This window comes from Notamacropus eugenii, chromosome 4 (assembly GCF_028372415.1).
Source record: "Notamacropus eugenii isolate mMacEug1 chromosome 4, mMacEug1.pri_v2, whole genome shotgun sequence".
Taxonomy (NCBI): Eukaryota; Metazoa; Chordata; class Mammalia; order Diprotodontia; family Macropodidae; genus Notamacropus; species Notamacropus eugenii.
The window spans coordinates 187,331,522-188,411,387 of record NC_092875.1 but is presented as its reverse complement, the minus strand read 5'-3'; the positions used below and the strand labels follow the sequence as shown (position 1 = coordinate 188,411,387).

The 1,079,866-nt window shown below is 38.9% G+C and overlaps 2 protein-coding genes and 1 pseudogene across 11 annotated transcripts; 1 reads left to right on the top strand and 2 right to left on the bottom strand.

The window, feature by feature from the left end:
- The first annotated feature begins 404,297 nt into the window (after positions 1-404,297).
- DTNBP1 (dystrobrevin binding protein 1) lies at positions 404,298-585,252 on the top strand. 9 transcript variants are annotated; one of them, XM_072603893.1, is made up of 11 exons: positions 404,852-405,102; positions 407,630-407,697; positions 425,181-425,234; positions 426,261-426,311; positions 432,220-432,280; positions 437,062-437,194; positions 464,100-464,232; positions 490,832-490,854; positions 571,059-571,214; positions 582,502-582,639; positions 584,790-585,252. In XM_072603893.1, exons 2-11 carry the CDS (start codon positions 407,669-407,671, stop codon positions 585,020-585,022), a joined length of 1,011 nt encoding a protein of 336 aa, XP_072459994.1. In that variant the 5' UTR covers positions 404,852-405,102; positions 407,630-407,668; the 3' UTR covers positions 585,023-585,252. The 9 variants fall into 9 exon arrangements, with proteins under 9 accessions (XP_072459996.1, XP_072459995.1, XP_072460000.1 ...); XM_072603895.1 differs by lacking the exons at positions 404,852-405,102; positions 407,630-407,697 and adding an exon at positions 404,298-404,493; XM_072603894.1 differs by lacking the exons at positions 404,852-405,102; positions 407,630-407,697; positions 464,100-464,232 and adding exons at positions 404,318-404,493; positions 513,435-513,570.
- On the bottom strand, positions 580,862-581,735 carry LOC140500870 (large ribosomal subunit protein eL6 pseudogene; annotated as a pseudogene).
- A 2,318-nt stretch (positions 585,253-587,570) lies between the features above and the next one.
- JARID2 (jumonji and AT-rich interaction domain containing 2) lies at positions 587,571-922,031 on the bottom strand. Of its 2 annotated transcripts, XM_072603889.1 has the most exons (18): positions 921,195-922,031; positions 783,164-783,299; positions 741,164-741,305; positions 683,866-684,035; positions 666,358-666,534; positions 638,512-638,744; positions 630,901-631,927; positions 626,518-627,023; positions 621,292-621,384; positions 615,851-615,969; positions 615,318-615,388; positions 613,780-613,894; positions 608,988-609,093; positions 607,296-607,478; positions 606,055-606,185; positions 604,857-605,040; positions 600,746-600,853; positions 587,571-588,341 (listed from the first exon to the last, which is right to left on the bottom strand). In XM_072603889.1, exons 1-18 carry the CDS (start codon positions 921,237-921,239, stop codon positions 588,159-588,161), a joined length of 3,729 nt encoding a protein of 1,242 aa, XP_072459990.1. In that variant the 5' UTR covers positions 921,240-922,031; the 3' UTR covers positions 587,571-588,158. The 2 variants fall into 2 exon arrangements, with proteins under 2 accessions (XP_072459990.1, XP_072459991.1); XM_072603890.1 differs by lacking the exons at positions 783,164-783,299; positions 921,195-922,031 and adding an exon at positions 768,485-768,542.
- Positions 922,032-1,079,866: the final 157,835 nt, after the last annotated feature.

Sequence of the window (1,079,866 nt, the reverse complement as noted above, 5' to 3'; positions counted from 1 at the left end):
ACTTCAGGTATCACTGCCAAACGCTATTGTTTGGCTCTTAGTTACAAGGCCTGGCCACTGATCTCACACTCCTGAGCTAGAACGTTTCAGCTGACCCTCTTCCAAGTTCCTGCTCTGTGAGAAGGTTTCTATCAGTTTTCCCCATGTGACCAAAATAAAACAATATTAACCACTCACATAGATTAGGTTACCTAAACCTAAGAAGTGGTTATGCATGACTCAATTCTATTCTGCTGACAGAGTCACAGAATATCAGAACTGGAAGAAGCCTTGGATGCCATCCAGTTTTGGTTAAGAAATCCTTTGGTTCATATGTGCTTCAGATTTTGCGTGAAAACTTCTAGTGAAAAGGAACCCAATACTTTCTGAGATATGCCATTTTTGCATTACCTTGATTATTTGTTAGCAATTTTTAAAAGTACTTTTATTTTTTAAAATTTTAAAAAAACTATCAGTTTTTACCAATTGGTTCCAACCAATCCTCTAACAGCATGATCTTAAGACCCTTCACCATACTGGTTTCCCTGCTCTTATGGTCTCCATCTTGTCAAGGGCTTTTCCTAAAATATGACGTCTGGAACTGAGTACAATACTCTAGATGTGGTCTGACCAGGTTGAGAGTCAAGCTAGAATATAACTTTACAATTCTGAAGGAAAAAGTCTCTCTAGTCTAAGATTGCTTTTATTTGTGTTTGTCTGGGCTGCCAAATCATGTTGAAATTGCATTGTAGTTTACTAATTACCTTTTAATTCAAGGGGATTGTGGAGAGGAAATGAGTAATTAAATGAGTTGGAGAAACCAATCTTTAAAGTGTCTACAACTAGGTATAGCTGATGAGACGACCAGTCAGTCAATAAGCATGCAAATGAATGAAGCTGAGATGTAACAAAGTATGGATTAATTCTCTGGCGCCTGTGTTAATTTTGGACTAATAATTAACACCAAGAAAACACAGGTGTTCCATCAGCCACCACCACACCATCCATATGTGAAACCATTGGTTGCAACAAATGGTTCTGAATGCTGTGGATAAGTTCATTTACCTCAGTAGTGTACTTTCCAGGGATGTACACATTGACAATGAGGTTGATGCATACTTTGCCAGAGCTAGCTCAGTGTTTGGGAGGCTCTGAAGAAAAGTTTGGGAGAGAAGAGATATTAGACTGACTACCAAACTGAAAGTCTACAGAGCCGTTGTGCTGACCTCATTGTTGTATGCCTGTGAAACATGGATAGTCTACCAGCGCCATGCCAAGAAACTGAATCTCTTCCATTTGAACTGTCTTAGGAAGATTCTGAGGATCACCTGGCAGGATAAGGTACCAAACACTGAAGTCTTTGCTCTAACTGAACTGCCAAGTTTTCAAACTATGCTTCAGAGAGCACAACTCTGATGGGCTGGCCGTGTTGTTTGAATGCAAAAGGTATGCTTGCCAGAAAGACTATTTTATGGAGAACTTGCATGGGGTAGGAGATCACATGGTGGTCAGAAGAAGTGAAATGAGGACACTTTCAAGGTCTCTCTCAAGAACTTTGGATTTAACTGTGTGACATGGGAGATACTGGCAGAGGACATCTCAGCATGATGTGCCCACATCAGAAAAGGTGATGTGCTCTATGAGCAAAATGGAATTGAAACAGCACAAAGGAAATGTAAGATGTGCAAATTTGGAGTAACCACCTGAAATGTTCACATGGACTATCTGTGCCCAATCTGTGGTAGAGTATTCTGAGCTCATATTGGTCTGATCAGTCATAGTTGGACACACTGAAACTTCACTTTATCATGGTGATATAATTTTGGTACTCTTCGAGAATGAAGGACAACAACCATGCAAAGTATACAAATATCCATATTACAAGCCAGAATGGGTAAGATACTATAATAGTATAGAGATTATGAACCTAGATAATCATCATGTACCCCAAAGTCAACAAGATATTCCCAATTGATAGTCAAAGGCAGTCTTCAGAAGAAGAAATTAAAACTATCTTTAGTCATATGAAAAAAAGTGCTCTAAATCACTATTAATTAGAGAGATGCACATCAAAACTACTCTGAGGTACCACATCACACCTATTAGATTGGCTGACATGACAAGACAGGACAATGATAAGTGTTGGAGAAGATATGGGAGAGCTGGAAAACAAATTCATTCTAGGGCTGTATCCCAAAGAGAGCATAAAAATGGGAAAAGAACCCACATGCTGAGGGGATGACCATCAACTGGGAAATGACTGCACAAGTGGTGGTATATGAATGTAATGAAATACTATTGTGTTATGAGAAATGACGAACAGGCAGACTTCAGAAAAACCTGGAAAGACTTATATGAACTAATGCTGAGTAAAGTGAGCAGAACCAGGAGAACATTATACATAGTAACAGCCACAGTGTGTGAGGACTGTTTTTGATAGACTTAACTCTTCACAGCAGTGCAAGGACCTAAAACATTTTCAAAGGACTCATGCTGCAAAATGCCATCTACATCCAGAGAAAGAACTATGGAGTTGAATGAAGAATGAAGCAGACCATTTTCTCTTTTGTTATGTTTTGTTTGTTTTGTTTCTCTCAGGGTTTCTCCCACTCCTTTTCATTCTTCTATGCAACATGACTAATGTGAAAATGTGTTTAATAGAAATGTGTGTATAGAGTCCATATAAGATTGCATGCCATCTTGGGGAGGGAGAAGATTGGGAAGGGGAAAAATTTGGAACTTGTGGAAATGATTGTTGAAAACTTAAAACAAATAAATTAATAAATTTGGAAAAAATAAAACAAGCACACAATTAGTCAACAAGAAAGACTTTATGGAGGAGAGGACATGGGAGCTAGAACTTAAAAGACATGGTGGGCTTTCTACAACTGAGGAGGGAGAATATTTTTGACAGAACATTAGGAGCAAATAATAGAGGGAGTAAAGCCTAAGGGAACACATTTAAAGAGTTGTTTAACTAGGGTGTAAATTATTCATAGAGGGAAGAATGGGAGACAGGACTGGAAAGATAAGTAGGAGCTATATATTATGGAAGGTCTTGAATATGATGCTAAAGAGTTTGGAGTCTACTTATTAGGCATTAAATTCATATCAGTTTATCTTTGTTGTAGATTTTATCTGATTTTACCACGGAACATCATACCAAGGTATGACATAAAAATAATGAAACATTATGTAAGGCATATTTGTGACCCAATTTCAGTGTTTTATAGTCATGCCATGTATTGCCAGCCTTCGTACTTTGTATTGCCACAGCTTTGGTCTATTGATAACTTATTAAAAAAAAATTAGAGGAAACACTGGCCTTGAGAGCACACTTTCCTCTCACTGTCAACAATAGCTTTCCAGTCAATCCTGTCCCTTGTAAATCTATTTTTTCCTGTTTCCAAGTCAAGTCAATAGCAGGTCTTTCATTTCCCCTATTGTTCCCTACTGCCAACATTTCATGCCATACACCTTAAGTGTTAGCTGGCCTGACAGAGTTGGCAGTTTTCAAAGCTGCTATGAATAACGTACAAGATAACACTTGGATTTGGCCAATTCAAACTTTGTCAATGCTGCCTGTTGGTGTAGCAGTCACTACACTAGAATCAAGAACCTTGCTGCCATGGCTTACGTTTGGAATTTGTTGTTGTTCGCAACTTGGATTGTGAATTTGCCAATGAAGCAGTAAATCAATATGCCTTTTATTTACTTCAAAATGCCATGGTTGATGGGACACTAAAAGGACAAATTGGAAATTAATTTTATAATTAGGAAGTAGAGTAACTGAAAACTTTGGAACTGAAGGTTTCATGCTATTTTTCCTAGTTACTTGTTGTTCAGTCATTCAGTCATGTCTGACTCTTCATGACCCCATGGACCACAGCACACCAGGCCCTTTGATCCTCTACTATCTCCCAAAGTCTGCCCAAGCTCATGTTCGTTGTTTCCGTGATACTATCTGTTGGTCTTGTCCTCTGCTGTCCCCTTTGCCTGCTGCCTTCAATTTTTCCTGACATCAGAGTCTTTGCCACCTAATTCTGACTTCACTAAGTAACCAGAGATTTCTGGTGGCAAAGCATTTAAGAAATATCATTTCTGGTGCCTTTTCCTATTTGTTGGAAGGAAGTACAGCAGCTTACCTCAGAAGGCACTAACATTCATGAATCATAAGGGTATCGTTTATAATAACAAAAGCTAGGATTTACATAGGTATTATTTTTATTATTTTTTTTGTAGCTTTAAGGTTTCCGAAGGACTTTCCAAATATTATCTTATTTAATCCTCCACACAACCCTGAAAGGTAAGTGCTATTGTAATTCCCATTTTACAAGCGAAAAAGCTTGAAGCAGACAGAGATTAAGTGACCTGTTTTACAGGACAAATCCTTTTATGAAGGGATTTATTCTGTGAAGTTTGGATTCAGTCAAAGGGCCGCACTTGAGGACCTAGAGAGCCACATGTGGTCTCAAGACTGCAGGTTCCCCACCCCTGGGCTATACATATATACTCATATTATATATATTTCCACTTTGGTCATGTTGTGAAAGAAGAATGACAACAAAAGAGAAAAACCACAAGGAAGAAAACTACAACAACAAAAAATGAGAAAGTAGTGTGATTTGATCTGCATTCAGACTCAATAGTTCCTTCTCTAGATGTGGAGAGCATTTTCTGTCATGAGTCTTTTGGAATTGCTGAGAAGAGCTAAGTCTATTACAGTTGATCGTAGCACAATGTTACTCTTACTCTGTACAATGTTCTCCTGGTTATGTTCACTTCACTCAGCACCAGTTCATGTAAGTCTTTCCAGTTAATTGAAGTTTTGAAGGAGAACAGAAAGGAAAAGAAGAGGGCAGAGGAGGTTGAGGAAGACAGCAAGGATATTAGAGATTCATTTCCACTCAGATTTCTGAAAGCTGAGCACAGGTATTATATGAAGAACCAAAGTGCTCCTCTCTCTTGATCACATCAAATCTTAGCTCTGGAACAAAAATGATCTCATTAATGTATTATACAACATGGTCATCAAGAGACCAAGAGATTTTCAACAGCCAAAGTGGAAAAAAAAGAAAGAATAGTGAGAAATCATTCCATCACTGACAGTTCCTCAAAGAGGGTTGAAAGTGGCATGCGGAGGAAGAACAGTGAGTTGAAATCAGAAACCATGAGCTAAAGATACAGCTCTGCACTGGGATATCCCATCTCCAAAATGTGGACAATAATACTGATGTTGTTGTTGTGCTGCTAATATTTTGTAAACTGTAAATTGCTCTATAAATGTGAGCTGTTATTATTTGTTGAGTGAACATATGGCAGGCCCATGCTAAGTGTTGATAAAGATTCATAAGTGGGATATTGAACTCCATGCCTTATTCTGTTTTGTAACAAGTTGATAAAAAGGAATTCCCTGCTCAATTTGATGGATTTATGGAGGTATGAGCCACTTCCTTTGGGAAACTTGGGTGTGGCTCTTGGTAATTCTTGGAAGATGAGTCTTGGTGATTACAGGTGAATTGGTTGGTTCAAACTCCTTTGGGATGCTATTATGAGAATGGCTACCCTTTGTGTTGACCTACAAAAGGGTGTCTTCTTTGAAGACTGTCTCTTTTTGTCTATTTCACTTTGCATCTGAGAGACTGATGCAGATCTCAGAGCAGATCCAAGTCATGTCTGCCTTCAGAAGCTCTTGAACTTCAGCTTTCTAAGGAGACAGTCCCCAGGGTTGGTGAGTCCAAGAGCATCCTCTTTTACTCCATAAAAAATTAGACTTAGGAGTGCTTCTCACAAGATATCCCATGGAAATACTAGAAACTTTAGTATCTAACATGCTTTACTCTTCTCAAAAGTGCCCTCAGCTCTGAATGTGAGTATTCAGGTTAACAAAGCATTAAACAAAGAAAAGTTTTTATTCACATGCAGCACCCCCTCTGGGCTCACTCCTCCAATTTGTCCTTGGGAGATTGAATCTACAGAGCAATGTCAGATACCTCAGATTCTAGGAGTGACCCTGGGGATTGCCATCCTCTTGATGCTATAGCTCACAAACTCCCACTGATATGCTTTCCCTTCACAATCAGTCAGTAGATCTGAATATCAGGCTACTGGACCCAGATGGCTCAGGAGAAGAAAATGAGGTTGGTGACCTTGCACAGCCCTCCTTCACTCAAATCAAAGTCAACTGCAAGTCCTGTCATCATCCTGATGTCGTGGTCCTCTTCAAGAACAAAGGACAAACACACAATAAAGCCAGTAGATCAGTTATTTGTTGGATTGTTTTTGTTGCTGTTGTTTTTGTTTTTAAGGAAAGACATTTATTCAAATCAAACAGGAAGAAATGTCGTTACAAAGCATTTCCTTCAAAACCTGAGGTATCCTTTTCCTGAAATACACATTGAGTCCAAGGGACAAGAGTTAGCACAAACTTAGAGTATAGTGTTAGTGAGGCACACATGTAGCAGACATACCTGGCTAAGGAACTTCACAACTCTAGGGTCTTAATATCCTTCCTTTCAATGAGAGCTATGGTGGAGGGACATGGCCCAGTAGCAATGCACAAGTTACTCTGCTACTCAGCTGGGCTTGCTTCTTTTGAGTACAACATCTTTGCTAGATGGATAAATCTGCTGCTAGCCTAGGCTGAGAAGGTGGCTTGACTGCTGGGTTGTCTCTTCACCAGCCTCCGCTGATGCTGGGCTGGACCAAGAAGGTTAATCAGCTGTTAGGCTGCTGTGATTATATTGGACTAGGTAGATTCCTCAGCCACTGGGATTTTCACAGGGTTGAAATGATGAGTAAAGTGATCCACTGGTCTCCCTGGACTCACTCTTCAATGGGTAGCTACAGTTTTCACTACCAGCCTTTGGGTCAGTTGGGTGTTACAGGACTCTTTTCAGCTGGAGTTCTATTATGCTTTTTCAGGAAGGATAGCAATTCTTAGCTTGGTAGAAACCTGTTCTTTCACTCTCAGAGCTTCAGCTCTGAGGTTTGTCACCTCTAAGCAGGAAGGATGGGGTGAATATAAAGTGTAAGAAGACTGGAAGGGGATAATTTATAGAGTTTCAAAAGCCAAACAGAAAATTTTATATTTGATTCTGGAGGTGATGGAGAGGACAGGTATTTGCTTGAATAGGGTGCTAACTTGGTTTGAGATGCAATTTAGGAAAAACAATTTGACGGCTGAGTGGAGGACAGACTGGAGTGGGGAGAGACTTTAGGCAAGGAGAGCAACCAGCATGCTAGTGCGATGGTTCATATGTGGATGTGATAAGAGCTTTCACCAGGGAGGTGGAAGTGTTAACAGAGAGGAGGGAGTGTGAGAGGTGCTATGAGACAGAAAGAGGCAGTTGGGCAGCACAGTGGATAGAGTGCAGGGCTTGGAGTCAGGAAGATGCTTACATATTACAGTTTCTTACATAGCTTCAAAATTCATCTATAATCATCATCCTTATAGGTACTGCCACCAAATATTTGCATAAACATATGCTGTTAACATAGGTTTTTATAGTCCTTGGAGAAATGGTGCTATAAAAAATTCCTGCTCAAACCAATTAATTTCCTACTATGGTCCCAGAATGCCCAGCATGAGTCCTCAACATTCACAAGCTGTACTGAAATATCTACAATACAATGAGGAGGGAACCAAACCACAGGGCAATGAATGCCTATTAATCTGCAAAATAGAGCCAAGGTAGCTGGATCGTTATGAATCCTCTTAAACAATAGTAAACTCCAAGAGCCTAGTCACATGGCAGAGGAGCATTTCTTATGGGAGAGGCTGTTGTGAAAATTAGGTACATATAGAAAGTTTCAGGGTTGGCTTTAAATCCACACAGCAACCGCAATACAATGTATACCTGGCTCTCTTCCCCCTAGCTATCCCTACTGGATTTCCATTCTTGGTAGGTTGCCAAATGAAAATTAATCTCCCACAAGATGTTTTGTAATTTTTTGGCTCATTGAGATGAGGTAAGGACAGACCTTCACCTTTAGACATCATATTAATTAGCGTGTTCTATGAACCCTTTAAAATGTCCATGGCATCGTGGGCTTTAGAGTTAGAAGAAATTTTAAAGATCATCTAATCTGATGGATTCATTTTACTGATGAGGAAACTGAGGTCCAAAGAGAGAGGTGGTGACTTATGTAAGATCATATAGGTAGCAGTAAATAGGAGAGCCAGGAATCAAATTCAAGTTATAATATTATTGAAGTTTAGGGTGCTGGGACCCTGAAATAACAGTGTGTGGGTCCTGCCCAAATGAATTTGATGCAAGTGTTCTTTCAGTCAAAGACAAGGTTTTTTAGAACATCAATAGAGAGTAAGCATGATTCTAAAAATCTACCATATTGTCCGGATACTTAAGGAATTTGAGCGCCTTAATGCAGGCAAGATAGATCTTATATCCCGAAAGACTGTGGGAATGATTTAGGAGTGGCCAAGTAGGCTGGGAGGTAACAGAGAAGGGTCAGGAATGCCAGAGACCTGGACCACATGGCCAAGGGAGCATGGAATCTAGCTAGGATCAAGGATGAAAAGTAGTGTGTGGGGGGGTTGGGGGGGGGGGGGTAATCCAGAGGTAACAGACAATGAAGGACTGTGCTAAGTTAGGGGTAATAGAGAATTGGGAGATTGGGTGTAGGCTACAATGAAAGGCCAGTTGACTAGGATGGGTCTATGCCTCAGGTGAACATCAGACACTTGACCAAGTGGGAAAATTCAAGGAGAGTTGGTGAGAGGGGGAAGGGTTTCCAGGAGTCATACTTCATCAGTATGACTCTAAGCCCAGTCATATGGATACCAGTGTGAAGATAATATTTAATTCAGGGAAAATAAAACAAGGTTTTCATTAGGAAAACTTTTGTCTATATCTCATGAATTTATTTAAACTTAATAGTAATATTGATATGATGGGATGAATATTCTTCCTTCCCATTTTGTATGCAGACAGCCCCTAAATTATAAGCTAGTTAAATATTTTCCACAGCATCAGTAGTACATGGTGGTTATGCTTCCAGACTAACACCTTGAAAATCTAGTTAACTCATAATAGAGACAAAAGCCTATTTCAATGAAAAATAGCAGAAAATGTTTTTGCAATATTAGCAATTAAAGTGGAAAAATAAATTAAAATTGAAAAAACATTTTAAATACTGCTACTTGAGGGGAAAAGGAAGCAATATGGATCAGTAAAAAGAGTTTGTAATCAGGAAGACCTGGATTCAAATTTTATCTCTGACCCTAACTGTACTACTCTAGACACTTCACTTCTGTTTGTGTCAGCCACCTTTCTAGGAGTTATCTCCTAAGCCAGAGGTTTCAAACGCTCTGTAGCTTATATGCAGCCCACAACATTCCTGAATGTAGCCCAAAACAGATTAAAATGTAATTGGGAAATATCTAACAAAATAAATAAAAATACAATAGAATATAGATAATGTTAATATATAATTTTCTAAGGCAAATATGATCCTTATTTACAGATTTGTGACTCCCATTTCTGTCTATGACACCACTATCCTTAACCATATATAGCTTGCATGGAGGGCATGGCCCTGCTGATTTAATCACAGAAAAGGCAAAGGGGATTAGAGGAGCTAGATGGAAATTTTTAGAGACATAATGAAGATTCTTTGACCACTTTGAGCAGTTTTGAAGTTAACAGCTACAGTTCTTATGTGAAATTTCACTTCAAGGCATAAGATTTTCATTTTCCTCCATAAGGTTATTTATGCATATGTATATACATGTATATTATATATATACACATCACCCTAGCACTATTCTCATGCATATCAGCATTAATTAAGGGAATGTTATGGTTTATAAATAGAATTAAAATCAGAAGAGAGGAGAAGCAAGAGAGGAGGGAGGGGAGAGAGGGAATGACAAAGAGAGGAAGAGAAAGGAGGGAGGCAAGGGTAGAGAGCCAGAGATAGAGGGAGAACATCTTTAAGGTATCCTGACTGCTTTTTATTAATGACTTACTCTTCTCAAAATAGGAATGGATAAACCTATCAGGTGAGCCCTCTCTCCTTCTAATGTTTTCCTTGGTGATTCCTTAACAAGGTATAAATTCTCCTAACCGTGAGAAGCAACATGGTATAGTCCACAGAGCACTGGATTTGGAGTAAAGATAACTTGGATTCAGAGTCTTCCTTGATCATTTGCTAGTTGTTCAACCCAAGTCATCTGACCTTCACATCAGCTAAAGGTTAGGTGACCTATAAGGTCCCTTTCAGCTTTGAGTTGCTAAAAGATCTTGTTACCCTACTAATAAGGCCTTTGTTCTGGGGCTTATTGACAAAGAAGTGACCAGGCTTTCTGCTAGAGGCTGGTTGTCACATTGCCACCACATGGATGATGAATGTCAATTTGTGACTAATCTGGACTTCCTTGAGACACCCTTGCTCAGCATCTGCTCTGAATGAAAGGCTACCCAGTCTTGAGACTTAGAGATGTAGAGGATGTATCCTTCCTTCCTTCATAGAAAGCCAGCATTGGAAAGGACCTGATAAACCATCTTTTCCCATTCATGTCTGAGCAAAAATCCTCACTGCAAGAGCCCAACAGTGAGTCTTCATCAAACCAGTCTCTAGTTGAATATTTTCAGTAATTGAGGATATTCCAAAGCAGCCCATTTCACTTTTAGATAGCTTTAAATATGAGGAACATTTCCTTATATGAAGCCTTAATTTGTCCCTGAAACTTCTACATATTGCCCCTAATTTTCCTTTCTGGTGACTAATAAGAACAAGTCTAATCCTTTGCATATATGATGGCACTTCTAATCAATTATTGAAAACAACTGTCAGATTCACCTCGGAGACCTTCTTTCTCCAGGCTTAGCATCCCCCAATTCTTCAACTGAATCTCATATAGTAAGGACTGCAATATTGATCCTTAAGGTTGGCTCTCCTGGACTTTAGTTTGTGCATGTTCTTCCTAAAAAATGGTGCCTGTCACTGAGTATAATACTCTAGATGTGGTCTGATTAGGATAGCAGAGATATCACCTCCCTTACTGTGGCTGTTATAACTCTCAATGCAGTCAAAATTCACATTAGCTTTTTCTGATACCTATATTACCCTGTTGACTCAGGTTGATCTTACTCAATTCTGACTCTTTTTTAAACAAAGTATTCATGATGTATTAGACTGAGGCATCTCTGTATCCCATGAGGCTTCGCTTTCCTTCATTCTTCTTCTTGAACTAAATCTTCCAATTTTTCTTTTTTTTTAAACTATCCTTATGTAGATCAATCTTTGCATTGAGGTCACAGAACATTAAAGTATATGTTGATTTAATCTGAAAGGTTTCATTGACTTCTTCACAGAATTTCTCCACCTCTTCATCCTTTGAAAAGGATTTTGGCCCCTAAGTTGCAGTTATTTTTATGGTATTCTTTTTGAAAACACTTTTTCATGAGCACTGAAACACAAGATAACTAAATGTCCCTTGAAATGATATTTCTTACTGCCATTGGACGAGCTATAAAATGACTTTCACTCACTCTTTTATTTGCCTCTCCTAGAAGAACCTGTACATCATCCTCTCATTTAGTGATGGCTTCTTTTTGTCTTCTTTCTTTGAATGTCAAAATTGATACAATTCACTCTTTTTAATAGTATATCCACTTCTTGGTCATTGACAAGTACCTCCCATGTAGAATAACAACAGATAAGTTAATGTTTATAGATGGCCTAAAAATTGTGCAATTCTTAGCATTCTCCTTCCACTTTTTTTTTACTTACTTTCTATCACTGCAAAAAAGTTAGGGTGCTCCTTACAATTGAAGGTCATGTGATAGTTTCCTTTTTCTCCACAGGTTTCCATGGCCAAAAAATTCTTTACGGATTGGGCAGACAATTGGGATGAGAGTCTGTACCAAGGTAGGATGGTTCACAGAAGCAGACATCATCTATTGCCATCTGGAACATTCTTGAAGCCTTCCCTGCATGACAGAAGCTGTTTGAGTCTGTACTACATCATTATAGCCTTTGGGAATTCAAGGCTACTTCTTTGTCACAGTAAGAGATTGGAGGAGGACTTTGTGGAAGAATATTGAGTTTAAGTCCTCTAAAACCCCCAGGTTTTGGCTTTGTGGTTTTGCTTTTCACCTGAACTGTCACCTAACTATGACTCCTTTATCTTGCATTTGTGAAACTGACCTTTTGAACCCATGTAGAACTTTATATTTGTCTCTATTAAATTTCACTATTATTTGATTTACTCCAACTTAATAGATTTTAGAAATTTATGTGGATCCTGACTTTTTGATTAGTAGTAATGAAAGGTAGAGAAAGTGGACCACATAGTCTTAATCTAAGAAATATGTTGGTTTTTTGGACTGACAACTAGAATAATACAATCGGCATATATTTTCTTTAGAAGTATAGCGAGGCAGCTAGGTGGTGCAGTGGATAGATACCAGACCTGGAGTCAGGAAGATGTGAGTTCAAATCTGAACTCGCACACTTACTAGCTGTGTGACCTTGGGCAAGTCACTTAACCCCTATTTGCCTCTGTTCCTCATCAGCAAAATGGGGACACACTGGAGAAGGAAATGGCAAACCACTCTAGCATCTTTATCAAGAAAACCCTATGAACAGAAATCCACGGGGTCAAGTAGATTTAGAAATAACTGAATGACTGAACAACAACAACAGAGCCACTGAGAGTACAGGAAACCATAATTGTTCAAAAAGAAAAATTCTACTGCAACCAAAGTCTTGCATTTCCTGTTTCACCATTCTGCCAAGCCCGTATATTTACCTTTCATTTGTTCATTCATTAACATTTATTAAGCACCTACTATGTGCCAGGAACTATATGCTAAGTGCTAGGACTACAAAAAGAAATAAAAGATAGTCTCTGTCTCCAAAGAACTTACAGTTTAATGGGAGAGATAACATGCAAAAAAATATATACGGAGCAAGCTATAATATAGGATTAAGGAAATAATTGACAATGGGGAGGCACTGGAATTAAGAGGAGTTGGGAAAGGCTTCCAGTAAAAGATGGGATTTTAGTTGAGACTTGACAGAAATCAGGGAGGTCAGAAGGTGGAACAGAAGAGGGACAGTATTTCCAGGTATGTGAAACAGACAGAGAAAATTCCTTGAGTTCAGAGATTGAATATCTTGTTTATGAAACAGCCAGGAGGCCAGTGTCACTGGACTGAAGAGGATGTGTCAAGGAGTAAGGTATAAGAAGACTGGAAAGGTAGGAGGGGGCTAGGTAATGAGGTAATACCAAACAAAGCATTTTGTATTTGTATTTTCATTCCAGTGAAAGGTAAACAGTTCCTTATTGTGAAGGGTAGTGGAAGCACACAGTTGCTTATAACTTAATATACCAGAGTATTGTAGAAGTGGCAAGACTTATTTCTTACTCTGGTTTTAGAAAGGATGTGGTGCTAGATATGAGTCCTGAAGTATGTGGATTTGGTGCATAGAGCAGTTCATGGTTAGATTCAGAGGACTAAATTGGGACAATTTCTGGTGAGGAGTGAGTCATATGAATCTGGCAGAAGTACAACTGACAATTTTGGTGCCTTGGGCAATCAGCACCAAATGTGCCTGGTCAAGAAACTTGATGTGTAACCTCAAATCAACTTTGTAATTCATGATGTAGAAATAACTAATTAAGACAAATTTGGTTGAGTGGGAAGGGGAAATATTTACTTTGTGGCTCAAAGAGGGTAATTAATAGCTAAGATTTTGAAGTATCCTAGTTTAATTAATTATTCTTGTTAACTTGGTACTAAGCACAGTTGTTTTTTATTCCTGGAGTTAAACTTAGGGGTTATTATTATTATTTGTTTTGAAGACTTTCAACATCTAGCACAGGGCCTGGCACAGAAAAAGTGTTGAATAAGTGTTTGTTTTCTTGAGCTAATCAGAGGTTACAACCTGGACAGCTAGGGTAAGGTAGACAATAGGCAGCTAATTATAATATGCAATAGTTGGTTAAAAGTACTGCAGATACTGCTGTACATAGTGGGCATAGAAAGCTTTTAAGGATCAGGAAAGTTTCTCTTTATTCTGTGGCAAATGGACCTGGTCCAAGGACAGAGCCCTTGAGCCTGCCTCAGGCAATATGGAGAAGGTCATATTTGTGACTAGTTTTTGCTACAGACTTTATTACCACTGGGGGTGATTCTGTCCTTTGGGTCTTCTCCAGAGCTTGATTTTAAAGGGTTCTTAACCTGGAATCTGTAAACTTGCTTTTAAAATGTTTTTGAACTATATTGCACAATAGTTTCCTTTGTAGTCACGTTAATTTTCTTTTATGCGCTTAAAAACTTTTTTTTCTGAGGATTCTGTAGGCTTCACCAGACTGCCCAAGGGTTCTAGGACACACACAAAAAGGCTGAGAAACTGTTTTAAATGACAGGGAAGGAGGCTTCTATTAGACAAACTGTGAGTGTCTTTAAGGCTTACCTGCTCATCCCTGGGGAAGAAGCAGGCCCTGCAGGCAAAGTGTGTCCCTTTCTCCGTGTCTATGTTGGAGCCTCCTGACGGATTATGGTCTTGGCAAATGAACCAGTTCGAGGACAGAGCTCATGTCAATCACCTGCAAAAAGTACAAGAGCTGGAATCCCTGAGGTTGTAAAAGTGATCATTCCGTAACAGTTTACAAAAGAGGAAACTGAGACATAGTGAAATTAAATGACTTGTTTAGGGTCTCACTGCTAGTATCTGAGACATAATTTTAACTCAGGTCTTCCTAACTTCAGGTACCAGGTGGTACAGTGGAAAGACCTGGAGTCAGGAAGACTAATTTTCCTGAGTTCAAATCTGGCCTTAGAAACTTTTTAGCTGTATGACCCTGAACAAGTCACTTAACTGTATTTGCTTTGGTTTCCTCACTATAAAATGAGCTGGAGAAGGAAATGGTAAACTCCAGTACCTTTGCCAAAAAAACCCCAAATGGGGTCAGAGAGTCGGATACAACTGAAAAAGGACTGAATTGCTTGACTTCATGTCCAGTGTACTATCCCATCCTCCTATACTTAACTAGCTCTGGGCAAAGTTGTGAAATACATAAAGCTTTTCTTTGCATTAAAACGTCTACTAATCAGGATTGTCTGACCTTTCTCTGGGGAGATCCAAATGCTGTATTATCAGACCAGTCATAAGGAAGACGCACCCAGGTTAAGTCCATCTCTCATTATTATTTTCATTCTCTCATTACTTGTTTACTCATAATATGTTGATTTCCACCCTCAGGAACACCCACTCTACCAAGGGTGTATAAGCATTGAATTGGTTCCGTAAAAGGTCTTTGACGTTTGAAAGTGCAGCTGACCTGTTTATTAATTATATGCTGGCATGATTAATAGAATGTTTATTCTGAAACTATGTCTAACTTTTTATACATCATGTAAGTAATGGCTATCATGTGGAAAAGGAATCAGAATTTTTCATAAAGAAATTTTGCAGCTCCTTATCTTCCCACTTTATCTCTGAACAAGGCCACCTGTTTATCTTCTGTTTCTGGACTACCCTATTCACTTCTGTTAGAGATGCACTTGACACACAAAAAGGTGTCAAGAAGAATTTAGTAGAGTTCACAGGAACTGAACACTTTGGTCAAAGCTAACTCCACCCCTCTTGGGAGGAGGAAGTGCCTTCTACATTCATTATGAATGCGTAGCTTCCCAGTAAGGCTACAGGAAGACCACAGCTTGTTCAGACCAAAGGAAGCTTCTTATACTGTTCAAAATTTTGGACTTCCTGCAACACCATCCATTGCCACATGACTTTGTGTTCTCCTTTCTTACAGGCTTTCCTTCAAATAGCTCATCAAGCCTGCACACAAGTTTCTCACCTCTAACCTGGCTGTACAGGGTCACAACTCTGATAACCCAAAACTGTAGAAACAGAACTTCCTTGTTTACCACAAACTTCTGCAGTTTTCTCTTTATTAAAATTTCTTTTTCCACATCTAAATCTAATCAATACATCCTCACTTTCTTTTCCCTATGAATTCTTCCCTTTCTCTATCTCCCCTTTACATGAATATGGGAAGGCAGCAAAGTTGAACAATGCATTGACAAATTACAAGGGGGCAGTCCCCTTTTATAAGCATAGATACAGAGATTCAGAATAAAAAGACAAATCAATGAATTGTCCTTTTAGAAGTTCTATCTCATACAGCAGTCTGGGGAGGAATATCATCTGATGCAGTTTTCTGGTCTGAATGCTCGTTCAAGCTGTCTTCAGCATAGCATCTCAGCATCTTCTTCCCTTTATCTTCTTGTAGAAATCCAGATGTCTGCTCTCTTACAAAACTGACTTAATACAATTTTAGTTTACCATTTCTAAGCTTTATACTTTTATCACTCTTAGAAAATCAAAGTTGGAACTTTGTCCAATTGTCATATTTAAGAAATTCACATTAGAATCCAATTTTTGCATCTTACACCAATTTACTATAGATTTGCCCCATCAGGAGGATGAGATTTCACTAAGGTATTAATAACAGGCTCCAATACATGCATAAATACAATAAGTAATCATTTTTAACAATATATGTCACATCATAAAACAATTCCAGCTTCTGGTGATATGATGCTTCTTTTAAAGCATTTATAAGATAGACCACAAACCATCCTTCTTTTAACATTAACCAACTGAGACAAGAATAATATTAACTAAGTATGCTAATCTCACTGGCTCACAATCTGTCTCCATGCTATTACTAAGAATTAAAGGACGCTAACTTAATGTTGTTGGTCTAAAATCTTAAACCTAATAGCTTAATTTTTGGACTTAACCTCAGATGTTCCTCTACCAACAATCTATTATTTAATAGATATGGTATTATGCTTACAAAACTTTTGATTATAGAAATTTGCCGTTAAGAGAAAGGACACAGCAGGGAAATAGCTCCCTAACTTCATGTCAAGTCCAGGCAAGAGTAGACTGTCAACTGGCATTTAACTAGGCTTAAAGTCTGCCAGATGTCAGTGGGGAGAATCCTGCCTCAGCTCAGGTGGATCATCGTTCTCCCAACCTTCCCATGAGATTATACCTTTTTGCAGTTCACACCAGCATCTCACAGGTTCACTGGCTTCATTGATCAGTGGCTCAGACAGTCTTTCTTACTATCCATACCTGGAGTTAGACTCAGAAGAACAGTCAGTTAATAATCCCAAAAAATCTTAAAATAGTAAGCTACAATAATTAGTTTCAGATATGACTATACTTTCATATCTGAGGATGGAACATCTACTGAGGAATATCTTCTAAAGCAAGTCTGAAGTAGCTTGCATGCCTTTCTATACTTGTTCAAGTTCCTGATTAAATAACAATTATAAAATCAAATTTATCACTAGAACCGTAAGTTATTGCTCTAATAGATTCACATCTGCTTCCCAAGCTTCTCATGCCTTTCTAGCCATGCTAGTCTAAATGAATGAGTTATACATATGATAAATTTGAACACTAACTTCAACTTATGTTCATGAAATGAATTCAAATCACAACAAAAACATTTAACTTTTTCATCAATGCAAAATATTACCAGAGTCTACCTGCCTCTAAGAAACTACCCTGAAATTCTTTTCCCCAAACTTAAGGTGTCTCTGATTTAGTTTCAGTAATTAATTTAATCAATCATATTAGTAACCCAATTGCTCTTACATCACTTTGTAACATGCAAGGACCTTATTTCAACTTGGGACCTTTGTCCCTTACCCCAAAAGAGTTTTAGTCCCATTTGTCTAACAGGGCCCTGAAAAATCTCACCTTGAAATCTCCTTGAATTTCCCTACTTGAACTGGCTCTCTTGAAGCCCATAAGCTTTCCTTATCACTATACCCTATCAATCCATTTCTCCAGACTACTGGCCACTCCTATCAAGACCATCCCTGGTACCCTCAGACTACCTGGAGTTACCCTTGAACTCGTTCCCCAGTCCCCCTGTAAATCAGATCCATGAAAGTGCTCAGAATTCATCCAGCTCACTTACATTAGCAATGCAAATGCTCAGATTCCTTAAAAGTCTACCTAATATTGAGAAACCTTAACAAACTTTGACCTTCATTAGCTGAAAAAAGGTTGAATTCATTTGAGTAGAACCCACCGTGTGGCTATTTTGGGCTACCAAGCACCCCTGAATCTCAACATTTCCATACCATTATAGTTAACTTTAAATTCCAGTCTTGTTCTATGGAACAATGATTCAACATCACATTTATGCTTTTATTTCCTTTCCTTTGTCTAATTGCTCCCATAATGTTCAGAAAAAATGTTCTGTTCCAGGGATTTTATCTTTCACAAGACTATACCAGAGTATCCATGTAACCAATTAATTGAAAACAGCAAGATTCCACTACTTGCATTGTGCTTACATCTTAAACTATCTGCTTTGATTATAGGAACATGCCATGAAGATGAAAAGCATGGACCTAATTAGATACCATCTCCACGTTATAGCCAGGCTCAGAAATAGTCAAGTGGGAAAACATTCTTTTTCAGAGGAACACACTGGGGAAACTGAGCCAGAAGGATCCCATTCCAGGCTGAGGACAGGATTGTCCCCTGAGGCAAACATCTGCCTGTGACAATCACATTCCTCTCTGAGTTGTAGAACACAATTAGCAATGGTCCCAGAGGCTTTTGCATCAGATGGCAGGTTTCACTAATCAAAAATTTTACCAAAATTTACATATTAGATCTTAAATTTGTCCTAATAACCGATCACTAGGGATTATTTATCTCCACAAGTTCCTTATTTAGGAACTCTCTATATAGACTACAACTTTAACAAAGTGAATTTACCTGAGTCTGAGACGCCACTGCTTGCTAGCCTCAGATACTATAGCCGCTTGGGTGATGCTTTCAGACTTTTCCAGCCTTAGGGGCCCAAGGTGGGGCTGGTGCCCCCTTTCCTTTGACAATAGGAAAGAGTTAACATCTTTTCTCTGAGCAGCTCTGAGTTCAGATTAGATCTTAAGAAGTCCTTCTGTAATCATGACTGGATTTTGAAGGTGAATAAGGAGACCACCATGAGGCTATCTTAAATTTATCACAGAGCTTCCTGAAGCCATAAAATTCCTGGTCTTCTTTATCTTGTCTCTTATCTTCCAATCCCCATAAAACCTTTATGTAACAAATTAGCTTACAAATATAAATTTGGTAAGCCTTCCAAAAACCACATAAAAGATTTTACAAAACATTTCTGCATACAAGAAATATTTTCCTCTCAATAACAGTTTACAATTTATCACAAAATCCTCTTGAACCTAATTGACAAAAATTACAAGAAAAGATCTAAAACCAAGGTCTTTGCATAATTACCAAATTTCATTTCACAAACATACTTTTGTAAATTCTTGATTTATAGCAAAAACAATTTTACTTAAAATTTCCTTCTTAATAGCAGAAATAAACTTTCTTTAACTTACTTAATATATCCTTAAATGGAACAGGCTTGAAAATCACACCCTTATATAAAAATATAGATAATTATTCTCTTATCTACCCATAACATACCCTTTAATATAAACTATGGTTTCCACATCCCAGTTCTTTCCCACATTCATTTATTTCCTTGTGGTTATATCCTTAAGGATTATTTAGTAGAGATGGAGACATCCCAGGCCACCTTGAAACACATCCACCAGACAACGTCAATCGTGTGTTAATAGAAACCTCACCTGTAATCTCCTGATGAGACCTTATATGTCAGAGATCAGGCCTGGGTGGTTGTATAAAAATCAATTTGGGAGCTACCCTCCAGGAAAATGGCAAACTGAATGAGAGGTAGTAATAGAGCTTTCTGGGCTACTGATTAGAATTATTTGCCTTACTATGCCACATATCCATCCCATTTTCTGTCAGTCCTTATTTGGACAGGCTCACTTCAAACCTATATAGCCCTCACCCAGACGACAAGGGTCCACTGATACTAATGAAGGGCATCGATAAGAACATGGAACACAGTTGATCTTGGACTCACAGAAGAGCATGCTGGTATTGCCTCTAGTGTTTAGTCAAAAATCAAGGCTGTGAACTTAAGGTAAGTTAAGTTACCTTAAGTAACTTAAGGTTACTTAAGTAACCTTACTGTGTAACCTTCTGTGTAAAAGTAACCTTAAGTAACCTTCTGTGTAAAATTGGTAGGAAGCTTTCCCCCGATGATATTCCACAAAGGCAGAACCTGTAAGTTCCAGGGAGCTTTCCTCCAGCAACCACAAAGTCATGCCAGTGTCAAAGGATGATCCAATTCCTTGTAAAAGCAAATTGTCATGAATTGAATCAATTGATTATTTTCTCTGATCCATTCTTCTGTATCCCCCAGCTTTGGTCCAAAGCTTTTTACATTCAGTCCATGGTCTCTGGCCTGGCCCCTTGGATATATACCTTGTAGATTTCTAACTCTTATTTTGGATTGGTTACTATCTGCTTTGCTTGATTTAGTATGATGTAGTAGATAGAGAGTTCCACTTGGAGTGGGAAAGACCTGGGTTTAAATTCTGACACCTAACTATGTAACCTGGGGCAAATCAATTAACTGCTTTGTCTCAGCTTCCTCATCTGTAAAATGAAGGGATTGGACTTGTTCTCTAAATTCCCTTCCTTCTCTAAACCCATTACCATGACTACGACTATTCCTGAATCAGGGTATTGTGCATAGACAACCCTCATTCTCATTTCCATGGCTTTTCTTTGTTAGGTTTTGTCCCTTTAACCACCCATCAATCTCCAACGTATGGCACACAAAAATTTAACCTTTTTGAAGCAAAAGAATCCTGAAATAAGAAGAAATTATATTTGGGACTCCTGCAAGCTTTATCCAGAATAGAAAGAGGAAATCAGTTAAGTCTTTTTTTCCTATTGGTTGGAATATTTATCCCTTGCATACCTGTGATCAACTGTCCAAATAATAAATTATTTTTATGTTATTCTCCTCAATTTGTGTAGGGAAAGAGTTGTTATTGCTCTCAAGGAGCAGACTATGCTGCCTTCAGCGTTACACAGCCATGAAGGGTATAGGAGATTATTGGGTCACTGAGAGTCTAGTCACAGAGCAAAGCTCCCTGAGGCCTGGGATTAGGGCAGCTGAAGCTGAGAGCTGGCAGGCAGCTGGCTCTCCGGCTGTAACTGCAAAGATCTTTCAGCAGAATCAGTGTCTTTCTATCTTAAAAAAAACCCTCTCAACCTTATAGAAAAGACCAGCTAGTGGTCTCACTCTTAAGGTTTGGGAAGGCCTTAGAATTTAGATTTGGGTACAATACATTGTCCCATTCAAGCATCCAAGAGACCCCGGCTGAAATTTCCTCCCCTAGTCAAACCCTTACAAGGTAACAAGAGACATCGTAACAGCAGTTCATGGATAGGGTAGCCCCCTCTGAGTTGCTCCAACACTTCTAGAGAAGTTAAAATCCCCTTGCATCTTCAGCATGAATGCTTTCTTATACAGAATTTGCAGGGGATCAGGGGGGAGAGGTGGGAAGGATGCTTCCTGCATCCTCCAGCATTCCTGCATCCCCTGGCATAGGCTGGCTAAGCTATCAACTAGGAGAGCCAGAATAGTGTAACACAGAAATAAACTAGTCACCGACTGGCCTGATTCTAAGTGACAGCTCAGCCAGCCAATAACATTGAGAGAAAGAGGAACAGGGAGTGATTCCCTCCTCCTGCATTTTGATGTGTTCCCTAACCATTTCTATGGCCTCGTTATTACATAAATCCTGCATATGACCCTGGCATAGAAGCAGCTGAATCCTGCTGGCTTTCCCCAGGTCTATTCTTTATCTTAATGATGGCTGACATTTATTTAAAGTGCTATCAATTTAACATTTGCAAACCACTGAACATCATCTCCTTTGCTCCTTATAGCGATCCAGTGAGATAGAGAGGTAATATTAGTATTATTCCCACTTGACACATGAGGAAACAAAGGCTCAGAGATTAAGTGACTTAGAGACAGCTAAGTTCTGTGACTTGTCAACACTGAAGCAAACAATCTTTCATCTGGATGTAGAGTCCAGGTGCCTCATTTCAAAAACCTGGTTCTGCCACTCACTGCCTGCGTGAGTTTAAGTCACTTAAACTACCGAATAGTCAGTTCTCTGCAAAATACGGGGGCTGAACTACATGATTGCTAAGATCTCTTCCAGCTATGACCCCATGACTCCATGATCCTAGGTTATTAAGCACTTCCAATGTGCCAGTCACTAGAAATATAAAGACCAAAAATAAAATTGTCCCTGCCTTCAAGGAGCTAATTTGAGGGCTGAGAAGACGTTAGTTGTTCCCTTTTAAACTCTTCTCACCTGCTCTCACTCTTTGGAATGAGGGCTGATATCTTTGGCATTCTCCTAAGATTCTAAGTGCCTTAAAGATAGTCACCCACTACTTTCCTACCACCATTTAAAATTAGTACAGCATTTGAATGCTTCACTTCCTTATACTTAAATTATCATCTGCAACAGCCTGAGAAATCCAGGAGTCATTTAAAGGATCTCCTTTGGTCTTGGTTCTCTCAGGGTATTAAGGATTAAACATTTCTTGGACCAAACCAAAAAATAAGTCGTGCCCTTTCACATAGCACCTGATAGAAACCAATCTATAGACTGGTTACATATAATTAACTCAGGTATCAGGTGATAAAGGAAATTATACATTTTTTTCTTTTTTTACCTTCACCCCAGCCATCTCCTGCCCCAACTTTTGCAGGTATTTGTAGGTCAACTAGGAGTATATTTCTATTCTTTCAGGTTAAGTCATGTAGACAGTAGAGTATAGTATGAGAAGCAAAGAAGCCACGGCAAAGATGAGTAGGCATCAATGCCTGAGTGAAGGCTGGATGAAATCTTTTCAGATTTGCAAATTGCTTAAAGGAAACACATAATTTGCATTTCATCCTTCTTCAGCAAATGTTCTATCTTCACATTTCTGGGTCTCTTAATATTATTTCTAAACTAAATTTTCCATTACTGGAAGCCACCAACTATGAATGGATTATGTTCCAAAAGTTTGTTTGTAGACTGACTGCTGGAGATTAAAGAACACAATCTCCCAGAAAACATTATACATAGAGCTTAGGGTCCCAGGTCAGCCCACAAAAATATTTTAAACCATAACAAAGCTTGAACAAAATGTGTTTTCCCCACCCTTACATTAGAAACATGGTAGCCTAGGAGTGTGTCTCACTCTTCAAAGTTGAGGTAATCGTCCTTGATCAGACCAAAGCCTACCCTTTCTTCATATACCTAGATCATAGGTAATGACTTGTTGGGTGACCTTGAAGATATTTATTTTCCCTAGCTGCTTCTTCTGCTTCTGGGCTGTATGCATCATTAGAATTCATGGAAGGAGAGGAAAGACCAATGCTTTTGCTTTGTACAGATGCTTTAGCTGCAGAAAGCATAAAACTTAATAAATTGAAATGACACTCTGAAAGTGTATGTGCAGAATACATTAGCAAGATAAGAAATTTTCCAGAGAAAATTAGATGCTTTTTAATAAGTAAAAACAAATTTTTTTAAAAAACTATGTCTCTGATATCAAGAAAATTACTTGACTGATATTGACTTACAGAATTGCTAAGTGTGTAAAAAGTCTCACATTGGTGCTATATGTGGTTATTGAAATGATTTTCATATTTCTTTATGACAAATATGGGCTATATGGGATTTTTTTTTTAAAAAGGAAAATAAAGCATGAAAATCACTTCCTTAGCTAGAATTCTCCAAGATCAACTTAACTCACAATTTTCTCTAGATTGGGAGCCCCATATCACAGTGTCCAAATCTCTTATGATCCCAACCAAGAATGATATATTCTCCCCATCACATTCTTGTGCTGATTTTAGGGTTCACAGTCTGGGTAGAGAAGACTGAATTTATTTACCTGTTCTACTTAAGCTCATTCTCAGCCCATGAAGAAGTTACTTAGAGGTAGGGAATGTTTTGAGCCCACTATCTTTATTACTAAGGAATCACTGAGTTGGTTAAATTAAATTCAATAAGCACAAATAAGATGTCACAGCTGGCACTGTGTTAGTTGCTGAGGACAAAAAAGACAAAACCAAAGACAGTTCCTGCCCTTAGAGCCTAGATTTTACTTGAGGGATATGAGATTTATACAGCTAAGTAAGAGGCTGAGTGATATAATAGAAGGAGAGTTGATCTCACCCTTCTGAGATGGAAAATAAGGGGGTAGGTAGAACCAACTGACTTCCAAGATACCTTTAAAGCTCCAAAGGAGGAGTTTTAAAATCTATTGTTTTTGTTGTGAATTCATGGCAGTCTGATGAAACCTATGAATCATTTCTCAGAATAACTATTTTAAATATAATGAAAGGGAATGATAATTTTCAGCTAGAAGTTAGTGAAAATAAATATGTAATTTTTTTCCCCTTCCAAGTTCATGGACTTGATCATTCCAGGTGATTCACAGACATTAGGTTAAGAGCCCTGAATTTAAATATGTCATCTTAACTCTAAGTTTAATCTAAGGATGTATGACTAAAGATGTAAAGGTATCACACAAAGAAGGATGGAGAGGCATATGGTGGGTCTGAGCAGGCTGCAATAGATAACCAATGAGGAATTTAGAAGGAGAATAGGACACTATTTGTACTATATTTGTATACATTTATGTACTTGCACATTTGTATATTTGCACTAACAAACTGGGAATCAGGAGAGGTTTTCTGTGGAAGGTGGCATCAGAACTAAACCTGGTATGAGCCCAAGAGATGGAAGTGAAAAAGGGGTGCATCCCAAGCATGGAGTGGAAGACAGAACAAAGAGTTTGGAGAACAGGAAGAAAGTCAGTTAGTGTGGGGAGAAAGCGGGTGAAGAGGAGAAAGGTTGGAGCCGGAGCATGAAGGGTTTAAATGTTAAATTAAAGACTGTATTTTATTCTAGGAAGCTGCTTAGTATTCTTCATTAGGTAAGAATCCCAGCCTGATCAGGCTTTTCAGATGGTTACTTTGAAAGCTGGGTGATGACTAGATTGGAGAGAGAAGAGTCTGGAAGTAAAAACACCAATTCAGACAATCCAAGAGTAAGTGAGTAGTGCTTAAACTAAAGCCACATGAGTAGAGGGAAAGGAATGGATATAAGAGATTCAGAGGTAGGAATGAAAAAATTTGATAACTGATTGTCTATAATGGAGTAAGAGAAAGAGTCCAGGATGATTACTAAGTTACAAACCTAGGTGCTTGGAAGAGGATGGTACCTTCAACAGAAACAGAAGAGTTTGATGGAAAAGAAAGAGCAATGAAAAGAAAGGCCTGATCTCATCACTTTAAAAGACTCGGGCAGCCAATGCAGGAGTCTACTGCCGCCCAATGTGCTCCATGTTAGATCAACTGTGCATTCCCAAAGTCTGGGTAACACTCATTTTCTCCTGACCTTTCAAGGGTACTAGTGGAATACCCTGTCTACCTGTCATCTTTCTCTCTTGCCATATGATTACATTATCTTTTCTTCCCATCATATAATTCCTCGTGTTCTATTCTCCTTCTGAGTTCCTCATTGGTTGCCTATTATAGCCTTCTCAGACCCCCATATGCCTCTCCATTTTTCTTGGGGTGATACACGTCTTTACATCTTCAGTTTTCCATGTTTCACTACCATTTTTCTCTGATAAAGATGGGCCTTTGTTTCATGGAAAGCTTGGGGTCAGTAAAAGAGTTTTGTAATTTCTAGAAGGCAGCCTAGCCCACTCTCCTTTTCAACTCTGGGCACAGCTGTACTGTATGTCTCAGAGACACATACTGTTAGACAAGCTGACTATCTAATATGGACATATGCCAACATGTCACAAGATAGAAGCACTAAAAATCAAACTTTCACAATAACGTGTTCAGAGAACAAAACATATTCAAAATCTACCCCAAACAAAATGACTTTTCTTTGTTTAGAAAGGAAACAGCCAACCTCTGCTTGTACGCAAATACACTTCCTTTTTTTGGCTCAAAATGTCCCTCAGATTTCAAAACAATCCACTGAAAATGCCATCACTAGCTAGGGCTTTGTTTAGTTAGATGGTTTCCTTCCACTGGTTCAGGGCAAGGGTCATTACCATGATAATAATTACCTCCCCAAACAAACAAAAAAGCTATCAGGGCACTCCTGTAGATTTCCCAATGATTATGATGATTTAATTTGGAAGAGAAGGGCTCCCTTGATGGGGTGGGGATGGGATTCATGATAGAACCATTTGTTACTGAAAATCACAGTAGACTGGCCTGGCTGGCTAGTCTTCATTTACTTGAAGACCTCCTAAAGCAGATGTCTATGGACAGTAACTGTTTCTATTTCCTGGGCCAGGTACTGTATGACTAGAAATTGGTCTGTATTTTTCTCTGTCTTGTGGAGATTTAGAAAAGGTGGGAAAACTTTATAACACCTTTGCCTTAAACCCTGTGAACACAATAGATTGGAAAAATATTTAATAAATATACAATACTCTGTTTTTTAAAACTGGGCCTGTCAACATGGGCAAGCAATTATTACTCTGGGAAGCCATGACGAGGGAGTTGGAAATATGTCATTATGGCCTCCCAGAAACTGAGAGAGACTTTAGAAATGCCCTTATTTTTCAGAGAAGGAAATGGAGGCCTAGAAAGAGGCAGTGATTTGTACAACATGGGTCTTTAGCTTCTTTTGTTGGTGTTTAAAAAAAAAATTAACAAAATAAGTTTTATTATTGTCTTTTGTTTTAATAACAATCAGTTTTGATACTTCTAACTTATGCCCATCACTGAGAACTCCCTTATTAGACAGTGGTCACATCTGACGGTGTATACAACATTCGTAATCTGTCATTCCCCATCCTTCTGCTGAAAGAAGAGAATTTCATTTCATCATCTGTCCTCTTGGACCAAGATTGGTCATTAGAATTATTCAAAGTTCATCACCTTCCTTTTAGTGTTCCTTTAATTAATATTACTAGAGCTACTATATACATCATTCTCCTGGTTCTGCTCCCTTCACTCTGTATCAGTTCATAGAGGTTGTTTTTTTCCCATTGTTTCTCCATATTCCTCATACCCACTATTAATTTTTTTACAGGGCAGTGATATGCCACTGTTCAAATTACACATCATAATTCATTCAGTCATTGCCCAGTTGATGTTTCCTAGTTTTGATACCAAGAAAGTGCTTCTATGAATATCTTGGTATGTAAGTGAACTTCATTCATTCTTGACAGGTCAACTTTGGGACCTGAAATGCTTTATTTTCCCCTCTAGCATTTAGAGACATTCAGGAAAGAGACATTTAGTTGGCATATGGATTTTATCCTCCTATTTTGTTTGTCTTTATGTTAATTTTGGGAGGTGAAGGGGATGAATTACCTGACCCTTTTGAAAAACAAAATGATATGGTCCTTTCCCTCATCTTATTTGGAGAAGTCCAGTTAATAATTCATGATGATAGAGAAGTTAAAAATCACCCAAAAGTCTCTCAAGGTAGACACTTAAAACCTTTAGAGAAATGAATTTTTTAAAAATTCGGTGTCATATCAACAAAACTGCTAAAGAATTACCATCTAGAACTAGAAAAAATAATTCATATGAAAAACAAAGAGCTCAAGAATCTCAGAAGAAATAATAAAAATGAATAGTAATGGACAGGCCTAGTAGTAACAGATCTCATACAGTCAAATAGTAATAATTAAGATAATTTGGTACATGGTAAAAGTTGAGGGATCTATCAATGGAACACATTAGGGATACAACATGCAGAAACATATATGTGTGTGTGTATATATATATATATATATACATTTATATCTACTAGTCTCTTATTTTGTAAACATTAAGACCCTATCTACTGGGACAAAGAGGTACTACCTGACAAAAACTGGTAGGAAACTTGCGTAGAAATATGGAAGAAATTGGATTTAGACCAGTACCTCACACCTCCAACCAAGAAAAGCTCCACATCAGTATTGTTTAACATAAAAATTAACATCATAAACAAATTGGAGAGATGTGGGAAAAAATACCTATCAGATCTATGGATAGGAGAAAATTTCATGACCAAACAAGGAATAGAGAGGATTACAAAGGATACGCTAGACAATTTTTATTATAAAAATTTTAAAAGCTTTTACCCAAACAAATCTAATAAATTTAAGAAAACAACTTTATCACAAGTTTCTCTGCTAAGGGTCTCATTTCTAAAATATATGAAAAATTGATTTAAATTTATCAACCAGGGAGTGATTTTAAAAAAATAAATTTAAATCAATTTATAGATAGTGTTTAAGGGAAGAAACACAGGCTACCTATGAAAGAATATTCCATATCACTACTAATCATAAAAATGCAAATGAAGCTATCTGAGATTCCACTTTGTACCATCAGAAGGACAAAGATGATGAAAAGGGAAAATGAGAAACATTGGAGGGATTGTGAGAAAAGTCACATTGATACATGGTGTTGTTGATTTATGAACAGGTAAAACCGTTCTGGAAAGAAATTTGTACCAAGAGTTACACAAATTCTGTGTATGCATAAATTATTATTGCACAAAATGATGCACAAAATGTCACAAAACACTTCATGCCCTTTGATCCATCTGTAGCACTACTGTTAGGTCTATACCCAAGAGAGATCAAGGAAAGAAGAAAAGGTTCCTTACCTACAAAAATATTTATACTGGCTCCTTCGAGGCAGCAAAAGGACTGGAAAACTAAGAAGATGTTGGGTACCTAAGAAATTGCTACATATGTTGTGATATATGAGTGTGATGGGGTACTACTGTGCTGTGAAGAATGAGGAAAGAGAGAATTTTTAAAAGATGTGGAAGGACTTGTATGGCCTGATGCCAATTGAAGTGAACAGAGCCAGAACAGTAATTTAAACCATAACATGAGCTTTATAAGGCAAATGAGCAAATTTGAGGACTTCTGTATAAGCAGAGAAGAGAGTCAGAAAGCTCTGAGTTCAAGCCCTGCCTCACATACTTACTAGCTGTGTGACATTGAGCATTTTACTCAGGCCGAGTTTCTTCATCTAAAAATGACAGGGTTGAACCCAGAGGTGCTGTGAGGCTTAAATAAAATAGTGTATATAAAGCACTCTGTAAATCTTAAATTTATATTTAATATAGAAATGCCAGTTATAATGATAATTATTATTGTGACATAGTAACTATTATTACTGTTATAGTATATTATGGCCCAGGGAGTCACAAAGACCTGAGTTCAAATCTGGCTTCTGACACTTACTGGCTGTGTGACCCTGGGTAAGTCACTTAACTGCTGTTTGCCTCAATTTCCTTATCTGTAAAATGGGAATAATAGCCTACCTCCCAGAGTTGTTGTGAGTCTCAAATGAGATATGTGCTTAGAACATAGAAGGAACTATACAAATGTTTGCTATAACAATTATTATTTTATGTATAGTGTATATAGACTAATAATAATATATTTATGGCACTGATAAACATTATTATTATTAGCCTCCAGTCTGGCAATGATTTCATTTTCTGGGTCTTCGGCTGCACTCTTGCTGAGCTCAAGCAATATTTATAGGGCAAAACTGAAGCAAGAGGGTGAATTGACAACAGGATTCTCCAGAAAAATAAAACTGAATGGATGTACTTTATTAAGTTTAATCTGCATTATTGATACTTTCTTGTTGTTCAGTTATTTTCAGTTGTATCTGACTCTTTGGGATGACCTTGGGGTTTTCTTGGTGGAGATCTTGGAATGGTTTACCAATTTATTTTTCTAGATCATTTTACCGATGAGGAAACTGAGGCAAACAGGGTGAAATGACTTGTCCAGGGTCACACAGCTAGTGAATGTCTGAGTCCAACTTTAAGCTTGTGAAGATGAGCCTTTCTAACTCTAGGCCTGGCATTCTATCCATTGCACTGCCCTTTCTTAACTCGAGACAATGAGTAAAGCAATAACTAAAGCCCATTGCCCTATTTCTGAGGTGTAAGTGCTCACCCTGAAACTTAAACAATGAACTCTCAGAAGCTGGTTAGAGTTGGCTCCAGCACACATCCAGAAGGACTCATTGGCCTCTAAGATCCACTTTAGCTCTAAATCTATGATCTTATCATCCTAATCACTGACTTGAAATATGTAAGAATGAATTTTCCAGCCCAGGTCCCAGTGGAGCCATAATTAGGGTGGTACAAGCAAATATTTCTTCCAGGGCATCAAAATTTAGAGAATGTTATCACTCCTTGTACTTCTTCAGTTGGTAGGAATGACTAAATGCTAGCACCTAGTTAGCAGGTAAATTAGGAAGCTACCAGATCACAAGCTTCCTCCTCCTAACCCAATCACATTTCCCCTTCTGTATTCCCCCAATCATTCATTAAGTTGTCTCCTGACCCTGCCCCCCATTCCTTCCCCTGGTGGAATCCTCTGCAGCAGTATCCTTGCTGTTTCTCTGGGGATGTCTTCTGTCCATGGGTCAGTGTCCCAGAGTCTCTCTCAAAACTGGGCCTTGTGTCCTTAGGTTTGAGGTCTCTCTCTATTGTCCTTTCTCTACTACCCCACAGTTGAATTTGTCTCAAAAGTTGATTTGAAGGCCTACTCATAAGAACTGCTAGTTTTGATTCTGTATGCCAGAATAGTTGAAGTTTATAAGCTTGATCTAACTACCTAAGCTGGAGTGGGGAACCTGTGGTCTTGAGGCCACATGTGGCCCTAGAGGTCCTCAAGTGAAGCCCTCTGACTGAATCTGAAAAGCCCCACTTGAGGACGTGGGGGGCGGGCACATGTGGCCTGGAGGCTGCAGGTTCCCTACTACTATTGAGATGACTATATTGCCCTAAATATAATAGAAGATATAAGACTAAGAAGAAAAAAAAGTTTAAATTACCAAAAACTATATAATCTATCTGATGAAAAACTCCATACCTTTTCCCTTTAGAAGAGCAAACAGGTCCCCTTCTTGCCTTTTCTTTCTGCCTTATGAATTTGAAAATTATGCTAATGATACTATAATTTGAGGACAATGATTCTCTAGCAATTTCTTAGCATTATTCTAATTGCATTGAGCCACAGGATACTAAAAATCCTCTTCAATTAAATCCGTAGTTTTTCAAACAGAATTACCCTCACTTGAAAAACAATGCAGATGGAGTCTGTAGGTTGCCAGATAGTGACCTGTCTATCCTTTGGCCAGGTGCCTTGTCGAGTCAGTCTACTATGTGTCCTGGGCAGATACTGACAGAATTTAGGACTGTGAGTTGGATCCAGAATTAAACAGAGAAGGTATATTTAACAAGTGATTGATTGATTTGACTGCATGGCACTTAGAAAGCTATGTAGGTCTTTCAGTGATCCCAATCTGCTTGATATTGAACAGTTAATTTTTTTTAAAGCACTATTCTTCTGGTAGTGATATATTCCCAGAAGTCATAGAATATGCAATGGTATTAGAAGAGTCAAAATAATGGGTAATGGAAAAGACAATGGAAATGGTGACACAGTAGATAGAGTTCAAGACTTGAAGTTAGGAAGACCTGAATTTAAATCCTGCCACAGTCACTACCTAGTTGAGTGTTCTCTGTGCCTCAGTTCCCTCATCTGTAAAACAGGGATAACAATATCATCTACCCCTAAGGGTTGTGGGGTATCAAATGAGTTAATACGTGTAAAGCACTTTGCATGCCTTAAAGTGTTATATGAATGATAACTCTTAAATATACCCAGTGAATGTAATCAGGTTTCTGTGTTACCAGTGACAACCTGCACATGAAAAGTGATGTAAAAAGCATCACCAAGGAAACCTGCATCATCCTTCACAATCCAGCCCCCTCCCATCTTTGCAGACTTCTTATACCTTACTCTCCGCCATATACTCTTTGAGCCAGTGACGCTGGCCTCTGGCCTATTGAATGAACAAGACATTCCATCTCTTGGCTTCCGGCATTTTCTCTGTCTGTCACTGCGCCTGGAATACTTTCCCTCCTCTACTTACTCCACCATCTGATGTCCCTGGCTTCCTTCAAGTCCCAAGTAAAACATTGGAAGCCTTCCCCAACCTTCCAGTGCCTTCCCTCTGTTAATTATTTCCTATTTATCCTGTGTATAACTTACTTTGCACCTATTTGTTTGCATGTTATCTCCTCTGTTAGACTCTAAACTCCTTGAGGGTAAAAACTGTCTTGTCCTTTTTTTGTTTCCTCAGTGCTTAGCACAGTGCCTTAGCACATAGTAGGTGCTTAATCAATGTTTGTCGATTGACTGGTTCTCCTTTCTTCCTTTTTCTCACTGCTGTCCCACACATCCATACAATTGCCAGGTCTTGTCAGTTTTACCTCCATAACATATCTTGCACCTGTTCTCTTCACCCACATAACTTCATGTCTCACCTGGGCTATTACAATAGCTTCCTCCTTGTACTCTAATCCATACTCTACAAAGTGACCAAAGTGACTCTTCTCAAAGCATAATGATAATGATGATCATGTACCTTGCTCGCTTAGGACTCTTCAAAGGCTCCTTATTGCATCTAGTCTAGGGTTCTTCATCTTTTTGTGTGTGATGGACCAGACACCTTTGATGGACCCTTCTCAGAATAATGCTTTTAAAAGCATAAAATAAAATACACAGGATTTCAAAGGAAACCAATTATGTTGAAATACAGATATCAAAATAACATTTAAAAAACAAATTCATAGACCCTACATTAAGACCCTCTGCTCTAGGACAGAATACCTTCAGGTTGGTGTTTAAGGTTTGTCAATCTGACTCCAGGTTACCTGTGTAGGTTTGTGGCACGTTACTCTGTTTGACAGATTGTTTCAGCCAAACTAGCCTCCTTGTGAACCCCATGAACTTGGCATTCTGTCCACTACCAGACTGTCCTGTCCCTAGAATGTTCTTCATCTCTGTCTCTCAGAATGCTTGACTTCCTTTAAGCTTTTGATCATGGGTCTCCTCCTATTGAAAGCCTTCACTCAACTACCTAGTTGTTAGTACCTGCATCTTATTCAAATATTCATCTTATGCTTATGCTTATATGCTATAAATCCTCCCTCATCTACAACCAATAATTATAAGTTCTTTAAGGCTGTCTGGCCCTAACCCTCCAACTATTTATTATTTTGTCTTTTTAATTCCCAGAATCTAACACAGTGCCTTAAACAAAAGTGCTTAATGAATGTTGGTTAAAGTGAACTGAAGTTATTTGGATTGGATTTGGTTTGGAAAGATGAATTCATCTGTCTGTCATTCAGTGTCAGTGTGAAGTAGCAAGAGAAGTTAGTGTTGAATGGGTCACCCTGAAAGTGTTTATTTAAAAAAAAAAGACAAATTCAAATAACTTTGACTACACCCTCTATGCAGGGAGGATTTTTGGAAACCCAAGGACAAAGGAGCTGTAAAAGGACTGAAATAGTCACAAATAGTAGGAGTGACCTTGCTGATGCGATCAGGTATCTACAATCCCTCTTTTTATACCTGGCTTCCTATTACAGAACTTGTCCTCAGAATGTGGTTTTCTTTTGTTTTAAATGGCCAGAAAAGACATTTAAATAGTTAAAAACAACTAGATTTTTAAATAGACTTGAATGACAAAATCACTTCCCATACTGTTATGTTCTTTATTCTTATCCTGTGGGCATTCAAAGATCTCTCCCTTTCTTTCCTAGAGCTATCTATTAACCAACCAACAAACATAATAAATAACTACTCATGGTTTGTAAGGTATTTGTAACAATGGCTATGCGAGAAGAATAGCCCTAAATGCTAAGAAACCAAATGGTAACTAAAGAGGAAGTTATCCCACAGACTAGAACCCTGGTGTTATCATGCTTAGCTGTCAATATTAAAGAAACTACATTTAAAAAGTTTATTTGGACAAGTAAGGGAGAGAGATAGAGGTGGATAGGATGGGGGTAGGGTGTAAGAGACACAGCCAGAAAGACAAAGAGAAAAAGGCAAAGACAAAAGGGAAAGGGGTAGAGTCAAGATGGCGGAGTAGAAGGACGCACCTCTGGAAGCTCTCCCCACAAAGCCCATAAAATACCTGTCAAAAATGACTCTAAACAAATTCTAGAGTAGCAGAAAACACAAAACGACAGAGTGAAAGAGATTTCTAGCCCAAGGCAGCCTGGAAGGCCAGCAGGAAAGGTCTATCATACTGGGTATGGAGCAGAGCATGGCCCAGCCTTGGCCACACCATGACAAGCACAGGACTGGAATGGGCTTCAAGGTGCGAACAACAGTAGCTGCAGGTCCCAGATTCCTCAAGTGACAAACACCAAAGAGAGCTTCAAAGGTCAATGAGAAAGCTCTTTCACCTGGGTGAGAAGGGGATGCAGCTGTCTAGTCCTAGTCCCAGGTGGCGGCAGCTTCCATTGTTGGAGTCCTGGCCTAAAGACCCTAGGGGAGCAACTGATCTAGATCTGAGCCCTGAGTGGAGGCCCTGGAGTGAGGAGGAGCACTGGCTGGTGTGGTGGAGCTGGTAGAGGCTCTGGAGAGCGAATCCTGCTCACAGACCATAGCACAGGCCAGGAAAGAAGTAAACTCCTCTTCCTTGATTGCGCCACCTTGGAGGAACTGAGAACTTACAGGTCCCCAGAGTATACCTCCTCTTGACAAAGAACTCAAAAGTCAAGTAACTGGCTTGGAAAATGCCCCCAAAAGGGAAAAAGAATAACACAATAGAAGGTTATTTCTTGGTGAGCAGGTATTTTCTTCCATCATTTTGGATGAGGAGGAACAATGCATATCATCAAAGGAAGACCTAAAAGTCAAGGCTTCTGCATCCAAAACCTCCAAAATAAATATCCAATGGTCTCAGGCTATGGAAGAGCTCAAAAAGGATTTTGAAAATCAAGTAAGAGAGGTGGAGGAGAAATTGGGAAGAGAAATGAGAGTGATGCAAGAAAATCATGAAAGGCAAGTCAACAGCTTGCTAAAGGAGATTCAAAAAATGCTGAGGAAATTAGCAGTTTTAAAAATAGACTAACTCAAATGGCAAAAGAGGAGGAGAAGAATGCTTTAAAGAGCAGAATTAGCCAAATGGAAAATGAAGTTCAAAAGCTCACTGAAGAAAATAGTTCTTTAAAAATTAGAATGGAACAGATAGAAACTAATGACTTTATGAGAAACCAAAAAATTACAAAACAAAACCAAAAGAATGAAAAAATAGAAGATAATGTGAAATATCTCATTGGAAAATCAACTGATCTGGAAAATAGATCCAGGAGAGACAATTTAAAAATTATGAGACTACCTGAAAGCCATGATCAAATAAAGAACCTACTCCTCACCTTTCATGAAATTATCAAGGAAAACTGCCCTGATATTCTGAAATCAGAGGGTAAAATAAATATTGAAAGAATTCACCTATCATCTCTTGAAAGAGATTAGAAAAGAAAAACTCCTATGAATATTGTAGCCAAATTCCAGAGTTCCCAGGTCAAGGAGAAACTATTGTAAGCAGCCAGAAAGAAACAATTTGAGTATTGTGGAAATACAATCAGGATAACACAGGATCTGGTAGCTTCTACATTAAGGGATTGAAGGGCTTGGAATATGATATTCCAGAAGGCAAAGGAACTGGGATTAAAACCAAGAATCACCTACCCAGCATAACTGAGTATAATACTTCAAGTGAAAAAATGGTCATTCAATGAAATAGAGAACTTTCAAGCATTCTTGATGAAAAGACCAGAACTGAATGGAAATTTGACTTTGAAACACAAGAATCAAGAGAAGCATGAAAAGGTAAACAGGAAAGAGAGATCATAAGGAACTTACTAAAGTTGATCTGTTTACATTCCTACATGGAAAGATAATATTTCTAACTCTTGAAACTTTTCTCAGTATTTGGGTAGTTGGAAGGATTATACACACATAGAAACACACATCCATATAGATAGAGAGCACAGAGTAAGTTGAATAGGAAGGAATGATATGTAAAAAAATAAAATTAAGAGGCGAGAGAGGGATATATTGGGAGGAAAAAGGGAGAAATGGAACGGGCAAATTATCTCTCATAAAAAAGTCAAGAAAAAGCTTTTTCAATGGAGGGGAAAAGGGGGAGGTGAGAGGGAAAAAATGAAACTTTCATCACATTTGGCTTAAGGAGGGAATAACATGCACACTCAATTTGGTATGAAAATCTATCTTACACTACAGGAAAGTAGGAGAGAAAGGGATGAATGGGGTGTGAGGAGGATGATAGAAGGGAGGGCAAATGAGAGGAGGGGGGTAATTAAAAGTAAACACTTTTGGGGAGGGATAAGGTCAAAAGAGAGAATAGAATAAATGGATGGTGGGAAGTATAGTTAGTCTTTCACAACATGACTATTAAGTCTTTAACAAAACTGCACATATGTAGCCTATATTGAATTGCTTGCCTTCTCAGTGGGGATGGGTGGGGAGGGAGGAAGAGAGAGAAGTTGGAACCCAAAGTTTTAGAAACAAATGTTGAGAATTGTTTTTTCATGTAACTGGGAAATAAGAAATACAGGTAATGGGGTATAGAAATCTATCTTGCCCTACAAGAAAAGAGAGAAAATGGGGATAAGGGAAGTGTGATAGAAGGGAGGGTGGATTGGGGGAAGGGGTAATCAGAATGCATGGTATTTTGGGGTAAGGGTAAGGGAGAGATGGGGAGAAAATTTGAAACTCAAAAGCTTGTGGAAATGAATGTTGAAAACGGAAAATAAATAAATAAATTGGAAAAAACAGACAAAAGGGAAAAACTGAACAAGAACCATGCCCAGAATAAAAGAAACACTAAGAATGTTGAAGCATAAGGCACTAATGTCCCATTGATGCCACTAACTTTTTCATCTTTAAAAAAAGTTATTCTTGTATATTAAATTTTTTTTTCATTTGGAACAATATGGAAATTTAATGACATGTTTGCCCATGGTTGTACAAAGTCCAGGAAAAGTAGCGCAGCAGTTTATTTCTCTGGGTACAACTGTGTCCCTATGTGTGTGTCTACTTTTATAGGCAGGTTTGTGTGTGCTAGTCTGTTCCCATTACACATGTCTCTCTGTTGAATCCTCTTTCTACAGGTTTCTGTTTTTGTGTGCCTGTGCCTGTGCCTGTGTCATTTTCTATGTATCTTTTTTTTGTTGTATTTATAGGTCCATTTCTGTGTCTACCTCTTTGTCATTAAAGACACAGTTCTCATTATTTTAATTTTTAAAAAAATTATGAACCATTTATTTTTTTCTCTCTCCCACCCCCCATCCCTCATTGGGGGGAAAAAACTTACCACTTTGTGACAGAGAAAGTAGTGGATTGATATTCAGAGTGAGATATATATTTTTTGAACATGACCAATGTGGAAATCGATTTTGCTTGACTATTACTCATATGAACGCAGTTGTCTTTCTTTTTGTCTTTACTTTTTTTCTCTATGCATTTCTCTCTGTCTCTCTTTTAACTCCCTGCCTCCTCCCCCTGTGGCCCCCAATATCTCTCCCTTATTGGCCATAATCAGGCTCTCTACATAATTTTATTTATTTGTTGAATAGGGTTTTATGTGGTGTTTTTTTTCCCAAGGGAAGGCACATTCAGGGAGTAGAGAAGAGATAGGAATATAAGCCATATAAAAATGGAGACATCAACAAAACTTTAAGATAAATAATACAAAGACAAAAAAAGCAAATAAGTCAAAAGTTTCATATTCTTATCTCTTGAAAAGAAAACTAATCAGGTCACTATTTAGTTATGTGTGATCTTTGACAGATTCCTTCCCTCCACACCCACCCCTTTACCAATGATACACAATTAGTTTAAAAAGTATCACTTCCTGGTCTTGGTTCTGGATGTGGGACTTAAATGAGCCTGTGATGTCACTAACTTGAGAGCTGTCTTCAGCAAGGCAAACAAATGACCAGCCATCCCACATCTGCCCATCATCCTATGTGACTCTCCTCCATGTGCCTTTCCATTGCTCTGCATGTGACAGCTCATTTTTAGTTCTCTGTAATTAAAAGTGTTATTCCTTGTCTTGCCAAATAGCAGCAAGAGGAAAATGTTAGTATTGAAAAGATGAGCCTTTGCTTTCGTGGGAAGTTTGGGGTCAGTAAAAGAGCTTTGCAATTTCCTGAAAGCAATTCTCTTTGATATTATGCCTTTTTAAAGGCGTATAATAAAAGTTCATTAAGAAAATCAATCCTAATCTGTTGCTTGGCATGAAGTTAACTATGGCTCCCACAATCTAACAATTCTTATCCTAGGAATGATTCTAAAACAATAGCAACTTTGGGGCCAATTAGGCTTCCAGTGATTTATCTGCAGTCATTTGTTTCAAGTTTCTTCTTCCTTCAGAGGTTTCCCAGAAATCCTATTCAACTGAAGTCAAAAGTTCAGAGATCCAATAAGAAATATTTGACCAATCCAAACTAGGGTTTCAAGAAATGGAAATAGCCTTTACATTTTAGATCTATTACATTCATTGATAGGAAGTGTAACATTCCAAATGGGTGAAAAGTATAGGAGATAGGTCCTATCTGTGTTTCACTACCCTGGGTCTTAGTTGTTTTGTTCTGGTCTGAAAGAGATGACACCTCTGGTCCAGGAAAGACCAGCTCTGCCAAGAACTATAGTACTGGTTGGTTGGTGTTATTGTTTAGGAATTTTTCAGTTGTGTTCAACTCTTCATGACTCCATTTGGGGTTTTCTTGGCACAAATCCTGAAATCATTTACCATTTCCTTCTTTTTCTCATTTTATGGATGAAGAGCAGAGACAAACATGGGTAAGTGACTTGCCAAAGGTCACACAACCAGTGTCTGAGATTGGATTTGAACTCAGGAAGATGAATCTTCCTGATTCCAAGTCCAATGCTCTATCCATTATGCCACTTAGCTGCCCACTGGTTGATTAGGGAGTATTAATATAAATCACTGCAACTGGAGGCAGTTAGGAGATTGCAATATTTTTTGCTTAGAAGTGGCCAAAGAAAAACAACTGACTTGATTTCTGGAGGAACCACTTTGACATGTGGAAATTATTCTGTTTATATCAATATACCAATTATCTGCAAGTCATGAGAAAGGCATATTTGATTGATATGATATCATTGGTGCACTTGGCTCTGTCATGTGAACTGCCATTCATGTTTATCTTGGCTTGTTTATATATTCCCCTTCCTTTTCTATTGATAGGATGGTGGAAGGACTAAGTTTGTCCAAATCTTACATTATTCCACCCCTTCACTAGTGATATACACAGGCAGAGTCATTGGGATTCATTATCCTATTCTTTTAATTAATTATTCCATTCTTTTTTAGGTGAGATAGCCACATCCCATTTCATACCCTAAGTATATAAAGAACAATTTCAATACAATGGTACTTAGTGCTATCCAAGACAAGGTCTAGAAAATATGTCAGGATGGAAATATTGTTTAACAACAATTTAGAACTACTTGAATCAGAAACAAGAGTTTCAAAGCAATATTCCAGTGCTGCCATCTTGTTCTTTGGCCATTATCTTCAGGCTCTGTCACCATTGGAAGAAATTTTTTCAGAACTATTTATGTAAAAAGTGCACAGAAAAATGATTCATGCAATAAGTCACCTTGGAGATGGTGTGGTCCAGTGGAAAAACACTGAATTTGGTGTCACAGGACCTGAATTTGACTCTCAACTTGTCCTTGGAGGGAAGAACAGGAACCAACTGGTGGAATGGGCCTCCAGAGGTATTGAATTCCTCTTCTATGAAAGTCTGCAAACAAAGGCTCGATGAGAATTCTATGTTGTAAAGGGAATTTTTGTTCAGGTACAATTTGGAGTAGATGACCATTGATATCCATTCCAAATTTGAAAATCTGTGCTTTTATGATTCTGTGGAAACATTATTCTTATGTTTAGTGAATCTCTACTGAATTATAACAATGTCCATTCAATTTTTAAGAATAGAACTACACAGATTTTTTTTCTCCTTGGTTACAAAATGAAATAAAGATGTGATATATATCATCCAAAGTATTAAACATTACTACTATTGCCACAAATAAAATGTTCAGTCTTACCAAACACAAAGCAAAAAGACTGTTGTCATCTCCCTAATCTTCCATCAGTGAAGCATCTATGAATACTTCCGGTAGCTTGTGAGATAGTCCCCATTATGTCATCCCTGCTTAATATAGGGTAGTTTTAGGGACAGCAAAGTCTCTATTCAGTTGAATGTGTAATCAATTTTTTTGGCTTTGGATGGAGAAATGTTAAGTGACTCATTGTTATAGTTCCTTTCTCAGAGCTGTCTTTATCACTATTCTTTCTTTCCTGAGAGTGAAATAAATCTTTTTTTTAAAAAATATAATTAATTATTTTTTTTCAGTTTTCAACAATCACTTCCATAAGTCTTAAATTTTCTCCCCTGCCTTCTCCCCTCCTTCCCCAAGATGGCTTGCAGTCTTATATGGGTTCTACACATACATTCTTATTAAATACATTTTCACATTAGTCATGTTGCATAGAAGAATTAAAACAAATGGGAGAAACCACAGGAAAAACCAAACCAAAACAAAAAAGAAAATAGCCTGCTTCATTCTGCACTCTGATTCCATAGTTCTATCTCTGAATGAGGCATTTTGCCTCAAGACTCCTTTGGGAATGTTTTAGGTCCTTGCATTACTATTAAGGGCTTAGTCTATCAGAAACAGTCCTCTCACACTGTGACTGTTACTGTGTATAATGTTCTCCTGGTTCTGCTCATTTCACTCAGCATCAGTTCACATAAGTCTTTCCAGGTTTTTCTCAAGTCCGACTGTTCATCATTTCTTATAACACAATATCATTCCATTACATTCATATACCACAACTTGTTCAACCATTCCCCAATTGATGGGCATTCCCTCAATTTCCAGCTCTTGGCTACCACAAAAAGAGCTGCTATAAATAATGTTGTACATGTGGGACCTTTTCCCATTTTTATGATCTCTTTGGGATACAGCCCTAGAAGTGATATTGTTGGGTCAAAGGGAATGAACATTTTTGTAGTTCTTTGGGCATAGTTCCAAATTGCTCTTCAGAGTGGTTGGATTAGTTCACAACTCCACCAACAGTACTTTAATATTCCAGTTTTCCCACATCCCCTCTAGCATTCAACATTTTCTCTTTTTTTTGCCATATTAACCAATCTGATAGGTTTAAGTGAGTACTGAAAGTTGTTTTAATTTGCATTTCTCTAATCAATAGTGATTTAGAGCACTTTTTTCAAATGATTATAGATAGTTTTAATTTCTTTGAGAACTGCCTGTTCATATCTTTGATCATTTATGAATTGGGGAATGACTTGTATTCTTATAAATTTGATCCAGTTCCCTATAAAGTTGAGAAATGAGGCCTTTATCAGAGATACTTGTTGCAAAAAAAAATTCCCCCAGTTTTCTGCTTTCCTTATAATTTTGGTTGAATTTGGTTTGTTTGTTTGTTTGTATTTGTTTTTTCATTTAATTTAATCAAAATTATCTATTTTATATTTTATAATGCTCTCTATGTCTTCTTTAGTCTTAAATTCTTCCTTTATCCATAAGTTGAACAGATAAATTATTCCATTATCTTTTAATTTGCTTATGGCACCATTTTTTAGGTGTACATCATGTGAACATTTTGATCTTATCTTGGTCTATGGTGTGAGCTATTGGTCTATATTTAGTTTCTGCTATTTTCCAGTTTTCCCAGAAGTTTTTGTCAAATAATGCATTTTTATTCCAAAAGCTTGGATCTGTAGTTTTATCATATACTGGATTATTATGATAATTTACTATAATGTAGTTAGTACCTAATCTATTCCACTGATCCACCATTCTTTTTCTTAGGCAGTACCAGACTGTTTGATAATAACTGCTTTAAAAAACAGTTTGATATCTGGTGCAGAAAGATCACCTTTTTTTCACCTTTTTTCATTGATTCCATTAATATCTTTGAGCTTTTGTTCTTCCAGATGAATTTTGTTATTGTTTTTTCAAGCTCTATAAAATAGTTTTTTGATAGTTTGATCAGTATGGCAATGAATAAATAGATTAATTTAGGTTGAATAGCTATTTTTATTTTATTGGTTTGACCTACTCATGAGCAAATAATATTTTTCCATTATTTAGATCTGACTTTGTGCAGAAAATGTTTTATAGTTGTGTTCATAAAGTTCTTGGCTTTGTCTTGGCAGGTAGACTCCTGAGTATTTTATATTGTCTATCATTATTTTAAATGGAATTTTTCTTTCTCTTCCTTGTTGCTGGACTTTGTTAGTAATATATAGAAATGCTGATGACTTATGTGGGTTTATTGAATATCCTACAACCTTGCTAAAATTGTTAATAATTTCAAGTAGTTTTTAGTGGATTCTCTAGGTTTTTCTAAGTAAATCATCATATCATCTGCAAAGAAAGATAGTTTTGTTTCCTCATTGCCTATTCTAATTCCTTTAACTTTTTTTCTTCTCTTATTGTTATAGCTAACATTTCTAGTATAATATTAAATAATAGAAGTGATCATGGAAATCCTTGCTTTACCCCTGATATTGTTGAGAAGACTTCTAGCTCATACCCTTTACAGATAATGCTTGCTGATGGTTTTAGATAGATAATACTTTTCATTTTAAAGTAAGCTCCATTTATTTCTATGCTCTCTAGTGTTTTTAATGGGAATGGGGGCTGTATTTTGCCAAAGGCTTTTCTTGCATCTTTGAGATAATCATATGATTTCTGTTGCTTTTGTTATTGATATAATCAATCAATTTGATAGTTTTCCTACCCAGCATTCCTACTATAAATGCTACCTGGCCATAATGTATGGTTCTTGTGATATAGTGCTGTAATCACCTTGCTAGTATTTTGCTCAAAATTTTTGCATCAGTATTCATTAGGGAAATTGGTCTATATAATCTTCTTTCTCTTTTTTGGACTTTTCCTGGTTTAGGTATCAGCAGTATATTTGTGTCATACAAGGAATTTGGTAGGATGCCCTCATCACATATTTTTCCATATAGTTTATGTAAAATTGAGATTAATTGTTCTTTAAATGTTTAGTAGAATTTGCTTGTGAATTCTTCTGGTCATAGGGATTGTTTCTTAGGAATTTCATTGATGGCTTGTTCAATTTCTTTTTCTAAGATTGAGTTACTTAAGTATTTTATTTCTTCTTTTCTTAATCTGGGTAATTTATATTGTTGAAGATATTCATCCATTTCATTTACATTGTCGATTTATTGGCATATAATTGGGCAGAAGTGTTCCTAATAATTATCTTAATTTCCTCTTCCTTGCTGGTAAATTCACCCCTTTCATTTTTACATTAGTAACTTTGATTTCTTCTTTTCTTTTCATAATCAAATTACCAATGGTTTATCAATTTTATTGGGTTTTTCCCCATAAATTGGCTTCTGGTTTTATTTATTAGTTCAGTGGTTTTCTTACTTTCAGTTTTATTAATCTCTCCTTTGATTTTCAGTATTTCCAATTTGGTGTTTAACTGAGGATTTTCAATTTTTTTCGAGCTTTTTTAGTTGTATGCCTAATTCATTGATCTGCGCTCTCTCTCTCTCTCTCTCTCTCTCTCTCTCTCTCTCTCTCTCTCTCTCTCTCTCTCTCTCAATAAACAATTAGAGATATAAATTTTCCCCAGAGTACAGCTTTGGATATATCCTGTAAATTTTGGTAAGTTGTCTCATTGTTGTCATTTCCTTTAATGAAATTATTGATTGTTTCTATGATTTGTTCTTTGACCAATTTATTTTTTAGGATTGGATTATTTAATTTCCAGTTAATTTTAAATCTCTATTGTCCATTATTGAATGTAATTTTATTGTATTATGATCTGAAAAGGATGCATTTTAAGGAAGGCTACATTTATTCCTATGCTTTCCAGTGTTTTCAGTAGGAATGGGAGTTGTATTTTGTCAAAAGTTTTTTCTGCATCTATTGAGATAGTCATATGGTTTCTGTTAGTTTTATTGTTGATATGATCAGTAATGATGATAATTTTCCTAATATTGAACCAACTCTGCATTCCTGGTATAAATCCTACCTGATCATATTGTATTGCTCTCATGATAAGTTGTTGTATTCTTTTTGCTGATATTCTATTTGAAATTTTTGCATCTATATTCATTAGAGAAATTGGTCTATAATTTTCTTTCTCTGTTTTGGCTCTTCCTGGTTTGGTATCAGAACCATATTTATGTCATAAAAAGAATTTGGTAGGACTCCTTCTTCCCCAATTTCCCCAAATAGTCTATATAGTGTTGGAATTAACTGTTCTTTAAATGTTTGGTAAAATTCACTTGTAAATCTAGGTGGTCTTAGAGATTTTTTCCTAGGGAGTCCACTGATGGCTTTTCAATTTCTTTTTCTGAGATGGGGTTATTTAAGTATTTTACTTCCTCATCTGTTAATTTATATTTTTGTAATTTATATTTTTGTAAGTATTCATCCATTTCACTAAGGTTGTTAAATTTATTTGTTGGGCAAAGTAATTTATAATTATTGTTTTAATTTCCTCTTCATTGGAAGTGAATTCACCCTTTTCATTTTTGAAACTCATAATTTGGTTTTCTTCTTTCTTTTTTTAAATCAAATTGACCAAAAGTTTGTCAATTTTATTGTTTTTTTTTCATAAAATCAGCTCTTAGTTTAATTTATTAGTTCAACACTTTTCTTAATTTCAATTTTATTAATCTTTCCTTTGGTTTTCAGTATTTCTAATTTGGTATTTAATTGGGGAATTTCAATTTGTTCTGTTTCTAAATCATTACTTACATGCCCAATTCATTGATCTCCTCTTTCTCTACTTTATATAAGCACCGAGAGATATAAAACTTCACCTACAATCCACTTTTGCAGCATCCCATAAGTTTTTGTAGGTTGTCTCATTATTACCATTCTCTTGAATGGAGTTAATGATTGTTTCTGTGATTTGTTGTTTGAACCACTCATTCTATAGGGATTATTTAGTTCCCAAATAATTTTTTGTCTATCTTTCCATGGCCCTTTATTATATATAATTTTTATTACTTCATGATCTGAAAAGGACTGTAGTAACTATTTCTGCCTTTCTGCACTGGATTGTGCCCTAGTACCTGGTCAATTTTTGCCATGTACCATTATCCCCATTTAGTTTTCTCCAGAGGTCTATCATATATACCTTTTACAGAATTCTATTCACCTCCTTAACTTCTTTGTTGTTTATTTTGAGGTTAGACTTATCAAGTTCAGAGAGGGAGAGATTGAGGCCCCCCACTAGCATAGTTTTGATGTCTATTTCTTCCTGTAACTCCTTTAACTTCTCCTCAAAGAATCTGGATGCTATACCACTTGGTGCGTATATGTTTAGTAATGATATTACTTCATTGTCTATGGCGCCTTTTAGCAGGATATAGTTTCCATCCTTATCTCTTTTGATTAGATCTCTTTTTGCTTTTGCTTTGTCTGAGATTAGAATTGCTACCCCTGCTTTTTTTTTAAAATTCAGCTGTAGTATAATACATTCTTCTCCAGTCTTTTTTGTTTACCCTGTGTGTATCCCTCTGTTTCAAATGTATTTCTTGTAAATAACATATTGTAGGATTATGATTTTTAATCCATTCTGCTATCCGCCTCTTTTATGGGAGAGTTCATCCCATTTCACATTCACAGTTATGATTACTATTAGTGTCTTTCTCTCTCTCCATTCTATTCCCCCCTACCTTTTCAGTTTTTATTTCTCCCTTCTCCCTTTCCTTCCTCAAAAGAGTTTTACTTTTTAAAAATAGTTTTATTTATTTATTTTTAGATTTCGACATTCATTTCCACAAAATTTTGAGCTCCAACTTTTTTCTTCATCTCTCCTCTTCCCTCACCCCATAAAATCTTGCATTCTGATTACCCCTTCCCTTAATGTACTCTCGCTTGTATCACACCCCACCCTTCCCTTATCCCCATCTTCTCTCTTTTCTTGTAGGGCAAGATAAATTTCTATACCCCATTACCTGTATTTCTTATTTCCCATTTATATGTAATAACAATTCTCAACATTCATTTCTAATACTTTGAATTCCAACTTCTCTCCCTCTCTCCCTCCCCACCGATCCCCACTAAGAAGGCAAGCAATTTAATACAGGCTATATATGTGTTATTTTGCAAAAGACTTCCATAATAGTCATGTTGTGTAAGACTAACTGTATTGCCCTTCATCCTACCCTGTCCCCCCTTTTCTTCTATTCTCTCCTTTGACCTTGTCCCTTCCCAAAAGTATTTACCTCTAGTTACTCCCTTCTCCCATTTGCCCTTCCTTCTATCATTCCCCTCACCCCACTTGTCCTCTTCTCCCCTACTTTCCTGTAGTATAAGATAGATTTTCATACCAAATTGAGTGAGCATGTTATTCCCTCCTTAAGCCACATGTGAAGAGAGAAAGCCTCACTTTTCCCCTCTCACATCCCTCTCTTTTCTCCTCCATTGAAAAAGATTTTTCTTATCTCTTTTATGAGTGATAGTCTGCCCCATTCCATTTCTCCCTTTCTCCTCCCAATATTTTCCTCTCTCATCCCTTAATTTTATCTTATTTTTTTATGGATATCATCTCTTCTGATTCAACTCAACCTGTGCTCTGCGTGTGTGTGTGTGTGTGTGTGTATGTGTGTGTGTGTGTATAATCCCTCCACCTACCCAAATACTGAGAAAAGTCTCAAGAGTTACAAATATTATCGTTCCATGTAGGAATGTAAACAGTTCAGCTTTAGAAAGTCCCTTATGATTTCTCTTTCCTGTTTAGCTTTTCATGCTTCTCTTGATTCTTGTGTTTGAAAGTCAAATTTTCTATTCAGTTCTGGTCTTTTCATCATGAATGCTTGAAAGTCCTCTATATCATTGAATGACCATTTTTTCCCTTGAAGTATTATACTCAGTTTTGCTGGGTAGGTTCCTTTGACTTCTGGAATCTCTATTCCAAGCCCTGCAATTCCTCAATGTAGAAGCTGCCAGATCTGTGTTATCCTGATTGTATTTCCACAATACTCAAATTGTTTCTTTCTAGATGCTTGCAATATTTTCTCCTTGACCTGGGAACTCTGAAATTTGGCCACAATATTCCTAGGAGTTTTTCTTTTTGGGTCTCTTTCAGGAGGTGATCTGTGGATTCTTTCAATATTTATTCTGCCCCCTGGTTCTAGAATATCAGGGCAGTTTTCCTTGATAATTCCATGAAGATAATGTCTAGACCCTTTTTTTGATCATGGCTTTCAGGTAGTCCCATAATTTCTAAATTGTCTCTCCTGGATTTATTTTTCAGGTGAGTTGTTTTTCCAATAAGACATTTCACATTATCTTCTATTTTTTCAATCTTTTGGTTTTGTTTTGTAACTTCTCAGTTTATCACATAGTCATGAGCTTCCCTGAACTCCACTCTCAGTTTTAAAGAACTATTTTGTTCAGTGACCTTGTGAACCTCCTTTTCCATTTGACTAATTCTGCTTTTTAAAATCTTCTTCTGTTCATTGGCTTTTTGGACCTCTTTTTCCAATTGAGTTAGCTTATTTTTAAAGGTGTTATTTTCCTTAGCATTTTTTGGTTCTCTTTTAGCAAGCTACTGACTCACTTTTCAAGCTCTTCTGTGGCCTGAGCCCATTTCATATTCATTTTGGAGGTACTGGAAGCAGAAACCTTGACTTCCACTGACAGTATGCATTGCTCTTCCTCATCTGAAAGGATGGAAGGAGATACCTGTTCACCAAAGAAGTAACCTTCTATGGTCTTATTTTTTTCCCCCTTTTTGGGGCATTTTCGCAGCCAGTTACTTGACTGCTGAATCCTTTATCTGGAGGAGGGTCCTAGTGCTCCTCCTCTCCCCAGGACCATACTCAGGGCTGAGATTCTGATCAGCTGCTCAATTCCCCCAGAGGCTTTGGGTGGGGGCAAGGCTGCCACTGAGGGCTGAGGTTCAGATCTGCTGCTCAATTTTCCCAGGGGCTTTAAGCTGAGCTGCTTGGACAGTGGATCCAGGCTGCTTCCTTGGCCACAGTAGTTGCCTGCCACCCACTGTTTCTGCTGCTGCCACTGCCTGGGGCCAGTGCTAGGGGGACCCCTGCTCTCCTCTCACCCAGTTGGGAAAGCCCTCCCACACTGACCTTTGAAGCTTTCTTTGTTGCTTGTGGATTGAGGGATCTGTGACCCTCCCTGCTTGGGATTCTGACCTGGAGACCTGTTTTGGTCCTGTTCCTCCCCCTGCCATGGAGCTAGGGCTAGGCTCCACTCTGCTCAGTGTCCTGTGGGATAAATCTCTCCTGTTGGCCTTCCAGGTTGCCTTTGGCTAGAAATCTCTTTCACTCTGTTGTTCTGTGGCTTCTGCTGCTCTAGAATTTGTTGGGAGTAATTTTTTACAGGTATTTTGTGGGCTATGGGGGAAGTGCTACAGTATATGAGGCTTTCTATTCTGCCATCTTGGCTCCACCCCCTCAAGGGTTTTACTTTTGACCATTGCCTCCCTCAACCTTCCCTCCCTTCTATTAGCCTCCCTTCTTTTCTTTCCCTTTCTCCTTATTACTTCTTCCCTCCCTTCTAACCACCTCCCTTTTCTTTCCCTCTTCCCTTCCTACTGCCTGCATGGCAAGTTAGATTTCTATACTTAACTGAATGTTATTCCCTTCTTGAACCAAATATGATGAGAGTAAAGCTCAAACAATCCTCATCTCCTTCCCTTCTTTCCCTCTAATATAATATGTTTTTGTGCTTCTTCATGTGATGTAATCTACCCTTTTCTACTCCTTCCTTTCCTCTTCTCCCTTCACATCCCTTAATAAGTATTTTTTATGATCACATCAGTTAATTTATGCCTACATCCTCTATCTATGTATATCTCTTTTAAATTTCATAATAAATATACAACCACCTGCATTTTTTGAATATAATTAATTCTCTCTCACCTATCTTGTGGTGGCCATCCCTTGAAGGAATTAATGAATAAGGATTTATTAAGCATTTACTAGGTGGAAAGAACTTTGCTGAGCATTAGAGGTTTGGACAATCTCTGATTTGATAGAAAACTCACGTATCAGCCTCAAGTCAGATGGAAAGATCCCAAGGTCCATAGGAGTTGAAAGAAAAGCAGAAGGTAATCTTTAATGTAATCTTTTAATGTTATTTCTACTGATAAAACTGTATCTGTTTTGATGCTCAAGAATTTGACAGTACCAGAGACTTTGAAAGCAAGACAATTTCTTTTTCAGTTTGTTTTATGGTGACAAAATGTTGGAAATTGAAAGGATACCCATCAATTGGGGAAGGGTTGCACAAATTGTGGTACATGAATGTAATAGAATACTATTGCGCAATAAGGAATGATGAGAAGACAGACTTCAGAAAATCCTGTAAAGACTTGTATGAACTGATGCAAAGTGATATGAGCAGAACTAGAGAAACCTTGTACAGAATATCATCAGAATTGTATGATGATCATTATGAATGATTCAGCTCTTCTTAGCAACACAATGACTCAAGACAAGTACAAAGGACTCACCAAGGAAAATGTTATCCTTATCCAGATAAAGAACTGATCAAGTCAGACCAAAGCATATTTTTTACACTTACTTTATTCTTTTTCATGTTTTTTATATTTCTTCTTTCATAACTATGACTAATATGGAAATATTTTTACATGGTAGCATATATATAAACTTTATCAAACTGCCTATCATTTTTAGAAGAGGGGAGGGAAGAAAGGAGAAAAATTTGGAACTCAAAATATTGTAAAAATGAATACAAAAAATCTTCTTGACGTGTAACTTGGGAGGAAATAATACTATTAAAAACATTAAACATTTTTATTTTTCAAGTACAGTAGCCATGGTTGCTGAGAAAGTTCAGTCTGCAGCATCTTCAGGAGCAGGAGTCAGGCAACATCTCTGCAAGAATTGCATTCCTGAATGATGATTAAAAGGGCCAGGCTGGAAATGGGGTCAAGAGTCTAGGGTTACTGCTGTTGCTGGGACTCCTGATTTTTTTGTGGCAGTGGCTCAGTGGTTGGTGACAATAGTAAGGATGATGGACTTCTTTTCCACAGGGGTTGCTCACCTCAACTGTAACTATAGTGGTCAGGCTGGAAATAAAGCTGGTGATCTGGGGCACATAGCAATCCTAGAGCTCTTAGACTGAGTCTTGGGTTGTCTCAATCAGGGTCTGAGGAGAGGTTGTGGTGATCATTTTTCTCATGTTTTATAAACATATTTCCACTTTAAAATAATGTTGCCTATTATATGAAACATGATGCTTACTATGTTTCCCTCAGAATGCCTTGCTGCTTCAAGGCTGGCATGCCTACCTCATATAGGTGACACTTGGTTGCTAGTTGGTAGGGATGGTCAGCCCCTTCTCCACAAGTTATTTCTTTCTATGGGCTGCATGGGCTAGGCTAGTAACATGATTTGTGACCTGGGAGACACTGCTATTCCTGTGACTTTGCCCTTTTAACAAAAATTTAAAAAATAATAAGGAAAAAGTCTTCCTAGTCTAAGTCACAACCATAGTTCCCTTTCTCTACAAAGAAAGGTGGGATGCACATTTTCTTATCTTTCCTCCTGGGGCAGGTTTGGTCATTGTGATTATACAACATCAAATTTCATGGATTTTGTTCCCAACAAATATTTATTAATAAAGATCATTCACATAGCAAGCAGGTTCACAATTTACCTCTACCTTTCCTCCTACGCATGGGATGTGTCACTGATTAGTTTGAGTTTGTCCTGTTGAAGAGTGACACTCTTTAATAATCTTTTATTCAGGTCTTAGCTGAAGAAGCAACCTGGGTTGAAAAGGTTCATTCCTTCTGTGTTTTGGGGCATTCACATTTGATAAAGAACTCTCTTCTCATTGTTCTTGTTGAAGGAAGAGTAAGGAATAGGATGTGAAGATTCTGTCAATTATGTTCTGAAAAGTCAAGTATCCTTTTCCTGTGACTTGTGGGAATTTTTCCATTGTTGCTATAGAGACCAAGGGAGTCCAAGTTCAGCGACAACGACAGCTAGGTTTTTATACAAAAGGACATATTTTGAAGAGGCAGCAGTAAGATTTATAAGACAGTAGGCTGACTCAGATTTATATTAAAGTGGCAAATCACGTTCAGTTTCTTAGGGTTCCTTGGTGGATGAAATCCCAGGCAGCTCATATTTTGTGATGGAATCAGAGAAATTAATTAAGCATATTTTCCCCACCCACCCAAAACCTGTCCTTAAAAGTCTTCCTATTTTCCAAGGTTTAAATGCTAAAAATCAAGGCATCAAATTATTCTGTCCTGTATGCCAAATAAGCAGATATTTCTTCATCCCATCCCCTCCTACAGGCTGGAACACCCCAATCCCATATGCATTAAGAACTGGGCTCTGATTCAGAGTTGTGTAGGGGAAAGAACACTGGCTTAGTTCTTTCCAGACATCTGAAAAGCCAAGTGCAACGTCTTGTACACAGGCAATACACAGTACATGTTAGTTGAATGGATAAATATATGGTTCAAGAAAGCTGTGTTTAGCCCTATGCTAATAGTTATATCTATGGATTTAAATAAATCACTTCATCTTTCTTGGTCTCAGTCTCATCTGCAAAATGAAGGAGATGAAACCAGATCTCAAAGGTTCCTTCTCGGCTAAAAGAGTATGCTTTTGCCCAATTTATTCTTTCTTTTGCTATTTCAGACCTCTTGATCATAGAATCCTTCCTTGAGCGAAGCAGGCTGATACCAGTAAGGCTGGATTTCTATTTGCCCATTATGAAGGCAATGGTAGTTAACTACATCTTCAAGATTAGTGTACATTCTCTTGTCTTGGAGAAGTCAAAGTAATTATGTTGTAGGAATGTACAGGACTATTATTGTGCCATGAGAAATGAAGAATATAAGAGATTCAGAGAAATCTGGGAAGACTTGTACGAACTGATGCAGCAAGAATGAGCAGTAACCAGGAAAACAATATCCACGGTGCCTTCAACAACACCATAAAGAGAAAGAACATCCACATGACGCTGAATGCTGAGTAACTGTGGTAACTGACCTTGTAGAAGAGATGCAGAAATACCTCCCAAAGGTGGAAACCTGGGGGACTAAGGTGCAGAATACAGTAAACACCATCAGTTTTGGTTTTGCTTAGTCGTAACCAGAGAAGTGGCATTGGGTGGGTGTGGATTGTTATAGCTGCAAATCCCTGATATATAAGCAAAAACCAACTGTGAAATTTATTATGAAAGAAAAAATATTGAAACACACACTACTTCCATAGTTCTCTCTTGTTCTTGTTGTTAACATCACTGCTTTTATTTTGGTCCAGCCAGGCACAGAAATGACAACCAAATGTGCCACACCCAGAGTCAGTATTTGTCTGATACCACAAGCTACCCAGGGTCTATAGTCAGGGTTCAAGTTTGACTTTTGTGCCTTCTCCTGTGCTTTCACCCCATCTAATATTCATATCCCAGTCACAGCTTATCACCTGTATGTCACCTTTGGTGATCCCAGATTTCAGTTTTCTTTTCCTGACTAGATGACCTCTAAGATCCCTTTTAGCAATAACATTCTACAAGTCTGTGACCTTATGAAGAAAACTGTGTCTATCCTGTTTCTCATTTGCTCTCTGTGCGTATATAAATATACATCCCATGGCCCAGCACAGAACCTGCTGTGTCTACATTAGCTTCTAAGATCTTTTGTAAACAAGTCAGCAAGTACATTCTGTATCTGAGTCAAAGGTCAAAAGAGTACAAAGGAATCTAAAAGCCTTGCCCAGCATTGTTTCAGAAGAATTCTGGAGAGAAAAAGGAAATCATTATAAAGAGGAAAAGGAAAAAAGACTGTGAGAAGGTCAGGCAGAAGGAATTTGGTAGAAAAGAGTTCCAGATCCCAGTCCCAACTCTGCATTAGCTGATTGTGCAGCCTTGGACAATTCATTTAGTGTTTCTGGGCCTCACTTTCCTCATCTGTAAAATCTCATGATTGGACCACATGGCCTCCAAGATCCCTTCTAATTCTAACATTTTCTGATTCCATGCTGGTCAAGGAAAGTACAATGTTTAAATGATCTCCTATTTCCTAGGACACGATTCCAAGAAAATCTTCACCATGAGCCCTGGGAAAGAATATCTTTTCCAGGTCCTTGAGCCTTACAGGAGCTACCAAAGATGTAGCCATGAATAATCAACAAAGATAAAAAATGGAATCATTTGTAGAGTTAAGGGGCCCTCTCCTTCATGGCCCACTCCCCTCTAGTTGGCCCTCACTCTTAGACCCTGTTGGAGTCTCCATTAGTGGGTGATTTTAGAGTTGTCCATGGATTAGTCCTTTAGAAGCTGCACCCTACTGTTCATAGCTAGACTCATAAACATTCTTGGTGTGTCTAGTTACTGAGAATGCTGTTCACTGATCTTTGTTTTAGGTGAAAGCAAATTTTATTTAAGAATCTCATCAGCTGATTAAATCCATTCCAGATATTTCTCAGTCAGTAAGAATAAAAACTTCATACTGTAAGAAAAAAAAGGTTAAAATGTTATGCTAAAATAAAAAACAAACTACCAAGTTTTTCTCTAATTCAAATTCCTCTCTCTAATTCAAGTCTATGTTCCTCTGAATGGGAGGCACTAAAGTAATTCTACTGCCAAAGGGGACTAGACAGTATTCATAGCTAGCCCACAGATCACTTTCCTTACTCCTTAAGAAGTCCATACTCAGATCTACTGGGAGTAACAGCCCTTCTGTCTTTGTTGCCACCAGCCCCTGCCAGACCTTCTTCTGAAGGATAATTCTTTTTAGTCGTGTGTGTGTGTGTGTGTGTGTATGCGAAGAAGTGATAGTTTTAATACTTTCTGGGCCTAAAGTGAATACTTTTCTTTTCCGTGTTCTCTATGGTCCAGCCAATTTGGCTTTCTTACTATTCTTCACACATGGCACACCACTAAGGTAGCTAAGAAGCATAGACATTAGACTTGGAGTCAAGATGATCTAAGTTCACATCCTGCCTAAGGCATTTACTAGCTACATGAACCTGAATTAATTGCTTAGCCCTTCTCAATCTCAGGTTCCTCACCTGTAATAATAACACCTCCTTCATAGGGTTGTTGTGATGTTCAAATGAGATAATATACATAAAATACTTTGGAATTTTAAAGTCCTATGTAAATAATATCCATGATTATTGTTGTTATTCATAGCCAACAGTAGCATAATTTTTGCATCAGTGAGAAGTCTGGGACCATTGAAAATGCTTTGTAATTTTCCCAATATGACCTAGCTTGATCTCTTCCTCTTTTTCAATTCTAGAACTAGTTTATTGTCTGTTTGCAATGTATGTTTGAGATCTATGTTAATGTATGAACTCAATGGGTTACTCATCTAGTTGCATTTCATAAGCTAGATAATACCCACTCTTCATGCCCCTTGTATTTCCCATGTGGGTAACCATTGATTTTGAATTATTATGGCTCCTCATTGAAGAGGCCCTATAACATTATGAAACTTTCAGTCAAAATGATGTCATCTACAAATAGGTGAAAGAACCTATAAACAGGAGACATTATCCAGAACTTCCATATCTATAGGGAATTCCTCTTCTATTTGGATCTTGCTATCATCATGGTAGATGTCTTACACAAATAACTTTGGTGAGGACAAATGAGATATATGAAAAATATCTACAAACCAGACTTCTGCTTTCTTGAAAGCTATTCCCTAGACCATAATTTCTTCACCTGTAAAATCAGACGATTATACAAGATTATCTTTAAAAGACCATCTCTTACAACTATCATATGATAATAATAATTTAACATTTATAAGATACTTAGGAAGACATGACTAAGTGGCCAGAATTATATGACTAGGATTCATTAAAAAAAAAAAAAATATGAACCCTAAATATCCTCGAGAATTCAGCAGATAAATAATCCTGGGAAGAGTACATCATCATGGACCAATTACCTGGGCACAGCATCAACCCATAAAAATTTAATAGCAAATTTAAAAATATTTACTTTACATAGATTTATAATCTGTGCCTTCTACTACTCATCACTGAATAACAACCACAAAGCCCCAAAGAAATCCTCATCATAAAACCCTCATAATAAACATGCATAGTCCAGCAAAATAAATCTTCACATTGGCTAGGCTCCAAAATATGGGTGACTCTGCATTTGAAGTCCATCACCTCTCTGGCAGAAGGTAGGCTGAGTGGGCCATCTTTGGTCCTCTGGGATTGTGACGTGTTACGATGTTGATCAGAGTTCTCCTCAAGCCTTTCCAAGTTGTTTTTCTGCACATTGTTGTCATAGTCGTATAAACTGAACAACAATATTTGAATATTCATAATTTCCCAATCATGTGGAATTCAAAGCTCTCAAAATACCAAGGGTTCTAGAAGAAGAAATCCAAATCATGTGGGAACAGACTGAAGGACCTGTTATCCATGCCATCAAGACTGCTGTGGAAGTAACAGTACCAAAGTTGCATTTAGTGAGCTTGCTATATATATGAGTCAGTAAGTCAACAAGCATTTAAGAACCTGCATTGGATAGAGCATTAGAATTGGAATCAGGAATACTTATTTTCATAATTTCAAATCTGGTCTCAGTCATTTACTACCTGTGTCATAATGGACAGGTCAATTACTTAACCTTGTTTGTCTCGGTGTCTTTGCCAAGAAAACCCTAAACGTGGTCAGTCACAAAGAGTTGGACATGATTGAAACTACTGAACAGTGGCAACTATGTGCCAGGCACTGTGTAAACCCTGGAAGAGCATAGAAATAATAAATACTTTTTCTGTATCTATGCTGTGAAAGTCAAATGGCATACTGATAGATCGGATAAGTCTGAATAACACTAATAGTGAGACTTCCTTTCACTGACAGTCTTCCAATCACAATACACTTATCAAAGTACATTGCTCTCAAATAAGCTTTTGTGTTATAAAGTGAGCACCACAGTAGGGACAAGGGACAGAAAGGTTAAGTCAATGTTTGCTCAATGAGGCAATGGTATAGCTGTTCCAGGGTTACAAACTTCCTGGACAAAAGGAAAATCAATGGGTCAAAGCAATTAACCAGTAAGAAGAGAAAACTGAAGCAGCCCACATCTTTCAGGTTATGGAATGAAAAGGATTAGACTCTGACCTTTTGGGTTTTGTATGTGTTTGGCCAACCGGAACAAAAGGAAATTTTTTCTAAATACTCACCATACTATTGCAGGGTCAACGTCAGCATTAAGCCATCAATAGACTCTCTACTGGGGACAGAATTACATGAAAATATCAGGTTGTTGAAGCATAAATCATAATCCATATTAGCTACAAAATTAAAGACACAAATGTACTAATGACATGTGATAGAATAATAAATTTATATAACACTTTAAGGTTTATGAAACATTTTCCTTACAACCCTAAGAGGCAGGAAGTACACGTGTCATTGGCCCCATGTATAGGTAAGGCAACTGAGAGACTAAATGGCCTTCTCAAAGCCACACGATTAGCACAGGTCCGAGGCAGGAGTGGAACCTGGGGTTCCTGTCTCCAGGTCCAGTGTTCTTTTCAACATGCCTTGGCGATTCTGGATCCACCTAAACCATTTACTGAAAGTGAAACAAAACAAAACAAACCTACATGTGTCAAGTCCCTGGGAATTTATTGGTGCTGCATTCCTTTCACCCACAAAGATCGCAATCCTTTCATTTTTAATGAAAATTAAAAATGCTCTGAAGCTTAGAAAGGTTAACTTACATGCCAATGGTCACAAAACTGTTGAGGGTTAGAGTTGATATTTGAATTCAGTTCTGATCCAAGCCTAACACTTTGTTGTGTCACTATGTTGTTCTGTATACCTCTTTTGGCTTGCTATTTGTATGTTATTCGCTTCATGTCAAGATGTACAGCATTATTTTAATCAGTGAGGTAGCACTGGGCCTGGAATCAGGAAGGCCTGCATTCAAATATGTCCTCGGACACTTACGTCATTTAACCTCTGTCTGCCTCAGTTTGCTCAACTGTAAAATAGGGAATAATAACACCCACCTTTCAGGGTTGTGAAGAGAATTAAAGGAGAGAGTACTGAAAAAGTTTAAGCTCAGTGCCTAGCACATAGTGAGTGCTTGATAAATGCTTGTTTCTTCCTTCCCTCCCTTTTTCCTTTTCTCCCTCCCTCCTTCCTTCCCTTCTTCCTTTCTTCCTTCCCTTTCCTTTCCTTCCTTTCTTCCCTGCTTCCCTCCTCTTTTCCTTCCCTCTTCCTTTTTCTTTCCTCTTTCTTTCCTTCCTCTCCTTCCTTTCCTTTCTTCCCTCCCTCCATGCCTCTTTCCTTCCTCTTTACCTCCTTCCCTTCCTCCCTTCTCCTTCCTTTTTCTCTTCCTTCCTTCCTTCCTTTCCTCCTTTCTTCCTCCCTTTTATAGAATACCATTTCTGCCACTTATTGACTATGTGATACTGAGTAAGTCATCTACCTTCTCAAGCACAGTTTCCTCATCTATAAAATGGGAATGAAAATACTTGCCTTGCCTACTTCAGAGACTTATTGAGAGCATCAAAATGGTAAAATCATTTTGGAAACTAGACAATGCCATACAAATAAGCCAGGGTGTGTGCTCCTATTCCCAGTGGACTCTCTTAGTGAGGTGGTTAGATAGGAGCTAAGTTCTTTCAAGAACCAATCATGGACAGAACTAGCAGGAAAAGTGTAATACCCCATGAGTTCTCTGCAAGCCACTTATATGTTTCAGTGCTGGTCTAGAAGCGTTGTTTTAAGGCTCAGGCAGCTGAGAGAGCAGCAGAGGCAGGAAACAAATCTGAGGTGAGCTTCCTAGGAATAAACCTGATTCACAGTCCAGTCTTTCACATTGGCTCATTTCACTTGGCAAAACAGGCTATCTTCTACCCTTGATAAGACACAGGAAGAAAAGACAGCCTTTCTGTCTTCCCCTAGACTAGTTCTAGTCTCCTTGCCAAGCACTTGGCTGAAGGTGAGTGTCTAGGTGACATGTGTTTGTGGGAAGAATTCCTGGAAGCCAGGCCTAACTGACGTGGCAGCTCCCATTCTTATAAACAGAATGCTGATTCTGGGAGTCCAGTGAAGGCATAATGAGTGAGTAATAAGAAGGAAGGAAAACTAGCTGGTACAGTGGATAGAATGCCAGACCTAGAGCCAGGAAGACTCGTCTTCCTGAGTTCAAATCTGACCTCAGACCCTTATTAGCTGTCCCTTCACCTTGTTTCCTCCTCTGTAAAATGAATTGGAGAAGCAAATGGCAAACCACTCTAGTATCTTTGCCAAGAAAACCCCAGATAGAGTAGGATAGGACTGAAAAGGACTAAACAACAAGTTGCAAGAACATGCAGATATTCTGGTCTCAGAGTTGCATGATAATAGTTCCTTATCTAGTAAATTTGAGATCCCCTTTGACTCAGACTCCAAGGCCAAATCCCAGTAATTAGGAAGAGGGCTCAAGATGTCTCTGACACCTTCAGCAACTTAGTCATTTGAAAGCTAAAAAGCTTTTTTGCCTGTGTACACACACACACACACACCCAATTGTAAAGTAGAATTGAGAGGGCCTGTTTGTTTATCTCAGTAAGTACCTGAACACCATAGTATTTCCAGCTAGAAGGGACCTTAGAGATTATCTAAAGTAACCTCTTATTTTATTGATTGATTTTTGCAACTCCTTATTTTACATATGAGGAAATTGAGGCCTAGGGAGAGGAAATGACTTACACCTGGTCACAAAGGTAGTGTGGAAGAACTTGAGTTTGGTCCCAAGTGTTCTGACTCTAAAGCCAGTGTTCTTTTCAAACTGATCTCACATGTTATTATCAGGATGAAATGAGATAATTTGAGCACTGCATAAATGCCTCCTATTGTTATGATCATTTTAATAAATGCAAGGGGGAATTAGTAAGGTGAATGTAAGCAAATATTCAAATTATTTCCAAAATTATTTCAAAATTATAAAAATATTTCCAACTTTAGGCTGCAGAGAATTTAATTTTTTGCATTTAGACATGACAATGAAAATGCATGGAAGTACATATATTACAGGTGAATAATATGAGGAAAATGGAAAGTTCATCTTAATTTCTCTTTATTATATTAATTGCATTTCTACTTATGTCCAGAAATACAAGAACATCTGGCAAGTCTTATAAAGCAGGAAGTCTAACCACAGGTATAAGTTAGTATAGAACCAAGCTGTCATTTGGTTCTACATCAGGCTTTCTTACCAAGTTTTGTGTTGTGAATCTCTTTGTGGTGAATGATGTCTATGAACCCCATCTCAAAATTATGTTTTTTAAATGCATAAAATTCAAATGATTGAGAAGGCAACCAATTATGTTGAAATATCATTATCAGAATGTTAAAAGAACAAGTTTACTAACCCCAGACTTAGAATCCTTGCTCTAGACATTTGTGAGTAGGTTTCACTTTAAGTATTTGTAGATTATTTCTTTAAGAAAGTTCAGGGAGATAATGAAAGCAGTCTTGAGATATAGGAATCCCATGGAGAAGAAGGATTACATATGTTCTACTTCCATGGGCTAAAATTATAGGGAGCTAGATTTTCAAGTCATCAAAAGAGAAACTGGCTAACAATTTGTTGTCCCAGAGTAGAATGACCCAACTTGGGAACTAATTACTTATTGGGAGCATTGTAGATAGAATTCATGATTTGGGTTGTTATTGGACTAGATGACTAATTATGTCTCAAATTCAATATACACACTCATAAGAATTATTATAATAAATCATATATTATAATATATAGAAATATTATTATAAGAATTTTAAAATTAGCACATATATCCTTCTGCATCATGTTGCCTGCTGATTCTGTTGCAAAGCCCTTGAGCCCCAAGGCAGCATGGGGCAGCTCACCCAGGCCTAACATCTCTAACAGACTCCATGCTGTATGCCCACCTGGTCCCAGCTACTCAGGTGGTATAGATCAGGGTTGGAGAACCTGTGGCCCTCAAAGGATTTGTTCTGTGAAGTTTGTATTCAGTCAAAGGGTTGCATTTGAGGACCTAGAGGGCCACATGTAGCCTTGAGGCCACAGGTTCCCTAGCCCTGGTTAAGACTGTGTAAGGTTCTTCTCTAACTCTCACCTACCATTAAACTTACCTCTCCTGTATCTCACCTCCTCAGGGTCTGGAAGACCCTCTGCTTTCTAAGATAATAACTATCTGATCCAGTCAACTATTCTTTGTGAATGGAAGAAGCATCTGCAGAAGCATTCAGGACCCTTTCTTAAAAATGCAAGTCATAAAGTTCAAGTTTTGGCTCTGCAGTTTATTAGTTGCATGGCCTTGGGTAAGTTACATTTTCTTTCTGGGACTGTTTCTTCCATCGTAAAATCAGATTATATATGATTGATGTCTGTAATGAAGGTCTTTCTACCTTTAGCATTCTATGAGCCTATATGTTCACATTTTAACAGTGGCCTATAAACCATTTCCCTATCTTTGCTCTCTTACCCAAAATAGAAGGCAAGAGGCTAGACCAGATAATCTTTTGAAGGTCCTTCTTCAAAGATACATAATGTATTGTATATAATTGTATAATGATGGGATATTGCAGGCTGAGAAAGAGGGAAGAGTTGGACCAAGCAGGGTCTTCTAAATTGGGAACATGAAGATGCCATGAGTGTTGGCCATGGTTGTCTCTCATTCTTCCAAAATTATTGACACACTTCTCTTCTGATACAAATCCTCAATGATGTGGCTTTTAATCACATAAAAGAAGTTAGTGGTGGCAGACTGCTCATATACACCAATCAATCAATCAATTAATTGATCAATCACCAACCTCCCAGTTGCCCAGGTTCAAAACTTAGGACTTGCCCAGGATTCCTCTCTATCTATATCTCACCTTTAATGTCCAAGGTGTTACCAAGACCTGCCAATTTCACCTTTGCAACCTCTCTCAAAACACCTTCCTCTTCTTTGATATTGTCATTACTCTAGTGCATACCTGGATTATTGCAAAAGTCTGCTGGTGGGTTTACTTGCTTCGAGTTTTTCCTCACTCTAATCCATTGTCCCTTCAACCACTAAAATGATTCTTCTAAAACATAGGTCTGATCATCTCTCTCTCTCTCTCTCTGTCTCTCTCTGTCTCTGTCTCTCTCTCTGTCTCTCTCTCTGTCTCTCTCTCTCTCTCTCTCTCTCTCTCTCTCTCTCTCTCTCTCTCTCTCTCTCTCTCTCTCTCACACACACACACACACACGCGCATACACACACACACTCCCTTGAATAAACTCCAATGGTTTTCTGTTGTTGTGGTTTCATGATGTGTTGTGATGGAACCATCTCAAAGAGATTCAGTCAGACTACCTTAATCCAAGTACAGACATTTATTGAGACTGACATCTCTCATGAAGTGGGTTAAGATCCAAAAGGAATCAGAAATTTCAGAGAGAGCAAGACAGATTTTTATAGGACAATATGCAATTACATAACAGAAATTATGAATATTAAAAAGGCAGGAGGTGTTTGTTAAAGGATTAGGTAATAGGGGAGGTGTCCCAGCCACAGTGGAACTGCGCATGTGATTATCTACAATGTATACAAAAAACCCATTGGGAGGGGTATGTGTGTATGCTAATGATATTATAATAAGCCTCTCTACATCACAAGTTCACCTAAAGGAAAGCTTTTGATATTACTGCACAGGTGCCTACTTGGGGAGTCCCTTCTATTGTTTTGGGATCCCCATCCTGCTTAGGCATCCTGGTGGTCCTGCCTTCTGATTGACTGAGTATTGTGGTCCTGTGTGAGACTATATGGATGTAGCTGTGGTTGAGTGCACAGACACACCTGCTGTTTATGGGAAATGTGAGAAATGGGTCTGGGGGCAGTGGCTAACTAGAGGCAGTGACTGGGATCCCATCACGTAGACACGCCGGCTGTTCTGTGAGAAATATGAGCTCATGGACACACCTGTTCTTCTATTGAGCCATGAGGCATACATGGAGAAATGAGTGTCTAGGTAGGGGCAGTGGACCTGCTGTTCAGTGGGACCTATAAAGGAGTTAAAATATTGGGGCTGGGGGCAGCTTTGTTAGGATTCCATCAGTACTGCTTCCAAGAACAAACACAAAATTCTCTTTCTGGTGTTCAAAGTCTCTTATACTTTACTTCCCCACAATTCCTATTTGATGCAGTAACATTAGCCTCCTCCAGGCTTTTCCATGAGCAACACACTCTATCTCTCTCCTCTGGGCATTTTCTCTGGCTCTCCCTGGTGTCTACAACATTCTCCCTCCTCCTCTCTGATTACCTGCTTCCTGAACTTCCTTTAAGTCCCAACTAAAATTACACCTTGTACAAAAGCCCTCCCCAATACCTTTTAATTGCAGTGCCTTCTCTGTATTAATTATTTCCTATATATCTTGTTTATTGACTTGCTTTGTACATATTTGTTTTCTTGTTATCTGTCTTTTGCCTTTTTGGGGGGAGTATTCTCAGTGCTTAATACAATGCCTGACACATAGTATACCCTTCATAAATATGTATTGATTGATACTATGTGAATGAAAGACGGATACTCTTCTAGTGGCAGGCACTATTCCTCATTTCTGCCCTAAAAATTCACCAGGGCTAAGGAGGTGTTGGGGCATCAGTGCTATCTGTGAGATGTTGCCTTTTGGAGATCCCTGCAGAGGAGCAGATTCTCAATCTTAGCTTTTTTCTTCCATGAAATGTGTATCGTCTTCTCCAAGTGGACTTCCCCCTCCCTCTCACCACATTATGTGTTGGATGAAATTCTTCCCTGTCAACCTTGCTTGAAATCTACCTTATCTTTCATGTAAATGCCAAGTTCCTACCATGCACTGGAGCATGCTTTGACCACTTTTCAGTGACTTGCTACAAATACCTTCCCAAAACAATAAGCACACAGGTGCTTATTCAGCATACCTAAATTAATCAGGAATTTTGATTAAATTTCAAACTAGATAGACAGAATTGGTTTCTCCCACACTAAGGGGAGGTTGGCACTGCCTAGTGCATTCTTTGGGTAGCCAAGGTCAAGTCAACTCAGTCAAGAGAGTTAGTCTGCTATCTTAAGATCGTGAATTTAGAGTTAGAAGGGTCTCAACCCCAGAATTTTACAGATGAGACAACAGCAGCTACACACTTTATCTGACTGGCTCAAGGTCTCAAAGGTAGTAAGTGACAAAAACAGACATTGAACCCAGGTCCTGGACTCCAAATCTAGGGCTCTTTCCAGTGCCAGCTGCTTACAATAAAATTCAATTAAGTTTTTTGGGGGGAGCAGGTAGGGAGGAGATTTGAGAAAAGGAGATTTTTCTTTTGAATCACCAATTCAAAATTTTACTTAAAGATATTTTTCAAACAGGTGATGGTTAAGGTTATGAGTGAAGGTAGGACAACACAGTGAGGAGGTAGAAGAAATAGCTTCATTCCCTTGTTCCCCCTCAGAGAGGTGCTTCCAGAGAGAGTAACTGTCACTTCTTACCCATAAGGCTAATTTAGACTCCAGCCAGAAAGAAGCAAAAAAAAAAGGTTTTCCACTATTATTATTGAGAATTTAGGTGCCCTTCTTACTTATCAAAGTGCAGCAGAATCCCAGGAGCGATTTTGATCTGGTCTACCTAAAAAGATCCAAACCAGCAGACTATCTTTTGAAGTGATCTTTTATCTGCAAGCTACATGGTTTCAACGACTGGCATACCTCTTACAAGAAATTAGCATTGTGGCTTCTATCCCCTTTGTTTTCTGGGTTTGTTTTCTGCCTTGACTTAGAGAACTTCTGTTTATATCCTCACTTCCCCTGGCTATTTTTCCTTTTCAGATCTATGAACTAGGACTCAACCTTTAACGCTTTTCTTGATGTGAAAAGAGCTACCCAAGGAGTTCTGTACCATCAGTGAAATGGGCCAGACAACTTCAATGTGATTTAGTGGAAAGCCACTGGATTTGGAAAATGGAAACCTGAGTGCAGGTTCTGACTTCTCTCTATTTTACCTGTGTGAGTTTAGGTAAGTGGCTTTGTCTTTGGGCCTCAGTTTGCTTATCAGCAAAATGAGATTGGTTGGATTAGAACAGGGCACCTTAACTTGGAGTCTGTGAACTTCTTAAAAAAAATAATTTGGGAAAAAGAGCAGAGGTGGTTATCATGATCTCTGACAAAGTTAAGGATAAAACAGATTTAATCAAAAGAGAAAAACAGGGAAACTATACCGTGTGTCATCCATATTCATCAATGTTGTTTTAGACCATTTTAAATAAGTAGACAGCATAAAGCTGGAATATTGCTGTGGTGCAGGAAATGATGAGTTGGTGGACTTGAAAAAATATGGAAAGACTCGGGCTTATGAAGAGGTTATCTACCTTTAGAGAAACAGATCATAAATAAGTACAGTATGGTCTGACATGGATGAATGTGAATATATGTGTCTATATATGAGTATGATTATAGCTATCTAAGTATATGTATGTAAGTTTATGTATATACGTGTATATGTATGTATATATCTTTGTGTGTATGTACATATGTATATATGTGTGTATGTATATGGTATTATGTGTGTACATGCATGTGTGTATAGATATGTATATGTATGTATATATAAATATATCCATGCTTAATTGAAGCCTTCTTAGGGGAGGAGGAAAAAGATCAAAGTAAAAAATGCGCAGCAGAGAACAAAAGAAAACTTACAAGAAAGCAAAGAAATGATGGAAAACTTTAAACACAATGCATAGTATTCAGTACACAGGCTTTCTTGAAATGGAAATTTATTGTTATATAGTTTGGATCCTCTTTTACATTCTGCTGTGCACATAGCAATGCTTTTTTCTTTTCTTATTTTGTACTTAAGTTTCAATATTTAAGTTTACAATATGTTTCTTTTTCTTTTCTTATTGTGCATTTAAGTTTAATATTAAAAATGGAAAAAAATAGTTTGATAATTGTATCTCATTATAATTATATTATTTCCAATTTTATTATTATTTTGTTTTATCCATTTAAAAATATGATTCTGAGGAATGGGTTCATAGCTTCACCAGACTGTCAAAGGGGTCTATGATACACAAATTAGATCTCTAAGATCCCTCCCAGACTTAAATCAACCATCCTATTATCCTATGATTTTGTATGTCTTGACAAATTTCTCAAGACTTAAAAATGCAATATCATGTCACTTCTGAAAGTTATGTTTAAATTCTTTACAACCCTTCTTAGGGAGGCAGTTGTAAGATTCAGACTCAAGTGAACTCTACCCAGCTCTTACATTTTCTACCTGAGTGACCTTGGGCAAGTCACTTCACACCATCTGGGCTACATTTTCCTCATCTGTAAAATTGTGATTCACTGGATCTAATATCAAATACTTTTCATCTATAAATTCTATCATAACAGGCCTGGATCTCAATCTTCAATAGTCTTTACTGATTCTAGAAATACAGAATGTTAGAAGTAGAGGACAGCTTCGAATTCAGCGGTTCAGCTCCTTGTTTTATAGATGAGGAAACTGAAGCCGAGAGATGACTTGATTTACCTAAGGATCAATGTTAGTGTTCACAAGAGGTCTATCTTCTGCAGAGTTGTCAGCGATGTTTCTAAAGCACAGACTGATGTTATACACACACACACATGCACACACTCTCTCTCTCTCTTTCTCTCTCTCTCTCTCTCTTTCTCTTTCTCTCTCTCTCTCTCTCTCTCTCTCTTCTCTCTCTCTCTCTCCCACCCCCACCCCAGTAAATTCCAGTGGCTTCCTATCACTTCCAGGATCAAATATAAACTCTTCTGTTTAGCATTCAAAGCCGGTCATAACCTGGGCCTCCAGTCTTCTTACAGACACTGGTCTCTTTGCTGTTCCTGGAACAAGATACTCTATCTCCTGACTCCCAGCATTTTCATTGGCTGTCAGCCATGCCTGGAACATTCTTCCTCCTCAACGTTGCCTCCTGCCTTTTCTGGCCACATTCAAGTCCTGGCTAAAATCTGACCTTCTACAGGAAGTCTTCCCAATGCCCCTTAATTCTAGCACTTTCCCTTTATGCCGTATAAGGCTTGTTTGTACATAGGTGGTTGCCTATTGTCTCCCCTAGACTGTGAACTCCCAGAGAATGGGGACTACTTTTTACCCTTTTTATTGTATCCCCAAGACTTACTTAGCATAGTGCCTGGTACATAGCAGGTGCTTACTAATCTCATAGTCAACTAACAAGTACTGATTAAGTGTTTACTGTATGCCAGGCCCTGTGTTAAATGTGCAAGCAACAGTCCCTGCTCTCAATTACACGAACGTCTCTTGGTGGAAGGAACTAACCAGATTCTCAGAATTTTCAGTTGGCAAGTTTAGCCAGGAAGTTTGCAAGTCCCTCCCCCTCTCCCCATTAACCTGCATTCTGGATGCCAAAGAACGGCACAAGATTTCTAGCCCTGTGGGTGTCTGGGAGATAATCTCTCTGTAATTGAATTTGAGTGTTTTCTTTGTGAATGCAATGTGACAAGCCATGACAGGGTGCCTGCCTCAGCCCTGCTGTCCCCTTCCTATCTCATCCTCCTACCCATTCAGCTCTCCTGTATCCCCCAGTGTGTCTTCATAAAGAAAAGAATAACAATCAATTTCTAACTTGCTCTCCAACACATGTGAGGACTCTCACCTAATTACTCAGTCAAATACCAAAGGGTGAGACAGGGTTGGGGAGATTCAGAGGACTTTTCTGGGTAGAACGATGCAAACCACAGAGGGTCAAGGTAGGGATGAGTCTTGCTTGAGAATCCAGGGTAGGTCGGTTGTTAGCAAGCATTTATTAAGTTCCTATTATGTGCCAGGGACTGAGGATACAAAGAAAGTAAAAGATAATCCCTATTCGCAAGAAGATCGCAGTCTAATGGGGACTGCATTGCAATATACAAATATCTAGAACATACATAGATACATATACACGTCTGTGTGTAACTGTGTCTTTGTGTGTATGTATCTATGTATATGTGCATACACACACAGGATATATACAGGATAAATTGACTTATCCTCAGATTTGAGATTTAGGAGAACTGGGAAAGGCTTCTTACATAAAGTAAGACTTTAGCTGAGCCAGAGAACTCCCTGAAGGAGTTCTTCTCAAGGAGACTGTCTTGAAGATCTGTAGACAAGAGTCACCACAATCTTGAAGGGCTGATAAAATAGATTGAATGAATTACAGGGGAGAGAAGGTTACTGAGTGATGGTGGTAGAGGGAGAGCCTGGAAGTGGTGCTGGGAGCCAGGAGTAATAGAATGCCCTCCTGATCAGTGGTGGGTGTGGGACTGTGGGGATGGGGTAGGAGGGTGACCAGTGATAGAAAGAGGAACTAGAGAAACTGCAGTAAATAGTAGAAGCAAAGAGTGGGGAAGCCTCAAACTTGCAGTCTTGCAATATTCAACTCTCAGGCAAAGGCTACTGAGGTATAGAGGAAAACCAATAACAGTCCTTTATCAATAAATCAATAGGTATTTATTGAGTACCTACCATGTGCCAGACACTTTGTTAGGCACTGGGGATGCAAAGACAGAAAAGAAACAATCCTTTTGTCAGAGTCAGGACTACCCTTACTCTTAAGTCTAGGCAGTCACACAGGATTGTAGTGACGGAAGAATTTTGCAAATCTCAAAGTTATACATATAGATACATACATATACATATGTATATTTATATATGTATAAATATACACACATATATATACACACATGAACATGTGTATATATATGTGTGTGTATTTAGATAGCTATAGATCTATTTTATATATACATATATATATATATATATATACATATATATATATATATATATATATCTCAACGTAGATGATAATGATGATGATGGTGGTGGTAGTGGTGGTGCTAATGGTGGTAGTGGTGGTCATGGTCATGATGGCCTTCTCTGCCCCAAAAACTTTTGAACTATATGGAAGAAATACCTGAGATTCTATCATTAGAGATTCATTTTTTTTCCTATGGCTTTAAGAATGGTATTTCCCTTTCTAATACACCTGGTAGTGGTAACTCATTGCCACTGATGACGTACATCAGTGAATTAGTTTGCCAAGCCATTTTCCTCAGCAAGAGGAACAGTATGATAACATGGGGAAAGGCAGAAAGGAGTGGTGGGAAGGAACTCTACGCAAAGTTTATCTCCCTCACTGTGTTGCCTAATGCCCGGTGTAAGACTCAGCCAATCAAGAAGGGGTTGGCTACTGCCAGATTTTGAGTCTCAACTCTAATTTTAAAAAGAAAATACTCAAAGAACAAAATCAAGAACCCTAGAATGAGAATGTAAAAGAATAACTTTAAATGAATTTTTAAACAATTTAACAAATATACTTCTTGCTTTTTTTCTGTGCAAACGTAATAGTTACTGGGGGAAAGGTATGGTTACTACTGACCCTGACCATATAGCAAGATCATTGAAATGTTGCTGTCCCATTTTTTGTTCACTCTTTCAATCATGTCCAACTCTTCATGACCCGATTTAGGGTTTTTTTGGCAATGACACTAGAGTGGCCATTTCATTTTCCAGCTCATTCTACAGATGAGGAAACTGAGGCAAATGAGCTTAAATGATTTGCCCAAGGTCACACAGCTAGTAAGTATCTGAAGCCAGATTCGGATTCAGGAAGATGAGTCTCCCTAACTTCAGACCCAGAATTCTATCCACTGTGTCACTGAGCTGCCACAACTGTTCTTGTCCTATAGTTGGACACTAATTGTTCTTTGGCTACTACATTTTAAGTTTCCTTTGGATATGAGACACGGGCCAAATGCCCCTCCTGGCTCAGCGCCTGTGGTGGTGGGCCTGCTAGTCTTTAGATTCTCTCTGAGAACTTCAACAGTCACTTAGAAACAAAGAACCTTTGCCTGGAAATGCGAGGGACATATAGGCACTCAACCCCAGGCTTAGTTTGTTCCAGTCTACGATAATGTCTTCCTTCTTCAGTGTATAAGAATCCAGAAAGTATGTTTCAATCCAGGAGAGTTTCAGGACTAGTATTTGAACCCCCATTATCTGAGTCAAAATCTGGCATTCTTTCTCCTACACACACATACCTCTAGGCTGCATATGGGTGAGATGGAGGGCCCAGTGTGGGTTACAAGGGTAACTGTGTAGGGTCAGAGGCCATTTCTGGGAGGAGTGCTGGTTGGGGTGAATCACAGTATGGGCTCCTTCTCTTTCCCTCCTTCCCTTTATACACTTGGAATCAGTTTACAATGGGCATCAGAGGCAATCCTGAAAAAGAGCAAACCTCAGTTTGGGTTGTGGGGAGGAGCAGCCCCACAGTCTTGCCTTGAGAATCGGAGGATATTTCAAGCAGAAACTGAGATGCTTAGGAGTTTGTTTGTTTTAATTCCAGCTGGCAGATGACAATTCCTCCTCCTTACCCACTGCACCCCATAAGTCATTGTAACACTTAGATCGTGTGTGTGTGTGTGTGTTGACTCCAGGTATGGCTAGGTCAATTGTCTGATTCCATATGCACCTAAACTGAAGAAATAAATATGTGTCCATCCCATTTTTAGGTAATGATTTCAGTATCTGTCCTAAGGAGTGAAATTTATAGTTAATTTGACCTCTGAGTATTGTGAATGAATATAAAATGATAGAACAAAGTCTCCTTCTTCACCACTCTTGGCTAAAGACAGAATTCTACTTGTCTGGATTCCTCTATAAAAATACATAAGACAAGATAATTCTTTTAGGATCTCAAAGATTCTTTCCGCAGCTAAATGACTCAGTGAATGGAGCACTGGACCTGTAATTAGGAAGACCTAATTTCAATCTGGCATCAGATACTTACTAGCTGTGTGACCCTGGGCAAGCCACTTAGCCCCTATCTGCCTTGTTTCCACGCCTTTAAAATGGGAACACATTGGAGAAAGAAATGACAAACCACTCCAGCATCTCTGCCAAGAAAAACCCAAAAGGGGTCACAAAGATTTGGACATGATTGAAAATAACGAAACAAAGATTCTTTCCAACTCTAAAATGACCTTTATAATTCTTTATAAAAAAAAAATCAGGAAAATACTTAACAGTCTAGCTAAAGTAGAAAGAATGGGTTGAATGCTCCAGATTTGAAGCTTCAGGGGAAGCAAATTTGAAGGAAGGCCCTACCAAGTTGACTTGAGAAATAATATTTATTTAAGTACTTGCAACAATCAAGGTAAGGCAACACAACAAACATTTATTAAGCACTTTCTACTAGCTAGACATTTTGCCAGGCATTGGGGTTACAAAAATAAATGGAAAGAAAGCCGGGCCCAGCTTTTCAGGGGCTTATCTTGTGCTAAAGTGTTTTCACAATTATTATCTCATTTGATCCCCACAACTCTGGGAGGCAGGTGCTATTGTTATTCCCACCTTATAGATAAGGAAACTGAGTCAGATAGAGGTTAAATGACTTGCACAGTGTTAACACAGCTGGTAAGTGTCTGAGGCCTGATTTGAACTGAGGTCTTCTTGACTCCAAATTCAGTACTCCATCCATCTCGCTTTAGAAAGGAGTAAAGCAGTAGGCTTGGAATCAGAAAGATATGGATTCAAATTCTGCCTCAGACCTATTTGTTTGAGCATGGGTAAGTCACAAATTCTGTGCCTCAGTTTCTTCATCTGTAAGATGAGAGAATTGAACTCAGTGGCTTCTAAGGTCCTTTCTAGCTCTAAATCTGATCTTGTGATCTGTGGTTTAAGTGACTATGGACTTTAGAGTCTGGGCTGAGATTTCCAGGAAAGTGTTTGAATGAAATGAGTGCTGAGAACTCCCAAGAGACCTGTGAAAAAGTGTGTGTGTGTATGTGCGCCTGTGTGTATTTGTGGGCTAAGTTACAGGACAAAATAATCATCTAACCTTGGCCAGTCCATTGATTACATGTGGCTTAATGAAAGTTACCTTTCTTCTCCAAAGCTAGAGGAGGAATGGTTAAGGAGCCAAAAGCTTGGAGTAAATCCTCCTTTGGGAGTAGTACAGGCATGTAGGTGGTGCAGTGGATAGAGCACCAGTGCAGGAGTCAGGAGGACTTGAATTCAAATCTCACCTCAGACACTTGATACTCCCTAGCTGGGCCTGGAGGCAGGAAATTCTTGTTGATCAATTGTTTCAGTAGTGTCTGACTCTTCATGACCCCATCTGGAGTTTTCTTGCCACACTGGAGTGGTTTGCCATTTCCCTCTCCGGCTCATTTTACAGATGAGGAAACTGAGGCAAATAGTATGAAGTGATTATAACACAATTTTTAACTTATTTGTTTGTATAAACAGTTGTTCAGTCATATCCAACTCTGTGACCTCATACAGGGTTTTCTTGGCAAAGACACTGGAGTGGTCTGCCATTTCCTTCTCCAGTGAATTAAGGCAAACAGGTTAAGAGGATTACATAGCTAGTAAGTGTCTGAGACAGAATTTGAACTCAGGTCTTCTTGACTACAAGACAGCTAGGTGGTACAGTAAATTGAGTACTGGCCCTGGAATCAGGAAGACTCATCTTCCCGAGTTTAAATCTGCCCTCACTTACCAACTATTTATCTAAACAGATAGATTAAAAATTGTATTATAAAATTCATGGACCCACGTAAGGTAAATAGATTTATCATTATACTGTAATGTAAACGAAATTTTAATTCTATTTTGAATACTTACATTTTATATTTGAGTATATTTTCAAAATGTTTCTTCCAAAGTTTTCAAAATTCTTAACCATATCTTTGAGTTATTTCATTAAATGAGATCCAGGATACCTTTAAAGGCCTGACTATAAATGTATACTTCGTTAAGCAATACTTTTGATAATTTTGACAACCTAAGCAAATTCAGTATACTTCAGAAATCTTATCTAAAACACAATTATAAATACTCCTATTCATATTTGGTAGTTTTATTAACTCATTAATATGTATTAGCAAAGTGAACATAAGGCAGCTTAGTATTTCATTTTATTTACCATGCACCTGGAGATTAGTACATTTGTCCCAGATAGGCTTTTTTGGGGGGGGTAGGATGGAGGGAAGGCTGGTTTTGTTTTATTTTACCTTTTCAAAAAAGTCCAGGGATTTAGCTTTTGCCAATACTGACATTAATATTTTTGGTGACCTCCTCACAAGATAACATAGCACAAAAACCAAGATTTCATTTTAGATAATGACATAAATTTGTAGTACGTGGTGAACAAATTCTAAACTTTTTTTAGCATAGCCTTCCTTCCACTGTTCAAATATAAGATCAAAGTCACTTGATCTCTGGTCTCCTTTGTGCATTAAATGCATATGTTTAAAAAAAGGACAATTTGGCATCCTGAGACAAGTTTACGTATTACTTTTTTGCTTTGTTGTTGTTTGGTGACAGTTGGACATAATTTTGAAAAAGCGTATGATTTTGTATGTCATAGTTACTACCCTGGTCCCCACTGCCTGAAGGTCAGGTGCATTACATTTCTTCCCTCCCCCAGGTTTCCCTGCCATCCTTAGGGGATTTGGGAGATGCCCAGGCTCTCTTCCATTGGCCACAGCTTCCACCCATGGTATTCCTCTTGTTTTAGGGGGATTCTGCACCCCCACTAACATGTAACCACTTGTTAGGTTAGCTTTCATGAAAGAATATTTACTTGAAAGTTAAAGCCAGAAAAAACAAACATACAAGCAACCTCTCCAAACACCTAGGAGGAATAATCCCTCATCTTTAGCACTTCAGTCTCTGGGCAGCAGAAGGAGATTAGATTCACAGTTTAGCACAGTTCTTATAAATCCAACCCTCCCCTCTAACCCACTTTGGGTTCCAATTTCAGGGCTTCCTTGTTGGTCTGACTGCAAGGTCACTGCAAATCTATTCCAGGTCCAAGGATTTCACCCTGAGACTACAGACAAAAAGGACAAATAAAACAAATCCTCCTGAAAACCCCAAACCCAATTCTCTGGGGCCACAATGTAAAAGAGAGAGGGAAAAAGTAAGCCCTTTCCCCCACCCTGCTTCATTTCATGGTGTTGTGAACATGGTTGTGGGTAAACAGTATGTTGGCCCTTTCTGGATGCCTAGGGAAATAGAGAATGTCCCAAGTCCAGCAGTTCCCATCCCAAGACACATCCCATTCTAGTCACATGGAAAAGGCTGCTTCCACCCATGTGGTAGAGGGATGCAAAATGTCTTCTCCCAAAAAACAGCATGACTCCGTTTTCGGTAATCTGGACATGTTCAGAAAATACCAACTACCAAAATTATGAACGCTGTGAAGCCATGCAGATAATTATAGTAACCCAGGCTTTATGTTATTTCTATAAAGAAAATGCACACAGATTTGGCTTGAGCTGCATGACACCTTTTCTGATATTTCTGCTTTATACAAAAATCTTTGAATTGGGATCAGTTTATATCAGTTATGCTGCTGATAAATGCTCAGACCTGTAGGGATTATAGTAACAACCCACTCAAGCACTCACATTAAAGTTCTGCAGAAGTGAGACCACCGATTAAGTTAAAGAGTGAATTCTCTCACTCATCCTCCCAGCTATTCACATTTTTCATCAAATATTCCAGGAAAATGAACGACACCTGATTGGCTTACCTCACAATTTGGGGCTATGAGTATTGGAGTCCTCCAGAGTTCAAGGCCCTTCAGGTAAGAGGCCAAAGTAGGGACTGCATACTACTTTGGTAGATTTGTAACTCATCCACTTATAGCTAGGCGGTGCTGTGGATAGAGTGCTGGGCCTAGAGTCAGGAAGACCAGAGTTCAGATTTGACCTTAGACACTTACCTGGTCAAGTCACCTAAACCTCTGTTTGAATCAGTTTCCTCATCTGTAAAATAGGGATAATAATAGCACCAACTGGTGAGGGCTGGAAGCGGGGGGTGAGACCCCCCACAAAGACCAGGATACTAGGGGCAGGCTGCCTGGAAGGAATTTGCAGGCTCAAGTATTTTTGAAGTCAAGGAAAAGATTTATTAAGCTTTTCAGCAGGCAAGAGTTCTTAGGGAAGCTGTAACCTTAGAGGGGTACATGTAAAGTCTATATATGATATTCTATAATGATGCATGTGCCAAATATCCTAATTATGTGTTTTGGGATGGGATTAGGGAGTGGTTAAGGAGTGATTAGTTCTTAAAGGAACATGCACTTTTGGCATCTACTGCACAGTGTGTATTGTACCCAAAATTCACTGGGAAATAGCCAAAGGATGGGGCTATGTGGAGGTGTGGTTTTAGGCCTGAAACATCACTAAGTCAACCAACAGTCAGGACTGACTCAGAAATATCAGGCTGCTCTCATCAATGTCTTGTTAGACAAGATAAATGTAAGGGAGTGTACGTGTATCTAAGTCTAGGACACATATGATTGGTCAGTGAGAAGTAAATGTCATTTTACAGCCAGTTCAGCAAGTACACGGCTGGATCAAACTAATAAATTCTCTAGGTATAGCTGGCTGCTGTATCATGAAAGGAGATAAAGGTTGTTGCTAGGTAGGCTGTGTCCTTGGGCTGGGGAGAAACTGCTTGGGATAGTATTTTGAGGCCAGGGAGAAATGTGATTTTTAAAGAGAAATGTGGTTTTAGAATTGGGGCCCAAGCACATGAACCCAAGCACCCCATCACAACCTCCCAGGATTGTTGTGAGGATGAAATGAGATGATATTTGAAAAATACTTGACTCAGCACATAATAGGCACAATATAAATGTTAGTTATTATTATCATTTTATCCCACAGTTTTTGTGGGAATCAGATTAGGTATTTAGGTGTTTTTGAAAACCTTCAAGTGCCACACAAATGCTAGATATTAGTTCAGGCCTTTATCACCTCTTGCCTGGACTATTGCGATAGCCTCCTAATCAGTCTCCTTGCCTCCAGTCCCTCTTTCCAATTCATTTTTCACACAACAACCAAATTGATTTTTCTAAAGTGTGGATTTGATTAATGCTACTCAGTAGACTCCACTAACTTCCTATTGCTCCAAGGATCAAATATGAATTTGTTTAGCAGTTGGACCTGACCTACGACATACACTGTGGCCCACCCAAATGGGCCCTCTTGGTTTTCCTTATATGTTGGGCTCCATCTCCTCCTGAGCCTTTGCATGGGCTGTCCTCCTTGCCTAAACTGAACTCTCCCCTCGCCTCTATCTCAGTATTCCTAGTTTCATTCAAAGTATAGCCCGTGGGTTTCCTTCTACATGAGCCCTTTGCCAATGCCCCCCACTGCCAACATGCTCCCTTTAAAATCACCTTATATATCTATTTTGTGCAAACCTATTTCCATACATGTCTCCCTAGCTAGATTGTTATCCTCTGAATAGACTGGTTTTGCTTTTGTCTTTTTTCCCCCCTGGTTACACAATGCTCAGATACTTACTAGCTGTGTGACCCTGGGCAAGTCACTTCTCTCGGTTTGCCTCAGCTTCCTCATCTGGAGAGGAAAACAGCAAACCACTCCAGGATCTGTGTCAAGAAAACCTCAAATGGGGTCATGAAAAGTCAAACATGACTGAAACAACTGATCATCCAAGACAAAGACACAATGCTCAGTACAGACAATAAGAGGTTTAATAAATACTTGGTGATTGACTGATCTTTCCATTCTGTCAGCCCATCTTCCGTCATAGAGTATTCAACCAATATTTGTGAATGAAGGAATGAGTGTATTTGAGGTGAAGACATACTGTTTGGAATGAGCTTTTTCCCTTCCTGAAGTCTGATAAAGGAAACTGGCCAACATGTGAGAGGTCAGAGAGTAATCAAAGGAGAAAAGCAAAAGCATTGCAGATGATCCCAGTTAGGTGTGACCAGGAACCAGGAGAAAATCATTGTCTGGTAAAGGGTTAAGACATCGAAGGGATAATTCCAGGGATAGCCTTCTTTTAGAAGGCAATAATCCAATTTCCGTGGGAGTTAACCAGGAGGCCTCAGGCTCAGCAGTTTCTCCTGAATGTAGGAAATGCCTCATTATGGGGAAAAATAGAACATTCATCCAGTTATCATTACGTGGTGCAAGTGTAATAATGCATTTCATTTTATTGCCACAAACTGTGTCTTCCTGAATGAGACTGGGCAGGGAAGATCAGACACCTGAGAAAAGGACCTAGTATAACTTTCTTTTCTTTTTCTCCCTTTCCTTCCCTGATTTTTCTTTCTAAATTGCAGGACATTCCTCACCTGGTGAGAAACTCAGGAAAGGTATGGGATAAATAGGTACTAAACACCTGAGATAATAGAACCATGGCCTCTGACCTTTGGAGTTGAGTACACACAAGAGGTATCCTGAAGGTCCAGCTGACTACCTGTGTTGTGAAGGCCAAACTGACTTATAAAGCAGAGAATTTTAACCTGGGGTCTGTAGATTTTTTGAAAAAATATTTTGAGAAATGAATTTGAATATTATTAATTTCCTTTGTGACCTGATGCATCTAAAAACTTTGATTCTGTGAAAGAGTCCCAGGCTTTGCTCCACTGCCCAAGGGCTCTGTGATATAAAAAAGTTAAGAAACCTACTCTAAAGCTTATTTCTTCACTTCTCTTTAAGTAGAAAACAGCAATTGCAGGGAGTATAAAAATAAAACACCTATTTGATCTCCAAAAGGTTATGTAAAATCCCATGAATAGAAGAAAAAAAAGAGAGAGAAGCTCCTGCAGCTGCCTTTCTGCTTAAAACAACCTTACATGTGGAGGAGCTGGGGTGGAGAACCTGTGGCCTCAGGGTCACAAGTTCCCCACCCCTGGACAGTATAGGGCTGGGAGACAAGGCATCTTGACTTTTGTCTTGTCATTGGATTACTAATGACTCTGGAAGAGAGAATGAGGCTAATGACTTCATGCACTCAACCTCAGTTAAATCCAACGTATGCATGAGACAAAAGACATCAGCCATACCATTTAACATTTTTACATACTTCAAAATCCTGTGATGAAGGCAAATGATGAAGCAGAAGGTGTGGATATACTGGGAGCTGTAGTCACAAACGTGCACATGGGCAGCCCAGGTCAAAGTGTTGTCCTCTCACTGGGCTGAAGCAGGAGTAGGATTTGGCAGCCCCCTGCGTGACTGAGCAGCCTTTTTGAAGGACCATGCTGCTTACAATCTGGCATGAGAAAGGGTTAGAAAAGGTGTCCTAAAAATTGTCTGCTTCATCCACCTCTGGCCTGCTTACCATGTCAGGTGGGAATCCTACCCTACAGTTAAAACACACAAAAAAATTGTACAAAAACTTTGGTGATCCCATTCACCATTGGTATATGGAATGTGTACAGGCTTATGGACAACACAAAATCCTGAAAGACAAATAACTCTTGTTGCAAAAGAACTTAACAGATATCACATCCAAATGGCAGTCCTGAGAGAAACAAGGCTGGCAAATGGAGACCGACTTAATGAAGTCAAAGCTGAATACACTTTTTTTTCTGGAGTGACCACAGTGATAGGGAGCACCATGAAGCTGCATAGGTTTTGCAATAAAAACTAATCTATTCAACAAACTTGTATACTTCCTAAAAAGAGTGAGTGATGGACTCATCACAATGAGATTGCCCCTTGCAGGAAAAACCCACACCACCATCATCATTGCGTATGCTTCCACTCTGATGAAACCTGATGAGGTCAAAGAAAAATTATATGAAGACCCTCATCATCAATGTGCCAAAAGAGGACAAGCTTGTAATTCTGGGTGACTTTCACACCAGAGTAGGCATAGACCTGGCAGAGAGTCTTTGGGAGGAATGGAGTTAGAAACAGCAACAGCAATGGTCAATGAAGACTTGCGCATCGCATGATCTTCTCATCACCAACACTATCTTCCATTTACCTAAATGCAATAAAACTTCGTGGATGCACCCTTGCAGCAAACATTGGCACTGAATAGATTATGTCATTGTAAGTAGAAGAGACAGGCAGGATGTGAGAATGATGAAGGTGATGTATGGCACAGAATGTTGGACTAATCATAAACTTATTCTCTCCAAGCTAAACATTCACATTCAACAAAAGCAGTGGCCCCAAGGCAAGACAACTACCAGAAGACTCAATGCCAAACAGTTCTCCCTGGGTGAACAGTTCATTGCTAACCTGGAGGGGAAACTGAGCCAACACATGGTTGACAACAGTGGAGCAGAAAAGGAGTGGGCAGTTTTTAGAGTTTTGGTGTACAGTACTGCATTTACTCACCTGGGCCCAAACAACTGCAGATATCAAAGTTGGTTTGATGAAAATGATGGGGAAATTCAGAAGCTGCTAAGCAAAAAGCAAGAACTGCATGGAGTTATATCCAGCAGGATAGTTCATCTGTCTTTAAGAAGGCAATGTTTAATTCCATCAAAAGTAAAGTGCAAGTGAATCTTAGAGAGATGTACATTCCTGGCTCAGTAAGAAGGCAGATGAAATTCAATTTTACTCTGACAATAACAATCCAAAGAACTTTTATAATACCCTGAAGGTTATTTATGGTCCAAAGACCCATGGTACATCTTAATGTTTCAGCACTGTTGAAGCCACATTGATTAGGGATAAAGACATCATCCTGGAGAGATGGGCTGAACACTTCCACAGTGTTCTCAACAGACCATCATTAACTAATGCTGAAGCCATTGACTGTATACCTCAGGTTTAAGTCAATTCCTCTGGTTAAACTTCCAGTGGAACAAGAGGTTTTGAATGCCATTAGGCTCCTCTTCTGTGGCAAAGTCATTCTTTTCCAGCTGAGATTTACGAAGCAAGGGGTTCAGAAAACCCCTTGTATTTTGCTCATACAAAAGCTTACTGAAATCTTCTGGGTCACATGGCAAGAGAAGGCTCCAGGAAGCCAAGAATGCCTCTATTGTCCATCTCTATAAAGGAAAGGGAAATACATTGTCTTATGACATCATTGTGTGTGTGTGTGTGTGTGTGTGTGTGTGTGTGTGTGTGTGTGTATGTTAATCATTGCCAACAAGATTCTTTCCAGAGTCCTCCTTAATAGGCTGGTCTTTCACCTTGAAGATGAACATCTATCTGAGAGTCAGTGTGGCTTCAGAAAGGGCTGAGGAATGGTCAATATGGTATTTGCTGCCCCAAAACTCCAGAAGAAATGCCAGGAGCAGAACAGAGGTCTGCATACAATGTTCATCAATCTGACCAAGGACTTTGATACTATCAATGGTGAAGGCTTGTGAAAGATCTTGGCAAAATTTGGTAGCCCAGAGAAATTCACCAGTACTATACATCAGTTTCATGATGGCATGCTTTCATGGGTTCTGAATAATGGATGATGTTCTCTCATACTTTCCTAGTCATCAGTGGAGTAAAACAAGGCTGTGTGCTTGCTCCCGTGCTGAGATGCTACAGGTTGTAGATTAGATCTCTGCTGCTTGTGCTAATTTTACCTTGACAATCAAAACCAAGAAAACAGGCTATTCCACTAACCAGCACCATACCATTCATATGTGGAACCATGAGTTACAGCAAATGGAGAAATTATGAATGCTATGGATAAGTTCACTTACCTTGGCAGTATCCTTTCTGGGGATATATACTTAGTTGATGAGGTTGACGCACACATTACCAGAGCTAGCTCAATGTTTGGAAAGCTCCAAAGGAAAGTGTGAGAGAGAAGTATTATTAGATTGACTACCAAACTGAAGGTCTACAGAGTCGTTGTGTTGACCTCATTGTTGTATGCTTTTGAAACCTGGGCAGTCTACCAGCGCCATGCCAGGAAACTGAATCTCTTACATTTGAATTGTCTTAGAAAGATTCTGAGGATCACCTGGCAAGATAAGGTTGTGGACGCTGAGATTCTTTCTTGAGCTGAATATCCAAGCTTTCAAATTCTACTGCAGAGAGAATAACTGATGGGCTGGTCACATTGTTTGAAAGCCAAATTTACATTTGCCCAAAAGACTATTATCGTATGAAAAACTCACACAAGGAAAGCCCGCACACAGAGGTAAGAAGAAGTGATACAAGATGTTTCTCTGAAGAGCTTTGAGATCAATTGTGAGACATGGGAGACACAGACCCAGGACCTCCCAGCATAGTGTTTCTGCATCAGAAAAGGTGCTGCAGTCTTTGAGCAAAGCAGTATTGCAGTAGCTCAAGAGAAACATGAGATGTGCAAATTTAGAGACATCTCTACTCCCAATGTTCATACGGACTATTTGTGCCTGACTTGCGGTAGTGCCTTCTGAGTTTGTATTGGTTTGATCAGCCCCAATTGGACACATTGTACTTTGACCCTAACATGAAGAAGTCATTTTGGTCCTTTTCAAGTATAAAGGACAGCCAACCAACAGATTAATCAAGGGCGAAGGGAATAAGCATTATATATTTGTTATTCTGTCATTGAGTCATGTCTGACCGTTTGTACCCCTGTGGACCACACCATCCATGGGCTTTTCTTGGAAAAGATACTAGAGTAGTTTGCCATTTCCTTCTCCAATGGATTAAGGCAGACAGGAATTAAGTGACTTGCCCAGGGTCAACTACCTAGTAAGTGCCTGAAGCTGGATTTAAACTCAGGTCTTCCTGACTCTAGGACCAGTGCTGTATGCATGGAACTGCCTAGCTATCAGGTACAGTGCTAAATGACTTTTAGATATTATCTCATTTGATCCTCACAATAACCCTGTGAGGTAGATGTTGTTATTCTCATTTTGTAATTGAGGAAACTGAAACAGACAAATGACTCACAGTTAGACAGTTTCTGAGGCGAGATTCAAACTCAGATCTTCTGGACTCCAGGTCCAGTGCCCTATACATTGCATCACCTAGCCATCTCAACAGACCAGCATCTCTTTATTGAACATCTTCTATGTCTCCAGATCTATCCTGGGTCTATGAGTGATGTGCATAAGTTTATTTTTATTCCAATCTATCTATAGTAGTGAGAGGTACAGAACTATGATCTAAACACCAAGGTTATAATCCCAGCTCTGTGGAAAGATTTAGGGATCATCTTGGCCCAGTCTTCAGAAAGAGGATTCAGAAAGGGGAAAAAGGATTTGCACAAGGACTCCCAATTAGTGGCACAGCCAGCACTAGATCTTACGCTGACCTCTAACTTCCAGCCTAGTATACCTTCATTAGACCAGAGGTCCTGTTCCTAGGGTCTGAGAAATGAGTTTTTAAAAAAATACATATTTTGGTAATTGTATTTCAATACTATTGGTTTCATTTGTAATCCTGGGTATTTTATTGTATACATTTCAAACCAAGGAGTCCCTAGGCTTCACCAGACTGCTAAAGGAGACCAGGACACAAAACAAGTTAAGAACCCCTGCATTAGACTATGCTCCCACCCAGACTTTTCTCTTCCTTGACTTTTGCACCAGTGAATAATGTCCAATTTCAGTTCGCAGGTGCACTTTGCAGATCATTTTTTTGCAAACAGTAAACAAGTCACTCAGGAATTCCATGCAAATTGAAGACTTCAAATTGAATGGCAGAAAGTATCTCCCTGCCAAAAGTGTTGTCTCCATATGTCAAAGTCTTGCCTGTTCTTCAAGCCCTGACTCAAATGCTGCCTCTTCCAGGAAGCCTCAGCTAAAAAGTAACCTTTTCTTCCCTTCAACTCCCGCTTGGTGTTGTGTAAAGAGACCTTCCTTGGGAGCACCAGAGACCTGATTGCTATTTCCAGCTCTGTTGTCAACTTGCTGAGTGTCCTTGGGCAAGTCACTGGATGAAGGTTTACAGGGTACTAATAACTCATCCTTACATGGACTCGGATCATAGCTTCATAGGTAAAAGAGATTGTTAGAAGTCAGTAAGTACAACACTCTCATTAGTAAGGAAACCGAGATCTGCTGGAGTCAAGTGACTTGCCCAAGGTCACAGAGCAAGGAAGATCTGAGCAGGACTTGGGCCTAGCTCTGTCCTGACTCTAGGTCTTATGCACTGTCCACTATACCAGGGGCATCAGACATGCACCGTAGCCACATACAGCCCATAATACTCCCAACTGTGGCCAAAACCAGACAAAAATGTAGCTGGGTAATATTTAGCAAAATAAAAATACAATAAAATATAGATATTAGATTTTTAAACTGTCAATACATGGCCATCTGGGATCCTTATGTATGGATTAGTGACTCATTTCTATTTTGCAATCCATCATGCTTCCTTTCAATGTCTTATAAAGAGCTTTTCTTCACAAAATCCTGAGGGGCAGGCTGTATTAGCTTCCAACTCTGATAATCACAGAGGCTGTGATCCCCTGTGGCATTTATCAGTCTACCTCCTATTCCAGCATTTTACAAGCTTGTCACACATTCCCCTCTAGTTTGTAAGTTCTGTGGGGATAGGACACCACATCCTGCTCACTGTTGTATCCTGCACATGACTTTGTAGGAACTAGAGCTTTATAAGCACCCATTGGTTGAGTCAATGAGTGTTGAAAGGCATAGATTACAGTTGTGCGAGTAAAGCTAAATCATTGATAAAATCTTTTCTAAAGGAGCAAGAGCCTTCTGATCTAGAAAAGACAGAAGCTGACATTCTATAATGACATTTTGTCACCTTTGTAAGTTTTTGAAAAAAAATGTTTACTATGAATTTAACAACAAAAAACACTCAAAAATACAAAATATTTAGTGTTTATAGTAACAACTGTTACTGATTTTTTTTAAAAAATAGTGATTCATTTATTATATCCTTCATGTCCTAGTCCATCCCTGTTAATCTATTCATATACATATATATATCATTTATACATATGATTATATAATCATACAGAGCAGCCAGGTGACACAGTAGATAAAGTGACAGGCTTGAAGTAAGGAAGACCCATCTATCTGAGTTCAAATTTGGTCTCAGTTGTATGACCCTGAGCAAATCACTTAACCCTCTTTACCTCAGTTTCCTTATCTGTAAAATGAGCTGGAGAAGGAAATGTCAAACCACTCCAGTGTCTCTGCCAAGAACACCCCAAATGCCATCACGAAGAGTCGGACATGACTGAAAAATGACTGAAGAACAACATGATCATATAATTATATAACTGATATATATGATTATATATTTCATACAATCATATTAGATTTTGAAATATATATAATTTCATTGAACATATGTATATGTGTGTATCTATCTATTTCTCTATCTCTATCTATTTCTATCTATCTATCTATCTATCTATCTATCTATCTATCTATCTATCTATCTATCTATCTATCTATCTATCCTCAGTAAGGAAATTCCCTATACTGATATAGGCTGGCCACTATTTTGCAACTTAAATAGTTGGCTGGGACACTGAAAGGTTGAGTGAAAGAAACTTGAAACTAGGTCTTCAAGATACTAGATGTCAGACCTTCTCTATTCATTTGGTCACACTGCTTCTGTACATAAACATATATACATACATGAATACACACATACACACGTATGTGTGCACGTAAGGATTGGCTGATAAATGTTAAATAACTAGCTATCCAGGAAAATTAAATTTAATGTACATTATTAGCATTTTCCTCCTTCACTTTCTTAAGTCAGTCATCCACAGAACAGGAAATCAGCCCTTATGCTTGCCAATTTCCTATATGTAAATTGTTCACACTGAAAATTGAGCAATCGAGGCCTGTTGGAGCTGAATGCAGCACACCCCTGGACATTCATGTGGTTCAAACACTTGAACTTAATGAAAGTAGTTAGATATTCTTGCCATGTCCTCAGATATTTTGGATTTCAATTCTTTTTTAGCCATTTTTCTTTTATCTTTTCTAATCTGGTGATTATTTTGTTCTTAATTAAATTGTTTTCCTCTTGAGAAAATTTAATAATTGGCTTGACTGGTTTGAGTGGTTCCAGCACATCCCTGGAATGTGTATGTATTTTGACATATGGGAGTGAAGCATAAAGAGATTTTCTACTTGTAAAATCCAAGCATTAGCATTGTATATTGGATATGGCACTGAGCATGGAGTCTGGAGGACCTGAGTTTAAATCCTGCTTCAGTTGTGTGACCCTAAGTAAGTCATTCAATCTCTTTAGTTTCCTCATTGGCAAAATTGGGATTTGGATTAGGTAGCCTTTATGGACCCTTTCCAGCTCTAAATCTATGACCCTTATGGTCCTATATATAACTTTGCCGCTTCTCATCTGAAGGCTTGGGTTGAGGTTTCTGTAGAATTCAACGGTGAGAACTGCGAGAGACTGGAGGAAGGGAAAGATTTTTTTCGCCTACAAAAAGAACCATACACACATGAACTAACATATTCAGTTCTGAGATCATGAACATTTGGTGAGCTTGCTTCTGGAAGACAATGAGAATATGGAATGGAGAGACCCTGCTCAGTGACTTTTTGAGATCTGCTGGAGACATGGTAAAGAACTAGACTTTAGACTGGCTTCGAATCCAGAATTAAGCATGCATACAAAGAGGCACTAACAACTTTTAACTGTATTCTTTTTCCCTGCCTGGACGTGTTTAAATGGGGAGTCTATGACTGTTTCAAGCTTCCTCATGTGGAAAGTGCCAATGGCCTACTCTTCCCATCTGAGGTTGGCATAAAAACATAGCACCAATAGTGCTTCTGTCCCCTTTTTTTTTTGCTTATCTCGCCAAAGTCTGGAGTATTGTACACAGAAAGGGTGAGTCTGTGACCTTGTGAGCTTCAACAGGTCAGAAGAGCAAGCCAATGGAGAGGTCCAGTGACTGGAGGTTTGCCGGCAGCTGAGGCCAGTGAGGAGTAAAACCCCAAATGACCTGTTTGACCCAGTGTAGTGATGGTTGGAAGGCAGCCAAGAGGGAGTGACTCGTCTTTTGGCTTTGCCACACTGACAACAGCACTTGGTGAGTTGGAAGCTTTGTAGTAACTGCTTTATATTCAAGCCCACTCTTCCCAAGGGACAGAGGCATAGAGGGGACAGTGGGACCCCAGCTTTTGGGGGGACAAATTTTGTATCTCTGTTCTTTCTGTATATTCTCATTCTTTTATAAAAGCAAATTAGATGATTAGGCGAAAGGGAAAAGAATCTATGTTCTAAAATGTTTTATAGCAGCTTTGTGTGAGCAAAGAACTGGCAATTGCAGGGATGCCCATCAACTGGGGAATGGCTGAACAAGTGGTGGTATATGATCATGATGGCATAGTACTGTGCTGTAAGAAATAATGACTTCAACAATTTTAGAAAAACATGGAAAGACTTCGAAGAGCAAATTGAGCACAGCCAAAAGAACGTTATATACAGTAACAACAATATTGCTTTAAAAACGACTGAGCAAATAAGTTATTTTGCCTGTTATAAGTACTCAAATTAATTATAAAGGACAAATGAAGAAAAACATTATCTGCATCCAGAGAAAGAGCTGATAAACAAAAGCATGCATAGAATAATTTTACACACACACACACACACACAGATATATACATTTCTGTGTGTGAATGTATGTATGTATACACACACACTAGATATTACATATATATATACATATATATACCTATTTTTATCTATTGCTAACCATCTCTAGGGTAGGAGTAGAGGAAGAAAAAAGAAGTTTACTTGATAATCTTTTATATTTGAAAGGAATAACAAGTTGTGCATAGTAGATTTGAAATTGTATGTGGAATAATCTTTTTTTGTGCTATGTTATGGAAATGCTTGTTTTATTCCATAAATTTAAAATCAAATAAAAGAAATTTTGAAAAAAGAAGCAAATTAGTTTTAGATGGTTGAATACTACCAGGGTACAAAACACTGGGTCAATCAATGATATAAGGGAGATATAGACACTAGCAACTGATACTGGAAAGAATACACGGGAAAGAAGTCTTAAACTGATGATGTTAGGAAGATACTCAACCCTTTCAGGCAACTGCTAGAACCCTTAATGGAACATATAGATAATCTTGCTTTGGGAGCCCTGCTTGCAGAAAGAGTGGGTGTTGAGATAAAGACTTCTGGGGATTCGACTTGGCAGTGATAGTGGAAATCAGGCTAAAGATCCCTAGAGTTTGCAAAGTCATGTATACGTGTAGTCATTATGTACTGCATGTATATACATATATGTGTGCTCACATACACAATATGCTTTTTCTTCCTGACAGGGCTTTTCTCACCCCCTACCACCTAGTTACTGACAAAGGTCCTTTCAGCCCAACGTATGGTTGTAACTACTATGCTTGTCATACCCAAAGACAGCCGGGTCATTGCAGGTTAAACTTGGTCCCTCAAAGTAAAATGGCCTCATCAAAGAACTATCCATCCCTTGGAGAATAATGTGGAATATCAAACTTTACATCAGGCGTCTTTCTTTCACACTTCTTCATAAACCTCTTCCTGTCTTTGCTTCTGTCTCTGTCTGTCTCTGCCTCGGTGTCTCTGGTAACTCCCCCCTCCTCTTTTCTCCTCATCATGCAGAGGAAAGCAGCAGGACTAACCCACTGGCACGATTCCTTCTGAAACAAGGGTTCATTTGATATCAAAACTTGTACTGTGCTTGTTAGAGCTGACATACCACTTTCCCTATAAAATGTTCACCTCCTTGGGGGTTTTTTCTTCTGAAACCATTGACTCCCCAGCAGAGTTTTCCTGGAGAGTCTGCATTCTGCCCCTTAGAAAGTCACTCAGTGTGCTAACTCTGGGGACTTGCTGATCACTATCCTTCCTGCTAGTTTTTGTGGGAAGCCCTTTTAATAATCTCAAAGCATATTCCTGGGACCTGATTCAAAATGTCTCTGGAGGAATAATCAGGCTGGGAACAGGCTTCAGGGGAAACAGCAGCTTTATTCATGGTATTCCAGCTTTGACTTGCAATCAAAACAAACCCCTCCCCATAGGCCTCATTGCAGGCAGCACACAGGTTGTCAGGCCCACTGGGCTGTTTGCAGAAATCCTGAGACATGCTGGTGACATGCTCCCTCCAGGGACTTGTGCTGATCAGTTTTCTTGATGGAATCACTGCGGGTTGCTTCAAGGCCTCTCCTCCTGAGGCATGGGCTGGGCTTAGTTTAGATTGATATAGAGACAGCTGGGAGAGGCAGGAGAAAAACACAGCAGGTCTCTCAATGACCCCTTTATAATAATAACAACAAAAATCTACTACCATTTTGGATTATATTTTTGTGTACTTAGATCAAGAGACTTTTCTCAGTCTGCAAGAAGGAGAGTACTGGCTTTCACCTCATTCCCCAAAGCAGAGAAACTTGTTAATGGGGTACCTGTCTCTCTGCAAGCAACAGAGGCAGAAAAAGTGGGAAGAGCTCTGGTTTTGGAATTATATTTTACAGTACACTATATTTCAGAACTTTTTGTCATCTATGAGATCCATAACTAACTTGCTTGGACAAAAAAGAGGAGGGGGTGGAGGGCCTGCCCATTGAATCAACACAATAGTTGTGTATCTTTACTTCCTCCAGTCACATAACACACATACACACATGTACACATGTAAACACATAAGCATGTCCATTAGCCCTGTTTGATCCTTCTCTCTATAATAATGCTCACCACATCCATCTGAGTTAAAAGTGCCAAAGGAGAATGGAGGAACCCTAAGCTGCTATGCTGTGCTAGTGTGTTGAACCTGGGTTAGGAAATGACCTTTTAAGTAATAAAGGACTAACTGAACATGCAAGAGCAGTACTTAGTGCTGCAGGAAAGAGCCCTAGACGTAGAAGGTTAAGAAACCACATATTAGGGTTCCTCCATTAACTAGCTATATTCGTTTGGGCAAGTTATTTCACCTTCCAAGTCCTCAGTTTCCCCATGTGTAATAAATAATGAGAGGCAGCCAGGTGGCCCAGTGGATAGAGTGATGAGCCTAGGGTCAGGAAGACTTATCACCCTGAGTTCAAATCTATCCTTAGACACTTGTTAACTGTGTGATCCTGGTCAAGTCTCTCAGCCTTGTTTGCCTCAGTTTCCTCATCTGTCAAATGAGCTGGAGAAGGAAATGGCAAACCACTCCAGTATCTTTGCCAAGAAAACTCCAGAAGTGGTACCAAGAAGCCAGACATGACTGAACAACAACACCGACAAAATAATGAGAAGATTAGGCTGGATCAGAGGTGTCACGCTCCAGAGACACAGGAACAAGCATCAGCAAAGCTCCCTAGTGCTCCCCAACCAGATTAAAATGGAATAGGGAAATGTTTAACAAAATAAACAAAAATACATTACAACATACATGACACTAATTTGTGGTTTTCTAAGTCAAATATGCTGCTTCAAAGATCAGTTTCTATTTCAATCTGACGCCACTCGGCTACACAATTTTTTTAAAAAATTATTTATTTATTTTTAGTTTTCAACGTTCACTTTTATAAGATTTTGAGTTCTAAATTTTTCCCCTCCTCTCCTCTCCTCCCTCTCCAAGGTAGCATGCAATCTAATATAGGCTATGCGTGTACAATAATATTAAATATATTTCCATATTAGTCATGTTGTGAAAGAAGATTCAGAACAAAAGCACAAAACCACGAGAAAGTAAATAAACAAAGAAAAGATAGAAAATACTGTGCTTTGATCTGCACTCTCGTTCTTCCTAGATCTAGTTCTAGATCTGTGCCATAGTTCTTCCTCTGAATGTGGACAGCATTGTCCATCAAGAGGCTTTTGAAATTGTTTTAGATCATTGCATTGCTGAGAAGAGCTAAGTCTATCAAAGTCGATCAGGTCATCGCCCAGTCTGGCTGTTATTCAGCATCAGTTCATGTAAGTCTTTCCAGGTTTTTCTGAAATCTGCCTGCTCAACATTTCTTATGGAGCAGTAGTTCCATATGGCAATTTCTAAGGTCTCTTCTTAACTCAAATACTCTGACTCTGTGAAAGAAATTTGATTAGCTTTCCTGTTTCCCTTACATGTGGCATGATATTTTATACAAGTCAGACAAACATAGTCCTCAATCAATAAAAATGGAAAGCACAAAATATTTATCTGGCCAGATGCATGAAAGATCAAACAACATATTACAAGACACAGCTGTAATATGAGGTAACAAACTGTTGTCTTGCCTCAGATACTGACTAGGTTATGATTTTGGGCAACTTAATTTCTCTGTGTCTCAGTTTACTCATCTGTAAAATGGGGATAATTATAACATCTACTGTACAGAGTTGTTGTCAAGATCAAATGAGATGACGTATCTAAAGGGCTTTATAAACTGTAAAGTATTCCATAAAAGCTTGTTGTTGTTAACATTAATGAACAAGGATGGTAAAGTGATGCTCCAGCAGAAACTATGCAGCATAAATTTGTAGTGGATAAAATCAACTTATTTTGCGACCCTCTCCAGAGATCTTCAGAACAGTTGTGAAACTGAAGTATGATGGTTATCGCAAAGTAAGAATTAACAGGTCAGGCAGGAAAGGTAAGAGTTCAGGCAGTCAAGGAATCCTAGGGTAGCAGTTAGTGAATCATTAAAGTGGAAGGCCATGGGGGCTTTGCTTCACAAAGAGCCAAAGTAGAGGGCATGAAAAATTGCAGATAGGTCAAGACAAGAGACCATAAGGGCAAAGAATAGGTTTAGTGTGAGACTATGGAAGAGGGAGAATGTAAGCTTCTTAGGGGCAAGGATCATTTCATTTTTGTGTTTGTGTCTCCAGTGCACAAAGTATTGCCTTGCAGATAGTAGCTACTTATAAAGTATTTATTGAATTGAAAGATAAGAGGTTTGGTCAGAGAGTGGAAATTCAAGATTCCAGATCCTAAAGTAGACAAAACTCACAGCCTTCCATTGGTGAGTTCTTCCTGGAGTTCCATTTTGTGAAGGGGTTCAAGAAAACCTGCTTTGATTCCCATCCTGGCCCTGTTCCTGACTTTCTGTACTTCAGAGTCATGCCCCACAATGGGACACCTTCAGTTCCTTCCCCCAGTTTTAGCTCTCTAACTGTCGTCTAAGACTTCTTCTATAACCCTGGGCAGTTGCTTGGTCTGGTTGCAGATACTGGCAACAAATATGGATGGGTGTAGGAAAATTAAATTAAGCAGATGAAGAATGGGTTGAAGTATCATGCCCCGAAGGTAGATGTAAACATGGAAGAAGGACTTTTTTTCCATGCCAGGTTCTTCTTAATAATTTTATCAGTGCTTTGATTCTACAAAGAATGAGAATAAACTTTGAAAGTTGTGTTCAGAGAGGGAAAAGGGCTATGTTAGAAGCAATGTTATGGAAAGAGAAAGGAAAAAGAAAGGTAAGGAGAGGAAAAGAGAGGAGGAGAGGAAGGGAGGGAGAGCCTCAGCTTTGGAATATGGTAAAACAACCTGAATCTTCTGAAATCATCACTGCTCTGGGAAAAGTGGGAGGTTTGGTTTGACATTCTAAACATGGCCTCAGGTACTTTTTTGTCCTCTCTCCACCTTCTCCTGTCTCAGTTTAATAATAGTCACTGCTTACATATACTTTACACGGATGAAGGGGTTATTATTTTTTTGAAAAATCAATTTTATTATTCACTTATGTTAATGGTGCATGAAATAGTATATGGAGAGTTCATTAAACCTTAAAAAAGAGAGTCCATCCCTTTTAACTGAGGGCAGTGGTAGAGAGAGGCTCAGCCCACTTATTGCTTAGGTGGGGAGGATGTAGATTTCAGCTTGAGGTATCCTTTTAACAGGGGCAAGTTTGAGACCTCAGAATCAGATCCTGAATGTAGAACAGGATACTAAGAGCAGATGAACAACCTGGCCATTAGCTGGTAGCCCTCATCTCTCTCTTGTGCCTGGTATGCTAGTTCAAACCTCTACACAGTCTTCAAATAATTAGCAATGTCAAAAGGTAATGCAGGTGCACACCTTGAGCCTCTTGTTTGTCTGGGGCTAAAAATGAAAAAATTTGACCCCACATAGTCATCATTTCAAATCAGATGTTTTTGCAATGTTAGATCCATTATTCTGTCCCAACAGCCTGCAATTTTGGATAGCACTCTGTTTTATGTGATGATCTTATATAAATATTTCATTCAATCTGTGATTTTTAAAATATCCTTGCCTCTCCCCTTTTCTTAGTTTTCTTTTCTAATTTTTATTGGAAGCTTTTGTTTTTACTTTACCTTTATTTCTCAATATCTATCTCTCTCCCATCCCTCATTTAGAGACCTAGGAGGACCCTCTCTTACAGCAACTTCTGTCTGTCCCAGGATGAAATAGCCTCAGAAAATTTTAGGGTCATTTCACTAAGCTTCCTAGAACTCAACTTTATCAGGTGAGCACATCAACAATAGATTCTGTATAATTCCATATAATATATTCTACACAATAATATACAATTCTGTATTTTAAGATACACCTAGCATGTTGAGCCTGACAAATTCAGACTCCTTTATTTGATTCAGTCACAATTTCCCTTTTCCTTTTTCACCAATCAATCAATAAACACTTTTTAAGCACTTACTATGTGCCAGACACAGAATTGTACTAAGCACTGAGGGTACAAAAAGAGGAAAAAACTCCTTACCCTCAAGGAGTTTATAACCTCATGGCAGAGTCAACATGCAGATAGACAGATGAATAAATCAAATAATATATATATATATGTTTATATACAGCAAGCTCTATATAAAACAAATAGGAATAATTAAAAGAGGAAAAGCACTGGAATTAAGAGGAATGGGAACAGGCTTCGATGGAAAATGAAATTTTAGTTGGGACTTAAAGGAATCCAGGAATGTCAAATCCTAACTTGGTCTTCAACTCTTTATAGGTTCCTAGGTTTATAGAATTAGAAGGAAACTTGCAGATGATCTGAAATCCCTTCATTTTAACAAACGAGGAAGGCGGAGCCCAGAGTGGCATAAAGTGACTTGCATGGAATTCTCCCCCTGCTCATCTTTGCCTCTCCTCCTTAAGTTCCAGCTAAGTGCCACCTTCTACAAGAAAACTTTTTTGATCTATCTTAATTCTAGTGTCCTCACCTAGTTGATTATTTCCAGACTATAGTTTGTACGTAGCTGTTTGCATATTGTTTCCCTCACTGGATGGTGGGCTCCTTGAGAGCCGGGTCTGTATTTTGTCTTTCTTTGTATGCCAGGTAGTACAGTGGATAGAGTGCTGGGCCTGGAGTCAGGAAGACCTAAGTTCAAATCTAGCCTCAGATACTTACCAGTTGGCCAAGTCACTCAATCATGTTTGTTTCCATTTCCTCACCTGTAAAATAGGGTGCAGAAGGAAATGGCAAACACTCCAGGATCTTTGCCAAGAAAACCCCAAAATGGGTCAGAAAGATTTGGACATGACTAAAAAAGAGGCAAAACAACAACAAATGTATGTCAGGTACCTGGCACATAGTAGGTACTTATTAAATGTTCATTGACTGACTGAGGAACCCCAGATAGTAAGTAGCAGATTCAGGATTCTCTGCCTGCCCCAGACTCATTATTGCTGACCGAATGATTCTGGTAAATGAAACATCCTTTGCCAGGGACCCTTCGTTGGTTCAGACAAAACTCCTGTAGACTTGCAAGGCAACCCCCTCCCCCATTATCACCTTATGCTCCATTAGGCTCAAGCTACTACTGTTGAAAACATCTGGCCTAACAAGACGTAGGGTCATAGGTCTAAACCTGGAAGGGCCCTTAGAGGCCATCTAGTCCAACCTTTCATTTTATAGGTGAGGAAACTGAGGCCAGAGAGGTTAAATAACTTGCTTAAGGCAGTATGGATAAGTTAGTGGAGCTGAATTTTGACCTCAAGCTCTTTTAGTTGAACCTCAATGTCTCCCCAAAATGAGGGAGCCAGGATGACAATCAGTGCAAAAATGCTTCATATAAAATAATATGATTTACTTCTTTGAAAAATTGGGCTCCTCTGGCATACCTGTTTCTTCTCATAACTTGTCAGCCTCCTTTTGTTCTCCTCTACATCTGGATTTCAAGAAAATTACAGGTTCAGGTTTAATGAGCAGTAGTAGATGCGTACTAGAATACTCTGGGTACATATGGGACTATATAGCTATGATAAGAAATGCCATAATTTTATTAAAGTAGCCTACACACAAGCCTTCCATTATATGAGACCATTGATCTTTCCTGACTCTGAATGCTTCCATAGAACATGTTTCTATGGAGATGATTATATCCACCTCATTTAATTGAGTAAACAGCGTACAGCTCTGTCTATTTTCATCTTACAATACGACAATTTAATTTTTTCCTTCCTGTTGGAAGTCTTATTCTTACCTTAGGTGAAGTTAGATTCTTTGCTTTTAGAATTAAGTGTTTCTAGTCAACAAAAAAATTAAATTTCCCTTGATAAATTAACTAGACCCCTCCCAATTCAATATTCAATTAATTTAGCTGTTATAAGAGAGGGTTTTCAGCAAGCTGAAATCTGTATTCACAATGAGATCAGAGTTTAATTTTCAGCCTAATTAGCCAAAATTTAGAACTGCTTTATTATAGTTAATAGGGTGATGGGGGAGGATTATATTTTTTTTATGTGAACTAAATTCCCAGGGAAGCATTTGAGATGAGAATCCAGGATCTAATGAAGGTTGGCAGTGCAGGTGATAAATACAACCAAAACCTCAAAATTTCTAAAATTCTTAGCTATTTACATGTCACCATTGAGTATGAGATCTTCAATAAAAGAATCACTCAACTAATTTTTACTAAACACTTATGACGTGCCAGGCACTGTGCTAAGTGCCAAGGATACAAAGAGAGGCAAAAAAGTCTCTGCCTCAAGTCTAATGAGATCTCTTTTTGCTTTGTTTTTTGGAGGGGGAAGGCAAGGCAGTTGGGGTTAAGTGGCTTGCCCAAGGTCACACAACTACTAAGTGCCAAGTGTCAGAGGGTAGATTTGAACTCAGGTCTGCCTGACTGCAGGGCTGATGCTCTAGTCACTGTGCCACCTAGCTGCCCCCCACCGGCTTATGCTAAGCCGGTGGGGGGGAGCTAGTAAAGAAGGGAATAGGGTCAGCACAGGAACTCCTCACAAAAGAACTGAATTTTCCATTGTGGAGAACTGCTGATAGAGGCTCAGTGACAATGGCAGCTTAGGGCTGGAGTGAGTTCTTCTAGGGAGGGGCAAGGAAAGAGAATCAGTGTTTAAACCTAGTACAATGCACAGAGCCCTGGGCTTGGAGTCAGGAAGATTCCTCCCTGTGAATTCAGATCTAGTCGCAGACTCTTACTGTGTGATCCTGGGTAAATCACTTAGCCCTGTTCACCTCAGTTTCTTCATATGTAAAAAAAATGAGGTAGAGAAGGAAATGGCAAACCACTCCAATATCTTTTCCAAGAAAACCCCAAATGGGGTCATGAAGAGTCAAACACAACTGAAAATGACTAAATAAAAATCCAATTCTAGAACTAGTGTTCTTCACTTAGGGGATAGTTAGGTAGCACAGTAGATAGAGTGCTTGGCCTGGAGTCAGGAAAACTCATTTTTCTGAGTTCAAATATGACTTCAGACACTTTCTAGCTATGTGACCCTAGGCAAGTCACTTGATGCTGTTTGCCTCATCTATAAAATGAGCTGGAGAAGGAAATGGCAAACCACTCCAGTGTCTTTGCCAAGAAAATCCTAAATCGACTGAACAATAACAATGAAACTATGTTATAGGCTCCTATGTCTAGAGAGATGTATTAGGGGACCTCAGAGGGCTTGTGATACCATCTCATTTTACAGATGAGGAAACCGAAGCCGAAGGCATTGAAGTGATTTACCTGCCCAGGGTCATATTGTTAGCATGTATCAGAGGTGGGATGTCACAAGATGGCTGTGACTCATCAAGCAAAACATTATATGAAAATACTTTGAAAAAAGTTAAAAGAGTCAGTAAACAGATGTGAGATGGCAGTTTGATAGTTTCTATAGGATTCCTCTTTGGGGAAGGGACAGGGCTCTCTCACCATGTCCCACATAACTGTCAGGAACCAAAGGGTTCTGAAATACATAGATGACCTAGATGAAGGGGCCAGTGTTCTTGACCTTCCGGTCCCCTCCAGCAGGGCTTGGGCCTTGTCCGCCTGACCGAACAATAAATAACAGCAGAACTCACCGACTGCTCTGTAGCAGTCACAGGGCAAGTGACTGAAATTCTCCCATCAACCCCCAACCCTCCCAAAGCCCTGCGGAAGACGGGAGCCAGTTGCTTTTCTGCAGGGGATGTCAAGGTAACTACAGAAAGTGCAGTGAAACAAGACTACCTTTCAAACCATTTATCAAAGCATTTGCTGTTCCATTTCTGAGGCCAAGAAAACAATGAGAAATGAGGAACAAAGGGAAATCATCTCAGCCCACAGCACTTTAATAGATAGGGAGGAAAACACCCTGATGTTTGAAATTGCTGCTACATGAAAGTTATCTGGGGTAACTGCCTTGTGTGTGAATAGGAATGTGTGGAGGAAGCTGAGGGACAGAAGGCTTTCTTAAATGGTGCTGAAAAGCAGACCCCACAGCAATCAGACAGGGCAAGAGGGTGGTTTTTTGGGAAGACAATAGATGGGTAGGGCTCCCCTTGCTGCCCTTGTTCTTTTGAGCTTGGATACTTCTTAGCTATATGAGTAGGGATAAGCCACTTGGTTTCTTTAAAGTTCAATTTCTTCATCTGAGAAATGGGAATGATAATATCTGTCCTCACAAGGCAGCTAGGGGATGCAGTGGGTAGAATGATGGGACAAGAAGATCAAATCTGATCTCAGACATTTATTAGACAAGTCATTTCATCTCTGTTTGCCTCATTTTCCTCATCTGTAAATGGAGATAATACCTTCTCCAGGTTGTTGTGAGGATCAAAGGAGATAATTGTTATAAAGCACTTAGCACAATGCCTGGAACATAGTTAAGGATATAAATGGTATATAAGTAAGTAGTAGATAAATGGTATTAATTATTAATAGTAACAGTTTGAATCTGACTTCAGGCACTTCTTAGTTGTGTGGAGCCCAGTTCACTTAATCTCTATCTGGATTAGCTTCCTCAACTATGAAACAGAGATCATAATAACACCTACCTGTTGCTGATTTGTTTCAGTCACGTCCAACTCTTTGTGACCCCGTTTGGGGTTTTCTTGGCAAAAATACTGGAGTGGTTTGCAATTTCTTTCCCAGCTCATTTCACAGATGAGGAAACTGAAACAAACAAAGGCTTGTCCAGAGTCACACAGCTAGTCAGTGTTTGAGGCCAGATTTAAACTTAGGTCCTCCTGGGAGTCCAGGGCTGGTGCTCTATCCACCTGAAACGGTGGATAGAACACTGGCTTTGGAATCAGGAAGACTCATCTTCCTGAGTTCAAAACCAGCCTTAAACTCTAGATGTGTGACCCTGGGCAAGTCACAACTCTATTTACGTCAGTTTCCTCATCTGTAAAATTAACTGGAGAAGGAGATGGCAAACCACTCCAGTATTTTTGCCAAAAAAACCCCAAATGGGGTCATAAAGAGTCGGAAATAACTGAAATGACTGAAATGACATAAAAAAACGTTCTTAGTAGATGGATGACATGATCAGACCTGTACTTTATGGCCTCATAGCTTCTAAGTTATGTTTTGGATGAACTGGAATGAGAAGAAAGTAGGCAGATAGATGAATTAGGAGTCTATTGCTAAATAGGTAATACTAATCTAATATAGCTATTAATCATTGATAATTGGTTTAAGTAGAGGTAATGAGAACCTGAACTAGGGTGGTACCTTTGTGATTGATTAAGAAGAGACTTATACAAGAGATTCTGGGGAGGTAGAAATGACAAGATCCAGGATGTCAGACTGCTTCTGTACACATAATGGCAGAATAATGGTACACACACTCATGAGATTGAAGACTTTTTATAAAAAAAATTCCTTGCTCATAGGATGACTCTTGCTAGCTTCCTTAAAATCAGAAGCATAGGCTCTGCATAGGTTGAACTTTCAGTCAATGAAAAGACATAATGACACTTTGAGATCCACAGCCAAGTTCAGGTCATCAACATGTCAGACACTCATCTTCTGTGTCTCTCTCCCTATGTCTGGCCCTCTTCTCTTTTTTTAAGCTCTCACTCCTGCTCTCTACTGCTATTTCTCCCCTCTATGGAAAATTACCTCCCTTCCTCCTAAAAGTGATTGTGAATTCAGGGATGGATCTCAGACTGAGGACCAAGATCTCTTATTTTTATAAAGGTAAAAGGAGGCCCTTAAGCATCTTAATTGTGTAAGGGGGAAGAAGTGGGAGTTTACTACATTTAGCAAGAATGCAATTGATTTGAACATATTTACCATTAATCATGCTATATATTTGTTTTGTATGGAGGGGGATAAGCAAGGCAATTGGGGTTGTCCAAGGTCACACAACTAGAAAGTATGTCAAGTGTGCAAGGTGGGATTTGAACTCAAGTCCTCCTGACCCCAGGGCCAGTGCTCTACTCACTGAGCCACCTAGCTGCCCTATGATTCATGCTTTGTATTAATGCCAATATAGGACATTATTTAATATATACTATGACTCTAAACTTAAATATTCTAAAGGAAAAATAACAAAATGTATCCAAGTAAGATGATTCAGGGAGGGTATATAATGTATTCTTTATTTTTTCTATCTTTTATTTTTCATCACCACAACTATTTTAGGAGAATAAATTACATATATCAAGGGTCTTCTTGGCAGAGTGAGTCAGTCAACAGGCATTTATTAAATTCTTATTATGTGCCAGGCGTTATGCTAAGCTCTGGGGATATAAAAAGAAAGAGAAAAATATATTTCAAAGAACTCACATGCTGATGAGGGAGATGTAGAAATACTTACGTACTCTCTTTTTATATATATGTGTGTCTGTATGTGTGGTATGTGTGTATGTATGAATAGATACACACACATATATATAGAGTACATAAGTGTATATATACATACATAAAGATACAGATATAGATATATGTGTGTTTGAATGTATGTGTATATGCATACATATAATTATATAATATAAGATCTCATGTTATATAATTAAATATAAATGGTATTTTATATATAGCTATCTATGTATCTCTATATATTTGTATCTATATACATATATACATACATACATATAGCATGTGTACAAATGAGGCAGCCAGTTGATACAGTGGATAGAGTATAGGATGAAGTCAGAAAGACTCATTTTCCTGAGTTCTAAACAGATATTTACTAGCTATGTGACCCTGGGCATGTCACTTAACACTGTTTGTCTTAGTTTCCTCATCTGTAAATGAGCTGAAGAAGGAAATGGCAAATCACTCTAGCATCTTTGCCAAGAAAATCCCAAATAAGGTCACAAAGAGTCACACACAACTGAAAGAAATGAACAACAATAATAAATACACATACATATGTATGTACACACACATATATACTTATATAACTATATACAGATAGCTCTTGCTTTACATAAATTTGCATTATACAAACTAAGCTTTACATAAAGAATTTCTGAAAGAAATCAAAGACTAGTTGAGGATTATATTGCTTCCTATCGTCAGATATTTGAGGGAGAAAAAAGAGCTACTGTTCAAACATCTCCATATAAGTTTATTAAAAAGTTATACAGCCAACCACCAGTGATAAAGGGTAGGTACAGCTGGGTGGAGAAGGGTCAACCTACTGCACATTTGTGTTAACTTTGCTAAGCAGTACTGTGCATACTCTGTCATTAATTTTACCTTTAATTTCATAGTTCTGTTTATTATCATGAACCATTTTAGTACATTTTATGATTTGCATAAAGGTATTATGTCATGTATATCTTTGTTGTATAGGCTAAGTGAAATGAATGAATGGAGCTAAGTTCACTTTATGCAGGGTAAAAATCACTTTATGTAGAGGTTTGTGGAACAGTCCACTCAGAGCAAGAACTATCCATTTACTATATGTGTGTGTGTGTGTGTGGGCATGTATGTATGTGTGTGTATACACACACAGACATACACATACATCTAGCTGTATATAAAAATATCATATGTATATGTACATATACACACATATATATGTGCACACACACATATAAACACGACTATATACATCTAGTGTCAATGGGAGGTAATTTCAAAAAAGAGGCTGTAGCTGCTGAGTTGGGGAGAAGACCTCCTACAGAAGATACGATTTGAGCTGAGTCTTGAAGGAAGCCAAAGAAGCTCGAATGTGGAAATGAGGACTGAGAACCTCCCAAGCCAGGAACATCTAGTACAAAGGTAAGGAGTTAGGACATGTACATATTGCAGGTGTGAGATACAGTAAGTAGGCCAATGTAACTGCCTTGTAGAGTTTGTGGAGTAAGAATGAAGAGATAGGTAGGAAGGGATCAGGTTGGGAAGGATTTTCAATGTTAAGAAGAGAATTTTATATGAGAAGGGAATAAGAAAGATTTCTGAAATGATATTCCACAGCAAATCACTTGTTTATAATGATACTATTTTTGACTAAAAATAGAGAATACAAGATACAACTTTGTTTATTGTTTGTTGACTATTTTAAAAAGCATTTGATTCAGTAAAGCAAATGACGTCCTTCAACAAGGTGTCTTCCATGCATATGTCAAAATTTTACAAGATTTTTGAAAGATATAGTAGAAAAAAAATTTGATGATCCTCTGATAGTTAACATTAAGTAAGTCATAAAAACAGGGAGATGTATTCTCTAAAGGAGAATTTTCTACCATCTTGGAAAATGTCCAGCACAGAGTCCAATTGGAAGACAGATTTGCTAAGATGGTGGGGACTCACAAATGCTATTATTATTGGGGGATAGCTTTGTGGTGATCGTAGCAAGTTCCAGAGCATTGCAGAGCCTCTTAAGTGAGATATAATCACTCAAGAGAGTTTGACCTAATTATCCCCATATGAAAAACCTGGTAGATAAAAAGTGCCTGTGAGCCAAATTATGATATGCAATTGGATGGACAATTCCTAAACCTAGGTCATCATTTCATATAGCTTGGATAAACCCTGCAAATGGGTGGCAAACTGGACTTAGAATTGATCAGATTGCCTTTGGGAAATTCTACTATTCTTATAGTGACCTTAAAGCAGTTCACTGAAACAAGGTGATATTGACAGGACTTGGCAACAGATTGGGTAAGGGGACATATTTTATGGCTGTCAGTTATGGGATACTACAGTCTATGAGGAAATTAATTTGGGAAATCATCCAAATGGTAAAAGAGAGACAACGTGGTGGATTTAAGCAGATGACAGTGTATAACAAAACACAAGTTATTTAAGAGAAATCGTATAAAGGCTGTTATCAGAGATATGTGTATGACTGTGGGGGAAAAGATGGGTTAGATACACAAGAAGTAGAAAATGAATAATCAATAGTACATTACTTCATTTCAACCCATGAATTATCAAGGGGTCAAGAAGAAAGTCCCCTAGCACATGGGATAGGTGAATATGAACAAGAATCTCATAGGAGAGGCCGGCAGAGAAGGATTACATTCCAACTTGTTGGAGGAAGTCCCCATATCAATGAAATTACAGATTCACTGAAGTAATGTTTACTATAAGATTCAGTGGATCAACTGGTTAATCAATAAACATCTGTTGTGTCTATTATGTGCCAGGCACCGTGTCAAGTTCTGGGGATATAAAGACAACAGGTAGGCCCTGCCCTCAAGGGGTGTATAGTTTAATGGGGAAGACAACATGCAAACAAATATACACAAAGCAAGCTATATACGGGATAAATAGGACATAATTAGCAGAGTAAAGGTGTTGGGAGGCCTTCCTTTAGAAGGTGGGATTTTGTTGCTGTTTGTCCATTTCTTTTGAGGGGGGTGTAATTTGTTTATTTAATTAATTGAGGGGCACAACAATTTATTTATTTATTTTTAGTTGTGGATTTTTTTAAAGTTTCTTTTCCCCAAATTTATTAATTTATTTGTTTTTGCTTTTCAATAATCACTTCCATAAGTTCCAGATTTTCTCCCCTTCCCTCCCCAAAATGGGATGCAATCTTATATGGGCTCAACACATACATTCCTACTAAACACATTTGCACATTAGTCATGTTTCATAGAAGAATTTAAATGAATGGAAGAAACCATGAGAAAAACCAAAACAAAACAAAACCTAACAAAAGAGGAAATAGTCTGCTTCTTTCTGCCTTCCAACTCCATAGTTCTTTCTCTGGATGTGGATAACATTTTGCATCAAGAGTCCTTTGGGAATGTATTAGGTCCTTGCATTGCTGTGAAGGGCTAAGTGCACCAAAATCAGTCCTCGCACACTGTGGCTGTTACTGTGTACAATGTTCTCCTGGTTCTGCTCACTTCACTCAGCATCAGCCATATAAGTCTTTCCAGGTTTTTCTGAAATCTACCTGTTGGTTATTTCTTATAGCACAATAGTATTCCATTTATATCATATAACACAACTTGTTCAACCATTTCCTAATTGATGGGCATCTCCAGTTCTTGGCCACCACAAAAAGAGCTGCTATAAATATAGTTTGTCCTTCATTTTGAAGAGGACCATGGCATCAGGAAGGTGATGCCATTACTTGCAAGTGAATTGGATTTAAATGAGCGAGGGCTGTGCAAAGTCACCAGCCTCACATTCTCCTCTGAAGCCAGTGGCAAGATATAGATCAGGATGGCTGGAGATGCCCCCCCCCCCCCTCCGCACTCCCCCTCCTCCCCCCGGGGTAAAGGAAGCCTGGGATGTCAGTAGTCAGAGGAGGGAAGTAAAGCATTTCAGGCATAGCAGCGGTAGAGAAAATGTCAAATCTGAGAGATTGTCTTGTTTGTGGAATAACCAGGAGGCCAATGTCTCTGAATCAGAAACTACTTGTTGTTGTGTCTGTCCTTTGTTTTTGAAGAGGACCATGAAATCAGGGAAATGATGACATGACTTACAGTTGACTTTGATTTGAGTGAGGGAGGGCTGTGCAGGTCGCCAGCCTCACTTTCTCCTCCAGAGTCATCTGATTCCAATGGCCAGATATTCATCAGGATGACTGAAGATGACCCAGGATGCAATGGGAGACCCTGGCCCTTTCAGGTTAAGGCCTTTTCAGATACTCACTTAGAGTGAAGTAATATCCACTCAGTGAATAGGCCTCTTTAAGAAGTAATCAGGGGATGGTTCCTTTAATTAGAAAAAGAAAAAAAAATCAAGGTGAGAGGACAAGACCCTCAGGATTACAGTTCCAAAGAGAAATAGTTACCATTGACATTCACTGTAAGCCAGGAGTGTTCAAAAAACAGCCATTAAGTGGGACTTGGTCAGGGACCCATTGTGGTCCAATCTGTGGGCTTCAGAGTGAAGAGGGTTGAAGGTTTTAGGAAAGAAAGTAAGAAAGAAAGAAAGAAAAGAAGGAAGGAAGGAAGGAAGAAAGAAAGAGAGAGAGAGACAGAGAAAGAAAGAAAAGAAAGAAAGAAAGAAGGAAGGAAGGAAGGAAGGAAGGAAGGAAGGAAGGAAGGAAGGAAGGAAGGAAGGAAGGAAGGAAGGAAGAAAGAAATCTATCCAGTAAACCCAAAGTTAACTGGGCACCTTCTGGCCACCAAAATGTACCTTTCTTTGGAGAGGAGAATGAAAGGGACAGGGAGAGGACTTGTTGAGGGTAAGGTGTAAGAAGACTGGAAAAGTAGGAGGGGGCTAGGTTAGGAAAGGCTTTGAATCTCAAACAGGATGTTGTTTAATCGTAGAGGCAATATTGATATGTGCAAAAAGGGCCAGAGACAGATATGGTCATTTGTCCCATATATAGTCATTATATACAATGCCCGTTTGCATATAGTCATTTGCAAATTGTCTCTGTATAGGATTGTGAACACCTTGAGAGCAGGGACTGATGTTTTGTTTTGTTTTGTTCCTGTGGGTATCACAGTCTACTTCGGGAAGAGCTCTTCTTCCTTCCCTACACCAGTCTTGAGGTGATATGTGGCCTTCTGGGTCCTTGAGCATGGTCTTTTGACTGGTCCATTTGTTTACAAAACAAATCCTTTTATTAAGGTGATTTTTTCCGTGAAGTTTGGATTCAGTTTAAAGGGCTGCACTTGAAGACCTACAGGGCCATATGTGGTCTCGAGATTGCAGGTTCCCCACCCCTGCCCTACACCTTCCCTAAACCTGCCATTAGCCTCACCCTTGGCACCCTTGGGTGGGACTGGGAGAACAGATATTATTATCTTCATTTTACAGACAGGGCAGCCAAAAAAGAATAAGGGATTTGCCCAAGTCATAGAACCCAAAATATTTGTGTTCCCTTATCTTTGTTGTTCAGTCATGTCTGACTCTGTGACCCCATTTGGAATTTTCTAGGTGAAGATATTGGAGTAGTTTGCCATTTCCTTCTCCAGATGAGGAAAATGTGGCAATCAGGGTTAAGTGACTTGCCCAAGGGTCACGCAGCAAGTGTCTGAGGTCAGATTTGAACTCAGGAAAATGAATCTTCCTGACTTCAGGCCCAGCAGTCTGGGCCTCTAGCGGCCTCTCCCTAAGACTTAACAAAAGCTTTATTTTTTTCTAGGCCTCATTGGCATTCTGCTCTGCAATAAAACTCCCTAACAATTCAGAAGGGGGTTTTGCCCTATGAACTCCATTTCTTTCTTGAGAGAACCATTTGTTCCATGCACTCCATATTCCCAATGATATCACCTCTAATGGCCACAGGACTCCTGATGTGCTGCTGGCAAAATTCTAAGTGAGTATTTCCACTCAGTGCCACACAGGAATTAAGACATGAATTTTAAAACGTTATTTGGTTTTGGAGAAAGTGGAAATGAATGTCAGGTTATCCTGATCTGTGAGCATAAGACTGGCCTTAGCCGTAAGTGGAATAAATAACAAGATATTGTCATTTCAGGGACATTGGGGAGGTCTGAAAGCTTTCCCAGATTCTCTTCAACCTTATGATTTGTGTCTAAATTCCACCATCATAGCTCTCACTTTTCAGTTTAAGATGATCTTATATCCAAATGCAAACATTTCTGGGCAAAATAATGGTTTAAGATGAAAAGTAGACACTTATACCTTAGTATAAATGAAGCATCTGAAATCAAGTCCTCCCTCCCCCCTTACAGGTAGTGAGAACCTGAGGTATATTACAGTGCACCTCAACATTCTTGACCTCTCTGCAGCATGTGATACTAGTGAGCACCCTCTTCCTCTGGATATCCTCTCCTTTCTAGGTGCCTATGATGTTCTTCTCTCCTGGATCTTGTGCTTGTTGAACCACTCTTTTTTGTTCATTTGTATCATGCCCACCAATTGAGAGTGAGTGTCAACTTCTGCCCTAGGTCATCTTCTCTTGATACGCTCACCTGGCCAGCAAGCCTGAGGGTCTCCCCCACCCAGTTTGATTTTTTTTTGTTTTTGATTAAAGGGGCCATCCCTTGACTCACTTCTTAAAAAGGCCTATTCACTGAATGGACATTACCTCATTCAGAGTGAGAACCAGAAAAGACCTTAGCTTAAAAGGGCCAGGATCTCCTACTGCATCCTGGGCCATCTCCAGGGGTCCTGATGAATATCTGGCCACTGGACCCAGATGGCTCTGGAGGAGAAAGTGAGGCTGGTGACTTTGCACAGCCCTCCCTCTCTCAAATCAAAGTCAACTGCAAGTCATATCATCTTCTTCCTGGTGTCATGGTCCTCTTCGAGAAACAAGGACAGACACAACCTGGTAACTTCATCATCTCCCATGATTTCAATTACAATCTCTGTGCAGTTCTAGTCTCTCTCCTGAACTCTCATTGCATACGACAAACTTTATTGGACACTTTGGATTGGATGTGTCCTAGGCACTCATCTCTACTACTGTCAAAGGTACTTTTTAGCTATGCGAGGTCACAGCCTTGGTATCATCCTTGACTCCTTCTCCCTCACTCAATTTGTCCAATAAGTTACTGAATCATGTCATTTCTATTTCCATGATGCCTCTTACATATGACACATATCCCCCTCATTCAGACCTTCATCACCTCTTTCCTGGGGTAGCACAATAACTTTGTATTTAGTCTTGCTACCTCAATTCAGTCCAATCCACCCCCCTCAAAGCCACTAAAATAATTTTCCTAAAGTACAAGTCTGATCTTATGCCATCCCTACTTAATCAACTCTAATAAATCCCGGTTGCCCATTGGATCAAGTCCTAGGTGGCTTTGTGAATAGAGTGCCATGCTTGGAGTCAGGAAGATCTGAGTTCAGATACTTACTGGCTATGTGACACTTGGCAAGTCATTTAACTTCTGTTTCCTCACCTGTAAAACGGGACTAATAATTGCATCTATCAGTGTTGTTGTGAGGATCCGATGAGATAATAGTTGTAAAGTGCTGAGCACAATGTCTGGCACCTGTTTTGGTTATTTAGTCATTTCAGGTGTGTCCTTTTCTTTGTGACCCCATTTGGCATTTCTTGGCAAAGATATTGGAGCGATTTGTTATTTCCTTCTCCAGGTTCTTCTATAGATGAGGAAACTGAGCAAACACGGTTAAATGACTTGCTCAGGGTCACAAAGCTAACATGTGTCTGAGGCCAGATTTGAAGTCAGTCCAGTCCAGCATTCTATCCAGTGCTCCACCTGGCTGCTTACATAGTAATTGCTAAATAACTATTAACTTCCACTGTTATTATTATTAAAAAGTCCTTCACAACATTGCCCTTGCCCACCTCCTCTCCACTACGAATGACCTCCTCGTAGCTGAAAACACACACATATATGCACATATACACATCCCACTCAAGCAACCTCATCAAAGAAGTGTGTCCCTTGTCATCAGGGGTTTTTGAGTGTATCTGGATAGCACTTGTGAAGGATATTGCAGAGCAGCCTCCCTCCCAGGGAGAAGATAATTTAGGTACCCTCTGGGTTCTCTTCCAACTCTGAGATTCCATGATTCTATCAAGACCGTAAAATGAATTAATAAATTTTAAAAAGTTGTCTGGTCCTAAAGCCAGAAGAACTCATCCTCCTGCGTTCAACTCCAGCCTCAGACACTTTCTTGCTGTGTGATCTGGGCAGGTTGCTTAAGCCTGTTTGCCTCAGTTTCCTTATCTGTAAAATAAGCTAGAGAAGGAAATGACAAGCCACTCTAGTATCTTTGCCAAGAAAACTCCAACTGTGGTCATGCAGAGTTGGATACTATTGAACAACAAAAAGTTATCAGTTCAACAAATGTTTCTTGAGCACTATTTCTCAACATAAAAAAGACTGTGGTTGAAAGTGACTAGTTGCTAAATACCTTCCTAAAGCATATTAGAATTCTAGGGTAGTTTGCATGGCCCTAGCCCTAGTTGTTAAAGACATGAAAGGAGTCAAAAGGAATTTATTCACAGGCCTAAATATCAATCAGGACTGAGATAATCACTGCTAAGATGGAGCAAAATTACTGGGGGAAAATATTGACCTAAAGCAACTCTTTTTCATATTGTCTGGGGGTGCAGCTCTGAGCCTGACTGACCAAAGAACTAAAACATCCCTAAACGTGGACAGGCTCACAAAAGATCAATGACTTCTGTTTGAATCAGAGGCAACCAAAGAAGCCCTGTAACCACCTGAAGCAACCTAGCTGGAGCTGATATTAACAACCAGCGGTGTGAAAGCTGATGAAAGTGGCTAACAGGACAAATCAGGCCTTGATTTAATGTTTTGTCAATTGTCTAGACTTAAGAGAGCGGTGAGCAAAGGGCTCAGGATGAAAATTTAACTTACATGTGCTTTGTATCTTCCTCCCTCCCTTCGTTCCTTCCTTCCTTTCTCCCTTCCTTTCTCCCTTCCTTCCTTCCTTCCTTCCTTCCTTCCTTCCTTCCTTCCTTCCTTCCTTCCTTCCTTCCTTCCTTCCTTCCTTCCTTCCTTCCTTCCTTCCTTCCTTCCTTCCTTCCTTCCTTCCTTCCCCTGGTAACAACGAAGGATGAAGGAGAACAATGACAACAGAGGGCACCAACAACTCAGCAGCCCCCTCGCAGATCCCAGCAGCAGCTCTTCAGCAGGCAGTAGTTTCTAAGATGAACTGGAGCAGCCGCTATGTACAGCTGATTGCTGGAAGTGATAGTGAGCAGCCCTAGCATCAGGAGATATCCAGGAACAAGTGTTCTCCCACTAGTGGCCTAAGAATCTCTAAGGCATAGTAACCCTTTGTACAAGGGTATATAATTCCTTATTTTTCACCTAGCAATTGAGGCTCAAAATTATAGATCTGAGTAGCCGCTGGCTCCAATAACATAAAAATATTGGGAAGTAGCAGGAAATCTTAGAGCCACATAGGTATTCATAGGGAGTAAATACTACCTGAGCAAAAACTTTTTTAATGACTCACTGAATGTGCCTTCCTCCTCCCCCCAGTACCAAGTGCTGTGGCAAGTGAGTCCCAAACTTTTTGGAATCTCTGTCTTCTCTTGTTCCTTCTTTACTACCTTAATTCGAGGCTTTGACTTTGCAATGTGTCATCTTATTCCCAGCCTGCCTTACTCTGAAAGGCTCTACATGACTAGATCTATTTTTTTTTGAAGTCATATAGATTAAAATTCCTTTTCTTCAGAGAATTTTGCAATACCCTCTGGGATTGTAGGAGATACCCTGGGCTATCGCTAAACACAATGAAGTGCTCTTGAAGATTATGTTCTAAAACATACTCCAGAGATTTAAACAGATAATGAATACTAATTTTTAAAGCATCTGAACCTCCCTGAAGGCAGATTTTGCCCCAACCATTGTACTCACGTTATTTTACCTAAGAAATTTAGGCTTTTTGAGGGCAGAAACAATGTCTTCTTTACCTAACCTAGGACTGAAGAAATATTTGTTGTTGAGTGAAAGATAATTCTCTTGTGTCTTAACTCTTGTCTGTGCTTATTAAAATGTACTCTAGAAGTTTCCCTTTATATCTAGCTTTGTCTTCTATGGTCTCCAATACATAGGATGCCCCGAAGTCTTAGTGTAGTTTTAAACCTAACAACTTCAGAAATATAAATGCTATAATCTCTGCCCCCCCTAAAATAGCATTGAAAGGCTAATTGATTACATTCTAAAAATATCTACTGGGATCCCTCGAGACACCCTGAGCATACTCCAAGCAAGGTTAAGAATAAGAAACCCCAAGATTAAGTTCTAAAACAGACTCTAGAGATTCAAACTGTGATATTGAAGATATGTATTAAATCATAATTAATTTTTATAGCACCTGAACCTACCTGAGGCAGACTTGACTTCAATCATTATATGCGTGTAATTTGACCTAAGAAACTTAGGCTCTGTGAGAGTGCAGACATTGTCTTCTTCATCTATGGATCTCCCAATGACCTAATGCTGCGTATTAATTTTGTTTAAAAATGTAATACTGTTTATACTTTATTACATTTTTATTACTTTTGTCAAATATTTCCATATTGCCTCTTAATACAGTTACAGCTATAATAGGAGTAATCCAGGCCCATGGGCCTGCTCTACATTAATGATTCTAAGTTTCAAATGAAATCAAGTACCACTGACCTACGGTGACCTCAGTCACCTTCTACTCTGTGAAAGCTTTTAGGCTCTAGAATTTGTTTTCAGACTGGGAATGGTCTATAGACTAAAGGAAAAGTTCTACCATTTTGAAGTGGAGTTTATGATTTCAGGACAGGTTGAATCTAACGAAATGCAAGTCAGACTTCGTTTTGTCCTTAGTATGATATAGGGGAAAGACCGTGGTATGTATACTCAGAGCACCTGCATTTAAATCCAAAGTCTGCCATTTAATTACCCTTGCAAATTTGGTCAAGTCACTTAACTCTGGACCCCATCTTCCTCATCTCTAAAATGATGGAATTGGACTATATGATCCTGAAAGTCCCTTACGCTTTTCAAACTGTGATACTACTTAGTTATCATATTAAATCCATTAACCACTACACAAATGGGAAATTACCCCCCAATGTCAAATGAACCAGACAGCAAAGTTATAATTTTATAGCAGTCATCCAGACCCTTGCTGCCAACAGACAGCTAAGCGATACAGGGGGAAGACCAGTGAGCTTGGAGCCAGGAAGACCTGAATTCAAACATGGCCTCTGACACTTAATACCTGTATGACCCTGGGCAAATCACTTAACCAATGCTTGCCTCCAAAACATTCCCTCAGCTTTAAAATGAGGATATTAATAGCAGCCACCTCCCAGTGTTGTTGTGAGAATCGAATGAGAAAATATTTATAAGCGGCTTAGCAAAGTGCCTGTTGCATAGTAGGCACTTAGCACACTGTCTGACACATGGAATTTGCTTAATAAATGTGTTTTTCCCTCCCTCCTGTCCTTTCCTTCTTTCTCTCCCTCCCTCTTTTCCTTTCTTTCTTCTTTCCTTCCTTTCTTTCTTCTTTCCTTCCTTCTTTCCTGCTTTCTTTCCTTCCTTCTTTCCTTCCTCCCCTTTTTCTTTCCTTCGTCCCTTTCTTCCTTCCTTCCTTCTTTCCTGCTTTATTTTCTTCTTTCCTTCCTTTCTTCCTTCCTGTCATATCACAGCTAGCAGATGAGGCCAGGTGTTTAAGAGTCACTTCTTCAGATCTTTTGGGTCATCTACCATTTTGAGCCTCCTTGGCATGTGGTGTAGGGTCTTGGAATAGAATCTTTCAAATTCTACTTGTCTCTAGCCCAGCAATCTTGAAAATACAGTTAAATTAAATCACTTATGATATTGTACTTGGTTAATCAATAAGGCCCAATGGGAGGACCATGTGAAGCAATGGAGTATGGACCTGGATTCAAATCCTACCTTTGACGTTGGCAAGTCACTTGGACTCCTAGTTTCCTCATCTACAAAATGATAGGGTTGGACTAATTGAGGCCCCTCCCAGCTCTAAATCTAGGATTCCATGAATGAATAACACTCAGAATTGTACCTCTCTCTCTTTAAGTCCAGCCCCCTTCCATTCCCATGTGATCTCTGCTGGATTGATTCTGTCAAATGTCTGACTTTCAGAAAAAGTGAAAAACAGCCACTGGCGCTCTGACCTGTTATTTTTTCTTAGTTCTAATTAAAAAGACTTTCAAACAGCTTCAAGCCCCATTTGCTGCTTCAAGTGGCAGTAATTGGTGTTCAGGTCTGTGAAATCCCCAAAAAGTCAGAGCTGGTAACTTAAAAGAGCCAGAAGGAGGAGGGGGCTGGAGGCTGTGAGAAGGCTTGTCAATCTTGAGAAAGCTGAAATCCAGTCAGTGGTACAAGTCAGTGTGTAAATGATGGCACTGGAGAGTTTCAGGGCAGGGGTGTCAGTCTGCTTGCACACTATGTGACAACTCTGCCCCTAGATCTATAGCAAGTCCCTTAGCAGGGCCTCTTTGGAGAACAGCATTTGAAATTTCTTTGTGGCGATTTTATCTGCTGCAAATACTGTCTATTATAGTTGATGAGAGGTGGGAGAGAAGGAAGACAAATGGACAGACCCACAGAGACAGCGACAGAGAGAGACAAAGAGAAACAGAGAAATATGATTTATTTGCTGAAAGTTGCTTCTTTTTAGGTGAAGGAGGGGAGGCAAAGCAAGCCCTGCTCCACCTTAACTTGCTGGAAATAGACTTCATTTCTCTTTCTTGAGCTTTTATGTGCTGCCTTCAGCATTTCAGAGCTCACAGTGGACACAACTCATTCCCAATTCAATTATGTTGCTTGATATTTCATAGGTTCTGAATGATCTGGCTAAGAGGGATTGACAGGGGAAGAATTATTCCCTTCTGCTCTGCTTCAGGCTCCCCTTCCCTACCCCCACACCAGGTCTCATACTCCTGACTAGCTAGACCATAAATACCAGTCGATGCTATACAACTGTGCTTTTGAGCTGTTTAGTTCTTAGAAAAGCTTCCCTTATATACAGGCCTACCTTGGAAATACTGGGGTTGATTCCAGACCAGGGCAGTAAAGCAAATATCGTAATAAAACAAGTCACATGGATTTTTTGGTTTCCCAGTACATATAAGTTATGTCTACACTCTACTGTAGTCTATTAAGTGTGCCATAATATTATTGCACACTAAAATAACTGCACATATTGAAATTAAAAATACTTTATTGCTTAAAAAATGCTAACTATAAACTGAGTTATTATCTTTTTGCTGGTAGAGTGTCTTGCCTTGATGTTGATGGCTGCTGACTGATCAGGGTGGTGGTTGCTGAAGGTCCGGGTGGCTGTGGCGATTTCTTCAAAGAGGACAGCTCCTTTCACTTGAACACTTAGAAGTCATTGTAGGGTTATTAACTGGACTAACTTCAATATTGTTGTGTCTCCGGGAATAGGGAAGTTCGAGGACAGGGAGAGAGATAAGGAACGAAGCAGTCAGAACACACCCAATATTTAGGGATGAAGTTCACCATCTTATGTGGATGAGGTTTGTAGCACTCAAATACAATTAAAATAGTAACATCAAAGATAACTGATGACAGATAACCAAAATAGATATTATAATAATAATGAAAACGTTTGAAATATTTCAAGAATTACCAAAATGCAACACAGAGACATGATGTAGAAAAATGGCACCAATAGATCTGCTTGATGCAAGGTTGCCATAAATCTTCAATTTGTAAAAAGAACCTGTGAAGTGTAATAAAGCAGAGGGTAATAAAATGTGGTATGCTTGTGTAAAAGCTAGGATTAAGGCACAGGCAATCAAGTATCGAATTGTCTAGTCTAGTCTAGTCAAGTCTAAAATTCCAAAATTCCATCAAAGGTTCTGACAGTAATATAGTATCTATCTGAATATGGCCCAGCATTCAGAGCGAGCATGTACTGAGTTTGTTCCTTAGACAAGGAATGCATTGAGGGGAACCTGAAGACATCCGGAATGAACTGATTTAATTGTTTTTTGTTGTTGTTTGTTTGAAGGCAGAGAGATATGGAGAGAATATTAAGGTTTTGTCTTGCTTTGTTTACTAAGAAGTAATTATTATGTCAAATGTAACAATTCCAAATGTAACAAACACTGATGGCAAAAAAAAATTTTTTTGTCTTGCCCTCAGCCATTAGAGGGCTCTTGTACTGGGCTAGGATTATCCCATTTGCTCTTCATGACCCTATATGATAGGCAAGACAGATGTTGGCCATCCCCATTTTACAGATGAAGATACTGAGGCACAGAAAGTTAATTAATTTTCCCAAAGTCAAACACAAGATCATAGAATTTATAGTTAGAGAGTGTGTTGGTGATTTTCTGATCTGACTGTCTCATTTTACAGATGAAGTTAATGATTCATCCAATAATTAATCCAATTTCCATCAAGAATTATTCATACATTCAGAATTTGAATTCATGTCCTATGATTCAAAATCTGCATTCCTTTTACTATGTCACACTGTGTACCTTCAAGTATCATCATTACTGAAAACGAAGAATGGTCATATATAGGTAACATAGTATTTAAAGGAATTTTTTTTTTATTACTTAGAAAACATAGTAGCCCAGATTTAGAAGTGGAAAGGATTTTAGAGATTATTTAGTCCACTTCCTCATTTTATAAACAAGTAAACTAAGAGAAGCAAAGTAATTGGCCAAGTGTCACACAGATACCAAGTAGCAGATCCAGAATTTGAAGGCATGTCTACATCACACTAGCACATGTACTATATTTATCTAATTTTGGAAGTGCCAGTTTTGAAATTTGATTTAAAAACCCTTCCGAATGGCCCTTGTCATGTTTGGACCCCTATGTGAATTGAGTTCAGTGTTGGGGCTGGACGGGGGATGAGGGCATCTCTAAAGAGAGAAGGCAGGCCTTTTCTCACACTCTTTGGCCTTTCATGTTGCCACTTCAGAGCCTTAGGGAAAACTGGTTGACACTTATGTTCATGTTGAGGATCTCTCCAAAATGAAGGAGGAGAATGGTGCTCCAAATGACATCACTATGTTGGAATCAATGTATAACGTGTGTGAATGTGGCTGATCAGACCGATATGATCTTGGAAGGCTTTACCACAAAGGTACAATGGTGCTACTTTGTTTAAAGTAAAAGCACAATTTTCATTTCTTTTATTGAACAGTTGCGTGCATCATCAATGTTATTTTGTTTATTTGTTTTCAGGAAGTAAGATTTGCAAATTTATTTTTGGCTGCTATGTTAAATCAAAATTGTTCATAAAAACAAAATAAATTTTAAAAATATACAACGGAGAGCTCTCAAGATTTCCCTCCACAAAAGAGATAAAATAGTGCCTCTGGGAGAACATAGAACTGTGAAAACAAATAAGATTAGGGACAGAACAGGGGTACTCTTGGGACAAACAGAGAACACCTAAAAAAAATCCCAGGACTAGATTTCCTAAACACCTCCAGGGTAGGGTTGGCTTTAACAACAAGCCCACAGTTGCTTAAACAACTAATGGCACACCCTGGGGTTAGCCCAGTTGTTGGACTGCCTCAGCCAGGCCACAGGAATGGTTAAAAATCTTGAGAGCTTGACATTTTTTGACCTACTCCTATCTTTCCAGAATCCTTTTCTTTACTTTCTACTATGCCTCTCTCCTCTTCTGCTGTTAACAAACTTTCCTTTCATAGTAAATCTCTTTCTTTCTTTCATAGTCTTTCCATCTTGAGGTACTCAATGAAGCCTAATTTCCTCCTAACACCACCCTATCTCTTAATATTCTTCCCAAGAGACTAAGGAACCGACTACTTCTCTTAATCTCAACCCCCAAGGCCAAGAAGATTCCTTGCTCTCCACTGCCATTTTCGTTTTCGCCTCTCCTCTGCTGCCACTACTCATCAGCCACCTCTCCTCCTTTAAAGCTTGTTCTATATCCTACCCATATCTATTTTGCTGCATTGAAGGACTTCCAGTCTTGCACAATCATGCATAATATCTGGCATACCTAGTTTCTCACCAACAAATTCAATGTAACTCAGGGTCTTCTCTAATTTCTTGTACCTTTGAATACCCTGCCTTCTCAGATTCTCTACCTTCTATACTCTTATGACCTTTGTCTCCAGTCTACTTTAATCATGCCCTTAGACCTTCTCCCTCTTACCACCTCCATCCTCCAGCCTGGTGCTCAACTGAACATGTCTCAAGTGCCAGAATTCCTAATTATAGCCCTGATACACCATATCAATCAGTATTCAGCTAGGGGCTATGAAGAGATAGGACAGCACAAAGTCTCTGTATTCAGGGAGGATATATGTGTACATATGTCTGTATGTATATGTATATATGTGTGTATACATGTATGTTCAAGTATATATGTATGTATATGTATATGAGTGTGTATGTATATCTGTGTATATGTGTGTATATATGTATATATGTATACATATGCACATACATACATACATATATATATATACGATATACTTGTATACTTGAGGTGATGAACAACTGGAAGATTTTAAATGCATCCATAGGATTCTCTTCTTGCCCGTCATGCATTTTTTGTTGTTGTTCAGTCATTTTTCAGTCAAGTCCAACTCTTTGTGACGCCATTTGGGGTTTTCTTGGCAAAGATACTGGAGTAATTTGCCATTTCCTTCTCCAGGTTATTTTACAGATGAAGAAACTGAGGCAAACACAGTTAAGTGACTTGCCCAGGATCATATAGCTCATAAGTATCTGAGGCCAGATTGGAAATCAAGTCCTACTGACTTCAAGCCTGGCACTGTATCCACTGTGCCACCTACCTATCCCAGTCAACACATAATACTTATAACTGGAATATAAATTCAGAGAGAGAAAAACAGACAGAGAGAGACAGAGACAGAGAGAGAGAGAGAGAGAGAAAAGAGAGGAGAGACAAAGAGACAGGGAGAGACACAAAGAGGGGGAGAGAGGGAGGAGAGAGAGAGAGACAGAGACAGACAGACAGACAGAGATCAGAGTAGGGGTAGTCAGAAAAGGCTTAATGGCATTTGGCTAGGTCTCAAGAGGGAGATCTTGGCTAACCTGTGAAAACTGAGAGTAGAACCCAGTTCTCTTGAAAGCTAACTCAGAGGCAAGCATGATAGAGAAACAAAGTCTTTGTCAGAAAACCTGGATTCAAGACCTGACTTCACGTTTATTAGCTGTGCAACCTTAAGCATTTATTTCATCTTTCTGAGTTGCAGTTTCTACAGTACTCTACCCACCCTTCCACCCCAAGGTTTTTTCAGGATTATTGTGAAGAAAATGTTATTAAAGACTGAGATATTATTACTATTCTGACTGCCTCCCAAGAGAGGAGAGGTATGCCCAGACTGTGTACTATGGCAAAGGTAACATGGGGACAAGTAGGAGACTAGAGGTATTCTCAGTCAAGAAAGCTTTGGGTGAATATGCACCAGGGACCTATTAAGCACCTCCTCCTCCCCCTATCCCCCACTAGCCTGAGGTTAAATTAGTCACTCTCTTACCAGACACTGTGCTAAGTGCTAGGGATGCAAAAAGAAGGCAAAAGACAATCCTAACCCCCAGGTATTTACAATCTAATGAAGGAGACAACATGTAGACATATATATGTATATATACATATATATACAGAAAGAGAGAAAGAGACAGAGAGAGAAAGTTATATACAAGATAAATAAGAAATAATTAACAAAGGGAGGGCACTAGAATTAAGAGGGATTGGGAGAGGTTTTCTGTAAAAGTTAGGATTTTAGTTGGAACTTGAAGTCAGGGAGGTCAGTAGGCAGAGTTGATAGTTCAAACTAGGTGGGTGCTATCATAACAACAAGTCTTATTAATTACACTATTATCTAAGATAAGATAATTAAGACATGATTTACTTTACTGGAAAAAATTGAGTTAAAAAAACACATAAAATGTTGTTGACAGGCATTTCTGAAGCATGGATGATTGAGGGACAGGAAGGCTGTGTTATTAAAACTGTTCCTTAGAAATGTCATTTTTCAGATGATGCAACCAACTGCAAACCCCAGTGCCCTAGTTGATCAGTAAAGTTTCTACAGCCAGAGAGGGTAACGTATCTTTCACCATTCTATGCAGAGCACTTTTCGAAATTCATTTCGTCCCATGCAGTGTGTACCACTGAAGTGCCCATCTCTGGCAAAATGACTTCAGTAAATAAGGACTGAAAGGGAAAGTTTTTCCTGCAGTAATAAAGTTACTTGACTGGGAATCGAAAGATCTGAGTTTGAGTTCTGGCTTTGCCACTTAAAAACTGTGTAGGCTTGTGCAAGTTAATTCACCTCAATAGGCCTCAGTTTCTTCATCTGAAAAATGAGGTGCTAATGATCTCTAAGGTCTCTTCTAGATTTAACCCTCTGTTTTCTTATGGGTTTAGTAGATAAAATAATCTGATTGGTTGATTTGTATATAATTTTTAAAAGAATGTTTTTTTCTCAATTACACATTAAAAACAATTTTAACATTCATTTTAAAAAATAATTTTGGAGTTCCAAATTCCCTTCTTCACCTCCCCCTCCTTGAGAAAGCAAGAGCTTTGATAAAGATTATGCATGTGCAGTCATGCAAAACATATTTCCATATTATTCATATTGCAAAAAGAGAACACAAACAAAAAAATAAAAACCCAAGAAAAATAGAGTTTAAAAAGTATGTTTTGATCTGCATTCAGACTCCATCAGTTCCTTCTCCAGAGGTGGATAGCATTTCTTATTATAAATTCTTTGGAATTACCTTGTTAAATAAAATTCTTTTAAACAGATGAATGCTAATGTATTTCTCATTGGTGAAATATCTTAGTGGAAAAACCCAGAGATGAAACCAAAACATTATATAGATAACTGTCACCTTCTGAACAGGAAGTTCACATGCATTTTTATGACTTTGGATGCCATGTTATAGATGGTGGTTACATACTTTCAGCTGTGGGTCCTGAAAGCAGAGGAATCACATTGTGTAATAGGGAGCATGAGCAAGAAGGAAAAGAAAAGGAAGAAGAGAAAAGACTGAGAGGAGGAGATGAAGGAGTAAAAAGAAAAAGAAGGCAAGAGGAAAAAAATTAGAGAAAGAGAACATTATCTCCCTTTTAATAAATCAATTCAATTTAATAAACCTTTATATCTGTAGAGGGAAAAAATGGAACTCTCCCAAACTCTTTTTTCACCTCTTCCCTACTTCCAAATGCATTCACAGAATCACAGAATTAGCCATATTAGGTGGCCATCTAGTCTAAACAGACATCAAGTGCCTCATTCAGGCCAGAAGTTCCCTGTGCTCCCAGTCAAAAGTCCAACCCTCTCAGTGTAGCCAGTGTCAGCTTCATTTTCAGAGAAAGTCTGGTTGAGCTCCTCCCCGCTGAGGTAGGAATGATTAATGCTAGGTTTGAACTCAGGTCTATAGCAAAAATAAGTTGTAGTACTTTAGTAAGAAGTAGGAATCTTTGTGAATTTAGGCAGCTCCATTTTGTTTTCAGCCTTCAGTTTGTGACTGAGTTGCTTTTCAATAATAAGATACGGTTAAGGGTTAGGAAATAAAGAAATATTTATTTTATGGATGCTTTTTATTTCCTTAAGTTGCTCTAAAGCAGGAGTTGTTGACACACTGGTGAAGTCTATGGATCCCTTATCAGAATAATGTTTTTTAATGGATTACAAAGGCACCAATATGTTGAGTTACAATTGTCAACACACACACACACACACACACACACACACACACACACACACCCCCACACACCCACACACACACACACACCCTGCTCCATCTCCCATCTCCTTCCTTTGTACTCACTACTCCTCACACCTGGAATGCTCTCCCTCCTCTCCTCTATTTTTTACCATCTCTCATTTCTTTTAAGACTCAGCTGAAACACCACCTTCTCCATGGAGTTTTCCCTCCTCCCCCTATACTTTTCCCATCCCAGCAGCTAATCTATGTTGCGTTCATTTTGGATATATCATTGCATTTCAGTTGTTTTTCAGTAGCATCCAACTCTTTGTGTCTCCATTTGGGAATTTCTTGTCAAAGATACTGGAGTGGTTCTCCGTTTCCTTCTCTAGCTTATTTTACAGATGAGGAAACCGAGGCAAACAGGGCTAAGTGACTTGCCCAGGGATACACAGCTAATAAGTATCTGAGGCCAGGTTTGAACTTAGGAAGATGAGTCTTCCTGATTCCAAGCCCTGCATTCTGTTCACCCTACTCCATAGCTACCCTTATATTATTGCATACATGCATATGTGTATATACCTATATGTATGTGTGTATATATAGATGCAAACTGTCTCTCCCATTGAAATATAAACTGCTTGAGGGCAGGGACTGCTTCATTTTTGCCTATTCCCAGTGGCCACTATGGAGACAAGAAAATAGTAAGCACAAAATAAACACTTGTTGATTGATTCCTGACCAAGGAGGTCACCATCTGGCAACCTTGCCTGCTGGTGATGGATTTCTAGATATACAGAGAAGCTGTTCCTTAGGCAGCAGAACAGTGTGTTTCCAGGACCCTATCTGAAGGCTTTCCATCCCCAAAGGCCCCACAAAAGCCTGTGCTCAGTTGGCATTGTCCCTGAGAATTGAGTCATTGCCAGGTTGTGAAGCATCAGAGCAGGGCTCATGTGAAGGTATTGGTTAATATGGGGAAATTATTATCCTCCCTTTTTTTTTTTTTAACAAATACTTTTCTTGGTAGGTGTGTATGGGGAAAAATAAGAAACACATTACAACAAAAGAAGGAATAGATTAAGGGGTCAGGAGGACTGACCCCTATGTATGTGTAACCTTTGGCTAATCACAATCTTTCACTGTGTGCTGGGTGTGTTGCCTATAAAACAATATTTGACCTAGGAAGCTAGGTATTGCAAAGGGTATAGTGCTGGACCTAGGGTTAAGAGTTCAAATCCTACCCAGGTAACCCTGGCCAAGTCATAATTGCTTTCAGCTTCATCTGTAAAATGGTAATAATGATAGTACCTATCTGAGTAGCTACAAGAATCAAATGTGATGTGCTTTGCTGGGTAGGTAGGTGGCCCAGTGGATAGAGTGCCAGGCCTGGAGTCAGGATGGCTCATCTGACTTCAAATCTGACCTCAGACACTTACTAGCTACATGACCCTGGCCAAGTCACTTAACCATGTTTGCCTCAGTTTCCTCACCTGTCAGATGAGCTGGAGAAGGTAAACCGCTCCAGTATCTGCCAAAAAAACTCCAAATGGGTCACAAGGAGTTAGACATGACTGAAAAAAAGTGATGAAACAACAAAAATGAAGTACTTTGCAAGCCTTAAATATTATATAAATGCTGGCTATTATTACTTGAACTAGCTATGTTTATTTACACGCTTCATATTGGAAAGACGTATGATTTCATGTGTCAGGATGCTCCATCACTGGAGCTGATGACTTCTCTACAACTTTATAGGTGGTCCCCTTACTCTACAGATTCCTTTTCCACTTTGCCCCCTTGACCTCACCCTAAAGATGCTGCCACCCCACCCCCTCAGCCTCTTTCTCTGATTGGTCCACTCTTCCTCAGAAGTATCCAGGCCAGCCAAGCTCACCTTGAACCTGGCTCAGCTCCTGACCCTCCCGATCACTTCTCTACCTTTTCCCCACAAGGGTAAGAGGCCCCTTCTCCCCTTTTTGGCCCTCTTTTATGCCTTGTTTCTCTCTGTTTGAGGGAAGGTCCTTGAAGGCCAGTTCTATTTTTATTTTTCTTGTATTAGTATTCCTTACATTTATCAAAATGCCTGGCATACAGTAAGCACTTAATAAATGCTTATCTAATCTGATCTGTAATGTTAATAGAGGTTCTGGTCAAAAACTCTTTAGTCTATAGCTTACCTGATGTGGGTACACATAACTAGGCTTCTCCTTGGACCATGGACTCAGTTTTGAAATGAGGATCAAATCAATAAAGCATGAAAATGCTTTGTGAAAATAGAAAGATTTTCAAACTCAAGAAATTACTTAATCTCTCAATGCCCCCAGACCATACTCTAAGACTAAATTGCAGAGTAGGTGCTAGTCTTCAACGATGAAGGGAGTTTCCCCCACTAGGACTCTGCCATAGCAATGAAATCAAAATTAACATTTTAAATGACCAAGATTGGCTCCAGCATTTACGTAGGTCCTGGAACAGTGTAAGTTCTGTGAGACAGCTAGGTGGCACATTGGGTTGAGCCTTGGGCTTGGAGTGAGAAAGATATGAGTTCAAATCCATCCTCAGAAACTTATTAACTATGGGACCTTGAACAAGTCACTCAACCTCAGTTTCTTCAACAGAAAAATGGAGATAATAATAAAAGCACCTATTTCCCAGGGTTGATGTAAGATATTTAGAAAGCCTGGCACATAGTAAGTGCCCTATAAATGCTTGCTACTATTATTACTTAATAAAAACTTGTAGACTGACACAAAGCAGTAAGATATTATTAAAGAGGATGGGTTCAGAAATTGTTTTCAAACCATTCTTGACTAACAAAAAATTAATTTTCCATATTTTCCAATTTATTTGGATGATCTCTAATTAGGAGATACCCAAGGGTCCTTTGGCAGAGTAGACAGTCAGCCATCCATGTGATATGCTCTGAATGGTGCAAAAAGGGCTCCTAGATAAAAAATAACTCCATCACTGCCCTACCACAAGAGCCAGCACTTCTTACATCCTCATTCCTTTGAGGTAAGGAAGTGCTGTTCAAAAATGAACCTTGAATTTGATGGAACTAACACCAGAAATGATGAAGTTGGAAAGGTGAGGGGAATTCAGGGACCCCCCAAAGATTGGAGCACTGGAGAGGGCCATCTGGTATGAATTCACGGACTCAAGCATTCTTAAAGTCAAGATGGTAAAGATTTATTATTATGCTTTTCAGTGGGCAAGAGTTCTTAGTGAATTTGCAATTTAAAAGGGGATACTGGTAAAGTTTATATAGAATATTCTGTAGTAAAACATGTGCCAAATATGCTAACTAGGTGATTCAGGGTGGGATTAGGGAGTGGTTAAGAAATGATCAGTTCTTAAAGGAACATGCACTTTTGGTATCTACTGTACAGGTATTTTACCCAGAGTTCATTGGGAAATAGCCCAAAGGAGGGCTACAGGGAGGTGTGGTTTTAGACCTGAAATGTCACTAAGTCAACTAATAGTCAGGGATGACTGAGAAATAGCCAGGCTGCTTTCATTAATGTTTTGTTAGACAAGATAAACAAAGGGAGTATACGTATGTCTATGGCTAGGATGCACATAATGAGGAGTTTAGGATGCACATAATGAGGTAGGGAGATGGTACTGATAGTTCAGTGAGTAGTAAATATCTTTATAAACCAGTAACACAGTCAGTTCAAACTAATAAATTCTGTAGGTACAGCTGGCTATTGTATCAGGAAGAGAGATAAATGTTTGGCTAGGGCATGCTGTCCTAGAGTTGGGGAGAAACTCCCAGTTGAGAAAAGGGAAAAATGTGATTTTGGAATTGGGGTCCAAGCACAGGCTCCCAAGCACCCCATCAGAATCACATGTACACACACACACATATACACACGTACTCTCTCTCTCTCTCTCCCTATACACACACACACACACAATATATATATATACTCATGTACGTGTGTTTGTGTGTGTGTGTGTACTCCCAATACTCCCATAGTCACAAGCATTTCTCATGATAAGGAATCCTACTAGACCATAAACAAAAAATAAATAAATAAGTTTCAAAGTTTGAGTTAGGATAACAAAACTCCTCTCAAAATGCATTTATCACTTGGGAAACCATTATTCATTCGATTCACTCACTAATCCAACAATCCTTAATTAAACATGTATTATGTGCAACACCCCCTGATAAGTGCCAAAAGCCTGGTAGCAAACGACTTCTTGACTTGCCTTAATGATGACTTCATCCTTCAAAAGGTAGAGAAACCAACCAGGGAGAGTTCTATCCTGTATCTGACTCTCACTAATAAGGAGGAACTGGTTGCTAGGGTGGAAATAATGAGGAGAAGTGGTCACTTTCTTCTGGAGTTGGTGGTAGAGGGGAAGAAGTGTAGTCACAGTATGATGTGCATCCTAGCTTTGAGGAAAGCGCATTTCAAGGAGTTCAGAGGAAGGACAGGCAGGATCCTATGGACTACAATGATATTAAGGAAGTCAGATGCTAAAGAATGACATTTTGAAGATGAGCCAGGGGTGCTGATGTGTGCTTGTGATTCTTGCTACTGAAGGAGGCTGAGGCTGATGGATTGCTTGATCTCATGGGTGCTGAGCTATAGTGGATCAAGGTGACTGGGTATTCTCACTCAGGCTGCCATCAGTATGGTGAACCCCTTAGGAGTGGGCACTTATATTTCTAAAAGAAATACACAAGTGAGATATGAAAGCAAGGCCAGGCAGTAGAGGATGAATATAAGAACATGGCATGGACCTATAAAAATAGCATCAGGCTTTTGTTTGGTAGGTTGTCAGTGGGTCAACAAGCATTTATAAAGTATTTACAGTGTGACAGGTACTGTGCCAAGCTCTAGGAACACACATACAAAAGTAGCAGGAAACATGGTCCTCGGCCTTAAAGAACTTATATTCTAATAGGGGAAGACAATAGATAAAAAGATGAAAAGTCAGGGATTTAGATGGGAGGGAGAGAAAGACTGGAGTCATGGTAAAAGAAATCCAATATGCAGCCTGGAGGAGAGTGAGGCATTCCTTAAATGGAGATTCTGGGAAAAGCCATTCAGTCAGAGAAAGAGGACCTAAGGGACAGTGGGGATTTTCAATGTGAATGTGAAAAGGGCTGGAGGGAGGCTTCCAGATAAAGAGTTGGGGTTTTGGTGAGGAAGTCCATCGCGTAGCCTGGAGAGGAATAAGGTTGGAGGAACTGCTGTTGTTCTTTTATTTTAAAACTATGTCGGGAGAAAAAGGAAGTTCAAAGAAGGAATAAGACTTTTTCTTGTAGCAGACTGGGTAACGATAGCTGACAACAGAGAGGCACCAGAAGACTGGAGATCAGTAAGTGAACTGACTTTCAAAATATGCTGATGAGCTTGACTTTGATTTCTAGAAAAATTCTAGAACAGATTATTAAGAGATGGTTGATGATATTTAGAACAGAATCTTCATCGATAACAAGTTTTTTACAGGGTTATTGAACTTGTAGATGAGGGGAATGCGGTAGGTATGGTTTGCCTGGATTTAGCAAAGTTTTGAAAAAATATCTCATACTATTATGGTGACAGAAGATGGAGAGATGAAAGGATGGAAAGGATGAGAAAAGAAGGATTTGGGGTTTGGGACCAGGGATGGGTTGTATTGTGGTATCTAAAGACCTGCCTTGCTAAACAGACTCACTACCTTAAGACTGCTCTCCAGGTGATCAATTTTTTTCAGTATGGTAACTCGGGGAATAAATAAAATCATGCATCCTTGAATTACTAAAATATTCCAAGGGCATAACAAAGAAAACTAGATATGTTAGACTATTTTTCAATGGCTACAAATCTTATTTGGGATCAGAGAATCCTAGATTTAGAACTCTTAGGATCTTCAGATCATAGGTTTAGAGTTGGAAGGAACTTTAGAGACAGTATAAGTTCTTCATTTTACAAATGAGGAAAATGAGTCTAAGAGAAATTAAGTGACTTGTCTAAGGTAACTTGGACAGTAACAGAACCTAGATTTCGACTCAGATCCTCCGACTTTAAATCCAATATTTTTTTCACTTGCACCACACTGTACCTCTTTGTTTAATCATTGAAGAAAATAAGGTTCAGAGTTGTGATATAAATTCCCTAAGATCACACAGGTAGTAAGTGGCAGAGCTGAGATTCAGACTCAGGATCTGTAACCCTAAATCTATCTTTCCATCACACCATTGTCCTGTGCAGAGTTAGTCAGCCCATTGCTTTTCTAACAGGCTTGTGTCCTGAACATCTTCATCTTTGTATTCTCTATAGCACCTTGCCCAGATAGATGCAATTGGATTGAGGAAAAGAATGTGTGTGGGGAGAGCAGCAGGGGAATATTTCCAAATATTAGAGAACCTAGTCCAATCTTTACAATTATTCTAGGAAGCCCATAAAAACAGGATGCTCCTCCAGCAAATTGAGAGTGGAAGTAGATTCAGTCACCTCTCTTTTCCCAAGTGTTCTCCCAGTGTTCTGCTGCTACCAAATTGTTGTTCTTTTTTGGTTTTTTGCACAGAGGACTGATAAGCAAGATGTCATGAATCACTCCATAAGTGATCAATAAGTATAACATATTAAGGCATTATAATGATAATTCACATATTTTTAATCCCAACTCATTTTTTTATAGTCAGACTCTTTCAGGCATGGAGAAATTTTGAGAGTAGGTCAAAGGTGACAAGGTTGTACAAAAGTAGAATTAAAAACTGCAGCATCTATTAAGTACTTACTATGGGATAAACACTATGCTAAAAACGGTCCACTAGAGACCAACTCATTCTCAGCAACACAGGAGTCTACAGTGTCTACCTATGTCACTGGATTTGTAGAACACTACTACTCACTATTGGATATTGAAATTTGGTGTCTTGGCCTCCCAAACTTTGGGAGTCATGAAAAGAAAGTATGTTGTCTAATGTACGTTGAGGTTAAGGAGGGAGAGAAACCAAGATAGGGGTAAATCCCCTTTAGCACCCAGAGAAGACCTTCTGTGAGAGTGTAACAAATAGAGATTGCCTTTATGTACTGGCCAGATCCACAGTGGAGGGAGATGTTCCTGAGTGATGTTACTTCAATTCAGCACATGTATTCATTGTCTTCTACGTGTGAGGCAATAATGCAAGGGACAGAAGATATATATTCCCAGCTTTTAAAAATCTGTTAATCTAGTAGGGGGACACAACGTGTACACAAAGAACAATAAGACAAAGATGACGTATCACATAAAAACTTATTATGAATAATTAGTATGAATTTCATCCTATTAAATTCAGCCCAATACATGCTCTAACTTGTCAAGTCTCTTGGATCTGGTTGTTGGTGTGTTATCCAGTATGTTAGCTACCCTTCTCACCTTTGTGTTCAGCCCTAAATGCTATGCAGATTGTAGGAGGGAGGGAGGAAAGGGTACAAGTATTTCTACAGCACCTATTGCATACGAGAGAGAGAGAGAGAGAGAGAGAGAGAGAGAGAGAGAGAGAGAGGGAGGGAGACAGAGAGAGAGAGAGAGAGAGAGAGAGATGAGAGACGAGAGGGAGGGAGACAGAGAGAGAGAGGGAGAGAGAGAGAAAGAGGGAAAGAGAGAGAGAAAGAGGGAGAGAGAGAGAGAGAGAGAGAGACACAAAAGGGAGGAGAGAGAGGGAGGGAGAGGGGAAAAAGGGAGAGACACAGAGAGAGAGTTTGCATCTGGCTGGGCATAACGAGAGAAGGCTTTCTGGAAGTGGTTGCATTTGAGTTAGGCCTTGAGAAATAAGTAGATTTCAAAAGGCACAGTGATCCAGGCAGTGGGAACTACACAGGCAAAAGTTCAAAGAGCCAGCAAAGCAGAGGCCAGGAAACCTTGAGTCACCTGGTTAGGTAGAGCGTAAGATGCATGTATGAGAAGATTATGGCATATGCATTAAAAATATTAGCAGATGAAGCTGTAATTAAATAAATAATGTGATAAACGATCTAATTTAGTATATAATATGTAATTATATATCAATAGAACATTGCAGAAATATACAACATGTATTTATCAAATAATAACATAAACTGTGTATTATTTAAATATAATTGCATCATATTGATATATTATAATATATAATAGAATATATTTATTAAATAAATAACAATATAATAAATTGTATATAATTATATATTATATTACTATTACCTATATAATAAAATAATGGTGTCTATTAAATAAATAATGATATAATAACCTGGAAATAAGATAAACTGTAATCATATTCAGATTATTATATTACAGGGCAGAGACTGCAGCCCAGCTAATTAAGTGAATTGCACAGGGTAAGGCTAGAATTTAAACTGAAGTCTTCTGACCCAATTTCCAGGACTCTTTTGCAGTTTTCATTGTAGTGTTGAGCCCTGCAAACCTTGGTGAGAAATTTGGACTTTATTGTGAATGAAATGAGAACTCCTTGAAGATTTGTGAGAAGTAGATGACATGGTCAGAGTGTTAGGAAAGTTAGTCTGACACTAATATGCAGGTTAAATTAGGAAGCAGTGGAGGGAAACTGCTGGGAATGAAGAGATCAATTAGAAAATCATTGTACAAGAGAAAAGCAGAAAGTGAAGGCCTGATCTAGGTGACAGTAATGATGATGGGGAAGAAGGGACAGATCCAAGATGTATTTTGGTGGTAGAATCTATAGAATTTGGTACCATTGAGATAGGTGGTTCATTGGATGGGGTGCTGGCCCTTGAGTCAGGAAGACAAGTTCAAATCCAGCCCCAGATGCTTTCTAGCTAGGTGACCTTGGACAACTCATTTAACCTCTGTTTGCCTCATGTGTAAAATGGGACTAATAAAAGCACCTACCTCACAGATTTATTGTGAGAATCAAATCAGATAATGTTTGTCAAAGCGGTTAATACAGTACCTGGTGCATAGTAGGCACCCTTCTTATTACTCCTTTTCTACTGGATAACGAGAATGAATAAGATGACTAAATCAAAGGTCACTCTGAGATTTGGGGCATGAGTCTCTAGGACACCCTTCAAATACCCAAGAGAAGGAGCCGATTCTGAAGAGAAAAATGATAAACTCAGTTTTGAACATCAATAGTTTCAGGTCCACCAGGACCTTCTTTAGATTTCTAGCAAATATTAAAAAATGCAGCTCTGGAGAAGGGTTGGAGCTATAGATGTAGACTGGGAAATCAAAAGCATAGAGATTATGGCCAGAACTCCAAGAGCGAATGAGACTGCCAAGGGAAAGTGTATAGATGGGAAGGGAAGGGAAGGGAAGGGAAGGGAAGGGAAGAGAAGGGAAGGGAAAGGAAAGGAAGGGAAGGGAAAGGAAGGGGAGAGAAGAACAGAACCTCAAGAATCTTTCCTTTGGGACCCAGAAAAGCTTCCTTCTGGAAGTCGTGCTTGAACCGAGTCTTTAAGGAAAACAAGGATTACTTGAGGGAAAAGTGAAAAGGGAAAACCTTCCAGAAATGGGGAACAATCACTGCAAAGTGTTGGGGTTGGAAGCTCAATTCCGTGTGGACAGTCTCGGGCGGGTAAAGGTGGGAACTTCTAAATCTTAGAGCTCTCACGAGACCCCCCCAGGAAACGGCTGGGAATCGAGGTGAACCGAGCTATCTCGTGTATTTCCACCTCTTCCCGTGAGAAACGTGATGGGAGAGAGATCTCCCCGCCCTCGAGATTGTCCCAGATTGGAGCACACCTAGTTACCTAACAGGCACGGTATTTAGATGCAAACTATGCGACTGGAGAGTTAAGTAGGATCAGGGAAGCCTGAAAGCTCTCTTAGCACGTGAGGAGCCAAAGAGGACACAAGGCTCCGCTTTTCCTCTTCTCCTTCTCTCCCCTCCCCCTCTCTCCCCGCTTGTACTTCTACTTCCAATCTCTTATTGTAAGATCTTTGCCTCCTTGGGAGATTCTTCTATCCCTCCTAAGGAAGAATCCCCTGCACTTGTAACCGAGACTCTGAAATAAAGCTCAACCCTTGTTCGACTCTGGAACGTCCTTTCTCTCATATGAGCATCTGGTTTGGCCAACCAAAGACCTCGGGAGGTGAGGTAAGAAGACTCGGGTAGCCCACAGGTCTCTAGGCCTGGCAGCAAAGACTCAGAGATGGGAGATGGAGTATCAAGTCTGAGGATCAGCAAGTAGATTGAGTGGCTCAACCACTGAATTTGTGAATGTGAATGATGTGTAAGAAGACTGGAAAGGTAGGAAGGGAAGTCCAACAGAGCTTGAAATGCTAAATGGAGTTTACATTTAATCCTCCACATAATAGGTAGCCATCTAAGTTTATAGAGTGAAAGTGTGTCCTGTGCTACCTAAGGATAGACAACCCTATGGAAATTTACCCATCAAATTCTGTTTATTAGTTTACATCTTTCTATTTACTAGTTCAGACATGCAAGATCTTTTTTCCCCCTCACACAAGATGTGTGTGCAATGTGATTTGTTGGATGAACTCAGTTTTGTGGGAACTCCTACTACCTCAGGAGAAGTGAAGCATTCTGTTTTAATTGTCTCTTTTGAAGTGTGGAAAGTGAGCTGTTAGTTCCCAGCAACCAGCTATTTAATAGTTCATTGTCTACCATCATCATTTCAAATAAGTCTTATTGACAGGTTGCTCCAATGGGAGAGCACCTTAAAGATTAACAGAGTAGAAAACCCACTTCATCTTTCTGAAGGCTGACTTGTTGAGCAGGCTGCGTTGAATCAGCATGTGGGGAGCTGACAGCATATGTGTGCACTGAGTTGTATTTCCCTTCGGGTTTTTCTCTTCTCCTTTCTATTTTTACAAGCCAGGCAGGGAACAAATTTAGTACTTTCTGCCCACCTTAATTACATATGCATAGCTTCTGTATTCTTTTGCCCCTCCAGTTAAAAAACTTCTTCGTCTTTTTAAAAAATCTTGGGCCTTTCGTGAACAGACTTTTCTTGTTCAGCTTTAATTTGATTTTATGGTGTGCTTTTCTGCCAAAAAGTACTGTTCTCTACCTGGTTTTTATTCATTCAATAAGCATTTATTAAGTACCTACATTGTGCCAGGCACTGGGCTAGGCAGTGGTAAAGTAAAGTAAAGTAAAAATTGGATAATTCCTGCCCTCAAAGAGTTTGTACACAAGTAGCAAGTGCACAAATAAGTAAGTAGGAACAAATAAAAAATTATCTTTTTAATAATTACTATGTGCCTAGTACTCTGCTAAGTCCTGAGGATAAAAATACAAAGGCAAAGAGTCTTGCCCTCAAGGAGTTCATGTTCCAATGAGAGAAACTACACATATAAGGAAAAAGTTGCCAGGGAAGAGCACCTCCTTGGTCCAGAAAAGTATAGGGATGGTAATGGGGGTCATAGAGCAGTACATTGATAGACTCCATTCAAGAACATGGTTCTCTCCTACTGGAGAGGGGGTCAAATGAGGTGGCTAGAGAGGAAGGCATGAAATGAAGCAGGTGGGAGCTTTCTTATATTTGCATAAAATATGTAAAAATACATCATAAGTGTGTAGTGAGTATCAGGAAAAGTCTTATGTAGGAGGTGGCACTTGAGCTGTGATTTGAAGAAAGCTAAAGATAAGGGCAGGTAGGTACAGTGGATAAAGTGCTGGGCCTGGAGTCAAGGAGATGTGAGTTTAAATCTGACCTTAGACACTTACTAGCTGTGTGACCCTGGGCAAGTCATTTAACTCTGTTTGCCTCAGTTTCCTTATCTGTAAAATGAGCTGGAGAAGAAAATGGCAAATCACTACCAAATGGGGTCATGAAGAGTAGAACAGGACTGAATGAAATGACGTCTAAGGATACTGAAGGGCAGGGAATACATTCTGACTATGAACTTTTACTATCCTGCCTTTTACTTGGAAACTGATGACTAAATTTGGCTTGGTTTTGCTTCCCCTAAACAGCTTCTCTGCTTTTGCTCTCCACCCATCATACGTGCAAATTCTTTCCAGAGATTCACTTTCAGGCTAGGAGGAGCTGCCTGGTGGTCAGCATTGGCTTACAATGTTGACAGGGTACTTCTTGATTTTGACGTTCAGTCTTACGTAATTTTGTCTAACTCATCACTCAATGAACCATCCCAAGAGTTTTGTTCTGAAAGATGTAGGTTTTCATAGTTTGAGCATTAGATTACTTTAATCCATTGGAGGAATACATTTCTGTTTGCTTGAGTACCATGTTGAAATCCATTCCTTCCAAGCACACCCCAAAATAAAAACAAATGATCTCTTTTGTTGAATTAACAATGTCCCTTTAAATCAAGAAATTGATCATTACTGTAATTCATTTGCAGCAGAGAGCAGAAGGAAGAGACAAACCAGGGAATAGATGATTTATTCTGAGGAAGTACTAGGATTTAGACTGGACTTTGAAGTACAATAGAAACAGTTGGTTCAAGATTCTATCTAAACACATAGGCTCTGGAAAGACAGGCGACTGTGTCTCTGGCTTCTACAGATTGGTTACATTAATTAGCAGTCCTATAAAATCTAGTTGAGACTGTAGGTGAACTAGTACAAGTCCATCACTACCAAAGGAAAATACTCTTGAAAGAAATTAGAATCAGAAGATGAGGGTCGGATCATAAATCTGCTACTTACCAGCCTTATAATGTTGAACAAATAACTTGGCTGCTCTGCATCTCACTTACAAAAGGAAGGGATTGAGCCAAAAGTTTGCTAAGGTCCCTTCAAGTTCTAAAATCCTCTAATCTCATGTTTCACTGAGAGTAGAACCCTGATATTTGATCATCTCTAAGGAAGCCTTCGCTCCAGAGCTAAGTGACAGCTAGAGTCAATTTGCCCAGTAGAGAACAGGGCTAGGAACCAATGAGTGATTTTGTAATGTTCTCGTATCTAGTCCCAGGTTTGTTGACTGTTTCAGTAACAACGAATGAGCAAGATCAGTCTCATTTCTGATCACTCACATTTGAGTAAATGAACACAAAATCACAGGGCATTCACAAAGGAAATTCTGTCTAAAAGGATTGCTCTTATGACTGAAGATGACAAACGAGAAAGACAAATGGGCATTTTGAAGCTTGACTTCTCTGGGAAGGTCCCAGAAATCTCCACTTAGAATTCTAACCTTCACCTTTCCACAGCAAGATGTACAGAACCAGAAAATAGTCCAGGATTCATAGAGAGCAGTTGTTAGGGTGCTCTGCCATCTCAGTTTTCCCCAAGATACTTTGTCTTATGTCTCCTTGGCTCCTTTCTCTGTATAATGCGGATCTGTGTATATATTGTATATATTCATTAGGGAAGCATCTTGAAGATAGGAACTGTTCTGTTTTGTCTTTATATTACCAATGCTGGAGAAGCGTATAAAGAATAGAAAGTGAATGGATAGATGAAACATATATTAAGGTGCCTACTATGTGCAAAGCACTGTGCTCAGTACTGGGGGTACAAATAGAAAAATTAAAAAAGCCCTATTCTCAAGTTTACATTATAACGGAGAGACAAGATAGATGAAAAATTCCAGCTGCAAGTCAGATATAAAGTCAAATGGAAAGTCCCATGGACCTTAGGGTACAACTGCAAGGCAGATGATAGTGCCTCTTCTTTATGTTATTTTCACTAATAAAAATCATATCCATTTCTGGTGATGAACCATTTGATAGTGTCAAGGATTTTGGTGACAAGAACTCTTTCCTTGGTCTTCAATAAATGTTATTATAATAATTCCAGAGTAGTTGGCAGGCTTCATGTCCACAGAGGTTGTTTCCCAGAATGATAGCCTTAGGTACTGGGCTATTCCCAAGGCTCTTGGGTTCATGGTGCTAGGCTGTTTCCATCAGGGTCTGAGCAGAGATGGTGGTGATATGACTTGCCTGTCCCATAGGATGACTTGCTACTTTAGCCAGGATGGATTATTTATCCTATGTGTAACATCTGGTTGGAAGTTGGTAGGAAGAACTGACTCCTCCAGAGTAGCTGCTTCTTCGGATGATGGCTGCGAGGGTTGGTCTGGAAGCAGCAGTGGTGGTCAGGGGGAGGGGCAAAGGAGATAGGAGTTGCTACTCCCAAGGTTCCTGTGCAAATCTTTCTGTTGATGGTATAGGTCAGCAGCTTGCTGCTACTAATTATACTAATTATAAGGAAAAATCCAAATGAAAACATTGGTACTCTAAGTATATGCAGCAGCATGAACAAAGGCATGGAGAAAGGAAAGCACAGGATAAAGGAGTGTGAGTAATGGAGTTTGGCCAGAGCATAGAGCCCATGTTGGAAAGCAGTGGGAACTTACACTGACATCAACTATGGAATTTAGGGTTACCTACAAGACAATAATGGTGGGCCTTGCTTAGGAAAGCTTACTTCTCTGGCTTCAGTGTCTCTAGACTCCAAGATCATGCTCTTAGGAGACTGAAAATCTTCACTTTCACAAATATCATCCATGAATTAGATTCTTTAGCCAAGAAGGTATTTACATATCTTTCTTTCCTTCCCTTCTGCTGGAAAATCAGTAGTGCCCTGGATGCTGACATTTCTTAGACCAGGAGCAACCTATTCTTCGGAGCTCTCCTGTCAGGTACCTGCAGACCCATGCAACTCCCACATGCTTCTGTCTCAAGGAAGGTATTTCCCGTTCCTGCTGTGAAAGACTGCACAGGCACAGTGGACTTTTCCGTGTACAGGTCTGCCTTCTAAATGGAAGGCAAAAAGGAAGCTTGATAGACTATTTTACAGAGAACGCATGCAAGGAAGGCACTCACATGGTGGTCAGAAGAAGCGATACAAGGAAACTCTCAAGGTCTCTCTAAAGAACTTTGGAATTGATTGAGTGACATGGGAGACACTGGCACAGGACTGCTTAGCATGGCGTGCCTGCATCAGAGAAGGTACTGTGCTCTATGACAGAAGCAGAATTGAAGTAGCTCAAAAGAAAATAGAGATGCACAGATTTAGAGAATCCACCTCAAATGTTCACATAGACTATTTGTGCCTGACCTATGGTAGAGAATCCTGAGCTGGTACTGGTCTGATCAGCCACAGTCAGACACTCTTGCCTCTAAGATAGTGATGTCATTTTGGTCCTCTTCCAGAAGGAAAGACCACAGCCAACCAAACACGTAAAGGAAGCCAAAAATAAAAGGTGTGATCCAATCTGACCATTTGCTTTTACAAATTCTGGAGACCACAGCTTCTTTAATAGAAGTCCCCCCTCCTGATACCCAGACAACCAATCACTTTGGACAAAGCTCTCATCTATGGAGAGCAGTTAGAGTTCTGTGGCCTCTCAGTATGGTGTTTGTGGGCATAGGTGCCTCCAAACAAAGGCTCATCGCCTGAAATCTCTTCAGGTTGCTTGGGGAATTCACCACTTTTGTCAAACTCTTTGCTGATCTGTCCCTCTTACACCCCTTCCTCCTCCCACCTTGCAACTAGAACAGCAAATCAAAATCATACTGACTATAGGAATATAGGTTTTAGAGTGGAAGGTGCCTTAAAGATTATTTAGTTCAGTCCTTTTGGTTTGAAGGAAATAAGCTCAGAAAGTTCAGGTGATTTACCCAAGGTTACACAAGAAGAAAGTAACCAAGCCAGGATTTGAATCTAGGTCCAATGTGGAACAAACCATTTAAAGTAATAATATTATGGGCCTTACTGCTCCATGAGAAAGCACTATGAGAAGGAAATTTGGGATAAAAATTACTCACAGAAATGACATTTATCTCTTAGGAACTGAGAGAAATTATTATTATTTTATTAATTCATTTTCAGTTTTCAACAATCACTTCTATAAGTCTTAAATTTTTCTACCTCTCCCTCCCCCCTCCTTTCCCGAGATGGCATGCAATCTTATATGGGTTCTACACATACATTCTTATTAAACACATTTTCATGTCAATCATGTTGCATAGAAGAATTAAAATGAAAGGGAGATTATTAAATAACCAACTATTACTTTGGGGAAATTCAGGATTTTTTCCCTTCCTCATTTGGAGATTAGGTCAAAGCTTAGTTCTCTAAAGGGCAGAGGAATGATGAGATGAATCTTGGAATTGTTACTCACTCAGTTAGAGAACCTTACAAAGAATTCAATCTGAGGTGAATTCTGCCCATTGTGGTCCACTCAGTCAGGTCTGAAGAGAGGTAAATCCTTTGTTTAGATTTCCTGATGTTAGGGGTGGTCTGGGAGGGAGAGTGATCAAAGTCTCATCCATCAGCCCCTCATTAGAATAGGTCTACCTCTCATTATAATATTCGTTCTTCTCATGAATTGCTAACTAATCAGAATTGATTGCCATTCTCAGGAACACCCACTCTTCCAAGGGCATATAAGCATTGAGTGGGTTCCATGAGGGGTTTTTGACAGAGAGTGTCACTGATCCCTTTTATTAATTATCCCCGAGCAATGATTAGTAAAGTGATTAATTACCCAGAAACTAAGTCTCTTAAACTTTTTATACATCACAGAATGAAAATAACTGGGCAGGGTTTTGGCATCAAGCCCCCAAAAACACATATGTTGTTGCATTACAAGATGCCTGATGAGGGAAATAGTGAAGGTAAAATATTGCAGCTCTAAAAGAGGTTTCTACATTAGTTGACTAGAAAAAAATAACTATTTCTCAGAAGTGGTAGAGATGAGGGCAGAGTGAGAGAGAAGGGAAGTGTGGAAGATGGAAGAAACTTCAACAAGGAACTTCAATAATTAATAAAGTAGAACTGAAAGAAAAAAATTGTCAGAGTGCTCCTTAGAACCTTATTTTGATTTAAGCCTGAGGTTTTTGGCTTATGAAGATCTGGGTCATGTTACTCCATAAATACTGAAGTGGTTATTTACTGAAATTCATAGCATGGAATGTATGAAAGCATGGCCCCTGCTGTCATTGGGCATATGTTTATTTTAAAAGTGGGCTCTCAGGGAGATGCTGCAAACATAACAAAAATTGACAGAGGAATGTCTAGGGCACATAAATGTCCACCAAGGGCCCAGCTAAATGAGGAAACCAGATGACTAATGTAGGAGTTACAGTACTACTACCAGTGAGGCATAATAGCCAGGCAGGAACCAGGCAGCCCTTCCCCTGGAGCAGTTAACCCATGGTTATCCCATGATGAAGAAAAATCTCTGGACATCATACCCATGGTTTCATAGTTCCCCAGGCAGTGTGGTACAGTGGAAAGACCAATAGTCTTGGAGTGGGAACGCCTGGGTTTAAGTCCAACTCTGATACTTACTAGCTAGGCAAGTTGCTCAACCACACCAAGCCTCAGTTTCCTCATCTGTAAAATGTATAGTGGTAACACTTGTTCAATCTCAGAGAGGCATTATGAGGAAACACTATGCAAACCTTAAAATACTCTACAAATATAAACCATGAATCTGGAGTCCATTCATGATACAGTTGGTTTTATTTTGCATGAAGAGAAAAATCCACTGAGAGAACTACAAGCTGTGTGAGGAGAAATATGCTGGCAGTGGATTTGCCCCCATTCTCAAGAAGCTGTTGCATGGAAGGCAATCTACTAGATATGAGTGAGAGTGCAAAAATGAGTTGGTGTTCCAGGAGAACAGGTACCAACTCCTGCCTCCTCCCTACACACACACACACACACACACACACACACACACACACACACACACACAAAATCCTGTGATAGCATGAAGAATTGGATAAGTGCTGGTAGAGAGATCCCAAAGTAGTATGGACACCCAATGGAGGGGAGGGTTATGATCAATGGCGGCAATAGGGAGACTTCAAGGAGCAGGTGCTGTTTGAGCTGGGCCTTATAGGAGAGATGTTGCAACAGGCTAAAGTGACAGACGTTATGGTCCAGTGCAGGGAGCACTAACTCTCAAGTCAGAGGACTGGGTTTAAAGACTACCTCTGATGCCTCCTACATCTGTAAAATGAGAGAGGTGTAATAGATGGCCTCTGAAGGGTCTTTCCACTTCAGATCTCATGGGGAGGGGAGGGGAAGGGAGAAGGACACTCCAGATGTCAGCAACAGCATGAAGAAAGGCAGGAACACAGCATCAGGGAATATGAATAATGGAGCTTGGTCAAGCACAGAGTTCATGAAGGAAGCTAGTGGGACTAGGTGAATCAGTCTGGTTATCACTGTCATCATCAACCCATAGTTATTGAAATGTGGCAGGATGTAGTAAAAAGAATATTGGACCTGTAGAATGGTGACCTAGAGTTGGAGAACGTGTCTTACACTAAACTGCATGACCCTGGGCACACTGACCTCTCTGAAATTCAGTTCTGCACAGTGATATGATGATGATGATGATGATGATGATGATGATGGTGATGATGATGATGATGATGATGGTGGTGGTGATGATGATGATGATGATGATGATGGTGGTGGTGATGATGATGATATTAAAACATTTATATAGAACTTTAGGTTTATAAAGCACTTTAAATTGCATTATCTCTTCAGTTTCCCACCACAACACTCTAAGATAGGTGCTATTATTATCCTCATTTTTTACTTGAAGAAACTGAGGTGAACAGAGGTTAAGTGCCTTGCCAGGCTCACCAGCTATCAAGTGTCTGAGGCAAGATTTGAACTCAGGTCTTCCCTACTCCAGGTCCAGCATTCTATCCACTGCACTGCCTAGCTGTCTCTGTAACCTTTAAATAAGGATAAATCCTTGAATTCTCTGCCTCATAGAGCCATTTTGAGGAAGGTACTTTAGAAAACTTTAAAAATACAATAGAAATGTGAGCTACTGTTTTCTTGAGACACTATGGTGTGGTGGAAACAACACTGGCCTGGACAAAGTGAAATTTGGGGTTCAATTTCTAGTTCAGATGATGAGGGCCGGAAGGAGGGGTGTGGTAAGACCCCCCACAAAGACCAGAATACTAGAGGCAAGCCGCCTGGAAGGAATTCTCAAACTCAAGCATTGTTGAGGTCAAGGTAAAGATCTATTAAGCTTTTCAGTGGACAAGAGTTCTTAGGGAACCTGCAGCCTTAGAGGGGTATAGGTAAAGTTTATCTAGGATATTCTATAGGAAACATGTGCCAAATATGCTAACTAGGTGTTTTGGGATGGGAATAGGGAGTGGTTAAAGAGTGGTTAGTTCTTAAAGGAACATACACTTTTGGTATCTACTGTGCAGATATTTTACCAAGAGTTCATTGGGAAATAGCCCAAGGTGGGGGCTACTTGAAAGTGTGGTTTTACACGTAAACCATCACTAAGTCAACCAATAGTCAGGGCTAGCTCAGAAATATCAGGTTACTCTCATCAATGTCTTGTTAGACAAGATAAATGTAAGGGAGTATGCGTATGTCTAAGTCTAGGATATATATGATTGGTCAGTGAGTAGTAAATGTTGTTATGACCCAGTGCACAGCCAGTTCAGCCAGTACACAGCTGGATCAGACCAATAAGTTGCAACTGGTTCATGTAGCAGGAAGGGAGATAATGGTTGTTGCTGGGGCATGCTGTGTCCTTGGGTTGGGGAGAAACTACCTGGGATAGTATTTTGAGACTAGGGAGAAAAGACATTTTAAAATTGTGACCCAAGCACATGTACCCCAGCACCCCATCACAGATACTTAGTAGCCATATTGTTCTAAGAATGTAATTAACCGTTTGAGATAGTTTCCCCATTGATAAAATGGGTATAATACTTACTTTACCAACCTCAGAGGGTTAGGAGGAGAAATACTTTATAAACCTTAAAGTGCTTTCTAAATGCAGGCAGTTGTTACTGAGTATTTACCTTGTGCTAAGCATCAGGAAAGAGCCAGGATTTGGAGTCAGAAGACTTGGCTTGGAACCCAAATCGTAGTTCCTCTATTTACTACCTGTGTGGCCTTGTCCAAGTCACTTCCTCTGTATAGGCTTTGGTCTTCAGTTTAACATAAAATGAAGCCGTTGGATCAGATCTCGGTCCTTTGTAGCTCTAAATCCAATCACAGCACAAATGCATTATACAACAACTTGTATTTGCATAGTTCTTTAAGTTTAAAAATCTCTTGGTAGAGAACATATTGTGATTGGCTGTATGCATGATTCATCTCTCAGGAGCACCAGAGATGAAAAACTCCCTGGTTGCTGCCTCTCCTGTAATGACTCAGGGCTGAAAAGACTTGGTGTTTTGGTAGGATGTGGCAAACCCTGATAGGTCCTTTGGTTTCCCCTCACTATGACAACAGCAGAGTTGGGGGAGGGGTGTGTCACCAGTGTAAAGAAGAAACAGCTCCCAATTGGTCTCTTATTTCAAGTTTTCTTAAATTTTGATAAGTGGTTAAGCTATGAATTCAGTCTCTAGACTCCTTATGGTAGAGGGGGGAAGGGGGAACCCACAGATAGTAGGAGGACCTATTTTCTTTTCCTCCACCTCATTGCCACCCTTAGGTGGAGTAAGTACCCAAACAAATGATCTTACACCAGGGATGCCTTTTCCACTTTGTGTTTCCTTACACTAATAGGTAATCAAACATCATTCTTAAGGTCAGCGTATCTAGCTTTCGAGATGACCTTGTGTGTGTTGAAGAGGTCACAATATTCAGGGTCTAAAGGACAGAGTGGACTGGTGTCCAAGGAAGGCATTTCCTTTAGAGAAAACCACCACAGACAAGAGGAGAAGACACACCCACCTGGCTTGCCAGAAGGTGTGAACTTTGAGTCAAGATGAAACGGCAGTCTAGTCAGAAATCTCATAAACTGCTTTCCTTCTCATAGGTGTAAGTTTCAGAGCCCCAGGTGATTGTAACTGTAGTTACAAGTTACTGTATCTTCTTTTCAGTCATAATGTTAATGTATATTTATGAGTTCTTCATATTTTTTTCACAAGTAGTAAATACCTTTCCCATCCCTGATTTATACCATGCATTGAGTAATTTTTTAACTCCCCATTTTGTAGGGACATAGATTAGACTAAGCTTTAAATAATTTTTCCCCAGAACATTGGGGTAGAGGTTTACCAAGTTGGAAAGTGTGAGAAAGGGTAGTCTTGTCCTTATTATAAGCCAGGTTTCTCTAGGATTAAACCTGTTCCATGAACAGAGCAAAGGGGCCCATAGGGAGAAAGAATGGGTGTAGTGACCCTAGTTTGCTCAGTAGCAGCACTGGTTCTTTAATGTCAGACTAACGACAACCCTGTGACTGTAAATGATACAAGTATTATTGTCCTCATTTTGAGATTCAAAAGTTATGACTGAGAGGTTAAATGACTTACCTACTATCACATAGCTAGGATGAGGCAGAGCTGGGATTCCAAGGCCACTGGACATTGTCGCATACCTCTATGCAATCCTCCTTTCAACAAGTAAAACTGGAAAATCAGCCCTGTTTCATCCAATGCCTGCCTCTAGAAGACTTAGAATCTCAAGGAGATAGACACAAAAGCTAAGCGATAACTAATGATACAAAGGAGCATATGACAAATTCCAAATAAGTCAGGGAAGAAAAAAATTGTGTAGGAGTTCAGAAAAGGGTGACATTCTTGAGGCTAAAGGCAAGGAAGCATTTTTGAGCATTTTTATTTGTTTTATTAAATATTTCTCAATTTCCAAGATATTCCCCAATTATATGTAAAGAAATTACATTGATTTTTTAAAAAATTTTTGAGCTATAAATTCTCTCCTGCCCTTCCCTTAAGAAGGCAAGAAATATGTATCAATTACACATGTGAAGTCATGCAAAACATATTTCCATGTTAACCATATTGCAAAAGAAAACATAAAAACCCCCAAGAAAAATAGAGAAAGTTAAAGAAGTGTTTTAATCTGCATTCAAAGTTCATGAGTTCTCTCCTTGGAGGTGGATAGCTTTTTCATCATAAATCCTTTGGAATTATCTTGAATCATCGTCTTGATTAGGGTAGCTTGGTCTTTTACAGTTGATAATCATTGCTGTTGTTACTGTGTACGTTTTCTTCCTTCTGCTCACTTCACTTTGTATGTATTCATAAATCTTCCCAAGTTTTTTTTTTTTCAGAAGCCATATTGCTCATCATTTCTTATAGCACAATAGTATTCCATCACAACCATATGCCACAATTTGTTCAGCCATTCCCCAGTTCAAGGACATTCCCTTGATTTCCATTTCTTTGCCACCACGAGAAGAGCTGCTATCAGTATTTTTGTATATATGGGTCTTTTTTCCTTTTCTTTGATCTCTTTGAGATAAAGACCTAGTACTCATATTGTTGGGTCAACGGTATTCACAGTTTTGTTGCTCTTTGGGCACAGTTTCAATTGTTCTTCAGAATGGTTGGAATGGTTCGCAACTTCAATTAGTCTCCCAATTTTTCCATATCCCCTCTAGCACTTGTCATTTTCTTTTTCTGTCTGTCATGTTTGCCAATCCTATAGGTTTCAGGTGGTATCTGAATTGTTTTAATTTGTATTTCTCTAATTAGTAGTGATTTAGAGAGCATGTTTTCATATTATTATTGATAGCTTTGATTCTTCTTCTGAAAACTACCTGTTCATGTCCTTTAACCATTTATCAATTGAGAAATGGCTCTTATTTTTATAAACTTGTCTCAATTCCCTATATATTTGAGAAATGAAGCCCTTATCAGAGAACTTACTGTAAAAAATTTTCCCAATTTCCTGTTTTCCTTCTAATTTTGGTTGCCCTAGTTTTGTTTGTATAAAAGCCTTTTAATTCCAAGTAATCCAAATTATCCATTTTATTTCCCATGATCCTCTCTATCTCTTAACTCTTACCCATAGATTATGATAGGCACATTTTCCCTATGATCCCCTAATTTGCATATGATATCATCTTTTATGTCTATATCATTTATCCATTTTGACCTTATTTTGGTATATGATATGAGGTATAGGTCTATGCCTAATTTTTTTAAACTGCTTTTCAGTTTTCCTAGCAATTTCTGTCAAATGATAAGTTCTTATCCCAAAAACCTGGATCTTTAGGTTTATCAAATGCTAGATAACTGCTGTATATTCTGTACTTAATCTATTCCAGTGATTCACCACTCTATTTCTTAGCCAGTATCAAATTGTTTTGATAATTATTGTCTTGGAATATAGTTTGAATTAGGTACTGGTAGGATGTTGAAGGCAAAGAAGTCTTGATGGAGGTGGTAGGAATTGAGGAAGATCTTGAAGAAAGGATATAATTCAGACATAGAGGGTGCAATGTTAATGGGATTTAAGATCTTCCCTGCTCATTTAACAGATCTCACATGGAGCCCATTAAAGGAAGCTTGCTTAGGGAAGGCTTGCTTGCTGGAAGGTTTTCACACATTTTGGTAATTAGGCACTGAAGCATGTGGGTTGTGATACCTTCTGGCTCTCTGTGTACTCTGAGGTGAGGTTTTGCTTTGGGGCTCACTCATTGGAAGGAGGTCCTGTAATTTGGCCAGATGAGACTCTGGGCAGCCAGGAAAGAGCCCCCTGGCTTTGAAAACCCAGATATTGGTACTTCTCTCTCTGGCAACTATCTATGTATATAATGGTCAAACAGTTGGACCTGTCTGTTGATCTGTGCTAATTTCCCAGATAGTTAGAAGTCTTGTCTGTTGGTCTTTATGCAATTTTCTCTGTTTGTAATTTCTGCTTATAATTTCTGTTTGTATTTTCTCTGAAGTTCAGGGTACTGACTTTTTCCCCTGAACTAAGTGTTTGATTAAAGTAAAATGGTTGATCCCTTAAAATTGCTTTCCTTTCAGAAAAAGCAGATCCAAGAACCTGTACTAGCAGGTCATCCTGGGTATGCTAGGGTGCTTGCTGCTACCTAGAGTGGGAGCAGTCTGGAACTAGGGATGTTTAACTTAGAGAAAAGTAGCCTTAATGGGGAATCAGATGTTGCTATTGAATGTTTAAAGGGCTATCTTGTAGAATACACATTTTAGAACTCACCTGGTAGAGGATAAACACCTTTAAGGGCTTATATTTTTGTCTCTGTGTCCTCAACACCTAACAAAGTGCCTGACACATGGTAGGTGTTTATTAAACTCTTGATTAATTAATCTATGAATTGCACTGTGTCCCTTTTCGAGGGAAAGAACAATCATTTAGGGCCATTCACACACACACACACACACACACACACACACACACACAAATTAAGCAATCTGTTTCTGACTTGAGCTCAGCAGAGCAAATTACTACTAAGACCAAAAGTTCTAGGTCCTTATGCATCTCTTTATGTCATCTGAGTTCATTAATTTGTTCTTTTTGAATATGTCTTTGTAAGTTTTTCTATCATGATTGACCTCGAAGGGAGGTAGCATCGTCATATTGGTTAAAGAGCCAGATGCAGAGTCACATCTTCTGACAGGGTTACCTTCTTCATGGCCCTTAAATCAAATGGCGCATTTAGCTGTCTATATGCAAAGTTAACCTTGTCATTTCTCTCAAGTCAGAGTTAACCTGACATTGACATTTAGAGCATTTAGACATTTACATTCTCAAAGCCATTCTGGGAACTTATGAAGGGCCCATCTGGTCACTGCTAGAGAGATACACAAATGAACAATTGAGCAGTATACCTCATAGACTATTCCAGATGCCTAGAACTTTCTAGAGAAGTAAATGAAAGGGTCAAAGGAAAAGATGGATAACACAGGTTGGTTTTAATCACGGAAAAACAGAGGAGGGTTTGAGGTTGAGGAAATATATATAGAATCCCCTCCTTTCTTCCATCTCTCATTTTTCAGGAAGACCTTGACTCTATTAAAATGACCCGATTATTGGAAAAATACCTCTCCAACAATCTTAATTAACTTTGTCACCAGTCAGAAAGAAAAGAGAACTGGGAAGCCAGATGAGTTGTCTTTTAACTGTAAAATCTACGTCTGAGATAAAGTACAGTTTTGGTAATTTTTCATAACATTCCAAAGGACATGTGACGCAGACTTCCTTGAATTTTCAGTGTTTGAATAGTGACTGTTGCAGGCCCTGAAGAAAATGATTTTTCCTTTTCCCTAGTTGTGGCTTCCATTGTAACGGGCTGATTGGTTGCAAGATGAAGAGTGTGTCTACAGCAAGTGGTGTAGTAGCAAACATAGGAATATTCTGCTTGATTAAACTTAGTACGTAAATGGAATAAAATACATTTAGAAGCACCAGGAAGATCTTCCCATTTGGGAAGAGTCAGTAGAAGATGGAATTGATCCAGAGCCCCACAGACAAGGAGACAGAGAGCCCTTCAGTGGAATCTTTTTATTTTAATTCATCTTGTTCTTTCAAAGCCTGGATTTATTCACGAGAGATTTAGGACAAAGTGTTCTGCTTTCAACACATTCTGAAAGTCAGATGCAGTGAGAAGCAAAATTATGAAGCCAGTGCCTCAAGTCTACAAATGTTTATGAAGCCCTATGTGCTGGGCATTATGCTTAACACTGGGGAGATAGAGAGACAGATAAATGGAAAGATTGATAGATATGTGTGTGTGTTCATCCTTCGTTGCCGAAGAAGACCATGCCATCAGAGAAATAATGACATGACTTACACTTGACTTTGTTTTGAGTGAGGGAGGGCTGTGTAGGTCACCAGCCTCACGTCTCCTCCAGAGCCATCTGAATCCAGAATGAGGCAATTGGAGTTAAGTGACTTGCCCAAGGTCACACAGCTAGTGAGTGTCAAGTGTCTGAGGTGAGATTTGAACTCAGGTCTTCCTGACTCCTGCACTGGTGTTCTATTCACTGTACCACCTAGCTGCCCCTAGATGATAGATAAGTAGATAGATAGATGATAGAAAAATGAATAGATAGATAGATAAATGGATAGATAGGTAAGTGGAGGGCCTTGGCAGGAACTCACCAATGGGAAAGGGGGGTTAGAAGGCCCCAGGCACTAGTTAAAGTTTGAGAATCAGAAGGCATTGGAGCCATGGTGACAAAGTTGGCAAAGAGCAGTATAGAGAATACTTTTCTATAATTATCTCCTGCCACTTGGCTTCCATCTCTACCCACACGGGGTCTAGGGCCTTGCTTCTCGATTCTTTAAGCTCAAAACTCTCCATCATGGCTTAACATCCAGGTCTTTTCTCCCTGAAAAGTGCCTCTTCCTACAAAATTGCCTCATCATGGTCCTCCATCCAGTCCAAATCCTGCTCCTTGGTGACTCATCGTTGTGACTTTACTACTGTAGTTCTTCTTCTTCCTTCAGTTTCAGAGAACCAATGGCACCACAAGGAGGATGTCTTGATTGGCACATAAATTAGATTTAAGTGAGGCAGCGCTCTGAAAAGTTGTCAGCCTCATTTTCTCTCCGAAGTCATCCAAGTTCAGTGGAAAGACAAAAGTCAAGACAACTGGTGACAGCCCAGGATGCAGTGGGGAATCTTAGTCTTTCCAAATGAAGGCCCTTTCCAGCTCTCAGTTTGTCTGAGGAAAGGTCCATTCAATGACTATGGGCTAGGTAAAAATTGATATAAAAGATGACCTATTTTGCCATCACAAAAATATTGATCTAGAAGGGGAAGACCCTCAAAGTTGTTGGCCAGAACAGAAAACACTTACTATTTACATTTATTCTGTGCCATCAATTTATTAAAGTACAGTAATCTGAACTAATTCACATTTAGGTATAGATGACTCGTAGATGGCTTCACTGTGTTAATTCAGAGCATTTGTATTTTTAAAAATGTGTATGTATTTTAATTAGAAAAAATTAATTCCTAGTGGTAGACATTTTGAGTCAGGGTAAGGGAAAACTTTTCTCATGTCTTTCCTATTTCTGACTCTGCTACTTACTAATTATGGGACTCTAGGCAATTTAGTTAACATTTCTATGACTTGGTTTTCTCATTTGTAAAATGAAAATGCAGGATTACATGATCTCTAAGGTTCTTTCCAGCTCTAATTCTTACAAGCCTCCACTGAATATTCCCCAACATAGATCCTCCTCTACTGCTCTGTAATATAATGGAATGATTCAGCCTGGAACCAGAGAACTTGGGTTAAAATCCCCACTCTGGTACTTTCTGGTCTTGGGTAAATCACTTCCCTTTCTAGCCTCAATTTCTTCATCTTTAAAAGGAATGTGCTAAACTAGATGACCTTTATAACCTGACCCAGTGTCAAATCTAATGAGATTTTCCACTTTTCCTAATATCAGGAATGATTAAAAAAAAAAGCAACTCAAGTCATTTCTGAGCATGAATCCCAGTTCAGCCATTTACTTCCTGTGTGACATTGGCCACATTACTTCAAATTTCAGGTCCTCAGTTTTTGACCTGCAAAAATGAAGAGATTGGACTACAGATAAGACCCCTTTCAACTCTAAATAGATGATCCTGTGACTCTGTGGTTATACTGCTAGGAAGTGTAGACCATCCCATGGCATTCTCCTGCCATTGAATCTAGAAGAGTTAAGAGCTGAAGGCCTCCCTCCACCACAATCATAATTTTGACAGGTAAAATGAACATTTTCTATCCATTTTACATGTTGTTTCAGAGGGAGGGGAAAAGGAAGAGAGGTAACCCTGGTGACTGTATCTACCAGGAAATTTCTGGACAGAGTGAAAGCTTCTTTGGTCAACCCTGTGGTGTTGTTCCTACTTCACTAAGTTATGTACAAATCCAGATAGATGGGATCCTCTGATCAAAGAAGTTGTAGGAGAGATAATAAAATATGCTTTACTGCATTATTAAAATGGCAGCAGAGGACTTATATTCTTAAAAATTATATTTCTTCCTGACTTCCAGGTGTGCATTTCCACCCATAGCCCTGACTGGCACTGAAGAATTACCTCATTTATGGTAGGCAGTGTAAAATTTCCGATGGCAGTGCTCTCCGGGGTGATGTTTCCCCACCATGCTTCTATGGCTACAGCAAATTGCTCCTCTATTCTCCCCTACTACCTATCACAGAGGAGAATGACAGAGATGAGTGGTCCCATGCTTTGTGAGGATTTCTACTTTAAAAAAAATGGAACTACAGCGATGACCTGGCTGATGGAGGTTAGTTGCACTTTTTAGTCATGATAAAATCCCAGAATCCCAGAATTTTAGTTAGAAGGCTTCTTGGTGCCTCTCTAGTCTGTTGTTGTTGTTCAGTCATGACTCTTCTTGACTCTAGTTGGGGTTTTCTTGGCAAAGATACTGGAATGGTTTACCATTTCCTTCTCCAGCTCATTTTACAGATGAGGAAACTGAGGCAAATACAGTTAATTAATTTCCTCAAGATCACAAACTAGTAAGTGTCTGAGGCCAGATTTGAACTCCAGAAGATGAGTTTTCCTGACTCCAGGCTGGGTGCTGTGTTCACTATGGCACTACCTAGCTGCCCTAGTCTAACCTATATCTAAAAAGGAATAACTATTGTAACCAAACCAACAAGTCGTTATTTAGCCTTTGAAAACTTCCAGTGAGGGGACCCACCACTTCCCACATCATGTCATTCCATTTTTAGACACTCTGTTTGGAAAATTTTCCTGACATCAGGCTTAAATGTGACTCTCTTCAACATCCACCCATTGTTCCAGGTTCTGCCCTCTGTCCTCCCAAACTGTGGAACCAAGAACTCCAGAAGGGAACCTAAGCAGCTCCAGAGGGAGTTTGACCCTGGGCACACATAGGGCACAATATAGCGCCTATCGTTTCCTTGTTGGATTTAGAACTAGGAAGGGCCTTAGAAATATTCTAGTCTAATCTTTTCATTTTGGGGGCAGCTAGTTGGCACCATAGTGCACAGAGTGCTGGGCCTGGAGTCAGGAAGATTAATCTTCTAAATTCAAATATGGCCTTAGATGCTTAGTAACTGTGCGACCCTGGCACCCTGTTTGCCTCAGTTTCCTCATCTGTAAAATGAATTGGAGAAGGAGATGACAAACCGCTCCAGTATCTTGGCTAAAAAAAACCCAAATGGGATCATGAAGTGTAGATCACGACTGACAAACAACTGCACAACAACAATTTGAGTTGTGTAGATGTGGAAAGTGAATCTTCCAGAAAGGTTCCTCCTGCATCTTCAAGCATAATTTAGAAGACCACATGTTGGGTATGTTGTGGAAGCACATCATGTTTGGGTATAGGTTAGACAGGCTGGACTGCATGATCTTTCTGTCTGTGAAGTTTTCTGTGAGTCAGAGATTCTGATATTCTGGAATTTGGATATTTCCAGGTCATTTTTTCTCACTTTATTTCTATTTATCATAACTCTAGGCTTGCTTTTTTAGTACGATTTCTTTCTAACTGGTATCTTAGTGATTTCTGCCTGACTCCACTCAACTCTGGTGAATCCTTATTCTCCCTGATCGACCTTGATTAAAGTCCCAGGCAGCAAAGATAAACATGAACTCTTGATTTCCTCCTCTTCCCATTCATCATTGGCTAGCTATGGACTATCACTTTTTCAAAGGAGTGGTCATGTGGCAGCTACTGCCTTGACTTGCCCTTTGATGACCATTGCCAATGATGAGCACCTGACCAGTCCCTAATCACCTGTAAGTTTTTGTTTGCACTTTGGTCCATGAAATGAAAGTCAGGATTCCATTTGGGCTTCAGAAAAAACAGAAGTGCTGAGGAAGGAATGAATGATGGGGACTTGGGACACAGATCATTCTGACTGAAGTGGGTGGTTTGAGTTAGAGTATTGGGTAGTTATCTTCATCTCTAGATTGGAGGCCAAAGATGCAAGATTTCTTTAATTTCCTGGTGCTCCTTATCCAAGGGCTTAGACCTAATTCACCAATAATTCATAGATTTGAGTCTCCAGTGGAGACAAAAACAGAAAGAAAGGCTTAGACTACTGGTAGAGGACTATGAATTTGACTTAAAGTTTGCCTAATTTCAAAAATGGTACAATGCTAGACTGAAAAATAAAAGGAGGTAGCATTTTCCTTGGACAGCTTTAAGAATAGAACCCAATTTCTTAGGGATCATTTTTGTGCAACAGGGAAAACAGAAGAAAAGGATTGACCAAATGACCTTTGGATTTTTATATCTTATAGATTCTCTAAGTCTATGAACTTTTATAACACCTTTAGGCTATTTACTGTTAGCAATCAAGTGAGAAAATTTAGGGTTTTATTGACCCCAAGAGTCTACGAACATTTGTTTTTCAGTAGGTTCAACCAAGGTAAGGCCTTTCATCCAAAAATCTGACAAAAGGGAAAACTAACATGGAGAGGTAATTTTCCAGAATCCCACAGAGAAGCAGGGAGGGAGGAGTCAAAAATAACACCAGGGGTTCCCAAATGGCATCTCTGGACAGGGAAGTCATGTTTTGTTATAGCCAAGAGTGAGCTGGATTAAAAAAGTGAATAGCAGAGCAGTTAGAAAAGAGATCAAGGGAGCAGGAAAGAGTCTGAAAATAACAGGAAGCATGAGCAGTTCTGAAGTCTGCACCAGCAACTGATTGGAGGAGAGCCGGCTAACTAAGCCACATTTCCAAAAAGGGTGCCCTCTTCACAGAAAGGTTTTGTAAAAGCTAGAGACTAGTGCTAAAGACAGACTTCTAACATTGATGTGGACAGATTTAGCTTTCTCCAACCAGGACCATTCTCTTGAGAAAATGAGCTTGAGTTGTAATTAATTCTTGGTTTTTAGTCTGAAATTCTCCTCATCATATGAAAACTGGCCCCAAGTCACACAAACTTGACATTTTTTTCTTGGCTCCATTTGTCTTGGAGCTTGTCTAATTCAACTAATCCCAAACTCAGGAGTAGAATTTGTTTCTTGTCATGGACAACAGCTGCCCTACAGAGTGTAAGAAAATCAGGGAGGGGAAAGCAAAGTTCTCTTCTGCCACATATACTTTAATTTCCTTGCTGACCATCTCTTCTTTTCAGAAAGTGGATCACTGTTCTGACCTATGTGGAAGAATTCATTAATGAAGAGAAAACAGTTAGAACCAGGGGAGAAAAGGATCACTTCATCTAGACATCATGATAGAAACAGAGAGGAATTCAAGGCATGGTGATTTAAAGGATTTAGATAAAATATAGGTAAGATGTCAAAGGATAAGGCTGGACAAGGGCAGCCAGCCAGAGATGCTTTCAAGAATGAAATTCTAATAAGTAAAACAAATACTCTGTTTAGGGGGAAAAAAGAGAACCAGTCTAAAAAGATTAGTGCAGTTCCTTAGGGAACCCATGGAATGAGTTCAGATTACTGAAAAGTATATAAAGAATAAACAGAAAATGGGGCATAATGGACAGCAAACTGGTCTGAGTCAGAAACCCGTATTCAAGGACTTCTGCTGTAGATTATCAATGTGATTCTCAGCAAGCGTCTTTATGCTCCCAGCCTACTCTCCCAAAATCACAGGGAAGAAATCAATCTATCTTTAGTAGAGAAAGTTTGTCATTGAGAGCTCCTTATACCAATGAAATCTCTGATGTGATAAGAGGGGGAAAGTATAGTCTCCAGAAACAAAGGCACCTAATTGAGGATTATTACTCAGTACAAAAGAGCAGTATAGGTCTATAAGAATACTGTCTAGACCATCAAAGCTCAAAACAACCAAAGTAGGTCATGAATGCTGTGGGAAACACTATACTATGGACTTCTTTCTAACTTTGTTGGGGACAAGATGAAGATTAAAAGTAATGGAACTGCTGCTTGGAGCGTATGGAACAATGATAATTGAATATGAAAAAAACCCCAAAACTACTCAGTCCCTATTTTGCTTCTATTTTCTCCAACAGCAACAATATTCTTAGACTAGAAAAATGGAAGAAAAAGGCTAAAATAAAACCCCCCCAAAGTATAAATATGGTAAAAGAACATTTAATTAACCTCAATGACTTAGCTTCCTGACCTGAATGGAGCCATAATCCAGGATAAGGAAAGGATGTGTAGGTGTATGATTGCTGAATTACTATTAGTATTCTTTTTTTAAATTTCTTTAATTTTGGGAGTCAATGGAGGTGAAGTGACTTGCTCAGAGTCACATAGCTAGTAAATGTCTGGAGCCACATTTGAACTCAAGTCCTCCTGACTCCAGGTCTGATACTCTATCCACTGTACCACTCAGCTGCCCCCATCGTTAGTATTCTTGGTGCCACAGTAATAGAAATGGATTTTTTTTTTAAGGGAAATGGATTTTCCCAACTACACCTATAAGTTTAAGATTCATTCTTGGTGAAATTCTAGAATGACTTCATTAAAATGTGGGTTTATAAATACTTAGAAAAAGAAGTGATAACCATTACAAGGCAGCATGAGTTCACTGAGCAGTAGTCATGGTAGATTAATCTTTTTTTTCTCATGTCACAGAGTTCCTACTCTGGTAAACCAGAAAGATTCCTGAATTAGAGTCAGAATACATACGTTCAAATCCTGGCACTGTCACTTACTACCTGTATGGCCTTAGCAAGTCATTTAAATGCTCAGAACTTCAGTTTCCTATTCTGTAAAGTGAGACAATTGGTCTAGATGACCTCAGACCATGGTTCTCTGATCCCAGTTAGGGAACTGCCATCAATATAATATATCTGGATTTCAGAAGGACATTTGACAAATCTGTAGCATATGGACAAGATAGAGAAATATAAACTGAATAATTGTAGTTCGATCAATGCTGACTTCATGACTAGATTCAATAAATGATTAAATAGACTGGTGTCAATATGGAAGGAGGTCTTATAATCACAAAGCAGGTGGATCTATAAAGGAGCTAAGGAATGAATGAGAGGACTCAGGGTGGGGAAAGGGAACATGATCCTTATGATCAAATATTTAAATGACTGTCATGTGAAAGATGGGATAAGTCTTGTTTTGTTTGGTCCTAGTAGAATAAATAGATGGAAGTTACACGGACACATGTTTCAACTGAACCTACGAAAAACAACTAAATAAAAATCCGACAACTTTTTAACAGAGCTGCTCACCAGTGGAATGTGTTGCTCATCGTCAGGGAGAACTTCAAATGGACGTTGGTGGGCTGCTCATCTGGTTGTTACTCAAGTATATCTTTTCCAGTCTTACAGGTGGAGTAGGTGATAGTGCTTAGCGGGAGACCTAGTTAACTCCCTCTTGGTGGTCCCCACCCTTGTGTGACTCTCAGACAAGGCTTTCTTTCTATTTCCAAACTTTGGCTCCCTCTTTGAGTTAATGATTGCTTCTCCTTTTAGATTACCTTCATCTCCTTTGTGTATCTTGAAAGCTCCTGGTTGTTTGCAGTTTGTCTTTCTTATTAGAATATATTCTCCTTGGAGGAAGCAAATTTTTTTTTGCCTTTCTCTGTATTCCTAATACTTTGCACAGTGTCCAGCACAGAGTGAGCATGTAATAAATGCTTGAATTAAAGTTTCCTAGGCAGAACAGGACTAAAAGGGGTGTCTGAAGTAAATGACCTCAGAAAGAAGGAATTGAAAGGATTCTACCCACTCTCCATTTCTCCATCTCTTCCTCTCTCTTTCTTTCCTTCCCTACTTCCCTCTCCCTTCCTTTCCCCAACGCGAATGAATTTAAGCTCAATATGTGCCTAGGTTTATTTCATCTGAATTCATGGGGTATTTTTTCTGCTTTTAGGTAATTATGAAATTTGAATCAGTAATATATCTTTATATATACAGTTATAAGTCTTCATTTATTTATTTGGCCAGGGTATGTGTCTTAACTTTGATCACCAATAACTGCTCCCTCTAGGTGACTCATCAAACAATTGCTTCCCTCTCAGCTATGTTTGACCTCATAGGTAACATACATAAGACAGTAATGCACTAAAGAGATACGTTAGGAGAAAACAGTTTCTTTAAAAGCAACTTTTTTAAAACAAAAAGTAAACACAATTCCTGAAGAATGATAATTGGATGTAGAGCTCCATGCTGTCCAGAAAAAAAAGAAGAATGAAGATGATTTTGTATGTCACCAGTTTTGTGTATCAAATGAGAGAATATTTGTAAAGCTCTTTGCTAACCTTAAAGAGCCATATAAATGAGGGTTGCTGTTGTGTCACTGTTGTCTTTGGGAAGGATGACAACAACCACTCAGCAAGTGACCCATAGTTCAGCTCAGTCTTTCATTTCATATTCTCTGTTGTTCTAGATCACCAGGATAGAAGGTGGTAGCATTGACAGTGGTGCTAAAGGAAAGGATTCTCTCTTCTCACAGGCGGTCTCTATGTTTTCATGACTTCTACTTCTCTTCTTCTTCCTCCTCTAGAAATGGGAAAGGACTAAGTCATCTTGGGTTTAGGAGATCAACACTGGAAACTGATACTAGTTGCCAGAACTTTCTATTTATACGTTAAACTTTGACATTTCTTCTAACTCTAGCATTCTATGATTCCTCTTTGACCTTTCACTCTCTAGTGGAAACTTAAATCTTCCAAACTTGAATCTGAACAACCTTTTTACTTTGGTTTGTGAACTCCTCAAGTGTCTATATAGGGACATTTCCCTTTATTTCATATAAGAAGAATTGATACCATTGTAATTAAGTTGCCCGTTGTTTGCCTATGAAAGAAAAAGTCAACCAATAATCTGTGGTCTTTCAACTTCGTGGCATCTATAAATTGAATTCAGTAAATATCTACTCATATTCTTTGACTGTTTATCAATGGAGATGAATAGATATATATTGAGTTCAATGTACAGATGCCAAGAAGTTGGAAGACTTTTACAAATATCCAAATTGACTACAAAGGACATATGAAGGAACATGCTACCTACATTTAGAGAAAGGATTGATAAACAGAAGTATGTATAGAATGGTGTTGAATATATATAATATGATACATAAATATACATGCATAAACATATACATTTCTAATGGTAGGCACATCTAAGATAGGAAGAGGGGAAAAAAGAGGGAAAAAGAAAGTTACATGATAACTTTATTATATATTTGAAAGGAATAGCACGTTGTACATGACTGAGTTGTAGCTTCATGTACAATCATTTTCTCTTTTACTATGTTATGGAAATACTTGCTTCATTTCTTAAGTTCAGAATAAATGAATCAAATATCTATTAAATTTATACTATTTACATATCATTGTGCTATGCCTGTACATTCCTTGTTAGGAATATGAAGAACTACAATATATAGTTCTTATACTAGGGGATATTACAATCTGGCTCAACAGGTATAATATAAACATATGAAAAGCTCAGTGGAAATGTAAGGTGTCACATGGTTTGATATAAAATGAGCACCTTCAAACTAGCAGATGTCAGAGGAGGGAAGATATGGGTTTAAGCAGTTAAAATATGCTCAACTTGAGTTAGGTTTAAGTTGAGTTGAGTTTAAATAATTAATATGTGGTGGACTTGAGTTAAGGAGGGGTCTGTTTAAGGATTGTGGGCGGGGCAGTTCAAGGGTCCAAAACTAAATAAGCAGAAATGGCTATAAACAAGATGCATTCACAGGGTACTAAATAGACCATACCAGTTTGTATGGAAGTAGGAGTCTTGGGAAATGAGTACAGAGAGTCCTCTTTGTCCTCAGGGTGAAGGTCAAACTCAATGACACAGATCACGTTTTTTTAGAAAAATTCCTGATGTCTACAGAAAATTCATCTACCTAATTTAACACATTTCAGTTCTTATTAGTTTCCCTTTCAGTTCTACTTCAGGCAGCTTTTGTTAGGCCAAATTAATGTTAGAAAAAAAATTCTGCACATTATTCAGTGACTGTCTAAAACACTGAAATTATCAGTAATATTCTGTTCAAACTTTTGTTGTAATATCAGCAAAATCCCCATTGCTCCATTGACAGAAACTTTGTTTTCCCAGATGAAGGAAGAGGAGGGTTGGCAGAAGAGACATAGGAGACTCTGAGAGAGCTGCTTCATATTTTCCTTCAGAAAGAGCTAGAAGTCATGCTGTTTTTTTTTCTTCCTGTTTGTCAGAATTGAATGAAAAATACGTAGCACAACACATAAAAAACTTGGGGCAACTTGGGAGAAATGACATTTTATCTCTAAAAGACTTAAGAAGGTGCTTATTGTTTGTCCTTTGTTTCCAAAGAGGGCTAATGATATCACAGGGTGATGTTCTGATTCATGCATGAATTGAATTGAATCAAGGCAGATTTGCACAAGATCACCCAACCTCACCTTCTCTTCTTGAGTCATCCAAGTCCAGTGGCAGAACAGAAGTCAAGACACTAGTGATGATGCCCAGGATGCAGTGGATGACTTTGACATCTTTACTGTCTGACCAAGCTCCAGGCATTCCACAGTGCCTGCTTCAACCACCTTCATGGCTGTTGGAATAAATTGTTCTCATCTGCCCATTCCAGCAGGGGAAGTCTATATGGTTGCGGTAAACATCCCCCTAACTCACTGACAGGTTTGAGGCCTGTCAGTTACCCTCAACCTGGTTTAACTCACCTGACAAGACCATTTTACTAGAGTGTGACTGTTATCCATGCTACAGCTTCATGGAGTTAGTCAATAAACATTTATTAAATGCCTTCCGTGCGAGGCATTAACAGTTACAAGCGCTCTCTCCCTTTTCAAAATGCTTTGTATTTCTTTGTATATCCTTAGTACTTGTCTACATGCCATATTTCTCCAAATGGGATATAAACTTCATGAGACCAGGGACTGTCTAATTTTTTTCTCCATACCCCCAGCATTTATCCCAATGCCTTAGAAGTAGTAAGTGCAAATTCAAAGTTTATTGAATTTAACTGAATTTTGCTATACTCTCCTAATCAGGGCCTCTGCTCTAGCCAAGCTGGTCTTAAATCTGATACTGGGAAGAGTGCTGGAATCTGGGGCCAGAGGACAGTGAACATAGATTCAAATCCTACCTCTGTTGCTTGCTACCTGTGTGATCTTGGATAAGATGGTGACTTCTTTTGGATAAGATGGTGACTCAGTTGGGCTACATGACTTTTGAGGTATTTTCCTTTCCTGGAGCTATGATTCGATGGAGTCACAAAAGAATTAAGCTGCATCTTGAAAGAAAAGAAAGATTCCACGAAGCAGAGGAGAAAAAAAATGCATTCTAAGCATGTTGGGATAACCAGTACAAAGGATCAAAGACAAAAGTTGAAGTTTGTGTGTGATGAATAAAGAAAAGCCAGTTTGGATAAAGGATAGCATAGGAGAGGTGATTAGAGGAACATTGGAAGTTGGGACAATGTTATGAAGGGTCAGAGGTTCTTATATTTTATCCTAGAGGCAACTGGTAGAGTTTATTGAATAGGAGGATGACAGCCATGGGAAATCACTTTGGTAACTGAGTAGAGAATAGATTGGACTGAGAAGATACTTGAGGCGGGAATTGCAATACTCTAAATAAGAGGGTTGGAACTAACATGGGGCCTGTGTGAGCAAACAGATGACACTGGGTGTGAGGAATGTTGTGGAGTTAGAAACAACAAGCTTCGGAAACTTTTTGTATTTGACTGGTGAATGAGAGGAGGAATCAAGGGTAACATCATTGCAAACCTGGGATGCTGGAAGGATGGTGAGGCCTTTGCTAGAAACAGGGAAATTTAGAAGAAGGCTAGACTTGATAGGAAAGATAGTACTGTCTGTTTGGGGGATTCTGAGTTTGAGACATCTCTTGGAAATCCAGTTCGAAGTGTCCGGTAGGCATTTTTGATGTCTGTCCCCTATGTCTGGAATTCTTCTTCCTCATATCCATCTCCTAGCTCCCTGGCTTTCTTCAAATCTCAGCTAAGTATCACTTTCTGCAAGAAGCCTCTCCCAGTCCTTTTTAATCTTGGTGCCTTCCCTCTGAAACAATCTCCCATTTACCTTGTTTATATCTTATTAGTACATAGCTATTTACAACTATGTAGTCTCCTCCATTAGACTTGGGAAAAGGGACTTTTTTATGTCTTTCTCTGTCTCTCCAGTGTTTAGCGCAGTCCTTAACATGCAGTAGGGATTTAATAAGTTCTTATTGTCTGACTGACTGGTGATGTCAGACTGAAGCTGTCAGAAGAGAAGTTGATGTTGACAGAGAGAGAGAGAGAGAAAGAGATTATGTTTGAGCAGGCAATCTGAGGGGATGGGACTGAGGGGTTAGATTTGACAGGGAATAGGGGTACTCCAATATCAGAGTTTGAAGGAAAGGAGGATATAGTGGTGATGATGTCAAGAAGTTTTGAGATGAAAAAAAGGGGAGAAAAATGAGCTCATGGTGAGTGAGTGACCTCAAATTTATCTATAACATAAGAAGCAAGATCTTTGACTAAGAGTCTGGGAGAACATGAGATATGGGAGGCTTAAGGAGAGAGGAGAAGATTTACCATAACTTTTTTGGGAAGTGAGCTAGATGATAGGTTAAGAAGGCATAAAAATTTACCTTGCTGCCATGGGGGCCCAGGTGAAGCTGGATAGCATAAATTTGGAGTATAGTTGTACAAATTCTTTCATCTCCATTCATGTGAGTAGGGAGTATTACAGAATGATGAAAGAAGTAATCTGGGACTGGAGTTTGGCAAGGGATGAGTGGCAATAGGACAAAGGAATGAAGAATATGAGAAGAGAGGACAATGTGGAGTTGAATTGGTTGACTGGGGAGGGGATTAAGATTGGGAAGAAAAGAAAGTAAAGTTATAACATGACAATGGCCAATGAAAACACTGAGCAGTGAAGAAAAAGACAAGGTTTAGAAGGTTTTGAGCATAGAAAAAGATGGAATGATAGGAGGTTATAGTCTGATAGAGGAATGTTAGAATTTTGGGTCAAGGAAGTGCAACACTCATGGGTAATGGTGATATCCAGGCTATGATCATACTTGTACCTGACTGAGGAAGACTGGAGGAGTAGGAGATCTGAAGAGATTAAGGAATTGAGAGGTAAAGGTGTTTGAGAAAGCATTAGCATAAATGTTGATTACATTCCCTATGAACTGTTCCTTAGTAAATGAACTTAGTATAAAGGGAAGGAGTTTGAGAAGAGAGAAGACAGTGAACTGGGTGCTAAACTCCTTGAGAAAGGAGGGGGAGTAACTTAGGGGCCAGTAAACAATAGCCACCATGGTTTATATATGATGAAAAAATTTCAGTAGCATGAACTTCTAATGAAGAGAAATTGCATAGTGATGGAAACAAAAGGAGAGTCCTGGAGTGGCAATGGGGAGAAAGAACTTCCTGTTCAAATCAAGTCCATTGTGCTGACGTCGGTGGGGGGGAGGGGTGGGGAGTGGTGTTAAAGAAGGCACTGCCAGTGCTAGAAAGGATGGCCATGGATACAAGGAAGACACACCAGTGAGAGCATTTAAACAAGAATTTGAGAAGTAGTCCAGAATGAAGGGAAGTTTGTTCATCATGGAATGGGAATTCCAGAGGGTACAATGAAAGGAGGGTACAACAGTTAGAGAGGGCTGCTTTCCTCCTAGATGATTGGTGATTAAGTGATATAAACAAAAGGAGAGTTATAGTTGGTATGAATTTGATAGGTATAGGGCTAATAGTAGGTGTAAGGTCTCAGTGTTCATAAAAACCTATTGTCACTAGATATTAGTCACTATCTGATCCTCAGTGCTGGGTGTGGTCAAAACAGATAGTGTTGCAAGGATAGAAGAAGATTCTGAGTCTAATGGGGCTGTGCTGAGTGAGACCTGGCACGGGATGACAGGTAGACAGACAGAGTGTTCCATAGGTATACTCTCGGACGAGAAGCACCATTTGCTGAGGATACAAAGAAGTATCAGACACTCTATTCCTTCTTTTAAGTTTTCTGTATTCTAAGTGGGGAGATAATACAATGCCCACAAACAGATAACATAACCATGTAGTACACAATGAGTCAAATAAAAATGGTGCTTACATTGCTAACAGCAAGGGCATTTTTATAGTGTGTTGAGGATTGCATGTCTATAAAGACATTGTTCCATTTGTATATCACAACAGCTCCATGGGGTAAGTACTACAAATGTTTCCATTTTACAAAGGAACAGCTGAGGTTCAGAGAGATCAAGTGATTTGCCCATGGTTAGGCAACTAGTGAAATTTGGAGACAGGGTTTGAACCTAGGGCTTCCTGACAAAAAGTCCAGCATGTCCACTGCGCTACTGAGTCTCTAATAAATTCAATTCCAACTATTTGTAGGCAAAAGAATATGAAAAACCCTGTGGGGTTAGGCAAATTTTATTAGCTCCATTTTAGAGATAAGAAAACTGAAGGTCAGAGAGTTAAAATGACTGACACATCATTAGGAATAGAAGGGATCATAGCTCATTTAGTCAGGCTCCCTCATTTTACAGGTAAGAGAGAAATAAATTCTTAGAAGTTACATGACTTGCCTAAAGTCACATAATAAGTAACACAGCTGGGATTCAAACCCAAATCTTTTGCTATGCCATGCCATTCTCTCCAAATAAAATTCAATCTCAAAATGAAATGAAAGTTAATCTACTTTAATTTTTATAGCACTGACATATGGTAATATAGTGTCTCAACTCTTTTAAAAATTGGTTCTCATTACATTAAGGGTTGGATTTAACAACTTGCTTTTATACAAACTGAGTCACCAGGGGTACATAACCGCGGTGAGCCTTCATGATTCTGAATTCAAACCAACGTTTATCAATTCTACCCAGAAACACCAAGCTGTTTCCCATCATCAGTTCTCTGAGCCTCCAGCTCTACTCCACTCATACAAAGAAAAACAAAAACACTAGATCCCCTTCCCTTTCCACCCTAACAGAGTCCAAAGAAAATACATTAAATGAATGTGATGTGGCAATGTAATTTTCCAGTTCCCAATTTCTTTAAAATCGTGTTATTACACACAGATTTACCAGACAGAAACAAAGCAACTTTTGTTTGCTTAGCACATCCACAGAATACAATGTCCAGATCTTTGTGGTTTAATGTGATAGGATATGGTATAATCACAAAACGGTAGTTACAGATATCATCCAGGAACTAAATGAAAAACTTCAGTCACAGGAAGAGAAACAGAGGGATGAGGAGGTGTTGCCAAAGAAAGAAAAGTTGACCTAGGGACATATGTGCAAAGAGTGTAAGAATCTTAGATGAAAGCAGTAATATACTATTTGTGACTGTCACTGCCAATACGCAAAAATTATCTTTCAATTTCTCTAACCTGCATGAATAGCATGTACTAAGCTACTATTTCCAGATGAATATTTGGTCAGCTTTGTTTTTGGTCACTATTTTAGGTTTTTACGTATTCTCTTAGAGGTAGTGTTGAACAGCAGAGAGGGTGCTGGCCTAGGAGCTCACACTAAGATCTGTTTACGAGTCCTGGCCCTAACAATTAATAACTGTATGACCCTCAGCAAGTCACTTAATTTCGATATGTCTCGGACAGCTTTAACAAACTGGTTGCAATCTCTTTTGGTGGAAGGGGTTGCTTCAATAACAAAATCATATATCTGTAACATATTTGCAAATATTTGGGTGGCAAATCTGATTCTAGCAATTTTTTGTGAGTCAAGGCAAGTGAAGCAACATTTATTAAGCTACATGTCAGGCACTGTACTAACCAGTGAAGATGCAAAGAAAGGCAAATATATATATATATATCTTATATATCAATATCAATATCTATCTATCTATCTATCTATCTATCTATCTATCTATCTATCTATCTATCTATCTATCTACCAGTCCCTTCTTTCAAGGTACTCACAGTCTAGTGGGGGAGACATGTAAACAGTTCTGTACAAATAAGACATGCAGAGGGTAAATTGATTATAGTCTCAGAGACTAAGGAGGACTAGAAAAAACTTCTCTCAAAGGTGGGATTTTAACTGAGACCTGAAGGGAGACAGAGGAGCCAGGGGGTAGAAAGAAAGAATGAGAAAGTTCCAGACATGGGGAAAAGATGATCAGAATCAAGAAATGAAGTGCCATGTTTGAATAACATGAAGGAGAACAGTGTCATTGGATCATGGAATATGTGGAAGAAAATAAGAGCTAAGAAGATTGGAAATGTGAGAAGAGTCAGGTTATGAAGGATTTTAAAATCCAGAGGATTTTTATTTTCGATACTGGAGGTCATAGGGAAGTTAATGAATGGGGGAAAGGAGTGGCGTGGTTAGATATGCTTTAGGAAGATCCATTTGATAGCAAATTGGAGGGTAGATTGGAGAGGAGAGAGACAGGAGGCAAGGAAACCAACCACTGCACTAGCCCAGGCATGAGGCAATGAAGGCTTACACCAGGTGGTGATTGTGACAGAAGAGAGAAAGGGGCATGTATGAGAGATGTTACAAAGGTAGAGATAAGACTTTATAACTGATTGGGTATAGGGGGTGAGAGAGAGAGGAATTGATGATACCCAGGTTGTGAGTATGGATGACTGAAAGAATGGTGAAACCCTCAACGGTAATAGGAAAGTTAGGAAGGTGGAGTATTTGGAGGGAAAGATAATGTACTAGATAGTCACCATAAATTAGGATGAAGTCTCTCACCAAGGAACCAGGAAGCTCTGAACCAGCAAGAACAGACACAAAGTAGTGGTTATATCTCTCTTGTTGTCACTTCCCAATGACAAACCTCAGAGCTGAGGTCTTGATGGAGCAAAATCTGATAGGCTTCTTTGCCAATCCTAGGCTCACGGTTCTTGCCCTTTCTGAAAGAGCACAATAGATTCAAGCTGAAAGAGCCCAGGAGCACCTAGCAAAGCATAAAACTGGAGCTATTGGAAACCAAAGCTGACCATTTAAGGTCAAGGCCTGAGAGTCCGGCAAATCAATCCATTCAGCATACATTCCATGCCCTGTAAGAAGTGAAGCCAGTCACCAAACGGCTTATTTAGGACGCATGGCAGTAGATAAATCCAATCAGCAGAGACACAGTGTCCTATGAAGAGCAAACCCAGCTAAGCCACTCATTTAGTAGGAACATGGTGCCCTGTGAGGAGCCATCCTAGCCTAGCAGCTAAATGAAATCATTGATAACATGCTCCATTCTGAACTTTGTGAAGACTCTGTGGAGAAAGGACATTAAGTCTCTGCAGTTTTGTAGTTGTGTGTTGCCTTGGTCACATGACCACCATGTTCATGCCCCATGAACTCTATGCATTTGTGGAAGAGGTTGCCCCAGGGCTTTTTGGGAAATATTTTGTAATAATTGTTCTTGCTATGATGTTGCTAAGAACTAAATGAGTTTGCTGGCTGATCGCTTAAGAGAAACACACCGAACTACAATGTTTGGTATATAGTCCCTTGGGCTTACCTTTAAAAGTTAAGCTAGGCATCACCCCTCTGAGGATCCAACCTACAGCGTTAAGAGGAGGAAGGGTTCTGAAGAGAATACTATACCAATCCAATCAGAGGATTCTGATGCCCATCTAAGTGGAGATCATACAGGAATTTATCAGCACAGTTAAATTTAAATCTAGATCTTCTAACTTCAGATCTAACACTTGCCATTCAATTTGATTCATTAAGTATCCATTGTGTGCAAGTCATTCTACATTGCAACATAATCATGTAGATCTACAGTCATGGAGGCAGCTAAGTGACAGTGGATAGAGCTCTGGGCCTGGAATCAGGAAGACCTATTCTCCTGAGTTCAAATCAGGCTACAGACACTAGCTGTGTGACCCTGGACAAGTCACTTAACCCTGTTTGCCTCAGTTGCTTCATCTGTAAAATGAGCTGGAGAAGAACCATTCCAGTATCTTTGCCAAGAAAATTGCAAATAGGGTCATGAAGAGTTGGACACAATTGAAAAATAATTGAAAAACATCCTCACAGTCATTGGAGGATCTGTTTCCCAAGACTGGTTAGGATATTTTTCATTGAATTATACATCATGATCATTCGTTTACCTGGCTATGGAGACCAAGAACACATAACAAATTTGTATATTACTGTTGTTAAATACAACTTTCAAAATTTACTCCTAGACACTACAATAGGCTGCACATATCCACCTGCCTATTGAGGAGACACAGATGTTCTCCCCAACTTGAATGCTCAGCAGCACTGATCTTTCCCTTCTCTATCTTATGCATAGCAATCAGTCTTCTGGGCACTTCTCTGCACCCTACTCATTTCAGCAACTGGCCTGAATCATACTTATCACCACCTCATGCTCTTTCTGCTCTTTAAAGTTTACTGAGGTTCTCCAATTTTAGACCTGTGGTCCTGCTATCCTGAATACATACACGGTCAGCATCACTGAAGCTCTATCTAGCAATGTGTTGGTAAATGTTTATTGACTGGCCTTCTGGATGGAAAAAGGGATATGCATAACACACTGTTGAGCTTAATCTGCATTATTGTTTAATGTTTGCTCCATCACTTTCTTAAATCTAGATAATTAATGAAACCAAGTTAATAAATTAATTATTAGTAATTAATTTTATAATTGTACATATAACATGTTTTATAATATATTCTTGTATAATATAATATAAATGGATAATTCATTAATTATTATGAAGTTAAAGGACTAATAATTTAAAGAACTAAATTAACTTAATAAATTAATTTAATCAAGTCTTGATTTCTAGTGTTCACCGCTTTCCAAAGTATAAAAGATCACATTGAAAATTTAACAATCACGTCTCATGAGCTGGTTTGAGCTGGCTCCAACACACCACTGATCCTTTACCAGAGAGAGGCTGTCTGACTTCCGCCTGATTTTTGCCAAAGAAAATACCCAGAAACTCTAGCTGAGTTTCACAGCATGTTTGACTCTGCATTCAACTTATTTATTTCCTTCCTCTCTGCAGAAGAAAATCATTTGCAGATTGGCAGGTGTGTAATTGTGACCTTTATTACCAGTTAAGTCAGAGGAAGATTAATGAAACCAGAAAGTTGTCACTTTGCTTATTGTGAGTCCTCCCATGCAACTGGTTGTTGCAATGGCTTAGATTATCATATTCATAGGAATGTATTCTGAAAATGTTGATCAACTTTTAAGGTAGCATTTTGATCTCATTTTTTTCCAAAGCAGCTGTCTCTCTAAAGAATATGTTTTCTCTTGTGACCCTGAGAAAGTAATTTGTGTTTTGGAGCATGTTGTCCTTAATGGCATATAAATTAAAACTGTTTTGTTGGGTGTTAATGTTGTTTTGTTTTTTTTTTAACTTAATGAGCTTTAATTAGGAGCAGCTTTCTAATTAAATAGATGATGAAGGCATTTTTTTTTTTTTTTTGCAGAAAAAACCCTCTCTTTGAACAAAATTTACTATCAGTTGAGACTTGTTCTGAATGGTTTGTTGCCGTGAGGAACACAGCAAGATTCATTTATAGTTTATATGCCCCACAATTATTAAGGACACATCAGTTATGATAGTCCATCAGCAACAGTTGTCTTGACAGATGCAAATTCACTGGAAATCTTTTCTGCTTTAGTTAATGGATGGAATTTTAAAATCTTAATTTTTAAAAAGTTTATAAGAAATACTCCCTGTAGAATTTCCCCCTTAGGGCAAGCCTCACAAACGGTACGCTAGAAAGAGCAACGGATTAGGAATCAGAGGCTTTGGGTTCAAATCCTTCCTCTGCTACTTACAACCTGTATGATGCTGGGCAATCCCTTAAACTCATCGGGTCTCAGTTTCCTCATTTGTAAAATTAGTAGATTGAAACAAATAATCTCTAAAATTCCTTACAGCTCTGTGAATCTGTAATTTGGATGACATGGGTATATGAGGTGTTCAGGGAGGATTAGTGCTTTTGGTAGGATGGCTTGCCAAGCTCTTTTCAGGGCTGCTCATTCACTCTTGGTGTCCACCTCTCACCTAACTCTTATCCGTGGCTCCTAGAAGCTGTAGTATGACCAGTGGTCACACCCTGGTAAAATTGCCTCAGAAAATGACTCCAACCAAGTTGAGGGTAACCAACAGGCCACAAACTCATTGGTAAATTAGGCAGATGTCTGCCTCAAGCATGTGAAGACTTGTCCAGGTGAAACGGGTGGATTAGAACAATTTGTTCCAACCGCCATGAAGGAGGCTGAAGCAGATGTTGTGGAGCTCTTAGAGCTTGGTCAGACATCAAAGACCCCAAGGTCACCCACTGCATCTTAGTTCATTGCCAGTCATCTTAGCTTTTATCCTTCTATTAGACTTCAATGATTCTGGAAGAAAGAGACTGGTGAATTTGTGCAACTCTGCCTCACTTACATCCAATTCGTGTACAAGTCAAGACATCACTCCATGATGCCATTGGACCTCTTTCAAAATGAAGGATAACAATAGGTGATATAGGGTCTAGTGCGGTGAAAAGAGGACTGGGAATGAAGAAATCTGGATTCCAGTAAGGGATATGCTAGAGCCAACACTAATCAGCTTCCCAGAGTCCATTATTAAATTTTCAGCGTGAGTACTTGTATCTCAGAAATCCACACTACAAATCAGAGTTTGATCCATTGTTTTGTTGATTGTATAGACTTAAGAAAATGTTAATAATGCAGATTACATTTAAAAGCGTGTGCATAAACCCCCACCCCAGATCCCTGTAACCCGCACATCCCGTATTGCTCTATAAACCTTGCTTGAGCTCAACAGGAGTGCAGGAGAAGGCTCATGAAGTGAAGTCATCACAGAAAGGAGGTCTGCGGGCTATAAACCCACAATAACAACAATAATTGGCACTTATACAGTGTTTTAAGATTTGCAAAGTGTTTTGTATCTATTATCTCATTTGAGCCTCACAATGCACCTGGTTTTTCTTCTTTGTCACATATTAGCTGTATAACCTTAGGCATGTCACTTAATTTTTCCATGCCAATTTTCTCACCTGTAAAATAAATATATTAGACAAGGGGATCTATAAGATCCTTTCTACCTCCAGCATTATAGTCATCTCAACATGATTTGAGGGAGTGTAAGAATCAAAAATCCTTTCTTCCCTAGTCTATCACAGGGGTTGAAATTTCACCTTCAAAGATTATATTATCTCGTATCTTTAAAGAAATGTTTACCTTCTTTTTGATTTTACATCACATTCATTTCTGAGTATATTCCTTCTACCTTCCTCTATTCAATGAACTATCACTTGTAATAAATATTTAAAAAGAAAAAAGAAGCATTTCATTAAAACTAACCAACATAGCAACTATGTTTGACAGTTTATTCATATTTCACACTCTGCCATGAAAGAAGGGAAATTCTTTTTCCCCATTTTTCTTTGAAGCCAAACTTGTTATAATTATAAAGTTCAGTTTCTTTTGTTATGGTTTTCTATATGTATATTATTATAGTCTGTGTACATTGTTTTGTCGCTTTATTTTTATAATTTCATGTTGTTTTTCAGGAAGGTTGGGCCAATTCACAGCTCTACCAATAGTGCACTGGTTTGTCTGTGTCCACAAGCCAACCAGTATTAACTTTTTCCTTTTTTTTTAATGTTGACATTTTTTTTAAAATGTTGACAATTTGTTGAGAGTAAGGTCTTTATAGCTGTTTGAACTTGCATTTTTTTTTTATTATTTTGGGACAAGCTTCCATTTGGTCATTATTTGTTGTTGCTTAGTCATGTCTGACTCTCCATGACCACATCTGGGGTTTTCTTCCAAGGATACTGTAATATTTGCCATTTTCTTCTCCAGTTTATTTTACAGATAAAGAAACTGAGGCAAATAAATTTAAATGACTTGAACAAGGTCACACAGTGAAGTGAAGTGAAGTGAATAGTCTACAAATCAACAAAACAATAAATCAAAGTGAAGCCTTTGAAAAAAATTGAAGGAGAGAAGGAAAGGAACAAACATTTATTAAGCACCTACTATGTGCCAGCCACTATACAAAGTGCTTTATAAATGTTATCACATTGATCTCAACAGTCAGTCATGCTAAAACCTCTACACATAATAGGTGTAAAAGCTTTTTTGTATGTAAAAAGGTAGGTATCTAAAATCAAAAGCCAGAAAAATGTCCAATGGATAAACACTATAATTTTTTTTATAAGTACGAGAATGAAGTAAGATTGCATACAATGCTCAGTTACTTAATACGGTTCTGGAAATGGCAGTGATTGCCAATAGAGAAGAAAAAGGAAATAAAGATATAAAGATAGGCAAAGAGGAGACAAAACTGTCTCTGTGTACTGATTGCATAATCATTCACTTAAAAAACCCTAAGGAATCATCAAAGGTACTGATTGAGACAATAGCTTCCGTCAAATAGAAGTTTGCAAAATAAATCCACAAGAATCAGCAACATTTCTGTCAATAATGAAATCCAGTAATGAATAATAGAAAGGAAAATCCAATTCAAAATGACTACATTAAATGTATTACATATTATTAAATTCACTAAATATTTGGGAGTTGATATCTCAAAGCAGAATTAATTCTTGTGCTGCTTGAGGCAATTACATAATGCTCCTTAAAGAAATAAAAACATGATTAAATAATTCAAGTCCATTTAGAACTCATAATTGGGCTCTCCCAATGTAACTAAATGACAATACTATCAAAATTCATTTGCAGTTTAAATATCATGCCAATCAAACTACCAAGGAAATTCAGAACTAGAGAAAATGGTAAAAAATTTCATTTACAGTAACAAAACATCTAAAATAGTAAAGAAATTAATGACAAAGAAGTTAGGATTGAAGGGGAAAACAGCACTATCTGACCTTAAACTAAATTAAAAAGAAATAATTATCCAATTTGATATTAAGACTAGACAAGGAAGAATTAAATAACCTAGTATTCAGTAAATCAGAAAACATAAATTCCTTGAGAAAGAATTCCCTATTTGACAAGAATAGCTAGGGAAAATGGGCAACAGTTTGGTAAAAACTAGTCTTTGACTAATATATAATATACTATAATAAACTCAAAATATGATCCAAATATTAAAGATCATACTATCAAAAAAAATTAAAGAAAAGAAGATCTGTTACTTTTCACAACAATGTCTAGGGGTGAATTCTTAACCAAACAAGGGATAAAAGTGATTACAAAACATAAAATAGATAACTCATATTACATAAAACTAAAACGTTTTTGCATGAACCAAATTAATGAAATGAGGATGAGAAAGGAATTTGTCAACATGCAACATTGCATCAAATAGCTCTGATATTTTCTATAAACAACTAATAGAGCTGCATAAAACTAAAAGCTATTTGCTGATAGATAGTGGTCAAAGCATATGAATAAACAATTCCCATAAGAATTATAAATGATTAACAACCATATTTTTTAAATTATGAAAGTAACTAATAATGAGAGAAATACAAATTAAAATAATTCTCAGGTTTCATCTCACCTTAGAAAAAAGGCAAAGAAGACAAAAGATGGGAATACTAATGTTGGAAGAGTTGAGGTAAGATAGGGATTTTTGTTCATTGTGGGTAGAGCTATGAGTTGGTGTCACTAACCAGTTTGGAATTAGCTAAAGAAAGTGACCAACCTGTAAATATAGTGTTTACAATAATGTTGACTTTTTTTTGCATTTTGTAGGTGTTTTTTGAACGGGACTTCTCTTTTGCTTATTTCCTTCTAAGCTTTGTTATTTTGTGTGTGTGACTGAAGAGGGTTCATTGAGTGAAATGAGACTTCTAGGTATTAAAGTTCTCGAAGTGGATTCATAAAGTTTTTACATTATCTAGATGTTTTTACTTTGTCTTATCTTGTGGGTTGATCTATAATTAATTTATCGTGTATTTCTTTCTTTTCAGGTTAAAGGCTTGATAAGGTTTACAGAAAGTGATTAATTCACAATCTGGCTGATCATATGGTTGTCCTAGATTTGATTATTGCTACACTGAAATTCTTTTGATGTTTGTGGATTTATTTGGTAACGTTCTACTTTACTGACATAGTTCTGCTACTTTATTGAAGGACGTTATTTGTCTCAGTTCTTTAAAAATTCTTGTAAGCTCTCCAAGTAAATAAACCCTCATGTTTTCTGCATGTTGCAAAAATGTTATTTTTTGCTTGGGTTCAAATTTTTAATTTCTTTTTCTGGTCTTATTTTTATTGTTAACCTTTCTAGGATTATATCTAAATAGTGAACATTGGTTTTGGATTAGGATTACCTGGGTAGTAATCCCCACTCCATTACTTAATACTTGTTTGATTCTGGGCCATTCACTTAATCTCTCTGTGCCTTTGTTTCCTTGTCTATAAAATAAGGATTAAACTAGAGAACCTCTAATCTTCTTTCAAACTTTCTATCAATAATCATAAGCCAAACAAGAGTGAAGGGGGGGGGGGGGGAATTGTTGCTTTGTAGCTATTTATTGGAAAAGTTTCTAGAGTTTTCTTATTGTAAATAATGCTAACTTTTGCCTCTATATTTTTATTTCTCATTATTTTAAAAATGGCCTTTCTATGCTTTTAGGGCTTACATAAATGTTATGCCTTATTAATAAAAATTAATATCTTTTATTAAAGACTTTATCATTCTATTACTCTGATAATTAGGTTGGGGTGTTGTTTTTAATACTATTAGCAATATTATTTTTGTAATGTCAAACCATTGTTGCAATTTTAGTACAAGTAGAACTTGGTCAGAGTGATTTATGTTTTAATCTACTATAGTCTATGCTAGGATTTAATTGAAAATGCATCGATATAAATCGCAGCATTTCTATAAACCACCAATACAATCTAGCAGCAAGAGATAAAATGAGAAATTCCTTTTAAAATAACTGCAAACAATATAAAATACTTGGGAATCAATCTGTCAAAACAAAGCCAAGGATTATATGAACATAATTCCACAACATTTTTCACACCAATAAAGACAAATCTCAACAACTAGAGCAATATTAATTGCTTGTGGGCATGCTAAAGCAATATAATAAAAATGACAATTATACTCAAGTTAATTTTCTTATTTGTAAGTGTCATATCAATCAAATTACCCAAGAATTATTTTATAGGGCTAGAAAAAATAACAAAATTCATCTGGAAGAACAAAAGGTCAAAAATATCAATCAAGAGAATCAACAAAAAACATGAAGGAAGGTGGCCTAGTAATTCTAGATTTCAAACTATTTTACAATGTGCTAATCACACAAAAAAAATCTGGTACTGGCTAAGAGCTGGTGGTAGATCAGTGAAATAGATTAGTTACACGATAAGCAATAATAAATGTCCAAAGTAATCTAGTATTTGATAAATTCAAAGATCCAAGATTTGGGGAGTAAGAACTCACCATTTGATAAAAATTTCTGGGGAAACTGGAGCATAGTTTGGAAGAAACTAGACATAGAACAACATATCACACCATATACCAAGATAAGGTCAAAGTGGATAAATGCAAATCTTTATCTCTCCATAGATATCACATAAAAGGTGATATCATAAGCAAATTTAGAGTGCATAGGAAAAAATGTCAGCATCAAATATATGAATAAGGGAAGAGTTTATGACCAAACAAGAGATATAGAGAATCATAGGAAGTAAAACAGACAATTTTTATTACATGAAATGAAAAAACTTCTGAACAAACAAAAGTAATGCAGTCAAAATTAGAAGGAATACAGGAAACTGGGGGAAAATATAGCAAGTTTCTCTGATAAAGGCTTTATTCCTCAAATATGTAGGGAACTGAGGCAAATTCACAAAAAATAAGAGCCATTTCCCATTTGAGAAACAGTGAAAGGATATAAGCAGGCAGTTTTCAGAAGAAATCAAAACTGTCAATAGTCACATAAAAATACTCTCAGAGTATTAGATTAGAGAAATGCAAATTAAAACAACTCTGAGATATCACCTGCCACATATAAAATTGACTAATGACAGAAAAGAAAAATGATAAATGCTGGAGAGGATGTGAAAAAATGGAGACACTAATGCGTTTTATTAGTAGAGTTGTGAACTAGTCCAACCATTCTAAAGAACAATTTGGAACAATGTCCAAAAAGATATAAAACTGCGCCGTATATATATACTAAAATATGGATACCATCTCTTCTTGTGGAGGCAAAGAAGTAGAAATCAAGGGGCTGCCCATGAGTTGGGAAATGGCTGAACAAATTGTGGTATATAATTGTGATAGAATACTATTGTGCTGTAAGAAATGATGAGCAAGATGGTTTCAGAAAAATCCTTGGAAGACTTATATGAATTCATGCAAAGTGAAGTGAGCAGAAGCAGAAGAACATTGTACACGGTAACAGCAATATTGTTAAGATGGTAACTGTGAAAATCTTAGCTACTCTGATCAAGACAATGACCTAAAACAATTCCAAAAAACACATGATGAAAAATGCTATCCACCTTCAGAGAAAGAATTGATGAATTCTGATCGCAGATTGAAATAAATTCTTATTTAAAAAAAAAGAAAATGCATCATCTTTTAGATATTCTACTCTGTAGGTCTCCTTTGCTTTATCTCTTCATAGTCTGGGCATTAGGACTATGCGTATATTCATACAAACATACATATATATATATATATATGCTCATATATTCCAATATATACATATGTGTATACACAAAAATAGTTTGATAGCATATTTTATTATTCAACTTCAAAGAATAATTAATTGATTTTTAATGTTTGACAAAATTTGCCTTTAGGTCATTCTAGGCCAGAAACTTTTCTTTGATAATTTTGATATGACTTGTTTTTTAATTTGCTGAGATTTGTGTTGTTTAATATCTCTATTTCATATTTTGTTCCTTTGTGTGTTTTGTATTTTTATACTTAACCTATTTCTTTTAAATCATCGGTTTTGCTGACATATGACTACATTTAGTAAGAGTACTCTGTATGTATGTACCTAGTAATATATGTACATTATGTACGTACCTAGTGATTTAAATATTTCCTCCCTTATTAGATTATAAACTCGTTGAGGGCAGGGACTATTTTTGCCTTTCTTTGTATCCCCAGAACTTAATATGGTATTTGGTATATAGTAAGTATTTAATAAATGGTTATTGATTGACTAACTACTGATAATTATTTTTGCTTCTTCTTTGCCAGGATTTTACCTTGTTTATTTTATATTTTGGTCATTTGATTTTATCTTCTCTTCTTTCTATGAAAGTTAGCTTAAAGTTTGTTAATTTTGTTAGTCTTTTTTTAAAAAAAATTTGCTTTTGGTTTATGATTCTATAATCTTTTAATTTCAATGTTATTTATTTTTCTCTAATTTGTAAGATTTCCTCTTTTGTACTTATTTTTGAGTTTTTTTTCCTAGATTTCAAATTGCATATACATTTAATCAATCATTTCTAATTCTATTTTGTTAATGCCTGTTTTAAGTAATAATTTTCCCTCTGAAGACTGTTTTTGATACATGCTAAAAATTCGGGTATGTTGTTTTGTTGTTGTCATGACTTTTTAATATAATTATTGTTTCCATGATTTACTCCTTTGACACTAATTATTCAGCATTTCATAACTGATTCTTTTAATTTATCACCTTTTGCTTGTGTTCACTATATTAACTATCATTTTTCTTATTTTATGGTCTATAAAGGAAACATTGAGTATTTCTCCTTTTTTAATTTTGTTATTTTTCTGTATTATAAAAAATTAGAAGAGAAAGAGATCATTTAACCTCTCACGTGCATGCAAAGAAGTATTTTTAACCAACCATCCTACTTATCATTTCTTATGGCACAATAGTATTCCATCACAAAATCTTATATTTTGTGATTTTTGCAACCACAAAAGATTAAATCCATAACTTTGATTACTTGAAACTGAAAAGCTTCTGCACAGAGAACTTTAACGCATCTAGAATAAGAAAGGAAATGTTTGGATGGGGCAAAATATCTTTGAATCATATTTCTTTAATAAGAGTTTAGTATCCAAGATATGTAAGCAATATGTATATATATTTACATATATATGACTAACCCTGCAAATAAATAAATAAAGTGGTGTTGGAGGAGTTGTGAAAAAATTACTCATACTAGTAATAAAAATTAGACACATTAACACATTTTTGGTGGCAACGTGAAATGGTATGACCATATTGGAAAACAATTTGGAATTATGCAAAAAAAATTACTAAAATGTTCACACCCTTTTGAATGAGAGTTTCCATTACTGGGCATATACCACCAAGGAAGTCGTTAATAAGAAAAATGCTCTCATATACTCCAAAATATTTATAGCAACATTCTTTTTGGTAATACCTACAAGCAGAAATAGATATCTGTCAACTGAGAAATAGCTAAACAAATTGTGATACATGAATGTAATAGAATATTACTGTGCTGGAAGAAATGAAGTGTGTGATGAATACAGAGAAGCATGGGAAGATTGATATGAATGTATTGGTATTTGCTTATTCAGTTGTTTTTCAGTGATGTCTGATTCTTTGTGAACCCCATTTGGGGTTTTCTTAGAAAAGATATTGGAGTAGTTTGTCATTTCCTTTTCTAGCTCATTTTGCAGATGAGGAAACTGAGGCAAAAAAAATGACTTGCCCAGGGTCACACAGCTAGTAGGTATCTGAGGTTGGATTTGAATTCATGAAGATGAGTCTTCCTGACTCTAGAACTGGCAGTCACAGTGGATACACTGTGCCACCTAGCTACCCCATGTGAACTGATAAAGGGTGAAATAATCAGAGCCAAGAAAACAATACACCCAGTAAGTACAAAAATGTAAATAGAAAGAACAAAGACACTCAAAAAAATCACATGTAGATGTAGCAGAATTATAGAGATCAAACAAGACTCAAATAAAGAGACATGAGAAGTACCCAACCTTCTCCTCCTTGGAGATGGGAGGACCACAGGTGTTACACATTGAACATTTTCAGATTTTTTTCCATGTTTTGATCAGTTGTTCTGATTTTTTTCCTCTTTAAAAGAATACTATTTGTCATCTGGCATTACCAAAGCAATCCTTCTACTATTCCTCAATTGATTCTCTATCCTACTTACCACAGTGAGTGTGTCAAAATTTTCCACCCCTCCTCAAACCTCTCACAAGCCCTCTCCTTGACCTCTTAGGTGAAGTCCTCACCTCATACTTCACTCCAAAATTGAGGCAATTTAACAAAAGCATCTTCTTTTCCTCTCATCTCCCATCCTTGCGACATTATCTACCACCATGTTTTCCTTCACCTCAATCTTTGAAGGTAAACTGCCCCCCTCTACTTATATCCTTTATCCACCATTGTGCTTTTTTAGGCTGATTACTCATTGCTGGAATGTTCTCCTTGCTCACCTCTACCTATTGATATCCCAGGCTTCTTTCAAGACCCTGCTCAACACCACCTTCTGTAAGATATATTCCCAGTACCCTTAGCCACTTGAGCCTTCCCTTCTAAGGTTATCTACCTTCTATTCTGGGTGTATCTATTTGTTTGTATTTTATGTCTCCCATTCATTTGTAAGCTTGGCCTTGAGGCCAAGTACTGTTTTTGTATTTTTGCATTTCTTTTTATCCCCAGTACTTGACATGGTTCCTGGCATTAATTCATAAAACTCAAGAATCTAGGTCATCTCCATGCTAGCATGGAGCAACAGAATATAACTTTTTGTTTGAGCTTTTATATTCAAATGCAAAAAACTAGACAAATGGGCATAGAAGCTGATTAGTTGACATGACCCTTCTGGTGGAAACTTCAATCTATAAATCCCCGTATTCATTTATTTTAATGAATAATATTCTCTGATCAGACAATCAAATCACAAAGTCATCTGGATAAATTGTCATCAGAAGAAGAAGCAAAGAAAAGCTGTGAGAAAAAAGGACTAAATATCCTGATCTTTAGTTCTTAGCATCATTTCAAGGTCAGAAATTCATGAATAGAGATAAATCATGTTTTTCATTTCATTTATGAATTTGAGTATTGGTCAAGGAAGAGTGTGAATAGATGTAGAAAAAATCTAACCGTCATCTTTAATTATTAAATTTTATTATAATTACATATATTATAGTTATTACATATTATAATTGCCTAGTAAATTATGTCATTGGGAAAGTACAGAGAAATATTGATTTTTCTATCTTACCATGTATAAGAAGAAGAAATTTGGTAAAACCTTGATGTGTTTGTAAGTACTTTGTCTTGGTTTTCAATATGGGAAAGTAGTGGTGTACAAGGTATTTAATGGTCTAAGTCCTTGTGATAAAATTCATATACTTCATATTATCATTGTATGAATGAAATTCAAAAATCAATTCTATTAAGCACTATATGGCAGGTGTTCCCTGAATGACCTAAAGATGGAGTCAACAGAGAGTGGACTTCATGGAATGTAAAAAGGATAGATAGTGTTTTGTATAAATCAGAGAAATCATCACCATAGACTCCTAAGACTAAAAATGACCTTGAGAATTCACCTTGTCTAGCTGAAATCTCAAGGCCAAAGATTAAAAAGTATTTTATGCTTTCACTAGGGAGTGTTATGCTTACATGCAGTAACTTTGTTCAATATGCTTTCTTAATTATTTTGTACCTTCTGAGTTTCTCTAGTGATAATGAAAAGATTGTTAAGACATTTTGTATAGTCATAAAATGCTTTATGGTACTGAAGAAATTTCGAGTTCTCATAAATGGCCATGAGTGCAAGATGGACTGTGGTTCGAGTATGTCAATAATCAGTATAAATACCTTCCACCAGATGTTCTCACTAGAACTCTTGCCAAAAATGCTGAAATTATTATACATTCTTCAATTTTACAATGACCACTCAATTGATATTGCCAAAAGCTGTGTTCTGAGTGTATAGTGGGACTCTTATTGAAGAGGCTTCTTGATACCAGGGAGTTAATATAAAAACTATCAGTGTCCAGGTCCAAGAGTTTATATCATGAGGACTTCTGGAAGCCAAAATCATGGAGTAAACAGTAAATCACTGTGAGTCTCCCATAATCACTTCCAAACAACCATAAAATAGCAACCCAAGCAAATCCTGGAACAACAGAATTAGTAAAAATATGGAGTGAAACAATCTAAGAAGATTGGCAAGAAAGTTCATCTCACCTGGGTAAAAGGGGGGTGCATTCCAGGACAGGAAGTATCCCAGTAAACCAGGAGCAAGGCCAGCCTCAGCAAACCAGCGAGAGATCTGGGGGCCCAGTGTGGCAGAACAGGCAGATACAAACACCAGAACCCTCCCTGCAACACATGCCTTAGCATAGCCAGGGGAACCAGCAGATTCCAGCTCTGGGAAACACCATATGCTTCAGCATAGCCTTGAGGAAGCAGGCATCCTCCAGTAAAACAAGAAAATAGGCCAGACCTCCATAAGCTTCAGTGTAGCCCCAGGGAAATGCAGAAACACTCCACTAGGTCCCAGCACATGCCAGAAATCACCACTAGAACTCCAGCTCAGTACCAGGTAAGCTGACAGAATGCTATGGACTCCAGCAGAACCAGTTATCCCCCACCCCAACCCCTCAGCATAGTGCCAGATATGAGGGGTCTAATACCCAAGGGGCTCAGGGCAGCATCATTGCATTACCAGGTAAACAGTCAGGTTCTATAGCCACTAGTACAAGAAGCCTAAGACAGTGCCCTTCCATCCCAGGTGCAGAGCTAAAATTTAAAAGAAATTGAAAGGGGAAAAAAAGATGAGCAAAAAAATAGTAAAAAAGAATCTAACCATAGAAAGTTATGGTGACAGAGAAGACCTAGACAAACTCAGAAAACTACAACAATGTTAAAACATTTATGGGCAAAACCTCAAAGAAAAATGAGAAATGGTCTCAAGCCCAGAAAGAACTCATGGAAGAGCTCAAAAAAGAGCTTAAAAATCATATAAAAGGTAAAAGAAAAAAATGGGAAAAGAAATGAGAGTAATGCAAGAGAATTATGAAAAAAAGAGTCAACAGTTTGACTACTTAACAATTAAACTACGTAAAAAGTAAAACTGGCCAAATAGAAAAGGAGATACAAAAATCCACTGAAGAAAACAACTCCTTAAAGAGCACAATTGACCAAAACAATACCTTAAGGGTTAGAATGGGGAAAGTAGAAGCTAATGACTCCATGAGACATCATGAATCAATCAAACAAATTTAAAAGAATGAGAAAAATGGAAGAAAATGTAAAAAAAAAAAAATTAGTGCAAAATACTTCATGGGAAAAGTGATCTGGAAAATAGACCCAGAAGAGACAATATCAGAATCATTGGACAACCAGAAAGCTATAATCAGAAGGAGGACCTAGACAGCATCTTTCAAAGATCAAGGAAAACTGTCCTGATGTCTTAGAATCAGGAAGGAAAATAGTCACTGAAAGAATTCATTGATCATCTCAGGAAAGAGATCCCAAAATAAAAACCATAAGGAACATTATAGACAAATCACAAAACTATCAGGTCAAGGAAAAAACAAAACAGAAAGAAACAATTCAAATATTGGGGAGCCACAATCAGGATCACAGAGGACTTAGCAGCTGCAACAGTAAAAGATTGGAGATTGAGGAATATGCTATTCTGGAAGACAAAGGAACTAACACCACAACCAAGAATCACTTACTCAGCAAAACTAAGCATAATACATCAATGAGAAAGTCGTTGTTATGTTTGTCCTTCATTCTCCTTGAAGAGGACCATGACATCAGGGAGGTGATGATATGACTTGCAGTTGACTTTGGTTGGAGTGAGGGAGGGCTGTGCAGGTCACCAGCCTCACTTTTTCCTCCAGGGCCACCTGGATCCAGTGGCCAGATATTCATCGAGATGACTAGAGATGGCCCAGGATGCAATGGGAGACCCTGACCCTTTTAGGCTAAAGATTTATGAGGTTCTCACTTTGAGAGAGATAATGCCCATTCAGTGAATAGGCCTCTTTAAGAAATGAGTCAAGGAATGTCCCCTTTCATAAAAAAAAATAAACAAACTGAGAGGGTAAGACCCTCAGGGTTCCTGGCCAGCAGAGAAACAGTTACTATCTGCTAGGAGGACAGGGACCAAAATATTGTCTAATCTATGAGCTCCTCTGCTCTACTTGCCTCTCCTGTCCTGTCCTCTCCTCTTCTCCTTTCTCCTATCCTCTTTTATTCCTCCTTACCTGGAGGAGAAAAGTGGTCATTCAATGAAATAGAAGAATTTCAAGCTTTCAAAAGGAGAAGACTGGAACTAAACCAAAGATTTTACCTCTAATATCAAGACCCCAAAGTAGCATAAACAGGCAAAAAGCGAAAAGAAAATTCTATTGCCAAGGCAACATTCACAGCACTGATGGTGACTTTGAATATGCCAGCATAGTTCTCAATAGCCAAATATAAAGACTCTCTATACAGAAGGTAGAAGAAAAGCATTTATTTAGACACCAGAAAGGCAAATCCCAGAACCAGAAGGCAAAATCCGCCATGGTGACCAAGAAGTTAATAGCCATGGTCACTGCAAGGGGCAAAGCCATTTCCCAACCTCCTAGCCCTCAGCCAGGGCCTTCTCAATATAAACTGCCATGAGCCTGAGTTTTGACATGTTGGTTGGTTGGTTGGTTGGTTGGTTAAGTTCATTCCCCTCTGATCCAACCTCACTCACTCACTTCCTCCTGGTTCCGCTTCACTCTTCCTGTTTTGCCTCTTCAGCCATCTTCTCCCACCACATGTGACCCAGGCTTCCAGGCAATTTAAGCAGATCATATGGACCTATTATTTAATGAGAAAGAGCTTTCCATTTAAATTACTATTACAAAAACATAGACCCAAACTATTTACATCCCTACAAAGGAAGATGATATTTCTAGTTCTTGAAAATTTTATCTCTAATAGTACAACTAGAAGGAATATACATAGACAGAGGGTATGGGTATAAGGTGTATTTGAGGAAACGACATAAAAAAAGAAATGAGAAAGAGGAGTACTCTGAGTGCAGAAAGAAGGGAGAGATAGAATGGGGTAAATTATTCCTCACGGAGAGGAATGAAAGACTTATTACAGGGGAACAGAAGATGTGAGGGTGGGCAACAAGCATGGCTTGAACCTTACTGTCATCAGTATTGGCTCAAAGAGGTAATCATATACGTAATCAGTTGAATATAGAAATCTATCTTAGCTGACAGGGAAGTAGGAGGAGGGGAGGAGATCAAGTAAAGGGGGGGTGGGGACTGACAGAAGGGAGGACAGATCAGTAGAGGTAATAGACAAACAAAATACTGGTAAGGAGAGAAAGGGTGAAAGGAGACAGAGGATAGACAGGAGGAAGATTTGTATGGAGGGAAATGTATAGGCAGTAATCATAACTGTGTATGTGACTGGGATGAACTCTCCCATAAAATGGAAGTGGATAGAGAGTAAATCAAAATCTGAAATCCTACAATATGTTGTTTACAAGAAACACTCTTGAAGCAGAAAGACACACAGAATAAAGGTAAGGGACTGGAGCAGAATCTATTATGCTTCAACTGAAGAGAAAAAAAAAAAAGCAGGGATGGCAATCCTGATCTGAGACAAGTAAAAGCAAAAATAGATCTAATTAAGAGATAAGGAAGGAAACTACATCTTGGTAAAAAGGTACCATAAACAATGAAGCAATATCTGTACTAAACATATATGCACCAAATGGTGTAGCACCCAAATTCTTAAAGGAGAAGTTAAGTGAGTTACAGGAAGAAATAGACAGCAAAAGTTTACTAGTGGGGGACCTGAACTGTCTCCTTTCAGAGCTTGATAAATTCAACCAAAAAATAAATAAGAAAGAAACTTAGGAGGCAAATAGAATATTAGAAAAGTTAGATATGACAGACCCTTGGCATAATTTAGACACAAAGGGCGACACTATAAGCAAATTATAAGAACAAGGAATAGTTTTCCTGTAAGATCTATGTGAAAGGGAAGAATTTATGACCAAATAACAGATAGAGAGCATTACAAAACTGTAAAATAGATAATTTTGATCATATTAAATTAAATGGCTATGGTAGAAACAAAACCAATGCAACAATTAGAAAGAAAGCAGAAAGATGGGAAACAACCTTTACAACCTGTCTCTGATAAAGGCCTCATTCCTCAAATATGTAGAGAACTGAATCAAATTTACAGGAATATAAGCCATTCCCCAACTGTTAAATGGTTAAAGAATATGATCAGAAAGCTTTCAGATGAAGAAATCAAAAATATCTATAGGCATATGAAGAAGTGTTCTAAATCGCTTTTAATTGGAGAACTACAAATTAAAATAACTCTGAAGTACCACCTCACACCTCTCAGATTGGCTCAGAAGAAGAAAATGATAAATGCTGGAGAGGATATGGGAAAATTGGGAAACTGATGCACTGTTGGTGGAGTTGTAAATTGATTCAGCCATTCTGGAGAGCAATTTGGAACTATGCCCAAAGGGCAACCAAACTGTACGTACTTTTGGATCCAGCAATACCACTACTAGGTCTGTATCCCAAATAGATTATAAAAAGGGGAAAGGACTTACATGTGCAAAAATATTTATAGCAGCCCTTTTTGTGGTAGCAAAATATTGGAAATTGAGGGGATGCCCATCATTTGAGGAATGGCTGAGCAAGTTGTAGAATATGGATATAATGGAATGCTATCATGAAATAAGAAATGATAAATAGGCAGATTTTGGAAAAACCTGGAAAGACTTGTAAAAACTGATGCAAAGTGAAATAAGCAGAACTAGGAGAACATTGTACAACAGTATCAGCAACATTGTGTGATCATCAACTATAAATGGCTCAGCTCTTCTCAGCAACACAGTGATCCAAAACAAGTAAAAAGGACGCATGAAGGAAAATGCTATCCATATCCAGATAAAGAACTGATGGACTCTGAATGCAGATTGAAACATATTTTTTTACTTTATTATTTCTTGTGGGTTTTCTTTTCCTTTTGATCTGTTTCTTCTTTCACAGCTGTGACTAATATGGAAATATTTTTACATGATAGTATATGTAAAAGGGGAGGGAATGAAGGAGGGAGAAAAATTTGGAATTCAAAATCTTGTAAAAATGAATGCTAAAAATATTCTTGACATGTAAATGGGGAAAAATAAAATACTATTCAAAAAATAAATAGATTATATTATGAGAAGAGTCCAAGTAAAGTAAGCCATCAAGAGATCCACCAAGGAATTAGAAGTTTACAAAGGCATTATTCAGATAAAGTAAAAGGTCCTCTCTGGAACCCATCATTGAGTCGATTTAACTGAAAACAAGAAATGTATCTTGTTTCAAAGGTAAAACATTAAAGAGTTTAGCCATTTAAGTCCAGTTTCACATATCTGGAGAGCTACTGCAATTATGTCATTAATGGTATCTAATGCTTTTCCTTGTATCGCCAATACTTAGAACAGTACCTATCACATGGGATATACTTAATGTTTATTGATTGACTAATAAAGTAAGGTTTTGTAGAACCTGCAAATGGACAACAATAAGTCCCTTAAGTTAGTGGTCATAATGAGTGTTTGCAGTCTATCAGTTCTTCATGATTGGCTAAGTGATTTATAAGATGTTAAAATCATCATATTCATAGCATTGTCCCCTAAATTATTTCTGGGACCTATTTAGTACAAATGCTTACATGAAGGCCCTGTGTAGTATCCATATCAAATGTCTTTATCAATCAGCTCTTCATTGTTTGTGTTGTAAATAAATGTATGAGTGATAGAATTGAGGAAAAATATTTATTAAGCACTTACTACATGCCACACACTATGCTAACAGTTGGGGATGCAAATAGAAAAGCAAGATAGTTTTGGCATTTCAGTGAGCTCTCATTTTAAATAAACAACAAATATTAGAAGATTCAGCTGTAAAATTGATGACAAATCCCAGTTATCCTAGATGTACAGCCATAAAGTGAAAGGAAAAAATCAGGAGTACTTAAGGTATAATGACAGGTCCAATGGCAGTGGCAGGAAGCTGCTGAAGAGTGTAATGGCAGGGCATATAGTACAGCCTTTCTGCCCTGCTGGTTGGTGCTAACCACCACTTTCCCTGGCACCTTCTCTTTTAGAAGGAAGCCAGAGTCTCTGCATTTGTAGAATCCTTGAATTGCCAGTAAGGTTGAAATGAAGAAGGAGGATAGCACCTACTTCCCACTGGGCTTACTCTATAAAGTCAATGGGATGGATAAAAGCAGGGTGGATAATGGGAGGAAGATGGAAAGACAGATGTGGCAAATATCTTCAAGAAATAAGACTTTGACTTATTTCATCAATAACTAATGATAAAGGATAACTATTGTAGATACCTAAACCAACATTATCCCTTGAGGGACATTTTGGTCTAAGTGATTTCAGATCAGAATATTTGCAATTTTCTGGTTTTTTTCATGGAGATTCTGATTTCTAGGATTCCAGGGTAGGGAAGGTTATGAAAGGTACTGAATGCCAAACAGAGGATTTTGTATTTGATCGTGGAAGTGATAGGGGGTCATTGGAATTTATTGAGTACAGGGGTGACATAGTTGTATCTGTGCTTTAAGAAAATCACTTTGGTGACTTAATGGAGGGTAGTCAGAAGCAGAGAGAGAGAGTTGTGGCAGACAGACAAAACAGCAGGATATTATAATAATCCAGCTCTGAGATGATGACCTGTACCAGAGCAGTATTGGAGGAGAGAAGGGGGATATATTTAAGAGATGTTGCAAAGATTAAATCATCAGGATGTGGGAGATGAGAAAGAATGAAGAGTTGAAGATGACACCTATGTTGTGAGGTTGAGGGACTGAAGGGATGGTAGATCATAGCAGCCTTGTGAGGTAGATGTTTTATTCTTCCTATTTTTCAGTTGAAGAAACTGTGGATCATAGATGATACATGAATTTTCCAGAGTCATATACTAATAAGAATGGTTGTGAAACTGTTTTCTAGACTCCACATCTAGGGCTTTACTTAATTACAACTGGAATTTCCAGTATGTTTTGACCTTTAAATGATACATTTCATATCAATATGACTAGGATTTAATCCACTTCAAATCCTAGCAACACTCAATGAATATCCTCCCAAAACAAAGCATGACCTTTAAGTCTTCTCACCATCACTCAACTTCTTTTGTGCATGCCTTAAATACAAGGGAGCCACAGGTGAACCACTTTTATCAGCTACAGTATTCTACATGGCTAGATCTGCAAGTATTTTGACACTTTGTGAGTTGAAAAACTGTTAATAACCTCTGAGTTATAAGAGAATGGGAAATAGAACTGAAAGGAACCTTGGAGAGCACCTAGTCCAAACCCTTCAATTTAACTGATAAAGAATCTAAGATCTAGTGAATTATCTTCCATAAGGTTATATAGGAAAAAAGTAACAGAGCTTCTTCAAAACCTAGACTTCCAACTCCAAATTCAAGACTGGCTCCAAGATACCCTAGTGAGATTTCACTAGTCTATTACGATTACCTTAAACTTCCACTATAGGTGTGTACCTTATAATATTGAAGATATGTTTGTTATGAAATACCAAATAATACTGCACTTTCCCTACTTGCCCTTCAAGTACAATACCATCTGCTGAAAGAAATAAAATAGAAATGGATAATTAAGACCTTTTTGTCTTTTCAAGCATCAGAAAACTTCACAACTCTCTCTATGACACTGGGTGTACAATATATACCAATGATAAGATTCAGATGGGCCTCTTTCCTAAATAATAATAATATCACCTTTTAGGTTATTGCTTCAATAGACGTTTGAAACAGGATTGAAAAAACTTGTAATTTCATAGGGAGTGTATAATAGATAGTTAATAAGACCTTCCTCTGCAATGATGGGAAGAATCCACATAAAGTCAAGTCTACACAATTTAAGTCTTTTATTTTTAATGGTATTTACTTTTTTCCAATTACATGTAAAGAAAGTTTTCAATATTCATTTTTATAAGATTTTGAGTTTCAAACTTTCTTTCCTCTCCCTCCTTCCCCCCTCCCCAAGACAGCAAGCAATCTAATCTAAATCATACATATGCAATCACACTAAACATATTTGCACATTAGTTATGATGTGAAAAAAGAATCAAAACAAAAGAGAAAAATCAAGAGAAAGAAAAAAACAACAACAAAGTGAAGGTATTATGCTTCAGTCTGATTTCAGACTGCATAGTTCCTTCTCTGCATATGGATAGTATCATAAGACTTTTGGAATTGTCTTAGAGCATTGTATTGCTGAGAAGAGCCACGTCTATCAAAGCTGGTAGTTACATATTGTTGTTACTGTGTACGATGTTCTCCAGGTAATGTTCACTTCATTCAGCATCAGTTCATGTAAGTCTTTCCAGGTTTTTCTGAGATCTTAGACAAGTTAAGTCTGGACCAAGGCTTCCTGGTCACCTCCTACAGAAAATCAGATACTTTTAGCCAATTTTAATAAATAATTTGGCTTGTGTTATACTTCCTTTTGGTTTTGCCTAGCATGTTTTGCCCATTTTTCCTAGATCACAAGCTTAGAAGAAAAATGTTGACAGTCAATACCCTGAAGTATCTGCACTGTAAATGTAAGATTATGTTTGTCACTGTCCCTAGAAATTTTGATGTTACAAAATTTGAGGTTAGAAGACCTTCTTAGACCAGTTATTTGGTTACTTAGATCCTGCAGTTAACTGCATGGGATCTCAAATTGGTTCATGCCTTGGACAGAGTATTGGAAGGGTGCCAAACTGAGAAACTGCCCAAAGAATTCAAATTACTTAAAAGTTTTCAGTATAAGTTATGTATCCTTAAAATGCTTTTTATGGGGCAGCCAAGATGGTGGATTGATCCATAATTGCTATCTCCCTCCCCTTGTTGACCTTGAAGAGTCCAGAGAATATCTCCCCTGGAAAAATCCTGGAACAGTGGGAGCAGCAGAAGGGGTAAACAGTCTGTTAGCCAGTGAGGCTCAGAAAACCACTAAGGAGGGACCTCTTGCTGTGGCTGAAGGGGACCAGTACAGAATCAGAACTATCTCAGACAGCCCCACCTCAGCACACCAGGAGAAGACCCTGAACCCCAGGGGGGTGAAGGCCACAACTGTCAACATCAGGACCCCAGGCATGCCTCAGCACAGCCAAGGGAATCAGGGAGACACTAGCACAGATGTGACCACCAACTGATGAGCTTGCCTATGCTGTAGCTCAGCAGAGGAGACCTCCTGTGACCAGACCACCCCTCCCCCACATTTAACGCAGCTAGCTCTAGGGTAACTCTGAGGAAACACAAAAAGACTTCACCTGATCTCTACTTTCCAACACCAGCCAGCTCAGCACCAGGTAAGCTACAGAATTTTAGCTTCCAGATAAAAGAACCAGAGGGTACAACACACAAAACCTCAAGTTTTAAGCACAAGAAGTGTAGGACGGAGCCTCCTGTACCCCAGACACAGAGATCTACTTTAAAAGTCAGGAAAAGGGTAATCATCACGAGTAAGAAGCAAAGTAGAAAAGAAAAGATGATAGAATCTTTCCATGGGGACAAGGACCAAAACATGAATACCAAAGAGGTCAGCATTGAGACTGTACTCTCATCTGAAACTTCAGAAGGGAATATGAACTGGTCTGAAGCACAAAGAGCATTCTTGGAAGAGCTCAGGAGGGATTTTAAAAGCCAAATTAGAGAAATTAAAGAAAAATTGATCAATGATTTTAAAAATATGAAAAAAGAAATCACAGAAGAATTTAAAAGGCAGATTGGACAAATGGAAAAGGACGTACAAAACCTAACTGGAGAAAATAGCTCCTTAAAAGGAACAATTGGATAGATGGAAAAGGAGATGCAAAAGTTAACTGAAGAAAACAATTTGATAAAAATTAGAATTGGGCACGTAGAAGGTAATAACTCTAAGAGACATCAAGAATCACTCAAACAGAATCTAAGCAATGAAAAGATAGAAGAAAATGTAAAATATCTAATTGTACAAACAACTGACTTGGAAAATAGATCCAGGAGAGAAAATCTAAGGATGACTAGTCTACCAGGAATCCATGATGAAAAAAAGAACCTGGACAATATCTTGAATGAAATCATCAAGAAAAATTGCCCAGAAGTCCTAGATCCAGAGGGCAAAATAGTCATTGAAAGAATCCACCATTTGCCTCCTGAAAGTGGATCCCAAACTAAAAACATCAAGGAATATCATTGCCAAATTCCAGAACTATCAAGTGAAGGAGAAAATACTACAGGCAGCCAGAAAGAAACAATTCAAATATTGAGGAGCTAGAGGCAGGATCACACAGGACCTTGCAGCTTCTACATTAAAAGATCAAAGGAATTGGAATACAGTCTTCTGTAAGGCAAAGGAGCTGGGACTACAACCAAGGATCAATTACCCAGCAAAGTTGAGCATAATATTTCAGGTGAGGAGATGGACATTCAATGAAATAAGGGATTTCCAGACCTTCCTGATGAAAAGGCCAGAGCTCAATAGAAAATTTGATCTCCAAATGCAGGTCTCAAGAGAGGCATAACTAGGTAAACAGGGGGGAAAAATAACTGTTCAATATGGGCAAAGTGTTTTACATCCCTCTAAGAGAAGATGATTCTTGTTAATCTTGAGAACTGTATATTTATTATGATATATAAAAGGGATATACACAGATAGAGGGAGCAGTATAAGGTAAATGATGTCATGATAAAAGTGTGATTTAAGAATGAGAGGGGATTGTAATGGGAGATGTGAAAAGGAGGAGTCAGAAAAAAAGTAAATTACATGACAAAAAGAGGCACAAAAATATATTAGAGTAGAGGGAAAGAGGGGAGGGAGATGAGCATTTTTTGAGACTTACTCTCATTTGATTGGGTTCAAGGAGGGAAGAACAAACTCAGTCAAGTATAGAAATACAACTAGCTGTGCAGGTAGTAGGAGGGGAAAGGGGAAAGAAAAGGGGGAAAGGTTAAAAGGGAGGGAAGAAGTAATAAGGGAAAAGGGGATTAAAAGGGAGGGGACCTGAAAGCAGGGAGGGAAGACTGAGGGATGTAGTAGACAAAAATTAAAACTCTATTGTAGAGGGGAAGGGAGAACTAAAAGCATAAATGCGGGGAAAGGAGATGGAAGGAAAGACACAGATAGTTATCATAACTGTAAATATGAATGGGATGAACTCTCCCATAAAACAGAGACAGATAGCAGAACGGATTAAAAACCATAATCCAACAATATGTTGTTTACAATAAACACATTTGAAATGGAGGCATACACACAGGGTAAAGGTAAACCGTTGGAGCAGAATATATTGTGCTTCACCTGATGCAAAAAAAAAAAAAGCAAGGGTAGCAATCCTAATCTCAGACAAAGCAATAGCAGAAATAGACCTAATCAAAAGAGATAAGGAAGGAAACTATATCCTGCTAAAAAGCACCATAGACAATGAAGCAATTTAATTACTAAAGATATATGCTCCAAGTAGGATAACATCCAAATTCTTAGAGGAGAAGTTAAGGGAGTTACAGGAAGAAGTAGACCGCAGAACTATACTAGGGGAGGACCTCAACCTCCCCCTCTCTGAACGTGACAAATCTAACCTCAAAATAAACAAAAAAGAAGTTAAGGAGGTAAATAAAACTCTGGATAAGGTAGATATGATAGATCTCTGGAGAAAACTGAATGGGGATAGAAAGGAATATACCTTTTTATCAGTAGTATATGGCACATATACAAAAACTGACCATGTACTAGGTCGTAAAAACCTGACAATCCAGTGCAGAAAGGCAAAGATAGTCAATGTATCCTTCTCAGATCATAATGTAATAAAAATTATATGTAATCAAAGAACATGGAAATATAAACCAAAAATTAATTGCAAACTAAACCATCTAATCCTAAAGAATGAGTGGGTTAAACAACAAATTGTAGAAACAATCAACAACTTCATTCAAGAGAATGACAATAATGAGACAACCTACCAAATCTCATGGGATACTACAAAAGCAGTTCTTAGGGGAAGTTTTATATCTTTAAATGCCTACATGAATAAAATAGAGAAAGAGGAGATCAATAAATTGGGCATGCAGCTGAAAAAGTTAGAAAAAGAACAAATTGAAAATCCCCAAGTAAATAACAAATTAGAAATACTGAAAACCAAAGGAGAGATGAATAAAATTGAAATTAAGAAAACTATTGAACTAATAAATAAAACTAAGAGTTGGTTTTCTGGAAAAAAAAAACAATAAAATTGATAAACTTTTGGTCAATTTGATTTAAAAAAAGAAAGAAGAAAACCAAAATATCAATATCATGAATGAAAGGGGTGAACTAACCTCCAATGAGGAGGAAATTAAAACAATAATTAGAAATTACTTTGCCCAACTGAATGCCCATAAATTCGACAATCTAAATGAGAGGAATGATTATTTTAAAAAATATAAATTGCCCAGATTAACAGAAGAGGAAGTTGAATACTCAAATAACTCCATCTCAGAGAAAAAAGAAATTGGACAAGCCATCAATGAACGCCCTAGGAAAAAATCTCCGGGGCCAGATGGATTTACAAGTGAGTTGTATTAAACATTTAAAGTACAGTTATTCCAATACTACATAGACTATTTGGGAAAATTGCTGAAGAAAGAATCCTACTAAATTCTTTTTATGATACAAATATGGTTCTGATACCTAAACCAAGAAGAGCCAAAACAGAGAAAGAAAATTATAGACCAATTTCTCTAATGAATACAGATGCAAAAATTTTATTTCAGATGTTAGCAAAAAGAATATAGCAGCTTATCATGAGAATAATGATCAGGTAAGATTTATACCAGAAATGCAGGGCTGGTTCAATATTAGGAAATCTATGAGCATTATTGATCATATCAACATCAAAACTAACAAAAACCACGTGATTATCTCAATAAATGCAGAAAAACTTTTGACAAAATATAACACCCATTTCTACTGAAAACACTGGAAAGCATAGGAATAAACGGAACTTTACATAAAATGATAAGCAGTATCTACCTAAAACCATCAGCAAGCATTATGTGCAATGGGGACAAGCTAGATGCATTTCCAGTAAGATCAGGGGTGAAACAGGGATGCCCTGTTATTCAATATGGTGTTAGAAATGTTAGCTGTAGCAAATACAGAAGAAAAAGAAATTGAAGGAATTAGAATAGGCAAAAAAGAAACTAAGTTATCACTCTTTGCAGATGATATGATGATGGACTTAGAGAATCAAGTAAACCCAGAAAATCAAGTAAAAAAACTACTTGAAATAATAAACAACTTTGGCAAAGTTACAGTTTACAAAATAAACCCAGATAAATCATCTGCATTTCTATATATTACTAACAAAGCCCAACAGCAAGAGATAGAAAGAGAAATTCCATTTGAACCTATGGTAGACACTATAAAATAAATATCTGGGAGTCTACCTGACAAAATAAACCCAGGGACTATATGAACACAATTACAAAACACTTTTCACACAAATAAAGTCAGATCTAAGTAAGTGGAAAAACATAAGTTGTTCATGGGTAGGCCAAGCCAATATAATAAAAATGACAATTCTACCTAAATTAATTTACTTTTTCAGTTCCATACCAATCAAACTACCAGATAATTATTTTCTGGAAGTAGAAAAAATAATATCAAAATTCATCCTGAAGAACAAAAGGTCCAGAATATCAAGGGAAGTAATGAAAAGAAATGCTAGGGAAGGTAGTCTATCCCTATCAGATCTCAAATTGTATTATAAAGCAGCAATCATCAAAACCACTTGGTGCTGGCTAAGAAATAAGGGGCTAGACTAGTGGAATAGGTTAGGTACAGTAGCCAATGAATATAGCAATCTACTGTTTAATAAATCCAAGGACCCCAGCTTCTGGGATAAGAATTCATTGTCTGACAAAAATTGCTAGGAAAACTGGATGAGTGTGACAGAAACTGGGCATAGACCAAAGTTTGACACCATTCACAAGAATAAAGTCCAAATGAATACATGATCTAGGCATAAAGATTGATACTATAAACAAATTAGGGGAGAAAGGAATAGTGTATTTTTTAGATTTATGGAGAATAGAGAAATTTATGACCAAACAAGAGAGAGAGAACATTATGAAGTGCAAAATGGATAATTTTGATTATATTAAGTTGGAAGGTTTTTGCACAAACAAACCCAATGCAACCAAGATTAGAACAGAAGCAGAAAACTGGGAAAGAATTTTTGCAACTAGTTTCTGTAATAGAGGCCTCATCTCTAGAATATGTAGAGAACTGAGTTGAATGTACAAGAATACAAGTCATTCCTCAATTGATAAATGTTCAAAGGATATGAACAGGGAGATTTCAGAGGAAGAAATTAAAGGTATCTATAATCATATGAAAAATGCTCTAAATCACTATTGATTAGAAAGATGCAAATCAAAACAGCTATGAGGTACCACAACACACCTATCAGATTGGCTAAAATGACAAAACAGGAAGGTGATAAATGGTGGAGAAGATGTGGGAGAGTTAGAGAACTAATTCATTGTTGATGGTACTGTGAACTGATCCAACCATTCTGAAGGGCAGTTTGGAACTATGAACAAAGGACTACAAAAATGTGCATACCCTTTGACCCAGCAATATCGCTTCTAAGACTCTATCCCAAAGAAATCATAGAAATGGGAAAGGGTCCCACATGTACAAAAATATTTCTAGCAGCCCTCTTTGTGGTGGCCAAAAACTGGAAATCTAGGGGATGCCAATCAATTGCAGAATGGCTGAACATATTGTGGTATATGAATGTAATGGAATACTATTGTGCTATGAGAAATGAAGAACAAGAAAACTTCAGAGAGGCCTGGAAAGACTAATATGAACTGAGGCTGAGTGAAAAGAGCAGAACCAGGAGAACTTTGTACATAGTAACAACCACAGTGTGCAAGGAATTTTTCTGGTAGACTTAGTACTTCATTACAATGCAAGGACTTAAAAAATTTCCAGTGGACTCTTGAGGCAAAACACCTTCCACATCCAGAGAAAGAACTACAGAATTAGATCACAGATAGAAACAGATAATTTTCTTTTGTTTTGCTTTATGGTTTCTCCCATTCATTTTAATTCTTCTATGCAACATGTATTTAATAGGAATGTAAGTGTAGAACCTATATAAAATAGTATGCGGTCTTAGGGATGGAGTGGGGAGGGAGGGGGGAATTACAGGGAAGGAGAGGAAAAAATTTAAGATATATGGAAGTGATTGAAGAACACTGAAAACAAAATAATTTAATTTTTAAAAATGCTTTTTATGAATAAATTCTATTGTTATTTCAAAAAATGGTCATTACATCACTTTGGTCATGCAAGATACATGGCAACTATTTGTATGAAAACATTCAAGTCAATCAAGTGAACAAGCACTTGTTAGATTCTTCCTATCTGCAAGGCACTATGCTAAGTGCTAGAGATACAAATAAAATTAGAAAGCAAGACAATACCTAACCTTGAGGGGCTTACATTTTATTGGGTGAAGATAACACATAAAAAGGAGTTGAAAAGGGAGCAGCATAGAAGAGAAGGGACCCTTTCAAGGGCATGGTGGGAAAAACTCAAAGAGTTAGAATAGTAAGGAAAGGAAAGAAGATATGACTGGCTTAAGGCACTTTCCTTAAAATGGAAGTTCTGGGTGGAACACTTGCTAGAGCCTAGAATTAATTCAGATATAGAAAAGACCACACAACCCACCAAAGGTATCAATTTTCCATGTGAAGGAACTGAGTAATCTAACTTGACAACATATTGATTTTTACAGAGGTATTGTATTATTAATTTTGGCAGATTCTCTTTCAAAATAGTGCCATGTTCTTGTTTCAAAAATTCTGGCTAAAAGACATAACAGACTCTATTAATAATAAAAACAATCAGTGTCATATAATTGTGTCAGTAGAAGCCCAAAGAGTTGAAGAAAGAGGAGAAGAAGGAAGAGGAGGAGGAGGAAGAGGAGAAATTGAGAGAATGAATATAGTCAAAGAGGAAACAAAATTATTGCTTTGTGAAGGTAGTATGGTTTACATGGAGAATGCTGTATAGTAGACTATATGAAATCAACTAAAAATTAGCTTTCTCAAGATATGATGAAATACAATAAACCCATACAAATCATCAGTCTTTTCACAATAACAAACAGAAAAAGAAATTCCATTCAAAATAACTACAGAAAATTAGTTTTTCAATCTTCATTTTTTTTATTTCTCTGTAATATCTCATACTATTGACCACTTTTTCTAGATATTCTTTGCATTATAAGTTTTTCTGACACTCTTGATTTCTTTTTCCTTTTCAAATCTTTCCCACCACTTTCAGTCTCCTTTATTTCTTCATCCATGTCACCTCTTTTAACTGTGGGTGTCCTCCACCCTGTCTCTGTTATGGGCTGTAAGGTTGTATAAGGTGTATAGGATGTCCAGAATAGATTATCACCTCTAGTGGAGGGCTTGCCAGGTCCTTTTCAGGGCTTCTCATTCACGTTTGATGTCCTCCTGCCACTCATCTCTTACCTGTGGATCCAACAAGCTGCAGCATGCTCAGGGACCACACCTCAGTAAACCACTTTGAGGGGAACTGATGTACCTCAGAGCCATTGGTGAGTTAAAGGGCTGTCGATACCAAGCATGTGAACATTTCCCCAAGTGGAATGTGTGGATGAGAACAATTTATTCCAAAGGCCAGGAAGGTCACTGAAGAAGCAGGTGTTGTGTATTGCTGAGAGCTTGGTCAGACATGGAAGATGCCAAAGTCATTCACTGCATCCTGGTCACTGCCAATTGTCTTGCTTTTGTCCTGCTACAGGATGTCACTGCTTCTAGAAGAGAAAGTGAGGCTGATGATTTTGTGCAACTCTGCTTCATTTAAATCCAGTTCACCCACAGATCATCACACTATGATGTCATTGATCCTCTTAGAAAACGAAGGACAAACAAACAACATTATATACTATGCTTTATATTGTTTCACTTGAAAATCTCATTTGTTCTTATTGGTCTAATTATCATCTCAAGGTTGATGATTCCCAAGTCAATTTATCTAGTCCTAATTTCTCTACTAAAAAGAGTCATACACCTCAAACTGTCTTTTGGACATCTTAAAATGGATGTCCATAGACATTTCAAACTCAACATAACATTATCTTTCCCCCACACCAAATATCCCCCATCCCTACCTTTCTAGCCTCTTTAGACCCTTATCCCCTCCACACATTACACAATCCAATTACACTGACCTTCTTGCAGTTCCTCACATATGACAAAGCATCTCCCACCTCTAAGCTTTTGAACAGGCTGTGCACATACCTTAAATACTCTGCTCTTTCAACTCTGCCTCTTAGATTCTCTGACTTCCTTGAAGACTGAGCTCATATCTTCTGCAGATCTTTACTACTCTCCTTACCTGACAATGCTTTCCTCTTTCAAATTACTTTTATCTTGTGTACGCATGTGTCAACAGACCTAGGCCTTTGTCCCAGCTCTGCTACTGAGGGACTGGATGACCTTTGGAAAATCACCTTTCTTTGGGTCTCATTTTCCTCATTTGGAAAGTGAGGGAAATGGACAAGATGTGTCAGGTCACTCCAATCTCCAGTATTCATGGATTCTACATATGATATGATTTGTCTGAGAAAGGAGAAGAAACTATTCCTTGAGTATTCAGTGTACTAATATTACCCCAAACTGGGGCAGCTAGGTGGCGCAGTAGATAGAGCACCAGTGCAGGAATCAGGAGGACCTGAGTTCAAATCTCACCTCAGACACTTAACACTCACTAGCTGTGTGACCTTGGGCAAGTACCTTAACCCCAATTGCCTCATCCTGGGTCATCTCCAGTGATCCTGATGAATATCTGGTCACTGGATTCAGATGGTACTGGAGGAGAAGTGAGGCTGGTGACCTGCACAGCCCTCCCTCACTCAAAACAAAGTCAAGTGCAAGTCATATCATTATTTCTCTGATGGCATGGTCTTCTTCGGCAATGAAGGATGAACTCATTACCCCAAAATACACACTAACTGTCCCCCCCCAACTACTCCAAGGTCCAAAATATCCTCCAGGGGAATCACTACTACAACCCCTGTCTCACTATAAATCAAAATGTCCATTCTTCCACTGTCAACTGATCTCATGGAGGGCTAATTTCAATGTAAGAAACATCTAGGAGAATGATTTGGAGTAATGCCCAAAGGGGTATAAAACTTTACATATCATTTGATCCAGCAATACTATTACAAGGTCTGTATCCCAAAGAGATTTTAAAAGCGGGGGAACTTATTTGTACAAAAATATTTATAGCAGCTCTTTTTGTGGTAGCTGAGAATTGGAAATTGGGGGATACCCATCAATTGGGGAATGGCTGAACAAGCTGTGGTATATTATTGTAATAGAATATTATTGTGCTATGAGAAATGATGAGCCTGATGATCTCAGAAAAACTTGGAAAGAACTGATACAAAGTGAAGTGAGTAGAACCATGGGAACATTGTATATAGTTACAGCAATATTATATGATCATCAACAGTGAATGACGGCTATTCTCAGCATTACAATGATCCAAAAAAATTCCAAAGGACTCATGATGAAAAGTGCTATCCACCCCCAAAGAAAGAATTGATGAGGCTTGAATACAAATTGAACGTACTACTTTCACTTCCTTCCTTCTTTCCTTCCTTCTTTTCTCTTTCTTTCTTTCCTTCCTTCCTTGTTTCTTTCTTCTTGAGTTTTCTTCCACAAAATGACTAACATCAAAATGTTTTCTATGATTTCTTATGTATAACCTATATCAGATTGCTTACCATTTCAGGGAGAGGAATGTGGATGGAGGAAGGGATATAATTTGGAACTCAAAACTTTGAAAAAAAACAACAAATGTTAAAAATAATTTTTACATGTAATTAGGTAAAAAATAAAATATTAATAAAAAAGAAAACATATCATGGGTGTTAGACTCTTCTATATACTCAATGGAATAATTTATATAGTATCAAAGGATCAAAACAAAGGAATATAAACCTAGCTGTACCTGCCCTTAGAATGAGAAGTTCTAAGTAAAAGTACTGCTAAGATTAGAAACAAAAAGAGTAAGAAAAGTGTAAAAAAAGGGAAAAAATTATCCATTAGCCTTCAAGAAAAGAAAAAGAAATATCTCGGGTGAAATCCTGCCTCTGACACAGTGACAATATCAACCCCTCAGGACTCTGGACACCTGAAGTTAAAAGTTAAAGAAGAGTTACTGAACTGCTTTGGTGGAGAGAATTTCTAAATGGGGAGTTCCTCAAGCTAGACCAGATTGGGAGAGGGTAACTGTGAGTACAGGAGGAAAAAACAACCTAACGATCTAGTTTCACCCTTTTAAGGGCACTTATATTCTAAAATTCAATTTCCATGACTCAGAAGACAAAGTGACCTCCATAAAGCAGCTCTGACCATATCTCCATACATTTTCATAGACTGTCCAGCATACTTAGGATATTCTCTCTCCCTCCCTTTTCCTCTCTTTCTCCCTCTCCCTCTCTCTCCCTTTCTCCATCCCTATCTCTCTCTTTCTCTCTCTCTCTCTCTCTCTCTCTCTGTCCTCACCCCTGCCTCTTGGCTTCCAGACTAATTTCAAATTTCACCTTCTTCAAGAGAACTTTCTGAAGATTACAAACACACACATGCATATACTAATATACATACATATACACAAATACACACATATTTATCTTGGATGTACATAGGTGTTTGCAAGTTTTCTCTTCCATATGAATATGATAATGGATTCTATTTTTGCCTTTCTTTGTATCCCCTGTACTTAGCACAGTGCCTGGAACATAGTAAGTGTGTTTAATAAGCACTAATAAATGCTTATCAACTAATTGATTGAATAAAAGAGGAGAAGAATCAAAACAAATAAATCCCTAAGTGTGTGTGTGTGTGTTTGTCCTTTGTTGCCAAAGAAGACTATGCCATCAGAGAAACGATGACATGACTTGCACCTGACTTTGTTTTTGAATGAGGGAGAGTTGAAATCCCTAAGTAGAAGCCTTTGTGAAAGTATGAAAAAGGAAAAGAGAGAATTTCACACACTAGGAGGAAGACATTTAGGGATAGAGGAGACTCCCAGAGTCTCATACCACATTGTAGTTGAGCCAGGCTACCTCTGTGAAAGGGATTTCCTTTTCTAGAGCTCCTCTGGCTACCAAAGGCAGACAGAGAATGCAAACAGCTGGGACAGACTCATCAGGGAAGGAGCTTGTTTTGACAGGGTCCATAACATCTCTAAGCAGCTCCTGTCAATGTGACAAAGGCTTCAGGGCTTTCCAGTCACCTGCAAAGAAGCTTCCTATCAATTAGGATGCTTAGTGTGGAGCTGGGGACAGGAGAAGCCTCAGCCCTCCCTACCTGAGATAAACACTTCCATTTAGTGCTCATTAATGAAATGCAGCTCGCAGTCATAATACTAATTTAAGCAACAGAGACACACTCCCAGGTCAGTGCTTTGGTGAGCCAGTTCATTTTCAATGCTTACCTAGGGACCTTATTAGGGCTCCAAAAGCCATTTAAAAGCTTTGCCGCAGCAAGATTTCTCTGCTCATTTAAACCCCTGACTTACCATTATAACCTATAACTTTTCCATGTTTAATGTTTATTTCAGGCAGGGGAGAAATAAACAAGTGATTCCTTGTAAATGGCTCCTCTGGGAAGCAATAAGGAGCAGGGCTGGGGGTATGAGGGAAGGGGAAGGACATTTTGGGGTGCTTGGTATTGAGGTGTTGTTCTAAAGTCTCAAATGTGAAAGAATAGCTTTAATATTGGACTATCTCCCTTTGACAGGTTTTTCTTTTCCTCACAAAGTTTTTGTAGTGCCTCCTTGACAAATCGTTGCTCCATTTTATTTCTTGGAGGCAAGTAAACAATGACAGGACACAATCCTCACATCTGCCTTCTCCTACCACTGGAGAAAATGACAAAGGAAGTTCCCTGAGTGAAACTCCTCCTGCACGAATTAATGGTGACGGCAGTCAGCCACTGACACCAGGGGAAAGAAGACTGGACTTGGAGTCAGAAGATTAGTGTTCAAGTTCATCTTCTGGGACTAAACTAGCTTGTGACCTTGGGCAGGTCATTTTAATCTCTCTAAACCTCAATTTTCTCAACTCTAATACTTAAGCTACCTACTTCACAGGTTTTCTCTGAAGTATTTGCTTAATAAATGTGAGCTAAAGTTTTTGGGAAAGACTGATATCAATTCAATGTTATTTATACAAACTGAGTCCCAAAGCTTTGGAAAGGAAAGAACTACTAACAGTATAGTGGAAGCTTCCTGAAAACAGGGCCAACCCTACATGAAAGAGATATAGTAAAGTAATGCTCATTGTGATGGTAGGAAAAGACATTTCCCAGAATTCTGTGAGCCAAATTCTGTGAGCACCATACTAGGATGACAAGGAGAAGAAAATACAAATAAGGAGAAAGGAAGATACAGCGTTTCTAAAGGGTGAAAATGGAAGGGAGGTAGCAGTTGTTTTCCAGACAAATGATAAGGGCTCCTAAATCAAGCTGTAATCATAATTAATTTTTTTTATGGGGACATAGTGGGGGAGGGAAGGAGGGGAGGGAGAAAGGAAGAAAGACAGGAAGGAAGGAAGAGAAGGGAGGGAGGGAGGAACAAAGGAAGGAAGGAAAAATGTTAAAGTACACTAATATTTAATATGTACTCTGACACTGGTGCTTTTGATCCTTACATAAGAAAATCACATCACAAATAGTATATGAGAATAATTCCACAGCCCAGAAGGGTTGGCAGTGGGACTCTTGCTCATTTGTTCAATTTCAGCATATTATGGAGCATTGTAATTGACATGTCAAGTGGATTCACAGAATATATTATCTAGTTTTCAATAAAGCTAATTTTTAGAAAATGGACAACTGACTTTAAAAAAAAATCCTGCAAGGAAATAATGGGCTGAAGATAAAATTAATAATGTGAGTGCAAGCAAATAACAAGAAAATGATAAAACTTATAATTCTCCTCCTCCTAGTGCAAGCTTGTCATTAGCCACATTATAAGATTAACATTAATGTAAATCTAATCAGAAATGATGAAAAATCAGTCAAAAAATTCAAAATTATCAAGATTTATTGAAATATAGGTTTATATGTATTATCAGTAACACTGAATTTCTTCCTAAATAATTATTGTATCTTGATATATTAACTAATGATTATATTAAACCATCATGATAAGAAAGGTGCTTAAAAACTACTTGCCCAAAACAATGTATCCCCTGTAAAAAAGTTCATTTTAAAATATTTTTTAAGTATACACACTTAAAAAAAATCAAAAACAGAATTATTACCCTCTTCTTAAAGATCTTTCGTGTAAAGAGTTTCAGTGGGTTTGGAACCAATTTGTCAAAAAAATATAATGATACAACATTTTCCTATTAATTTGTAAGAACTGATGTAAGGAATGATGGAAATTTACTAGCTGAATTTCAACAAAAATATTTCCATAACTGGGGAATGAGACTAAAAAATGAATATTATGGTTTATTAAATACAATTAATAATATGCTTCCGTCGTTTCAACCTATGAATTCTTGTGAGGTAGTTTTTCCAGTTATGACAGCTATTTCAAAACAAATATTGAAATAAACTGAACTTAGAACTAGACCTTTAAATTCCTATCACAAAGAGTTAAGTCAAAATTTTCAGAAGTAATTAAGCTAAGTTCAATCACACCACTCTCACTAAAAATATTACTCGTGATGGAATGGAATGGGAAATCATTCCTTAAGCACTTACTATGTGCCAAGCACTGGGCTATGTACTGGGGATTAAATAAATTAATAGAAAAGTAAAATGGTCCTGCTCTTGTGGAGCTCATGTTCTAAACAGGGATGGAAAAGACATAGGAGGGATCAGTTTCAGAGCAGATGAGAAAGTCTGGTGTCCTTATGGTTCAGTGGGACAGTGCATAATGAGGTCTATAAGTATTTAGTTACAACATTAAGTCAGATGGCCAAATGTAGGAGTCAGGAGGGTCCAGTGAACAGTATGGAACAATGATAGCGAAAAGGAAGCAGTAAGAAGAACTAGACTGTGCAGCCTAGGGCAGAGAAAGGGAAAGGCCACCAAGCCTTCTCCTGCTGGTCCTTCAGGGATTTATTGATATCTGTATATCAATAATAATACATAGATTTGCTTGTACTATTAATGGGATAGAGATAGGAAGTGGATCTGTGATTTTATTGATGTAGGGAACTCCAAGATTAGTAAACTCCCACTACTAACACAGGCCTCTACCTTCTCTAAAACTTGTAACCAACTAGACTGTGGTCTAGTATAGTGAAATCGTTAAATGACTTGCCCAGGGTAACATAGTCAGTATAGGTCATAGGTAGAAATTGAACCCAGGGCTTCCTGGTTCTTAGTTTCTCTATCAATTATGCTATGCTGCCATTAACAAAGGAAATAAGTTAGTACATTTAAAAAATATTTTATTCGTTTTCACTTTTATTTTTATGTTTTTTAAATGATGAGTGGATTGTCATTTACATCACTGGAGGGAACTCAAGAATCAATAAGCTCTCAGATCCATTTGAGTGTGTTTGTAATGTACAAATTATATCAGTGCTATAGTCCATGCAAATAATTTATAAAATATATTTATGTATAATATTATATATAGTGTTGTTAAATATTATATAATATAAAATATATGTGCGAAATGCATGCTTAATTTGTTTTAATTGATAGAAGTTCATGATCAAAAAAGTTTAAAGGTCACAGAATATTGTGACCTATTACAATGGGTAATTTTTGATGGGAAAGAAGAAAATAAACAAATACAAATCAATAATGGAAGATCCCCAGTGTATGACATGAGAGATGATAAGTCTAGGTGGGATGCTACAGTCAGTAAAGTAAAGCTCAGGTAGCTAAGGAGAAGCATGAGGCCACTGGACTTCAAGATAGGAGCAAGGTCTTAAAAAGAAAAAAGGAAGAAAAAGGTGAGTGCATGAAAAGGATATAGAGAATTAGCAAGGTTTAACCATTTACCTTACAGTTTTACCTAGGGCCACACATTCCTGGGGATCTCACTTTGCCTCATTTTTCCATTCCTACAAGAGACTTCCAGAAAGACCTCCAGGTCTAGCAGATCAAAATAAGCATTTCTGATATAGGTTAAGGTCTCCTGAGGCCACAGGCACAGGCAAATTCACAGCAAGTGATTGGTCTCATTCAGGAAAGGTGAAAAGCTATATTAACATACTGCTATTGAGAATGATGAAATTAAAATCACTAATATAAATGATGAAATGATGATGATTAATGATGAAATAATATTACCAAATCTTGCAGAAAAGGGCTAGAACAATTTGTTCTATGTACTCATCAATGGTTTGGTAATTATGGGATTAAAATTTGCTTCAGTTTCATCATAACTATTATCCTAGCTATGTGGCGAAATTCCAAAAAATACAAGCTAATCAAGCTGACCCATGACCAGCAAGTGCTATCTGATTAGTTTGGGGAAAGCACCAAGGGGCTAAATATAAGGTAAAAATAATGAGGGACAGTCTGAGACCCAATGGAAAGCCATTCACAAGCACTCCTAGGAAAAGCAGGAACATTTGTCTCCCTCATGACCACTCTACAATCCTGATCAAATTGTGGATCCAGACAGACTCATTCAGTGGTTTCTTTAAAAGACTGAAATTAAGACAAAACTTTCCCCCACCCCAATTCCCTGTGCTGTTTCTTTGCCATGTCAGCAAAAGGAAACAGAATTCAGTTTTATACAAGATTTGGTGCCAAATGTGTCTTCTCAGTGGTGGGGATATTGGTGACCTTCTATAGAAAGACAGAATAGAATAATGGGGGAAAAAAGGGAGGTGAGAGCGCTGAACTTGGAATGAAATTAAATGGGTCTGAAATTAGGTTTACTACCTGTTGGATAATAAGCAAATCACCACTTCTCTCAGATCCTCATTTGTAAAATGGGGTAATGATATTCATGCTACCTAGTTCATAAAGATATTGTAAGAAAATCACTATAAGTGAATTATTATTGTGAACCAAATGAACTATAATCTTGAGCTGCTACTTCCTACCTATCTACCTAATAAACTAACACAATGGGAGAGACATTGGTTTCTTTTTTTTAAGAGTAAATGAAGTTTCATGTCCGGATTTCGCTTCCAAAGGAATTAGAAGTGAGGGAAACAAGGTCTAATTAAGGGACTGGTTGTTAGTTCAGCAGTAACTTCCTAACCAATAAAGGCAGTCATAGCTGGCAATGGACTAGCAGTCCTCCTGACAAGACAGTGAGTTTTAGGGTAACGTTTCAAAATCAAGCCCTTAAAATTCATCACGGAACACCCTTGCAATAAATGTTTTGGATTCTGTGCTTTCCCAGGAACTGTTGGAAAATGGACTAAAGATCTAAATCTCTTTGCATGTGAATGCTGTTACAAGTACCCGCTAGTCAATGCTCAGCAAAGGTAAGCCAAGACTCCACAAGACAAAAGCTACAGTTGATGAGAAATTCTTAGGGTGTTACAAGTGCTAGGGGAATTCAGAGCCGTTTTCACAAACTCCTTCATGTTAAGCTATCAGCATCTGCAAATGGATTTCAGTTAGATGAGTCAATGGTGTGACCTGTAAGCCAAAGGAGGGAATGTGATTCTAAGTTGCATTAGGAGAAATATGGAGTCCAGAATAAGGAAGGTGATGGTCCTGCTGTACTCTGCTCTGGTTAAATCATATCAGGAGTAGCGTAATCAGTTTTGGAGTGACATTTCAGTAAATAAGTTGGCAAACTGGAAGGAAAGCAGTTGAGATGATAAGGAGTTGGAGGAAGATAAGGGATATTTAATCTGGAGAAATCAGATGGGGGTGGGGTGGGGAAGAAGGAAAGGACAGTGAACTTCAAGGACCAACATGTGAAAGAGGGATTAAACTTCTCTGTATGGCCCCAAGGATCAGAAGTAGGAGCCACAGATAGAAGTTGCAGAAAGACAGCCTTCAGCTTGATATAAGGAAACATTTCATAGGACTTGTTTTAATCTAGACTGTGATTTCATGAATATTCGTTGCTCTGAATGAAGAACTCTCTCTATTAAAGATCTGCTTTGCTATTTATAATCTTAGAAAGTTGTCTGAGCATTGAGAAGTTAAGACATTTGGCAAGGGTCACATGGCCAAAATGTGGAAGAATTTAAACTCAGGTCTTCTTGACTCTAAAACTAGTTCTCTATCTGCCATGTCAGGCCTGCATCTCACCTAGCAGGTAACAATATCCAATAGTGCAGAGGGGTTGCCTGCAGAGGTAGTGAGCCACCCCTTGTTATGGCTACTTGTTATGGAGGTAGTGTAAGTTAGGTGCCCTGACCCCTAATGTTCCTTAAAACTCTGTTGTTGTTAGAAACAAAATACATATCATTTGTTTCAATTGTTTAATACTTCAGAATAGTATACATTAATACAATTATGCCTTATCTAGCATGAGTAATGATGAAAACATGACTGGGCAAAACAACAGCAGCAAAAACCTTACAGGGAGTCAGTTGGTGCTGGAAGAACAAGTCCATGAAAGGGAAATCCATTCCCGGAAATGGGAACAAGTACCTGGCCAGAGCACTTGGAGTAGCTTTAAACACAGGAATTGAAGGTAGGGAGGAAAGAGGAGGACTGACCTGTAGAAAATGTCGATCTGAGCACAGCAGAGTCAGAGCAGAATGCTCCAGAGCCAAGCTAACATGGGCCAAGACTGCTAGTAAGCCAGGGATATTGACAGTCCCCCAAACAGCTAAATGAATGGGCTTGGGAGAAGGAAGTAAGGAGCAGGATAGCCCAAGGACAGGGATTATTGGGAAGAGGCACAGACAGGGCTAGGCTGGGGAAAGAACTTGACATGGAATATTTGCTCAGTTGTTGCAGTTGTATCTGACTCTTTGTGACCCCATTTGGAGTTTTCTTGGCAAAGAGGCAGGCAGGGTTCAGTCACTTGCTCAGGGTCACACAGACAGCGTAAGAGGTCAAATTTGAACTGTCTTCCTGACTTCATGCCCAGACCTTTATCCATTGTGTCCCACCAAGCTGCCATACAAGGAGTATAGGATTGGTCTTATCTCTTTGAAGAACTTTGGAATTGACTATGAGACATGGGAAATACTGACATAGGACCTCACAGCATGGTATGTCTGTGTCAAAGAAGGTGATGTACTTTATGAGCAAAACAGAACTGCAAAACTCACATTTCAAAAGACATATGAGATGCGCAAATTTAAAGTCATCTCCACTCCAAATGTTCCTATGGTTTGTGCCTGACCTGTGGCAGAGCTCTCCAAGCACGTGTTATTCTGATGGGCTATATTCGAACACACTATTCCTCAACCCCAATATAGCAATGTCATTTTGGTCCCTCTTTGATCACCAAAGATAACAACCATAACAGCTAGGGCCGGTCTACAAGAACTGAAGGAATCCAGTGCTGGAATGAATGAGGGTTTGCAGGATCAAGGTGGGAGGTTGGGTTATAATGTAATAACACTTTGTATATAATAATGTAATGACTGTAATGTATTATTGTAATACTCTTGTAATAGTGATATGATATGTAAGTTATTATAATAATGTAGCAAGTACTTTATAGTAGAATTTGAGGCACAGTTCTGCAGGGGGTTACCTACAATAGTAAATTCTTTATGCTTCTGTTTAACACATAGATTTCATGAGATGATGCTTTGACTCAACTTGAAGTCAAAGTTATAGGATCATAAACCTAGGACTGGAAGGGATCTAAGAAGCCATCTAGTTCAACACAGGTCTTATAGCTGATGAAAGTGAGGCCTAGGCAGGTAAAGTTATTTGCTTAAGTTCGTACATAAAGTAAGTGGCAGAGATGGAATTTGAACTCAGATCCTTTGACTCTACAGGTAATTCAATACAAAGCAAAAATTCACAGAATCAAGGAATCTTGGTAATGGAAGGAGTTTTAGAGACCTAGGGCAGCTAGTTGGCTCAGAGAATACAGCACCAGGCCTGGCATCAGAAAGATTCATCTTCCTGAGTTCAAATCTGGCCTCAGATACTGTATCACCCTAGGCAAGTCACTGAACACTATTTGCCTCAGTTTCCTCATCTGTAAAATGGACTAGAGAAGTAAGGTAGAGAAGGACAAACCCCTTCAGTATCTTTGCTAAGAAAACCCCAACTAGGATCACAAAGAGTTGGACACGATTGAGAAACAACTCAACAACAACAGTCCAGTCTCCATTCCCAATTGATAAATCTCCTCTATCCCATATTGTAATTACTTCATCATCATAGTCACTAGAAAATTATTAAGTTTCTATTGTCTGACATTTTGCTAAGTGCTGCAGGTCAAAAAACCAAAAACCAAACAAAAAAATCAGTCTTTTATCTCACGGAACTTATTTTCTATTTGTGCTCCCATAATAAGAGCCTTTGTCTCTAATTGTAATGCAAAGAACTATTAATGCAGGACAATTCTTTAGAGTTTTGGCATCATACAGGCAAAAATCCTGGCATGAAAGTCAATCCTAGTGTACTGAAAGGAAACTTGGAGGTTTTGTTATATGGTATTTGAAAGGTCATTGGGAATTGTGTAACATGGACTTGGTTGTTATTCTTTGGTGCCAAGGAGGCACTTGAAAGGATAATGTTTGATTTCCCCAGGATCCCAGAGATGTTTCTGGAACTTGGGATATGAACAAATATGAAAGTTTACTCCAGTTGATTTGTTAGGGGCAAGGGTGATACATCAGTTTTAAAAGTTTAAAAAAGACTCTTTAAAAGTTTCACTCTTACTCCTGAACAATGAATTGTCATTCTCTCTCCTTCTTCCCTCTCTCTCCCTCTGCTTTTCTTTCTATACTTCCCCTTTTCTCTCCCTCCCCCCTTTCTGCATTCTTTCCTCTTCTATCTCCTCATGTTGCTTTTATCTCTCTATCTCCCTCCTTTTCCTTCTCTTCTTCCTTCTTCCCTCCCTTCTCTCCCTCTTTCCCCTTCTCTACATTTTCTTCCCTTTCCTTCCTTATCCCTCCATCTCCTCTTTCCTCCTCTTTCTTAACCCCACCTTCATTTCCAGAGAAGGGCCCCCACTGAGCTCAGGTCCCAAGACCTCCACCAACCTCACAGAAATAGTGATTTCTTGCACTTATCAGAAAAAGGATATGTACTAACCTAGAAAAGTCTGGGTTTTTGTCTTTTTGTTTTGTCTTTCTCTGAGCATAAATGGTCAGTCTTGAGCTGGACATTCCTATCCTTTGTGGTATTCACCTTATCCTTGGCGGTAATCTTATGATTTTGAGATATCAGGAGCCCCTTTGTCCCTCAATGGGGGATGACTGGCAGTGCAAAGAATTTCCTGCATTGGAGAGGATGGCCACCAAAAGAAAGAGGCATCTAAGCCCTGGCATGATAAGCCAGAATATCTTGAAATTGCCTGAACCTTCTCAATTAGCAATTCCTGTCTTCAACAACTATGGTGTACCAACCAGAGGAAGTGACACTCTCTGATCTGTCTGTAGCACCTGGCCAGACATAGGTGGGCACAACTCTATCACCATCAGAGGGCAACAGAGTTCAGTCCTCAGAAGCAGACAACAAAGCTAGCCCCAGTGATGGCAAAGTGGGCAGAGACATTAATTCCAGCAAGATAAACTACTTGGGAAATGACAAAAGCAGACTCACTGTAGCCCTTTGCTTACTATAAGCATGAAGAGCACTAGGAAGCTGAGCTCGGCTAAATTCATCCTTTTTCCTGGATGTCCATTCTTTCCGTCTTTTGAGTATCCTCTCTGATGTGGCTAAGTACACCTCCCTTTATAAACTATTAAATGGATCATTTCATTCCAATTTCAGACCTAAAATGCCAAGGGATCAGCTTGCTCAGACTATTACAACACTCTAGAGATTTTGCCATTCTTTTCCCATTTCAGAGGTTTATGACTTTTGAGGAGCTTGTTTTCCTAAGTTATTCTGAGAAAGAAAAATAATGAGGTTACACTCACTCTGGAATGAGTACAGAGGTTAAAGTTGATTTGTAAGTTCTTACTTGGACAGAGAGGCCCCTGGCACAGTGGATAGCAAACTATTGGGGGAAGGGAAAGAGGAGAAGAAAAAGTTGGGAGATGAAAAGAAAGTTATGTGATAACTTTATTATATATTTAAAAGGGATTCAAGTTGTACCTAATAGATTTGCATTTTCATGTACAATCATTTTTTTCTTTTCTACTATGTTATAGAAACACTTATTTTATTTCTTACATTCAGAATAAAATAAATAATTAAAAAATAAAACTGGTCTTGGAGTCAGGAAAATCTGGGTTCGAGTCCTGTTTCTGACTCATGCTAGCTATGTGACCCTGGGAAAGACACAACTGCTCAGGGCTGCCAAATAATTTTCTAAGATGTTAATTTGCACAACATTTGCTAGTCTGCCTTAGTAGAAGGACTACTTCACCAGCAATTGCCTATACTGATGAAATCACATCTAGTCTAAAAACAAAAGTTCCCAGTTGAGCCAGATAAGTGGAGGAAGACAGAATGAGACAAAACACCAAGTAAACTATATTTGAAACTACCTTCCATGATTCAAAACTAAATCTTTGTGAATAATGGATTAAATTATTTAATTTGGTATCTTTTGTTTAAGTGGTTCTCAAACATTTTGGTCTCAGGATCTCTTTATATTCTTTAAAATGATTGAAAACCCACACCCCAAAAGCTTTCACTTCTGTGGATTACAGCTATGCAAAATTTACCATATTCAAAATTAAAGCATATTAGTTTTATTATGAAAATAGTTTTGCTCATTAAAACCCTCCTTTTCAGGTCTCAAGAACAAGTGTTCTCAGATCATTCTCTAAGAATTTCTGTTATAGATATCTCTAAACAAACATTCAGAGAAATCCTCCACAAAGCACATTCAATGTACCTTAGGCATGATTGTGACTGATGGACACGTGTCAATTTCCATTTTTGCATTTTACTCATTATTAATGGCAAGAAATTTTGTGGCAAAGCAAAACTTTATCTCATATGAATGGTCCAGGTATATTTACACGTTTTACATAATAGCTAATATAGCTAAGTAGCAATAAGTCTTGGGTCTCCTTTTTCAGTTTGACTTGTTCAGTAGTTGTATGGTGCTATGCTGGTGAGCAGGGTTGTCCTGGCTATCAATCTTTCTTGCCTCATAGGTGCTTTAGGGCATTGCTTCCACCACTGTGGACAACTATTTATTCCATTCTTTCCCTCTGAAAGAATGGTTTTCCTTTCAAATTGAACCTTGGGAAATAATAGGAAGAAAAATAGCTGACTTCCAGGAACTGAGTTAAACAGCTGAGCCCTCCCTCATTCCCTTCAAACAACTTTAAAGTAACACCGCAAAAGGAATCTGGAGCTCCGGATCCAACAAAAGGCTGAGGTGAGAAATTTTCCTGTCATGAGACAAAGTAAGAGAATAGTAGAAGAGGTAGGGGCTACCCCAAAGTACACAGGGCTGCAACACTGGCTGTGGGTCTTGGAGGAGGCAACAGCAGTGGTGGCTTCGGGAGCTCTCAAGCTTTGGTCAGAAAGATATTACAGGTGACCTTTTGCTAGCCCTGGACACAGGACTAGGCATTCTTTGGCAACCATACAAACTTCAGGGTCACAATTTCAGGATGTAAAGAAGTGCTTTCAATTCCAATGGACCAAGGACCCTCAGGCACAGTATTGCTTTCTGTTCCAAAGGAGCAGGGTCTCTTTCTGGGTAAGACTAGAGCTCAGATCAAGAAAGTAGTAACTATACCTTTTCCCAGGTCACATTATCTTGGAAACACCAAAAACTTCCAGATCATCAGAACCAGCTCTGAAAACAGCAGTGAAAAAAAGTCTGAAGGTAGGAACAGTCCCCTCCTCCCTTAACCAGAGAATAGAGCCTAACTGTAATGAAAAGTCCAAAGTCAAGAAATAGACTGGGAAAAATGAGCAAACAACAACAAAAAAGAATAAGACCATAAAGAGCTACTGTGGTGACAAGAAAAATCAAGACACAAAATCGAAGAAGACACCAATGTCAAAATAGCTTCAAGCAAAGACTCAAAGAAAAAATTTGTGAATAAAACATAAGCCCAATAGGAATTCCAGGAACAGTTAAAAATGATTTTAAACATCAAATAAGTAGGAGTGGTGGAGGGAAAAATGAAATACGTAATGAGAGCAATACAAGAAAATTATGAAAAGACTTAACAACTGTCATATATGTACTGTCATATAATTGGGCAAAATAACTCCAGATAATTGCTTTAATTTCATCTTTACTGGTGGTGCATACATGCTTTTAATTTTTGATTTTAGTAATTTTGTTTTTTCTTTCTTCTCAAAAATTAAATTAGTCAATGGTTTATCTATTTTATTGTTTTTGTATAAAACCAGATCCTAATTTTATTTATTAATTCAATTTTTTAAATTATCAATTTTGTTCACCATTCATCAATTTTTTACTTTGTTGTAGTATTTCTTATTGTATCAGATCTTAAACTGTATTATAAGGCAGCAATTATCAAAATTATCTGGTGTGGCTAAGAAATATAAAGATCAATGGAACAGAGTAGACACATGATTCAGTGCAGCAAATAAATATAGTAATCTTATTTTTGACAAGTGTAAAGACTTAAGATTTGGGGATAATAATTCACTATCTTGCATGTGTAGTTTGGTAAAAATTGTTGGACAAACTGGAAAGTATGATGGGTGATATTGCGCATAGACCAATATCTTACACCATTAACTAAAATAAGGTCAAAATGGATACATAACCTAGATATAAAGAGAGATATTATAAGAAAATTGGAAGAATGTGGAACATATTCTTTATTGACCTTATGGAAAGGCAAACAATTTATGAATAAATAAGAGATAGAGAGCAGAATGAGGTGTAAAATGCATGATTTTGATTACATTAAATTAAAAATATTTTGTTCAAATAAAACAAATGCAGCCAAGATCAGAAAGAAAGCAGAAAACTGGAGGGGGGGGGAATTTATAGACAGTTTCTCAGATAATGGTCTCATCTCAAATATAAAAAGAAAGTTCTAAAATCTATAAGAATATGAGTCATTGCTTATTTGATAAATGGTCAGGGATATAAACAGGCAGTTTTCCAATGAAGAAATCAAAACAATTTATAGTCATTTGAAAAAATGCTCTAAATTATTATTGATTGGAGAAATGAAAATTAGAACAACCTTGAGATATCATTTTGCACCTATCAGTTTTGGCTCAAATACAACAAATGTTGGAGGGGATGTAGAAACAGTGGCACACTGATTGTTGGTGAAATTGTGAACTAATCCAACCATTTTGGAGAGCAATCTAGTATTATACCCAAAGAGTTATTAAACTGCCTACGCCTTTGATCCAGCAATACCACTACTAGGTCTATTTCAAAGATAATTAGGGGAAAGGGAAAATAACCTCTATATCCTAAAATATTTATAGTAGCTCTCTTTGTAGTGGCAAAGACCTGGAAACTACAGAGATGCCCATCAATTGGCAAAATGACTGAACAAGTTGTAGGATATGATGGTGATAGAATATTACTGTGCTCTAAGAAATGATGAGCCAAATGATCTCAGAAAAAGATGGATATGAAATAATGCAGAACTAGATGAGCAGAACCAAGGAAAAATTGTGTACAGTAACAGCAATATTGTTTTAAGAACAATTTTGAATGACTAAGTCATTTTGACTGGTATAAATACCCAAATTAACTACAAAGGACACATGAAGGAAGACACTAACTGCACCCAGAGAAAGAACAGATAAATAGAAGTAGGTATAGAATGATTTTATATATATGTATATGTATGTATACATACATTCATACACTCACATTTATGTCTAATGGTAGCCATCTCTAGGGAGGGGAAGGGTGAGGGAAGAAAAAAGGGAGAAAAAGAAATTTAGATGATAACTTTAAGTAACCTGATCAATACAATGATCCAAGATAATTCCAAAGGACCCATGATGAAAAATCCTGCCCACTTCCAGAGAACTGACGAACTTTGAGTGCAGATTGAAGAATACCTTCTTTTTACTTTCTTTATGTTTCTGCCTTTTTATTCTATTTTATTTTTGCAACATGGCTAATATAGAAATGTATAACTTACATGTATAATTGATATCATATTGCCTGCCTTCTCAATAGATGGGAGAGGAAGGGAGAGAATATGGAACTCAAAATTTTTTTAAAGATGAATGTTTAAAATGCATTTAAATTTTTAAATGGCAAAAGTTCTATCTCTAATACCAGCCCACCTATTTACAACCCTCAGTCAGACTGCTGATTCTCTCATTGCCTACAGAGGTCTTTCTCATGCTGTGGGAAACTGTAAAAAAAAAGAATGAATACATAATTCTTTTTCATTCAACTCTGATCCCCTAGTGAGAGAACCACTATGGCAAAAATATCACAGCACTAAATCTCTTTCTCTTACCTTCTGGACATTCTTTTATGGCTCCTTACTATCATAGTTGAACAAAGAATGACACGTAGCCTAGTGATGAAATTATTAACCATATTTACATAATTTCTGGCTTATAAAACACAATAAAAACAGAAAGGTAAACATATATATATTAAGAAACAAAGAAAAGTTTCATTAAGCATACCATCTCTTGGGAGAGAGGGAAGGGGAAAAGAAAGAAGAGAAAATTGAAGAACTATTGCCTAGGTCTGTAATGGTCTTGGATATTTGCAGCAACAGAATATCCACCCTGACATTTATCATGCATGATCTGACCCTGTACCCCCTCTCTAAATTCCATCACTGAGAATTTTATGGCTAGTGCTATTTCAACTGCCCACAATCCCCTTGGCTGGGAGGACAGATGTATTAATCACACCAGCCCCTTCCAACAGTCCTCAGGTTAAGGAAAATTCCCTCAAGGATTGAGGAGAAAAACACTGTAGTAATTTCTGCTCAAACCAGCCAGCATTCCTCTCCAGCTTTCTGATCATCTCAGCATCACCTAGACAGCTCTACTTCTTATTTCAGAATGTGCCAAGTATATCTAACCTGGCCCAAGCTGTTGTAAGCGGGAGATACTCAACATTGGTGAAATTCCCTAACACTTCTTGTTGTATTTTTCAACCATCCCCTACCCCTACCTTTCCCTGACCAGGAACTAGTCCTCTTTCGCCCTGGTCTCTCAAGGTGAAAGAAGTTAACAAATACAATCACTCAAGCTATTAAGTTAACTTTCCTTAGTTTTTTGACTTTACTCAAATCATTTCATGTCCCTGGGCTTCTCTTTCCTCATCTGAAAACTAAGAGAATTGAAGTAGGTGACCCTTATGATCTCTTCCAGTTCTAACTTTTATGAGTTGATATGTACTTTAGTGAGGCAGTTAGATGGCTCAGTGGATAGAGCCAGGAAGATTCATCTTTCTGAGTTCAGATCCAGACTCTTATTAGTTATGCGACCTTAGGCAAGTCAATAAACTCCATTTCCCTCAGTTTCTTCATATGGAGAAGGAAATGATAAACCAGTTCAGTATTCTTGTCAAGAAAACCCCAAACAGGGTCATGAATTGTGAGACATGACTGAAAAACAACTAAACAACTAAACAAATGTATTTTGGACAGAGACAGTGAATCACGTAATACAAAGGTAAAACTGTTAGTGGTGGAATTTCAGGTATTCATGACATGAGATTCTGAATCCCTAAACTCACACCATTTAGGCAATTATATACTTCGCCTTTTTATGGGTTCAGCCCAGAATTCTTCCATGATTAACGTATATCAAGCCTGACTATAATGAAAAAGAAAACCATTCTTCATGTGCACTGGACCATGGTTAATTTTCTTTGCCGCTCCATGATGACTTGGTAGTTTTCAAAAATAAACTAGATAACCTCCTGCTTGGTTTTCCATTTAATTATTACTGAGGTTAAATAGAAAATCCTGCCAGCAACATAACATTAGCAACTGATGTTCCATCAAATACCTCAGGAATGATTCTCAGAGATTCATTAACATTGCTGCAAATGCCATCTAAGCAGCCTTGCCTTTGTCATTATCAAGTAGAGCTCCAAAGAAAAATGTGGTAGTTAATGAGAGAAGATGTTGGCTATGAAATAAACTCGGGTGTTACCTTTATTGAATCTGACAATGAACTTGGTTTAGAAAAAAAGGGATTTGACCCTCAGTCTCTATAACATCTCTGTCTGAACATCTGTGCACCTTTCCCCATCAAGCAGGAGAGAATGGATTGCTTGGGGTATTAATTCACATATGACCTCACTGGATAATGACCGCCACACTCCAAAGCTTATCAGTTTCAAATTTATTTTATTTAAAGATGCAATTTCTTTCTGGTTACTACTTTCCCAATGCTTTGCATTATTTTGTTTTATTCCCCAGGTTGTCTTAGAAACTGGGACAGAATTTTTCATTTTCTGAGAACAGTCTTTATTGCTTGCATTGCAAATTTTCCTCCTTATTTAGAAGAATAAAATAAATTAAATTCCCTTCAGAAAAGAATGCATTTAAAGCATAGAATGGTGGGGGGGGGGGGTGGGAAGGGGGGAGGGAAGGAGGATGCTTCATGAAAATAAATTTCATGAACAAATATTCATGAAGTCTTAAGTTTAGAAAAAGTTTCAGAGGTTCACTTCAATAAACCTAAAATACAAACCTGTCCAAACTTAGCTTTTGCCATTCTCATCTACTAGCCTATGTGAAATAAACTGCTATTTCCATCTGTGCAGAACATATAGCTACATTAGTCACAGAAATCTCTCTGTTGGTGGATCTGGGGAAAGTCAGGTCAGCAGGACAATCTTAAATTCTAAGAAGTAGGCAGGGATTATTGCCCAGGCATTAGTCACCCACTGGCAGCAAAAATTCTAGATGTGAAATAATTTCTAGGATTGCCTAGATTAGGCTAGGAGGAGAAGTCTCAGATATGTTGCCTGCCACAAACAGATTGTTCTGTGCTTCCAATGAAGAGTCTTTTTGACTCTCTCTTTTTTTCTTTCTCTCTCCCTTCCTTTTTTCTTCCTCCCTCCCTTCCTCTACTCCATCTTTCTTTCCCTCTCTTCCCTTTTTCTCTCTCTCTTATCCCTCCTACTTTCTCTCCCTCCCTTTACCCTTCCCCTTTCTTCTGTCCCTCCTCTCTTCATCTCCCATCTTTCCTTCTTCCTTTTTCTGCCTTCTCCTCTTTCCCTCCCTCCCTCCTTCTCTCTCCTTCCCCATCTTCCCATCTCTTTCCTTTCAAACTTTACCTCCTCTCCCTCTCCACTTCTCTTTCCTTCTCTCCCTCTCCCTTTCCTCTTTCTCTCCCTCCCCCCTCAGCAAACAAAGAAGATCCTTTATTATCACTGTTGCCACTCTTAGCCAAACACTACATAAGCAAGTGCTTAATGTCTCTTGAGAGTCAATCTCAGGAACATAAACTGCAAGGAGTGAAGCCCTGGTAGACCTTTCTGAGAAATTAACTCACCTTTATCTTTCTATCAGGGCAATTTTGGTGAAAGTCCTGGAGGAGCAAAAGTAGCACTCATAAGCTAACACTCAAATGTTATTAGACTTTTACTTCATAATTCTTACGACACTCAATAAGTATTAATTAATTAATTAGGCAGCTAGGTAGCACAGTGGGATAGAACGCTGGGCCTGAAATCAGGAAGACTGATCCTCTGAAGTTCAGATCTGGCCACAAATACTTACTAGTTGTGTGACCCTGGGCAAGTCATTTAATTCTGTTTCCTTATCTATAAAATGAACTGGAGAAGGAAATGGCAAACCACTCCAGTATCTGCCAAGAAATCCCAAACAGGGTTCGAAAGAGTTGGACACAACTGAAAAAGGACTAAACAACAATAACAAAAAATATTCCTTATAAAGTGGTAAAATAATGAGGTTGGGCTACAAATCCAGTAGAATGTAAATTCCTTGAGTGACAGTTTAGTCTTTTGTTTCTGTATCTATCCCCATGACTTAGTATAATTCTTTAAAGCAGAGTAGGCAATTCCTAAGTGTTTCTTGAGTGCAAATCCAGAACTAGGGACCCTCTAACTCCTCAAAACAATAAAGCACAAGTTATGAGAATGTTTTGATTTATAGTTTGAGGGGAAGAGGATATAGTTATTCCTTGAATGAAACATCAACAGATCCATGAGTCATATGCATGATGAAAATCAGAATCACAGAAAAGGTAGAATTCCTGAAAAGGACATTAGAAAACATGTAATCTAAGTTTTGATTTTATACATTAAGACTGTGTCAGATAATATCAATAAGCATTTATAAAGTTTCTAGTATGTCCCAGGCACTGTGCTAAGTGCTAGTGATAAAAAGAAAGGCAAAACCAGTGCCTACCCTCAATTAATTGAGATTCTGTGACTTGCCCAAGATCACTCAGTTAACATAAGTGTGAAGAACCCAAATCTCCTAACTTCCAATCAGCATTCTTTCCATTTTACTACAGTGTTTGTCAGGGTGATAGGGTTTGCATTTTACCCTATAAATATACTAAACATTTTTAGATTAAATTTCTTTTTATTGTGAATTTAATGATCACAAGCACAAAGAATTAAAAAAAAGAGGCTTGTATAAGAAACTATGAACTTGTTATGTATCATTTATTTCTAAGATATAGGCAATAACTATAATCTTAAAAAGAGAATTAAAATAAATTACCAATACACACTTTTTTCAGTGTTGTCAAGTATTGCCAGTATTATGCATATAATGGTCATTTAATTTTAATTAAACATGATTTTCAATGAGTTTATTTGTTTATGATGAAGGGAAAGAAGAAAGAGCATCTTCCTCAATTTTCTCCCTTCCCAGATGATAGAGGAGCAGGGGAAGGAGGAAGGAAAAGGTGCTTCCCTATAGACTTCTAGATCTGACATTTAAGACCCTCCCCAACATGGGATCTAACAACTTGTGAAGCCTAATTTCAAACTACACTCCTACATGTGCCCTGATGGATTCCTCATTGTCCCCTTGATGAAAGACCTTGTATGGTCATCCTCCCTCCCCTTCTGTGCTTCTGAAAGTGTAGGTACAGTTATCTTCCTACTCTCTGTTTGAAAGCCAGACCTCAGACTGTATCTCTTGATTCCTTCTGTTCACTGTATCTATATATTTAGACAGCCTCCCACACATATAAATCCTGGGAGTAATAAATAGTTACTGAATAAATTAATATCAATTCAATATAGAATAATAGCAGTTCAATATCAGAATGCCATTCAATGGGCACATCAGTTATTGCTCAATGGGGTTACCTAATTAAGGATTGGTTGGTTGTTGTCCTTTGTGCTCAAAGAGGACCAAAATGGCATCACTATGTTAGGATCAAGGTACGGGGTATCTAACTGTGGCTCATTAAACTAAAACAAACTTAGAGGGCTCTATCACAGGTTGGGCACAAATAGTCCATATGAACATTTGGAATGGAGGTGTCTTTAAATTTGAACATTTCATGTTCCCTTTATACTCCTGCAATTCTACTTTGCTCATAAAACAGAGTGCCTTCTTCGATGTGGGCGTACCGTGCTAGGTGATCCGCTCCAGTGTCTCCCATGTCTCACAACTGATCCCAAAGTTCTTTAGAGAGATCTTGAGAACGTCTTTGTATCACTTCTTCTTACCTCTGTGTGAGCATTTGGCTTGTGTGAGTTCTTCATAAAATAGTCTTTTAGATAAATATAAATTTGGCATTTAAACAACGTGGCCAGCTCATCAGAGCTGTACTCTTTGCAATAGAATTTGAATGTTTGGCAGTTCAGTTGAAGAAAGGACTTCAGTATCCAGTACCTTAGCTTGCTAATCTAGCCAATTCTGAAAAAAAAGAAAAAGATACCAGATACTGAAGAACATGAGGGAAACCTTAGGAATGGGGTAAATAAACAATGATGTAATTAGTCAGATGACCATCTAGGTCCCTTCAGTTCAAAATCTATGCTCCTAAAACAGGATACAAATAGCACAAACCTTTCAAAGAAATGCTGTGAAGGCTGGGAGAGAAAACGTCATTGTACAGCTAAAGCAACATTGCCATGTTATAAATCAGTCCAGTTTAAGGTATTAGATGAGGAAATATAAATGTGAGATAGGATTACAGTAGTAAGGCCACAGTAAAAAATCTTCCCAGAGTCCTTTGCCTGAGGCTGTTGTAGATAGATTATTTCCTCCCTGCTAGCATTAACATAGAGCCAGCAAAGCATTTAAGTTTTGGATGCCTATCACGTAAGTGCTTCAACCACAAAGTCATAATTTATTCATTTAACATAAATGTATTGATACCATGTGGAAATAGAACATCTTGCCAGAACTGGGTTCCAAAGAAGTTCATATTTACTTTAATTACTCAAGTCAAAATCTTGCCTAGGGTCCTTTAGAGGAAAGCAGATTCATAGATCTAGATGGTCTAGATAGGATATTGCCAATAGGGCATTAAAAAATAAGTGGAAGAAAAGCACTTGAAAATTAGACTGTTATAAGAAATGACGCAGGTAAAGAAAAGAAATATGAAAAGAGATAGGATTAGCTGAGGTCTATGCAAAAATAAGTGTTTCAAGAACACTGTAACTAAAGGAAAGTCTACTAGACAAAAAGATTTATACTCTCAACTACAAACCAAAAGAAATTAAGAGATCAAGGGCGAAAAGGGCAACATAGGAAGTAACTTGAGCTATTTCCAACAAAATAGTTGTGAGAGAGTTTGAAATGAACTCTGAAGCAAGGTTTTAATTAGATCAAAGATGAATTCATCCACCTTTTCCAAACCAATATTAAGGACATAGAAGAGACTAAATCTGAATAGTAGATTCACCCTTGTGATTTAAGATAATATCTCCAGGACAGTCTTGAAATGAAAATATATTACCTGGGAGGAGTAAGTGTCTACCACAGTGGAATCCTCTTACCTGACAGAGATAAAGTGAGGTCAGGTGTAGGGGAGGAGGATGAATAGGCAAGAGGAAAGATACACTACAAGGGAGTCAGGAAAGGAGCCACTGAGGGTCTTTGCATGCTGAACAACAAGAGCCTCATGTAAGGGTCGTTTCAGTAGCACTAAGATCAATTGCTGCTTAGGTTCAAGGGACTATCCATTTAAAAATATAGATCACTAGACTCCACTTGAATGTTTTCCTTTAGTATTATGCTAATGAATGCAATTAGTTTACAACAAAGATGTTTAATGAACTGGAAAGAAAATAGAAAAAAAACACCACAAAAAAACTACTGCTAAAACCTGGGGCGCATAAGCACACAATCAGTGAGAAAAGTAGATACACCCAAGAAACACTTGTTGAAGGGCAAACATGACCAGAGCATATGTATAAAGGGTAAATTCATGGCTCCTACATGGTGGAACTACTAACGTCTCTTGATGAATAAATGAATGAATTTATTTAAAAGTATTGATTACCTGCTTACTGTATGCTAAGCATTGTTGTAATCTCTGGAAAACCAGATAGAAAAAAATGAAACAGTACCTCTTCTCAAGGATCTCATGCTCCCATCAGAGGAGCTACAAGATGAGTTTTGTCCTACAGTTTCAGGAACAGAACGAATGAAAAAGTCCAGGTGTCCTTAAGGTAAGCAGCAGGTCAAATGATAGTGCCCAGAGAGCTAAAGAGCATGGCAGCAGTGCAAATGACAAAGGACCAGAATACTTCAGGATGTAGCAAATGGTAAGATCTGGTGGTCTTCCATCTCACTGGAAGGCCTGAAGTTGGTGACTTACAGTTCACTTGTCTGACCCAGCTGCTCTGATGAGGTCTGAGGAGGAACAGGGATGAAGGCCATGCAAGAAAAAGGGAACCCTATCAGCACTTCTTTCCTCTGGGATAGGATCTGAGGAAATGAAGTCATTGGACAAGGGGTGATGGGAAGGCAAGGAGGATGGGCATCCCTACTTCCTTTTCCACATGATGAGTCTCTCTATTATAAAAACACAACTACTAGGCCTTTCCTCCTCTGGTCTTGAGGGCCATGCAATATCTGCCAGAAGTTTCCCCTGAGAGTATCACTGCTTGACAGTGATCCACTTGTTTCATGGTCTCAGGCCTCCAAGCATCTTGGGAACTCTTCTGTCTGCTAGTTTCCTGGCTTCATCTCTTCAGTATACCTGCTAGCTACTATGACTTCTGTTTGCTAGGGTGCACAGGCTAGAAAGCCTCTCTCTGACTAAGGGATAGGTGGACTGAGGGGTCTTTATTAATATCTAATACTATAAGCCACCATACACAACTAAGAACCAAAAGTTAGACATAATACTCCTAGGCTAAGATTGTCTAATTTTTTTTAACATTTCTTCCTGTCGAGAGAAGTCACCTCTTTATTTTATTCCTCTTCTAATGTAGGGTTAGAAAGTTGGAGCTCCCATTTAATATCTTTATGGGGTTCCTGTTCCCTAATATTCATTTGAGGGGCACTACCAAAGGGGTTCTCCAGAACTATGTGTCTCAAGTGCCATGTTTTTGAGGCCCTCAGGTCCCTCCAAATCCTTTGAATTTGGCAAATGTATCTGAACAAGACAAAAAACTAACCTAAAGGACAAAACTAGTGTCTTTCTCCTGTTGGGTCACAAACTGTACTGTGTTTGAGTCACTCCACCATAATGACTTATATTTTTATAGGACCTAGCAGGTTATAAAATGTTTTCTTCACCATAGTCCTGCATACAAGTGTTATTATCACCATTTTACAGATGAAGAAAATGAGACTTAGAGAAATTAAATGATTTACCCACAGTCACGTAGCTAATAAGAACTGAGATTCCAACAGAGTTCTCAAGATTCCTAGTGGGCTTTCCATTATACCAATGGTTTTCAGTAACTGACGTGATTGCATTTCAAATGTTTCCCTTTAATCTTGAGGAGAAAGACACAGATTCTTTCTCCATAAAAATTTTTGAGATATCTTATAAGATTAGGGGCAGTATAAAATACTCTCAAGAAAATAAATAGAATTATACACCACCTGAATAAATGTTGGGGAGAAGGGTGAGGGATGAGATATTCGATGAGGTATACACCTTTCAGTACATTATGCCACATGTGGGAGAGATTGTTACCAAAAATCTAAAATTATGGACATGCGAAAAAAGTCAATCATACAGAAGGCAAAATAGCTGGATATTTTTACTTAAAAGACAGAGTTAAGAGATACAATACAGAGCAGTGCTAGAGAATTCCTTTATATGAGAAAATCAAAGGCAAACTGAAAAGATGAAATCTAGAATCTTAGAATGTGAAGAAGAGACCTTAATGATAATGTAATCTAATCCTACCACTTTATAGACAAGGAAGCTAAATTCTGTGGTGGTGGGAGGAGGGGGGGAATTGGCTTGGCTAAAATCACGAAATTAACGAATAGCAGTGCCCAGACTAAGAAACTTGGTATCCTAATTTGGGGGTTCTCCTTCCACTACACTGTGCTGTGATAAGATAGTGTAGTAGCTAGAAATAGGAGTGATAAGATACTAAATGATACTATTCAGTCAGTGAGTTAATGAACATTTATTAAGCACCTATGATGTACTAGGAACTGTATGCCATATTGCATTTTAAGGTTTGCAAAGTGCTTTGTGCATATTATCTCATTTGATCCTCCTATCAGTCCTTTGAGGTCAATGCTACATGTCATTCCCATTTTATAGAAGAGGAAACTAAGGCTCAGAAAAACTGAAATGATTTGGCTATGCACACACAACCAATAAGCGTGAGAGGCAGGTCTTTCCAGACTCCAAGTTCAACACCCTTTCTACTTTTCTACTGCTCTATTCTTGTACGTGACTATTGCATGGCTTCTGGTCATTAAGCTAAGAAATAATGGAAAAGGGACATTGAGACTTAGTAAATTTTGTTTTGAACAGAAAGAGACCAAGATGAAGGTAAGTCAGATAATTAAAGAGCAAACAGCACTCTATCTTCAAGATGGAAAAGATTGATGGGTGATACTAGGGGAAGAAAGGATATAAAGGAAGCAATAAGGAGGAGGATCAATGAAAACCAATTTGGGAATCAACATCGGTATTTAGAAGTAATGAGATGCCTACAGGAAAATATTGACAGGAGGAACAAGATGAGCAGAAAGAAATTACATAAATAGCAAAGATTAAAGAATAAATAAGGCAAAGTCTGTCTAAAGAAAGCTAAGGGGAGCAGTTTGGTGGCACAGTGAATCAAGCACCTGCCCTGGAGTCAGGAGGTCCTGAGTTCAAATCCAACCTCAGACGCTTGACATATGCTAGCTGAGTGACCTTGGGCAAGGCACTTAACCCCAATTTCCTTGCCTTCGCCTCCCCCAAAGAAAAAAAAGAGAAAGATCTAAAGTAATAGGAGAAAAGGTTTGCAAAAGCAGGAAATAAGGATTTACCTGTAAATACACTAAAACATACCAGATGCTGAAAGACAGACAAGATGGCAGTGGTATTAAAACACAGAATCTGGTCAAGCTCAGACCAAGTCACTCAAAAAGTTATGATAATAATTTTAGTGGGCACTTATATATAACTTTAAAGTTTGCCAAACACTTTACATTTCTAAAACCTGTTTTCCAAATGAGGGAATTGAGAGGTGTGTGTTTTCATCCTTCATTACTGAAGAAGACCATGCCAGCCTCACTTCTCCTCCAGAGCCATCTGAATCCAGTAACCAGATATTCATCAGGATGACTGGAGATGACCCAGGATGAGGCCATTGGGATTAAGTGACTTGCCCAAGGTCACACAGCTGTTGAGTGTCAAGTATCTGAGGTGACATTTGAACTCAAGTCCTCCTGACTCCTGCACTGGTGCTCTATCCACTGCACCACCTAGCTGCCCTTAAGTTCTTAATAAATGTTTGTTAACTGACTGACTTGACTGATTCAATAGAGGTGTCAAGGAATTGTTCATGTCTATGTTACATCTTTGATTGGGTGATTCTATAACTCAAAGAGATTTCATAAAAGTACTTGATAAAAGTATGAGGGCTTAGAAGATCTTGGTAGTTACATTTACTTGCGGGTGAGGATGATAGGTTAATTGCTTCATACCCAGGGCCTTCTGTGTTTGATTGGAGATGCTAACCATCCTTAAACTAAAAATGGCTATGAATGTCTAGTAAGTAAAAGATATTCCTAAAAGTCCATGAGCCTTCAATAGGGACAGATCATACCAGATTTAATTAATTTCATATTTTAAAATAGAGTTATTAGACTAGTGCAAATAACAGTTTACCTAGATTTTTAGCAAAATATTTGGTAAATACTATCATTATATTCTTGTAGAGAAGACAGAGAAATATGGGTTAATGATAATATAGTTAGTTAGATTTGAAGCTATTTCAATGATCAAACCCAAAGAACAGTTAAGGGTACTAAATGAACTTGGAAAGGGCAGTATAGTAGAGTATTTTTCAACAGATTTATATTTTTTATTGAGTTACAGTTTGCCTTTAAGAAATCTGCTTGTTTTAGTGGATTACAAGCTCAGTGTGAGTCATAGTTTGATAAAGAAGTAAAAAAAAAGCTCATGTGCTCTTAAACAGCAGTAAGAGAGGCATAGTGCCCAGCACTTCAAGGAGGCTATGCTAGTAACTCTAGTAGGAAAAAAGGACTACTTTTGCAAAGACATTGATTTCATTCTCCACTCCCTTTATCAAACCTATTTATACAGGTTTAACAGTGAGTTTCTCATTAAGCTTGTTGGGAACCACTACTCTCAGGATCTTCTAAATACTGATAATGAGAGTGACTGGAATCTGAAACTAACAAAGGACACCACTGTATTTAAGAGAGCTATTTAATAGGGACTATGAAGTACATGTACTGGGGGGAGGGAAAGGGGATTCTTAGCACAATCACATGCAAATCTATTTAAAATTATGAAAATAATGAAAACAGAATTCTTAACAATAATGCTAAACATAATATACACATTTATCTGCAAAAAAGATGTTAATGGTTAACCTATTCCCAACTCCTTTTATTCTCCATATTCCAATGATAATGAATTCCTGGTTTTCTGAGGAACAAAACTTCTTCCAACACCAACTGTCATTCCTCTCCATCTCAACTATATTCCACTAATATCTCACTCCAAATCTGCCTGCCCTTTCCAATGTGCTTTCTGGAATGCCTACTCTATAATTAGCAAATTAATCTAATTTTCTTTCTTTCTTATTCTTTCCATCTTCTGGCATGGAATAGATGTGGCTTCCTCCTAATGAAACTGCTTCCTTTATCACTCTTTCCAGTACTGGATACCCACTTTCTCATACCCCTTGACTTACTGGTCATGATAGGGAAGTTGGAATATCCTTGCCCCACATAACCACTTCTAGATTCTCCTCTACCACCATCACTCTAAAATCTGTCCTCCTTTCCAGGACACACTATTTAAATTTACCACCCAATCTATATACTGATGGCTGTTGTCTTCCAACTCCCAGAATATTCTCCCTCCTTTCTCAGTGAATTTAGTGCCTGGTTCATAGTCTGTATCTTTACCCAAATCCTACTCTCATGCCATGGGGCAGCTAGGTGGTGCAGAGCACCAGTGGAGAAGTCAGGAGGACCTGAGTTCAAATCTCACCTCAGACACTTGAAACTCACTAGCTGTGTGACCTTGGGCAAGTCACTTAACCCCAATTGCCTCATCCTGGGTCATCTCCAGTCATCCTGATGAATATCTGGTCACTGGAGTCAGATGGCTCTGGAGGAGAAGTAAGGCTGGTGACCTGCACAGCCCTCCCTCACTCAAAACAAAGGCAAGTGCAAGTCATGTCATTATTTCTCTGATGGCATGGTCCTCTTCAGCAATTAAGGGCAAACACACACACCCTCATGCCTATCTTCATATGAGGTGACCTCAGTATATAAACGTTCCTTCAAACATTCTAACTTTCTAGGTCCTATTCTGCTTTCACTTCAGCTACACACAGGAATGGTCATTCCCTTGATCTCACCACAGGGTTCTATTTTCAGGTTCATGAGTTCTAAAATTTTGTATCCAATAACAGTCATTTATCATTCCATTTTTCCCATGGTCTTCATTCCCTCTCCTGCTCACTCCTTTCCCAAGTCATCATCCCCTGCACTGACAACACTCTCATCTTTTCATAAATAAATTATAAATTTCATAAATAAATAAATAAAAAGTGATAAATCAGTTCATCTTTTCACTGTTGTCTGCTCTCAAATTCCTTTGACCATATTGCCAGACCCCCAACTCAGGACTACTCTCACCATCTGCCTCCTTCGTCCTTAGAGCATCTTGTTACATTTAATTATTGTGAGAATCAAGAGAGAGTTTTGCAAACCATGAAATGCTATTAGGTATCTATTGTCATCAATTGTGGAAACTGAGGATGTTTAGTCTAGAGAAAAGAACACTTCAGGGGTTGGAAGAATGATTGTTGTATGCAAATATTTGAAGGACTGTTTCTTAGAAGAAAAATTAGTTTTTCTCTGCTTGACTTCAGAGGGCAGAACTGGGAGCAATAGGTGGAAGTTACAAAAAGGTAAATTAAGGCTTTATATGGATTTTTTAAAAACCCCTAACAGTACTATCCGTAAGTGGAATGTGATGCCTCAGTAGATACTGGATTTCTTTCCCTTTACTGGAGGAATTAAGTAAAGTCCAGATAATCACTTGTCAGGAATGTGGGAGGATATTATTAGTAAGATTTGTACTAGATGTCCTCTTTGGTTCCTTCCTATCAGAGGTGTGCTGAAGGCAATTCAAACTGGCCCTGGAGAGCCAATTTTAAAATTTTCAGTGTGAGCATTTAGAGATAGGCAAATACTACACATCAGAGGCTGATTTCTAGTTTTATTGATTCTATATAGACTTTTTAAAAAAAAGTGAAGGAGGAAATGTTACTAAGCAGATTAAACTTAAAAGTATGTTCTGAATATACTCTTTTCTTTTCTTTTCAGGAAGTCAGTTGTTAAACATTTACCAACACATCTCTTCTTTCCACTATAATTTTATATATAATATAGAATCCTACATTATATTCTATAATTCTATATACAATACAGAATTCTATATTACATTCTATAATTCTATATATAATGTAGAATTCCATATTATATCCAGTAATTCTATTTATAACATAGAATTCTATGTTGTATACATAATTCTAAGATATAAGTAAGAGAGAGTTTTACTCAGCCTTAAGAAAAGGAAGAAAAGATATATGGATAATATGTTAGATTCTGGTTGAGGCTTTTAATTTGATTTTTTTAAGGAAAAATTCATGACAGCAATTAATTTACAATAATAAAATTATTAAACTTTTAGTTTAAAGATGAGTTCAAGTGATTAATTCAGAAAGTGGACTCTGTAAAGTCTATGCAATTTCTAGACTATTTCAAACAATTATAACACAAATACTATTAGGAATCTAGATCTGGATGAAACACAGAACACCAGCCTTCGAGAGTATAGACTATTAAAGGGGTAGCGCAGATGGCTTATTCATCTTAGGAAATAGCATCATGCCTAAAGGATAAAGTGGTCAGCTTGCCTAATGAGCCTCAATCAGAAAAAAACCTTCAATAGGCCCTGGTGGAATTTCTTCCTTTAAATTAGGGCAAGCCCATAAGTCACCATTTACATTTGTAATCTCTGAGGAAGCATACAGTGTATGTGAATAGCATTCCAATCATGAATGAATGGATTAAATGGAAAATAAAGCATGTGATTATCATCTATGAGAGTCAGAAGATCTTGATTTTAGACCCATCATTTATTAGCTGTGTGCCCACAGGCAAACTGCTTAACCTTTCTTTACTTCAGCATCTTTATCAGAGAAATGTCTCTTAATTGTCACAGGGTTTTCAGGTCAGGGGTGCCATGTTCCTATTACGTTATTTTTCAGTTTTGTCATTTTGTACTTCTCATAATTGTTTGTGCGTATTTTTCTCTAGGAAAGTTTTTGTTTTGCTTTGTTTTTTACCAGACTGGTTCCTTTAATAATAACCTACTCATATATTGAATCCTCACTCATCTCTGGCATGTTACTAATAGCATTTGACTTAGAATTCTAGAATTTTGTGACTCTAAGAGTAGTAGAAAGTATGGAGAAAAGAGAAAAAAACAGAGGTCAGAGGGTCTGGGTTCCAATCTGCCTTCTGCTGTGTTATCATGGACAAGTCACTTGACTCTCTGGTTCCTCATCTGTAAAAGTGAGGGGGCTTGACTGGATGACCTCTGAGGTCTCTGCCAGCTCTAAAGCTATAAGCCAATGAATAAGGAAAGGATGGAATTTGGCCTAAGGATGTGAAAATGTAAACTGGGCAGAGCAGAACAATTCTTAAAAGCCCAGGGGTATGTTTTATGATGAAAGAATAATACAGCACACAAAGCTGAGACAGAGGAGGATATGGAGGCCAAAGGGAGATGAGAGGAATGTAGACCAAGGGAAATATGAAAGCTTGCTCTCTCTCTCTCTCTCTCTCTCTCTCTCTCTCTCTCTCTCTCTCTCTCTCTCTCTCTGTCTCTCCATCTCTGTCTGCATCTCTGTCTCTGTCTCTTTTCCTCTCTCTCCCTCTCTCTCCTTGGACCTAACACTGCTCCATCAAAACATTTTAAATTCCTTGAAACAAACATTCTATGTCTACCTACCACCAGCTACCTGCATAATATTTTAGTTGAGTGCTTTTTAATTGAGTTATGGAGCAATGAGGCCAGCAAAGCCAATATGATTAAAAGGTAGTTAGGTTTCTGATGCAGAAGCTCAGAATGAATTAGCTGGGAATTCCCTCCCTTTCCACCTGAAATCTTGGCCGCCCACCAAACTCAGTGCCTGCTCCGTCTTTGTCCCTCAGCACCTACTACACAGGTCTTACACAGAACTACAGCATCTTGAGAAATAATTATTAAATGAATTAATAGAGACAAACCATAAGATTTTTACCAGAGTAATGTTTTAGGTTATATTATCAAAATATAATTATAATATTTGTGTAGTTCTTTAAAGTTTGCAAAGCACTTTCCAAATATTATCTCACTTTAACCTTCAACAACCCAAGAAGAGAGGTACTATAATTATCCTTATTTTACAGGTGAAGAAATTGAGACTGGAGAGGGTAAGTAATTTACCCAGGGCCATACAGCTAGTAAAAACTAGGGATTTTAATGCCCTTCCTAAATCTCAAGCCCAAAAACAAATGTACCAAATGAGATTTGAAAAATATGAGAATAAGTGAAAAATAATTGCTAAGTTCTATCATGGAAAACTACTTGCCTAAGAGAAATCTGACATTTCAGAAACAAAATATGCTTGAGAATCATGTGGAAAAAAGGAAAGAGAATCAGGAAAACACCAAATAGGAGGAATCTCACTGATCAGAAGTTTTACGGACAAAATTGAGAGAGAGGTATACGAAGAAAGGAAATAAGCCTGTATTAAGTTCCTACTATGTGGCAGGTACTGTGATAAATGCTTTTCAAATATAATCTCATTTAAACTTCGTGACTCTGGGAGGTAAGTGCTATTATTATCACCATTTTACAGTCGAGGAAAATGAGGCAGACAGGTTAAGTGACTTGCCCAAGGTCACACAGATAGTAAATGTCTAAGGCTGGATTTGAATTCAGGTCTTCCTGACGCTAATTCTATACACTGTGTCACCTAATTGCCTCTAGGTGCCTTCAGTTACTCTTGGGCTCTTGCATATGAAATAGATTTTTTTAAATTGGCCCCATAGTAATCCTACACTTGGAAATGTAATTACAAAATGACATATGCTTATGTACCACAGAAGAGAGCGAAACTCCAACTGTTGGCTGGGTGTTCAGCTCTAAGCCCTGTGCTAAGAAAGGTTGCTCCCTCCTAGTTCCCATCATGACTTCCTGCAGTAAACAAAGGAACGCCAGGCAATATAAGGATTGGGTCAACCATAGATGTTTATAAGAGATACTTTTAAATCTAGTAAACTGAACAGGATTGTAAAAAAACAAAAACGACAAAAAAACACCATACAATTAGATAGAAGTAAGGCAGGGTCAGGCTTGAGTATAGTTTCTCACAGCTGGTTTCTCTGTGTGCATGCATGTCTCTGTCTCTGTCTTTGTCTCTCTTTATCTCTGTCTCTCTGTTTCTATGTCTCTCTTTCTCTCTCTTCCTGCTAATGAAGTAAATGCACACACACACACACACAAACACACACACACTCACACATTCACTCACTAACGTCTACACTTGGTCTTGAAGAAAGGAACCCCAGACGTAGCAGACCCTGGCTACCACAGCTGCACTTATGCCATAGGGTTGGGGGTATAACTGCCACCTCTCAATTTTGATCTTATCCTGTATTCATTATCTCTCAAAATTCTTGTAATGCCCTCTACATGGAAAACCCCTACCCTCCTATCTGAGGCCTGATCTCACATTAGTTTACTCTGTTTTCAAGCTGGGAAGAATTACAAATCCCAAAGTCTTTGCAGTTAGTCATGCCTTGCCAAAGGCTGTTCCATAGGAATTATTGAGATAAGGGACTGTATAATGGGAATCCATTTTAATGGATTCATGATTTTATTAACCTGAATACTGCCTCCATCACTAGAGATCATAATTTATCTCCATCCTCACATCTTATGCAATTCTTGTCCAGATGCTTCCATAAATCCTCCAGAGAAGTTCCAAGAGAATTATAAATAACTGTCAATCATATACCAGCAAAATTGAGAATTCAAAGGAAATTGAAGAGCAGTTTCCTCCCCCCAAAAACATCCAAACTAACAAAACAAGAAACAGATTTTAACTACCCAAGCTCAGGAAAAGAAATCAAACAAGACGTTAATAAACTGCTGAAGGGAAAAATCTTTGACCAGTTGGATTTACATGTGAATTTTGCCCACAGTTTAAAATCTACTTAGAGAAATTGTTCATATGATTAACAAATTAACAGAACATGTAGTAAATTTCCTAATCTGAAATTCCTTATACTAGTGATAACATTCTAGGTCCTTCCCTTATCCCCTGTGAAAATTACTTTCAAGAAAAAGTCATTCTATCCAACTCCTTTTATGAAACAAATATGATCCTGACACCTAAATCACAGAAAGAGATAAAAAATGAAAGAATATGTGCCAATATCATCAGTGAATATTGACACGACATAAAACCTTAAATAAAATTCCTACAAGAAGATTGAAGCAATATATCCAGAAAATAACTCACCATAATCAAAATGGATTCATACCAGTGATGCCAGTGTGGTATGGAAGTCCTTCTTTAATAAGATCAAAACTATATCATCTAAAATCAGGAGCTATAATTATTTGCAATGGAAAAACGTTAGTCAACCAATTAATTTATTGATTAATATGTATCAAGCATTGTGCTATGGTGCTGGGTATTCAAAGAAAGTTGATATAGTCCCTGCCCTCAAGGAGCTTACAACTGAATGAAGAAAGACAATATACAAAAGGAACCAAAAAAAAGGGAAGGGAGGAACATGGCACAGGGGAATGATGGAGAAATCTAGAAGAGAGCAGTCAGTTGGGGAATTAAGAGAAAACTAACCTACACTCCCTCCTTAAATGGAGGTTCTGGGAGGAATGGTCTCTGCTCTGCAATCAGAGTGAGGGGGGACCCCAGGGTGGAGGACACTGACAAAGTATGAGTTCCCAGGGCTGATGGGATCTTGCAAGATGAAGAGGTTCTTGGGGCATGATGCAGAAATCCAGAGGAGTATATCCAGGTGAAAAATGAAGACGCTTTCCAGGTATGAACAGGGATAAATCAAAGATTCTTTTCCCCACTATTTTTTTCTTTCACATAATCCTAGAAATTCTATATATAACAATAAGACAAGAGAACAAAATTAAAGGTATAAAAATAACAAAAAGAAAAATAATTCATCTACAGATAACATTATAGTGTACTTAGAAAACCCTAAAAAATGACTAAAGGAACTAGTTGAGAAAATTAATAGTTTCATCAAAGTAACAGAATACAAAATAAATCATAAAAATCATTATTTAAAGAAGAAAAGGAGAAATTCCATTCCTAATAAGTACAAAATACATAAATTATATAGAATTTCATTCAAGATACACAAAAGTTTCACAACACTTTTGCAGAAATAACAGTAAATAAAGGAATACAGGTAATTGGAGAAATATGGATAAGATGTGCCTCTAAATAAAAATGACAATGCAACCTAAATTGATTTGCATGCTTGGTTATATACTGATCAAACTCCCAAGGGATTATTTTATATATCAAGACAAAATAATGATACAATTTATCTGGAAGAACAAAAGATCAAGAATCTACAGGGAAATAATGAAAAAATGAACTGAAAATAAACTGATAAAAACCGAAGGATAACAGCTATTGAGGTAAAGGACTCACTATATGACTAAAATTTCCGGAAAAACTAGAAAGCAGTCTACTATAAACTAAGTTCAGACTAACAGCTTATGTCATATACCCCAATAAGCCATTGATTGATTTTGATTGATTGGACTTTCTAAGACTGTAAGTTTCAAAGACAATACTAAATGTATTAGTAGAGAGAATTCCTTCATGAAGAGTCCCTATAACAATGAAATCACAGGTCCAGTTTCTATCTATTTTCTATCTATCTATCTATCTATCTATCTATCTATCTATCTATCTATCTATCTATCTATCTTCTATCTTTCTAATCTTAGACATATGCTATAAAAAGACAACATAAATTTAACAGGAGGAAAGCAGTCAGTCAGTTGACAAACATTTATTAAACATCTATGTACTAAGCACTGAGTATTTCTTTTTTAAAAATGTAGAAGAAAATTCCTGTTTTCAACAAGCTTACAGTCTCATGAAGAAGAAAATGTGCAAAAACCATACACAAACAAAATATATACAAGACAAAAAGGAGGCACTCAAGAAAAGGAAGACATTGACATTAAGAGGGATCAGGAAAGGTATGTTGCAGAAAGTAGGATTTTAAATAAAACTTGAAGGCAGCCAGGGAAGTTAAGAAGCAGAGATGAGGAGGGAGAGTGTTCCAAGTGTGGGGTTGGGGAGGTGGGGAATGGGATGGGGGTAGAGAAGCAAGTGAAAATGTCTGGAGTCAAGAGATAGAGTGTAGCGTGAGGAACAACAGAAAGGCCAGAGTCAATCATCATAGAAAACATGGTAGGATGTGAGACATAAGAAGCATAGTAAGGTAGAAGGAGCTAGTTTCAAAGTCAAACAAAGGATTTTATATTTAATCCTGAATGCAATAGGGAGCCACTGGTGTTGATTAAATAGCTGGATGGTGTGATATCATCAGATCTGCATTTTAATTTCTCAGGTGATTAGAGAGTGGACTGGAGTAGGAACAGTTGAAGCAAGGAGACTATCCAGTAGGCTATTGCAATAGTGCAGGCATGAAATGATGAGGCTCTGCACCAAGTTGATGTCAGTATCACAGGAGAGAGAGAAACATATACAAGAGATATATGAAGATAGAAATGACAGAATTGGGCAACTGGATGGATATGGGAGAGAGGAGAGAGAACAAGGAATTGAAGAAGATATTTGTATATCTAAGATATCTAAAAATTGATACAAGTGAATAATAACTAGTCAATTCCTAATAAACGTGATCAAAGGAAGATGATGAATTCAGTTTTGGATATGTAGAGTTTAAGATGTTTATGGGACATCTAGTTCAAGATGTCAGAAAGACAATTGGAGACATGAGATTGAAGGTGAGCATAGAGGCTAGAACTAGATAAGATTTGAGAATAATTAGCACACAGATGATAGTTGAATCCATGGGAGCTAATGAGATTATCAAGTCAAATAGTATAGAAAGAGAAGAAAGGAGGGCCTAGGACATTGCAACAAGCATGACCCAGATGAAGATCCAGCAAAGGAGATTGAGGAATGGTTAGATAAGTAGGAGAAGAACCAGAATAGTATCTTGAAAACTTGAGAAAGAATATTGAAGGGAAGGTGGTGACCAATACTGTCAGAAAGCTGCAGAGAGGTTGAGAAGGATAATGATAGAAAAAAAGGCCTTTGGGAAATTCCAAATCGCTTTTATTGACCCCAAACAACTGTCAGAAAGAAAGGTCAATCTTTTTTAAAGTCCAGTACTCTACAAGTATTGGAGTGCTACAGGCCTCCCAAAAATTAAAAAATTAGTATCATTCAAAGGGTAATGGAAAGCCTCAAGGTGAATGTGAACAGGCTGTAATGCATAACAAACAAGGAACTTCAATGCAGAACTGGTACAAAGGATGTCATCAAAGAAATGTGAGCTGAGCATATAGTGAGACCAAAGGGTAACCAATGGACAGTGGTGTGTTTCATTGTTATCTTCATTACATTAAGAGGAAGCAAGGAAAGCCCCCAGCACAGTGGTAGACTCACTGTGTAGAACTGAAGGAAAGACAAGGACAAGAGGTACATACAACGTATCACAGCATCGTAGACTGAGAAACGGACTTCAGAAGCCATTGAGTCTAAGCCTCTCATTTTACAGGCAAGGAAACTGAGGTCTTAGAAGGCCAAATGACTTTCCCAAGGCTACATAAAGGACAAAATTCAGAGGTAAGAGCAGATCAGCAAGCATGAATGAGCCATGATCTGTACCACTGTATCTACAGTGATCATATTACAAATCTATTTGAGTATCATCTATCTTGATATAGCTTTATGTATACTGTATACATACATGAGCACAGGACCTTACCATTTATTTATATGAAACATATATGCTAATCTCCTACCAATGTTAATTACAGAATGCTTAAATGCATAATTCTTACTTTAAAATATACATATACACATACATACACATATTTTATATATACATAATGTATATACATATACAAATATATATGTGAGGTAGTAAATGAAGCACTGGGTTGGGAGTCAAGAAAACTGAGGCTCAACTCCCACCTCTGTCACTTTCCAGCTGTGTGACCTAGTTAAGTCACTTAACTTCTATGGGCTTTAGTTTCTTCTTTTCTAAAATGAAGAGGTTGGACTCAAAGCACTGAGGTGCCTTCCAGCTACAAATCCGTTATCTTGTGAGCTACTAAGTTATGGAAGGATGGAAATGAGAGAAATCATAGCTCTTGGTGCTTTACTGTGTCAGTGTTCATATTTGGAAGTCCTCCTCATATGGATTATAAAGGCATAGGAGTAACTGAGAATACCAAGGAAGAGAGTGTAAAGAAAAAAAGGGCAAGAGTAAAATCTTGAGTTATACTCTCATTTATTCAGGGAGAAAAAAAAAGATGAAAAGAGGTTCCAAGACTATAGGATCAAGATCATGAAGATAAGAAACTACAGTCAAAATAGAGATAATAGACTAAAACAATGGAGAGGGCAAGAGAGAAGGAGGTCACTAGGGTTACAAACAGGTTAAAAGTAAGTTCAACCAGTCAGTAAATATTTTTTAAGTGCCCACTATGTGTGAGGCACTGTAAGAAGCACTAGATTGCTAAGTTGGTGGGAAATAAGGTGAAATTGTAATCAGAGAGAGGAATTTCCAAGTTAAAAATGGGGTGAATATGGAAGTTCTAAGTTCTGTGCATGATTGAGGCACAGCGAAAAAATGAAGTCATTGCTGCTGAAGAGGTTGATTGGTGTACTGAGTGGCCAAAGGCATCAGAAAGGTAATCAGTATAAGCAAGGAATTGGAAACAAAGTGCTGTTCATCCTTTGTTTCAAAGAGGACCGATGAAATCATAGGGTGATATCTTGACCTATTCGTGAATTGGATTCAAGTGAGGCAGAGTGGTACAAAGTTGTCAGCCTCACTCTCTCTTCCAGAGTCATCAAAAGCCAGTGACAAGACAAAAGTCAACATAACTGGCAATGGCCCAGAATGCAGGGTGTCTTCAATGTCTGACCAAACTCTAAGCACTCCTCAGAGCCTTCTTCAGTAACCTTCATGGCTGATGGAACAAATTATTACCTATCCTTCTGACCAAGGATAGTCTTCACATGCTTAGGGTAGACAGTCCCCTAATTCTCCAACGGGTTTGAGGCCTGTTGGTTACCCCCAACTTGGGTTACCCTATCTATCAAGACAGTTTTATCAGGGTGTAGCCTCTGCGCATGCTACAGTTTCTTGGAGCCACAGGTGAGAGATGAGTGAAAGGTAAACACTAAACCCTCACATCAGAGGTGCTAGTCCTCCCTGAATACCCCAGACTAGGTAAAGAGAAACAGGAAACAACACCATCATTAATTGGTGAATGACTAAGCAAATTGTGGTAAATGAATGTAATGTAACATTACTGTGCTGTAAGAAATAATGAATGGGATGAATAAAGAGAAGTATGGAAAATCTACATGAACTGATGCAGAGTGAAGTAAGCAGAACCAAGAAAGCAACATACACAATGATTTCAGCACTGTAAATAGAAAGAGCAATGACACCAAAAATCGAAAGTAAATGCAACAAATTATAAAAATCAAATTGACTCAAATGAAGAGATATGAGAAGACACCCCCAACCTATGCCTTCATGAGGGTGGGAGGCACACAGGTGCTATACATAGCATATATTTTTGGATTTTTTTCAATGTATCTATCAGTTACACTGATATTGCATAAATCCTGAAATTGCTAAGGATGACTTCAGGATAGAAAGAAAGACTGAAAGCCAGGTGCCAAAGCCATTTCTTAATTGTACTTTTTACAAAAATATTTTTTAAATTCCAGAAAATTTCTCTCTACATGGCACCTAAATAAAATTATGGGTGACAAGTCAAGTTATAGATGGCACAGTGAAGATTCATAGCCTCCGAGGACAGTAACTGATCTTAGAGAGCACACAAGAAAGGATATAGGCTATAAAGACTTCTCTAGTTCAATGGGGGTATGCATTGTAGTTTTTAAACTCTTCTTAGGAAACGCAAAAGTGTTTTTTTCTCCAGTCCTCATCCTCTTCCCTATTTTAACATTTTAAATAAGTAATTGAATATAGACCAAAAAAAGCAAGTTTGTTGAATTTGCAGATGACACAAAGCTATAGAATAAAGAACTATTATGTTTGAAAGTAGAATAAATATTCAAAAAAGCTCCAGAAGTCAGAAAGATGTGTCAAAATGTACAATAGAAATAATGGGAAAATCTTGCCCTTAGTCCCCCAAAGTCAATCACACAAGTACAGGATGGTAGCTATTTAGTTTAGTATCAGTTCATGTAAAACAAAAAAACTCTAGGGTTTTGGTTGACTACAAGGTCAATTGGTTATTCTGATTGATTGAGCTTACAATATGGTAAAATGTGTATGTTTTTTGGGGGGAGGTACAGTTTCCCATACAAACTGCCATTCTGTACTTGTGCAACTGGAAACCCATGTGTTCCATTGACCTCAGTGTCAAGAAATAGTTAGGAAAACCCCTGAATACTGGTAAATCCACTTGCTGAATTTACAGGAAAATATGGGCAAGAGTAGATATGGTCAGGAGCCACATGGGATGAGAAGACGGGAATTATAATCAGTACAACTGAAGAGTACATCCACATTGATGAGATCACAGATTCATCGGGTTATTTGAGTACAAGCTCAATACGAATCCACAGTGTTGATTTGCTGACATGAGTGGGGAAAAATGTTAATTCAATTTCAGATTACAAGAAGATAACGATCAAAATGAGGCAAGTGACATTTATGCTGCAGTGTCTGAACATACCCTATAGTACTTTGTTCAGTTCTGGGTCTCTTGTTTAAAGAGAAATGGCAAAAAAAAAAAAAAAAAAAAAAATTACAGAGGACAGCCAAGGGATGAGCGTCTTGGAAACTACGTCCAATACAGAGCACTTAAAGGTAGAGAAAGTATTTATCCTGGAGAAAAGATGCTTTGGGAACATGATAGCTGACTTTAAATATTGAAAGATCTGCATCAAAGTCCTAACCTATCATAGAATTTCAAAGAATAAGACAAACAAGTAATGTATAAATCAGTGGACCTTTCATTTTGGCACTTTTTAACTCACATAAAGGAAGGGTTGAGGCATGAAGCAAAACACCTGGGAGCGGGAACAAGTGAAAGTCAGGCGATAAAGGAAGCATTCCTCCAGGCCAATGGCCAGGACCTTCAGGAGAAAGGAGGATCTACTATGGATGGTCCTTAGGTAGTCCCTTTCATATTTCTTCTTAATTAAGCATTCTGGATGCCTAGATTACAATTACCTTCACAACATAACAGTTTCCTGAGGCAGCCAAAGATCTTAAGTTTTATAAGGTAGGAGCTGGTTCTCACCCAAGCAGGTGGTGAGTGCTTTCCAGGCAGGGAAATGCTAAATACTGGCTAAAATGCAGAAGTAAAAAGAGAAGACAGCCTGGAGCATGCAAGTTTCCTGAACATGGGAGGGCAGAGCTGTGAGGCAGGAAAAGCAGGGGAAGTCCGATGGTAGGGAATTTTCTGTGTCTCAGTGAGACCCACAGATTCTAAGTTTTTGTTTTGTTTTGTTTTGAACTGTCAATTTATTTCTCTATCACTCTGTATATAAGGAAGGGGGAAAACCATTTACAAAGTGATAGGGAAGTAAGTTAGCATCCCTTATCCAGAACAATGGCAGCACTGATTTGCTCATAGTTCATGTTTTTTCCGTAACTAGAGAGGGTAGGTGGAGGCAAGGGACTGAGAGCTTTGAAGAGGAGCCCGTGGAGCAGGTGGCCAGTGAGGGGATAGTGAAGTGAAGCATGGGTAGGGCTTTCCTGAAATACTGTTTTGGGAAAGGCAGTCATCAATGAGAATAGGGAGATCCCAGGGGAGGTGTTCCTTCTATCTATTATCTCATTTGGTTTTTCATGTACCTGTCTGCGTACATATTGTCTTTCTATGTTAGATCATAAATTCCTCAAGGGAAAGACTGTCTCATGTTTTATCCCTAGAACCTAGAACAGTGTCTGGCACGTAATAGGTAAATGGAGGAATAGGAAAGGAAGAAGTATTTACATAGTGCTAAGTGCTTTTTATTTTAAACAAATATTACTTCATTTGATCCTTGCAACAACTCTGTGAGGTAGATGCTATTATTTTCTCCATTTTGAGTTGAGGAAACTGAGGCAAAAGAGGTTATGTGATAAAAACTTAATTAATATTATTTATTTTTTTAATATATGAAAGATAAAAAAGGCAATTTAAAATCAACATAAGAACTTCCCAGTATTTAGAACTGTTCAACTATGAATCAGACCCTCTATGGACATTATGCCAAGAGCTGGGGATTCAAAGAAAGGACAAAAATCATCTCTGTCTTCAAGGAGCTCACATAAATCTCCTGTGTATAAGCTAGGGAATTCCCTACAATTAAAACATCAATAAAGATTAGTAAAATCAAGTTTACATATATATAAGGGAAAAAATAATCATCCCCCCACCTCTCACAATAACCACTTTAATTATGCAGGTACTTAATGTCATATTTGTTGCCATCACCCATGGGCATACCTGCAAGTCTGACCCTCATCAATGTATTCCAGATCCTAGGGACAGTCAGAATTCTAATACTTCAGCAAATTCTCATTAGCATTGTAATGAACACCTGAGAAATGTGCCTGCAAATTCCAACTTCAGAAGACCCCTTTCTGATGACTGCCCTTTCTCATTACAGAAATGTATTTAGTTGTATTTTAACTCTGATAGTGTTGGAAGCCTGAGTGCTGGCAGGTGGGTAATCACAGGATTCTGATTAGATGACATGAAGGAAAGGGAGCAGGATAAATGATAAGAAAATGATGCCCAACAACAGCTTTGACTGCTGCAACAATAATATAAAATGATACCTCTTTATGACAAGGACAAAAGATAAGAAGGCAAGTGTCTGGGGTCCATTTATTCCAGGCAGTTTACAGCCATCTGCGCATGTTCCCTGTCACTATGAAGGGGTGGGGGAAGGGTCTCACTTATCCTCTTTTGTATTTAGCTGGAAAGACCCCCAAGATGCTGTGATATCCTGGGAGTCAGTGGCTGGCCAATTTAAGAGACGGAGAGGCGCCTGAAACAATTCATTGTGTTCAATTTCATAAAGGGTGCACAGACCGTAATTGACCAGAGCGTGAGGTCTTCAAACACCAGTGATAGCTGTATTCAACTGCCTTTGGGGTTGCCAAATGTTTCCAACCACGCCTGGTTTTATTGAAGCCCCAAGCATTTTGTGGCTCAAGAATTCTGCCTATTTTTAGAGAAAATGGAATCTGCGCAATTCCGTCATGTTTATTCTTTTCAGTTTGTCATGGAAATGATCATTCAAATGAGCCAAGTTTGGCACAGTGAGAGCTACAAGAGATCTTCCAAGTCTTTCATGATTTAGTGAGTACCAGAGGAATCTATGATTGGCCAAATATAAAATCACCTCTGAATTCAGAGTTTGAGGTTGTTCAGAGAGCCCAGGATTTGTTGTCGAATGTCCTTAAAAAATGAATTCCTCTGGAGACTTAGTGCCTAAACAGAAGAATTGAGGCCAAGTCTTGCTAAGTAATGGGAATGAACTCTTTATAGAATAGGGAAAAATAATTATGGATGTATTTTCTTGGTTTATAGAAGTGGAGAGGGCATGAACTGAATGCTTTTTATTTAGTTAAGGATTTTTCATCAATTTATGTGCATGGCATTAGAAAAAATGAGCTGTGCATGGAGGCAAAGTGAAGGCTAACAGATGGTCAGTCTGCATGCAACCCTGGTAAACACACAAATCCAAGAGAACTAGAGGAAGGTCTCCAGCACATTGGGTGAACCCCCTAGGGAAAATGTATGGGTTAACATGGACAAGAAGTCCCATGGAATGAAAAGAATATGGATGAATTGCAATCTGTGCTATTTGAGGCAGTCTCCTCATCAGTGAGAACTTGGATCCAATAATGGTGAAGGTGAAGAAGTAGAATTATCATATAACTTTATGACCATGTTCATTTTTCTATACAGATAGTTTTGATTATTGCGTGATGTTATAAATAAAAGATATGGGCCTAGGAGCACAGGAAAATAGAAAAAACAATGTGAAAGTCACAGACTGGAAGGAATCTGGGAATATTAAGATCTAGAATTTATCTAATGTTTTAACATTTGCAGAGTACTTTACAAAGATTATCTTATTTGATCCTCACCACAACCTGGGAGATAGGTGCTATTATTCCCCCATTTTCCAGCTTAGGAAATTGAGGCATACAGTGGTTAAGTGGCCTACCTAGGGTCACACAACTAATAAGTATCTGAGGCAGGACTCAAACTCAGGTCTTCCTGATTCCAAATCCAGCACTCTCAATGCACTCTTGGACACCACCTGGTCCCACCTCATTATTTTATGAGAAAACTGAGAGACAGAGAGGTTGTGATTTTCTCAAGGTCGTGCAGCTAGTAGGTATCAGAAGCAGAATTTTAACCTAGGTTTCCCTCACACCAAGTCCAACACTCTACCCATTATGCTACACTATCAATGCTATCATTCTGCTTATCTGTTGAAATTATGTCATTATTTATAGTGTGCTAGATGATATGAGCTAGGCCTTCCTCTTGTGCCTCATTGTGGCATGGAAGTGACCCTGGGCTTTGAAGGTTATGTCCATGGAGCACAAGCTCTGGTGTGACTGCTTAGCTGAAAAGCCTTCAGTTCTAGGCCCAGAGACAGCCTATGTGTCTGTCATCTAAGGACCTATCTAAGTAGGAAGAAGATGGACAGCAGAGGTTACATAATCAGGTGACAAATATTTTCAAACACAGCAACTTATGGAGGCTTCTAAAGTGAAGAAGGGGCTGTAATTGCCACACATCCTTGAAATAATGAAACGTGTCCTATGCTCTGGGCTCTCACATTTGTATTGTCCTTTGTGATCCAAGTAAAATGACCACAGAAGGAGTAAGGAACAGGAGAATGAAGAATCTAATTGACCTAAGGATGGATTTACTCTGAAGACACAAACATATACAACAATATGGATGGCAGCCCACACAGACACACTCTTCTCATCCTCTGGGACTTTTATACATGGTGTTCCAGGTGTGTAGGGGCTGTGATTTGCATCCATACAGGGAGAACCTAAATTAATGAACCCAGACATCCTTGAAATATGGAAGTGTGCTAGAAATTATCTGAGTTCAGAGTTGAACTCAGGTCTTCCTGACTTCGGGTCCAGTACTCTATCCATTGTGTGGATAGTGGCCCAGTGAGAAGTCTCCCTCGACCAGTGCAGAACTGCAAATGTTCCACAGCTTATAGTCCTTAGAGAGTTGTCTGGAATACTGTGACAGTGTTACTTGCCCTGATCACACAGCCAGATTATGCCAGAGACAAATCTTGAACCAAGTTTTTCTTGACTTCAAAGTTCACTCTTTATCCATTATACCTCACTGCCTCTCAGAAAAATCACAAAAAATGTAAATATTAACTATTAATATAGAACTTTATAGAATACAAACCACTTTCCTTATAACATCTGTAATATCATTGTCATTCAGTTGTTTCAGCCTTATCCAATAAATAACCCCATTGGGGGTTTTCCAGGCAGAGATACTGAAGTGGCTTGTCATTTCCTTCTCTAGTTCATTTTTACATTACAGATGAGGAAACTGAGTCAAGCAGGGTTAAGTGACTTGTCCAAGGTCACACAGCTAGTGTCTGAGGCCAAATTTGAACTCAAGAAGATGAGCCTTCCTGCATCACCTAACTGGTGCCTAGTATCAGTGACATTAACAATTCCAAAAGAAAAGCAATTTCAAGACAAGGAAATGGGGAATGGAAACTATTTTCTTTTCTTTGACAAGGAGATACTTAAATCAGTCTTAGTTAGTCCATGCCCATTGCTTGTGAGTAGGACTTTGTCACCTCTCAACCCTTTCCCACACCCCAACATGTTCCTAGGCTGCAAAATAAGATACAAATCACAAGAGTCTTCATGGAGAGAAGTCCCCCTAGAGTCAGGAGCAACTGAAAAGCATGGACCACTCTAGCTCTGCTCTCAAGGCAAAGTATAGACTATATAGACTAATAAAGAGAGACTACAGAACAGAACATAAGGTGGACAGATTTCTTGTCTACTTCAGACAAATGAGTTCTCCATCAAGTTCTTTTCTATGGACTGTTTTCTAAGATTGCATTTCTAACATTACAGAATTATTCCATTCTAAAGGAAACTGTCACAAGGGTTTATTCTGTGCTAGGCATTATTACTTTCTTCTCTGCTTTAGAAGAACTTGCTCACTTAGTGTAGAATTTCCCCCTGAGGATGGATATTTGGTTATTAACATAATACTGTGTTCTCTGTGTTGCTCTTCTCATCTTATGTTTTTGCCCTCATTTGGTTTTTTTTTCTTAATTAACTTGAAAAATAATTGGTAGTAGCACCTTGTAGTTTTATCTCCTCTTTTCTCATATTTATCATGAATTTGAACTGAAAAAATTAACTTTTTAAAAATGCTTGACAGAGAAGACAAAGTGATTAGGATGTCACATAAATGTCTGAGCTAGGCTATTGGAACTCAAATTAATGAGAAACTCTCTGACCTGTTCTGATCCTATGTCTCAGGAAGTTTAAGATCATCTTTGTCAACAGAGTGCCAGTCCCACTGGGCACTGATTAGATGCCATCATAAGGGTCCTTTCACCTCTGTCTTATCCTTGACATCTTAAGGCTAAAGAACAGCCAAGTGCTATACAGCATGCAGATGAAGAAGCCTGAGAACATTTGAGTAAGCTGAGTAGGTGGTAGAAGTCATATCCTATTTCCTTTTTATTCTTAACATTCATTTAAAATTTTCTAGTTTCAAATTTTCTCCCTTCTTCCAGTCTTTTTCCTACTGCAAGCAATACAGTAACCATTATCCATGTGAAGTCATGCAAAACCTATTTCCATACTATCCATGTGGCAGGAAAGAAAGGAACAAAGAAAAATAAAATAAGTTTTAAAAAATGCTTCAATTTGCACTCAGTGTTCAGTTCTCTCTCAGAGAGGAAGGGTGGTGGTAGATACTATTACTCATCATGAATCCTTCGGAATTGTCATGGATCATTGTATTGATTAGAGTATGTAAGTCCTTCATTGATTATCATTACAATTTTGCTGCTACTGTTTACAATGTTTTCCTAGTTCTGCTCACTTCACTTTGCATCAGTCCATATAAGTCTTCCCAGGGTTTTTTCTTTTTCTGGAACTATCACCTTTGTCCATTCTTACAGCATAATAGTATTCCATCCAGCAACTTGTTCAGCTATTCCCCTATTGACATACATCCCCTTAGGTTCCAATTCTTTGCCATCCCAAAAAAGCTGCTATAAATATTTTTGTACATATAAGCTCTTTTCCCTTTTCTTTGATCTCTTTGAGGTAGAGACCTAGTGGTTGTACTGCTAGGTCAAAAAAGTATTCACAGTTTTATAGCCCTTCAGGCATACTTCCAAATAGTTCCCCAGAATGGTTAGACCAGTTCACAACTCCACCAAAAGTGTATTGGTGTATCTATTTTTCCACATCTCCTCTGGCATTTATCATTTTCCTTTCCTATAATGTTAGACAATATAATAGATATGAGGTAGTATCTCAGAGTTACTTTCATTTGTATTTCTCTGATTATTAGTCAAAACATATTTCATATAATTATTGATAGCTTTTATTTTTCCTTCTGATAACTGCCTATTAATATACTTTGACCATTTCTTGACTGGAGAATGGCTCATATTTTTATACATTTGGTTCAGTTCCCTACACATTTGAAAAATGAAACCTTTATCAGAGAAACTTGCTATAAAATTTTCCCCCATTTTCCTACTTTCCTTCTAATTTTGATTGCATTTAGTTTTGTTTATGCACAACCTTTTTAATTTCATGCAATCAAAACTATTCATTTTACCTCCCATGATCCTCTTTATTTCTTGTTGAGTCATAAACTCTTCCCTTATGCCTACACATCACAGGTAATTTTTTCTATGTTCCCATAATTTGCTTATGTCATCCTTATATATCAATCATGTTGTTATTTTGACCTTATCTTAGTATGTAGTATGAAATGTTGATCCATGCCTAGTTTTTGCCAGACTTTTCTATTTTTCCCTGCAGTTTTTGTCAAATATTGAGTTCTTACCCTGGAAGCTTGGATTTTTGGATTAATCCAACACTAGATTATTATGGTCATTTACTTCTGTAGCTTGTGTACCTAATCTATTCCACTGATCAACCACTGTATTTCTTAAACCGTACTAGAGTGTTTTGGTGATTACCACTTTATAGCATAGTTTGAGATCTAGTATTGTTAGGTTGCCTTCATTTACTTTTTTTTAATCAAGTTCCTTGATATTCTTGACCTTCTGTTACTCCAGATGAATTTTTCTTATTATTTTTCTAGCTCTGTTAAATAATTCTTTGATAGTTTGATTGGTATGACACTAAACAAATTAATTTAGATAGCATTGTTATTTTTATTATATTGTTTTGACCTGCCCATGAGAAATTAATATTTCTCCAATTGTTTGGATCTGTCCTTATTTGTGCAAAAAGTGTTTTCTGATTGTGTTCAGACAGTTCTTGTATGTTTCTTGGCAGGTAGATTTCTAAGTATTCAATATTATCTGTAGTTATTTTAAATGGAAATTTTCTTTCCTATCTCTTCTTGCTAGGTTTTGCTGGCAATATATAGATATGCTGTAGATTTGTGTGAGTCTATTTTTTATTCTGCCACTTTGCTAAATTTGTTTATTGTTTTAATGAGTTTTTAGTTCATTCAGGTTCTCTAAGTATACGGCATATCATTTGCAGAGAGTCACACTTTCGTTTCCTTATTGTCTATTCTTATTCCAATTCCATTTTTTCTTCTTGTCTTATTGCTATAGCTAGCATTTCTAGTACAATATTGGATAATAATGGTGATAATGAACATCCTTGCTTCACCCCTGATCTTAGTGGGAAGGCTTCTAGTTTGCTTCCCTTATGGATATTGTATAATCTCGGTTTTAAAACTTATTTATCATTTTAAGAGAAGCTTCATTTATTCCTATGTTTGTAGTGTTTTCAAGGTAGTGAATATTTTACTATAAATTTCAATAGGGTTGTATTTTGTCCAAAGATTTTCTGCATCTATTGATATCATTGTTTTTATTATTGATGTGGTCAGGTATTATAGTTTTCCTAAAATTGAACCAGGTCTGCATTCCTGGAATGAATGCCACCTGGTTATAATGTATAATCTTTGGAATGTATTGTTGTGCTCTCCTTGTTAGCGTTTACTTTAAATATTTTTTGTGTCAATATTAATTAGGGAAATTGGTCTATAGTTTTCTTTCTCTGTTTCTCCTTTCCTGGCTTAGGTATCAAACCATATTTGTATCATAAACGGAATTTGACATGACTCTTTTAGCTATTTTATCAAGTAGCCTATGTAGTATAGAAATTAACCATTATTTAAATGTTTGGCAGAAACTGCTTATAATTCCCTCTCATAATGGGAATTTTTTTCTTAGAGTGCTCATTTATGGCTTGTTCAATTTCTTCTTCTAAGATAGGGTTATTTAAATATCTATTTCCTGCTCTATTAATCTAGACAAATCATATTTTTGTAAATATTCATCCATTTCATTTAGATTGTCAGTTTAATAGGCATATAATTGGGCAAAATAGCTCCTACTCAGTTTTTAAATTTCATCTTATTGGTGATACATTTACCCTTTTCATTTTTGAGACTAGTAATTTGGTTTTCTTTATTTCTGAAATCAAAATAACCAATGGTTTATCCATTTTATTGGGCTTTATTTTTACAAAACCAGTTCTTCATTTTGTTTATTAGGTCAATGGAATTTTACTTTCAGTTTTATTAATATTTCCTTTGATTTTCAGAATTGCTCCCTTGCAACCACAAGTGTTGCTCTGTACCCTGCTAATGAGATCTGGAACTGGGACCCCTGCTCCCTTGAGAACCTAAGCACTCCTCTGTGCCCTGAAACTGTGACCCAGAACTAGGTAATGGGCAATGGAACTGCCAAACAGAACCTCATCTTGTGCCCAGCGGTAGCACAGGAGTCCCCTGTCATCTATTTCTGAAGAAGCGTTCAATCCCTTTATTATGTCTTAGCAGTGAGTGCTACTGGTAATGTTGCTGTCACTACTGCTGTCTCTGGGTTGCTGCTGCTGCTGCTGATATTACTACTACTGCTACTACTACTATTACCACTACTACCACTGCTACTACCACTACTACTACTACTACTACTACTACTACTACTACCACCACAACTACTACTACTACGACTACTACTACTACTACTACTACTACTACTACTGCTGCTGCTGCTGCTGCTGCTGCTGCTGCTGCTGCTGCTGCTGCTGCTGCTGCTGTTGCTGCTCCTACTATTGCTACTACTGCTGCTGCTCATGCTGCCACAGTCTCTAAGGTCCACAGGTAGTATTGCTACTGCATTATACTCTCAATCAGTCCCTACCCCAGAGCCACTAATCTCTCCGTCTGTCCTCCTAAGTTGGTCTAGGCTTGAAAAATGACTCACTCAAACCTTTTGTTTGTTATGCTGCTTAATAATTCCATTTGATATATTATTTGCCTCAGTTTCCTCATCTGTAAAATGAACTGGAGAAGGAAATGGCAAACCACTCCAATATCTTTGCCAATAAAATCTCAAATGGGGTCACAAAAAGTCAGACATGACTGAACAACAAAAAGATGCAAGTTGTCAATCACTTTTCCTCCAGCTTTCTCACAGATCCATATTCCAGAGTATTTCTTTGAGCCAGGAATGGAGTTTGGAGAATCTCTTTTTTTATGTTTGTCTTACTGAAATACAGGCCACATGAATTTCCTCTGAAAAAAATTTAAATAATTTCTTTAGATCTTGATCTTACCTTGGTTCATTCACATCTGGTATAACCTCTCTTTTCCCAGAAAGAGCTATATATTATCTGTCCTCCTTCCCTTCTACAAAGACATGGCACAAAGGAAAAGAATTTTGCTCTTAGTCTGATAAGGACTAGAGGCAGTGGCAAAGAAGAGAAATGTTAAGGGCACTACACTGTGGCCTCAGGGAGAGGGCAGATACAACTAATGTAAAGTCAAATAGATTCAGGAGATGGAGCCTTATTGTGAAGAAAGGCCAGTATGGATGGATAACAGTATAAAGAGGGGGGAAAGGAAGGGAATATGTATTTATATAGCACCTACTCTGTGCTAGGCACTATGCTACATATTTTACAAATATTATCTCATTTGTCCTCACAACAGCCCTGAGAGGCAGATGCTATTTTTAACCCCACTTTATAGTTGAAGAAACTTAGGCAAACAGCAATTAAGTGACTTGCACATTTATTATTCTGAGGTCAAATTTAAACTCAGGTCTTCCTAACTCCAAACCTAGAGTTCTATCCACAGTACCACCTAACTGAGGAAACTGATAGGAAAGAAAATGGAAAAGACAGGAACAATTGCAAAGAACTTTTAATGTCAAATAGAGAAGTATATCAAAAGATCAAAAGGGAGAGTAGGGTTGAATATAGACATCTGGGAATTATCTGCATGGATAGGGCAACTGAACACATGGGAACTGATGAGATCATTCAAGTGAAAGAATATAGAGAAAGAGGAGAGGAGGGTACAGGACAAAGCCTTGGGGAATATTCACACTGAGTGATCCTGAAACCAACAGAGATCCAGTGAAAAAGACTTTAGAAACAGCTACTGAATAGATAAGAGAACTGAGAGAGTAATATCCTGAAAACACAAAAAGGAGAGAGGAGAAAATAATCAATAATGTCAAAGACTAGTGATTTTGTGCCTCTTCTATTAAGTTGTTGATGTTTTTATGCAAATATCTCCATTTATTTGTTATATTTATAATATATATAATGTATAATGAAAAATTATTATTATATTTATAATAAATTCATATATTTAATATTATCTTTTTTAAACTCACATCCATTTCCATAAGAATTCTCACTATTCTCATGGACAAGTTATTTTATTTCTTTTTAGATTTTGATGATAGGCAAGGGTGTGCTGAATCTATCTGTAAGTGGCTCATAATAGCAGATTATTAAATTTTCAAGCAGAGTACTTGAACCTTGGAATCAGCAAATGCTACAAACAAGACCTGATTTACTGTTTTGTAGATTTTCCAGACTTAAGAAAGGGATGGAGAAAAAATAATAATGCAGTTTAAACTTACAAGTGTGTTGGGTGTTTTTGGGAAGCCATTTATTAGACACAGCCCATAAAGTAGCTGTAAAGAAAGACTCTCAACAAATTTTAGAACACCAGAAACCACTGAACACCAGAGTGGAGGAGATTTCCAGCCCAGGGTGACCTGAAAGGTCAATGGGAAAGTTCTGTCACCCCAGATGCAGAGCAGAGACCAACCCAGCCTTGGCCATGTAGCATGGTGCCAGGAGGAGGACCTGAGCAGGCCTTGGGGATGGAATCTCCAGTGGCAGTAGGGGTAGTTTGCAGATCGCTCAACCCATAGGCACCAAAAGTCAGTGAGAGGGTTTTTTCAGCTGGCCTAGAAGGGAGCAGGGTCTTCCCATAGCTCCAGACTTAGGAGGTGGCAGCAGAGGCTGCATTAGAAGGCAGCAGCTCCCAGAGCAGCCTGTATCCATTGTTGGATCGTAAAGCCCCTGGGGGAAGTGAGCAGCTGATCCCTACCTCAGCCCTGCATGGTGGCCCTGCTCCCACCTAAAGCCCTAGGAATTGAGCAGGTTATCTGAATCTCAGCCCCAAGTTCTGGCTTGGTGGAACTGGAGGCCAGGTAGTTGTGGAGAGGAATCTACTACTCACAGATTCTGGGCACAAAAGTTTCTGGTTGCTCCCAGACCAGTGTACACACTTGATTGTGCCACCTTGGAGGAACTGAGATTTTGAAGATCCTCAGAATATACCCTACTCCTGACAAAGGTTCCAAAAGTCAAGTAACTGGTTGGGAAAATGCCCAAAAAAAGGGAAAAAAATAATTCTATAGAAGGTTACTTTCTTGGTGAACAGATATCTTCTCCCATCCTTTCAGATGAGGAAGAACAATGCTTAACATCAGAGAAAGACATAAAAGTCAAGACTTCTGTGTCCCAAACATCCAAAATAAATATTCAACTGACTCAGGCCATGGAAGAGCTCAAAAAGGAATTTGAAAATCAGGTAAGAGAGGTGGAGGAAAAATTGGGAAGAGAAATGAGAGAAATGCAAGAAAATCATGAAAAGTGAGTCAACAACTTGCTAAAGGAGACCCAAAAAAATACTGAAGAAAAAAACATCTTTAAAAATAGTCTAGCTCAATTGGCAAAAGAGGTCCAAAAAGCCAACGAGGAGAAGAATGCTTTCAAAAGCAGAATTAGCCAGATGGAAAAGGAGGTTCAAAAGCTCACTGAAGAAAATAGTTCTTTCAAAATTAGAATGGAACAGATGGAGGCTAATGACTTTATGAGAAACCAAGAAATCACAAAACAAAACCAAAAGAATGACAAAATGGAAGATAATGTGAAATATCTCATTGGAAAAACAAATGACCTGGAAAATAGATCCAGGAGAGACAATTTAAAAATTTGGGACTACCTGAAAGCCATGATGAAAACAAGAGCCTAGACATCCTCTTTCATGAAATTATCAAAGAAAACTGATATTCTAGAACCAGAGGGCAAAATAAATATTGAAAGAATCCACAGATCACCTCCTGAAAGAGATCCAAAAAGAGAAACTCCTAGGAACTTTGTGGCCAAATTCCAGAGTTATCACGTGAAGGAGAAAATATTGCAAACAGCTAGAAAGAAACAATTCCAGTATTGTGGAAATAAAATCAGGGTAACATAAGACCTAGCAGCTTCTACATTAAAGGATCGAAGGGCATGGAATAGGATATTCCAGAAGTCAAAGGGACTAGGACTAAAACCAAGAATCACCTACCCAGCAAAACTGAGTATAATACTTCAGGGGGAAAATGGTCTTTCAATGAAATCAAGGACTTTCAAGCATTCTTGATGAAAAGACCAGAGCTGAAAAGAAAATTTGACTTTCAAACACAAGAATCAAGAGAAGCATGAAAAGGTAAACAGGAAAGAGAAATCATAAGGGACTTATTAAAGTTGAACTATTTACATTTCTACATGGAAAGACAATATTTGTAACTCTTGAAACTTTTTTCAGTATCTGGGTAGTTGGTGAGATTACATACACACACACACACAGAAAGAGACAGAGAGCACAGGGTGATTTTAATAGGATGGGATCATATCTTAAAAAAATGAAGTTAAAGGGTGAGAGAGAAATATATTAGGAGGAGAAAGGGAGAAATGGAATGGGGCAGGTTATCTCTCATAAAACAGGCAAACAAAAGACTTTTCAGTGGAGGGAAAAAGAGGGGAGGTGAGAGAAAAAACATGAAGCTTACTCTCATCACATTTGACTCAAAGAATGAATAAAATGCACACTCATTTTGGTATGAAAACCTGTCTTTCAATACAGGAAAGTGGGGGAGAAGGGGATCAGCAGGGTGGAGGGGATGATAGAAGGGAGGACAGTAGGAGGAGGGAGCAATTTGAAGTCAATACTCTTGGGGTGGGACAGGATCAAAAGAGAGAATAGAAGCAATGGGGGCAGGATAGGATGGAGGGAATTTTAGTTAGTCATATACAACACAACTATTATGGAAGTCATTTGCAATACTACACAGATATGGCCTACATTGAGTTGCCTGCCTTCCTAAAGGGAATGGGTGGGGAGGGAGGGATGGGGAGAAGTTGAAACTCAAAGTTTTAGGAACAGCTATTGAGTATTCTTCTTGCAACTAGGAAATAGAAACACAGATAATAGGGTATAGAAAGTTATCTGGCCCTACAGGACAAAAGAGAAGATGTGGATAAGGGAAGGGAGGGATGTTAGAAGAGAGGGCGGATTGGTGGTAGGGGCAATTAGAATGCTCGGCATTTTGGGGTAGGGGGAGGGGAGAAATGGGGAGAAAATTTGAAACCCAAAATTTTGTGGAAATGAATGTTGAAAAGTTAAATAAATAAATAAAATTTTTAAAAAATGATAGGTAATGGGATGTAAGGATTGGGTTTTATTTAAGGATGAAGAAGACATGGTTATGTTTGCAGACATCAGGGAAACAACCAGTAGACAATGAGGTTCTGAAGATAGTACTTTTCTCACAAGACTAAACTTTCCTTCGTGTAATTTCTGTACTCACTGTTCTTGATTCTGCTCTGTGGAATCAAGCAAAGCACATCTAATCCTTCCATGTGACCACCCTTTGGATACTTGAAAACAGTAACATGTCCCCATTAAGTCTTCTTATCTCTAAGCTAAATATCTCTAATTCCTTCAACCAGTACTCAAATGGCAGGCATAATGCCTTAGCCCAGCCCCATCTGGTTCACCCTCCTCTTGATGCTATCTATATTATCATTATCCTTCTAAAATCTAATGACTAGAAAAGGCACCATACTCAATAGGCAATTCAACCAGGGCAGATTATAGCCAGGTTATCACTTGGTTTTCTTGGCTGCCATATCATACTATTAGTTGACCTTGAGTTTGCTGTCCATAGTAACCTCCAGGGTTTGGAATTGATTTTTTTCCCAGAGAAATTGCTCTCCAGCAACATCTCAGCGGATTTTTAGATCTATGTGAAAAACTTTATATTTATCCACCTAATTAGTCTCTGCCTGACATTTTAGTCTATTGAAATCATCCTTGGGTTCTGACTCTCATCTAATACACTAACTATCCTTCCTAGCTCTGTGTCATCTGCAAATTTGCTGTGTCATCAGTGACTTTATCCAAGTCATTCTTAAAAATATTAAATCACACAGGACCAAGAACAGATTTGGGGAACCCTTTACCATAGACTTGCAAGTTCACATCAAGACATTAATGACTACTTTTTGGATTCCAGTTATTTTTCCAGTTCCACATTTACCTGACTGGATAATTGCCTAGCCTGTATCTTTTCACTGTGTCCATAAGAATAACATGAGAATTTTTGTCAGATATTTTTACTAAAATCTGCTAAAATGAAAAGTAATAAGGATAAGTGTAAGGTCATATACTTGGGTTCAAAAATCAACTTCACATGATAGCAGAACATGACTAGAGAAAAGTTGGACAGGACACAAGAGTATGATGCAGAGAGGATTCTTATTCAAATGCCAGTTGTATTGATAGCCTCTAATATCCCTTCCAGCTCTGAAATTCTGGGGTTCTTCTATCTATATGCAATTTATTAGACAGGTATTGCCCTGTCTTCAAAGAGTTGGTCTTCAAAATATTCACTTTTGCAAGCTATAAGTTTTACTTGTTCCATTAAAGTTTCCAGTTCACAAAACTTAATTTTAGTCTCAAAGCCACTTTGAGAGACAGATAAGAAAGTTTTATTTTATGATCATCTTCTTTTTGACCAATGCTTTTGACCAGTCATCTAGACTGATGACCTCCCTTATTCACCAGAGGGTAACTTTTGACTAGTTCTGTTCTGAAGGCAATCAGTCAACTGAACATTTAAGTACCTACTTTGTGCCAAGCAGTAGTGATGCAAATAATAAAATTAAAATATTCCCAACTGTCAGAAAGCTCAAGCTCCAATTGGGGAAGACAACATATAAAAGAAAGTTCAGATACAGGACACATAGAAAGGCCATGAAATCCTAATTACAGAATTGTAGGATGAATGATGAGGACCAGAGATCCTTAGGTTACATCGGGAAGTCAAATGATAGGGCTAAGCATCTAGAAGATGTAGAGTCAGGGCAAATGGTAAGGACTAGTGGTCTTCCCATACAATATAAAAGAGTTGATGAGTCATCTTATCCAAGCAGTGTGAATAATCAAGCAGTCCAGATGGGTTTCTAAATCATAAGACTTAAGGGACGCAGTGAAGGGAACACAAAGGAAAAAGGATAAAAGGAAGGCAATGGAAGAAGGATGGCCCTGGGCTGCCCTGAATCCATCTGATTGGTCAAGAGGCACAAAGACCTTCCACTACCAGGAGAGGGGGACAAAGAAAGGCAAATGGGATTCTGATAGCAGCAAGTTTACTCCACTAGGTAGTGACCTTAGCAAACAACTCAAAGAAACAGGAGATATTGGAGGAAGACACAGCTACAGTGGCTTCAACATTTATTACTTTCAGGCTAGCTAGTTCTACAGCTACCCTGAGGCTTATATACAAGAAATCAATCCACAGGCAACAGAATACCCCCAACCAGAACAAAGTAAAGAACTGTATCTTCCCTTACTAATTACTATCCCTCTCTGGCTATAAGAACTTTTGTGATTTTATTTTCCCTTCAAGACTTCTCTTGTTCCTCATTTTAACCTTATTTCGTATGTGTAAAAAAAAAATATTGGAGGGAAGGAGCAAATACAGTGTGATTTGCCTTGACCCAAAACCTGATTTCTGAGCCCTTGTACCAAAACCTCTAGTTAGGTGTTTCTTTTCATCTCCCTTCTTCAAAAGTCATAGCCACATTTGTTCCATTAAAGCTTCCATTTCTGTGTTGGAGTCCTGAGATCTCTTCAGCATCAAGAATCCCAAGGGTTTTAGCAGCTGCTTGGGTGGGTAGCTGTACCAACAGCCAATTCTGTATATACGGAGGGTGCTCGACGTGATAAGTTATTAACTCCATCTTACACTGAAGCATAAAGGGTCATTAGTTCCTCAAGTTTGTAATGGAAATCAAAGGTAAAGATAAAAATAGAATCTAGGTCAACTGATTCTTAGTTCAATGCTACATTCAACAGGCAAGTAAGGCATAATCTTTATGATGTTGAAAAGTGGAGAGGAGACAGATATAATTTTCCCAGTTTTAGTCCTGGAAAAGAGAAGAATCTACCAAAAGGGACAGATCTGGAAATTTACAAAAGGGAAGATACTAAACAACTTTATTATACATAAAGCAGAACTAATAAATATTCTTAACTATTATAAAGCAGACAGTGCAACAGTAATAGCTCTCAGAAGAATTGTTGTTTTTTTCTATTTGTCTATCCAGAACAATCCTGCAGATGTTCTACAATCCTTAATTTCCCTATGACATATTCATTCCGTTAGTATTTCTCCAACTGAGTTTGTGAAAAAGAATCACAGAGAAGTCTGTAGGATTTATGAGACTATAGGACAGAGTTCTAAACAACTGTTTGATAATAATGTTTTAAATACATCTAAAAATTATGATATTACATATGTTATATATGTGCATGTTGCTTTCCTTAATAGAAGATAAGCTCCTTGAGACCAGGAACTTTTTTTGTCTTTATATCTCCAGCACCTAGCGCATAAATGACTAATTTATTAATGTGATTAATGAATAATTGACTAATAAATTTATGTGATTAATAAATGCTGGTTGATTGACTGACTGATTGATGTTATACATGTGTATACATTAATTGATGTAATATGTGTATGTAAAAGTAAAATAGCTTTTAAGCTCTCAAAACTTTGAACTGCACTATGACTTTTGGGCCAACAGGTATAACTGGGTGGAGGGGAATGGGCCCTGATGCAGAAAACTCCTGGGTTGGAAAATTCCTCTGATGATATAGACTGGCAATTCCTTCAGCAATTTGCCCTTGTTCTCATAGCTAGCATGCATCAAAAATAAGGTGAGCTTGGTTCTTCCTTTCTCCAAAGTTGGCTCCCTATCCACTATACTATATTGAATCTCATATACATATATACACAATATATATGTGCCATATGCAGTCATATGACATATTATATACATTCTGGATAAGCGTTTGCAAATATCTTCCCACTGTTCCTTATCTTTTGCATCCAGTCCAACTGTGAGTCAGACGAAAGATAATAGTGAGGATTCTGGGTTCTTTCAGAGCTCGGTATTATACAGTGATGGGGGGACTGTATGGGGTGTGTAATCTGAAATCTGGGAAAAGAGTCATCATGCCAGAGGAGAGATATGGACCAGGAATGTCAAAAGTAAAAATGGCATTTTGGAACAAGACAAAAACACAAGATAAAATGAGTCCTGATAACTAAGGCACTAAAAGGAACACGACAGAATAACAACTCAGTGACAGACATTTGACCCGGCAGTGTGCCAGTCTCCCCAAAGCTTAAATGGGAAATGCTGTCCAAATGACACATGACCTCTATCTTCTGGGTGCTCATTGCTCTCTATCTTTCCTAGACTCCAGGATGTACTCAGAACACCAGAGTTACAGAGCTTTCACAAAACAGTTATTCTATGATACTATTATCTGTTAAAGAACTATTGGATCATATGAGATTTTAAACATCTAATATTATCTGTAAACTAATAGGTTATGAGTGTTGGACAAGTCCTTTGAGATTATATAGGACAAGTCCTTCATTAATTGCTGTTGTGGTTTTTAAATTAAGTATTAATGGCTGTGACTGATCAATAAGCATTTATTAACTACCTACTACGTACCAGGCATTGTGCTAAGCCCTAGGGATACAAAGGCCAAAAAATGACCCTTGATATCAAGGAGTTCATAATCTAAAGGGCAAAACAGCAGGGAAACAACTATATGCAAACAAAATAAACATTTATGTACTTGAGAAACATTATTATGATTATGATTATAGAACTATAAATTCATATTTGTTCTACTAACACCAGGCATTTAATGCTGTGTAATTTCTCAAGGAAGATTTAGGAGTGAGAATGTGTCACAGCACCAACAAAGTACAGGAATACCCATGGGGTATGATAAAGAAGCAAGGAAAAGTCTCTTTGGAATAGTTAACATTCCTTAAGTAGTCTGTCACAAAATCTGGAATTCCAATATTCGAGAATCATGTCTATGAGTTGAGACTTTATCCTGCCTAAAAGTCTTCTTTCAAGATTTAGTTAATCCTGTGGGTCTTTATCAGTTATAAATTGATTCATTCACACCTTACTTGAGGGTAGGAACTATGTACTTTTATATTTTTATACCCAGTACCTAGCATATAATAGGAATTTAATTAATACTTATGGATTTATTTTTTGCATTCGAACAACGTGGCCAACCCATCCGAGTTGTGCTCCCTGAAGCATAGTTTGAATACTTGGCAGTTCAGCTTGAGCAAGGACTTCAGTGTCTGGTACTTTATCCCTCTAGGTGATCCTCAGAATCTCCCTAAGACAGTTCAAATGGAAGCAGTTCAGTTTCCTGGCATGGCACTGGTAGACTGTCCATGTTTCACAGGCATACAACAATGAGGTCAGCACAATGGCTCTGTAGACCTTCAGTTTCGTAGTCCGTCTAACACCTCTTCTCTCCCAAACTTTTCTTCAGAACCTCCCAAGCACTGAGCTAGCTCTGGCAATGCGTGCATCAACCTCTTTGTCAATGTGTCTCTCCCTGGAAAGTACACTACCAAGGTAAGTGAATTTATCCACAGCATTCAAAACTTCTCCATTTGTTGTAACCGACAGTTCCACACATGGATGGTGTGGTTGTGGCTGATGGAGCACCTGTGTTTTCTTGGTGTTAATTATTAGGACAAAATTAGCACAGGCAGCAGAGAATTGATGCATACTTTGTTGCATCTCAGCTTCAGAGGCTGCATTGAGTGCACAATCATCTGCAAACAGAAAATCATGCACCAACACTCCCTCCACAAAGAGGGAGTCCTTGCCAAAAGTTTTATGGAGAACTTGCATGGGGCAGGCAATCACATGGTGGCCAGAAGAAATCATACAAGGACACTTTCAAGGTCTCTCTCAAGAACTTTGGATTTGAGTGCGCAACATGGGAGACACTGGCATAGGACTGCTCAGTATGGCACGTCCACGTAAGAAAAGGTGCTGTGCTCTTTGAGCAAAGCAGAATTGAGACAGCACAAAGTAAATGCAGGATACGCAAATTTGGGATATCCATCCCAAATATTCACACGGACTATCTGTGCCCAACCTGTGGTAGAGCATTCCTAGCTCATATTGGTCTGATCAGCCACAGTCGGACACACTGAAATTTCACTTTACAATGGTGATGTCATTTTGGTCCTCTTCGAAGACGAAAGACAACAACCATGGATTTATTGATTGAGTGATTATATGGACAAGTTTATCAGAAAACAGGGACCTAAGGGAATGGGATTTTTGATGAGGGGCATAGAAGGAAGGATGTTTTAGAACATACGATACTTCCCAGAGGAAGGAAAAACTTAGATGAAATGAGTGCTGTTAACCTTTTCACATCATAGAGTTAGGGGCACACTCCTGTGCAATCTTAAAAATCCATGCAAAGTGTTTTGGCCTTCCCTTCATGCCAGAAAAGAAGTATAAATTATTGTGGTATTAAAAGACAAACTATGTTGATATAATACAATGTTATACTTTAATTTATTTATTTCAGAGTTTCTAAACTTTTTCTGTGTTGTCTACTAGCCTTCCCATGTCATCTGCAGCTTGCACAAAATTCCCAAAAAAAAAAATTCATCTAATTTCTTATGCCAAACCATGATATGTCAAAACTTTGATGGGGAAAATTATGACGTGGAAGGGATAACTGTAGTTCTAGGAAAGAGAGTATGAAGAAGATATGAAAGTGCCTGGGGATTGGATGGGTGGGGATTCTCAGGATATTGAGAAGGAAAGATAAAAGTGAAGGGCACTAAAGACATATTTCAAAATTCTGACTGTGACTCTTGGGTGGGGGAAAGCTTATAGAGTATATCCTCTGGATGGTTTGCTTGAACTTGTTGATTACTAGCCAAAATAGAACAAGCTTCGTTGGTGTCATGCATTAGGGCAAAACACCAAACTTCCCTGCACTGTCTCCTTATTGTGTGCAATGAAGAGGATAGACTAGATAAAGAGGTTCTTAACTTTATTTTTATGTCAATAGTGAAGCTTGTGGACTCCTCCAAATTATGTTTTAAAATGCACAAAATACGAACAATTACAAAGGAAATCAGTTATATTGAAATAGTTATCAATTTGAAAAAAGTTTACAGACTCTAAACTAAGAATCCCTTGACTAGATCATCTGTAAGGCCCCACCCAGTTCCAAATGCTCAGGTCATGATCCTACCATCACTAAGAGTAAGACCAAACAATCCCCAGGTCTTAAAAGTCACTTTTCTTCTCTGTCTAGATGAGTCTGACAGAATCTCATAACTCACCTCGACATCCCATGTGCAGTCTCTGCAAGGCAAAAGACAGGCAATATCTTTCCCGCCTGTCAGCTGACTCCTCTCAGGCAGCTCGGGATGCTGTTTCTAATCCTTTATCTTCTTAATTGCATCTCATAAGCCCACCTTTTCTGCTCCAGGCATCCTGGGCATCAATCACTTCCCAGTCACTGCTACTAATGTTAACTTCTTTATCTTCTGGTCTTGCTGTCACCAATATAATGACATATTAGATAAAATATCTGAATTCAGGCAAGTTAACAGCTTTTTTGTTCACTACTACAATCTTCTTGAAATTCTTACCATTTCCCACAGAAGTCTAAATCTTCCAGTCACTTCCCCCCTTGCAGCCACTCTTTACTAGAGTGAGTTGCCTCCAAGAACTGTATTCATCAATGTCGTTCATGAAATTACCAGCTGGCTCTGGAGCTGGTGTTTATTAACCCTTCAGATGGTCTTTCAATTTAATGTCATTTATTTTCTAGGCAGAACAATGGGGTAGAAAGCATACTAAACGAATGCAGTAAGGAAAGATAACAGCGCCTACTGTGTGCCAGGCATTGTGCTAAATGCTTTATAAATTGTATCTCATTTGATATTCAAGATGAATAATAGAAGTCTATTATAATAGGTGCTGTTATAATCCTCTTTCTATAGTTAAGGAAGCAAACTGAGATTGTGACTTGCCCAGGGAGTAAGTGTCTGAAGCTGGATTTGAACTCAAATATTTCTGACTCCAATAACAATAGTAAAAACATTATCTAACTTATAAATAACATTTACTATGTGCCAGATGGTATACTAAGCGTTTTATAGTTTTTATTTCATTTGATCCTCATAACAATCCTGCAAGGTAGGCACTATTATTATCCCCATTTTACAGTTGAGGGAACTGAGGCAAACAAAAGTTAAATGACTTGCCCAGGATCACACAGTTTGTAAGTATATGAAGCTGGATAGAACTCAGGTCTTCATGACTTCAACCCAGCACTCTATTGACTACAATGCCTACTTGGATTCCTGTCCCAATCTTTCTGTAACCTAGTTGTGTGACTTTGGCTAAATTATTTAGTGTCTCTGAACCTGTTTTCTCATTTTTAAAATGGAAAGGTTGGACAACGTTATCTTATAAGTCTCTTCTACCACTGAAATTCTATAAATTCAGTATCAGCATTTTTGTACAATACAAATGATACAAATACTATCACAGATTTAAAGCAGAGAGTGACCTTAGAGGCCATTGAAACGACTCCCTTGCTTTATAGACAAATAAACTGAGACCCAGAGAACTTTGCCCAAGGTTAGCTAGTTAGAAAGTTCTGAAACAGAATTCATACTTGGGTCTTTCTGTCTCTAAATCCAGGGATCTGTATGCTGAGCCCAATATTTTTTCATCCTAAGTCAGAGTTGATAGTGTGGCTCTACCAGGGATTCTAGAATCTCTAACAGAATGTCATTGCTTCATTTCCCTGCAACCTTGTTTTTCCACCCCAATGACACTCAATAACTACCAAATCAGTGGGTGGCATTGACTCTCCTTTCTAAGTCCTAGCAAGATGTTCTATCACAACTTAGAAAACTATCAGGTATGATCTTCCTCTATTTTCCAAATACATTCTCTTGAAATAAAATCCCTTTTTTTCAGCCTTGTCAAAACATGTCTCACCTTAATGCAGTCAAGAGTTTCCGTTTAATTCAACAACCACTTGTGATATATTGTACCAGATGCTGATTTTCTCAGTTGAAAATGTGGTAAAACCAGTTTCTCACAAAACTGTCTTGTACATATATCCCAGGCACTGGGAAGGCATTGCCTCCTTGGCAAGGATCAGTTGACTAGGGAGATCAGATCAAGAAACGATACCTAGTCTCAAGCACACTTAGTGAGATGATAGGGAGGACCATCTAATTTACCTGAAAATAATGAAGGATGGATTAAAGGATGCAAAGAAGAGCACAGGCCACTAAGACTGCTAAGTCTCTTTCTTGCAGGTATACTCTGCTCAAGGATGGGGAATTTCTTCTTGGGTATTGAGTGGAAGAGAAAGTCCTCCGTACTTGGGGTTGGAGGTTGGGCTTTTTGTGGTGGCTTTTTATTTAAAAAAAAAATATCTGCTGTTAACATTTAATATAATACATTAACACAGAGATGTAGTCCACAGAGTGAGCCTCAGAGCAGTGCCTGAGGCAACCTTCTCAGACTGAAGTTATAGGATCTGCATTGTAGAGGATATGTTCTCTCTGGAAGTTCTCTATTCCATTTAAATCATAGTCCAATCTAAAAAAAACAAAAACAGAAAACAAAACCCAGACACATTAATTATTATATAGAACTGTGTCAAAAGAAGGAGGGAGGGAGAGAGAGGTGATCCAGTGCGACATAAGAGAAATGGTGCTAGATTTGGAATCAAGGGGTTCAAATCTCAACTCTGCTGACTACTATTTGTGTGACCTCAGGCAGATCTCTTTCTCTCTTTGGGCCTCAGTTTCCTCAAGTGAAAAAAAGAGTATTGGGGAGGGAGATGGTTGGGCTTCAAGGGTAGGGAACCTGAGGCCTTTAGGTCACATGTGGCCCTGTAGGTCCTCAAGGGCAACTCTTTGAATCCAGACTAGATTGTGAAGTTTGGATTCAGTCAAAGGGTCATACTTGAGGACCTAAAGGACCACATGTGGCTTCCAGACCACAGGTTACCCACCCCTGCATTATGTGATCTGAAAGGTCCCTTCCATCTCTGAATATATGATTCTATGATCCAAAATGAAAGCCTGTCAAGAAGGTAAAAAATCCTGGGAAAAGACACGTTCATGTACTAATATAGCACATGCTCATAAATGGTTCTTCTGGAAATATGTACAAATTATGAGAGAACTTTCTTTCCTTTCCCCATTATGTACCACGCCATCACCCTACCCTCCTAACTTCTCCCTTAACCTTAGAGAAGAAGAGAGTGGAATCTCTTAAATTTGAACCTGGTTTCTTCCCTCAGAAGGGAAGGCAATATTACTGTATGGCTCAGCTTGTAGTCAGGAAGTTCAGACCAAGAATTTAGAACAGGTCCTGCAGTGGACCTAGTCATCCCTGTGCCTAATTTGGATGGTCGTGCGTGTGTGTGTGTGTGTGTGTGTGTGTGTGTTTGCAAACATTCCATTTATTTCTCTGCCTCTAATCATCTCAACCTCAATCCCAAGGATTCTCTGTACTCTGCATCAGAGAAGAATCACAGATGGTGCTGCCTACCCTGTGGCTTTCATGCTCTATTCCACATCCCCATAGTTGTCTGTTCAATTTTATTGGCTCTAATGGATGGCCTAGTCTAACTATACCACCACCCTAAACCATAGTCTACTCATCAAATACCTCGACACATGCTCTGATGAGGTGTGAGAGCCATTTGTGATCTCTGCTGCTGCAGAGGCTATACTCACACAAGATTTTATGTTATAAGCTAAATGTTCTGCAAGAATGTTCTCCAGGCTGAAGAATTTTCCCATGTCGATGAGGGACAGAGGTGGTGTCCTTAATTGGGGGTCTTTTAGACACAGCTGTTAGCATTTAATTCTGCACATCAGTGTGAGTCACCAAGAGAAACTATTCACTGATACTCATTAGCTTATTATAATGAAGAGCAACTGTTCTAGCTGATTCAAACACAATTTAATTGCAATGATAATAAATCTTGAATTTCTAGCTTGCCTTTATTTCAAAGTGTTTCACAGGAATTCTCTTAGTGAATCCTCAGAAGGTCAACAAAAATCCTCCAGTGCTTTCTCTTCAAGTCTTGGAGGTGACCCAGGGATTTTTGAAGGCAATGCCAGCAGAGAGCAGACCCTGGAAGGCCCTGCTAGACTGAAAAGGTTTTGAGTGGGAGCCCAGAAAGACCCTCTTTGGGTCCACCATATAACAACAATGTACCTCTCCAACCTTGTTTCTACTTATTCCTGTGAAATCTACCTCACCAGAATATAACTCCTGGAGGGCAGGGATTTTTTTTTATCTTTTTATCACAGCACCTGGCAAGGAGTAAGCTCTTAATGTTTGTTCATGGATTGATTCATACATTCTGCCTCCCAGCTAAACTGGATTACCAGCTGATCTCAATCCGCCCTTTCAAGGCTATGAGCATTCACAATCATCTCCCATGCATGGAACGTGCCTCCTCCATGTTTGTGCCTGTTTCACATCTCTTCCTTTGAAGTCTAACTTTTCTGGATACAGCCTTCCTGACTCTGATGCTTCTTTGTCGGTTGAGGATTCTCTTTTTTGAATCATAAGAGTAACACATTTGGAGAATCCTAGAAAGCACACAAAACATTTTCCTCATCACATGTAGGGCCTGGCCCTGGCCTTAGGACCCCTCCTTCCTTCTGATTGGAGAGAGGGAAGAGTAGACATTAGAAAGCTCTTGTCATAAATCCCATTTAAGGCCTCCCAGTGCAACTGTCTGATCATTTCCCATCCAGCTACAGGTCTTTATCATGTCCCTAACCAAGTGCCCTTTCTCCCCTCTCCTTTTTATCTTCTGTTTACATGTTGTCTTTTTCCATTGGATTGTGAGATCCTTGAGGGTATGGACTGTCTTTTACCTTTCTGTATCCCTAACACTTAGCTCAGTTTCTGACATATAAGCACATAAGCACTTAATAAATGTTTATTCACTATTGATATCCTGTGATTTTTTTTCCCACGATTTCTGGAATTCAACACCTTCTCAACTGATTTCATGATTTATAGACTGGATGCATAGACAAGTTTCCTTGAGCCTATCTAAACACCATTCTTGTACAAAATCATTCCAGTTTAATTAGAAGGCCTTTTGACACTTGGTCTAATGCCTATGGGTGCTTGATTGAGACAAGCTCTCATCTAGTTAAAATATCAAAGCTAAAATGGGATGGGATGGCTTCAAACCTATAATTACAAATAAAAAGTAAATATGAAGTAATTTGACATATCACACTCATATTGCAAATATGTACATTTTTAAAGAATGCAAACTTTACCATCTTAGGGAGGGAGGAAGGGAGGGAGCAAGAGAATTTGGAATTTTAAATTTTTAAAAATGAATGTTAAAAATTGTTTTTGCATACAGTTGGGAAAAAATAAAATATTGTTTAAAAAAGAATGAACACACATAGGTCCAGTCCCTCATGGAGAGTAAATAACTTTCATCATTCTAAACACTCTTTAATTCTGTGATATTTATGGACCAAGAGGCCTTTCTGGGTGAATTTAAAATATGCTCTGACATTAAAAAAAGAATCAAACATACCATGAAACTTCCTTTAAAAATGAAGACCATACATCTATCACAGAAAGAGAATTTCAAAGTTTTTCTAGCACTTAGGGAGGAAATGTCATCTTAAAATAACCCAAATAAAGAAAATCAAAAGAAAAATTAATTAAAACTTTTTAAAAGAATGTAAACTCCTTGAGAAGAGGGAACTATTTCACTTTTGTCTTTGTAATTTTACGTAAACTTTTTTGTATATAGTTATAAGTGTTCTTAAGAAAATAATGCAAGTTCCTTGAGGATAGGGACTGTCTCATTTTTATCATTTTATCCCAGTACTTATTTGGCACATAAAAGGCACTTAATATGTTGATTGATTAATTGTTTAGTCATTAAGTGACTTAGAGGTTGCCTCATGGTTAGTAACCAGGGGATCTGTTGCTAGAACTTTAGTTTCCTGGGCCATTGTCCAACATACTGGTAATTATTTACCAAAGGTTTGGTCCAAAGAAACAAGCAGAATCAGTTTCCCCCTTAATCAAAGGTTTGTCCAAAGAACAAAAAGAACAAAAAGTGGGGTTCCCACTTACCAAAGGTTTGTTCAAGAACAAATAGAATGAGGTTCACCTTACCAAAGGTTGTACCAAGGAACAAACAGAATGAGGCTACACATAGACTATAACGTGCTCATTTATTCTCATTAAGCCAGAGAATCATGCATGATAGAGTCAGAAAATAATTCTGACCTCAGTGGTAAACAAGGTGAAGGAAACCCTTTATCCACTTAGAGCAATCTCAACTCAGAATGCCTATGTCAACCATAATTATAGTCTCCATATGTGTTAACCATAATATGAGAATGGAATTGCTTAATAGGATAGGCTGTAAATACAATAAGAGAATGTCAAGGTGCCAATGGAAATTATAGATCCAAAGATGTCTGTGTTTCTTTTATCACTAGCATGACATAATAAAAAGTCCCATTATTCAAGATAGTGTCCAGTTCAAGGCGCCTTGTCCTTGGCAGTCATAAACAGAAGAATGCTCCTGGTCAGCTTCATCCAGCCTCGTAGTTGCTGACATAGGAAGGGACATTTTGGGTTCACGCAGAGAACAAAGAAAAGGGTATCTGTTATGCAAGAGCACATAAGGCATTATGGTAGGTTAAGCTCAGAGTGGGCAAAATGTCTCTCTTAATTAATGAATCCAGGTTTTAGGCCTTTCTCATATGATGGGGGTCCCAAAATGATTCATTGTACTTTCCTCTGGATGACAGAATATTTTTCGCTTATTAAAAAGAGCACCTATAAGTCCAAAGCATCTTAGCTGGCTGTCCTAAATAACACTTTTATCCTAACTTTTATTTTGTATCTGGACTTGTTTCCACTTTGATCTCCAAGGTCACTCAACAAGTCTACCCCTCACATTTATTTCTTGCTTGTCAATGCCTTTTCAAATAAAATCAGCTCTCTAGAACCTATATTGGGACAGTGTCACATACAGCCATAGACCTAAATGTGCCATGATCCCTTCCATGCCTTGGGGCTCTTGATAAGGAGGAAATCCAAAAAAGAAATGTTTTAAATTTTAAAAAAATCAACTAACTAGCACTGCAAAAAAAACTAAAATTATGATTTCAATCTATGTGATATATTCATATTGTTTTATGACTTGTCAAACATACTTGAGAGACATAAACATGAATGACAAAAACACATGACTTCTCTCAAATACCCTATGTCTAGTATAAACAAGCTAAACTATTTAAGCAGTCATTCAAGGCTAGACTTCACTGGTCCTGATGTTCAGGTGAGGCAGCCATGCATAACTAAGATTACATTGCCTTTTGACCTATCAATCAATCAGTCGATAAAGATTTACTATGCACCTAGTACAAGCTAGGCATTGGGCTAAGCACTGGAAATACAAATACGATAAAGAAAGACCATCCCTGCCATCAAGGAGCCTAAATTCTAAAGGAGGCAGGCAAAACACAAAAGGAAGTTGAAAACAGGTGGGGGAGGAAAGTAAGTTACCCATTGTCAGAACACAATGGACAAGTCCATGGAGGAGTGCTGTCCACTGGAAGATTAAGAGATGGCTGACCTGGACACCATCTTTAAATGGAGATTCTTGGATGAGTTCTCCACCCTCAGGTCAGCATGAGGGACCCCAGGAGCGGACGACTATGAGATGTGAGATGTGAGTTTCAGACCTTTTAGAATGAAGAGTTTCCTGGAATGCGATGAAGTTCAGGGTAGTGCACACAGCTGGGAAATGACCTATTTCTAAAGTGTGAACAACAGTTGAATTTAAATGGATTTCAATGGCCCATCTTGGTCTCTGAAAAGAGATAATCAAACACACTTCTTCTTGGCAGGTGGTGATGGTGCTTGGCATGAATTAAGTGCAGTATGCTGCATGCACTATCGAACTGCTTCATTCTGATACTTCTGCTTAACTGTTTGTCTATGCCCTAAGGAAGGATTCAGTTGTGCAAGAATAGATGTATCAATAAAAAATTTAACCAAAAATGAAGTATACAATCCTGGTTTAGCTCCAATTAAAATTCATCATATCCTAAATTCAGAGTCTGAAGGGGACTGAGAAGTCATCTACTATGACCCCTCATTTTACAGATAAAGAAACTAAGACTTAAAAAAATGAAGTGATTTGCCCAGTATCAAACAGCTTAAAGTATCAGAGCCAAGATTCACAGCCAGGTCCTCCAATCCTAAATCCAGTCTTTTTTCTCTACCATCACACTGTCTCCCTTTTCAGTTTAGATACAGCAAACAGGACATGAGTCTGACTCACAAAATATCTGTAATAGTCCTGAGACTCTGGACTAACTCACAAAAGAACTAGAAACACTCCCCAGTGGGAAAATGACCACCAAACAGCTACAACTCAGTGGGGAAATAACAGATGTCATTAAGCAATCAGCAGAGAAACAGCAGGTTGGACAGCCCAGTGGAACAAGTAGCTCAGCAAATGACATCAGCTGTTCCTAGCTCAGGGGAGAAAGATGTTCAGGACTTGACACTGGCACCACCATCAGATGATGTCCACAGTTCTGAGGGAGACAACATGTGGACACTTTGGAAGCAGAGGGCTAGAGTAGTTGGAGTACAATCCTAGAAACCTAAATGGTTGCATGCATTCCTGTCATTGGTGATATAAGAACCTATTGGAGAGTGCTACCCAATGTGTATGAGGTGGTGAGATTTTTCTACATTTTTGCCTTGATCCTGTGTTTAATTAAATGCCTTTGCTTTAAGCCCATGTGTCCTTTAAATTGGTCTGGCCAAAAAGGATCACTGGGGCAGATTTGAAAGCTGTGATTTTAAATGGATGCTGACTGAAAGATTACCTTGAACCTGGGCATAGATATCTAGGGACTTTGGGTATATGCCTTGTTGTTATTTGGGGGTAGGACCCTATGGGTGTATTCATCCTTCCCCTGATATATAGGGGCTTTGAACACATTCATCAGCAGACTCAGCACTTTCTTCAATCCCTATTCAGGAGCTTTGTATACTAACAACTCAACCCAGCCTAGATCTTTCTTCCCTTACTGTACTCTTCCCACTTCATTTGCCCACCTTCTTTTCCTTTTAGTTTCTCATCTTCCTTTTCTATTCTCTTTACTCCTTCCTCATGTGCAAAATCATGTGCTATTGTGTTAAAAGAGCCATAAATCTGACCAGGTTAGGAGTCTTGAAGTGAGTGGGACAATCAAAGAAATGTCTAATAGATTTCAGGTAATAAGGGAAGTATGTGCAAATCTCTAACTCATAAAAAAAATTGCCGTCATGCTTGGCCACCATGCCACTGAGAATAATTCTGCAAAATCTGGGTATAAATATTGTGACTCTAGGAAAGTCTGAGACGGACTTGGATGGAAGGTTTCCCCAGAGGGGAAAAAGAATGGGATATTGCTTCCTCATGCTTAACAATGATCAGAAAAACACTTACCCAGCATTGAGCCCTACTTGAAGAAATGAAGTCCCTCCTCTTTTAAGAAGAGGCAAGTGTCTCATTTTTTGTAAATGGAGCCATCATAGGTTCAGAAGGAAAACAGAGCAATTCATGAGCAGATTCTAAACCCAAAGCATTTTATAGATTTTTCCATGTGTGCATGTCTCAATTGGCCCTGGCCTTTCATTGTTCATAATCAAGAGATGGATGAAACAAATCCTCAAGGAGAGGATTGTTCCTAGGGGAGAAATGTCCTGTTTCCATGGAGACAGCCTGTTCAGTTGCCATTTGGAACTAAGGACTGAAAAAAGTAGTTGAATGAGGATATGGAATTTTAAATCCATAATGCAGTTTTATTGTCAGTGAGCCTGAACATGTAGTACATCTTGAGAGTGACTTTCCTCACCAGGAAGTGTGAGTATGATAATAAGGGTAATAAGAGCTCTTATGTATATAGCACTTTTAGGTTTGCAAAGCACTTGATGATGTTCTTAACCCAGTAGGCAGTTTTATGTTTGGAAATATCAGTGACCTCCAACTAAGGTGGGTATGACATTGGCGTAGTTGTGGAACCTGGAAGGAGGTGGTAGGATGTAATTGTTTTTTATTTTGTGACTCAAATTTCTTGACATTTCTCAAAAGTGGTGCAGCAAGCACTGTCTGATTCAGATTCTGATTATCAATTTTGTGGATTTTCCAGCAGTTTCATTTCTTCTTCCTCGTCCCAGAAGTTCACTTTAGGGACATTTAATTTATCTCAATAGATTAGAGACCCCCCTCAAATTAACATGATATTAGACATTCAGACAGTATTTCCGGTACAATAGGTCATTATGGTTTCCTTTTCCATGGCTCAAAAAGAAAATTTATGGGCCTATTAATCCATATTAGCCCATGGATTATAGGCAAGATGCTCTATTACTCTGTGGGCTAGACCAGATTTTACCATATTGAAAAGGCAAGGTGAGAAGGCAAATGCATTACATTAGTAGCTGTGATTAAAAAATATATACTGATTGACAGATACTAGAACTACAGCTTTATTAGAGCCTAGCTGTATCAGTGTCATTGGAGTCCATGCCAGTTGAAATAAGGTGTTGATGTCCATCTGGTCCTTACAGCAATCATTCATTTGTTAAGAAAATTTGTATTAAGTGCCTACTTTTTGCTAAACGTTGAAGAAAGTTGAATTAAGACCCTGAATATAAACATCACTGTAAAAATCCAACATTACATGAAAAGTGCATTAAATAGGATGCTCAAAAAATACCTATTTGAGGTCCAAGGGAGAAGGTTGTTACTTAGTAGGGGGTACCAAGAAAGTTTCCTGGGGAAGACCATCTCAGAATTGGGCTTTGAAGGGTAACAGTGGTATTTTCTATGCCCTGTCAATAGTCAGGGCCCTGGAGCCAGTGGCTATTAATCATTCAACACTCCATCCTCACTGCTACATGTATCAAAATGTTTTGTTATATGGTTCCACCCTCCCCCACCCCCGACTCCTTCACCACCTAATCTCTTCCTTTCCAGACCCATTCCTTTGCTTTAATCACTTATTCCTCAAGGAAGGCCATAATTTAGCCAATTATTTAATCAGATTGCATAATAGCATAGCTAAATGCAAGAGACAGAAGTGCCATATTCCCTTCTTTCCCAGTCTGTCCTTCCAAGGCAATCAATCCCCTCTCCCAAACCACAGTCCAGTTGTACCCTCCTTAGCTTCCCAACCAAAGTGTGGGAGTAGGGGAAAGGGGATCCTAACATCAGCGTCATATACCTCCCTGTCTTCCAGTAAATCAGGAATAGGAAACAGACAGTTCACCCACAACAGCTTGTGATGGAGATTGTAAAGAATTATGGAAATATTGGATGATTCTCATAACTATAGCTCTATGGGCAAATAGGACATCAGGATGCTGACTGCATGATCAATTAATCAACCAATTAATCAAAAAGAATTTATTAAGCATTTACTGTGTACAGGAACCCAGGAACTTTCTTCTATGAGTAAAATTCTATTATACATCAGTCTGGCTTTATGTATCTCTCTGTTGTTGAAGCCTTGCTTCCTGGGAAAGGGATGCTGTCTAAACATATTTAGGACCAATAGTCCCTGGCTCTGTGCCACCATAACAGTCATTTCCCCTCAGTCTCCATCCTTTCTCCTTTAGAACTCCTTATTCCATGCTGTGTCTAATGATAGTCCTTTCTATCTACCATCCCCATCAGCTGGGAGAGCAGGTGAGGGGCAGATGGAAATGCAGGACAGAAGGGCAGATGAAGCTGTCAGATCATCAGACTACTGTCCCAGGGCTAGGATAACTCTTTTAAAAGTACATATGTGCTAGTTTTACTACTAGATGCATCATTAAAGTGGTCTGAAATGTGACCCTTCCTTCCTTCATCTGTCTTCATTCACATGCCTATCAAAGAGGATCTTGGGTATGAGGTTACCCTCTATAACCCAGCCTCCTTACAACCCCTGAGGTGTTTGGAAGTTAGGGTGGAAGGGTTCCTAAAATAGGTTTATAGAAACACAGACTCACAATCAGGAATATAACAGGAGTTCTAAGGAATTTTATAATCCCAAATCAAAAAATTGTCTGGGATCTAGGATTAAATTAGAATCAAATTAAAGACTGACAGCAAAATCCTGTTAACGTCTCAAAGCAGCAGCAGATATGGAGGACTTCAAATGTTAGACTAAATCTTTCTTCAAAGTGTGTTCAGGAAATAGTTAGTCCATAAGAGCTGCTACCTGTATCAATGGAAAAAGTATTCACAACAAAATCACACATCTTTAATGTGTTGAAGTCACTGCCTGAAGTCAAAGTTTATCTGGTAAATAATAAAGTAGCAAGAGATATTTTTGTCTCCTTCTTGGTAGTACATGACCCTTTAGGGTTTATTGACAAGGTGCTCTAATGACTAGCAAGTCACATTTAACACAGAATTAAAAGTTAGATGCTTATAATCAGACTCTTTGAGAGAACCTCATTTATATAATACTTCTAGCTTTATAAAGCACTTCCCTCACAGCAAACTTAACAGGTATGTAGTGCAAATACTATCCTGATTTTACAGATGAGGGAAGTGAGACTCAGAGATGTTAGAAACTTACCCGTAATCACACAACTAAACGTCTAAGTTTGGAATTTAAACCCACACCTCCTGACATCAAACGCAGCACTCTATCCTCATGCCACTCTGACTGCCTAGAAGAAAACTCAACACGTTTAGAATCCTCTTTCAACTAGATTAGAACTAAAACTCAACATCCCTAATTCCTAATTGCCAGTTTTAAGCATGAGACCAGACACACTCTTATATAACATGTATACGGGAGCAGAGAGAGGGATAGACTCTGCAGTTTTATTCCCCTTCTGGGAATAGAAGGACTTCTGTGTATGTTTCAAAGTGGTTTTCACATGAATAATTTAAAATGATTTTTACAGGCCTCAGGACTTGAGAACAGCATTTTCTTCCCAAGATGACAAAGAACAAAAGTTGGACAGTTCATTTAGAAGCTACAGCAAAGTGCCATTTCCATAATGATAATAGGCATGCTTTTCCTCCAAATGGCTCAAAATAACGCTTTCAAATACACTCTAGGATCTCATTTACCTTCACAAATTGTCATTAAATCAGATAAGGACAAATGTGTTTGTCCTATTTACAAAGCAGGAAACTAAGTAAGGCTCACAGAGATTAGATGACTTAAGTTTCGTAGTTAATCAACAGCTGGACAAAAGCTAGGGCTGAGGCCCCTAATTTCTAGTCCTATGCCTTAACCTAGGTGGCTTGGTTTTAAGAATTCTAGTGTTCTCTGTCTTTTAAAGGAAGAAAGAAGTTAACCTTGTGGACCTGGAGTCTAAACACCAGGATCAAACTCTTACTTCAATACTTACTAATTGTGTGGCCCTGGACAAGTCATAAAATATGTTAGGCACTCGTTCTCAACTTTAGCTTATTCATCCATAAAATGGGAATAATAATAGCACCTACTTCCCAGAGTTGTGATGGTCAAATGAGATAATGCCTGTAAAGCATTTTGCAAATCTTAAAGTTCTACCCGTGTTAATTGTTACTGTTGTTAGAGTGGAGCAGCTTTACGGCAAAATGAACTGAAAACCAGACCTGGAGTTAGGATGACTTGTCTTCCCGAGTTCAAATTCGGCCTCAGACATTTACTAGCTATATGACCTGTGGGCAAGTCACTTAACCCTATTTGCCTCAGTTTCCTGATCTGTGAAATGAACTGAAAAAGGAAATGGCAAACCATTCTAGTATCTCTGCCAAGAAAATCCCAAATGAGGTCATGAAGAGTTGGACACGACTGAAATGACTGAACACATGCCCCTTAGTTTGTGAGCTTTTTTTTTTTTTTGAGGCAGCTGATAGTGCAAAGGATAGAGCACTGGGCCTGAGTTCAAATCCAACCTCAGATACTTACTAGCTGTGTGACCCTGAGCAAGTCACTTAACCTCTGTTTGCCTCAGTTTTCTCAGCTATAAAATGGAGATAATAATAGCACCTATCTCTCAGGTTTGTTGTGAGGATCAAATGAGCTAATGCTTGTAAGAAGTGCTTAGCAGAGTGCCTGGCACATAGTAGGTGCTATTTCCTTCTTCCCTCTCCTTTGCCAAGGTGCATTGTCTGGTACCCTCACCCCTGGCACTGTGGCATCTCTTGATGAGCACTGTGGTGCCAAAAACTCCCTCATCCCGCCCCCCCCACTCAGTTATCATACATAAAATGGACAGCTAATACCAGGCTCACCCTAATCAAAGTTTTTCTTCTTGGGTCCCCCGTGTCCATTTCTCCCATCTTTGGCACACTTTCCCTGCCATCACCCACTTGACCTTCTCATTGCCTTCCAACTCTCTCCCCTCCTACACTACCAAAGCAGTGGTCTCTATAAAGGATCAATCAGTCTATCACACCTTAGTGTAAACTTTGAATCACAGATTGCTGAAGCTAGAAAGGGCATTAGAAGTCATTATCACAGAGTAAATCAACAAGCATTTATTAAGGGCCTCCTCTGCACCCAGCCCTATACCAGAGATTCGGAAACAAAAATAAAACACTCCTTTTCCTTGAGAACATTTTATTTCATCAAGTAAAATGTAAATACAAAATCAATACAAGGTATTTGGAAGGGATAGACACTAGTCACTAAGGAACTCACACCGCATCAACACTCTTGTCACCGGAGCCCCTCTAATTGAAAGGTAGAGAGCTGCTCTCAGAAACTCCATTCAAAAGTAACATCACTTTGCTGTAACCAGGACTTCTGCACTCCTCCTCCTGCCAGGTCCTTTCCTCTGCCCCCTCCTCTTTAGCTTCCTTTGATATACTTGTATTTTCCCATTCAGTTTGTAAGTTCTTTGAAGCAGGGATTGTCTTTCTTCACATTGTTGTCTTTCTCTATTAGATTATAAGCTCTTAAGGGCAGGTACTGCCTTATGCAAAATATTTAGCGCAGTACCCAGGACACAGTAGGTGTTTAAGAAATAATTTTTTGATTAACTGTAACGGGAAAGATTTTATGTTGGAGATGGCTTAACCTGAGGACATTGGAGGATTCTAAGACATGGTGTTGAGAATAGAGGACATTCCAGGCAAGGAGGACAGCCCTAGTAAAGGCATAGAGATGGGCTATGGAATTTTACAGAGGAGGAAACTGGTCTAAGGCATGTAAGTAATTTGCTTAAAGTCACACAGTTAATTCATGGTAAACCAGGTCCAGAATCCAGGTTTCCTAATATTCCTCTTTTCACAGCACCAAATTTCAATAATTGGGAGACCCTTCAAATTTTAATCCCCTCCAATCATGGAATGAAAGGATTCATGTATTGGTAAAATATTAAGAAGGACCTTTCAACTTTAAGATTCTGTGATTCTTAGACTTCCTCCTGTTAAAGGAATTTCAAACATCAGTAAGAGAAAAAAGTGAAGAAGTATTAGGGTACACTGTTAAAAATGCTCCGGATCACTAATAATTAGAGAAATGCAAATGAAAGTAACTCTGAGGTTTTATCTCACATCCATCAGACTGGCAAATTTGCCCCAAAAGGACAATAGCAAATGTTGGAGGGGCTGTGGGAAAACATCACTTTAATGCACTATTGGTGGAACTGCAAATTGATCCAGTCATTATGGAAAGCAAATTGGAATTACAGCCAAAGAATTACTAAACTGTGACTCTACAATACTACTACTAGGCCTATACATACAAACATACACACATACTTTATAAACACACAGACATATACACTTGGTATGTATAAATATATCTATTTATCTATATAGATATACCACAAAGAGATCAAAGGAAGAGGAAATGTGCCCACGTGTACAAAAATATTCATAACAACTTTTTAGTAGCAAAGAACTAAAAATAACCTATCATTTAGGAAAGGACTGAACAAATTATGCTGTAAGAATGTAATGGTATATGCTATTGTGCCCAGAAAGTTATAAAAGGTTTCAGAGAAATCTGAGACTTGCATGAATTGATGCAAAGAGAAATGAACAGAAGCTGAAGAATAGCTTTGTATTGTATCAATAGCATTGTAAAGACATACAACTTTGAAAGACAAGACTTTTGATTGATACAATATTTAACCATAACAATAGAAGGCTACTAATAAGCCATGCTACCTCCCTCCTAACAGAGAGGTGATGGACTCTGGGCACAGAATGAGACATATATATTGTTGGACATGGCCAATGAAGAATACCTATGTATATTTTCTCTTTCTTTTCTTTTTTTCAAAAGGGAGAGGGGAAGTGGGAAAGAAAATATAGCTTTGTTAATTAAAATATATTTTATTAATCAAAAAATAAAATCTAACTTTTAAAGAAAAGAAATATTAGTGACACCCTCAAGTGACACCCTATAGTTTATTGCACTTAACATTTGCTTCTTTCTATGGGTAGAGGCCTCTACCCTATAGCCTGTAGAGTAAAGTGGGGGTTGGAACTCTTGAAGATGTTATGAAGAGTCCTCAGGTAAACTAAAGGGGCCTGCTGCCCCTAAGTCACCTCTCTTTGGGGTTATGGTACTGTGTGACCAAACATCACAAGCAAAGACAGCTTAAGTGTAGGTATACTGTGTTAATGAATGCAGAAGCTCTGGTCCCTTTTCACTATACTCCACCCCCAAATCTTTACCCACTGGTTGACTGAGGCCTGAAATTTCACCATTTAACCATTCACACTAGAAAGGACCTGCAAGATCATCTAGTTTGCACATCTGTAAAATGGGTAAATGGGGTGACCATGACATAGGCCAGTAATATTCCCAGTATGACCAAGCCAGATTAAAATTTAATTGTTAAATACTTTACAAAATAAATAAAAATACAATAAAACATAGATAGTGTCATTCTGTGGTTTTCTAAGTCACTATAGGTCCCAGAGGTATATATGGTTTAATCACCTAGTTTCCATGTGAGTCTAACATCACTGGACACCACTGAACTCTAAGGAATCTCTGAGCTTTAAAAATTCTAAGATAGTGGTCACCTCATTTACAAGTGAAAACAACTGAAAAGAACTCAGATTAATTGACTGGACCTAGGTCACACTTTTAGTAAGTGGCATTGTCAGAGCTAAAAACCCAGCCATATTTTCCTCTTCCTACTCCTAATTCAAGGATACTAATCTTCCCCCATTCTTTTAGTTGAAATCTTTGATTTCTATTAAAATGCCAGGAGGCCTGGAGCTTTGGAAATTTGAAGATATCAGTCACTGACTAATGTGTGAAGGAAAGATCTGATAGCAGGCTGGAGAGAACATGCAGGCCCCAAATACCTAAGAAAGAAGGAGAGAGAATTCTTAGGGAGCCAAGAACTAGACCAACTGTACGAGTTGTCAACTGGCATTTACCAGAGGAATCAGCTTGACCTCTTTGGGGAAATGGCGCAAAATCTACTTAAAGCAAAACCTAAGATGCAATTTGAACTATTACTAGTACTGCTATGAAACAAGGTCCCTGCCCTCCGAAGGCTGAGTACAGCAGTAATAGACTGCGGTTTTGACATGTGTGTTCCGTCAGGATGCTGGATGCGCACAGATTTTGTATTTAGAGCATGAGAATTAGTAGCTTCATTCAATTTCATTATATGTGAATTTCAGCAGATCTTCTCCTTCCCTGTCAGGACCTCCTCTATAATTTAGATTGGAGCCTGCAGATGCGTCCCCCAGCCCCCCACCCCTCCCAGATAAATTGTGTTGGTAATGGGAAATCACTCTTTATATTGGGAAGGAACTGACTGCGTAATTGAAAAGCTGCACTCAATTTTTTTCAGCCCAAACATCTGCAGTTATAAAGGTAAAACATGCTCCTCCTGGCCCAGCGCAGATTGTGAAATGGGTTAGAAAAGAGTCTGTGGTTACAGCTGCCACTTGGCTGTTTTTGATTGCTAGGATAGCCACAAGGACCTGCCTAGGGGAAAAGGGGAGAAGCTATCCTGCCAGGCCACTTGAGCAGGGGTTTAAAAAAAAACAAAAACATAGGTAAGAATCAGGCAACGGAAATAATTCTCTTTTCCTTATGAAATTGTAAAGAAAAATGAACATGTTTAGGCAGAGATTTTTAGGCATGCCAGTTAAAATTAGTAGTGGTAGAAGAAAAGGTTTATCTTCATGAAAAATGAACATGTTTAGGCAGAGATTTTTAGGCATGTCAGTTAAGATTAGTGGTGGTAGAAAAAAAGTTTTATTCCTCTCAATAATGACCAAAAGACTATAAAGGCATATTCAATCATGATATTAATAATAGCCAGCACTTATGTAGTGCCTTAAGGTTTGCATAGCTCTTTTAAAATATTATCTCATTTCATCTTCGCAATGACCCTGAGAGGTTGCTTAGTCATTTCAGTCCTGTTCAGATTTTTTGTGACCCCATTTGGGGTTTTCTTGGCAAAAATACTAGAGTGGTTTGCCATTTCCTTCTCCAGTTCATTTTATAGATGAGGAAACTGAGGCAAACAGGGTTAAGTGACTTGCCCAGGGTCTCATAACTAGTAAGTGTCTGAGGAGGGGTTTGAACTTCGGAAGAGGAGTCTTCTTGACTGGCACTCTATCCACTTTGCCCCCTAGCCACCCATGTACCTAGTTGCCTTCAATCAAAAGTGATTTGCTCAAGTTCACATGGGTAGTAAATGACTCATGACCTATGATTCCAAATCTATTTCTCTTTTCACTACACCATGATGCCTCTCCCAAATTTAAGTCCTCAGACTAGAAGGGTTACCTAAATTTAAAAAAAGAAAAGAAATTACCATGTGAATGGCAAAATAGAAATCTAGCATCACAACACATAAGACTTCCAAGCCCCGTCTATATAGTACACTTATTAAGAGTGCTAAACCTAAGATTCTTTAGTGAATCCCCAAGTAATACTGGAGCTTTCTGTAACTTTAGTAGCATCTTCAACTCTTCATTCACCTTCACCTTCCATATGCAGTTACTCTTTTGCACTCCTACAAGTGAAGATCCCAGTTCAGGTCTTTGTAAACTCTCTCCACTACACCTTTTCAATAACCTCCCAAGTAATCTCCCTGAATCCACAGGATCATAGATTTGGAAGGAATCTCAGGAGTCATTGAGTCCAACCCCTTCATTTATTTTAATAAATGAAGAAACTGAGGTTGAATAATTATAATCATTATAATAGCTAACATTTACATAGAGTTTACTATGTGCCAGGCACTGTGCTAAGTGCTTTGCAAATTATTATCTCCGTTGATCCTCATAACAAACCACCTGGGAGGCAGGTGCTATTATTATCCCTGTTTTACGGATGAGGAAACTCAGGCAAATAGAGGTTAAGTGACTTGCCCAGGGTCAAAAAGCTAATAAATAGAAGTCAAAGGTCAAATTGGAACTCAGGTTTTCCTTTTCTGTACCCTATTCACTATACCATCTATCTGTTTCCAAAAATAAAGAAAAAGAAAGGACACAACAGTCTTTCTCCTTTCTAACTCCCCCTCCACGCAGCTGCCTAAATAGTCTTCATAAAGTTAAGTCCAGTCATGTCTCTTTTCTGGTCAAGAAGTTTCGGTAGTTCCTTTTTGTTTCTAAGGTAAAATATAAATTCCTCAAAATCTTCTCCAGCCTGTCTTTCCAGATATATACATTACTTCCTCTCATCCACATGGAATCCTAAAGTATACTGACTTACTTACTGTTGCCAGTGTATAACATTTCATCTCCTAGCTTCATACAAATTTTGCCCAGGCTGCACCCCAAAGTCTGGAATGTCCTCCCTGCTCACCTCTGCCTCTGAGAATTGCTAGCTTCTCTCAAGGCTGTTTTCAGATGCTGTTTCCTTCTCTTTATTGTTATTCAGTCGTCTTCAGTCATATCCGATTCTGTGACCCCATTTGGAGTTTTCTTGGCAAAGATACTGGAATGGTATGCCATTTCCTTCTCCAGCGCATTTTACAGATGAGCAAACTCAGGCAAACAGGATGAAGTGATTTGCCCAGAGTCCTTCTCTAGATGTTTCCTATTCCTCTCCAATTGTTGCTACTCTCTCTCTTTTGAAATTTCTTTGTATTTATTTATGAAGCCCTCATTCCTAGATGTCAGTTCTATGAAGGCAGAGACTGCTCTGTTTTTGTCATTATATACCCAGTGCCTAGAATAGGACCTTTCCCAGAGTAGACATTCAAGAAATGATTATTGAAGTGAAGTGTTGAATGGACAATAGTTTATTCCCTATGTTTGATAGTTCACGTTCAGGAAATTGTAGCAGATACTGGAGAATACTCAATCCCCACTCATTTGGCACATAAACATCCTGTACTATCTTGAATTCCTAGCAGCACCCTTGTGTGGATCCAAGAAACAATCAATCTGAGCCTTCACAGAACAAATTACAGCCCTGATGACTAAATCGGATTAATTTATTAAAGCATCAGTGATTCACTGGTGACATTTAAGTCTAATTAAAATAGGCTACTCTGCTTAATGAGTACTGTAGAAGAGGTAACTGCTTAGTAATTCTAAACATTTAATATACATATCTCAGAAGAAAATATGGCACTTTGGGGGACAATTACTAAGGGCTGTAACCTCAGTGACTTTCACATTAAAAGCTCCATCTTCCTCAAACACAAGATGAAACCTATACATCCTGTTTAATGATGCTACCCTTAAGAGCTAGACACTGCAATTACTGGTTTAGAAAAAAATGATAGAGATGGGAGATAGTTTTGAACACATATGGCAATAAAAGAGATTATCTCACAGCTCAGTTCTCTGAATCTATAAGCCCGAATATATAATAATTATACTGTTCAACAAAAGGATGTTCAAGATACACACTGAACTTTTCATTTATTTTTCACACAAGCTTAGAGGCAGAAGGGTCCCAGTGCTCTTCTATTCTAACCCTTGTGTGAACAAGAATCTTCTCTACAACTTCACCAATGACAGTAGGGACTGCTTCATTTTTGTGTTTTATTATCATTGCCGAGGTTCTATATCTGGCACCTAGTAGGTGCTTAACAAACGCTGCTTGTTCAACCCCTGGCAAGCAGTTTTCCAGCCTTTGCTTGAAGAACCTCAGTAATAAAGGATTTCCCTCAACGCAGCCAGACAGTCCATTCACTTTGGGACATCTCTAATTATAAGTAAGTTTCCATTACATAGAACCTGGATCTGATTCTTAGTATATTCTCCTGTTGTTCATACTTTTGTCCTCCAGATCCAAGTAGACCAGATCTAAACCCTCTTCCACAAATATCTTCTAGATTCTTAAAGATAATCTTCATATCCAGCCTAATTATCTTTTCTAGACTAAGTATGTCCGGACCCATCAAGCAATCCTTGCTCCTCAGATGAGAAGACCTTAGACAACAGGCACACTAGCACCCTGAGCCCTCTGTCTTTTGGTAGATGTAGTGTGTTCCTGAGGAAAGGCTTCTAGGGACCAGGCTGGGCATCTTCCATCTACCCCAAAGCAATCATTTCCTTCAGCACCAGCATAAGGCATCTGTTAAGTCCAATCTCCCAAACGGGATGTGAAGAACCTATAGTACAAAGCAAAGCAACCCTACCTCCAGCTTTAGGCATTCCATCTACTGCTGAACCTATTCTATACAAGAGAGGTGCCCTCCACTAAATGACAAACATTCTCCCACTTGGTCATATCCTTCACATTCCATTGACACTGAACTCCTACAGATCCTCATCTGAACCCCATTCCTCACACCTACCACCCAATTTCTTTCCTCCTTAAGCCTTCCACCCCACGGTTTCATCCTAACTCCACCCAACCCTTCTCCTGTGCCCTCTGGGATGCCTGTTCCATAGGCAACAAACTTCCCTTCATCTTAAATCTATTCTTCACCCACTTCTTCCATATACCAGCTCTTTCTAAAAACTGTCTTCCCCTTGACGACACAGCCTCCCTTGTGGCTCTTTTCAGTACCAACTGAACCTTCACACATTCTTCTTTGCTCACTCCATGAGGCAGGGGAGTTGGAATGCTCCCAGTTCCCCATTGCCACTTCCAGGTTATTGCCCCTACTCCATCATTCAGAAACCTCTTTCCTTTGAAATTCATTCTATTCATGTCTACCACCCAATCAATTTATTGGTACCTGTTGTCTATAGATCCTCAGGTCACTCACTTTCCTTCTTCAATAAGTTTGATATTTGTCGTATAATGTTTTTCCTGTTCAATTCCTGCCCTCATATTGGAAGACTTCAACATATATACTGATTCTCCCTCAAAACCCTAACCACTGAGTTCCTTAACCTACTCATCTCCCATAAGCTACTCCTCTATCCCCCCTCAGCCGCACAGAAAGATTGTCATACCCACAAATGGACCATTTGATCTTGCCATCACCCACAAATGTACAACTTACATTTTCAAGAATTCCCTTAGGTTTTCACCTCTTCCTCTGCCTTCCTTTATATAACCCTACCCTTCATCTGTACCTTTAACTCCAAAACCTTGACACCTCAATCCTCTCCCAAGCCATTTCCCCTACACTAGATAATCTGTCTTTTTCCCATCAGGAGTTCTTAATGAACCCATTCCTCCTCTCTCAAAACCCTAGCCCCCTTATCATATCACTGATTACACCCAGCCAAGCCACCATTCCTTGCCTTTGCTCCTGTACATGTGCCACTAAATGAAGGTGGAGAAAATCATACAACTGTTTTGGCTGGGTCTATTACAAATTTATGCTTACACAACCTCAACTTCATCCTTATTGCTGCTAAACACATGCCTCCCTTACCAACTCACTATCCCACTTTCATAGTAGCCTTCCAAACCTTTTCATCCCTTCTCAATTCTCCCATGGTTCTCCTTCCACCTACTCTCTCTGCTGAGAACCTTGTTTCATATTTTATAGGAAAAAAACAATGCCATTCTCTATGAACTCCCTCTTTTCCCCCTTTCCTCACCTTTTAGTACTCAGGTGCCCTCTGCTACTTTCTCCTCTTTCATCCCTGGTTGACATGATGAAATGGCCTTACTTTTTACCAAGATCTGCACCACCACCTGTGCTATATATACCTTCTTCTCCAGCAGATCGCCCCCTCTGTCATTCCCACACTTTCATTTCTTTTCAATCTCTATCTCTCTAATGGCTCCTTTCTTACTGCTTTGAGACATGCCCATATCTCTCCCATCCTTGCTAAACTATTCTTGTTAAATATTCTTCTATATCTCTTCTGCCCTTTTTAGCTAAACTTGAAAAGGTCACCTGCAATAGATACCTCTTCTTTCTTTACTCTCCCTCTCGTTTTGACTCCTTAAAGTCTGGCTTCTGATCTTAACATTCCACCAAAACAACTCTCTCCAAAGTTATTAATGATCTGTTTATTACCAAATGCAAAGGCTTTTTCTCAGTCCTTATTCTCCTTGACCTCTCTGCTTTTGACAACATTGGTCACTCTCCTTGATATTTTCTTTTCTCTACGTTTTCTGGACATTCTTTCCTGGTTTTCCTCCTACCTATCTGACAGCTCTTTTTTCTGTCTCCTTTGTTAGATCTCCCTCTGGATCCTGTCCTCTAACTATACCTGTCCTTCAGGATACTATTCTAGGCCAGCTTCTCTTCTCCCTCTATACTACTTCACTTTCATCACTTCCCATAGATTTAAGTACCATCTCTATGTTGATGATTCTCAAATCTACCTTTCCCGCCCCAATACCTCTAGTCACCTCCAATCTTGCATTTCCAACAAAGTAATGTCCAATAGACTGCAACTCCAGTAGAATGAACTCAATATCTTTCCCCCTAAACATTCCCTCCATCCTACCTTCCCTACGACTATAGAGAGAAGCACCACTTGTCCCAGTCCATCAGGTTCACAACCTAAGAGTTATCCTGTATTCCTTTATCATTTCCTCTTTCCCTCTGCTTTATAACTTCTAACTTAGTTCTTTACCCTAACTGAGACCTCTAGTCTTTCCTCCCCTTAATTATTTCCTAGGCCATCACCCCTGACTGATTACACACTCTTTCCTTTCCAAGCTCAATGCCTTAGTGAATCAGTTTAATGCTGCAATATCTTCTAACTTGAATTTCTAATCATTGGTTATGGATTGCCAAAATCCAGCCTTGAATTTCTCCCATCATTTGCTGTCTTTTCTCCTATAGACATGCCAGTTACTGAACAGAGCTGCAGAGTCCTAGAACTGTGCTACCTGGGTCCTTTACAAATTTACATGGCATAATCATCTCAACTGAACTCACTGAAGCAAAGCAATAATTTTTCACTTCCCTAATTGATTTGCTCTCTAATTCACCATAGCAGCTATTCTCCTTAAGGTTCCCAGCACATCCTCTTAGATGAGGAGTTTGTCTTATACTTGGCTGAAAAAAGCTGAGGCCATTAGTCAAGAATTCCTTTTTCTTTTCTCTTTACCTCATAACACTCAGACATCTTTCTCCATTATACACTCCTTCAGCACTGTCTCTCCTGAAGAGGAGTCCCTTCTCCTTGCCAAGGCAAATCCATCTACATGAATTTCCACTCCATCCTGTCTTCTCCAGAAGATTTTCCCTTCTACCATCTCCATTCTCTCTCTAATATCCAATCCTATCTACTGACTCCCTTCTTGTTGCCTATAAGCACACCTATAAACTCTCACTTGATCCATCCCTCCCAGCTAGCTATCTTCCTATAGCTCTCCTCTATTTCTTGATGAATCTCTTTAAGAAAGTTATTTCATAAATGGTCAAAGGCTATAATCAGACATTTTTCAGATGAAGAAATAAAAGTTATCTATGGTCATATTAAAAAATGCTCTAAATCACTATTAGTTAGAGAAATGCACATTAGAACAACTCTGAGGTACCACTTCACATCTATCGGATTGGCTAATATGACAGAAAAGAAAAAATGATAAATTTTTGAGGGGATGTGGGAAAATTGGAATACAAATACATTGTTGATATAATTGTGAACTGATCTGATCATTCTGGAGAAAAATTTGGAACTAGGGCAACAAAACCCTTTGATCTAGCAATACCATTACTATCTCTCTCTCCCAGAGAGATTTGAAAACAAAAGGAAAAGGACCTATATGTACAAAAATATGCATAGCAGTTCTTTTAGGGGTGGCAAAGAATTGGAAATTGAGCAGATATTTATCAAATGGGGAATGGCTAACCAATTTGTGGTATATGATTGCAATGGAATATTATTATGATATAACAAATGATGACCTGGATGCTTTCAGAAAAACCTGGAAATTCTTACTTGAACTGATGTGAAATGAAGTGAGCAGAACAAGGAGAACATTTTACACAATAACAGCAATATTGTACGACAATCAACTGTGAATGACTTAGCTATTCTCAGAAATACAAAAATCCAAGATAATTTTGAAGGACCTATAATCTACCTCCAGAGAAAGAACTGGTAGGATCTAAATGCAGAGCAAAGTACACTGTTTTTAGCTTTCCTTGTTTTCCTTGGGTTTTTTGTCTGTGTTTTCTTTCACAATATAACTAATATTGAAATATGTTTTGCATGACTACACATATATAAATTTTATCAAATTGCTAGCATTTTTGATGAGAGGGGAGGGGATAGAGGGTGGAAAAGAATTTGAAACTCAAAATTGTAAAATAAAAAAGGTTAAAAATTATTTTTATATGTAATTGAAAAAAATATTAAAATAAAATTAAAGCTTGTCAAAAATAAAACTGCTTAGATGATGCAGAAAGAAAAGAAGGCTGTCGCACTCAGTGTCTCCATTCCTCTCCTCTTTCTTCTAAATCCTTTCTAACCTGGTGTCCTATCTCATCATTTAACTAAAGTTGTTCTCTTCAGTGAACTCTGAATTGCCTAATCTAATGGACTTTTCACAATCCTCATCCTCTCTAGGTTTCCATGACACTGTTCTTTTCTGATTCTCTTCCTGCTTGTCTGACCACTTTTTCTCAGTCTCCTTTGTTGGTTCTTTATTCAAGTCATACTCACTAATGTCTCTCATGATTCTTTCCTGAACCCTCTTCTTGTGTTCCTCTATGCAACTTCTATTGGTGATTTCATCAGTTCCCATGGATTCAATTGTCATTATCCCAGATTTATATATCTAGCCCTAACCTCTTTCCTGAGTTCTACTCTCACATCACGAGCTGCCCTTTGGACATCTCAAACTGGATATCCCGTAGACATCTCCAACTCAACATTTTCAAAACAGAACTCGTCTTTTTGTCCTCTTCCCAAATTCCCTATGACTATTGAGGGCACCCACTCCCAATTACCCAGGTTCAAAGTCTTTGTGTCATCTCCAACTCCTCTCTTGAACTCACTCCATATATTCAATCTGTTGCCAAGTCTAGTTATTTCTTTTTTCCCAGCATCTAAGTCTTGTGTTTTCCCTTCATACAGCCACCATTATGATATAGATTCTCATCACTTCTTGCTTGACAATTGCAATAAACTTCTGCTTGGTTTCCTTGACTCTAGTTTCTTCTCACTCCAATCTATTCCCCACTTAGTTGCCAAAGTGATTTTATTATAGTTGAGGTCCAATTATGTTACTATCAATTTAATAAATTCCAGTGGTTCCTTAGTACCTCCAAAATCAAATGTAAAAATTCTCTGCTTGGCGTCTAAAGCCCTTCACAAGCTGACCCTTTTCTATCTTTTCAGTGTTCTTATAACTTATTCCCCTCCACATACTTTGTGTTTCCTGCCTTGTTCGTCTAACAAAACATTCCATCTCCCAACTCTGTGTCTTTTTACAGGCTGTCCTCAGCACCTGAAATGTTCCCACTCCTTTTCTCTGCCTACTGGTTTCTCTGCCTTCCTTCAAGATTCAGCTCAAACCTCATATTCCGTAAGAGGTCTTTTTTTCCAGATAGCCCTACTGCTAGTATCTACTTTCCATTAATTTTCAATTTTCCAATAATTAATTAATTTACTTTGTATATATCTCCTATGTATATAATTGTTTGTATGTTTCCCTCTTTAGAATTTGAGTTTCTCCTTCTTTATTTCCCTAGTACATAGCACAATTCCTGAAGTATGGTATATGCTTAATAAATGCTTTTTAATTAATAGATGTTTATTGCAATCCTTATATATCTTAGAAAATAATCTTCATAAACTGTTTGGCCAAAAATCTATCACCTGGTGGCCAACTTATAGCAATAGATGAATGAAAAGCATTTATAAATACTTGTAAAGATAGAATCCATCTCAAAGCTATGTTTGAAGTCTTTCTGGTTTGGTAGAACTTTGCCGAACTTAAACTCTCCTGTCATGAACTTTGAGAACCAAGAGTCATCAATAGCTACAACTAGTCCATAGAAGATGACTTTAGTGGAGATCTTGTGATGATGGCTACAGCAATAAAAATCATGCATATGGATAGACAGTAAGTGGTATTTCATTATATCTCATGCCTTGGTATTGATGAGTATTGCTCTCCAACTTTTGTGTGTGTGAGAAGAGATCTCTACCCACTTCCTCAAAGCCTTGAAATCATTGCTCAGTATACCTCACTCTTTCCCATAAATCCTAATGCAGTGAAGGAAGTGAGAGGTGCCACCTCCAGCCTTCAGGATCCAACAAGTAAAATTTCAGGTTCTATCAGTTCTTGATTAATGTCCATATACTGGTTAAAGATACCCCCAGGTCTAGGTGTTGATTTTGCTCCTCTTTTCAGAATCTTAAACACATCTTGTAAAATACTATCATTGCTAAATGAGTCATGACTCCTGAGCAGGTGGGCAGATAGCTGATTTCCGTTATCTTGTTCTCTAGGTGACTCCTGTGGAAGAGACGCTAATTTTGTTTTTAATGTGAACTGCTAAATTAATTGCACTTGTCACCAAGGGTGACAAACTGCCAAGACCAGGTATTCATAGTTACCTGTCAGTTTGATTCTAAATTTTTCTCCTTTGTTACAGAAGAAATAAAGGTGAAAAAAAGCCTTAATTGTTGTGATGCCCTAATTCAATAAGCATATGTTTGTCCTTTGTTACTGAAGAAAACCATACCATCAGAGAAATAATGACATGACTTGCACTTGACTTTGTTTTGAGTGAGGGAGGGCTGCGTAGGTCACCAGTCTCACTTCTTCTCCAGAGCCATCTGAATCCAGGGACCAGATATTCATCAGGATGACTGGAGATGACCCAGGATGAGGAAATTGGGGTTAAGTGACTTGCCCAAGGTCACAGAGCTAGTGAGTGTCAAGTGTCTGAGGTGAGATTTGAACTGAAGTCCTCCTGACTCTTGCACTGGTGCTTTATCCACTGTACCACCTAGCTGCCCCAATTCCATAAGCAACCTTTTGTTAAATGTCTGAGGAACTTCATGTACCAATTCAGACAGAGAGCTTCTCCAGAAGGGATAGCCTTAGCTTAGACAGGTAAGTGGGGAAACTGAAAGGTCAAGAAACTTACCCAGGATCACTCAGTCAGCATAGGTAGTAGACCAGGTCTTCCTAACTTTGATCCTAGCTCTCTAGCCACCACTTCCCACGGGGTAGCTCCATCAGAGCTGAAAGATCAAGTCAACTTTTAAAATTCACCACCTCACCTCTGATTGGAAAGGATGGCGGATAGACATTGGAGAACTCCTCCCAGATATTCTGTTTAAAAAGAGGCCTCAGAGAAGACACCTAGTCATTTCCTATCTGGTGCCAGGTACAACAGTACTTCCCCTCCCTTCACCCTTTTCAGATGCTTCTTATATGTTATCTTCACCCATTAGATTTTGAGTTCACTGGGGGAAGGCATTGTTTTTTTACCTTTCTTTATATCCCCAGAGCTTAGCACAGTGCCTGACACATAGTAAGTTCTCAATAATTGTTTATTTTCTTAGGCAGTGTGATTGACTGTGGTATACTGCCTCTCACAAAGATAATTATGGTGCGCAATATCACATAATGATAAATACATTTGAGAATACAAAACAAAATGAGGTTTGAACAGGAGCATCTTTACTAGGCAACTGGGTGGCTCCATGACGAGAACACTAGACCTGGAGTTAGAGAGAACTGAGTTCAAATCCAGCCTCAGAATCTGCCTCAGTTTCCTTATATGTAAAACAGGGATAATGATAGTACCTACCTCTATCTGCCTCAGTTTCCTCATCTGTAAAATATGGATATTAATAGCACTTACCTCTCATGTGGGCCCTAAGAATAAAATAAGATAGTATCTATAAAGTGTTATGCAAATCTTAAAGTGCTACACAGGTCTGGCTATTATCACTAAGAAAACCAAGTCTAAAAGACTTCATAGTCTTTGAGTTGATCTTCAAAGGATAGGTAGGAATTTAACTGACAAAAAGGGAGAATAGGATAGGACAAGAGAAAATATTCCAGACATAGACAACAGCATAAAAAGACTTGGAGGGGCCAATGTGCAGAGCAGAAAGTCACTTCCTCTTCTGACAACAGCCTGTAGCAGAACAAGAGCCAAGACAGGAGTTAAGTGCAGCTTGAGGAGTTTCTCAGAACACTTAAGTCTCATGAAGTCATCTGACATTGAGGAAGCACTTCATAAAAATTCTGAGGAGATTGTGATAGAGACTACAGTAGAACAACGCATTTGCTTAACATATTACAAATCTTCATCAACAGTGCCAGTATGGTCAGCAAGTATCAAACCTCTTGACATCACTCCCAGCAGAAGACTGTTTTCCTCCTTCTTCATACAATGCAAATGATTATAGTAAGTGATGGCAATGACCTCACTGCTTTGCCTTCCCAGCCCACACTGACTTATCTCTTCCGAAACCCTTTGATCCTGAGTCATAAAATAACAAAGAGGAAAAACTCTTCCAAGATAAGAAAAAAAAAGCTGGCTCAGTTCATTGACGGTAAACCTCTGTGTATCAACACTTGGCATCCTCAAGTTTCACTCCTTCAGGATATTCTGTTCCCTTCACGAACCCATGTGAGGAGTTAGGGTTTGCCCAAAGTTACGCTATGTGGCATGAAGAGAACTGAGCTGGTTTTCAAATACCAGAGTTTGAAAGAAAATCATCTTTTCTCAGAATAAACAATTTGCACTGCATTCTTAGGGCATGCTGTAAGAGCTACATCATGGCACATAAAAACCAAAACAACCTAAAAATTTTCTTAAAATAAAAAAAATGAGGATATGAACGGTTATGAAAAATGATTCTGAATTTTTGATACCAGACATGTTTTCAGTATGTGATCCTTAAGAGTGGAGTCCTTCAAAGGTTGTGTTTGAGTCATTTGTTCTCTATTATATTTGCTTCACATGGTCCTTGGAGTTTTTTAACTTAATGATCTTTATTATTTTTATTTGATAGCTCTTTGGCTCTAAATAAATATAAGTTAATTTGGGGAGGGCACTAGCAGCTGGAGGAATAAGGAAAGGTCTTATATAGGAGGTGGAGTTTGCACTCAACTCTGAAGGCAACTTGAAATTTTAAAAGATGGAGGTGAGGAGGAAGCACATGCCAGGTAAGGGTGACAGCCCATGCAATGACACCAACATGGAAGACAGAACGTAGTTTATGAGAAACAGCGAGAAGGCCAATTTGACTGGACTAAAGAGTACATGAAGAAGAGTAATCAGTAAAAAGAATGGAACAGTATGTTGGAGTCTGGTTGTTGATTGGTGAGGAGCTGAGATTGGGATACATTCAACAGGTAATAGTTGACCAGAGACTGTCCCCTTTTTTGTCTGATTCTCACATGCCTTGCTACATTCCGGTAAGAGATAATACCATAAGAAGAGATGATATGGCAGCTAGGTGGTGCAGTGGATAGAGCACTAGTCCTGTAGTCAGGAGGACCTTAGAGTCAGGAGTCACCTCAGGAAAGAAGGAGGAGGAAAAGGAGGAAAAGAAGACGATAACAACATAATGGTGGTTTGAGCCAATAGCATTGAGAGATAAATCCTATCCTTCAGGGATATCCTTGAAAAGCTGAAGGAAAATGTAGCTGGCCTTGTTCTGGGATAGTCCAAAGCAATACATACAAATTTATCTATTATCATTGGTAAGAATAAGCATTAAAAAAGTGACAGCAAATTTGTCCCATTTCACATATATTTTTTTTGTCTAGAGCCTGGGCTCTTATAAATGTTTTTAATGAAAAGAACATAGGATCCAAAGACCTGGGTTCGAATCCTGACTTGTCCCTTACTACCTGTGTGAAGTAAGAAAAATCACTAACCTCTCTGGATCTGTTCCCTCACACTTATTTTGTTCCTAATATTCCATAATCTACCTCTGTGATATTTCACAAATTAGTAGGTACATTAAACTCATGCAAACTGTCATGCTTTCCATTTGGCAAGGAGATTAACTATGCTGATTGAGATGTTTTCTAGAATCTTTGGGCCTCCTGATTGTGCTAATTGCTGTACTAAATTTATCTAAGAAATGGTATAATGTGTACTGCAAGATGAATGAATGAATACAAATGCACTTATTAAGTGCTTACTATATGCAAAGCACTGAGGATACAAATAGAACAGCAGAAACAGATTCTGTATCAAAAGGTTCACATGTTTTCAATGGGGAAATAGCTTTTTAGATGTGTTTTTTATACCCAGCAGTTTGTTAGGTCTTATTTTCTAATCCAGTCTGTAACAACAATCCAGGCAGCCAGGCAGCATATTGAATTGAGTACTAGACTTGGAGTCAGGAAGACTTGAACTCAAATCCTGCCATATATGCTACCTGGTTGTGTGACCGTGCACAAGCTGCTTAACCTCTCTCAGTCTGTTTCTCTATAAAGTGAAGATACTGGTATCACCTACAGGATTGTTGTGAGAATCAAGACACGATATAGTTAAAGTTTTTTCAAACCTTAAAGCTCTATATACATACTAGCTATTATTGTGAACGGATTATTTAATCCATTAACATCTAATATCATTGTTAGGTTCATGTTTTCTTTAATAGATTGTTTTAGTATTGATTTTTTTGAGACTGGATCTTTTCATCTTGTTCAGACTGGAAATGTAGCACCCACTCATAGACCCACTTCTAATACTGATAAACATGGAAGTTCTGACCTGCTCTATTTCCAACACGGGCCAGTTTGTCCCTCTTTACATAGCTAGCTGACCCTTGCTCCCAGGGGCTCACCATGTTGGTGACAGACTTAGTTCAGAATTCAGACTTGTAATCATCTTTAACCTGACTGCAACTCAGAATTACTGAAATCAAGTGATTCACCATCCATTCACCTCAGTCTTTCCAATTAAAAAAACTATGGGCATGGGTCACCATGGTTGGCCAGTATTCATTTTTTCTCCCCTTCTTTAGGTCAATTCTTTGTGTCACCCTTGGTACACTCTAGCTTCTTGTCTTCCTCTCTGCCATCACCACCATAGAAGCAGTAGGGTATGGCTGCTGAAGACAATTATGAAGGACATTTTTATTTTTGTCCATTTCTTCAGTCTCCACAACTCCAAAAAACCATGACCTTCCTGACAACCGCTTGGAGAAGAGTCATCCATTCTTAGCTAGTTTTGGTCCTTTGATATCAAGCATACTCTGTTGTTGGACCCATATACTAATCCTCTCCAAATGGTAGAATATGCCAGAGCTTGGTTTTAACTGGCACAGCCTTTGAGAACTCAGGGTGACCTTCACATGATCATGAGATATTTAGGAGCATAGAATAAATTATAAACAAGCTCTTGCTCTAAAATATGAGAATAAGATAGATAAATTAACAATGGATGAATTTAGACATTTGCAAGAACCTTCCATTCAATTTAAAAAAACAGAAATTTTGTCCATTTTATATACTGTATTTGAAGGTAATATTCTGATAAAATTAAAGTTTTAGAGAATGACCACATTAAAAAGAAAATAATGTAGATCAGCTATGAGCTAGGAAACTGTAGCATGACATAACATTATGATGACAAAAAACCTGGGTGACTGATAGCGATTGAGAAAAAGACAGGTGGATAATCAGAATTTGTCAATGTGTTTGCACTGACCAGGAGGGAAGTGTTCTAACTCTAGATGCCTGGAGACAGAAATGACCAAAAAGTCAAATAGGTTACTCTGATCAAATAAGATATTCTATTAACTTACTTTGTAAACTTAGAGAATCTATATGAAGGCAAAAGGCCAGTACTTTCATTATTGATGTGATTATCCCTTTGACATACTCAGTTTCCTTTTTTTTCTCAAGTCATCTCCTGAGGTATAACTTGGTTTCCTGAGTTGAAGGAATACACCATGAGAATAAGAGTGAAGCGCATCCATCATTAAAAATAAATAAATCAGTGTTCTGGTTTAAAAATAGGTCTCTATGAACCTGGTTAGCATGAATCAATTCCCCAGAGCCTGGGGAAATTGAGCTTCAAAATAAATAATATAAAACCAACTCAAAAAGGAAAAGGAGGTTTATGAACAATTTAACTAAATAATTATGTACTAAGTGCCTAGTATGTTCCAAACCAGGTACTGGAAACACAAAGAAACAAATTAAACAGTCCTTGCTTTCAAGAGGCTGGTATTCTATTACTAGGAACATTTTGTACACAAGTATGGGCAAAATGGAGTCCATGGAGTATTCAAGTAGATCTAGCACCTCTGGTGTGAGGCCTTGCCAAGTCCTTTTCTGGACTGTTTATCTATCTGGAATTCAGCTCTCACCTGTGGCTCCAAGAAGGAGTAGCATATGCACCAACCACACCCTGGCAAACCATCTTGGCAGAAGGGTTAAACCAGGTTGAGGGTAATTGACATGCCTCAAATCTGTCACTGAGTTAGAGGATATCTACCCCAAGCAAGTTAAGACTTCCCCAGGTGGAATGGGTGAATGAGAACAATTTGTTTTAACAGCCATAAAAGTGGCTGAAGAAGGCATTGTCATCAGACATTAAAGACACCAAGGTCATCCATTGCATCTCAGGTCATTGCCAGTCATCTTGACATGTCCTACCACTGGACTTCAATGACTCTGAAAGAGAGAGTGAGACTGATGATTTTGTCCAATTCTGCCTCACTTAAATCTAATTCAAACAGGAGTCAAGATATCATCCGGTGATGTCATTGGCCCTCTTCAAACACAAAGAACAAACAACAACAATAAGTAAAATGAGCACAAGTTAGTTTTGTGACAGTAGCTACAACAGATGGAGAAAAGGGATTACTAAAGGCTTTGTGTTGAAGATGAAACTTGACATATGCTTTGAAGGAAACTAAAGATCCTAAGAGGTAGAAATGAGGAAAGAGGGCATTCCAGGCATGAGGGAAAGGCAAGGAAAAGAGAAATTGTTATGCATGAGGAATACAGAGAAAGTCAGTTTAGCTAGAGTACATGAAGAAGGACAATGTGTAATAAGTCTGAGAAGCAAGTCAAGTTAGAGCCAGGTTGTAAAGGGCTTTAAGTGAAAATCATAGTGCTGGGTCCTTCCAGCCTCAATCATATTTTTTCATTTATTAGCTTTCAGGTACACAGAGATGTGATGATTTAAGCAATAGTTCCTAACAAAAGACTGTAGACCAGCCCCTGGCCTGTGGACCTTTGGAGACCTTGACTGAAATAGCCTCATCAGATTTTTACCAGGTATTTTAGATAGGCAATCCCACATGATTTACATTAATGTTGATATGTGGTGCCTCTCAAGAATGCCAGCATTTAAAAAAGACTTATTCTGATTTTAACAAACAACCAAAAAAAATGGACATTTCCATATATAAATTAGAGTTACAAAAGGAGATTATGCATGACTATGGATCTCTATGTACACCTTGTTTTTTCCTTTTAAATTATGATACATTTAACGTGTGACTTTCAAAGCTATCCTTCTTGTCTATGTTTCCTTCTGGAAGGCTGCCATTTTGCCAGGGATTTGAGAGTACTGCTTGAAAGAAAGCTTCCCCTGAGGAAACAGATGGTTCCACATGGCAGAAACCACATTATTTTTTTCCTCCAGGTAAAAAGCTTATGAATCTGAGCTGGAGTGCTGCAGCTGGCACCGACTTAATTTCAAGCCTGTCCATTAGAGGTCTTATCTATCCTGCTGGACACTGGGAAGGGAAGTTAAAGGAGATTCTATTATTCATATTTAATTACAAATGGGATGTGCAATGATGCCTCTTTGCATTTCACTTAGACACGGAAATTGATTAACCAAGTGAAATAGCGGAGATATTTAATAGGAGCAAAACCTGTCAGTTTTGAATGACTGAGACACAGTTCTGTCTGGAGTCTGATGGCTGGATTGTTTGACCTACTGGGTTCTCTTCCAGTTCATTGAAATCACAATTCTACTTTTGGTTAACAAAAATAAGGACAGAAAAGGAAGCCAAAATGAAGAGAAAGCCAGAGGGGCTACTATCAAGTCTGGATGAGCATACAGAAGAGCTCTAATTCTATTTCATTAATAGCGCTGAGACACTTGAATAAATCATTACATTGGTACATCTCAGTATTCCCCATCTAAGGTATACCACCAGCACAGGATGGGATTTTACACAACTTTCAAAATTCACAAAAGATGATGAAGACCCTTTTGGAGATTTTTATTGAGAGGTATGAATTTCAGCCAGGTCAAGTAGAGAGGTTCAGAATTTAAATTTGCGCTACTAATTTAATTTTTAGTAATTAAGGTCATGTCGTGGTACTTACCATGAAGATATAAAAGGGTTTGAAGGGAGTTCCAGAGTTCATGATTCATGCCCTGCAGGTGAAAAAATTCCTCCAACACTCCAAGGCGAGTGGTACAATCATTTCAGAAAAGCACCGTGGTGGAGTGGATAGAGTACTGGAAGTGGAATCAAGGAGAGCTGGGTTCAAATTCCACCCTCATTACTTGTTAGTTGTGTGACCACAGGCAAGTCATTGATCCTTATTGAGCTCCAGTTTTCTCATGGAAAATGAGGATAATAACACTTGTATACCAGTCTGTGAACAAGCCTTTATTAAGGACCAGACTTGATCCAGACATTGTGCTTAATTCTGGAAATACCAAGACAAGTATGAAATAGTTCCCACTATCACAGAGCTTACATTGTAGGGGAACCAACAATATGTTTGCTATAAGTATATACATAACATGTACAAGTGCATATGGGATGATTAGGGAGGAAGGACATTGGCTGTCCATGGGGATCAGGAGAAGCTTCAGGTAGAACAGGACATAGGTGTTGAGACTAACTGTGTAAGTGTTTGTGAGACTCAGATGAGATCATATATATAAAGTACTTTGCAAACTTTGATACAAAAGTGGTAGTTATTATTTTGAATAACTTTTAGTTTAAGAAATTCCAATACTACATTCCATTTGTGGGGAAATTTCAATTTGCTTAATCTTATTTCTCCTCAAGACAAACTCTCTGTCCTAATAATCAGCATTTGCTTATCCGTTAACTTTTGAATAAGGGATTGTTGTTTTTCAGACTATAAAAGATCAAGTTCTTCACTATTTCCTTAAAAATCTTTTTTATAGTCACTTAGACATTTTGTTTATGTTTTCATATCCCCCAAATCATGGTCTTCTTCAGTGTTCAACGTTATGGGATGACAACTTCACAGTCTTTCATTTTATACTCTAAATAGACTTTAATTTTATTATGTGTCCATGTTAGGAATACCCTAGCATCATGCCTTACACACTTCTACTACTGCCACATTTTCTGCCTATTCTCTCACACACCATTTCATACTTTTTCATCCCTCTCCAATGTTTCCCTCCCAGGTCACCCCCACCTTCTCAGAAGAGGACCTTACCTCATACTTCACTAAAAAAACTGAGGCCATTCACCAAACTTTCTCTTTTTTCCTTCTCATCCCATATCACTCATCCATTTTCCCCTATCATCCAGTACTTCAATCCCTGTCTCACATGACAAGGTGCTCTATTTCTGGTCAAGAGAAGCCCTTTTACATGTATCTTTGATCTCATATTCTCCAGAACATCATCATTTCTATCATCCTCTCTCTTGTCTCTCTCTCTCTCTCTCTCTCCCCCTCTCTCTCTCTCTCTGTCTCTCTCTGTCTCTCTCTCTCTCTGTCTCTCTCTCTCTGTCTCTCTCTCTCTCTGTCTCTCTCTGTCTCTCTCTCTCTGTCTCTCTCTCTCTCTGTCTCTGTCTCTCTGTCTCTCTCTCTCTCTCTGTCTCTGTCTCTCTCTCTCTCTCTCTCTCTCTCTCTCTCTCTCTCTCTCTCTCTCTCTCTCTCTCTCTCTCCCCTTCCCTCTCTCCTTCCCTCCCTCCCTCTCTTCTCCATTCCCTCCCTCTTCATTCTCTTTCTATCTATTGACTCCTTCCCTATTGCCTGCCAACATGCCCACATCTCCCCCAACCTCAAACTTTCTGCATGAGCCTACCATGCCTGCTAGCGATCATCCTATATTTACGATCTTTTTCTTGACTAAACTCCTTGAGAAAGCCTCTACATCCGGTGTCTCCACTTTCTCTTCTCTGACCCAACCCTAAAGCATCTGCAGCCTGTCTTCTGGTTTCATGATTCAACTGAAACTACCTTCTTCAAAGTGTTCGGTGATCTTTTTTAATTGACAAATCTAATGGCCTTTTCTCAGTCCTCATCCTCTTAACCTCTCTGCTTCCTTTGATACCATCTATCACATTTGTGGGAGACTGTGTAGCACTCCTCTGAGTCTGAGGGAAAGAACCCACTATTCAACAGGAGTTAGTTCTGTCGCCACAAAAGTCACTTAAGACAGAGTGTGAATCAAATGTGATCAAATGTGAACTGTCCACTATGAGAGGAAGATAAGATGCTTCAAGATCTAGTCCCAAGGGAAATCACCATCAGCAGAGTAGAGTCCGAAAGTGAGCAATAGGGAAAATATGGGAGGTGGAGGAACTGAAATTACCAGTGTTCTCAAGAGGAAGAAAACTCAAAGCCTTTGAGCATAACCAGATAAACCAATAGGAAAGACATTACGAGAGAAGGAAAATGTGACCTCTAGATCTAGTAAACAAGTTTAATCATCTATGAATAAATGTTGAAAAACAAAGGAAAATGACCCAACCACTGATGAGGCAGAGAACCCCTACGGATTTTGAAGAGAATGTGGAACAACAGTAGACTGTTCCTGCATAGTTTCAAAGAGAAATGAGAATTGTGAGGGCAGAATTTAAACCCTAGATGGTAGAAATAATAGGCAGAATAAAAAATACTTGAATAATCGGTGGTGGCAAGTCTCACCAAAAAAGGGTGGGGGGAGAAGGGAGGGAGGATAGCTTATTGGGAATGAAAATACGCAGAAGTGAAAGACAATCTGGAAGAAGAGAAGCAAAAATAAATAATATCAAAAGAAAGCATGTTCTGTATATGAACAAAGACAGGATGCATACAGACAGATCTCCCAGAAGGACACAAGTCAAAAAACCTGAACACCATATTACAAGGAGTAACATAGAAATACTGCCCAGAACTTCTGAACACAGAAAACAAGATATCAATCAAAAGAATTCACAAATAGCAGGGATCTCATTTTTGTCTTTTTTGTCTTTTTTGCATAGTATCTGGCAGAATATAAGTATTATCTATAGATCAACTGACTAACTGCTTCAGGACCATTTGTAGGTTCAGCCCCACATATGCTCTCATCTCAGTTCTATCCCCTGGACTAGGTTCTGATTTCTGTTTCCAAAAAGGAATTCATTATTTTTCCCCCTAAACCTTTCCACTTACAAACTTCTCTATTATTGGCAAGGGCACCACTATCCTTCCAGTCACTATCCTCCCTGCTCCCAAACTCATAACCTAGGTGTTATCCTTGACTCCCCACTCTCTCACTCCCCTCTATATCCTCAGTGTATAGTCTATCTATGTTACCCCTCTACTCAATGAACACCAGGGATTCCCTTTTACCTCTAGGATCAAATGTAAAAGTTTCAGTTTGTATTTCAAAGCCTATCACCTACCACTCTTCAAGTCTTTGGCCTCTGTGATGGCAAGCACAGGTGGATCATTTGCTGCATTTGTTTTAGTATAATCAAGTACCTTTGTTTGAATCTTGCTTTTATCAAACAAGAGTCTTTACTAGGAGTACAGAAAAAAGAGTTTATTTAACTAGAAACAGTACATGTATTTGTATTGTTAATGTGATTAAAGATCCCTACTGCCCCCAGCTTTGAAAACCCAGATGTTGGTGCTTCCTTCTCTGGTAACTATGGTCAGACGGTTGGACCTGTCTGTTGATTTGATTTGTGATATATGTATTGATTATGGTCAGATAGTTGGAAGCCATGTCTGTTGGTCTTTGATTTCTCTGTATTTTCTCTGAAGTTCAGGGTGCTGACTTTTTCCCTGAACTAGGTGAATGATATATGTGCTTGATTAAAAGAATGATATATATGCTTGATTAAAGGAGATTGTTAGCCCCTCAAAAGTTGCCTTTCCTTTTTAAAAATGCATATCTAAGAACCCGTGATAGCAGCCCCCCCACCCCCACCCCGTGTATGTCAAGGTCTTACTGATGCAGCCTCCTTGCTATTTCTTGCACAGTATATTCCATCTGCCAACACTAAGCAATTTCACTGACTATTCACCACACCTAGGATGCTTCATCTTCATCTTCTGATGTCTATTTTCCTTCAAGTCCAACTTAAAATCCTATCTTCTGCAGAGTCTTTCCTGATTCCCATTAATTCTAGTGTCTTTCCTCTTTTAATTATTTCTAATTTATCCTGAACATATCTTGTTTGTACACAATTGTTTAAATGTTGTTTCAACTGTTAGTCTGTGAGCTTGTTAAGATTGAGAATTGCCTTTTGCCTTTCTTTACATCCCCGGTACTTAACACAGTGCCTAGGACATAGCTGACAATAAATGCTTATTGACTGACTCATCTGTTTCTCAGGCACTTCATCTTTGGTTCCTAAATCTGCTGTCTAGTCAAGCTATGTGTAGGCTCTGACCAACTCGGTTGCTAGGCACTTGGTATTGGAATACTGAAAATATTAGGAAGAAAAAAATTTGTAGTTGAAATCCTATAGCTTTATTCTATAATTGTGTCATGCCTAATGATTCTAATCATGAAAAAGAGCATTTGAGACTGTCAAATAGCAAGGAGCTATCTGTACATAGATTAAAGGTGGTCAAATTGCTACTAAAGCAGCCTGAGCAAATGGGATAATGTATAGACTCTATCCCCTCTAATTGGATGGTAAATTCCTTATTTCACTTAATAGGATAGGGGAATTTCAATTTCATCTATCTATCTATCTATCTATGTTTTAATTTCCATATTTATGTTACTTTAGGGTGCCTGTTTATAATAACTGCAGAACAATCCATTAAATTTGACTTTTATCTCTTTTTAATGTCAGAGCCATGTGTTTGACCTCCCTTCTTGCATATTCATATTGCCATTAACAACTAGGCCATACCCCATCTAAGGTTGTAGGCAAAGAACAATGAGTTTTCAGTGAGTAGGAATCAGATGATAAAGTGTCCTGAAATTAAGTGGTGGTCCACATTGTAGAGACATAGAGAATCATGTGGCTTTTGATTCTCCACAAAGTCATCTAGTAGAGTCCCCTCTAAGACTTGACCTAAATTTCTTAAACAAGTGGATATTGATCCTATAAAATGAAAACATTAGAGTAAGTGATCTCTAAGGTCCCCTCTAGTTCCAAAATGTGATGACTCTTAGAATTTATCTCTGAGAAGGTTGAATTTAAAGTCTCTCTTGCTAGCTATTCCTCAATGACAAATCTGTGAAATAAACATAAAAAGTCTTTGATATGAGGAAAAGAGTCACACAAGTACAGTAAATGGTAAAATAGTAAATGATTTTACTTCTACCAAGGTCAAACTATCTCTAGAGGGAAACAGGGCTTCTTTTCACATAATCTCCATTTTCATTATTTGTGACTCAAAGTGGACATCCTGATTTAGTTCTATTGTATCCTTGAAAATCCCACATGAAACAAAAATCACAAAATCACAATAAAATTGCTCCAGTGATTACTGTGAGCACATTAATAAGGTGACACAATTAAATCACGCAGCCCATGTTGGCTCTGAGGCATCCTCATCCCAATTCCCTACTCCTACTGACTAGCCTGGTTCCCAGAGTTTAGCTGGCTACATCTCCCCTTCATGGTATTATTGAGGGTATTATGAGGGATTGAGGGAGATTATTTAACACCATTGGCTTGAGCCTCCTCTAGTGTACTTTTTCCTGCCTCTCCTCCCAACCCAGATCACCAAGTAAGAATCACTTACTAATCTAAGCAACTTTTAGAAATGAGTATTTACTAAGGTGGTGCAATATGAACAACTGATATAAGTCATACCCTCAGAAGTCTATAGGACACTTGACTACCAATAGATGGCAAAAGTAAGGGAAAGTGCAACCAAGCTTAGAAAATACATATGATCAAGGGGTAACTCTTGATAAAAATGCTTGGTTAATAGAAATATGCTTTATAGAAAGCCTTTACTCACATCCATGAGGTTCTCAATAGGTTCCCCTTATGAAGCCACTTTTTGCTGGACAACTTGTGGAGCCATGAGTCCAGTATTTCCTTGGCTCCAAATGAGGTAGACATTGCCATGAATGAGCTCATGCAGAGATTTCATTTAAGACTTTGATGGGAATGTAGGGAGTTAATATCCTTCAGATGACACTGAAGGTGGAAGGTCCTCTTCTAGTCCAAGGAAGAGAAATGGCCAAGGTTGAAGCTGGGGCTTCTCCTCTACTCCCCACCCCATCTACACCTCTCCTGTGGATCATCCTCACTAATGTTCTGGAAAAGCACATGTTCCAGTTTCTGGAAAAACGTCCACTATCAAGTTGACTGAAAACTAATAGATAATCCCTGGTGTGTGGTCAATTTAATCATTCTGTCTTTACAAGTTATTCTAGTCCAAAGATCTCCAGTTCAAAGCATTCTAGTTCAAAAGCTTCCAGAACTCTCAGACCACAAATGGTAAGGGGGATCAGACAACTGTTCAAAATGAGATCATAGGGAACCCTTTGCTGGCACTGAATGCAGAACTCCTTTACTTTGCCCATATGCAGTTCAGTATACAGCCATAGAGGAGTGAGGAGCAGGACAGAAAAGAGTACTTGTGGTCTCTCACACCAGAGCACAGTCCAGGAGAGCAATGAGCACACCTCTCTTTAGATCATACCACCTAGGAAGAACTGAAAACTTATAGACTCCCAGAACTAGTTCTGAAAATAGCAACACACACACACACAAAAAAACTGAAGCTTGGTACAGTAACCTCCCCACTCCAGGAACAGAATCCAGCTTTAACATAAAGTTAAAAGTCAAAAATTAGACTGGAAAAATGAGCAAACAAAAAAGTACATGACCATAGACAGTTACTATGGTGACCAAAACACAAACTCAGAAGAAGACAACAAAGTCAAAAAAGCTACATTCAAAACCTCAAAGAAAAATGTGAATTGGCTTCAGGCTCCCCCCAAAAAAAATTCCTGGAAGAGCTCAAAAAGGATTTTAAAAATCAATTAAGAGAAGTAGAGGGGAAAGGGGGGGGCACCAGAATGATGCAAAAAAATCATGAAAAAAGCCAATAGCCTGGTCAAGAAGGCACAGAAAATACTGAAGAAAATAACACTTAAAAAAAAAAAACAGAATAAGCCAAATGGTGAAAGGAAACACAAAAATCTACTCAATAGAAGAGCTCTTTAAAATCTTAATTGACCAAATGGAAGAAGATGCACAAAAATTCACTGAAGAAAATAATTCCTTAAAAATTGGAATTGGACAAGTAGAAGCTAATGATTTCATGAGACATATGAAGTCCAAAATTGTACTGTACCACTAAGGGAACCGGCTGGTCTGTGGTGTTGTTGTTGCAAGACAAAGGTCAAGACAACAGGCGATGGCCCAAAATGCAGTGTGTGACCTTGGCCTTTTTGTTCTGTGATGGATCTCTGTTATAAAATAATCAGAATGAGGAGAACAATTTACACAAAGATCACAGTAGTGCAGAGGGGAAAAAACAGAAATATATCAAAACTCTTATTAATGCAATGGCCAGTCATGGCCTCAGAGGACTTAGAGATTAAGCATACTGATTCCATAATAGGAGCAGAAAGTAGTTTATATTTTCAGATGTGGTCAGGATGTTGATTTGTTTTATTTGACTATGAATTGCTTTGGGAGTGGACTCTTTGGAAACTGAGAACAATGTTAAGAAGAAAGAGCATCAATAAAATATTTTATGAAGTATTTTCTAAGCTTTAAATGGGTATACAAATGTGAGTTATTATTATTGATAATAGTAGAGAGATTAAGAATCTTCTTGTTATATCCATTAGTCTAGAATGGGAATTCAGAAGAGTTCTGGGCTCAAACCAGGTTAAAAAGTTCTTCCAGGTCAGGAAGTGCTATGTCACACACAGTGTATTGTAAAATCATTCACTCTCTTAAATTATGTTTGTGTCAAAGATTCAAGAACTCTGATGATTGGCATTTGCCCCATATGGAGCAGATAATGTACTTGGCACCAAAGACTTAGCTTATCATATAACCAAGTACAATAATGATGCAGAAATAAGAAAGAGATTTTTAAACACCATTCTGTCCCTTGAGATAACCATATCTTACATGGCATAGTGGAAAGAGTCTGAACTTGAAGTTAGGTAACCTGAGTTGGAATCACAACTTCTAACACTTACTACTAGTCATGTGGCCTGGGTAATTCACTTAATTGGTCTCAGTTTCCCTCTCCATAAGATATAAATTATTGTTTTACCTACCTACCTACCTCCCAGAGTTTTAGGAAACTGCTTTGTAAGTTTTAAATGGTTATACAAATGTATTATTATTGCCAGTAATAACAACACTAGTAGAGAGAGTAAGAATCTTTTGTTGTATAGATCTGTCTAGGAGGAGAAGCCAGAAGAGTTCTGGGTTCAAAGTCAGGTTAAGAAATTCTATTTACTATATGATCCTGGACCAGTCAATTGACCAAGTCAACCAGCTAGAAAACTGTAATGATAGAATTCCTTTTCAAGGGACAGGACATTACGGAAGACCAAATGGATCCCATGTGAGATTTATGTGACTAAGTAAATGACAAACAAGCATAGAAAGGGATCTAAGAATCGGTAGTCAAATTAGAACAGCTTTAAATGTGAATGAGTTAACAGCCAAGACAATAATGCCAGTAGAAAGTGTTTACTTTTATTGCCCCCAAAGAAAATGAGTCCATATTCATGTCTAGAGGGCAAGTTAAATCTCACTGGTGACAACAGCAGAAATATTTGATGCGTTTTCATTATTTGTTATGTGCATGGAATCATCTTAGCATCTGCAATAAAGGAGGAAAGGATTAATGCTCCATGCTTTTATGGACAAGGTTATACAAGCTAAGCTGAAGAGGAGAATGTCAGAGGAGTTTGGTTCCTTATTAGGATTTAGATATTATTAAAGACTTTTGCTGGATATATACCTCAAGGAGATCAAAAATAGAAATGGGAGATGTATTGGGAAATCAAAAAGCAAAAAACATCAATAAAACATCAGTAGGAGAAGGTTTTCAAAAATTCTGCTCTGGGTCAGACAGCATGAATAAATGAATGAGGGAAAAAAGCATTTAAGTAGTTAGACAATGGGTGAAACACTGGGGATAAAACTATAAGTAGAATATGTTTGTATGCTCTTGGAATATAAAGACAGTGAAACTCATGTATGGCATGGATAATATCTGATCTGAAATCTGGTCCACTCCTCTCCAAGTGACACTGATGTGTACCTTTGTGAGGAACAGGAAGAAATCCATGATTCAGCTTCTTTCCTCTCCCATCTCCAAAAGGGCTCTTGAGTTAGAATTATATCTATCCATCCACCACACCTCAAAAACTGGTGGTCTGGGGAAGTAGGGGGAGGATCAATACCATTTCCCCTGGCAATTCTCAAGATGAAAGTAATACTTAACTTATTATAGCCAGCTTAACTCCCTCCCACCAAATGCTAGTTATGTAAAAGACCATCATGCATAACTAGTAAACCTCTTTATCACAATAAGCAACAAACAGAAATTGGAGACATTATACAGATTAAACTGATCAAAGGATGCGTAGAAATAAGGGAGCTCTGTAGCTGAGAGTAAGATCTCAGCTCAATGAACAATCTCAGCAAGAGGAATATATTTCCTAGGGTCACAAGAGCTGAAAGTCACAGGACCTGTTGGAGGCCAGCTCCACACATATCTGTGGCTCCAGAGAGTTTTCCTGACCATCATATAAAAGTCTGAGTTTGCTTCTCTTGGCTGTCCCTCTAAAAGTCCTACAACCATCTGAAGAAATTCCTTTTCTCTCCTCACACAGGTATACAGCCAATCAGAAGTGAGATTTCCTTCCACAAAAACAGCACACAGTTTCACAGGGATTGTCTCTCAGAAAGAAAAAAAAAGTCCAACCCGTATGTACTTTTTATTCCATCCCAGAGATAATAGAAGGTAATGGAGGGTTTCTTTTTTTCTTTTTTTTTAAGGAGGAGGGGGTGACATAGCCAGATATACATTTTAGGAAAATCACTTTTAAAACTGAGTCAAAGGTGGATAAAGTGGGAAGAGCTTTGAGGTAAAAAGACCATTAATTAGAAGGCTATTGAAATATTCTAAATGAGAGGCAATGAGGACCTAACCTAATGATGGCTTTGTAATCAGAAAGAAGACATGTACAAGAGATGTTGTAAAGGTAGAAATGACGTTATTTGGCATTTCTTTGACATGATAGTATGTGGGGTGAGAGTGAATACTCAAAGGTAACATCAAGGTTTCAAGCCTTAGTGACTAGAACAAGGGTGGGGAACCTGTGATTTCTAAGGCACATGTGGCCCTCTAGGTCCTCAAGTGAGGCCCTTTTACTGAATCCAAACAAATCCCCTTAATAAAAGAATTTGTTCTGTGAAGTTTGGATTTGGTCAAAGGGTCACACTTAAGGACCTAGAGGGTCACATGTGGCCTCGAGGCTGCAGGTTCCCCCCTGGATTAGAATGATTGTGATACCTTCAATAGTAATAAAGAAGTTGGAAGAAGAGGACGGTTGGAGGAAACCATAAGTATTCTAGTAGGTGACTCCTAACTCATCCAAACAGCGTGAGCAGCCATGTTATTCTTTCTCCCTCCTGTCTTAATGGAGTCTGGCTAGTTCACAGGTCAGCGAAGGCAAAGCAAGGTGGAAGAGAAACTCAGTGGATCTTCCTCTCACCCACCTGAATGTGGTCTTTGTGGATATGCTATGCCTCAGGTTTGGGAGGAAATGCTTTGGAGGTCTTGTTCTAGCTATGGCTCTTAAGTAAATGAACTAATTGAGTCTAGTGGTTCATTGTTAATTGGAAGCACACTAGTGGGAATTTGTGCACTACAGTATTAAGTGTCTTACAGTATTTATATTACAGTATTAAGTTCATAGGGTTGCCCTGTAGAACCCAAAGCAGCAATCACTTCTTTGGGAACCCTACCTGTTAGTGTGAGTCGGAGGACTGACCCCAGAGAAGGTGCTAGACATAATTACAGAAATTTCTAAGTAGAGATAGTTTTTTGAAATCATGTCACACATGAAAAAAGTTTAAGAAATGTATTGAAGAGACAAATATGCTTCATTAGATTGAGAACTCAACTCACATAAACTTTATTGAAAACATAAAAGTTATAATCAAAGCCAGATTTGGAAAAAATAGACTGTATATCAAGGTATGCTTATTACCCAGTGTGATACTACTAGGCCTAGTCTCCAAAGAAATAAAAGAAAAATATTTGTAGCATCCCTTTTTGTAATAGGGAAAATTGGAAACCGGGGATGTGCTCATCTATTAGGGAATAGCTAAACAAACTATGGTACAGGAATGTAATTAAATATTGCACCAACAGAAATTTTAAAATGGACAATTTCAGAGGAAACAGAACACTATGAACTGACACATTTAAGTGAGCAAAACTAGGAGAATAATTTATACAACAATGGCAATATTATAGGGAAAAACAAATTTGAAAGACTTTAGAATTCTGATCAACTGAATAATCAATTGAATAATCAAACTATGATTTCAGGGCACAGATGAGAAAGCATGCTACTCCTCTCCTGATAGAGAGGTGACTTAAGAAGAGCGAGGCATACACATTGGGACATGTCCAGAACAGGAATTTGTAAGATTACGCACATTTGTTTTAAAGAGTTTTTTCTTTTTTAAAAAGTATTGTGGAGAACAATTTGGAACGATGCCCAAAGGGCTATAAAAATGTTACCCTTTGACCCAGCAATATCATTTCTAGGACTGTATCCCAAAGAGATTATAAAAACGGGAAAAGATCCACATAAACAAAAATATTTACAGCAGCTCTCTTTGTGATGGGCAAGAACTAAAAATTGGGGGGATGCCCATCAGTTGGGGAGTGGCTGAACAAGCTGTGGTACATGAATGTAATGGAATACAGCTGTGCTATGAGAAATGACGAACAGGAGGACTTCAGAAAATCCTAGAAAGATTTGTATGAACTGATGCTGAGTGAGATGAGCAGAACCTGGAGAACATGCTACACAGTAACAGCCAGTGTGCGAAGACTGTTTCTGGAAGACTTAGTCCTTCATAGCAATGCAAGGACCTAAAACATTCTCAAAGGACTCTTGAGGCAAAATGCCATTCATATCCAGAGAAAGAACTATGGAATTGGAAGGCAGAATGAAGGAGACTATTTTCTCTTGTGTTATGTTTTGGTTTGGTTTGCTTTTTCTCATGGTTTCTCCCATTCGTTTTCATTCTTCTATGCAACATGACTAATGCGAAAATGTGTATAATAAGAATGTATGTATAGAATGTATACTGTCCCGGGGTGGGAAGGGAGATGGAGGGGGAGAAAATTTAAGACTTACAGAAGTGATCGCTGAAAACTGAAAACAAATAAATTAATTAAAAAATATATTGTTCAATGGCAGGGACAATGAGACAGATAAAAAATACTTGTAAAAATAAAAATATTAGTACACACATATCCAATATTATAAAAGTATGAACTAGAGATGAAGAATTAATATGTATTAAAAATTCTATTACCGTAAAAACAAACTGTATAAAAGAAGTTATTGTAATAGAAGGAAAATATATTGCCTGTTAAGAGTTTTAAGGATTTTAAAAGGTATAAGGTTTATTGTGTAAGTCAATAAATTTAATTATTTTTCTTTGTCCCAGGAACTTTTCATACTGCCCTATGGACTGGATAATAAAAATGTATTATATTTGTGCAGTACTTTGAGGTTTACCAAGTACTTCCCTGACAACAACTCTGTGACATAAAGATTGTTGTTTTGCTTTGTTCTAAACTTGCTATTTCATCCCGTTTATAGAAACATTTTTTCACTATTGCAGATCAGCAACTCATTTGTAATGTCTTAAAGAGTTAATTACCTAAGGTACTGAAGGTTAAGTAGCTTGCTCAAAGTCACACAGTTAGTCTATGTCAGAGACCGGACATGAATCTAGATCCTCCTGACTCCCAGGCCATTCTTCTATACATTATATCACATGACCTTTTAGTACAAGTGTTTTATTCTCCATTTTACAGAAGAGGAAACTAAGACAAAAGAGGGTCAGTGGCATAGTTTAGTAAATGTTAGAGCCGAGACTCTAACTGTATAGCTCTTTCCATGATACCACACTATAGGAGGGAGAGGAAAATCAAGAAGATATTCAAGGAAGGGGGAGGGGAATGACAAGAGACATAGGAACCCCTCTCACTTTCATAAGACAGTAGAACAACTGTTTGGTTAGAATAGAAGGTGCACATTGGGTTATAATGAGAAATACTGACAGGTAGGTAAGATAGGGCCAGTTTATGGAGGACTCTGAAAAAAAATGAAGAATTTTTCCCATTTAAAAATCATCAAAAATAGAAACCACTGGAGTTTTTTGATCAGGAAAGTAGTATGATGAAATCAGTAATGAAGAAAGATTAATCTGACAACATTGTGTATAATATCATGTCCTGCATCTTCCAATAGGCTGCACTCCCCTGGACTCCTCCAATATGCTCTCCAAAACTCTTAATCCAAGAAGATCACTCTAGTCCTGAAATTCACAACTTGGAAGTAGCCTTAGCTCCCACCCCTCCTTCTGATTGAATGTCTCCTCCCATTTACGGAAGGGGCTGAGGCCAACTCTTCATTTCTCACCAGGCTGCCATTCCCCTTCTACCATTCCCCATCCCCTTTTTGGCTTCCATTTTAGTGTTGTTTTTCCCCCATTAGAGTGTAAGTTCTTTGAAGGCAAAGGCTCTTTTTTCAAATGTTAGCTCTGTTATTTATCATCCATATGGTCTTAGGTAGATCATCTCCTCTCCAAGCCTTGTTTTCCCATTTGTAAAATGAGAAGTTTAGACTGAATTTGTATGCATGTGGTCAAATCATTTATACAACTAATGAGATCAGACAAGAAGAGACTAGAAAGCATTTTAATTTGCTTTCATGAGGAAAATATTCCCTAAAACATAAAAGTAGTACAGGCAGTTCTTACTGCAGTCTGTTCTTACTGATCTCATTAGCTATATAAATGATTTGTAAGCTTATTGTTTGGAACACTGACAATTACTACCTGTGTGACCTCAGACAAAGCACTTAACCTCTCTAAACTAGCTCAACTTCCTCATCTGTACAATGAGGAGGTTGAGCTTGCCAGCTTTTGAAGTCCAGTCCACTCTAGCTATATAGTCTGACTAGATAAACTCTAAGGTCCCTCCTCATTCTAAATCTTTGACTTTACATTCAAAAGAGGTTCCCGATCTGTATTCCAATGCATTTTGTTCCCTTGTTTTCATGGCTAATGGAAAATTCACAGGGCCATCTTTAATAGAAATTAACACAACTTGCTTTGCATTTCATAGACTGAGACCACCAGCAACTAGAGTATTAAGGTTGTTTACCAGCCTCCAGGAAGCACAGCAAGTCCCAGGGGGACAACTCTAAATTAGTAAGTAGGAAACAAGTTTTGGGTTAGTGTTTTTTGTCCAAGACAGCTGGAGCTCTAGCCCAAAACCACTACTAGTTACTTTTCTCTATCATGTGAGTTGATTAAGGAGTGAACTGGATCACAATTAGCATCTGAAGTTTATTCATCTGTAAACTTGTAAAGGAAATGATTTCCCAGGGAACTGCAGTAGAAAGAATTATTACTCCAGCTACCACAACTTGACAGAAGATGGAGATTACTCACCTTTGGGCCTCCTCCTGTTCTGAAAACGGCATGAAAGTAAATCATTTCTTAATCATCCTTACAAACAACGAATTAAGGCTTTCTATGATGAAGAGGATCAGCTTTTAATGTAATAAACATAAAAATAATGTGCCTGCAATGCTGAATCTGCCTGTTTCAGTCACAGAGTTTTAAAACTTTAAAGCTGACGTCATCAGAGAAGTCCTTACTTCTGTCCCCTGCATGTGTACATTATTTTAATAATCTTACGTTGCTTAATCCCAGATGTCATAGTAGATTGAGTGCTTACCTTGGAGTCAGGAAAATCTGGGTTCAAAACCCACCTCCAATATAGACTGGTTGTATGACCTTAGATGAGTCACTTAATGTCTTAATGCTCCAGATAACCCTCTCAGACTTAAGCTATGAAGAAGGTTCTAATCTGCACTGGTAAAGGAATTTCCTCATCAAGAAGTCCCTTCTCAGATGAAATCACAAATGGTGAAAAATAGAAAAAAGAAATCATGTTCAAAGATCTTTCATTAGTGTTACAATAGGGCCAGAATCACAAATTGTCAAATTCATTTGTACTAAGTATTATCAAATGCAAAGTCAATTCCTTCAAAGCCCTTAGCAAAAAAAAAAAAAAATTAAATTCCTACATACATGAGATGCATTTACAATGTTTCACCACCACGAAATTATATGCAAGACTAAAACACAGTTGTAATTGTAAATTTAGCACAATTAACAAATTGTAGGCCGCAGTAAAACACAATGCTTATACTGTTTTTAATAGGCACCATCCTAAGTCCCTTTCCTTGAACTTGAGTGCATGTATAGAAGATCACAGCGCAAAACTGAGCAGGACCAAAGAGGAATTCAAAAGGCCAAGAGGAGGAAGGGAAGACCATGGACACATTGTAGGTTTCCAAAGAAAAGTTGCTGAATAGGGATCTAATGAGCTTTGTAGGCCAAAAGGGGTTTGGGTGTTAAAGCAGTCACAGTATCTGATTTTTTTTTTGTTCTTTCTGTATTTCACATTATGTTGCAGATATGGGACAGACACAAATGTTTCATAATAGTATGGTTCAGATATTTAAGGAAAATACATCTATTTTTGTCATTATTTGGGCTTGATTATTTTCATTTCTTAACCTTTCACTCTTTTTCACCAACCCTCAAGCAGGTAAGTTAATATGTATGGATGCTGAATTTTTTTTTATTTCAATTAAAAAAAAAACTTTGCAAAGCAAAAAAAAAAGCTTGTCCAAAATTATAGAAGGTTACAGCTGGGAAGAAGTTTACATATCTTCTAGCCCATTATCCTCATTTTAATGATGGGTACTGAGACCCAAAGTGGTAAAGTGACTTGTTCCAAGGCAAAACAGAGAATAAATAGTGGAGCTAGGAGTCAATCTTAGGTGCCCTAAATCCAAATCCAGCGACTAGACTGTTAACCCTCCTAAACCACATTTAGGTATGAGGGGGGCACATTAAGAGCCAGATCCTGGACAGTGCCATACTTGCCCCAGAGGCTGTGGATTCTAACACCAGAATGTATCTGAGGGGGGCTGGCCAAACACTCTGTGATTCCCAGAAAATTCCAACCTCCAGTTAGCTCCTAACCATCATGCTTTATGCGTGGCAACTGCTCCTGTAAATAGTCTAAGGAGGTATATAGTTGGGGAAGATTTAAATCAGAATAGCTCTCAAGCCTCTAACCAACTAAAAGACTTCCCCTTCCTCCCTAGCTCTGTTTTATCCCAACTGATCCAAATTACAAGAACATGGTACAATGGAGTTTGTCACATAAGTACTCAGATAAGCACACTAACTCTACAATTCTTAAACTCATAGCATTGTTTGTCATTTTGTCTTGAAGAGGACTGATGACATCAGGAAGGTGATGTCTTGACTTCCAAGTGAACTGGATTTAAGTGACGCAGAGCTGTGCAAAGTCATCAACTGTACTCTCTCCTCCAGAGTCATTGGAGTCCAGTAGCAAGACATAGGTCAAGACAAATGGCAATGACCCCAGATGGCAACTCATAGCATCAAGTCAACAAGAAGAGTAATATCAACAGAGTGCACCAAGACTTTCACCTACAGTGATTGGTTCGGGCCTTGTTCTCCCAGGGAAAGGTTGGCAACATGTCCCCCTCAAGGTCCTAGGCAAGGTATCATTGAAGTGTCAGGGGAAGGTCTTTCTCCAACATTATTGGTTCCCACTCCAATGTGTTCCTCCCATTGTCAACCACCAGTGATGAACTCTCCGGCTCATAGTAACTAATTAATATTAGTTAGCTTTTCCAACATGATATTGACTTAGAAGATAGCAAGAAGGCCTGAGGTACAAACATCTTCCCTCCTGGGAATAAACTCTCCCCTATACCACTTTGATCTCTAGGGATACCAGGCTCAGACTGAACATTATTTCTATAGAGCATTGTTCCTACCTAGTAGATTTCCAGATATTGTTGACTTCCGGATAAGCACCTGCGGGCCTGGGTCCTAATGGCAGTTCCCCAGAGCATCAGGATTGGTCTTGCTGGCTTCTACTAAACCCAGCATTCCATTCCTCCAACTGGCTCTATATCCTGACCTTTGGAAGCTCCCTAGGTCACAGGCATGTCCTGTCTCCTCCTAGAAACAGGAAAGAATGAACATAATGGAGAAAAAAGCAGCAGTAGAGCCACGTGGCTCAGCTTCATGGTCCCTACCCAGAGGCCCTCAGCACCTCATCTTCCTTCTGCATTGCAGCAAGTCAGAAAAAGAGCCTGAGCCAAAAGAAGTGACACTGGCTGACTTGGTTGTTGTCCTTGGTTCTTGAAGAGGACCAAAATGACATCACCATGATAAAGTCAAGTTTCAGTGTGTACAACTGTGGCTAATCAGACCAATACAAGCTTGGAATGCTCTACCACAGAATGGGCACAGATAGTACCTTTTTAAATGTATTCCAGTTCCCATTGTTCTATCATTTTTCAGTTGTGTCTGACTCTGTGACCCCACTTTGGATTTTCTTGGCAAAGATACTAGAGTGGTTTGGCATTTCCTTCTCCAACTCATTTTACAAATGAGGAAACTAATGTAAATAGGGTTAAGTGACTAGCCTAGGGTCACATAGCTGGTAAGTGTCTGAGGCTACATTTGAACTCACAAAGTAAAGTCTTTCTCACTCCATGTCCAGCACTCTATGCACAAGCCACCTAGACCAAACTCCTCATCACCACAATAAACCTGAGCTCAGTGCATGTTCTAAATCTCCCTAAGACATTTCATGACATACTCTCTGGAAGCAGGCTCTCCAGTCTGCATGAGTGATTCCATCAATACCACTTTACTTACAGAAGTACCAAACAGAAGAAACAAACAGTACATTTGAATATGAACCCACTTAAGTGTCTACAGCTGTTCTCAAACCCAGCCTGTCCCCAGTTATGTTACAGGCATCCTCTGAACCCAGGAATTAAAGAAACCCATTGTTGAATGGTTTAGCCTATCTCTGGCTATTCCTATCAGGAGTGAGCAAGAGTCCTAAATTCAGGATTTAGCAAACATCCCTAATCAAATAACACTAACCCACACACATATACCCCTTTATAGCCTCCTTAGAGGTCAAGGTCAAGTCGTACCAAATGAACTTGAAAACTAGGACTGTCTCCTAATGCTATGTCTTTTCTGCAACCAATTCCACCCCTGATAGCAACCTCAGATCCTGCCCTGTAAATATTTTTCTTCAACCGTCTCATCAACTGGACTGCATGAGATTCCAAGGGATCTTCACTGCCTGTTCAGCATGAATCAAATCAAGTGCAAGAGGGGATCTAAAGCATTGTTCCTTTGGCTGCCATTCCCTTTGCCTTCCCACCTTCTCTTTCTCCATCCTGCATCCTTCTTGTCTCTTTCTTGTTGTTTGAACCCACAGGATCTTACCTTTCTTGCCATTTGCCATCATCACATTTCAGCATGCTTGTGTTCTCACTTCTTCTCTGGAAGCTAAAATCTGTCTGCTTCCCACTAAAACGGAGAGCCCAGAGGTTGTACGGTGGGAACAAGAGCGCAGGTATGTGACCTCAAGCATATTCATTAATATAACAGCAAAAGCAGCTCTATCACATGGGAACACTTATATGTGACCCTTGGCCATCCCTAGCATTATGCTTTCTTTGTGCTGCTTCTATATAATATTTGGCCTAACCTGGGGTTGGTGCAGAGATCCACCATTTTGTCCTGTTGCTGCCCAGTGTAGGTCTTATGATTAAACTCCCCTAATAAACCAGTACCTCTGTATCACCATACCGACATGGACTACTTCTTTCTTTGGCATCTCAGTAACCTTTCACTATAGTGGGACTGTCCTTCTGGATGGTCTGCCCCTTCACAAGGTCAAGATGAATGCTACATACTACCCCGATAAAGACAGTCAAGGCCACCTTCAAGGGCTTAACCATTTAAGAAAATATTTAGCTTTTCACCAGCTGAGCAAAATAGATTTCCTCTTATTTGGCATAGATGCTGGTATTTGATTTCTCAAGAGAACAGGAATGAAAAAGGTTGGAAAATATCTCTGGCTCTCTCTCACCTTTTAAACCATCCAAGTCTCTAGCACTAACAAATCCCCAAATCCTCTTCACAGCCAAAAACTTTTGCTGGTCCTGGTTTTTCTAAGGAATCAAGAGTCACAAAAGACCATTAATAAACAGACAAGAGGGTAAAAAGGGTAGGCTAGTTTAATTCAGTGGTGAAAATGGAAATGAATAACTATGGGAAGATTGACTGCAAAATAGGAAGCAATACCATTTCTCTGAGGCAAAATAGTTACATCAGCTACCAACAGTGCTAATAAAAGCTATCAATATCTTTCTCCCTTTGAGATTGACCATAGGCAACTTATAATGGCAGACATAACTAGGTTTCTGGGGTAGCGTTTCTTAACTTACCTACAGAGCTGAAAGTATTAAAAGGAATAAACATGAGGGAGCCAAGACTGTCAGAGATTTTAAGAACATTGTATGTGTGTTTGTCCTTCGTTGATGAAGAAGACCATGGCATCAGAGAAATGATGACATGATTTGCACTTGATTTTGTTTTGACTGAGGGAGGGCAGTGCAAGGTCACCAGCCTCACTTTCTCCTCCTGAGCCATCTGGATCCAGTGACCTGATGCTCTTCAGGGTGACTGGAGATAACCCAGGATGAGGCAATTGGAGTTAAGTGACTTGCCCAAGGTCACACAGCTAGTGAGTGTCAAGTGTCTGAGGTGAGATTTGAACTCAGGTCCTCCATGACTCCTGCACTGGTGCTCTATCCACTGCACCACCTAGCTGCCCCAAGATTTTAAGAACATACCATTTAGGTAATCATCTTATACCATATACATGGGCTCCAAATGGAGAAATGACCTAAATCCCAAATGTCACATCACAAAGAAAAAGAAGAGAATAAATGGAAGTAGGTACATTTCAATTCTGACAAATTATTCGTATTCAAACAAGGTTATTCTAGGATAAATTGCAAAAGAAAATTTTTATTATATAAAATTAGATATCTTCAGCATTAACAAAATCAAAGCAAGTAGAATAAGAAAGCAATGTTGAGTGCATCTTTGTATTAAAAAACTTAGATAAACATCTAAAGTCTAAGATATAAAAAAATTGACACAAATATTTGAAATCAAGAGCCATTCTCCAGCAGATAAATGGTCAAGATACAAAGAGTTCTCTAAGGAGAAATAGTAACTATCGATAATCATATTTAAAATGTACTAAATCACTAAAAAGAAGAGAATTATGCATTAAGGTTATTTTATAACTGTAAGATTTCACCTAACACCAATCAAACATCTTGGAAGTCAGAAAACAGGCATTCAGAGACACTACTACTGAAATTCTGAGTTGGTCCAACCAACAAACAATTTGTTTGATGGAAAATCAAACAAATTGGGAATGGAAATGGAAAATCAAACAAAATGGAAATGGAAAATTGGAAAACAATTTGTAATGATGGTTTAAAAAAAAAAGTTACCAACCAACCTGTTATTATCCTTTGAAAATCCCAACTACACATATGCTCCAATGAGGTCAAAGGCTTCATATATGTCAAAATATTCAAAGTAGCACCTTTTACATCAGTAAAAAACTGGAAACAAAGTGGGCACCTACTAATTGAAAATGACTGGTACATTGACATCATATAATATGAACATGAAGAATTAAGAGAAATTTGAGAAGTACCCTATAAACGGACACAGTTTTTAAAAATGGAACTAAGAGAAAAATAAATAACAGTAATATATAAACAAAAAACAACATTAAAAGGTAACCAGAGTCAGGTTAACTGAAACAACCAAACTTGGTCCCAGAAAATAGGTGATGAAACACATTTTCCTCTTTCCTTAGCAGAGAGGTGGGGGAGTACAGGTATGAAATGCAGCAAAAAAATTGTCATAGTTGCTTTGTCAGCCCCTTTTGCCTAACTGTTTTCCTTTGTTACAAGGGAAGGTTCAATGAGTGGGATATATTAGAAAATAAATGTGACGTAAAAAACTAAAAGTGGCCAAATGAGTTTTCTAAAAATTCAAAGAATATACCAGAAGTCTGGGCAATTAGGTTTGGAATCACAAGGTCTTTAATAAAGGAGACAATATCTTCTGAGCTCTTCCTGGTTTTCTTGGCATTTCCCTCCTGACTGTATTTTCATAGTACTTTATCTGTGAATTTCATCTGTCTTCACAGTCTACTCTAATATGCTTTACTGATGCACCTGAATCAATCTTCTTCATTCCTTTCTTGCAAGATTACAAGTTTCTGGAGGTCAAGGACCCTGCTGTATTTGTTTTTGTATTTTCCTCCCCACTCTCTTCTCCATAACTAATACATTAGACAGACACTTAAACTTGGTAAGACTTGAGTAGAGGTAGGCCTGGTAGGCCAGATTAAAATGTATCCCTTTTCTTCAAATAGCTGAAAAACTAGGGCAAAGATTGTTCCGCCTAGGCCTGACTATGACGATAGGGTTAGCAATCAAGATAAAAATGACCCAAGAGGCTAAGGTTAAGAAGGGGCCTGTAGTTGGAAATTAAAACAGAGTACATAGGAGAGTCAGTTTAACTCTTAGTCCTATGTCAACCTGTGGAGAAAATTATGTTACTATCACAGTACCTAGCATTTCATGAGCATTCGATAAAATGTTTTATTTATCTTCTGTATCTTTGCATTTGTGTATCTATGTATATATCCAGATAACTACATAACTGTGTATGTATCTAGCTACATATCCATCTATCTGTGTGACCCTGGGCAAGTCACCCCATTTGCCTCAGCTTCCTCATCTGTAAAATGAGTTGGAGAAGGATATAGCAAACTACTCCACTACCTTACCAAAAACCCAAAGACCGACTTACGGAGAACTGGTCACGATTGAAAATAACTGAACTACAACAAGGTGTCTGTCTGGTATCTGTCTGTCTAAGAAATACTGTACTATTATAAAGGATCAGTGCAGTGTCTGCTACATGGTAGGGTCTTTAATAAGTGCCTGTTGACTCTCAGAGCATCAGAGCACCATCAAGGTCCTGATACATCCACCCATAGTTCTTGATTCCTTCCTTTGGACGATTTTGCCTCTCATTCCATTAGTTCTCCTAGTAAGAAATGCAGGTTTCTGGCAATTTTTACCAGGTGATCTTTTACCCAAACTGCTTTGTGTTAATGGGGCTTAAAATTAGAGTAAAACTTCAACTATCCAGATATCCACCTTCAGGAATCCTTAGGCTCCTGGAATAGCTCCTTGAGTTCAGAAACTGTTTTTGTCTTTTAAACTCCAGCTGTTAGCACAGTGCCTGGCACATAAAAAATTCTTATTGATCAATTAATAGATGGATTGATTAATTGTCCCAGATTGCTACATTGCTATGAAATGTCTATTGTGGCAAAAGAAACAACCCCTGATTTTCTAGATCTAAGTCTTAGGACCACAGATTTTGAACTAGAAGGAACTTTAAAGGTCATCTAATTCAACCCCTTTACCAATTGAGCAAAGTGAGGTCAGAGAAATTCAATGACTTGCCCAGGGTTATGCTGGTACAGACCTTTTCATTGTACCACACTTGGTTTTCATCCAAGAACTGCCAAGAATTATTGTAAGATTGAGGCAGCTAGGTGATGGAGCAAGTAAAGCACTGAGCTTGGTGTCAGAAACACCTGAGTTCCCACTATGCTTCAAACACTAGCTGCATGACCCTGGGCTAGTCACTTAACCTCTGCCCCAGTTTCCTCATCTGTAAAAAGGACTAATAATACCTCCAGATATTTGTAATGCATTTTGCAAACCTTAAAACATTATAAATGTTAGTTATTCTTGCTATACCTAAGGTACTATGATTAGTAGATTCTCTGAACAGAAAAATGTTGACTGATGATGTCTAGAAAACTTTCACCTTTACAAATGAAAAACAAGAAGTATGAGAAAGGGAGGAGAAGTATAAAAAAGGAAAAGTGAAAAGAGATGGGAGGAAAGCTTCAGAAATCAGTAGCAACAGCAGCATGGCCGGTCACTAACACCCTGCCAGTAGAAAGAAAGAGAGCCAGCACCAGAGACACCAGAGAGAAAGGATCACCCTGGGATGGTAAACAACCACCTTGACTTCAATACCATATTCTTTTAGGCTTATGACATCTCTACTTCGTGTCAACATATGTGCATGAAGGCCACATAGGTGCCAGACAGACGTAACTGAACTGATACAGTTTAGATCAATTCATAGATCACCAGATTCTAGATTTAAAACTAGAAAGACAAGGTACTAGAATATACTGTACCTAGCATTGTGCTTTGCACTTTATACAAACATCTTAATTGATTCTCACAAAAACCCTGAGAGGTAGGTAGTGCTATCATCCCCTTTTTACAACTGAGGAAATTGAGGTTAAGTGACTTACCCAGAGTCACACAGCTAGTATGTGAGGCCAGATTGAGACTTAGGAATTGCTGACTCCAAGCCCAATGTTCTGTCTACTGCATCACCTAGCTACCTCAGACTGAACCCTAGGGAGCATCTTGTTCAATCTTTTTGTTTTAAAGATGAGAAAAATCAGGCCCAGAGAAATTTCACTCTCCAGATCTTCAGCAAATTAAAATCACTACCAAAGTATTGTTAGTTGGCTCAGGAGGAAGAGTTTTGCTGAGGGAATACTGAGGATTCCACTTACGCAGCTGGTAACCATTTAATGCCTTAAGTTCTAGTGCGTAATTTTCATTTTCAGGGCTGGGTTGGTGTTCTTTTCATAAGAAGTGCTCTCCTAGAGACAGGCCAGCTGCAGTCTCTTTTCCTTCTCACTGTCTAAACCAGATTCCTGTTTTTCTTCTTTGACACGTTTTATTTTATGCTAATCTCCAGTGGTAACTTTCCATATACAACTTTTCATCACCAGGCATGATGCTTGGGACAGAGAAGACACTCCATAAATGTTTGCTGGTAAAAGTGACTTGCTCAAGGGTGACAGGCGATTGTAGCCAGGATCTGAGTGTTGTTTTAGCTCTGTATCTTTCCAATGAACCACACAGTCACCCTAGCTGAGCCATCATTTATTAAAGCACCTATTAAGTGCGTGGAATTAGGTTAGGGTCTGGGGAGATAAAGATAAAAATAAGCCAATCCTTGCCTTTAAGGATTCTGCATTAGGAGGAGAAGGGACATGTGTATAGACAAAAAAATAGAAATCAATTTGAGGTGAAACTAATAATAGTTTGGGGGGAAGGCACAAAGGTCAGGAAAGACTATGGGCAAAGGTGGTACCTGACTAAGGATTTGGAAGGCAAAGATGAATAGGGAGTTCAGCAACTGGGGTGGTGGAGAATTCACCGTGTACGGAATTATCTCTGTTTCTATACCACAGTGGCAGTTAGGTGGCACAGTGTAGAGTGACACTAGCTGTGTGACCCTGGGCAAGTCACTTACCCCTGTTTGCCTCAGTTTCCTCATCTGTAAAAAAAACAATAATCTGGAGAAGGAAATGGCAAACCACTTCAGTACCTTTGCCAAGAAAATTCCAAATGGAGTCACAAAAAGTCAGTTATGACTAAAAAACAACTAAGTAATAATTCTAACACAGCACAGTTACAGATGTTCATAATAATGGCCCCGAGCAAGAAAAAGTTGAATTGTGTCTGAGAAAATCTGTTTAAGAAGGCAAAGAATTATTTAGTTCATTTTAGGGATAGTTTCAGAAGGGAAAAAAGAATTTTAATAAATAAGTTCTGATTCTTCAGAGTTAACCCTTAACCATCTGGGAAAATTTCTTTGCCCAGGATGACTCATTTCAAGAAGGTTTTAGATGAGAGAATTTAATGTACTGAAATCCCACACTTTATGGAAATTTTAAAAACCAACTGAATCTATTTTATATTATGTAAATTTTAAAAGACTTTTTTTATAACAAATGCTCTTAACTTGTTCTCTTTCTGAATTTGTAGACTATTTTTTTGCCTTTTCATTCTTACTTACACACTTTTACTTTTATGTAGTTTTAGTAAATGTGTACTCTGTCCTTCTGGTTCTGGTTTCTTCACTTCACAATATTTCATGAAGAACTTTTTAGGTGTCTTTATATTCATCATCATATCAATCTTAATTACATTATTATATTTTATTTCCTTAATAGTCCACAATTTATTCAGCTATACTCTATTGTTCGATACTCAGGTGTCTCCAGCTTAATGAAATTATAAATATCTTTAAGAATATATATCTTTTGAAAAAATCAATATCTCTCCCAGAGTAAATTACCAACAATGGAACTATTGCATCAAAGTGTCTGTTTTTGTAATTTTAGATGATACTTCCAGACAGCCTTCCAAAAAGATCTTACCACTTTGTAATTGAATAAGTCTGACTGCTTCTCCACAACCCCAACAAGATTAGACTTTGTCATTGTTAAATTATTTTTCCCAATTTGATGATTTTGAGGTCCTCAGTGTATCTCAGTTGTTTTCATTCGCATCATTTTGATTATTACTAGAGCTTTTTCCAAATTAGAATTCATAATTTGTGTGTTCACTCTTAAAAATGGTCTGTTCATAATCATTTTCATAATATCTTCAGCACTGCTTGAATTTTAGATGTTAAAGTTACATTGTTATAAATATTTTATTAAATATAGTTTTGCTTTTTATCTTGTCTTGTGTTTGTTCAGAATTGTTTTTATTTATATTTGTATCTTATTGCATTTATTTTTATTTTACATTTATTTTATTTTTATGTTTATTTTATTTTTAAGGTCCTTTCCAACTTTAAATCTTTCATCCTGAGAAGCTTTCATCCTTTTTTCTATAGAATGCACCATATTAGAGATTTTTTCTGTCCTTTGTTCTTATCGTCTCTCTAATTTCTTTTCTGAGAGCTCATATTTCTGTCCTAATTTCCTCTCATAAATTTTATTTGTTCTCTTAATTTTTTATTATTTTTCTGAAACATTCTAGAGGGTCTTCCAGCTTCATTTCCAGATATTGCATGGAATTCATTGTAATACTTTCCTTTTCTCTGTGTTTTTCTTACCTTTGAAATACTTTTTGATTTTGTTGACTCCTTTTCATATTTGTTTACTCATTTTTCTTTACCAGACTCTTTGCTGAATTTTCTTTGGTATTCTTTCTGTAGTTCTTTCCTTTATTCTTTTTTCTGTTTGTTATTATTCCTTTAGTTTATTGAAGTGGATTAGATTTTCTCCTCTTAGAATTGATGCTTTTTCTTTTCTTTAGTTTATTAACTATTGATCATTATTTGGAATTCTGAGAGGGGGGCAGGGTTATACCTTACCTGTCACTCATTATTCTTACCTAAGACCCCCTCCTCCTCTTTTCTAGACAGCTTTGTGACTCTATCCAGATAACTAGTGAGGGGTGAATTAAAATCCTTTATTATTTGACTCCAGCCTAACTTTCTAATCTTGGGACAGATAGGTGGTGCAGTGGATAGAGCACCAGTGCGGGAGTCAAGAGGACCTGAGTTCAAATACCACCTCAGACACTTGACACTCACTAGCTGTATGCCTTGAGCAAGTCACTTTACCCCAATTGCCTCATCCTGGGTCATCTCCAGTCATCCTGGTCACTGGATTCAGATGGCTCTGGAGGAGAAGTAAGGCTGGTGACCTGCACAGCCCTCCCTTACTCAAAACAAAGTCAAGTGAAAGTCATGTCATTATTTCTGTGATGGTATGGTCTTCTTCGTCCACGAAGGACAAACATACATTATTGTCCTTTACACATATTACCTTTTAGCTAAATCTTACTACAGGGTTTGCTTTTATCCAAACTTAACATTTCACTCCAGCTTTGTGATTTTGAACAGGCTGTTATTCTACTTCTAATGCCCACCCTCCTAACCTTTGTCTCTTAGAATCCCTAGCTTGCATGCCACTTCCTATGGTCTTTCCTGATCTCCTACTCCCTTCTCAAATATCATGGATATGGGTGGTTGGTTAATTTGTTGGTTGTCCTTCATTCTCACAGAGGACCAAAATGACATCACTATGTTCAGGTCAAGGTACAGTGTGTCCAACTGTGGTTGGTCAGACCAATATGATCTCAGAAAATTCTATCATAAGTCAGGCACAAATAGTCCACATGAACATTTGGAGTGGAGATGTCTCTCAATTTGTGCATCTCATGTTTCCTTTGAGCTACTACAATTCTGCTTTGCTTGTAGAGCACAGCACTTTCTCTGATGTGGGAACAGCATGCTAGGGAGTCTTGTGCCAGTGTCTCCCATGTCTCACAATTGATTCCAAAGTTCTTCAGAGAGACCTTGAGAGATTCTTCTGCTCACAGGCTGTTAAAACTGTTAGTTTTTAGGCACGACAGCTCAGTCAGCCAATGATATTGACGGAAAGAAGAAGATATGGTCTCTTTCCTCTACAGGAAATTTCTCATTTTTATGCGTCTCATGATTATTTCTGGAACCCAATCGTGTAAAAGTCCTGCATCTGTACCTGTGCCAAATCACCCCTTTCCAGTCTAGTCCTCTAACAAAGGACGTGCTCTCCCTCATTGTGCATTGTGTTGGACACTTTTGTTTGTTCCAATTACGCAGAGTCCCTGAGAGACTCCATTTCACAATTTAATCAGAATTGCCCAGTTCTGAAATCTTTCTTGATAATCATCTTTAAATATCTTTGCTTCCGTTGCACACTATTATACCCGGTTCAGTCCCCTAAGACCATCCAAACTAATTCCCCACTCTGTTCCTGAAGGTTTCTTTTTTAATATGGTAATATAATCACAGGATAATTGAACCATAATTGAAAGGAGAAAGACAAGCCTGTATACAACACACACATACAGTCACATGCATGCCAACTCTTGGCCATATCCAAATGACAGCTTTTGTCTGTTGGATCTGCTAGGACTGCCAGCACCCTGCATTCTTTCAGTCACACAAATGCAGTCAAAGCTCTCTGTCTCCTTTCTAGGGGGAAATTCCATAACTGTCATATTATTGTCTCACTTCCAGAAGCTTGGCTGCATGCACTCCTGAGTATGACAGAGTCTCTTCTGCTCGTCATAAATATGTGGGTAGTGAAAGGCACAAGTAACAGCTGTGTAGGCAGGCAGACAGGGGAGACCTGACTTCATTTGACACTAAAAAATGTAAAAGCAAGGGCTATTTTCAGAAAAGTAACAACAGCACCACTCACAGCTAAGCCATACAATGGGGTAGCTAGGTGGCAGAGTGGATAGAATGCCAAGTCTGGAGTAAGAAAGACTCATTTTTCCTGAGTTCAACTCTGGCTTCAGACACCTTGTAGTTGTGTGACCCTGGCCAGTCACTTAACACTGTTTGCCTAAGTTTCCTCATCTGCAAAATGAACTAGAGAAGGACATGGCAAACCACTCCAGCATCTTTGCCAAAAAAACCCAAATGGGGTCATGCGGTCATGAAGAGTTGGACACGACTGAACAACAAAAACAGTAAAAGTCATATAACTCTACAGTTACCAAGGCAGGCTGACTGATGGCTTTGATATTTCTCTAAAGTAGGTCCTTTTGACTCAGCACTTGGGATTTCATACTTCAGTTTCATTGAAATCAAGAGGATTTAAAAGGTCCATATTAAATCAAATATCTATTCTGCTCCCCCACCAAACAGTGAACCCAAGCAGAGATAACAAAAGTAATGTGGATGAGTCTCCAAGGAAGGTACAATTGAGCATCATCCGTCTGATCTCAGCAGAGGCTCATCTTCTTGGCACCTGTCCCAAAGGATGACTTCAGTACTTGAGCCATTATATTCTGTCTAGTGGACGTAATAAAGCTATACTATAATGTTGCTCATTATCATGCTGCTTTGGATATAGTATAGAAGCCTAACACACACACACACACACACACACACACACACACACAGCTTTTGGCTGGGAATTTGTATAATTCTGGAGCTAGCATCCAATTCAATAAGCATTTACTAAGCATATACTTTGTATAAAGTACTGTACTAGGTACTGGGGATACACAAAGAGACAAAAATTTTTAAAAGTAACTACCTTCAAGGAGCATATATTATATTGGAGGAATATTAAATAAGAGCATACAAAGGAGTATAAAAAAAGAGTATATACAAAAGAGTATACAAAGTAGGCATAGAATTTGAAGGATGACTATCCAGAGCTGGGAAAATTGACTGGACTCTGAGATAAGTCTCTTAAAGGGAAGGAGCTTGAAACCCCATCAGAGATTGTGTGTAATTGGAAAAATGAAAGTGTACTTGATGAGACATGGCCATCCCTTTAGTAGGAGAGTAGGAGGGAAGGCATATGAACAGAAGCAACTAGATAGCACAATGGATAAAGCCTTTGGCTGGAATCAGGGAGGCCTGAGTTCCAATCCTGCCTTAGACACTTGTTATTTATATAACCTTGGGTAAGTCACTTAACTTCTGTTTGCCTCAATTTCCTCAACTGTAAAATGGGGACAATAATAGCACCTATTTCCCAAGGTTTTTGTGAGGATCAAATGAGATCATGCTTATAAAGAGTCTAGCACAGTGCCTGGCACATAGGGGGCCTTATATAAATGATAGCTGTTACTAGTATCATTCTCATGAGCTGGTTCTGGGACAAATAAAGGATGTTGTTCTATTGAACATCCAGAATTATAACAAAATAATAAAAAAATACTTGAAAATGAGAAAGGTAGTATAAAAGGAAGATTCTCTAGCCTCTCCCTCTATCAATCAATATCACTGGCTGACGCTCAGAGAGCGACAGTTTTAATTGACTGTTCTATCATCACTTGATCGCTTGACATTGATTGATGGTTCAGTCAGCCAGTGACAGGCAATACATTAATGTTGGAGGACAGTGTCCCCAAATGACCCAATGTGATTATGACCTTGGGGGGTTGTCTGTTGTTTATTATTATATCATATCAAACCAAAGCTTGGGCCACATAAAATGAGACAGGCTCTCTTGTATTTTTCTGTTAACTTCAGGTTCATTTTTTCTCTCCAGCTTTATTATAAGCAAGGACAGGCATGTCTTATATGGCTTTTGTTTCCCTCACATTTTTCAGGATGGTGCTGAGCACATGGTAACAGATCTTAACATATTTAACATAGGAGAAAATAGTCTAACCACACCCTTCTGCCCTCAATTTTAAATTAAGGAATATATACATAATTTCCCAATTCTGTACAGAGATTCTTAACCTGAGGCCTATGAATTTAAGTGTTTTCAAAATATTTTGATAACTGCCCTTCAGTATAACTAGTTTCCTTCATAACCCTGCTATTTTACTTTATGCGTTTTAAAAAGCATTATCTAAGAAAGGGTTTATAAGTTTTGACAAATGCAAAAGGGATCTCTCTGCAACACACAAAAGGCTAAGAAGTTTTGGTATAGAGATGCTTGATAAAAGCCTAGAAAAGAACCTTTTTCTCTCATACAAGAATGAAGTTAGGCTGTTGACTTGTTAGAGCAAGAGTCAAGTAGGTGGAACAGTCTAAGTATTAGACTAAAGTCAGAAAAACCTGAGTCCAAATCACTTCTCAGACATTTAGTACCCACGTGCTGTTTAACAGGTCATTGAATCTCAGTCTGCCCTAATTATTCCATCTATAAAATGGGGATAATAATGTCACTTACCTTCCAGGATTGTTATAAAGGTAAAATAATATTTGCAAACTGATTGGAAAACCTTAAAGTGCAATTTATAATATATAATTAGATAGGCTAGGATATAATACATAGGATATGATATAGCTAATATAATATATTCATAGTTTATAATAGCTAAAATGCTTATTATTATTATTTAAAGAAAAGGAGTCAGTAGAAGGAAGAGTACTGCCCTGGGATGTGAAATCTCTTTACCTCTCTTCACTCCATTTCATCATTTCTAAAATGAAGGGGTTGGTCTAAATCATTTGAAAGGTCCCTTCCACCTCTAATACTCTGGGGTATTATGATAGCTGTTATCATCATTAATATTAGCTGGTTCCGTAACAAATGAAGGAATGCTGTTCTAATGGGCCTCAAGAATAATAATCAAATACATAAAATGAGAAATTTACTATATAATTGAATATCACATAATAATATATGATAATAATAAATTATCATTATTATGGCTATTATTATAGCCCTGTGATTCATTAGTGAAGCTAAGGAGTGCCTATGGGGACAAACAGTGTGTTCTATGCAGGTACAAAGGATAAATATGGAAGGAAAAGGAAAAAAACGTGATGAAAAAGAAAAACGTTGGCTCAAGCCCTTACCAAGTATGTTCCTTCGGTTTTAGAGTCACTGGTATCCCAGTTCCATTTAACCATTTAACACGTAAATTAGCCTTACAAAGGAATATTTCCTTCAAAGGCATGGCAAGAAGAAACATACAAACATCCCCCACCCCATCAGCACCCAAGGGCATAGCCTCCCTGTACCTCCTCATGATAGGGGGAGGGAAGAGAGATTAGCTCCATCAAGCTTCTAAATAGTATAGTCCCATCAAGTTCCAAGTCCAATGACGCCTAGCACCTTGGCTTCCCAGGGCTTCCCTAATGGGCTGGAAAGAACATCTGTGAAAAAGACAAGCAAAATATAATAAAACTCCAAGCCCATTCCTCAGGGCTACAGAGCCAGAAGGAGAAGGCAAGGGTAATAGTCCTCCCTCCACACTCAGATGAATGTATGATACCCATCCTTTGGGTGAACAGGACCTTCTGCTTAGATGCAGCTGGAAAAAAGGAGGTGACTGCCCCAGTCTGGTCATTTTAAAGATGCAGCCAATCCTGGCCACACACCCAGTGGAAACAGTTGCTCCTATCCAGATGATAAGGAAGCACAGAATGTCTTCTCCCAAAATGTCTCCCACATGAGTACCCCCTATGTGAGGAGGTCCACATATGGCCTCCATTGCTCTTGTACAAAAGGTTTGCATCAGTTTTGCTCAAAATGTTATGTTCTATGTGGAAGTTATGATACTTTTAAGGAAACCATACTAAAATCAATTGACAAATTGAAATAATTTCTAATATCAAGAAGTTGTTAGAACAATGAATAGGTACTGTATGTGAGTCATCTATTTCTAGCATCTTTCACTAGAAATTAATAATGAGGATAGGGAGAGAGTACTGAATTAAACACACACATACACACACACACACACACAAAATAGAAAGTTATTTCCTTCTGATTTGGAGGTGGTCATAGGAGAAATTTATGTCCTCTACTAAATAATATTCTTCTCAGTAATCTTCCCCCTTTTACTTACGTCATATTTAAATATAGAAAGCAAAAATGCTAAATGCTAAAAAGGTAAATGAAAGTTATACCTTTAAATATTGGAGTGGCCTCAGTAAGTTAAAGTAAGATGGCAAAGATGTAAGGCTGACAAACTGATGAGGAGTGAACAGACATAAGCGTCAGGTAGGGGACTTTTGTCATGAAGCTAAGAGTTTACTGTGCGTGATAAAGGAAAAGTTGGACTAGTGAGGAAGGTACTGACTGTACCTTAGATGATTACAGATTGTAGACCATTTGAGACAGAAATGATATTAGCGGTCTTATATTTCTTTTAAAATTGCCATAAAATATCACTTTTGAAGGTAATACAAGACCACCAGTGTTCATATTCATCTATTTTAAAGTTTGCACTAAAAAATTTTTTTAAATTGATCTTGAGAATTGATCTTGACGCAATGCCCCTTGTGTAGCTCAGGCCAAATAGTGGCTTAAATCATGGTTAGCACCAAGTTGCTCTCTTCACCTAGTGGCAGCATGCCAAAATTGCAGCTTTGCTTTTTTATTTTTTATTTTTTTGAGAAATATATATCTTAAAGATTGCATCTTGCAAACCTTAAATATTTCTTAAAATGTTTCTTAGTCTTGTTGGAGATATCAACTCTTCTATGATATGAACTGAACATAATACAACTACAAGTCCCATATTTAGTTGCTATATAAGTTTAAAGTAAGTTTTCTTTCATTTGTACTTCTCTTCTATAGAGTGTAGCTCTTTTTCCCTCTCCTTCCCAGAGGACCACTTCTTAGTAAATAAATAAAAGGGGGGAAAAGAATTTCAGGAAAACCAACCAACATATTAAGAAAGTCCTATGTTACACACTCATAATGTGATAGTGTGTCACCATCCATACAAAAAAATCAAGGCAGGGTGGGGGGATTGGGGGTGGAGGGGACCTCTAGGGAGACTACGTTCTCACTCTCCTTTAGAGAAGAGCTTGGTTGTTATAATTGTGCAGCATCCAGTTTTGATTGTTTTATTGTGGTTCTTTTGGTTTACGTTGGTATAGGATTTCCTCTATTCTGCTTTGTTCTCTCTTTGCATCAACTCTCATGTTTTTCCATGTCTCTCTTTATTCACGACATTCATCATTCGTCATAGCCCAGTAATATCCCATTATATTAATGAATGTTAGCTAGGGAAGTGGAGAGAATGTTGGACTTGGAATCGAAAGACCTTAGTTCTCTATTTATGTGACACTGAGAAGGTCACTTAAGCTCTCTCTGCCTCAATTTACTCATCTGTCAAATGGGTTAAAAATCCACCAAAAAAATTAACAATACTTATAGTACCTACCTTTCAGGGTTCTTAAGAGGATCACTTGAGATAGCATATACAAATGATTTTGTAAGCCTTCAAACCCTACATAAATGCTGGCTATTATTAGTATGTACCACAATTTGTTTAGCCACTCTCTATTCCATATAGTTTTAAATATGAGATTCTATATAGAGAGGAAACCATGCAATCATGTGCATGAGAGTTTCCTATAAATAAATGCATCCCCAACACCATGATATGCTTTCACTGTATGAAAGTCTTTTGAAAGTTGTGGTGTTTTGACCTCTAATTTAGCTAATGATAAGATAACTCATCTGCTCCTTTTTTCACTCATCCACAGTTATTAGTAGACAATGGAAAATGGTAGCTCGGCAATTTTGGTTTATTTTTTAGAGAGGATGACGTAGAACAGTATGTGCTTTATTTAATTGAACTCAGTCTATCCTAGACGGTGGGACCAATGGGAAGTTTATGCAGACAGTCTAATCCATTTCTTCTCATTTCCCAAACATATGTTTTAACTATAAACCTAGTCACAAAAGCTGCCGACTCAACCACAGTTATTTAGATGTTAATTGACATGTTTTGCCAGTCAGCATAAAAGTTATTTGCCATGAATTTCTGTATTAATGGGGATCACTGACTTGTATATGAGACAACTCCTATTTTTCCAGTAGGGCTCTTCAATTCATACAATAAAATATCTGAACAAACACCCATCTGCAAACGTAGCTTTTATTGGCCAAAAGTAATGCATCAATGACTGCAGGAATGCTAGGTGATAGAAGGAGGAGACTTGAGGAAGAAAAGGGTATGAGAATAGCTATGTTTGTGGATCTTAGAAAGATGCAAGGGAACATTGGTACTAAAAGACTGGAGAGAAAAGCAAACGTTGTCCCAAGCTTCAAAAAAAAGTAGTCTCCAAACTATTGGACAAATATAGCTGACAGTTGATTTTAGTGTCTAGTAGAGTCTGAACATATTGTTTAATCACAAAGAGACATTATGGCCTCACGCAGAATCTCGGAGTTGGAATTTAGCTTGGTGCACACTTGTATCAACCCATACCTGAATCTCCTCTACACACAGACAACAAGTAGTCATCCAGGCTTTGCTTGAATTCAAGATAGTTCATTACACTTAATAAGGATCAGAACAGGGATTTTACCTGCTGTTTCATGGTGTAAGTAACCTCCAGGTGAGGAAGCTCCTATCAGTACAGGTTTGCTTTCCTCTGCAACTTACCAAATTAGAGAATTGCCTAGTGCAAAGTCAGGTTAAGCAACTTGCCCAGAATTACCCAGCTGATGTATATCAGAGACAAGATTGAAGCTCAGATCTTTTTGGCATCAAGACTAAGTCTCTATCCACCATGCCAAGGAGCCTCTTATAAGGAATTCTACTTATTTTTAAAAATTCTTTCTATCAAGCCAAATTTTACCTCTTTGTAAATTTCACCCTTTCCTCTGTTCCCTGGGGCCAAGAAGAACAAGTCTAATTTTTCTTCCACATGTCAATTCTTTAAATCCCTGAAGAGAGGTATTATGTACCACCAACATCTACTTTTCTCCAGGCTTAAGTTCCTCCCCCAACCCCCCACACCACCAGTTCCTTCAACCAATCCTAATATGACATGAACACAAGGCATTCATTGTCCTATTTGCCCTCCAATGGATGCTTTGCAGTTCATCAATACTCTTTTTAAATTGTGGCATCCATAACCAAACACAAAACACAAATGTGGTTTAACTTGCTTATTGGTTTGTTTAGCCACTGAATAATATTATTGATCCATGTTGAGCTTGGAGTCCACTAAATCTCCCAGAAATTTTTTTCAAATTGTGCTTTAATAATATCTTCTCCATCTTGTCCTTGTGTTGTTATTTTTTTTTAAAAAAAAAAGCATAACATTTTACATTTATTCACAATTAAACTACATTCTATTAGATTTTGCCTGTACTGATAGGAGCTTCCTCACCTGGAGGTTACCTACACCTTGAAATAGTAGGTAATGATACATACACTATACAACAATAGGTTCCTGCCCAAAATCCTCTTGAGGGCTCTTTTCTGGACACTACTGGCTTCAGAATGATTATCAGTAGTAACTGTTGCTCTTTCCCTCTCAGCTCCATTTACTTATTTTTTTTCTTTCTTTTGCTCATTAAAAGGGCCATTCCCTGTTTACTTCTTAAAAAGGCCTATTCACTGAATGGACATTACTTCACTCTAAATGAGTACTTGAATAGGCCAAGGTCTCCCAGTGCATCCTGGGCCTTCTCCAGTTATCCTGATGAATATCTGGTCACTGGATCCAGATGGCTCAGGAGGAGAAAGTGAGGCTGATGACCTTGCACAGCCCTCCCTCACTCAAAACAAAGGCAAGTGCAAGTCATGTCATCATTTCTCTGATGTCATGGTCTTCTTCGAAAATAAAGGCTGAACGCAGATAGACAAATTATACCTAGGCATTTTATATCTTTTAGAAATTTGATGAGTAGACTATCCAACACATTGATAAAACTGTTAAGTAGCACAGGACCAAGTATAGATCCTTAAGCACTCCAGAAATGACTTCTTCTTTTCTTTTCCTTTTTTTCTCTGAGGCTAGGTCTCCTTATTTTGTCTAAGCTGGAACCAAGTCTCAGCGTTAATTTGGTATAGAAATTTTAAGGTTTATAAAGGATGTTTTGGAGTGAGGAGATATTTAAGAGAGGAGGAGCAAGGGATATAGTGTTGGTCCTGAAGTCAAGAAAACTTCAATAAATACTTGTTACTTTCTCCTTCCCCAATTTAACCTGCTCTATGTTTCCAACCTGAGTTGGTTGCCCCCTTAGGCAGTCTGGTTCCACCCCTTCCCCAAGGGGCTCACCATATTACTACAGAACTTAGTGAAGATATCCTATTGGCTTTAGCCCCACTGTAGTTCAAAATACCCAAATTCAAGCCATTCATCAGCCTCATTTTCCCACTATCACAAGGATTATAAGTATGCGCTCAGCTGGAAAATTCCTTATAAGTTTAATGACACTTTCAGACCAGACATTCAACCAGTTTGAATCCCCCTCACTGTGCTAATAATCAGACTTATATCTATTTTTTCTATAAGGATTTCATGAGGAGCTTTATTAAATGCTTTGTCAAGACATATTGTAAACCAGTAGCATTCTTGTTATCTGCCAGTTTCCTAGCCTTGTTTTTTTTGCAAAATCATGCTAGGGCTTTGTGATCACCTACCACTTTTTTTCAGTGTCTGACTCTTTAGTAATATATTCTAGAATTTTTTTAGCAGGAATCAAAGTCAGCCTAGGAGATATGATTTTCAGGTTCAATCTAAGTTCTGATTGCTGTTTCATTGTTGGGGGAAACAGAACCCGAAGGTTTGTATACAAGGCTTGACCCCTTTCCCATCAAATAGCAGTTTCAAAATGATCACATTTAACACTGAGCCAAGCAACTCATTTGTCTAAATTGGTAGCAAAATGCAAGTCAAAGAAAGCATATGTAGGAACATATATATCAAACAATATTGGGTGAAGGAGCTCTCTCATTAGGAGTATGGAAGTGCCCCTAAGACTAATATGTCTGTTTTCTATGAGTTACCTTACCAGGAAGATACACTGGACACAGAGTAAACCTAATTGCTGAAAGGAGTCAATCAGATTCCTGCAACGAGTCGAAGTCTCACTCTCTCCCAGACACATTTGCTGGTGTTGACTGGCTGACCTTGCTGAGCGGTGCCCCACCAAACTGGCCCAAAGCAGCCTTGCCTTCAATTCTTCCTGTAAACCTCCTACTTGTATGTCCACCTGCCCCTGGGAAAGATTGTCCATCCTTTTCCCCAACCCTCCCTGAATCTTTCCTTTGTGGTTTTTAAGCATAAATCTCTGCTGCCTCTCCTGGGCTATGGGCTCTTTTGTACCTTGTACAGGAGAGCCTTAGTATCTGAGTTTCCTCCTAATAAAACTGGGTTTTCAATCCACCTTGAATTCCTCTGCACTTTGGGGGTAGGCTTCACCCAGTTAATGGGAGCAAGATAACTTAACTCAACCAAGAGAGTCCTAGATCATACTCACAGGGAATTTCCCAAAATTTCTAGTGTAACAAGCTAGTGAAAGAGATATTATGTATACTGCTAACTCATCTCATCTTGGCTTCTTCTCAGAGCCTTTTCTTTCATCGACCTGAGGTGAGTATGGAATCATTCATTTTCTCTCTGGAAGCTGAAAGCCAAAAAGCACCTGAAGTCTGAAAAGACTCATTGACTCAAAGAAGACTGAAGAACTCTGCTCTCTTGCTCTCAACAACTCCATCCCACCCCTCCAGGTGCTAGCACTGATCCCCATCAATGAGGAGATCAATAATAATAAATTTTGGAGTTGGGGTTACATATAGTTGATCTTGGAAGCAATAATGGACTTATTGAGTGGAGAAATGACATGATCAGATCCACACTTAAGGAAGATCATTCTGATATCTGCTTGGAAGTTGCTTTAGAGTCGGTACATATTCAAGATAAGAGGCCATTTCATTGTACTGGTCAAGACAAGAATTAATGAAGGCCTCAAGTAAGGTGGTGGCTATGTAAACAGAAAGAAGGGGTTAGATATGAGCTATGTTGTGAAAGTAGAAATGACAAGATTTAGACATGAGGAGGAAATGTGAGGATGTTGCCCTTGACAAGAATAACTTTGGTAGAGCTATATTTTGGAGAAAAGATAATGAATTTTGTTTGGACAAGTAGATTTGGAAATACTTACAAGACATCCACTGTGAAATATCTAATAGTCAGTTAGTGATCACAGCTGGAAGTCAGAAGAGAATTGAGAGACATAGATACATATACATAGATCATATTATGTAGATATAGCTAAATTTAGAGATATATCTCTAGGGGAAATATATATGTGTATATGTATATGTGTGTATATATATAAATATAAAGATACACACACATACATATGGGGCCATTCGCAAAGAAGAGATAATTGAACACCTGGAAGATGATGCCATCATCAAGATAGTGAGGAGGGAGAAGAGATGACCCAGGACAAAGTCTTGAGATACTCTGTCAGAGATTACACAAAAGAAGATAGTAAGCAAATTAAACTGAACAGGAGCTATCAGGGAGGAGAAGAGCAGGGGAAAATAGCATCAGGGAAGCTCTAGAGTGGAGGGAATGTTTAGAATGAGAGGGAGGTCAATAGTGGCAAATGCTACAGAAAGGTCATAAAGGTTATGAACTGACAAAAGACCATTAAACTTAGCAAATGAGATATTTGTGGAACTTTGGAAAGAACAATTTCAGTTTGGTGGTGACTTTGGAGACCAGATTGCAAAGAGCTGAAAAGTGAGTGAAGAAGAAATGCAGAAAGTTTCTAAAACATGAACTTAGCTGAGGAGGATTTCCGGGAGCCAAGATGATGGAGTGATCAGTAATTGCTCTCTCCCTTCCTTTGTTGACCTTAAAGAGCCCTGAAAATCCCTTCCCAGAAAAAATACTGGAACAGTGGGAGCAGCAGAAGGGGTAAATGGTCTTTTAGCCCATAAGGAGGGTCCCTCTTGTTGTGGCTGAAGGGGACCAGTGCAGCTTTCCCAGACAGCCCCACCTCAGCAAACCGGGAGTTGATCCTGAGCCCCAGGGGGGTGAAGCTCGCAACCATCAACACCAGGACCTCAGGTGTGCCTCAGCAGCCTAGGGGAATTGGGAAGACACTAGTGAAGATGTGATTACCAACAGATGATCTTCCTGTGCTCTAGCTCAGCAGAGGAGACCTCCTGTGGCCAAACTGCTCCTCACCCCACACTTGATGCAGTTGGCTCCAGGTAACTCCAGGGAAACCCAAAAAGACTTCACCAAGCCTCTGCTTTCAACACCAGCCACCTTAGCACCAGGTAAGTTGCAGCATTTTAGCTTCTAGCTGAAAGAATCAGAGGCCACAACACACAAAGCCTCAAGTTTTAGGCACAAGAACTGTGATACAGAGCCCCCTGTGCCCCACACACAGAGATCTACTTTAAAAGCTGGGAAAAGGGTGATCATCATGAGTAAGAAGCAACGCAGAAAAGAAAAGACCATAAAATCTTTCTATGGGAACAAGAACCAAAACAAGAATACCAAAGAGGTCAGCATTGAGACAATACTCCCATCTGAAACTTCAGAAGGGAATATGAACTGGTCTGAAGCACAAAGAGCATTCTTGGAAGAGCTCAGGAAGGATTTTAAAAGCCAATTTTAGAGAAATAGAAGAAAAACTGACCAATGATTTTAAAAATATGAAAAAGGAAATCACAGGAGAATTTAAAAGGAAAACTGGACAAGTGGAAAGGGAAGTACAAAACCTAACTGAAGAAAATAACTCCTTAAAAGGAACAACTGGACAGATGGAAAAGGAGATGCAAAAGTTAACTGAAGAAAACAATTTGATAAAAATTAGAATCAGGCAAGTAGAAGCTAATGATTCTATGAGACATCAAGAAGCAGTCAAACAGAATCTAAAGAATGAAAAGATAGAAGAAAATGTAAAATATCTAATTGGAAAAACAACTGACCTGGAAAATAGATCCAGGAGAGAAAAATCTAAGGATTATTGGTCTACCAGAAAGCCATGATGAAAAAGAGAGCCTGGAGAATATTCTCCAAGAAATCATCAAGGAAAATTGCCCAGAAGTCAGAGATTCAGAGTACAAAATAGTCATCTAAAGAATCCACCATTCACCTCCTGAAAGGGATATCAAACTAAAAACATCAAGGAATATCATTACCAAATTCCAGAACTATCAAGTGAAGGAGAAAATACTGCAGGCAGCCAGAAAGAAACAATTCAAATATTGAGGAGAAAATTTGAAAATTTGACTTTTAGACACAAGAATCAACAGAAGTATGAAAAGATAAACAGGAAATAGAAATCATAAGGGACTTTCTAAAGCTAAATTATTTAAATTCCCACATGGAAAGATAATATTTGTAACTCTTGAGGCTTTTCTCAATATTTGGGCAGTTGGAGGGATTATACACACACGTGTGCGCACACACACACATATAGACAGAGAACACAAGGTGAGTTGAACAGGAAGGGATGATAACTAAAAAAATAAAATTAAGGGGTGAGAGAGGGATATATTGGGAGGAGAAAGGGTGAAAAGGAATGGGGCAAATTATCTCTCATAAAAGAAGCAAGAAAAAGTTTTTTCAGTGGAGGAGAAAAGGGAGAAGGTGAGAGTGAAAAAGTGAAGTTTACTCTCTTCACATTTGGCTTCAGGAGGGAATAACATGATCATTCAATTTGGTATGAAAATCTATCTTGCCCTACAGGAAAGTAGAGGAAAAGGGGACAAGTGGGGTGGGGATGATAGAAAGAAGGGAAAATAGGAGTAATTACAAGTAAATCCTTTTGGGGAGGGACAAAGTCAAAAGAAAGAATAGAATAAATGGTGGGCAGGATAGGATGGAGGGAAATATAGTTAGCCTTACACAACATGACTATTATGGAAGTCTTTTGCAAAACTATACATACATAGCCTATATTGAATTGCTTGTCTTCTCGGTAGGGATGGGTGGGGAGGGAGAAAGGGAGAGAAGTTGGAACTCAAAGTTTTAGGAATAAATGCTGAGAATTGTTTTTGTATACAACTGGGAAATAAGAAAAACAGGTAATGGGGTACAGAAACCAATCTTGCCCTACAAACAAAGAGAGAAGATGGGGATAAGGGAAGGCAGGGGTGTGATAGAAGGGCGGGCATGCTGAGGGAAGGGGTAATCAGAATGCAAGACATTATGGGGTGGGGTCAGGGAAGAGATGGGGAGAAAATTTGGAACTCAAAATTTTGTGGAAATGAATGCTGAAAACTAAAAATAAAAAAATAAGCATTTTAAAAAATGTATAAATTCCTCAGATTAACAGGAGAGGAAGTTGAATATTTAAATAATCCCAACTCAGAAAAAGAAATTGAACAAGCCATAAATGAACTCCCTAGGAAAAAATCTCCTGGGCCAGATGGAGTTACAAGTGAATTCTATCAAACACCTAAAGACGTTAATTCCAATACTATATAGACTATTTGGAGAATTTCCCAAAGAAAGAGTCCTACCAAATTCTTTTTATGATACAAATATAGTTCTGATACCTAAACCAGGAAGAGCCAAAAGAGAGAAAGAAAATTATAGACCAGTTTCTGTAATGAATACAGATGCAAAACATTTAAGTAAGATATTAGTAAAAAGAAAACAGCAACTTATAACGAAAATAATACATTATGATCAGGTAGGATTTATACCAGGAATGCAGCACTGGTTCAATATTAGGAAAAACATTAACAATATTGATCATATCACCAGCAAAACTAACAGAAACCACATGATTATCTCAACAGATGCAGAAAAACTTTCGACAAGATACAACACCCATTCCTTTTGAAAACACTGGGAAGTATAGGAATAAATGGAACTTTCCATAAAACAATAAGCAATATGTACCCAGAACCATCAGCAAGCATTATATGCAATGGAGATAAGCTAAATGCATTTCCAGTAAGATCAGGGGTGAAGCAAGGATGTCCATTATCACCACTGTTATTCAATATGGTACTAGAAATGCTACCCATAGCAATAAGAGAAGAAAAAAAAATTGAAGGAATTAGAATAGGCAAAGAAGAAGCTAAGTTATCACTCTTTGCAGATGATATGATGATATACTTAGAGAATTCCAGAGAATCAAGTAAAAAACTACTTGAAATAATAAACAACTTTGGCAAAGTTGCAGATTACAAAATAAACCAGATAAATCATCTCATTTCAACGTATTACTAACAAAGCCCAACAGCAAGAGATAGAAAGAGAAATCTTATACAAAGCTACAGTAGACAGTATAAAATATCTGGGAGTCTACCTGCCAAAAAAACAAACCTAGGGACTATATGAACACAATTACAGAACACTTTTCGCACAAATAAAGTCAGATCTAAGTATGTGGAAAAGCATCAGTTGCTCCTGGGTAGGCTTAACCAAATAATAAAAATGACAACTCTACCTAAATTGATTTATTTATTCAGTACCATACCAATCAAACTACCGGATAATTATTTTCTAGAGGTAGAAAAAATAATATCAAAATTCATCTGGTAGAACAAAAGGTCCAGAATATCAAGGGAACTAATGAAAAAAAGTGCTAGGGAAGGTGGCCTAGCCCTACTGGATCTCAGATTGTATTAGAAAGCAGCAATCATCAAATCACTTGGTACTGGCGAAGAAACAGAGGAGTAGAACAGCAGAATATGTTAGGTACTCAAGATACAGTAGTCAATGAACATAGCAATCTCCTGTTTGATAAACCCAAGGATCCCAGCTTCTACGATAAGAACTCACTGTTTGACAAAAATTCCTGGAAAAACTGGATAACAGCGTGGCAGAAACTGGACATAGACCAATGCCTGACACTGTACACAAGAATAAAGTCCAAATGGATACGTGATCTAGGTATAAAGCTTGATAATATAAACAAATTAAGGGAGCAAGGAATAGTGTATTTGTCAGATTTATGGAGAATGGAGAAATTTTATGACCAAACAAGTGACAGAGAACATTATGAAGTGCAAAATTAATCATTTTGATTAGATTAAGCTGAAAAGCTTTTGCACAAACAAACCCATCGCAACCAAGGTTAGGAGGGAAGCAGAAAACTGGGAAAGAATTGTGGCAACTAGTGTCTGCGATAAAGGTCTCATTTCTAAAATATATAGAGAACTGAGTCAAATGTACAAGAATACAAGTCATTCTCCAATTAATAAATGGACAAAGGATATGAACAGGGAGTTTTGAGAAGAAGTTAAAGCTATCTATAATCATATGAAAAAATGCTCTAAATCACTATAGATTAGAAAGGTGCAAATCAAAACAACTCTGAGGTACCACATCACACCTATTAGATTGATTAACATGATGAAACAGGAAGATGATAAATGTTGGAGATGTGGGGGGGTTGGAAACACTAATTCACTGTTGGTAGAGCTGTGAGCTGATCCAACGATTCTGCAGAGCAATTTGGAACTATGCTCAAATGACTACAAAAATGTGCATACCCTTTGACTCAGCAACATCGCTCCTGGGACTCTTTCCCAAAGAGATCATAGAAATGGGAAAGGGTCCCCCATGTTCAAAAATATTTATAGCAGCTCTCTTTGTAGTAGTCAAAAACTGGAAATCAAGAGGATGCCTATCAATTAGGGAATGGCCAAGCTGTGGTATACGAAAGTCATGGAATACTATTGTGCTATGAGAAACAATGAACAGGAAAACTTCAGAGGAGCCTGGAAAGATTAATATGAACTGATGCTGAGTGAAAGGAGCAGAACCAGGAGAACTTTGTACACAGCAACAACCACAGTGTGCAAGGAATTTTTCTGGTACACTTAGCACTTCATTGCAATGCAAGGACTTAAAAAATTTCCAATGAACTCTTGAAGCAAAACACCTTCCATATCCAGAGAAAGAACTATGGATTTGGATCCCAGATAGAAACAGACCATTTTCTTTTGTATTATGTTTTGTTTTGTGGTTTCTCCTATTCATTTTAATTCTTCTATGCAACATGTATTTAATAGGAATGTATGTGGAGAACCTATAAAGATTGTACATTGTCTCAGGGAGAGAGTGAGGAGGGAGGGAAAAATGAGGGGGAGGGAGGGGAAAAATCTAAGATGTATACAAGTGATTGTCGAACACTGAAAACAAAATAATTTAATTTAAAAAAACAAACTTAATTGACAAAGAGAGGAAATATAGGACACTAGCTTAAGGGAACGATAGTTTCTGGTGAAGGGTTTTTTGTTAGTTTGTTTGTTTCATTATGTTTTTAGAGTGGGATAATTTGGGCATGTTTGTAGACAGAAGAAAAGGAACCAATAAATAGAAATCAAATATTAGTGGGGATGATAATGGGATGAATATACAAAAGATAGGAGAGAAAGCAATTAAGAGCACGTGTAGAAGAGTAAGCCTTGGCAAAGAAAAGGGCTGCTTATCAGAGATTGGAGAAAAGGAGTGTGGTGGTCAAAGTCAATGGGATTAGAGATAAAAGAGAATTAGAGATAAAGAGAAAGTAATATATACATACATACATACATACATATATATATATATATATATATATATATATATATATATATATATATATATATATATATATATATATATATATATATATATATATATATATATATATATATATATATATATATATATCAACAAAATGCAGGCCCTGGGAACAGCTCCAGCAGGAAGCAGACTATGTCTTAGGAAATCGCACCTCATGAACTTTCGTCTAACTAACATTGTGGGGATCAGATAGGCTGAGAAGGGAGGAAGATTGAAGGAGCCACTCCACCCTCACCCCTGCTCTTTCCAGATGTCAGGCCTAGCAATGCTGAACAGATGTGATCCCAGGCTGCTGCTATGGTGAGGACTGAGCACATTCTGGGTGAGTGTGGTGTGTTTGTCCTTCATTGCTGAAGAAGACCGTGCCATCAGAGAAATGATGACATGACTTGCACTTGACTTTATTTTGAGTGAGGGAGGGGCTGTGCAGGTCACCAGCCTCACTTCTCCTCCAGAGCCATCTGAATTCAGTGACCAGATATTCATCAGGATGATTGGAAATGACCCAGGATGAGGCAATTGAGGTTAAGTGACTTGCCCAAGGTCACACAGCTAGTGAGTGTCAAGTGTCTGAGGTGAGATTTGAACTCAGGTCCTCCTGACTCTTGTATTGGTGCTCTATCCACTGCACTGTCTAGCTGCCCTTGGGTGAGTGTGGTACCTCAGGGAGCAAGAACATTTTGGGGACAGCATGGTTGGCGGCCCTAATGGTGACTTAGAGGAGGAGAAGAGTGCCTGAGATTGAACCCCTAGACAGAATTCATAAAGTAACAGTAAGAAGGACCTGAGGCCTGGAATACCATTACCCACAAATCTAGATTAAACCTAATTGCAATAATAAGCTACTAAAAATAAAATAAAAATGGGTAAGCAAAGGGAAAAGAACCTGATCATAGATAGATATTATGTTGTAAAAGAAGTTCTGGGTTCATATTCAGAGGAAGATTGTGAGGTTAAAAAAAAAAAGTCAATCCTACCCAATACAGAGCATCAAATGGTGACAAGCCTAAAAAGAATTCTTGGAAAAGCTTAAAAAGGAATTCAAAAATCAAATAAGAGAAATCAAGGAAAAATTAGGAAAAAAATAAAAGAATCCAAGAAAATTATGAAAAGATAGTTAACTAATTGGAAACAGAGGTCCAAAATTTTGAGGAAGAAAATAACTCCTTGAAAACTAGAGGGGGGCAAGAGGAATTGAATGACATTTTAAGACACCAAAAAATAATAAAGCTAGGGGGGAAAGTAATATAAAAATAAAAAATGTCAATAAAATTTTTCAAAGAAAAAATAAATTAAAACAAACAAAATTTAAGTTGCTGAATAAGTTTTCTACATATGCCCAATAACCTCTTCAAATAAATTCCCCTTTTTCTTCCTAACTTAAATTGTTTCTTCAGAACTTCATACCTGAGAGCTCCTCATTCCTCCTAGGCTGATATCTCCCGTAGAAGAATATCAAGGACAGGTTATTCCAGATTCACTTTATTTTCTATTTTGTCAGTGTTATTAGGCTGCAAGGGAATGCCCTTCAGCAAGGCATTGGGCAGTCTTTCCTGCTATCCTTGTGACAAAGTAGCAAGAGTTAAGGGAGACAATAGTACAGCTGGTTGAATCTGTAACTGAAATCAAGAAGTCATTAGTGTCCCATATGTCAACTTGGAAGCTATCTTTAATGAAGTGTCCCAGAAATCTTGGTTAAGAGCTAATATACATACTTATACATGTGTGTTAGTGTTCATATAATTCACACAGAAGTGAATATATGTATATATATTATGTATATATAGTACGTGTGTGTATATATGTGTGTGTGTGTGTGTATATATATATATATATATATATATATATATATAACTTAGATTAGTTCATAACCTCTTCTGTGACAGACACCTTTTCAACAGTCTGTGGAATCCCTTCTCAGAAAAATATTTTTAAATAATTGAAAGAAATTATAATAGAGGTTAGTGAAAAGAGAGGTGCAAATTTTTCCCATCAGATTTCACAAACCTTCTGAAATCTATTCGTAGACCCCAGGTTGAGAAACCCTGATTCAGATAAAATCATGGATTGCATAAGTAATCAAATGCAAAGATGATACAAAGCCAGAAAGGATAGCCAACACATTCTCTCTCTTCATCACTGTCTCCTGACTTCCCTGGCTTCCTTCAAATCTCAGCTAAAATTCCACCTTCTGCAAGAAACTTCTCCTTATCCCCACTAATGTTGGTTGCTTTCCTCTGTTATTATATCCAAATTATCCTTTAGATATCTTGTTTGTATGTAGTTGTTTGCAGGTTGTCATCCCCAGTAGGTGATTATGAGCTTCTTGGTGTCAGGTATGGTTTTTGTGTTTTGAGCTTTCTTTGTATCCCCAGTGCTTAGCAGAGTGCCTAGAACACAATAGGTGCTTAATAAATGCTTGTTGACTTGATTTGACAGTGAATGATAGAAGCAGGATTCAAAAACATCGAAACAGATGGGAACATTGGACAAAATCTATTAAGATGAAATTTAAAATGGATAAATGTAAATTTAATTTTTAAAATTAGCTTCACAAGTACAAGTTGACAGGAGGGATGTGACTAGGAAGAATTTTGTCTGATAAAAGGCAAAGGTGTTTAGTGAGTGTTAAATGACAACAACAAAAACCCTAATGTTCTCCTAGGCTGAGTTAAGAGTGGTTTGAGGTTCAAAATAAGGGAAATGGAAATTCTACTGGACTTTTTTCCTGAACTATCTTGTTCATTTCTGGGTATCATGTTTTAGGAATGGAATTGATAAGTTCAAGATTATTCAAAGAAAGATGACCAGGATGATGAAGACCTTCCAAATCATGTTCTGGGAGAATTAAGTAAAACAACTGGAAATATCTGTTCCAAAGAATAAAAACATTAGGTATGTATAGAAAGGGAGAGTGGGGAATGAAAACTATTTTCAAGAATTTGAGGGGCTGGCATGCGGAGGAGAGACTAGACTTAACCCTCCTTGGACCCAGAGGACAGAAGTAGGTGCAAAGAGAGGGAGTTAAAGAGAGGCAAATGCAAATTTGAAATGAAGAAAAACTTTGTTATGACTAGAGCCTTACAAAAGTAGAGTTGTTGCAGGGGAGTGCCCCTCACTTGAGCACTTCAAGCAAAGGACTTCCAGCTCATAACATAGTGCCTGGCACCTTGTAGGTATTTAACAAATTATATATATATATATATATACACACACATACATATATATGTATATAGATAGATAGATAGATTGATTGGTTGATTGATTGTGGATGAATGGTCACTTGTGAGAGTTATTACAGAAGTGATCAGGTTGAATTAGCTGGACTCTGAGGTTCCTTCCAATTCTAAAATTTGGAATTCTTTAGTTACAATGTCACCATATTTTATTTTTTAAAATGGATTCAAATGGAATTTAATTAATTCCTTCATTTCCTCCAGGCTATTATTGATTCACCAGACTTGAAACGAAGATATCATAAATGCTTTGAAAAGCAAATTTGAAGACATGTCTTTCGCTGGAAGTAAAATATCTGTCCTGTCTGTAATCATCCCATACACTCCACTGACATGTAATGTGCTGCCTTTTGTGGTGAGATATGGCATGTAAGTCCTTCACTGTTATAGGAATTAATGCCCAGAAGAGAAGTCAATGTCTCTGCCTGATGATATAAGGAAATGAGTTTCATAGAAGGCTATGCTGCTTTCAGACAGGTCTAGCCCCTTGCACCTTGAGTTAAGAAGTGGCTAAAGGTACATTCCATTAACATCCTACCTATGGAGGACATTCTCTTGGGTACCAACTAGCATTTTCCTTTCCTAGTGAGAGCTCAGAGAACCTATGTGGTACTTTCTCGTTTTTACTTTGCAGAAAATATTGTTTGCTGCAAAGTATGTCTTGTTTCTTTGATTTATATTGCTGAGGCCTGGTTTCCATATGAGCCTGGCCAGACACTTTTTTTGCCCTCTCATTCTGTACTATTAGGGATTGGAATAGTTTATTGAAAAGCATACTAAACTTCAAGTTAGAAGATACTTGAGCTCAAACCTGCTTCTCCCTCTTCTTAACTGTGTAATCCAGAGTAAATCCTTTAACCTCTCAGAGCTTCAATTAGTCTGATAATGGACATTATCCTGTAACATCTACCACACAGGATTATTGGGAGGATCAAATGAGTTAATGTATGTAAAGTGCTTTGCAAAACTTAAAGCTATAGAAATGTTAGGTTTTTTTATTAGAGGTCCTGAGATGCAGACAATCCAGCAGAAACTTACCTGAATTTTTAAATTCTTCTACAAGTTTATTTTTAAAATATGTTCCCTCATCCCAGTAGAATATAAATTCTTTGAGAGCTAGAATTATATTTCCAGTTTTTATCCCCCTTCTCCATCCCGAGCTCCAAGATCAGTGTCTTGGACGTAGTAAACCTTTTATAAATGTTGATTGGTTTAAATTAACTTGAATAGAATTGAATCCCTGAGAGTACTTTGGACTTGTGACATGTGTGATATGAAACTAAAGCATCTGTTTACTTTAAGCAGGAACTAGGGATTGTTTTTTGGTTGAAAACACAGTTGATAACGTATCTCTGCCCCTGAAGTCATTATGAATGATTGGTATAATAAATCTTTCACTCTCACTCTGAAATTAATAATACAAGAAACTAGTAAATCATTGACAATGACAACATTCTCTATCACAGTATCAGTACATAGGCAGCTGGACTTAATGGAAAGGGAATATATGGAGAATCAAGAGACCTGAGTCTGAATCCCAGTTCTGTTAATTACTTGTGCGATATTGGGTGAGTTGCTTTGCATCCCTGGGCTCAATTTCTTCATTTATGAAATGAGAGGATTGGTCCAGGGGAATACCTCTGGTCCCTTTCTGCTCTAAATACTACTACCCTTTGAATCAACTTTTGTTGGTGTTCAGTTGTTTCACTCACGTCAGACCCTTTGTGACCACATTTGAGGTTTTCTTGGCAAAGAAATAGAAGTGATTTGCCATTTCCTTCTCTACTGGATCCATTTTTTCAAATAATCAGAGGTTAAGTAACTTGGCCAGGATCACACAGCTAGGAAGTGTCTGAGGCTGGATTTGAACTTAAGTCTTCCTGATTCCAGGCCTAGTGCTCTATCCTTTGAGCCACTAGCTGCCTCTGTGAACCAACTTGGGGGAGCAAAGAGATGATTTATATATGCTTGTTCATATATATTCGAAGAACTATGGAACATTCATAGAACTATGAAATCTCTGAACTGGAAGGAACTTCAGAGGCTACCTGCTACTTGAAGAAGGAATGTCCTCTATAAGATCTCCAGCAAGCAAGTTCATATAAGGAAATAAATATAATTATATGTGAATATAAGGATAAATTAAAATCCCCAAAAAATAAGTTGTGAAAATTCATTTATCTTCTTCCATAAGAAGCTAGTTTACTAGTGAATGGGAGTCCGCTCCTTCCGGAGGAAACTCATTCCATTTAGGATAGCTCTAACTACAACCTACATCAAGCTTAAATCTCCTGTTTCTCTATAACTTTTACCCATTGCTTTTAGTGTTTTGCCAAGAAGATAAGTCTATTCACCATTCCACATGATAGCCTTCAAATATTTAAAGACAATTATCTTGGCTTCCCACTTTCCCTGAGTCTTTCCTCCAATTCTTTCAACCTACCCTCCTTAGACTAAGCCAAGCATGGTTGGTTGGTTGGTTGGTTGGTATTGTTTTTAATACAACATCATGGAGTCTTATCATAGAAATTTGAATGTGTGTCTACAAGACACAAGAGAATAGTCTCTGCAAGGCATGTAGTCTGCTGGGAATTGCTTCCTTTCATGATGCTTCACCAGTCCTTTGGTGGCTACTGGTTGCTCTCAGGCATGAATCCACTGGGCACAAGTACATTTATCTCTATTCCTAACTTCAGTTAGAATCCTTCCAATTCAGGTAAAGTTAGAGACAGCTAAGTAAAATAGTTGGTAGAACAGAAGGCCTGGAGTCAGGTTGGTTGGTTAGTTGGTTGGTTAATGTCCTTTGTTCTTGAAGAAGACCACTATGATAAAGTCAAGTTTCAGTGTGTCTGACTGTGGCTGATCAGACCAATATAAACTCAGATTGCTCTACTCCAGATTGGCACAAATAGTCCATATGAACATTTGAGGTGAATACTCTAAATTTGCACATCCCGTGTTTCCTTTGATCTGTTTCAATTCTGCTTTGCTCATAGAGCACAGTACCTTCTCTGATGTGGGCACACCACGCTGAGCAGTGCTGGGCCAGTGTCTCCCATATCATACAATCAATTCCAAAGTTCTTGAGGGAGATCTTGAGAGTGTTCTTGTATCACTTCTTCTGTGATCACCACCATGTGATCACCTGCCTCGGTGAGTTCTTCATAAAATAGTCTTTTTGGCAAGCATATATTTTGCATTCAAACACCATGGTCAGTCCATTGGAGTTGTGCTCTGTGTTTGGATAGTGCAATTGTTTTCATTGGCAGAAGTATTGCCTCACAAGAATTCCCAATGGCAATGAAATTACAGGTTCCAACAAAAAAAATGCTTCTCTCTTTCTCTTTCTCTCTCTCTCTCTCTCTCTCTCTCTCTCTCAACACACATATATCTGTATATCTATATAGATCTATATAGCTATCTATAGATAGACATAGATAGATAGATAGATAGATAGATAGATAGATAGATAGATAGATAGATAGACAGACATAGATAGACAGATAGATAGATAGATAGATAGATAGATAGATAGATAGATAGATAGATAGATAGATAGATAGATATTGGAAGCTGGTATATTTACCTTTCTCCAATCCTATACTGCTTCCTTTGTTTTCCCCAATATTGTAAGTATTGCTGAAAGTGATTAGGAAAATATAATCTACAGTTCTTATGGTTAGTCCTCCAGCATGTAGCCCATCTGGATCAAGTAGCTTGAATCCATCAAAGTAAGCTAAACTTTCTTAAGTTAAGTAAGTTAATTTACTTGGGTATCAATGATCTATTGGCCCTTTACATGCGGTTCTTCAGTCCAAAGGTAACTTCCCTTGGCAGGCTTGTAATGAAGTAGTTCTGGGCCATGAGGCCTACTGTTTCACACAAATGCAGTAAAGATTGGGATCAGTGGTAATGGACTACATAATGATGTGAAAAAATAATTGGAATGTTATTAGTTTGCTAAAATTCTGTACTCAAACATTGCGAGCCATGAAATTACTTGTCCTTTTTTTTATAAGTTTTAAGGAATCAATTTATTTTTAAGTCACTGTCAGGTAATGTAAGGTTGGCTAAATTACTCCAAATGCTGTATAACCCGCATAAATAACCTTTCAATCTTGAATTCGAGTTGTATTTGTATGAGAAATATTACAGTGTTTGCTAGAAATATTTTTATATATTTTTAAACATATTTTTGTTACACCCTATTGTTTGTAAATATTCTCTTAATTCCTTGGAAATAAACTGTATTTTCCTATTTTAAAAAAATCCAAAATAAAATAGAAATCAAACCTCTCTGCCTTTTCCGTATGTTGGTTATGTCTCCCTCTCGTCTTTCACAATGGTTCCAACTCTTTTGATCCCCATCTTTTTTTCCAGCATATCTCTATGTGTCATCTGCCCATTCTTTTTTGTAGTCCATGACTCTCCTCCCTAGCTACGGTTCATGCTAAGCTATAACATGGCTGGCAGCACTCTTACAGGATCATGCAACACTTTTATTCATACCCTGAGATACCAGCCCTTGCTTCTATTTCTGTACGCATCTCTTTATAATCAAAATCGAGCAATTAGTTCTCTATACATCCACACTCCTCTCTTCAGGCAATTTCAGTTTTTCCTCCCTATCAAAACTGTTCCCTTTTGTACTTTGGAATTTCTTTGTTGAGAATTTCTTATCCTTCCCCTCTCCATTAGATCCTACTTCTCCTTCCCCCTAATTCTTTAAAAACTGTTCCTGAAAATGTACAGTCTAGGTCAGACTATGCCCAGTTTTTCTCTCTTCCTTGAATATAAACTCAAAGAGAAAGTGGTCATTTGCCCATTAGGTTCCCATCATCCAGGGAGTACAATGTTTAGAGAACATAGGACTTTGAATTAAGAAGACCTGAGTTTGAATCCTGTCTCAGATATCTCCTTGCTCTATAACCTTGAGTATGTCACTTAACCTTTATGTGTCTCAGTTTCCTCATCTGTAAAGTGAGGATAAGAATAGCACCAACCTCACAGGACTGTCGTGAAGATCAAATGAGCTAACATGTATAACCGGCTTTGTAAAGTGCTGTTATAAATGTTAGTTGTCATCACCATTATCATTTTTATACCTCATCAACCAATGCCTTATTGATGGTAAGAATGAGATCCAGACTACCATTTTAATTCTCAATTCCTCTAACTTTTGAAGGATTAAATTATAATTAAGACAAGTCAAAAAGTTATATGCTGCTCTGCTTTTGTCAGAGAGAGCCCTAGTAGCCATCTGAGGAACTGAAGTTCCCCATCACAACTATTCATGTCTCCATGCCAGGATTTTTATGTTTTCCAAGCTCTTCACTTATTTCTTCCTTCAGTCCAAGTCGAAGGCATCCTGCTCTTTTAACAAAATCACTTCTCTTTCTCCTTCCATAGATATTCACCCAATTGTTCCTTGAATAGTTGTTATTATTTCTGCTTGGACAAATCAGAATGCTAACCTTGGAGGTAAGGTAAAGGCTATCTTGCCTGTAATCTGGACCTCAGTTAACTGGAGATGGGAATTTTTGTCATTTTGTTGTTGAATGTTTCAGTCATTTCCACCTCTTTGTGGCCCCATTTGCAGAGTTCTTCGCAGACATACTGGAGTGGTTCTCCACTTCCTTCTCCAGCTCATCTTATGGATGAGGAAATGAGGCAAGCAGAGTTAAGTGACCTGCCCAGGGTCACACAAATAGTAAGTGTCTGAGGTCAGATCTGAACACTGGGAAAGAAGTGTTCCTGACCTCTTTATCCACTTCACCATCTAGCTGCCCTTGAAGACAAGGATAGGGTCTACAAAAGAGCTTAATCCTTTCATGCCTTAGTAGATGGTCTTGGAGAGACGCCAATGTTAAAAGAAAAGTATCCATGATTCTGAGGTCAACCTGCTGATGAGCCTCTCCAAATCTAATTGGGATGAACTTCCTCAGATAATAAATACACAGTCCATCACTGGGCTTTCAAGTGCCATATAAATGTGAGTCATTATTATAAGACTGCTCCTTCTAGAACCTTAGAAAAGTAGATACTTGCTCATGCGTTATTCTGCTAATATCAACTTATAAAACTGCCCAGGGCAACACAGATCACAGAGGTCCCTGACTTTACGTGGAGAATATGATGTAGGAATGAGATCATTAAAACTGGAAATCACAAATAGGCATCATCCTTCATACCCCTGTGCTCATCATTCTCAAAATATAGAAGGCAGAGAAGTGAGATGGTTGAGAAAGAAATATCCCAGATGTTGCCACTGCCTCTCCTAGGTATATTTCAAATACTGCTCTTCTCTTAGATGTATCTCTTATTAAACCTGAGAACTAACTCCTAAAGCAGTAGGAGCAATAAAGGTTTTCAAAAGTAACAATGGTGCTGAGATATCTCTATGCCCTTACCCTTTTTGAGCTTTAGTTCTGGGATCATTAGTAGGAAGAGAAGAGGTCCTCCAATATACTGGCACCTTCTGCCCTCATTAACTGATTCCTGTGGCCCATTGGCTGCCTCTAGGCCAGAAGTTCTTAACCATTTTTATAAAGTGTCATAGACCTTACTGACAGTCTAGTGAAGTCTATGGACCCCTTATCAGAATAATGTTAGTTGACTACATCCATAACAGAAAGAAATAGTAACTTTCAGTCAGAGGTTAAGGAAATTAAAGAAGTCACTTTTTTCCAACCAAGTTCATGGATCCCCTCAAATCTATCCATCTTAGAGCTGGACCCAGGTTAAAAACTCATGGTATAGAAGCTTCCAGAGGCAGGAGTCTTTATGGGGGCCATGATGCTTTATCACCATGGCTAGAAGCAGCAGGAACCAGTGGTAATGGTTTGTTCAGTACTGTGGCAATAAAAAGCTATAGAGTTGGCCATAACTAGAGGCTGCATTTTGTCACGGTGATTGTCATGTGGAGAAAAAATGCATCAGGGATATTTTATTTCAGTTGGAAAAGTTGTTACTTGTTGTTACTAGATAAATAGGTTCAACAACTTTGGTACCATTAGGAAGCACAGAGATCCAAGACTCTAGGCCCCTGGAAGGAGGCATTTGCAATGTCTGGTAGTCCTGGGAATTGTTATTAAAGTAACTGTGTCTCTATGTGTTTTCTTTGATTGGCTGACATCTGGAAGCAGCTAGGGAAACAACATTTGGAGCCTCTTTTTCCCCTTCTTTAGGAGTCTTTTGTTGAATTGCAATGTTTAGTATCATCCCCAGCGGATGGGGTTGGGGTGGGGAGGGGGCACTTGATAAATTTTTAAGTGAAGGCTGAATCTGTGATAATAAATAAGGCCATTTTAAGACAAAATATACCACAACTTGAGTAACAGAAATGTCAGACACTGTCCCATCACCCATCCAGACAACATACATTGACACTATCCAGGATTTTACTATGTCATACCTGAAACACAGCAAAGTGTCCCTGTGACACATTCAAAATGATATGCAAGTTCTGGCCAGGATGAAGACCTTAGCTCAGCTTCTCTATTATCCTTAAAGGCAGCTACTCTGCCTGTTTCCAACTAAAACAATAAATAAAGCTATATTTTGCTTTATCTACCTTAATTCCAAGCTAGATATTTCTATTCAATCTGATAATATTTTGCCACCCTCTGCATCCACCAAATTTCAATTGGATAAGATAATTAATTCCCTATCTTATAGAACTAGGCTGTGTTTGGGGCCCACTATTAAACAACCCAGGAAATAGAAAACTTTCATTCCTGACCATGCTGGGAATGAAAGAAGATCCCCTCTGGGCTCCTCCAGCCTACACTGAGTCTGTAAAATTCTCTGAGACATTTCAGTATGACACACACCACAATGGCCCTCTAGATGAGTTTGAGATTTTTCCAGTCTTCTCTTTCTTTCTAGATTTCAGCTGGCTATTGTCCTTTGCTGCTTTGAAGTCTCTCCTTTGCCAATTCATTATCAGTGAAACTCCCCAAGGGGAGGGACCTGGCAGACCTACCGCGAAGAAGATTGCTGATATTCAGTGGGTGCTGAACCCAGTCTACCAAGCTAAGACATTGAAATGATGCTTTTTCTTAAGGCTACTTAAATAATAGGACCCTGAAGAGCAGTCCTTCAAGAGAAAAGAAATTGCCTTCTTTAATTGATTGGTCCTCTAAAGGATTCCAAGTAGATAGAGGCAATAACTAATATTAGGGCAATTAAACCCCGTTGCTTTAGTTGGCCCAGCAGACTTGGCCCACTTCTTTAGTCATCAGCCAGTGCCATACTGTCCTACCTCCTTGTTGCAATAAGAAAGATTCCACAGGGGATTCAGTCACTGACTGAAGACCCTGTCTCACTCTAGAAAGTAGGAGAGACCTGCCCAACCATGTGAAAAAAAGTGTACTTAAAAGCAGGACAGAAAACTGGCAGTCTCAAATCTGGGATCAATGGTGTACCAACCCCTAGGTTCCCTGCTGTGCTGACCTATTCCAAGGCCAAGGATACAGTTCCAATGCTACTAGTAGAGTGCTTCTTAGATGATTATTTTCTTGAATCTGTAGATGTAGCATGAGATTATAGAAGGGACACTGGATTTGGAGGTCAGAGAACCTGGTGGGGAAGACCAGAGTTGCCATTTACTTCTTACTTGGGTTAAGTCACTTTACCTCCATGGGTCTCAGTTTCTTCCTCTATAAAATGCGGCTATCGGACCATCTGCTTGCTAAGGCTACATTCAGTCTTAAATCCTTTGATCCTTTCTCCTGGCTTCTCCAGCCTGACTCGGAAAACAACAAGCCATAATCTATCACAGAAACACTGTTCCCTTCCCTAAGTGTTAGGGTGTGAGCTCCTGGAGGACACAGACCATTTCTTGGTCTTTATTTTTATCCCTAGTGCTTAGCACAGTCCCTGACACTTACTAAATGCTCATGATTTGATTTATTGAGCTATCAGAGTTTCCTCTTGATCAAGACTTCCTTTAGCACCATAATTAAGCTCTGTCACAGAATCTAAAGCTCCTTAGAGAGCATCCAGTCCTAACTTCCACCCAAATAAGTTCTTCCTTCTACAACATCCCTGATGAACAGCTTTCATTTGAACATTTTTATTAATGAGCTCACTACTTTGTAAAGAGACCTATTCTACTTTATTATCGTATAATTAACAGCAATTCACATTTATGTAACAATTTAAGGTTTATGAGATACTCCACTCACAACAACCCTGTAAAGGAGGTAAACAAATATTATCATCCCTATTCTGTAGAGAATAAAACTGAGCCTCAGAAGTTAAGTAACTTGCCTGTAGTCTCAAACTCATTAAGTCAAGATTCAAACTCAATTCTCCTAAGTCTAATGTTTCTTTTTTCCCTTTCATGAAAGGGAGCACCAATGACTAGAGTTTCTCCTTATCTTAGCTGAAAGTCTGACTTCTTGTAACTTCTATTAGTATAGTCTACAAGTACATGGAAATAATCTAATTCACATGTCAGAACTTTGCCATTCTTCTAGTCACCCAGGTTCAAGTTCTATCCAAATGACTGCTATGACTCTGGAGCTAGACTCATTCTCAACACCCATATCCAAGATGTTGCCATGCCCTATATTATTAATCTCCGTAACACCCCTCATACCTTTGTCCTTTGCTCTATTCACATAGCTGCCATCCTGGCTCTACTCATCTAGACTACTGTACTCTTTGTTTCCAGCCTTCCCCTCTGAAATCCACCATCCATACAAGTTCCCAAAAGGTCCTTCTAAGAAACAGGTGTGATCATACAATTCATTTGCTCAAAAATCTTCAGTGGCTTCCTCCCACCTCTAAGACAAAAATACAAACTCTCCAACCTGGCATTTAAGGCAGTTTATAGTCTTGTGTCAATTTCTTTGCAGATTTCTTTCACAGATTTTTTTTTCATATTTCTTCCCTTTGCACACTCTACATTCCAGTCCAGCTAGACTTAACTCTTTCCAAAATGTCCTGCCTCAGTGCATTTGTACAAGCTATAACTGAAGCAGAATTCTTCCTCATCCCTGTCTCTTAGCTTGGTGGTACAGCAGAAAGAGTGCCATAGTCTGAATGAGGAAGACCTGATTTCAAATCCAGTCACAGACACTTACTAAGTATATGATTCTGGGCAGATCACTTAACCTCTCTTCACATCAATTTCCTTATCTACAAAATGGAGATAACATTATCACCTACCTCCCAAGGTTGTCATAAGGATCAAAGGAGATCTTCTATGTAAAGTACTTTTTAAACTTTAAAGCATTATAAATGTTAGCTATTATCATTATCTTCTTTCAATATTCAGCTCCAGCACAACCTCCTCTCCTCAGCCTTCCCAGCAGTGGAACAACCTGCTGCTAGTGCTAATTCTTGCTTCCTCATCAAATGATATTGTATTTACTTATCCTTATACATCTCATAACTCCCTAGAAGAACAGAAGCTCTTCTTTCATTTTTTCCCTTAGTATCCCCTGTGGCTAGCCTGATATTTTGCATACAGTGGGCACTTGAATGCTTCTTCAATTAAATTGCACAATATTATTTGAAGATTAATATCATATATCATAGTGTAACAATTCTTTTGACAAGGCTTGAACTGGCTTCCTCGTATAACAGTCCAAGTCATTAAAAATCCAAGGCGTTCTATTTTTTCGCACCTCAGGAAGACAGGAAGGAAGCTATCTCAGAACTAGAGCTGGAGTTTTTGTTTTTATTTTACCATAGTGTCAGATATTAAATCTCTCTGAAAAGAGACTTAAGGGTATAAAGTTGGAAAGAGAATTGGAGAGTACTGGCGGCAGCAGCAACAGATAGAAGATGCTTTATAGGAGAGAGGCTCTAAGCTTTGTAGTAAACCCAGCCTTTTTCCTTTCCCTGGTTCATAGCTCAACTTATTTTTTTTAAATCTATCACGAGTGATTGCACATGTATAACCTATATTAAATTGCTTATTGTCTCAGGTAGCAGGGAGGTAAGAGAGGAAAAGAGATTATTTGAAACCCAATTTTTTAAATGAATATTAAAAATTATCTTTATATTTAATTGAGAAAAATAAAATATTAATTTAAAAATAAAAACAAAATACAGGACTGTGATTAGTCCACATGGAGAAGAATGGAAAATAGACTGTCTAAGGAATGTAGGTAATACTTCAAAATGAATCACTCTGTAGCAATTGTCAAGAAAATAAGTCTATCAGGAAATGATTGAGTTATATCTTCTCAAAGAAACCAATGGAATAATGATGAATTTATGCCACTGTTTCTCCTTTCTGTTTCTTTGCAATGCAACAAGTGGTACGACTCATTATTAGGCTTTTTTTCTGTTCTTTTTTAAAGCAATGTTTTGCTAGGTAAAAATAATTTTATTTGCATCTTGATTTTGTATTTTTTCCATAGATCATTGTGGTCATGGGGGAGAGGCACATTATGGGTGATAGATTACATCAATTTCAATTGACTGGCAATTGATTACCTTGAAGCTCAGAGCATTTTATGAATTTTGTTTAGAATGTGCACTCTTGAGCTTATTAGCTTAAAGGACAAAGGAAGTATGTGCAATTGGGAAGCTAAAACTCTTATGAGGGAATCTCATTATCTATACACAGACAAATCATTTTGTACTAGAGGCCTTTGGGATTTTCTGTGTGCTAAAGGCAAGAGATTCTCCAATCAAAACACCAAACTTTTTCAATCATTCCTCACACAAAAGTTTTCAGATTCTTTACTATATTGGACATACTTTAGTTAGTCAATATCCTTATTAAAATATAGTGTCAAGAACTGAACAGTGTTGGAATGTATTCTATCCAGAACAATATACAAAGCAACTATTGCTTTCCCTGATCTGGTCATTATTCTTGTGTGAATAGAGCCTAAGACTGCAGCATGCCATAGTGGAGAGAACCTTCCTCAGAGTCCAGAATACCTGGGTTCAAGTCCTAACCTCTGACACATATGGGCAAGTCATATAATCTCTCCATGCCACCATGCAATTCTCTGAGGTTAAAGTTCTGGAGAAGGTGCTAAGTGACACTGGCAAAGGGATTCCTCATCAGGAGTTCCATTTACCAATAAAATCAGTTCTGGTCCAAAAAAAGAAAAATATTGCAGCAGGATTTTTAACAGTTATGTGACACTGACTGACTTTATGGTCATCTGAGAACCTTAGATCTTAAGCTATGAACAATTTAGGTTTTTCAAAAAGTGCTTTCAAGTAAGTTTGCATGTGTGTTGATGGGCTAAAGAAAAATCATGAAATACCCTGAAATAGTTACTCATGTAAGAGGATGGCATTAGCACACATAAGGAAACTTAACAAGCAAGGCAGACAATGTGAAGCCACTTTGGGGGCATTCTTTTTTGGCCCATGATGCTAGGAGCCACCTTGTGGTCTTAGTGGTGGGTTTTTCTTGATCCTGACACATTTTAGAACCACTGGTAATTAACAAAGCGGGTTTCAAGCCAAGGGCTTCACTTGTCAATGTAGAAATAGCATTGGCAACGTTTTCAGTATCATAACATGGTGAAGCTATTTATATACTGGCACAAAAAAGCATATTATTTGCAAAAATATTTGAGGAGTTTGTCCAAGATTTTCAAAGGACCATATTCCTATGCTATTTTTATAATTAAGACTATACACAATCACTTTGTCATATCATGTATAAGAACAGCTTCAGATAACTATTATCTGGGCTTGCAGTAGAAATATTTATACAGCTCTATTCTAGAGTCCACTAGGACTTAAAAATAAAACACCTTCATGAGCATCTCTACACTTCAGGAATCCTGTGGGGGATGAAGAAAAAAAAGGAGCAATAGTCTAGATCTGTGATTTCTTTAGTCTGTGGAATGCTTGGTAAAGAAACGCCCTCTTCCAAGAAAGATCATCAACTTCTCTACAATTTAGGGCAGGGACTCAACCTTTCTTGTGTCATAGGACTCTTTAGCAGATTAGGGAAGCCTAGAAATCCTTCACAGAATCATGTTCTTAAATGAAAAAAATAAAATACTTAAGAAAACAAAGGAAATAAATTACATTGAAATAGTTATTTTTAAAAACTCATATACCCTAAATTAAGAACCTTTATCTTAGGGTGTTGCCTAGGGCACTGAGGAGTTGAATTACTTGTTTTGGGATCATGCAGCCAACAGAGGGAGAGCTTGAACTTAGGTCTTCCTGACTCCAAGGCCAGAGCTCTAATCAATACACCATGCTGCCTCTCTTGCCTCAGATTAAGTATTTAAGAGTTTCTTTCTCTGTTCTCGTATCTTCTTCATTTTGCTGCATTGGAATGACGCATGACAACCGTTTAAAGCAAAGGAGATGTTGTTCAATTAAGTGCCTAGATACTTCATAAGATCTGCAATATCATTCATGAAGTCACTTCTTCCATTAGTTCAAATCTCAAGGCCTCTTAGGAGACAATCTTAGGAGTTTCCATGACCAAAATTTTTGTCACCTGCTTCAGTTCAGCCCATTTGGAGCTGAACCTCCCAACTTAGCCAAGAAAGAGTGCATTGCCAGGATCACAGCCAAAGTCGTTCATGTTCTACTCTTGTCAGCATAGCCTTTGAGAACCTGAGGTCACTGTCACAACAGGACAAGGCATCAGAAGAGAACTTTGGTGGAGGAAGTTATATAACAGCTTGCTTGTATAATGCATTGTGGCAGCAAGGTGGCAGAGTGGATAGAAGACTCATCTTCCTGGTCATTCATCTGGTCTTAGTTACTTAACTCCGTGACCCTGGGCAAGTCATTTAATCCTGTTTGCCTCGATTTCCTCATCTGTAAAATGAGCTGGAGAAGGAAATGGCAAAGCACTCCAGTGTCTTTGCCAAGAAAACCCTAAATGGGGTCGCAGACATGACTGATAACAACTGAACATTAACAATAAGACACTGGACTTTGTAAAGAGCTTTCCTATCAATGACCTTGGGCACATCTTTCATTTCTCCCTACTCATCTTGCCCTTTCTGACATAATTCTGTTTCTGAGGCATCTTGAAAGCATGTCACCTCCAGCATGTATTTGTTCTAGATGAGCTTAATCAGGTCCAGTTACTCTTCCCAAACACGGAGGTAAAGAGAGAGGTGTCAGTAACTTCCCTGACCTGACATAGTGAATTCATCTTGAAACTATCCTTCCTACCAGTCCCACCATGTTTATGTTTTTGCTTTTGCCTAGATTTTCTGCTATGCCATCTACAGGACAAAATAAAGTGGTTCACCAGAAACCATTGACAGATTAGCAAATGTCTACTCTGCTTCTAGGGTCAGTTGCAGACCCAGCATGGCTATCTGCCTTTTTTTTTTTTTCTACTTCTTACATTGGTAGGAAATTATCTGTATTCGTAACTCACTTGGCAAAGAAAGCCAGAAAAAATACAGACAAGCAGGAAAGATCTGAAAACTACAACTTGAATATTCTTTATCTTAAAAAGAAAAGGCAGGCTGTATATAATAAAGATCTTCAAGTTCATGTAAAATCCTCTTTTTCTGTTCTACTATTTATATGCAAATGCATATTTCTATTTGATGTTTGTTAAATTTTAAAAAATAGATGGAAATAAGAACTCATTAATAATAAGCTTCTCTATCTACTTCCAAACGCTGTAAAATTGTGGTCTTTTCAATATGATGCAACTTTATGTTAGGTGCTTTTGTACCCCCTCACACAACACATTGTGTGTTATAGTGGCAGAGTCTAAATTCATTGGTTCCATGATCATTGCTAAAGATAACAAATTGCCACAATAATGCCAAAGTATATTTGCTATATCAAGCCTGTTTGGAAGCCTCTTTCCAGTCTCATCCATAAATGCCCTTGAGATCATTTGGTTCACCAGAATCTTACATCAAAACACCTGCTGTCTCATTTTCCCCTTAATTTCTTTTAACTATTTGGGGGAAGCAGTGCTGCTGATCACCTTCCATCATTCTCTGCCATAATGTTATGCAAATGAGTTTGTATTCTATAATTGTGTTGCCCTTTACCACTGTATTCATGCTGGCTGACAGAATTGTAACTAAGATGGGACACCTCAGGACATTGAAATTTAGAGGTGTTAACCATGAATAGAACTGAGCTTAGCATTTAATTAATTAATTAAAACAGGATACTACCAGATGTCACATTTCTCTCCCAGGCAGCTGAACCCCACTCCTCACCTTTTCTGGTCTTCCCCAACAGTAGAGGGTGAGGAACTAAGCAATGCTTCCTGGGTCTTTGCATCTGGCACGATTTCACCATACACATACGGGCTGATGTATATACAATGGAAATACATATGTGTGTGTATGTATATATGTACATATATGTATGTGTGTATACATATGCACATATGAATATATGTATGTATATTAAGCCCAGGGAACCACCTGAATGTTCAGTAAGCAGCCTAGGCATAAAGACAAACAAAAACCCAAACAAAACAAAACAAGGGATGTCTGGGGGATAGTACATAGAATTTGATGGAATCTAATAGTACCACTTGGCAAAGCAAAGTATCATTGAATAAAGCCTTCACCCTCTATTAATTCTCATAGGGTTCTTCTAAAGTATTAATAACAACAAATGATTTTACCCTGAAAATAAGTTCATAGCTGCTCTTTCAGAAACTAGTTTTATAGCAACAGCAATAACCTATTTCGTTTGGGAGAAAAAACAAAATATATACAAAGTTGAATTTTCAGATGATTTTGAAAGCAGTTGCCTTCCTCCTAGTTAATGAGATATATTAGTCATGATATTAGAACATGTGTATTGAATGATGCTGATGTAAAAGACAAAAGTAAAGGAATTAACTTTTGTCAGCATATCTTAGAGAAATTTAGAAGAACTAGGACTGGACCTGAAATTGTACTGGTATAAGGAACACTCAGAAATTTTGTCTAGTAAAGCAGGTCAGCACTTTCTTTGCAACTCATAGTAGAGAGATGCTCAGAGCACTGCCAGACTAAGTGACTTGCCCAGGGTCACAGAGCCAGGAGGTACATGACTTGAATGTGGGCCTTTTGGGCTTGAGGCCAGTTCTCTAGCCATGGCAAACAACAATTGTTTGAATTCTCTTGGCACTTGGTTTTCTGTCTTTCTCATTGGTTTGTGTACATGTCTTACATCTCCTATTAGACCATAAGCTCTTTGTGGGCAGGAACTATCTGCTCAACACCAAGAACAAGGGCTTATATATTTACATCTGCTATTCAAGAAATATATGTTCTATGGAATTCAATTTCTCCACATAATGAAATTATGGAGCATCATTAGCTTGGAATTTGACCTCCAAAGTGACATTTCAGTCCGATCTGCAGCCCTCTCCTAGGATAGTTTCATTACGTCTAATCTCACCACCATGCTGCTAACTCAAACCTTGATTGCCACTACCTCTGTTTCCTCTCCCCTCTATTTGAAGGGCTGGAGGGTGGAGTACCAAACACCTTCCTATATGGAGGGTAGAAGCTGAGATCTCATCTCAGTCCACTTTGAATCTGTTGTTCTATCTGGCATCAATTCTCTGGAATAAGATGTCCCCACTGAAGGAAAGATCCCCTCTCCCCACCCCCCACCTCTTGTTCTCCCACTCCCTGCTTTCTTGTCTCTTTTTGTGTCTAGCTTCCTCCTGAGATTGTAAGCTCCTGGAGGGCAGAAACTCTTTTATCACTTGTATCCTCAGTACTTAGCATAGTTCCTGGCAAATAGTAGGCACTTAATAAATGTTTGTTGGCTGGATTGGACCTTGGCAGTCATTGAGTCCAATGTCCTTATTTTACAGATGAGGAAAATAAGGACCAAAAAGGATAACTGATTTACGCAAAGTTACATACCTAAGAAGTGTCTGTTGCAGGATTCAAATCAAGGTCTTCTCAACTTAAGTCCCAAATTTTATCTACCATGCTGCCTCTCATTTTCTAATCTTAGAGTAGGTTAAAAATTACAATCTCTGAATGAAATAGAAAAAATAGTTATCTACACTCTGAGTATAAGCAAAACTGCTAAATAAAGTTGCGAAGTGTGACAAAACTGAAGGGGATCAAGGAAAAGTGGTGACTGAAATGTTACTCGGAAACCCAGAGTCCCAGAGTTGGAGAGGATCTAAGAGACAGAAGCATAACAAAGGCAGAATTTCCTTGGCTTTGCTCCAAGGTGCCAACATCTATAGGAAGAGGTGTTTCCTATTGTTGGTGGCCCTGCAGCCTACTCATCTGCTCTCTTTTATCCAATGACTGCCACCCTCATGGTATAATTATGGTTATACCCCTTTCATAGGGTCCACCTTCTTCCTTCTGCTCCTCATCAACACATACATATTTTCCACCTCCCTTCTCCTACCCCCACCTAGGGGTATCATAGAATCAGGCCAGGTTATAGGAACTTAGCTGTATTCTAGGGCATAGATTGCCACTTAGCAAAACTATACCCAGGGTGGAGTGTCCTCTGTGCCAACCCACTCTCACTAGCTAAATTTGCTCTGGGCATAAGAATTCCTAGTAATAGCTTTGTTGAGAAGTCATTTTGGACAACCCAAGTTGAAACAAAAGTGCTTTCTAAAACATCCCTAATATGTGGTCATATATTCTGCCTTCAAAAATCAATAGCAATGGGAAATCCACTATGTCCAGACAGAAGACATTCCATTTTTTAACACCTCCAATTTTGAACCCCACCAATCAGTTTTTCCCCTTATGCTCAGTCAAAATCTACCTTACCAAAATTTCCACCTATTTCTCCTAAATAGGCTCTTTGTGGCCAGAAATCCTCTTACTTTGACCCTTCTGCAAAATATCTCTCTCACTATCCCACCAAATCTTTTCCGTGGCAAATAGCATCAATTCTGAGTTCAATGATGTGATGATACAAAGAGGCATCACACATTTGAAATTTAGTTGAGTGTAACATTTTCCCTAGTATTTCATTGTTAAATATTGTGGATTGTAAAATGACATATTTTTTTCTTTTCTTCCTCGATTTCTTCAGGAATTTAAAATTATTTTTAAAATGTCCAAACCATTGGAATTTTTTGTTCATTACTTTCCCCTTTTCTCCCATTGTTTTCATTAGACTACAATCAGATGGATCTTTTAGAGGAAAAACATGGTGATGATAATTATATGTAATGAGTCTTTTCTGGAATGTTTGAAAGAAAGAATGTACCACCTCCCATTCTTTGTGAGAGTCATGGAAGTGAACAAAGACACAAACCTTTAACTAGCTAAGTTTGCCAATAGTGGGTTTGATCAATTCAACTATAAATAGAGCCCCAGAAGGTTAGAACACTGATGAAGAACATTTTCTTTGTTCAATAAGAATATCAGCATTTCTTTTCCCCTAAAGTAAAATAAATAAAAAGTTTGCTTCTTCTCAAATGCCTAACATAGTGATTTTTCTAAGTAATTAAATTGAAAAGCTAATTCTTGGCATAAGCACCAAAACACATGTTTTGTTTGTTTTGTATCGTTTCCGGTACTCTGAACACTCCTCATGGCCTTGAAGTGAAATGGCATTTTCTCAAAGGCTATACCATCAGAATGGCAGCTTGGGGAGGTTCTGCCATGCTAAAAGGGTTTGAGTACAACCCTGGAAATAGACTGAGTTTACCTTCTAAGAACCTGCCTTGATAAGTTAAGAGTACCTCACCCTCTTCTAACCATTCTGGACCTCTTAAAGGTCTTTTCAAGCTCTAAGTCTATCTTCATAAGGTCATTCATAGAATCCTGTGATTATAGTAGGGACTGGAGGAAGATTGCAAGACCTTGTGCTCATTGGTGCTCATCGGTGGCCTAGTCAAAGCTGTTAGATCAGCAAAACATTTGATCTGTGTGTGAGATAGGGGCAGGGGACAGAATCCACAACTGTGGTGAAACTTCCAGGACTTAGAAGCAACTGAGTTCAATACATAATTACCCATAACAAATTAGTTAAAATAAGAAATTACTAGGTAACAGCGTGTAATCATCTATAGCTACATTCCAGGGGAACTCATCTCTAGCCTGGTCCTTCACTAATACCCCCTCCAGTGACCAAGATATCACACTAGTCCAGGATGGCTATTCTCACTCCCAAGAAACCCCTCCAGAACATCTTCCTCATAAAGGTCTTCCTGAGATCTGGGATCTCTCCCTTGCAATTGAATTTGTCTTGAAAAGTTGATTTGATGGTATTTTTAGTGCTGCCTGCCCCAGGAACAAGACCAGCTTCGTAACATTTCTGAAGACATAAAGGATGTACATGATGCCAATAACTTTAATGAGAACATCATTCTCTGTCCCAATCTGAAGATCTCTGGAGGCCATCAAGATGAGAATGGAAAATCAGAACCTCTGGACTGGCCCATCGTGCTCCAGTTGCAGAACTGCTTGCTTCCAAAGCAGAAGAGGAGAGATAATTGTAAGTCAAATGAGACAGAGGAGTGCAGTCTCAAGGGTCTATTGTTCCTAAGTGGTTTTCCTTGTACATCTCTATATTCCCCCATGTAACTTGTCCCCAGGCAAGTCATGTACCAGGTTGCATTGTGGGAAGCAGGCCTGAGATCTTGGACATATAGAACACAAAAGGGGATAGGCAATGATGTTTCTGTTACAAAGGTGGTAATAGCTGTGTCCTTGATGATACCTGCTAAGCTCTCTCTGGGTGTCAGAGGTCACAGAACCTTGACAGAGAGATAAGATATAAACCTTGGCAACAATCAGTGAACAAGAGAGTATTGCATATCTCAACATTACTTACTAGGAAAATAAAATGCTAATCTCAGCATAAAATAGGTCTCGGTTCACGTCAGTTTTGCCAAGTCTACAAAAATACTTCAGGTACTTGAGAAGATTTTAATGCTTTCACTGACTTTTAAAATGAATGAGTTTGAAAGCTATTTGAGGAGAGGACATATAGATGTGATGTTGTAAATATTTCTTACTGTATTTTTTATTTAGTGATTTATGAGCAGTATGCTAGGTATTATATAAAGCATAAAATCCACCACGATCTCTGCACGAAGGGTTCACAAGCAAAGTCTGACAGAATCAAGCACAGAAAGAGGACAGAAATATAATTAGAGAAAGGAAGAGTGTCAGTCTGGTAAATGAACCAGAGGTGTATTTAATATTATTAAATAAATTTCTGTCATCTTCAAGCACATAAGGTCATTCAGAACAATCTTTCCAGAACTTGGAAGCATTTAAAGGAAAGAACATTACCTATTTGAACACAGTAGTTGTATTCTACTAACAATATGGGAAGGTATATCTCTGGAACCATTGAAAAGGGAAAGAGTTAATTCAATAAAGGGAAAGAATTTGGCATAGAATTCTAAGCCAAAGACAGAAAAAAAAATTTTTAAACCTTTTAAATGATGAGTCAAAAAGAAATGTGCTCATTGTAAAGAGTATAGAGTATTTCCTTACAGACGGGGGAGAGAACACTGAGATTGTTGGTCCACTATGGTTTGTTAGTATTAACTTTATGCAGAGAATTGGCCAAGCATTAAGGGGTGATACATAAGAAATTGGCGTGATTACTGTCCTCTAGGGTCTTATAATCAATATAGGGATACCCCAAATAGAAGCAGCTAGAGGAGTCAGGATGAACCAAGTTTGAATCCTGCCTCAGATTCTTACTAGATGTATGACCCTGGGCAAGTCACTTCACCTCTGTTGACCTCAGTTTCCTCATCTATAAAAAGGGCATAATAATAATACCTGCCTCCTAAGTTGTCATAAGGATCAACTGAGATAATAATTGTAAAGGTAGGTACATAATAAATGCAGAGGGCAAAGACTGCACCAGCACACACCCTGCCATAGTGGAGCAGAGGAGGAACCACTGGGGTGGACTGAACATCAGCCCAAGACAGGAGTCCAGTGGAACTGAGTGACAGAGAAGTGCAGGACCACTGGTAACAGCAGCAGTCACTCCTGAGACAAGCAGCCCACAGACTAAATGTCTGAAAGTCACCTACTTAAATTTCCAGCAGCCAAAATGGTGGAGTAAATTGCAAGTGCTCTCTCTCCCTCTCCTTGTTGACCTTTAAATACCCAGACAATACCGCCCCAGGAAAAATCCTGGAACAGTGGGATCAGCCAAAGGAATAAACAATCTCTTAGCCCAAGAGGCTAGGAAAATCATCAAGGAGAGACCCTGTTGCTGTGGCTGAAGGGGACCAGTGCAGGACCTGAGCTGTCTCAGACAGCTCCATCTCAGCAAACCAGGAGGAGATCCTGACCCCCAGGGGAGTGGATCTTGTAAGTGACAACACTGGGATCCCAGGGAAACCTTAGCACAGTCAGGGGAATCAGGAAAATACTAGCACAGATGGGGTTCACCAATTGCTGAGCTTGCCTGTGCTGTAGCTCAGGAGAGGAGACCTCCTGCAGCCAGACCCACCCCTCCCCCACACCTCATTCAGTGAGCTTCAGGGTTACCCCAGGGAAACTTAGAAAGACTTCACCTCACCTTGGCTGTGGCATACAGCAGCCAACTCAGTACCAGGTAAGCTGCAGCATTCTAGCCTCTAGCTGAAAGAACCAGAGGCCACAACACACAAAGCCTCAAGTTCCCAGTACAAGAAAATTGGGACAGAGCCCCCTGTGCCCCAGAAGCAGGGATCCACTTTAAAAGCCAGGAAAAAGCCAATCATCATGAGCAAGAAGCAAACCAGAAAAGCAAAGCCCAAGAATCTTACTATGGGGACAAAGGTCAAAACATGAATTCAGAAATGGATAGCAGTGAGACTATACCTACATCTGAAACCTCAGAAGGGAATATGAACTGGTCTCAAGCCCAAAGAACATTCTTGGAAGAGCTCAAAAAGGATATTAAAAGCCAAATAAGAGAATTAGAAGAAAAATTGGCCAATTACTTTAAAAATATAACAAAAGAATTCACTGAAGAGAACAGCTCCTTAAAAAGGAAAATTGAGCAAATAGAAAAGGAAGTACAAAACCTAACTGGAGAACATAACTCCTTAAAAGGAACAATTGCACAAATGGAAAAGGAAGTACAAAAGTTAACTAAAGAAAACAATGTATTGAAAATTAGAATTGGGCAAGTAGAAACTAATGACTCTATAAGACATCAAGAATCAGTCAAACAAAATCTAAAGAGTGAAAAAACAGAAGAAAATGTAAAGCATGCTAAGTGAGCTCAGATCAATCATTCAGCCTAGAAAGAAAGGTAAAGATGGTGGACACAAGGCTTGGGCCAACTCTTTACTCTCTCTAGAACTACCATGTCCAGATTAGAAAAGAACCAGACTACAGACCAGTGAGGAGAACCTCAGTGAGAAAATATATGACAGGAAGCACATTCTGACAAGTTCAAAGATTTCTGGCTATACCATAGTGTCAGGGAGAGAAATGAGATCATCAGAAAATTTCACAGGGAAACCCATTGGGTTCCCACAGAGTCCAATGGATGGATGTAGAGGTGGCTCTCTACATCCTCAAGGAAATCTATGGAGGGAGCAAAATCAGCTTTTGTATCTTTATTTCATAGTGATAAGATGAGGAGCAAGGAGAATATGTCTATAGAATGTTTTTAACTCCTTCAGAAAAGGAAGTAAGACTAAAAGCTATAACTTGAAAGAATTGTTACATATTTTTAGTTGATCCCTCAATGGAAAGATTCCCAGGTTTTCCTGAAATGTTTTGCTGAAATTGTTGAAAACAAAAGCATCCCAGTCTGTGCCCAATTACTGATTCTTGGTTGATTGCTCATAATGATCCCCCTCATAGCTCGGAAATAAAACTTGCTCTCTTTTCTATGTAGACTCTCCTTTCTACATGCATCTCTGAACTCAGAAAGGAAAAGAGTATTCACTTTCTCATTCAAGACTGCCCATCTTAGAGGAATATTTCCATCTTCCATCTCTTCTAAGAACTGAAATTTTGTTGTGATGATAGGAAATTGTTTAGGTTAAAACAAATAATCAAACAGGGTTTGTTCTCACACTTTAAATCAGGATACATAAGGAAGCATAAGGAGGTAGCAAAAAGGCCATGAGATGATAGCATAGAAGCTGGGCTAATAATTAAAGATCCAATAAAAATGCAAATGCATCCCAAAAAATCAGAAGGTACTAAATAGGCTAACAGATTTAAAACTGGAAGAGAACTTAAATGTCATAGAGTCCAACCTCTTCAGTTAATAGTTCAGGAAACAAATAGGTCATGATGGGTCATGACTTGTTGAGAGCCACACAGCTAGGAAGTATAGGAGGAAGAATTTAAACCCAAATCTTCCTGACTTCATTTCTTCACATGTATGAAGACAGTGTGGTCGAAGACCTTTCTGCAACTACATCAGTTTTGAAATAGAAATTTCTCTTTGTTACCTGTGACCCATCATAATACCTTAAAACAGGATTTTTCAATCTGAGTATGATATGAGGGATGGATCTTTTCCAGATTTCTTTCAGTATTAGGAGGACTAGCTCTGGGACCTTGGGCTCCTCTGTGGAGCTCCATTTCTTCATCTGTAAAATGAAGGGACTGAACCAGATGACTTCCAAGGTCCCATTGAGCTATAAAATTCTGTTATTTTGTGATTCCATGTTGAGAAAAACATACCCCACCCCCAATAGCAAAATTAAGATGAAGGAGGGGGAGGACTTGAGAATTCTTACCATATTACTGAGTCTCTCCTAAGCACATTCCTTTTTCAATCAAATTATTTGTAAATAACCATACTGTAGTCAATGACCATCACTAGGGAGCATCAGCAAAGGAATTTAGAGCATTTGGCTTCATTTTCCCTTGCAATCATCCAATCTTATTTTGCATTTCTGCTTAATAATTACAGATCTTATTTAGAGAGATGAATTTGATAACATAAAAATAACAGGCATCACAAATTGTGTGTTTCCCCTAGAGATTAGAAATTGGTGCAGTTTAGCATGCCAGTGGTGCAAACACGATTTTATTTAATCCAAGCCCCAGTAGCTCTCTAAATATCACAGAGCTATATGATTTAATGGGGATACAAGCTGCTCACTGTCTTTCTGACACTTTCATTTGAAGGCATATCAGTGGGAAATGAAAATACCTGGGGCTTCAGAGTCATGCCACTAGGTGGTTTTGTTCCACATGAGGGGAAGCGTCAAAGAGATCATATTTTAATCTAAATACAAAAGCAAGTCACTGCTTCAATTTCTTTTTCTCTCACTGTACTGGGATATTTTACCTTAGTCTTTGCTGAGGGTTTTTTCCTTATGAAAACAACAAACGTATGTGGAACACTTATTATCTCTGACAGATAGCCAATGTCTATTAGCCCAATAGACCAGTCAATCAGTGATCTGATTTCTATTATGAGGTGCCAAAAATGAGTATGAGAAAGACTTTTGATTACCAAGCTTGCAGCCTTGATTGAGGCATCTATAGGATCAGATGGAAATCAGCCACAACAGGATCCATTCTTATTAATGCTGAAGTGGCAGCCCCATTAGAGCAGCACTGCCAGCTCCAACCCTCAGTTTTCTGTTCTCCAAGGCATGCTAGAGGCACCACTGTTATGAAATGTGTGTGCAAGGCACTACTCCATTGCTCATCAGGCTTATAGCCTTCCTCAAGGGGGGACTGGATGCAAAAATACTAGCAGTGTCCTTGTGACTGATCTCTTGGGCAAACTAACATGAGACACAGGGGGCTGAGAGAAACTTGTGACATGAGGGCCTAATTTACTGTCTCTAGGAGGGATCTGAAAACCCAAGTGAAGCTAATTCCTAGTAAATAGAAACTTAAACAGAGAAGCAAAATTACAAGGAATAATTACATGATTATAATACATATGGAGTTAGCCAATAGTATAAGTGTTCTCCTCCACACAGAGCTAAACTGGCATGGTGCAGCCTCTCTTTGGGCAGCTCTGGATAATTTTATTATGCAGTAATGGCATTTGATTGTCATCCTTAATTTAGTATTTTTCCAAAATATGAAAAAGGCACTATTTGTTTCACATGGAATCATGGCCTAAAGCAAAGCTCTTCAAATGAAGGGTATGTGACTCATACTTCTTCTGTGTTACAAAAGCACCGACACTTTAATAAAGAGCTACAGAGAGAAATCCAAAAAGCTTTACTCTTTCATTCTGACCTTGGCTTAAAGTGCAAATGCAAAGTCCCCTTGAGCATGCAGGTAGCTGCAGTTGAGGAAAGGATTTTGATATTTGCATAGCTGAAGGTCAGGTCAACACAAGTTGGGAATCTGGGCAGCTGAAACGAATGTGAGATGGCGGCTACATTAATATAATACTTTTCTCATAACAACTGCAATGGAGATAGTAGAGATATTCTTCTCCCTATTTTATAGTAGTGCTCCCATAAAAGAGGGAGAAGGAAAAGAGAGAAGAAAAAAAAAACCCAAACCAACATACATACCCAAAAACCCAAGTTTAGAGAAAGGTTGGCAAAAGACTCCTCTAAGCAAAGTCATCTGAAGGGCATTTAAGAATGAAACAAGAAGGAAGAAAGCAAAGATATGAGAGAAGGGGAAAGATCTGTAAGCATTTTTGTGAGAAACTCTCTCAGTTATCAAGGACTGTGGAATCACCACATTTAAACTCTGACCTCACAGTCCTAGATGTGATGCATGAGAAAACCAAAATGGTACCCATAAAAAGTATTTGAAATAATGGATAGAAACAAATATTTGTTAAGCACCTACTATGTGTCAGGTACTGTACCAAGGACTTAACAAATATGATCACATTTGATCTTCGCAACCACCTTAGGAGGTAGATACTATTATAATCCCACTTTACAGTTGAGAAAACTGAGGCAGAGGGAAGTTAAATGACTTACTTAGGCTAATAAGTGTCTGAGGTCATATTTCAACTTAGGTCTTCCTGACTCAGGCCCAGGATTCCAATCACTGTGCCATGTAATTGCTTTTTGACAGAACAAGACAGTGTCTTAAAGACTCTTCTTTTACAAAGTGTCTTCTATGCATACACCAAAATCATTTAAGATTCCCAGACAACTTTATTAGGTGACTCTTTGTCCATTAATATCAAGTGAGGCATAAAACAAGGAGAAATGTATTTGCCAATGTGTTTGCCATGGTTACAGAAGACATCCAATAAAGAGGACAAATGGCAGAAATATTCCATATAGATTTTGACATCCTCCAGATGTTGTTTGCAGACAACATCATACTGATGGAATGAGGCCCTAAAACATCGCAGATCCTATTAAATAAAATCTATAATCATGGCAAAAAGAGTTCAGTCTACCAGTGTATACAGGGAAAAGTAAGTGGATGAAATGTACCTATAGTCTCGACTATGACATATAGGTGAATGGGCAACCCAGAGCTCGTCTATTAGTAAATATGTCTTGGACGGATACCCCAAAATGTACAGAACTGAACGGAATGGGGAAAATGGAGTGCATTACCCTCAGGAAATCTCTGAGTCCTTTCAATTACCCTATACTTTCATAAACAAAAGACAGTCTTTTTAACACTAATATTCTTCTGGTAATACTGTATGACTGCAAGTCATCAGATACCACAGTCTCCAAAGATATGTCACTGAGGATCATCCAAAAGTCAAAGGAAAAATATCTAACCAGCATGAGAAAAGTTGGATGTAGAGAAGTCTTTGTAAAGCCAATGTCTTAGGAGTTTTCTGGGGAAGGCAGAATATGTTGTAGTGTCTAAGGGTTCTTATGGCTAATTTTTTTTTTTAAATTAGACTTCTCATTCTGGAGGTCTTTTAAAGTCCTCAACATATTACAACATATTGCAAATTAGAAATTGCCTGGAAGAAGGGGGTATATAGCACATTATCAAAGATGTATTACTGAGAGGGGGAAAAGACAAATTAGTCATATAATGAGAGTAATGGTTAAATGATTACCAGTCTATACACTAAATTGGCACCTACACAATAGCTAGGAGAACTTGAGGAAGGCCTATAGCGTGCTGGTATGAACAAGAGTTGCACAAAATAGGCAAGAATGGATGAGTAAGATCACAGATTCATTAAAACATAAAGTAACTAGAAGTTGAATTTGTTATTTTATTTAAGACTATTATTTTTATGAATAAAAACCCCATAAGAATGGAAATGCATGCTATAATCCAAGACTCAGTTAACACCACCTACTAGAAATCTGATTATTCAAAAACATGAAACCATATTTGAGACACCATTATCTTAATAGTAGGAGCTATCAAAATTATAGGCATAATATCTAGGAGGAAATAAATTGACTGTGGATCTAGACTTGCAAATTTAAATCTATAGAGGAAAGATAAACTTTACATAGGTGAAAGATTAAACTAATTTCCCATACACTTTGAAAATCATTTGGGTTAGGGATATGAGTTTCTGTGGAACACAGATAGCCAGACCAGATCTTCCAAAGACAATTAGCACCTCTCTTGTCAAAGGAGACCTTCCCACATTTCAAGAGTACAGACCTAGATATCATAAACATGCTCTCAAGTGGAACACACACCCGTCCTTGTTTTGCCCCATAAAAGAGAAATAAAGCAGCATATAACATTCCTCCTCAGCAGGGCCCTAAAATTTATACCTCATAGCATTGGATAGAATTTGTAGCAAAGAAGATATGATTCTTTTTAGGAAAAACCAACAGGATTTTTTTTTAATGTTGAAGTCTTTTCTGAAACATGAATCAGTAGTAGAAGTAGGTAGGAGAGATTACTTTGGGTCTTTTGTAAAACCTCAAAAATTATCAAAGACACCAGTTCAAAAGAGGAAAAATCGTGAATGAATAATACAGCCTAAAGTATTTTTGAATTTTGAGGATAACTATCATTATTCATACCATAATAGAGAAGAAATGAAAGTCATTTAGTCCATTCCTTGGCCAATAGATCTAAAATATATTTTAAAAAATAAAACTACTTAATGTAGACCAGAAGAATGATTCTGTTACTTAAAAAAAAAAACCCTCCAGAATAAGAAGACTGATTTTTTTTAAAAATTAGCAGTTAAGAGCCCTAGAACAAAATATTCTTCCTTCCCAGAAAACTCCCAAGACATTGGTTTTACAAGAGTATCTCTATATCTAGTTTTATAGATTTAGAGCTACAGAAGCTAGAATATGATTTTTAAAGGTACAACTTGGTTAAGGACTAAGTGCTATATCCCATTGGCATTCTTGATAAGACTCTAAATGGTTCCCTTAGCAGAAAAGGTCCAAGGTCAAAGAGACAGGGTGGTTCAAGGAGTCATTGTAGAACTATAGAAAGAACACTGGATTGGGAGTTAAGAGACCTGAGTTCTCTTCTCTGCCATGTGCTAGCTATATGCCTAAGAGCAAATCACCAATCTCTTAGAATCTTAGTTTATTCATCTGTAAAATGGAGAGGTAGAACCCTTCAAGTCCCAAGATTCAGTAAGTAGCCCCTAGAGCGCAATTTACAATTTGCCCAGTGCTCTAACAAATAACTTATATTGTGCCCCTTTCAATAAATTCGAGAGAAGGCTGGGACTGGCCAAGAACAGCCAGATCCTTACTACGCACGAGCAATGTGCATTGCCTAATTCAGTTTCTATGTGGACTTTGGTATATGCAGGTATTGTTTCTAGGCTGCTTACTGTGTCAAAAATAGAAACATTTGGAATGGCCAAGAAGACAGAACTGAAAGCACCTATAAAAGGCACTGACTGGATGCTTTTGCCCGTCCCTGTGTGGAAGCAAGGAATGTTATCAGTTTTCAGATAGGGAGGATAGCTTCAGGACTTTATTTCTCCATCCAGGCTGCCATCACGTGGTCAGTGGGCGCATAGCCATGCTGTTGCTTAGGGCCTATGAGTGAATGCAGAGCCTTGCTGCTTCCTCTGTTGTGTTTCCTTTCCTCCTCTTAGGTGATGGGATTTGGGAGACAGAACAGACAATTTTTTGAGATTTGAAAGGACAGAGAATCCAAAATTAAATGAAAACACTAAAGATATCCTGAGTTGGTACTAACACAGGAGCAAATAGGACCAGGCAGCCAAGGTACTGTTTTCTAGAGAGACTGTTAGTTATGCCACATTTGGAAAAGAACTTGGTGGGGCTATTGTTTTTAGTAACCACTTTAAGTTTGAGTCCACTGGTCCTAGTCCTCAGGGAAGTGTGCTCTCAATTGTTGGAGAAAATAGTTTGCTCTCAGTTCTTGCTATAAGTCTTAGTAAATATCCCTCTGTAAAAGCTAGTTGATATTAATTGGATGCCTGAAAGTGAGGCATTCTTGACTAGAAAATGTTGCAGATGTGAGAGAGAGCTTAACTGTAATTGGCGGTGGATATGGGAGAGAATAACCCCAGAATAGACAATTGAGTTGTTGGCATTAGAAAGCTACCCCAGACTCTCAGGGGTACCTCTAAAATCCTGAGGGTAAAATGTAGCTTTGTCCTGGGAGAACCCAATATATTGGTGAGTAGGACTTGAGATAAACATCCATGAGCTTGTAAAAGCTACATGAGAAATGTGCATGGTAGCAATCTGCTGTTTACAGTAAATAGGCATTTTCCTGGTCACCTCTGAAAAAGTCAATCCAAATCAGGCAAGGGTAACATCTGTTTAAAATGTCCAGTCCAGTGTCCAGAAGAGAACAGCAATCACATACATTTAGTACATACTTTTTGCTGCTGTTGATTCACATCTTTTTGTAAATTGCAGATGCTAGAATCCTAAGGAGGAGAACCTTTGGGGCTTTTTAACCACATAGCCGTATGCCTTTTTTCTTTCTGTGAGCACAAGGTATTCCTTAAAATTCTTCCTTAATGTTTCTTCTTAATCAATGTAGACTTTTATTTCATTCCAAGCTTGCGCAAGAACCATTTTGCAGAAAGCTAGGGAACTTGCAGGACGAATCAATAGGCTGGTACATGCCTGTGAAGAAAAGCAGCTCCCTTGAGACTCCCAGAGAAAGTAAAGGGAATTATTATAGCAAGTTTGCCCTAGTTGTTTTCAGGCTGAGGTCTGACCTCTAGTGGTTATAGATACAACCCATTTGCCTCTTGAAAAGACATTGTTCGTTGTGACAAAAAGCTTCTCTGAGCTAAAGTTTCTTTTCTACAGTAACATCTAAGTATTCCAAGACAGAAAGATCAACTAACAGGAGGAAAACTGAAAAACAGCCCAAATAAGAGTCCTGGAAATCCAGGTGATGAATGAAACCTACTTACATCCTGGTGGAACTACGCTCTAGTTACTTTTCTTTCCTATTTCAGAGTATGATGGGTTTGTCAGAATAATGAAGGGTATCCAGTCCATAATATATGAGGACTGGTTGAAGGAACTGGTGTTTAGCCTAGAGAAGACTGTTATTATAATTAATTTCATTCTTCTCATCTTATATTTGATGGAGTCCTGATAGAAACAGTACTGGGACAAGTTATCTTGTTGCTATCCTTTTTTTATTTAATTCTCCATAGACTATTGCATAAGCAGACAAAATATTTACTGTTTGTGATTGAATAACAGTACTTGGCTGCAAGCTCATCTTCTTTAGTGTCACCAAAGGAAACTTAGAGATAACTCCAGTAATACACCAGATGGCAACAGTGATGTTTATTCCATCTGCACCCACCTGCATAGTTTTGATTTCTTCTTTTAGGTCCCAGGGATATGCTGAAGCCAACTCATTCATGCAGGCTCATAGGAGCTGACTGCTAAATTTTCAGTGTGAGCTTTTATACCTAGGAGGTTGCCAAATGCTACAAATCATGGCTTGACTTATTGTTCTGTTGATTGTGTAGAGATAAGTGATAGAGAGAATACTAAATTGTAATATATATATTTTTAATATATAACATGGGACTGGACCTAGAGCTCCAGAAGGGTTAGGCTGGCACCCCCAGAGTGGATTGGGGACTCAGCTCTCAGCCCAGAACAGGAGAAGATAGTTTAGTTACCCTAAACTTGCTTAGTCTTTTGCTAGGTGAAAGGAACTGCGGGCAGCTAGTGGCTACTGGAACACCACCCAATGAACACTCTGAAAACAGTTTTAAAAAAAGCCTGTACACTATGTTTTCAAGAAACCATCTAATACCAGGAAGGTTTTATACCAGGAACAAAGTTTAAATATTAAGAAAACAAAAAACATAATTGACTATACTAATAACAAAATCAATAAAAATCATATGATTATATCATTAGGTGGAGAAAAAACTTTTGACAATGAACAATACTAATTGTTTAACACACACACACACACACACACACACACAATAGCAAGTCATATATTTCTAAGACCAAAAGACAGAATTAGGCATAATGGGAATAAATGTCCTCTCCAATAAAATCAGTGATAAAGCAAGAATGCCCATTGTCACCAATACTATGTAATACAGTGCTAGAAATGTTCATTGTAGCAGTAAGACAAGAAGCAACAGCATTGTAAAAAAACAAGTAATGGACTGGAGAAGAAATGTTTCACACTTTAATTACTGAAGATCAGTTCTGATTGCTAGTGTTCAAACTATTTAACACTTCAAGCACACAACCCTTTTTTTAAAGACTGCTACTGATTGAAAAAATAAACAACAAAAGGCCCAGCAGTATGATGCCAATATTTAAAGATTGATTTCATTTAGCACAGGAGGCTGTAGGACATAACATTTATGAGAATCCAGCAATGATCTAGCACAACAGTGAACACAAAGGTAGTCAATAATTTCTTGGTAATTGATTTATCAGTCAAGAAAAATCCTCTTAAGTATTTGACTTTACTGTTCCTGATACTTTTTTGTACGTTATTGTGAGCTTAAAATCATTGATTTGTAACAAAAACTAGGTTTGGAAGCCTGAGCTCTTCCTTGCTACTTTACATCATAAGTTTAAGAAAGAGAGAAAGATTAAGAAATTAGTACTAAGAACAATAGTTGAATTCTCAGGTTCAATCCAGTCGCTGAAGCAATTAAATACCATCACAGTTTTCATGGTATTTACTAGAGTATCTGACTGTATTCTAAAAGTCACTTAAGGGAAGAAGGATCAGGCATCATGGCACACGCTTGTGGCTCCTAATTTTAGAAAAGCTGAGTCTGGTGAATCACTTGAGATCAGGAGTTCTAAGATGCTGTAGAACTAAAACTGAATGAGTGTCCTCACTAAGCTTGGCATTAATGTGATGAGCCTCTAATGGGAGGGGGAAAGAGAGAGGCCACCACACTACTTAAGACCCTCCCTTCTTACACAAACCTGCTGTTTGTGAATGAGTCATCATCCCATGACATGAATGCTGAAAAGAAAGCCAAAAAAAAAAAAAAAAAAAGAAAGGAACTGTACTTTGTCGGTTAGTTTTAAAGACTAACAGTTATGGCTACGCTATGCCAATAGTAAAAGGTTGCTTCCAACCACTTGGGAGGTAAACATAGAATGTCCATGCATGCATGCCAGTTCTCCTGTCTCTTGGAAATGGTTCTATTTGTCAAATACTCATTACACAGCCAAAAAATGGAAACAAGAACTAAGAAAGCAAAATGCCTTTATTTCTTCCTCCCCCAGATATCTTTGGTACACACAAAGCAACAATTAAATGGCATCTTTCTTACAAAGAAGTGTCTTGGAGGAAATGCCCATTTTCTAGGTGCTCATATTCTCCCAAAAGATTAACCTATTGAAAGCTTTAAATTCTTCTCTAGCTGATTAAAGAAGTTGGAGTTGTTTGGGATGCATCAGGTATTCAAGGAGCACCTCTGGGATGAGGGCTTGCTGAGTCCTCAGGACTCAGAACTGCTCATCCACATTTGGTGTCTATCTGGCATTTAACTCTCACCTGTGGCTCCAAGAAGCTGTAGCATGGGCAGTAGCCAAATCTTGGTAAACTGTCTTGGCAGACAGTTGGTTTGCCAAGCTGTGGATGACTGATGAGCCTCAAAACTATTGGTAAATTAGTGGGATGTATACCCCCAAGCATGTGAAGACTTCCCTCTGTAGAAAGAATGGACAATTTGTTCCAACAGCCATGAAAGCTGCTGAAGCAGATTGCTGGAGCACTTAGAGTTTGTTCAGATGTCAATGATACCAAGGTTATCCACTGCATCCTGGGTCAGTCATCTTGACTTTTGTCCTGCCACTTGACTATGATGACTCTGAAAGAGAAAGGGAGGCTGATGACTTTGTGCAACTCTGCCTCGCTCCAATCCAGTCCATTCATGAGTCAAGATATCACCCTGAATGTCTCTGAAAATAAAGGACAAACAACAGTTGGCTAGATATCTTTTTTTCCAGTTTGTGCATACAAAGCTATCAGATGACCTATATATTTATTCTTAGAATTATTTGCAAAGCAAATGCAAGAATCATTTGTATTACTAAAATAAGTTACCACCTCTTTCTCCTCTTTAAGCTGTTCCTGGTTCTTACCTGGAAGTTATGGAGTAGTGTTACATGATTTCCTAAATGCCATCCGATTTCTTCTCCTTTAATCTTCCTCAGGTTGAGGGGTTGGCTCCTATTTGCTACTGGATACAAAACTCTTGACCACCTGGCCCCTTCTGATCTTTCCAATCTTCTTACACTTAATTACCCTACATGCACTGTACGATACTGGCCAACTTTCAATTCCTCCAAAATAATGCTCCATATCTCATCTCTGCAATTTTGTACTGTCTTATTATACCTGGGATTCTCTGCCCCTTGTCTTTGTGTTTAAGTTTCTCTGGCTTCCTTTAAGACTCAGAAGTCTTAACTGCTGTAAGACATCTTTCTTAGTCGCCTCCCCCACTACCTGATTAACTTCTACCTCCTTGGTATGTGTGTACTAAGTTATTTCTTTGTTTTCCCTCCTTTTGAAATATAAGCTCCTTGAAGGCAAAAACTGTTTTTATCTTTCTTTGATTCTTCAGAGTTTAGCATAGTATCTGACACACAGCAGGTGTTTTAAAAGTGCTTGTTGAGCAGGATTATTTCAGAAACATCTAAAAAGATGTGAATTGATACAAAGTGAAATGAGCAGAACGCTGTAGACAGTACACTGTACAAGAGAACATTGTACACAGTAACAACAACATTGTATGATGAAGAACTGTGAATGATTTAGCTATTCTCAGTAATATAATGATATAAGGTAATCCCAAAGGATTTATGGTGAAAAATGCTATCCACCTCCAGAGAAAGAATTGACATATTGTCTGAATATAGACTGAAGCATGCTATTTTTCACTTTCTTTCCTTCTCTATTCCTGGGCTCAAGTCTTCTTGCGCAAAATGATTAACACAGAAATAAGTTTTACATGATTATACATGTATAACCTCTATCACATTGCTTACCATCTCAGAAGAAAGGAAGTAGATATAGAATTTGGAACTCAAAACTTTTTAAGAAAATGTTATAAAATTGTTTTTACATGTAAGTGAGAGAGAATAAAATATTGTTTTTAAAAATCAAAAAAATCTTGTTGACTGATTGACAGGATATTTGCATATATGAGACTCATCAAATAGAATAACAAACCAGGATATTCAACAACATCCAGATGACTGAATTTTTTGCATGTATTTGGACATTTTGTATTGTGAGAACATAGACAGAAAGGGAGTTCAAGGAATCAACTATGATTGGCCATTACTAAAATTTCTGCCTAATACATAGTCTTAGGTGGCTTTGTACAGATTTAAATACGTTCAGGTGTCTAGCTCTCTCTGGTCTTAGGTTCTATGGGCTTCTTGATTACAGTGTTATTAAATCATCTTAAGTTCATTCTTTTTGATATTGTTGATCTAAATATATTTCACATAAAATTATAATGTTTACATTCTTTGGAGAGCTAGGTATCCAGGGATGCATTAAGAACCCATATACTCGGTAGCTATCAGTTTCTTTAATTGTAAATCTGAGAGGTTGAATTGAATGATCTCTCAAACTTATTGCAACTCTATAACCCTATAATTAGATTGGATCAAGTAGTTTTCTTTTTTCTTCTAGAGCAGGTTAGAATGCCTTGAGTAGTTCTTTGCTAATTCATACAATAAAGAAATCTATGTGAGTGCTACTTTGGAGCTATGTTTGTTTCATCCCTTATCTTCTTTTCATCTATATCATTTCTTCTAATTTGGCAATTATTTTGATCTGTACAAGCAAGTGATTGAGACATGACTCTCACATGGGTAACTAGACACTTCCTGTCAGTTAAAATTAAGTCAGCTTCATAATCTGAGATTGGCATTCTATCAAGGGAGAAAGCACGTACATATACAAACTAAGTATATACAAATTAGATTTTTTTAAAAATAAAATGAAGGGGAGGAGGCTTTAGCAGCTAGAGGAAGATGAGAAAGTCCTTATGTAGAAGGTGACACTTAAGCTGAGTCTTGAAGTAGCTATGGATTTTAACAGGCAAGGAGAGCTTTTCAGATGTGGGAGAGTCAACTCAAAGGAATGGTGATAGGAAATAAGAGTACTAAGTAAGAGGAACAGTCAACCCTAAATTTGACTTAACCATAAAATGTATGAAGGACAATACAGTGGAATAAGGAATAAAGTAGTTTAGGTACAGTTTGTTAAGGACTTTAAATACTAAACAGAGTTTACTTCTGATCCTTGTTGGTTGTTGTTTGTCCTTTGTTTTCAAAGAGGACGAATGACATCAGAAAGGTGATGTCATGACTTGCAAGAAAATTAGATTTAAGTGAGGCAGGGCTGTGCAAAGTCACCAGTCTCTCTCCTACAGAGCCATCTGGATATAGTGGCAATATATAGATCAGGACAATTGGAGATGGCCCTGGATGCAGTGGGAGACCTCAGCTTTTTAAGCTATGGTATTTCTCAGTTTGTCTGAGACAACACCCATGCAGTGTTTAAGGCTGGGTAAGAAATGAGGCAAAGAATGGTCTCTTTTACCTAGTCAAAAAAAAACAAACAACAACCTGGACGGGGAAGACCCTCGGGGTTTCTGGGCAAAACAGAAACAATTGCTGTTGTGCTAACTTTGCCTTGTTCCATAATAGCACCTGTTGCATATGGACTGATTAATTTGTGAATGAGAACCACAAGCCTTCTTTGTTGAATCTGTAGGAGATGTGATTGCCACAGTCCATAAAACTTGCCTGCTCTGCAACAGCAGAAAGGGCAATAGTGTCATAATTGTTTAAAGAAAATGCTTAGGCATTAGAAAACTGTTTATCATTAAATAGCAGCCTTGTAGAAAAAAAATAGTTATATACAGGATAATTTTTTAAAAACCCTACTTTCCTGGGATGATATTCTAACCAAATGTACTTTACTATTTTGAATGTATTTTTAAAAGGAAAAGATCCTATATGTACAAAAATATTTGTAGCAACTCTTTTTGTGGTAGCAAAGAATTGGTTATTGAAGAGATGTCCATCAGTTGGAAAGCAGCTGAACAAGTCGTGATAAATGATTGTTATGGAATACTATCGTGCTATAAGAAATGATGAGCAAGATGGTTTCAGAAAAACATCAGATGACTTATATGAATTGATGCAAAGTGAAATGAGTAGAGCCATAGTACACAGTAACAGCAATATTGTATAATAGCAAGCTATGAATGATAGCTATTCTTAGCCATATAATATTGCAAAACAATTCCAAAGGACTTCTGATGAAAAATGCTATCCACCTTCAGAGAAATAACTGATGGAGTCTAAATGCAGGTTGAAGCATATTTTTTAACTTTATTTTTCCTGGATTTTTTTCCTTTTTTTCTTCCTTTCTTTTCTATTCTCTCTCTCTCTCTCTCTCTCTCTCTCTCTCTCTCTCTCTCTCTCTCTCTCTCTCTCTCTCTCTCTCTCTCTCTTTCTCTGTCTCTCTGTCTTTCTCTCTCAGTCTGTGTTCTCTCTTGCAGCTAACATGGAAATATGTTTTCCATGACTTTGTACATGAAAGTATCTGCCTTCTCAAAGGGGGGAGGAGGAAAGAGAGGGAGGGAATTTGGAACTCAAAGATTATTAAAAATTAATATTTGTTTTGCATGTAATTGATAAAAATAAAATAAAAAACATTTTTAAAAGAAAAAAATGCACTTAACCTGAGTGATATTAATGCATTCATTCAGTAAATATTTATTGAGTGGCATTTCTCACTCATGATGGAGCATAAAGATCATTAGATTTGCATTCAGAAGAAAGGGATAGAATCCTTCCTCTGCCTTTTTACCACCTGCATGACCATGGGCAATTCATTGCAGCTCCCTGAGTTTTAGTTTGCCTACCTATAAAATGAATCAATCAATATTTATTAAGTGCCTACTATGTGCCAAACACTGTATTAAGCTCTGGAGATACAAAAGTGGCAAAAGATAGTACCTGCCTTCAAGGAGCTTATAATCTAATGGTAAGGGGATTTTCTAAGAATTCTTCCAATTCTAAAATCCTATGATCCTACTGTGTGCAAGGCACTATTAGAAACTAAGAGATATTCAACAATTCAATTCAAAATGCATTTATTAAATGTAAAGCTCTGTGCTAACATGGCAATAGGAGAAAAAATATAATCTATTAGATAAAAGAAAGAGCATCAATGAATGATGCATTTACTTTTATAATATCAAAATATATAACTACAAATGCCTCTTGCTTTTCTGGATAATACAATATGGGGATATTTACTATATCATTATTTTTCTGAACCAAGATAATGACTGGAGTTGAGGAAGAACACATCTCAAAACCTGGGAAATCGAATGCCTTGGATTGCTGATGACATTCTCAGAGATGTCAAATACATAGTCTGAGGGTTATATGTAATCTACAACACTCTCAGTGCTTCAGGAACCAGACTAAAATATAATTTAAAAATATTTAATGATAATTAAAAATACAATAAAGCATGGATACTGTTAATATGTGATTTTCTAAGTCAATATATGCCACAAGGGATCTTTATGTACCTTTCAGTAGCCACTATTTCTATTAGAGTCTAATATTACTACAGAAGATTCAGCCACACATGAATATTTTATATCAGAGGGACAACTCCTTTCCCATGACTCTTTAGTTTTTGCTTACAGATAAGATTACACAGACAGAGTATGTGAGTATGAGTGTTGGAGGAAGGGCTGTTTGAGAGAATGGGAAGAGAAGAATACAGGACTCCTAGGAGAGCTGGTGACCATCAGAATATCAAACTGAAGGTGAGGGTTTAGTTTCTGGGAATCTCAGAAGACTCATTTGTAATGTGGAGTATTTTTTTTTTACCAACAGAAAAAGATGTATTTCGACAGCAAAGATAGGAACTATTTTAAAATATACAGTTAGATCAAAAAAGTCAACTTGAGAGATGTAGCACTGTTCCCTTTTGATTTCCCATTAAATTCTTCTAACTGCTGGAAAGGGTGAGTAAATCAATTTTAAATCTCCTCACTCATGTATGTATGGAATAGTTAGACACTGATTTTGTTTCTTAGTTGTTTCAGTCATGTCTGACTCATTGACCCGATTTGGGATTTTCTTAGCAAAGATACTTGAGTGGTTTGCCATTTTCTTCTCCAGCTCATTTACAGAGGCAAACAGAGTTAAGTGAATTATCCAGGATCATACAGCTAGTAAGTGTCTGAAGCTAGATTTGAACTCAGGAAGATGAATCTATCTATTCCATCCACTGGGCCATCTAGTTGCCTTGACGTTGATAAAAAATGGAAAAAGTGCTAGTTCTGGAGTCAGAGAACCAAAGTTCAAATCCTGTCTCTGTTCCCTTATTAACACTTGAGCAAGACTCATAATCAACTTGCATGGCAGGATTTTCATATATAAAATATGAGGTTTTGACTAGAGAGTTTCTTAGGTCCTTTTCAAGCCCTAAATCTATGGACAATGCTCCAGGGAATGTAAGATATTAATTCATAATATCCCAAATGGGTAGCAACCACTAACCATAATACTGGCTTAGAATCACAAAATTTCAGAGTTAGTCTAGATTAGGGAACCTTAGAAATAACTTTACAGATGAGTATGTGAAGGCCCGATCAGTTAATCACTAATTGTTTATTAAATGCTTTGTATTAGCAAAATAGTTAAATTAGTTACCAAAAGCCATGGCAATCATGAAGGGAAAAGCCTAGAAGAGAGGTAGCATAGTGTAATACTGAACTGAAAAGTCGGGAAGCCCAGATGCCAAGATCTGGTTCTGCCATTTAACTAGATATGAGTCCTTGAACAAGTTATTTTACTTCTCTGGGCTTTGTCTCATCTATAAAATCAACTAGGTGTCTCAGTGCACAGATTTCCATCTTCCTGAATTTAAATCCAGCCTCAGATACTTCCTAGTTGTGTGACCCTGGGCAAATCACTTAATCCTTTTTGCTTTAGGAAAGCAAAATGAGCTGAATGATATTAACGGCAAACCACCCCAATATCTTTGCCAAGAAAACCTTGAATGGGGTCATGAAGAGTTGGACATGACTGAACAGCAACAAGAATTATATTAGAGCAGGTGATCTCTAAGGTCACCTCTAGAAATCTAGGCTATCTTGGCATCCCCTACCCATCTTTGGTCCATTTTCACACTGCCTCAAATTACACTGACCTCAAACTCTGAGGACTTTTTTCTCTAGAGGCAATCCTTCTTATAAACTCTAGATAATGTTTTTCCTTATTCTCTAGAGGAGAATGCAGCTTTATATTTGGGTAATTAAGACACATCTCATTTCCTCAGAGAATAGCTGAATTTCCCCACAGAATTTCTCTAGTTTCAATGTGGCTAGAAAGTAATATAACCATGGCCTGCTTCCTTTTTTTTAAGTTTCAAACTCTGTAGCTGCTTTACAACTCTTTCTCAATTTCAATTAGCTTGAGTTGTTTCTAGAATAGTGCTTGATATATAGGCTTCTATGCTTCTGTTTTCCCTCGATAACTGTAATTCATATTTTATTTTTATTACTCTGTGTTTTAGTGGCTTCAGTTACTACCAACATACTTAGTATCTTGGGCTTTTATACTCATTAAAAATAAATCAAGTGGGAAAAAACTGCATTACGCAAGATGTCATAGTACAAATTAAACCTCAGAAACACCCAAAAGAAAAATTTTTTAGGCTTTTTGAAGAATATGAATGTTATTTTCTTTGTATTGCACTTTTAAGATATTTTTAAGTATGTAATAATGAACGAAAATTACAACCTATATATTACAGGTTATCCCTAAGAAGTTACCTTTTGAATTCTTCCATCCTTGTCTCAAAACATTACCTCCAAGACTTGAGACTAACTCTTCCACAAATACACAGAGTCTGTATGTGGGAGAATGGTAATTACATTAAATTGCAATGGAAGTGGGGCAGTTAGTTGGCAAAGTAGATAGAGTACCAGTCCTGAAATCAGGAAGACCCATCTTCCCAAGTTCAAATCTGGTCTCAGATATTCACTAGCTGTGTGACCCTGGGCAAGTCACTTAAACCCTGTCTACCTCAGTTTCCTTATCTATAAAATGAACTGGAGAAGGAAATGGCAAACAACTCCAGTGTCTTTGACAAGAAAACCCCAAATGGGGACACAAAGAGTTGGACATGACTAAAAAATGACTGAACAACAACGGACTTGAGGCAGAAGTGTAGGGAACATCCATGACTAAGGTAACTCACAACTAGAACAGTGGGAACTTGGTGACTCTCAGTACTAGACTAGGTGGGGCTCTCACAAGGCATCTCACCTCCACAGGACAGTAAGCTTAGCTGAGCTACACTGGGCAGGTTGCTCATATTTTGGGCATGGATATCACCAGGTTTTACAAGACAGATTACTCAGTTCATGGCCAATGCCAATCTAGGTAGGTTGCCCAGACTAAACCAGACAGGTCATTCATCCACTCTGTTGCTGCTGCTATCCAGGCAGAACTGGGAGGATTGTTAGACCACCAGCTTCTCTGCTAGATGGATTGATCCTGGACCCACTCTTCAGTCTCCACTACTTCCATCCTCTGATTTGGCCAGGTATCACAGTGCTCTTTCAGCCAGGGCATCAATTCTTAGTCTATGAGTGTTATAAAGTTCACCACTTTCACTTCGTCAGGTCCTTGCCTCAGGTTTGTCACCTCAAGGCAGGAGGTGAGAGCAGTCTAGCACTTCCTGTTGGATAATTCTTGTTTTAGCTAGTTTTCCTCAGTGAGGGACCTCATTCTTACTTATGACCATCAGATAGTTACACTTCCCAGATTTTTATTGGGGTCTTATGAAGATCAGTGGCTGGGGAATAAAGTTAAGGCATGCTGGTCAATGTTTAACAATTTTATCTTAAGTGGGAGAAAAGGTATACTTTATAACCTTTAAAATTTATTTGTCTTAGTAACAAATAGTAACTAGTAAAATTATAAAGTCTAGACATTAGAGAGATCCTGTCTCTGTCACTTATTACATTGGTGCCCTTACTAAGCAAGTCAATAAATGTCCTGGCCTCAGTTTCTTCAATTGTGAAATGAGGAGGGTGAACTGAATGTTATTCTACCCATAATTCTATGAATTAAAGAGTAATTTAAGTTAATGAGCATCTTTGTTTGAGAAAAGAAATAGCATTAGGAGGAATAAGGAGCTGTCATAATACCTACTAACACAAATTCATTTAATTGTATTACTTTCCTCTTAACACACAGCTAAAACAGCTGCATTAAGGAAATGAGAATTTTGATTGAGAATAGATGCATTGGATAAGTTTTTAATATGGAGACATTAAGGAGTAAGGCTTTAGTACCATGCTACACTGTGGGGATGGGGAAAGGGGTACTTAGGGCAACAAGAAAGCGTAAGATGCCTGGAAGCCTACAGAGAAAGACAACAGGAAATGGAAAGTGAGTACAGGTAGTTCTCCTTTATGTAAATTTTTATTAAGTGAGTTTTATTTTACACAAAGTATTCTAAAAGAAATCTGCATTCCAAAAACAAAATACCCATCTTAAGTTACAGTACCATGTGCTCTTGTGTTCTCTCTCTCTGTCTCTGACTCTCTGTCTCTCTGTCTTTCTCTGTCTCTCTCTGTCTCTCTCTGTCTCTCTGTCTCTCTCTCTGTCTCTCTGTCTCTCTCTCTCTCTCTCTCTCTCTGTCTCTCTCTCTTTCTCTCTCTCTCTGTCTCTCTCTCTCCTCCCCCTTCTCTCTTCTCCTGCCCCTCAGCTTAGTGCTCAGTGGTCTACCAGCCTCCACCAAAAAATCCCCTAAAAACCAATCCTCCAAGTCAAATCAGAAGAATGAATGGGAAGAGAGACTCCATCGGCAAACAGCCCCTTTCTATCTCCTCCCTCTCTTCCCCATTTGGATTACTAAATCTGTATTACTAAAAATTGTTTTTAAGTAAAGGTCTGCAGAATGGTCCACTTATGTCAAGTCACAACTGTCTATATGAAAAGAAAGATGTGAGGATGCAAAGAACAAACTTCCAAAATTTTTCCTTGGGCCAGTTTTTGTCCACAAAAGGAGATGGAAATTCCTTTTCTTCTTCTCTGCCCCGCCTTCCTCCTCCCACCTGTACCACATGATCCAAAACTCAGGCTACTACTATTAGCCTTATAATTCAGCTACCTAATAGGTGAAATAAATTCACTTCTGTGTAAATCTAACTGCCATATATAACTTTAATTCTAAGAGAAATTGTGTTCCAAATTCCAGATAAACTTACTTAGCAATGTAATTGTGGAACACAATATTCACAGACTAGGCACTAGTTATATTAAAATGTTTATAATTAAGCATTTTATATGTTGCTTTTATTTTGAGGGTTCTGGGTTGAGTAATGCCAAAATAAACACAAATGTTTATCTCAGTCCCATATAATTTGGTTGAGCCCTTCCCTCACACACTAGTGATTTTAGTGTCTTTCTTTTATTTACTCTGTATTTTATTTACTCTGATTGACTACCTTGCCTGTGACTCAGACACAATACCTCTGTACCCAAATAGAGAGTTATGTACTGGTAATTAAAAGGTTCTGATACTAAAGAAAGGGTTGGATTAACCTGGTGGTCAAGAAGACATTTTTTAATGGGCTTCTTTTACAAGGAAGACCTTTTTGTAATCTTAACAGGCTTTCTCTCTTGTACTCATATTTCTACCTGGGCCTCTTTTATTCTCTAGTCCAATCATTCTTAAACCGTTTGGTTTCAAGACTCTTTTGTACTTCTAAACATTATTCAGGACACCAAAAAGTTTGTGTTTATGTGAGTTATGTCACTATTTGCCATTAATAGAAATTAAAACCGATAAATTTTTTTAAATCTTTTAGTAATCCATTTTAAAATAGCAATTGTAAATCTATGTGTTAACATAAATAACACTTTATTAAAAATAACTATATTTTCCAAAACAAAAAGTGATTAGTATCATTGTTTTACATATTTTTCTAAATATCTTGAATATATGGCTTAACAGAAAACAACTGGATTCTCTTTTCTGCTTCTGCATTTGCTCTGTTGAGTGCACTGTTTTGGCTGAGGTATACTTCAAAAAATAATCCAGCTTCACATAGAGATGTAATTGGAAATGGAGGAGTATTTTAGTAGACAAATAACTTCAGTATTATTATTAAAAGCTTTTACTTCGGGGATTCCCTGAAGGGCCTTGGGAACCCCTAGCAGTCCTCAGACCATGTTTTGAAAACCTTTGCTCTGATCAAACCCTAAAATAATGGACACTATTACTTTTTGGAATTGTGAAACTTCCATTTTTTTCTATAAATTACATATCTCGTTTACCTGAAGAAAAAAAAAGGTGGATAGAAAAATATCACTGATAGTTTTCCCAGCAATTTCATTTTTTAATTACATTAGTTTTGTCCTAAACCATAGTCTCCAATGCTGCACAGCACTGATGATGGAATCAGATGCACTAGGGGGACTAGGAGATCTGAGTAGCAACAGGAGCTTTACAGAATAGGGCCTATGATTTCCTGTGCAATTTTTGGCCTGGAATGACTGAATTATGAAGGCATCAAACAGCATAGGGTGGCCTGGCATAGCATACCATACCATGATAGAGCATAGAATAACATGGTCTAGAAGAGAAGAGAAGGGAGAGGAAAGGAAAGGAAAGGGGAAGGGAGGAGAGGAGAGAAAATGCAGGAGAGAGGAACAGAAAGGGGAAGGGAAAGCAGAAATGAAAGAAGAGGGGAAGAAAAAGGGAAGCAAAAGGGAGAAGGGAGGGAAGACACATAGCTCAACATAGACTCTTAAGACTAGAAGCAACCTTAGAGATCAACTAACTCAATCCCTTCATTCTGTATGTAAGGAAATTGAGCCTATGACAGGTTAAATGACTTACCCAACACACCACTAATTAACAACCTGACCCTATAAACACCTGCTTTCCAGAGTTGCTGTGAGGAGGATGCAACTAGATACTATTTGTAAAGGACTTGGTACAGTATTTGGCGCATAGTAGGTACTTAATAAATGCTTGTTCTCTTCCCTATTGCTGCATATATGGGGCATACTTTTCCTCCATATCTTAGTGAGGTCTATGATTATACTTTTACTTCTATTCATTTCCATTGTATTCATCATGAAGATGGCAGTGATGATAAAAAATCCTTTGTAAAGGAGAAAAGCTTGAGAGCAATATTGTAAAAGTTTTATTGTTTTGGTTTTACATTACAAACATTTACACATTACACCCACTCCATGAAAGGACTCTTGTAACAAAGTAAAACAATTAGTTAAAACCAATAAACAGGAACCTCATATGAAAATGCATGCAATATTCCACATCTGTAGCACCCCTCCATTTTTTAGTTAATAAAAACCTATTTTCTCCCCTTCTGTAATGCTAATGGGATATAAGATCTTCCCTGCCCATTAATAGGCCTCATGTGAAACACATTAAGGAAAGCTTGCTTAGGGGAGGCTTGCTTGTAGGAAGATTTGCACACCTTTTGGTACTAAGTTGATTAGGTACTGAGTCATGAGAGTTGTGATGCTTTCTGGCTCTGAGAAGTATATATATACTCTGAGTTGGTATTCTGCTTTAGGGGTCACTCATGAGAAGGATCTTTTGATTTCCTGGTTGAGACTGAGTAGCCATATGTTCGGAGCTCCCTGACTATTCAGATGCAGAGGCTCTCTTGATCTAGTGGTTTAAGTAAAGTGTTTAGCAATATTGCTTTGATTCAGGCAGTCAGAACCCTGTCTATTGGTCATTATGCTAATTTCTCTGGTTGTATTTTTTGTTTATATTTTCTCTGCTAGTATTTTCTCTGATGTCCAGGGTGCTGACTTTTCCCCTGAACAAGTGAATGTAATTAGATTGTTGACCCCTTAAAAATTGCTTTTCTTTAAGAAAGGCAGATCCAAGAACCTGTGCTAGCAGGTCATCCTGGGTGTTCTAGGGTGCTTGCTGTTACACCTTCCCACCAACACCTTTGAAAAAAAATGAAAGTAGAAAAATAAATTCACTTGGTCCCATAGGGGTTTGATCTCTAGGATCACTGATCTGGACCAAATTGGGTGCCAATTTATTATTTTAAGTGTCTCAATATGTCATGGGATTTCTGGGATACTCATCCTTTCTGAATTCTAAGACTATGAAATTTGCAGAGGCACCCAAGTGTACCATAGCTAGAACCTACAATAGTAGGGCCTGGAAGTTCAATTAAGGATCTGAAATATGGAAGTAAGATTTGGTCAGTTTACCTCACCCTTAGTGGCAAGAAGACTAATCTTTGCTCTCTGTTTGGATGCAACTCTTTGCCTTGGGAACAGAGGTGGAGTTGATGAGGTTACCACTGAGCTGCACTGGTTCACCTGTCCTCTACCTCTTCACCACATTGGTGACTGGGTTCGAATGGGTGGTCTGAAAGAGTGCTTGAGGGTTTGAGATAGTTTTTATCTTGACAAAAGGACAGGCTTGATGCACAAACTGCTAAGTATAGATAGGTTGCTAATCACATTCTATGGAGTTAATTTATCCCAAATGGTTGTGGCCAAGGCCTCAAAAACTCATACACCAGAGTAAGGGTATCGTACACAAAGTTGTGACTTCAGGTTTTATAATGTTCCCTGAACTGTGCTTAAGCTGGAAAGCCTGCTGGCTACAGATCTTGATTGTGACAGGATTGTTAAAAGTCTCCTTGACTACCTGGAGAAACCCCAAGGGCTGCGGTATAATGTGTAGAAACAGCATACAATGTGGGTTCAAATCCTACCTCTGTCATTTGCTAAGAATATAACATTCAGCAAGATATTTAATATCCTCCCCTCCACTGTCTCAATTTTTTCATCATTAAATTTATTTATTCAATAAACATTTACTAACTTTACTTTGTACTTTATTAGACCTTGAGGAGACACAGAGTTTAAATGAGCTCCCTCATGGAACTAGTTTAATAAAGGGATAAGAAACAAATGTAGATAAGTATAATATCTAATAATAATTATAACTACAGGAGCAAGATGCTAAACAAAATGTATTATTAAGTTTAAAGATGAAGGTTGTTGACAGAAGTAGGAAAAGCTTCTCTGAGGATAAAGCACTTAAAATGGTTTTTAAATGATGAATAGGAAGCCAACAGGCATCCAGACAGCACAGTGAATAGAGAGCCTGGCCTGGAGTCTGGAAGACCTGAATTTAAATCTGACCTCAGACACTTATTAGCTATGTGTCCCTGGGCAAGTCATTTAACCTTCTTTGCCTCAATTCCTCATCTGTAAAATGAGCTGGAGAAGGAAATATGGCAAATTACTCCAGTATCTTTGCCAAGAAAACCCCAAATGGGGTCATGAAATGTCAGAAATGACTGATCAAAACAACAGGAAGTCAACAAGCAAGAAAAGTAAGAATGGAAAAATGTACTGTGTGTTTGAGGGAACGGGGCAAAGGAGAGTCCAGATTGTTTGAAATACATTGAGCAATAAAAATATAAGACTAGAAATATAGGACGGTGCTATAATGTGGAGGATCTTGAATGCCAGGCAGAAGAGTTTGAGCTTAAAAACCAATAAGGATTTTTGGACAGAGACATGATCTGACTACCTCTATATCATAAAAAATGATAATTCTGGCAAAAATATGAAAAATTGGCAGGAAGGGGAATATAACAGGAGTGGGAAGTTCTGTTAATAGGCCATTACAGTCACCCAGGTAAATGGTATATAATAAAGGCCTTTCCTAAGGAGGTGGCCCTGTAAATTGAGAAGGAAGTATGACTGTAAAAACTGTTATGGGGAGTGGCACTTCCAGCCAAAAAGTGGCAGAACAGTGGACAAGCTGCCCAGCTCCCCCTAACTACTCCAGTAAATCCCCTAAAATTCACACCAAAATGGATATTGATCAATAAATCCAACAAGAAGTTCCCAAAAGTGATTTCTTACACCACAGAACTACACAAAAAGTCATCTAATAGTCCATTGGCAATAGGAAAAGGTACTCCACCAGAAAAAATTAACAGTGACCCAGACCAATAAGATGGAGCCTACTCCCCCCCAACCAAAAAGACATTTGTGGCCTACAGAATTCTCTGTCCAGAGACAACAAGAGTGGAAGACTACCCTGAGAAACTTTCAGTAGAGGAGCAGTGCCTGATCAGTGCAGCTTAGACTGAAATAACCCAGAGCTCTAAGATCCCTAGAACTTTGTCCTGAGATGCCATAGAGGGCCTGAAGATCCATTGCTCTGAACCTCAAAACTCCATGGGAACCTCAACTTGGGAGGAAAAGGCCAGCACAGGAACTCAGATGACTCAAGTCAAGACCAAGTAGGGCTAACCACCCCCCTTGAAATTATAGGAGGGGTAGAACCTGGCCCTGGCACAAAGCCCCACTTCAGGAACTAAAGCTGGAGACATAAGAAAACCAAAGAATACACTGAGTAGTATCAAAAACTGTTGTAAACCTAGAGATTCTCCTTAAATAAAAAGGTTCCACAGTCAGACTTCAGGAAAACCTGGAAAGACTTATATGAATTTATTCTGAGTGAATTGAGGAGAACCAGGAAAACTCTGTACACAGTAACAGCCACAGTGTTCGATGACTGACTTTGATAGACTTAGCCCTTCACAGCAATGCAAGGACCTAAGACATCCCCAGAGCACTCATGATGGACAACGTCATCTACATCCAGAGAAAGAACTATGGATTCTGAACGCAAAGCAAAACAGACTATTTTTTTCTTTTGTTTTGTTTTCCTTTCTCATGGTTCCTCCCATTCATTCGAATATTTCTATGCTGTATGACTAATGTGAAAATATGTTTAATAAGAATGTATATGTAGAGCCTATATTAGATTGTATACCGTCTTAGGGAGGAGGGAAGAGAGAGAGAAAATTTAAAACTTATGGAAGTGAATGTCAAAAACTAAAAATAAATAAATTAACTTTAAAAAAAAGTTTCAAGTAACTCTATAAGAACTGCAAATACAGACTCAAAGGGATTTTACTAATGGATTTTCATAAGGATTACATGAATACCTGGAAGAAAGGAAACCATGTGTAAATAGAATAAAACAAATAGAATAAATAGAATAAAAATGAAATAAAAATGTTTCGATGAAAGTAGTTCAGAAGGAAAAATTATGGACCTTATTCAAGAATGGATTCCCTGACAACTTGAATAGATGGAACAAACAGAAATCAATGACTCCATGAGACAGTAAGAAATGTTATAGAAAAATCAAATTATTGGAAAAAAAGAAGAAAGATATAAGATATTTAATCTTACAAGTAAAGAAGAAATAATTTAAGAATCATTGGACTCCCTGAAAAGATGGTAAAAAAAAAAAAAGCCTGTACACGATATTTCAAGGAATCATAAATGAAAACTACCTAGAATTTTTTCAAGCCGGTAGGCAAATTGAAAATAGAGAGAATTTATTTGTCATTATTTGAAAGAAAAAATAAAAAGGAAAGCTCAGGGATATCAAAGCCAAAATCCTGTGCTCTAACATCAAAGAAAAAAATTATAAATTCAGAAAGAAGTAGCTCATATACCAAGGAACCGTGGCCAGGATCAGATAAGATCTGGCAACTTTTGCTATTAATGACTAGTAGTGACTAGAAGATCTTGGAATGTAATATCCAAAAAGGTAAAAGAGGCAGGCTTATGACAAAGAATAACTTACCCCACAAAGTGGCATACAATTCTACAGGGGGAAAATGGACACAATGTACTTTCATATGTTCCTAAAGAAAAGATCAAAACTGAGTAGAAACTTTGAAAGATAAATGCAACAGCCAAAAAAAATGCTAGAAAGGTAAATTTACTTGAGAAATTAGAAGGGTTTCATGGTGATGTGATGCTAACGTTCTAATGAGGAACTATGTAACTTCAGTTATTCAAAGGCAAAGAAGGAGTTAAATACAAAAACCAGAGGATCTAGAGATGGATTGATTTTGTTCTAAGAATTTTAAGAGGGGAAAAACTAGAGTGAGCAAAAGGAATACACTAGGGGAGGGGAACCTGTGGCCTTCTGGGTCCTTGATGTGGCCCTTTGGCTGAGTCCAAATTTTACAGAACAAATTCTTTTATTAAGGGGATTTGTTCTGTGAAGTTGGATTCAGTCAAAGGGCCGTACTTGAGGATCTGGAAAGCCACATGCAGCCTTAAGGCTGCAGGTACTCTATCCTGTTGTAGAAAGGAGAAAGAATGTGAATAATTTGCTATTTATCATAATTGAGGAACATGAGAAAAAAGAGTATACAAACATGGAGAAAGAAGTAGGAGGAGCAAATATCAGATGAAGTTCATTCTTATCTGAAATGGAAAAAGAACGATTGAACAAACACACAATTTGATGTAGTAATATATCAAACAAGCAGGGTTAGGGTTGGGTTAAGAGAGATAAAGAAGACATAATTAAAAATCGTTGAACTACCTGAAAATGATGGTTAAAAAAAAACAAAACCAGGAATGGCTATTAGCAAAACAAACTTCCTGATCCTAAAGGAGAGATTAAAGAAAAGAAAAGAAGGCAAAGAAAAATAAAAGGGAAAAAAGGAAAGGAAAGGAAAGGAATCTAAGGAGATGCCTATTCTGAGAATGACTGAACAAATTGTGGGCATATGAAGGTAACAGAATATTATTATGCTGTAAGAAATGACGAAATAGATGATTTCAGAACATTCTTGGTAATATGAACTGAAGTGTGAAGTGAGCAGTACTGAGATAACAAATTATGCAGACAATATTATAAATGCAAACAACTTTGAAAGACTTAAAAACTCTGATCAGTGGACTGACCAACTATGTCTCTAGAGGACCTAAGATAACCCACCTCCTGATAGAGCAGTGTTCAGATAAAGATAAAATTTTTTGGAGATGGACACTGTGTGATTTCATTTTTTTGGCTACATTTATTTCTTACTGAAGTACAAAAAAGGAAGGAATTGTTCTTGAAGAGTGACAATGCTGCCCAGGCAAAGCAATTATTGGGGTAATCAGATGCCAAAGAGGAATAATATAGGTATTTGTGCCCCTTTTCTCCAACAATTCCACAGTCAGCACATGGTTGGAGACTCAGAGATGTGCAACAGGTCATATACTCCAATCAAAGGCCAGGCTACTCAGAACTTAGACTCAGTGTTTTGGCTAAGAGCTGATGTGCCACTAATAGGAGAATGCCCTGTCACCAGTGGGGCAAGGAAGCAGGGTAATATGGACAAGTGAAATGAATTTCCTGAGAAGGAACAAGAGGCAGGGAGCCAGGAAATTTAACTCTAACTTGCCAAAACACAGAAGCAGGAAGGGCAGGCAGGGGAGGAGGGGGAAGAGGAGGGTTTGAGAAGAGGGGAAGTGATGTCAGATCTCCAGATTCGTTAAGTCTTAGTATTCTTTCATCCTAGGGGCTGAGTCCAAACTAATAAAACTGGGTTTCACTGACTGATAGTTACAAGAATTTTTCTTCTTCTTTTATTTCTTGTTCTTCTTGTTCTTGTTCTTCTCCTTCTCTTCCTTCTCCTCCTTCTCCTTTGTCTTCTCCTTTTCCTCCTCCTTCCTCTTCTCCTTCTCCTTCTCTTCCTCCTCTTTTTCCTCCTCCTTCTCTTTCTTTTCCTTTTCCTTCTTCTTCTTCATTCAAGCCAATGGCATTAGAGAATCACCTTTCAACCTTCTGGTTTATCCTGGGCACCATGAAGGGAAGGTATAGCAAGCCAAACTCTAGGAACTTGATTTACCAATGGGAATAGGATTTGAAATCGGATACTCAGAGCTCATATTGGCTATGCTAATAGCTACTCTAAGACCATTTAAGTAGTCTAGAAGACTATTAATACCTTGCCATCAAGGACAGGAGTAACATCTAGGGTACCTACCATATGGGCTGGGTTAGTTTTTCCCTAAAAAACAGGAAAGCTGTCCCTAAGATTTGAGTGGTTATAATGTTAAAGGAATTTGAAGATCTTCCCTGCCCATTAATAGGCCCATGTGACCTGCTTTGAGCTCTGACCCAGCCCACAGCCTGAGTCACATGAAGCCCATGGTGGGAGGAGGAAGATTTGATAAATGTCCCACATCTCTACAATTTAATATACACTTCTAACAGATGAATTTCTGTATGGTGATTAAAGATGCTGGCCTACCTGAATCAACACTGTATCCTTGCTGAATATCCTTTCAATGCTATGGTTTAGTGAACTTCCTTTTATTAACTGTTACTGTGGACATGGTATCCTCAGGGGAGAATCAAGTTTCAATGACATGGAGGAGGTGAGAGGGTTAGTAAATGAGAAGTACAATGAAAGTTGCTGAAGGTGGCAGTGGAGCACATAATTCCATCTAACCCTACTCTTTAGTGATTTAACAGGTAGATCATTTGAAGGAACATACTATTCTAAAATGGAAGTGTCTAATAGAATCAAGTAATTCCCCAACAGATGAGGGGGTCAAAGGTTAGAACTGCAAGCCATTAACAACCATATTAAAGAATATACTAAATTGCTAAAACTATAGGATAGGCGTCAGACCTATCATCAGTATAGGGAATTCACAGGTAAGGTAATTCCCTCTTCCAATGCAGTTTGGCACCTTATATATTGCATATATACACAACTTATTATATAGTTGCAACTTATGTATTTGCCTGGAGTACTGAGAAGTTATGTGATTTCCCTAGGGTTCTACAGCTAGTATGTATCAGTGATGAGACTTGAACTTAAATCTTCCTGGCTTTGAGGCAGGTTCTTTATCCAGCATAATGTTGTCTTTCCCAGTATTAAAAGAAATACAAATCAAAACAACCCTAAAGTATTCATTTATAGTCAGTAAATTGGAGAGGATGGCCAAAAATGGAAACAATGTTTAAGAAGTTGTGGAAAGACAGGCACATACTCCACTACATTGTTGGTGGGGTTGTGAATTAACACAACTCTTTTGGAAAGCTATTTGGAATTATGCAAAAAGTGACTAAAATGTCCATAATCTTTGACCAGTGATTCCACTGTTAGGTATATACATGAAGGCTGTCAATAACCAAGAGAAAGGTCCCATTATATACTAAAATATTTATAACTACTTTTTGCCATAGCAAGGAACCAGAAAAAAGTCGATGCCTACCAATAAGGCATTAAAAAAAATACTGTGACATATAAGTGTAATGGAATATTTCTAGACTTTAAGAAACTATGAACATGACAAATATAGAGAAGCATGAAAAGACTTACAGGTACTGCGGCAAAATAAAGTATGCAGAACCAGGAAAACAATACACATATCAAGTACAATAATATAAACAGAAAGAACTAAAACAAAACAATAAAAAAAGTGTTTCCTAAGTACACTGACCAAGTTTTGCCCCCAAAAAGATATATGAGAAGACATCTCATCCTACTTCTTTGAAGAAATAGCATACTACAGGTATAGAATATTTCATATGTCAAAGTTTTAAAATATATTGGTTAGTTAAGCTCATGAGCTTTGGGAATAGCAATTCTCCTCCCACCCTTACTCAGACCACTGAAAGTCCAGCCCTTTCAGACGCTATCCAGGGAAGCAACCCATGTGGAGAAGGGTTCAACCATCTCCACCAATTGCCAAGGAACTATCACCTAAAGGATAGGCAAGCCAACCCAGTTGCAGCAACACTGACAGAAAACAACATTGGTTCAAAGCAAGTCAGAACACTGCCATCACCTCTCTTCAGACTGATGGAGATAGCTTGGGACTCTGAATCCAAGAGCCCTGGAAACAATGGACCACCACCACCACCACTATTCCAGACCATTAATTAGTCCTGCTTCTAACCCAGTCTCTTCAGCAATCATTCATGGGAGCAACTCTAGTAAAGACGTGATCTGGTGATTGTTTCTGTAGGTGCTACAAACAATGACTTTCCAGCAGACACAGTAGTAAATATGCAGAAAAGAGGTTCTTGCCATCAAAGTCCTTGGCACTATGAAATGGCTCTGCATCAGAAAGGTGGTTTTTATCTATTGAAATCACATTTTTAAAAGATAAATTATTATCATTTTCTTCCCCACTGTGACTTAAGGAGGACAAGGTCCTTCCATCTGACGTGCATCTGAAACTTTCTATGTTGTCTCCTTTATTATGTTGTAAGCTCTTTGAGAACAGGGACTGTCTTGCTTTTCTATTTGTTTCCCCAGTGTATAGCACAGTGATTTACATATGCAGCAATTTAATAAATTTTTTTTTGTTTATTCATTCAGTCACCCATCTATCCATTTACTTATTCATTAGTTTTGTGGAACTTTGGCTCTCTTCTTTCTATTTAAGAGAATGGCCCTCTGGGAGAGTTACAGGGGGAAATGTAGGTGATGCAAAAACAAAAGATATCAATAAAATTTTAAAAAATTGAACCTGTGCAAGTCTGCCTCAAGCAACAGGCATACAGCTGGCAGAAATATAATTGACAGTAAATATGGGAGCAAAAGAAAGGGTAGCTGTATGGAAAGAAAGTAAGTGACATGGATCTGGTCATAGCATTCTGAACCCTGGCATATTGTCTGGACCATGATGATGGCTGTAAGAGCAAAAGGCTTCAGTGGTCTGTCCCAGAGGAGTCAGTGCCCTCCAGGGCAGGTGCTGTAGACCACCATTTTTCAGCAGCTCCAGGTACTGAATATCCAGAAGACAGATTCTTGCCACCAAAATCCTTTTCACTATAAAATGGCTCTACATTCTATCAATTGAAATATTCTCTCTTAATTCAACATCTTTGGCTTTCAAATTCGTGTCATTCAGTATGGTCTTACATAAAAATACATGGATGGGACTTTTATCTGTGCAGTATTTTCTTTCTGCCATGTAGAGACTGGACATGAAGAGAATTAGGCAGAGTAGATTTAACCTTGAGCCACAAGGTCAGAGCAATGACTTGAGTCAGACTGTCGCCATGCTCTGTAGACAATCCTCACAGAATTGAATGAAGAATCAATTAATACTACCTTGGAGATACAAAGAAAAGGAGTAGTCTTTTGTTTTTCTGAGTAATGTCGGGAGAAATGATTTGTTATATTGGGAAATGATTTGTTAAATTTGGGAAAGATAATTAAACTGTTTGAATCCAATCTCATGTGATTAAAGGTTGCCTGAAGCCAGAATGTCACCTGACCCTAGTAACTGTCTAGGAATTCCTGAAATGACTACAAGATATTTTGGATTACCCCAGGTCCTGGATCTCCACATGTTTGGGGTCCCCACATTCAGGAATTGTTTTGGGTATATGCAAGTTTGTACTTTGAGTTCTCTTGTATTTTTCTTTACTCAGATTTTACTGAATCTTTACAGTTACTCCTATCTATCTCAATACACTTGCTTTCAGGTTGGTCTCTCAGCAAAATTGCTTAACTGTGTCCATGAGGTTTTGCGGTTCATGTGCCAGCACTCTTGTCTAAATCCTTTCTAATGTAATCTTTCCAGAGCTTGGATGAAAGGGAGCCACATTTCCCTTTCAGTCCACTCTCCTTTGCCAAATAACCTGATAAATTTCTTTGTAAAACTATTCCAGATTTTGGAGTTTGTTATTGCAAACAACAGTAGCAAACAGTTACGACCTGATTTAGTTTCTTGTTATATAACTTATTATTCCCTCTTAATTCAGCAGCTTTGGCTTTCAAATTTATGTATCATTTAGTATGGTCTTACATAAAAAATATATGAGTGGGATTTTTATCTGTGGGATATTTTCTTCCATTAGAATGTTAGCTCCTTGAGAGTGGGAATTATTTCATTTTTTAAAATATTTCTATTCCCACTGCCTAGCACAGTGCCTGAAACATAGGAAGTGCTTGCTTAATAAATGTTTGTTGTTATTGATTAATTAACTGATCTGGAGTCACTTTGATTGATCGGGAATTGGTTAACTGACTGAAGCTATAATAAGAAAGATTACCTTTCCCCTAAAATCAGGTTTCCCCACATTTAGTCTATCGTACTAACATTCTACAATTCTGTCAATCCTCCTTAAGGTTCTTGCCATTTAGATAGATAGGTGATAACTAAAATGGACACTTATAAATTAGGTCATAGGTTCAATGACAATTTAGATGGAGACAGTTTAGTTCTAAGCAGTCACTGATGCCAATCAAATAAATGTACTTCCCAAAGTCAGAACTTAGAATTGTGCCCTTAACCTGCCATACTTAACTGAGTAGGAACTGTTAATTTTGTTTCTGGCAAAGCCAAAGAGGAAGAATTAATATAGGAGCAGGTAGCAATAAGCCAAGTCAAAAAATAAGCCATTAACTTTAAATTATATGGCCTCCTGAGTATAATTGTAGGAAATTCTATTGCAACCTACCACTTTAGGGAATTTCTTTTTTTAAAAAAAAATATTTTTTTTGAATAGATGTTTTAAATGTATTGAAAGTTCCAATTTTGTAGGAGAAAATAAAAGATTTTAAGTTTTTTTTTAATTTTGGAAGATTAAAGTTTTCTTTCAATACAATAGGCTTGGCAGAAATCATTGTAGTCCTGTATTTCTGGGAAGACTTAATGAGGCAAGTTGTATGGGTTTTGTTGGCAGAAAATCTGTAATTAGTATTTGCACTGCTATATTTTTGTTGGCTAATTTTCAAAGAACTTTAAGGGTAGATAATGTTTTCAACAAGAGTTTTCAAAAAAATCTGATACAATTTAATATGAGTTCATTGTGATTATATTTCTCTCAGTAGACAACTTCAATGGCACATCGATGAAGTCTTGAGGGGGTATAGACAGGGTAGTTATAAGGATGCAACAGGATCAGAGCTATATGATTTATTGAAGTCCACAGGCATTATTTTGAAATCCTGTTGTTACTGCCACTTCTGTTTTTGAGTTCAGTTTGGTCTTATTCCCACTGCTATCCTTCACACATCCCATTTTCTAGCAATTTCATTATTCATTGCTCCTCAAATATATTCTGTACTTTCTAGAAATGTTCTCTCCCCACTCAGCCCCACTTGTCCAATTCCTACCTAGCCTTTAAGGTTCTACAAAATGTTCCCTGAATGATGCTCTAGACAAAAGTAATGTCTTTTTTCTTTTTTAAGGAATTGCTACAGCACTTAGTATCTTTCTCTGACTGCATCTTCACATGGTTTCTTCAAGTATTTGAAGAACTATTATGTGAAAGAGGAATTAGAGTTATTTTACTAGGCTCCAGAGGAAAAAGTTAGAAGAAATGAGTAGAAGTTGCAGTGAGACAGACTTTGGCTTGATGACTTTATGTAGCTGTAGTAGTGGGCATTTTCCCAAAACTACATCCCTAACAATGATTAGGGTAGGGTAACATCCCTACTCAGGAAAGCCTCTCTGGACTACACTTCCTAGAGGTGAGCCCAAAGAGTAGTGATGTAAGCCCATGAATATTCTCATTTGTAGGAAGTGTGCTTTAAAGGAGGAAGTTGAAAAAGTGATGGCACTTTTCTTTTTAAAGGTAGCAAAAAACTAGAAACAAACTGGCTGCTCAGCTATTGGGGAATTGCAGAGAGTCAGGGGCTTCCTTTATAATTTAAAGAGGGAAACTTTTTTCATACATTGTAAAGGAATAACAAGACCTCTAGTAAGGATGAATCTTTCCTCCAAAGATAAACCATTCCAGTTTTTGCACTTAAGATACTAATTTCTCATTATGTTTTGTCTGCCCTTTGCTTTCTGTCTATAAAATGAACTAGTGGAGAGATGTGTGAATCAATTGATCAAGAGGTTTCTTTATCACTTCCCCCATTACCCAATTTTTGGAAATAACTTTTTATAGTTATACCACATATTTGAAAAATGTTATCAAATCACTCCTTGCTATTCTGCATCCCATTCCTTTTTCCATGCCAAAAGGAAAGGGGATCAGTTCCCCAGTCTTGGCCCAGAAGCCTAATCATTTTTAGGGTCAAGAGGGTTTCTGTTTTTGAGAGATCTGGGCCACAAAGATGATGGAGACTTTCCAAGTTTCCAGACTGTGCCTTTGCCAAACTAGTTAAATTCTGTGTACATAAGGAAAATTCAAATTGTAGTCTGTGAAAAGAAAATGTAGCACATTGTGCTGTCCATAGTACTAACATGTCACACAACAGTAGATACATGGCCTGAAACAGCACCTGATTTGACATCCAGTCCAGAGAACTCAGATTCAAATTCTCTTTGCTACTTATTACCTGTGCAATTTTGGGCAAGTCATTTGTCCTCTCTGTGCCTCAGTTTCTTAATTTATAAAATGAGGGAGTTGGATTAGATGTCTTAGACCTCTTTTAGCTCTCTTTGATCCTAAACTTACATTGAGGACATGAATGAAGCAAATATTCCCAAGCTTCTCAGAACCTGATAGGTCTAGTATTCCAGGTTTCTAAGTAATAATAGTAACTCACATTTATATAGAGTTTTAAGGTAGATTGTGTAAATGATAGTAAACAGTTCTGTAAGCTATCTTTTATTTGCTTGATATACTAAAAAGAACACTGGGTTTAGAATCAGACAGGTCAGCTACTTCCTGATTGCATGACCTTGAGTAAACCATTTAATTTCTCTGTTTATTTTCTCATCTGTTAAAAAAAAGAGTTGGACTAGATGCCTCTCGGTTTCCTTCCAATTCTGAAATCCTATGATCCTATTTCTTCAGGGATTATTAGTCACGGGCTAGGATCAGGTTAGCCCAATTTTCCTCCTCCTACTGGGACTGTCTTTCTCAGAAGGTTGTTCCATCGCTTCTGTAAAATGTAACCTCTGCTTCTAACAGCTTACCATCATTGCGCTTTTACACCAAAAAGAAATAATTTGATTCTGTTTTATATTTGCAGCCCATGATCATGCCACAATCCTTAAGCTAAGCCCTCTGTTCTGGACTCTGCAGAGCAGTGCTTGTTGGAGATAAGAGGACAATACTGTAGGATATATCTGAAGGTTGCTATATTCCTCCTTTTTCCACCTCCCCCTCCATAACCAAAGGAATCTGCCATTCCTGTTCTCCCATTAACCTTGGTGAAGACCTTAGAAAGCAGAAAGGTGAGACCTGCTTTTCTGCCAGTAGACACTGGGAAATGTGTAGGAAAGTTGATCAAAACTGAAGCCAAAGTGTTCAGCTGGGAACTGAAAAGTAGAACCAAGTCTAGACTAGACAGAGAACAAGGGCAACTTCCAAAAATTGCATAATTGTGGCAAAATGACAACTTTCTTCCTCTCACTTCTCTTGCTTTCCAATGTCTGATTCCTGCTCCCTGGAGATATATTAGACTAGAATGTCCTTCCTTAATTCCTTCCTTGATCTGTAGGAGCAAGTGACACAGGACCATTCCTCAACTACCCTAAAGATGTGTAAGAACAAGCAGGAGGTTTACAGATGATTAATATTTTCTTTGCAATTTAAAAAAAATTTATTACTAAGTTTAATGAACCATGTAGCCAGAGAAAAGTTGCTTTCCTGTGAATCAACAGCATTAGAGGGTCAACAGAGAAGAGGAAATTTCTCAAACAAGCAGGGGGTAGGGTTTGAAAATGTTTTGTGTCATTGTCTAGACTCATTCAGAAACCAGATCAAAAGGGCTTTCCTTTGATCAACTCTTTAAGCCCTTAAGCTTAGGTGGGAGGGGGCAAATTTTTGGTAAAATGTGACCACTGGAATTGTTCACCACCTAGTGAGCAAAATAATAAAGTATACCTCCTTGCAGGTAAATGTTAAAATGAACCTGTGATCTTGAAGGTACATGTGGCCCTCTAGGTGCTCAAGTGCAGCCCTTTGACTGAATCCAAACTTCACAGAACAAATCCCCTTAATAAAAGGATTTGTTCTGTAAACTTTTTGACTCTGTCAAAAGGCCATACCCAAGGTCCAAGCAGGCCACATGGCCTTGAGGTCCTGGACCACACTATGTGTTAGTTTTATAAGGAAGTTAGTGCACCAGGCCTGGAGTCATGAGGACCTGAGTTCAAATCCAGCCTCAGATTCTTATTAGCTGGGTGACCCTAAGCAAGTCACTTAACCTTGCTTGCCTCAGTTTCCTTATCTGTAAAATGAGCTGAAGAAGGAAATGAGAAACCACTCCAGAATCTTTGCCAAAAAAACCCCAAATGGAGTCACAAAGATTCAGGCTCTATAAGGCAAATCAGGAACCAAATACAGTGCAAAAATCCTGGTTGGTGCAACATCTCATATCACCTAGAATACCTAGGAAAGATACACAAATCTAACCCCTTTGACACTGATAATAGTAGCTAGTTCTTGAAGGTTTTCAAAACATGAATTAAGGCTAAATTTAAACTGCATTGAAATAAACTATATACATACATATATCCATATATACACACATATATGTGGATTTATGTATATATGTATGTATACTTTTGTTTATATATGCATGAGTAGATACTTGTATGTATATGTGTGTTATGAATATACATACATATACACAGACACATGTGTGCAATACATATGTGTGGATGCATACATTACATGATTGCACATGCATGCATACACAGGATGTTTCGAGTCTTTTTTTGTTCTTTACATTTAAAAATCATTTTATTTATTTATTTTATTTCATTTTAAAATTTTAATTTTTTTTTTTATTTAAAGGTTTGAGTTCTAAATTCTATCCCTCCCTCCTTCCTTCACCTCCCCACTCCCTGAGATGGTAAGCAATCAGATATAGGTTATACATGTACAAATATGTAAAACATTTCCATATTAGTCATTTTACATAAGAAGACTCTAATAAAAGAAAAAAAGGTGGGGGCAGAGCCAAGATGGCAGAGTAGAAAGACACACATACACTAGCTCTTCGCCCAAAGCCCATGAAATACCTTTAAAGAAAGACTCTCAATAAATTCTAGAGCAGCAGAAGCCACAGAACAATGGAGTGGAGGATATTTCCAACCCAAGGTGACCTGAAAGACCAACAGGAAAGGTCTGTTGCACTGGACATGGAGCCCAGCTTAGCCTTGGCTGAGCTGCACAGCCCCCAGAGGAGGACTCGAGCAGGCCTCAGGGGTGGAATCCCCAGCAGCAGCAGCAGTGGTTTGCAGATCTCTGGATTCACAGGTGCCAAAGGTCAGTGAAAGGGATTCAGCTGGCCTAGAAGGGAGCAGGGTCTTCCCATAGTTTCAGCCTCAGGCAGCAGCAGCAGAGGCCGCATCAGGCTGCAGCAGCTCCCATAGCAGCCTGCATCTATTGTTGGATCGTAAAACCCCTGGGGGAAGTGAGCAGCTGACCCTTACCTCAGCCCTGCATGGTGGCCCTGCCCCCACCTAAAGCCCATGGAGCAATTGAGCAGTTTATCTGAATCTCAGCCCCCAATGCTGGCTTGGTGGAACTGGAGCCCAGGTGGTTGTAGAGAGGAAACTCTACTACTCACAGATCCTAGGCACAAAAATTTCTTGTTGCTCCCAGACCAGTGTACTCACTTGATTATGCCACCTTGGAGGAACTGAAATCTTACAGATCCCCAGAGTATACCCTACTCTTGACAAAGGACCCAAAATTCAAGTTACTGGTTGGGAAAATGTCCCAAAAAAGGGGAAAAAAATAAGACTATAGAAGGTTACTTTCTTGGTGAACAGATGTCTTCTCCCATCCATTCAGATGAGGAAGAACAATGCTTACCATCAGGGAAAGACATAAAAGTCAAGGCTTCTGTATCCCAAATATCCAAAATAAATATTCAATGGTCTCAAGCCTTGGAAGAGCTCAAAAAGGATTTTGAAAATCAAGTAAGAGAGGTGGAGGAAAAATTGGGAAGAGAAATGAGAGAGATGCAAGAAAATCATGAAAAGTGAGTCAACAACTTGCTAAAGGAGACCCAAAAAATGCTGAAGAAAATAACATCTTGAAAAATAGGCTAACTTAATTGGCAAAAGAGGTCCAAAAAGCCAATGAGTAGAAGAATACTTTAAAAAGCAGAATTAGCCAAATGGAAAAGGAAGTTTAAAAGCTCACTGAAGAAAATAGTTCTTTCAAAATTAGAATGGAACAGATGGAGGCTAATGACTTTATGAGAAACCAAGAAATCACAAAACAGAACCAAAAGAATGAAAAAATGGAAGATAATGTGAAATATCTCATTGGAAAAACAACTGACCTGGAAAATAGATCCAGGAGAGACAATTTTAAAATTATGGGACTACCTGAAAGCTATGACCAAAAAAAGAGCCTAGACATTATCTTTCATGAAATTGTCAAGGAAAACTGCCCTGATATTCTAGAACCAGAAGGCAAAATAAGTATTCAAGGAATCCACCAATCACCTCCTGAAAGAGATCCAAAAAGAGAAACTCCTAGGAATATTGTAGCCAAATTCCAGAGTTCCCTGGTCAAGGAGAAAATATTGCAAGCAGCTATAAAGAAACAATTCAAATATTGTGGAAATACAATCAGGATAACACAAGATCTAGCAGCTTCTACATTAAAAGATCGAAGGGCATGGAATATGATATTCCAGAAGTCAAAGGAACTAGGACTAAAACCAAGAATCACTTACCCAGCAAAACTGAGTATAATACTTCAGGGGAAAAAATGGTCATTCAATGAAATAGCATTCTTGAAGAAAAGACTAGAGCTGAAAAGAAAATTTGACTTTCAAACACAAGAATCAAGAGAAGCATGAAAAGGAAAACAGCAAAGAAAAATCATAAGGGACTTACTAAAGTTGAACTGTTTACATTCCTACATGGAAAGACAATATTTGTAACTCTTGAAACTTTTTTCAGTATCTGCATAGTTAGTGGGATTATACACACATACACGCAAACACAGAGAGAGAGAGACAGAGACAGAGACAGAGAGACAGAGACATAGAGAGACAGAGACAGAGAGCACAGGGTGAGTTGAATAGGAAGGGATCATATCTAAAATAATGAAAGTAAGGGGTGAGAGAGGAATGTATTGGGAGGAGAAAGGGAGAAATGGAATGGGGCAAATTATCTCTCATAAAAGAGGCAAGAAAAAGACTTTTCAATGGAGGGAAAAAGGGGGGAGGTGAGAAGGAAACCGTGAAGTTTACTCTCATCATATTTGACTCAAGGAAGGAACAAAATGCACCCTGATTTTGGTATGAAAATCTATCTTACAATACAGGAAAGTGGGAGAGAAAGGGATAATCAGGGTGGGGAGGGATGATGGAAGGGAGGGCAATGGGAGGAGGGGGCAATTAGAATTCAACACTCTTGAGAAGGGACAAGGTCAAAAGAGAAAATAGAAGAAATGAGGGGCAGGATAGGATGGAGGGAAATATAGTTAGTCTTACACAACATGACTATTATGAAAGTCATTTGCAAAACTACACATATATAACCTATATTGAATTGCTTGCCTTCCCAATGGGGATGGGTGGGGAGGGAGGAAGGAGGAGAAGTTGCAACTCAAAGTTTTAGGAACAACTGTTGAGTATTGTTCTTGCATACAACTGGGAAACAAGAAATACAGGTAATGGGGCATAGAAATTTATCTTGCCCTACAGGACAAAAGAGAAGATGGGGATAACGGAAGGGAGGGATGTTAGAAGGGAGGGCAGATTGGTGGTGGTAGGGGCAGTTAGAACGCTCAGCACTTTGGGGTGGGGGAAGGGAGAGATGGGGAGAAAATTTGGAACTCAAAATTTTGTAGAAATGGATGTTGAAAACTTAAAATAAATAAATTTAAAAAAAGATCATGATCAAAAAAAGAAAGAAATTGAAAAATAGTCTGCTTCAGTATGTATTCTATTAATAACAGTTCTTTCTAAGCAGGTGGATAGTATGCTTCATTAGTCCTTTGGGACTGTCTTGGATCATTATATTGTGGAGAATAGCTAAGTCATTCAAATTTCTTCATCAAACAATATTGCTGTTACTGTGTATAATGTTCTCCTGGTTCTGTTCACTTCACTGTGTATCAGTTCATATAAATATTTCCAGGCTTTTCTGAAATCATTCTGTTCATCATTTCCTATAACACAATAGTATTCCATTACAATCATATACCACAGCTTGTTTAGTTATTCCCCAACTGATGGACATACCTTCTATTCCCAATTCTTAGCCACCACAATAAGAGCTACTGTAAATATTTTTATACAAATAGATCCTTTCCCCCTTTTTGGATGTCTTTAGAATATAGATATAACAGTGGTATTGCTGGATGAAAGGGTATGTACTAATTTATAGCCCTTTGGGCATAGTTTCAAATTGCTCTCTAGAATGACTGATCATTTCACAACTCTACCAACAGTGCATTAATGTCTCAGTTTCCCCATTTCCCCTCCAACATCCAACATTTTCTTTTTTTGTGATATTAGCCAATCTGGTAAGTGTGAGGTGGTACCTCAGAGTTGTTTTAATTTGCATTTCTCTAATCAATAGTGATTTAGAGCATTTTTTCATATGACTGTAGATAGTTTTGATTTCTTTATCTGAAAACTGCCTGCTCATATCCTTTGACTATTTATCAATTGGGGAATGACTTGTATTTTTATAAATGACTCAGTTTGTTATATATTTGAGAAATGAGGTCTTTATCAGATACTTGTTGCAAGATAGCTTCCCCAGTATTCTGTTTTCCTTGTAATTTTGTTTGCATTGGTTTTGTTGGTACAAAACCTTTTTCATTTCATGTGATCAAAATTATTTTACACTTTATAATGTTGTCTATATCTTTTTTGGTCTTAAAATCTTCCCTTAGCCATAAATCTGACAAATATACTTCCATGCTCTTTTAATTTGCTTATGCTATCACCTTTTATGTGTAAATAGGTACCCATTTTGACCTTCTCTTGGTATACAGTATGAGATGTTGGTTTATACCTAGTTTCTACCACTGTTTTCCAGTTTTCTCAAGAGTTTTTGTCAAATAATGAACTTTTATTCCAAAAGCTTGGCTCTTTGTGTATATCATATATTAGATTACTATGGTCATTTAATGTAATTTGTACCTGATGTATTCCACTGATCCTCCACTTTATCTCTTAGTCAATACCAGATTGTTTTGATAATTTCCACTTTTATAATATAGTTTGAGTCTGGTATTACTAGACCATCTTCTTTCACATTCTTTTTATTGATTCCCTTGATAGCCTTGAGCTTTTGTTTTTCAACATGAATTTTTTTATTATTTTTTCTAGCTCTATAAAATAATCTTTGATAGTTTGGTTGATATGGTACTGAATAAATAGATTAATTTAGGTAGAATTGTCATTTTTTATTATATTGGCTTGGCCTATCCATGAGCAATTAATATCTTTCCAATTGTTTAGATCTGACTTTATTTACGTGAAAAATGTTTTATAGTTGTGTTCATATAGTTCCTGGGCTTGTCTTGGCAGGTAGACTCCCAAGTATTTTATATTGTCTACAGGTATTTTAAATGGAATTTCTCTTTCTACCTCTTGCTGCTGGACTTTGTTAGTAATATATAGAAATGCTGATGATTTTATGTGGGTTTATTTTGTATCCTGCAGCTCTGCTCAAGTTGTTAATAATTTCCATTATTTTTTAAAATTGGTTCACTAGGATTTTCTAAGTATAAAATCATATTATCTCCAAAGAGTGATAGTTTTATTTGCCCATTGCCTTTTCTAATTCCTTCAATTTCTTTTTCTTCTCTTATTGCTATAGCTAACATTTTTAGTATACTATTAAATAATAGAGGTGATAACGGGCTTCCTTGCTTCACCCCTGATTGTAATGAGAATCCTTCTAGCTTATTCTCCGTTACAGATAATGCTTGCTGATAGTTTTAGATAAACATTACTTATCATGTTAAGGTATACTCTATTCCTATGCTCTGTAGTGTTTTTAATCAGAATGGATGCTGTATTTTGCCAAAGGTTTTTTCTGCATCTGTTGAGATAATGATGTGATTTCTATTGGTTTTGTTATTGACATGGTCATTTATAATGATAGTTTCCTAATGCTGAACCAGCTCTGAATTCCTGATGTAAATCTCAACTAGTCATTGTGTATGATCCTAGTGATATATTGCTGTAATCTCTTTGCTTTTATTTCATTTAAAATTTTTGCATTGATAGTCATTAGGGAAATTGGTCTATAGTTTTCTGTTTTAGCTTTTCCTGGTTTGGGTATCAGCATCATATTTGTGTCATAAAAGGAATTTGGTAGGACTCCTTTTTTGTCTATTTTTCTAAATAGTTTAAATAACTTGGGATTATTTGTTCTTTAAATGTTCGGGAGAATTCACTTCTGAATTCATCTAGTCCTGGGGATTTTTTTCTTAGGAAATTCTTTGATAGCTTCTTCAATTTATTTTTCTAAGATTGGGTAATTTAACTATTTCATTTCTTCTTTTGTTAATCTGGGCAAATTATATTTCTGTAGATATTCATCTACTTCATTTATATCATCAAATTTATTGGCATATAATTGGGCAAAATAGCTCCTAACAGCTGTCTCAATTTCCTCTTCATTGGTGGTATGTTCACCCCTTTCATTTTTGGTACTGGTAATTTGGTTTTCTTCTTTTATAAAAATCAAAATAATCAATGGTTTATCTATTTTCTTCTTTTTTTTTCATAAAACTACCTTTTAGCTTAATTTATTAGTTCAATGGTTTTATTACTTTCAATATTATTAATCTCAAAGGGCTGCACTTGAGGACCTAGAGGGCCACATGTGGACCTGAGGCCAAAGATCCCCCACCCCTGTCCTAATTAATGGTCAGTTTTTTTGTATGTGACATGTATGGCTGAGAAAAAGGTATATTCCTGTCTATTCCCATTCTGTTTTTCCAAAGATCTATCATATCTAACTTTTCCCAAATTTTATTCACCTCCTTAACTTCTTTCTTGTTTATTTTTTGGTTAGATTTATTTAGCTCTGAGAGGGGAAAGTTGAAGTCCTCCACTTGTATAGTTTTATTATCTATTTCCTCCTATAACTCATCCAAGTTCTTCAAAAATTTGGTACATATATGTTTAGTATTGATACGACTTTATTGTCTATGGTACCTTTCAGTAAGATATAGTTTCCTTACCTGTTTTTGCTTTTGTGTCCTGTCTTAACGCAGTTTCTTTATTTCAGGTTTCTGCCCCCTTACACCATACTATGTGAGCATAGTTTAAAACTCAACCTCAGTTTCTGCATCTGTTAAATGGGGAATAATATCTCTTTCATGGGATTTTTTGAGGATCAAATGAAGTGATATATGCAAAGTGCTTTCTTGTGTGTGTGTGTGTGTGTGTGTGTGTGTGTGTGTGCGCGCGCGTGCGCATGTATGCATTGTAAATCATTTTGGGGCCCCCATCACCTGAGAAAGGCCTAAAACTTGAATTGGTCAATCAGGAGAAAGACATTCTGGCCCATTCTGTTCTTAACCTACCATAATGCTTTCTGTGCTCTGCCACAACAGACATGCTTTACTTTTCTCTCTAAGTGAACCCCAAATGCCCCTTCCTGCCTCAGCAACTACAAGGCCAGATGCAGCTGACCAGAAGCATTGGTCTGTTTATGACTACCAAGGAGAAAGCACCTTGAACCAGAATGATGGTTCTTGAATAATGGGACTTTTTATGTCATATTATGTCATGTTAATGGTAAAAGAAACGTAGAAATCCTGTATGGACAAGTTCAACTGACACCTCGGCATTCTCTTATGTTATTGTATTTACAACCTATTCCATTAAGAAATTCCCTTCTCACATTATGGTTAAACACATGTGGAGAATATAATTTTGGGTTGACACAGGTATCCTGGGTTGGGACTGCTCTAAGTGCACAAAGCGTCTCCTCAGCTTGCTTACCTAAGTTCAGAGCTATTTTCTGACTCCATTAGGCATGATTTTCTGACTTAATGGGAATAAATAAGCGCGCGCACACCACGCACACACACACACACACACACACACACACACAGACACAGACAGACAGACAGACAGACAGACACACACACACACACACACACACACACACAGACACAGACAGACAGACAGACAGACAGACAGACACACACACACACACACACACACACACACACACACACACACACACACACACACGGCAAGGGGCAGTGAAGGTGACGTCAGCTGTGGGCGGGTCTTCGGAACCTCTCGGAGCGTCAGTTTCCTCCTCTCGGAGTGATGACATTGACCAGATTTGCCGCAGGGCTGCGCTGGAAAGCACTGTGGCTCTTATCGCTCCTTTTTTCAGTCTGGTCCGACTCTTCGGACCCTATGTCGAGTGTTTTTGGTACAGGCAGCGGGGTGGTTGGCCATTCCCTTCTCCAGCTCTTCTGACAGATGGGGACGCCGAGGTAAAGCTAGTGAAGTGACTCAGCAGGGGAGACACAGCCGAGCGTCTGAGGTCTTCCTGACCGCGGGCCCGGCGCCTAGCTGTTCTTCCTCTCCCTTTTACCACTGCAGGAAGCCAGGAACAGTTTTTTCGGAGCTTCTCACTTTTGGGGGGCTGGAAGCGTGCGGCTCAGTTCCGCAGAGCGGTTTTCCCGGCGCGCGGGCACGAGATGCGGAGAGAGCGCGCACGCGCAGAGCGCCTTCTCCGGCCTCCATAGGCTTCCCCGCCCGGCCGGCCGGCCGCAGCCTCAGCGAATTTTGAGCCAAACCTGGTGCTATTACGGCTGCGCGGGGGCGGGGCGGGGGCGGGGCTACCGAGGTGGGGGCGGAGAACGCGGAAGGTGGGGGCTGCGGCTGCCGTCCCGGAGCGAGGGCGGCGCGCCGGGAACCCGGGGCGGTGTGAAGACCCCAGGGCCTGGGGATGTGTGTGCGGGTGACAGTCGTGGGGTAAGGGGCCGTCCCAGACGAAGGGGAGGGGGAGCAGAAGAGGAAGAGACCCCGACGGCGGCGGCGAAGATGCTGGAGACCCTGAAAGAGAGGCTGCTGAGTGTGCAGCAGGATTTCACCTCCGGGTGGGTAAAGTGCGGGCGACGGAGAGGAAGTGGACCGAGAGCAGCTGGGGCCTCAGGGGCCGGGGAGCGGGGGGGGGTGGGGGGAAACGAAGGTGTCGGAGCCTCTACTCCGAGCCTTCCTCCTGCGCTCCACCCTCGCTTCCGCCCGGCCGGGGGAGGACTGGCGCCGCGCCTGGGAGTCACGAACTTTCCCCGAGTCCGCCGGGGCTGCGGGAACTTCTCTCCCAGCCTGGGTCCGGCCCCTCCGCCCCTTCGTCCTCCCCCACTTGGACCGCGACTCCCCTCCCTCCCCTCGGGAGCGCGCCTCCCTCCGGCCGTACCCGCGATGCGGCAGAGCCGGTGGCCCAGGTTCTGCGCTGAGCTCCGCAGCCGCTGGACCGCAGAGTCACGTGACCGGCACCCCTCCCCCATCCCCGCGTCTCTGCTCTCCGGTGCCCCCCAGGGTTGGCTACCGACGGACTCCGGCGATGCCCCCCGGGGAGGGCGCTCCTTGTCTTGCTGCTCCGCGGGGGAGGGGGGGGTCTCTAGGGGTATCATCTCTGAGAGAAGGAAGCCGAGAGCCCGGACCCCCCGGCCACCCCCCCATTACCCCAGGGCAGTGCCCCTCCCACCTCAGGCCAGGTCCCTGCGTGCCCATGCCGAGTTTGACACGACTCTCTGCGGTCACTTTGGCTCTTTCAGTCTTTGCCTTCCGAAGATGTCCATCGCCTGCTCTAAGTCAAATTTTCATAGAAGTATTATTTGGAGGTTAATGCAGTTCCTTTTGGAAGTTGGAAATATTAGAAGAAAACTTTGAATGCTTATTGTGCTTTTTTTGCCTTTGCACCTCTTCAAAATGGCATCTGTCAGTTGTGTTGAGCTGCAAATCCCTTTGGGAAATACTGCTGATCCTGAGTTCCTTTCAAAGTAGAGTGTGAATTTGGGTTGCTTTACAAGTTTCTGAATAGAGAATAGAAGATAAGTTTCCTTACTTGGCTTCTTTGGCAGGATGTCCAGGCAATACCTGCTTTTTGGATGTATTAGGTATATATACAAGGTATATTTATATATATATATGTGTATATATATACGTATATCTAAGCATATGTATATACACATATATGTGTATGTGTGTGTATATATGTGTATATATATATATGTATCTCAATATATATATCAGGTATATATCCTTCAGAGGATCTTGTATTTAGAGCTGGAAGGGACTTCAGTGACCATTTATTCCAGGCATTCTGAAACTTTTTGTATGTCATTGATCCCATTGCCAGACTGGTGTAGCCTGTGGACTCCTACTCCCTCCCCCCTCAGAATACAATTATTAGAGGAATAAAACAAAATAGGATTACCAAGGAAATCGATTACATTGCAATTAAGATGTAAAAATTTTCCCATCCAAGTTCAAGGACGCCCTATCCACAAAACCCTGAGCTAGTCAAAACCCCATCATTTCATAGATACAGCAATTAAGCCAGGAAAAGTTGAGGCTTGGCAGGGCAAGATCAGTGATAGGATAAGGGGGGAAGGGATTCAAGAGAAGAATACAGTTGAACTTTACAGAGTTGAACTTGTTTAATAAGGGAAGGAGGAAAAGTGTAGCCACTGCAGGGATAGATGGTCTCCAAAAGAACTAAGGGATCATTCAGTCAATAAATATTTATCAGATGTGTACTGGGCACTATGCTAAGCAATGGAATACAAAAGATAAATCCCTGCCTTCAAGGAGTTCATAATTGGAGGTCATCATAAGGACAAAAAATAGGTTTTTTAGTTGTCAGGCAAAGAGAGAAGTGAAATGGCAACAGGAGCATCTGGAGAACTTTACTGTTTATTAAAAAAAAAAAACCCAAAGCAACTCTTTTCAATGGCAGTCTAAAAACAGAAGTATCTCTAGCCTTGGGCAGTCAGGGCCCTTTGGATTTGGTGGATTTCTGTAGACCAAGTGAGTTACCATGTCCATTACCATATCCTACTCTGATGACCAGATACATTTCCACGTAGAGTTGAGGAAAGCTAAGTGCCACTGTATGTTTGTAACATATCCTTGCTGTGTTAGGGTAGAGTAAGCCTATTTTTGTTGATTTTTAAATGATTTACAAGTGCTTCATTTTGTCCCAAAATGGAACCTAAACTAAGCAAGTGCTGGTGTTAGAGCTGTCTCTGATATCTTCAGCTTTTCTCTTGGCTGAAAATGATGGATTTCTTTTCATATTTCTCATGTGGGACATATTGATGGGTATTTAGAGCAGAACCATCAGTGCCACATTTTGGTGGCACTATGAGAATTTGACAGGAGGATTAATAATAATTAACATTTTATGTATGTAGGATTGGATCTATACATGTAGGAACTTCTCCAGGACAACTTTGAAAAACTGATCTTTCCACTTAAGGGTTGTCTAAATTGAGGCCAGTTCAGGGCTAGCCCTGGTATCACTTCAGACTGGATTCATACTCCTGTCCTTTGGTTTGTTTTACCCATTTCTAGTCAGTTGACAAACTAATTAGACACCATCTGCCTGTTAACTGACAGGTGACACGTATTTGAAGCCAGAGAATGGACTGATCTTTTATGCCTATGCCAGTGGATTGTGAGTATTGGTAAGTTCTTCTGTGCTAGAAATCAATCATAAGCATTTATTAAGTGCTTTTCAATGGTATTTAAAATTTAGCTGGGAAAGGTGACTGGACCAGACCAGATCAAGTATATAGTAAGAAAACTCTTTTCACTGGAGATGACTCATTGCCAGGCATTGTTCCATATGGTGGGGAAGCAAATATATTAAATGAAATAGCTCCTACCTAAAGAGAGCTTACATTCTAGTTGGGGAGATAAGTCTATAAATACAACAAATAAATATAAATAAGTAGAGATTAAATACAAGGTACTTTGACAGTGAAGAAACTAGTAGTTGAGGGGAATCAGGAAAAGTTTCATGTAGAAGGGAGTGCTTGAGCTGTATTTTGTTTTTGTTTTTTTCCTTTTTGTTCACACATAATTTATTTATTTTTTAAAATTTTTTTTAAAAAAATTTTGTTTTATTATTATTTTTTAATGTTTTACAATCACTGCCATAAAATTAAGATTTTATCCCCTCCACACCTACCCCCCACTACCCCCCTCCCTCCCCACGACCTCATACAATTCTGTATAGGTTCTACATATACTTTCCTATTGAGTACATTTTCACTATAGTCATACTATGTGGTCGAACTAAAATAAATGGAAGAAATCATATAACAAATCAAAACATGATACACAAAAACACACACACACACAAACATGAGCTGCTACATTCTGCGATTGACTTCCATATTTCTTTCTTTGAGTGTGGAAGGCATTTTGCCTTAGAAAACCACCATTGGGATTTTTTTTTTTAAATAAGTTCTTGCGTTATTACGAAATTCCAAGTCTACCAGAAAAAACTCTCTCACACTGTGGTCGTTGCTGTGCACAAAGTTCTCCTGGTTCTGCTCCTTTCACTCAGCATCAGATCATATAAGTCCTTCCAGGCCTCTCTGAAGTCTTCTTGTTCGTCATTTCTTATGGCACAATAGTACTCCATTACATTCATATACCATAATTTATTCAGCCATTCCCCAATTGATGGGCATCCCCTTGACTTCCAGTTTTTGGCAACTACAAAGAGTGCTGCTATAAATATTTTTGTATATGTGGGACCCTTTCCCATTTTTATGATCTCTTGGTGATACAGTCCTAGTAGCGATATTGCTGGGTCAAAGGGTATGCACATTTTTGTAGCTCTTTGGGCATAGTTCCATATTGCTCTCCAGAATGGTTGGATGAGCTTGCAGCTCCACCAACAATGAATTAGTGTTCCAGCTCTCCCACATCCTCTCCAGCATTTATCATTTTCTTGTTCTGTCATGTTTACCAATCTTACAGGTGTGATGTGGTACCTCAGAGTTGTTTTGATTTGCATCTCTCTGATCAAAAGTGATTTAGAGCATTTTTTCATATGATTATAGATATCTTTAATTTCTTCTTCTGAAAATTGCCTGTTCGTATCCTTTGACCATTTATCAATTGGGGATTGAGCTGTATTTTGAAGGAGGAGAATGATTCAGGTGGAGGTAAAGAGGGTGTGTGTTCCAAGCATGGTGGGGGGTTGTGACAGGTGTGGGTAGCCAGTGCAAAGGCAAAGAAATAGGAGATGAAGTATCATGTGTGAGGAACAGAGAAGAGGCCAGTCTGACTGCATGAGAAAGTGAGAGAGAAAAAGATACAATGATAGGTAGGGGTAAGGTTGTGAAGGGCTTTCAATGCTAAGTGGAGGAGGATATGTTTGATTCTAGTGGCAATAGGAAGCTACTGAATTTTACTGAGTGCTTAACATGGTCAGATCTTCACTTAATGTAAATCACTTTGGCAATAGTGGTACAGAGAACTTACCCAAGTAGGGAGAGACTTGAGGATATTTCTGGTGACAGAATTTGTACAACAGTTTTTGATTCTTTGTAATTTCTAATTAAATCGACTTTTAATTTAATACTTGTTAATTTCAAGGTGAATGTGGGCAGAAGGGGTGAGGGTGAAAATTATGTTGAAAAATAGAACTCAGGTTTCAGAAGAGAAAGAAGTCAGACTTATGGATGACTCTGAAATATCATATCTACATATTGTGAGTAGTGAGTTGGAAAGAAATGGATCCAGTCAGCACCAAACTTACTACCTTTCAAAAAAAAAATTAATTCTATCTAACAGACAAGAAATAGCTCTTTACTAATAGAGAGAATTTACTAATTCTTTGTAAGAATCAGCTATCTGTAGTCAGGCCGACTTGTTAGGTAAAAGGTAAAAATTAACATCGAATTTGAAGAAAGGATAAAGATCTAATAGCTTCAACTTGACCTATAGGAATGGACTATTTGTAACCAAAAAAAAAGTAAAAAAAGCAACTATTTTAATTTTGATTATCACCATTTCCTGCAAAAAACTTAGCCAGTGGAAAGGAATACCCATAATAAGGAGGCCAAAAGCACTCAAGAACCATTTTAGCCAGAAGATAATTGTCCTCTTTGGGAAGTGGAGTGACATGGTGATCAAAGGCAACTCCAGTTCCAAAAACAGAGTTGTTCACAAAACATTACGGAGAAGGGTAGTAAAAGATTGTGATCTAGATCAACTCATAAAACAAGGAAGAACAATGGGCATGAAAACAGGTATTCAGAAAATGTGCTCTCAGACCCAACTGAGCCGTATCATCCCACTGGATAAAACCAGTAAGGAGGACAACAGAGAAAAAGTGGAATTAATTTTCAGTTTTATAACCTTTTCATTGTCTGTGACAAAACCACTGCACTTGGACTTTAGTAACTCCTTTCCTCATTGATATTTGAGGAAGTTGAAATTTGTATTTTGTATGTTCGGCTTTCATTGCCAAAGAAGACCATGCCATCAGAGAAATAATGACATAACTCACACTTGACTTTGTTTTGAGTGAGGGAGGGCTGTGCAGGTCACCAGCCTCACTTGTCCTCCAGAGCCTTCTGAATCCAGGGACCAGATATTCATCAGGATGACTGGAGATGACTCAGGATGAGGCATTTGGGGTTAAGTGACTTGCCCAAGGTCATACAGCTAGTGAGTTTCAAGTGTCTGAGGTGAGATGTCTCTTAAAACAAAGCTGGAAAGAGTGACTTGACGAAGTCACCGTAAGGAAATAATCTCCATGTTGGAGGTAACACAATTTTGAAAGCACCAAATAATACTTTAAAAAGATATTTAGGGAAGATGGCAGACTAGAAAGACACACTTACGCAGGGTCCTCCCCACAACCCATAAAATACCTGTAGAGAGGGATTCTCAACAAATTTTGGAGCAGCAGAAGTGGAGAACAACAGAGTGGAGGAGATCTCCAGTCCACAGTGACCTGCAACGTTGGTTGCACTGGACATGGAGCCCAGCCCAGCCTTGCCCAAGCGGTGCCGGGCAACGAGGCTCTGGGAGGAGGACACCTCTGGGGCAGAATCTCCAGTCGCAGTAGCGGGTCCTCAGATTCCTCAGCCCACAGGCGCCAAAGGTCAGTGACGGGGTTTTATCAGCTGTCCAGGAAGGGAGAAGTGCCTTCCCATAGCTCCAGCAGCAGGCAGCGGTCACAGAGCCTGCACAGCAGCCCCTATGGAAGCTCCATTGTTGGAGCATAAAAACCCCTGGGGGCATTAAAGAGCTGAGTCTTACCTCAGCCCTGGGTGGAGGCCTTGGCCAAGCTAGTCTTTGTCTCAAACTGAATGGTAGCCCTGCCCATCCAGCTTATCTGAAAATTAGCCCCCAGTGCTGACTTGGGAACTGGAGGCCAAGTGGCTCTGGAGAGCTATCTGCTAAGATTCTGGGCACAAAAATCCCTCTCTGCATCTAGACCAGTACACGCTTGATTATGCCACCTTGGAGGAACTGAGATCTCACAGATTCCTAGAATATACCCTACTCTTGACAAAGGACACAAAGTCAAGTAACTGGTTGGGAAATGCCCAAAAAAAGGAAAAAAAATAAGACCATAGAAGGTTACTTTCTTGGTGAACAGATATCTCCTCCCATCCTTTTAGAGGAGGAAGAACAATGCTTACCATCAGGGAAAGGCATAGAAGTCGAGGCTTCTGTATCCCAAACATCCAAAATAAATATTCAGTGGGTTCAGGCCATGGAAGAGCTCAAAAAGGATTTTGAAAATCAAGTTACAGAGGTAGAGGAAAAACTGAGAAGAGAAATGAGAGAGATGCAAGGAAAGCCTGAAAAGCAGGTCAACACGTTGCTAAAGGAGACCCCCAAAAAATGCTGAAGAAAATAACACCTTGAAAAATAGACTAACTCAATTGGCAAAAGAGGTTCAAAAAGCCAGTGAGGAGAAGAATGCTTTCAAAAGCAGAATTAGCCAAATGGAAAAGGAGGCCGAAAAGCTCACTGAAGAAAACAGTTCTTTCAAAATTAGAATGGACTAGATGGAGGTTAATGATTTTATGAGAAACCAAGAAATCACAAAATAAAACCAAAAGAATGAAAAAATGGAAGATAATGTGAAATATCTCATTGGAAAAACAACTGACCTGGAAAATAGATCCAGGAGAGACAATTTAAAAATTATGGGACTACCTGAAAGCCATGATCAAAAAAAGAGCCTAGATATCATCTTTCATGAAATTATCAAGGAAAACTGCCCTGATATTCTAGAACCAGAGGGCAAAATAAATGTTGAAAGAATCCACCAATCACCACTGGAAAGAGATCCAAAAAGAGAAACTCCTAAGAACATTGTGGCCAAATTCCAGAGTTCCCTGGTCAAGGAGAAAATATTGCAAGCAACTAGAAAGAAACAATTCAAGTATTGTGGAAATACAATCAGGATAACACAAGATCTAGCAGCTTCTACATTAAGGGATCGAAGGAGGTAGAATATAATATTCCAGAAGTCAAAGGAACTAGGACTAAAACCAAGAATCACCTACCCAGCAAAACTGAGTATAATATTTCAGGGGGAAAAATGGTCTTTCAATGAAATCAAGGACTTTCAAGCATTCTTGATGAAAAGACCAGAGCTGAAAAGAAAATTTGACCTTCAAACACAAGAATCAAGAGAAGCATGAAAAGGTAAACAGCAGAGAGAAGTCATAAGCGACTTACTAAAGTTGAACTGTTTACATTCCTACATGGAAAGACAATATTTGTAACTTGAAACTTTTCAGTATCTGGGTAGTTGGTGGGATTACATACACACATACACACACACACACACATACACACATACAAAGACAGAGAGCACAGAGTGAATTGAAGAGGATGGGATCATATCTTAAAAAAATGAAATTAAGCAGTGAGAGAGAAATATATGGGGAGGAGAAAGGGAGAAATGGAATGGGGCAAATTATCTCTCATAAAAGAGGCAAGCAAAAGACTTTTCATTGGAGGGAAAAAGAGGTGAGGTGAGAGAAAAACGTGAAGCTTACTCTCATCACATTCAACTAAAGGAAGGAATAAAATGCACACTCATTTTGGTATGAAACCTATCTTACAATACAGGAAAGTGGGGGAGAAGGGGATAGGAGGGGTAGGAGGGATGATGGAGGGGAGGGCAGTGGGAGGAGGGAGCAATTTGAGGTCAACACTCTTGGGGAGGGACAGGATCCAAAGAGAGAACAGAAGCAATGGGGAGCAGGATAGGATGGAGGGAAATATAGTTAGTCTTACACAACATGACTATTATGGGAGTCATTTGCAAAACTACACAGATATGGCCTGTATTGAATTGCTTGCTTCCCAGAGGGAATGGGTGGGGAGGGAGGGATGAAGAGAAGTTGGAAGTCAAAGTTTTAGGAACAACTGTTGAGTATTGTTCTTACTACTAGGAAATAAGAAATACAGGTAATGGGGTATAGAGATTTATCTGGCCTACAGGACAAAAGAGAAGATGGGGACACGGGAAGGGAGGGATGTTAGAAGAGAGCGCAGATTGGTGAGGGGGCAGTTGGAATTCTTGGCATTTTGGGGTGGGGAGAGGAGAGAAATGGGGAGAAAATTTGGAACCCAAAATTTTGTGAAAATGAATGTTAAAAAAATAAATAAATAAAAGATAAGAAAAAATATTTAGGAAGAAGATACTAAGAAAATAGAAAAATCATAAAACATATTACCCCAAAGGGATAATTAAGAAAACATTAGTAAGTAGAGGAAGCAGTGGATAGAACCCTGAGCCTGGAGTCAAGAGAAACCTGAGTTCAAATCTGGCCTCAGACACTTATTATCTGTGACCCTTGGCAAAAATCACTTTACCTCTGTTTGTCTCTCAGTTTCTTCATCTGTAAAATAAGGATAATAATAGCACATACCTGGCAGAGTTGTTGTGAGGACCAAGTGAAATAATAATTATAAAGTGCTTGCACACTTGTGGCACATAGTAAATGCGAAATAAATGTTAGCTATTATTATAATTAATGTTGAACCAGATGTCTGCATTCTCCTTTTTGTGAGAATGAGCTACATACATATGAAGGTTATTATTGATGAAAATATTAGAAGAGAAACAGGCTTTGCAAGCAATTCTTTATGGTAGAACACATTTTCGTAATACTACAGTTTTTTGGGTTGCACATGTGGGCTATCCTACCTTTTTTTTTTAACTGACTTTTTGATTATAGAAAAAGCATTTAACAGCAAAATATAGCCTTAAAAAAGACATTCTTATTACATTGAATTTTTCGTGTGTTAAGACACAAGAGTCTAAATTGAATAAGATCTCAGAAGCCTTCTATTCTACCCAGAGTGGTCAACCAGATTTTGATTAGAGGTCTCTATTGAGAGTCAGCCTACTTTCTTCTAAGGCAAACCATTCCATTTTTGAATAGTTCTAATTGTTAGGAACTCTTTCTCTCCAGACTGAATCTATCTCGGCAGCTTCCATCCGTTGTTCTTAGTTTTACCCTCTGGAACCAACAGAACAAATCTAATTCCACTTGTGCATAATTGATTTCAAGTATGTGAGTATGTTGTCATTCTTCCTCCCATCTTCCCTGGGCTAAATATCCCCAGTTTCTTCAACCAGTCTTTGTATGACATAATTTTGAAGCACTTTTGCATCCTGCTTTATCTCTCCTTTGAATGCTTTCCAGTTTATCAATGTTCTTCCAAAACTGTGATAATTAAAACAGAACATGATGCTACAGATGTGGTTTGACCAAGGAAAGCAGAGTTTGGTGGTAGTGTCCTGTTACACTATGCTGTTTTTAATGTGGCTAGTGAAAGCATTGAATGACAGTTTTGTAAGAAGCAAGGAAAAGGAAAGAAAGGATAGATTTCAAGTCCAGAAAAGTTGTGACATGCCTAAGTTTATGCAGAAAAGTGACAGTGTTTGTATTTGAACCAAGATCCTCTGATTAAAAATCAGAAGTCTTTTCTGCTATCTTATAGTTATGACTTTTCTCTCTCTTGGGTGTGAGGCTGATTTTTTTAACCTAAGTACAGTGTGTTTATCCTATTAAATTTAATTAGAATCTATCCAAAATATTGGTTTGTTGATAACTTTTTGGATCTTAACTATCATCTAATGTTTCAGTTCCTTTTTAGCCATATATCATTTGCAGATTTGATTAGCATGCTATTTTTTATTTTATCCAAGTTCCCAACATAGATCCGTGGGGAAGTCTAAGAAACTCCTTCCAAGTTGACATTAAACCATCATTGATTGTTCTTTGGGCTTGGCCATTCAATTACTTCTAAGCCTAGGTAGACTACTTTCACTTAGCATACATCTCGCCACTTTGTCTATAAGAATAGCCCAAGATACCTTTCCAGATGATTTGCTTGAATTTAGATAAGCTATATCTACATCATTTTTCTGATCTACCAGTACAGTAGTCCTGTCCAAAAAGGAAAAAAAAAAGTAAGTGTAGTCAGACCTCTTCTTAGCTTATTATTGATGAAACCAATGCTAACTCGGTAATATTAGCACCATCATTTTCTAGATGTTCACTAGCTATTTTTTAACAAAATATTTTACAGTTTTTCCAGAAATCAAAAAGAGGCATGTTGACTCTACATTTTCTTCCTATTAAAAAAAATTAAAACACTCTTGCTTCATTGGCCTTGAGACACCTCTCTGATTGTTCATAATCATTCAAAAATCACTGTTTTGGTATTGCAATCCCATTCATTAGTTCTTTGAGTACCAACTATGTCTTCTTTCCAAAGTCTGTTATTGCCACCCTTTCCACCACAACCTATGGTTCTATTTCTTCTCTGACCCTTCTTTTTGCTCTGATTATATCTATAAAAAACCTAAACCCTGTTGTATTCTTAACTTTCTTTGCCAGACTCAGTTTACTTTAGACTTCAGGACTTCTTACATTATCCATATAGGACCATGCTACATACTTTTATACTTATCAACCACTGTCTATCCTGGTTTTCTTCTTCTTTATGCGCCTTTTAAAAACTTTGGTGCTTCTGATCATTGCAGTGACCAACTGTGATTTCAGAGAACCTCTGATGAAGCTTGGAATTAACTTCATGATAGAAAAAAACCATACATTTTTGGACTTGGGCAATGGAGAAATTTTGTTATGCTTGATTAAATACATTTCTAAGAAGGGTTAAAAATGTGTGTGTGTATAAGAAATTATAGAGAGGGTAACCTCCTTCCCCTGACAAAAAAAGAGGAAGATCAGTGATGCATTTTTTAAAATGCACAAGGGAAAACAGAGCAGAATAATAACACATAAACAGAATACCTTTGAAAGTTACATGTTGTATTTATCATCTAATTAAGAAAGGAAAATAATCTGTACATAAAAGATTCACAGGTTATTGTACAGAACTGTGTTCTACAGTATATATGGAAATGCTCATTTTGTTTGATGTTTAAGTTCAAAATTTAAAAAATAAAATGATAAAAAAATTAATCTTAGTTCTGCATCTATATCATGTTCATTAGATGATGCCTCCCTTTCTTATTAGTATTGTGCATTTTTTATTTTATGTTACTCCACAGTTTAATTCTTGGGCTCTATGTATTCCTCCTAGGCTGATTTTTCCTTACAGAAAAATTTTGGCTATCTTTTTTTTATTCCCGGAGTCTTTGGAATCAACTTCCCCCCCAAATCTAGCGTGAATGTCAGACTATGCCCAACTTTCCACTCCTCAAATTCTCAGAGTGGCCTCTTACCCCACGGTTCTTTTCATAATCTTTTCCTCCTTTTTGGTAAGAATGCAGTCTATCATAGCAATTTGCCTCATGGATTGATTCCCCCACCTTTTGATGGATAATATAAAGGCAAACTATGAAATTATTAGCTGCTTGGTTTTTGTTGGAGATTGAGATCTCCAGCAGACAACTGAGTAATGAAAAAGTCCCCCAGAACTGCTACATCATGCCTCTGTGCTAGGCTTATAAGCTGTTTTTCTATTAGTTTACTATTTAGTTGGTCTGTAGAATATTCCAATGATGCTATCAAACCCAAACACTTCCCTGTGTTCCGCAATCTGATTCTTGAATTTTACTCTAATTTTCTTAATATACAGTGATCCTGATACAACTCAGGATGAGTTGAAATCTGTACCTAGGAAGGTAATAGCTACGTTCAAGAAGTCAGAGAGTCACTAAAGTATTGAAGGGGTATAATGTAGGTGGATTGGTACTGGGAAAGGCCTGAAAATCCTGCATTTTTCTTTTTGGATCACACTGGCTCTTGGGTCAAAGAGTTTGAGGATGAAAGTGAATTAATTTTGGACCACTTTCATGTTTCATATGCACTGTGGAAAGTTCTAGTTTGATCTTAACTTTTCAAGACACACTTCTTCCCTTTAGAGATGATCAGAAATTTTGGAACTACCCTGGAGGACTTCTACTATGAATCTTTAAGATGGGCATGATCTTTGAGCAGGAGCCATAAACTGAAATGTGTGCCTTGTAATGATTCTCGTCTTGATTCATACTCCTGAGGCAATTCTAGGCAAGTTCAAGCTGCCTACACTTAAAGCATGTAGATGAGGGAAAACCCAGCCATCCAATTATGGGTCTCTTTGGGATGTGATGAGCAGGTGCTTCCTGTGTATAGTACCTTAAGTTCTTGAAGTTTGTCATGTAAATAAAGCTTGTTAACTTCCCAGCTAGGTTTGACCTTAGCACAACTTCAAAACAGGAAAGCTTCTGCCTTGTGAGTGCCATCTTCCTCCCTTCTCCTGCTCCCTAGTTTCCTAAGTTCTAGGCATTTTTCCTTACCTGAACAATATTTGTTAAATACATTCACACTAAATTGTAAATGATTCATGAAGCTTAAATAATTACAGATGAAATCTAAAGGAAGGAAATCTTTATAGAATTTTTTGCATCAGTTAAGTATTAGAGATCGTAGGGTAAAAGTGGGGAGGTAATGACAGAAGCACTGAAATCCTGCTGCTGACATATGAAATTTCACTAATGACTGATATCTCTGCTTGCTAGACTTTGACAGTTGATAAAGTGGGAAGAGTAAAGGACAGTTCATAGGCTCTTGGAACTGGAATAGACCTAAAAGGTCATCCAGTACCCATTATGTTTTATAGATGAGGAAACTGAGGCCCAGAGAGGCTTTGACTTGATAGATCACAGAAGATCATAGAAGTAGTAACTGACAGAATCAGAATTTGAATTGACTCCAAGTTCGATGTTCTTTTCACGGTACTACACTGCTGATATGAACAGACTTGGGTGAAACATTTCCAATGCATTTTACCAGTATGAAAACTCATACTGTGTTCTTTATGTTTAACTGTTTACATATGTAAAATAGATTTCAAAGTTTCCTTTTGCATTGTATATCTGTCTCCTGTTAACACTTGCTACTATGGGGAAGGGGCGTGGTGTGGAGGTTGAATAGGTTGAACTGGAAGCTTCCTGTTTTGAGTATTATAATCAGTGCTTCCTTTTATGGTATAAGTATAATAATATAATGATGGTGATAACTAGCTTTTAAGTGTTTTAGTGTTTAAAGGTTTGCAAAATGCTTTATATATTATTTCATTTGATCCTCAGAATAATCCTGTGAGGAAGGTGCTATTATCCTCATTTAAAGCACAGGAAACTGAGTCTAGGAGAGCAGTTCTGACCTGCTCAGGGCCACACAGTTAGTGACTGAGGCTGAATTCGTATTTGCAGTTTTCTCCAGATGTAAGATGGTGACAGTGGATAGGAGCAGTACCAGAAACATCAAAGCTGGCACATAGATTATACTATCACTGGCACAGTCACAAATGCTTTTCCTGAAGAAATGAGATAATGTGATAATATTTGTAAATGAGATAATATTTGTACAAAGCATTTAACACAGTGCCTGGAACATAAAAGCTCACTCATTTTCCCTTTTCTTTCCTTCCCTCCCCTCCCCTTTCCTTTCCTGATTTAAGATGATGACAATGAACAGTAGCAGCACCAGGAACACTGGGGCCATATATTAATGATGATATAGTCATAAATTCTTCCTCACACATCAGCATTATCTGTAATAAAATGCCTAGGAGGTCATGATCCTCTTGCATGCAATCTGTCCCCGTATTTCATCTTTTCTAGTATCTAATAGCTAGTAATCACCTTCCTCGTACTTAATAACTACTCTTTCAGTACTCCCTGACTCATCCACCAAAATTTCACCCTGTCCTGGGAGCCATATTATGGCTCTGCCCTTTTAGAGGCCTCTGCGGAGGAGCTGCCTACTTCTTCTACAGAAGCTAAATATGAGTTCTTCCTCAGCTTCATCCAGAGACAGAAAACTGCTGCCTAGTCAGGTAAGGGGTTTCCTTTCTTCCAGGTAAATACATATTTACCATGGTTACATAGCAACAGTTTTACTTCTCCCGTGCTGTTAGAAAACAAGGCACTTTGAAGAAAAAGCTTACCAATTGAGGGGGACCTGAGCTAATTCTCCAGGGTGTACACAACCCTTTGAGGCCCCGAAGATTGCACTGGGAAAGGAAGAAAAAAGACCTGGAGAGGATCAGTGAGAACTTTGTCTAAAAGCAGTCCATTCTCATTAGGTAAGTCTTCCTCAAGACTGAATCCAGGAAACTAATGGACCAGAGAGCCTTTCTCCTTCATAGAATGGCATTGACCCAGGTGCATGATGATGTAACTGTTGATTATCTGGAGCAAACTTCCAATTGTGCAAGTAGCCTAATTGGGTATGAAGAGTTGCTTCATGCTTAGAATGATTGCATGGTTCCTTGCCTAGTACAACATGGCATCACTACTGCAAAGTCCAGATTAGCAAGGAAGCCACACCTAACCGTTGCTGTTCTCACAATGATGCCTGTCAGTGGAGAACATATGTTGTCTCTGAACTGGAGGTTTTTAGTTTCAGCTTTTTTGTAAATAACACTAACTGGAATGACCCAGGCAAGTATGATTTTCAATATCTGACTTCCACTTAACTTAAACCTCTTCTTCCCTATCACTCTTGTCAGAGAGCCTTCTTACCCAATTCACAGTAATCGATTCTGAACAAAGGGTGATTCTGTATCTGTTTATTAGCCACTCGGGCCCAGTAACAGGTGAGCATCTGCTTTTCAGAAGCAGTATAGTGAGAGGCCACTTTGGAAAACTTGTAGCTACAAGAATCCTAACAGTCATTCTGGCTACTCCTCTTTATGGATAGAGACCTTCAAAAACTTGAGCCATGCAGTGTCATAAGGGCTCAAGGGGAAAGACTTTTGGGCAGCTTGTTTTAGATCTTCCAGGGTTAAATCCTAGGCCCCATTTGAAAGAGGTGACCTTGCAGGTGACCCAGTAAATGAAAACCATCAGGATATCCAGATGGGGAGTGTGGGTCCTTCAGAACCTAAAGAGTCCAATAAGCCTCTGGAATTCCTTAATTTGTGGGGAAGTGGGTGTCAATAATTTATTCTACACTATTCCCAGAATCCTCTGTGGTTTCTCTATTGACAGTGTTCCCCAAAACTTGACTAAGTTAGACTCTAGATTTTCTAAAGATTGATTTCCTACCCTTTGTCTTTCATATGTGCCATCATCCACTGTAGATCTTCAGTCATCATGGTTTCATTTCTTCCAGTCAACATGATGTCATCAATATGGTAGAGTACATTAATGTCTTTAAGACCAGAATATGGCAGTATGAGGGAAAGTATACGAAGCCCAGGGGAAGAACAGTGAAAATATACTGGACTCTTTCCCAGGTGAAAGGAAATTATTTCTGACTAGTCTCAGACACAGGAAGAGAAAAAGCATTAGTAAGGGCCATAAATTCATACTACTCACCCTGATCCTGGGCTCCAAGAACTATTATAGTGATGAGCACAATGACCTTGTTTAACTCCTTCTAATCCATAGTAAGCTGAGAGGTGCCATCTACCTTTCTTTCAGGCCATCCTGGACTGTTTTAAGAGGAGCCAATATAACAAAGTATTCTAGCTTCTTTCATCTTCATCACTAGAGAAGAAACATTTTTCATCTCCTTAGGGATATGATATTGTTAGGTGTTAACTACATGGGATGGTTTGAACAGCTCCAAGGGTTTCTTTTTGACCCTACACCAATAAATTGCAAGGGAGTTGCCAAAATGTCTGTGCAGATTCTGACTCCGAAGAGCTTTTGATAGCTCTTCCCTTCATCATTTGACCTCTATAATCTCCCTTTGGTGATCCAGAGACTTTAGGAGATCCCTTAGGCTTAGAAGGTGTGAAGGGCATGAGAAGGCAGAAGAGAAGGAAATAAAATATTAGCTGAAGTGAAGCTAAGTAGAGGAGTGGAGCTAGAAAGGTAGAGGTGGGCTAAATTCATAGAATGATTCAAACTTATAAGTTGAAGGGGTAAGTAGATAAGCCATAGAGTTTAGAAGAATCCTTAAATTATCTGGTCAACTTCCTTATTTTTCGCAATTGAGAAACAGGCTCAGTGGCTTGCTAAAATTTGCCTGTTACTGAAATGATGTTTTTCAATAATTTTTGGGAAGAAAATCAATAAAATTTATTGTGAAAATATAAGAATTTTTTTCTAAAATTAATAAAATATTAAAATGATAGTTATTTTTCCTTAAAGGACTTCCAATTTGATGTTATCTTTACAACTAGCAAGTTTGTGACACTGTAGCATTAAATTTGGATTAGAATTGTAGAAATCTAAAAATATTCAATTATTTTGGTAAGGTTGAGTGTTTTCAACTCTAAAGTATGCATTAGATTTTATAATAATATCTTCTTATCAACCACTTATTTACTTTTTCTGGTGTTATAAAAAGTATTGACAGGAACTCTTAACTTTCTTTGTGCTATGGACCCTTTTGGCAGTTTGGTGAAGCCTCTAGTTACCTTCTCAGAACAATGCTTTTAAACATAAAATATATAGAATTACAAAAGGAATTATATCAAGGTACAATTAACAAAATATTTTTTTAAAAGCAAGTTCATGTGCATATGGACGTATGAACTGCATTTGGCCCTAATTCAGACTCTTTCCCTTTTGCCATACCTTGCTCATTCCTTCCCTTCCCCCAGACTCTGCTCTCTCCATTCGATTCTCTGCAAAGCTAAAAAAATTGGTATTCCTAAAACATAGATTTGACCATGTCACTCCCATGCTTAGGAAATTTCAGTGGCTTATGTCATTGCCTCTGCAAGGTACAAAATCTTCTGCTATACAAAATATTTCATAATCTACCTCCAAAGTTTCTTTCCAGACTTTCCACATTATTCCTCTTTACACACAGATGGTTTTGTTTCCCATTTCAGATATTCAGCATTCTGTTTCTGTGCTTCCCCTTCTCACCTCTACTTCTTGAAACCTGTAGTTCCCTCTCAGATTTGGCTTGAGCTGCTTCCTTTCCTTATTGCCCCATGTTAGTGCTCTTACCTCCCCAAAGTTTACTTGTTTTTGTGTGTGTGTGTGTTTATTTATTCGCATACACTTTCCCCCAGTAAAAATTAAAAACTACTTGAGGATACTTTGACTTGTTTTTAGTATCTATAGAGTCTAGCAATGTCTGCATGGGGCTTAATAAAATGATGGTTGAATCAAAGCACCCTACATTGGTTTGTTAAACTAGTGAGTTTTATTCTGTCCTGGTACAGATAATGTAGGTGCACAGTTTCTTAGCTTTTGGCATCTCCCAACCAATATGACATGACACTTTGGTGCATTAAATGCCTAACATTTATATGAGGCTTAAAAGTTTGCCTAGTGCTTTATAGTATCTCATTTGATCCTCACAACAACCTTATTATTTAGTTGCTATTATTATCCTCATTTTATAGATGTGTGCACTTGAAAAAGGTTCTAATAACCTTTGTATATTTCTGAGTATAAAACAATGTTAGTAGCCATAACCACCGTGGCTGCTTGGACAAACCTCTATATCTAGACAAGGCATCCTGTTTCTTGAGAAATCGAGTAGCTATCAAAGCTGATTGGCATAAGTCTCCTTATATCCTTTGTGTATGTGTATTGGGAGGGTGGCATGTTATCAGTAAATCTTGTAGTTAGATTCAAGGGTGGTTTCTTTTTATTCCTTGAGATCTGTGACCAGACCAATCCGTCTCTATACAGGAGTGACTTGGTGGATTAGAGGAAGTAGAGATATCCTTCCTACCCCAATATCTTCTCCATCTCCATTATACCTGTCTTATTGCATTCTAACATAATTATTTGTGTACATGCCATTAAGTACAGTGAAGTTTTGTAAGGTGCTTGATTAGATGTTATAGCTAAAAAAAAAGAAGTTGTAGAAGTTGGTTTTCATGTTCTGGATGCTTAATTTTTAAATTTTACTGCTCATGATGGCTTCATGCTATCATTAGCCAATATCTCAAGGCAGAATTTACACTTAAGTAAGGTTCATCATTAATGACAGTGGACATAAATCCATGCTTCAGATAATCTTGCTAATTTTGGATAATTTGGCAGACTTCTTATCAGATCTGATTGTCATCATTTTTGCCATTTTCTTGTTGCTCCTTTGTTTTTGACTTTTGTTTTCAGTCCACTCTTTCTTTGCAGGAGTCTTTTAGAACCACGTGTCCATTTTGTGACGGTTAGTTTAAAACTAGATAATATAGTCTCTATATCCATTCAATCAAATACACACAAACTGTACTCTAAAGGCTTGGCTAAAGTCATTAAACTAGGTCCTTGAAGTAATCCTTCAGGAGGTATACAAGATGACCCACACTAAGGTACAGAAAGAAAATATGAGAATTTGTATTTTAATCTAAAATTAAGAAATTAATTATACCTTACTAATATTTAATACAGGGACTGACACTGGTGCCCTAATTGTATTCACACAAGAAGTTATGAAATGTGATGCATGATACACAAGGTGTCTTAAGGAACAACACAAGAGAGCTTGACAGTGACATGCTCTCATTTGTTCACTTGTGGCATAAATACAGTTTGTGTGTATTTGATTGAATGGATGTAGAGACTATATTATCTAGTACTCTCTACTAAAAACTCTTACAGACTAGAGAGCATCTCAGGCCCTTAATCAAGGCCTACTTATTAATTTTATGCACAATTCCAAGAGGCATGGTTTTTTTGGGGGGGGGAGAGGTACATCTCATAACAGATTATAAATATTATAAACAGCAAATGAGAGAAAGGAGGGTTGACAGAGACACTAATAGCAGTATGAAGAAACAGTTGTTATTCAGTAGTTTTAATCATGTCTAATTCTTTGTGACCCCAGTTAAGATTTTCTTGGGAAAGATGCTCCCTAATTTACCATTTCTTTCTGCAGCTCACTTTACAGATGAGGGAAATGAGACTTGCCCAGGGTCACATGAGTGTCTGAGGCCAAATTTGAACTCAGATCTTATTGACTCCAGGACAGGAGTTTAACCCTGAGACATCAAAAACAAAACTTGGGGGGAGGGGGTATAAACAGCAAGACCTAATTTTTAAAGTATAGGAATCTGGAGCCATTTAGTGTGGAAAAATTATACACAACTTTGTACACTAATTGATGCTCATAATAATGATCCTGAAACAGTGTACTCAGATCTTTTAAGAAAGCCAAGAGTACAAAATATTTTAGACTCATCAATTTTAGTAAATATCTTTCTAAATTATTTATTTAGCAGCTACTCTATGTACCACACCAGGTTCTAGGGGAAGAACAAAGTTTAAAAGAGAAATAGTTCTTACCCTCAAAAACACAATGCCCAACAACCATTCTAGAAGACTCATCATGAAACATACTGCCCACCTCCAGTTAGAGAGATGATGGACTCAGTGCAGATTGAGACTTTTTTTTGTCCATGACTAATGTGGGAATTTGTTTTACTTGATCACACACATTTGAAAGATTTTGTTTTTCTTGATTTCTTAATGTGGGAAGGGAAGAATTTGAAGCTGATAATAAAATAAAATTGAATGTAAATTAATGGTCAACCTGAGAGAGAAAACAATATAAGAATTTTTTCTGCAGAAATAAGAGTGGTTTGCTGTTTATAAGAGATACAAATTTTTTAAATTAAAAATTAGGCTTAACTTGTCAGACAGTAATGTTACAGTATTGTGCATATTTAATTAAAAGCTTATTTTTTATCTTTGGCAAGTAATACAATAATGTAATTTTGTACTTAATTATAGGCTGAAGTCTTTAAGTGACAAGTCAAGAGAAGCGAAGGTTAAAAGCAAAAAAAGGTATGACTGTTCTAAAATTTCATTTTGTAGAATCTTTCCATGAGTTTTAAATTTATTTTTAGATAATACTGTTCACTAATTACTTTTAACCCAACTAATTTACTTTCAACCCAAGTAATTTTTACATGTTTTACTCTAGCAGTAATAAATTATATCAGCAGTGTCAAACACAAGTAGAAACCAAGTGCTACCAACAGCATTTTGTCTCATGTTATACGTGTGTGTGTATATATACATATATGTATATATTTATATAGTTATATTTTTATTTATTTTGTCAAATATTTCCTGATTATATTTTAACCTGGTTCAGTCTGCCCTCCTGAGTTTTACCACTGGGTTTGATACCTGAGTTATATAATGAAGTTTATGATTCCTGGCTATGAGAGATTTATATTGGGTAAATACAACTTAAAACAGTTTTAAAAATTTTATCTGTTTAGTCTTCTAGAAGTACCAATGAAGTAGAAAAAAATCCAAATGATTAGTTTTCATAAATTTACTTTGCTAGGTTTTTCTCTACTTGAATTTCAAAAAAACCTTATATTATCATAGTTTCCATTTTAGAATTAAGAACAAAAAGAGGAATTTTATACTACAGAAAAGCACATTAATAACAAATATCATTTGGCAAGTAAATAGCTTTGGAAACATTGCATGAAAACATATCTGTGTTGATTTTGATGTTTTTCATTTTCAACATAAAGTATGTGTCTAGATTTCATTTCCAGCCTGAAAAAAGAAACACTTGAATCATGCAGATTTTCTTTTGGTAACTGCAGTTGCAGTTCTAATGAAGTGTTTATTAGAAGCCAAAAACTGTCTTTGGGAGTTAGTGACTTATGTACATTTTACCAACAAATATATAACCTTACTATAATTTACTTCTCTTAAAGTTTAGTGAAATTGCAATTAATTGATTTTTAAATTTTAATTTTGTGGATGACAAAACCAAAATCCTTGTACTTGTAGTTACAGCATTTATGAGAAAATGCTGTCTTCTTAATTAAATATTTATTTTTACAGGACTGTTCAATATTTGCCAAAGTTCTCTGCTGGACTCGAGCTTCTCAGCAGGTAAATGCCATTTTTGACCACACTGCTTTACCTTCAGCTATTTCTTTTCTAAAATTTTATGTTTTATAGGTATAATTCAGTAGTATTTCATGATATAGATTAAAATAGAGCAGCCTACAGCTATACATTAATTGGTCTTTTGAGAAACTTGTGACTCTTTTTGGTACAAAGATGACTTTATCATTCTATTTGAGGAGATCAAGATTATCTTTGTTAATATTTTATCTGGCATCTTTTGGTTTTCCTTTTATGGCAAAAAAATCTACCTTTATTATTTCTCAAAAGTTATAGCTCTTGTAATAATGCTATTAATTTTTTCCATGTGCATTATCTTTTGCCATTTTCTGTTGAAATCTTGTGTACACTGAATAACAAGTATGTTCTTGTGTTTGTGTTTGTGATTCAGTGTCATAGAACTAACCTGTTATGGAAAACATCTAGGAAACAAGTAGGAAAAGGTTATCTTGTTTTTGTTTATAATATTTATTCATTTTCCTGTTAACTCTTATACCTACATATAAATTTCTCTCTTTAAATATTTTATTATGTTTATTTTTGTGTTTTTAAGGGCTAGAGATTTTTCTTCTCTAGTGTAAAGAGATCCTTTTTTATATTTGTTATTGAATTGAGTAGGGGGTTTCAGAGATAATCCTATAAAATAGTTACAATAAGAAGTCTTGGTGCTTAAAAGCAAAATTTTCAAATATACAAGAGTCAAGTCAACAAGCATTAAATGCTCATTATGTACCAGACACAAGAGTACAGAATCACAGAACCTCAGAGTTAGAAAGAATCCCCAGTGTAGCCTATATGTGAAAAAAAGTTTTCTTTTACACTGTACCTGACAAGTACCTATTCCAGCCTTGCCTTGACCACAAACAAGGGGAAATCACTACCTTCTTAGGCAACCTATTTTACTTTTGGACAAGTCTAATATTTAGTATGTTTTTCCTTACATTAAGTCAAAATTTGTATCTTGACAACTTATAATTATTACCTAAGGTTGTTTCTATTTACTATACTATAACAATCCTCAAATGCAAATTTTTAATATACTATGAATCAAATTTCATATTTATTTCCCTTAAGGACATTGAATGCTACATAGCTGATCAGTACTTAGAGTCACATGATTTCATCAATATTGGCACTCTCCAGTGGTGCAGATCACTACCCAACCTGGTCCTTTCATCCTATGCAGTTCTTGTATATAATATGCATTTTCACAAGTCTCCCAAAGAAGATCTACTCAGTTTGTTAGAAGTCTTGCCCTAGTTCTTTTAATCATCAATGAATTCCAGTAAAATATTTGCATGATCACTCTCTCTTTTATAATATTGTATTTGTACTGATATCTTTTATTCTTATATTCCATACATTTCCTCCTTCCTGTCTCCCTTCACAGAAAGCCATCCTTTATTACAAAGAATTTTATTTTTTGAAGGAGGGAGTTTAAAAAAAATTAAGCAAAGCCAACAATGTTGGGAAAAAATCTTTTTTATATGCATTTTCTACATCCATGGACTCTTCCTCAGCCTCTGTAAAGGTGCAGGTGTATGTGTCTTCTCATATTTCTTATTTAGGACTAAATGGTTTTTTTTATGCTTTCTTAGCATTCGGTTTCTTTTTGTGGATGTTGCTCTTTATCGTTCTAGTCATTGTGTATATTGTTTTTCTGACTCTGCTTACTTCCCTTCAATTTGTGTAAATCTTCCCACATTTCTCTCTATTAATTGTGCTTTTTTCTTATAGCATAATAATATTCTATTACATTAATGTAACATTTTTTAAACCTGTTTCCTAATCAATGGGCATCTATTTTGTTTCAAGCTTTTTGCTACCATGAAAAGTGCTACTATAAATATCTTAGTTTGTTTGAAGAGTTTAAAAATTTTTTTTTTTGTCAGTGACCTCTTTGGAGTATGTGCCTAGCAGTGGAATCTCAGAGTCAGAGATTGTGGACATTTTCATCACTTTGCCTAATTCCTAATTGCTTTCCATGCCAGTTGTACCAATTTACAGCTCAACCCACTGCATATTTTCAGTCACTCTTGTTGTATGACTGGATTGCTTCCTTCCAGTGATACTTGACTGTGATGCCTTTTATATATTATGCTGTAGTGTAAAGAACACTTCTCTTCCAGTTCTCTATAGTGATTCCAGTGTTCCTCTCTCCTTTAGCCCTAGGCCATAACCTTAGCCCCAATGCTAAGCTGAATTGAATACCTACTAGTTCAAGTTCTAAATCCTTTGATCCTAAGATTTTAGGCCTTCTGAAAGGAGTTCCATCAACTCCTTTCTCTTAATCCTTAAAATTTCTCAGCATTACCACCCATTCTCTTCTCCTTTTCTCTGATAGCAGAGAAAGGATGTGCTATTCTTTTGTAAACTTATTCTTTCTACTTGTACCAGACTTCTAGGGAAAGAAGTAGCTAAAAATTCAGGACTGAAGTTCAGGGCTAAGAGAATATAAATAATAGTTGAAACCTTTTCACTTAAAAGATAGTGCTCAGGCAGCACCTCCTGGGAATATCTTCACTTTGGGGGCACAATTGTGTGTCAAGATTGTGATTCTCAGTGTCATAGAATCAGAAACTTGATTCTTTTAGCTTCCTCCAGGAGTGACCAGACTTTAGGGGAAAACTACAGAACCTTAGAGGAGGCTGATTTGTAATTGAGATCCTGTTTATGAGTTTATTACAAGAGCTACCTGAGGAGTAGCATTGAACCTCTGTTTGAGGTGCTTGATTCTGATTTCAGTTTACTCAAGAAACCAAATTTTAGCGTCAAGGTTGCTTATGGTAACAGAAATAGCCTTTTGAATAAGAGACTCTTTGACTTTTTAAGTCAGAGAATCAAGATTATCTTAAGGCATTGTAATGCTAGAGTAAATTACTCGCCCTTTTCCACTCTAGAAAAAAAATTTTGCCTAAAAATTGCAAGCATTTGTTCACAGTGGATCACAGAGCTTAAGACACACTGAAAAATTCTTTATTTAAAAATATTTTTAATTTTTTTATGTCATTTATTTGTTTTCATTTTTCAACAATCACTTTCATAAGTTTTAAATTTTTTCCCCTTCTTTCCCATCTCCCTCACCAAGATGACATACAATCTTATATGGGTTCTATGCGTACATTCTTATTAAACACATTTTTACATTACTCATGTTGCATAAAAGAATTAAAACAATGAACCAAAAAGAAACCATGAGAAAAAAAAACAAAACATAACAAAAGAGAAAACAGTCTGCTTCATTCTTCATTCTGACTCTATAGTTCTTCCTCTGGATGTGCATGGCATTTTGCATCATGAGTCCTTTGGAGATGTTTTAAGTCCTTGCATTGCTGTGATGGGCTACGTCTGTTTCTGTTACTGTGTACAGTGTTCTCCTGGTTCTACTCATTTCACTCAGCATCAGTTCATATAAGTCTTTCCAGGTTTGTCTGGTCTGCCTGTTTGTCATTTCTTATAGCACAGTAGTATTCATGTACCACAAGTTGTTCAACCATTCCTCAGTTGATGGGCATCCCATCGATTTCCAGTTCTTGGCCACCCACAAAAAGAGCTGCTGTAAATATTTTTATACATGTGGGTCCTTTTCCCATTTTTATGTTCTCTTTGGGATACAGCTCTAGAAACAGTATTTCTGGGTCAAAGGGTATGCACATTTTTATAGCTCTTTGAGCATAGTTCCAAATTGCTCTCCAGAATGGCTGGATCAGCTCATAGCTCCACTAACAATCAATTAGTGTTCCAGCTCTCCCTCGTCTTCTCAAACACAAAAATTCTTGGAAAAATTCTTGGTCTGCAGCTTTTTCAAGACTTTTTCCAGCCTTTTTCAAGACTGTGTGCAGACTGCCACCCTTCTGTAATTGACACATTATCTTGAACATGTTAAAATTAATTAGATCACAGTTTATCATAATCTTTTGATGGAAACTTGGGAGTTGTCCTACTTCCTTGCTGAGATTTAGGAGACACTAAAATCTTAGCAGTAACATATTTTACACAAACCTCGTTTAGAGTAGGCTACTGCTATAGCAGGCTAATCTCAGCCATTTTATGCTGATTTTATTGTACCTTTAATTGCAAAAGGTGACATTTTCTGGCTTTGTTTCCATATTTGGGAATATAACAGGTTTGAGCTGGTAACCTCTTCTGCAGTAACTTTTGAAGCTGCTTGCAGAGTGGTATGGTATAGTGGAAAGAATATCGGACTTCACGTTACAAAGACCTGGGTTCAAATGCTGCTTCTATCACTTAATAGCTATGTGACTCTGAGGTGCCCTCTGAGCCTTAGTTTGCTCTTCTACAAAATGGCGATAAAATAAGGTTGAAACTGCTTCTAGTGTTGTGAGGCTCCAGTGACATCATGCACATAAAGCAGTTTGGAAACTAAAGTGTTGTGTAAATGGCAGTTGTTCTTAGTAGTAGCAGAGTTCTCTGGGGGGATAACAAGAAGAGAAAGAGTTCTCTTTCATTCAAAAGAATAACCCTTTTAAAGTGTGCTAAAAGGCAGAGGAAACATCTTGAGATTATGAAGCTGAAAGGGACCTCATGGTGATGATGAGGATGTAGAAAATAGGGAGCAAATGAAAAATTTTGAGCAGAGAAGTAACGTTAACTAGAGTAGAAAGAATGTTGGACTTGGATTTAGAGGACCTGGCCTCAAGTCCTGGCTGTTGTGCTTACTACATATGTGATTTTGGACAAGTCACTTAACTTCTCTGTGAAGTGAGGGAGTTGGATTAGATGACCTTTAAGAATCCCTTCCAGCTAATCATATGTCTTTATAGAAAATTAATGTTACATTTGTATGACATGATTTAGACAAGGAAGAGAGTGAAGGTAAGAAGACTGGTTAAGAGCCTTTTTCAAAAATGATCTGGGCAGACTCATACAAGGAGAATGCCAATGGAAAAAGGAGGAATAACTTAGGTAAAAGAGATGACTGAGGTAAAGTTACAGGATTTAGCAACTGGATATGGGAAGTTAAAAAGATGGAAGAGTTAAAAATAACATAAATATTGGTGCCAGTTACAGAAATAGTGAAGTCAGAAAGAGGGAGAAAGGTTTTGGACATTTTGGGTTTCAGGTGCCAGTGGAATAGTCACATGCAGATGTCCTATAGGCTCTTTACAAATGGGGATTCCCCTCTACCACTGTGGCATTGCCTGAGTTAGTTATCACACATACTTAGTTCTTATTTAAGATATACCCACAGTCTGGTATACCAAAGTAAAATCTAGAGTTTTCATTTTAATTTTAATTGGATAAGTACAGTCAACAAGTACTTAGTAAGTGTCTATAGGGTTGTATTGGGGTTTGGGGATTCATGTAGCTACAATATCTTCTAATAATACAAATAACATTAATAAACATTCATAATATTTATTTAGCACTTTGAGATTTGCAAGATATTTTACACATGTTATTTTATTTGATCCTCACAATAACCCTGTGAGGTAGGTGCTGTCATTATTCCTATTTTGCAGATGAGGAAATTGTACTGATTCCCAAGTCCAGCACTCTTAAGCACTCTGCCACTAGTTGCTTTAAAGTTATGCAATGCAATTAACTATCCACTTTATGAATTAACTAAAAGTTCTCTAAACTCTTTTAGTTTCCCTAGAGTAGCTGGGATTAAGTGATAATTGACAATTTTATACTTTGCCTTAAACAATATGTAGATCTGAACATATTCTGTCTGCATTATCTATATCAGATATGTGAAAAAAATTTTTGCTCCCTGCTACTTTCAGAGAGTGTACATCTGCCCTAAGAATGATGCTGCTAATTTAGATCTCTACATAGTTGGTCAAGGCATTTATGCAATCATGTATCACTTTTTCAAGCTTTTAAAAATATATATATGTATCTTTAATAATAATTGTTTTCTTCTTAGATATGAAGATACATGGGCTGCCCTTCATAAAAGAACAAAGGAATGTGCAAGTGCTGGAGAGGTAGAGAATTTGTTCTTCTGGATTTTTTTAGCCTATAAGTGATGTTTCCATCTATAAGCAGAATGTTTCCACTGAAATGCCTTACATAGAATTTCTGAAATGAAATTTAATAAATTATTATAATCCTGTCTGAACAAAGTTCATTTTCACACTCTCCAAAGTTTCTCTGGGATGTAAACTAGTCCTTGTTGATCTAAAGAATTTTTACTTGTTTCTGAAGGTTCCAGACAAGTATTTGCCTTCTCTCGATACAGTATCTATAATAGTCTGGTTCATAGGACCAGCATTGTGTGTAAACTTAATAATTGTCATTGATTTGGACCTACCAATTCAGAATTTATTTTAATTTGGACACTGAAATTTATCTTTGCTCACTCTTTACAAAACTGTTTTCAAGTAAATAGAAAGCAAATACTGTAAACAAAGTGATCATGTCCAGCTTACTTGAAAGAATACCATTTTGAAGTACTTTAGAAACATTTACATATGATGCACTTAATTACAGATTATTTTTTAAAATCAATTCCTAATATTCTATACTTATTGACTTTGTTAGCCTAATTATTGTACTTGAAAGTATAAGAATTCTTTTCTTAAAAAAAAAATCTAAGACGGACTATTCTCTAATTTAGACTACTTATCTCCACAGTCCAAATTAATGAGTTTAAATTACGGTTGCAACCTTCTATTTTATCTCCTTATAGATATTAGTAGTGAGAAATGATGATAAATATTAGTGATAAAGTATATTTTTTTAAGTTGCATATACTGTTGATATAATGTCTAAAGTATTAAAATTTCAAATTAAGTTATATCTGAAGAGAAGAATCTTTTATGTACATATCTAATCAAAATTGACAAAGCACTGCTTAAATTACTTCTTGAAAATAAAGTAGCTTATATCCAAATTAAAATATTCTTTGTGACTTATTGCTGTTATTTTAATTATCTCAGGAGGACTCAGTGCATTATACCTGAAAGTGGTGGTACCACCAGAATTTTAGAACTAAAAGAGACTTTTGGTGATGATGACATATGTCTAATTTAATCTTGTTCTTTTACTGAAATAGAATATTTGTTTCACAATTGGCCACTCTTCTCAAATTTTGTAGCATTTAACTATGAATTTCACACTTGGGAAAATGGATGTTTAGTAGAGAATTCTAGAAATGTGTCAATCTGCTTTAATAAATCATGTTTTTATTTGTAACATTACTCTTTGAAGAGTAATTGCTCCAAATGCTATGTCAGGATTACATTTATTAAGAATTAAACTAAGAAACATCAGGAAAAAATACAGGTGATCTCCCCACCACACGTCCACAGAAATCTAGAAAATGTACTAGACCAAGTCTTGATCTGGAAAATCTTAAAAAAATAAAATCAGTAAAGCCATTTTTCCTGTGTAGGTCCTCATAGAAAGACAGATGAGACACCATTTACAAATGTTAGGGATAGTATTTAGCCAGGAAGCAACCTTGAAGAGCATGCCAACATAGGGGGAGGCTGTTCACTAGGGCCAAAAGAGCTTCCACATCCAGCACAGATAGGCCTAAACTTGTTCAGGGTGCAAGAATAGCTGCAAGACCTGTTGCTTATTACCCAGTCCTGTGTCACAGATTCAGGGAGGACTGAGGCAAGAACCTGCACCTAGGGATAGTGTTACAGGGTAAGGAGCAGTCACAGACCCTAAACGAGGAACAACTTCAGAAGCAAGTAGCTATTGTGTAGCTTTGACACAGGAAGTAAAGCAGAATGGTGGGGGGCCTTAGTTCTAGTGCATTAATGAAGGAAGGAATCCCAGAGTGTAGGGGAACCTGCAGTTCTGTCCCTAGCAGAACTGAACTGGCTGATAATAGCTAAGTTCAGTAGTAATGGAATGGAACTCTAAACAAGACAAGACCACACATGTATTGCTTAGACCCAAACCCAGCTCAGGAGCTTAGCTCAGAATACAAAAGAATTAATCAGACTTCAGGAGCAGTGAAAATTTCAGGTCCCCAGCCTGTCCATGAAATCCTGGAATAACACTAGATTCAGTACTTCAAGAAAATAGCAGCAGGATTAACCCAGACATTCTCTTCAGAAGTGAAAAGAGTATGTATGACCCTGGGACTGGAAGAATGAGCAACAAAAAAAAAGAATCCCACCATAAAAATCTATTTTTGTGATGGAGAACACTTATGATAGAAACCCAGAAGAAGAAAATGACTCCAAAATGTCCACAAGAAAAGCTTTAAAAAATACAGCTTAGATACAAGTGCAGCTAGAATTCCTAGAAGAGGTGAAACAAAAAAAAAATTTAAAAGTTCAGTATATTTTTAAATGTGTAATGGGAGCACTGGAAGAAAGGATACAAAAAGAAATGGGGGCTATGAAAGAAAGAATTGAAAAGAGAATTAGCTTGGCACAAGAGGTATAAAACTGCCCATCACTTAGCACAGAGCCCCAGCACTAGCATAAAGGAGGTGATTAATAAATGGTAGTTGACTGACCCAAGCAGCAAACTCCCTGAAAATGAGAATGGACCAAATAGAAGCCAGTGATTTGCAAGAGATACAAGATAGAGTAAAAACAAGTCAAAAGACTGAGAAATAAAAGTAAATTAAGGTATCTCATGGCAAAAATAGCCTGGAAAACAGGTTGAGGAGAGATAATTTAAGAATCATTGGGCTCTTTGAAAGTCATTTTGAAAAACAAACCTGAACATCATTTTTCAAAAAATCTTAGAAACAAACTGCAAAGATTGCTTAGAACCTGAGGGAAAATGGAAATAAAAGAATCCACCAGTAACCTCTGGAACAAAACCAGGAAATAAAAACTCTCAGAAACATAGCCAAAATTTTCAAATTGTCTTTCAAAATTTTCTTTCAGAAAGAAAGAGTTCCAGTACCAAGGACCTACAATCAGGATAAGACAAGATTTAGAATTGAGAGCTTGGTATATGATATTCCAGAATGCAAAGGGTATAGGCTTACAACAAAAAATAATTTACCCACCAAAATTGATTTATAGTCCTACAGAAGGAAAAATGTATCTTTAATGAAATAAAGGACTTCCAAGAATTCCTTACAAGATCAAAGCTGCATGGAAACTTTAAAGTGCAAACACAGGAACAAAGAGAAACATAAAAAGATAAATGTGAATGAGCAATTAAAAGGAAACAAACAAGGATGAAATGATGATTCTGATATGGAGAGATGACACGTATGTTCCTCCTGAATCCCATCATCATCCTCAAGGGTCATGAGGGAGTTCAGTTAGATAAGGCCTGGAGTAGTTCTGTTATGTCTTGATGATCTTGATAAATGAAAGGAGAGGGGAAGAAAAATATGCTAGGGGATGAGAAGGAGGGGACTTAGGGAAAGGGAATTTAGAGAAAGTTATCTCATGTAAATCGCATTGTACACAAACAAAGTGGGGATGGGGGAGGGGGAGCTGTTGCCTCTTGAACCTCACTCTCATCTGAACTAGTTAACAAAAAGCTAGGTACGGTAATACATTTCATTCATTAGGGAAATAGGAGGGAAAGGGGAGAAGGGAGAATTTGTGAGAAGTTAGGTTAAGGGAATGATTACTCCTAACTATAATAAATTCAGTATTTAGTAATCAAAATATTTGTAGCTTTTTTGAGGTGGCAAAGAATGAGAATCTGAGGGGCTATCCATTAGTTGAGGAATTGATGCACAAATTATGTTATATAAATATGTATCATGCTGAACTCTTATCAGTGTAATTACCCTGTGATTCCAGAGGACTAATGATGAAACATGCTACCCACCTCAAAGGTGAAGGACTCAGAATGAGACCAGTTTATTTTGGACATGATCAATGTGGAGAATTGTTTTGATTGACTATACATATTTGTAATGAGTTTTGTTTTTCTTGTATTCTCAATTGGTGGTGATGGTGAGAGGATGGGAGAGTGAGAAGGTAGATTTTGGCTGATAAAAACATAATAAACTACCTGGAAAAAATTGTTCATCTAGGAGATTGTGCTTCTCATATGAGTAGCGAGCCTAAAGAAGAGGCATTGTAGTAAAGTAGAAAGAGGGTTATACTTGGTGTTCAAACCCAGCTTTGCTGATTATTATCTCTGTGATCTCAAGCAATTCACTTAGCATCTCTGATCTCAGATTTCTGTATCTGTAAAATAAAGGATGGATCATTTCTAAGGTCCCTTCCAACTCTAAATTCATGAACTTAAGCTTAAACAGAATCTTATGATGCTAAAGCAGAATCTGGTGCATGTGCTGAAAGTCTGGAACCCTTATCAGCTCATCAGAAAATAGTGTAAGTTAAGTAACTTCCTAGGATAGGACATGTCAGTATGTCTTTGGAATATGGCAGTTTAAGCCTTTTTCAGTTTTATTTGCATGTGGTAAACATGTTTCCAAAAGGTTGTGAACTTGGGGAGCTCACTGTTTAAAAAAGAAAAAACCCAATTGTCCCTTTTGGGAAGGGGATATATTTGGATGTTCAAATCTGTGGTTTCCTTATGGTAGGATGCATTTGAAGGCAGTTTCTAGGTCCACCCCTTAGATTTCTCTTCTCTTGATTGAGCTCCTTTGGAATAAGCAATAATTTGAGGTTTCCTGCACTGCCTATTAAGAATGATCATTTCAACAAAAGAGAATTATGTCACTTTCTTTCTGAGCAGGATAATGTCAGCTTTAGTTGGCGTGAAGATAATGATGTGGACAAAATCTTTTCTATGGAAACTTTTTTTTTTTTTAAAATAGTTAAGGTGTGTGATGTGCTATGTCCCTTATATATTGCAGCGAGTGGATACTGAAGTGGTGATGCTTTCAGTACACTGGGAGAAAAAGAGGACAAGTTTAATAGAGTTACAAGAACAGCTCCAGCAGATTCCAGGATTGTTAGCAGATCTAGAATCCATGACTGCAAATTTGAGTAAGTTTTCTTTTTATCCACATATTCCTTACAGGAACCAAAATGATCAAGGAAGAAACCTGATTGAATTTCAGTAAGCTTTTGGAATATAGTAGAACCTTGATTAAGTAGAATGCTTGAGGAATGAGATGTTCTGACTAATTTAAATTATTGTTTAACGGTGAGTTCAACTGAAGAATCTTTACTTCAGCATTTGTTGAAAATATTTTCAAAACAATAGTGTGCTTTACTGTCTGAATTCAGTACAACAAAAATAATTTAATCTTTCTTTGATGATAGAGGCTCTTGTACTACCTTAGAAAATGGGGTTGAATATACACTGATCCCAGGACATATCCTGAAAATTTCTTCTTTTTATTAAATCCTTATTCATAATTTGTTTTCTTGTAATCAGCTTTTTCTTCCTCATAGTGGAGTAGTAGAGAAAAATTCTGGTCAGCTGAGGGTTTTTACCTCTAATTGGGCTGCAGTAAATCAAGGTTCATTACACTGAGGCATAAAAATAGTATGTTCTTAGGTAATTTAAACTAACTATCTATAGCTGTCTATCTAGACATACATATCTGTACCTGTATCACTTTGAGATTTGATCATATCCTGTCCCTGTTCTTTTCTATTTGTTAAGGAAATTATTTTCATATTTAACATTCCCAAATCTTCAGACATGTTTAGGATCATATTGATTGATTCAAGAATTGAAATTTAGAGTGGGTAATTAGTTGCTAATTTACATTTGTAATATTTGTGGGATGAGTGGAAAAATAGGAGTCACTGCCTTGTTAAATTAATTTTACACTTTTAAAGAAAACTGTATGTAAGAGAAGTTCACAGATTCCTATATAGTCTTCTTTGTTATTGTTTGTTGATAATTATGTTCATAATAAAAATCCAATTTAATTTTAAAGAGAAAGAAGTAAGAGGTTATTTATTCAAGAGAACTCTTTTCAGCTAATGTGACCAAAAAAACTGTTAGGTAAAATATAAAAACAGATTATCCTGAATCTAGTACTCTAGGATCTACTTTCCTTGATTTATATACAATTTCTTTATTTTTAAAAAAGGTAATTCAGGCCAGAAGGTAATTTAATGTCATTAAATGGTCTTTTAAATAGTCTGTAATTAGAATTAAGAAGTTACATTTAGACACTAGAAATATTTCTTATTAGAGAATATAATTTGCTTTCCTCTGGTGAAAGGCTGTGTTTCTATTTTCCTTAAGCTCCAAGTTGGCAAACTTTCAGTTCATTATAATATTCTGGTCAATAAGACAAGTAAGGAAGCATTATTTTCATTACAGTTGTCTTTAATCTGTGAGCAGTAGCATGTGTGGATTACATCTAAGATGAACTGGCAGCTCATTATTCCTTACTGCACTAGGATTCTGTTATTTTTTGGATGAGATGCGAAAGGAATTAATGTTGAAGTTCTTTGGAGAACTTCAAATTTAGTTTACTACTTGCAAAGAGATTAAAAATATATCCTAGAATGGTTTTTATATTACCTCTCCTCTAAGGAATGAGAAAGCAAAGCATACTTGTCCCTGTTGTGCTTTTTTTTTCAGATGATAAGCCCAAGGCCTTGAGAAGTTAAACAGTTCTCCCCAGGTCCCATTGATAGTAAGCATCAGAAGTGAAATTTGAACTGTGGTCCTTTACTCCAAAGTCAATGTTCACCCTAATCCCTTATGTGTATGTGTGTCCTTTGTTGCCAAAGAAGACCATGCCATCAGAGAAATGATGACATGACTTGCACTTGACTTTGTTTTTTTGAGTGAGGGAGGGTTGTGCAGGTCACCAGCTTCACTTCTCCTCCAGAGCCATCTGAATCCAATGACCAAATATTCATCAGGATGACTGGAGATGGCCCAGCATGAGGCAGTTGGGGTTAAGTGACTTGCCCAAGGTCACATAGCTAGTGAGTGTCAAGTGTCTGAGGTGAGATTTGAACTCAGGTCCTCCTGACTCCTGCACTGGTGCTCTATCCACTGTACCACCTAGCTGCCCCTCACCCTAATCTCAGAAAGATTAAATGATGTCTCCAGGTTGAAATGCCAGTAAATGTTTGAGGCAGAATTTCTAGGTATACCAGATTCTTAAGTCCAGTGTTCTATCCATTAGACCATGTTAACTCTCAAATACTATTACAAAGTACTCTTATGATCAAAGTATGTCACTTCTGCCTTAAATTGATGCTATGTTATTTTCTCTAGTCTGTGATAGGCATTTCTTGGTGAACCAGTTTCAGTTCCTTTAAAAAAAAAAACTTAATATCCCTTTGGTCTAGGTCAATATTTATCAGTATTACTAACTTGAGTTTACTCATTGACATTTTAAATTATTACTACTTTTGGTTATTAAAATAATCTGTTAATATTATTTGAATATTATCTTTTGCTTACCAGGAGCTACCTTTCCTTTATCTGTAGCAGATAAAAATAAGTACCTTAAGAGACACATAGTTTAATCTAAAAATAGCTAATAGGGAAATGTTTTGAAAATTTAGAAATCTTGACTACCTTAAATTCCTAGGAGTGCTATGTTATTAGTTCATACTTTCCCGGTCTGCTTGATATCTTTATTATTTGACTTTTGCAGCAACTAAAATTTAGTCTTATAAGTTAACCTCATTGATGTAGCTCAACAAGAATTTAAATTCATCAAACAAAAAAATAGTAAAATTGGAAGAAAGTAAAGCTTATTTATATTTAGTGTTTGTTTCTTCTTTTTTTTGAAATGTTGATCTTTTAGTAGTGAGAGTCCACACCCACTCCTCTAATATGGAAGTTCCTCCCATCCTAGCTCACCAAATCTTTTTCTAATCTATTCTTATTAAATATTAAAGAATTTATAAGAAATTAATGTTCTGGAATTTTGATGGGGTTTTGGCCATCTAGATCTTTTGGTTTGATTTTAATAGAAGATGTAACTGTAGTTTGTTTTCTGACTGTTCAAGGACTACCGATTCAAAATTAGCTGTCTAACTATGCTGATTTTATATATGTATGTATGTATATTTACATGATATATACGTATATACGCACATACATATGCATGCACACATGTATGTGTGTATATATATTTGATGTGGAGTCTCTAGCATGCAAAGAAAAAAAAATCATTGATTTGTTTAAATTATAATTATGCTTAAGACTTATAGTACTTAAAATCTAAGGAAATATCCATCAAAGGGGCCCCCCCAATTTTTAAGAATAATTTTAATACATAAAAGGTTATATTTTTAAAAAATTAATTATATTGTTAAAGTCTTAATTGACAGACTTATAAAATTAGTTTATTAGGTCAGGAAGTGAGTATTATTTGCTAATATACCTTTTTAGAGGCACTGGGCTTAGAGTCAGGAAGATGTGAGCTCAAAATGACCTCAGACTCTTCCTAGCCATGTGACCTTGGGCAAGTCATTTAATCTTTGCCTTAGTTTCCTCATCTGCACAATAGGGATAATAATAGCACCTTATCTACCCGGGTTGTTGTGAGGATCAAAAAAGATGATATTTGTAAGGTGCTTAGCACGGTCTAGGCTCTATATAAATGTTAACTTTTATTGTTGCTATTGTATGATTTTGTGTATAGAATCATTTAACACTTTTGCAGGTGCAGGATTTATGATTTTATTGGTTTGGGAAAATCTTAGTGTAGAAAAATACATTCATGTCAGCAGCTACTCTCAGAGATTTATGTGAATCAGGGATTGGGACTTGCCCGTTGTCACACAGCTAGTAGAATGTGTCTTAATTAGGACTTGAATTCAACTCTTCCTGACTCCAAAGCCAGGATTCTATCTACTATGCCCCATTCCATACTCCCAAAACCATGAAAGTTGAGCACAAGTTATGTGTTGTTACGTTTTTAGTGTTGCATAAGTAGCATGTATGCATACTCCAGAAAAAATATGGTCAACAAGCACTCATTAAGCACCATGTGCTAGGCAACATACAAGAAAGGCAAGAAAACATATAAAAAGAAACTGAAAAGCAGGGGGAAGAAAGAGGAGCATAACTGGCATGGGAGCATGGTGAGTTCCAGGGGAAATGCCAGTGGAAAATGATGAAATGGCTGCTCTGGGTTACTTCCTTAAATGGGGGATCTGGGAGGAGCTTACCATTGTTTACCCTTCAACCTCTCCAGTCAGAGGGAGGGAGGGCAGGGGTTACTGAGGAGATGTGAATTTCAGTGTTGTTGTGACCTTGTAGGATGATCCAGGATGGGCATTAATGAGGTCCAGGGGATTGCAGCCAAGTAGGAAATGATGAGATGGAGATGAAGTATGAGGTGTTTGAGGATTCAGTTGTCACCCTTTTTGTTAGTGACCATTTGGCCTCTGTTGATTGACAAAATACTTATGTTCATGTGTTGGTGATAACCTAAACTTGACATTTCATTTTGATTGTTCTTGATTGCTAACAGTACTCTTCAAGCAAATTGTCATGGAGTCTGTCCCATTTTTCTTTCCCTTATAGTATATAAACATCTCATAGCACTCCAATTAAACCGTAGAATCATAGCATTTTAGAGCTGGAATGAACTTCAGAGATCACTTTATAGATGAGAAAACTGAGACCCACATCTCATTAGTGGCATAACTATGACTTAATACTTAGTCTGCTATTCTTCCCACTATATCATGCTGCTCTAGTATGACCCTACCTACATTAAAGCACATATCAGGTCAGATAATTGCTAATATTAATTATAATGGAGTTTGGGCAAAGTCTTTATTGATGTTCCTACAGCTCTTGGATATGATTCATTGATTCCCCTCTCAAGCTCTTTAGAGTAACATTTTTAAGAGAAAGCCTTTCTTATAAAGGACTATTTAGGTCTTTAGTGTGTCTATATTAGTGAAAAATAAGTTGTTTTTGTTGTTAACTGTTCAGTTATATCTGACTCTATGTGATCCCATGGACTTCGTCGATGGGGTTTTCTTGACAAAGATACTGTTGTGGTTTAGCATTTCCTTCTCCAGTGTATCCCCATTTTACAGATGAAGAATTAAGGCAAATGGTGATTAAGTAACTTGCCAAGGGTCACACAACTGGATTTGAACTCAGATCTTCCTTGACTCCAGGCCCAGTGCTCTATCCACTGCACCATCTAGCTACTCCTGTAAAATAAATGCCTCATGTAAAAAGAATAAAAACTAAAACTCTTCAGTGCAAACCAAATAGCTCAACATAAATTTACATCAAAAAATTCATCTTTTATGTTGCTTTTTTTCTCTTTATTCCCTCTTCTTTAATGTTACTGTGTTTTTGTTTTAAGATCACAAGATACAAACGATATCTGAAGCTATCATCCCTGTTAATAATAATGTAATTATTTTATTCACTTTTCTTTTTTAAACCATAAGTTTAGGATTGGTTAGACAGTAGGATCTAGAATCAAGTGAAATTTAAACTTCTGATGGACAGAACTGAAATGTACCAGTCAGCATCTTTTACCTATAATTACATTCCTGATCAGTCTTCAGTCTGTTTGTAAGGTCATTTTTTTGCAGTCACAGTTAATGAGGTATGTATCCCACTATGAATTGCCTTACTGTTGAAGAGGATTCTGGGCAAGAAATATAGGGGGAATGTCTCTGGAAGAAAGTGTCTTCTAAATTATGATTGCAATGGAAATGACAGTGAATTTAGGCACCCTGAACTTGGAACTTGTCTGATCCAATACAAGTCTTCCATCTAGTTGTCTGCAACAGTGAGTGTCGAAATAGAAGAAGCATTAAGACTATTCTTTGGAGGCTAAGAGGAGGCCAGTGGTGGTTGGGACAAAGGAATGGGATGTATTCTTGAAGAATTGTTATTGACTTTATCTAGAAAGGGAAAAAAGTGAAAGTTATACCTCTTTTTGTTTTAGTAGTCATAGTTCAAGCTAACACCTTTCATTCACTTAGAGAGGTGAAGAAAACCATGTGGGGAAACATGAATTCCCCATTAATTAAATGGGATTTTTTTTTACCCACTAGCACATCTATTCCTGCAGAATCCTAGTGATAAAACTTTAAAAAAAAAATTGAATTTCGTGTCTTTAGAGTCTTCTCTTGCCTGACAGTGGGCAATTTCACATTTTATTAAGTTAGGAAGCTAATGCTTACCTCCAGCTGCTTTTTCCATTCTGTTGAATTAGGTCTCTGAGGTGCTTTATAGCTCTAAAATTCAGGAGTCAATGATATTCTTCAACTAGTATTCTAATTTAAAGGACTTCTGAGAAATTCTTTCATATGTTGTCAGATCATAAAGAATAGGTATCCCAAATTCTGTCCAAGAAAGGAGTCAGGAAGTGATTGTATAAATGGAAGTAAATCAACAAGTATTTATTGAATACTTACCTTTTATTTAAAACTCTAGTAGGCATTGTGGGAAATTGGTAAGAAATCTAAGATATGGTTTCTGCCATCAAAGATCTTTCCCCTAAGTCTTTACTGTTTATTTGGGAATTTAGTATCAACATTAATTCAGCAATTTTTTTAAGATCCAGCTTTTTGCAAGACCCTTTGCTAGACCCAAGGGGGGAATAAAAAAAAGGAAGAAAATCTCCTTTATTCATGATACTTGTAGTCTAGGAGGGGAGATGGCACATACACAAATAACTGTAATGCAATGGAGTTAAAGAAATTATGAAGTTATTTTTTTAAAAAGGACAAAAATAGCAGGGAATTGATAATCAAGAGAAATACAGGGATATAGTAAGAGAGGATCTTGTTGTCTTCTTAATGAGTTCATTTCTCCAGGCTCAGATGAGCTATATCCTAGAACTGAAAGAATTGGCCAATGTTTAGTGAGTCACCCTTGGTGATCTTTGAAAGATTGGAACAGGAAGAAGCTCTTCAGGATAGGGTCCAGAAGGGCAAAGGTTGTCAAATCTTTGTCAAGTTGTCAAAAAAGAGAAGAGAATGGAATCAGAAAACTGTAGGCAAGTGAGCCTGACCTTGATTCCCTATAAAATTCTAGAACTGTTATTAAAGAGACAGATAATGAACATCTAGAAAAGGTTTTGGTGGTTACCAAAAATTTTTACCAAGAAAGGTTTCCCTAGGCTTATTGTATGTTGTAGATATTTTCTACCCAAATTTTAGCAAAGTGTTTATTAATGTCTTTCATGTTATTCTTGTAGAGTATATCTGGAGTATTGTATAAGTTCTTGGCACCACATTTTAGGAAGCACATTGATAAGATGGAAACTGTTCAGAGGAAGGCAAGCAGAATCATGAAGGTCCCAAGGTCATTTCATATAAAGATAGGTTGAAGGAACCGACTTCATTTACCCTGGAAAAAAGGACCTGGAGAGGAAGGTAATAGAAAGAGAGGAGACATGATACTTGTCTTTACATCTTTGAAAGGCCAGGACATACAAGAGGGATTCAACGTGTTTTGCATAGCCCCAAGGAGCAAAATTAGGAGCAGTGACTGGAAATTGCAAAGAGACAAATTTAGGCTTGATATTAAAACAAAACCTTCCCAATGATTTGACTTATCCAAAAAATGGAATAGGTTCTGAGAGAGTAGTAGGTTACTCCTTATGGTTAATTTCCAATAAAAAGTTGGATGGCCATTTATGAGTTATATTAGAGAGGATTTTCATTCAGATATATCTAGATGGTGTGACTTCTGTAAATAGAAGAGAGGTTATTTCAGGGTTTGTGGGGGAGGGAAAGGAAGGAGGTCTAGACCAATGGGTAGGAATCAGACAGAGGGTGTAGGTGAGAACACTCCTAGTAAAGAAAACATGACTGAATGCTTAGAGGTAGAAAACCAGGGAAAGTGTGGGAAACAGCAATGCTGATAATAATCCATTCATTTCTGTCTATGTAACCTCTGTTCCACCCAAAATTAAAAGGATCACCTGAACTCTTAGTAGTTACTTCTCCAAGTGTGGAGACAACTGGAACTTCGGACAGGCTCCTTTCATCTCATGGTTCAAATATAAAATTTGCTGTTTGGCATTAAAAACCCTTCATTACCTGCTGCTCACCCTTTAATCTTCCAGTCTTATACCTTAAGACTTTCCACATATTCCTCAATCCAGAGATACTGGTCTCCTTGCTGTTCCTCAAGCAAGATACCCTATTTACCCATTCTAGGAATTTTTGCTGGATGTTCTCTATACCTGGAATTGTACGGAAATGGTACTAAATACTTTCTGAAAATAAAACTCTGGATATCTGGCACAGGCAACATAGCAGTACAGTGAGCCTTCATGGTATAAACCATTTTCCTGGAACTTGTGAAAGAACTAGGCAGTACTGCCCTTAAACGTAAGCAAATGGGACCCGTCCTTGCTCATCACTGGCACAAACATTTTATTTGGTTAAAAAAGAAACACGCAGAATAAAACAAAAGTGATTATGAATGACCTCTGCACAACCAAAGCATGTAACCTTAATTTTATGGAATGTGGGAATATCTAAATATACCTAAATTAAAGCCAGCCAGTTTTCTTGGATTAAACAGGATAGTTCTAGATTTGATAGCCATAGAGTAATGTGGTTCAGTTGTCAAAGCTATGCTAGCAATCAAATTCTGATTTTCTAACCTGAAGTAAATGCCAAAACATTGTTGCTGATTTTGAAGATTTTCTTTTGACATCTTAGGTACATTTCAGGTTTATGCCATAAAAATATATTACAATATATTTTGAGAAGATAAATCTTTAAATACTGATATTAGTCACATGTTTTCTATGTTCTGATTTGATGTCCTATATTTGTTTCCAAGATTGCCCCTTCTATCATCTCCACTCTTCCTGTCTAAGTGGCTGCCTACTGCCTACAAATATGCTCATGTCTCCCTCACTCTCAGAAAGCTCCCACTTGATCCTTTCTTGCCAGCTCTTATCCCATATCCCTCCTCCCTTTTGCAGCTAAACTACTTGAGAAAGCTATGTTCAATAAGAGGTATAATTCTTTCCTCTTGTTCTCTTCTTAATTTTCCATTCTGTTTCTGATCTCACCATTCAGAACTGCTCTCTTCAAAGTTACTAAGTTAACTACAAAGTCATTAATTGCCAAATCAAATGACTTTTCCTCATTCTTACTCCTTCTTGACCTCTCTCTGCAGCCTTTGATACTGTGCATCATAACCCTTTTCCCTTTGATACTCTCTTTTCTCTAGGTTTTTTGGATACCACTCTCTCCTGGTTCTTCTACATAATTGACTTCTCCTCAGTTTCCTTTGCTAAATCTTCATCTAGGTTATGCCTGCTAACCTGTAGGTGTTCCCCAACTTTATGTTGTCAGCTGTCTTCTCTTTTCCCTGTATACCATTTCTCTTGGTGATCTCATCAATTTCCCTGAATTCAGTTATCATTTAAGTCAGAGGTTCCCAAGATTATTTGACCTACCACTCCCTTTTAAAAAATTATTCAGTGCCCCCCAGGGTTAGGTTAACCCTTTTATTTTATTTGACACCCTTCAATTTCCCCCAAGGCTTCTCCTGCTCACCCTGGATCGTTCCATTGCCCCCCAAGTGGTGGTATTGCCCACTTTGGGAACCTGTGATTCTAAATGTTGATGATTCTCAAATCTATTTATCTAGTCCTAACCTCTCTGCCAGACTTTCATCTCTAGCTGCCTCACACAACTGGCTTGGACATCTTGAACTGGATGTCCTGTAGTTATTTTAAACTCAGTATGTCCAAAACTAGATTCGTGTTTCCCCCCAAATTCTTATCTTTTCTAAATTTCCCATTACTGTTTAGAATACCACAATCCTTCCTGTCCTCTGGGCTTGTAGCTAGGTATCTTCCTTGACTCCTCAGGATCTTATTCCTTCCCAGCCACCATCCAATCTGTTGCCAGGATTCTAGCTTTGTACCATCTCTTGAATATGCTCCATTCTCTTCTCTGACACTGTTACTACACTGGTGCAGGCTTTCACATCACTTTTGGACTATTCCAGTAGTCTGCTGGTGGGTCTACTCCAGTTTGTCCTCTATTCAGCTCTCAAAGTGATTTTGCTAAATTGCTGGCCTGATTATGTTATTCCTGTACTCAGTAAACTGTAGTGGCTCTGTATGTAATAGCAAGGACCCTGGCATACACAGGAGGGTGTGCTGTACAGGCTCTTTTAATCTGCTTTTTCTAAAAGGAAAGGCATCTTTTGAGGAATCAACAACCTACTTTAATCTAGCACATATATCATTCACTTAGTTCAGAGGAAAACGTTAGCACCCTGAACTTCAGAGAAAATATGAACAGAAATGAAGACCAACAGACAGGGCTTCTAACTGTCTGATCATAAGCCGTACATACATCACAGATCAACAGAGGGATCTGTGTGACCATTACATACATACATAGTTACCAGAGAGAGAAGCATCAAGGTCTGGGTTTTCAAAGGAGGAGGGGATCATTCCTTAGAGGCTACCTAGAGGGTCCTCTGGCCAAACAAACATGTCCAAACAAGAGTAAGCCCCAAAACAAAACCTCATTTCAGAGTGTATATAAATACACATGCGTGCGCACACACACACACACACACACACACACACACACACACACACACTAATGGGTAGGGAAGATATTTAACTTTCATTAACATAATTAACGTTGCACCCTATCACTTCCTGGATCACAGATAAAATCCACTGTTTGGTATTCAGAATCCTTCATTATCTGCTCACCTCCTCTCTTTAACTTTCCGGTCTTCTCACACCTTATGGTTCGCCATGTATTCGTTTATCTAGTGACACTAGTGTCCTTGCTTTTCCTCAAATAAGATACTCCATCTCACCATTCTGGGAATTTTTTCTGAATGTTTCTGATACCTAGAATGGTGTGGAAATGGTGTTGAAAACACTTTCTGAAAATGAAGCAATTATTATTTGTGGTATGGGCAGAATAGGAGCGCAGTGAGCCTTCATGGTATAAATGGTTTTTCTGGAATATCCGAAGAATAATGTTGCCTTCTGAATTCCCAGAAAGTGGGTGTGGGGAATTCACTCTTTAGCCATCAATAATTGTGCACACTGATCAGAATTTTAACCCTTGTGGTAGACTACAAATATAGTAATCCACATTTAGACAGTTATTTCAGATCTGTACAATTCAGTGTTTTCAGTTAAAATACTTAAGAAAAGTGACTGTTACAAGCTAATTATTCAGAATCTTCATCAGTAAATCAGTGTGCCTCACGTGGGCCTATGAATTTTATTACGTGTGTGTGTGTATAAATTGACAATGTTTCTTTTTTTAATGGTACTTTATTTCCCAATTACATGTCAAGATAATTTTTAGCATTCATTTTTACAAGATTTTGAGTTTCAAAGTTTTCTCACTCAAAGAGGAGGTAGTGTGATATAGGTTATATATGTGCTATCATGTAGAACAAATTTCCATATTAGTCACAGTTGTGAAAGAAGAAATAGATCAAAAGGGGAAAAAAACCACCAAAAACAGTAAAATTGTATGCTTTGGATAACATTCAGAGTCCATCAGTTCTTTATCTGGATGTGGATAGGATTTTCCTTCATATGTCATTTGTACTTGACTTGGAACATTGTGCTGCTGAGAATAATTGAGTCATTCATAGTTGATCATCAGATAATTGTTGCTCATACCATGTACAATGTTTGCCTGGTTCTGCTCATTTCACTTTGCATCAGTTCATGCAAGTTTTCCAGGTTTTTTTGATCATCATTTCTTATTGCACATTAGTTTTCATTACCTTCATATACCAAAGCTTGTTCAGTCATTCCCCAATTATGGGCATCCCCTCAGTTTCCAATATTTGCTACCTCAAAAAGGGCTGCTATAAATATTTTTGCACATGTAGGTCCTTTTCCCTTTTTTATGATCTCTTTGGGATACAGACCTAGTAGTAGTATTGCTGGATTCACAGTTTGATTGCCTTTTAGGTTTACTCTCCAGAAAGGTTGGATCAGTTCATAAAACCAGCACTGCATTAGTGTCCCAATTTTTCCACATCTTCTCCAACATCATTTTCCTATTATGTTAGTCCATCTGATAGGTGTGAGATGGTACCTCAGAGTTGTTTTAATTTGCATTTCTCTAATCAAAAGTGGTTTACAGCACTGCTTCATATGCTTATAGATATCATTGATTTCCTTATCTGAAAACTGCCTGTTCGTATCTTTTGACCATTTATTGATTATGGAATGGCTTGTATTCATTCAGTTCTCTATATATTTAAGAAATGAGGCCTTTATCAGAGACACTTGCTGTAAAGATCATTTCACAGCTTTCTGCTTTCTAATCTTGGTTGCATTGATTTTGTTTGTGCAAAAGCTTTTTAATTTAATATAATCAAAGTTATTTGCTTCATATTTCGTACTCCTCTCTGTCTCTTGTTTGGTCATGAACCTGTAACTCAGTTTCTTTAGGAATGTGAATGCTTGTAATGCTCAGTACAGCTGTGTTTAGTATTGACATTACTTTATTTTCTATGATACCTTTTAGCAAGATAAGTTTCCTTCCTTCTCTCATTTAATTAGGTCTGCTTTTGCTTTGAGATCAGGATTGCTGCCTTCCCCTCCCCCCTTTTTTTCTTCAGCTGAGGCATAATAGATTCTGCTCCAACCCCTTACCTTTACTCTGTGTGTGTCTCTGTTTCAAGTGTGTTTCTTGCAAACAATATATTGTAGGATTCTGGTTTTTGATCCACTGTACTATCTGCTTCCTTTTTATGGGAGAGTTCATCCCACTCACATTCACACATTCACAGTTATGATTACTAATGTGTATTTCCCTCCTTCCTATTTTTCCTCCTGTTTGTCCTCTCTCTCCTTTTACCCTTTCTCTCCCTCCCCTTGCTCCTGTCTACCTCCTCTCCTGATCTGCCCTATCTTCTGTCAGTGCCCTCACTCCTCCCTTTTAGTTAATCTCTTCCCCTCCTACTTCCATGTTGGGTAAGATAGAGTTCTGTATTCAATTTATTGTTTGTATTGTTCATTCTTTGAGCCAATACTGATGAGGGTAAGGTTCAAGTGGTGCCCATTGCCCACCCTTCCATCTTCCCCTCTTCTGGAATAGTTTTTTTATGCCTACCTCTTTCTCTTCCTTCTGTACCTAGAGTACTCCACTTTCTCATATCTTAGTTTTTTTTCTTTTCTTTTCCCTCAAGTTCACCTTATACCTGTACCCTCTTTCTAGGTATATTCCATCTATATGCACTATTAATGATACAGTTTTTAAGAATTACAAGTATTATCTTCCCATGTAGGGATGTGAATGGTTCAACTCCTTTGAATCCCTTATATTTGCCTTTCCCTTTTTTCCTTTTTAGACTTCTTTTGGGTCTTGATATTGGGGATCAGATTTTTTTGTTCAATTCTGGTCTTCTCCTTGTGAAAGCTTGAAGTGCTTCTATTTCATTAAAAGAACATTTTTTCCCCTTGAAGTAGTATGCTTAATTTCATTGAGTAGGTGATTCTTGGTTGTAATCCTAGCTCCTTTGCCTTCCGGAATAGCATGCCCTATTATGATATGCTCTGTTGTCTTGAATCTGTTGGTGACTTATTTTTCCCATGAGGTATTTTACATATTCTATTTTTTCATTATTTTGAAATTTGTTTGATTGATTCTTGAAGTTTCATGTAGTCATTAGTTTCCCCTTGCCCAATTCTAACTTTTAAGGAGTTGTTTTCCTTTTCTACTTCCTTTTCCATTTGGCCAGTTCTACTTTTAAAGCAGTTGTTTTCTTTTTTTAAATTGTTGACTCTTTTTTTCATTATTCTCTTTCCTCACTTCCATTTCTTTTCTCAACTTTTCTTCTACCTCTCTTCTATGATTTTAAACTCCTTTTTGAGCTCTTTCATGAGTTCTTTCTGGTCTCTAGACCACTTCCCATTTTTCTTCAGGGTTTTGCCCATAGGCGTTTTAACATTGTTGTCTTCCTCTGAGTTTGTGTCTTGGTTTTCCCTGTCACCATGATAACTTTCTGTGGTCAGATTTGTTGCTGTTTTTTGCCCATCTTTTTTTGCCTTTTTGTTTTCTTTTAAATTCTTCTGGAGCAGAATGGGCACTATCTCAGGCTTCTTGTGCCAGGGGCTGCAAACCCTAGCTGGTTACCTGGTGCTGCAGTGATGTGGCCCTGAGGCCCCCAAGGGAACATCATGTCTGGTTCTGTGCTGAAGGGAGGGTGTGAGGGGTGGCTGCAGGGGCTGTCAGCTTACCTGGTGCTGAGCTGGTGTCCTAGTTCTCTTGTCTGACAGGTGCTGAGACTGGTGGGGTGTTTCTACATTTCCCTGAAACACAAAACTGTCTGACCACTGGAAGTTGCCTGTTTGCCCTGGGCTGCACATGTGGGCCATTCTTGGAACTAGAGTCTGCCTGTTCCCCAACTATGCTGAGGCATGTGTGGGATCCTGGTGTGGAGGTTTGCCTGCTTCACCACACTGGGGCCCAGGATCTCCCTCTGGTTTGCTGAGTTAGGGCTTGCTGCTGGCATCCTGGAATGCTGCCTGGCCTGCAATGCATTTCCTTTCTGCTTCAGTGAGATGGAACTTTCTTGTTTATCTTCCAAGTTTCTTGAACTAAAAATTGTTTCACCCATTTTATTTTGCTGGTTTTGCTATTCTAGGATTTGTTTTGGGGTGTTATTATATGGTTGTTTGGAGGTAAGTATGGAAAAGTTATAATATGTTACTACTTACTCCACCATCTTGGCTCCTGGAAGTCTGCATATGATTTTAATCAAATTGTTTCTATAGACCGGAGCCCTCTAAATTCCAGGGGAGGCCCTAGAGCTAAAGATTGTAGTTACAGATTTAGGAGTCTTCTGCTTAGCGGCAATAGTTGAAGTCATGAGAGTGGAAGGGAGTTTGTTATATATATAAAAAAAAAGAATCAGGAATTAGACTCTGGTGAATATCAACTTTAAGTGAGATAGACTGTGGAATACTCAAGCATGGGTTTGAAGGCTAGGTTCAAGAAAATCTGATTAGTTTAAAGAACCAGATACTGTGAGAGGGTTTGAGGAGGGAAGGAGAGGTCTGAAGGAAGAGGAGTCAGTAAAGGCACATCAGGAAAGGATAAATCAGAGGTATGAGGAGAATCAGAATTGAAAAAGTAGCAGGGTCAAACAAATGTCCTTTCTATATACCTGGATATTTTTGGAGGCAGAGGGGAGGATCTGGTGAGAACGAAGTCTGAAGATGCTAAACAGGAAAGGCTAGCTGTTGAAGCAAATTTACTTGGGAGTCAAGAAGAAATGGCATCAGGAGTATAGGTGTGTGTGTTGGGGTGGGTGGTTATTTTTTCACTTTTTATAGTGTGTTTTATTGGTATTTAGAACAGAATGCCTTGGGGAGAAAAGTCCTAATCCAAGGCCTAATAGTGTAATACAACTTATAACTCTAGATTTACTGAGAGCAGGAATGATCTAGCTATACTGAAAAAATCTAAGTAATACAGATTAGTGATATAAGAGACTTTTATTGCATAAGAGAGCAGAGTCTCATAAAGTGAGGAAAATATTACTTTTTTCAAGCTGCATAAATTCCAAATGATAAGCTAATGAGAGAGTACATCCCCAAAGTCTTAGTGTATTTTAAATTTTAATAGTGTATTTAACTGCATTAAGATTTTGAGTACACCTTGTATAGAGAAATTGTCTTCTGCAAATTATCTGCACGTAACTATTTTGTCCCAATGGAAAGAAAGCCCTGGCTCTTGCAGAGGACCTGGATTCAAATTTCACATCTGATACTTAATGCCTCTATTACCCTGTGTAAGTGACTTAACTTTTCTTTGCCACAGTTTCCTTATCTTTAAAATGAGGGGATTGGACTAGATGGTCTTTCAGCACTCTTTCACCTCTGAGTCTATGATCCTGTGAAATATTTACTTCATTGAAATAACCCCAATGTAGATTCTCTATGGGGAAATTTGGTAAGATTCAGAAATCTATATTGTATCTTCTTAAATTGCCACTAGAGGGTGTTCTAATTCTGTCACTCTACTGTGCTTAAAAATGACTCCTAGGAGTTCAGATTTTTCTGGTTCTTGCTTCTTTTATGTAAACCAGTTTCAAAAGACTGATTTAATTTAAAATAAGAGATATGCTCTCCTATGGCCCAGCATTTTATGTTCTGTTTTTTTTTTTTTAAGTGAAGTTGGAATGATAGTTTAAAAAAAAAAATTTTGAGTTCTAATTCTGCCTCTTTAACAATTCTATAAATTGTTTATTATTTGGCTGTATCACAGGATGGTTACATAGTTATTAGTGTCTAATGAATGAGATTCTCCTGCTGCCCATATTATTTCCTGCTGGTGAGTTAAGCTCTTCAGTAGATAAATTAACTAAAGATAGCATTTAATGTACTCTTGCTGCAGCTAACTAATTAGTACCATGATAGTTTCTAAGAACTAATGCTCCCTTTAAGTTTCCATATCACCACCAGGGAGTAGCTTAAATGTTTAGCGAATCTGGTTTATTAATAGTTGTCAGTGCCCTAAAACACAGTACAAAAGAATTATACCCCATCTATCTACCATCGGCCTGAAGCCAAATGATGGTTCTTTGTTTCATTAATCTGAATTATTTTGTTATTGATGTACTAAATGAGTGTAAAATAATATTCCTTATAATTAAATTTGGTGTCCTTATAATTAAATCGTATCAGTGGCAGTGCTGCAAATAATAATGTACCTTAAAAAATGGCATAAAGAAAAATTCCAAATTAAATCAATGCTCCTTTGGGAAATTCTCTTGGCGATTTGTAAAGTTGTTTCACGCACAGCTGTCAGGCATTCCCTAATGTATTTTCACAATTAGACTCTACTCTCTTTTCCATTGATCATGTAAACATCTTGTTATTTATGATAAGCAATAGGGTGGGATTTGTTCCCGTAAAAGTGATTTGGTGTGGAGGTGTGCTTATTGCTGTTCTGTGTACGTTAATTCTCAATTTGATTACAGAGTTTATTTTTGTTTATCTTTGAATTTTATATTTAAAACTTTTTTTAATAATAGTAAATGAATAAGTTTTGTTAGGGGAGTTCTCCGAGCTTTAAATTCTATGTATTTATGTATTTATTATATGTATTATATATAATATAATATAAATATATATTGTATGTAATTTATTATAATACCCATTATAATGCTTATTTTTTCCCTGAGTACTATTGATATCCAGATTGGGGGTGGAGGGGCCGGAAGCAATCTGATTTTATTTCTACGAAAATCTGTAACATCTTCCTTCATTCTGTCTGCAAGCATTTATTAAGACTGTTGTGTTTCCAGTCACCCTATTTATTAGCTTCTTTGAATATAAAAAAATTAATAGCTAGCATTTACAAAGCACTTCAGGATTTGCAAGATGCCTTAAGTCTTTTATGTCTTTTGGTCCTCATACCAGTGCTTTGAAGTAGGTGCTCTTAGTATCCCCATTTTACAAAGAGGAAACTGAGGCTGAGCACAAAGCTAATAAATGTCTGAGGTGGCATTTAAACTTAGGTCTTCCTGACTATGAGGCGTTCTATCCACTGCACTATCTGGCAAAAGTTGACCATGGTCGTTGTAAAAGAGAAGTTTGTTTTGTTTTTTTTTTTAACCAAGAGAAAAGATAGCATTTAATGTATTCCTGCTACAACTAACTAATTAGTGCCATGATAGTTAATGGGAACTAATGTTCCCATTAAGTTTCCATATCACCACCAGGATATTTTACAAGTGAAATCTTTGTTCTGTACAAAAAATAAACCAAATGCAAGAAAATTTTCAGAACTGTAATTCACAATGCTCTCTGTCTACCTGTCTAAAAACAAAATAATCCTTCCCTCAAGAATTTTATATTCTATGAGCAGAGAGTGAGGTGAGGGAAGGAATATAGACAAAGATAAATATAAAATATATCCATCTATATATGTGAATACATGGTGATTTTTTGGGGGGGAGGAGGCATTAGCAACCATTAATTTCAGCTGTACAGCACATTAAGGAATAAAATTCTATGTTTTCTGTTTCTAATGATGTATAATATGTTATGAGTGAGTAATTTGATAAATTAAGGGTCATTATCTATTTGCATCATTTTCTGAATAATATATGCCCAAATTTTATTAGTTCTTACAAAATGGTTTTAGAAGCGATTAGTATTTAAATTAAATATAAATACATCAGTTTATTGTCTTTGTTATTATTTTAAAGTTTTAATTTAAAAGTGTATTTAGAAATAATGAATAATCATTTTTGGTGGATAAAATATGACAAAATCATCTCTAGCATTTTGAATCCAAATGCACTGTTCTTCATACTGGAAGATGATATAGATCAGTTATCATTGGGTCATGTAACCTCAGTTTCTTAGTGTAGTGGTCTGTAAAAGGCTAATTCCCTGATTACTAATATATGAAGTGGAATCATAGATGTGGATCTGGAAGGCACTTTAGAGGTCATCTAGGCCAGCACTGTCATTTCACAAATGAAGAAACTGAGGTCAGGAGAGATTGTGACTTAAATAAGACTATACAGATAGTGGAGGAGCTGGGTTTTGAAGCATCTTTTTACTTCAAATCTAGCCTTCTTTCGATTTTCCCCTGATGCCTCTCTAAAAGATGTGGTTTAGGTATATTACAGTTTCTTTCTGTGAAAAGTTAATTGCCTGTCTAGATGTTGAATTCATGACTTTGACCTCATTACCATTGTGCTAAGCCAATTGAAATAGAATTTAAATGGGAATTGCCATCTGTTGAAGTAAAATTCAGAAGGATTAAGAAATCAGGTATTTTATACACAGTATTCATTAATTTTATTATGTATTCTATTTTTAGAAATGGTGGTTTTCAGTTTAGTTTTTTTCCTTTCTCTTCTGCTTAAGCATCTTGCATCCAAGAGTATGATAATCCTTGAGTTTATTTTTGATTATAAAAAAACAGTCTTTTAGATCTATATATTTGAGACCCAAATTCATAGGTTTTATATGATAGTGGTTAATTATTAACTTAGGTTGTGTTAAGTTAAAAATGAAATCAATTTCTTTTTTTAATAATACGTTTTATTTTCCCCCCAAATACATGTTGACATTTTTTTTAAACATTTAAAAAAAGTTTTGAGTTTTAAATTCTATTCCTCCCTCCCTCTCTCCTTTCACCCTCCCTTGAACAGCAAGCAATCAGATATAGGTTATACATGTTCAGTCATGTAAAACATTTTCATATTAGTCATTTTGTAGAAGAAGACGTGAATAAAAAAAAGAATGAAAGTGAAAAATAGCATGCTTCCTATATTCAAACAATATCAGTTCTTTTTGTATAAGTGGATAGTAATGCTTCATCATTAGTCCTTTGGGATTTTCTTGTTGAGAGTATCTAAGTAGCTAAACACAGTTCTTCATCTAACAATATTGCTGTTACTATGTATAATGTTCTCCAGGTTCTCTTCACTTCACTTTGCATCAGTTCATGTAAGTCTTTCCAAGTTTTTCTGAAGTCATCCTGCTTGTCATTTCTTATAACACAATAATATTCCATCACAATTATATACCAGAGCTTGTTTAACCATTCTGCCATTGATGGGCATCCCCTCAATTTCTACTTCTTGGCCACCACAGAAAGAGCTGCTATAAATATTTTTATACAAATAGATCCTTCTCACTCCCTCTTTTAATGTCTTTGGGATATAGACCTAGCAGTAGTATTTATTGCTGGATCAAAGGGTATGTGCAGTTTTATAGCCCTTTGAACATAGTAAAAATTAAATCGATTTCAATAAACGTTTATTAAAATAAGCACCAATTATGTTTAATGAATACTGTGTTCTTTGTACTAGGGATACAAAAGCAACACAACACAACACGTTCCGTCTTTGAAAAGCTTTTATTCTGCTTCATGATATGTACACAAATAACTATAATGCAAGTTGGTACATAATGAATGCATTAAGAATTTAGTAAATCTTAGTTTAGATAAACTTCTTTTAAATAGTTGTTGAATTCTAAATGAGTTAATTCTATATTAAGTACTAATAGGTCAGGTAGGTGGTGCAATGAATAGAGCATTGAGCTGGGAATCAGGAACTTTCATCTTCCAGTGTTCAAATCTCACCTCAGACATTTACTAGCTATGTGACCCTGGGCAAGTCATTTAATCCTCTGCCTCAGTTCCTCATCTGTAAAAGGAGCTGGAGAAGGAAATAGCAAACCACTCCAATATCTTAGTATCTTCACCAAACAAATCCCAAGTGGGGTCACAAAGTGGACATGAATGAACAATAGTGAAATGTTATCACTCCAGTTCTCATCAAATAATATAATTGTCTTTTGTGTATTTCAAGGCACAGCAGTATTTCTTTTCCTCAGTTATAAGAATTTGAATTCTGAACATTTTTCTTCTCTATGTGTCAGCGGTACCAGCTACCAGATTATTTTAGAATACTCATGTTTCAGCTTTGTAAAATGACATGCTCCAAGTAAAATTCAGTATAGTCAAAGATATTATCTGTGTTTTTCCTTAAATTCCTTATCTTTTCATATGATAGTCATCTTCAACCATTGTGTTATCCTTCATTCCTTACCTTTGCTATATCTACATAGCCAATTTAATTGCCAGTTCTTATTGTTTCTCTTTCTGTATCTCATTCCCTGATCACCACAACTGCCACTACCCTAGTTCAAGCCCTCATCATTGCCAGCTTAGACTATTGTAATAGTAACCTACTACATAATACTACCTCCTCCTACTCTATTCCATCTTCTATGCAGTAGACAAAGTACGTTTCCTAAAGTGCAGGTCTGACCCCATCTTCCCACCTTTCCAAACTTCAGTGCTACCTTATTACCTCTAAGATCAAATATAAACTCTTCTTTTAGGCATTTAAATGTCTTCATACCCTTCCTGCCTTTCCAGAATTCTAGTCTATTACTCTCCTCCATACACTACAATTCAGCCATATATGTCTATTTATTCTTCTGCCCACACAACGCCCCAGGAAGAGCAAGACAAATTCCTCTGACTGAAACTGGGAACCTTTGATCTTTTACTGCACAGTGTCCACTAGGTAAGGTAGCAAGAGGCACCACCTTTCTCTGATCAGGCCTTCCATTTTCTGCTATGTGCTCATTCCTTCAGAGGTACTGAGGGGAACTGCTAGAAACCTGAGGTGCTACTAGGACAAGGCAACTTCCACTTTGAGCTTCCAGCTTGACTTGTTATTGTGGAGAGCCTCCAGTGTGAAGAAGAGCAGTTTGTTCTTTGACCTCAGGTCTTCTATCACTTATTTTGCCTTTCACTTGAGAGAAGAGAATAGGAAAATAGTTGGAGAACATGACTTCCATCTCTTGCTATATCATCTCCTGAATAATCCGTAGCCATCAGAGGAAAAAAGAATAGTGAAACAGGACCTCATATCTGGCCATCTGACCATTTGCTTTCCATCTTGTCCTACATTTGTTTTCTGCCTGAGTTCTGGCCTCCAGAGGAGGAATTGCATCTTCCACTTAATGATGAACATTCTCACACTTGATTATACCCTACACATCCTACTGATTCTGATCCCATGTAGGTCATTATTCAAATTGTTTACCTCATTCTCTTCCACCTGATTCCTTATTCACATTAACATTCCTAGCCTGAAGTCCCAACCATACATCACCCACCCCTTTCACTGTGCTCTCTGGAATTCCTATCCTGTAGACAACAAATTTTCTTCATCCTAAATCTTTTCCTCTCCTCGTTTTTTCGTCTTCTAGCAGTCCCTGAAACTTGGCTCCTTTCTGATGACAGTCTCCCTGGTCACCCTTTCCTGTCCTGCATGTTCTCTCATTTCCCTAAGCTTATTGGTTGAGTTAGGGGAGTTGAAATACTTTTTCCATATTGCCACTTTCAGATTCTCCCCCTAGGCTCAGCCATTTAACTTCATAGTCAAGGTAGAATCTTCCTACTGACTTAAACCTTCATAACATCTGCTAAGAAAAAAGAATGAAGGAAGCAAATGACTAGAAGCTCTTAGGGATTGAGTTTTCAAAAACTAGAATTCTCTTTGAGGTGTAGTTTTCAATTACATGATGTAATTTTTTTTTTAAGAAACAAGACATTATGAAGCAGTGAAAAGAGTGGGAAAGCTTTGGATTCAGTGGACTTGAGTTTATATCCTGACTCTGCTACTTCTACTTGTGTGACCTTGGACAAAGTCATTTAGCTTCTCTGGGCCTGTTTCCTCACTTGTAAAATGACCTAGATGACCTCTTAGGTCCCTCCCAACTCTAAATATGTGATCCTGTGAACAAGTAGCAAAGTAGAACTGAATATTTTTATTACTTTACTTGCTATAAGTTTTAAATTGCATGTATCTTGGGAGGTATGTGTGTGTATGTAATAACTTAAGAGTCTCTATTGTGTTCTGTAACTGTTGAGGTAAGCCCAGTGACTTAAAAGATTTTGCGGTGTTGCCATGAGGAATCACATCCATTTTGGAAGAAAGAATGACTGTTGGGGGAGGAGCCAAGATGACAGTAAAAACAGGAACTTGCTTGAACTCTCCCCTAAATCCCTTCAAATACCAGTAAAACAATTAAACAAATTCTAGAGCAGCAGAACTCACAAAGTGACAGAATGAAACAAATTTCCTGCCCAAGACAACCTGAAAAATTGACAGGAAAGGTCTGTTGCATCAGTCTGAGAGAAGAGCTCAGTCCAGTGTGGGCTGTACTGACACAGACCAGGCCGGGCAAATCTGGAGCAGGCCTCAGTGGATTACATCACTGGCAGCCATGGCAATTTCCAGACTTCTCAACCCACAAATGCCAAAGGCAACTTAGAAGGTCAGTAGGAAAGGTCTGTTGGACCTGGGTGAGAGAGGAACACAGTTTGCCCCCAGCCCCAGGGCAGCATTGGCAGCAGAGGTGGAAGCAGCTGCTTCCGGAGCTCTCAGCACACAGATGATGGGAGTATGGAGCAGCTGATCAGGAGGGATTGCAGAGATGTCTTTTTTGGCACTAAGGCAGGATTCTCTTGCTTTACATGTGCTTCAGTCTGGGTCATAGTCCTGCATGGTGGTCCTGGGGTGAGGAGGAACATTGACATGGCCAAGTTTGTGGTGGCGGTGGAGAGGGAGTCCTCTTCACAGTTTCAAGGCAGAAAAGAGTGCTTGTGGTCACTCACAGACTAGAGCACAGACCAGGAGAGGAGTAAACACTTCTCCTTTGATCATACAGCCTTGGAAGAATTGAAAATTTATAGATCCCTAGAAATATCACTGAAAACTGCTTCACAAAACCCGTAGAGCTTGGGATAGCACATCCTCCACACTGAAAGCAGATTTAACAAAGAGCTAAAAGTAAATGGCTGGGGAAATTAGCAAAAACCAGAAAAACAATCAGACTGTAGAATCTTACTTTGGTGACAAGGAAGACCAAAATATACAAACAGGAGAAGACAACAAAATCAAAGCTCCTACATCCAAGAAAAATGTGAATTAGGCCATGGAAGAGCTCAAAAAGGATTTTGAAAACCAAGAGAAGTGGAGCAAAAATTAGGAAGAGAAATAAGAGTGATACAAAAAAATCATGGAAAACAAGTCAATAGCTTGCTAAAGGAGACCCCAAAATGCTCAAGAAAATAGCACCTAAAAAAATAAACTAACCCAAATGGCAGAAGAGGTCCAAAAAGCCAATGAGAAGAATGCCTTAAGCAGAATTGGCCAAATGGAAAAGGAGATCCAAAAGCTCACCGAAGAAAATAATTTCTTGAAAATTAGAATGGAGCGAATGGAAGCTAATGACTTTATGAAAGATCAAGAAATTATAAAACAAAACCAAAAGAATGAAAAAAATAGAAGACAATGTGAAATATTTTATTGGAAAAACAAATGACCTGGAAAACAGTGCCAGGAGAGATAATTTAAAAATTACTGAACTACCTGAAAACCATGATAAAAAAAAAAAGAGCCTAGACATCGTCTTTCAAGAAATTATCAAGGAAAATTGCCCCAATATTTTAGAACTAGAGGTTAAAATAGAAATGGAAAGAATCCACTGATCACCTCCTGAAAGAGTAGCCAAATTCCAGAGTTTCCAGGATGGACATAAGCCTGAATAAATAGACTTGGGAATCATTTGCATAGAGATGAATCCATTGGAGCTGAGGAAAGCACTAAGCAAGACAGTGTAGAAGAACAAGAGAAGAGGGTACAGAATGAAGCCTTGGGGAGACACTTGTGGTTAGTGGACATGACTTGTGTGAAGATCCAGTAAAGGAGACTTAGGAATCCTGAAGACTCAGAAAAGAGCATTAGATTTGTCAGTTAGATCATTGATCACTTTGAGGAGAGCAGTTTCAGGTGAATGATAGGGTCACAAGCCAGATTAGGGAGGGCTTAGAAGGGAGGAGAGGAGAGGATAGAGAGGTACTGGTTGTAGGATGGCTTTCTCAAGGAATTTAGCTACCACAGAGGGGAGGAGAGATATTAAATGATAGGCAATGAGGATGGTCAGATCAGAGAAGACTTTTTTAAAGATGAATGAAAAAAACAAATGTTTGTAGGAAGCAAGGAAGCAGGCAAAGGGAGAGATTGAATATTAGTGACAGCATGGGAATAAAGGAAGTGATAATTTGCTGTTGGCAAGGGGATGGAAGAGGATCATGGTGCATGCCTTGGCCAGGAGAAGGGCCACCTTTTTGTGTGAGATGGGTGGGAGTGGGGAAAAGGCATTTGAGTGAGGTGAGATAAGGAATAGGGGAGAAGAAAGAAGTCTTGCCAAATGACTTCAGTTTTTTCTGTGAAGTCTTGAGGCAAGGTTCTAAACCTGATGAGAGGATGATCAAGGGAGGATCCTTAGGATGTTTGAGGAGGGACAACAAGGTTAGGAAGAGCCACTGTGGTAAATGGAAGAGCAAATTGGTTTGGGAGGTATAAGAGAATTGCCTTGCTTCACTGAAGGGCCCAGCTGGGAATACATAACATAGATGTATAGTATACCTTCTCAGCATGGTTTTGAGACTTTCAGCAACTTGTAGGAGCAAAAAATACAAATAGTGAGAGCAATCCATGAATAGGGTTGGGCAGTGCATGATCAGTGACTGGACAAAGGAGTCAAGGATTTGTGGGTATAGCACTGTGTGATGTTGAACTGATGGTGCAGCAAAGAATCGTGCTAGGGAAAGGAGAAGAATGTAGCCAGTGCAGAGATGATATCCGGGGGAGCGGGTGATGGAGGAGGTTTTGAAGGTCATGTAAAGGACAAAAAATAAGATTAGGAGTCATGAGGCAAAGGGAAAGCTGAAATAATATAGTAAAGGAAGATCAGAGTTCATGAACATGGAAGTGGAATGCTTGTGGGTAACAGCAAGATCAGAAGCTTGACAGCTTTGTGTAGAACTGAGGTGGAGTGGAAGACTAGCTCTTGGGAAATGAGTAAATTGAGGAACTGGGAGGTTAGGATATCTGAGGGGGCACTGGTATATGCCTTGAAGTCCCTTGGTTGAGAGTGTAAAATGTGATGAAAGAAGATTGTCAGCCAGGCACTTAGGAAGAAAGAATATCTTGGAGCAGGGGTGGGGAACCTGTGGCCTCTTGGCCTCAAGTGCTGCCCATTGATTGAATCCAAACTGCACAGAACAAATACTCTTAATAAAAGGATTTGTTCTGTAAAACTTGGACGAAGTCAAAAGGCCACACCCAAGGACCTAAAAGGCCACATGTGGCCCCAAGGCTGCAAGTTCCCCACCCAGGAATAGATAACGGAAACATATCTGGAAAGAACCCTCTAGCTACTTTCACATTAATTTACTCCTTCACCAGAATCCTGCCACCTCTTGATCCCCACAATCATCAATAATCTTTCCTTTCTCAGATTATTGTGTAAGTGTTGTATTCCCCAGAAGAATGTAAGGTCCTTGAGGGAAGGAGTCATTTCATTTTCATCTTTGGAACCCCAGCTCTTAGCATAGTACTATGTAAACAGTAAGTGCTTACTACTAAGTGTTTGTTGAATAGAATAGAACTTTTGTGGAAGTGGTCAGTTACATGAATGTCAGAAGAGAAAATGAAATCATTTTTTGCTAAAAAGATTTTCTTGGTTTCTGCTTATTGTCTAATAATTCAAGAGGGGGTTTTAAACAGCTATTATTTGAAGGGAAATCCTGCAAGGATTAGCCTGAGATTTGACTCCTGTGGAATAGTTTTCTGTTCTTCAGTATTAACTGAAAGAATAAATTAAATGAGCATTCATTTTGCTGTGGTTTTATTGCCCTCATCGCATTTCTGAAGCCAAAAGCAGATTTTTCTAGCGTTTTTTCCATTCAGTTTTACTATAATGCCCTATATCCCTCAGATAACAGTGGCACATTCTTAAATAAAGTGGCAAGGTTATTATGAATATTGTGAGTGGTCTTCTCCAAACTAAATTCCAGTCCTACCTTTGCCATTAACTAACTTTGTGACCTTAGCCCTTACGAACAGCTCTTGTATTATGTACAAAATAGGTGGATTATACTGTATTTTAAGTGATCCACTCTGTCTCTTCAGGTTTAAACAAGTCTCCAAGTTTTCATTGACTTTTAATATTCTCTGGGTTCAGGCATATGATATCTTTGAGGTACTGCAAGGTCCTGATGTTCTTTCAAGTTATCAAAGAAAACTTAAATTATACTAAATATCGTTTGTGTTAACTCTATCCTATTGCATTTAATTTTACAATATAAATTTAATCAAAATAATTTATCAGTCTATCAGTAACTTCCTGTATATTACCTTTAAATATAAGAACACTGTTCCTTGATTATGTTGGATAATGTTTGGAAAAACATTTGGAGTATATTTTCTGATGGTTAATGATATTATCATTTGAGTCTGATAATTTGGTGAAAAATAATATAAATGTGCAAAGCAATAAGAATAATTTTTGAAGTTTATAGAAAATATTTTCTTTGTTCAAGTCTTGTCATTTTGATAAATTTTTTTTATTCCTTTTTCTCATTTTTATTCTATCAGTTCAGTTAGAGGCTAATTTTGAGGAGGTAGAAAACCACTTACTGCATTTGGAGGATTTATGTGGGCAGTATGAATTAGAGAGATACAAACATCTACAGATACAACAACTGGAAAATTACAAGAAAAACAAAAGGTAAGTTTGTGAGATTTATATACCACTGACTAAGCTGATTAAAAATAATTTGGGTATAGTAAGACTCAAAGATGAATAAAACTTATAACCTTTATTTATCTATTTATTCATTTAGTACACGGACTTTCCCCAAATCTCTAGCAGTTTTTTGTTGTATAGAAATGCCCTTGACATTTATGTTGTATATTCTCCATAGATCTCAACAAAGAGAGGAGTTCACTAGGACCCATAACAAGATGAAGGGAGAAACCAAGAGGCAGTGTTATTAAGAGATATCTGATCTAATTTTTCCCCAGTGAATTAGTAGCATATATCTCTTTTCCTTTTTTTGTTCTTTTCTTATTTTTCCCAGGAGTGAGGAGCAGAACTGTGTGGAGAGACATTGGCTTAACTCAAAGCGTTAGTCTGGAGGACATTAGACTAACTTGACTGGGTTGAACCAGCTGAAGTTTGTAGTCCTTTATATCAGACCCATTAATCTTACTTAGGCTCTGGTAACCTTAGAAAGTACAAAATGATTGCCCTTACCCATTAAGTTTGTGAGCCAAGTGGAGGCAGAGTCCTTCCTTGGTCCCACCTGGCTCCTTCCTTCCCCTTCTTCCTCCCTCAGGTTTCCAGGAACTTCCTGGTACCTTTGTTAGTCATTCCTCCCCTAAAATTCCTTCTTATTCCCTAATGTCTCTTTTCTTCTTCTGCTTTAAAATTTCTTTTTATCAAGGTCATATTATCTAGGCATTGCTCAGATAAAAAAACACAATTTGGAGGCTGGGTGATTGGGGGAGAGGAGATCATTTTAGCTAAGCACCTTTCTGGAATCCATTGATAATTCTAGGAAGGCTTCCCCAGACTTCCAAACTAATCTATTCGGAAAATTATCATGAAGCCCTACCCTTTACCTCACATTTGATATTCCTAACCTTTGCAACTGATACTATCTCTGAAGTTCAGTTTTAAAACAAAACGGAAAACCCCCAAAACTAAACTGAATTAAGAGGGGAAAATCATATCCCTACAAACATAACATTAACAAAATAGAAAAAAAAATGATTAAGAAACTAAATGTGCATTTTAAAAAAATAGAAAACCAACAAATAATAAAACCTAAAATCAACACAAAAGAAGAGATATTCAAAATTAGTGGAGAAACAAATAAACTGGAAGCCAAAAAATTTCCACAGAAAAGATAAAAAATAAAAACTGTTCCTTTAAAAAGACTAATAATAAACCTTTAGTCAATTAAAAAGGAGAAGGCAGAAAAACAAATCAGTAAAAAAGCAAATGAGCACGTGAAATCACAGCAGAGCCAGGAGAAGTAAAAAGAGTAATCAGAATCTGCCATAGATATTCACACACCAAAAAGATTGAGAACACACAAGAAAGAGAGGAGTACTTTCAAAAATATAAATATCAGAGTGACAGACCAATAGCGTTCTAAAAAGCAGCCCAGTCTCACAAAAGAAAATTGAACAGATTATGAAGAAAACACCAAAGGGGAAAAAGGACTTCTGGTCCTGGTGAATTCACAGAAGAGTTCTGTCAAACTTTTAAAGAACAGTGAATACCCATACTACACAAATTATTCTCAAAAATTAATAAAGAAGGCACCCTACTGGAATCCTTTTATGAGACAAATTATAGTCCTAATGCCCAAACAAGGGAACAGTAAAAGAATAAAGGAAAACTGTAGACTAATATCATGAGTGAATATTGATTCAAAAATTTTAAACAATATTCTATCAAACTACAACAATTTATCCAAGAGATCATTCATTATTATCAAGTTTTATTTATACCAGGAATATAAAGATGGTTCAGCATTAGGGAAAACAATCAGTATAATAAATCATATTAAAACCCAAAACATGTGTTTTAAGAAACACACCTGATGACCTTAATAGATGCAGAAAAAATCTTTGACAAAGCATCAGTCTAAAACCAAAAGCAAGCATCATATGCAATGGAGATACATTAAAATCTTTTCCAATAAATATGAGTAAATGAAGCAAATATTTCCATTCTCCTCACTGTTTTTTGGTAAAGTTCTGGAACAGCAATAGCAATAAGACAAGAAAAAGAAATTAAAGGCATAGATATAGGCAAAGTGGAGCTGAAACTATTCCTTTCTGCTGATGCTATGATGGTATACTTGGAAAATCCTAGGGAATACACCAACACTTATTACCACAATAGGTTCAGCAAAGTTGGAGGCTGCGAATTTTTTTTAAAAAACCCTCGAAAACCAACTGTATTTCTGTATAATAACAAAATTCAAGAGGCAATAATAGAAAAGGAAATGCCATCCCAAATTACTACAAAATGGATAAAGTGTCTTGGAACCAGTCTACCAAAATAAACAAAAAATTGCATAGATTCAGTGACAAAACCTCTCTAAAGAAACAAAGAATAACTTAAATAGCCGGAGGAATATTCAGTGCTTATGACTGGACTAGGCCAATAAAATAAAAATTATAATGCTACCTAAGTTAATTCATACTTTTAATACTGTACCACTCAAAATAGCAATGGGATACTTTATAGAACTTGATAAATTAATAAAATTCATTTGAAAAAGCAAAAAATCTAGAATTTCAAGGGATATGATGAAAAGAATTAGGGATGAAGGGAAAATAGCACTTCCAGACCTCAAAATTCATCATATAGCAGCACTCATCTGTTATTTGTTTAGAAAAAAAAAGTAAAATGGTAGATCAAAGGAACAGATGAGACAAAGGAGAATCAGAAACAACACACCCCAATATCCCGTATTTAATGAAGGAGAAGAAATAAATTGTTTAGGAAAAGAACTCCTATTTGATTAAAAAAATTACTGCTGTGAAAACTAGAAAGGAGTATGACAGAAATTAGACTTAGGCCAGGACCTTGCATCACATTCCGCAATACCTTCTAAATGAATATATGACCATGAGGAAATCCATGGCAGCACTTATGGCAGCCTGATAAAAATTGATCCCAGTTTCACCAGAACAAAAATTGACACCAAACAAGCAACTCCACTCGTAAACTCATGTTATTTTAAAAAATGGAAGGGAATAAGATCATGTACCTCTCACAACTTGTGGGTAAAAGATGTATTCTTAATACTATTGTTCTATAAGAAAAGACGAGTAAGCAGATTTCAGAAAAACCTGGAAAGATTTACATGAACTGATGCTAAGTGAAGTGAGCAGAACCTGGAGGACATTATACACAGTAACAGCAGCATTATTCAAACCTTAATAGACTTGGCTTTTCTCAGCAAAGCAATGATCCAAGATAATTTCAAAAGACTTGGAAAATGCAGTCCACATCCAGAGACAGAACTATGGAGCTTGAATGCGGATTGAAGCATACTATTTTCTCTTTTTTTCCCTTTCTCATTGTTTTTCCCTTTTGTTCTGATTCTTCTTTCACAGCATAACTAATGTGGAAATGTATTTAATATGATTGTACATGTATAGCCCATACCAGGTTACATACCACATTGGGGAGGCAGGAAGGAAAGGAGGGAGAAAAAAATTTGGAACTCATAATCTTATAAAAGTATATATTGAAATTATATGTGTAATTGGAAAACATAAAATGCTTTTAAGTGAGGAGAAAAAGAGATGTATTCTTAACTAACAAGAAATAGAGATAATTACAAAAGATAAAATAGATAACTTTTTTTACATGAAACTGAAAAGCTTTTGCCTCAACAAAATTAATGTACCGAGGACAAGAAGAGAAGTAGGCAAATGGGAAAATATCTTTGTATCATACTTTTCTGATAAGGATTTGCTACCTTAGATATATAAACAATGAACATATATATCAGACCTATAATCATCCCCCAGTAGATAAGTGGTCAAAAGATGTAAACAGACAATTCTCAAAAGAAGAATCACAAAATATTCACAACCACGTGAAGAAAGGTTTCAAATCAATAATAATAAGAGGAATCCAAAGCAGTTCTATGATTTCATCTTGCACATCAGCCAGAATGAGAAAAGATGACAAGAGTCAGGGTTAGAGGGGTTAGAGGATAGAAATAGCTTTGTTTATGGAGCAGTGAAATAGTACAACCTTATTGGAAAGCAGGTTGGAACTTTGCAAGTAACGTGATTAAAATCTTGTTACATTTTGATCTAGAGATTCTATTACTAAGCTTATATTTCAGAGAGCCATGATAGGAAAAGAATCTCTATATTCATCATGATATTTATAGCAACACTTTTGTGTTAGCAAAGAATTAGAAACAAAGTAGATGCCCATCAGTGGGGAATGGTTAAACAAATTGTGATATGTAAACGTAATGTATTATTACTGTGTTATAAGAAATGATGAATATGGTGAATTCAGAAAAGCATGAAAAGATCTACATGAACTGATACAGAATAAAGTAAACAGAACCAAGAAAACAATATACATGACTGCAGTGTAAATAAAAACAACCTCACACATAGAGAAAAGCAAAAATGAATGCTGCAAAATTATAAAGGTCAAGTATAGCTTGAAGGAGGAGAAAGGAGAAAACACCCCCAATCCATCCTTTCACGGAAGTGGGAGGTCCACAGGTATTATACATCACATATTTTCGGAAGTTTTCAATGTATTAATCAATTATGCTGATTTTTAAAAAAATATTGTTTGTCATGGGATACTTCTCCGGGAAGGAAAGAGAGAAGGGTACTGGTTAAGACTCCAAGGTTTTAAGGAAGTTATAATTTTGGAATAGGGGGAAACTATGAATTAATGACTGTAATTAAAGCTCCAAATCCAGAACTCTTTCTGCTTTATCACCCCAAGACTGTTGGATTTGGTAATAAGAAAGTTATTTGTGAAGCTAGAAGTAAGGCTTTCAGTGGAATAGTAGGGGATGGAAGCCATGTTTTTAGTAGTTGAGGCTAGTAAATGGTGTGGAAGTTAAGAAACAAGTATAAAAATTGTAGAAATTTGGCAGTTAAGGGGAGAAGAGAGAGAAAACTAGCTTGAGGGGGTGGATAGCAGGATAAAGAAAGGGTGGTTCTTTTAGAATGGGGACACCTAGACATGTTTTTAATATGAGAGAAATAAGAGAAAAGAGGTATTAAATATACATCAGTTGGGGATAGAGAAGGGAAAGGAGATGGTTGATGGAGCAGGGTCATGAAGGAGATCAAGAAACTTTTGGAATACATTTAATGTGCATTGAATCTCAATATATTTACAATAAAAGGACGTATCTTCCTTTTTCCAATCAATTCCCACCCCCATCGTCCACTTAAATACAGTGAAAGGAATGTCCTTTAATAGAGGAAAAGAACCCCACAGTAATTATTTTGAATAACAGATGATAATACTTTACTTTGAACCATTTACTGGCAAGAAATAGAAGCTATTGAAGCTTCAGGAATTTTTCTGTAGTAGAACTACCTTCCTAACTAGTGAGAAAAATACAAATTCTAGATATTGTAGAAGCTGAATATACAACTCATATCTCCCTACTAGATGCTACTGTGACTAATTGGAAACAAATTTTACTCAAATAGCACAAGTTATACTTGTGTGATAATATGTGCACAAAATAACTGAAAAGTTTTCTATGCTAGCCAAATGTTTTTAAGCATCTTACGGAGTATGATAAGTGTTTTCAAAGATTTCTAAAAGTAACAGTAGTCCACTTACATAATCAAGTTGAAGAATTTACTCTTAGAATAAAAATTTAGCAAGAATTGGATGAAGCATCCCAACAGATTTCCTGCCTGTTCTGCTATATTGAAATTAATGTTTTTTAAAATGTAAATGAGAATAATCTAGATGCATAATGTTAACCAGCAATCCCCCCCACATACACACACAGAATCAACATGATATTTGTACCAGAGTACATTTGTGTCCATAGTTCTTAATGCAGTGCCTGGCACATAATAGGCACTTGATAGATCTTTATTGACTGGCTGACTGACCAATTTACCACCTTCTGGGAGGTTGTCACTGTTGCTATTTTAATATTTGTATTAAAATCAGTTTGTATTATATCAGCCCCAACTGCTTGTGGGAAGAAATGACTGGAAGCCTATTGAATGTCATGGGGTAGTTTGCTTGGTCTTAAACTGTGTGTAAATAAACCACAAAATATGTAAATATGGGGTTAGCTCTATAATGTTACAGCTAGCCATCTAGTAGAAATAAGAATGTAGCCTTTGTTCTCCTCACAAATAACTGGACCTCAGCCATGGACAGATTAGTGAGGTATAGTGAAAAGGGAATCTGGGAGTCAGTTTTGCAACTTACTAGCACTGAGATCTTGGGTATTTCTCTGGGTCTCAATATTCCTTTAAAATTAGAATAATAATATTTTTATTACCTTTCTCATGGGATTAATGAGCACAGGATCACAGCTGGAAAAGGCCTCAGAGAACCTCTAGTCAGGGAGTTCTTAATCTGAGATCCAAGGACCTGGGGATGAGCGGTAACAGTCTATGAATTTAGATGGAGAAAAACTACATCTTTATTTCAATATAATTAATTTTCTTTTAATTTTAATTCTTTTAATTTAAAAAAATATTTTATTTTATATATTTTAAAACATCATGAGATGGAGTACTTAAGCTTCACCAGACTGCCAAAAAGGGACTAGGGCAAAATAAAGTGAAGAACTCTTGATCCAGTCCAGCTTTCTCATTTTAGAAATGAGGAAACTGAGATATATAGAAGTTAAGTGACTCGATAAATAGTAAATGATTCAGGGAGTAAAAGGTAGAGTTTGAACCCAGGTCCATTTGAACTCCAAATCCATTGATCTGTCCACCGTATTACTTCACTGTGGGAAAACATTACAAATCTTAAGACATTACATAAATGTGAATTGTTTTTATAATGTTCTTTCTATCTTTAAAGTTCTGTGATTCTGATAGATGCAATCTGTAGGGCTGGATAACAGAAGGAATAAGAAGAAGATGAAATACTCATTTCCATAATAATTGCATTTTTCATAAAAATAGTTATTGAAAATAACCACATAAATTATTTGACTAAAAAATAAAAAGAATGTATAAATTAAGAGGGAATACAACTCCAGATCTGAAGAAATCTAAACAGTAAAGTAGAACTTGAGCATATTCTTTCAACAAAGTGTAATGGGAAGAGTGTTGGACTTTGAGTAAGAATACCTGAGTCCCAGCACAGGCATAATCACATAATCTCCCTGAGGCCCCATTTCTTCCTCTCTAAAATGGTGATCTAATTTTATCTACTCTCTGCCTCACCAGGCTGTTGTAAGGAAGGCACTGAGCTATAAAGTGCTGTGTAAGTAAGAACTATCATTATTATTATTGTTAGTCTGCAGTGCTTTATTGAATCCAACGTGGGTGTTTTTCTAGGCAGAAATAGATGACATTCTGAATATTGTCTGGGAGTCATAAGTCATTGCAACTCTTTTTTACTTCATGAAGCTGCTTTAGGACTTCTAAGTAATGTGAAAACTTTGCCATTTCTCTTATCTGTAGGCAACTGAAGTCCTTACTTGACTGCTTATTTAGAATAATTGGATAGAACTTTATTCTTATACTCCCAAAAACCCTTTGGGACTCAGAGAACTTTCTTCTCACTTATCGTCTGTGCTCCTGCCATTGTTTGCCTGTTCAGATCCTACCTTAGACACATACTTTCTATGTAAAGTCTGCTTTCTGTTCCATAAAATATGGGTAGTGATAGTACCTACTACATAGGGTTGTTGTAAGGATCCAATAAGGCATTTTTCAAACTTTTAAATGCTGTATAAAAGTAAGACTGTGAATTCTTTTTTCTTTTCTTTCAGGGGTACAAGTGTACCTATAAGTAGGTATAACATCATATATTTCTTCCTCTCAGCAGAAGCATAGATTAAGGTTACTTTTTAACTCAACTGGATAGTTTCTGTGACTTAAAAATAAACAACTTTCCATCTTGGTGATATAGTGTTACTTAAAGGAGCCAGACTTTTTTGCTTTTCCTGTGTATCTAAAAATACGATGTGAGCATAATAGAACATTTCTTACAGAGTTGTAGAGTATAACCTGTATTTTTTTGTGTTTATTTAAAACACTTACAGTGGGGATGGGTTTATTGCTTATGCCCTAACGTGGGGTGAAATAAAGGCTATCTATCCTCTACACACACACACACACACACACACACACACGCACGCACGCACTCACTCACGCATGCACTCACGCACACATGCACACACACACACCCATATCAATAATTCTATTATGTTCTCATTGTCTCTAAATAGGCAATTTAATTAAAAGATAACTTTCATTTCTAGGCATTCAGGATCATTTTTACATGTTTTTCCCTTTGGAATCAATATTACTTTAGAGAAAAGGAAGCCAGTATCCCTCCTAAAATAGCTAGTTTTCACAAGAGGAAAAAAATTTAACTGGTTTACTTAATTATAAATAGATTAATAAATGAGTTATAATTCTTAACTTTTTAACTATCTTCCACTGGACTTGATATTTGATTAACTACAAGTAGAAGAAGCTTAGAAACATTTTTCCTTGATTTATTCTGATCATAAATTCCAGTTGCTGCCTCCTGAGAGTCTGCCCAGCACCAATTCAGTGTAAGTGGGGCAGCTAGGTGGTACAGTGGATAGAGCACCAGTGCTGGAGTCAGGAGGACCTGAGTTCAAATCTCACCTCAGACACTTGACACTCACTAGCTGTGTGACCTTGGGCAAGTCACTTAACTCCAATTGCCTCATCCTGGGTCATCTCCAGTCATCCTGATGAATATCTGGTCACTGGATTGAGATGGCTGTGGAGGAGAAGTGAAGCTGGTGACCTGCACAGCCCTCCCTCACTCAAAAAAAAAAACAAAGTCAAGTACAAGTCATGTCATTATTTCTCTGATGGCATGGTCTTCTTCATCAACGAAGGACGAACACACACACACAATGTAAGTACAGTAAGATAGGATTCATCACTGTTTGAGCTAATAGAGCTTAGTGGATTTTTTGGGGGGGGCAGATATTTTCTACCAAACTCTTTTAATCAGAATTTGAGACTTATATTTATAATTAAAATGATCTAAGATAAGGTTTTGCGAGGCTTTTTTTGGTGTGAATATTGACTGGTAACTGAATTTTAGAAATCTTTTAAAATAATAATTTCTGAAATGCATTTTTGTCACAGTAAACTCAATGGACACATCATTTAAATATTAAAGATCATACCATGAAAAAATTAGAAATGAACCAGATCAGATATCTTTTACAGCTACTTGCAGGGAATTTATTCTTAGCAAAACAAAAAGTAGAGATGATTATAAAAGAATTTCACTTACATGAAATTAAATAGTTTTTGCATGGACAAAATTAATGTAATTAGGGTAAGAAGGTTAAGGAGTTGACTGGGGGAAAAATCTTTGATTCAAATATTTTCACTCAAAGTTTGATATTCAAGATATTTAGCCAACTAACATATATAAAGCTAAAAACCATTATCCAATAGACTATGAATGATTTTCAAAAGAAAAATTGCAAATAATAACAATCATATGAAAGAATACTACAAGTTACTAATAATAAGAGGAATGCCCATCAACCCAACTCTGAGGTTCCACCTTTTCCAGCCATTTGGCAAAGATGACAAAAGATGAAAATAATCAGTGTAGAAATAGTTGTGGAAAAACTGGGAACACTAATCTATGTTCTTGAAAATGAGTAAATGAATGAAAAAAGCATTTATCATGTACTTACTATGTATAGTAAGCTATACGTAGTATGCTAAGCCCTGGAGATCCAAATGAAAAGTAAGAGTCCCTGCTCACAAGAAGCTGATGTTCTGATGGAGGACACAACACATGGAAAGTTTCAGTAGCAAGTCATAAGGGAAGATCTCTTGCCAAACAAATGTTAATGCATCTTCTTTAATTTCATTTCCATTGATAAAATCATACCATTTTCTAGTGTTGAAGCATCTGATAGTGCCAAGAACTTTGGTGGCAAGAATTTTCTTTTTTGGACGTTCGGTATTTGTGACTTGATCACCTACAGGAACAGTTGTCAGGCCACATCTGAAATGCGGTGGCTTCTGAAGGTGATTGCTAAGGGGAGTGGGTTGGAAGCCTTCCTGTTCTCACCCTTGGGTTCAAGTTCTTGAGCTGTCCACATTAGGGTCTGAGGTCAAGGTGGGAGTGGTAATTTGATCTGCCTGGCACGTGCTACCTTCTGTCTCTCCATCTCGGGGCTTTGCTGCTTCATCTAGACTGGTTTGCCTACCCTGTTTGTGGCAGTTAGTGGTGATGACTTGTCCCTTCTCCACAGAAGTTGCTTCTCTGGATGTGGCTTTGAGGGATAAAAGTATGATTTCTGAATAGGGGACAAGAGCCAAGTGGAGTGATGAAGAATCAGACATGACTGAGGTTTAGATAAGGCAATGTAGATGGAAAGAATGAATGTCAAAGTAGATATTGCTGAGTACTGACATCAAAGAGAAAGTTTGGAACTGACAGTATGATTTTGCATAGAAAGGAATGTGCTTACTCCTCCTAGCCCAGGGCTTCTTTACTTTTTCTGTCTTATGGATGGCAATCTGGTGAAACCCATGGACTCTTTGTCAGAATAATGTTTTAAAATCCATAAAATATTTAGGATTACAAAAGAAACCAATTATTTTGAAATATGGTCATCAAAAATTAAAAAAAAAAACAAGTTCATGGACTCATTAAGATTTCATCTCACCCAAAGAGAGATGCAGTATATTTGGGGGGAGTCAGATTTCTGTGAGTAAAATAAGATAGAAGAAATATAAGGGAGGAGAAGCCTAAGGTGAAGAGAGGTCTGTTATTTCCAAAGAACTGAAAGAAAGATGAAGGCAGAACAGGATATAGGAGGGGCAGGGTTGGAGGTGATAAAAATGAGACAGCTAGGAGTGGAAGCTGGGGGTTGGGCTTTCTATTTGGCAGCCAATCCCAATGAATAAATAAATGAATACGTTTATTAGTGAAAAGACAGGTACATGAACATATTTTTGGTGGATCTATGAATTATTACTTCCATTCTAGAAAGTACTTTGGAATTATGCAAATAAAGTGACTAATATATCTATACATTTTGACACAGAAATTCCATGCAAAGGCAGTCACTGATAAAAAGAAAAGCTCCATATATATCAAAATTTTTTTAGCAGGACTTTTAATATTAGCCAGGAACTCAAAGTAAATGCCCATCTATTAGAGAATGACTAACAAATTGTGGTACACAAATATAATGGAATATTAATGGGCTGGCTATACGAAGCAATGAGCATTGGGCCTGAAATCAGGAAGATCTGAGTTCAAATCCAGCCTTAGACTCTAGGTATGGGACCCTAGTCAAGTTACTTAACCTCTGTTTGCCTCAGTTTCCTCAACTGTAAAATTAGGATTATAATAACACCTACCTTATAGGGTTGTGTGAGGATCAAATGAGATAGTATTTGTAAAGTATTTAGCATAGTGCTTGGCCAGGATGGCCAGGTATGGATTGGTTGCTATCCGTATCGTTGTATGGAGTGGCCCACTTTGGTGAAATCAAAGATGCATGTAAATAGCATAAGGATAATGTAAAGGTAAAGTCTGCACACTGGTTATACAGCACCTGGAACCATATGAGTAGAAGTTAAATGAAGGTATATTTTGCTTCATTATGAAAAAGAACTTTATTCCTTCTCGTTCACATTACATTCCAGCCTAAATGGCCCACTGGCTGGTCCCTGTACATTACATATTCCATCACCCATCTCTGTACCCTCCCTCAGCCTGCTCCTCCCACTCCCACCCCAAAGTCCAATGTTCTCCCCTCTTTATTTCTTCGTCCTGGGAGCCCTCCCCCAACATCAAGTTGCAGCCTAAGTGGCACTCCTACAAGAAGCCTTTGCTGATCCTTCTCCACTTCTGACCTCCAAAAATTCTTTTTATCTACTTTTCTGGATGTTTTCCTGCAGTTAAAATGTCAGCTTCTTGAAAGCAGGGATTGTTACATTTTTATCATTATATTTTCGTCACCTTGCGTAGGTTCAGCCTCATATTATGCACTTCATAAATGTTTGTCCAGTTGAGCTCAATTAAAGCTGACCCAAAGTAGATTGGATTGCCTCATGAAGTGGTGAGTATGTCTCATCGCTAGAAAATTTCAAGGAGATACTGGTTGATATTTTGGCCAGGAGGCTGGATTAGATTAGAGGACAGGAGACTTCTAATGTTTTGGCCACATCAGAAATTTTAGTGCAAAAATTTGAAGATTTGTTTTCATAGGTAGCATTTTGAACATAATGTTTTGATACACAGAATTTTTTTGGCATTTTATCATGGATTTCTCCTAGAGAAATGGTTCAACATTCATTTCTGTAAAATGATTATGAAGACATTTGTCCAGTGGTTCTAATCTATTAGGCCTGCATCTGTGAGTTTGACATAGTTGATTCCTACATATATGCAGACTTGATGTATTCCTTTTCAATACATTATAGATTTATTAATATGATGCTCTGTTTTGTTTTTATTCTCTCATAATTCATTCCGTATGAAGAAAATGATAAAAATGTCTGCCCATTGGCTATATTATAGTAGTTGTATTGAATTTGATCTTGTTTTGCTTTGTATTTATTTTGTTTCATAATGCCTCTGGGGGTTAAAAATTTTGAGAAACAAAAACATGAGTGAGCCTGGTTCTGAGAATGGTAAAATAGAAGTGTTACCTCCATTGTTCCCTTATTCTACCTTTAATCACATTAATACAGAAGTGTAAAATTTCAGTGATCTAGAGTCCGAAAATAACTGGTATTGTTGGCACTTGATTTTTATGGGACTGAATTATGACAATAACAAGCAAATTATAAAAAAAGAACTTGTTTGTTCTGTTTTGTTCTTTTTTTTTAAATTTAAGATAGTTTCCTCATTGAGATTTTAATGTGGGTATACATGAAATATATTAAAAAAAATTTTTAAGTTTCATTTCTTTTTTAGAATAAAGTTTAAGTGCACAACAAAAAACAAACAAAGCCAACATAAAAATAGTTTTGCTTTGTTGTGTCTCTAAAAAAAAAACATTTTAGTTATTTAGAACAGGTAAAGAAAAAGCAATTCTCTGAGTTCTAGTCTTCATGAAAGGATTTTTTTAAAAAATTAGAACTTGTTTTTAAAAATAACTTTCGATCATGTTTCAGAATTTTTAGATATTCATATCAATATTCATTTTACACCTACATGTGTAGTCATAATTATAATAACGATCCTGTTACTGTAAGATTATCACATATTGAATAGAGATTGAATACTTCAGTTTAGTCTGTTTATCAAAGAAAAAGTATATTGTAGTATTTTGTTTTTAAGATGGGTTAAAACAAAAAAGAGATTTCTAGTTAGAATCATAGACTGGTTAGGACTGGAACTACCTTATCCTCAAGCAATGAGTAAGTGTTATCAACAGCCTTAGCCTTCAGTTCCCTGAAGGTCTCAATACCTTTTTTTTTTTTCCAATTAGCAAAAATCTTCCTCTCTCCCTCCCATCCCCTTGTTCTAGTGTGGATAAAGGAAAAGAAAGCTCCTGTTACGGACATAAATAGTCAAAACAAATTTCTGCTTTGGCCACCTCCAAAAAATATCTCATTCTGTACTCTGAGTGCTTCATCTCTCCATCAGGAGGTGGGCAGCATGTTTCGTCATTAGTCCTTTGGATCCTACTTGACCATTATGTTGTTCAGTCCTTGTTGTTTTGTTGTGTTTTTTCCCAAAATTGTTTGGTTTTACCATGTTGTTGTCAATGTATAAATTGTTTTCTTGGCATCAATTCATGCGTATCTCCCCAGATTTCTCTAAAACCATGTCCTTCATTATTTCTAACAGCACAGTAATGTCCCATCCTATTTATATGCCATAACTTGTTCCACCACTCTCTAATTTATGGGTGCCCATTGAGATTCCTATTCTTTGCCACCTCATAAAAAGCTTTAAATAATGTATTCTTAGAGTTTGTTTTGCTTAGGATTAATCTGTCCTTTAGTTGGTCCTTCCTCTAATTTCCCCTTTTCCACATTTCCCTCCTATTTCCCTTTTGAGTAAAATATATTTCTGTACCCATCCATGTGTGTATTCTTTCCTCCTTCACCTGTGCAGATTAGAGCAGGCCTGCATGACCTGCAGCCTGTGGCTGCTTACTGTCTGCAGGCCACTTGCAGCAGGCTAAAGGACTTCCTCTATATACAAAGGGTGTTTTCCTTTACATTTTTGTAGGTCACCCGAAATCCTTTGGTGTGCTGCAAGCAACCATGGGCTGTAAACTGCAGGGCCACAGATTGTGCAGCCCTGGATTAGAGTAAAGTTCACATATCAACCAATTTCTCACTGCACCCCCCCCCCCTTTTTTTTTTATAGATGTCTGCTTGGGTACTCTGATTATATGAGATAATTTTCCTGTACCTTTCTTCTTCCTGTTAATCTTCCTTTCTCTTTCTATCCTCCTTTCAAAATCATTAAGAAGTAGCATCACCTCTTCCAGTCCTTGTCTAATTAGACTTAACCTATGATCTCTGAAGATAAAAGGGTTCAGAGGGGACAACTGTATTATCTCCCGTATTTGAACGTAAGCAGTTTAATCCTTCTTTAGTCCCTTATGGTTGTTTATTCATGTTTATCTTTTTATGATTCTCTAGACTTTTGTCTGAATTTTAGTTTCTAAGAAGCTCTAGTCTTTTCATCATGGAAAGTCTCTATTTCCTTAAGCATCTATTTTTTTCTCCTGTAGCATTGGTACTCAGTTTTGCTGGGTAAGTTATTATTGATTTTAATTCTGTATCCTTTGTCTTCCAGAATATCTCTGCTCCATTATAGTGGTGGCTGATATATTATGTCTGGTATTGACTGTGGCTCTTGGATACTTGAATTTTTTCTTTTGGACTGCTTGCAGTATTTTTTCCTTTGGTCTGGAAACTCAGGATTTTGTCTTGATTGTTTGTGGAAGTTTTCATCCTGTAGTTTTTTTCAGGAGATGTTTGGTGGAGTCTTTCTATTTACACTTTGCCTTGTGGTTCTAAGAAATCTGGCAGTTTTAAGATTTCTGGGCTCTTTTTTTTTATCATGGTGTTATATTTTATTCATTTTTTCAGTCTTTTGACTTTGTTTTTAATATTTTTTATTGTCTCACGGAATCATTGGCTACTCTGTGGTCTATTCTAATTTTCAGAGTTTTCTTGAACAAGGTTTTAACTTCTTGTTCTGAGCTATTAATTTCCTTTCCAGTTTTTTCTTCTATAACTGAATTTTTTTCCAGTTTTTTCCTCTGCTACTACCATTTCACATATAAAAAATTTTAAACTATTTTTTTAAACTCTTGCTTTATCTCTTCCAGTCATTCCATTTGAGTTTGAATTCAAGCTCTGTTTTTCTCTGAAACTTTGCTTATAGTTTTGTAGTCATTCTCTTCTGGATTTGTATGTTGAGCATGTTGTTATTCACTTGTTTCAGCTGTGTCCAACTCTTCATGACCCCATTTGGGGTTTTTTGGCAGAGATAGTGAAGTGGTTTCCCATTTCCTTCTCTAGCCCACTTCCTGATAGAGAGGCAAAGGAGTCAGAGTACCAAATGAGATATTTTGATATTAAGGCTAGGCTCTGTTCACTTCTGGAGAGAAGGTTTGGGCTTGCCTGTTAATTACTTTCTTGGGGTATTGAGTATTATGTTGTTCCAGTATTTCAGGGATAGCTCAGGTTGTCAGTCTTCATGCTTTCAATAGTTAGTTCAATGATTGATTTCTGCCCCTTGCTTCAAGCTCTGCAAATATAGAGTTTGAATCTAAGCAACAGTAGACTGCATCTGGATTCAACTCTATTACCCATTTTAGAAGCTTTGCTGGTTTGAAGTGATAGAACTCTAGGCTCCATTTTGGTCTGTGATTTCTGGCCCAACTATTCCTCTGCTGAAATTGAAGCTGGAACTGAGATGCTGTAGGACTGTTCCTTTCTTCTCAGCTTACTCTTCACTCAAGTATACAGCCCAGGATTCATGGCTGCCCCCTATCCTGAAATGCCACCCCTAGGTGTCCCTGTCCCTACTATATTTGTGACCCAGATCTGGATAGTATGTGACAAAGCATAACATAGTACCTGCAACATATAGGCACTTAATAAATGCTTATTGACTGACTAACAAAACTGCTAGTGGACACCTTTTTCTATACCCTGCACATAGTGCCATGGTATAGATTTGAGAACTTCTCTTCCCTCTCCCTGAACGCTGGAGTGCTCTTATGACCTCAGGTTCCTGGCCAGACCTTCCTTGTCAGCATCCTTTCTCCTTATGCTGATCTAGGTTAGAAAAATGACTCACTGTGACTTTTTCTTTCATCAGAATTCAGTGTGGTACTTTTTCTAGGTCTGTATGGAAGAGTTTGCAGGGGAATGTACTATACTGATTCCTGCTACTGTGCCACCTTGTCTTTGATTTGTTCTTAATATGTGTTAAGAAAAAAATACTCTGATTTCTATGGAGAGAGGGATTAGGATAGAGCTACTACCTCAGGGATGTGAGATTAACACAACCCACAGCAATTTCCTGTTTAGTCAGTACAGAGTTTCATTATTTATTCTCTCTCTCCTCATCTCTGCCTCCTAGCTTCCTTTATGTTCCAGCTAAAATTCTACCTTTCATAGGAAGCCTTTTCCATTCCCTCTTAATTCTAATGCTTTCCCTGGGTTGATTATTTCCTATTTATCCCAGATATAGCTTTTTTGCACATAGTCATTTGTATGTTGTGTCTTCCATTAAATTGTGAGGTCCTGAAGCGCAAGGGCTATTTTTTGCCTCTCTATATCCCTCGCCCTTAGCAGGGTGCCTGGAGCCCAGTAGACAATAAACACTTATTGACTGAGTGATTAACTTATGGCCACAAGGGGGCAAGCACTTTAGGGTAGAGAGGAATATTGTGGAGAAGCTTATTCATCAGTGCCAGACTAAGCATATTTAAACTTTTTGAAGGGGTTGGGAGGCAGGGGATCAAGGGATAGAATTAGACAAGATAATTAGAGGTATGTTGAATTGGGAGATCAGTGGAGGTATGCAGAATAGATAATGGAGACATATAAAGAAGAATCACAGCTGTGGAGAAGGTGATAGTTGGAATGTTCTGAGAAAGAGGGAAAAAATTTACAAGATATTGATTACAACAAGTAGTACAAGCAGTTCATTGTTCTGAAGAAAGCATCTTTTCCTTTGGGAAAGAAATTTCTCCTACCCATAGTTCCCTCAGGTTTGCAATACTGAATTTATCCATTGGCCTTTGCCATACTGTCAAGCCCTCATGAAGCATAATAACAAAACAGCAGACCTAGGATCCATTAGAACTTTAATTATCTTGGAGTTCAAAAAATAACAGTGAGGGGGAGCATTTTGGGCATACGGACAAAGAAACAGAAAAGGATGAAGGATGAAATGTTACATGTAGAAGCAAGTAAAGCAGGGTAGCTTTAGCACAGATTAAATGTGAGAAAGGAAGTAATGTGTAATATGCCTGGAAAGATCATTGGCAGCCAAATTGTGAATGACTTTAAATACTAAATAAAGGAGTTTGAACTTAACCTAAAAGCAATGGGGAATCACTGCTGTGGAACAGAAAAGAAATAGCTTTCAACTTCTTGAGTCAAGTCAGTAAGACCCTACCAAGTTGCAGGAACTGTGCTAAACACTGGAGATACAAAGAAAAGCAAAATTCAGTCCCAACTTTGACTCTCCATTACCTTTAAATTATATACAAATGCCTATATTTAGCATTTAAAAGACTTCCACAATTTGGCCACTTCATTTCTTAGAGTAGAAAATAAAAATCAGTTTTGTGTTTCAGGGATAGCCATTTGGAGGTTGTGTGGGGGATAGATTGGAAAAGAGAGAAGCTGGGAACCTGGGGTCCTCTGGGTCCTCAAGTGCAGTCCTTTGAATCCAAACTTTCACAGAATGAATCCCCTTAATAAAAGGATCATACCCAAGAACGTAGAAGGTCAAATGTGGCCGCAAGGCTGCAGGTTCCTTACCCCTAAACTAGATACAGGGGAATGAAGTAGGAATCAACTATATAATAGTGTTGGAGAGCAGTGAAAGGGATTCGGACTAGATGGTTATGTTGTGAACAAAGAAAAGGCAAAAGATTCAAGAAATGTGAAGGAGGTGGAATTGATTTGACAATTCTTTGGATCTGTTAGAGGTAAGAGAATGAATAGTTAAGAATGACTCAGAAGTTGTGATTCTGGGTGAATGGAGGAATAGTGGTAGCCTTGACAGAAATAGGAAAGTGAGGAGGAGGGATGGATTTAGGGGGAAAAATAATATGTTCTGTTTTGTGTGTGAGGTTCCTGCAGGATATTTAGGTAATTTTCACAGGATCACTGATTTAGAGCTAGAAGGGACCTTACAGGTCATCATGTCCAATCCCCTCGCTTGCCAGAGAATTTAAATCAAACAGCTGGTAAATGTCTGAGATGGGATTCCAACCCAGATTTTCCATGTCCTATATTCATTTCATGATGCTTTCCCTCTTGGTTAGTAGGTGAGTTCTTAATGATATGTGATTAGAGTTCAGGAGAAAAGTTAGGGCTAAATATATAGATTTTGCATTCTGTTGGGCCCATGGGAGCTGATGAGATCTCCAAAAGAGAGCTCATATAGCAGGAAAAAGAAGCAGGCCCAGGACAAGAGTCCTAGACTAGGACATTTGGCATGGCAGTAGAGGGGCAGGAGCTAGATGAAGAGCCTGTGGAGGCCTAGAATGTCAGTCTGATGAGTAAGATCTGATGGGAACTGATGGTGGCCACCTCCTTCTTTATCATTCCTTCAGAAGACATAGAAAAAAGAATAATTTTGAATTCATTTGATTTTCATGCCTTCCGGTTCTTTTGTAGTCTCCTGGTGGCTATCATAAAACCATGGGAATAGGCAAATGGTTATGAAGCAGGGCAAATAAAGACCAGCAAGGACTTGAATAATCTGCAAACTCTGTAAAAATGTCCTGAAACCTGAAAGTTGAGTGTGTTTATAAGGACTAGGGAAATCTGTACTTTCCAGTCAAGCATAGCAAGTTCTTTGCAACTCCACTAGTGAATTCTTTTAAGTTTTATTATACAGAAAAGTTATTCTATTTACAAGGGAGAAATGAGAATGATTGCAACTGTTAGATAACTAAATTATAATTGATTCCATTGCCCTCAAGATTGCATATATACTCACATATGAATTTGAGGCAGAGTATTTTAAATTATCTTTAGGAACAAAAGCCATATATGTTTATATTATCATGCAGATTAGCAATGGCCCTCAAACTAAGAGCCTGAGAGAAATCAGGCTGGTCTTGAAAGAAATTGTGCTATGTGCCAGTGAGATTGTAATTTCTCTTAAAGATAATAAATTGTAACACTCCTATTATACTTTTTTAATTTAACTTTTAACATTCATTTTCACAAAATTTTGGGTTCCAAATTTTCTCCCCTTTTGTCCCCTCCCCCCACCCCAAAACACCGAGCATTCTAATTGCCCCTATCACCAATCTGCCCTCTCTTCTGTCATCCCTCTCTGCCCTTGTCTCCATTTTCTCTTTTGTCCTGTAGGGCCAAATAACTTTCTATACCCCTTTACCTGTATTTCTTGTTTCCTAGTAGCAAGAACAGTACTCGACAGTTGTTCCTAAAACTTTGAGTTCCAACTTTTCTTCCTCCCTCTCTCCCCACCCATTCCCTTTGGAAGGCAAGCAATTCAATATAGGCCAGATCTGTGTAGTTTTGCAAGTGACTTCCATAATAGTCGTGTTGTATAAGACTAACTATATTTCCCTCCATCCTCTCCTGTCCCCCATTACTTCTATTCTCTCTATTGATCCTGTCCCTCCCCATGAGTGTTGACCTCAAATTGCTCCCTCTTCCCCATGCCTTCCCTTCCATCATCCTCCCCACCCTGCTTATCCCCTTATCCCCCACTTTCCTGTATTGTAAGATAGGTTTTCATACCAAAATGAGTGTGCATTTTATTCCTTCCTTTAGTGTAATGTGATGAGAGTAAACTTCATGTTTTTCTCTCACCTCCCCTCTTTTTCCCTCCACTAAAAAGTCTTTTGCCTGTCTCTTTTATGAGAGATAATTTGCCCCATTCCATTTCTCCCTTTCTCCTCCCAATATATTTCTCTCTCACTGCTTGATTTCATTTTTTTAAGATATGATCCCATCCTCTTCAATTCACTCTGTGCATTCTGTCTCTATGTGCATGTGCGTGTGTGTGTGTGTGCGTGTGTGTGTGTAATCCCACCCAGTACCCAGATACTGAAAAGTTTCAAGAGTTACAAATATTGTCTTTCCATGTAGGAATGTAAACAGTTCAACTTTAGTAAGTCCCTTATGACTTCTCTTTGCTGTTTACCTTTTCATGCTTCTCTTCATTCTTGTGTTTGAAAGTCAAATTTTCTTTTCAGCTCTGGTCTTTTCATCAAGAATACTTGAAAGTCCTCTATTTCATTGAAAGACCATTTTTCCCCCTGAAGTATTATACTCAGTATTGCTGGGTAGGTGATTCTTGGTTTTAGTTCTAGTTCCTTTAACTTCTGGAATATCCTGTTCCATGCCCTTCAATCCCTTAATGTAGAAGCTGCTAGATCTTGTGTTATCTTGATTGTATTTCCACAATACTTGAATTGTTTCTTTCTAGCTGCTTGCAATATTTTCTCCTTGACCTGGGAACTCTGGAATTTGGCCACAATGTTCCTAGGAGTTTCTCTTTTTGGATCTCTTTCAGGCAGTGATCAGTGGATTCCTTGAATACTTATTTTGCCCTCTGGTTCTAAAATCTCAGGGCAGTTTTCCTTGATAATGTCATGAAAGATGATGTCTAGGCTCTTTTTTTGATCATGGCTTTCAGGTAGGCCCATAATTTTTAAATTGTCTCTCCTGTATCTATTTTCCAGGTCAGTTGTTTTTCCAATGAGATATTTCACATTATCTTCCATTTTTTCATTCTTTTGGTTTTGTTTTGTGATTTCTTGGTTTCTCATAAAGCCATTGGCCTCCATCTGTTCCATTCTAATTTTGAAAGAACTATTTTCTTCAGTGAGCTTTTGAACCTCCTTTTCCATTTGGCTAATTCTGCTTTTGAAAGCATTCTTCTCCTCTTTGGCTTTTTGAACCTCTTTTGCCAGTTGAGTTAGCCTATTTTTCAAGGTGTTATTTTCTTCAGCATTTTTTTGGGTCTCTTTTAGCAGGATGTGGACCTGCTTTTCATGCTTTACTTGCATGTCTCTCATTTCTCTTCCCAGTTTTTCCTCCACCTCTCTAACTTATTTTTCAAAATCCTTTTTGAGCTCTTCCATGGCCTGAGCCCATTGGGTGGGCTGGGATACAGAAGCCTTGACTGCTGTGTCTTTCACTGATGGTAAGCATTGTTCTTCCTCATCAGAAAGGAAGGGAGGAAATACCTGTTCCCCAAGAAAGTAACCTTCTATAGTCTTATTTTTTTTTCCCTTTTCTGGGCATTTTCCCAGCCAGTGACTTGACTTCTGAGTATTCTCTTCACACCCACTTTGCCTCCAGATCCTCCCAGGCAGTGCTTGGGGTCTGAGATTCAAATGCTGCTTCCCAGCGTCAGGGCTTCAGCGGGGGCAGGGCTGCTATTCAGTGTGAGATTAAGTTTAGGTGCTCAGGTGGGGGCAGGGCCTCCTCACAGGGCTCACTTCCCTCAGGGGCTTTATGTGGAGACCTTCAACAATGGATCCTGGCTCCTGCCTGCTTGGGGAGCCCCAGTCTGCTCCCGCCTCTGCTGCTGCCTCAGGAGGGTGCCTGATTTATGGGGGCACTCCACTCCCCTCTCGGCAAGCCGCGAAGACCCTCTCACCAACCTTTGGGGCCCATGGGTGGAGGGACCTGCGTGGCCGCTGGAGATTCTGTCCCTGAAGCCCGCTCGGATCCGCTCCTCTCAGTGCAGCACGGCCAAGGCAGGGCTGGGCTCGGCTGGCTCCGGGTCCGGGGTGCAACAGACCTTTTGCAAGAGGTTTTCAGCGCTCTCTGGAACAGAAATCTCGTCTGCTCCATTGTTCTGTGGCTTCTGCTGCTCCAGAATTTGTTGGGAGTTCTTCTTTACAGATATTTTATGGGCTGTGGGTTCGGAGCATATGTGTGTCTTTCTGCTCCACTATCTTGGCTCCTATACTTTTCTAAACTGCTATTCTTATGAGAGTTACTAGATGAACTACACTGGTAAGTAGAGAAAGGAATAGGGAATATGTTGTGAATAGGCAGAATTGGAAGTGAAATTTGGATTCAGCTGGTAAAATAAAATATGGGCATTTATTTCCCTTTGCAGGGACTATAGATAGAGGGGCCTTAGTGGGCACATGGATGGTGTCAGTGGACCAAAGAAACAGGCAGACAAGATGTCAGAATCATAATCTAAAAAGATCTAAATAGGTGAGATGGGTGAGCCAAATCTGACAGGATGAAATTTCAGTGAATAATAGAAAGGACCTGAGAGGACACTTAGACCTTTCCGTATCTGACCAAGAATCTTTGTTACAGGTTACAAAAAGTGGTATCCAGCATCTTTTTGAAAGTCTCTCATCAGAAGAAGCCAGTTACCTCCCAGAAAGGTTGTTTTTATTGAGACAACTCTTACTGCTAGGAATTTGGACTTGATATCATGCCCAAATCTTTTCTGCATCTTCTATTTGTTGCTTCTAGTTCAGCCCATTGTCTACTGAACTTTAATCTTATTTTACAGGACAACCATGAAAATATTTAAAAGCAGTTTTCTTATTAGCTTTCCCTCCTGGTCTCATGCCATCTGCCTTTATCCAAGTCATGGATTAAAAACACAGAACAAAGACAGATCCTTGGGGTCTTCCATAGAAACCTCCTTCCAAGGCAACATCAACCTATTAGTGACTGTCCTTGTCCAGCCATTCACCCAGTTCTTATTGCATGTAAATGAACCATCTACTTTTCTCCAACTTGTTAGTAAAGAAACTTTATCAAATGTTTTGTTGAAATTAGTATTCATGGCAGGAGTTCTTGATCATTTTTTTTTCATCATGGATCCCTTTGATAGTCTGGTGAAACCTATAGACTCCTCAGAATAATGTTTTTAAATGCATAAAATAAAACAAGATTATAAAGGAAGTCAGTCATATTGAATTAAAGATGTAATTTTTTTCCATTCAAGTTCATAGACCCTTTGAATTCTATGAGCAGACCTTTAAGGACTCCATGAATCTCAGATAGAGAACCTCTGGTCTATTGTATTACCTTGAACTTCTATGTCAGGAAAAGAAATGAAGTTAGGGTGGCATTAACAATTTTTGATGAAACCATACAGACATTTAGTGATTACTGTTTCCCCTCCTAAATGCTTACAACCCAGCCCTTAATAAGGTCATCTTGAATTTTGTGAGAAATAAAAGTCAAGCTCATCAGCCTTTAGCTCATAGATAGCTCCCATATCCCTTTTTTGAAAATCTGAGCATTTTCCTTTCCCTGGTTCTTTGGCACTAACTTGGAAGAGTTAGGTGACATGGTGGATAGAGTGCTTGACTTGGAGTCAGGAAAACTTGAGTTCCAGTCCTCAGGGACTTACTCCCTGGTTGACTCTGGGCAAGTCACTCAACTAGTCATCTATAAAATGGGAATAAAATAGTACCTATTTCATTGGGTTGTTGTGAGGATCAAATGAGATAACATATGTAAAGAATTAAATAAATCAGTAACTTAGGGTATGGTTTACCTGGGACTGGTGACAGGTATTTATTGACCTCTCTCTAGATTCACTTACCACTCTCCTTGGTAGAAAAAAAAGTTAGTAGTTCTTTTTTCTCACTATCATCTGTTATCATCATCCTATCTACCCCAAGAGATGGTTCTGTCTCTTATTTGATTGTCTTCCTGCCACCAACATAGGTTTAAAAATGTCTTTTTTGTTGTTATTGTTGTTCATTAGCTTTCATCACTGTTTTAATTCATTCAGAAGTTTAGTATTTCTGGGTGTTTAGGGGACTATAAACTTAATGAGTCAACAGCGTGACAGGAAAGTCCAAGAAAACGAGTGTTTCCTTCTGTACTGTGTGATCAGGCCACATTGGAAATATTGTGTTCAATTCTGAGTTCCGTATTTTGGAAAAGACATTGATAAATTGGAGTATGTTCAGATAAAGACATTCCATTCCAAAAGTTAAAAAAAAAAACCCAGCAACTAGAAATAACACTGTACAAAGATATGTTGAAGGTACTGGAGATATGTAGTCTGGAGATCCTTTGGGGTGGGGCAAAGACAGGATACATTTCTTCAAGTACTAGAAGACATATGAAAGAATAACCATTCTTGTTCTACTTGGCCCCAGAGAGCAAGTAAGAATGATAAGGCGGAAGTGGTAGAGGTAAATTTTCGCTTGATTAAAAAGAAATGTGTTCTATAAAAGAGTTGACCAGGAGCAGAGGCCACCACCCCCCCACCAAGGAGCAAGTTCTCTGATTCTCTTATCATTAGATTTCAGTACAGGGTCAGTTATTATAATTTGTCAGAAACATAAAGAGGACTATTCAGGTATAGCTTGGATGAGATACCCATTGAAAACTTTCCATTTTTGAAAATTTATGTTTCTGGGTCCCTTTTTTCTCCCAGTCTGAGTATTTCAAGTGAAATATGCAGTTATTCTCCTACATCCCACTTCTATAGTTTTTAATATTCTAACATAAGACCTCTTCCACTCCGAAAATTTTAAAGCTTGTAGTTTCCATTTCTATAAAAATGATTTCATGTCCTACTTTGTCAATTCTGTTATTCTTAAATCCTAGAAAAAACAATTTTACTTTAAAGAAGATTTTCCCATTCTACCACTATCTCTAACTTCTCTGTTATTAGAAGTAGAAAGTTAAAGATAGGCACTATTTTTCCTAAAGTCTGAAATGAAATCTCTTGATGCCTCGAAATGGGAAAACAGCAGGGTTTAGGTGATGATAGCATGGGGGCTTTCTGTGCTCTTTGGGTGCCCGCTTTTCCCCACTGCTACAGGAGTTCTCTACTGATTTGTGGCAAAAGACAAGGAGGGTGACAAGAACTACCACCATAACCCAAATGAAGGTCACCTTTTACAAAAAGGAGATGCAGTAATTAGGACAAATGATACCGTTTGAAATGATTTTTTTTTATATCTGATATTGTTACAGTTGTGAGCCTTAGCTTTTTGAAAGAACATATTCCATCAAACTATACTGGACATAGCACATTTTTAAAAAATGACAGTTTAAGATAGCCAACAATTGTTATCCTGTAATAAGAGAAATAAAGGGTGCCCCAACCCCTACTGATATTCTCCTTCTCTTTTTGAACAGAAGTGATAGGGGTTTGCTAAGTTTAGGATCACAATGAGACAAGAAGGAAATCTTTTCAAGGTGTTTCCACAGTGTCCTTATTTCTGATTTAGGAACATATTTATGTACTGCCATTACATTGGGTATTTCAGCATTTATTATTTTAATGGAATAGGGAGTAGGTTTTAAGCATGTTTAATATATATCTGCTTAATGTCTTTAAAATGGTATATTTTGTTATCTGCTGAATAGCAACAAAATTTCTTTTTTGCCTGTTGGAACTAGTTTTTGTAATTTTTCTTACTTATTGATCTATAGGGATTATGGGAAATATGAGGGTTTGGGAAAAATGATGACCTTCTGATTCAAGTATCTTCAGACTGATTAATGCTAGAACATTATCTGTTTTGGTCTTTTGTCAACTTGTCTATTCTTATTACCAGCTGTTAATTGAAATCATTCATTTAGGAACATGGAAGATTTTATAATTAGTTTTATATATTAAATATTTAAAGAATTCTAAACACTAGCAGATTTTGAATAAAGCTAGAAGTTACACGTGAACACACACTTCTCAGAACGCTATAAATAAATAAATTAATTAAATTAAACTGTTACATGTTGTTGGTCTGAGAGACAGAGAGATCCTATAAATATCTCTTGCTTTTGACAAAGAAACTCATAATGTTTCATTTTGTTTGCTCATCTATTTCCTCCAGCTGGCTGCTTCCTTAGGAAACTATATTCCAACATTCCTAATTGACATTGACAAAGTAACAAATCAGTTGCATTCCCAGAGGCTTGACTTGGTTCAGAGTAGTATTCAGTTAGACAACCCAGTCCAAAGATGTAAACTACTTTCACAAACATTTATAGTTTTGAAAAGAAAATGTTAATGTTTCATTCTTGATTCTTCCTAATTGAAGAATTTAGATAATTCACATTTAATTTGTCATGGTTGAGGGAAAATTGTGTTAATCTGTCCAAAAGAGCATTTACATGAGTTTACTCAACTGGTTCCAGAATACATATTGTAATGTTTTGTGCTAATGCTGGCACCATTTAAATTCTTATATGGCTTTTTCATTGTTAATGATTTAACTGAAAAAAAAATTATGGCAACTTTAGTATAATTTGGGCCACCTGTGTTTTAATTTTAGAGAAGTACATGAAAAGTAAGTAAGTTAAAATACATTAAGGGTTTTTATAAAATAATCTTGTTTAAATTTTTAAAAATAGAATTGTAAATTATGAATAGATTATTTACAATTTATTTTGTTTTTATCTTTGAACAGGAAGGAACTTGAAGCCTTCAAAGGTAATTTGCGCTTAATTCTAAACTTAAAGTAGTGTTTTAATTGACTTTTTCTTTGGAGGGGAAAAGGAAGGAAAGAGGAAATAAGCATTTACATAATACCTGTTATGTATCAGGCACTATGCTAAGTACTTTACAAATATTATCTCATTTGATACTCACAGTAGCCCTAAAAAATAGTGCTGTCACCATTTTATAGTTGAAAAAACTGAGACAAACAGAGGTTAAGTGACTTGTCTAGGGTCACATAGTCAGAAAGTGTCTGAAGATGAATTTGAACTTAGGTCTTCCTGACTCCAGGCCCAGAACTCTATCCACGGCACTACCTAACTGCCCAAGCATGATAAGATATATTTCCTTAAATATGTTAAGTTTACATTAATAATGATTTTGTAAGTTGAATTTAAACATCAGTGGCTGTGGTACTGGTTGATTTGTTTTTTCGATGCCTTTTGATTTATGCGTAAATTGGATTTAAGTAAGGCAGAGTTGTATGAACTTGTCAGCCTCACTCTCTCTTCCTGAGTCATCATAGGCCAGTGGCAGGACAGAGTCAAGCCGGCTAGCAACGGCTCAGGATGCAGTGGATGACCTTGGCGTCTTCAGTATCTAACCATGCTCTAAACATTCCACATCACCTGCTTCGTCTGCCTTCATGTCCGTTAGAACAAATAGTTCTCATCCACTCATTCCACCAGAGGAACTCTTCACATGCATGGGGTAGACACTCCGTTAACTCACCAATGAGTTTGAGACCCCTTGTTTACCCTCAACCTGGTTTGGCTCGTCTGCCAAAATGGTTTACTGGGGTGTGTCTGCTGTGTGTGCTGCAGCTTCTTGGAGCCACAGGTGAGAGTTGAGTGGAACAGGTGGACACCAAAAGTAGAAAGAGCCCTGAAAAGGGCTTGGCAGTCATCACACCGAAGGTCCTGGTCCTCCCTGAACACAGCCTACACCCCAGGCTGTGGTACTAATAGTATTCAGATACCCAACATGTACCAAGCATGTAATAGTTTCCGTTAATGAGTATTATAGGCACAGTAGGCCAAGAAAATATAAGTTGGCCTCTAGCTCGAGTGCCAGTAATTTCCTGGGACAATCAGTGTAAAAGATCTTTCAAGGACTGCACAGATCATCACTTTCACCCCTTCCTCTTTTTGAGGAAGCTGAGGTTCAGAAAGGCTGAGTGACTGTTGTGTCTCTTTGTATTACCAATTGTTATACATTGTAAATAATTCATATTACTTTAGGTTAGTAGTCTCCAACCTTTACAAAAAGTAGAATTTGCTTTTTATCCCCCACTTTCTTTGGACACAGCTGATACAGAAATTTGTTTTCCCTGACTGTGCATATTGGTAGCAAGTTCTGTTTTTTTTCTTTTTTTAATTGAGGGGGAAGGGAGTTGAAAGAAAGAGGAAATACATTTTAATTGAAAAAATAAAATTTATTTTTTAAAAGATGCAATAATATAAATAAAATTAAAATGTGGAAGCAAGAAAACTCAGGTAAAATACTGTAGCCGGTGTTAGTACCATACTGATAAAGTTAAAAGACTTCTTCCTTCTTTTCTCCCCTCCTTCTCTCTTTCATTTTTTTATTTAAAATCAACTTTTTATCTAGAGATTAAAACCATTATAAAAAAATACATGCCGCAAATAAAGAAAGCAGCAAATTCATCAGAGTAAGTAATGTCTGTCTTCCCAGCAGAGCTGGACCAATTGGGAGACAGGAAGAAAAGCAGGGATAAATTCATCAGGTCCCAGTATCACCAGCAGTCAAGGACCTCACAAAATTCTTTCCTAGTGAATGGCTCAAATGAATCAGTAAACCAGACAAGGCTGCAATTGCTCATGATCATGTTCAGGTATTAACCCTTCACTTGTCAGTAGTTGGACATTGGCACTGGTGCAGGGAGAATATTTCCTTTCTGCTAATATTTGATCATCTTAACTCCCACACACACCCCTCCCCAGTTGTATTTTGTAATGGGATTTATTCAAAGTAGCTTTTGTGTAAAAAAAAAAAAAATAGAATACCCTATCATTAAATTGCAAAAATAAAGTGGTTGATGGGCCTTTATGAAGAACTCTGGTTTAGAAGATACACCTTTCCATTATCTCCAAAGATGAATTTTTGAAAGTAACATGATAATTATAGGAATTGTATCAGTACTAGAGCCCAGAAGAAACCGAGCTTATAAAGAATGCTAAGGGATACCATAAAAGTTGTTGTTGTTATGTTTTTGTTTTTTGTTTTGGTTAGTGGAATAAAGAAAATAAAATTTAAAAAGGAATAAAGCCACTCTTAGAGTGAATGGGATGATGGTAACAGATACAGAAGACAAAATCACTTTATTTTTCTTGTTCTGTCTTTCAAAACGATTGATTTTGGGAATGATAGAACAAGAATGGTTGATGAGAAGTTTAAACCAAAGATAAGTGAGAAGGAGTGAGAGAACATCTAATTGCTTTCAGTGAATTTATTTCAACAGTCTGAGGTGAACTCCATCCCAAGATATTGGGGAGAAAACCTTTTGGCCTATCATTGATGGTCTTAGAAAGATTGTGGAGAACAGTAGAGTGCCATACAACTGGAGAAGGGCAAACCTGAAGATTTTTAAAATTTTTATTCTTTCAATAGAAGCTTTTAATTTCCTTCTCTGTTGTAGGGGGAAAACCTTGTAAAAATACTCATAGCCAAACAAACTAAGTTCCTACGCTGGCCGTATAAAAAGTTCATACCCTGTTCTTTGCTTCTCCTGGAGATAGCACCGTTCATGCAGAAAATTGTGGTTTGTTATTGCTGTGATCAGAGATCTTAAGTCTTTCAAAGTTGCCTTTCTATTGTATATGTTGTTATACATTATACATATATTTATATATATATTAATGTATAAATTGTTCTCTTGGTTCTGCTCATCTATTCTGTATCAGTGCATGTGTGTATTCCCAGGTTTTTCTGAAATTATCCCATTCCGTATTATTACGGTGCAGTGATGCTCCATTACATTCATATACCTTAATTTGTTCAGCCTTTTTCCATTTAAATGGGTATTTATTTATTTTTCTAGTTCCTTGCCACTACAAAAAGAACAGCTATGAATATTTTTGTACATATAGGTCCTTCCTTTTCTTCTCTTTGATCTCTTTGGAGATTTGTATCTAATAGTGGTATTACTGGGCCAAAAGAAATTTAATAATTTATAATTTAATAACTTTGGGGTTTTTGTTGTTGTTCAGTTGTTTTTCAGTCATGTCTGACTCTTCATGACCCCATTTGAGGTTTTCTTAGCAGAGATACTGGAGTGGTTTGCCATTTCCCTCTCCAGTTCATTTTACAGATGAAGAAACTGAGATGAACAGAGTTAAGTTACTTGCCCAGGGTCACACAGCTAGTAAGTATCTGAGGCCAGATTGAAATTCAGGAAGACGAGTCTTCCTATCTTCAGACCCTGTTCTCTATCCACTGTGCCATTCTAGAATGACAGAAGTAATTCACAATTCTATCAATGTTGCATTAATATACCTATTTTCCCACAGCATCTTCAATAATTGTCATTTTCTGTTTTTGTCAACTTTGCTAATCTTATGGGTATGAAGTGGAACCTCAGAGTTTCTTTAATTTACATTTCTCTAACTAGTATTTATCTGGAATATTTTTTCGTATGTTTTTTGATAACTTGATATTTTCCATAGAAAATGCCTGTTCATATCCTTTGACCATTTATCAATGGAGAATAGTTCTTATTCTCTTACCTTTGGATTAGTCACTTGCATGTCTTGGAAATCAGACCTTTAACATAGAAACTTGCTGCAAGGATCCCCTTCCCACAATTAACAGTTTCCCTTCTGTTCCTAACTGCATTCAACTATATCTTCTTTTAAAAAAAAAAAAAAAAGCTGATTTTTAAAATTTTTAATTTAATCTCCCTCACACTACCTAGTCGTTCACCTGCCCCCATCCATCTTCTTCCCTACCCCCTAAGAAAAAGAGAAAACCTTTGTAACCAATATGTATAGCTGAAGGAATTACTGCAAGGGCCATCTGTGTGTGTGTGTGTGTGTATGTATGTATGTGTGTGTGTTTCTTCACCATGAGATCATCACTTCTATCTGAGGAGGTAGGTAATATGTTTTATCATGAGTTGTCAGGAATTATAATTGGTCATTATATTAATTTCAATTTTTTACTGCCTCTTTATAGCCCAGTTGTTTTGACTTAGCGAGAGGGGAAGAGTATGCGCAGCACCAGTGCTTTAGGTTTAATACAATCTGTTTCTATTCCCCTGCCCCTCTTCCCTTTCCCAGAGCCTACTCACAAGTTTATCCTTTCTTTCTTTCCTTTAAAATCCATCTTTGAGAGCTACTATTCTTCATTAGATTTTGTTTTCTTAGGACTAATCCTTCTTCTAATCTACTCTTCCTTATTTCCTTCTCTCCCTTCTTTCTCTATTGAGGAAAAACATATTTCTGCTCTTAACTGTGTGTACGCCTTCTTTCTCCCTTTGACAAGTTCAAATGAAACTGAGGTTCAAGGTCACAGAAGTTTTTGGTGAAAGAAAAAGGACAATTTTTTTTTCTGATACCGAAGACCCTTTAGTTTGCAGCTGTGGTTATAGTGCATCCACAAATTCACATTAGTCTACCTTCCCAGAGAAAAATGTTTCTGTGGCTATGGGAACTGGAACAAATTTAAAATTACCTTTAAGTTATTCTTATTATTCATATTGTACTTTCTATGACTTCTTAGTCATCCCTTGAGCAACTACTTAACGAAGCCTATTCACTGAACAGGTGTAACTCACTCAAAGTGAGAATGCTATAAGACTTTAGCCTGAAAGGACCAAGGTCTCCCATTGCATCCTGGGCCATCTCTAGCCGTCCTGATGAATATCAGGTTGGTGACCTTGCACAACCCTCCCTCGCTTAAATCAAAGTCAGCCGCAAGTAATGTCATCATCTTAATGTCATAGTCTTCTTCAAGAATGAAGGACAAACACACCCAGTCTTGCAACCTTTGTGTCATCCTTAACTCCTCCCTTTCACTCAACCTCCATATCTAAGAGGCAAACCAAAGTAGGATCTTTTGCAGCTTTTGTTTTAGTATAATCAAGAAGTATAATGCCTCTATTTGAATGTGATTAAAGATCTTTACCACCAATTGATGGACCTGGGAAGATTTGTGGGAAGGCCCACACCTTTTGTTAAAGAGACACTGATTCTCCAGGGATGTGATACCCTCTGGTTCTAAAAAGTGTATATAGACTGTGAGGTATGGTTTTACTTTGGGTCTTAGTTTTTAGAAGAAGGTTTGTGTGCCAGATGAGACTCTGGGAAGCCACTAAGCAGGGATTTTCCCTGACCCCTCTCCCTCCCCCGCCTTGAAAACCCAGATGTTGATGCTTCTTTCTCTGGTAACTATGTATGTATGGTCAGGCACTTTGAAAGGGCTGTCTGCTGATTTTTGATTTCTTTGTATTTTCTGAAGTTGAGGGTACTGACTTTTTCCCTGAACTAAGTGAATGATAGATGTGCTTGATTAAAGGAGACTGTTAACCCCTCAAAAGTTACCTTTCCTTTTATAAATGCAGATAGCAGGCTCCCCCTGTGTATGTCAGGGTACTTACTGTTACACTATTTAATGTGTTGCCAAGGTCTGTTGATTTTTACCTTGATAACGTCTCTTGCATAAGCTTCCTTCTCTCTTTTGACACTGTTGCCACCTTGATATATACCTTCATCATCACATGCCTAAACTATTGCAATCGCTTGCCAAAGTAGTCTCCCTGCCTCTCGTGTCTCCCCACTCCAATCTATCCTCCACAAAGCAGTCAAAGTGATCTTCCTATAGCACAGGTCTGACTTTGTCACCCTTACTCAAATTTTAGGGGTGCCCTATGACTTCCAGGATCAAATATAAAATCCTCTGACTTTTGAAGCCCTTCATAGTCTGCCCCACCCCCACGTTTCTAGTTTTCTTGTACCTTATAACCTCCCCTGTATTCTTCAATCTGTTGACACTGATCACTGTGCTATTTCTATAATGAGATGCTCCATTTCCTGATTCTAGGCATTTTTGCTGGCTGGGTCCCATGCCTGGAGTGCCTCATGCTCCCCCTTCTTATCACCTCCTCCTAATTTCCTGGCTTACTTCAAATCTCTGCTAAATTCCTTCCTTCTGCAGGAAACTTTTCCCAATCTCCCTTAATTCCAGTACCTCCCCTCTATTAGTTATGTCCAGTTTATCCTTTATCTATCTTGTTTGTATGTAGTTATCTACATGTTGTCTTTTCCATTAGACAATATACTCCTTCAGATGAGGGACTGTCTTTTTGCCTTTTTTTGCATACCCAATACTTGGCACAATGCTTGGGACACAATAGGTGTTTAATAAATGTTTATCTACAGACTGACTTACTGGCTATTGATTGATTTCGTTCCATCAGCTCGCATTAGACATTGGCATTCTGTGTAGTAAAATGATTTCTAGCGTAGCATTCACAGTTATGATGTTCGTGTGTATTTCAATTGATAATTGCGGAAGAATTAAAGAGAAAGAAACATCTTGCCACCATAGCTTTAATTTTGTTATTATTCTGATGTGATTAGACAGAATACCTAGGTTTCTCTTTGACCAGATACTTTCTCAAACAAATGTAGCAGATTATTAAGTTCATGGCCAGGTTGTTGAGGCTCATGTTACTTGAATGGAGTCTCTTACTTAGCATATCATTGTTTTCATTCAAATTGAGAACAATCTGCTGCCAGTAAAGAAAAATAACTCAGAAAATAGAAATTCCCACATAGTGTTCTTACCTTCTGTCTTTTTGGGTGACTAGTTTAGGTTACATAACAAGCTAAAAGAAAAAAAATAACAATTAAGCTAATATGAACAGACAGAGAAGGACATAGATTATGTAAAGTGTCAGTTTGATTCCTTTCTTAATTGTGGCAACATTTGAAGACCTCTTCATTTATCTAGCATTTCGAGGTTTGTAAAATGAATTTTACATTTATTGTCTACCTAAGAATTAAATATCAGAAAAGCCTAGAAAATGTAAAAAATTAAATGTAGACACTAAATGCCTCATTTAAACACACTGCTGTAGAGATGCCATGTTGAACAGTGCATAAAATTTACTCAAATCCAGAATGAAAGCACTAAAAAAAAAATTTATTTGGGGCAGTTATGATGTTGCATGGAGTTATATTAATAACTGGTTTTATACAAGTATTTCCCCTTTCATATTTTGTCAGTTTCATTTTGCAGTGAATAACTGATAGAGATAGAACAGGAAAACCAGAAATTTGACTGTTAGCCCAAGTTATTGGTAAAGACTCTTTTTAAATCATCCAAATATATTCCAGGATATTTTTTTCCTTATCAGAAATGCACAAGAAAAAAATTAGCACTTTCTAACTTTTTCATCATCCTTTAATTTTGCTTAAGAACAGTTACCTTATACATATGTTGCAAGGGTCATATTTCAATTTTTTTCCAATGGGGAAGAAGTAGGAAAGAAAATAGATTTTTGTTAATTGAAAAAAAAACAATAGATCACTCTAAATAAGTTTTTAAAAGTAACTACTTTAAGACTACTTTTCAGAGTTTCCTGCATTCTTCCTCCCCCAAGAATCCTATGAATAATAAACTTAGCAGAGGGGGAATAGTGGAGATAGGGATAGGGTAGCAAAAAGACAAAAAAGAATAGAGGATTATTGAGGCATATTTTTTTTTAATGCACAGAAAAAAACAAATGAAAGTCCAGGAATAATTATTCCCTACTGCTTCAGTTCTAAAGCTTTTCTCTTCAAATCATCTCTCCAACCTTTTAATCACTTCTTTCAGCAGAAGACCTCACCTCTTTCTTTACTTAGAAAATTGAGGCCATTTGTGGCAAACACTTTCTCCCTAATTCCGTGTCTCAAATTTCCTCATCAGTATACCCCATTCTCTCCTCTTTTGTTCCAGTCTGTGGGGAAAAGGTGAATCTACTTGCCAAGTCCATCTCCTCTACTTGTGTCTTTGATCCTATTCTTCTCAACCCTTCTGGGACCATAGCCCTTTAGTTATTCCCTGCTCTATAATTATCAGTCTCTTTCTATTTATTGACTCCTTCCCTGCTATCCATGGGTCTTACCATCCTTAGAAAGTATTCATTTGACCCTACCGTCCCTTCAAACTCAACCTATTTTTCTCATTCCTTTTATAGTCAAACTCTTGGGAAAAAAATTATACTCATTACTACCCCCACTTCCTTACCTCTCACTTTTTAGTGTCTTGAACATATGGCTTTCTTCTCACCTCTCCTAAATCTGCTCCCTTCAAGGTTACTAGTGATCTCTTAATTTCTAAATCCAATATCATTTTCTCAGCCCTCAGTCTTCTCAACCTTTGTAGTATTTGACTTTGTTGACCACTTTGTTGACCACCCTCTTTCCTGGTTACCTTGTTCTCTTCTTAGGACGCTTTTCTCTCCTACTTCTCTTCTGCCAGTCTGAACATTCCTTCTAAGTCTTTGCTGGATAATTATCTATTCCCTGGGTGTCAATATCCCCCATGGCTCTGTCCTGCCTCCCATACTCTCTATAAACTCTCTCCCCTCTAGGTTATGTATTCAGCTCCCAAGGGTTTAATTATCATCTGTATGCAGATGAATATCAAATCTCGATGTTCAGTTCTAATTTCTCTTCTGAATTCCAATTTTTTTAATTTGACATCTTATTCTTCCCCAATTACATGTAAAAACAATTTTTAACATTCATTTTTTCTAATTTTTTTAGTTCCAAATTCTCTCCCTTCCTTCCCTGCTTCCTCATTGAGAAGGCAAGCAATTTGACTTGGGTTTTACATGTGCAGTCATACAAAACCTATTTCTATATTAGTCATGTTGGGAAAGAAAACACAGACCAAAAAATAAAGTAAAAAAAAGTATGCTTCAATCTGCATTCAGTCACCATTGTGCAGTATTATGGTTACTGTGTACACTGTTCTCCTGGTTTTTTCACTTCATTTGAATCAGTTCATGTAAATCTTTCTAGGTTTTTCTGAAACCATCCTGTTTGTCATTTTTTGTCCCAATCATTAGTATTTCATCCCAATCATATTCCACAACTTGTTCAGTGATTCCTCAATTGACAGGCATCCTCTCAATATCCAATTCTTTGCCACCACTAAAAAAGCTGCCGTACAAATTTTTATACATAAAATCCCTTTTCCCTTTTTGTTTTTTATCTCTTTGAGAGTTAGACCAATGAGTAGTTTTGCTTGGTCAAAGAGTATGTATGCCTTCATAATCCTTTGGGCATAGTTCCAAACTGCTCTACAAAATGGTTGAATCAGCTCACTACTTCACTAACAATGCATTAATGTGTCATTTTACCCATATGCAACATTTGTCATTTTCCTTTTCTGTCATATTAACCAATATGATGGATAATAGGGTGGTACATCAGAGTTGTTTTAATTTGCATTTCTCTCTAATCAGTAGTGATTCAGAGCATTTTTGTGTGATTATAGATAGGTTTGATTACTTTATCTGAAAACGGCCTGTTCATATCCTTTGACCATTTATCAATGGCTGAATGGCTCTTATTTTTATGTTTAATTTAGTTTTCTATGTATTTGAGAGATGAGGCCTTCACCAGAGATACTTGGTGTAATTTTTTTTCATCATTATGTTTATTAACTGTGTATTTCCTTCCATCCTATTTCTCCCCCTTTTATCCTACTCTCTCTTTCCTTTCACCCTGTCTGTCCTCAAAACTGTTTTGCTTCTGATTATTGCCTTCCCCAATTTGTCCTCCCTTCTGTTAGCACCCCCTGTCTCATATCCTCTTCCCCTCTTATTTTCCCACAGGGCAAGATAGATTTCTACACCCAGTTAAGTGTGTGTATGTTATTCCCTCTTTGAGCCAATTCCAATGATAGTAAGGCTCAAATGTTCCTACCTCCCTCCCTCATCTTCCTCTCCACTGTAAAAATTCTTTCACATCTCTTTTATATGAGATAATTTACCTCATTCTGCCTTTCCCTTCTCCTAATACATTCCTCTTTCTCATCTTTATTTTTTTAAGGTATGGTCCTATCATATTCAGCTCACACACATGCCCTCTGTCTAACTCCTTCTGACTTCCCCAATAATGAGAAAGTTCTTAGGAGTTACAAGTATCATCTTCCCATGTGGGAATTTAAACAATTTAACCTTAATTAATTCCTGATGAATTTTCTTTTATGTTTACCTTTTTTTGCTTCTCTTGAGTTTTGTATTTGAAAGCCAGATTTTCTACTTGGCTCTTCTTTTCATCAGAAATGCTTGAAAATCCTCTATTTATTTGAATGTCTATTTTTTCCCTGAAGGATTATACTCGATTTTGCTAGGTGGATGATTCTTGGTTGTAATTCTAATGCATTTGCCCTCCAGAATATCATACTCCAAAACCTCCAATCCTTTCATGTAGAAACTGCTAAACCTTGTGTTATACTGACTATGGCACCATGATATTTGAGTTTTTTCTTTCATACTGCTTCCAGTATTTTCCCCTTGACCTGGGAGCTTCAGAATTTGGCTGTAATATTCTAGGAGTTGCCATTTTAGGATCTCTTTCAGGAGGTGATTGGTAGATTTTTTTCGATTTCTGTTTTACCTCTGATTCTAATATATCAGCAGTTTTCCTTGATAATTTCTTAAAAATGATGTCTAGGCTCATTTTCTTTTCATTTCTTTTTGAGCTCATGATGTTTGGGTAATCCAGTAATTCTCATATTATCTGTCCTCAAACTATTTACCAGGTCAGTTGTTTTTCCAATGAGATATTTCACGTTTTCTTCTATTTTTTTATCCTTTTAATTTTGTTTTATTGATTCTTCTTGTCCCAGGGAGTCATTAGCTTCCACTTATCCAATTATAATTTTTAAAGGATTATTTTCCTTAATTAGCCTTTTTTTACCTCTTTTTGCATTTGGTTAATTCTACTTTATCAGACATTCTCTTTGGTGAATTTTTGTATAGCTTTTTCCATTTGGCCAGTTATGGTTTTGTTTCTTTTTATTCTAATTAAATTTATTTATTTGCAATTTTCAACATTCACTTCCACAAAATTTTGAATTTCAAATTTTCTCTCCATCTCCTCCCTCCCCCACACCCCAGAACAGCATGTATTCTGATTACTCTTTCCTCCAATCTGCCCTCCCTCCTTTCATTCCCCTCCCCAAACTTTTATCACCTTCCCTTCTATTTTCCTATAGATAGATTTCTATACCCTATTGCCTATATATCTTATTTTCTAGTTGTATATAAAAACAATTTTTAGCATTCATTTTCAAAGCTTTGAGTTCCACATTTTCTCTCTTCCCCCCTCCTCACCCACCCTCATTGAGAAGGCAAGCAATTCCATATAGTTTATACATGTGTAGTCATGCAAAACTGTGAAAGACTAGCTAGACTTCCCTCTATCCTGTCCTGCTCTCCATTCATTCTGTTCTTTCCTTTGACCTGTCCCTCTAAAGTATATGTTTCTGATTACCCCTTCTCCCAATCTGCTATCCTTTCTTTTATCCCTCTTCTCTTATCCCCTTCCCCCCTGCTTTCCTGTAGGGTAGGATAAACTTCCATATCCAATTGAATGTGTATGTTATTCCATTCTGAAGCCAAATCCAATGAAAGTGTGGCTCACTTATTCCTTCTCATCTTCTCTCTCTTCTCCTCCAGTACATTTCTCTCAACACTTAATTTTAATTTTTAGATATCATCCTTTCACATTCAACTCACCCTATGCCCTGTGTGTATGGGTATATACACACATACATACACATATATGTATACATATACACACATATGCATATATATACACAGATATACATACATATTCCCTCCAACTACCCTAATACTGAGAAAAGTCTCATGAGTTATAATTATCATCTTTCCATGAAGGAATATAAACAATTCAACTTTAATAAGTCCCTTATGGTTTCTCTTTCCTGTTTACCTTTCCATTTGCTCCATTCTAATTTTGAAAGAATTACTTTCTTCAGTGAGCTTTTGAACTTCTTTTTCCATTTGGTCCATTCTGCTTTTTAAGGCATTCTTCTCCTCATTGGCTTTTTGGACCTCTTTTGCTATTTGGATTAGTCTAATTTTAAAGGTGTTCATTTCTTCAGCATTTATTTGGGTTTCCTTTAGCAAGCTGTTGACTTGTTTTTCATTATTTGCTTGCATCACTCTTGTTTCTCTTCCCAATTTTTGCTCTACTTCTCTTACTTGATTTTCAAAATTCTTTTTGAGCTTTTTTCATGGCCTGAGAACAATTCATATTTTTCTTGGAGGCTTTGGATGCAGCAATTTTCACTTTGTTGTCTTTTTCTGGTAGTATGTTTTGATCTTTATTGTCACCAATGATGAAAGAAAATACCTTTTCACCAAGGAAATAATCTGTGGTCTGGTTTTTTTTCCCACTGTTTGCTCATTTTCCCAGCCAGTTACTTGACTTTTGAACTCTTTGTTAAGTGAGGGGCTCCAGAAGCAGTAACTGCCAACCCCTAGGGCTGGGTCCAGACTATTCTCCCCTCTCAGCCAGGTGAGAGAACCTTCCCACTGACCTTCAGAACCATCTTTGTCATTTATGGGTTGAGAAGTCTGAAAACCACCATAGCCACCAGTGATTCAGTCCCCTAATGCCTCTTCCAGCCTTGTCCTGCATGACCCACCCCAGACTGTGCTCCACTCCCAGCCTGTTGTGATAGACCCTTCCTGTCGACCTTCCATATTGTCTTGGGTTATAAATTTGCTTCATTCTGTCATTTGGGGGCTTCTGCTGCCCTAGAGTTTGTTCAGAGTCATTTTTTGCAGGTTTTTTGAGGGATTTGGGGGAGAGCTCAAGCAGGTCCTTGCTTCTGCTCCACCATCTTGGTTCTGCACCGCCCCCCCCAATTCTGCTTTTTAAGGTGTTCTTCTTTTCATTGGATTTTTGTGCCTCTTAACATTTGGCCTATTCTGTTTTTACACTGTTGTTTTCTTTTTTTTAATTATTTTTTTTTATTTTCAGTGTTCTACAATCACTACCATATAACTTAGATATTTTTTCCTCCCTCCCCCCACCTCCCCCATTCCTCCTCAAGATGGTATACAATTTTATATAGGTTCTACATATATATTCCTATTAATACATTTTCACTATAGTCATGCTGTGTATAAGAATTAAAATGAATGGGAGAAATCATATAACAAACCAAAATTTAATGCACAAAAAAAAAAAAAAGAAATGATCTGCCTCATTCTGCAATTGAATTCCATAGTTCTTTCTCTGGATGTGGAAGGCATTTTGCCTTAAAAGACCACTGGGAATTTTTTTAAGTCCATTGCATTGCAGTGAAGTTCCAAAACTACCAGAAGAAACTCTCGCACACTGTGGTTATTGCCATGCGCAAAGTTCTTCTGGTTCTGCTCCTCTTGCTCAGCATCAGGTCATAAAAGTCTTCCCAGGCCTCTCTAAAGTCTTCCTGTTCATCATTTCTTATAGCCCAATAGTATTCCATTACATTCATATACCACAATTTATTCAGCCATTCCCCAATTGATGGATATATCATTATTTTCTTCAGTAGTTTTTTGTGTTCCTTTACCAAGCCGTTGACTTTTTTCATTATTTTCTTGCATCACTCTCATTTCTTTTCCCACTTTTTCCTCTGCCTCTCTTATTTAATTTTTAAATTCCTTTTTGAGCTCTTTCAAGAATTTGTTTTGGCCCTGAGGCCAATTCACATTCGTCTTTGAGACTCTGGATAGAGCAGTTTTGACTTTGTTGTCTTCTGAGTTTGTGTTTTGATCTTCGTTGTCACCATAGTAACTTTCTGTGGTCAGGATTTCTTTCTGTTGTTATTTGCTCATTTTCTCAGCCCATTTCTTTATGTTAAAATTGGACTCTGCTCCTGGGGTGGTGGGGGCATTGTCCCAAAGCTTCAAGTTTTTTGTGCAGTTTTTTTAGAGCTATGACTTATTCAGTCACTCTCAAGTCCTGCTGTTGGTTTCTTGTAGTGATGTCTGTACTGATACAGCTTGCAATGGACTATGCTTCACTCTCACCTCTGTGCAACAGACCTTTTCTGCTGATCTAATAAGTTATCTTAGACTGAAACATTTCACTTTGTCCTTTTGTGGATTCTGCCACTCCAGAATTTGCTTTGCAGTGTTATCTGATTAATCATTAGCATCACAGATAAGGAGGCATCAATCAGCAAGGTACATGAGAGGTAGAAGTTACTAGCACAGGGGTCTTGATAGATTCAAGAATGGGGAAGGAGAACCATGAAGGAAAAAGGAGTAATATCTTAGGATAGAAACAGCTTATCACAAGGAAAACTAGACCTAAAAAACCTATGGGTTTTTGCAATACTATTCCCACTCATTATAAACAAAATATAAATTAAAACAACTCTGAAGTTCTATCTCACACCCACTAAATTGGCAAAGATGATAAAATATAGAAATAGTCAATGTTGAAGGGATTATGAGAAGACTAGCATACTAAAATACTGCTGGTGAAACTGTGAAGTGATCCAACTGTTCTGCTAAACAATTTAAAATTATACAAGAAAAAGTGGCTCAATTGCTCATACCTTCTGAGGCAGTGATCCTGCTAGGGGAGAGTTACAGAAAGAAAAGTCTAATAAATATATTGAAATGTTCAGAATTTTTGTCACTAGTGAAAAAACAAAAATACAGGTCAACAATGATTGGGAAATGGCTTAAGATGGAGGTGTTAAACATGTAGCCCACAACACTCCTGAATTTGACCTGATTCAGATTAAAATTGGGGAAATATTTAATCAAATAAGTAAGTTAATACAAAAAGAAATATATAAACTTATACGGCTTTCTAAGTCAATTTGCAGTCTACAAGAATCTTCATGTATACTTTAGTGGCTCTCATTTCTTTGTGTGTTCAACTACCCTGGTTTAAAATATAGTGTATGAATGTAATATAATAATATTAAATGTAATATATGAATGCAATATAATATTGAATAATATAATATAATAATATTAAAACATAAGAAACAAGGGGTATGAAAAATCCAGGAAGAATTGTATGAACTGATGAAATTAAGAAAGCAGAACTAAGACAGTGTTATACATAATAAATACAATAATGCAATTTTTAAAAGCCATCAAAATGCAGCCACACTCACATTTTTTGCAATGTCTAATCTTGGTCCCAGAGAACAGACAGTGAACCCCATACTTGCTTTCAGTAAAGAAGAAGGAGATTCTTGGTGGGGATGTGGCATATGTTGTTAGATGCAGTCCCCCTTCTAGTTGGTTTTGTTTAACAATAAGAAAAACCAGCATTTATATATTGTTTTAAGGTTTTCAAAGCACCCTAAACATGTTAGCTCATTTGTTTGGGATTTTTTAAATGTAATTTTATTACAAGGGAAACTTCAAAGATTGGGTATTACACTGGGAAATGATCGGGGTATAAACAAAAGGCCAACTTTAAAAATGCAAAAATTCATACTGTTACTAACAGGTTATCTCAAGAATACAATGGAGAGAAAAAGGTGGATGTAAGGAACAAGACCTGGAGAGACCTCAGGTCTGACCATGTCACCCTCCTAAATCAATAAAATCCAGTGGTTTTCTAGCACCTCTAGAAGCAAATATAAAATCTGTTCTGCACAACCTCGGCTCTTTTTACAAACTTTCTGATTTTCTCACACTTTATTTCCTGCCACATATTCTATAATCCAGCAGCACTGTCCATTGTGCTGTTCTTACATGGCACGCCATCTCCTGACTGTGTCTTTTCTTTGGTTTCCCCTTCATTCCCATGGTGCTTTCTCAAAATCCTCATTTTCACTGGCTAATTTTCCTGAAGACTCAGGCCAAGTTTTGCTTTTTGCAGGAGTTTTCCCTCATCTCTTTTCTTCTCCTCCCTTCCCATGCCTTCTTCCAGAGGTTACCTTCTGTTTATTGTGCATATGCCCTGTAAGTACGTTAGCACACCAGCTAGAATATAAGCTCCTTGAGGGCAAGGGCTATGTTTTTGCCTTTCTTTGCATTCTTAGTCCTTCACATGGTGCCTGGCACATCATCAAAACTTAATGAATGGATTCTGGTCATATCATTATCTTAGTATCTTTGCCTTTCCCTTTCTGTACCCACCTCTGGGAATCCTCATAAACCATCAATTTTCCTTTCTATAAGGTGAAACATGCCTGTGATGCAGGCCTGCTGTTTTCAGCAATATTGATCCAATTTTTCTGAGAGCCAACCACTAAGTCCCAGCATTTTCATTTTTTCATTATGGCTGTTGATCATTTGCTTTGTCTTTTTTAAAAACTTTTGTTTCTATTCTTCATTCACTTCTGTATTAGAGAATGATTCTTAGTCTTATAAATTTTATTAATACTCTTCAGTCTTATCAAAGATATGTGATACAAAGATTTTTTTCCACTTATTCTTGTCGTGTGTATGTGTGTGCAAACTTTTTTTGGACAGGACCTATAATTTCATTGGAATGGGGAACTCTCAGTGAGAAAACTCTATCTACCAATGCAGCTTAGTGTTACCTGCAACTTAGTTTCCTGGAGTACTGACTTGCTCAGAGTCACCTATCAAGTATGTATCAGATAGTGCTTAAACCTAAGTTTTCTAACTTCTACTCCACTATGCATTTCTTTTAATTTTATATATTTACAATTGCTTATTTTGTGATCTTTTTAAAAAGGTCTGAGATTTTTTTCAATGCCTTTGGTATCTTCCTTTCCTTCAGACATCAGTCAGCTTAGAGTTCAATTCAGAAAGAGATTTCCTATGAATGATATGGTTCTTCAGATGTTCTGAGGCTTGATGCCATCAGGAGTTTTCTGGTGGATATCTGTAATGACTCAAAAGAGTTTATTTTGCCTATCCATATAGAAAGGACCAATGGATGCAGAACATGAATTATATAGATTTCAACATGCATTTAAATGGACACCATATGAAGCTTATTCAGCAGTATCTGGGGCATACACACAGTATAAATGGTTATTGAGTTGAGACCAGAGATGAAAAGGAGGAGTAGAAGGGGATAGAGTGCTTTTAGGAAATTGCAGTGTTTCTTTATTGACCACAAGCTTCCCACAAAACAAGGACTGTCTTTTCAATATCAACTGGTGCTGCTACATAACAGAAAGATATGGAATACAAATGCCACCAAAGAAATAAAAGTTTTACATAGTAGTCAGTAGAAAAATGCATGGTGGGTATGAGCCCGCTGCAACCTATAACCAACTACACTTCACTACTATGAAGAGTAGGAGCAAAAACCATTAAGGACCTTTCTAATAGGGGAAAAAAGATGGGCAGATCATGTAGCAAGAACATGGTCAACAGAAATTGAGAAGGGCCTCCAGCATGTTGAGTGAATCTCCTTTGATGAATTTTTTGGAGGACATGCACAGGAATTACTCAAAATGGTCAGGCATGGATGGATTGTAATTTGTACCATTGACAGGAACTACCCCAAACCCTGAAGGTCCCAGATATTTGCATATGAAGGTTTTTATTCTTTACTTGATTCATATTAAATTCCCCAGCCAACTATGGATATGAGAGGTACCTTGCTTTCCTTTTTTCTAGTTTTTTTTATCTTTTGTGTGTGTATGTGTGTGTGTGTATGTGTGTGTGTTTAACGTTTAGAGTATTCTGTGCGCAGCTTGTTGTGGTATATGATGTAAAATGCAAATCTAAACCTTTTTTTTGTGGCAAACTACTTTTTAGTTGTCCTAGCTCCTCCCCCCCAAAGAAAATTTGTATTGTTGAATTCATCAAATATTCGAATACTGCATTCCGTTGCTTTTTTGGTCTTTCTTATTTAGGTTATTCCACTTGATGTACTTTTCTGTTTTTTAACTAATTTCAAATAGCTTTGTCAACAACAGCTTTATGATAATAGCTTGAAATATAATAATGGTAGATTTTATTTTTCCTTTCCACCCATGTTTTCCCAGAGATTCTAGACCAGGGATGGGGAACCTGTGGCCTCTAGGTCCTCAAGTGCAACAAACTTCACAGAACAAATCTCTTTAATAAAGAAGATTTTGTTCCATAAAACTTGGATTCAGTCAAAAGGTTGCATATGAGGACCTAGAAGGCCACATGTGTTCTTGAGGCCACAAATTTCCCACCCCTATTCTAGACCTTTTGTATTTTTAAATTATTTTGCCCATTTCTGTAGAGTAACTCATTGATAGTTTGGTTGATATATCTCTAAATCTATAATTTAATTTAGGTGGTAATTGTTATTTGTATTGTATTGGTACAAACTGTGAAACCATGGCAATTGAACGTCTCTCCAGTTAAAATTTTCTATTCTAAAAAATTAAGACTGTTTTCTTGTTGTGTTTATATTAGTTCTAGATAAGTCTTGAGACTTAGCGATGTAGCTCTGCAGTACTTTATGAATTTTGTAGTTATTTGAAATAGAATATCTTTTCCTATCATTTTCTTCTGTTTGTCTGTATTTTATAGAAGTTTCAATGATTTTTATGGATTTATTTTATTTCCTTCTACTTTAATACTAATTATCTCAGTTTCTTCATTGATTCTTGGTTTTCTAAGTAAGCTGTCATGTCCGAACATAAGGATAGTATTGTCTTGTCTTTGCTGGTGTTTATGCCTTTAGTTTTTCTTTCTTAGTGCTATTGCTAACATTTCTAGAACTGTTTCAAACAAAAGTGAGGAGAGAAGCATTGTTACTGATTAGGAAAACTAAGTGTTTCTCTATTTGCAATAATGCTAGAATTTCATTCTAAGTATGTATTTTTTACATATTAGGGAAAACCCTTTCATGCCTGTGCCTTTTTAGGATTTTTAGCATGAATGAATGCTGTGGTTTGGGAGGAGGGATTTTGTTTGTTTCTTGTCAATGGCTATTTCTCTTGATGAATCATAGTATTAGAGATTTAAAGTTAGAAGGAACTTTAAAGGCCATTTGGTCCTACCGACTCATTTTATAGATAAGGTACAAAGGCCTAGAGATGTTAAGTAACTGGCCCCAAATCCCATAAGTAATAATTGTCAGAGCCAGGATTCAAACCCATATCATCTACTCCAAAGCCGGCACTTTTTCCATGGTACCATGGTGCAGTGACAAAGTCCATGCACCAATTCTGACACAATCTATTTAACTCTACATTTTAAAAAAAGTGCCTTTTGTGTTCAAGGACAGGTGTAGAAGGAAGAAGGGTGAAATTGTGCTGAAGAGAGTCCAGAATGCAGTAGGTGTATCTCCTGTCACCACCCACCACAGTTCCCTGCATACAAGAAGTTTTCAATAAATGTTTATTCAATTAACTAAATTTAATTCAACTAACTTTTGCTCCTTCTGACCTGGACAATGAGAAGTAATCATACTGTTTTGGCTATTTTTGTTGTTACTGTGCTATTTGTTTTCATAATAGTCAACCAATCTTGAACTGTTAGTATAAATCCAAGGAAAAAGCCTTCCCCCAAATCTCAAATCTGTCCAGTCACAGGGAAGGACCCCAACTGACGCTGGTTATCAGAGGCAGGATTTGAACCTATGACTACCTGACTCCAGGCAACACTCCAGTTCTTGCTTTTGGTTTCATTTTGTATTTTGGAGGCAATCGGGGTTAACTGGGGTCACACAGCTAGTACATATTTGAAGCTAGATTTGAATTCATGTCCTGACTTCCAAGGCCAGTGCTCTATACACTGTGCCACCTCCCTGCCCTGACTCTACTTCTTAACAATGAAAACAAGGCCACAGAGAGAGTGATTGAAACTACTTAAGAAAATATTTTTTTTCAAACACATTAGAAATACTCATTCGATCCGTATTGCCTTAGTATGTAGGCAGATTCCTAGAGCTTTGGAGTTAAAAGGGTCTTTAGAGATCATCCAGCCCAATAACTATATTTTTACAGATACAAAATTTGAAGGTCTAAGAAGTTAAATTGCTTGCCTAAAATGATGCTGCTGATTATTACAACAGAGCTGGATCTTGGACTCAGGTGTCCTCCCTGTCCACTACTCGTTTTCTCTTAGTCACACTACTTTTAAATGTGATGTACTAATTACAAATTATTTCTTACACAGTTCCTGTGAATTTTCCTCCGTGGTTTTCACTGTATTCAGTGTGGTAGGAGATCTGGAATTGTAAGATCTGAACATAAGCCAGGTGTGTTTCTGGAGAAATCTTGGAGAAACCAAGAAGAGAGAAACCTCCATGAACCTGTTTTCTTATCTATAAAATGAAGATACTGATAACTGGTGGCATCTGTATCAGAATTATGAAGCTAAAATGAAATAATATTCCCAAGGCAACTTGTAAACTAAGAATAAGGTGAAGGTTGCAGAGAGGCATATTTGGCTTGATATGTGGAAATAGTTATAACTCTCAGCTGTAGAATGGGCCACCTCAGGACCTTCCTCTTCATAGGCTGTCTTCAAGCATAGTCTGGATGCCCATTTGTTGAGGATGTGTAGAGTGTTTTCTGTACAAGAGATGTTGGACAAGGATGGCCTCTGAGTCTCTTCCTATTCTTAGATCCTATTTTTGTGAAAGCATCACAGAAATGTCAGTTGTTACAATAATGCTTGCTTTATGTATTTTAATAATAAAACTGAATTTCTTTTAAAAATAGTCTATAATGTTAGTCTTTCCTCCAAAAGTCCTAATTAGTGGGGTTTTTCTCCTCCCTTCATATCCTCTTCTCCCTTTTCTTTAACCTGTCTTCCTGTTCCATTTAATTCCTGTCATCTCACTGAATTTCATTGAATCATAGAAAAGCAAACCAGAAAGTTAAGAAGGTACAATCTATATCAGTAGAGTCAAACTCAGATAAAATAGAGCCCCTAATCCATACATAAGGATCTCTGCAGGCTGCATATTGACTTATTTTTAAATGTAATATTGTCTATGTTTTACTGTATTGTCATTGTTTATTTCTTCAAATATTTCCTGATTACATTTTAATCTAGTTCAGCCCCACTCAGGAATGTTGCAGGCTGTATGTGGCCCAATTACGTGTTTGACCCCTCTGATCTACATAGGTCTTCATATTTATATACCTATATCTATATATCCCCATATATATCTATATATCTTCATATATCCACACCAGAAAAAAACACCTTTGTCTATCCTCTTGCTTCTACTAACCAGCTAGAGATCAAAGGTAGAAGTCAAGATGTATTTAAAGAAAAGGTTATTTTTTTATAATAAGCTTTTTGGTTAATGCAATAAAGATTTTATGCCAACCACATATGTACTAGTTTTATCATTCTATTTAATTTATATAAATATACCAATTTATACAAATATATCATTACCAATTATTATTTCTGTGATCTGGATAAATTACTTTACTTCTTAGTACCTCAATTTCCTTATCAGTAAAATAAGGGAGTTGGACTAGATGGTTTCTAAGATCTCACAATGTTTAGGGTCCTAAAAATGGGAGAAAGAACCCTGAGGGACCTCTTGGTGGTGCATTAATACACTGAGTTTGTCAGATTTATTTATACTCTCATTGGAAGACAGGGAGCACCTGATCTGGATGGAAAGGAAGTGAAAGGGGAAATTTTCCTGATAAATGGGGACAAAGACTTAGGGAGAGAAATTTAAGGGGGAACCTTAGGAAGGGCTCTGTGCTGAGGGGGAGTTCAGATGCTCTAGGTTTGAACTCTTAGTTGCTGAGCCGTGGAGTAGTATAAAGAATGGTGGGTTAGAGTCATCAGGCAGGTATTCTAGTCTGAATTCTGATGCCAAGTTAACATTTTGATCATAGGCAGAAATTAGCCTCTGTTTTATTATCTATAAAAAGAAAGGACTGGATTAGAACTCCTCTAAGGTCTCTTTTAGCTCTCTAAGATTGTAAAAGATTCTGCTGCTTTGGACAGCCTTGAGACCCATTATGAATCCATATTCTTACCAGTGATAAACTTGTTCTGTGCCCGTGTAAGTCAGTTTAATAGTTGGTACAATATTAATACATAAAATTAAATATACCATTTTACATAATGAGATATTTTCCATTTGAACAGAAGTGGTGTTCATAGTTATAAACATTGTGATGATTTAATATAAAGTTTCTAAATATATATCTATATATACATATCATTTTCCAAGCTAGTGGTTAGTTTATGCTGCATTGGAGAAGCCTTAATAGCTAAGCTGTATTTAAAATGAGATGGGAAAAACCAAGTAAATATTGTACTTTTTGAAATGAATCATATATTTAGCTTTATTGTGGTTCCTTTGAACAAAAAGGTCTCCTCTAGTTTGCCAAGCTAACTATCTTTGTGATTGGATTGTCTATTTTGATAGATTTCTAGCCTTTTCAGTCCCCCTTTTCTTGAATAGCATTTGGTACATCCCCAGATTTGTGCATATATCCTTGTATACCAGAGCTCCTGACAGCTTGCATTTAGCTTTTAGGAGGCAGTTGATCACAGCTTTTCAGTGCATCTCTTTGGCTGTATAAGTGACAAACTGGAAACTAGCAGACTCAGTACAGTTCCTTGGGAAAAGCCAGCTTCTCGTGTCAGCCTCCCTCCCTTTGTTCTCCAGCCCAGAAGATGCACACCAGAGGGGCTGCATGGTGACTGGAGGTTTGTTTTGGCCATCTCTGCGCTTCTGTTGACTTGTTCACTTTTCGCAGCCATGTCATCTCCAGGAGCCATGGAAAATAGTCAGAAGAATCCCTGTAGGTGGAACTTTATTTTCTGCTTTTCCTTAATTGTCTTTATTTTAAATTAATTTTTAAAACAAAACCCCTGCTGAAGTACACAGCAGTATTTGCATAGCTTGGTTTTTGGTGTATTGGTAAAAGGATGAAATTAAATTTGATTGGAACTGACTAAGATGAATAACTAGCTATACAAGTTTAATGAGCATGTTATTAATTTCTTTTCATTACTAAAAAGTACGAGTCAAGTTTTAATGCAAAGAAACAAACCAATGAAAGAATGTAGCACAGAAGCACTGAGGCTTTTGCTTTTTAGATTTTTATTCTGTAATGTCATCATTGGGTGAAATTGTCATTCTGTAATGTCATCATCAAGTGAAAAAACAGACTTTTTTTGAGATTGCATTAGTATTCACAAATAAAATAATGATTATCAGTAAGATAGAGTCAGGTGTTGAACTAATGAGCATGGTTCTTAAGGTGAGTAGCTAGAGGACAACAGCCTCCTTCTTTCGCTTGCCAGTGAGGTGTTCATTTTACAAGAAGTAACATAATTAAACATTTAAACGAGCCATATCTAATTACACTATGTCCTGACAATTGGGTTCCTGTTGTTATTTATGTGATTTTATAATAGATTTTTTCTTGAAATTATTTATATATGTAATAAAAAGATTTAATCATAATAATATTTTTGTAGACTCTTAAAACTTCAGAGGTAATGTTTGGAGCATTAAAACAGCTCTGTTTTGGCACCTGTTGGACCAAGGCCATGGTTTTATTGGATATCTCTATGTGGCATATTTAGATGGAAAAGTTAAATTCATGATGAACTTCTTTTCCTTATTGTGGAAAATGACACCTTTAATAAAAGTGGTGTTAATTGAATAATTCATTAGATGAAGAATAATTTGTCATTAATTATTACATTTTTTAAAGCTAAAGACTCCATATTATATCTTTAAAATGGCAGAAGGTAGTTTGTGTCATGACATGTTGTTAATCATAACTTGCTGGAGAGAAGACTTATGTAATTTTTAAAGAAATAAATAGGAAGTATGTATTTCCATTAGCCCATTTAGATATGTGTGTATATATATGTACATATGTGTGTATTTGTGTGTGTGTATATGTGTATATATGTATGTAGGTATGTATGTATCATACTTCTAAATTGGACTAAGAGAAATCACACTGGAAATGAGCATGTTTATGTGTGTTATAGTCCAGCAAAACCCAAGACAACTATCTCCACTTTTATTTCTTTCAAATTTTATAAATAAACCCACCTGTATATTTTTCTAATGGAAAAACCTTGTATTTGTTTGAAAGGCAATAATTTGCTCCCTTATATTTATATTACTGGTAGTACAAATGAGTAAATAACATAGTATACAAAGAGTTACATTTAACATACTGATATCTTGTGGCATTGAATTACTTCTCTTAAGAAATTAATTGATCCTTTGTCTTAATACTATGTTAAAAGGATCATGATCTTATATATCATTGGAGCCTTCCATTAATTAACTTGTTTAGAAATTATACTGATTGATATAGACTCTTTGGGGAGGTTGGAGTTTAAGTTAAATGTTACCCTTTTGATTACTTAAAATAATTATACTGTTGAATGCTCAGCAATTATTTCAGTCTTGCTATCTCTAGAAATATAAATGGTTATATGGTTTCTTCAATGTATAGCAAGCATTTATATTTGATAAATGTAAATACAGACATTTTCTTTCATTATCATTTCAAGAGCATCTTATAAAAAATACTGGACTCTAAAAATGTCAGTCTTTAGAAAGACAAAGTTAGATTCCATGAAAACTGAAAATTCTATTAAAATTGTTTAAATGAAGAGTAATCGGTTGAATTACTAGGAAACTATTCCCTGAAATTTTTAAAGGGGTTTTGGTAGGAAAATATTATTTGGGACCTTATACTTTTTTTGTGTCTAAGATTTAATGAAGAAGATACAGGGATTTAGTGGGCAGATTTTGCATTACCCCAGAAGTTGGTCTCTTTTTTCCTCATATGATGAGAATACTTTTTCTAGGGCAAAAGAGGAGTTGTGTCCTATTAATTTTGGAGGTACATTATGATGGGTAATTCATTTAGCTTTCCTTGTGAAAGCAATTCAGTTTTTCTTATAGAGAGAAAACAGGTAAATGGAGGAAAGTTAAGACCAAATTTGAATATTTATAAAGAATAACATTGTTATAGGTTTTTACCATAATAATGTAGAATTCTTTAAATTCCTTGAAATTGATTCTTTTCCATTTGGAAAAAAATCTGCTTAAAAACATTTATTCAGGGTACATGTTAACATATAAGATATTAGTCAAAGTTTTTTTTTTGACATCATAATCCTAACTGTAAGAAGCATTTGAAATAAATATATTAATTTTAAGATGTGGCAAAACTGCACAGTCAGAAGGCTTCTTATATGAAGAAGCTCCTTCAGTAATAGTAAATATAATAATTTTTTCCATTATAATCATATTAATATTGCATTTCATACTATTTTAAAATATTCTTACTTAACCAGTGTTTTTTTTCTGATGTACATTATAAACACTTCCCTCCCTCCACTGATCTTATTGATTCAATGAGAATTACGACCAAAAACTTGTTTTATAACAATGTGGATTAAAAGCAAGCATTAACGTTTTTGAATGTGTAAACTTTTAGTCAAAACGTTTTATTTACACTTATATTCAGTAAAATTAATGATATGGTATATAGCATTAATATCAATGCAGATATTCATTTATACTAATAATCTGATTGCTTTAAAATTTTAACAAAATGAAATTTATCCAGTAATAGAAGAAGACTTTAAAAAACTACTTGGGACATTTATCAGCTTCCACAGGTTTTTTTCCATGTACTACTCGTTAGAACATTTCCTTCTCTTCTTTCCTGTGTTACTCAGCTGGGTATTGCATTGGACAATTCAGTCTGTAGTTATTATATACCTCCTATTCTGCAAGGAATGTAAATTTCTTTAGGACAAGGACTTTCACTTTTGTATTCCCAGTGCATACTACAGTACTTTGTAGATTGTAGGTGCTTATTAACTATTTGTTGAATTTAATTGAGTTTGAGCTGTATTATTCAGCTTAAACATTAAATAAAAACAAGAGACTAATCTGTGTGTTTAAGTTTTAATTATTGTTTAATGGTTTCAATGAATTTATTGTGTTTGAGGGAGAATTTTCCTCTTGTTCATTCATGTCAACTGAACATGACTTTCCAGTTGGATTAAAGCTTTGACTGAAAAAGAGATACCTCCTAGTATAATTTAACTTCATTGATTTTTTAAAGTGATATATTTTAAGAACTACCAGAACTACATCTGAGTAGCCATAAAAAAATTAATGAAAGCCTTCCATTTCAAACAGCTGTTTTCAGAACATCAGTTTTGAAAGAATTTATGGTGCCTTTATGTAGATTCTTTCATCTTTCTTAAAATCATTACATCTTAGAAAAGGAAAGACCCTTAGAGATGGAAAGGATCTTACAGCTTATCAGTTCCAATATCTAACCCAACATATAAATTCCTCTGTAGCATCCCTGAGATATAACCAGTCAACCTTCTTTTTAATATTTCAAATGATACTAATCTCATTAGTTTCTAAAGCAGTAATTGCTTTTCTGGACAGCTCTAATTGTTTTTGTTTTTCAGTCAAAGCTTTTCTTCATATTAAACCAAAACCTGTTTCCCCATAGCATTCACCCATTCATGTTAGTTCTGTCATAGAGCGACATAGAAGATGCATACATGCTCTTCTACATGATAACTGAAAATAGGTGAAGAGAAAAACATCTTTCTTCTTCCTGTATAAATATATCTAGTCCCTTCTCCCATTCCTCCTACAACATGGTTTTCAGACGTTCTACCACCTGGTTACCCTTCTTTGAATACTCACTAGATCATTAATGTCCCTTTTAAAATATGAAGCCAAGAACGAAACATAGTCTTCTAAATATAGTCTGACCACTCTTATTTCCATTAACTAGAAGTAGCATTTCTGTTAATGAAGCCTAATTAGCTTTTAAGGTTGTTGTTATTCAATATATAGTAGCTATATCATAGTGTTTGATTATATTGAACTTGTGGTCAACAAACCCCACAAATCTTTTTTTATATAAATAATTATCAACACAGTGCTCCCCCAAACTATTCTTGTAAAATTGATTTTTAATCTTAAATTTTCAGTTTTGTTGTATGAAGAACTCTATTCCTGGTTTCCTCTTTTTCTGATATGTACTTCAGCTCTCTCTATGCAGGTAGTTTTAAATTTACAAAAGTGGCATCTTCCAAAGTTTCATATATCAAGGCAAGTAAGTGAGTTGCTTGAAATTCAGATACACATCCTCATAAGAACAAGGTAATCAGGTGGTTAGATTGCAAGACCAACTCATAAAAGCTTTTTAGGCCCACAGTATACTGGAAGTACCTTACTAATATATAATATAAATATAATATAATGCCTAGTCATCATTTATGAATGAATATATTTTATATACAGAGTTCCAGCTTGGAATGCCAGGAACATATGTCTTAAATCTTTATATGGGTAACTGGAGTTTTCTCTCTCCTGCCACTGAAGATGTCTCCAGTGGTCTGTGGTGGTTAGCAAATAGGATAAAGGCTCTGGATTGAGGAATAAGATAAAGATTATTGAGTATTAGAGTTAAGAGTGGGAACAAAGGTTTGTGAAGGATGAGAAGCTGGGGCAGGGTGTTGAGGTTAGCTTGCTTATGAAATCGTCCATCTTCCTTTGATAATGTCGACCATGAGGGCTTGTGGAAAATTATGTCAAAATTTGGTTTCCCATGGAAGTTCATCAGTATTGTACATCATTTTCATGACAGCATACTTGAATGGGTTCTGGATGATGGCAGATACTCTCATGCTTTGCCAGTTACCAACAGAGTGAAACAAGGCTGTGTGTTTGCTTCTAATGCATTTTAGCATGTTTTCAGCAATATTGTTAGACACTTTCAACAAGAATGGTAGCAAAATCACTACCATGCTGATGGTAAATTATTTCACTTGAAAAGACTACAAGCCAAGGCAAAAGTGGAAGGAGAGTTGTGCTTGATTGTTTGCAAATGATTATGAGCACCAAAGTATGGGTTGATTCTCTGCTGTTTGTGCTAGTTTTGGTCTAACAGCACCAAGAAAACACAGGTTCTCCATCATCTAGCACCACACCATATATACATAGGACCATCAGTTACAGCAAATGGAGAAGTTTTGAGTACTGTGGTTAAGTTCAGTTACCTGGGCAGTATACAGGGATGCACATCCAGATGATGAGTGAGGTTGATGCACATGTTGCCATAGCTAGCTCAGTGTTTGGGAGGCTCTGAAGGAAATTATGGTAGAGAAGAGATATTAGATTGCCTACCAGACAAAAGGTCTGTAGAGCCATTATGCTGACTTCATTGTTGTATGCCTATGAAAGCTGGACAGTATACTAGTACCATGCCAGGAAACTGAATTGCTTCCATTTGATTGTCTTAGGAAGATTCTGAAGATCACCTAGCAAGATAAAGTACCAGACACTGATGTTCTTTCTTAAGTTAAACTGCCAACCATTCAAACTCTACTACAGAGAGTGCATCTCTGATGAGCTGGCCATGTTGTCTGAATGTCAAATGTACATTTGATTAAAAGACTGTTTTGTGGAGAACATACAAGGCAAATGCTTCTGTGGAGATCAGAAGAAGTGATAGAGATCTTAAGATCTCTGAAGAACTTTTGAATCAATTGCATAACATGGGAGATACTGGCAAAGGACGACACAGCGTGGCATGCCCGCATCAAGAGAGACACTGTGTTCTGTGAATGAAGCAGAATTGCAGTTGTTCAAAAGAAACATGAAATGCACAAATTTAGAGACGTCTCCACTCCAGATGTTCACATGGACTATTTGTGCCCAACCAGTGATAGAGCTTTCTGAGCTCATGTTGGTCTGATCAGCCATAGTCAGACTTACTGACTCCAACATAGTGATACCATTTGGTCCTCCTCCAGCTTAGGAAATAGGATGGGAACAATGATCAGTGGAAGGAATTTCTTTCCTGTCTTTGTTCTTACTATACTAGTGTCCAGCTACAGTATAGTATGGCAGGAAGAGCAGGTGCCTTAGATGTCCCCAGTCCCTTCTTGTCTGCAGTTTGTGATAACCTGTGCTGGGTAAAGAGGAAGGAAAGAAAGGGAGGAATGTCAGTGAGGTTTCTCTTAACAAATTGTCATGAAGTTGAGGGAGGGAGGGTCAGGCAGTCAACAAGCAGTTATTGAACATGTTATGTGGCCAGGCACTCATCTATATATTGAGGATTTAGAGAAGGGCACTAAACAGTATCTGTCATCAAAAAGCTTCTGTTCTAATGGGAATAACATAAATAATGAGATACACTGTCTCTCTCTCTCTCTATATATATGTATATATGTACGTATACACATACACACAGAGTAGATGGAAAGTAATCTGAAAGGGGAAGGCATAAGCATCTCAGAGAACTGGGAATGGTCTCTCACCTGTAGGGGAGTTGAACTGAGTCTTAAAAAAAGCCACGAAAGCTAAGATGTGGAGGTAAGGGGCCTGAGCCTTCATGACATGGGAGCAGACACAGGGCAAAGGCACAGAAATGAGAGATGGAGTGTTATTTCTGAGGAGCAGCAAGTTGGCCAGTGTAGCCAAATCATAGAACATATGGCGGGGAGTAAGACATAAGAAGACTAGAAAGGTAGGAAGGGGCCAGGTTTTGAAAAGCTTTCAGTGCCAAACATAGTGGCAATATCAAACATTTGATCCTAGAGGTAAGAAGGAGCTCATTGAGCAAGACAATGATAAAGTCAGAATTTTTTTTTTTTTTTAGAAAAATCATTTTGGTAGTAAAGTGGAGGATAGATTGGAATGGGGAGAGACTTGAGGCAAGGAGATCAGTTAGAAAACTTTGGCAATAGTTGAGGTGAGAGGTGAAGCAGGTTTAAACTAAAGTGGTAACTGCGTGAAAAAAGGAAGTATATGAGAGATATTGTGAAGGTAGCAACAGGATTTGACAACAGATTGGCTTTATTGGGTGAGAATAAAAAAGAGCACTGAAGTTTCAGGCCTAAGTGACTAGTAGAATGGTGGTACCTCAAAAGAATAGTTGAGAAAAGGGGGTCTGTACTCAAGATATTACAAAGGTAAAATTGATCACCCTTAACAAGGTTGGATATGGGGAGGGACATACTGTGAAGAATCAAGGATAACACCTATGTTGTGAGCCTAGGTGACTAGAAGGATGGTAGTGTCCTTGACAATAATAAATGAGTTAGGAAGAGGAAAGTGTTCGAGGAGAATGGTAATGAGTTCATTTTGGGCATGTTGAGTTTAAGTTGTCCATTAGGCAATTAGAGATGTGAGACTAGAAATCATGAGAGAGGATAAACTGATATCAGAATCAGATTTATATTGTTGATAATTGAACTCATGTGAGTTGATGAGATCACTAAGTGAAATAATACAGAGGAATAAAAGAAGAGGACCCAGGTCAGAACCTCAAGGCACACTCACAATTAGAGGAGAAGCAAAAAGGGGGAAAAGTACTTAGTCTCTTGTCTTTAGATGGTGAAAAGTGCCAGCTGTGTCCAGCTGTACTTCTTTCCTCCCTCCTATCCTTTCTTCCCCTCCCCCCACCCCCAAATTGTTCTTACTCCTTGTCACTGTCCTTGACTCTAGCCCTGTAGATAGCTCTCTCTGCATATTTGTGTAGGTCAAGAAAAAAATGGAATGAGTGAGTCCTTGTTTGACCCTGAAACTAAAAATGGCTGATTTTTAGCCTGGAGCAAAGGGAAAAGAAAAAAACCAAAAACAGTAACCCAGATTGAACTTATTTTTTGCCTTTGAGGAAGTTTATTCAAAATCAATTAATGAAAACTAATGATTCTCAGTTTGACTTAGCCCCCAGCCAAGAGAAAGCTTAACACTTTTGGTCCAATACTCAAACTTTGGGCCTTTTTGTGTCTCATTGTACTGATACTCAATTCTTTCTCAGTAATTGATTAGATAGCTCCAGAAATTAGAAAAGTAACATCATAGAACACAGTAATGTTTTTGTTTTTTTTGTTTTTTTTTTTTTTATTAAACTTTTAACATTTATTTTCACACAATTTTGGGTTACAAATTTTCTCCCCTTTTTTCCCCTCCCCCCCCAGACCCAGGCTTTCTAATTGCCCGTGTGACCTATCTGCTCTCTCCTCTATCCTCCCTCCCTGCCCTTGTCTCCGTCTTCTCTTTTGTCCTGTAGGGCCGGATAGCTTTCTTGACCCCTTAACCTGTATTTCTTGTTACCCAGTGGTAAGAACATTACATTTGGTCCTAACACTTTGAGTTCCGACTTCTTTAGCTCCCTCCCTCTCTACCCCTTCCCCTTGGACGACAGGCAGTTCAATATAGGCCATATCTGTTTAGTTTTGCAAATGATTTCCATACTAGTTGTGTTGTATAGGCCTAACTATATTTCCCTCCATCCTGTCCTGTCCCCCATTACTTCTATTTTCTTATGGTCCTTTCCCTCCCCATGAGCGTCGACCTCGTATTGCATTCTCCTCCCCATGCCCTCCCCTCTATCCTCCCCCCCATCCTGCTTGTGCCCCTGTCCCCCACTCTCCTGTATTATGAGATAGGTTTTCCTATCAAAATGAGTGTGCATTATATTCTTTCCTTTAGTGGAATGTGATGAGAGTAGACCTCGTGTTTTTCTCTTGCCTCCCCTCTTTACCCCACTACTAATAAGTCTTTTGCTTGCCTCTTTTATGAGAGATAATTTGCCCCATATAACTTCTGCCTTTCTCCTCCCAATATTTCTCTCTCACTGCTTGATTTCATTTTTTTTTTTTTTTAGTATATGATCCCATCCTCTTCAATTCACTCTGTGCACTCTGTCTCTATGTATGTGTGCGTGTGTGCATGTGTGTGTGTGTGTACTCCCACCCAGTGCCCAGATACTGAAATGTTTCAAGAGTTATAAATATTGTCTTTCCATGTAGGAATGTAAACAGTTCAACTTTAGTAAGTCCCTTATGATTTCTCTTTGCTGTTCGCCTTTTCATGGTTCTCTTCATTCTTGTGTTAGAAAGTCAAATTTTCTTTCCAGCTCTGGTCTTTTCATCAGGAAAATTTGAAAGTCTTCTATTTCATTGAAAGACCATTTTTTCTCCTGAAGTATTATACTCAGTTTTGCTGGGTAGGTGATTCTTGGCTTCAGTACTAGTTCCTTTGACTTATGGAATATCCTATTCCATTCCCTTCTATCCCTCAATGTAGAAGGTGCCAGGTCTTGTACTATCCTGATTGTATTTCCACAATGTTGGGGATGGAAGCTCAATTCCATGTGGACAGTCTCGGGCGGGTAAAGGTGGGAACTTCTAAATCTTAGAGTTCTCATGAGGCCCCGCATGAAACACCAGGGAATCGAGGAGTGAGACCGAGCTATCTCGTGTATTTCCGCCTCTTCCCGTGAGAAACGTGATGGGAGGAGCATCCCCGCCCTCGAGACTGTCCCGGATCTGGGCACACCTATTGTTATCTAACAGGCACGGTATTCAGGTGCAAACTACATGGCTGGAGAGCTTAATTAGGGTCAGGAAAGCCTGAAGGCGCTCTTAGCGTGGAGGGGCCCTGACAGGACAGAAGGCTCCGTTTTTCCTCTCTTCGCTCTCCCCTCCCCCTCTCTCCCCACTTACACTTCTGCTTCCAATCTCTTACTGTAAGATCTTTGCCTCCTTGGGAGACTTCTCTCTCCCTCCTAAGGAAGAGTTCCCCCTGCACATGTAACCAGGACCCTGAATAAAGCCTAACCCTTGTTCGACTCCGGAAAGTCTCTTCTCTCATACGTTTATCCGGTTTGGCCAGCCGAAGACCTGGGACAGGTAAGGTAAGACTCGGGTAGCCCTCAGGCCTCTAGGCCTGGCACCACAATACTTGAATTGTTTCTTTCTAGCTGCTTGCAATATTTTCTCTTTCACCTGGGAATTCTGGAATTTGGCCACAATGCTCCTAGGAGTTTCTCTTTTTGGATCTCTTTCATGCGGTGTTCTGTGGATTCCTTGAATATTTATTTTGCCTTCTGGTTCTAGAATCTCAGGGCAGTTTTCCTTGATAATTTCATGGAAGATGATGTCTAGGCTCTTCTTTTGATCATGGTTTTCAGGTAGTCCCAGAATTTTTACATTGTCTCTCCTGATTCTATTTTCCAGGTCAGTTGTTTTTCCAATAAGATATTTCACATTATCTTCCATTTTTTGAATCTGCGCGGTATGTTCTGAGATATCTGTCTTTCTCATAAAGTCCTTAGCGTCCATCCATACCATTCCAGATTTGAAAGATCTATTTTCTTCAGTGAGCTTTTGAATCTCCTTTTCCATTTGGTTAATTCTGCTTTTGAAAGCATTCTTCTCCTCATTGGCCCCTTGCACCTCCCTTGCCAGCTGAGTTAGGCTAGTTCTCAAGGTGCCAATTTCTTCAAGATTTTTTTGGTTCTCCTTTAGAAGGGAGCTGATCTGCTTTTCATGCTTCTCCCTCATCCCTCTCATTTCTCTTCCCAGTCTTTCCTCCACCTCTCTAACTTGATTTTCAAAATTCCTCTTGAGCTCTTCCATGGCCCGAGCCCATTGGGTGGGCTGGGACACAGAGTCCTCGATTTCTGTGTCTTTGCCTGATGGCAAGCCTTGTTCCTCCCCATCAGAAAGGAAGGGAGGAAGTGTTTTTTCTCTGATAAAGTACCCTTCAATAGTTTTATTTCTTTTCCCTTTTCTTGGCATTTTCTCCACCTAGTGGCCTGACCTCTGAATGTTCTCCTCACACCCACCTCGCCTCCTGGTCCTCCCAGCCAGCGTTTGGGGACTGAGATTCAAATGCTGCTTCCCGCCTTAGGATTTTTGGCGGGGGCAGGGCTGTTATTCAGTGTTAAGTTAAGCTCAGGTGCTGAGGTCAGGGGCAGGGCTGCCTCTCTGGCTCAGTTCCCTCAGGGGGTTTATGTACAGACCTTCCACAATGGATCCAGGCTCCCGCTCGCTTGGGGAGCCCCCGTCCGCAGCCGCCTCTCAGCCCCCACCTCCTGGGGGGGCCGAGCCATGGGGGCACCTCACTCCCCTCTCAACCCGCCAAAGAGACTCACCTACCCCCGTCAGTCACCTGTTGGTGGGGGGGCCCGTGCCGCTGCTGAAGATCCCGTCTCTGAAGCCCTCCCAGATCCGTGTCTCTCGGAGCCGCGGCCACCGCCGCAGGTCCGGGCTGGGCACTGCGTCTGCAGCGCGACGGATCTTTTGCGAGAGGTTTGCAGGTCCCTCTGTGGGTGGGGGGACCCGCGTGGCCGCTGGAGATCCTGTCCCATAGCCCTCTCGGATCTTTTTCTCATGGTGTTGCTGCCGCGGTAGGGCTGCTCTCTGCTCCCCGTCCCAGCGCCCAGTCCACGGCGCGAAGGACCCCCCCGTGAGAGGTTTGCAGGTCTCTCCGGAACAGAAATCTCCCTCGCTCCAATATTCCGTGGTCTCTGGGTGCAGAATTTGCCCTGGGTTAGTCCCCTCTGCCGTTCTGTGGTTTGTGGGAACACAGTAATGTTTGTAAGCAGCTTCTGCCATACTCAATCAGAAAAGTTCCTATGACTAAGGCTCTGGCAGTGGCTTCATGGAATGCTGAGCCTCAGGGTTCTGCTCTCCAGGCTCTGGTCTGCTGCCCCTGCTGCCATGCCCTCTCTTGCTCAGAAGCATATACCACCACTCTTTGCTGCTCAGCCATTCCTGCCACAGCCTCAGTGCTTAATCTAAAAACTTCTTGCACGCTAGAAGTTAATCCTGGTCTTTCTACGGCCTTATGCTCTGGACAGATCTCAATGTAATCTCCATCTCTCTTAGGGAGGAAAGGAAAACACAATCATTCATGCTCCAAGCCCTTTTCTTTCTGAAAAGAAGTTACACTTCAAATTCTGTAATCCTATCGCTAAAAGAGCTGCTTCCACTGGTATATATTGTAACCCATCTTGACATTTTCATTCTATGTGAAAAAATTCATGTAATCCCATAAATGCAACCTTGAATATCTATCCAAGCATAGATCTGAACAGTGGTAGAAAACTTGATTATAATCCAATTCTGAATAATTGGAAATATGATATACCTATTTATTGCAAAAAATTTCATTGTTTCATGCTCTGTTAGCTCTAGAACAGCTTATTTTAAAATATTAGAGATGCTTTTTCATCATCACCATTAAATATTCATCAGCATTCACTATTTGTGTCAAAGTGTCCTGAGGAGTAACTGGTATACTGGAAGACTTGGCATCTATGTACATGTGAAAGACGATGTGACCCACTGCATTTCCTCTTCCTGTTTGCCAGCTGTATGTGCATAGGATCCAACTTCCCTGATGAAATATAATATAAATAGGACCTTCAAAATGATGTGGGTGATATACTCTGCATCATTACCTTTAGTTCTCAGGACCCTGACCTCTGCTTTATTTGTTTATGCTTTCCTTTTCTCCTGTGCTTACAGTTCAGCTTCTCGATCTGGAAGTGTCTCTCTTCATCTGTTATCTTTATCTCTTGAAAAGAGAAAAAAAAGTGAAACCAAAATCTTCTCTGTCTTTTGCAAGCATTTTTGGGGTCAGGAGGATAAAGGAGAGAAAAAACACAATGTAAAATAACGGCAAACTTTTGTTTATTGTGTATGCCCTCAGAGGCTGCTACAAACATCTCCAAAACTAAATGATTTTCTTATTTCTGGGCCATTATTTACTTAATCTTGTATGTTTATCTGACGTTATTGTTCTTCTAATTGAAATTGTTAGCCCTTAGAGATAGAAACTGCCTTTTATGTTTAATGCTGAGTATACTACTTCAAGTATGACTAATGAAAATGTTTACAGAATGATAGTCCCCTGCTGTTAATTTTCAGACTATCCCCAAACTGCTTACCTCTAATATTTTTATAATCATTCACTTATAACCTTGCATATAAAGTAGTGCTATTGATTTCAGAAAAGATAATCAGGCTGTTGAAATTGTTATTATCATATTATTTTCCTATATAAATTTAGTAAATATAGTGTACGGTCAAAAATTTCTTCTTCCATAGAAGTAGAGATTAAGAAAAGATCTTTGATATCATGGCTTAGAAAATGATTCTTTCAGCTTTAATATTATCTGTTTTGTAGTAGTTTTGTTTGTTTTGAAATTGGAAGATTAAAATATCCTAAGTCCTTAAAAATAAGACATACTTTTTTTTTCATTTTGAGGAAGTCTAAATGCATATACAGAATCAGGTAAATCATAAGGTTTTGTCTTTCTTTGTTGTTCAGTCATATCTGACTCTTTGTGACCTCGTGGATCATATTATTCATGGAGGTTTTTGTTGTTGTTGTTGTTTAGGTTTTTTTGGGGGGTTTTGTTTTTTTTTTTTGCCAAAGACACTGGAGTGGTTTGCCATTTCCATCTCTAGGGGGTTAAAGCAAGTAGAGATTCAGTGACTTGCTCAGAGTCACACAGCTGATAAATATCTGAGGCCACATTTGAACTCAGTTTTTCTGAGCACTCTTTTCACTGAGCCACCAAGCTACTTCCAAATAACTAAGTTTATTCAGGGCAAATAGTTTTCCAGAGATAGCTAATACTGTATAATTGTAAACTGCATTATATTGCTGCTAAACCTGACTTCTAACCCTAGCTATTAGGCTTCATTTTCAGAGCGAAGATAATTGTGTATTTTCATGACAGAAACTTTATCAAGCACAAATGATGACTAGAGTTTGTCATTACATCTCTGTATTTCAAATTTATGTGTCAGAAAAAACTTATTTGCTAGATTTTCAGTGCTAAGATATTATTTTAAATCATTTGAAGATGCCTTATAAAGGCATAGTATACATTTCTCGGTATGTTTGGAGTTGAGCCTCTCATTTCAAGTTGGATACTTGATACTCAGATGTATATATAGGTGTTTCTTCATCATTGTTATTGTATATTTAACTAGCATTCACTGGTTATGTAGCAGTGTACTGAAGAGTAGTACTCTGTGTGTGGTTGTATGACTCCCATCGTTGCCTCATTCACACATACTCCAGCAGACACACTCACGTAGACACACTCACATAGATACATATGCTTACACACATACACTCATACACACACAAGTATGCCTTCACACACTCATCACACATTTTCACATACACACATATACACTTATACACACATATACATACATGCACAACACACACAGATCTTTCGCATTTGAATTTGGGCTCTGCTACTTTATCTACTTGTATGAAATTGGCTAAAGCATCTAACCTCTGTGGAACTCAGTTTCCTCATCTATAAAGTGAGGAGATTTGATTAGGTAATCTCCAAGGTCGCTTCCACATCTAAATGTATCCTCTGAACCTTTATTTCTCTCTTCTGAATATGGGAAAAGAGCATTAAAAACATAGGAAAAGTAAGGCCATTAAAGTGGGGGGATGGGGGACGGAGAGAATTCTTTGTGGATCAGTGATCTAAAGTCTTCAAAGGGATTAAGACACAGATTTAGTGTGACAGTATAATATATTTTCTAAAGCCTATAATTTAAGTAGACAGACAGTTCTTTGAATAAATTTGCTCTGTGCCTAGCTAAAACCTTATCTTTGATCAAATATGCAGTTTTTAAAAAAATCCTTACTGTGGAGGCAGATATGCCTTAAGGTGTTAGATTTCTCAGATAAAAATACTTATTATTAGAGTTTTTATTAAATTTCCATAGCATAGAGAGGAGCATGGTGAGGTAAAAAGAACAGTAGATGAGTAGTTAGAATATCCAACCCCATCATTGCCATTCACTAGCTGCATGAGGTTGGGCAGCATTTTAGCTTTTCTGGGCCTCAGTATCTTTTCTCTAAAATGAACAGAGTATACTAAAGGATCACTTACGTCTTGTGCAGTTTTGAATCCTATGAAGACATATGACTTTTCCATCTGAAAGTACTTCTAGATAAGAAATGTAATAGATGGTGAGCTGGTCTTTAGTAAGGAAGGTGTGGGTTCAAGTCCCATCAGTGACACATACTGACCGTGTAACCCAGGGCAAAAAAAACCAAACCCACAACAAAAACACCTTAGTATCTTTATGCCCCTGAGCAAGTCTCAGAGACTGTTAATGTCTAAATAGTTGGATATATATCCTGGAAGTTTCCCAAAGAAAAATTCCCAATGCCAGTGATATCACAAGTTTGGATTTGAAGGTGAGGATAGAGAGAGGAAGGGATTAGATAGAGAAATGTCAGTAATGATATAGTACTGTCTATTGAATTTAGAAACTGATTAAATAACTGGATCCAGAGTAATTAATGGATGAATGTCAACCAGAGGAGAGTGTTTCAGCCCTCCCTCTTTGGAATCTAGTCTGCCAACATTTAAATCAGTTGCTTGAATGAAGGCATAGGTGTTCAGAATATCAAGATCAATATTTATCAGATTTACTGATGGTACAGAGTTCAGAAAGGTAATAAGTTGGAGGATAAAATCAGGAGCTAAAAATAATCTCATCAAGGTACAAATAATAGATTAAATCAAATGAGATGAAATTTAGTAGGTTCAAATTTAAAATCTTGTGTTCAAAATTTTATATACTCATGTTTAAAAAAAATCAAAAATCAACTGCACAGATATAGGATGAAGGAGGTGGAGCTAGACAGCAATTTATATGAAAAATATCTCTGGGGTTTTAGTGAAGTGCAGGCTCAATAACATGGTAGCCAAAAAAAGTCAATATGATCTTTGGGTGTAGCAATAAGAGCATGGTCTCTATAAGAGATTATCCTAGTAAGTCCACAGCTGGAGTATTGTTCAACTGTGGGGGCCAGTTTCTGAAGGCCCAGATCTGGTTCTCCAGATTCCTGGTGAATATTGCTAACTGAAACAGGCTTGCTACTTCCTAGTCTGATACTAATAGCACAGGATCCACCCTTATGGTTTGGAACTGTATGCTTGACGATGAACTCAACCCTCCAGATGAGCCCCAGGCAGTTCCCTGCTCAGAGCTGACAGAAACCACCTGTACTCAGGCTATGATGCTGCTTCTGTATTCTGAGGGGCTTCAGATATCCTACTTGACTTTGAACTATAAGAGAGAGCAGCAACATGAAACTATAGGGGCACACTAGAAAAGGTTTCAGTGACCCCCACTTCTGGTGCTGATGAACCTAAGTGCTAACACTAACAATGACTGATCTGTGTGGTGATCTGTAAACACCCTCCAGTATGAAACATATGTGTGCCAATACTGTTTTGCCAACTTTTTTCAGTATCCTCAGCAATTGGTATGAGTGTGTAGCCTTCAAACTTGTTAGCTTCCCCATAGAGGTGCTGATCAAGATCTATAGGATGATGCCTGTGATGGGTGAACAAGAGTCCAGGCATAGCTGTGAGCACTAGGAATACTGGCCTTCAGGTCTGATTTATTTTGGGGGAAGCATGTTCCTGCTATATAGTGGGACTGAATGCTATCTTTCTCTTGCCTGCAAGATGACCTCAGTGTAGACGATATCTGTAGTCAACTTATTTTCTTGCCTCTTTACAGTGAGCTCGTTGCTTGAGTGAGGGTACTGGTGGTAGCAGAGATGCATGGGGTACCACCTAGAGTTTGCTGCCCATGCCCTGCTGCTATTTATCTCTTCTCCTTTGGCCAGCTTTTTTTTTTTTTTACTCTCTTGGGCCATTTAGTGCTGCCACTTTGACTGTCATCATAATCCCAGTGCCATCCTTCTCTCCTGTTCCCTTTTATGGTCACATAGTTACTATGATAGCATGCTGGGGCATGACTCTTGTCTTTGCTGCCCTCTGCCCATGTATGTGTGCACCAGGGCACCTGAAGTAGCAAAGGAGGAACGTGCTTCTGAAGGAAGCTCCAGTATTGAAGATGTAGAACAGAGATTGTGTCATTGCCCTCCCCCCTCACCTTTTGTCTTCTCTCCCTTTTAAAGTAGCCAAAGAACAAGGGGTGCTTTTTTGAAATAAGAGTTTGGTGTTTTTTTAAGTTTAAAATGTTTTTTTTTTAACTAAAATGAGAACACTTAGGGGAAAAATTGGTAAAGAAATGAGAGCTTTGAAGAAAGAATTGGAAAGGGAAGTAGCTTGGCACAAGAGATAAAACCCTTACCACAAAAACTCCTTGAAAATTAGACCAAATATAAGTCAATAATTCATGAAACAGGAAATAAATAAAGTAAAAAGACTGAAAAGATAGAAGAAAATGAAAGGTAACTTTTAGGAAAAGCAACGTACTTGGAAAATAAATTGAAGAGAAAAAAATTAAAGATCATTGGACTAGCTGAACACTAGCCAAAAAAAAAAAAAAAAGCCAAAACATTGTATTTCAAGAAATAATAAAGTAGCCCAAATCTTTTAGACCCAAAGTAGAAACAGAATCCACTGGTTACCTCCTAAAAGAAACTCCAAAATAAAATCTCCCAAGAATATTATAATCAAAATCCAGAGCTTTCCGGTTAAAGAAAAAATACTTCAAGGAGCCAAAAACAAAGAATTTAAGTCTCCAGGAGCCACAGTCAGGATCAGACATGATTTAGTAGTCACCACTATAAAAAAGTGGAGATATTGGAATATATTTCAGAAGGCAAAGGATATGCATTTATAGCCAAGAATAATTAAATTATCCAGCAAAACTGACTAATAATTCTGTGGTGGGCAGAGAGGGAGGAAGAATGGATCTTTGATGAAATAGAGGACTTGCAAGCTTTCCTGATGAAAAGACTAGAGCTATTTAGAAACTGTGAAATTCAAACACAAGACTTAAAAGAAACATAAAAAGATAAACAGGAAAGAAATATGATAAGGAGCTAAATAAGGATACACTGCTTACATTCAAATACAGGAAGATGATACATGTGCCCCTTTAACTCTACTATCATCAAGGGTTATAGAGAGAGCCTAATTAGATAAAGCCTGAGAATAATTCTGTTATATATGTATATTGATGACTTTAAGAAAAGAATGGAAAGAGAGGTAAGAGAAATACATGGGGAAGCGAGGAGAAGGAAAAGAAGGTTAGTGAAAATTATCTTACTTCAAGTGCACAAGTAGACATCTGTACAAACAAGGAGGAGGGAGAAAGGACCAGCTGACACTTGAACCTCAATCTCATCTGAACTGATACAAGGAGAGAAAAATATACATGCATGCAATTGAATACAGAAATGCATTTCACCACTGAAATAGGAGAAAAAGAAGGGAAGGGAGGAATTAAGGGAAGATAAGGGAAAGGTTAGTCCAAAACAAACTCTGAAGATGTCACAAAAACATTTATAGCCTTTTTTTTTTTGATGTGGCAACGAATGAGAATCTGAGGGCTTGCCTGAAAATTGGGGAATGGATGAACAAGTTATGGATATAAAATTATTGTGCTATAAGAAATTATGAAGAAGACGGTTCAGAAAATCCTAGAAAGACTTTTATAAATTCATGCAGAGTGAAGGGAGAACAGTTTACACAATGACAACAATATGGCAAAGACAGACAACTTTTAAAGAATTAGGACTCTGATCAGTATAATGACCAACCATGATTCTGGAGAACTAAAAATGAGACATGATGCCCCCCTCCTGTTAGAGAGGTAAAGGATTTTAGAGCACAGAATGGGATAAAAAAAAAAATATATTTTGGAGATGACCAATGTGGATTTGCTTGACTGTATTTGTAATAGATTTTGTTTTGCTGAAGTCCTTTATAAAAGTCTTTCTAGGATCCTCTGAACCATCTTCTTACATGGCCTAGTTTACAACTTTGATTATATCATTCCCACTTGAACATCCTGGAACCAAGAGCCAGTGATGGTGGAGTAAACTATAAATGCTCTCAACTTCCTCTTGTTGACCCTGAAAAAAATTCAGAGAATATTACCCCAGGAAAAATCTTGGAATCGTGGGGCCAGCAGAAGGAGTACAGCAGTCTTTTAGCTTGAGAGGCTAGGGAGATTGACAGGAAGTTCCTTCTTGCTGGGACTGAAGGGGACCACTGCAGGACTGGAGGAGTCTCAGCAAACCCTGCCTCAATGGACTAGCAGGAGATCCTGAGCCCCAGGGGGTTGGAACTGGTGAGCACCAACACCAGGAGCCAAGGCATGCTTAGTACAGGAATTGGGTAGACATCAGTGCAGATGGGGGTCCACCAGTCGCTGAACCTGCCTATGCTCTTGCACAGCCCTAGGGGAGGAGAGGAGACCTCCAGTGACCAGACTACTCCTTCCTTTCCCTCAAAGCCAGAAACAAGGCCCCCAAATTCCATCATAAGAAACATGGGACAGAGCCCCCTGTGCCCCAGAAGCAGAGATTCACTTTAAAAGCCAGGAAAAAAGCAATCAACATGAGCAACAAGCAAATTAGCAAAGCAAAGACCTTAGAATCTTATTACAGGGACAGGAAGATCAAAATACAAATTCAGAAGAGGACAGCATTGACACCATACCCACATATATTGAAACCTCAAAAGGAAATATGAATTGGTCTCAAGACCAAAAAGCATTCATGGAAGAGCTCAAGAAGAATTTTAAAAGCCAAATTAGAGAGGTAGAAAAAAATTGACCAATGATTTTAAAAACATAATTGACAAAATGAAAAAAAAATTCACTGGAGAGAACAGTACCTTAAAAAGTAAAATTGGCCAAATGGATAAGGAGATACAAAGCCTAACTGGAGAAAATAACCCCTTAAAAGGAAAAATTGGACAAATGGAAAAGGAGGTACAAAAGCTAACTGAAGAAAACAATTTATTAAAAATTAGAATTGGGCATGTAGAAGCTAATGACTCTGTGAGGCATAAAGAATCAATCAAATAAAATCTAAAGAATGAAAAATAGAAGCAAAAGTAAAGTATCTCATTGAAAAAACAACTGACCTGAAAAATAGACCCTGGAGAAAAAAAATCTAAGAATTGTTGGTGTACTGGAAAGCCATGATGAAAAAAAGAGCCTGGACAGTATCTTCTAAGAAATCATCAAGGAAAATCACCCTGGATGTCCTAGAACCAGAGGGCAAAATAGTCATCAAAAGAATCCACCGATCATTTCCTGAAAGAGATCCCAAATTGAAAATGCCAAGGAATATTGTAGCCAAATTCCAGAATTATCACATCAAGAAGAAAATACTGCAAGCAGCAAGAAAGAAACAATTCAAATATAAAGGAACTACAGTCAGTATCACACAGGACCTTGCGGCCTCTACATTAAAAGATCCGAGGGATTGGAATGTGATACTCCATAAGGCAAAGGAGTTTGAACTACCCAGCAAAATTGAGCATAATCTTTCCGGCAAGGAGATGGATGTTCAGTGAAATAAGAAACTTCCAGACTTCCTGATGAAAAGGCCAGAGCTCAGTGGAAAACTTGATCTTCATATGACTCAAGAAACCTTGTTATTCAATAAGAGCAAACTGTTTACATCCCAATATGGGAGGGTGATACTTGTTAATCTTGAGAATTTGTTACTACATTTAAAAGGGATATACATAGAGGGTGTGGGTATAAATTAACTGATATGATGATAACAAAACCTAATTAAGGGATAAGAAGGAATTATAATGGGAGAAGAGGAAAGGAGGAGGAAGAAACCACATGAAGAGGCACAAAAACATTATAGTAGAGGGAAAGAAGGGAGGGAGAGGAGCATTGTTTGAGCTTTCCTCTCATCATATTGAGTTCAAGGAGGGAATAACATAGTTAAGCAGAGAAATCTAATTTGCCCTACAGGCAGTAGGAGGGGAAAGAGGAAAGAAAAGGGAAGGGGTGGTTAGAAGGGAAGAAAGAAGTAGTAAGGGAAAAGGGAAAGAAAAGGGAGGGGAACTGGTAGAAGGGAGGAAAGATTGAGGGAGATGGTGGTCAAAAGTAAAACTCTTGCGAAGAGAAAGGAGAAGGGAGAAATAAAAGCATAAGTGGGGGAAAATAGGATAGAGAGAAAGATACAAATAGTAATCATAACTGTGAATGTGAATGGGATGAACTCCCCCATAAAATGGAAGTAGATAGCAGAATGGATTAAAAATCATAATCCTACAATATATTGTTTACAGGAAACACATCTGAAACAGGGAGATATACACAGGGGAAAGGTAAAAGGCTGGAGTAGAATATATTATGTTTCAGCTGAAGAAAAAAGAAGCAGGGGTAGCAATCCTAATCTCAGCCAAAGCCAAAGCAAAAATAGATCTAATCAAAAGAAATAAGGAAGGAAATAATCCTGCTAAAAAGCACCATACAATGAAGTAATATAGTTACTAAACATATATGCACCAAGTGGTATAACATCCAAATTCTTAAAAGAGAAGTTAAGGGAAATTACAGGAAGAAATAGACAGCAAAACTGTACTAGTGGGGGACCTCAACCTTTCCCTCCTTGAATTTGATAAATCTGACCTCAAAATAAACAAGAAACAAGAAGGTGAATAGAATTCTGAAAAAGGTAGATGTGATAGACCTCTGGAGAAAATTGAATGGGGATAGAAAGGAGTATGCCTTTTTCTCAGCAGTGCCTGGCACATACACAAAAAAAGGGCATAAAAACCTCACAATCCAGTGCAGAAAGGCAGAAATAGTCAATGCATCCTTTTCAGATCATGAAGCAATAAAAATTATATTTAACAAAGGGCCATGGAAAGATAGACCAAAAATTAATTGGAAACTAAATAATCTAATCCTAAAGAATGAGTGAGTCAAACAACAAATCATAGAAACAGTCAACTTCTTTCAAGAGAACGACAGTAATTAGTCAACCTGCCAAAACTGACGGGATGCAGTGAAAGCAATTCTTAGGGGAGTTTTATATCTCTGAATGCTTACATGAATAAAATAGAGAAAGAGGAGATCAATTGGGCATGAAACTGAAAAAGCTAGAAAAAGATTAAAATGATTACATTACTCCCTTTGTTTGCAATCCTTCAATAGCTTCTTATAGCTTAGAGGAATTAAAATTCATACTTAGTCCACCATTTAAGATACTTCATGCTCTGACCTCAATCAGTCTTTCTAGCCTTATCTCCCAGTATTCTTACATAGCTAATCCACATTCCAATCAGATGAGGCTGTTCACTTTTCAGAACATTGCTCACATTTGTTCATTTATTTCAGGGCTAAAATGCTGCCCTCCACCTTCTGTTTAAATCCTGTGGAAGGAACAGCTGAAATATGACATTCCTCATGAAACCTTCCTTGGTACTGTTCAGCTGACAGTCATCTCTCTGTCTCTGTGCTTCCATAATCATTTGTCTTTTCCACCATGAAAATACAGTATTTTAGGTCTTTTGTAAGGATATAGTAATAGATTTTCTCAAACTTGCCTCTCTTACAGTAAGTGATAGGATGACCAATGAATCAGTTGAAAGGTTTAAAGGAAATTCAGAAAGGCCTTCATACTGGAATTACATTGCATGAGAATTTTTGGTTGAGTCCAGGAAGTTTGACCATAAAACAGGGATTCTTTATAAATTACCAAATGAGGTTAGAAGAGATTCACTCTAGGAATTTGAGTGAACATGGTGTTCTAGTGGAACCTCCTGAGAAGGAGGAGGAAGGGATAGGATAGTCCTTAGCCAGATCTCTTTCCCTTCCTCCCCCTTTGGCCGAGGGACTGTCTGAGCTTCAGAGGATCTAGAGGGTGTTGGACCTCCCATCTATATCCTGGTGCTATCCTCAGATCATTTGACAAGAGTGTTTGCATTAGGAGCCTAAAACAGACTGGACACACGTTCATCATGCTTAAGACAAACTTTTTGAGCACCCCATGAATGAGAGAAAAAGATTTCCAGCAACCAGCAGCTGTTAGCCCTTTGCCACACTAACCCTTTAAGCCTGAATCCACCTTGTCCCATGTTCTTGTAGGAGTGTGTCACATTACTGTGCCAGCTTAGTAAATGTTGTTGAGGTGTTTCAGTAATGTCCAACTCTCTGTGAACCCATTTTTGTGTTTTTTCTTGGCAAAGATACTAGAGTGGTTTTCCATTTCCTTCTCTAGCTCATTTTACATATGAGGGACTAAAGCAAATGAGATTAAGTGACTTGCCCAGGGTCATACACCTAGTAAGTGTGTGAAGCCAAATTTGAATTCAGATCCACCTGACTCCAGAGACAGTACTCTGTCCACTGTACCACATAGCTACCCATCTTAGTGAATACCACTTTCTAAAAGCTACTTAAGGCTGAATGGCTAATGGATTTAGGGGGAAGCACACTTGGAATGGGCTTAAACTGAGGACATTAGAGAATCACCCTTGACCCTCAGGAGTACGTCTGGTACCTTGAGGTGGAAATGTATTCTAGCTCTGGGACCCAAGACTCAAATGCAAGAATGGGAGTTTGAACCTATCAGATTGGCTAACATGACAAAACAGGAAGATGATAAATGTTGGAGAAGATGTGGGAGAGTTGGAACACTAATTCATTATTGGTGGAGTTGTGAGCTAATCCATCCATTCTGGAGAGCAGTTTGGAACTATGCCCAAAGAACTACAAGTGTAATACCTTTTGACCCAGCAATACTGCTTCTAGGACTATATGCCAAAGAGATCGTAAAAATATACAAAAATATTTATAGCAGCTCTCTTTGTGGTGACTGGAAATCAAGGGGATGCCCATCAATTGGGGAATGACTGAACAAGTTGTGGTATATGAATGTAATGGAGTACTATAAGAAATACCATAAACTATAGAATACATAAGAAATGATGAACAGGAAGGATTCAGAGAGGCCTGGAAGGACTTATGTGAACTGATGCTAAGTGTAATTAGCAGAACCAGGAGAACACTGTACACAATAACAGCCACAGTGTGTGAGGAATTTTTCTGGTAGACTTAGCCCTTCACAGCAATGCAAAGACCTAAAACATTCCCAAAATGGGCCATCTCCAGTCATCCTGATGAATATCTGGTCACTGGATTCAGATGGCTCTGGAGGAGAAGTGAGGCTGGTGACCTTCACAGCCCTCCCTCCCTCAAAACAAAGTCAAGTGCAAGTCATGTCATCATTTCTCTGATGGCAAGTTCTTCTTCGGCAACGAAGGACGAGCATGAGTAGACCATAAGGTCTTTGAAGACCAGGGACTTTTCCTCCTTAATTAATTGTATCACCTAACATATTTGTTGAATGTGTGATTTATAATCCCTGGTTTCAAAAAATTAAGAAATGAATATAAATTTTTCTGCTATAGAGAGAATATTATATCATATTGGCATAAATGAATTTCATGAGATTATTTCTCCCATGATGATATATACAAATGTGTTTGAAAGGAAACTAACGTATAAGTCATAATCATTATTCCAAGATTTTTAGAATTTTGGAATTATTCAAAATACATCATAAATACATGATTCATTTAATATTTTGTACATACCATCTTTACTTAGATAATCATCACCATAATCATCACTCTCAACCACTGTTGCTTGTTCACCTAATAGAATTATTTTTGCAGTTTCTTGTCAAGAAAACAGGCTGTATGTCATACACAGATCGTATTATCATATTTCAGATTTTTATTTACCAAAAGCATAAGATGTGTAACAGGAACTGTTACTTCCAAGTTTGTTTGAGAAATGATGCTCTGTGAAATACAACTAATCACCATTTTTGTGATTTTATTGAGGGAAGGGGAAATGTCTATTTAATATAGATCTTGTCCTTAGAATTTTTACTCACACCCTTGCCATCCTATTTATATATTTATATAGCTAAGATTGACTTACAAATTTATTTCATGTGTAATTTATTTTTATTTACTTTTGAAATTTTGCTACTAAAAGTATCCTCTAGTCCTTAAATGTTGTAGGGTGCTGAGGCTCTTTATAATAATTGATATAATGATACCAGATGCTGACAAGACGGTTTATGAGGAAAGATTGTAAGATCATAGAGCTAGAATTGAAAGAACTTTAGAGGTAACTCCAAAGTTTAAGTGTTAATCTTACAGGGAATTGACATGGTGATAGTTTATGTTTAAATGTCAGACAAATTGCATTTTGCAGTCCAGCAAACAAGCACTTATTAAGTGCTGACTGAGTACCAGGTGTGCTGGTAGTCACTAGAGAGACATGTATAAAGAATGGAATAATTGATACTCACAAAGAGCTTACATTTCTAGTGAAGGAGACAGCAAATACATATAAAACATATACAGGATAAATATAAAATAAGTCAAATTTATAAAGTATTTAAGTACAGGGTAGTTTTAAAGGAAGAGCAAAGAGCACTAGAAGATAAGAATCATGGCTTCCTTCGTGTAGAAGATGGTACTTGAGCTCTGACCTAAAGGAAAAGAAGAATTCTGTGAGGCAGGTGTGAGTGGAGTACATGGTCAGTGTAAAGTTGTGGATATGGGAGAAGGCATGGTATGTCTGAAGAGTAGAGAAGCCTGTTTGTGAGAAATATAGAGTACGGTGAAGATAGAAAGATAGGGCTTTACAACCAAATAGAGGGATTTGTATGGAGTAATAGGAAGTCATTGGAGTTGATCAAATAGAGAAATCACATAATCAAATCTGTGTTTAACAAAAATTCCTTTAGCAGAAGTGTCAGTCAGTCAACAAGCATTTATTAAGCACCTCCTGCATGCCAGCCTCTGTGATAAGCACTAGGGATACAAAGAAAGAAATAAACAGTCTCTGCTTTCAAGAACTCACACTTTAGTGGAGGAAAACATGCAAACAGGTATATAAAAAAAAGATCTGGGATAAATCAGAAATAATGAACAAAGAGAAGACACTAGAATTAAGAGTCACTGGGAAAGGCTTCCTTTAGAAAGTGGGATTTTAACTCAGACTTGAAAGAAGTCTAGGATCTGATAGGTAGAGATGAGAAAGTAGAACCTTCCAAGAATGGGAGACAGCGAAAAAATGCCAGAGCTGAGAGATTAGATTTTAGGAGTGGGGGAGGGCTGGGGGGAAACATAAGGTATAAGAAGACTGGAAAAGTGAGGCCAGGTCATGGGGGGCTTTGAGTGCCAGAGGGTTTAATATTTAATTTTGGAAGTGTACCATAGGGAGCCATAGTGATACTGGTGTAACATGGTCATTGTATTGTAATAATGAAGGCAGATGGTAACATTGCCAGAGGATGTAAGGGGGAGTATACAAGATATGTTACAAAAGTAAAATTGAAATTTACCTTTGCAACAGATTGGACATGGGGGAGTAGGAAAGAGTGAGGAGGGTGATATCTAGGTTACAAGCCTGGGGGACTTGGGGTTGATGGTACCCTCAATAGGAATAGGAACATTTGGAAAGAAGAATAGTTTGAAAGATAATGATAGATAATAGATAAATAAAGATAATGAGTTAAGTTTTGTTCATGGTGAGTTTAAAATGTCTGCAGCAATGGTGACACTCAGATGGGAACAGATATCTCTGGACTGCATATTGACTTAGAAAAACAGTGTTATCCATGTTGAATTATATTTTTATTTATTTTGTTATATATTTCCCGATTAATGTTTCTGGCCCATGTGGGAGTTTTGTAGGCCCTGAGTTTGACACCTTTAATCTATGAGACATTTTGTGCAAGATGCCTAATAAGCATTTATAGATGAGACAGAGTTAGATATAAAGAGAGGGTAGTGCTAGATAAGTAGATTTGAGAATCATAAGGAAGATGGAAAGACTTAAATGAATAGATGCAAAGTGAAGTGAACAGAGCCAAGAGAACAGTGTACACAGTAACAACAATATTATTTGATGAAGTCCTGTCAGTGACCTAGCTATTCCCAGCAATACAATGATCCAAGACAGTCCCAAAGGTTTAATGATGAAGCACACTGTCTGCTTCTAGAGAAAGAACTGATATTGTTTTAATACAGACTGAAGCTTGCTATTTTTCACTCTTTTTCTATTTGAGTCTTCTTGTACAAAAATGATAAAACAAAACCAAAATTTCTTACGTGTTAATTGATCAATACTGCTTGAACTGGGCTTCTAGAGACTGCTGTTTTGATTAGTGTTCTGTTCAGTTCACTCAGCATACATAACTCTCCAAAGGAAATATTGAGTGTATCATACCTTATTTAAATACCAGACACTGTGCTGAGTGTTAGAGATACAAATATTATAACAACAGATAGCATTATTATGGTACCTTACAGGTTGCCCAAAGGTTTTACATACATTCTCTTATTTGATTCTCACAACAACCCTAGGAAAAGTATCTCCTGTTATTATCTTACAAATGAAACTGAGGGAGATAGAATAAATGATTTGCCTGGGCTCACACAGCTAGTGTCTCTGAAGCTGGATTTGAACTCAGGTCTTTATAACTCTAGGTTTAATATGCTATCCATTGTACCACTTAACTACTGGAACAAAAAGAAAGAGTCCTTGCCTTCAAGGAGCTTACGTTCTAATGGGGGAAGGATGCACAAAAAAGGAGGGGGGCTTGGGGCCACATTTAGCAAGTCAGAAGCCTAGCTAGCTTGAGCCTGCCCCCAAAATGAATGCCCCCAAAAGGAGCACACCAATGAGAGAAGGAAGGGAACAGCTTGGCCAAGGAATGTTCTAGGACAGGGGTGGAGACCATGAGGTCTCAAGGTCACATGTGGCCCTCTAGGTCCTCAAGAGTGGCCCTTTGATTGAATCCAAACTTCACAGGCTCCCCACCCTGTTCTAAGATAAGAAGGCAGCTGAATCTTGGTGGCAAAGTCTGAATAGACAGGAAGATTGGGACTAAGAAATTTATTAAATCCTAGATAATTTCATGAATTATCATTTAAGTTATCAAAATTTGAAATTATTGAGTATAATATGATGAGATACTGTGTCTTTATTTCTTCTGTAAGCATTTTAGTTTTCGATTTCCTTTGGAGAGTCCTTGTTAGTAAATCAGTAAATATTCAATTTTTATGTCAGTATAGATCACACTACTCTAATACCATTTTGATACAAAACACCTCGGACAAATAGTTTGCTGTAGTTGTGTTTAAGAAATAGAAGAATTTTCTTTTTTTTTAGCAAAGGCAGAAAAGAAAACCATTGATTTTGAACTTTAGGTAAAATCTGAGTTAGGGTTACCTGGGATCTACAGAAGACTCTTGGGGCATCCTCTAGAAAATCTTCAAAAGGAAGCTAAAGCACCTCTTCTAAGACAATTCCATGGTCCCTGGGCAGATAAGAGTCCTAGTGACCAGAAGCTTCTTTCCTGCCTCATTCTCCCCTTCTTGTACTCTCTTTTTTGCTGGAAGCAGAGCCCAGACCCAGTCAGAACAAATGTGGTCATTTCTGGACTAGAAGACGATCCCAGGGGCCTCTCCACTGTTGCCTGTACTTAGTATCACTGTTCAGTGCTATAGACTACTTAAAAAATTATTATACTAAAATATGGTCTTGAATAAGTGGGAGAGTGGAAAAAATCTATGATTTCTGGTAAGATTGCCCTGAACTATTTTAGCAGGTATAATGAAGTTGCTGGGTACACTAGAAATGGGGATCTGAGACTTGTTTGTACCCTGACCCAGAAGTCATCCAAGAACTTTAAAACTTCTTTTCTTTTCTTAAAATGATGTTATAGGAATAGGTGAAAAGAATATTTTTCTACATTTTGTGGCCTATCTCTGATCACTTTAGCTTTTTAAAAGTTATTAACCCTTTGAGATTTTAAATACTGTATGCTGATCTAAATTTTGTCAACAGAAGAAACAATCTATATGGAATAGCACTACATTTTGTACTTTGTATTATTTCTCAGTAACTGCTTTTCTGAATCTAGGTAGAAAAACTAAAAATGTTTGCTATTGCTTATATATAGTAAGTGGAAATGACAATTACTGTAAGATTACTAGAACTGTAATTCTATAGCTTTGTGCTATAATGCTAGAATGACTGTAGATCTGAATGAAATTAAATGACTGTAAAAATCATATTAGAGTCATCATTTTTTGGTATTTGTGTCATAATTAGTGGTGAGTTGTTTCTCAGTACTGAAATGATTTCAAAGTAATTTTCTTTTGTAAGTTTTCAGAACTTTGTCCTTTATGAAAAATGTTGTACTAACTCTGAACCCTAGAGTTAGAAGGCTCTTAACAGACCCAGCCTATAGTATGCATTCTTTTTCACTGTAGACCAATGCTGCACATTTCCTTGCAGAACCATTTTTGTAATTTCTTATCAAGCTCTATATTATAGACTCCAGTGATAGGGAACTCACCGTCTGCCAAGGCAACCATTCTACTTTGGGGTGGCTCTTAGGACATTTTTCTTTATGTTGATTAGAACATTACTGTATACAGATGTAATATTTTGGAGGATCTTATGGATCTGCTTTAGAGCAGCACGGGCTCTTCATTGAGACTCTGGTCTCATGTTAAATCTGGAAGTTGTAACTCTGGATCTCTAAAGTAACTACTGCCACCATATCCCATTCTCTGAGTTTTATGGGAGTTTTTTCTCTGAGTTTTTTTAATGAAGAGAGTTGTTGCTTACAGTATCGCTTCTCTGCTTACTATCTCAATCAGCAGCTGTCCATGACTGAACTTATTATCTTTCCTCCCAAACCTTCCCTTTTACGTAATTTCCATGTCACTGTTAAGAGCACCACTATTCTCCCATTCACTCAGGCTCAAAACCTACATGTCATCTTCAACTAATACTCTCTTTCTCTCTCTCAATCTGTCTCTTTCCTACCCTCCCTCTCCCTTCTTTCTTCCCTCCCTTCCTATATCCCATGAGTTACCAAGTCCTGATGATGCCTTTGTGGTATCTCTTAAACATATGCTTTTCTGTCTTCTGACACTGCCACGACACTGGTGCAGGCCCTAGCACCTCACTCCTAGACTATTGCAGTAGCCTGCTGATTTGTTTTCCTGCCTGTCCCTCCCCACTCTAGTCCATCCTCCTCTCTTAGTTGTCAAAGTGATCTTCCTAAAGTATAAGTCTGACCATACTACTTAAGATCCAATTGCTCCTTGTCTCATATGTAAAAATTCTCTGACTTTTAAGGCCTTTCATATCCTGACCCCTTCCTACTTTTCTAAACTGCTTATGCCTTATTTCTCTTTAAGTATTATGCCAGCAGTGACTCTGATCTTCCTCAAACAAGATACTCCATCTGGATAGTCCATCGATTTTCACTGGCTGTCCTCCATGCCTGGAACATTCTTTCTCATCTCTGTCCCCTGGCTTCCCAGCTTCTTTCAGTACTCAGCCAAGATCCCACCTTCTGCACGTCATCTTTCCCAATCCCCCATAATGCTGGAACCTTCCCTCCAAGTTTATCCCATATATGTCTTATTTTTACATGATTGCTTGCATGTTGTTTCCCCTGTTTGAATGTAAGCAACCCCATCGACATGTTGAGGGCATGTCTTTACCTTTTCTTTGTATCTCCAATGCTTATCACAGTGCCTGTCACAAAATCCTTAGTAGGTGCTTAATTTTTTCTTGACCTAACTTGACTATAGAGGAAGAGACTTCAGTGTTAGGTGGCTGAAGTATCCTAGGAAATGACGTACTCAAATTTGCACAAGGTTCAGGGTTGGATCTGAATCCTCAAGCATCCTAAACAGAAATATGATATTTTTTCCAGTGTACCCATGTGCTTCAGAAATGGTTTTTGACGTAGGAGAGCGTCACTTAAAAATTAAAACAATACTTAACTGATATGTGTGTGTCTATACACACACACATACACACACTATTCTGTGTCCGTTTGTTCTTTTGTATACAAGAAAAATAATATGTTCTGATTTTTTAATTACTTGCTATGCAAAGCACATCTGCAAAGATCAAGAGGCTCACTTTGAGAAAGTCTGTTGCTTACTTTAAGCACCAAAGTTCAAATGATATAGTTGTATATTTGTAAAGAATCAGTGTTTTTCAATTCTAATTTTAGCTTAACATCAATGATATGGAAGTGTTTTAAGTGTTTGAAAACTGTTAATTTGCTAACAGAGCCTATGTTTAGATTATTTAGAATAATTATAACTCATCAAACACTCATCCACCACCTAGGGACTTGCAAATGTAATGGGTCATAATTTATATTGTATTATAAAAACCTAGAACAGTAATAGGTCACTAAGGCTCTCAAAAATTATTTCTCCTAATTATTGGAGCTTAATTCTTTTTTCTTACTACAGCCTTTGATCAGATATATGTATGTGTTGATCAGTTGAAATTTATTTTCTTTCCTTCCCACCCACCCCAACTCCATCCCATTGGGGTGAAAAAAGAAAAGAAAAACATATTCCTTATAACAATTACACATAGGCAAACAAAACAAATCCCCTCATTGATCCTATACAAATAGATAATTATCTAAATTTATAATTACATAATAATATAGAAATATATATGTGTATATATAGGGACACATGCACACATACACACACAGGTATATCTGTGTGTGTATGTGTGTATGTGTGCGTGTGTGTTGATCAAATGAGGATAAGAAAAATAATTTCCAGTTTCAGGTGGCTTGCGAGTAGGATCAACTCTTAAGCTTTACTTACAAAACAACTGAGTGAGCATCTCCCCAAAAAAGAAAAATAAATCATTTCTATCCTTTTTTGTGTTAGATTATTAAGCAGCTAAAAGTACCAATCTGTCACTTAATATCATTTTACTAGGTCTACGTTAATAGCAATATGCAATTACAGAACAGTTTAGCCTGCTGATTTCCAAAGTAATATGTGGGAATTTTTTTAGGGATATTTTTCCAACATATCTATCTACTCATTCTTTTGTTGCATTACAACAAACCCACAAAATTATAGCTCCTTTGCAAATGATTTCAGTAACAGTAAATTAAATAAAAATATTAGAAATACTCAGAGGTCCAGAAGATGCTATTCTCTTTCATCACAATGATACAAATTCATTACTTCACTCAAGTTCTTTTATGCAAAATTCTGGTGTATATTATGAGTTCTATTTTTAACGTATATTTTGAATTAATTTCTATCTTTAATAATTTATTTAACTTATCAGTTACTTATTTTCAGTTGTCACCAACTTCTTCCAGTGGAATTCTCTTTATTATTTTTGTAAGTAAGAGCATTAAGAGGAGTAGCCACAAACTGTATTTTCATTTGATTACTTGAGATAATTTAAAATATTTAAGTGTATATATATACATATATGTATTAATTGCAGGTATTTTGTTTGGTCTTTGCCTTGCTGATTACGTAGACCAGTTTGATTTCCCCATAGCCTCTTCCCTAAAGGGCAAATTACTGTATCCTCATTTCCCTATTTTATCCCCATGCTGTAAAAGATCTCTTTTAAAAAAGTAAACTTATTAAATAAAGTTAACAGTGCAGTCATTTCATGTGAAAGTGCATGCAGCAGTCTGTAATGCACACATATATACAAAGCCCTCTCTCTTTTTTTAATTAACAGAAATTTACTTTCTTTTCCTTCCCATCTACCCCAACTCCATCCCATTGGGGTGAAAAAGAAAAGAAAAACATATTCTTCATAGCAAATACACATAGGCAAGCAAAACAAATCCCCTCATTGGTCTTATACAAATAAATAATTATCTAAATTTATAATTATATAATAATATAGGAATATGTGTGTGTGTATATAGGGACACATGCACACATACAGACACACACATGTATATATGTGTGTATATATATATATATATATATATATATATATATATATATATGAATGAGAGCCTCCTGGCTCTCATCAGTTCATAAAAATCTTCAAAATGCTCATTTTTATACTACTGTTATAGTATAAATTCGTCATGTGGTTCTGCTCAGTTCACATTGCATCAGTTCATGAGCCTTTTTGTGTCTATTCAAAACCATCGATTTCTTTATGTCTTGTAGCACCGTTAGTACTCGACCATATTCCTATTTCACAACTTCCTCAACTACTGTTTTCTAAGCTATTAGATTATGTTCTTTCTTCTATTTCATTGTATCCTGAAAACTTGCCCTAGAGGTACCTCCCAAAGATTCCAGTGACAGTGACTTTGGTATCTTGTTATCACATACCATTTTCCTAGCTTCTGCTCTCCTTGCCTTTGACATTTGATATTCAGAATAGTGTGCAGGTGTTGTTCTGGGATAACACAAAAGAATGTTGATATATAGGACCCTCAATCTAGATAGAACTGGAAGGAACATTGTGGAAACTCTCTAGTCCCACCCTTTCATTTTGTTCATGTAGGTTCTTTTGCCATAACACATTGCCTGACAATCGATGAGCTATCAAATCTTATGATATTTTAAATCCATTTCAGGATGATATAATTAAAGTAGTAAAATTCAGTCTGACTTTTCCCAGTGTTGGATTTTCAATTATAAAAATGTGTTAGCTTGGAAGCATCATTATTTCAAGTCTGTTTTTTTTAAGACTGCTTTGTAGCTAATAGTGTTAAGTGGTCTAATAGTCTTACCACTTTTTGTACCTGTGTGATGCAAATGATCAATCAAGAAGCAATGATTAAAAACCTGCTCTGTGCTAAACACTGTGTTAAATGGTAGGGCCCAATGATAGTGAAATCACTCTTCACTGACAACGTTTCAGATTTGGTGAGGCTTTAAATTAGTTTTGGGGGGACAATATTTCCGAAGAAAGATAAGAAGAATTCATATTTATTTGTCACTTCAGGGTTTACAGAACTCCAGCAATCTAGTTAGGTAGCTTTTGTATTTATTATACTCCATGTACAGATTTTTTTTTTAAAAAAGGGTCAGAGTTAGCTTGCCTATGATCACATCCTTATTAAGTATTAGAATTGAAATTCAAATAGGACTTTCAATTATAATTATCCTATTATTTCCATTGTGACATACTTTCTCTCAGATTTATTTGTGCTGGAATCAGGATTGAGTAGTGCTTAGTCTAGAGTTTGTCCATGTCTGATGCCTCACTACTAATCAACTTTGTATTTTTGGTGGTGTTAAGAAAATGAAAAGTAAAGAGTCTGATCAGATGCAAATTACAGTTCCACAAAGTATAAATCAATTTTCTTATCACTAGGTACACACCTATTTTAAAAAATTATTTTGAGGTCCATCCATCTCTTCAATAATTTAGTAGTTATTTTCATCAGAGTATCTATATTTCTACTTCATAAAACTACCTCAAACAGTATAACATTCAAAAATTTAAAAATATATTTACACAGAATTCATGAGACTAGGAGAGAACATCTAGATTTTAGCTCTGGCTGTACCACTGTTTTTTTTTTTTTTTAAACTCTTCCCCCTTCTCACAGAATTATCAAATGTTAGAGTTGGACATGACCCCAGAGGCCATCTATCCAACTCACACTTAAGTGAGATTCTCCTTTAGATCATTTCTGACACAAGCAGTAATTCAGCCTTCACGTAAAGAGCACTATTGAGAGGAAACCACTGTCTCTTTAGGCAGCCCTTCCTAATTTAGGCTGCTGTCATCATTAGGAAGCTTTTCTTTACATTATGCTAAAATTGCTTTCTGGGCAGTTTCTAGTCATTGCTTGTAGTTCTGCCCAATGACGCCCAACAGAACTAGTCTAACATCTCTTCGACATGATACCGCTTCACATACTTGAAGTTAACTCTCATGTCCCCCACTAATTTGTCTTTTCTCCAGGTTAAACAATTCATTTCCTTCAACCAGTCTTCATATAGTATGATCTTGAAGCCTTTCATCATCTTCCTCTGAATGCTTTCTAGCTTATCATTATTATTCCTCAGGTTAACTCAGAACTCAACACAGTAATTCAGCTATGTTCTTAACTATAACAGAGTACAGAATATCACTTCCTGGTCATAATATTGAGGATCATTTCTGATGCAACCTAAGATTATATGGTAGTTTCAGAATGGACAACTCTAGTATTATTTCTGCCCCCAATATGATTTTGTCAATTAAAAGGCCTATGATCAGTGTGGGAAGCCTAAATCTCCATTGTCTGCATAGCCAGTGTGAGACCTGAGATATAAATGTAGTTCTTTTGACCCCAGAGTATGACCTGCCTGAAAAAATCACTCCCTCCTTCCCTAATTTAAAAAGAAAATTCATTAAGTACTTGCTATTATAGGGCATTGAGATAAGTGCTGGGAATATAAAGATAAAAAGTGATACAGTTTGCAGTCCCTGCCCTCAAATAGCTTATGGAGCTATAATAAATTGTAATAAATAGCTTATAATATAAATAATAAATAGTAATAATTAAATATAAAAATATAAAATAAAAAACAATAAATAACTTACAGTTTATGGAGCATTTAAGGGGATTTGGTTCAGAGCTCTAATATATATACAGGTAAGTTTAGCATATGTGAAAGAGAATAATTTTAAAAGAGACTAAACAGATAGTTTAGAGCCAGATCGTAACTGACCTTATATGAGTAGCTAAAGAGTTTATATTTTATCATAGAAGATAGGAAGTTATTTAAGGATTTTGATCAGGGGATTTACAAGATCCAAGCCCTGCCTTGTGACACATAGTGAAAGAGAAAGAGTCTGAAGCAGGATAACCAGTAGGAAGCTTGCTGCTGTAGTCCTAGACTGGGGTGATGAGGGCCTGAACTGGAGTGGTGGCAGCCTCTGTAAAGAGAGGAAGGTGGATAGGAGAGGGAATGTGGTTGGTCTCTAGGACTTGGCAACTGATTAGATAATTTGGATGACAGAAAGGGAGGGATCATAGGAGACTTTAGAGGTAGAATCAAAGATGATTGCAAGATTTCCATCCTGGGATAATGGTAGTACCATAAGACAATTGGAAGAAGGGATGGCTTTGGGGGAGCTGAGTTCAGTCTTAATTGTATTGATTTTGAGGTGCTACTAGAATACCCAGCTGCAGCCATCTATAAGGCATTTGGAAATATGGGGCTAATGCTCTGGAGGAGAGGGAGAGTAGAGGATGTGTATAGATTTAGAAGTCACCTGCAAAGAGACAATCATTGAACGCAAGTTAATGAATAAGATCATGAGAAAAGAGATACTAAGATAGCACTTTGTAGGAGATATCCATATTTAAGGAGTTGGAAAAGATTGTCAACCTAGAGAGACAGAAACTGGAGTCAGAGAAGAGAAGAATCTTGAAAGCACAGTGTCAGGGAAGCCAGAGAATCAGTTGAGGGAAGGAGAGAACAGCAGACTCTAATGCTGCAGAGAGGCCAAAAAAGATGAGGACTGAAAAAAGTCTTTGGACAAAGAAGTCATTTGACCTTGGAGAAAGGAATTTCAGTAGAGGGAGAGATGCAAAATATAAGTTTCTTTGGTCTTCAGATCTTTTTTTTTTAAATCAACATTTTAGCAAGAATTAGTTGGAAACTAACCAAGAAACAGTTAACAAGGAGGTTTGGAGGTTGGGAATGGTCCTTTGAGTATGCCAGGAGGATAAGAAGAGGAAGACTGATAGAAGAAAAAGAGGAGTGTCAAAGGCAAATTTCCACAAAGGGCCACCTCTGTGTAGAAGAATATATTGTTGAATTCCCTGATTTGATATTTTTATCCTGCTTTCCTGTCTTTCAAATTAAAAATGTGCTGCAATTTTAGGTATGATAATTTAATTCAGCCAGTATTTACCCCTACTTATGAGAACAGTGGGTTAAAGCTAAGGGAGATAACAAAGTTTGGATAAGTCCATGCCCTGATGATATTGGAGGAGGCATATTCACAAGTGTAATACAAAGTCTGTATACAAAAGACTATATGTTAAGTTTACAAGAAAGGATCAGATTCATTAAAATTACACTACTAGGAGAATCAAAAAGAACTTCATGGAGGAGATGACAGTTGAGGCTTTAAAGGATTTGGACATTCTAGACACAGGGAAAAGCCTGAGACAGGCCACGAAAAGAGGGATAGTATGGGTTATTTACTGTGGACAGTCAATCAGCTGGCATTTATTAAATACCTATTATGTGCCTGAAACTGTACTAAGTTCTGGAACTACAAAGAAAGGCAAAAAAAAAAGAAGTACTTGTTTTCAAGGAACTTGCAGTCTAATGGGAGAGTAACATACAAACAACTATTACTTATGGGACCTTAGCTGACACTTAAAGAAAGCTAGGAAAGCCAGGACAAGTGGTCTTTTTCTGTGTTTTTTTTTCACTTGTTGAACTCCTACTCAGTTTTTAAAGACCAATTCAAGTGCCACTTCTAACTTTTATATAGCATTTTATTTTGTAACTCTCTAATGTAACTCTGTAACATGTGGATATGTTCTTGATGTCTTATCCCTCAACTAGACCATAAGTTCCCTGAAGACAGAGAGCCCTGTCTTATCTCAATTTTGCATCACCATTAGTACTTAGCATAATGCTCTAATATAAATCACTTAAGAAATGTTTGTATTGGCATATTGCTATACAGTCTAACTTGCCTGAAGAATAGTGTTCCTTTGAAGATAGGAAAGATCAGACTGAAAAGGTAAAGTGATACCAGATTGTAGAGGGCCTTGAATGTTGGGTTATGGAGATAGTTTATTCAGTGAGTGGTGGGAAGCTGTTAAAGGGTTTTAAGTAGAGGCATGTAGCAAGAGCAGATCTGTGCATGACTATCACTCTAGGAGGACTGTGAAAAATATTTGGAGGGGGCAGAGACTGTAGGCAGAAGACCTCATAGGAGGCCAGAGAACAGCAGCCCTGGCAGTGATGACCAATGCTGGTACTGAAGTAATGGCAGTTGAAATAAAGTAGAGGGGACAGATCAAAAAGATTATTTTGAGGTAGAATCACCTATGTAGTGTGGAAAGTGGCCATTTAAGATATAGGATTTCTGTCATTGCTGTTTTAAAGTGTGTGTGTGTGTGTGTGTGTGTGTGTGTGTGTGTGTGTGTGTGTGTGTGTGGCACTGGGTAGAAGAACCCAGAAAAGATAATTAATACATTCTGTCTCTATCTCCTCTCTTTTTATTGTCTTGACTACTGCACTTATTAAGATTTCATATGTGTGTGGAAGGAATTTGGGTTTGATTACAAATCACTCTCTGCGGTATTTATTTTTTTTGCTTATGATCTTGGACCAGTTTAGAAAGCGGTCAGTCACCTTTTATGGGATTGGTGAATTCTAGGGGGAGACCATTTTTTTGTCAGCCCAACACTGACTTCCTCACCAGAGGACTAGATTTTCTCTTGTGTTTATTCCAGACTAGTTCTGCTTCCTTTGACCTCTACAAAAAATTACATAACCAAAGCCAATGCACTAAATTAATTTTGTGTCTCAGAGAGAACAAATCAGAACAGAAAGGAGATAGTGGACAGTTACTCAATGTTAGAGGATATTAATCTTCAGATTAGAGGAAGTTTATCAGCACTTCAGTTTCTGATTTCAGAGGTCAAGGAGGGGAGAGAATTCATCAGGAAGGAAGGAAAGAAAAAAGGAAGAAAGGGAGAGACATAAACATTTGTTAAGCACCTGGTTGGTTGTTGTCATTCATCTTCAAAGAGGACCAAAATGATATCACCATGATAAAGTGAAATTTCAGTGTGTCAGACTGTGGCTGATCCGACCAATATGAGCTCTGAATGCTCTACCACAGGTTGGGCACAAATAGTCCATGTGAATATTTGGGGTGAATATCCCAAATTTGTGCATCTTGCATTTACTTTGTGCTGTCTCAATTCTGCTTTGCTCAGAGAGCACAGCACCTTTTCTTATGTGGGCACACCATGATGAGCAGTCCTGTGCCAGTGTCTCTCATGTTACACAGTCAAATCCAAAGTTCTTGAGAGAGACCTTGAGAGTGTCTTTGTATCATTTCTTCTGGCCACCATGTGATTGCCTACCCCATGCAAGTTCTCCATAAAATAATCTTTTTGGCAAGCGTACATTTGGCATTCAAACAATGTGGCCAGCCCATCAGAGTTGAGCTCCCTGAAGCATAGTTTGAATACTTGGCAGTTCAGCTTGAGCAAGGACTTCAGTGTCTGGTACCTTATCCTGCTAGGTGATCCTCAGAATCTTTCTAAGACAATTCAAGTGGAAACGATTCAGTTTCCTGGCATGGCACTGATAGACTGTCCATGTTTCACAGGCATATAACAATGAGGTTAGCAGAATAGCTCTGTAGACCTTCAGTTTGGCAGTCAGTCTAATACCTCGTCTCTCCCAAACCTTTCTTCAGAGCCTCCCAAACCCTGAGCTAGCTCTGGCGATGTGTGTATCAGCCTCAATGTCAATGTGTACATCCCTGGAAAGTACACTACTAAGTACACTACCACAGCATTCAAAACTTCTCCATTTGTTGTAACTGATGGTTCCATGTATGGATGGTGTGGTGGTGGCTGACAGAGCACCTGTGTTTTCTTGATGTTAATTATTAGGCCAAAATTAGCACAGGCAGCAGAGAATTGATCCATACTTTGTTGCGTCTCAGCTTCAGAGGCTCCATCTGATCCTCCCAGCATCCTTGAAAGATAGAGATTTTTATATCCTCATTTTGCAGTAGAGGAAACTGAGGCAGAGGTTAAATGACTTGCCCAGGATCACACAGCTAATACATATCTAAAGTAGGATTTTAACTCAGGGCTTCCTGACTCCAGACCCAGCACTCTTATCGATCCACTGTACTGCCTATTTATATGTGACTCTATTGACTGAGCAATTTCCTGTTCTACGAAGAGCTGCAGGAAAAGTGAAGCATCTCTGCGAGGTTTCTTACCCAAATCCGATTTATCCCTGCAGCACAGCACCACAGCTCTTACACCTAGGCCTTTGTGATTTGGTATTCTCATAGTCTTACTGGGTATAAGCTTGGAGAAGAAACAAGTTGACCATATGCTTCCCATATCTCCCTTCCTCAAGATAGAGCACCCTTCTTTTCTCCAGCTCAGCCCTTCTGTGGGCTTCTGCCTCCTTCCCAGAACTCTCTGCGAACCATTTCCAGTCACCTGCACACATCTTCCCAGAGTCTCCCTCCAAAACATCTGATGCTATACATTCTAGGATTCATACGCCTGGCAAGGCAGGGCTGCATCGTACATACATATGTGTGATATATGGATGTGCACATACGTATATTTATGTAGATATGTATGTGTGTAATAATGTATATGCATGTGTATATTGCTGTGTGTGTATATATGTAAAGCAATTAGAAATAATAGTTTTCTGTTATTGTTTTGTATTTTTGGTTCTACTCACGACAACAACAAAAAAATCTTTGAACTTCTTGAACCTATTTCTCCAAGCCTAAAATGGAAATAATAGTACCACTAATAACACAAGCATGTTATAAAAATGAATTAACAGTTGTCAAATGGTTGCCTGTCCCTGGAGGAAAGAAGGATTATAGGCATGTAAATTATTAATAGTTAATAAAAATTTAAACATAGGATCTAGCTCTTGGATATTTTTCTTTTGTGGTAAAAAAGCTGTCAGCTTGAATACAGTTCCTGTCCACAGTTTTGCACTATTTTTGTAGTCATAGCACTGCATTGTATAGAATATTCTTACCTTTTCTTTTCCTTCAAATTATTTAAAATTTATTTCACTCAGTGTCTTGTTTTATAGTCCAATGGCCTAGTTTAGTTTTTGGAGACAGATTCATTTTGTGATTTGTTTCTGAATTGTTAAGTCAAGCCCATGTTATTATTAAACAGAAATACCCCTCTAATTATTAGGGTTATTAAAAAGCTTCAGAAATGTGCCACTAAGGAACAAGCAGTAAATGCACAGAGAAGGAAGGTGATGGAATGAATGACAAGGAAACAGTCAAATTAGTGAATAGAAGGAAGGATACTTTTTTAAAATGATAAATTGATTAAAATTATTTAGTTTATTAGAATAAATTGATTTAAAACTATAGATTGATGTGCAAGTGTTTGTGTCGTTTCTGTGGTAAGAAACAGGCAGGAGAATTTGGTCAGTGGAATTTTACTTCATATATATCACTTTTATGGATTTAGAATTCATAGCTGAAAATGCTCAGAAGTAATAAACACACCTACTCTGCCAAATGTTCACACAAAATCTGGCATAATCCCAGAAAGAGGGCGGCCAGATGTACTGGGAGCAGTTATTGAAGAAGTTATTGAATTGAATTAAAGTATTGTATGAGTTTATGCTAACATGAAAGCATTGTTTTCAGAGTACTGAGCTTTCCCTCCTTTTTTTTCAGAGGCGTTCTGTGAGACTATTTTGACTTGGTAAAATTTAAAACTTTCTTATGCTTGGTCTTATTTTTTTAAAATAGGAAATAATCATTACTAGTGGCTTAAGCTACTCAGTTTCATTTGCAAGGATAAAGAATGCTAAGGTGTACAGAAATCCACTTTTAAGGTATTAGGGTTTATGAGATGGAAGGAAAGAGGATTTTTCTTCTTGTATTTCATATTTTTAGGGAATAGGCTTCCTGTGCCCTAAATACAGGGAAATAGTTAAAAAATGAGGAGGGGTCTTCCTAGTTTTAAAAAATCAAACCAGAAGGGGTAAAGATAATTAATTAACATTCATTAAGCAGTTGGTATGTATCAGGAACTGTGCTAAGTTATAGAATACTAAGAAAAACCCAACACCTTTCAGTGCTTGGACATTGCTTTCCCTGCCTGGAGACAGAGTTTAGAAGGATTTTGGAGAACAGAAGAAAGGGGATTCTCTTTAAGGCCTTAGATTTCTTTGGGTTGTGATTTGGGGCAGTAGATTTCACTAGATAAGAGGAACTGACTTAGTAATAGATTTGTATCCCCAGGTAGTGGGGATTGTGGAAATCTGGTTAAAATTGGTAATCAGGCAGATAAAAGGGAAGACCAAGAAAAAGTAGAGCTTATTTTCAGGCTAAGAGTGAATCTTAGCATAGACTAAAGAGATAGCAATAAACTTTGTAACTTTCCCCCCTTGATTTCTTCTAACTGCCCCTCTCCCAACTCCAAATGTTTCCATGTAATGTTTGGTAGTAAAACTTTAAAAACACCTCAAGGAAAACTGTATGCTCTTTTTAGAAGCAGAAGAAGAAAATAACTTTTGTCCTCTCTGACTAATCAAACTAGGCATAGGAAAGACAGAGTCTAGAGAGGAGAGAAAATACTTGGCATCCAGAGAGCTCCCTTGGTAGCTGCCAGGGAGCCAAACGCTGGGATTCTTTGGCAGAAGAGAACGGTGATTCAAAGGTATAGGCGTTTGTTGTTACTCTGTCAAGACATAAAATTATCTACTAATAGTTGCCAGTCGTTAGGATGCTAATTAAACTAGTTTTATTGTAGTATATAAATGTATAAAGCAGTTATAAGTGATAACAATATGACAGTATTTGTAACAGTTACCATTTACCACTTATAAAAGCACTTTACAAATATCTCATTTGATCCTGGAAACAACACTGAGAGGAAGGTGCTATTATTATCCTCATTTTGCAGATAGGGAAATTGAGGCTGAGAGAATACCACATTAAAAATTCAAAATTAGTAACAAATGAGGCTAGTCACTGCCAAACTGAATACTCTGAAAAAGTCATTTTTTGGGTGGCATCTCAAAGAAGAAGACTCCTCTGGGCTCTTTGTTAAAACTTCACAATTCAGGGGCAAGCTAGAGTCAGCTCAAACCCCAGCCAGCGAGTCACATTTCAGCGTGAGCATTGGCACCTCAGAGATCTACAAGTCAGGTCTTGTTGTTATTGTTTTGTTGCTTATATGAATTTAGAGAAGTGATGGAAAAAATGTCCGTAATGCAGATTAAACTTAAAAATGTGTCCTGAATACACTTTGATTGGAGAGCGTGTGTCACGGATACCTTTGGCCTTGGTACTCCCTTTCAGAATATTTTTAAACACATTAAATAAAACATAGAAGATTACAAATTGAAATCAAGATGTGACTTCTTTTCCAGTGTCATAGCCCTCCATAAGTCTATCCATGGAGCCCTTGGAAGGCTGAGGTTAAGAACCCCTGAACTAGAAGAGCAGGTAAGGGGTGGAGGTGAAGGGTTGTCCAGAAGACATCATCCCGTTCACAGACTGTTCAATGGGAAATTTTCTTTTGGAATTTTCAAGCCAACAATAATAAAATCTCTCTTCAGTCAGAATAGCTTCACTTACATACCCCAACCCTTTTAATAACATCTACCAGTATTAGTTAGATGAATAGGACAGTTAAATATATTGGTACAAGTAACATGCATACTTTAGTTTCATACATCAAATACTACTTACAAGCAAGATTCTGTATAACCAAGCCATTGTATAAACCCACGTTACTTTAAAGTCTCCTGCCTGTTGTTTTTATAGTCTGGTGGGAAAAGTGAGGTGTGAAAACAGTGCCACATCATTGGTGATTTGGAGCACATTTTTCTTCATTGGTTGTTTTGCACAAAATGTCCTGTAACAAGAAATCATTGTACAGTCTTTAAAGAGGAGGAAGGAGTTGAAAATTTGGTATTGTTAAACCAACAGTCCCAGCAATTTGGAGCCAGAAGCATTCTAACCCAACCCCTCCCTAAAAGGCCCACTCCATTGTGTCCATCAAATGGTTATCCATCCTCTGTCCAAAGAACTCTAAGGAGTGGGGAGCCCCCTGCACTAGGCCTTCCACTCCATTTCTGACATCCCACCGGAAGGTGCCTCTTTGCATCTTCTACCTGTTTCTCCTGGTTCCTACTTTTGGGCCCAAACGAAACATGTCCAATCTGTATTACACATGAAAACTCCCCAGGAACTTGAAAGTAGTGGTCATGTATGCCTGGAGTCTTCTTTTATCCAGGTTAATTATCCCTAGGTCTCAAACAATCTTCATGGGGCATGTCCCTTCACCTTTGACTCAGATTTTCCCCCTCCCTAAGCTCCTTCCTGAAAAAATCAGACACAGTTTTTCATAAGGGAATGCTTTCCAGGTTACTAAACTGCTAGCTGTAACTTTGATGCTTATGAAGTTTGACTGACCACTCCTGAAAACTATATAGCTTAGATATTCCCCATTTAGCGAGTATATCCAAGGAATTTGGACCCAACCACTCTTCAGGCAATGAAATTATCAAGATAGTAACAAATACTAGCAAAAAACTAGCAAATGAAGCTAGTAATATTGCATGAAGTTTTTCTTCTCTAAAGTTTTAAGTGGTGGTTGGCTTAATGCTTAAAGTGAGTCACCTTTAAAATATTCAAAGGAAGTTCAAAGTTTCTAAATCCCTGATTTCCTAACCCATTCTTTCTCACCTAATCATGGATGTATAGGTTATTATATCTTCCCTGTCTATCCTAATCATATACAAATTTTAAATCTTACTAATGAGGAAACTAAGTCCCAGAAAGGTTAAGTTACTTAGCTAAAGTCACAGTTAGTATCAGCACAAAGATGATCTTTTGATTTGGTGTAATGCTCTTTGTGCCCACCATGAGCCATAATAAAAGTTAGTGTGTATTTTATCCTATAAAATAATATTTTGAATTAAGCTTTATCTTCTATGGACCTTACAGTGACACATTGTTTTGCATTTCTGTGGGGCACATTTTGTTAACCTTAAAATAGTAATCATTTCCTTCAGAGTAATTGAGGGAAATTAGAAAAGACTCCCGGAAGTTTGACACTAGAGTAGTGTTTCCTGCAGTGTACTTGGGAAGCGGTTCTTCCACCAGCTGCTCACAGACTGAGATCTGTAAGACTGCATGGAAGTTGCTATGAGTTGTTTTTGGTAGGAGATAGGTATTCATTCTTACACTCTATAAAAGCTGCCATTTCTAATAATCATATTCTAGGTAAGTATATTCTTTTCTTAACTGCTTGTATATGAAATAGAATGATCTCTTTGTAAGTTGATAGGGTTTTAAGTGTAGGCTTTTTTTTGTAAGAGACTTTTGACTTTCTGTTTCTAAAATGTTAACCCTTGCATTCATTTATTATTTCTCCAAATCTGAGCCATTAAGTTTACAAATTTTTGATGCTGTTTCTGAGTATTAAAAAATATGGAAGTTATAAAAAAATTATTGTGAAAAATGCTAGAAACCGCTTGGTGTTAAAGGGCAGTGAAAAAACTAAAATAACTAGAAATTCTAATCACAGAACTTGACATAATAGTTCAGGAAACTAATAATATTTGTGAATGAGCTTTCTCTAGTTTGATACAGAGCAAATTGTACCCTGTTATTAGGATAGGGAGTGGACCGGAATGAGATAGTAAAGAAATAACTGTATGTACTTTGTTTTGTTTTGTTTTATTTTTACATACTTTATTTTAAAGGGTAAAAACTATTGTATGAAATAGTAGCTCTATAAAACAATTGATAAGTGGACTTTATGGAATCACAATTAGAAAATATTAGAAGGGATCTTAGAAAGCTCATGGTATTATTTTATTTTGTGTACAGTATCCTTACTAAAAATTTTCCTCAACTTTATCTTAAGAATAAGAGAAAAGGGAGTGGGGGAAGGGTGGAAAGTGATTTCAGGAAATAGAAACTATCTTATTCTTAATATCTGTTTTCAAGTTTTAAGATAAATATACTAGAAGTTCATATTCTAAAATGTCAGAATTTCACAATTCTAAAAACTGTCAGACTTACTTCGCTTTGAGAAAGTATCCATCTCCTTCTGGACAGCCAGATTGGCATCTAACAGATTCATGAAAGAATTTTGTTTAGTTTATCCTTTTGAAAAAAATTTTCAAATTTTACTTTCCTTTGATCACATGTCTCACCTAACATCGGAAATACCTGAAGCAGAATCAGTTAATGATCTTTCTTTGTTTTCCCCCTTTGTCTCTGTTAATTTACTAAATGTTAAGATAGAAACTAGTTAAGTCTCCCTAGTGATTGAGTCAATTTAGTGCTGAAATGATCCATCACTTCTCTAAAAGAATTCTGTGCAGCCCTATTAAAACCCTTACTGACTTAAAATCCCATTTGTTAATTACTTTTATCTTTCTTGGGGAGAATCTCCTTTTCCTTCCTGCTCCATTTTTTGGTATTTGATCGTACTTTACCAGAGGATAAGTAGCAAGGGTAGGGAGAACAAACTCAGTAAATTCCCTTTTTCTACTTAGCAGCTATGTAAAAGGATTTGCTGGTAGAATTGGTTGAAAGCATTGATGAAAATGACTTTATTGGATTTTCTGTGGATTTCACATATCTCTGTTATCCCTGTGTCCCATTACAACAGATAATTGAGAATTGATTGTACCACCTTCTCTGTGTAATAGGGTTTTTGTTGGGTTGTTATCTATTTGGAGTGGCTACTGGTGGCTGCAGAGAAAGTTAGAACCAGATAAAACTTGAGTGAGGATCTGAAGTTGAAATAAGAGAAAAGAACCCTAGCTAGATAATAGAATTGAGGAACACTGTGAGAAAACAAAAAATACTTTATCTTTCTTTGCTTTGGTTTTTTCTTCTTTTTTACAAGACTATTTAGAGCCTTAGTAAATAGTGTTGTTTCTGACTTTTGTCAACTGTAATTAATAATATAAAGTATGAATTTGGGGCTTCTTTTACTTCACAGCATTTGCCTCACAATTAAAAAGACTAAAATACAGTTTGGAAACCCTTTCCTCTAGCATATACAAGGTCAGTTAATTTTTTCAGTTTATTTAAAATTTTCCTTCATCATAGTCTGTTGGTGCTCTTTCTTTTGAGTAAAAAGCTACACATCATTAGACACAATGGATATGTAGCTAGCATAACAATATCCTGCCTCAGTCATAGTAGCATTATATATATATATATGTATCAGTTAAGGTTTTCAAAGTGCTTTCCTCATGACAGTCTAGGAAGATAAGTAGTTCAAGTATCACCCCCATTTTATGGATGAAGAAACCAAGGCTCCTAGAGAGAAGTGACTTGACCACTGTCACACAGGTCCTAAGTAGTAGAAGTGGGATTCAAACCCAGGTCTCTCTGCTCCTACCTCTTGTGCATCTGTCTGCCCCTCAAAGAACTTTAGTAATCATCTTTCCTTGCAAACCCTGTTATTTTGATTTTAGAGACCAAACTCACATGCAGACATTTTGGATTTCTTTTTAAATTCATATGTTGTGAGACTTTGAATATCAGAATTTTGAGAAGCTATCACAAAAATTCTAAATATCTTGTTGAGCTGTGATTGGATTTTCTGTCAGCATGGGAAGATGAGTAATTTACATTAAGTCAGTATTTTCTACTGATTGTACTTAGGGACTCTTTTAGGTACAAACCAAGTGTCCCACTTCCCCCTACTGTACCCCAAAGATCACAGGACAAAAAACATTGATGGAGAAGCAAGAAGTTGTATGGAGGAGAAAAATCACTTCCTGAAAATTACTGCCTTTATTTTGTTTCACTTGGAACTGGATAGTTGTTCTTTAATTAAAACCCCTCCATGGCACTGCCTACATTGATCTATGTTTCTGTGCAGCTAATTCTGGAATGACTAAAAAAGAAAACAGATTAACCAAACTTTCTCTGAAGTGCCTGAAACATACTTAATATATTTAGGCATTTAGCTTTGACTCATTCCAATATCTTTGCAGTCATGAAGGATTTGAACAGTTACTTTGACAGCTGAACTGAAAATGAGAAGACATCCCTGAATAGTTCACTGATTTTTTTTTCTTTTTAAAGCATGCATACTGAATTGCTTGCAGGCTATATAAAGGAGATGAACATTTCTAATGTTTCTGATTCATTGGAGCCAAGGGTGATTTTCAGTATTACTGTCAATTCTGGCATCTGTTTCAGCACTCTACTTCAAACTTCCCCTCATCCCCCTATCCCTTTTCAAATGTTTGTTCTTTCATGTTCTTTGCTATTAAGAGCTAGTGCCAGGAGTAAAATTCAGATTGCATTTTTCAAGAGAGGCAGCAGTTGTAGGAATTATCCAAAACATAAGGTAATGAAATAATTTAGCTTCAATTCTAGAGTACTTCATGAATAAATCTCTTGTGGATTTATATTCCTATTTATGTCTTGCTTTGGTCTAGATAAAATGTTATTCCCTTTCCCTCAGTTCTTACTTACTGGATTGCCAAGAGGGAGGAACAGAACATAGCTAGGCCTGGGGGATAAAATAGGTTCAGGATTAAGAAGATGTTGTTTTATTGTCCTCTTAAAAAATATGTAACATGTAAAGGAAAATAATTTGCTCAGAGGAGATTGTAAAATATGATATGGATATAATGTTGTTTTGTCACAAACGAATGAAGATTCATTAATCATTGTATGCCTGCACCATCAGCACGTTATTGGTGACAGCTTTGTGGCACAGTGGATAGGGTGCTGAACCTGCAGTAAGCAAGAGTTCAAATCCATCCTCAGACACCTATTATCTGTGTAACCTTGGGCAAGTCACTTAACCTCTGCCAGCCTCAGTTTCTTCACATATAAAATGGGGATAATAATAATATCTACCTCCCAGTGTTGGGAAGATCAAATGAGATAATTGTAAAGTGCTCTGCAAACCTTAAAGTGACTTGTTGTTGTTGTTTTATTATGATTCATTAGGACTGGGGATACAAATACAAAAGAAGGCAGATCCTGCTTTCAAGAAGGCAAATCCAAGATAGGATTACTGAGAGCTCTTAAGGACAGGAAGGACTTGTTTGTAGGAATCAGGGAAGAAATCAGTAAATAAATTGAGAGAGAGAGAGAGAGAGAGAGAGAGAGAGAGAGAGAGAGAGAGAGAGAGAGAGAGGAGAGAGAGAAGGAGCGACTCAGCAAACAAAAGGGCAATCATCTCATCATCAGAGGAGGACTGTGTAAGAGGAATGTGAGATGAAGAATGTCCTCAGTGAAATATGAGGAAGGGCATACCAGGAAGGGCAGGGGGAAAGAATATCTTTGGAGGCTTGTGGAGAAAATATGAGTTTGGGGACAGCCTTCGTGCTTAGCTGGTAGGGAATCAAGGAGGAGTGGTAGGATTGCCTTACTCCAATTAGAACCCAGTTGACATTAGCTAGATCAGGTTGGTCGCAGACAGCACAGTTTAGTGATTTCCTCCAGTTCCATAAAGTAAGAACAGGGAAGGCAGATGGTTGAAGTATTCCTAGGGCTAAGGCTCAGCATGGCATAAATGTCAGCCAGTAAATATTTATTAAGTACTCACAAGGGCTTGTGGCACAAGTTCTTGCTAAGTGCTAGAGATACAAGGAATACATTCATGATTGGACAAGGGAGGAGAGTATAGCAGAGCAGAGGTGAAGGCCTGGGCTAGTACTGAGGGACAGAGAGTCATTGTGAAGATGAAGAATAGATTTGGGAGAAATGAAGCATACAGAGAGAGAAAAAAAATAAAAGATTGTGATCAGATAAAGAAAAGTCCATGTCCTTGATCAAATATATGATCACCACTGGGTGTAACTGAGTTGAAGTGAAGGAGTAAGTCATGAGACATAAATTGAAGAATTGGGAAGTTAGGGTATTTGTAGGAACACCAGCTTGTAAATTAAAGTCTCCTATAATGAGAGGAGGAAAAGACATAAAGCAGGACCATGAGTCAGTCACTGAATTCAGTGAAAGGAGAAAGAATCTCCTGGGTGTCAATTGATTGGTGACAAAATTTGGATTGAATGAACCTTAAAGGAGGATTGGTTGCTGAGAGACAGTGGTAGAAGAAGGGCCTGAAAGTGTTAGTGGGGGGTTAGGAGTATTCAACCAGTGAGTTAGGGGTATGAATGAAAGTTTAATCAGTATTGGCAAGGGGGGATAGGCATGCAGTCAGGTCTCAGAGAAAGCTGGAAGATGAAAGAAATAAGAAAGGAAGATATTTAAGATGAAAATAAGTTTCTTAATTATGGGAACAGGTGTTCCAGAAGGCGCAGTGGAAAGGGAAGATTTGGAGTAGGATATTGAGAAGAGGATAGGGTTCAGGAGGATGGGAATGAGGGAATGGACAGACAGCTGAAGTTGGGAGAGAAAGGATATTGTTCTTCACCAGTGGGTACTGGGACATTAGTATCACAGGGATAGGAATAGTGTAGCAGGGTGCGAGTATGCTGAGCAGTTTGAGAATGAGCCCAAGCAAAATAGCAGGTCCAGTGATGAAGGCAGGTGATTAGGAGATTCAGCACAGATATTTTGTTGGTACAGACTGTGGCTGTGTTAGTGTGAATTGGAGTCAACCTGGAAGTTGTTGGGGACAAAGGAAGTGGTTTGTCCCAGCCCTGCCCACCAGCCAGATGCACAGGATTGGCAGGTTTGGATGGACTGCCATTGGAATTGTTGGAGGGAACACCTCAATCAATCTGTGGTCACAGATCCATTTGAATTTTAGAATAAATTTAGAATAAAATTCTGTGGATTATCTTTTTTCATTCTTTGAGAATGTTACCCTTTTTGAAATATGAATAGTAGTCCCTGAGTATCTTTAAAATTGTCACTTTAATAAAGCATGTATTTTCTCTGTATGTATTTTCTGAGATCCTTATGATATTCTCAACTTAATCATTAGCACAATTTCTACTTCCTCATCTGGCACCTTGGGTATTGCGTGTTGTGATCTAATGTTCCACTATTATCAGTAATGACAATAGGCTACCATAAAAGTGATGTAGCTGTGTTTTATATTAATTCGTTGTCTTCCTGGAAATTTCATCTATAAATAGAATAATTTGGTGTCACTGGGTCCCATGAAAATTATTCTGCAAACTTGTTTCCCTCCACTGCTTGTTTCCTTTTTGTAGATAGTGTTTCTCATAATCCTCTGTCATTCCCCTCAATGGATTAGCAACATCAGTAAATAAGTCAAATATTTAATGTGGAAAATAATTTATTTTGTTCTAACTTGTGTCCTTTTTAAAAGTTTTATTTATTTTTAGATTTTGATAGTTTTTCTCCCCTCCTCCTACTCCATAACACCTTGCATTCTGATTACCCCTTCCCTCAATGTGCCCTCCCTTCTATCACATCCCACCCTTCCCTTATACCCATCTTCTGTCTTTCCTTGAAGGGCAAGATAGATTTCTATACCCTATTACCTGTATTTCTTATTTTCCAGTTATATGCAATAACAATTCTCAACATTCATTTCTAATACTTTGAATTCCAACTACTCTCCCTTCCTCCCTTCCCACCCATCCCCACTGAGAAGGCAAGCAATTCAGTACAGGCTGTGTAAGTGTCATGTTGCACAAGACTTCCAAAATAGCCATGTTGTATAAGACTAACTATATTTCCCTCCATCCTACCCTGTCCCCCATTTATTCTATTCTCTCATTTGACCTTGTCCCTTCCCCAAAGTGTTTACTTCTAATTACTCCCTTTTCCCATTTGCCCTCCCTTCCATCATCCTCCTCACCCCACTTGTCCCCTTCTCCCCTACTTTCCTGTAGTGTAAGCTAGATTTTCTTACCAAATTGAGTGAGCATGTTATTCCCTTCTTAAGCCATATGTGACAAGAGTAAGCATCACTTTTCCCCTCACTTCCTCCATTGAAAAAGATTTTCCATATCTCTTTTATGAGTGATAGTTTGTCCCATTCCATTTCTCCCTTTTTCCTCCCAATATATTCTTCTCTCACCCCTTAATTTTATTTTTTATAGATATCATTCCTTCTGATTCAACTCAACCTGTGCTCTCTGTCTATGTGTGTGTGTGTGTGTGTGTGTGTGTGTGTGTGTGTGTGTGTGTGTAATCCCTCCACCTACCCAATATTGAGAAAAGTCTCAAGAGTTAGACATATTATCTTTCCAAGGAGGAATGTAAACAGTTCAGCTTTAGAAAGTCCTTTATGATTTCTCTTTCCTGTTTACCTTTTCATTCTTCTCTTGATTCTTGTGTTTGAAAGTCAGATTTTCTCTTCAGTTTCAGTCTTTTCATCAAGAATGCTTGAAAGTCCTCTATATCATTGAATGACCATTTTTTCCCCCTGAAGTATTATACTTAGTTTTGCTGGGTAGGTGATTCTTGGTTTTAATCCCAGTTCCTTTGATTTCTTGAATATCCTATTCTAAGCCCTTCAATATTTTAATGTCAAAGCTGCCAGATCCTGTGTTATTCTGATTGTATTTCCACAGTACTCAAATTGTTTCTTTCTAGCTGCTTGCAGTATATTCTCCTTGACCTGGGAACTCTGAAATTTGGCCAAAATATTCCTAGGAGCTTCTCTTTTCAGGTCTCTTTCAGGAAGTGATCAGTGGGATTCTTTCAATATTTATTTTGCCCTCTGGTTCTAGAATATCAGGGAAGTTTTCCTTGATAATTTCATGAAAGATAATGTCTAGGCTCTTTTTTTGATCATGGCTTTCAGGTAGTCCCATAATTTTTAAATTGTTTCTCCTGGATCTATTTTCCAGGTCAGTTGTTTTTCCAATGAGATATTTCACATTATCTTCTATTTTTTCATTCCTTTGGTTTTGTTTTGCAACATCTTGGTTTATCATGTAGTCATTAGCTTCCCTGAACTCCACTCTCATTTTTAAAGAACTCTTTTCTTCAATGAGCTTTTGAACCTCCTTTTCCATTAGGCTAATTCTGCTTTCTAAAGCCTTTTCCTCATTGGCTTTTTGGACTTCTTTTTCTGACTGAGTTAGCCTATTTTTAAAGGCATTATTTTCCTCAGCATTTTTTTGAGTCTCCTTTAGCAAGCTACTGACTTGATTTTCAAGCTCTTCCATGGCCTGGGCCCATTGTATATTCATTCTGGAGGTACTGGATGCAGAAGCCTTGACTTCCTCTGACAGTATGCTTTTTTCTTCCTCAGCCAAAAGGACAGAAGGAAATACCTGTTTACCAAGAAAGTAATCTTCTATGGTCTTATTTTTTTTCCCTTTTTTGGGCATTTTCCCAGCCACTTACTTGACTTCTGAATCCTTTGTCAAGAGGAGGGTCCTAGTGCTCCTGCTCACCCCAGAACTGTGCTCAGGGCTTCAGCTGCTTAGTTCCCCCAGGGGCTTTATGCTCATTGCTCCAACAATGGAACAAAGGACCCTGCCTGCTGCCTACCTTCTGAGGCCTTGCTCAGCCAGCACCTTGGACTGGGGCCAGGGGTAGACTCTGTTCCCTTCTCCCTCAGGTTGAAAAAGCCCTCTCATTGACCTCTGGTGCCTGTGGGTTGAGGGATTTGTGAACTGCTGCTGCTTCTGGGGATTTTGTCCCTGAAGCCTGCTCCAGTCATTTGGCCAAGGCTGAGCTGGGCTCCACTCTGCGTCCAGAGCTATAGACCTTTCCTGTCAGCCTTCCAGGTCACCCTGGCTGGAAATCTCCTCCATTTAATCTTTCTGTGGCTTCTGCTGCTCTAGAATTTGTCTTGTGTCCTTTTTTAAAAAAAAACAAACAATTTATCGAATCTTAGAGCTTGATCTCAGGACATCTAGTTCAACTTGTACTAAAAGCATGAATCTTCTAAATTCACGAATCTTTCAAAAGTGATTGATCAGTTTGTGCTTTGAAAACTTCTAAATAACAGGGAATTTAACTCACTATCATTCCACCTTAGGGAAGCTCTAATTATTAGGCAGTTTTCCCTAATATTGAGATGAAATTTGTTTTCATGTAACTTCTCTCTCCTTCTTCTGAGTTTTCCCTCAAGGTCAAGTATTCTTATTGGGCTAGAGAATCTTTTCTCAGAATATTTCTAAATGTATAAAATGCAGAGGATTATAAAAGAAACCAATTATATTGAAATACAGTTAGTTTATCAATATTAAAAAAATTTCATGAACCGCATGTTAAAAACCCTTGCTCTAGGTTTAAGTGGTGGTAGTTAAATCACTCTTCTGCAAGACAGCCCTTCAAATGTTGGAATATAACTATCATCTCCCCCTTTAGTCTTCTTTTCTCTAAGTTCAACGTCCTGAAGCATATATTTGAGGCTCTGTTGACCTGTATTCAATAGAAATGTTATAAAAACTTTTATTGTTTTAAGAAAATTTCCTTTAAGAAAAGTAACACCATGCAGAATCTCTGCCACTGTTAATTTAATTTAATAAGGCAATAAATAGGATTTTAATGACTGTGATTCTTGTTTTAAGTCTTAGGTATTTTAGAATGCTAAATATATATTCCCTACTAAAGCCCCCCTCAGATACTACCTCATGCTGCAGAATTGACCCTAGGTACCAGGAGTGGGGGTGGGAGGTGGGGTGGAAATACTAGTTGAGCTTAGGATCTTGCAGGTTCTGCCCTCTAAACTGGAAAGACTTTGAAACTATATCTGTCTCCAAATACAACCTAAGTTTGGAGAAACTCATCGCCAGAAGGTTGGCTATCATTTGACAACTTTTTCATCCTAACAACTCATGAAGGACCATCTGTTACGGTGCAGAAGATTTGCAGTCCTGGGGGGTAGGAGAGAGAGAGAGAGAACACTAAAGTACAAACATATATTTGCTGGTATTTTTAATACATGGCATTTTCTTAAAATATAATTTTAAGGTATCTGACTAGATGGAAAAAAAAAATATGTAGTTCAAAAAACACTAGCGATTGGACTCAGGCCCTCTCTGTTGTCGCCAAATACAAGTCTGCTCCATAATATGCTAGAAGAGCTGCGTTTATAAAAGATATTAGGATGCTTATTCCCTTTACAACAAAACTAGCCAAAAGGTTCTTTTTAACAGAGGACAGAATCCTTATAGCAGCAAAAAAAATTTATTTAAACACAGCTTTTCAGAAACAGCCCTATTACATAAAGTAAACATGTACATGTGAACTTGTACAAGGTTGGGGTGTTGCACAAGATGGACAATGTACAGCTACCAAAGGAGTGTTCTGCAGATTGAAAATGGATACTCCTTGGGGGGAACAGGAGAAATGCAAAGAGTTTCCCAGATACCTGAACTTCAGAGCTCTTAACAGCTGCTTCAGCTAAATGGAGGCAGAACTTGTTGTCAAGTACACAGCAATTAAATGCAAGTGGACGCAGGGTTCCAAAGATGAATTTTGTGGGGCACGCAGTGTTATAGGAACCCTTGGGAGAGGAAAGATTGGGTAGTGTGATAGTAGGATAAAAAAGCTTGAGGCTTGCTGTCCTCTAATAAAGACCAAGGTACAAACCCTTTGCGTTGGCAGTAATAGGTAGTGATGTTTAAGTCTTGTAGCAGTGGCCACAACCCTGTTCTTCTCGAACACGTACATGTAAGAATGATTAGTGAAGCTTTCTGGCCAGTTTCATCTAACCAATATCCATATATATGTATTTTTAGTATACTTTTCTTGCCATATCAAGTTATATGTATGTGTGTGCATGTATGTAAACATACATATATATAGTCTACAGGCACCCATGCGCACATACACGGACTTGAGTCATCTGTTTGGCAGTCATGGAATCTTCTCACCAGCTGTTACTTTTTCAAGATTCATCTATTAATACAGTAATAATCAGTTTCTCTTCTAAATGAATCTTTAGTCCTATTATAAACATTAATTTTAAATATATTTGATGTTGCACAATAGGCAGTAACAATTACATTTTAAAAATATATCTTCTTTCCTTTTTCCTAGTTCCTTGAAACAGTCTAGCCTATAAATGAAGAGATAGTTAATTGTTGAAATAAGAATATTGTCTCCCAAAGATGATAATACTCATTTGAATATGTTTCAGTATTTTTTTTTAAACCAATCACATTATTTTATAGTCATACCTTGTAGTCTTATAGGGACCTTATAGGAACTTTTTCAAGTGAACCTTTCTGAAGATAAGCTAGCTTTGTTTACATGGAATTATTTTTATTGTCTTCTTTGGTTTTTCCCAAATGAATGAAGTAATAGAAATTCTCTACTTATTTAGCAATGGGATGTTTTGGAATGACAGAGATAAAGGCAGAATGTCAGTAGTAATCTTATATTACTCTAGTATACAACCCAGGTTGCTATATGCTAAGATCAAGCCTAGTTAGGAATCTATATAGACATAGCCAGATGCACAGGAGTTCTTTTAATCTGAGGATTTATAAACCGTTAAAAAAATTTTGATAATTTATTTCCATGAACTTAGATGGGAAAAATTACATATTTACTTCAATATAACTAGTTTCTTTTGTAATTCTGTGTTTTGTATAACATTCTAGGATGGAGCTTAATAGGCTTTATCAGCTTTCCAGAAGGGTCTATAACATTAAAAAAAGATCAAGAATTTCTGCCGAATATGAAGTGATGAATGACGAATAGTTCTGTACTAATTTGGAGTATGAAAGTTTTAGGACACTGTGGCTTTAAGGCAATATAAAAATATAGTTTGCCCAGGCTGAGCAATGACTTGTGCTAGCTGATGAGTCACAGGAAATACAGTTTTATTCATTTTCCTTCCTTTCTATCTCTTAGGGGAAGAGCTGTACACGCATGAAGTATTTATAGGTCAGAAAAGCAGCTTGGCCTCGTAGATGGAGAGTCAGCCTGACCCCAGAGTCAGAAAGACCTGAGTTTCTGGCTGTGTGATCCTGGGATAGTCACTGAGTCTCTCAGTGCAGCAGGCTTTTTTTCTAGAAGACTGTGATAAGCAGAGTATTTACATATCTACCTTGGTATAGGGGATTTACTGACTAGAAATTCTCTACTCTGATGCAATCACAGGTCCTGGACACAGCCCCACCTCTCCCCCCCCAAAAAATTTTGTCTAGTTTAAAAAATAAATAATCCTAAAAGGCCCTAATATCCCTAGCCTGTCTTTAAATTTAGAGGGTACCATGGCTAAATGTTGAACGTGGGGCCTGGAAAGATAGTTCAGCCCTTGCCTCTGACACTTACTAGCTATGGGACCATCGGCAAGTCTTTTAATGCCTCTGCCCCTCAGTTTCCTCATCTTTAAATCAAAGCTGTTGGACTCAGTCATCTGTAAGGTTTTTTGCCCTTCCAAATTCTGTAACTCTACAATCCTGATTCTGAAATGAGACAGGGAATTTCATCCCTCCCCCCAGTAGAATATAAAATTAAAGTCATTTGTGGCTTTCTGTCTCTAGCACCTCACATAGTGCCTTGTACGTAGTAGGTGCTTAGTACATGTTTGTTTTATTGAAGTGCCCTGCGCATGTATATAAACTCTGTTAGTAGTACTAATCACAAAAGAATCCTAAGGAAAACTAAGCATATAGAATAGTGGAGTCACAGGTCCTAAACTGTGCTGTAAAATTATGTTGGCAGTCAGAAGAGTGTGTGTGTGTGTGTGTGTGTGTGTGTGTGTGTGTGCGTGCGTGCGTGCGCGTGTGTGTCAAGTGTTGGATGCATCATCAGATGGAGAAAGCCATGCAACTCACTTGCTTCTGCAGGGGTGGAATGAAACATAAGGAGGGCATTTTATCAGGCACTGCCTAGCTTCTGTCAAACTGATGTCACAAAGAGATGGGCCTGTCTTTTCTTTCACAGTTGGAACCAGACCACTAAATGCAGTGAATACAAGCTGCTTTGCTATATGTTTATTCTCAGATGTATTAGTGATCAAGAATCCTCCATCATCAATCTTATGTAGCATTTTCAGGTGATTAATAGTAAGTGTTCAGTTAGATGTCTGGCCAGGGTGTGAGGCCACTTTGGGCTAGTGTATAAGCACACCACCAACACCAAGAGCATAAACGTGCTGCACTTAGAAGGTCTCATCTGCCATGTACAGACATTCAGGAGTTTCAAGTTAGTGGTGATTTTGTGTTCCATCTTTCCTGAAGTTAAAGCCTTTCCTGAAGTTGGACTCTTTCTCTTTTCTCAGCTGAGCTAGATGCAGAACACACTCAGAAGGTGCTCGATATGGAACACAGCCAACAGCTGAAACTAAAGGAGCGCCAGAAATTCTTTGAAGAAGCCTTCCAGCAGGACATGGAGCAGTACCTTTCCACAGGCTACCTGCAGATAGCTGAGCGACGAGGCAAGTGGGGCCGTGTTTCCATCTGTATGTGTCTCCTGCTGCTGACTCACCCACAGTGGGATGGGAACAGCCATCTAACATCTGAGTCTGTTATCAAACGGACACTCGTATTACTCAAACATCCATCTTATTGGCCTGGAGCTGCTTTCTGGCATTGCTCCCTCTGTCTCCCTCTATGGGAGAAAATTTTACCTGCCCAGTGGCGCTGTTCACACACCTTCATTTCTTCTCCAGAAAGCTCGTTCCTGAGCTCCTTGCTGTGTAAGGTATTCCAGGGACAGGAAGCGCCGAGGTCTGTCTTGTGTTTACGGGCTAAAGCCACTAGATGAAAAGCTTCTGCCCTCATGAAATAATGTAATTAGTTGAATTCAAAGCTAGCAGAATGGCTGGACCCAAAGAATAGTTAATGCTTGATGTCAGCATGGCAAGCGGTCTCTTAGCACAGTGCCCTAGGGATCTTGACATTTTTATCAGTGACTTGGAGAAAAGCATAGAGGACATCCTTACCAAATTTTCAGATGATTCAAAGCTAGGAGGAATGGCTTTACCATTCCAGGAGAAATGGAATACCATCCAGATAGGATCTGGATCCAAAAGGTCATAGCAGGCTAGATCACTAGATTGAATCTAATGAAGATAAAATGCAATACAACTAAAGGCAAAGCCTCAAACACAGTCTCAGAAAACTGACTTCACAAACACAGGGCTGGGAGGTGCGCTGAGACTGCGCTTTGTCTGGAGGTGTGAGGGCTGGAGGGGAAAGTTAGTGAGAGTCACTGGTGTGATGCAGTAGCCTACAGAGTTAAGGCAGTCTCAGGCTACAGTACAGGAGGTGTGACTTCCAAGAATAAGAAGTTATGGTCTCTCTGTTCTCTGCCCCTGTCAGACCATAGCTGCAGCATCATGTTTAGCTTAGAGCATGTTGATAAGCTGGAGAATCCAGAGGAGAGTAACTGAGAAAGTCCATGCCTTGTCAGGAAGGTTGAAGGAATTGGGGATGTCTCACCTGGTGAAGGGATTACTTAAGGGAGATATGATAATTAACTTCAAGTATTTGAAAGGTTGTCATATAGAAAAGAAATTAGAATTGTTCAGTTTGACCTTGGTGGGAACAGCTTATGAAATTTGGACTGAACATGAGGACAAGCTTGCTAAGAGCCAGAGCTTTCCAGAACTACAATGAGCTGCCTGGAGAGGTGGCAGGCTTCTCCTCACTGAAGTCCCCAAATACAGTTGCTGGTGACTGCTTATTTTTCAGACATAATATAGTAAGAATTCCTTTTGGTTATAGTCTTGACAGAATGATTGTTGAGGTTCCTTCCAACAGTAAAATTCTTTGATTTTGTCATTTTGAAATTTACAGAAGAGATTCATGTCAGTTGTAGAAATAACAGGACAAGAAAGTATAATACAATGTAATTCAGTTCTCCTGCCTTTTTAAAAAGCCCTTTCCTTCCGTGCTTCTGTCACCCTGACATTCCTTATATTCTGCTCTTTCCCCAGCTTCATTACTGTATCTCTTTCATTCTGTCCTGTCTCCATCATCCTACTTTGCCTCCCTATTCAAAGGAGATCTCTAGGGGGAAAAAATGGGAACAAAGTAGAGGAAGGAACGTAGAAAAACCAATTGGTTAATAATATCTAAGTATCTGAAGTGTGATAAATCGATGCAAATGATTATATAATTTTTCCCAACCCTGATCCTGATCATGTGATGTATATTTCAGTTTTAACACCTAGTTTCCTTTTGTTTAATCGGTGCTGTTTTTGATGGATATAAAATTTCAGAGAAACAAAAGCCTTTACAATGTAGATAAATGAAATGTTCTACCATTTTGAGAGATGATTTGGTTTTATTTTTACCAGATTTTGTAACTTCAGTAATACCATGATCTCTTGTATGGGAAGGCAGCAGAAAGTTTCTGTTTACGTTTGCCATCCTGTGTGTGGGTTCGTCCTTTGTTGCTGAAGAAGACCTTGCCATTGGAGAAATGATGACATGACTTGCACTTGACTTTGTTTTGAGGGAGGGAGGGTTGCTTTGCCATCCAGAGTTAAGTAAAGAGGTAGAACCCTTATAGAAAGTTAACTTCGGTGATTTTGGGAGAAAATCTCTTTCCTCAAGAGCTAGTTTGTTTTTGTTTTAATTGGAGGGTGAGGAGGAATGGAAATTTAACTGGCTAAGTGCCTCAACTTCCTCAACTTTACATTCACAAATATTGTTTAGATTTACAAATAATTTTCTTATCACAGTATATCCAAAGATAGTTGAGAGAAGACTGCTCCCAGAAGGGGAAGAGCCTCATGCAAAAGCGTGGTTCATGACATGGAAGTCACTGCTTTGTTTTTACAGAAGAGGCACCCCAGATATGAAAGAGATTATATAACTCATTTATTGATTTATAAACTATTGAGTATGCTTTTGTGTACAAAGCACTGTATTAGATACTGAAATGTAAAATTTAGGGAAGACATGGACCTCATATTCTACATTAGATTGTGAGCTTGTCACTTAGAAAAGACTAACTTAAGTCTACTGATGTTAATGGTAGAGTTAATGTCTTGCCTAAGAAAAACCATATATTCTTCAAAACAGAATTATTTTGTCAGAAAATGTTTTTTTATTTAGGGAGGAAAAGACCATTCATTGTTAATATATCATGTTAAATGTTTTTCCACCTCCCTGGTAATGTCACTTCATGGTCAATTTTCTAAAGGCCCATATTGGTTTTTATTCTATACAATCTAATGTGCATGGGTTCTTCTTATGTTACTTAGATAAATTTATTTTACTTTTAAGCTTTCTGTTTTGGTTAATAACTTTAGTAACTTGGAATGAATGTGACTTAGGGAAATTTTGTACATGTAATATGGTGATCTCTATACAATTTCCTCATCCACATATGTGTGGACAGCTGAAATAGTGCCTGCCAAATCCATTGTGAGGTACGTAACCTTTTTTTAAGGACACAGCCCTTGGCTCTCCTTTTAATAAAGACTGTTAGCTTAGTTAACTAAACTAGTCAGAACATAGTGCTACTGCGGTGTAAATCTGGTGTAAATCAACTTTGTGCTATGCCCTGACCACAGACCTTAGCACTGCCTGTTCTCTTGCAAATGTGTCACAAAGAGGAACTAGGTAAGAGGGTGTAGATTAGCACAAGTCTGTCAAGGCTGTTGGAGTAGCAATTCAGAGTACATTTCCTAATGGTGGCTGGAGTGTCTCTTCGTATAGGAGGACAGTGAACGCAATCATGGATGTTAACATGACTTTAATAGTTCGATATTAATGCACAAAAAGATAAATGATGCCACTGCAGTATGCAGGCTGCCTTTGTGTAAGTAGATTGGTTTGCTTTGAAATACAGAAGTCAAGAAAATTTGTTCTTTCATGTTGAGGAAAATTGTGCTCCACAAGCCGTGCACTACCGTGTCACTGTTAAATGATCATTTGGTGAAATTTCAGGTTTCATTCTGTCTGATCAATCAACTAGCATTCACTAAATACCTCCCCCAAATGAAACTCCCTATCTGGAGGACCTGACATTCTGTTAAGGAGAAAACATGAACAGGAGTATGTTTAAAATTTACATATGTAAAATAAATACGAGGTCAATTTTTGGAGGGAGGGATCAAGAAAGACATCACTTAATAGTGTAACTAACTCATTTCCTTATCTTAAGTTTACGAAATCTATTAAAATTGTGTTAAGCTCATTGCGAGAGAACATCTGACACTCATTGATAAAATCAGATGTAGTCAAATTGCCCTTCTTTGACCATTCTGTGGTCATCTTATGTTCTGTTGTAAATGTTCTTACGAGAGTCTTCCTTGGTGAAGCTGATTGGTTCCTTTAGAGAAGCAAACTGTGCTACTTGTGCCCACCGCCTCCCCCCTCCCATCTAGATCATGTGACAGGAACCGAGAGGGAGGTATATGTCTCCAGCACTGCATAGTCCAGGGATCAGAGACCAGAACACATGCAGTATTTGAGCCTGAGGAAACATTTTAGAAAATTTTCATGCAAGAGGTTTTAGTCTTCTGTTGAATCGTTCTGTGACACCTGACTCAGACTAAGGAGGATGGAAGTATGTTAGCTCTGTACAATATAGCTGTATATTACTGTTGCTTTTAAAAACTTGATTTTTGGCCATTATAGCTGTCTCTGGTATAATTTCCTCAAATGTCAAGTAGGACTGGTTAATATATCTCAGCAGGGACAGCATTTTGTGGGGGAGTTTTTAATTGGAAAAAAATAACTAGCATTTATATAGCACCTACTGTGTGCCAGGCACTGTGCTAATATCTTTACAAATATTACCTCTTTTGATCCTCACAATAAGCCTGGGAGGTAGATATTGTTATTATCCTCATTTTACAGTTGAGTAAACTGAGCCAAAAAAAGGAAAGTGACTCACACAAAAATCACATAGCTGTGAAGTATCTGAGGCCAAATTTGAACTTGGGTCTGTCTCCCTGACTCTGGGTCCAGAACTCTATCCACTGCACCACCAGCTGCCCCTGGGGTTTTTCAAATTTTGTCTTTAGCTAGGACAATTCTTAATTGACATGCAGCCAGAAGGAACAAATGAGTCTGTAAAAAATCAGCTTACAACTATTCTTTAAATGTCCTCACTTTGACAGTACAGGCTGCCCTTTCCTAGGGAAGATTTCCAGAGTTGAATGTGAAGAAATTTAATTAATTAGGAATAATCCAAAACTACATCACCACATTGATATTTTAGTCATATACCATTAAATGAAAAATAGGCTGAATTTCTGTCCTATGCCCACCCCCCTCCCCAGTTCATTTTGAAATTGAGACAAGGCAAGGAAAATTCTATTCAGAAAATGGCTATTTTTAGAACCTTCTGTATTTACTGAGAAAAGGAAAGGGCTCACAGCCCCACTTAGGCGACAGCAGAAGTTAGGCCAGTTGGTCCACAGGATGAGAAGCAGCCTTGCTCTCAGAGGTGCTTGGCGCCATGTGAGCAGAGAGGCGAGAGGGAGATTTGAGGGGAGTTACTGCAGAGCCAGTCAAGCAGCAGTTATGTCTTAAGTGCCTGTTCTGTGGATTATAAAGAACCAGTACTCCAAGGATGGAAGATCAAAGGGAGGGTCCAATCTTGTTCTAAATCCATTATCCCAACATTTCCTCAAACTGACTGATAAAGGTGTGACTTTCAAGAGAAGTGGTTTGTAAGGAAGGTTACAAGAATATATGGAGGTTAGATGTTGCTGAATTAAATTAGCATAAGGACATTTTGGGGGCACCCCCAAATTTTCAGTGCAAATAGACATTAATTTTAAAGTTGAGATCATATGTTCCAACTCCCTTATTTTGCAAATAATGAAACTTGAACTCAGAGAGATACAGCGATTTATGCAAATTATGTAGTGATTTGGAGGCTGAGGTGGAACTAAGGTCCAGTCCTCCCATTAGGGGCTTTTTTCCATGATACCATGCAGCAGTAATTTTATTTTTATACATATTAATGAAAGTCATCAAAAGCAAGGTGTTAAATTACTCATATAATAAGATGATCCAGTGTTAAGGGATGACAAAATAAATGGACTTTAAAAAAATCTTCCTACCGTGTTATAAATTCAGATTACTGTTATAAAGTGTTCATTTCATAAGCCCAGTCTACTGAAAAAGGTAATGTGTTAGATGATATGTAGTTGTTGCATATAACAGAGTTCTTATTTAAATCAAAGACTAAGTGTGTTTCTAGAGCATTTATATAGTACAAGGCAGAGAGTTTCCAGAGTGCCTTTGAATTAGTAATGATTTTCTCATATAACCTTCTGCCAAGTACTTAGTTTGCTCTCTTTAAACCATTCAAATAATTATTCAACACTCACTTATCGAGTGTCTGAGATGTGCAGGAAGCCAAGAAGCCAGGGAGGCTATGAGGTAGAGGAAAGGAGGGAGAGAGTTCCAGGCATAGAGAAAAGTTGATAAAAACATTTGGAGCTGTAGTGTCACAGACAAGGATCAGAAGAAAGGGTCACTGCATCCTAGAGTATGTGAAAGTCATGATGGGCTTTAAAAGCCGAACACAGGATTTTATATTTGATCCTGGAAATAGTGGGAAGCCACTGTGGTTGACTGAGAGAGACACCCTTGTGATTGTTGCAGGACAATCCATTCCTTTTACCCTTATAAAGATGGAGGCATCCTTGAACTCCTGGGAGATAACTGCCTCTTGCCATATAACCTGGAAAATTTCAATCAGCTTTTGTGTGAGCAATAGTTCCCCTACCTTGTAAATCTCAGCTGGAATAGAATCAGCACCAGGTGCTTTGCCACATGAAAGGAGCCTAATGGCTCTCAAAACCTCTTCTTCAGTTGGAAGTTCAGCTAAGGAGGGATTGACTTCAACCTGAGGTAAATGGTCAGTGGCCTCAGCATTGATTGATGATCGTCTATTGAGAACACTATGAAAGTGTTCAGCCCATCTCTGTAGGATCATGTCCTCTTCACTAATCAATGTGGCTCCATCAGCACTGAGTAGTTGTGATGCACCATAGGTTTTTGGTCCATAAATATCTTTCAGGGAATCGTAAAAGTGCTTTGGATTGTTACTATCAGCATAAAACTGAATTTCATCTGCCTTCTTACTGAGCCAGGAATACTGAATTTCTAAGCTTTGCTTGTACTTTGCTTTTGATGAAATTAAATACAGCCTTCTTAGAGGTGGATGAACTATCTTGCTGGTAAATCCTGTGAAGTTCTCATTTTTTGTTTAGCAGCTTATGAATTTCCCCATCATTTCCATCAGACCAGTCTTGGTGTTTGCGAGTGTTCTGACCCAGATGAGCAAATGCAGTGCTGTACACCAAATCTCTGAGAGCTGCCCACTCCTTTCCTGCTCTGCTGTTGCCAACTGTGTGTTGGCTCAACTTTCTCTCCAAGTCAACAGCAAACTGTTCACGATAAGAGAAGACCTCTGATTTGTTGACATTAAATTTTCTGGTGGTCCTTTTGCCTTGGGGGTGGCACTTTTGATGAATGTGAATATTTAGCTTGGAAAGGATAAATCTACGATCAGTCCAGCACTCTGCACCACACATTGCCTTTGTCACTCTCACATCTTGTCTGTCTCTTCTCCTTACAATCACATAGTCTATTAGATGATAGTGTTTGCTGCGAAGGTGCATCCATGAAGGTTTATTGTGTTTAGCTAAATGGGATAGTGTTGGTGATGAGGTCATGTGATGCACAAGTCTTCAGCAGTAAATGACCATTGCTGTTGCCATTTCCAACCTTATTCCTCCCTAGGACTCCCTGTTAAGTCTGGTAGTCTGAGCCTACTCTAGTATTAAAGTCACCCAGAATTATAAGCTTGTCCTCTTTTGACACACTGAAGATAAGGGTCTCTAGGTCTTCATAAAATTTTTCTTTGACTTCATCAGGGTTCTTCAAGGTGGGAGCATAGGCACTGATGATGGTGGCATGGCATTTTCCTGCAAGTGGCAATTGCACTGTCATGAGCATTCCTTTTGGCAGGCATATCAGCTTGCTGATTAGCTTAGTTTTGATTGCAAAACCCACACCAGCTTCATGGTACTCGCCTTCACCGCATCCCACTCCAGCTCTAACTTCAGTAAGCTGGCCTTCATTTGCCAACCTTGTTTAACTCAGGGCTGCTATTTGGATATGATACCTGTTGAGTTCAACAAGAGCAATACGTCTTTCAGGTCTACTAGGTTTTGTATTGTCTATTCGCGTGTGCATGTTCCATATGTGAGTGGAATCATCTTTGCAGATGTTTTTGTACATTTTATACATTTTTTTGTGTTTTGACTGCATAGTGGAATGCCCTGCCTACCACGGTAATCAGGCCAGGGTTGGGTAAGCAGACAATTTTTAGGGCACCTTTTCTAGCCCAATGCAATCCTTAAAAGGTTGCTCAGACACCCAGGGGACTGCTGAGTCCCACTGCTGCTTCCAGTGAGAAAAGACCCTATGGTCTGGGCCACCTGTGTGCAAGGTTGTGACTGTAGCTCTCAGTGTATCTGCACCTGCTGCTTCATCACTTGCCTGTCGCCATAGGACTTTGAGGCATAGTTAGTAAAATGGTATGGGTGATGTCTTGATTCATGCATAAATTGGATCTAAGTGAGGCAGAGTTGCACAAAGTCATCAGCCTCACTCTGTCCTCTTGAGTGTCATAGGCCAGTGGCTACAGTGAAACAGAGGATCAGGATGGAGAAAAGACCATTTGATTCATCAATTAAGATCTTGCTTGTGGTAACCTTGGTGAGAGCACTGCTAGTGAGCAGGGATTGAGGAGTGAGTGGGAGTGAAACAGTAGAGGCAGCAAGTAGAGATGGTTTTTTTCCTTAGTATTTTGACTGTGAAAGGGAAGAGAGAGACATAGGAAAAGCACCTACGGAGCAATGAGATCAACTGAATGTTACTTCAGGTTAGAGCAAAGCTTGGCATGTCTGTGAGTAGTAGGGGCGGAGCCAGAGATTATCAAAAAAACAGGAGGAGATTGGCTTGGCCTTGGCTGGAGATTGGAGCCAAGGAAGCAACGATGAAGTTGTTTTATTTTAATTATTTAAGGTGTATGATTGATTTCCACTCCTATGCTGTTAATAACTTACTGTTATTACCATATTAGAGAGGGAAGGAAAACTGGAGAGCCAAAATTAGTCAGCTGGCATAAAATGTCTGATGTGATAAATAGGGAACAAGTATTATTAGTCCATTAGGACTTATCTTCTTAACCTTAGACAAGTTGCTTCACTTCCCTGGTTTGTTTTTTTTTTTGTCTGTAAAATGAGGGAGTTGAGCTCAATGACCACAAAGATACCTTGGAGTGAAATCTTTGATTTTATTGGTTGAAGGAAGCTCCCCTGTCCAGCACAGATCAGTGCCGTGCTGCATCTGGACATGCTCCTGACACGGGGCTTGAACCCAGGTTTTTCTGACTCTAACACCTGTCGGTACATCTCAGTGCACTGAGGCTGAGCTGTATGGGGAGAGCGAATTTCCCTTACTGAGGGAATCACAGGTCCAAAGCAATGAAGAAAGAAAAAAGAGGAAAAATTAAAAGGTGCAGTTTATAGATCTGAAAAGATTTTTCTAGTAAAGACAGTCATTGAAGGTGAGCCCTACTTTAAATGACTTTAATTACAATTCATACACACACACTAATGAAGCAACATCACTTGGTATCCTACCTCAAAGTGTTCAGTACTCATAAAAAACACGTTTTAAATAATTAATAATAGATGGCCTTGGAAGGATGTGTCACTGTGAATATTCACTGTGCTTTTCTGCTTATTTTTCTCAGAACTAGATTTAACCTAATTCTAATTTCCTCTGAATATGCACTTCAGCACACTTAGATCCAGAGTGGGTATCTCTCCCTTGTTTCCTATGCCTTGGCACAAATGAATGGACCCAGTTTCTAAGGATTTGAGAGAAGAGGAGGTTATGTTTGCTAGGGTGTGTTTTGGTTGTTAGGGGGCTATCACTGCAGCCAGTGCTTCTTAACTTTTTTTTGTACCATGGCCCCCTCCTCAGAATAATATTTTTAAATACATAAAATACATAGGATTACAAAGGAAATCAGTTGTATCACAATAGTTACCAAAACTTTCTGTTTTTTAAATACAAGTTCAGAGACCCCAGGTTCACCTTCAAAGTTCATCATAACTTGATAGGCTTTGTTATTTTTTTTTTTAGTTATTCCAAATATTTTAATAAGAGTTCTCGGCTAGGCATTTAAAACATCAGTTTGTGAGGATAAACTCCATTGGAGAGAGAGAATACAGAATGTAGATAGCCATGAAGCTGAGGAATTTTCTTGATTTGGGGCAGGATCTGTGAGTCCACTGTTTTCTGATCAGCCTTGTGCTGCTCTGTAATCTTGTATTTCTGTTTTTCTGTATCAAAAATCTCTCCTTCTTAGTGTTTGGGTTTATGGAGCCTCTTCTTGAAGTAAGCATTAGTAAGATGATTTAGAATTTTTACACCTTAAAGGTTAACCCTGATAGACATGGCAATGACAAATTTCTGATGGGTCCTTCTCAGAGGAACACAGTTGATGGTCAAAGGCCCAGTCACCAGTAGCAAGCCACTAGCCAGCTGCTTCAGGAAAACCACTCGCTTGCCCCTGTGACAGCCAATGAGCATGATGAGAATGGTGCCTGGGGTGATGGTAGCTTGAAGTCTCCTCACATGCTGGCTGAAGGGCTTTTTGCCATGACTTAGCTTTCTAGGCACATCCTCAGTAGGGTAATATCTAGGTATTTTGTGAATCTTTACCACACAGGTTCCTCCATTCTTATCACCACCAACTGGCTTTGAGATAATATCAGGTACCTTCACTTTCTTTTTCCTTTCAATCCAGGTTTTTGTGCAGCATATTTCCGCTTGTACATGGCTCTCCGGGAATACATTGCAGACCTGGAGTACCTGCCAATCCTTCAGGCCAGGACTGGGTTCCAACTGCAATGCTTTTGAGGCTTTTTTACCACCTTTTCAGCCACATCTTCCTTTCTGCTCTCTTTTTTTCCTTTTTAACCTTCTTTTCTTTTGGTTCCTTTGGGGGCTTTTTGTCCGCCATCTTGAGAGATGGGAAAGAGCAGCTTTGTTAATTTTCTGATTCAACGTTGTAAACTAGAGGGATGTTAGAATTGGAAACAAGGTTCTTTTATATAGATTATTATCTAAGAAAATCCTAAACACAAGTTATAAAGTTGTGAAGGTTGAACAGATGAGAGTATGACCAAAAACTCTACTCCAATCTAGAAAGATTATTTGGGAGAAAACAAGAAGAAGGTTCTACTTGGCCCAATACTTCCTGCATTTAAAAAAAACAAACAAACAAAATACCTTACTGAGAATTCCATGGATCTACTTGTTTTGTGCTGAGAACTTGACAGGGGGAATCAAGTAGAGAAAACAGCTTCCTGGCCCCACAAAAGGCCTCTGTAATTAGCTGGGACTTTCCATTCCTTTTACGTGGCGGGATCCCAGGTTATTATTAGCTGGCCATTTTGATAAGGACTGTTACAAGTCAAGAACCCTGAAGTGGTAGAAGAGAGTGTCTGATGGAAAGGATTCTGCCCAAGAACAGGAGCTGTGCTCTCTGCAGACAGCTCTCCACTGAAATCAAATGTGGAATTGGCCTTTAGCTGCAAATCCAACTGGCTTTTTACAGCTACCTCGCTTTGAAGGGAAGGCTAATGTAGCACAAACTACTTGCCTGTACTTAACTTCCACCTTGTTTTTAAGTATTGTGGTTCATTCATTGTTCTTTTTCAGAGCCTATAGGCAGCATGTCATCCATGGAAGTCAACGTAGACATGCTAGAACAGATGGACCTAATGGATATGTCTGATCAAGAGGCCCTGGATGTCTTTCTGAACTCTGGAGAAGGCAATGCGCTCTCTCCTGGATTAGGTATGAGACCTGCCTAAATGAAACTCCATCAGTCTGATTGCTGGCATATGTATTTTTTCTTAAAAAGCTATTTTTTGTTAATTTTCCACTTTTAAAATGCCAGCTTACTGTTCAGCCTTTGCTTTGTAACACAAGGTATGTGAGTTTTGAGCGGCTAGAAATCAATGGTAGATTGCAGTTGTCCAAAAATAATTGGAATCATTGAACAAATGGCTTATAATGTTTGGACTGCATTCTTTTCCCAAAGGAATAGGTGTCTTAGAGGCCAAGTGTGGCGATTTCTGCTGAAACAAGCCCTTGTTCACCCCCTTTCCTAAATGGATTATTTCATCATAGTTTGGGGCTTACCCTCACGCGCACACACACAAACAGGCTTTGTCTCAAGGCTGTCCTGATAGCTTGGTGAGCAGTTCCTTCCATGTGAAGCACAGGTATCTAGACATCTCTCTAGAGGTTGGGCGCTTTTCTTTCTTCCAAAGAAAGTATCCCGCACTTCCCAGCAACCACCTCTCAACGCCCCCTTGAAACCAACACAATCTACACAATTAACGTTTTAAAGCAGCTGTAATTTTGAGATGAAAAAGCAAAAGCTTTTAATTTTCTCAGTGAGCTACTTGTGAAGCTAGAAGAATAGGGAATAGTCAGGAATAGGGACTGACCCCTGCCAGCCACAGGACAGCAAGCATCAGGGGCAGGCTCCTCAAGTAGGGGATTATATTGAGCTTAGTGGCCGCCAGCCAGACCCTGGGCAGCAACACAATATCTATGACACTTAAGTTCATCCGTACCTTCTTTTTTTTTTTTTTTTTTTTTGTGACAAATTAAGGTAGCAAAACTGGATGGGTTTTCAGTTACCTTTAGAGCAGCATGTAGCTTGCTTACTTTACAAAGAAAGTCTAGCCTATGGAGGCAGTTACATAATCCCAGAGCCTGGACTAGAGCTACCACATCCACTTCTCCTAAAAGCACTGGATTGGAGAGTCTGTTCCATTATGCTGGGTCTCCCTTTATTACAGTTCTGCTGAACAAGTTCCTGCTTTTTTTTTCCCAAATCCATTTCTGAAATGTGGTGTTCTTTGCTCCTTAAAAATCAGTAGCTAGGTAAGTGGCAGGAGTTACCTCCTTTTCTAAATTTTTAATGTTAGAAGAGACCTCAGGTCTACCATCTTCGTTTTAGCTTGAACCCTCCCCCCAATCAGTGAGACAGTGGAGCTTAACAGCACTAACTTACCTGATGATGGCTTCACATTTTCAGCTTCATTTTAGCAGGTTCTGCCACTTGTTGTTGTCCAAGAGATGATTTTGGCACCAGAATTGATTCTAGTTCCTCATGGTAAACCAGGAAGTGAAGGTAAAGGTAGCAGGAGAGCTCTTCCTGCCCCATCAGGTCTATGTCTGTGCACTTCATCTGCCTGATGTGACAGACACTCTTACGCACATTCACTCCTGAGCAAGATCTAAAAACCAGTATTCTTTGCCTGGGCTGAAGATTATTGGGACACAAGTTGAGAAAGGGACTTGAAAGAATAAAACAAGCATTCCATTTTTAAGAAGAGGTCCCCTAAGGGGCTAAAGCACATTGTCCATTACAGGACTGCAGATCGTTCCCAGGGTACCACGTTTATTTCTGTGGCCATCACTAACTTGGGTGGTGTAAGGCAACTTTTTACTCAGACTCAAAGCTGTAGGAAAAAATCAGTGATATTTGTCTTAAGTTCATAATAAAAAAGAACATTTAGTGGTTTACTTTTTGCTTTTTTAAAGGCAGTCTGAGTATTCTTAGTGGTGGAATGCCAGATCTCAAGTCCAAAAGACCTGGACTTCAATCTCCCCTGATACTTATTAGCTGTGTGGCCAATAACAGATAGCTATGACCTTTAGTTTACTCATCTGGGAAACACGTGTATTACCTGTAGCACAGGACATTACATAAACATGAGTTATTTTCTTTCACTATCATAAACTAGGAGGCCAGTGGTGACTAGGAGCAAGGGCAGCTCTGATAATGGTCAGGAGTGAATACACACACCCACGCCTTTGATTCCATCCAGCTTATACTCCAACACACTCTGGGAAAGAGAAACTCCCAGAATAAATTTAGCATCTCCTCTCTGGTGAATTTCACTTTTCTTCTTCTGCTCTTTTGGCAGGGCCTGATGCCAGTACTTGTCAGAATGAAATAAGCCTTGAGGTTCCCAACCACTCTGCATCTCAGAGCAAACCGTCTTCCTTATCCTCAGTCTGCACTGACTCTGTCACCCAAGAGAATAGTGAAAGTGGAGAGTCCCCTGTTGTTCAGTCTGATGAGGAAGAAGTCCAGGTGGACACTGCTCTGGCTACTATAAAGGCCAGGTCAGATGTCAGTGATGAAAGTGACTCTTAAATTCCATGAAGCCTGCCCTTCATTCTTTGATTACACAGTATTTAAATGAAGACAGCTCAAGTTTTGACCAGATACCTGCCTGGAGTCAATTGTTTTATGGGGATACTAGACTTTTATAAAATTGCCAATGAGTGGGAGTTGCCTAAAAGCACAAGTTTTCTCTAACAATAAAATTTGAGAACTTTGAGCATTATTAAACTTTGTACAGCAAATAAATTCTGAAGCTCTTAGTCCTTTTTTTTGTGTATTTGTTATACTTTAGAAATAATCTCAAACAAAGACAAAAAAATATAGTTCCTTTTGTTGAGCCTGGAGAACCTACACTTTGAAAGCAAAGTGGGCGGCACCTAATACTTGCCAATTTGAGGGACCGTCTAAAAGGCAAGTGTCACTTCTGCCTCGGTCAGTGGTTAACAGAAAACCCATAGTCAGCCACTTTTCTCTGGAGGAAATTTGACTTTATCAATTACTCAATAAGATGGCTCTCAGCTCAAAATACAATGAATTTGACCCTTCCCCCTTCCTTACTCTCCTACCAAACTATCCTGTACAACCACTGTATACAAGATCTGCTTTTAACATAGCAGCAAGAGGCCCGAAGGAGCAGATGTCTGAACCTAATGCCAATACCCGTGCTTTCTATCTTCCCCCTCCCCCAATCTCCTTGACTTCTTTGGCAAGGAAAAACAAGTTAGAGAAAAAGCAGTTGACACTAAGGTGATGGAGATGTTGACTGTTATACAGCTACCAACCTTGAACTCAATTCTCAGGTCCTAGGCCTGAGAGAAATGAATGTTTCAGCTTGTGCTTCTCTGCCTTCACAGAGTCTTTGTGTGTAGGACGATGGTAAGCTGGCTTACTGAAAGGAAGGAAGGGAAATGGTAAAGCAATGAATTCAAGAAACAAAGAGCGACAGCAGGAGAGGTGGCGATGCCAAAGGAGTCAAGAGTGATACGCAGCCCTCCTCCCCAAGCCTTCATTCTAGACGCCATGGCTCACAACAGGAACCATAAAGTTCACTTCTCGCTGGCACCTACGACAGGCCATGTGAAAAGACTGAATTGTACACATCAACCAGGGACTGGAGAACACTCCCTTCTCACCGATTTCTATTTTTCTACCATGGGTCATGAGGGGGAAGAAAGCCAGGGAGGAGACAGTGCCCTCTGTCAGGCGTGAAAGAGCTAGTTCCACTCACTCATCTTCCACAAGACAGACAAATGTCCAAAAAACTGTTTTTATTATTAAACCTTGTAGTACAAACCTGAAAAGTAAACAAAAAAAAAAAAACTGGCAATAAACAACAATGAAGTCTTTCCTTCCAAGGAAAGAGAGCAGAGCAGCGCTAATAAATTAAATGTCCAACTGTAAGCCATAGTCAGAAGTTTACTGTCAAAAAGAGGGGAAAAGTACACAGCAAGGCCATAAAAACTGGACAACCACATTGGAAAACACTCAAACTTGTTTATGTTATTGTTCAATATTCCAAAAAACAGTTCAGTCTTCTGTAACAACAACCAACAAATTGTATTCTAGGACTTCCCTGACAAGTCCCCACTGGCAAGCTCAGTGTGAGGTGGGTAGCTACGGTCTTGTTGAACTCAATTATGAAACAGAGGACGGCTTGTGAAAAGTTTCCCTTCTTTATTCCACACAGACTGTACACACAACCAGAAGAGGGCGACAGCTACTCCATTATGATTTTTCGTTGTTGTTCAGTGACGTAAGCAGCACTTATATAAATGTTACAAGAAAAACCCTGTAAGCATCCAGTCCAATCCAACCGATGAAGAAACGGAAACGTAAGGCTTTTCTTCATCTTGTCCCTTTGCCGCCCTTCCCACCCTCCCCACCAAGAAAAAAGGCTCAAGTATTTAAAACAATTTACAGGCATATGTACAAAAAGGGATGGGATTTCTTGTGTGTGTTTGTGTGTATGTGTGTGTGTGTTTTGTTCTGTTTTGTTATAACATACAGGAAAAAAGACAAGATGAGCGCAGATGCATTTTCACATTCAAAAACAACTATGCAGACCTCCTAGTGGCTCTAAATGTGATCACAGAAATGAAACAAATTCAGAAAGGAAAAGATTAATGCTGACTTGTGTAAAGATGTGAAACAACAACCGTGGGATGAAAATGGAATGTCGGAAAGATTGCACGTCTATGACAAAGAAGCACTTAGGGCTTCATCATTTTTTTCCTTTTTTTTCTTGTAAGGATGCTATTGAAGGGTTGTTTTTTTTTGCTTTTTGTTTTTTTTTTTTTTGATAAAGTAGCCAACAGCACCAAAAAAATAACAGAATGGATTTCCTAATGAAATCAGGCACAGTTTTCCCTCACATGACCCCTCCAAGGTAGGCAGTCTTTCTTCTCTCTCTCTCTTTCTCTTTTTTTTTTTCCTTAAACAGATGCATAGTGATGTGCTGGTAAAAGAACCTCGTCACTCCAAATCTCATCATTTTGCCTATGGTTAGGAAATAAAGTCCCCCTTCAGCTGCCATAACCTCCCAAAGAAAAAGAATGGGCATCATCCAATTAAAAAAAAATTACAAAACTCATCTTGCACACGACAGAAGAAAAGACAGCCAAAGTAAAGCAACTTCGTCTTTCAAGTTTTTGTTGTCTCCTATCCCCTTTCTCTCTAGAAAATCTGCTCACATGACTGGAGAACAAATTATAAAATACATCAAACTTCAACCTATTAAAAATGGGTTAAAAGTATTTTTTTCCCCACAGTTATGAAAAAAATAAAAACAAAAAAACAAAATCCCCCGAAAAAACCAACCCCACCAAATAAACAAAAAAAACAACAAACCAATCCAACAAAAAAAAAAAAAAAAAAGGCTTTTGCTTAGCCAAAGGGGTGATACAAATTAATATCTCAGCCCCTCAAGGGTTTTAAAACAGTGACTATACGGCAGTTTCCAAAAATCCAACTACCGTATCTAACTATCCTAAGTACAAAAAAAATTTCAACAATTTTAATGCTAAAACAAAATTAGTTCTCTAAAACCAGAAGAAAATCTTCTTTAGAGCTAGTGCAAAGACAGCTTGTATTCTACAGCAAGTACTCCAAACTAGGATATAATAATTACAAAAAAATATATATAAATCGACAATGAGTGTTGGCATCTTCATGATGAACTTGAAGCACTTCTGGATGAACTGGAGGATGAAAGCCTAGATGATGGCACGTCAACTGTTGCTCTCTTCCGGGGTCCTCTTTTTGGTGTAGGCTTGCTGATACAGTTCTCAATGCTGCCATTTTTCCCAGAAACTTTCCCACAAATCTGATTGACCAGACTGATAATTTGTTCCTGTTTGGGAGGAAAAGGAGAGGGTGAAATGAGGATATCTGGTGAAATCTTGTCCCTTCCCCTTACTTCCTGGGCCTACAGCCCTCAGGTAGCAAAGGCAGTGTGTGTGGGTCCCCCAGGAAAGCTGTCCTACCGAGGCTGATGCCAGGGAAGACCAACTGAACATGTGACAGAACTGCTCACCAACAGAAACCTAGAAAGGAAGACTGCCTGAGAGGGGCAGGAAAGGAAAACTGACACGCCTCACCAGGAAGGAAGGGGGCCGGCCAGCCAGGTGAGGGGGCACAGACACTGCCACCTACGAAGCAGGACAAGCAAAGCTGCCTGACAATATTTACGTTTAAAAATGGATGGCCATCCTGTTCTTTGAATGCTTGGATAAAGTTGTGAGATGCTGTAGCCAAAGCCTTGTGTGTCTTTTATGATGAGGAGCACTTTATGAGACGAATGTTATGCTTAGGAGTCAACATCAACCTGTGGCTCACTCTTCTTGACAATGGTCATTTAAAGTGAAAATAAAACAAAGACAGATCTCAGCTTACACAAAGTCATTCTTACTGAATGGCTAGGTTTACACAGCTGGTCCAACTAGCAACATCTAAGCACCAATTTAATCATAAATTTAGTGACACCTACTTCACTTTGGTTAGAAGGGGATGGCCTAAAAAACCCTCTGCCAAAGCTCACACACTAACTGTGCTCATTACCTTTTACCCAGAAGAGCAGTGGCAGTGGAGTGAACCAAACTAACGTTCTCTCTCACCACTAAGAGGCAGCTGTTTGCAGGATCAGTTTAATATTTCACATAGATTTGGCACAGAGATTCCACATAGAGAGTAGTCAAAGGGGAGTTCAACTCATAGTCAATAAGCACTACTCACACAGTTAATTTCTAATAGTCAATATTAGCGAAAGCTAGCTACAAGTCAGTGGAATGGTTTTAGGATCCTTGGAATATGGTACGATGGTCTCTTATTTTTAATCTAAAACAACCTTGTCACTGGACTGTTTCAGAACTCAGCCCTCTGCCACCTGAGTGCCCCGGGCTGTGTCAGCCACATGTAGAGGTGGAACTTTCTCTGCCCGATGTCCTCTAAGTACCTGCACAGGCCTCTAGGTCAAGGTCACTCTGTACCCATCCCCCTCCTTCCTAATCATGAAACCTGGAAGACTGAAGCTCCAATCCTAGGGGCTGGTTTTGAAGTCTTTCTGTCCTCCCAGATTCAGTGGAGACACACCATAGGTAAAGATGTAATGCCATCTCTACCTCCCCTTCCACCCTCCACACCAAGAAAAACAACAAATCTTTCATTCTAACTAGTTAATATCCAGATACTCAGCCTCTTGTTGTGGTCAAGATAGACTTTATCTGAGGGACACATAGGTCACTTTCTGGATGGACCTCAGTACTTGGGGTCAGGTCCCCAAGAACAGACACCAGGTATTTACCAACTGAGATGAACAACTACATCTCCAGACTTTTCCTACTCCTGACTTCCTCATGTCTAGAGAAAAAAAAAAACAGGCTGATATTGTTAATAACTTCTTACAAGTAGAGACAATGAACTCCATTTCTTTTCAGCCTTTCTCTTTGCCACCATGCCTCAACAACCTCTCATCATCTGATGTTCACTTTAATGAGTCTTTATCACCCAGTCTAGCTTCCAGCTACTGCTGCACATTAGTGTATAAATTATCTCCCATCCTTCCTCATGGTATTCAGAACCAGGCCCAGAGTCTCCCCTTATGGTCCCATGCTTATGTTTACATTAGGCTAACATATGACACACCTGTATACCTATGTACCACTACCTATAGATATTAATATACTTGTTAGTGTCCTCTCGGATCCCAAAGTCCCGCAGCTCATCAATATCTGTAGCTCCCCTATTTCTACCTCAGCCATCCCCAGGGAAGGAAGTAGTATAGTAAATGATGAGTAGGGGGTGTTCAGGGAGGACTGGCACCTCTGGGGTGAGGGCTATTCATCCTTTTTTGGTGTCCAACCAGTCACCCAACTCTCACCTGTGGCTCCAAGAAGCTGCAGCAGCACCTGCAGTGAGTGGCCAGATCTGGCAAACCAGATAGAGGGTAACCAACAGGCCTCAAACCCATTGCTGTGTTGGGGGTTGTCTACCCCAAGTATGGGAAGACTTCCCCAGCATGTGGAATGGGCGCATCTTCAAAAACAGTATACCAAAGAGAGCCTACTGAATGCACCATCCCTCAGCCCTTATGCTACATCCACGGCCTGAACTCCCAAAGTCCTCTCGCTTTTTCATCCCTGTTTTTCCAAGTCTCCCTCAGCCTCACTTCTAAATTTATCATCTTCCCAGGATCAGCTCACACTGCTCTGCCAGGCCGTCAGACTGCTCTGGCCTCAGGGCTGCACTTTACAGGGCGGAGGGGGAGGGTTGAGGAACGAGACCAGACACAAAAGTCTTGCAAGAAATATGAAGTCAAGCAAATCAAACCCCCATATTGGTTGTGTCCAAAAAACTTCTACCATTTTGGACACTAGTTCATCACCTCTGTCAGGAGACGGGTGGCATGTGTCCTAATGAGTCCTAAGAAATCGCTGATCATTGCACTGATCAGAGTTTATAATTCTTATATCACAGCCGTATTAAGCCTTCCAGGTTCCACTCCCTCCGCATCATTGCACACAAGGCGTCCCAGGATTTTCTGAAATCATCTCTTCGTTTTTTACAGCAAAATAATATTCTATTACATTCACATGCCACAATTTGTTCAGGTTATTCCCCAAATAACAGGAAGGAAACAAACTGTTATTAAACACCTATTGTATTGGGCACCATTACTTTGTAGTTCTTTGCCACCACAAAGAACTGCTATAAATGTGACTGTATATGGAGGGTGTTTTCCTCTTTAGGGTTGGTATCATGTAACTTTGGGGGCATAGTTGCAAATTGCTTTTCAGAATGGCTAGACCAATCCACAGCTCTTCCAACAGTGCAACAATGTGGTTTGGTTTATGTTCTGACAAAACACCCAATTCTGCGTCTGTCCTCTGCCAACTTCCCCTCTCCTCAATCTATCTTCCCGTGTGTGTGTGTGTGTGTGTGTGTGTGTGTGTGTGTCTGTGTGTGTATTTCTGCGTGGTGTGTGTCTGTGTGAGTCTGTGTGCACGTGCATGTGCACATGCACACACTGCTGAATGTCACTAGAGTTAGTCATATGACATTACTGACAAAGTCCACTACAAATACATTCCTTCCCCACTGCTTAAAACATGCCCAGGTTTGTTCCATCCTTAAACACCTTCCCTTGATCCTATCTTTTTTCCCCTTCCTTTCACAGAAAAAGTCATCTACATTCCACTTCTAATGTCCTGACACCCTCTCCAATTCCATTCCATCCAAGATCCCCAACAGTCATTTATCTGATCATTTAGGAGCCTCTTTGCTACCTGTATCCTAGCTGAAGCTCTATGAGGCTTTTCAGAACACCAGAAACCATCCATTCTTCTTTATCTTCACTTCCTTGACACGATTTTCCTCCTGGTCCTCTTCCTAGCCATCTGACCTCTTGGTCCCTTTGCTGGATCATCATCCTTTCCGACTCTCTAATGACAAAACAATTACTCTACAAGTCTAAGTACAGGACTCTCATTTTCATTTGTTTTTAAAAATATGATCTTTGGGAGAGCTTACTCCCATGAATTATCTTTACACAAATGATTCCCAAATGTATACATATATCTAACCCTAGTTTCTCTTCTGAATTCTACCCTTAAATAGCCAAATGCCTGTTGGACCTTTCCAAGCAGATGGCCTACATATATCCCAAATGAAGCAAATCCAAAAGAGAACCACCCCCACCCCCACCCAAAAGTCACCTTTCCTCCAAAATTCTCATCAGTTTCTAGCTCATAACAATTTTTAACTCCACAGCTTGAATCTCTGGGCTCATACTTCTCTCCACTCTTTCTACCATCTTCCCCCTCTCCCCCCCAACACTTGGGACAGCTAGGTGGTGTAGTGGACAGAATACCAGTGCAGGAGTCAAGAGGACCTGAGTTCAAATCTCACCTCAGACACTTGACACTCACTAGCTGTATGACCTTAGGCAAGTCACTTAACCCCAACTGCCTCATCCTGGGTCATCTCCAGTCATCCTGATGAATATCTGGTCACTGGACTCAGATGGCTCTGGAGGACATGTGAGGCTGGTGACCTGCACAGCCCTCCCTCACTCAAAACAAAGTCAAGTGCAAGTCATGTCATTATTTCTCTGATGGCCTGGTCTTCTCCGGCAATGAAGGATGAGCACATATACCTCCAGCGCTTAGCCAGGTGGACAATTTGTGTCTAACTCATTCCTCTACTCCCTCTCACTCGTCCCACAAGTTGTGTCCTCCTCTACAATGCACCCTCACTTCCCTCCAGGCTCTCCAAATCTCTTGCTTCTAAGCTCATCTCTCAAGTTTCCTTCTACCTCGGATTGCCTCTTCAGGTTACCTCCTATTGGCCCATTTGCAGATATGTTGTATCTCAACAGAATGTCAGTCCCTTAAGAACAGGAATGGTTTTACTGTTGTGTCTGTCCACCAATCAAGCACTGAGCATGTGCTTAATAAAGGTTCACTTAAAAGGAAGCTCTCATTCTGGGCAACCAGTGAAATAAGCATAGTGTACAGAAAATGGGCATGACCACAGGCACAGGTCAATTTAATATTTCTAGAAGAGCCTGTATACCAATCTAAAGGTAGACTGCAGAATAAATCTAAATCCTTTGGATATAGGAAAAAGAATTTGGATAAAGAATAAATCCTTTGGAAGTCATCTGCCTCTATCAATATAACAGTAAGTATCAGCTCCATTTCCCTCAGTCTCTGATAGAGGGCTTAATGTTCAAGAAAGGAAAACAAGGGAGGGGAAGGAATAATAATGCAGGTGAGGCCATAAGGAAGGCAGCCAGGGGGTGCAGTGGATACAGCACTGGCCTTGGAGTCAACAGGACCTGAGTTCCAACCTGACTTCAGATACTTACTAACTGTGTGACCCTGGGGAAGTCACTTCCCCCTGTTTGCCTCATTTTCCTCATCTGCAAAATGAGCTGGAGGCAATGGCAAAGCACTCCGATATTTTTGCCAAGAAAGAAGAGTCAGACATGAACCTGACAAATAGACTAGGATATGAAATAATGGTCACACCTACTGTCTTACAAGGATTATGGTCCTGAATCTGGGAGCAAATGCTGGACTTCATAAAGGAGAAATATATCTTAATCTTTTACAACAAATCTCATCTGATGTAACAAAGCCAGGTGACTATGGAGGCTAAAGTGTTTGAGACCAATCATGGTCACAATCTCTCCCCCACCAGTCCCTACCCCAGAAGATGGCAGTTCAGTGTTGTTCTTCCTGCCCTAATGAGATACCCACTCTCAATGTGATGATACAGCCACTTGACCATTCATCATGGTGGCTAGGACATGACAGCTAATTGTCTTTGGCAGTTACTGTACTTCACAGAACAGATGCCTTAATCTCTGAGAGACTGACCACAACCTCTTCTTACCTTATCCAAAAATCTCACACCACAGAAGAGGGATAAAGAGCTAGAACCAATCTGTCTATTCAAATGGAATATGGAAGTCTGCAGCAATCATAATTTACTTCTCAATAATCCAAAGGCATTTTAATTCTTATTAAATTAAATGACATCCATTGCTTTCCCTTTTTTTTAGGAATAAAACACAGATGCCTGACATGCCGGGCTCCTGTTACTTACGGAGTTATTCAATTTTTCTGGGGTTTTGCTACATTAGAGGCTTGTAAAAATTTAATCAGTGCCAAGAGGTTGGTAAAAATCTGGGCTTATGCTTCCCAGAGCTTGCTTCAATGTGTTCTCAGAAAGATATCCATCTCTCTCAGGTTGAATCAAGAAATACTGGGATAGAGACTTTGATGAAGATCCTTAGGTTTTATTTTTAACCATATTCTGGCATTTGCTCTTTAAGTAAAGAAAGAGGAGACAAAGTGGTTATTGTCTTCACTGAGTGTGTGTTTTGGAAAAAACAAAAGAGATGCAAATAAGGCTATTTCAGGCTTTCCAATCTTATAATTTAGCCAAAAGCAGAGCAATTCTGACCCATCTTATTTGGACATGCAACCAACTGCCTTCGCCAAATACTCTTATGGTTTACCTTCAGATCTTTTGCCATAAACAATAAACAGTTTGCCTCTGATGAGAGAAGAAAACCAATCAGTGGTTTCGGGATTGAACCTGGAGGGTCCTGTTCTTAACCCCAAAATATATTGTGGCTGAGGTGCTATTAGAGCTCCACAAAAATGCCTTACTCTAAGTGTCAAACCCATGAGATGGCCCTCAAGGAAGCTCATTGTTGGGAGAACCTCATCATCCTGCACAATCCCATCAGTCTTAACTGCTCTCCAGCTCACCACTACTCTGTCCCTGAGACTGATGTCGCAAACTCCAGATGCTCCATTTAAGAAGGGAGCTCAGCTCAGGAAGTTTCATTTCTCTCCTGGCTGCACTGCTCTGAGATGCCCCGGGCAGGTACGTTGCCTGTCCCTTCATCCTCTGCCCCGTTTGCATGTTGTCTTCCCCCATGAGACTGTAGGGCTCCATGAGGGTACAGGCTATTTTCTTTTTTTGTACTTCTGTCCCAAGCACTCAGCACACAGTGCCTGCCACACAGTAAGCACTTAATCAATGTTTATCAACTAACTCCTCAGCCCTTTCTGAGTAGCAGGTACAAGAGGCAGAAGTGGAGGAGAACAAGATATCTTCTCCTGGGACTCTTCTGACTCAAAGAACCCGGGATGTCATTAAAACTCTTCCTAAATTGCCATTGTTCTTACGTTTGGACATCCCTCCATGTACCCAGCATCACTGGCCTACCTGCTCCTTCTCAAACATGACACTGTATTTTCTCAGTCTCCCCTACACCTGGAATGCTCTGAGCTTCCCTGGCCCTCTTCTGGCATCAGCCCAAATCCCCCCAGCTCTGCAGGCTGCCTCCCTGCCACGAACTTCCCTTGGCCTCAGTATCCTCATCAGTAAAATGGGAATCAGAGGACCTACACCTCAAACAAATGAGACTACATACGCAAAGCTCTTTGCAAGCCTTAAGGTGCATATAAAAATGCCAGTGGGGACTACAACATTGCTGCTGTTACAGTTGTTGTGTCTGTCTTCACTGTTCACTCATTTCAAATATTCAACTCTTCTTGACAGTATTTGGAGTTTTCTTGGCAGATACCCGAGTGGTTTGCCATTTCCTTCTCTAGCTCACTTTACAGATGGTGAAACTGAGGCAAACAGTATCACATCCAAGGTCATACAGCTGTTGTCTGAGGCAAGATTTGAATTCAGGTCTTCCTAACTCTAGGCCTGGCACTCCATCCACTGTATCATCTAGCTACCCCTTCTAGTTATTTATATTCTTCCAAAAGGATTCTTGAGTACAGAGGGGAAAGACAAGGCAGACAGCTGGACGGATGTTTCAGGTTTGGCAGAAGGAGAGGAAAGAGTAGCTAAGTAAGAGCCCAGATCCCAGAGTTCTATTTTCATAGTATGTGCTTTAAACATCATCTGTTCTCACCCTGGAAACTAGGGATGACACCTAAGGTGCACAGATCCAGTCTGGAAGTTCTCAATCTTTTTATTCTTAAAAATGAAGGACTCACCCTCCCCACGCCCAAACTTCTGTGCATGTGGGCTCTATTAATCAATCAATATTTAGCATGCTAGTACCTAAAATGTCTTACTATATAAATAGTTTTGAACTTGTATGTTCCCTAAAAGGTTCTCAAGGCCTCCCTGGACCCTCTGTGATCAACCTTTGGGAAGCAAGCCTAAATCTGACCTCTTCGTTTGGCAGATGAGGCTCAGATGTGATGTTCAGACACCCAATCCACTGTGGCACACTGCCTATTTCAGTGCATTACTAGTAGAGACAAATAGGACAAGGATGTGTTCAGGGGGAAGAGAAAGAAGGTAAGGAGGAAGATCTCTTCAATGATCATTTTCCCAGCTGGGGCATCATGGCACAAACTGGAAGATAGAAATGAGCCATGTCACTAAGCAGGGCATAGTGCGTGAAACATTTCTCCAGCAATGAAGTCCTTCAGTTGATTAAGTGTGCACTCAGTACCTGCTGGGTGCAACAGCTGAGAGAGTCAGACATACTGCTGACCAGTGGGGTAAGAGTAAGAGGTCTGTTCTATCTGCCTCTGCTTGTCAAGGACACACAAGGTTGTATCAGTCCTTCAGTGTCTGAAGATGAGAGACCCCTTCAGGAATAAATCTAATTTTTAATACCTGGATATCACTCTTTTAGGAATAACTTCCCATTAATAAGAATTCACTAATCAGCATGCTGCTGAGGTTTGCAAAATAACCCTCAATGACCAAGATATTCTTATTCTACTGAGTGATAAACAGCACAAAGTAGGTATGCCCCATGTTTGCAATAAAAAATAAGACAATGAACCCACTTGTCTGAGAACATCACCTATTTCTCATCGTCAGGCTACATGGTTCTCCCTCTAAAACAAATTTCTAACAAGTACAACAAGTAAGATGTAGTCTTAGGTATTTTTAGGATCTGAGAGGCTATTTACAAAAGCACTGCATTCCTCCTTCTCCATGGGAGTCTAGAGGAAAACAGAAATTTATTAACAATAAAGTGAGAACTGTTGCTGCTTCATAACAGAATAGAATGTGGTTTGACTAAGCCAACATTAACAGCTGGCTTGGGAGAGAAGGGCTGCCAGTGAACCCTTACTTATAATCCCGCCAAAGAGGACTGATAACGGGGTGTACACAGAAGTATTAAATTTATTTCTAGATCATTTGACTCATTAGCTCCACGAGCAGCAGAAACATAGTTCATGGCCTTTTCTTTTGCAAAACACTCTGGGTCCTAAAAATAAACACACACTCAGATTTAGAGCAGGGAGTGCCCCTCAAGACTATCCATCTCTTCCAGCTCTCTGCTTTAGGCCCTGAGAAGTTAAGCAGTCTGATGAACGTGACAGCGACAGCTCCATAGAGGGTCCAGGGAAATGATGTCAAAGCCCAACAGCTGGGTTCAAGCCCTGCCTCTCACCCACACTGTGACCAGGACTCTGCAATCTTGGGTAGCTCCCTCAGACTGAGCTGGAGAGGTGCCTAACTGCCTTGGGAGAGGGATGACTCCCTTCCAGAACTTCTCTATCTGATGAAATCACAGGTCCAGTCTCAGTCCCTATCCCACACAGGGAGTACGGGGCGAATGCAGAAGTCGAACCCAAGTGCTCTGATTTCAAATCCAGTACCCTCTCTGCTATTTATTTATATAAAGCTTCAAGGGTAGCATGTCACTTAAGAGTGTGTGCCTGAGGAATATGGGAGCTATGTCCCTAATAACCACTCCATTCTGGCAGCAATATCTATTTACTTAGCTTCCTGCTTGCAGTTGAACCTGAATCCAGAGCCTGGTGGGAGGTGAGAAAAGAGTGAAGAGAAAGGGACCCAACCTCCCCCTGTTATTTTGGCCTCAGTCCATCACCTTCTGTTTCTGCCTACCCTGTGGGTCTCAGGAATAAACCTCCTAATCCTCCTGCCACATCCTGGCCCTGGCCCACCCACCTGCAATGGGGGCAGGCAAAGTTTCGTCCTCTTCTCACTCAGGTAGATGCCAGTCAGCTTGACAAGACATTTGCATTACCCACCCACATAGAAAATGCAACCAAATCCCTTGTAAATTAAACCCACGGCTGCCAAGAATACTGACTGAGTTATTCTAGAGATTTAGAATAGAAAGAGGTTGACCCTGCCAGTAGCTTCTCCACTAGCAAGCGCAATGGGAATCATTCAAGACTGGGCCTCCTTCAAGTGAGGAAAAGGCTCTGAAGAGGGTTTGGGGACCCAAGGGCTGAGCACTGAGACCACCAATATGCACAGGAGGGCACATAAGGCAAATAATCTAAACAACTCAAGGTCAATGGGGGACACTGCTCAGAGACAGCACAGAGCAAAGAAATCCCAATCCCTTGTAGCTGCTTCCATGGAGCCAAGGGGAATGACTGCAAAAGCAGAGGGGCCATGACGGTGGCAAACCTGGGAAACGCAGGCACTGGGGAAATGGCTCCCAGCTCCCAAGTGGCAGGGACAGAATCAGTGTGGTTACTTGGGGCAAGTCTTAGCATGGTCATCACAGCTGTTGCACATGAACCCAAGTCGTTCTTGCTACAATTGTGCCGGCTCTTTCTCCCCGCAACGTTACCAGTTTCTTAGACAGATGAGTGCAGTGGCCATGAGAGCAGTTTCCAACAGTGTTTGAAACCAGGGCAACACAAATAATCAATTGCTACCCTCCTCTAAACTCACAACCAGATGTCTCCATGCCACATCTGGCCTTTTGTACAGAATACTACCGAAACAGGCTCCTTTTGATTCTACTGCAGCAAAGGAAGAGAATTATAAGAGAAGAGGGGCTGCACATCTTACTATGCTTCTATTAAATGTTTAAATGAAATTCTTACTTCCCACTAAATCCAACACATCTACAGCCCCTCAGAGGCCTAACCCAAAGCCCAGGAGGGAGTTCTGGCTACAAGAGGGCTCCTGTATTTTTCCACTAATTAAGAGAAAAGTGAACAGCATTCAATACAAGGGCTGTACTTCAAAGTACATTCCTGAATTCTACCCAAAATCTAAACTAAAAGGGAGAAATGGGGGTGGGGGTTGATGGTAGGGGAAATACTCCAAATATTAGAATCATCATGCTTTCACACATGGTGTTTATCTGTCTTAAATGCAAAGAATTTCTGGACAGGACACTCCAGAATAGCTAAGCTCTAGTGCTGAAAACGCCACTTTGGAAGCTGAATTAATAAACATATAGGGATATTTGTTTCTCAGCCAGAGGAAACAGAAAACTCTTTCCACTCCCATTGCCTCATCCCTGACCCTCCTTCTTCCAAGTTATTTGTACTCACTGGCAACGCTCTGCAAAGTGGGCCTGTTGTGAGCTCATCCGCTCCACTGGGGCCTTCCCACACCTGTGTGTCTGACCCAGTCGAGGAATCCAAACATCGCCCAGACCAGACAGTTCCCCGATTATTTCCCAAGAGCGAGAGCCTGAATGGTGGCTTGACCACCTTGAAGCCTGTTATGCACACAGAAAGCCGAGTTTCCCTCCCATCCTCTGTCCCGGGGCACCACAGGTCACAGGTGAAGCATCCATGAGGGAGAGGCTGAGCTCAGCTAGCAGCTAAGCCAGTGGCAGTGCCTGTGCAGCATTGGAAGAAGCACTGACAAAGGAAAACTGCAGAGCTGGAAACTTAGACAGAAATCCCAGAGTTGTTTCAGATTTCTCCACATGCAGTGTATGCAGAACAAGCAATCTGGATTGTTCTAAATCACATAGACAACAGTTTGGTTTGACTGGGAAGGACAGTGGTCTTTAAATAAAGAGCTACCAAAGAAAGAGAAGCAGGCTTGTTCTGTTGTCCAATATGAGGAAGAATTTCTTAATGATTAGAGTTATGCAAAAAAGGGAATAGGTGAGCCCTGTGCGATGGTGAGGGCCCCATCAGCAGACGTATACACGCAGAGGCTCTCAGGAGCTGCAGGGTCACCCTTGGCCAATGCAGCCCAGCCAGCACGGGGTGGTCAGCATGAGAACCAAACCCCTCTGAGCGCCAGCCCCACATTCCTGCTTCTGTGCCACAGGGCTGGTGGAGAGGGCATGACTGCAGCAGACATGGAGTCCTTGAGGGCCCAGAAGTGCGCACAGCCTCAGAACGGGACACACCATCTGGTCCAGATTGGTCACTCTATAATGAAGCTGACTGAGGCCCCCGAAGGTCACACAGCATCAGAAGACCACAGATTTAGAGCTGGACAGGACCTTCTGAAGTCATCAAGTCCAACCCCATCAATTTCCAGATGAAGAGACTGAGGCCAGCAGGGGAGTGAAGCGAACAGAGATTTCAACTTGCGGATTCTGACGCCAAGTCCTGTACTTCTACTGCCACACAGCAGGCAGCAGCTTCCCTCCCCAACTGCTACCCAGAGAGGAAATGCTTGGAATTACCATGAGTCATAATCACAGCCTAAAACTGGACCACATCAAGGCAAACACCTAAAAAGAGGTCTTTCCATGAAGCGGAAAGGAGGGTAAGTTAAGTCACAGTTTTCAATGAGCATGCACGGTGATCTTTCTAGAGACCCACCACCACTCCCCATGGACACACCTACAAGCTATGAACTGTTCCTCCTTGGCATGGGCCTCCTCTCCATCCCATCTGCAAGCATATGCAGGTGTACAAAGTGGCCAATGGCAGGCGCAGATCCCCATGCCTTCAGCCCTCCTTCCAAGTAGGCGACAGAAGCCCCCAGGAGCACAAGTTGCCCAGTACTGACCTCATCATAGCGGTACATTAATTTCAGTCCCCGACAGGATTTCTGTTTCTCCACATGGCGCAGTGCACACTCCAGGCAGAAGACGACATTTTCATTTTCTTGTACAACCTGAAAGGTACGGGAGGATCAGATCAGGTCGTGAAGAGGAGGGTAAGTGAAAGAAGATGCTGTCAGGAGACAGCTCTGAATCTTAACCTGCATCCATACACCCTCTGCATCCCCTAAGAAATACAAATAATCCCTTTACTACTTAAAAAGTGTCTCTACTTACATTAACTGTATGGACCCACCCAAGAAAGTGATGATGCAGGGAAGGAAAACCCCATCACCCCCACTCAGCAGATGAGAACACAGGGTCAGAGAAGTGAAGCAAACTGGTCAAGGTCACGCAATAAGGAAATAGAAAGTCTGTGGCCAGGAGCCAGGTCACTACTATCTACTAGTGACTTCTAGGAGAGAGTTCATCTCAACACTGACAAACAATACAGTGTCATGGATCACGGTCCTCTGTCACTTAACTGGGTGACCCTGCCAAGTCACCTCAATTTTCCTCATTTGTAAATGGAGGGAGAGATCAGAAAGCCTGTAACGTCCCTATCTTCTCCCATCTACAATACTATCAGTGATACCACATTGCCTTATAGTTTATTCCCTTGTCTGCTCCTCCCAACCTCATTCCCAAACCAAGCCCTCATCTTAAGAAGGTTCCAGATGAATGAGTGCAGAGCATTTCTGTAGGATGGAAGGAAAGAAGAATGCTAGCACCAAGCATTCCCAAGAAGCGTAACTGCCAACTTACTTACTGCTTGTTTTCTATGCATTCCCATCAATATAAGTAATCAGTCAACAAGTTACTACTGAGTACCTACTATGTGCAAGGCACTGCAATGGGTGACAAATCATCCTGTAAGTTGGGTTCAATTCCAAATGGCAGGTGATAATGCCCAGGAGTTATTTTAAAATGGAAAACCAATTTCTGTGTTGCCCTGGGCATCATCTCCAAAGGTCAGAAATGACAGCCCACAGATTCATGGACATCAACTCCTTTGAGGAAATCAGTGACTATTTTATCATCTGAGGCACTGGTAATCCTGGGGAGGCTGATGAATTCTGTCCAGAGAAGTTCACATGCAAGTAAGAATTTTACAAGACTGCATATGTACGTTTAAACCCCTCAGTCTTTGGCTCTACTCTTGTCACCATTTTAAGTCAATGATTTGAGATACTAATGAACTGTATATCAACTTATAGATGAAATGGAAAACAACTAACATTGTAAATAACAACGGACTCCCTAAAAGAAGCAGGTTAGAAAAATGGGCCAAATCTAGTAAGATAAAATTTAATATGGATGAATATAAAATTTTATTCTTGGGTTTAAGGAGAAAAAAAATCAACTGTATGGAGAAAAACTTGCCTAAAAACAGATTATATGAAAAAAACAAACAAACAAAAACACCTGAATTATGGCTGGACTACACTAAGCTCTATAAATCATGTGTTCCAAACTATGATATAATCATCCCAAAACAATAATGCAATCTGAGGATATATTAACATAGGCATGGAGTAGGTGGAAGACCCATCACATTCAACCCTGATCAGGACACATCTGCAACATCGCTACAACTGAAACCGCATTTCACAAAGGCCACCAATAAACTGCTGTCACCTTCAAAGTCAATCATGCCACTTAAGGACTGTTGAGAAAGCTGAGGATATCTAGCCCTGAAAAGGAAAGTTTTAGAAGAAACACAAATAATCCTCAACAATTTGAAAGACGGTCAAATGGAAGAGACATTATCAGCCTTTTTTGGCTAGAATTCATAGATGGAAGTTTCAAAGGGATGAATTCATGGGTAATCAAGGGCAAAAATTCCAAACAATCAGAGATAGCCAAAGTGGTATGGGCTGCTTTGGGAAGCCATCAGTTACCCCAGACCTGAAGTAGAGGTCTGATGAACTCCTGTGGATAGTTTACAGGGGATTATTGTTTGGATGTGGATCAGCCTAAATGTCTATTTGTAGTTGATTCCCTTCTAGCTCTGAGATTCTAGGACACTAGGAGAATAGCCAGGAAGAGAAAGTATTAGATTCTAGGTATCCTAAAACAAATTATGCCCCAGCAATGATTTTAAAATAACCCATTTGTCATACTCACTCATACACAGACACAAACAGAGCATAAGCTTCTAAATAAATGTGTTGTGTTCTAGGTCAGAGGTTCTATGTTACATGTGCAATATGGAACCAGACAGAAATGTGATTGGGAAATATGTAACAAAATTGAAAATAATGTGAATTTATAGTTTTCCAAAGTCAATATATGGCAGGTGGGATGTGTTTCTATTTGAGTTTGATCTAGGTTTTATTATGAAAGAAGAGCCAATAATTGTGTCTTTCTACCCTAAAGGGACTTAAATCAAATGAACCAGAAGGTTAAAAGATATATCCTCATCTATTACCTGGCTAGTTCAAGTCCATCCAAAGTCTCATTTAACTGCAAAGATAGCTAAAGATAGTTATTTGCCCATGGTTAGGCCCCAGCTGAAAATGGACTGATTTCAAATCACAAGCTCCTCCCATTTTCCTAATGTTTCAACCAAGAAGTTGTAGAAGAAATGGTAGAACTGAAAGAGGTGGAAGGCAAAGCACTTTTCCATCACCTCTTCAGATGAAGGAATCAATTCCTTAATTAACCAGCCTAAAAAGTTAAAAGGCAAAGGAGTGATGTACCAGAAAGATCATTGGGTTCATTCAAGCCCACTGTCTCTACTTACTAATTATTTACCCTCAGAAGTCACTGGTGCCTTCAAAACCACAATTCCCTTATCCTTACAATAGGAATGCTAAGTCTTTCAATCATCTATCTCCAAGAGAAAAGCACTTGTTTAACTTGTTGAGAAGAAAGCCCTTAGAAGCACTATAGAAATGTGAGCTAGTATTTGAAATTGAGGCAGAAATAGAATTACCAATCAGGTTTGCTTGGTTGTAAGGATGTTGATAAACTGAAAACTCAGGCCATTCAAAAAAGTGGGAGTGTAGATAGGAAAAAAGGCTAATGCTTGAGACATAGACTTGGTAATCATCTACATGAAACGTTGACAACACACATACATGCATGCACACATGCACGCACACACACAGGATGGCAAAAAATGGGCAACAGAGAAGGACAAAGCCAGAAGAACATGGTACTCTACAAACCCAGAGAAGGACCTTTCAACAAGAAGCAGTCAGTGTCAAATTCTACCAAGATTCAGAGGATGAGGACAGAGACTGGGCCATTATAGTTACTTCCTGGAAACACGACAGAATCTCAAGAGCTGAAGGAGACTATCATGTCTGCCAGCTTCTCAACCAATACAGAAATTCTTCATACAATGTCCCTAACAGGCCAACATGCACCTGCTGACTAAACACTTCACAAAGGTGAGCTCACCACTTTTGTGGGTCAAATTCTTCCAGTGTTATTGACAAAATCACTATTGAACTGATAGCAGCTTTAGTAGAGGACTAGGAATGGAATACAGCCTAGGGAGTCAATGGGGGGAGAAAGGTTACAAAGAAGAGGTGCTGAGTGCAGACTCTTTCCAGTTTGTTGATAAAAGGATGGAGAGAGCTAGGATAGAAATCAGAGGGGCTTGGGCATCAGGACAAAGAGATGATGATTTTTGAGGTGTTTCTTTCTTTTAAAAGACAGGAGAGAGTCAAGAACACAGGAAAAATGGAAAGCCCCATCAGAAAGAGAGAGGCTAAAGAAGCGACAGAAAGGGCAATGACTGATAAAGCAAGGCCACCAGAAAGAAGAAAGAAATTGAATAAACTTGGTGACTGGTCACAATGTTATTAGTAAAATAGGAAGGTAATGTTATCTAGAGTGGAAGAATAGAAATGGCTTGAAGAGAAGACGAAATGTCTAGCTCAGACCCCAGAAATATGCAAACTTGATTCAAGGAGAATGGAAGCAAAGGACTGGCGAGCAGAGGTGAAGGAGGGCCCAATTAGGACTCAAAGCCATGAAACCTGCGGCGAAAGCCAGCAGCACCAAGCTCAGCAGACAGAAGGAAAGCACGTTGGAGCTGGGGATGGCCACAGCCAGCCTCCTCACCATGGAAAGGTAGCACAGGTGCTGACAGATCTGACACCGCCTCTCTGAAGTCTCTAACTGCAGCCACTTTCGAGGCTTTTTCTTCCCATCCGTCACTGAGCTGTTGCTGTCATGGCTGCCATAGCGTGCAGACGAATGGAGGCCAGCTTCGAAAAGCTGCCTTCGTTGCCTTAGCTCTGTATCCCTGTCCGAAAACAAGAAAAAGTCATATGCTCATGAGTAAGTCCTCCTTTATTCAAGGGGCCCATCTTCTCCCCAGCTTTCAAAGTTAACATGATAAACCTGATTTGCTCTAATACAACATTTAACAAACACATGTACAGGTAAGTTAGGTTTTTTTTTCCTTCCTCCTTTTTAACTTCATATCAATGCTTGGATTTAACAAACTATTTGTAGATTTCATCAGCAAATGTTCAATCGACACCTGTCCAAATCCATTGTCTACCAATCAGCACCAACCAGTTGTGTCTCCCCCTTGAGAGAGAGAGAGCGATGCTACATAGCAGGGGAAAAGAGAAAAGGATTATACAGGAAGCCAAGCAACACAATCACATTCTCAAATAATTTATTTAACCTCAATTTTTGCAAAGTGAGGTCCTTATTCCACTGTGGAACAAAAAAGTTCAGCCAGATCACTAGGAGCTGGTGCAGGGTGTGTTACTGATAACCATGAGGTCTGTTCACTTTCCCTAGGACCTCTTCACTTTCTACCGCACATAATGCCAACCCTTTGATGCCATGCATCTCTTTCCTGCTTTGAAATGTCCATCATAAGGAAAATCACCAAGACCTGGTGGAGACAGGGGGTGCAAGGCCACCATTCCATTCATTCCCTCACAGAGGGGGTTAATGTCTCAGTGATATCAGGAAATTCTGACTCTTACCACCAAAGAAAAAGGAAGGAGAAAAAAGTTCCATCACAGTAAAAATCTATAATCATCTTCAGAAAAAAGCCACCAAAGCCAACCTTGATGTTTTAAGAACAGCCTGATGGTACCAGAGGTCAGGGATTTCACACATGAAGGAATCAGCACACTCAAGGTGGTGTTGGTGCCATACAGCTGGGCTGCCAGACGGCTGGCCCCACAGCAACTCACTAGCTTTGACTCTAGTGGCAAATCACTCATGACTCTCTAGCCCCTGAGCCACTCTAAGGCACTCTAGTGGTGTAAGGAGAAGAACCTAACATCTGGATTACCTGAGCTCATCCAAAAGGGCGGAGATGGTACTGAGGGTGGGACCATTTTCTTTTTTTGCTTCTGCTGTTGCAATCTGGTAGAGTAACTTCTCCATTGAGAATGGCTTGGCTATGTGGCGACGTTTCATTTCCTGAAAGAAACGATTGTGTTAATATGGGCCTGTACTGGTTTATGTGGTATGATTTTTGGAGTTGTTGGGTGGTGTTTTGGTTGGTGTTGCTTTTGAGGAAATGGGTGCTAGACAATGGTAGAAAAGATTTAGGGACAATGGGACTTTTTTTTAAAGTGAATTGGCAGAAATACAAACTAGAAGTGCAATTAGGATTAATGTAAAGAATTAAAAAGGGATAGATATAATTTTTCTAATGAACTTTCCAGTGGGAAAGAATATGACCTAGAATTAATAGATCTATGCTTTAGGTAAAATCACATCACTGCAGAAGCCTACTACTGTTCTAAAATTTTAAAATGTCAAAGATAAAACAGCTTTCCCATAGACTGTTCCTTGAGGATCAATTAATCTAATCAATCAATATTTATTAAGTACCTACTATGTGCCAGGTGCTAAGGATACAAAATAGGCAAGAAGACAGTCCCTGCCTTCAAGGAGATCACAATCAGTGGCGAAGAAAAAAGCTGACAAATATACACAAAGCAAGCTATGGACAGGATAAATGGGAAATTTTTAACAGAGGAAAGGCACTAGAATTGAGGAGCTAGGAAAGGCTTCCTATAAAAGATAGGATTTGAGTTGGGACTTAAAGAAAGCTGGGAAGGCCACTCTGCCGAGCACAGCAGAGCACATTTTAGCCAGAGAGAATGCCAATGCCAGGAGCAGGTCAAGAGAACATGTCAGAGAGCAAGGTGCAAGAAGTCTGGCGAGGTAAGAAGGGTCTGGCTTACAAACAGCTCTGGATGCCAAACAGAGCATTTTGTATTTGATCCTGAAAGTGACTGGAGGGGTTGTAGTATAATTGCTATACTGAGGTCTTTTCAAACTACATGCTGATTAAAGTTATACCAAACATTTAGCCTTAAACCCAGAAAAGCCAAAGAACTGTGCTTTCTTTTCTTTTTTTTTTTTGAAGGCACAAAACAATCTTCTTTTGGTAGAATGGCTATCTTGGAGTCTTCGGGAGTGTTTGGGGGGACATGGACACGCATATAATACACATATGAAGGGAAGAGAAGGAAGATGAGAGAATCGAATCTGGAGTCCATTCTAAGAGTTATTCTGTACCTTGGCCGTTTCAAAGCCCATACTTGTCCACTGGGTGGTAGCAAAGTGCACAGTTTCAGAAACGCTGTAGCCACAGCACACTTTGGACACAAAGGAGCCTGGAAAGCAGACGACGAACTGACCACTTTGCTGCACAGTACGGTGCACCTTGATCCCCTCTTTGCACAGCACCTCTGGGGAGATCTAGGGAGAAGCAAGGAGGAAAATGGTGAAGATTCCTTCAGGAAGGAGGGAAAGAAGGAAGGGAGGGAGAGAAGCAAAGTTATTCTCACCAGGCAGGTCTAACAAAGCAAACACTGGGGGACACTTCTTTAAAATGCTAACGATGACTTTCAACCTCTGACAGGGACAGGAGGTCTTTAAAAATGGTTACCTATCTTATCTCTCAGGGCAAGTGTGGAGGGTGGTCCTTGCTTCCCCTAGAGGAGAGAGAACTTGTCACTCTTCCCAAGGCCTCAATGGCTTACAGTTTAGAGAAAAGATTTTGGTTTCTTAATTTGAGAAAAAAATATTTTCTCAAAAAGCCAATAAAATTTTACTGCTAAAAACATGAAGATGGCAACAAATATCAATCAATCAACACTTACTAAGCAGCTGCTGCTTTGTGTGCCAGGCACTGGGCGCAGCACTAGGGATACAAACAGACCTGCCCCCACGGAGCTTCCAACTAAAGGGGAAGGCAACATGCAAACAAATGCATAGAGAGCAAACTATCTGGGGATAAAAAGGAAATAATTAACAAAGGGAAGGCACTTCCATTCTACATGTTAAAGTCTAAACTATTTGCACATTTATGTTTTTAATTCAGTTCATCAAACAACATATATACACATAGAAAGGGATGTCAAAATTTGACTTTCCTTACCCCCTGATTCCCAAAATCTCTCTCACATCCCATGCTGCCCCCTCCATAATTCTCCTGTCTGGGGATCCAAAGGTTTCCTCATATCTATGCCAGCCAAAGATCTCTGGGACCACTGACTCTCTGCCTGGGAGGTGTACTGTCTGTGATCTGGACCCACCAGTTCCCTTATAAAACGTCCCTGGTTTTTGCCTCTAGGTCTGTGACAAAACAAAGTGGTTATTCTATACCAGGCCATATATGAACCTGTTGGCCAAGTGGCTTTATAGGGCAGGAAGTGGTAGTTTTAGAGAACAAGGTGGAGTTCTCTTCTGTAGCCCCCACTTTAGGAAAATTTCCCCTCTGAAGTCAAGAAAAAAGGAAATGAGTTTTAGAAGCAAGACTTGCAAAAGAACTTATCAGGAAAAGCAGGAAAACCTCAACATCATCCCCTGCTTTCTGGAAATGGGTTCAAAGGAACAATCATCAGTCATCGATCTCTATATCCCCAAGCCTGGATTAGTCACTGAGGTACCACCCAGCACCTACAGCTCAAGACCTGGGTATGACAAAGAGGAGAATAGACAAGAAAGGCAGAGAAGAATAAAATACAGTTAATGAGGCTATAAGGCTCAACAGGTACTTCAACTGCCTAGGTTTACAAAGTAAGAGAAACGTGAAACCAACTTTTAACTCCTAAGGACTCAAAAGGACCCCCTTGACATGAATTGTCTTTCTTTCTCGTACAACTGTTTGCTATTTAAAACAAAACAAAAACTGTGAATTTAATAAAGACTTAACATCTCTCCCAGTACTGAAAAAAAGGAACATGTTGTGGGGCTAGCACCTACCATCACATTACTTTCAAGCATTTCCAGCCCTGGTGTGCCATTAGCTTGCAGCAGGGTGTGTACCACGTCCTCGAGCTTGTTTTCTTCCTCCGCAGGAATGCAATACCTGAGAGAGAGACAGAGAGACAGAGAGACAGACAGAGAAGAGGAAAGATTTTATGACGGCATTTAATTGGCATTCCCAAACTTTTGTCTCAAGACCCGGGCCCATTTATCCTGTGCTGAATGTATAGACAAGAAATCAAAAACAAGTTCTTCTGGAAAGTTGCCTCCAAACACAAGGAGCAGGGGCACTGTTTGGACACAACCCTACAGTCAGACGTATGAGCTGAGCTCCACATGATCCAGAATAAAGCATTTGGTAATTCATTCTTGTAGCTCCCAGGCCCCTTTCACACAGCAATGCCATAAATTCCCGGAGGACTATCTCAGTGGCTTCCACCAAGCACTCAGCCAAGCCACAGCCCCACAAGTGATTCAAATTGCTCATCTTTTATGTATATCTGACCTACACTGCAAGCCAAAAAGCTTTCAAACTCGAAACAGATGTTTAAAAACGCCTATAAATCAGAAACAGACACATCTGTAGGTTCAAGCAGCCTCTGGTAAAATCTCTGATTCTACCTCCTTCAGTTCTTGGCTACTACCCAGGCTCAGAATTCTATGCTTTTTGCCTGCAAGAGATGAGATCACACACATTTAAGAAAGGGCAAGTGGTCCAGGAGTGGGGCTATCAGATATGGAAACCTCAAGGTGCCTTGCCACTCCATCCACGATTATCTCCTAGGGCCAACTAGATCTCAGAGGAAGTTCTAAAAGACCACAAATAGGAGTTCTGCAAAGAACAGGATCACATCCACGTTATACACTTAAGGGTTGCTCTCCTTTGAATATCTCTGATAGGGTTTTGTCAAAGAGAAGGAAAAGCAAAAGTAATTCATATTAATACAGTGCTTTTGGACTTTATATTAAAAAAAAAAAAAAGCGCTTTCCAGGCAACAACCAACCATAAGACTGGCCCTTCATTCCAGTATTCTTACTCCTCCTTCTATAATGGAGAAAGGGAGTTCAAGATTTATCTGTGGTCTCACAGCTTGAAAAGAGTCATTGCTGAGAGACAAGGGCCCTGGTCTCTGAGCTCAGCAGTCTTGCTACACAATTACACTGTATTTCAATTTGGAATCGTTCCTATCTTGCTCTAACTTCTAAAAATCATTTTCTTCCCCTAAAACTCTTCCAGTTGGATAATAAAGGAATGAGTATTAGAGTATCAGAGACAATGAGATATTGTTCTAAGAAAAAGTAAAGAGAGCCTAGCAAACAAAAACATATGACAAGACTCAGTAAAGAAACATACCTTTCTGGCTAAAGGAAGAAGGAACAAGACTCTCAATTATCCAAGTATGGGAGGGGAAAAAGAAAACCACTACTAGGAAGAAAAAACTTCCTACTAAACACAGGACCTCTATTTGGCTTGAAAAATAAAAAGTATACGTAAAGCACTTTGCACATAAGCAAAATCCATACTGGAAGTGTCAAACTCAAAAGAGAAACAGATCCCGGAGGGCCCATATTGATTTAGAAAACCACAAATTAACATTATCTATGTTGTATTTAAAAAAAAAAAACATTTCTCAATTATATTTGGCCTGTTCGACACCTCTGGTCTACTTTTATGTCCACACAGGCAAGAGGCCAATAATCTATTTAAGGAAAAAGGAAGGAGACATTATATGTAACTATAAACAATATGGTTGTACCAAACTGGTGGACACAATAAAGAATATAGGAGTTTAGAGGAAGAAATGAGTGTTATGGCTACAGTGGCTGGGATAGGCTAAATGGAATTTCAGATATAAACAGCATATCCAAAAGTGTGTAGATAACACTATGATAATAACAGCATTTTATAGCACTTTCAGGTTTGCAAAGCACTTTACAAATATCTCATTTGATCCTCACAAAAATCTTGGATGCTAGGTGCTATTATTATCCCCATTTTAGAGATAAGGAAAGTGAGGCAGACAAAAGTTAAATGATTTACCCAAAGCCACAAAGCTAATGAGTATCGGAGGCTTAATTTGAACTCAGGTCTTCCTGATTCCACAAATTCTGCACCTTATCCACCTTGTCACCTCAATGGAATGCACATGGTTTATTATGGTCATAACTAATGACACTGCGGTTTTCTACATGGGAGAAATGGCTGGGGAGTCAGACTATAGAGGGCCTTGCATGCCAATCTATGCTTCAATTATGAAGCTGTGAAACTTCATGAAATAATGTTACTGACCAAAATACAAGAACAAAAACACACCATTCTGAATTACTAACTCAGGGAGAAGTCACCAGAATAAGCCCTGTGCTGACAATTCACTCTATGTACACAGATGCCCTTTTCATTCAGTCAGTCTCTAAATTTTTGTAAATCACTAGTATAACTTTTTACTTTGCAAATTTTGAACACAACAAAAATAACCCAAAACAAAAACCTCAAAATTTCCCAGTGCTTTGTTTTGAAAAAAGGGAAACTCCCCTCATGGCAGAGGGCAGAGGTGAAAGGGTGAACTTGAATAAGGAATGTTAATAAGCCTCAAATAAAACATCACCACACCCACAGGGTATCAGCAGGAACATGCTGATGAGCCTTGGGATACAAAGATCTGTTTGCATTGGCTCCTGATGGGGAAAGGAGCAAGGCACCAACACACGAAAGTAACCTGCTGTCTACTTTGACAATGGTTGTGCTTTCGGATAACAGACTAAGCCAACACAAATGGAATTGCTGCTGGGCCTGCGAAGTAAAAGGAACCCAGCCTTTGGCAGAAAGTCAATTTCTTTCCTCCACAGGTCCCTTTTAGGACACTCCACCAGCTTCTCTACTTGGAGATTCAAGAAAGAAAACATGTAATGCTTACAACTAAGTTTTCAATTCTCTCTTTTCCTTCAAACCACTGGACAGGCCTTTCTGACAGAGTCCAAGTTTTAAAAGGGCCATATGGCAACGTGCTTGTGATGACATCATTATTCATAAGGGTCATATTCAGTTTTAGTTGCTGAGTGAAAGGAGTATCCAGTCACCATGCTTAAACTTTTTTTTAAATGTTATTTTTAACTTCAACATTTTCTGTTACTGATTTGTGATTTAACCACCATGTTTCTAACCAAAATCATATGTTTCAAGCAAAACCACACACCATAAAATACTCTAATCACATCTTTTTTCTCCCCCTTTCTCAGTTATAGAAGGCCAAAGGGTTATTCTATTCTATCCTCTAAAATGTCCCTACTCCCATGCCATCTGAGTGTATACTGATGCAACCCCAGGGGGAAAAGACACTGAGTAGAACAATGGTCCTCCAATATCCAGGGGTATCACCAAAAAAAAAAAAAAATAGGACCACACTTAGAGCCTCCTAAATGAAGGAGCAGCCCCTTACATTGAAACAGTACTTACCCAGCTAGTCAGAAGCTGGCCACTCCTGTCATTCTCTATCCTACCATTCCCAATCTGGTCCTTTAAATTGGATGCAATGGAAAAATCTGGAGGCTATTTAATCTGGCACTCACTATCAAAGAACAATCCTGCAGGACGTTCAATACCATCTCCCTTCATGCCTGATAAAAACCTAAGAGAATTATTGAAACAATAACGACAAAACCATGGGCATTCCACGTGAGCTCTCTCAAATTATCATTCACATATATGGAAGGTATTGCTTACTATAACCTGCCACCTAAAAAGTGAAATTTAAAGTTATTTCCCAGAGCCACTAGCTCATTCGAAGATTACTTTTAGGTTTGTTTGTTTGTTTTTAAAGACTGTTCAATCAACCCATTAAGCTGATAACATAGTTACTGCGGAATAATGTGTAGACTGGTCAACTGTAAGAACACAAGACGGCACACGGCATGTGCATGTATTAAAAACATCTATCTGCAATGATTTCCCATCTGCCACTGATGAACAAACACACAAGCAAAAGCCAAACCTCCTCATCAGTATTCATCGTGGCAGATCCTGAATGAAGACAGCAGCCAGCGATAAAGACACAGAATGTGCAGCCGCACACATACATCTAGGGAAGCCAGTGGGACAATGCTGGAAACACACTCCTCTCTTCTTGGTAAGAAGCAGAGATTCTCCAGGACGAAAAATGTAACTCTGCACAATCATTTTATCAGGTTTACAAAGAACTGGGGTCTTAAAAGCCAGGTTGACAAACAGCTACTAATCTACTTCTACAAATAGAAACCATCTAGTTGGTAAGAAGACTAATGGTATAGCCTGGAGAGTGTATTTTCATATGTTATGCTATGGCAACATTAAAGACATACAAAACTTTGCTACTCCTGAAATAAAGTTCATCTGGGGGTCCGCAGACCTTAAGACCCTAAAAGCAGATTTTTAAAGACCAAGCAGCACAAAGAAAAGAGAGGGAAACAATCAGAAGTTCTCGATGCAGGCTTGCCCCTCTACATTAACCAAATATACAGAGAATTCATCCCTGTAGTTCGAAAGAAGAGTTATAATAGGATACAAAAGTCTATCCCAACCAGGATACAGCTAGCCCCTAAAACTCCAGTTCAGCTACCCGATGAGGTATCAGGAGTGGGTCCAGGAGACAAGATGAAGAATCAACCTAATGTAAAGAAGAGACTAACTCACTAGGAACCCTCCAACAGAGATGAACCTGCATGTCAGATACTTCCTAGGGGAAGATGTGCTGTGCTGCCCAGAGCCCACGGACAGCTACAGAGAAAAAGGGAAACAGGGCTCAGGTATACTCACCAAATACAATCAGCACCAGTGTGTAAGTAGTCAATGTATGGAAGGTGATTTTGGTCTCGAGACCAGCATGAGGTAGAAAAGACCATGCCAATATTTAGCCAGGGAATTGTCACTCCTAAAACATAAGAGTGGGAAATAAATTTTTATATGAATTGTTATAAAATTTTGCAGTTGGGGAAAATACTGGGACAGAACATTGTACACCCTATTAGACAAGGTTTCTTGTTGTAACAGGACTTTCCCTGCTTTGCTTTGCCATAAGAGAGGGTGGGAAATGATAAAGACAAAAGACATTCCAAAAACATCATTTAGAAGAAAATGTCATATTGACAACAAACAACTTACATGATTCTTCTGAAAAAAAAAACAACACTTCATTTTTATGAAGTGGAGAAACACAGTTTCACTCAGATACTGTTATAAAGACAAAAAGCAAGGATCTGACCAGTAGCACATGTTGGTACAATAGGTTCCCCAATCCTGGAAGGAGATACCTGCAGGATAATAACTTCTTATTATTTTCTCAATTAGCTAATACACATATATATATATATATATATATATATATATATATATATATATATATATATATATATATATATATATATATATATATATATATATATATATGAGGGCAGATGCAGAAAAGTCAAGGGGAATCAAAGTTCTTTTCTGAAGCCTTGAGGGGAAAAAATTAGGGGGAAAAAAATCACCTTTGTTGTAAGATACCACTTTCAAAAGTGAAGCAATCAGAGAGGGCTTCTTCCTGAAAGTAATAGGAGTAGAGATGGTCCATTTGGACCATACTCTGCCTCTGCACAAGGATGGCAGCACAGCTCTTTCACTCTGGAGCTAAAACTTTCTTGAATCCTTCCCCATCCAAGGAGCATCTAAAGAGAATGAACTGCACCCTCATATATCTTGGCTTCATCTTAAAATACCCATTTCAATCTTTAAGGTAAAATAGCTCAACCTTTTTTTATAATCAGCCCTTGGGCACTCTGGTAAGGCCTATGGACTCTTTCTCAGAGTATTTCTAAATACAAAAAATAAAATGCATAGCATTACAAAGGAAATCAATTACAATGAGATACAATGATCAAGGAGAAATAAGATTTTTTTATTTCAAGTTCATACATACACCCCCCCCCCCCCACTTCCCACTCACCCCAATTTCTGGCTTAAAAAAAAATCCCTGATTTAAATTATTTCCCAACCTCCCTATCTCCAGAGTTTTAGAATTTCAAGATTTGATAAATAATTTCAGGTACAACTTCCTATCCATACCTCCTGTTTCATTAGTTTATAAATTTTCATCAAATCTCTCTTCCTACCGTGGTCAGTAGAATCTGCAGCAGTACTTTTATGGTCAGCTCTCTAAATGTTATCCCTCTATCCCTGTAATAACTGACTTAGACTGACCTTTGGACAGAATTCTCTCAGCTGTGGGAACACTTCACCGAGAAAGCACAGATGTCCTTCCTGTCAAGCTACAGTGGAAACAACCCCAAAGAAAGCAAGAAAGGAATCTAGCTTACCAGGAACAGCACCAAGGTGACGCAGGATGGATCCTGTGTTATTAGGGAGGACTGTAAGATTCCATCCGTGCCTATCCAAGGAAATCATAAAGATTCAGTCAAATGTGCATAACAGGGCCTTTACAGAAACCTAAAAAGATCAAGGCTGCCCAGCCTTGTGCTGTGTTCCAGGCAACATAACAACATGCTTAGGTTCTGGATTTGGAGTCAAGAAAACTATACTTCTTAGTTTTTTATCTACCAATACTTCAGCTCATTAGGACTTATATGCTGCACACCCTAGAGAGGTTATCTGTGATGGCAGAAGGAATTCCCACACTGGGAGGTCCCCACTCTGTAGAAGTCACCAGCCCTTCCCAAATCTGTGTATGTGCAAGGTGCTGCGGACACAAAGACAAGGAAAAAGCATCTCCCACCCTAAAGGTGCTTACTCTACTAGAGCATGAGAGAAGGATTTCACTTTGGACAAGCTTTAGGATGGTGAAGAGTCTTAGAATTTCATCAGAACAAGACAGGAAGAAAACTAACTGCACCTTGAGAATGGTTCTGATTTTCCCACTGGGAATCCACTTCCATGCGTGTTGGTATCCACTTTCCCACAATGCACTGCTACATGGCATTCTTTCTGTTCCACTAACTTCCAGTACTCTTGCTGCAGGCAAAAACAGAAACAGAGGAAAGAGTGAGGGGCAAACAGTCCACTTCATCTGTAAAGTAACATTAAGGAAAGCAAAGATGGCCCACGACTCATTTCCTTATAAAAGAACAGAAAATGAGAGCTTTACTAGTAGCTGAGTATTTGTATTTTACAGTTTAGTGGATTATTCGTTGTGCATTTTTGACATATACAAAATCAACATTTTACTTCCATTTACTTCCCTTGTATATTTGATTAATGGAGAACATTTTAAGAGTTTACCTTTAAGAACTCCACAATTATGGACTAGCAAGCATGACCCAATCTTATCTCATACAACTTTCCCCTTCACATAAACGGACCAATCATAACTCCACAAAGATGCCCTAACTTTCCTGATTCTAATAGCAATCACACCATCCCTTATCCCTGATACGTCTCCTCACCCAAATCTGCGACCTCATTTCTGTATTTCAAATTCTGTCCTCTACTTTATGGCTTGGCTAACACCAGCCCAATGCCCTGGATGAAGGTAATCCTTTCTTCCCTTAGGAACTCTCCTACAGTACTTGGTATTTCTCTTATACCTGTATATTCTATCTTTGTATTACAGCTATCTGTCTATGTACAACTATTTCCACTCTGAGTTCTACTCTGATGCCTCCTCTGCAGCATGGAAAAGATCCCAAGTTCTCAAAGTGATGTAGCAGACTGTACCAAATTGGAAGACCATCAAGTATAGGGCAGGCAACACACTGTGGCATCTGTCATCTGAAGAAAAGCCTAGTTTAATACAAAGAGGCTCATGCACCATAAGGTTACCCACCAGGCAATTAACCTGTGGCAGGGGAGCCCACATGAATTCATAAAGATTATAGAGCAATAGTTCTCAAAAGGGTTGCCCCAAGTTTCATTAAATGTGCCATGAAATTCTGGATGTTAAGTGATCACAGACAGAAGAAATAAATAAATAACTTTATGCACTGTATACACATACACACACACACACACAATTTTGTTTAATGTAATTTTTTAATCTTTGTGAATTCTTAGAGATAAGCAATAATGTGAGATTTAGCCCACTCTTTTGCATGTAATAGCTGCTTGATAAATGTTGGCTAAATGTGGTGGGAGAGCACATCAGCTATTCTTATAATTAGAATAAGAATTACTTTAGGAAACCAGTGATAGCAAAAAACTTTGGTTTGTCTGATAGAAAGACCTAAAAGGTATCTAATGGACCTGAAACTATTTTTTCTAAAAATCCCAGGCAACTCAAGATCTTACTAATTTATCATGGTACCTAGTATACTTTGGGTAATCTTACCAAGAGATGCTAAAGCAGAAGTACAATTCATCTGTCCTCTTAGGAGTTCACATCTGACTATTATGATGACCCAGAATTCATCTGGAAATTTTGCCTGCTCCAATTTAGGTTCATACTCTACTTCCTTCAAGTATGATAAAGGATGAATCACTGGCACTGTTAGTCATGTTGTGCCAACAGCCCAGGAGGCTTCCTGCGCTAGTGGTCAGATCCAATGAGATCCTTCAGTAGACTTGAGATAATTATAATTCATATGCTGATCTATGTGAGAAACCAATGGGTGATAGTGACATGACACCATTTTTCCCTTCTGTGCTTCTTTGAAAGTTCAACAAGTAATTTTGGTTCTTAAATTCAAAGCAAAAATGTCAAACCTTACTTATTTTGGTACAAAATCTAAAAATATACGTATATAATAGAGACATCAGTTGATGGTCAATCACAGAGCCTTAGATAATCAGCTGTGAAGAAGATACCCCCACCATGTACTCCATATATTAATGAGTGTAAAGCAGTATCCTAATGAAGGAGAGATGCCAGGCAAACCTCTTGGGGCACACGTTCAGTTTTTCCCACATTATAGACTTTTTTTGTATGTTTGAAATTATCATGGCAGAGGCCCGACATCACCTTCCATAATAAGCTGGGTAAGACAATATAGGATGAAAATACCAGACACATCTACAAGATATTAATACCTTTTACGGAAGTGAGTATAATATAAACTTGGCATTACAACGTAAAATTGAGCTTCAAGTCACTTTAGCAAGTATCAAGTGGATGACTATCTTACTAAAGAGAGGACAAAATATAGACAGCAGCATTTTCAACGGTAGCAAAAGAACAAAGTAAACGTCCATTAATTGGGGAAGGGGTAGAAAGTTATGGTACATGAATCCAATGGAGTATTACCACGCCCTAAGAAATGATGGTGTGGATGAATGCAGAGAAGCCTAAAAAGACTCGTGTGAACTAATGGAGAGTAAAGTAAAAGAAACCAAGAAAACATGATTACAACAATTACAGTAATAGAAATGGAGAACAACAATTAAAAGTGAATGTTGTGGGATGAAAATGACAAATAGCCTTCAAAGAAAAAGATGATACCTCCTCCCTAAATCTTGGTAGAGGGGAGCTAAAAAAGAAAGGGAGGGGGGCTAAGGGGGCAGGGGAGAGACTAAGTAAAAAGCCAACAATACAACAGATAAGATTGGCACCAAAGTCAAAGTGGAAAGTAACGTGTTCTTTGGATTGCTGCTTCATGAAATGTTATTTTGTTGAATGGAGATTCGTGGGGGTATATATTAAACAATATCTTTTATTTGGCAAAATAGACATCAGTACTTTTTTTTCTTAAAGATCCAAATTCACTGTATGTGACATACAAAATAAAGTAGAAACCTGGCCTTGATTCAAACTGAATCGGTTCAAATTTGGTTTCCTCAATTAAATATTCCCACATTGTAGGGAAAGAATCAATAGATTATACTGCTGGCCCTCTACATTCGCAAGTCTTGCTACCCACATGCCTGGGTAGTATGGGGGTGGGATAGGATCATTGTGAAATCATTTAATGCTGTAGTTGAGGGAGAAGACATTGCATTACTATCAACAACACTGCTTTGTTCTGAACAGACTTCACTGAATTAACATGGAGGCAGGAGATGAAGACTTCAGTCAATGTTAAAAGTGGTAGGTACTGATATATGAATGTGGAACATCACATATAACTGTCAACACTTGATAATTTTTGTTGAATTTTTTTGTCTTATTCCTTCATTTTATTCTCTTTTGTAAATGGCACTTGGGGAAGAGGTACTGGGGAAAATAAAGGGGAATGTGTAAGTGACATAAAAAGAAAAATTATCAATAAAAATTAAGAGTAGTAGACATCTCTAGACATTTAGAGCCAAGAAAAAAAAAATCCAGACTCCCTGGGAAAACCAAGAGACACACACAAGTTGAAAGGAGCCCGGCAAAAAACTGTTTTAACATTTCTTACATCCTCCACTTTGCAAGTAAAGTGGAGAGGACAGAGAGAAAAAACAAGGAGAATCACCCATCAGCCACCATTCTTAATTCTGAAACATCAGTATTGTGGGTTGTAATGCAATTCCTCCCCCGTCAACACCATTAAATGATTTCACTGTTATCCTATTCTACCTCCAACCCCTCAGACACAATGACTTGCCACTCAAAAATGCAGTGCTAACAAATCCCAATTATTTCCTCCACCCCTACCCCAACATCAGTACCACAAATGCCACCTGAGATCTGAAAGCTGAGCTGTGACGGCACTAACTCTCCTGCTCTCACTGGCCATGTGTGTTCCAGAATCAGGACTCAACTGACAATTTGGTTGATGGGGCGTGAGGCAGTATAAGCTCCAGCTCACTAACCAGAGCCTTATGGTACCCTCAGTGCTAAGAGTGGGGAACACAGATTTGTGCCCCAAGATACATGTGGCCCAAAGTGCGTGGTGTTCAAAAGGCATTCTCATAACCTCAACTGCACGGGAGACCACCATGAAAAGAAAGCTGGTAGTGTGTGGTGTCTTGTCTTAAGGAAACTCACTAGGCTCAAAATATTCAGGCAACATTTAAAAGATTTCATTTGGCTATTTGTTTTTTAAAGTGAAAAATAAGCTGATGTCATCAGTTACATCATCCCTGTGACACAGACTTGAAACAGGAAAAGCTGTCCAACATCTTCTCAAGTCAACATGGCTGCTTTTTTTTTTAATCTCTGAAAAGCTCATTTATGGGAATAATTTTAAAGTTTTCATGCAAAAATCCTGAATTTAAATCAAGTGCCAAAGCCAAAACCATACCGTATTTAATTCCTACTAGATATGAAAAGCCTAGAGTTGAGGATCATAGGGGATCTAGACATTACCTTAGAGATGCTATCCTTTTGGGGAACATCCACCTAACAGGAGACAAGCTCCTAAAAGTCAAGTGGTCACAATATGGGTAGCGCATAACAGGTCCATGATTGGAAGCCAGTCCCCCATATAGCCTCCTCCTAGAGATGAAGGAGGGAGCTGCCATCTCCCCAGGCATGATACACAATAAAGGTACTAAAAGATGCTTCTTAGACTTTTTGGGGGCAAAAGCAGAGACTGGGAACAAAATGAACTCTAGCTCCTTGCCCTGTGCTTTCTGTTAACTGTCTGAAATAGTTTGGGGTAGAGGCAGTGTTCTGATTCTAATGTAATTTCCCTTAGACGACTAATAAAGTCGTGTACCAGTGTACTTCCCGAATGATCAAAGGCATTACAAAGTGCCTATTGGCCATGCTAGGCACTCAGTGAAGTAAGGTAAACAGACATGGTCTCTATCCTGGAAGTGCTTAACACACAGACGCCCCTAACTGATATAAACAAAGACTGCTTCCTGTCTTTCTAAACTCACAGTAACTCAAAAGAATCGATTTGGGTGATGCACAAAAATGGAAATCTTCCAGGCTCGTAAAGTAACTACGTACATGTACATACACATACACGTACGTACACACACACACACACACACACACACACACGTTTCAAAGGATTCCAAGCAATTTCTTGCATGATGCACTCTGAGAATGGAGTGCGAGAGAAAACTAAACATGGGACAAAAGGCCTCCAGCCAGATGTGAGGGAAGCAATTCTGTTTCTTCCATCAGCCTATGGTTTCTACTTTTCCACTCCTGACAGTCCAGCATTTAACCCCAAAGTGCCCAAACTACGGATTAAAACCACAAGCCAGAACAGTATTCTGAATTTCAATGTACCATGTTTGGCTCCCAATTTGTAACTCATTTGAGGCTGGTGAAACACAAGAATGTGTTTGTCTCCAGACCTACTTAGACAAACCCTGCTCACCAAGGCGGACCTGAGAAAGCATTCCTCTCAAGATTATCCAGACGATGAAGCCAAGTCAGTCTAGAAAGATGTGGTTTTTTCCATCATCCCTCAAGAGTAGCAGGGACCCACAAGCCTCTATTCACAAGCTTCCCATTCACCTCACCTCTATTTCAGCTGCAGCAGGTTCTTTCCCGAAACACATGTTCATGATGTTTCTTGCCGTTCGATAAAAAGTTGTTAAAGAAACCGACCTTCCCTGGGCAAGGGAGAAAAAAGAAACAAAAGGCTTAAAGATATGAAGCTTAAGAAAAAGCAAACAAACGCTTCCCAAAGACAGAAAACAATCACCAGGTGTGGCTTGTGAGCCTGACCTTTTGTCTCTAGATCATCTCAGACCTCTCTAACTTTTTTTATGCCCCAACTGGAAAAGTGAGCGAAGTGGTAAGGTATTCTAAAATAGCCAAAGAAAAGTCTCTGGCTGCCCATCACAGAGGGTTTCACTAGACTTCTGAAGCAAATCTATTTCTCCAACTTAGAAGCAAACTAAATCTATTGCCAATAATTGGGAACAAGAAACATTCAAAGTACATACTTTGATGTATATGTGTGTACATGTGTATATATGTTGTATGTACATACACACATATATGTGTCAATCACCATTAAAAAACCAAACCTCTTTATAAAAAATTTTTGCTTGGAAAACATAGGTCAAAAATTACTCCCTGAAAGTTCAGCTATTCATAACTATGCACACTTGTACATATGCTCACTAATTTGCATAAAAGATGATTTCTGTCTAAATTCAGAACAAAAAAATGAATCTGCAAAGGGCCTCTGCTTATCTGTATGGCCTAACACACTGAAGTGATGTGCAACCCGGCATTGCTTTCACTTTTTTGGATGAGCCCGGTGTCCAAACCCTCCAAACCTACGTTCTGACTCCTGGAGGCTCTCCAAGGCCACAAGGACAGAACACCTGCCTGTCTAGTGAGGAGGGTCCAAACTGAGGAAGGCAAGAGTTCAAAACCCAAACGCTAGCAAAGTTCAACCCTCTCCTCAATTACCTGTGGAAGAAGCGATGACAAACCACTAGCTTCTTAAATGGAGAAAAGGGGAACTCTTTGATTTGCCTCAATTTAATTTCAAAAGTGATGGGGCCTGTCAGGTTCTGTCTGGAAAATGCCTAGTAGTATCACTTCATGTTAGCAGACCACACTGTGTTCTCAGAGTGGGTGCTTATCACAGTAACACCTCCTCTATCTTCTTGTCCACTAACTGCTCTATTTTATACCTGATAAAAGTCAAAGGTCTGACTGACTGGTCCAACTGGCTCAGGATCTTCGGATATTCAGATCAAAGCATCTGCCCACCCCCTCAAACAAGCTCTACATTATGAGTTATGAAGTGGGGCTCAATTCCCCCTCATAAAATGCCCCTGCACTACCCTTTATCTGTTGGAAGTGCCAAAAGTGACTTGAAAAAGAGGCGGGGGATGCAACTGCCTTAACTAAAGCAAAGAGCGGACGATGGGGACTCTTCCGTTTGGGCAGTCTAGCACTAGACAGGACAGCTGGGTGGCCCAGTGGGTAGAGCACTGGCCTTGGAAGTGGGAGGACTCCTCTTACTGAGTTCAAATCCAGCCGCCAACTGTGTGACCCTGGCCAGCCACTTAACTCCATTTGCCCCAAAGTCCTCAGCCATAAAATGAGCTGGGGAAGGAAGTGGCACCGGGGTTGGATGCGCCTGAAGGACTGAACAACACACCCAAAGCTTAGCTCCGGCGCCGGGAGATCGAGCACCAGCTCTGGCCAGGAGGGCCTCAGACACGCAGAGCTTGGCCCTGGGCCGGCCACTTCACCCTGCGGGCCTCAGCTTCCTCCTCTGTAAGACGGGCTGGTGCAGGGCGTGGCCGAGCCCGCCCGCGGGTGACCAGAGAGGGCACTGAGTCCGGAGAGCTCCACCCGTCCACGGCCCTCTCTCCCGTGAGGAGGCTCCGCGAGGCCCTGAGGGGCCTGGGCCGCTGGGGTTCTCCCGGCAGCCATCTCCTGCTCCAGCTCCCAGGGCCTTCGGATCACTAATCTAATTCTGTTTCTTAGGGGCAAGATCGTTCCCAAGCCTTGACAGGCCCGTGTGACCTGCTTCCAGGAACAGGGAGGGGCAGGGCAGGATACGCACCCCTCCTCTAAGCCAGGGTCCCACACTGATGGGGGGAGGACTGGGTGGAAGTGTGATAGCAGAACAAGCCTCCTCTGAAACGGGGCACCCCAGGCCTGGGCACGGAGGGGGCGCAAAGGGAGATGCGGCTCGGGCGCCGCTCCTGCCTCCGCAAAGGAACTCAAGGGGCTCCCAGAAGACCGAGCTGAATGTTGCTGCCCCGCGGTGCCTAAAGCCCGAGGGCAGCACCCTGCGCGAGGGCGGCCGGCCCCAGGCCTGTCACTCCGCACCCTGCACGAGGGCAGCACCCTGCACGAGGGCGGCCGGCCCCGGGCCTGTCACTCCGCACCCTGCGCGAGGGCAGCACCCTGCGCGAGGGCAGCACCCTGCACGAGGGCGGCCGGCCCCGGGCCTGTCACTCCGCACCCTGCGCGAGGGCAGCACCCTGCGCGAGGGCAGCACCCTGCACGAGGGCGGCCGGCCCCGGGCCTGTCACTCCGCACCCTGCGCGAGGGCAGCACCCTGCGCGAGGGCAGCACCCTGCGCGAGGGCAGCACCCTGCACGAGGGCGGCCGGCCCCAGGCCCGCTCCGCACCCTGCACGAGGGCGGCTGGCCCCGGGCCTGTCGCTCCGCACCCTGCGCGAGGGCAGCACCCTGCACGAGGGCGGCCGGCCCCAGGCCCGCTCCGCACCCTGCGCGAGGGCAGCACCCTGCACTAGGGCCCGCTCCGCACCCTGCGCGAGGGCAGCACCCTGCGCGAGGGAGGCCGGCCCCGGGCCTGTCGCTCCGCACCCTGCACGAGGGAGGCCGGCCCCGGGCCTGTCGCTCCGCACCCTGCACGAGGGCGGCCGGCCCCAGGCCTGTCCGCACCCTCCCCTTCCTGCGCTGCCTTCTCCCACAGCCCCGGCTCCGCACAGGCCCGGAGGAGCTGTCCTTCCACAGACACGTGCAGGGAGCGGGGGAGAGTCAGAGAGGAGAGATGCGGACAGAGGGGGACCTCCTTGAGAGAAGGGCGTGCGCTCATTTCTGTATGCCCTAAGTAACTGGTTGTCATACTTTTAGGTCTCGGATCCCTTTACTCTAAGTTCAAAAATTGAGGATCCCTCAAAGAACTTTTGTTTATAAAGGTTATGCCTTTCAATATTTATCATATTAAAAATTAAAACCTCTTAGTATTGTTATGGAAAGTTTTTACCCTGAAGAGCACCCCGAAAGGGTCTGGGGGAACCCCACAGGTCCCTGGACTATATGCTTTGAGAACCACCGCGCTAAGACAAGCACATCGCCTTGTACATGAAAGTTCTGGGTTCAAATATGACCTCAAGCAATGAACCACTCTGCCCCTTAAGCTCCGGATTTCCTCATCTAAAAAATGGGAAGGAGTTGGACTCCATGACTTCTTTGAGGTCCTTTCCAGCTCTAAATCTCTGACTCGATAACAGCATTAAATAGATATTTACTAGCTGGTGACACAGCTACAACTCAGAGAACAATTAAAGCTGGGAAAGGAGCAGGCCTTACATAGGGACTTTTGTTCCACTTACTCCATCTGTCCCCCCCCATCCCAAAAAACATACAGCATAACAGGGAAGTTGAAGGCACCATCTCTCCCGTATGTTTTTGCTAGATTTTTGAAAGGAATCTGAGAGCATATGGAGGCAAATACTCAACTTTGCTAAATGACATGAAGAATCCTACAAGGAGTTAGCTAAGAGGTCTGGAAGATCCCATTGGAGAGCACCTCCAACTGGGAATCAGGGCCATAACACTTGAGGCACCTCTTCTGTAAAATGGCTTCTAGGTGGGAGATCCTCAAGCAGTAGTGTTTTTGCTGTCAGATGGCTCCACACACCATGGAAGGGCTCAAAACTTTAAACTAGATAAAGTTTTACTCCTAATCAATACAGATCAAACTCCCTGTAGCTCAGGCCAGAAATGAAGCTCACTAATAGGAAATCAAAAGAAAGAGAGTGTTGCATATTTAATTCAAAGATGCTGGGGAGTTGCATTTTGTTTCATATTAATGGAAGCAAATCATCACCTGTTTCTTATTTCCCAGGTAAAAGGAGGGGCAGCCTGGTCCTGTTGTGGGCTGGGTACACATGGTTCCCTACGGTTTTGCTAGCTCACTGAGCCTGACTCCAAAATTACGTTCTTGGCCACGGTGCCAATTTGTGTGCAGGAGGGGTGACTGCCAAGCAGAGTTGGTGAGAGAGTCAACACCGCTCTGCAGATGAACATGCCTTACTTCTTGGAGAAGTAAGTGTTCTCAGGATGGCTTGCACTTAAACAAGATTTGGCAGAAATGGAGAAAACATTGTACGTGTTTCAATTTCTGTTTTCTTCCACTCGCACGTTAATGGTGAGATACGTTTTGATAGCTTTATCGGGGCCTGTTCTCTCTCTATAAAAGGACCTGGCAGAGCAACTAGGAGCTGGGTGGCGGGAGACTGTGTTGAATATAAATAGGAAGGGAAAGAAAAAAAAATATTTTGATGAAGTTAGGGTTGTGTACTAGGGGAAGAACTGCAGAAGCCTCCTCATGGATCTTTGGCTGAGAACAGCTCTTTCAGAGGCAGCTTGCATCCACCAGCTGGGGGCTGAGGGGAGGAAGAAATCAATACCCACCATGAGGATTATTCAAAGTTTTCCATCAAAGTGCTAGAGCTAGATGGAACTCTAAGAGATCATTTAGTCTAACCTTGCTGTTTAACAGGTAAGGAAACTGAGGGACAGAGTGGGGAAGTGATTTCCCCAAGACCAGCTAGTTAATAGGAATGCCAAATTGATCTATTGCAGGACTTTTATTTTTTCAAAGTGATAAATCTTTCAGGCTCAAATTCAGAGTAAACAGCAAGGTTAAATTTCAAGATAAGGCCTCCAGGCTCTTGGTTGCCAATCCAGAGCTCGTTCCCCCAATATACCAGCCCAGCTCCATGTTCCTGGACTTGCAAGAACATACTCCCAATGAAGGGGCTCAGAGCACTCACTCCTTACCTCTGGCACCTCCCATGGGAATTGCTGAGGTCAGCTAACCACCCACTCCAACAACACTCACTGTTGCCTGCCCTCTGTAGACACAACAAAATGTTAAAGCAAGTGGAAAATGTCTGGGGCAGTCAGAGGAAGCACCCAGTGGCTCCATGGCTACCCCCAGGACAGAAGCATTTTCCTCGAAAAGCCCCTGTGGCAGCCCAAAAACAAAGGGGAGAAGAACAAAGGTTCTCCTACCTTATATATACACTTGTGGAAGTCATTGAGGACCCCTTTCTCCTCCTCCTCCTTCTCTTTGACAACCTCCTTTTCCTGAGCAAAGAGTCGCCGTCTCCCAGTTTTGAGCTGGACGTGGTCCACCTCCTTCAGCTTGCTCCGGAAGCCGTTCTTGTGGACCACGCCGTGGATGAGACCATTTTTGGGCTCAAACCTGGGCAAGGAGTGGAATTTATGATAGGCATTCTCAGAGTGGCCCTCCAGGGGGCCTTTCCGTTTCTCCAAGATCTCTTTCTCCAGCAGAACCTCCTTCTCCAGTTTCCGGTGCTCTTCAGGGGACAGGGAGTCATATGACAGCAAGTACTGGCAGTAGGCTTCCTGCAACTTTGCCAGCCGATCCTGGGCAGTTTTGGGGATGCGCAGCATGTCTGCGAGTTTGTTCCATTTTTTGAGGTCAGTCACTTGCTGCATGCCACCCATCTCATTAATCAGCCGGAAAAAGCAGGCCAGGTCCAGCTCACAGCCTCCTGGAAAGTAGGTGTGTCATTTTGGATGGGGGAGGGAGGAAAAAACAGGAAACAATCAGGTAAGAAGTCATCAATGAACACAGACACCAAACCCTGTTCAGGATTTTAGGCAACAAATTTCTTTCCAAATTTCAGTTTTTGTTCACTTATATCTTTTTAAAAAATCCTCACAACATCCCTGTGAGGTAGGAAAGTAAGAAAAATGTATTATTCCCAATACACAGATAAGAAGTCTATTAAATGATGTGAAATCCATCAGCAATAGGCAGAATCCAGATCTCCAACATACCCAGTCCACTAATGCATTAACTCCATTAGTTGTAGAGTTGGTGTCATTCTTGAAGTTATGTTATTATGTCAATAATGAATGAGAATTTATAGTCTTTCAAGAGAAACATTGTTGAATTTGCTATAAAATGGTAGAGGGAAGGAGGGAAGAGTCAGACAGCAGGACAGAGGGAAAGGGTGAGGATAAAGGTGTTTTAGCATGTGTGTACATAGGGAGACTGAAGTAGGGAGGGCAAGAAGAGGAAAATAACAATCTCTTTATAGTGAAACCACTGGGTTCCCAAGCTAAAAGGTCAATATTTGGACATGCACAATCTGAATGTGTACACCGATACGTTTTCCTGTTCTTTTCAGAACCACAGGGTAATTTATTCTTATTCATCCTTGTATGTTCAGGTTAAACTAGCATAAAGAGCTGTAAACAATGTCAAATCCACGCAGGCCAGGTCCAGGTTAAAGTCACATCTCACCCTTCTGGTTACACTCTTTTCTGAATGTGAACCAGAAAGATTTGTCACTTTGAAAAATAAAATACTAGGCCACCCCCAGCCCATAACAGATCGACATCTGGATCCTCTTAACATAATATCTGGTTAAAAAATACCAGGCAACAAGAGAGGGGAGGGAATGGGGGTTTCAAATGTGCAAAATTCAAGGATATCTGCATCCAATTGCAGACAGATGAAAAATACACCTGGGTCAAAGGGCTCAGAAGATGAAGACTTCTGAACTTAGATTCGCAGAATGTCATAGATGGGACAGTCCAACTGCTTCATTTTCCAAGAGAATACTGAGGTTCAGAAAGTTTAAGGGACATAAGTGTTGAGACTAGGATCTCATCTCCCTGAAACCCAACCCAGTGCTATTTTTCCACAATCAATGAATATCTCCCCCCACCTCCCTCTCCCCCTTACTTCCTCCCAATTGTTCAGGACCTATCATATATGGTAGGAACTCAAATGCTTTTTTAATGGAACTGAACAAAAATCTAGAAGTAAAGGAGACAGGGAAAGAAACACTTTAGACACTCTGGCTGGTCAGTCTTCAAAATATGTTGGACTGAAATCACAGTTCACACATTATGGTCTGTAATGTTTCATGACTTTCTTTGCTCCTACAAACAAATGCCTAAGTCTTCTCTGAAGGTTTTGAACCATAAGTTACATTTGCATTTTGTACCCATAAGCTTATATACATTTTTACTGAATTGTGGAGTGGGCACTGAAAACAATTAAATAAATAGCTTCACATTTTAAATGTTTAAGCTGACTATCTAGAAGTCTGACCTGCTATCTTCTATTTCCTCTTCTAACTAGAACCCCGAACATGCAAGATATCTAACCTAGGGCACAAACACAGGATAAAAAACATACAACTTCCCTTGGAATGGAAAGGGAGTTGGTTTCTAATTATAGGATCTGAACTTGGAGAGACCTCAGAGGTAATCTAGTCCAACCCCTTCATTTTACAGATGAGCAAACTGAGGCTCAGACATGAAGTGACACAGATAGTAACAGAGGCAAGATTTAAATACAGGTCCCTGGAATGGATACTCAACACTCCAAGTCACGAGATTAAGAAAGAGTAAAGTTAAACAAAAAGGAGATTTCTATCCATAACCAACTTTGGTTCTTCATCACTGATGAGGTAGATTCATGGGGCTACCATCACCACTCCATGAAGCTCCCTGAACATCCCTAGGGCAGAACTTTACCACTGGGTCCCTGAGCACTCAAATGCTGATGTCATACCCAAAGATGCTTTTGCTAATATGTGAAGCCTGCTTTGCCAACAGAGTCAGGTAGTGAATACCCTATGAGATTGAAGGGCTCTCATTTCTTCTTTAGTGTGCATGCATGTATACATACATTCCATGCATGTGTATTCTCTCAGCCCTTTGTTATGGTCCTATCACATGTCATACTTGACAGTGGACCATGAACCAAGAATTCTTTCAAATTAAGTGATTCTCACTCAGGCATTAGCCCTGGCAGCCCCCTGCTGAGAGGAATAATGAAACCTCCATTTTACAATGAACCACATTTTACTGCCTATTCTTGACACTTAATGATTGTTAAATGTCTGCTTGTTGTTGAAAAATTTGTGATCATCAGTATTTGGATTTCCAAATGTGAGCCAAAGTAACAACCTGTGTAGCAGCCCTCCCTCCAGCTGAGAGAGAACTGCCTTTAGCTGGGGTTCCAAAGTGAAACTAATACTGCCAAGAAAAGTATCCCCATCTCCAATGGGATCATTCAATCTGAAGAACATGAAAAATACAACCACTGACAGAGAAGGGTCCACAAGGATACGGAGGAAAAGTTTAAAAAATAGAAAAAGCGGGAGGAGGGTTGGTCAGTCTATGGAAAGGAGTGTCTCCAGGGAGGAGGGACAAAATAACAATCAGCCAGGATTAACGTATACTGAGTGGTTCCGGCTTGAGCAGGACCCATCTGTACTGCACCTGGTCTAGGAGGAAATTCTCCAATCTAGTAGCCCAATAATGAGCACAAGTTCATCCACAGACCAAGATCAAGTAACAAACATGACAGTTGAGGCCAGTGGGGGAGGGGAGAAGGGGAGGTGGTCTTGGAAGGACTTTAGGATATTTGGCTCTCCCCTTCTGTCCCTTTGTCTCTACCCTCTACTTCAGGCTGGGAGGCTCTGTCAGAAGTGAGAAAGCAAGCAGACAAGCCAGTTAAAGCCCATCGGTATGAATCTTCCACGTGGCTGCACTCTTCAGATTCCTCCATACCACCTAGAGCCCAAGTCTGCTAACCTGGGGAGAGGGTCAAGTCATTACATCACATTAACTAACCTTTCTTTAGCAGTCTAAGGAAACTCATGAAACTTTTCTTAGAATCCTATTTTTAAATGCAAACAATAAAATGTATAGGATTACAAAGGAAACCAATTATATTGAAATACATTATCAAAATATGCATTTCAATATGACTTTATATTGAGGTATGTTGTAATACATGGTAAGTTATATAATGTGTAATGTATATTGATACAATGCTGTATAATTAATGTGATTTGGTGTTTATGTTATAATTATAACATTATAATCATAACATATACTTGTATTTCATATCACAATACAGTCATCAATCGTAACAGAATATATCATATCACAATAGAATAAGCTATATCAAGATGTAATAAAATATAACAAAATAGAGTACATCATATATGTGACAGAATATTCTAAGATAAAAGATAAAATCATACAACATATAACATTGCAGAAATCAAAATACAGTGTATATATACTAGGAGGACAAAATGCATCTTAAGATACCAGAATAAAACTAAATATATTCTAATGATTTATAACAGAATTGAATCTATATTCTATATCAGTATCATACACATCACAGTATGACATAATTCTTTGCAGTATACATCCACATGCATTACACACACTCTCCCTCCAACACACGCCACAGAGCCCAGTTTTGGCAGCAGCAGCCTGGCGGGCCATGGCCTCCAGGAGCAGTGCCTGCCTCAGTTTCCAGCTCTCCCCTGAGCCCCCTACATGCACACTGAAGAGGAGGAGGCCCAGGAGGAGGGGGTGGGGGCTTACCTATGAGCGGGAGCTCGTCCATGGTTATGCCCTGAGATTTGAGGTGCTTCTTGATACAGGCCAGCCGCTGCACATTGGGCCCCCAGCGCCGGCCCAGCTTGTGGATGTGCTGGATCTGGGTCACGAAGCGCATCTCATCATTGAGCTTGCACTCAGGCCTCCAGTCCGGGGGCGGGATCACCCTGCACATGCCATACTTCTCTACCTGAGCTCGGACCGACTCGATGTAGATGAGCGGGTCGTGAAACTCCTTGGCGGAGGGCCGCAGTGTGGGGATCTCGTGGGTGCCAGCCCAGCCCGGCCTGCCCGCGCCCCTCTCGTGCTTTCCCGCGGAGTCGGGGGGCTTGTGCAAGGACTCCGTGTGCGAGGTAGAACGATTTTCCCCGGCCGAGGAGGAGGAGGAGGCCGAGGCCGAGGCCTCCCCTCTGCCGTGTGCTTGTTTGCCGGCCCCAGCCGCCGCCGCCCGCTTGGGCCGGCTGCGCTCCAGACTCTTGTCAGGTGCGTCTTTGCGGAGGTGCCCATTCGGTGGGGGCTTCTTGTCAGCCGCTGCCTTCTTGCCAGGGGCCTCAGCCGCACCCTTCATCTTCTTGGGGGGCGGCTGTGCCTTCTCAGCTGGAGGGGCCTCCTCCAGCCGCCGCTTAGAGGTGCGCAGCCCCTCCCTCAGCTGCCTGCCCACCTCCTTATTAGTGCATGACTTTGGGTTCAACTTGCCATTGACCTTGACGCCGGGGGCTGTGGCCCGGGACGCCCCTCCGAGGGATAGCACCTGTTTGCGGGTTTTTGCATTGCTACTTTCAGTTTTCCCTGAGATTGTGTGGTTGACGGCCGAACTGGGCTTGTGGTGATTGGGTTTGGTTTCTTTGACCAGTTCTCTCTTGGCTTTGGTGTATGTGACAGTCCCCTTTGTCACCGTTGCAGTGTACTTCACAGTTTTGGACGGTGAAGGTCTCACTTCGCGCATCTTTTTGGCACTGGCTGCACTCGCACCCAGAGAGGACATTCGAGTGATTCCGTTTACTTTAGAAACCTGAGGGAAAAGAGAGAACACCCTGTTAGTAGCATGCCCTGCTGGGTCACAAGCCCACCCCTCACAAGCACCAGCAGAGGAGGCTGTGACCCCTTGGCCCCCTTAGGAGGAGGGATGGAGCAGCCCACTCACTGCCAGGGACCTCTCTAGGAATGGAACCACCCTGCCTTCTGCGTCATCTCATCACCTAAATGCCTTTAAAAAAAAAAAAAACAACATTTAACAGTTTTACCCTAGATATAGAACTACACTGATGAATACTGAGACATCTATATCTGTGACTTCTGTGTCACTATCATCTAAATCGATATACATAGAGAGACAGAGAGATACAGATATCTAGGTCTCTAAACTGATTTGGGTAATTTGCAGGTGGATGCTGTGTTCAGTGTGTTTTAAAATGAGCATCTATTCAGTTTTGTTCTTCCATAAAATGTAGGGGTTCATGATGTGCCTCTCTGTCTCTCTATGTTTGAAATATACATATATCAATAAAAGTATTTACTAATAGATATAGCTGTCTATATACATATGTATATGTAGTATCTGTGCTTATAGATATATCTGTGTATATCGACTTCATGTGCCAAAGAGGAAAACACACACACACACGCACAAGATTTTAAAAACCAGAAGCCAAACACTCCTGAACCTTAAGCTCTAGTTCTATTCACTTGCTAGGCTTGGGTGGAAACATGGGTTAGTCAGGGTCTCCCTATTCTCCCTCTTTTCTCATCCCAAAGAGAGATCATACTTGTAAACCTCTTTGCAAACAATGAAGCTCTATATAAATGTTGCCCCTTTTACCACATGTGCCCCTACCCTAAGCTATTAAAGTGTAGGAGTAAAGAAAAGAAAAATTTTTTAAATAATCTCTCTACACCTCTAGGCTTATGATAGAACATTAAAATACCCAAAGATGGGCCAATCAGGCACTAATTTGCCTGGATAAGATGAAGGTCTGAACTTGGTAAGTGTCTGGGGCTCACATTTCCTGCTGTAAGCAGAGACCTCATCCCCTGCAGGGCATGCAGAAGGTTAAGAATAGGGCTGCTGAAAAAAGGCTTCTAGGGCCAGCTATTTTAGCAAATGATCCTTGGGCAAAACACTAGAGTCCTCTGGGCAGCTAATGGCACAGGGATCAGAGCACCAGATTTAAAAGTCAGGAAGTCAGTCATGAGTGGGAATCCTGCTTTCTATCAGCTGGATGACCTCTGGATAAAATGTTTAACTTCTCTCAGCCTGGGTTTCCTCATCTGTTAGGGTGGTTGTTGAGAGGAGCAAATGAAATGCATACCTTAAAGTACTGTATCAAAATTAGCTATGTATAAAAGTTAAATGGTTATACTAGATGGCTTCTAGGGATACATTTTCAGCTCACTCTGGTTCCCCAAAACTACTTGTTATCCTGTTCTGTGGGCCCAGTGGAAGCAGATGTGGCAAAAGGGAAGGTGAAATACTGGTAGAATCAAAGAGTACCCACTCCTTTGGGGTAAAAGATATTTGCTGCTGACATTTTTAACTTTAAATGGGAAGAAATGTGCCACTTCCTGTCATCTTCTATAATTTGTAACATACCAAAAATTTATCTCAGACATCCCTATCTTAATAAAATTTTAAAATACTTTTTATCTACTTGGCATGTCCTAAAAACATATTTGCTATTAGAAATATTAATGAATGTGTCCCTTTTCCCCTCTCCTACTTTCATTTAATAAAAGCTATATTTGAACAGTGTCTACCACAAACTTGTATATGCATGCCAACAAAGCAATCTTAAAGACAAAATGAATTCCTGTCCCTCTCCCCCTCCTCTGTGCCACCTGACTGAACAGTAAGAGGGATGAACTTGCATCATACTACACAAGGGTTAGAACAAGGCTGCATTTAGTTTTTCCCCTTTCCCCCCAACATCATACCACCCAGAGATTACCAATATATGTAATGATACCTCTAGCAAGATCACATCTACAAAGGAAATCTCCCCAACAAGCTACATTGTACCCAACATCCCTAAAAGGCAGGGGAAAATATGGAACCAGCAGACATCTACTCATTTGGGTTGTAAAAGCTGGCACTAAATGCCTAACAAAAAGATGCCCATTCCTTTGCCTGTACTTGTCTCTGAGGATCCAACATGTCATTGGTATCAAAGAAAACAAAATAATCTAGGAAGGCATTTCTTACCCTGCTACTGGTGTCAACCCCCAACCCTCCCTAGCCACCGCCGTCTCAAACAAAACCAAAAACACTGAGTTTCAACTTAAGAAAGTCCATGGGTCATGGTCAGCTTACCACAAGGGGACCTGGTGTCACTGACCCACATCCAGAGGCAGTGCTTACGCTAAGCACAGAAGAGAGAAGGCATTTTAATTCATCTGAGAATTAGCATGAAGCTGGCGAGGGTGAGAACCCTTCAGCACTCATTAAAACCAGCCTCAGTGTGAACAGCTGAGATAACCTCTTATGGAACTACTCTCATTGCTGGGGCAGAACTGGTCTGGGCAAGTACATTTTATTTTTAAACTTGCTCTCCCCACCCAAACCTATGGACAGAACAACTCAATGAAAAACCAAGTGTCTAAGATAAAAGGGGAAAAGTCATTTCCTCATACATCTTCCAAGGAGAATGAAAAGTTCCCATGAATGCTTCTCTGCCAGAGTCCGAAGGATGGAAAAGGTGTAGTAATTAAAGTCAACAGAACCCAGCCCCAGGTTCTTCCTAGAAGACTAGCCATGAAGCTTTCGAATGCCAAGTCTTCCAAGGAGATTTCTTAGCCCACAGATGTGATCATTAGACTCTGGTATGCCCATAAACCCAAGGCTTATTCACAAATTAAGAGAGCCAGTGCATGCGACCCCTCTACAGAGTCTACTCTTTATTTATCTTCCACCCAACATCCCTCACCCAAACACCAGGGTTATCACCTATCATTTCTGGCTACAACCCTCTCAGCCACATTAAACATGAAACTCAATTTCCCTGCTTATACACAAGACTGAATACTATGGGGTAGAGTATTTTCTCCACCTTAACATCATTCTGAGAGATTTCTAAAAGCTGCACAAAAGTGTGGAATGTTACCAATACTTATCATCTTGTAGTAAAACAATACCTTTTCCCCTGCAGTGGGGATCTAAGATAGGGAATATGAAGTCCTTTAGGACGTGAAATTTCCCTTTGTCCTTTTTTTTTTAACACCCAGTATATGGCAATGTGTTGAGTTCAATTGTATGTCCCTTGCCACTCCTTCCAATTTTTAGGTATGCTCAGTATAGCAATGCAATCAATTCCATGAGACTGTAGAAACACACATGTTCATAACTCTGAGTCTTTAAAAAGTTTAACAATGAATTTATGCCTACAAGTGATTCTTGGCTAAACGAATGGAAATATTTTGATCCTCTCAAGATTTCTGAGAGGCAGGTGGGCTCTATAATTACTACATTAAAACAGGAGAATTTTGTAGTGCTTTCTTACCCCACTAGAGGGAACCATTGAACTGAATTTCTTCACCCAACTCCTGCCAAAAGAGAGCCAGTGAGAGAGCTAAAGAGAGAAACATTTGGTGGCCAGTGATGCTTTACACCTTTATTTCCGATTTGGATCTCTGCTCCTCCCCCTCCTCCCCAATCTGAATGTAAAATCATCAGACAATAAAATATGCTAGAGCTCTTTTCTTTTAGAAAGATTCAACCACAAAATCAACCTTTCTCAACTAATAGCTGAGTTAAGGTTTCATCTTATTCTTGTCAACTAAAGCCTGGCATCTGCAGAGTATTACTAGCTCTTTCTTTCTTAGAGCAGCCTCCTTCACCTTGGTTCACCAGAGAAAATCCCAAAGGCAAGGTACGTCCTTGCTAAGTATTTGTGCAAGACTGAATAAAAACTGATTTTTCAAATGAAATTGTTTTCTGTGTTTCATTCCTACGCGTGCCTCTCAACCCCACTGCCTTCACACAAGGAAAATAAATATTACTTTTGGATGGAAGGGAGGAAGAAAAGAAGGAAGGAAGACCCAATTCCTTTACACTGACTAGCTAATTTGAAGCAAACAGGAAAATCTCTTCTCCGTCATCTGTAACCTTTCTCAGACAAAATTTTTTTTCAACTTTGGAAAGAGACCACTTCAACTTCTTTTGCAGTCTACTCAGTCTGCCAATGGAAAGATAAAATTCTATTTTTTTTCTGAACTTAGAATAATTAGAATTCAGAACTTAGAATAAAAACGGAGGGACCTCACTGGCCAAGCAGAAACACTTATCAAAATCTATTCACAATCTGGTTCATTGCAGGTGCCCAAATCTTTATCCAGGCAAAAAGTCCTCATTATATTCTCAGGGATACATCTGTTCTTTCCAAACCTTCCCTAGGTGGAAGCTCATTTGTTTTACCTTGTTGAAGTTGTTACTGCACTTCAAATGAGGTGCTATTTTAGGCAACAGAAGGGAAAACATCATTAGTGCCATTGTGAAGAACCTAGCACACCCAAAACATTGAAGAGAGGAAGTGTATACTGCACCAATGGCAATTAAAGCATTATTGTTATGACAAGCAGCATTAACTTGCCTCTAACAAAAATACAATGTTAGTTACAAGAAAAAGTAGAGGGTGAGACAGGTCCCTCCAAATTAGAGGGAGGAGGGTAGGGGAAATCTCACATTCCTGCAATCTGAGGTCTATTGCTACTGAGCCTCTATGGCATGCAAAACTCACCATACATTAATTTTTTTTAAGCTCTCAGGAATCTATTTGAGTATCCTAGTTGATGAAATTTAGCAAGTAAGAACCCAATAGAGTTATTGCCTTTCCTCTACAGCCCTAGTATTATCTACCACGAAGTGTTACCATGGTGTTGGGCAGATCTCCCTCTAACCCTGATTGTGTGTCAATGTACACACACACACGCACGCACGCACTTTGGCCTCATTTAGATTGCAAAGGTTTAACTCCTAAAGGCCTACATCTGGAACCAGCTGCCAGCTAACATGGTCTTCACTTAGAGCAGGGAATCAGAAGGAGATAAAGTATTTAAAGAGCTTTGCACACATTAAAGCACCACGCAGATGCCATTTTTCTTTTATTACCGTCATTGTTGTTATTATCAATAGCTTCCATCAGCACTGTGTTAGCAAAATGCTCACAATGTCATTATTTTAAGAATTATTTGTCATGCTCCAATTGAGAAGAAGTGGGGAGGCAAGATCACACAAAGTCAATGTCAGGGCTAGGATCCCTCTAAATTCTAGGGTTTTCCTAAAAATAGGGGTTAATTTTTTTTTTTTTAATGGCATGAACCTCCCCACTTTGGCCATTAAAGCAGACTAGGGACCCCTTCCTTCTCTAAGAATAATGTCTTTAAATGCATAATACATAGGAGTACAAAAGAAACTGCTTATAATGAATAACAGTTATAAAGACAGTTTTGAAAAAAACCAAATCCCTAAACAAAGTTCATGGATATGAGGTTCCCCACCCCTGCTCTAGATCATCAAGCTTTAATGCTTGCCCTTTAGGGGTGGGAGGCACATGGGGAGCTGTAAGGATAGTCCACCAAGTCTGCATAGCTCACTCCATGTATAAGCCAGTGGTGACCCTGGGACCCTAGGACATGATCCTAATTTTGCCATTGTGACCTGGATAATCATGCTTTGGGATCTGTGTCCCAAAACATAAACTCCTTTACTCTTGTCTCTCACAAGAAAGAGAACTGCTAGTATGAGGCAGGGCCTCCATTTTTATAAGCCATGCTTATGAAAGTCATGGATAGCAATGGAGACAGAGGGCATCCTTAAACAGATGCCCCCATGGAAACAGCAAGACCCCTAAGCAAACTGGCCAGGAAATAATCAAAAAGTGCTTAGCTGCTGGCTACCTTGACTGGGTGAGCTAGCATGAATAAGCAGAATTTTATTTTTCCCAAGCAGTTTGATCCCCTGCTTGTGGGCAAAGTTCAAAAGCACTCACATTCTGGCCAGACAGATCAGTGTTCAAGATTCAAGGGCATCTCTTTCAACACAGACCCATCAAATGAGGGCTGCTTAGTGATACAGATTCCTCTAGAATGTTGAGAATGAAGATATCTTGAAAACAAAAAAAATGGTAGCCAGTGGGGAAGCTGGATTTAAAAAAACCAGGAACATACACAGATATCAGCCTCTGTTTATATATGATCCAGGCTACCTGTACTCTATTTAAAAAGAAGTATCAGTAAGGAAGGAAAAAAAAAAAGTGGTATCGCCATACTCCTCTAACCTTGTGCCAGACTGGAAGTGAAACAGGAATCACGTATGATAGTAACAGAGTTGTTCATCATCTGTCTCTAAATAAGATGTGCATGGGGACAAAGAGCTGATGAAGACCCCTGGTGGCTGGGGCTATTGTAAAATCCCAGCAAATCATGCAACCTGATGAACTGTTCGTTGTCATTCTCTCAGGGATGACTAAAGTTTTATTATTATGATCTAGTGTGAGATTACATAACAAAGGCCTATATCCTGTTAGGTATATGATGTCTGTCTCTGTCTCTGATATACATCCTTTGCCAGGTTACCACGATCTCAGTCCCAATCCTGGCATTTACCTGTTTCCTTAAGTCCTGAGCCGATCTATGGAGAGCATGGTGGTGGTTGTTAGCAGCAAGCCCTTTAGCTGAGGAGCTTGTGTTTGTGGCCGGGGGATGGGTAGCAGCAGCCTGTTCCCTCTGGTTCTCAGCCCTAGGATCGCTGTTCTTCTCCTTCCCTGGTGTGGCCTCTTTGCTTCTGTGTTTCGGGGCAGGTTCCTTCTCCTTTGATGATTTGCTGGACCCATTGAAAACTAAAAGAGATGAACAGAGTTGCTGCATGTTAAAATAAGTCATACCTCCACAAACACCAATTAACCTTGGCAGAAACATAAGTCAATGCCCTTTAAAACCCCCCAAAATGAATTAATTCAACTGATCCCTTACTCCAAAATTCACCCGAGTAAAAGAAACACCCCCCCAAAGGGAAGCACATGGCAAAGCGAGGCACAGAGATGCAAATCAAAGTCTAGTGTATTTTCAGAATCACAAACTGCAGCTAAGACAGAAAAAAATAGATTCCAGTGTGGAAATCTCTACCCTACAAACCCACAGTGCCACCCATATCGGACCTAATCTCAGCACCATCATCATTACAGGACAACTGAGGTCTAGAAAAATATCCATTTTGCAGGGCTGAATGAGACCTGAAAGATCTTATTCAACTCCTTCAAGACCCAGACAGGTCATGTTTTGGAAAGGTACAAAGCCAGGGTCTGATCCCTGGTCATCTGACTCCAAATTAGGAAGGAATCTATGCATTTCTTCATGCTACCTCCACCATACAGCAGACAACTGTGAAATCCTCTTGATGTGCTACTGGGAAACAATGGGAGAAATTGCATTCATTTTCAAATACGGTGAAGTCATACGTTCTTGTTAATTCTGGTAAGTTGCTGCCTGGTAAGAGCCTGAATTTTAGTCAGAAAAGCACTTTCCGACTCATTTATGGGTAACACATAACACATAACAAATGGACAAATGACATCAGCACCTGTTTTACCATCAGAATTCTATTTATATTAGATTCTTTACCTTCCCATGAAATTAATAAGACAGCAGTTACAAATGTTTCCTAAAATGTCCTACTGGAAGATTTCACTGTTTTTCCTTGTTTCCCACTTAGTTTTCAGTCCACCAACGCCCCTTTACATCTGAACAATGAAAAACCCCTTCTCTCTCTCTCCAATCCCCATCATGCCTTTTTATGTCACCCCTCAGCAATGCCCCCCAGCCTCAGGGCAAAGCAAGTGAGCTCCAGGGACTCAACTCTCAATTTGACACCCTGAGTCTTTCATCTCTAGTTCCTTCCATGTCTAAAAATACTTTGAAAATAAAGGAAAGCCACATTCTAGAAAACCACAGTCCAGAAAACCCATGGTACCTAACATGCAGAAAGCATCAATCACACCCAAGCTAACAGTATCAGAACCAGAGTTTGAGATTAACAGAAAGTGCTATTTTAAAAGAGATTAGAGAACAGGATTCTTTTTTTTCTTAAATCAGGACCATAAACCATTCGGGATCACCAATTTCATCCACTTATGAGCTGTGGGAGGGAGGGCCACAGGAAACACTCAAGGACTGAGTCCCCTCATGGAGAAAAATGACAGGGGTTAGATGTGATTCAAACCACAAAAAGCAGCATTTCTTAATGGGCTGGGAATAAAGAAACTAAGTCAAATAGCCCTTGGCCCTGTAAGCAGCTGATGCACTATTGGGGAGAAACAACAGGAAAGCAGATACAAAATATATAAAAAGTAAATAAAAAATAATCTCAGGGGTTGGAAGTACTTGAAAAGGTCTCAGAGAGGAGGCGGCACTTGAGATGACCTTTGCAGGAAGCTGGGCATAAAAGGCCATCCTGCGGAAAAAAAAAAAAAGCACAGACCAGAGATATAATGTCATGATGTATAAGGAAAAATGACAAGTCAGCCTGGTCTACTGCATCCTAGAGTGCATGAATTTGAGGAAAGTGTTGTAACCTCTGGGAAGGTAGGTTTGAAAAGCTGTAGAATTATCTTAAGACTTGGAAGGGATAGAGCTGCCAAATTCATATTCCCAAAGCACAAGTCTAATCATGTATGTCCTTCCCTGCCTCACAAAGTTCGAGTGCCTCCCTCTGGTTTCTAACACTCTACCTAGCAACAAGCCGTACTAATGAAGAGCACAGGAGTCAGAGAGACTGGTGTCCATGTCCTGGCTCCATCCCTTCCCAGCAAAAGGACTGGGAGGGTCACTTCTGTTCCTCTTTAAAAAGAGCCACTATAATTATACTCTCTGTTTCACAGGTGAGCAAAGTGCTTTGCCAACATGTTATATAACTGAGTCACTATGGAGAGTCTATGGATTTTATAAACTGTGAACACAGCTCCCTTACTGAGAAGGAAGGAAACCACTCCAACATCACGATGTCTTCTGTGGAGGCAACATCAACGCAATCAGCTAACATGCATTCATGCAGAGGCTGGAAGGGATCCTCAGGGATAGCTCAGTCCAAGAAATTTCCCACGTCACACAGGAGGACCACAGGACTTGGAGTCCAACCAAGGGTCCCTGGTTTTCAAATGACACCATATCTGTAAAGCTCGTTTGTTCCCTCTCCACCCTTTCACATCCTAACTCCACTGCTGCTGCTTCTTTCTGTTCATTAGTACACCTTCTTTCTCATGAGTGCCTCTGAGATCTAGGGCCATCAGAACAAACATACACATGAAAGACTTTGATATTGTTTCTCCTCACCCCCAGATAGCCACAAAAGTACAATCAATTACAGCAGATATCAGTTAATGGTTCCTATGGAAAGTGAAGGCACTCAAGAAATACACAGGCAGTCCCCACTCAAAGTGACTTTGGGAATACTGCCTGTCACCACGAATAATTTATCCTACTCCACAACAAATACCAAAATCAGATCAATATTTTCAAGATACACCAAAATACTTCTTGGGGAAGCAAAGACTTGGAAACAAAATAGATACCCAATGACTGGAGAATGGCTCAACAGAATGTAATGCATGAATATAATGCAATATTACTGTGCTATGGGCAATGACCAGCAGGGTGAACACAGAATACATACTTTAGTGAACTAATAGAGTAAAGTAAGCAGAGCCAAGAAAACAGTACTAGTTGGTTTTGATATTTTTCATTATATGAAATGGCTCTCTAGGAAGCAGAGGCAGAGGGGGAAGGGCTTGAGGAAACTTAGGAAAGGTAAAAAAAAAATTAGTTATCAATACAAATTAAGTGTTTCTAATCCATCTCAGTATTAACTTCGAGGCAAATACGCCATGCCATCACTTAACAAATTCTGCCAACCAGCATCTTTCTACAAACTACAAATGGGATGGAGGAAGAGAGAAGAGGGAATCACAGGGTATGGAGGAAAGGAGGATAGCAACCTTGGTACAAATTGTCACTAAAAAAAATCATTAACACAAAGCAAACAGCACTTGGTAAGACAGAACAGAGAAGACCTGAAAGTCAGCAGATACTACTCCGGCTGGTGACAGTGTGGAGGGGGCAGCATAGTGGTGACAGGGTGGAATCGGGCTTTACCTGTATTCAAACAGACTCGCTTTCTAGATCATGTTGCTACTTCATTGCTGCAAACACAGCCAAAAAGTCACATCTTGTATTAAAAAGGGGTGGCAGTAGGGGGAGAGGAAAGGGAGGGACGGGGGCAAAGGAGACTGAACCCGAGACAAGGTATATTTTGTACTCAACAGCTCATTAATTTTAAGTGTCGTGGGAACCTGCCAGTTTTACTCTTCTGAGTAATTATCTTTTGTCTTAATTTGTAAGATTCTTGAGAGGGGGAGAGGAGGGAAAGGAAAAAAATATTCACTCTCACAGGAAAAGACTAAAACCCTGTGAACATAAGAGAAGAGAGAAAAAGCTTGATGTAAAGAAGTCCTTGTCACACTGTCCCTAATTAAAAGAAATAATTGGACCAGCTTCTTTCATGGCTTTGAACAGCATTAGGAAATTGTGTTGTACTCACATACAAACAGCTTTATATTAATGAGCAGAGACAAATATCCTGATTTGCAGACACATACTCCAGAGTTAAATGGCATTTAGACAACTGTTTGCAGACCACCTCAAGCCAGTTCTTTAAACCAATAGTCCTATCTGGATTTAAACCATCCCAACCCAATAGAGATAAGGATCTTTGCATACACTGAGGTACAGCAAGAAAAGTAAGACAAAATACTCTCATAAAGTACCCAAACCTACTTACAATCTCTGAAAAGGAGGCCTGCTACATTTGCCAAATGCAAGTGCACAGCTTCCACTTAGGAAGTTTTATCATTGGATACGTTCCCCCAAATTAGGCCTCATCTATGGAAAACTGCATAGCTGTGTCTCCTTTAAAGATAACCAGTTATATTTCGAATCTTAATTCCTCTGCTGACTTGCAAAGCTAAAACTTTATGTACCTCAGCTGCCCAATCTACAAATCCTATAAAATTATCTCCCGTTTCTCCGAAAGAAATATTTATAAGCTTACATTCAAAATCCATACAAACTTTTTATTTTCTGGATAAAGGCATTATGCAAATATAAGACAGGTGATCAGTAAAAGCCCCTGCCATGCCCCAAAGGAAAATAACTTATCTTTTCAATACAGCTGACAAGCTCCCATTGCTCTCTACCCTCTCATCTCCACGGTATAAGATGGCAGCAGAAACCACACAGTCCTAATATTTCAAATAATCTCATGATAATACTACATTCAAATACCAAAAGATAACCCCGGTGTTTGGAGGTGGTGTTTTGCTTTTAAGGTGAATAGGAAACAAAAAATTCCTCAGTCACTGGGCTTTCCACTTGCAACAGACAGTTTTGACCCACTATCCTGCAGACCCCTCCCCATCCTTCTGGCCCCCATTTAGCCAGTAAACTACCTCAGGTAAGAGAGAATGAAAAGGTCTGCACAGAGAGAAACAAAGGAGGATAAGCCAGAAGGATGCCAGTGTGCGAATACGACACACTATCGAGAGTAACTGAAAAATACACGTTTCCAACAAAATCAAATGGTAGACAATCACCGTCGCCACAAGGAGTGGGAAAGGAAGGAATTTAAATGAAGGAAGACTGTCATCCCAGAGCAAGAGGAAGTTTCTGATCATGAGCCAGAAATTTAAATGCAAGCTTCATGTCATTACAAGGCATCCATGGGGGGAGGGGTTGGGGGTGGAGAGCAACCTGACAGAGAATCAATCAACTTGCTGGCATTAAATTCGTGTTACTGTACAAAAGCAGCACTTGTTTTCTGGAGCCGGTTCAACTCAGAGGCCCTATTGTCTGAAAACAATAGAATGTCTGCCAACCTGTCCCAACAGGTCAAAAAGGATTTTAATACAGCCCATGCAACTGGAATAAGTAACCCTATTTGCCCAAAGCAAAAACCGGCTCCTACCTTAGCACCAGAGACAGATATCGAAGAAGCCCTGCTAGTGAGTTCCTCATTAGGACACAGACACAGTTCTAGTAAGAGACACAGAGAGATCTTCATATAAGGTAAAATTCTAATGGGAGATTACTTACACTTTGTAAGTGCTTACCACTGGTTGAAGTGGCCCACAGACAGGGTTATACCAAGCAGGGTGTTACAAGAGTTGCACAGATTGACAAAAGTTTTATGCATTATTTTAGACTTAAATCTTAATAACTGAGATAATGAGCACGACTAAAATCTATGTAATGGGGAACTGAATTTTCTTGTTAGGAAGTAACGGGGAATGGAACTGTGATTTTATTACTAGAGGGAAATCCCAGATGAGGACACCACCTCTGTAGGGTAGGTAGACAGGCAGCTTCCCTACATTTCTGAGACTAAACCAAGAGTCACATAGTTCTGTCAGAGTCAAGTATTCCCAGGTCCTTGGACAGCTCTCAATTCACAACAAACACAGGCCTCTCAGTATTCATGTGGACTTCAGATGGGCTAACTTTACACTCAGTTTTACCTTTTCCTCTGAGAGATTGCTCTGGGATTCTGAAAGATCAGGCTTAGGACTGTAGTTTTGAGTGCTAACAGAGAGAACTTACAGATCATCTTAGTTGAACACAGCTAGCTTACAGATGGAGAAACTGAGGCAAAAAAATCAAGGTAGTAAGCTGCAGAAAAGGGATGTAACCTCAGGTCCTGACTCCCAATTCATCGCTATTAGCCTTCTCTTGTTTATCAAAAGGGCGTGATGTGGGCATTATCCTCTACTTTAATAAATTAGCTTCAATAAATAATTTAATCAATTAGTAAGGTTGGTTAAGCATGTGTAATAGGAACAAAATTATTAAACTTTATAAGTGCATAAGAAGCACACGAAAATTGTGTGCAATGGTCCAAAAGATGAACTAATGTGTTCAAGCAAGGGTTCTTTCTCCTACCCAAGTGTAAAGGCCTTCCCACAAAAATACAGCTAAGGAATATTACACAAATGGTTCTCCTCCATGACATCAGAGTTCTAGGTTACTCTGCAGGGTAAATTATACCCCCTTTAAAAGTGCAAATGAGACTGAGCATTCAAGTCTCAATTGCAAAGTGTTTTAAAGTTACCAGCTACCACTATTTTTTAAATGTCTATAAAGGCGCAAAATCTAAAGCACATCTATGACTGACTGGGGTGATAAGACTCTCCAAGAGAGGACTTGGTGAAGTTGGAACGTTCTCCCTCACTAGAGATTTTACAGCAAAGGCTGGAGGACTACTTGTCAACAGTATCCTAGAAGAGATTGATTTCTCCTCAAATATGGGTCATGCTAGTTAACCTCTGAAGTCTCTTGTAAGTCTGAGATTTGGATGATTCTGCTTTTGTGGTTTTACTGCATTGTATGGGGGTGACAGAGATGGGGACTGTTTACAGCGAATAAACTCTGAGAAATACTCTGAAAAAAAAAACCCCAACCTCAGGGTGTTGAAAAAAAATGTAAAGCATCTCATTTACATGTGAAATTGTTCAGATTACAATGGAACTGATCATTTTCATTTTTTTTAATTTAACAAACAAAACAAAAAAGCCTAAATTTTCTAACAATAACCATAATGGATTCTGGAATTTTCCAATAAAAAAATGGGTAACACCTGTTTAATGGATCATGACTACCAAGAAGGTGCTCAACAATCCATTTTCCAGGGGGCGGAGCCAAGATGGCGAAGTAGAAAGACGCACATACACATAGCTCCGAACCCACAAACCACAGAACGGCTAGAGGGGACTAACCCAGGGCGAATTCTGCACCCAGAGACCACGGAATATTGGAGGGAGGGAGATTTCTGTTCTGGAGAGAATTGCAAACCTCTCGCGGGGGGGGGTCCTTCATGCTGTGGACTGGGCGCTGGGACGGGGAGCAGAGGGCAGCCCTGCCGCGGCCACAACACCGTGAGGAAAAGATCCGAGAGGGCTACGGGGACGGGAACTCCAGCGGCCACGCGGGTCCCCCCACCCACAGAGGGACCTGCAAACCTCTCACAAAAGGTCCGTAATGCTGCAGACGCGGAGCCCAGCCCGGACCTGCGGCGGCGGCCACGGCTCCAAGAGGTACAGGTCCGAGAAGGCTCCAGAGACAGGATCTCCAGCGGCCGCACTAGCCCCCCCACCAACAGGTGACTGACGGGGATAGGCGAGAGAGTGTCTTTGGCGGGTTGAGAGGGGAGTGAGGTGCCCCCATGGCTCGGGCCCCCCGAGGAGATAGAAGCTGAGAGGCGGCTACAGACAGGGGCTCCCCAAGTGGGCGGGAGCCTGGATCCATTGTGGATGGTCTGTGCATAAACCCCCTGAGGGAACTGAGCCAGAGAGGCGGCCCTGCCCCTGACCACCTGGACTTAATTCTCCCACTGAATAGCAGCCCTGCCCCCGCCAAAAACCCTAAGGCGGGAAGCAGCATTTGAATCTCAGTCACAAAACGCTGGCTGGGAGGACCAGGAGGTGAGGTGGGTGAGAGGAGAACATTCAGAGGTCAGGTCACTGGTGGGGGAGAATGCCAAGAAAAGGGAAAAGAAATAAAACTATTGAAGGGTATTTTCTCGGAGAAAAGACACTTCCTCCCTTCCTTTCTGATGGGGAGGAACAATGCTTGCCATCAGGCAAAGACACAGAAATCAAGGATTCTGTGTCCCAGCCCACCCAATGGGCTCGGGCCATGGAAGAGCTCAAGAGGAATTTTGAAAATCAAGTTAGAGAGGTGGAGGAAAGACTGGGAAGGGAAATGAGAGGGATGAGGGAGAAGCATGAAAAGCAGATCAGCTCCCTGCTAAAGGAGAACCAAAAAAATCTTGAAGAAATTGGCACCCTGACAACTAGCCTAACTCAGTTGGCAAGGGAGGTGCAAGGGGCCAATGAGGAGAAGAATGCTTTCAAAAGCAGAATTAACCAAATGGAAAAGGAGATTCAAAAGCTCACTGAAGAAAATAGATCTTTCAAAACTGGAATGGTACAGATGGACGCTAAGGACTTTATGAGAAAGACAGATATCTCAGAACATACTGCGCAGATTCGAAAAATGGAAGATAATGTGAAATATCTTATTGGAAAAACAACTGACCTGGAAAATAGAATCAGGAGAGACAATGTAAAAATTCTGGGACTACCTAAAAACCATGATCAAAAGAAGAGCCTAGACATCATCTTCCATGAAATTATCAAGGAAAACTGCCCTGAGATTCTAGAACCAGAGGGAAAAATAAATATTCAAGGAATCCGCAGAACACCGCATGAAAGAGATCCAAAAAGAGAAACTCCTAGGAGCATTGTGGCCAAATTCCAGAATTCCCAGGTGAAAGAGAAAATATTGCAAGCAGCTAGAAAGAAACAATTCAAGTATTGTGGAAATACAATCAGGATAGCACAAGATCTGGCACCCTCTACATGGAGAGATAGAAGGGAATGGAATAGGATATTCCAGAAGTCAAAGGAACTAGGACTGAAGCCAAGAATCACCTACCCAGCAAAACTGAGTATAATACTTCAGGAGAAAAAATGGTCTTTCAATGAAATAGAGGACTTTCAAATTTTCCTGATGAAAAGACCAGAGCTGGAAAGAAAATTTGACTTTCTAACACAAGAATGAAGAGAACCATGAAAAGGTGAACAGCAAAGAGAAGTCATAAGGGACTTAGTAAAGTTGAACTGTTTACATTCCTACATGGAAAGACAATATTTGTAACTCTTGAACCATTTCAGTATCTGGGTACGGGGTGGGAGCACACACACACACACATGCACACACACACACATACATAGAGACAGAGTGCACAGAGTGAATTGAAGAGGATGGGATCATATCTTAAAAAAAAAATGAAATCAAGCAGTGAGAGAGAAATATTGGGAGGAGAAAGGCAGAAGTTATATGGGGCAAATTATCTCTCATAAAAGAGGCAAGCAAAAGACTTATTAGTGGTTGGATAAAGAGGGGAGGCAAGAGAAAAACATGAGGTCTACTCTCATCACAATCCACTAAAGGAAAGAATATAATGCACACTCATTTTGATAGGAAAACCTATCTCATAATACAGGAGAGTGGGAGACAGGGGCACAAGCAGGGTGGGGGGGAGGATAGAGGGGAGGGCATGGGGAGGAGAATGCAATACGAGGTCAACACTCATGGGGAGGGAAAGGACCATAAGAAAATAGAAGTAATGGGGGACAGGACAGGATGGAGGGAAATATAGTTAGTCCTATACAACACAACTAGTATGGAAATCATTTGCAAAACTAAACAGATATGGCCTATATTGAATTGCCTGTCTTCCAAGGGGAAGGGGTGGAGAGGGAGGGAGCTAAAGAAGTTGGAACTCAAAGTGTTAGGACCAAATGTAATGTTCTTACCACTGGGTAACAAGAAATACAGGTTAAGGGGTCAAGAAAGCTATCTGGCCCTACAGGACAAAAGAGAAGACGGAGATAAGGTCAGGGAGGGAGGATAGAGGAGAGAGCAGATAGGTCACAGGGGCAATTAGAAAGCTTGGGTCTGGGGGGGGGGGGGAGGGGATAAAAGGGGAGAAAAATTTGTAACCCAAAATTGTGTGAAAATAAATGTTAAAAGTTAAAAAAAAAACAAAAAAACAATCCATTTTCCACACAGATGCCAAAGTATCTCCTTAAAGCCTAGGTCCAACCAAGCCATCTAGCCTACCTCCTGGGTTTATGCACCCCAGAACCTGGCTCTAATCCTTTGTCTAGCCTTGACTATGCCAATTCATAGACTTGTTGCAGCCAAATCAGAACGTTGTTATCGAATCTAACATTCTATCTCTCCAGGATGCTCTTACCAGCAAGAACACATTCCTGGGGGAGGAGCCAAGATGGTGGAGTAGAAAGATACACATATACTAGCTCAGAACCCTCAGCCCATAAAATACCTGTAAAGAAGAACTCCCAACAAATTCTGGAGCAGCGGAAGCCACACAACAACGGAGTGGAGGAGATTTCTGTTCCAGAGAGACCTGAAAAACTGACCCGAAAGGTCCGGTGCGCACCGGACCCGGAGCAAAGCCCAGCTCTGCATTGGCCGCAGCACAGGGAGCAAATCCCAGCAGGCCTCAGGGATGGAATCTGCACCCACAGGTGCTAAACGTCAGTGACAGAGTCTTTTTGGCTCCCCAAGAGGGGAGCAGGGTGTCCCCATAACTCAGCCCCCCTCGGGAGGCAGCAGCAGGGGCGGCAGCGGACAGCTCCCCAAGCAGGCAGGAGCCCAGATCCATTGTTGAAGGTCTCAGCATAAACCCCCTGAGGGAACTAAGCCCCATATGGAGGCCCTGCCCCCACCTGAGCACCTGAACTTAATCTCACACTGAATAGCAGCCCTGCCCCCACCAAAAGCCCTGAAGCTGGGAAGCAGCATTTGAATCTCAGACCCCAAGTGCTGCCTGGGTGGATCTGGAGGGGAGGTGGGTGTGGAGAGGACACTCAGAAGTCAAGTCACTGGCTGGGAAAATGCCCAGAAAAGGGAAAAAAAAATAAGACCATAGAAGGTTACTTTCTTGGTGAACAGATATCTCCTCCCTTCTTTTCAGGTGAGGAAGAACAATGTTTACCATCAGGGAAAGACATAGAAATCAGGGCTTCCCAAACATCCAAAATAAATATTCAGTGGGCTCAGGCCATGGAAGAGCTCAAAAAGGATTTTGAAAATCAAGTTAGAGAGGTGGAGGAAAAACTGGGAAGAGAAATGAGAGACATGCAAGTAAAGCATGAAAAGCAGGTCCACATCCTGCTAAAAGAGACCCAAAAAAATGCTGAAGAAAATAACACCTTGAAAAATAGGCTAACTCAATTGGCAAAAGAGATTCAAAAAGCCAATGAGGAGAAGAAAGTTTTGAAAAGCAGAATTAGCCAAATGGAATAGGAGGTTCAAAAGCTCACCGAAGAAAATAGTTCTTTCAAAATTAGAATGGAACAGATGGAGGCTAATGACTTTATGAGAAACCAAGAAATCACAAAACAAAACCAAAAGAATGAAAAAATGGAAGATAATGTGAAATATCTCATTGGAAAAACAACTGACCTAGAAAATAGATCCAGGAGAGATAGTTTAAAAATTATGGGACTACCTGAAAGCCATGATCAAAAAAAGCACCTAGACATCACCTTTCATGACATTATCAAGGAAAACTGCCCTAATATTCTAGAACCAGAGGGCAAAATAAATATTGAAAGAATCTACTGATCACCTCCTGAAAGAGATCCAAAAAGAGAAACTCCTAGGAACATTGTGGCCAAATTCCAGAGTTCCCTGGTCAAGGAGAAAATATTGCAAGCAGCTAGAAAGAAACAATTCAAGTATTGTGGAAATACAATCAGGATAACACAAGATCTAGCAGCTTCTACATTAAGGGATCGAAGGGCGTGGAATAGGATATTCCAGAAGTCAAAGGAACTAGGACTAAAACCAAGAATCACCTACCCAGCAATACTGAGTATAATACTTCAGGGGGAAAAATGGTCTCTCAATGAAATAGAGGACTTTCAAGCATTCTTGATGAAAAGACCAGAGCTGAAAAGAAAATCTGACTTTCAAACACAAGAATGAAGAGAAGCATGAAAAGGTAAACAGCAAAGAGAAGTCATAAGGGACTTTACAAAAGTTGAACTGTTTACATCCCTACATGGAAAGACAATATTAGTAACTCTTGAAACTTTTCAGTATCTGGGTAGTGGGTGAGATTACACACACACACACACCCACACACACACACACCCACACACACACACACACACACACCCCCACACACACACCACAGAGTGAATTGAATAGGATGGGATCATATCTTAAAAAAAAAAAATGAAATTAAGTAGTGAGAGAGAAATATATTGGGAGGAGAAAGGAAGAAATGGAATGGGGCAAATTATCTCTCATAAAAGAGACAGGCAAAAGACTTTTTAGTGGAGGGAAAAAGAGGGGAGGTGAGAGAAAAACATGAAGTTTACTCTCATCACATTCCACTAAAGGAAGGAATAAAATGCACACTGATTTTGGTATGAAAACCTATCTTACAATACAGGAAAGTGGGGGGAAAGGGGATAAGCAGGGTGGGGGGGATGATGGAAGGGAGGGCAATGGGAGGAGGGAGCAATTAGAAGTCAACACTCATGGGGAGGGACAGGATCAAAAGAGAGAATAGAAGCAATGGGGGGCAGGATAGGATGGAGGGAAATATAGTTAGTCTTTTACAACATGACTATTATAGAAGTCATTTGCAAAACTACACAGATCTGGCCTATATTGAATTGCTTGCCTTCCAAAGAGAAGGGGTGGGGAGGGAGGGATGAAGAGAAGTTGGAACTCAAAGTTTTAGGAACAACTGTCGAGTTCTGTTCTTGCCACTAGGAAATAAGAAATACAGGTAATGGGGTATAGAAAGTTATCTGGCCCTACAGGACAAAAGAGAAGATGGAGACAAGGGAAGGTAGGGATGATAGAAGAGAGGGCAGATTGGTGATAGGGGCAGTTAGAATGCTCGGTGTTTAGGGGTGGGGGGAGGGGACAAATGGGGAGAAAATTTGGAACCCAAAATTTTGTGAAAATGAATGTTAAAAGTTAAATAAATAAATTAAAAAAAAAAAAAAGAACACATTCCTCCCTCACCTCAACTGCTTAGAATCCTTAGCTTGCTTCCTTCAAGGTCCAGTTCTGATGCCAATTTCTCTGCGAAGGCTTTCCTTGGTTGCATCATCTATCTCTCTCTACTACTTAATTTTTACTTACGTACAGATGTACAAGTTATAACCCAAGTAGAAGGTAAGCTCCTTGAAGTCAGGGATGCTATGTATTTATCTTTGTATAAAATTTCCTTATACATATCAGGTATTCAAACAATATTTACCAATGGGAAATCATGGCAAAAAGGAAAATATTTTTTAAGATGCTTTAGTTGAAATTAGTTACTATTAAATATGGAATGGTTTGTGAGCATGTCCAGTACTGTATAATTTTTATTGTGTTCAGATCTGTATTAATATTCTTATTAATAGCTAATGTTTATATAACAATTTTTTTTTTCAAAATGCTTTACAGTTATCCTTCACATATCCTTGGGGTTAGGGGCATGGAAAATCTGGAAATTCCATGCAAAATTTTTTGGCTCTCCATACCAGAGAAGAAATCTGAATTATCATGGTATTAAAAGATAAAATGTACTGATATTATGCAATGCTATACATATCTTATGAATTTCTGAATTTCTAAACTTTTTCAATATAGCAAATATATTTTTTCAAATCCTCGATATATCAAAACCTCAATGGACAAAGTGGTGATGTGGAACAGGTTTGTCTCATTTAATCATCTTTTCAAGACACTAACATCCATTTACTAAAAAGTCTACAATGTATTCTTGTGAGTAAAAATGTTCTCTAAACTAGCAAGATAAAGGTAATGTTATAATAAGGTAGGCTCCTTCTCTTACAGGTCTATATGCCTAGCCTTCAATAGAAAGAAATCCTAGCTTTAGAGTCTCATCATTGAGTCATATAAGAATACAACAGACTATGATAAACCTTATCTGCTTCTGGAAAAAGATGCTAAAAACTCATTTCTCTAATACTCAATTTACAACAGTCTACTTAAGATACATCTTCAACTATACATTTCCTGGCTCTGTCATCCTCCATGATCATAAGCTTCCCGCTGCCAAATGCTTTTTATTAAACATAGAGGGAGAGAAAAAATTGTGCAGGGAAAGTACTAGCCACTCTTGAATCCGAGAACATAATTCCCTTTCCTCAGAAAGTTAAGTGGATCAATAGATAGAGCACTGAGCTTAGAGTCAGGAAGACCTGAGTTCAAATCCAGTCTCAGACACTTTCTTGCTGTGTGACTGCTCAGCATGATGTGCTCACATCAGAGAAGGTGTGCTCCATGGGCAAAGTAGGATTGAAACTGCAGAAAGGAAACACAGGATGTGCAACTTTGGAGTATCCAGGCCAAATGTTCACTCAGACTATTTGTGCCAAAGCATTCTGAGCTTATGTATGATCAGCGACAGTCAGACACACTGAAACTTGACTTTTATCATAGTGATGTCATTTTGGTCCTCTTCTAGAACCAAAGACAAAAACCAATCAACCAAGAATCAAACTTGATAATATTTATAAAACAGCATAGTGTCTGGCACATAGTAGGCACTTAATGAATGCTTATTCAGACCATTCTTTGAAAGCTCCATCAAGGCAAGCTTCCTTTGATTTTAAGTAAACAAACCACTGCCAATACTCTGATCAAGTGCTCAAGAGTGACTCTTGCTAATGTTACTAACTGCCTACATTATGCACTAAAGGGAAAAAATAAGGGAAAGGGGGGAGATGAAAAACAAGCTGACAAATAATTTGATGTTTGCTGTATTTTGATTACTGTTACTCAGTCATGTCCTACTCTTAATGACCCAATTTCAGGTTTTCTTGGCAGAGATACTAGAGTGGATTGCTATCTCCTTCTCCAGCTCATCTGCAGATGAGGAAACTGAGGCAGACAGGGTTAAGTGACAAGAACACAGAGCTAGTGCCTGAGGCCAGATTTGAACTCAGGAAGATAAATCTTTCTGACTCTAGACTCTGCATTGTTATCCAGTGCTCCATGTAGCTGACACAGTTTATTTTGATACTGGTGTAATTAATACTTTATAAACATCACCTCCTAACAGTGTTATCAAAAATACCTTTATTCTTCCTGTTCATACTGGTAAGGTTTTCAGGAAGGAAAGTTTTAGAAAACAATGACCAATGAGCAGATGTTGTAGGAAGAAAGAATTAGGCAGAAATATTAGGGAAAAATTCCTAACCACTAGAGGTATCCAGAAATGGAATGAGACTCAGATTCCCCAACATTAATGCTCCTCTGTCATGAGCTGCAGACTCTTCCTAATCAGCTGCATACGGGACTAAATACCATCCCTGATTTTGTGACAAGTGAAAACAAGTGAGCTACGTAGGTTCTCTAGTCACACAAAAGGAGACAGAAAGAAGATAAGAGCACATACCAAGGTGCACTCACACACGCGGTTTACAAAGCAGCTCTCAACAACTTATTTAAAATGACAGCAGCACAGTCACCACCTGGCAGGGAATTTTGTAGGGAGCACAGCACTGCAGAAAGTAATGGTGAGTCATCACATTAAACCATGAACCCCCTGTTTTCTCAGGGGACTCCCTCAGGACAGACGTCTCTACATAGGCAAAGGCCCCTCCTGCGGAAGTATGGGGAATGGAGCAAATCCTACTATCCCACTCTCCAGGGGCTGTAAGCTCACAATGGAGGTAAGGCACTTTGTAAACCTTAATGTAATACATAAAGGCCAGTTATTATGAGTGTCACTGAAGTTATTATTTTTGTGTTGTTATTAATTAGCTAAAGTCTCCAGGTCTCAGGTCTAGTAATGATTTCGTTATCTGAGCCTTCAACTTCATTTCTGATGAGCAACAGAGAAATATAGGGGTAGCTGGTAAATGAACTTTTAAGTTTAATCCGCATTATCAACACTTTCTTAAGCCTACAATCAATAAAACAACAGACCAAGCCCTGATTTCTGAGACATAAATGTTCACACTGAAAATCAGCTTGCCAGTTAGAACAAGTTCCAATCCACCCCAGCACTCACTCCATGCTAGGATTTTTGCATAGGTAAAATCTGTTTAATCAGGGCAGCCCTGAAGGGCAAAAGGAGGAGGAAGATATGGTACAATGGCAGTGCTGTAAAGAGGAAGGGAGAACAGCTCTGGAATCAGATGTCTTGGGAGTCCAATCTCAAGTCCCAGATTATTATTGCCTGTGTGACAAAGAATACACCTTCCTCATCAGTACGATGAGGCAGATAGACTAGGGGCTTGAGGTCCCTTCCCCCACTAGATGTTGCTATCAGAAGACTTATGTTGGAGAAAGTAATACTCACAATTGGTTACTATGGTGAAGGAAGGAGTAATGGTGGGATTCATAATTTGAAACCCATGGATGCATGTTTTATTTGGGGGGGTCTAATTATTACCATAAAGCACATTTCATCAGGAGCCCCTGCCATGGAAGAAGCCATAAGACTTCCTGAGGTCCTGGATAGATGGGGTGGTATAGGAGAAAGAGGGCTGGATTTGGAGTCAGACCATTTGGGATCAAATCCCAAGTTTACAACCTGCTACCATTTAACATCTCTGGGCATCAATTTCTTCATCTATAAAAGGAAAATAATGGGGTCAGTCCCTAAAGTATCTTCCAGCTATATCTATGAGCCAAAAAATATATTTAGAAACTGAGTTCCACATTTAAATTTGCTCACAAAGGACTAGCATGCCTCCCACTTATAAAAATTCTAGGAAATTCACTAGTCTTAATAGAACATCATAGATATAGGAAGACAGGGAAAGGGGCACACTGGGGAAAGCTGCTAATTTTTAACATGCAGAAAGCTAGAGATCTCTTCATTCTGTCACTAAAGGCTGACGAAACATCCCCCAGGAGGCAACTGACTGCTCCACCCAGGCAAATGCCAAGCAGAAATTTGGTACAGTAATTCAAATGATTGCTTTCTGGCCTTTAAACACCATGCCCCCAGTGTGAATCCAAAAGCAATTAAATCATTCCAGCTGGGAGTCCAATGACATGCTCGGTTTAAAAAGTCTACATGGAAATGCCCTCTTGCCAGCAAACCCCCTGCTAGTTCTTCCTACTGTTGGTTAAGGTGACACACCTTTAAAGGCACAGGCAGCGTGTGCTGAATTTACCCCGAACAATTTCATAAAATAAAAGCTAAGCCATATTCTAGATTCTAAACAAACTTAAAGGCATTCCTAATTTATGGATTTCTTTGGTCTATTTCACTTTCCTTGTGGCAGAAACAGGCAATTTAAGTGACTTCAAAAAAGTTTGCTATTCAAAGATTATGCTTTTATGATAAATCCTGGTAATAACAGAATGCACAATTAAATTTCCTTCTATACTGGTATGGAGCAGGGGGCTAGAAGTTTCAGGGGACTAAGCTGTCTTTCTGCATTATTTGCAAATAGGAACTAGAAAGCTATAAATTTATCATAAGAGTTAGTCATGCAAATCGCAGGAACTTTCATGCCTTACTACAACCCATTTATCCTATTCCAGAGTTCTCTAGGAAACTAAATATAACATCTGTCAGTGGCTGGTCAATCTACTGAAATGCAGAAATGATATGAAAGCAGACTGCCCATATGGCTCTGTCCTTCTCCCTTTTGGCAAAAACAAATGGCAGCATCTCTGAGAACTTATTTAACCCCAGAGCAGTTATATAATGCTTTCAGGTGCTTAAAGCTATCTTACGTTCTATACATTCACTGCCTTCAAATTCACTGCTCACTCAGGTCAGTCAAGGAGCCAAGGCAGACATCAAAAGACACAGAGATAATGAGTTTCTGTAATTACCTTCACCACACTGGAGAAGAGGAGTAAAGGAAGACCGAAAGTCCTTCATCTCTCACCCCAAATCTATGCTAAACATTCCCAATCACCTTACAACGATGGAAGGCTGCACCAGGTTTAAATATCCAAAAGTCTCTTTTCTTAAGTTGATTTTTGAAAATACACTGGGGTGACACCAATAAAAATAAGGAAAAATAGCCTATCAAGTCACATTTGTTCTACAGATTTTCTTCACCATTTTGCAAGTATAACACCTGGGGGCTCTCTTAATTATGAAGCATTTCTCGGACAGTTGTGAGTGGCAACGCTGCCCTCTGTACCCCTTGTACCTTTCTCAACCTCTTCAACTGTTCATTAGGAGGTAATTAGGTGGCAAGGCCTAGGTGAAGCTAATCAAGTTAAGAGCCTTAGCTACACTCCCTCACAAGAGTACTTACTTAGCCTGTGTTCAAGCTGAAGCAGTCTCCTCCTCTGTCCAGAGAAACAAAGACTTTAATCCATTAAAAGGTATAGGGACTGGTACTACATTAAGTTCACTGGAACCACCATCCTTTGGGGTCTGCATGTGCGGGCACGTGTGCAAGCACACATACAGGGTTGGAGCTTGTTGGTACTCAACAGACATCTCCCCCCACATGCAGTCAGAACCTACTTTCTTCAAAGACAAAAATCATCTGCTCTATACCTAGCCAAAGAAAGGGACAAAAGCTGCACCACTAGGTAGACAGGTAGAGAGACAGCCCAAAAAACAAAACCTATAAACCGTTCATTTTAAGGTACTTGTATCCTCAGCACTTAAAATAATGCCTGGAATATAGTAAGTGCTTAATAAATGTTTGATTGATTATGAAAAACGGGGAAATGAACAAGTACCTGCTCAGTGTCGGGTATTATTAGAGTTAGGAAGACTCTTCCTGAGTTCAAATTCCAGCCTCAGACACTCACTAGCTTTGCCTGGTTTGCTTCAGGTTCCTCATCTGTAAAATGAGCTGGAGAAGGAAACCGCAGACCACTGCACTATCATGGTCAAGCAAACCCCAAATAGGGTCACAAAGTGTCAGAAACTGCCAAACACCGAAAGCTTCAGGCATTGTACATAAATGAGTTGCAGACAGTATCTTATCTAACTCTCACAACAATCCTGGGAGGTGGGTGCTAGCAGGATTCCCATTTTTCACTTGAAGAAACTAAGAGAGACAGAGATTAAGTGCCATGTCCAAGGTCATGAGCTCTTAAGTATCTGAGACCAAATCTGAACTCAGATCTTTTTCTGACTCCAGGCCCAGCTGCACTACCTACCAGCCTTCAACAAAGCCTATGCACCATCCTGAATGCACACTCTGGGGCATACTGGCAGTATTCGCTGCTGATGCCCGCTTGAGGACAGAACAGAATGTAGGATTTGGAGTTGGGATTAAGAGCCTAAGATCAAGGCCTGGACTTCAAGTAGTGTCTAGTTGACCTCTACCCAAGCCATTTTACAGATTAGGAAACTGGAGGCAATGAGAAGAGTAAATGACTTGTTTATTCAAGATAGGAAATAGTAAAATGACTACATTCTATGCCTACACACCCAGAGAGGCGAGGGAGGGGAAAAGATGGAGAAGGGGAGAGGAGAAGGGAGAGAGAAAAAGGGGGAAGGGAGATAAGAGAAGACAGTAAGGAGGGGAGGGGAGGGGAGGAGAGGAGAAGAGAGGGGAGAAGATCTTCTACAGGAGATTTCTTGTGTGTAAACTGCAGGGATCTGTTTGCTTAACTTTTATAATACCTATTTTGAACTGCTAATCTCCTGGGGGGAAAAAATCTTCAACTTTCTTACAGTTAGTATTATGATAGGGGAGGGCTGGGTAAGACTGTGAAATACTACGAGGTATCTGTAGCCACACAGGGCTTGAATCCCATCTTTGCCCCTTATTACCAGGGTGGCCTTGGGTAAAGTCAGTCATTTCACTTTTCCCAGTACCTTCCCAGTCCCAGGTTGTCCCAATAGCTAGTCTCTCACAAGGAAACTACCTTGTGTTCATTCTGTACAGATTTGTAAACTTACTAGCTGCGGGACCTTAGGCAAAACATTTCACCTCTGTGTGCCTCAATCTTCTCAGCTCTAAAATGGGGATTATAACAGCACCTACTTCCCGGGGTTGTTGGGAGGAGCAACTCAGAAAACATTTGTAAAGTGCTTAACACAGTACCTAGCACATAAAGTGTTATATAAATGTTAGCTATCTTCATTATGTATGTATAGATTATATTCCTCCAATAGCACTAAGCTTCTCTAGAGAAGGGATCACTTCATTTCACTTGTTTTTGTACCCTAGCACCAAGCACAGGGCTTGGGCATGTCACAGTCATGTAAAAATAGTTTGAGATTGAATGATTATTCTCCCAATTTCTTCATCTGTAAAATGAGAGGGCAGCACTAGATTCTCTCAGGTGCCATACTGCCCTAAATATAGAATCCCCTGGAAGCAGAGATAAACACAAAAATAAGGACTTCATCAAAGGGGCTAATGACTAGAGGAGTAAACCTATTTACCAAGGACTTAGTAGGATCTAAAGGAAAGGTCAATAGATCTTGAGTCAAGTTATCCAGGCAACAGAAAAGCATCAAATGAACATGTAACCAGGCAAGCCATCTATGTTAGTGGAGATACCAAAGGTCTATCCATCCTTCATGACTGCTGAATGTGGAAGAAGAGTGTTGGAGACAGAACATCAGTTCCTGCTTGTTACTGGTCCTCTGAGCTTGAGTAAATCATTCACCTACCCTTAAAAAATGAGAGCACTGGAGTGGATGGATTCTGAGGACCCTGCCAAGTTCAAAAAGCTTTGAGTCCTTGGGGGAAAAGGAGCTATTTTTGTCCATGGCAGGAAATAAAAGTATAGGGTGCCCCCAAAGTCTAAGTGAATTTTGAAGATCTGGTGGCTTAAAACTGCACTCCTGACTTTGGGAGCACCCTGTAATTTCTAGTATTGACAATAACAGTCAGAGGGTTTGAGAGCTAAAAATGATCTTGAAGCACATTTAGACTAAATGTCTCATTTTACAGATGAAGACAATGAGGTCCACAGAGGTCATGAAGCAAGTGGATCAACGTCAAACATCCAGTTACAGCGGCAGAGCTAGAGGCAGCTGAACATTCTTGCACTTTCTCTGAGAGCAAGAAGTACCTTGTCTATCTATCTTTCAGAGTAATTGAGTAAATGGAGAGAAAAATGAGTGTAACTATGCTTTGGGGGTCTTACAGTCACAAAACTCAGGTGTCAGACATAGCTGAAAAACAGGGTGCTCTGAAGACAGGCATTCTTGCTATAACTGAAACTAAATCTTTAAGTTACAACCATTCTTTGGTTGAGTTTTGAGGTTTTGACAGAAAGCTTCTTAACATATTGTATATTTCCCTACCTTGGTGAATAGAGTGAATCTAGACTTTTCATATGACTTGGGACCTTCATCACAATCAAGAAAGCTCAGCATGGTGAAAAGACTATGAGACTAATCTCTCCCAAGGCCTCTGCAAGTTGCCATCCCTGAAAGCACTATTTGAGATGCCCAGGAACAGCAAAACATCTTGTCTTGGAAATCTGAGGACTTCCTCAAGAGCATAAAATCAATCAACCAATATTTATAAAGAACCAGGCACTATTCTAGGAGCTGGGGATACACAAACAAAAACAGAAACATCCTTACCCTTGAGAAAGAGACAACATACACAAAATAAAGATACAAACAAAACTATTGGGGGAAGGGACGAGGGGAGAAGGAATAGAAGCCAAGGAAAAGAAGGAAAAGCCTCATGTAGAAGGTGACATGAGCTGAGCATTGAAGCAAACACAGAATTCTCAGAGGCCTCCAAGGCGGCCCGTGTACAAAGTCCCCAAGATAGGACTGTCCACAATGCTCCACCATAGCAGTATGGGCGCCAAGCAAGGTGGCAAATTCACATGACCCAGTAGTGGGATGTGACTGTGTGGAAGCCACTTACATGTAACCAGCCTCAACATTCTCATACATAAAATGACAAAACCTGAAACCAAAGCTGTTGCTCTTGCTACTTCTGGATGGGGAAAAATGCCCTGAATGCACCAATCCATTCTTATAAATCTGGAAACAAATGCTGGTCTAGACAAACAGCAGCCTGATAACTGAAGAATGTGGTCTTTGTGTGCACCAAGGAGAAGCTGAGATTAGAGGACATGCTACTGCTCGCTGGGCGGTTACCTTGTGCCTTATGCCAGCCCCAAAGGCTGGTCTTGTTCCCAAAAAGAATGCCTTCTTCCCTCCTTTGGGCATCCCCAGCAGGTTCTCAAGGGGCATCCCTGGAATTCTGAGGGATGTGCAACTGATAAACACAGCAGACAAAGCAAGAACCAGTGCACTATTAAAGATGCTGATATTTTATACCTGCTCTACAATGTCCAGCATGGTTCCTGGCACACAGAAGGCACTTATTAAGTGCTTGTTAATTGACTGACCACTTAACAGGTATGTAACAACGGCAGTAGATAAAATCTTTTAAGTATAAGACATTACAGGGAGATTGTAAAGTCTTTTTTTGGTGGATACCTGTAATCAATCAAGTTATTCAATTAGCACATCAACACCCCAACTCAATCATCAGTGGGTACAAGTAAATCTTGACTGCATCTGTGGAGAGTGATTATTAATCCTAACCACTTGTCAACAAGATCCAAGACTCCTTTGCCCTGCCATCACTGCAGCTTCAGCCAATGGAGAAATGAAGAAAAGTGGCAGGAGACGTGTCTTCAACAAGCTCACAAATGAACTACAGGTAAGCAGGTAAGCTTACAGGTATAGCAGGTAAGATTGGTAAAACCAGGAAATGAAAGTGTTCACGAAGGAATGAGAGCAAGTGGGCAGAAGACTGTGCTAACACTTAACTATGGGACATCAGGTAAATCACTTCACCTTTCCTGGCTTCAATGCGTACAACTGTGAAATGATGTGTTGTCCTTTCTTACTCTCCAGTTCTATAATGATCTGTCCAAATAGTCTCAATGCATTCTATTTGAAGACAAGTAGGACATTGACCTAAAAAAATCACTGATGAAAAGCAATAAAGCAAGCTGATTTTAAAAACAAATATCACCTTTTTAATTGCTACCTTTTTCAAAAAAGTAAGTAGAACAGAACTTTTAAATCATCAAATTTATCTAGTTTATGTTATTTTCATGAGAAAATATCACTCCACGTAATTTTAGGGTTTTGCTATTTAAGATTTAAGTCATGTGGTATTACTGAAACTAAAAGCATAAACAGGATATGTCATCTGTGGCCCCAGACACTTGTGAGAGACAAGCTGCTGTGTTGCAGACAACTAAGGTATTACTGTATTCATTAACATAATGGTGTAATATCACTTATGAATGGCTTTTGTTATTGCTACATGGACCTCAAAAGCCTATCTTCACCCAAAAGACCAGAAATCTCAGAGACAGTCAATTCAACTTGTTGGCCTGGTTTAGCATAACAAAACCTGGCACCTAGAACACAAGATGATCAAAGATGATGATGAGACAGCTGCCCATAGTGATCAAGACATTTGTACTAGTTTATGCAAGCTTCTAATCAATACCTAACATCATGGTTAAGTCTAATCACAATATTCCTAACTCCTTTAGCTGATGAAAAAAGGACACTTATCAGATCCCTTTATAGACATGTACTCAATGATTCTGAGCTCATTATTTCTGACACTTGAGGAGAACCACTACATACATACATACATACATGCATGTATGCATACATACATCAACCATTTTTCCTACATCCAACAAAACCTCTATATTATCAAAGCTGCTATGCATTTAAATGGCCATTGAGAGACCCTTCTTTGACCCTGTATGAGTAATTTCTATTACTGCTAATTACTTTTCATGGTGGTAGAGAGGAAGAGGTCTGTATGCTCTGTTTACTTAGACAGGGAAGTCTGATATCTCTGTTTATGAACTGAAGGCTACAAAACTAAAAAAAAATCCAGTTTAGTGGATTTTTAAGAGCAAAATTTAAAATGATTTTTAATTTTAATTTAAATGATTCATTCACTGAAAATAAGGACAGGAAATATAAAATTCCATTGAAAAATAGTTATCTATTTAGGGTCATGGAGGGGAAAGTACCTCTCCTTAAAGTGACCAAAACAGAGAACAGAAAAAGGGGGTAGGAAACAGAGAACTAGAAGAAATATTTTTAAAAGGGAAAGAACAAGGAAGACAGTGAGGCACACAGAAACACAGTAAGACATTGCAAAGAAAAAGGAAAAAAACCAAGAGAATAGAGAGATATAAAAATGAGAAAATCAGAATTTCATGAACCAGTATTTTCACCTCATGGTATTTGGGATATTTTCCCCCTAAAGATGTTAAAGGTATGTTTCATTTATATAATCAAGCCACCTATGAGGATATTACTTCATGGAACTCATTTAGCAGACCACAGAAAATCAGACCAGTGATCCAAATCACAGGCTAGATAATCCCCTACCTCAAACTGAAAAGGTATGTGAATGTCAACCATCCTGGACCAGATTCAATCAAATTAAGGAAAAGGTATATCTAATTCTATAATTCTGTGAAACTATGTACTTTTGCACCTGCTACTAACTGTCCAGATGCAGTAACTGAAACTGAAGGCCCCCTCCTCTGGGGGCAGGATTAAGAACCTTGAAGAAATGTGGGGGAATCTAAAGCCCTCCAGCAAAGGCAGACAAACTTTGCCACCAAAGAAACAGAAAGTAGTCATTTTTAACATCCCGTATCAAATTCAATTAAAAGAGAAATACAAGAGAAGTAGGTTCAAAAATACTCATAGCGGACAAAAGGTTTAAGCAAATAATGCCATTTAAGTTCAGAATGTATATTTTCTGCTATTCCTGTTTCTAAGATAGAATCCCAATGGGACACAAGGGAGGGGAGTGAGGAACTCAGCAGAAGCAAAGAGTGAAGAAGCTTTGTAAGATGAATGAATGGCAAATGAATGGCAGAACCAGGTTTATCTAGGGTTTTAGGTAGAGTTAAGAGGAGAAATCTTAAATAAAGTCAGTATTTTGGTTGGTCTTTGCAAATAAAAGACCCCAGGAATGCACATAACAATACAAACATCTATTCCCACCACCACCACCCCCCCCAAAAAAGAGAGATCTTGTTTTCAAGTACAGTGTCACGATCTGGCAGCAGGATGGTCCAAGCTGAACCCATGAGGGCTTCTCTACACACATCCTCTCACCCTGCCCCCAAAGGGGCAGATGACCTAAAGGCAGAGGCACCTGGGGCAGGACAAGCTTGTGTGTAAGTGACTCTCCCAAGCCAGAGGCAAAGAGCCCAGTATTCAGCTGGGGAGTTTTCTCCTCCACCCAGACGTCACTTGGCTCAGAAACAGAGGCCTGTGGAACATGGCCCAACATGGGAAGAGGTTAAGATAGGTTCTGAGGTTCAGTCCCCAAGTACAGTGAGAAGTAAAGCACTAGAAATAGAAATAAGATTCTTCTGTACATTGTGCTATAATAAGTTTTGCTTTTAAATATAACTCCAACTTTTAAAAGCCTGTCAAAAGTTCCATCTAAGAAACAGAAATAGCCACCACGAGAAATACCACCAACTACACTAAACACACACACAACGTCCCAACCCCACACACCTCCCAAGAAGTCCCTGTGAAATGATGCCAAGTGATTCACCTCCTTTCTTCCCACAATAAATACCACCGAGGCTCACGACAGCAAAAGAAAAAACAAGCTCCTGAGATCCATGTGCATGTAGCACAACATCTGGCATTAGAAGTAGAATCTTGTCTTCAAAAACAGATCTAGGAAACGCCAAAGAAGCAAGCAGGGAGAGGAGAGATGGTTCATTGTTGTTTATTTTTTGGTTTGTTTTTCCCCCCGGAGAAAACAATTTCAACAAATACCTATGGTATGGATCACCATGACAGATTCATTCACCTGACTACCCACCCTGAAGAAGCAACGTGATTAAAATATATTATGATGAAGGTTGTCTTTGGGGAAGTAATCAGAGTGATCTATAATGATGCTGATTACCAAGATAGCAACACTTGGGAAACGGAGCTAATCCCTATTTTCACAGGATGATACTTTGTGCTCAATATTTGCTATTTTGTTTATCATCCTTTCAGCTAAAATGAAACAAGAAAACTAATTCTTCCTCAGGGTAAAAAGAAAACATTCCAAGTGCCTCTGTCTCTTCCTCTGCAGTGCGTTAAGAGAGTTCACCTATCTTCATGGCTTTACCTGTCAACTCTGACGACTAACATCTTTATTTCCAGTATTAACATCTCACTCCAGCTCCAAGCCAATATCCCCAAATGCAAGAGTCACTGGGAATGTCAAAGTGAACCAATCTTCTCCCACAAAAAAAAAAAAAAAAAGATCCCTATTTCTCTCCATTCTAATTTCCTGATTCCAGACAACCAACCTTGAAAAGGATATAAAAAAAAAAAAATCTTATGATTTTTTTCCCTCCCCTTCTGTGGTCCACATCTGGAACTTTTTAAAGTCCAATGTGTCTTCAAAAGGTACATTAATGACCCTTCTGTTCCATTTCTAGCACACATCTTACCAGTTCAGAATTTCAACGGGCAAAAACTTCAGGCCTACACATCCACAAAAGCTTTCAAGAGTCTCTAGGAAAAATGATTATTTCCTCTAGGCCAGGGGTTCTTAACCTTCTTTGCGTCATGCACCCTTTGGCAGTCTAATGAAGCCTATGGACTGCATCTCAGAAGAATGTTTGGTCAGAATTTTTCTTGGACTCCAAAGATAATTACTGTCAGCAGCATAATGCTGAGTCTTTATTTACACAGATTTTGAACAAATGACCATAGTTTTTCCTGTGTAGGTCTTGCTCCTACAACCAAACTATATACAAGTTTACTGAAGTAGGGATAATGACATTTTTTCAATATCTTCCATAGTCATAAGCACTCAAACAATCAATCAGTAAAGACTCTATTAAGAGTCTTTTATGGGAACACTTTGTGTTAAATGCTGAGAGACAAAAAGACCAAAATCAAGCAGTCCCTCTACCAGGGGTGGGGAACCTGCAGCCTCGAGGCTACATGTAGCCCTCTAGGTCCTCAAGTGAAGTTCTTTGACTGAATCCAAACTTCACATAACAAATCCCTAATGTTAAGTAAAGGGGATATGATCAAAAATAAATTCTCATTGACTAATCAGTTAACATCCCCAACTGTAATCAAAGCTACTAAAAGTCAGTGTGTACCTTTAACTTTGCCCTAACATATGACAAAAGGTGCCTCGTGATGAAGATCTCTGAGCAAAATAATGATATAGAATTTAAGGCTCACTAATCAGCATTGTGAATAATAATACTTTCTCACAGATATGAATGCAAGAAGGCTTATAAAATTCATCCAGCTCTTCATATTTTGCACACGAGTCGTCATACCAGTTTCCTTCTGCATGGAAGTAAGGCTTAGTAAAGGGAGCTGACAAAAGGCAGGTGAAAGATCACCGGATCACTGGTGAGGCCTGAGAAAAACTGGTTCTCTTCCCCCATTCTACTAAAGAGTACACGTGAGACCTGGGCAGTCACTATCTCCCTAGGTTTCACTTTCCTTATCTATAAAATGAGGAAACTGGACAAAGTTTCTCAGGTTCCTTCAACCATTAAAAACTCTCTTTCTCATACTACTCTGAACACATCTGATCTCACTGGATCTTGGAAGCTGAGCCTGGTTAGTACCCTACAGTGGGGCTATCTGAGAATATCAGGCCAAGGAGGTTTGGATGGAGACTGGGACAGTGAAATGCACAAGGGCCAAAGAATCTATGGGTCTGAGAAGATTTGTGTGACTTTGAGTGGACAAGTCACTACAGAATCTCTTCTTGAGGCTGAGAGGGGCCGATGGGGATGACCTACCTCTGGGGCCCCTGCAAGCTCTCTGTCTATGTCTAGAAAGCATTGATTCATCAAAATACTCACCATGTCCATTGGGAACATGTTTGTGTGTTTTTCCTTTCCTGGGGGTTGACTGGCATGAAGATGAAGCATTGTTTGTGGCTGCTTTAGTATCTTCTGTCTCTTCATCCTCTTCTTCTACATCCTCCTCATCCTGAGAGCTTCCAAAATACACCATGTTGTTGGGCAGCGCTGGGGAACCTGGATGGTATAAGGAAGTGGTCTGGTTAACAGCAATCCCTTCAGAGGTCAGAATGGATGGAAATAAAGATGATTCTTCAGCTGTTCTGACAGGTACTAGAAGTAGCTATATCAATACTTGTAACAGTGAATATTTAATAAAAAGTCTATCATCCATGGAAATCAGCTTTATCTCCTGCCATTTCATAGCCAAAGCAAAATGTGACCAGGCTAATAACAAGGCTATTTAACCTTCATAGTACATGCCTTGGTTTCTTCAGTAATTCTTACAATTCTTTCAGTATTCTTACAATAACTTACAAGAAGAGTGCTGTGTTCACTTAATTTTTTTTCCCTTAGAAAATAGGCCATTCTGGGTTCCAACTTCTAACAACTTTTATACTTCAGAACAAAAAAAATATATAATACTGTCAATTCCAGTAGAGGCACTAAGTCATGGGTGAGGGTGGAGGAAGACAATCTAGAAAAGAATTTTGATTTGATGAAGAAAAAGATCATTCAGCTATCCCCCTTTGCACTTGCCATCTCAGCTCTCAGAAATACCCCAGGGGTTTCACTGACTCGAAGGTGCTATATATGAGGGGTTTATAAACTTTCTGATCAAGAACCTTTGTCAAATGAAAAATTTTCAAGCATCCATGTCCAATGTGAAAATTTATCTACTTAGAAATCTTATATCTATGCTACTGTGCTAATTATGATGTATATTATAAAATTTACACAAAAACAGAAAGTTTAAAACAAAAACAAAAAGGAGGAGATAAAGGCCAAATAATATCTGTCCCTTAGCAAAATAATTGTGGCAGTTGTATGGTTTTACATGACACACAGACAACTAGTAGAAGCTCATGACACCAAAAGCCACTCCTTAGCAAACAAGTGGAACAAAACACAGGCGTCTAAAAAAATTAGAAACTATTAACAACATAAAAGAACCCAAATCACTAACTATAAAATAAAAGCCAAACAAAACAACTTTTAAGGTTTCAATTCACACTCAGTAAACTGGCAAAGATGACCCTAAACCAGAATATTCCATGTTAGAGGGTTTCTAGAAAAAACAGCACATTAATGCATTTTAACAGAGCTATGAATTGGTATAGCCACTCTGGAAAGCAATTTGAAATTATGTCCACAAAGTCGCGAAATGGACATACCTTTTTACACAGAGATTACACAGCAAGGTATGTACCCTAAGGAGGTCACTGGAAAAACAAGAAAGGCTCAATATGAGAAACTATTTACAGCAGCCCTTTCTGGGGTAACACAGAAATGGAAACAAAGTAGATGCAATTTACTGCGATCAATAAAAGCAACAGAATATTAGTCTGTTTAAAAAAAAGGCAAATATGCTGAATTTTGTAAAGTGTGCAAAGAAATACCTAAACTGATGCAAACCGGGACTAGCCAAGCCAAGAGAACAATATAAACAGAAACAGGCCCAGACAATGGAAAACGAATGCTACCAGCGACAAGAGTCAGCTGGGTCCCAAAGAAGGGACAGAATAAGGCACTCGCACCTGCAGACAGCTCAGGGGAGCCCAGGACACACACAAGGGGTTCCCTGTAACAGCTGATTTAATAGATTATGTGGGGGGAGGGGAAGTTGTTACTGGTTCTGCGGATTTTTACCCCATTTTCCTTTTCTAAATTGCTGTAAGGCAGTCATGCAAAGCAGAGGACAGAGGGCCAGGCCAAGAGTCAGGAAGATAAGTTCAAATCCGACATTTCCTTAGCTGCATGCTTCTGAGCAAGTGACTTAACCTGTGCCTACCTCAGTTTCCTCCTCTGTAAAATGGGGACAACAGCCCCTACTTCCCAGGGTTGCTATAAGGATCAGATTAGATAAGGATTGTATAAAGTGGTTAGCATAAAGCTTGGCACATAGTAGGTGCTTTAAAAAATTCTTGTTCCCCTGTGCCCAAAGGGCTATAAAAGTGTGTGCACCCTTTGACCCAGCAATACCCCATTCTAGGGCTGTATCCCAAAGAGATCTTTTTGTGGTGGCCAAGAGTTGTAAATTGAGGGTATGTTCATGAATCTGAGAGTGGCTGAAGATGCAGTATGTGAATGTAACGGAATACTACTGTGCTCTAAGAAATGATGAGCAGGCAGACTTCAGAAAAACCTGGAAAGATTTATATGAACTGATGTTAAGTGAAATGAGCAGAACCAGGAGAACACTGTACAAAGTAACAGCCACACTGTATGATGACTGACTTTTGTCAGACTTAGCTCTTCTCAGCAATGCAAGGATCTAAGACAACTCCAAAAGACTCAATGGAAAATGCTATCCATATCCACATCCAGGAGTCTAGATACAAGGAAGTATACTATTTGCTCTGCTTTTCTTTTGTTGTTTTATTTCTTCTTTCCTGGGGTCCCTCTCATTAGTTCTAATTCTTCCTTACATCATGACTAATGCGAAAATATATTTAATATGAATGTTTAAGCAAGTATATATCAGATTATAGGCCATGTTGGCGAGGGAGAAGAGAAGGAGGGGGAGAAAATTAAAACTCAAAATCTTATGGAAGTGAGGCTGAAAACTAAAAATAAATTAATTACAACAACAAAAAAATAAACGCTTGTTCCCTTATGAGGGACAGCTTTCTAGAAGGTGTTAGGGTGAAGAATACATGGAGAAATTAGATGATACAAAAAACAAAATGTAAAAAGTTTTGTTTTGTTTTTGTTAAAAGTTTTTCTAATAGTTCATGTAACAAATGATCAGTGCCTAAAACAGGGTGGTGACTAGACTGCCTGAGCTAGGAAAGAGGGAATGATTTCTAGTTCTACCTAGAGAGGTTTGGCAACTAATTGGCTATGTGTTATTATGAGGGAAAGAGGGGAGACAAAGGTGACTTTTGAGCTATTGAGAACCTAGATAACAAAATGGAGGTTCAGGCCAAAGGTAGGGAAGTATAGAAGTTGAGTGGGTTTGGAGAGGAAGTAAAAATATTCTCTATGATGCAAATATGCCTGATCTTCCTGTGCAGCTTTTTCTATCCCAACCTAAGGAGGAATAGGACACTTTCACTCACCAGTTACTGCCGCTAGCATAAAACCAACCCTCTGAGGGCATCTGTCAGAAAGCCAAGAGATGACAGGGGGCCAGGGGCAGGGGGAATTTCCAAAGGGAGTAATGCAGCTGTTTCTATGGATGCCTAAGAGCCCAGAGAGGCCCAGGTCTGTCTCATAAAGGGAAGATGGGATAGAAGAGGTTGGGATCTTGTGAATCAGACAGTAGAGGGAGGGAGTGTTGGAGGATAAGGGTAGGTGTGATTGTGTGGAAGACAAATGCCACTGGCATGCATCGAGTGTGTCCCATTTTTCTACCTTCAACTAGAAATATCGTAGAACCTTAGGGGGGTAAATCCATGGATCCCTCCTTGGAAGACCATTGCTCTATACAATGAAACCTTCATGGCAGCACTCTTTGTAGGGGCAAGAAAAAAAAACCCAGCTTTTGAGACATCCTATCTGTAGCATCTGCCCCACTCCCCAAAACAACAACAAAGCTCCCCATTCTTTGTGGGGAGGGAGATGGCTGGATATCAATTGCAGAATGGCTGAACTGTGGTGGGGGAATGTCAAGAGATACTACAAGGATGGGGCACTGGTCCTTGACTCAGAAGCACTTGAGTTCAAATCTAACCTGAGACAAATTCTAGCTGTATGACCCTAGGCAAGTCACTTATTTTGCCCCTCCCTCTCCCACCACCTCCAGGCCAAAAGATGGAGAGATACTAACTACAATCAGAGGAGAAAGAGGAAGAATCGATAACAACTCTATAAAGCAGTAAAGAAACTGTAATCAAAAATTTTGATTGTGGTGTACTGATTAGGAAACACGCCTTCCTCCCCTCAACATACAGGTAGGGAGCTACTGATGTGGAATGTGGCAGACCCCTCTGCTAGTGTGTGCACTGGTCTTTCTGGTGTCAGTTGGCTCAACTAAAATATTTTCATTGTTACAGGGAAGGGTTCAGGGACTGGGAGGGGGTAAGTGAACAAGTCAAGAGAATCTAGGTATGGCATAAAAATTAGAGTTCAACAACCTTCTCAAAAAAAAAAATACAGAAAAACCTTCAGTAACTGACAGGGGCAGGGTACATTGCAAAAAGGACATGAACGTCCCTGGGAACATTCTTTGCAACTGCTTACTAAATCATCTGCCTGCAGACATAGTCACTGGCCCCTCCTCTCTTTTTTCCACTGAGGCTGGAGATTATTATCATCGTCAAGAGATTTTCTAATAGGCCTAAAAACACTTATCACAAGACATGAGCAAATACAGAAAAGAGAATGACTTCTTTTGATAGAAAAAAAAATTTTAGTTAAGAGACTCAGTTCTGAGGGAGAGCTTTTTATTTTAGGAATCAGAGGCAGTGATTTCATTTACAAGGTCCCACATTGGACACAGACTGCTGGATTTGTTGGGGAAAAAGAGGAAAACTTGGGGGTAAGGAGGAAATTACTAGAACATTTTCTAAGGGTCAGCATAACTTTATTTTTAAAAGTATATGTACTAAAAAATTTACTGTAGACTGAATATTAACCAGTCACAAGACTAATTTGCTTTATAACTATTTCCACTCACAAATGAATTTTCCTGGATTCGTGCAAATAAATCTAATCCAAAGGACCTGGAACAACAGCAACAACCGAAAGGAAAGGGGAGAAAAACTACCCATTGATAACCATGGACCAAATACCATGGAGAGCGACCACAACGTGGGGAGAAGAACAACAGGTAACAATGTAACAATGCCATGGATTTATAAGAGACAAGATCCAAGAAGGAGCCAGAAAGAACCCCCATGGTCTCAGACACCCAGACACAAATGCAGACACTGGAGTCACAAGGAAAGGGAACCAGAGAGACTTCAGAGGCAGAACTAACTGGAACTTAGGAGGCTAAGAATCACAGCGGAGCATGGTTCTGGAAGGGACTGCCTACTTTAAAAGGGAAAGGATCCTCTACTAAAAAGATGTACTACATAAGGAAATTAAGAAACCACCTACCACAACACATACACACGTACAAGCAATAACACTGTCATTAAAGTATACGAGAGAGCTGGATAGAAAGAGAAAGGTGAAAAGTTTCAGAAAACAGAAGAAATGCTGGCTAGAGATGATTTTAAATTGGTGATGAAAGATATTTGCTGAAACACTACAACAGAATACAATAGCTAATAATTTCTTGGTCCATCTAAGTGGGAACAAGTCTCTTCCCTGCGACACCCACCCCCAACAAACTCAGCACCAAAAGGGCTCCTGAACCAGGCTTGCGGATAATTAATACACTAACAGTGGAACAGTCCCACCTTCTCTGGAAGATCTCAAATTGGCTTTCTTTTTCTCTTTGCAGTGAGGGAGTGCACACACAGAGCTATCGAATACCATAATGTAGAGGGGATTTCCTTCACTAAACCTCACAATCTTGCTTGAGGTAAGTTTCAAATGGGTGACCCTCTAAAGCAAGCTGACTTACGATTTTTTAAAAGTGATTTGAATGAAAAGGTCTAGAGAAGGGAGATAGGATGGTTGGTACGAAAGAGAAAAAACAATCTTTCAAAATTTTATGGTCTTTAAAAAACGATAAATGGGCAACAGTATTACAACAATGAAGTTATTTATATTTATTTGCAGCAAATGCAAGTCTTTACACTATTAATTACTTTTTAATGAAAGCTTTATTAATAACTTATTTTCACATCACAGTCATTTTCAGGTATATCTCACCACCCAGAGTTTCCCCAGGTAGATAAGGGAAAGAGGAAAGAAGAGAATGATGGAAGGAAGATAGGAAGGAAGAAAGGAGGGGAAAAGAGAAGGAAAATGAGGGGGAAGGAGGAAAAGAGGGAATGTAGGAGACAAGAAAGGAGGAAAAGCAAGAGGAGGAGAAGGAATGTGGCTCAAACAAAGATAGTGACTTCTGACCATGTATACAATATTCTCCACTTGTAATCCCCACCTTCTCTGGGGGGAAAGAGGTGAATGTTACCCAGTATTGTTGAAAATGATGTACACAAAATTTTGTCAGTTCAATAATACCTTTTTAAAGGATCTCTATGCAGTAAACTTTTGTAAAGTTTAAGATTGTTTATGTTAAGCAATCTATCTAATTTGTCCTTTTAACAAGTTACGATTCTTCCACATTGCAGTTTTCTTAAATTAAGGCATCCCTGATGTGATTTTGACGTAAGTGGGTCATCACTTGGGGGCTGGAAAACCATATGGTATGCAGAAAATTATGTTTAATGTTAAGCCCTATAGTAGCTCCTATCCTTGACATCATATATTTATATATTCAATATTAGCTAACACTAGATGGTAGCTAGGAAAAAAATTCAAGGTTATGAAAGAAGAAAAGATGATCGCTGGTCAAAGCAGTATATTTAACTAGACAAGACTAGATATCTTCTCTGCTTATTCTAAATTCTATCTCATTATTTAAAGCAGAACCTCCATTGTCTATGAGTGCCAACTCAGTTATGGTCACACAAGGAAGCATTTGATTCTAAACAAGTCATTCCAAATATTTATTAGAGACTGCAGGAGGGAGGGAGGGAGACATAAAAGGCAAAGATCCTCTCTGCCCCGAGCTTACATTCTAATGTGGTAAACAAAACATGAAGGGGAGGAATTATGTTCATGAAAGTTATTGAAATAATGGGGAAAGGGGAAAGGGAAGGAGAGAGTATTCACACCCTACGGGAATAAATTAGCACACCCTATCCCAGAAAAATGATAGAGTTGGTTTGATCTGAATTAATGGTTCCATTCCAGTCACTCATGTACTGTGTCATGTAACTGGATAAAAAGCTTAACTGTCTCACAATGTATGCTGTTGTTATGCTCCACAAATGGGTCTTAGGGATCTTACTCAGTTGTATGCTGCTTCAGGGCAGGGCCAATGCCTGAGCCATCTTCCATACACCCCACAGTTCCAAAGATGCTGTTGGTGGATCTCAGATGTTAGGATGGGATGAAGAATGGAAATTATTTTTATCGCCTGGAAAATAATGTAAGAATGGCAACGGGAACGCCATGACAGGGGAAATTAGCAACATATCATCCTGCAGGACGTCTTAGTTTTGTTAAGGAAAAAAATGTTTAAAGGACCTGTTTGAAGTGTTTTAGAGTGAAGAAAGCAGAAACCAATGAAATACAAAGATTACAACAATGTAAATGAAGACCTCAAAATTCAGGTCAAATACAATGGATGGCACTGGAGCCAGAGTCTTTTCTGTTAACAAATAACAAAAGATCCAAGTAGAAAAGGGAATAAATGTCTGTCAAAAAAACCTGTTAGGCGGTGGCTATTTCTTTACTACTTTTAGGGAGAGTCATTTATGTCTTTGCTCGTTATGTCAAATGCATCGATCAATAAAGAAATTAAAATGAAAAAATGCTACCAAAAAACCATCACTGTAAAACACATTTTCAGTCTTTCAAGAAAAGATTAAAAAAGAGGAATTCTTGGCTGGTACAACAAATTACCCTTCTATCCAGGACCCTGGGAGAAAAGAGGCTATGGCATGGATGTGACAAAATGACCAGTCAAGGGCTGCGCTCTTCCCTTGATCACAAACTCACTATGTGATACCAGGCAAGTGATGTCAACATAACGGCCTCTCTGAAGGCCCCTTAAAAGTATAAGTTTTATGGTACTATGACTAGGATTCAGATGGAGATGAAGAGAGGAAAAAGCTTCCCTGTGGAGGGCCTTCAATAATAAGATAAAATATAAAAAAGTTTTAGAAGACTTAGGTGTGTTGTGCTATACAGCATATCATTCAGCAAATACAAACTGTTTAAACAAGGCCGAGTACTATATTTATCCTAAAGTTTTTAAGGAAAATGACTAAATCAATTACAGAAAAATAAGTGGGAAACAGGGCTAAAGTTTCTTTAAAAAACAAAAACAAAAAAAGTCTGCTCAAGTCAAGATTGATATCCATTTGACACAAGGGTGTCAGTAAGAAACACAGGGACAGAAATGACAAAGCAGATTGCGAGGCCCACAAGTGAAACAGTGACTTTAATAAAATTAAAGTGAGAAAAGGGCAAAATATAATTAGAAAGTGGCAAAACTGAGGCACTCCCAGGGTAGAAAGTCCCTCCACCTGCTCACTTTGGGGACTGTGTTCTAAAAAACATGACTAGAATTAAAGAGAGGCAACTAAAAGGTAGAAAAAGTTAGAATTTAAAACCAGTGAAAGAAAAAAGGGAGATGGGAGGGTGTGGGTGGGGGTTGGGTGGGGAGAGAGACAGAGACAGATAAAAATTACTGGGGAAAAAGAGATGACAAAATAGTGCTTAGCAATTTTAGTTTTCTACCATGTCTCTTGTATTCTTAGGGTAACAAAATCCTGAACATTAAACCTTAATCACAAAATAAGCCTGGTTTATGACCTTCATTAACGAATTACAGAGGTTGACCTGTCACACAGAACAGCAGCACATGCCACCTGACACTTGGTGGTTTTAGAGATGTAACCCATGAAAGGGCTGTTTTAGGTGCCAAAGCTCTGATATCTCAAAAATGAATTACCTTTTAAAAATCTATAGAATTAAAGTTCTCTTTCACCACACTGTTTTTCAACAACAATTAGAAGCAGATTTCTGTCTCTGATTATTTAAAGTGCATTAGCAAATGTGAAAAAAACCTGAACTTGGATGAAAGCAGTGGAATCAGGAGCAGTGAAAGCATCTGCGTTTTGCCAAAGCAGTATTTCATTACTTTTCAGCATTAGCTGGCAATGTCTCCGCAATATTTACTGAAGTGCAAACCAAATGTTTTCATCTGGACAAAAATCAAACTGTGGTATGTTACAACCACAACAGAAATCAGTGTAATCCAAAAGCCTGCTCTCTCTAATTTAGGCTGTGGTTTCTATAAAATTGGATCCTTCTCAGAAAAGCATGTTGACAAGACAAACCCCTCAACCCTTTCCCTCTTCCCACCATCCTTACCATTTCTTTAACAAATCGGCCAGTTTTGCTTTAGAAAAATCTTCTTCTAATGATTCATATTACATATAGGTGAGATTCAAAAAAGGCCGAGAGTTCAAATTCTCTGAAATGAACCAATTAAAAACTGGCCAGTGATGGAGATCATATATATAGTCTATCAAGACAGAAATTGGAATTTGGCCCCATTTACAGACTTAATATAAAAAAAAAACAAACCAAAAAACTGTCATTATTTCTGATCAAACATAATGGGGAAAATATTTGGATTTAGTGGCACTCTCCACACACACATACCAGTAGCAGGCTATGTGATGGGGGTGGGCAGCCTTTGTAGCACTGCCCTTCAAAGATATTTTGATGATCTGAGCAAGTCAGGTGGTGTTTCTGCTGTGCCAAGCCCTATGTCCTATATTATCCCACTACCCTAAGGGATAAGATTTTGTAGCTTCAAACTATGAACAACCCCTAAAAATGAGAAAAATTCATTCTAGCTAAATTACTGTCTATCCACCTTCTTTCTCAGTTGAGCACATAAATATCTTCCTTGTAACTACTTATATAGACGCTTATACAGATACAACTTGCATATTTAAACATGTTAATAAATTCAAAACCTATTCTCCATATAGCCAGAAATCCAAATCAAAAAGAACCCTGGTAGATTAATGCAGAGTTGTAGTCTAAAAGAGCAACCAGCCAAAAAAAAGAAAAAGCCTGCGGCAATAGTATGAAAAGCCTCATGCTCTATTTTGTAAACCACAGTCAGGAAATGTATCATCAATGTCTTTTGAAAACATACAAGTCAGTGGAGAAAGAGTGAATGGTAATAATGGGGAAAGGGAAAGGGAGGGATGGCAAAAAGAAATAGGAACCTCCCTAAATGTTCTGAACTTGAGAATAGTTGGGAAGCAATATCACATTTGGAAATAGAGAGCCCTTGGCTAAATGAGAATTTTTTTAAGGAAAGGTAGTAAGTAACAGCCTACACCAGTGTTATTTGGTTCATCAACATTCCTGACCTCAGAGGAACCAGCACACACATGAACACATCCTCCCACACATAACTGTCTTTTTTTTCCTCTATCCCACATAACTGTCTTTTTTTTCCTCTATCCCACATTCATTCACTTTCAGCCAACCTAAGAGACGTCTTCCTAGAAGAATCCCAACTGAAGGGTACACTTGCTCCCTGGACACAACAGGTTACAACAGTGACCCCCATTATGAGCATAGCTTTCCCCTCCTGGCTTAGTTTTAGGATTACACAGAATCCCTAAATACACTCAATCTTCTTCACTGACCTGGTTTTGAGTTTCCATACAATTGGTGAGAAAGGGGAAAATACCTATAATTAAGGCTGGCACTCTTCACCCACAATCTTTTCCATATGGCCTAGAAAATTTCTCAATTGCCTCATTCTCTAGTTTATGACTTTAAACACACACACACACACACCCCAAATACAAATCCATAGATGCTGTCTTTAACATTCAATTACATTTAACAAGCTTTCATTTAATTCCATTTCACAAGCATTTATTGTGTGTGCTAGGCCCTTGAAATGTACAAAGACAATAAAATGGGCAGCACAGTCAACAACAAGCTGGGCCTAGAATTCAAAGAAAGACCCAAATTCAAATGTAGCTTCAGAGGCTTACTAGATGTATGACCCTGGACAAGTCACTTAACTCCTGTTTACCTCAGTTCCCTCAACTGTAAAATGGACTTGATAATAACATCACCTGCCTCCCCAGGGTTGTTGCAAAGACAAAATGACATATTTGTAGAGCACTTAGCACCATGCCTGGCACACAACAGAAGCATAATAAATGCTTGTTTCTGTCCTTTCTTCCTTCCTCCTGCTCTCGGAGCGTGGATTCCATTAGGTTAGAAAGGCACTTACACAGATAAATATATACAAAATACATTCCCCCAGTAGAATGTAAACTCTTTGAAGTAGTAGTATTTTTTAAATACTTGTAACAACAGCGCACTTAAACAGTTCATGTCATTGTGCAGTCCTATCCAACTTTTCTTGACCCCAATTGGGGTTTTCTTGGCAAAGATACTGCAGTGATTTGCCATTTCCTTCTCCAGCTCATTTTACAGACTTGCCCAGGATCACAGCTAGTAAGTGTCAGAGATGGGTTTTGAACGCCCAAAGTTCTATCCACTGCACCACCTAGCTGCCAAAGCCAGTATTATGTCCACTGACTGATAACATAGCACAAACATTAATTTGGCAGGGAGTAACTCAGTGCATAGAGATAGACTAGTAGTTAGAAAGGTTTGAATTCAAATTTAGCCTCAGGGCACTGAAAGACCCTGAGCAAGTCTATAAATCATCCATCTTCCCTACTTATTCCAAAGCAGAGGTTCTCATTACCCTTGTCTGAGTTGTAAGATAATGGAGAACAGTCGGTGTTGAAAAGACCTTCCATCACCAATCAAAAGTAGGCCATATTCTGCTTAAAATATTTGGCTCCCCATCTCTCTAAATGGATCTCAGTAAGGACAGGGAGGTGCCAAGGGAACTAATCAATGGGAGGGCAAGGATAAAGCCACACATGGCAACCTAGGCCATGGAATCAGTGAAAGACAACAAAAAGCTGTCCCATCCATTCACAGGGAGTGAGAAACACAAATGGTCAGTTACCAAAGGGCCCAACAGAAAGGAGAGGCTGGCTCACTGCGCGCATCCCCCTTCTTTCTCCCGAGTCTCATGACAGTCTCTAACAACTCATCAAGGTCACAAAGCAATTAAAACAGATCATCTTCCTCAAGCAGAAATATTTCAAGGATCTTCTTTCATAGCTACCCTGATAAACCTGTCCCTAGCAGGGAAATAGCTTACTCAGCGGGATCTAACCCACTTGCACAGCAGAGAGGTGGCTGAAAAATAAGAGGGCTTCTGAAGCCAGGAGTCTGTGGCTTAAGGAAGGGAAAGGAGAAGACTTTGAAGGCCATTTACCAGCTCTCCCCCAAGGGAAGTCAAAGAGAGGCAGGCTGGATCACAATTCAGAAGGGACCTTTGGGGAAGGGCCTTTTTTCCCCTCCCAAACTAGTTTATATAATGCGAGGTATTCCCACCTTGTTCCAGAAGGTTCCTTCTGTGCTCGGGGATTGTTTAATTGCTTTTTAGCAGGTTAATCCCCTCTCATTATGTGACCACTATATCACCCCAGGCATCTGCCCTACTTAGAATTCATTCTCCCATAATATTCAAAGTCACTGCTGAATGGTAAAATGTGCTCTGGAGGGGAAAGCATACATACTTTCATAGAGCACTCCATAGGCATCCCTTCCCTCCTCCTGTTTCTATCAACTGGAGGCTGGCAGGCAGCCTGTCACTGAAATTCTGGTGCTATCAAGGTAATGCCAGCCCAGAATTACTAGAGAAAGGGCCCCAAAATAGCAGCTCTGGAGATCACTTTTAACTGATCTCTTCCAAAACAATTTAGTGCATCTCCACCAAATGACAAATGTTGTTACCCAAAATACCAAAGATACCATCCTTTCGAGATTCTTCCTTGGGGATTCTCTTTCTTGAAGTGCCCTCCAAAAAAAAGGGGGAATAAAGATAAAGACTATGTACAATATAATAAAATTAATTAGATGATGATATCTGAAGTAGATTGATGAACTCTAAAAATAGTAATGGGACAGAAGGAAGGCAATAAGAGAAGAAAAAAATTGGGACAGAGAAATTTTGGTGGAAAAGGAAATTCATTTTATTTTCCTACAAAAAAAAATGGCATACACAAAACATACTACTAGTGATTGTTATATAATTTCACATTTACTATTTTGCCTCAGTAATTCAAAGGTTCTAGATTCCATCACTATGAATGAATCCCCTCCAATGACAAAGACCGCAATCCTTCTACAACATCACAACTTGAGGATTCGCAAAACCAAAAACATTCATCCTCACTCTGTGGTCAGCCTGGTAATGGGTCTCTTCCACTGTTTCTCAGATGACACATCCACAAGCCCCCATCCATAAAATCTTTCTGGTGTAACAGACCCTTTCAGTCTTTGCCCCCCACTAGTGGAGCATTCAAGAACCCATAGCAACCTTCACACCAAAAAGAATCAAAGTCAGAAGATTTAATATTTTAGGTAGAAAAGAAATTCTTAAGAATGAAGAGAAACCCAAAGGGCAATCAAATTATGCCTACCCTTTGATCCAGCAATAATACACCAGTAGGTCTGTACACCAAAGAGATCAAAGAAAAGGGAAGAAGACTTACATGTACAAAAAATATTTAGAGCAGCTTTTTTTGTGGTGGCAAAGAATTGGAAACTGAGGGGATGCCCATCAATTAAGGAATGGCTGAAGAAGTTGTGGTGTATGAATGTAATACTATTGTGCAATAAGATATGATGTGCAATAACAAATAAGAAAACCTGGAAAAACTTGTAAGAACTAATGCAAAATGAAGAGACCAGAACCAAGAGAACATTGTACACAGTAAAAACAATGTTGTGTGATGATCAACTACGAATAACTTAAACTCTTCTGAGCAATACAATGATCCTACACAATTCCAAAGGACTCATGATGGAAAATGCTATCCACATCCAGAAAAAGAACTGATGGAATCTGAATGCAGATCAAAGTATCCTCACTTTCTTTATCTTTTTCCCTTTTTGGTCTGTTTCTTCTCTCACAGCATGACCAATATGGAAAAATGTTTTACACGACTGAACATATATAACCTATCTAAAATTCTTAACCTTTCTAGTGAGGGGAAGGGAAAGAGATGAAATGTTTAATGTTAAAATGTTTAAAAACCATCTTTTATGTAACTGAAGGAAAAAGACTATTAAAAAAATGAAGAAAAAGTCCTATTTAGATTGCATGGATTACCAGGGTCCCACAGAAATGTGTTTAAGAAATTCTAGTTATCAGGGATCTACAATGATAAGTTTTAGTTCTTTTTTTCCCTTAATCTGTAAATAATTGAAAACCAGACTAGAATAAAGATGACAAGTTATTAAGAAGAATTTCATTCTAATGACAAGAAATACAACAGTGGCAAGGATTTTTGTTCTACTATAAACAAGCGCATGTCCTTTCCACATGCACCACTGAAAGATACTCATTATGCCTTTAGCAAAGGGCAAGTGAGCTCTTTAGAGGTAAGAACGCTGCAAAGCCCAGGTACATCTCCATTTGAAATTCTGGGTCAAGATATTAAAATGAGAAGGGAAAGGAGTATTCTCTAGACGACTTAGAACAAGCTGTTTCTGGGGGCTTTTACATAACAGACAGTGTGTACCTTTTTGGGTAGTTTCAGCACCAGAACTGGCTTTTAAGATTTCTGCTAATGTGATATGGAGGGTGGGAAGGGGGAAAGAAATATATACTACTAAGCCTAAAATACTCCCTTGTTCCAACTTGTTCATGGTTTTCCCTATCTTCAATATATAACCCAAAATGGAACTGCTCATGTAAAAGAGAAACATTCTTTCTGGTCCTTCTTTCCAAATCCTCTATACAAGGGAGTCTTGAAAGGAAGTACTTTTTTCTTACCAAGGATTAGTTGATTGAAAAATGCCTGAGGAAGGCGACCTTCCCCAACAGAAAAACATCCGACTACACACTGCAGCAAAATGCTTTTTCTATTGAAGTCACCAAGGGCAATGACTAAAGTGACTACATTCTTTAGCCAGTTGAGAGAGAGGACTGAGAGACAGAGAGAAAGACACTCTATTCAAATAAGACTGTTTACAAAGACCTTCCCAGGATTTCATATGCATCCTGCCTTCCCCTTCTTGAAAAAACAAACAAAAGACCAATATCTTAGTTGTACACGTTTGGGAAAGTGAGCAGCAAGAAGAAGAGCTTGCTTCTTTGCTGACTGTGGACAGTAAGACAGCTCCTAGTAAACAGAGGGACTCACTTTTATTACATGGGCTCCAGACTGCAAGCATAAAGCTTTCAACACCTAGTACATCTTTCTGGAATTAATGGAGAGGGGAAAAAATTGGGGGTTCAGAAAGAGGCTATTCATTAACTTCCTCTGGCCTGGGGAAAGTTCTCTCTACAAAATGGGATAAAAATTCTCTTTTACTGGATGACCTGGAACAACCAAGGTGGGTATCTGGTAACGTTTCCAACAAAAGTCACCTGATAAATAAACTGTGAGAGGTCTCTGCCAAAGCCATGCAAACAATGAAAAATATCTAACAAAGTATAAGCAGCAGACTTTTCCCTCTAAAAAAAATCTTACTAATTACACCTTCTCTCTCCTTCAAAATAATCATAAGAACAAGAACTTCAGAATTTTGAGAATTTATGTAATTCTATCCTACTACTAGGGTTCAAGGCACAACCTTCAAACTCAGGTCAAACATCACCTATTAATTTAGAAATCTAATCCATACAATCCACTCCCTCTAAATAGGCACAGCATCTCTTTTTATCTATTCCATTACCAATCCAGAGACTTCTTCCATCACCCCCAAAACCTGTCCAAATCATCAGTCATCCCAGGCCCAACATCTGTCAATCATTTTTAATACCCTTTCCTCCATGACTAAGCCATCACTGATTCCAATTCTACAATGGGTCATAGAATTTTTTTCTTATTTTCAAAGTTCTCAGTCTCAAAATTCTGGATCTTCTCACCTCATACTGGAATTATTTTTTATTTCTGGCTCTTTCAGGTCAGATCTATAATTTCCTTAGTGGAAGACCCAGTAACTTCTGTCCCTGGATTCAGATCTGCAAACTATCTGTTACTTATTATAAGGCTTTTTTAAAAGCTTACATGGCTTGCCAATGGCTACACATCCAATTACAACAAAGTTCTTGAACCCAGGTCTTCCTGACTCTAAAATCAATTCTCATTATGTCACAATATACTAGTGAAAAAGGAAAATACTTGTAAGAGCAGTGCGGTGGCACACCAAATGTAGTTCCAGGCCTGGAGTCAGGAAGACTCTTCTACCTAGTTCAAATCCTTTCTCAGACACTTATTAGCTATGTAACTGTGGGCAAATCACTTAACCCTGTCTGCCTCAGTTTCCTCATCTGTAAAATGAGGTCAAGAAGGAAATGGCAAACCACTCCAGCATCTTTGTCACAAAAACCAAATGGAGTCATGAAGAGTTGAACACAACTGAAAAAACAAATGAACAAGTCTTCTGTAAAATGAGGATGGAGGACAGTAGTTTTCATGATCTCTCAAATCACTTCAAATTAAAATCCATCAGTAACTACGAAGTTCTGAAGAAATGCTGTTGCTATGTGCTGCCAAGTTCCTCTCATACCACTGTTCTGCAGCATATGTTTGGAGATCTATGTAATGTTGAGTGATTCTTACCCTTCTCCCCTCTTTTCCTACAAATCTTGTTTTTTGTGGCAAATGGAATGGAAGGGATCCCTGTGGCAAGGATACTTGAGTGGTTTGCCATTTACTTCTCTAGCTCATTTTACAGATGAGGAAACTGAGGAAAGCTAGTAGGTATCTGAAACCAGATTTGAACTCAGGAAGATGAATCTTCCTGACTTCAGGCCAGGACACTATCCATGAGGCCCTTACAGAAAACTAAGGCCTTATTACCATACAAAGTAATAATAAACAGTCAGCTGGGGGTAGTTTAATATAGAAAGGGCTCCAGAACTCACTGGATTACAGTATTCAGAGAAGAAAGGACTCTTAGAGATCATCTAGCTCTAACCTCTCATTTCACGGGGAAACTGAGGCCCTGAGAAATTGAATGACTTCCCCAGTGGGGGCAAACTGGAAAGCAGGAATCAAACTCAGTTCTTCTGATGAAAATCATCCCAAAAACACTGACTGATATACCTCAGTGCTCTAACATTAATCATCCAATACATCTCTCAAGCAATTAGCCAAACTACATTAGTGCAGTGAATTGTGACTTTACAGGTAAATCTCTTTAGACTGTGAAACGACATGGCTGAACAATGATTCTGAGAAGGCAGATGCCTGAGTGTCACTGCTCTAAGCAAGAAAGCTGAGTAGCAAGTGAATTAGGGAGAAGAAACACTTGAAGTCTATTAATTGATAACTTAATATATTAATTGATAATATGGTTACATATTATTTAATGTATTAATGGACAACCAACTAAGTCCTTCCCATGGTACCTAGCACATAACGAGAACTTAATAAACACTTGTCCCCTTACACATTCCTAAATATCTTTTCAAAAGGATTCATTCTACTTTACACTCATCCGTAAATCCAGGCTAGAGAAAGGGAAGATCTGTCTAAAAAAATACTTCCAACAGGACAGAGGTCAGAAGTGGTCTGAGCCCTCCCCAATAAGCATCTCCCTCCACTGAGGCTGGCCCCAAAGTCCTACCTCGAAGGCAGAGAAACGTAAGGAAATCTTCTGTCTTAGGCTTCCTTTTAGAGAGGTCAGAAATCTGAGTAGCTGGAGGGGGCAGTAACGGCTCCACTATCTTGACGGGAGTTGTGCTGGGGCTGTTCGGCTGGGACTGGGCAAACTTCCTTTGTGCTTGAAGCCTGGGCCTGTGGAAACAAAAGAAGATCCCAAATATACTGAGTAAAGTCAAAAGAACACACACACACACACACACACACACACACACACACACACACACACACACACACACACACACACACACACACACACCCCTTTAAAAAAAAGGGCAGAACTCCTTTTAGCTCCTTCCCATTAAGCTGCTCAGTCACAAACAAGTTCAGCTCTCTCTGCTTGTGTTTTGGAGGCTTAATAACTCTGCTTAATGTCATGCATGACTATTATTTGATATAAAATTTCTGCGAGGGTGTAGCTGGAAAGTGTCTGCGTGTGGTGTATTCACATACCTGGGGACATCTCATTGCTATGAGGTCGCAAATGAGGATTACTGTTTTCAATTTGCTTTTTAACTTTCAATACAAAACGTAATAATTATGTCAAGAAAGGGTGCAGAGTAAGAACCTCCAAGCTGTGGAAGTCTTGGCTCTTTAAAACATGTCTTCATACCATTATCTCACTTGGTAACAATATGCCACTGCATCTCTGTGATAAATGCACCATAAGCACCCCCCATTTACCTAACACATCCATCTAATCTTTCAGATAGAAATTAAAGCCCAAATTACAGACTTTCTAAAAGTTACCTACCTACAAAATCCATAATCCCCATGCAAAACTCCTACTGAAATATCCCCAGCAGTGACCCTCGGACCCTCCTTTCTGGTGGATCGTTTCCTCAAGCACTCTATTCAAAAATGCACTCTCAAATGTCAGCAAATAGCCTCCTAATCACCAGAGGCAATTATCTCTACTGGGCCCTCATTGTCTTTCACCTCTCTTGTAGAATTCCACACTGTGAGCAAGTCTTTCCTTGTGGAAACACTCTTTGCTTGGTGCTCCTCACATGAGTGGAAAGGGAGGAGGCATTTGGCCAGGGAAGCTGAGACAGAGGTCAAGTGACTTGTATAGGAGATCATACAGCTAGGAAATGTCTGTGGCCAGATTAAACTCAGGTCCTTCTCATTCCAAATCCATGGCTCTATCCACTGTGCCATCTACCTGCCTCACTAGACCATCCTGTTATTCCCTGAAACTCCCTGTTGTTGTTGTTTCATCATTTTCAGTTATGTCTGATTCTTCATGACCCCTTTAGGGTCTTTCTTGGCAGACATATTAGAGTGGTTTGCCATTTCATTCTCCAGCTCATTTTACAGATAAGGAAACTGAGGCAAAACTGGTTAAGTGATTTGCCCAGGGTACCACAGCTAGGAAGTAACTAGGGTTGGATCTGAACTCAAGTCTTGCTGACTTCAGGCCCAGTGTTCTATCCACTGCACCACTTTACCTGCCCTGAAACTCTCTGACCTACTACTCTCCCTCCCCACATACACACACTCCAGTTTCTTTCTTCTCTTGGGCCTTACATAGAGACATTTAACACGGCTCTTACCTGAGGTTCTCTCGTAATGAATCCTTCTATTCAATTCTCTAGTCTCCCAATATGAGGGCTTCAATCATTGCCTCTCTCCACAAAATTGTTTCACAAATTTACATTCTCCAACTCAAGCCTAACTCCTGAACTCTTATTCAATGTAACTAAATTTCCACCATTTGGATGTCTCAGTATCACCTCAAATTTAATAGGATAAAACCAAATTTATCTTATTGTACCTCCTCTCCCTCCAACCTAAGTACCCTGTCTGACTCATCTGTTTTTATATGCATAATGCACTCATTCTCCAGGCCAATGAAAAAGCACATGATATCCAGAAACAAGGTCTGTCAAATCTTCCTTATTCATGTCTTTCACAATCCCAGCATATATTTTAAAGCTTCTTTCTTTACTTGCTGTATGGACTCCGCAGATTAGAGATAAAAAATTTGCATCCTCAGATCTCACATCTGAGGTTCAGCCAACAGTCTCCCCAACGATCCCCCCCCACACCTGCAGTCTCTCCTTTTTCATTCATCTTGGCCATAGGACCAAACTGAATTCTCTGAAGACCAAATCCAATTACCTTTTCCTAGTCCTCACAGTCCTTTTCCAGAGAGGCGAGAGTTTAAAAATTCTGACCAAATTTCTCCAAAACTTTTTGTTCTTGTTTTAAATAACACCATCCCTTTTATTTCTATGTTCAGTAAGTTAAGAATCTATTCATAGAGACACTACAATAAATCAGAAGGCACTCTGTAAGCTATATGGATTTCTCTCAGATTTCTTCAGGTACAAAAGACCAACTACCAAAGACTAGATAGCTGAGAATAAGTATTGATACCCTTCCCCAAATTTTGGTTTAAAATTCCTACTATAACATCCATAGGAGTGGGTGATCATGTATGTGTAAATGTATATAGATGGATGGATGGATGGGGGTAGGGAGGGGAGTAGCAAGATGGCACACTGGCTAAAGTGTTGGGCCTTGAGTCAGGAGGACCTGAGTCCAAATCCAGCTTCAGACACATACCAGTTGTGTGACCCTGGGCAAGTCATTTTACCCAATTTCTCTCAGTGTCCTCATCTTTAAAATAAGCTGAAGAAGGAAATGGCAAAGCACTCCAGTAAAACATACATGACTGAAACGAGTGAACTACAATAAAAATATATGTATGTGTATATGTATACACACATACAGATCTTCTCAACTGATTCTCAGAATGTTTCATTTTTCTCTTCTTGGCTCCTGGACTAACAAAAAAGTGGATGCAAAAGGAGACTGAAACAGAATTGTATCCTGGGTCGCACCTGAACCCTCAATGCCTTGGAGGGTGTGTGTGTGTGTGTGTGTGTGTGTGTGTGTGTGTGTGTGTGTGTGTGTGTGTGTGTGTGTGTGTGTGTGTGTGTGTGTGTGTGTGTGTGTGTGTGTGTGTGTGTGTGTGTGTGTGTGTGTGTGTGTGTGTGTGTGTGTGTGTGTGTGTGTGTGTGTGTGTGTGTGTGTGTCTGTGTGTGTGTGTGTGTGTGTGTGTGTCTGTGTGTGTGTGTGTGTGTCTGTGTGTCTGTGTGTGTCTGTGTGTCTGTCTGTGTGTGTCTGTGTGTGTCTGTGTGTGTCTGTGTGTTGGGGTGGAGGGAGTTTGCTTTCATCCCTTAAAAATTATGTAAACTTCACCTTTCCTACTGAAAAATAAAGGGAATGTGCCAATTTTATTTCCTATCTATCAGTATTTAGACAGTCTATAGACTATGATTTATAATCTCTGAGCGGTGCAGGAATTTCACAAAAATACTGTCTGCATGGGAACAGGATGCTATGTGTTTACTGCTTTCTGAAAAGTCAGCAACAACAAATGCCACACATTATGAGATGCCTGTGCAGCCATAATGAAAAGCAAACCCAGATGAAGAGCAGACGACAGAGTGGGACACCGTAAGACGGCTTACGCTCTACGCCCCTCCTCCTCCTGTTTAAAGAAAAGGCATGCTCCATGCTGGACAACCATGCACAGGGGCTACGGAAAATACAGCAGAGTCAATGTGCAGACCAGGAACTTCTGTGAAAGAAGCCCAGAGGGCAGATGACCAGGAGGCCCCAGAGCTCATCACAGAAGAAAAGTAAGTCAAGGATCTATAATATCCACATAAGGATAGATCAGGAACGTGGCCCATGATCCTAAGGAATAAAAATGCATGGCTCTGAAAGTCCCCTGACTATACTGAAGGGGAAACCCAGTTCCAGTGGTAAACTTGGTTGTTAAAATTTCATTATGAGACATAAATAATAAAGAATGCACAAGGGTTCTAGACCACAAAGAGAAGATAATTCCCAAAGGCATCATTTAAGGAACCACTGAGAGGGAGGACTGCACTAGAGGTGTGGCAGGTACAAACAGAAGCTACAGATGATGGGGAAATAAAGATTCTTTCCAGAAAGGAGTCGCAGGCCCATCCTCCTCAGGGAAAGCAGGACTCAACATCCATTCGGACATGGAAAAGTCCTAACTTTTTTTTTAAACGGGGTGGGGGGAGTGGCGAATTCTTCAATCTACAGGATTAAAAACCTCATTTCACTTCTTGACAAAACTCTAACAATTTATAAAGGTTTCAGAACACTCATAAAGAAAAAGCAGGGTTTGAAACAAGATAGCATGGGTTCATCCATAACAAGTCACGTCACACTAACCTTTTCTGACCTTTTAATCTTATTTTTCAATAGGGTTACTAGATCAGGGGATGTTATAGATACAGTCTACCTAGATTAAAGCAAGCCAAGTGCACCTCCCTCTCTCACTCCATCTTTGTAGACAAGACAGATGAGGACTAGATGATAGCACAGGAAGCTGGATTTATAACTACCTTGTAATGATTAGGTACAGATTGAGGTGATTAAGGGGCCAGTATCGACTATATACAAAAGTTGGCAGAAAAGCGCCATTAGGACCACGCTTGGACCCCTTGTGCTCATGCTTCCATGTTTGGCATGTTTACCCAACTTGAACTTATACCCTGCCTTCCCTGCTCTCTTTACTCCCAGCACCAAGGTGCCTGTATCTGTGGCAATTACTAGAGCTGACAAAATAATTTACCTACTGGGGAAAATAAGGGTGGGGCTCAAATTAGCATCCAAGTCAGATTAAACCAAATGTGAGGCCAAGTCAGTAAGGTCAATTCTTCAGAATGCCCAAATCCAAGGGGCAAAACTGGAAGCAGCTAAGCTAATAAGGCATGCTGGGATCAGGAGACATGCTAAGAATACTGCTGACATCATGATTTCCCCAATTTAATCACCTTGTACCATATGTCAACTTAATGGCCCAGGCATGTGTTCCCAGTGAGGTATCAGTGTGGCCATACCACGGGTGCAGTGTAGTGGGAAACCTCCAGATTAAGAAGTACCAGCAAAAATATGAGTAAGAGCATCCTTCCATGTCAAATGTTCCTCAAGCCACAGAGGCCAAGGTTTAGTCACGTCACAGTCTAAGCAAGGTAGAAACTCACTGTGGGGGAAAGATAGGAGGTGACTCAAAACCATCATAGGCACCAACATTACCTCTCCTTACACCTAGAAGCTAGGAGCAAAGGGTGGTGTGCATCACCACCCCCAATTCCAGACTGGTGCCCAATGCCATTAATGAAGATATCCATCAACAACAACCAATCACTATCAATGGGCAGGTAAACCCTAAGAGGCCCAGGAAGGCAGGACCATCACCCCAAACAACTAACCATTCTTCCAGTCCAGCTCACCAAACCGAGGGGAAACTTCTGTGGAAAAAAGGGACAGTCATTCCCACCAACTGATTAAAGGATAAGAAAACCAGCTTATCTCACACAAAAAGGCACCCTGAAGGGACGGAGAGTTATGACGCAGAATTGTGCTAAGTGAGTCAACCAACCACCACCACATCAACCACTACTTCCCTTTGAGCTCAATGAAGAAAACCCAAGAAAACTGAGACAATCAAGATCCCCAGGAAAAGCAGTGGCTCCCATAACAGAGGCCCTACTCCCTACAGTCAGCATGTAGGTGATCGATCCTTGCAGAGATGTGCCCTGGCCTTCTCCTCAATAACAGATAGTAAAGACAACAAAAAGAAGGTTCTTACCACCAAAATCCTTGGCATATAGTTCAATATCTAAAATAGATACGATTTTATCAGTGGAAATAGCATTAAAGATGCATTATTATCTACTTTGCCACTGCTTCCTTAAGGAAGACGAGATCTTTCCATCTGACTTACAGTTGAAAAATACAAAGAGATAGCTATAGACAGATACAAATACATACACCCACTTGTCTCCCTCGATGAGAACAAGGACCATCTTACTTTCTGAATTATGTGCCAAGGGCTTTGCACGTGTTAGATGCTTATTCAATGCTCTTTCATTCATTTACTAATGGCTTCTATCATTTCCAAGGCATATATTCTGACTCCCAAGTCCTCTCCTTTGGATGATACCCTTTGTTAGTCCACAGGGTGCTAAAGGAGGATCCATCAGGGACAAAGTAAATTGTGCTTATCTCCTTAGTACTGGAAAGCAAGACTACAACTAGAATCTTTATATATTATAGAAATATATAAAAATATCATGGGCTACTTAACAAAAGACTGAATTCCCAGTAAATCAGGGTTTATGAACAGAGGCTACATTGGCCATTTGGAAAGAATGTCACAGAGAGAATGGTTTCATAATTCCATTATGTGTTGAACAAGATGACCTCTGGCCCTAAGGTTCTATAATAACTTTTAAGAACTTCAGGTTCATTTACATTCACAGAGAGGAAGAAAAATGGAAGGCTTAGAGGAACACATTTCATACATGTCAAGGCATGCAGATCTTACACTAAGGACCTACTTTGAAGCCTTACCAAGATGTTGAAGGTTATGCTAGGATTCCTGGAATTCAGACCCTGGGGGAGCCAAGATGGCAGAGTGATCGGTAATTGCTATCTCCCTCCCCTTGTTGACCATGAAGAGTCCAGAGAGTATCTCCCCAGGAAAAATCCTGAAACAGTGGGAGTAGCAGAAGGGGTAAACACTCTTTTAGCCTATGAGGCTTGGAAAATCACTAAGGAGGGACCTCATGCTGTGGCTTAAGGGGATCAGTGCAGGATCAAAGCTGTCCTAGACAGCCCCACCTCAGCAAACTGGGAGAAGATCCTGAGTCCTAAGGGGGTGAAGCCCTCAACAGCCAACACCAGGACCCCAGGCGTGCCTCAGCACCCCAGGGGAATTGGGAAGACTCTACGCATGTGGGATCACCAACCACTAAGTTTGCCTATCCTCTAGCTCAGCAGAGAAGACCTCCTGTGGCCAGACCAGCCTTCCCCCATACTTAATGTAGATAGCTCCAGGATAACTCCAGGGAAACCCAAAAAGACTTCACCTGGCCTCTGTTTTCCAACACCAGCCAGCTCAGCACCAAGTAAACTGCAGCATTTTAGCTTGTAGCTGAAAGAACCGGAGGCCACAATACACAAAGCCTCAAGTTTTAGGCACAAGAACTGTGAGACAGAGCCCCCTGTGCCCCAGATGCAGAGATCTACTTTAAAAGCCAGAAAAAGGGTGATCATCATGAGTAAAAAGCAAAGCTGAAAAGAAAAGACCACAGAATCTTTCTGTGGGGACAAGGACCAAAAAACCATGAATACCAAAGAGGTCAGCATTAGACTGTACTCCCATTTGAAACTTCAGAAGGGAATATGAACTGGTCTGAAGCACAAAGAGCATTCTTGGAAGAGCTTTAGAGAAATAGAAGAAAAACTGACCAATGATTTTAAAAATGTGAAAAAAGAAATCACAGAAGAATTTAAAGGGCAAATTGGACAAATGGAAAAAGATGTACAAAACCTAACTAGAGAAAATAACTCCTTAAAAGGAACAATTGCGCCAATAGAGAAGGAGATGCAAAAGTTAACAATAAAACAATAAAGAATTAGAAAACAATAAAAATTAGAATAGGGCAAGTAGAAGTTAATGACTCTATGAGATATCAAGAATCAGTCAAACAGAATCTAAAGAATGAAAATATAGAAGTAAATGTAAAATATCTAATTGGAAAAACAACTGACCTGGAAAACTGATCTAGGAGAGAAAAATCTAAGGGTTGCTGGTCCCCCAGAAAGCCATGATGAAAAAAAGAGTCTGGACAATATCTTCCAAGAAATCATCAAGGAAAATTGCCCAGAAGTCCTAGATTCAGAGGGCAAAATAGTTATTGAAACAATCCACCATTTATATCCTGAATGGGATCCCAAACTAAACATACCAAGGAATATCATTGCAAAATTCCAGAACTGTCAAGTTAAGGAGAAAATATTGCAGGTAGCCAGAAAGAAACAATTCAAACATCGAGGAGCTACATACAGTCAGGATCACACAGGACCTTGCAGCTTCTACAGTAAAAGATCGAAGGAATTAGAATATGATATTCCGTATGACAAAGGAGCTGAGACAACAACCAAGGATCAATTACCCAGCAAAGGTGAGCATAATATTTTGGGCAAGGAGATGAACATTCAATGAAATAAGGGATTTCCAGACCTTCCTGATGAAAAGGTCAGAGCTCAATAGAAAATTCAGTCTTCAAATACAGGTCTCAAGAGAGGCATAAAAAGGTAAACAGAGGAAAAAAAAAAACCAAACTTGTTATTCAATAGGGGCAAACTGTTTACATCCCTATAAGGGAAGATGATACTTGTTAATTTTGAGAATTGTATATTTATTATGATATATAAAAGGGATATAACCTAGAGAGAGTGGTATAAATTAAATGATGTCATGATAAAAATGTGATTTAAGAGTATGAAGGGATTGTAATGGGAGATATGAAGAGTCAGAAAAAGGAAAATTACATCACAGGAGGAGGCACAAAAATATATTACAGTAGAGGGGAGGGAGATGAACATTGTTTGAGAGTTAATCTCATTTGATAGGCTTCAAGGAAGGAACAACAAACTCAGTTAAGTATAGAAATACAACTAGCTCTATAGGCAATACAGGAAGGGGGAAAGAAAAGGGAAGGGAGATTAATATGTAGGGAAGAAGTAGGAAGGGAAAAGGAGATTAAAAGGGAAGGAAATGAGAGAAGGGAGGCAGTGGTCAAAACAAAAAAAAAAATTAAGGTTATGCTATGAGAGCTCAGGCCCTACTGGATCCTAAGCCAAACTGGCTATGTTGTCAACACCAGCCCAGGAACAACTGTATGTTGGCGATCTGAAGGGCAGATGAGCTAAGTTCAGAGAAGCTCATCGCCAGAGAGTTGGCCACACGGTGATGAATTTCATGTTAGTGATAACAAATGATAATGTGAAGATCTACCCAGGGACAGAGTCAGCTACCATTTATATTAGTAGAGCACCAACAAAAATGACAGCTCTTTGGCACAATGAAGGAAGTAATATTATAGGCAGTTCACACCATTTACAAGATTTTTTGTGTTTTAAGACATTCTTTCTTTTAACTTGAGATGTCCCAGTAATTCCAGGGACTCCATGATACTGTTACTTAGTCCCCAAAACTCATTAAACCATATAGTCCAATATCCTAAATTAAGTGACCCAAACAAACTACTCCAGACATATGCATACAACAAAACTGGAGATTTTAAGTGGGAGAGAAAAAGGAGAGTAGAAGGGGTGGTGGCAACAACACACACTTAGTCATGTTTTCATAGCCCCATTTGAGGCTTCCTTGGCAAAGATACTAAAGCAGTATCCTATTTCCTTCTCCAGCTCATTTTCCAGATAAAGAAACTGAGGAAAATAGGGTTAAGTAACTTGCCCAGAGACACACAGTTAGTAAGAATTGGAGACCACATTTGAACTCAGGTCCTCCTGACTGCAGGGGTAGCACTCTTTTTCACTATACCAATTGTAGCAAATGGCTATGCAGGTGTTCCAGCCCCACCCTCAACAGCCACAGCTAGTGAAGATGAGAAAGTAGGTTCACACCACAAAAGTCCTTGGCAATGTGAAATGGCTCAACATCAGGAACAGGTAAGATTTTGTGAAATGATATCAAAGATGTATAATCACAAGCCTTGCCAATGAACGAACACTAAAGACCAATGGATCCTTGTCATCTCACAGCTAAAATCTATGTGTTATCTCCCTCTATTCAACCACGAGTTCCTAGAGATAAGGGACTGAAGTTTTTCGTTTTTTTTTTAATTTGTATCTCCTAGCTCCACACCTTCCACTAGAGTTGAACACAATGAATTTCACATACTAAGTACTTAGTAAACGCTTTTTTAATTTATTCACTGAAATTGCCCATTTGATCACTGACACAGATAGAGTCATAAGGACTGGAAACGTAGGAAGAAAGCCTGTTTAATATTTCTAAAAATATAGTGATTTTATCTAGAAAGTTTATTATATAGTATCTCAGAAGAATCTCCTCAGTTCGATTCTATCACTTGTCTCTTCCTCTGCCCCTTGGGCAGAATAACTAAGATTCTTTCATTTTTATGATGCAAATTAAATAGCAAGAGTCATTTTACTGTAGACAGATCAGAGGTGTAAATTGAATGGTGATCCAGTATTCTCCAAGCAGAAGTCATTTTCAGGGTACCCAGGATATGCCTGAACTAGTCTCAAAATCTACAAGGAGGACAGAACTATACATGACCCAAAGGATGCTATGGGCAATAATATTAAAGGACAGTCCCCAGTAGCCTAATGGCAATGCAGATCTGCCATGCTGGAAACTCATGTCATCTGTCACATTTAAGTACAACCAGTGAACACTGCTCAAGAAGACCCTGGAAATGGAATGTGCCTAAAACCCTGGATCTAAGGCTGGATCCATCTACTCCACCATTATCATCCTGCGGATACGGAAACTTAGGCTCAGGCACACCAAAAGACTTGCTCAAAGTCACGGGGTAATAAAGGTCAGAGGTGAGATCTGAAAACCAGTCTTCTGACTCCAAGATAATTGGTTTTTTCTGGTGTACCACATTACAGGCAGCTAGGTGGAGCAGTGCATACAGTGCCAGGCTTAGAGTCAGGAAGACTCATCTTCCTGAGTTCACATACAGCCTGAGACACTTGTGTGTGACCCTGAGCAAGTCACTTAACCCTGTCTGCCTCAGTTTCTCATCCATAAAATTATCTGGAGAAGGAAATAGCAAACCACCTCATTCTCTTTGCTAAGAAAAGCCCAAAAGGTTGATAAAGAGTCAGAACCAAATGAAATGACTCAACATCACAACGATCAATTTTACCACACCACGCTGCTACTGAATGATAAGCTGCTGTGCAATGAGACTACAGAACTGCAACATGGAAGGGGAGGTAGGGGTTCTATCAGATTTTTAAGGCAAAGATAGATCATGCATTTTATGGCTGCCTTGAGTGAAACAGGAGGCAGTGCTGGTAGTAGTACTCCACCCCAGCCCTCATAATGCACACCTCTTTATCTCCAACAGCACTCATTAAGTAAACATAATAAGAAAATATATTTGATGTCAAGTGCTAAGGATACAAAGATGGAAAACAACACCATCTATGCCAAGAAGGCAATTACATTCTGGTCAGAGGTGTAAATCATGTATATAAATAAGTATAACAAAGGCTAAAAAATAATTAAGAGCACACACAAGACAGAGGGGCCTGAGCTTGAGGCTCTAGGGGGGAAAGGGTCACTTTTAATTGAAAGGATCAGGAAAGGCTTCATGGTACATGCCCTTAAGAAGAACACAGGAAAGGTAAAATAGATATAGTATGTGGTCTAGAACACTGCCATCTGATACCAGTGAATTATGATCCACCAGTCATGAACTTAGATGAAATGATTCCTGCCCAGTTCTCATTTCTTAAGGAGTTACTGAAACTGATCTTGAGTTAGACCTTGAAATAAAAGACTCCAAAAGGGGTGGGGAGAAGGTGCACAAGTAGAAAGAGGGATTAGGAAGGAGGGAGTACGGATTAGGAAAAGTTCGGGAAGGATCTAGATTGGCAGTAATGGGAAATATCACCAAATGGGGCTAGAGACTCAGATGGCTGAATGCCTTAAATGTTTAACCATAGTGCATTTCTTAACCAATATCTCCTCTTTCTTTATCAAACTTTTCAACAGCATTTTTTCTTCTATCCCATCATATTTACTATTCCCTTTATATTCCTTATGAATAAATTTGATCTCTAAAAGGCATTACCATATCTGGATATTGCAAGACAGTAAGATAAAAGAATATAATTTTCTGCAGAATGGGGCCTGTTTTGTTTTGGTCTCTGATTTTCTCCCACCTGTGGTACAATACCTGGTAGACAATATCTGAACCAAACTAAACTGGTTAGATGCACTAACCAATCAAAAAGGTTAGTAAAATATCAAATTCAGATTTTACCTATTCTGAAAAGGAGGAAGAGGATTTAAAAAAAAAACAAACCAAGAGATCATCTCACATGTCAGAAACTGGAAGGTACAAGGTTAAACCTGAGCACTGGGGGCTTCTCAGCTAACCACAAAGCCAGAGCTGTTATCATCAAAATGTTCTGACTGAACTATAATTAAATCTATGCTCTAAATACTGACAGAGTGGCTTATTGTACTGTTTTCCAATCAATACTTTGTTCAATGGTAAATGGACCCTGAGTAAGAGATGATATCCTACAATGTCAGGCTGTAGCTGACAAAATGGAATTTTTGGATCCAAACAAACCACTGGAACTAGATCCTAACCTATAACGTGAACTATAAAGCTGGAGGTTCACTGGTCACTTTCAAAACTCCTTCAAGAGGAGAAGACTCTAACTTGGTCTAATTATTTTCAATATCTGTACTGATCACTTGACTAGAGGCAATGGGGGAGGGACAAATGCTTAATAAATTTGCAGACACAAAAAACTGCAGATGTGAAACTGAGATAGCTAAAGATATCAAATAACAATGGAATGATTCAAAATGTTCTCAGCTAGAAAAATGGGCTAAATCTAACAAGACTGATGTTAACAGATAAACCAAATGTCATATACTAGGGTTGGGGAAATTAAGTAGACAAGTACAAGATTAGGGAAAAAGAGTTTTTTAAAAAGTTGATATATTTCACAACATATTCTACATGGATACATGACCTACTATTAAAGATCAAATCATGTAAAAAATTGGAGAAATTCTAAAAGGTAAGAGAAACAATTTTGATTACTTTAAACCAAAAAGTTTCTGCATAGACAAAATTAATGCACCTAGGGTAAGAAAGAAAGTTGTTGAATAGGAAAAAAAAAATCTGTGTATCAATTTTTCAGGTAAGAATATTTTGCCCAAGATATATGAACAATTAATTTTACATATATATACATATACATGCATATAGAGGGAGACTAATAGCCTATTCCCCAATAGATAAGTGGTGAAAGTATGTGAAGAAACAATTCTTAAAAAAACTACAAAGTATGCGTAACCATCTGAAAGCACACTCCAAATAACTAATAAGATAAAAGTAAACTAAAATAACTCTGAGGTTTTATCTCATACCGTGCAAAATTTGCAAAAAATGACCAAAAATGGCAATAATAAATGTTGAAGGGGTTGGGGAATGATAAGCACATTGATACATTGTTGGTGAAACTATGAAATATTACAACCATATTGGACAGCACTGTGAAATTCTGCAAATAAAATTGTGCCTGTAACCTTTGTAAATCAGAGACACTGTTAATGAGTTAATATTCCAAGGAAGCCGTCAATAAAAATAAAGTCCTATAAGCTCCATAATATTGATAGCAGTAATTTTTGTAATAGCTAAAAATTGAAAACAAAGCAAATAGCCATCAACTGGTACATGAAGGAAATGGAATAGTACTGTGTTGTCAAAAATGATGTATGTCATGAATACAGATAAACAGAGAAAGATACATTTGAATTGATGCAGAATAAAGCAAGAAAATAATATACATAGTAATTCCAATGATGTAAATGGAAAGAACGGCACACCAAAAAATCACAAGTAAATGTAACAAAATTATAAAGATCAGGCGGGACCCAAATGAAGAAATATAAAAGGACAATCCCAACCCACCATTTTGGAGGTAGGAGGACAACAGGTACTACATATTGCACATATTTTCATACTTTTGATGTGTTCATCTGTTGTGCTGATTTTTATCCTCTACAAAAATACTATTTGTTACATAAGAGGGCTCTCTAGGAGAGGCAGGAAGGATACTTGAAATAACTATTATAATGTAAGAAACAGAAGACATCAATAAAAACTTATTTTAAAAATAAAGATTCATATGAAAAACATCTGTGGATGTTATTGAGTTTCAAGTTCAACATGGGTCAGCTCATTTGGGCTGTTGTGGATATCTGTTGGAAAAAAAAAACTTAGAATGCTAGTATGCATTAATAATGTATGAAAACAACACAGGTGATGGATTCACTATCCTGGACCCTGATCAAAGCCAAATCTACATCTGGAAAATACATTAGCATTTTTGTATATTTCTTCGAAGTGGTGTGAGATACCCAAAAGGAAGAACTAGAAAAAACGTAACAAAAAATGTATGAAGTACTTGAAAATTAACTTACCAGGCTGTACTCACAACATATAGAAATAAATCTAAATACCATCCTACAGACATAGAGGAAAGCGGAAACAAATGTAATTCAGTGCTCACACTTGAGCAACACTAGTAGCATAACAGTGATAATGCTAAATTTATTTAAAGATTTAGTGCTTTAAGAATCAAACTTCAAATAAATAATAACATTCATTTGGAAGAATGAAAGTTTAAAAATTTCAATAGAAATAATGAAGACAGAAAGATACGCACACATATATTTTATATACAAATATATATAAAATATATATGTGTGCGTATTATGTATATGTGTGTATACATACACACATATTTAACTAAGATGAATTCCTGCAAAAAAATAAGTGGTCAAAGGAGATCAACAAGTTGCAGAAGAAGACATGAAACCGATCAACCACTATGTGGAAAAAATACTACAAATGAGAAATTAAAAATAAAATAATTCTGAGGTTGTACCTCATACCATGAACAATAGTGAGACAGAGAAAGACACAGACAGCACGCCAATATTTGAAGAGCTGTGAGAAAAACAGTTAAACAAATATATCTCTGGCAAAGCCAAAAATTAGCCCAACCATATGGAAAACAATTTGGATCTACCCTTGAAAAGTGAATAAATTATTAATAACCATTAAGCCAGTAATCACTACTGGGGATATAATTGGGGGGGGGGGGTGTCGAAGACATCAGAATGTTTATACCAGTATCATCTTTTTGTGGAAGAAAAATTAGCTAGAAATAAAGCAGAGGACCACTGACTGAGGAGAGGCTGAACAAGCTGTAGCACATTGATGTAATGAAACATTCCTTTGGCACAAGAAACTACTATACAAAAGAAATGATTAAAGGATACAGAGCAACATAAGCAGAACAAGAGGAAGGAAAACCAAACGATACACAAAATGACCACAGCACTAAGGGAAAATAATGCTTCAAGGCAACAAAATTCAAAAAGCAACCAAGAACCAGCTCCAGAGAACTGATGATGAAAAAAGTATGAAAGATTCCTCTCCTCCTAACTAAATATAGACACTGAGTAATGGCATGCATTGTCAGACATGGGCCATTTTCCTTCACATAACTTTTTGTTTCTTTGTTAAAAGAGAGAGGTCTTACCCAGCAATATCACTACTAGGACTGTATGCCCAAGAGATCATACAAATGGGAAAGGGTCCCACACGTACAAAAATATTTACAGCAGCACTCTTTGTAGTTGCCAAAAACTGGAAGTCAAGGGGATGCCCATCAACTGAGGAATGGCTGAATAAATTATGGTATATGAATGTAATGGAATACTATTATGCTATAAGATATGATGAACAAGAAGACTTCAGAGAGGCCTGGAGGGACTTATATGATCTGATGCTGAGTGAAAGGAAGCAGAACCAGGAGAACTTTGTGCACAGCAACAACCACAGTGTGTGAGAGTTTTTTCTGGTAGACTTGGAACTTCATAATAACACAAGAACTTAAAAAAAAAATTCCCAATGGTTTTCTAAGGCAAAATGCCTTCCACACTCAGAGGAAGAACTATGGAATTCATTCGCAGAATGTAGCAGATCATGTGTGTATGTGTGTGTGTGTGTGTGTGTGTATTATGTTTTGATTTGTTATATGATTTCTTCCATTTATTTTAGTTCATCTACACAGCATGACTATAGTGAAAACGTATTCAATAGGAAAGTATATGTAGATCCTATATAGAATTGTATACTGTCTTGGGGAGGAAGGGGAGTGGTGGGGTAGGGAAATCTAAGTTTTATGGTAGTGATTGTAGAACATTAAAAAAAATGATAATAATAAAAAAAACTTTAAAAAAAGATTCTTATACCTGAAACTGTAAATCTGTCATGTACAATTTGCTATTCCCTCCAAATATACAACGTTATCATGTTAAAAAAAAAAGAGAGAGAGAGAGAGGTCTTTTAGGGGGAGGTAGGGTTAAAAGTTATTATCTTCCTAAAACTAGTTTTCAGGAAATGGTACTTTATAAAAGGATCATTAGTAAAACTTAAAAAAAAAAACCACACACCACACACAACAAACCCTAGACTATCAATCATATTAAGTTCAGTGCCTGATGATTAGATTTAAGGAGGACATGACAGCTATCTTCAAATATCTGAAGACCTGCCATGTAGAACTGGGATTAACTAATTTGTTTGGCACTAGAGTGCAAAATTGAGAACTAGGAGACTCAAGTTAAAGGTAAGCAAAATTCAGGTCAATATAAGAAAAACTTCATGAGAATTACAACTGTCCAAAAAGGAAATGGGCTGTTTTGAAAGGCAGTGTGTGAATCATCAGTGAAGGTTTTGAAATGAAGACCAGAGGACCACATGCCAAGAACATTAGGGATAATATCCTGAAGAGCAACTTCAAGGGGCCCTGCTAATTCAGTAATACTCTAATTTAGTTTCCAAATTAGGGTAGAAATCACCATGGCAAACAGAATTCACTTTCATGACAACACAAACCACTAAAATCTACGTGCATCCTCAAATACAAGAAGGCTATAACTACATGGAAACTAAGACTTCAAAAACAGACAGGATTTTAAAACTAAACTATTTGCTGTTAATAATCAAGATGACAAAATTTTCAGTGTAACAATTAATTGCTATTTTCCAAGTACCTATCTGATTCTAATATAAGAGGGCAGAGAACACACATAGATAGATATAATATTGTTAATATCAAGAACACATTGACAGATAAGTATTTGTTTTCCTATAATTAAAGTAAGGAAATTGGGAGACAGAGAAGTGATCGACTGATTTTCTAGGGTCATACAATGACTCATCAGAAAACAGGTCTCCAGACTTCAAATCTAGATGTCTTTCTCCTAAATCATACTGACATAACTCTCATCAAGGGGAAAGGGCTAATAATCAGAATTTATTGCTAAATGGTGGGGCTATTTCAATATTTAATAAAAGTTTTGTTGTTGTTTGGTCATTTCAGTTGCGTCTGACTCTTCATGATCTGTTTTGGGGGTTTCCTTGGCAAAGACATTGGAGTGATTTGACATTTCCTTCTCCAACTCATTTTATAGATGAGGAAACTGAGGCAAACAGGGTGAAGTGACTTGTCCAAGGTCACACAGCTAGTAAGTGTCTGAGGTCAGATTTGAACTTGTGAAGGTGAACCTTCTTGACTACAGGCATGGCACTCTGTGCACTGAGCAATCAAGCTGCCCATTTGATATAAATACTCTCTCCTTAAAATCCTTCTCTTTTCTTCCCTTCCCTCCAAGTATCACAGAATTGTCATACTTAAAGATGATGAAAAACAAGGGGTTAGATGAAAAAGCAATCATTCAGAGATTTCATGAAACCTGATGTGTGGGACCCTATATCTTTATGCTATGGTTTTTCATCCATACATTGAAAAACTTTAATGCCTAGCTCTGTCTTAAAAGAAGTCTTATACAAAGATATAAGATAACAGGTGTGGAAGTACTTCAGATGCATTGTTTCTAAAATGTGTATAACACACATGAAACAAGGAACCAATATAATTCTATTTGGTAACCTCCTCTCGCAACAAAATACAAATATTTCAGGACGCACCTCTGCCAAGTCTGGGAGAACAATTATTCTTCCACAGGCCAGAATTCAAAACAATCTTCTCTCCTGTCTCCTAATTCTTGCCTTCTCCATCACACCCTAAGATTTGTGAACAGGCATTATTTTCTCCTGGATCCATCACTGATGTAGCAATAACCTCTTTTAAAGAATGGATAGTGTTATTAGAACTACAGGGTACCACATTTGTCCATTTGTCCTTTGCTACCTGGAAATCTCATGTGTGTGTGTGCGTGTGTGTGTTTATATATATGTGTGTGTGTCTATATACATATACATATATATATATATATGTATATATATATATATACATATATATATATATATATGTATGTATGTATTCACACACATACATTCCCTAACAGTATATCAGAACGGGGGCAACATGCTACCTTTAACAACCATATGAAAAGGAAAAAAGAAAAAAGAGAAAAAATTAGCACTTCCTTGAATTCAATGCGCAAATGGCAAAAAGTTGTTATGTAAATAGAGTTCACCAATCCCCACTGATAGAACTTGTGCCAAATTGTCCATTGTTTTGCTTTTGAAATCACTGGCACTTAGAAGCTTCCTGGGCAAGCTGCCATCAGGATATACCCAGGGATGGCACTGGTTCCCTGAGTTTCCTCCCAGGTTATCTGGAATATAGAGTTAACCAGCTTATTAATATCTATGCACTTAATCTCCAGGGTAGCACTGAATATGGCACAATAACAATTTCTAGGTTAATTAAATTCCATTTCTATCCAGGATTTGCTACAGTTTGCAATCCTTGAAAGAAGTTTACAAAAATGGTTCAGTTAGGTTCTATTTTGTTTTTGTTTTATTTTTTAGGGGATGGGGTGGGGGTAGCATTCAGGGCAGCACAACTAACACCCTACACAGCTGTTCCCTTGTCAAGGGGTATGTGCTCCAAAGCACCGTTTTATTAACTTAATTTTCCAATATTAAAAACTTAAGCTGGTAAATCCAATTATTTAGATTACATACCAATTCTAAACAAAGGCAGCAGAATGGGTGGGAGGGGAGGTTCTGTTCATTCAAAAACAAGACACTTTGTGTCTGGCAAACGCAGAATGACCAGCATGGCTGCACTCTTTGTACGGGTAAGGGAGCAAGCTCTGTAGGTTTGCCAAGTTACTGAAAGGCCTATTCAAAAAAATTTCCTGTGTTTCCATCCCCAAAATAATTACCCACTCTATTCCATCACCAAACAGACACACTACAAATCTGGCAACTTCTCAAAAGAATAAGAGTTGGTTCATGTGTGTATGATGGAAATTATAGGGGGGAGGAGGGTCCATTACATAGAAAAAACAGTTCCCCAATTTCAAATGGCAAAAAAAAAGAAAATGCTGCTTCTAATATTCCTAACCACTAAAAAAAAAAAAAAGAAAAAGAAAAGACAATAGGCACGTCACCTCAAAGGAGTCTAAAGACTAAAAATACTAAGACAATGTCACAATAATCTGGATGAAACATCTATAACAGCTCCCCTCAATTAAGCTTCTATCAAAACCCAAAGTCTGTATCGTGATGTACAGAAATTCAGATACAATAATTTAAAAAGTGTCAAAGCATTATATTTAGTGGTTCAATATTATATTTTCATTTAAGTGCAAAAGTCCATCATTCTGCCCTGATATGAAAGATGCTCATCAGATCACTTGGGGTATGGAGTTTCAAAACACAAAATTCATAGAGATCTCAATTAAAAAAAATTACTATCCATTCTCTATGCAGAACATAAAATAGTACAGAGCAGAATATTATGAATTTCCTTAAGGGACAGTGATACCTGATTTAGAGTTGAATGGCTGTTCTCAAGCTTTTACCATCCATACAGTGAACCTCTCCAATAGAATCACAGAAAAAAAATCTGAGATCAGTGTGCTTTAAAGTAAATAGTAAAGTAAAACTGGTCTTTAGAAGACAAAGATATCAGTCCATCCCTCTCCCCACTCCATATTAAACTTTGAAAGCCTCCTCTCATTTTCTTTTTTGACAGGGTTATTAGACTACTAAGAGTCAAGAATATGGGCAGATGGGTTCCATTTGGTACATGCCCAAGGGAAAAGCCATCTCACTGAATGCAAAGAACCACTCAAGTATACACGGGAGCCAGATAAGTCACAGGTAAGCCATGGACTATGTAAACAGGGATTTCACCAAAGCACTTGCAGGGTCTTTTATAGCATCCTTCAGAGAAAGACAATGGCATGAGGTACAGAAATTCAGAACTGCCTGAACAAAAAGACACAAAAAGGAGTGAGTGGTGCAGATGAATGTCACTGAGGAGGGAGGTCACCACTGGCAGAATAACCCTGAGAATCCATCACTGGTCTTTTCATAGCGACATATTAGATACAATTTGGAAGACTCTGATGAACACTGATCAAATCTAAAGAAAATACAAAGCTGATAGGCCTATGACATATGATCCTAAACAATTAGAACATTGGGCTGGTTACAAGACAATATTTAACACAGAAAACTGTAAATTCAGTTCTGAACTACACATTGGAGGAAGGACAAACTGATAAAGTAAAACATATTCAAGAGTACAGCAAAACCATTGAGAAGATTGTAGACAGACTGTGTCATACCAGAAGCAGTGATTTATCATGATTATTATCATCACCATTAAGGATAATGGAAACCAGAATTTACAGAATTTAGGGTTGGTTTGCTGTATCATCTCGTTTAATCCTTCTGAGAACCCAGGTGAAGTAATTAGTGTTGTCCATCATTTTATCAATGCCGAAAGAGTTTAAGAGTCACTGACACAGGTAAGTGTCTGAGGAGTAATGTGAAGCCAGGTCTTTCAGACTCCATGTACATGACTCTATCCACCATACCTTAGAGCTCAAGGTACAAAGGATCCTCTGCCTAGAAAAGTAAAACCTTAGAATGACTGGAAAAACAGGAAAAAGAGGCAGAAGCTGCTGAGAGGCATCAAACAAACCCAATGTATGAAAAAAAACCTTTTAAGAATCAGAAACACTTCATGGGTTGTCACAAAGAGTAGTGAGATTGGTCAGATGACCTTTTAGTCAGGGGCAGCTGGGTGGCACAGTAGATAGAGCACTGGACTTGGAGTCAGGAAGACCTAAATTCAAATCCAGCCTCAGACTGCATGACCCTGGGTAAGTCATTTAACCTCACATCCGGAAATTGTAAAAAGAAATAGCACTTACCTCCCAGGGCTGTTACGAGGATCAAATTTAAAAAATTGTAAAATGCGTAGCATATTGCACATAGTAAGCATTTTATCAATGTTAGCTATTATTTCTGAAATAAGATTCTATTACAATCTTTCCAATAAAGAATAAATTACAGCAATTAGAGACTATAGAAGGAGCTTCTATTCTGCAGTTTTAAGAAATTGTAAGCTCTTAGAGATTACAGGGCACCAATTCCAGATGAGTGAGCTGAGCACCAAGAGGGAAAACCACTTGTAACGCAGGGATGTTGTGTTTTGGGATAGAATTAAGGGAGAGAGATAAGGGAAAGAAAGAAATAAGAAATCAAAAGACAAAAGAGACCAGAGCCCAGGCTTTAATTAAAGGAGCATCTTCTCAAATAAAACAGATTATTGGGTTGTGGTCATGTAATGCCACTACATCCCTTGTTCCTAACTTTTTAAAGTGGACACACTGTGGTGTTTTGTTTTATATCTTATGTGCCTCTCCCCAAAGGTTCCAAAATAAAGTTACTTTCTTTTGAACATGGGGGGGGGGGGGGGGGGGGGCGCGGAGGGAGGGCGGCCCGCACAGCGTGTGGTGCGCATGGATTTTTCGATGACTCCCAGGGTAACTAGAAAACAACCCAATGATATGCTGGTGGAGATCCTTTCACTAATCAATATATATACATAGCTTGTCTTGTTCAGGGACATGTATAAACCACAATACCCAAAGCACTGAAGAACATGCACATCAAAATTTAACCGAATGCACAGAAAATAGAAAAGTCCTTGAAAACAATCAGTTCACATAAAAATCTAGCCTTTTTGCAAAGAACAATGCTAGGACTTCTATTTTATAACAATAGCCACTGTCTGAAATTTGAATTCTGGGAGGCATGAGGGGGGATCATTATTAGCAGTCTTTGAAACAATCGCAGAGGACTTTTGTTCCATTAGATGGAAATACTGCCTGTTCTTGTCTACTGGTCACGAAAAGCTGCAAAGTCTGGCTTCACCAGGGCAGCATGACCCCGTTCTTGTCACTGACCCAGCTCCCAATGAGGAATGAGGAATGGTGAGAGCCATTCTCCACAATGACACTTAATGGTTGGCAAGCCTTAGGTAGCAGTGAGGAGGCCAAGGGAGGAAATTAAATGGGGTAAGATGGACCTGGGTCACAAGGACACTGCAGAGTTAACTGAAAATGACAGCGTGCCATAAAATACAACAAGAGGCAGTATCTGGTCAACATATTTCTTGACATGCATTTTTAGGTTTCAAAGTGAGAAGACACTATCTATGCACACTGTCCTAAAAACAAAAACGTGCCACTAAGTCCAAACCAATGTAATAAATGTTGGTAAGTAACTAGCATGTTTAATACATTGTGTTACATACAAGGACTAGAATAACAAAGCAAAAAAAAAAAAATTCCAAATTCTAGACATGCCCTAGGGAAGCTTGGCTACTCCTGAAGGAATGGCACACGTAAACAGGCTAAGTATGTATGGGATCATGTGTGTCATATCTCTAAGTGTTCGAGATAAAAGGGCAAGGCAAAAATAAGTCCATGATCTCAAGGACTCTCAAGGAGCTCACAGTCTAATGGGGGAGATAACAGGAAAACAATTAGGTACAAATGACGTGTGTGTGTGTGTGTGTGTGTGTGTGTGTGTGTGAAGAAACAGGAAGGGGAAGGATAAATTAAGGGAGAGGAGGAAAGAGGAAGTGCTAATGACTAGGGAGCTCAGGAAATTCTGTGGGAGACAGGTCAGCTGATTCATGAAGGAAATGAGGTATCTTTCAGGAGGGGTGGGATAGAACACAAAAAAGAAAGTTTATGAAAAGGAAAGACAGTGAGGACTGAGTTCAAGAAACAGGAAGGCCCACAGTATGGAGAGAAAACAGTGTGAAGGGAAGCAGAACACAACAAGCCTGGAAAGGTGGGATAGAATCAGACTGGGAAAGGATTCAAATGCCTCACTGAGAAGTCTATATTTTATCCAAAAGGCAATATGGAGCCAATGGAATCTAGAGTAGGAGAATAAATGCTAAACTCACTGTCCTTTTATTTATTTCATCATAACTCTAGCATTGGTAATGCTAACGATGGTTTCTACTAATGGCTCAACACCCAGCACTTCATATTTGCTCCACTCATAGTCATCAATTCCAATATTAGAGGACATCAATATTGCTAGGATCTTCATCTTCCTTAATCCTGGGAAGAGTCCATGTCCTTAAGATCAAGGGAAGTGACACAAGGAAGCGAGCTTTGCATTCTATTTTCTCCCTTTTGGGAATCAAGTGAATATCTTCTAGAAAACTACATTATCTGTTTATTAGAAGAAAGGAGCTATATACACAGGGTAACTTATCCCAAGTGCTTAGCACAGTTCCTGGCACATAGGAGGTACTTAATAAATGACTACTGCTGACTGATTGATTGAAAAACCATCTTTCATCAATACTGATATTTCTATCAGTAAGCAGAACTCTGACAGAAATTCTCCAAGAGAAGTAAGAAGATTGCTCCTGTGGTAGGTCTAACTCCCTTTTCTTATGTCTTCTCACCCAAGACAGTAATTACTATTTCCATTTCAACCAAGTTACAGTAAGTGTAGAAAAAAAAATACCCTTCATACTAACTTAGTCTTCTGTATTCTCTAGCTCTAAAGCAATGATTTCACTAGCACACAAAGAACTAGCTTATCAAAGGAAGCTAGACTGGGGAATGGATTGGAGGAGAAGAGAAGAAGGTGCAGAGTATAGTCTAGTAACATGGCCTCCATTTCTTGTAAGTCTATACAGTGACCAATAAGAGTCAACAGATGGCAGTAGAGCCTTCAGACCAGGGCAGCAAGTAGGGTCATGACTTCCTTAGAAGGAATTCCTCCATATGCCCATGTTGTGCCTTACTTCCAAAGTCAAGTGTTTTTATTGTTGATGACTGTATTTCAGGACTGGAACTGAAACTGGTACATTTAGGAGGAATCAGAGAAACACCCACCCTGTTCACTTCAGCTGGAGGAGTTAGATCTGTCCAATTACTCTGCAGAGACGTCCCTTTCTAGGAGTTGATGCATAGGCACAAAGACAACAGTAAATTGCTGTCATAACCACCCACCTCCATCCCCAAAAAAGATTTTTTTTTTTTTTTGAAACACGGCAACAGAAATATGAAACAACAAAATTTCTTTATAAACCCATTTGCTAGAGAAATTTCTGCATCAGGTCAATCCATGAGGTTGGTTACTAAAGTAAAAGAAAATAATAACGATGATCCTTAGAGGTTTTGGATATAAAAAGGTTCCACAGCAGGAATGCCAAGGTAGGAATAGAAGGTACAAAGCTATCTCTGGGAAAAGAGCTCTGAATTTGGAGTGAGATGACTTGGGTGTGAGCCCTGGCTTTCCTTCTTACCACCTGTGTGGTCTTGATCAAGTCACAATCCTCTCCTGGCTTCAGTTTCCTCATCTGTAAGATGAGGAGGTTGAACTGAGAAGCCTCTGAGGACCTTCCTGCTCTAAATTCATGATCCTATAGAAATTCTCTCTCTCTCTGGAATCAGCCCAAGCTCAAAACATCCCTGGCTACTAGTCTATTCATAAAGTTACTCTTCAGGGATCTTAGTTATACTGAAGAAATAATTTGTTAGTGAACACTACCCCCACAAAAAGGTCTCCTCTGCCGAGTAACCTAGGCCCTGTGAAATCTGTACAAACAGAAAGAAGTTCACTTCAAACAAATGATCATAAAGAGCAAAAAAATTAGTTATGACACCAATGAATGTATTGATATGCAATTATTTCAGAACAGCAGTTTTCCTGATTTTCAGTTGTGTGCCTCATTCCAAAATAATACTTTAAAAGGAAAAACATAGCCTCGATTTTTCCCACTGGTGAAGTTGATCACGTTGCAGTTTCTGATCGCCAGGGTCACATGCTACTAGTCTATGGCGTGCCAGCGACAGGAGTCACAGCAGCTGCACAGACATTTACAAGCTCAGAGGGCAGCTGTGCCACCTCCAAAAAGAAGAAAAAGAATGAGGAAGCAAATGAAACAAAACCACAGAGTGGGTCTTGCTGAAATGCCTGGAATGGCACCTGGAGCAAGGGCAACCGCATTTTAAGTTTTCATTTCAACAGTTCAAGGTTACAGACGGTTACTAAGTTGCACTAGCAAACATAGAAACACATCCACAGCCAAAAAGCTCTGAATCCCTAAACCAGAATGACCTAACACGACATTCTGACTATAATCTGGAAACCCCTGAAGTTAATCTGATCACCCCTCCTCACCTTCCCACATCAGTGCCCTAATTCTTTTCACCTTCTTGAAAATGACTGTAATTATACCCACTGCCTGGATGGGCCTAACTTTTGTAAACAAAAAAATTCAACCAACACCTATTTGTAGCTATGCACAAAGCACTCTCCTGGCTTTTAAGACAGATGCAAAAACAGCCCAACTGAGGCTTCTAATTAACCCATCTTCTTGCCTTTTTACGGTCTCAGGATTCAAAACCTGCTGACTTCTTTTCCTATTTCCACAAGTGATCAAAGAAGAGCAGTTCTCTGATGGATCCGAGACATGGCAACCAGGACTGTATAGGAAGCAACATCCTCCAACCCAGGCCAGTAGCATCCACTCCAGGCATAATCCTGTCTATTTAAAGAACCCTCAAATTTAGTTGGTGCCCTGGCAAGCAAGCCTAACTTCTCTGACTTAATTTTGCCAGCATTGCGAGAAAACTTCCCAATGTGGAAAAAAAAGTTGTCCCTGGCTGGCTTTCAACTTAGCAACTGCTAGACCTTCCTAGCTCCCTTAGTGAGTGTGATGCTTCTATATGTAACTAAACAAAATCTAGTAACAGAATCTCTCTCTCCCAAATCTGCTATATTTGTCTTTCTTGAGACAATCTCCATGTAATATACAGCTGTTTCAAAGGCTCTGAGCAAAATCTGGTAACAGAAAACCAAACTAACTTAGGACAGCAGATATAAGATGAAAACATAATGGGGAAACGTCAGACTCGTTCGGCTTCTTGGTGCTCTCCCTCCAAATATTTTAGTTCCTTGACATTATATGTTCTCATTTATTATTTTTACCTCCCCCAAAGTTGTTGGTTTCAACAGATAACCAGGAAAAACCCTCAGCCTTTCAAGCCATGCTCAGGGGAAGAAGAAAAAGAAACACACACACAGCGGAAATACTGCTATATGGACCACTTTAGCAACACTGAAGACTTTCAAGAGCCCTTCATTAATTTTAGCACCCATTTTCCTGTTTGCAGGCAGGAAGTGATAAAGTCACAAGGTCAGACTGCTTGAGGCAGCTAAACCTCTAGATAATGCCTACTGTAGAATGAACCCAGAAATCAGATCTCTCTGCTTTATTTCACTCGAGGCATCTGAGAGCTTAAAAACCATATGTTTTCAATACTAGCTTTTACTGTGCTCTTTTAGGAAGCAAAAATGGTAGAAGTAAGAAATGAGGAAAAAAGAGACTGAGCAAGAAAAGTCATGTGTTGGATATGGTGAACACTTTTTTCATCATGAAAAAAAGTTATCCTCTGTCTCCCCCTCCTTTTGGGGAAGAAAGAGAGGGAAAGTACAGAGGTGTATGGTATCATCATTTAAAGTCTTTCAACAAAGACTACTACCAATGAAAATAAACGAGGTATGAAAACAAAATTAGCCAATAGGTCTGTAATTACAAGCCCACCCCACCATCCGCCAACAAGATGAGTAGTCTTTCCTTTTTAACTGTAGACAGGAGGGAGGGGTAAGGGAAAGTTTATCGGGGAAATTTGGTGGTTAAATACAAAATCCAAAAGATACTCTACAATCTGTTAACCTTTTCCTCACACTAAGAATAATAATTTTGAGTTAAGCTATCCACTGGATCAAATCATTATCCAACATTATTTCCCATGACCCTATTCTCCACTCCCCAAGTCCACCCCCCAACCAGAACTGGAATGGCCATTTCTCTGTAGTCAATTGGGCAGACAAAGACCATCGTTCAATCAACTTTCCTCCTGCCTCTTTTCAAGTTCTGCAGCAACACTACCACAAGCCAGGCTGTTTCTGAATAGGAAAAAAGAGAAGAGGGGAGGTTCAAAGGAGGAGAAATTTTTCCCCCCTAAAGGGGGAGGAAAAGAAAATGTAGAAAAATTTCTAGGCTTCCTGAGCACACACTGCCTTTTCAGTTCTTCCTGAATGGTGGTTAGAGTAGCCAGAAAATAATGACATGCATGGGAACTATGGCAACCTAGAAAACTACCATCTGAGCTACCCAGCAGTTCATTGCTTACCTAGATGCCATTAAGTATTTAGTTTCTTCCTCTTTGCTGCTAGCTTCAGCAATGCTTACTTATGCAGGAACAATAGCAAAATTCAGATTGGTATTCATAAAGCTGGAAAAGACAAGAAATACAAGGGGCTTCTAACTAGTCTCTTTACAAAAAGTCTCTTTAGCTCCTCCAGCCTAAACACATCCTGATGGTTTCACTTAGATCAAAGAGACATCCATCTTCAACTTTGTCAATACACAGCCGAACTACACACTCCCAGCCAAAGATCAACTCTGCAAAAGGGTCACTATCTTTCCACCCTACAACCATGTAAAAAATCAGTCTGGAAAGAGAACAATTCCAAGTCCCAGACATCCCAAGCTTCCTCAAAGAGAGAAATTTTAAGGGATTTCTCAGACCCCCAAAATAGTCAAGATATTGATCCTAGATGACCTTTCCACCACCAGTCACCACCTCCCTCCCTTAGCACAACAGTCACTTTTACCATCTTTCTTCTAAACTTTTCCTGACAAGGTCTTTGTTTAACCCTATTATACGCAACCTGGGAAACTTTATAAGTAACTTTAAGATTCAGACTTTGTTATTATCGCTCATTCACATCCGACTCTTCATGACCCCATTTGTGGTTTTCTTGGCAAGGACAATGCCATTTCCTTCTCCAGCCCATTTGACAGATGAGGAAACTGAGACAAACAGGTGAAGAGACTTGCCCAGGGTCACACAGCTAGTATCTGAGGCCAGATATGAACCCTGGAAGATCTGTCTCTTAACTAACTCTTCCTTAGCTTCATCCCACCCAATCAATTGTTAATACCTGTCTCAGGATCCTGCCCTGTACCTCCAACCATTCCCTATTTCTAATCTTATTACTAGAAGAGATTTAATCCATCACTATCTACCTCCTAGATCACTCTAACAGACTGAGAACCAAACTTTCTGCTCCTGATCTTTCCCCTCTAGAACTCATCCTTTATTCATACCACTGTCAATGTAACTTTACAGGACTGATCGCATCATTCCTTTCTCAAAATCTTCAGTAGCTCCCCAGTGCCTTCCAAATGAAATTAAAAGTCTTAAAGCTAACATTCAAAGCTCTCCAAAATCTAGTTTTAAATTATCTTTACATGTCAGACTAAGCTTCATATATTATACACTCTAACCAACATGAATTGCTTTTCATCCCTGAATCATGTCTTACCTTCTGCCACATGTACAAATTTGCAGATGGGGGACATGATCCTACATCTACATCTGGTAAAAGCCTTTTCATCTTGTTATCTTTTAAGAAATCTTTCCTGACTGCCCTCCCCTACCCAAACAAGAAGTGACCCCACCTCTTCAAATTTATCATGCAACTCTATTTTATACTTAATCATAACTTGGGTCAAGACGTGCACTTAGGAAGCCAGGGGTTCTATTTCCAGGAACAAATCACTTCACTATGCCTCAGTTTCCTCTTATAAAAAGAGGATAAAAATATCTTCGGATTTTTAATCTCACAGGGCTATGGTGAGGTTCAAGTGAAGTAAGGGTCTAAATCTAACTAGGAATCCAGCTATCTAAATATAAGCTGTTTTTATCGTCCACAGAAGCTCCTAGTCCCCATATGCCCTTGGCAGAAGGAGGTCTTGACCCTGGCTTCTTCAAAGCTGTTATAACAGATACGGCAGGTCTTGGTAAGTGGAAAAGTTTCAGAGTTCAAGTCTGCTGACAAATCATAGGTCTACACTCCAAAATCCAGCTTAATGGTAATTTCTTTGCAGAGACTAATCACCACAAGACCACCTAACATGTAATAAAGGTTTTTGGGCATAGCACCTCACACAGATGAAGAGTTCGTGACATTATATATCAGTGGAAGGAGTACCTAGAATGAAAAAATTAAATAAAATTTTATAAACCAGCTATATTGAATACGAATATCACAGCATAGAAGGTGTAGTGGGGCTGCAAGCTGTATTCTTGGAAGGTGTATCCTTGCCAATGCAGCCGTAGAGCCATGAAAGTAATATACACAGTGATCTCATGGCTGGCCAAACTGTATTCTTTGAGCAGATTGTGTTTAATTGGGATTGAGCTATATCCCGCATATCCCAGCTGTATTGAAGAATAATTTTTATCTTAATTGTGTATACATGCATTATCCCTTCCCAAATATATAAATCCTTAAGAACAGTAATGCTTCAATCCACAGAGCCCAGTACAGTCCCCTGTACAAAATCTGTCTGAAAGTTTAACAGAAAGTGTGGAATAAGATTTTAAATAAAAAATGTGGAACATAATATTATTGATTATTATCAATATTATTATCAACTGACATTAATATTAGTCATATTGATCTCTTTCATTCTAAATTTATATAACCCAAAACTAAACAAATGGAAGAAAAAGTAATAAGCTCAAAAGAATTCTAGTTTAAGAGGTCATCCATGGAATAACAGAAAAATTACACAATACTGAGCCAGGACCACTAGATTCAAGATTAATTGCTTGGCTGTTTGACCTCAGGCAAGTCATATTTACCTGTCCTCAGCTTCACCCTACATCTCTAAAAGGAGAAGGTTGGTTTACATTTCCTACTGAAAGACTTATGCAAACATTCTGAAAAACCTTCAGTCAACTGGGATATCAAAGATAATAACACCATCACCTATGGTTCTTTTAAGCTCAAAAATATTACGGGATTCCCAGTCCGAGAATAAGTCTTATGAGCTAAAAGGAATATAAAGCCTATTAAACCATAAGGTCTGGCTCCTTAATTTTAGAGGGGAGAAAACTAAGGCAAGCAGAAGAAAAGTGACTCACTTAAAGGCATAGGAATTGTTAATTATTAATACTGGAAAGATAATAATATATTGCATTAAGGTCCACAAAGAACTTTACGTGTATGTATTATGTATACATATTGCTTTCATATGATCTTCACAAACTTGTAATAGCACATGCTATTTTTACCTCTAGAGAAAATATTTGACTCATTTAATAAAATGAACTGCACCCCAAAAACCTATAAATCTAACAATTCCCTGAAATGTGCTATAATGAAATCTGACTGATTGCAGAATTTAAGTTAACAAACTTTTTTTTAAAAAATTATTATTGTGTTTAACAATCTGGAAATAGGAACTTTACAGTTACATACACAACAGCCTTTTCTTTTCATCTTACTCAGATATTTGAATACATGTACTTGTCAATGTCAACTAAAAAACTTATTTTAAGAAAAAAATAGAAATCCACATGAAATCAGAGTAGGAAAGTCTATGTTATAAAAGGACATAGATTTCAGACATGGAATTAATGCCTACATGGAAACTTCATAGTCATTTGCTCCTGTTTCACTTTAAGAAATTCAACTTTATCCCCAATTTATCCTGTATACAGTTTTTTTGCAACTGGTTTTCATGTTGTCTCCCCCCACCTCTCCCCTTAGATTGAGTTCTTTTGAGATCAGAAACTGTCTTGTCTTTTACCATTCTTTGTATTCCTAGAGGTTAGTTATCACAGTGACTGGCACATAGAAAGCACTTAATAAATGCTTATAGACTATTATCTATACTGTGATCGAGTCTACATACAATTAAAAACAGTTTTGTATTTAGCTGTCACAGCCTTAGGGAAGGCACCAGGAAAGATCAACTATAAAAACTAAACTTATACCTCCCCTGCCGTCAAAAGAAAGAAAAGGCATCAGCATTTGTATGGGAAAGATCATTCAATAAATGACTTCAAAGAAATGACAAAAGAAATTTAAAAAAAAATTTTTATTGTGTCTGCCCATGGCAGAGAGAAAAAAACTACGAAAGGAAGATAAGATGATAAAAGAATAAGTAGGCACAAGAGGAACAGTCAAAATTTAACTATGATCAAATTCTTAAGAGCCACATATAATTTTCAATTATTGAAGTGTAGGAGTGTTACATATTTTTGCACAGGCTCTCTTAACCAGTCCCATCAATGCCTCCCGCATTTGCTAAATTTGTGATCTGAGCCCAAAAGCAAAAGGAAATATGACATAGATAGTGGTTGATAAGAAAGAAAGTTATCCCCTCAGTTGTTACTTCTTGATACAAACTTTTAATGGTTTAGGGTCCTTTGGGATGGTATAGGGTGTATACAATCATGTTGTTATGTATGCCTTCAAAACTGTACTTAGTCGCATTGAGCTTTTAAAACCATCAGGGTTTCATGGATGGAGAGCTAGGCCTAAAGTCTAGAAAACCTGAGTTCAAATCCAGACTCACACACCAACTTTGTGACCCTAAGCAAGTCATTTAACCTGGGCCTGCTCTTCGAGATCACATTAGTAGCTACCCCACATTGTTGTTGGATGGGTGCTTAGCACCACAGGAAGCACTTAATGAATGCGGGTTCTGTTCCTCTCCCTTCATTCTTCTTTGGTTCAATTGACCAGCATTGCAGCGGGGGAAGAGAGAAAGAAATCAAAAGAAAGGAAAAACCTGAAAAATCAGAGTACACTTGGAGCAAAACTCAATCCCAATTAAACACAATCTGCCCAGAGAATACAGTTTGGCCAGTTTCATGGCTCTGCGGCTGCATTGGCAAGGATACAGCTTGCAGCCCCACTACACCTTCTATGATGTGATATTCGTATCCATCTCTTTTTTTTTTTCAATCTTAGAGGGAGAATATAACCATAGCTCTGAAAGCCCTCCTCTTCTGCCTGCAATATTCCATAAGTTGTTGTAGTTCAGTTGTGTCCGACTCTCCCTGATCTCATTTGGGGTTTTGTGTGCAGAGATCCTGCAATGGTTTGCCATTTCCTTCTCCAGCTCATTTTACTGATGAGGAAACTGAAGCAAACAGGGTGCAATAACTTGCCCAGGGTCATATAGCTAGTAGGTGTCTGAAGCCAGATTTGAACTCAGGAAGATGAGTCTTCCTAACTCCAAGCCCATTACTCAATCAATCAAATGCGCCACCACTATAGACTAAACTTCCATTAAACAAAATATCACTAAAATTTTAAAGGGCTAAAAAGGGATTGAAAATATACAAGATTTTTTCTCCTGATATGTTAAGATATGCATAGAAACCAAAATACAGAATAAAATACATTAGCGAAGAACAAAATGCTATGGGAGATCACTTGTCTTCATAAAACTGTTGCAATGACAGATAATTATACATATTTAGGAAAAGCGAAAAGGAACTCCTTACTCTCTGTATGACCTGAGAAAAGTCAATCTCTTTGATCCTCAGTTTCCTCATCAGTAAAATGAATGTAGATGACTTCAGAAGTCATGGGGGGGAGGAAGGAGTAGAGAGAGAGATAGGGGTAGAGATGATTCCCCTCCACCTCCCACTGCCAACGATTGTCATACAAGAAGCTTCCAAACGAACAAGTAAGTGCAAGAACTAATTCAAACGTGAAAAAAGGTAGTATAATCCTTTAGGACTGCAAGAAGCATGGCACAAGATTTTCTGAAGGTAACAAGGGCAGATAGAAATCTGGACCTGGAGTCAGGAAGATTTGAATATAAATCCAGCCTCAAGATACTTTCTAGGTTAATGACCCTGAGCAAGTCATTTTTAAATACTGTGTGCCTTGGCATCTTCATCTGTAAAACAAGATCAATAAACAGATACCTTCCAGGGATTTAAATGAGAACATTTATAAAACACTTTGCAAACAGTAAAGCTAACTACATCATAGCTATTTTTGTTATTATCATTAAAAATAGAAATTCTAGAGAGTAAACATCAATTATTTATCTGAAGGAAGCAAGCCTACCTACCATTTCATGGCAAGACTCAATCCAGGACACTAACAGAGGAAGCTCAAATTTATAAAGTGTTTTATACTTTAGATGGTCGTTTTCTTATAATCACTCTATGAAGTAAATAACTGCAAATATTATTAGTACTGATGTATTTAAGAGGAAACTGAGACCAGAGAAAAATCATAGGAAGTAGTTGAGGGCAATCACGGCTAACTCCATATAAAGAACTCATTTTACTACTTGTGGAAATGGCCTATTTGGCCCACAGGCAATAATAACAGAATAACACAAAGTCTTCCAATACTATTTAAATGGGAGGGTGAAAAAAGCATATGTGGAAATCACACTCAAACAAGGGGAATAGGTAGAAAGCATGTTCAATCAGCTGGGGGAAATGAGGTATGGTTAAAGGTATTATGATCAAAAAGATTTTAAAGGAATAGATGCTCAGCTACATTAAGAAATATTTTTTATTTAGATATGATCTTCATGATGAAATCGTGAATGAGTAACTTTCTTTTCCCAAAGAGTTAACATTTTTAAAAAGTTTTGGTGAATACAAAAAATTTTCAAATATTAGAAGAATATGAAATCTCACTATTTTTCTTCAGTGATATGACAGGAGCAAAGATAAACACTGTTGCCTCTCCTTGGTTTAATTTACCTAGAGCAAGTAGAAAAATGGCTAAAATGATGAAGTAAAGCTTGCTTTAATATTTTTATTTAAAAAGTCTAGGTTTTTTTGAAAAGGAATGGGGCAGGAGTCAAGGAATGAGGAAGAAGGATAGTGCAATTGCCTCAATTGCTCCGAGACAACAATTACCTCTAAGAGGACCAAGCACAAACTCACTCCCATTATATACTATAATGACAAGCATATTACAACATCATATTTCAACAATAGAAGACAGTCCCAAGAAGTTACATTTCAAGAGACCTGAAGAGAGTAGGCTAATTTGTTAGCTATCTATCTTCTAGAAAAAATACTGAGACTGGAAAAGACTGAGAGGTGGGCCAGAAAATCTTGTATATTCTGAAAACCTTCATGTTTAGTTCTTCCTCTACTTTAATAAGTCTAGTTTACACAACTGACACCAAAAAGAAATAGTCCCATGATGCAAGTACTACATACATTTCATAGAAATAGCATTCTTCACAGTAAGCTAATTCCTGAGTGTTTCTTAGAGTCTGAGGAAACTAGACTGCTACTATTCCTTATCAAAAATCAATCAATAAGCTTTTATGAAGTACCTACCATAAGTCAAGTATATCACAAAGATCTTTCTGAAAGAATTTTGTTAACAACTCCTATCCATCCATGTCAAAAAGCTTGTTTCTGGTATCTTTAGTTTAGACTGGAGGAAGGAGAATTCTTCACCCTCCAAATCTTCTAGTTTGGGATATGGGTACCCTAGTAATATATTGTTGTGGTTCAGTGAACTGTTCCAGCCATTCTGAACTTTCTTTCAAATGTTAATAAACTAAGACACCTTTAAATCAAAGGATACAAGTAGGCCAATATCCCCCAGAAATCAGATAAGGTAGAAAGAAAACCTTATTTACAAAATATTAAGCCACTCTTTTCATAGCAGGAAAGAAATGGATACCAAGAGGCTGCCCATCAATTATAGAAGAAATGAAGGAATCATGATGTATTTATGTAAAGAAATACTATTGTGCCATCAGAAATGATGAAAGGAACTATTTCAGAGAAACTCAGAAGACTTGTAGGAACAGATGCAGAGTGAACCAGGAGAACAGCAAAAACAACATAGTGCAAATAAACAGTTCTGACAAATTTAAGAATTCTGATCAATACAACATGGTTACATTCCAGAGAACCAAGAATAAAACATGCTACCCACCAGAAAGATTATGGATTCTGGGGAAGGAAGGGAAAAGAAAATTGGATTTTTTTTAATTGCAAAAAATAAGCAAGGAGTAGAATGTTATTAAAAGAACTCCTTTTCACACCTTTTTCTTTTAACTGATGTCATACTCTCCTCCACAGTAGTTTTCTTAATTTTGGATGTGGTTTTGTATTATGTTCCCCACATATTTCTAAATCATCAAATCTATGTAGAAGAATCTGCTATTTATAGCAGAGATGCAATTTACTTATTAGTTTTTTGAAGTGTTATTGCTACTTTGTTACAATTACAGATCATCCCTACTCTCTGAGAAGCCTCTTGCAACAAAAGTAAAACAATTAAGCAAAACTAATACTAGGTAACTTTACCTAAAATGCATTCACCATCCCACACTTGGAGCACCTCCAAACTATGTTTCAGTTTTTAAAAAATTAACAGAAATCTATTTACACTCACTCCAACCTACCATTAATATATAATAACATGAAAAGAATAAAGATTCCTTCTAATAAGTAGTCAAGCAAAACAAATTCCTTCATTGGCTTTATGCAAAAATATGCAGATGAATCCTAATGTACACATATATGTGTACACACACACACACATACACCACTCCCCCAAGTTCATCATTTCTCTGTCAAGGTTATACATTTAATCACTGGTCTTATGGAAATACAGGTGGTCATTTCACTGATCATGGTTCTTACTGCTTTCAAAGCTGCTTGACATTATTTACAATGTTGTTATTGCACAAACTGTTCTACTTCTGTTCATTTCATTGTTCATCAATCTATAAATCATTGATGTTACAATGTAACTATTCTTCTGGTTCTGTTGACTTCTCTATGGGACAGTTCCTATTAGTCTTTCCAGGTCTCTTGGAAGCCACCTGTCTCCCCCTTTATTAGAGCACAATAGTACTCCATCACATTCATATATCACAACTTCTACAGTCACACATCAATTGATGGCCATCTCCTTAGTTTCCAGCTTTTATTTTGTTGTTGTTTGTTTTGGGGTTTGATTTTTTTTTTGCCACTATATAAAAAAAAGAGCTGTTCTAAATGCTTTTGTACATATAGTTCCTTTTCCTGTTTCTTTGATTTCTTTGCCTTGTAAAGCAAGCAGTGCGAGAGCTCAGTCAAAGAACATGTACTGTTCACAAACTTTTCTATGTATAATTTCAAACTGCTTTCCAGGATGGTAGTACCCAAGTATTCAACACTAACGGTGCATCTACATGCTAGGGAGCTGGTATATCTTGGTTGGCATTCTTCAGTTCTAAGTAGTACTGAAACATGGAATGAATACTGTTTTTTTTTTTCAACTACACTCATCTCTGCAACACACCTTGCTTCCTAACAACAAAACAGACAGAAAGGCAGATAAACACCACTGATACCATGTGCTTTTTGGATTCAAAAACAAATCTGCACATTTCTTACAATATAAGGAAACTAAATTAGCCTTAACAAATCAAGACATAAAAGCTCACTATAGGAAATCTCCAATGAAATTCTTAATGAACAAAATTCTTATTTAGGAATATACGTTCTCAAATCAATGGAACATAAACGCCAAGGTCAGGGACTGTTCAGTTTAGTCTTTGTATCAGTAGTACCAAGTCCAGCATCAACAAGCAGATGCTTAATAAATAACTGGTTAATAACAGAATAATAGCTAACATTTAGATAACACTATGTGCCAGGAACTTTTGAGTATCTCATTTGGTCATCACAATGACTCTAGAAAGTGGGTGCTACTATTATCACCATTTTACAGATGAGGAAACTGAGACAAACAGATTAACTGACTTGCCTAGGGTCACACAGTTAATGTCTCAGGCTGCATTGAACACAGGTTTTAATCATCAATGGGTATACTTGTAGATAAAAGTTTAACAATCAGTTCTCTAAAACCCACAACACACTTGTTTAAAGTTTTTTCTATATTATTAACATTTTCTCCATTTACTTAGGTCGAAAAAATTAAGCTCTGGTTTATACGTAGCTTTTGCTAACTTAACAATCAGCTTGACCCCAATATGAGCTGACTCAGACACAACCCTGCCTCACATTTTAAGGCTTAAAAGAAGACTTGAATGATACTTAAAATTTAATTCTTAGATACCCTGCCTAAGGTACATTTCTGAACTGGTATCAGTGAACTTGAACTACCGCAGAAATTTACAGCCATCATAATGTAAACATATGTCAAGGATAGCCCTGGTAGAAAGGGCTCTGTAAGTGATTACATTACCTATCTCTGAAGTCATCACTATACCGTAACTGATATGACCCAGTTACCTTCTGAAGGCACTTTAGTGGTATACAAAAAAAGTAAGTACAACAAGAATTTTTTTAAATGGGTAAATTGGAGAATAATTAACAGTAGGAAGATACCAGTATTTCAAGGGATTGAGTTTTAAAGGTGGGATTTATCTGGGACTCTATCCTCCTCAGTCTTCCCTTTTTTTCTCTTTGCTATTTTAGACATTTTGAATTCAGTATATTCACAACGGAACTCAGATATTTCCCTGAAAACCTCCCCTCTCCCCATCTTTCCTATTACTGTCAAGGGCATTGCCATCTTCCCATTTACCCATGCCCACAATTTAAGTCATCAAAATCAACTCCCCACTCTCTCTCTCACTCCTCCCATCAATGCCCTAACAACCCCTCTCTCAGAAGCCTAGAAGTCCTTGGAGCCCCTCATATCAGGACTGTTGCAATAGTCTGCTTGACGGCAGGCCTTCTTGTTTCAAGTCTCTCCCCGCTCCAATCCCTCCTCCCCTCAGCTGCAAATACATGTCCCTAATTTAGGTCTGACCATGTCACCACCATTACCAACACCACCATGCCCATTCAAGAGTAGCTCCCTATTAGCTCCAGGTTCAAACAGAAAATCCTCTGTCTGGCTTTCAAAGCCCTTTGTAACCAGGCTCCTTTATACACTTTTCTGGAGACCTTCTTACACCTTACTTCACTCCAATCTACTCCCCCACTGACACTGGCCTCCAAGAAGACACTCCATCTCTAGACACAGAGTTTTCACTGGCTGTCCCCCAAGTGTGTAATGTTATTTCTCCTCATCTCTACCTCCTACCTCCCCTGAATTTCTTTAAGTTTCAGCTAAAAGTCCACCCTTCAAGAAGTGCGCTTTCTTGGTTCTCCTTTATCTGTGACTGGCCACAACTTAACCCTGTTTGGACATACTTATTTACAGCTCCCTGAGAGCCCGAAATGTTTTTGTCTTTCGCTGAGACCCAGGGCTCAGCACAGTGCCTACTGCAGTAGTAGTAACTAGCTTTGAAAATGGTAGCTCAAGGCAGATTTCAGAAAAACCTGCAAAGACTCACATGAACTGACGCTGAGTAAAGTGAGCACTGTACACAGTAACACAACACCACGTGATGACCAGCTATGATGGACTCAGTTCTTTTCAGTAATGCAATGATCCAAAACAATCCAAAAGACTCATGATGGAAAGTGCTTTCTACATCCAGAGAAAGAACTATGGAGTCTGAATGCACATGGAGGATGCTATTTTGACTTTTTTGGTTGTTTTTTCTCTCTCATGGCTTTTCCCTTTTGTTCTGATACTCCTTTCACAACCTGACTAAAGCTGAAACACGACTGTAACATGTATAACCTATATGCTTGTTGTCTTGGGGAGGAGAAAGAATCGGAAAGAAGGGAGGGAGAAAAATTTGGAAATCGAAATCTTATAAAAATAAATGCTGAATTGGAAAAGAATAAAATGCTATTAAGTGGGGGTAAAAGTGATAGCTGAATTGAAGGAAGTCACAGATGGTTGGAAACAAAAATGAAGAGGGAAAGAATTTTAGGCATGGGAGAAAGCCAGTAAAAATGTACTGAATCAGAAAATGAAATGTGTGCTTTGAGGAAGAGAAAGGAGCCCAACATGACTGAATCAGAACATAAATGAGAGAGGGAGTAAGGTTTAAGAAGACCTTAATGAGGAGGCCCAGGGGATGAAGAACTTTGAGCACCAAATAGAAAAGGGAAGGCCAGCAGAGTGATCAGATTATTGGGGGCGGGGCCCGCAGGTACAAAGGGATTAAGCAACTGATATAATGCAGAAGGGGAGAAAATTAGTAAACTCTTTAACATACACAGATATCTCATTATATCAGAGTATCACAGGACTGATTATAGGCTTTTTAAAGATAGGAGGAACTTTAATATGCTCCTTTTATGAAGATATCAAGACCCAGAGATATCAAATGAATTGCCCAAGGTCATACATGTAATAATAGGGAAGAGTCAGAATTCAAAGGCACATTCTCTTAACTCCAAATCCACTACCCTTGACACTAAATACCATAGTTCAAGCACAGGAGGTTAGGATAATCTCTCTATTATGCTAGTACTGTTTTTGTCTCTATGCTACCTTAAAAAATCAAGGTATATTACTCTTTTTAAATAAGTGCCCTGTACTCTTTGAGATTTACATGGTTAAAGTAGGCAGGTTCTCTCTCCCTCTCTCTCTCTCTCTCAATTATCTACCAATTATCTACACTGGTGTTGGGATGTAGGATTAGCAAAAATCAAAACAGTGGATAATTTAAAAGTAACATATTTGGCTCTGAGATGCCTTACATTTTGCCTCTAATTGTGTTTTGATGTATCACTATTAAAATCAGTAGACAATGTCTTCAACACAAACTGGCTGCAGCTTGAGAAAGGGTAACAGAATAGGATTAAGCAAAGGATGAAGAATTTATCACACATTATTATTATCATTTATAATTATAATTAGAGAAGCTAGCATTTGTATTGTCTTTAAGAATAGTAAAGTACCTTACATATATTATCTCATTTGAGCATCACAAAAATGCTGTGAGTTGTTATTACTATAACCATTTTACAGATGAGTAAACTCAGGATGAGCTGGGGGTTAAGTGGCTTGCCTAGGTTACTTTAGCTAAGAAGCGTCCCAGGTAACTATCAAACTCTGGTCTTCCTAACACCAAGACTAAACTATCCATTATGCAACACTGCCCCCCATCTACCAAATAATCAAGACTATGTTAATTCTATATTAGTTTTAAGCTAGTGAGAGAATCCTTGGTATCAAATACAAGACACATCAGACTTATTATTACTCCACAATGAATTCTTGCAGCACAGTGATTACCTCTCTCATACACAACATATGAGTCAATGCCAGAAAACTGAATCCCTTCCATTTGAACTGTCTTAGGAAGATTCTGAAAATCACTTGGCAGGATAAGCTATCAGACACTGAGATCCTTAATTTGAACTAAGCCGCCAAACATTCAAACTATGCTTCAGAGAGCGCAGCTTCTGTGGGCTGGCCATGTTGTTTGAATGCAAAATGTACGCTTGCCAAAAAGACTATTTTATGGAGAACTCACATGGGGCAGGCGATCGATCACATGGTGGTCAGAAGAAGCGATACAAGGACCTTCTCAAGGTCTCTCTCAAGAACTTTGCATTTGACTGTGCAACATGGGAGACAATGGCACAGGATAGTTCAGCATGTCATGCCCATATCAGAAAGGGTGCTGTGCTCTATGAGCAAAGCAGAATTGAGACAGCACAAAGGAAACACAGGATGCACAAATTTGGAGTATCCACCCCAAATGTTCACACAGACTATCTGTGCTCAATCTGTGGTAGAGCATTCCAAGCTCATGTTGGTCTTAGCCACAGTTAGATACACTGAAACTTCACTTTATCATGGAGATGTCATTTTGGTCCCCTTCAAGAATGAAAGACAACAACCAACCATGAGCCAAAGTAGTGAGAGAAAGACTCCTGCCCTAATACAGAAGTCACCCATGCTTCCATACAGAGCCTACCCTAGACTTTGTGGGGCCTGTTCCAGGCACACCATTTCAGAAAGCAGGCACTCAATGAGTATACTTGTTCAATTAGGACAAAACATCGATGGAAAACACCTAAGCTAGATTAGTCAATCATGTAATAAACTTCTACGAGGAGCCCCCCCTGAAACAGGGCTCCCTGCCTCTTGCGAGGCTATCGTCAGCTTGTGAACAGCAGAGGCTAACTGGCATTTCTCCCCAAATTCATCTGGGCTGGCTTGCTTGGAGATACATCGAGGCTCCTTCTGCAAAGAACACATTCTCAGTCACCAGCATCCCCCGTACCAATAATATTTTTAGGAGTGGGGGTGGAGTGCTCTTCCTCTTTATCATAATCAAAACAATGTGTATGCTTTTTAATTGAGATACTGAATCAAATGATGAAATGCCATCACAAGCAAGGCTGGGCGTGCTGCCAGGAATAACAGCACATGTTTGGGTATGAACCACTACCCCTAAAGAGAAGAGCCACAGTGCTGACAGTAAGGGCTGCTTACTCACAGGTAGGCAATAACTAAAGGTATGCCAATCAAAGCAGAGGTTCCCTTTCTTTCCAGAGTCCATAATTAGAAAAATACCATCTCTTTTTCCACTCAGTTCCATCAAGTACGATTTATGAACCTCTTCAGTGACACCAAAGGGGCCAGCTGCTGGATGGTAGTGATGGTAACAGCTACATGACCAAGGACCGGGGAGATTTTCAGGATGTGTTGGATTTTTAGCAAAAGAGGAAAGGAAAAGAAGATAAGGAAAGGCTATAGAAGAAGCTAAGAACAGAGACACACATGTTCAGAGAAAATGAAGAGCTCTGAAGCAAAGAGGAGGGGCAAGACTGGCGCTTCGTTATCTCCGTGGAAACCACCAAGCAATGCTAGACCGTAATTTGCATGGGAGGCGGAAGTGAAATTCCAGGATCTGATCTCCAAGGTAACAAAGTACCAGAAATAAAAAAAAAGAAAGGAAATGGCCTCATTAGGAATGAAATTGCCTCAAAAATGAAGTTCCCTCTCAAAGGAAGTACAAAAAGAAAGGACACTACAGGAGGAAACCCAGTGATCAACCAACAAAATTTGTTTGTAATTTATTACCAGCCAGGTACAGTGCTAACTAAGTACTGTGATGTAATGTCAAAAACTGCACAGTCCTTGACCTCAGGGAGTTTATAATCCACAAGGGGAGACAAATATGCAGGTATAAGCAAAGGAGCTCCCATGCACACACACACAAACACACAAATATATATGTATGCAAGTATATGCAAAATAAACATGTAATTTGGGGTGAGATGCATTAGCAACTATAGAGATCAGAGCAGAATAGGCTCCAACTGCAGGTAATATTTAAACTAAGCTTTTATGGAAATTATGTATCACAAAAGGTAAAGGTATGAAGGGAGTACATTTCCAGCATAAGGGGAGGCCAGAGATGGAATGTCCCATTTGAGGAACAGTGAACAGACCCAGTTAGGTGGATCTTAGATTTCTAAGAGAGGCCTAATGTTTAATAAGGCTGGAATGGTAAGTTTAAGCTACATAGTGAAGAGCTTTCAAGCCAAACAGAGGAGTTTATACTGGATCCCAGAAGTAATAACTCCTAAAAACTTCTAAGCTGGAGTGACAAAAGTCAGGGCTCTAGTTTAAGAAAAGCACTTTGATAGTTCTGTGTAAGATGGACTGGACAGGGAAGAAGAGTGAGGCTACTGAAATAGGCTTCTTTCATGAAAGAAGGGAGGGAGGAGGGACAGAAAAAGGAAATATGGTGGCAAATGCTGGAAGAAGAGGAGATGTCAGGATTAACAATACAAGTACAGTTCTTGGGATTTTCCAACAGAGACTTGAGTAAAGGGGGTCAATGTCAAAGAGGTACTGCTATACAGGAGGGCAAAAGGGGGAAGAGTAATGAGAGAATGGCATGTATTACCAGTAAAACATAAGAATCCCTTACCTACACAAGGAGATAAAGAAGGTGTGGGAACTCCACTAAAAACAATGGGAATACTGGAGTGACATGATGAATAAGGAACATATGGAAATTATCTCAGATTGTATATATTTGAATCCCTGGACTCTACAGTAAGGAACTTAAGGCCTGGAGGGGGAAAGATACTAGATGGTGGTAAGTCAGGAATAAAAACTGGATCTTCTAAATTCAAATACTAGGTTTTTTGTTTGTATGTTATAAGCCTTTGGAATAAAAAGATAAAAATAACAGAAACCTTTTCCTTAAGGAAGTTAGATTACTATAATAAGAATCTAAGAGAAGTCAAAAAAGAGGAGATGATGAGAGATTGAGAAGATGGCAGAGAAAAGTGGGAGGGAAATCAGTGAGGGTTTCACCTAAGAGGCAGCACCTGAGCTAAATATTCAAGGAATAGAAGGGCTACAACGTAGTAAAGTCTATTCCAGACACCAGGAGTAGTCTGCATAAATGCATGGAGACAGATCAAAGAAACAGCTAGTAATTCTGTCTGGATGGAACATGAGAGAGTAAAAAGGAGAATAAGGCAATCTGTTTACCAGACTGTCGTTGGAAAATTTGTCTGCAAGAGCTACTAAGAACAAAAAGATCTCTATCAACCCTTCAGGTCTACCTAAGGAACACAGGCCCTGGTCAGACAGATAAACACGCCCCCCCCACACCTCCCCCGCCCCACATGCACACACATACATGCCATAAGCGAATTACTCACAACCCATCACAAGTTCTCTTTTTTCCCCTCTTCTCTTTACACCAAAGCCTAGAAGAACCATCAAAGCAAAAAAAAAAAAGTGTGCCTTTTCACAACCTAAGAGACATATAATAAGGACTGTGATGTCTAAAAAGCCCTTTTCAATTCCCTCACCTAGTAGCCCACCAACCCACAACACTATGAAGCCACATTCTGCTCCAAGCCGTCAACTCAAATCGAATATCATGCCATGTCACATGTTGAGAGGGCCATGCCAACAATGGGAAGAAAGAAATATACAATTTCATCAGGATACCAGAAAAAGAAAATAGAAAATGGAAAAAACACAGAAAGAAGCCCCACACTAAGGATTATGCTCAAAGTGACACTGAGATAACAGTACACACCAGATCAATATAACATCCCTTAAGTTACACTAATGACTTACATTCCTGGGCTGAAGTCCTACTAGAATTCCTCAGGAAAGCATGGAGAAGAAGAATCTCAAAGACTACACCAAAAGACTTGGAAAGTGGATTCAGCAGTGTACTATAACTATATATCTGTCATCTCAGGGCCTGCATACCTAAGTTCAAGAGATCGTCTTCAAAAACTTTGCTACTTGAATATGAAAACTTTTGGCCACTCCAACTAAATAAAGCCATTTTACTAGGTGAAGGATGAAGCATTTTAGCCATCTCTATCACTGGAGAAAATGACAACCAGGGAAATGTTACATCCTGAAAGTACTGAAGAAATGATACAAAGCATTCTGCACCAAGGCTACAGACAGAACTTTCAAAAAACTTAATTCTCTGCTCTCTGTCAGCCAAAATGTCTACTCTGCTTTTTAATTACCCAAGCTAGGATACGATCATCTTCCTCCTCTTTATTTGTTGCCAAAAAAAAATTATTTGGTAGTTACAGGGAAATGATTATTTCCAGCTACAAAATCAGACTGACGAAAGCTGCCATCATCCATTTAGGCTGAACAAAGGAGGGGCTCGCTCATTCTAAAAACAAGATGTTCTGGGACTCCGCTTCCGCAACACGACTTTAGGAAAGTCACTTAAAGATAAAAATGGAGATTTGGAAAGTGCTTAATATTAACAGAGGCAGCTAGATGTCACAGGAGATCAGAGCACTGAGTCTGGAGTCAGGAAGACCTGAATTCAAATCTGAACTCAGAAATGTGCTAGCTGTATGGCTCTGGGCAAGCCACTTGACCTGTTTGCCCCAGTTTCCTCAACTGTAAAATGGCGATAATAAAAGCTGTTGTGAGGATCAAATGAGAAAATATCTATATAGCACTAGCATCTTTGTGACTGTTCAGGCACATCTTACTCTTGGTGACCCCAACCACTGTACTGTTCATGGGGTTTTCTTGGCAAAGATATTCAAGTGGTTTGGCATTTCCTTCTCCAGTGGATTAAGGCAAACAGAAATTAAGGGGCTTGCCCAGGGTTACACAGCTAGTAAGTTTCTGAGGCCAGATTTCATCTCAGGTCTTCCTGACTCCAGGCCCAGAGCTCCAGACACTGAGTCACCTAGGCAGACAACTAGTAGGCTCCATAAAAGTGCTAGTTATCATTATCATGATTATTCAAATATTCCTTTGGTAGTTTGATTGATATATATTATTATTATTATATAGGTGATACAGAACATAGGGCACCCAGAATTAGGGTAAGGAATTCTGAGTTCAAATCCTGCCTCAGGTACTTCCTAGCTTTGGGACCCTAGGTAAACTTAACCTCTCTGTGCCTCAGCTTCCTTATCAGTAAAATGGGGATAATAATAGTATCTGCCTCCAAGGGCTGTTGTGAAGCTAACATTTATGAAGCTTTCTGCAAACTTTAATGCGCCCTATAAATGCAAATTGTCATTATCTGTGTAATTGCCCCAATGACCATCCCTAGGATGTTTGCGACTATGTCTCTTACATGGGTGTGGTGAGGTCCAAATGAAAGTACATATGTAAAGCATTTTGCAAATCTATGTCAGTGCTGAGTTCCAAGCACTAAATATTCTGTTCACAAAGTCACCCTATCAAATAGCAGCAGAGAGAATGGGCATCTCTCCTTTGGTCACTGATAAAAAGAAGACTCCATATGCACCAAAATAGTTTCCACTTTTGCACTGTTGGGTGATGCTGTAAATCAGTAAAACCAATTTGGAAATAAATTTAGAATTATAAAAAGAACATGACTGAAATGTCCATACCCTCGGATGAAGAGATTCAACTAGTTGGTTTACAGTCATAAGAAACCACTAATGAGAAGAAAATCCCCATACATACCAAAGCATTCGCAGCAGCACTTTTTGTGAAAGAAAAGAGTTAGAAACAAAGTAAATGTCCATTGATGGGAGAATGGCTAAACAAAGTGTGGTACATGCTATAAGAAATGACAAACAGGATAAATACAGAAAAACCCAGAAAGATATGAACTGACACAGAATGGGGTTAGTAGAACCTAGAAAGCAATAAACACAATGATCACAACAAGGTAAATGGAAAGAACATCACACACACACACACACACACACACACACACACACACACACGACTGCTGCAAAATTACAAAGGCTCAGCATAAGACAGGAAAGAAGATACCCTCCCTCCCCTCATCTCTCTGCATATGCGGGGTCTGTGAGTACTTTGCACATATTTTCAGACATTTTCCATAAATTTAATTGGTAAATTATGCTGACTTTTTCTCTTTTTTCATCTTTTTCTCCTTTAAAAAAAAACTATATGTGGGGATGCTCTCTCTAGATGGCAGAGGGAGGGAAACTGGGGGAAATAACTTGGTCCCAAAGAAGAGAAATGAAAAGACCCGTCTCCTGTTCTTTGAGTCAAAGACGTCAGGGGTCCACAGGAGTGTTAACACTGTACATGTTGTCATATTCCTTTAACATATTCATTTGTCTTGCATGGAGAAGGGGGAGTTCTCTTGTTCCCTCCTTTACTTCTAAAGAAAATTCTTTGTTGAATAGATGGTTCTGTGGGCAAGAATGAATTTCAGATGATTTAAAAACAAAAACATGAATAAAATGTCTTTTGAAAGAAAAATAACCTTTGAGCAAAAGGCCAAATGAAATCACCAAGAAAGATGAGGGAAAATGGGAATCAAACTCTATTTTCATTCTACCCAATTAATCCCCCCTAAGACAAAAAAGTAGAATTTAAAATATTTTCATGATACTTAGGGAAAAAATTTACTCTCAAAGGTTTAAAATTCTATATGAGCATAATTGTGAGGAAAAAACTTTCTAAAACATAAAAATGTCACTTATTATTAATCTTGCTAACATAAGTAATTAAAACAGGAGCCACCTTGACGACTACAGATAGCATCTGCATAATCATCCTATTCCTTAACAATACACCAATATTAAACTTCCCACTTTGGAGACTGAGCAATGGGAGGGAAACGCATTTCTGAAGTTGAAGACTGCTGTTGAGTCAGATTTATTGATAGATATTAGTGTACTAATGCTTCTCTATTCATTTTACAACTTTCTTTTTCCTGGGGCAGTATTTTCCCTCCATTCAATATTTTAAAGTACTGAGTATGCTTTTAAATGAATGGGGAAGCTGAATGAAATGTGTGGGTTATGAGACATGTGACTGTACTAAAGGGCAACCGGTGGTTACATTTCCTGGGTTGATTCTCGATGTTTCTTTCTCTTTCTCTGTAGCAGCAAGGGGACTACCAAAAATGATGAACACACACACACACGCACATGCACACGCACGAGACTGTGTGTCCGAAATGGAACCATACAGGTATACAAACCCTTCCTTTATGTGGAGTTTTCCCCCTGGTAGTTTCCAAACTTCTACATTATCATCCGGCCTTTATTCCAAGTATTTCAAGCTGTTTTTATATTACATATGTGAATGAGAAGCCCCACCGCAGTCAAGCTACCCCAGAAACTCCCACTTGTCACACTGCTGATCTCTTTCTGGAGAAATGGTTTTCTTGCATTATTAACAAAATAGAAGTGCATGTATGTGTATGTATGTATGTGTATGTGTGTATATGTGTATATATACACACACATATCTATAACATATGTATGGGGGGGTCTGGTTTTAAGACAACCATCTTTACAGTTTGTATACTAAGATCACGCAACTGAATGAATGATCCATTATTTATAAACCATACTACAGATATAAAATGCTGTGTGTGCGTGTGTGTGTGCATGTGTGTGCATGTGTGTGTGTGTGTGTGTGTGTGTGTGTGAAAACTGACCATTAAATCTTTAGTAAAATGATGGTGGTGGAGGTGGCAATAATGATGATATTTGTCATGTGGTTGAGAAAATGATATACATACCTATTAAATAAATATCATCCCCACAATCTCCACTACTATTTTACTGAAGAAATAAAGTAACTCTCAGAGTAATTTACTACCTTATTTCACAAAAGTAAAAAAGTCAGTGGAGTACAAGTCTTCATACTCTATCTTCTGCCTTCTTTCCACTGCCTTGCACTAAATAACAGAATTATGCACACTGGAAAAGGGGCTCTTAACAAAGGGGTGTGTGGACTAACAAGAGACTATGCATAGTCTTTAAGGGATTCATGAAATTGGATGGGAAAATATCTATTTATTTTAATAAATCCAATATTTTATTTTATCCATTTGAAAAATATTTTTCTACCTTGGAAGATTTATGTGAACTGATGCAAAGTGAAGTGGGCAGAACCAAGAGAACATTGTGCATAGTAACAGAAATACTGTACAACCATCAACTGTGAATGAATATTATGAGCAATACAATGCTCCAAGACAATTTCGGAGGACTTATAATAAAAAATGCTATCCACTTCCAAAAGAGGAACTGATGGAGTCTGAATGAAAATCAAAGAATATTTTTTTTTTTACTTTATTATTTTTGGGGTTTTTTGCTCTGCTTTTTCTTTTGCAACATGACTAATACGGATATCTAATTGCTTGCCTTCCCAAGGAGGGGAAGAGGAAAGGAAAAAAACATGGAAATCACTTTTTTTTAAATGTAAAAATTTTTGTTTACAAAATGATTGAGAAAAACATTAAAATTTAATTAAAATATGCTTCTGAGATGGAGTCCATAGAATGCAAAAGGGATGATTCGTGAAACAAACAAGGTTAAGAACCACTTCTCTAGAGTATCATGTGGAACTCATGTCAGATTTCAAAGACCTAAAAAGGATGTGGTGCCATCTAATTCCAAGGCTAATTCTTCATAAAGCAGCTGACCTAACAAAAAGGCTAATTATTCTTCACATGCCTCACTTCAAAATCATGGAATTTGTTTAATAAATCACTGAGTAGTTTAAACAATTACAAAAAAAAAAAAAGATGAAAAGAAAAGAAAAAGTCAAGGAATAATATGGAAAATTTACAGGAGTTGAAGGATCACCTGTCACCACTAAAGTTGGAAGAATTCCTGGAGCTAAACAGCATTCAGTTATGGTTTCACCCTCCCCTAAAAACAACAACAACTTTACACTGAAAAGTAATATATTTAATAGGATTAAACAGCTTTAGGTACGGTAGGGAGGGCAGCATCAAAGGCCTAGAATAATGCTCTTCTTTGTCAGTATCAAAAAAAAACAATGTCTGCCAAAAAGGCTCACCCTCACCTCGCCTCTTCAGAGGATCCCAAACTTTTTTGAGCATTTCAGCAGGTCAAACAAGGATAACAGCTCAAAGAAATGAGGCTTCCAAGTTCCAAAAAAAGGTCTACTGAGTTGAAGTGCTAGAGGGACAGAGATGACATAGAATGTGGGCACAAAGGATGTCAGCCGCCCACAGACACCAGAGCCCCCAACTTGTCAACAGGCGTGTGCACAGCTAAGCCACACCTCTCTGCAAGGCAGGAAACTCCCACCAGGCCCCCTTTCAAGGGTCCTCCACACTGCTCTATGACTCACTACCTCAAAAAGAAGTAAGGCTTACCTTTTTTCCATCCTCACTTATGCTCTCAATTTATTATTTCAGTTGTGGGAAAGGCATAAAAAGAGAATCACACACACACACACACACACACACACACACACACACACACACACAGAAACCTTGTACAATGGGTGCATCTAATTTTAAAATACAGATCTCTCACAAACATAAACATAAAAATATATTTCAAATATGTATATATGCATACACATATCTACATTTATTACATATAAACACATACATATATACATCTCTATACACATACATCCACATGTATAGACATATGTATGTGTATACTACTGTTTCTCTCATGTACACATTCACTTTATGTACAAGGAGGCGGAAGACTCCAGTTACCAGTAGGATAGTTTCTCAGAAGATACCTTGTCCTCTACTTAACAGCCATTACAAGTGGTGTTCCTCTCTTTTAAACAGCAAAATGCTGACAGTGACCACTGTTCCATTTTAGAGAAACTCCAGCTACTTACAAATAAAGGGGCTTTTCCAAAAATATGCTGTCCCCAGCATCTGTGACAAGCAACTAACAGAGACATTTCTTCTGTCTTTGGCAACTCAAACTAATGACAGAAAAAACTTAAAGAATCACTAGAGACTGTACTTAGCAAACTATGCCAAGCTTCACCGCCCCTGCCTTCCTCCTACCTGTTTTGCTTTTCTAAATAATTTTTTCTTAATGTCTGTTTTTTTAATATAACCACACTTTCTCCCATTATGTATTTCCCTTCCCACTCCCAGAGAGGATGGCATGTAACAAATAGTGTTTTTAAAGGGAAAAAAAATCAGCATAACCAATCAATACATTCAGAAGGTGAAAAGATAATGTGAACTACCTGTAGACCTTCCCCCTTGGTAAAGGGATGGGCTGAGAGTCCTATCGCATCTCGTCTTTCAAGCTAAGGTTTGTCTTTTATCATTCTGCAACAGTTGCTTTTTTGGTGTGTGCCTGTTTTTCCACTTACACTCCTGTAGTCACGGTGTATGTTGTTCTTTTGGCTCTGCTTATTTCTGTCTGCGTTAGTTCAGAAAGATCTTTCCATGCTTTTCTATATACATCACATCTCGTTTCTTACAAGCACAGAAATCCTCCATAACAGTCAGGTAGCACAAGTTGTTTAGCCTCTCCCTCAATAGATGGGCATCTACTTTCAATTTTTTACCATCACCAAAAAACAAAGACAAAATAGCAGTATATTAAGCTCACCTAGGCTTCCAAAACTGTGCCAAATATCTCCTTCTTGGAAGATGTAATTTAGTTAAGTAACAATCGAATCCCTGTGTTCAATTAGCTTTCCACCCACAGGAGAAAATAAATATACCTTAAAAAGTGGTGTCAGATATTGTTGGGTGTGCACATTTGTGTAGCCCTCTGGGCATAGTTCCAAATTGCTCTCCAGAATGGCTGGATCAGCTCACAGCTCCACCAACAATGTATTAGTGTTCCAACTCTCCCACATTCTCTCCAACATTTATCATCTTCCTGTTCTGTCATGTTAGCAGATCTGATAGGTGTGATGTGGTACCTCAGAGTTCCTTTGATTTGCATCTCTCTAATCAACAGTGATTTAGAGCATTTTTTCATATGACAGTAGATATCTTTAATTTCTTCCTGGTATATGAATGGAATGGAATACTATTGTGCTATAAGAAATGATGAACAGGAAGACTTCAGAGAGGCCTGGAAGGACTTATATAATCTCATGCTGAGCGAAAGGAGCAGAACCAGGAGAACTTTGTGCACAGTAACGACCACAGTAGTTTTTTCTGGTAGACCTGGAACTTCGTAGCAATGCAAGAACTTAAAAAAAAAAATTCCCAATGGTCTTCTAAGACTTCTACATTCAGAGAAAGATCTATGGAATTCAATCACAGAATGTAGCAGATCATTTTTGTGCGTGTGTACTGCATTTTGGTTTGTTTCATGATTTCTCCCATTCATTTTAATTCTTCTACACAGCATGACTATAGTGAAAATGTATTTAATAGGAATGTATGTGTAGAACCTATATAAAATTGTATGCCATCTCAGGGAGGGAGGGGGGAAGGAGGGAAAAATAATAATCTAAGTTATATGGTAGTCACTGTAGAACACTGAAAATAAATAAAATTAATTTTTAAAAAAGGGATGCAAGTGAAATAGATAACACAATAAAATGGGGGCACAGTGGGACAGTAACAAGACTGCCATGAACTTCTGATGGAGCCAGCCCATGCAGTGAATTTCTCCAAAACTCCTATGTTCAACAGGTCCAAGTTATCCAGATCCATAAAAAATGAAAGCCACCACAAGAGTGACCAAAACAGAAGTCAGCCCAGCCATTCTCCCCCCTGGCTCCTCCAGGCCACAGCTGCCATTTTCTTTCAAACAGACAGCAAGGCTTCATCAAGGTGGGGGTGTTTTTTTTAAATGATCTTTATACTTCTATTTGTTCTCCCTTAAAAAACACAAACAAACCCTGGGCAATGAGATTTCAAACTTCTGGCAAAATGTAGAAAAAACTTGGATGGTATTTGGTTTCTATTTCTTCCTATCTGTTCAAGAGATCTCTAATATCCAATATATACAAAATGAGAGGAAATGCTCATGACAGGGTAATTGCATCAGGTGCTTAATAAGAGTATTTAAATATCATTTTAAGGTTTGTAAAGAGCTTTCTAAATATTATCTCATTGGGGGAGCGGGGGGAGGAGAGGATGTTATAGATGAGGAAACTGAGACTGAGAGATTCAGTGACTTGTCTCAGATCCCACAGCTAATAAATGACCTTGGCAGAACTGAAACTTGGGTCTTCCAGAGTCCATGTCCAGCACACTAACCTTTGGGCCAACTAGTAGCTATTCCTAGCATAATACTGGGGATAAATAAACTGTGTAATTGTGCTGGGTCAGAGACAGCTAGTTGGCAAAGTGGATATAGTTCAGAAGACACCTCCTTCTTGAGTACAAATCTGGCCTCAGACACTTACTAGCACTTAACCCTGTTTGCTTCAGTTCCTTATTTGCCTCGGTTTCCTCATCTGACAAATGAGCTGGAGGAAGAAATGGTAAACCACTCCAGTACCATTGCCAAGAAAAAACCCAAATGGGATCATGAAGATTTGGAAGCAGGCTGATATAGAAAAACAGGAACAAACCATCATCTGCTCAAAAGGGCTTATATTTCCAGTTTTCAAATGAGAGAAAATTCAAGACAATCGCAGATTGGGACTAATACTGGAATGGTACCAGTCAGTCCCTAGAGATAGGACCAGGAGTAAATAAAGAGGGTGGCTTATACAGAATACAACATGTGTGGCATGTGCCATGAATTTAAATATGACTCCTTAAATAAAATCTCTCCATTCCCCAAACCCCAGCAGGTAGGGAAATGGGGGGGGGGGGGGGGGGGGGAGAAGGGGCAGTGAAATAGTCTGAAGCACTGATGCTCTAGGAGAACAGTGAGGCCCAGAAAGTCTATAACTTGGCCAGAGACACATTAGTAATAAAGGTAGATAGAGCTGGTATTTGAAGTCAGGGCCTCTGACTCATGTAATAGTACTTATGCCCTAATACCTTGTTGTCCTCTTTAAAATAGAATACAGAAATATGGGGCAGAGGGAAGGAGAGTTTGCAGAAAACAACGGGAATGTCAGAAGAACACAGTTGTCACACCTTTTGGCTAGGGTATAAAATGCCTTGCCTGAGATCTGCCCAAGGATCTTAAATTTTTTTTCCTAGGTTGTTGAAGTGATGGTCACATGCTCACTAGTTCTCCTTTTCCAGAACAGTTATGACTAGATATATTAACTCCACAGCTCCAGGCTAGACTTCACTTTTGACACTGATCAGCTCTTCATGTATGTGTCACATGTTCCAAGATAGACTGACAATTGCTTGAAGACAGGACTCTAGACTTATTTAATTCATCTTCATTTATGTACCAACCACCAGCACCACCACTAAACTTAGCACAAAACTCAAACATAATTCCAGTATGCTGATTCTCAAGGTACCATAGGTATAGGGCCCTTAGATGACAACCACTTCATTTTACAGATGGGTATACTGAGACCCAGAGGGATTAAATATAATACCTAAAAATCCACAGGTATTAAGGGGCAGAGAAAAGGTTCAAACTCAGGCCCACTGGTTTCAAATCCAGGACCTTGTCCATTACAATTTGCTACCTCTCATAACTGTACTCGTTCTCAAGTAGAGAAAGTTTCATTATAACAAGCTCATAGTTCCACTGAAAATTTAAAGATTGCTTTTTGAAAACCAACAAAGAATTCAACCTACCATTGATCATTCAAATAAAGTGAGATTGTATACATCATATAAGCTGACAGTAACACAATCTTTTAGCCCCATACTTTGGAAACATGGGCCTTAAAGAGTAGAAGAGAATACTGTTTTGGGCTACCCTGAAGCCATAAATTCAAATGTTAAGAGAGAATGCAAATAGCTTGGCCACTACAAGATCCCCCTACTACCTCTGAGGAGCTATTCGTTCAACCCTACAATGATAGTGTCTCCCAATCTTTCATACCATATCAAGCTAGGGAAGGGAAAAAAATATGGTAATCAGGTAAGTTGTTCCTAATGCAGGATTCTAAATTTAGTAGCTTCTGAAGATTTCAATGACTTAAGTCATTACATATAAAGTTTATAATGAGATAACATTATGAGAGAGAGTAAAGAATGTGCCAGAATTAAGAGTCAGGGTAACTGGGTTCAATGCTTTCATCTCTGTCATAACGTGTGATCAACAGTAAATCATTTAAAATCCCACGGTCTCCATTTCCTTATCTACAAAATGAGAGGGTTCAACAAATTGATCCTGAACTAGATGAAGAACTTAAATCTGTGACTCAAGGAACCTTTGACCTTGCAAAGTAGATTAAGGGGGAAAAGGCAAGGGCAAGAAAAGAAAATAACAAAGAACATCTGAACATCATTTTCCCAGCATGGCCTTCAAAGTTTCGCAGGTATAGTAACCTGAGCAGTGTCACCCCAATTTCCCAGAAAATGTACTTATCACATAAGAGATACCAATGTAATAAAGTCATGGAGGACCTTAAGATAATTCTACTTTTAATCCTGTTTAGCCTGATATGCTGCTTTTAACACAAGGATCAAGAATTGGGGGAATTACTTGAGCTTCTGAATTGTAAGATGATGTCTGACAGTAATCATAAAGAACAGATAGAATCAAAACAAAAGTCAATCAGTGGAACAGAACTGGTATACAATAAAAACAATTGAGACTAGTAGCTTAGTGTTTGAGAAACCTGAACATCTCATCTATTGGATTAAAAACTATCTAACAAAAAATGATTGGAATTGGAAGGCTGACTGATGGAAACGAGGTACAGAGGAACATGTCACGATGCGTACAAGGATAATCCCCAAATGAGTACATGATTTACCCTAGACGTAAAGAGTGACATCACAAACAAATCAGAAGAAGGAAATTATCTTTCAAATTATGAATAAGGAAAGAGTCTGTAAGCAGAATACCTCAGAAGGGAAAATGGATCATTTTGAGTACATAAAATTAAAATGCTTTTACACAAATTAAAACCAATCCATCTATAACTAGAAGAGGAGGTAAATGGGGAAGTGATAGAAGGAAGGAGGGAGGAAGCAGTAGTTTCTCTGATAAAGGTCTCTTTTCAGAAAATAGTTCCAAATTTACAAGAATAAGACTCATCCCAAACTTGATAAATGCTTCAAGAATTATAAATAAGCAATTTTCTGAGCGAGATATATCCAAGCTATCAATGGCCATGTTTTTTATTGCTCTAGAAAACCACTCATGATGAGAGAAGTGAAAACTAAAACAGCTCTAAAATTTGACCTCAACATTAGCCAGATTGGCCAAGCTGACAAAATAAAAATGAAAAATGTTTGGGGGGCTGTGGGAAAACAAGTAATCTACTGTTGATGGAGTTGTAACTGGTCTGGCCATTCCAGAAATCAATTTGGAAAGCATATGCCCCAAGTTACTAAATGGACCATACTCTTTTTACCCTACTAGGTCATTACACCCAAAGAGGAATAAGGGAAAGATAAGGATAAGGGAAAGAAGGAAAAATACAAAAATGCTTTGCAATGAATGGCAAAGAAATGGAACCTGAGGGAGCATCTATCCATCGGAGAATGGCAAAATGAGTTACGTTCAATTTGAATTTTAATAAATACTATCATGGCTTGAAAAATAATGAATTAGACAGCTTCAAAGAAAACTAGAAGACTTGTATGAATTGATGTAGAGCAAAACAAACAGAACTGGGACAATAACTTATAGAACAACAATACTGCAAAGACTTGGGAACTAAAGAAAAAAAATGACCAAATATGATTTCAACCACTCCTAATGAAACAGGCTACCTACTTACTGACAGGGAGGCCATACAATCAAGAATGCAAGGGTACTTTAATCTTTTTATCTTAAACATGGCCAAAGGACAAATTTATTTTGTTTGATTATAAATGTTAATTATAAGGGTTTTGTCTGGGGGGGGCGCGCCAAAAGGTAGGAAGAAAAAGAAGATTTCCACTGATAAAAAAAATTTTTTTAAAGACAATGCTTCACACTTTCACAAAATTTACTCAACAACAAAATACCAATCATTCAATACACATACATTAACCATGAACTGTGTGCTAGATACTATGTTGGGTGCTAGAAATACAAAGACAAAAATCAAACAGGAACTATTCCCAAGGAGCTTATTAAGGCTGAAGGGGAGCTGTTTGTATACATAACATTTACACAAAAAATACAAATCTATTAAGTGCTACAAAGAAATCAAATTTAAGTAGCATTGACATAACCTCAAAGGCTAAGTTCTCTAACTGCCAATCAGTTGACCTTCCCTAAATTAAGAGCATTAGATCAAAGTCTTCCATTGTCATAAGGGGCCCACAGAGACCTTCCAGCCCAAGTCACTGGTTTCACGTTCTGAGACAGCCAGTATGTAAAGAGAAATTACTTCTGAATAAAAGCATAAACTTTCAGAAATGGATCTCACTTCATCTTTAGGCTGTTCACAAACACTCTGCCAAGAGTTCTTCTCTGGATAGAACCCCCTCCCTCCAAAGTAAGCATTATAAACAAATTAGATTAGGTGTTGACAGTAAGTCTCAAATTCTAGAAGATGATGGTAGTTGGTTCTCACTGTATGTGCATGTGGCCAAGCTAGTCGTTTCCTTCCAACACACTCAATTCTTTGCCAACAGTTTACTTTAACAGAGTTTCCTATAAGTACCCTTGCATCTGGAGGGAGGGAAGAAGGCCAGAGGGAAAGGGAGTTCTTTGCCCTTGCAAATATTTAAACTGAACATAGTCTGAGAAAAGTTTCCTACCAGAGGCATATAAAAAAAGTAAAGCTAAGTGTGTAAAAAGTCAAGAAGAAAAACCAAGTAGGTAAAAGGTCAAGAGAGAAAATTCAATTTTAAACAAGTCTGTGGAAGACAAAGAAATGAAAGAGAATGAGCTTTGGATATAAAAAGGTAAGGAAGATGTTAGAATATGTTATAAAAGAAGACGGTTGACGAAGAGAATCACTATTGCTATCAATAGCTGGTTCTGTGAAACCTTAAACCGTCAATTCACTATCTTATTTTCATAGTTAACTGCTGCTTTCAACCTTATGTTAAGAACACCCTTCATAGCCGATATTTTGCTGTAAGGTTAGAAAAACAGAATACAACCCATTTTTCTTTCAAACAAGGATGTGGGCCAATCTTTGCTTTCTCATTTAATGGAAATTAAACTAACTCAACTGCTGAAAGTCCAGAATCCTGTCACTAAAATACCCAACACTTCAACAAACTCTATACTAGACATTGCCTCTAATTCTACATAAAAATAACAAAACATGATCCCCATCTTATCCTGCTCCCACCGCTGTGGTATGTGATTACGGCATATGATTAGGGTAATCGATTTTCTCACGCACACTGACCTTTTCCTTGATGGCCCTTCTTCAAAATCTGAAGAACTAACATCGTTGCTAGTTGAGGACACTTGGGATGCGTCGTCCTTCTCATTCTCTGACTGTTCTGATGCTGGTCCTAATCCCTTAGATTGGCCATTAGCGAGGAGCCCTACAGGTGAGAAAAGGGAATATCGCAAGGTTAAAACGAACACTGGAGAGCAGCACACCAGGATGCCAAGGGGATGCCAAGGGGATGCCGCAGCCTGGAAGAAGACCTGGAATTTGGACAAGCAGAAGCTTCAAGGCGAGATGAGCAATTCTTTAATTCAGAGGCATGAGAAAACTGCGATTCAGTCCTTTGTTGACATGTGAAGGACAACAAAGAAATAAATCCGAAATGAGAAAGTAATTCAATAAGAAGAAAAAAAATCTAACAAACTGACAGGACAAATTCTGCACTTCAAAAACATCCACCAATCATCCAATAAATAGTTCAGAAGATGACAAAGAAGTGATAATGAGGTATAATTATGAAATATGAACACCACTACAAATTTAGATTGGAAAGGACCTTACATAAAAAACCCTGATTTCACAAAAGAAAAAAATTGAGATACAGAGAGACATGCCCAACATTCCACAAAGAAGCAGGTGGAAGAGCCAGAATTTGACACCAGGCCCTTGGACTCCTCATCTAGAGCTCTTTCCACTGCACCAAGTCCAGAAAGGTTGTCCTTCTTGTGGTCTCCTCGGAAAATGATGCTGCCATCCATAACTCAAAATTATTTTGGGGAATTCTATTTAAGGACTAATTTGGAGCTTATCAGTGACCCCACAAAAGTTAAATCACAACATAGCTCTAACAAAATAGGTATTGCCCAGCTTGATACTACATTCCCTAGATTCAGCTTTCAATGACTTTTTGACCATTTCCAAAAGTCAAAACTCCACTTAAAGGACAAGTATTTCCCATCACTAACAACATGGAAACTTGTCATAGGCTTAAAGGCAATTCTAAGAAAGGCTTTTATTCTAAAAGGCTTGATTGCTTCTTCATAATAAAATGGGATATTTCTCTTGGTGTTTCCCCTATTAGGTTCTTTAAATAATCAGTAGATTATAGATAAATATTGAAGGGAAAAATAATGTTGCCTTCTTGGCTTCCCTTCCTCTCCACCCATGAATTATTCCCTTTATCACTCAGCCTCTGATCCCCTGAGCCAGGGCTGGTCCTATTACTTCTACAGAGTCTCCTAGAAACTGAATCCCTCTAAAGAATTCCACCTACTCTTTTCTCAGTGTTTCTCAGTTTCTAAGTCCCCTCCCCAATCTCTTTCAAACAACCACCATTATATGGTACAAATACTTTTTTCCATATCTTAATTTGGGTTCTTAATCTCTCTCTCTAGTACCCATTCTCCTCTGCTCTTCTATACTCATGCTCTTTAAAGGGTTAATCAACTCTCCTTCCTACTCAAAAATTTAACTGCCCCTCCAATTCACTGAAATCTGCCTTTCACAGGATATTCTACCTCTAGACACCCTCTCCAGTACATATTCTCTGTCAGAAAACACCACACTTCTTACCCATGATACACAGGGGGCATGCTCCTGGCTGCAACTTCCTATACCCTCATTCTATTATTATCATTCAATCATCCCATGAAATCCAAGACATTTTCCACTGTCCTCAATGACTTCAGCACATGGCTTACTGTCTACCTACTGTCCCCTTCTCCTGATAATGTCCTTGGTAATTTGAAAATTCAATAGATCCTTGCTACTGTGCAGCAACACATATTTCCTTCTCTCACTGACTACTAACATGTGGTTTCTACTTCGTACTCTAGGTCACACTCTCTACCATCACTCAAAACCACTTATCTCTAAGATCTCCAACTTTGAAATGGGTCATCCTGACTATATTTTCATCCTTCCACCTCCTTCCATGGCCTATTCAAAACACCTGCTCTTTACTCTCATCAGAAAGTCAATGGTACTTTCTTTTCTCTACCCCTACAAACACACTCATTAAACCTCTCCAAATTTACAAATATGTTTTACTTAGCTATGAAGCGTGTGTGTGTGTGTGTGTATGTGTGTTGCTCTCTAGTTTCACAACTACAGAGAAAAGACACATACTTCCTTTACATCACCATCCATTCAATGTCCACTTTTCTATTATTTTTGCTGGCTGTTCTTCATCCCCGAACCATTTTTTTCCCTCCTCCTTTCTTCTCTCTAATCTCTCCTGGGGAAAAAGGTAGATCCTATGAACTACAGAAATTATAGGACAAGTGAGATCAATATTTTGACATTAAAATTATAGAATAGATGAAAGAGTGATTCCTAAACAACTATGAGAAAAACTGAACTCCAAAAATCAACAAAAGGGAAAAATTCAAAAAATGTGAAAATAGATGCAGAATATTGGGCTGTCCAATAAGTTTTCGAGGGTTTACATTTTTGATTTTATACATTTTATCATAAAATCTATCAAATAAAAAAGTAGATGTATCAAATCTATTAATTTTAAAAATAGATCTCTAGGAAACATCATAGATTCAATAAAAGCCTATTGTGCCAAGTGAAGCTTAACTTCCTTTTTTCAATAAAAAAAATTTTTTTTTTTTACCATATCCTGTGAACATGAAGGAGATTTCACACATACACACAAAGCAAAGCCTTATAATTAGTCCTGTCTAATTCAACAATTTTATAAATGACTTAAATGATATAAAAGGTAGGCTCCTCAAGTTTTCAAATGACAAAGCTGAGCAAGATAGATAATATAACACATGACAAAAAGGTCCAGAGAGACTAGGACTTTCAGACTGATAAGGAAAGCTAACAAAGATACAAGGAAAATCCTGAATTTGGGCTTTAAAAAAAAAAACCTAATTGCACAAGTAGGACAGAGAACACCTGGCTTAATAATAGCTTGTATGTGAAGAGACTGAAGGGTTAGATTACGGTAAATTGAGAATAAGCCAACTATGTGATGTATCTGCTTAAAAATCTAGCAAGGTAAGGCTACAATGATGAAAAGTGCCATTCCTAAATGAAAGAAAGTAATATTACCATTGTCCTCTGTGTAAAAACAGTACTTGCCACATTTTTTAAAATATTTTGATAAGTTTTTTGTTTTTAAAACACTTTTACTTCTGAACATATCTTTCTCCACTCTCTCCCCAGCAAGCCCTCCCTTATCATAACAGGCTAAAAAGAAAAGGGGAGGGGTAGGTGGGGGACACGAGACAACTCAAAAACAAAATCAACCAACATCTCAACTGATTGCAACTATATATGCAAAACTCCACTGTATGTCATGTATGAAGAGAAAAACTAAATATCTAGGGACAGTCCCATAGAAAATAACCAAAAAGATAATGATCTTGCAATCACGTTACATAAAAATATTAGGTAAGAGAAATTTATGAATCTATGGGGAATCTTTCCTTTTCAGTATTTTTTCAATATTTCAAGACAGTCATCACCTAGAGGGAAAAACAGTCATCAGTGGGTGAACGTTAGAGAAGGCAAGTTCCAACTCAATATTTTTTATAAACAAAATGAAACATTTTTAAATAGAAATATGGATTAAAAATAAATATTTTTAAACGGAATACGTATTCTGACCCAACAAATAACCATTATAGGGCATCTCCCTAAGGAGGTGAAAGAGTGAAATGACCCATATCAACATAAATATTTCTAAGAGCACTTTTTGTACTAGCAAAGAAATCCATTAAAAAATGGTGAAGTGAATTGTGCTATACTAACAAATCAATACTGTGGCATACGAAATTATGAATATTAAGAAATTAGAAATTTGTGACGTCTTGTATAAACTGATCAAGTAAAATAAGAAGCAAAAAAACAACTGAAATGATAAGCACAACAGTATAAAGGAAAACATTTAAAGGCTTCTGAGCACTGATCAATGCAATGACCAATCATAATTTCAGGATGTGATGGTGAAGCATGCCTCTTACTTCTCAGCAAAGAGGTAGGGTAGGCTACAGATAAGAAAGGAGGAACTCATTCTCAGACAAGACCAATGGGTTGATTTGTTTTGTTTGATTATATTTGATATAAGAAAGAATAGGAAAGTTGGTAGGGAAGAGGAGTTATTGGAAAGTGATAGTGATATTTTTAAAAAGAGTACTAATAAAATATGTATAAAGAAAAAAAATGGAATGACTTGTAGTTTGAGGTAGTTGACCATGTAGCATGTAAAATGTTTAAGAAGCAAGACAATCACCTATTAAGGATATGGCATAAAACATTTCTAATTTTAGGAGCAGTTTTTACTAGCTGATTTTTTAGGGTCTACGCAACTCTTAAGATTTGACAATTTCTTGCAAAGTGTCAGAGAATGAAAACAGAAATTAGAGCCAAAATCCTTGGGTCTGAATCCCAGTTCTACTGCACGGAAGCAGCATGGTCCTGTATAAATAACCTCATCTTTCTTACTCTTATAGTTTCCTCACCTGCTAAAAAGAAAAAGTAAGAAAAGGGGGGTAAGAACTGAATGATCCATATAGTCTTTTCCAGATCTGGATGATGAGCTTATGATCTACATTTTATAATTATATTTTATAATTATCTACATAACCATATTTTAGGTTATAGAATATTACCAAAGAATATATTTAAATTGTCTATATTTTATAATTATCTATAAAACTATATTTCAGGTATTACTAAAGAATATATATTTAAATTGTACCTCCAGGGTGACAGGTGGTTGGGGTCCCACAATGTTTTGGAATTGAGGTCTAGATGAACATCAGCGCACAAAATTCAACTTTTGAATGCCTCTCCCAATGGAGACAGTCCTTGGAAAAGGCTCCAAAGACTTACTGATGGTGATGGTAACAGCAGCCAAGATGGTGCCCTCTCTACTGTAACTACTTTGATACAAACGGAAAATGTGGCTACATAGCATCTGGCTAGGGAAGCATTTATGAGAAGGTTTGCATGCCATTAAAATCTATAATCTAAGGTGAAAACACTAAGGGTCCATGTAACTGTCAGCTGGGTATTCAGAAAGTCACTATTTATTAACAAAGTGTAGTATCTGGAACATAGCAGTTGCTAAACAGACGCTGGCTGAAGTGAATCTATATACAACATTAACAGCAGCTGACTAAATAACATAACACTTTTAGGTTCTACAAAGCGCTGTGCATGCATTATATCATCTGAATCCCATAACAACCCTGTTAGGTAGGGGATACTCTTTTCCCTATTTAATGGATAAGGAAACAAGAGTCTGTCTTGGGACACACCTCATAACATCTGGAGTGGGATTAGAATCCAGATTGCTTTGAATCCATCCACTATTTCAAGCTCTTAGAAGGAGCCTTAACATTCTAACCCATTCACTTCACAGGTAAGAAAACTGGAGCCTAAAAGGAGAATATATGCCACTTGGGGAACATGTAGATTATCACAAATTTAAGACAAGAGATACAGACTGACATTTTTCTCCAAACTCTACCTTTTCATACTCTGGATGAAATGAGGGTTAATATCATTACAAGGGAAAGAATTAACAAATTTTATTAATCGGTGAATCATCTTCCATTAAAAAGAAAGAGGACTGTTAATATCATTACTGGCAAAAGAATTAATAAATTGTATTAATTAATGAATCATCATTCATTAAAATCCCCCATACTGCTATGTTACAGAGAAAAATCAGTTTTATCCCTGGGCAAGCATCCTACACATTTGACTAGGAGTTCCTTATGTCTCTAGTCTACTGAACATGACTCAGATTTAGCTTGGGTATTTCAATACAAGCCATACAACCAGGAGCACATGGTCCTTCTTTCCTTCCCAACAGCTGGTCAATGCGACAAGGACTAATGCCACCATGCAAAATAGACATAATTATAACATGATCTAAGCACTGACATAATGCTTTTGGGGGCTAACAGGCAGGGCAGATGTCCTTCTGTCCCAATTGTTTTTAGCCTAAGTCAGGGAAAGAAACTAAGATAAGAGACTCCCTTTTTCAAAACCCCAACATACATTTTAATTGTGCCCCAACTTTACTTCTTTTGGGGGAAAGAAGAAAGTCCCAGTCTTCCCAAGACCTAAATCTTTCTCTCTTGCATTAATATTGACCAAATTGAAGCACTTCCATTTTATCTCTCAATAAAGAAACACATGTTGCGTGCAGTACAACCATCCTGGAGGCCTCTCTGGGCCCAACTGGTGCTTGGACAACAGGCTCATTCAAGCCAATGACAAACAGGAGAGGCTATCTTTGTAACAGGGCACTGATACAGTTCCACTGACCCCATACCACAAAGCTCAAGCCAACCCTTTACAACACATACACTCCAAACCCAGAAGAAAAACAAACAGAAAACAGCACCCTGTAATCAGCAATGACTGCCAAGTCCAGTAGCTTCTCCCTCCACCTTCCAAATTAGTAAGAAATAAAATGCCGACCAGGGCCTGGCAACTCAACATAGCAACTTGAACTCTGCTTTTTTTCCCACCAGCACTGAAAAAGAATGAACAAGAAAGGTTATAGGGATGTGCAGAAACCATTTATTGGCAAGAGAGGCCAGCTGAAGTTATACATATATTAGTATTTTCCTGCCCCTTGGCTCAAACACAAAAGAGGTTAGAAAGTTACAGCTAAAAATGCAAGAAAGCTTAGCTTTAATTCTGCCTAAAGGTTTAGATTATAAATATGTTTGGAGAAAATTATTCTTTTCTCTCTAACCTGTTTTTTTTCTATTGCAGACATCTGTCCTATCCTCCCACCCCCAATTTATACAACACATCCATAAAACAATTCAAAGGATATCAAGAGAATCACCTATGTTCAAGACATCCCCATGCACCCCCCTCATCCCCCATCCAGAATTAGAGAAGGACAAGAAATGAAGGGAAAACAATGAGACCTCTGAAGCTGTTCCAGGACTTCTAGAACATCTGTAGCACACCCAACTAATCAGCATATTAGGGAGTGCTGCTGTATTGAGCTCTGTGGTACAAGAGATGCACAAAAGGTAATTCTGTTTTATAGAGCCAAAGCCATCTGTCACCTCATCATTGTGAGACAAGGTATCACGTTACATATTAAACAGGCGGCAAGCTTCCACGGTAAGGTTTCCAACAGTTGCTGCCCAATCTTTCTTTTATAAGTGTAAATTCAGAATTAGTGAAAGTACTGCCTCCTCTTTCTTTCTAGGATGGAAAGCCTTTTGGATCTCAAGGTACTTAGCTGTACAGAATGCTCAGTTTGCCTCTACAATGCCTCTACAATTCTCCCAGTGGAGAATTTAAAACAACAACAACCAAAAAGAGATATCCTGAAAAATTATTTTGATTCCCTGTCTTAACCTGAGAGACTGCGGAACAAGAAAGGCCATGGGTGGGTGGAGAAGGAAAGGTTAGCTTCACAGGCTCAACATTTTGGGTGTTACAGTTATTAATCTATTATTGGAATTCTGGCCTGGAGCCCAAAGGTCAAGACAGCTGGTCCAACCACAGGGACCTCATCTCTTTGTCATTGTGCACAGCGAGGTCAAGTGGTTAAGCTCAGGACATACATAAAGGTAAGGAGAGAAGGGGAGAACTGAACTTTGACAGGCAGCAGGATGACCAGCATGCCAAAGGCCAATACCAAACAGCTTGTCACAGTAGGTACATATGGGCTTAAGCTTTACATTTTAAAACATGGGAGGGAGGGAGAGGGAGAGGGAGGGAGGAAGAGGGAGAGAGAGAGGGAGAGAGGGAGAGATAGAGAAAGACAGAGAGAGGGAGGGAAGGGAGGAGGGAAGGAGAGGGGGAGAGAGAGAGAGAGAGAGAGGGAGAGAGGGAGAGAGGGAGAGGGAGAGGGAGAGGGAGAGGGAGAGGGAGAGGGAGAGGAGAGAGAGAGAGAGAGAGAGAGAGAGAGAGAGAGAGAGAGAGAGAGAGAGAGAGAGAGAGAATGGCAGCCCAGATGTGTCAGATTAGAAGAAAGAGCTATTACCTTCCCTAGTGAAAATGGCCCCCGAAATAGAGAGAATGAAACAGGCTATCAATTTCCCTTTGTCTCTAAATTTTGCATTCTAGTCAGGAAAATTGTATGCAAAAGCATCTCTCAATATTCCCGAAAAAACAGACTAGAGCTCTAGGTCAGCAAATAAGTCTACTGAAATGCATCTTGGATCCTCCTATTGTTTTCTGTAACGAAACACCTACTATGTGCAAGACAAGTGTGACTCTTTCCACAGAGGGCCTTCATAACAACCAGTCTCAGAGCAAATTCCACCTAATTAATCTTTATTTACATTTCCGGAGAGGGATGGGGAAAGGGCCCAAATATACTACACAGGTAAAGTCAGAGATACAGCATCGCTAAATGACAAAGAGAGTTTCTCCTCATCCTACCCTACTTCCAAATGTTTAGTTGCATGAATTGATTGACTCTCTTCCGACTTCCCCATCACTCTTCTAAATTCTCCAAGAAAACATCTACCTTTTTTGACCTGATTTCTGGAAAAATTGGGAAAGGCTAAAGGGAAGCGTTTGGTAGGCTACTGACTCTAAGAGAATGTGGTTATATTTATGAGCCTTTTCAGACCTTATTACCCAAAACTCCAGTCTCCGTATTTCCCAATAATGATCCCGCAACAACCCTTCCTGGAGACATGATATTACAACCCAAACTTTGAGAAACTGAAGAGGGTATTCTGACAGGGGAAAAAAAAGTAAGGAAATGATATTGTCAGTGTCAGGGGTCAATTCCCCTGTTTTACAGATGGAAAAAGTGAGGAACAAAGGGGTTATTTGCTTAAGATCACAAAGAGGGCAACACAGTCTCATCCTTATCATCCAATCCCATTCTCATAATTCTATATTAATGTCTTTTTATTCTGAACACAGCCATAAAAGGAAGAGTTCCTAGTTTTGTTAAATATGTCTTGAAAGTAATTACAAACAACTGAGCTGCACACCAAAATCATCCTACAAGAGTGTACAACCTCAAAAGGAAAATCTCAATCCTACCAATCATAAGAGACAGCCTTGTAGAGAAAAATAAAAAAAAAGAAACATGACCAAAGGAAAAGGAGTCATTTGCAATATCGTAGGATGAAAGCTAACAAGCTGTGGAAAATAAACCATTATGGCTTTGTCCTGGTCCTTCATGGAGAGACAGAGACACAGAGACAGAGAGAGGAACAAAGACAACTTGCTTCAAAATATGAGTTAGAAAAAAGAGGGGTGCCTCACTTTCTGAAAACCTGGCACACCCAGATATAAACTCATATAACGGAAATAATGAATCTTGATGATTAAGCTTCTAAAAAGAACACTTCACTTTTTCAAAATCTACACAGATTTTTTTTCAAATACTGAAGCATTTAAAATTTTATTTGATTCACATAAACTTCAAGGGGTACTCAGATATTCAGGAAAAAAGCCAGGTATACGTATGCCCCATTATGTTTGTCCTAAGAGCTTGAAGCACCTACAAGAATAAAAACAGAACCTAACATACCGCTGAACATACACCTGATGTGATGCTGACAGAGACCCTGTGAGCAGTCATCAATCAATAAGCACTTGTTATGGCAGGCAGAGTACCAGACACTGGGGACACAAACAGAAAGAATAAGTCCAACCCTCAAGGAGTTTGTAATCTGCAAAGGAAGAGACCAATAAAGCCAGAGGAGCAGGAATCTCCCCATTGTATTGGAAAGGAAGCCTGAAGCCCAAAGCTTGGTGCCAAGTGGGGCTTACAGAACTAAGTTGTTTTGGAGGTCAGACTCAGACACAGGACTGCCTCACCTTTGTCAAGATAAACAAACCACGATAAATTTGACCCAGTCTAGAAAACAGCACTTACTAGTTATCAGGCTTCTGGGGAATGAACTTGGTCAAGGCTTTGTACAAACTCTCTTCCAAGGAGTTTACAGTCTTTATTGCATATTTTGTTATTGTCCTCGTTGCATCAGTGAAGGAAGGTACACCAAACATTTAGAACAAGACAATCATTCACTCATTCTCCATAAGTTTTGAAATAAAGCAGGAAATATTATGCCCAGAGGGGATTAAATGAGGTAACTATAAAGGTGGGTTCAAAGTTCAGTTAGACCTATTGCCTCTTAAGTCAGATTTCATTCAAGTCAATTACACTGGAAGCAGGGGGTAGGAAGGAGTTGGAATTCCAGTAATATAGGAATAAATTGAATTTGCAAGGATGCAGGGGGTTGTCTGTACCTTGCACATCTATTCTAATAGCTAACATCTGCAAGTATTTGAATGACCCAGGATCCAGTCTATTCAATAAGGTTGAGTGCATAATACTAAAGAAATAACAGGAGACTAGGAACTAAAGTTTATTTCTATTCCCCAAATCCAAGGCACTTTGTACTCATGGAGAAGTCACTCTTAATATGCCTCAGTTTCCACCATTTTAAAAGTGGAGGGAAGGGAAGATGAAATCATATGATCCCTACTTCTCTCACCAAAGCCAGTGAGCTAATCCATTTTGCATCCTATTAAATGTATTTATCTATAATGTTTAAAATGATATTAAATAAGCACTAAGATGAAGAAGACTGATAAAGCTAGATGCCTGACAGGTCCTGAGAGGAATGTTCAAACCTACAAATGCCTAGTTAACACTGCAGTTTTGACCAAATGGTCAACACAGCTATAAGCATTAATTCTCCCCTCGTAATTTCCATAGCACCTTTGCAGGCCCCAGCACGGCCCCCCAGGGAGGACATCAAAGAGGAAAGAATATTAATATTAAGCAAATCACAATACTTTACATACTGGTATATAGCACCTTGCCATCCATAATGGATTTTAATCAAGGCTCCATCAGGGAAACCCACAAAGGCCTATTTCCTCAACAAAAGCCACATCAGCCTAAAACAAAATCTAGAGCTCGATTTCATTTTGTTTATAGGAACACACCTTCTATCCCAGGCTCCTCAAGACAAGCCACCAAACACTGCACCTGACAGACCCGTGGAACAGCCATCCTCAGAGCCGGATCATTGCAGAGAGAGAAAGAGAGAGAAGGAAAGAGGGGGAGAGAGGAAGAGAAGGAAAGAGGGAAAGGAGGGGGGAAAGGGAAAGGAGAGGGGGGAGAGAGAGAGGGAGAGAGGGAGAGAGGAAGAGAGGGAGAGGGAGAGGGAGAGAGAGAGAGAGAGAGAGAGAGAGAGAGAGAGAGAGAGAGAGAGAGAGAGAGAGAGAGAGAAAGCGAGAGGCAGGCTTCAGAGCACTTGTCAACAATCCTCCCGCTGTACGTAATAAGCAACCGGCAGTGCAGATTCAGCACAGCAATAGGACAGCAGGAATAGCAATGGCTTGGTAGGGGGAGGGGAGAGAAAAGGTTATTTATGTTGATGGAAAGAAGCTAACACCAAAGAGGAGGTCTCTAGAATACGCCCCCCTTCCCCCCATAAAATAAATGACAGAAGCAAAATTCAGAAGGTTTATTATCATAGGTTGATTTTTTAAAAAGAAATCCGAGCAGGATGCAAATCGGATCCTTGATATATGTAACATTTACATTTAAAAAAAAAAAAACCCACAGTTTGAAAGACCTCTGAGAGGAGAGTATTCGGTTTAATTGTCTGCAGATCCGATTCGCCAGACAACACAACACACCCCCAGCCCTCGGTCTCCCACCCTCCTGAGCAGCTAGCTGGCTGAATGACACATTTTCAATAACATATCCCTACTTAATATCATAATTTGTGTCATTCAGCACTTGCCTTTTATTTATTTTTATTTGTTTTTTTGGCTGGGAAATCTGGGCATCTCTCCAGACAGACTGCAGAAATCTCTTTCCCCATGCTCCTCTAGGCTCCTCCCTCCTTCCTTCCTTCCTCCCTCACTCCCTCCTTCCCATCAATTCCAGCCACCATGGTGCTTCATTAGCTACAAAATGAGCTAATAGTACAAAACAGACATGGGCCACTGCTACCCAGCCTGGCCAAAATATACATAAATTGATTTAATCTAATAAATTGCATCTTGTTTTCTCCCATCTTTTCTTCCCCTAAGCAAAAGTCTTTTCCAGAAAACAATTATCTGTGTCCTGTCAGCTGGGTTGGGGGGAGGGGGGAAGTGGTTAGAGAGGAGGGGAATCAAGGAGACCAGAGGAGATACATCAATTCACTCTGCCCCATATCATTTCAAGGAACACCCACCTCAACAAAAACCACCTGGCAGATGAATTTGAACCCAAGGGTCTGGTTTCAAAATTCTGCTTCTCAGGAAGGCACCAAAATATAACTATAATTAAGAAGACAAGAAACACATGCTCCAAATTTCCAGCCCTAAGAAATCTTACAATTTTCTGACCAAGAAAATGAGATTTTTTTTTCCTCCAAAACCCTCAAGTATGCTTTTATATCCCAGTATCTCCCTTTACTCAAAGGCACAAAGGAGTAACATGCTTTTCTTCCAAGAGATGATAAAATATACAGCTGATCTTAAACACTGTCTAGTCCAATCTACTGCTTTTTTACAGAAAAAACTGAGGTCCAGAGAAGTCACAGAGAATGGCTCAGGACCAAGCAAAGCATAAAAACCAAGAGAATTCTCTTCTCTTATGTTTACTGTTCTTCTAAGACTGGGTGCTCTTAATCAGGGGCCCATGGTGTTGTGTGTATTTCTCATATTTTAATAATAATTTCAATGATTGATTTCCTCTGGGCATTTTATTTAATGCATTTAAAAACATTATTCTAAAAAACCAGTATCCTAAAAAGGGATCCCACAGGCTTGACCAGGCTGACAAAGGCTTTCAGGACAGATCAAAAAACAAAAACCAAACACAAACCAAAACCAAAAACCAAAGATTAACAAAATGTTAAGAACCCTCCTGCTCTAAGACTAGGAGAGGCAGAAGCATAGTGAAAAAGTTCTGGGTTGTGAGTCCTCTGACCTGGGCTTAAATCCCAGTTCACTCTCTTGCTACATTCTCAACAAGTCATTCTATTTCTCAGTTTCCTTATCTGTAATATAAGAAAGATGGACTAGGTAAAATCTAAGGGGACTTGTGAGAGACCTGACCACCATAGGATCAAGTGAAAACTGAAAGCCCAAATGAGACCTGGTAGACAAATAAACTACATCTTCAACATTAGCTCTACACTCTAAGGATGGTCCACTTAAGTGGATGAGGTTACTGCAGCAGCCAACAGGGCAGATTTATACATTATTCCACCCAGGAAGCAGTCTTACACAGAATGGACGGCAGGACACCATTTTACCATGGAATTTATGCCTATAATGTACAACAGTTATTTACCATGGATCTGTTAGCCCCACTCCCACCCACACAGTACAAAATTAGTAACAGCATACTATTGTAAATTTAAAAATGAGAAAGCACCAAAAGTTAACTGATAAGACTAGCTTGGCTTTCCATGGCACAATGTATGACATGAAACCTAAATTCATTAGGTAATATTCTACACACAGATGAAGGACCAAGCTCCCTTGTCTGTGCTTATCATATTAACATATGATAACTAAGTACAATTTGACTAAAATCTGTAACTCTGCCTGGGTTTTGACTAAGACCAAAGAGATGGAGAAAAATAAAACAACCATCTCGAACTCCTCATTTTAAATCTGACTGTCTTGCAGTGCTGTATTGAAAAAATACTGGCAATTCAAAAGAGTAGTATGGGTCTTAAGGTGAATGATGTATAATTATGACTGGGGGTGGAGGGAGGGAGAAAAAACACCTCCCTACTTTACACAAATCTCAAAGAGTACAAGGCACTTAGCTAAAAGACTGATACACCTTGGTTTTGTTTTTTAAGACAGCACTGAAACAAAGACAATAATAGCGTTTCATATTTATACTGAGGCAGCTAGGCGGTGCGGGAGAGAGTGTTGGGTCTACAGTCAGAAAGACTCATCTCCCTGAATTCAAATCTGGCCTCAGACACTTACTAGCTGTGTGACCCTGGGCAAGCCACTTCACCCTGTTTGCCTCAGTTTCCTCAACTGTAAAATGAGCTGGAGAAGGAAATGGCAAATCACTCAAACAGTACCTCTGCCAAGAAAATTCCAAAGAAGATCACAGAGTCTGAAAACAACTGAACAGCAGCAACATTTATGTTTTATAAAAATGTTTTCTGACAAATCTGTTCATCTGTTATTATTCCCATTTTGCAAATGAGGAAACTGAGGCACAGAAAATTTAGGTCATTTGTATAAGATCATACAGATAGTAAGTGTTGAAGCTCAGTCTCAATTCCATTTCTGACTCCAAGACTGGCAGTCCTTTCTACTGGACCACAACTTGCCTTTTCTCATGACAGCTTTTACTTTGTTTTGCTAATTTAATCTTCATTACTTAAAAAATTTGTTTTGATGTTTGCCTACGTACCAACTCCTCTTTGGATGGATTTTTTTCGTTTGGTGTTTTTATTTTAATTATTTTTTAATGATTGGGGATGAGGTACAGGGAAAAATATGATCTCTGTAGTCTTTTAAATTCTAAGTTTTTAAGGGAAACTAACTACCTGAAACACCAGAGAAAAATGGATTCTGTTCAAACTGCAGGAAGAAACTATTTTGTCAAAGAATAACAGATCTAGCTCTGGAAGGGACTTTACAGTGTGACAGCCCAATCCAATTTAAGGTTGAGAAAAATATGGCTTATAATGGCTAACATGTCCAAGGTACTGGAGAAAGGATTTGAATCCCCAACTTCCTTCTAATGTACCACACAGTTATAGCAGTAACAGGATAGCACAAACTCCCTTGGTTAATATCTCAATGTAATGTTCCAAAACATTTATTAAAACACCAATTGCACGCACAACACCTCACAAGGCTGTAGACATTGCCATGCCTGTATCAAGAAGCTTATAATCTAGTAGTATAGCACCTAATGGCTCTTTGCCTAATTAACATCTAAGTCTATCCAATTAGATAAATTCTGGAGGAGATAAGAGCACTAAAATGTTTGTACCTGTTAATATTACATTCATAATCAAAAAGTCTGGACGTGTCAAATCCCAGCTCAGCCATTTACCTACCCCAATGACCGCAGCAATGTCACTTTTCTTTAAATCAGTTTCCTCATATATAAAAGGAGGGGTTTGAGATTAACAGATATCTAAAATTCCTCCCAGATCAAGATCTATAAACTCTCAATAACATCTATACCTAAATAGGGGTACAGAATCTTGCCTGCTCTCCTTACAGGGCAACATCTTTCATTTGGTCAGTCTTCTCCTTACTTCTTCAATTCACAAGAGAAAGGGGATAGAGCACTCCAGTGGTCCTACCAGATTCATGTGAAGTTAAAATAAAACAAACAAACAAAACATACTACTGTTAAACTACTTTTGACCTAAGCAAAAATCTGGTGTCATTCTCTAAGAGTTCTCTCTTCTTTCTGTCTGTTCATTTCTCAAGGCCTTGATTTCTGCTCTATCTTTACTGAAAAAAAGGCCAAGGTCTCCCACTATCACAAGCCATCTCCAGTCATCCTGACCTGTATCTTACCACTGGACCCAGATGGCTCACGGAGAAAGTGAGGCTGGTGACTTTGTACAGCCCTCCCTCACTTAAATCCAAGTCACTTGCAAATCCAGAGATCACCTTCTGGATGTCTTTGGTCCTCTTGGAGAACAGAGGACAAAGCAATAACAAAAACCAAAGACATCTCTACTACTGTCTTATGGGAGAAGGGACAGCCCTATGACACCACCCTGATCCATCTTCTCCAGAAGTATGAACTTTCTCTCATTCCCATGGTCTCTCTAACCTTCAATATTTCCTTATTTACCAGTTCCTTCTTTGCTAACTTGACACATGACAGACTCTTGCTGCCTAATATCTGCCTCCCCATTTTCCTATTTTGTTTTCTTTTTATTCTAAACTTAAAGTCTAAATGAAAAGAACACTTCCATACACAATGCAGAACAGGGGAGGTTGTGCAGCTCTGTTAGGTAGAGTTTACTTTTCTTTTAAGTATATTATAAATTTAAGATAATTTTCTGGTCTTTCTCTGGTTCCTATCTCATCTTGGAGAATCATATCCCTGACTTCTCTTCTCTCAAATTAGGGAGAAAGAAGAAGAGGAAAAGCAAAAGAAAATCCTTGCAAAAAATATGCAACTTAAGTAAACAAATTTCATCATTTACCAAGTCTAAAAATGTGGGTCTTGTTAGGCAACTTGAGCTCTACCTGCTCTCTATCAGAAGATCAGTTGAAAACGATTATCAATTCTCTGGGCCACTAAATAGATCAGAATTCTTAACTCTTTCAAAGTTGTTTATCTTTACAATGTCGTTGTTAGAGCATATTCTTCTAGTTCTGTTCACTTTGATTTACATAAATTCATACCAGTCTTCTTGGGTCTCTCAGAAGCCATCTCTTTCACCATTTCCTATGTACAGTAACTTTACTTTCACATATCCTAATCTGTTCAGCCATTCCTCAATCAATGGGCACCTTCTTAGTTTCCAGTTCTGTGCCACTCCAAATGAGCCACTACACCTATTTGTAGTATAGGTCAATAGTATTTGTAGTAGGTCAATGGGTGCCCTTCTGACCAGAGTTCCAAACTGCCTTCTATACTTCTGGTGCATTTCCATGTCTCCTCTCACTCTACAGCCTAAACATTCTGCTTCCTGGCTTATTAATCTCATCAATCAACAGAAACTCCTCTCTACAAAGTTACCAATGATCTCAATCATCAAATTTAAGGCCTTTTCTTGACAAAGGACAAAGACAGATTGTTCCTTGAAGCAAACATTAGTAGTCCAAGATACAGCCTTTAATTAATACTGGGACAAAATTTGGGGCATAAGAATGCAGCTTCCATGTTATAATAAACATTATAAATGGCAGCTAGGTGATAAAGTAGCCGGAGCACTGGGCCTAGAGTCAGACCTAAGTGCAAATTCAGCTTCAGACACTTACTAGATGTGTGACTCTGGGCAAATGACTCAAACATCTATTTGCCTCAGTATCCTCATCTGTAAAATGGAGGTGATAACAGCTTCTACCTCCCAGGTTTGTTGTGAGGATGAGATAATAATTGCAAAGCATTTAACACAGCGCCTGCAACGCTGTAACGCACTATACGAATGTCACCAGCTATGAACTATTATGAAAGTCAATAGCAAAATGTGATTCAGTATACAAATATTCCCTTTATATACACTTTCAAAAGCATATCAGTAACATGAATTGAAATCAATTTGAATATATTTAATTATTTATTTATTTTTCGGTGCCAAAGACCACGCCATCAGAGAAATGGCATGACTTGCACTTGACTTTGTTTTGTTTTGAGTGAGGGAGGGCTGTGCAGGTCACCTGCCTCACTTTTCCTCCAGAACCATCTGAATCCAGTGAACAGATAGATATTCATTAGGATGACTGGAGATGACCCAGCATGAGGCAACTGGGGTTAAGTGACTTGCCCAAGGCCACACAGCTAGTGAGTGTCAAGTGTCTGGGGTGAGATTTGACCTCAGGTCCTCCGGACTCCTGCACTGGTGTTCTATCCACTGCACCACCTAGCTGTCCTAGTAGCAATAAACAGTAGAAAGAGGAGAAGTAACAAAGATAATGACAAACAGAATAACAATAGAGTGGATTCTTACTAAGACAACACTCACTAAAGAGCAGAATTTGCCATATGATGAATTTCCTTCTGATTCCATCAGACTGCTTCAACAATTACTGAGTATCAAAAGGAACTGTGTGTATGTAAGTAAAATTTCATCCATATGTTGGTCAGAGAGTATGAACTACAACTGAAATGTAACAGGGCTGTTGTTAATAATTAATAATGTTATTAATAAATGAAAACCTGGTCAGTCACAAAAGATGTATAGAAAGTCATGAACTATACACTAAATTAACTATTGTGAATTAGCCAAAAGTAGTAATCAAGTTGCCATAGCCACTTTGTAACAACCAGCACTCAAATGTGGTTTGATAAAAGCATTATTAACACAATATTTAAAGAACAAGCCTAAAAGCAGTATAGAAAATAGCTAATGTATCAAGTAAGCAGGATAGGATTATAACTAAACCACTCTCTGTAAGCAGACTAGACATTTAACTATAATCAAAAGTAATCAGTATAATTTATTGATGGAATCATCTTGGTGTTTCACAAAAGAAAAAAAAAGAAACCACGTAGCTCTGGCAGAGCAGCTAATACAAATATGAAAACTAGAGAATAACAAAGAAACACCCTGTGATCTCAGCAAGAAGAGTGATTTTCCCGTATGGTAGAGCTAAGTATTTGATGAAACCAAAGTTGAAACCTATCTTTGAAATGTCACAATACTATATATAACACTGGGTCATATGTATCTCAACAACAAATTACTTTAATGTACTTGGCCAACAGGCCCTTACTGTCCATTTATACCAGCTTCACATGGTTTAAGGAATAAAATACGGTCTTTTATTTGTTAAAGATCTTAATATATAAAGCATGGCATTAGGCATGATGGAATAAGTCAATCCCTGCACAGAGTAAGCTTACATTTTGAAGAAATATCAGCAAGAATCCCCCTTAATTTTAAGAATTGACACTGATAATGGGTACCAAATCATGGAATTAGCCAGTATTTTGGGACTCAGAAAAAAATTATCCTGACATTTTGGAAAGAATAATCCGAATAAAATGAGATGAAACTCAAGACAAAATTCACAGGATTTCACCTTCTTAGAAATAATGCAAGTTGGAAAGATACAAAGGAAACAGTGACTGTAACGGAAAGAATACTGAACTTAGGGTCTAAAAACCTTTGGAGTTTGAATCCCCACTTGTGAGAGTAGGTGTCTTACCTGAATAATCTTAATTTCCTTACAGGGTAGCTTATAAAAATCAAAGCACTGTGTAAACCCAAGAGGTGCTCTAATTCTTAACTGATGTCATTATTTAGGAAAATTTAAAAGGTAAAAAAAAAAAGGTTTGAATGAGAAGTTATAGGGATGCCTAAATTTTTTTTTTTAATAGCAAGCGACTTCATGCACAGCGGGAAGGCAATACAAGGGAATAGGTGGTTTCTTGCACCTTCAAACGGGCAACCTAGATTTACCAGGGGTATCAGCCCATTTATCAATAAAAAATCTGACTGACTACATGCACCCTTCAGCAAGTCTGTTGTAAAATAGCAACCCCCTGGTGGTTCAATCATTTCATGGTCTACAACAAAAACCTAGTGTTGCTAGAGGCAAGAGTGAACTCTGTTTGAGACAATGGGTGCAAGCTTGGTTCAATTCAATAACATCTAAGCACATCAACTATATGTAAAGGCCTTTCCTATGCTTTGCAAATAGGAAATATGTTCCCTACCCACCCCTAAAAATTACATGAGCACAGATAAAATAAACTAAAATTTGGTGAAGCAATAAGGGGGATGAGAAGAGAAATACATTCATACATGTAGAGGAGGAAACCTGGGAAAATTTCTTAGAGGTGTAGGTACCTAAGCTGAGACATGAAGGAAAGTAAGAGCTCCTGGAGGCAATCAGGTATACACTCAAATAATGGAACACAGAGGGAATGAGACAAAAAGTTAAGGTAACAGAAAGCCACATCTGGTAAACAGCTAGTAGTGTACATTTACTCCAATATAAAGTGCATGAAATAACCTAAAATAAGCATTTGTAACGGGTAGTTAAGGTGGAAAGGTAGTTTGAAGCCAGATTATTAGGGCTTTCAGACGCCAGTGAGCCCACAAGTCTATCAAGGATGTGGGCTCAACTATGAATGCAAAACAATGAGAGAAGAATAAATAATAGAATAGAAAGATCTAAATTACTCCGCAAATAAAAATGACTGGTGATAAAAGAATTACAAAACGTTAGAGCAGGAAAATGGTCTCAAAAGAGGGACAAAATTGTAACCTAGAGTAGAAAAGTGACTTCCCCAAGGTGACCAAAGTGAGCTAAGGAAAGAGAAAGAGCTTGAACTCAGGTCAACAGGCAGTACTGAACTACTGCCCTAATATAAATTACACAAATTGGACTAAGTGATTTATCAGACATATATACAGGGAAAAACACAAGGAAAACAATCACCTCTGCATATCTAGAAAATGAAGTGGGAATAAAAAAAGGTAAAAGATGGGATTAAGAGAGGTAAGATCATGTAACTGGAGACCAGTGAACTCATCAAGTTTTTAGATGGACTGTCTTTACTTTGAGTATAACCCAATTCACTCTCAAGCCCCAGCTACTCAGCAATGCTCTTTATATTCTTAGGAAACAAGAGAAGACTAACAGACAGTAATAGTCTACCTTTCAATAGGCAGGATGAAAAGTAGAGGTGAAGACCAACAGACAAACTGGGAAATCTCCTTAAATACAGAAGCAGATGAATCAAGAATGAAGAGGCTGATTTGTGCTTTGATTTACCACCAGCAGCAACCTAGGGGAGGGTTCCCACACAGTTCTAATTTTTCACAGCTTGACATTTTTTTTTTTTAACATCTTTAAAGAAGGGTTAACATTGAACATCAACACAACGATCAACCTTGCTTAGCAACAAGTTAATTAATTTCAATGCATAAAACACAGTGTTTCAATCACTCCTCTCTCCTTTTACTCTGCATTTCCTAAAAGTCTACTTCAAACTTATTTGGCCTTCCCTGAATTATGGTACTGTACTGCATGAATGTACCACAATTTATTGTTTAATCATTCCTCTATTATTAAGTATCCTTTCTTAACTTCTAACCTATCCCATTGGCTCTCAAAGCCCCTGCCTCCCACCCAAGCATCAAACCATATAGCACAAAGTCCTCCCAACGTACCAAACATGGGCCCACTCACAATATTATACATCAATTACCCAGGTCCAGGGCAAACCGAAGTTCCCATTTTACAATGATTAGAAGGTGATGAAGGTGAGAAGAAAAACAAAAAGATGATGAGAGGAGTAAAGAAGAGAATGGAGAGAGAAAAGAGTGGTCTCTGAACAGGCACCTATCATTATTACACAGAACTGTTACAGTGCATCAATGAAAAGATGGCAATCATTTTAGAATGGTAACTGACCCTTGCTCTGAGGGGTTACTGACATGACTTGATGCTAATATAGCCCATCACCTTTTCAAATGTAAGAAATAAAAACTATCAAAATAGGTGATTCCTTCTAATAGTCTCTGGAAGAGAATGGATGATGAACTGCATCTATCTCCATTCCAATCCAATAACCATTTATTAAGTGCCTACTATGTGTCAGGTACTATGTTACTATAATAGCTTCTATTTTACTTCACAACTTTCACCATATCAAAGATTCCAAAATCTATGCATGTCTCAGTCCTAGTTTCTCTTCAGAGAGCCAAATGGCACCACTGTCTACACAGTTTCCATCTCCAAATGAAGATCTCAATGTGGCTGTTCCACAACTAAATAAAAACTCAACTTATCTAAAATAGTGTGCACTATATTTCGCTCTAAGCTAGTCCAAAGCCCTCAAAACTGCACCTCCCCTAACAAAGAGCACTCTTCTCACTCAATCATTCTCTACTACCACTGGACGAAGTGTCAACTGGCCCAGAAACTCTGTAGCTAAAATTTCTGGGCAGTATACTATAAAATGACTAGTCATGTTATAGCCTCTCTCACCTTTGGAGAGCAACACAATCCAGTGAAGATGAAAATATCTACTCAAAATTGCATTAATTATTTGTATTCCCAACACCTGATTCATTCATTCTCCACCTTCCCATGACTGGATTTAATGGTTTACTGTTCTTTTTTCAATCGCTCTCCCTTTCTCCAACCTATCCTACATAATCACACCTAATAATCTCCTTAGAATACCAACTGTCCTACTCAAAAACCCCTCTGCTTTTAGGAAAATGTCTGAACTCCATAGCCAGGATTTAGGAGGTATCCATAAATACTTCCCATATTCTCAGTGAACCTGTCTTCCAGTGCTCCCTAACATGAGCCCACTCCCTAGACTCACCTTTTCCTTCCATTCCAGTCTAGATCTGAAATACAGATACTTTGTTATCAAGTCTCACTTCTGTATACTAATACTCAGAAGCACTAGAATAATAAAATTAAAACTGGTAGATACTTCATTCGACAAGATTAAGTCACTAGGATTTTATTGAGAACTTCTGAACCAAAACTTACTAGTGATACTGCCAATAGTTCCCTTCTTTGCTTTTCCTTCCCTGATTTAGGTACGAAGATTATATTCATCTTGTAAAGCAGTTTGGGAGAGCGCCTTCCTCCATTTTTGAGAAAACTTTGTATAGAACAAGATATCATTTTTTTCTTAAACATTTGATAAAATTCACCTATAAATCCATCAACAATCACTCAGACCTATCCCACTCACATATTCTCAAATGGTCTGCATCCATCCAAAGACTTATTATTTAGTTTGCATGGGTGGTAGATGCAAAGAACTATGCTGGAGTGCTAGGGTTACAAACAGAAAAACAAGAGAGTCCCTGGCCTTAAGGAGCTCACATCCTAATGGCCAGAGACTACACCTAGAAAGTTCACCTGGACAGCAGATGAAAAGAGTCCAGGGTCCTTAGGAAGACAGTGGCAAAACAGACTGCAATACATCTTTAATTTCATTTCCACTGATAAATCATTATCAGTTTCTGGCACAGAGTGACTTGACAGTGCCTAGAACTTTGGTAGAGAAAACGTGCTTTTCTAAATCTTCAAGTGACTTTGGCTGCACAGGGAAGAAAAGGATGCAGCTGCTAAACCACATGCTAAATCCTCTCCATAAGGGTGGAGATCTCTGGCTTATGGCTCTAGGCACTGTGACAGAACCAGGATACTGCTAGGCCTGGGATTCTTGGGTTTACCTGCCTATTCGTAGCAACCAGTTAGTGATTTATGTTGCAGAAGAGGGGCCCCTTTTCTGTATGGGTTGCTCTCTTTGAGGATGGCTGCTGGGGCTATATTGCAGAAGGCTCTCCTGGATTCACAGGGGGCTCAGGGTCCTGGGATGTCTCCACCCAGTCTGATGGGAAAGGGGTGACAAGTGGTTCAACTCTTACTCCATCGTGCCTCTCCTCTAAGAGTGCTCTGCTCCTTCAGCTATGTGGATTGGCCAGCCCATCTGGTGTCAGATGGTCAAAATGCAGGAGAAGGGACCGCTGGCCCCTTTCCAGGTTGCTCCCATAGGTGACAGGGAGGAGGCACAAGACCTTACCAAAACTTTGAAATCCCCTCAACACCTTGGACTATGTTCTACACTTACTTAATAAATATGCAGTGCCTTAAACCAGGGTTTCACAATACGTTAGGTTTGACAGACTGCTTTGGCAGTCCAATGAAACCAATGGACATCTCAGAATAATGGTTTAAATAAAACAATACAAAGAATTACAAAGAAAACTAATTACAAATTACATAGGATTACAAAGGAAACTGGCAGCTGGGCGGCTGAGCACTTGGTCTGAGTTCAAATCCAGCCTCAGGCACTTCTGAGTGATCCTGGGCAAGTCACTGCAGCTCAATTTGACTCAATTTTCTCAAATGAAAATCAGGAGAATAACAGCACAGACGGAGAAGGGTTGTTGTAAGGAACCAATCGGATCAATATTTATAAAAACGTTTAGCATGGTGTCTGGATATAGCAGACCTTATACAAATGCTCCTCCCTTTTCTCCTGTTCCTAATGATACTGAAATACTGGGAAATCCACATATTTAGAAAAACAAGCTGACATACCCCAGATGAATATTGCCTGCTCTAAGTACAGAACTGAACTCACGATTTCTTACAATAGTCCTAATGTACTGTCTTCTTGAGTGCTTGCTCCTCATTTCTCCCAGATTCTCTTTTAAGGATGTATTTTTTTCATAACCTAGAACAATTACTCAAAGTTTGAGCGACCTGGTGACCGAAGCTCAGGGACGACAGAGGGCTGGCATTCTTGAATGTTGGAATAGCATGACACAACATGCCTACCTCCTTTCCCTCCAGAGGTGTGAGACCAGTGGCTCTGAAGCCCCCAGACTAATGGATAAGCAGAAGGGCTACTGGGCAACAGGAAAAAAGAAATGACTAGATCATGAATAATACCCACCTAAACATTCTATCCTTCCACTGTCATCCTCGTACTCTCACCAGCCACAATCCCACCTCTACCCTAAGAACTATGACAAAAAACACAAGAGAATCCCAGCTCTTAAAGTTGTCTCTGACTTCCTAACAACGGGAATGGTTGATGTTAGGAGTAAGCCCGTTTAACAAGCCCCCAACAGGGAGAAACATGCTCACCTTAAATAAAGAACAATACCTGTTGTGAAATCAGGAAGGCCTTTATTAATTTTTACGTCCATTTCCCCCCCAAAAGGATGGGTAGCCTCCCCAGTAAGGTTACAGGAAGACTACAACACGTGCAGGAAGATGGGGCTTTTTATACTGTTTTCTAAACTTTGAATCTCCCGTGATACCTTGCCCTGGTCATGTGACTCCATGTTCTCCTCTCTGATAGGCCCTTCCTCACACAGCTCTTTGGGCCTGCAAATCAGTCCCTGACCTCCAATCTGTTCATGTTAGGTCACAACCCCTATCACCTAGGAATATGGACAACAGAACTTTACTTTCCACAGTCGATATCAGCTGATTCCCCAAACACCACTCTAATAATTCCCCTTACCTAGAATCAACACCTTTCTAAAGATCCCAGGAAGTCATCCTTAGTTACTGCCACTGATCTGAATTCCTGATGCATTTCTTATCTATCCCCACCACTTCGTCACTTGATCACATGTTCTACTTTACTTACATTACTTCACATTTTTATGTTTCTTGTTTTAGAGCTACTTTCTTGGATCATGGAGACCAGGAATCATATGATTTGTTTTTGTTTGTTTTTTTAAACCTCTATCAGCACCTTGGCACTGCACTTTAACATTTTTACCAGTGCATTCTAGTAACCTCTTGGCATCTCCAAAGAAGAAAACACTCTTAAAAACACAGCATCTCAAGCCTATAAATAGTTCTAATCAACTAAACAATCTCTAGGGCATTTTCAGACCCTGGCCCTGACCCTCACCTCAACACTGCCAAAGGCATCAGTCCACAATTTTACTTCCTAAAGCGTAGCAACCGCCTCATATAAAAGGAACGTGCTGTGGAAGGCTTCAGCTGATGCTGGCAGTGAAGAGCTTCTTCTGTAGTAAGGAACAGGCAGCAACCTGGCTGCAAAAGCCAGTGCTCCCAAGGGTGACACACCCCATGCAGGCACTACTCTAGTGGCTACAGCTTGGCTGACTTGCAGAATTTCACACTCCCTTCCATAAAGCCCCTTCTCTTTCTATCACAGGGCCAACAAAGACAGCAGAATGCTCAGGCTCTGTCAAATTCCATCTTTTTTCTTGCCTGCAGGATGCACAGCACTTGAACTGATGCCAACAAATGCAACCGATCCCTACTTCCAGGGCCAATGGAGGGGTGATTGCACACTTCTCTCCATTCCCACGAGCTAAGCATCAAGCAGGGTGGGAGAATGAGGGAATCTGTACCAATAAGTCTTATCTCATCCAGTTGTTTCTGAGGAACCATAAGGCTGTGGGTGTGGGTGCCTCTGACCTATTAGGATCCTCAGCTTAGTTACACCAGAATTCCTTTAAGGCTGTTTTCTCCTGAGAGGCGAGAAGACTGAAAGGAAGATGTGTCCAGTGGTATCTAGGACCCTCTCTCCACTACTAAAGGCAGCCACTTGATGGCGATATTCACCTACTCCCTTGGAATCTTTCCATGGAAGCAATGGTCAAAAGGGTAACATGTAACTTGGTCTGTCCAGGAGGATAACATAAATGAGTCTGTACAAACTAGGCAGCTTTGCTACTCTGAAGTTCCCCAGATTCAAATATCATTTCCCTTTCAGAGTGGGGAGAGAATTCCTAGATTTCTTCCCCATTCTCCATCTCTAATAACCATCCTTTACCAACTTACCACAGTCTTTATAAGGGCAGCCAAACAAGGTCTCCACATGGTCTGACTGCTGAAAAAAATGTTCCCAAAATAGGCTCAACTCAGAAGAAAAACTTTTTTTTAAATCCTTCTTGAACATTACCATATTCAAGTCAAGTTGTCAATGACTGGCTCCAGCAGAGGAAAATGCAAATCAGAAGAAGGAAAGATGAGAGACAAGAGCAGGTTTCTGCAAATCTCTGAGCATATTTCCTCTCTCCTGTACTTCCACATACAACCACATAACACATGCTCAGCTCACAAAGAATACCTGATGAGCAGGGTATGCATTTGTTTTACATAGAGAAGGAGGAAAATAAGCCACTGTGCTGTGGATGAAACGGAGCCTCAAGGGCAGGAGAAATACCCCAAAGCAAAAGAATAAAACGAAAGTCACTGGTGATTCATTGGTCAATTGGATCTAGAGAAATCTGTAACAGAAAGTCCTCCAAGACCTCTTAGCAGTCTTTAAATTCATCTCAATCAATCAATCAATCAATCACTAGACATTTATTCAGTGTCTATTATGTGTCAGGCACCGTGCTAAAGCACCAGGGATACAAAAAAAAGGCAAAAGATAGCTCACAACCTCAAGGAGCTTACAATCTAATAAGTGAGACAACGTGCAAGCAAATATAAACAAGGGAAGCTAAAAAAAGAATAGGAAATAATAAAAGGGAAGGCACCAGAACTCAAGAGGGATTGGGGAAGGCTTCCTGGGTCTTAAAGAAAACCAGAGAGGTCAGTAGTCAGAGCGGAGGAGGGAGAACATTGCAGAAACAAGTAACAGCCAGAGAAAATGCCCAGAGGTAAGAGAAGAGGGTCTTGTTTGTGCACCCGCCTGGATACTAGGATCAAAGAGAAGCTTTCAAAGAGTAAGGTTTGTTGCTACCCAATATCAACAATAGGAGAAAGCTAGCAGAAAAAGCAGTATTTATGATACTGTCCATGTTTATCTAGATAATGATATTGTTACCCCAAAAGAGCCAACTGAACTTCCGACTAGGCTTTTTAGTCCTTGTTTCTAAATACCTAACAGATCACAGGTTAAGCACCCTCCCCCCAAATTTGCCAGGTCTTTTAGACAGGAGACACCACTCCAGATAAAATCCTTCTACATCACCCAAAAGTCTAGCCCAAGTGACCAATCTTGGTTGCAGAAAATACTGAAGAGATGGGAGCTTACAGGTGTTCAGTGCTGTCTCTCACATCAAACTGGGTCATTCTGCTACACATGAAGACAAAACAATTACTGCCGTTTGATACTACATAGAAGGTTCAGCAAGGGACAGTGGAGAAGGAAGAAATTACTGTAATGTAATAAAAGGGATCAATAAAACTTAAAGAAAAACAGCATAGGGTCCAATTAAAATGCATAAAAAGTTCGATGCTTACTGGTCATCCATCAAGCACACACAGAGGAACATGAGGAAAGAGTCAAGTAAAGAGCAGTTCCTTAGCAGAGCTCAGGTGTTGAACGCTGCGAAGTTGGCATGAGCTGGAGATAAGGAAACAAAGTGATTCTCCAGGGGCAGCACTCTGAGGTCTTCTTCTTTAGCCAGTGATCAACAGTTACCATAGTGACAACTTGGCTTCTTAGAATACCTCTGGAGAACACAGGCCAGGGGCAATTTCTTTTTTTTTAGTCAGACTCAACAGAGGTCACCAGGATGAAGACAATCGTAAATAAGGAGAGCCTTAGCTAAAGAACAACCTGTCTGACACAAGGGAGGGGAGGGAGAAAGAGAGAAGGGTTTCCAAGACTGGAGAAAGGGGAAAGAGGAGGCTGGTCTTTTGTTGCTTTGCTACTTTCTGCCTGTGATGTCACTTAGACTATCTGTATTTCCTTGTCTGCAAAGAAACAAGGGCTGGACTAGAAAAAGAAGTCTTCACAGTGGGTGGAAGGCTAGGCCTGAAATCTGGAGGTCAAGTTCAAAGCCATCCTCACTTACTAGCTGTGTGACTCTGGGCAAGTGTATGGATAATGAATTTTTACTTATTGTTAATGTCATTTTGCTTCTAAATGGGTAGATCTTTCCCATTCATTAATAGGCTCCTATGACCCGCTTAAGTCACAGGTCAAGTCACATGGAACAGGAAGGGGTGGAGCAGGAAAAGGCAGAACTAGAGCAGAGCCAAGAGGAAGTAAGTCAGAGAGTTGTCAGAGCTGGGAAAGGTATTCTTTAGGAGAGCTTGTCTGTGATTGGTTTAAGGGAGCTGGTTCCTGGGAAGCCTAGCAGAGGGAAGGCTCAGGGATGGTAGTCCCCTCTGCTTTATTACTGTATATAGATTTATCTGTTTCTATGATGGATTTGGCTTTCTGGTGTCTGAATAAATGTTTTGGTTCTGTCTTCCACGTGGAGAGTCTTGTATTTTGTAATTCAGAATTGCACGGGCATATTCATTAGCATAGCAAGTCAGTTAACCTCTCTTTGTCTCAGTTTCCATAATTGTAAACTAGGGGTAATGGCACCTACTTCACAGGGTGGTTTCTCAGGATCTAATGAGGTAGTACTTTCTAAACATTTAGCACAGGGCCTCCTCTGTATCATAATAAAATCTGTTTCCTTTGTAATCCTATGTATTTCATTAGATGCATTTAAAAACATTCTGAAAAGGGACCATAAGTTCCATCAGGCTGCCAAAGGAAGCAAAAAAAAAAAAAGGTTAAGAACTCCTGCTCTAGATGAAACCTCATTTTATGAGATCCATTAAGGCTCTGAGAAAACAAGGGAGATGCATTTCGGGGATCAACACTGAAAAACTCCAAGTCATGGAAGACCCAGCAGAAGTAATGCAGTTTGTTGGAATAGAGCAGGGGAATGCACGTGATCAGAGGCAACACCATTTTGTAAAGTGTGCAGAAAGAGTGGGACCAAAGGCTAAGCACTGCACCCTATGGAGAATTCCAATCTCTCCTAGTGGTTCTTGTTGAAGAGGGTTCAGAGAAAGTCACAAGAGAATAGAGTGTTTAGGGGAAACCAGGTTAGGATTTACATATAAGTGTCTCCATGCAGTACTGGGTATTTTCTGAAAAATCACATGGCATTTGGGTTGAACAATTTAAGTCATACTTAAAATCTAATTGATTCAACAAATATTTACTGAGTACCCAATGTGCTCCCAGCACAGAGAAACTCTAAAGACAGTCTGCTCTCCACACAGAGCAAAAAAGAAAAAGACTTAGAAACACACAAGAGATAGCAAGGGGTAACAGAAAATATTCAACTAGGATTCAAGATATGGTTTCTAGTCCTGCTTCTTTGGCCACTTAATTGCTCAGTAAATTAAGCAATTCAACAAACATTTTTATTTATTTATTATTAATAGACTAATTATAGCTTTGAATATATGGAATACATGTCCTGGATTCAGGAAAACCAGAGCTAGGAAGGAAGGAAGGAAGGAAGGAAGGAAGGAGCGAGCTACATTAGCCAATCAGAATTGAGCAGTTGGGTTCCCCAGGGAGAAGCTATTACTACTCACAGACTGCTGATTACTGTTCATAGGACAAACAACAATCAGGAAAATAGGAAGGGATTAGACAAATCCCTAAGGGCCCTTTCAGGTACAAAATTGTAGGAATCTATTCTAAGGTGGAATGCCAAAGTACAAGAGAACAAAACCATTCAAGCTCACAGGAACAAGAAATTAATTCCACAGGGGAGGGACCCTGGACCCCTTCATGGCTGAAGTAGCATTTGAGATGAGTTCTTAGTGATGAGTAAGAAATAAGGAGAGGGAACTGTGAAAATAAAGAGAGGAAGCCTAGGGTGGAGAAATGCTTCAGAAGATACTGGAAGAGATGATATCCCTGAGTTAAGTCAGATATAAAATGCTGGAGGTGCCAAAAGTCATGCATTACAGGCATATGGAATTGAGAGCTGCCAATCATGTTAGAGAGTTGTGTTTTAGGAAGATTAATCTGGATTCTTCAGTGAAGTCCCAACCTGGTGTTTCATGATGGTGCAGAGGTGATTCTGGGTTTTCAAAGGCTATCTACGCCAGCTGAGCACAGGCTTTCAGTAGGTTTTCTGAAACTAGAGTAGGGACCAAAAGTGAATGTAAGATTAGGCCTAGTTAAACATGGAGAGAAATCCCGTAAACTGGATGCAATGTGAGGAGTGTTCCTGGCACAAAAACCTATAGACTCCAAAAAAAAGAAAAGTCATCATCTGTACTGATATAAAAATAGCTGATATTGTAAAAATCTCAAATATTGAAGCTCATGCAATAATATTTATAGTGTTCAGGTAGGCAATAGATAAGGAGAGCCAGAACTGGAAGGACAGCAATGGGGAAGGAGCAGAGGAAATGGAGACAAATTCAGAGACAGAAATCAACAGGAAATGCTGACTGATTCAATTCACATCAGAAGGAAGGTGACCACAAATAAGACATCCCATCATGCTCACTTCTTGCCCCTACACCTTTGCCACATATGGGAACACCACCACCTTCATCCACTTGGGCTCCCCTTTTATTTATTTATTTATTACATTATCTTGCCCCATTGGAATGTAAGCTTGAGGGCAGGGGTTGTCATTTGGCTTGCACTTATAAAAATATATAATGATACAGACCATAAATGTGCTCACTGTGCCATCTCGTCCTAAGCAATTCTTTTTCTATACCCACCCATGGATTCTCCATGGCTCCATGAGGGCTCACACTGCATGAACACTAGTGCAAAACTGCAGCAACTTTCCCTGTCTCTTTTTCCTAGATAATTCCTTTTAAGTCACTTCTGGTGAGAATGCTGAACCATGTAACTCTCCACTGCCTCAGGGTCACCTGCCATTCTGGCTCATCAAAGATTATGGGACTGTTTTGTGAATGACCACCATATATACTGCATGAGCAAAAAAAGGAATATTAAAAAGATGGAGTTTTGTCATAAGAAGGAGTAGATGACATGATTCAACAAATGCAATCAAGCCTGCTCTCTGCCATCCATTCAGATCAAAGATCTAGCTCACTATCAATCTGTAATACCTATCTGGGACATAATGTGCTAACGGACTTACTCAATGGGCTGCCCACTCAACTACACTAAGAAACAACATGTTACACTGGAGAGACCAAGGAGGCTTGAAACCAGGAAATCAAAGCATGCCTCTGACACTTACTAGCTACGTGTATAACTATGGGCAAGTCACTTAACCTCTGTCTGCCTCAGCTTTTCCATTTGTAAATTGGGACAACAATATCTATAGTATTATTATTATTATGTCACAGTCTGGGTAAAAGTCGTTGCATTTTGGTAAAAGGTCAAAGGTCTATTACACACAAAAAAATCCATATACTAAAAACGTCAAAGCACCAGGCAACAACCTAGTTATTTCAAGTAAAATCAAATATAAAATACAACCAACATCTTCTTCCTCCCTTACTACAAAAAGTAAATGTAAAAGTAATAGCTGGTCCCCTGGAGTTTATGGTAATCAGATTATATTATACTAAAAGCAACACAGATAACAAAATAGTCTTCTTGTAAAGGAGTAGACTGCTAAATTGTACACAACCTTCCTGTGAAGGGAAAAGAAGATGTTGGTGTGCTTTCTAGAAAACTTGCCTTTGGAACACATTTAAGCTAGACTATAATAAAAACTTTAGCAATCCAACACATTTGCACTATGCTGCTTAAATTTAAACTTCTCTAAGTGCTGCTCAAAGAAACTCATTTTACCTGTCAGGCACAAAGTTCAATAATTACTTCAGTGGATAAAGTCATATTCAATGCAGGCTGCATATCATTAGAAAAATATGTAGTATATAATAACAGCTTTTTCATGTCTTGGCAAGTTTTGCTGGACTATTTCTTCCACTTATTCTTTGTTACAGGGATGGCTCTTTGGGAGAATGATATATTAAGAAATAAATGTATGTGATACAAAACCAAAACATATCAATTCTTTTAAAAAGCCACCTTTAAACTGTAGACTATGGTATACTCCAATGGTCCATTGTTCTTGAATGTGCCGGGCACACAGTAGGTCCTTAATAATTGTACACTGAATGAATGTGGGAAGAGGGACTAAACTTGAAATGTCTGAAACTTCTAATCTCAAAAGAATTCCAGTAATTGGAATTGACCCAAAGAGGGAAGAGAGTTGACAAATAAGAAAGTGAAACAACACAAGGTTAAGTGATTTTCCCAAAGCCATACAGATAATTCTGGCAGACTTCTATCCATCTGAACTGTTGGTGTTTGTCAGAGAAGCAACGTTTTGTTCCTCTACTCATAAGCAAAGTGGAACACTGGACAGTCTTACAAATACCCTGCACCAACAGGGACCCACCTGCCTAAATGGAAACCCAAAAGGCTGTCTGTGATTTCTGTGGCTACAAAGGGTTTTTCCTCCACACACATTCTGAAAAATAAACACAATCACTTTTTAGGCGGCCACAAATTCTTACTTCCTCCGAGCAGAGAGGAAAGTTATGTTTATCTCTAAAATCAATTAAACAAAAATAAGGGAGGGTGGAGGAGGCATGGCGCTATCCTAAGAACAAAATACCCAACTCTCTCTGTGTTGTGAACTTGGCAAAGTCCCAAACCACTGAGCGTGCTTCATATTCATCATATATAAAATGTGATCTTTGTCACTCAGAAAAATTCCCAAGACATTAATGAAACTTGCAGATAAAAACTCTCCAGCTTAAAGGTGCCGCCTAGAAACTGAAGCCAATGCTCATAAAAGCCACTGCATGGCCTACTACAACAGCTCAGAAGTAAAAACAGAATGCAACAACTTTCAATCTTTTTGGTGCCATGGACAATCCCCTGGGCAGTGTGGGAAGTCTACATGTGTTAGTGAAAAGGGCAGGGTTCCACATGCCAGTATTTCTTTACCTTCTACACTGTACCCGTTCATTCAATAAGCACTTACTGAACCATGTGCAAGGCAGCATGCTGGGCCAACAGGAGAACAAATATGCAAAGCAGAATGTGCCTCATTAATAATGGCCAGAAAAGGTCTGACCATTCTGAAAACCAATTTGTAATAATGCTTCCCCAAAAAGTGAATGAATAAAATGTGTATACTCTTTGTTCTAGAGATTCCACTGTCTGTTACATATCCCAAAGAGGTCAACAGAAATAAAGATTACATGTATATCAAAATAGTCATAGCAGCACTTTTTGAGGCAGGAAAGACCAGGAAACAATTGGGGAATTGCTAAAATTGTGGTAAATGAATTTAATAGAATATTACTGCACTACAAAAAATTAAGAATTTAAAGACATGGAAAGATTTACAAATAACAATATACAATGAAGTAAGGAAAACCATAAAAACAATACACAAATAATGTAAAAGGGGTAAAAAAATGAAACTAAACCCGGACCTAGCCCAAGGTCCATTTCACTGCAAAGGCTGAAGACTATGGAGTACTGCATAGACTGTCAGAAAAGGTCAGTCAGCTAATACCATCCCCATGAGATAAACTTTCCATCTATTTTGTATATCTTGTATATATCAAATCACTTATTTATATACTGCCCTGCTCTCCCCATCCCCAATAAAATCTGAGTTCCTCCAGAATAGGGGCTACTTTTGCCTTTCCTTGTAAAGTTGTAAAGTTTTTCCTTAGAAAAGATCTTAACACATAGTACGTTCTTAATAAATGTGTTCTGATTTAACTTGTACAGATAGTCTGGCAGATAGGAAGTGCTTAATATATATTTTGAATCACTGATGATTGGTACTGCTAAACTATCTCTTCTCTCTTTTAAAATCTGTTAAAATTGGAAACTTTGATAAGGGGGTATAGGAGTCAGGGAGTAATATTTGGAAATGAATGGGCTGTACAAAAAACACCAATTTAAGAGAGGGGAGGAAATGTTGTTCAAGTAACTTAAAATTTAATCATACATGCCAATGGGATTCTCAGAGGAACACATGCACTTTGAAAACATACTATGAAAAATGAACATTCACAGATACATTGTAGTTTAAGCCCAGATTTTGTCCTACACATCAGGCTATCAAAAGGTACCAGAATCAATACAATCAATTCCAATTATTCCTACCCTACAATAATCAGGGAAATCTAAACCCCAGATGTCTATCCAGCAGGGTCAAAACCTGCTTTTGGGAAGCATGACTGGGCTGAATCTCTTTGAAGACATGGTGCCTAAAGCTAAAAAAAAAAAAAAAAAATCAACATTCCAGATTAGGCATCTTCTTTCGGCTTCTATGAAAGACAGGGCTGATAGGGAGAGGAGAGAAGAGACAGATGGATGGATGGACCGACAGATACACCTAGTTTCCAGAACTGCCAGGCTAATTAGTAACTGTTAGGAAGGGAAACCTTCCCTCAGCTATAGGGAGAACAGCATGAGATCCCTTCAGGGGGCTGGACCATCTAGTGATAAAGCACTTCCAGAACTAAATTTGGATTCCGACTTGGAAACACTCAGATCTCCCCAAGCAGGCTTGCCATAGCAATGAACTTTATTAGAGAGGGAAGAGATGAGATATGCCTGGGTGCGAATCCAAGCTGTTACTTCTAGTCACCCAACTGCAGCAAGAACCTCAACTTAACAAGAATTTCTCCCCATGTGGGATGGCTTCCCCATTTCCTCCCCTTCCCAAACCCACAAACAAAGCTAGGCACTCCTAGGAAATAAGTCTATCAGAGACGGAAAATGTTGCCAAATAAAACTTTCACAAGGCACAGGATTCAAATCCGACTTCCTGTGTGTCCTGAAGCAAGCAAGTCCTAAAAGAATCTTCCATTCCTCATCTATAAAATAAAAAGGAGTAAATAAATGGCCTCTGAGATCTCCTTCCAACTTTGGAATTAGAATCCTAGGATATCAGATCTGTTACACAAGACTTAGACCCCATGGGAAGAGTAAGATCTGTTCTCCTGAAGGTACTTTCTTTTTCTCAATTTCATATGCTCACTAAGGACATTTCAGCTAATAAAGTTAATATATTGGTTTTCTAGCACCAATAAATATCTAGGATGAGTCATATTTTCCTAGGTACGGATGTTAACTAAACCTCTCCCCATCTCATCTGTAAAATCTGGGAACTGGAAAAAACAGGCTCTCAATTGCTCTCCTAGTACAAAAAGGGTACAATTCTGTGACTGACAAACCTACAAAAGGAAGGACAAATAAATCCAAGTATCATGACTGGGGGAAAAACCCAGAAATCATGAAGACTTTATACATAATCAAACGATCCTCTATTATGACACATGAAACCTGGCCTGCACCTTCAAACAAAAACCTAGATCTGAATATAGCCCAGCCACAGGACACCAAGATTTCTAATCTCTAAGGTTTTCCTAAACATAGATGATAAAATTCCCCTTAATGTTCAAATAAAGAATAAAAGTTATCTAAGAAAAATTTTATCGTTATCTTAACTATCTCGGATTTTTCAAAAATGGCTCCTAAATTGGAATGTGAAAGGGGGTTAAAGAAAATTAAAATAGAAAATTTTTCCAGGAAAAAATGTACCCCATTTTTATCACAACTGAAGGTTTAGCTTCTAAGAGAAGAGCAGTTTGATGAGTAACCAGGTAAAGGCTTCCATTCACTGAAGATGGATAATAAAATAAACTGAAAGGATACAAATGCTAGGTAATTAATATTAAAAAGAAAACCCAAAAGATCTAAATGCAGTGGACAAGAACTATGCAGACTATAATGGAAATCAGAACAAGATTACACACCAAAACAGGATAAAGAAGAGCAACCAAAAAGAGACAGGAAAAGAGTAAACCAAAAGGGCAGACGAGGCACCTCAAGAAACTAAGTTCAAACATCATCTCAGACTATGTGACCATGGAGCAAGCTGTCTCACCATTCTGTCACTCAAGTTACCCCTCCAACCCTTCCTTCCTCACAGGGCTGTCAAAGAAAGGCACTTTGTAAAGCCATAAAAGTACTGTGTAGTAAATGTGAGCTAACATAATAAGAAACAGAGGGGTTTACAATAGGCAGAGATGCTAGGAGAGGGAGGATTCAATGGATAGGAAACCATAGGCATGAAGAATCCATTTCAGAACAGCTATTACCATTCAGGAAGCATCAAAACAAAACTTGAACCATTAGGGTTCCTTTATATTCTGTTATTTAAAGAAGGACAAACTAGGGATGGAAACTGCACACACCTCAACTATAAAATGGAGCTGTGACCGCCAAGTGTCTGGCCACTCACTGCACCCAGTCAGGCTAAAGGTGTAGAGCCCTTCTTGCACTTATTCTGGTATCTAGTGAGGCTATATGCCTGATGAGAGAATCAGCATCCAGCAATTACCCATCCAGACCCAAGTCAGGAAGAAAAGATGAAAACAATGAATGAATCACTTGTGCCTATGAATAAAGAAAGGAGATACAAAACATCGAGTTCTGTCTGCCTACCAATTCAACTCTCGGTAATGATACCAAAGCCACCTACGAATGCTGGCATTAAGAAATTGTCCTTACCACTTATCCATGTCTCTTTCTTCAAGAAAGGTTTGGCATATTTTGCTGCCTACTCTTACAACGTTTAACTTTGCATTTCTTCAAGAGGTTCCAAAATTCTCTCTGCACTCTTCACGTTGCCCTAAAAAGCAATGGTGTACAAATGCCCTCGCTGGGGCAGCAGGAAATTGGACATAACATCATTGGACAATCTAGTCAAGATTTCTTCTTCGTCTGGCCAGAGAAGCTGCTGGATCGCAGATGCTATTTATAGAAAGTAAACGAATTTCAAATACAGCTGATAACTCCCTCCTCACTTAGTCTATAATTATGTGTACCCACTATTACTGTGTAATTATTTGTGTACCATGTTATTATTTAAGTGTCCCTAATTTTGGACCTAGCAGGCCAAGGGCTCTGAGGGCAAAAGAGAAAACAGCCTCGTTAGCACTGATCATTGAAAAAGGAGGCCTCATTTTCAGCTTATGGTAATCTCTGCCATATTTCTCCCTTCCCAGGACTCTGAAGTAACTGTCAATTAAACATTAGAAACAGAAAACGGTGGCAGGAAGCAAAAACAGGGTTCACAGTGAGACTCCAGAATTCACAGATCTCCCTCTCTCATCTGTTCTTCCACACAGCTCCAGCTGTAACCCTGGCTCTGTCTCCTACAAAGATAATCCAAAAAAACCGTACAAGATATCAACAGATTTAACCTGGATAAAAAACATCTCACTATTCCTACTCACTGTAGAATCCTAAGAGGGAAGAGCTGCAAAGTCTACTATTTATCCACTCTGTCTTACTTGCTTGGAGCCGGCTAACAGGATTGTGCCAACAAAACTATCTGTCAGTGCTACTAACCCTGTGAGAAGCATGCTGACAGCCAGCCCCACCACAGATACACTAGGATTTCACACAAGACAAAAGGCTGAGGTTTTAGTTAGTTTTTAAAAAACTGGACTGCAAATTAATCGACACCAAAAGTATGTGTCTGTACCTGGGCAGGCAGTAATATTAAGTGGGTAATGGCCTGAAGGAAGTAAGAAGAACCCTCTGCCAAGGTGTCCCTTGCAGTCTTTTAAATAAATGGCAAATAATCTGATTTTGAAAACTGCTTTCTGAAGCTAATGCAAAGGAAAACAAGTCTGAAAGACTTCAAGAAGTCTGTTCGATGTGATGACCAATCATGTTTCCAGAAAGCTGCCAATGAAGTCTTTGTGACACCTAGGCAGTTGTGTGGTGTGACGGATGGGGGACTAGTCAAACTCCAATTCAACCCAAGACTAGCTGTGTGGTCTTGGGCACAGGATCACAGTTTCTTCACCTTCAAGATGGAAACAATAGCAAGCAGCACCTCTCTGACAGCGGAGTTGTTGTGAGGAGCAAATGAGATATTCATAAAGTGTTTACTTAGCAAAGCACCGGCACCTAGTAGGCAATATATAAATGCTTGTATTCCCTTCTTCTCCTTCCTAATTCCCTCCTCCTTGTTAGCAGAGGGTCCTAGAGGCCCCCTCTGAGGCTTGTATTTTCCTATTGGCCAATAGGAGAACTTGATTTGTTTGATTGCAATGATCTGCTTGGGAGAAGAAAGGAGAGAAAGGCAAAGTACCAGTGAAAGATTTAAAAAAGAAGAAAAGGAAAACACAAAATGGAGACACAAAGACAAGACAGTTGTCACTCCTGGTAAATGGAATATAGCAATTACAGTTTGTTTTTTTTAAATAAGCTGTATATAAGATATTCAAAGATATCCAGTTTCACATCTTTGTATACTAAAATATTAATTTGTTTAAGTTCAAAATCAAAAAAATTTACTGTTTTGAACTATGCCTCATTATTCTCCTCAAGCTATTATAATAATTCCAAGGCAGAAATTAGAATAGAGAGACAGGCTTGGATTCCGTTTTTGAGTCTGACATAACTTGTTCTATGACTTTACTTCACTGTATCTCATTTTCCTCATCTGTAAAAGCCAGGGTCAGAACTACGCAGTGCTGTGTAAAGAGTGCTGGATTTAGTCCAAGAAGATCTGTATTTGCATCATAGCTATAAAATATTAAATATAAATTATATATACATGTATTAAAAATTACCACATGTAGAAATTTTTCTGTATTAAAATAAGCTTAATTTGTTCCATTTTGATTCAAAATCTGCCCTCCTCCTCTTTATCCCAGAAGTATTTCACAGCCCCAAAGCCAACATGTGTATTTTCTATCAATATATTTTAAGAGTGAAACAATTCATTATGAAATTATCTTGGTAAGTTCTAGACTAGATAATCAAAGATTCTTCCTATTCTCAAAATCTTATTCTATACTTCATGCTTGGTGACACCATTAATTAAAATATTTCCGTGATAATCACACAGGTAGAGGAAAAGGAACAGAGAAATGGGGGAGAGGAAACAGAAAAACAGTACTAATCAAGGTAACCACGGCAGAGAATGTATCCATCCCTCTTGGCTTTCCAGAGCTCAACTTATTTCAATAATTCAAGGGAAAATATCCAATTTAATAAGACAAAGCGCTTCCCAAACGAAAAGAAACATCCTCCTTCTGATTCTGTTTTCCCACATAGAAGAATTACAAATAAAAAGTGAACGAAGATGTTTTGTACAAGAGCAGAGGTCCTTCTGCAGCCAAACTGCAATACTGATTACCATCCAAACACCAAAATTAATGGGGAAAAGGGAGTCTCTAATGGGATAGGCTACCAATCCCCATCATGACAGCCGCAGGGATAACCCAGTCAGGTTCTGGTTCCAGTAAAGCATCATCCAGAGTTTCCAGGGATGGACACAGCCAAGTCACTCTACTTCAATCCAATTCTCTTCCTAGCCTCCTGAAAGTAAAAACAAGTTCTTGCTGGGTGGCAAGGAAAAGCTGAGCAATGGGTTTGTATAGAAGGCTCATTACCTTTAAAACTAAATACCCAGATCCTATAAACGTTTATGCTTATTTACTAAGAACTACTGGCAGAATATAAGACATCTACCAACAAGGGCTAAATTTCCTGTAGCCTGAAGAAAAACTAATTAAAATTAAACAAAAACAGACACATGAGCCATCTCACAAAGAAAGAAGCCTTTGTGTCTTAAATGGACAAAATTCACAATTACATTGCCCTTTTGGGGGCAAGGGTTAGGTGGAACCAGATTATTCCCACCATAACAACTATTTTTTTTTTTAAGTCAGTGCAAGGAACATTTAAAATTTTCAGCCACCTTGATGCAGATGTCCTTGTTGGCTTTTCTTCAAATTCTTTCCTCAGTATTGTAAGGTCCTTGACAATAGTAATATGAAAAAAAGGGAACTCTATTCAGCCACTGCAGTCACCATTTGAATGGATGAAGTTAGCAATTTTGTTATTTTACCCAAACTCAGTGTTTGCTCCACCACCTGGCTACTCTGACTTGTTGAACACCTCATAGGTAGCTCCATGTAAAAGAAAGTCTCCTTCCCCTCCTTAAGTTCAAAAGGAGATTTAATGAAATCTGCGTGACATTTATGGTTGGAAACCATACTGAGGCTCATCTTCCACTGCATTTGAGTCTTAAAAAAAATTTTTTTAAATAAGATATGCTACTGGTCTCCTGACACAAAGCTTTCCCACATCAGCCTCCACTCCCCACCCTCAGAAAAATCAGACTCAGGAAGGAAGGAATATATAATCATTGTTGTAACTACCACCCAACCATTCAATAAAGTTGCCTAGTGTTGACTAAGCATCAGCATGGCTAGGCCAGACACCAAGCAACTCAAAGGGCACAGAGTATGTGTAACTGAGGAGCTAACAGACGAATTACAAGGATGCAGAAAAAAATAAAGAAGATCCTTTCTCTATCTGGGTGACCCGACTGAAACAATTATTTCTCTGGGTACTAAACCTGGCTGCTACTATCTATCTACCTCTATATGTATACATACAGATATAGATATATCCTCCTTCACTTCTAGCTGTATAGAACTTATTCCTAAAACCCCGATTTAATTCTAAACATTCATCTCAGTCAAGGGAGAGGTAGTGTAATGTCTCAGAAACATCACAGGTATAGATTTTGAGGAATTGCAGTTTACTATTTATAAAGCAATATAAGATTTACAAAAATACATTATCTTATTTGACCCTGAACAAACTTGTGAGTTACTCTCATTATCATCATCATCATCCTTAACACTTCCTGGTACATAATAAGTGCTTCTGTGATTATTTATTCCCATATTACAGATGAAAAAACTGAGGCTCAGAGGGAATAGACTATCCAGAGCCACAAAGCTAGTAAGTTTCTGAGGCAGGACTTGAACCAAGGTTTTTTTTAATCTACTGTCATACTGCATTTTATAGGTACCAAATTCAATAAAAAGTATAACAGAAGAAGGATTAGTATTTTTAAACATCTCCACAAGAGAAGGAAGAGGCACACACATGTTAGCTTGTATTGCAGAGAACCTACTGAAACTACAAGAGTCAAGGAGGCATCTTTGGGACTTTCCTCCTTTGCCAATACCACCCAACCACAAAGCCTTCGTCCCCATCAAAAAAGAGCATGCACCTGCCATACAAAAGCAATCACAGGCCACCTTTCCTACAAGAGATTTTCAGGCAACTCCCTTTACAGCTAACAGACTAGAAGGGAATCAGAAACCATATATCCTTTCCCTGGCTTGTTCTCAAGGTTCACATACATGACTACTAGATTTCCTCAAAGCACAAGGATGAGCTAATCAAAGAGGGGGAAAAGCTAGTCACCTGGAAGCAGAATAGCAGTCACCTGCCCTCCTTTCTATTCGCTACAAGGATAAACCCATCCATCACCTTGAGTTTCTCTCTCTTCTCCACAAATGGGGGTAGAATGAGAATCTCACTGAAGCCACCGTCCCTGACAGAATGAGACAATCCACAACCTTCAACTCATTATCTACCCCTAGTGACTTAGTCTTGACCAAGCGGCTCCAACACGACAATCTGTGTCACCAAAGGAAAAATTAGTGTCCCAGGATAATCTCAAATACGAAAACATTTCAAGGACAACCAGTCTTTTTAAGGTTTCATGGAATCCTGTCCAATTTAGGCAATGAAATAGTTAACAGACCTGATTCTATCTAAGTCCCTTGCCCTGCTTGGGAAAGTAGAGAACTATGTGCTTAAAAAAATAATTCTTAGAGCTTTTAAGGATGACAAGTCATATCAAAGTGTCTTCCACACCAATGGATGATACCTATTCAAGATGTAGGTTTGTGCTTTACTCTATGTTCTTCGAAAGGTAGGGAACAAAGGGTTATCTGCCAGTGTGGACTAGCTCTTCAAAGACAAATCCCAAGACTTCTATCAGGCAGGCACCACTGCAAACTGAAGAAGATGTGGCCTTCAGCTGGTGTAAAAGACATGCAGAATGGAGGGAGGACCAACTGGCCTATGATAGCCATCATATTGGAAAAAACGGTCCTTAGGTGCAACACCTCACCCACAAACTCTGATAATTTTAGGTGCCTGGGGAAAGCAAGAGCATGGAGAAAAGAAGGGAGAATTAAAGATTTTCTCCTAGGGAGCTGCAAAAGCCCCAACTATTTTTCCAAATTCAGCCACATTACCATGACTCAAGAAATACTTCCCATGTGAGAGAAGAGTCAACTTACCATTCACTGTTTTCAGGCTCCCATTAATGCCATCACCATGCTGTCTCTTCTGTGCATTCTTGAACTCCTTCAGAGACAAATAAAGGACTTTGCGTACCACCCTTTCTTCTGACCACGGAATCCCATCACTGTCATCCTGAAGATAATAAACAGAGGGGGAGGGGAAACAAAAAAGGTGGGGTTTACTCCAAAGAACTAGGCAAGTCTTTGGATTCAGATCCAAGAAAATTTTTCAAATTAGAACTGTGTCCAATACCCATGTCCGGGATGTCAGAAAGCATTATAACACAGGAGGGATGGAGGCTGTGGCATTTCAGCTATTTAGGAAGCAAAGCCAACCACATGACCACATTCATTCTCCTGATCAGAGCTTTTCATGGACCATTTAAAAGTAAACAAAACATTAACTGCTGCAAACTTCCCTTGTATACCTGATAATCAGTAAGGCTAAGTATTTTATGAGCAGAGCTTAGAAATGGAGGAGTATTATTACCAATACTGACAAGTTCTAAAGCATCTTTTTTTTTTTAAACTAGGAAAAGTTAAAAAGTTTTTTCACAAGCATTTTTGAGCACTTACTACACGATAGATAATGCATCAGGTTCTAGGAATACAAAGGAAACAAAACAAACAAAATTAACCATCACTCTTAAGAGTTTCCATTCTCCTGGGGCACCCAGTATAGTTATGGGAAGATAGGATATACAAAGGTAAGTACATACAAACAGAAACTGTAAAAGGGAATGAGAATAATACATGCACCGAGCTCTCCAGGACAACATGAGACATGTGTAAAGTTCTTGGCAAACTTTGAAGTGTCATATAAATAACAGCCATTATTATTGCAGTGGTTAGTATCATTTTTATCATCACTGTCCATGGGACAGGTAATAAGAGCTTAAGGGATTGTCACGGTTTACGTGACTGGAGAAAATGGGGGATGACATGAGAGACCTTATGGAGCTGAAGGGTAGTAGTACCATTGATGGAATCAAGAAAGCTAGGAAAAGAAGGTGAAAAGGAACTCAAGAAAGAGATGAAAGATTGAAAAAAGAGATACTGCAGCACAGTAGAAAGAACAACTCATTAGGATCATAAGTTTAAAACAGGACAGGAATTCAGAGGCCAAACTGCTCCTTTGAAAATTTAAGCAGAAGGAAGTCACTAAGTGAGTTTCCCAACGTGCAATTAAACACTAGGGGGAAAAAAGGTTTAAAATCTCAAGTCAATTCACAAAATAGAAATTATGAAAATCAAACATGAACAAAACTGGAAGTAAAAGTCACATTAGAAATACAAAGAACAGGATAGGAACCCAGTCTGCTGACCCCAGACCCAGGGCTATTTTCATTATTGTTGTTCAGTCACTTCAGTTATGTTCAATTCTCCAGCATGCCATCTGGGGTTTTAATGGCAAAGATATTGGAGGAAACTGAGGCAAACAGGGTTAAATGACTTGCCCGAGGTCACACAAATGGCCAGATTTGAACTCAAGTAGATGAGTCTTCTTCCTGATTCCAGGCCCAGAACTCTATTGCACCACCTTGGCTGCACCAAAAGCTGTCCTTTTTACTGCAACCATGTAGATAACATGACTCAAAGAACAAAGTAGAGAAACAATAGCTAAATTCAAAAAAAAAAATGTTAATGAGAAAATATCAAAACTTTTGACTTGTAACCAAAGCAGTCCTGAGTGAAAAAAAATTAAAACTTGGGGGGCGGAGCCAAGATGGCGAAGTAGAAAGACGCACATACACATAGCTCCGAACCCACAACCCACAGAACGGCTGCAGGGGAGCAACTCACGGTGAATTCTGCACCCAGAGGCCACGGAATATTGGAGCGAGGGAGATTTCTGTTCCGGAGAGACCTGCAAACCTCTCGCAGGGGTCCTTCACACTGCGGACTGGGCGCCGGGACTGGGAGCTGAGTGCAGCCCTGCAGCGGCCGCGACACCATGAGGAAAAGATCCGAGCGGGCTATGGGGACGGGATCTCCAGCGGCCACGCGGGTCCCTCCACCCACAGAGGGACCTGCAAACCTCTCCCAAAAGGTCCGTCGCGCTGCAGACGCGGACACCAGCCCAGCCCAGACCTACTACGGCCACAGCACCAAGAGAAACAGACCCGAGCAGGCTTCAGGGACAGGATCTCCAGCGGCTGCACAAGTCCCTCCGCCCACAGGTGACGCGGGTCGGTGAGAGAGTCTCTTTGGCGGGTCGAGAGGGGAGTGAGGTGATCCCATGATTCGGGCCCCCCGGGAGGTAGAAGCTGAGAGGCAGCTGCAGACAAGGGCTCCCCAAGTGGGCGGGAGCCTGGATCCATTGTGGAAGGTCTGTGCATAAACCCCCTGAGGGAACTGAGCCAGAGAGGCGGCCCTGCCCCGACCTGACCACCTGAACTTAATTCTCACACTGAATAGCAGCCCTGCCCCCGCCAAAAGCCCTAAGGCTGGAAGCAGCATTTGAATCTCAGTCACAAAACGCTGGCTGGAAGGACCAGGAGGCGAGGTGGGTGTGAGGAGAATATTCAGAGGTCAAGTCACTGGCTGGGGAAAAGGCCCAGAAAAGGGAAAAGAAATAAGACTATTGAAGGCTACTTTCTTGGAGAACAGACATTTCCTCCCTTCCTTTCTGATGAGGAAGAACAATGCTTACCATCAGGCAAAGACACAGAAATCAAGGCTTCTGTGTCCCAGCCCACCCAATGGGCTCAGGCCATGGAAGAGCTCAAAAAGAATTTTGAAAATCAAGTTAGAGAGGTGGAGGAAAAACTGGGAAGAGAAATGAGAGAGATGAAAGAAAAGCATGAAAAGCAGATCAGCTCCCTGCTAAAGCAGAACCAAAAAAACGTTGAAGAAATTAACACCTTGAAAACTAGCCTAACTCAATTGGCAAAAGAGGTTCAAAAAGCCAATGAGGAGAAGAATGCTTTCAAAAGCAGAATTAGCCAAATGGAAAAGGAGATTCAAAAGCTCACTGAAGAAAATAGTTCTTTCAAAACTAGATTGGCACAGATGGAGGCTAAGGACTTTGTGAGAAAGCAAGATATCACAGAACATAGCGAGAAGATTGGAAAAATGGAAGATAATGTGAAATATCTCATTGGAAAAACAACTGACCTGGAAAATAGAATCAGGAGAGACAATGTAAAAATTTTGGGACTACCTGAAAACCATGACCAAAAGAAGAGCCTAGACATCATCTTCCATGAAATTATCAAGGAAAACTGCCCTGAGATTCTAGAACCAGAGGGCAAAATAAATATTCAAGGAATCCACAGAACACCGCATGAAAGAGATCCAAAAAGAGAAACTCCTAGGAACATTGTGGCCAAATTCCAGAATTCCCAGGTGAAGGAGAAAATACTGCAAGCAGCTAGAAAGAAACAATTCAAGTATTGTGGAAATACAATCAGGATAACACAAGATCTAGCAGCCTCTATATTAAGGGATCAAAGGGCATGGAATAGGATATTCCAGAAGTTAAAGGAACTAGGACTAAAACCAAGAATCACCTACCCAGCAAAACTGAGTATAATACTTCAGGAGAAAAAATGGTCTTTCAATGAAATAGAGGATTTTCAAATTTTCTTGATGAAAAGACCAGAGCTGAAAAGAAAATTTGACTTTCTAACACAAGAATGAAGAGAACCATGAAAAGGTGAACAGCAAAGAGAAGTCATAAGGGACTTACTAAAGTTGAACTGTTTACATTCCTACATGGAAAGACAATATTTGTAACTCTTGAAACATTTCAGTATCTGGGTACTGGGTGGGAATACACACACACACACATGCACACACACACACACACATACATAGAGACAGAGTGCACAGAGTAAATTGAAGAGGATGGGATCATATCTTAAAAAAAAAAAAGTGAAATCAAGCAGTGAGAGAGAAATATTGGGAGGAGAAAGGGAGAAATTGAATGGGGCAAATTATCTCTCATAAAAGAGGCAAGCAAAAGACTCATTAGTGGAGGGATAAAGAGGGGAGGTGAGAGAAAAACATGAGGTCTACTCTCATCACATTCCACTAAAGGAAAGAATAAAATGCACACTCATTTTGATAGGAAAACCTATCTCACAATACAGGAGAGTGGGGAACAAGGGCACAAGCAGGGTGGGGGGGGATGATAGAGGGGAGGGCATGGGGAGGTGAATGCAATCCGAGGTCGACACTCATGGGGAGGGAAAGGATCATAAGAGGATAGAAGTAATGGGGGACAGGATAGGATGGAGGGAAATATAGTTAGTCCTATACAACACAACTATTATGGAAATCATTTGCAAAACTACACAGATTTGGCCTATATTGAATTGCTTGCCTTCCAAAGGGAAGGGGTGGAGAGGGAGGGAGGTAAAGAAGTTGGAACTCAAAGTATTAGTATCAACTGTAATGTTTCTACCACTAGGAAATAAGAAATATAGGTTAAGGGGTAAAGAAAGCTATCTGGCCCTACAGGACAAAAGAGAAGACGGAGACAAGGGCAGAGAGGGACGATAGAAGAGAGAGCAGATTGGTCACAGGGGCAATTAGAATGCTTGGGTTTGGGGGGGGGGGGGGGGAGGGGATAAAAGGGGAGAAAATTTGTAACCCAAAATGTTGTGAAAATAAATGTTAAAAGTTAAATAAATAAAAAAAATTAAAACTCTACGAACATGTCTATCAACAAAAGAACAAATCAATGAATTGGAACATGCAATTAAACACTAGAAAAACATATATTGAAATATCAACTGAATTCATAAAATAGAAATTATGAAAATCAAACATGAGATGAACAAAAGTGATACATAAAACTGATAACTAAATTGATACATAAAATAAGTTATTGCTGTGGGGTCATTTCAGTTGTGTCCAATTAGGATTTTCTTGGCAGACATACTGGAGCAGTTTGCCACTTCCTTCTCCAGCTCATTTTATAGATGAAAAAACTGAGGCAAACAGCATTAAGTGATTTGGCCAGGGACATACGTCTAGTAAATGTCTGAAACCAGATTCAAACTCAGAAAGATGAGTCTTCCTGACCCCAGGCTCACTGGCAGAACTCAACCTACTGTGAAATCATTAAACTAGTTAATTTTTTTAAAAAAAGAAATACAAAACCGATTCAGCAGTATTAAAAATTTAAGATTTCACAACAAATGAATTGTTAGAAACTACTCTGCCCAATTATATGCCACAAACTGACAACTTAAAAGAAATGGCTGGATTTTTACAAAAACATAAAATATTCCTATATCAGATGAAGGAGAATTTAAATAAACCAATTGCTGAAAAACAAGATATAAATACACCCCCAAAGAAAAATACCAGGACCAGAAAGATTTACAAATGAATTCTATCAAATATTTTTTCAAAAAATAATTTATTCCAATATTCTGCAAAATGTTTGCAAAAACTAGAAGAGATCCTACCAAATTCCTTCTATGATTCAAATACGGTCTTGACACTGAAACCAGGGAGATAAAACAGAAGGAAAACTATAGACTACTGTGCATAATAAATATTAATATGAAATTTAAACAATTTTGCAAAGAGTGATAAAGCAAGATCAAGAAGACTGTTACCCAAGTTAGTCAGTCTGTCATGACTTAGTGGTCAGAGTTGACCTCCAATCAAGGAAGACTTGGAATGAAGTCCCATCTCCGACACACTGATTTTGTGATCCTAGGTGTCCTGGGCAACAATGTCCCCCTGCAGTTGTTTGTCATTTCCTTCTCAGTTCATTTTACAGATAAGTAAACGGAGGTAAAAGGGTTAAGCCCAGGGTCACACTGCTAGTACATGTCTGAGGCCAGATGTGAACTCAGATCTTCTGGACTCTACTGTACTTTGTCACCTAGCATACTATCCCAACCCCACTTTACAAATGAGAAAACTGAGACCAAAAAAAAAAAAAAAAATTTAAGTGCCCTGGCTCAGGGTCACCCAGCTAGTGAGTATCTGGGTTTGAATTTCAACCCAAGATTTTCCTAACTCAGGATACAGTGCTCCATTCACAACACAACAAGGAGGAACTCCTGCGTACCTTCATAAAGATTATAAATTTTAAAAGCCGAAAACACCTTTTAACATAAATTGTACTGACAATCAACTCAATTCTGTTTTGGGTGGGGCCTGCATCCTGACCTCAGTTACTAGAAAAGAAACATCCCCTTCACCAACTAGTGACTTTAGGGGGAAAAAAAGTCAGCCATCATGTGTTTAGGGCAAGGTAAAGCACTAAACCATCACAACCCAGAATTCAATCTAGCAATAAATTGACTCTGGTGCTATGATTCTACAACACACCTCACAAAGGTGGCAATAATTCACAGTATTAAAAATAAAGCCAGCTTTTGGGGCTGCAGAGTCATGATGAATCACCTCTCAATAAATCTTGGGCTCTCTAGGAGTGGTTTCCTAGACATATAAACCAAAGATGAAGGTATTTCAGAAACATACCTCCATTTACCCCTACAAAAACTTCTGCCCACTCAGACTTCATTGAGGTAGGAAAAGCAATGTAAAAAACAACTGTTGCCATGTCTGGATGTTAAACAATAAATACTTAAGAACATAACTTGTGCCTAAAAAGCTACCCCCACAACGCAACTTTATCCAAGCTGTTCTCATCAGAATGTTACTGTTTATAACTCAACAGAAAGACTGAACCATAAGGGACCCACTAAATGCCACATAACTTTTCCCTTGAAAAAAATTATACCATCACTTCTCAAGTATAATCATCTTATTAAGCATCATATGTAAATATGTGTGTGCAAGTGTCTGTATGTATATACGGGCCATTGCCAGGCACCAAAGACCCAGGGAAAAAAGGTAAACATTAATAAGTTTACATTCTGTGGGAGACCCCTGGATGAAGGAAGGGGAAGGGGAGAAGGCCTAGCAAAAGGCATAGGGAGAGGCACCAGAACTGAGCCTTAAAGGAAGCCAGGATGATAAAGGTAAAGGTGAGAAAGGAGTACAATGTAGGCATGAGGGACAGGCCATGGAAAGGTATGGAAAAGGAAGGAAGGAAGGAAGGAAGGAAGGAAGGAAGGAAGGAAGGAAGGAAGGAAGGAAGGAAGGAAGGAAGGAAGGAAGGAAGGAAGGAAATTTTAACGTCTAATAGGAGAGACAACACATGGATGGTTTCTGCAACAAGTAGATGGAAAGATCCTATGGTCTTTAGAATGAAGTGATAAAGCAGGCAGATGGTGATACCTCTTCTTAAATGTCATTCCCACTGATGATAAAAATTTCTGATGTTGAACCATTTGGCAGAGCCAAGGACTTTGGAGACAAGAATGGCTGGAGCACCTGCAGGCTGCTATAAAGCCAGTATGGCAAGGAAGGAAAGATGTAGTCAAAGAAATCTCTCCTTCAACCTTCACTTACTACCTGTGTAGACACCAACAAATTACTCTCACAATCTAGACCTCATTTATTCATCTGTGAAATGGAAGTAAAAGACTTACAAGACCTACATCATGGTCTGCTATGGTGAAAGCCTTTTATAAAACTTGAAGCACTTTCTAAATGACTTGTTATCATCTCACTCTATAAATTTCCACCTGGCTTTGCTTGCTAGCCTTTGCTTGCTGGCCACCACAAGCAAACACTTAACTCATGCTTTCCTAAAAACTTTTGGAACTTTTTGTATGTATAGCACACGTAACCACAAAGAAATATGATTAATATTTAATGAAACAATCGCGCTCACCCATCCATATGAGTAAGGGATGCTAACCAACTTGATTGGGCAAAAGAACTCAGTTACTTAAGCTAAAATTTTGAGTAAACTAAAATCCTAACTCCTAACTAAAATCTGAAACACATTCTGTCCAAAAATGTAACTCCTTTCCTCTTGCTTTTCACAACCTGCATACGTTTGAAGGAAAACTTAAGATATATTCACTTAACTAAAATTTTTATTGTGCACGTAGTATTTGCGACCCATCTCAGAAAGCAGTCTCTTGGGTTCCTTTGTCTCCTGGTCATAAGCCAGCCTGGTCATAACATTTGAAAGCAGGAGATCATTTTACCAGAAATATTACAAGTCTACGTTATGCAGACCACAATTCAATCTCTCCCTTCCCTTTAACAAAGTTTCACATTTAATTGTTCTCTGACAATTCCACAAGCAGATGGTCTTGCTTATGCTGGAGAAGATTTTTATTTCCACAAGTAATAAATAAAAACTTGCATTTATATAGCACTTTTATAAATGTTTTTTCTAATTTTATCCTCATATTAATGCTGGGAGGGAAGTGCTATTATTATTTCCATTTTACAAATTAAGAAACTGAGGCAGATAGTATGGTTGCCCACAACCATACAACTAATAAGGGTCTCAGGCTGAATTTAAACTCAGATTTTCCAGATCCCCAAATCCAGCACCTTATCTACTGCACCACCAGTGCCAGGGATTAACAAAGATTATATTGGTAAACTTTAGTGATAAATCACTGGGAATGAAATAGAGAAATGGCATGATGAGGGGACCTAACCTGTCACTTTACAACGCAGCATAACATATAAGACAAAAGGAGGATTTAAATAATGATATGTTTCCAATACTATTCCTCAAAAATCAAATAAATACCCAAATCTCTCACATAACAAGAAGGGAGGACAAGCTCTGTTCATTTTTATTGGTATAATGACTTTCAAAGGGTTGGTAACTTGGTGATAAAGTGGCTCTTTGGAAATTTAATAGAACATATTTAAATTTCCTTGGATAACTTGAGATGAAGAAAGTATCTTACTATGTTTACTGGATGACTTAAGTCACAGGATTATAGAGCCAAAAGGGACCACAGCAATCATGTGAAATCCCATAATGTATGATCCTATGATCTAGCCTATGTTTGTTTCACCAATGAGAAAAACCGAGTCCAGGAGAAAACTGACGTGCTGACGGTGAGAGAAACAGAATTCAAACTCAGGTGATCTGCCTCGAAATCCAGCTCTTACCACCAGATATACAATATTTAGGGAGTGTAATGGGGACCATACCTACACAAGATATATTTGAAGGAACAGGCAGAAAAAAAAAGACAATCATTATAATGATGATGATCATTGATTTAACGTGAGACAGAACTGAGTTTTAATCATACCTGAGTAACCAGAGGAGGATTTGATTTATTCCCCTTTCAAGAAAACATAGAAGGGTGAAGAGAAGGGGAATAAAGAGGAAAGAAAGGGAACAAACATTTACTAAGCATCTATTACGTGCCAGTCACCGTAATAAGCATTTTAAAACTATTAATTTCATCTGATCCTCACAACCCTGTAACAAAGATACTATTATCATCCCCACTGTATGGATGAGAAAATGGGAAGCAGATAGAGGTTAAGTGACTTGCCCAGGATCACACGTATTGGTATTTGTGCCTGAATTTGAACTCCCAGGGCCTTTTCCTGACTGCAAGCACAATGCTCTAGTCAGCTGCTTAGAAAGAATACAACCAGCATTAGGGCGCTAGCACAGACTCAAAGGAACAAACGAGTCCAACATTCTCTTTATACTTTGTCCCCAATACTGAACTTAAGTGCTGATGTCAAATCAAATCAATGTTCTTTAAATAAAGCCTGAAATGAAGCACCATGGCAATCTATAATAGTTGGTGTGAATAAATCTACAGAGAATTTGAAATATATTTCTACATACTGTAGGCTTTAGAAACTGAATTATTGATTTGATATACCATAACTGCATCAGGAGTTCTTACAATTTATTGTCTGAATACCTATTTGGAGGCTTTTAAAAAACATGGACTATTGATGAGGCAAGCTATAAACTGCGCTCAATCATGATAGAGGTGAAGTCTTTACAGCAGGCCGCACTCCAGTACAAGGGATGCCAAATTCACTGACAAGACGGTGACCTCCAGCGTTAGCAAAGCATTCACAACACATCGACAATCCTCACTGAATAACCAATACATTAGTGCCACTAATGTATGGACACTCAACAAAATTGATAATGGCTGACCTTTATAGAATGCTTTAAGGTCTGCAAAGGTCTTCACTTAGTCTATGTCATCTGCACCCCAAAATAACCCTGTCAAGCTATATATAGGTATTGTTAGACCCATTTTACAGAACCAAAGTTCATATCTGACTAGGCCAATGTAACATAGCTAGTAGAGGTTTATTCAGGTCTACCTGACTTGAAACTCAATGATATTCACTAAATCACAGTAGAGGGTAGATGTACAGAGCAGGAGCAGCAGGAGGAGCTGCATACCAGAAGAAGGAATGATTATCTAAGAATAAGCATTTCTACAAATTATCTAGTGTAGACATCCTTAGCTTATTAGGCAAAAGGTACCTGATACCCCATCCCTATTTTTAAATATCTGAAATAAGACCTGACCTGTTCACAATCACCCTTCAAATAAACAAAGCTCAGTGGGACCTTGTAAGACCTTTGATCTGATAGATGAACAATTAGAATGCATTTGTATGTTATAAAAAGCAACATATTACCCACATTATTCAAGCATTCTCACACACAGAAAATTGGTTTTGCAGACTATTCTTTCATTTTGCATGGACGTTGGAACAGAAGAATCATGACCTCTATGGCCCCTCCCAGCTCAAGGATCTGATGAACTCATTTACAAATACCGACCAGGTCTTGTCCACACAAATTCTGCACATAAAATATAATTTGAATCCAAATGCTTTGAGTCACTATGGACAATAGGGTCTGGATGAACCTTTTCTTCTCTGCATCCACGCCCAAAGAGAAGTCAGTACAGCCAATAAAGGCATCCAAACTGCCTTTCTCTACAACCTTCAAGTGAAAAGGAAGCTAATATGAAAACCACAGTGAGATTAAATCCCTGGAGGTTGTGAACACCTGTATTTTGAGTTAAAGTCAAAAATCTTCCATGCGGTTTTAAGTATCTGATCTGGTTTAGTTTATACCCAGGGTCATAAATCAACAGAGGGAAAAAGGTAATATAGTTACATGCAGCATTAAGTTCCATGTAAAACTATAATAGCGGTCTCCAAGAGAATGTAGCATTTAATAGAACTTGATACCCCCACTACGTACTGATGTTAAGTTTCCAAATAGCGAGTGGCAAAGAAATGAAGAGGGGTGGTAGACAAAATGACCAAAGCTTCCCCATTTCATTCTGCCAAGATAAACATTTAAAGGAAAACTGAGATCCTAAGTGTGGGGGGAGGAGGGGGAGAGGGAGCAAGAACAGTTTCAGTTAGAGGAAGAAAGAAGAAAGAACTTTTCTCATTTATCAAAATTAGACTGACCCTTCAAAGCTCACTACTGGTAGCATTTGCCCTAAATGCCACCTCTACTACCATTGTCAGCTTAATTGATTTTCTTGTACTCCAAAAACCAGAGCTCAAAAGGTCGGCCTCAACTAGCAACATAAAATCTACAAGGAATTAATTAAAATAATTTCTTTTTCTTTTCCTTTTCTTTCCTCCTTTTTCAGGAGGTAGGGATGGGGGAGAGGGTCAGATCTTTAAGTCCAAATAAGATCACATTCTGTTAGCATCTAAGTACATGGGAAGCAGTGTGTGTGTGTGTGTGTGTGTGTGTGTGTGTGTGTGTGTGTGTGTGTGTGTGTGTGTGTGTAAGGGGGCTTCAAAGGACAAGAAATTAAAGACTGATAAGAGGAAGCTTGAAAAGGAATTTGGGAACTTTATGAAAATTCAAGGTCCTCCTATACACATCAAAAAGGCTAGATTTTGTCAACTACAATCAAGAATTGTCTTGCTTTCTTCAGTTTGACTCGATGGACACATTAGAGACTCAAGGATTCAGTCACAAACTAAAATACAATTTCACTTTCTCTTCATCCCCCTCCTTCCAGCTTTGAGCTATGCTAAATATGGCCATTAGACCATTGGCATGAGCAGATTTAATCCAATACAGTTGGATTTCTTCACTATTCTTCACCGAAATCTACTTAATGAAAATTGTTGATGACTAAAGGATACTTCCATCATCAAGGATGGTATCCAGACTCCAGTGGAAGGGTTGGGGGAGGGGGACAGAAAGGAAGACCATTCCTAGCTTCTGATTTGTGCTACAACAAATAAAACCAAATACAGCCCTTCAGGCCCCAAAAGTTATACAATAGTTGGCTTCACAAAACATGACGTAGGATTGTAATTATTAGAAATGATGAAACCAGACAGAGTTAAAGACTGTGTGAACTAACACAGAGTGAAGCGAGTAGCTCCAGAATCATTTCCATAATGACCAAAACAATGTAAAGAAAATCAAAGTCTGAAAAACAACAGAATTCAGTTCAATGTGGTGACCCCCAATCATAAGTCATGAAGATGAATCATACTCCCCAAATCTGAGTAGAAAGAAAATGACTAGAGGTGCAGAAAGAGACATGTATGCAATTGGCATAGCTAAACTATAGATCAAATTTTGTTGGAAGGCAAAGGGTGGGGGAAGGAGTTATATGATGCAAACAACAAGTTCCAAGGAAACACTTTTAAAATACACATTAAATGCAGAGAGGGAAGCTTTGAAAGGTACACAGACAAGAAGGGCAGAGATTTACTTTTTTAAATCATATCACATGGAAACACACACAGAGACACAGACACACACATGTAACATACATAATATACATGTTAAACTATTTAACAGTTCAGTCTCATAGAAGTCTCTTTTCCATTCTATGAAATGTTCATGTATTGATGTCAGCTGAGTTCATAATCAAGAAAATTTCTATAAAAATACGAACTTGCTAAAGCTCAAATTCTATGATCAAAGAACAAATAAGACTTAGATTCCCTCAGATTATCTCCATATTCATCCATAAAATGTCTAGAAAATGCTTTCATTACCAATATTCAAGTATCAAAAAGGGGAAGAGTGGGAGAGAAAATATCCTCCCAGAGAAACAAAACAAATGACTGAGAATGTAGGAGAGGTAACAAACTTAACTGAACATGCATGACTGGTGTTTCCCTTACCTTTCCTGTAAATTAAAAGTTTTTCAAGCAGGAAGGTTTCTTTAGCCTGACAGGTTTTCCAGGTTCAAGTAAACTGACAAAAACTTCTCCCACACTCTCATCAAATAATGTGTACTTATCTTTGATTACAGTCTATTAAAAAAAAAAAAGCTACAGCCAAAATTGGATTAATAACTTCTGCTGAAAACGATTTATTGCATAACACAACTCTGACAGCCTGAATCTCAGGCCACCAACTGAGCCTTTATAAAAGTCTGCTGGGCAGCTGCCAAATCAGCTCTTTGGAGTCTGAGCATGTCAGACATCTGAGACAGTAGTCAAGGCAGCAGCATGGGCCATGACATCCAGAGCCCTACACGTTTATGGTTAAATGGTACAGTCAGGAAACAGAGCAGGGAGAGCCACGAAACACAGAGGTAAAACCTCCTACAGCTGTTGATCTGACAGTTTAGTTTCTTCAACATAATCAAAAAAGACCCAAAACTGTGTCAGGATTTCTCCCCCAGAACAGAACACAAATTAGAATGCCAATAGGGAAAAGTTGGGGGAAGGCTAAACGTGATTTGCTCACTAGGTCCTGAACCCTATGTCTTCTGAGACTGAATCACAAAATTGAAGAGATTTCATTATTAACAATGTAATCAAAAACCCCCAATGAAGAAAATGAGAATGCGCATGCACTCTAGTATAGCTCACTACAGCTCATAATTATCAGCAGTCAGAAGAAAACAGAGGGCATGAATGAAGTACTACTGACCAAGTGAAATCTAATTGATTTGGCTCTTTAAAAACCTAAAAGAGGTGGGGAAGGCAGAGAATCTCAATATAAATGTGCCTTTAATTCTTTTTTTTAGGCAAATTAATATTCTAAATTAATGTGCTCATTAACGGCTGGCCTTGTTGTTGGAGAAGCTGATCTTCCCAAGTGAACCTCTAGATTTCTTAGTAAAAACATTAACTGTTTCAAGAGATTAGAAACACATCCACAAGGGAAGCCTGGTCTGAATGGAACCTTGTACAAGGAGAAACCAAATGAAGGAAACAAATAAATATATATCCACATTATTTTTCTGGTCACTAGGATAAAGAAGGGGAGATTCACATGCCAGTCTCCCCAGGTGGACATTAACCAAAGTAGACCGTGTCCCTAAGAACACAGTGCCAGCTCTTTCAGTTAGAGGAAGCCTTTAAGATACTGGTTTTCTTAGGCCTTCCAATCTTATTCTAGGGCATCTGCCACAATTAAAACCACTGGGATTAAGAGGAGACAAAAGCGGAAGACTGGTAGCCAGTGAACCATGTCCTCCTTTCCGCTGGTTCCCAGCCACATAGCTGTAAGAGGGGCTAATTCCTGGTAATGTGTTTCCCCCTCCAGAAAAATACGGATGAGATTCCCTTTCGTAGAGAACCAAAGCATACGTCTGTGGCATATTCTTCTTCACCATTAATCCACACATTCATTACTTCTTCTGTTGTGTCTTCTTGATAACATAGAGGGGACACTAGATACGGTCAATTTGTGACAGCTGGATAGACTAATTATTTCCTTCTGGCTCAGCACTGACCCTAAATATAGTCATTTACAGGTCCTTCCATGCACTCTCACAGGCCTGCCCCAGTAATACTAAAACAAAGCTGTGAACTCTGCAGCTGAAATAGTCCCATCCCACCCCCACCCCACACACCCCCGGCCCCATTCCAGACTTCATTGTGTGTTCCTCCGTTGCCGAAGAAGACCATGCCATCAGACAAATAATAACATGACTTGCACTTGACTTTGTTTTGAGTGAGGAAAGGCTGCGCAGGTCACCAGCCTCACTTCTCGTCCAGAACCATCTCAATGCAGTGACCAGATATTCATTAGGATGACTGGAGATGACCCAGGATGAGGCAATTGGGATTAAGTGTCTTGCCCAAGGTCACACAACTATTGAGGGTCAAGTATCTGAGGTGAGATTTGAACTGGTGTTCTATCCACTTCACCACCTAGTTGCCCCTTTCAGACTTCACAACCCCTACAAAGTGACCTCTGCCCCATTCTCTAAAGGCTAGACAAAGTTTTGTTTCTTTCCTCCATTGATCAAGCTCTTTTTCTACCTGGACTTGCAAGTCCCCCTGCCCTGCTCCAAATTTCTCTTTATTTTCTTTGAGGGCACAATTCAATCACAACCCTGGATGAAGTCTCACTTCATCTCCTGTGCCATGAACGATCTCGACTTCCTCTGGACTTTCTCACAACACTTTGTACATATCATGGCACTTCCAGGTATAGTATATAACAGCACATTATTTTATTATATCACTGAATGACTGCATTATATATCTATACATATTACATATTATATTATGCTTACATGTGTCCGTCTTATCTATCCAACCACACAGATACAATATAAACTCCACAGAAGAGGAGGAATTCACACATCTAGTATATGCACACAAAACAGTTTCAATATGTGCAATGAACATAGCACCTTTCCAAGTCTACAGAAGAATATGCCTTGGTAGTGGTTTCTCTGGGCTCTAGATGGCTACACCAAGGTCACTAGGGCCTGGTCCTTCAGCGTGCCAACTATTCTAGCCCTCTAAAAGTCCATACCTATGGAGAAGGCCAGTTAAAGAGTCTATAAAGAATCATTTAAGGCAAGCATGGTGAAAATACCAACTACTTTAAAAGTGAACAAACAGCAGGATGCAATAGATTCATGGAAATCCTTTTTTTCTGTTCTTTGTACAAGGATGTTAATAGTGGTCAAGTCTATAATTCAAGAAATAAATTAAGTTTAAAACAACAAATAACAAAAGGTGAGATTCTGGCACTTTGCCCAGGACTGACCTTACTTCTACTGATTTCTAACTCTGTATTCTGCTAAATGTTAATTTAATATTTAGAAAAGCAAACACTAATTTTTAATAATATATTTTTTCACAATAATGGTTTTTAATATATAATTAATTTGTTTTTAGTTTTCGATATTCATTGCCATAAGATTTTGAGTTTTAAATTACCTTCCCTTCCCTCTCCTCCCCAAGATGGCATGCAATCTGATTTAGGCTCTACTTGTACATTCATATTTTCACATTAGTCATGATGTTAAGAAGAATTGGAACTAATGGGAGGAACAAGAAAGAAGAAACAAAACAAAACAACAAAAGGAGAGTAAATATTGTGCTTCCATCTGCATCCTGTCTCCAGAGTTCTTTCTCTGGATGTGGACAGCATTTTCCATTGGGAGTCTTTGGGAGCTGTCTTACATCCTGGCAAGTCTATCAAAGTCAATCGTTGCACAAAGTGGCTGTTAACTGTGCACAATGTTCTCCTGGTTCTGCTCCTTTCACTCAGCATCTGTTCATATCAATCTTTCCAGGCCTCTCTGAAGTCCTCCTGTTCATCATTTCTTATAGCACAACAGTATTCCATTACATTCATATGCCACAACTTGTTCAACCATTTCCCAATTGATGGGCATCCCCTCAATTTCCCATTCTCTGCCACCACAAAAAGAGCTGCTATAGGATAGGTATGTAGGAACAGTGAATAATGATAGTAATCCACTAACCTTTTTAAAAAATAAAATGAGCACAAAAAGAAGGAAAAGTAGACAGATGATACAAAGCAATATACTTTTACTTTTCACCTCTCACTAAATGGGGGGAAGGGCCACATGGGAACTGCTCCACACCAGACTGTATTGGTAGGTTTTATTTAAAGGGCTTTTCTTTGTTACAAGAGATATTTCTATTGCGAGGATGAGGAGTACAATGTATCCAAAAATGAAAGCGGGGAGAACTATAGAGCTTTAAAAAAAATAGCTGAAGTGGGGTGAAACCCTTGATATTCTTACCTACCCCACAAATACACACACTAAAAAACAAAACGAACAACTCCAAATGCTCATTTATTTACTTGCTGTCCAAAAACATGCAATGAGGCTAGCTTCTGTATCACATGTACAAGCAAATAAAAAAATATCTCTCTCTCTCTCTCTCTCTCTCTCTCTCTCTCTCTCTCTCACACACACACACACACACACACACGAGCAGAGCTTTGGGAAGGACAGAGGAACATACCTTTTAAGCAATCTAACTGGTTGAACAGTTGCTAATAAATTTTTTTTTTTGAGTTTGCTCAAAAACTCACTGGGAGGTTGCTAAAGCTTTTGGAGGGAATGTGACAATATACACCACAAACTGTCTAATATGACAATGCAAAAGTTGAAAGAAATCAAGAGTAACTTGGTGATTTGCCCTCCCTAGTCACTGAGAGGGCAGCAGGGGGCAGGAAAAGAGTAAAACCTCCCGAGAAGCGAGACTAAGCTGTTAGGGAACCTAAAAAGCAATGTCTACTGGGTCCCAAGTGACTAATTCATGTAAAGTCTTTCCCATCGGTGAGATATGAGGGCAGCAAAGGGGGTGGAGGGAAGACTCACCTGGGTGTGCTAAGTTTCCCTAGAGAAATTTTCAGGAGAAATACAATGTATTAAAGGAAAAAGGAAAAGGAAGGGTAGAAGAATGAAGCGAACAAGCTTCCCAGATTCAAGAGCCTTCCCACCTCTCTGACAAATGTCCCAATCATAATTCACAAGCAGTGGACAGTTGGCAAACAAACTATGCAGAAATGCAAGTAGGCCCTGTCACAACACGGAGGTGTTTAAAATGTGCCCCCTAGTTAGTTATCAGTTTAAGAAAAACTCACTAGCCATGTGAAATCATAAATAACCCACATATTCTTTTTGTATATTTAGGCCTGGCAAATAGTAAGTAAGTGACTGGCTGATCCACCTTCTCACTCACTGAACCAGAACCAGAAGCAGGGTGACATGGCCAGGAGTTAGGAGGCAGGCAGGCAGGCAGGAAGCAGGCCCCTAAGAACAGAGAAAGCTGCATTGCTTGGGCTCTCTCAGTTCCTTTACCACAAAGTCAAAATAGCTCCAAGAGGTTACTGAGGGCAAAACTGGTGACTCATCTACAGCAGGCATTGGACCAAGCAGTCACAAAATGGATAACAAGGAGTTAGACAACAGAATAAAAATCAATTAAAATTGAAAAAAATTAAAACTGCACTGTGGAGCAAAAAATACATAAGGAACTATTTTAGACAAAACCCACAATTTCTTTCTCTTTGGATCTTTGGATTAAAGCTATGTGCTGACCTATTTAAACAGAACAAGAAGCTAGTCATTGAATAAGGCTGTCTGAGGCAGAGAGAGGAGGGTGTCAAAGAATCATCTCGCTAGAAGGCATCTCATTGACTCATTCCTATAGCTGGCATCTCAGCCATGTGATTTTTTTCCCCACTGAATAGGGAGCCAAAATTATTGCTTCTAAGTATCTCATAGATACACTCCAAAAATATTAAGACTGAAAAGGATCTTAAAAATCATGTATCATTTCTATTTCTAGGAAATATGTATTATCCCTATCCAAATACCCTATTTTTAGAGGTGAAAGAACAAGGAAGGTTCATGTCCAATGTCACACATCCAGAACTAGAACAATGGTCTTAATTCCTAAGCATGCTGGCTCTTCTTCTTAAGACTGATATAACAGCTAACATTTCTATAATGACGCTATATGCTAGGTGCTTTGAAAATATTATCTAATTTGAGCATCATGTCAACCCTGAGGGTAGGTGCTACTATTACCCCTATTTTACAACTCAGGAAACTGCAGCAAACAAGTTGTGACTTATCCAACATCACCCAGCTTTTAAGTGTATGAAGCTGAATTTGAACTCAGGTCTTCCTGACTCCAGACTCAGTACTCTCACTACTAGGAGTTGAACTTACAAAGACAACACAGTCCTACGACATCTTACCTCCCTCCGCAAGGTTCAAATTCATTGTTTCATCTATTAAAGATTGTAAAGAGCTATTTGAAGAGCTACCTGGATACCCTCTGTCCTGTGCAAGACCAATTTGTGCAACTTTAATATAGCCAGTCTTCCTAAGGATTTTTAGGGGAAAGAGTCTGTTTTAAATTAAAATATGAGATGTATAGATGAAGAATATGTAAATGAATATAAAAATTTTTTTAAAGGAACTGTATTTTTCTGAGTAGAATTACAGACGTCACAAATATTTTCAGCAATCCTACTTTAATTAATAAACCCTTGTAAGTGGAAGTAGAAATTAATTTTCATTCATTACACACCCAATTTCAGAAGAAATGCATATTACTAATATTCTTTTCCACCCAAAAATCAGAAACTACCATAGGATAGGGTGAAATTGCTATAAAAGAAATTGTTGGCTTTCCTTGAAAATATTTTTAAGTAATTTTCAATTTAAATACTGTCCCTCTTATTTCAGTTAAATTTTTCTTGGAATATGTGTCTTTTTTCCCCCACATCTCCCTTGCAAGCTCTCCTATGATGGGGGGGTCCCAATTATACTATCCATCAAAAACTCCAATAATATCTCCTATGGTTTGCATAGCACCTTCCCATGCATTTTACTTATAAGGCATCTAAATTATCTTTCTTAAAGATACAGAGCCTTCAACAGCCAAGAGTTAAAGTAAAGCCTGTTAACCTTTGCTAATAATTGCTTAGAACCTATCTCAGTAAGCAAGACTACTCTTAGATTTTAAAAGTCAGACCCCCATCTCCACCCCCCTATTCCCTTCCCTACAAATAGATTCCTTCCTCCAGCCAGAGAAAATACAAGAACATGTTGGAAATTCATTTTATTCTTCAATCTGATACTGAAAATGCTTGGGGGGAGGGAGGTATTAATCCACACAATTTTTTTTTAATCTTAGAAAAGTCAGGAAGCCTTTCAAAAACTTCTAAGACCATTTTACAAAAGCAAGTATCCTTGCCCAAAATGACCCCCACTGACCTCCTCAAAAGGAAACACTTTCAGATTTTAACACACATATACACAGACAGAGAAACGCAGCAGGCATTCCCCAGGGGCCTAAACAAAATAATCTCTAGTAATTACCATAATAACAGAAAGAGATGGGTTTTTACTAACTCAGAATCTGAGAAGAGAAATTCATGAACTGCAGCAGTACAGGGTATAAAGAAGCAGGGTCTTTACAGAGACAGTCAAACTTAGAGAAAAGTTGTGGGGATTCTGGGAGGCCCAATCTATAAAACTGAACCTTTACTGAATACCTACTGTGCGCAAGACAGCTGAGATCTGACACAGAAGTGCAGGGCCTGGGATGGGCCTTCAAGAAATTACAAGCCAGTTGGGGAGACAGGACAGGACAAGCAGATAAAAGCAGTAATTAACAATACAAGGTAGTATATTTACTAAGGGCTAAATGCACTGTACAGACAAATGCTAAGGGAGTTTACAAGGGGAGGAGGAGGAAATCACAGTGGGCTGAAGTCTTTGAAAGAAGGTAGGATTTAGATAAGCAGAGCAGCAAGAGGAACAGAACAGAGCAGATTAGAGGACACAGCTTCAGGGTAATGATCATTTCAAAGGCTTCATAGGTTTAAAAAAAACAAAACAACCCTAAAGACACAAAAAACATTTCCTTCCTTTCCCATCCCAAAGTACCCAGAGACCAGAAAGTATAATCAATGTGAATTTATTAGGCTCACCCTGAAAACAAATGCTCACTGCTTTACCACTATCTTATGTATAAAAGGAGAAACTTGGAAATCAAAGCAGCAGCTACTTCACTGCACAAAATGGGCCCAAGTCCAGGAGTGCACACACAAGGAGATGAATGACAGGCCATTCACTCGGTGTTGAGATTTTGGGGGGTGTCGTTGTTAAAGCTATGCAACGGAAGAGAAATTATTGATCTCAGGCAAGGCATTTTACCTTTTCCAGTTTGGGTTTCCTTATTTTTAGAAAAGACTTCATCTTTTGCCACCTACATTTCTAGAATAAGCATCAAGTAAGATTACAGTTCCCATTAAGTTCTAAAGAACCATAAAGTAGCACAAGGAGGTAGGCGTGTTCTGTACAAAAACGAGGCTGATTCAGAAAAAATGGGTTCAAAATGCTGGAACCCAGTTACTTTTTGACCACAGGTCAATCACTTACCATTTCCTACCTCACTTTCTTCATCTGTAAAGTGGGGATAATACTTACATTATTAACTCTATAACACCATGGATGTGGTTCACTTTATGAACCTTAAAATGATATATGAACATTTAAAGCAAAGCTAGACAATCAGATGACAATTCACCCAGGTGATTTAAGGTCCTTAAGATCCTGGGAACCCCGAGATACCACTGTCTTAGATGTCTTCGAATAGAACTTGGAAGGGATGCTGAGGGAGAGAGCTAGGGGGAGAGGCTTTTAAAATTATTTTTTAAAGGGACTGTTTGTAAGTGAGAATGTAAGTTCTTTTTCATTCATCACATTTCCAATTTTGGAAGACATGTATGTTATTCATATTCTTCTCCCTTTTCTCCTGTCCTCCCCACCCAGTGTTAGGGGTCTTACATAGTGTGAAAGAGGTAGGTTTTCCCATGGTTTTCTTTTCAAAATGGTGTCTATTCAGTTCTCTGACTCTGGTATGAACACCTACTAATAGGTATAAATATCTCAGTTAGTGCATAGAGCAAAGTGTGAAACTGTGAAACTTCCTAGCAGATTCAGGCACAAAAGTTGTTCCCTCCTAAGTTTGCTGTCTGCCTCCCAGGGGATATGGGAGGTAACTGGGTGGTTTAGATTAAAGGGCATTTTCTAGATTTTAAAACAGTTAGGAAAAAATAGACTAGGGAGAAAGGGTTAGTTTTTTTAATCTTTCTTTCAATGAATGAGAAATCAGGGATTTTTCTTTAAAAATGGGTCGAGTCTAATGTTCTATTCCATCAATCATTAAACATTCATTAAGCAAATACCATGTGCCAGGCATTGTGCTAAGCACTGAAAATACAAAATAGGCCCACAAGGCGCTTACAGTCTAAGGGAGTAGACAACATGAAAACAAATACATACAAAGCAAGCTACATACAAGATAAATGGGAAATAATTAACAGAAGAAATCGAGGCTTCTAGAAGAAGGCAGAATTTGAGTTGGGACTTAAAGGAAGCCAGGGAGGTCAACAGGCAGAACAAAGGAAGGAGAGGGGGAGGAAGTGTAGAGAGACAGAAGAGACAGAAGAGACAGAAGGAGAGATTCAGGGAAGGAGGAGATGAGGGAGGGATTTAAGGGGGGGGAAAGGAGGGAAGAAAGAGGGAGGGGGGATGGAGAGGGGGAGAGAGAGAGAGAGAGAGAGAGAGAGAGAGAGAGAGAGAGAGAGAGAGAGAGAGAGAGAGAGAGAGAGAGAGAGATTGCCAAGAGCTGAGAGGAGTGTCTTGCTCATGAAACACCCAGGAGGCCGGAGGCCAGTACTGGAAAATTAAGTTGTAAGAAGGGGCTCTGAATGCCAAACAGACCACTTTGTTTTTGCTCCTGGAGGCAACAGGAAGCCACTAGAATTTACTGAATAGGGTGGCGGAACATGGTAGGACCTATGCTTTAGAAAAATCACTTTGGGGGCTGAAAGGAGGATAACAGACCCAGTAACAGGCTTTCAAAATGATCCAGGTGTGAGGTAGCAGTGTCAGAGGACAGAAGAGGATATAACAGAGATGCTGCAAAGGTGTTATCAGCAGACAGCTTGGAAAAAGGGTGATAGTGTGTTATGTTAAGGGAATCTGAAGATCTTCCCTGCCCCTTAATAGGTCCATGTGACATGCTTTGAGCTCTGGTCCAGCCCACAGCCAGAGTCACATGGAACCCATGGTGGGAGGAGCTTGCTCAATGGGTAAAGTAGGAAGGGTGGAGCTGACAGAGAGTCAGGCAGAGCTGTAAGAGAGTAGGCAGAGCTGAGGCAGAGTGAAAAAGGGAGGAATTTTGCCTAGGGGAACTTGTTTGTGGGGAGATCTAAGGGAGACCCATTATTGGTAATGTGTACAAACTTCCTTGTTACCTTGGTGCAATTGGCTTTCTGGTATCTGAATATTTTGGTTTTGTCTTTGAGTCAGAGAGTTTATATTTTGCGAATTTTCCCTGGAAATATGCCTGCATATCCACAGTGGCTGCTGTGGGTATTGCAATGATGCTACACAGTGAGAGAAAGTGAGGAGTCCAGAAAACTTTTAGCTTAAAAGCCTGAGAGACGAGGAGGATGGTGTTGCCCTCTATAGCAATAGGGAAGAGGGCAGGGGGAGATCTGTGGGGAAAAGATAATGAGTTCTGTTCTGGACATATTGAGTTCAGGATGTCTACTAGACATCTAGTTTGGGATATCTGAAAAGCAGTGGGAGATGTGAGGTCAGAAGAGAGACTGGCACAGAGTAGGTAGATTTGAGAGTCATCAGCACAGAGATGGTAATTAAATCCACAGGAGTTGATGAGATCACCAAATGAAGTAGTATGATGGGAGAAGAGAGGAGGGTCCAAGAAGAGATCCAGAGGAGCATATAAGCTTCTTCCCTCCCTAAGTAGGCAACTGACTCACCTGGTATGCAACTTATCATTAGAAAAGTATTCTTTTCCCACCAAATTGGGCCAGGTTTTAACATCTTACTTTATTGTACATTTTGTACTGGAGGGAAGGAAGGAAAGAAGGAAGGAATTTATTAAACACCTTCTTATGTACTAGGCATTGTGCTAAGGGCTTTACAAATATTTAGTGGAAATAACAGTGATCATTAGATACTAGACCTAAAATTGAGGTAATTTGTTTTTAAATTTTAATTATTATCATTAAAATTAGAGTATTAACTCTACAATTAGAATTTCAAATTCAATTTTATTGTACCATACCTGCTAGACTCAGATAAGAACACTCTGGCAGAGGTAACTCACATTAATGCACTCAAACACATATATACTCCCCTCCTACTTGACCCATTCATCCCATCTCTCACACACAGTAAGATATATTTAACTACACCAACTGGCCCACGTACCTAGAAATTTATTTAGGAACAGAGGCTAACTACAGGTACACGTAAATGAAACAATTTACAACTTAAGCTAAGCTGTTGGACAAGATGCAGGTGAACCCTAGCCAGGTTAATTAAAAAAAAATACTGGATCTAGGATCCACTGGATTCCCATCATACCAACCACTCAATTATATGACCACCATCACCCTTGGCAAGTCATGCAGGGTCCCCCTGAGCCTTGAGTTTCCTCTTCTGTAAAATGGAAGATAACAGTGACTGAGGTAGCCACCTGACAGAGCTGGCTGTGACCCTGAATGTGACCATGTCCTATTACAAAGAGTCCTGAGTGTTACTGCAGGGATCTTTTGTTTTGCTGCTCAGTCACATCCAAATCTTCATGACTCCATTTGGGGTTCTCTTTGCAAGACTCTGGGAGTAGTCTGCCATGTCCTTCTTTAGCTCATTTTACAGTTGAGGAACAGAGTTATTAACAGAGTTAAGTGACTCACCGGGTGTCACAAAGGTAGTAAGAGTATAAGGCTAGATTTGCACTCGGATCTTCCTGACCCTGGGCCCAATGTTGTATCACTTCTACACCTAGCTGCCCCTTACATGATGGAAAAAAAAAATGAAATGTTGAATATTTAAAATTAAATTAAAATGAAATACTCAGTATACTGAAGTAAAATGAGTAATGAAATTTAGAGATGGAGATGGACTTAAAGCTATTAGATACCCAGCTGATCAGGGGAAGATGCTACTTTCTCCTTTTATCTATCTTTGGTGCACAATAGGCATTCAAAAAATATTCTTTTAATAAATGAATGAGCCTAGTGGGTAAGGACCTGAAAAAAAAATCACTGGCATCCTTCTTCCCCTACAGTCTGCATCTGTATCTCTCTCTGTCTCTATCTCTCAATCTCTCTCACACACACACATACACCATGCTTCTCATCTTCCTGTGAGTGAATTATACCAAGTGAATCTTCCCTATATAAAACGCATGCTGTTTTCTGTGGCAGCAAAAAGCTAGAAACAAAGTGGGTGCCCATCAATAAGGGCATGGTTGAATAAACTCTAGTATACTGACATAATGGAATATTATTGAGCCAAAAGAAACACTGAATAAGGAATTCAGAAGAACAGGGTGAAGTAAGCAAAACCAAGTACAAACACAAAGCATTTATTAAACACTTCTTATATTCCAGGCACTGTTTGTGCCAAACAATATAGTAACTGTAATATTGTAAATAAACAAATAAAATAAAATGCTAAAAGGTAGCCTTATTCTAAGTAATTTTCATTATAAACATACCTCCAATCTCTGGGTACAGTAGAATTAAAGGAAGTTTAAATAAAGCAAAAAGGAAGACAATGAAATCTACTTCATAGACAAGGCTTACTTATAGGTAGATGGCAATCACATGCTTTTGGAGAAAAAAATAAATCTCTATGCCTCCTGCACCTGTTTAAAATCAGAGACTACCTCCATGGTGTACCACTATGTTTATTCAGAGAAGCTAATTTCAGACGTATTCTTTATTTTGCATATTCAATGAATATTTACTCTCCAGTGAATTTAGACTTACAATCATGTTTAAAAAGAAAAAAAAAGTTGAAGTTGCATACTACCTTTCCACTGCACTGCCAGCTGGAAGAATGCCATCAATTGTCTGTTAGGTACGTGATAGGATAGCAAAGTGAGCTGCTTAATACACATTCAGACAACTTCATGTTTACATCAGGTTAAGGGGGAGGGAAGGGGGAACTGAGAAGGGTGGGGGGAGGGAGCAGACTCACAAGGAAAAACAGTATATCCAGCATTTTTTCCTTGACTCGTCATCCTTTCAAAATATGCCCTTTGATCTTCCACACCATATTTACCTCCTTAATAATTCTTAGGTATTTAGGAAGCCAGGGATTGGGGTAAATACACCATCCACAGAGCAAATCCTTTCCTTTAGAATTCCACATCTCAACAGCACTGCGCGAGAAAAATAAATTCACCTACATAGACTCTGCATTTGTTACTAGGAAACAACTTGCTTACAGAGGACATCATGACATTACTGTTCAGAGGGGAAAAAAAATCTAGAGAGATTTTCGTATTAACAACCTAGAGAGGTTTTCTTGTTAAAACCTATCAGTGGTGCCTTTTCAAATCTCACTCTGATTGGTCAATATTGGGTATGCTTGCTAGGTTATGCAGTTGCATTTAAGGTTTTATAGCTAGATAGTATTACATAGCTGCTAAATTAATTTCATAGCAATAAATACATTGAAGGCTGGAGACATGAAGGGTGCAGCACTATAAGGGGAAGGGGAGTGGCATACGAGGAGGTCTCTGAAATCTATCATCTAGTAAAAGGTAATCCTGCTATTGGAAGTACTTATTCTAGCTAACTGGTCCCAAGTTTTTTCCCCCTCCGACTGGTGGGGGCTGGGGGGGGGAGGGTGGAATGAACAATTTAAATAGCTTCAGATTTTGCAAAACAGTTTTCTTTACATAATAATGAAAAAAAACTATCACCTATATTAGCATCTCTGTATCAACACTCAAGCCATAACTAGTCTGGAGAAACACCAGGAATGTGATTAGCAGAGAGAAACTGGGGGGAGGGGGAAATGGAGAGGGGAAAGAGCTCTAGGGAAAGCGATTCAGGCATTAGAAGTGCTGTACATCTCCCTGCCAAATGAAGCAGCTACAGATGCCAAAACATCCAATTTATAATGGTGACACAAAAGTGTGTGTATAACAGGACCACACAGCAGCCTTACAGAAATCTAGGAAAAGCTTGGCCCAATTTAACCCATGAAGCATTTGCTTTTAAATAATCAGCAAATCCAAAAGTAACAGGGAGCAGGGAGTTTGTGTCCTAAAGATTGCACACTGAATCTTGCTGGATTAGAAGCCATTTTACACAGTCCTCTCAAAAGAGTGCAACATTCTAACACGCAAGAGTGCAACATTCTAACATGTACACACATCTGTCTCTCTGTCTCTCTGTCTCTCTCCCTCTCTCTCTCCCTCCCCTTCAGAGATGGGCAAAGTCTGGAGCTTCGAGGATTGTCAACAAGCCGTATCCTTATATGCACTCAAACATGCCTCATCAATGGAACACTTGCCCTACCTCCTCCCCCCACCTCAATCTTAAGGGATTACTGACATAAACTACCCTTTCTCTCAAAACAGCAGAAGGTTATTCCTAGAGCCTACCCCTGAATACTCAAAGAGAAGCAGAAAAATCATGCTCTGATGTGTTCCTCTTGCCAGTTCCTAACTCCAAACCCTCCATCCCTCATCACTCCTAAATCTTCCATCCCCACTGTTCATACTGGTACTGTCTTCTGCAATTCCATCCCAGATCTGGTGACAAAACCACAATCACTGTCTCCCCAATCCTTCAACTCTAGATGGCTTCTCTGCTCTTTTTCTTTAGGGGTTTTCTTCTGCCCTCCTGAAAGGCAAGAACTGAGGCTCAAAAGTCCTGAGATCCCATACTTAAGTAACTGAGTGACTTCCAGGCAAATACCTCACTGAGCCTTAATTAACTTCACAGTCATATTTTGTGAGTAAAGTGTTTTGTAAAAGGAAAAGTTATATTCCTTTACTTAAAGACTTAAAGACAAGAGTGATGGATGCCGTTGTTTTCTTATTCACTCCCATAGCAGGCCCCTAAATCAGTAAAATCCAAGGGGCAGAGAGAATAGCAATCCCAAATATGGAAATATTTCAAACCTAACTCTTCCTTCAAAGTCCAACTAAGGGCTTATGGAAGTGGTTGTAGAAAACTGAAAACACATTAAAATTTCTAAAACATTTTTTAAAAAGCCCAACTCATAAAGATCTTAAATGGTACTTCAAAGTAATCTTAGGTGAACAGGTAATTTTTAATTACTTAAAATTATTTTAAAAGTTATATTACAGGGATTATGCCATATTCCTTTTTTAATAAAAGATTTCAATAAAACCTAATAAGCTCCTTGGGATTGTATTGATTTTTCTATCTTTATAACCTCAGTAACTTACACAGTATCTGGCACAGAGTAGGTGCTTTAGAAACCCTTGCTGAAAAACAAGTGAAATAGAACGCAGGGAAATTATAATGGCTGAGACTACTCCTACAGAAGATAATAACGCACCTCCATCCCTATGGGGCAGACTATACATATTGTGGGAATTAGTTTTGCTGGACCTATTTTTTTCATTTTTTATTTTTTGTTACATTTTATTTTTTGTTATAAGGGATAGGTAACTGGGAGCCAGTGAGAGGAATGTAGCTCATGTAAAAACATTATTCCAGTAAAATACTTAAAACAGTAAATGTTTATTGATTGAATAAGGGTTAAGCTAGACCCAAACTTTCATAAAAGCTGCTAATGCATTTCCCTCTGTGATGATACAGGGAAGAAATTGAGTGTGAAAGCTACACAACATGGTACAGGCCTGAAATATTAAAGGATGGTGCATCATATCTGAACTATTTACAAATAACGAGGGGGGGAAGGAAGATTTTGTGCCAGTTAAGTTTATTCCCCTAAAAACTATATCCCAGTGGTGGATCCCTCCTGAAAATCCTGCTACCTGGGGACTGGATATCTCTACTAGGGCTATTACCAATATGCTGGTCCCCTTGGGGATGGGGATTGGGTGGGCACACACCACCAAGCTGTCTAAGGAGGCGCAATTAACCCAAGTCCAAAACACTGAAGACAAAGTTCTTACGTAGATCAAAGTGAGATATTGTTCCTACTTTCAGCCAGAACAAGGTAACAGAAAAACAAAAACACACACATGTAAAATACCTACATATACATGTGTGTATGTATGTATATAGTATCCCACCACTTCCACCCTTTAAAAAAAAAACCCATGCTCACTGCCTTCAAATTATAACAGAGTTCAAGGAATATGGAAATTGTCCCTCTATCCCATTCTCAATTCCTAACAGCAAACAAAACCCAAGAAATAAAGGTATGTGACAAAGGTTAACATTGGCAAGTTCTCACACTTCTGGCTAAGTGAATAAATTTGGTCTGGAAATGCAGAGGTAAAAATCAGACTTTACAGTCGCTGAATTTAAAAATTTTATAATCTAACTTGAAATAAAGATAAGGGACAAGAATGGTGGAGAGGGGTGAAAAGAGAGAGAAAAGATTCATACCCAAATAACTTTAAAAGATATCTTCTGAAAGGAAAGCAGAGCAAGAGTTGAAAATAGCACATAATATGCTACTAATATGCTAAGGAAATTGCGCAGCATGCTCACTCATGACTCTCTTTTCCTCTCTCCCCCGCCCCCCACACCTACCTCTAACCCAGGCTCCTTCATCATAAATCAAATTTTTTTTGAAGTCAGCCCAAGGGGCAGCTTTGTGTACTTACAGTGAAACCTCCTGGTGGCAGAAGAAGATGTTAAGAGAGATGAACCACTAAATGTAAGGGAATATAAATGTCAAAAGCCTGAAGTGCCAAATCTGAATGACTCATACATGCTCCTATGCACTCGAGACCAAGAAGAAAAAAAATGTTTAAAGCACTGCTGGTCTAAAACCAACATATGTATTGGGATGAAGTAATTTCACTCAACATTTCATCCCTAAATCAATTATGAAGCACCCATTATGTAGCAGGCCCTGGGTCTAAGGCCTGGGGATACGTAGAAAAGCAAAAAACCTGGCCCCTGTCTTCAAGAAGTTCACGTTGAAGTGTTTTCTAACAGAGAAGGGAAGATAGGATTGACCTATTAGAAAGGTCAACTAACATTTAGGAGGAAATGACAGCACACAGGACAAGAATAAGTGAGTTTAAATGCTGCCTCCTTTGTCTTCGATGGGAAAATAGCTCAGGATTTGAGAAGGGGGGGATGTCAATGATTAAAAACCAGGGCCGGAGATTGGAAATTGCTTTTTGATCCAGCAGATTTTTAACTTCTCCTCGGTTTTGTTGGTGTAAACAAAACTTCAGACTAAGAAGGGAATAGGGTGGGCTGGCGTTTCCCTCACAAGTTTCAACTTCCCTTTATGGTATCTTTCTCTTTCCTTCAGCTGTTGAAGAACTGCTATTCACGTCTGGCAAGCCAAAACCCATAAATGATCTTTTGCCAAAACGGCAATTATCAAGTTGACGATCTGGCTTTCCTTCTAAAATAGGGCTCTAATTTGTGCTCTACCTCTGGGCTGAACGGTTCTGAAAATAGAAGTGGAAATTTTCAACCTTTATGGAAATAGCTCTCCCTATAAAAGCCCATCTCTATTAATTCGTCTTTAACCTACTAGCCCAACTTCATACAGAGAATGAAACAGAAAATACAGACACAGAACTAATTTGGGTAGCAGATGGAATTACTAAAATTACATCCTTCCTTCCAGATCAAGCTATATTCACAAAGCTCTGACTGGTACCGCTAATAGCCAAACTTAGAAAAAGCAACAAAATCCTTGGTTGTTTCACTTGCATTTTAGTTTTAGTTCTTTAATCAAAAGCTTTCTACACTGACACTAAGCCATCCACGACTCACTCTCTCTCTCTCTCTCTCTCTCTCTCTCTCTTTCTCTCTCTCTCTTCCCCTTAAATTATATCTCCAGGGCCTCTGGGAATTTGCACTAATAATTTAATTCTTGTGTCCATGTCTGGAATGACCCCACTCATTAAAGGAAGCATAGATTAGTGAATAGAGCACTGAGCTTGGAGTCAGAGGCCTAGGTTCAAATTCCACCTCATTTACTTAAGAGCCATGTGAACATGGGCAAGTAGATCACTTAAAACCCTCTCAACCTCACCTTCCTCCTCTGCGACATGAAGGGGGTCAGATTTGAGGACTTGCAAGGTTCCTTCAGATTCAAAATCTATGACATTACCTCTCTTAACCCCACAGAAAAATGACTCTGCATCTCTCTACTTTGTTACCTACTTACTTGCTTATCCTTACTTAAGTCTACTCACTTATGATGTTTCTCTATCACCAATCACTAATCACCTCCCCAATCCCCCAAGTACCTACTTAATAATACATGTTTGCTGAACAGGACTAAGTTACCAGGGCGATTCCTTTCAAGAACTACAGTGAACAGTGTCATCATCCATCACCTGAAGCCATAAATCAAATGGAAGCAGGATATTTTCTAAGAACGGGATGTCAGACTAATACCAATGGCCCAATTAAAACAGAAATGTAATCATAGTATTCCAGCTAAATAAACATTTGTTGAGCAACTAAAACATACAGAACCATGCTAGGTGTTGTGGAAAGTCTTGTGTGTATGTGTATATACATATACATAGTCTTGACGTTGTAAAGGATTACAGCCTAGTTAAGAACATGGATGTCAAAATACATAAATAAAGCAAAATAGTATGTCATCACCTATTGATTGCTACAACTATTTAGAAGCAGGAGTGAATTTCAAAGCTTGGAGTAAGTGGGGGACCCCATTAAAAAGTATCTTCTACTAATGGACATTTCCAACTTTAACACTCTCAGCTTTAGATTATTGGCTATTCTGTGATCTCATCCTGACTCTGTACAGTTCCAAATACTGCCTAGGCCCCGCTTTTGATGTGGCCCCACTTTGGATGTTATGCCAAAAACAGATGCCACCTCCTCCATGAAGCCTTCCCTGACATAAACAGTGATTTCTTTCCTCTTCTATCACTTACATAGTACTTAATTCAGACCTTCTCTAACAACATTAAATTGTCAGTCAAAAAGCTTTTAAGTGCCTAATATGTGCTAGGCGTGGTGGATCAAAGAAAGGCAAAATGCAGTCCCTGCTAGTTCAAAGAGCTCACAATTTGTTTGCAACAAGCAAGCAAATATGTACAAACAAGCTATTTATAGTATAAAGAGGAAATAATTAAGAGGCACTGGGAAAAGATTCCTGTTTCAGATGGATTTTTAGTTGGGATTTGAAAGAAGCCAGGAGGCAAAGATGAAGAGGGAGAACATCCTAGGTATGGAAGACAGCCAGACAAAATGCTCAGACAAAAGAGATGGAGTACTTTCTCTATTTGTGGATTGGCAAGGAAGTCAATGTCACTGAAACAAAGAATACGGTAGAGTGTAAGGTGTAAGACCACTTTAGAAAGAGGTGGGGACACTGGGTTACTAAAGACTTGAGGGCCTTGAATGCGAGAGGATTTTGCATTTGATTCTGGAGATAACAGGGAGACACTGTAAGGGTGACATGATCATACTTGCTCTTTAAGAAAATCAATCTAGTGGCTGACAGCAGTGTGGAGAGACTTGAGGCAGGGAGACCCACTAGCAGGCTATTACAGTAATCTAGGCTGAGGGAATGAGGCCTTACAGTGTCAGAGGAGAGAAGGGGACACATCCAAGAGATGCTGCAGAGGTGAAATCAACGGGCCTTGGAAACAGATTGAATATGGGAGGTGAGAAAGAGAGGAATTACAGGATGACTCCTAGGTTGCTTTGTATCAGATTTATTTCTATACACATCGTATATTCAGGGCAGAGATTTTTTTTTTTAAATATTTGTATACTCAGCAACATCACACAGTACTTTGCTCAGTCATATTTTCCATATTGCTTGTTATATATACATTAAAATCAATCATCCTTTAATGCAAGTGCACACCACTAACAATCAAAACCTTTTAAAATTGCATCAATGGAGCTCTTTCTGTGGCATTAATTACCTTAAGAATAACCTCAGACCGCAATGAATCTTAGTAAAAGATAAACTATCTTAAGAATAAAGTATCTTAAAAGAAAACTTTTTACCAGATTCATAATCTTTTCTTTTCCAAACCAGAAGGAGGTAGTAAATAGTAAACATCTCTGAAACTAAACCTCCATACAGCAAAGAATTGCTGGATATTCACAGCCTGTACTTGAATTACAACTGCTCATCTCTATCCAGCTGTGATTTCTTTTCAGGGCTGCAGCATGACTTATTCTGCTAATGTCTGGAAGAGTTCAGTTCAGGACTGGGTTTAGTTTGTTTTAAAAAACCACAATCACCCACAAAAACAGAGTTAATTAAGAATAAAAGAAGACTTCTCCACTGATTTTTTCAAACATTTTAAAGACACTACAATAATACTCTTTCATAAAAAATGCTACTTTCACGTATGGTGGAAGACAACCCAGAAGGACCCTTCACTCCTTGACCATCTTTTTCCCAACCTCAGCTTGCCACCCTAATCAGAAACCATGGCCTGGAGTAATTGACCTTTTCAACCCTGCCCTGCTTCCCAACCTCCCTCACCGCCAACTGGCAGCTTTCTCACCCTATACATCTTTTCACCAATAACCTTGCAGCCATTTTTGTTCTTCAACTCTTGTTCTAGATCTATAATCCAATCAACTGGATCATAGCTCCTGGAAAGACAATGTCCCCACTGTCTCTACTAACATTTCAAATCAAAATACCTTCCCTCTCCTAGAACACCACTGCCCTGTGGCCTACCACCATTAAAAGGGAAGCACCCTGAGAATAGCTATTGTCTTTGTGTCCCCAGTTCCTAGCAGTTTTAGCAACTCAAATTAATACTCATCCATCCAGAACCCCTTAAAATCCAGAAAAAAAGACTTAATGGAATTCAACTTGAAATGTTTCTAATAGATTATTTGGGTTTGAACTATTTGATGTAAGCACCAAATGAGTACACAGACAAAAAAAAATCACCTACAGTATAAATGCAGAAAGCAACACACTTAAAAGCATTTCTTCATCTCTATGGAAGAGGGTGTAGGAGAAAAGTGATTTAGTCAGTGTGCCCCTTATTTTCACAAAGAGAGGCAGAGAGGTAGCAGATCGGCAACTCATGACAACACTGCTCAGTAATACAGGATCCTACAGAAGAGTGGCCTGGGGCATTAGGAGGTTAAGTGAATTGCCCACAGTTAGAAACTATCAGGGGTAGGGCTAAAACCACAGTCTTTAGGGTGACTCTGGAAATTCAAAGACCTATCTATTATACCATACTGCCTCCCAATTTTTTTCATATTTAAAATACTATATTTAATTTAAATAGAATAAAAAAATATACTTAATTAAGTGAAGAGATTCTCATTCCTTCCCTTTTATTCTGCCCTTAAGAAACAAAGCGCCACACAATATACATTTTTAGGGATTGTGTGACATATTTTCTTATATATATGTAACACAAAACATGGGATTTTCATTCTATTCTCACACACACACAGAGTAGATGTTCAAAAAATGTTAATGGAATTGATCGAAATTCATTCTCAAGGAAGATGCCTTATGGATTAAAGCTCTTAAGATTGAACCTTATTCTTTAACTCAACATTCATTATTGCAGACCTACTATGTGAAAATCACTCTGCTAGACATTCTGGGAGAAAAAAATAATAAGTTATTAATACCAGGATGTCATGTCAGAATTTACAGTGTAATGGCAGAAAATGATAAACCTATATAAGCATAAATCTGACTGCCACTAATCTATAATCTTTACTGTACTGTCATATTGCAGAGTGCAGAGATCTGGAGTTTCTCCAGGGGAAATATTTTATTTGAGGGACTGGTATATTTATAGCAGCTCTCTTTGTGGTGGCCAAATACTGGAAATCAAGGGGATGCCCACCAATTGGGGAATGGTTGAATAAATTGTGGTATATGAATGTAATGGAATACTGTTGTGCTATAAGAAATGATGAACAGGCAGACTTCAGAGAGGCCTGGAAAGACTTATATGAACTGATGCTGAGTGAAAGGAGCAGAACCAGGAGAACTTTGTGCACAGCAACAACCACTGAGTGTGAGAAATTTTTCTGGTAGATTTAGTACTTCATTGCAATGCAAGGACTTAAATAATTCCCAAAGGTCTCTTAAGGCAAAATGCCTTCCACATCCAGGGAAAGAACTATGGAATTCGATCGCAAAATGAAGCAGATTTTCTTTTGTATTTTGTTTTGGTTTGTTTTTATGATTTCTCCCATTCATTTTAATTCTTCTATGCAACATGACTAAGGTGAAAATGTATTTAATAGGAATAAATGTGTAGAACCTATATAAAACTGTATGTTGTATCAGGGAGGGAGTGGGGAGGTAGGGGGGAAGGAGGGGAGGGAGGGGAAAAATCTAAGATATATGAAAGTGATTGTAGAACATTGAAAAAATAAAATAATAATAAAATTAAAAAATAAAAAAACCACAGAAACTACAAACATCTTTCTCCTGATCAAGGAGATAATCAGAAAAAACTGACACAGATATCATATCTGGTTGCAGATTGTAGCAATCTGCAACAAACGTAATCGAATCTGTAGACACAAAGACATAAAGAGAGAGACACACACAGGTCCAATAGGCTCTATCTACCCTCAAGGATCTAATCTGAGTGTGTATATGGGGGAGAGAAGAAAGAGAAGAGAGTTTCTGAACCCAATCTCCCCTAAACAGCATGTTTTGGGAAACCATTTTTTCTTTTCAGGTTTCATAGATCCATATACAGATTCCTGGGTTGTTTGGGTCAACAAACCCATTGTATCCTTTCTAAGGCTTTGGAAGTGAAAGCAGAAAGCTCCCTTTACTCCCTAAAGGGAAGAGAAAATAAGGATTCTGAGCACCAATTTAAAAAAAAAAAAAGCCATGGCTGGAAACAGTTTAGCAAATGTATAAGCAACCTTGATCCTGAGCAAGAGAACAAAACTAAATTAAAACAATGCCCTTGCCAAAAGGGGGGGCCAGGCATGATTGATTTCTCCTCTTCCAGGTTACCAACACCCATATCCCCATCCTCATGGCCAGAGAATGTTAGAATCCTCTCATGCAGCAGCTAGGTGTGTACACAGGTGTATCCACCAAATGCAGAAAGACAGGAAGGAAGAAAAAAAGCCACACCAAAGCCCACGAATGTGCCCCCATAAACCAGAAAGCCCTGTCAGTATGTTAATTAGAACCAGATTTTCAGAAAGCCCCCCCAAAAAAAGATTTTAAAAAAACCCTTTATAAAGGGGTGCAAACATTTATAACAAGAGAAGGAAGATGGGATTAAATTACTTCCACTATACATGACAATTAAGAATAAATAGTTGAAAACCACAAGATGGCACACAAGGCAGGGAGGAAAAAAAAATATTGAGTTCTACCAGTAGGAGCAACAGGAGCTTCTAACACCTGCTAGAAATTACTGTGCATGATCAAGAATGATCGAATTCTTCCATTGTCTAACTTGGAGAGGTTGCACTAAGTGCTGCAATAACATTTAGGAAATAAACTGACTCAAAGCAGTAAAAGTTACTATAATGGGTCAGAAAGTTTGTAAATGTTCAAAATTTGCAGACCCGGTAGCCGTGAGACCTGACTTCTATACACCTCTCCTCAGAATCATGTTTTTAAAATGCACAAAACACATGAGATTGCAAAAGAAATCAATTACTGGGAAATAGTTCTCAAAACTGAAGAGACCTGCATAAATAAATTTATGGTAGGATAAATGCTTCACCTTACAATCACTTTATTATTTCAAACACATTGACCTGAGAAAGCATTTTGTACATAAGCATTCGGTCATTTTAGTTATTACATAAAAGTATAAGCAATCACTCTATCCCTACTTTCCACATTCATTTAAACCTTGAGAAACCTGGAGAAAACTGAGGTCCAAAAAAATTTAAATACACAACAATTTACCTCATATGATACATCCAGAAACAGGATCTGCTTTGATACTTCAGCCAGTCATCAATGCTCATTCTAAAGAATCTATCGATTAGTATAGTAGCCAGTGGTGGTAGCTACAGTTCTCACCCCAATATATCACAGTATGTAAAGTAATCTCAAAAAGTCCACAGGACATCCTCCTTCCCTCGTCCTTGCTTTTTGGCAACAGATATACAGACAGATGAGACACCGACTCCAGAAAGGCAAATTGTCTACTTCTCTACTCCAAAGAGAAAAAAGTTCATTTCCTCTCCTGGGTAAGCTATATGCCCCAACACTTATGAAAGCAATTACTAATTCCTTCTTGCAGGAGTATAGGGGAAGACTATCATAACAGGTCATTTGCCCAAAGGTTGCCCGTCTGGCATCTCATCTGCAAAGCAGGCAGGAAGTCCAAAAAGGCCCCCAAAGAGTGAAGCTGGGGTCCCAAAACAAAGCTACTGCCCTAAAGAAATAATTCAATTTGTTCCTGAAAGCCAAGGAACCCAGACCCAGACCCAGACTTGGAAAAAGGAACCTAAATGAAGGAAGAACTGCTCATTCTGCATGAAGCAGGCACCAACAAAAAGAAAGTACAAATAAATTTCTGACAGCAGGGAAAGAGCACTGGATACAGACTTCAAAAAAACCCAAGAATTCTGACAGTTATACCATACCAAGTCAAGGTCATTTGAGCTCTTAGAGTCTCAATTTCCTCATTTGTAAAATGAGGTAAGTGGACAAGATGTTTAAGGTCTTTCTTGGTTCGAGTGACTGGTCTAGTCATCCAAAAAAAGTTATAATTATGTTCTAAGTGCTCTTTTAAGAAAGTAGAAAAGTGCAGAAATTAGAAGGACACTTCCCATTCAAAATGAATGGAATACAAAATATGAATAAATACAAGGGTCTGTTACTTATTTTAAACAATTATTTAATATTCATTAGGAAGATTCATCTTGATGAGAATAAATCTGGCTTCAGATTCTTAACTAGTTTTGTTACCTTGGGCAAGTCACTTAATTCTATTTGCCTCAGTTTCTTCACCTGTAAAATTGGCTGGAGAAGGAAATGCCAAGCCACTCCAGCATCTTTGCCAAAAAAAAAACCAAAAGGAGTCACAAAGAGTCAGAGTACTGAACAACAACAATATTGCCAAAATGAGGCTAGAGAGGCTGGTCTCAAATCCTCAATGCAGCTGAAAGAGAGTGGGATTAGGCTTAATTTTTTTTTTAATTGGACAAAGAGAAATTAGAAAATAAATTGTAAAGATTTGTTGTTGTTTGTCCTTCCTTCTCAAAGAGGACCAAAGACAGAAAAAGGTGATGTCATGACTTGCAAGTGAATTGGATTTAGCCTCACTTTCTCCTCCAGAACCATCTGGGTCCAGTGGCAAAATATAGATCAAAAGACAGTGGGTAACCTTGGCCTTTTTAAGCTAAGATCTTTCCCAGGTCTCTGTCTGAGGCAATGCCCTTGAGTAAATAAGGCTAGGTAAGAAATGAGACAAAAAATGGCCTCTCTTACTTAGTCAAAAGAAAAAAAAAATCAATCTGGGAGTGGAAACCCTCAGGGTTTCTGGCCAAAATATAAACAATTGCTATTTATACTAAACACTAGTTTTCAAAATCCAAACAATGACCAAAGTGAGGCTAAGAGTAGGACCTATTGTTGGCCAATTAGTGAGAGTGATTTGGGTTTCAAAAGAAATCTAGGCAGTTAACTTAAGGGAAGGAGAATATTAGCGGAGAAGGCCTCATGGAAACACTTAAACTGGATTCTGGGAAAGAAGGTAAAGATACATGGGAATTCTGTTGCCATCTTTTGTTGTGTTTCTGTTGGGAGGGGGCAAATAGCAAAAATACGTGCAGAAGTAAGTGGCACAGGACAGAATGAGACCAAGGACTGCCTAATAACCTCATTTCCATGGAGTATGAGGGAAGGATAATATGAAATAAGGTAGAAGAAAAGGTTCCATCAAAGAGATGCTAGAGTCTGAGCCCCAGAGTGTTTAGTCATCCCCATAACTGACTATATTTGCCTTCTGTCTGGTCCCCAGGCAAATGGAGACTACTGGATTCCCGCTACCTGGATATTCTTTCACATCTCCTTCTTCCCAGAATAATTTTTTAAATCCAAAAAATAAAATATATAGGATTACAAAGGAAAGTAACTATTCTGAAATACAGTTATAAAACTATCAAAAGACCAATATCACAGCCTTCTGAAGCCTTCTAGTCCTCTAAGAATATGAGCACAAAAGAAGAAGAGGAAAACAATCAGTTCTGAGATGTCCATACTACTGGAAGACAGCTGCCTAACACATACTTCTTGACCCATGGAGCACAGGGACCGTGTCTTCATTATCTTTCTCTCTCAGGATCTGCACATAGCAAGCATGAAATAAATGGCTGCTGAATGAATACTGAAGTAGTAGTGAGCCCTCAGATAAGTCATAGGATCATAGGATTTGGAACAGGAAGGGGTTTGACAGATCATTTAGTCCAAGTTCCACATGACACTGCTAATAAGTCGTATTGTCTTTGGATTGGATTATAATAATTCTGTAGCAACAGAAAATTTACATGGTTAATTATATTTTCCATAGTAAATATTAAAAACACAGTTAATTCTCCAAAATCTATAGTAACAGTAGAGAGAATAGTCAAAAACAAATCTTTAAGAAACCATTTAAAATAGGATTTTAAATTATACAACTATATTAAAATATACATAGCTTATTTTTTAAAATAGCTTGTATGAGAACCCAAGTCTCCTTAGGGTTAAAAAAGTTGAAGATAGTTTGAATTCCTCAACAGGGGCCCACCTCAGACACAGTCTGGGTAATTAAAAGGCATTTTGATATTTTGGAGAGGCCTCTCTACAAAGAGGATAATCCCAAGGTGGAAAGAAGAGTCAACCAGAATGGAATGCAAAATCTGTCTACAAAAGACATCCTTTTAAAATAATAGTACTAATTATCTACACTCTTTTGGAGGCTGGGGAGGGGGGTGCCCAGGTGTTCCTTAAAGATATATATTTCAACAACCACAAATTGATCCCCTTCCTATTAGCATAAGAAGCAGCAGATGATGGTCAAGTCTGGGACGATGGAGATGTAGAAAGGGTGGGAATGAAGGCAAACCCCATACATGATGAAATGACCAACCAAAAGGCTCTCCGGAATCTCTTAGAAACCCTTTTAAAGTTCCATAGAAAGTAAGCACTCAGTCTCCTCAATTCCAACCCCACCAAGAATGCTCTGTTTCTCATTTCTTCCACCATCTCCCTAGAGTCAAAAACAAACATTGATGCTCCCATGCCCAACTGCACTAGGACATTCACCAACAGAACTTAAGAAATTGAGTTTAGTGTCTACCCAAAGAGAAAAGCTGGAAATGCAGATCTTAATTTCCAATGAGCAGTATTCTTTCATGTTTTCAGTATCAACTACTTTTAAATAAAGAATAATGAAAAATGAAAAGGGCAATAGGGAGATATTCTTTACTTATTAATTGCTTTGTTTTTAATATAACAATTTGTTGACTTGCACAGTCCAGCAAGTTTCTGCAGTCTTATGTTCTCTCTGCCAAGATCAATGTACATTAGTCTAAACACACTGATCTTAAACAGACTCTGCCTTCTGTCAAAGATAACTGAAGAGCCACATTAACTCAGGGAACATCTGCTAAATGTTGGGGGACAGGAGTGACAGGGCATAAAGTTGAGAAATACCAAAATGCCTTTGCCCCTGCCCCTACCCTGGCCCCTAGACAGTGATGGAACTTCCTTTAAAGCAGGTCGCTTTGATGTGAGGCTGCCTCATTTTATACCACAAGACATATCACACTCCAATATACACTAAGATACCCAAGACATCTTCCCTAATTTAGGTGGCCATAATTAAAAACAGAAATTATTTTGGAGCTGTGTGATCCTATCACCAGCCTTTGATTTCACAGCCACAAATCACAACACTCTGAAAAGCCCCTTACGAATTTTAATTAAAAAGAAAATTTTATTTTGAGATTTGGAAATTCAGTTATGTTTAACATAACTTTTGAGTAAAACTGAAGAAATGTTGCATGTCACAAAATTAAATACACACTCCACTATGCAAAATAAGTCCATTTGAAATTTCCCAATAACTCTCTGCCTATTGGGTTGTTTTCTCAGACATTTTCCTTGGCATTATCATCAGCCTCAAAGCTATGCAGACATTCACATTTAATAAACAGGAGAGTCAAATTAGACAGGACTGATCTCCCTCCTTTCCATGTGGTGACTGTATCAATTGTTTTTGCTTAACTTTATAATCAAAGTTGCTTAACTTTAGTTATAAGGGAGGGCCCATGGGGATTTTGACAGAGGTAATCTTTAGGATGCAAGAACAAAAAGATTTTTAAAAATTATATATCATTAGAGGATCCAGTAAGGAGTGTGCTATAATGGAAAGAACATAAGACCTGAAACAGAAGCCCTGGGATCTATTCCCAGCTCAGCCTTTAACTGTGGGGGATTAATAACTACCATAGGTCTCAGAATTCCTCCTCACTGAAATACCTCCAAAATTCCTTCTAGGTCTACTGTTGTGTAATTCAGAATGAACTGCTGACTTGATTAAGAAATGATTATTGATAATGATAATACTTAGTATTTCTATAGCACTTACAAGGTTTATAAAATTTGATCCTCACAACAACCTCAGAGATAGGTACTATTATTATCTCCATTTTACAGAGGAGGGAATTGAGGTTCAGAGATTTACCCAGGATAACTCAGATCTAAGTGTCAGGACAGATTTTGAGCTCAGGTCTTCCTGCCTCTTAAGTCTAGCATTCTTAACCATGGCAATCACCAAGCAGCCTGATGAACTAGTTAGTTGCCTGAAGCAAGATTTGAGAATAAATTAGGGTAAAAGGAATGTAACTCTAACTGCTGGGAAAATTAGCAGATATAAAGGGGATGGAGATATAAAGGCAAGCCACACTTGCTCTCCTAAGCCTTCACCTTCTACAGACTAAATATAGCTATACAGTTAGGAAATTATGTGGAAGACCATCCATTGGAGAATGATTGAACAAACTGTTATATGAATGTAATGGATTCCTATTGTGCTCCTGGGCAATGACTACAGGGATAGTTTCGGAGAAACCTATGAAAACTTGTATGAATTCATACAGCATGGAGGAAACAGAACCAGGAGAACATTTTATACAATAACAATACAAAAAAGATGCACAAATTGGAAAGACTTTTTATCAAGGCGATAACTAGCCATGATCCCAGGGGATGGATGATGAAGCATGTTACTGAGGTAATGGACTAAGTAAGTATACAGAATGTGACATACATTTTTGGATACAGCTGATGTATTTTTTGACTTTTGCTCATAATTGTTTTAAATTTATGTTTTCTTATATTTGTTTTAAAAAGTTTTCTTTCAACAAGAGCGAACAAATAAATGCCTGTTGATTAAAAATTTTTTAAATTAAATTCAAAAATAAGTCTCTCTAGTTTCTTTAGCCTATATGACATATGGCCTGGACCCCTAAGGCTTTTACCAGCCTGGTCAGCTTCAAGTTTATCCATGCCCTTAAAATATGCCACACAGAATTAAACACAATACTCCACATCTGGTCAGAGTTAAACAAAACCATCACCTCACTCACTAGTCATGGACATCCTCAGTCTCTCTAAATGCAATCTAGGTTAGCATTAGCATTTTTGATTGCCATATTACACCACCAGCTCAAATTGTATTTTTAAGCCCTCTAAAGTTGTCCAAGTCTCTTTCACTATAACTACCTAGTGACATCTCCATCTTATGAAGCTTGAAAATAATGTGATACTTTACCTTAATTCCCATTCATATCTTATTCAAGTTTGGATATTATTGAAGTCTGACGAGATTTTTTTGAATCCTCACTCTAGCATACAATGTCCACCTATTTGTCCATCTGCAAATTTGATAATCATTTCTTCTATGGCTTCATCCAAGGCACTGACCATACTCTTGGGGCACCCCACTAGAGTCTTCCTTCCTCACTGAAAGTGAGCTTATTAATGCACTTTGGAGTCTAGTCACAGAAAAATTCACCTAATTTTATTATCATTTAATCCATCTCTCTCTTATATTGTCCAAAAGAATAGCATGGTCAATTCTGCCCAACGTTTTATGGAAAGAGAAAGTACTGGCCCTGGATTCAGGAGGACCTGAGTTCAAATATGGCCTCAGACACTTGATACTCACTAGCTGTGTGACCCTGTGCAAGCTAGTTAATCCTGATTGCCTCGAAAAAACGAGGAAGGAAGGAAGGAAGGAAGGAAGGAAGGAAGGAAGGAAGGAAGGAAGGAAGGAAGGAAGGAAGGAAGGAAGGAAGGAAGGACAGATATATAAATCAAATAAACATTTTTTAGAAAGATATATGCAAGTATAGCATAAGAATACTTTGACAAAAGTAAACATGTATGTAAATCATTCTTAGGGCTGCATGCTGGTCATCATAATTTCCTCCCTCTGCTCCTCCTGGATATCATCACAATTAATCTGAGTTGGGGCAAAGGTGGAGTGAAGGCAAGGGAAAGTGAGACACAGTATACTTAGCAACTCTCATGGGTCTTGATGACTCTTACCCCATTTTACCATTAAACTATGGCTAACTGCCATATGGATCTTCAAACAAGTCTCCTTTCATTCAGTAATCTCTTTAAAATATAAATGGAAGGAAAGAAAAACCCACTTTTTTGATGGAGATTGCAACATGTATTTGGGAGAGGGGGGAGAAGGGGGAAGAGATGGGAGGAAAGAATCTCTAGTAACTGAAGAAATACATCTACATCTACATTTAGGACTTCCTTTCAATGTTGGGCCAGGGAGGAAAGTACCAGGCAGATGCTACAGTCCCAGTTCACAATGTGTGTGGACACTGAAAGGCTAAAAACCCTAAGCTACCAAGGAGTTAGGAATTTCCCTGCATAGAGAGACCTCACTATTTCCACTTAAATAAACAGTTTGATGCTTCTTTATTTATCCCTTCCATCCTGTTGAAGGAAACTCCCATTCCTCTTAGAGAAGATCTCCTACTGGCACTGTGGACATCCTTATAAAGCAAAATGGTCATAGATTTTTAAAGGAGGGGAATGGGGGGGGGGGGGGGGGGTGGCGAGGGGAAGGCTGGTTCTCAACTTTCTTGCCAAAATGTAGGAGTGGGAGGGGAATCCACAAGATGAGAAAATATCAACTAAATACAGAGACCTCATGAAGGATAACAAGAAAGCTAGTGGAAAAACACACACAGGCAACTTGCAACAACCACATAGCCTAGTTTCTGTATAAAAACCGCAAGAGATATTTCCATCCATAAGAATATCCCAATTTTATAGAACAAAACAGTCAAGAACCTTTGTGTAACACTGGAAATAACTAATATGTGGCAACAAGAGAGGGAAGTACAGCGTGGGTGTAGAAGGAAAGTGGTCCTTTTGAAAACAGAGTTTCCTCTCTTTCTTCTAAATGAAAAAAAAACAGGTGACAGTCAGCAAGTTGATAATAGCGCCTAACAGGCCCAGCAAGTGGTACCGCTACCCTCACACTCTCAGTGTCTTCTGAAGGTTTAAGCAATTAAGTTTACAGAGACAGAAGGACCCCCCCCCCCATATATCCCTTTCAGAAAAAGGAGCCAGAGTCTAGACTTGTTTTACCTTCATAAAAACACTCTGAGGCTTATATGACAAGGTCAAAAGCTCTGCTGGGACAAAGGTCTACTGAAACAAAATTTTCTTATTCTATGTTTCAAGAGATCTGCATAAGTCTGTCTTTGATAGGTCCCACTACCAAGATAAGCATTTCTAAAAGCCAAATATCTAAAAATACAGACCCCTAAATCCAACAGAAAGCATCACACAGCTCAGACTGCAGCACGGAGGATAACACCCCACTAGTGGTCCCAGAAGCAAATGACCGTCCTCCCACAGCACTATTTACATAACATCACCCACTTCAATAAATTATCAATCCAAGTCTGAGATCTGCCCTTCTCTACCACCACCACCCCTCCTCTCAAACAAACACACACACATACATACACACACAATTTAAATACCTACAACTTTTTAGATACCTACAGGTCTAATTGATTTCTCCACCCATATTCACCTACACAGGGAAAACAGAAGCACACAGGAAGGAGTTAGACTTTTCACAAGTTAGACCCACAGGAGATGAAGGCCACCACAAGAAAATACATATCCCATGTTATACTTTTACATATTGAAAAATATCTCATCTTTTGGTTAGTTGTGCTCAATTGATTTCTTGTTTTTGTTCTTTGTCATAAGGGATTGCCTACTGGGAGGGTAAGGAAAATACTGGGAAATGCAGGTGATATTTTAAAATATTAAGAAACTTTTTTAAAAAGAAAGTGACTATAAATGAACATTAATTCCATCATCCCTCAAATAGTGCAAAGAGGATAGTGAAAATCTGGCTGGAAGAGCAAATAAGGTGGGGAACAGAGTGAATTAAAGGTTGCCAGGGACCTTGGAGCCAGATTATTTAAGTCCTTAAATACCAGGCTAAGGAATCTGAATTTTAAACAACTGGACGAAATGAGAGCCAACTGGGGTTATGGAAAAGAACAAAGAGCCAAGCCTATGTGACAGGAATGCTAATTGTGAAGCTTGAAGAAGGTGAAGTGGGGAAGGCAAAGTCTAGGAACAGAAAGAAGAGATGAAGTGAAGAGGGCTTGGACCACAGTGATGGCAATTTAATGAGGTAAGGTGAAAACAGAGGGAGGAAAACAAGATGGGCAGGTCATGGAGACAGGGATGACAAGTGGATAGCTCCGAGTGCTCCACTGCCATCTTCTTTATGTCAAGAGAAAAAAGGAAGAACTCCAATAAACTGATTACACATACTACTTGTGATGAATTCATGGGAGGTCATGAACAAGAGTGCAGCCAGCATAAATGGGCTGCTATCTGCATCACTGGAAAGAATACATCCAAATTAAGGAGTTCAAATGAATGGACCCTTTTCAATATCCTTTCAATCCTTTCTCATCCCCACTGACCACAACCTCAGATCCCTTATTAAGGCCTCCCCCATTTTACTCCCAGGCAGTCACATCACCTTCTAGATTCAATGTTTCCATGCTGCCTGCCTAGGTCTTATGGTATACAGAAACCAGTTCTGCCCTCCATTCTAAAATCCTAATCTTCTATGTCCATCCCTAACCCTGGTCACATCAACTTCCTTTGTTCTCTGTTCCTGGAAATCCAGGAACAAAAAATTGCTAATTGAGTCTACCACAAACAGCTATCCAACCTAATCAAGGTCTCCACTGATTCCTGATTCCAACCCCAATGGTTGGTTATTCCCAATTTTTCACCAGCTCTAAAAAAGATTAATTCTGCCCCTAATGTTATTACCCTTACTTTCAGTAGATGATGCACCCAAAGCATTGGAAATCTTCTCCCAATGCTCTTTTAACATCTTGGGGGTAGCAGTAGAATACTAGAGCTACCTAGCTGTTGCCTCTCATTAACCTCAGAGCAGTATCTCCCTTCCTCCTGTCACTCACATGGTCAACCTACTTCCTCTAGGGGACCTTGGATCCTTCTTTCTCTAGCACATTCTCTTTATCCTCAATGTCCTTCTCTTGGCTTGGGAAGCCATCTTCCTCTGTCAAAAATTCCTCTCTATTCTTTAAGATTTATGCCTAATGCCATCCCTATTCCCTTGGTCAGAAAGTTATCCCACCCTCTGCATCTAGATTGTACCTATTTATATAGCAAACAGCCCTTCATCTGCAATAAATGTTTTATCTCAATGCCTTGGTCATGGAGGATAAGCATTATTTTTTGAATGAAGTGGGGGAAAAGATTACTCTTCCCTTAAAGGATGGCACAACAGAATTCTCAGCAGAAGGCAAATCTGTCTTTTTGGTGGGATTCTATTTTAAGGTATAAACCACATAGGTAATGAGACCTTCCTACTACCAAAACAGTCGTGGACTAGAACTTGAGAGAAAGAGAAGCTAACAGATGGAAATGAGTCACTGGACAATCAGAGGAGACTCAGATAAGAATGAATCTATATATGGTTTTCTCCTATTATGACGTCCTAGATAGGCAACAGAATCGAGCGCATGATTCTATTTTTAGAAATGTGTGTGTACACACACACAACACACACACACACACATAAGGTTAATCTTTAAGGATAGCCATAATGATATACAGCAGCTCTCACTGATATGGAAAGAGTCTGCTACCAAAAGCAAGGGAGGTAGGAGGAAAAGAGATTAGGGCCTGTGGGGAAGAGACAGTTGGTGTATTATTTATGCCAGGTGGAGTTGTCCTAGAGTGGGAAGTGATGGGTTTAGAGTTGCAGACATGGATTCGAAACCCCTCTCTGCTTCTCACTACCTATATGACCACAGGAAAATGTTTTCCATTGTATGGGTCTCAGTTTCCTCATCTATAAAATGAAAAGATTGGTTTAGATGGCCTCAGAGATCTCATCTAGTTCTAAATCTGTGAACTTGTGAAATGAAATCAGCATGTTCTTTCACTATTTATTCTAATAACTTTAATTCTCAAAAGAAAAAAACTAATCTTGGTGCCATGCAAAACAAGAGATTTGAAGAAAGTTTTTTCCAATGTGTCCCAAAGCATGCCTGCAAAAAAGCTAGGAAATTGGTCAGCACATGGCTAGGTGAGCTGCTACCCTTGGCAGGTGCTTGTCCCATGACCTCTCAGGGAATTCTTATGATTAATGTTTGCCCAAAGTCATAGCTGCAAAAGCCAGGTAGATGCAAAGCTACAGCAGCCACCCAAGGTATATAGGTCAATTCAAGTCACAGACAAGGGCTCAGCATTCATTCTGAGTTGTATAACCACCTGGTTACAATCTGAAACAAATTGTAAACTGGTTTTTGGTGAGGGAAGGAGGAGAGAACAAGCATTTATTAAGCACCTACTGTGAGCCAGGTACAGGGCTAGGTGCTTTAAAAATATGATTTTATTTGATCCCAGTGGTGGGGATGAGTTAAAGTGCCCAGAGATCCTTATTATAGAAAAGGCAAATGAAAAAGTCAACCTATCATGCCTATTGACTCTAACACAATTAATAGTGCCAAAGGAAAATTTTAGCCAATGAGAAGAGGGGAGAAGCAAAGTTCACAATCCTGGCTGATGTCTTTTAACTGTGACAATCAGGCTATTTAAATGGAAATCAGGAGATTTCATACAGTGACTACTGTATGAACCTATAGAGGAAATTAACAAATTCCAACTTACACACAGCCTAAATCTGAGTTGTACAGTCAAGAACTCCAAGAAGCTTTTGATTCAAACTTCTATTACTAACACTACTGTCTAGTTCTCTCTATTCCTATGGAATCAACAAAATGGGAAAGAAGTTATTTCTGTATGCATTGTATTCCCCTAGTGGACCAAACTTCAGAGAGCAATCACGATGTGTTATCCAAGCTTTTGCTTCTTTCTCAGTAAAGAGTTCACCAAGTGGAAGAAATTTGAAGAGGGGAACAGGATAAGAGGTATATAAGGTATAACCACTCCTCTACATGGTCAAGGACTAGATAAGGCTTCTGAGGGACTCAGAGGTAAGAGCATAGATGTCTACACCTTGTCAATGCACAGACCAACCCAGCTCAACTTCAGCTCTTCCTCACACAGTACTGGACAGCCAGACGGCACAGGGCATACAATGCCAGGCCTGGATTCAGAAAACTAATCTTCACGAATTCAAATTCAGCCTCAGACACTTACTAGCTATGTGATCCTGGATATGTCACTTAACCCTGTTGGCCAGGAAATGGCAAACCACTCCAATATCTTTGCCAAGAAAATCCCAAATGGCATCATGGAGAGCTGGACACGACTGAAACAACTGGACAACAAGAGCCCCGTGGTACTTAACAGCTATCATTAACATCACTTCATGCCACATACCTTCTCTTATACATGCTTTGTACATCTCACAGTGCCCTGTTGCTCAAAATACCATGGAAACAGTCTCAATGAGAAAGAAAATGAGACATTTTACACAACTCTAGATTCATCTAGTTACAAAGTAATTCCACATTCATTAAAATATAAGAGAGAAAAAACTGACAGAGTGTATAGGAAGACTGAAGTTGGCCTAGACTACTAGGTTCAAATTCTGAATCAGGCACTTTAATGGTTGCGTGACCCTGGACAAGTCACATTCACCTTTCTGCTAGCCTCAATTTCCTTACCTGTAAAATGGGGATAATATTATTTAACACAACCCACTTCATGGGGTTGTGGTGAGGAAGATGTCTTATGAAACCTTAAATAGGAATTACTGAAACATGAATTAAAAATTACTCCTGTCTGCACATCTTTAATGCCTACAATCTGGCCCTGTCTCACTACATGGCTACTTTAAATTTATAAAAGCACACACAAATGCATAGCCCTCACCAAACCAGGGTACTTGGGGAAAACTGAAGTGTGGCCCCCATGTCCTACAGTTCCCTTAGGAAACCCATGTGCCTCCAAGGTTAAATCCCATCCCATTATGCAGTACACTGATGCTGCCTCTTCAGAGACACAATCCGTTAATGTAACATTTATTGCAATTAAGCCACACGGTTTAATGTCATCAAGAGGCTTTAATTAGAGGAGGCTGCCATGTCTTCCCTCAGTCAGATAAGGTATTTTTTTCTACATGCATGTATTTATACACACAGGCACACAAAGCATACCTTTTCCATGTAACAAAGCATCTTTGGGGGAATGTTTCTGGTGATGGATTTGGGAGGCTTTTCCCTATCACAACCTTAACCCCCATTCTGACCCCTTAAAACCAAAATTCTTGAAACTCATTTGTCCAGTACTTCAGAGGTAAATGCAAGCAACAACCACCCAAGGCTTACCAGCTTAGTCCTTCTGCCCTTAAAAGTAATCAGTGCCCTTTTATTGGTTTTGTTGATAGATAGGATGCATTTATGTCATGTAAAAGAATGAAACATAGTATAAGCAAATAAAAATATTAAATTAACATCTCCTTCTGTTATTTTCTTTTAACAGTTCCTGCCTGTCATGGAATTCCTAGATGGGGTTATCATGAGCTTCATTGCTCATGATTCAGTGAAATTTCCATTTTCCAGGACCCCCTGAATCACTCTAAGACCTGTCAACAAATCTGTGTCCTTCCCTGCCCTTCTCCAAATCATTCCATGGTGACACTACCACCCAAGATTCTTTCCTGAGCTTCTCCTTCACCCACTCCTTCCTGAACAGACGTGGATAAAATCACTATTGCTATACTGCCTCCAAGTCTCACATATATAAAGTCATATTTAGAAGGTGGCTTGAAAGTTTCTTCCCTCTAATTATGCCAACCTTTAAATTTCAGAGACCAGGTCATAAAGGAGTGATAAAGGAGTATGTTCTCTTACATGAAAATATGTGCTTTAAAAAAATTGAGAAACTTTCTAATTAAATCCACAAAAATCATGCTCTTTCCAACTCTGCTGTGTTTGATCTGAACAAAGTGAAAACCAGAGGCCTTGCCACAATTTGAAGGGCAAATTGGAAGACCAGTAAGGCTCCAAATCACTAGATTGGTAAGGGCTGCCTCTCACAAAGTTCCACGGTTGGCTAATTCCTTTCCCTATTTCCTATGTGTCTGTACTTGATCACTCCTAGACTGCCATCATTTGAAAAAAGCCACCAAAAGAAAGTAGTTTGTCAAGAAGTAGGGAAGTTGCAGGGACAAGTGGGAAAACTTAATAAGAAAGGAGTAAGTTAAATTTAAGGACTAGATTCTATACAAAATAGTTCTTTCTGTTAAAAAATAAAAGGCAGAATTTCATTAATACACATGACATTTTTGTGAAATGAAATCAGATTTCAATGAAGATAGAGCTTTGTGTCTTTTTAATGAATCCCTGTATACTACAATACATACAAGATTACTTCCAGTATTCAAAATGGGTAAAAGTACCTAAATTGCTATAAGATATGAAGTACAAGACAAATTTTGTTTTATTTTCTGGTTTTGATTATGTAACCTAAAAATAAAATTTGCTTGTCTAAAAAAGTGTCCTTTCAATTTATTTTTAAAAAGAAACCACAAATCCAAATACTCTGACATAAGTATTCTGGATGAAGACAGAAAAAACTGCTTAAAGAAATCATACTTCTGCTGAAGAAGAAAAGATGTATTTAAGCAATTAACATTATTGGAAGAACAGCTGAGGAGGAAACATCGCCACACAGACACCACATTTCCTCCAGCAATTTTAAGTCCTGACCACTGTGTTGTATCAAGAACTGGCCACACAAGTGGATAAACTTAACAATTCCTGTACTTGTGCAGGATGTGGACAAGGTGGTACTAATGAGAGCAGAGGCCTATACTATAACCTTGCCAGACCAAATAACCTCCTGACCACACAAGCGGGAAATCATTAAAACAAGCACAATTTCTAATTTTGCTTTTGTAACCAGATGGGGAATGTAAAACCAGACAAAGAATCATTCTGTGTATAACCTAGGGAATGGTGCTAGAATTGAGGGGGGAGAGGGAAGGAGGGAGAAGGACACTACCAGCTCTTGGTTTTTGTTTTTTGAAAGTATGAGCATGTACTTATAAAAACACAGGGCACAACAGTGGTTCACAGCAGAATTCTCTCACAGGACATTCACTCCGTGAACAGATTCCTCCCTGGCTCTCCCTTAGCTCAGAAGCAGATTACATCACAGCTCCTTCTTTCCACGTGCATTACAATCCATTACCAAGAGAGCCAGGTTAAACATAGACAGCCTGCATGCCTTTTCTTTCTGCAGGTCCAGCACTCTTTTCTTCATCTTGAATGAAATGCACAAGTGTTTTCAATCAAAATGGGTTGGTAGGCAAGGATGGGGAGAATCTGGGAAAGGGGGGGATCCTTTTATCAAGGTTCACAGTGAATGTTCAGAAGTAGAATCTATATTTTTTTTTCATCCCTAAACCAGCCCTCCCCATATCTCTGGCAAAAGAGAACAGGGTCACTTTTTTTTCTTTCTTGGGGAGGAATGCAGGAGGAAAAGCTGCATCTTAAATACACTAAGTACATAGATACCTCCCCCATAAATCTGAAGATAGGAAGACAAAATCAAAATGACCCTCAAAGATTGCAGACTGCTTGAAAACAGTTTAACCCTCGTATTAAGGATGAAAGCTCTTGCTCATGAAAGGCAGACATTAACTAATCTGCTTACCTTCCAAAGGAGAGGGGGCCATGTACACATGCATACATTACATACAGTATGTACATACAAACACACTTCCTTCATTTTACAATAAGGCTGCCAAGAATGCAAGAACATAATCATAACAGAGCTTACTTCAGCCCATCACTGTAATCATGCTCAAATACTGTTCTTTGTATTGAGTCAAGCTTGCTGTCAATTATTCCCATGAACCCTATGGGCTGTCCCAGAGGAGTCTCCGACAGACAGGAGTGGAACTGAATCACTGACTTCCTGGCCTCCTCATCCCTCCCCAGGCCAGCCACACATCATCAGAAGCAACATGGTCTAGAAACTAGGGGGTAACAACAAGAACCACACATGACAGGAATCTATATGTACATTTTAATTCCTATTGGTAAAGGGAGGGGAAAACTTAACCAACATAAATCAATGCATTTACCTGGCTTTCGCCAGATTTTGTGGATTAAATCTGGCAGAAGCAAAGGAGAAAGTTACACAAATAAATGCCTTTTTTCCTTGTGTTCCCTAAATTCTATAACTAGCCCTACTACGTAAAAGCCTGTAAGTATTTCAGTTACTTCAAAACATACTCCTTGGAAGACAGCAATTACTTTTTTTTTCCCATTGACTTGAACTCTGAGCCCAGGAAACAGAAGCAGCCATGGCATGAGGGAAAGACCAAGAGATATGGAATGTAGAAAATGTAGGTTTCATACCTAGCCCTGGCAATGATACCAATGTACTGTCAGATTGTTTTGGGTTCTGGGTTGGTTTGTTTTTTAATCTGTTGTGGTATCTAGTATTTTATTATTTTTTCCAATTTTTTAATGTCTTTATTTAAAGTTTGGAGTTCCAAATTCTATCCCTCCATCTTTCTCTTTCCCCCTCCCTGAGATGGTAAGCAATCTGATACAGACAGGTTATACATGGGGAATTACATAGAACATTTCCATATTAGTCAATATGTATAAGAAGACTCGAATAAAAGAAAAAAGTGAAAAACAGCACACTTCAATTTGTATTCAAACATTATCGATTCTTTCTCCAGAGGAGGATAGTATGTTTCATCATTACTCCTTTGGGACTGTGTTGCTGAGAACAGCTAAGTCATTCACAATTCTTCACTGAACAAAATTGCTGTTCTGTGTACAATGTTCTCCCGGTTCTGTTCACTTCATTATACAACAGTTCATGTAAGTGTTTCCAGGTTTTTCTGAAATCATACGGCTTGTCATTTCTTATATACAATAACATATTCCATCAGAAACACATACCACAGCTTGTTCAGCCACTCCCCAATGGATGGGTGTCCTTCTGATTTCCAATTCTTAGAGGTGCACAAAAAGAGGTGCTATATTTTTGTATAAATGGGTCCTTTTCCCTTTTCTGGATGTCTCTGGGGAACAGACTGAGCAGTAGTATTGCTGGATCAAATGGTATGCAGAGTTTTATAGCCCTTTGGGGGTAGTTCCAAATTGCTTTCCATTATGGTTGGATCAGTTCACAACTCCACCAACAGTTATGTAGTGTCCCAGTTTTCCCACATTCCACCCAATATTCAACATTTTCCTTTATGGTCATATTAGCCACTAGGTATATGACAGATAGGTATATGATGGTACCTCAGAGTTGTTCTAATTTGCATTTCTCTGATGAATAGTGATTAAGAGCATTTTTTCATGACTATAGACAAATTTGATTTCTTTGCCTGAAAATTGCATGTTCATATCCTTTGACCATTTATCAATTGGGGAATGACTTGTATTTTTACAACTGACTCAATTCTCTATATACTTGAGAAATGAGGCCTTTATCAGAGGTATTTGTTCCAAATTTTTTTTCCTTAGATCTGCTTTCCTTGTAGTTTTGGTTACATTGATTTTGTTTGCGCAAAAACTTCTTTAATTTAATAGAAATGATCTGTTTTACATTTTGTAATGCTTTCTGTATCTTCTTTTGTCCTAAATTCTTACCCATAAATCTGACAGAAACTATCCCATGCTCTCTCTGTGGGGCTATTAAAAGCAGGAATGAATTTGGAATCAGCAGATCTGGATAGAAGCTACCTGTATGACTTTAGTTAGACAAAGCCCTTCAGCTCTCAGGGCCACTATTCCCCACCTGTGAATGTTAGATAACCTCAGGGGTGCTTCATAATTCAAAATAGAAAAGCCTATGATCTCTCAGAATCTTAATTTCCTCATCTTTAAAACGGGAATTAAGAATCATCACAGCACTTACATCATGGAGCTGTTTACAGGAAAACAGACTGTGGAAACACCTGTAATTCTACTTGGAGGTGTTGTAGGGGCAACCAAAAAGGATGTGGACATAATGCAATTTCTAAAATCTACCCCCTGAGGAGACTGTGAGGTCTACATTTTCAGCAGTATTTTCACAAAGGTTTTCCTACATAAGGTCGGTCACCAGTCAGTCCCAAAAGCCAAAGCAACTGAAGAACTAGTTGACTGATTTTACTTCCCCCCTCAAAAAAAAAATCAGAAACAACAAAAACCTCTGCTTCCCCTCCCTCCCTCTTCCAAGCATGTTAGTTACACAGAATGCAAATCAGAAGTGTGTAAAGTTGTATAGACAAGACTTCCTGTGGTGAGGTTGACCCTGTTCTTAAAAGAAATGTATTGCCCAGAATTTAAAACAAATTTTTTTAATCTACTTAAAAAAAAAAATCCTCCTCCTGATTATGAATACTGAATAATCGGCAAAACCCCAAAGCTGTCTTTGCATAGGTGATGTGATGCCTGTGTGTATAGGTATCTCCATGGAAATACATACTCCACCGCCTTTGAACTGCCAAATCTCTTAATGTTATAGCAAGTACACCGTGGGAGTTGTGTTATAAGCCACTCCAATTCCCACCCCCTCCCCCACTTCAAGCATGCAAAGCTGCAGATCTAATCCCCACTCTGTGTCATCTGTCACCTCCCACCAAATCCACTGATGTTCATTTCCAGCTTCCTGAATTAGGCCTCTGTTCAGGGTGTGCCTTAGGCCTGAGCAACCTATAAGATCTGCAAGCCAAGAGCTAGCTAGAAGTCAGCATTTACTGGGGCTTTCTTCTTATTTCCTCTTTCCTTCAGCACTAAAGGTAGCTGTGTTGGGAAGGACCTTTGAAGTCTTCATTCTAGATTTCTAGTCAATACCAAGGAGGAAATGGGTGAAAAAAAGTAGGTTTTGTGGAAAGAAATACTGAACTGAGAGATGGAATACCTTGACTCAAATCCCACCTCAGCCATCGTGTTTCTGTGACTTTGGAAAAGTCACAGAAAAATCTTTTTTAAGCCTTAGTTTTTTCATCTGTAAAAATGGCAGAGGGGATGTACTGATGAACTCTAAGATTCCTTCCTATGGTCTCATTCCCACAGAGGCAAAGTAACCTTCCCAAAGTCAAGGAGGAAGAACTTTAGAGTCACTTTTCACGTCACAGTATAGGTTCTAGCAGGAAAGACCTAACTCTCATTTCATAGATGAGTCAGGGTTGGTGCTCAGATGTCCTCACACCACTCCACCATCCCTTCCAATCTTGGCTATTGCTACCAGCAGATATACACACAACAATTTTCATAACCCTAAGCATACCAATTCATTCCCATCCTCTATCCCGTGCCCCAAAGTTTATTCTTTTAAAGAAATTTATAGGTATGCCATTAAAAAAAAAGCAGTAAGTATTACTTTGGATTACAGATCACATATGACTACATAGCCAAGTTTATCACTATGTGGATTTATATTATATGGGTGACTTTTTTCTCTATGACTTTAATGGATAAAAAACTGGGTAAGAGCTTCATAAGCTGGACTGGCATCAAGCTGGCCACAAGTGAGGAATGTTCCAACCACAGTAAGTCTCTCAGGACTGCTACTAAATTGTAAAGAAAGAAAACACAATTTCATCAGTTGAGGAAAGAAATCACAGGGCACTGAAAACCAAAGGTTTTTTGGAAGTGGGGAGGGAGCATGACATGACTAAAGTTCTATTTCAGGAGGACTGTCCAGGGGGGCCTGTGTTCCCAAGAAATACCTGCCAGCATGAGAGTCCATTCTTCCCATGGGATGCCTACTCTGAAAACCAGTTGAAGCAGAGGTGCCTTTCTACACATTCTCAACAATGTTCAGGCCATTTATGGAGGCAACTGGGTGGCACAGTGGAGAGAGCGCCGGGCCTAGAGTCAGGAAGACAGACATTTACTAGCTGTGTGACCCTGCACAAGTCACTTAACCCTTATATGCTGATGAATTCTTTGCTTCCTTGAAATATTCTACCTCTTGTAACAGATTTTAGTTGGCAGAACCATTAGAGAGTGGGGGTTCAAACCTATTGATTATGCATGGGAGTTACACCTTAATACCTAGGTACTCTTGGTTTGCAAAGGTTTCAGTTTCATCATAAATAAGGGCATGGGACCAAATAATATATTAATAGCTACTATCCTGTAGATAAGGAAACAAAGGTTGACAGCCTATTAACAATAAAATATAATCATAAACATATGTATTATTATGTTACATAAATGCTATAACTAACATCTGCATAGTGCTTTAAGTTTTGCAAAGCAGTTTATATATTATATCTCATCTGGTACTCACAATAAACCTAACATGCTATTATTATCCCCATTTTACAAATGAGGAAACCAAGGCATAGGAAGGTTAAGGGTCATGTGCTCAGGGTCACATATCTAGTATATCCCTGAAGGTACACAAGAACCCAAGTCCTCCTGATCCCAAGTCTAAGGATTTATTTACTTTGCTACCTTACTGCCTAAAAGGACCGCTAAGTCCCTTTCAACTCTATTTTCTTTCAGTGTAAATGGATGCTGGGTTTAGTAACCCATATCCAGGATGCTCTATATCACACATATGTTTAGTAATGTGATGTTCTTGTCCAGTCATGTCCAACTCTGCAAGATCCCGTGGACTACAGCACACCAATAACATTCATGGGGGTTTTCTGGCAAAAGATACTGGAGTGGTTTGCTATTATCTTCTCCAGCCCATTTTACAGAGAAGGAAACTGAAGCAAACCAAGTTAAGTGACTTGCTCAGTGTTAGAAGTGAGCCTAACAAGCCCCCAACAGTGAGAAACATGCTCACCTTAAACAAAGAACAATACCTATTGTGAAATCAGGAAAGCCTTTATTAATCTTTACGTTCATTCCCCATGAATGGCCGGGTAGCCTCCCCAGTAAGGTTACAGGAAGACCACAACATGTGCAGAAAGATGCGGTTTCTTAAACTGTTTTCCTAACTTTGGCTCTCCCGCCATGTGACTCCATGTTCTCCTCTATGATAGGCCCTTCCTCACACAGCTCCTTGGGCCTACGCATCAGTTTCTGACCTCTAACCTGTCCATGCTAGGTCACAACCCTCATCACCTAGGAATGTGGAAAACAGAACTTTTGGGAGCCCAAAGTAACTTCTATGTCACAATGAGGCACAAAAATAAAACTAACTGCTGAATTGTGCAAGACAACAACAGCTACCATTTCTATAGACTCAGGTTTGCAAAGAGCTTTCTCTCATTTGAGGCTCACCCCAAATTCTTTTTAACAGTTGAAGAAACTAATGTTTGAGGCAAGATTTTAACTCAGGTCTTCCAGATTCCAAGTTCATCAGTCTATCTCACTGAACCACCAAGCTCTCTCTTTCACCATCCCTGCCCTCTCTAACACCAGAAGAAAAATAAATCTATGTCTGGAGGAGAGAATGACAAAAGGCAGTTTTCCGCTAAGAACAGGCCTCAGCATCAAAGCCAGAGAGGCCTCTGCTGAAAAAAAAAAAGTCAGGTTTTCCCCAATTGCCTCTGCTGGTGAACAAACCCACAATTAGCAGAACCAAAGAGCAGTATCATCAGCAGAAAGAGAAATCAAACTTCACTGAGGGGCCAGGCCCTGAGCACCAATACTTCCTGATGAGCCAGCATTTCCACAGGTTCTCAGCATCAGCTGAGAGTGACTGAACAGGGAAGGGGGAAAAAACCCAGTCAGTTCAAATGTAAACGTGGGAAGTTTTAAATATGGTTATGGGAAGAACATGGGAACTCCATGGGGAAAGTCAGAGCTTGTCTTCTAATAAAACTATCCAAGCTATAGGGATAAGGTGAATCTTATCCAGGTTATCAAAGGTTAAAGGGTGAAGGGTCTGTTGCTGTTTATTTAAAATAAAAACCCAATTAATGTAAAGAAATACAAAGAAAATGCCTGGGAGGAGCTTGTGAAGCACAGGAAATAATAAAAGCTTACCATTTACAGAAATCTTAATAAGTAATAATAAATAATGTTCATTTATATAGCACTTTGAAGGTTTGCAAAGCACTTAACACATTTCGTTTGCCCCTCACAACCTCATGAGGTGTACGCTAGCATCATCCCCACATATACATCCCCAGTAGGAGTCAAATGACATCTACAAGCAGTCACATTCATTTGTACCCAGATAATCCTAACTCCAATCCAGGGCTATAGGGAGAGCAGCTGTTGATAAGAATCAGACCCAAGGGAACAAAAGAGCACAATTTCTGCCAGGATACCTTGAGGCCCAAAAGAGAAAGGGCATTGGGAGGAGGGCCCCTCAAGAGAGAGGAAAATGAAAATGTATACACCTAGAAATTGGGAAAAGCAGCGTAAGGTACTCAGGGTTTGGAGCCTAAAGCAAGGGTCTATAGACTAAGAGGAAAAAGACCACCTCAGGATGATTTAGCAATTCTTTAAATGGATATTAAATAATAACATATCACAATGACAAAAGAGCTTTACAAATGTTATCTCATTAGATCTTCACCCCAGCCCAGTGACCAACTAAATATATTATCATCCTCATTTTACGGTTGAAGATACTGAGACTAAGTGACCGAGGCAGGATTCAAAAACAAGTCTTCAGGACTTTGAATTCAGCATCCTAATCGCTATGCCAAACTGATTCTTGGTTATACAGGTTTCCTCTGAGAGTTCAAATCCAGGCTGAGACACTTACTAGTTATATGACCCACGACAAGAAACTTAGGCATTAAGTCCAGCTGCCTGTTTCCTCAACTGTAAAATGGAAGTAACAGCACCTACCTCCTACTGTTATATTAAGGATCAAATGAGATTATTGTAAAGCTCTTTGCAACCTTCAAAGTGTTAGCATCAATGCTAATTTTATTATTATAAACACTGACATAGCACTTACCACATTCCAGGCATTGTACTACAGATTTTATTGTTATTATCTCATTTGATATAGTATCACTATTATCATCAGTATTCTGCTGGCAGCTGGTCTACAACTGCTGCCTTTGGTGATGAGAAAGGTGGATCCCTTTTCCAAAGACCATGCTTTTTTGCCTTTCTTTCTTACCACAGTACTTTGCACATAGTAAGCACTTAATAAATGCTTCAGTCAGTCATTCACATGTACTTAACATATGAGTGGCACTTAATAAATGCTTGTGGTTGATTCTGATTCCCTAGCAGATAGGGGCATCCCCTTTCCCTCCTTTCTCTTCTTATAACCAAGCTGTTACCTTTATTTAACCTCTGAACTAGGCCCATCTGTGCCCTCTAAAACCATCCTTCCATATCTGCCAGAAGAGTTTTCCTCCCATACAACATCTGGTCAAGTCAAAGACCGGCTTAAAGCTCTATCAGTGACTACTGCCTAACGAGCAAATTACCCACTCCCTTGCTTGACATTCAAGGCTCTCCACAATGTTATCATCTCTTTTTCCAGACTTAACAGATACTTTACTAGTTAGTGACCCTGAACAAAGCACTTAACCTCAGCCTACCTCAGTTTCCTCAACTGTAAAATATGAGTAATAAGTGCATTTACCTGTCAGGGAAGTAGTGAGGATCAAATGAGACATCTGCAAAGCTAAAGCTTAGCATGGTGTTTGGCATACAATGGGCACCATATAAATGCTAGCTGCTATTATCCTGAATTCCTTGCACCTCTTAAAACTATAGTTCATCAGATTCGTAGGGCCTCTCAACAACTGAATCTCCCTACTACTTTTAGTTAAAAAAAAAAAAAAACAACAACAAAACACTCCTGTTTGGCATTTAAAGGGCTTGCACAACTGGGCCCCAACCTACCTTTCCAGCCATATCACATAATATTCTAGTCCACTCAAACAACTAATTGTCTCTTCCTCAGGCCTGCTCCTCCTCCATCTGGCTCCATGACTTTGCTCTGGCTGCACCAGGTCCCTACAATCCATTCCCCTCCTCACCTTCCTTTCCATCTCAGAATCCCAAATTTCCTTCAGGGCTCCGTTCAAATGAGGCCTTCTACATGAAACTTCATTTGTCTGAGTCTGGGATATCACAGCAGGGATCCACAGTTCACCATGGGGTTGCAATAAGCTGGATTCCAAGGCCTCTTCAATCTCAGCTCTCTGGAATTTCCTGGACATTTCATTCATAAATTCTTGGGTTCCCATAGGGCAAACTGGTCCTATGCATCTTACAAACACCCAAAAAGGGTCCTGAATGTAGAAACCAAGTGAAAAGAAGCAAATATTTGTAGAGAATATGAGAACTGGGGCTTTTCCCCCCCATCATCTAATGCCTCTAGTAAGAGGCTGAGTGGTTCAGTACATAAGAGTACCTGTACTGAACTAATCTTCCCAAGTTCAAATCTAACCTCAGACATTTATTAGTTGTGTGACTCTAGGCAAGTCACTTCAGCCTGTTTGTCTCAGTTTTCCCATCTGTAAAATGACCTGGAGAATGAAATGGCAAAGCATGTCTTTGCCAAGAAAACCCCATACAGGGTCACAAACAGACACGACTAGAAATGACAACCATCAAAGTGATGCCAGTGACTCACTTCCCACGGTCATAAGTGCTAGCCAAAATTACTGATCTTGTTCTTAACGATTATTGTTGTTATTTTATCCTGAAATTGCAAACTCAATCCTCATTTTGGGAGGAGACTCCTTCACTCATCAGAAGAAACTTTTGTCTTACAGCTTATTACAACTCTTTCGCTTGGCTGTTAAAAGTTACTAGCTTTCTTTGAAGCAGTCATAAATTGGCTCATCTTTTCTTCTAACTTTTGAAAACCCTAATGCCTCTCCCAACTCCAAGGCAAAAAATAGCTTCTGTCAAGGTTGGCTAGTCTCAGAATATTTGTTAGTATACAAGCTGAGAAGTCTGCCCATTCAGAGATAACCAAAACCTCCAAATGTCACCAACTACAAGTCATCTTTGGGTTAATTACGAGTACCAGTCCATCATGAGTTCTCTCCCCTAGACAACAGACATCTCCATTTAAGGTTACTGAAGGTCTTGAATATGAATACATACCAAGGTCAAGATGCTTCCAAAAACATTTATGAGTGCAAAAAGTGTCCAGGAGCTATTGATCTGCTCTGGCTAATCAGTACTCAGAAGATTGCCTACTAGCTCTGTCAAATATTTTAGAGTCAGTTACAGCCCTTAAATGAGGATGGGGATAGGAGACACTGTTTTGGGGGACACTGCATTGCTGCTGAAGATCTGTTCTTTGACATTCACAAGGATACTAGATACTAGTATTTATACTGGCTGGAAAAGACCCCAAGAAGTGTACTCCTCAATCTGGAAATACTGTCCATGTGAAACTTAGCAGCCATCTGACTCCTCAAATTGCTAATCGTGAAAGGATCAGCCAACTATAATTCATCTCCAACAATCAAGTGATTTGCTTCCATAAAACCCACAGAAGTTGTGAATTGGGTTTTCCTTTCAGGTTTTAGTCAAAAGCAGCCCCCAAGGTAATATTTACCACCCACAGAGAGGTCTGCTGCTCAATGAAGGGGAATAGGTAGGACAGGGCAAACCATCTCTCCACCTCCTAGTTAATCCTGAGAATATAAGATAGTGTATGCTATAACACACACCAACACAGACACAGACACACAGACACACAGACACAGACACAGACACACACACACACACACAGACACACAGACACAGACACACACAGACACAGACACACACAGACACACAGACACACAGAGACACACACACACACACACACACACACACACACACACCAGCAGAAGTGCAGAAAATGAAATGATTCCTTACCCTCTGAGCAGTCCCGGGCAGCTTCTCTATACGCAGGACATTCCATCTCTACCTATGTGCCTCAGCAAAGATTCCATCCCCTTTCTCTTCCCTCTCCCACCCCCACCCCCCACCCCCCACAATTTCTGGAATGCCCTCATTCCTCATTTAGCTTCTAAAAAGTTTTTCCAAGGTCTTCTAATCCAAAATTCTTTCCTGATCCTATCCTCTTCTCCTCTACCCCACTCTCTTTCCCATGCAAGCCAGGGCTTCTCTCCCTTGAAATGACTTTAGATTTTGTTATTTTGTTGCCTTCCATCTGCAGCAGCTTGGTGGCTCAGTGGATAGAGTGCCAGGCCTGGAGTCAGAAAGACCTGAGTTCAAATTCAGCCTCAGACATTAGCTATTACGATCCTAAGCAAGTCAGTTAACCCTGTTTGCCTCGGTTTCCTCATCTGGAAAATGAGCTGGAGAGGGAAATGGCAAACCACACCAGTATCTTTGCCAAGAAAACCCCAAAAAGTGTCATAAGAGTTGGACATGCCTGAAAACAATGGAAAAACAACAAAAGTTGCCTTCCATTTACCACTTCCATTCCTACAGAATATAAACACCTAGTGGGCAACACCTGTTCCATACTCATTCTTTAATCTCCAGTGGAAATTAAGACATATAAACAGTAGGTACTTACTAAAATCAGATATCCCTGTGCCATCCTCACTTAAATTTCCTCCTGCTCCCCATTTCACTTCAGACATTGGTAGGCATTACCTCTCCTGTCTCAGCCAAAAATGAACTGCCCTATTAAGGGGGGGGGGGGGGGGGGAGATCACCAAGGGCATGGGATTAAAAGGAATCTTGCTGAGTTACAGGGTTGCAAGATATGTTTAAGGCTAAACAGACAATAAAGATGGGTCCTAGGACTTATATAAGCAACACAGTTGAATATTCTAAGTAAGAACCTAAAAGATTATTTGCCAAGGATTAAGTATTTATCATTCTAAAGGAGGTGGCTAGAGCTAGGTCTGGCTGTTAGATGTATAAATACGTGAGCGCCTACAACAGTCCTACAGATGGCGCAGAACATACATGTGGTCTTTACTATCCAGCAGCTAAGTCAGAAGCCAACTTCGGATTCTAATGAAATGAAATTCAATGCTATAGTGTCCAGAGAGGAGTACCGTTCATAGGGTTCAAGGGCTGTCTTTTTTTCTTTTTAAAGGCAGTGAGAGGTTGGTGCCAACAGATCCCATATCACGACCTGCCCTCTTTTCAAGTCTCTCCACAGAACAATGCCATGTGGAAATTACTTGTTGCCAACAAGTCTTCCCCAGCCACCTCCAACAAAAGCCTTGAGAACCACCCAACAGAATTTTGTAAAATGTGTGCAGTTTTATTTTAAAATATATCAACACTGACATATCAGCATAACAAAACTCTTTGCTTTAGAGTCTGAGCCCTACATGTACATTTGTATGTGATGAATTACAAAAACAATCCAGTTATGACAAATGAACAGGTATGACCCATCTGTACGTACAAAATGGCAGGATACAGGAAGCTTGGGCTTACAACGCTATTCAATATAGCTAGTTAATGTCTACCTTACAGTGGGGAAAAAGACAGAACTGGTGGCCTGGACCTGGGCATCTATTCTAAGATCCCTTCCGGCTCTAAAATCCATTATTATGTAATTTTGTTTTTCTCCTCCCCATGTTCTATAATCATTGACCTGACTTCTTTCATGTTCAAGGAAGGAGTTTAAAAAAAAGAGTTAAAAGGCAACCTCTTAAGAGTAGAGTGCAGCAATTAGTTTGTTAAAGGCAAAGTAGCCACTGTGTATGGCAGTCAATAAAGCAGATGGGACATGGTGTTCTCCTTCTATCCCCTTCTTGAGATTCTGAAAGATATAAACCAGATATTCAGGCTCTCTGGGTTAGCAACAAACTAAAATGTCAGACAATTTAATTCCATCTTCACCAGTACTTCTACCACTGCAGGAAGGAACTGAGGGGGAATTAGAGGAAGGGAAAAAAAAGGAGAGATAAAGCCTGGGCAAAAAGTTACTAATAGTAACATTTTTCTTGTGCAATACAAAAGTTTCATTTGTAAAACTATCGTAACAGTTGGTCACCTTTAAATGTGATTTCATGGGCAAAAGCTTCTTTACATAATAAATTAAATACCTACAAGGTTGTAAGGCACAACTAATATTTTGAAGATTAAAAAAAAAAAGGAAACAGACATTAAGAGAGTAAGGAAGCCCACATGTTAATCACTGTACAAATGATGTCTACTGCAATTCCTCCATTTTTTTTCTCTTTTAGATTGGAAATATGTGTCTATCTCACTAAAAGTTTCTCCACCTAAATCCACTGGCAGGATTGGTGGAATACAAATAGGGTTAAAACCTGGAGTCAGTAGAAATTAATCCCTCCACTCTCTAATCCAACTTTACACAGCAGCTGAATAGATGATGGTTGGTTGCAGTCCTTCGTCTTACAAGAGGACCAAAATGAGATCACCATGATAAAGTGAAATTTCAGTGTGTCCCACTGTGGCTGATCAGACCAATACGAGCTTGGAATGCCATAGGTTGGGCACAGATAGTACAAGTGAATATTTGGGGTGGATACTCCAAATCTGCATCCTGCGTTTACTTTGTGTTGTCTCAATTCTGCCTTACTCAAAGGGCACACAGCACCCTTTCTGATGTGGGCATGCCACGCTGAAAGGTCCTGTGCCAGCATCTCCCATGTTGCACAGTCAAATCCAAAGTTCTTGATAGAACCTTGAGAGCGTCCTTGTATCACTTCTTCTGACCACCATGTGATCGCCTGCCCCATGTGAGTTCTCCATAAAATAGTCTTTTTGGCAAGTGTACATTTTGCAATCGAACAACGTGGCCAGCCCATCAGAGCTGCAGTCTCTGAAGCATATTTTGAATACTTGGCAGTTCAGCTCGAGCAAAGACTTCAGTGTCTGGTACCTAATCCTGCCAGGTGATCCTCAGAATTTTCCTAAGACAGTTCAAATGGAAGTGACAATTGAACAAGTATACCCTCTTCCAGTGCATATCTGAGCATGTCACTCCTCTGGCTAAAGATTTTGTGGATCCCTATTGCCTTTGGAATAAAGTATAAATCCCTCTGTTTGCCACTTAAATAAAGCTCTGCTCAACTTGGTTCTAGCCTTTCTTTTGCGGTATTATTCTCCCTTCTACTCCACATTCCAACCAGGTTGTGCTATTTGCTGTGTGGCAAATTTTTTGTCCCCATGCAGAAAAAAAAATTGGGTGTGGCCCCATGCCAAGAATGTTACCCCTCCTCACCTGTACATCCTGAAACCACTGTCTCCCTCCAAGGCTCAACGCAAGTGTCATCTCTTTCAGGAGACCTGTGCCAATCTCCCCAGGTCTCACAAAATCACTGAGGGCATATCTCTCTGTGTGTATCCTGTACTTATTTATACATCTATAAACATGTATTCTCCTAATGGAATATAAGCTCCTTTAGGGAAGGACTGACTCATTTTTGCATACCACAATGAAGGGAACACAGATACTTAACAAATGCTGGTTGACCGACTGAAATACTAACTGGGACACCTCGTAGCTCTGTGAACATATTAAGTCACAATCTCTCAGGAGCGTCTTCATACATTAAATAAGGACGATAAAATTTTATACCCATCTCACAGGGCTGCTGTGAGGAACAAATGAGATGTTGGATGTAAAGTATTCCGAAGCTATCCAAACAACAGCTATGATTGTCATATAGCACATATCTCAAGGATTCCTCCTACACACACACACACACACACACACACACACACACACACACACACACACACACTTCCCTACACAAACAAGTTGGGGGAGGGGAAGGCATTAGAGCAACAAAACTACATTTCTTCTACTTAATTATCAGTGACAACTTCTGTTTCTCGTGTTAAGGATGAGATGGTTCCGTGTAGCAGAACATGTCTTCTTCGGAGAGTGTAAGACTTATTTATACATGATTACTCATAAAACTGAAAGAACTGTGGATAACCCAAAACATCCTTTCAATGTGGTTTTGGACAGTGGTCAAATTAAACTCAGACATTCATACAGAGTGTGATAACTCACAAACACTCATCCCCACAACTTAGCTCTCTCCTCCCTACTGCCAACAAACAGGGAAGGATGAGCAACCTCTGATGATTTGCGCAGTTTAAGAGATGACTAAAGATTAACTATATGAAGTCCATCCTTCCTCATATACAATGTCTTTCTGTACTCAAAAATCCCATTTCTTTCCAATATCAAACAAAAAGTGGAATTTTAATCTCATAATATATCTATATATTCAAGGACTTAGCATGAACACATGCTTAGAAATATATCAAACTTACCAGGGGGGAAAAAAGTGAGATGAGGTGGCAGGGGTTAAAAGAAAATATGGAGGAGTGAATAGCTGCAAGCAACACAAACTTCCTGATCCTAAAGAGAGAGTTAAAAGGGGAAAAACACATAGAGGTAATTAAAACCCAATGAGGTGCTTCTGACTGACTCATGCCAAGTGAAGAATTTCTGAAAAAATTATGACATGAATGGCATAAAATACTATCCTGATATATATGGGGGGGGGGGGGGGGGGAGAAAGGCAATTTCAGAAAACCGTGGGTAATATGAACTACCAGTGTGAATGAATACACCAAGAATAGATAATAAGGGCAAAAAGATTGCAAAGAGAAATAACTGAAAAATTTGAGAAGTCTGACCAAAGCAATGGCCAACCATGTCTCCAGAAAACCTATGATGAAGCATGTTATCCACCTCCTATCTAGGTGATGGTCCACAAGATGTAGCAACACAGACATTGTTAGACATGGAAACACACTGTTTATCATGGAAAATAAAAAATGAGGATAATAGATGAAGCACTGGAAGGTACCTCAGAGATGAGGGAGGCACCCCACCCCACTCCCAACTCCGTCATTTTAAAAATGAGGAAACCTCAAGTCAGCTCCAAAGTTAAGAGACAACCTTAACCCAGGTCAACACAAGGAGGAAAAATGGCTGAACGAGGATTCTAACTGAGATCCTCCAATTCTAAATTCTACACTTTTCACTGAACCAGCAAAAATGGACAGGTGAAGCAAGACAGCAGAACTTATTTCAATAAGACCATGACTGCATTCTTCAGGAGAGCTGGAAACCACTGCAGGTTGTTCTCCCTGCTGGATTCATTTTCATACGCATAAAAAAGGCAACAGTTAAGAGAGCATGTGGTTAATTCCTAAAATGAAATATGGTAAGTACTTATTTCCTATATTATCCTTTCTGAATAACATCTAATCTAGCAGCTCAAGGCAGATTCCTGATTAGATAAGGAGGAAACATTTCATGTCATTAGCTATACAGTTTCATCTTGTTTAGCAACCCCAACGTAATGCATACCAGATGAGTTGAAAGTACAGTAGCTTTAAAAAAGAGTCCAGCCATCACATTTATGTAGCCTTTAGTTAATGAGCATCAACAGTTCACCTTTGGCCTCTTCCAACTCACCAAGAAGGGCACCCCAGGTTAAATTAAACATCTCTGGCCTACTACATTTTTAAATATGAATTACTCTAGACTATAAGTATAGAACTTGTATTTTTCCAGCACCTAGGTACTTTCCATTTTTGCCCTCAGGCATTCTATGAACTTCAAAATCGCCTTTTGTTACTTAAATGAAAGGTCTCCCATTTCCATTTTAGATAGGATAGGGTGGGAAACGCAAGAGGGGCTAACCTAAGTCAGCATCAGCTGGCATGTAACAAAGACTTTACTTGAGATTTAATTAAATGGTTCAGCATTGGTATTATGGAGAAAAAGATGCAGTGCATTTCCCATTCTATTTATAAGTCTGCAAAACCACAATCTGAGGTCCCTCCAGTCAGCCTTTGTAATAAACTAGTCTTCAGTGCAGCACTTATACAATTCAACAGCTAAAACCTACCAACACACATGCTTTCCATTTGGAGAACACAATAAAACCCAAGCACCACTACTGAGAACCCCTGGGGATGCTTGTGCTCCAGAAACTCCAAGTCCTACATAGGAATACTTTTTTTTTTTTAAATGACTATAACCTTATACTGCTACTAGAACTATTTTTTTTCTGAGCAGTCAAGTGACCAAACAACTTAAGCATTTATTTGACTATAGAGATAGACTTCTGAAGAGAGGAAGGGGTACTCTGAAAGGGACTTTGATTCAACGAAGCAAGAGGCTTGATTATTGCACCAAAATGTGCATAATTTACAGCTCTTAATTATCTCATCTTTTCTCATTTGTGAGTTATCAAAGAAAAGTCAGGTTAGACCTTTCATCTCTTCGCACACTCCCTACCTTTTTTTGTTTCTTTTGGACAAACTCTGCTTGATGCAGGGAGCATACAGTGAGAGAATGTACTCTACCAATGAATACTGTATAATACTGTTACCTGATCTGACACCTACATCTTAAGAGTTACCTGGGGCACTGAGATGGCCAATGACTTGCCACAGGGCCTCCCAGAGTTAACAGTGTCACAAGCAGACCTTAAAACCAAGTTATCAAGTCTTCTTGACTCCAAGGCTATCAGTGCCCACATGTTGTCTCTCTCTAAAACTTTCCTTTCCTCAACTTCCCTCCATTGGAGGGGCATTTCAAAACAAGGGCAAATTCCATGAATGGTTTGTGGGTCAGCTTTGTCATATACTATGTTTCAAAAAGGTAGTTTTCTATATACAAACAAAAAGATGACAGCAACCACAATAAAAAGGGATACCTTTAAAATGCATTAAACATAATTTTTCCATATCTAGTGCCACATCAAGTTTGCTCTTCTTAGTCAACCAACGTGGTAAAAGTTCCTACTATTCCATTAGCTCATGAAGAATCCAAGTCATACAAAATGCCCCTGACCTGCTGACCAGCACTGATCTGGCTGTCTGGTTTTCTCCCTTAGAAAGTTCCAAGGTATGGCATACAGGTAACATTTTCAAGAAAACTGGAGGAACATGAAACCAAGAAGAGTCACTCACTCTTTCTCTAGAATTGGGGAGGTGAGGAGATGGGGGTGGGCTTACTATTGGTCTTGGTATAGTAAAAGACTTGAACTGGGAATCTGTCTGGGCTGCTTCCTCATACCCCTTGTTTAAACAAAACCAGCCAAGAATCAGAGAAATACTAATTAGTGGGAAGGATTCATTTTAAAAAAAAAACAAAACCACTTGCCTTCAGAATTCTTTGGTCAATACTATGGTCTTTTGAAGACCTTCCCAGCTGAACACCCAAATCAAATGGCAGCCCAGTTCTAGAGTTTACAAAATTGCTGTGCAGCAGTTGGAGACTCCCAAGAGTATCCCAAGAGAAGTCCCCTTTCCTGTCCACCGTCCTTACACTACAGACACTCTAAAAATACTTCTAAAGAGGCAGACTCCAACAGACGAGGAAGGAAGACCAATGAGTAATTAATTACATATGCCTGAAAGGAAAAGAGGGGTGGGGGGGCAGAGAGACAGAGATCTTTCCATCATCTCTCCTCATTCCATTCTTCCTCTTCTCTGCCCCCACCTTTCCCCTTTGTTCCCAAGAATGTTGTGGCTTTGTTGGTGGTGGTTTTTTGTTCTTTTGGGGGGGCAAGGGGGGCGTGAAGAGAAATCTGGTTAAGTGTCACAAGTCATAAGATTGTGGTTTCCTCAGTCTGCCCTTATTTCTCAGAAACTACACTGTGTTGGTACAAGAAGCAGAAGAAAAAAAGGGGCATTATATTAGGATATTTCTTGCTAAATATGCCTGGTGTGGGAGATGTCCTAACCTATGGATGTCCTGTCATCTTTCCAGTATTTGAATTGAACAAATCTTAGTTTCTAGTTTCATTCCCTGTCACATCTTGTCATTTTAGAGAAGTAACCCTTCTTCAACTGGAAATTACCAACAGATATCTCATATCAAGCGTCTGTGGACTGGTTTTTCCCCCTTGTTGAGAAAGGGTTAATGGGTCTTTATCCCTTCTCAGGTCACTTCTTTAACCTAGAGCTTTGAGATGATAAATATGCTGGGGAGATCAATTTGTCACCCAGCATTTCTCTAGACTAAAGTTCTTTGAAGATTTAAGCGTATGGCTTAAGGAACATCTGTTTAGTCATTTCTACAGAACTTAATGTTCATTTTTTTATTACAGTAAATTCACTTGGCTACCAAGAACATTGGCTAGCTCTGGGAGCTGGGGCAACCCAGATTTGCTTTCAGCTCCTCCAGTAAAGAGTCTCACCTCTTCTTTAAACTCTTGCTGTAAGCATCCTATAATTAAACAAAAATAAGGGAAGACAGAGGTGTGCTCCCCCATCCCCAACACTAGCTCCAGACAGACCTTTTGAACAAAACTGATGGTAATTATTTCACTGTGGCTACATCCAACCCTGGGCATAAACCAGCCAGAGGCTTCAGAGAGAGGAATGGGTTCCAGTAAGTACTTCTTAGCACGCCTAGAGGTAGAGTTCCCATACTTCTGCATAAGTAGGAAGCCCACTCACACAGCCTCACACTTATATATTGCACTGCAATCCAGGCAAACTGGCCTCCCTGTCATTCCTCACAACACATTCCACTTCCCATCTCTGAAGGCATGAGAGGCTCTCCTATCCCTATACTGTACTCCTTACTCATCTCCACTTAGAAGTTTCTTTCTGAGCTCAGCTCAAGCTACACAAAGCCCTTCCTAATCTCCACAGCAATGATGAGCTCCCCACCCAATCACTTTGTATTTATACCTTATATAGTGACAGTGTACATATTGGCTCCTTCCACTCCCAACAGAATATAAGTTCCTTGAGGATTTTCTTTATAAGGCCCATAATTTCCCCCCCAAAACCTTTTAATTTAGAAGGGTACAAGATTACCAATGAGAACAACTTAAAACATTGTTAAGTGTTTAGGGGGTTTGCCCAGGGTCATGGATAGTATGTATTAGTATGTATTAGAAGAACACAAACCCGCATCCCAGGCCAGCACCCTTGCCTACTACACCAGGCTGCTTCTCCAGCATAAATCATTCAATTTATGATTCATTCAATTTGTGATCAGGAATCACTAATCTGAGAAACAAATTTCAAAGTACTAAAGTAGTAATTTTCACTCTAAAATATGGCTACAGTCATGTCCAAATTGGCTGGCACCACAGAAATGCAAGTATAGGCACTGTTTCTTAAATCACTTGCAGCAAACCAAAACTGTGAACTCTCAAAGGATTTCCATGACTCTCTCTGTATTTGTAGACTACATTAATGTACATACTTACATGTATACATGTTGCATCTCCCCCTTCCCTATAAAATATAAATTCCTTGAGGTCACAGATGCATTCATTTTGTCTTTGTATCCCTGGTACAGAGCCTGGTACTAAGTAATTAAATGAAGGCTTGATTAATGACCAAGGTTGTCAACCTCTCTATCCTATCACAGCTATCACACTTTAAACTAACGAACTTCGAGAAGGCTTGAGCTAGTGGACTTGCTTGGACAGCTGAAAACCTGCTTGATGTCTTCATTACTGGGTTCTCTTCTCTCCCTTCCCATCTATCCCCCTCCCCACAAAAAGGAAGCAGAAAGAAATCTAATATGCCTAAAAAACTGAAATCTCTCCTTCATCCCAGTCCTTTGTACAAAGAGGAAAAGCTAAGGACTCCCAATGTCATGCCCTCTGTCAAACAAGCATCTTCTAAAGATGGCAGAAGGTTTAATTTAAAAAATGACCTTTTCTTTTCCCAAGATCCATGAAAAGAAAATTTTATATCTCAAACTCAGTAACAGCAAGTACTGAATATTTTAGTTAGTGGTCTGGGTCCTGGAGTTGGTTCATCAGTACACCTTTCCCAATTCTGCTTAAGAGTATTACATGGAAATTTCAAGCTGAGTTAGTTGGCAGGGACGTCACTGGTTTCCTGGAAAACCTTAGCAAAACCAAGAGATGGGGAGCTGAGGCCCTCTGTCAGGAAGCTGAACGAGCAGAAGAGCTTTTGCTTATGTAGTTATTTCCCATCCCAATTACTTGAAACTTGTAGTTGTGTGCCACAACCTCTGTGCTTTCCCCAGTCACATCCCCAAAACACCAAAAACTTTTGCAGTTAAGAGACACCCATAGGTTAAAATGCCAGTCTTCACATTCAATTTTCATAATTTATGAAAGCTGTTGTACTTTTCTTGGTAGAGATCAAAGCTACATACTATCCTTCAGGCATAAGCAGCTCTAAGTCATTCATAAGGCCTCTCCAGAAGTGAATTGAGTCTGGAACTTCTCTTGCAAAATGTCATGAAATGAGTTAATGAAAACACTCACCTACAGCAACTCAAACAAATAATCATTTGCTCAAACATCGCCAGTGATAGGAAACTCTCTACCTTACCAGGTGAACCAGGGGATTTTGTGAATCCCCTCCATGAAATATAAGGAAGTTTTGAGCTAAAAATAGCTTCCTTGCAGGGGCCTGCAGAAAATATCACATCACACATCATCATCCAACAAACGTTCAAAATCAGTTGTTATGATCCTTTCTTCATCCCCTACCCAAGCTATCTTTTCTCCAAGCTAAATACATTCATTTCTTTCAAACAGACTGGTGTCAAGTTATTCATCATTCTACTAAGGTCACCTGGACCCACATCCAGTTTGCTAGCGTCATCTGTAAGCTGTGGAGCCCCAAATTGAATACAACACTATAAATATGGTCTGACTACAAAAGCTATTTAAAAAAATAGAATCAAATGCCTCCCAAAGGGTAATGAGTTGTCTGTCTGTCCCATTCCCCCACCTCATTCATTCATTCCCCCCTAGCCACCACCTCCCCTCCCAATACTCCCACTGACCAAACACTTGTTATTTAAGTTCTAGTACAGGCATGTAGCATTTCCACTAATTTTGGAGAGGTCTTCCTAAAGTGGTAAATATGACAAAGTAGGATATGTGGTCGGTGTCTTCAGCCATCTCCCAAAAGACCCTGAGTGCTACCATTTTTCTCTAGGGTACCATTCTCATCAGAGTGCATTTGCAGACCTGTTACTTCTCCACCATGCCCCCAGAAACCTCTTCATCCTGAAATATCACTCCAGCAATGGAATTCATACCTCTGCCCTGGGACCCACCTCCTTCCCCTATTATGATTGGATGGCTCCTCCCAGAACCTTCTTTAGAGAGGGAGTCCAAGTCAGTCATTTTTTCATTTCTCATCAGACTGCTCTCCAGAGTCCTCCATCATTCTTGCATAGTAATGTGTTGTCTTCCCCTTCCTTGAGATCAAATCAAGAACTACATTTTTTTTTTGCTTGTAATTGCCTTACTTATATTCTCAGGGCATAGTGTGATGCCTAGCACAAAGTAAACATTTAATAAATGCTTTCTGACTACTGACTGACCACCACTTTAAACTTTACTAGTTGCTCTTTGTATTTTGAAAATCCAAATCCTCTCTCCTTTTACTCCAAATTCAGATTCACTGTATTTCTATGCTCCCAGGGAGCCTTCTCACTTAGCCATTTCAGTATCAGAAAATCTTAAACTGGAAAATCCTAAATGCAGTAAGGAATTATTTTTAAATATGAGATAAGTTCAGTAAGTTAATTTATTCAAGAAGCAAATACAAAATAGGTTTCTTTAGTGCCTAATTTCAAATGTCTAGTACTCCCCCCCAATTTGCTCAATAGAAATAGTAAGCTAGTGAAATTCAAAACATCCTATACATGAATAACAATAAATCACAACTTCAGTCTTCATTCTCCATCCCTCCTCCAAAAAAATGCAGTCCACACTATGTATTTGGTTGTATACCATGATAGAAACTACCCAACACTCTTAACACCACTCCTAAAGCACTCTCACATGGATAATTTAAACATTCTGTTCAAGCAACTATGACCCAGGACAGAGCAATTTCACCAGCATCTAGCATCATCTCAGTTTTGACAGCAAGATTTCCCAGAAAAGCTGTCCTTCCTCAAGCTTTCAAGTCACTGATGAAGAGGTACAAAGAACACTCCTAGACCCACCATTTCTCAGTGCTTCCCATGGCCTGGCTCACTAGAGCTAGTTTGGTGCTAGTGCTGAAAACAGGAGGCACCCTATTATCACAGAATGCTTACACATGCTGCTTATGGCTTCTAAGAACACCCCTCTCACACTCAAAAACAAACAGAAAAGTCACCAAAAAACAACCTAGCGCCAAGATCCAATCACAAGAAAGTTTTCATCAATCAAAACTGAATCAAGAGCTACTTCACATTTGCTGGCTTCTCATCCTACATAGTTCTCAGACGGGTTGATAAGCAGAATCAACAGTCTCCTTCCTTCTACAAAGCTAGAAAATCAGGAGATAGAGGTTTCTGGGCTGAACTTTGTGATGATAAAAGCTATGGCCCTCTCACGTAGCTTACCCTAGTGACTTGTTAATAATACAGGGCCATCTCAACTCCTAACCAAAAAATAACCTTACTTACAAGGAACAAAATCAGAACTAGATACCCATCATGGAGCTTTGCACATAAGCTAATAACAATATGAAAATAATAACGTGTGCATCATGCTTTAACGTTTAAAACGGCTTTAAATGCATTATCTCTTTTGAATATCAGAACAAGTCAGTAAGGCAAGTATACCACAGTACTCCTGTTTTATAGAGATCGAGTCTTAGAGACATCAAGTGATTTGCCTGTGTTCACACCATTCCTAAAGTATCAGAGGCAGAATATGAACCCAGATCTTTTCTCAATCTAAATCAAATGACACCGTCCATTACATTCATTCATACATTACATTCATCTATCAGTTTTCAATATAGAGGAGCAAAAAGGGTGAAACTGCTTTTCTTAACTATTCACTAGTCAAAACTTACATTCTTCTCCCAAACTACTGACCTGATCAAGGCAATATCAAACATTTCAAGAAAAGTATAAATATATCAAGTTTCCTGTCTGTATTCGGTTCTAGGGCAGAGGGAGAAGCTGCCTATATCTATCAGATCATGGACTCTCTTTCCCCTGTTCTAATTCTTAGAGTTGGTTGGTTTGGTTTTAAAAGACTATTATCATCAATGATAATAGCAACCCCTACCACCAGCGAATCAGGATACATACACTCCCTTCAGCATCACAGATCTTCCTCTTAATATTTATTCCATTTTATTATCATTACTCTCATACCTGTGAACAAAATAGATTTGGGATTGTATACCACCCCCACTCAACCATCTTGGAGGAAAAATCCCCCTCCCCCCACTACCTGGAAGGAACTAAATTTGATTTCTGATTCTTGATAGTATCTGGGTGCAGAAACAGGAATCTCCCACAATAGTCCTTGGTAACAGAAATGTCTTTTTCTATTGTATTTGGAGGCAAAAGAGCTGCAATTTCAACTCTGCCTATGTGACCTAGGGCAAGTCACTTGATCTTCTGGGGCCTTAGTTCCCTCCTCTGTCTCCAAAGTACCTTCTAAATCGAAATTCTGTGATCCAGTCATCTGAATATCTCCTAGAACCCTGACACAAATTCCCAAAGCAAGACATGGCAACCTAAGACCAAATTCGACATCCTGGATTTTTAGAAAGTACGCCATACTCCCAGCACAAGTATATGAATACCATATTGCCTTCGTAAAGAGCAGCAGCAGAGTATATTAACATTTTTAAGGACACTGGGGAATGGGAGGCATGCCCAACACCTTTGGGAGCCTGTAGCAACCAGTAACTATTTTTTTTAAATGGTATTTTATTGTTTACAATTATATGCAAAGATAGTTTTATTTTTAAAATAAGATTTTGAATTCAAAATTTTCTCCCTTCCATCCCCCCCCAAGATGGAAAACAATCTGATACAGTTTATACATATATAATCATGCAAATATATTTTCACATTAGTCATGTTGTGAAAGAAGAAACAGAACAAAAGGGAAAAACCATATAAAAAAAAGTGGAAAATATAGTACGCTTCAAACTGCATTCAGACTCCATAGTTCTTTCTCTGGATGTGGAGAGCATTTTCCATCATCAATCTTTTGGAACTGTCTTGGATCACTGTATTATTGAGAAGAACTAAGTCAATCACAGTTGATCATCACACAATGCTGTTGTTAACTGTGTGCAAATTTCTCCTGGTTCTGCTCACTTCATTCAGCATTAGTTCATGAAAGTCTTTGCCAGGTTTTTCTGCAATCTGCCTGCTCGTCATTTCTTATAGCACAGCAGTATTTCATAAACCATGGCTTGCTCAGCCATTCCCCAATTAATGGGCAGTGCTTCAATTTCCAATTCTTTGTCACCATAAAAAGAGCTGCTATATCTTTGTACATGTGCATCCTTAGCCTTCCCTAAGATCTCTTTGGGATACAGACCTAGTAGTGGCAACCAGCAACTCTTGCAGGTAGCAATGGCTCATGCTGTCACTGAGAAAACTCATGGTGATATCCAAGAAAAACATCAGCACAACCATTTGTCTTAGGCCCCTACACTACACTGTAAGAGCCATGTCAGTTAAACTCATCCTGCCTTTGTAAATATACATGAGTGCTTTTTGAATGCCTTTTGGATGGATACAAGGTGAAAAGCAGTGTACCCTTTTGCCTAGAGGGGAGTAGTAAGGAATAATGATTTTCCCTATTTTATTCTACAAACTGCCTGAGGCAGGCTGGTATCATTCTTACACTTATGTGCAAGGCTGTGACAAATAAGCCACATCTGTGCATTTCCTAGAGAAACCTCATCCTTGTTTACTGTAACTAGGACACTAAGAGGTTTAAGGACTTTATGTCAGAAACCCAGGAAATTAAATTGTACATATCGACACTTCTATGACCCTAAATCAAAACTCTAGGTCTTAAGGGGTAGAGGGATGGTGCAGAGGGAGAGACAGATATGGGGAATAGCCATGATTAGGCAACAGCATCCCTCGGGTCTGTGTGCCTTACCACCTCAACTGGTCCAGAGACAGTCCAAGGCCACCTCAGGGAGCTGAAGCTGGAGAATTAAAGAACTTTGTAATAATCAGAGGGTGTGTGTGTGTGTGTGTGTGTGTGTGTGTGTGTGTGTGTGTGTGTGTGTGTGTGTGTGTGTGTGTGTGTGTGTGTGTGTGTGTGTGTGTGTGTGTGTGTGTGTGTGTGTGTGTGTGTGTGTGTGTGTGTGTGTGTGTGTGTGTGTGTGTCTGTGTGTGTGTCTGTGTGTGTCTGTGTGTGTCTGTGTGTGTCTGTGTGTGTCTGTGTGTGTGTGTCTGTGTGTCTGTGTGTGTAGAAAGAGAGAGAGACTGGGAGGGGGGAGGAAGGGAAAGAGAGAGAGAGAGAGAATGAGAATAAATTTCCTCAAGTTCCCCATCCACTATTAGTTGAAGGCTAGATCTGCGGAGAAACTTTGGCCTTCCTCATACATCTCCTTGGTCAGTGCATTCTCCTAGAATCTGAAAGAAAGCCATGACTTAGATTTCAACTGCCATCCCTGCACTGTTAGACAGTGCATACCACACCTATTTTATAAATCAATCAATAAACATTTTTAAGTGCCTACTATGTGTCAGGTACTGTGCTAAACCCAGGAGACAACAGGCAAAAGAAAATTCCTGCCCTCAAGGAGCTTACAATCCAACGGAGGAGACAGTAAGCAAATAGATATACAAAGCAAGGTACCTATAGGATAAATAGGAATAACTGACACAGGGGTAGGTTGGGGAAGACTTCGTATAGATATAGAAGGCCAAAATTTAGTTGGGACTTAAAAGGAAGCCATGGAGGTTAGTAGTAGGAGCAGAGGAGGGAGAGGATTGCAGGCCTGGGGAGCAGACAAAGTGCCTGGAGTGGAAATACAAGTCTTGTTCATTGAACAGCCAGGAGGCTGTCAGTGGATCAAAAACCATACACTAGCCAGTAAGGTGTACAAAGAGTTGTAAAGGCAGGAGAGAGCCAGATTGGAGAGGGGTTTGAATGCCAGAGGATTTTGCATTTACTCCTGGAGGCAATAGGATGCCACTGGAGTTTACTGAGTAGGCAGTGACTAGTTCAGACCAGCAAAGAAAGTTCTTCTGGTGAAACACACCTTGAATACCAGCCAACAGCTCAATCTGCCTAACAGCAAACTACAACCTAACGAGAACCATTATTCATGATCTTGATTTCACTGGCAAAGGGGCTGTGACATTGCTGGGTCAGAGTTTAGTAACGTTTGGGGCAGAATTCCAAATTGCTTCCCCAAAATGGCTAGACCAATTCGCAGCTCCACTAACATGTCATTAATGTGCACCTCTCCCCTGCTGCCCCTCCAACACTTACCATTTTCCCTTTTTGTCATCTTTGCCAATGTAATGTGTATAAGATAGGACCTCAGAGTTGCTTTAATTTGCATTTTTCTAACTATTTCTATGTAACATATTTAACATATTTCTAACTATTAGTGACTTGGAGTATTTTTTTCATATGGCTGCAGATGGTTCTATTTCTTCCTTGGAAAACTTATTGTTCACAAGCTTCTGAACACTTATCAAAGAGGAATGGTTCTTATTCTTATAAATCTCAATCTACTCTTTATATGCCTCTGGAAATGAGTCCTTCATCAGAGAGACCTGTTGCAAATTTTTCCCCCAGTTAAAATCTCAGTGTCTCTAGGCAACACAATATTTATTAATAATAATATCAAAAATATTATAATTGTTATCTTCACAACAATTCCCAGAGATAAGTACAATAGTATCTTTTAAAGTAAAGGTACTTTTACTTTTAAAGTAAAATGACTTGCCCAAGTTACACAGTCACACCCAGGTCTTCCTGACTCCCAGCCCAACACTATACTACCTCATTACCTAAGCAAAATCTATAGTCTATGAACAATAAGATAAACTGTAGGTCTACATTGGTCAAGGGGCAATTTCTCACCCAGCATTCCCTGTATCAATGAAATCACAAGTCAGGACTGTTCCTTATTTCCCTCTCCTGCCAATCCTTCTTCCCCTCACCAAAAAAACCTCTGTAATTAAGGTTCTTTTGAATAACAGAATGATACATGTAAACATCTTCTTAATGAGGGTGAAACCACTACATGTTCCCAAGCAGAACACTCTATTTTAGACACCTTTAATCCTAAGTGTTATCCTTTCATCAAGAATAGAGGACACGTAACCATCCAGGACTTCAGATGTAGAAGGTACAAGGGACTGAAAAAGGAAAAATTAATCAATTACATTGCCAGATGAAGCTAAAACTAAAATCTTAGTACATTCAATGATATGCATTTCCCCCATTCAAACGTTCTTTCATAAGTAAATTACTGAATTAAGTGACGCCTATTTTCTTGTTACTTTTCCTAAGAAACCCCTAGTCATGACAGCATGGAAAGAGTTCTGGACTGAGACTCAGGAGAACAATGAAACTGAATACAAAATAAACTGAATGTTTTGAAGAAGAGACTATTTAATTAACAGAGGAAGAGGAGGTAGATGAAAAGTGGTCCAGAGATAATGAGAGTCATTTAAGCACTTTTTTCAATAGTAAGGGCTTCTGAATCTAACCAATAAGGACTTCAGAAGATGATGGCACAATTACTATAGCTAATTTCATAGGGCTGTTCTTTCTCCTTGACATAAATGTACCACAAACACTACTCTTCTCCTTGCCAGCCATAATTATGGTCATTTTTGGGAGTGTGGGGGACTCTTAATAGAAGGGAGAGGATATTTGGAGGAGGGAATTATCCTGAGGTAATTGGGCAAGAAAAGGAAAGAATCAAAGAGATTAAAGACAGGTGTACCTTTGTGATAAAGGGATTTCCTAAGGTGGAATTAACTGAGCTGTGAGTGTTTTTAAAAATACATTGAACATAAGATTGGAAAAAAGGGAGGAAGATTTCTTAATAAAGGAGAAGAAAAGAGGTGGGGAAAAGAAACTGTAGTTTCAGGAAATAGCCACCAGGGGGTAAGGTCAGTCACTCTAAGCTCAAATCAGCTAATGCTGGAAAGAGTCTAAACAAAGACTCCATCCAATGTGCTTTCCTATCCTGGGGATGGTTTCAAATTAAAACTGCATCTGGACTGGTTCTATCTGATAATCACTCAGGACTGTAGATTTGGAGATGGAAGGGCGCCATACAGGTCCATCTTGTCCAACCCAACTCCCCCTTCATTCGACAGATGAAGAAAATGAGACTTCGCCGTGAAGTGACTTGCCCAAGAAGGTAGGATCTGAACCAAAGTCCTTTGACACCAAATCCATTAGCTCTCCCACTCAACTTCCCAATCTATAGATAAAGGATAATTCATTCACTATATACTTCAGAGGTTTATGCAGAAAACATTTTTGTAAACCTTAAATTGCAATATAAATGTGAACCATTATCTGTAGATTTGTAATACTGATATATATAATCAACCTGAGACTATGCTGTTAAGGTTTCTAAAGAAAATGCCACTGCACAGAGATCAGCAAAATTTGAAATTTATGGGAGTGAATTGTCAGAAGGGTAAAACTCCAAGAAATCTAGGTGCTTCACATACTGACTATTGAAATTCCTGACCATTTCATGGCAAGTGGAATGTGTATGTGTCGTTTTTTAGCAGCCCAGTTAGGAATGCACAGCTTCTTCCTAGGCTGAGGTCCAAGGAATTTTAAAGCTTGAATGAAAATGCTAATTGCAATATACTAAAAACAGAACAAAGTAAATGCACATTTAAACTCTGAAGTGCTGCAATAAGGTCAGGAGAAAAGAAGAGCTATTAATCTTTCTCGCTTACTATTAGTTCTTCATTCCAACAACCTTTCGTGCTCAACACAGATACAGCTAACTCCTGAGTCACATGCACATTAATTGGGCTTCTGTCTTCTATTCCCTGCTGCCCTCTTATTCTAAAAAAAACTCATGAATCAATTTCAGAAATACCACAAAATAAGGCAAGGAAGTGATATTTAAGGGTGGTACATTTTGCAGCCACCCCCTTCTCATGCTTCAAAGCATGTTTATTCAAAATACTGCATATTCAGTTGTTATGAAGTGATCGTCCGCTCTTCAAGTCAAGTATACAGGCCAAGGTCTAGTTAACATGCATAAAAATAGTAGCACCACAGTAGTGCTAAGTGAAACTAAGGGTGGTACTAGTACCAAGTAAATTCAAGATGAAGACATGCTGTCATTATATATTGGAAACGAAGCCCTCCCCAGAAGGAAACCCTTCTCCCCACCCCCTCCAGCTTGATATGGCCTCCTCGAATGAAAAAACCCAACCATCAGAAGTGCCCCCCCCCCCCCCTACAAATGGCTGGGCAGCAAAAAGACTTGGGAGGCATTCTCCTTCCTTCTCTGCCTTCATCTCCTCCACTCCCCTCAAAAGAGCCCATCCCCAGCACGCTCATCCCCCAGCTAGCTAGCTGCTGGACTGAACATATGACTTGCTTGAGATGGGAGGCAACAATTGTCTTCCTTCCCATGACCTGGAGGTCTTAATATCTATCTGACCTCCCACTGCTTCCTAAGGGGTCATCCAACCAGGTCTTATCACCTGCCCTGCCAGTACATCTCAAAATCACCATTACTCCTAATCCTAAGGAGCCTTGGGCCTTACCACCAGAGCAGTTTTTTCACCCTTAGCACTTCCTGGTCTTTCTCACCACACTGCACCTGAACTTTCTTATGTATTGTCTTTTCCAATTAGAGTATGAGCTTCTTGAGAGAAAGGACCCTTCTTGATCTTTTGATGTGTATGCACAGAATTGGCATATAATAAGTGATTTTTCACTTGTTCATTCACCAAATCATGTTGAGATAATTTCAGGATAGTAAGGCTGAGGGAGTACAGTAAGAGAAACACTGAGATTCTGGGTTCAAATCTCAACTCTACCAAGTAGAAAACCAAACAGCCTCTACCAAACATATGATATTGGGCAAGTCAATTAAATTTCTCTGAGCCTCCATTACCTCATCTGTAAAATGAAGGTGCATAAAATCCACTGAGGTCCTAAAGCTATGATTCTACAGAAGCTAGGTTACTTTGTATCAAATACATTAAATATACTTTTTAAATACTGTCATCTAATGACACAATCTTAATAATAATTCAAACAAGAAATTTATCATGGAATGTTAAGTGACAATTCCTAAGCAAACTGGAGCACTTGCAACTTCTGATCTCAAAATTTCTAATACCTAAAATTACACCCTATGCAGAAATTCAAGCAAGCTCTAAATTCATGGAAATTCCTGTTACTATTTATACATATACATATATATGTGTATATATATATATATATATATATATATATATATATATATAAGTACACATATATATATATATATATCAACAGAATCAAAAACCAAGTCAGTGTCTGTCCCCAACCACCAACAATCTAAAAGTTTAAACTGAATTCCCTCCTACACTCTTTAATTTTTGCCAAAACCACAACAGCTAATACTAGGTACCTGCTGTATTAAAAGAAAGGATCCAAACAATTACATGTATACACACACACACTCTCACAAAAAAAAAAAATTAAGTCCTTATAAAAATATACATATACTGTAAAAATAACTCAAAGAGACTCCATTTGAACTGGTAAGTAAATCTCCCACATACAAAATGTCAACCAATTAGGTTTCTAAAAGAGTTCTCCAAAGAGATGGGTGAAATTAAGACTGAGGGAAACCTTAGGACCCCCTGAACTCTGTTTATTCTCAGTCAACAATGACATCTGCCTTCTGCCAATTACCAAACCAAGACACTGTGGTCTACTGGGAAATAAAATGTTTTACTCTCTCATACATCAACCCTGTATTCTGGCTTAAAAGTTAAACTCCCCCACAGATGGACTCCTTTATTTGGAAACTAGAAGAGAAACATTAATCACACCAGAGAATATGGCCAATTCTAACCCTAAACCAGGTTATATTCTGTTGGAAACTGATTGGGGGGGCAGGGGGAGAGGAATGAGGGGAAGAGAAGCTGCTTTCTGCCTCCCAAGACAAATCAATCGCCATACAGATCAATGTATTGGGGACACTGCAATGTCTCTTCTCACAAACCCCTTCTTTGGCCTACAATGGAAAAGGAGAATTCCAGAATGGAAGATGGAGTCCACAGCCTACAAAAAGCACGTATCTACAGCATGCATCATGGTTTTTTAACCTTTCCTTTGTTCCTTTCCTGACAACAACCTTAATAACTCAAGAAGCACATAGAGCTTTGCAAACCTGATTACAAAAGGCCAAGTACCTCTATCCTCCAACAAGCTTTCTTTACTGACTCCCTAAAAGTAAGCTATTCAGCTAAATGGTGATTATGGAAAAGAAAGCCTCTCAAGCAATAACCCTGGCTATTACAGTCTGAAGATATTTCTGCCCCTCTTTTTATAACAGATGTCACTAAGTCAGTAAAATGTAAGGTTGACTCCCTACTGTAGGGTAGGTACAATAAAACTTTTCTGTTAAGATACCCAATGACCAACAGGCAAGAAAGGGCTTCTTTTGTTACCAAAGCACCAGAATCAGATTATAATTATGCACACCTCAAAAAAACACCACCATGCTAACTTGTTAGCCAAAATCTGTAATACTTGCTTCTGGGGCAGGGCAAGCAGCTGCCCCAAACCTCCAGTCTAGGAACTCTGAGCTGTGGGAGGGCTGAAGTCAATCAAATGTCCACTGCCAATATGGTGAGCCCCCAGAAGCAGGGGACCATCAGGCAGCAAAAGAAGGGAAGAACCAGTCCAAGCTGTAAAATAATGAGGTTAAAGCATCCATACCCATGAGCAGTGGGATTGGCCTGGAAGTGGCCACTACCCATCCAGCTTGGGCAAGATAGGGAGGCTCAGTCTCAAAAAAAAAAAAAAAGAAACAGATAAGCACTCTAGAGTGGTTAGTGGAACTGGATAAAGTTCCACTCAAAAACAAGCATGAGGTATACGATAAGACGTGGGTTCACGCCCTATTTCTGTAATTTACTACCTGTGTGACCTTTGTAGTGGGTGAAAGGAAACAAAGGTTTGAGCTTCTGAGCATAACGATTTATTAAGCAGTGCATTCCAACAGCACAGCAAACCAGAACCAGGCCTCCTCAGCTTCAGCCTGGACCCATGATACAGGAGGAGACAGATTTTTAACTGATCAAATAGCACCCATTAGTTAAAAGAAAACAATAACCAGGATACAAAATTAGGTACTCTGATTTCTACTTGATGGAAAGATTAGAGATTTTCCAAGTTGGGAGGGTGAAGGTGACCAGGTACAATTGCATGAAATCAGAAAAAGAGGTGCCCCACTTCCCCACCACACCTTGAGAAAGTCACAACTTCTAGGTTCTAGGTTCTCAGTTCTTTCATCATAAATCATCGTGATAATAGAATTTAGAGCTGTACAGGCCTTGGAGAACAAGGAGTAATAATATTTGCATTAAAAACATCAAAGAACTTTACGTACTATAAGTTGTTATTTGTTCTGAAGTTACTAAAGAGACCATTCTTTACTTACCCCTCTATACACATATTTTTTTCCCTTAGTGTATGAACTCTGTCCACTGCTAGAAATCACAACTGTTTCACATCCATTTCCATCACCCAGTGCCTACCTCCTACACTGGTCCCCAGACAGGCACTGTGTAATAGAAAGCCTTAGGGGAGGAAAGAGGTCTGCACACTAATGAGTAACCTAGGAAAACCTAGGCCCCCTCTGCTAACAGCAATGAGGCCTCAGGTGGACTTCTCAGAACGTGAGGTACAGAAGATCATTTTATTGTAGGTTTTGGTAAGCCACTAAACAGAACTGACCTCTGGCACTGCATTCTATTTGAATGAGAATTAAACAGGGAAGAGGGAGGTGGGAAAGGAGCAAGTACGGCTTTCAGAAACAACAACAAAAAACCCAGAGTTGGTCAGATTTCTTCTTCTCTGATAAAGTGACCGGTCTAAGAAGTAATCTCTACTAGATGTCCTGAATGTTGTGGGAATGACAGTGGAAACATCCCATACTAAGATCCTTCAATTATTAAATCACCTTGGATAGGGTCCAAACAGATGTACCTTGCATCAAACTCCACAAAGAGAGAGCCAACATGGCACCCAAAAAGAGTCAAGGACTCGGAGCCAGGAGATTTGGGTTTGTTTCCCTATCATAGAACATGACCTACTCTCTAAATCCCTCTGATCCTCAGTTTCCTCATCTGTAAAAATGAGGACTTCCTACTTGTTATTACTTGTTATTTCACAGTATTGCTATGTGGGCAGCTGTACAATGCTATAGCAATACAAGTTGAGCATCATGCATTACTTTTTAATCAGAGATTAAGATGTATTTTCCCTTAGAAGAGGCAGACAATTCAGCAGACAATGTGGAAATTAATAACTCCTCTTTATGTAGTATTTTACAGTTAATAAACTATGGCCTATACCATAAAATCATTAGGTGAGTGCACAATTAAAGGAAAGGTTATATCCTGGTACAGATCCTCAATGGATCACAGGTGACTGAACTAGAGGGGAGAGAGGCCCAAGCGAGACAGAGCCAACTGCAAATTGGTTCCTCCGTAAGTGAATTCAGGATTTGGTTTTGTTTTTTAGTGACTTCAATTAAATCATGAAACAGAGATGATAAGATTTGATGATGGGAGAGGGAAGAATCCCATGAGAAAAGCTGAAAGGAGGCAGCACCAAAATGGTTGGGATCACCTCGGACTCCTTCATCCAGCAGAATATCAACTAAGTGCCACAGCGTCTGGCACACAGTAAAGACTATTTAAAACTTGTGTTTCTTTCCCTTCTTCCTAGAGGAAGGGCTGGGTTTATGGTTTTTGTCGTTGTTAATCTTTGTATCCTCAGCACCATGTACAATATTTAATGCACTTAAGTGAACAACTGAACAAAAATACAGTCAATAATAAGTAAATAGTGTAGCAAACAATTTTACCTTTTTTAAAGCATGATCTTGAGGTTTAAAGGATTGTGAGGAAAGATAGCATACTCTGATCAAGACCTTGCTATAGCCTCCTCTTCTCTCTCTCTCTCTCTCTCTCTCTCTCTCTCTCTCTCACACACACACTCACACACACACACACACACAATGTATTTCTCACTTCTAAAAGAGAGCCATGGACAACACCTGAATTCACAATAAACTCAAAAATGGCACCAAATGGAGGCATATGTTGAATGATTTTAAAAGTTTATTAAAGTAGATGTTCTATCATTTGGGAAATAGCTAAACAAAACATGGGGCTCTGAGCTGTAAGAAATGATGAATGATAGTCACCACCTACTATATGCCATGCACTGTACTAAGCTTGGGGAAATACAAAGAAACACAAAACATAGTCCATGCCCTGGAGGAGCTTACAATTTAATGAGGAAAACAACATGCAAACATGCTATACACAAGATATATAGGAAATAAGCAACAGAGGGAAGGTACTAGAATAAGAGCGACCAGGGAAAGCTTCCTGTACAAAACTCCTATAGAGCTATATATAGAGCTATAATCCTACAGAGATTTTAGTTGGGATTTGAAGAAAGCATAAAGAAAAGCAAAGAAAGATTGACATGAATGGATGCAAAAATCAACGGAGCAGAGCTAAAAGAATATACATTTCTATAACAATGTAAATTAAAATCACTACCTTGAAACAAGTGAAAGTTGCACAATTCCCCCCCCCCCAAAAAAGGCCCTAAAGAAGAGATATGAAAAGATCCCCCAACCCAAGGTGGGAGGGTCCGCTGGTACGCAACATTGCAAATATTTTCAGATATACTGATCAGTTTTTTTTTGTTGCTTTTCTTCTTCCTCTTTTTCTTCTTAAACAGAAGACTTGGGGGAAAAAAAGCTGAACTAAGAAAGAGAAGACAGCCAGAGTTAGTACTGGCAATCCAGTATATGAAAGGATTTTTACATAGACATTCTAAACGGCTGGTTGTTTGTTGTTGGTTTATGGGTGTGGTTTTTTTCCAGGAAATGCAAATAAGTGGACAATGGCTGGATGGGACTAAGAGTTGAGCTATGAACCCTTTTGGAGCCTTTTGATACTGAATACCATAATATTATTATGGATTCTCATCTTTCCTGGATGGCAAGGCAGACTACAAGAAGTGACTCCTCAAAGCTATAAACTTCCACAAGCCCAAATAACCTGTCGTATCAAATAAAGACCATAACACCAAAAGTCTGATTATGGAAAGTAAGCTGAGTAGCAATCCCTCTTCCCCCTCCCCCACCCTCACCTAAACAATTCAGTAAGAAAGCCAGTCCAGAGGAACAGAAGGAGCTAGATACTGTGGCACTGCTCTCCCTGAGAACACCCCAAAGGTTCTTTGTTCGATATTCTCCAAGCAAAACTGAAGGATAAGGTAAATTCCCCCAAGTCAGTTAACTCTAGTTTGTGATTCTTGAAGTCCAGGTACTATATTAAAACTCTTCTTACTGAATAAGATTCAATCCTTTGTGCCAAAACCTAATGGTAGAAAGGGAGTTGGGGCATCTGCAAATAATATACTTTCAAATCTTCAGCCTCACTACTTTCTAACTACTCCATGATCCAGTGGGCTGGAAGGGGGACTATTAGTTACCTAATTGTAAACACTCCACTCTCCCATTCAACTTTCCAGTTCCCAGGGTCTGCAAGAAATATCTCTTGCTTCAATATTTCAAAATAGCTCAAGCAGAAAGCATAACTCTACATTTAAAGATCATGCTAATTTATATGAACAGCAAATATGCTAGTAGCTGGCTTAGGCAGGTTATGACCTGTTTACTATTATGTAAAATGAAGCAGCCTGACTAAATGATCGAGGTCTCTTCCACCTTCCATAAAGGTGTGCCTCAATTTGGCTGGAAGGATTAGAAGGGAGGCAGGGAAGGAGATCGGCCAGGCACTAAGCACTTTACTAATCACTACAACCTAGGGTCTATATTATCATCTTCATTTGGCAGACTTAAATGACTGACCCAGGGTCATATAGCTAGTGTGTCCTCTTGACTCCAAGCCCAAGATTAAAATCCATTCAAGAAAACCTCACTCAAAGTCGAGGGAAGAACCTTATCAGGAGATAATCTGTTGTTCTTGGGTCTACTTGCGGTCTTCTCTTCTCATGCTCCAGCATGCAGCTTAGTGGATGGGATCACCCAACCAGTAGGAATCCAATCTAAAGACTACCCCATTTCTATAAAAAATAAATGGAGGTGTAAGGAAGGAACCCATTTCCAAAAGACTACAGTATTCCTTGCCCCTACGAAGCAAAGTTCACTACAAATCAGAGGTGGCATCCTAACTCTAGTCAGTCAGCTCTAAACATAACAACTAATACTCATTGATTTTGCTCATCATAAATTAACATTAACATAAAAACTGAGAGGTCCTCTGCCTAGTGGCCCATCCTTCATTTTCTATTTTCTGAAGCATAAGTGTATGTGAAAAATTTCTACTTAGCAAAAGTAGACTAGTATAAAATAAGAGGTATCAAAGAAGAGGAAATCTGGTTTTAGCAGTGAGACAGAAAAGTCCGCAGCCTGCCCGCCTGCCTATCTCTACGAGAGCACTCCTCATAAAAAGCACACCAACACAGCCCTGAAAACTAACATCACACACTAAAATCGAAGCCATTCAGTTACTACTTACCAAAGTGGCAATCCTTCTCCTCAATCCTCAATATTCTTTAATAAAAACTGTCCTCCAGAGCAATTGTTGGTAGTAAATCTAACTTGCTGAGGAGCAGGATGGTGATCATGCTAACTTGCAAAGAATTTGGGAAGCATGAATTATTATCCTTTGTGCAGAAAACATCAAAAAACATTTATTGCTTGCCAACTGTGTACACAGCTCCTCAGGAGACATAATTACCACCACCATCTATCTCTGCTTTCAGCAGAAATTGCATGTTGTTTTTTTTAATCACTGCTGATCCCATCTTACGTGTTAATAACAAGCAGAACTAATCTTATGCTAATTAAAATGTTCACATGATTTCGGAAAAATTTTCAACGTTCCTTAACACAACTTCACCTCACTAAAATTGGACATTCAGAAAACTGCTTTTATTGGCTAATCAAGGGCAGTTCTCCTCAGCCACAGTGGGCAGAGCTCTCAGGATTAAGCCCCATTTCCTGAACAGGATGGAGCAGTAGAGCTTTAGGCTTTGGGGTGGCTTCCTCCTATGAGTCACACAAAGAGAGTAACTATCTTATTTCCCCACTTTCTATACCAGGTCAAAGGAAGGATAGATATAAGAATGCTCCTTTTTTAAAAGTTTTTTATTAGACTTCACTGCCATCCAGAAATAACATCTAACCCATTCCTTCTGTTTTAAAGTTTTCTCTTCTGCAAGGAGAAAGGCCAGAACTGTTCATTAGCACAAATGTAGACAGGCCCAATCACAATCATTGTTGTGAGAAAAATAAGGAGATGAACTTTCTACAATTATCTCAAAAACCCACAGATGACTGATTTCAGACTCATACTGCTAGACCTAATAACAGAAAGTGAAATTCCTATGATGAGCATTACTTACTTACAAAAGTGAAATTTGAAACACAAATTAAGAAGAGTTCAAATCTCACCCTACCGATACTACTTTCCCTGCTGTTCTTTCAAAATTCTAAATATCTTTGACCTTAAAAAAAAAAAAGAGCCCTTTTTGATATGGGAATTGGAAGCACATTCATGGAATATAATATTTTAATATCGCCTTTTATAAATGACTTCAAACAATTCCCCTTTGTTGTTATGGCTTTGATTTTTGGGGGTAGAAGGAAGGGGGCTGGAAATAGGCAAAACAGAAGTTGCAATGTTTCAATTTACTAATGATGGCTCTCTGTGAAGGGAAGGAGAAGCTGAGGCAAGGATACATTTGGAAATGATGGTGAAGTAAAAACAAGATAACAATAAAAATTTCTTCTAAAAAAAAAAGCATCTCTCACAGCTCTTAACTGTATATTAATTTGTCTAGTTGTACATCCCAGACACCTACAATGCTCAAGGAAGCCTCAGGGCTTTATTGCTGGTAACTTTGCAAGGCTGAGCAACTTTGACCTCTCTCCCAAAAGTGTGCCAAATCAGACATCAGAATGTAGTCTCCTTAATCACAGGGAACTCCCAGTGTTTACAAAATTCCTTGATACCTCTGTGCATGAAGAAAATGCTGAATAAAGAGGGCTCACCCCCACATACACACACCAAAAAAAAATAATAATAAAACGCTTTAGACATATCACGTGACCACTTGGTCTTTCCAAATAGACTCCACCGCCAAGTAATTGGTTCATAAATTCCATTCATAACTTGAAACGGAAAGGGGCCGAAATGAGCTATCTGCCTGTAATTTTAAATGCTGTCATCACTCTCCTGGTTGCAAGCAGTTAAGGAGAGCTTGAGTGCGGACCCTAAATTACTGATGCAGTTTATTACTTTTGAATGAGCTAAGAGCAGCTATGATGATGTTATGGGGGGAGGGGGGTGTCCAAGTGTTCAAGTCTAGCATGCCTTGATTAATCAATCATTTAACACAAGCCTTTTAAACCTTGTTTTCCATCAAGTGCATTATTTTGTGCATTCAGTCTTTTCTTTACATTCTCCAGATCAGTCCTTGACTTTAGATGGCTTTATTTCTGATGAAGATCTTTTTCATTATTAGAAAAAGGTGTTTTGGGGGGGTAGTTTTGTGGGGATTTTTTTTTCAGAGGGTGGGGGGGGGGGGTGTTCTTTTTTATGTAACATCACACCAGAATAAAAAAGTGAGGACCTTTCTTTCTCTCATTAATTCCTAAACAAAACCCAGAATCTTCACAATAAAAAGCCAGAATAACTAACTGGGGGAGAAGGAAAGGGGTGGAAATCAAACTCTTGAAACCTGAAGTTATCTAATTTCCCCCAAAAACTGTCAGACCATTAACACTTTCAAAGTTCTGCTTCTGACTGTTTATCAGTAATGAGAAAGGAAACAACCTGAATCTCTAGAAAAATGAGAAAGCATTCACTCAATGTCCTTTCTCCACTCCAGCCCTCCAGACCCTTCTGCTGAGGAATGAAAATTAAATATTCAAACACAGGCAGCAGGTGGATGATGGGCCTTGGGCCTCCTGAAGCAGGTAAATTTTAACCACACTTCTCCCAGACAGTTTTGCCCAGAATAGTCAGATAACCCCAGCTACTTAAAGCTGACACTACCCAGAGATAAATTAGGAGCATTATGAGAGCTATTTCCAAATGCCTTTTCTAACTCATTTCCACACATGCCCCTAACACCTCTATTTCGTAACAGCTCTAAAAAATTTTAGGAACTGAAGATACCATCATCCTAGTCCATACTCATCATTTTACAGAAGAAAAGTGAAGTGGCCTGCCCTAAGGGGCTTGGGGGTAGGTGGAGAGGCCCAGGGCAGAGGAAACCGCTACACTGAGATCCTCAAAGCCTGCTGCTTTGTCACCTCCCACCTGCCTTCATACATTTACCCAGATCAAAAATCCACTTTCCTATTCTTTCGAGATTTTAATCACAGAAACATGAGAATCTTGAAATTCGTTCTTAGAGAATATGAATAACATACCATACAAGTATCCCTAAATGGAGAAAATAATCAAGACAAAGACCTAAGAGGCTACCTAAGAGGCAAGTCAGAAACTAATGAAGTGAGTTACAGTTAACAGAAATAGATGTTTTCCTTCCATTATCATCTGCTTTATGCTAGGTGAAATCCCCACTGACAAAAGAAAAAACAGTTGCCAAATGACAGGTACAGAGATACTTCACTTTACTTACTGATGGAGAAAGTCTCTAAGAAAAAGGCATAAACAACACCGTAGAACTGATTTTCTGCACCACCTCTAAGAGCTCATAAAAAGCATATATGCATTTTTAGAATTAGAATCTCAATAAGACAGAGTTGCTAAGAAATAATGTATTGGTTGGGAAAAATATAGCCTTTAGATGTTGACTAGCCAGTCCTGTTCCATTTAAAAGTTTGGGTCTTAGGAGGCCATTCAAGAAAATATTTCACTCTCCACTCAACACCTACTTCACTGCCTCGTCTTGGCAGCAAGGCGACTCTGGGTTCCAACACTGCCAATGCAGCATGAACCCTGGCTGGTCCAACCATTCAGAAAGGCTTTGCCTTTTTCTAAGGATCAGCTGCGCTAAGTTTGGAGAGGCTGGTGACCAGGTTGGCCAAAGAGTAATGAAATGTTTGGCCAAAGAAACCCTCAAGAGAACTGTATTAACAAGGCTCTTGACCAGGGACCCATGAACTTTCTTTAAAAAATATTTTATTGTTTGTATTTCAATATAATTGGTATCTTTTGTAATTCTATGTATTATTTTATATATTTTAAAATGTATAAAATTTTAAAATTAAATTTAAATTTTAAATATGATTCCCAGAAGGGGTCCAAAGATTTCAGTCTGCCAAAGGGTCCAAAACATAAAATACAAAAAAAGGTTAAGAATCCCTGTCTATTAAATTAGTGATGGATTGAGATCTGTATCTGTAAAGTATACATGGTAGCAGAAATTGCAGATCCTTACAAGTATCATTTCATTAGGAGAAAGCAAGATTTTTATGAAGAATAATGGATGAATGTAATAAATTTAATAATAATAAATAAATTTAACAATAAATTTAATAAATCCAGGTGAATTTACTGACTTGTCCAGCCCTGTGGCAAGATACACATAAAACTCTGGTACAGCACAAAATATAAGAGCTCTAAGGAAGGGGAAGGGAGTCAATGAGAGCTAGAGTACTACATGATAATTTTACAGAATTATTTCTCAAAATCGAAGTAGGAACTTGTGGGATGCAAGTAGTCAGAAAATTGATATATAATGGGATTAATTAGAGCCAAAATACACCCCCCCCCAAAAAAATTATTCATATATCACATGCATACACACATATATACATAACTGCACATACACAGGGAGTGGGAGGGGAGAGTCTCACACATCTGCAAACTTGGGAATATAGATGAAAAGGACTGTCCCACAGATTCTCAAGCTGGAAGGGTCCTCATTCTTAGGAGTCATCTATTCCAATCAGTATTTGAATAAGAATGTCTTCTGAAATATCAACAGCTTTGTTTATTGACATGTTGGCTTATTCGCTTAATAGAAAAATAAGATATGTATAACAGAAATTTGCAGTTTCATATATTGTCCTCTTTCCGTTGCTTATACAAATGTTCATCGCGGTTGTCAAGATGAGTGAAAAAATTAAATTTTCTAAAACTATTACATACGTAAAAAAAAAAAAAGAATCTTTTCTTCAGTGTCCCCAACAAGTGACCATCCAGTCTTTGCTAGAATTCTAGTAAAGGGGAATCCAGTACCTTCTCCCCCCCCCCCCCCCCGCTCCCCAAGGCAACATTGATTCTAAATCTGTTTCTCTTCTGCCACTCATCACTCCTAGGCTCAGCTATCTGGGGCCAAACAGACCAAGTCTCAAGTCTCATTTAGGCAGATAATACAATCCTATCCCCCAAATCTTCTTTTCTCCAGGCTAAAGATTTCCATTTCCTTCATGGTTTCTTTTCATCGTCCTGAAAACGCTCCTCTAGACAGGCTCTAGTTCATGCAAGTACTACAGTGTCAAACAATGAAAACTCCTGGGTCTTCATCATGCACAATGCCCTGGGAACCACACAGAGTTTGATTTTACACCACTGGCAAAAATGCAAAAAAAAAAAAAAAAAAAGAGCAGAGCTAAGAGAAGTTGAAAAACTCTTTAGTGAAGGTAATATGAAATTATCAACTTTTTTTTTTTTAAGACAAGAAGAGATGGCGGGTCATGACAGGTTTAATGTAGATTTGGAAATTACTTATAAGGAACGACTGTTGGTATAATCTCAAGCAGCATTTTTTCATTCTGAGAATTATTCCATTAGAAAGTATACCTCAAAACACTTGCCCAAGCAACAATTTAATATCAGAAGCAATTAGGTAGCACTCATTCCATTTACTACCTAGTAGAAGGTTTTGTTGGATGTGTTTTTTCCTCCTAAATGGACCAGTAAAAACACATTACTTAACAAAGCTGGTAAAGGCAGCCTGGTATATTATTGAGAAGGCTAACCTGAAAGTCAGGGGCTAACCTGGATTCAAACAAATCACTTAACCACTTTAAGCCTCAGTTTCCTCAGCTGTAAAATGCCTCCTCTTCTGTATTATCTACCTCACAGGTTGTCACAAGGATCAATGGATACAGAATATACTGAAGTGTTTTGTAGATTTTAAAGCACTCTACAAATGTCTGCTATTACTTTTAATTTAGGCATTGATCTTCTGTTTTGCCTTCCATGGGATATTTCAAAGATAAGGGGGAAAGGATTCTTTTTTTTGTAAAGCACTATAATCTAGTATGAAGAAAGACTCCCATTTACAGTAAGTAAATGAAATGAAATGACAGGAGCTGGAAGCGTACCTTTCTGTGCGAACACAGAGGGGCTATGAAATGCTCTCCCTTTCAAAGCCTCCATTTACTCCTACTTCTGTGACCCACATAAAACTGTCACTGGCCTGACAGAGGTGGTCATTCTTTTGTGTAAGGGGTGGGTGGGAAAACGAGTCAAATTAAAGTTAAAACTGAATAAAACCCTAGAAAACCAAAGTATGCTCCATAAATGGGATGGGGAAAGGCAAGAATAGTTCTTTTACAAACAGAAAACTGGCCTGTTGTTTTTGCTGGGTTTGTCTTGTTAATGTCTTTTCAAAAACAGAAAACAAGCAGTGACTGAGCCCCAGTACAAGTGACGGCTGAACATAATGAAAATTGATTTTTTTTTTAATAACTCATCCACAAACCATCTCACCACCTCTCCTCATCACAGATACTTGCATCTGGCCAGATACCACAGAGTTTTTAATGACAACAAAAAAGACAACGGCTGTTAACTGTAGCCAAGTCCTGCAAACAATTCTTCCCATTTCAGTTCTCAGGAGAACTTTTGGTTCAATGGGTTAGAGTTTCTAAATTAAAGCAACATTCACTTTTTACCCACAAAACAGTGGAACCAGGGCTCAGACAATTTTTTTCCCTATTCTTTTTTTAAAAGGCTTTTTTTCTTTGTAGGTAAGACTGAAATTCATTTTAGGCATGTTCTGAAAAAAACAATGGCACTGTCTGACCTTCCCATTGCTGGTCCCTTAACCTCCATGTTAAACTTGGACTCTGATGGGGGGGAAAGAAGCAGGCTCTAGGAGGTGTGAGAGAAGACAGAATGACTGAGCAACGAGCAAGCAACCACATACCCCACTCCCCACCTGCCCCAGAGAGAAATGTTCCAAGTAAAGGCCTAGCATAGCATATGCCAACCCCCAGCTTTAACCAAAAGGGGTAGAGGAAGGGAAGAGGCTGGAGAGGGGAACCACCCGTTCTAATTTAGAGGATTGCATCACAATATAAGAATCTCAGAGTTGCCAACAACCTCAGGTGTTGTCTAGTTAAATGTTTCTCCAAGAAGCATCAATCCTCTTATATCCAAATCTCTAGGTTCTAAGTTACGGAAGCCTGAAAGGCCTAAGTGACTACTGCCCCACCTCCACTGCCCATGCCATCCTCATTCCATCCCGCCGCCCCAGGCAGTCCATTCCAATCTTTGGCAGCATGCCTGACTATTCCAGCTTAACAATGATTTGAACAGGCCCAAATCCCCAATTCCATTTCAACACCAATCTTCAAGGCATCATCTATGAAGCACCTTCTATGTGGTGGGCACTAGGAACAATTACAGAAGCAAAAATTAAACTGACCCAACCCACAAGCAGTATATTTTTCCCTGAGGAAGACAGTGTGTACATATTGTGGCTTGTATATACTTACTCATGCACAGCACACCTATGAATAAAGTATGAATACGAAAAGATTCAAAACCTGGGGGTCAAGGGATGTTCCTAGCATGATCAGTACAGTATTCCTCCCCATCCTGTTGTTCACACATACAGTTAGGTATGATTTTTAAAAAGGGAAATGTGAGATTTTAGACCTTTGGTATCATTTAAGTTTCTTGAAGCTCTCCATGCCTCATTTTCCCCATTTGCAAAATAGGGACATATCACCCCACCAACACCTTACTGCCCTACCTCATAACCTTCAGGGTTACTGGGATCAAATGAGAGAAAGGAGGTGAATGTGCCCTGAAGATGCTAAGGCCTATTCAAAAGTAAGGCATTAAAAATGACAGCCCTCAGAGTTATCTGATTTTAAATACTCCACTAATGGCCAACATTTGGCCTTCCTTCCCAGTTCTGGTTCTCATTTCATGAGGCTGCTAACAGAGGAAAGAAGCATTATGACCTAAAGGCCATTTCCCTAGGAAAACAAACTCACCAGTTTAGGCACTGTCTATTTATTGCTTTTCTCTTTTGGGTGTGCCAGCACCTGAACCACATGTTACATAGAGCTCACAAACACTTGGAAGGTCTGAACCTCTGCTTTATAAATGAGGAAACTGAGGTCCAAAGAACTGAAGTAATTTACTCAAGCCAAATGAGGGACAAACCTAAGATTCAGACCCAGATTATTGCTCAACAGCAGCTACGATAATACTGAATCATACAAAGTACTTCCCACACATTTTCATTCAATCATCACTCTGCACCAAACCTCCTCCTAGATGTTTTCCTTTTTAAGAGAATTAGTTAAACCTAAAAATAATTCCCTTTTGTCCCCCCACAGAAGAATTTACGTAAATTTGTCTTAACAAAGCTGATGTTGGCACTAATTGAATATTACCATAAATTTATAGCTTTATCTCCACTTCCCCTCCAGAAGGTCTCACACAATTGCCCCAACCTAATTTCATGTGGAAACATCACAACTTCTTTAAAGACCTCATGGCTGCAATGGCTATAAACCTCATGCCACCCTTTACAGTTATTTCATGGAGACATGGATTTTTAAATCAATGAGTTACACATTTTGAGATCTATGTTGTTTGGGGTAGGGGTGGGGGTGAGGGAAGATTGTGGCTGAGAAAAAAATTCAAACTGTACTGCATGGAAATCTATCAGTCTCCTAATTTCAATGCACAGCAATAATCAAGCTGTTAATGAGCAGACATTAACATCTGAGAATGTTGGATAGGAAGGGACAGAAAAGTCAACTGCTGGAACAGTACCTGACACATAGTGTGGGTGCCTAATATTTGCTGACTGTTGGTAGATATCTAGAAATGACTGATCTTTAAAAAAAAAAGAAGAGGAGGAAGGCAGGGAGAGGCAAATATGTTGAATATTTAGAGACTAATACTTCATTTTTCCCTGTTAAAGTGGTGCTCTTTCAGGTTGCTGAATGTAAGTAACCCTCAGAAGAAATCTTATTCTTCAATAAAAATGGGTTAACATTCCAGGCTGGCATACAATACACAGTTTACAAAAGAACTGGAAGGATCCTGCAGATTCTAAGGGATATCCAAATTACTTTACAGTGATGGAAATTTGTTAAAATGAATACACTGCTTAGCAAAAGAGTAAAAGAATAATCATATTCCTAGTCTGCCAAGGGAAACAGTTGACACCAGTTTCTCTGAAGCATATTAGCAAGTAAAATGTAGTGCTTCAAAGTCAATAGAAGAAACCTATCAAAAAAAAAAAGGAACCCACACTATTCCTCCTCTCCTTTTCCTATCTTCTACAAGTTACTCTTATCCAGAATTTCCACTGTCCAGCAACCGACCTACATGGAACAGAGCCAAGAAGGAAGCTAATAAGAGACCTCTGAGTCACCAAAGCAGACAACATAAAATCCACACATTCATCCTCAAGAATTTTATTCCCTTTTAGATTCTTACTAAGCTAGATAGCTGGGTACCACCTACCACCAGTATGACCAGTGATTTGGAGCCAAAAACACCTGAGTTCAAATCCTGCCTCAGACACTTTGTTAGCTGTGTGACCCTGTACCATGCACACCTCTTTCAGCCTCAATTTCCTCATCTATAAATGATAAGGCTAACATAATAGCAATTACTTCATAGGCATGTTGTAAAGGATCAAATGAGCTGACATACTCAAGCTCTTGGCAAAATGTAAAACATCAATATAAACGCTATTGTTATTAACAACTACTACTACTCACCTCTATAATCTATACAAGTTGAGCAAAGCTCAGTTACTTGTTCTTTAAATTTACAGATTTTTTTTTAAACTAGCAAATGACAAAAGGGAAGTTGTAGGGAAGTGCGGTAAAATCACTGAAAGTAGCAACAAAGGACAGGCCAAGACTGGAAACAAAAATGAGTGCCCAATGACTGGCAAACTGTAATGTGAATATAATGCAGTATTACTAGGTTGCATCAAATGACAGGTGACAGATTCAAAGGAACACAAGCAGTATCAGGAAAACAAATACACGCGTCAATGACAACAATGTAAGATGAAAAGAATGAGAAGTCACCGGATGCTGTTGTAACTATGATGACCAATCTTGGTTCCAGAGGGAGTAGGAAACGTACCTCCCTCCTCTCCCCAGAGAGCTAAAGGGTTATTGTGGGAAACACTACATAGCTATCAGACATTTGTCAGCTGCCTAAAACTGTGTTTTTTCCCCATTATAAAAAAAAGAGGGGAGGGGAAGGGGGCAGTAAAGGGAAGGATTCTCCAGGAATGACAGGTGAAAGGAGGAAAAAATGATACATACCCCCAAAAAGGCTGTAAAAAAGGTTGAGAGAGATAATCAACAGCAGACATTTCAAGATTGCAAGCACAGATGATTTTTATCAGCTATAAGGACTGAGATTATACGATCGTATCGTATCGTTAGAGCTGTAATGGGAAAGAAAGGGAAGAGCAGACTGCCATGCTGTAAGCTCTTTACCAATATCCCATTTGATTCTCACAGCAACTATGAGGCAGGTGCTGTTATCCTCATTTCACAACTGAGGAAACTGAGGTTGACAAGGTCTGTGACTTGTCCGAGGTCACAGAGATACTAAAGTATCTGAGGCTGGATTTGAATTCAAGCCGTCCTTCCTGCCTCAATGCTTTAACCTGTGTGCACTCAGCTGCCTCAGGGAACCCGAGAAAGGGCACACAGAGGCCATGCAGACCAATGCCCTCATTTTTAGCAAATAAGGAAACTCAGAAGAGAAAGAGATTTAGTAACTTATTCAAGGTCATATACTGGTAGTAAGTACCAGTGTTGGGATCAGAACCCAGGTCCTGGAACTGCAGGGCTTATGTTCTTTCCAGTGTACCATGTGAAGATGAACTACTGACAAAAACTGTAGCCCTTCTATGCCTTGAAGACAGGAGGCTCCACAGGTTGATGTCTTCTTATATGAAGGCAGGATAGGAAACATTCTTTAACAGTTTCTCTGTACTTACTCAGAAAACAATGGAGAATATCTTTTTCTCTCTTTTAAACAGAACACAATCATCTAGAACTGCCATGCCAAATACGTGACAGTAGAGCTGCGGCTATTAGTGATTGCTTGTACATAACTACGTTGCTCAGAGATGTGGAATCGGCTCTTTGAGCACCAACCCTTTCTAATGCCTGCCATCTATAGGGAAATCATCCTGATCTGTATTATACTTCCCTACCTTCCAAATGTATTCCAAATCTTACCTTGTGTATACTCATATGTATACCAAAATGTGTATCAATCTTATCTTGATAAATATAAATGATTGCACTATATTGCTGAGGTCCATTACCATGATCCAGCCATGACCCAAGTCCAGCCTCCTTCTGCCAGAATGTGTTACCTGCATTTTTGTCTCTTAAATCTGCATTTACATGGGAAGCCAAATCTTTCTGTTGGGTCAGGCTATCCATTTCTTGGTTGAACAAAAACACACAACCAATCCTCGAAGGTCAGCCATAAACTTCCTTTGCAGGTGTGAGATGTGGTTTTCACACCTAATCAAACAGATTTCTTTATTGGAAAGGAAGAAGGGGAAAAGGGAGGGGGTGCAGAAAGGAAGAGGTGGTGGGATAAGGATTCTTAAATCTCAAGGAAATCCAAAAACAGCTTTCCAAACCATTTACAACACCTATACCATATGAAAAGTCAAGGATAGGCAGGGCTGGCAAAATGAGTTGCCTCTCTAGGTAAAGGTATTCATTGCCTTTTGGTTTCCAGACATTAAAATGGGTCAATTTGTATTTACAACACTGCAGGCAAAGGCTGAGAATAAAATAAATACTTCTAAGTCCTGTGCATGTTTCACTTTTTTTTTTTAATTTAAATATACCTTCCTGGGGAGATCTAAAAGCAGGGCCCTAATGGGTTCTACCTCAATTACGAGGCCATTCGGTCTCTCATCGACCATTCTATTTCACAGCAATAGGCCCCAGCACAGAAGTAGCTTCCCTTTGAAGAGGGGGAGGGGTTTACTAAGGAATAGGGGAAGCATCAACCCAAGAGGTTTGGCTTCATTTAGACTTCAGCAATGAAACATGACAGGTACTGGAAAACATCCCCCAAATGCACTCAGGAAGAAATCCCAATCCAGCTTTGCCAACGGATTCTGGAAAAGAGCTGGTGCCCACCCCATTCATTCCGAAAGTAAGTCAACATGGAGTCCACATCATGGAGAAAGAAGATGAGAGAGAAAGCTAACAAACAGGAAGGTGAAACAAGAGATGGAAATGTGAATCACCTCTACACTCAGATCTCATGCCCCCAAATTTATGTTAGTTAAAATTTCCGAAATGTTTCATAATTTTAAATATAACATCTAGCTACATGGTATGAACCAGATTTTGCAATTGTAACTGTCTTGTGAGATTTAAATCACTCCTGATATTTCAGAGGATGCATGATCTCACTCATGTGATAACTCTGGAGACAGAAAAATCATGCATACCTACCAATCTTAAGGCACTCTTCCAGGTCCTCTGAGAAATGCCATGCAGGAGGTACTACAAGGCTCTCCAATGTTGATCATTCACTTTTACTCCAGAACAAGGCCTCCTCCCTCCTTGTTCTCTAGTCATAGCATCCTTTAGGGCACTCAAGCCAGTGTGATTCCTTTGTGATGGTACAAACCCCAAAAATGGCAAGGAGGAGAGTGTGAAGGGTTAAATCAGTCCTTGAGTGATACTATGGTCTGCAGGACTATAAGCCAAAACAGGAAAGGTGAGGGAGGGGGAGAACTAAATTTTCAGAAATGGGTAAGTCAGGAATCCAAGGCTATAGCACCATTTTTATTTCAGAATCCCCTTCTTTTAAATGGAGGGGAGTATACAAGGTAGAAACCTAGGCAAAGAAATGGGAAGGGGATCAAGAATAGAAGGGCTAAGAGCTTTAATTAAAAAGCATGCAAACCAGTTCATTTTCCATTCCAATCTTTTTTTATTCAAAACATTCTTTCACCTAGCCATCAGTAAAAATGCATTTTGTAATAAAGCGAGATCATGACCAACATGAAAGTGTTAAGTGTATGTGTACCCACTAACTACCAACTAGGGAATTAAAGGACATTTTTATTGAACTACTCAAGTGTAATTAAACATACCTATGGCCTTTAAAACTCTACTGAGATCACATTGCCACCATCTCCCCCTTCAAAAAAAAAAAGGTAGGAGGTTGGGGGGAATGGTACAATGGAGACTTGATTGATGCTAAAAATCATCTGCAGTTTCCAGAAACCCTGATTTTGTACCAACTCTGTCTGACCTTTAGGGCCTATCTTTTTTAAGCCTAGCACTTGGGAGGAGGGAAGTGTAGAAGCCAGAGCCCAAAACCTATAGTTCTTCCCCCCTAAATTGGAAGCAGCTAAACCGAGAAACTAATTTCCCAACTTGGCCCTGCTTTAGTTTAACTCCAGCAAATTCAGAGGAGCTACATTACTACAGTTGACAGGGAGCCAACATTTACTTTGGCAGAAAAGAACCAGTCTTTGAAACTATTTTTTACTACTACTACTACTACTACAACTATTACTAAATACTGCCACAGGGCCAGTGGCCTGCTTATTACAGCCCTCTTCAAGGTCAATCCAGAATAGTTCCTGAAGTTCAGGAGTGGAGAAGTTAGGTAGACTTAAGGTAACAGAGGCCTTATTAAAAACTGCTGTACCTGACAAACAAAGGCTCAGATCTGGAAGGGACCTGAGAGATCATCCAGGCCAACTGTCTCATATTATGGATGAGGAAACTGAGGCACAAGGAGGAGAAATGATTTGTTTCAATCTGACATTTCTGAGCAGATGCTTCAAATATCACCAATTTAAGAGTTGGAAGGGACTTGAGGTTACACTTCTACCTATGAAATCAGAAATCCAGAGCTAACTAAGGAGAGCTATAGCAACCTCCACTGAGAATAGAAACAAGAGACTTTGGGACAAATAGAAAAGATGCCTTCTTGTGCTCTTAAGGTATGGAAGAAGGGAGGAATTCAGTATAATTATTACACTTCTTTTTCTAATACCCCACCAAGTATCACTGTGCCTCCCACTCCTAAGGACACCATCATAATTATAGAGGAAAAACCGGATTGTAGTCTCAGCTCAGTTGCATAAAAAATATACATAAAGTCAAAACCACTTTGGGTCTCAATTTTTTTATCTGCAAAATGGGGATACCACCTATCCTATCAACCTCATCCATTTATTATAAGGTTCAAAACAAGATGGTATATGTGAAAGTACTTTACAAAATGAAAGGGTTATTATTTAAAGGATTATTTTTGCTCTAAAGCAGAGGTGTCAAACTAGTAGCCCAAGTGTAGTGGAAACCATATTAAAATATAAGTTGGGAAATATTTAACAAAATAAATAAAAATACAATGCAATGCAGATAACGACTGTCTGGTTGTTCAAGTTAACATGATGCCCATGGGGATCTGGTTCTCTAAGTTGACACAACTGTTCTACTCAGTCTAAAGAAATTTTTTGCCAGATTTAGCCCAAGCAAGCTCTTGTGAGTGTGAGTATGAGAGAGAGAGAGTGTGTGAGTGTGAGTGTGAGTGTGAGTGTGTGTGTGTGTGTATTAAAACTGCAATTTAAGAGTCTCAGAGAGTTGCATCAGGCATTGAAAGATCAAGAGACTTGCCCAGAGTCCCATAGTTAATAATATAACAAGAGGGATTTGTCATCAGAGCAGGGAAATGACAGGAATAACTCCTTTCTAGACCTTTACTTTTATCTGTGCAGAGAATTCCTGGTACGGAAACTCTCACAACCAATGCCTATCTGCAACCCTTTTGTAACTTACAGTCTTAAGAGAGCTGCCCAAGTTAACAGGAGCTCCAGAGTCCAGGTTCACATGAGACCTGAAATCAGGTCTTCCTGATTCTGAAACAAGGCCCTCCAATCACTTCACCAAGCTGCTGCCTCTCCACAATCTATTATGATAGGGAAAAAAATATACACGGGGGCCTAACACAGTGCTTCACACACATAACAGGAACTTAATAAATGTTTGCTGAATTGAATCAAGCAAGTACAAATTATGTACCAGAGCTCTTTGGGAGATGTGCTGGGAAAAGTAAATGCAGGTGATCATAGAATCAGAATTTTACATCAGTCGAGTGCTGTTAATCACGTTAGCTAGAATTCCTAGAGGCAAGTCTCTGCCAGCTTCAACGCTCTGTGATCTTCAGCACTTAGAGAGGAAGAAAAGAGTTCTCCTACACTCACACATACAATTTAATATCCACAAACATTATTCCTCATCCATCTGCCAGAGAGCAGTTTAAAAAGAGACAGAAAGTAACAGAGAGACACAGAGAGAGCACCTAAACAGTACTTTTGAGTCAGAGACAATTTAAGAGGCCTTCTATGATCAGGTTCCTTCATGGACCATGTCCTTCATGAATATAAGAAGGCTCAAACTGGATCGCTATTCTGTGCGGTTAGAACCCAGAACCTGGGTTCAAATTCTGTTTCTGATGCATACAGACTATGTGCCCTTGGTCAAATCACTTAACCATTCAGTGTCCCATATTAACAAGATCACAAATCCATTCATTAGTAATTTAGTAGAGCAAAGAAGGGGGCACCCTAGGTGGTGCGGTAGATAGAGCGCTAGGCCTCGAGTCAGGATGAGTTCAAATCCAGTCTCAGACATTTACTAGTAGTGTAACCCTGGGCAAGTCACTTAACCTCTGCCTGTTTCCTCATCTGTAAAATAAGCTGGAAAAGGAAATGGCAAAGCATTCCAATATCTTTGCCAAGAAAACCCCATTTGGGGTCACAAGGAGTCAGAGAAAAAACCTCAACAAAAAAAGAGCACAGGAAACAGAATCCAGGTCCCTCTCTCTTCTAATACAGTAATCCAATACACCAAGATGCCCCTTTGCAAATATTATAAACAGATGATAATGAATATCCTCAACTCCAATATCAAATATTTTCTGGGTGAATACCCCTTTAAATGCAGAAATGCATCACTATCCACAACCTAAGACCTAGCCCTCGGCCAGCCAACACAGCTGTATAACATACAACATTTCATTTTGTTATACAAGTACACAATGGAGAATTACAAAACGACTACACAACAAACTTCTATGGGAGATCATGGTGTTGAGAGAAATGAGGGTTTATGTGTACCTATCCCTGGTCAAAGAGTACTCTGCATACAGCAGGTGCTTAATAAACGTTTACAGAATGAACGACAGGCAAATGCTTCTTGGGGTTACTTATGTCCTATTCTACCTCTCCATGACAAGAAGAATTCCCCTCCTTCCAATATAGTTTGAACTGGCATAATCTTCATGGTAGAAAGGTATCATAAAATGAAAAGAGAACAGAGCTAAGAGGAGGCCTCAGATCGAATTCCAGGTTTGCCCCTTGAAAGTCAAGTCACTATTTCAAAGACAGGGAAGTAGAGAACATTGGTTTCCAAGCTCAGGTCAAGATCTCAAAGAACCTAAAGCTTAAAGGACCTAAGAGTATCTGGTGTCTAAGTTTACCCCATTCCCTGACCTGATCAGCCACCTTTCTTCTTAAAGGTAGAGACCAAAGTCCAAATCTGTGCCGGAAAAAGTACACTCCACTAGCAATGGGGTGTCCCTACCATCCTGGCCTGCAGACTATTTCATGACAGTAAAACCTTAATGGGTTTGTGAAGGAAGAATAAAATTACTGGTGGAACACTGTCACTGACAACCAGGAACAACTAATGCGTGGCCAATTTCTTTCCTAACTCCTAGTCTAGAACCTTACCTTCTCCTTCAAAACAGAAAGAAGAATTAAGTACTGTATGAATGAGATTTTATCACCTTTTTCCTTCCTGCAAACACTAGCCAGAAGAGACTTCCTCTAGTCTAGCCATCCTAAAACTTTTTAGATACTGCAAAACCTTCACTTTCAATAAAGCTTCAAGAGAAACCTTTTAACAAAATCCTTTAAAATACCTGCTACTAACAGTATCACATTATAATGTGGCAGACTTTCTTCTTTAAAGCCCTCATGTTCAGACCAATTTTACTCCAAATATTAAGAGTATCACATACAACTTAGTTAAGATATGATCATTTCCTATCAGCAAGTACTCTGTAACTGGAAAATGAATGATGCCAATTTCAACTGCTCACTCTGCACCATGCTTTTGTTTTCTCCTTTAAATCAATTTTGAAGAATACTTTCAGCTGATCCCATTTTCACTTACATCAAAGGGGTACTTTTAAATTTTCTATTTTACTGTAAATACCTTTGTTCTTTTATTTTTTTGTGTGTGGATTTTATTAGTACATACTCTCAGGGAGGAAACTCCCTTTTCCAATGTCTTCAAAAGTTGCTGGGGGTAAAAACAAACAAACAAACAAACTTTTCTTTAATTAAAAAAAAAAAAAGAGTTGCTGGAGGTCATACAGCAAGAATGTGTCAGGAGAAACCTGAACCCAGGTCTTTTAGATTTGTCTATGTGCTGTATTGGTTGCTTCCAGCCTTTTATGCTTTTGTCAAAGCCCAGGAAATACTGTTAATTTGGCCACATGACACAAACCATGTTATCTGAAACCAGAGATAATGCTAACATTTGCCTTTCTCCCACATTTTGGATTTTCTACACAAACTAAGCTTCTAGATGTTTCTTTTATATTGAAAGTCTTAGGTTATTAACACACATCTAATCCTTGTTCCTTCCAACATCCTGATTTTTAACCCAATTACCCAAAGTAATGGTGGTGCAAAAACATTTTAGGTTTATTTTTGGTTTTGCATTGTCAGCTAGAAAGGGATAGGATTTTTTTCTGCTTGTCCCCAAAGGTGAGAACTAAGAGTGATAGGGGGCAATCTGCAAAGAGCCAGATTTAGGTTTGATGTTAGGAAAAACCTCCTATCAGATCTATCTAAAAGCAGAAGGGGCAGTCAGAGGAAACTGTGCATCCCCCTCACTGGAGAATGCCCAAGCAAAAGCAGGATGACCACTTGGGGTAACACAGAGAAGATCATTTCTGAAGTCTCCTCCACCTTGGAAATTCTTTAGGAAAAGATGACATGGTTGCTACCACTTTATATACACTCCTACTGAGAAAGAAAGTCTGTCGTGTGTGGACAGGATGAAGGGATAGGCAGATTTTGTGGGATCCCGATCGAGAGCCAGAAACAATTTCAATCTGCATGACCCAAGACAGAGAGCTGACTAGCACAAAGTCACACAGGTCATAAGACAGAATCTGAACCCAGGTCCTGGAACTCCAAAGCCAATGCTTTTTCTACTGTACCAAGAGTGATGGAGTCCTTAACATAACATTTCCTAACCAGTTTCCTTTAAAGCCTTCCCAACAAGAAACTTCTTGCAAGGAAAGACTTGATCTGGAGACTTTAGAGTGCCTGAAGACATCATTACAGTCCCTAACTTATCTGAACAGCCTGAAGCAGCTCGTAAACCTACCTGAAATCATTGTGTGTGTGTGTGTACACAGATACACACACACACACACACACACACGGACACACAGTAAGAGCCAAAGACCATTCAATGTTTTAATGTGTGGGGACTCAAAGTCCATTATGGGCGATGGGAAGAGACGAGAGGGGGTGTTATTTCCCCCAAAATCTTGCCTTTTTTGCACTAGAAACAGGTTACATTATACATACTGCAGTAATGCAAGTCTTTTGGAGATCAAACACAGGCTAATGCCCAAACTTAAAACTAAACTTGTGCGAAGTTTTCAGAAATATAGCATCTAAAATAAGCAAAGTACCCTGGTTATCTAAAGCTGGGTTGGGTCTAAGAAGGCAAACCAGGATGATAAAAAGACTTAATTATTTCTTTTCAAACCAAACTGGCTGTTCCTAACAATCCACTTCCCATCTCCATGCTTTTAAGATGAGTGTGCTTGGGATGGAGAGTTAGGGGGGGCAGTCTAACCAGGCAACTTCTAAGGGTCTCTTACAACTCTGAGATGCCAAGCTTCTAACTGGCCTTTACTCAAATAAATGAAATCTGTAGTAAACTCCACCACCCCAAACCCCAATCCTCCCACCTTTTCTCCCCAAGTTCCTAAATCTTGTTAAGTGTTTTTGCATAGTTTTAGTGGAGCAGCTTGGAAATACAGGTTTCTTTTTCCAGACAGAGGTAAGTGGATGATTTAGGTACAACAAATCAGAGACAGTGAGGAGTGACTACGGTATTAAGGGCAGAGTAATAAAACCGTCTGCCCTTCTAGTACAACAGCAATGCAAGGTATTTTTCCAGAGATGCTGCATGATCTCAAGACAAAAAAGGAAGGGGACATGATGTATGAATTTCTTTAGTTAATAATCACTTGCAACATGGATGACAAAACTCAGTAACTACAAATCATCTTTCAAAACCTAAACATATTGCAGCAGGATGTCCCTTTGGAGTGGAATTCACTCTAATGGAGCTTTGATTCTATTGAATTTGCTCCCTGATATATAAATGTCAGTAGCTGGATACCACAATACTGACTGGCATTATAAAGGGACAAGCTTCAGGAAAGAACTCTGGAGTCCAAAAGATCATAGACTTACAACTGAAAAGGACTTTTGGTTACATTAAGTCTATATTCCTCATTTTGTAAATGGGGAAACTGAGGCACAGAAAGGTTCAGTAACTCAGGTTTTCATGGAATTGTACACAGAATGCCCCCAAGTCACAAAACCTTAGCTTCCCTCCTTTCCCAGGACAGTCTTGTTCCAGACCCAATCTCAGAGGTGTACTCCTGAGAAAGCCAGACAGCCCCATGAAGATCACCCTACGTCTCAGGAATGTGTCCATTCTGAGGCAAAAGCTCAGCTCAAACAAGATTAGGGACCCCAGAGCACCCTACGGCAAAAGCAAAAAGTCAGACGAGTCCAGAACTATGTACCATTTTTGTATCAAGATCAGTATTATTACTATCACTACTGTCAATGAAAGACAATGTGGCTTCTGGACAGAAGGCTGATCTCAAAGCAGCAAAGACCTCGGTTCAAATCCTACCTGTGACATATACTGGCTGTGTGTACCTCTGGGCAAGTCACATAGCCTCTCAACGCATCTGGCAAGCACCTTAAGTCTCCAATTTGCAGATAATGTGCTGACTTGCATTGGTAAAGGGAGTTTTCCTCACCTGGGACTTTTCACTACCAATAAAACCACCAGTGCAGTTCATATTCCTTCCTCTTACGAATAATACAAATCTTATACAGCAGGCCTTACCTTTGATAAAGCACTTTCATCACAACTGCCCCTTGAAGAATGTAATGCAAGTATTATTTCCATTTCACAGATAAGGACACTAAGTCTCACAGCTTTAGTGACTGGCCTGGGGGTCACAGAATAGAGGCTCCCACCAAGGTCTTCTAATCCCAGATCCTCTGTTTTTCCACTACATCAGCTGCCTAGCAGCATGCTAAAGCACTTGGTACAGAAGATGTCTTGTACATTTTTTTTTCTCCTCTAAGTGCTTTCTCTTTGAAATTCCTTAGAGACAGAAATCATGTGATAACTTGCCTTCCTGGCAATTTAATCTTTCAGAAGGAAGAAGCAGGCTCAGGATCAGATTTGAATACTGGTTCTGCCTACTCATTCCCTGCCTCACTTGGCCAAAATCACCGAACTTCAGCTACCTGTCGGGCTACACTGACCTACAAGGCCTCTTTCCAAGCTTGAGTTCACCATGAGGATCATTTAAGGGATGGCTATGTGACAGGTACCATACTAAGAGATAAGGACACAAATAAAAGTAAAGAGACAGCGGTGGCCTGGCCTCAAGGAGCTTACATTCTACTAGGGAGCTGAAAGGGAGAAGTAGGAGATACCCAAAGGGGGATAGTGGTTCCAGAGAATATAAAGGAAGACTGGCCTGGGCCCTTACTCAAAATAGAACCTCTGGAAAAAATTAACAATGAGGGAATGGGACCACAGGGGAAGCCACAGCCCTGGCTTCCTAGGATCCCGGCTAACCAAGTATAACCCAGAATTTGGGCAGAGTCATACCTCTAAGTCTAGGGCCTTAAACCTAAGGCAGGCACAGACTGAGGTAAGGCGACCAAAAAAAGCAAAATTAAAGTTTAAAAGGAAGCATTCATCCTAAACTGACCCATCCAAGCTAACATGCAATGTGGCTTTTTAAAGGGGGGGGAGGGGGGGAAGAGGGAGGAGGAAAAGAGCAAGGGAGAGCTATACCAGATAAAGTCAGCTTATCTCCTTTCCTCTAAAACTCTCAGCCTCTTTTTCTCCATCTAAGAAATAGAAATCTTTGAGAAACTTAAAAACTCTGATCAACACAATGGCTAAACCCAGTAATGGTGATGAGGGCTAGAAGACAAACGTTTTCAGAGGCAATCAATACAACCCAAAAGTCCTGCTTATGTTGAAGATGGAAAGGGGTGGAGGTACTACTGTTTGCCATAAGGAAGGAGAGGATAATAAATTAAATTGTTTTTAATTCACAAAAGAATGTAGAAAAATGTTCAGTTCAGAAGAAGACACAGACAAAGAAGGATTTTGACACTGACATGTCCAATTTTTTTAAAAAAATAGTATATGGTAAATCATATTTCATATGCAATCTTCTTTAATGTTCTTTCCTGTACATGGAAATGTTCATGTTTGTTACTGGCATTCAAGTTCATAATTTAAAAATCATTTTTTTACATTTAAGTAATGTTCCTAGGGGAAGAACATTTCAGGCCAAAGCTCTGTTTTCCCACAATCTGATCCGTGAACCTTCTACATCCCAACAGAATTGCTCCACAAACACCAACCCGCACTGCTACAAACTTTTTTCCTCTTCCCAGAAAAGATGTAGGCAGCCCCAAAGCCCCACCATTCATGGCTTAATTTGCAAACCCCATTAGGCAAAAAGTACCAGAAAATTGCTTGTCCCATTTCATGGGGCACCTTCTCTTCAAGAGTGACACAGGCAATTAAGCTAATACTCCTGTGTCCCCAGAGCAAAGAAGGGGACAAAAGCCTCAACTTTTGTAAATGGAAGTAAGATTTCTCTTGCTATAGAAGGGAAGTTGTGAGGGTGAAAAAAAGAAATTGCTGTACAGAGTTAAAGTCTTTATTATTAAACAATAGTAGATTATAATCATCTGAAAGCCCTTGAACTTACATTATGCCTTTCTACTAAAAAGCTCATATAATTTTCCAATATATTATTTTAAAACCATGTTTATTTGAAGTGAAAGACTGGGAGAAAATGGACTTGGATTATCAATATTATTATTAAAGCTTCTGACTAGGACAGTGTTAACAGAAGCTACTTCAGCAATTAGTTTAAACAAGCCAACATCTGTAATAAAGGTTCCTAACACATAGGAACAAAACTCTAATTCTGAAAATTGACTATGTATGTGTGTACATGTGCCTTCATGAATACTAAGACAGTAAAAAGGGCTTAAAGCCCTCTCCAAACCCAGTGTGGAAAGTTTGGGGAGGGAGAAAAAGTCTTTCCAATTTAGTCTCGGGACACTTGTTCTCTGCCCCCTCACCACTAGCCTATGCCTCTTTTACACCAAGTACGGACGCAAAGCTTCTTCCACAGTCTCTTAACCCTGACCATCATCCATCCATCAATGCAAACTGTCATCTCCTGATGACTAAGGAAACCTGCAGGATGACAACTGACCTTTAGAAAGGTTACCCCACCCAAACCTTCCCTTCCTTTTCTTAGAGGTGGACTGAAACCAAGGGAGTTAATACAAGACCAAAGTTTTCTATGAAAGGAGCAACAGTAAGCAATGTCAGGAGAAACAAAACCAGAAGGTATTTCAGAGGAAATGTAAAACACCCCCGGCATTTGCATTCAGAGAGAAAACATGGCTGGCCAGTCCTGGCATCTAAGAGGCGCTCCAAAGCACACAAGCGCTACCTTCAGGAAGGTCAGTCCCACCATTCACCCCCATCGAGAGAGTATTTTTTTTACATTCAAATATGAAAAAGTCCTGATTAGCTCAAGTAGTTCCTTTTAAAAGTTATACTAAGCATCAATAGCTTCCTGGTGACGTTAACAGCAGGATGTCAGAACAAACACAACTACAGGTGACTCAGAGAGCACAAAACGATGGATGGTGGGCACTTTCAGGCTTCAGCATATCACCCACAAGGACTTGTACACTGGAAGAGGAATAAACATCACTTAAGAAACCTGTGACTGAAAAAGGACATGGGCCAGTCATACAGCAAGAACTAAGGATAACAGGCACTGGCATCCATAAAAAGAACCTACTTTGGGTACAATCGAATGGAGAAGAAGATCCATCATTTCAAAGCCAAAATATGGCTTCCCCTATTTAAAAGAAAAATGTCATCTATGGTTACTTAACCAGAAACTCAAAGAATCTGGCCCCACTGAAAGATCAAGAGTCTTCAAGTACAGAATTGATAGTGTATGATACTAGACTTGTAGTCAGAAGCCTTGGATTCCACTTCTAGGTCTTGAAACGTGCTAGTGTCATGAACCTACACAAGTCATTCACTTAACCAATTCCCAAAGTTCATGTTCTGCCTTGGGGTGCAGCTGTGAGCAAAGTCCTTTCATATGCTTTAAACACCTACAGAAACATCAACTATTACTACAATGATTTTTTTGCTGACCAAAAGATTAGATGACCAAGCACAAAGATTTAGTATATCCCCCATAACAACTTAATTTTTAAAAGGTCTAAAATTCACCTTTATACTTTAAATCAGTTGGCAAGTATAATTATAATACCTCCTTTAACTTACTAGGAAGAGAAAATGAATTAAGACAATGTGGTGTGTGTGTTTCTTTGAAGTTGTGGCTGTCACCCTTTCCCCAGTCCCCTCCCCCTTTACCCTCCATGGTTCCTACTGCACTAACAAACATGTTCCCAACACAATGGAGTAACAGATAAATCTCAGAAACATTTGGTCTCCATGTTATCATGGAGGATAAAAACGAACAGGATCCTTTCATTCATTAATAGGAAACAGACCCAAAAGTACTACACCAGTTTCCTCAATAAGCAGAAAGCAAGAGCTAAAATGGGGCCTGGTCCCCCTGTGTACACACAGACATAATCAAGCACAATGTGTTACACATTATTGGAACTTAATAAACATTTGAGTCAATGACTGACATTTATTTAATGCTTTAAAAAAAAAAAGACGACATTCCTGTGATCCTCACAAAAGAAAAGCCCTAAGGGGCACCACTTACATTAGGGTCATAGATTTAGAAGTAAAGGGCTCTGAAAACCATCTAGGTAAACTTCAGTCCTTTTACAGATAAGGAGATGGAGTTCTAGATAGCTGAAAGGACTTGAACGTGGGCAGAGAACCTGCACTTTCCTGACTATATAAGCCCATTCTACTGTTTTGTCAAGAATGATCTTCCCACCTTGTCCAAGACGAGACACTATAACAAACCGTTAATATCCCTTTCAAGAAAAAAAATGTCCCCCAAAATTATATAGAAGCTAATTTGAAAAACAAGAAGAGAAAATCAAATGAAAGGTATCAAGTTCAAAGTCCTTGTAAATCTCACAGTAGAAAAACCACTATTCTCAAATGCTTCAATGCAACCAGTCTAAAATGTTAATTTTCTTAAGAGAACACCAGCATTTTTTAAGAGCCTTGCTCTGTGGTGTCAAGCATGGTGCTACGAGTTAGGGGTGTTAGAAGAAGAGTTATGACAGTCATTTCCAAGGACAAGGTGAGGACCCACAGAACAGAAAGAGCTTACTCTTCCCTTATCAAATGAGGTGCTATAGAACTTTAATTAAAAAAAAAACAAAATGCTAGTAGTTTTTGTTTGATATCAAAGATCTGTAGAGAGACCTCAGAGACCACCTAGTCCAACTCAAACTTCAACAAGAATTCCTTCCCCAACAAGTCCAAAAAAGTGCTAAAAGGGCTCTACTGAGAAAGATTCAATTCCACACTTATTAAACTCCTCTGGGGTACAGAGCAATCCGCCCGGGAGGAGGAGAGAGATGAAGGTGATACAAAGTTTACTTAAGGTGATCTCTCATGGAGAAAGTGCAATCTTACACAAATGGGTGACTATAATCCAAAATTCATTAATTTAACATCCATTAGGCCCCACCAGCAGCCAGGCACTAGAATGGGTAAAAACCAAAAAAAAAAAAAAAAGTCTCAAGGAGTGCTGTTGGAGAGAATAACACACCTAAGAGAAAATTAAATGTAAATTATTTCTATTTATTCTATTTCTTTGTGGCACAGTGAGGACCAAGATAAGCTTCCTAAATTAAGTAGTGGGTTCCTACTCTTTAAAGGTCTTAAAACCAAGGCTAGATGACCACCTGAGAAAACTGAAAGGGGGATTATTACTGAAACAGTAGATGGCCCATGAGTACCTTCCCAACTATGATGCTATTGTATGGATTTATATTAATCTTAAAGAAATGGACAGGATACATACCAGAACTTGCTTTTTGTTTAAGATTCAATATTCTTTATGAACTGATTGTGGGGAGGGAGGGGGGAAGTCTATCAGACATGACTAATTTACTCTGGGGTTCCTGAAGACACTGATTTGGCGAAGAGTCCACACAACCAAAGAAAGCTTCTCATGCATAAATGAGGCCTGAACAACACTGGGAGGCTGTGTTTGGCTACCGTTAAAGGGAGTTGTTTTAGGAGCATTTGTAAAAAATGTTAACACGTTTCCCAAAAAGCTTCCCCTGCTTCATCTACCCAGCTTTATCTCTAAAACACTGGTTTGTTAGGTTTGGGCTGTTGTTATTTTTTAAACACCTCCAGATATGGCTTAAAGTAGGTTTACAAAAGCTGGGACACTGCTTTTATTCAGACCACTGAGTTTCAGTAAGGTTTAAGGGGCTAAGAATCACACAAGAGAACAAAAAGCAGAGATGGGGGGGACTAACCCCGAGGAGTCGTTGCAGTGCATTTGTTTATGGGTTCATTCCGACGGTGGTTTTTTATTGGGGGTGGGGGAGGGGAAGGAGGAAGAGTGTTGTCATTTACACCCTCTAACACGAGCAGACAACCCCACAACATGCTGCGACAAGAAAACATTCTATGGGCCACCACAGGACAGCTCAACACGTCTTTTGATGAGTTGCAGGGCACTCCCCCCCACCACACCCCAGGACAATCCAGCCCCTAAGGCCAATAAAGTTTAAAATTCCCTAATTCCGGCCCAGCCACCAGCATCCTCCACCTTGTCGGCCATTAGCACACATCTGAGTTAAGAGGTCTAACAAAAGGGCCAGAACCCCCAACTTCCTTGACTTTAATTAAACTTGGCTCCAACTTCTGAAAATCCTCAAGTTTTTATTTTGTTTTGTGGTTGTACTAATGCCTTTAAATGAGAGGAGCTGTGAAAGAAAGGGAAAAAGCAAATTCCTCGCAGCTGTGTGGGAGTGTTCTGCCAACTGCAACACAGGAAGACGCTCTCCCATGTAAAAAATTTCCAACTGGGAGATTTACAAGACAGCGGGGGAGAATGGAGGAGGAATGGGAGACATGTGCATGTGAAAGACCTGCAAAAGGAAGGCTCTTAAAAAAAAAAAAAAAAATCTCAGGAGTCCTTTAGAGTCTGGCCATGCTTCACTGCTTACTCCCCTCTCATTTGATCTAAATCCCTCCCCCCCCCCCCTTTTTTAGAAGCTATTTATTACCCCCTTTCTAGGAAGATCCAGGAGAACGACTAGCCCCCATTCTGTGCTGAGGAGTTGTTCTGATTTCTTCAGATGGAGGAGTATTAGCTGTAGTTCTACACTGTAACTCCATCTCCCCATCCTTCCTTAACAGTGAATCTGGTTCAGGATCACTGGAAATAAGCTTAAGATGAGAATAGCCACCATTCTGATTGGCCTAATAAAGTCTTAGAAGTATAAGTGGGACTCTGCAGAAGTAAATAAACATGTCAGCCAACAAACTTTGTTTTCTATTAGTAGAAATAAGCTAACCAAAGGCAGCTACAAGCTTAGGAAAACTACTGTTGTCATGAAGTTCCATCCAGGTCAAATATGCCAATTTCTCTCTTTTTTAAGAAATATGTGCACTAGAGAGAGAGAGTTTTTGGAAAGAAGACAGATAAGGAAATGCAGTTGTAGTCCTTACCACTTTATCAAGATTTCTGCTAAGAACTTAAGCACTTTATAACTCTGAGTATGCAATTTCTTAGCACCCCACCAATCTTCACCCTCCCCTACTGTGGCTTTTTTTATCCATATTTTTATACACTGCTGCCAAGAGGTATAAATTACTAACAATCTCTGTTAAGCCTGATGCTAAGACTTCAAGGTTCTGATCCAGTATTATGCATGAGCATTCGAGGCCCAAACCAGCAAGTACACAGTATGTTCATTCACCAAGCTTTCCTAGGGAAGCCTTCTCATTAGATGCTTTGATACTCATCCTTTGATACTCATCCACCACTTAGAAGGATTAAACTACGACCAGGCAGGATAGCTTCAGGGTGTGGCATGAGGAGAAGTGGGTATTTGTCCCCATGCCCTCCTTTAAAACTGGCACATAATGAAAATTACAGTTCAAGTTCGAAAAGATGGCTTGCATACAGCCCGTAGGAAAAGCAGTCAATATCAAATCAAGATCAAATCACTGAGAAATGGGCTGGCCCTGGCCTTAAAACCTGAAGTCATGAAACTTTCAGGTCCATCAGTAAGCTATGGCAAATATTTAATCTACCTATGACTCATGGGATTGTTCTGAGGAGATCACTTTACAAACTATTTCAAGTGCTTTGTAGGCATACATAACTGCTTAGTGAGACAGTTTTGTGAATTAACATAACTTTATAAAGATCTGCAACAAAATAGGACTCCAGGCTGATCCACGCATTCTATGAATGAGAAAAGCTAAAGCCAGCATTTAAAGATTTATCGTCTACAGGGCTTTCCCCACAGAAAGGCTCAAAAAGGGTTATGACTGAGTTAACAGGTAAGAAACCCAGACAGACAAATAACTAGGGAGACTCAAGAGTATCCATTCCTTTCACTAAACCTTTTCATTCATTCTCTCGACATTCTGAGTTCATGGACCTTTTGCTAAAGTTGGATGTTTATTTGCATACAATGAATGAAAAAACAAATTTTTTTTTAAAGAAGTTTTTTTTTTCTCATTCTAAAGACTTCCTAAGTAAGGAAAGGGCAACCCGCCCAAATCCTCACCAGGAGGCCTGAAACCTGGAGTACTGAGGCCTTTCCCCCCTACTCCATTTACTGTCAAATTTGTCCAGATATACACCAAACCCAAATGAGAAAGTCCATTTCTCCAAGCTATGCCATTACCAGTTACTGATAACTCACGGGCTCAAGTTCCCAGACTGTCCATGCCTTAGGTTCTTCTACTGCACAGCTAGTAGGCCTTTCAGCTATTTTCTCAGGGAAATGGAGTAGTCAAACGATCAGTCAGTCAATCTATTTGTTAACAGTTCTGGTAAATGACCTGGTCAGGGAGAAAAAGGTTGGAAACTCCAGGAGAGCCTTACAATTTATGCATTCAGAATTTAAAACACTAGGCATGCAGAGCAAATCCAAGCTGAGCTGCTGCTGTGATCTCATGAGACTTTTACAAAGCAACATTTCAATTTTAACTCCTGTCCTTAATCGTAACACCTAAAAGAAAAGCAAATTGATATTGCAGCAAAGAAGGCGAGAGGTGAAATCTGCTATTGGCATAATACAATAGATTTCCCTGTGCCGGGGAGTCTCCAGAAGAGAAATCTATCAATCAGGGAAACATTGCAAGACTTGAACAAAGTGGTGCAGAGAAGAGAAATAAAATAATCATATGTATAATAATTACGGCAATCTAAATAAAGGAGAGGCAACAAAACTCTGGTCAAATATAGTGGTCAAAGTAAGTGGATATATTCTTCCCCTGTTAACAATTAATCGCTTTTAGGAAAATGAGCTGTCTACAAGAGGTTGTGTTGAGAAAGCATCAGTTGTGGCAACAAACATGAAAAAGAAAGAAACCATCCTCTTTAAGACACCTCCCCCACCAGCATTTGCACCATCACCCACCATCATCTGCACCATCACCCACCATCATCACCACCCACAACCACCACCAAATCAGCTAAAATCCAATGTTGGTGATTCTTTATGAATTCCCTTCATGAAATCCTTTCTTCTCACAGATTTAGTGTAAACCATAACCCAGCTTCACAATCTGGAAGACGCTTCTAAAAGTGACTCGGATTGCCACCCCCCAGCTTTGTGACCTTAGACAAGCATCTCTCTGAACCTCAAGTTCCAAGTCCAATAGTCTATACTTAAGAATCTTAATAAAAATGAGAACAGGTGATTAGGTAGTATAACTTATGAGAAAACGCACGCACCTGGCCAGTAGAAACACTGTTGAGCAACCCGTTTGCTAAAGTGCAATCAAGCATTGCTAGGCTTAAAGAACAAAGGCTCTTTGACTTTCATTACCAAGCTTTTAACTAAACTTTGCAAATTAGTCACAGAATGCCAGTTTCATGTTTGCTTTATTACTATTATTGCCACTGCTATGCTTCCTGGAAGGGCAGGTATACATGTAGAAAACAGATCCGCAATTTCATGTACAATCCTCTTTTTATGTTCTACTATGTATACGGAAATGTTCATTGTATTGGGGGTTTAATTACGCTCAGGATGAAAAATAATTTTAAGAATTATAAGTAAATGTACATAAATTAGTGGGGTTTTATTGATTATGCAACATTCTCCCAATAGAATGGAAGCTTCTGGGAGGTCCCAATTTTGTCTTTGTTTCTCCTCAAGTAAAAAGGTGTATTTATTTTCTGGATTGGTCAAAATAACCTTGGGGTTTCCCACCACACCCAGAAAATTGACAAAGATGAAAAAAAACTAGTCTGTTGGAGAGATTATGGGAAAATAGACACTTTAATGAATTGGTGGTGGGACTGTAAACTATATACATGCATGCTAGTTTGGAATTATGTAAATAAAGTGACTAAAATGTCTGCAGCCTTTGAGATCCAGAGATGACACTGGCCCAAATGTACCCTCAAGGCAGTTAATGACAAAAAGAAAGGCTCCATATTCACCAAAATATTTATAGCAGCATTTTTTTGTGGCAGACTAGAACTGGAAGTAAAGTAGATGTCCACTGACTATGGAATAGCTAAACAAGTTGTGGTACATTCATGGAATAGGATATTGTGTTCTATGAAACTGATGTAAGAACATACACACAAAGACTGTAACACTGCACATGGAAAGAATACTCATTGCAAAACAAGCCGAATTGAACAAATGAAAATGGTAAGAACAAACTTAGCTCCAAATAGATGAGAAGAAACCTCTCTCCCCCTCCTCCAAAGAGGTGGGGATCCACAGGTGTGGAATACTGCACAAAATGTCTTTTTTTATGTGTTAATTAGGCTTATTGAATTTTTATCATCTGATTTTTCTTCTTTCAAAAAAAGATGCTTTATTACAAAGGGATAGCTCTCTGGGAGGAGGAGGAACATAAAATTTCTAGGTGATGTCAAAACACAAATAAGATTGCAACATAATTATGGAAACCTTTAGAGACTGTTATCTCCAAAAGTGGGAACATCTGGGGGAGAAGAGCAGACAGCCATCCCTGAGCCCTCTTCCCAGAGCCCCCCTCATCAGATTAATTTATTCATCTGACCTATTTGTTCGGTGGTGCCTCTGTCTAAACATGAGAGAAAGTCAGATGGGGAGGAAAACTTAGGCATTGACTGATCATTGGTTGGCAAAATTATTGGAATCAATTCTTACCTACTGAAATTTAAGTTAAAAGAATGGGGGGGGGGGGTCTCCCTGACATTAAATTTTTCTTTAAATAATTTTTGTACCAGACCAGTGATTTAATTGGTGTAGGGAACTCCCTCTAAAAATTCAGACCCGCATTTCCTAGGTACCAGGGGCAGAGTTTGAATGACTTGTCCAGCGTTACACAGGCATTCAGTGACAAGCCCAGCTCAGTGCAGAAAGTCATCACCGAAGGACAGACTGCCAGATGATGAATGTTTTTGGTCTCAGCAACTCGTAAAGCTCACTCCTTACTACAATCTGAAATTATGGACCTTTTATTTATGTATAATTGTCCCCACCCTAAAATAAGTATGAGCAAAAGCACATGTGTGTGTATGTGTGTGTATATATGTATGTATATATACATATGTATGTATATATGTGTGTGTGTGTGTATATATATATATATAAAACCTTTTATCCTAACCCACCGCCCTTCACCCCCACCCAATCCCAAGAATCGCCTACATTTTCACCCTATTTGTAGTTTTGTAAAGGCAAAATTACAAGAAAAACAGATGTAATTAAAATGAAGGTAGCCTGGGATAACTCCACACTACCATTCTGGAAATCCTGGGCTCCATTCCCAATCTTCTGCTCATCCCAAAAGGCACTGGAAGTGCTGCCAACATCGCACACTTAGCCCCTAGGGAAAGAGTATGCCTCATATTGTTAGACAGCAACCTCTGCAGCCCTTCAGAGCTACTCCTCAATTGGCTGGAAGATACCTTGTCCAGTATGCCTTTCCAACAGTCAACACACTTCAGGATGGTAGACTACCCTTGTGGTAAAAGAAGGAAGTCAAACAATAATAATAGCCTTCAACTTTATTTCCCTCGATAGCACATATATACATTATGTGTGTGTATATATATGTATGCATGTATGTGTATATATGTATTTATACACCCACACATACACACACATATACCTTTATCACTTAAAAAGCCCTTTTTTTAACTATCAATTATCCCCATTTAACAGGAGGAAACTGACGCTCTCTGAGTGGTATATAACTTACCCAAAATCATACAGCTGTTAAGCAGCAGAGCAAAGCTAGGACTGGAACTCAGATCTTCAGACTTCAGAAACTCAGTGCTTTTTCTATGATAACCATACTACAGGTGCAGGAGAAAACTCCCTACCCATGACTGACCCACCAAAAATAAAAGACAAGGTGTTTGGGGTTTTTTTAAATAACATGGTCCAAACACATGAAGCCTCTCCAACGTCCCAGGCCCCGAGATAGGAAAGAGGCCAAAATCAACAGTAATTAGGCAGTGATGCAATCCAAAGAGCAAGACGGTTCTAGTTTGGAGTGTGGAATTCTGTGCAGATCACTCCAACAAAGATGGGAGAAGTCAGCGCATTACTCTGGAGAGGTAACTATTAAGGAGGAGGGAGGAAGAAAAAGGGAGAAGAGGCAGGTCGGGCCAACACTGCAAGGACAACCGACTGGTTCTGTTCCTCGGTCTTGTGCTTTTTAAAAGACAGACGATGTGCCAACTATTTTAAAGCTCCAACACACTAATTCTATAAACAACAATGCTTACAGCCTGCACACTGAGCACTGGGGGAATGGATTCCTCAACTTGGCCTCATCACTTATGCAGCTGATGAAACAAACACTGACAGCTTTTTTGCATTTGTAAAGGCCCCACAGCAGCTGTGGTGATCCCACCATAGAGCAATGAATTAAGCCTGAAACCCAGCTGGGGCTGAACAGAAGCCTTTTTTGCACAATACAGCAAGACTATCATTGTTAACCTAGGCATTATTGAAAAAATATTCTGCATCACATTTTAGGGCATTTCTATCTCAATTCTTAAAAGTTGCTCTAATAAGTAATTTTATAAATAAGGAAGCTATATCTGCTTTCAAATGACACAAATGTGAGTATAGGTTATAGGTGTATATAGACTCACAAAAGAAAAAAAAGCATCAGAGAATACCCAATTTTCAGTTAATCAGTGCCAAGTTAAGGTTTTTCAAGAGTTCCACCCAGAGGCACACACTTCCCCCATTCAAAATGAGGAGTCCCAACCAAACCACAAATTCTTGGTTACTTGGAGAATTAAGAAGAAAATGTTTAATACAGGCATCTGTCAGGACGCTCTATTATTTAGGCCAAATTAATGACCTCGACAGCAGAGTAAATTTGGAACAGAGATTCTTGCTGTCAAAAACGCATGATGTGAGCAGCAGAAATTCTCTTGGCACTGAACTGAAGAGCCTATGCACTACACAGCATCACCCAACACTAAAAGAGAAGTTAAGTCTTTGCCTCCCCACTACATTTTTTCCAATCAGGAATTGGAGGAAAAACTTACAAAGGGACTCAAAGTTCCAGAAGAAATACTGAGATGCATTTCTGCAAAGCATTTTCAGAAACAAAAGATGACACTTACTAGTGTCTACAATATTCACTAAAAGTTTTATTCTTTTTCCCCTGCCCAGTTCTTCCAGTTCCTCACCTCCAGAAGATTATTTTTTCAAGCAGGTAACCTGTTTTCACCAGAAAAGAAAAGAAGAAAAAAAAACACTAGGAAACATTTCTCAAATTTTCTGGAATTCACCTCTGACCAAATTTCACATCAATCTGAGAAGAAAAAAAAATTAAGAAACACTTGTGTAAGTATTTGTTATACCTATATCTGGCACAAGAAGAATATGTCACTCTCCCTCTCCAAGAGGCACTGCACCCACCTACACATACAAACATACATAAATACATACCACCCCTTCAAAAAAAAATGACTTCTGACCAGGCAAGAGTAAAAATGAATAGATAAATAAATAAGTAGTTTGCCTAGAATAAATTATATTCTAGCTCTTCCCTGTCAAAGAATATTAGTGAAGGAAACAGCAAAACAAAAATGAAGAAAAGAAAGCCTAAGGAAAAAAAAACCTCACTCACTGAGGACATGGAAGCACAGGTATACAGTCCATCATATACTCCATTAAGATTCCTGTTCAAGAAGAAAGCCCAAACCAACTTAAATCTTTCTCCCTCAGTCCTCTCCTCCCAAAAAGAAAGGATGGTTTATTTAGCGAAATGGGTTACTTTAATTTAAATGAATTTAAATAAAGATTCAAAACTAACAACCACAAAGAGAACAATTAGCACAATTTGAAATTCTACTGTCCAATATCTGAGATCAGCCTTCTAATCTAATGCCTAGACTTATATGGACAGTCATTTTTAGTTTGCGAATGCAACAAAAGAAAAATCTCTTTCCCCACTCAAAGATAAAAAATTTAAAATAAGAAACACTTAGAAGATCAAGAAGACTTGAAAAAAAAAAAAGGAAACTGTCCTCTGCAACACAAGCTGTCTTCATGCTTCCAAAGAAGCCATTCTCAGGGGCAGGCTAAGATTTCACTGGAAGTTAAGGAATACAGGGGAGCCTGACGAGTAGCTGCTTTAGGAGAAAAGCAAGAAGGAGCTCAGGGAGAAAAGCAGTGCTTGGTCTGCATCAGTCACACAAATCAACATATGTGTCTTTCTGACTTTCCAATGTTTCACTCCCATAATGCTATTTTCAAAGACACAGAAGGAAAACAAGGCAGCTTCCCTCCCAACACTAAGCTATGCCTAAAATGGTGGAGAAAAATCCACCAAGAACCATCAAGGAGACAGACCTTTCCCCCAGGACAAAAACATCATGGAGAAGTAGTGAACAACTAGCCATCTCTGGGCCTCTCTCATTACCGAGCCATGAAAGATGCAGCTACTGTCATTAAAAGGGATGGGAAATCCTGGAATTGTAGATTTAGAGCTGGGAGGGACCTTAAAGGTCATAGAAGGTTCATTTTATAGAACCAGAAGTGAAGTGACTAACCCCAAGGTTACCCAGGTTAAAGAAATGGACTTTTTAAAGAACAGGACTGGCGTCCTATGATTTCAAGTTCACTGCTCCTTCCACTACACCATATTGCTTTCTGTCTCAATATGTGTATGGCAGGGAGTTCATGTCATGGGCTTTTGACATAAGGTCTCGTTCAAGTGACATGATGTCATAAGGAATGAGCAAACCCAAACGTAGTAAACTACAACTTTGGGTTTCCTGTTCTTTCCTTCAGGAGAATCCCCAAGTTTTTTGACAACAGTCTGATTCCATTTACTTAGAGGGCCCTCTAGTCCCCCAGATCTTAAACACACATAAATCAGAGTCTTTGCAAGTCTCTTTCTCTCCCTCACCCTCTTCCCCTTTCTCTACCTCCCTCTCTTCTCACTGTCCTTCTGTGTTCAAAGGTAGGGTGAGGCGTAGAGGGGGAAAGCATAGACTGGATAGCGTTGAAGAGAATCCAAAATGAAGCATACATCTGGTTAAGGACCTTTCACACAGCTGGTGCTTAATAAATGCTGGCTGAGTTGAATGGTACTCTTTACCCATCCTAGGGGAAGCATCTTCTTTCCCAGGAGCAAAAGCAAGTTTCTTTGAAAGGGAAATCCCACAGGCAGGCTTACTTTATCTCGGGCTGTAGCATCGTGCTCCTCCAGAGAAGCAAGCTGTTGTGATTGGGCAAGATGACATCTTTCTTTCTAAGGATGCCCCCCATGTACAAAGGAGCAAGAAGACTCCTTTCACAAAAGGCACATTAAGGCTCCCATTTGTATTAAACAACTGTAAGCAAACAAAGTATGGCTACAAAAGCTCTGCAAGTCAAAGATAATGGCTTTTCTGGGTAAACTGATTCTCCTTTATTAATCATCATTATTTACACTCCCCAGAGACTTTGCTTACTGCTCCAATAAATTCTGGATAGAAATAACATGACAACTTCAGCAAGCCTCTTGGAAGGGGAAAAAAAAGGAAGGAAGAAAAGATAACACTATGCTAACTGCTAGGAAATGCTTCATTTGAGACTAAGGTCTGTGATGGCAAAGAAACTTCACAAGTAAATGAAAAATGGAATAGGAAAGGGTTACACACCCACCCACACACACCCCTCTTTTTAACTTTAGGTTCACTTTTAGATGTTACCAAACCAATGGAGTGTAAATCCGCATCAGCCTTCTTCAAAACTTCCTTTGGGTTAACCTAACCTAAAGAAATGCTTCTGTAACAGCATCACTAGAGTTTTGATGGTTTGTTATATACACACACATAGTAGCCATAGAGCTGTTATTTTAGGTGGAGAGCTTTATTTAATCTTATCTTGGATAATATGACAATCCATCAGGGCAATATGAAGTTCAGCAACTTCTCACTTTTAGCCAGAGCTGGCAGTGTGGGACAGAGCAAAGAGAATTGGATTTATATCATCAGATCTTGGCACTCATTTGGACAATTCTGAGGGGCTAGACTGGATGGATGGCTTCCAAGGTCCTATGAAGCTTTAAATCTGTGATAACAGCTCAAGTCGACACTGTAGCAGAGTGGGAAAGGCACCAGATTTGTCATCAGGGAACCCAGGTTCAATCCCACCTCTTTAGACTCAGAACTGTGTGACCTTGGACAAGTCAACTCATCGATTGAGAACTCAATTCCCTCAACTATAAAACTAGAGGGACAGACTGGCTAGATGGCCTTTAAGGTCCCTTCCTGCCAGCTCTAAATCTGTGATACTATGATCCAAACTGATGAGCTCTGTTATAAGGCTGGGAACTGTTCCAGTGGTATGAAACAAGGATGCCCTGTTCCCTTCAGCTATGAGACTTGGCCTTTCTATGCTCAAACATCAGGATCATCAGTCAAGCCAAATGTGTTTTTTATTTAAAAGGAGGTTTCCTTTCACTCTGTCAACCACCTTTTGGATTCCAGAGAGTTTAAACCACAATGGTTTGGAATCCTAACAGTAGTTTCGAGGATTACAGTACTAAAAAAAGTTATTGAAAAACATTTTTAAAGACACAAAAGAAACTCATACAGTAGCAGCCACAAGTTGTTCCTCTAAAAAGGGGAGGTAAAGAGCTTAAGTCTTGTCAACCCTGGTTCACTATTAAATCCAGACTTTCCCTAGGCCCTCCCCTTCACTTGATAGGAGGTTAACTAGAAATGTGATATCTGTCAGTCAAGTATGCGATCACCACTGGACATGACTTTCATTCATCTTTAAACTCTTCCAGACAGAGAAAAAAAGCTCTCTTATGATGTAATACCGGTGCTTCTGCCTTTAATTCAAAACTAAATACTTTAAATTTTTAAAATTACAAGCTGAAACTGCAAGGCCAAAAACGCCAAACATCTTGGAATAGCTGCACAGCTGATTACTCAAAGTTTAATCTATTCACCTTGTGAATTTAGAAATAAGGTGAATTTCCCTCAAGTCTGATCAAAGAAAGAAACCATCTGCTCCTAAGAGATCCAAATTCAACTCATGGCCCAAATACAGAGAAGAGCCATGCTGAGAAAAGACAGAACAAAAGATTGCTTTAACACAACTAGAATTCCCAAGGACCTGGGTCTACTCCACTGTACCTCACTTATTCCACTCCTACCTATACAGGATGTCCCAAAAGCCATGATGTGGTTTGAAGCTTAATAAGCACCAAGATTTTTGGCACACCTCATGTGCATGGATGGTCAAAAAGTTCTCAGAATATTACCAATCATATTATGAAATTCAGAAATGTAAGAATTAGAGACCCACCATCTTAATTTGGGCATTCATCAAAGACAGCAACCATTGCCATACAGTGCAGCCCACTTTGAAAAGCAAGTTCATATATCGTATATGTAGGACAAAGCTTTGTGGTGTCATGGTATACCACAACTTCAAGGCAAGACAACATTCCCAAAGCGGTTCAAGGCAGATGAAAGCCATGTGCTACCAATTTAACTGGAGTATTCCACAGACCATGGCTCCTTATTAAATGCTTTACATTCACATAGGCCCTTTTATCTTCCATCATCTCAAGATTATTACAAGCTAAAAATAGTACAAACAGAACTTCAGAGCTCTGGGCATCATAATAATGGGGGGAAGGGAGTAATTTGGTTTGGTTTTTTTTTTTAAATACAGCATTAAGTTGTTGGGTTTTTACCTCATCTCTAAAGGGTCATGGGAGCCTGCCTAACACAAATGGAGGGGAGCAAGGCTGACAATGGTAAAACTGATGACTTGCAAGTTTCATTTAAAAACTTTTCCTGAACACACATACACAGAGCAATTGTTTCTTGGGATACAGACCAACACACATAATATGAGCACCCATACATAAAGGAATGAAGATTTAAACCAAGCCACCTGAACTATTCAAATGCAGAGTTTAAAAAAAAAATTCACATTTTATTCTAGCATAACTCCAAATTCCTTTCAGAAAGACATAGGTCCATAAGTACCAAAGGTATCACAGCAAAGGGGTGGGAGTTGGGGGCATCTTAAGAAAGCAAATAGGTTTGGCCCAAGGAATTGACAAAGCACACTGAGCATGGCCAGCCTAGTTATTCTAACTGATGGACTTTAAAGTCCACCACAAAATGTCAATCCACCAGTCCCTGTAGCTCATGTGCCTCCAAAGATTAATGTGAAAAAAGTGTGTGCAAGTGACTTTAAAGCATGAAGGTGGGTCCAGATCCTCAAAAAAAAAAAAGAGACATCACACACAAACTCAACAAGAGTGAGTCAAGCCTTAGTTACTCAGAGGCTGACAAGGCAGTTTGGAAATCATTTGATTTTTGTCTTCTCTCTCTCCACTCATTTTCATCTTTACTTGGCAGAAAGTTGGGCAGGGACAGAGAGAGAGAAGAGGAAATAAAAAAGGAAAAATTTGCTAACTTTGGTAAACCTAAGAGAGGGATATAGTTTGAAACAATTGGCTTAAATTTATAGATTTTCTATAAACTGTATCAGCTACCATGGAACACTAAGAATATTTATATTTTTTATGCCACTGATAAAAAAAAGCAAATTAATTTGAAAAAGGAGAAAACAACAATGGATGCAAGAAATCAATAAAGGTATGGAATAATCACCATCCTATGAGGGGGGCAGGACAAACAGTATTATTCCTGTTGTACAGAGGAGGAGAACAAGCTTTTATTAAGCACCTACCACATGTCAGGCCCTGTGCTAATAAGCACATTAAAAATATAATCTTATTTGATAATATTTCTCAGATGAGGAAATCTGAAGTTACACTATTAAGTTCCAGGATGAGGACATGGAGTTTGACCTTGTTGTAAGATAAAGCCGTTGGGTATAAATAATCTCCATCTGCTTGAGTCCAAAGCATTCATCTATACAACTTTCTGTCCCCTGATAGTGGAAAGGATATTAATTGTCATCTATTCCAATCTCTACCAATAACTAGCTTCTATGCCACTCAATTCATCTGGGCCTCAGTTTCATCTGTAAAATGAAGGGGTATAGTGAGGATGCTATTTAAGATCTCTTTCAGCTCTAAAATTGATTCTATGGTAAATATCTGTTTTTATTTGACCCAAACCAACTCTCATCCTACTATTCTCTCCTCTTGGAATACTCAAAATGCTTTGAACTAAGTTAAATTAGACTCAGTTAAACTGGTTTTGTTGCTTTTTCCTTATTAAATTCATTTATTTTCAGTTTTCATCATTCACTTCCACAGGATTTTGATTTCAAATTTTCTGCCCATCTCTCACCTCCCCCCACCCCAGGACAGCGAGGATTCTGATTACCTCTTCCTCTGGTTTTGACATTTTTTAGATATAAAAAAAGGGGTGTTGCCAAAGTTAATCCATCACTCACTCCCTCATAAGATGTTCTGTCCCAGGCATACCCACCCATTAATACCCACCTCTAATTCACTAGCCAAATGTCCCTGGATCATACCCCATTCTCTCCAGAGTTGATGGCTGTATTTTCAAAATTACTCTTTTTGGCAAGTAGTCATATATATATATATATATACACATACACCAGGGAGCAGAAGTACCTTGTTGCATACTTGATTCATTAGCAATTAAAGTGTCTATCTCAGTTGGTTCAATTGTTACACAAAGCTCTCGTTGAAAGGATTGGAAGTCAAACCGTATGTCTCCAAGTTTGTCCAGCAAGAGCTTGCCCAAATTGGGGTTATTTAATTACAGTACCATGTACATCGTTACATACAGAGGTCTAACACTTCAATTTATTGTGGCTATCCTATGCTTAAGTATTTGCTTACATAATGCACAAAGCTTTCCAAGGCTGAACTGATTTTTATCCATGTTCCAGTCAAGCTGCCCAGAAGCACTAGTGCCCTCTATAAAACTGTCCTGTATTCATTTTGGTATATATTTACATACATATTTCTTCTCTTCCTTAATAATATAAGTTCCATGAGGACAGTAACAGTTTCATTGTTTTTGTCTTGTGTCCTCAGTGCCTAGTTCCTAGGTGGGGATTGATAAATGCTTGTTTATTCTTAAAAACCTTAGTCTTCCCTTTTAAAGAACTAGATTGTAATTTCACACACACACACACACACACACACACACACACACACACACACACACACCCCTTACTGCACATACTGTAAAATAAAGTGCACACTGTGAAATAAACAGATAGTCCAAGCCAAACAGCAAAGCAATGCGAAAATTTAAGGGGATCTGGCTTTCATATCTCTTTGTCTTAGACATCTCCCCAACTCCTGCCCCCTACCAAAAATTAAAAACCACAGAAATCATTCTGGTCCTAAGGAAGACAGCTCATCTGAAGTATGGAGGCGTTAAATAAAAAAGCATGCGTGCATTATCTATTAAAGCCCTTCCAGGATTCATGGTAACTAAGAACTGCTGTTCATGATGTTTTCAGTGTTCATTGGCCTTCCTTCCTCTTCATGTGTGGTGAAGCTTGACAGGCCTACAAAATTAGTATTGAAAATCCAGACTACTGCTTTTCTCAAGAGAGTGTCCATTAGATATCAGCTATGAAGAACCCCACCTAAGTTTCTCCATACTCCCCCGGTTAAATGCAATCTAAGTTTCCCAGTACATAATAATACAGTGGCTGAATAAGACCTAGCCCACCCCACAATACTACTTCATTAGAAAATGCCTCTGGGTAAATGCAGTGATGAAAACGTCACTTTACCTTAAGTCTGAGCACTTGGTAGGAGATCTAGCATGATTTTTACCTGGAGTTATTACTAGCTGCTATCCTACTGATTGGTTCATCAGTTCAATCCCTATCCAGCTAAACTTTGGATCAGAAAAATATGCAGAATAGACAGGAAAAAAAAAAGGTACAGGAGAGAAAACGGGGGGGGGGGGGGGCAGGGGGGGCACACATATGTGTTTGAATGGGACCCAGATCCAAGTGATCCCTGATTAGAAGTACATACTCTCCAAAGACTAGGGGAGTTATGAAAACAAGTCAGACATCCAGGGCTGCTCTGAAAGAATCTTGGAACGGCTGAGTTAAAAGATACAGCACCAACTTAGAGCCATTTGATTACAATAAGATTTCTGATGAGACCAAGGCAACAAAGAGTACAGAGATGACTTAGGAATCAGGAAGTCATAGACTCAAGATCTCAGACAAATCCTGGCACTGTGACCCTGGGCAATTCTTAAGAACTTTAAAATAGGAAACAGTTGCAGATCAGCACTGATAAGTAGATTTTAGCTAGGTGGCACAGTGGACACACTGGGGTCAGGAAGGCATCAGACTCTTACCAGCTCTTACCAGCTCTGTGACCCTGGAAAAGTCACTTAACCCCTCAGTTTCCTCAACTGCAAAATACTGTTCAGTTGTTTCAGTTGTGACCAACTCTTTGTCACCCTAATTAGAGTTTTCTTGGCAAATATACTGGAGTGATTTGCCATCTCCTTCTCCAGCTCACTTCAGATAAGAAAACTGAGGTTAAGTGACTTGTCCAGGGTCACACAACTCAGGTTTTCCTGACTCCAGGCCCAGTGTTCTATCCACCTCACCCCCTAGCTGCCCCCAACTTCAAAATAGGGATGATAACGAAGATCTTCGCTTCCCAGGGTTGTTGTGAGGATCAAATGAGATAATATTTGTAAAGTACTTAGCCTAGGCCTGGCACATAGCAGGCATTTAATAAATGCTTGTTCCCTTACCACCTGAATTCCGCGCCACACCACCCCCCACCCCCGCAAAAAAATTTCCTGTTCAACTAGGAATTTAAGAGAGGAAGCAAGGGAGGCAGAAGAGACAAGCATTTAACAAGTAAGTACGATATCTGAGAGAATGTAATAGGGGTAGAGAGGCAAGATACTGCCAAAAGTCTTCTAGGAAAAACTGAGGAGGCAGAGCTCTTATGGGATAGAGCAGAAAGAAGCAAGCACAAAACCTCTGAATGGCTGGAAACAAGAAAATCTCTTCCCAATATGCTGATATCATTACATACAAATCTGATTACATACGAACCAATATTCAATCCAAGGGTTTACCACCTTTTACCTGTCACAAAGTGGCAGGGAGGGAGGTATCTCTAACAAGAAAAGCAATGAAACTGGAAATGAAGGACCTAAATCTACATCCCAGGTTTGACCCCAAGCTAGGGCTGTGACAGACCAGATAGTCTCTGAGAGCACTCCAGCAGCTCCCTGTTATCTCCAGAATCAAATATTTTTAAAATCCTGTTTGACTTCTAAAGCCCTCCATCACCTGATCCCTTCTTACCTTTCCAGTCTTCTTATAATATCCTCCTCCCCACTTACGCACATACACACATACACACACACACACACACACACACACACACATATATACTCTCTATTCTTTCCTCCTCTCTCCTGTCTCTCTCCCTCCTTTTCTTCTCTGATCCGGTAACAACCCACTTCTCCTATTCACTGAATTCTCTGGCTTGTTCTCCAAGCTTGGAAATAGGTCCCACCTAAAATTCCACCTTCTGCAAAGGAGCCTTGTATGTAGTTGTTTGAACATTATTTCTCCCTTTAAAGTCTGGGGCTGTCTGTCGGTCTGTTTGTCTTCCTTAGCTCCTGCCTGGCTAAGGCCTGAGGTAGGCCTTAAAGGAAAAGATGAGGAAGGAGTAGAGGTCAAAAGCCAGCACTCATCCCAAGGGTATAGTAGTCTCTTAATTTAACCCAAAATGCAGCAACTCAAAGGAGCAGTCAGTGGAGAAGAAGGAGCTCTTGATTTAAAAAAACAAAAAAACGAAAAAACACTTTAGGCGAATATAAACATAAATCTCCCTCCTTCATTAAGACAAGGACACACCAGGATTCTGGTGACCAGAAAGTTCATTTTCATCTGATTTCCCCCAAGTAAGAATGGAGAAGGATGAATGAGGAGGCAGACCTTGAAATGTGAGCCCTAGACCTACTTTCCAGAGTTCTGGCCTAAGATTAAAAGTGACCCAGAGGGTTATTCAAATTGAGAAAGTCCAAGGTCAAGCAGAAACTCAAGACTTTTAAAATGAGGAGACTGATTTCTGTGGGAACCCTAGACTCAGTTTACTCAGCTGTAAAATGAGAGACTGGACGAGATCATTATTGAAACTCATTTTCAGACTTAAATTCTATGAGGCTAAGCTATGAACCCAAGTCCCAAACCACTGCAGCATAAACCCTACCCCAGTACTAATGAGCACTGGGAACTGGGGAGAGATGCCTGGAAAATCTGGATGGGAAATGTAGGGTTAGACTGGCACTGCTCAGCTCAGAGAGCTAAAACTTTTATTCCCCTAGAGAAGTGGGTCCTTGAGACAATGAGTGCTCAGCTGCATGTTCTCAATTCAGCGGGCCTCCCAAATTTGAGCAGCTCGTTAACTTTTTCTTGGACAGGGGTCAGCGAATGCCAGCACACATACCAGAAGGTGGCAGCCTCTCTACCCCACCACCACCTCTGATACAGCTTGGAAACCTGGAGGAACCAAACCATTCTTCTATCTTTCCACTTAGGTGGGAGAGAAACCAAAGGAAATTGTTGAAGATCCTGAAACCTGAACAAGGATTCTAAAAAGGCTTTGTAAACAACTGAGCTAGCAGCAAGCTAGTATCAAGGGAGTGCCCTGCATCACATCTAAGCCAAGGGTGAAGTTTTGTTTAGCTTGGATTCAGTCAAAGGGCTGCTATTGAGAACCTAGAGGGCCACAGGTTCCCCACTCCTGGACTAGAAGCTCCCAAACAGTGCACTATCTTGTGGCATTTTCCGTAAGCCCAGGACTTAGCACAGTGCCTGGCACACAGCAGGCACTTATTAAATGCTTGCTGACTGACCTGACCTCTCTGGGCTTCAATTTCCTCTTCTGCAAAATGAGAGTATTGAACTAAATCTTGAAGACTTTTTTTTCTTTCAGCTCAAAAATGTTAAAAGAGTCAAGTCACAGTTTTTCTTTCATCAAGGTTTAGGATTCTCAGAGGTTAACGAAGAAAAATAATAAGAAAGGCAAAGAAGGCTGAATGTATTTGTGACTATGGAGGAGGGGGAGGAATGAAAATAACCCCTTCTACTTTCACACCTCTTCTACAGAGCCACTCAACAGATCCTGCTCCCACATAGGGATATTAAGATGAGGGGAAGGAGAAGCCTGCGAAAAGGGGCGCTTTGGCAATTCTGTGCTAATATTGAAATACAGTTACAAAAATATTAAAAATAAACCAGGGTTAATGGACCCCTGGTTAATAACCCCAAGGGTAGATATGCCCTCCTCCTGTCACAAATCAAGAACTCATAACTATCATTTATATTCTTAGAGAATTACCTTGGCTGATAAAGAGGTTCTGCCAGTAGCCTGTGGTCAAACAAGGCTAGCAAACGACAGAGACAGGTCTTCTTAATTCCACAGCACCAAACCTTACTGCCTACACATACCTTAGTAAGCAGTCTTCATGAGTTATCATAAGATTAAACAATTAAATCACCAGATGATTAGTATTTCTTAACTTGGGCTGGTCCTTGAGTACCAGCCAAGCTATCTGGGTCTGCCTGAATATATACCACACCAATGTATCAGGGAATCCAGGTTCACTTTCTTGTCCCAATGAGGCAATTCAACTAAGCCTTTTGTGGCATGCCCACACAAAATAGATTTTCTCTTTTCTGAAGTGAGTTTGTCTAGTTCTCAGTAGACAGAATGAAAGAGATCTTAAAAAGTCTTAAAACTGTAGAATTTACTGGATGGCAGAAGATGTTTCAGAATCCCCTGGGACGTTATAATCTAAAGAGAGAGACAAGACAAAACATACACACAGGCAAAAAAAAAAAAAACCAAAAACATGGAAACAAGGGCAATGCTAATTATATTTTACAGTGATGTATATCAGTGCTGGGTACCTAGCCTAGAGGCTAGAGAGGGTCACATGAGAAGCCTGCAATTTGCTTGACTTGAGCAGTAAAAGGGGGGCAGGGAGGGCATGTAGAAAATGGGTTTGGGGAAAATGCAGTAAGAAATTCACAGTTTATTTCTGCTCATTTCAGAAGAGACTATGAACCACAAAAGCCTGGCTCTTCACTATTTAAACACACATTATGCTTCCTAACTATGATAAAGTGGACCCCCAATCAATCAATAAGCATTTAAGCAACTACTAAGATCAAGACAACTATTTTCAAAAGCTGTGAATTTCAGAAGGAAATTACCAATATTTCTGCTTCACCAAAAACAACCCACCACAGCATCCAAGGCACACCACAAACACTTTTATCTCAGAGACAATCAACCTCAATGAATGACCATTCTTATAAAACTCGGTGTCCCCCCACCCCCACTCCACATTCCACTAAAAGCTACTTACTTTGTATAAACTATGTTTAACAGACTGAGTGGTGCTAAATAAAGCTTTGATTTCTCCAGAGCACTGATACTAGTACCAGGATTAGAACTATGCACCTAAGAAATTCTAAGGTTTCACATTCTGAATTGTCAATAACTAAACTAAGGTGATTTTAAGCAGACCTTCCCAAAACTTTTTATTTCAGGGGGGAAAAATCTGCCCATTTTATACTATAGGAACTACAAATACAGTACTTTAAATTCACCTTGTTACTCATTCTTTATTCAAGTAAGTAGGTCAACACTCCAACTCATACAGGTCAAGGGCAAACCTCAGCCTGGATATGGATTTCTCTCTTTTTAAATGTCTTATTTCAGAGCATATGGGGAAAAGAAAATCTCTCTTATTTTATATGGAAAAATGTAGTTAGTCCTACTACTCCAAAAGATCTTTCTGGAGTTGGAAAACTGAAATAACCTTTAGGACAGAGTGTACACCAGAGTTAACACTGATGTTATTCCTAAAACACTACGAAAAGAGCTAAAAACCCAGGCCTTAGCCCTGCAGGACTTACTGGTTTAACATACTTTATAAGTGTAACTTCAGACAGTCTCACAAAGTAACAACTCTTTTTGACTTGGTAAGCAAGGGAATGACTATTGGAACTCAGAAGTCAATTATTAGCCTAAGTAAAGGCAGGCCTAGCTAATAACCTTGATCAGGCTGTACAGATCTGAGTTTTAATATTATATACTTGAAGCTTTTTTTCTGATTGCTTTTATTGGTTGCAAAACTTCATTTTCCTTTGATTTCAGTAACCCACTTTAGGCTTTTTCACATCCAAGTATTCACTAGTCTCTCTCTCTTTGAAGACCTGGCAGAAAGAATATACATAGCAAAAAGCCTAACCTTAAGAACTGTACAATCACAAGTTGGGGCAGCTAGGTGGTGCAGTGGACAGAGCAGGAGTCAGAAGGACCTGAGTTCAAATCTCCCCTCAGACACTTGACACTCACTAGCTGTGTGACCTTGGGCAAGTCACTTAACCCCAACTGCCTCATCCTGGGTCATCTCCAGTCACTGGATTCAGATGGCTCCAGAGGAGAAGTGAGGCTGGTGACCTGCACAGCCCTCCCTCACTCCAAACAAAGTCAAGTGCAGGTCATGTCATTATTTCTCTGATGGCATGGTCTTCTTTGGCAACGAAGAACGGACACACACAACAGTCACAAGTTCTCTGTGCCTCAGTTTCCCCCGTTTGGAAAATGAATGAAAATTAAATATAACCTGACAAGGCACTAAGGAAGAAATGGGACTTTAACGTCGGAAGGCTTCTTCGTTTAAACACAGGCTTGCGCAGGTGAGTAGCTGTGTGACAGATGACTGAATCTCTGAGCAAGTAAGTCACTAAGAACTCTCTGCACCACTTTCCTCGCCTGTAAAATGGAGATGACAGTATCTCACAAGGTGTGTTGTAAGGGTCTGACGGCATACTGTATGGAAAGCTCCTGCTGTGTAAGTGAGCTATTATTATTTCTAGACAACGAGAGGCGGGCAGAATGAGAGAAAGCAACCGACTCCACAAAGCCCAACTGCCCGAATCAAGAACTGGCTAGTTTAGAAACCGATCTGGCACTTTCCTGTAAGAAGGGGCAGCTACCCTAGTGGGACACAAGCGCTCACTTAAAGCTCATTCCGGTTACGAAGCGCACAGGACGGAGGCAGGGGACCCCAAGGCGGACGGCGGTACCCCAACCCTCCTGTGCTGGAACTGTCCAGACAGCCGGTCACCTCTTTGTCGTCCTCCACGTAGATGAGGGCATGGGAAGCATCTCTCCCGGCTGAAAGATGCGGCCTCGGGAGGAGAGCCCGGCACCACTCCAGTTCAGGACGGCCACGCGCGGGAGGAGTGCCCTCGGAACGAGCCACCCCAAAGTCGGGCGATCGTTCTGGCCCACGGGCGTGGGAGACCTTCCAGGGCTGCTCCACAAGGAGGGGAGGGCACCCGCGGGTGGGGGGTCTGGAACGGGGCCCCTCCCCACCGGCCCACACATCAGTGCCCCCAGACTCAGCGAGGACGAGAGGCTCCCTGGGCCCAAGTGTCCAGGCTTTTTTTAAACAAACAAGTGCACCCCATCGGGGGCCCGGGATGGAGATGACTAATCCGGTTCTGCAGGAAGGAGGACTCTCCTCCGCACCCCACCCCCACCCCCGCTCGCAGGTCGGCGGCTCTCCAGGTGCCCTCACCTGGGGGCACCCTAGGTGGCATCCCCGCCCCGCCCCCAACACACGCCCACGCCGCGCGGGGCCCGCACCTCCACTCCGCTCACGTCTCCCCCCACCCCCCCCCACGCCCCGCTCTCGGTCCAGCCCCCGACGCGCCGGGAACCTCCCGCCTTACTTTTTAACGTCACCGGGAAAGAGGGAGGGAGAGATTCCACCCAAGCCCTTCCCTTTGTGACGTCACAATGACAACAGAACGCGGCCCAGGCCCGGAGTGATTACGATCCGGGAGGGGGAGGGGGTGCGGAGGCGGGGGGGCGGGGGGGGCCCGCACTGACGTTTCGCCGGCTTTAACCTGTTGCTCGCTAGCACGTATGCACGACGGTCTAGAGGCCGGGCGGCGAGCGAGGTCCGGCGGCCGCCCGCGGCCCGAGGGCCGCCATGCTCGAATCTGCGTGCGTGTCGGTTACTCGCTGCAGTTGTGCGTGAGCTCGGCCCCCTCCCCCAAGCCGCATCCGCCCCCCTCCCCCACCCTCGACCCCTCCTCCCCACCAGAAACCGTGCCCGCGGCGGCGCGCTCGCCCGCCGTCACCTCGTCGGCTCGCGGCTTCCACTCCCTTCCCCCACCCCCCCACCGCCGGCCTTCCACCCGGGAAGGAGTCGGAGCCTCCCCACGAGCCAGAAATCCGCCCCCTATAGGCGGTCCAGAAAACCGTCCCCTCCAGAGCCACACGCCCCCTCCTCTCCCCTACAGAGCCACACATGCTCTCCCACGGAGGGAGGCACACGGGCAGCCCGGGCGATGGGAGCCGGCGGGGCCCCCGAGAGCAGCACCTCCGGCTGGGCCGTGAGGACAGCGCGGGAGCGGGGCTCACACATTGTTCACGGTGAACCAACAAAAACCCACCCCGTCGAACTTAGCGGGGGCCGGGGGGGTCTTCCCTCCCGTCTAAGTTCTTCCCTTTCTCTTGGCTCGGTAAATGCATCCGAGGCCGGCAGCAGCCCAGGACGGGGCGGAGATGTCCCCACACCAGGCTGGGTCTCCGGGCAGTTTTATACAAGCCAGAGTTTTAAACCAGTCTTCTCCATTCTCCCAGTCCTCTGCAATGCGGATGTATCTTTAATTCGTAAATTCTTTAGAGAACAGCTTTCAGTTGCTCTGGATTCTTCCCCCTCGCCCTCCCTGCACACTTAAGTTTAAGACGTCCAACTCTAGAGAGAAGTCATTTGGCTTCTCCTGAAATGAAGTCCCTTTTCAAAAAGGTAAGTGTCCCGAAGGTCACCCCACACACCCCGAGAAAAAAGAAAATGGAAAACACGATTTGGGCGTCTCGGTCGGAAACTTTGTTAAAACCCTGCACCCCTTGGAATGCTGATGTGGTCTTTTAAAAATGGGTTCTCTCATCTTCAGCATGCAGATAAATCACCAATCGCTCGAGAGCCTCTCTGGCTAATCCCCCCAGGTCTCCCTTCTTCCCTCCCTCTCCCCCCCACTTAAAAAAGAAGCCACCACACACAAAAACAAAAACACTCCCCATGCCAATCAAAACGTAGCTGTACCAACCACATATTGAACTATTCCCACACGTTTCAATCTTGGGAGATTACCCAATTACGGAAGCCCAGTTAAAACAGTGAAATTATTTATAGTTACATACATCCACATGCGCACACAAGCACTAAAGTCTCACACATTCTCCCCTAAAACTGGAAATCATGAATTTTGAAACAAAACTAATCCACTGCCCCATTATTAAAGTCCATCCCAACAAATGCATTCACCGTAACACGATTCCCAACTGGTTTCTACTGCGAACCAGATAAGCAAAACGACCACATACATTAAATTGGATGTGCCAGTGCAAAGGGACGAGATCGCCATCATCGGACACTCCATTTCAACTTAAAGGGCTTACGGCACAGTCCACAGTTTTTAAAAAAATAATAATAAGCTGGCTCATTTGTATGCCAAGTGCCATAGACAAACCCGCTGGAGAATGCAGTTGGGTTACGTTACTGCAAGCCCTGAAGCTCTGCCGAAATGCTTTTGCCTTTCATCTGAAACTAGAGGATGATTGTGTCATCTGAGGTCAATTTCACTTGGGGTATCTCTACACCGATGTGTTTTTGTAAACCAGACTGGACAGACAAGACTTCGCTTGAAAAATCCCCCTCTCAAAAAAGAAAGAAACAGCCTCATAGGACCCTGTATGTAAAACCTTTTCAGCAGCAGAATTATCTATAAACTTGACATTCACAGCCATTGCTTCAAACTGCAAGTCAAAGGATGGGTTGTTAAGAACACTTACGTATTTCTTCTGAATGATATTCCTCTTGGGTCTTTCCTTGCTCATTCTGAGATCCAAATGCTGATTGCAAAAGGGGACAATTGCTTCATGAATTTAAGCCGTCAGAAATTTGCAAAAAAATATCCTGGTGGTTTTTATTGTTGTTGGTGATGGTTGTAATCCGACTTTTCTTCCTCTTCCCCCAAAGCTAGATTCGCCTCTAAATAAATCCGAAATTGGGAAGGAAAAAAAAAGCCAAAGACGAAGCAGACAAAAAAAAATTCACTTTAGTAAAACACTCATAATGGAAAATTTCCCCCGAAACACACATACACAAAAAAAAAAACCGACGCCCTTCACTCCCCCTTTTTTCCTCCAAAAACTACATCAGCAAAACGTGAAGGTCCTTAGTGTCTGATCTGTAGTTACATCTTGGAAAAGGAAAGGGAAAGATAAATAAAAATGTTGGAAGTCACGTTTATGCTGCAGCAGCAGTGAGACCAGAAGAGTCAACTCCAGCAGCGGCGGCGGCAGAGGCAGCACAGCCCCACAGCAAGGGCTGCACCGCGTCTCTTTTTTCCAAGCACCCTAACCAATGAGAGTCGCTCTCCAGCCCAACTTTAAATGGACTCTGCTTTTATACAAGTTAGGGATCCTCAAGCAATTGCCCATCGGCACCCCAGCCGAAAACTTCTTCAGCAAGACTACGGAACAGACGCCATCCACAGCGCTGAAAGCCTCCGGAGGAAGACCGAAGAGACCCCTGGCCCTGCAGCCAAGAGGTCGGGGGGAACTCTACAAGTAGCTTCTAGACAACCCGCAAGGCTCTTCTCCGGCCCCGAACCCAGGTGTGTAATTGACAGATACTCCCTCGCTCACTGCATGGCACGCTCGGTCGCTCCACCTTCCCCCCTCCACTCCCCTTCCCTCCCCTCCCCTTCCCCAGCTTGTCTCTAGCGCTGTGAAGCTCACGCTAGAGCCGCTGCCACGGCTCCGGCATCTACCTGCAGCCGGGCAGCCCACCGCGCGTGCACCGAGCCCCCCGCCCCAGGGGAGAGCCGCTTGTTACCGGGGCGCATTAGAATCGTCCCCTTGATCTCCTGGAAGTTGTAGTCCCCCGACTACAAAATGGCTATGGCCGTGGGGGTAGAGAACTACGATTCCCAGCTTGCTCCGCGCGTCACCGCCACTCTCCGTCTCCCTCGCCCTCCCTTCCCCCTTCTCTCCTCTTTTCCCCCTCCCCGCAACCCTTGCCAACAAACGCTTGGACGTGTCCCGCGTGCGACAGCGCCCGAGGCTGGCTCCCGATTGGCCCGAAGAGCGTGTGGTCCGCGAGCGAGGAACTCCCCAATCTCCACTCCGGCCTCCCCCCTCCCATTTCCTCCTCTCTCACGCGATGGCTTCCCCCCCAACCCCCCCAGCCCCGCCGCCCTACCCCCACCCCGGGGCGCGAGGCGCCGCCTGTAAGAGCTCGAGGAATCGTGCTGCTCGGCCCTGCGCACCTGGCCTGCAGCCGGGGAGGGGCGGAGGGTAGGGAGGGCTCCCCCCTCTCTCCTTGGAAAGAGCTGCGGAGGGTGGAGGGCATGGGGAGCCCGTACCGGAGGGGGAGGGGGGGAAAACTGGGCCAGACACCAGGAGGAATCCTCGCTGCTAACGAGTTGATCGGCGGCGCCTGCTGCTTGGGCTCGCGAGCCGGTGTCACTCCAGGACACCGTGCGTGGCTTATTTGTGCAGAACTTGCTCAGAATCCGTCTGCAGGGTAGCCTGAGGTCACCTCTGCCTTCTCACGTACCCCGGCGTCCCCACAGCCCCGCACCCTGCCTGGCTGCACACAGGCACACACACAACACAGCCCACGGCCTGCGAATGCGAGCTCCCGGCCAGCGGGGCGGTTGTAATCACCCGCTTGCAATCCGGGCTCCCCGCTCGTGCACGCCGTATCCCCGGGGGGTCCCACTGTCATTTCATCGAAGGTGGTAGCGCTTCCCCCGGAGCCTGGAGGGTGCCTGCTCTGGGAGTGGGGGCAGAGTGAAGAGGCTTGTCCCTTCTGCGAAGGGCCGACGTGCATTTGGGCTGTGCGTTGGCCCCTTGGCTCCTGGGCTGGGCACCCCAGCAAGCAGTCCGTGGGCCCACGGAGCCCCCAGCCCTGGCCGCGCCGCAGCCCCGGGCGTGCCCCGCCTGCCCCTCGTACCTTCGGCGGCTCCCGGGTGCGGGCGGGCCCGGGTTACCAGCCACATTTAGCCTTCTCTAACAAGTTTGTCAGGGACCAGATGTCGAGACGGCATTGTTTAACTTTGTGGTAGCTTCAGTCTTGCCTGAGCCATGCTTTAAAGTCTCTAAGGCGGAGAAGGAAAAACAAACTCCAGGGAAAATGATTTCTGTAATAAATGAGAGGTGATATCGTGTCTGTTCTCAAGCTTGTTCCCAAAGTCACATTTTTGTCCTCCAGTTTGAATACTGACTTTAAAAGATGGAGAGTTTAGGGACCTTGTGAACCTCTGAGACGATTAATTAGGATTTTTGTAAATGTTAAGGGGTTTTTTTTTTTGTTCAGAAGTTTTAAAAAAATTTAACCCGAAGTGATAGAATTATATTTGTTTCCATACGATTTTTGATGACTTTTAGCATATTCTTAACCCTAATACTTGCGCTAATCTATGATCTCACTCATGGAAACCCTGAATCCATTTACTCAGATGATAACCTTTCTGCGCCTTCTCTGATTCCTATTCCCATAGATCCTTCACAGAAGATCTCTGCATTTTGTGGGTAGTAATGCAGTGTTCCAGCAGTCCACTTGTTATTCCTTAGTCTGGACGTATGACCCACCTTCTTTTCTGACCATACATTTTCTCCATATTGTGCCGTGGCTACTTCTTGGACGTAGGTCATCGCTGGAAATAATCTGCAGGTTGATCACCTCCTGGAGGCTGGTCTGGTAGATGATGAAATGTTTGGCCACAATAACCCTAATATATTAGGCTTTTTGTAATTGTGAAATAAATTGTAAAGATTTGGAATCATAGGATTTAAAGCTGGAAACTGACCTGAGAGGACACCTCCCCATCCATTTTACAGATTAGGAAGCTAAGGCTCCATCACATTCCTGTTCATTTCAGAGAAAGGTAAATCCTAGAACATGTGTGTGTTATTGTTTTCAATTGTGATCGCTGTTTCAATAAAGTTAGTTTCCTTTGTAATCCTACTTATTTTGTGATTTTTAAAGTACTGTTCTGAGAAGGAATAAGTAGTCTTCCCCAAGCAACCAAATGGGTTCATGAAACAAAAAAGTTGAACAGATAAGTCACACCTATCAGACTGGCTAACGTGATAAAACAGGAAAATGATACATGTTGGAGAAAATGTGGGAGAGTTGGAACACTACTTCATTGTTGGTGGAGCTGTGAGCTGATCCAGCCATTCTGGAGAGCAATTTGAAACTATGCCCAAAGGGCTACAAAAATGTGCATACCCTTTGACTCAGCAATACCACTTCTAGGGCTGTATCCCAAAAAAGATCATAAAGATGGAAAAAGGACCCACACGTACAAAAATATTTATAGCAGCTCTTTATGTGGTGGCCAAGAACTACAAATCAAGGGAATGCCCATCAATTGGGGAATGGCTGAACAAATTGTGGTGTATGAATGTAACAGAATGCTATTGTGCTATGAGAAATGACGAATAGAAACATTTCAGAAAGGCCTGGAAGGACTTACATGAACTGATGCTGAGTGAAATGAACAAAGCCAGGAGAACGTTATACACAGTAGCAACCACAGTGTTCAAGGATTGTTTCTGATAGACTTAGCCCTTCACAGCAATGCAAGGAAGTAAAACATTTCCAAAGGACTCCATGCAAAATATCATCCACATCCAGAGAAAGAACTATAAAGTCAGAATGCAGAATGAAGCAGACTGTTTTCTCTTTTGTTATGTTTTGTTTTGGTTTGCTTTTTCTCATGGTTTCTCCCATTCGTTTTAATTCTTCTGTGCAACATGACTAATATGAAAATGCATTTAGTAAGAATGTATGTGTAGAACCCATATAAGATTGCATGCCATCTTGAGGAACAAAGGGGAAGGGAAGAGGAGAATATTTAAAACTTATGGAAGTTATTGTTGAAAACTGAAAACATTAATTTTTTTAAAAAAATTTTTTTAAAAGAACAGATAAGTCCCAGAAATGGCAGAAAGACTTAAATTCAGATCTTCCTGACTCCAAACCACTCTGAAACACTACCTCTTGTTTTCACATTACATGTTAATAATCAAATGGGGGGGGGAGACAAGGAGCCCTAAGTAATATGGAACTGCGAACTCCAATTTAATATTATCATTACTGTTACTACCCAGTTTTCTAAAGTGCTTCATGATTGTATCAATTATTACCACCACCCCTATAAAAATTCAGTTTAATTGCACAAGCTTTCATTAAGAACAGACAAGGCACTGAGCACATAAAGATTGAAAGATTGAATATGACATCATCCCTGTCCTCCAGGAATACCTGAAGTTTCTATGGCCCCTCAATGTTTATAAAGCACTTTACATACATCATCTCATTTGAGTCCCAGAACAACACATAAGGTAAGTACTGCAGATGTCATTATCCCTGTTTTACAGAAGGGGAAACTGAGACTCAAAAAGATTGAATGACTCATCCAAGGTCACACAGCCAGTAAGTATCTGAGGTGCCGACACACTAATAGTCCTGAGGAATTTGGAGTTGGTTAGACTTTTATATTGCCGTTGTTCCTAGAAAGGGAATGTCAACTGACTGCCTTCATATACGCTCCATTACGAAATCCTGTCATCTCTACCACCAAAACATCTCATGTATAGTGGGTTTTCTTCCCTGACAGCAGCTATCCTAGTACCGACCCTCATCTTCTCACACCTGCACTATTTATTGTAATAATCTGCTTCCTGTTCTCCCTGACTTGTCTCATCCCACCCCAATCCATCCTCCCCTCGACAATCAAAGTCATCTTCCTAAAGTGTAGACCTGACTAGGGTCCCTACTACCTCCAGGATCAAACAGAAAATGCTCTTTGGCTTTTAAAACACTTCATAACATGGCACCTTCCTTCCACCTTTCCAGTCTTCTTCTACTTAAGAAGTATGCATCCCCTGCATGTACTCTACAATCCACTGGCATTGCCTTCTGGCTGTACCCTGAACAAGACCCTCCGTATCCCTACTCCGATTTCTACTGGTGTTCCCTGTACCTGGAATGCTCTCCCTCCTCACCTCCTCCGGGATTCCCCACTTTCCTTCAAGTAGCAAATCAGCTCCAGTCCTGCCTTCCTCAAGAGGCTTGTGGCAGCCTCCATTAATGCTAGTGTCTTTCTTCTCAGATGCCAACAACTTACCATACACATGTGTGTATTATATATACACACACATGTATACATGTATATCACGTGTAGTCTCTGTGTTATACAGTCATGCATGTTACATATCTTTGTGTATGCACAGGTGTTTATGTGCATGCATGTATGCCATTTATCTTATTGTATGTACACAGTCACGTTATATACATTTGTGCTATGTATCTTGTATTCGATGTTTGTGTGTTATATGTGTTTATCTTATGTGTGCATGGTTGATTGTTTTATATGTACATATTGTGGGTACATGAATGTTTTATGTTCTGCATGCATGCATGTATGTATATAGTTTGTGTGTGCATAGTTGTTTTCATGTTTTACGTATATATACATATAGCTTCAGCATATGTAGATATTTGCACGTTATGTGTATATATGTGTATGGATCTTTTGATATCTTGTATGTACATTGCCATTTATATGTTATATATGTATATAAATAGCTTATGCGTACATCATTGTTTTATCACATATAACTATATGTACGTGTATGTGTAGATATCTTGTGTGTGCCTGGGTTACTTGCATGCTGTATACATGTGTGTGGATATGTATGTCTTGTATGTAGTTTTTTGAATGAGCATCTTAATGGCAGAGATTGTTTTTGCCTTTATTTGTATCAGGAGCATTTCACACAGTACCTGGCACATCATAAGAGCCAAATAAATTCTTCTTGACTTGACTTAGCTATTGATCAACTCTTCCTTGAAATTCCCAGTTACTCCTTCTCCTGCACGCCTGAGCCACTTATGTGTTAGTCTCCTCTGATGAGAAGGTAAGCTCCCTGAGGGCAAAAGGAATTTGAAAGAAGAACATCCAGAAAAGGGAGAATGAAACTGGGGGTTCTGCCCCCATTTCTGTCATTTGGCTAACCCTGTACACCATCTACTGAGCTCACTCACTTCTTGGCCACTGAAGTAACTTATTTGGTCTTTTCTACATTGCTAACAACACCAGATTCCAGCATATTAAAGCCCATCTTTATTGTTGGAAGTTGAGAATAGGGGAAGGAAGGAATTTAGCTCATTTCCAAAAGATTTGGATTAGACTGGTGTTGTTCTCTCTTGCATAAACCCAGTCTGAAAAGGATAATAAAGTGGCCTCAAAGGCAACTAAAGCCTTTCCTGTTAATGAGGTAATTGTCTCCTGATTAACTTCCTTTCCTTGCTACCTTGGCAAGACCCACAACTTTCTTTTTCCTATTTCCCTCCTCTCTCATTCCCTCTCTTTCTTTCATACTCTTAACACTGGACTCTAGAATAGATGTGTTGTGTTGTTTTTTTTTAAAACCACTTTCCTTTCCCTCTGGGGGATGGGGAAGGGAAACCCATTTAGCATTCTCTGTGCTTGTTTGGTTTTTTACATTTTTTTCCCCTTTCTTTAGAGCTGTTAGACAAATTAAAGGATGGAAAAAATGGGGGAAGGGGGACAATAAAAAAATTAATGAAAACAAATACCAGGTAGTCATATTTAATTACATACTCTAGATCCAACCTCAGTGGGGAGAAGAGGGGAGGAAAGAAATTAAAGGATTAAGGTATAAGAGGAGGGGACAGCTATAATTAATAAAAGATAAAAGTGTCCACCCTCCACTCAGATTTTATTCTAGTATCTCATATGAGCAGGAAGGTAGGTGACCTGGATTCATCAAAGTCTATTTCAGTTCAGGGCATGCTATGGCAAGTCCTACCAACCGGAAAGGCTTCTCATCCTGGGCCAGTCATGGTGGGAAGACCAGTCCAGTTCAACTCAAGGAGGATCGTCTTAGGAAAGTTGGCCAAAAGTAAATGAATGTTTTTGGTCGCACAGAAACTCCTGAAACCTTCTCTGAAAGAGAAGAGGGATCAGTCACACTTGGGAAATCATAGAACCTTTGAAATAATAAATCAAATTCATAAAAGTCTGTAAAATTAAATTTTGAAATATTGAGAGGAAAAGAATTGATCAGATATTGAATTTTCTTTCTCTTTTTGGAGAGGAAAATACTGGCATGGTCTCTTACCCCCCTTTAGCCATTCACATCAGTCTCTTACAGGGGTGAGTTTTGAAGATGGTAAGACAGGGATAGGGAACCTGCGGACCTGAGGCCACATGTGACCCTCTAGGTCTTCAAGTACCGCCCTTTGAATGAATCCAAACTTCACAGGACAAATCCCCTTAATAAAAGAATTTGTTCCGGAAAAATTTAGGGAAAAAAGAAATTTTGAAGATGGCAAGACGGGGTTGGGGAACATGCAGACTTGAGGCCACATGAACTTCTAGTCCCTTGGGTGCAGCCTTTTGACTGAGTCAAATCCTTTTATTAAAGAGATTTGCTCTGTAAATTTTGGATTCAGCCAAAGGGCTGAGCTTGAAGTCCTAGAGAGCCACATGTGGCCCGAGACCCCAGGTTCCCCACTCCTGTCTTACCATCTTCAAAATTAATTTTTTTCTGAAGTTTTCTCTGATCAACTTCACCCTCCCCACCCCATTCATGGTGTCCTTGTTTTACCTTCCCTTGACAAGTGGGCATAGTTTGTATTGCCTTGTCTTTGAATACCTAATATTTCCCAATATGCACGTGTCTTCTCTCCAACTAAGATACAAAATAGGTCAGAGATAACCTAATTCTTAAGCTTCTTTTTCTTTTCCCTCCCCCCCTTGTGAAATGACTCATAAATGCTTATTATAATTGCTTTTTTGGTGCTATTTTGTTTTTTAGCAAGTGGATAACATTCTGTTGCTAACTATGTATTCACTCACAATCCCAGCCTGAAACACCCTGACCCCTATCCTCTGTTACTTGACCAATCTTCTATATTACTCTACATCCCTTAAGACCCATTTCAGATGTTTCCATTAAGCTTTAACTTCCCCCCTTCCTGTTTGCCTAAAGCATTTATTACCCATGACACATGTTTTGGTCCTTGGTGATATTCTGTTACATTATTTTCTAGATGTCATATCTCTCTAGATTCTGTTTCCCCAACAGCTTTGAAAGTTCTCTGAGGACAGGTAACATAGCCATATTCTATGTACCCCTCAATCTAATCTTACTAAACTCTGGGCATGAGGTACATTTTCATAAGTACTTGTTGAATTTATTAAGAATTATTTTTGGAAAGTTTATTTAGCTTTCTATATATTAGGTTTGTGTATTATTAATTTCATGATGAGATCGCCTCCCCTTCCATCTCTTTATAACTCCCTACTCAGGCTTCACACTAGTAACTGACATTTATATATTTACAAATATATATTTTAGAAGTATATTTATACTTTTTTGAAGTATTAGTGAATATTAATTAACACCTACTATGTACCAGGCACTCTGCTAAGTGCTAGGGATACAAAGAAAGACAAAAGACAATCCATGTTGTCAAGGAACTCACAGTCTAATGGAAGAGACGACATGTAAACATCTATGTACAAACTATGAAGAAAACCAAACCAGAATAAATTGGAAATAATCAAGAGAGGAGTAGCTTTGGAATCAAGGGGGACCTGGAAAGGCTTCCTATAGAAAGTGAGAGGGTGCAGCCAAGATGGCAGAGAGGAGCCAGGAAGTTGCCTGAGCTCTCCCCAGTTTCCCTCAGAAACAGCATTAAAGCAAGCCTCTAAATGGATTCTAAAGTGACAGACCCCCACAAAAAGATGGAGCAAAACAATTTTCCAGCTGAAGATAACTTAAAAGGACTTCAGAAAAGGTCTTTCTCATTTGGATAAAAGGGGAGCACAACCTAGTGCAGACAGTGTCAGAGCAAGCTAATCGGAGTCTCTTAGCCACAGCACAGATCAGCAAATAAGGCCCTGGGTCCTGGCTCAGCAGGTCTGCAGTGAGACCTCTAGCTCTAGTGCAGAAGGCAAATCATGAGCGCCTGAACCCTGGCACAGGGTAGGCCTGGACAACCCCAGCACTGTGCACAAGCCACAAACACCTGAGTCCCCAGCATGGAAAGCCAGTAATCAAACCCCTAGCCCCCAGCATAAGAAGTTTGTCATAGTGCCCCCTGTGCCCCAGGAGCAGAGCTCAACTGTAAAAGTCATGAAATAGGCTGAAAAATGAGTAAGAAACAGAAAAGAGCCCTGACCATAAAAAGCTACTGTGGTGACGGGGAAGATGGAAACCTGTAGAAGATGGGATTTTATCTGGATCTTGAAGGAAGCCAAAGGAGACAGAGATGAGGAGAGAGAGGGTTCCATTCATGAGAGTGAAAATGCTGGGAAATCAGAGATGAAGTGTCTTGTTCAAGGAACATCAAAGAGGCCAGTATCACTGGGTCAATATGAGGGAGGAGGGATATAAAGTATAAAAAGACTGGAAAGGGAGTTCAGGAGATAAAGGGCTTTGATTAACAGAGGATTTTATATTTGATCCTAGAGGTGATAGGGAGCCCTTGGAGTTTATTTGAATAGGGGCATAACATGGTCAAACATGTACTTTAGGAAGATCAGTTTGACAGCTGAGTGTAAAACAAACCAGAGTGGGAAAAAACCAACCATGGGACGAGTGCCATTGTTCGGGTATGAAGTGAAGAGAGCCTGCTCAAGGGTGGAGGCTGTGTCAGAGGTAAGAGGGGAGCATATGCTGGAGATGTGAATGTAGTACTTTGACATATATTCTCTTGTTTATCCTCAAAACATTTCTGGAAGGTAGATACTATATTACCCCCATTTTATAGATTAAGTGACTGGCCTGTGATCACACAGACAGAATTCAAACCCGGGACTCTCCCAACTCCAAATCCAACACTCTTTCTATTACACTAGGTTTTTTTTCCCTAAGATAATGGCACAATTAATCAATAATTATTATATGCCAGGCACTGTGTAACAGAGAGGACAATACATACAAAAATAGGTACATACAGATTAATTGGAAGATGATCTGAAAAAGATAAAGAAGGAGGGGCTGGAAATGACCTCCTGCAGAAGGTAGTCTTTAAGGTGAGTCTTGAAGGAAGCCAGGGATTCTAAAAAGTCACAGTAAAGAGGAAGAGAACACACACTCACAACCCATGAACAAGCATTTATTAAGTACTTACTATAGGTCAGGCACTGTGCTAGGTGCTTGAGATACAGACAAAAAAATGAAACTGCTGCTGTTCCCAAGGAGTTTACATTTTATCAGAAGGAACATATAAGTGATACTACATATATACAAACTGATGGTGGAGGAGGAAGGGATCAGGAAAGGCCTCATGTAAGATGTGAGGTGTGAGTTGAGTTAGGAAGGGCAGTTGGGTTCTCAGGGTAAAGGTGAGGAGAAAACTTCATTTCAGATACCGGGCCTGTACCAATGCGTGCAGACAGAGCGATGCAATACAGTATGGATGTTAGGAATAGCAAGTGCGCCAGTTTGGTTGGGCCTGGAATAGGGGGCACATCACATATCAATCCTGGAAAAGCAGGCTGGAGAGAGGTCACAAAGGCCTTTAAAAGTCAGAGGAGTTTGTATTGGACCCTAAAGGTAATGGGGAACCAAGAGAGTTTTTTAAACAGGAGTGACATGGCTACCCTTGTGTTTTAGGATTATCAGTTTGGCAGCTATGTAGAAGATAGGTGGGAAGGGGCAGAAGCTGGAGGCGCATTTAAGAAGCTGTTGCATCATTCCAGGTGACAAGTGAATTAGGGTGGTGACCATGTGAACAGAGAAAAAGGGACAGATGCAAGAGATGTTGTAGAAGAAAAGTCAACAAGTCTTGAATGTAGGGGAATGAGACAATTAAAAAAACATGTATACACAAGAGATAAATGCTTGTTGATTGACAATTATTCTTACTTTAGATACCATATGCCTCTGTGACGTTTCTAATTTTATGTAGGTCTATCTGCAAAGGGGGAGTGGGGAAGAGAGGGAGAGAGCAAAAGTCAAAATAATCTTTGAGATCATGGTTATAAATAACCATGAGCCAGTACACTCAGATTGTGGGGGCTTCTGTTGAAAGGAGGCATAGCAGCTATTTCAAGCAGAGGGGCATTTGCAAGACAGTCTTTTAAACACACTGGGAGGTAAACTAGGAAGTAAACAGCAGAGAGTCAGGAGTGAGGGCATTGGAAAAGATGTTCGTTCTTTCTCCTTAGTGTTTTCTGCCCTTGAATAAAGGTCTAAGTTGCCAAGTCTCATAAACTAGATACTATAGATGTGTGTGTGCATGTGTGTGTGTACACAATGTACATATATGTATATAATTGAATGTTTCCTATACAAAAACTTTTGCATATATTTTATTTACTTACACATGTTATATACATGTAATATGCACATAAATACATATACATAAATAAATTCAGACTTGTGAATACTGGTCAACCTTAAGCACCATTCATACAAACTAAGAATTCCATGGAGAGACCCTGGGCCGTTGGTTCCTTTTTCCTCTTAAATTTGGACCATCATTTCTTGTGTATTTTAGTTTGTGTTCTATGTTGTTGAAATGGAATTGGCATTGATTCAGAAGCTCTGGGTAAAGAGGCCAAGATGAAGGAACCCGCTGCTCCTAAGAATAGAAGTTACTGTTTATAATAGGGCTACGCTTGGTTCTTGGCGAAAGCTATTAAGTCACACCTCAGCTCATCCAAGAGGACACATGACTAGGAGGAAGTTAAGGCACCAGAGAAGTTCCTGGGGCTGAAAGAGTGATCCAGGTCAACAGGGAAAGAGGAAGGATGAGGAATCCCCAAGTTCTTGGCTCCTCCACAAGGGCTACAAAGGGGGGAAAAAGTCCCCTGCTATTCCCCTGTCTAGGGTGAATCTAACCCAGTATTTACCTCCTCCAACTAATTCCATGGTTCTAGCCAGGTGTAGCCATAGTTCAGGCTAAAACACTGTGTGGACAGTTACTCAGGGTATACAGTATCTCTGGCACCCTTCTGTTGATCCCTTGCCCAAATCAAAATCAATACAGTCAAATTCTAGAGTTTGCTGAGTCCCTTCCTAGCTCAGTCCTCACCTGCTTCTGGTACTGTGCATCTCCCTGTTTTCTAACTCCCATTCTCTCAAATCAAAATCAAAAGGAATCAGTGGAATCACCATTAATACAATAATGATGATGATGATGATAACATTTGCATAGTGCTTCCAAAGCACTTTACAAGCATGATCTCATTTTATCCTATAAACTGGGTTTCACAGATGGGTTCATTTTTTTCCCCAGGTATTTGCATTCTTAATCCTCTTTTCACCTCACCTAGAATGAAGATTTTTGTCTCTTTTTCAAGGAATTTCAGTTGAAAGGGAACTTGGTAGTGGATATTTTGGAAGGAGCTGAGGCATTTTCCCCTTGTTCCAGCAATCATATTGAACCTAAGACTAACTCTGAAGTTGGCTTTAATCACTTCAAGGTGCTTGGGGAAGCTGGACGAGAAAGGGGAGTAGGGTTCCGTAAAATGATCCTTTCCTTCTGCTCTCCTTCACTCACAACCTTAATTCCCCTCCTGATACCTCAAAGACCCTCTGATGGCAGATCCAGAGCCTAGTTCTCACTAGGAACTCTCTTTCCCGTTCAAAGTAGTATCCATCCTTACCAACTCTAAACCTAACCTAGACTCAGAGATTCTCTAAGCCTGCAAGGGTAACCAAACCCTGGGCCAGATCTCCTGAAATCACCTCCTGAGGAGCAGGCTGACCCTCTGACACTTCTCGGATCTATTTCTGCATTCCTACACCAGGGCTGGAACCATATCAGTCTCCAGTCCTCTAGAGGCAAAACAGGCCATCCTTCTATCACCACCCCTCCCCTTCTCATCTTCCTTCCACACAGATATTAACAAAGTCCAATTCCTGTTTTGTTCACAACCAAATTCTTCACTTCTGAGACTATCCTTCATGTGTGAGACATGCTGTGAAGGAGTTCCCCATGGTTAAGAAGTGAAACGATTAGACAAATCACATTCATAAGACTATTCTACTGTTTTCCAGCCAAGATGCTTTTTTTTCGTTATGAAATGTTCACAGTGGGTTTGAAGAAATGCAAAATTCATTGTAGTTTAACAATGTGAATTTCTAGGCATTTTTCAAACAGCCTCTCAAAAACTCAAGGCCAGCATGGACATGTTCATCTGACAAATGGTATTAGATTATCTACAGCCTTGCAAATTTAATTTAATGCAATATACTTCATATATGAAAATGAAATTACTGGCCAGCTGTCAGAAGAACTGCACTGAGTTGTTTTCTTAGTAATGGGAATAGGTTTTGTTGATCATTTGTTTTTTCACTCAGTCCCCCAGTTACCTAAATTTTTACAAGCTAGGTCTGGCCAAGGTCAGTCTGTGACCCAAGCCGAGATCAAAGTCTCAACCCTGGTCTCCTTTAGCACTAACCAGCTGAGCGCAACAGCCATACGCTACAGTCTTGCAAATAACAACAAGAGTAATCAATTATCAGTTATTCCTGGCACAAATCTACACTTATCCTGGGAAGGAGCAGCTAGGTGGCACAGTGGATAGAGCACTGGTCTGAGTTCAAATCCAACCTCAGACACTTATTAGCTGTGTGACTTTGGGCAAGTCATTTAACTCCTATTGCCTACACACACACACACACACACACACACACACACACACACACACACACACACACACACACACCCCTCCCTTATCCTGGCACAATTGTCCCTAAGGAGCAATGAGTCAGGGACTCTGTCTTATGCATGTATTCCCCACAAACTTTGAGGAAGTTTGAGGAAGGCTCATAACAGGGAGGGTAAGGAAAAGGTAACTTTCTCAACTGATGCTTAAAATGACCTAAGGCTAACATACATACATACACACACATATCTGTTTACATACTTATAATACAACAAGTTTATAAACTCTACTATCAAGTACCATGTACCTCAGGCTACATTTGCTGTAACTTTTTTCCATTTCTTCAAGGTTTCCCTGAATGCTTAGGGTAGTATAGCAGGAGAAAAAAATATTGTCATGACTTAGACTCAAAAGCCCTGAGTTTGAGTTATGGCTCTGCTACTAACTAGCTAAATGAACTTGGTCAAGTCACTTACCTTCACAGACTCAGCTTCTTCATTTTTAACAATGGAAACAATAGAGTGTCTAACGGGGTTATTGTGAAGATCAGGTAAGCCAACATATGAATGAATTGCTATTTTTAAGGCTCGATCATTCAACACAATTCAACAGATATGAAACATCTAATATATGCCAGGCAAAGTATGGAGCATACAAAGACAAAAGCTTGAAATAGTTCCTGTCCTCAAGTAGCTTGCAAGGAAATCATCATCCCTCTCTAGTTGGGGGGAGGAGAGGAATGAACAATTTCAAAGAAAATATTGAGGAAGGAGAATGGGGTCAGTAAATCCATAAGTGAGTGTATTTTGTTGTGTTGTGTGTTTGCAGACCCATTTTCTTATGTTCTTGTATAGAGGAGTGACTACCTGTAGATCTGAGTTGTTTCACTTTTTTCCACCCCCTCTATTCTTCAAGCCCCGCCCCTTTGCTGTTGTTCAGTCATGTCCAAATCTTTATGACCCCTTTTGGGTTTTCTTGGCAAAGATACTGGAGTGGTTTGCCATTTCCTTCTCTAGCTCATTTTCTAGATGAGGAAACTGAGGCAAGTAGGAATAAGTGACTTGCTCAGGGTCACACAACTAGTAAGTTGTTGAGGCCAGATTTGAACTCAGGAAGATGAGGACACTGCAGAAGTCCCAGAGGATGGGACGTAAGAAAGGGCAAGTGAAAAGGGAGGAGAGGAGCAGTTAGGTGGCATAGTGGATAGAATGCCTGGAGTCAGGACTCATTTCTTGTGCTTTAGGGCCTTGATGTGTATCTCTGATACATTCACCAGGAGTGTATACGTTTGGAATAGATAAATGGATAGTCCAGACCATGAAGAGGACAAATGAGGACATTCATTGAATGCAGGTGTGGGGAGAGGGGGGATTATATCAAGAAAATACTAAAAGCAGAGATACCACTGTCAGATATCAACATAATTTTTCATTCATTTTGGAACTTATATTCAATCAGGCAAACCTCTACTTACCTGTGCCTTCCAATGTAAAAATGATTATTAAATTCTCAATCACACAAAGCCAAACATATTATCTAGTCTGGAAACTGTCACTTTAGGAATTTTCAAGCACTGCCGCAGTTTCTGCTCAAGGCTGGGCATCCCATTCAAGACAAGCAGTTTTGTCCCTGAATTCACGGCAGTTGATTTCTTTGAGAGGTTTATTGGTAACCCTGTTGGATGATAGCTACCTAGCAGTAGTTTCTAGTGTTACCAAGATATTGATAGGATAATATGGTGCCCAAAGATACAGTGTACTCTTTCCTGCCCCACCCTGTCCCAAGCTCCTTTGTGAAAACCAGGGATTCTTGCCCTTTTTAAAAATATGTATCACATGCCTCTTGGGCAGGCTAGTAGAGCCAATAGACCCCTTCTCAGAATAAAGGCTGAAAATAACTGAAGGAAATGCTAAATTTCAGTTAGAGCTTAGTGAAAATAAATATGTATTTTTTTCTATCAAAGATCACAGATTCCCTGAAATCTATCCATGGACGCCTACTTTTATACCAGGTTAAGAATCCCTCATATAAAAAAGATAGGAATTGCACTAATCCAAAGATTGTCTCTCCATTGTTTTTTAATATAAACATACCATTTTTTTTTTTTAGTGAGATTGGAAATTTTGACCTTTGTCTTTCTTTATAATTCCTGTAGAAGTGATGCCACGGTACCTTCATGCTCTCTCTTAAGAGTAACAGATTCTATTGTTCAACGCTACAGCATAAGTTTGCAAAGGAAGGACTGGAGTTAACCCCTGTGCCATTTGTTACCTTGAGGAAATCACTACAATTCTGTGAGCCTCAGTTTTCCTATCTGTAAAATGGAGATAATAACACTTGAATGGTCTACCTTATAAGTCAGTCAGTCAGTCAGTAACTATTTATTAAGTACTTACTATATGTCAGGCACTGTGTTAAGTGCTGGGGATGCAAAAAGAAGTAAAAGATGATCTCTGGCCTCAAGGAGTTCAGGAGCTCACAATCTAATGGAGGAGATAACAATCTAACAAATGAAAACAAACTATGTTCAGGGTAAATAGGAAATAATTAAGGAAGGGAAGGCATTGGAATTAAGAGGGGTTAGGGAAGACTTCCTCTGGAAGGTGGGATTTTAGTTGCAACTTGAAGCCAGTAGGCAGAAATAAGAAGGGACAACATTCTAAGCAGAGAGGACAGCCAACGAAAAACCCAGAGCTGGGAGGTGGAGTTTTTATTTTATTTTTTTGTGAGATTTCAGTTTTGTCGTCTGTGAAATAAAGATAATAGTTCCTAAATTTCCTACCCCACAAGGTCATTTTGAGAAAGTCTATGCTGCCACTTAGCTAGCTGCCTTGAGCAAGTCACTCCCAGTTTCTGGTGTAAAATAAACACTAAGGGTTGAATTAGCTGATTCCTTAGGGGAGAACTTCCACACCCTTGGGGCAGTGGGGGTGTAAACAAAAAAGAACTAGGGATAAACTGGGATTCAGACAGAGGATTGACACTAATGAGGACAAGGGTGCTAGGAATGAGTAAATGAAAGAATGCCAAAGCTACTTTTCCCTGACTTGTTAAAATCAGTTTGTCATTCTTTCCAGTACCTCTCAGAAAATGACTTTAAGGTAGCTTTTAAAACAAGTAGTATTATCAATCAATCAGAAAGCATTTATTAATTGCCCACTACATGACAGTTCTGTACTAGGTACTGGGATACACAAAAACAAATGGAACAGGCCCTGTTGTTTCTAAGTTGGATATCAGTGCCTCAGTTTCCTTATCTGCAACAGGGAGAAAGGAGTATCTTTTCCTCTCTAACTGAACAGGGTTGTAGTATAGAGAAAATGAAATTATAAAGAAATCTCTATAAAGGGCAAATATAAAGGGCAAACTTCTATTGCTGATATTTACCTGTCCTCTTGAAGGCCTGTGTTCAAGTATTGAATTTTACTAGATGTATAGCATGAAGAAGTCACTTAACTACTTTGATCCTTAGGCAGCCCTCTAAGATTTCCCTAGTAGAGTCTCCATCTGCATAGGCAGAGTGAGTTCCCACACCCAGGAAATCATAAATCGTTGACCCTAGCCCTTGATAGTTAGAACAGATTTTTACATCAAGGATTGTTTGTGAAGTAAAAATCTGTGTGTAGAATTCCATTTTCCCACTGGTTCTCTTAAGAAATTTGAGTTGCATTCCTCAGGAAACGCTTTGGGGCCTAACACTTAACAAAAATCCTGCTTGGATATAACGTCATGATTTGGGTAGAGCTTAGAAGCTTAGATGCAATGACTTCTGAGGTTCCTTCCAACTCTGTTTCAACAATTCAGTAATTCAAAGTGTTTTGTAAATAAAAATGATTAATTTCAGCCACTTTTATATATCTTAATGACATAGCAATGATGTCACTAGTGACATTATTGATCAGGCATCAACAGAACTTTAAAAAATACGTATATGTATAAGTAAAAGATAGGACCTGGACCTGTGATTTCATTGGTACAAGGAACTGTCAAGTGAAGAAACTCCCTCTGCTAATTCAACTTGGCATCTTATCTGCAATTTATAGTCTTAGATGTCTAAAGGACTGAGAGGTTATCAGGAGTGAGGAACCTGTGGCTTGCAGTAAAACCTGAATCCAATTGAATTCAGTGAAAGGGCCACATTTGAGGGCCTAGAGGACCACATGTGACCTTGGAATAACAGGTTCCCCATCCCTGGTTAGATGAGTTCTCTAGACTCACACAGCTGTTATGTGTCAGAGCTGAGACTTTAGCTTAATTCTCCTTGGCTTCAGGACCAGCTTTCTATTAATCTCATAAAATTACATATTTAACTGTCATACTCAAAGTAAATCCCACTATTAAAGAAATATAATGATATGGAAAACACCAGAAATTGTGGAGATCTCTCTGTGAATTTGTCATGTATAAAAATGTGAAGAGAAAACAAAGAGTCCAAAGACTCATCTATCTGTCTCATTGTCTGAATCATGGTCTCCCTTCTCCACATTCAGAACTCTCAGAGAAGTCAGACTAGAGGGGAAGATATATCTCAGGATACCCCAGAGCTCTTTTGTTCCTCTCTTTTTCCACAAGTTGGGAGCTATGTCCAAGCATCCTGATGTATATCTCATCACTGGACCCAGATGGCCCCGGGAGGTTAAAGTGAGGTTGGTGACTTTGTACTGTCCTACTTCACTTAAATCCAGTTCTCTGGCAAGTCATGACATCACTTTCCTGATGTCACTGATCCTCTTTAAGAACAAAGGACAAACATGAATTTCAGAACGAAGGACAAAACACAACATGAATTTCCGCAATATATAATCATAACCACATAAAGTAGTAGGGAAGCACCTTAAGAAGTGACTTGAGCTTCTTATTCGTAGTGGTAATAACAACACACATATGTACTGCACTTTATAAAATATATGTTCCCATGCATTATAACACTCAAAGCATCCTGGTGATGTCTAGGAACCTCTACTACTATTATCATTTGACAGATGCTTAGTATATAGTATATATATAATAGAGTATATATATATGTGTGTGTGTGTGTGTGTGTATGTATGTATGTATAGTAGAGTATATAGTAGAGTTGTGTTAAGAATATTGACTTTGAATTCTTTGGACCTGAGTTCAAATCCCAGAACTAGCTCTTATTACCTTGCTAACATTTAACCTCCCTGGGCCTCAGGTTTCTCAGTTGTAAAATAAGGAAATTGGACTAGATTCTCTCTGAGGTCCTTTCCAGCTCTAAATCTATGATTCTAGGGTAGATAAAACTAAAGTATTATTGAATAGTTACTTCTCAGAGGTCATACAACCACTTAATTGTAGAACCATCATCGGTTTGGCACTGAAAACCAAGTCTCCTGATTCCAGTTTTCTTTTAACTTCAAGACCCCTACAACAAAAGTCTAAAGGAAAGATCTTTTAAGTGAACTACAGTCTAAACAGACCTCCAAGCAGAGAAAGCTCCTCTCCTTCCCTGCTCATGTCTTTATTGTCTGTGAAATGAAGAGAAAAAATGTTTATTGGAGTAAAAAAAATTTTTATAAACATTATTATAGCATTTAAAGTTAACTTTCTGTCATCCTTATCTACTTGGTTTCCTTTTGGAAAGTTAATACCAGGACTCCAAATAGATAAACAAAAAGACTGACCTCTTCTGGATTGCTGTTGCCTGCAGGGAACTGGAAACCTGTATAAGGACACCTAAAAACTGAGTTAAAAGGAGTCTAAGGCAGCATATGCATTTCTCTTTTGACTTATAAATTGCCTCATGGCAAAATTATATGTATTGACATATCAAGTGATGTTTCAACAAGCAGTTGAACAACAGTCATGCTTATAAGTCAGCACAGGTCTAAAATAAATTCTATGGGGGAAAAGGAAAAATTTCAATAAAAAGAAATAATAATAGTCAGTCCTGGCACTGATTCCACATGCTGTTGACACTCATTACTGTCTAACTGGTAGACTTTGAAATGGAAAGGATGGTAGATTTTAGAGGTAAAAAAGTATAAGTAAATTCTTCTGTAGAAAGCTAAAAACCAGTCTAAAATATTTTCATCTTTCCTTCTCATCTCCTTTGGACCCTCCCCTCCAATCTTCCAATCAGATAGAAGCTAATTGGAAGTTTCACCTCTGTCCTGGAAGAAAAAGGTTCTGTAAAAGAGAAGATAGTAGATAGAATGCTCATCTTGGAGTTAGGTAGAACTGAGCTCAAATATGACCTCAGACACTCACTAGCTATATGACCTTGGGCAAGTCACTTAACTTCCATTTACCTCAGTTTCCTCATTGGTAAAATGGGGAAAATAATAGCACCTACCTCTCAAGGTTGTTGTGAAAATGAAATATTTGTCAAGTGCTTAGTACAGTGCCTAGCATTTAGTAAGCACTATGTAAATGTTAGCCATTATTATCATTTTAATTATTATATCCTAGATGACTCAGTGTTTCAAAGGTTCTAGGGAGGAGGAGGAGGAGAGTTAGCCAACCAGCAGAATGTCAAAGACTTAGGTCTGGGAAGCCAGCCCAGACTGCTAGTAGCCTTTGGGAAATCCGAAATAACCAGTTTTGGGAGAGGGATCATGAAGAGAAGGGGTCATTAACTCCCTTTTAAAATATTCTTCCCCAAGTTCCATTGCTAATGTCCTACTGATGAGATCCATAGTTCTTATAGCATTGGGATATAGGAAAAAGCCTGAAAATGATGACTTGAATGACATTTTAGATAGTGCTTTACAGTTACACAATCCTTCCACAGACAGATATCATCGAATTTGACCTTCACTAAAGGTAGTTAGTATTATCATTATCCCCTTTGTGCAGAAGACATTAACACGCAAAGAGGTTAAGCATTGTGTCCCAAATCACCCTGCTAGTAAGCAGCAAAGACTAACCAGAACCCAAGGCTCCTGTCTCCAAGTTCTAGGTGGAAGGGAGGGAGAGGGCAATAATATGCTATGAAATAAAGCACAGCAACTTAAATCTTTTCTGTAGCTTATAAGTTTATTCTGTATTTTTCTTATTTCCTGTATTTTGGATGTCAATAGTTTTTTTTTTTTAATTCAACTTCAGAAAAGTGTTTCAGAATTAGAGGTTTTTCTAGACAAAGATTTTAACTTGACTTTTATATTTATATCCTGTCTTGCGGGCTCTGAGGAGTTAAATTTAACCTTCTCCAGTATCAGGCTCATATATTAATTCAAGTCCATTCAATGCAGCAATGTAGTTCTGTGGAACACATGCTTGTTTTGAAGTCAGAGAACCCCAGTTCAGCTACTTTCTAGCTGTATGACTTTTAACAGTTCCTTTACTTCAGTTAGGCCTCAGCTTTCTCACGTGACCACGGGGGCCCTAAGATTCCTTCTAGCTACAAGTCCATGATCTTATGATACAAAGATGATCAAGGCTGACCCTTGATCATATATAAAACATTTATAATCCAGTAACAGAAATGACATATATACAAATCATTATAATGAAGGCAGAATATGAAAAGTACCATTAGAGAGGCACAAAGTATCACAGGAGCAATCAACAAATCAATAAACATTTATTAAGTGCATACCATGTGCCAGGCACTGTGCTTCATGCTGGAAGAAGACCTTGTAGGAGATAGACAGAGATTAGGGAAGACTTTTAGGAGGAAATAATATTTGAACTAGGCCTTGAAGGACAGACGATTGGGTAGAATATTCCTGGTTTGATTGGTTTGAGTATTTCTAAAAGAGAGAGGAGTATGAATAAAAGGTATGGCATTGGAAAAGTGCTAAGTATCCATGAGGAGCAGCAAGTATTTAGTTTGGCTACACTGTTAAAAGGGAAATGATGGGAAATAAGACTGGAGAGACAGGTTAGGGTTCAGTCATGCAGCATTTTTGAATGTCATGCTAAAAATCCTGAATTTTATTTTGTAGGCAGTGAGGAACCATTGAAATCTTATGAATAAGGAAGTTACTTGATCATAGCTGGATGTTAAAAAGTTACTCTGGCAACATTGTGGATGATGAAATGAAAGAAGGAAAGGCTAGAAATTGGGAAGCCAATTTTTAGGAGGCTATTATGGTATTACAGAAAAGGGAATAGAGGGCCTGAATAAGAAAGTGGTCATTGGAATGGATCGGAGAGAATCAGTGTGAGAAACACGAAAGGGATAGCAGTGACAGGACTGAAAGGTCCCTCCCACTAGTTTCTGGGGCCTGTGCTACCCTCTTTGAAAGACTACCGTAGGAATCATCCACATTAGTATGGCTCCCCCGCTTTACCTCAGAGTTATTTCCATCCTAGTAATGCCCCCCCATACACACACACATACATCAGGAAAATTGGAGAGATTTACAACCCAGTAGGTACACTGAATGTATATTCAGAAAGCATGATGGTCATACCCATATGAAATCTTCACTCATGTTAAAGGGAAGGACCATTTCTTCATAGTCAGTTAGGAAAACCCTCCTGGATTCTGGGAGTGAGACTGTGGCTACAGAAGTAGATTTGGAAATCATCCAAATAGAAATGATGGTCAGGATAGGACTGGTTGCCCTTCCCAACAGAGCATGTAGGGAGTGAAGGGAATGGAGGAAATGGAATTCTTTCTGAGGTTGAGAGCGCCTTCTCTGAACAACCAAGAGGTTCTCCTATTTTTTAAATTTTTAAAAGAAATTTTTGCCATTCTTAACCCAAATCAAAATCTTCAAAACCTCTATCAGTAAGGATGTTTAGAGAAGCTGTGATTTTTAAAACCAGCTGCAAAGGGGAATTATGGGAGTGGCACAACTTCCAAAAAATCCAAGGTTAATAGGCTGTGAATTGCCACTTTCTTAGCTCATTGTCTGTGCTTCAGCAGTTCCTTTAACATAATGTCATTCAGCCCGGGGAGCAGAAGAGTGGGGAATAGCACCAGCTGTGTAGGGTGGCTCACAACAATACTCCCTCCTCCCCTTCACCCCCTTCCCACCAAAAGCACGAGCATGCGATTATACAGTATATATTTATACAGCCTACCCAAAGTGAATTCAAACTCATTTCCAAGTCATTAGGACCAATTACTCACCTGTGGGCCCCATGACATCACTTGGTTGCTGCCAAAGCAATCTTTTTCCACTAGCAAGTATGAAAAATTCCCTTAAAAATGCCACCGGATCACGTCTAAACTAATGCAGATCCTGGAAGGGGATTGATTGAATGAGTGAATAGAGTGAATCATGATGGACAGATCCCTTGGATGATTCTTTTAATGTGAGACTGATCCTGTCAAGGTTGGGGGGAGGGGCAGGATCTAGGGGGGAGGGGGATGAAAAATTTACTTGGAAAACAGTAAGACTATCTGTCATTGATGTTGTTTCCCTCCAGTTGAGCTGAGCCTTAAATTAATATAATTACTAATATTAATTACCTTTATCATTACCTTATCTATATAAGTAATATGCTCAATGCAGGGCAATGAGTAAGTGCTTCAGTCAGTGATACAACAAAAGGTACTATAAGAGAAGGGAGAAGAGGGTGATCAGTGTGGGCTGGAGTAATCAGGCATGACTTCTGTTTAATAGACACTCATCTTTTGTAACTGGCTAGGAGTCTCAAGGAGTACAAAGATTAATATGATGTAGTCCTTTTCTCCAAAAAGCTTACAATCTAGGGGAGACTTTTGTGTACAGTGGACACAAATAATTACTGTGAAAAAAAGTAGACCATGTCCAATGCTATAAGGTATGAGGAAGTGCTGCGAGGATTCACATGCTTCATGCTGAAAGAGATAGTGTTTGATGTGAACATTAAGGATGACTATCATTTTGACAGATTGTGGGGGAATGTGTATTCTAGGGAACAGGAAGTGATAGTCAAGGAACAAGGCGGGGGAAGAGATACCTGGCATGCATAAAGAAAAATAACTAATTTAGTCTGGTTGGGGCATAAGGAATGTGTGTAGTATGAGACAAAGTTCACAAGAAAGTTTCAGTTGTATTGTCAGGCCAACAGGGAGTTTGGATCTAATTCAGTAGGCAATAGAGAACATTCCAGAATTCCAGAATTTTGATCAAGGGAACCATGACATTAGAGCTGTATTTTAGGGAGATAAATCTGGCAATGATGCATAGAATAGATTGGAGGAAAGGATGGAAACTAGAGTCAGGGAGACTAGCTGGGAGACCACTGCAATAATTCAGGAGAGAGGTGTTAAGGACTTGAATCATCATGCTGACTATGTGAACAGAGTGGAAGCAGGTCCTAGAAATGTGAGAGAAGCCAAATCAACAAGACTGGTGAAGCATTTTTTTATTGATACTATCTAAGAATAGCTAACGTTTATATAGTGCTTAGTATGTGCCTGGCACTGTACAACGTGCTTTACAATTATTATCTCATTTGATGCTCACAAAAATCCTGGGAGGTACATGTTATTATGATCTTGATTTTACATTTGAGGAAACTGGGGCAAGCAGCCAATGTGTCTGAGACTGGATTTGAACTCAGGTCTTCCTGACTCTAGACCCAGTTCTCTCTCTGCTGTGCCACCCAGCTGCCCCAGGGTGGCAAGAGAGAGAAGAAAAAGTCGAGGACGACCTGAATGACTGGGATAATGGTGTTCCCAGTAGAAACAGGGAAATTTGGAGAAGGGTCAGACTTAGAGGGGAAGATGATAAGTTTTGTTTTAGATATGGTTGAAGTTGAAATGCCAACAAGAAAGGGAAGGAGGAAGAAAGAAAGGAAAGAAGGAAGGAGAGAGGAGGGAAAGAGGAAGGGAGGAATAAAGGAAAAATATAAGGAGAAAGGAAGGATAGAGAAAAGGAGGGAAGAAGACATCAGAAAGTATATGGCCTTCTTGCTACCAAGGAAGAATACTGAAGCCAAAAAACAAGATCTTCTCAGAACTCCTTGAATTTTAGGCAAAAGAGTGTGGACTTGATCCTGTCTGGGAATCCACTGAATAATTTTTGAGCATGAGGATGTTTTGATAAAAGAAACCCTTCTCTGGCAGCAGTGCAAAGAATGAATTGGAAGCGGCAAGAATGGAGGCAAAGGAACCAGACAGGAAAATGTTGCTGTAATCCCTGGCTGAGTGGTGATGAAAGAGTACTTAGGTTGTAATAAGGTCAGATGACCTCTATGACTCACCACTGATCCTTAAATTTGCTTTTACCCATTCCATAATTTGGTGTCTAGATGACCTAGTAGCAGTTACTTGGCTAGGGAAGGGACTTTAATAAGGTGATAGAGCTAGGAAATATTCCTGGAAAATGTCTGCAAGAGGGTAGGTAGCAATGGAAATTGAAAGTAAGGGATAGATGTCAGACATTCTAAAGAAAGAATGGATACCAAAGAAGAGATGAGAAAGACTTTCCCTCCTTTTGGAAGAGAGGCGAGGGGACTACTGGTGTTAAAAGTTATTTACATGGTTAGATATGGACCCTTAACAACTGATTTTGCTTGACTTCTTTGTTACAAAGGAAGGTTCATTTGGTGGGAGGGTAGGGGTGATATCTGGACATGATTGATATATAAACAAAAGTTATCAAAAACATTTCTTTAAAAAAAAAGACTGGACAGGACTTCATGACTCAGATATAAAAGATTTGAGAGACTATGGAATTAGTAATAACTCCAGTATGTTAAACCTATATAGATGGGAGCATGATGTCACTTTTCACAGAAATAGAGAGCCCATTTTCTCTGGCAAGGGGTTAGAAGTGGAGGGGTGAAGTATGTCAATGATGAGTTAATTTTCAGAAATATTTGATAACTTGGTTACTTTGGTTTTTACAAGTGATCTTTCCCTTAAAAAATTATTTTGGGGCCCAGGAAAAAGAGATCAGCTTCCTCTAAACCTCTTTCTCCTCACCCTTTCCTCATTTTATGTATCTATTTCATAACTGAAGTTTGACCAAGACCTTAAGGGATTGATAAGTAAAGAGACTGATTTTGGATTTTAAGTTATAAAAATTAAGGTGAGGTAATTTAGGTCATTTCCACCCAGCATTCCACTCCTGTCATCTCTGGCTGCAGTTGAAGGAAGACCAGAGAGCCATATTCAGCTGGCTACAAGTTTGTTTTTCTGGGGAGTCCTTAATCCAAGAGGTAGGGCTTCCTGACAGACCTGCCTGACTGGAATCACATGCATTCAGATTCCCTGGTGTCCTGGATTGGCTTCATGAAATAAAATGCTTCCTGAAGAGACGTTTGTTCTTTGGGGACAAGAGTTAAGTTTTCCTTCAGCCTTGATGTATTTATTCACCTTGGATTTCAAAAAAAAGAGTCCTTTCCCTGGGCTGGTGACTAGGACAATATGTCAGAGGAAAGAGGTCAGACTGACCTCCCCACATCTTTAAGGCTTAGAAAGGTTGCACAATAGGATTAAGGGCAGGTCAAGGCAGTCCAACCCTTGGCTCTGCTTTGGGTAGGGTTAGAGTTGAACACAGTTGAGTTGGGTTGGGGCTTGGCCAGCTAACTGGGCTTTCTACTCTGTCTTTATTGCTACCCCAGCAGTCCTGTGGGAAAACCCAACCAGGAAGGCTGCCTTGGCTTTCAGAAAGTGGTGTACATCCCCATACTCACTTCTCCCACCCAGCTCCTATCTTCTCTGAAAATAATAAAAAGATATATCATCCCACACCCGGAAATCAAACTAGCACTTTCCTACCAGGCCTTACCCATAATTTCCAAAGCTATTGTCAATCAACTAGACTTTATTAAGTGCCTACTGTGTGCCATGCACTACGCTAAGCACCAAGGATACAAACAGTCCCTTGTCTGGGAGTTTACAGTCTAATGGAAGAAACAATATACAAACAACTTTGTACAAGTAAGATATAAACAGGATAAACAGGAGATAGTGAACAGAGAGAAAGTGTTAGTATTAAGGAGAATTAGGAAAGGGCTTCCTGCAGAAGGTGGAACTTTAGCTGAGACTTAAAGGAAGCCAGGAAGCCAGGAGAAAAAGATGAAGAAGGAGAGAGTTCCAGGGAGGGGGCTGAGCCATTCAGAATGGGAAGATGAAATGTCATATTGGAGGAAGAGTGTTACAGGATCACAGAGTCTGGAGGAGGGGTGGCAGAAGCTGTAATAAGACTAGAAAGGTGAGAAAGGGCCAGACTGTAGAGTACTTGATGTTATATTTGATCCTGGACGCAATAGGGAGCTAATACAGTGGATAGGATGGGAGGGGGGATGACATAAACAAGTGAGGATGGATCCAAATAGGGAGAGACTTGAGGAAGGGAGCACAACCAGCAGGCTCTTGTCATAGTCTAGATGTGAGATGATGGGGGCCTGGATCAGAGTGGTGCTGACAGCGTCAGAATAAGAGAAGGAGGCATAGAGGAGAGATGTTGCTGAGATAAAATCAACAGGTCTTGACAACTGATAGGATATAGGAGATGAGAGAGAAAGCAAGAGAGAGAGAGAGGGAGAGAAAGCAAGAGAGAGAGAGAGAGAGAGAGAGAGAGAGAGAGAGAGAGAGAGAGAGAGAGAGAGAGAGAGAGAGAGAGAGAGAGAGAGAGTTTGTGTGTGTGTATGCGTGTGTTTTGGCTGACACCTAGGTTGGAAGCTGTGTTGACTGGGAAGATGGCCCTTGACATTAATAGAGAAGTTAGAATTAAGAGGAATTTCTGGGAATAAGAAAAATAGACTTCTAGAATAGTATTAGGGGTGAGGGAGAGAACTTGTACCAGCTATCTGGGGCAATAGTGAGGCATCTAAAAAGGTGACTATTCTTGTTATAATCCAATTTCTTTATTTTAATGTAATCTTTTATTGATATCTTTTGTCTTTATCTCCTATTCATTTTTTAATGTATTCTTCCTACTTCCCTACTCAGTAAACCATCCTTTATGACAAATATTTTAAAAGAGGAAAAAAATACAGAAATACAACTAACAATTACCTAGTATTCATTTTTTTTCTCCCTCCTTACCATTTTACCTCATCCACAGGAAAAAAAAAGAGAGAAAAGGAAAAAAGGAAGGAAAGAATGAATAAAAGAAAAAAAAAGAAAAAAAAAGAAAGAATGCCTTTCATATCATGAGCACAAACAAAAACAAATTCCCATGTTGGTCACGTCCAAAAAATGCATTTCTTCTCCTGCATATTAGTGGTCATCTCTTGGTGAGGAAGTAGGCATTGTTTTTGATCAGATCTTTGGAATCTTGATAGTGGATCAGAGTTTGTTTGTTTTTTGTAGTCCTTCAATAAACCTTGCGCAAGGTCACACAGCCGAGCTAGAATCCAGCTATTCTGATACCCATTCTAAAGGCAAAACATTATAGCCATTCATTTTTTCTGGTGTTTTAATACTTATTTTTTTTTAGTTCAATATTATTTTATTTTCCCCCCAATTATGCCAAGCAAATTTTTAGCATACATTTTTACAAGATTTTGAACTGAAAATTTTTCTCCCTCTCTCTCTTCCCTCCCATTTTCTGAAAATCGTAGGCAATTTGATATAGTCTTGTTAGAGATATGCTTGACACACAAAAAGGTGTCAAGGAAAATTTATTTGATGGTGGTTGTCCTTCATTCTCAAAGAGGACCAAAATGACATCACCATCATAAACTCATGTTTCAATGTGTCTTACTATGGCTGATCAGACCAATACAAGCTCAGAATGCTCTACCACAGATTGGGCACAGATAGTCCATGTGAACATTTGGGGTGGTTACTCCAAATCTGTACATCCTACTTTTACTTTGTGCTGTCTCAATTCTGTTTTGCTCATGGAGCACAGCACCCTTTCTGATGTGGGCACACCATGCTGAGTGGTCCAGTGCCAGCGTCTCCCACATTGCACAGTCAAATTCAAAGTTCCTGAGACAGATCTTGAGAGTGTCCTTGTATCGCTTCTTCTGACCACCACGTGATCTCCTGCCCCATGCAAGTTCTCCATAAAATAGTCTTTCTGGCAAGCATACATTTTGCATTCAAACAATGTGGCCAGCCCATTGGAGTTGTGCTCTTTGAAGCATAGCTTGAATGCTTAGCAGTTTAGTTTGAACAAGGCCCTTAGTGTCTGGTAACTTATCCTGCCTGGTGATCCTCAGAATTTTCCTAAGACAGTTCAAATGAAAGTGATTCATTTTCCTGGAATGGCCCTGGTAGATTGTCCATGTTTCACAGGCATACAACAATGAGGTCAGCATTGACCTCTGTAGACCTTCAGTTTGGTAGTCAGTCTAATACCTCTTTTCTCCCATACTTTTCCTCAGAGCCTCCCAAACGCTGAGCTAGCATCTCTGGAAAGTACACTACCAAGGTAAGTGAACTTATCCACAGCATTCAAAACTTCTTCATTTGTTGTAACCAATGATTCCATGTATGAATGGTGTGATGGTGGCTGACGGAGCACCTGCGTTTTCTTGGTGTTAATTATTAGGCCAAAATTAGAACAGGCAGCAGAGAATTGATCCATACTTTGTTGTATCTCAGCTTCAGAGGCTGCACTGAGTGCACAATCATCTGATAACAGAAAATCATGCACCAACACTTGCTTCACTTTAGTCTTGGCTTTTAATCTTTTCAAATTGAAGAATTTACCATTAGTATGGTAGCTGACCTTGATGCCATGTTCATCCTCATTGAAAGCATTTGACAACATGACTGAAAACATGCTAAAAAGCATAGGGGAGTAAGCACATAGCCCTGTTTCACTCCACTGGTGACTGGGAAGGCACAAGAGCTTTGTCCATTATCCAGAACCTGGGCAAACATGTCATCATGAAATTGATGTATAATGCTAATGAACTTCTCTGGGCAACCAAACTTTGACTTAATTTTCCATAAGCCCTCATGATTAACAGTGTCAAAGGCCTTGGTCAGATCTACAAACGGTGTGTACAGTCCCCTATTCTGCTCCTGGCATTTCTCTTGGAGTTGTCAGGCAACAAACACCATATCAACTGTTCCTCGGCCCTTTTTGAAGTCACACTGACTCTCAGGTCGATCACCATCTTCCAGGTGAAGGACCAGCCTATTAAGGAGGACTCTAGCAAGAATCTTGCTAGCAATGACTAAGAGAGAGACCCCCCTGTGATTGTCGCAGGACAATCTATCCCCTTTACCTTGATAGAGATGGACAATGGAGGCATCCTTGAACTCCTGGGGGATAACCTCCTCTTGCCATATAACCTGGAAAATTTCAGTCAGCTTTTGTATGAGCAATGGTCTCCCTGCCTTGTAAATCTCAGCTGGAATAGAATCAGCACCAGGTGCTTTGCACATGAAAAGAGCCTAATGGTCCTTAAAACCTGTTTTTTCAGTTGGAAATTCAGTTAAGGAGGGATTGACTTCAATCCGAGGTAGATGGTCAGTGGCCTCAGCACTGATTAATGATGGTCTGTTGAAAACACTATGGAAGTGTTCAGTCCATCTCTCTAGGATCATATCCTTATCACTAATCAATGTGACTCCATCAGCACTGAGTAGTTGTGATGCACCATAGATTTTGGTGCGTAAATAGCTTTCAGGGAATCATAAAAGTGCTTTGGATTGTTACTATCAGCATAAAACTGAATTTCATCTGCCTTCTAACTGAACCAGGAATCTTGCATCTCTCTAAACTTTACGTGTACTTTGCTTTTGATGGAATTAAATGCTGCCTTCTTAGAGGTGGCTGAACTGTGTTGCTGGTAAATCATTTAGCAACTTCTGAACTTCCCCATCATTTTCATCAAACTAGTCTTGGTGTTTGCAAGTGTTCTGACCCAGATGAGCAAATGCATTGCTGTACACCAAATCTCTGAATGCTGCCCGCTCCTTTTCCGCTCCACTGTTGTCAACTGGATGTTGACTCAACTTTCCATCCAAGTTAGCAACAAAATGTTCATGTCCAGAGAAGAGTTCTAATTTGTTGACACTAATTCTTCTGGTAGTCATTTTGCCTTGGGGGTGGCACTTTTGATGAATGCGAATATTTAGCTTGGAAAGGATAAGTCTACAATCAGTACAGCACTCTGTACCACACATTGCCTTTGTCACTCTCACATCTTGTCTGTCTCTTCTCCTTACAATTACATAGTCTGTTAGATGCCAATGTTTGCTGCAAGGGTGCATCCATTTTTATGGATGTTTTTTATTGCATTTAGGTAAATGGAGAACAGTCTTGGTGATGAGAAGGTCATACAGTGCACAAGTCTTCAGCAGTAAATGATCATTGCTGTTGCTGTTTCCAACTCCATTCCTCCCTAGGACTCCCTGACAGCTCTGGTAGTCTGAGCCTACTCTAGCATTAAAGTCACCCAGAATTATAAACTTGTCCTCTTTTGGCACATTGATGATAAGGGTCTCTAGGTCTTCATAAAAATTTTCTTTTTGGTACTCCCTGAACACACCCTACACCCCTCAAGGAAAATTTATATAAGTAGAGTTCAGAGGAATTGAACACTTTGGTCAAAGCTGACTCCACCCCTCTTCAGGAGGAGGGAGCGCCTTCTATGTTCATTATGAAAGGTTAGCTTCCAAGTATGGCTCCAGGAAGTCTACAATATGTTCAGACTAATGGAAGCTTCTTATATTGTTCCAAATTTTGGACCTCCCACTATACCATCCATTGCCACATGACTTCATGTTCTCCTCTCTGATGGGCTTTCCCTCAAATACCTCATCAAGCCTGCATATAAGTTTCTGACCTCTAATCTGACTGTGCTAGGTCACAACTCTGTGGAAACAGAACTTCTTCCTTGTTTCCCACAGTTTATACACGTGTTATCATGTAATAAATATATTTCCATATTAGTCATAGTTGTAAAAGAGCAAACAGATCAGAAGAGAAAAAAACACGAGAAAGAATAAAGTTAAAAAAATATGCTTCAATTCGCAGTCACACCCCATCAGTTCTTTATCTGGATGTGAATAGCATTTTTCTTCATGAGTCCTTTGTACTTACCTTGAATGACTGTGTTGCTGAGAAGAGCTAAATTATTCATAGTTGATCATAACACAGTGTTGCTGATACTGTGTACAATGTTTTCTTGGTTCTGCTCATTTTGTTTTGCATCAGTTTGTACAAGTCTTTCCAGGATTTTCTGAAATCTTCCTGTTCATCTTTTCTTATTGCACAGTAGTATTCCATTACATTCATATACCACAGCTTGTTCCAACGTTCCCCAATTGATGGGCATTCCCTCAGTTTCCAACATTTTGTCATCACAAAAAGGGCTGCTATAAATATTGTTTTTGCATGTAGGTCCTTTTCCTTTTTTTATGAGCTCTTTGGGATACAGACCTAGTAGTTGTATTGCTGAATCAAAGGGTTATCTGGTGTTTTTGAATTCTGAGGTACGTTGAAGGAAAGAAACTACATCTGTTTGAGATTAATTTTTCTGTCACCTCAAGTAGAGTGTGCCATCATCATAGCAGACTATCAATATTCTTCCTTCAAATGAGATAGGCAAAATATGTTTCTAAGTCTTCTTTCCATGGATGACAATGACAGTCAACTTTCTTTTTTTTTTTTAATATATAGTTTATTTATTTTTCAGTTCTTAACATACATCTCCACAAGAATTTGAATTCAAAATTTTCTCCCCATCTCTCCCCACCCCCCACCCCAGGACAGCATGCACCCCATGTACTCCTTCCTCCAGTCTGTCCTTCCTTCTATTACCCACCTTTCTTCCATCCCCCCTCCCCTCTATTTTCCTGTAGGGCAAAATAGATTTCTATACTCCATTGCCTGTAATAGCTTAATTTCCAGTTGCATGCTAAAACAATTTTTAACATTCATTCTTTAAAGCTTTGAGTTCCATATTCTCTCCCTCCCTCTCCATCCACCCTCATTGAGAAAAAAAGCAATTCAATATAGGTCATACATCTGTAACAATGCAAAGCACTTCCATAATAGTTATATTGTAAAAGACTAACCACATTTCTCTCTGTCCTACCCTGCCCTTCATTTATTCCATTCTCTCCCCTGACCTGTCCTCCCACAATAGTGTTTGCTTCTGATTATCCCTTCCCCCCATTTGCAGTCCTTTCTATTATCTTCCCTCTGCTATCTCCTTCCCCTTTGCCTTCCTGCATGGTAAAATAGATTTCCATACCCAATTAAGTGTGTGTTATTCCTTCCTTAAGTCAAATCTCATGAGAGTAAGACTCAATTATTTCCTTTCATCTCCCCCCCTTCCCCTCCATTGTAAAAAGCTCTTTCTTCCCTCTTTTATATGAGATGATTTGTTACATTCTACCTCTCCTTTTCTCTTACTCCTAGTACATTCCATTCAACAGTAAATTTTATTTTTTTAGGTAGTCTCCCTTCATATTCAGTTCACCCTGTGCCCTCTGTCTATGTGTGTGTGTGTGTGTGTGTGTGTGTGTGTGTATACACACACACAAATGTGCATACCCATGTACATATATACATACCTACACATATATAACATACATGCACACACACACACACACACACATATATATATATATTTTCCCTCTAACTACCCTACTACTGAAAAAGGTTTCATGAGTTACAAATAATATCTTTCCATGTAGGAATGTAAACAGTTCAACTTTAATGAGTTCCTTAAGGCTTTTCTTTCCTGTTTTTCTTTTCCTGTTTCTTTTGATTCTTGTATTTGAAAGTCAAATTTTCTATTTGGCTCTGGTCTTTTCAACAAGAATGCTTGGAAGTCCTCTATTTTATTGAATGACAATTTTTCCCCCCAAAGTATTATGCTCAGTTTTGCTGGGTAGGTGATTCTTGGTTTTAATCCTAGCTCCTTTGACCTCTAGAATATCGTATTCCAAACCCTTTGATCCCTTAGTGTGGAAGCTTCTAATCCTGTGTTATCCTGATCATATTTCCGCCATACTTGAATTATTTCTTTCTGGCTGTTTGCAATATTTTCTCCTTGACCTGGGAACTCTTGAATTTGGCTACAATATTCCTACGAGTTTTACTTTTGGGATCTCTTTCAGGAGGTGATTGGCAAATTCTTTCCATTTCTATTTTACCCTCTAGAATATCAGGGCAGTTTTCCTTGATTATTTCTTGGAAGATGATGTCTAGGCTCTTTTTTTGAACATGGTTTTCAGGTAGATCAATAATTTTTAAATTGTCTCTCCTAGATCTATTTTCCAGGTCAGTGGTTTCTTTAATGAGATATTTCACATTGTCTTCTATTTTTTCATTCTTTTGTTTTGTTTTGTTTTGTAATTTCTTGGATTCTCATAAAATCACTAGCTTCCATCTGCTCCATTCTAATTTTTAAAGAACTATTTTCTTCAGTGAGCTTTTGAACCTCCTTTTCCACTTGGCAAATTCTGCTTTTGAAAGCATTCTTCTCCTCATTGGATTTTTAGACCTCTTTTGCCATTTGGGTTAGTCTATTTTTAAAAGTGTTATCTTCTTCAGCATTTTTTTAGATCTCCTTTAGCAAGATGTTCACTCACTTTATATGATTTTCTTGCATTGCTTCCATTTCTCTTCCCAGTTTTTCCTCCACCTCTCTTATTTGATTTTCAAAATCTTTTTTGTGCACATCCATGGCCTGAGACCATTGCATGTGTTTTTTGGATGTTTTGGATGTAGAAGCCTTGACTTTCATGTTTTTCTCTGATGGTATGCTTTGCTCTTCCTCAACCAAAAGGATAGAAGAAAATACCTGTTCACCAAGAAAGTAACCTTCTATAGTCTTATTTTTCCCCCCTTTTTGGGGCATTTTCCCAGCCAGTTACTTGACTTTTGAGTCCTTTGTGAAGTGGAGGGTATACCCTAGGGATCTGTAAGCTCTCAGTTCTTCCAAAGTGGCACAATCAAGGGAGAGGAGTTCACTCCTTTCCTGGCCTGTGCTCTGGTCTGGGAGCAACCACAGGCATTCTTATCTGCCCAGGATCTGCAGATAGGATTCCCTACTCCATAGTCACCACCAGCTCTACCATGCCAGTGCTCTTCCTCACCCCAGGACTGCCACTTAGAACTGAGACTCAGATCAGCCACTCAATTCCCCCAGGGTCTCTAGGCTCCAAAAGTGGATGTTGCCGCTGCAGTGGCTATGCCGCCCTAGGGCCCAGACCAGATGGCACTCCCCTCTCACCCAGGTGAAAGAACTTTCTCACTGACCTTTGAAGCTGTCTTTGGCATTTGTGGGTTGAGAAATTGGGCAACTGCAGCTGCTACCTGTGATTCTGCACCCTGAAGCCTATGCTTGTCTATGCTTGTCTGAGGCATGTGGTGCCACCAAACCTAGTCTGGGCTCTGCTTGTTGTCTTGGGCTCAAAATCTCTTTCACTCTGTCATTTTTGTGGCTTCTGCTGCTCTAAAACTTGTTTAGGGTCATTTTTTACAGGTATTTTATGGACTATGGAGGGACAGCTAGAGTAGGTGCATCTTTCTACTCCACCAGCTTGGTCCTGCCCTCCAGAGTCAACTTTCTATGATTAAGTCATCTACTTGGGGATGTACACTAAGGAGGAGGCATGATAATGGTAGCTTATCTTTTATTTTTCACTTAACATTATATTTCTTTCCCTCTCATATCTCCCCTGTTGAGAAAAAAGAAAGAAAAACAAAGTCATCCCTTTTAAATAATTATTTATAATCAAGTTATCAAAGAAAAAATTAATACCATACTCTGTGTTTTAGTCACAACTGTGCCAGAAACAATTTTATTTAGCATTGTTATATATTTAAGTATTTCTAGCCTAGAAAGAGAGAGAGAGAGAGAGAGAGAGAGAGAGAGAGAGAGAGATGTCCAAATGGGCACAGTCCATTCATGCCCAGAGAAAGGTCTCTGTGCCCCAAGATAATTTGAGGCAACATTTATAGGAATCTTAAACAAGAAAATAATCATGATACATTAAAATATGATTTGAGGTTACCATTCCAAAAGAGTCATTACCCAGTTCCTTCCTAAACCACTCCTCTCAAAGACTTAAAATAGGTTACCTCCCTAGAATCAATATCTTAAACCAGAATACAAAAGAAGACTGAGAAAGTTAAGGTTAGAGAAGAATTAAATTTGGTTTTTACCCTTAATCCATTTTTCCATTCATTTTACTAAAATAAAAAGTTTTGAAACTGTTCTAGGCAGAAAGAAATATTATTTCTTGATGCTGTATTTTTCAGGTTTCCTAAAAGGAGGTTTTTAACATGGTTCCACAAGACTAAGCAAATGCCCATGTTGGTCATGTCCAAAAAATTGTCTTGGTCTGCACCCAGAGTCCATCACTTCTCTCTTAGTAGGTAACATTCTTCAGCATAGGTTCTCTGGAATTGTAATTAGTCATTTCATAGTTCAGAATTCTTAGATCTTTCATAATTCTTCATTTTTCAGTGTTGTCAGTACCTGGCACATAGTAGGTGTTTAATAAATATTGATTGATTATTTGATTATTGTATAAATATAGCAATGATTTTCCCAATAGAATTCTGGCAACCAGAGCTCTATTATCTGGAACTTTTTGCATTCACAAGTGCAGTCATAATTGGTTGTATTGGGGTTGACTGATTAAGGCCCCAAAAGAGATTATTAAAAGAACCTAAGTTCTAGAAGATTTGAATAGCTCACACACAGGCGAGCACCCTGTTCAAGAACCTCTCTTGCAGGATTCCTATAAAATTTGTATATGTTACTTCTATTGACACTCTACTCTGTTTTGAAATTTAAGAAAGCTGTGGTGTGTCTGAAGCAGCCACTAAAGCAATCTCTCTTCTTTCCTACTTGGGAGATTTCCTCCCTACCACTGTCCCTCCAGTAAAAGAAATATATGTATACATCTGTAAAGCTTTTGCTTGCTAGGCCCCATCCTATATAAGATAAGAAGTTTTTCCAAGGCCATGTAGGCCTAGGCTGTCAGCCAAGAGACCATCCCACAGGCAAGGCCACCACAGCCAAAAAAACCTTGGGAAAAGAGAAAACACCACAGCCTGCCTGCCCCACCCCCAATTAAAATACCACAAAGTTCTAAGTAGGGAGTAAGAATCAGGAATCAGAAACATACCCAAGAAGGAAGTTAAAAAGATGGAGATGAGATGATCATACCATGACCTCTGTTCACAGATGAGGCATCATGTGACTATGTTGCAAGTCTACATAACCCCTACCCCCCGGGGGATTTGCCATGTAGAAGTGGTGGGGAAGTTCCAATGGCAGCCCTGTCTCATCCTTACTGGGAGCAGCTAGGTACAGGAAGTATATTTTTGTAGATATCACTGAATACAAGTAGAGTCACAGATCGGTAAGTGGGTATGTAGTGTGACCTTCATGCCACGGGGTTATAATGACATTTGTACTACTGATCAGATCTCAGAGGTGGGAAGGGCTGTTCAGTCTGCTCACCTAGGTGGATTTTGGGCAAGATGCTTATCCAGTTGCTGTAAACTGAACCCTAAAACAATGATATTTAGAGTGATTAGCCAAAGGCACTGAGAATTCTCAAAATAACTTCTGATTCATAAGATTGATTCATCATTAGCAAAATCCTTGCCTTCAAGGCTCAACTCAGATATGCTCTCTTTATGAAGCCTTTTCTTAGCCCCCTCTCCTCTCCAGTGGTTAGTTCCTCCTTCCACCTTGTATTACAACCACCACCACCACCACCAACCACAATTTATTCTGTCATGCAGAAGTAGAAAGTCAGTCTGTCCATAAGCTTTTGTTAAGCACCTACAATGTGTCTGGCACTATGCTAAGGGTTGAGGATGAAAAGAAAGGCTAAAACAATCCCTGACCTTTAGGACCTTTCAATCTAATGGAGAAGACATACATATGGGTTGTTCAGTTTTAGAACACTGGAACTTAGCTGAGTGTCTTGCAAGTAGAGGGCACTTAAATGCTGCTGTACGTTTTTAGCATTTAATCTGTACTATATTATTTCTTTGAAACTGGTAATTCATTAATGATATAACTTTGAAGGGTAACTTGTGAACTTGCTCCTGAAAGTAGAGACTATATTTTATTCTCTCTCTAGTCCAGCATTGAACACAATACCATAGAAGGGGCTTAAAGAATGATGAAATTAAATTCAAATACATAACTACCATAGTCCTATATTCCAGATAATGATGGATAACAAGTAACACTTTGCAAAACTTAAAAAAGAAATTTTCACAGGTCTTTCTGTTTATATAATCTCATTAATAACATTGTGATATAGGTACTTCATAGATTGTTTCCATTTTGAGGAGAATGGCATCGTAGGTGTGGAGTCAGAAAAGAATGAGTTCAAATCCTGATATTTCTTAATAGCTGTATGACCACAAGCAAATCAAATTCTCTGAACTTCAGTTTCATTCTCTGTAAAATAGGGATGATGAAATCTGTCACATGTACCTCAAAGGATTATTAAGAGTTTCAAATGTCATCAATCAAATCAGTCAGTCAGCCAACAAGTCTGAAAAATTGTGGCAGAGTTCAGATTAGAATCCAGGTTTCCTGACTCTTAGCTTGGAGGTAATCCAGTCAGTAGTATATGACCTTGCCCTCTTAGAAGGTCTTTTTGATGACTATAGGAAACTCTGATTTTTTTTTAGCCAAGCGTTTATAGTAAGTGCTTATGATGATACTTCGCACTTAGCATTAACACCATTTTCCTTGTAGGATCAAATGTAATATCTATGAAATCCTTAGCACAGTAAAGGCACATAATAAAAGCTTAAAAACTATTTGTGTCTTTCCCTTGCTTCTTCTGCAGGCTGAAAACTCTCTACAGAAAGCTAAAGTGAATCTTGATGCACAGACAGGGCTTGAGCATGTTATAACTTTGGTTCAGCAAGGTGCTTTGTTGTTGTTGAGTCATTTTTCAGATGTGTCCAACTCTTTGTGACCCCTTTTGGGGTTTTCTTGGCAAAGATACTAGAGAAATTTGCCATTTCTTTCTCCAGTTCATTTTACAGATGAAAAGCATTGAGGCAAACAAGGTTAAGTAACTTGCTTAGGGTCAAACAACTAGTAAGTGTCAGAGGCCAGATTTGAACTCAGGAAGATGAGTCTTCCTGACTCCTGGACTGCATCTCTGTACACTAGGTCACCTTTTCTTTAGCCTTTTGGATTCCTTTGCTCCTTCATCACTTGACTTGGGGCCTTTTCATTGACTGTCCCCCATTCATGCAATACTTTCCCTCCTTGTCTCTACCTCCTGACTTCTTTCTAAACCTAGTTCAAATTGTACCTTCTGTAAAATACCTTTCAGAGTCTCTCTTAATGCTAGCATCTTTCCTCTCTCTATATTACTTCCATATATCTTGCAGGTACATAATTGTTTGCATGTTGTCTTCCCATGAAAGTGAGCTCCTTCAGAGAAGGAATTGTTTTTGCCTTATTTTGAATCTCTTGCACTTAGTACCCGACACAGAGTAGATGCTTAGTAAATACTTGTTGAATTGAATGAGCAATAGTAAGTTTGTAAATTAGAACTCTGAAATTATTTTGCAACAACACATTTAACCCTTGGAGAGCGTTTCCTTGTCAACAAAATCCAATACTCTTACATCAGACAAAGCAAGACATCAAAAATGCCTTATCCATAGATCCCAGAGGTGGGACCTCTCACTTGGACAATAAAATAGCTCTCTGAAGAATTTAAAATACCTCTAAAAGGAAGGAACTTTCTTTTTAAAACAAAGGCTTATAGTAGAGATAATTATTCAAGCTTTGTTGGAGTGAGATTTTGGGGTCAGGAAAGTGAAAGCTGGGATAATGCCCATTGCTATTCTGAAGAAGGAATAAAGTTTTGGGTAGGCAAACCTGGGAGACCCTGTCAGCTATAACCTTCTGGTGTGGAAGGAAAAAATAATGACTCCTAGGATGAGAAGTTTCAGGATTTTGAATCATGAAAGTCTTTTCCTCTTATATTTCCTGATCTAGAAGGCTTGCTGTACTCTCGGGATGTTCCTCTCTTCAGACTTTAGGGTTAAAGATGTTTAAGATTCTTCTATTCCTGCTCCTATGTACATTTCAGTGAATTTTCCTCTTCTAAAAATAATGTCGTAGTTTGCCATTTGACTATAAACTTATGGAAAGGAAGGAAACATATACCCATATGTTGAACTGAGGGGAAAACCCTCCACTTTTCCTCATTGTCTACTGATGAGTAGGTGCCATTTAAAGGGAAAGATGGAGAAGTTCAGAAGTAGAAAATAATTGAAGCTAGATCAAACTGTAAAGCATCAAATCCCAGGCAATTTGACATTAGACAGCTCTTTATGGTAAAATGTTAAGTACTTAATATTTTATTTTCATTTCAGGTCACCCTGCACCATACCCCAAAGCTATGCAAATGTTCCTTGTACAAATGTGCATTTGCTTATTAGATTTAACAATCCACAGCTCTCTGTTAGTGAAGGGGTCAAGCTAAACCAGATTTGGTAGAATGAATGAGCCTCATTTGCACTTGTTATGACAAAAACATTAGTACTCCAGCCAAGGTGGTTGGGAGCGGGGAAGAGGGTGAGTGAGGGAAAGAATGGACTCAAAACTTAATGGGTAATGGTTGTTCAGACAATTTTCCCTATTATATTTTATTGTCCTATGCCCCTCCGAATTTGCTCTATCTCTATCTATCTATCTATCTATCTATCTATCTATCTATCTATCTATCTATCTATCTATCTATCTTTCCCATGTATTGAGAATGGAGTTATTATATTGCCCAAGTTACCAAGGAAGAACACAACCAAAGTAGCTTAAGAAAGAAGACAAAGGAGTAGAGAACCCCAATTCTGTCCCCAAATGTCTCTCTAGCCTTATTCCACCTAACTGCATGTGGTAGCCATGCTGAAATGTCAACAATTTTGTAACTAGTTGATTGTTTAGGAAAAATGGAAAGAAATGAAATAATTAATAAGTAAACACAAAAGAAATACAAAAGAAAAATAAATAATAAAAGAAATTGAACTTTCTCCTACTCCTGTGCTATGTTGTCAACTCAAAGTGGAAAGTAATTTGGATTCATTTGGTGGTAATTCACTGAGCTTTAACATAATTTTTGAATTCTCTTTTCTTCTCCATAAATAAGAGGCACTCCAATGATCCAAAGCTGAATCACGTACCTTTAATAAATAGTAGGTAAGGTGACACACAGTGAAACTGCTAAACTGACACTTCAGTGGGCTTCCTGTGATTTGATCACCCCCACTTCTTCTCCACGGACAGGCTGTTGCAATTCTTGGGGTAGGTTGTTTTCATTAGTCTCTTTTTTTTCCTCCCCAATTTGATGAAATGCTTCGTCATCTCTGTCATCATCAACCAGTGTGAGAACTCCTCTTTAGTAATAAGGCATGACTGTAATTTCTCACCCTGTGGCTGTTATTAGTCATGATTCATTTCATGAGGGAGGGAAGACAAGCCTTTACAAACTCAAAGGGCAGATGAAACTGGAAGGATTTCTGATTTGGGTGTGTGGAGGTTTTCCTTCACCAAGGATGCCAATGATTCCTCCCTCCTGTGAGAAAGGGCTTCTGCTCCTTTCAGACCAGATAACATAGTCAGAGGCCTAATCTAATCTAGGGAAATGGCTTAGGTACCAGTCAAAATCACTTGAAAGAGACTTGGAGTTGATTTGGTCTGATCCTCACCCCACCCACAGTTAGCCAACCAGCTGACTGCTTTTGTGCTCTTCAGAGACTTGATTTGGGTGTCCATTTTCCTCCAAAAAGCTAAGGTGTAACACCTTCGGGTTATATGAAGCACGGTTTTATTTGGGATTATTCACCTTTGCTAAAGGACCATGCTATTCCTTTTAGGTACAATATGGGGGGCACTATGTTTCTATACTTCAGAAAGTGCCTTGAACTCTTCCTAAACTGTAAAAGAAGGTGGCTGAACCATGAAGTCCTTAAGGGCAGGGAACGTTTTTCCTATTGTTTTTTTATTCCCAGTGCCTAGCAAGGCAGGTAGTAGGCTACTAATAAATGCTTGTTGATTGAAAAATCCTTCCACTTTGAGTTGACAACATAGCACATTATGAGTTGGAGATCATAAAAAGTGACTTGGGAGTGATCTATTTGAAAATATAATCTGGTTCTGTGTGTGATATACACAGTAGAGTGGTGGCAGTGATCTTTCATTTACGAAAGCCCAAGAATCAGATGGAATCTCCTGATCTTTAACTTTAATGATCTGTCAATCAATCAAGCATTTATTAAATGCCTACTATGTACTATATGTTGCCTCATAGCTAATGGGCTAATGCCACCCTTTGGCTCTAGAAAAAGAGGATCTGAGGCAGAGAGAAAGGGGAAGAGGGAAGGGAATGGTTCAGAGTGTGTTTATCGTGTGTCTTACCAGAGCAGAGATTAAAAGACTGTTCTCATGCCCTCTTTATCTTATAATAGTGATAATAGCTAATACTTCCTTAGAGCTTCAAGGTTGACAAAACCCTTTACATAATAATAGCTATTTCACAGATAACACACAGGATACATTAGAGGTCTCAGACTCCAGCCTCTAACAGATTCACTCTAGATCTGGTCAGACAGATAGACACCCTTGGAGGGGTTAATACTCAGCTTTATTCTAGTCTAGTCTTCTCAAATGATTGCTGGGAGAGCCAGTTCCTACAACATTCACTAATCACCCTTCTCGAAGGGGTCAGCAAGAAGTGGGGCAACTACCCCTATGTCTCCATTGGGTCAATTGAGACAGGAACAGCTTGTGTACACCCCAAAGTCCCCTCAAACTTTAATGCGAGCCAGTTGAGGTGCACACAGATTCCCCTGTGGCTCCCCATGGTTTTCTCCCTATAGGTTCTCTCTGACCATTGACCACCTGCTTCATAGGGTAACAGACAAAGAAGGTATCTTGCCAACATTAAGCTCACAGGTTAACTTTAACAGTATTGTCTTTCTGTACAAGGGTAGTAAATATTACTTTATGTCATCCCTTTTCTCATGGTGCAGCCTTGGCAGGACTGTTTGTCACTAGGATTCTAAGAATTACAATCTAGAACCCTTGGGGCTATTCTGGGAGTTAATATCTAACATTTGGAAACTAGACATTGCCATGGCCATGGATCCTGAGAAACTAATCAAAAAAGTATAACAAAATCCTCCTTAAAAACAACAGATAACATTTACATAGCACTTACTATGTGCCAGATGCTGTGCTAAGCACTTTACAGTTTTCTCATTTGATCTTCACAATAACCTTGGGAGGTAGGTGCTATTATTATCCTCACTTCACAGATGAGAAAAGTGAGACTAACAGAGGTCAAGTAACTTGTCCAGGGTCTCACAGCTAGTATGTATCTGAGGCTGAATTTGAACTTGGGTCTTTCTGATACCAGTCTCAGTGCTCTATCCACAATGCCACATGGTTATATAGGTCATCTCTATTAGATGCAGGTAGGTGCAATTAGCTCCACTTTGCAGAGGAGGAAACCGAGGTTTTTAGGGGTTAAAGGACTTACTTCTGATCACCCAGCTAGCAGAATTTAAACCCAGATTCTCTAACCCCAGGATCTAGGCTCATTCTAATACCCAGTGTTTGCTTCTTTATCTTCTGGGGCTGTTCCCTCTTCCCCATTTCCCCTTCTACTTTTATGACAGGTAAATTATAATAATGATGATGGCTTGCATTTATGTATCACTTTAAGACTTTGCAAAATCCTTTGCATACATTGGTACTACCACTAATGTGAAGGTAGCATATAAATACAGTGTCTTCCTGGGTCCATCCCTTTCCATACACACATCCCTTTTCATATACACACATCCCTTTTCATATACACACATGCATGCATGTGCACACACACTCAAAAGGAAAGCTTTTCAGGGGTGATAGCTGTTCCTAATCACATCTACCTCACGGAGAAGTCACTTCTCTTGTGTTCTCTTGCTTCTCTGGCCTCCTGCTGACCTGAAATGTCCAGCTGCTGCTTAGCCCTCTGGCTACACTTTGTAGCCTTAGAGATACAAGCAGATACGTGCTTTTCTGCCATGTTACAAATGGAGGAACATTAAGGAGTCGACTTGGGAGCAAACCAATTGAATATATAATTTGGCCTTGTGTGTGATGTGCACTGGATATTATGAAGACTCCTTTCCCTATGTTTGAGATTGTAAGGAGTAGACTAGGTCATAAATGACCAGGTCATAAATTTAAGCTGGAAGGGACTTCAGAGGCCATCTAGTCTGACCCTATCATTTTATAGATTAGGAAACAGAAGTATTGAGAGACAAATTGACTCAAGGATAGGCAGAAGACAAATAGAAGAGGTAGAATTTGAACTCAGACCTCTGACTCCAACTTCTGACCTTGTCCCATTGTCCCACACTGGCTGTCCCTGCTGTGTATGTAAAGTGACTTCTAATGAGTTTTGTCATTTAGTCTCCTGATAAGAGGAATGCTAAGTCTATCGGTAGAAATGGCAACTTGGTGCTTCCTCAGCATAAAGTGTATCTCAAGTTTCTTTGGATCGAGAGTACTTGAGGAGGCAGGGTATGGGAACAGGAGAATACAAGCTACTATTCCTATTACTCTCATTAATTTTTTATACATTTTCTCAGTATATTTATTGTTACCTTCTAGATTTTATATTAATTACAAGAATTCTAGTCCTGGCTCCATCTTTTAGCTGACTGTGTGAGCTTAGGTAAGTCCTTTTGCCAGCTTTAGCAACACTTTTTGATGTATGTCCTTTCCTCTCCTCCATACAACTACCACTCTGGTGTAGGCTCTCATCCTCGCATGCCTAGACATTTACAATAGCTTTCTGGTTTATCTCCTTGACTCATCTATCTGTCTTTATTTGAGTCTGTCCTTCATTTGGCTGCCAAAGTGATCTTCTTAAAGCTTAGGTCTCATCATGGCACTTTCCTACTCAGTAAATTCCTGTGGTTCTTTATTACCTCCAGGATCGAATACGAAATCTTCTGTTTGGCTCCTGAAGCCCTTCACAATCTAGTTTTCTTACACTTTACAACTAGACTGAGGAACCTGTGGCCTCAAGGCTTCAAGTGGCCCTCTAAGTCCTCAAGTGAAGCCCTTTGACTGAATCCAAACTTCACAGAACAAATCCCCTTTAATAAAAGGATTTATTCTGTAAAACTTGGACTCAGTCAAAAGACTGCACTCGAGGACCTAGAAGGTCACAGGTTCTCCACCCCTGTTTTACAATCATCTCCCAATTCAATGCCTTTTCATTGCTTGTCTCTCATAAGTAAAATTCTCTGCTTCCTTATCTCCATCTCCTGACTTCTTTCAAGTCTCAGCTCAAATCTAACCTTCTTCTACAAGAAGCTTTTTTCAATCCCCCTTAATATCTTCCAATTTGCCCTGTGTATATCTTAATTTTACATTGTTGTTTACATATTGTCTTCCCCATAAGAATGTGAGCAGGGACTGTTTTTACCTTTCTTTGTATCCGCAACATTGGCCATAATGCCTGACACCTATGAGTCACTTAATAAATGCTTGTTGACTTGACTTGACTCTCTGGACCCTAGATTCCTCCAGGATGAGGGGGTTGGACTAAATCAGAAACTTTTTTTGTATCAATAGATCCCTTTCACAGACTAGCTGTTTTAAAGTAGGTCTTATAGTTGTAATTTGTATGTTGTTATTATTTTAAAATAAAAAATTCCTCTAAAAATAAAGTTAATATAGTAACGCAAAGGGGGAAATTGATTTGGAACACAGATACTAAAAAATAATATTTCCTGTTGAGGACATATCTCTATTAGGCCAAAAGCCAAAAATTCACTTTAGGATACTTAGAGCAAGTCATATCTTTCTATTCTCTGTAGGATCAGGAGTGGTATATGAGTAAGGAAGAGAATGGTCTGGAGAGTGAGGTTATCTGTGAGAAAATGCTGAAATAATATTATGAAAGGGTTTAATATCAATTCAGATTGTTGAAGTGGAGGTGGAACAGGGAGGTGGTGCTAATTTTCAAGCCACTTCCATTAATAATTACATAGTTTCTCTGGATCAAGCTTAGATCTAATGGACAACTAAATCAAAAGGGGAACTTAATGGATGAATCTGATAGTCATGTTTTTGATAGATGTCTTTATTATTTGTGATAATATCAATAATTGCTCCCATTTTTCTAACGCTTTGCGGTGATAAAGCATTTTCAGAGATGTTATTTCATCTCTCAATAACCTCTCAATAGCCCTGTGAGATAGAGGGAGCATGTGTATTATAGTACTGTCCCCATTATACAGATGTGCAAACTAAGGCCCTTCCTTGCTCTCTGATCCTGAGAGCTCCTACATCTGTCTAACCCAGGGACTCCTAGTGGCATTATTCTGACTTCAAATCCAGTCCTTTTTCTACCAAAACATAATCATTTTAGTCTGGTGTATAAATAAAGCCTTTACAATTCCTTTGTGGATTTGCCTATTTTGAAATTAGGAGGTATATCTTATTGAAGAGAATGACATGGCCAGCTTAAGCCAGAAGACCTGACATATTTCTTTTTCATGCATGTACGTGTCTGTGCAGGAATTCGTGCTTATGTTTCTGGGCATTTCTAATTGATTTACAACACAAGTTAGTCCAGCAGAACACAAAAACAGATGGAGAACATTAGAAATTAGTAAGGGAGATTCCATTATTTTTGATCATTACTCTAAGGAAACTTGTTTCTTTTAATAATTCTTAATAGAAAGTAATTTCTTAGTATAGGGCAAAACAGAAAGCTCACATTATAAAGTTTCCCTTCTCTTCTGTTATTCCAGTAACTTACCACAACAAATTCAAAAGAAACCATCCAGCTCAATTACTAGCAAAGAAAGCACCTAAAATTTCTCTTCCCCTAAGGCCTCCATTATATGGTAAAATTTTGCATAAACTGGTCAAAACAAGGTGCAACATACAGAATAAGCCAAATTGTTCAGAACAGCTATAGGATGTTAAAATACTAGCTTAATTCCAAACAATTTATTTTTATTCAAATTTTTAATTTATTGACTGACATCAAAAAGCAGTCAAGTCAAAGCATATAAGGGCTAATTATTTCCAAATTCAACTAAAATAGAGATAAGTCATGATAATTTTAAATATAGAATGTTCTGATCCATACTCAGGTTAATATGAGCCAGGAAGGAAAAAGAAAACTTCTCCTGTTCCATTTCATGATTCTCTAACATAAAATATTTTAATTCCTGATGTGGCCATATCCACAAAGTAAAATAGAATGTTAATTCAATTCAGTTCAACAAGCATTTATGGTTGAGTTTATTGTTTGGGTGTCTACAATGTTACATTTCTTACGTTTTTGTTTCATGAGCGAAGGTGTCAGTCTTGCACTGAAAGCGATGGGTAAGCAGCGTACAGCCCACGACCAATGGATAGCCTCTGTATTCCATTAGTTTCCATTCAACGTCAGGAGATCTAGAAGACTCATGGTACATTTTGTGAACCACATAAATGATTTGTTGCAAATCACCTAAATTTTTTTCTCTTGCTATATCTTTTCAGTAAATATTCCTTTCATAAAATGTTCCCTTTGTAAAAGCTAATTGGTGTCAATTGGTTAAGTAATTTTGGGTATGGTTAAATGATTGTGGAAATAAATGGTAATTATACAAGATTGATATCATGGTGAACATACTGGAATGAAGGGGGAGAGAATTAGAAAGATACCCCACCACGTCAGGATTCTCTCTGAAACCTGAGGGGAGATGTAACCAACCTCTGAGGACCTAGCCCGAATTTTGCTCTACTGACAGCCTTCAAGAACCCAGCGTCACTTCTAGACCACAACGAGGCATAAAAATTGTGAAGTAGCTGGGTAGCTAATGAGATCCCCATTTTACAGATAAGAAAATTGAGGCAAAAATAGAAGAATTAGCCTTGCCCAAGATCCTGCAGCTTGTTAGTGGCAGAACTGGGATTAGGATTCAAAATTTGAACTCACAAGTCCAGTGTTTATTTAGAAGCAGGATTGTCAGAGAAGTTCTCATTTTCTATTCTCACCACTGCTGCTGGCTGTCTCTGAGTAAGCTATTTACATCAAGCATTTTACCAGCTAAAAGAGAACTTTCATCAGCCTATGACATTCTAAGAGGTACTTCAATTCCTCATCATACCAGAAATGATTCTCTTCTAAATAAGGATAAAACCCAATCAAGCTCCTTTTTTATACTTATTTAGATGGTACATTAAGAGCTCATTTTTGACAGATTTTTTTTTTCTTTGTATTGGCTATGTGAGAAACAGCATGGTCTACTGACCAGAGGGCTCTGTTGTCAGGAAGATTTGTATTCAAGTCCTGACACTGGCATGTACTAGCTGTGTGATCATAGGTAAATTATTTAATATCTCAATGTCCCAGGTAACCCTGAAACTATAATTGATGTATGAGTTGTTTATCTGTATCCATGGATGATAAAGTCACAAAAGTTTGAACCTGAAAATCACTCTCAACTTTTTCCTCCTCCTAACATCAAATCAGTGATAAAACAGTAATAAGCATTTATTGTAAAAACCAGAGAGTAATAAACATTTATTAACAGCCTAGTATGTGCCAGACACTGTGCTAGGCATTACGGCATACAAAGAAACACAGAAGACAGTCCCTGCTCTTGTGGAGCTCATAGTCAAATGGGGGAGATAGTATGCAAACTATGTACAAGCAAAATGTATCCAGTATAAACTGGAGGGAAGGCACTAGTATTGTGGAGGAGAAAAGTTTCCTGAAGGTTTCTCCTAGATAAGAGTATTTTAGCTGAGACTTCAAGAAAATCAAGGAAGCCAGGAAGCAGAGATGAAGAAGGAGATCATTCTAGGCACAGGGAATAGCCAAGGAAAATGTCCAGAGTTTGGAGATGAAGTGCCTTGAGAGAAAAACAGTATGAAGGCTGTTGATATGGATGACAAAATAAATGGTAGGGAATAAGATCTAAGCAGATGGGAAAGTTAGGAAGGTCCCACTTATAAAGAACTTTGAATTCAAAAGAGGATTCTCTATTTTGATCCTGATGGTGAAAGGGATCCACTGTAGATTACTGAATTGTGGGGGAGGGAGTGGTTAACATGGTCAGATCTGTTCCTTATCTGATAATTGAACAGAAGATGGATTATAGTAGAAAGAGACTTGAGGCAGGTGGGCCCATCAACAGGCTATTGCAATAATCCAAGCATGGGGTGATGAAGATCTGAACCAGGGTAGTTGTAGGTCATAGGAGAGAAAGGGTCATATAAGAAAAATGTTAAGATGATGAAGTTGAGAGGAGTTGGTAATGGATTGAATGAAAGTGGGCAGTGAGAAATAATGAAGAATCAAGGATAACATCTAGGTTGCAAGGATGGATCCTTAGGAGGATGGTGGTGTCCTAGACAGTAATAAGGAAGTTGGAAAGAGAAGTTAGAGCTGAATAAGTAAATCAGAAAATCATTAGTATAGAGATGATAATTGGAACAATGGAAGTTGATGAGATCACCAAGTGAAATGGTGCAGAGGGCCCAGGATAGGGCCCTAAAGGACTGCCATGGTTAGCAGGAGTGACTTGGACAAAGACCCAGTAAAGGAGATTGAGAAAGTGAGTAATCAACCATGTCAAAAGATGCAGAAAAATCAAGAAGGATGAGGACTGGGGAAAACCCATTAGATTTAGCAATTCAAAAATCATTGATTTCCAGATAGATTATCAGATCTTCTTTATTCTACCTCTGTGATATTCCTATCCTGTCTTCTCCACTCATGCAGCCACCTTCCCAACTCAGTTCAGTCCTTCATTATCTCAATTTATCTGTCAACCAGAATTCTATAAGTATCTGCTGTGGGCTCAGCACTATGCTAGGAGCTGGGGGAACAAATGCAATAAAAATAAATATAAAATTTAGAATCCCTGCCCTTGAGAAGCCTACATTCTGCATCAATGTGATTCTTCTTACTTGGACTATTACAATAACTGCCTCATTGGCCATCAGCATCTCCCCTTTCTAAGCCATCTATCACATGGGTGCTAAACTGATATTCCTAAAGCATAGGTATGATCCCGTTACTGTCCTGTTCAAAAGGTAACTGTGTCTCTAGAATAAAAGTCTTCTCTGTTTGACTTTTAAGGACCTTCCAAAATTGGCTTCAGCCAACTTTTCCTGGCTTATTGCATATTACTCTTCTCTATACCCTCTAAATTCCAGTCACATTGATCTATTTACTTCCCCCTCCTCCCACCCCCACAGGACATTCCATTTTCCATCTCCCATCTCCATTCCTTTTCACAGATAGTCTTCCTACGACTGGGAAACAGCCACTCCTGTCCCTAGCCTCTGGGAAGCCCTTATTGCCTTCAAAGATCTGCTCAGGGACCTCTTCCTATAGGAAACCAGTCCTTCCCTAACTTTAGAAATTATTTTATATTTAATAATATTTTGTATTTATATATTTTATTCCACCAGGTTCTATCCTCCTTCCCTCCCTTCCCCCAGAAGAAGTCAAACTCCTTGAAGTCAGGACTTATTTTATTTCTTTATCTTCTATGCCCAGCACAAGTCTAGAAATAGCCAGAACTATTCTTGTTGAATCAGTGAATGAATCTGTATTAAAAAAAAAAAAAAAGATATAGGCCCTAGTCCTAGTTCATTATGAATCTTCAATCAATATCAAACCAATTGATTTTATGGCTCAATATTTTATGAGTACTCATAATCTTAAAGATTCCACAATGTTATACCACGGACACCTTCTAGGAGCTGCAGTTCTGTGATCCCAATGGCATATTTCATATGTAATACATGGACCACATACCTTTAAATGACCCTGGGCATTTTTTCTGGCTATCTCTCACGCCAGGAATTCTCTCCCATCCTTATCTTCATCTCCTGGACTCTCTGGCTTTATTTCAAGTCCAGGTAAAATCCCACCTTCTACAAGAAGTCTTTCCCAATTCTCCTCTGGTGCTAATGCCTTTCCTCTGTCTATTATCTGTAATTTGTTCTACAGATATCTTACTTGTATATGTCAACTATTTGTTGTCTCTTTCATTGCACCGGGAGGTCCTTGAGGAACACAATTAGTTTCTGTTTTTGTTTTGCCTTTGTATCCCCCTATGCTGAGTACAATGCACGGCAGAGAGCAGGGGCTTAATAAATTCTTGTTGACTGACTAACTGATACCGGCACAGATTGATCACCCTTTTATGGGAAGTTTTCAGCTTTTTCATACACAAAAGAAGTTAAGAAAGACATGCAAGATCTGGCCCCGTGCTCGCTCTCTCTCTCTCTCTCTCTCTCTCTCTCTCTCTCTCTCTCTCTCTGTGAGCTGAAATTATCCAAGGCATGTGGTTGTCTATCCTATTTTTAAAGATCTCTAGGGATGGAGGTTGTACAGCATTCTTCGTAGTGTTTACAGTGTTAAATCACCATGACAGCTCCTAAGGGCTTCCTTGGGTCCAACTAAACTGATTTCAGTTTAAGGTCATTTCCTCTGAATTAGTCTTCTGCTGAGGCATTTAAAGAAAATGCTAGTTTTGCCCACCTTGAATTAGCCTTGTTGCTGGGTGGAAGTTAGGGAATCAAGACCAGTTAGAACTCAGCCTCCCTGTTCAGCACTATCATGATTTGAATTTGAATTTCAAGAGGATAGAGCTAGATAAGAGGATGAATTGTTTAAAATTCTTCCCATTCCTTGCGACAGTGCATGTTCAACATAAACGCATCTTTGAGGCAAAGAAAACACTGTATAAGATTTGTGTGCCAAAAGTACATGACCTTCTCTTACTAGGTCAATTATGTTTTAAAGGCAACAGAATATTTGGTAACATGTTCCAAGAATCCTCCCTTAAGGGAGCCGATCCAGTCAGCAATACCAATCTATAGAAAGAAAACCTTTTTTTTAAAAAAATTGCCAATATTATAATTCTGCCCACCAATGGATTATAGAAAATTCTTATGTCTAATTAGGATGGGGGGAGAATGGGGACCTAGAATTATGTTGTTTCCTGGTCATTAAAATAATCAGACATTAATTGGTCAATCATAATCCTTGCTATGACCAACTTCTTCCATTTAGGAGGCATAACCATGTTCAATAGGAAATATTCCTCATTCATAGAGGCTCAGCATCTCTCCACTGACCAGACCAAATGCAGAGTCGTAATCTGCCATTCGGTATGATCATCAGAGGCCATAATATTATTAGTTTCAGATAAATCTGTACTAGGCCAGTAATTCACTTGTGAATCTCTAAAATTAGAGTGCTTGTTTAACTCTGCTCTCTATTGAACCAAACAGACTTTTTTTATTAAGGTAGAAATTTCCAGCCTTTTTGGAGTTGTGATACCGTAGTTCATATGTGACTTCTTGACACCCTACCTCTACTTCCTAAAAACATACTTTTATTTTAATTTAACATGTTTATTTTTTGTAAATTAAAGTTTATTTTTTTAATTCAGACATTTCTAAAAACTAAAGGTTATGGTTGGGAATATTTCATTGTGCTGTCCCCCATACCTGGAATGCTCTCCCTCCTCTGCTCCATTTGCTCAACTCCCTGGCTTCCTTTAAGTCCCAAGTGAAGAATCCCTGGGCTAGCGAAACCCAGCAGTCCCTCCTAGCACTAAAATTCTGACTCAGTCAGTCGACAAGCATTTATTATTAAGCTCTTACTAAATTTTGATCCAGCAATATTGCTATGAGGTTTATTACCCAAAGTGATCAAATAAAAAGAAGACCCCATTTGTACACAAATGTTTATAGCAGGTTTGTGAGTGTGTGTGTGTGTGTGTGTGTGTGCGTGTGCAGCAAAGAATCAGAATCATTATGATGAAACATACTAAGCTCAGGGGACATAAGAGCAGAAACAAAAAATAAACAAAAAACAGTCCCTGCTCTCAAGTAGTTCAGTCTAATAGAGGAGACAACATGTGAAAAACTATGCACAAATAAGATAGGTACATACAGGATTAATTGGAGATAGTCAACAAACGGAAGGCACTAGCATTGTAAGGAATTGGAAAAGACTTTTTATAGAAGCTGGGATTTTAAGTGAGACTCAAAATGAAGCTCAGAGAGGCCAGGAGACAGAGATAAGGAGGGAGAGAATTCCAGGCATGGTGAACAGCCAGAGAAAAAGCCAAGTCAAGAGGTAATTTGTTATGCGTGAGGAGCAGCAAGGAGGCCCCTGACACTGAGTTGAAGAATACTTGGAAGCAAAGAAGAGGGCCAGGGTTGTGTTCTTTAAACCAGATTAAAAAAAAATTATCATCATACAAAATAAATTTCCATATTAGCCATGGTCCAGAAAATAAAAGGAAGAAAGAAATAGAGGAGAAGATGCTTCTGAGTCTATCTGGAGGCGGACAGCATGTTTCACCATAGTTCTTTTGGAATTAGGATTGGTCATTGTGCTGATCAGAGTTTCTGAGTCTTTCAAAATTGGTTATTTTTACAATATTGATGTTACTATATAAATTGTTCTCTTGGTCCTGCTCACTTCTCTTTGCATCAGTTCATACAACTCTTCTCAGGTTTTCCTGAAAACTTTCTCTTCCTCATTTATTATAGCACATTAATATTTCATTGCATTCAGTTATCATAACTTGTCTAGTCATTCCCCAATTGATAACCATGTCTCAAATTCTGATTCTTTGCTACACACACACACACACACACACACACACACACACACACACACACAAAACACTCACAAACCTGCTATAAACGTTTGTGTACAAATGGGGTCTTCTTTTTACTTGATCACTTTGGGTTATAGACCTTATAGCAAAATTGCTGGATCAAAATTTAGCAGCTTTTTGGGCATAGTTCCAAATTATTTTCCAAATTGGTTGGATTACTTCATAGTTCTACCAGTAGTGTATTAGTATATCTAGTTTCTCACATCCCCTCTAGAATTTGTCATTTTTCTCATTTGTCATCTTAGCCAATCTTTGGGTATGAAGTGGTATTCAGTTCTTTTAATTTACATTTACATTGATTTAGAGCATTTTTTTCATTATGACTATTGATAACTTTGACTTTCTTTTCCTCTGAAAACTTTCTCTTTATATCATTTGAACATTTGTCGGTTGTGGAGTGACTCTTATTCTTGTAAATTTGACTCTGTTTCCTATACATTTTAGAAATGAGACCTTTACGAGAGAAATGTGCTACAAAGATTCTTTTCCCCCAGTTTCCTGCTTTTCTTAATTATAACTGCAGGGTATTTGTTTGTGCAAAACCTTTTAAATTTTATGTAAAATAAAATGATCTATTTATCTCCTGTGTCTCTTGTTTATCTCTCTATCTCGTTTGGTCATAAACTCTCCCCCATCCATATATCTGATAGGTAATTTCTTCCATACTCCACTAATCTGTGTATGATATCACCCTTTACGCCTAAATCCTGTACCCATTCTCAATTTATCTAGGTTTATGATGAGAGATGTTGGTCTATGCCTGCGTTCCACAGATTACTGTTCAGTTTTCCCAGTAGTTTTTGTCAAATAGTGAATTCTTACCCCAATAGCTGGGATCTTTATGTTAATCAAACATTAGATTACTGTACTCATTTGTTTCTGTATATTATGTACCTAATCTGTTCCACTGATCAACCTCTCTATTTCTTACCCAGGACCAAATTGTTTTGACAGTTACAGTTTTGTAGCATAGTTTGAAATCTAGGCAAGGGGCCAGATTATGAAAGGCTTTGAATAATAGAAGATTTTCTATTTAATCCTGGAGGTAACAAGGAGCCACTGGAGTTGATTGAATGGAAGGTGACATGGTCAGATCTGTGCTTTAGGAAGATCAATTTGATGACTGAGTGGAGGATGGACTCGAGTAGGGATAGACTAGAGGCAGGGAAACCAACTAGAAGCTTGTTGCAATAGTCCCTGTATAATGTAATGAGAGATTTATGTGAGCTTTCTCATGGATTGTTGGTTCATAACAGTATTTCTCTAAGTTTTTTGATCTGTGGACAGTTTCATTCCAGGAAAAGACAAAAGGAACCAACATATTCTCCCTTGTTTTGCTTACCATCACAGACACACACAAACACAGACACAGACACAGACACACTCATACACCCACACAAACACACATATATACACATTTACCTAAATTTAGTGGGAAGAGTGGAAGTGCTTTTGATGAAAAATAAACAGAGCAATGGATGGTTTTTATTATATATTATAACTACATTACTAGTTTACATCAGAAATCAAAGAATAAGCCATTCATTGCTAATTCTAGAAAAGAACCAATCATGAGCCACGTGGAAATCTCATGATTTCACTAGGAGAATAACTGGTCCATAGCATCACAGGATTAGAGGTGGAAAGGATCTTAGAGTTCATCACATTCAACTCCTTCATTTTATTTATTTTGGGGACAGGCAGTCAGAGTTCAGTGATTTGCCCAGGGTCAAACAACTAGTGTCTAAGACTGTATTTGAACTCAGGTCCTCCTGACTCCAGGGCCAGTGCTATAGCCAACGTGCCACCTAGCTGCACCCTGTGTCCTCCTTTTGCAAGCAACAAAACTGAGGCACAGAGAGGTCAAATGTCTTGCCCAGGATCACAAAGCTGGCAAATATCTAAGATGATATTTGAATTTTCTGGTCAAGTCATTTAAACCTGCTTGCCTCAGTTTCCTCACTTGGAAAAGGAAACGGCAAAGCACTCCAGTATCTTTGCCAAGACAACTCCAAATAAGGTCATGACGAGTTGGACAGGACTGAAACATCTCAACAACATAAATAAAAGAGAATCAATAAAACATTTTTAAAAAGGTTAAAGAAGGGAAGAAAGTGGTGGTAGAAAGATCTGTAAGGAGAAAGCTATTGAAATAATCCTGGCATGTAATTGTGAGTGGCATTTATACCTATACCTGTAGGAATTGGTAACTGACTTATATGAGGTTAGGATATGAGAGGTAAGGGAAGGAGAAAAATCAAGGTGTTTCTCTACAAGATACATAAATGATCCTTCTACTTGTAACATCTGTTTCTTCCTTGGACCTCTACTACACTTTATCATATTATTATCTCTTGAATGTACTTATTTTGTACTATAGTCTATAAGTTCCATGAGAGCAAGGATCTATAATGTCTACATCTTACATATTTTCCCCAGTGCCTAGCACAGTGTTCTCTATATAAAGCAAGTGCTTTAATAGATGAGAGCTTGAAATGAAGTGAGTTAGATTTATAAAGGAGTTAAGCTATGGGTGGAAATGGCCTATGGGAAGCCTGACTGTATTACCACAAAATCTTTTGCAAGTGAGTAGAAAGGCTCAGAAATTCTTTACTCTGATTTTACTCCTGCAGATGTAACTCACCCAACATTTCATACATGTTCACTTGCATGTTTGGGAGTACAATTCTATATCCAAACGTATTGGCCAGTGAATTGACCTCTTTGCTTACTAAGAAGTGAATATTCTGATTTACGTGACTTGAAAGAGTCTGGTCATAGAAAAGCGATGCATCAGAAAAGAACTTCTCTGAATAATATATTTATGAAATAGTATAAATCCATTGCAATGACCTTTACAAAATTAGTCATTTAAGTCATGCATTAGTATTTATTGAGTGCCCACAGAGTGTTTGGGAGTGTAGGGGTGATTCAAAAACTGCCTTAAACTTTAAGTTTCCACATTGCACAGAGAACTCCTCATAATGACCAATTAAATTGTTTTTCAAAGATTTTTTTTTCTTCAAGCAATGTCTCCTTTTGTCTTTTCAGTTAAGAGGAAATGAAAAAGAAAAGAATTTTAAAAATAAATTTTTGTGATCTTCAGAAGTCTCTTGTACCCAGTCTGACTTTTGGGCCCCCATTGTCTAAGACTGGAAAAGTCATGGAGTGGGAAGGAGCTTAGAAATTATCCAGATCAAATCCCCTCATTTCACAGAGAAAATAATTGAAGCCCCGGAGAGGAAGTGACTCATTTAGCATTCCACAATTAATGACAGAAATTGAACTAGAACCCAGATCTCCTGACTCCCTGTCCAATGGATTCCTCTCACCATGAAAAATGAGAAATGTGAAAATCTTGGAATTTGGGGCTTATCAATCCATCAACAAGTATTTATTTATTAAGCATGTTAAGCCAGATCCTGTTCTCAGACTGAGGGTACAAGCACAAAGAAGAAGCAATTCCTACTTAAATAAGTTTACATTCTAATGGATCAGACAATGAGTACATCTAAAAAATACATGCAGCATAAATATAAAATGAATAGACACAAATAAATACAAAGTTGTTAAATACAGGTTGTTTGACAGGTAGGGCATTGAAAGTTGGGTGGGTAGGGGAGTAGGGCAGACTTGAAGCTTCCTGACACCAATATCATAATAGCCTCTTGCTATGTTTTGCCTGGACCTTTTTTTGCTCTTGTTGCCTAGAAGGAAATGGCTTTCTTAGGAAGGAATTCGGTGAACTCATAGCTCAACTCTTATAACAAGAGGACTGTGGGAATGAGGTAATGAATGTTTATGGCATTTGGTATCTTCAAGAATGCTTGAGAATCTTGTTTGAACTGTGGATTGTTTTTATTTTTGTTTTGAGCATATATCTGATGTCTTACACTGTAACATCTGTTGGGGATGGTTTAGCTTATAGGATCACAAACTAAGACTGAAAGGGCTTTTGAGGTTATATGGTGGTAAGAACATGGCTCTAGAGTTGAAAGGGACCTTATTGGCCATCTAGCCCAATCTGCTTCTTTTACAGATGAGGAAACTGAGCCCCAGAGAGATTAAGTGATTTATCAAAGGTAAAAAGTGGCAGATTTGGGATTCAAATTCAGGTCCTTTGACTCCAAATGCAGTGTTCTATCCATAGCATCATGCTGTCTCCCTTCAGCTGTCTCATTTTACAAGAATTCTGATCAAAGGCAAAGCAATTACCTAGATTATTTCTGTAGGTTCCTTCTAGCCATCTCTTCTATGTCTGTCTTCCAAAACCTTTGATTCTCTGGACCACTTTGCCTATCTTACCTCTTCACACTCCTCTGCATATGCCATGCTTGTTTCTACCTCTATATCCTTGCTCATAGAGTGTCCTCCTCACATCCCCATCTCTCTTCCTCAAATCCTGCTGCTCTGACAGGGCCCAGTTCTGATTCCAAGTTCTCCATAAAGCCTTTCAGCTACTCCATGCCACACTGAGCTTTCCCTTCTCTGAACTTAAACACTTTTTGGTACAGATTACACAGTATAATCCTTAATTCCTTTCTAATTATTTTATGTGTGTTTGTTCAGTAACCCCCAACAGAACTGAAACAAGCAATTTTTGTGCCTAGAGATGGAGACCCTGCTAAGAAGCAGCTTTACTGGAGGGGGTCAGGGCAGGGAGGAAGCTTCCCTAGGACTTGGGGTAGGCTAGCCTGTATTGAAAGGGACACCTTCAGGATCTCATGTTTTAACTCTTTATTTTTTTATTAGGTAAAAGACAGTCCCGGGTGGTAAGTAACTGGTGGCCTCAGAGTTAAGCAGACTGTAGGTTCAAATCCAGTCTATGGTATATACTTTGTGACACTGAGTAACTCACAATCTCTCAGCATCCCCAGGAGCCATGTAAGTCTATAAGCTTCAGAACAGTTTCTGATATCTCTTGGTAGAGGGGTTTCCCTCACCTGGAGTTTCTTTTGCTAATGAAATCACAGAGTGGATGAGAGGAGAGAAAAAAACCCCTAACAAATTAGGTGCTAAACTCAGTTGTTTCTGCCTTTAACTTCAGTTGAAGGACTACACATAATTTCAGTGACTCCAAAATTTTGGTGCCCTGGTTCACATCCTGCCCTACTTGTTGCCTCCCTTTTACAGATAAGTAAACTGAGGTTCAGAGAGATTTCATGAATTTTCAGTGGTATCAAAGGTAGTATGAATAAGAACTAGCCCTCAAACCAAGTTCCCTATTCACTAAATCCCACCAGCTATGTCTCTGTTCTCCAACTGGACCATCAAATCCACAAGGGCACAGGGCCTAGGACAGTATTAAAAACTTACTAGTGCTTAATAAATACTTGATTAATTGGCTGATAGGATTCTAGGTAATTATATAAATGCATAAAAATATAATCTCATGGATTTTGTAAGAGATTCCATCTGATTCTTCTAGGGGGGAAAGTATATTAATTGCCTTTATTTAAGAAACAAAATAAACTTGGGTCATTTGGTAATATTTTGGTATCAATTCTATAACAGATTCAAGATTCATTCAATAGATTTATGAAATCACTATTATATTTAAAACCCTTTGTCAGGCTTGGAGAAGACATAAAAAGAAATAAGGAATATTCTATGGGCTTAAATAACTGTTGTTTTCTCAGGGTCACCTTGAAGGGTACCTTTAATAAACAACTTCTCTACAGGGCTACCAGATCTACCTTTCAGCTGAAGTGACTGATTGGTGGAGGGACCAAATCATCATCAGACAGATTTTTCTCTGAATATATCCATTCTGTGAGTGAACATCTGATGATCACAGTTGAGGGTTTTGAGGCAAGGTAAAAATGACCTAATCAGAGATCTCCCATAGATGAACTGTCCACTCACTATTCATTCATAAAGTCATAGCTGTAGTTTATACCACTGTCAAACAAATATTAAAGCACTGTCATACAGCTGTTTATGTTCCTGTGGGGACTTCGTCCCTGCTGACTTCCAATTTGCTATTTCTTTGTAGTTTCAGAGAGAAGGAATGAGTATGTTGAAGCAACTTGTAACTGATAGGTTTTGAAACCTGAAAGTTAACATCTAGATACATTAATCGTCACATGAAAAATGTTTCAAGTTTACAATGGATTGGATTTTCAACTTTGTAGGCAGCATAGTTTCTTACTAAGTAGCACAATTTTTTTTTTTTTTAGTCCACTTCTTTCAAATACTTTATCTTAAGAATCTGGGAAATATGGCATAACATGTTTTAATTAAAAGAAATCTTGGTAAGTTTGAAACTCTTTTCTACAGTTGTTAAGCAGCAAATCAGTGATCCAGACACCAACTAAAGCTTTTACAATCGATCTGGCTAAAACAAAGGTGGGTTAGCAAACTGCTCCCTTTTGGGAGATAAATTATAACCCCTTGTAACACCAGAGTGTTAGAGTACTGTGAATGAGATAATTAAACTGAAAGTTATCTTGATGTCTGGAAAGAATTAACTGATCTCCCATGGCTTAACAGTTCACTTTCTGAGAGTACTCTGTTCACATCAGTCCCTTCACAGGATCACACTTTTTTGGGTCTTCAGTCCTTTAGAGACTTTGGAGCCTGGGGGTTTAATCAAAAGAGATGACCCTTCTGAACCAGGCCTATGCAAATCAGTCCCTTCAGGAAAGTACAATCCATTGAATGTTAGCTTACAAATATGTTATTCATCCTGCAGCCCTATGCTAATAAGCCTTAATAAAACCATAAAGCCCCAATCTAGATAAAGACAAGAATGGTCTGATTGAGGCTCTTACACTTTATTGCCCTCCATGTACTCTATGATCCAGTGATGCTGGCCTCCTCTCTGTACCTCACACACATCTCCCATCTCTGTGCCTTTTCACTGTCTATTCCCCACATCTGGAATTCTTTCTATTATTATCTTGGCTTCCTGGCTTCTCTGGCTTCCTTTAATACTTAGCTCAAATCTTACCTCCTGCAGGAGCTCTTCCTGCCAATACCTTTTCTCTGAAATGAACTTCCCTTTACACTGTATGAATGATTTAGATACCTCATTATTTGCATATTTTCTTCCCTATTAGACTCTAAGCTCCTTGAGGGCAGGGATTATTTTTTCCTTTTTGGGGTTTTTTTTTGTATCCCCCATGCTTAGCACAGCTCCTGATATGTAGAAGGTGTTTAATAAATGCTTGTTGATTGTCCACTAAACCATGCTGCTTCTGAATGTGGTGGCAAGAGTGGCCTACCCATGATTAATTTAAATTATTCTCAAAAGCTGAGCTAGTCTTAAGTGGCTTAGAATAAAATTATTCACACACTTCCCTGAAGGCATGCTGTGTCATAAATTCTATGCAGAACTCAGATCCTTTCTGTTCTTCCAGTAGAAAACTCTTCAATGTGATCCCCAGGTCATGCCTGTTTGCTCATGTCTTAAATTCTGTTTGGTCCTTGTAGCAGCTACTACTCATGGTTTTACATAACTCCCCTACATAGACTCTACTTTCCCAACAAATTTGTCTCCTTCCTCTGTGCCTCTGCACAGATTGTCCCTCATATCTAGAATGCTTTTGCTTTTACCTCGTGAAATCCCTATCTCTCTTTCAGGATCATCACAAGTGCAACTACCTATAGGGCAGCATTTCCTGATTCCCTGTTTGTTAATGCTTTCTTCCTCCACCTTGAACTTGTACTTAATTTGTATGCATTTTATATTTTCTTATCTATGTATAGTGTAAGCTCCTTAAGGATGGGAATTGTTTCAGTATTATTTTTGTATCCCCAGTGCCTAACAAAGTGTCTGGTACAAAGGATGGACCTAATAGATGCTCACTGAATTGAGTGACATCTAAATCCTGACATTGCTTTCTGCCTTGGGTTCTTCAGCTTTGTACCCCACATCCCTGAGAATTAATTCTGGCTTTGTGTAACCAACGTGATAAACAAATAAATGGACAAATCCTTAATAAGCACTTCCTGTGTGCCAGGCACTGTATTAAGACTGGGATATATGTATTAAAACAAGCATAGTAATTCCTGTCCTCAAGAACTTTACTTTCTAATGGGGAAAGACAACACATGAAGAGTTACTGGAAAAGGAGGAAAAGTGGAGAAAGGAAAGAAAGAGTACTAACATGTGGGTATGGCTGGGAATACAGAAAATGCATCTAACAGAGCCTGTGGGAGCCCAGGGTGGAGTCCCACAATTCAGGGTGGGGTAAAGATGATCAGAAAAACCATAATGGAAAAACTAAAATAATGTGATGACCTCTTTCCCCAAGGAGATAAGGCAAAAGGGAAGGGAATCCTGGTTCTATTGAAGAAATCTGATGCTTCTTTGCTCACTCTGGACAAAGGACAAGAAAGTTGCATCTACAAGTCACCCTTATAGGGGTATCTGGGAGGTAGAGTCTGAGTAGGCAAGATATAATCCAAGCAGAAGTGCTTGAAAAAGGTAATTTTAGAGGGGGTGGAGTCAAAATGGTAGAGTAGAAAGACGCACATGCTCTAGCTCTTCCCTCACAGCCTGTAAAATACCTGTAAAGAAAGACTCTCAACAAATTCTAGAGCAGCAGAAGTCACAGAATGATGGAGTGGTGGAGATTTCCAGCCCAGGGTGACCTAGAAGGCTGATGGGAAAGGCTTGTCACATGGGATGAGGGGAAGAGGCCAGCCCACCCTTGGCCACATGGCACTGGGAGGAGCAGGACCAGAGCAAGCTTCAGGGACAGAATCTCTGGCAGCAGCAGTTCACAGATCCCTTAACTCACAGGCACTGAGGGCTTTTTCAATCACTGACAAGGGAGGAGGGTCCTCCCCTAGCCTCAGCCCCCAGTCCCTGGCCCCAGGTGGCTATAGTGGTTGCAGCAGCAGCCAGGGTCCATTGTTGGAGCAGCTCAGCTTAAAGCCCCTGAGGGAATGGAGCAGCTGATCTGAATCTCAGTGGCAAGCTCTGTCAGGGAGTAAACTCCTCTTCCTTTATTGTGCCACCTTGGAGGAACTGAGAACTTACAGGTCCCCAGAGTATACCCTACTCTTGACAAAAGACCCAAAAGTCAAGTAACCGGTTGGGAAAATGCCCCAAAAAGGGGAGAAAAATAAGACTATAGAAGGTTACTTTCTTGGTGAGCAGGTATTCTCTCCCATCCTTTCAGATGAGGAAGAACAATGTTTACCATCAGGGGAAGACATAAAAGTCAAGGCTTCTGCATCCAAAACCTCCAAAATAAATATGCAATTGTCCTGGGCCATGGAAGAGCTCAAAAAGGATTTTGAAAATCAAGTAAGAGAGGTGGAGGAAAAATTGGGAAGAGAAAAGAGAGAGATGCAAGAAAATCATAAAAAGTGAGTTAACAGCTTGCTAAAGGAGACCCAAAAAATTGCTGAAGAAATAACACCTGTAAAAATAGGCTAACTCAATTGGTAAAAGAGATCCAAAAAGCCAATGAGGAGAAGAATGCTTTAAAAAACAGAATTAGCCAAATGGAAAAGGAAGTTCAAAAGCTCACTGAAGAAAATAGTCCTTTAAAAATTAGAATGGAACAGATAGAAGCTAATGACTTTATGAGAAACCAAGAAGTTACAAAACAAAACCAAAAGAATGAAAAAATGGAAGATAATGTGAAATATCTCATTGGAAAAACAACTGACCTGGAAAATAGATCCAGGAGAGACAGTTTAAAAATTATGGGACTACCTGAAAGCCATGATAAAAAAAAAGAGCCTAGACATCATCTTTCATGACATTATCAAGGAAAACTGCCCTGATATTCTAGAACCAAAGGGCAAAATAAATATTGAAAGACTCCACAGATCACTTCCTGAAAGAGAAGAAAAGAGAAGAAACAAAAAAGAGAAACTCCTAGGAATATGGTAGCCAAATTCCAGAGTTCCCAGGTCAAGGAGAAAATATTGCAAGCAGTTGGAAAAAAACAATTGAAGTATTGTAGAAATACAATCAGGATAACACAAGATCTAGCAGCTTCTACATTAAGGGATCGAAGGGGGTGGAATATGATATTCCAGAAGTCAGAGGAACTAGGATTAAAACCAAGAATCACCTACCCAGCAAAGCTGAGTATGATACTTCAGGGGAAAAAATAGTCATTCAATGAAATAGAGGAATGTCAAGCATTCTTGATGAAAAGTCCAGAGCTGAAAAGAAAATTTGACTTTCAAACTCAAGAATCAAGAGAAGCATGAAAAGGTAAGGAAAGAGAAATCACAACAGATGTACTAAAGCTGAACTGTTTACATTCCTACATGGAAAGATAACATTTGTAATTCTTGAAACTTTTCTCAGTATCTGGGTAGCTGGAGGGATTTTACCCCTAGGCGTGCGTGCGCACACACACACACACACACACACACACACACACACACACAGAGACAGAGACAGAGAGACAGGGAGTACAGGGTGAGATGAATAGGAAGGGTTCATATCTAAAAAAATAAAATTAAGGGGTAAGAGAGGATTATATTGGGAGGAGAAAGGAAAAAATGGAATGGGGCAAATTCCCTCTCATAGAAGAGGCAAGTAAAAATTTTTCCAATGGAGGGGAAAATGGGGGAGGTGAGAGGGAAAAAATGAAGCTTACTCTCATCACATTTGGCTCAAGCAAGGAATAACATGCACACTCAATTTGGTATGGAAATCTATCTTACACTACAGGAAAGTGGGGGAGAAGGGGATAAGCAGGGTGGGGGGATGATGAAAGGGAGGGCAATGGGAGGAGGGAGCAATTAGAAGTCAACACTCCTGGGGAAGGACAAGGTCAAAAGAGAGAATAGAATAAATAGGAGGCAGGATAGGATGGAGGGAAATATAGCCTTACACAACATGACTATTATGGAAGTCATTTGCAAAACTACACATATATAGCCTATACTGAATTGCTTGCCTTCACAGTTGGGAAGGGTGGGGAGGGAGGGAGGAAGAGAAGTTGGAACTCAAAGTTTTAGGAACAAATGTTGAGAATTGGTTTTGTGTACAACTGGGAAATAAGAAATACAGGCAATGAGGTATAGAAATTTATCTTGCCCTACAGGACAAGAGAGAAGATGGGAATAAGGGAAGGGAGGGTTGTGAGAAGGGAGGGCACATTGGGGGAAGGGGCATTCAGAACGCAAGGTGTTTTGGGGTGGGAGGAGGGGAGAGATGGGGAGAAAATTTGGAACTCAAAATTTTGTGAAAATGAATGTTGAAAACAAAATAAATTAAAAAGGGTAATTTTAGAATAGATTTTATAGCTAGAGAAAGAAATTGGAATCTTACTTTCTACTAGGAAAACAATATATACACTGACAAATAAAGAGAAAATATAAGCAAAATAAATGAAGTAATCTTGGGGGTATAGGTAGGAGAAAACTATCAAATGGGAATCAGAAAAAGCCTCTTTTGAGAGGTGGCCAGTGGTTCTGGCTAATACTTAATAATCAGCTCTCCAAAAAAAAAAAAGTACACATGACACACTTTTAGTTTTATTTTATATTTCTAACATTTTCTCCATCATTTTTTTTTTGTCCAGGGGTGGGGAACCTGTGATCTTGAGGCCACATATGGCCCTCTTGGTACCCAAAAGAAGCCCTTTGACTGAATCCAAACTCCACAGAACAAATCCGCTTAATAAAAGGATTTGTTCTGTAAAATTTGGACTCAGTCAAAAGACTATACCCAAGGACCTAGAAGGCCTCAGGTTCCCCACTCCTGGCTAGACAATCAACAAAACAATAAATCAAACCCTGATTTGTAGCATTTGGGGATTTTCAAGGTGTGAATTCACTTGCCAAGGCTGGAAAGTGAATCTTTAATGTACTGTGCGTAAGGAGGAGTAATATAAGAAGGACCTATACTGTGAAATGCTCTATTTCTCTTCAATTTTTTCTGTACTATAAATTGAAAATTTAACAAATCAACTCTCCCAAGTGAGAGAAAAGATTATTTTCCTATTATATTAATAACCAATTATTAAATCAGGATTAAGGCTTTTCCTTTCTATTTCCTTTCAGAAATCAGTCCTTGTAGGACTTTCAACCAGTTTCTGAAGGACAAGGCTTATAGATGAGATTGGTCTAATCACTAAGGTACATGCTCCATGACCTTGGGCAGACCCTACCCAAATAGGGGGAACCTTACCTCTGTTTAGAGTCATCTATAGAATTCAATCTATGTGAATTCTTGTCCTGAGGAAATATTTCCATGTCATTTTACCCCCTACATTGCAGTGTAGGGGAGCTCAGCTCATGAAGGAGAAAATCAACCAGGGGGGTCTGGTTGGATTCCTTTGTCCAGATTGTTGGAGGTGACTGAGTCTTATGATCAAGTCACATTCTTATCAGGAGTAGCTAAAGACTTTTAGCCCACCTGCTCCTTAATATGTCCATCCTCTTATTAAGTGTTCACCACTCAGAGTTGATTTTCACCTGTCAGGGGAACCTCTTTTTTCAAAGGTATTTAAGCTTTCAGGGATCTCCATGGTTTTGTCTTTGGTTACCAAGAGAAACCACCACTCATCAATCTATTGATTATCAGTTAGCTTAGTTAATAAATTGATTAACAACTACCCAGAAATTCTGTCTCTTGAACTTTTCATCTGTCTCACAAGCCTGTACAAGTTGGTTCCAGCACAAGCTAGGAGGTGGCACCTGATTTGTGCCTTGAATGGGGATTCTAAGAGGTGAACAACTTAGGGGTGGGGATAATCTGAGAGATGGAATATTCTCTTTGAAGGCTGGCAAGTGAATCTTTAATGCACTGCGTATAAGGAGGCGTAATATAAGAAGGACCTATACTGTGAAATGCTCTATTTCTCTTCAATTTCCTCTGTACTATAATTATTTGTCTCGTATGTTTCCTGTTGTCCCCACCCCGCACCCAAACCCACAGAAACTTCTTGTAGGCAGGGTATTGTCTTGTACCCCAGAGCCTAACACAGGCTAGGCCATTCATATACGTTTGCTCTTTTAAGTCTCTTCATTTAAAATTTTGAAATATTTTTTGGAAATTCTTTCCGAAATCAGGGGCAAATATGTAGCTTTTACTTACTGTTAGTGGGAGATGTGTTCATTTACCCTTAAGAAAGAGACAGTCAATCCTCAGCTGTGGCCAAGGCAAAGTTTCTAAAAAATGGCCCGAAAGTAAAAAATTCAAGATGTCAATACATTGAGCTTATGGGAAATTGGGGGTTACAAGACTGCCAAGAACTGTAATCTTTTGCTAGCGATCACTGAAACTACACTTTTCTGCATATAATTCTTTATAACAAAACATTAATTCTGATAATATGTACTTTTCCTAACACAGTAGCTATGAAATAACCTATAAAATGCAGGGGAGAAGAAAGGACAGGGAGGGGAAAACAATGTAGGAAGAACCCTGAGGTAAAAAAAGGAAAGGGACAACCTGCCATCTCTAAATCTCCCTTTTGGCTGTGTGGTTGAATTGTCACTGGATGAAAAGCACATGCCTCAGGATGATTCCCCAGCCACAGGTCTCACCTGGCTAGTCCCATTGGCCTCAGCTGCTTTCCTAGGGCAGAATGTGGCAGGGGTGGAATATGCTGCTCCACCGCAGTGTCTCTAAGAGGGTAGGGGTGACCACCATCTCATTTACCTACAAACTTAGCTGCTTTTGCAGTTTTCCACCCCCACCCCCACCTTACTCATTCACTCACTCATTCACTAGTCATGGGGGTAGGGGGAATCTGAATGCTCCTTGTTCCTCATGGCCTCTTCCAGATTCTCCTGCCATTATCACTCAGTAACCTTTTCTCTTTGGAGGTTAACACTATTCAAATTTACTGCTCAACCTAGATCCTAGTGGCCATTGGCTATTGTTTTTCCTCACCAATTATTTTTAGCACTTTCTGGAGAAATTTCACAAACACTTACCAATACTTTCCTCCTTTTTGTGAATATAAACTTGTATGCATTGTGCCTCTCAGTTTCCCCCCCCCTCTACTGTGCATAGCCAGGAATGTGCCTGGTTGCTACCATGAAGGTGAAAATGGTTACTAATAAAATCACTGGAATATTTGGAGTGAAAGTTAAAGAATATTAAGGCTTGACTACCGGATTTTGTCTATTTGTCTTTTAAGATCTCCTTATTCTGTTATTTTCACTTAAAACTCTCACTGGAGCGGCCTGGAGAACTCAGCACGTGAATGTGCGGCCAAGTGAAGCTTGTCAATAGTTCACCTAATAAATATAGATTAAAGGGATATCCTACGTCTGACTTAAATCCACAAAGGAATAAACATTTGCAAGGAAAGATCAAAACTCTAATGAAGGCAACAGGAGATGGCTTTAAACACAATTCCCAAGTTCAGCCTGATGGTGAAAATCATTCTAACCTAGGCATTTAATTTCTTTTGTGGGTTCATGGCAGATCTCTAAATTTTTATACGATGAAAGTTAATAAGAATAATTTTAGAAGCCCATAATGCTGCTTAGAGTGGGGTGGAAATGGTAGAAGAAACTGGTATGCATAATATTTTACTTCTTTTTGAATGATACTGTTTCAGAGAGGCAAAATTTGGTGCAGCGAATGGAGAGCTAGTCTCAAGGTCTGGAACACCTGCTTCAAGTCTCTGCCTTTGCCCCACAATGGCTGTCTGACCCAGGTCAAATCTCTTCCTCTTGCAAAGCCCTAGGCAAGCCTCTAAGGCTATACCCTGGAGAGCAGACACTGAGCTACTTTGTTACAGCCAGTTTCCTTAGTAGAAGGTCCCCACCACTGATTAAATCACAGGCTGATCCAATGTATGAGAAAAATAGGTTAAAATGTATCATCTCTGCCTATTAGAAGTTTACACTGTAGAATCTTGGGGCACTGAGGATGGAAAGCATGCTCTTGAACAAGACGGATAACCTATTCACACAAAGGCTTTTAGAAAAAGAAAAGAAAAACCAACCTAAACTTTCTTTGCATAGTTTTGGGGGTTTTTGTACAGCAAGGATTGACTCGCTTTTGTAAAACTTTCCAAACTGAGAAACAGGAGAGATTAAAGTTTTATTTTATTTAACGAGTTAGGTGATTTGCTGTTCAGTAGCCAAGTGCAGATTCAGGGAACAGAGAAGTCACCCCTTCTGCATGAATCAGTGGGGGTTCCTGCTCTCTGATTTAGAACAGGTAGTACTGAAAATTTCTGGTCTGTGGGACAAACACTTCCCAGACGCCTCTCCCCTGTCCTCTTGCATGAGCCTTACAAATTGTTGGAATCACTGGTTATTTTGGATGAGTGATTCAAGGAACAATAGGTCTCCCCCACCTAGAGGTATTTAGGTAAAGGTAAACCTATTAAAAGTGTCTGAGATTTCCCCATTAGTGAATAATTTCTTGGGGTTTTGAAACCTTTTCAGGATAAAAAAAAGCCCGATTTCTATAATCCAATGGTACTTTAGTAGCTAGAGGCCTTACTGGGGGAACTTGGTAGAGCCAAAGACCATCTTCTGACAGTGCAGAATTTTGCCCTGCACACATGAATGAAAGAGTGAGCCAGTACTCCCACTCTTGCTCTGTGTTGTTTGCCTGAAAACTGAACTTGAAGATAAACAAAAAATGGGAGTCACTGATGGAATATCTTAGAGACCTCAATTGTTATCAGAACACCAACAGTAGTAGTAGAGTGTGTTAAGGAATCGGTAATCTGTAATAAGTACTTGTTGAGTTAAATCAAACTATTTGGAATCTGAATACCTAGCTGAGGGTTGTGGAGGGAGGAGAAGAAAGCAGTGGAGAGGGGAATCTGGTGGAAGGGGAGGAAAGTGGCGGTGGATGGGCTGAGGAAAGGACTGTGTGGGGAAGCAGAGGTGAAGGAAAACCCAGGGGGAAAGGAAAGCATGGGGTTGAGGGAATGGAAGAGAGGAAAGTGCAGGGGTGGGGGAATCACAGGATGGAGCAGAGCCAGAGGGGAGAGGAAAGCATGGGTTAGGGAGGATAATGGGGACGGGGGTGGGGAGGAAAGCAGAAGGGTAGGACCATAGCTGTAGGGGAGGGCAGAAAAGGACTGGGGCAGAGTGACTGGGGGGAACCACTGAAAGGGAGGAAAGCACAGGGGTGGGGGAAGCACAGGGTGGGGGTGCAGGGGGAAGGAAAGCATGGGGGCAGGGGAGAAAAAGTAGGAAGTAGAAGGGGGAGGGAGAGAAGGACTGGAATGGGAGGAAGCCCTGAGCGCGAAGACCTGGCTTAATGCTTATTCGTACTACCTTTGTCACCACTGGCAATTTATGTAATCTCTTTGAGCCTCAGTTTCCTCATCTGTAAAGTAGAGATAATAATTACATGATCTGCTTCGCAGGGTAGTCTTTTAGTGCTAGAGGAATGTGAGTTGTGCTCAGGTTAATTTATATGTTTTTATCTATTTGTTTTATACACACACATATATATACATAACTAGTAATAACTAGAAATTGCATGCTTTTTGTAGGATGGACACATTTCACATTAAAGTAAATTTCAAGTGTGTCCTTTGGGAATTACAGAATGATGGGAAAGTCTTTTGAAAAGTAGGAGGAGGATAAGGAAAGGTGGGGGGAAAGATCAAGTATGTACGGGAGCCCTAAAATAAGAAAGAATACGTTTTCAGAATGAATAGCATGGCTTTATTTTGATCGCTCAACTTGTGTGGGACCTTTATAGAACACTGAAAATTCTTTTCTCTTGAGCTACTGAATATTAAAGAAGTAACTGATTTTAGTAGCAACATGCTTCTTGTTTTTCCTCCCTAATTACCTCATGGCCTTCTTACTGTAGCTTTCTTACTACTATTACGATTGTCTTCTGTTCATAAAAATGATGAGGCAGATGGACTTATACAATTGAATATGGGGTGGATCTTTAAACTGATACAGCAATCTGGTCGCCTCCCACCTCCACCCCGACCCCCACCCCTTCTCCACTATCTGTGGTTTTATCAGCAAAGGGAACTTCCAGTCTGAAAATTTTCTCTATCAATTCAGTTCTGCAGCTGCTCTGAAATCTCTGGTCTTTGAGCCTCAGGGTCTAGGGCCTTGAAAGGTGTAGGGATTTAAAAAGGGGCTCCTGGCCAAGAGGCTGAACTTGTTAAAAGCAGGTTTTCTAGACTCCATCAGATAGAGATCTACTATGAGTACTACCTTTTAACTCAAGAGCACAAAAACAGCAGAGGCTTCTCTTAAATATCTGTGGAGTTCTGTGACCTTGCATAAGTTATTTAATCTTTTCTAGTTTTGTTTTCACCAGCTGGAAAGTGGAAATAACAATACTTAGCACCCCCATAATTCAGAAAAGGATTAATAAGATGCCAGCTGTACCAGACACACTGAAATTTTGGATAAAGGGTTTTTCATAAGCACTATTGTTCTTAGAATCATAACTGGTATTATTCTTATTACACCTGGTGACTTTAACCTGAGTTAAGACCTTCCATTATGTTTCTGCTTTATTAGAATTGTGAATTATTTAGCATGTATTCCCTAGAAAGTTAAGGTAGAACGAAATGTTTAAAAAATACAAAGAAGGAATACATTAGGTGAGGTTTGAAACACCCTCCTTAATGTCTTCATTTTCAGACTTTAAGTCTGAATTCATCCTTGGCTGAAGCATCTGCTGTTATGTTAGCTCTTTTGTTTCCCTACTTTGTACATCCTTTCAAACCTCCGAATCTACTGCACTCAATTTATAGGAGAAAACATCTTTAAGCTGCTGTGAAGAATACTTGTAAAGTGTGCTGTAAGCATCGCAAATGTGCACTTGTTTCCCATCTGAGGGATTAAGATTGGGGCAATTGGAGCCCTGCTTAATGTCATGATGCTCATTATATACAATTATGCAATTTTTTGAAAAAAAAGATAATTTAGGTTTTCTTTCTCATGGCCTAGGCTAATTATTAGCATAAACAAGTGGTGAACCCCAGCTTTTCTGGCACAGTTGCCAAGCCAATCTGTAGACTGTCCCTTAATTCACATGGAGAACTTGGAAGTCAGCAGACACAGTTTCACCTTTATGCCTCTGCACTTCTATTAATAGGAAACATTTGAGCCTAGTTATGAAGATCTGATCCTCAATGTAAAATCTGTTCCTAGCACAATGGGCAGATTGAAAGTGTTTTGTGCTGCATAGCTAGATATTTCTTGTTCTCTTTGGGGAATATGAAAGGTAAAAACTATACTTTCCAGTTTAAAGTTACTGTAGACCTTCGCAATCTCAACCACAGAGTCTATGCCTTGACTTCTTTTTTTTAAAGTTCTATTTATTATTTTTACATAAAACATAGTTTTTGGATCTATTACTCCTTCCTTCTACCAAACTTGTAATAAAGAGAAATGATTAAGTAAACCAATAGTGTCACCATTGGATAATATGTGCAGTGGCTCCACCATTGTCTCCCAGTTCCCCCCAATGAGATATTTCTTCCTCTCTCCTCTGGGGTTATTACAATTTCTCAGCATCTGGTTTCATTTTACTTTTCTTTTTGTTTACATTACAATAGCTTAAAAGTCTTCTTGTGATGCAATATGGAGCAAAGCATAGAATACTATGGTTTCCAAAGAAAGTTGGAAGTCATCCAAAGGGCAATGGAAAGATGCATGAGGGGTGTAAATAGACTGCAGCAGGTTACCAATAAAGAATTGTGCTGGGGAAACATCATGAAAGATGTAGGACCAAAAAGAGTAAGTGCACCAATAACAAAAGAAAGGGATTACTGGATTAATGGAGCCTTTGTGCTCTATTAGTACATACAAACTGTCAAGAGACTGGGAGGCAGCCCCACAGCATGTTAAGTGGTTTCCTTGTAGATAATTTACAGGGGGACATGGACTACAGTTACAAGGATCAGAAAGTATGGATGGGTTTGTAATTTGTACTGTTGGAACACCATAAATGCAAGTTCTTATATTATTGTCTATAAGAATGGATATAAATCCACAGAGGATGACGCTTTAAAAAGTGTCAGGAGATTGTCCTCTTACAGGGCAGGCAGAGGTGGGTGGACTGCCAGGGAAGCAGCAGGAGGGAGGGAGAGGTCTACGTCCAGAGACCCCTACCCAGACCCCTAACCCGAGAGACACCCATATCCCCTCCCTTCCTTTTTCCTTCCTTCCCATCTCCCTTCGGTGGGCATGATTTGAGCAGAACCCCCTGGGAGGATCCCAAGAGGGCAATGGATGGGGTATGCCATTTGTGAACCAAGGTGGGGCCCAACCACCTCAAGGAGAGAATCAGACTTGATGGTGTTGACATAGGCTCTATAGGACAATGGCTCCTACCCAGCTAGACCAGGGCCTTTCATGACAAGCCCTCCCCATATCCTTGATGTCTCCAGAATGGTTGTTTGACAGCCACTACCAGGAGAGGACATGGGTAATTTTCAGTTCATAACATATGTAAACTAATGACTTCTCATGTTTTTTTGTGGAAAATTTCCAAAACTATTCTCCAAAGATGATTCCTGCTGTGTGAATGGATTTTGCTGAGATGACTAGAGGGTACATGGGCCATGGTTGTGGTCTACTGTGACCTTGGTGCTAATCTCCATGATGTCTGCTTCAAAGTCAAGGGTGTGTCTAGACCACAAACATGCTCCTGGGGTCATAAAGATGAGGGGGACAGAAGACAATGTTGTGTACCTCCTCCAAACAGCAAGGAACTGAACACCTGCTCACATATCTCATCACCACCCTTTGTACCCTCCTGGTGCCAGGATAGAGAGAATGTGACACTGGACCTTTAGTAAGAAGACTGTCCTGAGTGCTGGTGCTGACCCAACCTGGGGACACTGACTGGTGACCATGGTCAGACTCTGAACAGTAGCCTATAGCCTTTCAACTTCAAGACAATCATAATTATAATAAATAAAATGAATAATAGAGAGTGGAAGGGACAAAGTAGGACGTGTGTGGACAGTTGCAAAGACAAGGACTTCTTGGCTCCAAAAAGGCACAACTAAGCACTTCTGACAGCTCTCCCTGGGCCTATAACAGTGGGGGGGAGGGGGGAGGGGGGAGAGGCTCCTTTGGAAGAGGCTGAGAAGGCTTCTCCATCTTCTGTATAGGCTGTGACACCTGCTGCTGATGACTGAGGGTCTGGTTGGAGGTCAGATGCCCTTATGGGAAGACGTCCTCCACTGGAATCTTCATGAGGGATAACTGTGAATCACGCATGAAAATGAAGCATGTGAATAAAGCATTCCTCCTGTGTTCCTGACTCCAGATCCAATGCTCTATCCACTGTGCCACTGAACTGCCTCTAATTAATGCCTTTTTTTTTTAGATAGATGTTGGACTGATAGATCAAGAAGAAGATGAGCAGGAGTCCAACAGCTTGAGATAGAGATGGAAACTTGTTAAATTTCTCTGTGTCTTGGCCTGTGGAGATAACTTTAATTCCTTTTCCTCTTGCATATAACTCTTATTTGGGAGAATTGTGAGAGTTTCTGAAGAATGGAGAAAATATCTTGTCTAGTCCTCCATCTTGTTGGTCATATCTATGAATTGACTTTTACAGAAAGTTAGAGACCTTGAGCAGGCTACAACTGGCTAACTGAGCTAGATTAAGTTCCAAGAAAGCCTTGAAGGCTCAGAAAGAAACTATGGGCAGATGCTACACTGGAACTTTCTTTTGTCCTTTCTCCACTTCTTCTCCACTCTTTGTATGAATCATCGCTCTGTTTCCATTTCAGGAATCCCAGATACACTTGATTCTAGAACCAGGGAGGAATTTCTTAAGGCTACTGACAAGTCCTTCTTTCAGAAAGTATCACTCAACAGATGTTATAGAATAAGGCAGGAAACCTGAAAGATATCTGTTTCAACTTTGGAGGCCATTTTATTCTTTAGCTCTTTAAATTCCACCAGATAAGGTTTTCAGAAACCTCATTTGGGTTTACCATATAAATAAATAAATAAATAAATAAATGTGTGTGTGTGTGTGTGTGTGTGTGTGTGTGTGTGTGTGTGTGTATACATATATATATGTATATAGTTACGGTTTAAGACAATTTACTGACTCTTAAATCAGGGGAAAAGATCCTTCCCTCAATCCCCAGATTTAAAAAAAGTGTAGTAGAACACAGATGAAAGTATAGAAGCAAATCTAGATGCAAAGAAAAGGGAGAGTTCTTCAAGTCTTACTATACCAGGTGTCTCATTTTGTAAGGCAAATTATTGCCAGTGCTGTCAGTCCAAAGAGTCTGGAAGCCATTTTAACGCGCTCCCAATAACATGGAAAGATTGAGGTTTAATCTATCATTTGCTAATGATTAAGACCTTTAGATTTTATGTATGTGCTGGAGTCTAACAACTAGCCTCGGTGGCCCAAAAGTGCATTGTTGGCTCAGTTCAGACCTGGACTGAAAGTCACTTTGCCTCAAATGGGGTCTCTCCAATAGGCCACCCAGGGTAAAAGAATTTTGGTTGAAATTCCTGGTGATTCCACAAGCATTTTCCATAAATAAATAGAGCTGTGGGACTCACATTGTGCTCAATACTATACAGAATTGTCCTTTCCCAAGAGATTTGTTTTTCTATAACTTGAACCAAACAAGTATGACCGAAAAAGAGTGATGAGAAAGAGGGGAGGAGGAGGAAGGGAAACAAAGAGAAATAATGGTCTGATGACACAGGTGGCGGTGATGACAGCAGTGGTATGTGGCTTTGTTCCCAAGAAAGCTAGCGCCTGAGTGAAATGGCTGGAGCTGGGAAGAATCTGGAGGCAGCTAGTCCAAGTCCTTCCCTCCTTCCCACCCCCTCATTCCAGAGCTCTGGCAGGAATGAGAGGGGGTGAAGCTCTGCTTCTAATATCTGCATTGCTAGTGCTGCAGCTAACTCCTTGGAAAGTGGAAAGCATGGGGATTGAGCTGGAACTTTCTGATACCAGGGTTCGGGACAGCTCAACTACCCACAATTTAGGGTTGTTTTTTCTCTCCTCTCTCTAATATAGAAAGGAACAGAGTAGCTTGGAAGTAGAGGGATGGGACTAAGACTTTTTTTTTTTAAAGAAATGTTGTATTGATGCGTTTCCCCCTTATTTGGGGACCCAAATGATTAGGTCATCTCCCAATACATTCCTCAGTCCCCACCAGAGCTCTTTCTTGTGCCAAAGGAGTAAAAGTAATTCAAACAAATTGTAATATTAGCCATGTCTAAAATCATATATCTCATTCCACAGTTGCAGTCTACCATTTTAATAGGAGAGGGGAGAGTTATGTTTCATGATATGCCTCTGGAATCAAGATTGGTTATTGTGTGGGTTTTACGTTCAGATTTCTTTTAGTGTTGTTTTTCTTTACGTTACTGTAGTCATTGAATAAACTGTTCTCCTGGTTCTGCTTTATGTCTTTCTTCTGTATCAGTTCATTGACATTGCTCTGAATTATCCATATTTATCATTTCTTACAATGCAATAATATTCCCTTATATTCACACACCATTATTTTTTCAGCTTTCTCAATCCCTATGTGCCTAGAAATCTAGAATCACTGATTTTTAGAATTAAATAATTGAATGTAAAAGTTGTCTAGTCTACTACTCACTTGAAAGGAATCCCCAGTATAGCCTACCTGCAAAGGGTTACCCAGTCTCTTGCTTGATGACCGCCAACGGAAAACTCTCATTGCCTCCCTATTTTGTTCCCCCTTTTTTTGCTACCATAAAGAGTGCTACTATGAATACCTTGTTCTATACAAGATGTCACACTTTTAAGGTTTGCAAAGTACTTTGCACATGTTATTTCATGGATCCTCACAACAATTCTGTGAGACAGTTGCTATTATCCTCATTTTATAGGTGAAGAAACTAAGACTGAGACAGGTTAAATGACTTGCCCAGGGTCACACAACTAAGGAAGCATCTGAGGTCATATTAGAACTCAGATCTTCCTGACTGACACCAAGTCCAAACTCTACCTAGAAGATACTTATTAACTGATTGATTGAGTCTTTTCCTCATTCCTAATTCTAAATTCTTCTGAAATTACTTGTAGTAGTAGAATTAAAAAAAAAGTTGTGTAAGTACATATTTTAAGGCTAGAAATTAGGAAGTAAAGAGACAAGATATTGTTTCATAAAAACTGTGTTTCTTTTATAGAGTAGGATTTAAGCCAAAACATATCTGGTCCCAAAGCTACTTGAAGTTTGACTGAGCCAATTTATTTTGTAAATAAGCAATTTCTTTGGAAGAGCCTTTAAGCAAACCTTAGCTCTCAGTTCTTTCGTTTAGACAGGCTTGCTAAGTGCCCCTACATGAAAATATTCATACCTACTTATTCTGTTTGAGGAAGGTAACAAGCATTTATTAATTATCTATCGTGTGTCAGGCACTTTATAAATTATTTTGTAAATAAATCACATTTGATCCTCAAAGGTAGGTGCTACTGTTATCTCCACTTTACAACTGAGGAAACAGAGGCAGGCCAAAATTAAGTGACTTGACAAGTACCTGAGGCTAGATTTGAATTTAGGTCTTTCTAGCTCTAGGCCCAGCATATTAACCACAATGTCATCTAGCTGCCTGTGTGATTGGGTTCCCACCTAATATTAAAATCATGTGCCTGATGCCCAGGAAGAATTTGGTTTTCTTTTTAAAACATTCTCTGTCAGGAACTGATCACTGAGTCCTAGATGCTTAGAGAATTTGTTAGGAGACATGCAGTTTATTCTCATCAGTCTAAGGATTATGATTTGGCCATTAGTTCTGCGATCCATCTCATCTTTAAAATGGGAATTTTCATTATCTGAACTGCTAAAGGATTGTTTCAGTTAACGTTTAAAAATTTCCTGAAGATCTGTGAATCAGAGCAAAAAAAAGTATTATTATTATCTAATACACTGTGCTAAGAGAGAAAAAGAGAAAGGAAGGGAGGGAGAAAGAGAAATGAATGTATGTGTATATGGGTGTACCTATGACTACAGTAACTAGAAACAACTCCTGTTCAATATTGTGTATTTTTGTGGAGTTTCTAATATAAAACGCTTGGAGAATGTCAGCAGGCTAAAGAAGGGTATGTCCAAATCTCAAAAGAATTCATAAACTCTGACATAGAGAGAGGAATAAAAAAATCTGGTAAGATATGAGCAATAAGGGGGTGGAGCCAAGAGAGCAGAGTAAAAAGCAGGGCTTCACTTGAGCTCTCCCCCAAACACCTTGAAACACCTGTAAAAAAAATGACTCTAAACAAATTCTAGAGCAGCAGAACCCACAAAAAAACAAAGTGAAACAAATTTCCAGCCCAAGACAACCTGGATGGTTGGCCAGAAGGGCTGGGAGAGGAGAACAGTCCAGCATGGGCCTTGCTGGTACAGACCAGGCCCAGCAAACTGAGAATGAGCCTTAAGGGACTGAGTTACTGGCAGCTGAGGTGGTTTCCAGATTTCTCAACCCACAAATGCCAAAGACAACTTAGAAGGTCAGGGGGAAAGGTTTGTCAGACATGGTGAGAGGACCGTGGACCAGCCCCGTCCCCAGTGCAGCCTCAGGGTGGTGGTTGTGGTGGTAGTGGCCTCTTCCAGAGCTCTCAGCCTACAGGAGGTAAGGGGATTGAACAACTGATCAGAAGGAGATTACAGGGGTCTCTCTGCTGGCACTGAGGCAGGATTCTGTTGCTTTGCCCATACTTGGATCTGGATCACAGTCCTGGGTGGCAATCCTGGGGCATGGAGGCACACTGGCATAGCAGAGCTTATGACAGTAGTGAAGAGAGAGCCCTCCTCACAGTTCCAGGGCAGAACAGAGTGTTTATGGTCACTCACTGACCAGAGCATGGGCCAGGAGAGGAGTAAACACCTCTCCTTAGATCATACCACTTTGGAAGAACTAAAAACTTACATATCCCTAGAAGTATCTCTGGAAATAGTTGCACAAAAGCCCTCAAGTTTGGGACAGTATACCCTCCATACTGGAAGCAGAGCCCTACCTTAATAAAGAGTTAAAAACTGAAATAATTGGCTGGGAAAATAAGCAAACAGTGGAAAAAACCAAACTATAGAATCTTATTTTGGAGACAAAGAAGATCAAAACATACAATCAGAAGAAGACAACAAAGTCAAAGCTCCTCCATCCAAAGCCTCTAAGAAAAATATGACTTGTTCTCAGGCCATAGAAGAGTTCAAAAAGGATTTTGAAAACCAAGTAAGAATTAGGAGAGAAACAGAAAACTGCGAAAGAATTTTTATAACTAGTGTCTGTGATAAAGGCTTCATTTCTAAAACATATAGAGAACAGAGTCAAATTTACAAGAATACAGGTCATTCCCCAATTGATAAATGGTCAAAGAATATGAAGAGGCAGCTTACAGAGGTAGAAATTAAAGCTATATATAGTTTTATGAAAAAATGCTCTAAATCACTATTGATTAGAGAGATGCAAATCAAAACAGCTCTGAGGTACTACATCACACCTATCAGATTGGCTGACATGACAAAACAGGAAGATGATAAATGTTGGAGAAGATGTGGGAGAGTTGGAACACTAACTCATTGTTAGTGGAACTGTGAGCTGATCCAACCATTCTAGAGAGGAATTTGGAACTATTCCCAAAGGGCTATAAAAATGTGCATACCCTTTGACCCAGCAATACCAGTTCTAGGGCTGTATCCCAGAGACATCATAAAATGGGGAAAAGACCCACATGTACAAAAATATTTATAGCAGTCCTTTTGGTGGTGGCAAAATATTGAAAATTGAGGGGATGCTCATCAATTGGGGAATGGCTGAACAAGTTGTGGTATATAAAAGTAATGGAATACTATTGTGTTCTAAGAAATGATGAACAAGTAGACTTCAGAAAAACCTGGAAAGATTTAAATGAATTGATGCTGAGTGAAGTGAGCAGAACCAGGAGAACATTATACATAGTAACAGCCACAGTGTATGTTTCTGATAAGCCTTAGCCCTTCACAGTAATGCAAGGACCTAAAACATTTCCAAAGGACTCTTGATGCAAAATGCCACCCATAACCAGAGAAAGAAGTGTGGAATTAGACTGCAGAATGAAGCAGACTATTTTCCCTTTTGTTATGTTTTGCTTTTTCTCATGATTTCTCCATTCATTTTAATTCTTCTATGCAACATGACTAATGTGAAAATATGTTTAATGAGAATGTATGTGTAGAACCATATAAGATTGCATACCATGGTGGTGAAGGAGGGGGGAGGGAAGGGGAGAAAATTAAAACTTATGGAAGTGATTGTTGAAAACTGAATACAAATTAATTATAAGAAAGAAAGACAATCAAGTAAGAGAAGTAGAGGAAAAATTGGGAAGAGAAATGAGATCGATACAAGAAAATCATGAAAAATGAGTAAACAACTTGCTAAAGGAGATCCTAAACAATTCTGAAGAAAATAACACCTATAAAAATAGAGTAACCCAAATGGCAAAAGAAGTCCAAAAAGCCAATGAGGAGAAGAATGCCTTGAAAAGCAGAATCAACCAAATGGAAAAGGAGGTCCAAAAGCTCACTGAAGAAAATAATTCCTTAAAATTATAATGGAACAAATGGAAGATAATGACTCTATGAGATATCAAAAAATTATACAACAAAACCAAAAGAATGAAAAAATAGAAGACAATGTCAAATATTTCATTGGAAAAACCACAAACCTGGAAAATAGATCCAGGGGAGGTAATTTAAAAATTATTGGACTACCTGAAAGACACGATCAGAAAAAGAGTCTAGATATCATCTTCCCAGAAATTATCAAGGAAAACTGCCCTGATATTCTAGAACCAGAGGGTAAAATAGAAATTGAGGGAGTCTACTGATTATCTCCTAAAAGAGATCTCAAAAGGAAAACTCCCAGGAATATAATAGCCAAATTCCAGAGTTCCCAGGTCAAGGAGAAAATATTGCAAGTAGTCAGAAAGAAACAAGTATTGTGGAACCACAATCAGGATAATGAAAGATTTAGCAGCTTCTATATTAAAGGATCAGAGGACTAGGAATATGACATTCTGGAGGTCAAAGGAACTAGGATTAAAAAAAACAAACAAAAATCACCTACCCAACAAAACTGAGTGTAATCAATGAGGGAAAAAAATTGACATAGAGAATGACAGAGTATTTTAATTCAGTGACATAGAGAAATTTAATGCATTATGAGAAGACAAAGCTAAATAGAAAAACTAATTTTCAAATACAAGACTCAAGAGAAGTATGGAAAGGTAAAGAAGAAAGAGAAATCATAAGAGACTTATTAAAGTTGAACTGTTTACATTCCTACATTGAAAGATGATATTTTTAACTCATGAGACCTTGCTCATTATTAGGGCAGTTGGAGGGAATATATACATATAGGCAGAGAGCACACAGTGAGTTGAACATGAAAGGATCTAAAAAATACAATTTAGGGGTGAGAGAGGAATGTATTGGGAGGAGAAAGGGTGAGGTAGAATGAGGTAAATTATCTCACATAAATGAGGGAAGAAAAAGCTTTTACAATGAAGGGGAAGTAGGGGAAGATGAGAAGGAATGAGTGAACCTTACTCTCATGGGATTTGGTTTAAGGGTATGGAAATCTATCTTACCCTACAGGAAAGTAGGAGGGAAGTGGATAAGAGGGGAGGGTAATAGAAGGGAGGGCAGATTAGGGGAGGGGGTAATCAGAAGCAAATACTTTTTTTTTATTATTATTTTTTAATGTTTAACAATCACTGCCATACAATTGAGATTTTATCCCCCCACACCTATTCCCCACTACCCCCCTCCCTCCCCACGACTGCATACAATTCTGTATAGGTTCTACATATACTTTCCTATTGAGTATATTTTCACTATAGTCATGCTATGTAGTCAGACTAAAATAAATGAAAGAAATCATATAACAAATCAAAACATGATACACAAACACATACACATACACAAACATGATCTGCTACATTTTGTGAATGACTTCCATATTTCTTTCTCTGAGTGTGGAAGGCATTTTGCCTTGAGAAGAAGCAAATACTTTTGAGGAGGGACAGTGTCAAAGGAGAGAATAGAATAAAGAGAGGTGGGGTCTTGATGGGATAGTCTTTCACAACATGATTATTATGGAAGTGTCTTGCATGACTGCACATAGATAACATATTGAATTGCTTATCCTCTCCATGACTGTGGGTAGGTAAATAAGGAGGGAGGAAGGGAGAGAGAACTTGGAACTCAAAGTTTTAAAAAATGAATGTTAAAAATTGTTTTTACATGCAACTGTGAAATAAGATGCGCAGGAAATGGGGTATAGAAACATAGCTGATCCCATAGGAAAATAGAAGGGGAAGGAGATAGGAGAAGGGAGGATGATAGAAGGGAGGGTAGATTGCAAAAGGGGTAATCATAATGCACATAGTCATGGGGTGGGGGGAGAGGAGAGATGGGGAGAAAATTTGGAACTCAAAATCTTGTGGAAGTGAATGATAAAAACTAAAATAAATAAACTGAAATGTGAAAAGAAAAAAAGATACGAGCAATAGGCAGAAAGGCCAAGTTATTAACCTAAGCCAAAATAATAATTGAAAAGGTAAGTCTATTACGAGAGAATCATTTAATAAATGAAATGAATGAAAATGAAAATGAATGAATCATAAATGAAAATAATAATGAAATGAAAAAACAAAGTAGTTTTTTTTTAATATTATAGACAATAGAGCTGGAAGCAAGGATATGCAGTTAAATGTTTAACAACTGGCTCTCCAGAAAAAAAAAAGCACAAGGAACTCTTTTAAATTTAATCTGGGTTATTAACATCTTTTCCATCACTTTCTTAAGTCTAAAAAGAATTTTAAAAACTCAATAAATCAACCCTTAATTTTTGGACTTGCCAATTTTGGGATTGTAAATGCTCACACTGAAAATTTGATAATCATAGGGAGTAGTTAGTTCAAAGTGGCTCTAGCATAACCCTAACTGGAAGGGTCCTGAGAGATCGAGCAGTCCAATGCTCTCATTTTATGGAGATGAAAAGGTGGCCCAGAGAAGTGAGTGACTTACATGGAGTCATACAGGTAGTGACTAGAGGCCCAAAAAAGGAAAACGTCTTATTCAAGGTCACATAGGTAGTAAGTAATAGAATTAGGATTCAAATCCAAGTCAGCTGACTCTAATTCTATTGCCCTTTTCATTATACCACCCGTCCTTTTTTGGTTTTAGCTAATTCTCACATCCTGTGTCTTTCCCCACCCCCAGTAGCAGAGATAATTGAGAATAAAGAGTAGATCTGAAATGTAACTGTAATTTTGGGGGACTTTGTTTTGTTTTTCTCAGAGTATTGAGAAGAGGTCTTGGATTTTCAGAGACAGTAACAGTTTCTTCTTTTGAGTTAGCTGGGATTGAAAAGCTGGAATTAGAATGACTAACAAGTGTAAGCCATCCCAGGAAAATAAAAGCTTGAATATGTAGCGGTGTGTCTACTATTATCATTATCATCATTATTATAGCAAGAGTGTAAGGGCTACAGTTCTAAAGGAAATGACAAATTCTTTTTTGAGATCCTTACAGTCTCCTCCAAAATGAAAGAGAGGTCTAAAAAGAATCTCGAAGATTCCTCCCAGATCTGAGTCTTGTCATCCAAATAATATAATTAAAACTATTCTAGAAGTTTGATAATAGCTTCTTGACCAACCTTCCTCACCACCAAAAGATAGCAGCCTTCTTTTTAAAGTCATTTTTCCTACTAGAAATTCTTCCCTTGGTGGAATTGGGGGGGAATCTCTTGAATTCTGGAGTTCTGATCTCTCAGGATTAAATCCTTTGCCTCTCTATTTTGATGTGTGTGATGTTTGATCAATGAGGAACAAATTGCTTTGTGGGCATGTGTTGCTCAGCATACTGTTGTGAGCTTTAAGGAAAGGGAGTCCAGTGCATGAAGAGTTAGGCAACCTGCCTGTGATCTTCAGTTACTGTTTACATTTAGGAATTCTGCTTATGCTTTGTAGGATTTGTTTTCTGATCTGTAAAATGGAGACATCACTGCACACCAGAACTCACTGGACTGCCATGTGAAAAGAATGGAGCAAATGCTCAAGCTTTCTCCCCAAGTAGATGTCCCCTGCTTACAAAGGTAGCTAAAGTTTTGTTTTTTTTTTAAATTTGAGGTTGGTTCACCTAGTTTTCAGAGGAAAACTGTCTTAGCTTAATTGTACAAGACTGTATATGTATAGTACAGGACTGAGTGTTTGTAAACTCACACTGATCACTATTCCGGTGTCATTTACCTTTGTTTCATATTATCTCATGGACCTGATATTTCAGGCTATTAGAAAAATAGAGAACCAGACTCACCAAGTAAAAATCTCTTCTCTTCTTCCCCCCCAGCAAGTGAACCCTGAAAATAAAATCAGAAAATGGGTTCCAGCCCTGTTTCTGACAGTTGGCTCTTAATCACTTAACTTGTTAACGTGTCTATTTTTTTAGTTTGGAGAACAAATATCAAATCTGAAATAGTTTTAGAAAGAAATTTATAAGGTAGTTTAGTAGAGGAGAGGAAGCTGGAAAGGAGGTGTGGCTCCCTGTCTTACTGGCTCTGGAAGGTTTGATTTAGAAAAGGATACCTACAAGACTTGGGTGTGGGGAGGCAAAATGTTTTGGGTGGATCCCGGACCTGGGGGAATCCAAAATACCTTGTAGCCATCTCTGGCATTCCTAGACAGTTAATGAGGTCAGGTGATATTCTAGGTACAGAAGGAACAAAGTTGGATTTAAACAGCATAATTTTTCCAAATAATAAATCATTTCCCCCACACCCTTCTTTATATAAGGGGCACAGTAACACTTGTACCACTGAACTCACAGAGTTGTCAAAAAAGGGCTTTGTTAATCTGTCAACAAGTAGTTTTAAGCTCCTTTCACATACCAGGACAGAACCAAAATATTATCTGGGCTCAGAGAACTTACATTCTATGGGTAGAAAAAAAAAGCAACATACACATGTATAAACAAATGCAAATTGGATACTCTGTAAATAGAAAATAATTTTTTGAGGGGGCACTAATGGCTGGAGGGAATCAGGAAAGATCTCATGTTGGAGATGACACTTGAACTAAGTACTGAAGGAAACTAGAGTTTCTAATAGGTGCAGGTGGGAAAGGACATTCTAAGCAAGAGGGAGAGTGAGTGCAAAGGGACATAAGAGGTGGAATGTCACCTGTGAGAAACAGCAAGGAGAGCAGTTTGCCTGGAACTCATGGGGTCAGTAGTATGTTTTTTAAACCTGGAAACGTATACTGGAACTGGATTGTAAAAGGGTTTTAAATGCCAAGGAAAGGAGTTTACTCTCATCCTAAGGAAGAGAGGAAACTATTGGGGATTTTTGAGCCTAGAGAGTGAGATACTACAGTGATATGTAAATGTGAACTTTTATTAGTAATAATACTAATTTTTAGTAAAGTAATTATGGAGAGAGAAGCTTAGCAGGGACCTTTCCCTTTCCATACAGTCTTATTAAGTATAGGACATGGCAGGACTCCAAGATGGTGTGAGCCTGTTGGAGATGGAGAAAACCCTAGAAAAGTCAAAGCACAGAGAAGTGGGGCTACTTGATGACAAAAAAGGGAAATAGTGCCGAAGGAGCTATATGAAGACAAAAATATTTACTGGTGTTGGATCCTTCTGAAGCAGAATTTGGAATTATTGGGAAAAGTGATTGTTCATATCTTTTCATCAAGCAATCTCACTCTAACTCAGCTGATACTTATTAAGCTCTGACTATGTGTCAGGATCAGTGCTAGATGCACGAAGATTTTCCACCCTCTGGAGCTTACGTATAGCCAGGGGAGACAACAGGGTCTTATATAGCTGTAACATCAGCTCCCAGAGCCTGTCCCACAGAGACTAGAGATACTATTATGGCATTTTTAAGGGACAATAGACTCTTGAGAGACTGACAGTTCAATTGTCATTCTGGAGAAACTCTTACTTGTCAGAGACTGAGTAAGGTAGAGAGAGAAAGGATGAAGAGAAAAATCCTGAAAGAACCGTTTTAACACTCATAAAGAAACATTATAGAAAACTCTTTAAAAGACTTTGTCTACTGTACTGAGAGAATTGAATAGTGGGATTGTGTTTCCAGAGCTGAGAAGTCAGAAATCATATTGATGTTGGAAGGTGACTGATCATTTTCACAGCTGACAAATTAATATTTATGCCTTTTAAAAACTCTTTGTTATACTGTTAATCCACAGTTTATTCAGTAAATTTAACCTAATTTAAACCTAGTAATTTAGGGGATTGATGTCTGTCTATCTGTCTCTCCTCTCTCTCTGAGAGATGAGAAAATTTTTTTCTCCTCATTTTATTAAATAAGAAATATTTAATAAACTGGGTTGGGATCTCAGAACAAATTATTTAATTAATAAGAAAGATGTTGCAATTTTAGTAATTAATAAGAAAATATCAAAATACTCCCTTGATTGCCTTAGAAGATAGGATGCGAATGAATAAGGACCATGATCCATTAGAGAGAGGGGTAATTACTCCATCTAGGTTACCGAAAGGCCGATGATTCGCAAGCCTTAGAAACTGCTGGAGCATGGACTAGGTTATGTGCCAGGAATGATATTTATTTTTAGATAATGCTTATTTAGCCACGTAGAGGGGTTGACCTCGAAAGGTTTTGTTACACAGGTGTAAATGAATAGGTACAAGGTAATTTGTGTGTGTGTGTGTGGCGCGAATGGAGTGGATTGGGGAGAAACTGGTAGCCGTGGTGTTCAGAAAAGGCTTTATTTTATTTATTTGGTGTTTGAGCTGAACCTTCAAGAAAACTAAGGATCTCAAGAAGTAGAGGCATGGGAGAGAGGCAGTGAAGACAGAGATAGGAATACAATGTTATGGATGAAAACCAGAAGAAGGTCAGTAGTGTATAGAATTGAAATAACGTATAATAAGGCTGGAAAGGTACTCTTCAAGAACTAAGGACAAATCACACATGCGCACACACACACACACACACACAATAACTCTGGGACCATATTGTGAAGGACTTTTAACATGCCAAACAGAAGAATTTGTATTTGATTTCTCAAGTAATAGGGAGTCATTAGAATTTATTGACCAGGGGAATGACATGGTCAGACATAAGCTCTAGGAGAATCAGTTTGGCAGTTGTCAAGAGTATAGATTGAAGCCCAGAGGGTCTTGAGGTAGATTGGCAGAGCATTATGATAGTTAGAAGGAGAGACAATGAGAGCCTGGACTCCAAAAAGCTCAATAACAGAACAATGCCATCTGTAACAGTGTTCATAGGAGTACTCTGCGGTAGCCCAAAACTGGAAACAAAATAAGGAGGTGATGGGGGTTCCCTCCCATTGGAGGTCATCAAGCAAAGGATGACCATTTGTCAGGTATGGCATATCAGGGATTCCTTTCAGGAATAGTCTGGGCCAGATGACTATATGCATGTATATCCAAGTTATTTTCTGTAAGTGTAAATCCAAAGATGACATTCCTTACCATTGGTTTCCCATTGCCTCTAAGATAAAACTCCTCTGTTTAGCTTTTTAAAGTCCTTGACAACTGGGCCCCCACCTACCTTTCCAACTTTATTGGCCATTACTCTTCCTCTTACACACCTTCTATTTGGCATTTTAAATCTCTTTACAACCTGGCCCCAAAGTCCCTTTCCAGTCTTATCACACGTAATTCCAATTCATATACACTTCTGGCCTTTTTCTTGCTTCTCGTACACAGGACTCCATTTCCTGTCTTTGTACCTTGCTTTGCCTATTCCTGGTGCTGGGGGATGCCCTCTCTTCTCACTTTTACTTCTTGAAAATCCTAGTTTCCTTAAAAGTTCAGTTCAAATGTCACCTTTTAAATGAACCTTCCTGATCCCACAAATGCTAGTTTTTCTGCATTCCTAATTACTTTGTGTTTCTTTTGTGTATATATGTAGCTAGGCTTTTAGGATCAACCACTTCATGCTTGTAGCCTAGGTATCTATACCTGCTACTGGATTAGGCATGACTGGGATTGTTGGGTCTATGGTGACTGACTCAGAGGCAGGATGGATAGAAGGTATCGATGCCAGAAGGTGCCAAGGCTTCCACAATAAGAGATTTATATGTTTGGGAAACAGGTGGAATTGCACAAATATATTAACTAACTCCATGACACTCCTTGAACTTTGACTTTTTAATCTCCAATGGAGCCTCTCAGCTTTCAGTTTCTGTTTAACTATGTTTAACTATGGCCTGGCCCATTCTGCTCAGCACCTTGGATCTGCCCCATAGGCACTTTGATCATTCACCTGGCCTGGATTTTCAGATTATACCTGCTCATCACCACATTCATACTCTGACCTCCCTTCCCTAGGCAAAAATTTATTATTTCCTCTGTACTCTAGGAACAGGCAGCCTGATGTAGTAGATAGAATAGTGGACTTGGGGTCAAGAGATATAGGTTCAGTCCTATCTCAGGTACTCACTAGCTATTTGACTGACTCTGCAAGTCATGAAACATCTATGAACCTTAGTTTCCTTATCTGTAAGTTGGGGATAATAATTGTGCCTCCCTCACAGGGTTATCATGAGGATTGAATTTGATAATGTTTGTAAAGTAGTTTGCAAAACTTAAAGCCATATATAAGTATGAGCTATTATTAATATTTTGTCTGAGCCCCTGATTTTACTGTTGTAAGAACTTCCCAGATGGCAACAGCTTTGCAATTTATGAAAATTGCCTGGGACATTGAGAGCTTAAGGGACTTGTTTAGGAGAGCATAACCAATATGTCTGTATTACTCTGTATCAGTCCATGTAAGTCTTTCTAGGTTTTTCTGTAATCATCCTGCTTGCTGTTTCATACGATGCAATAATATTCCATTACAATCATATACCACAACTTGTTTAACCATTCCCCAATTGAAGAGCATCCCCTCAATTTCCAGTTCTTAGCCACTACAAGAAAGAGTTGCTATAAATATTTTTGTATAAATAGTTTCTCTCTGTCCCCCACCCCCTTTTAAAATCTCTTTGGGGTATAGACATAGTAGTGGTATTGCTAGAGCAAAGGCTATGCATAGTTTTATACCCCTTTGGACATAATGACTGCTTTTTAATTGAAGTATTGAGATAGAAGCTCATCTTTTGTGGTCTTACTGAAATCATTCTTGGGACAACTCTAGTATCAGAATAATGGGGCTGATACTTCATCCTGTTTCTTCTTATTTCTGAATTAGTGGCAATTGTCAGAGGGTGAATGATAGTTACCCTTGAAACTCATTGGTAGTGCAGCCCCAAACCTATGCCTGTCTCTCCTTTTCCCCATCTAATAGTCAGTAAAGAGCTAGAGCCCAAACTTAGTTCTGCTGCTTGCAAAGCCAGTGCTCTCTCTAGACTATGCTGTTCAATTAGACATAGATCTCTATCTCAACATAATTTACGTTTGTGTCTGTATCTGAAGAGGAGTTTGCCAAACCAAGCCAAACCTGCTTTTCTGAACTGAGGTGGATTCCTGCCAAGAACACAGTTTTTTTGTTTTGAATAATGAAGAGCCCCATTGGGAGTCATTGACTGCCTGTGTCTAACAGCAAATACATATGGCACCTCCTGTCACCCTAGCATCTTTCTTCTGTCCATTTTTCATTGTTGTCTTTGAAACCAGAGCGTTTGCAAATGGATAGTTGTACGGAACTCAATTTTTGGCCCAATATTAAAAAGAACTTTCTAATAGTCTTGCTTCAGATTAATTTTTCCAGTCTTGTTTCACACAATTCCCCTTACTCACTTTTTGTTAGAGTTAAACTGTTCTTGTAACTGTTCTCAATCTTACCCTACATTCTTCTACCCCTGTGTATTCAAACAGGAAATACTGTGCCTGGAGCACACTCATTTCTTATCTTTACCTGATGAAATTTCTGTTTTCTTTCAAGGCTCTTCTGGGCCAGGCTTGACTCAGACCTGTCCTGTGGTTCAGTCCAAGAACTGGAACAAAATGTGGAACTCATAGAGCATATTACAGCTTACAAAGCAGTTAGTTTAACGATAGCATGAACAGGACATTAACCAAAGATGGATTCAGTTCTCACTGTAGAAAGGTGTTCTGACTCACAAGACTCAGTCTACCAAGCTTGGGGATCCTCTACTCAAGTGCTAGGCATTTTATGCCTCAGATGAGCAGAAAACCACCCAATAATATAAGCCTTAGTCTCCTGCATAAATTAAGATTCAAGGATCTTTGCCTTTGTAGGGGAAAAAAGGGCCTATGTAGGGTAGATGTTGCTCCTATCACAAAGGCCTTTCTCAGTTGCTACTTTTTCCATGAAGCAATCTCTAACATCTTTTCCCTCCTCAAACATTCCTAGACTTACAGTGTGGATTTTTTCTTTGCTCCTAATTACATTCTATTTTGTATCAATGTTGTGTATATGTCACATCTCTCTCTACATCCCAACCTAAGTATACAGTAAACTCCATGGGGATAGAGACTCATTTTTCATCATTTCAAGATACCTTGTACAATGCCTTGCATGCAGTAGGTATTTAATATATACATGCTGAATTGAGTTGAACAGCTGAGGCCAAATAAAATAGGACTATTTTTGGTTGTTGTATAAATAGTGAGTTTCCCATTATTGGAGGTGTGCTGGTGTAATAGGGGTAATTTGGGAAAATCTTGTCCCCAACATGTTGGACAGAGGCTTTTAAGGGATGGGGCACTCCATGGAGGATTCTTGGGTTATGGTCTGGGCCACTTCTTTAGAAATACATGTTCTGGCTTAGTGCTAAAGGACTTGTGCTTTGGGATGATGAAGTAACACCTTACCAGTCCCCTTAATCCCTCTGATAGAGGGGAACTATTGAAACAGGAAGAGCTACCCACTTAGGAGATTTTGAGGAGTGACTCCAATTTCTGGATGTCCTTTTGTCTATGTCTCTCTTTGAATGTATGACTCCCTTGTACTTCTATGAGGAGGAAAATATTTCTCTCCTCCTTCTTAGTAGCAGCTTTGGTGCTTTTATATATATATCTCCCTAAGTAAGCCTGAGCCTGGACTTTCAGTCCCTAGATGCCTCTTCTGCTATGTATTTCTTTCCCTGAGCACAAGAGGCTGAATAGCAATCCTGAAAAGGTTTTCTAGCCTAGGTAGCGACCTTACGTGTTACAGAGGTAGGAATTCTAGGGGCTTGTTGCCAAGTGGGAAGTGATCTTTATAATAGCTTAGAGGAGGGAAGTGATCATCATTGGGAAGATATTACATGTGAAAAGATTAAGAAAGCCTAAGCAATGCCCTGGCTTGTCAGAAGTTATGGGTCTTGATTGAGTTTGTTTGGGTAATTCATATTGGAGGTGAAAGTGAACATGCCTGATTAGTGGTCCTACAAAGTGTTTCATGCTTTGATGTTTAAAAAATCAACCTCCTTACAGAATATACTGTGTGATGGGTTACCGTATCATCTTCTACATATTTGTCAATGTGTTCTTATGAATCTTTTGTGTCTTAAGCTTTTCTTTGTGTTGGAGGGAATAAATAGATGTCCTAAACCTGATCTACTTTGTACATTTCTTTTTAGTGTGTTTCTAGAAGGAATTCTATTACCCTCTTCTGATAATACCCTAGACATAATACCCTAAGCTTTGTTTAAGAAATAACCTTAGAATTGTCCTGTGGGGTGGAGGGTTCTGGTAGGAGCAATAACCTAACCACTGTCTCCACTGCAAGTTAGGCTAGTTTTTCCTTAAAATTTTCGAGACCATCTCGGAGATTTAATTGATTTAAGGGATTAAAGACTCAGGCTGTTGGTATCACTTCCTAGTCACCTGAGTACAAAGCACAGAGCTCCTAGTAGGCTCTGGTATTTGGCTGGAGGGGCACAATGGGCAACCTAATTCTGGAAAGGGAGCTTCACTCATCTGAATCAGCTTGAGTTGTCTTCAATGCCTGTCATTGTTGAAGGGGGGAGGGAAGTATGTGGCATGTATTTTGTGTCATGAACTTTTTTTTAAACAGATATTATCTTATTTGATCTGTATGACAACCTTGCAACATAAGTGCTATTATCTTGATTTTACAGTTGTTGAAACTGAGACAAAGAGGTGAAATGGCTTGTCCAGGGTCACACAGCTAGTCAGTATCTGAGGCCAGATTTGAGCTCTGGTCTTCATGACTCCAGGGCTAGCATTCTATCCACTGTGCCACTAGGGTAGCTTAATTTTCTTCTTTTTCTGTGCCTAAATAAATCTCTTTTTTGTAAACTGTTGAATGACCTATGAGTGTCTCGTTCTGTTTCAGTATCAAACACAAACAACTGGGAGACTGGACTGAGTCAGGATCAAATCAGAATGGGGATGTCATGGAACCAGAGAGTAAGGGGAAAACTTTCCTGATGCTCTGTGCTTTGGGGTCAGGCTTCTCCAAGGATAAACCTAGCCTGCTGGAGCCTAGAGTCTGACTCCTTAGTGGGAAAAGGCATCTTGGCCTTTGGCCTACAGATCTTGTGCTGAATAACCCCTTCTCAGTGATGTGACCAAAGAGATTCATGCATTCAGGCAGGGCTTACCCCAGACCTGAACAGCTTGGCAGTAGGTAGGGGCCAAAATTAAAATAGGTTAAATTTTTTCAGGCTGCAGAGAAGTTATACTAGAGGCAGACTGACAATGGTGGGTTGTAGCAGCTCACATGACAAACAGGAGAGAGTGTGCAGTGGCAATCCTACATTTTTCACAGGCTGCAAGTGGCCAATGGGCCATATGTTGTGCAGGTGTGGCTTAGACTAAAATTCTATAGACCCTTTTTTTTTCCTGTTTAACAGGAAAAACCTCTACATGGTAAACCTCTACATGATTCAGATCATTTGAAAAAGCACTATGCCTAGAGAACATTCAATGTTTAGATAAGGCAAGATTTCTGTCCCCAAGAATCTTACTATTTAGTATGGAAATAAACAAAAATGCAGATAACTGTAATACATGATAAATTCATTAGAGATGCAGAAAAATGTATGTGTCTCTACTTTCTTATATGCTAGCTTTAGGGTGGTATATAAAAAGAATATAAAATTAGAAAACAAATGGGACAATTCAGATACTAGTGAGAACAAAAAGGCATTGGAATATAGAAAGGTAGATGGCTAAGAAAGGGATTCAGGAAGGAGAGCTCATGTCATATAGGGTCATTTTTTTTTTTAAAGGATTAACAATGAATCATTGTTTTCATAAGCATCTGTGCACACACTCTGCCACACACTCTGTGCCGGGTGTTGCCAGAGTGTGAAAACACATAATGTCAATTTAAAACAGGCCAAACAGCCTCACACAGGAACCCCCATGCTGAGGTGATAGGCTTATGAAAGAGCTCCATAGCCTAGGTCTTCCCCAGGAAGATGAGGTAATGGGTAATGTCTAGATTTTCTTTTGGTACCTGTCTTGCCCCACCCCTTGCCACCCCCACTCTTTATCCCACAATAAAACAAAACAGAAACCATCGTCTGCATTGACTGCTGAGGAGAAGGAAGAGAAACCAAAGCTAGCTGTATCATGAATAAGAGGTTACATCATGGACACTTCATAAATACTTGTTCATTGTTTGAAATGAGAAGAGAAGCCTTGGAAAGAGAATTGAACTTGGAATGAGAAGACTTCACTTAAAACCTGGCTCTGCTAAGATCTGCTGGGGGCTTGGGGGAAATTGTTCCAGCTTTGCAGACCTCTCTCTCCTCATCTATAAAAGGAAGCTGTCAGTTTAGGAAGCTGATATCAGTATGGGCCACATTGGGAGGCAGAGCACCAGGAATAGTGGTAGTAATCATCCGTACTACTAGTAGGACAGGATTGATCAGTAACAGTAGTAGTAATAATGTATAATATTAGTAAAGTAATAGTAATAGTAGAACAATCTATCATCAATGACAGTAATAGCAATAATCTATAATATCAGTAGCATAGCAATAATCAGTTACAGTAGTTGTAACAATCTATAATCAATGATAGCAGTAGTAATAATCTATAATAGTAAAGTAATGATAATAATAGTAACAATCTATAATCAATAACAGTGATAGAAAATTACTAGGCTACAACTAGTATAGATTATCACTACTACTATTGTTGATTATTGTTATTCTATTATAGAATAACAGTGGTAATAATCTATTTTCTAATCATTATTCTACTAATATAGATGATTATTACCACTGTTATTCCATCATAGAATAACAATAATCAGTAACAGTAGTAGTGACAGTCTGTACTAGTAGTAGCTTAGTAATGATAACAGTAGTAATAATCTATAATCAATATCAATATAATAATATTTCTAATAGCAGTAAAGCAACAATCAATGCTAGTATTAATAATCTAAAATCAGTAACAGTAGCAGTGGTAATTAGTAATAGCTGTAGGATAGTAATAGTAATTAGTAACAGCAGTAGTGACAATCTATAGTAGTAGCAGGACTATAGTAATAATCAGTAACAGTAGTAATAATAATCTATAATCAATAACAGCAGTAGTAATAATCTATGGTAGTAAAGTAACAATCAACCATAGTATTAATAACCTATAATCAATAACAATAGTAGTAATCATCTATACTAGTAGTAGTGTAGTAATAATCACTACCAATAGTAGTAATAATTTCACTGTGCTTTTCATCATCATACTTCATCTGGGCTCAGTTCTGGGCACCACCACAGTTTTAGAAGGACAGCGATAAGTGAGAGAGTGCCCAGAAGAGGGTAACCAAGATGGTGAAGAGCCTTGATTCCATGTCATGTGAAGATCACTTCATTCAGTTATGTTCAACTCTTCATGATCTCATTGACCAAAGCATGTCAGCCCCTTCTGTCCTCCACTATCTCCCAAAGTCTGTCCAACTTCATGGTTATTGCTTTCATGACACTATCTATCCATCTTATCTTCTGCTGTCCCCTTCTTTTGCCTTCAATCTTTCCCAACATCAGGGTCTTTTTCAATGAGTCCCTTCTTCTCATTATGTGACCAAAGTATTAAGCTTCAGCCTTAGTTTTTGTCCTTCCAATGAATAGTCTGAATTAATTTAAGTATTGACTGATTTGATCTCCTTGCTGTCTAAGGGACTCTCCAAAGTCTTCTCCAGCACCACAATTTGAAAGCCTCAGTTCTGTGGTGCTCAGTTTTCTTTATAGTCCAACTCACAGCCATACATTGCTACTGGAAAAACCATAGCTTTAACGATATGGACCTATATGGTCAGCAAGGTGAGGTCTCTGCCTTTCAGTATGTTGTCCAGATTTGCCTTTTCTTCCAAGGAGCAAGAGTCTTTTAATTTCATGGCTGCAGCTGCTGTGTGTAGTGATCTTGAGCCCCATATATAAAATTCAACACTGCTTCCATTTCTTCTTCCTCTATTTGCCAGGAAGTTATGAGACCAGTTGTTATGATGGTACTAAGCTTCAAGCCAACTTTTGCACTCTCCTCTTTCACCCTCAGCAAAAGACTTCTTAATTCTTCTTAATTATTCTGTCATCACAGTGGTATTATCTACATGTCTGAAATTGTTGATATTTCTCCTGGCAACTTTAATTCTGGCTTTTGATTTGTCCAGCCTGGCATTTTGTATAATGTACTCTGCATATAAGCTAAATAAATAAGGTATCAATATACAGCCCTATCATACTCTTTTCCCAATCTTAAACCAATCATTTGTTGCATTTTTGGTCCTAAGTGTTGCTTTTTGACCTGCATACAGGTTCCTTGGGAGATAAGTAAGATGATTTGGTACTCCCAGCTCTTTCAAGATTTGCCACATTTTGTTGTGATCCATATAGTCAAAGGCTTTAGTGTAGTCAATGAAGCAGAAGCAGATGTTTTTCTTGAACTCCCTTGCTTTCTCCATACAATCAGCCTACCCTCCGTAATTCTTGGTTCACATATTGCTGAAGCCTAGCTTACAGAATCTTAAGCATAACATTGCTGACATGTGAAATGAGTACAATTGTTGGGTAATTTGAACATTTTTTGGCATTGCCTTTCTTTAGAATTGAGACATAAACTGATCTTTTCCAATCCAGTGACCACTGTAGAGTTTTCCAAATTTGCTAGCATATTGAATGCAGCACTTTAACAGCATCATCTTTTAGCATTTTAAATAGCTCAGCTGGAATTCCATCGTCTCCACTAGCCATATTGTTACCAATGCTTCCTAAGGAGCACTTGACTTCATTCTCCAGGATATCTGGCTCAAGATCAGTAACCACACCATCATGGATGCTGATACAAGATCTTTCTTGTATGGTTGTATGGTTCTATATATTCTTGCCATCTCTTCTACTTCTCTTAAATCACTACCATTTTTATCATTTGTCATGTCCATTTTTTTGCATGAAATGTTCCTGTTATCTCTAATTTTTTTGAAGAGATTTTTTCTTTTTCCCATTCTGTTATTTTCTTCTATTTCTTTGCATTGATCATTTACAAAAATCATCTTATTTTTCCTTGATATTCTCTGTATTTCTGCATTCAGTTGGGTAAGTCTTTACCTTTCACTTTCCTTCTTTCCTCAGCTATTTTATAAAGGCTAATCAGAGAGTCATTTTGCTTTCTTGTGGGTAGGAGCAGTCAAGAGGCAAATTAGGTTACATGTCAAAAAAAACCTCCTACCAATTAGAACTATTTCAAAGTGGAACAAGCCCGCCTGAAGAGATGATAGGAGCTCTTCTTGGAGTCTTCAAGCAGAGGCTAGCTGAGCACTCATTGGGTATATCATGGTGAGAATTCCTGTCCTGTATGAGTTGCATTGGATAACTAATAAGGTCTGTTCCAGCTCTCAGTCTAAGAAACCAGGGTGTCAGTCTAGGAGTCCAGAATTTTTAGGCTCAAGCACTCTGGACAGTGTAGTAGTGTTGAGGGGATCAAAGTGAAGTGAGGCCAGTATAGTATAGAAGTAGAAAGTGTAGATGGATGGGAGTCAGGAGGTCAGGGTTTGAACTCTAGCCTTGTTGCTCACTTATCTCTTGAAGTCAGGCAACTTACTTAACCTTTCTTGGCCTCAGGTTCTCCACTGGTAGGAATGAAGGAATTGAAGTAAATTATTTCTGAGGTCTTTTCTAGCTTTAATAATCCTTTTTTTTCTTCCTATGATTTTGTGCTCAAGTTAGGGACGTTGTTGATGCATAGTTGTAGCAGTTTACAACCTCCAAGGTCCTTTGTACTTTTTAATGCTCTTTGAAACTGACTATTCTAGTTTTAGGAATAAATTAATCCATCAACCAATAAGCACTTATTTAGAGGTTGGAGCGACCCCCTTCTTGCCTTTAGTGAGTTCCTCCTGGAAGATCCATTTTGAGGAAGGTCCCATCCTCCATTTTTTTCCCTGTTTGTCCTTCATTTTTGGAGAGGACCAATGATATCACAGGGTGGTATCTTGACTTGTGTGTGAATTGGATTCAAATGAGGAAGAGTTGTTCAAAGTCATCAGCCTCACTCTCTCCTACAGTCTTAGAAGTCTGATGGCTGGACAAGTCCAGATGACTGGCTAGGGTTGGAAATGCAGCTCCCTGTGTTCCTTTTGACTCACTGGACTTTGGCCATACTATATAGTATTTGAAATTCTAGTGCTTAGCACAGAGGCCAACACAAATTCATAATCAATGCTTCTTGACTATGCCAAGAGCTAGGGATACAAAAGTCAAAGTAAATAGTGGGAACACCCTGCTCTCTCTCACCTACTTATTGCCTAAATATTCATTCTTTTCACCTGCTTAATGACCTAGTGCTGCTACTAAGGGCTTAACTCTTCTTAAAAGTTCAATTCAGTTCTCAGCCCCCAGTTTAACTATAATACCTTCAGTACTTCAAGGACATGGGATTTCATCAGTTCTAACACTCTTTTTACCTATTTAGGTCATTACCTCTCCTGAGACCCACTGGACCTTCCTGAGTTACTTATCAGCAAAAAAAATTCCTGACCTAGGAATCTAGCCATAGGTGAAGAGCCATTCTGACTTAGTAAGGCTAGGTCTCCGACAAGGCTGGCTGTCCATCTCTAGGCTGCTATCTGAATTCTTTCCAGGTTGGTAGGAATTTTTGGAGCTTGTGTTTCACTGGTAAAACCTTCAAGAACTCAGAGGACATGATGAGAAATTAGGAAAGGACTTTAGTTGAATAGTTTAAACTACAATTTAGCTTTTTAAATTAATTCAATTCAACATAATTATTTTTTTTCTTTTGCATTTTGGATGGGGGTGGGGGTTACTTGACTGCAATGGACCAAGCATTGTGTTGGATGCTGAAGTTGCTGGGAAAAAAAGTAAAACAGGCCCTTCCCTCAAGAGTTTACATTTTACTGGGGGCAACAAAGAGCATTTATTTGGAATATGTATTTGTATTTGGATATGTATGTCTTTGGAACACCTAATTCACCTTTTTATTTAGATGGGTTTTCTTAAATCAAGTCAATAGGTATGATTTAAGAGCATGATTTAAGTTCCAAGCACTGTGCTAAAATCTGAGGATATTAAGAAAAGAAAAGACAGTCTGGACTCTCAAGGAGCTCATGGCCTAATGGTAGAGACAACATGCAAATATCTATGTACAAACACAAGATAGATACAAAATAAATTGAAGATAATTTCAAACAGAAGGCAGTAGCATTAAGAGGGCTTTGGAAAAGTTTCTTAGAGAAAGGGAGATTTAGTTGACTCTTGTAGGAAGCCAGGGAAACCAGGAGGCAGATGATGAGGGAGAGAATTCCAGCCATGGGGGATAATCAGTGAAAGTGACCAGAGTTGAGAGGTGGAGGAGTTTCTTGTTGGACAAACAGCAAGGCCAGTGAAGCTGGAACACAGAGGAGGTGGAGGGGAGTGAGCTATAAGAAGATGGATATTGGCATAATGTGTAGCCTACCTATATCCAACAGTGGGATATGACAAATAGTTGTAGGGCATTTTAACACAATTGTTACAGTTTGAATGAGACTTAATAATGAACATTTAGATGCTCTGCTTAAGATACATTTCTATACTGGTTTCAGGAAAAAGTGAAGAGGACTAGAAAATGAGTGACTGTTAGCAAAGTTGTTCTGGTTCGGAAGGGATCTGTAGAGACTTATAAGTCAATGCTTTGTCCCTCTGGTAGACCATCCAAAACAGTTCCAGGCCCCTGGGTATTTACATTCTATTGCAGGTGGTGTGGGAGAAGAAACCCGCACCCAGATAAGTAAATACAAAAGAAGCGCAAAACAGTTCTTTGGGTGTGAGAAGTTACTCACAGCTGAGGTCATAAAATGAGGAGGAGGGGGTAGTTTCACTGAGTCTTATGGGCAGCTGGGGGAAGCTAGAGGCAGAGGTGAGGAGGAGAGTCTTTTACAGGGACAATTAACTGCTTTCTTTTGGGAGAGGCTTTCATTTCTGTGTCATTCAGTACACTGGGATGAGACAACTAATCTCAAAAATGGGGTGACAAAATTGGAAACAAAAATTCGAATGCTGCGTGGAGCATTGTTCCTACTTCTTGAGTGCTAACATCTTGTTAGTGCGGCTCTGTACTTGGTACTGGATCCTCTTAAGTGATGACAAAGCAGAATGAATGGAGGAATGCAGAAAGCTGTTTGGATACCAGAGCTTCTGTTGCTGACTTATTCATGTTCCTCTATGGTCTCCCAATCTTTTTCTTTGTAGTTAAGCCTTGTTCATCAACATCTATCTGTGTAGTTTCCTTTAGTCACAATATAGGCTTGTTAGTGAACAATGTGTGGTATCATAGAGCATATGCTCTATTTGGAGACAGAAGACTTGGCTTTGAATACTGTTTTTTGGGGGGTGGGTGCGGGAAGGGGTCTTTGAGTAAGTGAGTCAGTCAATAAACATTTATTAATTGCTTATAATGTGCCAGGCACTGGGGCTAAGCACTAGGATACAAAAAAAGGTAAAAGACAATATCTGCTCTCAAGGTGCTGGCCATCTACTGGGACAACACAAAAATGACTATATGTAAATGTGGTGCAGTGGACAGAATGCCATGCCTGGAGTCAGGAGGAGTCATCTTCTGAGTTCAAATCCAACCTCAGACACTTACATACTAGCTGTATGACCCTCGGCGAGTCACTTAACCCTATTTGCCTCAGTTTCCTTTTCTATAACATGAGCTATAGAAGGAAATGGCAAACAATTCCAGTATCTCTTCCAAGAACCCCCAGATGGAGTCACAAAGAGTCAGACACAACTGAAAATGATTGAAAAACAACAAATGTGCAAACATTTGGAAGATAGATAATCAACAAAAGGAAAGCACTACCATTAGGGGTATGTGGAAAGGCTTCCTATGATGGGGTGGTACTTGAGTGAAGCCACAGAAGTCAGGATGCAGAGATGAGGAGGAAGAGCATTCCATGCTTCAGGGTTAGCCAGTAAACAGGGCTAGAGTAGATAGATGGAAAGCCTCTTTCAAAATACTGCATTTCAGATTTATGTAGGAGATCAGGTGTAAAATATAAGAAGATTGGAAAGGTAGTTGAGGGAAGATTATGAAAACCTTTGAATGCCAAATAGGATTTTAGATTTGACACTGGAGGTGACAGGAAGTGCTGGAGTTTATTGAATTAGATAGGTGACATGGTACATGACCTGTTGTTTAGCAAGATCAATTTGGCAACATGTCAAGTAGCATGTGGAGGAAAGACTGGAGTGAGGAGCCACTTGTGGCAGGAAAACCAACTAGCAAGTTATTGAAATAGTCCAGGTGTGAAGTGATGAGGGTATGTATAGGGTGGCAACGTCAGAGGAGAATAGCCACTTAACTTCTTTAGGCCTCAGTTTCCTCATTTGCAAAATGAGGGGATTTTATGGAAAGAAGTCCAAGGTCCCTTTCAGTTCTAAATCTATGATGCTATAACTAGGACAACATACCTTCTATGCCTCAGATTGATGTCTTCTAATTCTAACTGGACCTTACTGGTACAAGGTAAAACTTTTATTAATTCTTGATTAACTCTTTATTCTAGTTTTATTAGGAGTTGTTCTAAACCTTTTTCTCCCTCCTTAATCCAGATGCATACTTCACATTTTCCTTTTCCTGGAACCCCATTCACAGAAGTCTTTAACTCTGCTTTCCTGAGAAAACAGAGGACATCTGCTGTGAGTACCTTCTCTCCTACTTCACATTTCAGAATCCTTTTATTTTCACCTCTCTTGTTCTCCTTTATTCCTGTCTCTTAGGAAGAGGTCACTCTTTTCCTTGCTAATCCCTGTACCTTCCCTCCTCTTCCTAACCCCTTCCAATGTCCCTCTGTTCTATTGATCATTCTCTCTCTATTTTGGGTCTTTGTCTCAATCTTTCTTTTTTCTTAAACCTCTCCGAATCTTTCCCTGCTGCCTAGAAACAAGTTCAGATATTTCCTATCCCAAAAAAACCAAACAACTCCTTTGATCCTGCCATCCCCCAAGCTATCATCCTATAGTTCTCTTCTCTTTCATGACCATGTTCTCTGAGAGAATCATCTCTACTCACTGCCTCTACTACTTTACCAGCTCTTCACTTCTCATCCCCTAGCAATTTGGTTTCCAGTCCCACAGTTCTACTGAAACTCCTCTACATCTTCAGTAATGAAACCATCCATGCTTCTTGAGGACTGATGGTGAAACACACTGTACCCTTTTTGACAGGTGATGAACTTGTGTGTTCGTCCTTTGTTGCCGAAGAAGACCATGCCATCACAGAAATAATGACTTAGGGTACAGAAGAAGACATGTTTCTTGGACATGGCCAACAAAGGAATTTGTTTTTCTTGGCTATGAATATCTGTTACAAGGGTTTTCTTTTCTTCTTCTTCTTTTTCTCATAAACTTGATTTATGTCTAAACCAGCTATTGCTGCAGGAATTTCTCCCTCTGGTTTTAGCTCTTGTCCTCAAAGGACTAACACAGCCCACAGAGCTCCCTTCCTGTACCAGCAATGGGAGAATAAACCCTCTCTAAGGCACTGCTTGACAGTTTTGGCAAGCCTTGTCAAATTCAGATTCCTGGAGGTATTTTTGCCTATTAGGAAGTGGGTAAAGAGCTGATCCTGGAGTAGGAGGACCTGAGTTCAAATCCACCCTCAGACACTTACTAACTGTGACCCTGGGCGAGTTACTTAACCCCTATTGTCTAAAAAAAAATCAAATAAACAAAAAGTAACAGCGAAAAGGGGTGAAAGAAGAGTGAAGGCAAAAAGCAATGGTTAAATGAATAAATGAAAAGGTATTGATCTTTATATGTGCTGGCGATGCAAATACACAATAACAATATGGTCCCTGCCCTCAAGATGCTTATTCTAGTAGAAGATAATACATATATAGTAGCATCCAGGCAGGGCTATTTTGATTTGGCAAGTTGTAGAAATGGTGAGAGGCTCTAAGGAAGTCAATGGATGGATCCAGGAATGGTAGTATTGATGTAATTGCTGTTCCTAGGACAGTTTGGTGAAAAAGAGGAAGGAGTATGTATTCTTGGGGCAGCAGGATGTTGTTTGGAGTGAATTGGTAAAGGTTTGGGGGTGCCAAAGAAGTGGGACACACAGGCTACGTGACTGGAAGCTGTCTCAAGGTTTTTGAGATCTCATCAGATGTTGATGAACAGTAATACTCATGATCATAGCTTAAAGTATAATGCCTGCAGTGTCTTCATCTTCGCCAGCAAAATCCTTAAGATTCTGACCATTCCGAGCTCCATTTATGATTGGAGGAAGAGTGCTAAAATGGAAAGATTAAAGGAAATCTTTAAATACAATCTAGATATTCTGGGTTATTACATTGTCTTCTAAATTTTTCTCTTGTCCGCCAAAGTAATAATCACGTAGCCTCACCAGCCTACAATGCTGGAACTCTCCTTACCAAGAAGTCTGTCCATTTCCTGTAGGATTTAGTAATGATGTGATAAAGCTGGTTTTAATAGTTATATATGGATACCAGGTAACCAATTGGTCAGGGAAGGAAGATGAATCTGTGTGGAGAACTCAGTTCTGGAATGGGATCACCCATAGGGTGTATCAATTTTCTTTGGTTGACCAGGGGTTAACATTGATTTCAAATGTAACTATAAATTCAAATTTATATAAATTCTATATGTTTCAAATTTTATAAATTGAGAAGATACAAAATTATTGCTAGAAATTATTGCTCAAACACCAGAGGAAATAAATATGAATGTGATTTTCTACTTTGATTAAAGCTGCCATCATGAAAAAAAAATAAAACAGTACTTTGTTTATTATGCCTGTTAGAAATTCTATGGGCCATGAAAGTCTAAAACTCAAACTTTCATGGTGAACATTGTAGTTCTTAATGTTGTAGTAAATTACTTCCTCTGCCCCCAATTATAAACATTCACCTTCAACCATTGAGGCATTTTCTCCTTTCATTCATTGGCCCATTCCTTGGTTCATTCATTTAATGAATAAATGAGTATTGAACAAATCCCTCTGCTAGGTGGTGTGGGCAGGAGACACAAAGAAACAGAGTTGCTGTTCTATGGGACTTGCAACCTAACTGGAAAGAGAAAACTCAAATACTTCGGTATCTCGATTGATGGGCAATCTCTTTAACTTACCTGCATGTTCTTTCAGACTTTACAGATCACAATTCATTCATGCCTGCCCATCTTATGCCACTCTTGTCCATGTTCTCCCATAAATTCATCTCAGAAGAGCTATCCCTTCTGTTGGAGGCATTCTTTATTTTCCTCCTATAGTTTATGGATTTGACAGAAAGCTTGTCTTTAAGAAAACAAGATGTCTTCAGGTCCTGCTTCTGGCACATCGTGGCTGTGTGACTGTGGGCAACTGACCTAACCTCTCTGTAGTTTAGACCAGTGGTATCCAACTTAAATAAAAGCAAGGGCAGTCAACCCTTATGTAAAGATCCCCGTGATCCTCATATTGACTTATAAAAAAAATCATACTTTATGTATGTATTTTTTAAAATTAGCATATCAACACATTAAAATCGAAGAGGAATCTAGTGTTGTGGGCTACCAGAAGGTCACACATCTTTGACATCTCTGCTTTAGGCAACTCTCTAAGACTCTAATTGTAGAGATGGTATGAAACAGCATTTGTAATTGGTTTCCTGGTATAGGAGCTCCCTATGCCAGAGAAATCACAAATTCAGTTTTATTCTTGTTACAAACATCCCAGGGAATGGTAGGACTGTCTACCTGCTCTCTCTTGCCATTTCCACACAATCAGCTCATATCCTTTTTTTTTCTAATGATTTTCTGATGACATTCATTACTCTTGTTTGTTGAAATTTCTTATTTTGTTAAATGGTTAAATGTTGACTCACACCTACCACATGCCTCTCCACTGCCTTCTGTGTGGTACTCATTTGCAATTCTTTGGAGTCTGTTGGGTTCCATGTCTCATAGCTGTATAACAACACAACAGGAAAGTTGATTTTTTAAAAATAGGCCTCATTTACTAACGTGTGATCCTGGACAATTCACTTAATCCTGTTTGCCTCATTTTCCTCATCTGTAAAATGAGCTGGAGAAGGAAATGGCAAACTACTCCAAAATCTTTGTCAAGAAAACTCCAAATGGGGTCATGGAGAGTCAGACACAACTGAACAACAACAACGGTACATATTAAACGCTTAATAAAATTTTTTTTAATAAGTTCGCTTAACTCATTCATTCATTCACTAGGCTTTGTATTTAGGTAGCCCTACTGTCAGCCCTATTTACCTGACATTCATCACTATCAGATGCCCAGTTATTTGTGTTAGTGTTCTTTACTCCATAGGTGGTCTGGTGGGCCATTACAGGCACACAACTGTTAAAAAATGGGCTTGTCCCCAAGTAGAGTGCAATATCAAAGACGCTGACACCTAAAAACATGGCCTCTAATATCTGTGTCAAAATAGCCATTCATTCAATAAACATTGACCGACTATGCACTGTATATCCAGAATTAAACTCTTTCTGTTTAATAGAATTTTTTAAATGAAAACATAATAGGTACTATTAATTCTAAAAACGAAGTGTTTTTGAATAAAAGAATATATAAGGAATATGTTGAGATTGAAATATTTGCATAGTAAGGAACATCTGAGTTCTGTTCTAGCCTTTGTATGTCATTTGCCTGTCCCTGTTCTGTAAGGCTCATTCTGCAGGGTTGCTAATTATGAAGGCTGTATGTTTGTGAAATAGTTTTAAGTGTTGGACTAAAAGAACAAACCCCTTATAACTGTAGGATCAAGAACTGGAAAGGACATTCAAGATCATCTGATCTAATTCTTTCATTTTACTTGAGTACAGGGACAGAGTTTTTTTTGGTTTTCTTTGAATCCTGAGTACTTAGAACAGTACCCAGTACATAGTAGGTGCTTAATAAATGCTTAGTGACTTGACTGACTGGTGAAAATATGAAAGACCATATTAGTGACCAGGGTCACATAGCTAATTGGTGGAGAGCCAGATTTCAAACCCAGGTCATTTGACTATTTGCAAAATTCAATGGTCTTTTCTCATTTTGCATTCTTCTTGACCCTTTGCAGTCTTTGATATTGTCAATCACTCTCTTCTCCTTGATATTCTCTTCTCTTTAAGTTTTTGGGACATCACTGTCTCCTGGTTCTCTTCTTACTCTTCAGACCACTCCTTCTCTGGCTCCTTTGTTGGTTCCTCATTCAGTTTACAACCTCTAACCAGAGGTGTCCCACAGGGCTCTGTCTTGGTCTCTTTTCTCTTCTCCCTCTATACCACTTCACTTGGTGATCTCATCAATTCTCTGGGATTTAATTATCATCTCTATGCTGATGGGTCTCAAATCTACCTATGCTTCCTTAACTTCTGCCTTCCAGACATCTCAAACTTGATGTGCAGTACACATCTGAAACTCAACATGTCCAGAACAGAACTCACATTTCACCTTAAACTTTGACTACCCTCCCCACAAACTTCTGTATTATTGTTGAGGGCACCACCATCCTCTTAGTCCTTCAAGCTCTCAACATAGGTGTCGTTGTTGACTATTCACTATATCTCATCCCTTATAGCCAATCTATTGCAATGTCTTGTTGATTTCACCTTTGCAACATCTCTCAAATATTTTCCCCTTATCTCCTCTGACATTGCCATACACTGCCACCATCCTGATACAGGCCATCTTCACTTCTTACTTGGATTATTGCAATAGCCTACTAATGAGTCTGCCTGCCACAAATCTCTCCCTAATCCAATCCATCCTCCATTCAGTGATTTTCCTAAAGTGCAGTTCTGACCATGTTATCTTCCTAGTCATTAAACTCTCCTGGTCCCTATCAACTCTAGGATCAAATGTGTATTCCTCTAGTTGGCATTCAAAGTCCTTCATAACCTAGCTCTTCTCACCCCTACTTTTCCTGTCTTCTTACACCTTGTTCCTCACCATGTATTCTTTGATCCAGGGACACCGCTCTCCTTGCTGTTCCACAAACAAGACACTCCATCTCTACAGCAGGACAATTTTTTTGGCTGTCGCCTATATCTGTAATACTGTCTCTTCTTCTCTCTCTCTCTGCCTCTGGGAGTCCCTGGCTTTCTTTTAAGTTCCAACCAAAACCCTTTCTTCTAAAGGCAGTCTTTCTCAACCCCTCATAATTCTAGTGCCTTCTCTTTTTAAATTATTTCCTATTTATCCTGATTACAGCTTCTTTCTACATATTCTAATAAGGAGCTCCTTGAAGATATGGACTGCCTTTTGCCTCTTTTTGTATTTCTAGTGCTTAGCACAGTGATTCTCCCTTGGAAAGGGCTTAATAAATATTTACTTACTAACCAGCTCCAAGTTCAGTTCTTTTTCTTTCCAAACTGAGTTGTAATTCTGATGTGTGCAGAAGAGAAATGAAACAAATACCTAAGCTAATGATGCTATAGAGATATGAGACAGATGCCATGTAATCGAGCACAGTAGACTAAAAATTCTTGCAGCTACATCAAGGATATGTGTAGGATTTGAAAAAATTGCATAATAGGAATTCAAAACAGAAGTATGAATAGACACGCTATAACTTATGGGTAAACAGATCTAGATGTATAGTTGACAATTTTTGAAGAACATGCGTTCATGGAGAATGAATGACAAAATGCCACTATGCAGTTGACCTGGCCTCATAATCTTGGAAGAATGACAAAATGTCATTCTAACCCAAACCCAGTTCATCCCAATCTTGGAAGAAGATCAAGATAGACAAGATTTGAGACCATTTGGCATTCATCCTGACCAAGATGGAAATGCCTTGAAATCCTGCCAAGAATGAGATATAGTGTTAGGGAAGTGAGTTGGGATTTTCCACAGAAAAAAAGTCTCAAAGATTTGAATGGAATAAGTTATCTCCCTTATCTTGGGAAAGGCTTGAGTGTCAGACTTTGTCTCTCACTTATGGGAACTTATGGGTTTTGCCACTCAGGGCTTGAAAAAGCAATAGGATCAAAGGGATAGGCCATTCTCTCCTCTCAAAGGACTTCCCATATTCTTTATACCAGTATGGCAGGCTAGGGATAGGTTTTTGAGAAGACTGGTTACTCAGAAAGGTGAGTAGGTTGAACTCAAAACTTTGACAAATTACAGTTTGGATGCTAATAATAAAAAAGATCTTTTAGTCATCCCAAGAACCCAGGGATAGGCTACTCTGACAGGAAAGATGAAGTCTTTGAATAGGGAGACTGGCTTGTTTGTAAGTTACCTTTGCTCTTCCTAGTAGGAAAAAGACTGAGTTAAGATAAGATAAAAAGACTAAGATTGTTAGAAAAGCCTTTCCAGAAGACAATCAGTACAGAAAATTAAAAATAATGAAAGATTAAGTAAATTTTGGGGCCTGAGATGGCCCAAACTGAATTGTAGGATTTAAAGTTGGAAGGGATTTTGGACATCATTTAATTTGACTCCCTGCTTGGGTAACTAGGTGCAAAAGGTCTGGAGTCAAAAGACCTGAACTCACTCCAGCCTCAGACATTTATTAGCTGTGTAACCCTGTTTGCCTCAGTTTCTTCATCTGTAAAATGAGCTGGAGAAGGAAATGTCAAATTGCTCCAGTATGTTTACCAAGGAAAACCCAAATAGGTTTATGAAGAATCTGATGCTATTAAATAGCAACAACTCCAAATTCACCCTTTTCAGCTCCCCTTTATAAATTATCTCCCCCTATTAGAATCTTAACTTCCCTGAGGACAAGGTTTGGTTTGGTTTTTGCTTGTATTTGTATATCCAATACTTATTATAGCTCCTGGCATACAGTAAGCGCTTAATAAATGCTCTGACTAGCAATTTATCTGTCTAGTTTCATACATTCTATGATCTGGTGCAGTTGAACTTCTTGCTGTTCCTTACACAAAACGTTTGATCTCCAGTTTCCATACCTTTGTCCCCCACGCCTGGAATATCCTCCTTACTTAACTCTGGCCTCTTAGGATCCCTAGTTTACTTCACTGCTCAGTTCAAATTCTGCCTCCTAATTACCTCATCTACTAGTGTAAGATGGGTAATTACCCCCCTAAAGTGACCAAGTATTTTTTACATATGTATATTTTTGATGTTTCTTCCAATGGAATCCAAGTTCTTTGAGGGTCATTTTTGCCTTTGTATCTCCAGTGTCTCGCAGAATTTATGTCACAGAGTAGGTGATAGATCAATCTGCCTAGTAGGTGCTCAGGAGGCTCAGATGCAGACTACTCTTTTGTATCTCCATGAAATGAGAAAAAACCTAGAATGAAAATCCAACTCTAGCTTCGGTGGAGGGCAGCAGGTCTGTGGTATCAGTAACTCCTTTTTGTGAGGAACTAAGTGGGGGAGGTAACAGACAAAAGTCCTCTAACTCATTTAGGATTTCTTCATTAAATGCCAGCTTTAGGCTTGGCAATATGTAATTACCATGTAATTAGAAATATATGTGAAATCTTGCTAGTAGTCAAGTGTGCTAAAACAGTAGAATGTTCTATCTGTACAGTAAAATAATCTGTGGTTTCTTTGCAGGGAACTCCCTTTAGAAGCATTTAGAAGAATTGTTTATCATTTAATAGATAAATCCTAGGGGGTTGCCTGAGGCATATAGACTTTAAGTAACTTGCCCAGGGTCAGTCAATCAAAAGGTATTCATTAAGCACAATCTACTGTGTCCTAACCCAGCTTGGATTCTATCTGGGTCATACAATGATTAAGCCTCACTGTTAATAGTTGAACCCAGGTTTTCCTGACTCTAAACCTGGCATTCAATTCATTTTAGAATACTTCCACTAATGCATTTTTTATTTTACTCTTTAACTTTTTAGGAAGGACTTAGTTTAGTTATGTATCTAAACTTTCAAGAGAAGGAAAATGCCATATCTTATGTATTATTATATCATATAGAATAATTTAATATATAGTATATGTAATATATAGCATGCTACATGTGTGTATATGACATATATATGGCAGAGCAAAACAGAGAGAGACAGAGACAGACACACACAGGGTTCCTGTGTTTCAGGCTAAATGCTATATATGTGTATATACATATACATGGGAGAGCAAAAGAGAGAAAGACCGAGACAGAAACAGACAGACAAACAGACACACACACACACACAGAGTGCCTGTGTTTCAGGCTAAATGTGCCTTCTTTCAGTTAGAGGTCTTATCCTTTTTCAGGGAGAAAAGAGGTTTCAGAATCGACTTTGGGGGAGGTCTCAGGTGAATTGGGACTGATTGCCTTAGTTTAATCCCTACTGACCTTTTGTTCTCATAATTAGAATCACTACCCAAAGGTCTTTAGATAAGGAGACCTAATATTTAAATATACCTATTTTCAAATTGCTTCTGTTGAATGAAATGATGTTCTCATTCAAATTGGGACGGGTTCAGGACCAAAGTGGAGGAATTGTTTCTCATTTAAATGTTGTCCAACTAGAGTGATTGCTTGGGAGTTTTGCATATGTCAGCATAGTAGAAGCTTAGTCATGCAAATCCCTATTACTTAGCAAATCCATAGCCCAGAAAGACCTAACTGTGATTCCATATTTTATCTCTGTTTGTAGTAGAAAGCATGCCTTCCTTTGTGCTTTTAAAGAACAGATGTCCAGAACACTTTTAAAGTACATAACTTGAATGCTGACAATAGTTTTTCAGTTTTAAAAGAAAAAAACAAACCACAGCAATGAGTTCAGGTTGCCAGGTTTTATTTTTAAGAAATATTTTAATTATTGAAGGACTTCCTAATACCTCTTCAATTCCACCATCACTCTGCCAGAGGAAGCCAGAGTCATTTTGTAGTTAAGGTTTCTTTTTGTAGACTCACAAAAGATGCCATTTCAGTCAGTCTTTCAAAGAATCTTAGGAAATGATGTTACTTTTTAATTTTTTGTGGAACTAGAACATGGGGCGTAGTAACAATTATTGCATGGATTTCAAACCCACAAATGAGTATGAGTTACTGAGAAGTCAGTGCTTAGGAAAACCAGCTGTAGAAGAAAAGCTATGAGAGCTGTGGTGGTAGGGACAAAGGCAGTAGAGTCCAAAAAAATCACCTACTCATGTTACTTGACAAATGGCAGGCAATAAAGGAGTAGGAACTAGAACAGATGGTTGAGAGGCAGGTGTCAAGATTCCAGGTAGGGCACACCAATAGGAAACTGCCAGGCAGTCTACACCTAGCTAGAGGGTGTTTAAAGGTCACTTGCCTATTTGCCCACACCTAGCAATCACTGGAAACATTTGATTCTATCTGAGTCATGGTAAGATTGGATCAAATCCCAGAAACAAAGGTGGTTGGTTATAGGCATAGGTGACTTGCCCTATTTAATCTCACTAAGGCAAGGTTGGATGGTATAATAGGAGATAACAGGTGGGTAGATACCAGTCAAAGTCAATTAATATCAATCTAAAAACCTAGGTTAAGGCATAAAATAAATTGGACTGTAGGGAAAAAAATATTTTAATTAAAATTGAAAAGAAGAGTTATGAAGATCATGGTACAAAATATATGCCAGAAAGAAATGCAGAGATGTTCTGGGAGAGGGTGTCTGGATAGAATACAGAAGGAGGGCCTGGCTCTTGGGACTTGTATAGGGCATATCAGCTCCTAGCTCTTTTGTAAACATTGTAATACAGGCATAGGCACACACAATGGCTAGAGAGTATGTGAACCTGGAGTTTTTTTTCAGAGGCAGAGTTTATTTGATAAGGAGATTGATAAGATGATAAGCCTAATCCTTGGGTACCTCTCACAGTTCCTCCTGAATAACCCCTGTTTGGTGTTATAAGCCACAGAGCCAAACCCTGGATTTCAGGATTGGTCTGACATTGGCTCATCACAGTAGGCCTACATGAATATGAGATGATAAAATGAATGGGGGTTGAGGATGGCTACTTCATTACAGTTTTTCAACCCAAGTTACATGTTTTTGAGTGCTTGCTAGGTACCCAGTACCACAGGATGAGGGTTGAGTTAGGGGTTGGGGGGTGTAAAAAGCTTAAAACCTGATCCCTGCCCTGGAGTAGCCTCCTGTTTAGTAGAGAATACAAAGTACATCTGAACAGATTTGGGGAACAATTAATTACAAGGCAACTTGCAAGTTTTGTTCCTTTGAGGTAAGAGATCACCAATGATATTATAAAGTGAATCTGTAGCTACTTGTTTTAATTACCCAGTACTGTAGGGAGGCCATGTGAGTTCCTAGGGAATAAAAGCCTGGATTGGGTGTAGGGATCTCTGGGAATACTTTCTACATTTCCCACTGCCCTGTCTGGATCTGTTTCCTCCCAAGGGAATTGGGAATAATAGTCTTGGTGACCTGACTCACCAGGACGTTGTAAAGTTCAGTAAAAGCATGTCTGTGTGAGCTTTGAGCTCTCAGAAAGAGGGCAGTGGGGATATTCATATTCAAACACAGGCTGTGAGTGCCGTGAGAGCTGTTTGGACAGGAAATTCTATTAATTAGACAGTCCACCCCCCATTCTGTCTAAACATGGAATTTCCATGACTCTTTCCAACTCATCACTCCATTAATGTACTTAACCCCTGGCCAGCACATAATCTAAATATTTATTCCAATCTATTACCTGTTTGTCATCTTTGTTTATACCATCTCCTTCATTATCTGTATGTTCTCCATTTGTTTATCTATTTCTGCATTGTCTGTCTTATATATTAAACTCCTGGAGAGCAAAGACTTCTACGGGTAGTTCTACCTTCAGAGAATAGCAATGCTCATACATTTTAGCCCATTACATAGGTATACCTTCAGGGACAGAACCATGGGTGTAGGAACTCTGAGACAGGAACTTTCTTTAGCAGTGCAGGTTTGTATCATCTTTGCATCTTATAGTCTTGGAGAGCTGAGAAATTGAGTGACTTCCCAAGGGTCTGTTGAGAAAAGTCCTTAAGGCAGAGGTCCTAAGATCCTTCTAGAGAGTAAATAATTCCTCCTACCTCGGTCCATTTGACTGGAGATCAATAAATCAAGAGAGGAGGGTAGAAGATAAAAAGTTTAAGCAGATGGAAAGTAGCGCTGCACTGAACAAATAGAGATACACAGATATACAGGGTTTTTACATAGCCTTAGGGTATCATTACGAGAAGCAAAAGTAGCTCTCTGGCGGGTCTCCTCAGCCACTTTCCTTATTTGAGGAGGAGTTGAGTAATTGAGGCAGGATGTCAAGTGATTTGGGGGTGAATGTGTTAACCTTTGGGTTAAAACATACTAACCTTGGGGTCTCAAGAATTACAAAGATTAGGTTTGTTCCATTGGGATATAATGCATTTCTCAGGGTTTAGCCTTATCGGAATATCCTGGTGGAGGAGGAAATCTCAGAGATAGGAGAGGCCTCCTTCTATATAGAAATCAGTGAGGCTCATCTTGTCCTAGCAACTCAGCCCAAGGGTCTCTATTTACATAACCCCATAGCTCTGTTTCCTTAATTTTGAAAATTTCTTTTTCTGGACAGAAGCTGCTTACTCCAAAATCACAGTCTACCTCTTCAATCACCCATATAGACAGTATGTGTGGAAGATAGGACCTTTCCTCGGGTTTTCTGGCTCTCTATAGCTCTCTATTCACTGCTCTACATTAACTCTCACCTACCAGGATCAATGAAAAAAACTAATTTTGGTTTTGGGGCTTTATCCACACCATGAAATAAACATTGTTTGAAGGTCCAATGAAGGATTTGGGTCTGGGCTATTCCCAACAAATAATGGGAGACTAAGACACAATGGATAATAGTAATAATTATTTCCATAATGCCTTAAAGTTTGCAGAACAATTGCCTCACAACTCCCCTGTGAAGTTAGTAGTTCATGTATTATCACTGGCTCCTTTTTAAAAATAAGGAAACTGAGGCTTGGAGTGGTTAAGTGAGTTTAAAACAGACAGGAAGAAGAAAACCAGAATGGAGCTGTGGAAGAGGGGAGACAGGATCAAGAAGGAGGTGATCAGTATAGCAAAATACTGCAAGGAAGTCAAGGTCATTGCACTGGGCAATTTGGAGTTTATCAGACTCCTTATCCAGAACAGTTTCAGGAGAATGGGTGGCTAGCAAGTAGAGGCATCTTCTTAATAGAGATTTCATAATAAAGAGGAGGAAAGAGGGAGTATGACACTTTAAGAGGTAACAGAAAATGTGACTTTGTTTTTGAGGCTGGAGAAACCTTTACCTGTTCTTAGGTAGAGGGGAAAGAGAGATGAGAGAGAATGGGAAAACAAGAGAGAATGATCAACATAGAAAAGTTCTGGAGTGAATGCAGAACCCAAATGAAAGGGTTAGTCTTGGACCAAGGGAAAGGTTTCCTTATTTTCTAGACTGAAGGGAGGTAAAGATGAGTAAGGAAGTAGAGAGATTCTGGAGAGGGCAAAGGGAGAGGACAGGAAAATGAGTGAGCTCATCAGAAGGCCCGGGTCATCTTCTAAGTGATGGGATGATGAGGTTGACATTGAGGGCTTGCAAAGGAGTAAATATTTGGAATAGGCTCTGTGAGTAATGTTGTTATCATTGTTATTTAGTTGTGTCTGACTCTTTTTGACCCCATGGACCATATCGTCCATAGGGTTTTCTAGGCAAAGATACTGGAGTGGTTTGCTTTTTCCTTCTCCAGTGGATTAAAGCATACAGAGGTTGTGACTTGTCCAGGGTTACACAGCTAATACTTGTCTGAAACTGGATTTGAACTGAGGTTTTCCTGATTCCAGGTCTAGCACCATCCACTGAGTCATCTAGCTGCATCCTAAAAAAGAAAGGTTGTTGTTCAAATGTTTCATTCATGTCTGAATCTTCATGATCCCACGGACCTCTATCTGTAGGGTTTTCTTGGCAAACATACTACAGTGGTTTTCCATTTCCTCTCCAGTGGCCAACAGAGGTTAAGTGATGTTTCTGAGGCTAGATTTGAACTCAAGTCTCCTGATTCCAAGCCCAATGCACTATCTATTCTGCCCCCTTGTTGCCCTGGGGGTAATGTCTAAAGAAGCAATTAGAGAAGAAATCAAAGGAATGCCTTTCAGAGGTAAGAACTCCTCCGAGGTGGGCTAGCATATTTCTTGGACCCGGTCAAGACTGCCTCCAGGAGGAGTGGGAAGAGAGAAGAGGACAGGAGAATGAAGGAGAAAAGAGAAGAGAAATGATGGTGGTATTCAGACTGGACTAAAAATGACTGAACAACAACAATATAATCTGCTGGCTGGGGGTTTATCAGGATAGAAACAATGGAAGGATAAGATGAGAAAGAAATCCAGGGTGGAAGAATGTCTTGTCCAGATGACTCTCTAAGCTCAATCCTGTGGAGGGGATGGGGATAAGTGTGATAGAGGGAGAGAAAAATGAAGGATCTATGGTCAACAGAGCACCTTGAGGGTGAAAAGATGATTAAAGAGATTCTATGATCTTATAAAGTAGAGAGAAATGTAGAAAAACAGAAAACTGTGATCCAACTGAGGTGTGAAGGAATGCACATTTAATTTGGAGTTGAGAACTGGGCTTAAATCCTAGTCCCAGCAATTATTAGCTGTATGACCCTGAGCAAATAATTTCCCTTCTCTTGGTCTCAGTTTCCTTTTCTGTAAAATAGGGCTAGTAATAGTTGCACCCTCAGATAGTGCTGTTGTAAAGAAAGCATCCTATAAATATGATATATTATTTTTGTTATTATTCTAAATAGAGTCATTTCAGAAATCATACTATAAGTGTGTTGAGATCTGTAAGCCTTAGTTTTTTGTGTGAAGAATGACTGGGTTATATTGAACGAATTCTAAGGTAACTAAAAGCAGTTCTAAAATGAGATTATTATATATGGAAAGGGGTAAAATATGAAGACACAATCATATCAATAAATCAAACATTGATTACGCACTTATTATATGCCTGGTACAGTACTAGGGGCTATGAAGACAAAAATACATTAAGGTATCAGCACTCAACAGGTTTCCGATCCAAGACGACTACCAGGCAAGTCTTGATGGAAGAAAACACCTTAGGGGTGGGAATAGGAGCCAACATGGTTTTGGAGGGCTGCGGCCATCATGAAGACCTTGGAGACTTGGGAAGGAAAGCACCCAAAAAGAAGGAAAAAAGAAACATTAAATGGGCAGATTGAGAAGCTTTAAGACAAACTTTGTCCGTATCGTTATGTTGATTATCTCTAAGCTTAAGAAACCATTCTTCACCAGTGAAGGTGCCTTATTACCTAAATCACTTGACTTCTTATAGCAGGGGAACTTCTTCTGAGAAATGGGAAATCCCTGACCGTATGTATCAGCTGAATTGTTGACTGGTGCAAAACCTCTTTAATTTCATGAAATCAAAATTATCTATTTTATGTTTTGTAATCATTTTTATCTCTAGTTTGGTTAAGAGTTCACTTCCTACCCATAGCTATGAAAAGTACTTGATTTGGTTCTCTTGTAATTTTTTTTATAGTAGGATGATCTTCAGGTCACATGTCTCTCTTTTGTTTGTTGTGATATGTCATGAAAGGGTGTGCTGGAGCCAGCTTGAGTGGATTGTTAAATTTTCAGTTTGAGCTTTTGTACTTTAGAAATCTGGCAAATGTTACAAATTAGAACTTGATTTATTGTTTTGCTGATTGTCTAGACTTAAGAAAGAAAGTGATGGAAGAAATGTTAATGAAGCAAATTAAACTTAAAAGTGTGTTGTGTATACATTTCCCCCCCTTTGAGAACTAGTTGTTAAACATTTACCAGGGCACAACAGGGGATGTGGTATAAATGTTGGTCTAAACTTAATTTCTGCCAGACGGCTTTCTAGCTTTCCCAGAGATTCTTATAAACAAGTTCTTTCCTAGACAATATATGTTTTCAGGTTTGTCAAACACTGGACTATTGAGTACAATTATTTCTAATTCTTTTTCATCTGGTCTGTTCCACTGATCTATTATTCTATTTTATAATGAATATCAGTTGAGTTTTTGAAATTTTGATGCGGGGAGATCCAGTCAGGTATCCCTTCTTAGCTGGAATGAGAACATTGTAACTTTGGAAGATGGCATTTTAGGTTTCCTTCCCCATTAAGAGTTAGGGAACCTAGCCGTGAGGAGCCCTGGACTCTCTCAGATTAAGATCTCCTACCATTTATTTCTTGGCTGAATAGAGACCACAACTTTGCTCCCATCTCTTTCCCTTTCTAGCCATGGGCTTTCCTAATTTGCCATATCTTCAGCTTTCCTGGTTGATTTTCCATTCCTGCGCATTAGTCCATGGTGCTGACCAGACACTATTAAATACCTTACTTATACTTTTTTAGTGCCTATCATTGCCTGGTAATTCTTTCATGCTGCTCCTCTCAAGGTTGTCCATCTTAGACTGTAAGCTCTTTGAAAGTATGACATAAGGATGACAGTTAGCTGGCACAGTTATGCTAGGCAAATATTTGTTTAAAAAATGTCTTTTGATGACAATGGAAAGGATGGCAGAATCTCTTAAATCCTGAACAGTTTTCTTGCTTTTTTTTTTTTTGTGCTACACAAGTCCCCCCTCTCCTCGGAAACAGCAGGAGGGGGAAAAAGGTGTTAGAGATAGCAATTTCAGTGTGATAGAGATGCCACCACATATGTAGCCTACTGTGAGTGGCATTTTCAGCAGTTCAATCAAGCCTACCAGAAGAAGCTGGCTACCACTGAAATTAGTAATGAGGATATGAAAAGTTGACTTGTTATGTTTTTCCCTCCATATTTGTGTTACACTGAGATAGGAAACTCAATCTTCCTGCCATCTAGTAGCTAGATGTTGACTATTTTTTTCCATCAGCAGGATAGCTATGTGTATTGAGAATAGTTGTTGGTGTATTTTATTGAAAACCTGCCAAATGCTATTAGATATATGATATATATTGAGTTTGCATTATCTTTTAGGAGTACTGTAGGAGGAGATGGTGTGTGTGTGTGTGTGTGTGTGTGTGTGTGTGTGTGTGTGTGTGTGTGTGTGTAGTCACAAGGGCTGGGATTAGGGGTTGGATTGTTGATGCACAAGAAACCCTGAAACCCTACGGAAAATTCTGCCACTGAAAGAGCTGAGGTGTACCATGTAAACCCTTTAAGGTCAGGCACCATTTTTTTTTTTACCTCCCTCTTACAGTTCTAATTGGCATGGAAGGGTTGTAATTAAAGTCATTTTCACCGCTAGGGTTCCAACTTGTCAGTCAATAGAAGCTGAGGTGCCTGGAACATGACGGCCACCTCAGCTTTAAGTTTTAGTAAACCATGTTGCATTGGTCTGATGACAAGGCCAACAGGGTGTCAATGAGATTATTGGATCCCATACAAAGGCTTCTTATGGCTTGGGCTCAATCCCACTTTGAGAAAAAGACAAACAGAAAAACTTATTCCACAAGAGACTCTCTTTTTTCTTTTTCTTTTTTTAACCCAAAGCTCAAGGAAATCAATGTCAAACAACTTCTGCTTCCAGAGTGTTCGCCAAGAGGCAGGCCTGACTTAGTTGTAACTCAGCTGGTGCTGACATCGATGGGAGGAAGGTGTTTGATTTCAGAAACTCACTATAATGTTGACATCCACACTTTTTAGTTTAAATAGAAAACAGCTGTAATTCAGGAAGCCCTCCCTCCCATTTCACTCTTTGGGTCCCCCAAACTGGTTGCAAAGCAGTGCTAAGAGTCTTTAAAAGTACGTAAAAATGTATTTAAGCCAGGGACACATGCCAAATGGGCATGTATGTATCCCTTGAGGTTTGTATTCAGGGCTTTCCCTTAGGACAAATATTAATAAAGAAAGTGAGAAAAATGACTTTTGGCAACATATCAATTCCTTCTCTTCCTGTGGCCACCCCCACCCCCTCCATCTATAATTCATTCTCCAATATAAGAAATTCCTATTGAGACAACTGTTTCCACCAATGCAGGTCTGTACCTGCTGTATAACTTTAGAGTCTTAGAGAATTGTCTGGGGTTCCTTGGCAGCTAGGTGGTAGAGTGGACAGAGAGCTCTGGACCTGGAGTCAGGAAGACCTCACTTCAAATCCAGACATCTACTAGTTGTGTGATCCTGAGCAAGTCACTTAACCCTTGCTTCAGTTTCCTCATCTGTAAAATGAGGATAATAATAGTACCTACTTCACTGGGCTGTTGTGAGGGTCAAATGAGGTAACAATTGCAGAGTGCTTAGCATGTAGTCGGTGCTATATAAATGTTAGCTATTATTAAAGTACTCAGTGCCTGGCACTTAGGAGGGGTTTCATAAATGCTTATTCTCTGCCCCATGGGTATACACTTTATGTTTCAGAGGTGGAACTTGAATCCAGGTTTTGGTAGGGACTTAATAAATGCATAGTCAATTCTCTAGCCCAGGAGTATGTTTCAATATGTTTCAGTGGGGGGATTTGAACCCAGGTCTTCTGGACTCAGAGACTAATTCTCAAGTCATTATATTATATCCCTCTTGATCAGCACCTTTGCTTTCAAGAAATGACCACTATATTTTATGACAAATATGGTAGACATTTCTTTGCCTGTCTCTGTGCATTACTGTGGTTCAGCCTGGACTGTTGTGTCTCTGCTTCAAGTCTTTCCCCAATACAATTCATCATCTATTCAGCTGCCCAAGTGATTTTCCTGTAGCATGAATCTGACAGAATTATTTCCCTGCTCAGTAAACTCCAGTGATTCTGTATTACCTTGAAGATCAAATTTTAAGCCCTTTGTTTGCTATCTAAAGCTCTTTGCACTGGCCCCTTACTGCATTTCCAATCTTAGGATCGTCTATAGGAACTTTCCGATCCAGCCATACTGGCTTACTGCTATTAACTCACACACAACATTGTCTGCCCGCCATGTGCAGAATGCTCTCCTTCTTCGCCTTTGCCCCTTAGAATCCCAAGGTTTTTCTAAGACTCGACTCAAATGCTGCTTCCAAGCCTTTTTTGGGGTCCCTGGCTTCTCCTGCTGCATGACACTAACTTACAGTGGTTGTCTAAGATTATGCCTCTTTTCAGAATTATATTGATTTTTTATGCTTTGGTTTATGTGTGTGGTCTCTTCTTTAAAATGTAAGCTTCTTGAAGGGACTATTTTTGCCTTCTTTTTTTCCCCTCCTCATCTCTACCTCTTGGTTTCCTTCAAGTCTCAGATGAAATTGCATCTTCTGCAAACAGTTGTTCTTTATCCGCTTTAATGCTGGTGCCAACCCTCTGGGATGATCTCCAATTTATCTTGTAAGTATTTTGTTTGTACATAGTTGCTTCCACATAACCTCCCCCAGGAGGCTGTGAACTCCTTGAGACCAGGGACTGTCTCATTGTAGTCTTTGAATCCCCTTTGTTTAGCACAGGGCCCAGTACGTAGTAGGTGCATAACAAATTCTTGCCTTGACTTGTTTGTATCCCCAGAGCTCAGCAAAGTAACTCCCCCAGAGTAGCCACTTAATAAATACTTATCTATTGGTTGGTTGGATGTGAAACTGGTTTCTCAAAGGTTATGCCAGTAGAGTCCTAGCATACTAGCTAGACAGGCTTTGAGTATGGGCCATTGGGCTGTGTTGATTGTCTGAGGGCCCACTTAGCTAAAGGAAGAGCTCAGCCAGAAAAGGCTGGTCATGATGTGTCCAATTTTCCATTCACAGTCACCTATGGAAGCCACCTGCTAAGGACTGAACTGGACTGACAGCGGTCTGTGTCAATGGAAAGAGAACACAATGATGAAATCTTTCAAAGCACTGAAGGGTAAATAGAATTCGGCTTGCATGTTAATTGAAGAAACCAATGTATTGAAGTCAGAACGTTAGACTACCATTCAAACTTTTCCCCTCAGTAAGCATCATCTACTAAACCCACATTAAGTATATTTATTATGGCAGGGGGAACCAATTTTGGATGGGGTAGGAGGATGAAAAAATCCCTTGGAGGGGAGAGGAAGAACAAAGTGCTGATAGTATGAGAGTAGAGGGATGGAAAGATTTATTAAGCATCTACTACATACCAGGCACTTTGCTAAGTGTTGGGAATCCAAAAAGAGGCAAAAGATGGTCCCTGCCCTCAAGAAGCTTACAATCAAATGTGGGAGGCAACATGGAAACAAATATATACAAAGCACGCTATATACAGGATTAATGGGAAATCATTAAAAGTGGAAAAGCATTAGAATTAAGAGGGGTTGGAGAAGGCTTCCTACAGAAGGTGGGATTTTAGTTGGGACTTAAAGGAAGCTGGAGAGGTCAGTAGTTGGAGAAGAGGAGGAGCATGTACATACACACATATGTGTGTGTATATGTATATGTATGTATCTTTATATGCAGTAGCTCAAAAGAAACATGAGATGCGCAAAGTTAGAGACATCTCCATTCCAAACATTTGTATAGACTATTTGTGCCTGACCAGTGGCTAGTATTGGTCTGATCAGCCACATCACACATACTGTACCTTAATCCCAATATAGTGATGTTATTTTGGTTCTCTTTGAGAATGAAGGACGACAATACACACACACACACATTCATATAAAAATTTTGGTGGAGACAATAGAAATGGTGGAATTAGAAAGATTTCATTTAGCTATCACCTACCATCTCCTCTATCACTTGAACTGAACTTTAAAGAAAGTTAGGAATAAGATGGAGATAATGGAGTACATAGGCACTTAATAAATGCTGATTGATTGATTCCAGGCATGGGGGACAGTTTTACAAAGGCGTAGAGATAGGAGATAGAATGTTGTATGTGAGTATAATATAGGGACTGCATAACAGGATGGGGGGGCATCTTTAATAGGATTTATGGGTAGATCTGGAATGTTCCACTCCATCTCCCCATGAGATTGTGGAGAGCGAAAGACTGGTTACAACTAAGCAATCATTCCCTTGCTCTTCTAGCTTCAAAAGGGATATTGGGCTTGGAATTACATGTATCACTCATCAGATACTTCTAGTCTAAGGATATAATTCTTTTTTTGGGTTCAGGATAAAAGGTGCTTTCTCTGGACACTGAGGAGGTGGGAGGAAGAATAATTACACCCCAGACCTGCAGGGTGACTTCTCAATCAACTGCTTTGCTCCTTTTTCACTAAAGGCTTATTTCACAAAAGGTAATCATGGACAGCAAGCAACCCTATTTATCAAAGTAAGCCAGTACAACAGTCATCAGGGGAGTTACACAGATTAGTTCAGGCAATTGAATATGCAAGAGTAAAGGGGGCTGTGACCCCAGAATGGATAGAATCTCAGCTCAACAGGAGAGACAACAATTTCATTGTAGGAGTACATTCTTAGTCTCTGGAGTTATGGGCACAGTAAATCAAAGGAGATGTTGGTGTGTTGGCTCCTCCCTATGCTCCTGTGGCTCCTACCATCTCCTCTGCTTCTCTTTTCTAGTCCATCAGGAGTTCAAGTATCCCTCACATACTTAATACCTCAGGGATACCTAGAAGACCAAAAACTGTCTGAGAAACAACAGCAACACAAAGGCCAATTTGACTGGACAGTAGAGTGTATAAAGCGGAGTACTAAGTCTGGAAAAGCAGGTTGAAGAAAGATTGTAAGGGACTTTAAATGCCAAACGGGACAGTTCTTATTTGATCTTAGAGGTATGGGAAGTCACTGAAGAATGTGTAGTAGATAATTCCAAATTGCTTTCCGGAATGGCCACACCAGTTTGTAGCTCCAAAATCCATTAAGTTTTAAGAGATCTAGAGGAAATTCTCCCAGAAAATGGGGTGAACTTTCTGTGGAGGAGTCTAGGATCACCCAGAATAAGAAGGAATGGCTGAGTTGTCACATGATATTTTGGTGGAGGTGGGAGCAGAGTACTCTTATCAATGAGATCATAGATTAATACACTCAAAGTAAGTTTCTGGGTGGAAAACTATCCTAACCATGCTTTCTTTTGGAATATTGATTCTCATATTATCTTTGGGATTAACTTAAATGTGATAGATATTTTATAACTGGATCATTGTATTTATTCAAGAATCTTGGAAGGGATTCCATCCTTTACCAGCAAAGTGAATGTTGTTCTCTTTTGCAAATGGATGCGTAGATTTAGAACTGGAAGGATCCTTAGAGATCATGAGGTTCCTTTCCATTCCCTTCCTTTTACATATAAGGAAACTGAGGCCCAGAGAAGTTAAGTACCTTGTTCAAGGTCATGAAGGTAGATTCAAACACAGTTACTCAGACTCCCAAACCAGATTTCTTTCCGTTGTATCAAGAAGCTCTAAATTAGCAGCTTCATGACAGAAATGAGAATAGTAGCTTTAAAGATGAATCCCCCTAGGAGACGAAGAAAGAAAGGAGGAGGAAGGAGCACATGGGCCCACCCAAAACTGCCTTCTCCTGTTGCTCTTTCCTGCCTTTCTGTTTGGGTGTTCTGTCCCTCTCTCTCAGGAGAGGGCCACAGATACCACTGCCTGGCTCCTCTCAGTGGGTGGGTCCCACCACAGAAGCTCTCTGAGAACCCAGAGGAAAATATTTATAGCAGCCCTTTATGTGGCGGCAAAATATTGGAAACTGAGGGGATGGCCATCAATTGGTGAGTGGCTGAACAAGCTGTGGTATATGAATGTAATGGAATACTATTGTGCTATAAGAAATGGGGAACAGGCAGACTTCATAAGACTCTGGAGAGACCTGTAGGAACTGATGTAAAGTGAAACGGGCAGAACCAAGAAAACATGGTACACAGTAACAGCAACATTGTGTGATGATCAGCTATGAATGACTCAGCTCCTCTCAGCAACATAATGATCAAGTACAAAGTCAGGAAAGAAAATGCTATCCATATCCAGATAAAGAACTGTTGGACTGTGAATGTGGATCAAAGCATATTTTTCCCCCACTTAGATTATTTTCTCATGTTTTTTTATCTCTTCTTTTACAACTGTGACTAATATGGAAATATTTTTTACATGATAGAACATGTATAAACTGTATCAAACTGCCTACTATTTTCAGAAGAGGGGAGGGGAGGGAGAAAAATTTGGAACTCAAAATCTTGTAAAAATGAATGCTAAAAATTTTCTTGACATGTAACTGGGGAAAAAAAATGAAATACTCCTAAAAAAAAAAGATTAATTCCCCTGGTCCTGTCCACCCATGCCAGGGGAGAGATATTGTCTTTTGGGAAGAATTGCAATTGATTTGTTGTAATTAGGTAATCAATTTGATGACAGATATGTCTTGTGGTGCCCTGGAGTGGTGCCTAGAATTCTCAAGGGCCTTTAGCATCTTCAAGTAATATTCTCTTGCACAATACTTCTCTCTGAGGAGTTCTAACAACATGACCTACGTCATTTCCCTCTTCTTCACATTGTCCTTTGTGGGGTAGATAAAATTTCATTCATAGCATGTATTACCCTTGTGGTTTTTTTTCTGACTACACCTATGATTTCATTCGTATAGCAAACGCCACCTGAGAAAACCTCTTTTACCATGCAGGTTGGTAATTTTTTTTGCAACTTATAGTCTTAGAGAATTTACTAGGGGCCTGAAAAGTTAAGTGATTGAGGGGTCCTTTAACAGAGGGATCACACAATCAGTCTTCATCAAGTAGGACTTATACTTCTTGATATTATCATTATCAGATCTATTACGCATATGGAAATATTCAAATAGATTTGTGAATTCATTATTTTGGACATTCCTTCCAATGACACAGATCATAACTCAACCATACATATCCCTCTTAGAAAACTCTTTTCCATTTCATCTATTATTCATACTGAAAGAACGACTGAGGCACTGAATAATGACTTGTCCAAGGTTGCACATGGATTGAAAACAGTTGAGCAGAAGGACTCCATTTCCCCAGGCTCATATTAGAGACAAAAGTCCTCCCATTTTTTTCCACCAATCATAGAGTCAGATCAGCAACTCACCTGTAATTTACAGTATCGGAGAATTATCTAGGGGCACTGAGAGTTTAGGTGACTTGCTCATAGTCACACAGACAGTTGTTGGTTTTTCCTTAGAAGGGGACCCATGTCATCACAGGTGATGTCTTGACTTTGGAGTGAAGTGGATTTAAGCAAGGCAGAGTTGCACAAAATCATCAACCTTACTCTCTCTTCCAGAGTCATCAAAGTCCAGTGACAGGACAACAGTCAGGAAGATAGGTGATGGCCTTAGGATGCAGCGGATGACCTGGGTGTCTTTGACAAGCTCTAAGCGTTGCACAATGCCTGCTTCAGCTGTCTCCATGGCCTCTGGAACAAATTGCTCTCATCCACCCATTCCACTGGGGGGAATCTTCACATGCTTGGGGTAGACACTCCCCTAATTCACTGAAGGGCTTGGGGCCTTGGTTACTCTCAGCCTGGCTTAGCCCATCCATCTCCAGAGATGGTTTTACTAGGGTGTGACTGCTGTGCATGCTCCAGCTTCTTGGAGCCACAGGTGAGAGTTAGGTGACAGGTGGATATCAAAGGTGGATAAGCCTCCCTGAAAAGGGCTCGGCAGGCTCTCTCACCAGAGGTGCTGGTCCTTCCTGAACATCCCATACACCCCAGTATGTGTCACTGATGTAGTCAGCATATGTCCTAGGTAGGACTTATGATGATAGATTTAGAGCTGGAGAGGACCACAGATATCATCTAGTCCAAGTCCCTATTTTACTCATGAGCAAATTGAATCCCAGAGAAGCTAAATGATTTACTTATGAGCAAACTGAGTCTCAGAAGGTTTAACTGATTTGCCCAAGGTCATTTAATGACAGAAACAGGATTTGATTTCTTGCATTTTTACTCCAAATCTACCATTCTTTTCACTTTACCAGCCTGTCTCCCTTAAACCCAGGTCATCCTGACTCTAAAGCTAGCCCTTGATTCATGAATTGAACACGTAGGAAGGACTTAATTAGTAATGTTTAAGCTTAGAGAGATCTTAGGAAAGCAGAGTACTTTTTGCCAGAGTCTGTTGGTAGTTAAGTGGTAGACTTACAAAGTTGCAGGGCCTGGTCACTAGGCAGTGATATTAAAAGAAATCAACTTTATTCTCCCTTCTTATAAATCCGCAGGGATTGGGTTGCTTTCCATAACAGTATTTGTTGACATGAATGTAGGACAACTTGCTTAGTGTGTCATCTTGTTTGAGTACACAGGAATAATAAGGCAATCAATGCTTTGAGCCCTGAGGGTAAGCTTGGCCCCAGTGGGGGCAGGGCTGGTGAAAAATTTTGTGGGCTGCTCAATGTTTTGGAAACTATCTCCAAGGCTGATCTGTATTGTGTATAAAAATCATCATTTTCCAAGCAAGGCTTTTGTTGTTTGTTATTGTTGTTTTCTGTCAAACTCAGTGGTGGCTCTGCAGGAGTCCTCCAATGAGGAGGGTAGTTGACAATTGAGAGGAAAATGGGCTAGGCTCACCTCTCGTATGCTTGTTTCCCAGGAAGCTAGGGCTGCTGAAAGAGGGTCTAGTTGGATGAACTGAGGGGGAATTTCCTTGGTGTACTATGGATGCTCCTCCCTGGACTAGTTATCGTACTCCACTAATAACTAAATTTAGCTGTCTTTTCACGGCATGATTATTAACTGGGCCTGACCTGTTTACCTTTCCTGAGAATGAAAAAACAAGGTACCCCAAATTCTGTGACTAAAGACAAATGTGCCAAAATGAGCATTCTTTCACACAGCTCTTGGTTGGTTTTTTTTACTCACTAAGAAATATAGAAGACAAGGGACTTTTTCTTTCCTGTGATTTGGACCATTCCTAGGCAACCCTTAGTGAAAAAGAAAAACCTCTACACTTTCCCTCCATTGCCACAGCCACATTATTCATGTGTAGTTAGGGTAGAGATCTGGGGGCCTAATGCAGCTCTCCAGTTTTGGTGGGAACTCACCCAAATCCAAGGTGATGCAGCCCTTGTAGGCTCTGGACTTACTCGGTTAACACAGAAGGTCATGTTACCAAGCACAGCTGGCAGGCTAGAATTTCAGGGTTCTGGGGTTCCATAGAGGGTGAATGGGGCTCTGCTGGTACTTTTGACTCAAGCCTAATTATGATGTGTTTGCCCCACATTGCGGGTGATTAGCACCCCAGCATCATTTTATCCTTTGATATCTCCTTAACATTGTTGATAAATAGTTAATATGAAGTAGTTTTTACAAAGGGATATTTACCAAGAAGCAATAGCAAGAAGTATAAACATTTCCTTGCCATACATTCTGTCCTCTACCAAATAGGTCCCTGGGGAGAGTCAGCTCAAACTTAAAGTGATTGCTACTCAACTAGTTCCTTATCACATTCACTCCCACGTGTTCCGGGATGAGTCTCTCTCTTGCCTGCAGAACTTATTGTCCAAGCTGCTGGGGAGAGTCACCACTGGCCTGGGCCATACAGGAAACTTTTTGGGGATGCATTGACTTTTCACCTTACTTGGCTGTGAGAGGTCACTAGATCTCTTGGGGTCTCTCCAAACTTTCAAGTCTCACAAGGTCACAGCCTGATCCATTCAGTCTTGATACTCATTTTCCTAAGGGGCAGAAAGAGCAAACATAAAAAGGCAAAGACATAGAGACACTATGTGTTCACAGGTATATGTTGGTGAGTATGGGGCAAATGAACTGCTGGCCACTTCTCTCCCCACCCAGAGACTTACAGTAGTTCTTAACTCATTCGCTACCACAAAAAGAGACATGCTCTACTGATATTTTTTAAATGCCCTCTCAGCTGCCACTCCTCCCATCCCCCACAGGACGGGAAAGGAAACAGAAACAATGACAGAATACTTGCACGTGTTCCGATTGGGGATCGAGGCCCCTTCCTTTATGTATCATCACACACTTTCAGAAGCAGACTCATCAAATCCTTCATGGGTTGACAGTAGGCAGATACCCCTTGGCATATTTTGAGGGCTGGTCTCCCATTAGCTAGTCCTTCCCATCCTTATGGAGAGAACACAAGATTTAACCTTCCCTTCTTTCCCACACTGTTAGTCCAACTAAAGTAATATTATTCTACGCTCTAGTTTCTGGTTTCCCAAAATATTTTATTGGCCCACCTGATCATGGTTTAGTATGGTTAGCAACATTATAAGGAAACCCAAGATCATTCCTAATTATAGATGGATGATCCCTAAAATAGAGATTTGGGTTTTGAGGTTTGGTTTAGTAAAGCTACCTTTTATTCCAAATAAAGTCTTTAATAAACCTTCTCATATATATTTAACAATTACATATTCCTCCCCATAAAATATTCTAATTCTAAATAGATAAGTCTATGGTCTTGTCCCAATATAGCCATCTTCAAAAAAGGTAATTTACAAGTATTAAAAAAGAAATCTGTTTCTCACCACAACTCAATAAGAGAACACTTCATGGGGGAAGTAAAATGTCAGAGGTTCAAATAATTTGTCGCTAATATATGAATGAATGAAAAAAGCATTTTTAAAGCATATGCTATGTGCTTTGTTGTTGGATTTCATCTGATTCTTCATGACCTCTCCTTTGGGGTTTTCTTGCCAGAGATACTAGAGTGGTTTGCTATTTCCTTCTCTAGCTCATTTTATGGATGAGAAAACTGAGGCAAACAGGATTAAGTGACTTGCCCAGGGTCACATAGCTAGGAAACGTCTGAGGATGGATTTGAACTCTGTTCCTCCTGACTCTAGGGCCAGTGTTCTATTCACTTAACCATCTAGTTGTCCTAACACTGTGCTAGGCAATGGAGATAGAAATACACAAGTGAAATAGTTCCTGCCTGTGAGGAGCTTATACTCTAACAAGTAAGACATCACATATAGGAAAGTAGGAGTCTGGAAAAGGAGTTTTGGTTAGAGGGTCAGAGGGATTGTGAGTCAAGCTGTAAGACAGTTGACAGTCATACCCTTTACAGTAGCAATAGTGGTTTTATTTGACCTCTGTTCCCAGAGCATGGGGTAGGAAGAGGGGAATTGGGAAGAGACTGGATTTCAGGGAAGATAGTAAAATAGTTTTGGGTTTCCTGGAGAATGTTTGGACAACATGTGTAACTAGGTTAGGGTTGGTCAGATACAGAGGTTAAATAAGGTTGCACTCACCAGCCCTTGGGTGGATCTCTAAAGCTGAGTGAATCAGCATCTTGGGGGGGTGGGAAGGAGAAAGAAACGTGTTTGTAGTTTCTAGAGATCTAGTCTAGAAGGTGGGCTGTGGTCTCTGGAAGTCCAGTCTGAAGGGTTCTGTGAGGGAAAGGGAGCAACAGGGCAGATGATAAGATACTAGAACTGAAAATAGTAGTTTAATATGATAGCTGATACATTGAATGGATATCCTAAATTGGAACTTTTTGAATGAGCCCTATGTGAGAAAAACAATGGGAGGTTGTTGTACTGTGTCTTTCCTCAATTTTCTATGTCCATGCATTGTCATCTGGGGTCATCATAGATTGTGTGTCTGCTTGCACAAGTGGCAGCTGGTAGAGTCGAAACGGTTCTGAGCCTGGAGTTGTTACTTGGGTTTGTGTTCTGGCTGTGACACCAGCTGTGACTATAGACAAGTCATACCATTTCTCTGAGCCTCAGTTTCTTGATTTGTAAAATGAGTGGGAGTAATTCTTACCCTGATTCCTTCATGGGTTGTGAGAAAAATGCTTTACAAACCTTGAGAGCTTATGAGTCATTACTTTTACAACCAGCAACATACAGCAGACTTTTTCCTTTCCTGATCTGGTAAACATGACAGTAGGATAGTTGAAAAGGTACAACCCAGTCCAAGTATAATTTGAAAGACCGTGAATATGTCCACCACAATTACCAATACTCAACTCAAAGAGGGGAAAAAAAATCAGTCAAATATTCAGATAGCTTGCTTACGTGGCACCAGATATTCAGAAATATGTGCTTGCTGGCTTGGATAAAACTTAACAAAATTAGTTATTTGGAGTCCAGGGCTAGAGAACCTGCAGCTTTGAGGCCACATGGGGCCTTAAAGGTCCTTGGGTGCAGCTTTTGACTGAGTCCAATTTTTACAGAACACATCCTTTTATTAAGGAGATTTGTTCTGTGAAGTTTGGATTGAATCAAAGGGCCACACTTGAGGACTTAGAGGCCTTGGGGCTACAGGTTCCTCATCCCTGGATTAGACTCATATAAGATCATAGATGGGAAAGGAAATCAGAATCCATTTAGTTCAACCTCCTCATTTTACAGATGATAAAACTGAGGGTGAGAGATGAAGCAACTTCTCCAAAATCTCAGAGGTGGTGAGAAGTAGGGCTAAGATTTGAACCCATGTCTTCTGGCTTTAGAGTTCTTTCCACGGTAGCGTTCAGCCACCTCCAGAGAGGGGAAGATGTGTTTTGAAAACTGGACAGGGAAGAATCTGCTTAGATGGCAAGCTGTACAACTTAGAGTGCCCTTTCTCCTGAGTTCTGTTGTGCGGATTATTGACATTCTCAGTTAAAAAGTGCTAGATGAGCTGAAAACTTTCTAAGTATAATGGCATCTGAGTAAAGAGCATTGTAATAAATGAGGTCTGTTGCTGATGCTGCATTTAAGACACCCCTCTTTATTATCTTATGTTTACTGTAATGTGATGACCTGAGGTGATTAATAACAGTGATACTAATTACCTCTACTACATTTTGTACCTTCAGAGGGCTTTACAGCTGTTCCTTATGTAATCTTTAATGTCTGTAGTACTGACTATGGGTAAGTCAGGATGATTTTGCTCATCTCCAGTAACGATGGAATTAGATTGGATGGTGTCTGAGGCCCCTTTCAGCTCTAGAGCTTTGATAGTAAGATGGGCCATTTTTGAAGAATGGCCACATAGCAAGACAACATTAGTCTGCTAGATTTTAGTTTAGAAAATACAGGACTTGTTATGAACAGTGAGGAGACAGGCATTGGGGGAGAAGAAAATAATATTCATGGCTCAACGTTATTCATGTGATTATTTAAGGCAACTGCATTAGCTGTTACAGTATGGAATGTCTGGCAGCCAGAAGCCAAGGGGAGGGTCCATTTCACAACTCGGAGGCTTAGAGTCTCACCTGGGGGTCCCTTCCATTAAATCGCACAGCTTCTCCAATTAAACCCTGGGCAGAGGCTAAACTCCTAGGCCTGGATGTTACTATGGCCTCTTCTCTAGTGGTCTTTGTTCATTCTGAAGGTGTTTAGCACCTGGTCAAGGTTGATCAAGGGGAGCTGGGTTTTATATGCCAGCTAATTGGGTGCTATAAGTAACGGACCCCAAAACTGTACTTGTCAGCAACTGTTCATGGCATAATCAGCTGCCTCACATGCCCACTTGGGGATTAGATGGAGATAAGAGACTGCCTTAGGTATCTGTGAGACAAGCCGTGTGTCAATTACATTGTGGATGTCCAGATTTATGGGCTTTTTGGCAGTGTCTCTGAGCTATTAATCATGTCTTATGAATAGGGCCTCACATAAACCAACAATAAACAGCATATCTCATGACTGGTCACAGCAAAAAAAAAATGGTCACATTTTGTATCCTGTCATGTGTAGATGTCTTTAAGGTATAGAACGCAAGGCTATACAGACACTCATACCAAGCAACAATTGATTATCTACCCATTAGTGAACTCAAGCAGATTCTTAACTACAAAATTTCTACAAAGACCTTCCCACATTCCCTGAGATCGGGAGCCCAAGGTCCCAGTCAGCATCTGGAAATGGCATATTTCTCATAAAAATGCATCCATTAAAACATTTTGTTTTAATGGCAAAGTGAGGACTTCATGGCTTCCCTTTTCTTTTATTACGTTGTCATTTAGATGAGTCTTACGTGCAAATATCTTATTACTTGCTAAGCTACATATCTCATGAAGTGCAACATATCTAATGTCATAATTAAATGTCGTCAGGGTAATGTGTATGAGTGTTTTGAGCTTTATCACTAATTGCTGTGTTAGCATGAATTAGACAGTGAAGCAATTAGAAAGCCAAATGCAGCTGTGTCTTATATTATGCATTTGTAGGGGGTGGGCTGTGTGATGTATGTGTGTGTGTGTGTGTGTGTGTGTGTGTGTGTATTTATAGGAGTTCTTCCTTGTCCTGGAATTGCACCAAGGTACTAGCTATTCTCTGTGCCTCTGTGGCAAAACCTCAAAAATGATGCATGGAATGAAAGCTAGTATGTGTAAGGGGAAAACCATATTTCTTTAAATAAGCAAGTTTCTGTAATCAGTCATCAGGGATAGTTTCATTCTCAAACCCCAAATTAATGGAAGTCAGGTTTTAAAGTAAAGAAAGCAGGTTTGCTTCAGGAAATGTGTGTGTGTGTGTGTATGTGTGTGCGCGCGCATGCATGTGTGTGTTTAAACCATAAGACATCTGGTTTCAGCTTTTCTCATCTTTCCACTTGGTGTTCAAAATCTTAAAGGCTCCAGTCCGCACCCCTCCTGCCAACATAACCTTTTCCCCACATCCTACTTTGGGTTAACCATGAGTCAGATGAAAAGGCTAGAGAATCACCTTCCTTCCTTCCTGGAACATTGTCGTAGCATTCCCTGGAAAGGCAGGTTACCTAAGTTCACAAGCGTCCCCAACAACATGTACCTTTCACGATAGGTTAGATTCTGGAAAGGGATCTGGCCCATTCCACCCAGAGATAGTTCCTTTGTCTTATCTCTTCTTTATCCCTATTTTCTCTGCCAGGTCCTAGTTGGAGGATATAGGTGTCTTTTCATTTTGGAGGGAGACTGTACCATTTGGTACTGCTGATTTTCATCCACACAGAGCTGTGATACTGAGGGTGACAATGTAACAGGGACGAGGATGGGGACAAATCCTCAGATAACTTTTTTCTACCAGGAAGGTGATTACCTCATGCCTGATTTCTCAAGCAATTTTAATTTACTGCTACCCAGTGATAGGAAATCTCCAAGAGTCTCCCTCTCTTCTTTGAACGAAGGCACAGTCTGTGCCTACTTTGCTGAGGTAACGCCATGTGCTTGGGCTGTACCTGTTTAATTCAACCCAGGTTTTTTTCATAAAGCTGATTTATGTCTAAACCAGCTAATGCTGTAGCAACTTCTCCCTCTGGTTTTAGCTCTTGTCCTCAAAGGACTAACATAGCCCACAGAGTTGTTCCCTTCCTGTACCAGGAATGGGAGAATAAAAGCCACTCTCTAAGGCACTGCTTGACAGTTTTGACAAGCCCTGTCAAATTCAGATTCCCAGAGGTATTTCTGCCCATTAGGAATCTGAGTGCTTACTGGGAGCCTTCTGAATTCCCACTCAGACAAGATCAAGGCTCAAGCTGACTATGTGAGGGTGAGGGTCTCCCTTTTCCTGACCAACTTAAGTTTGACAGAACAGCTTGTCAACAAATGGGACCAGTGGGCGAAGATGAAGAGGTGTCATTTGGAAGTAAACGCCTCCATTTTTTTCCTTCACAATTCGTAATGGCCTTTCTGTTCTCCAGTCCTCTCTCCTCCACCTCCCTGGTTCCCCCAAACAAGCTTGTTGGGAGAATCATAGAGCCAGCCACATACTAGCACCATCACACAGACTGGCTGTCTCTGCTTTGCTATCTTTGTGTTAGCATGTGATAGATCTGCCTGAGGCTTCCTGACTGCCTGAGCTTTTATAAAGACTGTTCTTCACCACGGGGTGTAATTACACTGAGGTAGGGGAGTAGGGGCACCCAGTGCAACATCAGCACTAGAAGGTGCACAGAGATGTTTGTTAGCACTCATCAGGGCCCCTTGTGTAGTCCAGCATGGCCATGCTTGCTGAGTCCTTTCCTGTAGTAGTATGGTGGAAGAGTGCTAGATTTTGAGACTGGAGACCTGAATTTGAGTCCTGTCTGCAGCAATTGCTACCAGTGGCTTCGAGCCTTAGTTTCTTCATCTCTAAAATGGAATAATATTTGTAACACATACTTAATAGAGTTGTTATGAGAAAAGAGGTAGAGATTAGATCTGTGATTTCAGTGGCCACATAGATTCCCAAGTGAGGAAACTCCTTCTACTTATGCTAGGCCTCTCCTTCTCTATAATTTATAATCATAGAGAATCCACTGGAGGTCCTGCTTGTTAGAGCAAGGTTAACTTGCTTGCCCAGGGTTACAAAGCCAGCATGTGTCTGATGTAGGACTAGAAGAATCTTCCTGTCTCTAAGGCTCCAGTTCTCGAGCCAAGTAGTTCCATACGAGAAAACCACTTTGTAAATCTTCAGACTGCAGTTCTATTTACCATTATAGCATAAGCTCCTTCAGGCCAGTTTTGCGGATGCTTTTGTATTCGTGGTACCTCAGCTAGCAAAGCGTCTGGTGGGTAGTAGGCACTTAATGAATTCTTGATGATTGATTGACTTAAGGAAGTATACTTTTGTTACAAAAATTATGCACATGTAGCAGAAATAGCTAAATAGTCATCTGTTCTGAAAATTTTTATTTTTATGGATGCTCCTTGTTTTTAATATCACATTCATTTCCAAATATCTTCCTCTCCCCTCTCTTGGCAAACTTTCTCTTGAAACAAAGATTAACAAAGAAAAAGAAAAACATCAGCAAAAACCATATCTGACAACATAAACAATGTTCAGATTCATGATCCCTCACCCCCCCACAATGAAGAGACTGAGGGTCATTTGTTTAACTCTTTTTTGGGGACCAAGCTAACATGATTCTTGCAAATCAAACAACAGCTATTTACTAAATACCTACTATGTGTCAAAAAATGAAATCGTTCCAACATTAAAAAACTTGCTTTCTACCTATTGTTTTTTGGAATTTCAAAGAAAAAGCTTTCATTTCAATAAATTAAGAGGGTTTTGGCTGGGTGTGAAGTGGGGTGGTATAGGGGCACATTTATAGAGCCACAAACTTTCACTTACTTCAAAATGGGCCTTATCTCAAGCTTATTCTGTAATTCTGGGCCTTCATGACACTTATTCGTGTTTGAAAACATATCCAGACAACAAAGCGAAATATTCATTTACTTTGTGAGAAAAGTCCAAGATTACCAAAGGGTACAAAGCTGCTCTGGATTCTTACTCCTGTTGTTTCCAAAGGGTTCATATCAGTGCGTTGGCTCTTATCCCCCTAGTATGCCCTACTCCCACAAAAGCCGAGTCAATGTAGCTTCAGTAGCCTGAGGATGCCTTCTGCCAAGAAAATTCATCTAAATTCTTTCCTGAATAAAAGTTCTTTTGCACAGTGATTTGCTCCCTCCTGGATTCATGCACCACCTTGCCTTGACCCCTCTGTTGATTGGCATTTTTGGTGGTAGTTTTCTCAGCCCAAGGCTTTCTAGTTCCCCAAACACCTAATGCCACTCTGCTCTCTTCCACCTATGTGAGGCTCCAGGCAGGCCTTGAGAGTCTGATGCATAAGAGGTTGAAGGATGTGATTTTAAGAAGTAAAACCTACCACAGAGGTGGCTGTTAGAGATGGAATAAAAGGAGGTCAGGCCTATCATTATTCTTTTTCTGCTTAGTAGTACACACTGCTTAGCCTACCTCACCATTTGAAGAGTCCAGTCATAAAAACGACCCAAAAGGCCCCAAATCGGGGCATCTGGGTGGCACAGTGGATAGAATGCTAGGCCTGGAGTCAGGAAGAACTGAGTTCAAATCCAGCCTCAGACACTTACTAGCTGGGTGACCCTGGGTAAGTCACTTAATCCTCTTTGCCTCAGTTTCTCCATCTATAAAATGATCTGGAGAAGGAAATGGCAAACCATTCTAGTGTGTTTGCCAAGAAAACTCCAAATGGGGTCACATAGAGTAGGACATTACTCAACAAAAAGTCCCCAAATGCTCCTGGCTTTTTTGGGGACCTTCCTGTTTAATGAGAGTAGTTGAGGATGACAGACTAGTGACTTTTTGGCTTTGAGGGGAGGAACCTTGATGGAATAATTTCTCAGAATCATTTTAGCTCCTCCTTTGGATTCAGATTACACAACATTAGTATAATATTAGCAGTTAACATTTATATAGCATTTCATACTTTGCAAATAGGGTTCCATATGTTATGCCATTTGATCCTCACAATAACCCTGTGAAGCAGGTGTGATCACTATCCCAGTTTTACAGATGAAGAATTTACCCAGAGCTACACAGCTGGTCATTGTCAGAGGCTGGACACTTATAGATATGACAGGCATCAGATTAGCTCTGGTTTGTAATGTTTTGTGACAATTCCAGGACAGCTAGAGGGGTCTTCAGAATATAGAAAAATGAAGAAAAGAAATATTTTCCAATGTTTTTTGAACCAACTATTTGGATTAGAAAGTTTTATGTTTGCCCTAGTCAGCAATGAGCTACTGCAGAGTGATGTGATATAGTGGATAGAGTATTGGACTTGTAAGTAGGGAAGATGAAGGTTAAAAATTCTCCCTTTGACCCTTTATTAGGGTATATTCCATAACCATGAGCCCTCATTGTCTTTCTTGTAAAATAAGTAGAATAATACTCGTAGTATCTATGACAGGGTTGTTGTGAGGAAATATGGTACTCAAAATACTTTGTAAATTCTAAAGCACTACAAAGAATGTTTGTTACTCTGGTGGCACAATGAATAGAATGCTGGACCTTGGAGTCAAGAAACTCCTGAGTTCAAATCTAGCTTCAGACAGCTACTAAGTACTAGGCATATCACCCTGGACAAGTCATTTAACTTCTTTGCCTCAGTTTCCTTATCTATATAATGATTATACATATATATTATAATATAATATTATGTATATATTATGAGATAATATAATGTAAACATATAATGTATAATATAGTATTATGCATGTATGTATATATTATGAGAGAATACAAATACATTATATAAACATGTAAATAGGACCTACCTCCCAGGGTTGTTGTGAGGATCAATTGAGATAAAGTACTCAGCACAGTGCCTGGAACATAGTAGGCACTATATAAATGTTAGTTACTACTACTATGATTATTTTTAAAATGGGGATAAAAATTACACCTACCTCCCAGGATTATTATGAGCATCAAATGATATATTTGTAAAGTGTTCTGCAAATCTTAAAGTATTAGTAAAAGCTAGCTATCATTAGTATTATTGTTACAATTCTCATTCATGACAGACATCTTAGGTCAGGCAGTATAGACAGGTAGATATTGTCATAAGCCATAGTCAAAAGGGATTGTCTAACCTTATTTATCGGTATTGAGTGTATGTACAGTTCCAGTGTTCAAAATAGGTTATGAAAAATATACATAGTTGAGTCTTATAATACTATTCCTTAGTATCATCCTATGGAACTAGCCACTCTTATAACCCTGCAATAAGGTCCAAAGTCTTCTACAGAAATCCCTTCTAGGTTTATGGAATTGTAAGGAGATTTTAGGAGATAAAAAAGAGCAAGCGTTAGTATTTGAAACAGAAATACCTGTAAGACATCTACTCTCAGTGATCTGGTGGCATAGCAAATTTCCTAGCTAATTTATATAGGTAAAACACTATTACAGCTAGTATATTACAACGAAGGTCTTTGTTTCACACAACAATGTCTAAATCTCTTCCCACCCTCACCCATGGCCCATTTATTTCAAGACAAATTTTGTACCCTAAAATACTGGCACAACATGAAATAAGGACAGTCCTTCAGAGCTCCCTGTAATGGAATGTGACCTGTACTAGTGTTCGGGTGTCAAATGAATTCCTTCAGTGTTTTTGTGTGTGCACTTGGAGCACTCAAGGCTAAAACTTCCTATGTTTTCAAAGCCTGACCTGAAGGCAAAGCAGAAATATTAGTATCCAGTAAAATGGTTTGGTTTTAATTAAAAGGGCTTCACTGGTGCAGGAGAGAAACATAGGCTGTTATGAGTTTGAGGTGAAAGGGAAATATAAACAATAAAGGATTCTCTGAAATCAGCACCCACCCCTGCAAACAACAGCACAGAAATGATAGTAATAATAGTAATCAATAATACCTTACATTATTATCATACTTCATAACTGAACAAACTTTGTCAATTCTAATTTTATTTTGACTACCAAGTGTTTTTTTTTTTTTTAATGGCACCATTTCTGCATTTCAAGGAAGGTCTGTCTTGATGATTTTCCTTCTTTTCCAAGATTTTCTTAGATTTTCTGATTTGGAGGAGGGGCATGTGAGCTGCCATTTGTGTTTTGTTCATATTCCTGGCCCAAGTGTTGAGATAACTGGCTCTGGAAGTCAATTCCTGAAGGAACATGTGTGAAATGTATCACTTCCATTAAAAAATGGCTAGAATAAAGTTTTGGTTTGGTTCTAGATAACCTCAGGCATCTGGAAAGTCTACTTATTCAGATACTTATTTATGCATTCCTCTCTAGGTTCCAACCTAGATTGGAGAATTCTATGATTCTCCATCATGCTCCATTTCCCTTCTTACCCTGGAAGTTCATTCCATCCCTGGCTCTCTCAAGCTGAAAATTCCCTCTACCCCCATGGCCCTTTCCTCTGATTGGTTGGTTCCTCCTAAGATCTCCATTTTAGGGGAAGTATCCAGGTCAGCCTTGCCTTCATTCCCCCTTCTGGGCTCTATTTCTGACTATACTTTCTCCATTATGCCCCCAGTTTTCCCCAAATAGCTCTTCTCCCATTTTTGAGTTTCCTTTTATGTATTCCTCTTCCCATTAGAATATAAGTTCCTTGAGGACAGGGACTGTCTTTTTTTTTCTGTTTGTGATTGTATTCTCAGTTCTTAGCTTAATGCCTAGCATATATAAGTGCTTAATAAATACTTGTTGTCTTGAGTTCATGGATGTGTAATGGCCAAGTGACTATCCAAGAGGATACTGGTCATTGGAGCATATGTAGTATTCTTTGCTTGTAGGTAACCCAAGTGGAGGTATAGCGATGGTACATAGTGGTACTAATGGGCTGTTAGGAGATGCAGTGGATAAAGCAATGGACTTGGAATCAGAAAGATTCATCTGCATGAGTTCACATCCAGCCTCAGACACTTAATAGCTGTATAACCCTGGGCAAGTCACTTCACCCTGTTTACCTCAGTTTCCTCATCTGTAAAATGAACTGGAGAAGGAAATTGCAAACCATTTCATTATCTTTGCCAAGAAAACCCAAATGGGGGGGGGGGATGGAGCCAAGATGGTGGAGTAGAAAGACACATATGTGCTGACTCTCCCCACACAGCCCATAAAATACCCATAGAGAGGGACTCTCAACAAATTTTGGAGCAGCCGAAGTGGAGAACAACAGAGTGGAGGAGACTTCCAGCCTAGGATGACCTGAAAGGCCCACGGGAAATGTCTGTTGCACCAGACGTGGAGCAGAGCGGAGCCCAGCCCAGCCTTGGCCACCCAGCCCGTGGCTCACAAACAGCCTTTGGAGGTAGAATCTCCAGTCTCAGTAGCAGCAGTTCGCAAATCCCTCAACTCACAGGCACCAAAGGTCAGTGACAAGGTTTTTTCAGCTGGCTGGGAACAGAGAAGGGCCTTCCCATAGCTTTGGCCTCAGGCAGCGGCCGCAGAGGCCACATTGGGCAGGTGGCAGCAGTTCCCACTGCAGCCCCTACAGCAGCCCACATCCATTGTTGGATCGTAAAAACCCTGGGGGCACCGAGCAGCCCATTCTTACCTTAGCCCTGTGTAGAGGCCCTGAGGGAACTGATCTTTATCTCACACTGAATGATGGCCCTGCCCATGCAGCTTATCTGAATCTCAGCCCCCAGTGCTGGCTTGGTAGAACTGGAGGCCACATGGCTGTGGAGATGAAACTCTGCTAATTTTCTGGGCACAAAAATCTCTCCCTGCTTCCAGATCAGTGTACATGTTTGATTGTGCCACCTTGGAGGAACTGAGATCTTACAGATTCCCACAGTACACCCTACTCTTGACAAAGGACCCAAAAGTCAAGTAAATGGTTGGGAAAATGCCCAAAAAAGGGAAAAAAAATAAGACTATAGAAGGTTACTTTCATGGTGAACAGATATCTTCTCCCATCCTTTCAGAGGAGGAAGAACAATGCTTAGCATCAGGGAAAGACATAAAAGTCAAGGCTTCTGTATCCCAAACATCCAAAATAAATATTCAATGGGCTCAGGGCATGGAAGAGCTCAAAAAGGATTTTGAAAATCAAGTATATTTTCTCTTGGTAGAGGAAAAATTGGGAAGAGAATGAGAGAGATGCAAGAAAAGTATGAAAAGTGGGTCAACACCTTGCTAAAGGAGACCCCAAAAAATGCTGAAGAAAATAACACCTTGAAAAATAGGCTAACTCAATTGGCAAAAGAGGTTCAAAAAGCCAATGAGGACAAGAATGCTTTCAAAAGCAGAATTAGCCAAATGGAAAAGGAGGTTCAAAAGCTCACTGAAGAAAATAGTTCTTTCAAAACTAGAATGGAACAGATGGAGGCTAATGACTTTATGAGAAACCAAGAAATCACAAAACAAAACCAAAACAATGAAAAAGTGGAAGATAATGTGAAATATCTCATTGGAAAAACAACTGACCTGGAAAATAGATCCAGAAGAGACAATTGAAAAATTATGGGACTACCTGAAAGCCATGATCAAAAAAAGAGCCTAGACATCATCTTTCATGAAATTATCAAGGAAAACTGCCCTGAGATTCTAGAACCAGAGGGCAAAATAAATATTGAAAGAATCCACCGATCACCACCAGAAAGAGATCCCAAAAGAGAAAGTCCTAAGAACATTGTGGCCAAATTCCAGAGTTCCCTGGTCAAGGAGAAAATATTGCAAGCAGCTAGAAAGAAACAATTCAAGTATTGTGGAAATACAATCAGGATAACACAAGATCTAGCAGCTTCTACATTAAGGGATCGAAGGGGGTGGAATATGATATTCCAGAAGTCAAAGGAACTAGGACTAAAATCAAGAATCACCTACCCAGCAAAACTGAGTATAATACTTCAGGGGAAAAAAATGGTCTTTCAATGAAATAGAGGACTTTCAAGCATTCTTGATGAAAAGACCAGTGCTGAAAAGAAAATTTGACCTTCAAACACAAGAATGAAGAGAAACATGAAAAGGTAAACAGCAAAGAGAAGTCATAAGGAACTTACTAAAGTTGAACTGTTTACATTCCTACATGGAAAGACAATATTTGTAACTCTTGAAACTTTTCAGTATCTGGGTAGTTGGTGGGATTACACACACACACACACACACACACACACACACACACACAGAGCACAGAGTGAGATGAATAGGATGGGATCATATCTTTAAAAAAATGAAATTGAGCAGTGAGAGAGAAATATATTGGGAGGAGAAAGGGAGAAATGGAATGGGGCAAATTATCTCTCATAAAAGAGGCAAGCAAAAGACTTTTCAGTGGAGGGAAAAAGAGGGGAGATGAGAGAAAAACATGAAGCTTACTCTCATCACATTCAACTAAAGGAATAAAATGCACAATCATTTTGGTATGAAAACCTATCTTACAATACAGGAAAGTGGGGGAGAAGGGGATAGGAGGGGTGGGAGGGATGATGGAGGGGAGGGCAGTGGGAGGAGGGAGCAATTTGAGGTCAACACTCTTGGGGAGGGACAGTATCCAAAGAGAGAACAGAAGCAATGGGGGGCAGGATAGGATGAAGGGAAATATAGTTAGTCTTACACAACATGACTATTATGGAAGTCATTTGCAAAACTACACAGATATGGCCTATATTGAACTGCTTGCCTTCCCAAAGGGAATGGGTGAGGAGGGAGGGAGGAAGTGAAATTGGACCTCAAAGTTTTAGGAACAACTATTGAATATTGTTCTTGCATACAACTAGGAAATGAGAAATACAGGAAATGGGGTATAGAAAGTTATCTTGAGAAGATGGGGATAAGGAAAGGGAGGGATATTAGAATGGAGGGCAGATAGGTGATAGGGGTAATTAGAATGCTCGGTGTTTAGGGGTGGGGGGAGGGGAGAAATGGGGAGAAAATTTGGAACCCACAATTTTGTGGAAATGAATGTTGAAAACTTAGATAAATAAATTTAAATACAAAAAAAAAAAAAAAAAAAAGAAAACCCCACATGGGGAAAATGAAGAGTCAGACACAACTGAAACGAATTAATAGCAACAATACATAATGGACAGATCCTGCTTCCTGTCAAACTACTTTGTGGAGACTTTCAGTTGGCTGTTAAGTCAGAACTGAATGTGAATGCAGAAAGCATAGAAAGAAAGCTTGCTCTTTTCCTGGCAGCTTCCAAGGAAGAAGGAAGAAATTGTGCAAACAACCTGTTGCTGAGAGAGGTAGCAGGTAGTGCCACTGGTTGCCTTATCTCTCCACCCCAGGCTGCCACATGTCCATCAGAGTGTGGCCCCTCTTATTTCTTCTGTCTGTGTTGTTTTTCATTCTCCTCAATGGAGAGCCACCAGAGAGAGAGCAAGCTGTTTGTGCCTTTTGTATACACATTCCCTTCTCACTTAGCAGGCATTTAAAAGGCTTTCTGTCACCATGAAGTCATCAGATAATCAGTAGCCCAAGGACATCTTTCAATGCTTTCAATAGGGACAGGGCTCCTCCATTATTGACTATCATATTTTTCTGGAATTGGGTTCACCAAGCCTCTACCAGGATTGCTAGCAGGCAGAAAATACATGTTCCAAAAACTGGGACATCATTGGCCAATCCCCTGTTACATCTTTAGCAACCATTTATTTATCATGCACGATGTACAAAGCATTGTACTAGGTTACCAGAGGAGATAGAAAGATAATTGAGATATTCTCTGCAATGTGTATTCCTAGGGGGAAGGAAAGGTATGAAATAGGACATTAAGACAAATGCCTAAAGATAGAAGGAAATCTTCAGCACAACCTGTTGACTCTAGAAAAAAAACAAGCCTTTTTCTTTGCCACCGAAAGCCCTTTTTTATGTGGCTCCACCTAACTTTACTAGAATTACTTCACTTTACCTGCCAGCAAGTGCTTGACATTCCAGTCAAACTGGTTTACACCCCTGTGTTTGACAGTTCATCTCCCACTTCCAGACTTTTGCACATGTTGTCCCCTATGCCTGGAATGCACTCTCTCCTCATCTCATCTCTTAGAACATCTAGCACGTAGAAATAAATATTTGTTGATTGAATAATTCCTTCAGGGTTCAACTGAAATATATCTCCTAAATGAAACCTTTCCTGATCCTTCCAGTTAGTGCACTCCCAACCCTGAAACTATTTTTTATTTACTTCATATATATTTTCCATTACGCATCTATGTAGAAAGGCAGTGAGAGGAGAAATGGCTCTGGAGTCAGATACTTGGCTTCAAAAAATGACCCTAATGTTTATGATCCAAGTGACCCAGGCAACTTCCCTGAGCCTCACTGTGTTTTTTGACAAAATTAGGTGGTTAGATTAGATGGCCTCTGAGGACTCTTCCAGCTGTAGATGTCTGATCCTTATTTTGTACCTCTCTAATAGCATGTCAGTTCCTGGAGGGCATGACAAAGTTTCATTTTTGCCCTTGTAGCACTAGCACAGTGCCTAACACAAAGGAGAAAATATGTGTTTATTGATTTAAATGCAACTGAATAATTACAATGCCAAAAGATTATATGAAACATAGGCGATGTATAAAGCCTCATACAAGGTCTGAGAAAGGAAAGATGAATTTTAAGTGGGGGTCTCACAGAAGGCTTCCTTGAGGATATGACAGTTGGTCTGGGCTTTGGAGGATGGATAGGTTTTCAAAAGACAGAGGTAGGGGCGTGGAAGAAGCATTTCATTTATGGGGAATAGACCTGGGATTACATGAGCAAAGACCTGGAGGCAGAGAAACATTAGGTGTGTAGTCTAGGTCATAAGTGTGCCAGACACTGTGCTAAGGACTTTACAGATATTAGCTTATGTAGGGAGGTGACGGATTATGAAGGGCCTTGAAGGTTAAACTAAAGAGTTTGGGCTTCATTTTGCTAGGCAATTGAGAAACCCGCTAGATGGCACAGTGGATAGAGCGCTGAGCTTAGCGTCAGGATAGAGTCCCCTCAAATCCAACCTCACACCAGTAGTAGCTGGGTGACGTTGGGCAAGTCCCTTAACCTCTGTTTATCTCGGTTTTCTCAACTGTGAAATGGAGGTAATTTTAGTGCCTACCTCCCAGGGTTATTGGGAGAATCAAACGAGACTAGATTTGTGAAGTGCTTAGCATAGTATGAATGCTGTTATTATTTTTGCTGAAAAGTTTCCCTTTCCCTAGATTTATTTGTGAAATTATTTTTCAAAGTCTCCAGTTGAGGATTCTACCCTTCCCTCTCACTTCCTTCCTAAAAGGCTGGCCACCCTCATTCCCTTGGGAGCCCTCTCTCACTGAGCTGGACAAGGCCTTTTCTGTACCAGAGAAAGCAGACATTAAAGACCAGAATCATCTGGACTGCAGCGCTCTTTTTGCTTCACATCAAAGTAACTTCCCTTGAATCTTGGTAGTTTGTACATGTGGTTATACTCCTAGACTGCAAGGTCGGAGCCTACCGCCTGTTTAGTGCCCCACTCCTTTGCAGATCAGAATAAGAGAATTTTATCCCTTAAAGGTTTTAATGATAAGACAAATGAAGCTTCCTCCCCATTGGAGTGAGAGTTTGTAGAAGCCCAATAATAAATCATTTGTTCCCTTTCCATGCACTCTAGCTTTCTCACGGGCATAGACTCAGATGGTTACCACTTGGAACTTCTCATCAAGTGTAAATAGCTCCCAGCCTTGACTGCTGAACTGTGCACACTGCTCTCCCCTTCCCCTTTTGTGGAGCCAGGAGGATGCCTGCTGGCAGCACACTTGGTGGGTCAGCAAGGCTCACCTATCATATTCACCAGGAAATGGAAGCCAGGTGCATGTGCAACTTAAGCTCACCCTATATTCCATGTGCTTTGGGACCCCAACTCCTTCTCCACTGAATTTGGTGAAAGGAAGAAAAGAGCAAAGAAAAAAAGAGTACAGCTTTGTGTAATGGAAATAGCACTGGATGGGGGGTGAGAGGCCCCAGCCTGGCTTCTGGGGTTACTTCTTGCTACTTGTTGGAGAGATGATGTGCTGTTGTGGAATGTGGGTGGAATGCTGGACCTGGTGTCAGGGAGACCTATTTGGGAATCCCAGTCCAAACATATGCAAGCTGTGTGACCATACACAAGTCATTTAAGTACTCTGAGTTTCAGGTTCCTAATCTGTAAAAACATGAAAATAACACCCACTTCACAGTATGAAGCTTCAGTGAACTCATGTAGGTAAGATGCCATATGAACATCTATTTTTGTTCCTTCTGTTAGTCTTTTTCTACTTTGTAAGAAGAAATCTTTGTACTAGAGGCGACATGGTGTGTGTAGCAGGAAAAATGCTGGATTTTGGAATCTTTGAAACCTGGTCTGGAATTCTGGTTCTGGCACTTATTAGCTGTATAACTTTTGGTAGGTAATGTCTCCTTTCTGAGCCTCAGCTATGTCATCTGTAAAATGGGGATGAGAAGGTTTGCATTGCCTGCATCAGTGGATCTTTGTAAGAAAAGTGATCACCTGCTTCTTCATAAGGTGAGGGGTGAGCCCTTATTATTGTTACAAAATCTCTAAGATCCCTCCAGATGGCAAATTACTTCACTCATTGCAGAGTGTTTTGGAGTTGATCTGGGTTAACTCTATACACATCGCAGGCAAAGTTTCTCAACAATTGTAGTCAAGCAGATCTATCTTGTCCTGAGGGGGAGTGCGAAGTGTCCCATTAAACTAGCCTTGTCCCAGTCCCATCTCTGCTGAAAAAAGAAACCCATTGGAAAGCTGGTGATTTATACTTGCCTATCAGAATCAAGTAATTCTCTATCCTCCACTTCCCCTGAGGGAGATTGGATAAGATATTCAGCATCCCAAGTCTGCTTGCTGCCCATAATTTTATCATTAGACTTTCCTTTCCTGTGATTTTCTGGGTTTGCAATCCAGTCTGTCGGAAGCTGCTTTCACACGCTGTCAGAAGTAGTCATCTTGAGTGCTCCAAGTTCTCCTTTCTTTACAGGTGTGCAGCTGGGATAACCGATGATTAATGCATGTGTCTGGTGGGGGCTTCAGGGTAATTTGATTTACTTGATATCCAGAGTGATCACTACTCTTTCCATTTTTCTTTCTTCCTTCCCTTTTTGTTTTATTTGAGTTTGTTTCAGTGTTTACCTTTGTCAGAGCTCTAATATGATTAATGGCCCTTGTTTTTGTTTCCTCTCAAGTTTTAATTAAATTTTGCAAAAGCCTTGTATAATTACGGATCTGGGCGTCTCCCACTGATCTTCCCACTCAAAAGTCATTCAACCTCTCTACCTGTATTAAACTTTTCTAGTCTTTCATTTTCCCACCTCTCCCAGGCAAACTGTAGGGTGCTTCCCACTGGGAATACTTCTTATATATAAGAACACTTCTGGTTGTTGCTGTCATTATGTCTGGATTTTATGATCTGCGATGATAGAAGTTAGGTGCCGCTCCGTTACAAAAAGCATTAGGGATGGAGTTGGAGTTGGGCGTGGGCATGAGCTGGAGAGAAGTCTCCAGGAAAACTTCAGCTTGTAGGCTGATGGCCGCCTTTGCCCAGTCCCAGGTAATCAGCCAACAATTGCAAAGTCATCTCTCTTAGCAGAGGAAGGAAATTATGATTCCCTGAAAGGGTGGTTCTTTTTCTATAAGAAGCCATGAATATATGTATGGAGAGGGAGAGAGAAGGCATAGGAAGCAGGTTTATTTTTTTTTCTTTTAGGAGCTGGGTGGAGGCAGCTGCAGCAGCAGCAACAGCAGTAGCATAAAGGTGTTCCAACTGAAAGAACACCCATCCCACTGAGACAGCAAGAGCACTGGGTTAGGAAATAAGTGAATGAAACCAACCTCAGCCTCTGGTGGCAGTCTGCCTGGAGAGCAAAGATAAAGCCTCAGGAAGGGCAGAGATGGAATGACAATAGAGCCAGAGTTTCTCTGCTGATGGAACCTGAATCTGCTAGATTCTTCCCAGGTTCCAAAAGTTGCTTAGCTTCCTGGTACCCTGTATCCTGTATGCTTTAGCCTTGGCTTGCCTAGTTTTCCCCTAGAACATCAGATGCCATCTGTCTGTGACTGGTCATTCTTACCTTAATTTAAACCAGAGGAAGAAATAAGGTAGACAAAAAGCAAAGGTTCTTAAATTTTTTTGAGTGATGGACCCTTTTGTCAGCCTGGTGATGTTGAAGAGAGAGATGGGAGAGCTGGTTCAAAATGTGAATGAATTCACTTAGACCTTCTCTGTAGCTATTGGGAGCTTTATTGACCCCAAAGCAGCAGGCCTGAGATTTAGCAAGGATCTAAACAAAGGCAATGGTATAGAAAAGGACCAGACTTACATAGGATGATTTTAGGGTTTCCTTGTAGGGGTTGGAGATCTAGGGTTAGTCTTGAAAGATAAAGAAGTCCTGCAAGATAAAGGCACAGGGTGAGGTTTATGAATGTCACAAGATAGGGAAATCTTATTCCCCAGGATGAGGGCTGGGGACAGGGAATTTTATGGTAAGGGAGACGTTAGGGCATCAAGGTCTTCACAAAGTCAATCAATATTATTTTAACTCTTAGGGTACTGTTTCTATCCATTCCAGTGACACCTCTGGACTCCTTCTCAGAATCATGTTATTAAATGCATAACATAAAATATGTATGATTACAAAGGAAGTCAATTATATGACATACAGTTGTCAAGATATTTTTAAAAAGTTCTTGTATTCCAGGTTAAAAATCCCTCACAAGAGTTAAAAAGGATTTTAAATAATTGCTCATGTTTATATTACACATTATATGGTAAAGGAGTGTCTAAGGCTAGATTAGAACACACATCTTCCTGACTGCAGGTCCAGGGCTGTAGCCCATACGCTACATTGCTACCCCTCCATTACAAAGTTGATTCTGGAGAGCAACTCAGTGAAGTCACTAGTGCAAATTCTCTCCCATTTTACAGATGAGAGATTGAGGCTTGGAGAGCTGATACTGGGTCACAGCTAGTATCCAAGGACAAGTCTTACCCTCTCCATTGTGCCTAGAAGTTTTCCATACTATCATAGTACAAAGAAGTTGGGAAGAGGAAGGATTTGAGACTTAAAATATACTTCTTTCCCTTTACTACTACTACAAATTCCACCTCCAATTCCTTGCTCAAGGAGTAGAAAATCAGTCCAAATTCTGTTTGGTGAATGGAATTCCCATCCCACTGAGGATATGTCCATGTCCTAAACCCCTCTTTAAAGATTATACCCAATACACAAAATCTGGTATTAATGACTTCAATTTAGCTGTTTGTTTTTAAGTGAGGTGCAAAGTCCAGAAAGGATGCAAAAGAATGGTATGATATGATCCTTCCTCCCAAGGAGTTTCTGAGCTAGTTGGGGGAACAAAACTAACACATGAATAGGTAAACAGGGACAAAGTTCTTGTACTGGGAAGAAGTCAAGATACTTGCGTTTCAGTCCAGGCTCTGCCACCTTGGACAAGTCCTCTCATTTAGGCCTTTGTTTCCTTCTCTGCAAAATAAATGTGTTGAAAACAAATTCAGGAGTGGGCAGTAGATGATCTCTAAGGAGGATTCTAGCTTTAATAGAGTCTCAGGATCCCAGGATTTCTGAGTTGAAAAGGACTTCCAAAATCATCTTCTACTTCAATTAGTGTTAATTCAGTTTTGTGATTCTGAGATGTGACACACTGGAAGCTGCCTGAAGAACAAATTCGTTAGGTACTAAGCCTCAGTCTGTTTTGCATAGTTTGTCCAAACTTGCCTTTCTAATGACCACCTCAGAAACTGGAGTGCCTGAAAGACTATGGGTTAAGCTGCTGTGTACTTCAAACAGGGATTCCTAATAAAACCTATGCGTGGGATCCTTACAGATTTCCAACTTTGGTCCAAAGTGGCCAGTCCAAGGGAGAAAAATGTGTTGGAAAAGCTACTCTATCCACCATTCCTAAATCTTCCTCCACCCAGCCTCCACCACCCTTAGAATCATGCTGATAGATAAGAGTTATCTGTACCCTCTGAATGATTCAGGGGCCCAGAGGAGTCATTACTAGGACCTAGTCAGGGGTTCCGGGCTTCTGAAACTTTGGGTGATTTTTTTGGTCACGGACCCTTTTGACAGTTTGGTGAACTCTGGACTCCTTCTAAGAATCATATTGTTAAATGCATGAAATAAAATACATGAGTACAAACAAATTATATTGAAATAGAATTTTATATGCATAATATATACATAGATGTATGTGTACATATAAACACACGTGTGTGTGTTTTTATAGTTAGATAGATATCCACCCAATATTTCTATGCATGCTCAAGTTCATGGGTCCCCTGGTTAAGAACCTCAGGGTGGGTGGAATTAAAAGCAATCTCTGTACTATATGATTTCAAGGGCATTGAGGTTAATTGAGTGTATTTAGGAAAAAGATAAAATCTTCACTTGATCTTCTCAATCTAACCTGAAATTCCTAGAATTGAAGAATACTTTCCACTAGAAAGATGAAGCCTTGAATGCAAATAGAGGCGATATATGGATTTAAATGCATATTAGGATACAAATAATGACCCTTTCCGGAAGGCTGGGTATTGGGAGGCCAGGGAAGGTGAGGGGAAGGGACGAGGTGTATTGATCATGTGGCTTTTTTTGTTTTAGTATAATCAAGTGCCTCTGATTGAATAATGTGATTGAAGATCTCTCCCACTTATTAATGGACCTGGGAAGATTTGTAGGAAGGCCCATACCTTTTGTTAATGAGGCACTGGTTCTCAAGGGTTATGATGCCCTCTGGCTCTGAAAAATGTATAAATACTCTGAGGTAAGGTTTTACTTTGGGATTTGGTTTTTGGAAGAAGGTTTGTGTGCCAGATGAGACTCTGGGAAGCCGCTAAGCAGCCCCCTCCTTTTCCCCCACTCCTTGAAAACCCACATGTTGATGCTTCTCTCTCTGGTAACTATGTATGTATGTATATAATGATCAGACAGTTGGATCTGTCTGTTGACCTATGATGTACGTATTGCTTATGTCAGGCAGCTGGAAGCTCTGTCTGTTTATTTTGATTTCTCTGTATTTTCTCTGAAGTTCAGGGTGCTGACTTGTCCCCCTGAATTAAGTGAATGATGTATGTTCTTGATTAAAGTGATTGTTGACCCCTCAAGTTGCTTTCCTGTTAGAAAAGCAGATCAAAGAACCTGTAATGGCAGGCCCTCCTGTGTTGCTTTTACAGTAGGTGAAAGAACGCAAGGGCTGGCTGGTTGTTGTCCTTCGTTCTAGAAGAGGACCAAAATGATATTATGTTGGAGTCAAGATATGAGGTGTTTGACCAATTCAAATGCATTACCACAGGTCAGGCACAAATAGTCCGTATGAGCATTTGGAGTGGAGATGCCTCTAAATTTGCACGTCATGTATCTTTTGATCTACTGCACTTCTGTTTTGCTCATAGAGTATAGCACCTTCTTTTATGTCGGGACGCCATGATGGTTGGTTCTTTGCTAGGTATTCCAAATCACACAATTGGTTCTAAAATGATCAAGTAATATGAGTGATGTCTTTTGCTTCGAGCATAAATTGGATTTAAGTGAGGCTGTTGCACAAAGTTGTCTGTCTCACTCTCTCTTCCAGAGTCATCAAAGTCCAGCAGCAAGACAAAGTCAGGATGACTGGTGATGGCTTGGGATGCAGCAGGTGATCTTAGTTTCTTAGCTAATTAACCAAGTTCTAAGCACATCACAGTATCTGCTTCAGCCAATTTCATGGCTATTGGAACAACTTATTCTCATCTGCCCATTTGACTGGAGGAAGTCTTCATATGTTTGGGGTAGACACCCTATCTCTTAACTCACAGGAGGGTTTGAAATCCCTTAGCTACCCTCATCCTGGTTTAGTTTATCTGCTGAAAAATCTTACTGGGATGTGGCTACTGTGCATGGTACAGCTTCATGGAGCCACAGATGAGAGTTGGGTGAAAGGTGAACACCAAAGGTGGATAAGCAGCCTTTAGAAGGGCTCAGAGGCCCTCACATTAGAGGTGCTAGCCTTCCATGAACACACCCTACAACCCTGCACAAGGACAGTTGGTGTCTGAATAGGGGACCTGGAGGAGAGAGTTCCATACTTATTTGGGAAGTTGGGCTGGAAAGATTGGACTTGCTAGCATGGAACTAGCTGGAAAAAGGTTGGATTTGTAGAAATGACTTTGGTTCAAATCCTGGATCTTCCTTTCACTATGTGACTTTATATGGAAAAAATAATTCAACATCTCTCGGCCTCAGTTTCCTTCCCTGTAAAAGAGAAGGCTGAACTTGATGACCTGGAAGGTCCTTTTCTAACCTAAATCTATATTCTATTCAGGGTCAGTCTTGCCTCATTGTGATGGGAGCAAGTTTTGCTGACAGCTCCCCTGAACTATAACTCCATGGCTTTTTAGTCATGAGCTGACTTGGCCTGGCTGGCCCAGAGGAGGTTTGTGTGCTGCACCTTCTCATCATTGTGCGATATGCTCTCTTTGTCCCATTTGGCTCTAGTAACTATTCAAAAAGACTATCACATTTTAAAATTTTGTGTATTTTTGAGTTATGTGAAATCAGATTGGGACCCCCACCCCCTTTCCAGCTGGTTTAATTTTCTTCTTGTCACCCATGGAAGAAAATTCAGGTAAGATAACTAATTCATTTCATAGCTCCTCCAGCTGCTATTGAATATAGATTGGAAAAATCTATGCTAGCCTTAAGTGGTCATGTGTGGATTCCATGTCATTGTTTTTTTCTTTAATTAAAAAAAAAAATGAGGACCAGCAGTCAGTGGCTACGCTAGTTGAAATTGAGTTCTTAAGGCTCTCTACAAGTTTTTCTCTCACTCTGGTGAGTTGGAATGAAAAGACAAGGGTCAGTATTCATGTGATCAAACTAATTTTCAGATCTGATCCAAGCACTATTTGAACTGTCTCCAGAAACACTCCACAAAAGCATCAACCAAGGCTGTTCTGAGGCAAAATTGCCAAGTAAAGTTTGCCTTTTGTGTCCCCAGCTTCTTTTCTGTGTCCTTTCCCCCTTTCAGTGACCTTCTGGGAGCCACAGGTACTCAGTGTTCTCATTCATATTCTCCATATTAATTCCGTTCATAGAAAAAGATCTGACCGTTCATATGTAAGTATAACCTACTGATAAAGCTCAAAGTGTTCTCCTTTCTCTGGACATTTGCATTTTAACAAGGGTCTGGGCTTTAAGCCAAAGGGTAGGGATGGACATTAGAACGGTTATTTTACTGGCCTGGGGGTACTTCCTGGTGAGGAAACTCCCTCTCCTTAAGTCTGAACCTTCTCTAGAGAGGGGAGGTAGCCTGGTACAATAGGAAGAGATCTGAGTTTGAAGGAATATGACCTGATTTCAAACCTTAGCTCTAATACCTGTGTGACCTTGGAAAAGTTACCTAACTTCATCTATAAAATGAGACAATTGGATTACTTGGCCAAGAAGATCTCTTCCTGCTCTAAAATTTATGATTCTATGAAATGATGAGAGGGGATTCTGGCTCCCCAGCTCCTTGGGTGCACTATACTCTTAGTACTGGGGTCACTGAGTCAAAGATAATGCACCACTTGGTATCTCTTTTTGCTGGTTGCCGTGCTGCTCTACAAAAAGATGGCACTACTTCACATTTCTACCAGAAGTCCAATAGTGCAGTTGGTTCTGTGCAACCCTGCCAATATTAAATCTCACTGTTTTAAGAATCTTTTCTGATTTAATGGAGGCATTGTGGAATCTCAAAGTCATCTTATTTTACATTCCTTTGATTATTGGAGGGTTTAAACAATTTTCAGCATACGTACATACGTACATCTTTTTGATAAACAACTTCATTAATTCCATAATTCTTCTTAATGAATCTCTTTTTTTGGGGCACAAAATTGACTCTTTCACTGCTGTGGTCCAATCATGAGTGATACATCGTCTCAGTAACAACTTTGAATTCAGGTTTACCTCTTTACGATGATCTTGCATCAATATCTCTAGGTTACTTTAAAGAAATCATCCAAATGCTCACACTCGTATGTTGACATTTGAAGCCCTGAGTATTATTATTGCCCTTCTCAGGAGTCATCTCCTATATTACAGAGTGCATTCTTTTTCCTCTTCCATGCGTCTGTAATAGGTATATATGGGAAATTTTCTTCCTTCTCCTCTTTTCAGTTTAAAGCCTTTTAAATCAGATCCTCTTGTAACCTTCTTAGTCTCTTCTTGCATATACTTCTTCTTAGTAAAAGACTTATTATTCCTTTACATTAAGAACTGGTCCAGAAATTAAAATCTTATTACAAGACTCCATTTTCTTAACCAACTGTTCAATCTCAAGAGTCTCTTATTTCTTCTGAAAACCCTATCAGTAGCACTAATGAACATACCACTTAAGCCCCCATGGTCTTCAGTTTCTTGCTTAGGACTTCATAATCCCTATACATATGTTCTAAGTTCTTTGTGACCATATTATTTGTCCCTACACCAATCACTATAAATGGTTCTCATCAGGTTTGTCATAACTTGGGGGGCTCCCTATCTATCCCTCTTATATGTTCTAGGAAGAGAGCACACTTCCTAATTATTCATAGTAGATTAAGATAAGGTCTTCTGGCTATTCCTCCATAGGGAATCATCATCTACAGTGCCCTACCTACCTCTTCTTCCTCTATTACTAAATGCTAGAAGCATCAAGAAAGAGAGGAACATCTAGTAGGAACATGCTTTTACTATCCCAAGGTTTGCTGATATTGCAAAGGAGATCGTAGCAGAAATAAAGAGAAGTTCCAGTAGAAGGGACTTGGGAAGCCCAGACTGCTGCAGACTGGTGGAACAGTTTGTTAACCATGTCTAAGAAACAATCACAAAGACCACAGTGGTGGTATGGAGTAGAAATTTTTGTCTTAGGTTGTCTTAGGTACAGTAATGGCATCTTCTAGGGTGGCAATGATACTTTATTGACTGGAAGATGATGCAGAAAGGAGGTTGGAGAAAAATAAAATAAATATTCCTTCACAAGGGGGAGAGGAAAGGAAGGAGTTTCTAGGGTTATTTTAGTGCGGAATTTGGAAAGCCAAGATTCTGTTCCTTTTGGAGGAATATCATCAGTTCCTTCCTTTCCATTTTCTGCTCTGAACTGGGAGTTCACATCTTTCTTTGCCCTCACTAAGAGCTCTGAGGATGTCTCTGTCCCTGAACAGTTCAAGTTCAATGCTCTTTTCCCTGATGATCACTCTCAAGCAGGGTTTTTCTGTTCCTCCCAGGGATGTGGTGAAGACTAATTAGATAATGTCTGTAAAGTACTTTGAGTTCCTTAGAGATGGGCGCTATAGATATATTATTAATAATAGTTGTTATGAGTAGTGGTGGAGCACAGTGTTTCCAAACAAATGACTAGTTCATACTTAAATACCACAGGGAGAAAGGGGAAGAGAGAGGGAGGGATCGATCAAAATGAACCCATCCTATGAAGAGTCTGGTGCCTTGTCATGGGAGGTAGGTGAAGAAGCTGCATTGTATGGTCCAGAGAGGGAACTGTGTGCAACTCCTTCCTGACTGTGAAACATGCAATCCATGCTCACGCTAGTATGATAGAGGCTGAACAGTGCTGTTTCCAGTCAGTTAGTATGTGTCGAAGGGACCAAGAGTCTTTTCCCTTCAGGGTTTGTTATAGTGGAAGAGATTGGTGGTACTCATTTCCTGGGGCATTAGATACATCGCTGAGCTTTTCCTGGAAGAAATCCTCCAACAAATGAAGCCATTCTATATCTTAGGGAGGAGAGAGAAGTGGCTTTGCCAGAATAGTTCCTAGTGGGTATTTTGGGTTTGTTCAGGAGCACAATCTCTGTAGCAACGTTAGCTGACATTTCTGTAATACTTTAGGGTCAATAGAGTGCTTTGCATATATAATCTCATTTCATTGGTCTTGCATTAGAGCCTCTATATTCCCACAAGTCCCACCCACAACGCGTACTTTTTCCTTGCAGCTCAATCTCAGGTCTGTTCCACCTACACACTATCTGCCTCGCTTCAGGGCAGGTAACCCCCTGTAGTCTTTTCACTTGCCTTTTTATGTGTTATCTTCTACCATTAGAATGTAAGTCCTTGAGGGTAAGGATGGTTTTTGCCTTTCTTTGTATCCTTAGTCTTACCTACAGCTAGCACTTTGTGAGTACTTACAAAGTGCTTTATCTATCTTATCTATTTGGTCCTCAAAACAATCCTATGAAGGAAGTACCCCAGACCTTATCCTCCTTCATTTTACTGTAGGGGAAACTGAGGCTTAAGTTGTGTGACTTGACAGTGGTCACACTGCTAGACAGCATTAAAGGGATGATTTCAAACTAGGTCTTACTGATCCCAAGGGGAACATTCTACTACTCCGGCTACCTCATCATATTGCTGGTTTGTTAGGGAATAATTTGAGGTTTGTTAATCATTTATGTATTAGGAACTTTGTTTCCCCTCCTTTTCAAAGACTCTGCTCTCAGACTTCATGCTCATGGCCTTAAGACAACAGCACAGGCTGTCACTGCGATCAGTTTAAGTGTGACTCTAGTAATTGTATCTTTCAGTTGAGCCTCCAAAGCCCCTTCTCTTGAAAGCCCCACTCCTTCTACCACCCAGGACCTTTTCCCCTCATTTTCTTTTTTTTTTCTTTATAATAATAGACCTGTCACCAGCCAAAGGGGCCCCTTCAAGGAGTCTCAGCTTTAGACTCACCTGGACTGGTTTCAGTTCTGGTAACGTGTGGAGTCAGACTCTGTCTCTGGCTTTTTACTCTGTTACCCTGGAGCCCTGAGACAAACAAAGATTTAGTTTTGACTTGTGCTTAGGTTCTCCTCAAAAAGAGAATAAAAAGGTACTTAATGTAAAATGTCGATCGGGTATAGGGCAGCTATTTATTTCTACCTCCTAAAAGAAATACTTAAAACAGAAAAACCTCTCAGATACATGTTGACAAAGACTTAAAACATGATATAGTGACCCATAACTCCTATTATCTTTTGCCTGGAGATTGATACTTAAACCAGAAGAACTTCTCAGATACATATTGACAAAAACTTAAAACATGATATAGTGACCCAAGATCCCTATTATCTTTTGCCTGGAAATTGATACTTAAAACATCAGATCATGAGACATTTAGTGGAACTGTTGTTTACCTTCATTTTAGCTTTTTACTTTCTCAGTAATTCCCTGAACGTCAAAATTTTCTGACAAGCCATTGCTTAGCTTGAGGTCAATCTCACGTCTGTGGTTATCTTCTTAAGGGTTGAATAGTCTTAAAAACAAAAACTACCCCTTTCTGCTGTCATTCAACTCCAGCTGGGGGACCCAGGAGTTTCTGGACACTAACTCACAAGGATGCCTCCCAGTCATCTTATAAGGGCTCTTTGATCACTTCTGCTCAGAGGAAGAAACACAAAGTAGAGGAGGCTGCCAGCAGTAGCAGTCCCAGGCTCCAGATTAACCTAGCCTGCATATGCTGTCATATGAGAGGAGCAGCAATAGCTGCTGAGTGGAGAGGAGAACCTCTTACCCCGTCATGGGAAGTCCAAGGGAGAACTTTCTGAGTCTCAAGCCACGTGAAAAAGGGAACAGAAAGTATGAAGGCCAGGAGGTGAGTCACTCCTTTTAAGATATACTGAGTGGGCCAATTTAGTGCCCAATTCTTTTTTGATACAGTACTCATGGGAGCAGGTGTTGGGAGGGATACAGGCTTGATTTCACTCATCCTTTATTAAGGGATAGAGAAACTGGTACTGAAGCCCCTTTCCCATCTTCCACATAGGCCAAAGCATATACCTCATTGGAATTGTCTCTACATTCATTTCTTCTTTTTTCCTTTCTCAAGAAAATCTCCTTCTAGTCTTAGAATGGAAGGATCCCCTGAGAATGATTTTCTTTTCCATCCCTGGATCCCTCCCCGTACCACTATCTCTCAGGCCACATCAGTACAAGTTCAGAGTTGCCACAAGCCATTAGATTGGCAAAGAAGCCTTCAGAGAGTGAATAAGCAGGGGAGGAAAACTTCTCTGGGTTGGGGCAAAGGAGGACAAGCTTTTCTGAATATTGGAATCACCAGACTTTATTGGCTTCTCCTCATGAATCATTGGGTGAAACATTTATGGAGAGGATACCCAAACTCATCATAGGTCAGTCCCATAAATTGCATACAGGAAAATTGGCAGGTTTAGTATGGGTCAGAAATATTCCAACACATTAGATGACTTGGCAAGCTCATTGTGCTTTAAATATCTTTACTGTGTTTGACATGTTTGATGTTAATTTAACCCCATTGGCCTCATGGGAAGATTTAAATGGAGGTTTAAATAGCTACTAGAATCATCCCCTTCCCCTCAACTTTCTTCTTTAAATAATTCCAGGGTTCAATGCCTTAAATAGATGGCTTTCAAGTCCACGGAGCCTACCTTCTATTTGTTACAAGCGTACAAAGGCCTAATAAAATATAACACCTTTCTAAAGTCAGTTGTACCACATTATTTAGACCAGCAATTAAAAGCTTTGGAGTTGGCTTTGCTCTGTCAATTGCAACCCTCCTCCCGCCCCCAGCTTTACTTTCTTTGTGTGTGGGGAACATCCATACTACATAAGTCCTGTTTGTGAGGTTGAGAAGAGTATAGGGTTCTCTTAAGTTATAGCTTTCAGAAGAGTCCATGAATTTCCTGTGAATTTTAGGGGTATTCCCTAGATCCCTGTCCTTCACAGTGCCCAGTGTCTCAGATCTGGATAACGTACAAAGAAGATACAACATCTCGCTTGGTTAGGTTGACTCATCTATTTCCCTCTATAACTTCCCCTTACTGGGCCTCACTTTTCTCATTTGTAAAATAGACGAGTTGGGCTAGATGATCTCTAAGGTCCCTGCTAGTTCAGACATTCTCTGACTGAAATGCCTGTATAACACTGTACATCATGTTTGTTATTAGCATTTAGCAAAGAAAGGTACAATGGAAGCTCTCTTCTTTATTTGTTCCCAAACACTCATCAGAGAGAATTTGTGGTTCTGTTTTCTATGCTGTTGTTTCTCAGGTATAGAATAGGTTCCTTGATATTATCTTTAGCTGCCACCAAGAAGGAAGGCCAGCCAAGACGACTACTGGGAGACAGACAGGTGGCTCAGTGGAGGCAGGAGGACCTGAGGTACTGAGCTCAGATACTTCCTAACTGCGTGACTCTGGGAAAAACATTTAACCTCTCCGCACCTTAGTTTCCTCATCAGTAAAATAGAGATAATAATAGCTCCTACCTTTCAGGGTTGTTGTGAGGGTCGATTGAGATGATATTTGTAAAACAGTTTGCAGCCCTTCAAGTGCTATGTACTTACTAGCTGCTATTATTCATAAATAATATTAAGTAATATTATGGTTATTCCTATAATCTGCCTATTGTGGTAAATGAGGTTGGCATTACAAGGAAGGAGAGTAGCTACTTTGATTCAGAAGCTCTGAGAAACCTCCAGTGCACTCCCAGATCCCTCCTGCATCTTCGGATTAGTACCTCAATCACAACAGTTACGAGTTTGATTTCTTGGACTTAGGTCTTTGTACCCAGTTAAAATACCAATGCCTCTGAGAGGTGGGCCTGCTTGAAAACATTTCAATACTTCAAACATCTGTGATTTCATCAGTCTAGATCCTTCCTCGACTCATACAGAGTAGTCTCTGTGGATGACTTTCTTGATGGTCTTTGGGAGTTCTTATTGCTAAACTTTTGATCACTCTCTCTGAATTTAAGTAGCTTGGTTCTTGAATGATGGATGTATTCGTTTGTCATTAGGCTGGTTCTCAAAGCCTTTCCTGTCTGTTAGGATTTGCCAGACCTTGTGTTGTCCCACTATCACTGTCTTCAAGAATCCAGGGTCACCTCTGTACCAGGATGGGGCACTGGAGGAGTTCTTAAGTGGAGTGCATTAAAACTCTATCAACCATTTCTATCTCTGTGTGAGTTTATAAGTGCCTTCCCTGACCACAGAGTTTAATGGAGAAGGGTAGCAGAGTTTCAGGACTTGAGAAGCTGAGACAGAATCACAGAATGCCAGGGCTTGAAGGAATCTTAGAAGTCACCTGGTCCCAACTTGCTCAGCTTCCAGATGAGCAAACTGAGGGCCAGAGAAAGGAAGGGATCTTTCTGTGGTCACCTAGCTAGTAAGTGGCAGATCTAGAACTCAAACACAGCTCAGCTTAGTACAATGTTCTTTCCTTTATACTAGCAGGGTAAAGGAGGGGCATTTCTAGGAGGAAAGAAAAAGACAAACAGGTGTGTGTACGTGCATGTGTGTGTGTGTGTGTGTATGTGTGTATGTGTAGCTTGTTGAAGGAGAGCATTGCTCATGCGGCACCTGAGATCTCCTTATTCTTTAATTTAATTTAAACTTTTTTGGTTTCTAAGCCTGAGCTATGATTAAGTATGACAATTTGACTAAGTATGACTAAGTGTGACTTAGTATGACAATTTGAAACCCAAGCCAGCTAAGCAGCCCAGTTTTATAGACTATCCCAACTAAAGTTTTTTCATAGAATCAGAACTGGGAGGGATACAAGATCAATTAATCTAATCCCCTTATTATGCAGAAAGAAACTTTCCATGACTTGCCCAAGGTCACCCAAAGTCTGAACTTGAACCCAGTCTCTTGGTCTTTCCATTACATGACTCTGTGAGATTCCTTTTATGACACCTGTTCCTTTGGTCTTCACTTGTCAAATAGATTATATGTAAAACTCCTTCTATAGGGTTCTCTGGTAAACTTGGATGAGGAGTAGGGGGTATCTAGGCTCTTTTTCAGTGGTTCCAGATCTCACTAAATTTAGGTGTGACTCACTACACTCTAGTTCCATTTAACCACTAAGAGTAACTTTTACAAAGCAATATTTACTTCAAAAAAGTATAACCCCCAATATAGAAACAACCTCCACCCAATGGGAGAAGCACAATTACCTTCCCCTGTCCTCCCCTCAGTGTCTGGGGAGAGAAAGGGGACTAGGTTCTTAGCTTAGCCTAGTTTCAAACCCCAAACCACCGTTGGGCTCAAAGTCCTTGGTATCTGATTTCTCAGGGCTTCTCTGTAGGTTAGGCTGACTGCAAAGTCCTCCCTGGAATCCTGG

Coding starts and splice junctions, on each gene's coding strand:
- JARID2 (XM_072603889.1), bottom strand. CDS start 921,239: ATGAGCAAGGAAAGACCCAAGAGGAATATCATTCAGAAGAAATAC. Junction 609,094..613,779: donor ACTGGTGCTGATTGTATTTG/GTGAGTATACCT, acceptor TCTCTCTCTCAG/GTATTGCATTCCTGCGGAGG. Junction 607,479..608,987: donor TGCTTGAAAGTAATGTGATG/GTAGGTGCTAGC, acceptor GCTTCTCCCTAG/ATCTCCCCAGAGGTGCTGTG.
- DTNBP1 (XM_072603896.1), top strand. CDS start 405,047: ATGCTGGAGACCCTGAAAGAGAGGCTGCTGAGTGTGCAGCAGGATTTC. Junction 432,281..437,061: donor AATGTGCAAGTGCTGGAGAG/GTAGAGAATTTG, acceptor TATATATTGCAG/CGAGTGGATACTGAAGTGGT. Junction 437,195..490,831: donor ATCCATGACTGCAAATTTGA/GTAAGTTTTCTT, acceptor ATCTTTGAACAG/GAAGGAACTTGAAGCCTTCA.